Genomic DNA, 1153433 nt, shown 5'->3' on the forward strand with positions numbered 1-1153433 from the left:
GTGTATATTTCTCTTTCTATTCTCCTTTCTGTACATCTGATTTTCACAGTTTAATCTCATACTGTTTATCTACTTGTGGAACACATATTTTCCTTTAAAAAATAAAACATGACTTTTCTCCAGGAAATACAAGAGGAAACAGACTTGACTACAGACCTGGAAGGAACCTGTAACTGGAGAAGGATCTCTTAGTCTAAGACAATGGATTACTAAACATGGACCCCAGAGTACAGGAGAAAGGGAAATTAAGCAGAAGATATGACAGGACAAACAGTGTATAAAACTGAGAGAAGTCCCAGGAGAAAATCAAGCCCACAAACCTCAGGAAGGCCACACTGCAATATCAGAAGAAAAACTAGCAGCTTCAGATATAGCAGAGGGATATCAGGAAGTGGATGAACAACAAGACAAAAATAATGATGATGATAATATGGAGGAAGAGAAGGAAGAGGAGGAGGAGGAGGAAGAGGACAACAAAGATGGAGCAAGAAATCTTCTGCCAGCAAAACTTAAAAAGATAGTAATGGGAACAGGGACTGTCTCTGACATGAACTCTGTGGCTGGCTCTTTGCCCAACTCCCCCTGAGTGGGGAACAACCTTGCCAGGCCACAGATTAAGACAATTCAGCCAGTCCTGTTGAGACCTGACAAGCTAAGGTCAGATAGAAGGGGAGGAGGACCTCCCCTATCAATGGACTTAGAGAGGGGCTTGGGAGGAGAAGAGGGGGGAGGGGGAATTGGGCGAGAATGAAGGAGGAGGCCACAGCTGGGATTCAAAGCAAATAAACTGTAATTAATATAAAAATAAACATAAAAATAAAAAAGATACTCGTAATGCAAGTTTTAGTTTCCTTAAAAACTCAGTTATGTTATGTAAGCATGTTTTTGTTTATAGTCCCAAGTGTGAGATTTTGGTTTGTCCACTTGCCTCGTTCAGGGGCATGATATTTGCTAGTTGGGGTTAGTTGAATTCTGAGGAATTTGATGGGTATAAATATTATAGTACAGAGAAATAAGGAGCAGTGGCTTGGAGAAGGCAGAGGGAGCACTGCTTGTTGCATTTCCAGCATTTGCAGCATTTGCTGGTTTGTTGGTTACCTAGACATCTGGATATCTTGACTACTGAGATTGTTATTGCCCCCAAAAGAATCCTACCCAACTACAAGAAGTAAAAAGATCTAAGTCTCCTTAAACAAATAAAAATAAAAAACCATGTTTCAGTTCTGACAAAACTTTAATAAACATAACTACACTGGCTAAATATGAACAGACAGCATCACCATAACAACTTTTAGAAGATAAATCATTTAATTGGGGACTGATTTACAATTTCAGAAGGTTAGTCTATTATAATCATGGTGGGTAGCATGGTGGAATGCAGGCAGACATGGTGCTAGAGTAGTTAAAGCCTACAACCTGATCCATAGGCAGGGGGCATTGTACAGGGTTGGGGGATTCAGAGAAGACACTGTCCTGGCATGAGCTTTTGAAACCTCAAAGCCTAATCCTGGTAATATTCTTCTTCCAACAAAATCATACCTACTTCAACAAGACCACACCTTCTAATCCTTTTCAAAATGTGCCATCGCTGGTGACTAAGCATTTTAATATATGAGACTATGGGGATTATTCTTATTCAAACCATCACAACCCTGCTGTAAGACTTCACATACTGTTACATTTTCCAAATAGGCATTTTGATAGAGAACAACACAGGCACTAGGTTAGTCATATACATTGGAAATTCGATTTTGCTCCTAGAAAGATTTAAAAGATTTATTTGGTTTTATTTTGTATATGAGTGCTTTTCTGCACATTGTGAATGACTGACTATACTTGTGAAGGTCATAATAAGGAGTCAGATCATTTGGAACTGGACTTACAAATAGTTCTGGGCTACCATGTGTGTGCTGGGAATTAAACCTCAGTCCTTTACAAGAACAGCAAGTGCTCTTAACTTCTGAATTATCTTTCCAGCCACAGATTGCAAAGCCTTCAAACTTTATCATGTTTATTTTTCTTTTGGTTCCCACATTTTCAGTTGAAAAATACTCCAACTGATTCACAAACCTCAAGGATTTCTGAATTCTAAATTTCCATGATAATACATTTTACTGTTAAAAATTGCTTCATCAATGTCCAATATTATATGGGTCAACCAATATTGTTACTATTTATGTGCCGATAAGTCACCTTTGATATATGGTTTGTTTCTGTAGTTCAAAACACTGCATATATATCTAATAGGCATATATTTTATCACTTGAGAACTCTAAAAACAGCTATTAGAAAAGTTGTATATATCTATGTTCCTTTGTATAGAAAGATATTGTTTAAACACCACAATTAACATTTGTCCTTTTAATTATATAGTTTAGTGATTGATGTTCTGCTTCTTGTTCAAAGGAACAGAAGGCCCTTTACTAAAGAACTCAGAAGGACGTTACTTACTTCACAGTCTCCTTACAAAGCTTATGAGCACTATGAATTTCTTATTCCTATAAATGTTCCTGATGCTTGTTCAACCTTTAAAATGTTAACTACAAACAAAAATCTAGCAGAAAGTTTTTGTCATGTTTGTATTACTGAATTTCTGGAAACTATATTAGTGAGTATGCTACAAAGCTTCCAACTGGCTACTTGGAAGCCCATTAATATTGGTTAATGAGTTGAAATAACTGCTTATTTACATGTGCTTTTCATGGAAAGCCATTAAGTGATTAGAAGTGAAGCACCTGAAAATTGAAGGAATAGAGATGTACGTGTTTTATATTTTTTTCCTTCTCTCTTCAACTCAAAAGATTCCCTTCATTTGGTCATGATGAATTTGAGACAAATAAGTAAATTATGCAAGTTTTGCCTGCTTTATATATACAATATAGTTTACATCTTTCCTATTGGAACACTTATATTATCAAACTACAGCAAATTACTATGGACATAACATTCTCTCCTGGTGGAAATAGAAGGAGTGGAGTTGGAGATACAGGTCAGAGGTACAGTGCTTAGTGTGAGCAAAGCCTTGGCTTTGAGGTCCATCAAAAGCAGGAAAAAGTAAAGGGAAACAATACTGGAGAGGGGACTGGAGGGGATGCCATAAAAACTGAAAGAAGATCTCACATCTGTATAAAAGATACCATTTTGGAGAAAACACATTATTAATGAAGTTAATGGAAAAATCAAAGTGTGAACAGAACATTTCCCTCTTAAGAGATGTGGTTTTGTATTTGGTTTTATTGTTTTAAATGAAAACTCTGTTGGCACGTCATACTTATTTGAACCAATATGATTCATTTTAAGAATAGTGGCTTTAAATAAGTTGACTGTGTTTTTCTACATAGTGCTTACTACTTTCTTAAATGAGATGGACTGCATGCTTTTATATTTAGAGACTACATATTTTCAAGCAGTAATATGAGACAAAGATTTGCTTAGCCTGAGACCTCTTAGAGATTAATGGATATTTGCTGATAATAATTTATTAGAGATTATTATTTGATGTGATTTTTTTGAGACAAGGTTTCTTTGTGTAAAAGCCCTGACCATCCTGTACTCTGTCTGGACTCTGCCTGCCTCTGTCTCCCAAGTGCTGGGATTAAAAGCATGTGCCTGGCCGAGAGGGATTGCTAATCCTTGAATAAATCAACTTGTATCTCACAGACTCTTAAGTTAAATTTACATTTTTCTCAAAGAATAAAGATTTTCTAAAGAATCTTAGTAACAAATATTTGATGATATAAAGTGGTAGAAGGTACAATGATTTATTATCTCAGGACTGCATGATTTTTAAACTAAGAAGACTTGCTAATGTCTCTGGATCTAATATAACTTTCTGAATTGTCTTGATAAGTAATTTGGGTCTCCATTAGTGCATGCGCAATCAAGAAATTTCCTGATGGAGCTGGTCTTTTGATATATAAAACTAGATAGTGGCAGGAAAAATGAGTTATATTATAGGCATCATCTTGTTGATCAGTATGAGTTTAAGAAATTAAGACATCATAGCCTAGCAGGTAAAGTTATAAAAGGTGGCCACATAACATCAGGAAATGCTACTTCTATGAGAACCTAGTATGACAACATAAAGTACAGGTTTGTAAGGGATATGTGCCTCTTGTCGTCTACAGTTTCTCAGGTTATTGAAAAAACTTTGGGCTTGAGTCAAATTTTAGATACCTCACAACATATAAAGCAGTAGTCAGATTAGACATGGGTAGGCATTTGCAGGAACAATTACAGTAGACCTCAGTAACATTGTCAGTGAATACCAATGCAGTGGGTTCATTAAGATTGCTCCAGGTTCAGGTTTGAAGGAGCCTATATGAAATCTTTGAGGAAGGGACAGAAAGTCTGCTCAATCAAGTAAGGTTAGGTTGAATCTTTATTATTCTGATGTAGTTTATTTTTTGGGAAAGGTGAAGGGTTCAACTCTCCTGCAAGAGGACAGCCAGGTCTCTTCAGTACAGTTATGCCCAGGATGTCAATTGATGAGGTAAAAGTTCCCAAGGCTGAAGATCACTGTCATTCCTCCACACACAGAGCATCACAGATTTTTTCTTAACTTTGATGATCACTCCTATTTCCAGAATCAAACCATCCAAGAGTAATTCGGAGTGTCGACATTTTAATGAATTTGGCCTCCTCAAAAGAAAAAAAAAAAAAAACAAAAATCAAAAAAACCCAAACAAACAAAAAAAACCCTCACTTTATTTCTATTCTCTATTTAGGATACTGCTAAGGTTTTTACTGTTAGCACTTTGAATATGAGACAAAGAGAGATTTCTAATTATACACAGAACCAAGATGATTCAAACAGAAACAATGAATTGAAACTCTTTGGTATCTTAATGTGAAAACTAACAACCAGTATTCCTTCTTAAGGTAGATATCAAATGTACAGAAGCTTATAGTGCTTACTAAGTTAGTATAATTTGCATCTTGCCAGATACTGGAAGTCCTACTCTGGAAACTCTTGCAAACAAGCAAATATTCCTAGGAAACCCTCCAAATACAGTTAGTACACTGAACACTGCTGATCTCACCTGCGGAGAAGCCTCTGAAATGACAACTGTAACATTGATAAGAGCACACATTGATTTGGGGCTTTTGCTGTTTGTACAGCACTTTCCTTTACAGTTTTCCTCACTGCCAACTATGAAAATGACATGCCTCCAGAACCCCATCCTGTATCCATTAGTTAAAAAAAAAATCTGGTAGCCAAAGGATTGAGCAAGGCAGCCAGGGATTACTGATCAGAGCTCCAGGACAAAAAGAACTTACTCTAGAGGGCCAAGAATGGATAACTGATCTGGGTGACCAAGATGACTGACTCTTAATAATACCTACATAATCATTCGATCAGGAACTGAGAAAAATGTTCCTTTTTGTAACTTCAAATCTAGATGGCATAGAATGCCAGATTTGAATCACTCCCAGTCCTCTCCATTTCTCCATAAGGAAATAAATTTTCTAGTAAGTTAGGAGATAGATAGCTGTGGATTTGTATTTAAGTTATATTGTGATCTTATACAGAAGACAGTTCACCATGGATGTCTTACAGAGAACAAACCACCAAGTGCTCATTAGAAGCTTTAGAGCTCTAGATTTCTAAACTTCAGGAAAAAAATGTGCTTCCATCTCCATATACAGTGAAGCAAGAATTACTCCACCATATTCTGCTGACTATTGGATGTCATACCTACTTTCTTTAACCCAATTTAGTTAGGTCAGCCAACTGACTCCTGCAATTCAGCCACAGTTGAGATCGGGAAAATTGCATCATGAGAATAGTTTTTTGTTTTGTTTTGTTTTTAATCTAACAGCTGAATGATGACAAAACTATACTTCCAAACTCATAGACTTAGACTATAAAAGTGAGGAAAAAAAAAAAAAAGCAGTGGACATGGTTAGTAAAGAATCAAAGCTGAGTCTCAGCTACTCAGCTGTGCAACTATGTGACCTTCATGGAGGCACTTAACCTGGCTTTTCTTGGCTGTCAAATGGAAATAATGCCTTGCATACCTTCCATATTTACAGTGATAGAAATCCTCCATTAATACGGAATAGTGTTTTTGTGTAAGTAGGTATTAGTACAAGGATTTGGTAGCAAGTAAACCTGGGTATAAAACTTTTTTATAGAACTTGTGAACCCTGTGAATTTAAAGAAATACTTTGTCTCTGCAACAGAGACTTAATAGCAATACCATCATTAAAGAACCACATTTAAGAGTAAATGAAATAATATATGTTTAGAACAGTGTCTGGTTATGTAATAAATGCAATCAAATTTAAGTTTTACTGCCATGCTAAATGTCAAGAAATTACAGAAATTTGCATTATTAAATCAAAATAACCTGACCTCTCAACTATCATAAAGTGTTATTAAGAACATGATTGTATCTGATATTTAAGACCTAGGAGGAATACAGAGCCAGAAACTTTGGAAGAACTCTGAAATCAGGTCATTGTCTGTGATAACCAGAAAGCCCAAGGGTAAGAATTTTCAATTATAATACATGACTGAGATCCAAAGTACAAAGTAGAATGGTGTATATATATATATGTATATATATGTATATATATACATATATATATATGATATATGTGCATCATCACAGTTTTAGAGAATTGCCCTGAGCTAAGTTGAAATCAACTCATAAACCACTGTCAGATGGTTGGATGAACCACTAGATACCAAACACTGTGCTGGGTTTCTCTGTCCCTGTTCTCGAGGCCTGTGATTCCTGAACACAACAGATACTGAGCAAGTACATACAGAAGTGTGGAAGTTAAGGAAATGGAAGTGTTCTTTTAACATGGATTATTCTGGAGGTTGCTACTTATTTGAGGAAACTGCCACAATGGTGTCTCTTTTAAACTCAAGCTAGCACCAAGTGTCTTTGTAATAAAGGACCTTGATGATCCAGTAGAGTTCATGGAATTATATACAACAGGTTCACTGACATGAACTAACCCAGATCACACTTTCTTCCTAGAAAGTTAAGTCAGCCTTACTACACGCCTGGCCAGAAGCAAATGTAGAAATCTGAGTTACAACAGGATGACACATATATCACACTGTGTCAATTTGTTCCTTTCCTAAAACTGACATACATGGTTAAACTATTTTAAATTAATTTTAGTTTTAGACACTATCAGAATCTGTGTGACAATTCCTTTAGTAAAACTGTAGGAATGGAGGGTTTCAGGTTTTTGAAATGAAAATTAGTACTTGGAGACTATGAATTAAACTCCTTTAAAAGTAGTTCAATGAGGGGGAATCTTCCTTCTGATGGTATTAGAGTCAGCATTTCTCTAAAGCCACACCTCTTAAAACAATTTTTGCTTTATTTATATGGATCAAGATATGGAGTCTCACTTTTGATTTTGTGCTTCCTGCAAAGGTTGCTCAGTGGTCATCCTAGCAGCTGCTCCTTTGACTGAAGATTTGTTAAATGGGGAAGTACGGTGTACAAGGAAGTCAAAATGAAGACACCAACAGAGAGGAGGATCAGGCAGAACAGAGAGAGTGTGCAGCTTCCAAATACTGAATCGAACTGACAGCTGAGAAGCTGTGGCCCTGATAAGTCACAAAAGGAGGAGCAACTAAGGGAATTTGCCTGCCAAATCCAGGACAAGAGCTAGCCTAGAGGAGCCTTTTTACCTTGGGGAAGTTGGCCCAAAACGGAGAATGGGAGGAAAGTAACTTGTTAGCATGACAGTTTCAGGGAGCCCTGACTCCAGGGAGCATCTTTGAACATGTTTGTTTCTTGTTATCTCCTCTGAAACCTGTATTCTCCTTCCAAATTGCTAACTATTGGTAAGAAAGCATGATTTGGAGGTGTCTTGGAACCAGCCATGTCTCATCTTCTACTGCTTGCTGAGCCAGGATTGGGCAAGCCTAGCACTAAGGGAGAAAACTAGCCTTAAATCTAAGATAAGAGAGCTTCATCCAGTACTGTGTACTGGGCCTGGGCTGGCTTACATCAGGAAAAGCCTGGCCTCTTCTATGTAGCCTCTCTTAGCCTCCTCTCTATTGGGAGGTGGTGGGGAGGGGGAGCTAGTTCTGTGCAGCTCAGCCTTCTAACTTGGTTTTGATCTCAGGAAGGGAAAGCCCCTGCCCCTCTTTGAAGCAGCAGCCAACACTGCTTGTCTTCTCTCTCCTTCCCGCAGGCACTTCTGTTCAGAGTGCTGCCTCTTGCTGGCTCCTTCTGCTTCTGCTCTGTACCCCTGCTGATTGGAAAGAAAGTGCCACACTGGGGTGATGAGGCCTGAAACTCTTAAAGGAGCAGATTTATTTCTGTTGAGATTTCATTTAGAATATTATTTGTATGTCATTTTCCAATCAGTAGATCCTTCTTATGAAAATAAAAGAGGCAACACTTGACCACAATCCCTATTTAAATGTTAACTGTAGATGTTCTGGATTTGCATTAGCATTTTTAAGGAGACCAAGCACTAACCCATGCTGACAATCACTATTAGCAATCAAATGGAATTTGAGCATCACTTACTGAGGGCATAAACTCTGCATGGGGCATTTGTTGTCACCTGAAGGACTCACAATCTAGGACAGAAGATAAACAAGGCCCACAGATAATTTGCAACCCCACTCTCACTATTTTTAAATGCCCTAACTCCTGGAGCAGCAGACATAGCCTAGTGGAGCTAACACATTCTGTAGCCAATTAACAAGCTGATTTGAGACATGCTCTCCTTTTGTTTTTCTGTCAATCCAATAGTTTCTTTTGAAGACTTGGTTGCATTCAAACTAATGTCACACTGAATATAGAAATTGCAGCATTTTGGAGCTTCACTTCTATGTGATAAAGAGGTCCTTTCTTCCCCTTAAAAAAAAAGGTAAAATAAAATAAATTCTGGGGAAAATAAAAAATAAAAAATAAAAAAGCTCTTACCCTCTTGCCCTCTTATTCTCTCATGCTTCTCCTTTCTCTCTTTTGTCTGTCAGGGCACTCACTCTGTTCCCCATATCATGTCTTGCTCTCTCCTTTTCTCTCTCTCTTCATCTTCATCTAATAAACCTTTTTCATATACAAAATAAAAATAAACAAACCCGGGGCCCAAGCAATGGAAAGACAGAGCTGTGGCGCTTTCTACAGGGTTAGACAGTGCATAGCTTTTTAGGTTAAAGGTTGCAATCTGACTTTTGTTTCCTCCTTTGGGAGAAATATTAGATCTTGAGCAAATTATCCAGTAGGGATCTCAGTTTATCAAGATCAAAAAGCATGACTATTTAGATGACTTTGAGTGTGTGAGATGATTGAAAACAAAAATTCAAACAGGGAAGAAGAGAGCAGGATCACCAGATGGTCAATAAGGTAACTCTTTAGTTTTACAGATGGGAAGACTGAGGCTGAGAGGGTTTGTCAATATTATCTACAGGTCTTGCTCACTTCCAGCCCTAGGATTTCAACAGTGTGCCAATATTGCACCTTTCCCATAAGGACAGTAGGGAAGCAAATCAGATGGCTGGGGTTCCAAACTGAACAAGCTTCTGTAATTCCCTATATCCTTTTCTCCTGAGTAGGTGAGGAAACTTTTCCTTTGAGGAAATGCCTAAAGGAATTGATTCATCCTTTCCTGGATTAGACATACAGGCTGAAAAGAAGAGAAAAGTGTGGTTAAGCCCTCCACGTGCAGAAAGACCATTCTGAAACCAGAAAGGAGAGAAGCAGCTGGTGCGTGGGATAGTGGGCACACACCCAGCGGTTTCCCTGTTTCTTAAAAAAGGAAAATGCAGGAGGTTTTTGCCCAATGCACAAGATAGGTTTTGAAAGAAACTAACATTGTAACTACTTATCCCAAGGACCGCTCAAGGGACTAGCTGCCCTTTGTCCCTCCCACTGCAATTTACTAAATTCAGGGCCCTCAGCTTGCTGAGGGACCACTACCCCCTCAGCCTTGGAGGATACTGCAGCATGAACTGGGATATGCAGCACCGCAGAAATGGTGAAGGTGACTGCCTTGTCCTTCTTGAACACATATGCCCCGTGATGCAGCCCCGAGGGATGCTGGGGACACAAAAGTTTGATCTAGCGGTCTGAAAAGAATGTCTGGACAGGGACTGCAAGCAATGGCAGCAGGGCTTTAACTCTTTCTTGGAGCAGTTTGTGCACTCTTCCCTGGTGACGAACACTCAATCCCAGTAGTGTGTTGGGGTCGGGGCGTCCCAATCTGGTAGCCTACATTTTGGTCCCGTGAGACCCTCTTCTGTGTCCCTGTAACCTCCTCTCTGGGTCCAGGTCTGGGTCATCAGCTCTGCAACTGCCCCCATCAGCTGATTTTGACAGTCGGGATCCTGGAGCACAGGCGGGAGGGGCTAGCCCCTGCCAGATCCAAGGATGATAACGTGTCTGCTCCATGTCGCGGCTTCGAACTGGCCAGGCTCCGCCCCCTGTGAGTATGTAAGTGTGTGATGTTGTCTCGGCCGCCGCCTGTGCAGCCGCCGCCGCTGCCGCTGCCGCCACCGCCGCCGCTGCCCTGGCAGCTGCACCGCACTACTGCTACTGCCTTGCTGGCCCCAGCCTCGGCCGTCGCCACCCGCCCGCAGCCTGCCAGGCGGGCGGCCCAACCGGCCGAGCTCTAAGAGGCCGCCACTGCGACCTGGGTGCGCTGGGCACGCTGGCAGCCACAGGGAGAGTGGACCCAAGCGGGCGGTCAGGCTCTTGCCCGCCCAGTGCAATCGTTTCCTCCGCCGCCACCTTCACTGCTCTGGAGCTCAGGACCAGGTACCCTGGGAGCCCGCCACTGCCGCTGATGCGGCCCCAGCACTTTTAACCGGGCGGGAGGGCCAGAGAGCAGCGCCACCGACTACAGTGAGAGCTGCGCAGCTGAGAGCTGTGTCAACACACAGCGAGCAGGGACAGACAGCCGCCAGCCGCCGCCCGGCCGCTATGGATCTATTTGACTTTTTCAGGGATTGGGACTTGGAGCAGCAGTGGTAGGTGTTAAAAATTGCCTTCTCTTTTGATGAGCGGGATCCCGGTCTGGTCTGGGCTTTTCGCCTTTGTTAAGAGGAGCCAGAGCTGTTGTGGGGGCCGCCCCGGACACCCACCTACTTGCTCCCAGACACCTCTAGTTTTGGCTTCAGTGACTCCTTGGTCGGGTGTTGGGATGGGGGAGGTTCGGGGACAGGGAAAGATGCGGGCAAAAGAATCCCTTTGCACTCTAAGTCTAAAGAGTTGCAGATGGCCCATAGCAGATTTGGTGCCACCCACCCGCACTACAACCTCCGGGGGGCTTTTCTCGCCAGCAGCTCATTGGGTAGGATCCAGCCTGAAATGCTATAACTTTCCAGTTGCCAGCTCCTGCAGCCTGTGGCGGGAGAAAAAGCGACAGCCAGGTACCCGGAGGCCACCTTCAGCTTTCTTAGCGGCCACCGCCCACACTGTTGCCACCTCCATCTCCACCCAGAAAGGAATGGGTCCAAAACCTTCCCTAAGCCCATCAAATCTAAGTTCCTCTTATAAGAGCCCTGTCTTCAGGGGCCACTGCAGTAGGGACCTCGGCCCAGTTGCCTTTTAGCGCTTGGCTTTGGATGTTAGAAGGCAATGGATGTTTGAAGTTGGCCCCTAAAGTCTGCAGCTCCGAAGTCAATGCACATTTAATTAGCCTCTGAACCCCCTTTGGCCTCCCACCCAGTGGGAGGTGGTCTTAGGTTTGTGTAATGGGCACACAGTTAGAATTCCAAGGTTTTAACTGCTTTTTAAAAAATACCCAAAAGTTGTTGAGAGATCCTGAAAGATGGTGCAAAGGTGACTGGTGGGGCAGAAAGTTGTTCCTGTCTGTGTGATGTACAGGCACACATGTACACTGATCTTCAGATCTATTAACTTTAGAAAAACTTTACTACAAACCTTATAGTAATTTATATGTCACAATATTACAACATATCAGTTTTCTCCCCAAAGCCCAAGTATTTACATGAGGAAGGAGGCAGGCACAGCATGAAAGACTTCCAATGGCACTCATGGCACTCATGGCTCATACCATTTAAATGTTGTGAGAATAATTTGTAGTGCCCATCAACAGTTTGAAATCTTTTACAATGTTCAAACTACCAGTTTCTGGCTATGAATGCTGTGCATTTTTTCAGCAATTTCCATTGTCAGTGTCCTGTTTTAGACAATTTCCTTCTTTTAAAAAGGGTCAGGATGTTTGGCCAATAGCTTCATTATACTACTCATGACTGCTTCGGTTGCAAACCCACGATGCCTTATGTCTTATTTCCTAGAAAGTGCAAATAAATCATTGAATATAACAATATTTATAGACTTTTCAAAGCTGTGAGGAAATCATGTTATATTAAAAAATCTATTATTATTTTTTTAAATCCTTAAATTAGTGCTCAATTTAATGATACACTCCTGTATGCAACATTTGCTCGGCTATACTAACTTATTTTTCTGACAACTGATAACCACACCACAGCATTATAATTTGGATAAATTTTGTCTAATATGCGCCTTAAGTAATACTGTTAATTTAACAGACACTGTTTTAATTGATTTAGCTGAAAATAGACATTAGGTTTGAGAACACACACACTTTCATGTTTACTTATATTACTGTTTTAATTCCAGTTTAGTACTACACATGTATAGTTGGATATTTAAAGGGGATCTGAACCTTTCTGCTTAATATTTTTTTCAGGAACATGTGTCCCTGTTCCCTTTTAGAGATTCCTGTTAAGGAAAATACAAAACCTTTTTTTTTCTCCTTATCTGTAACTATGTCACATCTGTTTTAGAGCATAGTGACCGATTTGGTGGATGTTATGGAAAATAGTGATGAAATAATATAACATGTCTGCCTTTAAAACAACAAACAGACAAACAAGAACAAACATGCCTTCCCTTTCTGTATACATGATCCAGGACAATTTCTCCTTCTTACTGCTTGGTTGTGAAGGGCAAGTTTTCTTATGAATCTGTGCCTATAAATATTTGTAATGTGATTGTGCTTCTGTATTTTAAGCACCTCCATAAAGAAAAGAGACACAAATATGACCATGGTGCATAATCTGAAAATCTAGACATCGTTCTTAATGATAATCTATGTATCTTTCAAAACACCTTGGACATCATGAAAATACCAGTTACAAGTTTGTTATATGTTTACTTCCATTTCTTAAAAATAAATAGAGGTTGAAAGTGATGATATGCACTACTCCATGTGTATAGAAAGACAGATGAGGGGAAAAGGCATAAAAGTTAAGGAGCTCATTTGCATTAAACCTAATCACTTGTAGAACAGCAAGCTGGAAACAATTTCTATGGTAACTCTGCCTAGATATGTATCAATAAATGCATCAAGAGAGCTAAAATAACAGCAGCAACAACAACAAGGCCCAACTCATTTTTCTAAGCTTAAGGAATAATAGCTGTACATAAACAAGTATAAACATTATTTACAAACACTCATCTATAGCAAAGTTTAAAAATGAGTGCCTATTGATAAACATACACTTGTGTTCCGAAAAATGTGCCTCAAAGATGGGGTATGAGTGATGCTGTGTTGTGCAGTGTCTGGGAATGCTCACATGCCTTACAAAATGTATCACGGGATTTTACAAATTGCAATAGTGTCTTAATGGGTCATGCTCTGGACTTCATTAAAGGGAGAAAGCTCAAATTCCTTAGGATTGATAGATGTATAAGCAGTGTTCACCTGAGTTGGAATTTAATATGAACCATTCTGTGAAAGCAAAGTAAGACACAGATATTTGTGCCTGCCGAATACATCATTTTATCTTTTTTTAAAAAAAGGAAGAAAAATTTGGGAGGGGGAGCATAGTTCATGATTTAAATAATTCCATAGATTTGTTCTTGTTAATCAAGTAAATGAGATTTTTGAGGTTTCTAGATCATGTCGCTAGATTTAAATGTCTTTATCAGCAATGGCAAAGTCATTAATATAAATGTAAAAGCTTACAAATTGTACAGGTTTTCTATCCTGTAAGCACCTACCTACACAGCTTTAAACACTGCTTTGTGGCATGCCAAATTTCTTTCTGTGAGGCAGTTACATTTATATTAAAAATAAAGTATGTGTGTGTGGAGGGGAGAAAATATAGAGACAAATGTTAATAACAGAAAAATAAAAAGTCCCATGACAGCAAACCCAAAATATTAAAAATACCAAGGAATTATGTTATGTGATTATGACAGTGGCCTGATTCTCACTACAAAAGACTACATCAGTTGTTTGTAGATTTTATGTGGTGTCTCGCAATTAGCCTAATTAAATGCAAGCTTGCAAATGGGAAGAGACTTAAACTTAGTAAACTGTTATATAAATAGAAAGTTCAAAGGTCTATGTGAGGCTGTCAAGGCTGAGAAGGGGCGATGTGCCAGCCAGGCTTCTATTTAGCTGAAGGGAACCCCCAGGTCTGCTTCAGCAGCTAACACTTTCCCGAGTTTTCTGGACCTCGTGGGGCCTGGAAGAGGGTACCTGTTTTCCAGACAAAAGTGAACTGTTCCAGCTCCAGCCATCCATGGCTTGTACCAAAACAACCCATTTGCCTCCACCCACTCCCATGTTACACACAGCTGGCTTAGTTATAGTCTACCAGAAGAGTTGAACAGGACTGTTTGTGGATGGGAAACTGGAAAATAGAGGGAGTACAACCTTTATCATGCTGGGACAACTAAGACAACTCTCAGCAGAGGAGTCATCTCATATTCTTTAAGGTTCCCAGAATTTCTGTTCTCCGCTGTCATCCATTGATCTTTTCTGTCTTTATATTCTGTGGTACACTAAAAAGAAACTCTATACAGCTCATGATACCTAGTGTGATATGCATTCTCTAGTATGCTTGAGTGTTTACTCAGCAAACCCTTTTGAATAAGGTCTTTTAAGAAAATTTATGGGGAGGAGAGATTGAAAGTGGTAATACTTGATATTGTCAAGATCCTCTCTACAACATCCAGATATCTCTGCAAAGAATTAAAGCTGTTCCAGCTAATCTTAAAAGTTACATCTTTTGAACAAGGAAGAAAATTATCTCATGTCAGAAATCAGTTTAATGATACATGAATTGATTTGTTTATGGTATATTAGAGCATTTAACAACTTTAAAATACACAAATAAAGATAGAAAATGATTGCCTCAAAAATGAGTCAGTAGTTATAGACATTCATGACATTCTAAACTTCAATATTTTATAGATGGATAAAAAATTATATTGTATTCAAACATATTAATTAATTTTGGAAAGAAGTGACTTAAATATATTGAAGCTTTATTTTATCTCCATTTTATCGGTATTGTGCACAATATTTGCACATGTTTAACATAATTCCAAAATTCTAAAAGTCCAATGAAATGGTCTCTTGTAGAATAATCTAGAAGTTGTTTTCATAAGAACTTGTAACTCTAGGTCATACTTCAAAGGGGTCAATCGCCATATACTAGATTAACAAAACAGTTCAGTGATTACATTTTTCTTTTATAATATTGTCTTTTGTAGTTGCTATGAGGGGGAAGAAGAGTAAATTATAACAACATATTTACTGGTAAATGCAAAAATATGCTGCAGATTAATGAAATAAAAAATTGAACTTGAAGGAACTATCTTGAGGAAATGCACATATGCATTTGTGTGTGTGTTTCAGCTACTGTAGAGCTCACTCTCATCATCCTTATTGTAGTTTGAGTATTCACTCATTTTGACGGGGGCTCTAAATGCCATACATTCAATACTCAATCTCACCTAATCTTTCCAATGACTTTCTGCAACATAATGGACTAAGATGGTAGTTACTTTCAGAGATATCAGCTATTTAATAATGTAGTTCAGGTTTAATCCAATATTTAGCAAACCACAAGAACACTTAACAAGAGTATTACCAGTAAGTTCATTGCCATTCCATATGACACCTTTTTGTCATTGTGAGTTGGAAATTGTCAGAGTTATTCCCCCCATTTTGCTGATGAGTAGACTGGATTCTAGAAAGAATGTCCATTTTACCCAAGTCCACAGACATTGGTGGATATGATAGAAATTAATATCTCTCAATTGTATATCTCTTGCCCTTCCTCAAAGCTTTATTGACTGTTAATTTATTGTGTGTTGGGGATATTTAGCTCTCAGTGAACCAAATGGATTGAATTGTGTAAATTACTTTTCTATATGAAAAATAAATTTGTGAGTCACCATGTACTTGACCAGCTATGAAACACTGATTGTTTTTTTATTAAAAAGAAGAAATAATGGGTTTCATTATGACACTTTTATGCATGTGTATAATATTTTTACCATTATCAATCATTTTGTTTCTAGTTACTTTCATGAATGCCTTTTCATGGATATTTATGAATATTCACACATAATGTATATATCAACACATTTTCTAGAAATACAGAATACTTAAGTTATAATTGTGATGTGCATATGTTCTATATACACATATGGGGAGTGAAAACTGAAGTTTAGGAAAACTGAAGTATTTGAGAGTTCTAAATTGAGTATTGATCACAAAGATGATCAGAATACATTTCCCTGGTTTATTTGGAGCCCCTCAAAAGGCGGAGGTAAGAAGTTCATAACACTCCTTGCCAAAGCTTTGCAATCTACCATATATATTTTTTGTTTTGTTCCTAAAAGTAATTTTGAGGCTTTGTACGAATTAATGTAGTTAACTCCATTTTCAAGTGGAGAAAATTGAAGTTCAGAGATGTTAAGTGATTTGCTGAAGTTTGCTCAGTAAATGAATCGTTAAATGAAATGTGTTGATTGTATTTTTCACTGCTTCACGACTGTTACATTAAGGAATTTATTTTTAAAATCCCTATCACTTCCTAAGTGATGGTGTATCACCCCTTGCTTTATCTATTATTGTCCTTTCCCATCAGAGGTACTGATGGGAAGTACCATCAATAACCATCTGTTGATTCACATTAGAGTCATACTTGTCTCAAAAACTGATCCATGCAAATGCACATCTTTCAAAAATAGTTGGTTAATAAGTCTGTGAAATAATACTGGCCTCTGCATGCATGATAGTGTTTTAATTATTCTTATTCCTGTCAGGTCTACTAGCAATCTGATCATTTTTTTAACTTAATGAGAAAAAATAATAGTTACACAAAAATTTAATACGGAAGACAAAAATAGAAACCATGCTATGGGTGTGATTTAAAACATATAATTTCTATAAAATATATGTTTAGCATTGAAAAAATGTGAAGGAATCATTTTTAAACCATGAAGCCACAGGAGTCGGTGTTCTTGTATCTCAATGCATACAGAGAAAATTGAAGAATGTGTAACAAAAACTGAACAAGGGATGAGTGATCAGAAGGTTGGGATTCCTTCAGCTTTCCTTGAGTTTCACACTTTATGACTTCTATTTCATCATGAGAAATCTGTTTTGCTATTTAACTATTGCAGATCTACAGGGTAAATTATTATGACTGTTAATCAAAGGTCCAGAACTGGCTTCATGATTTGTTAAACTTTTATGTTTTACTTTAGTGAAATTTTATATGCTTGCTCAAAACAAGGCACACCACACTATAGAGAAAGTGATGCTCTAAGTTCTTGGTTTTTTTTTTTTTTTTTCAATGCAGTTTATTCAGGAACCTTGAACAATCATCTGACCCTGGGGAAAGCCAGCCCACAGCTTAAATAGCCTCTGGGTAGCCAACCCCAGCGTGCCACGTGGGCAATGCAGATAGGTCCACATACAAGGAAGCAAGCCAGATCCTCAGCCTTAGCCAAATGTGGAGTTGTTTGTGACAGAGAGCACTCACCATCGGGAAGGTGGAAGGCGGAAACCAGCTCCATCTTTAAGGCTCTGCATTAGGCAGCTCTCTACAGTTCCTCCTTTTTGTTTTAGACGCATCAGGCAAGAGTAGAGTTCTTGGTTTTTTAAGTAAATCTTTTCAATGACATTAGCTACTAACATCTACCAACTTACTGAGTCGAGAAAAATTATCCATGAGCTTAAAAAAAATGATGTGATTTAAGCAGAGTTGACAATAGTACTTACTGTAGACTAAATATTATTTTGATTGTGGATTGCTTAGGTTGTGGATTTTTAAAAATATACATTGTTTCATTTGAAAAGAATATGAACTAGTGGTTTAATGTAATCTTTGATTCTGTTCTTCAGTAGAAAATGATGGTATATAAGCCATACATTGGGGAATATGCTAAAGAAATAGGCTTTGTTTTCATTCCAGGCTCAAAAATCACTCATCTGTTTATTCTTCAGTGTTCCTTTCTGGACCAAAAAAAAATAAAAAATCACTTTCATGCAATGAAGAACGAAGAACGGTTTGTTTTGCTAGATTTCCAAAGAATAATTCTCAGAATCATTTATCCTCCTCTGTGAAAAGCTGATCTCAGGAAGAGATACTGTTTTTCTTGGTGACCTTTATTATACTCTATACTTGGAGTTAGAACATTTTTTTGGTAGGTAGCAGACCTCCTTAAAATAGAGTTAAAATGTGTGTTTTAAAAATGTAAGCAACAACAAAGCAGAACAAAACATTATTTTTCTCAAAGCAGTGTTGAAACTGTAGTTGCTTTAACAAACATTAGAAGACGTTTTCTGGGAGTCTGATGTCTTCTTCATCTTTGGATTTCTGGTTCAATCAAACCAGCCACTCAGAAGGAGCATGTTATGAGGTCAGTTTAACCCAAAGACTAAAGCAGCATGTACAGGATGGCCTAACTCTTTGTTGAATGACGTAAAAAACATAATCACATGGACTTTATTTCCTTCTCCAGGATGTCAGTCAACTAATTTTTTGAACAAATTAATTTTCCAAAGGGACTGATTGTTTTCATGCCAGGTCGGCACAGCAACAGTAACTAAATTAGATTCAACATGATGGATGTCTCTGATGAAGTGCCATGGAGAGGTCTCATCAATTAGCTATTATTTATTTGCTGGAAAAATGCTTGGCTCTGGTGCATAGACATTAATCAATTCCTAGAACCTACTGTTCAAAGGCTAAGGGTTTCTTTAGATTTCTCTGGTCATGTCTTGACATAGTAAAGACAAGGAGACTGAGGTCTAGCATGGTAAAGTGACTTTCTCAGTCACTCTGCTAGTGTCACATTCAGTAGCAGATTAAAAGAATGTAAATGGCTTCCATGGCCTTACAGAGCTAACATGGGAATACAGATTTATATGTGAAGAAAGAGTATGACCCAGGCTTGTAAGACAAAAAGGCTTTTACAAAGACCCACTGTAGGTGAAATAATCTTCATCCAGCCTATGAAATGCTTTAAGTGCTTTTTAAATTAATTAATTTATTTATTATTTATTATAATCCATTTACTATGTATCCCAGCTGTAGACCCACCCCTCATCTCCTCCCAGTCCCCCTTACCCTCCCTCTTCTCTTTCCATGACCCACCTCTAGTGTACTGGAGAGGACCTCCTCCCCTTCTATCTGACCCTAGCTCATCAGGTCTAGTTAAGGCTGGCTGCATCATCTTCCTTTGTGACCTGGCAAGGCTGCACTCACCAAGGGACAGTGTCCAGGAAGAAATGAAGTATCTAGCAAGGCCTGGTGGTGCATGCCTATAATCCTGAGGCAGGAGGATTGCAATGCTAACCTGGGCTACAGACTGTAACCTTTTTTAAAATTCACCAAACAATCAAACAAAAATAGAGTAGTAAAAAGCTGAATTATTTAGAAAGCCTAAAGCAACTAGTATGCAAGAGGAAATGATTGACTTTAGAAATGGAGTTATCTCCTTTGGCTCACATTTATCTCACAGCTGCCAGTGCTTTGTTTGGCTTTTAACTGATTACTCTCTTTAACACCAACTACCATTTGATAAGAGATGGCCACAAAGCTCACAGAAACTATTTTGACTGTCCAAGCGGTGGAAAAATAAATGCAATTATTCAAAAAATATCAAATAAAAATTTGTTTATTGAAACTATGGAAAGAAATGTTTGCAAATTGGCAACTAACTGGCCAAATAACTGTTTTCTATTTTTTTCTTAAATTAATTTTTTAATATTAGTTACGGTTTAATAACTTCGTATCCCAATTGTAGCCCACTCCCTCATTCCCTCCCAAGCCCACCCTCCCTCCTTCATCTCCTCCCTGCTCGTTTCCAAGTCCACTGATAGGGGAGGTCCTCCTCCTCTTCCATCTGACCCTAGTTTATCAGGTATCTTCAGGACTGGCTACAAAGTCCTCTTCTGTGACCTAGCAAAGCTGCTCATCCCTCGTGGGGTGGAGGAGGTCAAAGAGCCAGCCATTGAGTTCATGTCAGAAATAGTCCCTGTTGCCCTTACTAGGGCACCCACTTGGATACTGAGCTACCATTGGCTACATCTGAGCAGGGGTTCTAGGTTATATCCATATATCCTTGGTGGGAGAAACAGTCTCATAAAAAGCTCCTGTGCCCAGATATATTTGGTCCTTGTGGAGCTCTTGTCCTCTCCAGATAATAGTAACTCCCCCTTCTTTCATATGATTCTGTGCACTCTGCCCAAGGTTTGGTTATGAGTCTCAGCATCTGTTTTGATACACTGCTAGGTAGAGTCTTTCAGGGGCCCTCTGTGGTAGGATCCTGTCCTGTTACTTGTTTTCTCCTACATCCAATGTGCATCCCATTTGTCTTTCTAAGTGAGGATTGATCATCTTACCCCGGACCCCCTTTCTTGTTTACCTTCTTTAGGTGTACAGATTTTAGTATGTTTATCCTATCTTACAGGTCTAGTGCCTACTTATGAGTATATGCACATGCTGGAGAGGTTGTGGAGAAAGGGGAACCCTCCATTTCTGGTGGGAATGTAAACTTGTACAACCACTTTGGAAATCAATCTGTTGCTTTCTCAGACAATTAGGAATAGTGTTTCTTCAAGATCCAGCTATACCATTCCTAGGCATATATCCAAAAGATGCTCAACAAGGACATTTGCTCAACCATGTTTGTAGCAGCTTTATTCGTAGTATCCAGAAACTGGAAACAACCCAGATGTCCATCAACGGAGGAATGGCTACAGAAATTGTGGTACTTTTACACAATGGAATATTACTCAGCAATTTAAAAACAAAGAAATCATGAAATACGCAGGCAAATGGTGGGATCTAGAAAAGATCATCCTGAGTGAGGTATCCCAGAAAGACAAATACCTGTTTTCAAAAGCTGTATGTATCATTGCTTTTGAGATATACCCAGACACATAGCTTACCTTTAACCCTTTTCATATTTTATTTTTTTATAAAAATTATGTAATCTTTTATTTGGAAGGGCTGTAGCAAAATTTCAATCTCAACATTTCTTTATTTTTCTTAAAATGGAAGCTACCATACTGTCTGATTGGTATTCCCATATATGTTTATGATTAACTAACTGAACAACAATTCATTTTTGACCATTTCATCTTTCACATATCCACTCTCTCTCTGTCTATGGAACAGCCATATAGGAGCATCCCCTAGGCTACTCGCCCCTTACAACTGAAATATCCTTGCCTGGTATTTTCAAATTCCTCCTTTCTGTGTTCTCATGCTACACTGAATATAATTTTGTCTGGGCTGAAAGACCCTTTCTCACTTTCTTCATGTCTTTTTTCACTCGTGTGCTCTTGTGTGCGATGAGAACATGCCTTTTATTTATATAATTCTAATGCTTTACCTAGAGTAATAATTACTTCTCAGTTCAAAGTACAGCATCATACATTTATTAAATTTAGTTGGTCATTGAGCTAGTTCTTCAAAAGAGAGAGATAGTACTACTACTGCTATTAGTAATGAAAGCAAAAGTGAAAATACAAATTTTCTGTGTTATAGGCTCTGATTTCTATTTTACATAGTACAAATTAGAGTACACAGGATTAGTGACTTGCCCAATGTCAAATAGAAGCAATATGCTTATCTGGACTTCATGAAGAATCTAGTGAATCTTTAGCTAATCTGGTAACCTACAATAATTCTCTGGAATAAATGTATAATAAAACAATCCCTTATGATTTGTAGGACTTTACAATGGTCTTGAGATGAGGCTTTTGATGATGATTTTGAAGTTTTCATAAATTAGCTTGGGGTTTAAATTCATGATCAAATTCATGATCAAAGATGTCTACACAAAGAAGAGACTCATGATTCTGTTCCTTTTCATTGTATACAACAAATTTGGGGTTTGGGAGAGACTGATCTGTAAAGTTCATCATAATTCAACCTTCAGAACTGAACTCAATGAGGTTAGAGTTTTCAGTGTGGTGAATTGCTTTGCTCCAGCCCATGGCATAGGAACTGATCCACCGTAGGCGTTTAGCTATATAAATGGATTATTGCATAGCAACTTGGTTCATACTTTATTTGGTCAGATTTATGAAGGGTTAACTCAGAGGTTTAAAACAGATTTCTTAGAAGACAGCAGAAGTTTATAGTTCTCAAGCAGGTGTAGGATATAGAGAGATATGTTGTCTTGCTTTCCATAGGTATTTTTTTCGTAATTGTTATAAATAAAATATTCCTTATGTACATTTCTCTTGCAAAGACTCTTGATGAGAATTCATTGTAGGCAAGAAAAATCTATGTAAAAATATGTTCTGTCTATCAGATTTGAATTTTACATTTCTTCTCTTGTATTTTATTTTGATAGTGTGTAACATGTCCAGTAACTGTCATAATATTTTGTGGGTTAGTGTTTGGAATTTTAGATAAGGTGCCTTTAGCTAAGGCTCATAATTTTTAGCTAACATGCTTGGGGCCCTGAGTTTCATGGCAAAAAAAAAATGAAGAAGGGGACATGAAATTGAGAGAGAAACACAAGGGGAGTTGGAGGAAAGGGAGAGGCAGGGGTGATGCAATATAGCAAGCACTCTTGTATGTCATTCTTAAAGTAATTAAATTTAAAAATAAGAAGGGTTATACTTTAGCAACAATATACCATAGTCAAAAGTGTCTTAGCATGTCACCATCACTGAATTAAGGCTGTTGTAGTACAAAAGGAGCCAAATACGCCTTGAACTTCTGCTGAGTAATTTCTCCACACTGAACCAAATACTGTTTTTATATTTTTCCTGCTTGAGAGGCTAACCTAGGATTTGGGTTTTGCAAACATATATTTTTAGATGGAACACATCTTCTATTTATGCCTCTGGAGGATTCAGATGACAGTTTCATCTCAAGGTTCTGCAGAAAAGTTTCCATGTTTGAGTCTTAAGAGCTCTGATGTTTTCGTAGTCAGGGGAAAACATAAGAACATACAGTGCATTAGGTCATATCATTTGTAGGCACCACCTGACTAAGCAAACACACTAAAAGAGAGGTACTTGCACCTCCATTTCACTGCCTCAGAAGGTGAATATCAGACAGACACATGCCTAAAGTTTGCAAATTCATATAACTAGTAAACTGCAAAAGCCTAATTAAAATGTAGGTTTCTTGAAACTTATACCTGTGCTCCTACCAACTTCTGCCTTTGCAGATATGTACTTGATGACTTTCAAGTAATAACACTGTGCTTAGAATCCCCTAAATATTATTTTTACAGTCCAAAACCTTAAGGTGATAACATGCAGGTCTAAAAGACAGCAAGAAATAGGAATGGTGATGAGTATTTCCAGAAAATATTAGTGAGTGTAAAACACCCATCTGACTAAATTAACTAGATGTTGGGGGATATACTTAGAAGGCAGTTAGTAATTTTTTAATGCAATTTAAACTAGAGATCATGTACATGCATACATTAAAGATCCTGCAGAAATGTAGCTATGGAGTGCCAAAAAAAGTGCAAAATATTAACCATATCTCTTTTGCTGCAATTTAGACTCACTGGCTTTTTGGTTTGGTTGGTTTTATTTTAAGTTTTGCAGCAGTTTAAACTTCAGTATTATTTCAACTATATTCAGACTGTAAGTTATAAAACTTCCCATTAAGAATGACAAAGACCACTTTTATTGGTTTCCGCATAGGATCTTACCTAGGAATCACAAAGAAATGCCAATGCACACACTAATGCCATTGAAAAAATACACACATTACACCCCTTTACCACAAAACCTTTTGTAAAAGTTGCTTTAACACATATATTTTGAACAAAAAGAGAAATTTGATTAACTCAAATGGCTTGAAAGTTGAAGTTAACTCTAAATGTACATTAGTAGCAAATGATGACACCCAAGCCACCACTGAATCATTGATTAATCTGTAAGGATGTTGGTCAATGATTTTAACCAACAGCTATGAATAGAAGACTCCTAACTGGATATGTCTGTTAAAATTACATAAAGTTTGACATTTTATTTATTTTAGATTTTCACAAAGCTCAAGTTTAACTTCATACAAATAATCCATTAGTCACTCAGGATCAATGACACGTTGAACAGAATTATAATTTTTGTCTGTTTTTCATAACCTGGTTTTAAAAAGACTACATTTGTCTTTGTAACATATTCCTATCCTCATTGCTTATAGGTAGAGTAACATCTTTATGTCTCCTGGCTTCTATCTCACTGGATGACACCAATATGTTGAGTCCTTTCTCTTCCTCTAGGCTATCGGGTGTAAAAAGAAGATTCTAACTTTGAGTGTAATATTAAAAATTACCATATCTACAGATCTAAGACACTGCTGTTATTACTATATGTTCAATTTTGATATTTGGTGTATAGTATTATAAAACAAATATACTAAACACAAAAGTGGCTTTTACAGAGGCATGCATCCATTTGAGACTCTTCTTATCACTCTAAATATGATTGCAATTCCAGGACGTGGTAATTTTATTCTCTAATCACTTGCTATTTCCATCTTTCATTATATTCATTGCCTTAATGAAACAAGGAAAGGTAAGTGTGTACTTTCAAAAACCTTTGAAATCTGTCTAGCTTGTTCTCACATACTAAAAATGAAAGGCTATTACATTAATGGTTGGATGGAAATATGTGGGTTTATATTTTAAGATATAAAAAAACATCATTCTAAAAAAGTTCATAGAAGTTCACAGGGATCACATAACTATTTAAAAAAAGGTAAACGATGAAGCATGAGGTAAGTTTTCTTAAATTGAACATAATCATAAAAAATTAAGGAAATGCAATATATTCTGCAAAATTTATGAGAGATTTTTTGGGGATGAGGGCTCACCAAGCTTGACAGCCCTCAGTGCATCTGGCATGGCACATTCCTTTCTGTAATGAAAACCTTCTGGGGACACTGGACCTTGGTTTTCTTAGGGAGAGACTGCTTCCCAGGGGCATCATAAATGATACACAAGTCAGAAACTTCATGGCTCAAAGCATTTCTCAGAAGTACTTTAAATCAGAATATGGGAAAAAGCTTCCTGATAAATTTTCCCTGAGCTTTGAATAAGTCACACTATTATTGTGATTTTTATTTTGTTGTTGATTATAAGAATTGGATGGGCACTGACTTCAAGAAATAGTTCAAGGTCTTGGGGTCACTGTGATTCTTATATTTTTATCTGAAAACATTGCTTAACAGTCGGGATAGCCACATACCACAGAGGTGTAACCAGAAACAAAAAAAAGTTGAACAACTAGAGACTAAAATTGAAGAAAAAGTTCATTTCCAAAATGACCTTTATTTTTCCTTTTATGTCTCATCTGTCTTCTTTTCTGTACATGCTGAGAATCATAGGAATTGAATTTACTTGTGAATTTGAGTATTTAGCTATTAGATGGGTGGCATGGTAATGGGTGATAGATCATAAAATATATCTTTCTAAAGGCTTATTTTCATATATTTTTTAGCACTTATACATATTTTTGCTATAACTTTATTCTCAAAAATAATCTAGCAATAATGGTACATTTTGGTGCTAAGGGTAGGAAGTTGGGCAGTTGTATGTTGAATTAATAAATATATATATATATATATAATGAACTGACATATAATATATGTAATGAACTGATTTCAGTGGTATGTGGGTATAGTGTTATATGTTTTATATATATAATCTATATAATATATTATATAGAGTTACCCGTATACATTTTTAGCACCTGCACATATTTTTGCAACAATTTTATTCTCAAAAATAAAATCTTCCAGAAATGATGGTGCATTATGCTGCTAAGGGTGGGAAGTTGGAAAAGTTGTAAGTCAAATTGATATATAAAACATTATATTAATATTATATTAATATTTTGGAAATATAGCCTTTAGTAGACTTTTGTCTACTTTGTGAACAGAGTTCTCAGTGGATTTCAAATGACCTGTGGACAAGCCTTGCTGTTCTTCCTAAATCTTCAACCTCTCTTCTCTATTGCCTACTCACCTCTTTCATTGTCTCATGAATTTCTGACATTTATTTTCATAAATACCTTTATAGTCACTGACTCACTTCTGCCATTAGATATTTAAAAAAACATTGGAAGGAGACAGCCTTTAAAGTCAGCATCTTTGTTCTGATTCATCATTCTCCTTTTATTCATATTTCTTATTTCTCTGCCTTTTATTGGATGTTTGCATCACATATTTGAAAGAAAAATATCATCACTGCCTTGGAATCATTTAACAATCTTTTTCTAAATACCATTTGTATATTTTATTAAGAAAATGTTTAAAAGGTTGTAGTGCTTGGAGCAACCTATGATGGATAATTGAGGGAAATGGACAAAATGAAACATTATTTTTGAAGAAAATAAACAATTTTTTACCTTTCATATGCTGATTCTGAAAGGGTGATGAACAAATTGCTCTGTTTCCTCACTGGGGGAAAAAGAAGAGAAATAACATATGCAGGAGACAGAAGCTTTTAATATCTTGCAGATTGCTTCAACATATTCTAAGTTTCAAATAAAAAAAAGACATGATGATTTATGATCCATCAATTAAAAACAAAACAAAAAACAAAAATGCATCTTGAATTCAAACTGGTGAATTATTAAATTTGAATTTTTAACTAAATGTAAAGCACTGGATAGTCCAGCTGTATTGCTGTAGTAAATTGACACACTAGTTTATATTTCCAGTGTTAACAATGAGACTGCATTTTCATAGACAAAGTATCACCAAACTTTTTTAGCTACTGACATATATATTCCTCCATTATAATTTAATGAATGAATTAGGCCTCTGCTAGCCATTTTTTTATAATAATTTACCATTTAAAAACTGAATCATTAAAAGCATAAAAGTTATACAAGTAAAAAGAGATCTATGATCAATTGTCCTGAAACTGTGCAAACTGATTTCAGTGGTATGTGGATATAACAATAAATACAGCTGTGATTCAGTTCTTGTGAAGTGTAGATGGCAAAGAAAAGAGAAGCTTGTAATGGGTTTTGAAATCAATGGTTCTGGAGCTTTGTTCCACTAGCAGTAAGTATTGTAGAGCTTTCAAACTATGAAGGTCATTAAGGAAGTACAGGGGTGAGCTAGATCCTTTTCAGTCTCCTTACCAGCACGAGGGCATTCAGATTCTACTTCTCAAGGCAGCTGATTCCTTTCCATTTAGGCAGTTCTGAAAGAAATTCAGCTAGGGGAGCAAGGGAAAAAGTCTTCCAGCTTTAAGCTGTTTAATGCGTGCAGCTTTACTCTAGAGGCAGTACAGAATAATCGATGTCTTTTAGTTCAAGTTGGCTCCCCAAGCTTTCTAGGCAGGTTTCCCTCTTGCATTCACTTGAGCTCTAGTTGCTCAGGACAAACTTGTCCCAAGCCTGGAGAACTAGAGTGGGGGTAGGGACTACAGGCGTGTTACTGGAAGGTAGTTACATCTTTCCTTAAAGGCTTTTGCTTTTCTCTTACTCCACTAGATAGAGCATCCTCTGTTCAACTAAACTTGGGAGAAGAAACAGGTCTATACCACTTTCTCTTAGGGCAGCATATCCCATATTGTCTCCCCTTTAACTGTCACAGGAAAATATAAGAAGTCATCTAGTACAAAAATAAGAAGTTATCACACACACACACACACACACACACACACACACACACACACTGTACACTTGGGAGAAAATAATGGCTCTGAAAATTGAGGGATTGTTACATACCAGATCCTAATCTGTAAAGTTTCCACATTCAAATCCTGTTAAACCTTTCAGTGAGATAGTGTGCATATTGCTGTTTTAATATTGATGCCCAGAAAGACTGACTCATTTGCTCAAAATCACAAAGGTAGATAATAGACAATGTAGTGTCTAAGCACTAATGCAAAACACAGTGTTGTGATATGGCTTCCTAGAAATACATTCTGAGATGTTGCTCCTCTTTAGTTACATCTTAAAAAGCTACTATTTGGAAGTTATAAAAGCTGTGATTCCCCTGTGATGACTATCCATTCATCCTCCAAAGAATATATTGTGTTTCAAATCACACTATTCTGACACTAAAGCCTCAAGGAGCGATACTCTCCTCATTGTATATATGGTACATGATACTTTACTTAGGATGAGTGAAATTCCAAATTTAATACCTCCTGAGGATAGGAATGATCATCCCCTCATTGATTTATTCATTACCTGTATTGTGGATGTCTATCATGGGCCAGACAAAAGTTTATTAGAATAACTCTTGTGTGAATGCCCCTTGATAAGTTTGGCAGATGTCCTGTATTTCATAAATCATCCAAGGTCATGCATAAGGATATTTCTGGTTGCAGCATTTTTGGAACATTAAACAGAAATCTTGTGAGGCTGGAGAGATGCTTTGGGGGTTAATGGTGCATTCTGCTCTCACAGAGAACCAGAGTTTGGTTTCTATCAACCACATTGGGCAACTCAAAAATCACTCCAAAATTTTAACTCTAAAAGATTCAATGACCTCTTCTAGCTTTCATGAGCACTTGCACCCATGTGTGCATACACAGAATAAAACATTTACTTACACATAAATTAAAAAAAATCATAAAAAGAAAGAAATAGCTCATTCTACCAGGCTCCCTTAAGCACTACCACCTTAGAAAACTCATAGTTGAAATCTATGTGACTGATTAGTTTATAAGAGAGTATTGCTTGGAACCACAGAAAACTATTTCCAAAGATTCTATTCCAAAAGGCCTAGAGTCATCAATCATATGTTGAAACTCGTGGCACAGGGCATCTGGCTTTCTATTGTGGCTGCCAGGAGTCAAAGTTGATCCAGTGTTGTCTTGAATGGTTTTGTCAGTGTCTATTACTCACTTTTTTGTTATTTTACTTGTTGCATAAGGGAGATCTTAAGTCAAAATCTAGTCCCCATTACATTGTCAGTTACTGAAATCTTTCAGTCATTGCTCAACAAGGCATTTCTTTTGCTTTGTTATCAATGAGTTATTAGAAACCCATCCATTCAGCTTTACAATATTGATTTTTTTCAAAAGGGGCTGATTTTTTCAGAGATCTAGTTTTTTGATGAGTGTAAACGACAGATGATGATGGCCTTTGTGATGATAATTTTAATGTATTTAATTGAGCCACTGCCTGTTATATTTGTAATATATCCTTGACATGGTGGTTGTGTTCTGTGAGAGAAACAGTTCACAATCATGTGCCAATTATTAAATCAATATTCTTTTTGCTCTGCCTAATGCAGTGACACTGTGCTTGATCTTTACAGGAGAAAGGAAGGTCTGACTCTAGAATTTTGGTCATTTTCTGTTTGAGTGGATGTTACCTAGTGTTTAAGTAGAGGTACACATATGTCTTTGATTAAGACTGGATGACCCTATCAGGAACACTGTTGAGAGGATTCCAGCATTAGATAAAGTTTGAACTAGATCACTTTGCAGTTATTTCAGTCACTGAATTTTTATAATCCTTTCTAACAGTTCATAAGAGAAAAGCTTCAGTGCAGGCTAGTTGGTGGCTATAACTTGTGTTGGAACTTATCAGAAAACAATGCATAAAATACATTAAATTCACTTTAAACTGAAGAAGTAAATGACTTGCAATATTTTGCCCAATGGGGGAGTTTAAGGTGAGAAAATAAGAAGCAGATATTGTAGTATAAAATACAGCAAAAATGAAATTATTAGTACAATTCCAAATTAATTTATCTACAAAAAATTTTAAAAATTAAAGTGGTGGATCTATATATATAGTTTTTTTTTTTATATTTTTGTTTACTAAATGGACCCTACTAATTTCTACCACCTTCTAGTCACACTTTAATAGCACCTTATGTAAATGATGGTAGTGCAGCCATCATTTACATCAGGTTGCCATTTCTTCTGCAACCTGACCCATTGTCATTTCCCTGACATTGTGCATGGGACCTGCCTCCAAATGCATATTTGAATGCTTCTTAGCAGGAAATTATTCTTTAGATTAAGATGGTTATATTCATATAAGGGAAAGTAGATGTGTTTCTCCCTTGTATCTACCTACTTTTGATTATTTTTAGAATAAAACTCAAGCATCTTATTCTTCTTTGCTATACCACATTGGAGTAAATATTATGGTCTTTCTATGTATTCAGAAAATTACCCTGGCATCTTATTATTCTTCATTATAACACTTTGGAATAAATATTAAAATTCTTGAGAAAATTCTTAGTCAAGTCACTTCCAATGATTACTGATTCATTATCATTTATAATGTTTTCCAACCATGTAGACATAAGAGTTATACAAAGAAGAGGAAATTACATACAAAATAAAATGAGACAACCTAAAGGTTCAGAGAATTTAAACTTTTTTGAACCTATGTATGAGGATACATATATGCATGTAGTATCAATTAAAGACATTAAAATTGTCCTTTTGGAGACTTGATAAAGTAATTTATTAGTAATGGTGTTTACAAGTATGTGCATATATAAATATAATATTATTACATATATATATACACATATATGCATATACATATGTAAAATGCGTATATACATCTGCTAGTAAAAACCTCTTAAGATATGTGGTCCTCATAACCCCTTCCATCTCTCTTTACAATGTATACAAATACGTGTTCTTACTCTTACCATTTTACCTGTTTGAAGACTGTTTTGTCTAAAATATGATGTCATTATTTTATTTTAAACAATACTATTTATAATAAAATAATCAATGCCAGCTTCCCTAAGCACGTGTGCACCTACAGGGAGAAAAATAATATAACATCGGCTTACATTTCAGACACATTGAAGAATAGACCTTTAATTATCTAACATATGAAAAACCTATAAAATGTCTCACTGTCCTTGATGAATATATCCGACTGCACTGCAGGCCTGCCACACTTTAGACTTTTAAAATGCTTTTGGGTTTAGCAAAACCCCAAATGCACGATGCCTGAAGCCTTTCTTTCCCCTCTTTAATTTTGAGACCCCGTGCATGTGAAAGGAAATGTAAACCATATGTTTCTGATTCATTTACACTGAAATCATCAAAATGTTGTTTTGTAAAACTATTTGATGTTCTAGAATCTTGTGTGGATTTTTCAAATCAGTTTTAAAAATATTCCTCACTACTCTCTCTACTTCTCATCAGAAAGTCTGATTTTACAGAGGCTAAACAAACGAAAATATTCAACAGGATTGAGTTTTTTTTTTTTTTTTTTAAGTGCTTAAGCAGGGTATGCCAGAGGGTCCCGGGTGGCGTACAATAGGCTCCTACATTTCTGTGCTGGCCTGACTATGTTCACCAAGTCATATTCTCTTGTTTCTGCTTAGTACTGACCCAGCTGTCTCTGCTCTTGATGCAATCAAATTTACTTTCAAATAAGCCCAATAGAACAGGGAATTTCCTCCTGCTGACCAAAATTTCTATAAACTCTTCATTGAAGTCAGGACATTCTCCTAATTTGTCATCTGTAAAGAAAAAAAAAATCTTAGAGAATAGCATTATTCACCATGTCTTCTTTTTTAGATATTAAAAAATCTGTTAAAATGTTAATCACTTTATATACACTTGCTTTTCCCCCTATTTAATAAGGAATCTGATATACAGTAATCAAGAGCACTTTTGAACAAGCTCTTTTATTGTGGCTGGTGGCTTTTGCCTGTTCCCTAAAGTAATTTGTTTATGGTTACAATTACAAAGCCCTCTGACAACCCCAGAGACTGGCCCTGAGAATAGGTCTTTGTGTGGAAGTCAAACAGACTAGTGAAGCAAAAAAAAAAAAAAAAAAAAAAAAAAAGTCTAAGTTGAGGGTGGCTATTTCTCAGTTCATGGCCTACTATGCACCAAAAGTACACTTAGACTCAAATCTCTGAAAACCTGCTTCCTTCCCACAGGAGTTTGGCTTGAGGAATATAGTCTGGAATTCTAGTAACATGTGTCAGGGGACCACAAGATACCTTCTGAAAGGAATCTAAAGTGGAAGTTTGTCGCCATTTTCGCATCTTATGTTTAAGTGCAAACTCAATACAATTCAATTTCTAGTAGTTACTATAATTAAGGATATATTCAAGAATAACTCAAGATGATTTTACAACTTGAAAAAAATGCTATAGTTTTACATAAAGAGTATGTTTAAAAATTATATGTCTAACTTTTTTACATTGAAGGAAGTTTTATATAATATTGTTTGTGTTATTAAGATATAGACCTCATGGTCTCATGAGATTTAAAAATACATTAGAAGCAAAATACATTGCATAGATTATATGCTTATATGTGTCTCTGTGGATTTCTACGTTAGTACATCACCACATATTGGGTCTGTCCTGATGTAAATGCCAAGAGGTAAGTGACTGTATAACTTCTCTTATCTGCGGCCACATGGGCTTAAATTAATATTGCAGATCAGATTGGACTTCATCATAAACTCATTTTTAAAGCATGTGAGTATGTGAATTTAATGTAAGAAAGTAGACAAACAAGCTCTATCTCTGAGTCTTGACTGGTTTTAAAAGGAATGGTACTTGCAAAATTGACCTGGTTGTCTGCAAGTGTACTGCCATGCTTACCATTCACATCAGTGATTTGCAGAGTTCATGCCATTGCCAGGTTAGGACAACAAATGAATAAAGGGCTCCCAACAAACCCTCTGCCAGAGTGTCAGCATTTGTCATCATATTGCTGCAAAGCAAAAGCCTTTGCCCCCTCTCCGATGGTTGCATAAGGATATACAGTTGGCTGCACTGTGCCAGTGGGTCCCAGCTTGCCTTTGAGCACTTACAAGCTCCCTGTAGCTCTTTTTCAAAGTATGCCCTAAAACACTTTTGATGCCAAAGAGTCAAATCATGGCTGTTGTATGCTGGCCACTTGTACCAGATGACAAGAGGAAACATTGGTTGCCTCTACTTGACTTAAAATATTCACTGCTTTTCCAAGGATTTCAGGTGCATGGTTTCTATAGTTAACTATGTGGACTGTCACAGAAGCACTTGATAGCTCTGGTGAATGCATTTGTGTGAGGCATGATTTGAATTCCCTTTGCTCTATTTATTAAGAAGATTGTGGGGCATTTCTTGTTCACATAAACAGGCATAGATTGTTTCTGTAAAGCAGAGGTGAGAAATGGCAGTGGAGCAGAGGTTCTGAACCTTCCTAATTTTACAACCTTTTAATACCTTAACATAATGGTTGATTTCAATAATTGTGTCCTATGATACAGGGGCACACCTAAAAAAGGAGAAACTGAACTAAAGCACAGATAACATACAACACTTTTGAAGTAGTTGAAGTTCAATATCAGTGATGAAAACACTACACCCTTATAATCCTTTGAGGAATGTTTTGATGATGTACATTCATCTACACATCCATTAATATTAAAGTGTAACTGTTAATGCTAATATCCAACTTCAACATTGAAAACAATGTGAGAAAAACAAATGAGGCTTATATGCCTAGTTCTCTATAATGCATACATACATACACAGATTATACACACACTTATTTTTATTTTTAAAAGAAATGGTAAGTCAATTACAAGATGTTCTTTGGATTTGTAATAGTGAAAGTGTAAACCATGTACATCCACACATACTTCATTCATGTAATTAAACAAATTCATCAAACATTTTTGAAATATGTGGGATAAAGGATTAATTAATTCAGAAGCATGTAAACTCTAAAAAGTTTGTCAGTCTATTCTCCTTATATTTATGTTCTTCCATGTATGATTTGTGACAGCATAAAGACATATGGCTGTGTAATTTACAACTCTGACTTCAATTATATACTTTGTAGTTCAAGTGAAAATAGCTCTTTTACAGCACAGATAAAGATGTTATGAACCATTTATAAGAAGTGTTTTGAATTAGGATCAAAGATGAAGCTTACTTTGTTTGATTTCATGCAAATAAGTTGGCATGCCTGTTCATAAAATAATTTCCAAATATTATCTTCTTTGGCAGATTTTTAAACTGGGCAAGTTGCAAAGTGAATTATAACTGTTATTTCTCTTTCATGTTGTTCATAGCAGATGTTTAAGCCTAGTTACCTCTCTAGAAAGTCCTTCAACCCAGGCTTTGCAGATTGAAAAAGTAAAAGCATATTTCTTAGGGAAATGATTCAGGTGGCTATAAGGAGGTAGACAAGGGGAAAAAAAAGGCTGAGTACTGACTTGGAAATGAGGAAAGTGCCTCATCCCCCTCAGGATGATACTTTCAAAGGGGCTCTTTGTTATGAAACAGTATGATCATCATTTAGAGCATAAGACACCATGCAAGAAACAGAGCTTCTTTCCATTTAAATTTAATAAATAGCTCCCTCAGTATTGTGTACACTTCTCTTAAAGTCCACGTGAGATTGCATAAGTATAGGTGCATACAATGGTGATTACAGTACTCTGTCAATAACCTGTATCCCCACTGTTAACTCATGGACTATAAAGTAATTGTTAAATGTGAAGACGGAACATTAAAATAAAGAAAAGAAAATGCTGTATTATTCTATTCTAGTTTATACTGTTTATTTATTTCTTTATTTTCTAGGTGGGTGATGTGTTTTTTGCATTTTCATATTGAATTGTCCCATTCTAAATAGTGTTTCAGAAGGATTTTTATGATTTTTTTTTGTTTCCCAGAAAATATTATGTTTGGGGAAGATAAGAGTTTTGTTTATTTCTCATTTCTTTTCTGTCCCCTAGATAGATATATTCTCAGGAACCAGATATTAAAATCTGTTTTTCCAAATGTGCCATAAGTAAATCCCAAAAGAAATTATTTTCAAGTGTTACTCTCACTCATTGATTTGGCTACAGAGTTGAGATATTTTCCAAGTACCACCCTTTTCCTAATTTAAAATGCTTTCATAAATAAATATACATAGTTGATCTGTATACTTGACTTCCATTAACATACAGTCATAGAAATAAATTCCAGAATGTTCTCATTTCCAGAGAAAAATACAGAGACAAAGTCTGACAAATTTATGTTGAAAAACTAGGAATAAATAGTGTTTTTCTATTAACAAGGTTTCATACATAAACACAAAAACATTATATGTCTGGGTGACACATGCCTTACCTTTCAAAGAGTAGGCAGCAGGCAGTATGCATGTCCTGAAAAACTGAGATTTCCTTTCCTTTTCCTGAAGACTGTACTGCCACATCATGAACTGGAGTCATCACTGATAAAGAACTCATAGCATTTAGTTGAAAAAGTCTATGTGTTATTATCTCCTTTAAGTGTTCTTTTAACTGAGCAGGTTATGATAAATTGGTCAATTTAATTTTGTAGTATTCCTGGAAGGTAAATTGACTGTTAAAAATGCTTCAACTACATTAGTAATTGTAGCTTATAATGGAAAACAAGATGTTTGGATTCGATTAGGAAAAATAACTGGTAATATTTTTCTTTGTACATTGAACTCGGGTAACTGTATAAGAAAGTAAGTATGAATTGTTATCTGTGTGAATGCATGTGTGTGTGTGCACGCACATGTGTGCTTGCGAGAGACAGCGAAGGAGAGAAATCTTGCTGACAGTTTGTGGCATATATCACAACTTCTTGCTTTAATCTTTTCTATTGCCAAGCATAAGACACTGAAAGAGCTTTTACACAATGTTTAAAACCTGAACTCCAGCCAAAGTCAATATTGTATTGCTAATACTGACTTTAATCCACAAGGTGTGGCTGATATTAAAGCTTATAAGAACAAACAAAACTGCAACACTTATCACTAAATTACCACTATACAAGTATGTGATGATAACCTCAACCTAGTGAATGAGCTGACTCTAAAAAGATAATGGCACTGTCGGATTTTGCAACGTGCCTATATTATACATAAATAGTTTACATTTAAAAAAATAGGGTAGGAGATTTCATAAATATGTATCATAATTTTAGCTTTAAGCTTTATCCTTATTTGCTTATAGATAAAGCTATAAAGAAATAGATATTTAATGTAGTAAGATAATACTTAAAGAGATTTACAAGACTATTAAACGTCGATCACACCAAGCCATAACTACCAAGATTAGAAATGTTAGGAAAAGCAATTAAGCATAATACATGGAGAACTTTCTGATTAATTTATCTACTTTGAAGATGAATTAAGGAAACACCAAATGTTGTATATGTGTACACAAACACACACACACACACACATATACACACATGCACACACACTGTGTGGAAGTCTAATGTTAGTAGGTTAAAATGATACCCAACACACCTGGGAATCCTGCTACATGCAAACTGTACCAGACTCCACTGTAAAATTCAGGACTTCTAACACTTTGTACCATCAAAACATACTAAACACTGCTTAGTAATATTTTTCTACCTGGTGTAAGAATTATCTGTTTCCCAGCACAATAATACTAACAGTTTTGACTCAATAAAATGATGATCAATGGATGACAAACCATTGACAAAAGTAAAACAGGAAATATGAAATAAGTTTATATTTGATAAAAAAAACCCACAAAACAGCCAGCCATATGCCTATAATCCCAGCACTTGGGGAGGCAGAGGCAGGAAGATCTCTGTGAGTTCAAGGACAGCCTGGTTTACAAAACCATTCCAGGATATAAAAGGCTACACAGAGAAACCCTGTTTTGAAAAACCGAAAATGAAAACAAAACAAAACAAAAATAAACACAAAACGATCCATTTTAAAGCTTACTTCTCTAACGAGTATATTCTTGTTTTAAAAAGTGAGAACACATTACCATATTTTATCTATTTTAAAGTTTGATATAGTTGGGAAGAGGGACAGTCTCTGACATGAACTGATTGTCCTGCTCTTTGATCACCTCCCCCTGAGTGGGGAGCAGCCTTACCAGGCCACAGAGGAAGACAATGCAGCCACTCCTGATGAGACCTGATAGACTAGGATCAGAAGGAAGGAGAGGAGGACCTCCCCTATCAGTGGACTTGGGGAGGGGCATGCATGCAGAGGGGGGAGGAAGGGAGGGATTGGGAGAGGAAGAGGGAGGGGGATACAGAGGGGATACAAAGTGAATAAAGAGTAATTAATAAAAATTAAAAAAATAAAAAAGTGAGAACACATTACTATTATTTATCTATTTTAATGTTTGAGATAGTTGTAGATTCATGTAAGAAAGCAAATACAAATGCCACAAAATTATACATGAGGATTTGTGGGCCCTTTATCATTTTTTTAAACTAAACTATAATAAATATCTAATATAAGAATCTCATTGTTTTTGTCAACATTACTGTCCAAGGCTTAAGTACATCTTAATTTCTCTTTGATTCAGTCCTAGAATCAGTTTTCTTTGAATTCCTGATTTCTTTTATAGGAAAGTGGTAGTTAAAGAACAAGATGTGGGTATATGTGCACATTTCAGGGTCTGGGTATCATTTTTTTTTTTAATTTTTTAAAACTTATTACAATTTATTCACTTTGTATACCATCTGTAGCTCCCATCCCTCATCACCTCCCAGTCCAACCCCCCCTCCTTCTTCTCCTCCCGTGCCCCTCCCCCAGCCCACTGATAGGGGAGGTCCTCCTCCCCTTCCGTCTGACCCAAGCCTATCAGGACTGTCTACCTTGTCTTCCTCTGTGGCCTAGTAAGGTTACCCTCCTCCTCATGGGGAGGTAATCAAAGTGTCAGCCACTGACTTCATGTTAGAGACTGTCTCTGTTAGATGTAGCCCATGGCAGTTCAGTCTCCAAGTGGGTTTCCTAGTAATGAGTATCATTTCTTAAATACTATGTTAGAAGGAAGGGTTAGAAAATGTAAAAACAAATATGCCTACATGCATAAACATCTATGTTTTAAATCTGTAGCTGTAATCATATATGTATTAAAACACTATGGTAGCAAATTCCAAGTCTTCCCTTTTGTTCTCATTGGTTGTTTTACATATAACTAACAAAATTATATCTTGGTATCCACAGTATGCTTGCATATTTGATTCATCCAAATATTCTACTGTAAAAAAAATAGTTTCAGGCAAGTCTCAAGTGAAAAGTCATTTGAAATATAGCAAAACTTTAAAATAGCTTTGAAGTACATGCATGTCACTGAGATAGTCCTTGCAAGAAGAACTTACAGTGCCTTGAGAGTAGATATATCAGGAATATGTTTTAACCTAGTGATCAAAGTCACCATCATCATCAATGCAAGCCAATGACCTCACATGAACCTTGATACTGTGCACTGAAGGGACAGGACATCACGTCTGCATAGTTCCTTTGAAGAATAAACAGTCTCAGTCTAACCAGACAGAAATAGCAGACATCAAAGCAAAATTGAGACACATTGTGCAAAATAACTTTTCTGTCTTTAAAAATGCTAAGGTCATGGCAAGTAAAGAACTGGAAGACTAACCCATGTTAAAGGAGACAAAGGAGACATTAGAACCAATGGAAGGCACAATTCTAGATATTCTAGATTGGATCCTGGATTGTCAACATTTTATCCCTATCCTTTATTGTTCTTGTTGCTATAAGGGGTATTATTGAGACAGCTGGAGAATTTTAAATAAAGTAAGTATATTAGGTAGTAGTAGAAGATTAACATCATTGGCTTTATTTTATTGTGGTTATATGTAGGAATGCTCAAATCTTTTCAGGCAAAGCACACTGAAAGCTTAAGAGAGAGGGAAGTATCATGTCTACAGTTTGACAAGTAATGGAAGTGGTCTGTTTTCTGTAAAATATTTTGAAAATTTCATAGAATCCTGGTTTCTTTTAAAACAAGAATGTTTAATAAAAGAAATGAGAAGGATTTTTTTTTTTTTCTGTCCCTCCTCATCCTTCTTATTATATTCATTTACTTCTATCTTCTTCTGGAAGAGCAAATAGGTCCCTTTATGCCACCAGTGGCCATCATACCTGGCCTACTCAAACACTGATGTTGATTCATCTACATTCATGGCCTATTTTTTCTGGTGATTTTATTCTGTTCTTAACTTCAGAAAAACAATTGAGAGGGAATTGCATAAGTCTTTTCCTTTATTCTTTGTCAATGTCAACTGTCTTGTAAAAATTTGTTTCTATGTAGCTGATCAGAGACAGCAATATTGCTGCCTATCATAGGTAGTACCTTGTAATTGCAGATTTCCGTTTCTCCAAAAGATCTAAGCAGCCCAAGGCAAATGCAAGTATGTCCTGTGGAGGACAGCAAAAACAATAGGGATTCATGTTTCTTCTTCTTTTTTTAAAAATTTTTTCTTTATTAATTACACTTTATTCACTCTGTATCCCCCCTGTGGTTCTCTCCATCCTCCCGTCCCAATCCCTCCCTTCCTCCACCCTCTGCATGCATGCCTCTCCCCAGGTCCACTGATAGGGGAGGATTTCTTTTCCTTCCTTCTGATCCTGTTCAATTAGGTCTCATCAGGAGAGGCTGCATTGCCTTCTTCTGTGGCCTGGTAATGCTGCTCCCCCCTCAGGGGGAGGTAATTAAACAGCAGGCCAATCAGTTCATGTCAGAGATAGTCCCTGTTCCTATTACAATGGAACCCACTTGGATACTGAACTGCCGTGGGCTACATCTGTGCAAGGGTCTTAGGTTATCTCCATGCATAGTACTTGGTTGGAATATCAGTCTCAGGGAAGACCCCTGGTTTACCTCTGGCAAAGAAAGAATAAGGTTGCAAACATGAGGTTGAAAGATTTATGATTTTGTAGATACATTATTTTCTCTTAAATGTATACTTATATTTTGGAAATAGTGAAGTCAATCTTATGTTTGGTTTCATTTCAGTTGATTATTTTCTTTTCTAAGCACAATAATAGTGTAACATAATAAAATTTTCTTCATGTACTTATCTGTATATACAATAACTTTCAAGTGATTAAAATAAAATCACGATTAATGCTGATATAACCACATAAAGGATTTCTTTTAAGTATTAAGACCATTTTTCTTCTATGCTCTTAAGTTATGATTAATAACTTCAAATTATGCAAGTATAAATTTGGTCCAAGATTTCATATGTGAAATGTCACCAAACATCAGTCTTTACACAGAACCCATTAGAAAGCAGTGCACCTGTTTATGTTTCAGAAGAATGAACAGAAGTGTGGAATATTGTGTCATCTGGAATATTTTGTCTGTGTTACATCAGGGCTGGCTTTTGATGGGTGGACAAACAATGCCAGTCATGACTCTTCTATTCCACTGAAAGTCTGTTAATCAATAATGACAAAAGACAGTCTGTTGCCATTGCACGTGCATTGAGAGGTTCTTTAGGTAGCTTTACTCTGCCTATGAGTGGAGCTCTTTTATGTAAATATGTACATATATATCCTCAACAACTGGCTAATCATTAAGTGAGTAGATTGTGCTTGTGTTGACTTTCCTGATCTCAAGCTAGTCATTTGTTTGTTTTACTAGTGGTGGTTAGCTTATAAAAACTGAGCTCTAGAAAGTGATAAATTGGGTTTGGGCTTATTCTCTTGTATCCAGTGCAAAATTATTATTAACAACAACATTTTGGTGCACAGAGATTCTATAATAATATTGGAGGTAAAAATAAATTATGCCGCACGTAGTAGTGCCACTACCACATGGAAATTAAGCTTTGAAATTTCTAGTACCATCACACCCAGGCTTCTATATTAAAGTATGAAGGTACTTTAAAAATCCACCTAGATTCACTAAATATTTCCAGTTTGCTCTAAATATTGTTGAAAGAAAAATAAAACATTTTTATTTAACTCTGTTTTGGAGAATGAAACAACATAACTACTTTCTTGGAACTGCTGAAAGGATGAGGAAATAGCAAATGAGTTCTCAGCAGGTCGTGGAGTCTTACTCTATTTTTAAAAAAAATATTTGTTATTTAATATTTATACAGCATTCTGCCTGCATGTGTACCTGCACATCAGATCTTACTGCAGATGGTTATGAGCTACCATGTGGTTGCTAGTAATTGAACTCAGGACCTTACAGGAAGAACAGCCAGTGTTCCTAACCTCTGAGCCATCTCTCCAGCCCAGGAGCCATACTCTTACTCATTATTACATGTATCCCTTATTTGTGCCCTATAAGAAAGGATGTTTATGTTGTCTGGACACGTTGCTATGTGAAAGGGCCTAAAAAAGTGTCTGGCATGTGGCACTAACTATACCTATACCTTTCCAATGAAGCTATGAATGCTGAAAGATTTCTTATTAGCCAAGTACCCTAAGGTAAAAGTTGGTTCACATTGAAAAGCAAGGAAATATCAGCTACTGTACTAAGTATTGCAATCATGTCATGATTGGGCAGGTTTGCTACTTTTTATTTGAAGATTAGACAATCATTAACTAGTAACTGTTACTATTATAATATGTCTGAGATATACTGGAGTTAATAAATATGTGTGACATTACAACATTAACTTACAACATGAAAATGCCCAGCAATCTTTTAGTTGTTTCACTTTTTAACATTTTCCAAGTTAGAATCAATTTGATAAATGTTACCTTGGAGTGAATTTTTCAAATTGCTCATAACTCTAGAATATCAGTTCATCTTCAATGCTTTATTTTTTCCATATGAATAAATTCTACTCACCAAAATCCAGTAAAAGGCTTCCAAATTGACTCTTCCTCTATTTAGGCTGCATACAAAATCTTGTACACTTAAGCTGCAATTCTCTATGTCACCAGTGGGTGCAACAATTAGCACATGATTTGTTTTGGATTCAATTATTTAAAAGTGGAAGCTTGGAATTCAGAAGGAAAATCAGTGTCAGGCATAGTAAATGGTATATTGAACTTTTTGTGAGATAAATTGGCTTGCAACATTCAAGGCCTAGAGACAGGATAGCCTTAAAAGAGCATAGTACTACCTATGCTCCTTACGTAGCCTTACACTAAAAGCATAGTACTACCCATTTGTACTGATTCAATCTTTCATAGAAGGAAAATGCAAAGCAATAGTAAACTTGAATTATCTTTATCTTTTTTGGTACTTCACACAGAACAATCATCACGAAATTATTTCAATGGTAACTCATTCAGAAAGAACATAGTACAGCCAGGCATGGTGACACATAACTTTGATCCCAACACTCAGGGAGGCAGAGGCAGGTGGATCTCGGTGAGTTTGAGGCCAGCCTGGTCTACAAAGTGAGTCCAAGACAGTGAATGCCACACAGAGAAACTGTCTTGAAAAGACAAAAAAAAATGGAAGAATATAGTCCCTGTGTACAAAACTGGAAGTTTGTTATTAAAGATATGTTAAATTTCAGAGTCATTTTAATTTGCTTTTCTCTGATGACTAATGGCACTGAGCATTTTCTTTAAGTATTTCTCTACCATTCAGGATTCCGCTGTTGAAATTCTCTGTTTAGTTCTGTTTCCTATTTTAGTTGGATTATTTGGTTTGTTGGTGTTTAATTTTTTGAGTTCTTTATATATTTTGGATGTATATTTATATGTTTAGATATATGCCAGATGTAGAATTGGTGAAGATCTTTTTCCCAGTCTATACACTGTCAGTTTGTTTTATTGCTTTACAGAAGATTTTCATTTTCGGGAGGTCTCAATTATTAATTGTAGAATTTAGAGCCTGAGCTGTTGGTGTTCTGTTCAGGAAGTTGTCTCCTGTGCCAATGAGTCCATCTTACACCTGTAAGAATGGCTTAAATGAAAAACTCAAGTGACAACACATGCTGGAGAGGATGTGGAGAAATGAGAAAACTCCTCCATTGCTGGTGGGAATGCAAACTTGTACAAACACATTGGAAATCAATCTATCACTTTCTCAGGAAACTGGGAAAATAGCCATACCTTAAGACCCAGCTATACCACTCCTGGGCATATACCCGAAAGATGCTCCACAAAATAACAAGGACATTTGCTCAACCATGTTTGTAGCAGATTAACTTGTAATAGCCAGAAACTGGAAACAACCTAGAGGTCCCTCAACTGAAGAATGGATAAAGAAACTGTGGTACATTTACAAATTAGAATACTACTCAGTCACTAAAAACAAGGAAATCATGAAATTTGCAGGCAAGTGGATGGAACTAGAAAAGACTGTCCTGAGTGAGGTAAAAAATGACCCCAAAAGACACATACAGTGTATACTCACTTATAAGCCAATTTTAGTCATATAATACAGGACAGACATATGACTATGTACAGACCCCAAGAAGACAAGTCCAATGGACATCTTAGGCTTCATGTCAGCTTCTAGTTAGCGAACTAGGGGATGTCGACGACAGTTATTTTGTTTCCTGTTTTCTGATCACTTTCCCTTGATGAAATTTCCCATCAAGGCCACAGGGAAGGAAGTTGAACTCAGTCCTCATGTGAATAGATGAGCTGGGATGTCTGGGTAGGGGTTTCCCCTATTCTGAGCAATAGGAGAGGGTGGGACGGGAAAGTGAGGTGGGAGGGGCCTATGACAGAGATGTAGAAGGAATTAACTAATAAAAAGGTATATTAAAATATTAATGGAAAGAAATATTTGAGGAAAGTATGGGAATGACATTCAATGTTCCTTGGAAGACGTGGAGGCAAACAAGGGTGCTGAGTTACTCATTTATTCTGTATCTGAGATAGTTTTATGAATACACTATTTTCTTTTTTATTCTTTTCTTAATTTTAATTTTTAATATTAATTACAATTTATTCACCTTATATACTAGCTGTAGCCCCCTCTCTCATTCCCTCCCAATCCCACCATTCCTCCCTCTTGTCCTCCCATGTTCCTCTCCAAGTGCACTGATAGGAGAGGTCTTCCTCTCCTTTCATCTGACCCTAGCCTATCGGGTTTCATCAGGACTGGCTGCATTGTCTTCCTCTGGGGCATGGTAAGGCTGCTCCCCACTCAAGGAGAGGTGATCAAAGAGCCAGTCACTGAGTTCATGTCAGAGATAGTTCCTGTTCCCATTACTAGGGAAACCACTTGGACCCTGAGATGCCATGCGCTACATCTATGCAAGGGTTGTAGGTTATCTCCATGAGTAGTCCTTGAGTGGAGTTATCAGTCTCATTAAAGACCTCTGGGGCTAGATTTCTTGGTTCTATTTCTCTCCTTGTGGAGTTCCTGTCCCCTCCAAGTCTTTCTCTCTCCCCCTTCTTTCATAAGAATCACTGCACTCTGCCCAAAGTTTGGCTATTAGTCTCAGCATGTGCTTTGATACCCTGATGGGTAGAGTCTTTCAGAGACCTTCTGTGGTAGGCTTCTGTCCTGTTTCCTGTTTTCTCCGTCTTTCAATGTCTATCTCATTTGCCTTTCTGAGTGAGGATTGATAAACATACCCTGGGTCATCCTTTTTGCTTAGCTTCTTTAGGTGTACAGATTTTAGTATGTTTATCTTATATTATATGTCTTGTATCTACTAATATGAGGATTGGATATTCAGCTTCACAGAAGAAGAAAATTAATTTTAGTATTGATCAAAATTAAGTGAAATATCCTGTTCAGAACCCTGAATATTCAAGTAAAATACAGAGTAAATAATGGCTTGGAAATATGTTTCATTTGCCATTGCTAGAAGGAAAATGCAGTAAGAAAGTATTTGGAGTTCTAAAACATGAAGCTTCATCTTCAAGAAAAGTACATTGAGTACAAAAAGGCTTAGTCTCTTCATATGTGTAAGGAGTTGTTTTGACAACCTTAGGGGCAGTGTATATGAAAGCACTTGTAGATTATTAAGTGTTATAAAATTTTGAGGGGATAGTTAAGATTCCCATCTTTTAAATGATTGATAATATTACGGCTATATAACACTTATCTACAAGGTGAATTAAAAATGATTGTCTTCATCTTACCAGAAGGCTAGCTGATTTTAAATCTGTAATATTTAGCTGGACTTCTTCACATTTTTTATTTATCTCCATTACAATAGTTATATACACATGTGGAAAAAATAAGCGTTTACAAGAAATCATGAATTATCCTTTAAAAAGGATTGCATTGCATCTGCCCATTGTATTTATATAAGTGCTGTTAACACTCTTAAGTAGTGGCTTTTAATCATGTCATTATCATCACCTGAATGTACTTCATTGAAATCTAAATCTAACAACATGGCATAGGCAGAACATACAAACTGGCATCTGTATGTTTTCTTGATTCTAGTTTTGTGCAAAGCTAATTTAAGATGCCAGTGACTCACAAAACATATTGTTTAAACATGTTCAGATTGCTAACAGACCATATTGTTATGCCTTTTAGATTCCAATAAACCATATGAAAATGCTAATTATTGAGTCTACATTAATTTGTATAAATTATGCAAATTGAGTAGCAATTAAGCACTACTGTGGTTGAGGTGGATTCCATGTTATTTTTTAACTTAATGTTGGACTGATACAGACTCCGTTCACTAAATTAAATTGTTTCATTGTTGAGTGTTTACAAAGCAATTGCTGATGGTAATTGGTTGTAGATGACACTATTGTGCATTTCACTAAGATTTATTTAACCATATGCACACAACCAAAATCCATACAAACACTGGAAATACAATCAAGGGATGGCTTTATGGTAGTTCATTTAGAAAAAAAGATGGAGCTTCTATCCATGAAAGTGGACATTCTTTATGAAAGCTATAGAAACATACAAACCAACAAATGATAAGTTGAAATCACTCAGAGAGATATAGTTACAGATTAGTTGAAAGAAACAGAGCTTTATTAAGAGGCCAAAACATCTTATTCACTCTTTGGAGCAAAACGCCTGGAGGTAATTGCAATTCAGATAGTTCCTCCATGTGTGCCTGACAAATATAGACCTACTTTGGACACACCGCTTGTGTGTGCTTTTACAATGGCCCACAATTGATTATTTCCCAAATAACTCAGTTGTATATAATATTATTACTAAGGAGGGAAGGATTAGAGAAAGAGAGATAGGGAGGGAGGAGAAAAATGAAGAGGAAGAAGTGGAGAAAAAGAGAATATTAATATTCAATATAAAAAGAATATTGTCCTTATATGCTAAGAAATGTTAGGTAATTATGAAGTGATAACATCTGGTGATCAGCTCAGACAGTTTCTGATCCTGTTTTTACAGAAGGCTGAATCTACAAAAACTCATCCCAACAAACATCTCTAGATACCAGAAAACTGGAGTCATACTCTATGGTCAGTTACTAAAACTCAGATCCAATCAACTCTGTCAGAGGATGATGAGGTATTACAGATGAAAAGGTGAAATACACTGACAGAATTTATGAAAGAGAATAAATCTTTCCTCTAACTGAAAATTATAGTGCTAAACATTGTGTAAATTACCATTTGCTGGTGAAGTAACAGTTTTAATGTGGAAACATGGCAATAAAGTGATGAATAGATTGCACCAGCCTTTGGAAGTTTATTTCATTTTAGTTCCTCTAATAGGCAATGAATTTTGGAAAGAAAGATTCATAGCAAGTGATTTTCCTGAAATTTTAACTCAATAAAGAGACTCTGTTACTGTCTTAGTTTTGTTTGTTTGTTTGTTTTGTTTTGTTTTTCTCCTGTGGTAAGGCACCATGACCGAGACAACTTACAGAGGACTAATTCCAGAGAGTTAGAGTCCATGACCATCATGGCAGCAAGAGAATAAGTATGCACTTAGAGCAATAGATGAGAGTTCATATATTGATCTGTGATCAGAGAGGATCCCTGTGAATGGCTGGCTGAGCAGAGTAAAAGTCTTTTGAAACCCCAAAGCCTGCCCCCCGTGACACACCTCCAAGTTTCTGCCAAGCACTTCCATGAATGGAGGACCAAGCATTCAAACCAATCAACGATGGGGGCCATTCTCATTCAAACAACCACAGTTACAAAACTTCCCTATGGTCCCATCTATCCTATTTTTCTAGTAAGAACTTTAGTAAGACAAATCTAGAAGTTGATTAGTATTACTGGCTTCATAAATGTGTTTTCTACAATCTCCAAACTGATTTTCATTGGACATGGCTTAAAATATATAATTACTCAGAAAAAAATTGGAAGAACAAATCATTAAGATCAGTATTTATTATTTAATATCTCAATAAATTAATAAATAAATAATCCTCAAGACTTTCTAGTTCAAATTTAATGGTAAAATCACAGCTCACCAGATGGTTTAGGTTTTTTTTTTTTCTTTTTGGAAGTTATACTGAATTATATAAGCCAAATATTACATTTCTTGGCAAATCCACTGAGGAAAATGTGGTTTCAAAGTGAAGTCTCTGTTTTCAAACTATTACATTAGATGAGTACCTTGATGGCTTCTACTTGAATTCTTCCTTCAACAATAGCAGAATCACTGTGAGTTTGGTAAGTCACAGCCTGACCTCTCTCAGTTGGATACAAGGTTGAGACAGCACAAGGCCAAGAGGTTGACAATTTGCAGAGAACCACACTCATGACTTTAAGCACATTTAAGGAGATATGCTGAATGTTTTGTCAAGAGAATAATCAGTATTTTTATAAAAAAATATTAATTAACATGAAGCTCTTGTTTGTAATTTTACCTTGCTAGCTGAAGTTCTGCAGAAGTTATTTCAAGAGCACAGGGAATATCATTGAAGTAGCCCAAGCAGTAGTTGTGAATAGTAGGAAGTGCCTTTTTTATATATGACTATTGAATGTCCATCATGATATTGATGTTTTGTTTAAAAGAAATTAAATCAATAGATGTGTAATAATATTTACCCACCACCATGAAATCTAAATATATTTTATGCAATTGAAACTATCTCCACCTTTGTCAAAGTTTCTGAGTGGTGTTACTCAGTCTGCTGCAAGCACTTTATTGTTAATAAAAGTCCTAGAATATTGGCATTTGAATTAAGTAAATGTTTAATGACATTTCAACTTTGCTCAGAAAAGACAGGATTTGGCAGCTAGTACATTTGCATGTTAAGTATTTATTTGGAAAGAATATACTTCAGAAATTTTGTTTGCTATTATTTAAACAGCAGAATAGTATATTTGTCTTGCTTAATAAAATATTTAAAAACACCTCCTTGATGGCTTTAGAGTATTATCTAGAAGGCTACAGATTAATAAATTTATGTTCATTTGAGGGTCAGAACTGTTTTTTTTTTTTTTACCAACATATGTTAATTTTACATAATAATGGTTTTCGTCATGACATTTTTTGTTTCTTTTTTTAACTTTTATTAATTACACTTTATTCACTTTGTATCCCCCCATAAGCCCCTCCCTTCTCCCCTCCTGATCCCACCCTTCCTCCCCCTTCTTCACACATGCCCCTCTCCAAGTCCACTGATAGGGGAGGTCCTCCTCTCCTTCCTTTTCATCTTAGTCTATCAGATCTCATCAGGACTGGCTGCATTGTCATCTTCTGTGGCCTGGTAAGGCTGCTCCCCCCTCAGGGGGAGGTGATCAAAGAGCAGGCCAATCAGAATGTCAGAGGCAGTCCCTCTTCCCATTACTATGTAACCCACTTGGACACTGAACTGTCATGGGCTACTTCTGTGCAGGGGTTCTAGGTTATCTCCGTGCATGGTACTTGGCTGGAGTATGAGTCTCTGGGAAGACCCCTGTGTTCAAATTTTCTGGTTCTGTTGCTCTTCTTGTGGAGTTTCTGTCCTCTCCAGATCTTATTATTTCCTACTTCTTACATAAGATTCCATGCACTCTGCCTAACAGTTGGCCATAAGTCTCAGCATCTGCTTTGATAGTCTGCAGGGCAGAGCCTTTCAGAGGCCCTTTGTGGCAGGTACCTAGCTTGTTTCCTGTATTCTTCTTCTTCAGATGTCCATCCTCTTTGCCTTTTGGAATGAGATTGAGCATTTTAGTCAGGGTCCTCTCTCTTGATTAGTTTCTTTAAATGTACAGATTTAAGTATGTTTATCCTATATTATATGTCTATATGAGTGAGTATATACTGTGTGTATATTTTTGCTTCTGGGACAGCTCACTCAGGATGATCCTTTCCAGGTCCCATCATTTACCTGCAAATTTCATGATTTCCTTATTTTTCATTGCAGAGTAATACTCCATTGTGTAGATGTACCACAATTTCTACATTCAGTCTTCAGTTGAGGGGCACCTGGGCTCTTTCCAGCTTCTGGCTATTACAAATAAAGCTGCTACAAACATGGTTGAGCAAATGCCCTTATTGTATCCTTGACATTTTTATGCATGTATATGATATATTTTGTTAATATTCATCCTTAAGAAATAATTTTTTACAGTGTTGTTGATAATTTCTTGGTGAGATCTGGATGTATGGAAGTGACTCTTTATGTAGAATGAGAAATAATTAGGCTAGTCCTCTCATAGATCCTGTCATTTTAGATGCGTCTGACATTAAGCAGAGTGCCAACTAAGATTGTAGAGCTACGATCTCTATATTCTTCACATGTTCTTTCTATCCCTTTTTCAACCACACATGACCTTGTACACATTATCCAACTTTCAGCTCTACCATATCAAAATATTTAATTCACCTTAGTCCAAAAATACTCTGAAATTTGTCTAGTAAAGTTTTCTAACAGCCTTCCACAGAAGACTTCTGAAAGACTTTACCCACCAGGGTACCAAGGAGCTACTGAGACTCACTCATAGCCAAACTTTGGGCAGAGTGCCAGAAACCTTATGGAAGAAAAGAGAGATAGAAAGACCTGGAAGTGACAGGAACACCACCACAAGGAGAACAACAGAACTGAAATACATGGGCCCAGAGGAGCCAGCAGAGACCAATATGCAAACTAAGGAGCATGCACGGAGAGGAGAGAGGTCTAGGCCTCCTGTTCAAAGGAAGCCCACTGGTTGTTCATTTTCCATGTGGGTTCCCTAGTAAGGGATACAGTGGCTGTCTCTAACATGAACTCAGTTTCTGGCTCTTTGATCACTTCCCCCTGGGGGTTCAGCCAAGCTAGGACACAGAGAAAGATGATGCAGCCAGCAGACCTGGTAAGCTAGGGTAAGATAGAAGGGAAGGAGGTCCTCCTTTATCAGGGTACTAGATAACGGGCATAGGGGAAGAAGGGGGGGGTGAGACTGAGAAGAGATGAGGGAGGGGGCTACAGCCATTTAAAACTTTTAATACATTGTGATAAATATAAACATAAAATGAAATTTAAAAAACTATAAATAGAAAAAATATGGGTGTACAGATTTTAGTGTGTTTATCCTATCTCATAGGACTAGTACCCACTTGTAAGTGAGGAAATATCGTTTGTGTCTTTCTGCTTCTGGGATACCTCACTCAGGATGATCTTTTCTAGATCCCACAATTTGCCTGCAAATTTCATGATTTCCTTGTTTTTAATTGCTGAGTAGTATTCCATTGTGTAAAAGTGCCACAATTTCTGTATCCATTCCTCAACTGAGGGACATCTGGGTTGTTTCCAGGCTCTGGCTATTATGAATAAAACTGATACAAATATGGTTAAGCAAATGTCCTTGTTGTGTACTTGAGCATCTTTTAGAAATATGTCTAGGAGTGGTATAGCTGGACATTAAGGAAGCAGTATTCCTAGATGTCTGAGAAGGTGTCATATTGATTTCCAAAGTGCTTTTACAAGTTTACATTCCCACCAGCAATGGAGGAGGGTTCCTCTTTCTCCACAACATCTTCAGCATGTGTTATCACTTGAACTTTGATTCTGTCAGGTATAAGGTGAAATCTCAGGGTTGTTTTGATTTGCATCTCTCTGATGACTAAGGACATTGAGCATCTCTTTAAGTGTTTCTCTGCCATTCCATATTTCTCTACAGAGAATTCTCTGTTTAGGTCTGTACCCCATTTTTTTCATTGGATTACTTGATTTGTTGTTTTTTATCTTCTTAGTTCTTTATATATTCTGGATATCCGCCCAGTATAAAAGTACTAAAATATGTACAAGTAAAGAAGAGGACCCGGGTTAAGATGATCAATCTTCACTTAGAAAGACAAATGGGATGGACATTGGATGGAGGAAAATAACAAGTAACAGGACAGGAGCCTACTACAGAGGGCTTCTGAAAGACTCTATCTATCAGTGTATCAAAGCAGATGCTAAAACTCAAACCCAAACCTTGGGCAGAGTGCAGGGAATCATATGAAAGAAGGAGGAGTTAGAATGACCTGGAGAGAACAGGATCTCCACAAGGACACAGGGGTCTTTTATGAGACTGTATCTCCAACCAAGGACTGTGTATGGATATAACCTAGAACACCTGCTCAGATGTAGCCCTTGGTAGCTCAGTATCCAAGTGGATTTCCCCAGTAAGTGGAACAGGGACTATTTCTGACATGAATTCAATGGCTGGCTCTTTGCCCCTCCTCCCCCACCGCCAGGGGAAGAGCAGCTTTGCTAGGTCACAGAGGTGGACATTGCAGCCAGGCCTGAAGAAACCTAATAAGCTAGGTTCAGTTGGAAGGGGAGGAGACCTCCCCTATCTGTGGACTTGGAAAGGGTCAGGGAGGACATAAGGGAGGGAGGGTGGGGTTGGGAGGTTGTGAGGGAGTGTATTATGGCTAGGATACAAATTTAATAATCTGTAACTAATATTTAAAAATAAGATTAAAAAAAGAAAAATAATTGAAAGTTTTATTTATTTGTGTATTCATTCATTTATTTACTTAATCACTTTACAGCCTGATCCCTTCTCTCTCCCAGCTCCCCTCCCCATTGCCCCTATTCTTCTCAGAGAAGGTGAGGCACCAAAGAGCCTCAACTCTTCCCATGCCAGTACCTCAAGTCACAGCAGAACTAAGCACATTCTCTCCCACTGAGGCCTGACAGGCAGCCAAGCTAGGGGAAGGGATCTAGAAGCTTGCAATAGAATCAGAGGCAGCCACTACTCTCACGGTTAGGGGTCCCATATGATGACCATACTGCGCTTCTTATATATATGTGTAGAGGGTCTAGGTCTAGCCCATGCATATTCTTTTGTTGGTCATTCAGTTTCTGTGAGTCCTCAATGGGCCCAGGTTAGTTTTCTCTGTAGGTCTTACTCTGGTGATCTCGACCTCTCTGGCTTTGGCTTCCTTTATCCTTTCTCCCAAACTTGACCTATTGTTTGGCTATGGATCTCTGCTTGTGTTTCTATCAGCTGCTGGATGAAGTTTCTCAGAAGACAGTTATGCTAGGCTCCTGTCTGCAAGCATAGCAGAGTTTCATAAATAATGCTAAGGGTGGGCTCTCTCTCATGGGTTAGGTCTCAAGTTGGACCAGTCATTGGTTTGCCATTCTCTCAATATCCTGAAAACAAGCACAACCCAAATGGCAAGAGATACAAAAAGAAAACTATTGATAATACTGCTTATTGTGGTGGACTGAATGAGAATGGGTTACATAAGCTCAAATGTTTGAATACTTTGTTCTCAGTTGGTGAAACTATTTGGGAAGAATTAAGAAGTATGACCTTGTTGGAGGACATTATCCCTTGGGCCTGACTTTCAAGTTTCAAAATCCTTTTTTTTTTAATTAAATTTTTATTTTTTATATATTAATTACAGTTTATTCACTTTGTATCACAGCTGTTGACCCCTCCCTTCCTCTCAACCCCACTTACCCTCCTTCATCTCCTCCCATTCTCCTCTCCAAGTCTGCTGATAGGGGAAGTCCCCCTCCCCTTCCATCTGACCCTAGTTTATCAGGTCTCCTCAGTACTGTCTGCAATGTCCTCCTCTGTGGCCTGGCAAGACTGCTCTCCCCCTGGGGGTGTGATCAAAGAACCCACCACTCAGTTTATGTCAGAGACTGTCCCTGCCCCCTTACTAGGAAACCCACTTGGATACTGAGCTGCCATGGGGTACATCTGAGCAGGGGTTCTAGATTATCTCTATGAATAGTCCTTGGTTGGAGTATCAGTCTCAGAAAAGACCCCTGTACCCAGGTTTTTTGTTTTTTTTTTTTTTGTTGTTGTTGTTTTTGTTTTTTTTTGTTTTTTTTGTTTTTTTTTTTTTTTTGCTTTTCTTGTGGAGCTCCTGACCTCTCCCAGATCTCACCTTATTCCCCTGCTTTCATAGGATTCCCCGCACTCTGCCCAAAGTTTTGTTAAGAGTTTCAACATCTGCTTTGATACACTGCTGGGTTGAGTCTTTCAGAGGCCCTCTTTGGTGAAAATCTCACTCCATTCCTAATTTGTTCTCTTTACCTCTTGCTTCTGTTTCAAAGGTTGAGCTCTCAGTTTTGCTCAGGTGCCATGCCTGCCTAACTGCTGCTATGTTCCCTGCCAGATGGTCATAGATTCAATCTCTGAAGATGTGAGCTTCAAATAAACATTTTTTCTTGGTCATGGTGTCTTTTCATAGCATGTAGAAAAGTAATTAAGACGTATAGGCTCAAGGATGCATACTCATTCATAGAGCAAATGTTAGGTGCTAGATACTAGTCACATTAAATTCTAAGGTGTGTTGAGTTTTGCTGAGATTCTTTAAATAGTTAAGAAAAAGTTGTTGAGAAACCTTACCTTGCCATCAACGCCACTTTCAGAAGTAGAAAGGAAGGATGGATGCCTTCTATCTAAAATTTTCAGATTTTTTTCAAATACTTTCTTTTTTTCTAGCTAATGTTTATATGATTGTAGCTTCTCTTGGTCCTGTAGCCACACTCAAAGAAAGCAACACACAGCAGAATTTCCTGTTGACTTCCAGAGACTCTTTCTCAGGCCTATTTACTGTTGTCCCCTGGTTGTGTATGTTGCTTTTCTATCTGCCTGCTCAGCTCACTGCTCCTGTGAGAGCTTGGCTTCATTTGGGGAGGTAAAAATAATGAGGGTGTCCTTTTATTCTGTCTTCCAGAAATAACATACTGATAGTCCAGCATGAAAAGGCAGCAGCTTAGGGAATCAGTAGTATCAACATTAAACAATTTTCCCATCTTATGGTAGTAAATGATGCATTTTCTGAAATTCAAGCTTTAAAACTATGCCATTGTGTTGCCATTTAAGAGGTTTGGAGAGTTGCTAGTTTGTAATGATGCAAGTTAATAAAGTGGAGCAGATGTGAACCAATATTTCTCACTTCCAATTAAGGACCTAGTATCATTATATCCACATACCTCCTTGTATATAGGAACACCCCTTGATATTTGAGTAAACTCAAGAAAACTTACTGCTTCTAATCTATTAACTATCAGTGAATTAAATTGAGGCAATCAAATAAGGCATTGTAATAAACATTTTCTGTGTTCCTGTATTGTTCCTGATTCTGCCATAGTCAGCAACAATGGAACATCAGAGTTCCTATTTCCCTAACAAATTCACGGCTATAGTGCAAAGATACAGCTGAGACACCACTTTCTACGAAGCTTCTAGCCAGAGTCCAGTCTGCTGATATTAAACCACACTTGAAGGAGTGAGCTTAAAGGGTATCTTTGGAAGTTTGGCCTGTTTTTTAATTGCTGAGTAGTATTCCATTGTATAAAAGTACCACAATTTCTGTATCCATTCTTCATCTTAGGGACAACTGAGTTGTTTCCAGCTTCTGGCTATTACAAATAAAGCTGCTACAAGCATGGTTTAGCAAATGTCCTTGTTATGTACTGGAGCATAATTTAGATATATACCTAGGAGTTTTATAGCTGGATCTTGAGGAAGCGCTATTCCTAATTGAAAAAGCGCCAGATTGATTCCCAAAGTGGTTGTACAAGTTGACATTCCCACCAGAAATGGAGGATGGTTCCCCTTTATCCACAACCTTTCCAGCATGTGTTGTCACTTGAATTTTTGATCTTCGCAATTCTCATGGGTGTCAGGTGAAATCTTAGTGTCGTTTTAATTTGTATATCTCTGATGGCTAAGGACATTGAGCAGCTCTTTAAGTATTTCTCTGCCATTCTGTATTCCTCTACAGAAAATTCTCTGTTTAGCTCTGTACCCCATTCTTTAATTGGATTGCTTGATTTATTGCTTTATAACTTCTTTAGTATATATTCTGGATATCAGCCCTCAGTCAGATATAGAGTTGGTGAAGATGAACTTTGCAGGTAAATGGTGGGTCCTAGAAAAAGACCATCCTGAGTGAGGTATCCCACAGAAGCAGAAAGACACACATGATATATACTCTCTTATAAGTGGGTACTAGACCTATAAGATAGGATGTGCATACTAAAATCTGTACACCTAAAGAAGATAAACAAGAAAGAGGACCCATGGTAAGGTGATCAATCCTCACTTAGAAAGACAAATAGGATGGACATTGGAAACAGGAGAAAACAAGTAACAGGACAAGAGCCTACCACAGAGGGCCTCTGAAAGACTCTTCATAGCAGTGTATCAAAACAGATGCTGTGACTTATAACTAAACCTTGGGCAGAGTTCAGGGAATCATATGAAAGAAGGGGGAGTTAGTGTGATCTGGAGAGGACAGGAGCTCTACAAGGACCAAATATATCTGGGCTCAGGGGACTTTTCTGAGACTGTTTCTCCAACCAAGAACCATGAATGGATATAACCTAGAACCCCTACCCAGATATAGCCCATGGCAGCCTAGTATCCAAGTAGGTTCCCTAGTTAGGGGAACAGAGACTGTCTCAGCCATGAACTCAATGGCTGGGTCTTTGACATCCTGCTCCCCGCCCCTGAGGGAAGAGCAGCTTTGCTAGGCCACAGAGGAGAACTTTGCAGCCAGTCCTGAAGAGACCTGATAAGGTAGGGTCAGATGGAAGGGGAGGAGGTCCTTCCCAATCAGTGTACTTTGAGAGGTGCAGGAAGGAGTTGAGCGAGGGAGGGTGGGATTGGGAGGGAATTATGGAGGAGGCTACAGCTGGGATATAAAGTAACTAAATTGTAATTACTTTAAAAATAATAAATAAAAAATCAGTTTGGCATCAATTTTAGTACAGACACGAGTTATTATGTGATCTTGTGAAAATATATACTGTGATTCAAAGATCTAGTAAAGCATTGTCTGGATGTACCTGATAGTCTATTTAAATCTTATTGGTTTACTCACCTGACTTGATTTTTCAAGAATGGCATTAAAAAAGACAATAACCCTTTGGACCAAATAGCAATCATTTCTTGCATTCTTACTAGGTTCAGGGTTTTGTGCTGAGTCCACCTGTGTTATCTCATTTAGTTTTTATAACAACCCTAAGGGAAAACAAACCTTATTTTACCAAGACAACAATCAAGCACAGAGGAGATTACACAAGTCACATAGATAAATAAGTAACAGACTCCAAATCTAAGCCAGGTGTGCTGATGTTCAAAGCTCATTAGCTTCTCTTTTGTACTGAACTATATAGCCTTTATAGTGACTCAAACTATACACATTAAATTTATATTCAGACTGTCTCTATTCTGTTAAATCATGTTCCTTGTTGGTCCTTCTTTGACCTGTACTCTGATAACAAGTATGTTTTAAATTTTCCAATAAGCATGTAATAGACTATGGAGTTGTAGTTTTCTGTTCACCTTTGAGCGACCTTTAAACTTAGGATGTCTCAAGAGGTTACAAGCAGATGAAAGAATATAAACTTATTAGGCACTTATTTATGTTGTGCTTCCATATGTTTTTTTTTCTTTTAACTTTTAAATGTTATGAAGGTAAGAATCATTCTCCTTATTTTTATATATAATATTTTGTCAAGTTTACTGACCGGTTCAACATCATAAAGCTCAAGATAAACTTGAGGTGTGAAGGATTCTAAAACTGTCCTTCAAAGAGTCATCATCTGTCATAGAAGAAACACTACACATGAAAATCATAAATTTCTGTGTTAATTACAGATTTGGTACATGGTAAGCATTTGTTTTTGTTTGTTTGTTTGTTTTGAACATCATAGGAAATGGAAACAATATGAATACATAGAGTTCTATCTTTTATTTGTCTTTACAATGTAACTTGCTTTTCCCCACTAAAAATTCTCTAAAACTGAAATACACCCTATCTACATAGGCTAAAGTTTTGACACAGGCATTTTCATGTTAATACCTTTTCCTTTTGACCCCAGAATTTCACAGGCGATTGCTTTTCACTTTGCATTAATTAAGGGCAAATATGATAATGTAACTTTGAAAGTTATAGTTTTGGAGTATGTGTGTGTCCCTTGTTTAGAAAGACATGATTTATTTTGCTTGTTATAAAGCATTATTTTTTTCTGTTCTTCTAACCTTAAATATCAACTTGTTTTAATTAGAAATAACCATAAGACATCTGCAGAAAATATGTGTTCTTTCCTTAATATGATGTTACTCAGGAGAATGGCAAAGGGGTTTCTATATTACATTTGTTGATAAAGAGAAATGTTAAATATAAACAGTATTTCAAGATGAGGATGGGAATGAAATACCTAAACCCTTTCCAGGTCCAGCTGCTTTATATTTACTTTGCCAGAAGGAGGGATTAAGGAAGCACTGCAAGCACACAGCACCTTCTGCATTCTTAATACTAAATGGACAAATCGTTATCTGGAATGAGCTGCGTGCCAAGGGAGTAAAGATAACAATATCAGCAGGAACAAAGACTAGTTAAAGGTTGACCTTTTTTTTTTTTTTCTTCATTTTCTCTGAATCTTAATGTGGTGTCCATTAAAGTCCATTTTTATGTAGTAGTAAAATAAAGGTAAAGAACAGCAACACTGGTGGAGTGTCAGTGTTGAGTTTCCATTTCTCATATTAAAGAGTATTCCTTAGTATCTTCCCTATCAACCCAGCTACCCCATGAAGCACGTTTGTTTAGTAGCTGTTGTCCCAGTTGATTCCAGGCCTTTGGGGACCCTTTAAGTTAGCTATTGCTTTTGGGCAGGTACTGATTTTCTGGTGTCCCCCCCCCCAGCTCAAAGGAATGGATATAGCACCTAATATAGCCTAACTTCCAGGACCAGCTTTCATTCAAGGTGAACGCAAAATGCAGGCAATGAGATTGTTTAAGAAATTTCCTGAATTCTGTTACACCTAGGACAAACCTGTGACTCAACTACCCTTAGTATCTTTGATTAGTAAAAACCATTGGCATCTTTGACAAAAACTAAACTGCCCTCTGAAAGCTGGTTTCTCCTTTAGCCGCGATTGAAGAAAAGAACAAAACAAAACAAAACGAAACAAAAAACAAAACAAAAAACAAAACTGCATACAAATTTAAGATCTTTTAGCTACACCAGATGCTTCAGAAATGAAACAGCTCAGTGATTCAAACATCTTGATTTTATGAAGTGACATTTTAGATTATGATATGACATTGCAGATTTGACATGATTGTGTTAATTGTGAGAAAATATGTTACTTTGATCAAAGCGAAATGAAGGAAATAAAAAGACATTGTGGTTCAACTTGTAATAAAGAACAGCTCATCCCTTGCAGCTTTTTGAGTGTTGTCATAGTTATCTATTCAACACAGGATGTACAGTACAGTTAACACTTCATTGCCAGTAGCCTGTGTGTGCTTATTGTTAAGAAGAATTTAACATATATCCTTTCAGATGGGCTGTTCACTTAATTCTGCTTCCTCCTACTGACTGGCATGAGACAGTGCATTAGATTGTATTTAACTGGTTTTATTGTGACGTGACTATGATGGATGTGACAAGGACCTCTATTATTCGCTAGGGAGTGTGGCCGTTAATGAAGCTATTAGCTGAGCTAAGGCAAGTGAAGAAAATAGGGAAATTACCATTATTCTGAAGCCATTAAGTTGTAATCTACTACTTTCTCTCCTTACTCAAAAAGGCATCTTCTTTTTAAGGCCTCCCTGACTGTCCTTTAAAGATTTATTAATTCATTCATTTTCCAAGGAGATGGAGGTGGATAGCATAGTTGAAATTTCAGTCGTTCCAGCATATCATATTATTAACATTGAAAGTGTCTTTGTTCATTGATAGACAACATCAAGTCACTTTTAAACAAACCTCTCTACAGAGGGTGACAGGCTTTAGGCATAAAAGAAAGAATGCTAGAGAGTTCACAAAGCTCCTTATAGTTCTTCATAAACACTACACACTCCTATTTTACAGATAAGTGAAATGAGGCTTAGTGAGGTTATGTTACCTGGAGAATGAGGATCATCACCCAGCTAACAGAGGTGTGGAGACAGATTCCTTATTTAGGTGCACTCTGAAACTTTGCATCATAAAGAATTTTTGTTCCATGTATGTTCTTGTTGTAAAAGTCAAACTGCCTTCCAGTTAGCACAGTTCTTTTGAACATGTATAACTTGTATTTTAACAAAGTCTGTGCAAATGATGTTTAAATATTTGCTTAATCATAATCATAGCTACTTAGTGATTTTACATGTTTTGTTAAACAATGGGTGTGTGTTTTGTTGGGCATAGTGTGCCTTTTCTGCACTGATTCTGAGGAGAAACATGAAATGCTATCAGTGAGACTCCTGTTTCTTACATGAAGACTCAGAAAGTATGCTCTGTGGGTGGCTTAAATCCACCCCAAAAGTGTTTATTTCTATAAAGTTGAGTAAAGATTCTTCTTGGCCAAGCAAAGTTTTTAAACAGCTAGACTTTGGTCTTTTTTTTTAATATTTATTTATTTAATTATGTATTTATTTATTTATAATAATTTATTCACTTTGAATCCAGTATGTAGCCCCTTTCCTTGTCTTCTCCTAGTCCCCATCCATTCTCCCTCCCTCTTCTCCCCCTATGCCCTTTCCCTAGTCCCCTGATAGGGGAGGACCTCCTCCCCTTCCATCTGACCCTAACCTATCAGGTCTCAACAGGGCTGGCTGCATCATCTTCCTCTTTGGCCTGGCAAGGCTGCAGTCCCCAGGGGGAGGTGAAAAAGAGCCAGCTATGAGGTCATATCTATCACCCTGCAAAAAAGTAAATACCAAGTGGATCAATGATCTCAACATAAAACCAGACACACTAAATCTGTTAGAAGAAAAAGTAGGGAAGAGCCTTGTCCTCATTGGCGCAGGAGAGAAATTCCTGAACAGAATTCTCACCAACAGCACAGGCTCTCTCTAAAATCAACAATCAATTAATGGGATCTCATGAAACTTAAACCTTCTGTAAAACAGGGGCTTTGGTCTTTAAACATTTAGAAATCTAATGTTCCCACACTACCAGTTAAGTAAGTATCTCATTTAGAGGGGATGGGAAGGCCAATGCCATGTTTTACCTTTTATGTACTAAAAAAAGTTTGCACCTCTCAGAGCCAGTACCTCATATCACTAACCACAGCTTACTCAACACCTGTGTGTAGGTATTTTAATCATTTAAACGTCCAAATAGTTAGAGATTGGAAGTTTCCATCCTCTACACCAGGGTGTTGTTTTTAGCTGTTTTCAAATGGAACAAGCATATTGGGAGGAGAAAAAAAAAACAAAACAAAACTATTTCTCATCATATTTTCCTTTGTAATAGTTGGGTTAAATACCAGAGCACAGGAGAAACAAGAAGTGAATTTGTTCAAATTGTAGATGATAGGAAGAGATCACTTGCTAGGGTTCTTCTTTTTTAACAGTCTATGATACTTGTGGCCTTTTTGGCAGCATTACAAGATTCCAAGTGAATCCACACATGTAAAAGTTAGAACTTTGTTTCCCATATCACAGGTTGAATCACCAATGACAGAGCTGTAAGAAAATCTGTTATAGGAAAGAGATAGATTTGCCATTTTTTTCCATGAGTTTGATAAGGTCTTCCTGAGGACTTTTGGTACCCTAGAAGGCAAGTAAAGTCTGAGAATGGGATACCCCTGAATTGTAGTACTTGGTATTCAAAGTGGAATCCAAAGATCAGTAGCATAAACCTCACTTGTTATATTGTGTGAGAAATGCTCAGTCTGAAGTCCCAGCACAGACCTCCTGATTCTTAGTATACATCATTGGAATATTCCCAGTGAATGCATGTATTGCTGAGACTGAAGAATCCCTCCTATTGTTTACATACTTCTGTGAGAGCCTCCATATTTACTGCAATATAAATCTTATTTTTAATAAATAAAGATTATATCATTCTGCCTAACTTTTGCAAAAGAAAGGGGACCCGAAATTAGTTAAGCTTCAACCCAGTGCCAATCCCTGAATTTATATCTGTTTGCTCATCCTCCACAGTTGTTCTATGAATTATGTGTTGTCTTACTCATCTTACAGATAAAGAAATTAAGGTTGAAAGACACAAAGCAGGATGCTCAGTGTCACAGGGTAATTGTCAATGGTGAGGTCTAACTCTCTGATTATGAGATTTCAAACTCATCTCCTGATGGCATACTGTAGGAGAGAGCAGACAGCAGGTCTAGAGTAGAGAAAACTGCCTATATCTTCAAGGTATAGAAGGATTTCAAGAATGCTATTTAATAGGTATAATTATTATGGTGAGATTGTTTTACAATGTCTTTCAGTCTTCCTTGATAAACACGCTTAAGAGTAGATCTGGGAATTACAGAGTATTTATGGAGGAGAGGAGAAGATGGACTCACCTGGTTAGACCACACTTTAAGTTATTAAGAACATGTCTGGGTGGATAGGCTGTATGTGTCATTTAAGAGGTCTGGAGGTTGAGGGCACACAATAGGGACCTTTGCTGTGCCTGGAGGCTGAAATTGCCACAAGCAGAAGTGTCCAGACTAGATCAGGGCACTGGAGGTAGGGCCACCACTAGATGTAGGTATTGGAGAGGTTTTATGGAGGGAAAGATAAGGTACACTTAGACTTAGCACAAGATGTGCTAGTTGTGGAAATTTTAAATATTTTTTAGTAGAATATAATTTTTGGACATTCCCATGATGTCACACAAAAAGTTTATGTTTAAAAATCTTCAATGTTTTCAAAATTACATTTCTTTATTTGCTCTCTCTCTCACTCCTTTTCTCACCCTCGCTCTGTGTGTGTGCCCATGCACATGAATGGGCACACACATGTCTGCGAAGATCAGAGGAAAACTTGTGGAAGTTGAGTCTCTTCTCCCATGTGGTTCCTGGCTATCAAATTCATATATCAGGCTTGGCAATTACCACCTGTATCTGCTGGACCATCTCTCTTGTTATTCAATTATACTGTCTAATAAATTATTTTTATAGAAATCACTTAGTGACAGAAGAGTAAGAATGATAATAGCAATAACAGCACTGCTGATTAGAATCCTGTACACAAAAGTGACGTCAATATTATCATTCTCCAAGTGTGTTCCCTAGTAATGGGAACAGGGATGGTCTCTGACAAGAACTCAGTGGCTGCCTCTTTGATCAGCTCTCCCTGAGAGGGGAGCATCCTTGCTAGGCCACAGAGGAAGACAATGCAGCAAGTCCTGGTAAGACTAGACAGGCTAGGGTCAGAGGTAAAAGGAAGAAGACCTCCTCTATCAGTGGACTAGGGGAAGGACATGAGAGATGAGGGAGAGAGAATGGGGTTGAAAAAAGGGATGGAGCTGCAGCTGGGATACAAAGTGAATAAGCTGTAATTTATAAAAAAATAAATAAAATTTAAAATATGTTAACAAGAAGTATTAATCATCCTACATATTGTCAGATACAACAAATTGATATACAATTGAATATATTTTGCTAAGGTTTTTTTCCTTATATATTTTTAATTTTGCATTGGTTCCATTTTTAAATTTTTTTAAAAAAGAATTGCTAGGAGAGTCAGCATTTCCTATTTATAACAGCGGATTTGGAGACAGATTTATACCTGCCCTTTTCTAAAACCTAACTAGATATCTTTTTTATACAATGTACTAAAACATAAATGGATAACTTCCATAATATAAAGCATATATCTGGATACACATTACAATGGTGATGACAGCACACTTAGGAGAAATAAAAAATTAAGAACTTAAACTTTACAGTATTGATGGCTTAGTGATTAAGAGCATGGGCTATTCTTCAATAAGACCTATGTTGGATTTCCAGCCCCTACATGATGGCTAGCAGTAGATGGCCAGCACCAAAGGATCCAGTGCCTTCTACTGTCCTCTTTGAGTAGTGCACATATGTTGTTCATATATATGCAAGCAGGCAACACACTCATAAACAAAAATAAATGAATCTTTAATGAAAAAAAACCTAAACATAAAACCAGACACATTAAAACTGTTAGAATAATAGGTGAGGAAGAGCCTTGACCTCATTGGCACAGGAGACAACTTTCTGAACAGAACACTAACAGAACAGGCTCTAAGATCAACAGTTAATGAATGTGACCTCATGAAACTGAAAAGCTTTTCTAAAACAAAGAACACTGTCACCAGAACAAAATGACAGCCAACAGACTGGGAAAAAGTCTTTACCAACCCTACATCTGACCCTAATATCCAGAATGTATAAAGAACTTAAAAAGATTAACAGCAACAAACCAAGTAATCCAGTTAAAAAATGGGGTACAGAGCTAAAAATAGAATTCTTAATAGAGAAGTATCGAATGGCAGAGAACCACTTAAAGAAGTGCTCAACATCCTTAGTCATCGGGGAAATGCAAATGGAAACAACCTTGAGATTTCATCTCACACCCATCAAAATGACTAAGATCAAAAACTCAAGGGATGATACATGCTAGAGAGGGTGTGGAGAAAAGGGAAATTTCCTCCATTCCTGATGAGAATGTAACCTTGTACAACCACTTTGGAAATCAATCTGACACTTTCTCAGAAAATTAGAAATACTGCTACCTCAAGATCCAGCTATACCACTCCTAGGAATATACCCAAAATATGTCTCACCATTCAATAAGGACATTTGCTCAACTATGTTCGTAGCAGCTATATTTATAATAGCTAGAATCTGGAAACAACCTAGATGTCCCTTAACAGAGTAACAGACACAGAAAGTGCAGTTCATTTATACAATGGAATACTACTCAGCAATTAATAATAAGGAAATCATGAAATTTGCAGGATGGTAGGAACTAGACAAGATCTTCCTGAGTGAGGTAACTCAGAAACAGAAAGACAAACTTGATAGATACTCACTTATAAGTGGATATTAGCCATATAATATAAAATAAACATACTAACATCTAAAGCCCTAAAGAAGCTTAACAATAAGGAAGACCCTAGGGAAGAAGCTTAATCCTTATTCAGAAGGGCAAACAGGATAGACATCAGAAGTACGAGAAGAAAAAGAAAAGGACAGGAGCCTTCCACAGAGGACCTCTGAAAGACTCTACCCACCAAGGTATTGAAGGAGATACTGAGAGGCACAGCCAAATTTCGGGCAGAGTGCTGGAATCCTTATGGAAGAAGAGGGAGATAGAAATACCTGGAGGTGATAGAGACTCCACAAAGAGAAAAACAGAACCAAAGTACGTGGGTCCAGGGAGGCCTGCAGAGACCAATACTCCAACCAAGGACCATGCATTGAGAGGACCTAAAAACCTTGTTCAAAGGAAGCCCTTTGGCTGCTCAGTTTCCAAATGGGTGCCATAGTAAAGGGTACAGGGGCTGTCTCTGAGATGAACTCGGTTGCAGGTTCTTTGATTACCTTCCCCTGGGGGATGCAGCCTTTTCAGGCCACAGAGGAAGATGATGCAGCTAGCTCTGATGAGACCTGATAAGCCAGGGTATAATAGAAGGGGAGGAGGTCCTCCCTTCTCAGGGGATTAGTGAAACGGCATAGGTGGAGATGAGGGAGGGTGCATGGTAATAGGAGAAGGCAAAGGAGGGTACCGCAGCAGGGACACAAAGTGAATAATTTGTAAGAATTATTATAAAATTTAATTATTATAAAATTAAATTTTAAAAAGAAACCATTTTTTTTTCATAGAAAATATTGTTCAACAATGGCATTCCTAGCTTTGGGGTGACTGACCCGTACTTTTTGTATCATACTCCATTGTTGCTGAAGAATATACATAAGGAGCATATTCCTAGACATGTTACTGTAGGCTTGTACCTCTACTATTCAGGAGCATGAGCCAGAAGTACCTGAAAATTGAAATCATTGTTGTCTACCTAGAAAGACTATGTTAAGGAAACAAAAACAAATGAACAAACAAACAAACAAACAAAATACCCATAATATAAAAACTAAATTTGAGACCCATTGTATGTCACTGAATGTTTTTTTTTATGTTAGTACTTTTGTGATATATCATTAGAACTTACTTTTTCAATAATTTAAAAATTAATCATTTTCTCTTTCTAAAACAGAGAGAATCCCATGGTCCCATGGATTGTTGAATGTCTATGGTTCTAATCACAAAATAGTTCTAATAAACGTAGTCCCAAAAGCAATGATAAGCTAAAACTTAAGAACTTGTGCCTCATTTTGTCTTCACTGCAGGCCAAGTATATTGAGCATTTTAGTTGGAACTGGTTTTAGGTATTTGAAACTTCCATTTTTCTCTGTAGTCTATGTTATCATGTAAACAGTAATTTGTTCATATTTATTTGAATAATTTCAGACATTCTTTTATTGAGCAGATACTAAGATGTTGACCTTACTTTCCAAGAATCAAAGACTTGTCAGTGAAATGAAGAATGCTCACAAAAACAAACAACAAGTAACAACAACCATAGTAGGTTAAGTCTTGCGAGGCCTGGCAAGCTGGATTAGCTGGTAAAAATGCTTTCTACACAAGCACAGTGACTGGAGTTTGATTCCTAGAATGCATGGCAGATAGAAAGAACTGACTCTGCAATTTTGTCTTCTAACCATCTAAGCTCAGAATTTGCCTCTCTCCCACATCATATTTAAGTACACACAAATTCATAATAAATGTACTGTTTTTAAGTATTAGGAGAGCTGTGGAAAGAATATGATGTAAGGACAACTATTGTACTCCTCCCTTTTGGGAAGGCTATGGCAAGTGCCATTGTTGTTGGCTTTGTATATGAAAAGATGTGCAAGGACAATTTGAATGGAAGATACAAATTATAAAAAAGTCTAAGGAACAATTTGCAGATGATTTGGCTGGCTATGTGATAAGGACAAGGATGATACTACTGACTAGTTGAAAATAAAGGGGATTAAATTCCTTTAGGAAGGAAGAGTAGGAGGTAAGAGCATGAGACAACACTGTGGTCATACTGCTAAGAAATTTGGTTAGTCAACATGGGATGACAAGTGTGTTGAACACATAGTAGGAAGTCTTGAAAGTAAGCATTGAGTTGCATTTCTAGTTTTGGGTGTCTGTGTTTAGGAGAGTTGAGGCTAAGAAATACAGTCATGTGCCAAGCTGAAACAGTGCTTTGATTTCAGCAATGACCTTGTACCTGTATGTGCAGACATTAAGAATACCTTTGTGCTTTTAGACCAAGCAAATACTACTCAGCGGTATTTTTATTTTCATTTATCTTAGTATAATACAGTAGTAATGCAAACTACCATGAGTTTACAAACGCTCTTATATGTCACAAATATCTTCTAAATTAAGAAATATGCATTTTCTTATGAATCATGTTGGGAATCCATTCTAAACGGTTAGCTGCCAAATTCTAGTGAGCCTAAGGACTGCTATTGATAGTTTGAGATTCCATAAGGATGAGGGAAATGCTTGCATTTTCACCTTAAGGCAAGGCCTGTGAACACTTTTTCAGAACAGAGTCTCTTCAAAATGACTCTAATAAATAAGTGCAAACAATAAACAATGATATAAGTAGCTTATAGTCTTAATCTCTCCGTAAATCCTTTTACAGTTCAGAACATTGCAATGTATTGGAGTTTAATCAAATTTAAACAATAGAAAAGCTCTGCTTTGGAGACTTGTATTTTAGCTGAAAGTATTGTCTTTACCTTTGGTCCTACATGTCTTCTTACTGATATATTGAATCAAGGTTTATATTTCTTCTTTTTCTGTTACTGTCACTCTCCACTGTTCTAGGCAGCAAGCTCTTTTATCCCTGGACACTTCCTGTTGACTCAGTGGAGGCCATATGCTAAGCCAGAGCATTGCAGTATTATTTGGCCTGTTCAGCTCAGCTATCTCTCTACCACAAGCCAGTTGTGGTTTCCTAAAATACTTTCAGAAAGATTTATGCTGGATGCATGTCACACTTTTTGCCAGTTCATGAGCAAGAATGAGAAAAACTCCTGTTCTCACCATCTGTAGCCATTTAATCAGGAGATTTCCCTGTGGAAACCTGTGTTGGGGATATGGGAAAAATGCTGGACTCTCACTGAGAGCTTTCTAATACTTTGCTGCACAGAGCTATTTTTTCTCTGCCTATTGGAGTTTTCTGCAGCACTAATACCCATGCACTCCTAAGGACAAAGCTACATAAGCAGGTGTTTCTTATTTTCAGTCTAACATCTGTTCTAGTCTCCTAGTATAGGCATTTCCATCAGGTGGGGACAACTTTAATAGTTTGAATTAATTTTAACAAAGTGATTCATAGAATTAAGAGAAAATAATTTATTATTTTTATTTAGTTATGCCATAATATATACTAGTTAGATATCCCTTGTTATTTGCAAAGATGTCACATTACAATGCATTGGTATAAATGTTTGGGTCTTTAGGACTTTATTATTCTTTGAGTGAAAATATAAGGATCAAATAGCTGAAACAGACTTTTTTAATTCATCTGGTTTATTCTATTATAGTGATTAACCTAAAATGGAAATAAAGTTGTTTCCAATGGTATCTTGAAAAACATTTCACAATTATGATATTAGGGTTATTTCACTTATTTCTTTATCGTTTCCTTTACCTGAGATTATCAGAACCTTAACAAATACTTGCCAAATAAATTAATGAATCTGTATTTGAAATGCATTAATTGAACACCAACTAAGATCTAAACATATATTTATGGAGTAGATATATAGATGAGCAAATAGACATTCAAAACTCTAGAAAATTGTCTTGGAGTTCAGCTAATTTTTTCACATTCCAGAGGCAATCTAATCTGTTTTATCTTATTCAGGTTTTAGAGTTTCCTCAGCTATGAACTACCCCTTTTATATTTAAAAGAAATCATGAGTTCTTTCGTAAATCCAATCCAGAAGATTTATTTATAAATAAATTTATGAATAAGCACATCCTTTGTACATCTCTTCCTATGTTCATCTCTCTTAGTTCTAAGAATGTGCATTGCACTCTCATCCTGGAGTATACCATAAACTCCTCTTTGCTGTACAGTCCCGGCCTAGATATGTCAAAGTGGGTTTTAAAGAGCATTTTGCTTTGAAACCTGGATGATGGCAATCACAAACTTCATTAGTAGATAAAACTGTGAGACAATAGGAGATTGGATTTGGATTTGTGCTAAGGTGTTTTTTTGCTTTTTTTGTTTGTTTGTTTGTTTGTTTGTTTTAAATCTAGTTTGACCACTGCTTTATTCAAGTTGCTACTTCTAGAACTGGTCTGTAATTTGACGGCATCAAAAACGATGCTACCTTCCAGACCTGGATATTGAAAACAATATCCTTAATAGTTCATTATACATTTTCAGATAGCTTCCTCCAAGAACTGGAGAAATATTTCACCCTATGTATATACAATTCTGTTATTCAGAGATTGTCCTTTAACTACGAAATATTGATTTGCTATTGTTTAGGCATCGACGAAGTGTTTCTTATCTCTACGATTCCATTTTGGCTAGAATGAGAGTTGACAGAATTCAGATTTAGTTAATTGAAGTGTGCCAGGGTTGGTAAAATGTTAAAGAAAGAGAAATTTTCTGAAAAGTCATTTCTGGAATCAAGACCGTTATAGTGTTTGCAGGTGATATTGTTGAATGGAGGAAGGGAATTAGTTTTTACATATTTTATACAGGTTAAGCCTGAAATAGAAAACCATTCAAATATTAAATATTAATGGAAGAATTACATCAAGTTTGGTACTCTATGATTTTATTCTTTTTGTGACCTATTGTGATTTTTAATTTTGTTTTATAATATCATTTCTTATTTATATGTATACACATATAATAAAAACAACAATGAGTACTAAAAGTAAGCCTAGCTTAACTGATATCATTTGAACTAAGAATAATATATACATATATTGCATTATAAAAAAATAGGAAATGCACAAAAATGCACTGTTTATGATTGTTATTAATACATGATGATATTATGAACTGTTTTAGTTTTGTTCTTCTCTGTCTTTAAATATTGTATACCTATAAAATAGGATATTTCAGTTTTGGCAAAGCTGATATTTGGAGCGAGTAACTCTTGTGAGAGACAGTTCTGTACATCATGGCCTCTAGACCTTTGATGTAATTAACACTTGTTACTCCAGTGTTATGACAAGCAAAAATGTCTGTAAGCACCATCAAATATCAGTAGCATGGAGGTTTAGGACAAATTTAGCTACCAATGAAACACACACACACACACACACACACACACATATATATATATATATATATATATATATATATATATATATATGGATAAATACGGTTATGCAAGTGCATGTACACATGAGTGTATGAGTATGTGGAGACAAGAGGACAGCCTCAGGTGTTATTTCTCAGCATCTATTCACCTTGGTGTGTGTGAAACTAAATTTCTTACTGGTCTGGGAATTTCTCAATGGGCTAGGCTGTCTAGCTACTGAGTGGAGGAATCCTTCGGACTCCTCCCTAGCTCTGGTTGTACACATGTGACTTTTGAGGTCTGAACTTATCTCCTTTAATGGCGGGGTCTGGAATCTGTCAGGTAATAAATGACTCATAAGGTATGAACTCCTTCCATACTGGAAAAATTGAGAACATAAAAGATTTAATCTAGGTTCTGGCACACACTTATGTGAAGGTTTGATAAGGAAAAATTAGCATGTTGTGAATTAATTTTAGGCACAGAACCCTTCTTTTATACTGTAAACAAACATTTGGATTTTTAAAGCAAAGGAGATCAGACAAAAGTTGAGGTGTTCCCTTTGCCTGTAATCTTTGGAATTGTGACTCTGAATCCTGTTCTAGAAACTCACTATGCAGCAGAGGTATTGTCAACAAGGCCTTTTCCCTTCTGGAAGACCTCTGTGTAACAAAGGGTTAAGTCAGCAAGAAAGTGATAGTCCTCCTTCAACTCCAGGGAGGCAAACTCTAGGCCTGTGGAATATTTTGTCTGATAAGACTATCTTTGTATAACTGAGACCTTGGACCACTGCAGATAGTTTATGCTAACAATGCAGGGTATGGTAGAGGCCTTGAGTCACTATCTCTGACCACTAGAGCAGTTGGAGACTTAGTAACTAAGGTCAAGCATGTGTGTGCGTCATTCCTACTGGCTGACTCCAGATAAATTTTATGAACTGAACTCTAAGAGGGCTTTCCTGCTTGTCCTTCTTAAGTAACCAGTGACTTTAGAGGCCAAGGGGATGTTGGAGCCCAAGGACATGAGTAGAGACAAGTTTCCCTGCAGAAAAAGGAATCAGTCTGCCTCAGCAGACACCTGGCCAGAATATTCTACTCTTAGAGTCCCACCTGTGGCTGCATTTGACAGAGTGTCTTTTACCAGGTGAGCAGAACAGAGGTGTGACTTCTAGTGGCCTTTGCTTTTCAGTGTCTTCTGAGCAATATTCTTGGTCTCCTTCTATGCTTTTTGGCATGCTCACTTGGCTGTGTGTGTTTTTATTGTTGTTGTTTGTTTGTTTGTTTGTTTTTGTTGTTTTGTTTTTTGTAAAGTAAATAAATTTGGTATTACAAAGTGAATCTTAATTTCAAAGTACTTATACCTTTGTGTGAAAGAAAACCTCAAAATCTAGGAGAATGACTTCTGATTTATCTGTATCATGTTTTTTTTTTTTCAAAGAACCTTCTTGCATCTATGTGGATATTGGACCATAATTTACTTGCTGCTTCTATAATGACAACTGTACCTAAGTCAGTCAGGGTTTCAGCTGCATTTGGATTTCTTGTTGCTGTGCTGCTGTGCGGAAGAAAAACAAAGCCTCATGAAAATTGGAGATCTGACTCACAATAACTTCATCTTGGAGATGACCTGGAAATCACACCTCATACATATAGTGGGTGCAAATTTCAGCAATGCTCAGAGGCTTCTCCCATCTATGTCAGGACACATTCTCTGAGGATAAATGGACTAGATTTTTCTACGATGTGACCACGTGTGTGTGTGTGTGTGTGTGTGTGTGTGTATATACATGTGTGATTTTTTATTGAACTGTGATATGAAATAAAATGAAAAGAGCTTAGGTGCTTAGTTCAAGTAGTATGTATAATTGCATCCTCTCAGTTAACTATCTTTCAAAACAAATATTGAACAGTTTTATTCAATAGCAATATAATACAATTCACAATTGCAATTTAAAAGTTTTAGTAGCCATGCTAAAAAAGGTAACAATAAACACATGAAATCAACTTTAATCAATTTTAACCTAGTGCTCTTTTCGTTATCATTTCAACTTGCAACACAAAATTTTCATTTTCTTAGCTATGGTTCTGTGAAAAGCATTATATTTATAATTCATCTGGATGCAAATGCTAATGCTTGCCAACCTTTGGAAATATAGAACATAGAATGGTCTTTGGCTATCTCAGAAAAGGGTATAAAAAATACTGTGAACTCTGTGAATGTGCAGTCTGAGAAAGTATTCCCTTTGGGTTCTTTCTAGCTGCACTGAGTACTCAGTTATAGTAGTTGATGGCAGATTTCTGCTTGTTCTGAAGACTGGAACTTAAACTGAGCCTTATTCTTTCCTTCTAAGCTGTTGTTTGTCTGTCCTCATCCACTGTATAACAACATGCCTCTAATATGCCTGACTATGGCTGGAAAGATAGCTCAGTAGGTAAAATACTTGCTGTACAAACATGAGAACCTAAGTAAGATGGGCACTGTTGCTTATTATAACCTCAAAATTGGAGGTGGGAGACAAGTAGGTTTTACCTAACCACCCAACCTAGTCAATTTGGTAAGCTCTAGGTTAAGTAAGAGGTCCTGTATCATATCAAAATAAGATGAAGAGTAATATTGTAATATCTGCCTACATGGGCATACAAGCAAGCATACCTACCAGAACATGTATGTATATGCAGATATGCATGCCAATATACATCCATAAATGCACATTTACAAAATTACCTCTCTTTGGTAAGAATGGAAGGAACACTATGGGTGTCTCCACAAAAATAAAAAAAAATAAGAAACAAAACAACAAAAACAATGACATCTTCTTAGCTCTGTAACAGCTGAGAACACAGGAGAAGATATTTCTGTATGTCTGGACTATGACTTTGTACCTCAGCTCACAATCTAGTTTGCCCAAAGCTATTCCATAAGTCAACACATATAGACTAGTGGTTGTTCACTGTTCAATAGAAGGATCTCTGGCCTGTAATGATATCTGGATTCTAGCCCTCTGTCTACCGTCATTTATTTGTTTTTTATATTAGACAATCACTTATATCCTCTGGGCCTGTTGTTCATAAGGTATAAAACACAAAATTTAACTCCATGACCTGAGATCTTTTTACGCTTCTAGCTCTGATCCTCTGACTCCAAAGGTTCATTTTCTCTACTCCCTTGACCCTTGACACTCAAAATTGGTGCCAGTTTCTCAGTAGTTTACAGTTTGGGGAATGGAACCTTAACAATTAAAAACAGAGCAAAATGTCAGTTGTTGTGCTGGAGCTGTTCAATCCACTTGTTGGTACAAATGATATGAAAAGGCAGGGAAAGGATTAAGGTTTCCGTTGGAACCTGTGTTTAATCCATTATTCCTTTCTCTGTCTTTTATCATGTACTGTCTAAGCACTTGGTCATCACTGTGTGTGATCAAGAAAAATAATTAAGCCCATGCTGGCCTGTATTTAAAAAGATACATTTTTATGTTAACCTAAAATGTTTCTGAGTTCAGTCCTGATAAAGCAATTTCTTCCACCTTTTTGATACATACTATGTTAACGTGTTTTGAGCACTACACTTTGGTTTGTCAGGATTTGGTCTTCATCAGTATGGGATGTTTTAGGATAGTTACTGACTGAGCCCACAGCCCTAAGGCAAAGAGCAGTGAAAGAGAATTCAACAACAGGAAATTCAGAAGCCAATGACTATAGGTTTCCCTGTCCATTTTATTTATCCTTTGTGGTACTCAAATCACCATAAGAAATGTCTCTGCATATGTTAAGAGTCAGCATTTTCTTCCCTAGAATATTCACTCAGTTTTATTCATTAGTTTATGCACATAACAGTAACCTTGTAATTTATGAGTGCTTGCTATTAGGTTTTGTTTGAGTGCCTTCCAAAAGGAACTAGCTTTCTTTTCATGAATAAACCACATGAGATGAGTTTTCCTACAACTTCCAAATGGGAAGTTTTCAGGGTATAATTTAGATGTAGTTGCGGTGGTTAATGACCATAGCAAGTGTAGGTGTTTGGGTAGGAAGTTACACAGTTGTATACTTGTAAATCACTGGAAGCCAGAAGGCAGAAGGAGAGCCAGTGGCAAGGATTCTAGCTTTGGTTTTACATCTCTAGCTTAGGCATTGGATATTGCTAATTCTTCAAAGGCCAAAGATTTGTTTTACAGAAGAAACCCTGATTTGATTAAGATATTGCTTCCAGACCTAATATTCCTTTAGCAAATCATGCCTATATCTATGATTAGAAATAAACTGCATTCTATTTAAGCATTAAAAAGCCACATGATTTGGAACTATTCTACAAAAGTAACATTTAGTGTAATTACAGTACTTTTAGATTAATTATAGCTCAGATTCTGGGCCCCACTATACTTAAGGTTGTATCAACATTTTCCTTTTTTTTTTTAAACTGCAAGCTCTTATATTGTCAGCAAAATAAATCTTTCCTTCTTTTAGCTGAATTGTTTGTAACAGTGATAAAAAGATAACATACCTCATGTAAATAGCCCATCATACATCTTCAAACACCCATAATTGAAATTGTTTCTTTTTTTGCTTTTTAAAATTTATTATCATTTATAACAATTTATCAATTTGTATCCTGGCTGTGGCCCCCTCCCTCTTCTCCTCCCAATCCCACCCTCCCTCCCTCTTCTCATCCTATGTTCCTCCCCTAGCCCACTGATAAGGGAGGTCCTCCTCCCCTTCTTTTTTATTATTTTTATTTTTTATATTAATCACAGGTTATTTACTATTTATCTCAGCTGTAGCCCCCTTCCTCATTCCCTCCCAATCCTACCCTCCCTTCCCTCATCTTCTCCCTGCCCCTTTCCAAGCCCTCTGAATTAAAGTCTTTAGAGGTACCTTAAGTGTGAAAAGGCCAACTGGAATCTGAACTAAACCTATGTGAAACCTAAACCTTTTGTGAGAGAACAAAAATGGACCACTGACACCAGTGGTGTCACATAGGTTTATTTCAGATTTCAGTTGGCCTTTTCTTTTTTTTTTTTTTTTTAGAAATGGAAAAAAAATTAAGATTTATTTTAAAATGGTTTTTCCTCAATTACATAAACCAAGACATGTGAAGTCCTCCATTGTTGTGTGACCCTAGCCTGTCAGGTCCCATCAGGACTGCCTGGATTCTCTTCCTCTGTGGACTGGCTAAGTCACCCCACCAGAGAGAAGTGCTCAAGGAGTAGCCAACCAAGTTCATGTCACAGTCTGTCTTTTCTCCCCTTACTAGAGGACCCACATGGAGACAGAGCTGTCTAAGGGCTACATCAGGAGCTCTAGGTCCTTTCTGTGCAAGGTCTTTGGTTGATGCATCAGTCTCTGCAGTACCCCCTGGGCTCAGCTTTTTTGGCTTTGTTGATCTCCTTGTGGTCTCCTGCTCCCTACGGGTCCTTCTATACCCCCTTCTTCCATAAGATGCCCTGCACTCTTTCCAAAGTTTTGCTGTGAGTCTCTGAATTTGCTTTGATCCTCTGCTGGGGGGAGTGCTTTAGAGGACTTCAGTGGTAGGCCCCTGTCCTGCCCCTCTCTTCTATTCCTTCCAGTGTCTATACAATTTTCTCTTCTGAATGAGAATTAAGCATCTTCCCCAGGATCTTCCTTGTTGTTTAGCTTCTTTAGGTCTGTAGATTTTAGTATGTTAACCCTAAATTACATGGTTAATATCCACTTATACATAACTATATACTGTGCATGACTTTCTGCATTTGGGTAACCTCATTCATGATCGTTTCTAGTTCCATCAGTTGCCTGCACATTTCATGATTTCCTTGTTTTTAACAGCTGAGTAGTATTCCATTGTGGAAATGTACCACAATTTCTGTATCCATTCTTCGGTTGAGAGACATGTAGGTTGTTTTCAAGTTCTGGCTATTACAAACAGACCTGCAATGAACAATGTTGAGCACATGTCCTTGTTGTATGGTTGAGAATCTTTCAAATATATGCCCAGGAGTGGAAGAGTTAAATCTTGATGTAGCACTTTTCCCAGTTTTCTGAAAAAGCGCCAGATTGATTTCTAAAGTGGTTGTCGATGTTTCCACTCCCACCAGCATGGAGGAGGGTTCCCCTTTTCCAACAACCTCTCCAGCATGTGTTGTCACATGAGTGTTTATTTATTTATTTATTTATTTTTTATTTTTTTTATCAGTTACATTTTATTAACTCTGTATCCCAGCCGTGTCCTGATCCCTCATTCCCTCATTCCCTCCCAGTCCCTCCCTCCCTCCCTCATCTCCACCATGCCCCTTTCCAAGTCCACTGACAGGGGGGACCTCCTCCCCATTCCTCTGATCCTGTTTTATCAGGTTTCATCAGGACTGGCTGCAAAGCCCTCCTCTGTGGCCTAACAGGACTGCTCCTCCCTTGGGGGGTGGGGAGGCCAAAGAGCCAGTCATTGAGTTCCTGTTAGAAATAGTCCTTGTTCCCCTCACTTTGGGAAACCAATTGGTTACTGAGCTACCACAGGCTACATCTGAGTGGAGGTTCTAGGTTATATCCATACATGGTCCTTGGTTGAATGTCAGTCTCAGAAAAGACCCTGTGCCCAGATATATTTGGTCCTTGTGGAGCTCCTATCCTTTCCCCATCATACTGACTCCCCTTCTTTCTTATGATTCCCTGTACTCTGCCAAAGGTTTGGTCATGAGTCTTTGCTTTGAAAACACTGCTAGTTAGAGTCTTTCAGATGCGCTCAGTAGACTCCTGTCATACGTTCAATGCACATCCCATCTGTCTTTCTAAATGAGGATTGATCATCTTACCCCATGTCCGCTCAATTGATTATCTTTTTTAGGTGTATAGATTTCATTATGTTTATCATATCTTATAGGTCTATATAAGTGAGTATATCCCATGTTTGTCTTTCTCCTTCTGGGATATTTCATTCAGAATGATCTTTTCTAGATCCCACAATTTGCCTGCAAATTTCATGATTTCCTCCTTTTTGATTGCTGAGTAGTATTCCATTCTATAAAAATACCACAATTTCTGTACCCATTCCACCGTTGATGGACATCTGGGTTGTTTCCAGGTTCTGGCTATTACAAATAGAGCTGCTATAAACATGGTTGAGCAAGTGTCCTTTTTGTGTACTTGAACAAACTTTGGGTATATACCTAGCAGTGGTATAGCTGGGTCTTGAGGAAGCACAATTCCTATTTGTCTTAGAAAGCGCCAGATAGCTTTCCAGAGAGGTTGTACCAGTTTACATTCCCACCAGCAGTGGAGGAGGGTTGCCCTTTCTCCACAACCTCTCCAGCATGTGTTATCGCTTGAGTTTTTCATCTTGGCCATTCTGATGGGTGTAAGGTGATATCTCAGGGTCGTTTTGATTTGCATTTCCCTGATGGCTAATGAGGATGAGCATTTCTTTAAGTGTTTTTCTGCCATTTGATATTCCTCTGTCGAGAATTCTCTGTTTAGCTCTGTTCCCCATTTTTTTAATTGGATTACTTGGATTGCTGCTTTTCAGCTTCTTTAGTTCTTTGTATATACTGGATATTAGTCCTCTGTCAGATAAAGGGTTAGTGAAGATTCTTTCCCAATCTGTAGGCAGTCGTTTTGTTTTGATGATGCTATCCTTTGCTTTACAGAAACTTTTCAGTTTCATGTGGTCCCATTTATTGATTGTTGCTCTTAGAGCCTGTGCTGTTGGTGTTCTGTTCAGGAAGTTATCTCCTGTGCCAATGAGTTCTAGGCTGTTCCCCACTTTTTTCCCAATTGATTTAGGGTATCTGGTTTTATGTTGAGGTCCTTGATCCACTTTGACTTTAGTTTTGTGCAGGGTGATAAATATGGATCTATTTTCATTTTTCTGCATGTAGACATCCAGTTGGTCCAGCACCATTTGTTGAAGATGCTGTCTTTTTTCCATTGAATGGATTTGGCTTCTTTGTCAAATATCGAGTATTCATAGGTGTGTGGATTTATTTCTGGGTCTTCTATGCGGTTCCACTGATCCTCCTTTCTGTTTCTATGCCAATACCATGCAGTTTTTATTACTGTTGCCCTGTAGTACAGCTTGAGATCAGGAATGGAGATACCTCCAGATGATCTGTTGTTGTACAGGATCGTTTTGGAGATTCTGGGTTTTTTGTTTCTCCATATGAAGCTGAGAATCTTTTTTTCAAGGTCTGTAAAGAATTGAGTTGGTATTTTGATGGGAATTGCATTGAATCTGTAGATTGCTTTTGGCAGTATGGCCATTTTCACAATGTTAATCCTACCAATCCATGAGCACGGGAGATCTTTCCAACTTCTGATAACTTCTTCGATTTCTTTCTTCAGAGACTTGAAGTTTTTCTCAAACAGGTCTTTCACTTGCTTGGTTAGAGTCACACCAAGGTACTTTATGTTATTAGTGGCTATTGTGAAGGGTGTTGTTTCCCTAATTTTTTTCGCAGCCCTTTTGTATTTGGTATATAGGAGGGCTTCCGATTTTTTTGAGTTGATTTTGTATCCTGCCACTTTGCTGAAGGTGTTTATCAGCTGAAGGAGATCTCTGGTTGAATTTTTGGGGTCGCTCATGTATACTATCATATCATCTGCAAATAGTGATACTTTGACCTCTTCCTTTCCAATTTGTATCCCCTTGATCTCCTTTAGTTGTCTTATTGCTCTGGCTAGGACTTCAAGTACTATGTTGAAGAGATATGGGGACAATGGACAGCCTTGTCTTGTCCCTGATTTCAGTGGGTTTGATTTAAGTTTCTCTCCATTGAGTTTGATGTTAGCTATAGGCTTGCTATATATTGCCTTTACTATGTTTAGGTATGTGCCTTGTATCCCTTATATCTCCAAGACTTTAAACATGAATGGGTGTTGGACTTTGTCAAATGCTTTTTCGGCATCTAAGGAGATGATCATGTGGTTTTTCTCCTTCAGTTTGTTTATGTAGTGGATTACATTGATGGATTTCCGTATGTTGAACCACCCTTGCATGCCTGGGATGAAGCCTACTTGGTCATGGTGGATGATATCTTTGATGTGTTCTTGGATTCGGTTTGCAAGTATTTTATTGAGTATTTTTGCGTCAATGTTCATAAGAGAGATAGGCCTGAAGTTCTCTTTTATTGTTGGGTCTTTGTGTGGTTTAGGTATTAACGTGACTGTGGCTTCGTAGAATGAGTTTGGTAGTGTTCCTTCTGTTTCTATTTTGTGGAATAGCTTGAGGAGAATTGGAGTTAGCACTTCTTTGAAGGTCTTGTAGAATTCTGAGCTGAAGCGATCTGGTCCAGGGCTTTTTTTGGAGGGGAGACTGTTAATGACTGCTTCGATTTCTTTGGGAGATATAGGGTTATTCAGTCTTTCTACCTGATCTTGACTTAGTTTTGGTAGATGGAATCTGTCAAGAAAATTATCCATTTCATTTAGATTCTCAAATTTTGTGGCATATAGGCTTTTGTAGTATGACCTAATAATTGTTTGGATTTCCTCAATGTCTGTGGTTATGTCCCCATTTTCATTTCTGATTTTGCTGATCTGGATAGTTTCTCTCTGCTTTTTAGTTAGTTTGGCTAAGGGTTTGTCTATCTTGTTGATTTTCTCAAAGAACCAGCTTTTTGTTTCATTGATTCTTTGGATAGTTTTATTTGTTTCTAGTTGATTGATTTCAGCCCTTAGTTTGATTATCTCCAGCCGTCTGCTCCTCTTGGGTGTATCTGCTTCTTTTTTTTTCTAGGGTTTTCAGTTGGGCCATTAAGTTGTTTGTATGTGATGTTACAAATTTCTTCTTGCAGGCACTTAGTGCTATAAATTTTCCTCTGAGCACTGCTTTCAATGTGTCCCATAAATTTGGGTATGTTGTGCCTTCCTTTTCATTGAATTCTAGGAAGTCTTTAATTTCTTTCTTTATTTCTTCCTTAACCCAGCTGTCATTGAGTAGTAAGTTGTTCAGTTTCCATGTGCATGTCGGCTTTTTGTTGTTTCTGTTGTTGTTGATGTTTAGTCAATGGACTCAACTCACCAATAAAAAGACACAGGCTAACAGAATAGTTAAGGAAACAGGATCCAACATTCTGTTGCATCCAAGAAACACACCTATGCAACAAAGACAAACACTACCTCAGAGTAAAGGGCTGGAAAACTGTTTTTCAAGCAAATGGTTCCAGAAAACAAGCTGGAGTAGCCATCCTAATATCTAATAAAATAGACTTTCAACCCAAGTTAATCAAAAAAGATAAGGAGGGCCACTATATTCTCATCAAAGGAAAAATCCACCAAGAGGACATCACAATCTTGAATATCTATGCCCCAAATACAAGAGCACCAACATTCGTAAATAAACCATTATTAAAGCTTAAATCATACATTGATCCTAATACCTTAATAGTGGGAGACTTCAACACTCCACTCTCACCAAGGGACAGATCAACTAGACAGACACCAAATAGGGAAATAAAAGCACTCAGTTGGCCTTTTCACACTTAGGGTACTTATAAAGACTTTATTTCATAGGGAATGTTCCGTTGAAAATTTCACTTTATGTGTAGAATCTCAGCAATAGACAGAGATTAATTTAGACAAATGGAAATGGCCACAATGTTAGGTCAGGAAATGACTTCTTAGAAATAGCTTATGCCTCCCATTAAATCAATTTATATCATTATATAATTAAAAGTGACTGACACTTAACTTTCATGTCCAGAACTTTGTTCATCCAACTTGAGTTTGCTTCTCCTTACAGTAGGTCCCTATATATCCATCTTATTCCAGCAGTGCTGTCAGACCTAAACAGTGACAATATCTACTTCCATATTTAAGAGTGGCCTTGGGACTTCATAGCTGGTTCCTTTTAACATCTTCAGCTTTAGATTTTTCAACTCTTGACAGTGATGGTGATTTAATTAATTTATCTATGACTTTTGACAACTTCATACATTATTATTATTTTTTTTTTAGTGATGGAAGCTCTGTATACAGAGAGATTAAGTTAAGTAACTTGACCAAAATGCAGAGTTTATAAAAGACAGAGAAGGAATTTAAACTCAGAAGGACCTAACTAGGGACCTGTTTATTTGCTAGTCCATTACATATGATGTGAATAAAGGGACAACTTGGAGTATCCTGGGTGGCAACAAGTATAAAAGGGACTGTTTGAGCATTTTTTAAAAATCAACAACAAAAATCTTGTTAAATTAGTGGAAAAATCCAAGCAAAAATGACGGATATTTCAAGGCCTTTTTATTTTTATTTTTATTTTTTTTCTGGTCCCCTTCGATTTTGTCCATCTAGGTTATATTTTATTTTTGCTTGGTAGAATTGTGTAGGCAGGTGGCTTTGATGAGAAACAAATGATGCCATAAATTCAGACTAAAATCAATGAGATTAGATTCCTTAACAATGAGATGAAGATGGAGGGTGGAGCATGCTAAGTGTTTTCCCTGCTTAGCATGCTGTACCTTTGATGTCAGAGGCCAGCTTCTTGGATGTTTTTCCACAGAGATTTAGTACTCTCATCTATCATACACAATTGTTCTGTCATAAAGCTTGGTTCCCAGTGCCACCTTCTCCTTTACAGAAAGAGGAATATTGAAAAGCAATAGAGAACGTGTATGCTCTCTTGATCAGTTCTAAATGTGTTAGCAATTAAAAAAAAAAAAAAACTTTAAATAAAAATGCCTCTTCATAATTAGGTTGTAACGTGAAAGTTATAACCTGGATTTTTTGCGAATATTTTCCTTCTCTTAGAGAGACTGGCACTAGCTGATTAAATTTATCCAGCTAAAGCAAACTGATTTGCAAGTGCCAAATGCATTAATTTAGTGAAGGGGCAAAAAATAGTAATGGATACCCGTTCAGCTTTCTGATGACTGAGTATGACTATTTTCTGAAGTACTGATTTCATTGGGTAGAAACAATAACAGATATACAGTAGTTGAGAGACAGTGGTTGAGAGTCTCTTAGATGTTCTTCCATTCTCAGTTCTGGAAGATTTCATTATGCAAAATTTTGAAAGTGGAATAAACAGGAGTGAACACCAAAGCTTCCATTTCAAGGAGGCAAGTTCATCACCCTAAGAAGCAGTCATAGAATCTGTAACAGTGCAGTTCTGACCCATACCAGAGAGCCTGGGGCAAAACAACAAAACAACCTCCCCCCAAATATATCCATTAATTTTGATTTTTTAAAATGTTGCATTCAATTACATTTCTCTTGGTTGAGTTTGTACATGTACCTTTATATATGTATGTGCGAGAAAGAGAAAGAGACAGAGAGAACAGGGAAACTTGGGGAGAAACAGAGAGACACACACAAAGACAGACAGACAGATAGACAGACAGAAAGAGAGCACATGCTCCCTCAAAACCCAGTTCTGCTGCCTCTTTTGGAGTTTTTCTGATTTCTCTTAACACTGTCTCTCCCGGTTTCAGTTAGAAAGCATTTCCATCTGAATTTATGAAGCAGTTTGTAGATCTTCCAGCTGAAGCCACATGACTATAATTATTTGTTTAGAGCAGTCTCCTTTTTCAGAAGGGCATTACTCTTTTGGAATAAGGAACATGTCTTTTTCTTATTGTTCTTTGTATTTTCAAAGAACATACTCATGAAATGTTATTTGGGAACTCAAACATAATTTCTGGTTGTTCAAGACAACAATCAAATGAATAAAAAAGCTAAATGAGAAAATAAGAATAACCTGTGAGCTTTTCAATTCATTAATAGATTAACATTCTAAATATAACATTTGGTGTATCCATCTTGACCTTTTATTTGGGAACTGAAAGTCCTGTGAAGAAGACCTACCTGGTTCTAACCACCATTCAGTCATGGGATCTTAATGCTATGTCAATTCCCAGTTCCAGAACAACACAGCTTGTGCCCACTTGATATAGCAATTGACAATTGAGCAAATATGGTTAAAAAAGCAATCAGTCAGACTAGTCACTTGATAACAAATAAGGTTCCTGCCATCCACTGGTTCATTTTTCATTATAACCATAGTGTGGTGATGAAACCCACTGTACAGTTTACCAAAAAGCCAAGCAAGGATGAAGCCCACTTCTGAAAATTTCTTCCTAAACATTACTTTAACTCCTTTGCTCATAGAAAACTCAAGAAAAATTTCCTACAACCTTCCAATGTCTTAGAACAGCGATGATGTTTGGCTAAATGATAGCAGTTAGTGTGCTTTAAGTAGTTTCTTACAGTTTCTTTTCCAGTTAAGGCTCACCTCAGAATGCTATGTGCAGGGCAAGACCCATTTTAATCTGTCCATATTTCATCTTCCTTCTACTAAACCAGAATCTCTAATATGTGACTTCATTTTGCCTTGGTTCCAAATAGACATGTGAAATAATCCAGAACCTTTGCGAAGCAAAGTGCATCAGCTTACTGTAGTTAATCATTTTAAGGAAGTATTACGTACTGCTTTTGATAACCACATTCTTTTTATTAGTTCATTAAATAATTAATTCACTTTACATCCGTAAAATAGGCCTTTCCTCCTCTCCTTTTATTCTCATCCCTTCTTCCTCTTCCCTCTATCAAACACCCCCTACTCTTTAGAAAAAGGGAGCCCTCCCCTACCAAGACGAACACATCAAGTTGAATCAGGACTTTATGCTTCTCCTTCCCCTGTGCAGTACTGAGGTAGTCTCACCGTGGGAAAGTGATTGAAAAGCAAGCAACAGACTACATGTCAGAGACAGCCCTCACTCCCCCTTCTAGGGGACCCACATGTTGGCCAAACTACTCATCTATGTATGTGTGAGGGGCCTAGGTTGAGTCCATGCATGGTCATGGTTGGTAGTATATATAAGCCCCACTGGGCCCAGGTTAGTTGGCTTTGAGAGCCATATTCTGTTTCTATTTCTTATGATAATGACAGAGTGGTAAGTTGTTTTTAACTACAATGGTTCATTCTAGGATAAAACCTTTGTTCTTTTAACTAGAGAAAATAAAACCCAGTAGGACATGTTATATGACATCTATGATTACTTCAAATTTTAGAGACAAAGGTCAATAGTGCAACTGTTTCTCACACGTAAAGCATTTAGGATTAGTATTCATGGTCTTTGAATTTTAATCTTACATGGGGAAAGATGGTGCCAATTTAGGGGGGGAAATGCTAATGAAAATGGTGAGTTGCACACCTCTTACTATTGTCATACACTTTAAGAATTTAAGAAAATATTATTACCAGTGAATTGCAGGGATCTTCTTTGATGTCAAATGATTATTCCTGCTTCTCTAACCACATTTGACCAATTGCCAGGTTGCTGTATCAGGTTGGCACCTGCTGTGCTGTCCTGGAACTGGATAGTGACATAATATTAAGAACCCATGGCTGAATTTAAGAAGAGAATGCAAATCCTTAAAAAGAATAAAGAATCAAGATTATAGTCACTGAATCAACCTCTTGCTAAGTATCTCAAAAAAGCAGAACCTCTAATGCCTTTCTTTGTCTCTTTGTCCTAGGCATAGGCCCCAAACCATCCATAGATCCTTAAGACACAAGTTATCATCACATCTTAGTTCTATCTCCAGTATTAAGAAGTTGATAAAGTAATCTATATAACTATATTTCCTTCATTGTCCCAAGCTGATTGACAACCATGACCACAGACATAATGGACCACTAAAGACCAAGCAAACATGAAAATAACTACACTGAGTTAATGTAACAGTATCATTATCCCCCAAAATTATAGTGGTCATCTTTTCTCATCCTTCTCTCTTTCTCATTCCTCTTCCTCCAATAATAATATAATCACCCTGGATTGGAGTTCACTTACATAGCATAAGCTGTGTTAGAACTTACTGCAATATTGCTTCTTTAGCCTTGTAGGTACTAGGATTGAAATCATACACCACCACTCCACATAGTCCCTCCTTGCTATCCCTTGCAAAGGACCCACAGAAAACTCAGTATTGAGTTTCACTGACAGACAGACCTGTGGTGAAGTTGGTGCTGGTTTTCACGAGGCTTAGGTTCTTGTTGGGTGGGCAGCTATGAAAAAAAAAGTAGCAAAGACACAGTCTTTTTGCAATTGTCTTGTTGTTAAAGGTGATTTCTAGAAAAAAAAAAGATAGCAAGGAAGGATTATTGAAGTAGAAATAAAACGGTCTCCATTAGCCTTGGTGGTCTGAAGCAGGTCTGCTTTAGCTGAGATGAAAATAATGAAAAATCGTTGGCCAAGTATGTATCACAGGGAGACATTTCAAGGAGATAGTGGTATAATTACAGTAGGTTTCAAGGCATGGATGCATGTGACTTGTTGAAGGAACAAGATGCCTTTAAAGAGGGTAATAATATAAAAGACAAAGTTGTAGAAATAGACAAGGACCAGATTTGTGGGTACTTCAAAGGCCCAGCTAAAATATTTCAATTCCATTTTGCCTGAATAGGGTACTTTGGAAGAAGTTTAAGGAATGGGTGGAAGCATGAGCTGATAAACATTTTCTAGTGAATATATTGCTACTATGTGGAGAACAAACTATACAGAAGAAAGATAATTTAGGGGAGGCTGGTATTATGTGAAGCCAGTGTCCTGGATGGAGAAGAGGGAAATAAATGGAGCTGATGATAGGATAAAAGTGAGTCCTTAAGTATCACTAATAGATTTTCTATCTTTCTTTCTTTTTGTGTGATATATGGACTGAGTGAAAGGAGAGTTAAGTATGGATTCCCAAGTTTTGGTGTCATTTGTTATATTTTGTTTGTTAACTATAGAGTCTTTTGAAATGGCTTCTCTAAAACAAAGAACTTGCTAAGGAAGTTCTATATTGAATGAGACAACAGTAAAATAATATCAAATAAAAATAATTAACAACACTCCAGTGTTTCTTGTGTATTCTCAAGTCCACATACTTCATTGTACTATGTATAATATATTTAGACTCAATTTTAGTGTGTGCTTGAATCTGAAATATCCTTATGGTAGACAAAATACTGTTCTTTTTATTATTCTACTATCTGTGGGTCAGTCTTACAATGGGATGTGTTTTGTAAATGTTTGTTCAAAGGAGGGGAAGAAATAAAGATAAATGACTGTTTATAAAATTTTGCCTATCTTTTATTTTCTTACTAAAAAGTAGAAGGACATGTAAAAGTAAATAAGGGCCTTGTTATAGACTAGGAATGAGTCCTTGATATACATAAAATGTAAGAATATAATAAAAACAAAAAATGTAAATAATTTTTCCTCAGTATGCAAACATCTGACAAACCCATAGAGATATTTATCTGTATTGAAGTATCAAAATATTTTCAACTCTCCATGATTTTTGAATCCAGTCCTAGATAAATGTACACTCCTCTGTGTCTGAGACACTTAAGATAACAAAGGTACTATTATTTGGGTATACTTGTTAACTAAAAAAGAAACTATTAGCAAAAGAAAGTTCAAACTGCATGCAATTAGAGAGGCACTATTTCATTCCTGTGATGCAGCAAAGCCAGTGAACTGTCTGAAGGAAAAGCTGTTTTCTTTTCAAGTATTTGGCTGTGTCTTCTTTATTAGAGAATAATAAGCATGAACATTATCTGACATTCCATTTGGAGGCTTCTTGACATACCCTCATATACCCTCTCTTTCCCCATTTTTGATTGTTTATTTTTTTATGTATCTCTGTGCTTTTTTCCTTCTGTCCTTCTGATGGATAGGAGGAGAGCCTCCTTGATTTTCCAATGCCAGAGGCTTAATGATAGTCAATGCTTAGTTAAAAAGTAACCTCTTCTCTACAGTCATCTTGTGAATTTTCATGGTGCATTTATACTTCTCTTCATATTTTCTCTATTTTATATTATGTTCACTTTTATGGCTGTTTCTCATAACTGTGCATTAGCTATCTTTCATGGTCCTTAGTACATTCTGCACAGGAATGTTCACTAGAGATTTACAGAATGTTTAGGTAGAATAATGATCATATCATTATCCCTTTTAGCATTCTCTTGCTTTGCATCAGAAGAAGAGTATGTAGCAGTTATTGCTTATGAATGTGCTCTTTTTTGTGGTTTAAACTCAATGGAAACTTAAATGCAATACATAGAATTGAAATTAAGAGACAAGAACATAATGCTTGTTTTCACTGTTAATATGGGTATCCTGGGGGAAAATTATAATTTCAGGACCATTGATCTTAAATAAGAACCCAGTAGTAATTGACTTTGAGACTATAGAAAGAAACATATACGGGTCACCATATGTAGTAGACAAAATGAATATGCCTGTGCTTGGAAAACTACTATATAATTTATTTTTTTCAAAATATATTGATGATATATAAAATTCTGCTTCTTCTATATTCTGTCTTTTAATTTTTAACACTTTATTCTATATTTCTCCTTAGGTATTTAGTAACTAAATTTATGAATATATTTATTCATTTTATTTTTATTCCTAAAAAAAACAGAGCTAGAAAAAGTTTAAGGTCATTAGCTTATTATGGCTATTGTGCTTTAAATACATAGTCATATTAATATGTTGGTTTTTACATTCTGAGTTTTGAACTACATTTACATTTTCCTATTTTAAGTTAATAATGATAAAAATAAGCATCATATTAATAAGCTTTTCCATACTAAGATGTTACTCTTTTGGGGTGTGAACATAATGAAGTAACTTAAATACTTAGTCATGAGTTTATTGCTGTAAGAGTTCCATTTAATTACATTTATTTTTATTTCATCACATTTACACACAGTCAACACAAGAATTGGGTCCAGAGTGACTTAGAAAATACAAGTCAAAAGTCTTGTCACTGGAGTTAAAACACCATTGAAAATACCATGCTACCAAATAATCATCACAACTTTGTAATACCAATTTTGGGGAATGAAGTAGTGGCTCAGTACTTAAGTGCCCTTGTTGCTCTTATGACCCAGGTTGGGTTCTCAAAACCCGCATGGTGGCTTATAACCATCAGTAAATTCAGTCCCTATGATCCAATGTCATCTCCTGTCCCCAGAAGGCACTGGAACCACATACTATACAGATCTGCATGCAGGAAAAACACCTGTACGCATTTTTTAAAAAACCCTATAAAATTAATTTAAATATGAACTTCCCCCATCTGCCCTTGTTTTCAACAACGATTAATTGCACAGCAATTATGCATTTCACTCAAATCATAAGATGATTAGAGGTAAAAAATAATTTTAAAAAAGATACTTATACATACATGTATTAAGTATATATACATGTGCTGGTATTTGTATATATAACAATAAATTAGGTTGAAAGCATATGTAAGTATTTGCATGTGTGATATTCAAAGTGAGAAACAATTTATCAGTTACATGTGCATATTCTTTTAGTAATTTTCTTTATCAGACTTGTCAAGCACTATAGCAAATGGTTTATTTGCATTATTTTACATAATGCTGTTTTCAGTAAATTGCCAGTTCCCCCATGTTACAGATATGAAAATCAACCATCAGAAGCACCACCAGTTTTCCTAAGCTTACTGGATGCTTAGTGGTACAGTCAGGGCTCAACCCAAGTGCGATTAACTTCCAAACCACTATCTACTTGAAATGCCCTTAGTTCAATCATATGTTAGTTTCTTCGAAGAAGTACAGGTTTTCTATAGCATGGTTTAAAAATATCAGAAGCATGAAATGATTGCTACATATCAAAAGTGATTGGTTAAGAATATCAAAAATATATTTATTTTATGATATGCATGATTTTTTGATTCTGAGTGAGAGTAGCATCAACTCTCAGATATTGGCTGTCTCCTTTACATTGGCTGTCTGCTTGAGTCTGAGCAATGAAATGCAACACTGCAGAAAAGAAGACATGTTGGTAGCTAGAAAGAAAATTGTAGATTTAAAATGAATTTATACACCACATGAGCCTGCAATGTCCTGGTTCTTAAGAAATTTCTGAAGAAATTTATCAACAAATGCTCAAACATATGCTCAGGATGCGAGGCTAAGCACTGCACTCAGGGTCAGCCGCTTTGGACCCAGAGAAGAGCATGTCTGATTGCATGCGGGTTGATGCTCCAGGTCCCGCCTCTGAGAAAAAGGTATCTGACGGGTCTGATGCTCTTTGGGTGGATGACACCTAAATGAACATCAGTACAAAGTCCCAATTTATTTCTAATATCAGAGATCAGACCTCTACTCTTGCCTGATGCATCTAAAACAAAAAGGGGGAACTGTAGAGAGCTGCGTAATGCCGCGCCTTAAAGATGGAGCTGGTTTCCGCCTTCCACCTTCCCGATGGTGAGTGCTCTCTGTCACAAACAACTCCACATTTGGCTAAGGCTGAGGATCTGGCTTGCTTCCATGTATGTGGACCTATCTGCATTGTCCACGTGGCACGCTGGGGTTGGCTACCCAGAGGCTATTTAAGCTGTGGGCTGGCTTTCCCCAGGGTCAGATGATTGTTCAAGGTTCCTGAATAAACTGCATTAAAAAAATGCTCAAACATTCAATTTTTAAAATATCTAACAATGTTATGATTTTGGAAAATATGTTCATGCTTCAAGTTAATGGTGCCTTAGATAAAATCTTACTTTGTAGCTTTATTTTTTTTTTTTCAAAGAAGGTCCCAAAACATCACTACGATGTGCCTGATGTTTTCTAGGCTGTGCCAGACTCCCAATCAAGCACCAATGATATTCTTGGTTACATAACATTTCTTACTCTTTGGAGTTTATTAATTATTTGTGTCATTGTGTGTATTATACATGTCTCCCATGATACACTAGACTCCAGGTGGACAAACTCTATAATTTTATTGCTCAGCTTTTCACCTTACCTTCAGTGTTGAACCATGTAGCTGGAAAATACTAGACATTCAATCAATATTCACTAATATAGGAATGAATGAAAAAAAAAAAAACAACAGGGAACTAGGTACATGAGCTCTCTTGACTTATACTGTATAGACCCCTTTCTTAATTCTGCAGTGCAAGCCTAATTCTACCTTTTTCAAGCCCTAACAGATCTGGGAGTTTATGGGATAGAAGGCAAGTTTGTTTGCTTGGTGATTACAAGAGGACAGATACAATGTTTACTAGCCTTCACAACTCCTGAACAAATGTGGTCCCTAGAGAGAAGCACACAGTAATAAAGCAGGGAAACACAGCCATTATCTGGAAGCAAATTCACACAGGCATTGAAGCTGTGATTTGTGTTCCTGGTAAGGAGTTCTGTAGTTGTTAAGAATAATTTGTGGTGACAGTGATGAGCAAAGTTTATTTAAATACTGTAAATGTTGAAGTATTCCAATGTTAAAAAAAATCAGCTCCTAGCAGAGTAAATGCCTTGTTGACCCCTTTTAACTCTCTGTCATACAATTGTTTGAAATATTTACACTATTACACTAAAATATTGTAGTCTTAAATCTTAAGGTGTCTCAAGAAAGATAAACTACAATTGATATTTCCTGCACCATGCATATAAGATTTGTTGTTTTTGTTTTTTTTTTTTTTCAAATGATGCTTCTACTCATCTTTACAAAGTCCATTGTTCTTTGGTCAGTTAAATTATGTTCTAAATAGAGGACTGTGATACCAAAAAATACAAATATTTTGTATAGTACTAATAAAATCTTTACAGGAAATTTTTAGCAAAAGAACACATTCTTTTTGTTTGTTTCTATAGAAACAAGTAGCAATCAGGAGGAGACTGGTATTTTTTTCAAGTTCATATGTTAGTAAGGCCTGCTCAGTAGGCCTCAGCCTGCTAGAGAACCTGAGTACAAGGCCCACTTGCCGGGGAAGCTCTCTTGTCTGCATCCTTCTAATCTCATTGGCAGTAGGGAAGAGCTGGCTGGAAATCCCTGCTTCTTCACATGCTGAGCTGGGTCGCAGTCAATTCACTCAGCATCACAGAGCCAGAAAATCTCTGAACTGCAATCTCCTGTCAAAAGAAGAAAACAAAAATAAACAGGAGGAAAACTCAGTATTAGATATCAGCAGACCTTTTTCCTTGCCATTTAGAGATGCCCTCTCCTAAATCATTGATAAATTCTTCCAAGCAAGTATTTAAGCCCCAGGACTTCATACTGGTATTTTATCCTTATAATCTTCCCAGTTCCATAAAATAGTTTATTAATGAATTTAAAATTAAGTATCTGCATTTTCCTTCAATTTCCAGAGCTGGAACATTCTTAACAAGTGGATGTTGGCTAATACAATCAAATTTTAAGATGAATGTTTTTCTAAAGCCTGATTAATACTACAACTCTAAAGTGATTTCTCCTGTCTTTTAAGTAAAGTTGAGGTCTAATGTAATGACAGGCCTGTTTTGTTTCAATCTGACAAGTCCCAGAAAGTATAAGGAATTGCTAGTCATACACAAAAGAGTTTTCTCTTTCCATGACATTTATTTTGTATGTAAAAAACCCAACATATTTCCATTTCAATGCATTAATTGCTGGTCGTCCAAGACATGACACAAATTTAGATAGTATTTCTTTCTGTCCACAAATACACACACAGACACACAAACACACACACACATCCATCCGCACCCACACATACAGTTGATCAATCAGAGAGTATTTATTGCAGTCTTCCCTTGCATTTGGCAGAGAAGAATGAATCATTCTGAAATACAAACTTTCCCAGAGTTGAAACACAGGACACAAGGGGACTGTATTATAAAATAAAAGGAACACATTTCACACACTACAAGTAATAAACACTGTAGAGTGATATTAAAAGATGCTAGCTCAAATATGTATAAGAGAACTGCATTTTGTGACCAGGTGTTAAAAGCTGTTTGATTTCCTGGATACTGACTTTTAGAGGCAGAATTGTGCCAAGTGGTAGATTATGGAACCCCGTCCTTTGGCTGTGTGAGCTCTGATAAAGTGCTTTCCCTCTGTGCCTTCAGTTCCTTTATCTATATTAAAGAATTGTATGGTGATAGTGATGAGAGTGATGGGATGATGATAAGAAGGGTCAGGACTAAGATGATGGATCAGAAGGCTGCTATGAGGTTTAGATAAGAAAGCTCAAGGCATAAGAAGTATGCAATATGAGACTTGTTCTTTTCCCTTTTTTTTCTATGAGGAAACCATATTATCATTTAGTACTTACCTTTTACCAAGCTTTTAGCTCTCACCTCTCTTCCATTAAATGAGACCTAAAGTTTTCTTGAGGTGTATTTTGGCAGAAAGGAAATAATTTTCCTTAAATTAAAGGCACATATGTAATCAGTAAAATGTCACATTCTCTCAACACATTTTATTTCAATAATTTACACACTGGAAGCAAAATTAGTACACAGAATTCATTACATCCTTCTGAGTTTCTGAGGAGATTTATTCATTTGATCTCTGGAGTGAAGTCATTATATTATTATGTAGGTATTCAGAGACTTTATATGTATGGATTAGTATTGATTGTCTAACGCACAGTTTACACGAACTATGAGTTCAATAATTACATATTTAATGAATTAATTAAAATGTAATTATGTAACATTTTCAAACAATTCTCAATTATGATTTTTTATGATTGTCTTCTCTAAAGAACCTGTGCTGTTTCAGCCCACATAGGACATATAATAAAGAGTTAGCAATTAGTGACATTAAAAGACCCGTTGTCAGCATCTCATTTATTTGATTGAAAGGTACTTATATATATTACATTCCGAAGACAGGCTATCTTGATTACTTCTGTTAGCATTTGACTTGGATTTGGTTGTGAGGCAGACTATAATTTATATCAACTAAAATGGCCTGGTATATGTTTCTGTTAAACTATAACTCGCAAATTGTTATTGTTATCTTATGAAGCCTACAATGAACCCCACAAATTTTATACCATTATCATATCTACAAAGTTGTAGACCATAATCAATATAGTGGAATGATGAAATTTCAGATCAATGAAAAAATGTTTTCATTATTTGATTGAGTTTTGAATGAGAAGGCAGTTGTGATTGATTTATTGTTTTATTCAGCTCACAAATACATTACTTTGGCACAAATAATTCTAATTTTGCCTCTATTATTCCCAAAGTTTTATCAGGACTTAATATTCAATAAAATCAAAGTGAGCATATCTAGAGAAGAAATGTGGAATGTGTACTGTGAATCAATCCCTTTCAATTTTTCTGAACATGCCAATGTGACAGGAGAATAACAATTCTTCTTTCCATCAGAGACACAGTATATTCTCCCTTTTCATAGTGCTTGAAGCTCTATTACAGTTTGCTAGGGCTGTTAAAATAAAACCTCGTGAACCTGTGTGGCTTAGCACAACAAAATAGTTTATCGTCTCTCAGTTTTCAGACTGCAAGTCAAAAATTGAAGCATTATCTCTGCTGTCTTGAAAGGTGCCAGGAAAGATGCTTTCCATATCAGTATCCAGGCAAACTCAGGTGTCTTCTGTCTTAACATCGCTTTGTTCTTGTGTATTCACATTTTCTTTTCTGTAGGATTGCTCATCTCTGAATTCAGTATCCAGTTCTGCACTAATATTTTTCACTTAGGGATGTATTCAATTCCACCTTGATAACTCATGTTAGTCTGAGCACTTCCACAAGGTCCTCTTTCCAAATAAAGATTCTGAGGGTTAGGACTTTGATATATCTTTAATTTTTTCTTGCTGATATTAATTAAACTGCTTTAATGCTGCCCTACATGGACAAAGTGAATTCTACTTACTCTTACTTCCCATCCTTGTCAACTCACCTCCTATGATCCCTTTCCCATATTCATGTTATTTTTTTTTTCATTTTGTTTTCTGTTCAACTGAGTTAAAAGACGGACATCTGTCTGACCATGGCTTTTGAATTATCTACTGAAACTTTGTGGGCTTACCAGTAGGAAAATAACTTTAAGATCATGACTTCCTCTTTCCCAAAAGATAATACCCAGGAGCCCTTCCCCCAGCCACAACTGATTGTTGACAAGATCAAAGACAAGTTACTGTAAATCTGGGAATGTGGTTAAGGAAATCACAGGCCATAGTATGTGTGTGTGTCGGGAGAGACTTAACAACTCTTGTATGGTTAAATTGTTGTAGTGTCAAACTGCCTTCTGAACATCTATGTTTATATTTATAGACAAATGCTACTCCAAGCCTTAACCAAAGAAACTTCTCTTTCCAGAGTAACAGTGTAAATGTAAAGACTGACAGCTACTCAAGATGCTAAAAGTTAGTAACAGTTGAGTGCTCAGCATATCTTTTTTTAATTTTTATTTTTTATATTAATTATAGTTTATTCACTTTGTATCCCAGCTGTAGCCCCCTCCCTCATCCCCTCCCAATCTCACCCTCTCTCCCTCATCTCCTCCTATGCCCCGCTGAAAGTCCATGGATAGGGGAGGTCCTCCTCCCCTTCCATCTGATCTTAGCTTATCAGGTCTCATTAGAACTGGTTGGCATTGTTCTCCTCTATGGCCTGGCAAGTCTACTTTCCCATCAGGGGGAGGCAGTCAAAGAGCTAGCCACTCCATTTATGGATTTATCCTAGAACTCTTGCTCAGATGTAGCCCCTGGCACCCATCTTTCTATGAGGGAACAATGTCATACAATTTGAAACTGTATTTCTTATTTGTTTTTTTCTGACTATTAAGAATAATTATCAAATCAAAATGACCTTAAGATTTCACCTTACACCAATCAGAATGGCTAAGATCAAAAACTCAAGAGACAATACATGCTGGAGAAGTTGTGGGGAAAGGGGAACCCTCCTCCACTGCTGGTGGGAATGTAAACTTGTACAACCACTCTGGAAAGCAATCTGGTGCTTTGTCAGACAACTAGGAATAGCACTTCCTCAAGATCCAGCTATACCACTCCTAGGCATATATCCAAAAATTCTCAAGTACACAATAAGGACATTTGCTCAACCATGTTTGTAGCAGCCTTATTTGTAATAGCCAGAAGCTGGAAACAGCCCAGATGCCCCTCAGTGGAGGAATGGATGCACAAATTGTGGTCTATCTACACAATGGGATATTACTCAGCAATAAAAAAAAAAAAAAAAACAAACAAGGAAATCATGAAATTTGCAGGTAAATGGTGGGATCTGGAAAAGATCATCCTCAGTGAGCTATCCCAGAAACAGAAAGATGCACATGGTATATACTAACTCATATAGACATATAATACAGGATAAACCTACTAAAATATCTACACCTAAAGAAACTAATTAAGAGGGAGGACTCTTGCTAAAATGCTCAATTCCTATCCAGAAAGGCAAAGAGGCTGGACATCAGAAGAAGGAGAAAAGAGGGAACAAGTCAGGAGCTTGACACAGAGGACCTATGAAAAGCTCTGCCGTGCAGACTATCAATGTAGATGCTGAGACTTATGGATAACCTTTGGGCAGAGCGCAGGGAATCTTAGGAAAGAAGTGGGAAACAGTAAGATCTGGAGAGGACAGGAACTCCACAAGGAGAGCAAGAGAATCAAAAAATCTGAGCACAATCTCTTTCCTGAGACTGTTATTCCAACCAAGAACTACGCATGGAGATAACCTAAGACCCCTGCATAGATGTAGCCCATGGCAGTTCAGTATCCAAGTGGGTTCCATTGTAATAGGAACAGAGATTGTCTCTGACATGAACTGATTGGCCTGCTCTTTAATTACCTTCCCCTGAGGGGGAAGCAGCATTACCAGGCCACAGAAGAAGACAGCTCAGCCACCCCTGATGAGACCTAATTGACTAGGATCAGAAGGAAGGAAAAGAAGTCCTCCCCTATCAGTGGACTTGGGGAGGAGCATGCATGCAGAGGGTGGAGGAAGGGAGGGATTGGGACAGGAGGAGGGCGGGAACCACGGGGGGAGGATACAAAGTGAATAAAGTGTAATTATTAAAAAAGTAAAAAAATAATTATCAATCATGAATAAGCTAATTTAAAATGGAGAAAGCATATGGATAGATATTTATTCAAAGATTATATATACATATAAACAAGTATATGAAATCATATTCACCATTTTATGAGGAAAATGTAAATATGTGACCATAGTGACATATTACTTCATATTCATAAAGGAGACTATGTTTACTAATACACACATTAATAAGTGGGAAAGTAGAGACTTTGAAATGCTCAGCTTGTAGCAAGGTCAAAGGTGCATAGTGCAGCCATTGCAGAAAACAAGTTAGGGTTTTATCAAATATTTAAGTATGTAGTTACCATATGGTCCAATATCTCTACTTTTTAGTATATATCAAAGACATATGCCTATATAAAAACTGGTAGCAACCTATTCATAATAGCATTATTTGTAGTAATTAAAAATGGGAATAACCCCAAAATGTGTATCACCTAATGAATAAATAAATAAACAAATATGGCCTGTCTCAGCAATGGAGTTTATTGAATCACCAAATGGAATAAAATAACAATTAAAGCTTCAGTATATATAAACTTTGAAAATAGTACAATAAATAAAAAGAGATATAAAATGGTATGTATTGTATGGTTCCAATCATGTAAAATAAGCAGAATGAAAAAATCTACAGAGTGTTTTCAAGAGTCAAGAGATGAGAGAATAGAAAATAGAGGAATTGGTAATAGACACAGGATTTCTTTATTCACTTAATACAAGGATTAGTAAATTATATACTTTGAAATAACAAGCAGTATTGCACATGTATTATAGCTTGAGAATGCTCTCTCTCTCACACGCACACAAGACCCTTTCACTATTTTTATCACTCACAGATGATTCACTGAAGCATTAACTATATTATTGTTTACAACTAAGACCAACAAATTTCCATGCATGGAAGAATGTTTTCTCACTGGCATTTAGAATTGCTACTACATGATGATATTATATTGCAGACAGACTTTAAAAATTTCTTCTGAATGAGGATTGAGCATCTTCCCTAGGCTCTTCCTTGTTATTTAGGTTGTTTTGCTTCTTTAGGACAAAACAACAACAAACCCACAAAATTGTTTCATTCTTGGAAAGTCCCTGAAAATTGATACCTTGTCTGTACTATACTTATTACTGATAAAAATGTTTGGACAAGGACTGCCCATATCAGTGGACTGGGAGAGGGCCATGGGAGGAAAAAAGGGAGTAAGGGTGGGACTGGGAGGGCATGAGGGACAGGGCTACAGCTGGGATACAAAATGAAAACATTGTAATTAAAAATATATATTAATCAAAAACTGTTTAGTCCTCTATAAAAACTTATTTTCCTTCTTGACAACATACAGCCAATCTTTAGCAATGTATATGAAATGATTTAATATATTCATAGCTTTCAGCCTCTTTGCACCAGTGACAAAGGGAAGGGCTAAGACATTGTGATTAGATCTGATTGAATAGTTTTGTGTGGTGTTTACAAAAATCAAAGTTATTGGATTCTTCATTATGATTCATGCTCTCTTATAGGTAGCAGTCTTAACCACTGCTCTAGATTCAGTTTCTTTTATCCTACACAGTGAGCTGGAAATCACTTTTAAGAAAAATTCCAGATTCATCCTGTATTCTCAGAAATTTACTTATTGTTTGGGTCACATTGCTTTAGATAACTAAAGATGTTATATCTTGGGACAAGGATGATGGGCTGAATTTGAAATGCTATTCTACTACCATTATGCTAAAGAAGAATGGTAACTGGACAATTTAGTTCTAGGTAGCTTTGGCCTTAGCATTTACCCATCTGCTGGTATCTGATAATAGCCATTTATATTCACTAGGTACTGAACCATGCCATTCCCAACCTTGTAAATTAAGCCTCAGAGAAAAACAAAGGAGTACGTATAGTTTCCATTTTAAAGATTACGAAATAGAGGCTAAGATTGCTATACAAATAGCCTTATTATCTGCCTCTGTTAGGATAGGATGCATACTCATATACACACACAAACACAAAATTCTGATAGTGTGGTGTATGATGCCAGTGTGTATCTATGTGTCACTGACTATTGCGAACAATGTCTGGGACATGAAAATCCCTTAGTGAACAATATACATTTTTTTCCTGTCCTGTGCTTAATATTTTGCCTGTGCCTTGCAGAGTCAATACATAGTTGCTAAATTTAATTAAAATCTCATCAAATAAAATTTGCAAGTGGCTTTCCTTCTGTAATTAGCTTTCTGACAATTTGGGAGGTAAATGGCTGATGGAAAGAATAATTAATAATAAAAGTTGTTTACTCATAGTATGAGCATTTATCATTGTTTTTACTTCTTTCCATCAAATTTTAATTCACAAAAGGCTCACAATCAACTATGAAGAAATTACATTACTAAATATTAAATAATAATTACAATACACGATATGTTTCCTTTTATTTAGCAAATAGAGTGTTCATTAGGTTTTAGATAATTGGTACATATCATTTGATTTTTACTTCGTTATCATTTCTGACAGGTGATTATGTTTCTGCAGGGTATAATTTTTATCACATTGTTTTGAAATTTGATTGGAAGATTAAACAGAAATGAATTCCATGCATTCAAATTACTTTGAATTTTCTCAAATCCTTTATTTCTGAAAAATTTACCTTTTTTTTTCTCCTTCCTGTAAGCAAATGCTAAATAAGGTTTCAGATTTGGAGAAATTCAGTCGTGATATGATTTACTTTAAATGGCTTACTTAGATACTTTCCAATTTGAACTTTCAAACTTACACATGTGTCTCCTTGCAATAGCTTTATCTAATAAATGAAAGGTATAAAGAAAAAGTAATGTATATACCCAAGTTGAACAAAATAAACAGTATATTTTATCACATAATTATTATCTAACACTACAATCTTGCAAGTAATAAATGGAAATGTACCAAGTTTCTCTAACCCCTGAAGGAGCTCAATAGCATACAACCTTCAGCTTTCTTTCCTGTCTGTGTAACTGAACTGATAATTTTTTCTTGAATACTGTGCTATGAGGTTAAAACTGTGAGTTTCAATAAGATAGGAAATCAGTAACAATGTGCATGTTTGTTTGTTGTTGTTGTTGTTTTTATCACAGACAGACTTACTTGCTTCTGTTTTGATAATATTATTTGTAATGAATGAAAAATAATGGCCTGAATGTATTCTGGTTACTATTGTATTTAGGAATAGAGGATATGACATCCTGGTACAAGTTCACAATTTGTCTTAATAACTTGATTATCTGGTCTACAAATTCTATGATGGTTGCCTTTGGGGCAACAGTGTTTTAGAATGAGCAGGCTTATATGCAAGGAAGCCATTTTTATGAAATAAAATCCTCTAAAAACATATAGAGTGTGTAACTATACTTTCTTAACAAACTCATGAGGACATTAAGATGTAATCAAAACTTTCATTTTCTTATTTTATTTTGGTTCTTATGAGTTTAAATAATGCTGCTTAATGCCATCCATGATGGAGTTCAGTATTCGAAGAGAATAAGTTTCCTATTTAGATTTAGTCATGCAATCTGTTTAACAGCTATTCCTTTTATAATGGCATGTTGCCATTCCCATCATTCCTTAGGGTACACAGGGAGAATGGCATGGGCCTCTTGAATAATTAATACGGTTTTTAGAGCAGTAGTCATGGAAACACAAGCAGTGTCACACATTCGGATTATAAGAATTAGACACATTTTGAATATTACATTTAAGTGAAAGAGGTAGCTATTCCCCAAAGACAAAATCATTTTCCCAAGTTAACCTGGTTTAGTGAAATGAATTTGAATTTATAATTATATGAAACTAATCCATGCTCCATGATAAAATTATTTTCATATTTTTGTGTTTGAATTGCTTAATAGAGTCCCTTAGCTCTATTTGAGTTTTCTACTTAATTGAGAAGTTTCCACATGCAAGTGTCTATTTTCTTACTTTATCTAATGCGGTGGAATAAGAAGTTATTATTTTTTATTAAATAGAAAATGTATAACTTACCTTAAAATAAAATAGCACAGACCACTCACTGTCTTGAGTATCTCTAAGGTATTTTATCTTTTATAATATCAATGCAAACCTCTGTTCATTTTCACATGTAGGATTTGTTGAGTGCATTTACACAATTATTAGTGGTGAAAAAAGCAAAAGCGTTAATAAGAATAAGCCTGCTCTATTAGACCACTATTATGGCTCTTTTACTTGTCTGTGTGCCTCTTTAACATCAATATTGTAATTACCTTGGAAGAGAGATATTGTGTGTGTGTGTGTGTGTGTGTGTGTGTGAAGTCAACCAGAAAACAGCAAAAAGCTATCATCCAGTCTTCAGTAATATTGTACATGTAAAGAATAAAAATCACTGGAAATTATTTACAGGTGTAAACCCTCTGGTTTCATAAACCATGTTATGCTGTTACTTGCGCTCAAATTCATTCTACAAACCACTGCATGCTCCAGATTTTCAACTCCCTGTCATCCTAGGCTGATGAAGGGAGATTTTCAATACCATTAACAAATGAGGCAAGAAAAAAAGGAAAAAAAAAAAAGCAAGACCTGTGTTCATTATATCTGCCAGTTTGCTGTCTACTTAAAACTCAGTTGCTCACAACAAATTACCAGCTCATGGCTATTATCCCATGTTTGGACTGTTTTGTTGTATATTCCCTCTTGCCAAAGACACTGAATATTGGGCATCCTGCAAGCCCTGCCTTCTCTTTCTAATTCCATAGGTCTTTTCTGGTAAGCACACATAAAGGTGCTATTGTATCTTTCTTCAAAAGCCTTTCCATCTAAACTCCGTGTCCCACTTGCATCAGGTACTACCTACTTTTCTCCTCAGAAGCTATATGTGTGATTTCATTAGAAATCTGACTGCATTGCTGGCCCAGTGTCCTTCCATCTGTTGATAAGCTGCAGCCCCTTGGCTGTGCTTTTTGGAATTATCCAGCAAAAAAGACTGATGCTTCAGCAAAAGCCTCAAATTCTTTCTCTGGGCCCAGAGTTGGCACATTATCTTATTCATTTGAGTTTTTCATGTGTTACACTTAATTTAGCTCATAGCCTTTAATTTCTTGTGAACTGACTCAGTCAGAAAATTTCAAATGTCTGCAATTGGATGTAATATTTCATATATTATCTTTCTCAAGCTCTAGGTTTTGCAAAGCTGCAATCTTTGGACCCTATAGTTTACCTGTTTATGAAGGCATCTTATCATATGCCCCTACTTTATCACTTAGGCTGTCTTTTTTAATTTTTATTTTTAATTTTATTAATTACAGTTTATTCACTTTGTATCCCAGTTGTAGCCCCTTCCTCAGCCCCTCCCAATTCCACCCTCCCTCTTCTGCTATGCCCTTCCCAGAGTCCAATGATAGTGCAGGTCCTCCTATACTTCCATCTGACCCTAGTCTATCAGGTACTGTCAGGACTGGCTTCTTTGTTTTCCTCTGTAGACTAGAAAGGCTGCTCCCCCCTCAGGTGGAGGTGATCAGAGAGCCAGCCACTGAGTTGATGTCAGAGACAGTCCCTTTTCCTGTTATTGGGGAACCCTCTTGGAAACTGAGCTGCCATGGGCTACATTTGTGCAAGGGTTCTAAGTTATCCTCGTGCATGGTCCTTTTTTGGAGTATCAGTCTCTTAAAAGACCCTTGTGCCCAGAATTTTGGTTCTGTTGCTCCTTGTGGAGCTCCTCTTCCCTACAGATCTTTCTTTTTTATTGTTTATTATTATTAGTTACATTTTATTAACTCTATATCCCAGCTGTATCCCGCTCCCTTATTCCCTCCCAATCCTACCCTCCCTCCCTCACTTTCTCCCTGCCCCTTTCCAAGTCCATAATTGGGGAGGACCTCCTCCCTTTTCATCTGGCCCTGCTTTATCAGGTATCTTCAGAGCTGGCTGCAAAGTCCTCCTCTACTACAGGTCTTTCTATCTCACCCTACTTTCATAAGATTCCCTGCACTCTGCAAAACGTTTGACTATGAATCTGAGCATATGTTTTGCTACCCTGCTGGGTAGTGTCTTTCAGAGGCCCTGTGTGGTAGGCTCCTGTGCTGTTCCCTGTTTTTTCCCTCTTCTGATGTCTATCTCGTTTGCCTTTCTACATAAAGACTGAACATCTTACCAGGGTCCTCTTTATTGATTAGCTTCCTTAGGTATGATTATCCTATATTAATATGTCTAATATCCACTATGAGTGAATACATACACAGTTTGTTTTTCTGCTTCTGGGATCATTTCTAGATCCCACCATTTTCCCGCAAAGTTCATTTCTTTGTTTTTAATTGCTAAGTAGTATTCCATTGTGTAAATGTACCAGAATTTCTGTATGTATTCTTCAACTGAGGGACATCTGGGATGTTTCCAACTTCTGGCTATTACAAATAAGGCTGCTATGAACATGATTGAGCAAATGTCCTTTTTGTATACTTAAACATCTTTTGGATATATGCCTAAGAGTGATATAGCACAGGCTCTAAGTTCAACAATCAATAAATGAAGCTTTCATGAAACTAATCAGCTTTTGTAAAGCAAAGGAGACTGTCATCAGAACAAAATGACAGCCTACAGATTGAGAAAGGATCTTCAGCGACCCTGACAGCAAATCTGACAGAAGGCTAATATCCAGAATATATAAAAAACTTAAGAAGTTAAACAGCAACAAAATCAAATAACCCAATTAATAAATACAGAAATTTCTAAAAGAGGAATATTTAATGGCAGAGAAACACTTAAAGAAATGTTCAACATCCTTAGTCATCAGGGAAATGCCAGTAAAAATGACCCTGAGATTTCACCTTACACCCATCAGAATGGCTAAGATCAACAATTCAAGTGACACCTGACTAAAATGCTCAATCCCCGTCCTGAAAGGCAAAGAGATTGGATATCAGAAGAAGAAAACAGGAAACAACTTAGGAACCTGCCACAGAGGACCTCTGAAAGGCTCTGCCTTGCAGCCTATCAAAGCAGACAATGAGACTTATGGCCAACTGTTTGGCAACATGCATGGAATCTTATGTAAGAAGTGGGAAATAGTACGATCTGGAGAGGACATGAACCCCACAAGGAGAGCAACAGAACCAGAAAATTTGAACACAGGGGTCTTCCTAGAGACTGATACTCCAACCAAGTAACAGGCATGGAGATAACCTAGAACCTCTGCACAGATGTAGTCTGTGGTAGCTTAGTGTCCAAGTGGGTTCCATAATAATGGGAAGAGGGACTGCCTCTGACATAATCTGATTGGCCTGTTCTTTGATCACCTCCCCCTGAGGGTAGAGCAGCCTTACCAGGTCACAGAAGATGTCAATGCAGCCATTCCTGATGTGATCTGATAGACTAAGATCAGAAGGAAGGCGAGTAGGACCTCCCCTATCAGTGGACTTGGGGAAGGGCATGCGTGAAGAAGGGGGACAGAGGATGGAATCCAGAGGGGGAGGAGGGATGGCCTTATGGGGGGGATACAAAGTGAATAAACTGGAATTAATAAAAATAAATAAATTTAATTATTAAAAAACTCACGAACAACTCCACATTTGGCTAAGGCCGAGGATCTATCTGGCTTGCTTCCATGTATGTGGACCTATCTGCATTGCCCCCGTGGCACGCCTGGGTTGGCTACCCAGAGGCTATTTAAGCTGTGGGCTGGCTTTTCCCGGGGTCCGAGGATTGTTCAATGTTCCTGAATAAACTGCATTGAAAAAAAAAAAAAAAAACTCAAGTGACAACACATGCTGGAGACGATGTGGAGAAAGAGGAACCCTACTCCATTACTGGTGGGAATGTAAACTTGTACAACCACTTTGGAAATTAATCTGGTGCTTTCTCAGACAATTAGGAATAGTGCTACCTGAAGATCCATTTATATCACTCTTAGGCTGTCTTTTTAATATACCCCTTCACTGTTTCTTTTTATAGATTCACAGCATCTTTTTTTCCCCCTGTAATCTTTACTTTCCTGGCTTATTTGTTTGAGGAGTGTATTTTAGGGTCATAACTTAACATTTTCTTATACATATCCATCTTGAACAAAATGTCCTATGCTTTCATGTTTCTCTCCACTGCCTGGAAGCATGAAGATTCTTGAGGACAAGGAGCATATGCTATTTCATATGCTAAGTGCTTTGTGCAGTATCAGGTTCTAAGCATTTGTCCAATGAATTTTTCAATTGAAAACCAGATATATATTAACTTTTAAAAGATCTCTCATCTGTTTCAACTCCTTGTTGTGTATTATTACTATTACTATTACTATTATTATCATTATTAAATTTTAGCCTACAGATATGTTCTCTTTAGGAGAAATTGCAATAATACATTGAGAATCTGTAACCAACCTGAAAGAAATGAAACTCTAAGAGACACTTTTGCCCCTCCCTTTGTCTATCACACTTTCGAAACAATGGCCCCAAAATATTGCAATTCCACCAAGACTCTTCATCCTGAGAAAAGAAAAAGACTAAACCCAGGTCCAGGCAGAAGGGGGACCTTGTCTCTCCAGGCCTGAGAGCACATGCAAGCTATTCTGATGCCTTATAAACTTACAGAAAATGTGTGGAGAATTCAAACCACCTTGTAATGATTTAAGTACAGATAAAATCCAATAGTATTTTAAATAAAAAATATTTTTGTAGTGGTAAATGATTAAGCACTGTAACTAGTTTCTATTGTAGTTGAACTCAAAACCCACATAAGTCTATAATTAACAACTGAGATGGCTGAATAATGCCTCCATACTAGTTTCCAGTTGTCTTTAATATATCTTATCTGTTGATAATACTGTAGTATGTGCCTGCACCAATACGCAGCTAAATCTTACCTGAGATGCATATGCATAATTTTCTCCAAGTTTTATATAAAGCTGAACACTTACATTTAGTAAATAATAGGCTTTCCTCAGCAGTATGTATATTACTATTATACATGTTTTGAAAAATAAAGCGATTGTTGCTATTTGCTACAATAAAGACAGTGTACTCAATAACAATATATTTAAATGATGCTATTAATCATATATGGCCTAATGTAAATGCCATTTTAAGTTTGTTCTCTTAAATTCAATGTTATTGAAAGAAACTTCTGGTGTTCTAGTGAAAACTAGACTAAATAAAATGAAGGAGTAATCACTGCATGCAATTTATAAAACAAAACAAAACAAAAAAAAAAGCAAAAACATTTGTCTATCCACGCCCAGTGACCACTCTGCCATTTGATAAGGGTGTTTCTGTCTTTTATACTATGGTGGCCCCAATGCTGAATCCTTTAATCTACACCCTCAGGAATCCTGAGGTTAAAAATGCAATAAAGAAACTCTAGAGAAAAAAAGTGACATCTGATAATAATTAAACATGCCATTCATTAAATTTTACACACAGAAGCCATATATGAAATCTCAGACACCATTTTTTTTTTGCTAGAGATAAAAATATCAACTGTAATGCAGAGTTGGATATTACTTGAATACAGCTGTTTCAGTAGAAATTTGAAATCAGGCTGTTATCCATATTTATGTTTCTCTGTCTTATGTGTCTGTGCTCTTAGCTAATTTCTTCTGAATAAACAAATATTTGTAAAGTGATGGGATCTAAAAAGTATGTATTTAAAATATTGGTTTGATAGTGATAATTTTATGTGTATTTGATGTTGATAATTGTTGATTAAAATAATATTTAAAATAAAAAAAAGCAAAAACAAATAAAAATAGGTTGATATTTGTTACTAGGCCTGGAAAACTTGTCATAACACTTCCAGCTAGGCTTCATTGCATTCAGTCTGTTAAATGGCCAAAATCACAAGATAAAACAAGAAGAGTCCTTAAGAGCAAACAACTGTGACAGGGTACAGGTCAGAATTCTGCCTGGAGTGCGGAGAGTATAAGAGAAGGCAGGGCAACATCTATAATATTACTAAAGGGACTCTCTTTGGACCCAATGATATCACCCTTAGTTCAGAGATAACATACAGGTTTAAAGTTTTTCCAGTGAAAGACTAGGTTACCGCAAGCTTTGCCACTATTAGGTTGGTCATTTATTGCAAACAAAGAGCATGCTTCTCTGTTGATTGATAAACAAGGTGCTTTCCTAATAAAGTAACACTTTAATGCCTTAGTTATGTCTCAGAGAAGTGATACACCTGCCTGGATATACTTGTCCATTCATAACTAGAGGCTTTGATCTCTAGTTCTTCCCACTTGCCAGATGGTTCAATTGGTGATGAGCCAGAGCCAGTGAATCCTGCAAGCCTAGCTTTGGGATACTTGCAAGGGATTATGCTTGGAACCGGTCTATTCACCTTTGGTAAAAAAAAAAAAAAAAAAACTTCCATGTCAAAAAATTGAAATAAAAATATGATATGGAAAAATTAAAAATAAATCTATCATTCTTTATTGATAAAAGAATGGCTTATTTTAAATACAGTTGTAGAAATGACAAAAATTACAAAGAAAACCTACTTGTAATTAAACACTTCATTAAGGAAAGAAGAATGAATCTCGGATAAAAGGCTTGAAGTTTGATATAATGTAAATATGAAGAAAGATCAAGTATATCTTATTACTAAGGCTTATTTTTTCTATTTTGTTCCACAGACATTTAAGAATGATGTAATCTCCATGTACTCCCTCACTTGTATTCTTTGAATGTTAATATGTTACTACACTGCTTTCTAAATCTTTCTCCTAAATGCATGCATGTATGCATATGTACTTTTCGTGAATTGATAAAAAGTCATAGAAATATTATTTCTTTACTTCAAAATAGTTCAATGAATATTTCCTAGGAATGCATTTTTTTAAGTACAATATGTTCGTCAAATTAGAAAACTAACATTAATAGTAGAGGCCTTATTTGGCTATGTTTTAATGAAATTAATATTTTAATTAATTAGTAATTTTGCCAATTGTCCCAGTGATGTCCTTTATATTAAAAAGATGGGAAAACCCAGGATTTTTTTAAAATTCATTTGCTTATAAATGTCTAATTTAGTACATCTCCTCAATCTGCAATGATTTTGTGGCCTTGATTATTTTGAACATCACAATCCCTTTTATTTTGCAAAATGTCCTTCATCTTGAGCCTGTGTAATGTTTCTTGAGATTACCTTCACATTCTGTTTTCTTGGCAGGAAATCCACAGGAGTGAATTTGTGTTCTTTTCAGTGTACTATATCAGGAGATACATAATGTTGATTGTCCTGCTACTGGTGATATTGATTTTGATCACTTAATTAAAGTAGTATCTACCATCTTTATCTCATAGAAGAGTATTTTTCAGCCCACTGAGATGGCTCAGAAGGTAAAGGCACCTGCTGTTAATCCTGACAACCTGAATTCAGTCTCCAAGATCCACATGATGAAAGGGGAGACCCAGCTCCAACTTGTGACTTTCACTTGTGCATCATGTGGTTCATGCATACAATAATAATCCATGTAACTACTTACACATTAATCAATAAACAAATTTCTTTTTTAACTCACTACTTCCTTTTCTGCAATTATTAAGTATCTTGTGAATAGTTGAGGCTATTATCTTGTTCCTCACCAAATATTCAACCCACAAACCTACCGAAAAGTTGTGAAGATATACAAATGTCCAATAAGCATATTAAGGTATATCTAGACCACCCAGTCATGAAGGAAAACAATCCAAAACCACAGTGAAGTGCTTCTTCGTATTTACTAAGATAGCTATGCTCAAAAGATAAGTAAAAAAAAATTGCTGATGAACAAGTGGAGAATGCTTAATATGTAACTGATGAATGGAATGACGAATGGAGAACCACATGTGGAAATTAGCCAACTATTGCATTCTTAGGTATAAAGATAACAAAGAGACTTGAAAAATTTGCTCACACCAGAAATTGTACATAAAGATAATCAAGAGATCGGACATGGGGTAAGATGATCAATCCTCGTTTAAAAAGACAGATGGGATGTGCATTGAACGTGTGACAGGAGTCTACTGAAGGCATCTGAAAGACTCTAACTAGCAGTGTTTTCAAAGCAGATACAAAGACTAATAACCAAACCTTTGGCAGAGTACAGGGAATCATATGAAAGAAGGGGAGTTAGTCTGATGGGGAAAGGATAGGAGCTCTACAAGGACCAAATGTATCTGGGCACAGGGTCTTTTCTGAGTCTGACATTCAACCAAGGACCATGTATGGATATAACCTAGAACCTCTGCTCAGATTTAGCCTGTGGTAGCTCAGTAACCAATTGGTTTCCCATAGGGAGGGGAACAAGGACTATTTCTAACAAGAACTCAATGACTGGCTCTTTGACCTCCCCACCCCCCAAGGGAGGAGCAGTCCTGTTAGGCCACAGAGGAGGGCTTTGCAGCCAGTCCTGAAGATACCTGATAAAACAGGATCAGATGAATGGGGAGGAGCCCCCCATCAGTGGACTTGGAAAGGGACAGGGTGGAGATGAGGGAGGGAGAGAGGGTGGGATTGGGAGGGAATGAGGGAACAGGATACAGCTGGGATACAGAGTTAATAAAATGTAACTGATAAGAAAAAAATAAAATTAAAAAAAGGTTAATAGAAGAACTAATAATAAACTACCAAAGTGAAAACAATTGTGTATTAGCTTGTTCATGAACAGCCCATCTGTGAGTTAGCATCCAGTAAATATCATTCAGTTGCTGAAAAGAACAATGTAATAATGTGAATTACAACCTGGACCAACTTGAAAACCACAGGAAGTAAAAGACGCCAGCCACAAGACCCCACAAATTGTATAATTCTATTTTAAAAAATGCTCACATTAGGCAAAGTTATCATGACAGAAAAGAGATTGATTATTGCTATGGGGTAGAAAGAGGCAGATGAGGAAGAAATGCTGAATGAACACAAGTTTTCCTTTGTGGGTAGTAAAATTATCTAGAATTATTGACAGTTATTGCATAAACTTGTTGATACACTAAAAACCTCTAAATCATATATTTAAATGGGTCAATTAACTGCTATGTGAGTTGTATCTTAGGAATGCTGACACATATAAAGCTGCTATTAGTAGTTTTAGTATTCACTGATAATTCTATTGAGCCACTTATTGTGGTATATGCCATGTGCTAAACATCATTACAATTAGACCACATTGACTTTCACAGCACCATTGACAAAAAATATACATACTTTACATATATCTCTTCCTGTGTCTTCATACAACATTGTCACTATTAATATTACCCACTACAGGTGAGGAACCTATGTTAGCACACCACTAGCACCCAAAGTTCATAGTTTACACTAGGATTTATGATTGCTATTTTACATTTTGAGTCTTTAAACAAATCTATAACATATACTCACCATTATAGCAGTAAACAGAGAAAAATGTATTTTGTAAATACATTATTTACGTTATTTAATCTGTCACCATATCAACCTTAATTCATAACACACACTTTTAATCCCAGCCTTCTGGAGGTAGAGATGGAAGGATCACATGGCTATTCAAAATAGTGACATCCTCTCTCAAAAACACAAGGTTAAAATATGACCTCAAGGTTTGAGGATGTAGTTCAGTGATCGAATCCTCATAACTGAAAAAAAAAAAATCTCATAATCCCTTTGAAATTTTTAGATTTCCACAGTAAAGGCAAATTATCTTCTTTATCCCCATTTACTTCTTTCTGTCTCTTTTTCTTCACTTCCCGATTTTGCTTTTACTCTCCATCCCCTTTTATCCTCCCTTCTTCCTTTACTTTGTTTCTGGTTTCCCTTCTTCTTTCTCTCTCATTTCTTTCTTTCCCATTTCTCCTCTTCTCTGCTTCATTTTTTTTTCTCATTCTGGATATTCTTACTCAATGCATTTGTATGCCTTTACTGTTACTATATATTTCAATGCTCAAGTTCTTTATAGTTTGCTCAGTGAGAACTTCTATACCTTTTTGACATGCTACCATTATTTAATATCAGGTAAGTCTTCCTTTGATAAAATATGAAATTTATTCTCACTTCATCTTGTATTTTCCATATTATAGCATATAATCAGTTGTTTTCCAAGCATTCATTTTCAGTAGAAATACAGTTGATAAAAGATCTCAACACTGAATGTGCCACTGCTAAGCCCTTTTAATAAGGAACTACTAGAAAATACACATGCATATATATTTATACATAAGTATACATGTATATATACATATTTCAGTTTTTCTTTCATGTAAGGTTTAATAGTCATGTGCAAACATTAGAAAGCATGAAATTTTATTCACATCTTTAATCCTCATTTAATATCACAGGTTTCATTCTACCTTTCAATATTTATAGCTCACTTTCCTAGCACTGAGAACTCTGGACCTTACTATGCAGCATATATTAACTTACTTGCTCAATTCTAGAATACACAGAAAGTATTTTTGGCATTTTTAACCCATGATTTTATGGAAGAAGCTTACTAACTACTGCATACCATTTGCTAAATTCTTTATATATATATATATATACATATATATATATATAATATTAAGCTTTTATAATCCTTTTTTGTCTTTAGTCTAAAGACACTCAGTTTAGAAATGAAGAGTAAACAACACCCGGGTTCATATTTAGTTCTGTTTATCTCTCACACTCCAATGCAGTCATGGTAGTTTAGTACAATTTATTTGTTTGCATTTAATTAAAAATTAGTAATTCCTCTTTTGTGTTATTTTTTCTTTTTAAAAATGAAGTTGTAACATATTTTCAAACGTATTCCCTTTATAAAATAAAATACTACTTTATTTTTTCTTTGAAATTTATTTCTAAAGATGAGGATCAAGAACTTCAAAAAAATCGTGGCACAAACTCTAAAAGAAACACTAGCATCTTAGGAGAAAACAAGTAACAGGACAGGAGCCTACCATAGAGGACCTCAGAAACACTCCACTTAGCGGTGTATCAAAGCAGATACTGAGACTTACACCCAAACTTTCAGCAGAGTGCAGGGAATCATATGAAAGAAGGGGGAGTTAGTATGACCTAGAGAGGACAGGAGCTCCACAAGGACCAAATATATCTGGGCAGAGGGGTCTTTTCTGAGACTGATTCTCCAACCCAGGACCATGTATGGATATAACCTAGAACCCCTGCTCAGACATAGCCCATAGTAGCTCACCTAGTAAGAGGAACAGGAACTATTTCTGACATGAACTAAATGGCAGGCTCTTTGACCTCCCCCTTCCCCCTACCCCCGAGGGAGGAGCAGCCCTGCTAGGCCACAAAAGAGGACCTTGCAGCCAGTACTGAAGATACTTGATAAAGTAGGTCAGTTGAAAGGGGAGAAGGTCCTCCCCTATCAGTGGACTTGGAAAGGGGCAGGGAGGAGATGAGGAAGGAAGGGTGGGATTGGGAGGGAATGAGGGAACAGGATATAGATGGGATACAAAGTTAATAAAGTGTAACTAATATTAATATATATATATAACCTTAAAGAAAGAATTTACACAGCAAAAAAAAAAAAAAACAAAAGAGAAAAATAAGGAATGACTGATGTAATAAGTGAATAATCAAGGAAAAAATGAGAAAAAATAATTTTATTATGTCTGCTGACCAGTTGTTAATTGGGGAGCCAAGGTAAGCTTGAAATAGTTATTTGTCCCAACAGCTGAATCAATAATCACTTAAAAATTGAATACCTACTTTGTTCAGGTACTATGTAGGGCATAAAATAAAAACATGATATTTGGCCCCTGACCTTAAAGAACATCAGAAGATATAATGGGAGAAATAAACCAAATTAGTACAGGATAAATCCATAGTTTTAAGAATTAAAATAAAGTCTATGTTCCAGGCTATTAGAGGATTGCTTGTTTAATGGCTTTCCAGGAGATTATGCTTTGCTCTGATATATTGTTAGTGAAGAACTCTGAGAGCTGGGTAGAGGATTATGAAGGAGGTTTCTAAGGATAGGTTAGGATTTGAAAGTTCTGTGGAGCCAACATGAGTTCATGGAATGAGCCCTGTTGCTGCTGCAAAAGCCGAAAAGCCAGTTGGTAGAATCATAAGGAGGATTTTACAATAGGTTTTAGGGAGTAGCCAGAGCCATACATATACCTGGATTTCACTGTGATATCTCTGGATTTATAGCACTTACCCCTCTCAAGCATCAGTTAACTCACTCTGAAAACCACAATGACAATGGTACCTGCCACCTCGATATATTATTTAAAGAAGGTGATATTTAAAGAAGGTGACCATTTGTCACAATGCATGGCATGGGATATGTTTTCAGTAAATATTTTCAATGGACTGTAAAAAAGCTCAAATGTAAGAACTTTGAGATCAAAACTAAAGAGTGAATTAACCAATACTATTGGATTGGAATGTTTGAGATGGTAGCAATGAAAAGTAAAATTTTAAATATATGCTTTGTTTATCATAGAAGGAGGCAACACTTACTAAGACTTAGTAAATATTGGGCACTGTTTCATGTGCTTTACATATATCAGTCCATTTACTCCTTTTGCTAACCTTGTAATATAGCTGCTACTACTACTATTCCCAGTTTGCTACTGAGGGATAAATGGAGCACAGAAATATAAAGAAATGTTCCCATAGTCACACAGCTTCTAGGTGAATTCATGGTATCAAACCAAGGTTTGAAGCTCATTCTGTAGGTAATGGGGGACTATTAAGTTTTTGATTATATGTCAGTGTGATGAAGCTTATTTATATGCGTTTGCTTCAGTTTCAGTATCACTCATCCAGGCTATATTACTAAGATAAGAAGGCTGATGGAGAGACAGAATAAGTGAATTTCAGTTTCTCACCCATCTGGGTCACCTCTGTTTTCATGTATGATGAAAATTATGCATACATAAAGACCTTAGTTGATAAATGCATGTGGTTTTACAAAATTTTTTTAACTACAAGAAAATACATTTTGAAAGTTTTACTATTATTATCATTTTATTAATGTATGTATGTGTGCTGCTAAAGACTGAGCCATCTTGCTGGCCCTAAAAGATTTTTTTGTTTAAAGTTGTTTGATAAAAACTCAATTACTGTGTGCTTCAATGAGTAATTCCATGTGTATTATGTAAAATAAGTTCCAGTTTGGCAAATACACATTCACTAACTTTGAGTTATACAGTTATGGGTATTTGGTAAAACATTATTACTCTGCTTCTAGGAGCAAAATAGATATACTTCCTAACCTTTTAGAGCTTGAAGAAATTATTATTCTATGTGTGTTCACTTTAGGTGCCATTTGCTTTCTTTTCCTCATAAGTATCTATTACTGCGAGAAGATAATAGACAAATGTTGACCGAGAGTTTTGATAAGTGTTTTAGTAAAGCTATGGTAACACTTCTGAATTTGAGCTGCCAGTCTGAAAATTAAGCAAATATATACCAACTTAATCTTTCTTATACAGTTCAAATATTTAAAACAAAGATTTTTTTCATTTTTTAGAGAGTGGCACATAAGTTGGATTAATAAATAATAAAGCATGACATTATGAACACTGTACATATGTCATTACGAAGCACAGTTTTTTTTCTTTTTTGATTATAATTTTTATTTATTTTTTTTTTAATTTTTTTATTTATTACAATATATTTACTTTGTATCCCAGCTGTAGTGCCCTCCTTCTTCTCTTCCCATGGCCCTTCCCCAGTCTACTGATATAAGAGTTCCTCCTTCCATTCTTTATGACCCTAGCCTATCAGGTCTCATCAAGACTGTCTATATTGTCTTACTCTGTGGCCTGGTAAGGGTTCCCTCACCTCAGGGGGAGGTGATCAAAGAACCAGACACTGAGTTCATGTCAGAGACAACTCCTGTTCCCATTACTAGGGAACCAACTTGGAGACTGAGCTGCCATGGGCTACATCTATGCAGAGGTTCAAAGTCATCTTGATGCATGGTCTTTGGTTGGATTATCAGTCTCAGAAAAGACCCTTGGGCCCAGATTTGTTGGATCTGTTGTTCTCCTTGTGGTGCTCCAGTCACCCCCAGGTCTTTCTTTGTCACCCTTCTTTCAAAAGATTCCCTGCACTCTGCCCAAAGTTGGGCTAGGAGTATCAGCATCAGCTTTAATACCTTGCTGGGTAGAGTCATTCAGAGGCCCTCTGTGGGTAGGCTCGTACCTTGTTCCCTTTTTCACCCTCTTCAAATATCTATCCCATTTTTCATTCTGAATGAAGATTGAACATCTTACCCAGAGTCCTCTTTGATTATCGTCTTTAGGTGTAGAGATTTCAGTATGTTTATCCAATATCATATGTCCAATATCCACTTATAAGTGATTATACACCATGCTTGTCTTTCTGCTTCTGGGCTACCTCACTCAGGGTGATCTTTTCTAGTTCTCACTCTTTGTCTGCATATTTCATGATTTCCTTGTTTTTAATTGCTGAGTAGTATTCCATTGTGTAAATGTACCACAATTTCTGTGTACAATAATTTTCTCAGTTGGGGGCCATCTAGATTGTTTCCAGGTTCTGGCTATTACGAATAAAGCTGCTATGAACATGGTTGAACAAATGGCCTTGTTGCATTTTTGAGCATCTTTTGGATATATGCCTAGGAGTGGTATAGCTGAATCTTGAGGAAGAACTATTCCTAATTGTCTGAAAACATCAGATTGATTTCCAAAGTGGTTAAATTTACATTCCCACCAACATTGCAGGAGGGTTCCCTTTCTCCACATCCTCTCCAGCATGTGTTGTCAGTTTAGTTTTTGATCTTAGCCTTTCTGATGGGTGTAAGGTGAAATCTCAGGGTTGTTTTGATTTGCATTTTCTTGATGACTAAGGATGTTGAACATTTCTTTAAGTGTTTCTCTGCCATTGGATGTTCCTCTATCCAGAATTCTCTGTTTAGCTCTGTAACTCATTTTTTTTTAAATTAGATTACATGATTTGGTGCTGTTTAACCTCTTGAGTTCTTTTTATACTCTGGATATTAGCCCCCTGTCAGATATAGGGTTGCTGAGATCCTTTTCTAATCTGTAGGCCGACAGAGTCCTTTGCTTTACAGATTTTCAGTTTCATGAGGTCTCATTTATTGATTGTTGATCTTAGAGCCTGTGCTGTTTATGTCCTGTTCAGGAAGTTGTCTCCTGTGCCAATGAGTTCAAGGTTCTTCCCCACTTTTTCTTCTAACACTTTTAATTGGTCTCATTTTATGGTGTGGTCTTTGATCCACTTGGACTGTAGTTTTTTTAAACATTTTTTTTATTCTTTATTAATTACACTTTATTCACTTTATATCCCCCCTGTGTTTCCCTCCCTCCTCCTGTCCCAATCCCTCCCTTCCTCCCACTTCTGCATGCATGCCCCTTCCCAAGTCCACTGATAGAGGAGGTCTTCTTTTCCATCCTTCTGATCCTAGTCAATTAGGTCTCATCAAGAGTGGCTGCATTGTCTTCCTCTGTGGCCTGGTAAGGCTGCTCCCACCTCACGGGTAGGTAATTAAAGAGCAGGCAATCAGTTCATGTAAGAGACAGCCCCTGTTCCTATTACAATGAGTTCTGTGTGTTAATAAAATTTGTTGGATCATTTGATGATTGTTTTGGTAAAAATTTGCACATTTATTTTATGACGATTCTTGGTTTGTGGCTTTCTTTCCTTTTCCTTCTTTGCTTCCATCTCTTTTTGGTAGCAGAATAGAGCACACATCCTAAAATGAACTGAGAAACTCATTACTTATTTTTAAAATGTGTTCATGTATTTATTTCCATACTTTTTGGGGTGTCTTTTTTCTAAATATAGCTTTATTTTAGTAATGTATATTTTTGCAATTGAATTTTTTTAATTTTTTAATTTTTATTTCATTAATTACACTTTATTCACTTTGTATCCCCCCATAAACCCTTCCCTCCTCCCCTCCTAATCTCACCTTCCCTCCCCCTTTTTCATGAGTGCCCCTCCCCAAGTCCATTGATAGGGGAGGTCTTCTTTTCTTTCCTTCTGATCTTAGTCTATTAGATCTCATCAGGAGTGGCTGTATTGTCATCTTCTGTGGCCTGGTAAAGCTGCTCCCCCCTCAGGGAGAGGTGATCAAAGAGCAGACCAATCAGATTATGTCAAAGGCAATCCCTCTTCCCATTACTATGGAACCCATTTGGACACTGAACTGCCATGTGCTACATCTGTGCAGGGGTCTTAGTTTATCTCCATGCATGGTCCTTGGTTGGAGTATCAGTCTCTGGAAAGACCCCTGGACTTTATTTTTGTGAAGGGTGATAAGTATGGATCTATTTGCATTTTTCTACATGTAAATATCCAGTTAGAGCAACACCATTTGATGAAAATACTATCTTTTTTCCATTGTATGTTTTTGGCATCTTTGTCAAAATTAACGTATTCATAATTGTGTGGGTTTGTTGCTGGGTCTTTTTTTTTTTATTGTTGCTCAATATTACAGCTTGAGATCAGGGATGGAGACACCTCCAGAAAATCATTTATTGTAGAGTTTTCTTTTAGCTATTCTGGTTTTCTTGTTATTCCATACGAAATTGAGATTTTTTTTTCAATGTTTGTAAAGAACTGGAAGCATAGTTATTTTCTATATTATAGATCTTTTAAGTAATTAATTTTTGGAATTACAGAGCAGTGAACATATTCTAGAAATTACTGGTTCACTGTGAACAACTATTGGGATAAATAATTTTGAAAGATTAATCGTCTTGACCAATATCACATACTTCATACACTTTTTCTCTCTCTCTTTCTTTCTTTCTCTCTTTCTTTCTTTCTCTCTCTCTCTCTCTTTCTCTTTCTTTCTCTCTTTCTTTCTTTCTTTCTTTCTTTCTTTCTTTCTTTCTTTCTTTCTTTCTTTCTTTCTTTCTTTCTTGCCTTTCTTCTCTTCTCATTACCTGCTTCTTTCTTGTCTTTGACAAACATTTCTGTATTGGAATCTTCCAGATTTCAGGCTGTATTCTTACTACTGAAGACCCAGTAGTAGACAATGTTGGAGTGCTCCTTGCAGTTCTAACCATAGCTCAATGTGTTTAACAGTTGTCTCCAGCCTAACTCTCCTTACTACAAAATTAGTTTTTTAGTAGTTCATTGCATAAGACAATCTACTGGCAGAGATTATTTACACAGTTAAGAAATGCTTGTAACATTATACAGGAAAAAATTCATATTTTATGGGATATATACAAAGTGAACTATACTTTTACCATCATTTTAATAGTGTTCTTTTTATTAATGTATTATTATTTTTGGGGAGCCCTTTTTATATATTTTATTTTTATTTTTATTTATTACTGTTTATTCACTTTATAGCTCCCCTGTAGCTCCCTCCCTCTTCCCCTCCCAATCCTACTCTCCCCCATTCTCCACCCATGCCCCTCCCCCAATTTATTCACTTCATATCTCTGCTGTAGCACCCCCTCATCTCCTTCTTACCCACCCTCCTTCTTCTCCCCCTATTTCCCTCCCTTAGTCGCCTGATATGGGAAGAAATCCTACCCAGGGCTGGTTGCATCATCTTCCTTTGTGGCTTGGCAAGGCTGTGCTCCCCAGAGAGAGATGATCAAAGTAATGGCTACTGAGTTCATGTCATAGATAACTCCTGATCCCCTTACTAGGAACCCACTTGGAAACTGAGCAGCCTATGGGCTTCATTTGAACAGGGGTTTTAAGTCTTCTCCATACATGGTAAAATAATAATAATAATAATAATAATAATAATAATAATAATAATAAGTGTTCTCAAGATACCAGATACTCCAAAATTGAATGAGAAAGAAGAAATTAATTTTAAAGAAATTACTCATGTTGAAAAAGCAAATATTTTAGCATATGAATATTTTATTAAACAAAGTGTCTGAGACAACCTTCAGGATTTTTTAATATTCAAAATGGAATATGTTATAAATTTGATAACTGAAACTTAAAAGGTAATTTTAAAACCATTGTTTGAAGGGCTAATTGGTCCTAGAAAAGGCACACCAATGTATAATCCCTCGAACATGAGAGTAGTATGTCTAGTATATCTTTTTAAAATTAAATTTTAATTATTTTTAATATTATTACAGTTTATTAACTTTGTATCCCAGTTGTAGTCCTTTCCTTAATTCCCTCCTAATCCCACCCTTTCTCCCTCATCTTCTTCCTACCCCTTTCCAAGTCCAGTGATGGGGGGGACCTCCTTCTCTTTCATCTGACCCTAACTTATCAGGTATCTTCAGGCCTGGCTGCAAAGTCCTCCTCTCTCGCCTAGCAGGGCTGCTCCTCCCTAGAATGTGTGTGTGTGGGGGGGGAGGCCAAAGACTCAGCCATTGAGTTCATGTCAGAAATAGCCCCTGTTCCCCTTACTAGGGAACCCACTTGGATACTGAGCTACCATGGGCTACATCTGAGCAGGGGCTCTAGGTTATATCCATACATGGTCCTTGTTTGGAGAAACAGTCTCATAAAAGACCTCTGTGCCCAGATATATTTGCATGTAACTAGGTTTTATCTGTCTCATTTGCAAAGATATTTAGGACCAGGCTAAAGACCAAATATATCTAGTATATCTTGAAACATGCTTGTAGTGAAACTTTAACTGGAGCTCCTTAAAAGAAACCTCACACTAAAGTTACCTTTATGTCTTAACCAAGGGAATATGGCTATATAATAAAAATACAGATGAACTGTATTGCAAACCAGCCTGGTCCTAAATACTTTTGCAAATGAGACATATAGAACCCAGTTACATGCACATCTATTGAAATCAGATTTATTAACCTGGAAATGTATCTATTTTCATGGTTTCTTAGACAGCATGTTTGTTAGCTATTAGTCCATTCTTTGTGTCTTCACTTGCCATATTTTCCTGGACCCCATATACCCTTTTTATATTGAAGATGTCCCATGTGATGGTTGAGCTATTAACCAAGATGGTATTTTCCTCAAGAGGCAGATCCCAATCTCATTTTCAGGATAACATTCATGTACTATTAGCAATAGTGGTTTCATTAGTTTCAAGAATGGCCCTTGGATACTGGTGGTAGATTTTTAACAGAAAGAAAATAGCTGGCTCCATTACTTCCTCAAGCATATGCACAATATATATAGGCAATTTAATACAATTATATGATTCAATTGCATGCACTCCTTGAAAATGTCATATGGTTTTTGTGTTCTTTCTTTAAGAGTCTCACTAGATGCATTTCATAGTTTTCATCACAGCAGGTCCATCTATAATTTGTTAGCCCTTCTGATAAACCAGGAGGGTCTACTTTTGAAAGACAGAAAGGCTTTAGTATCTGGATCCTGAATTCATAAAGATCACAATGAGCAGGTGAACTCTTCAGTGAGCAGTTCTTTTATAGCAATAATTTTGTCTTCACTTATTTAACAAGTTAAAAGTCTGGATCTGATCATTATGCCCTCTTTCCACTGTGAAAAGTAGTGATTTTCACAGTAAAGCAAAACAATATAACTATCAAACCCTTATACAATTTACACTAACATGCTGGGACAATGGCATATTTGGCCATCTGCTTGTCACTGTCATCTTCTCCTTTTTTATCACAACCCCTTCACCCAGATTGTTAGAGAACAATTGTGTGAGGCTAGATAAAGTGATTAATCATACCTTCTGATCCTTTCATCCATAGAGGGAATTAGAGCTTGCAGGAATGCAACATTCTCAGCTTTCAGTTCCCCAAGCTCACAGTTCACATTAGGTGAGCCACAATATGTCATTGAGTAAAAGAAACTAAAATCCTGCTGTGGAAGTTTATGTAGTATGACCAGTTAAGAGTGAAGTAGGTTGGCATTCATAGCAGGGCGGTTAGAAAGGTGTCCCATTATACCTATCCAAGAAGGTCTCTTTTTGCAGTGACAAGACAGTAAATATCACAGCTTAATAATTTGTTTCTTTCAACATAAGGTAGCTGGGGCATGGAGGTAGGGTTCATTAAGAGATATTAAGAGGGTTAATTAAGATAAATTAAAAGTTGCTCCAAACAGACTGTATCCTTTGCACTCTGATAGAATAGGTGCTATGAGAAACTATCTCTTTATTAATATCCATTCCCAAAGGATTACATGCAGAGTTTGGAAAATGAGTCTTGAACTTCTAGGAATGATGCAAGAAACCAAGGGTAAAGATGGTTCCTCTTAGACAGCTTCAAAACACAAGAGCACTTGCCTTGAAAAATCACCTGGCTGCTGACATTTGGAAAGAAAAATTCATTTATTTACATAATGTCATGTTATGAATTTTGAAATATGTAGTCCTTATTGCATCAATGTTCTACATGTCACTGTGTACTAGTAGGTTTGAAGAACCCTATAATTGTTTACCACTTAATATGTCATTAAAATGGTCTAGGGTATTGCTTTCTCAGAAAAATTCTACCAGCTCTATAGGAAGTAATTGTTCTATCAGTCTAATATATTGTACCAAATAGCAATCTTGTTAACTAAACAGGTTGAAGGAAAGCAAACTCTGAAAAAATACAAATAAAACTAGTACAGCTCTATGAAAGATAACTGGGGTAGGGAACAATAATCTTCTTGTTCAGTAGCTCTTCATTTTTGTAACTGTAAACTGTAAAGGTCAAATTAGAACATACCTAGGCATGTATGCTCATGACATAGTCAAATGCCACAACAGTGTTACTTACCTTTTCAGCAGAACCAAAACCTTGTGGTTTTATTCAGTGGATTAAATGTTAAGGCAATTACAGAACAGCTTCCACATTAAGACCCATTTCTAGAGCATGAATACAGTCCTCTGTTTGTGTGGGTATCTGCTCATCATTGCTCCCAAACCTGCTGTTGGAATACACTGAATATACTACCTTCCACAGATAGCAGAGCTGGCACTGGGAAGAATGATCTACTCTCAGGCTTTTCTGGAATTTGAAGAGCAAATGCAGCTAGTAGCTATTAGTAAAAAAAATGAACAAACAAAAAAACATCAAAAATAATCCCTCACTATGTTATTTTTTTTTTGTCTAAAGATCACATTGTGCAAATGGCCCTACCAAAGAATACCATTTGTCTACTTCTCTATTTTATGTTGCATCTCACCTTTCCTGGTGAGTAAGCATTTACTTAGGTCTTGATTCTGGTGGACCCCTGAGAGATCTTTACCCATCCATGTCTATTTAGGGTTTTATCCTCTCATGCTCATTTTCTTCTTTACCTCTTTATTAATTTCTGGAGCGCCAATGACATCAGTGATTCTCTGTAACATGCATTTTTCACCTTCAGATTCTTTTGGGGAGAAGGAGAAATTTCCTCTTGCCTTCATCATGATCCTCGGGCATTTGACACTCTGGGAGTGCTCTTGGAACTATCTAGGATGCTAGTATTAACAATGAACTTATTTTTTCATTGAAATATTAACCATTATCATTTAAAAGCTTTTCCCTTGAGTGTATCTGTACTATTGTCACTGTTAGCACTATCAGAGGTCCCAAAACCTGTCCCCAGTGTAAAAGAGGAGGAAATAGAGGATAGGTACTTCCTCTTACATCATTATTAGTTTATGTCAAATTTGTCAGTGTTGAAATTTGGGGAAAAGAAAACATCACTTGGCTGTGTTTGGAAGCTTGTTTAAAAGTCAGTGTTCTCTGGTTAATAGTGCTAGAAGTCTAAAAGAGACCTGGTTCTCAGGCATAGTTCCATTATGATTATTTGTAAGGCTTTAAATGAATTATCTTTTAAAAGCACATGTCTCAATGTCTCTTTCACATTTTCTCCCTGTCTTTCCATTCCTCTTTCTCCCTCTCTCTTCTCTCTCTGTTTAATGAAACTAATAATTATTTTTCACTGATTTTGTCAATAAGGATCAAATAAAGTATTGTAAAAATGGTTTAAATACCATGCTACCCCAAGCAAGTTTGTGTTGGCTATTCTTGGAGCTTTTATATTATTATCCAAGTCCTTTATTTAATGGCTTCCAACCATGATCAGGTCTTTCATGGCATCGACTAGATTTATTGGACCATTAACAAAGAAATTTCCCTTTCTAGAAAAAAGATTACACTGTGTGTAATATTGCTTTCCATAAAAGTGAACCTTTTAAATACTAATTTTATGTACTCTTGAGCGTTTAGCAAATGATGTAGAACACTTAAGGAAACAACTGTTTCCTTTCAAACAGTTGTTTCAAACATGGATGTATCATTTCTCATCAGAGCCATATTATGTGCCGTTTTCAATGGGCTGCCTCCTTCTCTTAACTACTCTTCCTTTTAATTTTTTTTCTTCCTGAAAATGCAAATCACAGACTTGCTCTTACTGTAGGAAAATGCTAGCAATACTGCATTTCCTCATTAGCATTGCCTAGGACAGACACCTGTATCACAACTGATGGAGCCTTTATCAGCTTTTAGCCAAATGACTGATGTTTGCCTCATTATGTCAGATCTGAGAGCACTCCTGTCATCTCTCTTTATTCCCTGTTTAACAATATCAATCGAGCAGCTGCTATGAACCCATGATCAGACTGATTATGGATTATGTGCTCAGGAGCTGGACAATGCCAAGTATCTTTTATCTGAAGAGGCCGATAGGGACTGGCTATAGTTCTCACTTTTGCAGACAGATTTTTAGAGCAGATATCATGGTGACAAACACTTGGGCCAAGCCCATGGGGTAGATGTGATTAATGGAAACAGGCTTTGGTTTTCTATGCAAGAAGTTCCTAGCATAAAGATTCCCCCCCCACCCCCTTTTCAGTATTTTCCTCTCTTCTACATTTCATTTTGGTTGCAAGTTCTAAACAAGATATTTTTTTTTCCTGTACCACAGGAAGGAAGTATGTTAAATCCAGGTCCTGCCATTAGGAAACAGGATTTTTCTGAAGACACATTTTAATATGGACTTTCATTCATAAAGAATAAAATCTCAGTTTTACCTTTACAAACTCTGTGATCTTTGAAATTCTCTGAATCAGAGACTGCTGCACTTGGCCTGCTGGAATGGTCTTCAGTGATATGTCTTATGCCTCTTTGCATTACTAACATACTCCTGAAACTCCTGAGAAGGTGATGAATGGCATAAGGTGTTGTAATACCTGGCCTTGGAATAGAGCTCCCACATATGCCTCATGAGAAATCAGTTCTGTAACCTCTATAGTGCAGTTAGCTAGGATGGTTTCTTTCTGAAACCATTTTGGTTAAAGCAACTTTTTTTCTCTTTTGTGCATCCCATTTGCTAATGACTATCTATGCTTTGTTTTTGCTTATTCCTTTGCCTTTCTGTCCAGCCTCTTTTTGTATTATTTCTAGCTTAGAAACCATAAGCCTAAACAGTTTAGGTCTTCAGCTCACGTTGCCCCACAGTTTGTGGCAATAATTACTCTGTTAACCCTTCAGGGGAGTCCAGGCTGTTCACAAAAATGACCTTCCCATGAATTCTGGATAGCTTAGCAATTTGCTAGCTGAAATTTGACATCTTTATTTTTAGTTATTTCTGCCAACTTATTATTTATTTAAAGCAGAAAGATCTTGTAGCAGTCAATCAACTATTTGGAGGGAACAATTCTTATATTTTTAATATAATACTTATTATAACTAATATATTATTAGCATATTATGTGTTGCCAACAAAAAGTCTAAACCATGAGTAAAAGACAAAATAATAGTTCAGAATCAAAACATGTCCTCTGAGGATATTGTTTTTATGTTTTTTTTTATCAATTTCAAATATTTAACTCTTGCATTAAGGTTTTTATTTGATAAACCATAATGAATTGAGTTTCCTAGGAGTAAGAGATACAGATCTAGTTTCATTTTTCTACATATGGTAGTCTTGATTTCCCACCACTACATATTGAAGAGACTCCCTTTTCTTCAGCATAGGTTTTTAATACTTTGCGAAATGCAAATGACTGTAACATTGTGAATAATATTTATTGCTTTCTTTTACATGATTGTTTTGGTGCCAGTAAACAGCTGTTTTTTTTTCTTTTGTTTATTTATTTATTTACTTTTACAATGGCTTTATAGTATAATTTGAAATCAGTATAGAATCAGTATTCTGATACTCAGAGTGTTGTTTGTTTTGCTCAGAATTGCTTCAACTATTTTATTTTATTTATTTATTTTTGTGTGGTATAATATAAACTCGTCTGGCCACTATGGAAATCAGTGAGTGTTGTTCTGCCTTTCCACTGCTGGGCTGCTGAGCAGGAAATGAAAGTTAACATTTTTCCATTAGAAAAAGAGGAAGCACCAAATTAAAGGAGCTCAGAGATCCTTAACCTTAGTCAGGTGACAAGAGCCTTGCCTGATCTGGGCAGGTAGGTGGCTGCTTCATGAGCAGCTAGTAATTGAGGTTCACTTGGGGCTCTGAAATAAAGAGAGGCAGAGGCAGGAAGCCAGTACTTTACAAGCAGCCTAAATGGCTGCTTCAGGAAAAGTCATCTGTTCTTGCAGAATGGCAGTTTGAAGTGCAGAGTAGTTCTAGAAAAATGGAGACAGTGATCCACCCTGACATGCAAGTAAACAGTGGAAGTTTGAAGCAGCTGGGTGAGTAACTGCCTGATGGAAAGCTGAGCCAGAGGGATTTCAGAAGCTTGAGGCCAGCATTCCGGGAGGAGTGAAACCCTTCCTTCCCCAGAATAAATGACCAGTCTTAGACACTATGGTGAAGTAGATGATGCTGGTCCCCCTTTATTTCTTATGAAACAGACTTAAAACCTTGGAAGTGGGAGTGTTTTTGAGGGTGAATGTGTTTGATTTGCTTTGGCTAGATGTGCTAGAGATTCTTGAGTTACATACAAAAACACAGTCCTATCATAAGAGCAGAAAGCAGTACTTAATTATCCTGTGGGTTGGGGGAGAATTTCCAGGTACAGTTAAAGGTTGAAAGCCAAGGCACCAAGACATCTTACAAACATAGGGTGGGTATCTCCAGGTGTTATGCCCAAGTTTCTCAGACCCTACAGACCACCAAGGAGGCAATTCCAAGCAAGTGCAGTAGGGTCCATATTACAAGCTCAGGCTAGGATCCTTGAGTGTAGAGCCTCTAGCTCAGGGAAAGAGTGGTTTTTATTTAGGGTTACAGCTACATTCGGGAAATTCGAGCTTGGCAGTTCTATGATTGATTGTTTGCACAGAAGGCCTAACTGTAATTGTTTTACTCAACCTATTGTAAAGCCAACTGGGTTAACTCCAGGTATTCACTGATTAGCCATTGTGAGGGGTGATGGTTACCAGAGGTGAGTAGTCAAAGCAGATTTTTGTGATTTTTTTCCAGGTTATTCCTTGCGTAGGGAATTTTATTGTCTTGTTCCTGGAATTGGTGGCCTAAATATCTTATGTGCTAATTTAAAATTTTTAATTTTTATTTTTATATTAATTAGTTTATTCACATTGTATCCAAGCTGTAGACCCTCACTCATTCCCTCTCAATTCCACCTTCCCTCCCTCATTTCCTCCCATGCCCCTCTCCAAGTCCACTAATAATGGTGGTCCTCCTCCTTTTTCATATGATCCTATCCTATCAGATCGTATCAGGACTAGCTGCATATTCTTCCTCTAGGGCCTGGTAAGGCTGCTTCCCCAGGGGGAGGTGCTCAAAGAGCCAGCCACTGAGTTCATGTCACAGAGAGTCTTTTTCTCCTTATTAGGGAAGCCACAAGGAGACTGAGATGCCATGGGCTACATCTCTGTGGGCATTCTAGGTTATCTCCATTCATGGTCCTTGGTTGAAGTATCAGTCTCAGAAAAGACTCTTGGGCCCCATATTTCTTGGATCTGTTGGTTTCCTTGTGGAGCTCCTGTCAGCATCAGGTCTTTCTATCTTCCCCTTCTTTCTTCCTGATAATCCCTGCACTCTGCCCAAAGTTGGGCAATGAGCCTCAGCATGTGCTTTGATACCCTGCTAGGTAAACTCTTTCAGAGGCCCTCTGTGGTAGGCTCCTGTACTGTTCTCTGTTTTCTCCCTCTCCCTATATCCATCCCATTTGCCTTTCTGAATGAAGATTAAGCATCTTACACAGGGTGCTACTTCTTGCTTAGCTTCTTTAGGTGTGCAAATTTACATATGATTATCCTATATTATATGTCCAATATCCACTTATAAGTGAGTATATACCATGTATGTCTTTCTACTCTTAGATACTTCACTCAGGGTGATCTTTTGTTGTTGCCACCATTTAACTACACTTTTCATGATTTCCTTGTTTCTAATTGCTGAGAAGTATTCAGTTGGGCAAATGTACCACAATTTCTGTATCCATTCATCAACTGAGGGACATCTGGGTTGTTTTCAGCTTCTGGCTATTACAAATAAAACTGCTACGAACATAGTTGAGCAAATATCCTTGTGCACTTGAGCATATTTTGGATATATGCCCAGGAGTGGTAAAATAGGATCTTAGGAAGCACTATTCCTAATTGTCTGAGAAAGTCTCAGATTAATTTCCAAAGTGGTTTTACAAGTTTACATTCCCACCAGCAATGGAGGAGGGTTCCCCTTTCTCCACATCTTCTCCAACATGTATTGTCACTTGAGTTTTTTTTTTTTTTTTTTTTTTTTTTGTCTTAGCCATTCTGATGGGTGTAAGGTGAAATCTCCAGGTCAATTTGATTTGCATTTCCATGATGATTATGGATGTTGAGCATTTCTTTAGTGTTTCTCTGCCATTTGATATTCCTCTATGGATAATTTTCTGTTTCTTTCTGTACCACATTTTTAATTTTTTTTTATTAATTACAGTTTATTCATTTTTATCCCACCTGTAACCCACTCCTTCATTCTCTTCCAATCAACCATCCCTCATCTGTTCTCATGCTCCTCTCTCAGTCCACTGGTAGGGGAGTACCTCCTCCCCTTCCATCTGACCCTACCTTATCAGGTCTCATTAGGACTGGCTGTATTGTCCTACTCAGTGTCCTGGCAAGGCTGCTTCCCCTTCAGGAACACGGTATCAAAGAGCCAGCCACTGAGTTCATGTCAGTGATAGACTCTTACTAGGGAACACTCTTGGATACTGAGATTCCACAGACTGCATATGAGCAGGGGTTCTAGGTTATAGCTACCAATGGTCTTTGGTTGGAATATCAGTCTCAGAAAAGACCCCTGTGCCCAGATCTTTTGGTTCTTTTGCTCTCTTTGTGGAGCTCCTGTCCTCTCCAGGTCTTACTTCTCCCCTTCTTTCTTAAGATTCCCTGCACTCTGCCCAAAGTTTGGTTATCAGTCTCAGCATCTGTTTTGAAACACTGTTGCTGTATCCCATTTTTAATTGGATTATTTGATTTGTTGCTTTTTAACCTCTTGAGTTCTTTATCTATTCTGGATATTAGCCCTCTGTCAGATAAAGGGTTGATGATGATACTTTCCCAGTCTGTAGGCTGTTGTTTTGTTCTGACAAAAGTGTCCTTTGCTTTACAACTTTTCAGTTTCATGAGGTCCCATTTATTGTTTGTTGATCAAGGAGCCTGTTCTGTCGGTGTTCTGTTCAGGAGTTGTCTCCTGTGCCAATGAGTTCAAGGCTCCTCCCCACTTTTCCTTCTAACAGATTTATTGTGTGTGGTTTAATGTTGAGGTCTTTGATCTGCTTGAACTTTAGTTTTCTGCAGGGTGATAAGAATGGATCTGTCTGCATTTTCTACAGGTAGATATCCAATTAGACCAGCACTATTTCTTGAAGAAACTATCTTTTACCGTTGTAAGGTTTTGGCATCTTTGTCAAAATCAGGTGTCCATAAGTGTGTGGGTTTATTTCTGGGTCTTATATTCTATTCCATTAATACACCATTCGGTTTCTATACAAGTACAATGCAGTTTTTTTTTTTTATTACTGTTGCTCTATGGTACTGCATGAGATCAGGGATAGAGATACCTCCAGAAGATCTTTTATTGTACAGGATTGTTTTAACGATTCTGGGTTTCCTGTTATTCCATATGAAGTTGAGAATTTTTTTAATGTCTGCAAATAATTCTGTTGTTAATTTGATGGGAATTGCATTGATTCTGTAGATTGCTTTTGGTAAGATGGCCATTTTTACTATGTTAATAACGCCAAACCATGAGCATGGGAAATCTTTCCATCTTCGATAACTTCTTCTATTTCTTTCTTTCAGAGACTGGAAGTATTTTTTTTTCATACTAGTCTTTGACTTGCTTGGTTAGAGTTACTGCAAAGTACTTTATATCTTTTGTGGCTATTGTGAAGGATGTTGATTCCATGATTTCTTTCTCAGCCCATTTTTCTTTTATATTCAGGAGGGATATTGATTTTTTTAATTAATTTTGTATCCAGCATCTTGGCTGAAGGTGTTTATCAGCTGTAGGAGTTCCCTGGTAGAAATTTTTTGGGTCACTCAAGTATACTATCATATCATCTGAAAATAGTGATACTTTGACTTCTCCCTTTCCAATATTAATCCCCTTGATCTCCCTTAATTTTGTTATTGTAAAAACAAGGCCATCAAGAACTATGTTGAAGATACTTGGAGATAGTGGGCAGCATTGTCTTGTTCCTGATTTCAGTGGAATGATTTATGTTTCTCTCCATTTAGTTTGATTTTGGCTATAAGTTTGCTGTATATTTTCTATGGAATGTTTAGTAAGTTCCTTGTATCCCTGATCTTTCCAGGACTTTAAACATAAATGAATGTTGGATTTTATCAAATAATTTTAGTATCTGAAGATATTATCATGTAGTTTTTTTTTCTTTAAGTTCATTTATATAGTGGATTACATTGATGTATCTCTATATATTGAACTACTCCTGCATACCTGAAATGAATCCTACTTGGTCATAGTGGATGACATCTTTAATGTGTTCTTAGATTCAGTTTACAAGTATTTTGTTTAATATGTATGCATCAATGTTCAAAAAGGAGATTAACCTGAAATTCTCTTTCTTTGTTGAGTCTTTTTAAAGTTTGTGTATCAAGGTGACTATGGCTTCATAAAATGAGTTTGGTAGCATTCCTTCTGTTTCTATTTTGTTGAATAATTTGTAGAGTATTAGAGTTAGCTCTTCCTTGAAAATCTGGTAGAATTCTGTGCTGAATCCATCTGGCCCTGGATGTTTTTTGGATGGGAGACTTTTGATGACTGCTCCTATTTCCTTGGGGGATATAAGATTATTTAATTTATTTATGTGGTCTTGATTCAGCTTTGGTAATTGGTATAAAAAATGGTCTATTTCATTTAGATAGTCAAATATTGTGTCGTATAGTCTTTTTAAGTAAGACAATGATTGTTTGGATTTCTTCAGTGTATGTTGTTATATCCCCCCTCCCCTTTTATTCATTTTTGATGTTTTTGATTTTGGTAGTGCTTCTCTCCCTTTTAGTTAAGTATGGCTAAATGTTTGTTTATCTTGTTGATTTTTTTCAAAGAATCACTTCTTAGTTTCATTGATTCTTTGAATTGTGCATTGATTTCAGACCTGAGTTTGATTATTTACAACTTTCTGCTTCTCTTAGGTGTGTCTGTTTCATTTTTCTCTAGGCCTTTCAGGTATGCCATTAAGTTGTTTCTTTGAGATGTTTCTAATTTCCCTTTGAAGGCACATAGTGCTACAAACTTCCCTCTTAGCACTGCTTTCACCATAAGTTTTGTCTTTTGTGTCTGCATTTTCATTGAATTGTAGGAAACCTTTAATTTCTTCCCTTACCCAACTATCATTGAGTAGAGAGTTGTTCAGTTTCCATATGTATGTAGGGTTTTTTTTTTTTCTGATGTTGAGGTCCAGCTTTAGTCCTTGGTTGTCTGATAGGATACAAGGGATTATTTCTATCCTTTCATATTTTTTGAGGCTTGCTTTGTGAGCAACAATATTTTCTATTTTTGGAGAAGGTTCCATGATGTGCTGAGAAGAAGGTAAATTCTCTTGTGTTTGGGTGAAATGTCTGTTAGGTCCATTTGACTCATGATGACTGTTAGTGTCATTGTTTCTATATCAAGTTTCTGTTTTGTTGACCTGTCCTTTGATGATATGGGGTGTTGAAGTCTCCCACTATTAATGTTTGGGGATCTTTGTGTGGTTTAAGTTTTATTAATGTTTCTTTTACAAATGTAAGTGCCTTTGTCTTTGGGTCATTGTAGTTCAGAAATGAGATATCTTTTTGCTGTAATTTTCCTTGAATGAGTATGAAATGGCCTTCTCCATCTCTTTCGGTTAATTTTGGTTGAAAGCCTACTTTATTAAATAATAGAATGGCTAGTTCTGTTTGTTTCTTAGGTTTCTTTGCTTGGAAAACCATCTTCTAGCCCTTACTCTCAGGTAATGTCTATCTTTGTGACTTAGGTGTGTTTCTTGTATGCAACAGATTGTTGGGTCTTGTTTAGGCATCCATTCTGTTAGTCTGTGTCTTTTTAATGGTCCATTGATGTTGAGAGAGATTAATGACCAGTGGCTGTCAGACCCTTTTATTTTGATGTTGATTGAGGTAGTGTGTCTGTGTGCTTGGCTAATTTTAGTTTTGCTGTAGTGAGGTTATCTATTTCCTATTTTTTCCTGGATGTAATTAGCATTCTTGGGTTGTATTTTTCCTCGTATCTTCTATAAGGCTGGATTTGTGGAAGGTATCATTTAAATTTGTTTTTATCATTTAATTTCTTTTTTCTCCATCTATGATGATTGAGAGTTTCCCTGGGTATAGTAGCCTGGGCTGACATCTGTGTTTTCTCTTAGAGTCTGCATGATATCTGGCCATGCCCTTCTGGTTTTCATAGCCTCTGTTGAGAAGTCAGGTATGATCCTCATGGGTTTGCCATCATATGTTACTTGGTCTTTTTCCCTTGAAGCTTTTAGTATTTTTCTTTGTTCTCTATAATCCAGTTTGATGATTATGTGGTTTGAGTACGTTCTTTTCTGCTCTAATCTATTATGTATTCTGTAGGCCATAATCTCTTTGACTTTATTTTCCTCTATTTCATTAAGCATTTTATTTGTTTCCTTCATTATCCTCTTCCTAAGCATACATGTAAGGTCATCTTCTTGAATTTCACTTATGTTAGAGTGTCCACAGCTACTTGCCTCTGGATAACTGGATTCTGGAGATGCCATATTGTTTTGTCCTTTCTTTCTTTCTTTCTTTCTTTCTTTCTTTTTCTTTTTTTTTTTTTTTTTTTTTTTTTTTTTTTTTTTTTTGATGTGCTTTTACCTTGTGCTAAGACTTTGGCTACAAGTTTCTGGTGCTAATGGAATCCTGGGGTGGGGAGAATCCCCTTGACAGGAAGAAGGTTGTTCCTGAAGGAGGTTTCCTCAGTTTTTTGGTATGGTCACCAAATGACCTGTACTTCTCAGGGAATTCTACAACTCACCTCATGTATATGATCCTGTGGGTTAACTGGCCTTGTTGGTGGTCCAGAAGCTCTCCTCTCATCAGGAGAATTCCTAGAGACAACTTAACTGCCACTGGGTTTCTTGCTGTAAATTTAGTGAGATGTTGCTGCTCTCTCACTGTATTTGTTCTGCTCAGCCCTCTTGAAGATATAGGGATCCCTGTGGTTTGTTCAGTTTAGCTAAGGAGACAGGTTGAAGTTTGGAGCATAGGCTGGGGATGACCCTGTAGTTAACAGGCTTTTGTTGGTCTGGGTTTGGAGCTCTGTGCCCCAGTATCCAATAGGTGATCAGTAGCATGGGAGCACAGCACTTAGGTATGTGCAGGAGGCTAGAGCCCAGAGCCTCTGGGAACCCAGTAACTTTTCAGGAGAATATCTGGTTGTCCTGAAGACAGACCTTTTGTTTCACTCACTATGGGGTTTCCTCCTGGCAGGGAGACCCAGTCTCTGGTGTTTGGGGTCCACAGTTCCATCTGGGATGGTGAGTAGAGCATGCAGACAGGGTGAGCGTCTCTATGCTGGGGAAGGAGTGCTTGCAAGAACCTGGGAACTTTTCCAGGAATTTTTATGGGCATGGGGAGTTGGCTGAGTGATTTGAGGACCGACCTGATATTTCCTTCATTGAGGGAATACCTCCCCAAAAGAAAACCCAATCTCTGGTGTTTGGGGTCCCACAGTTCTATCTGGGATGGTGAATAGCATGTGCAGGCATGTGTCTCTTGGCTGGTGACTGAGTGCCTGCTGGAGCAGTCAAGGGGTTTTTTTGGGTGATCTGATATCAGTCACCCAGATTTTGCTTACTTCACTGTGGGGCTTTCTCTTGACTGGAAAACCCAATCTCTGATGTTGTTGGGCCCATAATTCAGTCTGGGTTGGTGATCAGAACACACAAGTGTTTAGCTCTGAGCTGGTGACAGAGTACCTGCCTGGACCCAGGAAATCCTCTAGAGTTTAGCTGGGTGACCTGGGAATGGACCAGGTTGCTTCTCACACTGTGGGGTTTCCTCTCACCTGGGGAAAGCTATCACTGGACCACTGGAGTTTTAGAGTTCACATTCGGTCTGTTGTTTGCTGCTGTCCTGTTAGTCTCTTTAAGGAATAACCCAAAAGTACTTGAAATATGTGAGGTTTGTTAAAAACTACTTTAGCAGCTATAAAAACACATATCCTAAGCCAGTGCTGGAAAAGCTAAGCACTGATTAGATTTGTAGAGTCTTCAAGAAGCTTGAGAATTCATGGTAATAGATATGTCTAGATGTGGGAATGAAAAGGCTCCAAAATATAGAAGATTGGTAGAAAACTAGCTGCTTTCTCTCCTTCATACACTATTTCCAGACTCCCATGATTCCCTCCTTGCTCCCCCCTCCTCATTTTGCTGGAGATGGTGAAATAAAGTGTTTGTCCTGAGATATTTTCCTGGAAACAAGGATAATAAGTAAACACATGCATATGCCACTGGCTAAGTATCATCAGCCTTCCATTCCCAAAATGGCAGCCAGAAATCTTGGTGACAGTTAAGAAAAACGAAAATGAAGAGGAAATTCTATAAGCTTTCATGAATGGAAAGAAGGAAGGAATGAGAAAACAGGCTGCATTCGAAAATAATGGCTTTGGAATTCACAGGAATCCTAAAAGCTAGAAAACCAGGGAAGTTATGAAGGGAAATAACTTCTCCCCTAACACTGCCTGAATTGTAAATTAAGTTGATTAAATGGAAAAATATTTTCAAACCCTCAAGATGTCACAGAATTTTTCTCTAAATAGCCCTTTACAATAAGCTATTGTACGATGTATCTCATCACCATGTAAAGGAATAAATCAAAGACATGATGAAGACAAGAAGATCAAACAAAGGAGAAAAGTCACAGGAAAGCTGCAGAATAATATTAGGAAGGTTGGAGGACTGAGGACAAATAGTTGAGACTGAAGCAGGTCACAGTCCTGAATGAACCTCTTAAAGATGATGGAGTTGAGAGCTATGTTCATGGTTGCTTTGATAGTTTTCATAAAACTGGTAAGAATTTGAATGCATATTGTTTATCCTGGAAAATAATCCCCAAATAATAAAATCCAAATATGATTATTAAATCAATGTATTTTTAAGAAGAATATATAGTTTGAGTATACGACTTAGACAAATATTTAAAAAAAAACATTAAATGAGATAAATTTTGACGTAAGTATTTTCTGGAAATAGAAGGATGGGAATATCTCAACATCTGGTAGCTAACGAAGAAAGCAAGAATGTCAAATGCCAGTCTTCTAAAAAGACAAGTTAAAACATAACACATGAACCATAAAAATCAAGGGATAGCATTTTAATCCTGTTGTTTAGATAAACAGTGTCAAATAATCAAAAAACTCAACTTAAAAATTCATGCACAAGACTTGGATTTCATTTCACATTTGTCTTAAAGAATCTTTTATAGCTAGTTGATTGTTAGAATAATCACATGTAAAGGTCAGTTGGAGTATACTCCAAGCATCTTCTCCTCCCTTTTGCAAATACAAAAATTAAAACTCCTCAGAGATAGAAAATGAAAATTAACAAAACAATAATAGCAGCTTCTACTGTACAGTTAATAGTTACAAAATGAAGGCTCCTAGCAGAAAAGCAGAGCCTTCGTCAGATTTTGGATTTTGCAAGAAAAGCAAAGGAATACCAAAGAAACAGCCACAGTTCACCTCCAGGTTCCATATCCCTGCCCTTGAACACTTCATTGTACACTGGAGAAAGTATCTAGCCTAGAAGCCTGCAAACCTGCACAAAGAGTCTTTCATCATGTCAGGTCTCTCCTCTTAATTTCTTGTAAATCCAATGGAGCTAACCCAAGTACAATAGACACTTGAGATCTTGCCTACAAAAAGCATATAGTTATAACTACTATATTCCAATCTCTTCCCATCTATAGGAATTAGAATATTCCCTGCATTTATGTGAAACTTTCACTCTTTCTTAGTTCATCTACTTTAGTTAGGCCAACTAGTGATGTGCTGGTACAAATCTTAAATGCCAGTTAGAATTTAGTGAAATCCTACTACATAGCGAAATTATCCCCTCAGGGGTACAGCCTTGACAGGGAAGGCTTCCACAGAAGAAGACAAGGCAGCCAGTCCTGAGGAGACTTGATATACTAGGGTAAGATAGAAGGGGAGGAGGACCTCTGCTATGAGTGGACTGGGGGAGGGGCATAGGAAGAGAAGAGGGAGGAAGGGTGGGATTAGGAGGAGACAAGCGAGGAGCATTCAGTGGGGATAAAAAGTGAATAAATTGTAATAAATAACAAATAAAAAAGATATTTACTGCCACTTACTTAATTGAGATGACTAAATAGTTTAGCTAGACTATTGAAACAGTTACTATTTCTCCTTTGTTTATATTGTTGCATGATCAAAATTTGTAGAGTCTACGGTATGCTCAACTAACTTCTTGGGAAAGGTGATATCTTGTGATAACACAAAATAAGCCCTAATAAAAGGTGTGCATTACTAATGCATTACATTTTAGAGCACTTTAAGTCATTTTATCCATGTGTCAGCAGCAGCTACCATGAGATTGCCAGAGCAGGACTCTCTGGAGAAGGGAACATAACATCAAATGGGGCAGGTGAGGGTGAATGAATTCTGCTATTTTCTGAGGTGACACCACAGTTAGTCAATTTGAAGTGGTCAGTGCTTCCTTGTAGTTTATCAGAAAGCTCTGCTTGCAAGGTGTTCAAACCAAAAGCAGAGCTTCGCAGCTGCTCATTGCTTCCTTGCAGTTACAGTCTCACACCCTGCTGTTTTTGTGTGTTGCCCTAGGAAAGACTTTACAAAAGGGCAAGGAAGCAGAAGTGCCCCCAAGAACTGAGTGAGATGATGTTAAAGAACTTAAAGGGTGAGCTGGACAGGAATTTCCTTTCTCTGAGCCAGGTAAAATTAGCTCAGGAACCCTTAATCGCATGTTGTTCCTTGATATTATTAAGTGAATACATTTTTCATGACACACCTGCTAGTGTAACTAATTAACAGCCATTCTCATTAATTAAATTGATCATGATCATAAAATAATTTCAAATTATTCAACATGATCAGCAGGAGTAAAACAGTTTCCATTTAATTCCTTAATGATTTTTTCATGATTAATAAAGTAAAATATATGTAGTCATTTGAACCACTTTAAAAAAAAATCTCAGAACTGCAATTTAGGGCAATTATAGTAGATGTAAAGTTGATTCAAACAGAACTACATTTCATGCAGTATCTAATTAAGCAATAAGGCACAATGGAGTAGGGTACATGATTATCATGAGATAACCACCCCCCTGAGGAGGCACAAAGTACAATGGTGTTTTCTTTTCCCACTGGGTGGTGATTACCTTTGGACAACCAGGAATATTGCCAGCCAGTGAATTACTTCTCATCAGAAACTTTTGCCATTTTACACAGAAAGGATTTGAGGAAAAATGACTCTAATCATAGGAAATGGCTCAAAATAGTATAAAGGTTTCATAGATTAATTTTGACAGCATTAATGTATGTTTTAGAGGGTTAAGTAATAATCAATCATGCCATTCTCACATGCTCCATGGGTGTTGTGAGGGATTAATGATTGTTTACAATTTGGAGAGCACATACATTTGCACTTGTGAAACATCTTCAAATGCACATGCTTGGAATGATTAAGTGTTTTGCAATAGGGAAGTTCTTTTACAGAAGGAGAATTTTTTAAACAAAATAAAAATAAAATTGTAGAGTACCTCACTTTCAAGGTCTTAAAAAAAATTTCTTGTGTTAAGTTTTCGCTATGATCTCAGTTTTCTGCCAACTCTGAAAATTCCTCTCTATGCCCAGCAAACTACAGATTGGAAATGGAAAAATCCAGCAATCCAGTCTACCCAAACAAAAACAAAGCTAAATAACCAATGTGTTTCCTGTGCCAGGAGTAGGTGCCAGGATGAGAAAGCCTTGATACTTGAGATATCACTATCCTGTAATTTATTTATTCTTGCCTGCATATTGCATACTGGGAGGACTATTGACACCATCATAACCATCTCAACAAGCCATTTTTTTTAAGTTAGGAACAAAGGTGGACTTACAGTAGAGGTGATGTAATAAAATGCAGTACCAAGCAAACTTATCTGTCTCACTGACAACTTTAAACAACAGAGATTGTACATAGAATATAATGGGTGACAAACCTCACCTCTGAGGCACAGTTCTTGTATTTACAATGACTTTTCCAAGGATTTATGTCCAGTGATTTCATTTTCATCAAATACAAGCAGGTACACTGTAAGCTAGAAAGACCAACCCACTAAACTCGTCTGTTGTGGTTATGCATATATATAATATATATAATATATATTATATATATTATATAATTTATGCACACATATGTATATAACAACAGTTAATGAAGAAAGAAAATATGAATTGGAAAAAGAGCAAAAAGGAATATAGGATAGTTTGGGGGAAAGAAAAAAATGGGGATGATGTAAATATATTATAATCTCAAAATAAACATATAATTAAAAATTAAAAATTGCCTTTTTTCTGAGTTATGCCTTAAACAATCAAATTTCTTTTACATTTCTTGCTGTTTAGCTAAAATATTCTGATCCTCTTGAATATGTTGCTTTGTTAAAGTTTTCTCTTTCCATTTCAACATTTGAATAATAGAAATAATAGTTGAATCGAATAGCAGAGAAACACTTAAAGAAATGCTCAACGTCCTTAGTCATCAAGGAACTGCAAATCAAAACAATCTTGAGATTTCACCTTACACCCATCAGAATGGCTAAGATAAAAAATTCAAGTGACAATACATGCTGGAGAGGATGTGGAGAAAGGAGAACCCTCCTCCACTGTTGGTGGGAATGTAAACTTGTACAACCACTTTAGAAATCAATCTAGCACTTTCTCAGACAATTAAGAATAGCGCCACTCCTGATGAGACCTAATTGAATAGGATCAGAAGGAAGGAAAAGAAGACCTTCCCTATCAGTGGACTTGGGGAGGGGCATGTATACAGAGGGTGGAGGAAGGGAGGGATTGGGACAGGAGGAAGGAGGGAACCACAGGGGGATACAAAGTGAATAAAGTGTAATTAATAAAGAATTAAAAAAAAGAATAGCACTACCTCAAGATCCTAGGCATATATTCAAAAGATGCTCAAGTATTAAACAACGATATTTGCTAAACCATGTTCATAGCTGTTTATTTGTAGTAGCCAGAAGCTGGAAACAACCCAGATGTCCCTTAGTTGAAGAATGGATACAGAAAATATGGTATGTCTACACAGTGGAATACTACTCAGCAATAAAAAACAAGGAAATCATGAAATTTTCAGGCAGGCAAATGGTAGGAACTGGAAAATATCATGCTGAATGAGGTATCCCAGAAGCAGAAAGACACACATGGTATATATTCACTTATAAGTGGATATTAGTCATGTAATATAGGATAAAGATACTAAAATCTGTACACCTAAAGAAGCTAATCAAGAAGGAGACTGGCTAAGATGCTCAATTCTCATTCAGAAAGGCAAACTACATAGACATCATAAGAGAGAGAAAACAGGGAACAGGACAGGAGCCTATCACAGAGGGCCTCTGAAAGACTCTGGCAAACTTTGGGCAGAGTGCAGGGAATCTTATGAAAGAACAGGCAGATAGTAAGACATGGAAGGAACAGGAACTGCACAAGAAGAGCAACAAAATGAAAAACTCTGGGCACAGGGGTCTTTCCTGAGACTAACCAAGGACCACTCATGGAGATAACCTAGAACCCCTGCACAGAGCAGTTCATTGTCCAAGTGGGTAACTTTGTAACAGGTACAGGGACTGCCTCTGACATGAACTGATTGGCCTGCTCTTTGATTACCCCTGAGGGTGAAGCAGCCTTACCAGGCCACAGAGGAAGACAATGCAGCCACTCTTGAGACCTGATAGACTACGATCAGAAGAAGGAGAGAAGGACCTTCCCTTTCAGTTGACTGGTGGAGGGGCATGAGTTTAGATGGAAGAAGGAGGGTGCGACTGGGAGGGGAGGAGAGGGGAGCTACAAAGGAGGGGGAATACAAAGTGAATAAAGTGTAATTAATAAAAATAATTAAATAAGAAATAATAGTTGAATAGGTGTTGATTCTTAGAGGTGTTTACTGCAGTGTTCTCAGTTTATTTCAAATTACTGCTTTTCTAGCATCTCTGGGCTTGCTGAAGAAAATGTGGTCGTATACTTATTGTGACCCTGAGAAATAAAGATAAATGGTGTCCTCTGCAGGATACATTACTGATTTTATGGTATACATAAATTGACAGTTGAGTACATCCTTCCCATAAAAGCACCCTTGGATTTCTCACAGAGTTACTAGTGGGATGCACTGAAACATGAGTAAGGACAAAAATTGTATGCCAGACCTTTGTGTTGTGGTTTATTTTTTTCATGTGTTGGTAAGCACTAGCTTTGAAAAGAGAGAGAGAGAGAGAGGCTTGTGGTTTTGCTTGGCAGGAGGTTTACTACTGCGTTGAAATCATTTGGGTCAAGGTTAAAAATGAAGAAGAATTAAAAAAAACTATCACAAAGTATAGGCAGTGTGTTATGATCTTGAAAACATAGCAGTGTACCAAGTTTAATGATCTTCAGGCTTTAGCGTGTTCACAGCAACACTCAAGCTTCTATTATGCATTTTGTAGAGAAAATGTCAGCTATTAACTTAAGTAGCATAGGTGTGAATTATAAAAAGGCTTTTAAAGTGGCAAATGCTGAAAAGGGATATTAAATATGGTTATTTATGAGAAAGCATTAGAAATATTTACATTCATTCTAGTGGGACTTGGCAAGTAGGATTTAAATCATAGTTTGTATTCAAACTCTCAAAATTATGTTAAATATTAATAAAGTTATCTTCCCGTATATGAATCTTGTGGCAGTTTGACCATACATCTGCCTCTGCAAGATCAATTAACCATTACAACTTTAGTTATTGCTAAAATGTGACACATTATCAGTGAGTTGAAATGATGGCAAGTGAAATTTAATTGACAAATGGAATGTGTTAGAAAAGCTCTATCTCTTGGGTTTAAATTTTTTTGTTTTAAATTTCATGACTCAACATTAGTAGCAATCCTCTAGAGGAATAGTTATGCATGTAAATATCATAAATAAAGCCCAAAAGCTGTAAGTGAGCATCACAATAGGTCTATAAATAGAAAGCCCTCATGGCCTCAATGAAAGACAATTTAGGAATTTCAGTTAGATTAACCCTAGTGTGTATGAGTGTTTTGCTTGGTTAGACAGATGGAAAGAGCTGTTAAAGAAGAGATCAGAAAGGACATTGGTCCTCCACCAGCCTAAAACCACTAATCTGTTGTTATTATTAGCAATAAGAAGTAATGGCTGGAAGAAAATTTCATTTTCTCCAAATGTCATTTAAATAGGCTCTGATATTTTCTGGTCAAGTCAACAATGTTTAGTCAAATAGTGAGGACTTTATTTGTCAATGTAAGAGGGAAAGAAAAGCCTCAGTTCAGCAGTTCTTCTGATATCAGGTTACCAGTATTGATTAATCGTTTAGCAGTAGCAACGGCTTCTTTATTAAATGTGCAGTTCTTCATACAAAAGATATCAAATGTAGGAAGTGTTTCTTGACAATTCATCTGCTCCTACAATGTGGCTGAGTGGACTTCAACTTGTTCTTCAACACTATTCCAGGGAATTCCACCCTCCCTTGTCCGGGTACCTTTAAATCTTAAACTCTCTGAAAAATCCCAAAAAGTCAGTGAGCCTCCACCCCATAAGTTGTTACTGTTCTTTAAAAAAAATATTTGGGAATATATTCCCCTTAACTGTTTTTCACAACTGTTTTTCTGTGTGGAATGTTCTTGCTACTTAAGTACTAATTATAATTATAGATGCAGTGTTTATATTGCTAATGAATCATATTCTTAGAATTGTAAAACTACTATTTACTTAGGGAATGAGGCATCTTAAGAGTATGAAAGAATTCTTTGACAATGCTACGTGTATTATATAGCAAGTTATCTGTTTCATATCTTAAATTATAACCCAGTGAGTCAAGAAGTCTTTCTGAAGTTTCCTGTTAAGACCTCACAGCCAGAGGGGAATATGCGCTTTAGAAGAGTCTGGCATATATGCAACTATTCAGTGGCTTCAATCCAGTTGTATCTTTAAGGAAGAAAACTGCAGTGAAGAAAGCTTTCTAATTCTTTTCCATCCTTCAAAATTAAATCTAACTTTACCTTTTAGTATTCTCATGCTGGTTAAATTCCCGTGCCTTTTACCTTCTGTGATCTTAGTTGTCACTCGACATAAATTACATATGCATATTTTTATAGAAATTCATTACTATCCTTCTAAATAGGGAGGAATTTAAGTTCTTCAAATTATCAATTTGTGGTTGGGATGAATTATAAGTTTTTCAATAATAGTTTATTTTAAAAGATTCATTTAAGACACATGAACCACAACATTCCTTACAAATTTCATTATTTCAGTATGCCAACAATAACTTCCAGATGTATTTTTCATCAAGCAGCATAAAAATATTTTATTTGCTCCTTATTAATGGGATTCAAAATATGGCTAGGTGTGTAAATTACGCATTCCTCATTCACCAAATTTTTATCTAGTTTATTCTCTGTGCTCTATGTCTTAGGTATGAAAAAATATAGCCAATAGCAAAGTAGAATCAAATGCCCTGCAGCCATGAATTGAATGTAATTGAAAACTGTAATATGGAAGGAGTGTTATAATGATGAAGTTGGGCCCTTAACTTTGATAGGACACTTAGGAAAAAGTCATTCAGAGATATTCAAATGAAGACCTGCAGGAAGAGGCAAGAGGAAATCATCCTGTGCTAAGAGTTCCTAAAATGCCATGACTATGAGGTTGAATGAGACTAGCAAATGTAAGAAAGAGAAATGAAGCCAGTATTAGCATGAAGAAAATAATGAACCTCAAGTGGAAGGAGAATTACAAAGACAGCAGTGAGCAAACATGGATATTATAAGGCTTGGCAGACCAAGGCCAGGAGTTAGACCATATTTTGAAAACAGTCAGAGGCCACTGCAAACTTTGTTAGACTCACAAGGTTTGATTTATGCTTTATTAATAATGGTTTGCTCCAGCTTCTGGATGGAGGAATAATTGGAGGGGCTAATAGTGGAAGAAGGAAGACACATTAATATATTACAGTAGTCATCCAGATATGAGTTGATTCTGGTTTGAACCACAGAAATATAGATGGTGAGAGAATATGTTTCACAGAAATTCAGGTGAAAATATGATTGTGTAATTGTTTTATTAGAGGAAACCAAGGATGAATTGAGACTGACTTATAGGCAGTTTAGAGTCACATATGAGAACTCCAACTTGGAATGGAGGTTAATTGACTCTGATGTTTGAGAGTGTTGCTTTATCTAAGCCACCATTTCCTCATTTGTAAAGGTTAATGATAAGCATTTAAAACTGAAATGTAATGTAGGTAAATTTATTTAGACAGTCATGAGAACACAAAACTGTTTGGGATTACTAATTTCGTACTTTTAATACAAAGCAAGTATTCCACTTAACCAAACAGTAAGAAAAAAAAAAGGAGGAATAGTAAACTCTTCATAAACCAAAACCTCTCCATTTATCAATCCTCCAATCCCAGTGCTCTCAACTTTGTGCCCTACCTCTGTTTAGACAGCAACATTACAGAAAGCAGAAGAGACCTAACCAAATTCAAATAAAGGTGTTAAATGCAGAATTCTCTGAGTTTTTGTCTGTTGAAAATATTTATTTCTTATTAGCTTTGATTTAAGTAATAGAGAACTTAAATGTTAATTCTAGTCATTTTATTGAAACTCTTATTTTTTATAATGATTCACAATTGATATCTTAGTTTTGAATTTTTAATGCAGATATAATTATTTTTCTTATATAAATTATTTTTTAAAGATCCTGAAAGTTTTATTAATATTTCCCTAGTAGTTATGCTAATTATTGTGGACCTTCCTAGATTTATAGTAAGCCACTACTATGGGTTGATTGAGGTACTAACCATTTCATATATCTTTTCTTTAAGTAGGATTTTAAATAATACATCCAATTTTGCTTTCCTTTCTTTTAAGGGACTGCTAATATAAATATTACTTCTTTTTTCCTTCATTGTCTATCTATTACTTTTTTTCTGATTCTTTTTTGCCTTTTGGAAGATTTCTCACTTTTCTTCAATAAGCGCAATTCAATTTTCATTTGAATTTGTTTTCATTGTATACTTTTAGCTTATTTTCTAATTTTCAGATAATTCTGTCCTTTGAGTTAATTTCACTGTTAATTTCTCAGTGAGTTTTGCTCTTAAAAGTTCTTTTATTGTTTCATGTGAGTTTAGTAACATATAGACTGGACAGGTTATATTTATGAATAGACTGTATGTACATGTAAATGTATGCATACAATAGGTGTTAAAGAAAAAAGAGTTAACTTTATAATCAGCCACTTTACTACGAGCTCCACAAGGAGAGCAACAGAATCAAAATATATCTGCACAGGGTTCTTTTCTGACATGGATACTCCTACCAAGGACCATGCATAAAAATAACCTAGAACCCCTGCTCAGATGTAGCACATGGCAGCTCCAAGTGGGTTCCCTAGTAATGGAATCAGAGATTGTCTCTGACATGAACTAAGTAGTAGGCTCTTTGGCCTCCCCCCCCTCCCCGAGAGGGGAGCAGCCTTGCCAGGCCATGGAGGAGGACAGTGCTGACACTCCTGATGAGACCTGATAGGCTAGAGTGATACGGAAGGGGAGAAGGAACTCCCCTATCAGTGGACTTGGAGAGGGGTATGGGAGGAAATGAGGGAGGGAGAGTGGGATTGGGAGGGAAATGAGAGAGGGAGCTACAGCTGAGATACAAAGTGAATAAACTGTAATTAATATAAAAAATAAAAATTTAATTAAAAAAAGAAAAAAGGGCATGATTTTTAAAGGAGAGCAGTGAGAGGTATATAGGAGTGTTTAGAGCTGATAAAGTAAGAGAAAACTGTGGTGATTATATTATGATCACAAATATTTTAAAAAGTATGTCTCTGAGAATTTTACCTGCCTCTATGTATGTATATGTACCATGTGCAAGCAATGATTATTCTAGGAATGAAAATATAAATATACATTAAAAGTACTGAGCAGTTTTAAGAAAATAATAGGCCCCTCTCTGAGTACAGCCTTTGTATCTACAGTACAATAGCACTAACAGACTAAAGAAAGAATGCATTGGTGTACTGCTTGACCTTTTAAAAAGCTGCTTCATAAACCATAGACAAGAACAAATACATTTCAGTAATTTTCAGAAGCAGAAAGTCATTTATTCCATTCTTTCCTTTTTTAATTCAATTTAAGCTAATTTAATTTAATTTAATTAATTACACTTTATTCACTTTGTATCCCCCCATAAGCCCCTCCCTCCTCACCTCACGGTCCCTCCCTCCTTCCCCCTTCTTCAAGCATGCCCCTCCGCAAGTCCAATGATAACGGAGGTCCTCCTCTCCTTCCTTCTGATCTTAGTCTATCAGATAACATCAGGAGTGGCTGCATTGTCATCTTATGTTGCCTGGTAAGGTTGCCCCCCCCCCCTCAGGGGGAGGTGATCAAAGAACAGGCCAATCAGATTATGTCAGTGGCAGTCCCTCTTCCCATTACTATGGAACCCACTTGGACACTAAACTGCCATGGGCTACATCTGTGCAGGGGTTCAAAGTTATCTCCCTGCATGGTATTTGGTTGGAGTATGAGTCTCTGGGAAGACCCCTGTGTTCAAATTTTCTGGTTCTGTTGCTCTCCTTGTGGGGTTACTGTCCTCTCCAGATCGTACTATTTCCCACTTCTTACATAAGATTCCATGCACTCTGCCCAACAGTTGGCCATAAGTCTCAGCGTCTGCTTTGATAGTCTGCAGGGCAGAGCCTTTCAGAGGTTGTTTCCTGATTTCTTGTTCTTCTGATGTCCATCCTCTTTGCTTTTTGCAATGGAAATTGAGCATTTTAGTGAGGGTCCTCACTCTTGATTAGTTTCTTTAGATGTACAGATTTTAGTAGGATTATCCTATGTTATATGTCTATAGGAGTAAGTATATATGGTCTGTATCTTTCTGCTTCTGGGACAGCTCACTAATGATGATCCTTCCCAGGTCCCAACATTTACCTGCAAATTTCATGATTTCCTTATTTTTCATTGCAGAGTAATACTCCATTGTGTAGATGTACCATAATTTCTGCATCCATTCTTCAGTTGAGGGGCATCTGGGCTGTTTCCAGCTTCTGGCTATTACAAATAAGGTTGCTACAAACATGATTGAGCAAATGTCCTTATTATGTACTTGAGCCTGTTTTGGATATATGCCTAGGAGTGGTATGGCTGGATCATGGGGAAGCACTATTCCTAGTTGTCTGAGAAAGCGCCAGATTGATTTCCAGAGTGGCTGTAAAAGTTTACCTTCCCACCATCAGTGGAGGAGGGTTCCCCTTTCTCCACAAACTCTCCAGCATGTGTTGTCACTTCAGTTTTTGATCTTGGCCATTCTCATGGGTGTAAGGTGAAATCTCAGGGTTGTTTTGATTTGCATTTCCCTAATGGCTAGTAAGGTTGAGCATTTCTTTAAGTGCTTCTCTGCCATTCGATATTCCTCTACAGAGAATTCTCTGTTTAGCTCTGTTCCCCATTTTTAATTGGATTACTTGGTTTACTGCTTTTCAGTTCCTTTAGTTCTTTAGATATACTGGATATTAGCCATCTGTCAGATAAAAGGTTGGTGAAGATTCTTTCCCAATCTATAGGCAGTCATTCTGTTTTGATGACAGTGTCCTTTGCTTTACAGAAGCTTTTCAGTTTCTTGAGGTCACATTTATTGATTGTTGCTCTTAGAGCCTGTGCTGTTGGTGTTCTGTTCAGGAAGTTGTCTCCTGTGCCAATGAGTTCTATGGTTCTCCCACTTTTTTTAAATTTTTTTTATTTATTGAAAAGAACTATTATATCTTACAAACATTGAATATCACTGTGCTTATTTTTTTTCAGTTTATCTTTTATATTTTTTTTTCAATGCAGTTTATACAGGAACCTTGGACAATCATCTGACCCTGGGGAAAGCCAGCCCACAGCTTAAATAGCCTCTGGGTAGCCAACCCCAACGTGCCACGTGGGCAATGCAGATAGGTCCACATACATGGAAGCAAGCCAGATCCTCAGCCTTAGCCAAATGTGGAATTGTTCGTGACAGAGAGCACTCACCATCGGGAAGGTCCAAAGCTGCTGACCCTGAGTGCAGTGCTTAGCCTCGCATCCTGAGCATAACATTTTAGCTCTTTATGGTAGCCAACCATGCTTGGGGAGACTGTACTGCTTCAATGGCTGTAAAGGCCTGAATGGTCATGGCTGCATTACGCTGTTGTGAGACTCTAATCTTGCATATATACCACAGGCAAACCAAGGAGACCAACACCAGAAGGCCTGCTAACGCTCCCATGCCCACCCATTCCTTTAGATGATTCATGGCTGCAGCAATCCATGATGATAATCCTGTGGCTAGTCCTGTGTCCACTCTGGTAGAATTTACTGTGACAATGGCCACTCTCAGCTGCTCCATCGTAGTATCGAATTCTCCAGTCCAATTACCTAAAATATAGCTCGACAATTATTTAGACAGATTTGCAGCACAGGAAAAATTCTCATGTTATATGCTAGTGACTCAAAGTCCAGCATATTTTCATTGACAGCCAAGTTGAGCTATTTGCCATAGGGTATCAATTTGCTCCTGCACGAGGTCAATCCTCTGAATGAATACCATCAAGCTTCCTTTTAGTTGAGCATTAATTCCTTTTTGTACAACTAAGGCATGAGCTACATTGGCTAAATGATTATTCAGGGTCTGAGCAGTCTGCCCAGTATGACTCATGGCTAATGCCCCGGTGGTAGCTCCAACAGCTGCCAATGAGATGGCAGTAACAATGGTGGCTGTAGTTCAAAGATCCCTTTTCTGTCTGAAGAGAGTCATAGCGTGAGGGGCATCAAGGGGCACAGGCACCCAGCGAGGCATGCGAGTAACCAGGGCATACCTAAATTTACTAGCATTCCAGCATTGGGCATAAAAGCAAGTATCATTACCACAATTACTTGCCTCTATCTGGCTAATAATGAATAAAAATGGGGGCTATAAACAAACAGGTGTGGGCTTATAGGAAATATTATGAGAAGCCTTAACCCCCTCGTTGGAACATCCTGCATCAGTTCTAGAACTAGCAGTGGTGGTGTCTGAGGTCTGAGTAGGTTCAGGAGACCATTGCCCCCAGGGGTGAGACGTGCTCCATGCCAATTGACTAACTCCATGTTTTCCTCCACCCTCCCTCCTCCCTCTGCTTGCATGCCACTCCCCAAGTCCACTGATAGGGGAGGTTCTCCTGTCCTTTCTGATCTTAGTCTATCAGTTCACATCAAAAGTGGCTGCATTGTCCTCTGCTATGGCCTGGTAAGGCTGCTCCCTCCCAGGGGGAGGTGATCAAAGAGCAGGCCAATCAGATTATGTCAGAGGCAGTCCCTCTTCACATTACTATGTAACCCAATTGGACTCTGAACTGCCCTGGGCTACATCTGTGCAGGGGTTCTGGGTTACCTCCATGAATAGTCCTTGGTTGGAGTATGAGCCTTTGGGAAGTTCCCTGTGTTCAAATTTTCTTGTTCTGTTGCTCTCCTTGTGGACACCCTGTCCTCTCCAGCTCTTACTATTTCCCAGTCTTACCTAAAATTCCATTCACTCTGCCCAACAGTTGCCCATCAGGCTCAGCATCTGATTTGATAGTCTGAAGGGCAGAGGCTTTCAAAGGCCCTCTCTGGTAGGTTCCTAGGTTGTTTCCTGTTTTCTTCTTCTTCTGATGTCCATCCTCTTTGCCTTTTCTTCTAACTGATTTAATGTGTCTGGTTTTATGTTGAGGTCTTCGATCCACTTGGACTTTAGTTTTGTGCAGGGTGATAAGTATGGATCCATTTGCATTTTTCTACATGTAGACATCCAGTTGGATCAGCACCATTTTTTGAAAATGCCATCTTTTTTTTTTTTTTCATTTTATGGTTTTGGCATCTTTGTCAAATATCAGGTATCCATAAGTGTGTGGGTTTTTTCTGGGTCTTCTGTTTGCTTCCATTGATCCACCAGTCTGTTTCTCTGCCAGTACCATGCAGTTTTTATAACTGTTTCTCTATAGTACAGCTTAAGACCAGTGATAGAGATACATCCAGAAGATGTTTTATTGTAGATGATTGTTTTAGTAATCCCTGGTTTCTTGTTATTCCATATGAAGTTGAGAATTTTTACTTCCAGGTTTGTAAAGAATTGTGTTGGTAATTTGATGGGAATTGTATTGAATCTGTAGATTGCTTTTGGTAAGATGGCCATTTTTACTTTGTTAATCCTGCCAAGCCAGGAGCATGGGAGATCTTTCCATTTTCTGATATCTTCTAATTCTTTCTTCAGAGACTTGAAATTTTTTTCATATAAGTCTTTGACTTGCTTGGTTAGGGTTACGCCAAGGTACTTAATTTCATTTGTGACTATTGTGAGGGGTGTTGTTTCCCTAATTTCTTTCTCAGCCCTTTTGTTTTTTGTATACAAGACGGCTACTGATATTTTTGAATTAATTTTGTATCTGGCCACTTTGCTGAAGGTGTTTATCAGCTGTAAAAGATCCCAGGTAGAGTTTTTGGGGTCACTCAAGTATACTATCATATCATCTGCAAATAGTGCTAATTTGACTTCTTCCTTTCCAATTTGTTTCCCCTTGATCTCCTTCAACTGTCTTATTGCTCTAGCAAGGACTTCCAGAACTATGTTGAAGAGATATGGAGAGAGTGGGCAGCCTTGTCTTGTTCCTGATTTCAGTGGGATTGCTTTAAGTTTCTCTCTGTTCAGTTTGATGTTGGCTATAGGTTTGCTGTATGTCGCCTTTACTATGTTTATATATGTGCCTTGTATCCCTGATCTCTCCAGTATGTTAAACATGAGTGGATATTGGATTTTGTCAAATGCTTTTTCAGTATCTAGGGAGATTATCATTTTTTTTTTCTTTCAGTTTGTTAATATGGTGGATCACATTGATGGATTTCCGTATATTGAACCACCCCTTCATGCCTGGGATGAAGGCTACTTGGTCATAGTGGATGATATCTTTAATGTGGTCTTGTAATCAGTTTGCAAGTATTTTTTTTTAGTATTTTTGCATCAATGTTTATAATGGAGATTGGCCTGAAATTCTCTTTCTTTGTTGGGTCTTTGTGAGTTTTAGGTACCAAGGTGACAGTGGTTTCATAGAATGAGTTTGGTAGTGTTCCTTCAGTTTCTATTTTGTGGAATAGTTTGAAGAGAACTGGAGGTAGCTCTTCTTTGGTGGTCTGATAGAATTCTTCACTGAAACCATCTGGTCCCGGGCTTTGTTTGGATGGGAGACTTTCGATGCCTGCTTCTTTTTCCTTGGGGGATATAGGTCTATTTAATTGATTTACTTGGTCTTGATTCAGCTTTGGCATGTGGAATTGATCAAGAAAATTGTCCATTTCATTTAGATTTTCAAATTTTGTGGCATATATGTTTTTAAAGTAAGACCTAATTATTGTTTGGATTTCTTCAGTGTCTGTGCTTATATCCCCCTTTTCATTTCTGATTTTGTTGATTTGGATAGTGTCTCTCTGCCTTTTAGTTAGTTTGGCTAAGGGTTTCTCTATTTTGTTGATTTTCTCAAAGAACCAGCTCTTGGTTTCATTGATTCTTTGAATAGTTCTATTTGTTTCTAATTTATTGATTTCAGCCCTGAGTTTTATTATTTCCAGTTGTCTACTCCTCTTTGGTGTGTCTGCTTCTTATTTTTTTTCTCGGGTTTTTAAGTGAGCCATTAAGTTGCTTGCATGAGATGTTTCAAATTTCTTCTTGAAGGTACTTACTGCTATGAATTTTCCTCTTAGCAATGCTAGTTAGGTATGTTGTTCCTTCATTTTCATTGAATTCTAGGAAGTCTTTAATTTCTTTCTTTATTTCTTCTCTGACCCAGTTGTCATGTTGTAGCAAGTTGTTCAGTTTACATGTGTGTGTAAGTCTTTTGCTATATTTGCATTGATGTCCAGCTTTAGTCCATGGTGATCAGATAGGGCAGAAGGGATTATTTCAATATTCTTGTATCTGTTGAGTCTTGCTTTGTGACCAATATATGGTCTATTTTGGAGAAGGTTCCAAGAGGTTCTGAGAAGAAGGTAAATCCTTTTGTGTTTGGGTGAAAAGTTCTGTAGATGTCCTCGAGGTCCATTTGATTCTTAACTTCTCACAGAGTTATTGTTTCTTTGCTTAATTTCTGTTTTGTTTACCAGTCCTTTATTGAGAGTGGGGTGTTGAAGTCTCCCACTATTAATGTGTGGGGGTCTATGTTTAGTTAAAATTTTATTAAAGTTTCTTTTACAACTGTGGGTGCCCTTGAATTTGGGGCATAGATGTTTAGGATTGTGATATCTTCCTGGTGGATTTTTCCCTTGATGGGTATGACGTGTCCCTCTCTATCTCTTTTGATTAATTTTGGTTGAAAATGTATTTTATTAGATATTAGAATGGCTACTCCTGCTTGCTTCTTGGGTCCATTTGCTCAGAAAACAGTCTTTCAGCCCTTTACTCTCAGATAATGTCTTTCTTTGTGATTTAGGTGTGTTTCTTGTATGCAACAGATTGTTGGGTCTTGCTTATGCATCCGTTCTATTAGTCTGTGTCTTTTTATTGGAGAATTGAGTTCATTCATGTTGAGAGAGATTAATGACCAGTGGCTGTTAGATCCTTTGATATTGATGTTGGCTATTGTAGTGTGTTTGGCTACTTTTTGTTTTGCTGTAGTGAGATTATTTATTTCCTGTGTTTTTTTTGAAATTAATTTTCTTGGGGTTCTATTTTTCCTTCTAGTGTCTTCTGTAATGCTGGATTTGTGTGTAGATATTGTTGAAAATTGTTTTTGTCATTGAATATCTTGTTTTCTTCGTCTATGAGAACTGAGAGTTTTGCTGGGTACAGTAGCCTAGGCTGACATCTGTGTTCTCTTAGGGTCTGCATGGTATCTGTCTAGGGTCTTCTGGGTTTCATAGTTTCTGTTGAGAAGTCAGATGTGATTATGATTGGTTTGCCATTATATGTTACTTGGCCTTTTTCCCTTGCAGCTTTTAGTATTTTTTCTTTGTACTGTGTACTTATTGTTTTGATTATTATGTGATACGAGGATTTTCTTTTCTGGTCCAATTTATTAGGTGTTCTGTAGGCCTCTTGTACTCTTATAGGCCTCTCCTTTCAGTTGAGGAAATTTTCCTCAATGATTTTTTTGAAAATATTTTCTGGGCCTTGCAGGATGGAATCTTCTTTTTCCTCTATTACTATTATTCTTAGGTTTTGTCTTTTTATGTTGTCTTGGATTTCTTGGATGGTTTGTGTCAGGAATTTTTTAGATTTATTATTTTCTTTGACGAATACATCAATTTCTTCCATTGTATCTTCCACACCTTTCTTTCTCCCATCTCTTGTAGTCTGTTGTTTATGCTTTCCTCTGTAGTTCCTGTTTTTTTTTCTAGGTTCTCCCTCCCCATGATTTCCTCCATTTGTGTTTTCTTTATTTTTTCCAATTCTGTCTTCAGATCTTGAATCGTTTTGTTGATTTCCTTCACCTGTCTGACTGTATTTTCCTGTTTATCCTTCAATTCCTTTGCCTGTTTCTTTGAACATCCCTCTGTTTCTTTTATTTCTTTCAATTATTTAATCATTTCCTCTCTGAAAGCCACAAACTGTTTGGCTGCATCTTCCTGTAATTCTTTGCGGATGGGCATAATCTGTTTTATTATATCTTCCCCTAATTTTGTACACATTTTATTTGCTTTGTCCATTAACTTCTTCATAAGCATAGATGTAATTCTTCTTGAATTTCACTTATGTTAGGGTGTCCAGGGATACTTGCCCCTGGATAACTGATTTCTGGAGATGCCATATTGCTTTGCCTTTTGTTGGTTGTGCTTTTTTTCTGGTCTCTACCCATCTCTCTGCCTCAGGTGTTGTCTGTTAATTTCTGGTGCCTACTGGGTCCTGGGGTGGGGAGAATCCACTTGGCAGGGTTCTGAAGTTCTGCTCTGCTTTTTTGGTATAGTCAGCTAAATGGTGGTGCTTCTCAGGAATTGTCACAGTTCACTTCAGGATTATGGACCTGTGTGGTAACTGTCGTGTTCAGGAAGGCCCTCCTCTCATCAGGAGAGGTCCTGGTGATGGCTGCCCTGTTGCTGGGTTTCTTGCTCTGAGTTTAGTGAGCAGCAGCTGTTGCTTTTAATGTGTAATTGTTTGGTGCAGCCCCCCTGAAGAACTAGGGATTCCCACAGTTTTGTCAGTTTATCTAGGGATAACTGGTTGAACCTTGAGGCAGTATCTGAGGGCTGCTGTAATGGCACTCTGGCTTTTGTAGGTCTGAGGATGCAGCTGTGTGCCACAGTGCCCTAGCGGTACTCAATAATGGCAGGTGAGCAAGGCTCTCATGCCTGCAGTAGAAGGCTAGAACCTAGAGTCTGTGTGAATCCAGAAAGTCTTCTGGAGCTGGGTATCCTGAATGTTGGACCTGATGATCCCCCCTCCCTCGCTGTGGGGTTTCTTCCTGAGAGGGACACCCAGTCTTTGCTTTGGGGACGGCAGTTCTGTCTGGTATGGCAAATAGAACCCGCAGGCACAGATTTGCGTGGCTCTGCCTTTCTGCCTTTCTGCCTTTCTGGCGATTGAGTGCCTAGGCATCTTCTGAAACTCGGTAATTTTTCTGAGATCTTTTCAGGGTGGTGTTATCGGCTGAGTGCTCTTAGATCAGACCAGCTGTTCCCCTCCCGGTGGGTATGCACCCGACAGAGAAACCGAGTCTCTAGTGCCCTGGGTCCTACAGTTCTATCTGGAGCAGTGAGTCTGGCATGCAGGCAGGACTCTGTGCTGGCACCTGGATCCCCAGTTCTGACTCTGGGCTGGCTTCTGTGTGCCCGCAGAACCCTGGGTCTTTTCCAGGAAATGTCTGGTTGACCTAAGGTTGGTCCCAATAGTTTCCTGCCCTGTGGTGTTATCTCTTGACTGGAAATCCCAGTCTCTGATATTGTGGGGCCCACAGTTCAGTATGGGACCTTGATCAGATCATGCTGGAATGTGGCTCTGGGCTGGCGACCAAGCACCTGGTGGAAGATGTATCTCTTCTGCCGTTTAGCTGGGTGAGTTGAAGCTGATTGCATCTGCACCTTGGGGTATCCTCTCACCTGGGAAACACAATCACTTGTGTTTTGGGACCGTGAGTTCTGACTGCTGGTCACTGTGCCAATCTGCTGTACTGCTGGTCAGAATGAGAGTCATCCTGGCGCTGCCATCTTGCTGAGTTCCAATAATCCACTTTTTAAACATTCATGTAAAATTGAAACCTAGATAAAAATGTTAACTTATAACAAAATATAGATGAGTAAAGAATGGTTTATGAAAGGAATAAAGCTATAATTGAAATACACACACATGAACACATCAGGCCTAAACGGTTAAAGAGTTCTAAATCTACTTTGTGTATATTAGGATTGTTCAAATACGGAACTTTTTGTTAGGGAAATAACATGTAAATATATATGTTTATAGATATATGTCAGTGGTTAGAGGTTTCTCAGTATTTACAAATGAGTATCAAATAATCAAAATGGAAGGGCTAGATTAAAGCATGTAGTAGTAGATTATAATTGTGATATCAGCATGAATTTACATTGTATAATTGATAGATGAGGATAGATAATGAATATTGGTGATATATTTATTACACATAAAATAAAATACACACTGTGTCAAAATATTGCCATGATATTAGTGAATGGATGAATGAAATTAAAAGTTATCATTAGGAAAACCATGGTATAATTATGGTAGGCAGAAAATGTTAATAATATCCTTTGCTTAACTGTTCTCTAAAATAAATTTATTTCAAAATGTTTTGCAGATAATTTTTATCCTGTAAATAGATTCACAAAACTTTCTAAAAGTTTGCTTTATAAAAGGTTGTGTATTCTCCATTCTCTTCCAAAGGTTTGAAGTCATCAGAACATATGAAGGCTATGTGTCTATAGTGTCAGTTATTATAAAATTTATAGCCTATCAGTTTCTAAATAATCACATAAAACTAAAATCAGATTAGGTGCAACTGAATCTTTGATGATTCCGCAGTACTTTTGGCTCAAGATTATGAACAACAAAGAAACTACATGGAAAAGTGTGAATCCAGGGAGGTGTCATTTTTATAAGGTACCATGTAAGTTAGTACTTGCTCCATTTAAGCCTGGGTTAGGAAGAGTAAGATAAATAACTTCTCCTATTTGGAAGTATTAATTCTGAGTTCCCTTGATTCTATTTATGCGCATCACACAATTCTCTTGTCTTACACCAATAAGAAAAAGTAGCCTGTATACCAAGCACCATGGTCAGCATCTAGACAACAAGAAGTTAAAAAAAAAAGTTATAAAGAACACTGATATCCTTTCTGCTTTTGGTTGAGTAATTCAAAATGTTGAAACTGAATGTTTTAGGCATGGAACAATCAGTGTGCATGTTTTTGCATGTTCACACAGTTAGGAAACAGCTAATAAATAGAAATTTCACTCAAATCTTCAACTGTTCTTCATAAAATCTTATTTTAAATAATTTATTTTTTATTAATTACAGTTTATATATTTTGTATCCCAGCTGTAGCCCCTCCCTCTCCTTTACCATTCCCATCCTTCCTCCCTCTTCTCCTCCCATACCCCTCCCTCAGTCCACTGATAGAGGTGGTTCTCCAGCCCTTCCATTTGATCCTAGCCTATCAAATCTCATCAGGACTGGCTACATTGTCTTCCTCTGTGGTCTGGTAATGCTGCTCCCCCAACTGGGGGAGGTGATCAAAGAGCCAGCCACTGAGTTCATGTCATAAAATCTTAACTTGTCGCTATGAGCTCAGAAACTTTGAGATTTTGGTGGGTATAGACAAAGGTAACTTCAATCCAGTACCTATCAACACTATAGAAATCCAAAAGGAGTCACGAGTGTGTGATCCACTAACCATTTCTCTCATCATTTGAAGCTTTGTACCAATTCATTCCTGAAATGGAAACTTCAGTTTGTATGTAAGGATAAGAGAACAAATATATTTTCTTTTTCTTTACTGTTATTATTATTTATTACAATTCACTTTGTATCCATGCTGTAACACCCTCCCTCATCTCCTCCCAGTCCCACCCTCCCTCCTTCTTCAACCACATTTGTCTCTCCCCTAGTCCACTGATAGGGGAGGTCTTTCTCCCTTACTAGCTGGCCCCAGCCTATCAGGTCTCATGAGTACTATCTGGATCTTCTTTCTCCGTGGCCTTGTATGGCCACCTCGCCATGGGGAGGTGATCAAAGAGCAGTGAGCTACATCTGAGCAGAAAGGATAGATCCTCTCCATGCATGGTACTTGGTTGATTCATCAGTCTCTGCAGGCTTCCCTTGGTTCCAGGCCCTAGGGAAGATGCTTAATCCTCATTCAGAAGGGCAAACAGGATAGACATCAGAAGTGGGAGAACAGGAGACTTCCACAGAAGGCCTCTGAAAGACTACCCAGTAGGGTATTAAAGCAGATGCTGAGACGCATAGCCAAACTTTTGTCAGAGTGCAGGGATTTTTATGGAAAAAGAGGGAGATAGAAAGACCTGGAGGGAACAGGAGCTCCACAAGAAGCCAATAGAAACAAGTACCTTTCAAAAGAGATCTAAAATTTTTCTTGCTTTCTTTCTTCTTGGACAGTCTAAATTCTGTGAATGTGCTTAGCAGGCATTTGCTAGTTCTTTAAACATAAAAGAAGTTTTTGAACTTCAAATATTTCCAAATTTTCATGTGCAGTTTGATCAATTAGAATGAGTTATGTGAGAAGGTGATAATGCCTTGTCCTCTTTCAAAATCCTGGATTAGGAGGCTAAAAGGGAGGGGAAGATACTGAATATGTTTAAAATACATAGTATACATTTATGAAATTCTCAAAGAATTAATAAAATGTATGCTAAAATTTTACTTAAAGTAAATATTTAATATAAAGAGACAATTGAATTATGTGCCTTCAAGCCATCACACCAAGAGAATAGAATGATTTGGCAGTCACCCTGACCTCCCTTTCTTTCTAGCATTTGATTAGAAAAGTTGACAACAAGGCATTGGTCTGTTACTGGAGTATTGAGTCTAAGAAAACATATTCCAGTATTCACAACCCTTGACATGTTTCAGTGTCACTGAATGTCAATAATTTTTCCCCCAGATGGTGCTATAAAGCTATTAAAAGTTTTCAAAGCAAAATTAATTTTTATTGACATTTACACAGAGAGAGCTATAAAGAACTTGGAAGGATAGGAAACTAAAAGAGCACAGGTAGGGAATTATACAGAGTCTGAGCAACATCATCATCTAGTGACTTTGGCATAATTTCTTGACTGTGAAGAATGCTAAGAATTATTTGGAAGTGTTTTGTTGTTGTTGTTTTTGTTTTTTTGCTTTTGTGGGGTGTTGATATTTTTTTTTCTTCAGTGTTTGGTAAAAGAGTTGCTGGAATATTTTTTAACTGTTCTACAGTCTTCTTCAAAGTCTTCATTTTATATTCACATCCTGAAATTCAGTTCTATTTCATAAAGGTGCTTTTAACAACAGGAGTGTTTAGTGCAGTGTGGAGAGTCTTTGAGCAAAAACCTGCCTTCAATGTGCACTTAAATTTCCATTAGAGGAAAGCTGCAACTGAGCTTTCTGAGCTGAGGGTAACATTTCAATTCTGCTGTAGGAAATCAACATATTAGGTGCTAGGATATTGAATTTCACTTTTCCTCATGCTGAAATTTGCTTTCCTCTGGAACATCTCCAGTTTGTGAGATCTAGTTTAGTTGCATGAGTTTTTAGTTTTTCTTTTTCCCCACTAACCAAAAACCCAGAGATACAAACCCAAGGCTTAGGGAATTCTCATACAGATTTGTCATATTCTTTGGGGTCTGTGGGACCTTAATTATGTTCATATTTTATTTATAAAGCAAATGTTCCATGACACTGAAACATTAAATGGATTATGCTTAGCCATGTGCAATGTATAATTTTCTAAAATCTCTAATTAATTTAATATGGGTGATTTTCATCCTTTGACGTGTAGCCTTGGTGCAACTTATAACAAATTATAAAATTTTGAAATCCAGTGGAAATGTGGTTTCAGGAATAGTGTTAGTACCTGCTTTCTGTGCTAGTTAGGTTACACTGAGCTTTGAATGTACACGGGTGTGTTTCTGGGGCTATTACTTTATTTGTGATCAATTTGAATATGTGGATGAAGTGACTAACTAGATTATAAGGGGTTTTCTCTATTTTCTTAGGTTTAGATTTGAAATACTATTTAATCATGGGAGTATAAGGGTAGCATGCTTTGTTTGGAACACTGCAATTCTTTTCGGCAGCAAAACAGTTGAAGAACTTTCCTTGCTAACCCCTCACCTTGGCTACACACCCTTTTTAAATCAGCATGTGCAGGATAGGTAGGAATAATGAACAGGATTCCTTTATAAGCCTGAATCTTGAGTCACAGACATCAGATATGGACCTGGTGACTGGCTCAGCTGACTGATCCTGAGACCTGCAAGGATAGGGATTGTCATGAAATATGAACCATCACTGCTTCTTTGGAAAACCAGTGACAAGGGAGCCTTTAACTGCACAGATAAAACATTTTCTCTGAGTTCATTTTGCCTGTTCTTTGTCTCTACTTCCGCCAGCATATCATGTAGAATTGAGAGAGGGGAGAGCAGAATATAAGAAAGCTTTTGTTTGTTTGTTTGTTTTTCAGTTTTTTTTTCTCTAACACCTCCCAAAACTTATGACTAAGTAACCTAAACCAAACTGAGCCAATATTGTACCTGAATGATTGTTGTAAGAGTTGGAGAACACACATAGAAACTAGTGATTGGAGCATGCACTGATGGTGTATTCTATGAGAAAATTAATGGTATTATTATTATTAAGCTTCTTCCTACTATTAATAATCCTCATTGTAAATGATTAAGAGACAGAGAGTAAAATACCTTAAAACATGGCAACTTAATACTGAATAATGCAAAGGTACCTATTCATGATATTTGTCTTCTCACTGTTTCTTTTTTTAATTAACTATTTTTTATTAATTATAATTTATTCATTTGTACCTCACCTGTAGCCCTCTCCCTTGTCCTCTCTCAGTCCCACTCTTCCTTCCTCTTCTTCTTCTATGCCTCTCCCCCAGTCCACTGATAGGGATGGTCCTCCTCCCATTACCTATGACCCTAGCCTATCAGGTCTCCTCAGGAATGACCACATTGTCTTCCTCTGTGGCCTGGTAAGGTTGCTCCCCCATCAGGAGGATGTGATCAAAGAGCCAGCCACAGAATTCATGTCAGAGAGAGCCCCTGTTCCCCTAACAAGAGAACCCACTTGTAGAGTGAGCTGCTATGTGCTACATCTGAGCAGGAGTTCTAGGTTATCTCCATGAGTAGTTCTCAGTTGGAGTGTAATCTCAGAAAAGACCCTTTAGGCCCAGATTTTATGGTTTTGATGTTCTTCTTATAGAGCTCCTGTCTTCTCCAGATATTTCATCTCCCCCTTATTTCATAAGATTTCCTGCACTCTGCCCAAAATTTGACTATGAGTATCAGCATCTGCTTTAATTCCCTGCTGGGTAGAGTCTTTCGGAGGCCCTCTGTGGTAGGCTCTTGTACTGTTTCCTATTTTCTCCCTCTTCTGATATCTGTCACATTTGCCTATCTGAGTGTTGATTGATCATCTTATCCAGGGTCCTCTTTCTTGCTTAGATTCTTTAGGTATACAGATTTTAGTATGATTATCCTATAATATATTTTAATATCCACATATAAGTGAGTATATATCATGTGTGTCTTTCTGCTTTTGGGATACCACACTCAGGATGATCCTTTCCAGATACCACCATTTACCAGCAAATTTCATAATTTCCTTGTTTTTCATTGCTGAGTAATATTCCATTGTGTAGATGTACCACAATTTCTGTATCTGTTCTTCAGTTGAGGGGCATTTGGGTTGTTTCCAGCTTCTGGTTATTACAAATAAAGCTGCTACAAACACGGTTGAGCAAATGTCCTTGTTGTGTACTTGAGCATCTTTTGGATATATGCCTAGGAGTGGTATAGCTGGATCTTGGGGAAGCGCTATTCCTAGTTGTCTGAGAAAGCGCCAGATTGATTTCCAGGTGGTTGTACAAGTTTACATTCCCACCAGCAGTGGAGGAGGGTTCCCCTTTCTCTACATCCTCTCCAGCATGTGTTATCACTTGAGTTTCTCAGGGTTGTTTTGATATGTGTTTCCCCAATGACTGAGGACATTGAGCATTTATTTAAGTGTTTCTCTGCCATTCAATATTCCTCTATTGAGAATTCTCTGTTTAGCTCTGTATTCCATTTTTAATTGGATTACTTGATTTTGTGCTGTTTAACTTCTTGAGTTCTTTATATATTCTGGATATTAGCCCTCTGTCAAATATAGGATTGTTGAAGATCCTTTCAGAGTCTATAAGCTGTTGTTTTGTTCTGATGACGGAGTCATTTGCTTTCCAGAATTTATTCCATTTCATGAGGTCCCATTTATTGATTGTTAATCTTAGAACCTATACTGTTGGTGTTCTGTTCAGGATGTTGACTCCTGTGCCAATGAGTACCAGGTGGTTCTCCACTTTTTCTTCTAAAAGATGTAGTGTGTCTGGTTTTATGTTAAGGTTTTTGATCCACTTGGACTTTAGTTTTGTGCAGGGTGATAAATTTGGATCTATTTGCATTTTCTGCTTTTTGTAGATATCCAGTCAGACCAGCACCATTTGCTGAATATGATGTCATTATTTCATTGTATGGTTTTGGGTTCCTTGTAAAAAATCAATTATCCATATGTGTTTGGGTTTATTTCTGTATATTTGATTCAATTCCACTGAGTCACCATTCTGTTTCCATGCCAGTTCCATACATTTTTTTTTTAATTACTATTGCTCTGTAGTAGAGCTTGAGATCTGGGATTGAGATACATCCAGAAGAGTTTTTGTCGTATGGGATTGTTTTAGCACTTCTGTTTTTTGTTTTGTTTTTCTATACGAAAATGAGAAATGTTCTTTCAAGTTCTGTGAAGAATTGTTTTAGTATTTTGATGGGAATTGCAATGCAGATTGCTTTTGGGATGATGGCCATTTTACTATGTTAATCCTACTTATACATGAGCATGGGAGAACTATTCATCTTCTGATATCTTCTATTTTTTATTCAGAGACTGGAAGTTTTATTTTCCTTAATTGTCTTTGACTTACTTGATTAGTGTTTCACCAAGGTACTTTATGTTGTTAGTGTCTATTGTGAAGGGTGTTTTTTCCCTAATTTCTTTCTCAACCCATTTGTCTTTTGTACACAGGAGGTCTTCTGATGTTTTTGAGTTAATTTTGTATCCAGCCATTTGCTGAAGGTATTTATCAGCTGAAGGAGTTCTCTGGTTAAATTTTTGGGGTCACTCATGTATACTATCACATCATCTGCAAATAATATTACTTTGACTTCTTGCTTCCTGATTTGTATCCCCTTGATCTCCTTTAGTTGTCTTACACTCTAGCTAGGACTTCAAGTATTACGTTGAAGTGATACAAAAATAGTGGGCAGCCTTGCCTTATCCTTGATTTCAGTGAGATCGATTTAACTTTCTCTCCATTGAGTTTCATGTTGGCTATAGGCTTTCTGTATGTTGCCTTTACTATTTTTAGGTATGTGCCTTGTATCTGTGATCTCTCTTTAAACATGAATGTGTGTTGGATTTTAACAAATACATTTCTGGCATCTAAGAAGACGATCATTTGCTTTTTTTCTCTCAGTTTCTTTATATGGCGGATTACATTGATGGATTTCCATATATTGAGCTACCCCTGCATGCCTGGGTCATGGTGGGTTATATCTTTTATATGTTCTTGCATTCAGTTTGCAAGAATTTTATTGAGTATTTTTGCATTAATGTTCATAAGAGAGATAGGTCTGAAGTTCTCTTTTTGTTGGATATTTGTGAGGTTTAAGTATCAAGTTGACTATGGCCTCATAGAATGAGTTTGGTAATGTTTCTTCTGTTTCTATCCTGTGGAATGTTTTGAAGAAACTTGGGGTCAGCTCTTTTTGAAGGTAAAGGTAGAATTTTGTGCTGAAGCCACCTGTCCCTGGGCTTTTTTTTTTTTTTTTTTTTTTTTTTGGTAGGGAGACTTTTGATGACTACTTCTATTTTCTTTAGGGATATAGGATTATTTAATCTATTTACCTGATCTTGATTTAATTTTGGTGAATGGAATTTGTCAAAAAATCGTCCAATATCATTTAGATTTTCATATTTTGTGGCATACAGTCTTTTGAAGTAAAACCTAATGCTTGTTTCAATTTCCTCTGTAACTGTCATTATGGCCCTTTTTGTTTCTGATTTTGCTGATTTGGAGAGTTTCTCTCTACCTTTTAGTTAGTTTGGCTAATGGTTTGTCTATCTTGTTTATTTTCTCTTTCTCAAAGAACAAGCTCTTGGCTTCATTGATTCTTTGATTTTTTTTCTTTTTTTCATTGATTTCAGCTTGGTGTTTGATTATTTCCAATCGCCTACTCCTCTTGGGTGTGTCTAATTCCTTTTTCTAATTCTTTTTTATTTGCCATTAAATTGCTTGTATGAGATGTCTCAAATTTCTTTCTGGAGGCACTTTATTGCTATGAACTTTGCTGTTAGCACTGATTTTCTTGTGTCCCATAAATTTGTGTAAGTTGTGCCTTCATTTTCATTGAATTTTAGGAAGTCTTTAGTTTCTTTTTACATTTCTTCCCAGACCAAGCTGTCATTGAGGAAATAATTTTTTATTTTTTATGTGTATGTAGGCTTTTTTTGTTATTTCTTTTGTTGTTGAGGTCTAATTTTAGGCCTTTGTGGTCTGATATTACACAAGGTATTATTTTGATCTTATTGTATCTGTTGAGGCTTGCTTTGTGCCTAACTATATGTTCAATTTTTGAGAAGGTTCCATGAGGTGCTGAGAAGAAAGTATACTCTTTTGATTTTGGGTGAAAGTTCTGTAGACATCTATTAGGTCCTTTTGATGTAGGACCTCTGTAAGTGTCATTATTCCCTATTTAGCTTCTATCTAGAAGAACTGTCCCTTGGTGAGAGCAATTTTGAAGTCTCCCTCTATTGAGGTGTTGGGATCCATGAGTGATTTAAGCGTTAATAGTGTTTCTTTTACAAATGCAGGTGCTCTTGTATTTGGGACAGAGAAGTTCAGGATTGTGATGTCTTATTGGTTGATTTTTCCTTTGATGAGAAAGAAGGGCCCTTCCTCATCATTTTGATTAATTTTGGCTGATAGCCTATTTTATTAAATATTAAGATAGCTACCCTAGCTTGTTTTCTGGTTTCATTTGTTTGGAAAACCTTTTTCATACCTTTACTCTGAGGTAATGCCTATTTTTGTTGCATAGGTGTGTTTCTTAAGTGAAGTAGAATATTGGATTATTTTTCCACAAAAATTCTGTTAGTCTGTGTCTTTTTACTGGAAAGTTGTATCCGTTCATACTGATAGATATTGATAGGTAGATGAATGTTTAGTCTTTTTATTGTGGAATTGATGGTGCTACTGTGCTTCTATGCTTTTTTCTTTTAATTTTTTGTTGTGAAGTTATCTACATCCTGTGTTTTGGGGGTGTAATTCATTTCATTAGAATTGAGTTTTCCTTAAAGTATCTTCTGTTCAGTTGCTTTGCTTTGTAGATATTGTTTAAGTTTAGTTTTGTTGTGGAATATTTTCTTTTCTCCATCTATGTTGATTGAAAGCTTTTCTGGGTATCGTAGTTTGGGTTGGCATCTCTGATCTCTTAGAGTCTTCATGACATATGCCCAGGCTGCTTGTTTTCTTAGTTTATGGTATGAAGTCTGGTGTGATTCTGATATGTTACTTTATTAACCTTCATATGTTACTTGATCTTTTTCCCTTGGTGATTTTAATATTTTTTCTTTGTTCTGCAGGTTTAGTGTTTTGACTCTTATGTGAGTTTTATTTTTTGGCCACTCTCTTTGGTATTCTGTATGCCTCTTGCTTGTTTATGGACATCTTCTTTAAGTTGGGAAAAATTCTTCTATGATTTTCTTGAAAATATTTTCTGGACTTTGGACCCTGGAAACTTTTTTTTAACTATTTTTGTTATTCTTAGATTTTGTCTTTTCCTGGTGTCCTGGATTTCTTGGAAGTTTTGTGTTTGGAACAGTTCTGATTTTGCTTTTTCTTTGAGAGATGTATCAATTTCTCCATTTGCATCTTCAGCATCTGAGATTCTCTCTTCCATCTCATGTATTCTGTTGGTGATGCTTTCCTTTGTGTTTTCTGATCTTTTCTTCAAGTTCCCCAGCTCCAGGGTTTTCTCTAGTTGTGTTTTCTTTATTGATTCTAATTCTGTTTTCATATCTTTCACCATTTCCTTCATTTGTTTGAATGTGGATTCCTGTTTTTTCAGGAGGGACTCTATTTTTGTTGTTGTTGTTGTTCATTTCCTCTCTATATGCCTCTACTTGTGCCTCTACATGTGCCTCTACTTGTTTGGCTGTATTTGCCTCTATTTCATTAAGAGCTTTGTTCTTTTTCTCTTTATGTGTCTCTAATAATTAGATAGACATAGATTTGAGATCATTTTCCCATGTTTCTGTTAAATTAAAATATCCATTGACTTTTGTGTTTGCTGGAGAAGCCATGATGTCCTGAATTATGTTGAATGTGTTCTTATACTGACCTCTAGCCATCTACTTATTTGTAACTTTCTTTGTACTTGGAGTCTGTACTTTAGACTTTATCTGGTGTGGTGTCTGGATTATTCTTCATGAAGATGAGAGAGGTCCACCAGTTCAAGACTGGATTTTGTTGTTTCAGCTGTAGCTAAGGGAAGAAGGTCACAGCCCATGTGCGGACGCATAGGAGTTTTGTGGGAATGTGTCTTGAAGGACAGGGTGCTAGAGAGTGTAGATTCCTGGAAAGATGGAGCATAATCACAGTTAGGGTTGCTGGTTCCCGTTCACAGGCACAATGCTCATGCGCAGGTGTTCTGAATGTCTCAGTGGCCCACAGGCCTGTAAGTACTGTCCTCCTGGTATTAAGTTCTGTCTGTGTTGCAACATCTTGGCTCCAGGAATTATTTTCCTGGACTCCACTGGGAGACCCACAGAACAACGTCTTCAATGTGGAGAACACTGTCCCAAGGATCCCTAAGTTGCCCAGAGTGGAGGTGGTGGTGGGAGGGATTTGATGTCTGGCAGCTAGTTTGGAGGGTCTCTGGATCTAGGGGCTGTGCATGCACTCACTTGAAGGCACACTCACTTGCTTGCAGGCATAATCAGAAAACACAGGTGTCCCCCTGTTCTCTATTCTCAGATTTGGGCCTGTAGAAGCAAATGAGAGTATAGGACATCTGTCAGCTCAGTGGTGTCCATTGTTTCACTCCTGGGCAAGAAGACCCATACTTGGGCCTCTGCTGTCTCAGTCACCAAGAAAGGAGGCTCATGCTTGGGGCAACCACTGCTGCCTCTGTTGAGCAGGAGTCTTGTGCTGGGGGCAAGAGGAAGTGCAGGGGGAGGGTCGAATATTTGTCACTCTCAGGTGCTGGAGACAGCCAAGAGTGACCTGGATTCAAACTGGCCCAGCTCACAGGTTGTTCCCTCTTGCCCAGGAAGCCTCAATGTCAATGTTCTGGCTTCAGCTGTCCCTCCACTCACCAATTTTGAATTTTTGAGTCCTGTGCCCTTCAGATAAGTACACACTGTTTGCTGCCATCTTAGACTCCCTCTTTTGCTGTTTCTTATTAAAGGATCTCTGTTTTTTTAGTTTATTCCTCAACAACCTAAACAGAACAAATATTGTTGAGAACAATTAACATTGAATGAGTGTGAAGGTATACGTACTTCCTTTTCTATTTTTCACTTTAATTGTGAGTGAGCAATAGTGCTAATACATAAAAGTTATATGTTTACTTTCTTTTTACTCTAAAATATGAGTGATTAATGATGTTATCTGGGGATTTATTCACACAGGTGAATTCCTGCTATTATAACTTAATTTTTAGTGAGTGTATATCTGGGATCAACCAGTCATATCTGGATTTTCAAAGAGTACCTTGTGTTGAGTATAAGATAGAATAAAATATATTTCTCACATATTTTATTTCTCCTCCACAGAAGCAATAATTTTTCCCTAAAAGGTATTTTAGGGAACATGTTATAAATAAAGCTAAGGAGTACCACTTCTGGAAATTATATTGACAAACATTGAAAGCAAGGATATCATTAAAATTATGGTTTCAAAGTCTTCTTTTTCAGTTCAATGTTTTACAAATACTAGTCCATCTTAATGTTCCAGGGAGAATAGAAGATAGGAGAAGTCATGAAGTATAAAATGTCACCATGGCCAGGGAGAAAACTGAATTAGATTTTCACTAGTAAATACTGGCACTCTAGAGCTTGGATTCATAGTCAAGTGTTTTGACAAATGAGGAAAGCACAAAATAGATAGCTGTTGCATTAGGCAGTGGATATTTTCTATGGTGGAGTCTTGTGATATAGATTTCTAATTTATTACAGATGACAGCTCCAAGTGAGTTGTGATTTTGGAAGGTAAAACTCCTCACTGGCACTTGGAATTCGGAAAGCATTCTGCTAGAAAAAGCTGGCATATTGCCTGCTGCTTCTGGATGACTCTCAATGTCTTTCTGTCTTGTCTGCAATTTGTCAAAATTAAAAATTAAATTCAGGCAGTATGGTCTGGCAGACAGAATAGTAAGTCTATGAAGATTAAAAATACATTTCTATAGACATGTGATATATTATCTTCCTAGTGCTATTATACACTAAACATTTAGTGACTCAATACAAAATAAATATATTTCCTTGTAGTTCTGGGGGTCAAAAATGTGTTAGCATTCTTGCTGGAAGTTCTAGGTGAGAACTCATTTCTTTATCATTCCAGCTCCTAGAGGCTATTCACGTTGCTTGACTATCATCTCCTTTTTCTGTGACCTGCTGATATTGTCTTGTGTCTGTTTCTTTTCCTGGCTCTGACCTCTTGCTACCCTTTGATAAGGATCACTTATTCATACTGGCACCACCTGGGATAATCCAGGATAATCTTCAAGATTCATTTCTTAATGGAGTTGTCAGTTATGTCTGTTAGGGTTTAGGAGATTAGGGTGTGAACATTTGTCTACATTACTCAGGTTGACAAACATGTGATTAACCTCTTTGTGACTCAGTTTCTTCACTTATAAAAGACAAAGTAAAATGTCATTTTGCCTTCCTAAAAACAACTGCACCCCTCAGAGACCAGTACATATTTTCACAAAGTACATTAAACTCCATTGGTCACAGTTTCTGTGTGAATAAAAAGTGATTAAAACCACCTTTTCTTATATTGAAATCTTAAATATAGGAGAACTTGGAAATGTTTTATGATACCTTATTTTATTGACTGCTCATTTATATAGGATCTCAAACAAGTAATTTTACTGACCATAGGGAACTGGAACATTTTTCTTTGTAATTAATTCTTCTTGAATCCACTTGACAGCATGTAACCAGTATGGAGCACTGTACTGTCTTGCAAACACCTCTTCTGCCCTTGGCCACTGGTAAAGTTGGAATTCCATGGTATGATTGGTCTTACACCATCACTTATGCTCTCCTTACACACAATTACTCTCTGAACTTAATTCATTTTCTTTTCCTGTCTTTAAACATGCTTAGTCAGCTGGGTCCACTTCTCTCCCTGAATCTTGATATTTCTGTTCTACATATTATAAAGCTCCATTTTCTGATTTTTAAATTTTTTTATTAGTTACACTTTATTCATTTTGTAACCTCTCTGGAGCTCCCTCCCTCCTCCCCTCCCAATCCCTCCTTTTCTCCCCCTTCTACACACATGCCCTTCCCCAAGTCCACTGATAGGGGAGGACTTCTTTTTCTTAATTCTGATCCTAGTCTATTAGGTCTCATCAGGAGTGGCTGCATTGTCCTCCTCTGTGGCCTAAGGCTACTCCCCCCTCGGGGGGGGGTGATCAAAGAGCAGGCCAATAGGGAACCCACTTGGAGACTGAACTGGTATGGACTACGTTGTGCAGGGGTTCTGGGTTATCTCCATGTATGCTACTTGGTTGGAGTATCAATCTCAGGGAAGACTCCTGTGCTCAGATTTTTTGGTTCTGTTTCTCTCCTTGTGGAGCTTCTGTCTTCTCCAGATCTTACTATTTCCAACTTTTTTTCATAAGATTCCTTGCATTCTACCCAAAGGTTGGCTATAAGTCTCAGCATCTGCTTTGATAGTCTGCAGAGCAGAGCCTTTCAGAGGCCCTCTGTAGCAGGCTACTAACTTGTTCCCTGTTTTCTTCTTCTTTTGATGTCCATCCTCTTTGTCTTTCTGGTTGGGGAGTGAGCATTTTACCCAGAGTCCTCCTTGATTAGTTTCTTTAGGTGTACAGATTTTAGTAGGTTTATCCTATATTATATGTATATATGAGTGAGTTACACTGTATGTGTCTTTCTGCTTCGGGGATGATCTTTTCCAGTTCTCACTGTTTACCTGCTAAATTCATGATTTCCTTGTTTTTTTTTTTTTTTGTTTTTTTTTTTTGTTTGTTTGTTTTTTTTTTTTTGTGTGCTGAGTAGTATTCCATTGTGTACATGTACCATAATTTCTGTATCCATTCCCCAGCTAAGGGGCATCTGGGTTGTTTCCAGCTACTGGGTATTACAAATAAAGCTGCTACAAACATGGTTGAGCAAATGTCCTTATTGTGTATTTGAGCCTCTTTTGGATATATACCTAGAAGTGGTATAGCTGGATCTTGAGGAAGCGATATTCCTAGTTGTCTGAGAATATTCCTAGTTGTCTGAGAAAGTGCCAGATTGATTTCCAGAGTGGTTGTACAAGTTTACATTCCCACCAGCAGTGGAGGAGGGTTCCCCTTTCTCCACAACCTCTCCAGCATGTGCTGTCACTTGAGATTTTGACCTTAGCCATTCTGATGGGTGTAAGGTGAATTCTCAGCGTTGCTTTGATTTGCATTTCCCTGATGACTAAGGATATTTAGCATTTCTTTAAATGTTTCTCTGTCACTCGATATTCCTCTATAAAGCTCCATTTTCAAATCTTTCATAAAGCTTTTCTTTCCTACATCAGCCTACAAAGACTTCTCTCTTTTGAGTTTCCTAGTCATTAAAACTGATATCACTTATTTAGCAGTTGTCACAGTGTCTAATTTAATTATCTTTAAGCATCAACAGTTCTTAGTTGTTCAAATAATAAGTCTTAAAATCAACAGCCATATCATTCATATAAGCAGGTTCATTATTCACTATTTAGTATCCAGTAAGCCCTAAATACATATTTTTAGAACAGTGCAAATAAATAGGGATTACTTTTGGAAGTCTTGTATTCTGTCATTTCATTTTTATGATAGTAATCAAAAACTTCATATGATTTAAATATATTGACATTTAATTTCTTAGCTTTGCACATAGAAATCTTTTTCATCTAACAGTTATTCAGCCCCAGAGACCTCAGATTTGCCATGCACTACAGCTCCATGTCTTTCTCTGACTATACTTTATGCTATAACTCATTGTTTAAATACACTGTCTCTTTCTGATTCTTCTTATCTGGAATAAAACAATTTCAAACCATAAAGAATTTCACATAAATTGTGTAAGCCAGACACCTTTTGTAGTTTTGAGGAGACTTTTCCTGAGCTTCAGTTCAGGAGTATAGCCTTATCTTTGTGAAAGGATCCTTATTTATAGACATAATTATCTTCCAATCTAATATGTCTTAAACTTCTAATACCAAAGCCCTGTCTCCTTGTCCATTGTATTTGTAAGGCATAGTTTTTGACATTTCTTCTAAGGATGCTCTTAATATGAAGGAGCCAAGTATAGTGTATACTGTCAAACTATTGAAAATGCACTGCTTCTTAGAAAGGGCAACTAATGCTATTGATAAACTGAAAAGTACATTCAGCCATCTTAACAAAAGATGATGCTTCAAAGCCAGTCACTGTATATATGGGATGACAACATAAAATGGAGACCTAGTTACCAAATAAATCTTAGGCTTGGAGTTTATTTCTAGTTTGGATTTGTGGAAGAGACATCAGTGGTCCTAGCTGTGACAGGACATTTTGTTCAAGGGAATTTTCTGATTAAGAAAGGGAAATAACTGAAGTGCAAATATTTATGAACCAATTGGTGAAAATCTTGAGACTCTGGAATATGTGCCCTTCATGAACTCATTCTTTGGTTCTTTTGTCTTTTTTAATTGGCTCTTGTAAAGCAGGGGAAAGGAAAGCAATCTTTTAGAGAAGTTACAAAATAACCATTCTGTTTGTGTCTAAGCTGCCTTTTGAGATTCTAATAATGATCACATCACAGTTTTCAAGACAGTCTTTCACACTGGCTTCTAAATTGGAGAGGCTGTTTCCAAGAGAGTCAATGGTGACCATACGGATTGTTTCTAGGCTTCATTATGACCTGCCTCAATTCTCATCACCTAACATATTAGGCCATAGAAACCAGAAGTGTGAATTCATCCTTTCATTTATCATTGCAGTCCTCCACTTAGAGTTAAATCCTTAATTTTCTAAGCTCAAGTGGTCTATTATGTTGACAATGAGCCAATTGCAGGTGCAAAATCTTGAAAGCATTCATAAGGAAGCCTTGGTCAGAATTGCCTTAAGAAATAAATCTCTTATTATACACTGGGGTGCAGAATCTGTGGAGCATTGCTGTAAAGAATATTAAATGGATACAGAATATAGAAAGGGGATGAAAATGGGTACAAAAATGTTCATCTAATTGTTGACATCTTTGGCTCGGCAAAAGAGACCTATTATTCTAAATCCATTTTAGTAATTTACTAGCAAAAGGCACAGTGGGAATGACAATTAGAGGTGTGTTTCAGCTTTGATATCTGCCTAAAATAATTTAGCACTGGTCAGTTTTCTGTGTTACCACATTCCATTCAAAATTAAGGCCGAGTGTTTAGTCTAGGAATCCCATCTCAAGCGCCATTTGATTTTCCCAGTGCACAAACTTATGAATCTACTGTTCTAATCTCCTGTTATTGTTCATGTGGTCTGTCTCTCCTTGCTTTTTGTGCTTTAACTGACATGTCAAGATGTACTCCGTGGCCTTGTTTCTGTTAAGAAACCTAACAGATTCTTCTAGTAAAAAGTCAAATCTTTGTTTATAATATTCTTTCAACATTTTGTACCTTCGTTCTTGCCCATAGACTTGAATTTGAGTGTTCTATATTTCATTAATTTATACATTCCTACAAAACCCAATTCAATATGATATTAGTTCATTTACTTAAGAACAGTGATATAGCTGGCTTATAGGAAAACTTGGCATTAAAAAAAAACTAAACATATACGTTTAAAAAAATATGTAGCATCTTAGGGGGAATATTGAAGGGCATTCAAAGATAGAGAAGGTGTCAAGACAATGTATCAGTTTATTATATACTAAGAATGGAAATAAGTCACATAAAACTAAGCTTAATGGGAAAACTTTGATGCTACTTTAATTTACATATGATTCTATAGGAATTGAAGGCTCATATACAGTGGAGTATGCCTACAACTTAGGTTTTTAAATAAACTTTGCCTTTCTGAAATCCATCATGTTGTCGAAGGAATATAGATAGTTGAATTGAATGTTCAAGTCAAAGACACTTCCTTTCAGATAAAAGAAATGAGATAGAAAAAATATTCCATTTTCCACCTGGAGGACAGGTGAACATGGATGAAGTACATGTTTGCTCCATGCTCACCAGCAGAATTTTGAAAGATCATTCTTCAGATTGAACAGAATATAAACTGTTGCAACAAGATTTGTCTTATATAGTATTCTTTTCCCTTTCCCTCTTCTCTCTGATCTTCTTTCTTCCCCTCTGTTCTCCTTTTCTTTCCTCTTTCTTCTACATTTATCTCAAGGTTTCACACAAAAGTTTATCTTCACTTTTCTTCCTAAACATTAAAGCCTAATCACTGTTCCAGGATGTTTGATCCGATGCATAAGGCAGAAGAAATGATTCTTATATTCCTTTTGTCATTGTTGTCCTTTTCAATTGTCTATCTGTATCATCTAATGTAAGTTTTCCTCAGATCTAAATGTTTTGTCATTAATTCTTGGACATCAATAGCCTTTGCCACACAGCAAAATTTATGACTTTGTCTGAGATTTCCATTTTGAATGAGTCCAAACTATTTTATTCTTAGCAAAATATAGTTAAGAGAGTAAATATAAAACACACAGAATCCCTAGGTTTAGAAAAGTATTAATAATCAAAGAGCCTTTTTGCTCAGTTAGAGTCTTCTTAACTAGGGTACTACTTGAAGCATCTTACCACTGGCTGTTGGGTATGTAGAAGATGTTTCAGAATTTGACGTGTTGTTATGAGAACAGTTTCTTCTGGGTTTGTTAAAGTTTAGAAAAACTTGACTCTGTATTAGAGCCCAGAAAAGAAAATTGCTATATGTGAAATTAATATTAATTATTTGGGGTTTCTAATTTATTTTCTGTTTGTACCTTTAGAGGGATTTTCATATTTAGAAGGCAAAATATTATGAGATAAGATATATTTATTCTACTCATGAGCAGGCCCAATACTTTTGGCTTAGCTGCTTGTGAATCATCATGCCTTTCCTTCTTTGAAAGATAAATATGACATTCATTCCAAACCATTTAGCCTATTATTATTTTGTATAGAAAATAGGGCCAATTAAGACATTCTTGTGTTAATTTTTGCATTCTTTGTGTGGTTAGAATGAGTATTGAAATATCCATCACAGCAACTGTGTCAAAATGTTCATGCATACTGAATATACCATACTTCTTCCCTCCTCAATCAAAGGTAATAATTCACTCAAACATAGAGATTTTAATTTTTTTTATTTCCCACTTACCTATATTAAAGCTGTATCTTTGTAGAATCCAATATTTACGTGAAAGCACAGACTTGTAATTATCTGTTTTTTTTTTTTAACTAAGTTTCCATTTTCCAAACTTCCATTCCAAACTGGTATCATGTAGAGAAGTAGTTTATGAGTCTACTTTCTGAATTAAAAAAAAGGAGGGGGGATGGCTCATTCTTTAAAGGCTAGGCTCACAACCAGCAATATAAGAATGACTATGAACCAAGTCTGAAAATCCACCACTTATTAGCTATGCGATCTTAGGAAATTCACTCAACTTCTCTTGGGAATCTAGTTTAACAAAGTGAAAGGATAGGGAACAGTTAGAGGCTAAAATGATGCAAACTTCACAGAACATGGAGTTCTGTGAATTCTTGACATCCTGAACACACACACATACAAACACACACACACACACACACACACACACATGCTGTTAATGAAGATTACTATATCTTTTTGTCAATAATTAAATGCTTAGAGATATTTTGACCACTACAATTATATTTGTTGAGCATGTAAAAACCAAAGTATAGTGTTCTTTTTGTTGTTGTTGTTATGAAATCAGTGGACAAGATTTTCAAAGGTCTTACATTTTGAATCATTTACTTATTATTTATTTTATTTTCAGTAACTTTTATTTTTTTTTTTTGATTTTTTTTTTCAATGCAGTTTATTCAGGAACATTGAACAATCCTCGGACCCCGGGGAAAGCCAGCCCACAGCTTAAATAGCCTCTGGGTAGCCAACCCAGGCATGCCATGGGGGCAATGCAGATAGGTCCACATACATGGAAGCAAGCCAGATCCTCGGCCTTAGCCAAATGTGGAATTGTTCATGACAGAGAGCACTCACCATCGGGAAGGTGGAAGGCAGAAACCAGCTCCATCTTTAAGGCATAGCATTCCGCAGCTCTCTACAGTTCCCCCTTTTTGTTTTAGACGCATCAGGCAAGAGTAGAGGTCTGATCTCTGATATTAGAAATAAATTGGGACTTTGTACAGATGTTCATTTAGGTGTCATCCACCCAAAGAGCATCAGACCCATCCGATACCTTTTTCTCAGAGGCGGGACCTGGGGCATCAACCCGCATGCAATCAGACATGCTCTTCTCTGGGTCCAAAGCGGCTGACCCTGAGTGCAGTGCTTAGCCTCGACAGATCTTCACATATAGCCCTTCTTTCTCTCACATTTATGCTTTTTTCATAAGTCTTGTTACATGTGTATTCATATATGTTTATCCATATATATTCCTGAACATAACTTGCTCAGTCAATGTATTGTTATTTGTACATGTGTTTTCAGGGCTGAACATTTGGTATTGGCTAACCAATTGGTATATTTTTTCCTTAGAAAGACTATTTCTCCAGATATCAGTATTTTTTTCAGTTGCCTTTAGTTCATTGTGTAGGGCTGAGGTCTTGTGGGCTTTCTCTGATCTATTTTACCACATCTATCGTTGTGTTGTTCAGCCCTTTTCTCCCCAAGTTGCTTTGTTTATGTCTATTTATCATAGCAATAGAAGCCCTAAGAAAGGAGTCATTTACTAATATCTTCTTCCAGTCATGTAAATCCATGCCAACCCATGCTAGATTTTCAAAACTAATATTTCTGTTGGTACCACATTTTTTCTATCCTGTACCCTATTCTCACCCACTTAGTCTTTGTATTCAGCATGTGATTTTACAATCATACTCCTAGTATTTCAGCTTCATTGTCATTCACCATTCACTCCAATTACATTTAAGGCATTTTGAGGACAGTGTGACTTGGTAGTGTGGCAAAGAGGTTAACGGCACAGGAGTTTGGTAGAAATGATTCAAATGTGCAATGTAATCATCAATTTTTCTCTGCAAGGTCAGTGAAAGATCTGTGATAGGTAGCATGTTTACATTCAGATAGAATTTTTTGTGAGAGCAATTTGACATATGCCACATATTTCATTAGAGAGGAAGACATTTTGAAAACCAATAGCTCAAGACAGTGCAATTTAGTGATCAATAACATAGGATCTTAAAAACGAAACTAGCCTCTATAATTTCTGATTTAGTATTGAAGTGTTGAGTAATGAATTTTTTAATACTGAAGCTTTTTAAATCATCAACTGTTTTACAGGCTACATTCCCTTTAAATTTCTCGTTAGCCAGTCTTTATATTGAACTGTTCTCTCTTACCATGTAACTTTGTCCTCTTCTATACATGAAACTATACTCATTTCATTGTGTTTTATCTCAAAATGACTTTTAGTGTTCCAAAAACAACTTTTGATTAGTAATTATTAATTTAAAATGTTGATGCATTTCCAAACACACTATGCAGCATACACTGCATCAAGTAAGAGAAGCTGTTATTTGTATCTTTTTTTATGTTGAGGCTTTCTCAACACATGAGGTTTTCTGTCATTTTGCACTGGTTAAACCATATTGTCTGGTTTTTTTGTTTGTTTGTTTATTTATTTGGTTTTTGACTTCGTATCTTAGTATCAGTATACCTCTTATATCGACTAGGCAGATCATGTTTAACATGTCAACTACAAGAAGGTGAATTTCAACTGCTTTTTATATTTTCCTTTTGCATTTATTGTAGACTAATAATGATCACAAGGAAAGTAAAAGCATATTATGCAAATAAATGGAATTATTTGCATTTCTCTTTATAAATCTTTTCTCTTAATCATGAATATTGTTTATAGTGGTGAAATATTTGATATAAGAAAAAATGAGTATTGCATAAAGACAGACAAGAACCGAAATTTTTGTCAAATATTCAGTTTTATTCCCACATAATGACAGTTCATTCTATATTTGGAGATTATCTGCATCTTAAAATTTTATTCAGAAACATCACTATATTTAAGAATACAGTTAAAATTGCACTAGGATGCCTAAGATTTTATTTGTAGTCAGCTGAAAAAAAAATGCAAGTGAGTATAAGAAAACCAGGCCCAATACTTAAAATCTCTAATTATGAGCTCAATTTTCTCCATTGTTCTCACCTTTGCATACTAATGAGATGCAATGTCTTCTATGGTGTAGCCATCTCACAGAGGCCTGTGATATTTCTTTGCATTTAGAAGGGACCCTTCAGTCTCTGTTTATGTTATCCTAATAATTTACTTTCCCTGTTTGTTTTGCTTGAACACAGGAGAGAGAGCTAAACTGAACAGAGTGCTAACCTGAAGCTGTACGCCATACTGCCAGACTTTAACATTAAATTGAATACTAGCTTCTAGACATCAGGTTACAAAACCTTCCAGAGATGCAAGGTTTATGTGTCTGTTGCTGGGTTATCTGGCCTGTCTTGAGAGAGACTAATATGACTTGTAGAGTTGTCTTGTCAGTGACAGATAACCTAAAGTGTGCAGATTTTGACATGTCTCTCTCAACAAAGGTCAGTGGAATAGAAGGAAGCACCAAGGTATGAGAGTGTGTTTACCTTTTCCCAATGAAAAAAAGAGGAAAACAAAACAAAACATGTATCTCAATCAGCCACATTATCACTCACATCTGACTTCCTACCAATTGGTACCTCAAAAGAGGAATGGTTACAGAAATTGTGGTACATTTACACAATAGAATACTACTCAGCAATTAAAAACAAGGAAATCATGAAATCTGCAGGCAAATGGTGGGAACTACAAATGATCATCCGGAGTGAGGTATCCCAAAAGCAGAAAGACATACATGGTATATTATGTACTCACTTATATAGACTTATAAGATGTGATAAACATACTGAAATCTATACACCTAAAGAAGATAAACAAGAAAGAGGACCTGGGGGTAAGATGATCAGTCCTCACTTAGAAAGACAAATGGGATGGGCATTGGATGTAGGAGAAAACAATTAACAGGACAGGAGCCTACCACAGAGGTCCTCTGAAAAACTCTACCTAGCAGTGTATCAAAACAGATACTAAGATTCATAACCAAACCTTCAGCAGAGTGCAGGGAATCATAAGGAAGAAGAGAGAGTTAATAAGACCTGGAGAGGACAGGAACTCCACAAGGTGCAAATATATCTGGGCACAGGGATCTTTTATGAGACTGTTTCTCCAACCAAGGACCATGTATGGATATAACCTAGAACCTCTACTTGGATGTAGTCCATGGTAGCCCTGTATCCAAGTGGGTACCCTAGTAAGCAGAACAGGGACTATTTCTGACATGAACTCAATGGCAGGCACTTTGACCTCTCCCTACCCCCAAGAAAGTAGCAGCCCTGATAGGCCACAGAGGAGGACTTTGCAACCAGTTCTGAAGATGCCTGATAAAACAGGGTCAGATGAAAGGGGAGGAGTTCCTCCCTTATCAGTGGACTTGGAAAGGGGCAAGGAGGAGATGAGGGAGGGAGGGTGGGATTGGGAGGGAATGAGGGAGTGGGATATAGCTGGGGTATAGACTTAATAAACTCTAACTAATATTAAAAAAATAAAAAAATCAATAAAAAAGGAACCCAAAACATCAAGATGCTTAGAACTTGGGAACTGAGGAAGGAAATGAGAGAATTACATTATTAATTAAAAGAATCACTAGATCATCAGTACCATTAAAAAAAATCAGGTGACAGTTGCTGTCCTTTCAATTCTCTAGTACTAGTGTTATATGAGTGAAACCAATCACATTATTCTTTCCTCCATGAGAAGAATGTCTTCACATTAAAGATATAGGATCTTTTAGCCATGGTGATTTACTTAAAAAGAAAAAGTAAAATGCATTATTTCAATTTAAACACCACAGACCATTATCACCAATAACCTGTTTAACCAGGGCATATCATGGCAATTAATGACAGACTCAGGGGAGGTGATGAGACATAGAAAAACCAAAGGGCTGTTAACCCCTATCAGTCATTTAATTCCTAAGGAAATGAATTCCTAGCTCATTATTACAGTTATAACTTGAAAAAAAAACAGAGATGTAGGAATTATGTTAATGAGCTCTGATCATTTATATTAATCTAAGAAAAAAATAAGTAGATTTGAAGATATGAGGTTCCCTTTTATAATGTCTATCTTTTTGGGGAAATTGGTATTGCTGAGATAGACACTCTAGTCCTTTCTCTATTGTGTCTTCATTGCTGATTCCTGACATCCTGAACTAAAGAGATATTTATGGTAGATTCAATTACTGTAGAGCATAATTTCTTTTAGTTTTTGTAAATTGTATGTGCAGAATAAGAATGAGGGATAGTAAGGGAGGGAAGCCTTTGCTTTCCAATCTTTTGTCTGCTGCTGTAATTCCAGATATTTTTCCTCACTTTATTCCCATCTATGTCAACAATGTTCATTAAGAATTCACTTCCTGTCAGAGGCTGTGCTCTGCCATCTATAGTTGGAATGGGTGCACAGTTCATATAAATAATTAGGAACTTTAATCTTAAGATTTTTGAGCTAGAAGCAGGTGGAGGTCCATTAGTTTTCTGGTGTTGCTTTAAAAAATTGTCACAAATTTGAACAAACATTGTTCACTCTTGTAGTTTGACATGAGAAGTCCAAAATCAAAGTGTCCAGGGCCATGCTTTTCCTGAAAGATATAAGGAAAAAATATCCCCTCATTGTAGTTTCTTAAATGTTCTTGTTCTGTGGCTGCATAAGTGAATTTTGCCTTCATACTCAGATGTCCTTCCTTGTTTCTCATTTTTCTCTTCCTTTCTATTATAAGGTTACCAATAACTGTATTTAGGATTATCTCAGATCCAGGATGATTTTATCTAAGGATTGAAAATTAATTATGTCTCTACTGAAAACCCCACATTTGAAAATCAGTTTGCATTCACAGGTTCTATGGTGACATGTCTGTTGAAAGATCATCATTCAACCTGCTGCAGGGAGTGAATTATAAGCAGCAACACCAGAGAATTCATAGTGGAAGTTATTTTTTCACATTTAGAATTATAGAAGAAAGCTTTTTACTTCTTGGAAGCTATATTCCAGGGACACAGAGAAGACAATGGAGATATTGGGGCAGGGGTGATATTTTAGGATTGAATGGAAACCTGCATCCCTTGACCATCATGTAAAGGAGTAAGCAACAAAACTTATCAAATAAACATTTTCTATATGGTGATAACTGTCTTAGGAAGCAGCATAAAATGAAAGAGGAGGCTATGAAAGCAATTATAAGAGAAAGGGAAAGATAGTAGAAATATGAAGTAAGACAGTAGCCATAGAGATTGATTAGAATGATAGGTTTAACAACAAATTGTCTAGGCACTTGTATGTGATATAGATATGTCATCTATATGCCACAGATGCAGTATGGGAAAAAGAAAGTGAAAGTAAGGATGCAAATATGAGGATCCAATATCAATACTTGATAGGAAAGAAGAGGGCTGAGAGAGGGAAGTAAAGTGATTAAATAAATAAATTTTAAAAACTTCTAAAAATGTAATATTCACACAAGAAATTAATAAAAACAAAGGCACACAGAAATAACCCTCCACCATTTGAAGCTCTTAAATTTGGGGGATATCATAGAGTAAAGATTTAATGTTCTACATAGTATACTCTTCAAATTCCTGGGATTGGGCAACATGGAAAAGGGAAAGTTTCTGGCACAAAAAATAAGATTGTATTAAGGACATCCTCCTTGAGGGTGGAAGGACCAAAGAGCATAAGGAGAATAGAGACAATGAAGGAGAGTCCAGAGGATCAGGTTAGAGCTGGTGTCCTTTGTTTTCCAGCAGTGACACTGGCCTGAAGTGGTGATATACCCAACACTGTGAATTTACTTAACAGATAAATTAACTACTTAAAGTAATTGAAGTGGCAGTTTCAGTTTCTGTTTCAACTGTATTCTATCAATATTTGAAATAATAATTTAACATATTAAAAGGTAGAGTCAATCAAAATCCAGTTGTATGCATGAGTTGATGAGTTTAATGGAGAAGAAGCAATTTATTTTTCAAATATTTGTTTTAAATAACCAATAACCCTGATTTATTTGGCCTTTTGGAAAACATTTTGATATAGTACCTTTCTTCCTATATTGCATACCTTAAGTTGGTATTATGAAAGTTTCATGGGGCTGATAAGATGACCAAACAACTAAAAGTGCTTCCCATGGATGTTTGATACCCTGAGTTACATCTACAGAAATCATAGTGGAAAGAAAGAACTGACTCTTGAAAATTGTTCTCTGACCTCCACACAAGAAATCGTATGCCACATTCACACTCATCATATTCACATATGTCTACTAAAAAAAACCTAATGGTAACATGAATGTGGCAACAGTGGTCATACATGGGGTAAGGAAATGTAGCTATCATATATGCCTTTCAGAATAGAGTCCCAATGCTAATAGCAATATGTGAATTCAGTAAAGATATAGTGGTGATGTCATGCTCAATTCCTATCCAGAAAGGCAAAGAGGATGGACATCAGAGGAAGGAGAAAAGAGGGAACAAAGTCAGGAGCCTGACACAGAGGACCTCTGAAAGGTTCTGTCCTGCAGACTATCAATGCAGATGCTGAGACATATGGGTAAACTTTGGGCAGAGAGCAGGGAATCTTAGGAAAAAGTGGGAAAAAGTAAGATCTGGAGAGGACAGGAACTCCACAAGGAGAGCAACAGAACCAAAAAAATCTGAGAACAGGAGTCTTTCCTGAGACTGATACTCCAACCAAGGTCTATGCATGGAGATAACGTAAGACCCCTGCAAAAATATAGCCCATGGTAGTTCAGTATCTAACTGGGTTCCATTGTAATAGGAACAGGGACTGTCTGTGACATGAACTGATTGGCCTGCTCTTTAATTACCTCCCCCTGAGGGGGAAGCAGCATTTTCAGGCCACAGAGGAAGACAATGCAGCCACTCCTGATGAGTCCTAATTGACGAAGATCAGAAGGAAGTCCTATCAGTGGACTTGGGGAGGGGCATGCATGCAGAGGGTTGAGGAAGGGAGGGATTGGGATGGGAGGAGGGAGGGAACCACAGGGGGGAAACAAAGTGAATAAAGTGTAATTAATAAAGAATTTTAAAAAAGATTCTGACGCCTTCTTTAGACTATTTAGTAAATGGCTGGGGTACATTAGCAAGCTGTATTCTTTCTTGAGAGATAAATTAGGGTCACCTGGAAGACACACCTTGTAATATACTAAGTTATCAGTTTAATTGTCCCTTTTCTTTGACCTGTTGGATGATATTGTCCACAGAATTGAGAGTTTCAACATATGTAAATGTAATTTTTGTTGACTGTCATGAGATTACTTAGTATGATTAAATATATACTTCTCCAAATATATACAGTTTCAAAATAATTATCAAAGGGTAATAGAAATAACACAAACAATGTTAATTGACCTTATTAAATTACAAATATAGCAAAGGCTTAGAAAAGCTTTGTGTGTGTATCTGTACATGGAATTCAAGGATGCCCACATCAGGATGATTTAGTTGAGATTATCTGAGTCAATGACAGGAGATAGAAAAGTCCTGTTTGCCTTTGATTTTGTCACTTATTCATGGATCATCTAGGGGAAATATTTCTTTTCTGAATTTTCTTCGAAGAATTCTGTCATTCATACAGGAAGCAAATGCTGAAGGTCACCTAAATTCCCACCTCCAGCAATATTTACCTATATGGGACAACTTGGCTGAATTCACTGCCCTCATAACTTCCCAGATCTGAAAGGATTAGACTATTTCCCTTGTGCACATCCCTTCACAGGAAAAATAGTCCTCACAAACAAAGGACCTCTCCTGCCACTATTCATGTTCCCAGTCACTCAGTGTACATTTCTACAAATTCCTCAATCATGTGTCTAGACAGAATGTCAAAGAAATTTGCAGATGTTATTCAGCGTAGTCATACTTATTTTTCTTTACTGGATCTTTTTTTCCATTGTTCAGCAAGCCTCTGGTTCAGCCTGGCTTCTTTACTGGAATGATGAAGCCCTCCACTTTATTGAACTGAGGGTCTCTTCAAACATAAATAGATAGGCTGAGGTGAGCTGAGATAAAACAAGGCACTGTTTCTCTAAGGAGATCAAAGTCATTTGCCATGAATTTCCTCATCTTTCTTCCTCTCCATCTTCTACACTGCCTTACACAATTTCCATGGAGTTGGACATCCTCAATGCTACTCCTCCTTCTTGACTCAAGGGAAGAAGTATCTTAGTTGCCTCATCAATCTCTGCTAAGAACCCTGGTTTGTTTTCTCTATTTTTCAATATGATTCAGGATTCCAGAAAATTTTGTCTTCCTACAGACTCACCAATACTGAAAATGAACCCCAAATATAATAAAGCTCTACTTAGTCTAAGACTCTAATAGATTATGACAATGATCCACTTCAGACTAAAACCAAGAAAGACGTGGAGGACAAGCCTCCTTTTCATATACCATTGCTTTAGAAATGTTTTCAGAAAGAGAAACAAAGAATAAAGGATTGTCTATCATGTGTATATAAAACAAGGGCAAGGCCAAAATGTAATTGAACTACTTGTGAAGGTTGTTGCAAAATGGTATTATTAAGACAGCTCAATACTTATAGAAAATAAAAAATAATGAGTCAATGAAGCTAGATTCTACAAACAATGACAAGTATCACGAAAACAAAAGTGAATATTTGAAGTTGCAAGAAGTTATGAGTTATCCAGTTACTAAGGAATTGTTTATCTATTTAATTTTTAAATTTCTTTTTAAAATTAATTTATATTTTAAATTAGTTACAGTGTATTCATTTTGTGTCCCAGCTGTAGCCCCCTCCCTCATCTCCTCCTTCTCTCACTCTCCTTCCCTATTCTCCTCCCATGCCCCTCCCCCAGTCTACTGATAGGGGAGGCCTTTTTTCCTTTTCCATTTGACCTTCAGGGGTAGGTGATCCAAGAGCCAGCCACTGAATTCTTCTCAGAGACAGTCTCTGTTTCCATTACTGTGGAACCCACTTGGACACTGATATGCCATGGGCTATATCTGTGCAGGGGTTCTAGGTTATCTCCATGAATGGACCTTGGTTGAAAAGGCCCCTGTGTCCAGATATTTTAGTTCTCTTCGTCTCCTTGTGGAGCTCTTATCCCCTTCAGGTCTTTCTAGCTTCCCCTTTTTTCATAAGATTCCCTGCACTCTGCCCAAAGTTTGGCCAGATGCCCCTTAGTTGAGGAATGGATACAGAAATTATAATACATTTACACAATGGATTACTACTCAGCAATTAAAAACAAGGAAATCATAAAATTTGCAGGCAAATGGTGGGATCTAGAAAAGATCATCCTGAGTGAGGCATCCCAGAAGCAGAAAGACACACATAATACATACTCACTTATAAGTGGATATTAGACATATAATATAGGATAATCTTAATAAAATCTGTACACCTAAAGAAACTAAACAAAAAGGAGCACACTGGGTAAGATGTTCAACCCTCATTCAGAAAGGCATTGAGGATGGACATCAGAAGAGGGAGAAAACAGGGAAGAGTACAGGTCCCACCGCAGAGGGCCCCTGAAAGACTCTTCCCTACAGGGTGTCAAAGCAGATGCTGAGACTCATAGTTTCTAGGTTTTTTTAAACATTTTATTTTATTTTTATTAATTACAGTTAACTAAGCAACTTTTCTACTTACAGCACCATTGCTTTAGGTATGAAAGAGACTTGAGGACATCCATGGGCCAGAACTTCAGGATAAATGGAGAAAGCATCTTGTGACAATTTTGCATACATGGTAGGCATTTAAGCAAGGGACAGCCATGGAGTCACTCCTCAATATCCTGGGATACTCCACTGCTTTAAGTGATCACAGCATAGGTCAGCCAAATAAAGGCTTCTACCTACGCAAATACCAGCAAGGTTGCCATGGCAACATGCCAGCACCATGCTCACATAATAAGAATTCATGAAAACACAAACAAATGCTGATATCTCCTAGTGTCTTCATGAGAAGAGGGATTTGTTGAAATGAAGCTACCATTTTGCGTTTCACTAGCCTTTGAGCACAGCAGTGAGAAACCCAGACCTAATTTTTACTGAACTTGAGTGCTGCTTAATAATCAAATAAATGCCTTCGTGTTTAATGCTTAAGCAGAATTTCATAAAAAAAATTTTTGACATCAAGCCAAATTTTCAATGATTTTGGACTGGCTTGCATTTCTCAAATTGGTCTTTGGAAATAATGAAAAAAGTGTTAGTGTCTTGGCAGAATTCCAATGACTCTAACTCAATTTGTTAAAGAAAAATTTTAATATTTATACATTATACAGTATAATATTTATATGAGGCAACAGATTGAGAGTGTAGATTTCAAAAGAGACTAGATTTTGACTTACACTTACAATATGATAGTCATTATACCCAGAGAATTGGGGGGTTGAGTAATGGATTTTGAAATATAAACACAGCTCAGTGTATTATTTTAGTTTGTAAACACTTGTGTTTTAGATTTCATGGTGGCACATTTTGTGTACTGATTTATCATTGATTACACCATCATTTACATACTTAAGGACAGCTGGTTTGTCCTCCATACCATCCATTCATTAAATTGCATAGTAGTGAAGTCAGTGGGGTTGACAGATATCATTCCTGAGATCCTGGAGCTAGATTGTCTTAGAGATAGAAGGTGGGAGAAGTTACAAAATCATGAAACTAATACAAAACTATACGAATAAAACTATACTATAAGAATTAATTATATATGGTACAATTGGCATGTTAAAATTTTATTACATGTATTTGTTGTATATGTGTGTGACCATGCACATGTGCATAAATGCATTTCTATGTATATGTGGAGGTCAGAGACAAATTGGCCAGAATCAGTTTTCTTCTTCTACCATGTGAGTCCTGGGGATGGAACTTAGGTCATCTAGTTTGGCAGCAAGTGCTTTTACAGAGTGAGCTACCTCTCTGACACCAACACCATCTTATGCATGTAAAGAAAATGGAGTTCAAACAGGTTAAATGAGTTATTCAAGGTCACTGAAGACCAGTGATGATTGCTATAAATCCACAAAAATAGAAAGTTGATGGAATCAGAAAACACCATATTAAGAAACATAAGACAGACACATAAAGACGAACTTAATCATAATGTTTTCTCTCATATATGAACTCTTTAAATAAAAATACATAAAAGTTAAAAAAAATAACTACTAGGGGATGGGAATTGAAGCAGATACCATGGGTGTTGTGAATTGGAGGGGGATTCGGAATGTGATCAATGTATCTGAGATGTAGAGAAGAAATATCACAATTTAAGTTAATATTTTATAGAAATAACGTAGAATTAAAATAGAAAAGACAACTTTTTAAAAAGAAGTGACATTTATTTTATAATACATCATTGCAATGCAAAGAACAGAGTAGCACAAGAGGAGTAGATGTGTTATAGTAACAAGCAAGGCAAAGACTTGTATGAAAAAAATTTCCAGTCTCTAAAGAAAGAATTAGAAGAAGATATCAGAAGATGGAAAGATCTCCCATGCTCATAGCTTGGCAGGATTAATATAGTAAAAATGGCCATCTTACCAAAAGCAATCTACAGATTCAATGCAATTACCATCAAATTACCAACACAATTCTTTACAGATCTGGAAAGAAAAATTCATATGGAACAACAAGAAAACCAGAATTGCTAAAACAATTCTCTACAGTAAAAGGTTTTCAGGAGGTATCTCCATCCCAGATAGCAACCTGTACTATAGAGCAAGAATACTAAAAACTGCATGGTACTGGCATAAAAATAGACTGGTGGATCAATGAAATCGAATAGAAGACCCTGACATAAATCCACACAATTATGGACACCTGATTTTTGACAAAGATGCCAAATCCATTCAATGCAAAAAAGACAGCATCTTCAAAAATTGGTGCTGGCCCTACTGGAAGTCTACCTGTAGAAAAATGCAAATAGATCCATACTTATCACCCTGCACAAAACTAAAGTCCAAGTGGATCAAAGACCTCAACATAAAACCAGACACACTAAACCGCTTAGAAGAAAAAGTGGGGAAGAGACTTGAACTCATTGGCACAGGAGACAACTTCCTGAACAGAACACCAACAGCACAGGCTCTAAGAGAAACAGTCAATAAATGGGACCTCATGAAACTGGAAAGCTTCTGTAAAGCAAAGGACACTGTCCTCAGAACAAAATGACAGGCTACAGATTGGGAAAAGATCTTTACCAACCCTATATCTGACAGAGGGCTAATATCCAGTATATATAAAGAACTAAAGAAGTTAAACAGCAAAAAACCAAGTAATCCAATTAAGAAATGGGGTATAGAGCTAAACAGAGAATTCTCTGCAGAGGAATATCGAATGGCAGAGAAACACTTAAAGAAATGCTCAACCTCATTAGCCACCAGGGAAATGCAAATCAAAACAACCTTAAGATTTCACCTTACACCCATCAGAATGGCTAAGATCAAAAACTCAAGTGACAACACATGCTGGAGAGGTTGTGGAGAAAGGGGAACCCTCCTCCACTGCTGGTGGGAATGTAAACTTTTACAACCACTTTGGAAATCAATCTTGCACTTTCTCAGACAACTAGGAATACTGCTTCCTCAGTATCCAGCTATACCACTCCTAGGCATATATCCAAAAGTTTCTCAAGAACACAAAAAGGACATTTGCTCAACCATGTTTGTAGCAGCCTTATTTGTAATAACCAGAAGCTGGAAACAGCCCAGATGCTCCTCAGTCGAGGAATGGATTCACAAATTGAGGTATATCTACACAATGGAATATTACTCAGCAAGAAAAAACAAGGAAATCATGAAATTTGCAGGTAAATGTTGGGATCTGGAAAAGATCATCCTGAATGAGCTATCCCAGAAGCAGAAAGATGCACACAGTATATACTCCCTCATATAGACATATAATATAGGATAAACCTACTAAAATCTGTACACCTAAAGAAACTAATCAAGAGGGAGGACTCTTGCTAAAATGCTCAATTCCTATCCAGAAAGGCAAAGAGGCTGGACATCAGAAGAAGGAGAAAAGAGGGAACAAGTCAGGAGCTTGACACAGAGGACCTCTGAAAAGCTCTGCCCTGCAGACTATCAATGTAGATGTTGAGACTTATGGGCAACCTTTGGGCAGAGTGCAGGGAATCTTAGGAAAGAAGTGGGAAACAGTAAGATCTGGAAAGGACAGGAACTCCACAAGGAGAGCAACAGAACCAAAAATCTCAGCACAGGTGTCTTTCCTGAGACTGGTATTTCAACCAAGGACTATGCATGCAGATAACCTAAGACCCCTGCACAGATGTAGCCCATGGCAGTTCAGTATCCAAGTGGGTTCCATTGTGATAGGAACAGGGACTGTCTGTGACATGAACTGATTGGCCTGCTCTTTAATTACCTCCCCCTGAGGGGGAAGCAGCATTACCAGGCTACAGAAGAAGACAATGCAGCCACTCCTGATGAGATGTAATTGACTAGGATCAGAAGGAAGGAAAAGAAGTCCTCCCTTATCAGTGGACTAGGAGAGGGGCTGGCATGCAGAGGGTGGAGGAAGGGAGGGATTGGGATGGGAGGAGGGAGGGAACCACAGGGGGATACAAAGTGAATAAATTGTCATAAATAAAGAAAAAGTGTGGATGAGACAGGGGGTCATTTATAAAGACAAAGTAAGGATTTTATTACATATCTTAAATCAATAGTTAGTGATCACAATAATAGGTAATAAAAGTTGTAACAATCTTATATGCAGACAGTAGCTAGACAGAAGTTCTTGTAAAAATCTTATTGTGTGAGGCTGCAGAAGCCTCTGTATGAGCTTGTTTGTCTAGTGGTGTCTCATGATAGCTACTATTAAGCATCTCATATTTTAAAGCTTTACTAATCTTTGCTAGCATTGACATAAGTAACACCACTGTGACACTGACCATCTTTGCATGTTATTAAGTACAAGGTTTTACCATCTGTAGGTAGAAACCCACAAGTGCTTACCTGAAATTGACTCTTTGTATACAAATACATAAATAATAGAGGATGTCCTGGATCTAACATTCTTAAATTTCTTGGTAACAATGGTATAGAGAGCATTCAAGAGCCAGCTGGAGGGAGTGGTACAAGTAGATTATATTTAGTTCCTTTCAAACCCCTAAAATCAGGATTCTATGAGTGCTGTGAAAAATAGCAGCAAGTATGCATATTTTAAAGCCTTAGGCATGTATGGGGAAAAAAAACCTAAACAAATGTCCTTTCTTGTCCAGTCACAGCTGCTCAAAACATCAATTTAGCCAACTTGTGAGGTAGTGAGCTCCCTAGAGCTGATCTTGCCACTCATCAGAAAGAATATTTCATGTGGATTGGAGGGCTGGGCTGTTTAACTCTGTGTCTCCTGTGGCCTATTCTATTATGTGATACTCTGCTATGAATTACAGATGCACATTTGCATAGATGCACATACAAATACCATTAACAATCACTATATGCCAATTTTCAGCCATAACATTGGTTTAATAGCCTCAGGTTGTGCCTACAAGATAACATGAAGACAAACAATTAAAAAAAAAAACATTCTGTCAATCACGTGGCCATTTAGTTTCTATATTTACTAACTCTCTAGGCCTTGTGCCAAATCAATGGCTTTCTTTGGAGGACTTCCAAGTTATTTCATTCCTAAACTAATCCCACACAGTCTGAAATACTGCAGCCTTTTCGCACAGAGTGGATTTCTTGCAGACACCAAGTCCTGTTTAGATTTAGTAATTCATGAGCAGTTTAAAGAGAACTTCCTAAACTCATTATATCTGTTCAAATTTCTGTTTTAAACCCACAGGACTGGGAGAATGCTCTTTTCACTTTCTCTTTCACTTTCTATTTCTCTTATGGGGCAGCAAGCCAAAAGCCTTGGCTAGGCTATAGGAAAACCAAAGAATGGCACAGGGAAAAAGAATACTAAATTAAGAGTCAGGAGACCTGTTTTCTGTTCCAAACCATGTCAATAACAAGCTGGATGACATAGGGCAGCCCCTTTCTCTTTATTTTACTTGATCTCCTCTATAGTAGAAAAATGAAACCTTTGATTTAAATCCATACTAAAGACTCTGATTGAAGTTAGATTTAGTATTCAGTTTTTCTTTTGTCTGTCCATTCCTAATTTGAACTATAATAAAGTGGCCTTTGCCGGCATGTAATAACTTTCTAGAAAATCTTACTTCAATTGGAAGATACATAGTCATCTACATTGTTGTAATGTCACTTACACATCTTATTAATCAATATAATTGATGGGCTGATGTGTAAGGTTATATAAATGAACAGCTACTGAAATCTGTCTTTTTTCCAACATGATATTTAAATTGATTATTTAAAAATATCACATTTTGTCCAACTAAAATGTATGAGGCTTAGTATTGCACCACGTATCTTGAGAAATTGGGAATTAGGTATTTGAGTTAATGTATATATCTTGTATCTGTCTCTTAAGCTTCTCGAATATTAATGGAATATCCTTAGAGACATTTTTGATGATTCTTTTTACTCAGTTTTACTAAGCAATACTACTTTGCATCTCTTATATAAACAAAGGCTTTCCCTCTTTTCACATCTTTTAAAGATTGATTTTCTCTTCAGGAAGTTGTCTCCTGTGCAAATGAGTTCCAGGCTCTTCCTCACTTTTTCTTCTAACAGGTTGAGTGTGTCTGGTTTTATGTTGAGGTCTTTGATCCACTTGGACTTTCTTCATGGATTGAATTTTTTTTTCATACAGGTCTTTCCCTTGCTTGGTTAGAGTAACACCCTCAATAATCAATAAATGAGACCTCGTGAAACCGAAAACCTTCTGTAAAGCAAAGGACACTGTCGTCATCAGAACAAAATGGCTTTCTAAAGACTGGGGAAGGATCTTCACCAACCCTATATCTGAGAGAGGACCAATATCCAGAATATATAAAGAATTTAAGAAGTTAAACACCAACAAATCAAGTATTGCAATAAAAAAATGGGGTACAGAACTAAACAGAGAAATCTCAATAGAGGAATATTGAATTGCAGAGAAACACTTAAAGTAGTGTTCATTGTCCTTAGTCATCAGGGAGATGCAAATCAAAAGGACCATGAGATTTCACCTTACACATTTCAGAATGGCTAAGATAAAAACAAACAAACAAACAAACAAACAAACAAAAAACTTCAAGTGACAACATATGCTAGAGAGGAAGTGGAGAAAGGGGAACACTCCTCCATTGTTGGTGGGAATGTAACATTTTACAATCACTGTGGAAATCAATCTGATGTTTTCTCAGAAAATTAGAAATAGTGCTATCACAAGATCCAGCTATAATAATGCTAGGCATATATCCAAAAGATGCTCAAGTGTATAACGAGGACATTTGATCAACCATGTTCATAGCAGCTCTATTTGTAATAGCTGGAATCTGGAAACAACCTAGACGCCCCTCAATGGAGAAATAGATACACAAACTGTGGTATGTTTACACAATGGAATACTACTCAGCAATTTAAAAATGGAAATCATGAAATTTGCAGGCAAATGGGGGAACTAGAAAAGATCATCTTGAGTGAGGTATCCCAGAAGCAGAAAGACACACATGGTATATACTCACTCATAAGTGGTTATTGGACATATAAATAGGACAAACACTAAAATCTATAGTGCTAAAGATGCTAAACCATAAGGAAGTCCCTAGGAAAGATGCTCAATCCTTATTCAGATATTGCAAGCAGGAGAAGACAGGGAACAGGACAGGAGCCTACTGCAGAGGGCCTCTGAAAGACTCTACTGATCAAGGTATCAAAGCAGAGGCTGAGAATCATAGTCAAACTTTGGACAGAATGCATGGAATTTTATGAAAGATAGGAAAGGATGTGCATTTTATATATATATATATATATATATATATATATATATATATATATAATAGTAGATCATCTCCTTTTTTTCCCCGGTCTGCCTGAAATCATACATCACTATGAATGGAAGCAATTATAGACACATTTAATGACAGCACCATCATTTACTGGAGTATAATCCTTCTTGCCAATCAGTGCTCTAAGTCACAGTAAATTATATAAGACTTCTAGTATTACTTGAAGATGTAGAGGGTTATGGATCAGTGTATATCTGATGTCTGAAAAGCTTCGGCATTCAGTTCTTGCTGAATCTGTAATCAACAAATGAAACTAACCTAATCATAGTAAATCGTTCATTGTTGTTGTTGAGCACACTGTGTTGAGGAACAAGCATGAAGTGCTGCAGAGTGGGGGTCTGTGAGCTTGAATGTTGAGATGGCCATCAGCAAATGAATACATCTATCAGCATTTGAATGAAAACTGTTTATACTTTTAGGCTGCTGATTCATTTGGCTTGAACAGTATGTGCTAATCAATGATTGTTTTATATTAAAAAAGCACAGTTTAATTTTGCTATAAGTTGGCTGGCAAATTTTCAAGAAAATATCAATAAATTGAAAGGTTTTAAAAGTAATATATGAAATGTATATGGAAAAGGTATAGGAAAAAAAGCTCAACTACCAGTAGCTTTTGTGAATGAGATTTATTACCAGTTTCTACATACGCTTTAGGTTTAAAAAGTAAAAAATAAACTAATAAACCACAGAGCAGAAATAAAACACTGCACAACTACATAAAGTTTCCATTTAGAGGTGATTGTCATAGATTGTTTTAGTTAAATACTCTTTCTCTTTAGTGCCTGAAAAATGCTTGAGGCAAATATAGTGCCTCGTCTGGATTAGTGTTTAAAGCATGGACTGTTTCATAGCATATTCACTACTGCTGACATGCCAACATACTCTACGTGATGTTCATGAAAATATTAGGGACAATGATGTTTAGCAACTACTTAGTCTATTTTATTTTACTAGCTTTCTCTGCATCAGTGATAATTGTGTCTTAGCATCAATATGGTAATAATAGACAATGTAGTCCCTCCATATGGTGCATTTGGTTACAAGCATATTAACATGTTACACAAACAGAGCGCAACACTGTACATATTATTAAGACCAACAATGCAATGTTTCAATTAGATAATACTGCAGTCATTAAAGTAAACACTGACATATGCATCCAAGGTCCAGGTGAAAATGGGATTGAGGAAACAGAAAGGAGAGAATAGCAGATAATAACAGAGGACCACACTGTTACATTGAATCCAGAGGCACAAAAAAAGTTCGGTTGTTTAGATATAGAACACTATAACAGTGTTATTTAAGCTTTATGTGGCTTGTTAAGTACACATGGAAAAATGTCTCCTTTTAAATCAGATTTGCTGAGAACTAAAACAATGAAAGCTAAGAGATACAAGCCACATATGTGAGTTTAAATTCTGCATTAGCAATATTTTAGAAAGTATAAGATAGGTAAATTTTGTATGTTTTTTAAAAAATGATATGTGAAAAATGTCATTGCAACATGCTGTCATGCACAAAATTATTAATGTTTTATCTATTTTTTGGCATGCTAAGTTCTTGACAACAAAGGACAATTTACACTTCATATCAATTTAGACTAGTAAATTTTGTTTTTTTTTTCACTTTTTATTTTTTTATAATTTATTCACTTTCTATCCCAGCTTGTAGCACCCTCTCTCATCTCCTCCAGGTCCTACCCTCTCTCTTCATTTCTCCCATTCCCATCTCATAGAATACAGAAAGAGGGAGCCCTCCTTCCCTACCATCTGACCCTAACCCATCAAGTGTCATCATGACTACTTGCATCCACTTCATCTGTTGCCTGGCAAGGCCTCTCCACAAGGGGAAAGTGATCAAAGATAGAGTAACTGTTTAGTTTTGAAGTTGGCTAGGCAATGTCATTTAATCTTATGCTTCATTTATTGTTGCACCTTCTCTTCATTTTTTTTTTCTCTTTACAGAACAGTTTGTTTTTAGTATTTTGAGGGAAGGAGTACATATTGAGCCTCACATTATTATTATTATGACACTCAGGGTCACATAATTTGTAACTCTCTGAGGTCTTTCTCTTGCACAATGTCCTCCTGTTCATCATTTACAATGAATGGGAAATTGTGACCTTCATTCTAGGCATTTAATACAGATGAGGAACAAAAGCCATTTGCACAAACTCTAAAATTGAAGTGACTTTGCCCTAACATTTAGGTAGAAAGTCTTCACCTCATCTTCTGAATGAACAAACTCTCAAATATTTTTATGACTGAAGTGTGATATAAAAAAGATTCACTAGGCTTTTGAAACTTTACCTTCAAGTTTTGCTTTTCACCTCATTGCCAGAGTTGCAGGGAACCATAAGCAGCTCACCTTTTTGAATCTCAGGCTTTATCAGTAAAATGACATAGCAGAGTTTTTACCTTCCTATTTTTCTGGATTGCCATACATCTCACAAAAATCATATCTCACTAATCAAGAATGGTGTAAAGGTCATAAATATAGGAGAGCTACTGTTTTTTGAAAGAAAAGCAAACTTTTAAATACTGGCATACACCTTACTCATACACTCACATATGTCCTAATAGAATTGCAACCTATTTTTTTAAAAACTAAACTATTACAGATAAAACATAGTCCTCTTTAATCAACTCTCAGTCATCTGTGGCTCTTTTCTCCCTTCAATACTTGCTGATATTGTGTCTAGAATAGACAAAATTCTTAAAAACTTGTGAACTGCAACCCATCTAGAAAGGAAGCAACATAGAGAATACTTGAATGCATAGTTAAGCTGATGGCCTCAGGAAAGTTTCCAGACAGAGCACCTTGGTACCATCACCATTGTTCCTGTGTTGCCACTTACAATTATCATTGCCAAGAGTGTAAGGATGAATGTATGTGAGATGCCAAACGTCAACAAAGTCTTATGCATTAGAGGGAAGAAGTTTATAAGATTCATGCTAGAGGCACAAGGTAAACCTGGTTCTGGTATTAAATCAGAAAGAAAGAAAGAGGTGGGGGGAGGAAGGGAGGGAGAGTAGGGAGGGAAGTGGGAAGAAAGAGAAGGGAAAAGGGAGGGAAATGGAGAAAGACCACATATGTTTCCATATTAACTGATATTAATAATGTTGAATTAAAGTACTGTAGCCATATTAGTCTGTAAACTTTTTTTCATTTTTCAATTATTACAGTAGAAGGGAAGAAAAATCTTCTACAAACATTATCACAAGTCCTAAAATAGGACTAACGAAAAACATTTTAATGTTAACAGAAATAACAAATGATAGTTCTTCAGTAATAGAAACAAGTATTTTGATTTAAAAAATGAAGTGTTAATATATTAATTATGAGACATTGTTCACATATATTCAGTGCTCTCTGGAAGACAAATGCAAAGTGACAAACACATTTTTAATAAAACCAAGAATGTTTTTTAAAATTTATTTTAAATTTATTTGTTTGTTTGTTCATTTATTACAGTTTATTCACTCTGTACCCTCACTGCAGCCCAATCTCTCCTCTCCTCTGAGTCCCACCCATGCTCCCTCTTCTCCCCCTGTGCCCTTTCCCTAGTAACATGATAGGGGAGGACCTCCTCCACTTCTATCTAACTGTAGCCTATCAGGTCTCATAAAGGCAGGCTGCATCATCTTCCTCTGTGGCTTGGCAAGGCTGTACCCCACCAGGGGGAGGTAAACAAAGAGCCGAACATGGAGTTCATATTAGAGACAGCCCCTGTACCCCTTACTAGGGCACCCACTTGGGAACTGAGCAACCTATGGGTTTCATCTGTTCAGGGGAGCTAGGTCCTCTCCATGCATGGTTTTGGTTAGAATATCTGTCTCTGAAGGCCACACTGGGCCCAGGATTTTTGGCTCTCTTGGTCTCCTTGTGGAATTCCTGTTTTGTCCAGGTCTTTCTATCTCTCTCTCTTCCTCCATAAGGTTTGCCTCACTCTGGCCAAAGTTTGGCTATGAGTCTCAGTATCTCCTTCAATACCCTGGTGGCTAGTCTTTCAGAGGTCTTCTGAGGAAGGTTCCTGTTCTGTGTCTTGTCATTTCCTACTTCCAATGCCTATCCTGTTTGCCCTTCTAAGAGAGAATTAAGCCTCTTCCCTAGGTCCTCCTTGTTGTTTACCATCTTTAGGACTATAGATTTTAGTATATTTGTCCTATATTATATGACTAATATCCACTTATACGTTATATATACCTTATGTGTCTTTCTGCTTCTGGGTTACCTCATACACGATGATCTTTTCTTTTTCCTACCATTTGCCTGCAAATTTCACCATTTCCTTGTTTTTAATTGCTGAGTAATATTCCATTGTGTAAATGAACCACATTTTCTGTATCATTTCCCCTCTTGAGGTACATCTAGATTGTTTTCAGATTTTGGCTATTACAAATAGAACTGCTATGAACATGGTTGAGCAAATGTACTTATTGAATGGTAGGGCCTATTTTACGTATATGCCTAGGAGTGGTATAGCTGGATCTTACGGTGGCACTATTCCTAATTTTCTGAAAAAGCACCACATTAATTTTCAAAGTTGTAAAAGGTTACATTCCCACCAGCAATGGAAGAGGGTTCCCCTTTTTCCACAACCTCTCCAGCATGCATTATCCCTTGAGGTTTTTCTTATGTTCGTAGCACCTTTATTCTTTTTTTAATTTAATTTAATTTATGTATTTATTACAATTTATTCACTTTGTGTTCCCACTGCAGCTTACTCCCTTGCTCCTCCCAGTCCCACTCACCCTCCTTCTTCTGCCCCTATGTCCTTTCCCTAGTCCACTGAGAGTGGAAGATCCTTCCTTTCCATCTGACCCTTGCCTCTCAGGACTCATCACGGTTGGCTGCATCATCTTCCTCTGTGGCCTGGCAATGTTGCACCTGCCCCCTGGTTGCTTGAACAAAGGGCTGGCTATGAGTTCATGTCAGAGACAACCCCTGTACCCTTTGCTAGGGAACCCACTTGGAAAATGACGAGCCATTGGGCTTCCTTTGAACATGGATCCTTGGCCCTTTCCATGCATAGTCCTTAGAAGGTGTATTGGTCACTGCAGGCCCCACTGGGCCCAGGTATTTGGGCTCTGTTTTTCTCCTTGTAGAGTTCCTGTCTCCTCCAGCTCTTTCTGTCTCTCTCTTCTTTCATAATGTTTCCTGCACTCTGCTCAAAGTTTTGCTGTGAATCTCATTATGTCCCTCAAGACACTGGTGGGTTGAGTCTGTCAAGGGTCCTCTGTGGAAGGCTTCTGTCCTGTGTCATGTCTTCTACTACTTCTAGTGTTTATCCTGTTTTCCCTTCTAAATGAGGATTGAGCCTCTTCCCTAAGTTCCTCCTTGTTGTTTAGCTTCCTTAGGAACATAGATTTTAGTAAGTTTATCCCATATTAAATAGCTAATAACCACTTATAAGTCAGAATATACCTTTTGTGTCTTTCTGCTTCTGGGTTACTTCACTGAGGATGATCGTTTTAGTTCCCACCATTTGCTTGCAAATTTCATGATTTCTTTGTTTTTAATTGTTGAGTAGTATTTCATTGTGTAAATGTACTACACTTTCTCTATCCATTCCTCTGTTGAGGGACATCTAGGTTGTTTCCAGATTCTGGCTATTACGAGTAGAGCTGCTACAAACATAGTTGATCAACTGTCCTTACTAAATGATGGGGCAGCTATTGGGTATATGCCTAGCAGTATTCCAGCTGAATCTTGGGGTAGCACTATTCCTAATTTTCTGAGGAAGGGCCAGACTGATTTTCAAAGTGGCTATACAAGTTTACACTCCCCCCAACAACTGAGGAGGGTTTCCTTTTCTCCACCTCCTCTCCAACATGTGTTATCCCTTCAGCTTTTGATTTTAGCCATTCTGGTAGGTGTAAGGTGAAATCTCAGGGTTGTTTTGTTTTGCATTTCCCAAATGACTAAGGGTGTTGAGCATTTCTTTAAGTGTTTCTCTGCCATTTGATATTCCTCTGATGAGAATTCTCTGTTTGGCTCTGTACTGCAATTTTTAAATTGTATTACTCGATTTGTTGGTGTTTAAATTAAGTTCTTTATATATTATGAATATTTGCCCTCAGTTGGATGTAGGGTTGATGAAGATCTTTTCCTAAATGTAGGCTATCATTTTGTTCTGATAACAATATCCTTCGCTTTACAGAGTCTTTTCAGTTTCGTTAATTGTTGATCTTAGATCCTATGCTGTTGCTGTTGTGTTCAGGAACTTGTCTCCTGTGCCAATGAGATTAAGACTCTTCCCCCTTTTCCTCCAAAAGTTTTAGTGTGTCTGGTTTTATGTTGAGGTCTTTGAACCACGTGGACATTAGTTTTGAACAGGGTGATAAGAATGGTTCTATTGGCATTTCCTACATGTAGACATCCAGTTAGACCAGTGCCATTTTTTTTTAAGATGCTGCCCTTTTTCGATCATATGGTTTTGGTTTCTTTGTCAGAAATTAAATTTCCATTTTGTGTTGATTTATTTCTGGGTCTTCAATTGCACTGATGCACCAGTCTGTTTCTATGACAGTACCATACCATTTTTATTACTGTTGCTCTATAGTATAGCTTGAGATCGAGGATGGTTATAACTCCAGAAGACCTTTTAATATAGACAATTATTATAGCTATTCTGGGTTTCTATGTTTCTTTTTCCATGTGAAATTGAGAATTGTTCTTTCAAGTTCTGTAAAGAATAGTGTTGGTATTTTGATGGGAATTGCATTGAATCTGTGGATTGCGTTTGGTACTATAACCATTTTCGTTCAGTAAATTCTTCAGATACATGAGCTTAGAATATCTTCCCATTTTCTGATGTCTTCAAGTTTTTCTTCAGAGACTTGAACCTTTTTTTTTTTTTCATACATGTAGTTCGCTTGCTTGGTTAGAGTTACAGCAAGGTACTTTATGTTATTTGTGGCTATTGTGAAGGGTGTAGTTTCTCTAATTTCTTTCTCAGAATGTTTGACTTTTGTATACAGGAATGCCTCCGTTTTATTTATTTTTTAATTCTATAACTTGTTGAAGGTGTTTATCAGCTGAAGTACTTCTCTGGTAGAATTTTTGGGGTCACTCATTTATAGTATACCATCTATAATAGTGAAACTTTGAATTCTTCCTTTCTGACTTGAACTCCTATAGTCATCTTACTGATCTAAACAGGACTTCAAGAACTAAGTAAGGCTAAGATTCAAAACTCTAGTGACAACACATGATGGAGAGGATGTGGAAAAAGGGGAAATTCCCTCCATTGTTGGTGGGAATGTAAACTTGTATAAAGACTTTGGAAATCAATCTGGCACTTCCTCAGACTATTAGGATTAGTGCTACCTCAGGATCCAGCTATACCACTCCTAGGCATATATCCAAAAGTTGCTCAAGTACACAACAAGGACATTTGCTCAACCATGTTCAGAGCAGCTTTATTTGTAGTAGCCAGAACCTATAAACAACTCTGATATCTCTCAGATATTGAGGAATAGATACAGAGATTGAGGAACATTTACACAACAGAATATTACTCAGCAATTAAACAGAAGGAAATCATGATATTTGCAGGCAAATGGTGGGAACTAGAAAAGATCAACTGGAGTCAGGTATCACAAAAGCAGAAGGAAACACTACATACTCACGTATAAGTCGATTTTAGAGATATAATATAGGATAATCATACAAACACCTGTACACCTAAAGAAGCAAATCAGGAAGGAGGACCCTGCATAAGATGCTCAGTTCCAGTTCAGAAAGACAATGAGGCTGGACATCAGAAAAGGGAGAAAACATGGAACAGGACAGGAGCCTACTACAGAGGGCCTGTGAAAGACTCTACCTTGCATGGTATCAAAGCAGAGGCTGAGACTTAGAGCCAACTTTTGGACAGAGTGCAGGGAATCTTATGAAATAGGGGGGCGACAGAAAGACCTGAAGGTGACAGAAACTCCACATGGAGAGCATGAGAATCAAAACATCTGGGCCCACGGATCTTTTCTGAGACTGATACTCCATCCAAGGACCATTCATGGAGATAACCGAGAACCCCTGCACAGATGACAGCTCAGTGTCCAAGTGGGTTCCCTAGTAATGGGAACAGGGATTATCTGTGATATGAACTCAGTGGCTGGTTCTTTGATCACCTTCCCCTGAGGGAGGTGCAGCCTTACCAGGTCACAGTTGAAGACATTGCAGCCACTACTGATGAGACCTGATAAATTAGAATCCGATGGAAGGGGAAGAAGGCTCTCCTATCAGTGTACTGGGAATGGGTATGGGTGGAGAAGAGGGAGGGAAGATAGGATTGGGAGATGAGGGAAGGAGCTACAGTTGGGTTACAAAGTGAGTAAGTTGAAATTAATAAAAAATAATAAAATTTAAAAGGACTATGTTGAAGAGATAAGCCAAGAGTGGGCAGCCTTGCCTTGTCCCTGATTTCAGTAGAAGTGAATTGTGTTTCCCTTCATTTAGTTTGATGTTGGCTATAGGCTTGCTCTGTATTTCTTTTACTATATTTACATATGTGCCTTTTATCCCTTGTCTTTCCACAACTTTAAACATGAATGGGTGTTAGAATTTGTTAAATGCTTTTTAGGCATCTAAGGCATGATCATGTGTTTTTTCTTCTTCAGTTTGTTTATTCGGTGGATCTCATTGATGGATTTCACCTCTGCATGCCTCGGATGATGCCTCCTTGTTCATGTTTGATAATGTCTTTTATGTGTTCTTGGATTCAGGTTTGCAAGAATATTATTAAGTATTTTTGCATCAATGTTCATAAGCAAGATTGGTTTGAAGTACTCTTTGTTGAGTCATTGTGAGGTTTAGGTTTAAAGGTGACTGTGGCTTCATAGAATGAGTTTGGTAATGTTCCTTCTGTTTCTATTTTGTGGAAAAGTTTAAAAAGAATTGGTGTTACCTCTTCTTTGGACTTCTGGTAGAATTCTGAGCTCAAACCATAACCCTGGGCTTTTTTTTATGATAGGAGATTTGGATGACAGTTTTTATTTCCTTAGGGAATATAAGGCTATCCAATGTATTTACTTGATCTTGATTCAGCTTTTATAAATAGAATCTATCAAATAATTTTTCCATTTCATTTACATTTTTAAATTTGGTAGAATGTAGTCCTTTGTAGTAGAATCTAATGATTGTTTGGGTTTCCTCATTGTCTGTCATTTTGCACCCCCTTTTTTGTTCCTGAGAAAGATATTTTATTTTTATTTTTTCTGTTATTTTATTTTTATTAATTACAGTTCATTCACTTTGTAACCCAACTGTAGCCCCCTTCCTCAACCCCTCCCAATCCCACCCTTTTTCCGTCTTCTTTTTCTATACCCCTCACTCAGTCCAATGATAGGGTTTTAAGTCCTCCTCCTCTTCCATCTGAGCCTAGTCTATCAGGTCTCATCAGGACTGGCTTTTTTTGTCTTCCTCTGTGGACTAAGAAGACTGCTCTCGACTCAGGTAGAGGTGATCAAAGAGCTGGTCTGTGAGTTCATGTCTGAGACAGTCCCTGTTCCTATTATTGAGGAATCCTCTTGAATACGGAGTTGCCATGGGCTAATTCTGTTATTTCCATGCATGGTCCTTGTTTGGAGTATCAGTCTCAGAAAAGACCCCTGTGCCCAGATTTTTTGTTTCTGTTGCTCTTCTTGTGGGACTCTTATTCCTTCCGGGTCTTTCTAACTCCCCCATCTTTAAAAGACTCCCCGCAATCTGCAAAAAGTTTGGCTATGAATCTTAGCATATGATTTGATACCCTGCTGGGTAGTCTTTTTTTTTTTTTTTTTCAATGCAGTTTATTCAGGAACCTTGAACAATCCTCGGACTGGGGAAAGCCCGCCCACAGCTTAAATAGCCTCTGGGTAGCCAACCCAGGAATGCCACGTGGGCAATGCAGATAGGTCCACATACATGGAAGCAAGCCAGATCCTCAGCCTTAGCCAAATGTGGAATTGTTTGTGACAGAGAGCACTCACCATCAGGAAGGTGGAAGGCGGAAACCAGCTCCATCTTTAAGGCATAGCATTCCGCAGCTCTCTACAGTTCCCCCTTTTTGTTTTAGACGCATCAGGCAAGAGTAGAGGTCTGATATCTGATATTAGAAATAAATTGGGACTTTGTACCGATGTTCATTTAGGTGTCATCTACCCAAAGAGCATCAGACCCGACCAATACCTTTTTCTCAGAGGCGGGACCTGGGGCATCAACCCGCATGCAATCAGACATGCTCTTCTCTGGGTAGTCTTGCAGAAGCCCTCTGTTTTAAGCTCCTAGCCTGGTCCCTGTTTTCTCTCTCTTATGATGTCTATCTAGTTTGTCTTTCTGAAAGAAGATTGAGCATCTTACCAGGGTCCTCCTTGATTATCTTCTTTGGTGTACAGATTTTAGTATGATTATCCTATATTATATGTGTAACATATACTTGTAAGTGAATATATATCATATGTGTCTTTCTGCTTCTGGGATACCTCACTCAGGATGATGATCTTTCCTAGATCCCTCCATTTGCCTGGAAATTTCATGATTTCCTTCTTTTTAATTGCTGAGTAGTATTCCATTGTGTAAATGTACCACAATTTCTGTATCCATTCCTCAACTGAAGGACATCTGGGCTGTTTCCATCTGGCTATTACAAATAAAGCTGCTGCTATTAACATGTTTGAGCAAATGTCCTGGTTGTATACTTGAGCATCTTTTGGATATATGCCTAGGAGTAGTATAGCTGGATCTTAAGGTAGCACTATTCCTAACAGTCTGAGAAAGTGCCAGATTGATTTACAAAGTGGTTGTAAAGTTCACATTCCATTTTTGTGGAAGAGCTTGAGGAGAATTGGAGTTAGCACTTCTTTGAAGGTCTTGTAGAATTCTGTGCTGAAGCCATTTGGTCCAGGGCTTTTTTTGGAGGGAGACTGTTAATAACTGCTTCGATTTCCTTGGGAGATATAGGGCTATTCAGTCTTTCTACCTGATCTTGACTTAGTTTTGGTAGATGGAATCTTTCAAGAAAATTATCCATTTCATTTAGATTCTCAAATTTTGTGGCATATAGGCTTTTGTAGTATGACCTAATAATTGTTTGGATTTCCTCAATGTCTGTGGTTATGTCCCCATTTTCATTTCTGATTTTGCTGATCTGGATAGTTTCTCTCTGCTTTTTAGTTAGTTTGGCTAAGGGTTTGTCTATCTTGTTGATTTTCTCAAAGAACCAGCTTTTTGTTTCATTGATTCTTTGGATAGTTTTATTTGTTTCTAGTTGATTGATTTCAGCCCTTAGTTTGATTATTTCCAGCTGTCTGCTCCTCTTGGGTGTATCTGCTTCTTTTTTTTCTAGGGTTTTCAGTTGGGCCATTAAGTTGTTTGTATGTGATGTTACGAATTTCTTCTTGCAGGCACTTAGTGCTATAAATTTTCCTCTGAGCACTGCTTTCAATGTGTCCCACAAATTTGGGTATGTTGTGCCTTCCTTTTCATTGAATTCTAGGAAGTCTTTAATTTCTTTCTTTATTTCTTCCTTAACCCAGCTGTCATTGAGTAGTAAGATGTCCATCAATGGTGGAATGGGTACAGAAATTGTGGTATTTTTATACAATGGAATACTACTCAGCAATCAAAAAGGAGGAAATCATGAAATTTGCAGGCAAATGGTGGGATCTAGAAAAGATCATTCTGAGTGAAATATCCCAGAAGGAGAAAGACAAACATGGGATATACTCACTTATATAGACCTATAAGATATGATAAACATAATGAAATCTATACACCTAAAAAAGATAATCAATTGAGCGGACATGGGGTAAGATGATCAATCCTCATTTAGAAAGACAGATGGGATGAGCATTGAATGTATGACAGGAGTCTACTGAGCGCATCTGAAAGACTCTAACTAGCAGTGTTTTCAAAGCAAAGACTCATGACCAAACCTTTGGCAGAGTACAGGGAATCATAAGAAAGAAGGGGAGTTAGTCTGATGGGGAAAGGATAGGAGCTCCACAAGGACCAAATATATCTGGGCACAGGGTCTTTTTTGAGACTGACATTCAACCAAGGTCCATGTATGGATATAACCTAGAACCTCCACTCAGATGTAGCCTGTGGTAGCTCAGTAACCAATTGATTTCCCAAAGTGAGGGGAACAGGGACTATTTCTAACAGGAACTCAATGACTGGCTCTTTGGTCTCCCCACCCCCGAAGGGAGGAGCAGTCCTGTTAGGCCACAGAGGAGGGCTTTGCAGCCAGTCCTGAAGATACCTGATAAAACAGGATCAGATGAATGGGGAGGAGGTCCCCCCTATCAGTGGACTTGGAAAGGGGCACGGTGGAGATGAGGGAGGGAGGGAGGGAGGGACTGGGAGGGAATGAGGGATCGGGACATGGCTGGGATACAAAGTTAATAAAATGTAACTGATAAAAAAAATAAAAAATAATTAAAAAAAAAGTTCACATTCCAACCAGCAATTTTGGAAGGTTCCCCTTTCGCCACATCCTCTGCAGAATGTATTGTCACTTGAGCTTTTGATCTTATCCATTCTGATGGGTGTAAGGTGAAATCTCAGAGTCGTTTTGATTTGCATTTCTCTGGTGACTAAGGATGTTGAGCATTTCTTTAAAAGTTTCTCTGCCTTTAGATATTCTTCTATTGAGAATTCTCTGTTTAGCTTTGTACCCCATTTTTTAATTGGATTAATTGATTTGTTGCTGTTTAACTTTATAAGTTCTTTACATCTTCTGGATATTAGCCCTCTGTCAGATATAGGGTTAGTGAAGATCCTTTCCCCATCTGTAGGCTGTCATTTAATTCTGATGACGGTGTCCTTTGCTTTACAGAGTCTTTTCAGTTTCATGAGGTCCCATTTATTGATTGTTGCTCTTAGAGCCTGTGCTGTTGGTGTTCTGTTCAGGAAGTTGTCTCCTGTCCCACTGAGTTCAAGGTTCTTCCCCAATTATTCTTCTAACAGGTTTAGTGTTTCTGTTTTAATATTGAGGTCTGATCCATTTAGACAACTATGGGTCTATTTGCATTTTTCTATGTGTAGACATCCAGTTAGACCAGCATCATTTGTTGAAGATGCTATTTTATACTATTTTATGTTTTTGGCATCTTTGTAAAAATCAAGTGTCCATAAGTATGTGGGTTTATTTCTGAGTCTTGAATTTGAATAAATTGATCTACCATTCTGTATCTATGTCAATACCATGCAGTTTTTATTACTGTTGCTCTATCATACAGCTTGAGATCAAGGATGGAGATACCTCCAGATGATCTCTTGTCCTACAGGATCATTTTCGAAATTCTGGGTTTTTTATTTTTCTATATAAAGTTGAGATTTTTTCTTTCAAGGTCTGTAGAGAATTGTGTTAGTATTTTGATGGGAATTGCACTGAATCCGAAGATAGCTTTTGACAGAATGCTCATTTTCATTATGTTAATCCTGCCAAGCCAGAGCATAGGGTATCTTTCCATCTTCAGATATCTTGTTCTTTTTGTTTCTTCAGAGACTGAAAGTTTTTTTCATACAAGTCTTTGACTTGCTTGGTTAGAGTTACACTAAGGTACTTTATGTCTTTGTGGCTATTGTGAAGGGTGTTGTTTCCCTAATTTCTTTCTTAGCTCTTTTGTCTTTTTGTATACAGGAGTGCTACTGATAATTTTTGAGTTGATGTTTCCAGCCACTGGGCTGATGTTGTTTATCAGCTGCAGGAGTTCTCTGGTAGAAGTTTTGGGGTCACTCATGTATACTCTCATGTGATCTACAAATAGTGGTACTTTGATTTCTCCTTTCTGTACTGAATCCCCTTAATCTCCTCTAGTTGCTTTATTGCTCTAGCAAGGATTTCAAGTACTATGTTAAAGAGGTATGGAGAGAGTGGCAGCCTTACCTTGTCCCTGATTTCAGTGGGAATTATTTAAATTTAAGTTTCTCTCCATTTAGTTTGATATTGTCTATAGGCTTGCTGTATATTGCCTGTATTATGTTTAGGTAAGTGCATTGTTTTCTTGATCTCTCCAGGACTTTAAACATAAATGAATTTTTGATCTTATCAGATGTTTTTTCAGGATCTGAGGAGATTATCATGTGGTCTTTTTCCCTCAGTTTGTTTATATGGTGGATTACATTGATGGATTTCTGTATATTTAACCACACCTCCATACCTGGCATGAAGCCTACATGGTCATGGTGGATGATATCTTTTTTATGTTCTAAGATTCGATTTGTCGGTATTTATTGAATATTTTTGCATCAATAGTCATAAGAGAGATAGGTCTGAAGTTTTCTGTGTTGGTTGGGTCTTGTGAGGTTTAGGTATAAAGGTGATTGTGTCTTCATAGAATGACTTTGGTAATGTTCCTTCTGTTTCTATATTGTGGAATAATTTAGAGAGTATTGGTGTTAGTTCATTTTTGAAAGTCTGGTAGAATTCTAAACTGAAACCATCTAACCCTAGGCTTTTTTGGATGGGAGTTTTTGATGACACCTTCTATTTCCCTAGAGAATATAGGATTATTTAATTAATTTATCTGTTCTTGATTCCACTTTGGCAAGTCCAATCTATTAGGAAAATTGTCCATTTTTTACAGTTTCAAATTCTATAGCTTGTAGGCTTTTGAAGTAAGATTTAATGATTGTTTGGATTTCCTCAGTGTCTGTTGTTATGTCCCCCTTCTCATTTCTGATTTTGTTGTTTTGGAGGGTGTCTCTCTGCCTATTAGTTAATTTCACTTAGGCTTTGTCTATCTTGTTGACTTTCTCAAAGAATCAGCTCTTGGTTTCATTGATTCTTTCATGTTTTATTTGTTTCTAATTTATTGATTTCAGCCCTGAGTATGATCATTTCCAGTCGTCTGTTCCTCTTTGGGTATGTCTGTTTCTTCCCCCAACCCCCTAAGGCTTTCATTTGAGCCTTTAAGTTGCTTGTATGAGATATTTCCAAAATTCTTCTTGAAGGCAATTAGTGCTATGAACATTCTTCTTAGCACTGCTTTCATTGTCTCCCATAAGTTTGGGTACGTTGTGCCTTCATTTTCATTAAATTCTAGGAAGTCTTTTATTTCTTTCTTTATTTCTTCCCTGACCTAGCTGTCATTGAGTAGCAACTTGTTCAGTTTCCATGTGTGTGTAGGCTTTTTGCTATTTCTGTTGTTGTCGAGGTCCAGATTTAGTCCATCATTGTCAGATATGATCCAAGGTATTATTTTAATCTTCTTTTATCTGTTGAGTCTTGATTTGTGACCAACTATATGGTCTACTTTGGAGAATGTTCCAATAGGTGCTGAGAAGAAGGTAAATTGTTTTGTGTTTGGGTGAAAGGATCTGTAGATGTCTGTTAGGTCCACTTGATTCATGACCTCTGTCAGAGTCATTGTTGCTTTGTTTAATTTCTGTTTTGTTGACTTGTCCCTTGTTGAGAGTGGAGTGTTGAAGTCTTCCTTTGTTAATGTGTGGGGATCTAGATGTGGTTTAGCTTTTATTAATGTTTCCTTTACAAATGTGTGTCTTCTTGTATTTGGAGCATAAATGTTCAGAATTGTGATGTCTTCTTATTGGAATTTTCCTTTGATTATTGTGAAATGTAGTTCTCATATCTTTGATTGATTTTGGTTGAAAATCGTTTTTATTAGATATCAGAATGGTTACTGCTGCTTGCTGTTTGGGTTTATTTGATTGGAAAACCTTCTTCCAGCCCTGTCCTCTAAGGTAATATCTATTTTTGTGACTTAGGTTTGTTTCTTGTGTGCAACAGATTGTTGGATCTTGTTTATGTATCCATCTTGTTAGTCTGTATCTTTTTATTGGAGAGTTGAGTCCATTGATGCTGAAGGAGATTAATGACCTGTGGCTGTCAGATGCTTTAATTTTGCTGTTGCTGAGGTAGTGTGTTTGTGTGCTTGGCTACTTTTAATTTTGCTGTAATGAGGTTATTTGTTTTCATGATTTTTTCCTTCTAGTACATTCTGTACTGCTGGATTTGTGGATGGTTATTGTTGACATTTGTTTTTGTCTTTGAATATCTTATTTTCTCCATCTATTATGACTGAGAGTTTTGCTGGATATAGTAGCCTGGGCTGACATCTGTGTTCTTTTAGGGTCTGCATGATATCTGTCCAGGCTCTTCTGGCTTTCGTAGTCTCTGTTGAGAAGTCAGGTGTGATTCTGATGGGTCTGCCATTATATGTTACTTCACCTTTTACCTTGCAGCTTTTAGTATTTTTTCTTTGATCTCTATACTTACTGTTTGGATTATTATGTATGTCAGGAGGAGTTTCTTTTATGGTCTAGTCTATTTGGTGTTCTGTATTCCTCTTGTAGGTTTATGGGCAACTCTCTCTCTTAAGGTTAAGGAAATTTTCTTCTATAATTTTCCTCAAAATTACTTTCTGGGCCCTGAAGCCTGGAATCTTCTTTTTCTTCTATTCCTATTATTCTTAGATTTTGTCTTTTTATGTTGTACTTGATTTCTTGGATGTTTTGTGTTTAGTGCTTTTCCAATTTTATTTTTCTTTGAGAGATTATCAATTTATGCAACTGTATCTTCAGTGCATGAGGTTCTCTCATTCATCACTTGTATTCTGTTGATGATGCTTACCTTTGTGGATCTTGTTCTCTTCTCTAAGTTTCCCAACTCCAGGGTTTTCTCTGTTTGGGTTTTCTTTCATAATTCTAATTCTGTTTTCATATCTTAGATGATTTTTAATAATTCTCTTCATTTGTTTGACTGTGGATTCCTGTCCTTCCATGATGGCCCTATCTTTTGTTGATTTCCTCTTTATGTGTCTCGAATAACTTCATAATTATAGATTTAAGATCATTTTCCTGTGTTTAAGCTGCAATTGAATATTCGCTGATTTTTGGAGATTCTGGTGAAGCCATGCTGTCCTGATTTTTGTTACCAGTATTGTTATGCTGGCCTTTAGTTCTCTGGTTGTCTATAGCCTTCACTGATTATATTATAGGGTCTACATGATATCTGTCCAGGCTCTTCTGGCTTTCGTAGTCTCTGTTGAGAAGTTGAGAAGGGTTCAGACTTGAACCCTATACTGCAAACTGGATCCACCTGTCTCTGAAGTCTTGAGTAGTCTCCCCTTGATTCACTGTCTCTTCTGGCTCACTATTTGTGAACCAAGGGTACAGGTCTGTGTCTAGACCTGCACCAGTGTTCCACAGGCTTTATTAAGATGGTGGAGAATGAGATTTGGTCCCAGGCCTGGCTCAGCTCCCCTGGGTTCACTGACTATTTTGGCCTCATTGTTTCTGAACCAAGTGACCTAGGCTGCTGGGGAGCATTCAGAAAGATATCCAAGCCTAGAGCTGCTCCAAGACCCAACAGTCCTTCTTGGGGAGGACGGCAATGGAACTTGTGTCAATTGCTTAGCTCATCTCCACTGGATTCTCTGTACTGGGTACACTGATTCTGGCCGATGTTAGCCATGTTGCTGGGACTCTGGCAGGTAGATCTATTTGCTTAGAGTTGCTCCAGTGTCCCACAGGCTTCCCTTAAAATGTGGAGAAAGGAGCCTGGATCCAAAGCCTAGCTCATGTCTGCTGTGTTCACTGTGTTGTGTAAGATGATTCTGACCTGAGTCAACAACACACATGAGAAGCAGGCAGAATGGAGCCTTTTCTCCCTTACACTACCAGAATGTATCCATTCTACTGGGTGGTGAGAATGAACACTTTTAGCCACTGAGACCAAAAAGCTGTCCATAGCATGTTAAGTTTAGCATCTCTAGTTTGGAAACAGGAGCCTCTTACCCAGAAGATGTCCACAGGACTGTGAGAGTGAGAGCCCAGTTTTGGATTTTCACCTTTGGTACAGGAAGGTATTCACTCTCCACAAAGTGGGAGTGAGCATCCAAGGTCAGAGCTGCAAGCCTCTGGTCTCAGGAATGTATCCACAGAATGTGAGTTTTGGCGGTGAGTAGCCTAAATCTGTGGGGTCAGAACCATGACTTCCCTGCTTCTGCATGTCCCAGAAGGTATCAACAGATGCTGGGTTGCTCGGGTGGCCTAAGGCTGCAGGGTAGGTGAACCCTGCATGCGCCCTGTTACAAGTTCCAGGAACATATCCACAGATGGTGGGTTTGGGCGAGTGGCCTAGGGCTGCAGGGTCACAACTGAGAGAGCTGCCACTGGTCCCAGAAAAGTATCCACAGATGGGGGTTTGTGTGGATGGCCTAGGGAGTTTTTCCTAGTATTTTCCGTGTGGCCTGAAGATGCAATTCAAGTATCCCTGTGGATTCTCCTCTCATCTGAGAAACACAGACGCTGGGGCTGGGAGTCCACAGTACAGCCTGCCAGGTCACCCTGTTCTTAATGCTGAGCTTCTGTTCAAAGCCCAAGAATCTTATTTAAGAAAAAAAAAAAAAAAAACATTTTTAACCAGATAACTGTTGCTGGTATCATTTATATGTTTAATCTTTCAAAAATGATTATGTTGTATTAATACCTAAACAGAGCCTCCACACATTTCAGCCAAACAGAAATAATTTATCATAACAAAGTGAACTATTGCAATACATTGGTTACAACTTACTTCCTTACATCTTCTGTTGAAAGGAAAATTGCACAAATTACCAGTGATTATCATTTTAAATAAATAAGCCTTATACATTCTCCTTTCTTTCCTACCTCCCTTTGGCTTCTAATGTGATTGTGTTCAACAAGCACATTTTCAGGGGTGGCCATTTCTATTATAGAGTAACTGAACTCTGATTTCCACATCAGTTACCCATCTTCACTGAGACTTTCATGCTCTCTTAGCTGATATGTTTGTGAAGCATAACACTTTATTTCATACCAGATTTGTAAAACTGAAACTGATAAATAATCATGTTGAGAGACTAGACAATGTGCTATAATACAGGAAACAGTAAATGCTTCCTTTTGAATATCACTTCTATGTTTTATGAGTCCATTATTTACATGCTTATCTTAGTGGTTCATTTCTTTTTAAAAAGATATTCTTCTCATTTCAAGTGTACTTAGTGTTATATCATTGAACACAAGCATTGGTTTGTGGTTCATCTTTAGCCTTCCTTGACTTGTAGAACCATCATCCCCATTTCTATCTTAATTTTCATGAAGCAAAAGGCATTATTATATTCAGGTGATAATTTCATTTAACACCCACGAGTTTCAGACAGAGCATGAATGGGAGACCAGAGTTGGAAGCCCGGAGAAAGGTTGTACTTAATCAGAGGGGAGAGGGTGAATACAGGCCTTTACAGTCATTGAAGCAGGACAGTCTCCCCAAGCATGGTTGGCTACCATAAAAAGCTAAAATGTTACAGTCAGGATGCGAGGCTAAGCACTGCACTCAGGGTCAGCCTCTTTCGACCCAGAGAAGAGCAAGTCTGATTGCATGTGGGTTGATGCCCCAGGTCCCGCCTCTGAGAATAAGGTATCAGACGGGTCTGATGCTCTTTGGGTGGATGATACCTAAATGAACATCAGTACAAAGTCCCAATTTATTTCTAATATCAGAGATCAGACCTCTACTCTTGCCTGATGCGTCTAAAACAAAAAGGGGGAACTGTAGAGAGCTGCGGAATGCTATGCCTTAAAGATGGAGCTGGTTTCCGCCTTCCACCTTCCCGATGGTGAGTGCTCTCTGTCACGAACAACTTGACATTTTGCTAAGGCCGAGGATCTGGCTTGCTTCCATGTATGTGGACCTATCTGCATTGCCCACGTGGCACGCTGGGGTTGGCTACCCAGAGGCTATTTAAGCTGTGGGCTGGCTTTCCCCAGGGTCAGATGATTGTTCAAGGTTCCTGAATAAACTGCATTGAAAAAAAAAAAAAAAAAACCAAAAAAAAAAAAAAAAAAACAAGCTATCTGAAGTACAAAAGACAGTTCTAAGGCTAGATCATCTACACCTTCCTGATGAATCCAAGAATTTCATTGTGAACTGAATTTAAAAAGTACTTGTATGTCTTGAAATATATTAATTTGCTAGGGTGATCATTAAAAAGCACCATAACTATTTGTATTGAAACAATAGACATTATTTTTTCTATCTCCTCTTTTGGAGGCTGGAATTCTAAGATCAAGCAAGACACTGGAATATTGATTCTGTTACCTTTGGTAGCTATAAATAGGATCTGTTATTTTCAAGTATATAGTAATTTGTGGTCTATCTTTAGTCTTTCTTGACTTGTAGAGACATCATCCCAGTTTTCATCTTCATTTTCACGTAGACTTATATGTCTCACAGGTAATATTTCTGCATTTCTTTCTATATTTTTATTTTGTTTGTTTTTTAGGCAGAGACTTGTATAGTCTTGCCTAAACAGCCAATGATGGCCTTCGTATCTCATCTTCCTGCTTGGATCTCTTCAGTGTTTGGATTATAGGCACTTGCCCATGTTTGATTTTTGGTTTACTGTTGTTAGGTTTTCTTCTTTGGGTTTTTTTATTGTTTTGTTTTGTTTTGTTTCATTTTTGCTTTTAATAAGCATGACAGTCATATAAGTTTATAAACCTTCACTGTTCCAGTATGACATCCCCTTAGCTAATTAACACTTAAAACCATCTTGTTTTCAAATAAGGTCATTTCAGAGATGTTGAGGGTAAAGACATGTGATTTTTTGGTTGTTGAAATTCAACTTACAACAGGAGACTATCCTGGTTTTACTCAGCCATCATCTTAGGGCACTGTGAAAACAAACCTGGACTTAAAAGTTGCAGAGAGCAGAGCAGACATGCTGTGCCTAGAGATTTTCTTGTTGTTCTAGTCTCATGCTAAGACAGAGTTCTATGAGGGTGCCTCAAGGAAAAATACAAAGGGCAAAGGTTAGGCCTGCAGGGGCTACAATTTGTTTGAGTAAATTTGGTGAGTGCCTGTGGATCAAAGGGTTTGGTGAGACAGGAAAACAGAGTCAGTTTAAAATTGTCAATTATAAACTGCTCCTTCAGGGCATTAGTTTCCTTAGGCTAAAAGTAATTAAGAATACTCTTTCTGAGAAAATATTCTTTTCAATTAAGTAGTTATTGCACTTGCCTTACTTATAGTTAACTGAAAATAAAACACCTTTTAAAAGTGACATTTATGAGATGCTTGAAGGTTATATTAAGATTTTAACTTGGAAAAGCATTCCCAATATTTAATGATCATAGGGAGAAAATAATTAATTTAACTTTTTAAACTCAAAAGAAAGTGGTTTGGTGTATGATAGGGCAGATGCCAATGGTATAGACTCAGTTTAGGTGATAAAGACAAAACATGCTGAGATAAGGACATAGGATCAGCCATGTTGGGAACACTGAAGAGTACTATGTGTAACTTTCTAGGGCAGTAAAGTTGAGAAAGGCCATTGAATGGGACCTAAACAAGGCGAGTCATGAAAATAAGAAATAATACAGAATCCTGAACCAAGTGCACCATAGAATATACAAACTGAACATTATCTGAAGCCCGAATTCAAACAAACCACAAATTACTTTATAGCTATTGCAAGTGTTCAGACTCTGTCACTTCCTCCTTTGTGATTCATCATCCCAGGATCTATGTAACCATTTCTGATTAGAAAGAACTGATATACACTGTTAAAGTAAATCAAGATTTAGATATAGCAACTCTTTAAAACACAGTATCACCGTCAACTCTTGATTCACTTAAAGAGAGATAAGTTAAGGTTGATTCTAAAACGTACATGTAGAATACATGGAAACATTAAGAAACAAGATAATAATTAATCGTTCCCTCTAATTAGTAATAGGAAACTAATTAGAAGACAACAAGAATAGATGTAATGATGCCTTATGTTATTATTCATATTTTATAGTTTAATTATAAATCACCATACAGTTAAAATGTTTAACCCTTTTCAAAATCTACAAGTACATAAATTAATATGTTTACTTTATTCTCTGATTACTTTGTTTGTTTGTTTGGCTTATGGTATATAGGTATATACTAAAGATTCCTGTTGTTCCTTGAGAAATATGCTGGTAAACTCCAGTGCCAAGTAACTGCATGTAGCTCTCGTAGTTTGATCATGCTGAGAGGAAGGTGCTTGAAAGTCTTTACTTTCCATTCTTGATGAATCAGTGTGCCACTAGTGTTATAGTGCAGTCGTACTTTATAGAGTAGGCTAGCTAGCTCTAGCATGAAAGGAAACTTAGAGATTCTTCAATATCTATTGTATAATTCAGGCCTCTTGCAGAGTGCTGTATGCATATGGAAGAGGAGAGGCAATATTTGACTAAGTTTTGAGGAACAGACTGAAAGTCAAAGACAGGTTAACTGATAAAGGATACATCCTGGTTTGTTTGCAAGAGAATAAAAGAAACTCATAGCAGATCAATCAAATAATGTTGGATATCAGGCCTTAGCTTTTAATCAATAGTTATAATGTGGACAGAGAAACTCAGTTTGTTTCATTGACAAGACTGAATTCAGGATACATCTTAACTGGGATCTAGAAAGTTGTTGATGTAGTAAATACTACTGTAAACAAGTGGGAACATTTAAATATTAGAGTCGTGGTCTTTCTATAGAAAAATGACATTTCTATTAAGTTGAATCCTTTAATAATCAAGTTTTATTGCACTCCTATGATGTTGTTGATTATCAATTTAATTTGAATGTCCACCTATGCTTGTTTTATAAAAAAGGATATATACCATCCATATTCTAAGATTTCTTTTATAAACTAAGGAATTCATGATTGAGACATACAACTGGAAGTGTGCATCAAGTGTGAGTAGAGCTTAAATGTTTGGCTGTGCCTCATCGAGTGTTCTTTTCTAAAGAGAAGATGAACATCTTTTGCCTCAGATGGTGGCTTCTGGACTCAGTTTTCGTTATTGTTGTTGTTATTCTGTGTGACAAGTCTATTCTTGGAATAACTGCTCTTACCTTGAAGGCATTTCTCAAAACAGCAATGTAGATTTTTGCATAATTCAAAACTTTAGTTTCAAAGGTGTCTGATTTTTTTATTTGCTTTCTTGTAATAAAGAAACAAATGGTTGTTTCAAATCTACTCCATCAAATTTAGGCATACATAAATGAGTCAAATAAAGACATTTATCAATGAATGATTATCTCCTGGGCAAGTACAAGAAGTTGTTGCATGAGAAATGCCTGAGACTCCCCCTGAAGAATGTAATATAATTGATGTAACATGTAACTTGAGCATGGCAACATAAAAATAATATTCCTGGGTTATTTCTAAGAAAGGTCAAACTGAAGAAAAAGTTATATAAAAATAACTAATATTTATATTATGTAGAAATTCAGGTTGATACTGATTTATGAATTTATTTCATTTATTTATCATTTGTTGCTATTTTAGAGATCATTTTTTAATATATAAGTACCAAAAGGAAAACAATGTTCTTACCCCAGGCTTTTATCTTTAAATAAACATTGTTATCCCTATCCTACCAATTTCCCAGTTGTCATTGCAAAGGAACTATGTAACAAAATGTTGTGTGGTAAAGATAAAACATGTTGTCATCCATAAACTGTACACAACCGTCAATAGTTCACAGAACACTTTCTCAGTCACTTTCTTGCTCAACATTTATACTAACTGAATGGAGAAAGCATAAATACTTTTCTTATTTTATTCACGAGGAAGCCCAGGTCAATGAATATTAAATGATCAAGCATCTAATGAATGAATGAAAGAGCTTGTTGTAAATTTTGAAGGCTTTATTTCCAGTAAAAATAAAAGGCATTATCTTAGTGAATATCAGGTTTATTTTACTTGCTTTCAGATATTTATTCTCTGTAAATGGTTTTAATTATTAACACAGACTTAGTATTTTGTATTTGTTATAGATTACAAGGTCATCTGTGAAGCTGTAATTCCTACATGTCTTATGTCTAAAACTTAAATTTTTTCTAAAAAATTTTGTCTAAAACTTAAACCACATGGTATGCTATTTTTAAGGTTTTTAAAATAGTTTGAAAATTTCAAAATACATATAACGGGTTTTGATCAAATCAGTCCCCCATTCCCTCCTATCTGATTCCCCCAATATTCCCCACATTACCACTTTTCCCTCCCAACTTCATGTGCGCTCATTAAAAAACAATACATGGAATCCAGTTAACTCCACTTTTGTATTCTTAGGTAGGATATACTACTAGAAAATGGGTAATATCTCACTGACTACATCCATGAATAAAACTGACTCTCCTTCACACATTGCTCACCAACAGCTAGTAGCTTCTCAAATATATTGGTAGTCAGGAGAACCTCCCTGTTTATGCTTGGATTTTGTCTGGCTTGATTTTGAGCAGGTCTTGTACACAGTGAGTTCATGTGTGTAACAGCTCTTTAGCAAATATTGTTTAGTTACAGACCCTCATTACTTTCAGCTCCTACATTTTTTTTCTGCCCCTCTTTCATGATGACATCTGATACTTAGGGAAGCAAGTATGATATAGATGTGCCATTTAGACCTGAGAAGTCCAAAATACCTTATTCTCTGAGTTCTGACTAGTTGTGCATCCTGAAAAAGATTGCAATCTATTACAAAAAGTTGCTTATTTATTGAACATTGAAAGATGCACTTATCGAGGGTCAGACCTCAAATTCAATGTTTTTCTATTTTTCTTCTAGTGAAAATATATTTTTCACACATTATAATGTGATTATGGTTCCTCCCCCAACTCTTCCAAGATTCTTTTTCCCCTCCCTTCTACTCCTTACTGTCTCTCATTAGACAATTAATAGGCACATGAATAATAATAAGATAGGATAAAGCAAAAACAAATGAGAATAAGACAAAATAGACAAAAAATTCAAAGAAAAAGCATAAGAAACACATAGATGCAAAACCTCACAGATTCAGACACATAGGAATCTCATAAAAACACAGAGGCAATAATATATACATAAAGGACCTGTGAGGTAAAAAAAAATACGTGAATATTAAAATAACTAAATTTTAAAATTAAAAATAAGCAAGCAAGCAAACAAATAACTGCCCTAATTAAGGAGACAAAGCACTTCCAAAGGCATAATTGAGCTTATTTTTTGCTGGCCATATATTGCTGGGCATGAGGTCTGCCTTTAAGAGTCATTTGGTTCTCCAATGAGACTCCCTTAAAAAAAAACTAATTTTTCGTTTGTGAATGGTTGTCAACTGGAAATAGCTTCTGGGCTATGGATGGAGGCACATTTCTACTTCTTTCAGCTTTAGGACCCCAACTAGCACTGAGCAATGCCTGTGTATTCTGCCAGTCTGTGAGTTCATATGTATATTGATCCTGCTGTACTTAAAGAGCCTTATTTTCTTCAACTCCTCCTTCCCCTCTGGCCCTCACAATCTTTCTGTCTCCTTTTCCTCTGGGTTATCTGGGCCCCGAGGGAATGGTTTTGATAGAGACATCCCATTTAGAACTGAGTGTTTCAAGGTCTTTCACTCTCTGAATATTGTCCAGTTGTGGGTCTCTGTAATGGTTTTCATCTGCTGTAGAAGTAAGCCTCTCTGATGATGGCTGAGCAATACACTGACCTATGAGTATAAGCAGAATGTCATCAGAAGTTTTTTTTTTAATTTCTGCATTCCTTTAGCATAAGAATAGTGTTTGAAAATTAGCTAGGTCCCTGGCCTATCTAGTCTCTGGTTCTTGGCCACACAAGCAGTGTTGGGGATGCACCATAAATCTAATCAAATATTGGTTGGTTACTATCACAAGCTGTGTGCCACTAATTCACCAATATATCTTGTCATAGGACACCATTGTAGATCATAGTATGGGGGTCTGGATTGCTGTTTAGCTCTTTCTTTTGGTCAGATTTCCTTCTAGTACCATAAACAGTAGTCCATAAGGATGTAGGCATCAGTTCAATTTCTCTGAGTACAATGAGTAGTGTAGGTGTTGTCTTCAATAGGTCCTTATTGTCATTTTGTGGAGAGCAGTCCAAAGCCTTGGCAATAGCCTGTATAGCCATCATTACCTACTTTGTGGGTTCTTCTTTCTTCCACACACTTCTCCACCCTTTTTCTTCTTCCCTTTCAAATCCCTAAAAATAGATATGAGAGAGAATAAAAAAGGATAGAATGGAAAAGAAAGAAATCCTTGAACAAAGTCAGAGGTCCAAAAGGGAGCGACTTTATTGATAGACTATGTCCTGCTGATTAGGGGCATCAAGCTCCTTGGGGCAAGTTTGATCTTTGCCATCAGGATATCTAATTTTTTTTTTCTTTTTGTTGTTTCTTCTTTGCACATAACTACTTAAACTGTGGCCAACAGCAACCAACAACCAACCAACAACTCCCCACAACTCTCAGGCTCTAGCATTTATATACCCTCTGAAAAGTCTCCAGAACTGTAAAAGTCACACAATCACAGAAACTATCTGCAGCTGGCAAAACCACACCACAGCTAGAGGACTAGGCAAATCATAGTCAGCTGCTGCAAAGCAGCAATATACCCCCACACCTGGGATTAAAATATAAACACATTCTTATAATATTTCTGTGTTTTTTAAAGAAACCAAAATTCCAAAATTGTCACTGAAGCCTTGAATGTTTGCCAGTTCTTAAGGGCTGCACAGGTTCTTTTCAAATAGAATAATCCACAATTTTCTTGTAACCTCTGCATTTGTCATAGCTTGCATATATACAGAATTTTCTTTGTGTTTGTTTCTGGGCTGAAGGACGGGACTCAAAATCTTCTGACCAACAAACCAAATAATCTTTTTTTTTAATGTGGTATAGAAAAAGGGAGAGATAGAATGATCTGGAGGGTATAGGAGATCCACAAGGAGAGAGAAAAAAAACCTGGTCACAGGGGTCCTTTTTGAGACTGATAAACTAGAACCCCTGCACTGATGTAGCCCATGGCAGCTCAGTGTCCAAGTGGGTACACTAGTAATGGGAACAGTGACTGTCTCCTTCGTGAACTCAGTGGCCTGCTCTTTGATCATCTCCCCCTGAGGGGGGTGCAGCCTTACCAGGCAACAGAAGAAGACAATGCAGCCAGTCCTGATGAGAACTGATAGACTAGATCAGATGGAAGAGGAGGAAGACCTGCCCTATCAGTGGACTTGGGAAGAGGCATGGGTGGACATGAGGGAGGGAGGGTGGGATTGGAAGGGGACTAGGGAGCAGGCTACAGCTCAGATACAAAGTGAATAAACTGTAACTAATAAAAAGTGAATAAATTTTTAAAAATGTGGTATTGAGCTAAACAAAGAATTCTCAACAGAGGAATATCAACTAGCAGAGAAACAGTTGTAGAAATGTTCAATGTCCTTAGTCATCAGGGAAATTCAAATCAAAGCAACTCTGAGATTCCATCTAATACTCATCATAATGGCTAAGATTGAAAAAAAAAACCTCAAGTCACAGCACATGTTGGCAAGAATGTGGAGAAATGGGAACCCTCCTCCATTGCTGTTAGGAGTAGAAACTTGTATATAACCAATTTGGAAATCAATCTGGCACTTTTGCAGAAAATTGGAAACATTGCTTTTTCAAGACCAGCTATACCACTTGTGGGTAGATCCCCAAAAGATGCTCCACCTTACAACAAGGACATTTGGTCATAATTTCTGGTAGTATTGGTACAAATATTGTCTTACAAAGTAAAGATTAGAGGAAACTAAAGGATGTTCCCTTGCCCATTCCTCTTAGAAATTGAAAGCTATTAGGATAGAGGTATTTAATGCTGTTGTACTAGAACTCATTCAGTCCCATATTATACAGCAGTATTTTAAGTTATGATAGTTCAAACACTTTAAAATATTAGTACTTTTTAATGTTTCCTCAGTAGTTTTCAGAATAGTCAAATTAAGGAAAAATGGTATTTAACTTCATGAAAATTTCAAGCTAACGATCATTCAGGCCTTTACAGCCATTGAAGCAGGACATTCTCCCCAAGCATGGTTGGATACCATAAAAAGCTAAAATGATACGCTCAGGATGCGAGGCTAAGCACTGCACTCAGGGTCAGCCGCTTTGGACCCAGAGAAGAGCATGTCTGGTTGCATGCGGGTTGATGCCCCAGGTCCCGCCTCTGAGAAAAAGGTATCGGACGGGTCTGATGCTCTTTGGGTGGATGACACCTAAATGAACATCTGTACAAAGTCCAAATTTATTTCTAATATCAGAGATCAGACCTCTCTCTTGCCTGATGCGTCTAAAACAAAAAGGGGGAACTGTAGAGAGCTGCGGAATGCTATGCCTTAAAGATGGAGCTGTTTTCCGCCTTCCACCCTCCCGATGGTGAGTGCTCTCTGTCACGAACAACTCCACATTTGGCTAAGGCCGAGGATCTGGCTTGCTTCCATGTATGTGGACCTATCTGCATTGCCCCCGTGGCACGCCTGGGTTGGCTACCCAGAGGCTATTTAAGCTGTGGGCTGGCTTTCCCGGGGTCCGAGGATTGTTCAATGTTCCTGAATAAACTGCATTGAAAAAAAAAAAAAAAAACAGAATTAAATAGGTTTTTCTTCCACTGTTCCTAGCCTTTTCCCACAGATGCAGGTCAATTTTTATAAACACTGTAGGTTCTGTACATTTTTAAATGAAATTAAAGATATCTTTATTTTTCTATATTCAAATCCAAATCAAATTCCTGAACATTTTCTCTATTGGCGGTTTCTAATGTAATGTGATCTTAGGGAAAGTTGACCAATGGGGAAAAAAAATGAGACTCATATTTGTTCTTGAGTATGATGGAAACAGGAGGGTCAAACTTTGAATAGTGGAGAGAGAGAGAGAGCTAGTTTGGAAATATGAAAACCTGGCTTCCAAACTCTGAATTTTGCACAGAACCTTCTGTGATGCTTAATATCTTTTTTATTTAGATTTCTTCATCTGTAAAATGAGGGCAACACAATTAGATGATCGCTAAATTGTCTCCTTGCTTTACTGCTTCTGTACTAAAAGATAAGTCTGCATTGTTGGCCAAGTGAGCTACCACTGTGATCTAATATATATGGCATAATTGAACTTTCTAGATCTCATTGATTCTACATGTGCTCTCAGGTTTATTTCCCCACAAATCGAAATGGGGATTCTAATGTACAAAATGAGTTACCTGCGTTTGAGATCAGATTTAAGGACAAGACTAGGAAAGTGTGTGAAAGAAAGAGAAGAAATATGAAGATAGAAGAAAGTCAAATTAAGGTCTTCCTCAACACTCACTTATGAAATCTTAGGACAACTCTTCTCATTTCAGTTTTCCACTGTTCACAGGAATGAATGGACTTTATCTGTTACTGGAGTCTTGAGAGGAACAAAGATGGGTAACATATAAAAGGTGGGAAAACTTCCATAAGAGAAAGTCTTCTCACCATCTTGCAATGTACCATTTTGTTTTACAGAATCTTTACTGAGAAACACTGCTTTCTGCATTTTCTAGCAGCTGATATAAATATAGCTGACACAAGGATCTCAAAACATAGGAGAGATGGCACAAGCCTTTGATTCATTAACTAAATCATATATTTAGGTTTTGGTGGTCAGGGTTTTTAATCATCCTCATAAGACTAATGGCTAAAGACTTACCTAGGAGACAAAAGTTAGGAAAACATCCTAATTTGAAACAAATTGTGAAGCATCTAGTTGAGATTTGGGGCTGAACTTTTCAACAAGAAGATGTTTTTTTGTTGTTGTTGTTTGGTTTTTTTTTTTGTGTGTGTGTGTTGATGAGACTTACTAAATCTGTCCTTGTCTCCTTGAATAAACTCAAATGGTACATTAATGCGATGATTAATTCATTTCTAGCTTGAGGTATCTATGTGGCCTTCACAGGTGCTCTCTCACAAAAAAGTCCAGGAATAAAGGTACATCAAATCCTCAGAGGATAGAAAAACTTTATCGCAGTCTCTGCAGGGTTCACAGGTTCAAAAGCAACCTGCCTGAATTGTAAGAAATTTAATTGAGTAGATAAAGAGGGCTTCATAATTATAAACTGCAGTAGGTATAACAAGAGGCTAAATACATAGCAGTGGTTTTAATTAGCTGGTGGTTCAAATTAGTAATGTTAGTTTCAATCAGAAATCAGTGACGTTATACACTGAAATCCTCATCACCATGTAGTTCATTCTTCATTAGACTTTACCATGTGAAGCTTTCAAAACAATACCATGCTGACTTTGAAAGGAAAAAGTTGGACCTATTTGGTTGCCATCCAAGAGCAGTGGCACTCTATGGAGAGTAAATTCTTTCTCACCAGAGATATGAGAATTAACTGTTCTTTGTTAGATGTGTTAAAAAAAAATGCAGCAGGCAGTTTTGTCTGCAACAAATAACACCCATGTGCATGCTCAATCTGCTATTCAAGTTTGCATCTGGAATTTGGTAGCTAATGAACTGATACAAAATGCAGCTAAGAGTCTTCTTAAAAAAAAAAAAAATCAAAGCTAGGGTTAAAGCCCCGAAAGTGCTCTTATTGTTGGCTGCTTTAAGGGCTGTCATGAAAGTTAAAGCACATTTCCTTTTCTTCTCTCTCTTCTTTTTTCCTTCAGGGTTTTAATTATGTTTTTCCCTCAGAGGAAAAAGAAGGTAGTTTGCAAAGCCAAGAGAGCAAAGCACTTCAGTTTTCTTCATGGAAGAATTAGATGTGATCTATGGGCTTGTCATTTTGAGCTGTCAGATGCAAAAAAATGAACAGATAGGTAGGAAACTGACATCTTGCTCATATTTACTCAGATACAGGAGAATTTGGTTCTTGCTTTTTTTGTTGAAAATCATCTGCTACGGAAAGAAATAAATGAATACTTTTTTTCTTGTTGCAAAAGCTCCTTCTACTTCTACAATGCAAAAATACTACCTGAAATTGACACTCCATTCCATCTTTGGCACCATTTTTCTTACATTTCTGACAAACTGATGAGCTTGCATACCTATGGTTATTCATGGTATTGAGATTAGAGTATCATGAGGATAGAGTATAGTAAAAGGACTGAAGTTGCCACTCTGCCTGCTTACTTTCAAATCAGGCTCCAACATAGACAGTGAACATAATGCTACCAAACAATGTAGTGTTTGGAGCTCAGCTTGTGAGTGGAAGGAAGGACAAGAACTATAGAGAACGTCTGAGCCTAGATGATATATCTAGGCTATTGATCTATATCTATTGATATAGATATAGATCAATCTATATGGATATAGATCAGTATATATTGATATTGATATAGATATATGTATGTATGTATAGATAGATAGATAGATAAGTATACATTTATATCTATGTATACATACATAGATATATATATATCAAAATAAGAACAGCCAAACAAAAGAAATGAGTATTTAATTATTTTATTTTTCTTTATTTTATTAATTACAGTTTATTCACTTTGTATACCAGCTGTAGCCACTTCCCTCATTCCCTCCCAATCTCACCCTCCCTCCCTCATCTCCTCCCATGCTTCTCTCCAAGTCTACTGATAGGGGCGGTCCTCCTCCCTTTCCATCTGACCCTAGCCTATCAGGCCTCACCAGGACTGGCTGCATTGTCTTCCTCTGTGACTTGGTAAGACTTTTCCCTCCTTAGGAGGGGGTGTTCAAAGAGCCAGCCATTGAGTTCATGTCAGAGACAGTTAAGTTCCCCTTACTAGGAAACACACTTGGAGATTGAGCTGCCATGGGGTACAACTGTACAGGGGTTCTGGCTTATCTCCATGCATGGTCCATGGTTGGAGTGTCAGTCTCAGAAAAGACCCCTGGGCCCAGATTTTTTTTTTTCTGCTGCTCTCCTTGTGGAGCTTCTTTCCCCTCCAGGTCTTTCTATCCCCCCATTCTTTCATAAGAATATCATCACTGTGCCAAAAGTTTGGTTATGAGCCTCAGCATCTGCTTTGTTACACTGTTGGGTAGAATCATTCAGAGGCCCTCTGTGGTAGGCTCCTGTCCTGTTTCCTATTTTTTTCCCTCTTCCAATTTCTGTCCTGTTTGCTTTTAGGAGTGAGGATTGTTTATATTACCCAGGGTCCTCTTTCTTGCTTATCTTCTTTAGGTGTACAGATTTTAGTATGATTGTCCTATATTATAGGTCTAATAGCCACTTATAAGTGAGCATATACCATGTGCTTTTTTCTGCTTCTGGGATTCCTCTCTCAGGATGATGCTTTCTAGATGCCACCATTTGCCTGCAATTTTCATGATTTCCTTGTTTTTAATTGCTGAGTAGTATACCATTGTGAAAATGGACCACAACATCTGTACAAATTCCTCAGTTGAGGAACATCCGGGTTGTTTCCAGATTCTTGCTATTATGAATAAAACTACTGAAAACATGGTTGAGCAAATGTCCTTGTTGTGTAGTTGAGCATGTTTTGGATAAAGGTCTAGGAGTGGTACAGCTGGATCTTGAAGTAGCACTATTCCTAATTTTCTGAGAATGTGCCAGATTGATTTCCAAAGTGGTCCAAAGTGGTTTTAAAGTTTACATTCCCACCAGCAATGGTAGAAGGTTTTCCTTTCTCCACATCCTTTCCAGCATGTATTGTCACTTCAATATTTTATCTTAGCCATTCTGGGTGTAAGGTGAAATATCAAGGTCATTTTGATTTGCATTTCTCTGATGACTAAGGATATTGAGCATTTTTTAAGTGTTTCTCTGTCATACAATATTCCTCTATTGATAATTCTCTGTTTAGCTCTCTAGTCCATTTTTAATTGGATTGCATGATTTGTTGCTTTTTAACTTCTTCACTTTTTTATGTATTCTGGATATTAGCCCTCTGTCAGATATGAGACTGGTGAAGATCCTTTCCTAATCTGTATGGTCTCGTTTGTTCTGTTGACAGTGTCTTTTGCTTTACAGAAGCTTTTCAGTTTTATGGTGTCCCATTTATTGATTGTTGTTCTTAGAGCCTGGGCTGTTGGTGTTCTGTTCAGAAAGTTTTCTCCTGCACCAATGAGTTCAAGGCTCTTCCCCACTTTAAATTCTAAGAGGTTTAGTGTGTCTGGCTTTATGTTGAGGTCTTTGATCTACTTGGATTTTAGTTTTGTGCAGGGTGATAAACATGAATCTTTTTGCATTTTTCTACATGTAGACATCCAGGTAGACAAGCAACATTTATTGATGAAGCTGTTTTGTTTTTGTTGTTGTTGTTTGTTTGTTTTTTCTATTGTATGGTTTTTGTGAAAAAATCAAGTATCTGTAGGTGTGTGGGTTTATTCCTGGGTCTTCTTTTTTATTCCATTGATCCACCATTCTTTTTCTATACCAGTACTATATTGCCTGTAGTACAGCTTGAGATCATTGCTGGAGATAGCTCCAGACAATCTCTTGTTGTTCAGGATTGTTTTGGCAATTTTTTTTGTTTGTTTTTAGATATGAAGTTGAGATTTGTTCTTTCAAGATCTGCAAAGAATTGTGTTGTTATTTGTGGTTATTGAGAAGGGTTTCATCATTTTCCTAGTTTCTTCCTCAGCTCTTTTTCTTTTGTATACAAGAGGGCTAAGGATTTTTTTTTTTTTAGTTATTTTTGTATCCAGCCATTTGCTGAAGATGTTTATCTGCTGAATGAGTTCTTTGTTTGAATTTTTATATGACTCATGTGTACTATCATATCATCTGAAAATAGTGATATTTTTACTTCTTCCTTTCTGATTTGTATCCCCTTGATTTCCTTTAATGGTCTTATTGCTCTAGGTAAGATTTCAAGTACTATGTTGAAGAGATACAGAGAGAGGGGAAGACTGCCTTGTCCAGATTTCAGTGGGACTGACCTAAGTTCCTCTCCATTTAGTTTGATGTATTCTGTAGACTTGCTCTATATTCTCTTTATTATGTTTAGGTATGTGTCTTGTATCACTGATCTCTTCAAGACCTTAAACATGAATGGGTGTTGGATTTTGTCAAATGCTTTTTCAGCATCTAAGGAGATGATCATGTAGTTTTTATCTTTCAGTTTGTTTATATGGTAGATTATATTGACAGATTTCCATAATTTGAACAACCCCTGTATGCCTGGGATAAAGCCTATTTGTTCATTGAGGATGATATCTTTTATGTGTTCTTGTGTTCTATTTGCCAGTATTTTATTGAGTATTTTTGCATCAGTGTTCATAAGAGTGATAGGTCTGAAATCTCTCTTTTTTTTGGATCTTTGTGTGGTTTAGATATCAAGGTGACTGTGGTTTCATAGAATGAATGAGTTTGGTAATGTTCCTTTTGTTTCTATTTTATAGAATAATTCGAAAAGAATTTTAGTTAGCTCTTCATTGAAGGTCTGGTAGAATTCTGCACTGAAACCATCTTTCTCTGGCCTATTTTTTTTTAAGGGAGACTTTTGATGACTGCTTCTCTTTCCTTAGGGGAAGTACTAGTGAGCCTCACTGGGAGTCCTGCCACAAGCCACAGACCTGGTAGGCCTGTACAGCTGTCTGCTGCTGGGGAACTGGGAAGCCTGCCTCTTCTGTCTTAGTTACCAAGCAGGGTAGTCTGTGCTTGGAGCATCCACTGTGGCCAGCCTCCACTGAGGAGGGAGATCCTTCAAGGGAAAGTTCAGGGGAGTAAATATTTGCAATTCTCAGTCCATGGAGATGTCAGCAGGTGACCTTGATCCAAATGGTCTCAGCCAAAGGGTTGTCACACTCACCTGGAAGCCTCAATGTTGATGTTCTGACTTCAGCTGCCCCTTCACTCACCAATTCCAGAGTTTTGGATCCTGTCCCCCTCAGACATGGTGCAAGTTGGTTACTGCCATCTTGTAATCAAATGCAAGCATTTAAATAATTTAATTAATATTGATATGTGTCCATCTCCACATAAGAATATTTAACATCCTAAAAATCACTCCTGATCATTAAAATAGGATATAGGTTTTGGGAAGACTTCCCATTTATTTGAATATTCATACTTTAATCATTTGTTTCCTTTGTATTATGTGACATATGTGGATTTATGACCCCAGGAGGCGGAGAACATGATATAAACTTAATTCCACCATCCTCTGTATAGTACTATTTTTTCAGAGTGTGAAATTGCATCTCGTAATCAAAAAAGGACAAGAGAAAAGAATTCTACATACTTGCATGGTTATGGGTACAATCTCTAATGAGCAAATTTCAGGTTTTTTTTTTTGTTTTGCTTTTCTTTTTTCTTCTTTTAAGCTCTACAGATAAAATGGGGTTCTTTGTTCTCTATGTAATCTTGAGTTGGACAGAAATGGCTTGCATCCTTTTTTTTGGTAGATATAACAAGGAATATCTACTTTTTTTATGCTTAATGAATGTTTTCTGTGTCTTTTCCTTTTCATGTCAGTCACTATGAACAAGACCGTAGCGCACTTAAGAAAAAGGAATGGGAAAGAAGGAGTCAAGAAGTTCAGCAAGAAGAGGATCTCTTTTCTTCAGGCTTTGATCTTTTTGGAGAACCCTACAAGGTAGCTGAATGTGTATGTAATTTATATTTTTGGATAATACTTTCTTGCTACAGTTTTCAATTTTCTTATTGACATTTTATTTTCTAGCACCCAAAGTTATTTTACAAGTGATATTGCTGAATTGGGGGCAATTAAATGTTCCAAAAGATGTCTGCCAGAACAAAATTCACTTTTTCTAGCTTGTGAGACTTTTCAGTCTTCACAGAGCCTTTCACAGCCCAACTCTTGTTCCAAGAAATATTTCTTGTATGCTCCTTATGTCTTTAGCCAGGCAGTCCTTGATGACCTCACTAGAATGTCAAAGGATAGGACCACTCATCTTCCAAGTCAGTGACATTTACTGCAAGACTGATGCATCTTTTTTTCAATTTTAGTTTAGTAATAGTGGTATAGTGTTTTAATAATATTTTGAAAATCCCTGTCTTCTTGGCAAAGGAAAAAAAGACAATCATGTTTTCTTGTGGCTAATAACCATGGGCGTTATATGTTGTTCAAGGAGAGGATAGGGTGAAACAATGCTGATTTTTTTTAGTGGCATTCTACCTCTTATGTAGTTCCATGAACAATCAAACATCTATGGGTACAAGTATTGATTTTAAACACACTATGCGGCCTTTCTTTCGATGGTGGAAATTAGAGGTAATCGGAAAGAGATCAGAAGGTTAGAGTTTTATTGAATTACATTCAGCTGGTTGTTTTTTCTTTTATTAAACCTTACTAGTAGTATAATTTTTAATGAAAATAAACCAATAAAAGATATAAATGAATGAAAATTCAAGAGGTGATTTAAGAAGGGAAACAGTTAAATGATCGTTGCTTCTGGAAAAGGAAAGTTCTAAATGAATACAGAATAGGTTTAGATTTAATTTGGTATAGAGTTGGCAGTTTGCATTGGTAGATACTAAGACAAGATTTTGGATGCTTTGTTAAGAATGAGTAAGGAGTTCTTGATTTAGATATTTACATACCTTTCAAATTTTGAATGTCTAAAATTAAACCACTAATTTTCAAATGCTTGGCAATTCACATACACATATACAACATTTTTAAAAATTTAATTTATTAATATTATGTACTAAGTAAATAATTCAAATATATGGTTATTTTATTTTACATATTTGAGGGTCCATTATGTGATTAGCATTGAGTTAGTATAATGATATATCAGATAGAGAGAGATATGAGAACATTTAGTCAGACTCAGGGTAGTTGAATAGTTAGTAACTTTCAGCTCTTGTCCTTGGTGAGCAGGCTTTCATTTTTTTTTTCTTGAGCCATAACTATTAAGGGAAATAATTATATTATGGATAAAAGGCTTATGGCATAGAAATTTTTTGGCTCATACTTTTGAATTATATTTTATCTCTCTTGTTTCATTTTTAAAATTTTATTCATATTTTTATAAATTACAGTCTATTCCCTTTGTAACTCTGCTGTAGCTCCCTACCTCATTCCCTCCAAATCCCACTCTTAGTCTAACCCTCATCTCCTCCCATTCCCCTCCCCAAGTCCACTGCTAGGAAAGGTCCTCCTCCCCTTCCCTCTGACCCTAACCTATCAAATCTCATCAGAACTGGCTGCATTGTCTTCCTCTGTGGCCTGGTAAGGCTGCTTCCCCCTCAGGGGGAGGTGATCAAAGAGCAAGCCAGTGAGTTCATGTCAGAGACAGCTCCTGGTCCCATTACTAGTGTACCCACTTGGAGACTGAGCTGCCATGACCTACATCTGTGCAGGGGTTCTAGGTTATCTCAATGCTTGGTCCTTGGTTGGAGTATCAGCCCCAGAAAAGACCATTATCCCCAAAATTTCTGATCTGTTACTCTCCTTGTGGAGCTTCTGTCCACTCAGGTCTTTCTATCTTCTTGTCTCCCCCTTCTTTCATAAGATTCCCTGCATTCTGCCCAAAGTTTGGGTATGAGTATCAGCATCTCCTTTGATACCTTGCTGGGTAAAGTCTTTCAATGGTCCTCTGTGATGGGCTTCTGTCCTTGTTCCCTGTTTTCTCCCTATTCTGATGTCCACTCCCTTTGCCTTGCTGCATGAGGTTTGTTTGTCTTACCCAGGTCTTGATCCTTGCTTAGCTACTTGAGGTGTACAGATATTAGTAAGTTTATCCTATATTATAAGTCTAATATCCATTTATAAGTGAGTAAATATCATGTGTGTCTTTCTGCTTCTGGGATAACTAACTCAGAAGTATTTTTTCTAGTTCCAACCATTTCCTGGCAAATTTCATGATTTCCTTGTTTTTAATTGCTGAGTAGTATTTTGTTGTGTTAATGAACCACAATGTCTGTATCCATTCCTCAGTTGAGGGACATCTGGGTTGTCTCCAGATTGTGGCTATTACAAATAAAGCTGCTACAAACATGGTAAATGTTTGTAGTAAATGTCCTTGTTATACATTTGAGCCTATTTGGGATATATGCCTAGTGGAGCTATAGCTGGATTTTAAAGTAGCACTATTCCTATTTGTGTGGGAAAGCACCAGACTGTTTGCCAAAGTGGTTGTAAAAGTTTACATTCCCACCAGCAATGGAGGAGGGTTCCTCTTTCTCCACATCTTCTCCAACATGTGTTGTCACTTGAGTTTTTGATTATAGCCATTCTGATGGGTGTAAGGTGAAATCTCAGGGTCATTTTGATTTGCATTTCCCTGATGAACAGGGATGTTGAGCATTTCTTTAAATGTTTCTGTCTTTCGATATTTCTCTATTGAGAATTCTCTGTTTAGCTCTGTACTTTTTAATTAGGTTACTAGATTTTTTTCCTATTTAACTCTTCAAGATATTTATATATTCTGTATATTAACCCTCTGTCAGATATGTGGTTGATGAAGATCCTATCCTAATCTGTAGGCTGTCTTTTGTTCTGAGAACAGTGTCCTTTGCTTTACACTTTTTTTTTTTCTGTTTCATGAAATCCCATTTATTCAGTGTTGATCTTAGAGTCTGGGCTGTTGGTGTTCTGTTCAGGAAGTTGTCTCTTGTGTCAATGAGTTCAAGACTCTTCCCCAATTTTCCTTCTAAGAGGTTTAGTGTGTATGGCATTATGTTGAGGTCTTTGATCCACTTGGACTTTAGGTTGTGCAGGGCGATAAATATGGATATTTGTGCATTTTTCTACACGTAGACATCCAGTTAGACAAGCAACGTTTGTTGAAGAAATTGTCTTATTTCCATTATATGCTTTTGTCTTCTTTGTCAAAAACCAAGTACCCATAGGTGTGGGGGTTTGTTTCTGGGTCTTCTATTTTATTCCATCCATACACCATTCTGTTCCATGCCAATACCATGCAGTTTTTATTACTATTGCTTTGTGGTACAGCTTGATATCATGGATGGAGATATGTCTAGATGGACTGTTGCTTCATTTTTTTTCCATATAAAATTGAGAAATGTACTTCCAAGATCTGTAAAGAATTGTGTTGGTATTTTGATGGGAATTGCATTGAAACTATAGTTTCCTTTTGGCAGGATGGCCATTTTCACTATGTTAATTCTACCGATCCATGAGTGTGAGAGGTCTTTCCATCTTCTGATATCGTCTTCAATTACTTCCTCAGAGACTTAAAGGTGTTTTTTTTTTTTTGTTTGTTTGTTTGTTCGTTCGTTTTTTACAGTTATTTCACATGCTTAGTTAGAGTAATACCAACGTACTTGTTATTTGTGGCTATTGTGAAGGATGTCGTTTCCCAAATTTCTCTCTCAGCTAATTTTTCTATATAGAAGGGCTACTGATTTTTTTTAATTACTTACATTTTATTCACTTTGTATCCCCCCAAAACCCCTCCATCCTCCCCTCCGGATTCCACCCTCCCACCCCTTCGTCAGGCATACACCTCCCCAAGTGCACTGATAGGGGAGGTCCTCCTCTCCTTCCTTCTGATATAGTCTATCAAGTCTCATCAGGAGTAGCTGTTGTCTTCTGTGGCTTGGTAAGGCTGCTCCCGACTCAGGGGGAGGTGATCAAAGAGAAGACCAATCAGATTATGTCAGAGGCAGTCCCTCTTCCCATTGCTATGTAACCCACTTGGACACTAAACTGCCATGGGCTACATCTGTGCAGGGGTTCTAGGTTCTCTCCAAGCCTGGTACTTTGTTGGAGTATGAGTCTCTGGGAAGACCCCTGTGTTCAAACTTCTGGTTCTGTTGCTCTCTTTGTGGAGTTCCTGTCCTCTCCAGATCTTACTATTTCCCACTTTTTACATAAGATTCCATGCACATTGCCCAAAAGTTGGCCGTAAGTCTCAGCATCTGCTTTGATAGTCTGCAGGGCAGAGCCTTTCAGAGACCCTCCATGACAGGTTTCTAGCTTGTTTCCTGTTTTCTTCTTCTTTCTGATGTCCTTCCTCTTTGCCTTTCAGGATGGGGATTGAGCATATTATTCAGGGTCCTCTCTGTTGATTAGTTTCTTTAGACATACAGATTTTAAGAGGATTATCATATATTACATGTCTATATGAGTGAGTATATACAGTGTGTCTTTCTGCTTCTGGGACAGCTCACTCAAGATGATCATTTCCAGGTCCCACCATTTCCCTGAAAATTTCATGATTTCCTTATTTCTCATTACTGAGTAATATTCCATTGTGTAGATGTATCACAATTTCTGCATCCATTCTTCAGTTGAGGGACATCGGGGCTGTTTCCAGCTTCTGGCTATTACAAATAAAGCTGCTATAAACATGGTTGAGCAAATGTCCTTATTGTGTACTTGAGCCTCTTTTGGATATATGCGTAGGAGTAGTATGGCTGGATCTTGAGGAACCGCTACTCCTAGTTGTCTGAGAAACAGCCAGATTGATTTCCAGAGTGGTTGTACAATTTACATTCCCACCAGCAGTGGAGAAGGGTTCCCCTTTCTCCACAACCTATCCAGCATGTGTTGTTACTTGAGTTTTTATCTTGGCCATTCTGATGGATATAAGGTGAAATCTCAGGGTCATTTTGATTTGCATTTCCCTAATGGCTAATGAAGTTGAACATTTCTTTAAGTGTTTCTCTGCCATTCGATATTCCTCTACAGAGAGTTCTCTGTTTAGCTCTGTTCCCCATTTTTTAATGGGATTACTTTGTTTGCTACTTTTCAGCTTCTTTAGTTCTTTAAATATACTGGATATTAGCCCTCTGTCAGAAAAAGTGTTGGTGAAGGTTCTTTCCCAATCTGTAGGCAGTCATTTTGTTTTGATGACCCTGTCCTTTGCTTTACAGAAGCTTTTCAGTTTCATGAGGTCCCGTTTATTCATTGTAGCTCTTAGAGCCTGTGTTGTTGGTGTTCTGTTTAGGTCAGGAAGTTGTCCCTCTCAGTGCTTGGACCTCACTTGGTTTGAACCTAGCAGGTATTGTGCATACTGCCCAAATCCTCTGTAAGCTTTTATATCAGTCCTTATGGGTCTGGAAGAAGCTGTTTCTTTGGAATCATACATCCCCGTTAGATCTTACAGTTTTCTGCCTATTCTGCATAGAGACCTGAGCTTTGAAAAAGAGAAGGGGACTGAATAAAACACTTTATTTAATCTCTCATTCTCTGTGTATTGTACAGTTATGGAACTATTTATTAATCGCTGTCTACTGTAAAAAGAAGCTTCTCTGATGAAGGTTGAATGAGGCAATTATCTGTGTATAATAGCAGCATGTCATCAAAAATAATTTTTTTTACTATGTTCTTCTAGCTGAATAATAGAATTAGGTTATTCCTTAGGTCCATGACTTATATAATCTGAAGTTCTTGACTGGCTGAACATTGTCTGACATGGGTTCTATTTCATGGAGTAGAAATTAACTCCAATCAGAAAGTGGTTGGTTTTACACATAACTTTTTTGCCATTTGCCATCCTTTTAAATATTATTATTATTATTATTACTATTATTGCTTCTATTTTAAAGATTTTCATCATTAAATAAAAATGAGGAAACTGGTGGATTGGAAGGTTTAAGAGGCTTAAACAGGAATATTTATCTTAAAGGAGGTAAAGACTGTTGGAAGCTTATTTGAATAACTATTGTGAGGATCAAATGAAACAGCTTGGAACACCTTGTCTTAAAATCTGTAAAGAACTGTGAAGTTCAAGTTCTTGTCGTTATTATAAGTAAAGAAAGGAATGGCAGCATATGGTACAGAGATATTAACTGAAAATACCAGAATTAGGAAAAAAGGAAATTACAACATCACATACTTCAGCTATACTACAATAAAATAGAAAAAAAAAATTATTTTGTGTATTTTATCGAAAGGAAATAGTATGATGCAATAGTTTCTTAGCACATTAGTCTGGTAATACCACTGATTTGTAGATAACATTAGAAGCAAACTGAGGGAACTTTGCATTTCCTGAAGTAATGAGAAGCGAAAAGCATAAATGAAACAGTGCTGTTAGTCATGAGTCACAAATCAGACCTGTAATTTATGCTTGAAGATACTTAGAAATGCATTTCCTTGATGATAAAGAAATTGTGATTACTTAAAAAAAAATAAGGACTATAGAAATTACCTTTAAGGATTCAACCAATTATGGAGAATAAGTAAACTACTGGTCATATTGAAAGACGTATATAATTGATTGAAACAGCTAAATTTTATCTTCTCAATGTTTAGAATCTTTGATCAAGTCTGCAAAAATACCTTTCTCCTTAGTTGGATTACTAAGACTATGGAGGGTGAAAAAGGAAACATTCAGCATTCATTCTAAATTACTGTAGTTTATAATGATATTATATTATGTAGGTGTGGATAAATGTGTTTCAGGCTCCTCGAAGTTTTCTACATCATATCTACTTTTTGAGAAATTAGAAGATTAGGTGACAGTCAGTTCTCCAATGGTGAGGAGGTCAAAAATTGATACTGCCATTGATACTTAATGGTCTGAACCATTAAGTAACTGGTGGTTACTAAATGGTGAACTTGTTGAGGTTATGTGTTTATGCCTATGTTCCTGTGCCTAACATTGACTTATGAGTATTATGAACTTATCAGTATTTGTCATAAGAATGTTGAGGTCTTTGATCCACTTGGACTTTAGGTTGTGCAGGGCGATAAATATGGATATTTGCGCATTTTTCTACACGTAGACATCCAGTTAGACAAGCAACGTTTGTTGAAGAAATTGTCTTATTTCCATTGTATGCTTCTGTGGTTGGCAGTCATCACAACACAAGAAACTGTAACAAAGGGTCTTAGCATTATTAGATATTGCACTGTACTAGACACTGTAGCAATTCTTGGTGATATAAAGATGATAAAGGTTATTTTTGTGTTTAATAGATGTAGGTTTAGACAGGAGATTAAAACACAGTTTTACTACATACACAACATAGCAAGATGTTAATTTCTGGGCTTATCCAGAGAAAATGTAATTTTCCATTAATTTCAGCATCATATTTATAGTCATTAACCAGTTTACAAATTCTCTTTTTTCAAAACATGTTTTGATTTCTCAGACAATTAGGAATAGCACTTCCTCAAGATCCAGCTATATCACTTCTAAGCATATATCTAAAATATGCTTAAATAGACAACAAAGTCATTTGCCTTGATCGTGTTCCTAATAGCTTTATTGATAATTGCCAGTATATGGAAACAACCCAGATGTCGACTGAGGGGTGGGTACAGAAAGTATGGTACATTTACACAATGAAATATACTACTCAGCAATTAAAAACAAGGAAATCATGACATTTGCAGGTAAATGGAGAGAACTAGAAAAGAATCATCCCGAGTGAGGTATCCCAGAAGCAGAAAGAAACATATGATATATACTCACTTATAAATGGATATTAGCCAAATAATATAGGATAAACATAGTGAGATATATAGTCCCAAAGAAACTAAGCAAGAAAGAGGATCCTGGGTAAGATGATCAATCCTCACTCAGAAAGGCAACCAAGATGGACATCAGAAGAGGGAGAAGACAGGGAACAGGGCAGGAGCCTACCACAGAGGGTCTCTGAAAGAATCTACCTAGCAGGGTATCAAAGCAGATGCTGAGGCTCATGGGCAAACTTTGGAGAGAAAGCAGGGAAACATATGAAAGAAGGGGACATAGAAAGACATGGAGGAGACAGGAACTCCACAAGGAGAGCAACAGAACCAAAAAATCTGGGCCCAGGGGCCTTTTCTGAGACTGATACTCCAAACAAGGACCATACAAGAAGATAAACTAGAACCCCTGCACGAATGTAGCCCATGGCAGCTCAGTCTCCAAGTGGGTTCCCTAGTAATGGGAACAGGGACTGTCTCTGACATTAACTCATTTTCTGGCCTTTGATCACCTCCCCCTGAAGGGAGAGCAGCCTTATCAGGCCACAAAGGAAGACAATGCAGCTAGTTCTGATGAGACTTGATAGGCTAGGGTTAGAGAGAAAGGGAGGAGGAACTCCCTTTTCAGTGGACTTGAGGAGGGGATTGGGAGGAGAAAAGGGAGGGAGGGTGGGATCAGAAGAGAAAGAAAGAGGAGGCTGCAGCTGAGATACAATGTGAATAAGCTGTAATAATAAAAATAGTTTTTATAATTTTTATTTTTTATATTAATGATAATTTATATAGTTTGTATCCCAGCCATAGAAAAATATTTTTAAAAAAGTAACACAAAAGAAAAAAATAAAAACTTGAGCCTTAAAAAAAATATCAGTATGCCTCAGAAATATAAGGCCCCTGTAGTAGGTAAACATTAATGAAGAGACTTTAAGAACTAGACATAATTCTTCCTACTGAGAAAAAAAGACGTGTCTTTTACATACTGTCAAAATAACCAGTGTTTTTACTAGCTTGCTTGTAAGCAAATGAGATATAAGGTATGTGGATTTTTAATGATATAGACCCAGGACAGCATGACTTCACAGGGTAAGACATTACTGTACTGATGTCTGTAGTGGAAAAAGATAAGGTTATGATTTTGTAGTAATCTGTTTTCAATTGTATGGTTTTGGCTTCTTTGTCAAAAATCAAGTATCTATAGGTGTGTGGGTTTATTTCTGAGTCTTTAATTCGATTCCGTTGATGAACAGGTCTGTTTCTATGCCATTACCATGCATATAAGTGTTTTATAATATTGCTTGAGATCAGGGATGGAGATACTTTTATTGTACTGAATTATTTTAACTATTCTGTTTTTTTTTTTTTTCCATATGTAATTGGGAATTGTTCTTTCAAGGTCTGTAAAAAAAATTGTGTTGGTAGTTTGATGGAAATTGCACTGAATCTGTAGATTCCTTTTGGTAGGATGGCCATTTTCATTGTGTTAATCCTACCAATCCATAAGCATGGGAGATCCTTCTATATTCTGATATCTTCTTCAATTTTTTCTTCAGAGACTTGAAGTTTTTTTCATACATGTCTCTCACTTGTTTGTTTAGAGTCACACCAAGGTGCTTTATGTTATTTGTGGCTATTGTGAAGGGTGTTGTTTCCCTAATTTCTTTCTCAGCCCGTTTGTCTTTTGTATACAGGAGGGTTACTGATTTTTTTTCAGTTAATTTTGTATCCAGCCACTTTGCTGAAGGTGTTCATCAGTTGAAGGTGTTTTCTGGTAGAATTTTTGGGGTCACTAATATATGCTATCATATCATCTGCAAATAGTGACACTTTGACCTCTTCCTTTCTGATTTGTAGCCCCTTGATCTCCTTTGGTTGTCTTATTACTCTAGCTAGGACTTCAAGAGATATGTTGAAGAGAAAAGGAAAGAGTGGGCAGCCTTGCCTTGTCTCTGATTTCAGTGGGATTGATTTAAGTTTCTCTCCATTTATTTTGATATTGGCTATAAGCTTGCTGAATATTGCTTTTAGTATGTTTAGGTATATGCCTTGTATCCCTGATTTCGTCAAACTTTAAACATGAATAGCTGTTGAATTTTGTCAAATGCTACTTTAGAATCTAAGGAGAACTCTGATTCCACAAAATCCATTAAGCACAGTGAGGACATTTCAAGTGGGGAATTAATTTTTTTTTTCTGTTAGTAGAGTCAGATCCTTGACCATAGACAAGTTATCTGTGTTTGTAGCCTATAGTCCTATGACTTGAGGGATAAATGTTTTTTGGGATGAAAAACAACCCTGAAAATGTTTCAAACTTACATTAAATTCTTCCTGGTATTTTAAGACAGTGGAATACCTTTGTTTTATATATAGGGAATGAATAGACTTACTAGCATTGGCTGCTGTCCAAATGGTTCATTGTGTGATCCAGTTGAAAGAAATTACTATATGCAAAGAGTTTATTCTTGCCTTTGCTAAAAAAGTAATTTCCACCATTAAAATGTTAAATCTAGGAAATTTTAGGGTATAAAAATGATTTCTCCCCATCTATATCTTTTAAATGCCTTTCAAATGTGCTTCTGAAAACAGAGCAATTATTCTACTGAGAATATATGGAATGTTAATTGTTTAATCACTACTTTAGTACCAAGGTCGCATATGATATAATGTAAGATGTTCTTGAAGATATGCAAATTAAAACTGACTTCTATTTATTCGATTTCTAAAGATCTCCATCCCCCACAGAAATCCCCAGCATATATTTAGCATATTTTTATGCAGTCTTTGAAATTCGTATTTCTCTAACTGCCCTAATTTTTTTACAAGTGTCTAAGACTGAATACATGCTATGAATTAAATATGTGGAGATCATTCTAATGAGTCCAAGATTTCTAGTTTTGGTCTCTGTCTCTGATCATTCCTTTTTTGTATCTCTTCTTTCTCCAATCTATTAACGGTGCCCATAATCCAGGTGTTTTGCTTGAGACTAGTCTTTTCATTTTACATTTATTCCCTTTGTTGATTTCATCCATGTCTAATACTTCATCCTATGTCCGTCCTCATATTTTTTCACCTTCACAAACAAAGACTAAAGAATCATATAACCTATATATAAACTATCACCTGAGACTTGATAAGTATATCACCTGTGTAGCCTAGGAGATCAGGAAGTGCTGAGGGCATGTGAAGTATTATGGATATTTAACATCTATCTTTTATGGACCATGTACCAAGGACAAGGCACATGCTTTCCATTTTTGTGCATGGAGAGTATGCTTTTGGCTTCTGTGACAGTAAAGGACACATAAAATGGGGCCTACCCTAATTAATGCCTGAATTGCTAGATTTCTCCAAGGATAATGGTAGTTTTGGTTCTTTGTAACATATGGAGCCAGAATAGTAATAGTAGTAGGAATAGAGAAGTCTTTTACTTTTCTGAATTCAGCAATTTGTTTTGATAACCTATTTAGATGTAAAGAAAATTGTTAAAGTTAATTTTGATAATTAGCAACTGAATTTCATCAGGTTTTTTCAAGTGTACAGCTATTCATCATATTTTAGTCATGAAAACTTTGATTCCTCATGCAAGAGCCTAATTATATTATTAAAGAACAATCTGGCATTTTTGTGAGATTAACATATCCTACAAAGCATGGTAGAGTTGAGCTATTGATTGTCCAATGACTGATTTGGTTCTCTCATTACCACTTACACATTAGGCTAACATTATTTTAAAAAAATAAATTTGTTTTGATTTACATAATCAACAATTTAAATTCTTGAATAAAATTTTCTAACTCACTGCAAAGTCACAGGAGAGCTTATGTAACTATTGCTTGAGTCACTGATGATGAATAATTGCAGCCCTTCAAATTAAATGAGTATGAATCATCAATGTGTAAACACAGTCACCCCCAGAATATGTAGCCATGCACCACTGATTTATACAGTTCTCTTATTAAAAGAAAAAAGATTCATGTTAGTCATAAGTTAGTTCAATTACACGTTGTTTAATCCATTGCCTTGTTTAAAGTTTGTGTAGAGAAGACAACACAATTTTAACTGAATTCTCTACAAAACAGGCATAGTATTTTATGGTATTATGTATTATAAAGATTGATGTTTCAAAAATGCATAAAAGTCATATATTTCTTGTAATACAACCACCAGTAAGAAGACCCTCAACTGAAGAATGGATAGAGACCAATATAGCTACCAAGGATTATGTATGGAGATAACCTAGAACCTCTGTTCAGATGTAGCCCAGAAAGCTCATCTACAATTGGGTTCTCTAGTAATGGGAACAGGGGCTGTCTCTGACATGAAGTCAGTACCCTGCTCTTTGATCACCTCCTCCTAGTGGGGGCAGCCTTATCAGGCCACAGAGGAAGTCAATAGAGTCAGGCCTGATGAGACCTGATAGGCTAGGATTAGATAGAAGGAGAGGAGGACCTCCCATATCAGTGAATTTGGAGAGGGGCATAGGAAGAGAAGAGGGGCCAAGGTGAGAGTGGGAGCAGAAGATGGAGGAGGCTACAGCTGGAATACAAAATGAATAAATTATATGTTAGTAAATAAAGTAAAAAATAATAATATATAATTAAACAAAAGGTAATATAACAGAATTGGACAAAAGAAAGAAGGAAAAGAGGCCAAGATTAGGTACAAGAAACAGAAACTCACTCATTTTACATACTCAGGAACCCCATTAAAACACTAAAACTACAAATCAAACTATGTACATAAACTAAAAGACCAATTAGACAAAAACGCCAAAACAAAGTAAAATGGTACCAAAAGTCCACAAAAAGAGCATAGAAGCCATTTTGTGTTGGCCAATTAACCACTCCTGGGCTTTGGGTTGTGTTTTTTATACCCAGTGAGACTCCTTAGAGGAAACTACTCATGTGCAAGTGGTTATCAAATTCAGATTGTTTCTGGACTAGGGATGGGGAAGTGTCAACTCCTCCTTTCAGCTCTAGGACCTCATGTGTTTTAGAACGCTGCAGACCCTATGCTTCCTCTGTCTCTGTTAGTTCATATGAGCTTTTATTATGTTGATTTAGAGAGGCTTGTACTCTTGGTGTCCTCCATTCCCTCTTGCTTTTATACTCTTTCCATCTCCACTTCAGAGAGGTTACGTGAACCCTAAGCAGATGAATTTGATGGAGATATCCCGAGGTTTCTTATTCTCTGTTTAAGGTATGGCTGTAAGTCTCTGTGTTTGTCTCTAACTACTGCAAATGAAAGTTTCACTGATGATGTCTGGACAGGACACTGGTACAGGAGTATGCAGAATGTCATTAGGAGTCACTTTATTGCTATTATTTTTTTGGGGGGGAGGGGAAAACGGTAGGTATTAGCTTTATCACAGGTCCATAGGCTATCCAGTCTCAGGTTCTTTGTTACTCTAACAGTGTCATGTATCACTTCGTCTCATGGAGCAGGTCTTTAGTCAAAACAGAAATTGATTGGTTACTCCAGCAAATTTTACTACAAACCATTGCATTAGCACATCTTGCAAGAAAGATACTATTGTATAACAAAGGTTTTGTGCCTGTATTGCTATATACATCTCTTCTTTGGTAGTGTGAAGCATACCTCCTTATACCAAAGGCGCTAGCTCTTAGAGGTAAAGGCTATATGTGGCACCAGCTCAACTTCTCCATGTTCAATGAGTTCTGTAGGTCTTTGTTTCAGCAATGGCAACTTGCCATCAATTTGTGAAGAGCAACTTTTAATCTTGGCAGCAGCCTTTATTTTTTGAGGTTTCCTATGGGACCCCTTTGGCTAACAACTCAATTACATATAACCCAATCCTGGAAGTTACATTTGGAAACAAGAGATATCCAATGGGTCTCTGTCTCCCCCATGAAAACTGATGATTTCATTTAGATTTAGTAGAAGCTTCTACTACATTAAGTTTCCATGCTACATCTCAAATGGCCCTTTCTTTTAGCAATCTCTTCCTATACTCCCTCCCTCATGCTCCTCATCCCTCCCCATCTCTCTACTTAATCCTTCTATTCCTGTCCTCATTCATCAATAACTTTTCCTGCTATTTCCCTTTCCTAGGAAGATATATCTGTCCCTCCTAGTCCCTTACTCTATACATAACCACTGTTATAGATTGCAATTTGGCTATCATTGAATTAATAACTAAGTAAATACATGCCATATGTGTCTAGGTTATCTCACTCAGAATGATTTTTTTTAATTCCATCCATGTCCTTGTTAATCTCATGGTTATAGGTTTTGTTTTGTTTTGTTTTGTTTTGTTTTTGTTTTGTTTTTACCAGCAGAGTAATAGAGTAATACTTCATTGTGTAAATATACCACCTTTTCTTTATCTATTCTTCTGTTGTGACATCTAGGGTGTTTCAAATTTTCTGGCTGTTATGAATAGAGAAGCAATTAATATATCAGAGCAAGTATATTTCTGGTAGAATAAAGCTTCCTTTGATTATATGACCAAAGAGTGGTATAGCTGGATCTTGAATTAGATCAATTCAAATCTTCCTGAACAACCACAAAACTGATTTCTGTAATGGCTGTACAAGTTTGCTCTCCTACCAGCAATGAATGAGTGTTCCCCATCACTTGTTTTTTTTTTTTTTTTTTTTTTTTTTTTTTTTTATCTTAGACATTTAGACATGTTTAAGAAGACATCTCAAGGAAGTTTTGTATTTGCATTTTCCAGATGGCTAAAAATTTTGAAATTTCTTTAAGTGTTTCTTAGCCATCTGAGTTTCCTCTTTTGGAATTTTGTTTAGATTTGCACCTCATTTTTAATTCGGTTGTTTTCTTGATAGTTTTTGTTGGTGGTGTTCTTTATATATTTTAGTTAGTAGCGCTCTATAAGATGTATAGTTAGTAAAAAAAAAAATGTCCTGTTCTATAAGCTACTGTTCTGAATGATGGTGTCCCTGATATATATATATTTTTTGTTTCACGAGGTTCCATTTATTGACTGTTGATATTAGTGACTTTGATAATGGTATTCTGCTTAGAAAGTCTTTTCCTGTGCTAATGATTTCAAGGTTAATACCTATTTTTTTTTCTGTCATGATCAGTGTATCTGGTTTTATGTTGGGATCTTTGATTCACTTAGAATTGAGTTTTTGGCCAGGTGACAAATGTAAATCTATTTGGATTCTTCTATATGTACTCATCCAGTTTGAGAAGCACAATTTATTAACAATGATTTTTTTCTGTGTGTATTTCTTTTTATAGAAATAATTATGTGTCCATAGTTGTGTGGATTTATGTCTTGGTCTTCATTTCAATTCAGTTGATCAAATTATTTGTTTTGTGGCAATACCATACTGTTTTATTATCAGTTTCAGTTGTGATACTGCATTCCACTCTAATACACAGCAAAAGAAAATTGTAATGTGAATGACCACGGGATAATCACAACACTAGTCTTGGACTAACAAACAAGACTTAAAATCAAGGATGGTGATAATTCCAGAAGTTCTTTTATTATTCAATATGGTTTTAGCTATCATGGACTTTGTGTGTTTGTGTGTGTGTGTGTGTGTGTGTGTGTGTGTGTGCACATCCTTACAAAACTGAAAATTGTTCATTGAAGATCTGTGAAGAATTGCATTGGAATCCCAAATTCCTGTCAACATATGGTTTATTTTTGCCTTACATAGGACTTAAAGTATGAACTTATATGACAGTATGACAGTTTTAAAGAACTCTGTCTACTAGTCTATATAAGTCATATATTTGAAGTGACAATGTTAAGAATCAGACACCTATTCATCTTCTCTCCTCCCACCCCCATCTTTTTGTTACTTTAGACTAACAAAGGGGATGCCCTTGCCAACAAAGTCCAGAACACTCTTGGAAGCTATGATGAAATGAAGGATCTTCTAACTAACCATTCTGGTCAGAATCATCTGGTGGGCATTCCAAAGAATTCTGTGCCCCAGACTCCCATCAACAAAAGTGAAGCAAGTTTTTATCCAGAACAAAAGAATCGAATGATCCCTTCTCACCAAGAGAATACCCACTCCTCAGCACCAATGCTTCCACCTTCAGTCGTGATATTGAATTCCACTCTAATACACAGTAACAGAAAATCGAAATCTGAGTGGCCAAGAGATAATAACAACACTAGCCCTGGACAAACAAGCCAGACCACTATTCAACCAAACAAGATACAGACATCCACACAAGACCTGCATCAAACACGACTAGAAGACTTTTTTGTCTATCCAGCAGAGCAACCACAAATTGGTACAGTTGAAAAATCTAACCCATCTGCAAAGGAAGATAATAACCCCAATTCTGGTGGAGAAGATTCTTTCAAAGAAATCTTTCAGTCCAGTTCACGAGAAGAATCTGAATTTACAGTGCAAGCTCCTGGGTCTCCCCTAGTTGCCTCATCTTTATTAGCTCCCAGCAGTGGCCTCTCAGTTCCAACCTTCCCACCAGGTCTTTACTGCAAAACAAGCATGGGACAACAAAAGCCAACTGCGTATGTAAGGCCCATGGATGGGCAGGACCAGGCATCTGATATCTCTCCAACACTTAAGCCTTCTATTGAATTTGAGAACAGCTTTGGAAACCTCTCCTTTGGATCACTGTTAGATGGGAAACCCAGTGCAGCCAGTTCAAAGGCCAAACTGCCAAAGTTCACAATCCTGCAAACAAGTGAAGTAAGTAATTTTTAAAGTTTTCCTTTATTTCAGTTGGGTTTTCTCTTCTCTGTTATCAACTATTCATAAGCAACTAATTTATCTTACTGAGCTGTGTACATGAATGTCTTTGGGGTGAGTTAGTTTCTTGATCTCTGGTAACTTGTGGACATAAATGAGTAACAAACTGCAGGTAGCATTAAGTCTCCATAATTTGTAATGATTAAGTAACTGGTTGAATAGAGGAATGAAAAATGGTAGTTATAAAATGATTTCAGAAAATTATTTTGTCTTGAATTTATATACAAAATCAAAGCATTTCCTAGAATGAATGCAGTAAAAGTTTTTCTTTGAAAAAGACCTCATATAGCCCAGGCTGGTATCTAATACACAAGATAAGAAAGAATAACCTCAAACTCCTCCTTCCACCTCTACTTCCCAAGTGTTCCAAGTACAAGAACACAACAGCATACTCAGTAACTAACATGACAAGGCATTTGAAACACTTTGTTAGTGCCTGAGTGTGTTTATTAGGATAGTATTTGGTAAGGGATTAATATTCTCTTCCATAGTCTCCAGTTTTCCTTTTGGTTCTGCTTTCTGCAGTAAATGAAGAACTGTTCATCCTTTCTGTATAAGTGAAAGACAGAAGGTCCAACTAAGTCCTGCTGTGTTTAAAATGACTAAACAGCTTGTCTAAATCAAGAACCATTATCTGTAAATGAGAAGTCCAGTGGGACTATAGCCTCTCATAAACAAATAGGTAATGATTATGTCAGGCCTTATGGATCCTGAATGGAGGACATATATGAGGCTGCCCTTAAGATAACCCTCATGTAAACAGCTGCTTGTAGCCAGTTAATCACATGGTTTCAATAAAGCCACTGCCTTTGGGTTAGATTTCTATAACTGGTAACTAGAAATTTGAAAAAAAAAAAGAGAGAAAGAAAACACATGAGCATTCTTAATCAACAGGAAATATAGGTCAACAGTCTGAAATGTTAGACATTGTGAGTCAGTGCTGTCTAAATTGCTGAAGTATCATCCCAATAAGACTTTTAGCTTTTCTTTTTTAGTTCATTCTTGGTGGACTTTGGTGAATGATACAAACACAAAGAAAAAGAGATGTAGGGCTGATGGTTGTATTTTGTGGACCTATGTCTTCATATTGTCTCATTTTGAGGTTAATTTGCTTTTGAATTATTAACACATGAAGCCTTGTCATGTTTGTTTGTTCCTAAATAGCTTATTGATCTGTCTCTACTTCTCTATGCCCTGCTACTAAATGCCTTTTTCTGTGGATGATGTTACCCTTTCAAACTGTATCCCTTCTTCCTCTCTCATTTCTCTTTAAAACTATTTTCTCTTTATACAGGTCAGGCTTTTCTTTTGATTCTTCAATACATTGTTATTATTTTCAGAAAAATGTACAATGTTCTTAGTTCCATATCTAAGTCTCTCTACACTTTTGATTACTATTTCTTTCTAGAACAAAGGGAAGTTTTTGGTAGAAAATTCATCCTCAGCTCTACTATATATACATGCTTATTTGTTACTCTGTTCTATTTTTATGTATTCATCAAGGAATCTTAGTCTTAATTTCTACTGCATGTCTTAACACCGGATTTTAATTAAAAAAAACCTAAATATCAATATACTTTGAAAGAAGAGGATAGTAATAGGAAATTGGAATATCCTTTGAACCTTCCCTTGTCGTAATACCTACTATAGTTCTCTCTTTAAATGCAGCAGCATCACTCAGGATTGACCTGCAAGTAGCACTCCTCCATAAATTAGTCTGTTAGGTTGTTCTATAACTCATTAACAGAGTGACAGGTTATCCATCCAGTGAGATCCATTCTACTGTAAACTTTGCTCTTATACATTTACAAAATAGCTGACCCAGATTCAGAAATTACTTCATGCTTTTTTCTCAGTGCTCCAACACACCGATGAGAGGTACATTTTCTGAGTGTGCTGTCATCATCTCTGGGTATGATTATCCAAGGAGCAGATTTTGGCATATAGCCTTAGTGATGGTTCAAATTGACTCTGATAGAACGTTGGGTAGAAAATAGGTCAGGTGTAATAAAGTCATGATAGAAGATCAGTGCAGAGAATGTTTATTTTAAAATAGAGGTCTCAAAGGATTTCAAATAGGAAGCTTAAGGCCCTACATCCAAGAGATAAGAAATATTTGAGGAGCAATGTGAAAACCAAAACTGGGAGGGAAGAAATTGAGACATTAGAGAGTCCAACAGAGAGCGTAGAAGGCTGTAGATTGGAATGTGGGCATCGATTTAGACAGGGTGGAGTATTATGGAACTTTGAACCTAATGAAATTTACGTGGCTAAAACTCTGACCAAGTCTGTAAATTCACTCTATTAAATCTTGATGGACTTTTAAAAAGCACTTAGTATTAGAATTCAACTCAATGGTGTTAAAACTGTCAGGTACTAAGTTCTGTTCCTAGTCAGTACAGTTATTTTTGATGGGTAGAAGTATTACTTTGAATTATTACCCTAAACGCTTATGCGCAGAGCAATTTCATTACTTCTCTAAGCATTTGAGATTCTTACCGTGGCTCTACTGACAGGAAGCTGACATTTGTTAGTGAAGTTTTGCTATCTTGGTTTGGACGGGCAAATTAAACTAAATAACCAGAACACAGATACCACTCAAGCTCAAACATATAAATAATCGGATATGATAGTCTTCACATATTCAGAAGTTAAAATTATTTGTAAAACATTGTGTGTGTTCACTTAAGTCTATACTTATTTGAGTAAATGTTTATTTTCATTATTGAAAACTTTCCTTCTCATATTTTCTATCCTACAGTAAAAAAAAGTCCAACCAGCTTTATGGCAAAATGTTAGCTATCTAATTGGGTCATACCATTTAAGCAAATAATAAAAATACTATGTTAAAATTTATTAACATTTCAAGAAGAGTAATGTACTATGTGGTTGAGCATAGAAGAATTTTCTAGAAACTGCATCTGAAAACAGTAAAAGCTTTATTTATATCTAGTGGAAACTGAAATTTGTTTGCAAATTGTGTTTCTTATAAATGAAATTGTTTTTTATCCCCAGTTGAGAAGTAGATGAAGTATTTTTTATATATTTTTTATTAGTTACATTTTATTAACTCTGTATCCCAGCTTTCAACATTAACATGTGCATAGATATGTAGAAAACATGGTTTGCATTCATGCATCTGTGGTTGCTTTTCTGTGTTTTGGGTGAATTATTCTAACTGGTACATTCTTACTGGAATTCACAGTCATTTCCTCAAACACGTCTTTTCATATTTCACCCAATTTTAGTGTTTGCTCTGAAGCTAAATGAAGTAGGTCCAACAGAATACCCAAAAAGGATAGTAAAGTATAGCCTGATGTGAGGAGTGCGGGAGTGTCATTTACTATTGCTATATTTCAGTTATGAAAGCTGTTTTGAGGTGAATGGGCTGACACCATTCCTAAAATAGTTGGACATGTGTATAAGACATTGGTAATAGGTATACCTAGGCAAAGTTTCACAGAGAATGATTGAGATAAATTTTGAACTTTGTCTTGAATGATAAATCTGGATAGCAGGTCATATATATGCATATTATTAATATATAGAAAGAATGGCAAATACAAAACTGGAAGATAATAAAAAAAATTTTAAGAATATTCTAAAGATAAACCTGTTTGTCTATAGCAAGATATTTGTAGGGGCCAAAGTGAGATATGGCTAAAAACAACAACAACATATGATAGTATTATTTATCTTGAATGTATAGGCAGTTTGGCAGTTAGTCAGAATATGATTTTACACTAGATACTTCGGTTTATCTGACTTGATGGGTAATTGAGCAACTCTAAAAAGTTTAAATGACCCCCTGTATTGGTTGTTCAACATAACGTGGTCATCCCCGAGACAGTTTATACACTACCAACAAAACTAAACACAGTAGCTTGTACTTATATATTTGTACATTTACATACAAACATAGAGAATTACATAGCCATAACAATCAGTGAGAAAGAGGTTACCAATTTGAGAATGAAGGGCGTGGGAGTGGTTGGAGGGGGAAACAGAAGGGGAAAGTAATGTAAATCTATTTTAATTTAAGATGTATTTTATAAACAGCCAATTTCCCTAACAATTCCAGGGGTGTGTTCTGGGTAACCCGGGTTTGGTCTCTACACCTTACAAGAAAGAACGTCACATTTATTCTTTTCTAAACTGCAACTATTCCTCTGTGAGATGTGTCACAGCTCTTGCCAAGATAAAGCCAGAATGCTTATTCTAATATGTTTGTCTGCCATTCATTTATTTCATTACTCCCTTTATTTTTCCATTAAAACTAATCAAACAGTGATACATAGAAACACTGGCATTAACACAATTTTGGTTTCCTGATTTTTCTCTTTCTTTTTTTTTCAAGTCCCCTTTTTTTTCTTCACATGTATTATTTTATTTTCTGTGGTTATAAATGAGTAATTGTAGCCATCAGCATCCTGAAAAAATTGTCAACCATATTAGCATTCCATTTCTCAAAGCTAAAAGAACATTTGCTTTCCATACATCACTCTTGGTTTTCAAATCTGTTGTCATTTCTAATATGTTTTGTGATTGGAAATAAGTCAAAAGAATTTTTTTATCCTCATTCTGTAATACAATTTCAAGTGCATTATACAAATGTGAGTAAAATGTGGCTTAAAACATCACAATTTATTCAGTTTTGTCATTCTTCATGAGACAATTGAAAGCAAATATTTTCATGACGGAGTATGTGGTATACTTGCAAAGCATGGTTTCAATGAGTTATCCTGGCATGTGGTATCTACTGATTCTCTTGTCACAAGAGATTAGGCTGGTTCCTTGGTGAAACTGCCTCATCTGTAGTTCACTAAAGATGTAATTTTCCTTGCCAGGTAAGCCTAACTCCATCTGGTTTGAAAAATAAGTTTAGCCAGTCTTTTCCCAGTTTCCAGGATTATCCACATGAGGACAAAAAGAGGGCATGTATCACTTCACAAATCCCTTTTACCAATCTAGGAGTTATTGATACTTGGTAAATGTGAGCATACTGTGTATATTTGCGGTATGATGTGAAACTAAGCCTAGAGTATTACTATATTTTAACTTTTTATAGCAGTTGCATGTTTCATCCAAAATCATTAATCTATGGAATCATCAAATAGCCTTCTAATCCTTTTGCTACCATTCAATAAAAAGATGTAGGACAGAGAACATCTATTTTCATATTATAAAAAAATATTTTGGCAGGTTCAGTATACAGTAAAGTGATAAGCCTTTGTTATGTGTGTTCCAAATCATCCTGTTATCACTGGATATATTGATTAGTTCAGTGCTTTTTAAGACAGCCATAAGAAAAGGATGGCCTTCATTCTATAATAAAGAATAAGAAAAATCAGCAGATAGATAACCATATTGATTCCACTCAAACAGTATATACAGAAGGCTCTAGAAATGAGTTATTAAATTTTTATGGGTCCTGCAAATGTGTTTAGAATTTGTAATTACTGTGAAAGCAAATAATCTTTAACCATTGTTTTAAAAATGGAATATGGTCTGATTGCAATTATAATATAAATTTCAATAACAAAACCTATTACTTATAATACAATGTCTCATCTTGACCTAGTCCTAACAGGTTCTTAAATTATCATTATTCACTTTTCACTTATGAAGAAACCAATTTTTAAAGCAACTAAGGGTCACTTGACTAAAATCACACAGATGTCTAGGTCAACACACTTGACCATTCAGCACATGGAATCTAGGTGCCAATTGCTATTCCTTTGATGGCATTTATTAGATCGTATACTCATGTATATACATTGGTTGCTTTTATAAAAATAACTTTTTGTTAGCACATATAGAGCATAGATATAATGAACTGAAATCAGCTTAACTTAAAATTCCCTTGCTGTGTTTCTGTTTCAACTCTGGAGTTAAACATACCTAAGGAACAGTTTTCCTGATGGTATTACAGTTTATAGTCATATTTTTTTCATTTACAAATGTGTTAAGAAACTGGGCTTTTGCCATATTCCTAAATGAGTAACACATAACACATGACATAACTTGTTAGAGGACTTTGTGTGTGTGTGTGTGTGCATAGGGTTTCTGAGTTTTACCACTTTGGTGAGATAACCAAACAGCAAAGTTAACAACCAAGACTTTTGTGACTGAAATTCAAACATTATTAAGATACACCTTAGGTGCAAATGAAAGACTAGTAAAATTTGGACATGGCAACAAGCAATTTGAGGGGATAATATTTCTCTAAAGTTGTGGAGCTCCTCAATTACATTAATTTCACAAACTGTTTGGCATATGTAGGTAATAAATGCACTTAGCAAGGAATAGGTAAAGTCCCTGACTTTTTTATAGTAAAAAACAGTTGAGTTTTATAGTAGTAAACAGTTGAGTCTCACTGTACAAAGGAATTCCGAAAAGTGTTGAACTATTTATTTCATCAAATACCTGTGTCAGTAAGAATACTTAGGCTTCTTAGGTGGTATAGAATGAAAAAGACATAGGAAAAAAGGATCTTCCTAGTTAAGGCTTTGAGGATGAAGGGCAGTTGAACTTAGGCATTGAGTAATGCATGTGTTGATGGAAAAAATTATCTTAGACATCTGAAATGGACTGCATAAAGACCTAGCTTCCTATGAAATAAAGATATCATGGGAACTCACTGCTTCAAATGGAGGTCATAATGGGATTTCAAAAGTGTTACCAATTCATTGAAAAGCTTTGTATTAGCTGCCAGGGTTAGTATTAGTATAGTTTCAGGGGATCACTGTTCTGATGGGATGCTATATGAATAATGATTTCTAGAGCTGTGTAAGGATTGATCTTCTTACCCTGAGTCCTCCTTCTTGTTTAGCTTCTTTAGGTGTACATACTTTAGTATGTTTATCCTATCTTATAGGTCTATTATCCACTTATAAGTGAGTATATACCATGTGTGTCTTTCTGCTTCTGGGATAGCTCACTCAGGATGATCTTTTCTAGGTCCCAACATTTGCCTGCAAAGTTCGTGATTTCCATGTTTTTAATTGCTGAGTAGTATTCCATTGTGTAAATGTATCTTTTTTTTTTCTGTACCCATTCCTCCATTGAGGGACTTCTGGGTTGTTTCCAGGTTCTGGCTATTACAAATAAAGCTGCTACAAACATGGTTGAAAAAATGTCCTTGTTGTGCACTTGAGCATCTTTTGGATATATGCCTAGGAGTGGTATAGCTGGATCTCGAGGAAGCACTTTTCCTAATTGTCTGAGATAGCACCAGATTGATTTCCAAAGTGGTTGAACACGTTTACATTCCCACCAGCAATGCAAGAGGGTTCCCCTTTCTCCACAACCTCTCCAGCATGTGTTGTTAATTGAGTTTTTGATCTTAGCCATTCTGATGGGTGTGAGGTGAAATCTCAGGATCATTTTGATTTGCTTCTCTTCTCCCTGATGACTAAGGACATTGAACATTTCTTTAAGTTTTCTTTCTTTTTTTTTTTTTTTGTCATTCTATAATCCTCTACAGAGGGTTCACACAAATAGGATGGACATTAGAAGTAGGAGCAAATGAGAAGCAGGATAGGAGCCTAGCATAGAGGGCCTCTGAAAGACTCTACATAGCATGGTATCAAAGCATATGCTGAGACTCATGGCCAAACTTTGGGCAGAGTACAGGAAATTATATGAAAGGAGAGAGAGTTAGTAAGACCTGGAGAGTACAGGAGCTCCACACGGACCAAATATATCTGGGCACAGGGCCTTGTCTGATACTGATTCTCCAACCAGAGACCGTGAATGGATATAACCTAGAACCCCTACTTGGATGTAGCCCATGGCAGCGCAGTATCCAAGTGGTCTCCTTAGTAAGGGGAACAGGGGCTGTCTCTGGCATGAACTCTATAGCTAGCTCTTTGACCTCCCCACTACCTCCGTGGGAGGAACAGCCTAGCTAGGCTACAGAGGAGGATATTGCAGCCAGTCCTGGTGAAACCTGATAAGCTAGGGTCAGATGGAAGGGGAAGTAGACCTTCCCTATATATGGACTTAGAGAGGGTCAGGGAGGAGATGAGGGAGGGAGGATGGGACTAGTAGGGAATGAGGGAGGGTGCTACCGCTGGGATACAAAGTAAATAAACTGTAATACGAAAACATAAAAATAATAATAAAAAAGAAGAAAAGGCATTGTCTTGAAAGTAAAACTGTTATTTGATCTTTCTGTATATCAGGATTTCCTATATTCATCTAGGACTTCATATAAGTTTACTAGAAGTTTATTTTTTTCTGAGAAGTCCCAATATTATTTCCATGAAAACAAGCCCGAGAAGTTAAACAAAATGTTTTACTGAATATTGCTCCATCCAGATGGTCTTTGTGTTCCTATACTTATTTATTGGGATAAATGTAGCCTCCCAACTCCTGGTAAGGTAGAAGAATCTAAGTTTCTTCTCAGTCAAGGTTGATAGGTAAAATGATCTAAAGGTAGGGACTTTTTAGGGTCCACACTATATCTTGAATATGTGTAGAATAAAATAGTCTTTTGAATATTATATGGCAAAATAAAGCATAGTGACATATTGCAAGTGTTTCATTAGACCCTTATACCATGAATCATGTGAAGTGGTAGAAAGATTCTTTAAATGACTGTATAAAACCCTATATTTCCTTTACCATTTTATTGTTTTTCCAACCATTAAAAAATAAACCTTTATTAAGCAATTATTGTATCTGGTACTATACTAAAATATAGAAACTTGACAACATCTCTCTGCTGATAGTTAAAGTAAAGAAATATAGAAACAAAATGGAAAAATCATAATAAAGTTGGAAAAGTGGGTATATAGATTTCTGTGGAAGCATAAATGTTGTCTAAGGGTATCTAAGGTATTAAAATAACTTTTATGGTAGGTCTTGAAATAGGATGCAACAATTTCTTGATTCAAGCTCAGAGCAAGTTAAAAGTAGTCCTGATGATGTTGGAAACTCATGATACAAAGCAATTTTTGAGGCGTTCTGAGGGAAAATAGCTGAAAAAAATCAAGAGTACTCTGTCAGTTCTTAGTAATAAAGGGGAAAAATTAATCCAATTATAGGTATCAGATTAAAGGTTCCTCAGGGATAGTTGTGAAAAGTCCTGTTAAGAAGGAATTGACAGGAAAATTGGAAGAAGGAGATCAGAAGCCTGAAAAGGCTGCTAAGACCATTTCTGTCAGACCATTTCTGAGATAGACTTTTAAGGCTGATTCAATTTGATTAAGTTGCTAATTAGACAGGCTTTTAAGAACAAGCTAGAAGAGGCACATAAAATTATGTTGCGGTTAGACAAGCAGTAGGCAGTAGTACTATTACCTAAGATTCCTTTTCTCTCAGATCTTCACAAAGTAGGTACGTTTTTCTTTTTATCTCTTTTATCATCATGCCATCAGGATGTCATAAGTTTTCTTGTTGTTACATTAATAGCTACATGGTGCTTCTTGTGTAAAACTATGTGCATAATGATTATTTTTATGCATCCATTTAGGATTTGTTTCCTTCAAATAAACTTTTTGATTTGCCACTGAGAAACTAATAACTCATCTCAGAAGAATTTTTGTAAAATTTAATTTTATTTATATATTTATTTATTACATTGTATTCACTTTGTATCCACACTGCAGTCCCCTCCCTCATCTCCTCCAAGTCCCACCCACCCTCCATCTTCTCCACCATTCCCTTTCTCTAGTCTCCTGACAGAGGAGGATCTCCTCACCTTCTATCTGAACCTAGCTTATCAGGTGTTATCAAGGCTGGTGCATCATCTTCCTCTGTGGCCTGGCAAAGCTGTACTCCCCAGGGGGAGGTTATCAAAGAGCCAGCCACTGAGCTCATGTCAGAGACAACCCCTGTACCACATACTAGGGAACCCACTTGGAAACTGAGCAGCCAGTGTGTTTCCTTTGAATAAGGTTCAGTATACTTCAGAAGTCTATATGCAACAAAATTTGAAAATGTAAATGAAATGAACAACTTAATGGATAGATTCCATTTACCAAAGCTAAATCAATATTAGGTAAATAAATTAAATAGTCCTATATCCCCTAAGGAAATAGAACCTGTCGTCAATAGTCTCCCATTACTCCCATACAAAAAAAAAAAAAAAAAAAAAAAAAGAAAAGAAAAAAGAAAACCCAGGGCCAAATGGTTTCAGTGCTAACACCCAATACTCTTCATACTAGTCCACAAAACTGAAACAGAAGGGAACATTACCAACCTCATTCTATGAGGCCACAGTCACATTGTTACATAAACCTCACAAAGACTCTACAAAGAAAGAGAAATTTAGACCAATCTCACTTATGAACATTGTTTCAAAAATACTCAATAAAATACTTTCAAACCAAGAATCTAAGAATACATTAAAGAAGAATTTTATAGTAGTTTCCAAACACCAGGAATTATGCTGGACATTTCTTAAAAAAGTCATTGAAATGAAGGCTTTCAGTTTTAGTGATAGTTGTGGTTTTGTTATTATTTTTCTTGTCTTTCTCTCCTTTAAACCAAATACGTCTGTAAGAGGTACAGGCTTAAAATGAATCATCTGAGTGACATTGTACTCTGCCTCAGCCTACCTGATGAAAAACTGAGAGAGAAATTATATTCTTAGAATTTGGTTGAGTTAGTCAGGATTGTTTCGCCTGACTGTACACATCGTTATCTCAAATATTGCTTAATATAGTTTGTATATATAGTCATTGAGTTTCAGCTAAGTTCAATGAATTTTTGGTAGTAGAATCTGGACAAAAGAATAGAATTAAGTGTAAAAATTCTTGGAGTCCATATTTTGTTGGTTATAATTGTGATTTTCTCATATAGGGAAATTAATATAATGTGCTTGCTTAAGTTTTCTAATCCATTTGAGTGTAGCTGTTAAAATTCTATTTTTAATACCTATATACTTTTGATCATTATAAGCCTGGAGACTTTGGAAGCTGAGACTGTCACTTTTTTAGAGTGGGGAACCAAGAGGCCAGGTAGAAGGTTTTACTAAAGCCTTTTTTTAAATATTTGATATTTTTAATAATTTAACTACTTAGATAATTATATGCACTATGAAAAACACAAATAACAAAGAAGAGATGATCAACCAAAATAAAGTTGTTAAATTGCTGGACATACGCATAATTAAAGGCATGTAAGTCTATAGTTCTCAGAAACATTTGTTACACATGCAAGAGTACATATACTCTCACAACTTTCTCCAAAGAAAATTAATACTGTTATCATCTTTAAATTGGTAGACTTTATAATGACTGAATATCTTTGCATAGATCCTTTCCTTCTATTATTATTTTTTTTTTTTAGTTTTTAAGACTTTTTTTTTAATTTTTCTAACTAAAATGTCCAATCCCCATCCGGAAAGGCAAAGAGGATGGACATCAGAAGAAGAAGAAAACAGGAAACAACCTAGGAACCTACCACAGAGGGCCTCTGAAAGCCTCTGCCCTTCAGACTATCAAAGCAGATGCTGAGCCTGATGGGCAACTGTTGGGCAGAGTGAATGGAATTTTAGGTAAGAACTGGGAAATAGTAAGAGCTGGAGAGGACAGGGTCTCCACAAGGAGAGCAACAGAACAAGAAAATTTGAACACAGGGAACTTCCCAGAGACTCATACTCCAACCAAGGACTATTAATGGAGATAACCCAGAACCCCTGCACAGATGTAGCCCAGGGCAGTTCAGAGTCCAATTGGGTTACATAGTAATGTGAAGAGGGACTGCCTCTGTCATAATCTGATTGGCCTGCTCTTTGATCACCTCCCTCAGGGGGGGAGCAGCCTTGCCAGGCCATAGTAGAGGACAATGCAGCCACTTTTGATGTGAACTGACAGACTAAGATCAGAAAGGAGAGGAGAACCTCCCCTATTAGTGGACTTGGGGAGTGGCATGCAAGTAGAGGGAGGAGGGAGGGTGGGATTGGGAGGGAAGGAGGGAGGGGCTTATGGGGGGATGCAGAATGAATAAAGTGTACTAAAGCCTTTTATGGCACCTAATTATGCAATCAAATCTATGGGTTCTGTACTTTCAAATCAAGGCAGTTAGTTAAAAGAAAAAAAAGTCTACACTTTAATAAATAGTTCATATTTCATTAATACACAGAGTTTGAAAATGTAGTATGTCTAGAAAATTGTGTCATCATTTTTTCTTTAGTAAGGCCTGAGTAGTGGTGACAAGACTGGTGATAATAATGATTCTATTCATGAAACGAGAGGATATTGATACAGAAAGGACTGTACAAATTTACTGGCTTATTAACAACACATGCTCATGCTTTTATTCTGTATGTTACTTATTCTGGAAAGGTTTTATAGGGCACAGGTAGAACCTTGGTCTCAAAACACTTGCTTCAAGAATAATGATAATGTTAGTTTTTTGTTTGGCATATTCTTGAGAGAAAATTAGCCTAGTGGTATTAAGAAAACATCACACATCTGTATTTTGAGTGACACTTTTCTGCCATTTGAGTATGTAAAGAAAATCATAGCTAGCTCCTATGTGTTTTTGAGCTTATGTTCAAATTTCCCTTTAAAGTGCAACATGATAAAGACTAAGGCAAATGCCTTACACACACACACATACACACATGCACACAAAGTGGGGGGGGGAGGCAGTAAGAGCTGAAACAGAAAGGTAAACAAGGTGAACATCAGAAGAGGGAAAAAACATGGAACAGGACAGAAGCCTACCATAGAGTACTTGTGAAAGACTCTACCCAGAAAGGTATCAAAGTTGATGCTGAGACATATAGGCAAACTTTGGGTAGAGTGCAGGGAATCTTATGAAAGAAAGGGGAGATAGAAAGACCTGGAGGGGACAGGAGACCCACAAGGAGAGCACCAGAACCAAAAAATCTGGGCTCAGGGGAATTTTCTGAGACTGATACTCAACCAAGAACCATGCATGGAGATAACATAGAACCCATGCACAGGTGTAGCCCATGGCAGGTCAGTCTACAAGTGGGTTCCCTAGTAATGGGAACAGGGACTGTCTCTGACATGAACTCAGTAGCTGGCTCTTTAATTACCTCCCCTAATGGAGGACCAACCTTAACAAGGCCACAGAGGAAGACAATGCAGCCAGTCATGATGAGACCTGATAGGCCAGGGTAGGTAGGAAGGGGATGTGGAGAGGAGCATGGGAGAAGATGAGGGAGAGATGGTGGGATTGGGAGAGGATGAGCAAGAAGGTTACAGCTGGGATACAAGGTGGATAAACTATATTTAAAAAAAAAATAAATTTTAAAAAGAGCTGAAACAGAGTTCATCAAAACCTATGATAATATTTTTATGCCTTACATAGTAATACTTTGAAACATTAAAAGAAATATTACACTGGGAATAAATTGCTGAAAATTATGGATCTTTTTAATGAGTTTTCATTTCAATAAGATTCATAATGTGATTTACATAGGTAGATAAATATAAACCATATAATCATATACACATAAAACATGTATATACACAACCAAAGACCATACTTGTTCACTATTAAGGAAAGATTGGTGTTATTTTTAATGACAGTCCAAAGTAAAGTCAAAATGGTGCAAGTTAATAAGGTTTAACTAATAGGTATCTAAAATTACATCTTTATGAAGAGGGCATGGTACTAGAGCTAGAAATAACTATACTGTTTTTACTGCTATTTTGCAGTTCAGGTTTTGCATCCCATTTAATTTATATACTATTAGTTATTCCAATAATTAGTGTTAACTTTCTCAGCAATGAACATTATAATTACCCTTATATTTTAAATGGATAAAGATGTCTTGAGAACATGCTTATAAAGGAGTCTTATTTCTTTTCAATGTGTGTCCTTTTAATTATTCATTTATGCAGCATTTAAACAAGATCTTGAAGAATTAAAAACCAATGAAATAATGACTTTTCAGATAAATAAACTGAGCTCCTAGCTGAGGATATGACTTCCTGCACTACTGAAACATTCTTGATGGCAAATGGGAGGCCTACTGCTCATGCATTTGACAGATCTATGTATAATTCTCTTAGAACATCCCTGAATGCTCTCGTAGTCTAATTCTTATAAAAGTAGAATTTCATCATTTTCCCTGTCACTTGCCAACCCAAATGTCCAAAGCCCACGTTTGAATTTCATTAAACTATAAGCTTTATCACTTCTATTCTGTAGAGGAGGCTTATCTCTAACCTCTGAGTATCATTTCTGTGACATCTGATTTGAGTTACAACTCAGCAGATGATTATTTCTTTACATATATGCACTAAATTGAAACTAGTTTATATACATAATAAGCACTGAAATTCTGAACAAGCATTCATATTTCCAAGAAAATCAGTATTCCTAAAGATTAAAGCAATATACCGCTAGACAGGTTTTGGCTACTATGAAGAACAAAAGAAAATTCCTGTAACAGTTAATCCAGTTATTAAAATTGAGCATATATATATATGCTTCATGTTTGTGAAGGCTCCAAAATCTTAGAAAACATAATCAATTTTTTTCAGTTCCAGTTACAATGAATGTTACATAGTAAATTCTCATTAAACAAATGCTGAATAACTGAATGAATCTTATGATTTTCACCATAATTAGACAATAATCCTAAGAAAATAGGTATGTGAAAATGTGATAACAAGGTAAAAATATAAGACTAACACATGCATAACATTGTATTTATTTTGTATTTATTTACTTACTTGACTACTTTACAGCCTGATCCCAATTCTCTCCCTCCTCTCCTCCCAGTCCCAGTCTCACATCTTCCTACCCCCCCATTTCTCCCTCCAGAGAAGGGAAAGTCTGCCATGTGTACCAACTCAAACTGTTACCTTAAGTCGCAGCAAGACTAAGTATATTTTTGCTTGCTGAGGCCTGACAAGGCAGCTCAACTAGGGGAGAAGGCAGACCAAGTAAGCACACAAGATTTTCTTAATCTGGGCTTTTGATTGTTTAGAGACTCCTTTGACTTTCACAGAGAAGAATTATGTCACCAAAAGTCATACCAAACATGGACACAGACAAATACACACACACACACACACACACACACACACACACACACACACACACACACACGCACGCGCGCATACACACATGATAACAAAACAAGGAAAATTATCAGGGTTTCAGTGACAGTGGAGCCCATATGAGCAAAAGATGCATGCAGGCTAGGAAGTAGATTTAGGATGAAAGTAGATCTAGTATGTTTCAAGGGAAGTATTGAGCATCATTAAACTCTACATAGCAGTTGAAGAAGATATGGTCCCTCATAAACTTACAGAGTCTTAGAACTGTTTAAGATGGTAATAAGTTGCCTAGATCCTCTCCCTAGAAAAATTGGAAATAGCTGACCAATGTTTTAGATATCCTGAAGAAAGCCTGTAGTTATGTCAAAGAATCTTTGCACTTATACAATTCTCATAAAGGAGGAATTCTGGCTTTGACAAGAGTCAGAGCCATATTAACTTCAATTTACTTCTTTTAGTATCTTGCTTTCGGCAAGCATCTCAAGTTCTTACAGTCTATTTCCTCCTATGCACAATGTGTTTAACAATAATCTTTTAGGGAGTTTGGCACTGACTGTGTCTATAGGAATCATTTGGTCACATTATCAAACCATACACATTTTACTGTTCTCAATACAAACCTTATTTCTATGTCTTTCCTTCAATGACAAAGGAATTGGTTACATTGCTAGACTATTATTGAGAGATGTCATTTTTCATGCTGTCCTAACCAACAGATCAATTTGGATTTAAAATGATACTCAAAATGTTAAAATTATGAATATTCAGAGAAACATTAACTGGGGAAATATAAGATTTCTAGAATAGTGAATCAGAAAACCAACCCAAGTGTTTAATCAGCATAGTTAACTGCACATGTTTAAATATATGCATGGTTGTGTACATGTGCAAGGACATTAGACTGTTATAAAATGGGGCATTGGTGTTGATTTTATTTTTGTCTCACCATTGGAAGGCTTTGGACTTTCATACTTCTCAGGTACATCTGAAGATGGATTTCCCATGGTTTATGCTGACTTACAAATGGGCAGCTGAAGATTAGTGGTGGTCCCCCAACAACTCCCACTGCTTGGATAGTGGAGGCAGCAACATCAAGAGTTTAAAGCCAGAATGGACAACATGAAACTGTTTCAAGGAAGGGCAATAATGTTTTAAAAAATTTGGTAGGAACACACATATGTACACATATATGTGTACATATGCATGCACAAAATCATATGTATAAATGGGTTTATAGCAGATGATACATACATAGTAGTTTATACAAACTAATGGTGTTGGTAACTTTATAAACATGACATGTGATGTGGAAATTAAAGGAGGGCAGTAGTAGGTGGTTAACTTTAAAATAAAATTATTCAGGTGGTCATTGTACAGGTGACTCAGATTGGCTTTGTGTACTGTGAATATGTTGATTATTAAGTTTAAAAATATATAATTCCAATTTTAAGAAAAGTGGTAGAATTAATACTCAATATATACACAAAGCCCTTCAATTGAGCTTTTCATTGCCTTTAGTTATTTTCTCCAAAATAAAATGCATAATTATTTGACTATACTTTTAGCACACACACCATATGATCTAAGCATGCTCTTAACATCTAAAGTTCTTTGAATGAAAGTCTGAATGCTCTTCTCCTACTGTGGGCTACCTTAAAGTGTCATGTGAACCTTAGTCTCCCAGGTTTCAAGAGAAATATAAGATTGTCAGACCAGCCTGCTCCCGAAAAAGATGCAAAGTGCAAGACCTGGGGAGCAGCATGGACTTCTTGCCAGAAATAAGGCAGCCAGTAGGTATTTGATTCATGGACAAAAGCATGGATAGGTAGATGTATGGGTGGATGGTAAAGCAAGCCTCAAGACTAGAAACTATATACTATTTTACCAAAGCATGCTTGTTTACATGAGAAAGGAATCTATTTTAAAAAGTACTTGTGGTTTGCTGTGTCAAAAGTTAACATTCAATATTGTATCATATACTTATAAGAAGCTTCCTAAACTGTTGTTGAAATGAACTGTTTTTGTCTTACTTTTGCGTGAAACATTCCGAAATGATGGTGATTTGAGTAAATAACAATTGGTAAGTATTGTGTATTCCTAGAGTGTATAAGAACAGTGAGTAATACATGAGAACTTTTGAATCACTTGATTCTCATTTTCATTATTAGTGAGACAAATTTGCAAGAGACTCAAGAATAAAGGAGGTTATATGATTTACTAAACTGTATTCCCACTGAGCTAGTGGGAAGAGTAACCGAGAGAAGCATTACCATCTAGCTAGAATAGCTATTTAGCTATTCTAGGCAGCGGTTCTTGAATCTTGTGTTAGTTACTCATACTGAGTGACTTACATCTATTCTCCAAGCTAAGTACATCTCAGCTCCGTCATCCCTGACTCACTTTTTTGTTTGTTTGTTTTTAAACTTTGAAAAAATCTACTAGGGTTCTAGATGTACAAGTTCTGTGAAAATTATAAACTGTCTTGTATGTGTATGGTGATTTCAAAAATCTTCAGTACAGAGCTCCAGACATTTTTATCTGTTCAATCAAAATTGCATATGTGTTCTTTTCAATGTTTATAGCTATAAATATGAATGAATCATTGTCCATGGCACTTAGTGCCTAAAATGTTTGACATTTGAGGTTAAGCCATGGTTTCAGATCTAGCTTTGGATACTCATGAACTTCCAGAGTTGGCCATAAGGACTTTGCTTCTTTGTGTTCTTGTGAGCTAGGTAGGTTGGAGTGATACTGTTGCTATTAGAGTACTGTCTGAGTAGAAATGTTGCAGTTATGGTAATGTTCCCCATGTTCATTTAGCATTCATATTAGGTGGGAGGCATGACTTTTAAAGATAGGGTATGTAACCAGGACCTATTTTTCATCTTTCTACTAAGGAAGGATTATGTACAGATTTAATAAAACTGTAAGATTTCCCTAAACAGGCTCTTTCATATAACACAATCTTTCTCCAAACAAGCCCCTCAACAAAATTCTTTGCCTATTGTTTTTTTTCTTTTTTAAATTAATTATACTTTATTAATTTTGTACCCCACCTGTAGATCCCTTTTTTCTTCCTCTCCAAAGCACACCCTCCCTTCTTCTTCTCCACCCATACCCTCCCCTAATACACTTATAGGGGAGATCTTCCTCCCCTTTATTCTGATCCCAGTATATCAGATCCCATCAGAAGTGGCTGTATTGTCTTCCTCTGTGGCCTAGTAAGGCTGCACTCCTCAATCAGTTCATGTCAGAGACATTTCCTGTTCCCATTAATATGGAACCCACTTGAACACTGAAATGTCATGGGCTACATACAACTGTGCAGGGGTTCTAAGATATCTCCAAGAATGGTCCTTGGTTGGGGTAGCAGTCTCAGAAAAGACTCCTGTGCCCAGAGTTTTTGGTTATGTTGCTCTCCTTGTGGAGCTCCTGTCTTTTCTAGGTCTTTTTATTTCCCAAATCTTTCATAAGATTCCCTGTACTCTACCCAAAGTTTGGCTATAAGGCTTAGCATCTGCTTTGATACCCTGCAGGGTAGAGACTTTTAGAGGGCCTGAATGGTAGACTTCTGTCCTGTTCCCTGTTTTCTCCCTCTTCTGTTGTCCTTTCCCTTTGCCTTTCTGAATGAGGACTGAGCATCTTACCCAGAGTCCTCCTTCTTAATTAGTTTCTTTATGTGTACAGATTTTAGTAACTTTATCCTACATTATATGTTCATTGTGTAAATGTACCACAATTTCTGTATCCATTCCTCAACTGAGGGACATCTGGGTTGTTTCCAGATTTTGGCTATTACAAATAAAGCTCCTATGAACATGGTTGAGAAAATTCATTTGTTGTATATTGAACATCTTTTGGATAAGTGCCTAGGAGTGGTATAGCTGGATCTTGAGGTAGCACAACTGAGAAAGTACCAGATTGATTTCCAAAGTAGTTGCACAAGTTTACATTCCAACCAGCAGTGGGGGAGGGTTTCCCAAAGGACACTGTTGTCAGAACAAAACAACTGCCTACAGATTGGGAAAGGATCTTCACCAACCTTATATCTGACAGAGGGCTAATATCCAGAATGTATAAAGAATCAAGAAATTAAACAGCAACAAACCAAGTAAACCAATTATAAAATGGGGTACAGAGCTAAACAGAGAATTCTCTGCAGAGGAATATCGAATGGCAGAGAAACACTTACAGACATGAACTCAGTGGTGGGCTCTTTGACCACCCCCCCAAGAGGGAGGAGCAGCCTTGCTAGGCCACAGAGGAAGACATTGCAGCCTGTCCTGATGAGACCTGATAAGCTAGGGTCAGATAGAATATGAGAAGAACCTCCTCTAACAGTGGACTTAGAGAGTGGCCAGGAGGAGATGAGGGAGAGGGTGGGATTGTGATGCAATGAGTGAGGGGCTACAGCTGGAATACAAAGTAAATAAACTGTAATTAATATAAAAAATAAAAATTTACAGAAGCTTTTCAGTTTTATGAGGTCCCATTTATTGATTGTTGCTCTTAGAGCCTGTGCTGTTGGTGTTCCGTTCAGGAAGTTGTCTCCTGTGCCAATGAGTTCTAGGGTCTTTCCCAGTATTGATTCAAACAGGTTTAGTGTGTCTGGTTTTATGTTGAGGTCTTTGATCCACTTTGACTTTAGTTTTGTGCAGGGTGATAAGTATGGATCTATTTGCATTCTTCTACATGTAGACATCCAGTTAGACCAGCACCATTTGTTGACGACAATGCTGTCTCTTTTCCATTGTATGGTTTTGGCATCTTTGTCAAAAATCAGGTGTCCATAAGTGTGTGGATGTACTTCTGGGTCTTCTATCAGATACCATTGATCTATCATTCTGTTTCTATACCAGTACCATGCAGTTTTCATTACTATTGCTCTATAGTACAGTTTGAGATCAGGGATGGAGATGCTTCCAGAATATCTTTTATTATAGAGGATTGTTTTAGCAATTCTGTATTTCTTGTTATTCCATATGAAGTTGAGAATTTTTCTTTCAATGTATGTAAAGAATTGTGGTGGTAATTTGATGGGAATTGCATTGAATCTGTACATTGCTTTTGGTAAAATGACCATTTTAGTATGTTAATCCTGCCAAGCCTTGAGCATGGGAGATCTTTGGGATAGCCTGGAAACCCTGCACGGAGGTAGCCTATGGCAGTTCAGTGTCCAAGTGGCCTCCATAATGATGGGGACAGAGAATGTCTCTGACATGAAGTGATTGGCCTTCTCTTTGATCACTTACTGCCAAGGGGGGAGCAGCCTTACCAGGCTACAGAAGAAGACAATGTAGTCACTCCTGATGAGACCTGATAGACTAGGATCAGAAGGAAGGAAAAGAGGACCTCCCCTATCAGTGGGCTTGGGAATGGACACAGGTGAGGAAGAGGGAGGGTGGGAATTGCAGGGGAGGCAGTAGGGAGGTACAGGGGTATGCAAAGTGAATAAACTGTAACTGATAAAAATAAAAATAATTAATAAAAAATAAAAATTTAATTAAAAAAAAACAAAAAAGGAAATGCTCAATGTTCTTAGTCATCAGGGAAATGCAACTCAAAACAACCCTGAGATATCATCTTACACTTTTCAGAATGGCTAAGATTAAAAACTCAAGTGACAACCCATGCCTATTCTTTAAAAAGGTAGAGAATACACTATTCTTTAGAACTAGGGAACTTTTGTTGGTATACTTTACAGAGTACTGAATTTTGAGACTTAAAAATCTGCTTAGAGTATATCTTTTTTTTTAATTTTTTTATTATTAGTTACATTTTATTAACTCTGTATCCCAGCTATATCCCGCTCCCTCATTCCCTCCAAAACCCTCCCTCCCTCATCTCCTCCCTGCCCCTTTCCAAGTCCACTGATTGGGGACGACCTCTGCACCTTTCATCTAACCCTGTTTTATCACCATGTATGGATATAACCTAGAACCTCTACTGGGATGTAGCCCGTGGTAGTTCAGTAACCAATTGGCTTCCCATAGCAAGGGGAACAGGGACTATTTCTGACATGAACTCAATGGCAGGCTCTTTGACCTCCCCACCCCTCAAGGGAGGAGCAGTCCTGCTAGGCCACAGAGGAGGGCTTTGCAGCCAGAGCATATCTTTTTATAAGACATAATACCCAACGGAACTTTGCTTTTTGTTTGACTTTTCACCATCCAACTGAATTTGTTTGTGGTGTACAATAATTCCAGGCTTATCTAATTTCTAAGAAGTTACTCTGGGAAGGTCTATGCTGACACATTAAATAAAATAAGTGTGTGAAAATTTAAATATGAAAGGCAATAAATGACTTAGGAAGATTATCATTGTGGAGAAAGCTTTGAAGGATATTTTATTAACGTAAGATCATTATGGTTATAAAATAATTAATCAGTATAATCATTCTTCACTAATCAGAATGATTCCCACCTAAGAAACAGGCTTTTGAATTCTGATTTCATTGTATTTAGCAATACTTAACAATTTTATGTCTGGACGAAGTTTTTGTTTGATCTTTGTGCCTTTAGTTTCAAATATAGTCATGTAACATTATGTGGATTCCCAAAGAGTTTGTGAAGAAAGATATACGTTTCTTTAAAATGACTCCATATAAATATACTTCAAATTGATAGGTAAAGGAATCATGCATAAATTAGTAAGCAGAGACCACATATATAGCCTGGGCCTTCAATTTAAAGCACAAATTCCTTTACCCAATCAAAAATGCTGTCAGCAACATCGATCAGAAGATAAAAGTGTTCACAGTCTGGTCTGATGACATTAATTTGATCCCTGAAACTCACATGGTTAAAGGAGAGAATTGATAGCTGCAAGTTGTCCTGTGACCTCCACTCACACATGTTGGCATGTTTTCTTGAACAAATGCCCATGGAAAAATACACAGACATATACAAAAGTAAACATAAAATATAGGCTCTTAGCAACTTTAAATAAACATGCATCTGGCCACCTCTATACCTACCTTCATCTCTTTGGAGCAGAGCACCAAAATTTAAAATTTAGCCTCAGAGTGCAAACATCAATATGCAAAACAAGCACTTGTTAGCAAAATAGAAATCTACTTGCAGTTAGTTGATGAAATAAAAATAAAGTCTTGTGAGTAACAATGTAGAATATTAGGTAGATTTTTGTTCCTTCACCTGGACCCACATGGTAGAAGGAAAGAAACACATGATCATTTTATTTCAGTATTGTTTAAAATTGAGCTCAAAATGGAAGCATCTTTTTTGATTAAAATTGTCATCTTTGAACCTTGGTTACAACCAATTCTTCCATAAGCTATATGTAATATGTAATGTGAACAAAGTATTTCTTAATTCCAACTACCAGTTAGAAATTAATGCATATTTTTTGAAGAGGCTTCATATATTGATGGAAAGATTGAAATAGTTTAAAACAGGTACCAAACTAAACAGATCAGAATATGGACATTTCTATAGGCATTTAAGTGAAAGTTTACCATGTTAAAACCCAAATTATGATAAAAACGAATATATACCAATTTACTCTTACAGTTCTAGGCACTGTGGCATATTCTGTTAGGCTGAAAGTAATTTTATAATCAGTATTGTATAGTTCCTATATTATTTAAACAAAATAGATCATGGCAAAAAAACATTGGAAAATGCTAAAGAAATTTACAGGACCATCTATGCCATTTTAATTGAGATTTCAAGGCCTTTTCTCTAAATTACAGAAATTACTATAAACTTAACTCTTTAAACATAAGACAAGGCTTCCAGTGATATAGGAGGCAAATAAAAAAGCTCAAACTGTACAGTAAGTAAGTTAGTCTTATTGGAGAAATAACATCTGCTCTTCATTAAAAAAACAAACAAACAAACAAACAAACAAAAAAACTCTTTGGGTTTTGTATTCTATTTCTCACAGCTGATAAAGTCTCCATCTAAAGTCTCCCTCTAAAAATCTATAATCACATATTCCTTTTATAAAATTACAAATCAATTCAACCCTTTTGTAAGCCTTCAGTACTTTTATATATACATGCTTGTCTATTCCTGTGGGCACACAAGCATGTGTTTTTTGTTGTTGTTGTTGTTGTTTTCTGACAAATCCAAACTAATTTTCTATCCTTTTGGTCTCGGGAGATTTGAAGCCAAAAGTCTTGTAAAAAGAACATTGCTGGTGAGCATGCTAACTTGTACAACCACTTTGGAAATTCATCTGCCACTTTCTTAGACAATTAGGAACAGTGCTACCTCAAGATGATGTGTTTACCTGTCAAGTTGACAAGGAACAGTTGTCAACTGGTTAGATTTCCGTCAACTTGACACAAACTGTAGTCACTAAAGAAGAGTGAGCTTTAGTTGAGAAAATGCCCCCATAAGATTGGGCTGTAGTCAAGCCTGTAAGGCATTTTATTTAAAGATTGATGGGAGAGGGCCCAGATCACTGTGAGTAGGACTCTGGACAGCTCTCCTGGATTCTACAAGCAAACAGCCTGAGCAAGACATGTGTAGCAAGCCAGTAAGCAGGTGTCCTCCATGGCCTCTATGTTAGTCCCTGACTCCAAGTTCCTGCCATTTGATTTCCTGTCCTGAAATCTTTCAGTTATGTAGAGTGATGTGAAAATACAAGCCAAATAAAACCTTTCTTACTCATGTTGCTTCTGTAATGGTGTTTCATCACAGCAATAAAAACTTTAACTAGGACATGGACTAAGATTATATTTTATCAGTTATGGTTAGAACTAGTGGGTTTTTCAGAAAAAAAAACTATATTCTACCCATTATGTAGTATTTTGTATACTTTTGATGGCAAATGTTTCATGGTACAATCCTGACACAGTTTGGTTTTTTTTAATTTTTAACTATTATATTAAGAAAAATCTTGGTGGTTTCCAGTATTGACTCTGTAAATTGAGTCAGCTATAAACATCCTACATGCTGATTTTTATGGAAACATGAGTGTTCATTCCTTTGTATAGATGTCATCCTGGATTTAATTTGCTTTGCCTGATGAAAGCTGCATCCATGATTTATTAAAATAAATAAATAAATTTTTTAAATGTTGTAAAATTTTACAACCATACTAACAACATAAATGACTCAATTTCTCTGGATCCTAATCAATATTTGTATACCCCCTATTTTTATAAGTAGCCACTTTGAACCCCCTAATTTGATTTGCTTCTTTCATAAAGTTTTTGTGATGCTTGAGATACCTGAATTCTAATGCTGAATATTTTCATGTTCTTTTCTTATCATTAAATTGTGCTGTTTGCTAAAAAGAAAAAATACAGCTATATCACTCCTAAGCATATACTAAAAATATATTCAAGTACGCAACAAGGACATTTGTTCAACCATGTTCACAGAATATTAACTGATAATAGCCAGAAGCTGAAAACAACCCAGATGTCTCTCAACTGAGGAATAGATTCAGAAATTGTGGTACATTTACACACTGGAATACTACTAAGCAATTAAAAACAAGGAAATCATGAAATTTCCAGACAAATGATGGGAACTACAAAAGATCATCTTGACTTGGGTATCCCATAAGTAAAAAGACACACACAGTATATACCCACTTATAAGTGGCTATTAGACATATAATATAGGATAATAATACTAAAATATGTACACCTAAAGAGGCTAAGCCAGAAGGAGGACACTGGGTAAGATGCTCAGTCCTCATTAAGAAAGGTAAACAGGATAGATATCAGAAGTAGAAGAAGACAAGGAACAAGACAGGTGCCTACCACAGAGGGACTTTGAAAGACTCTACCGCAAGGTATCAAAGCAGAGCATAGCCAAACTTTGGGCAGAGGTGCAAGGAATTTTTTTTTTCAAAGTCTGACTTAATTTTCTTTATTTGGTCATTACAGTGATTTCATACAGCAAATACAATGTTTATGACACATTTAATATAAATGTTTTTTTAAATTTTTTATAATTTGTGAAAATGACATAATGGTACTTTTTAGTTACAAGACAATTTCTAGGATATTTATATTGACAGACAAACATGTTTTACATTGATGATAAAACGGAGATGTGATTTTTTTAAATATAATTTTGTTACATTTTTATTTACTTTTTGAAAGTTGTAGGGAAAAAACCTTATGAAATAAAATATTGTATTTTTTTTCAAAGTTTGGAAAAGTTTAATGATACTATGCTCAGAATAGTATTGAAGGGTTCTCTAACAGGCCTGATTTTGACAAACATGACGCTGACAGGTTTTCCCCTTCAACTCCCTCCTCCTTTTTTCCCCTCTCTTGCTAAAACTCACTGGATTACACTCCTAAAGCTCTTCCACAAGGTCCATTCCTTTATTTGGCCACTGACTCATTCCTGAGCCAAAATACCAAGGTCCAACAATCAAAATGTTATGAAAGAAGGAGAAGATAGAAAGACATGGCAGAGACAAGAGCTGTAGAAGGAGAGCAACATAACAAAAAAATCTGGGCATAGGGGTATTTTCTGAGAATGATACCACAACCAAAGACCATTCATCGAGATAACCTAGAACCCCTGCACAGATGTAGCTAATGGCAGCTCAGTCTCCAAGTGGGTAACCTAGTAAGGGGAACAGGGGCTGTCTCTGACATGAACTCAATTTCTGGCTCTTTGATCACCTCCCTTTGAGAGTGTGGGCAGTCTTACCAGGCCACAGAGGTAGACAATGCAGCCAGTCCTGATGAAACCTGATACGATAGGGTCAGGTGGAAGGGGAGGAAGACCTCCCCGATCAATGAACTTGGGGACAGGCAAAGGAAGAGGAGAGGGAGAAAGTGTGGGTTTGGGAGGGGATATGGAGAAGGCTACAGCTGGGGGTCAATGTGAATAGATGGTAATAAATTAAAAAAAAGAAAAAAGTTCAATTTCAGAAATAGGTGAGATGGAATTCCATAGTATATTACTGGCTGAAATTATGAATTCTATGACTTTTAACAAAATTATAAGAAGATGTGGAAACAAATAATGTCCCAATAATTTATTGTATTTCTATAATGGCACCTTTTCTGGTGAGTTCTTGGCATACGTCTTTGAAATTATTGATATTATTTTGCATGTGTTGAATGAAAGCTAGATAAGAAAGAGATGTCAGGGTTCATGCTTAGAGCTCTTCTGGTTCTTATATAAATGTACACAGCAGCAGACTTTGACCTTTATTCAGTCAGAATTCATTGCTCCATTAGTAAACAATGATTGAGCATCTACTATCTACTGTGTGTTCAGCTGTCAGTTTCTTTTCAGTAGCTGTGGGTTAAACTGCTTCTAATCAACAACAATATAAAGACACAATAAGGATACATAAACAAGTAGGTAAAACAAAAGATCTGTGTCAAATAGAGAACTGGGAATTTGTGGAATTTAAATCAACATATTGATTTGGCTGCAGCAGAAAATTTAGTAGCACTTTTCATACTTGAAAAAAATGTTGAAAGGCATATTTCCAAATATCATTCAGCTGATGATATTTAGTGTTTTCTGCATTTTTAGTTTGCTCCTTAAGATGATATTGGTACTTATATAAGAGCTCATTATCCTTAATGTCCTGTTTTCCTTCTGTTTAATTCTTTGAAACCACCAGCTTGTGTCTCTTACACTTCCTGGTAGCATGCTAAACACTGTTTGTTTGTTTGTTTGTTTGTTTGTTTGTTTATTTTTGTCCCCCTTCAGGGTACAACTGAAGATGGTAGGGAGATATATTCTTCCTTTTTAATAGATACTGATGTTCAAGCATTTGAAGTAGATAAGGAAAACTCACTCATAAAAAAAATGGTTTAATTGATGAGTGATTTAGTGTATCTGTCTCATACAACAATTAAAATTTTATATCCGTGATCCATATTTTTCCATCTCACCAAATGATGAGAGCCTTGTCTCCTCCTTGAAAATTAAACTTTCCATTTGAAACTAAAAAAAAAAAATTGACTTCAGTATGGTCTTATTCTTTTCTCCCTGCTCTCTCTGCCTCTTTTCATTTTTAGTATTATTACATAACTATATGGGTTCTCTGTAGAGCAGGTTGCTTTCTAGATATTTCTTTTCTGAACAATCCTAAGTGTTACTTATTTTCTCCCCATCTTTCTGCACCTGTTTTTCTTACTCTATCCTCACTCTGTCCCTATATTTTTATGTTGCAGCCAGAGACTCTCCTTTTTTATTCCTACGCATATCTAGAGAAAGAAGCCATATGACTTGAAATCTTTTTTGACCTGGCCCTTATTGTACGTCCTAACTTCTCTCAATGTTCTCTCATCTTGTGCTTTCCAACTGTATGAAATGGGCCAACATTTTCTCTCACTTTCTGTCTCATTTTATGCTTCACATCTTCCAGCAAGACTGATCAAATGAGGACCCTTTTGTGTTTCTGTCATATGTGATCTGTGCTCTGCTTAAGCATGTCTCAGGTTCAATTTTAACTGCTTGTTAGTGATTCTTCTGCAATAACCTGGAAACTCTTTGAGGGAAGGAAGTGTTGATGAGTTCATTTCCTGTTATATCCCTCACACCTACCAGCATGGTCCTTATCATTTTGTAGAGGCCCAATAAATGATAACTGCGATATTTCTTGCTCTATTAGTGTCCTCGTAGACTAGTCGTAACAAGAACTGTAAGTTCATACCTCTCACCTAAATTACTCTGTAAAGATTTTATTTCCAAAGTCGGGCATATACTGAATATTTCTGGGTTTTATTTTTGAACATAGATCATTTGTGAGCATACAGTTTAGCTGCAATATTTGTCTTTTAGCTGCTTGCAGTGCAGTCGTCACAGTAGACATGAAGATAGTCACAGAGTCTAAAGGCTTTAAGTGTGAATGTGCCTCAAGATCATTTGGAGTACTTTTTTCTAATTAGAAAACTTCTTTTCAAATTCATGAATTCCAATGGCCTACGTGCTCAAGCAGCAATGTCAGTAGAGTATTCAGATGGCCATAGATGAATAGATATCTTCTGTTAATGTCAATTTTTCTGTCAGACACTAGTCATATTCTTTACTCTCAGAATTGAAACCTATTTTAAAGATGTAATGTGTGACTATTGCCAGAATACCAAATTTGTATGATAGAGTCTAAACATGCATTTTATTTTATGCATACATATTTGAGACGCTTTACCCTTAGGTCCTCTTAATCAATCCACTTGCAAAGCAAACACTCAAAACCTATTTAGCTGACTTTGGTATATTTGTCACATCATAGATGAATTTTTTCATCATCATCATTTGTTTATTCAGGAACATAAATTATCTATAGACAGGTCTATTTCTGGTGTTAGATTCATCAGCACTGGTTATCGTCTTTAAACTCTCTCTCTCTCTTCTCTCTTTCTTTCTTTCTCCCTCCCTCCCTCTCCCTCTCTCTCTCTCTCTCTCTCTCTCTCTCTCTCTCTCTCTCTCTCTCTCTCTCTGTCTCTGTGTGTGGGTATACAAAACCCTACACTAGTGTGCAGTATGACAGTAAAATGGTATCAAAAGAATTGTGCTTTCTTTTACAGCTAGGCTTCACTAATTACCTGGTGGAAAGTATGTTTGAATCAATGGATCTGAGATGTCATTGAACTTCTTGACTCATGGAAAATTAACTGGGCTCATAGCTATTCCAGAGGAGAAAGGCTGATTGCTCATAGTAAAATTTTCAAAGAGGAATTGTTACTGTGAGAAAACTTGATATATTCACAAATTGTGATAAAATATAATTGGAAACATTATACCACAACCTGTTAGAGTTTTGTTGTTGTTGTTGTTGTTTGGAAAGTAAGTGATCAGTCACCTGGCAAACAGCATTTTCTGTTTCAACTTACTAAGTAGTACAACCTGAAATCTGATGGTGTGGATCATAGAGTTGCAGGAAAGAATAAGATACCACAGACTCCTGGTTGAAGCCTCTTATTTAGAGAAGAGAAGGGACAGAGATTTACTTAGAAGCAAATTGATGAGCAGTGCTTTCACTAGGACCAGTGTTGGCCTTCTTATTCGCAGTTTCGTCTCCATTTACCACATCAGGATGAGCAGTAATCTGCTAGCTTCAACGTATTAAGACATACTGCTATAAATTGCATTTAAGAACCAGTGGAGCATAGAAGTTAATGGTATGCATGCAAGAATTAAATTGCCTCAATCTGAACCCCATACTCATCATGGTACCCAGCAAGACAGCTTGTGATTATATTCATTTATCTAGAGAAACCAAAACAAATCATCAGAGATTTAGTAGCTTAAAAAAAAAGTTTTACTTTCTTATAATTATGGATGTCAAAAGTCAAAGACCAAGTCTCTTTCTTGGTCTTCTTGTGAGCTTTTATCTGTGTGTGTCTATATTTTTTAGATATTTTATTTTGTGTGCATTATTCTTTTTTCTGCCTTCTAGCTTGGGTACCAGAAGAGGGCATCAGATCCTCTACAACTGGAGTTAAAGTCAGTTATAAGCTACCAGATGGATTCTATGAACCAAATCTGGTTCCTCTGGAATAGTAGCCAGTTCTCTTAACAGTGAAAGCATTCCTCTATTCCTATGATGTGTCTGTTTTAAACTGCTCTAAAATGGCCATCAGTCAGATTAAATTAGGACCTGCTCCAATGGCTTCATTTAATCTTAATTATCTCCTTAAAGATCTTGTCTTTGTGCACAGTCACATTCTGAGGTTCCAGAAATTGGAGCAGATTATTAGGAGGCACAATTCTGGACATAATCATGTCATTCGGTCTTGTTTATCTTATCATCAAAGTAAGGAAGATGATAGATGATCCTACCAAAAATTGAGAGTAAGCATTCGACATGTTTGATTGACACAGCATAATTAGATTTGTACTTTGTATACAATAAACTTTAACCAAGATTCTAGAAAGTTTAATATATAACAGGTTTGAAGAAGTTTGATTTTTAGTGTACAGGTAGTAAAAATATATTTCTTATTTTCAATGGTGTCATTGAAAAAATAGGACTTAAAATATTTAAATTAAAAAATTAAAAATATATTTAAATTAGATTATTAATCAACTAAATTTGTTTATATTTAGACAATTAGTTTAAATTTATTAAATGGGGCCATTTAAAATGGATGGATATACCCTGCTGGGTAGAGTCTTTCAGAGGCCCTCTGTGGTAGGCTCCTGTCTTGTTCCTTGTTTTCTCCCCTTTTCAATGTCTGTCTCATTTGCCTTTCTTTCTTTCTTTCTTTCTTTCTTTCTTTCTTTCTTTCTTTCTTTCTTTTCTTTTCTTTTCTTTTCTTTCACTTTATTCACTTTGTAACCACACTGCAGCGCCATCACTCATTTCCTCCCAGTCTGACCTACATCCCCTCTTTTCTCCTATGCCCTTTCCCTAGTCCCTTGATAGGTGAGGATCTCCTCCCCTTCTTCTAACCCTAAACTATAAGGTTGGAGCAAGGCTGGCTGCATCATCTTCTTCTCTGGCCTAGCAAAGCTGTACCCTGCAGGGGGAGCATCTGACCGAGATCTAATATCCAGAATATATAAAGAACTGAAAAAGTTAAACACGAACAAACCAAGTAATCCAATTTAAAAATATGGGGTACAGAGCTAAACAGAGAATTCTCAACAGAGGAATACCCAATGACAAAGAAAACACTTAAAAATGTTCAACGTCCTTAATTATTCAGAAATGCAAATTAAAACGACCCTGAGATTTTACCTCACATCCATCAGAATGCCTAAGATCAAAAACTCACTGGATGATATTTGCTGGAGAGATTGTAGAGAAAGGGGAAACCTCTTCCATTGCTGGTGGGAATGTAAATTAGTACAACCACTTTGGAAATCAATCTGGTGCTTTCTCAGAAAATTAGGAGTAGTGCTACCTTGAGTTCCAGCTATACCACTCCTAGGCATATACCCAAAAGATGCCCCACCATTCAGTAAGGAAATTTGCTCAACTGTGTTCCCAGCAGCTCCATTCATAATCACCAGAAGCTAGAAACATCCTAGATGTCCCTCAACAGAGGAATGGATACAGAAGTTCTGGTACATTTACACAATGGAATACTATTCAGCAATTAAAAACAAGGAAATTATGAAATTTTCAAGCAAATGGAAGGAACTAGAAAAAAAATAATCCTAAGTGAGGTAACCCAGAAACAGAATGACACATATGGTATATACTCACTTATAAGCGCCTATTAGCCATATAATATAGGATAAACATGCTAAAGTCTATAGTTCTAAAGAAGCTAAACTCCTAGGAAGACCATAGGCAAAGAGGTTTAATCCTCATTCAGAAGGGCAGAAAGGATAGAGATCGGAAGAAGAAGACAGGAAACAGGACAGGAACAGTCCACAGAGCACTTCTGAAAGACTATACACCAGGGTATCAAAGGAGATACTGAGACTCATAGACAAACTTTGCACAGAGCGCTAGAAACCTTATGGAAGAAAAGGGAGATAAAAAGACCTGGAGGAGACAGGAACTTCACAAGAAGAACAACAGAGCCCAAAAACCTGGGCTCGGGGGTTCCTGCAGAGACCGATACTCCAACCAAGGAACTTACATGGAGAGGACCTAGACCTCCTGTTCAGAGGACTCCCATAGGCTGCTCACTTTCCAACTGGTTTTCCTAGTAAGGGGTACAGGGGCTGTCTCTGGTAATGCCAGATATTAATGAACAAAATTAACAGAAAATATATCTTATTTACATGAGATTCATAATCGAAAACTATATTCTCTTTTTAATTTACAAATCATTCTCATTGCCTGATTTGTAGATGTGAAAATTCCTCAGGAGAATTTAATTTGACAGAACAACATGGTTTTACAAGAGTTATAAAACAATTTGAAAGGTTAGACTTCTCTGTTTTATGTTTATCTGACTTCATTGGGTTCTTGGCATTCAATGAAATATTCATATTATAACATCATATGATGATGGTCTTTGGAAACTTGGCCTAAAAGTTTTCAAAATGAATACATGGTTTGCCAATAATAAGTGCATTATTTTCCTAATAATCCCAAAGATAGTGTCCTGGACTTATCCTCTCTTGTAACAAGGTAATCAATAAGGACACACTGTATTGATGAGCACTCTAGATTTTTATCATAGGACCTATGAGTTATCCACATTGTTCTTTATAATTTGACTTGCCATTCTTTGTGTTGTTTTAATATCCCAATTCTACTCAGAGAGAAATGAAATACTGTTAAGAAGGTTGATTAAACTTAAGTTACCAAGAACTGTGTACTGTTAAATTCTGGGAAGTTTAAATAACATTTAAGTCAAAACATGCACATACTTGTAAGTAGATAGATAAAACAACATATAAATAATCTTTCTACTTGCTTGCTTTGGTGATGTTTAATATGTCTCAGAGACAGAAGAGGCTACCAGTGATGCCATCACTGTTCTTATGGGAATTTAGACTATGGGAATTTATCAATATGGGAAATTTTTCCAAGAGTGCATTTGGGAGTAAACCCTTGTGAAGAAAATAGAACAACTCTTTAAAGTTTCTCTGAGAAACTTTAAAAGCCTGAGATCAAATGTCAGGCTTTTAAAGAGCTGCATCAACCAGTAATTGATTGGGCCCTGAGGAAAGTTGTCACAACCTTGTGTTGGTGGCTCTTGATGGAAAAGTATAATTTCAGGAATGGAAGCTCAGTTCTGTGTAGCTAGTAACCACTTCTCCTAGCAACAGAGAAATGAGTGCTTCCAAGTAGGAGGACAAAAAATATCTGGGTCACATAGGACAATATAGGGGCATGTGCATTTACACAAGTATGAATACTCTGCATCTGCTGGCAGCAATAACGATGGGAGGCACATATGCCAGGTTTTTAACTGAAGAATTGACATGTTAGGTTCTTTTTGCCAACAGTTCCCTCCAGATGGGTCACACAGGTGAGTTGTTTCAATATACATTGTCGACTGATCTGATGTGATGCTTACTTCTGGCCTTCTGAATAAAGCCTCTTGAAGAAAGACCATCATTTTCTTTGTAAAGACACAATATTACATCTTTCACACATAAGACCCGAACTCCATTAGATCTTGCTTGCCAAGGGAAAGGTGGTTATTAGTAGGTTGCATACAATTAATTCATTGCTTCAATGGAATGAATGTTTCTATGAAGATCACAGTAGTTTAAAATAATAAAGTGCCCAGATATGTAAAGTTGCACATTGAGCTATGCCTAGCCTCTTCATGATGTGTTATGAAGAAAATAATATTAGACAAGGAGGACCTTAAAGTCAGATGTGTGTGTTCTGACACTATGTCTTTAAACTTGAAGGGAATATTAGATACATGAACTTACCAGGTATGAGATATAGAAAGAGGAAGTGAACTTCATACAGCTCCATAACTATTATGAATAAAACTTGTATTTTCAATCTACAAATAACACATTGACATCACTATACACAAATCAGCTGTATTTTGTTTGAATGGTTGTTGCTTTTGCTCCAGAAAGATAAGTATGTAAGTATGTGTTTTACAAATATATTATTATTTTCAATTATAATGAATATGCTTAGGAAAATTATAGTCAATGTTTGAGAATGCATTGATTTTTAATTTTGAAAATAGAACATCTGTTTTGAACCATGAAATTGAGGCATCATAAAGCACAATTTAGCTGTCATTTAACATGTCCACTTAATTTTCAATACACATGGTTTTACTTCTGACTTCATTTCAACTTTACACATATTCTACTGAATGCTTGCTAAATACAAACCTGTATACCACAATAGGCAGGACCCCAAGTATGACTGAGATAATGACAGTCCAGGAGAACTCACGTACATGGTATCTGAAGACAGGCTTGATGAATAGAAATACCATCTTACAGCAAATAAACAACCAATAAAATTTGGACCAGAACAGCTTGCTTGCTTTCCTCACTGCCATGGTTGATTGGTTATTCTCATCACCCTTTGTTTAAAATCATTTCAGAATTAATTGGGATTCATTAATGAAAGTCTTTGCGGTAGAATTTCAGAAACAGTAATTAATATAGTTAATAAACATAAAAAGGAAAAGGGTCTTAACTAAAATTTGGAATAAGAATACATAAATATAAATTAACATTTCTCAAACTGCTAAGAATGTGGAAATTTCACATGGTAGTCTATAATAATGCTTTGAATTAATTGTTCTTTTTTTTTAAACATGGTCTAGAGAAAGTGATTCTGATTAGAAAACATTATCTGTGTACTTGAACAAACTTTGGGTATATACCTAGCAGTGGTATAGCTGGGTCTGGAGGAAGCACTATTCCTATTTGTCTTAGAAAGCGCCAGATAGCTTTCCAGAGTGGTTGTACCAGTTTACATTCCCACCAGCAGTGGAGGAGGGTTCCCCTTTCTCCACAACCTCTCCAGCATGTGTTATCGCTTGAGTTTTTCATCTTGGCCATTCTGATGGGTGTAAGGTGATATCTCAGGGTTGTTTTGATTTGCATTTCCCTGATGGCTAAAACCATGTTTATAGCAGCTCTATTTGTAATAGCCAGAACCTGGAAACAACCCAGATGTCCATCAACGGTGGAATGGGTACAGAAACTGTGGTATTTTTATACAATGGAATACTACTCAGCAATCAAAAAGGAGGAAATCATGAAATTTGCAGGCAAATGGTGGGATCTAGAAAAGATCATTCTGAGTGAAATATCCCAGAAGGAGAAAGACAAACATGGGATATACTCACTTATATAGACCTATAAGATATGATAAACATAATGAAATCTATACACCTAAAAAAGATAATCAATTGAGCGGACATGGAGTAAGATGATCAATCCTCATTTAGAAAGACAGATGGGATGTGCATTGAACGTATGACAGGAGTCTACTGAGCGCATCTGAAAGACTCTAACTAGCAGTGTTTTCAAAGCAAAGACTCATGACCAAACCTTTGGCAGAGTACAGGGAATCATAAGAAAGAAGGGGAGTTAGTCTGATGGGGAAAGGATAGGAGCTCCACAAGGACCAAATATATCTGGGCACAGGGTCTTTTCTGAGACTGACATTCAACCAAGGACCATGTATGGATATAACCTAGAACCTCCACTCAGATGTAGCCTGTGGTAGCTCAGTAACCAATTGGTTTCCCAAAGTGAGGGGAACAGGGACTATTTCTAACAGGAACTCAATGACTGGCTCTTTGGTCTCCCCACCCCCGAAGGGAGGAGCAGTCCTGTTAGGCCACAGAGGAGGGCTTTGCAGCCAGTCCTGAAGATACCTGATAAAACAAGATCAGATGAATGGGGAGGAGGTCCCCCCTATCAGTGGACTTGGAAAGGGGCATGGTGGAGATGAGGGAGGGAAGGAGGGACTGGGAGGGAATGAGGGATCGAGACACGGCTGGGATACAGAGTTAATAAAATGTAACTGATAAAAAAAAATAAAAAAAAAAAGAAAACATTATCTGGTGTGTTCTATCTGAGAAGCCAGACAAAATCCAGAAATGAGCCAGTAGGTGATTTTCTTTGTTTGTTTGCTAAAATAGAGACTCTGGTGAAAGACCCAAGCTAAGGGTCACATCAAGAATCCTAAAATAAAGCTTTCACTAGTAATGCATGCCCATGCCCCCCTTACTATGGAACCCACTTGAATACTGAGTCTATGGGCTACATCTGAGCAGCAGCTGTTTGACTTCCTCTCCACGCATGTTCCTTGGTTGGGGTATCAGTTTCTACAGAGCCCTAGGGGCCCAGGTTTTGTTTGTTTTTGCTCTGTTGATCTCTTTTTGGAGCTCCTGTCCCCTCCAGGTCTTTCTGTCTTCCCCTTCTTTCACAAAATTCCATGTCTCTGGAATGAACTCAGGGGTAGACTCTCTGATCACCTCCCTCTGGGGAGATGCAGCCTTGCCAGGCCACAAAGATGATGCATCTAGTCCTGATGAGACCTGATAGGCTAGGGTCAGATAGAAGAGGAGGAGATCCTCTCCTATCAGTGGACTAGGGGAGGGGCATAGGAGGAGAAGAGGGAGATAGGGAAGGATTAGGAGGAGATGAGGGAGAGGGCCACAGCTAAGCTACAAAGTGAATAAATTGTAATAAGTAATTAATAAATAATTTAAAAAAGTAATATATGCCCATTCCAAAAACCAAAGGAACGAATCTCATTTCTTTCTCTCTAAAAATAAGTCAAACTTTCTTAATCAACTGCCTTAATTTTGACTTATTGATGTTACTAACTCTTTAAATACAACATATAAGAACAAACACCTGTGCATCTTATGAAAGAAAAGGGAGATAGAAATGCCTGGAGGGGACAGGAGCTCCACAAGGAAAGCAACAACCAAAAACTCTGGGAAGAGGGGTCTTTTTGAGACTGATATTCTAACCAAGGACCATGCATGGAGATAACCTAGATCCCCTGCACAAATGTACCTCATGGCAACTTAGTATCCCTAGTAATGGGAACAGAGACTGTCACTGACATGAATTCAGTCGCTGGCTCTTTCATCACCTCCCCCTGAGGGAGGAGCAGCCTTCCAGGCCACAGAGGAAGACAATGCTGCCAGTCCTAATGAGACCTGATAGAAGAGAATCAAATGGAAGGGGAAGGGGACCTCCCCTATCAGTGGACTGGGGGAGAGGCATGTATAAAGATGAAGGAGGGAGGGTGGTATTGGAAAGGAAAGAGGGAATGAGCTATAGGTGAAATACAAAGTGAATAAGCTGTAATTAATACAAATAAAAATAAAGTGTTTTAGGGAGTAACTATTAAAAAAAAAGAAAAAGAACAAGCTCCAGTAATATTTTCTAGTGACATTCTAATCTGTATCTCTCTTTACCTTTACATGCATATTTAAGGTATTACATTTGAGGACCGTTCTCCAGCTAGGCCTTCTGAAAAGCCATTCACAGATTTCAGTCCCTTTTGTGATGCTAGTCTTTCCTAGTGATTGTAAAGAATGTTTAAAAACTAAAATTAAAGACTCTACCCAGCATTGTATCAAAACAGATACTGAGACTCATAAACAAACTTTGGGAAGAGTGCAGGGAAACTTAGGAAAGAAGTGGGAGATAGTAAGACCTGGAGAGGACAGGAGCTCCACACGGATAGCAAAAGAACCAAAATATCTGGGCCCAGGGGTCTTTTCTGAGACTGATACTTGAACCACTGTCCATTCATGGATATAACTTAGAACCCCTGTTCAGCTCTACCACATGGCAGCTCAGTATGCAAGTGGATGTTCTAGTAATGGGAACAGGGACCGTCTCTGACATGAACTCAGTGGCTAACTATTTGAGCCCCTCCCCCTAATGGGGGAGCAGCCTTGCCACAGGCCACAGAGGACGACATTGCAGCCAGTTCTGATGAGACTGGATAAGCTAGGGTCAGATGGAAGGGGAGGAGGACCTCCCCTATCCATGGACTTGGAAAGGAGCATAGGAGGACATGAGGGAGAGAGGGTGGGATTGGAAGGGAAGGATATAGGGGGCTACAGCTGGGATACAAAGTGAATAAACTGTAATTAATATAAAAAATAAAAATTTAATTAAAAAAACTAAAATATAGTCTTAAAATCCACTTTACTATTCAAAGTGTATTTGTGTCATATATCAGTGTCGTGATTTTAAGAATAAGCAAATAGGATGTAGAATCTTTGCTCTAACAATTCTGGAGCTAGAGCCATCTTAATGCATCTTTATCCACATCTGAATTTGGTCAATTAAACCAACATACTTTAACTCTATGGGAAATCTATTGGTTACTTCACATGACAGTTGTTGGTGAGAGGCACCTTTCAGGTGCTTTTGCTGCTTCTGCTTTCCTCGGTCAAAACAGAAGTTGGGTAACAGGAGTTAGCAATCATTCCTCTCAACCTTATTAATGCCACTTTACACTTATATCTATAAGCATTTAGTATAATTATGAATTAAGTAATAACAAGCATTATAAAACATTCTATGAATATGTGGAATGTTTTTGACAATATAGTTGTATTACTTTTCTATAGAATCTACACAAATCATCTCAAATTTAGTGACCTAAAACATTGTTTTTCTCTCTTCATTCTCCCACTCTGTAATCCCCAGTAGTAAGTAAAAGTGTAGAAGCAATGATCTGGGGTATAGTGTTTCTTCTGGAGGCTCAAGGTCAAAATTGGTTTTCTTACCGTTTCCAGGTTCCAGAGAACAATTACATGCCTTGGTTTGTGATTTCTTCCTCATAAACAGAGCCAGCGCAGCATTTCAAAGATTTCTCTAACTTTTGCTTCTGTTGTCACATTTATTTCTGTTTATTCTGTTACATTGCATTTTCTGCTACCGACTCTTTTTACTCTGTATTACCTTTTAAAAGACCTGTGTCATTCATTACATGGAACTAGCTGGTACAATTCAAGATAATACAAGACAATATCTCAAAAAACCCTTATTTAATCATATTTTTCAATGTAAGATAACATGTTGAATGGATCAAAGGTTTAGGCTGTGAACATCTTTAAGGAAGTCATTATTTTATCTGTCATACTTCATCTTCTATCTGCTAAAAGACTTATGTTTATGAAAACTACGTTAGTATCATTCCATCATTCTTATTTGTCATAACATTTTACATTTTCAGTTGATTAACTAAGCCAATCACAATAGATCTTGTTAGCATAAATATTACAGAGTATGAAAAATTGTGAAAAACTTAGTATCTGTACTTCAGACACTTCCAATGGTCTGTAGGCTCATGGACTTCTTTAATATTCTGAAATGAGCAATCTTAGAGTGTTATTAAATAGATATTTTTTTTGTGAGACAAATGTCTTAGAAATCCACTTTTTCCTCTTATTGAACAATACTGTACTTGTGTTAAAACATATTGGAATGCATTTATATTTTTTATATTTTATATTTTTGCTTTTCATTGTTCCAACTATCATGTTATCACATTTAAATGAAATCATTTGATTTAATGGCCAAAATGAAATCCAACTGATAGAAACTATCTTTTTCCTACAAAGTATGGTCATCCCAGGTTGGGAGTCACAGTTGCAAATCTACAATCAATGTTCTACACAGCCGATTTTGCCTTTATGTTCTGCTTCTCCATCTTCTACAGCAGATACTCTGGGCCATTCATTGACATCAGAAGCTCCAGAGGAACACTTCTTTTCTAGGTTATTTTTCATACTGCTTTCTCTTACCATGTTCTCTTTTCCATATATTGAAAAACTATTTTCATTTCTTTTTCAGCAGGGCAGGAAATTATCCTATTTTTAATTCCTATCCTCAAAGAAAACTAATGTAAATTAAGTGTACAATTCTGACCTTTGACAGTGTGATGAATCATCTTCATATATGAGTATTTTAGGCCATTGGGTCATTAAGGAGTTGGAAGTAGTGTTGTATATGGAATACAGTCCATGGCCTTGAGTCTTTTGGATACTTAAAACAATTTCAATGTGTTTAGAAATAATGTAAGTATACTTCATTTGGACTGTAAGTCACTCAGTTATCCTGGAAAATGTTTTTGTTGATATATTTAAATACAAAATATCAGGATGGGCAATTTATAATGGGCTGCTGATACATTTTGATAAATGCCAGATCACTTCATAGAGGCAAATGCTGAGCATTTTTCAACAAAACACACTTTTATTATGATGACAAGCATACACATGAGTATCTAGAGTACATATGTCATTGCTGGTGTCATAATAGAATGGATTAAACTCTTAAGTACTTCAAAAGTCAGTCCTGGTGTTATAAAGAAAAAAAAATGTGTTAACCTTTGTAATTACAATATACTACCAGGAAGACTAAAAATTGTTAGTCTAACTTTTGTTTATTGACTAAAACATCTAAATGGCTTTAGGCATTACAAAACAATGAAAAGGTGGCTTCCTATTGGTCTTTGATCCATTTTAATTTATTTTTGATGCTGCATGCAGCTTCTGAATATCTTTTGTGGCTTGTAATAAAATAGCCGCAGTACAATTTTGCATGTAGGTCAAGTGAAGTGTGACCCGCTATGCAAATTTAATACCAAGGTGCCAAAGCTGAATTCATAATGTTTCCCAGCTACAGAGCTGTTTAAGGCAGTTTAGAAATCAATGAATATGTAATATGACTGTGATAAGACCTAAATAAACCCCTATTTATCTACTATGAAAAAGTATTTATACACAGAACACTTAGCACAAGCAGAAAATGGACAGAGTTTCCAATTATATGGTTTGCATAAACAAATGTTAAACTGTGTGCACTGAATAGATAATAATGTACCCAGTCCTTCTGCATTGTGCTTGAAACTTTAAAAACATTTACAGATGTATTGCTCCTTCTCAACATATAAATAAAATTAACTGTGTAGCTGAAGCTATGGATGTCCCAAGTTCGAGTATTTCCTCTACATTTTACCTTAGCCTATTGTTTAAAATAAGGTCGAAAGTCTTAATTCTAAGGTAAGCAGATATATACTGAAGTTTATCTTTTTATTAGGGTTTCTCATTTCTCAAATGATAGCAATAGAAGGAAGTAACAAAATCTTTTCTGTGGGTTATACATCAAGAATTAGGGGTCAACGCATTTTTTTTCCAGAGCTGAGGACTGAACCCAGGGCCTTGTGCCTGCAAGGCAAGATCTTTACCACTGAGCTAAATCACCCATTCTAAAAAACAAACAAACAAAAAAAAAAAAAACAAAAAAACGCTCTTACCTCATCTTATCTAATATACATTTCTTCCTGAAATAGAAAATTATTCTCATAATTTAGAATTTTATAGCAATGATAAATTACAAAAGTTTAAGGAAATCCATGTGATATTTAAGTGATTCAAGCAAATTCAAAGAGACCCCACATTTAAAAAAATCATTGTTTTCAACTATTAAACTATGAGTTTGTATTTTCACAAGTGACAATAAAAACTTGAAATTATTTGAGAAGTATATAGATAGCACTATTATGCAGTAACAAAAAATCCACATTCATAGAATTAGGTTGTAGTTTTCAGGCTATATTAATAGGAATACTCCCTGGTACACCCATACACTTATTTTAAACCCTGAAGTGTAATTTACTTAGCAGCTGAATTGATCATATTTGTGGCTGTGTATCTGTACATTATTCTGTAATTTACTGTGAAATTTTCCATCTTTTCCATGACCAACCCATGAAATTTATCATCTGTCTCTCTGATTTACAAAGAGCTCCATTTATACTAATCAAGCCTGATTCACAAACCAAAAGTGTTATGCTAAAATCTTTTGCATAGAAGCATTTTAACAATGTATTTGCTGTTCAATGGAAAGGTAAATTATGAGGGTGAACCTTACACAGATATGTGGACATTTATATCTTTAGATTTCATTTCAACTTAGGTATGCCTTCATTCTGAATTCATTTGCTATTACTTAGGATAATGGATTCATTTTGGTATCCATATGAGTATCATTTGTTCTCTTATACATGCTCCTCAATAATTATATCTCAATCATACTTTAAAATTTGTTAATGGAATTTCTCATAACTACAGGTCTTTTTCTTTTAACAATACAAACCTCATAACTATTTTTTTCTCTTACTTAAAACTGTTGATTCATATCGCTTAGAAATAGGAAATTTTATGTAGCCCCTTTGAGGATGGTGCCCACTAGTAACTTGCCCAAGGAAATTCAAGTAAACACAGAAATGGTACTAAAGTTACTTTGGGGAGAGAAGTAGGGTATTGTTTACACACTAGATGTCTCATAAGAATTTACAAGTGAAGTTGACCACCATCAAGCTATCCTAGTAAATCATTGTACTGAGTTGATATGAAGCAAGCATGACCTCAAGGGAAACAATATGCTTTTTTGGTGCTGTTTGTGAAATGGAGTGAGCCAAACAGCCAAAAGACTCATTGTCATCTATTCTAAACTACTGTATCTCTGCAAAAGGACAATGGGCTTTGAAGATAACTCTATAATTTAAAAGGTGTACTGAGGAACTTTCACTGAGTGTTTGATGTTGCATTTGAAAGGTACACCAAGCAGATGGGCCAGAGGGAATTTAAAGCGGGGTTCTAGGCTTAAGAACCCAAGTTAGAGAGATCTTAGGGACCAATTTAGTTTGATCATACTTTAAATGTAGTAAAGGAAGAATCAAGCTTGCTCTAACCAGTTCTATAGTATTTGATTCCTTATCCATTCATGAAAGCTTTAGGGATACCAATTATGAAGTCCCATCCTGAGGCCAGCAAGTAAAAATTTCCAATCACAGTGTCCAAATAAAGGCCAGAGAATTCTTGAGTGGGGAGCTCAGTAATAATTCTTCTTGCTATATTTATACAACTCTTTCTGTGTCCTCTCTGTATACATCTCTCTGTCTCTGTGTCTATGTCTGTATATATCTATCTATTTCTCTTTTAGTGCTAGACATTGAACTCAGAACATTACCAGCCTTATAAATGTTTGGCCCAGGACAACATTCTACTACTTAGCTATATCCTAGAAATACCTTTTATTAAGTTTTACCTTCTTATTGTAGAATAGAATCTGTGCATTATAAATTATTAACATAGTAATTCTGTATGTCACTTTCATATTTGGAAATTCTATATAATATAATCAGACATTTGATTTTCTCAAATGATATATCATTGCAGAAATGAAATTAATGTTGCTGCCCAGCAGTGATAGCTCACACTTTTAATTCCAGCTCTTGGAAAACAAAGGAAGGCAGATTTCTGTATTGCAGACCAGCCTGGTCTACAGAGTGAGTTTAGGACAGCCAAGGACACACAGAGAAACACTGCGTCTAAAACAAAAAGGGGGAACTGTAGAGAGCTGCGGAATGCTATGCCTTAAAGATGGAGCTGGTTTCTGCCTTCCACCTTCCCGATGGTGAGTGCTCTCTGTCACGAACAACTCCACATTTGGCTAAGGCCGAGGATCTGGCTTGCTTCCATGTATGTGGACCTATCTGCATTGCCCACGTGGCACGCCTGGGTTGGCTACCCAGAGGCTATTTAAGGTGTGGGCTGGCTTTCCCCAGGGTCAGAGGATTGTTCAAGGTTCCTGAATAAACTGCATTGAAAAAAAAAAAAGGAAAAAAGAAAAGAAAGAACTTAACTTTTATAATAACCCTCTTTTGTATTTAGTGACATTCTTAGCTACATGAGCTAGAAGCAACAACAGCCTTGCTGAGTACTTTTAAACTCAATAGAAAAATAAAAGACGAGAATAATTATTTTTTTTAAAGATTTTCTTTTCAGTGAGAATGTCATATGTGTTTTGATCATATTCACTCCCTACCTCCAACCCCTGAGTTTCTTCTGGGTACAGTAGGGCAGCCCTGCACATGAACTCACAGAAAGTTTGAAAGCATGCACAAGACATATATGCAAGCTCACTACAGACTAAATCTCCATATAGAGAGAAGAGTTGGATTCAAGAATGATTATTTGTAAAAGATGCCTTGTACAGGCCCTTGATGATTGGCACTAAAGAAATGCATATTTATGAAATCATGAACTTGTTTCTTTATTGTGAGCATCAACCAGGAGGACAAGCTTCAGTACATTATGTAGTACCTCTGGACAAGAATTGTGTCAGCTTCCTAGTATCATGATATAAAGATTAAAATTATATAATTCAATAACACTAAATCATTTAAATGCTGTCTAGCACATTTTCAGCCAGTAAATATTAAATAAAAGTATATATTCAAGAACTTTCTTTTTACATTGTCTTTGTTAGTGAAACTGTGAAAGCACATACATGAACTCATGTGCAAACACATACACAAACGTACACACACACAGTGTTGTGTGATATAATGAAAAATCTTTTCCCACCCATTGTATATTTTGCATATTCTCTGACTTCAGAAACTGTTGCTTTCTATCTATCTTCACTTGTCTTGATTGTAATATAGGAATTTTAGCAATTAAATTTCTTATATTTTCTTCTAGATTTTTTTATTACAATTTATTCAATTTGTATCCTGGCTGTGGCTCTCTCTCATATCTCCTCTCAATCCCACCCTCATTCCCTCTTCTCCCTCTATGAACCTCCCCTAGACCACTGATGGGGGCAGTCCTCCTCCCCTTCCATCTTACCATAGCCTTCAGGTCTCCTCAAGAATGGTTGCATTGTCTTCCTCTGTGTCCTGGGAAGGCTGCACCCTCCCACGGGGCAGTGATCAGAAAGGCTGCCACTGATTTCAGGCAAGAAACAGTTCCTGTTTCCCTTACTAGGGAACCCACTTGGAGACTAAGTCTATAGGCTACATCTATGCAGGGGTTTTAGGTCCTCTCTGCATGGTCCTTGGTTGGGGTATCATTCTCTTCAGGGCCCCCAAGGCTCAAGGTTATATTTTTGCTCTGTTGGTGTCCTTTTGGACCTCCTGTCCCTTCCAGGTCTTTCTAGCTTCCCCTTCTTTCATAAGATTACCTGCACTCTGCCCAAAGTCTCAACCTCTCTTTCAATACCTCCATTAGTAGGGTCTTTCAGAGGTTGTCTGTGGTAGGCTCCTGTCCTGTTCCCTGTCTTCTCCTTCTTCTGATTTCTATTGTGCTTGTCCTTCTGAATGAAGATTGAGCATCTTCCCTAGTGTTTTCCTTGTTGTTTAGCTTCTTTAGCAGTGTAGATTTTAGTATGTTTACCCTATATTATATGCCTAATATCCACTTATAAGTGAGTATATACCATGCATGTCTTTTGTCTTCTGGGTTGCCTCACTCAAGATGATCTTTTCTAGTTCCCATCATTTGCCTTCAAATTTCATGATTCAATTGTTCTTAAAAGCTGAGTAGTGTTCTATTGTGTAAATGGTAAATAAATTTCTTAAAGGCAAGGGGTTTTGTTGTTGTTGTTATTGTTGCTTTGTTTTCTTTTGTTTTTTAAAGAAAATAGTGCTGGAGAGTTGGCTCCATAGTTAACAACACTTGTTTCAGGGGACTAAAGTTTGATTCCTTGCAAAAACAGGTTAGCTGGCTCATAACTGTCAACATCTCCAATTCCATGAAATTCAATATACACTTATGACTCCTATGGAGACCAGAAACACACATGGTGCTCATAAGTACATGCAGGAAAACACCTAAGAGTGAAATTAAACCAGTCATTAAAAAGAAATGTGATTGGTCCTGGTCAATTTATTTAATTGGACTTCCATTGTCAAGTCTGTCAAATGAAATAGACTTTCAATTTCTGTCATCAATAACTATTCTAGGATCACTGATCATGACTATAAGTGGCAATCTAAATGTATATTTGTAGATGATACAACTAATCTTATATAAGTTTTATTAATTTTTCAGTCTTACAATTCATTCAAGCCTAATAAAAAGTACTTACAAAATGCAGTGTAGAAGAGTAGTTAAATACATTTTATTTTATGTGTATAGGTGCATTATGCCTGTGGATCTGTTCACCACATTCATGCCTGTTGCCTTTATGGTTGAGAATAGGGCATTGGATCCTCTGGAACTGGGGTTTCAGATAGTTTTGAGCTGCTGTATGGGTGCTGGGAATAGAAACTGGTTCCTTTGGAAAAGCAGTCAGTGCTATTAATCACTGAACCATTTGTCTTCAGCCCTCAATCACTCACAATTTTTCAAAGAAAGATTCCAATTATAAATTTGACTTTTTACTTTTGGATAATATGACCAAGTTATTCTCATTATATTATTTGTAATAAAATAATGGCACAACAGAACTGAAGACAAATAAGACTTTTAAACCTGTGCAGCAATAAAATGAATCTTTCAAAATGATTGTCTGTACTCTACCTCTCAGACTCACCTGAAAGTCATTTCCATCCATTATGTAGGCAATATAGATGTGAGAGCACCATCTATAACTTTGGGGTTTCTGTTCTTTCTCTTACCTTAGAGAAATGAAATTTATAAATGTTTTTTTTTTTCATTTTAATCAATACAATCTTAAAATTCCTAGGATTTTATAAATACCATTAATGTTTTGTTAACTCAAAAGTCCTCAACCAAGGTTAACATTTTAACTATGTTTAGTGTACAATTCAAGGGCATAAAATATATACAGTGTTGCTAGCCATCATCCTTATCTATTACAAAACTTTTCTATCACTTCAAACAGAACTTTGTAATCTCATGTTTTAGAAAACAAAATTTATCTTGATTTTCAGAAAAATTATATGGTGGTAGTATTTCATCTCCTCATGGATCATTTGCACAGTAGGTTTATTCTTTCCTGCATTATTTCCAACTATTTTATTTGTTCTAGGTCTATGTCATTTCCGTTGGAGGCAATTCTCACATATTTGCATATGCAAAATTATAACAGTTCCACATTATAGGATTGGGCCTTGGCTCCAGGTCAATTGACTGGATGGCCTATAATAATGATCTGTCTTGAAAATAATGATGATGCTCATTTTAAGACTCCATGTACCAACTATCATTTTTATATGATGTTCAATTGTTTAGAAATTTCTTGTTTCTATAATGAATTGCACCTGATAAAATTACCAGCATTATGATGTGTTCAAATGTTTCAACCACGGGTAAATATAATCATTGAAATGCTTTGTTTAACTCTGAGTATAGAAAGCATAGGCAAATGCAACCGAGTAAACAAGAGATAAAGATGTTTTTACTATGTATAAATTTTTTATTTTCTTGTGTGAGTATATCATAGATAATTTTAAGAACAAATTATTCAATCCAATTGAGCTATGGGAAAATCATTTTTTAGAATAGATAGATACAGTAGCATTTTTCTTACACTGTGATTTATCATGTATTTTGAAATTTTGATAAGAATTGTTACAACCCTTTTTGGTAGCATTATTTGAAAAGCTACAATATTACATATGACAGACCATGTAAAAATAATTGTATGTAGGACCAGTCTTGGTTAAGGAGAATAATATTTGAAGCTACTAATTTTCAAATTATTACACCCATAAAAATTCTTCTAGCAGCAAAAGTTTTATTGAACTGTATTTCAGTCTCTAATTTATTCATGGGATAACTGTTTCATATAATGAATTTTCAAGTGAATGTATTCTGAAATGGATGCATTTCTAGGGCTGCTATACAACTATAAAAATTTGGTGAAAATTGAGTCATTTTCTCCATTCTCTTTGGAAGGTATATTAAAAATCCTGGAAAATTTTACGTTAATATAGACAATATTGTTACACTTTCCTTTTTATCTGATATATCCTTTTTTATGGAGTTGAAGCCATTGTCCCAATTAATAATTTTAAATGGAAGCACTCCATCAAATTGTGCTGAGGTACTACTACTACTTAAAGTGTGGCATGTATTAGAGCCAATTTATGTTATTTAACACATGCCTCTTGTAGAAATATGTTCTATGTCACCCTCTGAGGAATTTTCAAGAATTTGTTCAAGGGCCTGCCACTGTTTGATCAAATATGTGTTTATATCTTTCTCCTTCAATACTTCATAATTTCAGATTGATGTGGTAGTGAGGGTGGTGATTACCCACCTATCTGTGAACAGAACTATATCCTCTTGGCTTTAGTTAGAACTATCTATTTCCTTGCTGATATTCAAATCCAATGTACAGATATGAAAAATAATGGTTTCAGAAATTCAATCATACTTGCCTCCATCCTCACTTTAAAAGTGACCTTAGCCTATTTTACCAGGGATTTATTCTGAGTTGTCAAAAGTACTCTAAGATGCATTACTATGACTTGGAAATGCAGAATTCATCCTGTTGATTTAGAGGTACAATTTCATATCAGATTAGAGACAGCAGATGCAAACAGTTATATTTAAACATTAGCGTATATTGGAAACTCTGATTTCAAAGTATGGCATCATGTCTAGTTCTTTAAAGTCCAGAATTTGCTTTTCTTATGATACTGAAGAAGACCACCTTTTTTACAAGGACAATAGAAGGATCTTAAAATGACATTTTTTTTTCCTGTCTCTCCATCTAGACAGTCTTTTTGGTTTAAAACTATTTTCTAAAAGATCAACAGTGATTAGAATGGAATAGTCAATCTTTCCCATCAATTAAAAACAACAAAAAAGACAGCCACAAGTTTTAATTGACTCTAATCATAATTCCCCATTTAAAGAGTTATATTTTCCTATTTGTACACAATAAGTATATATTGTCTTTCTTTGTAGCCATTAGGTTTACATTACTAAATAAAACATGACAAACACTTCTGTCTTTCATAATCATTGGTAGAATGTGTTGATATGTAAAAGAACCAAATGTATAAAAGATAAAATACGTATTGTTATGATTAATGCTGTGAAATACAGTGATTGTTTCAGGCACTGAATAGAGGCTCATTTTCTTTCTTTTTGTGAGTTGACAATGAGAAAATTCTGTACAAGAGCTCAATTTATTGGGAAGCCACACAGAGATAGCTTTTAAAGAGAAACTTCAAGGTAAAGAAGCAAGCCAGGAAACGTGAAGGATAGCCTCCCAGCTAAGGATGGTAGTAAGTATAAAGAATTTTTAAATTATCAGATAATCCAGGGAGAAAGTAACAGAAAGGAGGTGAATGGCAGGAAACGAAGCAGGAGAATGAATGCTAGTTTGGTTTGGAATCAATAGAGCAGGTCAGGAGCACCTTGAAGACCATTTGCAAGGGCACTGGATCTTATACTGAGTAACAACTGGAGAGTTTTCAGCAGCAGAGACAAGGTACACTTCTGTGGCATTACAGTGCATATAATATAAGATCATGGTTAGTCATTTCCTTTGATATAGCCTTAGGTTTTCATAAAATTTACATGTGGTAGAACTAGCACCTCGGATGGGGAAATACTTAGTCTAGCCTTGAACTATTTAGATAATTAACAATAAAATTCATAAGATATGTTTCCATTATATAATTTCCAGTGCTTCCTGTTTTACCTAACATGCAAAATTTCTGATAATATATCATATTTTAAAACCACTTGCAGCCAAGCAGATTATAAGCATTTTAGGCATCCCCTCTCCTCATTGACAAAGATATACTTGAAATAGCTGCCACAATATTGACCTAAGTCAAAAAATCAATTTGAGGCAGTCTTATTATAAATAGAGGAGGTTGAAAAGAAAGTAGAGAGAGGACTAACGAATTGGACTCCTCAGAAATTTAAGACGAGGGAATTTTATGTCTTTTTTTTCCTTTTTCAAATGTTATTTATTTATTTTTCCATTTATTCATTTATTTATTTATTTATTTATTTATTTATTTATTACAGTTTTTTTCACTTTGCATCCCAGCTATACCACCCTCCCTTGTCACCCCCTAGTCTCAACTTTCCTCCTTCATCTCCTCCAATGTTATTTTTAATTTTTTTTAATTTTTTATTAATTACAATTTACTCAGTTTGTATCCAACCTGTGGCTCTCTCCTTCCTCCCCACCCAATCCCACCCTCCCTCTCTCTTCCCAGTCCAGTGATAGGGGAGCTCTTGCCTCCATTCCTTCTGATCCTAGTCTATCAGGTCTCATCAGGACTGGCTGCATTGTCTTCCTCTGTGGCCTGGTAAGTTTGCATCCCCCAGAGGGGGAGGTGATCAAAGAGCAGGTCAATCAATTCATGCCAGAGACAGTCCCTGTTCCCATTACTAGGATACCCACTTGGACACTGAACTGCCATGGGATACAACTGAGCAGGGGTTCTAGGTTATCTCCACACATGGCCTTGGTTGGAGTATCAGTTTCAGATAAGACCCATGATCCCAGATATTTTGGTTTTGTTGCTCTCCTTGTGGAGCTCCTGTCCTCTCCTGGTCTTACTATCTCCTCCTTCTTTCATAAGATTCCCTACACTCTGCCCAAGTTTGGTCTTAAAGGCCATATTTCACAGTAGTATGCCTTGAACATATGGAGTTTAAAGATGATGATCTGTAAAAATTATTCTTTTCATAGTGTGAACATGCAAAGAAGTGAATCTCATGATGATCAGATACAGGGAAGCATGATTTGAATGAGTACAACATTAATTGATGACAATGTCATTACTTGTCACCCAGGACAGCTAAAACAATTTCAAGTAGGTCAAGATTTCCCTAAATTACTTGCTGCAATAATATAAACATACCAAAATTGTGTGACTTAAATCCAGTAAATCATGCTAGTCTTAGCATAAATTTATTTGAAAATATTTAATTTTATGGGATATTTAACTACACTTGTTCACATCCTAGCATTTCTGTTTTAACCACAGTAGTTGAGGTCTTCCTATCCTTCCATCTGAACTTATCCTATCAGGTCTCATGAGGACTGTCTGCATTGCCTTCCTTTGTGTCCTGGTAAGGCTCCCCCCCCCACCACAACCCCACTCCAGGGAGAGGTGATCAAAGAGCCAGCCACCAAGCTCATGTCAGAGACAATCCCTGTCCCTATTACCAGGGAACCCACTTGTTGACCAAGCTGCCATGGGCTACATCTGTGCAGGGGTTCTAGGTTATCTCCATGAATAGTCCTTGGTTGGAGTATCAATCTCAGAAAAGACCCCTGTGCCCAGATATTTTTGGTTCTATTGTTCTTCTTGTGGAGCTCCTGTCCCCTCAGGTCTTTTTATTTCCCTCTTCTTTCATAAGATTCCCTGCACTATGCTCAAAATTTGGTTATGTGTCCTAGCATCTGCTTTAATACCCTGATGGGTAGTGTGTCTTTCAGAGGCTCTTTGTGGGTAGGCTCCTGTGTTGTTCCTTGTTTTCAACCTCTTCCTATGTCTACCCCATTTGCCTTTCTGAATGAGGATTGAGCATCTTACCCAGAGTCCTTCTTCTTGATTATCTTCTTTAGGTATAGATATTTTAGTAGGATTATCCTATATTCTATGTCTATTATCCACTTATAAGTGAGTATATATCATGTGTTTCTTTCTCCTTCTGACATACCTCACTCAGGGTGATCTTTTCTAGTTCCCACCATTTGACTGCAAATTTCATGATTTCCTTGTTTTTAATTGCTGTGTAGTATTCCACTGTGTAAATATACCACAATTTCTGTATCCATTCTTCAGTTGATGGACATCTGTGTTGTTTCCAGATTCTGGCTATTATAAATAAAGCTGCTGGTTTATTTATAATAATGGTTGAGCAAATGTCCTTGTTGTATGGTTGAGCATCTTTCGGGTATATGCCTAGGAATGGTATAGCTGGATCTTGAGGTAGCACTATTCTTAATTGTCTGAGAAAGTGTCAGGTTGTTTTCCAAAGTGGTTGTACAAGTTTACATTCCCACCAGCAGTATAGTAGGATTCCCCTTTCTCCACATTCTGTCCAGCATAAGTTGTCACCTGAGATTTTGATCTTAGCCATTCTGATGTTTTTAAGTTGGTATCTCAAGCTCATTTTGATTTGCATTTCCCTGATGACTAAGGATGTTGATAATTTCTTTAAGTGCTTCTCTGCCATTCGATATTCCTCTATTGAGAATTCTGTTTAACTTTGTACACCATTTTTAATTGTATTACTTAGTTTGTTGCTGCTTAACTTCTTGAGTTGTTTATATTCTGGATGTTAGCCCACTGTCAGATATGGGGTTGATAAAGATCCATTCCTAAGTCCAAGTGGATCAAAGACCTCAGCATAAAACCAGACATACTAAACATGTTAGAAGAAAAAGTGGGGTCAAGCCTTGAACTCATTGGCACAGGAGACAACTTCCTGAACAAAACACCAACAGCTCTAAGATCAACAATCAATAAATGGGACCCCATAAAACTGAAAAGATTCTGTAAAACAAAGGACACTGTCAATAACAACAACAAAAAAAAGATAGCATGCAGATTGGGAAAGGATCTTCACCAACTATTCTTGTTTTATAAGCAAGGCTCCAAGAGTCTCAAGAGCTGCCACAAAATGAGATTTAAAAAATAATAATAATAAAAGCAAGACCTTACCGTGTTTCATTGTATCTCCTTGATTATTGTTTAATTCTGCTTACTATCAGAATAATTCAGGAAAATGCCCTTCTGACAGTTTCTTCAGTGGCAAAAGCTTCCCAGAAACACAATTCCTAAGAACAACAGCAAATGCCAGCATAAGATTATGAAAAAAAAAAAAATTAACAGAATTGAGCACAGAAAGCAACTGCTTTGCACTTTATTTAGAGACCAAACATTTGACTGTGATCATCTTTCTCAATTTCCGCAAAAGAAATGTTTATTTCATGACTTTGAAGCTGGTTTGATTACATAAGAATCATAGGAAGACACTATTCTTTTTTTTTTTTTTTTTCAATGCAGTTTATTCAGGAACCTTGAACAATCATCGGACCCTGGGGAAAGCCAGCCCACAGCTTAAATAGTCTCTGGGTAGCCAACCCCAGCATGCCACGTGGGCAATGCAGATAGGTCCACATACATGGAAGCAAGCCAGATCCTCAGCCTTAGCCAAATGTGGAGTTGTTTGTGACAGAGAGCACTCACCATCGGGAAGGTGGAAGGCGGAAACCAGCTCCATCTTTAAGGCGCAGCATTACGCAGCTCTCTACAGTTCCCCCTTTTTGTTTTAGATGCATCAGGCAAGAGTAGAGGTCTGATCTCTGATATTAAATTGGGACTTTGTACCGATGTTCATTTAGGTGTCATCCACCCAAAGAGCATCAGACCCGTCTGATACCTTTTTCTCAGAGGCGGGACCTGGGGCATCAACCCGCATGCAATCAGACATGCTCTTCTCTGGGTCCAAAGTGGCTGACCCTGAGTGCAATGCTTAGCCTCGCATCCTGAGCATAACTATTCTTAAACTCAGCCACTCTAGAAAAGCCTTAGGTTCCTTTCTTTTTTACATCTGCCTGAAGTTGTTGTCTTTTCAGCTTTTGTAGATAAGCACTGCTATGAATTTTGTCTTCCAGATACACATTTCTTTTTCCTCTCTCTCTTTCATCCACCTTCATGTACTTGTATATTTGTAAAGAAACTATGTTATGCTGTTTTGCTTGTGACCATACTTATGTACATAATAGTCCTACATCCATATTAAACTGGGGGAATTAACTTTTTCAGTTAACTATGTTACAGTATTCTTGCTATAAGGCTTCTGAACAATTAAACACAAATCCTTGCAATTATAATGTACCAAATTACCAAATCATTCCCACCCTGGTGGGTACTAACTTTTGCACCCAGGCATTGGCTCCTGGTTAGAGTATTGTCATGAATACATTTCAATGGCACTCCCATTGTCTCCAGAGAAGTCTCCAAAGCAGTATATCCATTTTGAAACATTTTTTTTCCTATGCAAAGCCATAGCTAGTGTGGGATGAACTCCTTCACTTATATTCTTATTTCTGGGTACAGAGCTGGCCTTTGAGGAGCAGAGGTGGCTCTAGTCCTGAATTTATTGTCCATACATGTATTTGCTCATGCCCAACAGGGTTGTGGAGACAGTGTGCCTGGAAATGAGTGAAAAAAGGTCCATGAGAATATATGGAAGTTTTTGCCTTCTTCATGTGTGATTTTGGTGGTTGCCTATTATAGTTTATCCAAATGATTGCAGATAGTGGTGAGGAAAAGAGGGAAAGGGGAATGTTTCATATACTCCCTGAGTCCAAGAACTGTATCATATAGGCTGTCCTTTCCTTCTTTGGTTACAAGTTTCCTTTAAACATTACACCCTCTCAGGCCTTTTAATAGTGGTGTGTGTGTGTGTGTGTGTGTGTGTGTGTGTGTGTTTATTTTTTTAGTGATACCTTCTGCTTTATGTAGAGTCAGTCTTCTGCAGCATCAATGAAATAGAGTAAATTTCCCACCTATTAAAGTGAAATAATCCTTTAATAAGTTTCTATGTTATAATAAATTTTAAGAAAAGTCTAGGAAAAGTATACTTTGAAAGAGATCATACCCCTCTTTTTTATTTACTTTTTCTAAAAGGTACATTTATTTGGCAACAATGATAGATTTTAGAAAAAATAATTCTGATTCTCTTCAAGAAAATAATTATGAGCAGATTTCTTAGGTAATTTTTAACTATGAAATGGACATAGGATCATTGTTCACCATACAGAAGTGAAACTGAAGTGTTGCAGTAGGCTGATAAGAAAAAAAAAGGATGCTAGAAACAGAAGTATGGATATGAGCTCAGGTTAGTTGATGCTGTGGTTTTCTTGTGCTGTCCTTAACCCTTTTGGTTCCTCTATTCCTTCTCTCCATCTTTCACAGGATTCCCCAAGTTCTGCCTAATGTTTGTGGGTCTCTGCACCTATTTTCATCAGCTGCTGTGCAAAGCCTTTCTGACAACAGGCTATAGCTGTCTGCAAATATAGCAAAATATCATTAATAATGTCAGGGGTGAGCTTCCTTTCATGGTATAGGTCTCAAGCAGGACCAGTCATTGTTGGGCTACTCTCCCAATTTCTGCTCTATATTTACCCCTGCACATCTGTAGCCAGAACAAATTGCAGGCTGAAGGTTTTGTGGTTGGGTTCGATTCCTGTCCCAATTCTTCCATTGGAATTATTGCCCTTTTACATGAGATGGCTAGTTTAGGCTCCATATCACCTATTGCTAGCAGTCTTAGCTAGGTTCACCCTCATAGATTCCTGGGATTTTTCCATTGTCCTATGTTTCTAGGTAATCCCAGAGATGCCACCCTTATGATTCCAGTTGTCTTTCCAAGTACTGTTTCTCTCTCTCCATCTTTCATCCACCTGGCCCCACCTGTTCTTATCCCTACTACCCTTCTCCAATCCAGTCCCCCCATATTCACCCATGATGTCTATTCTATTTTCCCTTTTCTATGAAACTTAAGAACCTTTTCTGTGATATTTAAGCATCTCCCTTTGAGGAGTTCTTATTATTTAACTTTTAGTGTATGTAAATTTTAATAAGATTATCCTGTATTACATGGCTAAAATCCACTAATATGTGAGTACATACCATGTGTGTCTTTCTGGGTCTGGGTTACATCACTCAGGATGATCTTTTCTAGTTCCTACCATTTGTCTGCAAATTTCATGATTTCCTGTTTATAATAGCTGAGTAGTATCCACTGTGTACATGTACCATAATTTCTGTATCCATTCTTCAACTAAGGGACACCTAGGTTGTTTCCAGATTCTTGCTATTATGAATAAAGCCTACTATGAACATAGCTGAATAAATGTCCTTGATGTATACTTGAGGGTATTTTGGATATATGCCTAGGAGTGGTATTGCTGGACTTGAGGTAGCACTATTCCTAATTGTCTGAGAAAATACCAGATTGATTTCCAAAGTGGTTGTACAAGTTTACATTCCCACCAGCAATGGAGGGGTGTTCCCTTTCTTCACATTGTCTCCGGCATATGTTGTCACTTGAGTTTTTAATCTTGGCCATTCTGATGGGGGTAAGATAGACTCTCACAGTGATTTTTTTATAATTTTTATTTTCTATATTAATCACATGTTATTTACTTTGTATCCCAGCCGTAGCCTCCTCCTCCTTTCCCTCCCAACCCCACCCTCACTCCCTCATCTCTTCCCTGACCCTTATTTGCATTTCCCTGAAAGCTAAGGATGTTAACCATTTCTTTAAGTGATTCTTGGCTATTAAAGATTCTTCCATCAAGAATTCTCTCTTTATTCTATACATTTTTGAGGTATTTGACTTGTTTATGTCTAGTTTCTTGCGTTCTTAAAGGATTTAATATATTAAGTATGCTATGTCTTTATTTTGCTGAGACAAATACCTTCAAAACATTGCAACTTGAAGAAAGAAAGATTTATTTTGAGTTGCTGTTCAAATATTTCATTCTGTGTCATTGGCTCTGATGCTTCTGGCCTCAGGTGAGTTAGAACATCATGGGGAAGGGCATGGTGAAACAAAGTTTCTTTTTTTTTTTGTTAATTAAAGAAGTAGAGGGAGTTGTAGTAAGGTTTTATGGGCACAAGTTCTCTTTCCAGTGCATGCTCCTAATGATCTAATTCTCACTGAGCGCACGCTATGTTCTAGAAACCCTGCTAAGCTCCTGCATATGCTGTGCTTAGTTACCATTGATATCAACAGGAATGTTTGTACAGCAGCAAATACAGGTAATAATACAGATGCTAAGTATCACATTGAAACCCAGCACAACACTGCTGGCTCAGTCCCCTCTTAAGCCCATGAATACTTACAGAGCAGATAACTGGGCATGTCTTGATGGTAGTGTTTTTAATTGTTTGTGTGTTTGAAAATTTTTAAATTTGATTTGATCCTGAAAACCACTCCGTAAGATAAGGCTTATTATCAATATTTATCTTACTGAGATATGAGAAATACAGATTAGACACAACTGGTAGTGCTTGCCTACAAGGATGCAGGAGGTTATAAATAAGGACACAAGACAATTTAAATACAATAACTCTCTTAGATGAAGTGGCTGCTGAATTCTTCTTTGAAAGAATTTTATTTTCAAGTTTTGGATGGAAGGAGACTGTTGATGGACAAATTATAAAAATATAACACCAGCACCAGTTTCCAGGGAATGTTTAAGCCATTATACTTCTGGAATCTCTCTCTCTAAAACACACACACTCACTCTTTCCCTTTAACACACACAAGTGCCTTCTCTCTCTCTCCCCTTTCCTTTCTCTTTTTCTTTTCTTTCTTCCTTCAATTTTTCTCCCTTTTTCTCTCATTATCTTTTATTTTTTCCACCCCCTTCCTCTATGCCTTAATCATCTACCCATCTTTATTCACGTACATGTATTTAATCTTCTTTAAATCTTGTCATGTATTTCTTGATTTTTGCCCTTTGGACTTATACATATTTATGATTATTATGTTATGAGTGCTTTCATGAGTATCATAGATAATAGTAGTAGAAAAAGCAGTCCATTTACTATTTCCCCATGATTTTTATCTCATGCATAAAATTAAATATTAATGTCATCAATTACTACCTGAAAGAATATGGAAATGTATTTGTTAATAATATATTGATAACTACATAAACAGATACTTGTCATGCTATTCTGAATCCCACATCTTCATTCACAGAAGAACATCTTATTTACATTGTCAAGTAAGAGGGTGAAATTTTATGTGAGACTTGTTATTTATCACTTGCTTTGCTTTCCAAGGTAAGTACTGGGGGTTTCATTTATTTTAACTGTGTTTAGTATCATTACTTTTTAATTTATGTTTTCACATAGGCTGTAAGAGAAAATATATCTATGCAATTACCTACCTACTTACCAATAAATTGTTCATTTCCCTTTGCATGAGGGGATTCTTTCCTTGCTTCCAGAAGCTAAAACTATTACAAACCAATAGAGAATATACATGACTGACCAACTACATTTTGATATTGTGTCTTAAAATATATGTATCTAAATTTTATCTGACCATTTAGAGGAAAACATGTTTCCAAGAGTATAGTTCTCAATGAGAAGAAGGGATTCTAAAAACTGAAGGAAAATATATAAAACAAGTAACGTAATTGAATGAAATCAGGCAAGCATCCAGAAAATCTCAGAGGGAATCCGAGATGGCAGTGCCAAGAGGATACCGTGTTTGAAGAACAGGAGAGCAGTGACTACACAAGGACCAAAAGACTGAACTCTGGGTCCTAAAACACAAGTGATTGTGTTTTCCAGTGGAGAAGAAACCCCATGGTGTGGGTTCACGTCACCAGCTAAACCCCAGACAAGTTTCCTAGTCCCAGCAGGTGCTCAGTTGCCAGCCCAAAGCCATAGTCCCGCATACTCTGTTTAACATTCCAGACTGAACTGTGAGCCCCACAACATCAGAGACTGGGATTTCCAGTCAAGAGAAAACCCCACAATGAAGGAAGCACTCGTGGCCAACATCAGGTCACCTAGACAATCCCTGGAAAAGGTCCAGGGTTCTAGTAGGCACTCATCCACCAGCCCAGAGTTCTCCTGTGCTTTCTACTAACTGTCTCAGACAGAACTGTAGGCCTCAGGGCACCAGAGACTGGGTTTCTATCTTGGGAGTAAACTCCAAGGTGAAGGAAACATCAGGTCCCACCTCAAAACACCCAGCTCCAGAAAAGTGTCTAGGTTCCTGCAGGCTCCACGCTCTAGCCTCTTGCCACACTCATGAGAGCTGCACTTACATGCCACTGATTACCATTTGGGTACTGGGGCACAGAGCTCCAATCTCAGACTTACAGAAGCCTGGAATCCACAGGATCAGCCCCCTGATACTGCTTCAAGGAGAAATCTGTCTCCCTAGCCAAACTGACTATACCTCTGGGCTCACTGGTTCTTAAAGACGTATGTGCCCAGTAAACACAGTGTAAGAGTGTAATTAGCAGCTCACTAATTTCAGAACAAGAAAGACAGAAACAGGGCAGCTGCCTTCAGGACTTCTTCTGGTGAGAGGAGAGCCCCCCTGACTAACAATGCCCATAGTTACCACAGAGGCCAATATGTCTGAGGAGAGCTGTGACAATTCTTCAGAAGCACTGGCCATTTAGTGACCATGCCCAAAAAGCTGAGGAGGCCTCCTTCAGGAAGAACCATCTTCCTACCAAGGGGATTCTTCCTACCACAGGATACCAACAGGCACCAGAAACAAACAGCCAACATCTGAGGCAACTATATGGGTAGAGGGCAGCAAAAATAAAATAAAATAACAAAAGCCAAAGCAATATGGTACCTCCAGAATCCAGTTATCCAGGGGCAGGTAGCACTGGACACTCTATCATGAGTGAAGTTGAAGCTGACCTTTCAGCTATGCTTATGAAGAAGATTATGGAGGAAACAAATAAAATGCATAAGGAAATAGAGGAAGATAAAGTCAAACAGATTATGGCTATCCAAAAAAAAAAAAAATACAGGAAAATGAAGCTAAAAAGTTTGTGACCTTTAGAGATGAAATAATTAAATCACTAAAAGAAATAAAAGAAACAGAAGCATGTTCAAACAAACAGGTGAAGGAGTTGAAGGAAAAACAGGAAAATACAGTCAGACTGATGACAGAAATGAACAAATCAGTTCAAGATCTGAAGATAGAATTGGAAAGATTGAAGTAAACACAAATGGAGGAAATCATGAAGAGGAAAAATTTATGGAAGAAAAGAGGAACTGCAGAAGTAAATATAACCAATAGACTGCAAGAGATGGAAGTAAGAAGCTCAGGTGTGGAAGATACAATGGAAGAAATCAATGTATCCATCAAAGAAAATCACAATTGTATAAAATTCCTGAAACAAGAAAAAGTCCATGAAATCCAAACAACATGAAAAGACAAAACCTTAAAATAATAGGAATAGTGGAAAAAGAAGATTCTGATCTCCAAGGCCCAGAAAATATTTTCAACAAAATCATAGAAATTTCCCCAATTTAAAGGAGTGGCCTATAAGCATAAAAGAGGCCTATAGACCACCTAATAAATTAGACTAGAAAGGAATATCCTCCTGCCACATAACAATCAAAACAGTAAGTATACAGAACAAAGAAAAAATACTAAAAGCTGCAAGGGAAAAGGGCCTAGTAACAAATAATGGCAAACCCACGAGAATCACACCTGACTTCTCAACAGAGACTATGAAAGCCAGAAGGGCCCGGACAGATATCATACAGACCCTAAGAGAACACAGATGTCAGCCCAGGCTACTATATCCAGCAAAACTCTCAGTCCTCATAGATGGAGAAAACAAGATATTCAATGACAAAAACCAATTTAAACAATACCTACAAACAAATCCAGCATTACAGAAGATACTAGAGGAAAAAATACAACCTAAGAAAACTAACTACATTCAGGAAAAGACAGGAAATAAATAACATGACTACAACAAAACAAAAGTAGCCAAGCACACAAACACCCTTCCACAACCAACAGCAAAATCAAAGCATCTAATAACCACTGGTCATTAATCTCCCTCAACATCAATGAGAAAGATTAATTCCCCAAAAGAAAGACATAGAATAACTGAATGGATGTATAAACAAGACTAAATAATCTCTTGCAAACAAGAAACTCACATAAGTCACAAAGATACATATTACCTGAGAGTAAAGGGCTGGAGGATAGTTTACCAAGCAAATGGACCCAAGAAGCAAGCAGGAGTAACATTCTAATATCTAGCAAAATAGACTTTCAACCAAAATTAATCCAAAGACATGAGGAAAGTCATTTCATACTCATCACAGAAAATTTCAACCAAGAAGACATCACAATTCTGAACATCTATGCCACAAATGCAAAAGCACCCACATTCGTAAAAGAAACATTAATAAAACTGAAACCACAAAGAGATCCCACACATTAATACTAGCAGACTTCAACACCTCACTCTCAACAAAAGACAGGTCAACAAAATACAAATTAAACAAAGAAAAAATTACTGTAACAGATGTCATGGATCAAATGGAATTAACAGACATCTACAGAAACGTTCAACCAAACACAAAAGAATTTACCTACTTCTCAGCACCTCAGGGGACCTTCTTCAAAATATACCATATAGTTGGTCACAAAGCAAGCCTTAACAGATACCAGGAGATTGAAATAACCCCATGTATCCCATCTATACGCTATGGACTAAAGCTAGATCTCAACAACAACAGAAATACACACATGAAAAATGAAAAACTCGCTAGTCAATGACACCTGGGTCATGGAGGAAATAAAGAAAGAAATAAAAGTCTTCCTAGAATTCAATGAAAATGAAGGCACAGCATACCCAAACTTAGGGGAAACAATAAAAGCACTGCTAAAAGAAAAGTTCATAGCATTAAGTGCCTTCAGGAAGAAATTTGAAATATCTCATTCAAGCACCTTAATAGCTCATCTGAAATCCCTGGGGGTGGGGGTGGGGCAGAAACAAACACTACAAAGGAGAGTAGACAGCTGGAAATAATCAAATTCTAGGCTGAAATCAATAAACTAGAAACTAATAAAACAATTCAAAGAATCAATGATGATCAATCAATTCAAAGAAACCAAGAGATGGTTCTTTGAGAAAATCAACATGATAAACACTTAGCTAAACTAACTGAAAGGCAGAGAGACACTATCCAAATAAACAAAATCAGAAATGAACAGGGGGATATAACAACAGATACTGAGAAATTCAAACAATCATTTGGTCTTGCTTCAAATGTCTATATGGCACAAAATTTGAAAATCAAAATGAAACGTACAATTTGCTTGATTGATTTCACTTATGCAAACTGAATCAACACCAGGTAAATCAATTAAATAACCCTATAATCCCTAAGAAAATAGAGGCTGTCATCAAAAGTCTCCCATCAAAAAGTAGCCCAGGGCCAACTGGTTTCAGGGTAGAATTCTACCAGACCTTCAAAGAATAGCTAACACCAATTCCCTTCAAACTATTCCACAAAATAGAAACAGAAGGAACATCACTAAACTCATTCTATTAAGCCACAGTAACCTTAATACCTAAACCTCACAAAGACCCAACAAAGAAAGTGGATTTCAGACCAATATCCTTTACGAACATTGATGTAATAATACTCAACAAAATTCTCACAAACAGAATGCAAGAATACATCAACGATATCATCCACTATGACCAAGTAGCCTACATCCCAGGTATGGAGGGGTGGTTCAGTATACAGAAACACATCACCATAATACACCATATAAACAAACTGAAAGAAAAATAGACACATGATAATCTCAAGATGATGAAAAAGCATTTGATAAAATCCAACATTAATTTATGTTTAAAGACTTGGAGATATCAGGGATACAAGACACTTACCTAAACATAGTAAACAAATATATAGCAAACTTAAAGCCAACATCAAACTAAACAGAGAGAAACTTAAATCAATTCCACTGAAATCAGGGACAAGGCAAGGCTGCCCACTTTCTCCATATCTCTTCAACATAGTTCTTGAAGTCCTTGCTAGAGCAATAAGACAACTAAAGGAGATCAAGTTGATTTGGTTTACAAAGGAAAAAGTCGGTGTCACTATTTGTAGATGATATGATAGTATACATGAGTGGCCCCCAAACTTCTACTAGAGATCTCCTATAGCTGATAAATATCTTCAGCCAAGTTGCTGGATACAAAATTAACTCAAAAAAATATCAGTAGCACTCCTGTATACAAAAGACAAATGGGCTGAGAAAGAAACTAGGGAAAAAAAAATCCTTCACAGTAGCCACAAAGGACATACAGTACCTTGGTGTAACTCTAACCAACCAAGTCAAAGATTTGTATGAAAAATACTTCAAGTCTCTGAAGAAAGAAATAGAAGAATATATCAGAAGATGGAAAGATTTCCCATGCTCATAACTGGCAGGATTAACATAGTAAAAATGGCCATCTTACCAAAAGCAATCTACACATTCAACGCAATTCCAATCAAAATACAAGTACAATTCTTCACAGAACATGAAAGAAAAATTCTCAGTTTCATTTGGAATAACAAGAAACCCAGAATCTCTAAAACAATTCTATACATCAAAAGATCTTCTGGAGGCATCTCCCTACCTGATCACTTCTCACTTTGTTTTACCTTCTTATTGACTGTTTTTATATATCTCCCTCCTCCAAGAAAGCTTTCCTGATGCACCTTCTGGTCTTAGACAACATTTCATCCTTCATTACTCCATGAGAGTAAAACATCAAATAAACATTTACTCTGTTGTATATCATGGAAAATCATGACCACGAATTAAATAAATTTTCCACTTCACCACACAGTGAACGCTTGAGAAAGATTGTGGTTGTTATCTCTCTTTGCCTGCTACACCAAGGGCTGAGTCTAGCCTAGGATGAAAACTAGCAAACAGTTCTGGGTTAAAAGAAAGAGACTATGTGGACCAACCTCATACTGTAGAATATTCTTATAGATGACAGCTGTTCTAATGTCTGTTGGCAATTATTATGAAGAACATACTGCCTCTGCCTCATACAAATCCTTTAGCAATGGAAGCAAGTAGTGTAGCTTAGAGATAAGATGAGGAAGTTTTTGATGCCATCATTCATGTGTTGGTATTTGACAGAGATCTACATAGTTCAAATGGACTACTTACATTAAGAGTTTTAATTCACCATAATAATTTAGAGTACATTAAGTATAATTGAGATAATGTTCAATACACAGTCCACTTTGTAAATAAATTGAATGTAAATGGCTATTAAACAGGCATTCTCAGAACCAACTGAAGCTAAAGCAAGTTTAGCCAAGCAAATCAATGTAAGTTCATCTTTCAGGGTCAGCTGGCTGAGTTTTGGACTAGTGATGAATGCCTTGACTAGAAAGATGAAATGCTGAAATGCCAGCCAGTCTTCTGACAGCTACAGATGGTGCCAATTACTGCCAGTTGAACCTGTCCTGCTGTGAGCCTAAGATATCTGATTTGTGGCCACAGAAAAATGAAAAAGAGGCCTTCCAGCTGGGCTTGTCACTTGTCCTTTATTGTTCTTTAACCAAAATTGTAATGAAGTGTGGATATTTTCCCCCTCCTCCTCCTCCTCCTCCTCCTCCTCCTCCTCTTCCTCCTCCTCTTCCTCCTCCTCGTCCTCCTCCTCCTCCTCCTCCTGCTCCTCCTCTTCCTCCTCCTCCTCTTCTTCCTCCTCCTCCTCTTCTTCCTCCTCCTCCTCCTCCTCCTCTTCTTCTTCTATTTCTTCATTTTGGTGTTGTTAGCTGGTGACACTGAACATGAGAAGGAAGCATTGTTACTCTTGTTAATTTCAGAATCATGCTAATTGCCAAGTATATTCCAGAGAAGTGGGAATAGGTCACTAGCAAGTGACCAGTTTTCTTTTTCACACCCCATTTCTAGTATGCAAGCTGGAATATAAATAAAAGCTAAAAAATAAAATATGTGATTTTCATTGAGCTATGTATACACAAACATGTATACTGTATCATTTGTGAGAATGATCATTGTACTTCTGTCCTGTGGAAGACTTTGGATATCGGGTCCTTCTGTTTTTAAGCTCTAGTAACAGCTATTTCTGGGCACATATTTGAAGTCTAATAGTCAATTGTACTACATTTCTCCCTTCCTCTGGGTGTCTATACTTTTGAAGCATCATCCCAAAATGAAACATGTGCGTCTGCATCTTCACTATAAGACTAATAAAGTAAAATTTAAATTGTTTTCATTATTCTAACTTGTGTGTTAATATTTATGCATGTGTACTGGTTCATGTGTGGAGATCAGGGGACAACTGTAAGGAGTCAGCTCTCTCTACCATGTAGGGATCAAATTCAGGTCATCAACCTTGGCATCAAATTCTATTATACACAGAGCCAACTTCTCAGCTCAGAATCCAAAATATAGTAGCATTATCAATATTAACTTTAGTCACAATATTTTCTTTATGTTTTATAATTATTGTATACTAATAATATAAATAATATTATAACTTTTAATATAGGCATGCAATGTACTTTGATCTTATTCATCCCTCCTGTCTCCCTTTCTATTTAATATTTATTTATTTACTTATCTATTTATTTATTACAATATATTCACTTTGTATCACAGCTGTAGCCACCTCTCTTGTCTCCTCCCAGTCCCACCCAGCCTCCCTCTTCTCTTATGTCCTTCCCCTAGTCCACTGATAGGGGAAGACCCCCTTCTTCTATCTGACCCTAACCTATCAGGTCTCATCAGGACTGGATGTATCATCTTCCTCTGTGGCCTAGCAAGGCTGCATGGCCCAGGGGGAGAACCAGCCACTGAGTTCATGTCAGAGAGCGACCCTACTACCCTTACTAGGTTATCCATTTGGAAACTGAACAGCCTATGGACTTCATCTGAGCAGGAGAGCTAGGTCCTCTCCATGCATGTTTTTTATTAGAGTATCAGTCTCTGCCGCCCACACTGTGCCCAGGATTTTTGGCTGTTGGTCTTCTTGTTGAGTTCCTGTCCACTCCAGGTCTTTCTATTTCCCCCTTCTTTCATAAACTTCCATGCATTCTGCCCCAAGTTTACCTATGAGTCTCAGCCTCTTCTTCAATACACTGACAGATAGAGTTTTTCAGAGGTCCCTGTGGAAGGTTCCTCTCCTGTTTCCTGTCTTTTCTAATTTCCAAAGTCTATCCTGTTTGCTTTTCTGAATGAAGATTAAACATCTTCCCTAGGGTTGTCCTCCTTCTTTAGCTGCTGTAAAGCAAAGGACACTGTCCTCAGAACAAAACGACAGCCTACAGATTGGGAAAGGTTCTTCACCAACCTTATATCTGACAGAGGGTTAATATCAAGTATATATACAGAACTAAAGAAGTTAAAGAGCAAAAAAAATCAAATAATCCAATTAAAAATGGGGTACAGAGCTAAACAGAGAATTCTCTGCAGAGGAATACAGAATGGCAGAGAAGAAATGCTCAACCTCATTAGCCATCAGGGAAATGCAAATCAAAATGACCCTAAGATTCCACCTTACACCCATCAGAATGGCTAAGATCAAAAACTCAAGAGACAACACATGCTGGAGAGGTTGTGAAGAAAGGAGAACCCTTCTCCACTGCTGGTGGGAATGTAAACTTGTACAACTACTTTGGAAAGCAATCTGGCGCTTTCTCAGACAATTAGGAATAGTGCTTCCTCAAGATCCAGCTATACCACTCCTAGGCATATATCCAAAAGAGGCTCAAGTACACAGTTAGGACATTAGCTCAGTCATGTTTATAGCAGCTTTATTTGTAATAGCCAGAAGCTGGAAACAGCCCAGATGCCCCTCACTGGAGGAATGGATGCACAAATTGTGGTATATCTACACAATGGAATATTACTCAGTAATAAAAAAACAAGGAAATCATGAAATTTTCAGGTAAATGGTGTGATCTGGAAAAGATCATACTGAGTGAGCTATCTCAGAAGCAGAAAGATGCACATGGTATATACTCACTCATATAGACATATAATATAGAATAAACCTATGAAAATCTGTACACCTAAAGAAACTAATCAAGAGGGAGGACTCTTGCTAAAATGCTCAATTCCTATCCAGAAAGGCAAAGAGGCTGGACATCAGAAGAAGGAGAAAAGAGGGAACAAGTCAGGAGCCTGACACAGAGGACCTCTGAAAGGCTCTGCCCAGCAGACTATCAATGTAGATGCTGACACTTATGGGCAACCTTTGTACAGAGTGCAAGGAATCTTAGGAAAAAGTGGGAAACAGTAATATCTGGAGAGGACAGTAACCCCAAAAGGAGAGCAACAGAACCAAGAAATCTGAGCACAGGGGTCTTTCCTGAGATTGATATTTCAACCAAGGACTATGCATGGAGATAATCTAAGACCCCTGCACAGATGTAGCCCTTGGCAGTTAAGTATCCAAGTGGGTTCCACTGTAATAGAAACAGGGACTGTCTGTGACATGAACTGGTTGGCCTGCTCTTTAATTACCTCCCCCCGAGGGGGAAGCAGCATTACCAGGCCACAGAAGAAGACAATGCAGCCACTCCTGATGAGACCTAATTGACTAAGATTAGAAAGAAGGAAAAGAAGTCCCCTATCAGTAGACTTGGGGAGGGGCATGCATGCAAAGGGTGGAGGAAGGGAGGAGGAAGAGAATCACAGGGGGGGTACAAAGTGAATAAAGTGTAATTAATAAAGAAAAGAATCAAAATATTAAAATAAAAAAAACCTTTAAGAATGATTGAAGCCAAGAATAAAAAAAAAAAAAAAATCCTGTCCTTATCATACAGTTTGAGAACAAAACTTATTCAACTAATGGTAGAAAAGTAAAAAAGCTATCACCATTGGTCTGGAAGGTAAAGTGGAATGGTAATAGGAGTAGAAAGACAACAGTTGTGACTCATTAAAATTTTAATATTATTTGTAGCTGAGTCTTATAGGTAATAACCACAGTAAACTGTAGTCATTCTGGCTCTCTACAATGGAAATTCACATGGAGTGTGGTGGCCAGATGTCAGAAACTTGACTAAGGAAAAAGCATCTTTGCTTCAACTGTTGAGCCTGTGGGTGACAATTCTCTTTCAAAGAACTTACAAGAAGCCAATATAACCATACTCACCAAAGAGTCCATTTGTATTTGGAAAATACCTCTAATGCAGGATAAGGAAAAGAGATGCCTGTCCAAACCACAGTCCAAGGAGTCTGGGAACAGCATCAACTCACATGGCATAATTATTTCTGTGCTCTGTTTATCCACATGTTCATCTCTATTTAGCATGGTTTTCCTGGATGAAAAGTGTGGACTGAGAGCCAACCTTATGGGCGAGCAAAAATGAAGTGCTTGCCCTAGAAATACTTAACTCACTAATGGTTGTTGTATAAGCACATTTTAAATTTTCTAACACAATATTCTTTGATGAATTTTCAGTATATTTATTTCTTTTAACATTTTCCTTCTACTTTTTTTCTTACTTCAAATAACTCACTTATTGCACTTCCATATTTATATCTGTCTTTTGTCATAAGTTTTTTCTTCTACATGGAATATAAGACAAAGGCAATCTGATGATAGAAGAGAGACTAATGGAAAAGAGGAAGAAAAATTTAATTATTCTTTATAAATTCATATAGCCTAGTAAAAACAATAAATATTTATCGTAGAAATGTTGTTGACTTCCTTAATTTTCTGAATGAGTCCTTAATTGCTAGTGTAGAACATTAATTTAGGGATAGCACAGATCTGGTCACATGTTAGCACATGACCTGAAATCCTTTTAGGTATGAGGCATCACGGTAGTGAGAGCTCACAAAAGAAGCAGCCTCTTCCAAAGATACCAATAGTCTTTTTGAAAGCCCAAAGTATTTCTTATAGTAAGGACATTTCAAGCAGTATTGGTTGAGTCTTCAGTACAACTTTCCATTGGAAAGAGTTATGGGTTGGCTCTCTCCTACGGAGTGGGTCTCAGGTTGGGCCAGGCATCGTTTGCACATTCCCTCAATCTCCACTCTAACTTAATCCCTACACATTCTGAAGGTAGGGTAAATTCTGGAATGAATTTGTTGTAGGTGGGTTGGTGTCACTCTACTGTGTTTGTAGACAGTAACCTTGCATGGCTGTACTCAGAGAGGCTTTGCCCATCAATGGAAGAAAACAGAAACTGAGACTCACAGCCAAACACTGTGCAGAGTATGTAGGTAGCCAAGTAGAAGAGTTGAGTAAAGGATAGAATGACCTGGATGTGAAAGGGGTCCTACAAGAAGACCAACAGACTCTACTAACCTGGGCTCAGAGAGGCTTGCAGAGACTGAAGCACCAACCAAAGACCAGACATGTACTAGACCTAGACTCTCTACACATAAATAACCAACGGGTAGCTTAGACTCCAAATGGGTCCCCCAGAAAACAATAGGGGTGTCTCTGACATTGTCTCTTTTGCACACATTTCAATTACTTCAGCCTTGTGTTGGTGCCTTTTCAGGACACTGTGAAAGAAGTGCATAGTCCTGGTGAGAGCATCTGTGCTGGGGTGGGCTTGTATGTGTGTGTATCTCCCCTTTTCTGAGATGCAGAGGATGGAGGAGGGATGATGGAGGATGAGGGAGGGACAGGGAAAAGGGACACAGAGGACAGTAAGGGGAGGGGTATCATGAGTTGTAAAAGAAATAACCCTCCCTCCCTCCATCTTCTCCTGCTTTGCCTCTTCTCTAGACCACTGATAGGGGAGATCTTCCTCCACTTCCATCTGACCCTAGCCTATCAGGTCTCATCAGGATTGGCTGCTTTGTATTCCTTTCTGGCCTGGCAAGGTTGCACCACACAAGGGGAGGTGATCAGAGAGCCTGCCACTGAGTTCATCATAGAGACAGCCCCTGTTCCACTTACTAGGAAACCCACTTGGAGACTGAGATTCCATGGGCTACATCTGAGCAGGGGTTCTAGGTCCTCTCCATGCATTGTCCTTGATTGGGGTATCAGTCTCTGCAGGGTCCCTTGAGCACAGTTTTTGGGCTCTGTTGGTCTGTCCCCTCTAGGTCTTTCTATCTCCATCTTCTTTCATAAAATTCTGTGCACTCTGCTCCAAGTTTAGCTATGAGCCTCAACCTTTGCTTCTATACCACAATCAGTAGAGTCTTTCAGAGGCCCTCTAGGGTAGTCTCCTGTTTTGTTCCCTGTCTTGTCCTGCTTCCAATATCTATCCAATTTGCCCTTCTGAATGAGTACTGAATATGTTCCCTAGGGTCTTCCTTCTTGTTTAGCTTCCTTATAGATATAGATTTTATTAAGTTTATCCTATATTATACTTCTAATAACCACTTATGAGTGAGTTTATATCATGTGTGTCTTTCTGTTTCAGGGATACCTCACTCAGGATAAACTTTTTTAATTCCCACCATTTGCCTGCAAGTTTCATGATATCCTTGTTTTAATTACTGAGTAGTATTCCATTGTGTAAATGTACCAGAACTTCTGTATCCATTCTTCAGTTGAGGGACATCTAGGTTGTTTCCTGGTTCTGGCTCTTATGAATAGAGCTGATATGAACATGGTTCAGCAAATATCTTTGTTGTATTGTTGAACATTTTTCGGGTATATATATGCCTAGGAGTTGTCTAGCTGGATCTTGAGGTAGCACTATTCTTAATTTTCTGAGAAAAAGTCAGATTGATTTCTGAAGTGGTTGTAGAAGTTTACATTCCCTCCAGCAATAGAGGGGGTTTCCCCTTTTCCACATTCTCTCCAGCATATGCTGCTGCTTGAGATTTTACTCTTAGCTATTTTGATGGGTGTAAAGTGGAATTGTTTTGATTTGCATCTCCCTGATGACTAAGGACTTTGAAGATTTCTTTGTTTCTCCTCCATTCACAGTTCTACTTTGAAAGAGAGCTATTGTATTGTCCAGGCCTCATCAAGCTTATTCTCAAAAAAAAAAAAAAAAGCTTACTCTCCTGTGCCTTTCTCTTAGATTATATAACAATTCTTTAGGTGTCAGTCTTCCCAAGGACAGAATGACTTACAAAAGGGTTCTCTGTTGTTTACTGACATTTCCTGGTGTAATTCATAGGACATGGGCACCAACCCTTCTGTAGTGCTGGGGTGGGGTAAAGGGCAGGGCTGCATTGAACCAGATTATGTAACATTAAAACCAGGTGGGCACTTTCCTACTTTCCTTTTGTATGCTGTTTAGGATTTGACACAAATTAGTGTGTTTGTCATTCATTTTACTTAACACTAGCTATCAGGGATACTATTGTCATTTTCAAATTTTTCTTGGCAGATCCTCAAAGGTCACCAGAGAACTTTTCCTGAGTAATAAAAAGAAAATTTTTTTTCAGATGAACATGCTAGCTGTTGAAAATTATCTAGTCATATTAAAGTGTATTTTAATAATATGCACACAAATACAGATCCACTAATAAACTCTTTTTTGACTGTAGCTTATCGGCATCATATTCTAGCATGCCTCTAAACCTCCCTACATTTAGATCTAGAAATGCAATACATTAAAGATCTGTACACTAGGTAAATAAATCACTTATTTGGGAATTACCTGGCATTGTAAAATTCACTATATAAATTTCAGGGGTCAGGGGAGGTGTTGTTAAGACCTAAGACAGAAAAATATGTCCATGTATGTTCACAAAACAATTTTGAGATTACAAGAGTGGCTTTAAAGTACTGGAATATTATGCCTGTGTTTACTCCTCTCTATGTGTCTACATATGTGGCAGTTATGTGTTTTTCTGTTGTCTAAGCATGATACTGGCATTGTGATATGCATGAAAAAATGAGGATTAACAAACATTGATTTTCCAAACAAGGATTATGCATGGATATAACCTAGAACCCCTTCTTAGATGTAGCCCATGGGAGCACAGCATCCAAGTTGGTTTCCTAGTAAGGGGAACAGGGACTGTCTCTGACATGAACTCAATTGCTGGCTCTTTGACCTCTCCTCTCTCTCAGACCCCAGCCCGAAGAGCAGCCTTGCTAGGCCACAGAGGAGGACATTGCAGCCAGTCCTGATGAGACCTGATAAACTAGGGTCAGATGGAAGGGGAGGAGGACCTACCCTATCAGTGGACTTGGAGAGGGGCATGGGAGGAAATAAAGGAGGGAGGGTGGGATTGGGAGGGAATGAGGGATGCAAAGTAAATAAACTGTAATTAATATAAAAATAAAAATAAAATATTTGAAAAATAAAACAAACATTGTCTTTCCTGCCAGAAATTTACAGCCTCCTAAGACAGATCCAAAAATGGGTATATACAGAAGTTTAAACAAAGTAGAATTACCTAAATGTAAACCAGGGCATTGAATGATATATTGGGTTAGTGAAAGCTTACTGTACATTCGAATTGACAGGCTAAAATGTATAATAAAAGAAGCACCATTAGTGCTGGACTTCAAAGTAGGATAAGAATGACAATAATTAGTGAAATCTGGACAAAGCACACATATTGTTGAATGAAAAATAGTAAAGTCACAAAAGAAAACATTGCACTGTCTACAAGGAGACTATCAAAACAGATAGTACTAAATGGAACAGGTGATAGAAAATATCACAGTGAATAGGTTATTTTCATGTCTGTTTAAGTTTGTGAAAAAGTGAGTGGATTCATTGCATATTGTACAGGTTTGGAAGGAAAACAAGAGTATATTCAAATCTTGTAATTTTGGTAGATAACAGAGCATGAACTAAAGAGGTAAAAAGCAGCCAAAATGTATAATTGTCAGTAGTGATTATAGATTCCATAGGATTTAGAATCACCCTAGTGACATGCTTTTGATCATGTCTGTAAGAGTATTTCCAGAGAGTTTTAACGTAGGAGGAAACATCCCCTCTGAATGTATACAGAATGACTACATGGGCTAGATTCCAAGACTATGTAAAGTGGAAGAACACATATTAAATGATATCAAGAAACCAAGTGAAACACCAGCATCTATTGTTATCTATGTTTTTATCTATAGCCTCAATGTGATCAGATATTTCATATTCAGGTCACCCACTACAACTAGAGCCATGCTCACTGCCATGCCATCCACAATATAGATTATTATACTATTTCTTTGTGAGTCAAAACCTCTCCTTAATTTTATCACAGCAAATCCCAAAATTATTAATAGAGAAAAATGGTACCAGAAACCAGGATTCCACTCTGGTAAGTCTGACTGTATAGTTCTTATTCTTTTGAAAATTGTGTGTAGGGTGAAAATGCAATAGTTCAGATCTATGGGTAGAAAAGCCCAAGGATCCTGGTGAGAGCTTATAAAATTAGAAAGTTAAGAAGAGTAAAAACTGTGGTGAAACTTTTGAGGCTTCAGAGGGATACAATGAGTCTATTAGAAACTGGAATAAACATCACTCACATTTTAACTTGTCAAAAGAAGCTCACTACATTCTACCCATGTCCTGAAACATCAAGTATAGGTGTCTTTAAAAGTAAGTAAGTTATATTTTGGGAAGAGGAAATATTTTTAAATTTATTATTAATTACAGTTAATTCACTTTGTATCCCTCTCTCAACCCCTCCCAATCCCACCCTCCCTTGTTCATCTCCTCCCATGGTCCTCCCCAAGTCCACTGATAGGGGAGTACCCCTCCCCATCCTTTTAACCTTAATCTATCAGGACAGGCTGCATTGCCTTACTCTGTGGCCTGGTAAAGCTGCTCCCCACCTCAGGGGGAGGTGATCAGCCAGCCAGCCACTGAGTTCACGTCAGAGACAGCCCCTGTTCTCCTTACTAGAGCATGTACTTGGATACTAGGCTGCCATGGGCTACATCTGTGCAGAGGTTCTAAGTTATCTCCATGCATGGTCCTTGGTTGGAGTATCAGTCTCAGAAAAGACCCATGGGCCCAGATATTTGGCTCTGTTGCTCTCCTCGTAGAGCTCCTGTCCCTGTCAGGTTGTTCTATGTCTCCCTTCCTTCATAAACTTCCATCACTCTGTCTAAAGTTTGGCTATGAATCTCAGCATTTGCTTTGATACTCTGCTGGGCAGTCTTTCAAAGGCCCTTTATGGTAGGCTCCTGTCCTATTCCCTGTTTTCTCCCTCTTCCGATGTCCATCCAGTTTGCCTTTCTGAATGAGGATTGATTATCTTACCAAGGGTCCTCCTTCTTGCTTATCTTCTTTAGGTGTACAGACTTTAGTATGATTATCCTATATTATATGTCTGATATCCACTTATAAGTGAGTATATACCATATGTGTCTTTCTGCTTCTCCGATATCTCACTTTGGATGATCTTTTCTAGTTTCCACCATTTGCCTGCAAATTTCATGATTTCCTTATTTTTAATTGCTGAGTAGTATTCCATTGTGTAAATGTACCACAATTTCTGCATCCATTCCTCAGTTAAGGGACATCTGGCTTGTTTCCAGATTCTGCTATTCCAAATAAAGCTTCTATGAACATGGTTGTGCAAATGTCCTTGTTGTGTACTTGATCATATTTTGGATATATGTGTAGGAGTGGTATAGTTTGATCTTGAGATAGCACTATTCTTGATTTTCTGAAAAGCACCAGATTCATTTCCAGAGTTGTCGTACAAGTTTACATTCCCACCAGCAATCGAGGAGGGTTTCCCTTTCTCCACATCCAGGAAAGTAAATCTTAAGACATTCAGGAAATCTTATAACATTCAGGCTGTGGGATAGTTGCTGTTCAGTGCTCTTAGCTATATAATAAAAAAAAATAGTAAGTTATAAAGAAGAGAGCATAGCTGAGTTTAAAGATTCAGAGAGGGCAGGTGTAAAACAGCCATAATTTTTAAAGAGACTGATACCAATTAAAGAGAAATCTTGTGATTAACACTTTGTCTATTACAAATTGCCTTGGGGCAAGACCCAACTCAGTAAAGGCTACAACTTATGAAAATATAAATTTGTGTGAACGTGAATGGAGAGAGCCTGAATAAAACTTCTCTAGGGGTCAGTCTCCTAGTGCTCTAGTCCTAAAGGAACTGCTTGGGGAAGTGTTTTCTCTGGTTTGCCAAGGTAAACAAAAGCCACTTATCGTTGCATTAGAAAGGGCCAGGAATACATATCAATCTGTCAATACAACTAGCAAGCATCACCTCCACGTTGCCAGCTTTGCAGGCATGCCAACTGCAATAATGAGGGTGTACTAAGGACTTGTATTTAAGTTCCAGAGATCCTCTCATGCGAATATACGACAGGGTCATTGTTTCTGAAAGAATTTTCAAGAGCTGTGAATGTGAAGCTTACTTGCAGTAAGGATGCCAGAATATTTCAGATACCACAATCATGGGATAAGTATCAAGAAAAGCTAGAAGCACAGAGTGTATCTGGACAAGAGGGAGGTCCTATGTGCTCTAAACTACAAAGCTAAAGGGGAGTGTATGTCTCAGGCTATTGAATTTCATTAAAGATCCAGGTAATGTACCCAGATCTCCAGGACTGAGTTTCTGTCCTGCTGCTTTTCAGTCTTCCTTTGGCCCAGCCTTTCCTTATTATTCCTCATTTTGCACCATTTTAAGTGTGGGCATTTATTCTGTGACACTGTAGTATGTATTTTTAAACATCATTTATTTATTTATTATAATTTATTAACTTTGTATCCCTTCTGCAGCCCCCTCCTTCTTTTCCTCCTAGTCCCATTCACCCTCCCTCTTCTCCCCCTATGCCATTTCCCTAGTCCCCTGATAGGGGAGGACCTCCTCCCCTTAAAAATTCAGTTAGGAGAATGCCGTAAGTCTCAGAAGAGACTGAACTTTTAAATAGTGTTTTAAATATTAAATACTATGGTGACTTTTAAAATTGTACTGAATTCATTTTGCACAAAGAGACGGCCACTACCCTTTGAGATCCAAGAGAGTAGAACTATGAGTTAAAAGTGATACATTTGGGTGTCAAGTTGACAAGGAATGGACTCATTATAGTCCTGGTTGTTAATTTAATGGCATTTAAAATAATCTTGCTCACGGAACTGTTAAGATGTCTATGAGGGTATTATCAGAAAAATTATCATTAATTTGGAATGACTCACTCTGAGTGTATGTAGTTCCATTCCTTGAGCTATGCTCAGTGATTGAATAAAAAGAAGGAAGGTGGCTAAAGACTAACATTCCTCTGTCTTCTTTTCTACTATAGATACAATGTTATCAGCTGCCTCTTGTTCCTTTCACTTTAGTCACAGCTGTTTACAAAGGCTTCACATACATTCTCCTTCAAGCTGAGCTAAATAAACCCATCTTCTTTGGTTTGATTTTGTCTGATGCTTCTCACAACCACCAAAAAGTAACTAACACAGATGGGTTAGGAGCTTTTCAGGTGAAGGGTGACCTGGGCCTGAAAGAAGCATCAAAATAATTATCCAGGGTATCTAATCAATGCTGAAAGTAATCTTGCTAATGCACATAAATAGGGAAGAGGTGCTTAACTCTGCTCTTATTTGCTTGTCCTGGCCAGATAATTGTTTCAGCTCTACCTTTGCTTTAGCTATGTCACAGTCATTGTATGGTTTGCATAAAATGCCTGATGTCTATGGGCTTCATTTTAACCAACTGAAAAGAAAGGTAATAATTCTTGTTACCAGTGGTAATTGCCTCATAAGAATGCTTTATGCATTTGTGCAATTACTAGGATATTCTTGGCATGAGATGATCATTAATGACATTTCTAATATTTGTCTTAATGTGCTTTAAGATCTTCTAGAAAGTCAACCTGTTGAATTGCTAAATATTTTAAATACAAATAGAATTTTAAATACAAATAATAAATTGGCAACAATTCCTAGTACCTTCCTTTTTTAAGGAATCTTCTCTGACCCATTTTCAGTTTAATTCATAAAATTTCATTTTATAGAACAACTACAATCTCCAAAGTAGTTTTAACAAACTTGATAGAAGTTTACAATGAATTAGGAGATGTCTCCATCAACTCGCCGCTTGTCCTTATAAGTAAGGGCTTTCTATCTATCTTTACCTGGTAGTTGAATGTAAGAAATAGGTGAATTTAGAATTATCCTTTATCCATGGCTCATGGACTTAATGAAAAAACCCTGCTTAGTATTTTCAGAGTGATGATAAAAACATAAAAGAATAAATGTCTTTGGCAAGTGAACACATGCTTTTGTAAAAGACAAAATAGAAGAGTTGAATTCACAAGAGGTTTAGATGGCATTTTGTTTAAGGAAAGCATTCTGCACTTTCCTTTATCTCACACCAAATAAGGCAAATGTGTACTTTCATAATGTTCACATGTATTGTTATGTGTTATTGTGGCAGGAAACAAGGCATAACAAACATTTGGTACTAGTTGGCAACTATTAGTATCGCCTAAAACAACAAAAATGCCCAAAGCCAGAAGTCATTCATGTTATGCAATAAGCAAGTGAATAATTGAAACTATTTCTAGGATATGAAACCACTATTTCACTTAGTTCCTTATAGAAAAAATAACTTTGTGATGGTTGTGTAGCCTCAGGAAGCCAAGTGACAACAGAGAGAAATTCCATTTAGGCTACTAACACCATTATCAGTATTGAAATACTTTTGGAAAAGTATTTCAGTGACAGGAAGCATCTCAACATACAGCCAGGTTCCAGAGGTCTTTATCTAAGTTCAGTGTTTCTCACTGATTATTTCAATAACACCACTGGGAGATACAGCAATTCCTCAAGTACCCTATTTTTTTCTGATGCTGATCCAATTCACAAGTGAACCCACAAAGTAGTTTGTCAGATGCCTTATACAGCATCAGCAGAGTAGAGCTTTGCTGTCAGGTAAAGCACTGTGCCAATGTATAGACTTCTTAGCTGACTCATCATAAACACCTGAACCAATATAGTGGTACTTGACTTCCCATAAATGAAGAGTTTTTAAAGGAATGTATTCTTTGTTTGAAATATATAAAGTGCTGATTATTTGAAACTATTTCTTTGGGAAGAAGACGGTAGTGTGGTCAGAGAATACACTGTTATTTAGGTTAATTACCTGTCGGTAGTGGCAGGAAGAATTCTATAACCCTGCAGCCCACTATTCTATTTAAGTAACACTCAGTGACATATTTCTGGCTTCCTTTTCCTCGTATATAAATAGTACTAGGTCAAAACTATTTGATATTTGGTCAACAAGTTATTACTGACTCTGATTTTGAGATGTAATTAGTCTCCCATCACTGACTGTGGTCATCCTAAATAATAATTATGATAATTAGTAAGTATTAGACCTGTGAGGTTTTGTGTGAAGGTAAGATTCATTGTTTCGTCCCATTAATGAACTGCACAGAATAAATTAATAAAAGTACCTAATTTTTACTACTCATGCAGCATATTGCTTGCCTGCTTCATATTATCTCTCAAAAGCATTTGGTTGTGGATGAGTGAATTTGTCATTTATTTTTCATTAAAATATTTGTGATACAATATTCATGTCCTCAACACTGTCATCTTAGGAACTAAATGTTTTAGGATTTTCTAACCTAAAACATTATGTCTATCCATCTATACTTGTTTTGTTTTGTACAATCACCCATCTCTTTGATAAATACTAGAATTGATCCCTTACACATCATAAACACTACAAGTACTCTGGATTTCTACTATCCTTGACATGTATTTTATAACTGTAATGAAAAATAAGGGGTAAAAAATACTGTTAACTAATAACATTTTACCATATGTAAGCAAAGCTGATGCTATGCTTCCTGTACCTTCATGATTTGTGTCTGTCTGTAGGACTTATTTGATTCCTTTAAAGTGTTGCCAGTTACTTACCATCTCATTGATGTACACTTTATCAAAATATATAATTAATACATGGAAATCTTAGTTTTCAGAAAGTCCCAATAAGCATAGTTAAATACCTAATCTGACAGTTGGCTTGACCAAATGTTAGTTTGCTTGAGGGAGATACAACTAGGCCATTTTATGTAGTACATGGCCTATATATGACTAACGTCTACCCAAGATATTGTCATGTCATGGTCTGTGTTCCAACAAAAGATCTCTTCTCAGATAGACTTTTGAATTACTTTTCAGAGCATATTGTGGGACCAAAATATAAGGGTAGAACATGTACTGTTGCCTCTGCTCAAACAGTGAGTACATCCTAGGACAGTTTTGATATAGAGAAGACAGTATGTGGTTTTCTCCATGCTTCCTTTGCTTTTAGTGCTGTCTACCATTTTCATTCTTGCAGCAGACACTCATATAGCTCTTGCCCTTGAGCTGTTATATGATTGCAGCCATGAAAATCAGTCCATAATTTGCGGACTAGAACCAAAGGACAGTAGTAGGAGACTAGTCATTGGACACACACGTGCGCGCACACACACACACACACACACACACACACACTTTTCAAAATTCTACCTCAATGTTGGCAAATGATAGGATACAATTCCCCACCATATCCATTAAAAAATAAGAAAAGCAAAAAAAAAATCTTCCATAGGCCTTCTGAATTTCTATAGTTATATGCTTTTAGTGAGTTTGAATATTTTCAGACAAATAGATGGAGAACTGGAAAACTCTGGAATATCATCTAGCATATTTGAAAAGGAATAAATTTAGGTCTGTGAAGGAGACTGTTACTGTTTACAAAGTCATATGGCAAGCAAGTGCAAAAGAACCTGACCATGAAGAAAACAAGGTCTTCTTGCAATTGAAATAAGTTTCCCACAGCTACTTAGACCACAGGTTAGGTAAGAATGAGCATTTGAGTTTTACAGAACCTAACCAATTATGTGGACATGTGTTGCATGGGATTACATACATCTTAGATATTAAAGCAAGCCATAACATGCTATCTTTGAGGTCAGGAAAACTGAAGACATAGAAAAGTTTCCCCCCCCCCAAGAATTACTACAGAAATGTTATCTCAGAGCTTTCTCTGCACAATTCTGTCTAAAGGTGTATATGTTTATGTTTATACACATACTGTTTTTCTCTACTTATATAATCCATCGAACATCGGCTTTTCAGAATTTAGATATCATGAGAATGATTACTTCTTTTTGATTAATTTTTATTAGGGCACATTGAGAATATGTTGATGATAAAGAACTTGGGCCAAACAGTTACTAAATTGTATAGTCTATAATTCTTGGACAGGTCAAAGAATTATAATATCTGAAAGTAATAGATTTTTTCCAGTGACTCCATATTTTTACATTTATATAACAAATTCAGTGTATATTTTTATTGTACAAATAAGTGAGAAATGCAAGTAAATGTTATCTATTAATATATATGAGATGAATTCAATAAGCTAACCACATATATTTTAAGCCATTAAATCAAGTGTTCTATTGTCAATCTTTTATGGATTACAATAGAAACTACCACTCAACAATGTTTACACAAAAACTTTTTTGTAACAAACCGGTTCATCCCCCTGGCAATGGGCAAGGAGACACCTTAATGGTGATGTTTTTCTTATATCAGCTGGGGCAGAGCAGATGGCAATCTTTTGGTGGCCAAAGCTGTCCTACATCTAGGACTCATAAAAATTCAATTCAATCAAATCCAGGCAGAACAGCACAAAAGGAGAAAGACAGACCTACATACTACCAAGCCACCCATGGACCTGACTTCTAGCAAATGGCACAGGTGGACCATAAACACTGCTTGCTGTTATGTCACTTAGCACAGAAGGAGGTGGTCTAGGGACCACCAGCTGCATTGGCAGCCTGCAGACCAAGCCACCAGAAATCTATATCATCTGTGAACAGTTGTGATACATGAAAGGGCCAGTCCTGCTGTCCCAAAGCTAGAGGATCCCCATGACACAGGGAAACGACAGGATAACCAGGAGAAGTCCCTGTGAGGATCCAATATTGATGGCATTACAAAAGCCAGAGATCTCAAAATAGATGAATGATGAATTGCAATGAACATGTGCAAGTCAAGATGTGTGGACAGAGGGAAATAACATCGGACACACTGTGACATAATATTGCTTCCATGAGGAGATCTTTTCTATGCTTTGTTGTTGTTTATTTGTGTGTTTGTTTTATTTGGGAGGGGTTGCAAAGGTATGATCGGATATAAGAGGACAGGGGGACTGGGAAATGACGGAAACGTACAAAGAGTCAATAAAAATTCAGGGAAAACTAGAAGAGAACAGAAATTGGTGGGGATCCATCTCTGAGACAGGGGAGGCTCCTAGGAGTCTAAAGTGGTGACATTAGCTGAAACCTCTAGAAGTGGATAATATGGAGAAGGAAATCACCTCTTCACCATTTCATGTAACCAGGGACAACATCTAATGGAGGGGGCAAGGCATCAACCTACCCATAAAACCTTTGACCCAACATTTGCCTTACCTTCCTGATAGGTACGAATACATAGGGATAAATGTAGAGTAGACATTAAAAGAATGGCAAATCAATTATTACTGGTCCAACCTGAAATCCACCCTATGGGAGAGAGCCAACCTTTGACATTTATTAATGATACTCTGATATATTTGCAGAGAGGAGCCTAGAATAACTGTCTTCTAAAAGGTTTCTTCCAGCAGCTGATGGAAGAGACAGAGATCCACAGCCAAAGAATAGGCTGAGCTTGGAGAGTTCTGTGGAAGAGTTGGAGGAAGTATAGTGGGAGCCAGAGGGTTCAAGGAGACCACAAGAAGACCTACAGAGTAAACTAACCTGGTTCCATTGGGACTCATAGATATTGAAACACCAACCAGAGAGCATGCATGAACTAGATACAAATCACCTGCATATGTAGCAAACGTGCAGCATGGTTAACGTGTGGGTCCCCTTACAAGGGGAGTAGGGGCTGTCTCAGACTCTGTTGCTGGCGACTATATCCCTTTCTCCTAGCTGGGCTACCTTGTCTGGCCTCAGTAAGAGAGGATGCACTTAATCTTGTTGTGACTTGAGGTACCAGGGTGGGCTGGTATCCTCGGAAGCCCCCATTTCTTTGGGAAGAAGGAGAAGTGGGGAGGGGTCTAAAATAATTCTTTAAAAGTAAAAGAAACCAGTTTCTTGTTTCTGGCTGAAAAGCAAACTTGTCAATGTTTTACCATACTCTTCCACTTAATTTGTTGAATGGGAAAGGACAAAGATAAAGCTTTTATATTTCAGTTATTTTGTATCCATTTGTAGGAATTATTAGACTTTATGCAATATCTAGGTTTGGAATGCTTCCTGGCAAAATATATATGATACAAGCATATCCCATTTATTTTCATAATGTTTCTTAACTTGCAATATCTAATTTCTATTGTTATCTGTAATATGTTGTATATATAAAAAGTTCTTTCAAAAAAAAGGAAATTATGAATGTAAACTTGTACAACCACTTTAAAAATCAATCTGGCACTTTCTCAGAACATTAGAAATATCCAACTATACCACTCCTAGGCATATATACAAAATATGCACAAGTATAAAACAAGGATATTTGTTCAACCACGTTCGTAGCAGCTTTATTTGCAATAGCCAGAATCTGGAAACAACCCAGATGTCCCTCAATGGAGGAATGGATACAGAAAGTGTGGTACATTTACGCAATGGAATACTACTCAGCAATTAAAAACAAGGAAATCATAAAGTTTGCAGGCAAATGGTGGGAACTAGAAAAAAATCATTCTGGGTGAGGGAACCCAGAAGCAGAAAGCATGGTATATACTCACAAGTGGTATTAGCCATATATCATGGGATAAACATACAAAAAAATGTATTCCTAAAGAAGGTAAACAAGAAGGAGGACCTAGGGAAGTTGATCAATCCCCACACAGAAAGCAAATGGGATAGACATTGGAAGAGGGAGAAAACAGGGAACAGGATAGAGGCCTGCCACAGAGGGCCTCTGAAAGGCTCTACTCACCAGGGTATCAAAGAAGATGCTGAGACTCATAGCCAACTTTGGGCAGAGTGCATGTAAGTTTATGAAAGAAAGGGGAGATAGAAAGACCTGGAAGAGACAGGAACTCCACTAGGAGACAAAAAGAACCAAAATATCTGGGTTCAGGATTCTTTTCTGAGACTGATACTCCAACCAAAGACCATGTAGCTCAGCCTCCAAGTGGATAAGGCGAGCAGGGGCTGTCTCCGATATGAACTCAGTGGCCTGCTCTCTGTTCACTTCCCCTTGGGGGAAGTGCAGCTACACCAGGCCACAGAGGAAGACAGTGCAGCCAGCCATGATAAGACCTGAAAAGCTAGGGTTCAGATGGAAGTGGAGGAGGACCTCCCCTATGAGTGGGCTTGGGGAGGGGCATGAAAGAGAAAAGGGAGGAAGCGTGGGATTGGGGGGGCACTAGGGAGCGGCTACAGCTGGGATACAAAGTGAATAAATTTTAAAAATCAAAAAATAAATCAAAAATATAAAAAAGAAATTATGTTTGGAGAGTAACAGAAAGCTCTAAAATTAAAGCAAGTATTCCCTTTTTAGTTTGCTGGAGGCCACTGCATGTGACAGTGGAGCAGTCACTACATTGCTGTCAGAGTTCACTGGGCATTTGGAGGGCATAGAAAATAAAAATGGGGCCTAATCATCTTTACACACTATGCTTTTAGTTTTAACATCACACCATTAGGTAACTTGCATATGACTTCTAGGTAGGAAGATCAATAACTATATTTATGGTAGAAAATAATAAAATTGAGGGTTATTTTTCCAAATGAATGGAATGACTGGTTACTAAAATCCCTGTAGATCATTTTCTTTGCTTAGAGAATCCTCATTTCCTGTATCTTTCCATTTTTCTTCAGTCCCTCAAAAGATATTCTTGACTGTTATTCAAACTGTTACTCTTACCTTTGGAAATTTATTTAAACTCTGTTCTAGGTTGTACTTTATTCACTTATGCCAAATGTAGTTGTCCTTCTAATCTTGATTTCTGTTCCATTCTTTTCTTGATTTCCTCCAATTATTGTTTCTTAGCATATATTACTCATGTCCATCTGTTTACATCTCTCTTTTTAGTCAGGTATTCTTGCCCTCCCCCAATTTAAATTCATGTGCCCTCTCTAGATCTCATGTTACAACTAATGATTAATATTTGCTTTTCAGCTTATACTTGTTTTCCCCTATAAACATTACTTAATCCTATGGACCTGAGATAAACTAAAGGAATTACATTATAATGTCCCAGTTCAATCAATTACTTTGTGAATGAGATTTCTATTTTAAATAGAAATGGTGTTTATTATGTAACAGCCATTCCTTTTTTTTTAATTTTTTATTTTTTTTATCAGTTACATTTTATTAACTCTGTATCCCAGCCGTGTCCCGATCCCTCATTCCCTCCCAGTCCCTCCCTCCCTCCCTCCCTCCCTCCCTCCCTCCCTCCCTCCCTCCCTCCCTCCCTCCCTCATCTCCACCATGCCCCTTTCCAAGTCCACTGATAGGGGGAACCTCCTCCCCATTCATCTGATCCTGTTTTATCAGGTATCTTCAGGACTGGCTGCAAAGCCCTCCTCTGTGGCCTAACAGGACTGCTCCTCCCTTCGGGGGTGGGGAGACCAAAGAGGCAGTCATTGAGTTCCTGTTACAAATAGTCCTTGTTCCCCTCACTTTGGGAAACCAATTGGTTACTGAGCTACCACAGGCTACATCTGAGTGGAGGTTCTAGGTTATATCCATACATGGTCCTTGGTTGAATGTCAGTCTCAGAAAAGACCCTGTGCCCAGATATATTTGGTCCTTGTGGAGCTCCTATCCTTTCCCCATCAGACTAACTCCCCTTCTTTCTTATGATTCCCTGTACTCTGCCAAAGGTTTGATCATGAGTCTTTGCTTTGAAAACACTGCTAGTTAGAGTCTTTCAGATGCGCTCAGTAGACTCCTGTCATACGTTCAATGCACATCCCATCTGTCTTTCTAAAGGAGGATTGATCATCTTACCCCATGTCCGCTCAATTGATTATCATTTTTAGGTGTATAGATTTCATTATGTTTATCATATCTTATAGGTCTATATAAGTGAGTATATCCCATGTTTATCTTTCTCCTTCTGGGATATTTCACTCAGAATGATCTTTTCTAGATCCCACCATTTGCCTGCAAATTTCATGATTTCCTCCTTTTTGATTGCTGAGTAGTATTCCATTGTATAAAAATACCACAATTTCTGTACCCATTCCACCGTTGATGGACATCTGGGTTGTTTCCAGGTTCTGGCTATTACAAATAGAGCTGATATAAACATGGTTGAGCAAGTGTCCTTTTTGTGTACTTGAACAAACTTTGGGTATATACCTAGCAGTGGTATAGCTGGGTCTGGAGGAAGCACTATTCCTATTTGTCTTAGAAAGCGCCAGATAGCTTTCCAGAGTGGTTGTACCAGTTTACATTCCCACCAGCAGTGGAAGAGGGTTCCCCTTTCTCCACAACCTCTCCAGCATGTGTTATCGCTTGAGTTTTTCATCTTGGCCATTCTGATGGGTGTAAGGTGATATCTCAGGGTCGTTTTGATTTGCATTTCCCTGATTGCTAATGAGGATGAGCATTTCTTTAAGTGTTTTTCTGCCATTCGATATTCCTCTGTCGAGAATTCTCTGTTTAGCTCTGTACCCCATTTTTTAATTGGATTACTTGGATTGCTGCTTTTCAGCTTCTTTAGTTCTTTGTATATACTGGATATTAGTCCTCTGTCAGATAAAGGGTTAGTGAAGATTCTTTCCCAATCTGTAGGCAGTCGTTTTGTTTTGATGACGGTATCCTTTGCTTTACAGAAACTTTTCAGTTTCATGAGGTCCCATTTATTGATTGTTGCTCTTAGAGCCTGTGCTGTTGGTGTTCTGTTCAGGAAGTTGTCTCCTGTGCCAATGAGTTCTAGGCTGTTCCCCACTTTTTTTTTCCAATTGATTTAGGGTATCTGGTTTTATGTTGAGGTCCTTGATCCACTTTGACTTTAGTTTTGTGCAGGGTGATAAATATGGATCTATTTTCATTTTTCTGCATGTAGACATCCAGTTGGTCCAGCACCATTTGTTGAAGATGCTGTCTTTTTTTCCATTGAATGGATTTGGCTTCTTTGTCAAATATCGAGTATTCATAGGTTTGTGGATTTATTTCTGGGTCTTCTATGCGGTTCCATTGATCCTCCTTTCTGTTTCTATGCCAATACCATGCAGTTTTTATTACTGTTGCCCTGTAGTACAGCTTGAGATCAGGAATAGAGATACCTCCAGATGATCTGTTGTTATACAGGATCATTTTGGAGATTCTGGGTTTTTTGTTTCTCCATATGAAGCTGAGAATCTTTTTTTCAAGGTCTGTAAAGAATTGAGTTGGTATTTTGATGGGAATTGCATTGAATCTGTAGATTGCTTTTGGCAGTATGGCCATTTTCACAATGTTAATCCTACCAACCCATGAGCACGGGAGATCTTTCCATCTTCTGATATCTTCTTCGATTTCTTTCTTCAGAGACTTGAAGTTTTTCTCAAACAGGTCTTTCACTTGTTTGGTTAGAGTCACACCAAGGTACTTTATGTTATTAGTGGCTATTATGAAGGGTGTTGTTTCCCTAATTTCTTTCTCAGCCTTTTTGTCTTTGGTATATAGGAGGGCTTCTGATTTTTTTGAGTTGATTTTGTATCCTGCCACTTTGCTGAAGGTGTTTATCAGCTGAAGGAGTTCTCTGGTTGAATTTTTGGGGTCGCTCATGTATACTATCATATCATCTGCAAATAGTGATACTTTGACCTCTTCCTTTCCAATTTGTATCCCCTTGATCTCCTTTAGTTGTCTTATTGCTCTGGCTAGGACTTCAAATACTATGTTGAAGAGATATGGGGACAATGGACAGCCTTGTCTTGTCCCTGATTTCAGTGGGATTGATTTAAGTTTTTCTCCATTGAGCTTGATGTTAGCTATAGGCTTGCTATATATTGCCTTTACTATGTTTAGGTATGTGCCTTGTATCCCTGATCTCTCCAAGACTTTAAACATGAATGGGTGTTGGACTTTGTCAAATGCTTTTTCAGCATCTAAGGAGATGATCATGTGGTTTTTCTCCTTCAGTTTGTTTATGTAGTGGATTACATTGATGGATTTCCCTATGTTGAACCACCCTTGCATGCCTGGGATGAAGCGTACTTGGTCATGGTGGATTATATCTTTGATGTGTTCTTGGATTCGGTTTGCAAGTATTTTATTGAGTATTTTTGCATCAATGTTCATAAGAGAGATAGGCCTGAAGTTCTCTTTTTTTGTTGGGTCTTTGTGTGGTTTAGGTATTAAGGTGACTGTGGCTTCATAGAATGAGTTTGGTAGTGTTCCTTCTGTTTCTATTTTGTGGAATAGCTTGAGGAGAATTGGAGTTAGCACTTCTTTGAAGGTCTTGTAGAATTCTGCACTGAAGCCATCTGGTCCAGGGCTTTTTTTGGAGGGGAGACTGTTAATGACTGCTTCGATTTCCTTGGGAGATATAGGGCTATTCAGTCTTTCTACCTGATCTTGACTTAGTTTTGGTAGATGGAATCTTTCAAAAAATTATGCATTTCATTTAGATTCTCAAATTTTGTGGCATATAGGCTTTTGTAGTATGACCTAATAATTGTATGGATTTCCTCAGTGCCTCTGGATATGTCCCCATTTTCATTTCTGATTTTGCTGATCTGGATAGTTTCTCTCTGCTTTTTAGTTAGTTTGGCTAAGGGTTTGTCTATCTTGTTGATTTTCTCAAAGAACCAGCTTTTTGTTTCATTGATTCTTTGGATAGTTTTATTTGTTTCTAGTTGATTGATTTCAGCCCTTAGCTTGATTATTTCCAGCTGTCTGCTCCTCTTGAGTGTATCTGCTTCTTTTTTTTTTAGGGTTTTCAGTTGGGCCATTAAGTTGTTTGTATGTGATGTTACGAATTTCTTCTTGCAGGCACTTAGTGCTATAAATTTTCCTCTGAGCACTGCTTTCAATGTGTCCCATAAATTTGGGTATGTTGTGCCTTCCTTTTCATTGAATTCTAGGAAGTCTTTAATTTCTTTCTTTATTTCTTCCTTAACCCAGCTGTCATTGAGTAGTAAGTTGTTCAGTTTCCATGTGCGTGTCGGCTTTTTGTTGTTTCTGTTGTTGTTGATGTCTAGCTTTAGTCCATGGTGGTCAGATAGTATACAAGGGATTATTTCAATCCTTTTGTATCTGTTGAGGCTTGCTTTGTGACCCACTATATGGTCTATTTTGGAGAAGGTTCCATGAGGTGCTGAAAAGAAGGTGTACTCTTTTGAGTTTGGGTGAAATGATCTGTAGACGTCTATTAGGTCCATTTGATTTAGGGATTCTGTGAGTGCTTTTATTTCGCTATTTGGTGTCTGTCTAGTTGATCTGTCCATTGGTGAGAGTGGAGTGTTGAAGTTTCCCACTATTAAGGTATTAGGATCAATGTATGATTTAAGCTTTAATAATGTTTTATTTACGAATGTCGGTGCTCTTGTATTTGGGGCATAGATATTCAAGATTGTGATGTCCTCTTGGTGGATTTTTCCTTTGATGAGAATATAGTGGCCCTCCTTATCTTTTTTGATTAACTTGGGTTGAAAGTCTATTTTATTAGATATTAGGATGGCTACTCCAACTTGTTTTCAGGAACCATTTGCTTGAAAAACAGTTTTCCAGCCCTTTACTCTGAGGTAGTGTTTATCTTTGTTGCATAGGTGTGTTTCTTGGATGCAACAGAATGTTGGATCCTGTTTCCTTAACCATTCTGTTAGCCTGTGTCTTTTTATTGGTGAGTTGAGTCCACTGATATTGATAGATAATAGTGACCAATGCATGTTAGTTCCTTTTGTAATGGAGTCGATGATCTAACCCTGTTTCATTACTTGTTTTCTTTTCATTTTTGTTGGGACATTATCTGTATGCCCTGTTTTCTTGGGTGAATTTGTTTTCATTGGATTGGAGTTTTCCTTCTAGTATCTTCTGTAGGGATGGTTTGCTGTGTAGATATTGTGTAAATTTAGTTTTGTCATGGAATATTTTGTTTTCTCCATCTATGTTGATTGAAAGCTTTGCAGGTTATAGTAGTCTGGGTTGACATTTGTGATCTCTTAGAGTCTCCATGATACTTGCCCAGGCCCTTCTGGCTTTCATAGTTTCTGATGAGAAGTCCGGTGTGATTCTGATAGGTCTACCTTCATATGTTACTTGGCCTTTTTCCCTTGCTGCTTTTAATATCTTTTCTTTGTTCTGTAGATTTAGTGTTTTGACTATGATGTGACATGATGTGTTTCTTTTCTGGTCTAGTCTATTTGGAGTTCTGTAGGCCTCTTGTATATTTATGGACATCTCTTTCTTTAAGTTGGGAAAATTTTCTTCTATGATTTTCTTGAAAATATTTTCTGGACCTTGGAGTCTGGAGTCTTCTTTTTCGTGAATTCCTATTATTCTTATATTTTGTCTTTTCATAGCATCCTTGATTTCTTGGATATTTTGTGATTGGAACTTTTCTGATTTTACTTTTTCTTTGAGAGAAGTATCCATTTCTGCAAGTGTGTCTTCAGCTCCAGAGATTCTCTCTTCCATCTCTTGTATTCTGTTGGTGATGCTTACTTTTGTGGTTCCTGATCTTTTCTCCAAGTTCTCCAGCTCAAGGGTTTTCTCATTTTGTGTTTTCTTTATTGATTCTAATTCTGTTTTCATGCCTTGCACCATTTCTTTCATGTGTTTGAATTTGGATTCCTGTCTCTCTACGATGGCCTCTATTTCTTTTTTCATTTCCTTCTTATATGCCACTAATTTTTCCTCTACTTGTGTATCTATTTGTTTGGCTATGTTTGCTTGTGTTTCTTTAAGGATATTGTCTATTTCTTCTTTCTTTGCCTCCAATTGACTGGCCATCTCTTTGAAAGACTTGTTCATTTCCTCCTTATGAGCCTCAAATAATTGGGCAAGCATGGCTTTAAAATCATTTTCCTGTGCTTCTGCTGAATTGGAGTATCCATCGATTTGGGGGTTTGCTGGTGAAGTCATGATGTCCTGATTTATGTTGGAAGTGTTCTTTCGCCTACCTCTGGCCATTGGCTTATCTGAAACCTTCCCTGTTTGTTTTTGGATTCTGCAGATCAGACTGGTGCTGTCTCTCTCTGGTGTCTGGAGAGTTCTTCAGGAAGCTGAGCACTCTCAGCGTGTGCTGAGGACTAGCTGTACCTGTGGGAGGAAAGTACGCAGGCGCAAACGGGGCAAATGCAAGCGTGTGTGCGCGTGTGTGTCTGTGTGTGTAAGTGTGCGTGGATGAGTTTCTCGAGGGACAGAGTGATGGCTAATGTTGAACCCTTGAGTGTGTGGGAGGGGCTCTGCACTGTATATGTTGCAGGCGCTAATGATGATCGCAGCGCAATTTCTGGAATTAACTGTCTTAACTCCTCAATCAGGCCCACAGGGCAGGAACTTCAATGTCCCTAGTGCCCCTCTGTTTCCCAAAGTGGGTATGTGGGTGGGAGGGGGGTTCGATGCCTGGCTTCTGATTTAGAAGGACCCAGGATCTGGGGAACTGCAGATTCTCAAGGGTGCACTCACTTACAGGCAGGTCTCTTGGCAGAGATCTTGGTATCCGGGGCTCTATGCTCTCTGGTTTGGCCCTGCTTCTTTGATGTGTTCCGCCAGTTCTGTGCTGCTGTCACTGCCAGGTTCTGAGGTCTTGCTGCACCTGGAGATTTCAGGGTGGTCACTTCAGCAGGGATGGAGTAACCCGGCTCTCTGTTCTCTGATTTGGCCCTGGTTAGTCTTAAACTGGAGGGCTGTGGTGCCCCGCCAGTTCAGTGCTGCTCTGCTGCCACGTCCCGCTGTAACTGGAGACTGGGTTGTTAGTCCCAATGCTTTCTGGGAATTCCTGGGATCTCTTCGTTGTGCTCTCCAAGCTTGGGAGGCCCAGTGCCTGCTGTGTCCAGGTTGTATCACGTTTCTGCCTGGTTTTGGTGAGTATATAGCGTATTCTCTGTCACTGTGGGATTGGGCGGGCCATACTGTCAGTGATGGCGATCCTGAGGAGCTAGTATGGTGTCTAGCAGATTTGCGCCCTGGGAGGATGGTGCAGCCGCTGCACGAATCTGGGACTCCGGGGCACGTACTGCTGGCTTTTGTCTGCTGCTAAAGTGCTTGGGGCTCCTTCTCAGCGGCTGTATACCCCAAGCAGTTAGGTCTGCGCTGAGAAAGATGAGTCCACTGTGCCGCTGTGCCGAGGAGGAAGGAGGTCTGGGGGAAGGGAGTGCCGCAAGAACAAAGGATCGTTTCTTTCCTTCCCCAAGCAAGTCTCCGGGTGACCGGAGGCCAAAGTTTTCACCTCCTGAGATGTTCCCTGTTGTTCAGAAAGCCTCGCTGTGGTTTTCCTGGGTTGGGGGTCCTTCCATTCTCCAATTCAGAAGATCAGGTATCCCACCGCTCAGAAACTGTGTGTGCTAGTCGCCATCTTGGCTCCGCCCTCGAGCCATTCCGTTTTCAATAACAGGCAGCAACTGATGCCCATCAACTGTGACACTCAATAAAAGTGAAAACTTTATATCTGAAAGTCTCAATGTACTGCTACTTAAATACATAGAATATCAGTGATTATAAGTTTTAAATACAGTAAATGAATTCATGTATAAAATGCCACCTTACATACAACTGCACAACCACCACTTTTTCTTAATGTGTACCATAGTTTTGTTTCCCATGTCTCATTAAACAATGAAATAAAACTTTAGTGAATCTTTGAATGTTACTGGGTAAACATACTAAGATCTGTACACCTACAGAAGTTTAGCAAGAAGGAGGAGCCTTGGTAAGATGATCATTCCTCATTCAGAAAGACAAAGTGGATGTACATGGGAAGAATGAGAAAACAGGGAACAGGACAGGAGCCTACCATAGAGGGCCTTTGAAACACTCTGCCCAGCAGAGTATCAAAGCAGATGTTGAGACTCAGACAAACTTTGGGCAGAGTGATGGAAATTTATGAAGGAAGGGGGAGATAGAACAACCTGGCAGAGACAGGAGCTCTACAAGGAGAGCAACAGAAACAAACAAACAAGCAAACTGGGCAAAGTGGTCTTTTCTGAGACTAATACTCGGACCATGCATGCAGATAACCTAGAACTCCAGCAAATTTGTAGCCCATGGCAGCCTAGTATCCAAGTGCGTGTCCTAGTAATGGGAACAGGGGCTATATCAGACATGAACTCAGTGGCTGGCTCTTTGTTCACCTCCTCCTGAGTGAGGAGCAGCCTTACCAGGCCACAGAGGAAGACAATGCAGCCAGTCCTGATGAGACCTGATATACTAGGGTCAGATGGAAGGGGAGAAGGACTTCCCCTACCAGTAGACTTAGAGAGGGCCATGGGAGGAGATGAGGAAGGGAGGGTAGGATTGGGAGGGGGTGAGGGAGGGGGCTATAGCTGGGACACAAAATGAATAAACTGTAATCAATAAAAATAAATTAATTAAAAAAGAAAGTTACTGGGTAATGGGAGGGTGTATTTGTGTGTATATATATTTTCTTTTTCCTAGTTATTTATTTTAATTTTTTAATATTAGTTACAGTTTATTAACTTTGTATCTCAGCTGTATCCCCCTCCTTCATTCCCTCCCAACCCCTCACTCACTCACTCATCTCTTCCTTGCCACTTTCCAAGTCCCCTGATAGGGGAGGACCTCCTCCCAAACAGCCTCTGAAAGATTCTACCTAGCAGTGTACAAAAGCAGATGCTGAGACTCATAACCAAACCTTCGGCAGGGTACAGTGAATCATATGAAAGAAGGGAGAGTTTGTATGACCTGGAGAGGATAGGAGCTCCACAAGGACCAAATATATCTGGGCACAGGGGCCTTTTATGAGACTGTTTCTCTAACCAAGGACCATGTACGGATATAACCTAAAACCCCTGCTCAGCTGTAGCCCATGGTAGCTCAGTATCCAAGTGGGTATCCTAGTAAGGGGAACAGGGACTGACATGAACTCAATGGCTGGCTCTTTGACTCTCCACCCAAGTGAGACCAACCCTGCTAGGCCACAGAGGAGGACTTTGCAGCCAGTCCTGAAGATACTTGTGAATATATCTTAATGGACTTGAATGAACATGAATTTCTTCCTTTTTTCTTCTTAAATTTTATGAGGAAAGTCTGAATTTTTCTCCCAACTCAACAAGTGCAAAAGAGAAAGCACATAAATGGAAAAAAGTGAGATCTTGAATAAAATCTATAAAAAAGATTCTTTGACGATCAGAATAAGATATGCTATATATTTTGTTTAAAATCAAATCATAAATGGTGTCCATCTCAAATAGATTTGCAACTCTTAGAGGTCAAAGTCACCCATTCATGAAATACAACTGCCAATTTTAGACTTAATTTTTTTGAAAGATTTTTTTAAAGGAGTAGAAGAAAATAAACCACAAATTTGCAAAATATATAGGGCACATACTTGCAAATGTTCCTAATGCCAGGTTTCTGTATAGAAACAAACTTTGAAATCATGTCCCCAAAGTTTTACATGTCAATAATAGTATTAAGAACCCAAGAAGGTTGTCTTCCTACATAAGCTCAATCATTTTATGCAATAGCCTAGTAAGATAGAAACCTTTTCAAAGATACAGACCATAGTTCTCAGCAAATTTAAATAGTAATATGTCTGCTTTTGTCATACAACCAGTGGTTGGTGGAACAAAGGATCAAACACTATCTCACAGTTAAGTACATGTTTACCTTGTAGTGCAATATTATTTTATATGACTGTTTACTTAAATAAATGTAAATAAAGAAGAAAGTAAAAGGAATATGTGATAATTCATGTATAGCTACTTCTAACCTTTCAGTTTACTTCTAGATGCATGTATGTGTAGGTAGAAGATAAAAATTGAGATCAGTCTTGTAATGTTTTCTTGCCTTTGGTTTCCCTCCTAAAACATGAGCATTTCCTCATATTTTAGGTATCCTCCAGAATGAAAAAAATTAAAATCCCAGTACCTTCCTCCAGATCATGCCATCCTTTTTCATAGAGTTCATTTATCACAGGTGACTCTCCAAAGTGAAAAAAAAAAATTATACATGCACACCCTCTAAGAACCATCTATAATGCAATTACACTGCCTTGTTGTGGTTCCAAACTATAGCTTTATTTTAATTTTTGTTTCTCTGTATTGTTTTGTTCCAGATCCAAAGAAGGAAACTATTTAAAACAAAGTTTCTTTATGGATAGGGATTTTAGTTGGCCCTGCTTCTGTTTCTAAATGTAGTCCTGTCCTGATCTTGTCTCATATGATTTCCTTCCATATATATGTGTGTGTGTGTGTGTGTGTGTGTGTGTGTGTGTGTGTGTATGAGTGTTCACCTGCACATACATCTCTCTATCACATGAGTGAACAGTACCCACAGAAACCAGAAGAGGGCAACATGTCTTTTAGGACTGGAGTTACAGACAGTTGTAAATCACATTGTAGGTTTTTGCAATCAAACCAAACTGATTTTCCATAGCAAGGTCCTCTGGAAAGTCGTCAGGGCTCCTAACCATCTTTTTAGCCCTTCTATAGTTTGATTTCTTTCTGTAGAATTGGAACAGTACTCACTGAAGAAGGAAGAATTTAAGGACAAGTTAAAATCACATAATACCAAGAGCTTTGACTGAAAATGCACAGAACATACTGGCATTTACCACAATGATTCTACAATTGTTTATGGGGTAAGGACTTTTGTACCTGGCTCAATGTTTTCCTTATGTAGAACCGTCAGTAGCTTACTGCTCTGATAATTATTCTCTTGTATAGATCCTTTGGTATATCAAGGGTGATCAAATACTTCAAGGTTTCCATCTTGCTTTGTTTCAATTGTTATGTAACTATGAACTAAATCATTTCCTCTCTTGCTACATATCTAAAATGAAGAGGTTGAATTTGCTGATCTCTTTTGCTTACTGTTCTACTACTTTGCAGTGACACAATGATCAAGCAACTCTTATAAAATGAAGCATTTAATTGAGAATGGCTCATAGTTTTCAGAGGGTTACTCCATTATCACGATGGCATGAAGCATGGCAAGATCCAAGAAAGCATGGTCCTGAAGAAGTAGCTGAGAGCTACATCCTAAATTAGAAAGCAGCAGGCAAGAGAGAGGGGAGGAAAAATAAGGGAGAGAGAGAGACTGGGCTTGGATTGGAATTCTGAAACCTTAAAGCCACCCCAGTGATACACCTCCAACAAGGATACAACTATTCCAAAAAGGACACACCTTCTTTTTTTTTAACTTTTATTAATTATACTTTATTCATTTTGTATCCCCTCAAAAGCCCCTCCCTCCTACCATTGGTCCCACCCTCCAGCCCTTTCTGCATGCATGCCCCTTCCCAAGTCCACTGATAGGGGAGGTTCTCCTCTCCTTTCTGATCTTAGTCTATCAATTCACATCAAAAATGGCTGCATTGTCTTCTACTGTGGCATGGTAAGGCTTCTCCCCACCAGGGGGAGGTGATCAAAGAGCAGGCCAGTCAGATTATGTCAGAGGCAGTCCCTCTTCCCATTACTATGTAACCCACTTGGACACTGAACTGCCATGGGCTACATCTGTGCAGGGGTTCTAGGTTATCTCCATAAATAGTCCTTGGTTGGAGTATGAGTCTCTGGGAAGTTGCCTGTGTTCAAATTTTCTTGTTCTGTTGCTCTCTTTGTGGAGACCCTGTCCTCTCCAACTCTTATTATTTCCCACTCCTTACATAAAATTCCAATGACTCTGCCCAACAGTTGCCATCAGGCTCAGCATCTGCTTTGATAGTCTGTGGGGCAGAGGCTTTCAGAGGCCCTCTCTGGTAGGTTCCTAGTTTGTTTCCTGTTTTCTTCTTCTGGCTTTCAGTAGTCCTCTACAGAAGGTTCCTAGGTTGTTTCCTGTTTTCTTCTTCTTCTGATGTCCATCCTCTTTGCCTTTCAGGATGGGGATTGAGCATTTTAGTTAGGGTCCTCTCTCTTGCTTAGTTTCTTTAGATGCACAGATTTTAGTGGGTTTGTCTTATGTTGTATGTCTATATGAGTGAGTATATACCGTGTGTGTCTTTTTCCTTCTGGGACAACTCACTCAGAATGATCCTTTCCAGGTCCCACCATTTACTTGCAAATTTCATGATTTCCTTATTTTTCATTGCTGAGTAATATTCCATTGTATAGATGTACTACAATTTCTGCATCCATACTTCAGTTGAGGGGCATCTGGGTTGTTTCCAGCTTCTGGCTATTACAAATAAAGCTGCTACAAACATGGTTGAGCAAATGTCCTTTTTGTGTACTTGAGCCTCTTTTGGATATATGCCCAGGAGTGGTATGGCTGGATCTTGGGGAAGCACTATTCCTAGTTGTCTGAGAAAGCACCGGATTGATTTCCAGAGTGGTTGTACAAGTTTACATTACTAACAGCAGTTGAGAAGGGTTCCCCTTTCTCCACAACCTCTCCAGCATGTGTTGTCACTGGAGTTTTTTATCTTGGCCATTCTCATGGGTGTAAGGTGAAATCTCAGGGTTGTTTTGATTTCCATTTCCCTAATGGCTAATGAGGTTGAGCATTTCTTTAAGTGCTTCTCTGCCATTCGATATTCCTCTACAGAGAATCCTCTGTTTAGCTCTGTTCCCCACTTTTTAAGTGGATTACTTGGTTTGCTGCTTTTCAGCTTCTTTAGTTCTTTATATATACTGGATATGAGTCCTCTGTCAGATAAAGGGTTGATGAAGATTCTTTCCTGATCTGTAGGCAGTCGCTTTGTTTTGATGACGGTGCCTTTGCTTTGCAGAAGCTTTTCAGTTTCGTGAGGCCCCATTTATTGATTGTTGCTCTTAGAGCCTGTGCGGTTGGTGTTCTGTTCAGGAAGTTGTCTCCTGTTCCAATGAGTTCTAGGGTATTCCCCACTTTTTTTTCTAGCCGATTTAATGTGTCTGGTTTCATGTTGAGGTCTTTGATCCACTTGGACTTCAGTTTTGTGCAGGGTGATAAGTATGGATCTATTTATATTTTTCTACATGTAGACATTCAGTTGGACCAGCACCATTTGTTGAAGATGCTGTCTTTTTTCCATTGTATGGTTTTGGTGTCTTTGTCTAAGATCAGGTGGACATAAGTGTGTGGGTTTATTTCTGGGTCCTCTGTTCGGTTCCATTGATCCACCATTCTGTTTCTATGCCAGTACCATGCAGTTTTTAAAACTGTTGCTCTATAGTATAACTTAAGATCGGGGATGGAGATACCTCCAGAAGATCTTTTATTGTAGAGGATTGTTTAGCAATTCTGGGTTTCTTGTTATTCCATATGAAGTTGAGAATTTTTCTTTCCAGGTCTGTAAAGAATTGTGTTGGTAATTTGATGGGCATTGCATTGAATCTGTAGATTGCTTTTGGTAAGATGGCCATTTTTACTATGTTAATCTTGCCAAGCCATGAGCATGGGAGATCTTTCCATCTTCTGATATCTTCTTCTAATTCTTTCTTTAGAGACTTGAAATTTTTTTCATACAAGTCTTTGACTTCCTTGGTTAGGGTTACTCTGAGGTACCTTATGTCATTTGTGGCTATTGTGAAGTGTCTTGTTTCCCTAATTTCTTTCTCAGCCCTTTTGTCTTTTGTATAAAGGAGGGCTACTGATTTTTTTGAGTTAATTTTGTATCCGGCCACTTTGCTGAAGGTGTTTATCAGCTGTAGGAGTTCCCTGGTAGAGTTTTGGGGGTCACTCACGTATACTATCATATCATCTGCAAATAGTGATAATTTGACTCCTTCCTTTCCATTTTGTATCCTCTTGATCTCCTTCAACTCTCTTATTGCTCGAGCAAGGACTTCCAGAACTATGTTGAAGAGATATGGAGAGAGTGGTCAGCCTTGTCTTGTCCCTGATTTCAGTGGGATTGCTTTAAGTTTCTCTCCGTTCAGTTTGATGTTGGCTATAGGTTTGCTGTATATTGCCTTTACTATGTTTAGATATGTGCCTTGTATCCCTGATCTCTCCAATACTTTAAACATGAATGGATGTTGGATTTTGTCAAATGCTTTTTCAGCATCTAAGGAGATTATCATGCGTTTTTTTTTTTCTTTCAGTTTGTTAATATGGTGGATCACATTGATGGATTTTCATATATTGAACCACCCCTGCATACCTGGGATGAAGCCTACTTGATCATGGTGGATGATATCTTTGATGTGTTCTTGTATTCGGTTTGCGAGTATTTTGTTGAGTATTTTTGCATCAATGTTCATAAGGGAGATTGGCCTGAAGTTCTCTCTCTCTTTTTTTTTTTTTTTGTTGGGTCTTTGTAAGGTTTAGGTACCAAGGTGACTGTGGCTTCATAGAATGAGTTTGGTAATGTTCCTTCTGTTTCGATTTTGTGGAATAGTTTGAAGAGAACTGGAGTTAGCTCTTTTTTGAATGTCTGGTGGAATTCTGCACTGAAACCATCAGGTCCTGGGCTTTTTTTGGATGAGAGACTTTTGATGACTACTTCTATTTCCTTGGGGGATATAGGACTATTTAATTGATTTGCCTGGTCCTGATTTAGCTTTGGTAAGTGGAATCGATCAAGAAAATTGTCCATTTCATTTAAATTTTCAAATTTTGTTGCGTATAGACTTTTGAAGTAAGTTTTGAAGTAAGTCCTAATGATTGTTTGGATTTCCTCAGTGTCTGTTTGTGGCTATTGTGAAGGGTCTTGTTTCCCTAATTTCTTATGTCCCCTTTTTCATTTCTGATTTTGTTGATTTGGATGGTGTCTCTCTGCCTTTTAGTTAGCTTGGCTAAGGGTTTGTCGATCTTGTTGATTTTCTCAAAGAACAGCTCTTGGTTTCATTGATTCTTTGAATTGTTTTATTTGTTTCTAATTGATTGATTTCAGCCCTGAGTTTGATTATTTCCAGCAGTCTACTCCTTTTTGGTTTGTCTGCTTCTTCTTTTTCTAGGGTTTTTAAGTGAGCCATTAAGTTGCTTGAATGCGCTGTCTCAAATTTCTTCTTGAAGGCACTTAGTGCTATGAACTTTCTTCTTAGCACTGCCTTCATTGTGTCCCACAAGTTTGGGTATGTTGTGTCTTCATTTTCATTGAGTTCTAGGAAGATTTTAATTTCTTTCTTTATTTCTTCCCTGACCCAGCTGTCTTTTAGTAGCAAGTTGTTCAGTTTCCATGTATGTGTAGGCTTTTTGCTCTTTCTGTTGTTACTGAGGTCCAGCTTTATTCCATGGTGATCAGACAGGATACAAGGGATTATTTCAATCTTCTTGTATCTGTTGAGGCTTGCTTTGTGACCAACTATGTGATCTATTTTGGATAAGGTTCGGTGAGGTGCTGAGAAGAAGGGAGATACTTTCTTGTTTGGGTGTAAGGTTCTGTAAATGTCTGTTAGGTCCATTTGATTCATGACCTCTGTTAGAGATATTGTTTCTTTGTTTAATTTTTGTTTAGTTGACCTGTCCTTTGTTGAGAGTGGGGTGTTGAAGTCTCCCACTATTAGTGTGTGGGGATCTATGTATGGTTTAACTTTTATCAATATTTCTTTCACAAATGTGGGTGCCCTTGTATTTGGGGCATAGATGTTCAGGATTGTGATGTCTTCTTGGTGGAATTTTCCCTTGATGAGTATGAAGTGTCCTTCCCCATCTCTTTTGATTAATTTTGGTTGAAAGTCTATTTTATCAGATATTAGAGTGGCTACTCCTGCTTGCTTCTTGCATCCATTTGCTTGGAAAGCCGTCTTCCATCCTTTTACCCTCAGGTAATGTCTATCTTTGTGACTAAGGTGTGTTTCTTGTATACAACAGATTTCTGGGTTTTGTTTAAGCATCCACGTTGTTAGTCTGAAGACGCACCCTCTAATCCGACCAAACAGTTCAACTGGAGGCTAAACATACAAACATATGAGCCTCTGGAGGCAGTTTTACTTAAACCACCACATGACCTTATTTGTATTAGATCTAAATTCATGATTCTTTTATAATTTTCTGTTTAGTAAATGATAAGACACAAGTCCTCCAGTAAAACTACAATTATAAGATTGGCAAACTAAAAGATATTCTTATTTCCATGAGTTCTTATTCCATTTTCCTAGTTAGCCTCAGAATTGTATGACATAGTCCAGAGTTACCTGAGTGAGTATCTTTTGTGAGGTTGCTTTAGTCAGATAGACCTTTAGGTATGTCTGTGTGGCTCTTTTCTTGTTTGTCAGTTGAGTAGGAGGGCCCAGATCACTGTGAGTGATATCGTCCAGAGGCAATGGGTCCAGAGCTATATAAGAAAATTATCTGAGCAGAAGCTAGGTAGCATAAAAAATAACTCGTGTTCCTACATGGTATCTGTTGTCTGCTTCAGTGCCTGATAGAGTTCCCTAACCTCCCTCAGTGACGGATTGTGACACAAATATATCAGCCCAATAAATATTTTCCTCACAAATATCTTTTTGTTCATGGTGTTTATCATAGCAATAGAAAGCAAACTAGAGCATCCTTCTACCTAAACTCAAGAGTTATCTTAGAAACCAGTCACTTCTTGATATCTTGAAAACATTATTATATTCATGAGGCAATTTTATTTGTTTGTTTGTTCATTAGGTTTACATCCCAGTGGTACCCTTTTCTCTCCTATCCTCTCAGTTCTACTGCTCCAAACTTCTTCATTCTTTCCCATACACTCTCCTCCCCTTAGAAAAGGTACTTTTCCCCACTCCCTGCTTATGCATCCCAGCACATCAAGTTGTATCAGGACTGAACACATCCTTTGAGGCAATTTTAAGGGAATCATCAGCATTATATGAAGTCTATTTTATTTGAAATGTCAATTATTTTAAAAAATGAAACAAAGGTTTTTACATATTTTTATAAGTCTCTTGATGCTTAATCCAGACTTCTTGTGCTTGTGCGTTTTATGTGACTGCAATGATTATTGCCCCCATATCTTTAAATCTGAGGATTGACAAGCATATTAATATTTCATTGTGCTAAATACTGATAATCATACTGCTTAATCAAGGTGGAAAAAAATCATAAGCAAGCCAATGTAGCATGTCAATTAAAAAAAAAAGCTAAAAGAAATCTATTAGTTGTGGCAATGCTATAGATAGACACTGAGATGTAGTTTCTTATTTTATGGATATTTCTTAATTAATATTGAACTGTGACAAGCTATTACATGAACGTTGTATATGAGCTCTTGTTTGTGAGATTCTACTTTTTCCCCTGACTATGGGTTAAAATTTTAACTTTCAAGCCTCTTTTAAAATGACCATTTCATAACATCATTTACCTTCATTTAGGCCCAGAGTATTTTGTATGAACACAGGTTGTAAAGCTAAGCAGACTTCTACCTATCAGTTCTATAGTACTAATCAGAGTGTTGAATTCTCTAAAGGGATCAGTTGTTGTTCATCCTTTGTAGCATCTTAAACCTCTGCCTAGAAGTTTAGCCAAGAATTTTGTCTTCCAGAAAGGAATTACCACAACCATACAAGTCAGAATAGTAAGAAGTTACAACTACAGTAAAGTATTTCATTCATCCATCCATTCATCCTTACCTGTTCTTTCCTATAGTTTGTAAAAGAGACAAGTTTATGAGCAAATGGCAATATTATTCTCTCTAATATAGGGTCACCAGGATTCTGTGGAAACCAAACCATGGAGAGTCATATTAGCTAGGCTACTCTGAATCTTTCCCATTCTTAAAGCCTGGAATCCCACTCATTGCTAGAGACTGATTGGAATTTTTATCTTATGAGAATTTACCATAGCATAGGAATGTACAAAGGACTTTCCCACCCTTAAAACAAATATTTCTAGCCTATAAAGTCTTTGACATAGTTCCTAAGAAGTAGAGGGGCAAGTAAGTTGATTTATAGACTGAAAAGATGCATAGGACATAGGGTGATCTTGCTGAAACAAAATGAAATCTTTTTCAACTATGTCTTTCATTGTGACCCTGTGAATCCTATATGAAGTTTTTCTGGTTCATACTCCAAGATATAGGTATCAATAAAAGTGGTTGTTAGCAGAATATGCAATATTCCTTAGAAACTCTTGATGTTAAATACCTAGCTTAAATGACAGTGTTGCAAGAAACTTGAAATGAGTTCCCAGAACTCTGTGTGCACCTTCACAGAACACTAAGCAAACCTTTTGGTATTACTTTTTACATGTCATGCATTAAACATTAGGCTTGCCTGTCTTTTTTACAATTGTATTTCAAAGCAACACATACTGTGTGTCCTCTATAGGTTTGAAGAAACATTTTTGAATGAACCAAAGTAGTACACATTCCACACTCTAAGTGTCATATAGGATGCAGGTACAATCTTAAATAAGTATCTAAAACAACAACAACAAAAAGAAATATTTTAGTTTAAGGAGTAGATGAGAGAAATGCACTTCAAACCTTTATAACAAGACATTTAACTGCCAAGTACCAAGTTGACAGCTTTGGGTTTCCATCTGCCTTTTAAAAGCCAAGGTCATTTCCCAGGTTTCTTGTTTACAAGCATTTTTTTCTTTTGTTTTGTTTTATTTTACTCTTTTTCTTTCTGTTATTTTCATTAATAGCAAAAACCTTCAGCTGGGAAACAAAGTGAATAAATTGAAATAAATAAAAATTATATTAAAAAATAAACAGACTGAAGAAGACATTAGGGAAACAATACTCTTCACAATAGCCACAAATAATAAAAAAATATTTTGATATAGCTCTGAAAAAAAATAACAAACACCTCAATATGATACTACAGTGAGATGTATTAGATCAGCTAGTATCTTTTAGACCTTCAAAGCATGGGCATTACATATTCAAAACAGAACCTAATGTTTCAGAGCTTCATATTCTAGTATAATTATATGGTTCAATGCAAGTGATTATATCTCTTCTTCAGTAACGGGCTGAAAAGTTTTGGTTTGCTGGTTCCCTCATAATTTACTGCCTAGGTATAATAGGCCAGTCTTGTGGAAAAAATATGATAAATGATGCTGGCTAGGATTCATAGATTTATTAAATTTCTATCAAACAGTGCAACAAAAAAATCTGCTTAAGGTAGAAATGGGCTGAAATTTTTTAATCAAAATTCATGAGTCCTGATGCTTGGTTCAGTAGGTCCAAGGAAGGCTTGAATTGAAGACTGATTAAAGAAAATAAAAGGCTTATTTGAAGTAATTTTTCAATGACGGCTTTTAATTGGATGTTAAATCAAATTCTTATCTGCCTTTCTGCAGATAGCACATTATATAAAATACCGTTAGCAGCACCACTACTGTAATGGATACACTGAATAACAAATGACTTCTCACTTTACACTAAAAGGGGAGAAGGCTTGTGGTTGTCAGCCTGTCAGAAATTAAGTATGTAAATTAATGCTTAAGTATATGAATATAAATATGGTTTACAAGAAACCTAGAATGTTGTTGGGGAAAAATAATGTTTTTTTTTTTCCCCTTCAATATTAACAAGTGCTCAGTGACCTTTAGCACTTAGGTGAATGGGTGAATGTGTGTGTGTGTGTATGTGTGTGTGTGTGTGTTTGCAAGTGATTTTCATGTCATTTTTGCCACTGAGGTTGGCTGGAAGCTTCTATACTCAGAAGAGCAAATATTGCAGTCATTCTCTGATGTCTCTTTCTGCCAACCATGAATGTCAGCTCATAAAAGCAATTTCATTAATATTTCTTCATTTTCCAATACAAGCAATACGTGTGGTACTAATAATCATAGGCACTTATCCATCCTTTGTGGAGCATGGATGCCATTCCTTGCTCCAGGAGGGACTTATTCCAATTTTGGAGGTCACAGAAAGCACTAGAGTGAGGAAATAGAAACATTGTTGGAAACAACAACGTGCAATCCTGGAAAAGTGCTTACTCTTGCAGGCTACAGAAAGAGAGGGTGCAACAAATTCATCTTTCACAGCTGACTGAGAAGAGCATGGTTTGCAAGAGTTAATGGAACTTTGGTTAAATGCTAGGTTAACTCCCAGGATAGTGTTTACTGACTGAGGGAATAGAGTTTGCATAGACTGGTTTTCTCATATACATTTTTAATGGGCGATCTGAAATAGGCAGCTCATTAACATCAAGATTCTTTATTACAAAAAAAAAAAAAGTCCTTAAGGCTTGGGAAAAGTTTCTCCCATTTTGGTTTTACCTGCCAGAGGAGCTATAAATTTGTTTACTTGACAGAGTTTTAAGTGGAGAGACACCATTACACAGCTCAGATCCCAGTCCATCATCATCTTTTTGTTTCCCTAAGTAGAAACACTGCAATTTTGGTTTTCAATTTCTGAGAGTACTTGGAACGTAGCAATTTCATTGACTGAGCTTTATTCAAACTAACAAAACCCATGTTGTTTTTCCAGTTTGCCTTCTAAAAATTATTTTTATTACTCAACAGATTCATAAATATATATATATAGTATTTTTGATCATATTCACTGACAAATCTTTTTCTGAGTGCCATTGAGTGCTTCCCAAAAAGTTGCTATTCTCCTTCAGGTTTTTACTACATATTTTGTGACCCTTTGTAGAGTATGTTTTAATCAACATTTAAACTGTATTAATCATAATATTCATATCTATCAGAAAGAGAATATTTCTTAAGGACAAGTCGGCTACTTAATACTATTGATAAGAACAGTGATTTTTGTTGGTGCTGGAGCAACTGAGCAATGTCTAGAAGTGGTCAAGTGGGTACTGCAGTCACCAATGAACAGAACATAGGTGCTCTGATAAAGCATGATAATTCTTCTTGAATCTACAAAGGATATGTACTGTATTTTAATGAGGGACATGAGTCTCAAGAATGCCAGCTAATAATTGCTTAGCAATGAAGGCACCTTGAACAATGCAGAACTTGAACAATGCCATCCTACTTTCACCACTGCTGCTTCTCTCTAAATTTTCAGCATTTTTCTCAACTATCATATTAAATACTTACTTCTTAATATTGGTCCATAGGCCGCCTATATGAAGATTCTTTGTCAGACTTCATCATTCTTAATTTATTTTGGAGGCGATAGCATGTGACACTGTTCATTTTGAAGAACTTTCCATGGCACTGAATTCTGTCAGCACAATACTCCTCTTTGATCTGTGTTGTTCTGTGTCTCTCTCTTCTGCCCACATCATAAGGGATCAATCTTTCAGTGTTTTAACATTTGTTATCAGTCATCAGATTTATTCATTCTCAAAGTTCTAATCACTTAAGCAGGCATTTCAACATATGTCATTTTTCTAGAATCCATTTTTTACATCTAGCTGTCCTCTGTGCCAGATTTGGATTCTAAACTGAATTCTAGAATCTGTTTGCTGGGTAAACTCAGTAAAGCAGATGAACATTTGCACAAACCCCTTTCCTCATCTGTAACCTGAATATAATTATAGTTCCTTTTAGGAGGTTTCTAAGAATTTAAAATGATACAGTAAATACTGAGCACAAAATTGAGTACATTAACACTAAACAATAGCACTTAGTCCTAAACTAGCACTTAATGTTAAGTTACATGTCACAAGATTTCTGGCATTGTCATTCTTAATGTCCATATCCTGTATTTGTCACAGTGCCATGAGGAGCTTGCAACTGTGTATATCTATCAAGCTGCCAGAATATATATATATATATATATATATATATATATATATATATATATATATATATCAGCTTCTCATTTGGTGGCAAATAAAGTTGTTTATTTTCATTCTATGAGCTCATAAGCATAACAATTTTTGCTTATTTCCAAATACTTCAGTTTATAGATACACATTGTAAACCACATCAGTGTTTGCAGTACAGAGTAATAATTCCTTGCCTACATTATATAACATTTCAAGGAATGAACCAGTTTCTTTAGGGAATTGTTAGCCTTATCAATACTGAAGTGAGCTTACTGGCTTAATTTAAACACTTTTCTAGCTGTTTCATGATGCTAGATGTAGGATGCTATGGGTATGGAAAATGGAATTAAAATATCATCCACCTAGTTCAATTTCTTCATCCTGGTGTGTGTGTGTGTGTGTGTGTGTGTGTGTGTGTGTGTATGTATGCTGGAATGTCTATATATGTGTGTTGTATGGTTCATTCTAGGCTATGTTGCTATTTTCTAACTGAGATATTAGCTTTGAGAATGAGTAGAATATGAAATTCCAGAGCACCATGGGATTACCAGAGTATATAAGTTAATTATGAACAATTTTATGGCATCCTGCTGACCATGGCAAGAACATGTGACTAGGATGGCATTAATATGGTCAAAGTGTATTATACATGAAATATACTGAACAGTTTCTAGTAGAGATTGTTTTTATTTACTTTTTAAGTAAATTACATTTTATTCAATTTGTATCCTAACTTTAGCCCCCTCCCTCATACTCTTCCAAATCCACCCTCCCTCCCTCATCTCCTCCCATGCCACTCTCCAACTCCACTGATAGGGGAGGTCCTCTTCCTTTTCAATCTGAAGCCTATCAGTTCTCATCAGGATTGGCTGCACTGTCTTCCTCTGTGGCCTGGTAAGGCTGCTCCCCTATCAGGGGAGGTGATCAAAGAACCAGCAACCAAGTTCATGTCAGAGACAGTCCCTGGTCCCTTTACCAGGGAACGCACTTGGATACTGAGTTGCATGGGCTACATCTGTACGGGCTTTTAGGTTATCTTCATGCATTGTCCTCGGACCTAGTATCGGTCTCAGAAAAGACCCCTTTGACCACAGTTTTTGTTTCTCTTGCTCTCCTTGTAGAGCTCCAGCCCCTGCCCTGCACTCTGCCCAAAGTTTGGCTATGAGTCTCGGCATCTGTTTTAATACTTTGCTAGGTAGAGTCTTTCAAAGGCCATCGATGGTAGGCTTCTCTCCTCTTCCCTGTTTTCTCCCTCTTCCGATGTCCATCCCCTTTGCATTTCTGAGTGAGGATTGATCATCTTACCCAGGTTCCTCCTTCTTGCTTAATTTCTTTAAGTGTACAGAATTTAGTATGACTATCATATATGATATGTCTAATGTCTGCTTATGAGTGATCATATACCATGTGTGTCTTTCTGCTTCTGGAATACTTCACTCAGGATGATCTTTTCTAGTTCCCACCATTTGCCTGCAAATTTTATGATTTCCTTGTTTTTAATAGTTGAGTTGGAGTCCATTGTTTAAATTTACTGAAAATTTCTGTATGCATTCCTCTCAGTTGAGAGACATCTGGGTTGTTTCCAAATTCTGGCTATTAAAAATAAAGCTGCTATGAACATGGTTGAACAAATATCTTTGTTGTTTACTTGATCATATTTTGGATATATGCCTAGGAGCGGTATAGCTGGATCTTGAGGAGGCACTATTTCTAATTGTCTAAGAAAGCATCAGCTTGATTTCCAAAGTGGTTGTATAAGTTTACATTCCCACCAGCAATGGAGGAGGGTTCCCCTTTTTCCCTATCCTCTCCAGCATGTGTTATCATTGGGTTTTTGATCTTAGCCATTCTGATGGGTGTAAAGTGAAATCTCAGGGTTGTTTTTTATTTGCATTTCTGTGATGACTAAGGATGTTGAACATTTCTTTACGTGTTTCTCTGCCATTCTATATTCCTCTATTGAGAATTATCTGTTTAGCTTGCAAAAAGATCCATTTTTATCACCCTTCACAAAACTGAATTCCAAGTGGATTAAAGATATCAACATAAACCCAGACACACTAACCATGTTAGAAGAAAAATTAGGGAAGAATCTTGAACTCACTAGCACAGGAGACAACCTCCTGAACAGAACACTAACAGCACAGGTTCTAAAAACAACAATTAATAAATGAGATCTCATGAAATTGAAAAGCTTCTGTAAAGCAAAGGACACTGTTGTCAGAACAAAACAACAGCCTACACACTGGGAAAGGATTTTCACCTACCCTATATCTTCAGCGGGCTAAAATCCAGAATATATAAAGAACGTAAGAAGTTAAACATCAACAAATCAAGTAATCCAACTAAAAATTGGAGAATTAAAAAAAAAAATACAGAACCCATCGTATCCTAGATGTCCAAATATCAGGTGCTTAAAATGGATGTACTTTGCTGGCAAAATTAGTCTAGGCACTTTCCATTAAACTTCACAAGCTGAGTTGATTTCAGAAACTTGCATGGTAAAAACAGTGAATGAGCCCTGCAAGTTGACCTTTAATCTACATATGCATTCTCTGTCTATCTCTGTCTGTCTGCCTGTCTCTCCCTCTCTCTTTCTGTATTTCTTCTTCCCTTCTTCCTCCCTCTCTTACACATACAGCATATAAACACTCATACGAATAAATGTAATGTAAAAATTTTAATGGGTTTACTGCAATATCTCACAGTCCTTCAGTAGGTCTTCCAGACTCTTCCTAAATAGTGTGGCTGCCTGCTTTTTCTGACACAAACTGTTTGTTCAGTCTCTGTTCAAGTTATTTTAGTATATTTAAGCTAGGATAGCAACATATAATAAAAGGGAGTTTATAGCTGTTCTAAAAGTTTAGGAGGCTGGAAATTCAAATTTTTTATTTTTTTTCTTTTTTAATCTATTAATTCAATTTATATCTTAGTCATAGGCTCCTTCCTCCTCTTCTCCTAGTCCCAACCTCCCTCCTGCATTCCCTACAGAGACAGCCCAGTTCATCCTTTCAGATGGAGTCTGAGTTCGTATTCCTCACCTGTGGTTTGGTAGGGAAGTCCCATCCAGTGGAAGTGATCAGAAAAACAGAAAACATAGTCTGGGTCAGAGATATTCCCAACTCCCCTTACTGGTGGGCCAATATGAAGCTTACTGAGACTTATCTTCTTGGGGTCTGTGCATTACAGTACTTTAGGACTAAAATCTGCTTATAAGTGAGTATATACATGTGCATCCTTCTGTGTCTGTTTTATCTCATTCAGGATGATCTTTTCTAGTTCCACCATTTTGACTACAAATGTCTTGATTTCCTTGTTTTTAATAGTGAGTATTATTCCATTGTGTAAATGTGCAACCGTTTCATTATCCATTCTTCAGGTGGGGGGGCATCTCAGTTGTTTACCATTTCTGGCTATTACGAATAAGGCTGATATGAACATGGTTGAGCAAATGTCTTTTTTGTATGGTGGAGTATCTTTTGGGTGTATGCCCTGGAGTGGCGTAGCTGGGTCTTAGGGTAGGTCTATTCCAAGTTTTCTGAGAAAGCACCAGATTGATTTCCAAAGTAGTTGTACAAGTTTGTACTCCATCAGTAATGGAGGAGTATTCCCCTTTTTGCACATCCTAGCCAACATGCACTGTCACTTGAGTTTTTGATCTTAGCCATTCTTAACGGTATAAGATGGTATCTCAGAGTTGTTTTGATTTACATTTCCCTGATGACTAAGGACATTGTCCTAACACCCAGAACAAAATTCAAATCCAAGTGAATCAAAAACTTCAACTTAAAACTAGATACAACAAATCTGCTAGAGGTGAAAGTGGCTAAGAGCCTTGAATGCATCAGCATAGTTAGTAACTTCCTGAACAAAACACCACCAGCCCAGGCTCTGAGATTTATCATTAATAAATGGGACCTCTTGAAATTTAAAAGTTTGTGTAATACAAAGGACACTATCAATAGAACAAAAAGACCATCTAATGAGTGGGAAAAGATGCTAACCAATCTTACATCCGTCAAAGGGCTAATATTCATAATATATAAAGAACTAAGGAAAGCAAACACCAACAAACCTAATAATCTAATTAAAAAATGGGATACAAAGCTAAACAGCACTTCTCAACAGAGGAATCTCGAATGGTGGAGAAGCAGTCAAGGAAAGTCCTATTTATAATGTGGGGACGCTTGATGTGTGGTAAGGGTTACCTTTCTTATTCAAAGTTAGAGCATTCTCACTGCCATCTTACATGTTAGAAGGGACAAGGCAGCTATCAATGTTATTTTTTGTTAACAGTAGCCCTATTTATGAGCTAATGAGCCCTTTCTCTCTGAACATGACCTCTGCCATGAGGATTGTAACTTATAAATTTGAGAACACAAACATTTCAACCACAGCACATGTACTATTCCCACTATCAGAAATATCTTACTCCTCATTCTCTCCTCTAATTGTTATATCTAACTCTTGACAGCTGAGCAAACCAACTAGTATGAGAACATTGGAAATTCTTGCCTCCATCCATAGTTAGAGTTTCTATCTACTCTCTCAAAGCTCATAGAGTGAAAAAAAAGAGAGGAAGTGATGATGGGAAGGAAAGGCACAATTTAGCCAAATCACTGCAAACAACATGTTAATGATCCAACAATGGACTTTGCACATCTATTTGTATTCTTGAATAGCACCCAAATTTTAAAAATGTCATGGTCATATTAGTATTGAATGAGCCACAAAACATTCCTGATTTAAATTTTATATGTGAAAATCTAACTAATGATGTAAGAACATATCACTTTTGGAGCATTGGCTCTTAATTTAACCTTTGTGGCAGATAATACAATCTTCTTAATATGGCAATGTTATCTATTCAAGATGCTAATGAACATTGGCAGAAATTCATGGTTTTTTGAACTGCATTGAAGAAAAATTATATATTACATATATAGATATGTTTCTAATTGTAGCCTTGGCATTTTAATGTTTTAATTGTCAACCTAAATACACTATTTGACATTCTTCCAAGAACTTCACAATGATTCTTTTATTGATTTGAAACAAATTTAGATATCAACTACAATTCCTAAAACTCCATCTTAACAATATTAAAGCCTTCCCACAGTCACCTTATAGCTTATCCTCCCCTCTTTCCTGGGACACACCTCGACACTGCACATGGATATTGAGGTCAAGATAGAAAAAACTTGAACAGCCATTTGCAAGGTTTACTGCTTTGTAAGGTCTACATAGGACCTTTGGATAATGTGATGACTTATCCATTATTTGTGGGAAACAAAATAGGATTAAATGAAATAAAACCATACCAAAATCACTCAACTACACATTTTTATAGTATTCATAATTTGCTGTGTTTTTTTTTTCTTGATATCCATGAAAAAAATGTTCTTTACTTCTTGTTTCAGAAAAAAAAAAAAAAAACAGCTGCCTCTAATTTTTGATAATATGGTTTTAAATTCTTCAAAAGAATCTTTGAGTTGTAACTTCTCTGATAGTTTTGAGGCTATTTTTAAGTTTGTGGTTTTGTTGAAAAAATTACATACTATGGAGCAAATTTTAAATGCAATTATATATCACTGGTGGAAACGTTTTTAAGCAATAACCTCTCTTTAATAGCCATCAATTACATGTTTGGTTATCAATAGTTAGGTCGTCTTGTAACAGTCGTATGGAAATCTAAGGCATTAGTTTACATTTCCACAAACCAATATTTTCTAGGATATATGAGCTGATAATTACCTTATTGTTACTTCTCTATAATAAAAACCATCAAGATTTGCCTTTGGATTTAGAAAATGCACAAATATATGTATTCATATGTAGAGCATTCCTGGATATCTCAACTCAGTGCTATAAGTTCAGAGACACTTATTCTTTCTTATCTGAGTTTTATGTCTCTCACACTAAAATAAGTCCTTTAAAATACAGAAACGGGAATATCAGTGAAGAAGACCAGAAATCTGCAAATGGCAAAGAATAGTGGTAGTGGAAGAATATATATATATATATATATATATATATATATATATATATATGTATGTATATATATATGAAGAAGATGCATTAATTAGACTTAAGGACCTAACTGTTTATGGATTCTACTATTTCACCTTTAAATCAATTAATGGAGAGAATATCTTTGCTTCTTCTTGTAGTAGTGGTTCCCCTTATCTCTCCCAATACCAGTAGGGCATACCTCTGTTATGTAGTGATTATATGTGCAGTAAATGAACAATTAGTCAATATTGATAAGGTTATATACAGTGCTGAAAATGGTATCTTCTTATGATCACAGCTCTACTCTTTCTTGTTGATTGGCTACACAATTCAAATGAACTGTTAGGAAGGTTAATCTAAATATACAAAAAATTACAGTGAGATAAATTTTAATGCTCTTATCCAAAGACCTTTGTGGTTTATGTACAAATTGGATAAATATATGAACATGTTTATTGAGATCCTGTTCTCACAAATGGCACATTTTATATTAGTTGCAAAAATGATAGCATTTTTAGTGATTTTTGGTGTTATTCAGAGGTCAATGAATACATTGCTATTAGAAACTTTATTTCTCTTTTTTCACCTTATTATCATAAGGGTTACTTACTTGCACTCATACCAGCAACACCCAAATCCAATCAGTTATTTCCATTTTATCAGTTTTGTTTTCAAATCTTTGTGGCATTTAGACAGCAGATAATTTTATGCCTAATTAATGTATTTAATAACAGGAAAGCATTTTTTTCATTTATTCCAGTGTTTTGTAAGGAGAGACTTAACTCTGACCACTTATTTCTTTTTTTTATAATTTTTTTTTCAATGCAGTTTATTCAAGAACCTTGAACAATCATCTGACCCTGGGGAAAGCCATCCCACAGCTTAAATAGCCTCTGGGTAGCCAACCCCAGCATGCCACGTGGGCGATGCAGATAGGTCCACATACATGGAAGCAAGCCAGATCCTCAGCCTTAGCCAAATTGTGGAGTTGTTTGTGACAGAGAGCACTCACCATCGGGAAGGTGGAAGGCGGAAACCAGCTCCATCTTTAAGGCGCGGCATTACGCAGCTCTCTACAGTCCCCCCCTTTTTGTTTTAGATGCATCAGGCAAGAGTAGATGTCTGATCTCTGATATTAGAAATAAATTGGGACTTTGTACTGATGTTCATTTAGGTGTCATCCACCCAAAGAGCATCAGACCCGTCTGATACCTTTTTCTCAGAGGCGGGACCTGGGGCATCAACCCGCATGCAATCAGACATGCTCTTCTCTGGGTCCAAAGCGGCTGACCCTGAGTGCAGTGCTTAGCCTCGCATCCTGAGCGTAACATTTTAGCTTTTTATGGTAGCCAACCATGCTTGGGGAGACTGTCCTGCTTCAATGGCTGTAAAGGCCTGAATGGTCATGGCTGCATTACACTGTTGTTCTTATTTCTGCATCATGTTGTTGTTGTTGTTGTTGTTTTTTCCTCTCAAGAAGAGTAGATTGGTCTGTTTTCAGTTTACACTAAATGAAAACCTCATAAGGGAGAGACATATACTTTACTAAGTTGGAATCATATATTCTCAGATATTTAACCTGTATGTAAAAATCACAACCCCTGCTACCCCCCCCCATACAAGATCATTGATTATGTCCATGTGCTCTTAGATTAATGGCATCATTACAGCACAGTGATTGTGCCTCTCTTCAGACAAGGGGCATATTCTAGTCTCATCTCTTCTGCTCTGATAAAGCATTCTGACAGAAAGCAACTTCGGGAAGAATGGGTTTATTAGGCTTACACTTCCAGGTCAGGATCCTCCACTGAAGGACTTCAAGGAATGAGAATACTACATGCTGAATTACTTATCTGCAGGCTTGTGCTTAGCTAACTTTTCTTTCTTTCTTTCTTTCTTTCTTTCTTTCTTTCTTTCTTTCTTTCTTTCCTCTTTCTTTTTTGCTTTTCTGGTTGCATTTTGTAATTATTGATTTCTTGGAAACATTGAAACATTTATCTTTGTCTATTTTAAATTTGGTTTATTGAATCCAATGATGTAATTTATCTTATCTTACTATCACTGACAAAGTTCTATAGACTTAATTAGATTTAAGTTCAATTTGGGACGGGTCAAGAATATTTCATACAACATCTTATTAGGGGTCATATGTTATGATACAAAGTCTCACATTTCCTGATGTTTCCAGGTGTTTAGTGGATAAAGACAGAGCCAAGTAATCTCTTATATAGCCTTAGCCCCACCACCTCCCACACACAAGATTTTTGTCATCCACAATAGGCAGAGTTTTTCTGCATCAATTAACAGTTAACAGTCTTTTACAGATATACCCATAGGAAGATGCTATGGCAAGGCGACAAAGATAATAGGATGGGACATATATTGGATTTTCTAATAATAAAACCCTAAATATCATTGAAGTTATCACACAGTAAATTATCCAGTATCTACATGTCTGTTTATCCATTCCTACTTCTGTCTACTCTTCTATCATACAGGATAGTTCTGCTTGCAACACTCATATACATTTCTGAAAGAAATATGCAGTTAAATACTTATGCCATTTGGTCACATAAGGGAAATTGGTGAGGTTAAATAGTTGACTCTAATGTTTATAATCACTGATTTCTTAAAAGCTTGATAGATAGGCTTGGCCTTGGTGAAGTAAAGGCCTCTCTTACTGAGGAGCAATACAAGATATATGACTGGAATAAATTGGCTTTAGCCTTAATTTATACCCCAAAGCTGTGTAATACTACTTGTGAAAAATATTTAACTATCCCGATTCTAAGTTTCATTACATGTAAAATGGGGACAACTTCTCCTTTGAAGCATTAGTTAGGATCATGTGAAGTTCTGTGCTTTTCACAAAAGGTTAGCTATGCTGTATGTGAGCTAACCATTAAATAGAGTTGATTTGGTTGAAGAAGCGAGCTGGCTAAAGTTTCATAAGAACAGCTAGCAAATTGAAGCAGTGAGCTGTGTTAATGATCTCATATGGAACAGCTAAATGTCCTATCCTTTTTGCTGGTAATGTGTGAAAAGATGAGTGCATTTAATTTAATAATGGTTGCTGGTATCCCCTTTAATCAGCAAGTAATTAACTTGTTTGAAACAGGAAAAAAGACAGTTTGTGACTTGGTTTATTTCCTTCTAATATTTCAATACCATGCCTGAATAATACAGAAACCTACCCAAGTATGTTAAGCAAAATGATGGTTTGGGATTTTGAAAATGAAATGAATATTCCTCACTCTGAGGATGACTAAGTTTATACAGCACAGAGTATTTTGAAGGCTTATACAGTGGCTTAAGTATGATTGTAGGATATATTTCAAATTGTGACCCAACTGGATAAGATACACATACACCTAGTGAATGAATGGTAAATGTATAACTCTGGAATGGCTATTTACTACATTTAAACTATAGATCTTTGGTCAGGGTGGTAATTAAGAAATGTCAGAGAACATCTAAACAATGTCAAAAAATGGAGTGTATCAAAGGGTTCAGATGAGTTGAATTCTTTTTTTTTTCAAACAATTTATTGACAGTATTTTTAGAATTCTGAGAGTTCCAAGAAAATGATAACCCAAACCAAAAGTGCCTCATAGAAGCAAAACATTTTAATTTCTGCAGAAAGTTTCCACAGCCATGTCAAATTAAACTTACAAGTAAACCTAGTCAAATTCCCAGCTCCCTTTTTTCTATCTTTTCTTTTTTAAAAAATTATTTATTCACTTTACATCCAAATCGTAGCAACCTCCCTCCTCTTGACCTGCATTCATTTTTTAAATTTTTTATTTTTTAATTAATTTTTATATTAATTAGTTTATTTACTTTGTATCCCAGATGTAGCCCCCTCCCTCTTTCCCTCCCAATACCACCCTCCCTCCCTCCCTCATCTCTTGCCACTTTCTAAGTCCACTGATAGGGGAGGTTCTCCTCCCCATTCATCTGACTCTAGCTTATCAGGTCTCACCAGAACTGACTGCAATGTTCTCCTCTGTGATCTAGCAAGGTTCTTCCTCCCATGGGGGGTGGGGTGGGAAAGGTCAAAGAGCTAGTCACTGAGTTCAAGTCAGAGAGAGTCCCTGTTCCCCTTACTAAGAAACCCACTTGGAGACTGAGCTGCCATGGGCTACATCTGAGCATAGGTTCTAGGTTATATCCATGCATGATCCTTGTTTGGAGAATCAGTCTCAGAAAAGACCCCTGTGTCCAGATATTTTTGGTCCTTGTGGAGCTCCTATCCTCTCCAGGTCATACTAACTCCCCCTTCTTTCATATGATTCCCTGCACTCTGTGCAAGGTTTGGTTAGGAGTCTCAGTGTCTACTTTGATACACTGATAGGTAGAGTCTTTCAGGGGCCCTCTATTGTAGGCTCCTGTCCTGTTACTTGTTTTCTCCTACTTCCAATCTGACCTGCATTCTTTTTTTTTTTTTTCAATGCAGTTTATTAGAACCTTGAACAATCATCTGACCCTGGGGAGAGCCAGCCCACAGCTTAAATAGCCTCTGGGTAGCCAACCCCAGCGTGCCACGTGGCAATGCAGATAGGTCCACATACATAGAAGCAAGCCAGATCCTCAGCCTTAGCCAAATGTGGAGTTGTTTGTGACAGAGAGCACTCACCATCGGGAAGGTGGAAGGCAGAAACCAGCTCCATCTTTAAGGCATAGCATTCCGCAGCTCTCTGTAGTTCCCCCTTTTTGTTTTAGACACATCAGGCAAGAGTAGAGGTCTGATCTCTGATATTAGAAATAAATTGGGACTTTGTACTGATGTTCATTTAGGTGTCATCCACCCAAAGAGCATCAGACCCGACTGATACCTTTTTCTCAGAGGCGGGACCTGGGGCATCAACCCGCATGCAATCAGACATGCTCTTCTCTGGGTCCAAAGCAGCTGACCCTGAGTGCAGTGCTTAGCCTCGCATCCTGAGCATAACATTTTAGCTTTTTATGGTAGCCAACCATGCTTGGGGAGACTGTGACCTGCATTCTTATACCACAATAGGTAAATTATATTTTCTGGTTGTATTTTAAAATCAAAATAAATTTAATTGCATTCTTGTATATTTGGAGAATATTTGGTTATATAACAGTGCTGCCTCATATCATAACATTCTGACTATGGGCAGTATTATCCTAAAAGTTTATTTTGTATACCCCATGGGTTCACGAAGCATATGTACTTGGTTTTTAATAAAGTTTTATCAGTATGTAAAAATTCTGGTTCATTTACATATGTTCTATGATTGTTTCATACTTCAAATATAGTTGGATAGTTAAAAGGCATACCTTAGGACCAATTTTGCATGACTCTCTCATCAGCATCTCAATTTAAAATCAATGAACAAAATTTTATAGGAAAGATTGTTGGATCAATGGATGTAAACATTTTAAGAACATGGACAAATGCTTTCCAATTATCCTCTAGGCAAGTGCTGTCATTGTGACGAAATTCTGGTAGGAAAATAGACTGCTAATATAAACAGCCGCCTATTTCTAGAAAGTAGTAAAGAAGATGACTTTCAAATTTTTTTTTCCTTTTTTGAAAGTTTAAATGTTACTTTTAAACTGTTTGTTGCAATATATTTCCTTTCTTTATCAGCTAGCATTGAGTATGGAATTGAAAAGATTCCTTGATTATGATAACCTACATTAACATGAACAAGTCATTCCATTAAAAAAAAAACTACTGAGTTTTAAGAAAGTTCTTGCACTGTGCTTAATTATTTGCATTATTTTATGGGTCCTGGAAAATATTTTTATTCTTTCAAACTACAAAAAAAATGATAATAATTATACACAAAAACAACTCAAAGGGTTCTGCTCTTTCAGAAAACTGTGACGAAAGTTCAAGAATTATTACTGAAATACGAAAATTTAGCATGGCCATGGATGCACAAACTATTTCAAAGAAGTAAGCCATTTCCTAATGGGATATTTGCTGACATAGTTCTCTCAGGTCAAACTAATGTGACCATAAAATGCACTGTAAGAGGGCAGTTTTGATCAGAACCCTAGCAAGAGAATTGTGGTGGAGACACCTTTCATCCTGTATTGAAGTTGGAAGGATCATTACGTTATCCTAGGGATTTTCTTTGTGATTACAAGAATGCCTGAACTGTGTCTGTGAAGTCTCAGTTACGTTCAACCTGGGATAGAAAATAATTGCATTGCCAAATGTATTAATTAATTTTATCAACTTAGGCATGCCAGAAAAGAAACTTTGAAGTAAATAACTAATGGTAGTTGTAATATCCCTGATATTTATTAAATATACCTTTATGTTCGTTTTGTCTTGAGCCACAGTTAGACAGTGTAGGGGAATTGAAAATTTACCTTTTGAGTCTATTCATTTTTCTAACAAATAGAATTGTTCCAATAGCAATTTTTACTGTTTTTTTTGGTAATAACACACAATATTTTAAATTAAAAAAAAAAAACACAAAAACAATAAGTCTAGGGGGGATCGAAGATGGCAGCTCCAAGAGAACACTGTGTCTGATGAGCAGGACAATATTGACTGCACAGTGACCAACACACTGAACTGTGGGACCTAAAACACCAGCGACTGTGTTTCCCAGGTGAGAGGAAACACCATGGAGTGGGAAGCAATTGTTTCCATTCTCAGGTCACGAAGCTAAACCCCAGAAGAGTTCCCTGGTCCCAGAACAAAATGTCTGTGTGTTCTGATCAACATCCCAGACAAAACTGTGGGCCTTACAACTTCAGAGAATGGGTTTTCCAGTTGAGAGAAAACAAGATGGTGAAAGAAGCAAACTGGACCAACCAAACTCAGGTCACCCAGACAGTCCCTGGAAAAGGTCCAAGGCTCTAGTGCGGTGCTCAGCTGCCAGCCCAGAGACTCACCTGCACAGCCAACTCACAGTCCGAGAGAGAACTGTCGACCCCAAAGCACCAGAGACTGGGTTTCCCAGTTGGAAGGAAACCCTAAAGTAAAGGAATCATAAGGTCTGACCCCAGGGCACCCAGCTAAATCCCCCCCACGCACACACACAAACACACCATGAAATGTTCTGGGCAAAAGTTCCCAGATTCCTGCAGGCACCCATCCCCCAGCATGGAGCAACTCATCTGCACCTGCATGCTCTAATCACCATCCCAGACTGAACTGTGGACACCAAAACACCACAGACCGGATCTTCATGTTGGCAAGAAATTCCACAGTGAGGAAAACATTAGTTCCTACCACAGGACACCCATCTAATCCCCAGAAAAGTTCCTGAGTGCTCATAAGCTCTTGGCTCTAGCCTCCTGCACTCAAGTGTCGCTGATTACCACTTGATTGCTGGGACACAGAGCTGCAACCTCAGACCTACAGAAGCCTGGGATCCTTGGAATCAGACCCCAGACACTGCTCCAAGGTGCAACTGGTCTTTATAGCTAAACTAACCAAACCAAAGGGTTCCAGGGTTCTTTAAGAGGGCGGCAAGTAGCAAACACTGTTTAAGAGCAGCAGCAACAACTCACTAAATTCAGAGTAAGAAACCCAGTAGCAGGGCAGCTATCTCCAGGAATTCTTCTGGTGAGAGTAGAGCCCTCTGACTACAAAGTACCCAGTTACCGCACAGATCCATACACCTGAGGTGAGTTGTGGCAAATCCCAGAGAAGCACCATACATTCAGTGACCATGCCCAAAAAGGTAAGGAGGCCTCCTTTAGGAACAACCATATTCCTGCAAAGGCGATTCCCCCCACCTCAGAATTCTAGCAAGCACCAGAAAATAACAGCTAACACCTGAGACAAGATGGGTAGAGGCAAGCACAAAACATCAATCAACCAAAGCCAAAGTAATATGGCATCTCCAGAACATAGTTATCCAGGGGAAAGTGGTCCTGGACACCCTAACATAAGTGAAATTCAAGAGGATGACCTTACATCTATGCTTATAAAGAGGATAATGGAGGAAACAATTAAAGTGCACTAAGGAATAGAGGAAGATGAAGTCAAAGAGACTATGGCCATCCATAAAGAAATACAGGAAGATGCAGCAAAATACTTTGTGGCCTTTAGAGAGAAATAATTAAGTTATTGAAAGAAAAAAAAAGAGGAATGTTCAAACAAACAGGTGAAGAACTGAAGGACAAATATGAAAATACAGCCAGACAGGTGAAGGAAATGAATAAAACAGTATAAGATCTAAAGCCAGAATTGGAAAAATTAAACAAAAACTGAGGAAAACATGGAGAGGAAGAACTCAGGAAAGAAAACAAGAACTACAGTGGGAAGCATAACCAAAAAAACTACAAGAGATGGAAGAAAGAATCTCAGGTGTGGAAGAAATTGATGTATCCATCAAAGAAAATATTAAATCTAAACAATTCGTGACACAAACCTTTCCAGACATCAAAGACAACATGAAAGGACAAAACCTAAAACTAGTAGGAATAGAGCAAAACCAAGATATCCATCTCCAACTCCCAGAAAATATTTTCAAAAAAAAATCGTAGAAGAAAATTTCCCCAATTTAAAGGAGATGGCTATAAGCTTACAAGCGGCCTACAGAATATCCGATTGATTAGATCAGAAAAGAAAATATTCCTGATACATAATAATCAAAAGAGGATGTATATAGAACAAAGAAAAAATACTAAAAGCTACAAGGGGAAAAGGCCAAGTAACATAAAATGGCAAATCCATCATAATCACACCTGATTTCTCAAAAAAGTCTACCCCCCTCAACATACAAACACAACATGAAATGTTTTATGGAAAAGTTCCCAGATTCTGAAAGCCAGAAGGGCTTGGATGGATATCATGAAGATCCTATGAGAATGCAAATGCAGCCCGGACTACTATACACACAAAACTCTTAAGCACCAGAGATAGTGGAAAAAATATATTATATTCAATGACAAAAATAAATTTAAACAATGCCTATCCACAAATACAGCTTTACAAAAGATACTAGAAGAAAAAATACAACCCAAGAAAGCTAACTACATTCAATTAAACACAGAAATAAAAGATCTCATTACAGCAGAACTAAAAGTAGACAAGCATACAAGCACACTACCACAACAAACATCAAAAGTAAAGGATCTGACAGCCACTGGTTCTTAATCTCTCTCAAAATTAATGGACTCAACTCTCCAATAAAAAGACACAGAATGCATGTGTAAAAAAGACCCAACACCCAACAAGAAACACACCTAAGTCACAAACATAGATATTACCTCACAGTAAAGGTCTGGAAGATGGTTTTCCATCAAATGGACTCAAGAAGCAAGCAGGAGTAACATTCTAATATTTAATAAAACAGACTTTCAACCAAAATGAATCAAAAGAGATGGGGAAGGTCACTTCATACTCGTTAAAGGTAAATTCCACCAAAAAGACATCACAGTTCTGAATATCTATGCTCCAAATAAAAGGGTACCTTCATTTGTAAAAGAAGCATCAATAAAACTTAAATAACTCACAGACCCCTACACATTAATAGTGGGAGAATTCAACACCCCACTCTCAACAAAGGAGAGGTCAATAAAAAAAAATTAACCAAAGAAACAATGGCTAACAAACGTCAAGGATCAAATGAACAAAACAGATATCTACTAAACTTTTCACTGAAACACAAACACAAAATAATTTACCATTTTCTCAAAACCTCATGGAGCCTTCTCCAAAATAGACCATATAGTTGGTCACAAAGCAAGCCTCAACAGATACCAGAAGATTGAAATAATTCATTGTATCCTATCAGACCACCGTGGACTAGAGCTGGACCACCACAACAACAGAAATAGCAAAAAGCCTACACACATAGGGAAACTGAACAACTTGCTAGGCACTGACAGCTGGGTCAGGGAAGAAATAAGGAAAGAAATTAAAGACTTCCTAGAATTCAATAATAATGAAGGCAAAACATACCCAAACTTATGGGACACAACAAAATCAGTGCTAAGTGCGGGTTGATGCCCCAGGTCCCGCCTCTGAGAAAAAGGTATCGGTCGGGTCTGATGCTCTTTGGGTGGATGACACCTAAATGAACATCAGTACAAAGTCCCAATTTATTTCTAATATCAGACCTCTACTCTTGCCTGATGCGTCTAAAAAAAAAGGGGGAACTGTAGAGAGCTGCAGAATGCTATGCCTTAAAGATGGAGCTGGTTTCTGCCTTCCACCTTCCTGATGGTGAGTGCTCTCTGTCACGAACAACTCCACATTTGGCTAAGGCTGAGGATCTGGCTTGCTTCCATGTATGTGGACCTATCTGCATTGCCACGTGGCACGCTGGGGTTGGCTACCCAGAGGCTATTTAAGCTGTGGGCTGGCTCTCCCCAGGGTCCGATGATTGTTCAAGGTTCCTGAATAAACTGCATTGAAAAAAAAAAATCAGTGCTAAGAAGAAAGTTCACAGCAATAAGTGCCTTCAAGAAAAAATTCGAAACATCTCAGAAAAGCAACTTAAGAACTCTTTGGAAAGCCCTAGAAAAACAAGAAGCAGACACACCCAAGAGGAGTAGACAGCTGGAAATAATCAAACTCAAGAATTAAATTGATAAACTAGAAACAAAGAGAACAATTCAAACAATCAATGAAAGCAAGAGGTGGTTCTTTGGGGAAATCAGCAAGATAGACAAACACTTAGCCAAACTAACTAAAGGGCAGAGAGACATGATCCAAATCAAGAAAATCAGAAAGGAAAGGGAAAGAACAACAAAAACTGAAGAAATACAAATAATCATTAAGTCTTACTTCAAGAGCCTATATGCTACAAAATTTAAAAAGCTAAAGATGACCAATTTCTTTGATTGATTCCACTTACCAAAGCTGAATCAAGACCAGGTAAATAAATTAGTCCCATAACCCCTAGAAATATAGAACCTGCCATCAAATGTCTCCCTCTAAAAAAAAAAAAAAAAAAAAACAGGGACACATGGTTTCAGTGCAGAATTCTACCAAACCTTTAGAGAAGAGCCAACTCCAATTCTCTTCACAATATTTCACAAAATAGAAACAAAAGGAACATTCCCACCTCATTCTGTGAAGCAACAGTCATCTTGATAACTAAACTTCAAAGACCCAACAAAGAAAGAGAATTTTGGGCCAATCTCCCTTATGAACAATGATGCAAAAATACACAGCAAAATACTGGCAAACAGAATCCAAGAACACCTAAAAGATATCATCCACTATGACCATGTAAGCTTCATCTCAGGTACACAGGAATGGTTCAATTTATGAAAATCCATCAGTGTAATCCACCATATAAAAAATTGAAATGAAAAAACACACCACATGCTAATCCCCTTAGATGCTGAAAAAGAATTTGATAAAATCCAATACCCATTCATGTTTAAAGTCTTGGAGAGATCAGGGATGCAAAGCACATACCTAAACATAGTAATGGCAATATACAGCAAACCTAGAGCCAACATCAAACTGAATGGAGAGAAACTTATATCAATCCCACTGAAAACAGGGACTAGGCAAGGGTGTCCACTCTCTCCATATCTCTTCAAAAATAGTTCTTGTCTCATTGATCTAGCAAGGTCATCAAGATGCTGAGGAGACCAGAGTTTGGGCAGAGCACAGAGAGTCTTATGGAGGAAGAGATTGGTGGCATTAAAAGGACAAGGAGGAGACAGGATCCCCACAAGGAGACCTCCAACCTAAAAGATCTGAGCCCAGAGGTTCCTGCAGAGACTGATGCACCATTAAGGACCATGCATGGAGAAGACCAAGACCCCCCCTGCTCAGATGTGGCCCATTGGCAGTTCAGTCTCCATGTGGATCTTTTAGTGAGGGGAGCTGGGGCTGCCTCTAATATGAACTCAGTTGTGTGCTCTCTGAGCACTTGCCCAGATGATACAGCTTTGCCAGGCCACAGAGGAGGAGCAGCCAAACAGTCTTTATGAGATTTAACAAGCTATGGGCAGATGGCAATCATGGAGAACTCACTTTTTCATTGGACAAGGGGAAAGGGATTACGGGAAGAGGAAGGGAGAGTGGGACTCGGAGAGTTGAGAGAGAGGACTTCAATCAGGATATATTATGAATATATTGTAAAGAAGAAAAAAATAAAAATTAAGAAATAAAGAAAATAATATTTCAAAACAGTCATTTTTTATTTCTTTGTTCCAATATCCCAGCCATAGTTGGAATTTTTATCAGCTTGGAATAAGAATTCACCCCCAAGTTAAGACCTATTATGCCAGGTTTGATAAGCTACAGTACAAACAAGAGTTAGGCTGTTAGGTAGAGTCTTTCAGAGGCCTTCTCTGGTAGGCTCCTGTCCTGTTACTTGTTTTCTCCTATGTCCAATGCACATTCCATTTGTCTTTCTAAGTGAGGATTGATTATTTTCCCCAGGTCTTCTTTCTTATTTATCTTCTTTAGGTGCATAGATTTCATATGTTTATCTTATCTTGTAGGTCTATATAAGTGAGTACATACCATGTGTGTATTTCTCCTTCTGGGATACCTCACTCAGAATGATCTTTTCTAGATCCCACCATTTGCCTGCAAATCTCATGATTTCCTCGTTTTTGATTGCTGAGTAGTATTCCATTGTGTAAAAACACCACAATTTCTGTATCCATTCCTCCATTGGACTTGGAAAGGGGCAGGGAGGAGATGAGGGAGGGAGGGTAGGATTGGGAGGGAATGAAGGAGCAGGATACAGCTGAGATACAGAGTTAATAAAACGTAACTAATAATAAAAAAATATATTATCATACCACAGCCACCTATCTTTGTGAACTTCAATTCCCTCTTTTGTGCTTTTTGTGGTCATACATCCTACACATATTATAAGCCCATATAAAATGATAATACTTTTGCTTTAAATTACTAATTATCTTTAAATAAATATTTCTAAAAGGCAAATAAAAATAGTTATGTTTCAACGGAAATGTTGGTACACCCCTTGAGTCCTGTGAAAACAGGACTGAATGAAGGTAACGTTCAGTTTTCCATGGGCCTCATTTTAAACTGCTATGATTATTGCCTGTATAAACTGATTATATAAAGTAGTGTAAGAAAAAGAATTCACAAAAATTTCAAACTTTCATCAGTGTCTAATTTAGTGACTTCTCATGAAAATATGTTGGTGTTCAGACATATCAAGTAGATTCAGGAAAACGGTCTTTTAAAAAATTGTGCTGTTGGGGCTTCCCATTTCTCTGGCAGCTGCAGCTTGCTGTTCAGACCTCACATTGGGCGACTGTGCCAGCCTCCCAAGTCAGCTGCAGAAGCAGGGTTGTGGCTAGCCCTAACAGAAGCCTCCATGCTCAGTGATTGAGACAGCAGATGTGGCTAGCCCAAGTAAGGGTCTCCATACCCAGTGGACAAACAATGGACACCAGTGAGCTGAGGGATCTCCTAAACTCTCATTGCCTCAGCAATGCTTTCAATCAATACAGATGGAGAAAACAAAATATTCTATGACAAAACTGAACTTAAACAATAGCTACACAGCAACCCAGCCCTACAGAAGATACTAGATTGAAAACTCCAACAAAAACAACTACACCCAATAAAACACAGGATAACTTCACAACAACAACAAAAAAAAGAAAAGAAAAGAAAAAAAAAAGAAAAGGAAAGAAAAGAAAAGAAAACAAGCATTGAAACACAGTAACAACACCAACCCCAAAATAAAAGGAACTAACATTCATTGGTCACTATTATCTATCAATAACAATTGGACTCAACTCTCCAATATAATGACACAGACTAACAGAATAGTTGTGGTAACAGGATCCACCATTCTGCTACATTAATAGTAATAATCAGCTTTCCTTTAGTATTACCATCAGAAAAAATAGAGCAAGCATTTTTTAAAGGTTTATTTTTAACTATGGTAGGAAAACTATGTAAACTATGTAAAGTAAAAAAAAATAATTGAATAATCTTATTGGAAGAGTAATGATTATCTAGTTTTCCTGTTTATCAGATCTCTGACAAGTCTAAGGGCCAGTATATCTGAGTTACTCTTTGTCTATCTTTATCATCTGTTCTAAACTGCAATCTATGAAACAGGATGCTATAGTCTTTAATTCTGGTAGCATAACTTTAAATCTGCTCTTTTTGAACTAAAATCAAAGCAAAACGTTTAATCAGACACAGTTCATAAAGGGGCTAAAATATCTTATTAATCCTATAATATTGCATTAAGACTTAACAGCAAAAAAGATTACAGGACAAAAGTTTTATTTAGCATTAAACAAAGAACTAAACGTAGCATGTAGCACTCAGTAAAAATGGACTATTCTGGCCATACCAAATCTATAGGCCAGAGAGAAACTGCATTAAATCATTTATTTAGGCACTGGCACCCAGGCATATATTTTATATAATGGTTAACAATGATCTGAATATAACCCTGCATAACCTTGGGCTAACATTGGAACTGCAGTCCTTTTCCCATTAAAGAGCCTAACAAACATTTTGCATTGAAAAAACTCCAGCCTTTTAAATGAAGAACAACATATTTTACATTTTTTTTTCAAATCATATATGCACTCTAGCTTTCAATACATACACTGACATTCGGTAATATTCTGTATACCTTTAGGTTCTTAGCTTCCTTCTTCTGGTTTAACCAGACATTTTTATTTTAGACAAGTTATTCTTTTCTTTAATACCCTTTCTTTTTATTATTTCATTCTTTTTGCCTTCTCTCCTGCTTTTCAGACAACATAAAAACTTCCAATAAAATCCTTCTTGTGGTTTCCTTCAGTAGTTTAGAAAATACTTAATTATTTTATAGGTCTTTACCATCCTGACATGATACATTTTAATAATTCAATTTTTTTTAATTGGCTCAAACAGCATGGCTTGGTTTCATTTGGCAAATTAATAAATTAATAAAATAAATACCAAAGTTTATTATTTCCTCCAAAGGGTTAAGGAGCTGTTCCAAGTTCTTTGTTAGACTACCCAAGGGTTATTATTATTTTAAACTACCTGATAAATTCCAAAACGTTTAATAGCCTTAAACATTTAAATATTTTATTAAAAACCTGTTTTTGCAATACCAAAACAAAGCATCATCTTTTAGGAGTAAAATTATAAAGTATATGTATAATAATATCCTTAGATGCTGAAAAAGCATTTGACAAAATCCAACATCCATTCATGTTTAAAATATTGGAGATCGGGGATATAAGGCACACACCTAAACATAGCAAAGGCAATATTCAGCAAGACAATAGCCAACATCAAACTAGATGGAGAGAAACTTAAATCAATCCCACTGAAGTCAGGGAGAAGACATGGATGGCCACTCTTTCCATAGCTCTTCAACATAGTTCTTGATGTCCTTGCTAGAGCAATAAGACAATTAAAGGAGATCAAGGTGATACAAATCAGAAAGGAAAAAGTCAAAGTATCACTATTTGCAGATGATATGACAGTATACTTCAGTGACCCCAAAAATTCTACCAGAGGTCTCCTACAGCTGATAAACATCTTCCGCAAAGTGACTGGATACAAAATTAACTAAAAAAAAAAAAAATCAGTAGCCCTCCTGTATACAAAAGACAAAAAGGCTGAGAAAGAAATTACTGAAACAACACCCTTCACAATAACCACAAAAGACATGAAGTACCTTGGTTTAACTCTAACCAAGCAGGTCAAAACTTAAAAAAAAAAAAAAAAATCAAGTCTCTGAAGAAAGAATTAGAAGAAGATATCAGAAGATGGAAAGATCTCCCTTGCTCATGGCTTGGCCATCTTACCAAAAACAATCTACAGAGTCACTGCAATTCCCATCAAATTACCAGCACAATTCTTTATAGACCTTGAAAGAAAAATTCTCAATTTCATATGGAATAACAAGAAACCCAGAATTGCTAAAACAAACCTCTACAATAAAAGATTTTCTTGAGTTATCTCCATCCATGATCTCAAGCTGTACTACAGAGCAACAATACTAAAAACTGCATGGTACTGGCATAGAAACAGAATGGTGGCTCAATGGAACCAAATATAAGACCCAAAATTAAACCCACACACTTATGGTCACCTGATTTTTGACAAAGATGCCAAAACCATACAATGAAAAAAATATAGCATCTTCAACAAATGGTGCTGGTCTAATAGGATGTATAAATGTAGAAAAATGCAAATAGATCCATACTTATCACCCTGCACAAAACTGAAGTCCAAGTGGAACAAAGACCTCAATATACAACCAGACACACTAAACCTGTTAGAAGAAAAAGTGGGGAAGAGTCTTGGACGCATTGGCACATGAGACAACTTCCTGAACAGAACACCAACAGCACAGGCTAGAAGAGCAACAATCAACTAATGGGACCGCATGAAACTGAAAAACTTCTGTAAGCAAAGGACACTTTTGTCAGAACAAAAAGACTGCCTACAGATAAGGAAAGGATCTTAACCAACCCTATTACTGACAGAGGACAAATATCTAGTATATATAAAGAACTAAAGAAGTTAAAAAGCAACAAATTAAGTAATCCAATTAAAAAATGGGAAACAGAATTAAACAGAGAATTCTCAAAGGAGAAAGATCGAATGGCAAAGAAACACTTAAAGAAATGCTCAACATCATTAGTCATCAGGGAAAGGCCAATCAAAAAGACCCTGAGATTTCACCTTACACCCATCAGAATTATCAAAAACTCAAGTGACTATAGGCTTATATATTTGAATACTTGGTCCTAGTTGGTGGGACTGTTTGGGAAGGTGTGGCCTTGTTGGAGTAGGTATATCACTGAAGGCGAGTAAGTGCACACCATTCCTAGTTAGCTCTCTGTTTCTTGTTTGTAGATCAGATGTAAGATCTCAGCCATTGAGCCAGCAACACACTATGTCTGCCTGTCACCATGTTCCACACCAAGATGGTTGTGAACTCTAGCCCTTTGGAATAGTGAGTCTCAAATTAAACCCTTTCTTTTCTATGTTGCCTTGGTCATGGTGCTTTTGTCATGTTAATTGAAAAGTAACTAAGACAATTGCTATTTCCAAAACTGAAATAAACTTCAAACTGGAAAAAAAAAAAAAAAACTCAAGTGACAGCACATGCTGGAGAGGCAGTGAATAAATGGGAACCCTCCTCCAAAGCTGGTGGGAATGTAAACTTGTACAATCTGGCGCTTTCTCAGACAATTAGGAATAGCGCTTCCTCAAGATCCAGCGATACCACTTCTAGGCATATATCCAAAATTGGCTCAGGTAAACAATAAGGATATTTGCTCAACCATGTTTGTAGCAGCTTTATTTGTAATAGCCAGAAGCTGGAAACAATGAAGATGCCTCTCAACTGAGGAATGCATACAGAGAGTATGGTACATCTACACAATGGAATAATACTCAGCAATAAAAAAGAAGGAAATCATGACATTTGCAGGTAAATGGTGGGATCTAGAAAATAAAATCATCCTGAGTGAAGTATCCCAGAAGCAGAAAGACACAGACGGTATATACTCACTCATATATACATATAATATAGGATAAACCTACTAATATCTGTACAAATAAAAAAATAATCAAGAGGGAGGACTCTGGTTAAAATGCTCAATCCCCATCCAAAAAGACAAAGAGGATGGACATCAGAAGAAGGAGATAACAGGGAACAATTAGGAGCCTGCCACAGATGGCCTCTGAAAGTCTCTGCCCTGCAGACTATCAACGCAGATGCTGAGACTTATGGTCAACTGTTGTGCAGATTGCAGGGAATTTTATGAAAGAAGTGGGAAATAGTAAGATCTGGAGAAGTTAGAAGCCCCACAAGGAGAGCAACAGAACCAAAAAATCTCAGCAAAGGGGTCTTCCCTGAGACTGATATTCCAACCAAGTAGCATGCATGGAGATAACCCAGAACCCTTGTACAGATATAGACCATGACAGTTCAGTCTCCTAGTGGGTTCCATAGTATTGGGAACAGGGACTGTCTCTGACATGAAATGATTGGCCTGCTCTTTGATCACCTCTACCTGAGGAGGGAGCAGCCTTACCAGGCCACAGAGGAAGACAATGCAGCCTCTCCTGATGAGAGCTAATAGACTAGGATCAGAAGGAAGGAAAGAACTTCCTTATCAGTGAATTTGGGGAGGGGCATGCGTGGAGAAGGAGGAAGGGAGAGATTGGGAGGGGAGGAGGGAGGGAACTAAAGGGGGGATACAAAGTAAATAAAGTGTAATTAATACAGAAATAAAAACAAATAAATAAATAAACGTGAAAAACAGACTACAAAATTTACCAGTGCAAACAATTTAATTTCCAAAACCAATACCAATTTAAAATGAGACTTGTCTTTTCAGTCTAAAAAGAAACAAAATTTATGTTAACTAAGAGGTTTTATATTTTTTCTTTCTTTAACCAAAATCATGTGGCAAAGATGACATAGTCATATCATATAGTTACCTTTTAAACATTTGTGTTTATACCTTACAAACACATATGCATACATACATACATATATATATATATATATATATATAATATATATAAATTTTTTTAAAATAGAGTTTGAATATAACTTTAAAACATATCTAATTACTTTTGATCTATCACCTGGACATATAAAACATTAACAATTAAAGATGAGTTAAAAATAAACATATAATCACCATATATTTAAAGAGACAAATAAAACTCTTTTTACTGGTTTCACCTGTAATTTTAAGCATGATAGTCAAGAGTGGTCCAATATCAACACAAAGTTTAATATAACCAGTTAACTTTGCTTTAGCTCGATAGGGTCTGATAGCTGTTTTATAGACTGGATTAGCATTTTCAAAAGCCAATTCCTGCACAAAAGGAAGTCCACTCTAAGCGAATACCCTTTTTGTGTTACATTAAAATTATCATTATTGTTATTATTATTATTATTACAATTATTATTAAAGGATTAAGGAGTTTATCCTAATTCTTTGTGTCTTAAGAACATATTTGAGGGATCTCATAAATCCCATCCTACTAGTTCCCGGCCTCTGATGGCCACCGGACTCTACCTTAGTCAGATGCTTCAAGAGTGCTCTTGTAGTCTTTATCAACTGGCCTCAGCGTGTCCCCAGTATCAGATTTCCTGGGTTTCAGCTCCATCTGTCACCAGCCTACAGGGAGACTTGTATAACACCTGAGTGGGGGCTTGGGGGAGAGAGACAGGGCGACACAAAGAAGGACACCAAGTCTAGGTTCTGATCAAGGTGTCCTTTACTGAATGTCAAGTTAACACTAAAATCGCAGAAATGTACAAGCAGTTTCTCAAGGAGGCAAAGTTTTACTTAGCTAAAACATATGAGGGCTCACTCAAGGTTACACAGAACCTGCTGTCTCCTTACCATGGTTGCACAGAGTTTCTCAGGGTCAGAGACCTCTGCTGTTGAATTGCCAGTGTCATTCTCTGAGACAGCAAACTTTAGAAGAGGCCAAATTCCACTGTTCAGGTGTGCACACCAATTTGCCATTAACACCAAATAGGCTGCCACAAACTTCAGACCTATCTCTCTTATGAACATGAATGCAAAAATGCTCAATAAAATACTTGCAAACTGATTCCAAGAACACATAAAAGATATCCACTATGATTAATAGGCTTCATCCCAGGCATGCAGGGATAGTTCAATATACAGAAATCCATCAATGTAAGCCACCATATAAACCAACTGAAGGAGCAAAACCACATGATAATTTCCTTATATGCCAAAAACATTAGACAAAATCCAACTTCCATTCATGTTTAAACTCTTGGAGAGATCAGGGATACAAGGCACATATCCAAACATAGTAAAGACAATATACAGCAAACCTATAGTCAACATCAAACTAAATGGAGAGAAATGTAAATCAATCCCATTGAAATGAGACACAAGGCAAGGCTACCAACTCTCTCTGGATGTCATCAACATTTGAAGTCCTAGGTAGAGATTAGGGGATAAAAATTAGAAAGGAAGAAGTCAAAGTGTCACTATTTGCAGATGATATGATAGTGTACATGAGTGACACCAAAAATTCTACCGAGGAAATTCTCCAGACTATAAACACCTTCAGCAAAGTGGCTGGATACAAAATTAACTCAAAAATTTCAGTGGCCATCTTGTATACAAACGACAAAAGGGCTGAAAAAGAAATTAAAGAAACTACACCCTTCACAATAGCCACAAATAATATACAGTACCTTGGTGTGACCCTAACCAAGCAAGAAAAAGACCTGTTTGAAAATAAAATTCAAGTCTCTGAAGAAAGAAATTGAAGATGGTATCAAAAGATGGTAAAATGTCCCATGCTCATGGATCGGTAGGATTAACCTACCAAAAGCAATCTACAGATTCACTGCAGTTCCCATCAAATTACCAACACAATTCTTTACAGACCATGGAAAAACCTTTCTCAACTTCATATGGAAAAACAAAAAACCCAGAACTGCCAAAACAATCCTGTACAACAATAGATCATCTATAGGTATCTCCATCCCTGACCTCAAGCTGTCCTACAGAGCAATAATAATAAAAAAAGCATGACATTGGCATAGAAACAGAATGATGGATCAATGGGATTGAATAGATGACCCAGAAATAAACCCAAACACCTAAGGACACTTGATTTTTGACAAAGAAGCCTAAACCATACAATGGAAAAGAGACAGCATCTTCAAGAAACGTTACAGGGCTAACTGAATATCTACATGTAGAAAAATACAAACAGATGCATATTTATCACCCTGCACAAAAATAAAGTCCAGGTGGATCAAACACTTCAACATAAAACCAGACATACTAAACATATAAAAGAAGAAAAACTACAGAAGAGCCTTGAACTCACTGGCACAGGAGACAACTTCCTGAACAACATAACATCACAGTCTCTAACATCAACCATCAATAAATGGAACCTCATGAAACTGAAAAGCTTCTGTAAAGCAAAGGATACTGTCATCAGAACAAAGTGACAGCCTGCAGACTGGGAAAGGATCTTCAGCAACCCTATTTCTGACAGAGGGCTAGTATCCAAAATATATAAGGAACGCAAAAAGTTAAAAAGCAACAAATCAAGTAATCTAATAAAAAATGGGGTTCACAGCTAAACAGAGAATTTCCTATAGAGGAATATTGAATGGTAGAGAAACACTAAAAGAAATGCTTAAGGTCCTTAGTCATCTGGGAAATGCAAATCAAAACAACCCTGAGATTTCGCCTTATACCCATCAAAATGGCTACTATCAAAAACTCAATGACAACACATGCTGTAGAGAATATCGAGAAAGGGGGAACCCTCCTCCACAGCTACTGGGAATGTAGACTTGTACAACCACTTTGGAAATCAATCTGGTGATTTCTCAGACAAGTAGGAATAGTGCTTCCTCAAGATCCAGCTATACCACTCCTAGGCATATATCCAAAATATGCTCAAGTACAAAACAAGGACATTTGTTCAACTATGTTCGTAGCAGCTTTATTCATAATAACTAGAATTTGGAAACAACCCAGATGTTCTTCAACAGAAGAATGGATACAGAAATTCTGGTACATTTACACAATGGTATACTACAGCAATTAAAAACATGGAAATCATGAAATTTGTAGGTAATGGTTGGAACTAGAAAAGATCATCCTGACTGAAGTAACCCAGCAGCAAAATGACATACATGGTATATACTCACTTATAAGTGGATAATTAGTCATACAATATAGGATAAACATACAAAAATCTGTACACCTAAAACCTAAACAAGAAGGAGTACCCTGGGTAAGATTATCAATTCTCACTCAGAAAGGCAAATGGGATGTACATTGGAAGAGTGAGAAAACAGGGAAGAGGACAGGAGCCTACCCCTTACCACCTCTGAAATTCTCAACCCAGCAATGTATCAAAGCAGATGTGGAGACTCATAGCCAAACTTTGGGCAGAAAATCTTATGAAAGAAGTTAGAGATAGAAAGACCTGGATGGGACAGGATCTCCACAAGGAGAGAAACAGAACGAAGAAACCTGGGCCTGAGGTGTCTTTTCTAAGACTGATACTCCAACCAAGGACCATTCATAGAGATTACCTAGAACTCCTGCTCAGATATAGTTCATGGCAGCTCAGTATCCAAATGGGTTCCTGAGAAAGGGGACAGGGACTATCTTTGACATGATCACCTTCCCCTGAGGGGGGAACAGCCTTACCAGACCACAGAGGAAGACAATACTGCCAGTCCTGATGAGTCCTGATAGGCTAGAGTCAGAGGCAAGGAGAAGAGGACCTTCCCATAACATAATTTTTAAATCTTTCTTTATATAATTGTATATAAATTAACTTACCTTCAAAATTAAAACAAAATCAAGTCCTATTTAAATATTCCCCAGTTCAAAACAATCACAAATCCAATCTGCTAAATTTCTATTCTACTTCTGAATTATGGTCAACTAATTATGAAAAACTAAATATTTACACTGAAATCTTAGTCAACAGTTTTCAGTAACATTGATAGAGCCAGGAACAACTCCAAATGTTAGGAAGAGAGAAGGATGGAGCACAAACTATCCCTGCAATCATAGGATATAAGCAATGTGGATACCCCTTCTGTTGGGGTTGCCTTATTGCCTAGCATCATATCTGTGGTGAGGTAGATCCTTGTAGGATTGAGATATATATGATGAATTTCAGAATGAATTATTAATGTATTGAGAAAATGAGTAATAATAGTTGTGTTAAAGTTTCTCTGGCAATAAAATGCTTCATAAGACTTCTACTATCATGATAGTGCTTAAACATTCATAAATTGCTATATCATGCAGGTCCAGAACACCATAGTCCCACAGATTTATATCTGAGGTAAAGTACTTTCTATACACTTGTCTCATGGTAAATTCATATAGTTTCTGAATGTCAGTAGTCCCTATCAGGAAACTGAGTGACCACTCTGTGATTTATGTGAAATATGTAGTTTTTTTATTTAAAAAAATAGCACTTGAGTTACTAATCTTAGCTTGATCCCACCATCTTTCATCTTCATCTCTTCCCTTTAATGTCATGTTATTAGTTTTCATATCTATTCTATGTAAGACTTGAATTGAGAATATAAACTATAAAAAGTGTACGTTGTACATGATAACTGACCTTCCCATATTGGGTCAAGGAAAGTTATCACTGTGACAAACCTCATGCCTGTTTTTGGTGAATTACTTTATATTTAAAGGTAAATGTTTCATAACCATTCTCAAAACAACAAATGCTGACTGAAAAAAAATCATTTTTATTATTGAAATTGTCAATGTGTTTTACAGGCAAAGATACCTAGACTTGATAGTAAATTTTAGGAAAAAAAAAAAAAAAAACTTTAGTATGCTGTCATTGTGTTGGACACTTAGGAAATCTTTGTGGAATGAAATTGTATTCCACATTTGCAGCCTGGTATTTTTTATTATGGCAAAAAGCCCAACTTCCAAATCTTAGTACTTAAATACATGTTGAGCATGGTAATTGAATATTTAGCCAAGTTTAACAGTTTAGCTTTCAAAATAAATTCCTGGAACCAGTTCTAAATTATGATGCCATATCCTACCAACTTTCAATTTTGAAATTACTTGTATTATTTTACTATTTTCTACTTTTCACCTGAGCATCTTTATGAAATTACAAGTTTGGAAATTAGGAAGAGAAATCGTGCATGATATTCTGATTCTCATATTCTCAGCTTGCAGAAAAAAGGTCAATTTCTAATTGATAACTCTTTATTTTTGCTACTTCCTGCAAAACAATACTAGTTTAAAATTTCATCAAAGTTCTCAACACCCCCCCCCCAAGAAATTTACTTAGGAAATAAACTAACAGTGATGACTTTTTTTTTTTCCTGGAAACAGAGATAATGATTAAAACAGTGACTTTTGGAGATTTCATTGGAGAAAAGATTGTGATTTAATATTCAAACAATAATTATATTAATCTGTGGACTAGTCAGATGAAAACCCATTGGCATAGGCTTAATGAAAGTTGTTATAATGGTGCCCAAAAGAAATTTTGTAGAAGTGTTTTAAATACCAAAAGAAAAATCTCTCTATTGTTGTGATAAAGTACAGATGTGGCTTAGAAAGAAACTTGCATAATTTGCAGAAATAGAATATATGATTAGAACAAAACAGTTTAAATCAAATTAATCTTCATCTGACAGGAACAGTTGCATTTACATTTCTCAGTATAAAGTCAAGCCAAAATTTAAATTAGAAATAGATAATTATGATGAGATGACACTTATGCTGACTTTTCTCATGTATAATTGGAAAGTATACAAAACCCAATGCTTGTTCTAATTAGAATTAGCATTAAAACATGTGACTTCTGATAAATTCTGGGTTTTGCCATAAAATGTGTTGTTAAGTAATTAAACTATGGACATGCAAATTGTTTGTTTGTTCAAGATCCCAGTAGTAAATGGGTTTAGAAATTCAGTACAACTTGAATAGTATTAATAGGATGATGGTTGTTAATTTCTTTTGTCAGCAACTAACTGTAATCTTGTTAGTTTTTGACTGTTTTATTTATTTATTTATTTTTACTGAATCTGATTTTACGTTTAAAATACACCATTCATCTCCTTCTGAATGCTCTCCTTTTTGCATTCATAGGAATGCAGGATCTACATCTTCACTCAGCATATACAAACAGTGCTGGTAACAATTTAATGCATGCAAATGTCAAAGCCTTTTGAGACACTCCTACTTTTCACCTTGGAAATCAAATTTAGTACTTCTGAATACTTTTATGAAAACAGAAATTTCTTTTCTTAATGACAGACCCCTTTGAAATATTCTTAACTTAAGGCTAGAACCAACCTCTTCAACTCTTTGACATCTCTAGTGATATTTTTCTTTAATTATTTTATTTAACTTTTATTAATTACACTTTATTCATTTTATATCCCCCCATAAGCCCCTCCCTCCTCCCCTCCTAATCCCACCTTCCTTTCCTCTTCTTCACACACCTCCTGGTTCCACCCTCCCCCCCTTTCTGCATGCATGCCCCTCCCCAAGTCCACTGATAGGGGAGGTCTTCCTCTCCTTCTTTCTGATCTTAGTCTATCAGTTCTCATCAGAAGTGGCTGCATTGTCAGGGTTCTAGGTTATCTCCATGAATAGTCCTTGGTTGGAGTATGAGTGATCTTGACAGTTGAGAAAAGTATAGTTGTTGGTCAACAAACTATTACTTTAATAAGGCTTGAAAAGTCATTAGTTTGCACCAGGTACTTCATCACTGTATTCTTTGTTTATCTTAATTTCTTCCCCTATTTCCCCTTCCCCTTATTTTCTTTGTTTTGTGTTCATTATTGCTACTCTTAAGGTGAAGCTTCTGGTCTCTTCAATATAAGCAATTGGCTAAGTTCTTTTCTTCCAGAGACTTATAGGCTAAATTCTTTCATTTTGAACAGTTGATAATGTCTCACTTTATTGTGATTATGAAATTCATAATTATTTCACAATTTCATTTTTGTTGGAAATACATGGATTTCTGGAAAGAGACATAGGCCTAAATTAATCAAGGAAATTCATTTCAAAACTTCTTCCTTGATTGTGACTAAAGAGTTTTCTCTGCAGTAACAAGATGTATCTTGATTGTATAGCATACAGAGTTTCTGTTTAAGATAAAATCGAATATCATTCAATGCTCATTAAAATGTTGCAAATGATGATTAAATGAAGTTGTGGATTGCTTTCCTACCCAAGTGAGATTCTGCTCTATCAATGATCATTTAGGATGCTGTTGCCTCAGGCATCTTTCATTGTATGGTCCTCATCATTGTGAGCTTCCTTATGGCTTATTGTTCTCTCAAAATTCCCCAGTGCTGAAAAATACCCAAAGACATACTGAAGGGTCAATTCACATTAACATGTGGGTAACAGCATGTAATAAGTTTTATTTGCCTCCTTCAATTGTTGTCTTGAAGGCTTACTACCTCTGTCTGCTAACCTAGGCCTAGTCTTGGAAGCTTCTAGCCTTTGCACCATCTAACATAGGCCTAGAATGTATTCAGCCTCTGAGACTTACTGCTTAATAAGATCAACATTTCTTGTTCTTACTGAGCTCTGAGTTGGCTGGTTCAACTCAGAGTTCAACTCAGAGTTCTGACTTAAACTCCTCTTCCAGCTGACTTATTCAAAATGGCTTCTCTCTTTGCCCCTGAATTGCTCTGCTTGGCCTCAAACTAATTTCTGTAATCTGCTCTAATTTCGTGGCATCTTCTCATTCTCTGGTTCATTTGGTCTTCACCTGAGTCTAGCTTGTTTTCTCTCTCTCAACCTCTTTCTGGTAAAACTGCCTTCTTATTCTCCTTTCTGCATTGACCCTTACGTAGCTTCCCTTTCTCTCTTCTCTTAAAAGTTGGGCATATTCTATTCTGTCAAATCTCTCTCTGATTTGTCACTTTCCTGCCACTCAATTAGATATCGATTTCAAACATGGGTGCTTTCCTCTACAAACAAACTTTACCTTAATTGCTTGAGATTAAAGGCAAGTACCACCACACCTGGACATAAACTTTTCTTTTTTTAATTTTTATTTTATGTTAATTTCTTACAGTTTATTCACTTTATATCCCAGCTGTAGCCCCCTCCTCCATCGTCTCCCAATCCTACCCTCCCCCATCTTCTCTTGTGCTCCTCCCCCAGTCCAATGATAGGGGAGGTCCTCCTCCCCTTTCATCTGACTCTAGTCTATCAGGTCTCATCAGAAATGGCTTTTTGTCTTCCTCTTTGGATTGGTACTTTCTGTATAAACCCAGAGATGTACTTGCTTCTGTCTCCTGGATTAAAGATATGTTTTTATTCTAGCCATATTACACAGACCTAGAAGGTCTTTTGATGTGATGATCTCTTGCCAGAGCAGCCATATTCTGAACTAAAATTCCTCTACAAAAGCATCTTCCTTTGTCCTTCATATTTTGTTTTATATAATGAGTTCAATTGGTTGGTCTTGGAGTAAAGACAAAGAACGGTGACAAGTGCCGGGGCCAGCCGGGCAGAGTTGAACGGTTCTTGAGTCGGGTGTGAGGATTAAAATTAATAAAATAAACACACAGCACACAGGAAACATTTTAAAGGTTCAGACTCGACAGCTTTTGCAAAAGGCAGACTGCTGCAGCAAGCAGCAAGTCTCAAGTGTTGCCTCATCCTCTGCCTCCAGCCTTCTGACCACTTTATTTTTTGAGGAGTTACTTTAGCCAGTAAAACATCTCAGAACAATAGGTTAATTTGCACAAGGAGCCTGAGGAAGAGGTGTAACCCTCACAAGCTATCCCACCTGTTGTCACAAACAAAAGGAGATGGACTTGCAAGTTCTCCTCTGCCATTAGTAAAGACCTGCTAAAAGCCATCTCTCCGCTGAGATTTAAATATCAAAGCAGGCCGCTGAGTCAAGGCTCCCGACAGACAAGAGAACTATTATTAGATTTTACGGATGTTAGGCCACAGAGGAGGGCTTTGCAGCCAGTCCTGAAGATACCTGATAAAACAGGATTGGATGAATGGGAGGAGGTCCCCCCTATCAATGAATTTGGAAAGGGGCACGGTGGAGATGAGGGAGGGAGAGTGGGATTGGGAGGGAATGAGGGAGTGGGATACAGCTGGGATACAGAGTTAATAAAATGTAACTGGTAAGAAAAAAATAAAATTAAAAGAATGCCATCTCAACTCTTTACACACAGTTGTATTAGATTGGTGATACAATGGTTACCAGCATGAATCAAAGAAATGACATTATTGTGTTTTTGTAGTGTTAAAGAAGAACATTTTGAAAGATAGGTGATGTTTTATGCTCCAAAAATAATTAAAATGAGATATATAATTCATCACAAGCCTTATTTGTATCATTAACTTGGTTAGTGGATATAGCTTAAATGGCTGCAGTCAAGACTGTTTAGAAGTTTACCAGTCCTTAAATCAGAAGATTAATGAAGAAATAACTAATCAAGAAGGATAATATGATTGTAATGTAATAAGTGGCATCAATATGGTCAGATGATTGTTCAAGGTTCCTGAATAAACTGCATTGAAAAAAAAAGGTAAAAAAAAAAAAAACATTTATCACTTTCTATATGCACATGTATTTCTTGGACTAGGCTGCTAAACTCCTTTTGCCCCTACATATTAGAATGCACCCAGGTTACCTGTGAGTGTCTCTTTTTCTCCAGAATAGAACCTAAGATAAAGAAACATTAATTAAATTCAGTTTGTACCTCCTTAACTACAATACCAGGTCTTCAGGGTTGCAAGAATCCTGTCTACCACTGCTGCTGCTTTTGACAATTTAAAAAAGGATCTTTAGAGACTTTCTTTCAAATAGGACTAAAATGTGCATGAGTACCCACATCCTCATGCATATATTTGTAAGTCAATAGGACCATTCACTGTCAAAGGAATAATAACTTATGCTGGAGTAAAAGCTTTCTAAGCCATTAAATCAAGACTATAAAACATACTTTTGGATTCACTGACCAAAATGCATTTGCTGTTGCAGAAAGTTACAGCAACATCTCTCTTTTTTTTCTATAATAATTGCTGTGAAAATGCTTAGGATTTCTTCCAGCCATCTGTCTCACCTGAGCCCTGGATATTAAGTCCATGATAGCTCAAGATGAAGATCAAAGTCAAGATCAAGAATCAGATTTTGTCACTGTGTTATTTTTTTATTCCAAAATTTCCCTTTTAATTCTTTCTCTAGAGTGCTTTGAAGTAGATGACATTCTATTCTATATAAAGATGAAAACACTGATGAGAGGCCAAGGATCTGAGCTTTTATACAACTAGTGTGTGTCCACCTATTGAAATGAACTCCAGGTTGTCTGGGTGGTTTCTCATCTCTCTCAACTGAATGGAGGCAAGCTTTCATGGAACAAAATTGACAGATGAAAAATCATATTACAATATAGATAAATTTGATTTTTGTATTAAAAAAAGACTTGCTACATAAGTCTTTACAATTGGCTTTGTTTTGTGGAAAGCATGGTGCAGCTTTCCTGTGAAGGAGCTATTTTGAATATATAAGAAAAGAGGCAGCTAAAGCAGCATGAACGCTGCCAGGAAGTGTGAAGTATGAGAGGTTTTCATGAACAGTAGGGACATGAACAGCTTGTGACAGAAGAAACTAAGGTCATAGGGTAATAGGCAAAACTGACATTGATGTCCTTTTTGTTCCTACTGACAAACTGTTGGAAAATTTTAAAAGGCATAATCGTTTATTCCCCAACTGAGCATGTCACTGGGTAGGTATCATGGAAATATTAAGCCACCTCTCAGTCTTAAATTCAGACTTAGCTCTGGCCCTCTACCCCAGACTTGGTTCCTTTTACCGTCTGGTTGACTTAACTTCAGAGAGTTACAAGCAGACACATAGAAGCATTTAAGAGCAAGCCAGAATTATTAGAGTAATATAGAAAATGTGTCTCTTTTGACTTAGGATTGTGTTAATCATATTATTGTTGTTGAACATCATGGTAGTAAGCATGTAGGAAAGAAATTAATCTTATTTCTTGGTAAGTAGGAAGAAAACAGGACTACAATAAGGAACAAGGTATACCCACTTCCCCACTCCCCCTCCCCAAAGAAAAACCAAACCAAACCAATACAAACAAACAAAAAACTAGAACCACTTAAGCCTACTTCTACTTAATAGGCCCCATCTCCAAAATCTCCCAGCACCTCCCAATAATGTCATCATACTATGTATCTAACTATGTATGAATTCATTCATGAAGACAGAGATATCAAGATCTGGTCATTTCACAAAAGCCATCAGCTGGCAATGATGCCCCCAGGTAATGAGCCTGAGATGGATATTACATATGCATAATAACACTCTAAATCAGTTGAATAGTTTTTAAATATATATCTTACCTCTTTGACTTGATACAAAATTATAGCTCATCTTCCAGGAAAGATCCCCAGATTTCCAACTGCCTATCATTATCATCCATCCATAACGTAATAGGCATTTTCCAAGTGCTTATCATAAACAAGTGCTGTGTGCAGCTTGACAGAACCAGGAGTCACCTAAAAGACAAACCTATGGCTATGTCTATGAAAGTTTCTGGGATGAGTCAATTGATGTGGAAAAACACCCATACTAAATGGAGACGGCACCATCTGAATGAAAACCAGAATGTGAGTTGAATATAAGTATTCATCTCTTTCTGCTGCCTGAGTGCATATGCAATGTTGACTTAAGTTTCTGTTACTATGCCTCCCCTGCCATTTCAGACTGAAATCTTAAACCCTGATAAAAATAAACTGTACCTTACTTATGTTTCTTTTTATAGTGTATGTTGTCACAGTAGCAAGAAAATGGCCTAATCTTAATAGGACATGCCACAGGAATCATAGACAGTACCAAGAGATCATGATTAGATATACTTGCATGTGACTTACAGATTAGGAGGAAAAGCCTACATGTGGCATGATAGCTGCAAAAATGGCCAGAGTTTAAGGTATGATTTTGACCTTTCAAGGTCAAATTAAGCTCACCCAGGGTTATAAGGAAAGCCTTCAAAAGCAAAAGAAATTGAAACCAAACTTTCAGTGACAATTACAATGTATCATAGTGTGTTTGGAGATGTGATTTCAAGAGCAGGAAACACTACATGAAGGTAATATAATAAACACATGAGGAAATGGGTAGAAACATATACACATTTAAATATGAGCATAAGTGATGTGGCAAGGTCAACAGGAATCTGTGGGAAAATGTCATGGTTGTTGCAGTCTGGCAAGGCTTCAGATGACAGAACATGTGAAGAACCTGAATGAAGAATGCTTCTCTCTTTTCCATGTGGAATGCAAAATGTTTAGACAGAGAGTCATCTTTGTATCCCATTATGATGACTTCTCTATTACACAATGAGTTTGTTTTTTATAAACTGTAGGTTTATTTGCATAGGGAAGATTTGACACAGCAACTTGAAGTTAGATGCAAAGAGCCTCCTTCCATGTTTGGTTCCTAGCTCACTTCTGGGATCTTGGCCTTGAAATAAAAGCTTTGAAGAAATAATATTTTTATTCGTTTTGAATTATTGGTTTTGAAGGTGGGCAGGCAGAATTCCAATTTCAAATAAAATAACTGATCGAAAGTTTACTTGCAAAAAACACCTGCAGAATTCATGCAAGAGTGGATGTAGACAGGAGACTGCTAGCCTTACAAATGTGTTTTTGACCCATAATAGGTTAGAGCCTGAATTAATAGGTCACATTTCACTGATTTTATGGGCACCCTTACATCTTCTTTTCAGGGCAATTATCTCAATACACATCTGATGTGGCAATGTAATTGACTCTTGCTTCTGTACAGTTATAGGTTAATGAACCAGACTAACTTCTTTATACGAAATCACTCATGTTTTGTTTTTGAAATGAAATAGAAATGTATTTAGAAATGATGTTTGATATATTAAAAATTTCAGATGGCTGGCAACTCTGATTTCTCATCCTTTATGCACCACATTGTGTGGCCATGAAGAAAGGGTAATAGAAGCACCTGAAAGCAGCTTTCTTATTTGAAATTTGGAATCCAAGAGAAAAGAATGACAGAATGATGTTTTTGATGAGTTTAACGCTGGCACTATAAAACACCATGTGATTATTCGAGATGTGGCTTGTATTTTCAATTACTTTTTTGCCCAAGTCCCATACAATTCTTGAGTGTAGTAGTTGATTTCTTTAAATTTTCAATGAAGAATCATTCTAAAAGTCTTTGTAATTCTTTCACTATCTGAGTGAAAACTGTGTATTGATTTCTTTATTACAAATTTCCAAACAGTTGAGGGCAGAAAGAAATGCACATATTTAGTCTAGAATAGGATAAAGAAAACAGGTGCCTTGTTTGATTTACATTGTCAGAGAGCTAGCTGTAGCCCAGTGGAAATAAAATCAAGAGTATACTGAGTACTATGAAAACTAAACATGCATCCATTGATCAAGAAGTAAGTAGTTATATGCAGCATTATTTACTGTGAAAAATATGAGTATGTAAAAACCCCTAGTTGACTACACACCAAGTTGTTAAAAATAGTGCTATACAGTCTTCATATATACTTCCTAAATTTTAAATAAATATAACTTTCATTATAAGGTGAAAAAAATTCTCTTTAAAAATAGCGATGTGTTCACAATCTTGAATATCTATGCCCCAAATACAAGAGCACTGACATTTGTAAATGAAACATTATTAAAGCTTAAATCATACATTGATCCTAATATCTTAATAGTGGGAGACTTCAACACTCCACTCTCACCAAGGCACAGATCAACTAGACAGACACCAAATAGGGAAATAAAAGCACTCACAGAATCCCTAAATCAAATGGACCTAATAGACGTCTACAGATCATTTCACCCAAACTCAAAAGAGTACACCTTCTTTTCAGCACCGCATGGAACCTTTTCCAAAATAGACTATATAGTGGGCCACAAAGCAAGCCTCAACAGATACAAAAGGATTGAAATAATCCCTTGTATACTATCTGACCACCATGGACTAAAGCTAGACATCAACAACAACAGAAACAACAAAAAGCCGACACGCACATGGAAACTGAACAACTTACTACTCAATGACAGCTGGGTTAAGGAAGAAATAAAGAAAGAAATTAAAGACTTCCTAGAATTCAATGAAAAGGAAGGCACAACATACCCAAATTTATGGGACACATTGAAAGCAGTGCTCAGAGGAAAATTTATAGCACTAAGTGCCTGCAAGAAGAAATTCGTAACATCACATACAAACAACTTAATGGCCCAACTGAAAACCCTAGAAAAAAAAGAAGCAGATACACCCAAGAGGAGCAGACGGCTGGAAATAATCAAACTAAGGGCTGAAATCAATCAACTAGAAACAAATAAAACTATTCAAAGAATCAATGAAACAAAAAGCTGGTTCTTTGAGAAAATCAACAAGATAGACAAACCCTTAGCCAAACTAACTACAACGCAGAGAGAAACTATCCAGATCAGCAAAATCAGAAATGAAAATGGGGACATAACCACAGACATTGAGGAAATCCAAACAATTATTAGGTCATACTACAAAAGCCTATATGCCACAAAATTTGAAAATCTAAATGAAATGGATAATTTTCTTGAAAGATTCCATCTACCAAAACTAAGTCAAGATCAGGTAGAAAGACTGAATAGCCCTATATCTCCCAAGGAAATCGAAGCAGTCATTAACAGTCTCCCCTCCAAAAAAAGCCCTGGACCAGATGGCTTCAGCGCAGAATTCTACAAGACCTTCAAAGAAGTGCTAACTCCAATTCTCCTCAAACTATTCCACAAAATAGAAACAGAAGGAACACTACCAAACTCATTCTATGAAGCCACAGTCACCTTAATACCTAAACCACACAAAGACCCAACAAAAAAAGAGAACTTCAGGCCTATCTCTCTTATGAACATTGACGCAAAAATACTCAATAAAATACTTGCAAACCGAATCCAAGAACACATCAAAGATATCATCCACCATGACCAAGTAGGCTTCATCCCAGGCATGCAAGGGTGGTTCAACATACGGAAATCCATCAATGTAATCCACTACATAAACAAACTGAAGGAGAAAAACCACATGATCATCTCCTTAGATGCAGAAAAAGCATTTGACAAAGTCCAACACCCATTCATGTTTAAAGTCTTGGAGAGATCAGGGATACAAGGCACATACCTAAACATAGTAAAGGCAATATATAGCAAGCCTATAGCTAACATCAAACTCAATGGAGAGAAACTTAAATCAATCCCACTGAAATCAGGGACAAGACAAGGCTGTCCATTGTCCCCATATCTCTTCAACATAGTACTTGAAGTCCTAGCCAGAGCAATAAGACAACTAAAGGAGACCAAGGGGATACAAATCAGAAAGGAAGAGGTCAAAGTGTCACTATTTGCAGATGATATGATAGTATACATGAGCGACCCCAAAAATTCAACCAGAGAACTCCTTCAGCTGATAAACACCTTCAGCAAAGTGGCAGGATACAAAATCAACTCAAAAAAATCAGAAGCCCCCCTATATACCAAAGACAAAAAGGCTGAGAAAGAAATTAGGGAAACAACACCCTTCACAATAGCCACTAATAACATAAAGTACCTTGGTGTGACTCTAACCAAGCAAGTGAAAGACCTGTTTGAGAAAAACTTCGTCTCTGAAGAAAGAAATCGAAGAAGATATCAGAAGATGGAAAGATCTCCCGAGCTCATGGATTGGTAGGATTAACATTGTGAAAATGGCCATACTGCCAAAAGCAATCTACAGATTCAATGCAATTCCCATCAAAATACCAACTCAATTCTTTACTGACCTTGAAAAAAAGATTCTCAGCTTCATATGGAGAAACAAAAAACCCAGAATCTCCAAAATGATCCTGTACAACAACAGATCATCTGGAGGTATCTCCATTCCTGATCTCAAGCTGTACTACAGGGCAACAGTAATAAAAACTGCATGGTATTGGCATAGAAACAGAAAGGAGGATCAATGGAACCGCATAGAAGACCCAGAAATAAATCCACACACCTATGAATACTCGATATTTGACAAAGAAGCCAAATCCATTCAATGATAAAAAAGACAGCATCTTCAACAAATGGTGCTGGACCAACTGGATGTCTACATGCAGAAAAATGAAAATAGATCCATATTTATCACCCTGCACACAACTAAAGTCAAAGTAGATCAAGGACCTCAACATAAAACCAGATACCCTAAATCAATTGGAAAAAAAAGTGGGGAACAGCCTAGAACTCATTGGCACAGGAGACAACTTCCTGAACAGAACACCAACAGCACAGGCTCTAAGAGCAACAATCAATAAATGGGACCTCATGAAACTGAAAAGTTCCTGTAAAGTAAAGGATACCATCATCAAAACAAAACGACTGCCTACAGATTGGGAAAGAATCTTCACTAACCCTTTATCTGACAGAGGACTAATATCCAGTATATACAAAGAACTAAAGAAACTGAAAAGCAGCAATCCAAGTAATCCAATTAAAAAATGGGGAACAGAGCTAAACAGAGAATTCTCGACAGAGGAATTTCGAATGGCAGAAAAACACTTAAAGAAATGCTCATCCTCATTAGCCATCAGGGAAATGCAAATCAAAACGACCCTGAGATATCACCTTACACCCATCAGAATGGCCAAGATGAAAAACTCAAGCGATAACACATGCTGGAGAGGTTGTGGAAAAAGGGGAACCCTCCTCCACTGCTGGTGGGAATGTAAACTGGTACAACCACTCTGGAAAGCTATCTGGCGCTTTCTAAGACAAATAGGAATAGTGCTTCCTCCAGACCCAGCTATACCACTGCTAGGTATATACCCAAAGTTTGTTCAAGTACACAAAAAGGACACTTGCTCAACCATGTTTATAGCAGCTCTATTTGTAATAGCCAGAACCTGGAAACAACCCAGATGTCCATCAACGGTGGAATGGGTACAGAAATTGTAGTATTTTTATACAATGGAATACTACTCACCAATCAAAAAGGAGGAAATCATGAAATTTGCAGGCAAATGGTGGGATCTAGAAAAGATCATTCTGAGTGAAATATCCCAGAAGGAGAAAGACAAACATGGGATATACTCACTTATATAGACCTATAAGATATGATAAAATAATGAAATCTATACACCTAAAAAAGATAATCAATTGAGTGGACATGGGGTAAGATGATCAATCCTCCTTTAGAAAGACAGATGGGATGTGCATTGAACGTATGACAGGAGTCTACTGAGCGCATCTGAAAGACTCTAACTAGCAGTGTTTTCAAAGCAAAGACTCATGACCAAAGCTTTGGCAGAGTACAGGGAATCATAAGAAAGAAGGGGAGTTAGTCTGATGGGGAAAGGATAGGAGCTCCACAAGGACCAAATATATCTGGGCTGGGCACAGGGTCTTTTCTGAGACTGACATTCAACCAAGGACTATGTATGGATATAACCTAGAACCTCCACTCAGATGTAGCCTGTGGAAGCTCAGTAACCATTTGGTTTCCCAAAGTGAGGGGAACAGGGACTATTTCTAACAGGAACTCAATGACTGGCTCTTTGGTCTCCCCTTCCCCGAAGGGCGGAGCAGTCCTGTTAGGCCACAGAGGAGGGCTTTGCAGCCAATCCTGAAGATACCTGATAAAACAGGATCAGATGAATGGGGAGGAGGTCCCCCCTATCAGTGGACTTGGAAAGGGGCACGGTGGAGATGAGGGAGGGAGGGAGGGTCTGGGAGGGAATGAGGGATCGGGACACGGCTGGGATACAGAGTTAATAAAATGTAACTGATAAAAAAAAAATAGCGATGTGTGTGCTAAGAAATTTACTATCACCATACAATTGTTTGTGATGATGTTTCCCAACATCTTTATTAGCAGAAAATAACCCTCCAAAGGACCATTTGCAGCTCTTATTAGCCAGCCTCTGTATACTAAATAGAGGGGAGGACAATACCACAAGCACCTGTAAACAGGGTACCCTCCCAAGTAGTAATTGAAGTTCATATTGAAAATATGCAAAATAGGGAAGAGAATTAATCAGAATGACAAAGAGAAGTAATGAGTATGCTGCGGAGATGTAAAGCTGCTGTTCAAAAATTAAAAAAAAAAAGGAAATGGAAAAAGACATCATAGATGGTTTGGTGAAATTCACTCTTATTTTAAGATTTCTTAGAGCAGCGAGATATGGTAATAGAGAAGATAGCTTGCCATTTTCTTTTTTAAATATATTTTTTAAATAATTTTATACATTCACTTGTATTCCTGCTGTAGCCCTCTCCCTTTTTCCCTCTCAAGACTCCCCTCTCTCCCTCATCTCCTCCCTGTCCCCTTCTGAGTCCACTGAGAGGGGGTGTCCTCCTCTCCTTCCATCTGGCCCTAGCTTATCAGGTATCTTCAGGATAGTTGCAATGTCCTTATCTGTGGCCTAGAAAGGCTGCTCCTCCCTTGTGGGGAGGGGAAGCTCATGAGTTTATGTCAGAAACAATTACTGTCCCCCTTACAAGGGAACCCACTTGGATACTGAGCTACCATGGGCTATGTCTGAGCAGGGGTTGTAGATTGTATCCATGCATGGTCCTTTGTTGGATAAACAGTCTAATAGAAGACCCCTGTGCTCAGATATATTTGGACCTCGTGGGGCTTCCTGTCCCCTCTAGGATATACTAATTCTTCCTTCCTTCAGATGATTCCCTACACTCTGCTGAAGTCTTGGTTATGGGTCTCAGCACCTGCTTTGATACACTGATAGGTAGCATCTTTCAGGTGCCTTCTGTGATAGGTTACTGTCCTCCCTGTTTTCTCCTATTTCCAATGTCCGTCCCCTTTGTCTTTCTAGATGAGGATTGATCATCTTACCCCTGGACCTCTTTCTTGTTTATCTTCTCTAGGTGTACATATTTTAGTATGTACATCCTATCTTATAGGTCTATATAAGTGAGTGTATACTATGTGTGTCTTTCTGCTTTTGGGGTACCTCAGAATTAGGAATAGTGCTACCTCAAGATCCAGCTACACCACTCCTAGGCATATATCCAAAAGATGTTCAAGTACACAACAAGGACATTTGCTCAACCATATTTGTAGCAGCTTTATTTGTAATAGCCAGAACCTGGAAACAACGGATACAGAAATTGTGGTACTTTTGCACAATGGAATACTAATCAGCAATTAAAAACAAGGAAATCATGAAATTTGCAGCCATTTTCTACTGGGTCTTTATCATGTACATTTTTCTCTCCATTCTAAAGGCATAGAGAATTGGGAAACTAAGTCTCTGTTTCTACAGGAAACTAGGATTGCCATATGCAATTAAAAATAGAAGTTATTCATTTCCTGAATGATTAGAACATGTGAGGCCTGTGACTCCCCAGCTCCAATAAATTATTTCATGTAGATCAGCTTGAGCTCTTGAGAGAACTCTACCATTTCTCACACTTTCCTTTGTGTGAAGAAATATTATTCATCCGTAGTTTTTACAAAGACATCGGTTAGTACTACTAGCCAGAAATGACACACATATTCATTCATATTTTATAGGGTTGCTTTTAATGTAAGAAAGCACCAGATTGATTTCCACAGTGTTTGTACAAGTTTGCACTCCCACCAGCAATGGAGGAATAATCCCCTTTCTCCACATCCTTGCCAACAAGTACTGTCACTTGAGTTGAGTTTTTGATCTTAGCCATTCTGACAGGTGTAAGATACAATCTCAGAGTGTAGCTGAAGAGTAGCTCAGGCTTCATGTGGGGCCAATGGTAAGGGGAGTAGGGAATCACTCTGATATGGACTATTTTGCCTACTTTTTGATCACTTTTCCCTGATGGGACTGCCCTATCAGGTCACAGGGGGAGAAGATGAACTCAGTCCTAGATTGTGTAGATGGGATGAGGGCTCCCCTATTTTCAGCAATAGGAAAGGGGAATGCAGGAGGGAGGGTATGAATGGGAGGGGAGGAGGAAGAAGCCAATGCAAAAGATGTAATGAATAAACAAATTAATTAATAAGAAATATGTAGTTATTTTGGAAGAATATGTATAAATATTCCAGAATCTCTTCCTCCATTTTATTTATATTTTAAACATACTGATGTGTGACTCATTTTATTTTGTTTGTATATCGGTGTTTTTGAGACAGGATCACACTATATAAACTGGTCTGACCTTGAACTCACAGAAATTTTTCTTCCTCTGCTTCCTGAATGCTGGATTTAAAAGTCTTTTCTACCATGTCCAGACTGATATAGAGGGACAACAGTTCAGAAGTAACTAAGCAGGCTACTGGTTTTTAAATATTGTTATTGCCAATGCTGTTGCTTGTTCTTCAGCCAAATGGCAGAGAAAATAAAAGCCAGTGACTATTTCATCACGGAATGAACTCTTAGAGCATTTAGAGTGGTCAGAAGAGTGAGGCAGACTTTTTTGGACTGAAACCTGCAGAGGAATTTTTATTGATTGTATAGTTCAGCTATTTTGTTTGATTTGTTGTAATTATGCACAATCAACACATCCTTATTTTGAACCATTATTGATGCAAATGGATATCTCTTGGTGAAAGCTGTATGGCAACATATACTACTCCTTGTAGAATCAACTGTATCTAATATCAAAGGAAATATTTCTTAGAGAAACTGACTAGCTAGCCAAGAAAGACAATCAATTACTCATGGTTCAAAATTTCTTGAAGATTGTATTTGTAAGTTTTATAGGGTATGCATGTGCTGGAATTCCTTGGTTTATGGATTCATCATTCCACTTTCTGATTTCATCTTCACATATAGAGTTGGCATCTACATTCCATCTTTTCTATGTGTGTCTCAAGGATCCCTCTGCCTCTGTCTTATGAGGACAATAGGAATTGTATCTTATCTCTACTTAAATATCCTAGAATTATGTATATTCAATATTTCGTTCTGATCACACTTTTTCCACACTAAGAAAATAATCATTCTTTTTCCTCCTACTTTATTATTTATATCCTAGGAATTTGACATGATAATTCTCTTTGGTGGTCATTTTTGTTCTCTCAAAAATGTTCATCCAACTAATAAGTGGAATAACTGAGAATGAGTGGAATCTAGGTAAAATGATATCAAAAGTATGTGCCATTTCTAACACTGCATTAAATGAATTTAATCTTTAAATTTTTATTAATTACAGTTTATTCACTATGTATCCAAGCTGTAGACTCCTCCTCAGACACCACTAATCCCAACCTCCCTCTGTCTTCTTCTCCTATGCCCCTCCCACAGTCCAATGATCACGGAGGTCCTCCTCCCCTTGCATCTGACCCTATTATATCAGGTCTCATCAGGACTGACTTCTTTATCTTCCTGTGTGGACTGGTAAGGCTGCTCACCCCCAGGTGGAGGTGATCAAAGAGCCAGAGACTAAGCTCATGTCAGAGATGTCACTGTTCCTATTATTGGGGAACCCTCTTGGACACTGAGCTGCAATGGGCTATTTCTGTGCAGGGGTTCTAAGTTATCTCTATGCATAGTCCTTGTTTGGAGTATCAGTCTCAGAAAAGACCCCTGTGCCAAGATTTTTTGAATCTGTTTCTCTCCTCATGGGTCTCCTGACCCCTCCAGATCTTTCTATCTCCCTTTCTTTCATAAGATTCCCCACACTTTGCCAAAAGTTTGAACATGAGTCTCAACCTTTGCTATGATACACTGCAGGGTAGAGTTTTTCAATCAGAGTTCCTCTGTGGTAGGCTCCTGTCCTGTTCCTTGTTTTCTCCTTCTTCACATATCTATCCCATTTGCCTTTCTGAACGAAGATTGAACATCTTACCCAGGGTCCTCCTTCTTGCTTAGCTTCCTTAGGTGTACAGATTTTAGTATGATTATCCTATATTATATGTTTAATATCCACTTATAAGTGAGTATGTACTATGTGTGTCTTTCTGCTTCTGGGATACCTCACTCAGGATGATCTTTTCTAGATCCCACCATTTGCCTGCACATTTCATGATTTCCTTGTTTTTAAATGCTGAGTAGTATTTCGTTGTGTAATTGTACCACAGTTTCTGTATCCATTCCTCAACTGAGGGACATCCATGTTGTTTCCAGCTTCTGGCTATTATGAATAAAGCTGCTGCAAATGTGAACTTTATCTTTTATGAAGAATAAATTGGGAAATCACTGAATGTGCTCTTTGCCTTTTAGAGATCAGGATACTAGTTTCCCTAGAGAAAAGCTGTTTTGAAATTCCCATTGAAAAATCATGCTAACAAGTGCGAAACAAATCAGAACCTACTCTTATAGTTGTGGTTTTCCATTTCTAAGAAAAGAGAAGTTTTACTTTATGCATTTCCTTTCAATAGCCTTTAGATTTTGCTTGGAATAAACTAAGCCGAAGAGAATGTTTTATTTCATTATATATTTTAGTCATCTTATCAGCAGTATGTTTAGCATAAAATTTATTAGTAACATGTCCTTTAATTTAGCCTGTCTAATTGGTGTTAATTTAGTTAGATTGCATTGAATTATACCATTTAATATAGCTATACATGGGTCAAGAAATCTATTTCAACACATTAGGTAATTTTTCATGCAGCTGAACTGTAAAATGTGGCAATAGGGTTACTGAAAATGTACTTTTCTAAAATCCCAGTTATATGGAGTCTTGATGTAATTTTGCACAGAGTTTACATTTACCACTGTTCATTTTCCTGTTGTGCAACAATTAGCCAAAATGCATAACATAAAGAAAAAAAACAAGGTGGGTGCTTGTAAGCATACTAGAATCTGGATAAACATTCTGATTCAGCCTTGCTTTCTGGTTTTTTATTTTAGAAGTAAGTCCATGGTTTAAAAAAAGGTTGGTTTTTATTTTAATTTTCATGTCTCCTATTTGGATTTTGTTTCTTAGATGATAGATGAAGTCACAATTTTTCTCTATCTGGTATAAATTAACATTAACTGCCATCCATGATGAGCAACAAAGAAATATTGCTCAACCTCTGTAAGTAGTACTTAGTGATTAAATGCTAGTCTGAGGAGTGGACTCAGTTTTTATATTGATAGACCTTACTTGTCATACTGCAGAGTCACATCTCTTTTCCTAAACTCTGTCACTCAATATACACATCATTATCCAAAGTGGAAGATGTAACATGACTGGAGTTCATTCTGCAAAGTAACAACCATCTAAGATGTACTATTTTTAAAGTTTTTCCCTTAATAAATAATTGTCTTGTTCTCTGGAAGAATCTCCAGTGATTCTACTTAAAGCCATTGGTAGCATTCCCCGCCCCCCCCGCCTCAGGTTTCTTTTAGAGAGCTTTAGTCTGAGAATGACTTGTGATATTGTAAACAGACTTGCCTTAGATGGTTTGTTTCCCTTCCAGAGATCTGTGAGATCAGAGATGAATCAAGCAATGCCTGCATGCTATGGGCCTTTCGAATTACGTGGGCATAACTCCATGCTAAAAGCAGCCTAGCCTCTCTCCTAGGGTTCAGCACAATAGAGCCTCTGAGTTTCTTATTGAACTTTCTATGACTGGGTGAGTGGTTGTTGATTCTTAATATTTATTATTGATTTATTTTTTAGTTAAACAGCAGTTATTCCTAAACCAGCTGTATATCAAAATCATTACACAGAGACTAGGATGTATTTCATTAACCTAGAGCACAATTCTGGGCAGTATTTATTCCATCCTGAACCTCCAAGCCTGCCCACACATCTTCCTCCCATTTAGATTTTCTACATTATCCTTGCTTTTAGTCATATCTTAAGACTGGTTCATCTCTTCTGGTAATTACAAGAACTCTCCTCCCCGATCTCTCTTCCAGACTCCTCCCACTCCTTTCTCCTCCCCTCTGGACTAGGATGCCCCACCCTATTCTTTCCATTGCTCAGCATTGGCTGGTTGTTTTATTGGCAATACAGAGAGCAAATGGTGCCATGTTTACACAAACTTGAGACAGGTGATGCTTAGAAAAAGCATCACAATGCAATGTCTGGATTGAAAACAGAGAGTGTGGTAGAAAAATCAGCATTTGAATGAACAAGGGTAAATTGTATACATTCCAAAGGAACATTATACCAGCAGTGAATAAATGTCCTAGAGTATAGTTTGTTTTGCCACTGTATACATCTGAAACTTCACTGAGCATCTCCTCTGTGTCAAAGGAGCCTGTAAGAGACAGGGGGTGAAAAGAATGCAGAATAGATTGATGAAAGTTCTCTAATTCCAAGGAAGGAGCCTTGCCAACCATAGCTGTCAATATCCAGCAGTGTTATAAATCCTAGCTTTGCTCTTTATTGTGAGCTTTCTTTCAGCAGGCATCTCAACAATTGCATGTGTTCAACAACTTATACTGAACTGATGCATTTCTGAACCCAAAAGTAAAACAGGGGAATTAGTTAGGAATATCAATAAAGAGTTACTTCAAATAATGATGGAGAGCATATTGGGAAGGACACACCAAATGCATTCATGAAAAGCAAAGGAGAGGTTATAGGTCTACAGACCAAGCACTTTCATGGCTGGGCTGCCTATATTAGAACAACCCTAGAGTTGAATACTATGATGAGATGAACCACTTTCTAGTTCCTAATGCTACAGTAAATTAGTATTACATAGTTCTTGCTGAGCACTGGTTCTTCTAATAATAAAACTAATTTGACCATTTGGAACAAGATTTAGTAATGGTCTTCAAGCCAAGCTTCTGAATAAGCACATTCCACTTTGGAACTGTAGATAATTGCTCAATTGCACCTGCAAATCATGTTGTTAGCTCACTAATTATTCAAATAGTGGGGGCAATTCCACAATTGTGTGTGTAATTGTGTCAATTATTAATGCAGTTAGGTACAGGTGCACCATGACTAATTACACAAGCAGAAGCAGCTCCTGATCAGCCTACCATCTCCACACAGGGGCTGCTCCTCTCAGAGAAAGATATAAGTGGGTGACACACAAAATCACAGGCTGTTAGTGCAGGTCCATCTGGCAGAGGTTTATCCTTGGGAACCACATATACATTTTGGGAATGATCAAGTATTTGAATGAAATGAGCTGTTTTTCTTTTTGCATGTCTTGTGCCCACTCATTCCTTCCAGACAGAATAAGGCATAGGGTACAGTTCCTGGGTCCTTACATTTATTCATATACAGAACCACACATGGGATCAGGCAAAAGTTAATTCTGGGGCTGACTCTATTTATCCTTTTGCTGAAGGTTCCCTTGCATAGAAATATTAGCTTTGGGGCACAGATTTTTAACCCTGTCTTTTCCTATCACCCATATAGTTTCAGAAATCTCATTTAACAACACTCAGTTCATGATAGCTATTCTGTGTCAGAGAATAGATGCAGATTATGTGCCTTCTAGAAGATTTTGATGGTTTATATTGCTTGAACTAAATAGGCAACTAGAGCCACATTCATGTTTTTCCCTCATCTTTCAATAATCTGTGCGTGTCAGCCTGTGTTTAGGTACAAAGTACAAAGTCAACAGTCGTAGCGAAGTCTTCTTTCTTTCTGTGGGTTTGCAACTAGTTTCATAGTTCATTCAGTAAAATATATAGTATAGATATGCCTTCAATTTTTTAAAAATTACTAAATTTAAAATATTATGCCTAACTGTCCCCATATACAATGAATTTCTAAGATCTGATGCACCCCAAGATGTTTGCCATTTTGATCAAAATGATGGAATCTCTTACCATAAAAAGTTCATGTGGATATACATACAAAATTGTAAATATGATTTCAGGTTCCTTGAAGACCATTCATGTATTCTATATCATATTATGAAGCCTTTTCACAAATGGCCAAAGTGTTGCCACCTAATACGATATTGCTTTTATGTTTGTTTGTGTAGCTTGTTTTGATAGAGGATCTCACTATGTATCAGTAGCTGTCCTAGAACTCACTGTGTAGACTAACCTGGGCTTAAACTCACAATATCCATCTGTCTCTGTCTTCAAGGGTTTTGCGACTATGTTTAAAGAGCTTGGTTTTGATGGCATTTTAAAGAGCCACCTCTCTGAAGTGACATGAGTATGCACTGCATTATTATATGTAGGGAATCCAATTTAAGGCATATCACTGAATGAAACCGATAAAAATCTCACTGAAAATATATTTAAGTCAGACTTGCACAAAAATTCTCTGAGCTGATTTAGAAAAACATGGTCAAAACACTATAAGTTTTTATTATTATCATGACTATCTCTCATAATGCAGTTGGTAACTTAAAATGAATATTTACAGCCAAGCATGTGCTTGCTGATTTGACAATAGGAACAGAAGATACGGTAGGGATGGTACAGGATCTACATCCATAGACTTTAACCACAGACCCTCTAATATATGAGGTTGCATGTGCACATTATACATTGATTCCTCCACATCAACAACACATATGTATTGTTTGGACTTTGTGCTTGGTAAACTTGGCTCTAAGGAACTATGACTAGCTTTCTCATAATAAACTTTATGAACCCTCACTGCTATAAGATATTTACATATCCTCCTTGTTATAAGCTATAAAAATTAAGTATCTATAACTATATAATTATATTTATATAAATTTAAACATATGTTTATATGTAAACATTTATATAATTTTATTATATAAATAACTCATATATGTGTAGATTTGTTTTATATATAATTTTTATACATATTTGTTATATATTTTATATATAAATATATTTTATATAACATATATGTATGCATACACACATATATCAAATTAGTCTGCAAACAATACCAGAAAAGATTTTCAAGAGCAAGCACTAGAGTCAGGGATGGGGTAAGAAAATTCACTCCAATTTGCTTTTGTCTTTTAGTAGCAATGTGTTCAGCATCATTGCTGCATGCCGAACAGCATTGTCCCACATTACACATAAGCATGAAGCCAAGCAAGGGGCCTAGTTGGAACATAGGGATAATGCTGCATCTCACTTCACAGGACTGCTGGGTGGATTCAATGAGGTGAACTTTGTAGGACATTTAACAAAATTTCCTGCTCATATTAGGTACTTAGTAAACATGAGTGTAATATGTACTGTCATTATTCCCAATTTGGCTTGCTGAGATAGGGTCTCTCTCTTTATGTAGCTTAGACTGTCTTTAAACTTTTGATCCTGCTTGCTGGGTTTATGGGCATGTGCCACCATACCCATTTTCATAATAAGTTTTGTTATGCTGTTATTATTTTTATTACTCTTATTTTATTTCTATAAATGGGAAAGATAAAAACCAGAGTGCTTTTCCCTTATCTTCCATAATATTTAATTCTGGGCAATTGACACAACAAAAAAATCAGTGATTAACAAGTTGGATTTTTCACGTTACTGATTTTCCCATCTACCTTCTATTATAGACTATCACTGTGTAATAACATGTTCGGAGAAAAAGGAAATGTTTGATATACAGAAAGTTTCCTGGCTATGTGTGGCTGGTAGCCACTTGGAATGGTTCGTGTGTAATTTTGATTTTTTTTCCAACACTAAGATAGACCAGCTTTATAATGAAAGGCTTTCTACCTAGCAACATGGACATTCTACTTAATTCCGTATTGAAGTACTTCTAAATACTGACTCTACGTACCTTTCTTTATAGTCTACATAATCTCATATTACTGCAGACAAAATATTCTCAACTAAACCCCCTTTTTTGGCTTTTACCTACCAGAGTCATATTTTAGGTAACCTTCAAAGACCTAATGTTACTCAAACTTAATCTGACACCCTTTATTTGAAATGATATACTGTGTTTCTTAAATGCTGGTTTCTCAGTAGGATGTCTCATATTTGCCAGTCCTTAAGAGCCAAGTCAAATGCTATCTTTCCCCATTCAGTAGCCAGCAGAGCCTGTTCTTATTATTGACTGTAACTGTAACATTACTATTTTTGAGACAAACCCTGCTCCCCTTATTAGGGTACCCACTTGGAAACTGAGCAGAATATGGGATTCCTCTTAGCAGAAGTTCTAGGGGCTCTCTATGCATGGTCCGTGGGTGGTTGGAGTATTTGTTGCTCTGCTTCAGCTGATAAGCATGTTCAACAACGTGGCTGGATAGAAAATTAACTAAAAACAAAAATCTGAAGAGCTCCTTCATAAAGAAGACAAACGAGCAGAGAAAGAAATTAGGTAAACAACACACTTCATAATAGCTAAAGAGGACATAAATTACCTTGGTGTGACTCTAACCAAGCAAGTGAAAGACCTGTATGAAAAAACTTCAAGTCTCTGAAGAAAGAAACTGAAAAACTGAAGAACATATCAGAAGATGATAAGATCTCCCATGCTCATTACTCCATAGGATACTAACCTAGTGAAAACGGACATCCTACCGAAAGCAATCTACAGATTCAATGCAATTTCCATTAAAATACCAACAAAATTTTTTACAGACCTTGAAAGAACAATTCTCAATTTCATATGGAAAAGCAAAAAATTCAGAGTAGCTAAAACAGTCCTGTACAATCTACATCCCCTATCTCAAGCTGTACTGTAGAGCAATAGTAAGAAAAATGGCATGGTACTGGCATAGAAACAGACTGGTGTATCAATGGAATCGAATCAAAGATCCAGAAATATATCCACACAATTAAGGAAACTTAATTTTTGAAAAAGAAGCCATCATTCATATTGTAAGTGCTAGAATACATACATGTGTACACACACACACACACACACATACAGACATACAAAATACTGTCACATAATAGATGTTAAGTAAAGCTGGTTATGAATAAAACAAGTTACTGAAAAATGGATAAAAAATGAGTTTACAGGTTATTGAGATCTAAATGTCTTACCTTTGTTGAACATATTTAGGTTAACTTTTTGATAATTTGGCCATACTTATAACATTATATCTGGTTATATGTAATGGTAAGAGATCAATATAGGGGTTGTGTTAGTGTGAAATGTTTTCCAACTTTCTGAATTACTTTTTAGCAATGATCAGAATTGTGACTCTGTGAACATGTAAATGTGTGTTTGAATAGTTCAAGTTGTTATCACATGGGTGATAATTGATTTGTGTATAGGCAAAGCCAATTTAACACTACAGGCTAAAAGATATGTGTTGAAAATTTAAAGATGTGTGCCATTTTTTAAGAGTGAAAGTCTCCCAATGACTAGATTATATCACAGCTCAGTTGTAATATTCACCAGTCAGAAAGCAGAAAAATAAACATTTGACCAGAGAGTAAGAAAACAAGGATAGCAACAGAACCAAAATCTCTGGGCACAGGGGTATTTTCTGAGACTGATACTCCAACCAAGGACCATTCATGGATATAACCTAGAATCCCTACTTAGATGTAGCCCATGACAGCACAATATCCAAGTAAATACCCTAGTAAAGGGAACAGGGATTGTCTCTGGTATGAATTCAGTGGGTGGTTCTTTGACCACCCCCCCTTGAGGAGGGGGGGTGCAGCCTTGCCAGGCCACAGAGGAGGACAATGTGGCCAGTCCTGATGAGACCTGATAAGCTAGGGTCAGATGAAAAGTGAGGAGGACCTCCCTTCTCAGGGGACTTGGAGAGAGGCATGGGAGGAGATGAGGGAGGCAGTGTGGGATTTGGAGGGAATGAGGGAGGGGGCTACAGCTGGAATACAAAGTAAATAAACTGTAATTAATACAAAAAAAAATCAAAATTTAATTAAAAATTTGAAAGTTTGCAATTCCCCTGTTCTTCATTATAGTTTCAGTTTACTGGTACAGGAATTGTAGAACCATGTTCAGATTCCTTTGGCTGTTTGTGTCATCACAGTAAAAAATGTCTTAATGTGCATCATTTATCTTTAGGTTGAAATAGATGTGAAAATCAGTAACATGAAAAATCCAACTTGATAATCACTGATTTTGTTTTGTTGTTGTTCTGTCAATTGCTGTAAATCACGGAGATATGGATACATCTAATTGTTGTGTTGATGGTTGTTAAACGATGTGGAATCTCTAATCAGTATGATGAAAAAGATTTTCATCAATAAAATGACTCAAGATCTAGAGAGTCATATTGGTCTGAGCTTAGGAAAGTGCAAGTTTTTTTTCAGTTATCATGTCCCTCCAAAACTGTAAAAGTTACAATAGCACATTTGCTGGAAGAAGAAGGTCTGTATTTCAGTTAAGGGTACTTGGTGAATTTTTCGATGCCTAAATGAACCTTCTCAGTGGAAGTTTAGATTGTCATAAATTATGTGTGTGTGTGTGTGTGTGTGTGTGTGTGTGTGTGTTCCTACTATTCACAGCTTCAGTGCATTTGGCAATGAAACTCATGAACAAATCACTTTGCAGGAAGTGTGGAATTAGAAACTTAGTTTGTCACAGTAATCTACAGGCAGGAATTAGCTTCGTACTTTAAAGTATTATAGTATATTGAATTAACATGCACATTAAAGAACTCAATACAATAAAAATGAAACAGGAACATTTTACTTCCATTAACTTTTTTTTACCACTGTTCCACAGAGCCACATATCAAGAATTGTATCTGTGTGTTAATAGAAAACTGATAAGACTGCAGGTTTGCAGACCATTGCATATATATGTGGGTCTATGTGCAAGATTGACCCACATTCTCACTCTCCTCCTCCTCCTGTTCTCACACCCTCTCCCTTTTTGCTTCAGTGGTCATATTTTGAAATTTCCCCTGGATCAGTTTGCCATGCAGTCATGTTGCTCATCACATCTGAAGGATGCTGTGCTTTGCATGGCAATGAGGCCTTCTTTGTTTCTGCTGCTGCCTTGCTCTCAGTAACTCCCATCAGATCTGCATTCTGCAGGGTAATGTCATTTTAGTACAGGGCTTTTTAGAAAAAAACAAAACAAAACAAAACAAAACAGCAGCCTTATCACTAGACTCAGTAAACAAACAAACAAACAAACAAAAAACCCAAAACATTTAGCTTAGATCCTGCCTGAAGTTAAGCTGGTATGTTTACTCTGGCTTTTAATTTTCATGCATAAAAACAACTTATGAACATTAGTTGTTGTGTCATATGGTTTTACATGCTTATATTATGTTCCCATTTATATAGCTAAGTTAAAAAAATAAAAGAAGAAGCTGAACTAAGTTAATTACACCCAATTAAAAATGTTCAGGAGAGAGGAATTATATTCCTGGAATTCATTAATTTTTATATGAACTTAGTACCTGCGGTGGTATATTTCCTACCAGATCTGCTGAAGAATATTATTTTTCTGTCTTCTCTTGAAATGATTGCTATTTGGTTTAAATTACTTTAAATTGTATCCTAAGAACATATTACCTCTACAGAGGCGTGTTCTGTCAAATGTATAAAATGCGTGCCCATGACTTATCTTAGTCGATTAAAATCCTGTCTTTTGCAGTCTTATGTAGACCTCAGCAAATTAGTAGGCCTTGATGTAGTAAAAGAATGGGTAGGTAGACTGTATATTTCTATTTACTTTCTGACTCGCTGATAATGCACACAATCCAGGGGAATTGCTATGCTCTAAATGGATAGAAATACTATTTATTATTAAAGATGATTATTTTACCAGAAATCTTGGGAACTTAAGAATAATAGTTATACATAAATATAACACTGAAACCATAATAAGTTGTAGAGAGAAGCGGGCCTTTTTCTTTCATAGTGAAAAAAACTATAGCCCAGAGAGTAGCGATGACTCATCAGGGACACACAGAGAGATAAACAAAATTTGATGAAATATAGACCCCGATTTTACACAATCTAAAGAAGGCTTGAAAACCAGTCAGGCTGGGGACACCTGTTAATCTTAGCACATGAGAGACTGCAGCAAGTAGATCTTAAGTTTGAGGACAGCTTGGGCCAGTTAGGAAATATCTGTTTAAAATATGCTTTGATAAAATAAAGAGCATGTGAAAATCAAATTTTTATGGAGTGTGCTAATAGAAAGGTAAAGATGAGATCCTCATATCCACAAATACTGGTCATAGAATTTCTCAAATCATATACAACCTCCATTGCCAGTGTAACCAATTCATGAAATTATCATTTATACTTTTATGTTTGGAGGAAGTCTCCAGTATCAAAAATATTTATCTTTGAACCTCTTCATTTCATAGATGAAGAACGCAAGGGACTAAAGTAAGAATTTTTTAAAGAGTCTTATTTATTTTTTGATTACAATTTATTCACTTTGTATCCGAGCTGTAGCCCCCTCCTTTGTTCCCAACCAATCTCACGCTCCCTCCTTTTCTCCTCCCATCTGACCTTAGCCTATTAGGTCTCATCAGGACTGGCTGCCTTGTCTTCCTGTGTGGCCTGGTAAAGCCACAGAGCATTGTGGCTCTTTGTGATCAAAAAGCCAGCCACAGAGTTCATGTCAGAGACAGTCCCTCTTTCCATTACAAGAGAACCCACTTGGACACTGAGCTGCCGTGGGCTACAGCTGTGCAGGGATTTTGGTTATCTGCATGCCTGGTCCCTGGTGGACTGTCAGTATCAGAAAAGACCCCTGTGCCCAGATTCTTATGGATCTGTTTCTCTCCTTATGGTGCTCCTGACACCTCCAGGTCTTTCTTTCTCCCCCTTCTTTCATAAGATTCCCCGCACTCTGTCCAAAGTTTGGCCATGAGTCTCAGCCTCTGCTATGATACCCTGCAGGGTAGAGTTTTTCAGTCAGAGTCCCCCTGTGTAGACTACTGTCCTGTCTCCTGTTTTCTCCCTCTTCCCATGTCCATCCCATTTGCCTTTCTGAATGAGGATAGATCATCTTAGCCAGAGTACTCCTTCTTGCTTAGCTTCTTTAGGTATACAGATTTTAGTATCTTCATTCTATATTATATGTCTAATATCCACTTATAAATGAGTATGTACTATGTCTGTCTTTCTGCTTCTGGGATACCTCACTCAGGATGTTCTCTTCTAGTTCCCTCCATTTGCCTGCAAATTTCATGATTTCCTTGTTTTTAATTGCTGAGCAGTATTCCATTGTGTAAATGTATCACAATTTCTGTATCCATTCCTCAGCTGAGGGACATATGGTTGTTTCCAGATTCTGGCTATTATTAATAAAGCTACTATGAACATGGTTGAGCAAATGTCCTTCTTGTATACTTGAGCATATTTTGGATATATAACTGGGGACCTGAGAAGAGTCTCGAGACAAGGGTATAAAAACAGGTGTTTCTGCCTCTGACATAATCTGATAGGCCTGTTCTTTGATCACCTCCCCCTGAGGGGAGAGCAGCCTTACCAGGCCACAGAATATGACAATGCAGCCATTCCTAATGTGATCTGATAGACTAAGCTCAAAAGGAAGGAGGGGAGGACCTCCCCTATCAGTGTACTTGGGGAGGGGCATGCACGAAGAAGGGGGAGGGAGGGTGGGACTGGGAGGGGAGGAAGGAGGGGCTTATGGGGTAATACAAAGTGAATAAACTGTAATTAATAATAAAAGAACAGGTGTTTCCAACTTCATTTTCTTCTAATTTAATGGATATGATTGTTTTGTCTGTATATATGTCTGTGTACATGCATTCCTGGTACTCCCAGAGGCAAGAAGAGAGTGTCAGATATACTGGAGTTACAGTCTGTTATCCACATTATGGATGCTATATAGAACCTGTGTCCTCAGGAAGAGCAGCCAGGGCTGTTAATCAATGAGCTGTCTCTCCAATCCTTTGACCTCATTTGTTTGTTTTATTATGGTATATTGTGATTTTGTTGTGAGGTCCATTATGGTAAATATTAATTTTCAATCTAGGCCTCTGGCATGTCAATTTACTGATGTGTTGAATGCACAATGGAACTGGTTGTCAAAACGATACCTTGGTTTCAGATTGAAGGAACATTTTTAACAAGATGTAATCACAAAATACATTTCAAAGCTAATGACAGGAAGAGCATATTTTTTTTCCCATTGAAACCAACAGAATCTCCCCCCAACCCCCGCTAAGGGAGGAACAGCCTTGCTAGGTCACAGAGGAGGACATGGAAGCCAGTCCTGAAGATACCTGATAAGCTAGGGTCAGATGGAAGGGGAGGAGGACCTCCCTTATCAGTGGACTTGGAAAGGGGCGGGGAGGAGATGAGGAGGGAGAATGGGATTGGGAGAGAATGAAGGAGGGGACTATGACTGGGATACAAGGTAAATAACCTGTGATTAATATAAAAAATAAAAATTAATAAAAGAAGAAACCATTGCAATCAACTAACCACCAGTGAACCCATTAGCTAGAATTTGTGAAAAATGCAACATTTAAAATTGGTAAGCAACAGTACTATGTAGCCTGCTACAAATCTCTTTAGTACAGGTTTAAGGGAAATTTGATCATGTTAATAAGTTCATCTCCCCTTTTTGCCTCCAAATTAGTGAATTTCAATACAGTTTATATCTTAAAAATAAATGAAATGGAAATTTTGAAAAGAACCCCTTTTATCACTAGGTTGACAATTTGTATTTATTCTCTATATTCACATGTACAGATTACATATGCTTATACAATCACTATAATTTCAAATATAGAAATCCATAACAGTTCAATTATACTTTTAAACATTCAGACCAGGAAGATGGCAAAGGTGGTAAAGGCACCAAGACTGAAAGGTCAAGTTCAAACCCAATTTTATAGTAGAGAACCAACTTTAAAAGCTGCCATCTAGTCCTCAGCCTTCAAATCCATCATAAACCACACACACACACCACACCACACATTCATTGCATGCATACACAAAATAAATAAACAAATAAATGTAGAAAATAAAAATAAACAAAATTTTAGTCATTGACTTTTGTGTTACTTTGTTATTATTCAATAGCCTCAACAAAAATTTTCCTCCTAATTTGATTTTATTTCTTACATGAGAGGAAAATGGCTGAAAATCATTTCATGACTGCTTTATTTTGATTTAAGTTAATATTTTATGAAATAGCTAATTGAGTTCAATATTGTTTTATGTATGTTGATCTAAATAGATTGTATTTGGCCATAGCAGTTAAAAAAAAAAAAAGAAAGAGAGATGTCCATGGCAGCTCAGTGTCCAAGTGAGTTCTCTAGTAATGGGAACAGGAGCTGTCTCTACGTGAACTCAGTGGCTGGCTCTTTGATCACCTCCCCTTAAGGCGGGGTCAGCCTTATCAGGCCACAAAGAAAGACATTGCCGCCAGTCCTTATGAGACCTGATAGGAAAGGGTCAGATGAAAGGGAAGGAGGACCTCTGCTATCAATGGACTTGGGGAGGGGCATAGGAGAAGAAGCTGGAGGGAGAGTAAGATTGGGCAGGGAAAAGGAAGGGTGCTACAGCTGGGATACAAAGTAAATAAAATGTAATTAATAAAAAATTAATTAAAAAAGAAAGAATTATCATGGTGTCTGTTTTATATCTAATGCTAACATTACTTCGTGTTCATCAGAACAATAGACAAATTAGGCTTATTGAAAAGTTTTCTATTGTCATGTTCACTAAGTTATCTTATATTGTTAAAAATGAATCTATAAAATAAAAATAATTATATAGCACAATTTTTATATTTATCAGTGCCTACCAGATTTTTAAGGGCTTAAAGTTGTAGAGATATAGTTTAATAATTTAAAATTATCACACTGAGTTTACATGACCTTGAAAATATTATCTAACCTCTGTGAACCTTATTTCATCTATAAAATGTAGGTAATGATAGTCATATCATCAGATTATCATAGTAAATAAGATGAAGAGCAGACTTGTCATGTCATCCATGCTCAAGAAATATTTCTCTTTTTTTTTCTTTCACAATTTATTCAATATATATCCTGATTGAAGGCCCTACCTCCACTCCCCCAGCCCTACCCTCCCTTTCTCTTCATCTTTATCCCCTTCTCCTAGTCCACTGAAAGTGGGAGTTCTCCACCACTGCCATCTGCCCATAGCTTGTTAAGTCTCATCAGGAATGGATGCTACTCCATTCAGTAAGGACATTTGCTCAACTTTATTTGTAATAGCCAGAAACTGTAAACAACCTAGATATCCCTCAATGGAGGAATGGATGCAGAAACTGTGGTACATCTAAACAATGGAATACTATTCAGCAATTAAAAACAAGAAATGAATGAAATTTGCAGACAAATGGAGGGAACTAGAAAAGATCATCCTGTGTGAGGTAACCCAGAAACATAAAGACAGGTATGATATACACTCACTTATAAGTGGATATTAACCATATAATATAGTATAGCCATGTACAGATCTAAAGAAGCTAAACACTAAGGAGGATGTTAGGGAGTATGCTTAAATCTCATTCAGAATTGCAAACATGATAGACACCAGATGCAGTGGAAGAGAGGAAACAGGATAGAGGCTACTCTGAAATGATCCACCCAACATGGGATCAGAGCAAACACTGAGACTCATGGCCAAACTTTGGGCAGAGCTCAGGAAGTCTTATGGAAGAAGAGAGGGGTGGGTATATAAAGATATGAAGAGGACAGGTGTTTCTCAAGAAATATTTCTATCCAATAGATATTTGTTAGTGTTTTAATAGAAAATCAGAAAGGAATGGGGGCCTTTTTTTTACATAAGCATGTTTCATAAGCATGTTTCATTTTTTACATAAGCATGTTTCATTAGCTTCAACTCAGACTGCAGTTATTTTGTTTAGATGTGAATTCCAATTTTGAGAAGGTTTCACATATAGAGTTATATGTGACTTCATGAAGGCTCCATCTAAATACCCGCTAGCCTAAATGGACAATATCTAGTTACCAAAATAGGTTATGATTTGGCTTTCAGAATATACAACACTGTACAAGAAGGGAGTCTCACTGAAAGGGAGGGATGATTTTGCTATAGTGCATCTGTTGTGCTTTGAATATGAAATCCCCCTATAGAATCATATATGTAAACACTTTGTTAGCAGATGGTAGTGTTGTTTTAGAAGGTTGTGGAACCTTAAGAAGGTAATCATTGCAGGAGAAAATAGGTCACTGAGGTGGGTCTTGTAGTTTTATAGCCTGGCCTCAAGTCTTATTCATGTTCTGCTTCTTAATTTTGGGTATCTTCTTTAGCTCCTGCCTCCATGCCTTCACTGGCATGATGACATGTGTCCCATCAAACTGTAAGCTAAAGTAAAGCCTTCCCTCCTTAAATTGCTTCATGTCTGTATTTTCTCGTACCACCAAAAAGTAAATAATATAATGGCTGACCTGTTCACAGGATGTGCTAGGGTTACATTGGTAAACTAAGTAACTAAGAAAAGGTAAGAAGATAAGAAAAACAACTCAGACATCCTTTGAAATCAGACACAGAAGGATCCTCTATAGGAATGAGAATTTTGTAGCTATTAATATGCAAATCTCAGAAATTACAAGTATTATTGTTGTTGTGCTTGTTTCACAAGTTATAAAGTATGATTAGTTCATCTAATTTCTTCATACATCTAATTCAATAACATATGACTTCATCATAATGCTTTGCTTAGGTTAGTTGTTTAGACACCACATAATGCTATGGAAGCCAAGACAAAGACTATATAACATCCCAGTTTATCAGTTTAACTCACGGTAATACACAGCCAAGGACTTTATGTGTAACCTCTAGTTCTGAAAAAGATTCTAACTTACTAGTGGTCCAGGTTTTGTCAAAATGGTTGAGGGAGGAAAGAACATAAATTGCTGAGTATCAAGAAAGCAAGCAAAACAAAAAAGTCTTTATATACACACACATATAATTTATTTAAATGTTTTTGTTCTATTTTTAAATATGTGAATGTAGATGATTGGGTATGCATACTAGAGTGTGTGTGCCTACAGAAGAAGGCCAGAAAAAAATGTATTACGTGTGCTAGCTTCTCCTACCGAGGATGTCATTTGGTTCCTAGCACTCACATCAGGCTGTTCACAATCACTTGTAAGTCCAGATCCATAGTTCCAGCCCATCTTTCATGTAATGTCTTTTCATGATTCCATATTGTTTTTAAAGACACTTTTTAAAATTAAATTTATATTTTTATATTAATTACAGTTTATTCACTTTTTATCCCAGCTCTAGCCCCCTCCATCATCCCCTCCCAATCCCACCTTCTCTCCTCCATCTCCTCCCATGCTCCTCTCCAAGTTCCTTGATAGGGAGATCTTCTCCTTTCATCTGACCCTAGCTTACCAGGTCTCTTCAGGACTGGCTTCATTGTCCTCCTCTCTGGCCTTCCAAGGCTGCTACCCCTTCAGGGGGGTGTGGTCAAAGAGCCCAACACTGAGTTCATGTCAAGGCACTTTTTTTATCATAATATTACAATCAATAACTCACTACAAATGTTTAAAAATTTAGAAACTTTTTTTTCATATATGGAACAACTCGTCTGCTAGTTTCCAATATAAAACAGAAGGGGCTGAGCTGAAAGATCAAATCTTCTAGTCAAAGGCAGCTCAAATGGAGCTTCATGATGTAATGAATTCAATTAAAATGAATTGAACTTGAATTAAAAGATCATGAAGCAATGAATCTATCACAAGGGTCATATAAACAGATCTTGTATATATAAAAATAAAATTTGGGGTGTTTTAATAAGATGGATTAAAAATAGTATTTTGGTCTTCAATTAACATGCTTTTGTGACTTTGAACAAATAATTTCACCTCTCTGCCCAGCTAATGTTCTTATCTTTAAAATAGTTCAGAGAGCAAAATGCTGGAAAACAAAACTCTCAGGGACCTTTTTCTTAAAAGATCTATGAGCTGAATATTCATTTAACTAGAAAAGCAATTCAAAAATAGTATATACAAATAAATCAGAAATGTTCACTTTGCATGAAAAAGATGGTACTTTAACTGTTAGAGTTAGTTCATTGATAACCTAGACCTTGTTTCCCTGTTCAATCAGATTTAGTAGTTGTCAGTCAGAACTTTAATGATTTAGGTAAATGAAAATGGCAATCTTTGGGTGGGAGTTATATGCCTTATTATAAATGACTAGAATTTTAAGGTCAAAACTGCCCTTGCCATTTGACTGTGTGTCATTTCTTTAAAGAACCCATGACAAGTATATTGTGTGCTAGGTTATGTGAGTAAGTACCTCTGTGTTCCTTTCTTGGCATCAATGAGCCCATTTCACCACAGATTTATAATTCTTCTTAGTGTGGATATTTGGAGAAAGACCATCTTTGAGGGGGAACATTTGCATTGTCAATGTACCTATAAAAATTTCCTATGGTTATAAAATAAAAGCTAAAGCTAAAGAAAGAGTTAAAGAGTTAATGACTACAGTACCAAGATAAGGAAATCAGTACTGTATCTGAGTCCTCAGAGCTTAGATTTGTTAGCCAAGATCTTCAAGGTGTATTCTGAGTCATTACATAAGCAGTGGTCCTTCTAAATGTTCTTCAAAACTTCTCAGTTCTCCAAAGTACCAGTTTGTAAATCTCATTTTAGAGCATCAATATTTTACATTTTGTTTTGATAATTTGTTAAAATATCATAAACAGTAGGATAATTTTACCCTAGAGCAGTGAAACATCTTGTCTTAGATTGGATGACTTTCTTGTTCTTCAGCATTGATTTTGAATTTCATTAAAAAATGCGTATTTAAACTTAACACCATCACATTGAAACATGTATGGGTAGCTTAAAACTCAAAGGCTAGTATTCATCATTGACAGGCAAATCATGTAACCATTTGAAGTTCTGGTATTTTTTCCATTTGAAAACTAAAACTCATTCTACAGTCTTTTTCTCTTCAGAAATTATTATAGCAAGTACACTGAAACTGATAGGAAAGGAAAGACAAAGAAGCATATATTCACTTTAATGTGCCAAAGAAATTTTAGTTGCTAGTAACAGAAATAGACATATTTAATAGCATACTTATATCAATGTTCTTATTTCCTCTGATATGCCCTGGGGTGCTGTTCTTATGATTTTTGTATTGAAGGATTAATGTCTTCATATTAAAAATTTAAAACACTTCCCTTGGGATTTGACCATTATTATAGAGAAGAGAATCAGAGAATCTTAATTGTGTTAATTGAAAACTGAACCATTAGATAATAGATCATGCTTTAAAACTGTAACATATTGAGAGGAGATCATACTACTTTTATGAGCACAGATCTTAAAAGATCAGAAAGGAGAGGAGAACCTCCCCTATCAGTGGACTTGGGGAGTGGCATGCAAGCAGAGGGAGGAGGGAGGGTGGGATTGGGAGGGGAGGAGGGAGGGGCTTATGGGAGGATGCAGAATGAATAAAGTGTAATTGATGAAAAATTTAAAAAAAAGTCAAATCATTCTGAAGTTAATTAAACACATTTGATATTTTTATGTCAGGATACATAATTTCTATTCAGTGTGATCATCATTACTTTTTAACCTATGCCATCAGCATAAAGTTCTGACTAAATGAAATCTAAGTATTACTAGTTATGTCATTTTATTATAGATTTCAAAACTCTACAACTTTATTGTAATCTACTTAAATGAAGAAAAACTTTAAAAATGATTTTAAAGATCTTCAAATAACATTTTTATTATATTATAGCATCTCTAGGTGGTGGGTTCATTAATCCTGAGTTGGAAAATATAAACTATTTCAGGTATATATCTTCACCACACATCTTTTTTTTTTTCCTTTTGGCAACAATGGGAATAAATGGAAACTGTGAAGGGAATTTCTCAGTGTTCTATTATATTAATGACACTTCATGTCTGTATCTAATGGGGTCCAATAGCAGGTCAGCATCCTCAGATAAAGAAAGTCTTATAATGACTAAATAACATTCACTAAAAGGAAATTAATTAAATGCAGTATCAGCTGATTGCCATGACAAGGAGGGATTTTTCACTGCCCACATTTTGGACACAAAGCAGATGATTGTCACTGTAAATCAGGTTTCTACTTTCTGTCCCAGGCTGCCAAACATCTTGCAGCCAAATATGTAAAACAAAGTTGAAGTTTGAATTATAATTTCAGCTTTTGTCTGGTGAAATGAATACATGCTTTTTCACTGAAATTTTGAGATTTTGGGTTGATTCACATAAGATAAATTCTCTTTACCATGACAGGTGAAAAGAATGAAAAGACATGCTTCCTAGTGATCTTCATATATTATCAATCTTTGATTACATTGGAAGATTTAGAAATCATAATGCATTTTCTTCAGGGTAATCATTTCAAACAGCCATTTTTATATGGTTTGGCTTCACATTTATTGATGCAGCAAATTATGTACTATATTTTATTGCTTTGGGCAACAATGTTTATGTAACTGAGTGAGCAGCTCTCACATGATTCCGGCACTTTCGCTGTGGGATTCACATATCATTTCTTTCAATGACACCTAAATTGTCACTATTATCTTTCAGATATTAAAAAATTGAACTGTGCAGGCAACCATAGCTACTGTAAATTTATGAATGCAATGATCCTGACATGTCCAGAAGATAGTATTTCATGCTTGTTCTTCCCTTCTCTTACAATCATTCTGCCCCCTGTTCCATGATGTTCTCTGAGTCATTGAAAAAGTAAGGTAATATAGTATTCTCATTTGTGGCTGAGCGCTCCACAAATACTTCTTATCTGCACTTTGATCAGCTGTGAATCTCAATATTAGCTACCATTCAGTGCAAAAAGTAACTTCTTTGATGAGATCTGAAAGCTATGCTAATCTATGGTTCCAGAGACAGTAATTTAGAGGGCTATTTGATACTATGTCAGTAGAAATCTTGAAATCCAAAAAAACATAAGATGGTATATTTCAAGTGATGAATATTGATAGCTTCTAATCAATAATAAACATGATGGCAGAAAGGTTATTTTTGAAACTCAAAGAGAAATAAATATATCCCAAGAGAAGCAAAAGCAAAAGCAAATCAAAAGAAGCAAGACAATATTGTTAAAGCTACTTCAGGTACTTCCACAAACAAATGAGTTAAAATGAATTTTTATTAATAGCAGCATAGGAAAGGAAAAATTTAATGAGAATATTTGTCTTATGTATCATGTTTTATACTGTTTGACTGTAGTATCTTGGAGGCCCACTTATTTCTAAAGATAATATATGAGAAGTGGATCTGGGGGAGAAGGGAGGTGGGAGGATCTAGGATGGAGGAAAAATGTGGTCATGATGTATTGTATAAGAGATGAATCTATTTCAAAGAAGAACAAGAACAACAACAACAAGAAGAAGAACAAGAAGTTAATAAGACATGAATAAAAAAAACTCAAAAATACCCAACTCAGTAAAGTGTCAAATCCCTAATATAAAGAGGGTAGGGAAGAAATAAATGACAACTATGTCAACAAAATTATAGAAATCAAGTGCTTTTCAATAGTAACATTAAATAAAAATATTCTCAACTGTTCAGGTAAAGGCACTAAGTGACTTACTGGATTACTAAAACAAGATTCAATTATTTGTTACCTACACTAAACATATCTTTCCGTCAAATTCTTAAAAGAATAGACATTGGTATAATAAGCAATGCAAGCAAGCAATAATAGATATGCTATTTTCTGACAAAGACATCAAGCCAAATTTGCCAAATGAGATAAATAAGTGAGATAACTGAATAAATTTTAAAAAGCTATGTTACAAAAGCAAAAATTTGCTTAATATATTTAATTTATGTACTATATTTATTGAGTAGGAGCATCAAGTTTAATTAAAAGTAACAATAATTGATAATAATAATAACTTTACTATCTCACTCTCATAAATAGATATATTTGCATCAGGGAAATGCAAATCAAATTATTTACACCTGTCAGAATGGTGTAATTCAAGTGATAGCACCAGCTGGTGAGGATTTAGAACAAGAGAAATACTCTTCCATTGCTGGTGGGAGTGCAATCTTGTACGACCACTGTGGAAATCAATCTGCTACTTTCTCAGAAAATTGGGAATAGTTCTGCCTCACGATCAGCTATATCACCCCTTGGAATACACCCAAAAGATGTTCCACCATACAACAAGAACATGCTCAATATGTTCATAGCAGCTTTACTTGTAATAGGCTGATACTGGAAACCACCTAGATATCCTACAACCAAATAATGGATAGAGAAAGTTTGGTACAGTTACACAGTGTAATACTACTCAGCTAATAAAAACAAAGACATCATGCAAGTTTCAGTCAAATGGATGGAACTGAAAATATAATCTTGAGGGAGGTAAAATGACCCAGAAAGACATGCATGATATGTATTCATTTATAAGTGGACATTAACAATAATGTTCAGGATAACCATGTTACAATCCACAGACCCAATGAAGCCAAGAAGTACCCAAGGGAATATGCTTGAATGTCACACAGAAGAGGAAGTAAACTATTCATCTGAAGTAGATGGATGGAAGGAGCTGTGTCAGAGAGCAGGTGGTAGAGGAACAAGGGCAGAAATCAGGTGTGGAGAGATTCAGAGTGGGGGGTGGGAGGTGTGTGGGGTGGGAAGGAGTGTACCTGGAAAGACAATAGAAATTTGTTGGGAAGAATCTCTGGGACAGAGGAGGTGCCTGGGAGTCTATGAGGGTGACCCTAGCTGAGAGCTATAATAGCAGAGGACATGGAGGCTGAAGTTGCCACCTCCTGTAGCCAGGTGGGACTTCCAGCGGAGGAAGGGGGAAATCAACCCACCCATAAAGTCTTCAACACAAAATTTATAGTGCCTAAGTATAGGTATAAAGATGCAGCAGAGATTGAGGAAATGACCAACCAATGCCTGGTCCAACATGAGACCCACTCCTTGGGAGTCAGCCAATACCTGACACTATTAATGATACTCTGCTATGCTTGTAGACAGGAGCCTATCATAACTGTCATCTGAGAGGCTTCATCCTGCAGCTTATGGAAACATGCTGAGACCCACAGCTGAACAATAAATGGAACACAGGAACTCTTGTGGAAGAGTGGGAGGAAGGATTGAGGGAGCCAGAGGCATCAAGGACACCACAAGAAGATTTACAGAGTAAATCCATAAAAAAGCTTTAAATTTAAAATTTTCACCATTAAAGATGGACTTAGCTGATATCCATGCAATAATCAATTCAAAAACTGCAAAAAAAATATACATTTTTTCTAAGTAGTCCTCGGGAATTTCTCTAAAACAAAACACATATTAGGTTAATGTAATGAATAAAAATAATTTCTTGTGTTTCTTATCAAATCATACTGGAATAAAACTAGGCATTACTATAATTAAAAATTACAGAAATTCTACTAACACATATAAACAGTAAGTTCTTGAATTTCAGAAATAGGGCCAGTAATTTCAAAAATTATTAGAATCAACTGAAAACGAACAAAAAAAATAACAGTACCTTTAGGATATAGCAAATGAGAGGCAAGGATAGATAAAATTAATGTCATTTGAATGATCATATGGAATTCTAACATAGTAGATTTCTATATTGTATACATATATGAGTGATCTAAATGACATTCCAAAATATTCCAATATTGTAAAATGACAGAAGAGCCAGAGCCCTGACTGGATATCTTTCATCACCAAAATGAAGCTTCTTTTACTAGGAATGGATTACATCTACTCAAGTTGTTGGCCAAACGGGTCTCATGGGAACCCCCAAATAGTCCATCTTCTTGCCAAGAATATAAGTTTCTCTCCACAAACTGACTGGCAAGACTCCATTTTTAAAGACAAAAACTATACAGCCCATTGCAAGTGGAAAAGTAGAACCAGTGCCTATAGACAATCAGATAAAGAAAAGGAAGTATATATGGACAGTGAAGTTTAGTTCATCTATAAAGGATGAAATCATGTCCACTCCTATGTATGTTTGAGAAGTTTTTATTGTAGATATCAGGTAGAGAACAGCCAGAGACTTCTGAAAGGGTCCAGACTAAACATGGACAGCAGAATAGATTGGACCACAGTGTTGCGAGTTGGGAGAGAGGGGTAGATGGATCAAGGGAGACCCAAGAGTGAAGTCAAGAATACAAGTACCAAGAAAACCAAGAGAGAAACCAAGAGGGTGTGTATCCAAAATGGCTAAGTTACATAGGAAGTTGGGGGAAGAGAAATGACACTCAGATACTGGAGTGTTTAAGGTAGAGGAATAGCAAAAATAGCTTAGAAGATAAACATACTAAAATCTGTACACCTAAAGAAGCTAAGCAAGAAGGAGGACCCTGGCTAAGATGATCAATCCTCACAAAGAAAGGTAAAGGGGATGGATATCTGAAGAGGGAGAAAACAGGGCTATAAATGCTGAAATTCTGATAGGTAAAATTTACTAATTCCAGCAGGAAAAGATAGGGAACAGGACAGGAGCCTACCACAGAAGACCTCTGAAAGACTCTACCCAGCAGGTTATCAAAGCAGAAGCTGAGGCTCATAGGCAAACTTTGGGCAGAGAGCAGGGAATCCTATGAAAGAAGGGAGAGATAGAAAGAACTGAAATGGACAGGATCTTCACAAGGAGAGAAACAGAACCAAGAAATCTAGGCCCAGAGGTCTTTTCTGAGACTGATACTCCACCCAAGGACCATTCATGGAAATAACCTAGAAACCCTGCACAGATATAGCCCATGGTACCTCAATCTCAAAGTTTGTTCCCTAGTAAGGAGAACAGGGACTGTCTCTGACATGAACTCAGTGGCTAGCTCTTTGATCACCTTCTCCTAAGGAGGGAGCAGCCTTGCCAGGCTACAGAGGAAGACAATACATCCAATCCTGATGAGACCTGTTAGGGTAGGGTCAAATGGAAGGGGAGAAGGACCTCTCCTATCAGTGGACTTAGAGAAAGGCATGGGAGGAGATGTGGAAGGGAGGGATTGGGAGGGAATGAGGGAGGGGACTACAGCTGGGATACAAAGTGAACAAACTGTAATTAATATAAACCATAAAAATCAATATAAAAAGATTTAAAAAATAAAAAGAGCTTAGATATCAGGACTCTGTTATAGGTACTTTTGATGTTGATGCTGAAAGTGCTTCCCTTTGATATGTTAATAGGCACTTCAGTCATTTCCCAGGGTTTCTTTGAGGCTTAAGAACTGGCACACAAATGGACTTCATGTTTATCTTATATATGTTACCTTGATTATAGAAAGTAAAATAGGGCCTATGTTGTTGGAAGGAAGGGGCCTAAGGGAAAGAGAATGGGAGACATGGAACAATAATGAAGGAAAAATAAATGCATAGTTTTCTCTCATTTCAAGTGTGTGTGTGTGTGTGTGTGTGTGTGTGTGCAAGTGGTGTGTGCATGTGTGTGTATGTGTGATGTGAAAGCAGAAAGAATGATATTTGTGGGAAAGAAGGGAACCAGTGGATGAAGAGAGGGAGATAAAGGTGATGGGGAGATTATGAAAAAAGAACAATGACATACATGTTTAAAAGACATAATAAGCCCATTCTTTTATATGGTACTGAAAATAATAATGAAAATTAAAATATAAATGAGCTCTAAATTTATAAAGTTTTCTTGGATCATAATTTATATGGATATATTTAAAGAGAGGTTGCATGTAAGAAGAAGTCCAACAATGCTCCAGGTGACTTATCAAAGTAAGAAGGTTCAGGGTTAGGTTGAAAATCATTGTTTATAATTAACAGAGTAGAAATTTTTACTATTTTCCATTCTAAAACATTAGACCATCTTCATGGTGACCAAACTATTAGCCTGAAGTGGTTTGCTTATTAGGAGATCATCTGATCATCTGTGGTTGATGACCTGAAAATGAAGGTTGGTTTTCAATTTATTTGAAATGCAAACAGATTTGACAACCTACAGCTACTGTGTCATATATTTTTTAAAACAAAACCAAGCACCTACATTGACCTATTTACATTTCTTTGAAAAAAAAAAAAAAAACTCACATAGAATCCATCAAGAAACACATTTCACAGCAAGCAAATTAATTGGTTTTACAGTATTTGAATGGAGGTTTTGTCAAATAAAACAGACCGTGATAGTTAATAGTGTCATTTAGAGCCAGAAAATTATTGGATTATTTGTTATTGGATGAAAGGAAGGCAAACATTTTGTATTAGGAAGTTTTAATGTGTTTAAAATCCTCATTAGGGATTAATGGACATGCTTGCTTAGCATAGTGCCTCATTAATTTTGAGGCTAAACAGTTACTTCTGCATTTCAATTTCAGTGTTGTTCCTTAACATTTATTTTTACTTCTCTTTAATTAGATCTTACATTTGAGTTTGGTTTTTACACCATTGGAGATGAAGAATTAATTAATGAGATTTATAAATCTAATGGAAGTAAGTTATTCTTAGCTATTGGTTCATTTTAGTGAGCAGTTAGAGCACATGCAAGTAGGTGCAGATCTAAGAGATTTCAGAAGAACAGAAAAATGTGAACTTCCCTGTATATATTTAGCAGTGCCACTTGGCATTAATAGATAAAAGTGTTTTAATTAGAGTTATGAATAATAGAGAAGCTTGAGAGGTTTCAGGTTCCCATGCACATGGCTTGTTCTTTAGGATCATCACTGTCAAAAAAGAGCAATTGTAACTGTTTTGCAGGATTGTGATGTCATCCACTGGCAATTAAGACAACCGTAAGTTCAGGGTTTTGAGAGTCAATAATGCACCATGTTCTCTAAATGTTACTTTGAAAGTGGAGCCAATTTCTATCAAGTGCATTCTATTATCACTATTGAATGTATGTGTGAGGACAATTTCTAAAATCAGTTCTACTTACATTTTTTTTTTCAGGGAAACAATACTAAAAGAATCAAACTGAAACTTGGCTTCTTTATTCTAAAATTGGCATTTAAATAATTATGTATTTAGTGGAAGAGCGTAGTGATATTTTTTAGGGTGAGCGACCATGAGAGTTAAGGAAAGATATTTCTTTTCTAAATGATTTTCAAAGGATGGAGCTAAAGACACAAAATTTTAAATTTCTCTTGTAATTATGGTTAAGGCTTATTATTATTGTATTTCCTTAAAAGTTTAGAATGTCAAAATGCTCTTTTTAAAGAAAATAACAGTAATCATATTTTTATTTCTAACATTTTTAACAAAATAAAAGCTGATTATTTTATATTTTTCCTATTACCTTTTATAATTATGTGAGATGCAAAATACTAGACACATTTTTCTGTGTTTATTGTATAAGTTGAAAAGTGACAAACTGAATTGTCCCTAATCTCATAGTTCACTAGAGGTAGAACTTGGACATAAAACGGCTATATCTTGACTGTTAGCATGTTGTTTTTTTAATAAGATGTCGTGCCAAAATTGAGATCATTGCTTTGTGATTCAATGACAGAATGTTGTAATTATTGGAGAACTGAAGAATGCATGGCAATTCTAAACATTGTAACATTTACACTTTAATTGACAGAACTAAAATTTGAATGTTCTTCCTGATACATCTTTTCCATATATTTGGATCATGTATTAGTTCTACAATTTCCCAACTTAACTCTAATTTGTATAACTATATTTTTACATTCTTCTCTTTGGCTAGAAAAATTACAGACCTTCACATGAGAGAGCTATTAAATTTAGTGTAAGTGCAATAAGGCTAGATTTTGTAAAATCCATTTTAAGCTTAAAACAGTCATTGTTGTATGACTATGAATTCCACAGGCTGGGAGTACATGTCCCATAGTCATGGAGGACTTATATTCACATTTAGAAATTTCAATAGAAAAAGGTTTATCTACAATGCCTGAAAATTTTAATGCAGAACTTATAAAAATGATTTCTGTTAATATTTGAGATTATAATTTCATCACTCCCTCCTTCCCTTTCCTCCCTCCAAACCCTCCCACATGCTCATCCTTATAGGATATAACATTAAAGTAGATAGTAGGTGAGGAGAGCACAGCAAAGAAAGAATAAGCAAGTTGGGTCAGAATATAAGAAGCTGGCAGACAAGGAGTATTTGGCTCAAAATTGAGCCTATAGTAAAAGAATGAAGAAGAAATTTTAGAGAATATTGTAGTGTGATGTTGGTCTTGGATACTTGTTCAGAGGAGAAACAGCACATTTTGAGTATTTGCAATGGAAGTAGCCACAACCAGAATGAACCCACAGGGCAGCTCAAGTGAGCAGACTTATCCTTCCAAGAAAGTAGATCAGGCAACAAGGACCTTCACAACGATTTTCAGTTTGTTACAGTAATATTCCAGATGTATATTCTGTTTGGTAAAAATCTATCACACACACACACACATGCACACACATACACAAACATCATACCAAAACACCATCCTAATTACAGCTCCCTCTTCTATAGAAAGTAGTTATTAGAACACATAAATGGACAGTGAGCTAATGGCTATTCAGAACCCACGGAATTAAGTACTCTTCATTTTAAATTCTGTCTGCCATTAGGTACTCTGAGATGATGATGGCTCTTTCTGTGTATGCATTTTTCTGTTGATATCTAATATAATCAGCAAAGAGCTGTCCTCATAATGAAGCACATTGATCACCCCTCCCCATCCTGCCCACCACTTACTTCCCTTATTCTATGTTGTCATATCACATCAAGTCCCATCTTTAGTCCCCTTTGTCACCTTCACTGAGAGCCAGCAGATGAAACAACCTGAAAATCATCATGAACTAGATCCCTGAAGAATATTTAACAATTAATTAACAGCATTAAGAGGATGTCACAGTGTCAAGCCTGTAACACCAGCTCCTCAGTACTCTCTAGACTGACGATATTGATGCCTTCCTAAGAGCCACTGAAGAGATTTAGAATATGAACATGAGCATGCACCTACTTCTGGGCTAAGGTATTCTGATATAGCTTACTTTCAACCTCACTGAATTTGCAAAAGTATATTTATAAAAAAAATATTTTCAGGTAGATAGGTAAACAGAGGCAGAGACATAAAAGCAATTTGCTCAAGGTCACAAAGCAAGTTTCCAAAGCTGAAATTTGAATCAAAATCCGTTGAGCTTCAAAAATGTCTTAGAGATGCCAGAAAACAGAGTAAATAATATCACATATTTTCTAAATGAACAAAAGCTTATTGCCACCTCTTCCGTTTTAGTTGTAGTCCCTTGTGTTATTTCAGACAATGAGTCATTTTCTGTATTTGTCTTTAAATGACATGTGTTGAATTTCTTTAATCTTCCTTTAGTTTTAGTCTTTTTGTCTCTTCGAGGGAATAGTATGCTATTTATTAACCCATTTTAATGAGGTATTTTGATCATGTGGTTTTCTGAAAAAAATTCCAAGAGCAGTGTTTTTATAATTTCTTATTATGAAATTATACTATAATTATATCATATTCCTCCTAACCTGTCGCCCCTCAAATTGTTCCTCTATAACCCCCTCCCACTGCTCTCCCAAGTTCATGGCATCCTTCCAAAAAACATATTATAAAGTAATCATCAATTCTGTATATACACAGGACTTTTTCTCTATTAAAATAAAACTGGAAAATGAGCTGATTTGGCAGTCATGTAACTTTTTTGAAATCTTTGTTGTTCTTTTTGTTGTTTTGTTTTTGTTGTGAGTAAGGTCATATTACCCAAGGTCTTTTACCTCCTAGTTATGTAATATTAACTGCTTCCATTTAATCATAGACTCCTGAATACAAACAAGACTAGGGGCAGGTTAAGATGAGACAAGGAAAAATGAACAGGAACAGATCATAATGTTCAGTTTGCAGTTTTCCAAATTCATTTTGGAACCTGGAACACCCTACACGTGGAATCAAAAAATCTGCAAATGCAAATAAGAAACAAGAAGCTGCTACTCCTGTATTTCCAAATGACCAATGATGGAGATTAACAATTTGAAATGAACAAGTCTCATTTCTTAGAATTTTTTAACATAAGTTTTCATTTTATTATTATTACTATGTTAGGGAACTCTATATCACATAATTCAATCATGATGATGAATGCTGCAATCTCTTAATGAAAATACAAATGAAATTTGTTTGAGAGAATTCTCAACACAAGAATATCGAATGGTGTAGAAACAATTAAAAAATGCTTAACATCTGTAGACATCAGGGTAATGCAAATTAAAACAACTCTGAGATTCCATCTTACACCCAACAGAATGCCTATGATCACAAACTCGAGTAATAACACATGCTGTAGAGGATATGGAAAAAGGGGAACATGCCTTCATTGCTGGTGGGAATACAAACTTACACAACCACTATGGAAATCAATCTGGCGCTTTCTCAAAAAACCTGGAATAGTACTACCTCAAGATATACCACTCCTAGGCCCACCATTCAGTAAGGACATTTGCTCAACTATGTTCATAGCAGCTTTATTTGTAGTAGCCTAAATATGGAAACAACCTAGATATCCCTCAACAGAGAAATGTATACCGAAATTGTGGCACATTTACACAATGGAATACTACTCAGCTATTAAAAACAAGGAAATCACGAAATTTGCAGGCAAATGGATGGAACTAGAAAACATCATCCTGAGTGAGGTAACTCACAAACAGAATGACATGTGCCGTTTCTACTCACTTAAATGCCAAAATTAGTCATATAATATGGGACAAACATACTAAAATTTACATATCTAAAGAAGCTAAACCACAAGGAGGACTCTAGGAAAGATGCTTAATTCTCATTCAGAATGGCAGACAGGGTAGATACAGGAAGCGGTAGAAGGGAAGGAACAGGACAGGAGCCTTCCTCAGATGACCTCTGAAAGATTCAACCCAAGAGGGAATAGAAGCAGATGCTGAGATTCACATCCAAACTTTGGGCAGAGTGCAGGGAGTCTTATGGAAGAAGAGGGGGTGGTGATAGAAAGACATGGTGGAGACAGGAGCTCCACAAAGAGAGCAACAAAGCTAAAAAGTCTGCGCTCAGGGGGTCTGGCAGAGACTGATGCACCAACCAAGGACCATGCATGGAGAGGACCTAGACACCCTGCTCAGATGTAGCCAATTGGTAGCTCAGTTTTCATGTGTGTTTTCAACTAAGGGGAGCAGGGACTGCCTCTGTCATGAAATGATTACCTACTCTTTGATTATTGACCCTGCTGCTGATGCCTTACCAGGCCATAGAGGAAAAGGATCCAGGCAGTCTTAATAAGACTTGATAACCTAGGGTCAGATGGCAAGGGAGAAGAACTCCCCCTTTCAGTGGACTAAGAGAAAGGGATAAGGGATAAGAAGGAGGCAGTGTGGGACTGGGAGGACTGAGGGAGGAGGCTTCAATTAGGATATATAGTAAATAAATTGTAAAAAAATCAAATTAAAAAAAATTAGATGAACAAAGAAAGTTGCTACCAGTGTGAATATTGTAGGTATTATTTAACTGAGCCAATTATTTAATTTACAATTTAACTTACAATTTATATATTTTATTTTGAGAAATCTTTGCAAAGATATAATATTCCCAGAATATTGGCTTTGATTGCCATGTATTATGTTGCATACAATCTTAGGATAAATTATGGCAAAAAAAGACCTTTCTTTCCTCACAATTCCTTAGCAACAATGCACATAGAGACATGCATTGAACTCCTGTGGGTTAACTATGTGATGATCATTAGTTTTTAATGATTTACATTAATCTCCATGCTTTCTTTTAGTTTTAGTTGCTGCTTGTGTCCCTCGATGCCACAATCAGGGTATTTTTGGTATCTTGTATTACCCTATTCGCCAAGAACGTCCCAAACTGATTAATTCCAGAATGATTAAAACATCCTACGCAATTTATTTATTGTTGCTGCAGTTAATTGACTATGATGATTTAATGATGATTTGCTGATTATTTCATAAGATATGTATTTATCGCCAGGTAGACGATCTGTGTGTAGACTTTCTGTGGTTACATTGGGGTGTCTGCCTACATTGTTTGATTCAGAGAGGGTGGGCTTTCTTGAGCATTCCCAGTCTACTCATCACCTGCTTCATAGTGTGTGCCTCCCTTTCCTGACCCTGGGACAGCCACATCCCTGCTCAGCACAAGAAGTTTGTCTAGGGCTAGGAGTGAGAGCATAGCCTCTCCTGCTTGTCATCCTTATGCAGCTTGCTTTATGCTCTAGGAAAAGTGGGTGGAGATTGGGGAATTTGAAAGGATGTTGCTGCTATGAGTGTCTAACTTCTGATTTGTGGACTATCTGAATACTCAAGAACGGATTCTGAAAGAGGAAAAGGTAGCTCCAGAACTAAGCAACAATGTAACAGTTCTAATCCCAGTACCACCAATACTACTACTCTCTCATTTTCTTTCAGACCAGAATTACTAGGAGGGGTGTGGGTGGTTTGCCTTGGCCTTACTTAGTACAGCTTTCTTTCGATATGTTCTGTGAACCAGAGTGGTGCTGCATTGCAGGGTACTCAGAGACTAAAGAAGCCTCAGGTGGCCTCACCACTTCTTAGCCATGTCAAATCCCTTATGGTATGAGGACTACAGTGAAGACCTCAATGGCTGATTCTGTTAGCTGTGTCTCTGTCAGTCTACCGGGTAGGTACTTTTTCCTTGGCAATTAGATGAGACCTCCAGATCCTTATTGTCTATTTTACTATAAATAAAAAATTTCTGTTTCCCTTTATTTACTTGGAATCTTAAAGGCAAGAATGATTTTTTTCTTTCATCTTTAAGTAACAGCCCCTGCCCTTGCACACCATCCTGAGCACAGTGTGAGCTCAATCAGGATTTGTTGTCTAAATAAATAAATGGGAGATCTAATGAATAAGCAGACTGTGAATGAATGAGATCCCATGGTAAGACTGCCTCACCATGTATGTCCCAGTGGATTTGTAATTGTTTGGTTTTTTTTTTTTTTGTCCTATCCACCAGACATTTATCTTTGAAAGACAGACCAGGTCTCATAGCATTTGTCTTTGTAAGCTTCCCTAGCCAATACTGTTCCAGACAATTGGGAAGTGTTTATTGGTTAAGAAGCATTTGCAGCTCCATTTGAGTTGTATGTAGTGAAACCAGCTGTGGGCTGAGCTACATAAATTTGCAGAAGTTCTGATTTCAAAGAATATCAAATTCCAGTACTTTCATTTAAAAACAGTGGTAGTGAATACATACAGATTTGTGTGTCCAGTTCTTCAATCCTGAGTGACACTGTCTCTGACTCTGATTGTCACTATCTTCCTTGCTACAAAGCTTGAATGTCCACATCTCCTTTTCTTGACAAAACTTCCATCTATAAAGAAATGGGCATCTGTAATTCCAGGTGGAGGAATATTTCCAGTTGGTGTGAGGCAGCTCTTAGCACTTTTAATAATAGAAGTAAGAGAAATCACAGGAATAGGACAATAACACACTGGGCCTCTCTTATCTCATTTACTAAACACAGAGGCATCACAATATTAAGAAGGCTCAGTTACTGTTATTTTTACTTTACATTAAATAATATTTTATGGTTATAAATGCTGAACCACTGATAGGTAAAACGTACTAATTCCAGCAGGAAAAGATAGGGAACAGGACAGGAGTCTAACACAGAGGGCCCCTGAAAGACTCTATTGACCCAGATATCGAAGCAGAGGCTGAGATTCATAGCCAAACATTGGGCAGAATGTATGGAATTTTATGAAATAAGGGGGAGATAGAAAGACCTGGAGGGGACAGGATCTCTAAAAGGAGACCAATGGGGCAAAATAAATAAATAAATAAATAAATAAATAAATAAAAACTGCAGGGCCCTGGAGGCCCTGCAGAGACTGATACCCAAACCAAGGACCATGCATGGAGAGGACCTAAAACCCCTGCTCAGATGTAGTCCATAGACACAGTCTCCAAGTGGCCTCCTTAGTAAGTGGAGCACGGGCTGTCTCTGACATGAACTCAGTGGCAGCTCTCTGATCACTTCAACTGGGGGGTTGAAGGTTTTGCCAGGCCACAGAGGAGGACAATGTAATCAGTCCCTATGAAACCTGATATGCTAGGGTCAGATAGAAAGGGAGGAGTACCTCACCTATCAGTGGACTAAGAGAAGGGCATAGGCAGAGAAGAGAGAGGGAGGGTGAAATTTGGAGGAGAAGATGGAGCCGGCCACAGCTGGGATACAAAATAACTAAAAGGTAATTAATAATAATAATAATAATAATAATAATGTCATTTTAGAAAAAAATTAGTAAATGTTCCTAATAACTAAGTTTTTACACCAAAGTTCTAACTCATAAGAGAGTACTCTTTCTGCATGTGAATATTGCTGTTTTAGTCCTCTTTAGTTTCAGAATTAATATATTTTTTATATTTGTGTAAAAAAGGTGAGCAATTGCATTGGGTGGAGCTAGGCCCATGTATATTTACTCTATAAAGCCCATCTGTAATGTGCAACAATGACCATAACAATTTGGGTCTTCAATACAATAGTTTGAATATTGGGATATGGAAAAGGAATTTATTGGAAGATTATAAATCATCTTGACATTGGGTTGGTGAAGATCCTTTCTCAATCTGTAGGCTGTCATTTTGTTCTGACAACAGCGTCCTTTGTTTTACAGAAGCTTTTCCGTTTCATGAGGTCCCGTTTATTGGTAGTTGAACTTAGAACCTGTGCTCTATCCAGGAAGTTGTCCAGCGTGCCAATGAGTTCAAGGCTCTTCCCCAAATTTTCTTCTAACACGTTTAGTGTGACTGGTTTTATGTTGAGATCTTTGATCCAGATAGACTTTAGTTTTATGCAGGGTGAAAAATATGGAACTATTTCCATTTTTATACATGTAGTCATCTACTTAGACCAGCACCACTTGTTGAAAATGCTATTTTTTTCAGTTGTATGGTTTTGACATCTTTGTCAAAAAATCAGGGGTCCACAAGTGTATGGGTTTATTTCTGGGTCTTCTATAATATTCTGTTGACCCACCAGTCTGTTTTGGTGCCAATAACATGCAGTTTTTATTACTGTTGCTCTGTAGTATAGCTTAAGATCAGGGATGGAGATACCTCCAGAAGATCTTTTATTGTAGAGGATATTTTAGGGTTTCTTGTTATTCCATCTGAAGTTGAGAATTTTTTTTCAAGGTCTGGAAAAAATGTGTTGGTAATTTGATCGAAATAGAATTGAATTTGTATTTTGCTTTCAGTAAGATGGCCATTTATATTATGTTAATCCTGCAAATCCATGAGCATGGGAGATAATTCCATCTTCTGATATCTTCTTCTATTTCTTTCTTCAGAGACTGGAAATTTGTTTCATACAAGTCTTTACTTGCTTGGTTAGAGTTACACCAAGGTGTATGTCTTTTGTGGCTATAGTGAAGGGCGTTTTTTCTCTAATTTCTTTCTCAGCCCATTTGGCTTTTATTTACAGGAGGGCTACAATTTATTTTGAGTTAATTTTGGATCCAGCCACCTTACTGAAGGTGTTTATCACCTGTAGGAGTTTCCTGATAGAATTTTTGGGGTTACTCATTTATACTATCATATAATCTGCAAATAGTGATACTTTGACTTTTTCCATTCTGAATTTAGTCCACTTGATTTCCTGTAATTATCTTATTCGTCTAGCAAGGACTTTGAATAGAATGTTTAAGAAATATGAAGAGAGTGGTCAGTCTTGACCCTGATTTCAGTGGGATTGATATTTATGTTTCTATCTGTTTAGTTTGATGTTGGCTATAGGCTTGTTGTATATTCCCTCTAATGCGTTTAAGAAAGTGCCTGGTATCCTTGAACTCTCCAGGACTTTAAAGAAGAACTAGTGTTGGATTTTATCAAATGTTGTTGTAGCATCTAAGGGGATTATCATGTGTTTTCATTTTTCTTTCAGTTTGCTTATATGGTTGATTGCATTGATGGATTTTCATATATTGAACCAAACCTGCATGCTTGGGATAAAGCCTACTTGGTCATAGTGGATGATGTCTTTTATGTGTTCGTAGATTTGGTTTGGGACTATTTTGTTGAGTATTTCTGTATCAAAGTTCGTAAGAAAGATTGGCCTGAAATTCTCTTTCTTTGTTGGGTCTTTCTGAGGTTTAGTTTTCATGGTAACTGTGGCTTCGTGGAATGAGTTTGGTAATGTTCCTTCTATTTTCGGTTTTGTGGAATAATTTGAACATTACTGGTGTTAGCTCTTCTTTGAACATCTAATAGAATTCTGCATTGAAACTTTGGAAACTTTTGGGCCCCGGGCTTTTTTTTTTTTGGATGGCAGACTTTTGATGACAGTTTATATTTCTTTAGGGGATACAGGACTTTTAATTTATTTGCCTGGTCTTGATTGAGTTTTGATAAGTCGAATTGATCAAGAAAATTGTTCACTTTATTTAGATTTTCAAATTTCATGTCATATAGGCTTTTGAAATAAGACTTAATGACTGTTTGGATTTCCTCAGTGTCTGTTTTTATGTCCTACATTTCATTTCTAGTTTTGGTCATTTGGACAGTGTCTCTCTGCCTTTTAGTTAGTTTGGCTAAGGGTTTGTCTATCTTATTGATTTTCTCAAGGAACCACCTCTTGCTGTCTTTGATTCTTTCAATTATTTTATTTGTTTCTAATTTATTGATTTCAGTCCTGAGTTTGATTATTTCCAATCATCTACTCCTCTTTCGTGTGTCTGCTTCTGTTTTTTCCAGCGTTTTCAGGAGAACTGTTAAGTTGCTGGTATGAGATGTTTCAAATTTCTTCTTGAAGGCACTTAGTGCTATGAATTTTTCTCTTAGCACTGCTTTCATTGTGTCCCATACATTTGTGTATGCTGTGCCTTCATTTTCATTGAATTCTAAGAGGTCTTTTATATCTTTTTTTTTTTTCTTCCCAGATCCAGCTGTCATTGAGTAGCAAGTTGTTCAGTTTCCATGTGTGTGTAGGCTTTTTGCTATTTCTGTGTTGCTGAGGTCCAGCTTAAGTCCATGGTGGTCAGGTAGGATACAAGGAATTATTTCAATATTCTTGTATCTGTTGAGGTCTGTGTTTTGATCAACTATATGCTTTATTTTGGTGAAGGTTCCATGAGATGATGAGAAGAAGGTAAATTCTTTTGTGTTTGGGTGATAAGTTCTGTACATGTATGTTAGTTTCTTTTTGTTTCATGAAATCTGTTAGAGTCATTTTTTCTTTGTTTATTTTCTGTTTTGTTGACCTGAGATTTGTTGAAAGTTGAAGTCTTCCACTACTAATGCGTCGGGATCTATGTGTGGTTTAATGTTTCTTTTACAAATTTAGGTGACCTTGTATTTGAGGAATAGATGTTTAAAATTGTGATGTCTCCTTGGTGGAATTTTCTTTTGATGAGTATCAAATGAACTTCCTCATAGCTTTAACTTTTGTATAAACTCTATTTTATTAGGTATTAGAATGGCTACTTTTGCTTGCATCATGAGTACATTTGCTTGAAAAACCATCTTTTAGTCCTTTACTCTCTGGTAATGTCTATCTTTGTGACTTAGGTGTGTTTCTAATATGCAATAGATTGTTGGGTCTTGTTTACACATCCATTCTGTTAGTCTGTGTCTTTTTATTGGAGAGATGAGTCCATTAATATTGAGAGAGATTAATGACCAGTGGCTGCTAGATCCTTTGATGTTGATGCTGGTTGTGGTAGTGTGTTTGTGTACTTGTCTACTTTTAGTTTTTTCTGTAGTGATATTATTTAATTTATGTGTTTTCCTGAATGTAGATAGCTTTCTTGGGTTGTATTTTGTTCCTGTAGTATCTTTTGTAGTGTTGGATTTGTGGGTAATTATTGTTTAATTTTTTTGTCATTGAATATCTTGTTTTCTCTATCTATGTTTATTGAGAGTTTTGTTAAGTATTGTAGCCTGGGCTGATATCTGTGTTCTATTAGGGCCTGCATTATGTTCATCTAGGCCCTTCTGACCCTCATAGTCTCTGTTGAAAAGTCAAATGTGATTCTGATGTGTTTGCCATTATATGGTTTTCGGCCTTTTTCTCTTGCAGCTTTTAGTATTTTTTTCTTTGTTCTGTATACTTACTGTTTGATTATTATGTGGCAGGTAGATTTTCTTTTCTAGTCTAATTTATTAGGTGGTTTATAGGCCTCTTGTATGCTTATAGGCCACTCCTTTAAATTGGGGAAATTTTCTTCTAAGATGTTGTTGAAAATACTTTATGGTTTTTGGAGACAGGAATCTTCTTCTTCCTCTATTCCTATTATTCTCAAGGTTTGGTCTTTTCATGGTGTCATGGATTTCTTGGATGGTTTTTGTCAGGAATTTTTTAGATTGGACATTTTCTTTGATGGATACATCAATTTCTTCCATTGTATCTTCCACACTTGAGATTCTTTTTTTCCATCTCTTGTAGGTTTGCGGTTATACTTACCTGTGTTGCTCTTGTTTTCTTCCCAATATTCGTTCTCTCCTTGATTTCCTACGTTCATGTTTTCTTTAATTTTTCTGATTCTATCTTCAGAACAGTTTTCTCGTTTTCCTTCACCTGTCTGATTGTATTTAACTGCTTTTCCTTCAAGTCCTTCAACTGTTTGTTTGAACATTCCTTTCAATGATTTAATTATTTCCACTCTGAATGCCACAAACTGTTTTGCTGCATCTTCTTGTATTTCTTCACAGAGAGCCACAATCTGTTTGACTTCAGCTACTCGTATAACTTTTGGCATTTTATTTGTTTCCTCCATTTTTCCCTTCAAAAGCATAGGCTTAAGGTTATCTTGAATTTCACTTATGTTACGGTGTCCAGGGATACTTGTCTTTGGAAAACTAGATGCTGGAAATGTCATATTTCTTTGGCTTTTGTTGATTGTACTTTTATGCTGTCCTCTACCCATCTGGCTGTCTCAGGTGTTATCTGTTAGTTTCTGGTGCCTGCTGGAATCGTGTTGTTGCAAGAATCCCCTTGGGAAGAAGGTGACTGTTCCTGAAGGAGGCTTCTTCAGCTTTTGAGTATGGTCAGTGCTTCTCAGTAAATTCTCACAGCTCACCTCAGGCACATGAACCTGTGGGGTAACTATGGTTTCTGGTCTTAAGGGGGGCTCTTCTCTCATCATGAGAAGTCCTGGAGACAGCTGCCCTGCCACTGGTTTTCTTGCTCCTAATTTAATGAGCTGCTGCTTCTGCTCTTATACTGTGTTTGCTGAGTGATGCCCTCTTGAAGAACCTCAGCTCTGAGGTTTGGTCATTTTAGCTAGGGAGAGAGGTTACATTTTGCAGTAACATCTGGGGGCTGATAATGTGGATGCCAGGCATCTGGAGATCTCAAGTTGGAATTCTGTGCCCCAAGACCCAAGCAATAATCAATGGCAGGTGAGGGCAGCACTCAGATTTATGGCAAGATGCTAGAGCCTGGAGACTGGAACTTTTCTGGGTTCAGATGGGTGTCCTGAGTTTGGACCTGATGTTTCCCTCACTGTGTGGTTTCCTCCCTACAGGGAGACCCAGTCTTTCTTGTTTGGGTGTCCATAATTCAGTCCGGGGTGGTCATTAGAGCATGCTGGTGCCTGCATGAACCCGGGAACTTTTCTCTGTAACTTTTTGGCAGGGGGTCGGAAGGGTGTTGGCTGGATGCTCTGGGGTTGGACCTGATGTTTCCTTCACCATGGGATTTCCTCCCTACAGGGAAATCAAAAGTTTGGTGTTTTGGGGCCCACAGTTCTGTCTGGGATGATGAGTTGGGTATGCAGGTGGCTCTCTGAGCTGGTGGCTGAGTGCCTGCTGGAGACTGGGACTTTTTCCAGGTGTCTGGGTGACCTGAGGTTTGTTGGCCCTGAATGCTTCTTTCACCGTCTGGTTTTCTCTTGACTGGAAAACCCAGTTTCTGGTGTTGTGGTCCCACAGTTCAGTTTGGGTGATCAGAGAAGGCAGGCAATGTTTCTGGGCTGGTGACCAAGCACCTGCTGGGACCCAGGAACTCTTCAGGATTTTAGCTGGGTGACCTGAGAATGGACGTTATTATTTCTCACACACTGGTGTTTCCACTCACAGTCGCTAGTGTTTTAGAGCCCAGAATTCGGTCTATTGGTCGCTGTGCAGTCACTGCTGTCCTGCTCCTCAGACACAGTATCATCTCGGTGTTGCCACCTTAGATCCCCTCTGACTCCACAAGTATTCTTTAACTTCATCTGTAATCTAAGTATAATAATGAACCAGCCTTGCAAACAGTCTGGGGTTCACAGGTACTATAGCAGTTGTTTTCACTGAAGGACTTCGCTATCATCCCTCAATGCACTTAATGAGAGAAAAGCACTGTTTGCCTCCACATAACACAAGTGATGGGACTTTTATCCTGTAGAGGGTGAAGGTTTGAAGGGGAGAAGTGGGGATGTTTAGGAGATGCTCAGATCCTGCAAAAGTGACCTAGTGATTGGTGAAGAGTTCACCAGGAGGTAGTTCTGCTTCCAAGTCCCTCATCATACACCACAATGGAACTAATACCTGATTTTGATTTTTGACTCATCACATTCATTAATTGCCAATCCCTGAGAATAAAATGCCATTTGCTTCTCCTCAGTATGTTTATGTTAAGGTTAGATTTAGATTGATTTAGAAAGTGTCAGACATAGAGATGGAAAAAATGGCTAATGGTATTCACTTACTCTATACCTGGGATTTCCTTTAAATGCCAAGGCAAATCTGCAATGCTGTCAGGAATTCAGTTCACTTTTGCATTTAAAAAATATCTAGGCACTGGGAGAGGTGCCTAGTCTTACTGCAACTTGATATGCCATGTTTGGTTGGCATCTATGGGAGGCCAGCCGTTTTGTGAAGAGAAATGGAGGAGAAGTGAGGACGGGGGGCAGAAGAGAAGTTGGGGTAGGAGAGGAGGAAGGGAAAACTGCAGTCAGGATGTAATAATAATAACAATAAATGATTAAAAAAAATCAAAGAAATAAGTACTTGATTTGACTGCCCAAAATGAAGAAGAATCAATTTACTTAGATAAGGCTATTACATAACCCTCTTTTTTAAATGTAATAATATATAAACTATGTTCCAAGTTTGAAAGGCTGAAAGATCACTAGATCAAGTTCCCTTTTGTGACAATCCTGAAGGGGGGGAAACAGCTTAGTATCTCATAGCCTATCAGTGAAAAAGCAAGGAGTCACTTTCTTTTCACATCTTGCACTTTGATTTTACTGGTTAGAGTAATACAAAATTAACCATTTTCAGACCTTGCTGCTTTGTATTTATTTAACAGAGAAAACAATATTGTTAGATTTTTTTTCTGTCTTGATGACTTATCTGTTATATGGTAAGGTTTTCTGGGTATGACTTGGTTATATTTATTAACTTTTGTTTATTTTAGGTAAGCCTTCCCAGTGATCCAAGCTGTGTTGAGGAAATCCTGCGGGTGAGTTAGAGCTTTTATTTCTGTGCCTTTTAACAACAAAGCAATCTATTTGTTTAAATTGTTGAAACTGCTCTTCTGTTTCAAGAAGTATTATAACAAGGAATCGTTGCACTCAACAGCCTTGCTGTTCTGGTTATATCACATGCCTCATTGCTTACCTCCTATCTCTGTGCACTCTACTGTAATTAAAATTCTGCCAGTGTCTTCACTGCTCTGGCACAATTTTGAGTTCTGGATAGAGATGCTTCTCCCATTCTGTTGAAATTTTTCCTATTCAAGCACCAGACTTTAAACCTTATCTGTCTGCTTTCTGATTTTCAATGGTGTGAAGGAGAGGAAGGGTAGGCTGATAAATCATGTATTTTATGGCCAATCGTATTTAAGAGAGTAGGAAGAGCTCAGGGGGAGAACAAAATTGAAATAGGTGGTAGTTAACATACCAGAAAAACATCAAAAAAGGAAATATATATATATATATATATATATATATATATATATAATCTTTGTCAGTTGGCATCATATGGTAATATAATATTAAAAGAAGATGAATACTAAGAGAGAGTTCCTGCTCTGGCTTTACCATTTGTCACTTTTGTGAATTTGTGACTTTGAACTTCATCTCTCTGAATCCTTTTCCTTGTATGCCAAAAATTATAATATAATTTTTTGAATACTGCCAAATAGTATACAAATGTTCATTGTTATGATAATTGATGACCAGTATAGGCATTTGGAAACCAAGCATGCCTTCTGCTTGGAAAAGAATGCAAAGTGTGTCAGTAAAAACTTAGCGACCTTTCTCTCAATTAGTATCAGAATGACTATCCTTAGCACTTGTTCTTAGGTAAGAGATTTCTCTGCAGCCTGGTGTTTAAAGTCATCCCTGCCAATATTCTTTAAAGGAATAATAAAGAACACTAAGTTTCCTGTATTCAAGTTGGCCTGCTCAACACTTTTTCCTACCATGGCGGTCTCTGAACGTGCTTCATCCCAAAGACATTCCTTTTGAACATTAAATATACTAGTCTTATCTGTTTGATTGGAGATGATACTGTATAAACTAAACATATGGTGGCCAATTTGTAAGATAACATCCTAGCAATTTATTATCTGTCCTTGGGGCTCTGGGTATTGACAGAAGGTATGGCAGTCAGAGTGAAATCGACAAGTATGGTACACCCTAAGAACATGGCTATTTGTTCTGTCCTGTTGAGTAGATACAGAAAATTATATACAATCCTTCCTTGTTGTCAACCAACTTCCTTAAAGAAAGGCAATAGTGAAAGAAATGGCTTACTCAGTGGACATGTTAACCTCCATTTTCTGGCTTTCTCAGTGGACATGCAAACCTCCGTCTTCTCTGGCTCCTCTGAGGGGCAAGCATAAAGTCGATTAGTCAGATCTTTTTCTTTATACCCAGAATATCAAATCCATCTAAGAGTCACCACCTAACTTGTCCCAACTGAATTCTCTCCTTCAGGCCAGAAAAGCCTGGTGCTTAAGTGCTTCACACAGTGACAGTGCGGGTATTAACTAAAACATCTGTGAGAATCCGACCGGTTAGTGAAACAGCAAATGTAAACTTAAGTATGGAAATAAAGGCAAATTGTCTTAATAAGTTCATAAATGGTAGCAGCAATTGAAGAAGTAACAAAAATTCTTGTGCTGTTCTTAGAAGAAAATTTAGGGCAAGTTGGTGTTTTGTTTTCTGTTTTGGTTGGTTGATTTGCTTTGTTTTGGAAGGAGCATTGATTGTAAAGAATTATTTTTGGTTCATTTTCTTTAGCAGTGTTATAAATGAATAGATTTTCTCTTCTGGAAGAGTGGATTATTTCATTACTCATACATGAAACAGAAATTAACTTCCCAAAGTTTATTCCCTAAATTATGTGACTAATTTTAAATTTTTTTGTAGACCATATTGCATGTCAAAACAGAACATGCTGTGGGAATTTGTTTTGTTTTAATTACATGTACATGCTGCTGGTTTCAGGAACTTTGTTGTCTGTAGGTTGTTCAATACTAAGCCTATTTGTCACCTTATTCATCTGCCTACCTCTTCGGGGAAAATGTTTTCTTTTTCTCAATTCCTCTTCTGTCCTTGTCAAGCTAAATTGATTCAAAAGCAGGCACTTTTCCCTTTTTCAGTTTTTCTTTGGCTCCTTCTGTGCTTCCTAAACTAATTTATTTAAAAGCAGATTCATCTCTCCTATGGAAAATGACCATGTAGGTAGAAGATTTGGGTCTAGGCCCCTGAAGGGGAAGAATTCACACCAAATTGCTCTTGGTATTTCTTTCTTTCAGAGCTGTATCAGTCCATTTATCTAAACCACATAGGATGATTACCCCCTTTCTACTTCACTGCCTAACTTCAGCAAAGAACATTTTAAATTAAATTTGTTCTTTGACAATTTGATATATAATCAATATATGCATTCTGTTTACTCTTATCTCCCCTCTACCTCTGTGAACCACTCCCTCTATCAATTCCCTTTCTACATGTATGTCAAGTTGTTTTGTGACAGTAGTCATTGTACAGGCTATTTTCATATGTATGTTGTAGATTATTCATTCTCCTAACTTTCCCTCCTCTCTGATCTTCTTTTTACCACTACATATGCAAACACTCGGACAGATTTTTGTATTAGCCAGGTGTGACACCAATAGTCTACATCATTGTCAGCCCTTCAGTCTCTTAAGCAATGGAAATACTTTGCCTTATGAATTTAGTTTTGGCCCAGTTTCTCAAAACACTGTTTAAATTCATACCAACTCACTTTCATTGAAAGCCCCTTTTCATCATTTCTCTAAAAATAAGCTCAGCTTCCTTCAGAACTGCATTTCAACTCCCCAAACTTTGTACTTTCAGGTTGTATAGGGTACTAAAACCTACCTGTCTAATCTTTTAGTACTTTCCTTCTTGACCTTATACCCTTGCAGGCACAATCACAATACCACAGGCAAGTGGACATTATACATAACTTTACTTTCCAGTGGCAGGTGATTACAGTTCAAAACACTACAACCCTATTAATTTGATTGAGAAAATAAGGTAGTTCTTTATAATTTCAGTAAAACAAGGTGCCCAAGATTAAATGACCTGCAACTAAAGGTAAAGCTTGCATTAGGGAGAAGTGGAATAAAGTATAGTCTTTTTTGTTGTTTAAATCTAGTGATCGTGACACTATACTTAGCTGTCAACTGCCCTGCCACCAGCCTTCATTGAGAATATCTTAAAAATTATCAAATATTTTGCTTCAAGAAATAGCTAACCTTTCTCACAGTTTTAAGAACATTAACAGCATAGTTAACAAGTCTTAACAAGAATTTTTCTTTCTTGTCATTCTTGAATATTTTCATACCTCAGTTCAATTAATAATAAAGAAAGTAATAGTAAATACAACTAGTGATAAAAGAAGTAATAATAGAGGAGGGGCAAGATGGCGGCGCCGGGAGGACTCTCATTCTGAGCAGCAGCACAGCAGGATCAGCACAGTGACCAGCAATCAGAACTCTCGGCCATAAAACACAGTCATTGTGTTTCCCAGGTGAGAGGATACCCCACGGTGGGGGATTCAATTAGCTTTTAACTCACCCGGCTAAACCGCGGAAGAGATCCCAGTTCCGCCAGACGCTGGGCTGCCGGCCGCCAGCCCCAGCCCCAGCCCAGAGTCACAAGCCAGTGTCTCTGGTCATGGTCCCAGACTGAACCGTGTGCACCACACTATCAGAGACTGGAATTTTCAGTCGAGAGATAACCCCAGGGTACAGGAAACGATTGGGACCAGCCTTAGGTCACCCAGACATCCCCTGGAAAAGACTCGGGCAGGTTCCTCGGGCACCCCAGGAGCCAGCCCGGAGCCAGAGCCGGGGACCCAGGTTCCTGCACAGAGCCCTGCCTGCCTGCGCACCTGATTCGCCACCGGAGATAGAAACGGCGGGTTTGATCTCAGAGCACTCAGCTCACCCCCAACCTGAAAAGGTCCCCGGAAAATTACCCAGCTTAGGGAGGCGCTCAGGCTCCCAAAAGCCGCAAAGGCAGACACAGGCAGTTTCTGCGCACCAGACAGCTGGCAGAGACTGAGCCGCCATCACACAGCTGTGCCCCAGGCACAGGCAGTTTCTGCGGCCAGCCAGCTGGCGGACACTGAACAGTGTGTGCCAGGGCAAAAAAAGACACTGGGAGTCCGTGTCTCCAGAGAATCCACGGGGAAGGAAGGAAACTGTACTGACCTAAATCACCCAATCCTTCCCTAGAAAAAGTCTTGCAGTCTAGTGGGGCCGAGGCGCCAGCACTCAGCTGTGCTCCAGACACAGGCGCAAACAGTTGAAGCACGCCTGATGTCCAACTGGGTCACAGCAGCTGATCATTAAATTTACAACAAGGAACCCAGAAACAGGGCAGCTGCCCTCAGGACTTCCCTGGGTGAGAGGAGAACCCTCTCAACTAACAAAGACCACAGTTACCACTCAGGTCTATATCCCTGAGGTGAGCAACTCCTGAAAAAACACCAGCCATACAGGGACTATACCCAAAAAGCTGAGAAGACATCCTTCAGGAAAAACCAGCTTTCTGCAAAGGGGATTCTCTCCACCACAGGATCCCCAGGAACCACCAGAAAATAGCCCCAAACACCTAAGATAACACAATGGGTAGAGGCCAGCGTAAAAGCTCAAGCAACAAAAGACAGAGCAATATGGCATCTCCAGAACCCAGTTACCCAGGGGCAAGTGGCCCTGGATACCCCACCATAATTGAAATCCAAGAAGATGACCTAACAAGTATGCTCATGAAGATGATAACAGAGGAAACAAATAAGATTTGTAAAGACATAGAGGAAGATAAACTCAAACAGAATATTGCCATCCATAAAGAAATAAAGGAAGCTGCAACCAAACAGTTTATGGCCTTTAGAAAGGAAATGCTTAAAACACTGAATGAAATGATAGAAACAGAGTTGAAGGAACTAAAAGAAAAACAGGAAAGTACAATCAGACAGGTGAAGGAAGTAAACAAAACAACTCAAGACCTGAAGATAGAATTGGAAAAATTAAAGAAAACACAAATGGAAGAAATAATGGAAAGGAAGACTCTAGGGAAGAAAATGGGAACTACAGAGATAAGCATAACCAACAGACTACAAGAGATGGAAGAAAGAATCTCAGGTGTAGAAGATACAATGGAAGAAATCGATGTATCTGTCAAAGAAAATGTTAAATCCGAAAAATTCCTGACACAGACCGTCCAAGAAATACAAGACAATATGAAAAGACAAAACCTAAGAATAATAGGTATAGAGGAAAAAGAAGACTCCCTTCTCCAAGGCCCAGAAAATATTTTCAACAAAATCATTGAAGAAAATTTCCCTAAGCTAAAGGAGAGGCCAATTAGAATACATGAGGCCTACAGAACAGCCAACAAATTTGACCAGAAAAGAAAATCCTCCCACCACATAATAATCAAAACAGTAAGTATACAGAACGAAGAAAAAATACTAAAAGCTGCAAGGGAAAAAGGCCAAGTAACATATAATGGCAAACCCATTAGAATCACACCTGACTTTTCAACAGAGACTATGAAAGCCAGAAGGGCCTGGACGGATATCATGCAGACCCTAAGAGAACATAGATGTCAGCCAAGGCTACTATACCCCGCAAAACTCTCAGTCCTCATAGATGGAGAAAACAAGATATTCAATGACAAAAACCAATTTAAACAATACCTACAAACAAATCCAGCATTACAGAAGACACTGGAAGGGAAAATACAACCCAAGAAAGCTACCTACATTCAAGAAAACACAGGAAATAAATAACCTCACTTCAGTAAAACAAAAAGCAACCAAGCACACAAACGTATGACCACAGCCAACATCAAAATCAAGAGATCTAACAGCCACTGGTCATTAATCTCTCTCAACATCAATGGATTCAACTCTCCAATAAAAGGACACAGATTAACAGAATGGATATGTAAACAAAACCCAGCAATCTGTTGCATACAAGAAACACAACTAAGACACAAAGATAGACATTACCTGAGGGTAAAGGGTTGGAAGACGACTTTCCAAGCAAACGGACCCAAGAAGCAAGCAGGAGTAGCCATTCTAATATCTGATAAAATTGACTTTCAACCAAAATTAATCAAAAGAGATGGGGAAGGACACTTCATACTCATCAAGGGAAAATTCCACCAGGAAGACATCACAATCCTGAACATCTATGCCCCAAATACAAGGGCACCCACATTTGTGAAAGAAACATTGATAAAATTGAAAGCACATATAGATCCACACACATTAATAGTGGGAGACTTCAACACCCCACTCTCAACAAAGGACAGGTCAACCAAACAGAAATTAAACAAAGAAACAATGTCTCTGACAGAGGTCATGAATCAAATGGACCTAACAGACATTTACAGAACTTTACACCCAAACACAAAAGAATTTACCTTCTTCTCAGCACCTCATGGAACCTTCTCCAAAATAGACCATATAGTGGGTCACAAAGCAAGTCTCAACAGATACAAAAAGATTGAAATAATCCCATGTATCTTGTCTGATCACCATGGAATAAAGCTGGACCTCAACAATGACAGAAATAACAAAAACCCTACACACACATGGAAACTGAACAACTTGTTACTAAATGACAGCTGGGTCAGGGAAGAAATAAAGAAAGAAATTAAAGTCTTTCTAGAAATCAATGAAAATGAAGACACAACATACCCGAACTTGTGGGACACAATGAAAGCAGTGCTAAGAGGAAAGTTCATAGCACTAAGTGCCTTCAAGAAGAAATTCGAGACAGCTCATTCAAGCACCCTAATGGCTCACTTAAAAACCCTAGAAAAAGAAGAAGCAGACACACCAAGAAGGAGTAGACGGCTGGAAATAATCAAACTCAGGGCTGAAATCAATCAATTGGAAACAAATAAAACAATTCAAAGAATCAATGAAACCAAGAGCTGGTTCTTTGAGAAAATCAACAAGATCGACAAACACTTAGCCAGGCTAACTAAAAGGCAGAGAGACACCACCCAAATCAACAAAATCAGAAATGAAAAGGGGGATATAACTACAGACACTGAGGAAATCCAAACAATCATTAGGACTTACTTCAAAAGTCTATATGCCACAAAATTTGAAAATCTAAATGAAATGGACAATTTTCTTGAACGATTTGACTTACCAAAGCTGAATCAGGACCAGGTAAATCAACTAAATAGTCCTATATCCCCCAAAGAAATAGAAGCGGTCTTCAAAAGTCTCCCATCCAAAAAAAACCCAGGACCAGATGTCTTCAGCGCAGAATTCTACCAGACCTTCAAACAAGAACTAACACCAATTCTCTTCAAACTATTCCACAAAATAGAAACAGAAGGAATATTACCAAACTCATTCTATGAAGCCACAGTCACCTTGGTACCTAAACCTCACAAAGACTCAACAAAGAAAGAGAATTCCCGGCCACTCTCCCTTATGAACATTGATGCAAAAATACTTAATAAAATACTTGCAAACCGAATCCAAGAACACATCAAAGATATTATTCACTATGACCAAGTAGGCTTCATCCCAGGTATGCAGGGGTGGTTCAATATATGGAAATCTATCAATGTGATCCACCATATTAACAAACTGAAAGAAAAAAACCACATGATTATCTCCCTAGATGCTGAAAAAGCCTTTGACAAAATCCAACATCCATTCATGTTCAAAGTATTGGAGAGATCAGGGATACAAGGCACATATCTAAACATACTAAAGGCGATATACAGCAAGCCTATAGCCAACATCAAACTGAACGGCGAGAAACTTAAAGCAATCCCACTGAAATCAGGGACAAGACAAGGCTGCCCACTTTCTCCATATCTCTTCAACATAGTGCTGGAAGTCCTTGCTAGATCAATAAGACGGTTGAAGGAGATCAAGGGGATACAAATTGGAAAGGACAAAATCAAATTATCACTATTTGCAGATGATATGATAGTATATGTGAGTGACCCCAAAAACTCTACCAGGGAACTCCTACAGCTGATAAACACCTTCAGCAAAGTGGCCGGATACAAAATTAACTAAAAAAAATCAGTAGCCCTCTTGTGTACAAAAGACAAAAGGGCTGAGAAATAAATTAGGGAAACAACACCCTTCACAATAGCCACAAATGACATAAGGTACCTCGGAGTAACCCTAATCAAGGAAGTCAAAGACTTGTACGAAAAAAAATTTCAAATCTCTGAAGAAAGAATTAGAAGAAGATATGAGAAGATGGAAAGATCTCCCATCCTCATAGCTTGGCAAGATTAACATAGTAAAAATGGCCATCTTACCAAAAGCAATCTACAGATTCAATGCAATGCCCATCAAATTACCAACACAATTCTTTACAGACCTGAAAAGAAAAATTCTCAACTTCATCTGGAATAACAAGAAACCCAGAATTGGTAAAACAATCCTCTACAATAAAAGGTCTTCTGGACGTATCTCCATCCCTGATCTTAAGTTGTACTATCGAGCAAAAGTTTTAAAAACTGCATGGTACTGGCATAGAAACAGAATGGTGGATCAATGGAACCCAACAGAGGACCCAGAAATAAACCCACACACTTATGGACACCTGATCTTTGACAAAGACGCCAAAACCATACAATGGAAAAAAGATAGCATCTTCAACAAATGTTGCTGGTCTAACTAGGTGTCTACATGTAGAAAAATGAAAATAGATCCATACTTGTCACACTGCACAAAACTGAAGTCCAAGTGGATCAAAGACCTCAACATAAAACCAGACACATTAAATCAGCTTGAAAAAAAAAGTGGGAAATACCCTAGAACTCATTGGTACTGGGGAAAACTTACTGAACAGAACAGAACACCAACAGCACAGGCTCTAAGAGCAACAGTCAATAAGTGGGAACTCATGAAACTGAAAAGCTTCTGTAAAGCAAAGGACACCGTCATCAAAACAAAGCGACCACCTACAGATTGGGAAAGAATCGTCACCAACCCTTTATCTGACAGAGGACTCATATCCAGTATATATAAAGAACTAAAGAAGCTGAAAAGCAGCAAACCAAGTAATCCACTTAAAAAATGGAGAACAGAGCTAAACAGAGAATTTTATGTAGAGGAATACCGAATGGCAGAGAAGCACTTAAAGAAATGCTCAACCTCACTAGCCATTAGGGAAATGCAAATCAAAACAACCCTGAGTTTTCACCTTACACCCATGGGAACGGCCAAGATCAAAAACTCAAGTGACAACACATGCTGGAGAGGTTGTGGAGAAAGGGGAACCCTTCTCCACTGCTGGTGGGAATGTAAACTTGTACAACCACTCTGGAAATCAATCTGGCGCTTTCTCAGACAACTAGGAATAGCGCTTCCTCAAGATCCAGCCATACCACTACTGGGCATATATCCAAAAGAGGCTCAAGTACACAAAAAGGACATTTGCTCGACCATGTTTGTAGCAACCTTATTTGTAATAGCCAGTAGCTGGAAACAACCCAGATGCCCCTCAACTGAAGAATGGATGCCCAATGGAATATTACTCAGCAATGAAAAATAAGGAAATCATGAAATTTGCAGGTAAATGGTGGGATCTGGAAAGGATCATCTTGAGTGAGTTGTCCCAGAAGCAAAAAGACACACATGGTATATACTCACTCATATAGACATACAACATAGGACAAACCCACTAAAACCTGTGCATCTAAAGAAACTAAGCAAGAGAGAGGACCCTAACTAAAATGTTCAATCCCCATCCGGAAAGGCAAAGAGGATGGACATCAGAAGAAGAAGAAAACAGGAAACAACCTAGGAACCTACCACAGAGGGCCTCTGAAAGCCTCTGCCCTTCAGACTATCAACGCAGATGCTGAGCCTGATGGGCAACTGTTGGGCAGAGTGAATGGAATTTTAGGTAAGAACTGGGAAATAGTAAGAGCTGGAGAGGACAGGGTCTCCACAAGGAGAGCAACAGAACAAGAAAATTTGAACACAGGGAACTTCCCAGAGACTCATACTCCAACCAAGGACTATTCATGGAGATAACCCAGAACCTCTGCACAGATGTACCCCAGGGCAGTTCAGAGTCCAATTGGGTTACATAGTAATGTGAAGAGGGACTGCCTCTGACATAATCTGATTGGCCTGATCTTTGATCACCTCCCCCTGGGGGGGAGCAGCCTTACCAGGCCATAGTAGAGGACAATGCAGCCACTTTTGATGTGAACTGACAGACTAAGATCAGAAAGGAGAGGAGAACCTCCCCTATTAGTGGACTTGGGGAGTGGCATGCAAGCAGAGGGAGGAGGGAGGGTGGGATTGGGAGGGGAGGAGGGAGGGGCTTATAGGGGGATGCAGAATGAATAAAGTGTAATTGATGAAAAATTAAAAAAAAAGAAGTAATAATAGCACTTAAATACATTCATTTGAATCCTTAGGGAAACCTTCAAAGTCATAATTTATAGAAAATACTTTCAAATGAAATTAATTTTTATAATTTTTTTTATATTAAACACAGGTTACTTACTTTGTATCCCATCTGTAGCCCCCTCCCTCATTCCCTCCCAATTCCACCCTCCCTCCCTCATCTCCTTCCTGCCTTTTTCAAGTCCACAGATAGAGGAGATCCTCCTTCCCCTCCATCTGAACCTAACTTATCAGTATCTTCAGGACTAGCTACCATGTCCTCCTCTGTGGCCTAGCAAGGCTGTTCCTCCCTCGGGGGAAGGGTAAGTAAAGGAGCCAGTCACTGAGTTTATGTCAGAAATAGTTCTTGTTCCCCTTACTAGGGAAACCCACTTGGATACTGAGCTACTATGAGCTACATCCAAGCAGGGGTTCTAGGTTATATCCATACATGGTCCTTGGTTGGAGAAACAGTCATTCCAAAAATTTCAAACATACTGTAATGCACCCACCTACAAAAGTTTTTCATAAAAGTGACTGTGCACCACAAAGCAAGCTACATAGACTCAGGGTATTTGGTGCTTCAGAAGAATATTATTGCTTATTGTAAATTTTACAAATCAGAAACTTAAAGGCAGCTATTTGTATAGTGCATCCTAGTTTATATACTGGTTTCTATCAGTTTGACATTTGTTCTTTAGTGTCAAGCTACTCTCTAGTGCAAACAGAAATGAAAATAATGATAGCTCTACCACAACAATGGCATTTTGTTGTTACAATTCATTCATCATGTAGGTAGGATTCATAGACTGCTCATAAGAAATATGGGCAACACCAGAAATGTCTTTTCTGATCTGTATGGAGTTTTCTGCATCATAGAATCATGATTTCTGGTAGCATTAAGCAAATGAGAGTAGTATTTTGTAAATGCTACTAGCTAAGGAAGGATGTTCAGTGAATATTTGTTCTGCAACAATGTGATTTATTTATTTCTTGCAAGAATTTACATAAAATGTCAACAAACTACCAATTAAATCCTTTCTGGAGTAAAAAATGCAGATAGAATGCTTCTTTTAAATTTGATGCTGATCAGATTGTGTTTCCTAGCAAAGTACTTTATTGTAGATGATAATTATATAGGCAAACATCTGTAATTCACTGTTTATGAGAAATGCTGAATTTGCTATCTAGGATTTAGGAACTGTATTTGATAAACTATTCCTTCTTACAATTTTCCCTGCCATATGGATCATGTTACTAAACACCTACATGGGCATCCCTTTTTTATTTCAGCTGATTTGTGTCTCTATAGCATACTAAATTATGCCTATTCTACTCATTAGTTTCATGTTTTTGTTTACAATTGTATCATGGAACAAACTTAACATATAATTAAAGAACAGCCATATACAATACTTGTTATTTTTAACCTTTAACAAGGTTAATGAAAAAGTCCATATTATGAGTGAGATAAAATGGATCAGGGAAGAAAATGGGTCAGACAATTATGCCTGAAAGAAAATTTGATGATATTATCATAACTATACAGAATAATCAAGCACCTCTAAGAAAAAATAATTTACAAATCTAACCAATAATTAGGCAATTGATTTTATATCCTATCAAATGAATGTGTAAACAGTGCTCAAATTAAACTCATATAGGAGATAAATTAAACTCATATAGGAGATTTTCTATATAACAGTCTTAAATATTAATCATTCTGGAATGTCTCTAAAAACATCTTTTCAATTCTGGTATGGGCTTTTAAAAGGATAGTTTCTTGAAATACTGATAGAATGGCCCATCCAATGAAGACAATTGCTAAGTATAATTTATAGTGTAATTAGTTTTAACACTGACAGAGTAAAACGAATGAACTAACTAATCATTGTACCTTCACCCAATCTCATGACTAACTCTTACCTAATGACACTATAAAATATGTAAATTTGATAGTAGGTAAAAATGCCCTTGACTGGGTAAATTATATGGAGTACTATCTTTTCTAAAGCTAATTCAAACCTCTAATGGACTTAATAAGAACCATGCATATGTGAGGTGAGCTATTCATAGAACCAAAATAGTCTATAAGAGCTATTACCCATTATTTGCTTCCCAGTCATCATTTCCCTTTTTAAGCACAAACTAACTGAGAAGAAAGATGCTAAATTTAATTATGAAAATTATTACGTGAACAATGAAGGCAAGCCATCTAATGTGCTTCCAAATGCACTCAGAACCTGCCAAGCAGTTTAAATATTTTCACGTAAAATCTGGGTTTAGAGCTAGCATATGAGGTGAATTTTAAATTATGTTACAGACGTCATTGGAAAAGTGAGTAATGTGAATAACAAACCTGTCATACATGGGGAGATGTCAGAAAAGAGATGATGTCAAATACCAGTAACTTAGCAACCAAGCATTTACCTATCCAGAGAGGGAACAAGAGTCGTCCCTTTAAAATAGCTGAGTAGATATATGAGTCCCTATATACTTTAGGTGAGCTATAAAAATAAGTCTGTTTTCTGTCAACCTGTTTCTTTTTGTGAATATGGTAATTCATTATTTTCAACTGAATTGAACAAAAGCAGGTGAGAATTTTAGCCATGTGCAAAATTTATGCCTGCTTTTTGTATCTTGGGTATATAGAAAAATGTAATGAAACAATGCATTGCCTTGACAAAGAGAGGTCTAGATTTATCTGAAAGAAGAAATAGCTTCTGACTTTTATTTGAGAAATGACATTTTGGTACTGGCTTTGCCAGGAGATTGGGTTGGAAGAGAAAATGGTAATACAAGAAAGCTTGGTATTTTACAACTGTATGACCAGTATCTTTAAAATAATGCATCAAAGTAGCAACCTTTTTGTAATCAGTATGGTAGGCATCTTGTAATTTTGAAAAAGAAACATGGAAGAATAAAGGAAAGATCAGTCCAACTGTATTTCTCTATGTGCTGAGTTTGAAATGTGCAGTTGCTTCAGCATTAGGGTCTTACCTTTAAGTTCTAGAAGGCAGCAAATGTTTATAGCCATAGCCTATACTATTTTAAAAATATTTTGGATCCTTTTCCTGAAAAAAATATTTGAAGGAAAGTTTTTCCATGACTGGAACTGGGGTCAGCCATAAACACATATACTTACAAGCAATGTATGGACTCAGTATGGTGTGTGTGTGTGTGTGTGTGTGTGTGTGTATGTGTGTGTGTGTGTCCCTGGGTGTGTGTACATGCAAACTTTTTTATTTTTTATATTAATTACAGTTTATTCACTTTGTATCTCAGCTGTAGTCCCCTCCCTCCTCCCCTCCCAATCCTACCATCCCTTTTTCATTTCCTCCTATGCCTCGCTCCAAGTCCACGAATTGGGGAGGTCCTCCTCCCCTAACATCTGATCCTAGCTTATCTGGCCTCATCAGAACTGGCAGCATTGTCCTCCTCTGTGGCCTGGCAAGGCTGATCCCCCAACCAGTGGAGGTGGTCAAAGACCTAGCCCCTGAGTTCATGTCAGAGACAGTTCCTATTCTCATTACTAGGGAACCCACTTGGATACTGAGCTGTCAGCAGGATACATCTGAGCAGGAGTTCTAGGTTATATCCATGAGTGGTCCTTGGTTGGAATATCAGTCTCAGAAAATACCCCTGTGCCCAGATATTTTGATTCTGTTGCTTTTCTTATGGGGCTTCTGTCCTACAAAAATCTGTACACCTAAAGAATGTGAACTAGAAGGAGGACCCTGGGTAAGATGATCAATCTTCACTCAGAAAGGTAAAAGGGATAGACGTTGGAAGAAGGAGACAAAAGGAAATAAGACAGGAGCCTACCATGTAGGGCCTCTGAAATACTCTAGCATTGTATCAAAGCAGATACTGAGACTCATAAACAAACTTTGAGTACATATGCATATTTTATGTGTGTCCTAGTCAGGATTCTCTGAGGGAACAGAACTTACAGAATGAAATACATCACTGTGGTCTGAACAATACAACAATAGCTTCTGACAGAAAGGCTAAGAATAGGCCAAGAATAGAGAATGGATGGATGTCTCATCAGTCCCATTCTGGCGGGGAGTCCCTGAGAATTCTTAGAAAGCTGATAGTCTTCAGTATGTATTGGAATCATGAAGAGAGAGTGCCAAGGAATTTCTAAGTAACAGTAAATGAGCTTGCCAGTGAAACAGAGGACAAGCAACCATCAAGCAAAACCATTCATATTCTTTAATGTGGGTGGCCCAGATTTAGGGTCCCACCTCAAATGATGCAATTAAGAAAATACTGTCCCTTCTTTCATATGATTCCCTGCACTCTGCCGAAGGTTTGGTTATGAGTCTTAATATCTTCTTTGATACACTGCTAGGTAGAGTCTTTCAGAGGCTCTCTGTGGTAGGATCCCATCCCTTTACTTGTTTTCTCCTACATCCAATGTCCATCCCATTTGTTTTTCTAAGTGAGGATTGGTCATCTTACTCTGAGTACTCTTTCTTGTTTATCTTCTTTAGGTGTATGGATTTCAGTATATTTAACCTATCTTATAGGTCTATATAAGTGAGTATATACCATGTGTGTCTTTCTGGTTTGGGGATTAGTAAGACCTGGAGATTACAGGAGCTCCACAAAGACCAAATATATCAGGGCACAGGGGTCTTTCATGAGACTGTTTCTCCAACCAAGGACCATGTATGGATAAAACCTAGAACCCCTGCTCAGATGTAGTCCATAATAGCTCAGTATCCAAATGGGTTCTTTAACAAGGGGAACAGGGACTATTTCTGACATGAACTCAATGGTGAGCTCTTCGAACCCCTCCCCCTCCCTGAGGGAGGAGCAGCCTTGCTAAGCCACAGAAGAGGACATTGCAGCCAGTCCTGAGAAGACTTGATAAGCTAGGGTCAGATGGAAGGGGAGGAGGTCCTTCCCTATTAATGGACTTGGAAAGGGACAGGAAGATGAGGGAGGGAAGGTGGGATTGGGAGGGATTGAGAGAGGGGGCTATGGTTGGGATACAAAGTAAATAACCTGTGATTAATTTAAAAAATAGATAAATTTTTAAAAAAGAAAATTCTGCCCAAGTATGTCCAGTTGCTTGGGTTCTAGCCATAACAGAGTATGTGTATGAGTGTGTGTGAGTGTGTGTGAGTGTGTGTGTGTGTGTGTGTGTGTGTGTGTGTGTATGTGTGTGTGAGAGAGAGAATAATAAATTTTTAATTTAATTTTTTCTATATACTTTTTAGATTTTTATTTTTATTATTATTATTTATTACAATTTATTTATTTTGCATCCTGGCTGTGGCCCTCTTCCTCATCCTCTCCCAATCCCACCCTCTCTCCCTCTTCTGCCCCTCGCCTAGTACCTGTACTGTTTTAAAAGCTTCATTGTACAGAGTTGTTTTTTTGTTTTGTTTTTGGAGACCAGATTGGCCTTGAACTCACAGAGATCTTCCTGACTCTGCCTCCCTGAGTGTCAGGATTACAGGAGTACACCAAAGTACCCAGCTTGGTCAGCAAGTATTTTTTTTACTATTTTTTATTATTAATTACAGTTTATTCACTTTATATCCCAGCTGAAGTCCCCTCCTTTGTTCCCTCCCAATCCTACTCTCCCTCCCTCTTTTCCTCTCTTGCCCAACCCCCAGTCGACTGATAGGGGCATTCTTCCTCCTCTTCCATCTGATTGTAGTCTATCAGTTCTTATCAGAACTGGCTGCATTGTCTTCCTCTGTGGCCTGATAAGACTGTACACCATCGGGAGAAACAGGACAGGAGCCTACTGCAAAGGGATTCTGAAAGACACTACCTTGCAGGCTGAGACTCAGACAAACTTTGTGCAGAGTGCAGGGAATCTTATGAAAGAAGATAGAAAGACCTGGAGGGGACAGGAGCTCCACAAGGAGAGAAAAAAAAAAAGAAAGAAAGAAAGAAAGGAAGGAAGGAAGGAAGGAAGGAAGGAAGGAAGGAAGGAAGGAAGAAAGAAAGGAAAGAAAGAAAGAAAGAAAGAAAGAAAGAAAGAAAGAAAGAAAGAAAGAAAGAAAGAAAGAAAGAAAGAACAGTAAATCTGGACATCTGGACACAGGGGCTTTTACTGAGTCTGATACTCTAACCAAGGACCGTGCATACAGATAGCCTAGAGCCCCTGCACAGACAGCTCATGGCAGCTCAGTGTCCAAGTGGGTTCCCTAGTAATGGAAACAAGACTGTCTCTGACATGAACTCAGTGGCCTGCTCTTTATGTATTTTTATATTTATTTATTACAATTTATCCACTTTGTATCCCAGCTGCAGCCCACTCCCTTGTCTCCTGCCAATCCCACCCCCTTCCCTCTTCTCCCCCTATGCTTAGTCTCCTGATAAGGGAGGACTCTCACCCCTTCTGTCTAACCTTAGCTTATCATGTCTCATTAATGCTGGCTGCATCATCTTCCTTTGTGGCCTGGAAAAGCTGCACCTGACAGGGGGAGGTGATCAAGAGCCAGCTCACCACTGAGTTAATGGCAGAGACAGCTCTTGTACCCCTTACTAGAGAACCCACTTGGAAACTGAGTACCTAATGGGCTTCCTTTTACCTTGGTTGGAGTATCAGTCTCTGAGGGTCCCCCTGGGCCCAGGTATTTTTGACCTGTTGTACTCCTTGTGGCATTCCTTTCACCTCCAGGTGTTTCTATATCCCTCTTCTTCTATAAGGATTCTGGCACTCTGCCAAAAGTTTGGCTATGAGTCTCAGAATGCATGGTCCATTTACACGAAGGAATACTACTTGGCAATTAAAAACAAGGAAATCATGAAATTTGTAGGCAAATGGTGGGAACTAGAAAATATCATCCTGAGTGAGGTAACTCAGTAGCAGAAAGGCGCATGACATATACTCACTTATAAGTAGGTATTAGCCATGTAATATAGGATAAATACTAAAATCTATAGCTCTAAAGAAACTAAACAACAAGGACCCTAGGGAAGATGCTTGATCCTCATTCAGAAGGGCAACCAGAATGGATATCAGAAGTAGGAGAAGACAAGGAACAGGACAGGAGCCTACCATAGAGGACCTCTGAAAAACTCTACCCACCAGGGTATTGAAGGAGATACCTAGAAACAATAATAATTAAAGAAGAATAAGCCATGACTTTGAGAGGGTTAAGGGCATAGAGCAGTTAAAAGAGGGAGGTGGTTACATGTACATGTATATTCAATACTGACCATTTGGTATTGAGTAATTATTTGGTGAGTTCTTCCCTCAGTAAGACTGTTTTACTCACTCCCAGTTGCCCATACTTCTTTGTATAAGGTGAAGCCTCGTGAGTCTTCTCTTGCTACTTTGGCATGTCTATTGTTCTCCCTTTTCAGCTCATGTTAGGCAGTTATGTTGGTGAGATTTTATGGATGTAGGTTCTAACATCCCTAGGAGACAAAGTATCAAAGAAAATTCCCTGTTGCTCTGACTCTTAAAATCTTTCTGCTCTCTTTTCTGCAATGCTCCCTGAGCCTTAGGTATGGGATCTGTTTTGTAGATTTATCCATTGTGACTGATTTTCACAACTCTGCTTTCTGATTGGTTGTAATTTTCTGTAAGCAGTCTCCTTGATGATGGGTGATATCTAAACTTATCTGTGGGTATAAGGACAAATATTTAGAATGAAGTTAAGACTTATGCTAGTTTAGTAAAGTTACAATTTTAGGTTCCCAAAGATTCATGACTTCACTAGTCCCACGTAGCTGGTCAGGTTTCCAATGGCGATGGGCATGGCTTCCCTCTTGTTGATGGGGGCCTTATGTCCAATTAGAGGACTTAACCCCTGAAATAGTGGACAACATAAAAACTAAGAAAGACAGCTAATAATCCCTTGGGACAAAATCAGGAAAACAGCTTGCCAGATAGACCATACCTTACAAAATGCAGTTTCATAGTATTGTTACTTACATGATGATGCATCAGATTATTCTGATATTTAACTAGACAAGAAAGGGTAATCAGTGACATACTATATATATATATATATATATATATATATATATATATATATATCAAAACCACATCAGTCTATTATATATTATTATATATTTTAAAATATTATATTTTATTCCATGATTTCCTGCACAATTTTGCATTGTATATATACAAAAACTATTTATCCATTTATCCTCTAAAGGACATTTGTATTACTGTTAGCTTTTCATAGTTATGAATAGTACTAGATTATAAAGCTCTTAACATGAATGTCCATGAATATCCATTCCATGAATGTACATACATTCATATATATGGTCATATGGTTAGTGTTCATTCAACTATATTTTTAAAATATCCTATATTGGCATATCTCAGTTAGTAATATGTTTGCCTTTAAAGTTCAAGGACCTGAGTTAAATCTCCACATAAAAATTCCTAGAATTGTGACACAAAATTGTACTTCCTGTGCTGGGGAGACAGAGACAGATGAGGACACTCCACCATACTCAGAAAGGTGCAGCTTAGTATGAGGCTCTATACTCTCGAAATAACACAGTGAACACCAACTAAGAAATGGCATTCTCCAGATAGTGTGTCTCAGCACTTGGGAGGCAGAGACAGGAGGATTTCTCTGAGCTGAGGCCAGGCTGGTCTACAGAGTGAGTTCCAAGGTAGCCAGGACTGCACAGAGTAACCCTGTATCAAATAAATAAACAGATAGATAGATAGATAGATAGAGAAAGTTGCATCCAAGATACTCCTCTGATTTTGAACTGAAGGTATACCAGTAGACATGTGCTCTCACTAAAAACATGAACACATCCATAAACAAATATAACACACAAAGACACACACACACACACACACACACACACAATATGTGAGAATGAGAGATAGTTGTTTCCCAAAATGTCTGTACATGAATCAACCACCCAGTTCCTTACCCCCACTATAAACAATTGAACTTCTTTGTATTTTTGCTTAATTTTCCTAATATGTGTGCAGTGATTTATTATTGCAGCCATAATTTTTATTTCTTAAATGACAAATGATGTTGAACATATTTGTGAGCTTTTTCCCATATGTTTTCTGTTGATGTGTCTACTCAAATCATTGGCCCATTAAAAATAATTTGTTTTTTATTTTTTATTAGCTCTTGAGTTTTTGTTATAATTTTGGATGTAAGATATTTTTGTTTGATATGTAATTTGATAATATTTATCCATGACTATGAGTATATTTTTTATCATGTGTGTATGATATATGTGTATATAAATATTTCTGTATATATATATATATATATATATATATACATGTATATGCTAGTATATATATGCATGCATGTCTATTCTTACGCATGTGGACACCAGATTGTGGCATGGAATGTCTTTTTCCATTGTTCTCCATTTTACTGGCACAGTGTTTCTCACTAAAGCTAGATATCACTGATTCAGCTAAACTGTCTGGCCAGAAAGCCTCAGGGATTCTTCTATCTGCATCCTCAGCACTAGAATTACAGACTTAATTGGGGTGGGACATTACCATGCATTACTTTTTATGTTGGTATTGAGGAGCCAAACTCATGTCCACAGGATCATGTAGCAAGCAGTTTAGGGACTTGGCTGCCTCTGCAGTAGTCCCACATAGCTGTAATAAAATGCAGGTGTCTTTTTTTTTGTTGTGGAATTTTAACTTTAGACCACACCAAAGTTCATGAGGCATGATGCAGCTTATCAGCTGGTCACCTTTGTTGATTTAGCCCAGAGCCTAACCTTGTTGATTTTTGTCAGCCGCTTAATATTCTCTGTGAATCGCTTGCAAATTCACAGAGAAATGCTTGTTTGTTTTAAGGATTTTTTTTAAGTGACTTTCCTTCAGGAAAGTAGAAGACAAGACTGGATAAGCAAGAGCCACTGACAAGGGTGCTGTGGTGTGGATAGGGTTGATGTGTGGTATTATTGGCAGCAAAGATGTACATAAAGGCCAGTATTAAACCATTTGCTGAAAACTGGGTTTCTTTTTTAAAAAAATGTTTTTGTTAATTACAATTTATTAATTTTGTATCCCAGCTGTAGCCCCCTCCCTCGTCCCCTCCCATTCTTATCTTGCCTCCCTCTTCTCCTTCCATGCCCCTCCCTCAGTCCACTTATAGGCATGGTCAGATGGAAGGGGAGGAAGACAATTGGCTTTTCAATGAGAGTTACAAGTGATTACAATCAACAATCCAAATCGTAAGCCTAAGAAAGCTTTACACAACAAGGACATTTGCTCAACCATGTTTGTAGCAGCTGTATTTGTAACAGCCAGAAACTGGAAACAACCCAGATATCCCTCAATGGAGGAATGGATGAAGAAATTGTGGTATTTTTACACAATGGAATACTACTCAGCAATAAAAAACGAGGAAATCATGAAATTTTCAGGCAAATGGTGGGATCTAGAAAAGATAATTCTGAGTGAGGTATCCCAGAAGCAGAAAGACACACATGGTATATACTCACTTATAGACCTATAAGATATGATAAACATAATGAAATCTATACACCTAAAGAAGATAAACAAGAAAGAGGACCTGGGACAAGATGATCAATCCTCAACTTAGAAAGACAAATGGGATGGGCACTGGACGTAGGAGAAAACAAGTAACAGGACAGGAGCCTACCACAGAGGGCCTCTGAAAGACTCTACCTAGCAGTGTATCTAAGCAGATATTAAGACTCATAACCAAACCATCAGCAGAGGCAGAGAATCATATAAAAGAAGGGGGAATGCGTATGACATGAAAAGGATAAGAGCTCCACAAGGACCAAATATATGTGGGCATAGGGGACTTTTCTGAGACTGACACTCCACCAAGAACCATGTATGGATATAACCTAGAACCTCTGCTCGGATGTAGCCCGTGGTAGCTAAGTAACCAATTGGTTTCCCATAGTAAGGGGAGCAGGGACTATATCTGACAGGAACTCAAGGGCAGGCTTTTTTACCTCCCCACCCCCCCCCCCCAAGGAAGGAACAGCCTTGCTAGGCCACAGAGGAAGACTTTGCAGCCAGTCCTAAAGATAGATGATAAAACAGGGTCAGATGAAAGGGGAGGAGGTCCTCCCCAATCAGTGGACTTGGAAAAGGGCAGGAAGGAGATGAGGGAGGGAGGGTGGGGTTGGGAGGGAATGAGGGAGCGGGATACAGAGTTAATAAAATATAGTTAATAATTAGTTAATAAAATGTAACTAATAATAAAAATTAAAAAAAGAAAGGTTTGAACCATCACGAACCATTTATTTACCTCTATCCCAGTGTTGTATTTGACTGCTAGAACCCTCCCAGCAAGCGGTTTTGATTGTGTTCTGTTTGACTCTTTTATTTGGTGTTTTACTAATTTTATGGTTGGGAATAAAAGTATTGATCTGGTTACTCCAGAGCTGACATAAGCTGAAAACAGAGATTTACAGAGAATTTGAGATATTCATTGATAGTGAATTCTCATAAGGTTATTAAGAAGCTCTGGTGGCAATAGAGTCAGGCAGAATGCACTCAGTTCCTTGCTAGATGTGGATACTCTGGATGATGTCAACAGGAGATTATTAATAAAATATACATTTTATAAGGCCTACATGCAGTTGTCACCTTTTTCATAAATAGATATAGATAGATAGATAGATAGATAGATAGATAGATAGATAGATAGATAGATAGACAGAGAGAGAGAAAGAGAGAGAGAGAGAGAGATAAGACTCACCAGTTTAGGATTATTCATCAGTGATATAATAGTATTATTTCCCTAGAATATGTGAGTCTGTGAGTCCCTTGTCTTTAGCCCTAAAAATAAAGGACAAAAAAAAAATGAGAAAAAAAATAGTCCTTGTTCCCCTCACTTTGGGAAACCAATTGGTTACTGAGCTACCACAGGCTACATCTGAGTGGAGGTTCTAGGTTATATCCATATATGGTCCTTGGTTGAATGTCAGTCTCAGAAAAGACCCTGTGCCCAGCCCAGATATATTTGGTCCTTGTGGAGCTCCTATCCTTTCCCCATCAGACTAACTCCCCTTCTTTCTTATGATTCCCTGTACTCTGCCAAAGGTTTGGTCATGAGTCTTTGCTTTGAAAACACTGCTAGTTAGAGTCTTTCAGATGCACTCAGTAGACTCCTGTCATACATTCAATGCACATCCCATCTGTCTTTCTAAACGAGGATTGATCATCTTACCCCATGTCCGGGAGGAGCAGTCCTGTTAGGCCACAGAGGAGGGCTTTGCAGCCAGCCCTGAAGATACCTGATAAAACAGGATCAGATGAATGGGGAGGAGGTCCCCCCTATCAGTGGACTTGGAAAGGGGAAAGGTGGAGATGAGGGAGGGAGGGAGGGACTGGGAGGGAATGAGGGATCGGGACACGGCTGGGATACAGAGTTAATAAAATGTAACTGATAAAAAATAAAAAAATAATAAAAACACACTAAAATTTAAAAAAAAAGAATTATATGAGTGAGATAACACGCATTAAAAAATGAGAAAAAAAGGGAGGAAGGAATGAATGAAGGAAAGAAGGAAAGAAAGAAATTCCTCATAAAAACAAGAACAATGAAACAAATTGGTTTTAAGTTTAGCCAACATTTGATATATTGTGTCTCCACAGCAACCCTTTCCAGAAGCAGCACAGCATGTAGCTACTCCTTGCTAAGACAGTATCACAAAAGTCTGCTTTTATCATGGAAGAAATGAATTTGCTTTTCTGGTTTTGAAACAGGATTGAAGCTTTATAATGCACCTGTGAGCCCAAGTTTTCTGTCCTTTCTGCTGATCCCTGAGGTGTTCAGAATTTTCTCTTTCTCTCTTGATCAAATATCCTTTCACAAGAAGACGGGATTCTCACTGTATTGCTTCTTTACCACTCTTAATGCTGGTTATTCCCTATGAATTCCCACCCCTGGTAAGAGAATCTAAAAAAGACGAGGATTTGCCTAGGAATTCAGGACTACTCAGCCTAGTAGGGACTTGTAGTAATCAGAGGGAACTTCTTGAATAAGTTTCACTTGTCGCTTAGCAGAGCTTTGACATTATTTCAGGCCACTGTGAGAAGTCTGATGCCTATTGGCTATTTTTACTGGGGTGTCTGTAGTTTGGCGAAGGGCTGGGTGTTCATTAGATTGACATCTTCTAATAGTATTGGTAACCTATTTCATGTGAACAAAGCAAACCAGTTCTCTTTGTACCCTTGGTTCTGTCATTTTAAGACTGAAACAACTGTTTCTGAGAAAAGACAGTTCCATGTAAACCATGCTGGATAGTTTCCACTGTATTCTTAACCAGTGCTTTCTTTTTACTGAGCTCAGAAATAGTATGAAAGAAATGTTACAGCCAAATTATTTACTGGATGCTTCTTTCCATGAAAATAGATATTATTTCTATCCCCCTCCCAGCAAGTGAGGCTTTATTCTTTCTAAAAACAGTTGTCATGAAATCCTCTTTACCATTTTTTTTCTTAATGTAATAAGTGTAAATTATGAGACAGCTACCATGTTTGAAACGCTGCAGGAGCCCTTAGAATGAAATGCTGGGAAAGCCTTGGATTGTAGATTGCAAGAAATGTATCCTTCTCCTTCCCTTGGGCCGGAGTTACCATTGACTAGTGCCTTCCATTCATAGTCCAAGCTGGCTTTCTAAAGGACAGATCTGTTGCTGCCTCTGTACTGTGCAGCTCTCTAGAAACTATGGGAGAGCAACATATCCCTTTGGTAATTTATAGAACATAATAATAAATTTCATGTTACTGTCTCAGAAAGAACAAACCTGGTAAGTTTGTTTATATTATACTTTGAAGGATTAACTACTGATTTCATTATCTTACACACATTCTGATTACCCAGATTCTACCTACTGCTAACACAGCTATACCCTGAGCCTAAGCCTGCTTCATCTTGTTAGCTCTTAGATGCCTCGTAGAAACCATCCATTCAATAAGTAGTATTTGAATGAATGAGATGGAATATAAATCATTAAATTCACTGCTTAGGGAAAGGCCAATAAATGTTCTTGTTTCTTGTGTTTGTTTGCCTGAACTGCACACAAAGTGGCAACTGGGGACAACTGTATAGAAGCCACTCATTCTATGAGGATATACCACAGCATCCCACCTCAAAAATGACTTCAATGAAGAAGCATGGTGGTAACATTATGAAACACTCAGGAAGTGGCTTGAGTCCTTGTATTTTAAGAGATAATTTTTTAGTGTAGTTTATAACAAAATAATATGAATGAGAAATGCTAGATACATGATAGTTCTGTAAAACATATGAGTGGTAGCACTCTGATGTCAAGGTTAATTAAGAATGAAGAAAGAGAGTTCAAGGATTATCAGTGTAAGTACTAATCACCAAGAATCTCAGAATCTTCAGATATTTTAACTGAGCATTGAGCAGAGACTGCCTAACTAGTTTTTTTTTTTTTTTATTTTATCATGATATTTATAAAACTAGTTTTCACAATGACCAATTCTAACACTTCTAAACCCTAAACTTGTGTAATTTTACTTTTATCACAGACACCAAACAATTCACCACTGTACAGTCTAACAGCATATTATATTGATATGGGTAGTATTCTGCCCTGACTAGCTCAACTTAGTTTATACTGGTATTCTGGTAAGGATTGAAGCTTATAAGGCAAGCAAGCATCTGTTAGGAGTATCAAACATGTTTATTACGAAGACTAAGGCCTCCTCAGGTTACAGCACTGAATGAAAATGTTTAAATGCTGCCCATTTTGTCACTGTGTATTTGTCTACCCTTTTACCATTGTTTATAGACAGGTTTCTATGAAGTGCATAAGGATAGTATGTGTGAGAAATAGTGCCCCAAAAGAAGTCCCAGGTGTGGCAATGTACACCTTTAATTCGAGCACTCAGGAGGCAAAGGCAACCAAATCTCTGAGTTTCAGACCAGCCTAGTCTACAGAGTGAGTTCCACGATAGCCAGGGTGACAGGTGAGAGAAAGAAAATTTGTCTCAAGAACCGAAAGCAAAACAGGAAGTTTCACAGACTGTATTCTACTCCTTGTCATAAATATTCTCATTATATTCAGTGTGGAACTGATTATATCAAGCAAAAGCATGGCCTGGTTGAACACACAGTTCAGTACTGGGGCATGCTTCCCACTTGTTATTAGGATTAAGCTATTTTCCTATAGGATCTTGGTTTGGGAGCTGTCAGGATGAAAGTAGCCTGTATGAGCTACACATTATCTATGTGCAGTTCTGTAGCCAAGAGGATATTTTTCCAGATTTCCTGAAACACTTTCTAGAAGTTTAGTAACAAGTCGGTGAAAGCATAAATTTGTTTTGACTTTAAAAAGAATTGGTTTTCTTTTGTATAGTGCACTGCATTCGGTATTGGGTTGTTACATCATGGTTTGGAAGTTGTATTTAATGTAACATTTGATTTTCTACTTCCTTGTTGCCAGAACACAGGAATTAGGGCTCCAATCTTTGGAGACTATTTTAAGAGCATTGCAAACAGGAATGTTCATTCTGTCAACTGTGGGACAGTGTTCTGACCACAGAGAAGCTTGGCAATAGTTAGCGATCAAACCCAGGCAAGTCTGTGCTTCCAATATTGTTGGAATTTCCAAGATTTGAGCAGTCAGCCAAATTAAGATGCAAGCTTCCTCCCTGTGAGACAGCAGGCTCTCCTCCTACAGCCTCCCCCACCCTGATTCTGGAGAATGATGAATTCTCTTGGCTAATTTGTTCATCTGTGTTTATACTACACACACACACACACACACACACACACACACACACACACACAGGGGTGTAGGAGACAGAGACAGAGCCATATTCTGTAATCTGTCATCTTTTACATTGACTACAGAAATAGAAAATTACAGGGGCTGGAGAGATGGATCAGAGGTTAAGAGCACTGGCTGCTCTTCCAGAGGTCCCGAGTTCAATTCCTAGCAACCATAGCTCAGAGTCATCTAGAATGAGATCTGATTCACTCTTTTGGCATGTAGGTGTACAAGCAGGTAGAACATTGTATACATAATAGATAAATAAAGTTTTTTAAAGAAAATTACAGCTTTCTCCTTTGCACCTTTTTAGAAATTCCTTTTCCATTATTCTAGGTAGTAAACGTTTCACCATAAATGACAGAGTGAGTATTCATTTGCTGCTTTCTAAAATATACAATTGAGTGGTTAGAGGGCTTACATGATTGGAATTTCTCTTTTGGATTGAACTAAAATTCTTTCACTAATAACTTTTACTCACAGTGAAACAGAGGGACAGACAGTCATTGAGTGTGACAGCAACATTCCTTCTCGGGTATGTGTATAGCTTGGAGAGCTAAAGTGCCTGACAAAAATTAATGACCATTCCAAGTCAGTGGCTTCTGAGATCTCTGTCTCTTAAAAAAAAGAAATTTAAAAGACAACATGAAAGGAGTTTTACTATATGATTAAAACTGTGGATTCAGGAAAAAAAATAAGTCAGAGGCCAGTGTACCAGAACCATTGAACTGCTAGTCTGGGTTTTTTATATGGGATTTAATTACTAACTGATGTGAGGTAGGAGGATATGAACTCATTGCAGTCAGTCCACCTACTAGGAGTCCAGGTAACTCTGTTATCATTATTATCACTACTACTATTGTTATTATTAACATTATTATTCTTACAATTTATTTACTTTTTATCCTGTTTGACCTTCTGAATGAGAATTAATCATCCACCCTAGGGCCCTACAACTCTAGTCTCCAGCTGTACTACAGAGCAACAGTAATGCTGCAGATTACTGGCATAGAAACAGAATGGTGGAACAATGGAATCAAACTGAAGACTGAGAAATAGACCCACATTCCTAAAACTATCTGATTTTGACAAAGAAGCCAGCAGCATACAATGGGTAAAAAAAGATAATATCTTCCCTAGGGTCTTCCTTGTTGTTTAGCTTCTTTAGGCCTGTAGATTTTAGTATATTAATCTGATATTATACGGCTAATATCCTCTTATAAGTGAGTATATTACCATGTGTGTCTTTCTGGTTCTTGGTTATCTCCAGGATGCTGTTTTCTATCCATTTGCCTACAAATTTCATGATTTTATTGTTTTTAATAGCTGAGTAGTATTCCATTGTGTAAATGTACCATACTTTATCTATTCTTTGGATGAATGACTTCTAGGTTGTCTCCACATTCTAGCTATTATGAATAAAGCTAGGCATATAGCCTACAGATGCATAACCATACAAGGACATTTGTTCAACTATGTTCATAGCAGCTTTATTTATAACTTTCAATTTCAATCTATTCCTCCTGTATAGTTTTCAGGTAAGGTAATTCATCTAGGTTGTGTAACAGGAGAAGAAAGATATTAAGAGACTAGATTAAAACTAAGTGTTGCTTTCTGATATTCTTGACCTCTGGCCAAGAAAGAAGCAAGGGCATTTCTGGTTTGGGCCCAAGGTAAGACTTAGGTCCTGGCCTAAATCCGCTTGACCAGTTTCTGTCTCCTGTTCTCATCCATAAGGTTAATTCTATCCTCCTGGTCCACAAACCAGATCCCAAACCTCTTCTGACAACATTGCACTTGTCTGCCAACATTCCTCTGACAGCTTTTTACTCTCTCTATTCTGTGGTATTCCTGTACTCCAGTTGAAATGGCACATCTGATATAGTGCTTTAATTTTGAGTGGCTGTGTTTTCATGCAAAATTACTACCTTATACATTGTAGGGGTTTGTAATAAATGTCACCTAAGATGGCATGGGTTCTTTCAGCTGCTAAAAATATTCCAATTAAAACTGGGTATCAATTAAAATCTTCTTGGGATTATGCCAAAGTTAGGTATAGTCTTTTACACTTGTTTCATTCACAACTAATAAAAGTCATCCTGTGGGTTTCATTTCAATGTTTCAAGATCATTCTAGATCTGATTACTTTGTTCTCATATGTTGACGTTCTCCATGCTCTTTTAAATTACTATTTTAATAATATAAGACTTTTTCATTTTTTTCTTTTAGTTTTAATTTATTTTTTTATTTATTATAATTTATTCACATTGCATCTCAGCTGTAGCCCCGTTCTTCATCTCCTCCCAATCCTAGCCTCCCTCCTTTTTCCCCTCCCATGCCCCTCCTCCAGCTCACTGATAGGGGAAGTCCTGGCTCTTCCATCAGGTCCTCCTGACAGCAGTGGGGAGCAGCCTTACCAGGCCACAGAGGAAGACAGTATAAGACATTTAAAAGAACGTCTTTAAAACATGGTGCTATAATTTCACTATTGTTATTAGAAAACTGGTGAACTGGGTATTATGTGACTTTCCCTGAGGAGTCAAAGAAACAACTGAAAAGAAGCACCAACAGAACAAAGAAAAGATTTCACTCTAATTGAGACTAGTGAGACTAGAATTATGTACAAGAGCACTGGAAACTCAAAGGTAGCTACATCATCAAACAATCCCACTTCCATCTTGGTCAACTCATGGTCACCTGTACCACTGGAGATATATATTCTAGCATACCCCCCTAACACACACACAAGATCACATGCAGCTCTGACAGGAAGAAGTGGTAAATGGTATCTCAGCTGAGAATCCAGTGACTCTTCACCATAGGCCTAGCTGTAGTATTCTGCTTATTTCTTTTTAATAACCATGAGCAAGAGCCAGGACCCTCTGTAGTTCACCCTCTGTAATTCTGCTTGAGGATGACAATGTCATGTCACCCTGGGAAAAATTGGTATACCACAAAGAGAAGGACCACTAATAAAAGAGCTATATGTCATACCCATGAAAGACTTTCTTTCTAGGTTGAACTTGCTTATTTAAATTTGTGTTATCTCCTTTTAGGATGGTGTATATTAATGCAGTTTTCATATTTCTAGCCTATTCTGCAGGACATATGTGTGAAAATTGCTTTCCTGAAGCTAAGACATATACTGTGTCAATAGCACTTTCCTACTTTTTCTGAGAGCATCCTATTTCCTGAGTGATATGAGTACACTAATTTGTATTATGATGGGGTTAGGGAGGCCCTTGGACTCATTCCTAATGGCATATGTTGCATTAACATCTTTAACATAAAGTTCATTTGTTCTAGAAAATGCAATATCTAGCTTGAAAATGGCCAGAGAAGAAAGAGTTTACAACCTCTTTTCATGTGCCCTGCTTTCCTCTGTAAGGACTCTCAGACAGAACAGCCAAATTCATGGACAGTGAGTAAGGTATTCCTTCCTATAGCCTTTGACTTCCAGAAAAGAACCACTGGGAAACATTTATTCATGGTTCTACAGTGGCTGCACAGCAGTGTGGCTACCATCTGGGGATACCACATTTGTAGTGGAAGTCTAGACAGACCACAACCATTTCATGAATCTTCACTTCAGTGATAACCTGGTTTTTGCCCTCTGTGGGTCCCTCAGAAGCCTATGCTACACTTTTGTATCCCTTTCCTAAAAATAGTTCTAAAGAGCTAGAGATAATGTGCTAAGTTTTTGCCTCTCTCTCTTCTATCAGGGAATGTCAGCTTCCCACAGACTAATTTGCAACTGGTAACAGATTGAGGGCTGAGCAATTGTTTGGCTGTTGTCCATCTAAGGCTGAGTCCCTGGGCTACAACTCTTGATTATTGCAATCCTAAAGCCCTTGACCATTTCCCTTAGATGCTTAGCAACCTAACCGTCCCTGGAGAACTGTCAGAGCCCGTGGATACAGAGCCTATGTCATTTATTTTTATGGTAATATAGGACCTTCTGCCCATCATCATGCACTGCTTTCTCTCCTACTAGCTACAAAGGGAACTATGCTTATCTAATGTAAAAATCTCCTTCACATAAACAGGACATGTGGATTCAGTGTTTTCAGGCTCTCAGACCCTAATATCCCTGCTCCTTGATTTGTTTGTGTTCTCAGTGTAGAAATGTATCATGTCACTTTTGGGGAGTAAACTCCCTGGAGAGTAAAACAGGTAGATAAAGCCAAAGATGTCAGAAGAGGCTGTGAGAGTCATTTAATTCTAAGTCCTTATGAAAAAGAAACCCTTAACTCAATTTTGTGGATTTATTCTTCTATTTTAAGATATCCAGCTATTCACACTTACTACCCTCAATCACAGGAATTTGTAAATACTTTCAGAACTACATTGCTTAAACTTTATGATATCTCAGAAAAAAAGAAAAAATGAGAATGAGTACCCATTTATCTTTTCAGCTCTGAGCAAAGCTTACATGGTCTCTTGTGAAGTACAGGTGTAACAGCTAATATTAGAAATACTGTAGCCATGATTGTGGGGGCTAACGTGAAATAAAATATGCCTCTGATTATCCCAGTTGATAAAAAGAGCTGATACTTCTTTCCCTGGGAAAGTCTTACTACCCCTTAGTCAACTTTAACAAAATACAACCTACTATTTGTTTATCTTCAGTTGGCAAATGAAAACAATATACACACATGTGCATACTTGTGTCTGTTTAATTTAGCACAATGAAGTGCATTACATTTGCATTGTGGAAGTATTAAGACAAGGGACTAAATAGCCATAACAACATTTAGCTTTATTCTATGCTATTAATAACGTGTTACTATTTCACACAATGTATTCCATAACTTCTTTCTTCTAACAAAAACATGGTACACTTTGACAACACCTCTCCATTCCTGCTATCTTCTTGCATAATTTAAATGATTATATTTTAGAGAAGAGACATAATCAGGAAAATCACATACATTTTAAACAGATCAGTGACTTTTGTAAAAACACCAAGTAATTAGAATTGTTCTTGAAACTCTCATCACCTAGAGTTACTTTGGGGCAAGTTTTGGTGAATACATAAGCAGCATTTGTCATTTGTCATGGATGTTATCAACTGGATACAAATGCCCAAGTCAAAACCACTTGGAAACAGCCTATCTTTTAAGTAGGTTAAGCAACCCTTCTAAATCTTGTGTGCAATTTTAATGTACTTATCGCCCTCATTTTAAACATTACTGGGGAAAATTCTACCTGTATCAGCACTTGTCAGAATAATACTTACAAATTCTGCTTCAGGAGAGCTACTGTGAATGAAGTTGTGAAGTATCTCCTGCATTACAGCTCTTCATACACCAAATGATCTTTTTGACTAGGTAATTATAGGAGGAAAATGTTTTAATGCTACCTGAGTTCTTACTACTATTACCTTTGAAATGACTAATTACATTACCTGTAAAGAATGAAAAGAAGACTTATGTAACTTACTTATTTAAAAAAAAGATACTCACTAAGTTTAATCCTTGTATACCCCTCTCCATCACCATTCTTTATTTCTACTATTATATTGATTTTTATATTTAGTATTTATATATGAGAATATTAGGTTCAACCTGTACATTCTGACTCCCTCCTGCTTCAAAAAACTTATCTCTCTGTTGCTGGGATTGTGAGCATGTGGTTTAATTATCTCTGCTCTTAGGTTAAAGCATGTTGTCTATGAACCCTAACACTTGAACAAGATTTGAACAGCATTTCTTTTTCAAAGAATGTTTGAAAACGCTGAGAAGGTGTGCCTGCTGATAACAGAGGGTTGAGAGACTGAGTAGATTTTTTCTGTTTGGAACTCTGAACTTACACATACACTGTGTGATTGGCATAGATGAAGTAAGGCAGCAATTTTAGTAACTGTCACTGTGAAGAAGGAATACTGTGTAGCAGCCTCATTTCTGGAAAAAAAAAATAAAGGTGGTACACATCATCTTGTAACCAGTTGTTAGGCTCCATCATTAGAAAATAAGTATCAGAACATCCAGATTTAAGCTGGTGAGGGGTTACCCTTCCTGGAACTATTTTATCATACTTGCAACAGGATACTAAAAGGTGGAAAAGCCCAAGGCAGTCAGGAGTCCTGCCTTGGGAGCATTTAAGATAGTGACAGAATTCAAGGATGGAACTATGAAAGAAAAGCTGAAAGTTCCCAATAAGTAAATGAGTAGGATGAGATTATCTCAACCTGGAGAAGGGTCACACCACAGTAGAATAAATAGAGTTGCTGTCTTCCAGAGGTGAAAGTCTCTTAGGTTGAAAGAGGAAGATATATGCTCCTGGTACCTCCAAATTATTAGAACCAAGTAGCAGTTTTTGTGAGACAGGTGCTTAGCTTCACAAGCAAAAGGGAAGATTGCGATCCAGTTGTCTCTGCATGAGCTAGGTGGGCTGCCTCTCTTTCTTTCCCTCTCATTATCTGTTTCAAACTGTTGCTGGGTGAAGCCTCTAAGAGGACAACTCTGGTAGGCTCCTATCTGCACGCATATCAAAGTATCATTAATAGTGACAGCAGTTTCTTCCAGGGGGTGGGTCTTAGGGTTAGACTCAGAATTGTTTGGACACACCCTCAATCTGTTCTTTATGTTCTATCTTTGTCTCCAAGGTTCTTGTAGACAGGGAAAGTTTTGGAACAAGGTTTTTGTGGGTAGGTTGGTGTTCTTCTCCATCCACTAGGAGTCTTGTGTAGTTAAAGGGTGTCCTCTTCAGTCTCCAGGGCCCTTTAAACTAGGAGTCTTACACCTTATCTACAAGCAGCAAACAATTTTCTAAGTGGTCTGCTTTTTCTTATCAGAGCATGACCCATTTGGAGCCTGTTTCTCTCATTGACATATACATTCCTGGAATCTCCAAGCAAATCACATTTTCTGTCTCAGAACTGGTTAGTTTTATTCCTCTATTCTTTACTTTAAATATACCTAAATTCTAGATGGATTTACTATTATAAAGTAACTCTGTCTTCTGGTGCTTTTGTGATAATAATCTGAAGAATAATAATCTTTAAAAAATAATCTGAATTTTCTGTTGTTTTCATGATAGTATGACAAATTTAATTTTATTTTTAAAAAGAATCTTTAAAAGAATACATATTTCATTAACTGGGCCCTACACCTGTCCAAATGATTATTGCCAAGAGCTATGGAATTTGTGGAAAGATCCTCTAAAGAAAAGCAGACAAATAATCCAACATTCTACCTATAGATTTGAATTTAAGAAAATCGATACTCTTCATTTTGTTCACCTGTTTTTTATTTTCTATGTCATTTTTCCTCACTTTCTTACTAGCAGGCTGATCCTTACATACCAAGATACCACATAAGCAGAACTTTTTCTTCTATATTTCTATTTTCAAGACTTGAAATAACTTGTTCTTCACCAGATTCCAGTAACAATTTATTACCAATAGTTTGGGTTCTGTTCTGTTTTTATCACATCTGCCTTAAAAGATGGTGTTATTCTCAGATAATGTACATAAAGAGACATTGGAACACTTATCTCTAAATGAGATGTCCTAATCAAATCACTCCCCTTAGAGTTCAGGGATCCCTGCATAAGAAGACGCAGAAAGAGTGTAAGAGCCAAAATGAATGGAAGACATGAGAACAAGACCCTCAAAATCAACTAGGGAAAGCTCATATGAACTGAGAGACTGAGGCAGCATGCACATGCAGAAGGCCGACATGGGTCTGCTCCAGGTTTTCTTTGTATATATTAATGCTTCCTATTTACCATTTATTCTTTTTATTATTATCATTTATTACAATTTATTCAGTTTGTATCCCAGCTATGGCCCCCTTCCTCAGCTCCTCCGAATCCCACCCTCCTTTCCTCTTCTTCCCCTATACCCCTTCCCTAGTCCACTGATATGGGATGTCCTCCTATCCTTCTATTAGAACCTAGCTTATCAGGTCTTATCAAGGACTGGTTGCATTGTCTTTCTCTGTCCCCTAACTAGGCTGAACCTCCCCAGGGGGAGATGATCAGAGAGCCTGACACTGAGTTCATGCCAGAAAAAGCCCCTGCTCCACTTACTAGGGACCTACATGGAGATTGAGTCGATGGGCTACATCTGACCTGGTGTTTTAAGCGATTAAATTGCTGGATTTTCATATGATGAACCATCCCTGCATCCCTGGGATGAAGCCTACTTGATCATGGTGGATAAAGTAATTAATGTGTTCTTGCATTCAGGTTGAGATTATTTCATTGAGCATTTTTGCACCAACGTTCATGAGTGAATTTGGTTTGAAATTCTCTTTCTTTGTTGTGTGTTTTTATGGGTTAGGAATAAGGGAGACTGTGGCTTCATAGAATGAGTTTGTCATCATTCCTTCTGTTTCTATTTCATGGAATAGTTTTAGAAGTATTAGTATTAGCTCTTCTTTAAATAACTGATAGAATTCTATGCTAAAACCATTAGGCCCTGGGCTTTTTGGGGAGATGGGAGAAATTTGATGACTGCTTTTATTTCTTTAGAGGTTTAGGACTGTTTAAATTATTTACCTGATTGTGATTTAAATTTGGTAGGTCATATCTATCAAAATTTTGTCCAAATACATCAGATTTTCTAATTTTGCGGAATACAGGATTTTGAAGCTAGGCTTTTTGATATTTCTATTGTTGAGGTCCAGGTTTAGTCCATAGTGGTTTGATAGGATACAAGGGATAATTCAATCTTCTTGTATTTGTTGAGGCTTTTTTTGTGACCAGCAATATGGTCTATTTTGGAGAGTGTTCCATAAGTTGCTGAGATGAAAGTAAATTCTTTTGTGTTAGGGTGATATATTCTGTAGACATCTGTTAGGTTCATTTGATTCATGCCATCTGTTACAGTCATTGCTTCTTTGTTTCTGTTTTGTTGACCTGTCCTTTATTGAGATGTTGAAGTCTCCCACCATTAATGTGTGGGGATCTATGTGTGGTTTAAGTTTTATTGATGGTTCTGTTATAAATGTGTGTGCCCTTTTATTTGGGGCATAGATGTTCAGAATTGTGATGTCTCCTTGGTAGAATTTTCCTTTGATGAGTATGAATTTACCTTCTCCATCTCTTTTGATTAATTTTGGTTGAAAGTATATTTTATTAGATATTAGAATGGCTACTCCTGCTTGCTTCACAGGTCCATTTGCTTAGAAAATGTTTTCCAGCTCTTTACTATCCAGAAATATCTATCTTTGTGACTTAGGTGTGTTTCTATTATGCAACTGATTGCTGGGTCTTGTTTAGGAATCCTTTCTGTTAGTCTGTGTCTTTTTATTGGGGAGTTGGTTCCATTGTTGTTGAGGAGATTAATGAGCAGTGGCTGTTAGATCCTTTGATTTTGATATTGGTTGTGGTAGTGTTTGTGTGCTTGGCTACTTTTAGTTTTGCTGTAGTGAGGTTATATATTTCCTGTGTTTTTCTGAATGTACTTAGCTTTCTTTGATTGTATTTTCTTTCTCGTATCTTCTGTAAGGCTGGATTTGTGGGTAGGTATTGTTTAAATTGTTTTTTTTTTTTTCTTTGAATATCTTCTGTTCTCCATCTATGATGACTGAGAGTTTTGCTGTGTATAGTAGCCTGGATGACATCTGTGTTCTCTTAGGGTCTGCATGATATCCATCAAGCCTTTCTGGCTTTCATAGTCTCTATTGAGAAATCAGGTGATTATGATGGGTTTACCATATGTTACTTGGCCTTGCAGGTTTTAATATTTTTTCTTTGTTTTATATACTTACTGTTTTGATTATTATGTGGTGGGAGGATTTTCTTTTCTGTCCTAATTTATTAGGTGTTTTGTAGGCCTCTTGTATGCTTATAGGCCTCTCCTTTAAATCAGGGAATTTTCTTCTATGATTTTGTTGAAAATATTTTCTGGGAGTTGGAGACAGGAATCTTGTTTTTCCTCTATTTCTATCAGTCTTAAGTTTTGTCTTTTCATATTTTCTCAGGTTTCTTGGATGTTCTGTTTATTATTTAACATTTTCTTTAAAGGATACATCAATTTCTTCCATTGTATCTTCCACACCTGAGATTCTTTCTTCCATCTCTTGTAGTCTATTGGTTATGTTTACCTCTGTAGTTCCTGATTTCTTCCCTAATTCTTTCTTTCCATTATTTAATCCATTTGTGTTTTCTTTAATTTTTCCAATTCTGTCTTCAGGTCTTGAGCCATTTTGTTGATTTCCTTCACCTGTCTGACTGTATTTTTATGTTTTTCCTTCAATTCCTTCAACTTGTTTGTTTGAACATTCATCTGTTTCTTTTACTTTTATTCATTCCTGTGATTTTATTATATCCTCTCTGAAGACCATAAACTGTTTGGCTGCATCTTCCCATATTTCTTTACAGATAGCCGTAATCTGTTTGTCTTTATCTTCTTCTGTTTCTTTATGTATTTTATTTGTTTTCTCCATTATCTTCTTCACAAGCATAGATGTAAAATCATCTTCTTGAATTTCACTTACGATAAGGTGTCCAGGTCTACTTGCCCCTGGGTAACTGTGTTCTGGAGATGCCATATTGCTTTGGCTTTGGTTGGTTGTGCTTTTCTGCTGGCCTCTCCCCATCTGGCTGTCTCAGGTGTTGGCTGTTAGTCCTGGTGCCTCCTGGAATCTTAGTGTGGGGATAATCCCCTTGGCAGAAAGATTGTTGTTCCTGAAAGGGGACTCCCCAGCTTTTTGGGTATGGTCACTGAATGGCCAGTGCTTCTCAGTTATTGCCACAGCTTACCTCAGGCTTGTGGAACTGTGTTTATTGGTATTCGGGGGGGGGGGGGTCTCTCCTTTCCCCAGAAAAAGTCCTGGAGATAGCTGCCCTTCTGTTTGTTTTCTTGCTCTGAACTTAATGAGCTGCTGCTGCTCTTATACTGTGTTTGCTGGGTGAAAACCTTGAGGCTGGAGCCTGCTAGAGCCTGGAGCCTGTGGGAACCAAGAAATTTTTCTAGAGCTGAGTTTCCAGAGGTCACACCTAATGTTTCCCCCAACGTGGTGTTTACTCCTTACCGGGAGACCCAACCTGTGGTCTTTTGAGGTCCACAGTTCAGTCTGAGATGATGAATAGAGCATTCAGACAAAGGCGTTTGCCTCTGCACTGGTGACTGTGCACCTGCAGGAACCCTGAACTTTTCTGGGAAATTTTTGGGGAAGGAAGTTTATCAGTTGAGTGTTGTGAAGTCTCACCTGATGTTTCCCTCACCTTGGGGTTTCCTCCCAACAGGGATACCCAGTCTCTGATACGCTGGGGCCCACAGTTCTGTATGGGATGTTGAGTCAAGTGCACAATCAGCTCTCTGAGCCAGTTCTGAGTACATGCCAGAGCCCAGGACCTATTCCAGAAGTTGTTTGGGTGGCTTGAGGTTGATCCCAATTACTTCCTTCACCGTGGGGTTTTCACTCGACTCGAAAACCCAGTCTTTGGTGTTGTGGGGCCCACAGTTCAGTCTGGGATGATAATTTCTGGGCTGGGCTGTGTGTTAGTATTCAGGCTGGTGAATGAGCACCTGCCTGGACTCAGGAATTCTTCTGGGGTTTTTCTGGGTGATCTGAGACTGGATGGACCTAATTGCTTCCCACACTATGGGGGTTCCTCTCAACTGGGAAACACAATTGCTGATGTTATAGGGTCCAGAGTTTGGTCTGTTGGTCACTGTGCAGTCACTGCTCTCTTGCTCCACAGAGCCAGTGTATTCCTCTTCTGGCCATCTTGGAATGCCCCCTCATTTCTGATTTTATTAATTTGGTTTCTCTACCCCACCCCTCTCTCTTTTCCTTTCGGGTAATTTGGTTATGGGTTTGTCTCCCTTGTTGATATTCTCAAAGTACTGTCTCTTGTTTTTTTTTGATTCTTTGTATTTTTTCTCTTTGTTTCCATTTTATTGATTTCAACCCTGAGGGTTTTTTTTTTTTTTTTTTTTTTTTTTTTTTTGTCATCGACTCCTTCTTGGTGTCTTTTATTCTTTCTCTTCTAGAGCTTTCATGTGTGCTGCTAATTTACTAACATTGGATCTTTCCAATTTCTTTATGAAGGCATTTAATGCTATGAACTTTTCTCTCAAAACTGTTTTCATTGTGTCACATAACTTTAGGTATGTTGTGTCTTCATTTTCATTGAATACTAGAAGCCTTTAATTTATTTTTTTTCTTTCATCCTTCACTATGGAGTTTTTTTTTATTTTTAAATTTTTTATTTAACTTTTATTAATTACACGTTATTCCTTTTGTATCCCCCCATAAGCCCCTCCCTCCTCCCCTCCCGGTCCCACCCTTCCCCCCTTTCTGCATGCATGCCTCTCCCCAAGTCCACTGATAGGGGAGGTCCTCCTCTCCTTCTTTCTGATTTTTTTTTTTGTTCTTCTCAATGCAGTTTATTCAGGAACATTGAACAATCTTCTGACCCTGGGGAAAGCCAGCCCACAGCTTAAAATAGCCTCTGGGTAGCCAACCCCAGCATGCCTTGTGGGCAATGCAGATAGGTCCCCATACATGGAAGCAAGCCAGATCCTCAGCCTTAGCCAAATATGGAGTTGTTTGTGACAGAGAGCACTCACCATCTGGAAGGTGGGAGGCGGAAACCAGCTCCATCTTTAAGGCGCGGCATTACGCAGCTCTCTACAGTCCCCCCTTTTTGTTTTAGACGCATCAGGCAAGGGTAGAGGTCTGAGCTCTGATATTAGAAATAAATTGGGACTTTGTACTGATGTTCATTTAGGTGTCATCCACTCAAAGAGCATCAGACCCGTCTGATACCTTTTTCTAAGAGGCGGGACCTGGGGCATCAACCTGCATGCAATCAGACATGCTCTTCTGTGGGTCGAAAGCAGCTGACCCTGAGTGCAGTGCTTAGCCTTGCATCCTGAGTGTAGCATTTTAGCTTTTTATGGTAGCCAATCATGCTTGGGGAGACTGTCCTGCTTCAATGGCTGTAAGGCCTGAATGGTCATGGCTGCATTACGCTATTGTGAGACTCTAATCTTGCATATATACCACAGGCAAACCAAGGAGACCAACACCAGAAGGCCTGCTAATGCTCCCATGCCTGCCCATTCCTTCAGATGATTCATGGCTGCAGCAATCCATGATGGTAATCCTGTGGCTAGTCCTGTGTCCACTCTGGTAGAATTTACCGTGACAATGGCCACTCTCAGGTGCTCCATCGTAGTATCGAATTCTCCAGTCCAATTACCTAAAATATAGCTAGACAATTGTTTAGACAGATTTGCAGCACAGGAAAAATTCTCATGTTGTATGCTAGTGACTCAAAGTCCAGCATACTTTCATTGACAGCCAAGTTGAGCTATTTGCCATAGGGTATCAATTTGCTCCTGCACGAGGTCAATCCTCTGATTGAACACCATCAAGCCTCCTTTTAGTTGAGCATTAATTTCTTTTTGTACATCTAAGGCATGAGCTACATTGGCTCAAAGATTATTCAGGGTCTGAGCAGTCTGCACAGTATGACTCATGGCTAATGCTGCGGTGGTAGCTCCAACAGCCGCCAATGAGATGGTAATAACAATGGCGGCTGTAATTCCAAGATCCCTTTTCTGTCTGAAGAGAGTCATAGCGTGAGGGGCATCAAAACGGGCACAGGCACCCAGCGAGGCATGCGAGTAACCAGGGCTTACCTAAATTTACTAGCATTTCAGCATTGGGTAAAAAAGCAAGTATCATTACCACAATTACTTGGCTTTATCTGGCTAATAATGAATAAAAATGGGGGATATAAACAAACAGGTGTGGGCTTATAGGAAATATTATGGAAAGCCTTAACCCCCTCGTTGGAACATCCTGCATCAGTTCTAGAACTAGCAGTGGTGGTGTCCGAGGTCTGAGTAGGTTCAGGAGACCATTGCCCCCAGGGGTGAGACATGCTCCATGTAAATTGACTAACTCCATGTTTTCCTCCACTTTTGAAAGTCATTTAAGGTTCTTAAATTATTTTTTCCCTTTTTTTTTAAATTTTTCATCAATTACACTTTATTCATTCTGCATCCCCCCATCAGCCCCTCCCTCCTCCCCTCCCAATCCCACCCTCCCTCCTCCCTCTGCATGCATGCCACTCCCCAAGCCCACTGATAGGGGAGGTTTTCCTCTCCTTTCTGATCTTAGTCCATCAGTTCACATCAAAAGTGGCTGCATTGTCCTCTACTATGGCCTGGTAAGGCTGCTCCCCCCCAGGGTAGGTGATCAAAGAGCAGGCCAATCAGATTATGTCAGAGGCAGTCCCTCTTCACATTACTATGTAACCCAATTGGACTCTGAACTGCCCTGGGCTACATCTGTGCAGGTTTTCTGAGTTATCTCTATGAATAGTCCTTGGTTGGAGTATGAGTCTCTGGGAAGTTCCCTGTGTTCAAATTTTCTTGTTCTGTTGCTCTCTTTGTGGAGACTCTGTCCTCTCCAGCTCTTACTATTTCCCAGTTCTTACCTAAAATTCCATTCACTCTGCCCCACAGTTGCCCATCAGGCTCAGCATCTGCTTTGATAGTCTGCAGGGCAGAGGCTTTCAGAGGCCCTCTGTGGTAGGCCCCCAGGTTGTTTCCTGTTTTCTTCTTCTTCTGATGTCCATTGTCTTCACCTTTCAGGATGGGGATTGGCCATTTTAGGTAGGTTCCTCTCCCTTGCTTAGTTTCTTTAGATGCACAGGTTTTAGTGTGTTTGTCCTATGTTGTATGTCTATATGAGTGAGTATATACCATGTGTGTCTTTTTGCTTCTGGGACAACTCACTCAGGATGATGACTATGGAGTTTTTAAGTTTCCATGAGTTTGTAGGTTTTCTGTTGATTCTGTTGTTGTTGATATCCACCTTTAATCCCACAAATAACATAAAGTACCTTGGTGTCACTCTAACCAAACAAATGAAAGACTTGTATGAAACAAACTTCAAGTCATTGAAGGAAGAAAAAGAAGATTTCAGAAGATGGAAAGATCTTCAATGCTCATTGAACGATAGGATCAACATAGTAAAAATGGCTACTATCATTTAGAGGTTCAATGCAATTCACATCAAAATACCAACACAAGTCTTTACAGAACTTAAAAGAATGATTCTTAATTTCATATAGAAAAACAAACAAACAAATAAACAACAACAAAACAGAAATGCTAAAACAATCCTGTACAATAAAAGATCTTCTGGAGGTATCTCCATACCAGATCTCAAGTTGTACTACAGAGCAACAATAATAAAAAACTACATGGTACTGGCATAGAAACATATTTGTGGACGAATGGAATTGAATCAAAGACCCAGAAATAAACCCTCATAATTATAGAAAGTTAATTTTTGACAAAGAAGACAAAAACCATACAATGGAAAACAGAATCTTCAACATATGGTGCTGGTCTAAATGGATGTCTATATGTAGAATTTCAAATAGACCCATATTTATCACCCTGGACAAAATTATATTCCAAGTGGATCAAAACCTCCACATAAAACCAGACACACTAAATCTGTTAGAAGAAGAATTAGGGAAGAACTTTGACCTCATTGGCACAGGAGACAATATGATAAACAGAACACCAACAGCACAGGCTTTAAGATCGACAATCAATAAATGGGATCTCATGAAACTGAAAAGTTTCTGTAAAGCAAAGGACACTGTCATCAGATGAAAATGACAGCCTACAGACCAGGAAAACCCTACATCTGACAGAGGGCTAATATCCAGTATACATAAAAAAACTGAAGAAGTTATACACCAACAAACCAAATAATCCAATTAAAAATTGGTGTACAGAGCTAAACAGAGAATTCTCAACAAAGGAATATCAAATGGCAGAGAAACACTTAAAGAAATGCTCAGATAGGATCGAAGATGGCAGTGACAGGGCAGTACTGTGTCTGAGGAGCAGGACAGCAGTGTTGGCACAGCAACCAAGAGACTGAATTCTGGGCCCTAAAACAGCAGCGATTATGATTCCCAGGTGAGTGGAAATCCCACAGTGTGGAAATCAATTGGGTCCATTCTCAGGCCACTAGGCTAAAACCCTGAACAGTTCCCGGGCCCCAGCAGGCACTAGGTCACCAGCCCAGAGCCACAAGCCTGCGTGCCCTGATCACCTTCCCAGGCTGAACTGTGAGTCCCACAACATCAGAGAGTGGGATCTCCAGGCAGGAGAACACTCAACAGGGGAAAAAGCAATCAGGACAGAGCTCAGTTCACCTAGTCAATCCCTGGAAAAAGTCCCAGGGACTGGCAGGTGCACAGCTACCAGCCCAGAGTGGGGCTAAACTGATCAAACAGCAGGGCTCCCAGGTTCTTCAAGAGGGCTGTGCCTTGACAACAGTGTTAGATCAATAGCACCAGCTCACTAAATTTACAGCAAGAAATGCAGCAGCAGGGCAGCTATCTCCAGGACTTCTCTGGGTGAGAGGAGAGCCCCTCTGACTAACAAAGACCATAGTTACCACTCAGGTCTATATGACTGAGGTAAGCTGTGGCAATTCCTGGGGAACACCGGCCATTCATTGACCATGCCCAAAAAGCTGAGGAGGCCTCCTTCAGGCAAAAATATCTTCCTGCCAAGGGGATTCTTCCCACCCCAAGATTCTAGGAAACACTAGAAACTAGCAGCCAACACCTAAGATAGCCCACTGAGAAGAGGCCAGCCTAAAAGCTCAACCAATAAAAGGCAGAGCAATATGGCATCCTCAGCAGACCTGGACACCATAGCATAATTCAAATTCAAACAGATGACCTAATGTATATGCTTATGAAGAGGATAATAGAGCAAAATTAAAATGTGTAAAGAATTAGAGGAAATTAGACCAAAAGAGAAAATTCTCCCACCACATATTACTAAAACAGTAGGTATACAGAACAACAACACAATAAGTGGCATATAGAGAGGAATTGAACAAAAAGGTTGGGGCAGTTCTTTTCTATAATTTTGTAGAAAACATTTTCTTGGCCTTGGAGCTTGGAGTCTTCTCCTTCTTCTATTCCTATTATTCTTAGGTTTGGTCTTCTCATAGTGTTCCAGATTTCTTGGATGTTTTGTGTCAGAGGTTTTTAGATTTAACATTTTTCTTGATGTATTTATTTCTTCAGTCGTATATTCTATGCCTGAGATTACCAATTCCATCTCTAGTAATCTGTTGGTGATGCTTGTGTTTGTAATTCCTATCCTCTTCTCTAGGTTTTCCATCTCCAGGATTGCCTCAGATTATGTTTTCTTTATTGCTACTAGTTCTGTATTTATGTCATGGACAGTATTATTCATTTTCTTTTCCTATTTGATTGTATTTTCCTGTATTTCTTTGAGTGATTTGTTTTACTCCTTTAAGGCCTCTATCACTTTCATAACCTCAGATTTAAAATCTTTTTTTTTTTTTTGAGCGCTTCAGGTGTGATAATATCTCCAGGACTTGCTCTGATAGGACTGCTGGTTTAAGGTGGTGTCCTATGACCCTGAATTCTGTTGCTTATGTTCTCATGCTAACTTCTAGCCTTTTGGTTGTCTCTGTTGTCAACTGGCCTGGTGGGCCCACTTCTGGGTTCACTGTCTGTCTCAGGTGGCCCAGGAAGATCAGGGACAAGTGGAGAGAGCTCAAAGTGGAACAGTGCTCCAAAGCTCTACCAAATTTGAGGGTTCAAAGGGACAATTAGAGATGTAAACTCTGGGGAAATGAGTTTATTACTGGATAATGACCTGGAAACTGTGCAAGTAGTTTGGTAATATTTATAAAATTTTTAAAACTTGTGTTTTTCAGATTTTATGCTTATGTTTTTGACAATATCTGACATTTAAACTCTGTTTCACTAGCCCTCTTTCCTTTGAATGGAATCAAAGGCAAACAGTAACCCTCACAGCCCCACCCTGGGAATATGACATTCCTTCTTTCCCTCATACTCATTCAGAACCCAAAGATTATCCTGGTCTTGCCATTTTTTCTGTAATCTAAACTTATTTTAAATACTTCATGTAGAATAAAAAATTCAATCATCACCATAATTCAGATATATTGGTAATTTGATCATGTGTAATTATAGAGAAAAAAATTTAAGTCATTAAGTAAGGTACTTCATGTACTTGCTTAAGTAATGGTAGTTCCCATTGTGGGCATACTTTAGTGGGGATGTAGAAAAATAGTGAAAAGAAGAAAAAAGAAAAAAAATAAAAATTATCTGGGTCTGGTGGCACATGCTTCTAATCCCAGCACTAGGGAGGTAGAGTCATGCAGATGTCTGTAAGTTCTATGTCATCCTGGTCTGCAGACAGATTCAAGGACAGCCAAAGCTATACAGAGAAACTAGAGAAACCCAGTCTTAAAGAAACAAAACTAAACAGACAAAAATTTAGCAAAACTGAAGAATAAAAGGAAAGAGAAAAAAAAAACCCTTCAGAAGCTAATTTAGAAAGCTAAATGTTTTGAGACTAGAGATCAAACTATCTCTGAGTGTTTTCCCACCCACATACAAATGCCCTAGTTCAGTATATATTAAACTGCAGATGTCTTCAATAAGCCTAAGATAATGATTGCATTTTTTTTTTCTGTGCTTGAACCAGAATTTGAACCCAAACTGGATGATATTACACTATGAGAACCTGTCTTTTTTTTTTTTTTTTTTTTTAAAGCTATAACAGAGCTCATCCAAAGGAGAGAACTAAATCATGGATTTGTTGATGCCTGTAATCTAACTCTTCCATTTGTATGCTGCTCAATCTTTTTTAAGCTCTCTAAGGTTCATTTTCCTCATCTGTAGCAGTCTCTCTCTCTTTCTCTCTCTCCCTCCCTCTCTCTCTCTCTCTCTCTCTTCTCTCTCTCTCTCTCTGTGTGTGTGTGTGATTTTTCAAGTCAAGTAACTTATCAATCAGTAAACTTACATAGACACAGTTCAAAATCCTTAGTTAAAATGTGCTTACCAATTGCAAACTTAAAATACACCATTTCTTATAGACAACGTAAATCCTCACAAACAGGGAATAAACATAGGCTAAGTAGAGCCAAGGGATCAACAATATCTTTGGAAGAATGTTGGTACAGGCAAATGACCTATAAAACATATAGCTTTGGATCCCTTGTATCTTTACATCTTAAAATGCTCAATGAAATCAAAAGAAAAAATAATAAAATATTATTTTGAGTAATATGAATCAAGTATTTTTGGAACACAAACACGGTCAGGTCATTTACATTTTAATGGTAGTGTTGAGCCATGACAACAAAGACCATATGTTTCCAAAACCCTAAAATATTTCCTATCTACCTAGTTATGGAAGAAGTTAGCTAACACTCCAAATCTGGATCTTATAAGGAGCTTCTGATCACATGATTGTCCATATATGTGGTTATTTAAAAAATGCCTTACATGAGTTTGTGAATGTAGTTTAGCCATGTTATATGTTGGTATATATCATATTTCTATGAAAGCAATACTGAGTTCCATGTCTGATGACTTTTAAATGCTACATTCAATAACAGTTATTATATGAACATAGTAGATTTTTATCCAGGACCATGATATATACAATTAGTGATATATATTTAAGTACAGTAACTTTGGCAGCATTTGAAAATGTTTTCTTTACTTGTATACCTTGTTTAAAAATGACTTATCCAGGTTAATATTAAAATTGATGTCAAGAATATATAACATCAATTACACAAAATTGTGGAGTGACTTCATCCTCTTATTTACTTCATGCACTGCTACATAAATACTCTGAAACAACTGATTGAGTATAAAGGCCATTTTAAAAATAAGTTTACAGGACAAATAAAAAGTCTGTGTTTTACTTTCCTGTTAGATGTTTGTTTTGATTGACTTTAGAACCAGTACTTAATTTCCTGAAAGTATACAAATCTAAAGATGCTCTGCATCTTTGTAATAAAAATCCTTTTGAGCAGATAGAAATACTTGTTTAAAGTTAAGTTGATACAAATGCTTAACAACTCATTTTTATGTACATAAGAAAGATGTTCTGGATAAGTAAAAGTTTTAGGTAATTTCAGAGCATCCACATGATGGAATTTAGTTGAAGTGTAATTAATATTTCGTGCCATCTTTAGAGGGTTAGGTTGAACATGCTTTAGTATTTCTTCAATTGGCTTTTGACAGACAGGTCTTTTGCAGGCCCATTGCAGGCAACCATACTTGCTATGAGTGCATGTATGTAATAACAGTGTTGTGTCTTGAAAAGAACATTTCACAGCCCTTCTCCCTCTCTTCTGGCTCTTACAATATTTCATTCTCTTCTGCGGTGTTTCTTGTATGTTTGAGAGGGTGGCATAAATGTCTTGTTTAAGGCCGAACATTCATCTGACATCATTCTTAGCATTCTGGGCAGCCATGAGACTGCATTCACCTACATACATTACAAATAGGAGCTTCTCTAATTAAAGAAGGATAGGAGTGTCATTTGTCTATGGGTATAAACAGTTACTTAGAGTCAAATTTGGTGCTATATCAATTTATCTAAACAAAAGTGAGTCCTCTCCTAGGACCTTCCAAGCTCATAGAGTTTTTTGTTTGCTTGTTTGTTTGTTTGTCTGTTTGCTTGTTTGACAAAGATTACAGTACAAACAAAAATATTTAAAAGGCATATATCTAACAGTTTTAGAAGCATTTGAGAAGTAAACTTTGTGCATGGATTAGTGACAATCTTATCTGAGAAGGCTTTTCTACTTCTTGTTGAGTTCATTGTACTTTTCTAGAGTGGTAATCACAGAAGCCAAACTTCTTGTGCAACAGGTAAAATAAACAGACTGAAAACTTGATTGTCGAATAAAGCACAACAAGGAATGTGGTTCTTAGCCTTTTTAAAACAGACAAATTATGCTGTGATCTTTTTTCTTCTGTGTAGTATAATATTCACCCTAATGAAAACATTACTCAAAGCAGTGACTCTGATAAAGCCAATTTTTTAAAATTCTATTTTATTTTATTAATTACACTTTATTCACTTTGTATCCCCCCATAAGCCCCTCCCTCCTTCCCTCCCAGTCCCACCCTCCCTCCTCCTTCTTCACCATGTCCCTCCACAAGTCCACTGATAAGGGAGGTCCTCCTCTCCTTCCTTTTGATCTTAGTCTATCAGATCTCATCAGGAGTGGCTGCATTGTCATCTTCTGTGGCCTGGTAAGGCTGCTTTCCCCTCAGGGGGAGGTAATCAAAGAGCAGGCCAAACAGATTTTGTCAAAGACAGTCCCTCTTCCCATTACTATGTAACCCACTTGGACACTAAACTGCCATGGGCTACATCTGTGCAGGGGTTCTAGGTTATCTTCATGCATGGTACTTGGTTGGAGATAAAGTCAATTTTTTATATTTATTTTCTTTGCAGTGATAGCAATGGTACTCAGAACTTTGCTTGAGATAGCTGCCTCTGATTTTCCTCTACAGTACTTGACAGCCCTCAATTGAGTCCACCCAGTACTATGAATGACCCTATATAGTAGTTACTTTCTTAATGCTATGATGTTGACCAAGGCAACTTAGAGAACGAAGCATCTATTTGGATCTTATAGTTCCTAGGGGATAAAACTCTCTCTCACCATCATGATAAGAAAACATGCCAGGAATGAATGAAGAGTGAGCTCCTATGTTCAGTCATAAAGAGTGAAATGGTTAAGACATGACCTTGAAGTTGAAGCCTCAAAACCCAGCACCAGTGACATACTTCCTATAGCAAAGCCACAACTCCTGAACCTACCCAAGAAACATCATCAATGGGGCGGGGGAGTATTTAAGTACTAGAGACCATAGGAGTCATTCTCATTCAAACCACTCATGAGTATTGTATTGTAAAGCTTCTGCATACCAAGGCACATACCTAAACATAGTAAAAACAAAATATACAGCAAACCTATAGCCAGCATCAAAATAGAATGGAGAGAAACTTAAATCAGTCCCACTGAAATTAGGGACAAGGAAAGGCTGCCCACTCTCTCCATATCTCTTCAACATAGTACTTGAAGTCTTACAAGAGATCAAGGGGATATAACTTGGAAAGGAAGAAGTCAAAGTATCACTATTCACAGATAATATGATAGCATAAATGAGCAACCACAAAAATTCAACCAGAGAACTTCTTCAGCTGACAAATACATTCAGCAAAGTAGCTGGATACAAAATTAACTCAGAAAAAAAAAAAATCAGAAGCACTCCTGTACACCAAAGCAAAAAAGGCCGAAAAAGAAATTAGAGAAAAAAACACCCTTCTTAAAAGTCACTAATATCGTAAAGTACCTTGGTATGACTTTAATCAAGCAAGTGAAAGACATAGTAAAAAAAAAACAAAACAAAAAAACAAACAAAAAACAAACAAACAAAACAAAACAAAAACAAAAAACCCTTCCAGTTTCAAAAGAAAGAAATTGAAGAAGATATCAGAAGATGAAAACATCTTCCTTGCACATGGATCAGTAGGATTAACTTAGTGAAAATGGTCATCTTGCCAAAAGCAATCTACAGATTCAATGCAATTCCCATCAAAATACCAAAACAATTCTTTACAGAACTTGAAACAACAATTCTCAACTTCATATTGAAAAACAAAAAACCCAGAATTTCCAAAATTATCCTGTACAACAACAGATCATCTGGAGGTATCTCCATCCCTGACCTCAAGCCATACTACAGAGTAAAACTAGTCAAAACTGCATGGTTTTGGCATAGAAACAGAATGGTGGATCAATGCAACCAAATAGAAGACACAGAAATAAATCAACACACATACAGATACTTGATTTTAACAAAGAAGCCAAAACCATACAATGGGAAAAAAGATAGCATCTTCACCACATGGTGCTGGTATGTCTACAGGCAGAAAAATTCAAATAAATCCATATTTATCACCCTGCACAAAACTAAAGTCCAAGTGGATCAAAGACCTCAAAATAAAACCCGACACATTAAATCGGTTAGAAGGAAAAGTGGGGAAGAGCCTACAACTCATTGGCACAGGAGACAACTTCCTGAACAGAACACCAACAGCACAGGCTTTAAGATCAACAATCAATAAATGGGACCTCATAAAACTGAAATGCTTCTGTAAAACAAAGGACACTGTCATCAGAACAAAATGACAGCCTATTGATTAGGAAAGGATCTTCACCAACCCATATCTGATAGAGGTCTAAAATACAGAATATATGAAGAACTCATGAAGTTAGAAAGCAACAAATCAAGTAATCCAATTATAAAACAAGGTACAGAGCTAATGGCGTAGAGTAATGTAGAATGGCAGAGATATACTTAAAGAAATGCTTAATGTCCTTAGTCATCAGGGAGATGCAAATCAAAACAACCCTGAGATTTCACCTTACACCCATCAGAATGGCTAAGATCAAAAACTCAAGTGACAATACATGCTGGAGAGAATGTGGAGATTAGGGAAAACTCTTCTATTGCTGGTGGAAATGTCAGGTTATATAACCACTTTGGAAATCAGTCTGGTGCTTTCTCAGACAATCAGAAATAGTGCTTCCTCAAGATCCAGTTATACCACTCCTAGGAATATTTCCAAAATATGTTCAAGTATACAACAAGGACACTTGTTTAACCATGTTCTTTGCAGCATTATTTGTAATAGCCAGAACCTGGAAACAACCCAGATTGTCCACAAAGGAGGAATTGATAAAGAGATTGTGGTACATTTACACATTGGAATATTACTCAGGATTTAAAAAAAGGAAATCCTGAAATTTGCAGGCAAATGGTGGGAACTAGAAAAGATCATCCTGAGTCAGGTATCCCAAAATCAGAAAGACACACAATATATACTCACTTGTAAGTGGATACTAAACCTTTAGTATAGGATAAACATACTAAAGTCTGTACAGCTAAAGAAGCTAAGCAAGAAGGAGTTCCATGGGTAGGATGATAAATCCTCACTCAGAAGGACAAATAGGATGGATATTGGAAGGAGAAAACTGGAAATAGGACAAGAGCTTACCACAGAGGGCCTCTAAAAGATTCCACCCAGCAGTGTATCAAAGCAGATGCTGAGATTCTTAACCAAACTTTGGGCAGAGTGCAGGGAATCATATGAAAATAGAAGAAGATAGTGGGACCTGGCAAGGATAGGAGATCCACAAGGAGAGCAATAGAAACAAAATATCAGGGCACAGGGGTCTTTTCTGAGACTGATACTCCATCCAAGGACCATTCATGCATATAACTTAGAACCCCTGCTCGGTTGTAGCCCATGGCCACTCAGTATCCAAGTGGGTTTTCTAGTAAGGGGAACAGGGACTGTCTCTGACATGAACTCAGTGGCTGGTTCTTTGAGCACCATCCCCTAAGCGGGGAGCTGCCTAAGCTCCAGACCACAGAGGAGGTCAATGCAGCCAGTCCTGATGAGACCTGATAAGCTAGGTTCAGATGGAAAGGGAGGACCTTTCCTCACCTATATGTGGACTTCAAAAGGATTTGGGGGGAGATAAGGGAAGGAGGGGGATACAGCTGAGATACAAAATGAATAAACTATAATTAATATAAAAGTTTAATTTAAAAAGATCTGTAGAGGTGTGCCACACTCCCAGAAAGACTAATAAATACAAGTCAGTTTTCTCAAAACTGTGGATGGATTTTGTGAGGAGTGACTTACAAATAAAATTTAAATCTTTTAAATAATTTAGTCTACTAACATAATTTATATTACTTCCTATACCTCAACAGGCTTCTAATAAAATTTAATAAAAACCTCTGTTGAACTAAGTCAAAACTTAAACAGTTAAAAAATATTTTTTAACCAAGGGAGAAACTTGATATATTTATTAATTACAATCATGTTCATACTTTTACAAAAAACATGATCATGTGTTCAGTTGAACCTAGTTCTCTTGACTTTCTCAGAGGCATCATTGCCTATCTAAGTGATAAGTTATACAGTTGTGTTTTACATGTGTGGGTTCTTTGTCCTCTTGTGACATACATTTCCAAACAGACATTATTCTTACTTTTACTTATAATAAGTTGGCATTTTTAAAATGTTGTTGTAGCAGCTTCAGCTTGTAGTACAAATACAGCCACACTCAGAAGTTTAACTAATATAATTGTTAATAATGACTTCTTACTTGCAAACATTAATCATGTTATATACTCAGCAGTAACAAATAAATCCCGTCACTCCCATATTCTTTTACTGATGTGTATATTGTATGTTCTTTCTTACAGGAATCTCAGCATCTGACTCCAGGATTCACCTTACAAAGTAAGTGAGTTTTGTGTTTTCAATTTTTTTTTTATACCACTCATTTCTATTCCCACTTCCCTCACTTTTTTCCTCTTTTCTGCTTAATGTCATTAAAACAAGAAAGAATAATGATAACAAAAGGTTACACTGTGACTGACTGTTCTAATTCCTAAGTTTCATCTATTATTATGACAGAAGGCTATGAGACTATCTGGGAGGTCTGCATGTTTGTAAAGTATTTTCCTTTTGAATACTCATTTGACTGTAGAAGCTTGAAGAGTAATTGTTTGTCCTTTCTTTTCAGAATGGAGTGACCCGGGCAGCAGAGCTTCTACAAAGTCAGTACCACTCAAGTCGTGAGTACAGTGATGGGCTACTGCTCCCTTGTTTTCCCTTTAAGACTATGAACCTTTACTTCTATTTTCAAGTTAGTAAGACAGTAATCAAATTCTTATTACTTTAATAAGAATATTACTTTCAACTGCTATAACATATATACATTAAGTGGAGAAGTTTATCAACAGGAGGCATGCATTTCTAATAGTTCTAGATTCTAAAAGTCAGAGGTAAAGTTACTAGTAGAAATGATATTTGCTGAGATAGTCTTATTTTCACTCTAAATTCATATGGTAGAAATGGCAAGAAATCTCTCTAAAATGGCTCTTATAAAGACACAAATTCCATTCATGAAGGCTCACCTTCATGACATAATTCAACTCCTAGTAAGGTCATCTCCTGGGGAGGGATGAGAAATAAGCATTATTAGTAGACACAATTGTTTATACTAAAGTACTTCTGGTCAGCAAGTAAGAGTAAAAATGAATGTGATGAGTAATTGGCTATCTAATGATGTAGACACAATCTGACTCAATACCTAAAAACAGTTGTGACTTCAGTGAAAAAAAAAATCTAGATATTTATTTTCCACTTTTTGATGAGGTATTGAGGTTCATGTAACTTCAGCTACAGACATCATCCTAAACAAAGCCAGCCACAAACTACGAGGAAGGGCAATAATAAAGGTGAAAGGCAATGTGGTTTGCCAAGACCCCACTTGTTTGCAGATCATCTGTCATCTGTATATTATAGCTAAACAAGGAGAGCCAGGAAGACTGAGAAAAAACAAACAAACAAGCAAGCAAACAAACAAAACCCACAAAAACCAGCATAGTACCAGATTGAAGTTTAGAAGTCGGAGATTTGCAATTCACTCAGCACTGTCTTCATTTTTTTATTACTATCAACCTGAGGAGGGGTTTCCTACTCCTCACATTATCTATTCTAGAATTTTTTATAATATCAATTTGCCCGCTAGTATATCAATGGGGTGGTTCTGTCATAACTTCTTTCCTTCCTGATAATTGAAATGGAAGTTGACATTTCTGTGTAATAGTACGCAGTTGAATTTTTTTTTTAATGAAATAATTTATGACACACAAGAGGCCTAATGACACACTTGAAGTGAATTGCTCACCTTTTGGAAGATCATGAATAATTGCATAAAACAACTGGGAATGACTCCAACTAGACTGAGACTCTGACATAGCCAGTGGTACTTCCACTCCATATTCTTGTTGCAGTGTACTAATTAAATCTCAAAGCCCTGACAAAATCATCAGTACTTTTTTTGTTGTGATGGTTTGTTTTATGGAGCTGACTTGTACCTTAAAATTACAAGCTCAACTTCAACAACCAAACCAAAAAGATGAATAATAAAACCATATTTTAGGTGTAATGGCCATATTAATGAAAATGCAGGAATCAAAATCATCTCTTATATTGTGCCTTTTATGTTTTTCCATTAATCACATAAACTATACTTTTTGTTGTTCTGAATGAGCCATATAGGTTTTAGTTCCTTATTCTACTCCTAAATTGCCATCTTCCCAAGAAAAATAGTAAGATACTTAAACACACATTCAGTAAGTCAATGCAATTTTGCTAACAAGGAAAAAAATGTAAAATTGTTCTTTAATGGCAAAATAACCTTAGTTCTAAAGGGTGTATGTGAGAATTCCATTGTGAAATATGCTGTTTACCAAATACGCTACACTGAAAGACTTTAGGAGTCTATATGTAACAGAAGCTTGTCAAGGGACGGTTAGAGTTGGAGGCTACATTTCAGAGAACAGCATTTTACTGCATAGTATACAGTACAGGCAGTAATACTAAAATTTACTGTAATAAGTATCAGTAAGACTTGAGGGTACTAAGTCTTTTTATGAATGAGCCTCCTCCAAGAACTATCCAACATACTGTTGGACTTGGAATATGTACTTTCTTATGGTAAGATATTGATTTAACACAAGGAAGAACAGAACTGTAATAAAGTAATTTTTAATTTTTAATAAAATTATTTTAATTTTAGCTTTCAAATTCTTATCAGCTCAGTCATTATTACTATTTTCTCATATTTTACATTGTTATACTTTTAAGGCAACTTCTAGGATTTTCCATTTGGTGGGTAATCCTGAAGGTGATTCAGAACATTCTGAGTGTAGACCAACTGCCAGTTTTTGGAATTTGGTAATAAGTAACTCTCAAATCAAGCAGGCTATGAGATACACCCAGCAAATTTCTAAGGCATATAACCTACAGCCTAGGACAGTAGAAAGAGATTAGAGCCTTGGAAAACAAAATCTCTTAATTGCTGAGATAGTCTACTCACTTTCCTTAGCTTGATATGCTTTTCTTGCTTGACAAGATGCAGATCTTGCATTCAAGTGCGGATTTTTTTCTGGTTCATATTAATATTGTTTATTTACTTGGACTTACTTATTAGTTCACAGCATTCCACCCTTTTACATGTTTAGACACAAAAAATTATAAATACAAAGCTGTTACCATATATTTCCCAGGGAACCTAAATTATAATTAATAAATCAAACTATGAATTTTGAATTTATAAATTATAAAACAACTTATAAAACCAAATTTTGGGCAGAGTGCAAGGAGTCTTGTGGAGGAAGAGAGGTATGAGATTAGAGGGACATGGAGGGGACAGGAACCCCAAAAGGATACCAAAAAAACTGAAAGTGTGAATATTTTATAAGAACTGTATGCAAGTGCTGCTGAAGTTCTGTTCAGGAAGTTGTCTCCTCTGCCAGAATTCAAGGCTTTTCCCCACTTTGTCTTCTAAGAGGTTTAGTGTGTCTGGTTTTAGGTTGAGGTCTTTGAGCCACTAGGATTTTAGTTTTATGCAATGCTTTAAAGATGGATCTATTTGCATTTTCTTACATGTAGACATCCAGTTAGAAGAGCACCATTGGTTGAAGATGCTGTACTTTTTCCATTGCCTGGTTTTGGCTTTATTGTCAAAATCCCATAGGTGTGTGGGTTTATTTATGGGTCTTCTATTCGATTATATCAATCCATCAACAGCACAGGCTCTAAGGTCAACATTCAATAAATGGGACCTCACAAAACTGAAATGCTTCTGTAAAGCAAAGGACACTATCATCAGAACAAAATGACAGCCCACAAACTGGGAAAGGATCTTCACCAACACTATATCTGACAGAGGGTTAGTATACAGAATACATAAAGAACTCAAGAAGTTAAACAGCAACAAATCAAGTAATCCAATTTAAAAAATGGGGTACAACAACCACTCTGGAAATCAATCTGGCGCTTTCTCAGACAACTAGGAATAGCGCTTCCTCAAGATCCAGCCATACCACTCCTAGGAATATATCCAAAAGAGGCTCAAGTACACAATAAAGACATTTGTTCCACCATGTTTGTTGTAGATTTATTTGTAATAGCCAGAAGCTGGAAACAACCCAAATGTCCCTCAACGGAGGAATGGATACAGAAACTGTGGTACATCTACACAATGAAATATTACTCAGCAATAAAAATCAAGGAAATCATGAAATTTGCAGGTAAATGGTGGGATCTGGAAAGGATCATCTTGAGTGAGTTGTCCCAGAAGCAAAAAGACACACATGGTATATACTCACTTATATAGACATACAACATAAGACAAACCCACTAAAACCTGTGCATCTAAAGAAACTAAGCAAGAGAGAGGACCCTAACTAAAATGTCCAATCCCCATCCGGAAAGGCAAAGAGGATGGACATCAGAAGAAGAAGAAAACAGGAAACAACCTAGGAACCTACCACAGAGGGTCTCTGAAAGCCTCTGCCCTACAGACTATCAAAGCAGATGCTGAGCCTGATGGGCAACTGTTGGGCAGAGTGAATGAAATTTTATGTAAGAACTGGGAAATAGTAAGAGCTGGAGAGGACAGGGTCTCCACGAGGAGAGCAACAGAACAAGAAAATTTGAACACAGGGAACTTCCCAGAGACTCATACTCCAACCAAGGACTATTCATGGAGATAACCCAGAACCCCTGCACAGATGTAGCCCAGGGCAGTTCAGAGTCCAATTGGGTTACATAGTAATGTGAAGAGGGACTGCCTCTGACATAATCTGATTGGCCTGCTCTTTGATCACCTCCCCCTGGGGGGGAGCAGCCTTACCAGGCCATAGTAGAGGACAATGCAGGCACTTTTGATGTGAACTGATAGACTAAGATCAGAAATGAGAGGAGAACCTCCTCTATCAGTGGACTTGGGGAGTGGCATGCATGCAGAGGGAGGAGAGATGGTGGGATTGGGAAGGGAGGAGAGAGGGGCATATGGGGGGATGCAGAATGAATAAAGTGTAATTGATGAAAAAAATGGGGTACAAAGCTAAAGAGAGAATTCTTTTTGAGGAATATAAAATGGCAGAGAAACACTTAAAGAAATGCTCAACATCCTTAGTAATCAGGGAAATACAAATGAAAATGGCCTTTACATTTTACCTTCCACCCATCAGAATGGCTAAGATCAAAAACTCAAGTGACAATACATGCTGGATTGGATGTGGAGAACGTTGAACCCTCCTCTATTGCTGGTGGGAATGTAAATGTGTATAGCCATTCTGGAAATCAATCTTGTGCTTTTTCAGACAATTAGGAATAGTGTTTCCTCAAGATCCAGCTATCCTACGCCTAGACATATATCCAAAATATGCTCAAGTATACAAGAAGGACATTTGTTCAACCATGGTCATAGCAGCGTTATTCCTAATAGCCAGAAGCTGGAAAAAAACCCACATGTCCCTCAGTTGAGGAATGGATACAGAAATTGTGGTACATTTACAGAATGAAATACTACTCAAAAAGCAAAAGCAGAGAAATCATGAAATTTGCAGGCAAATGGTGGGAACTAGAAAAGTTCATCTTGAGTGAGTTATCCCAGAAGCAGAAAGACACACATGGCATATGCTTACTTATACGTGGATATTAGATACTATATAGTATAAACATATTAAAATCTGTACATCTAAAGAAGCTAAGCAAGAAGGAGGACCCTGGGTAAGATGATTAATCATCACTCAGAAAGGCAAACAGGACAGACATCAGAAGAGTGGGGGAGGGACCAGAAACAGGACAAGAGCCTACCACAGAGGGCCTCTGAAAGACTCCATCCAGTACTGTTTCAAAGGAGATGCTGAGGCTCATAGCCAAAATGTGGGCAGAGTTCAGGGAATCTAATGAAAGAAAGGGGATATAGAAAGACCTGGAAGGGACATGAGCTCCACTAGGAGTGCAAAAGAAGCAAGAAATCTGGGCCCAGGGATCTTTTCCGAGACTGATTGTCCAACCAAGGACCTTGCACAGAGATAACCTAGAACCCATGCACTGATGTAGCCCATGGCAGCTCAGTATCCAAGCGGGTTCCCTAGTAAGGGGAACAAGAACTGTCTCTGATATGAACTCAGTGGCTGGCTCTTTGATCACCTCTCCCTGAGGGGGAGCAGCAGCCTTACTAAGCCACAGAGGAAGACAGTGCCACCAGTCCTCATGAGACCTAATAGTGTAGGGTCAGATGGAAGGGCAGGAGGACCTCCACTCTCAGTGGACTTGGAGATTGTCATAGGAGGAGTTGAGGGAGGGAGGATGGGATTGGGAGGGAATGAGGGAGGGGGCTACAGCTGGAATACAAAGTGAATAAACTGTAATTAATGCAAAAACAAACCGAACTGTACACATGGGCACCAATTTTGTTATCACTCTCCTCAGTGGTCCGAGTGCAGGCTTGCAATTGCTCAGGCTCCTTATTTGTTCTTTACATTTGCTACTCTATCCCTAAGCAAACCAAAACAGTTAACTGGTCTTCTGGAGAAATAAGTATTTTTCCCACTCTATTGCTGTAATTTGTTGACATATAGTACACCTGTTCCAGTAAACTTTGTAAATTTTCATGAGACAAGAGACTGACTGGGTGAATTTAGGAGTTTCTCTTCTACTGTAGTTATGGTATTGGTGGGAAAACACTGGATGAAAGATATACTAGTTTAAACCACAGGGTAAATTATTTTTATTTGAAAGTACACAGAGTCCCTTAAATGAAATAAACAATCTAATTAGCAAATAGGTATATACATGTGCATTCTCCCACAAAAGCTTGATAGACTCAATATATGAGCAAATTCCTTAAATTAAACCTAATTACATAAAAGGGTGTTTGACTTTCATCCTTAATAGCTTCTAAAGGCTGTAATGAGCAGTCCACACTGCCAGTATTTAGCCTCTGTGAGTCTGAGTTTCACTCTTTAAAATGACCTTCCTCAAATCTTCTAAATCCAATATTTTCTAATTTCCTCCATGAATGGTTTGTGTTCCCAAAAAAGAGAAAAAATGTGTCAGAAAGCCAAATTACTTTTCCCAAGAATATAAGAATTGTATATTTGAACACAAATACCATATACATCCTGTATATAGCAGTTACTAGATTTAGGCTCTCAGTGGACACACCAGATATCATGTTACTTTGTACATTCTGAAAGAACAGATTAAGGCCCAATAGAGGGGAAAACAAAATATGAGTTTTCTCTAAATGGCTTCATCAAATCCATCATAATATATAGTCAAGTATTTACCACTGCAGCAGTCTTGTTTGCCTCTTTTTGTCTCTTTATATTTGAATTTGGTGAGGCATTAAAAAAAAATAAACACAACAGATGAGATATATTTAGTTGTCTAGAGAAGCAAATTATATATATTCCATGGATCCATAAGTGTTCATTTAGTTAGCCTTTAAATCCAGTTGTTTTGTGAGTACTGTTGAGAAGACAAAAACACTAAATATCAAATTCTTTGTTAAACTTAGTTATTAGCATTTGGACTCTGCACAATTGGAAAGCATCCAGAACCCCTCTTATCCAATCAACTCTGTATTTTAAGACATGCTATTGACATTGTCTGGATAGTTTTTATACAAGCCCCAATATAAGTTCAGATATAAGCAAGGGAATTTTTCCCTGCCATAAAACCAGTACCCTTCCTTATACTATTGGCTGCATGTTTGAAAACACCAACCATGAATGCCAAGAATCAATGATGGGCCCTGTGAAGTCAGATCTACTACAAGAGGCCACAGTTTAAATATGTGTAGTTCATATTTATTGTATCAATACATGCATGAATGTAGTTCTAGGTAGTAGGCAAGGAAGGTATGCTATTTCATGAAGGGCAGAAACCTCAAACAATGCCTTAAATAATGACCACTGTGTTTGAGAACACCTGTCAGGATAAGCTTACCAGTCATCCTGAAGCTTTAATACAGTCTGTCTTTACAGCTTATGCATTCTACTAGGAAGATAAATTAACCTTGCACCTTTATCTCAAAGGGACATTTGGGCTACAGAGAGCTATTCAAGTAACACTTTTTTTTTCAGTTAAACTTTAATCTGAATATAGGCTAACAGCATGTATGTTAAAATCTTCCTCACTTCATACAAGGCTGGGCTGTTCTTTTACAAGTTATCTGATTGGTTCAGGAATTTGATACAACAAATCTGACCTTTTATTCAGGCTTATTGGAACACGCCTCTAATCTCAGAACTTGGGGAATAAAAGCAAGAGGATCAAATATTTGAGGTTTGAGGCCAGCCTAAACCAAATAAGATTCTATCAAAAGGAAAAATCATCCTGAGTGAAGTATCCCAAAAGCAGAAAGATACACATGGTATATACTCACTTATTAGAACTATAAGATATGATAAACATACTGAAATCTATACACCTAAAGAAGATAAACAAGAAAGAAGACCCTGGGTAAGATGATCAGTCCTCACTTAGAAAGACAAATGGGATAGGCATTGGATGCAGGAGAAAACAAGTAACAGGAGAGGAGACTACCACAGAGGGCCTCTGAAAGACTCTACCTAGCAGTGTATCAAAGCAGATATTAAGACTCATAACCAAACCTCCAGCAGAATGCAAGGAATGAAAAAAAGGGGGAGGGGTGGAGTTAATACGACCTGGAGAGGACAGGAGTTACACAAGGACCAAATATATCTGGGCACAGGGGTCTTTTATGAGACTGTTTCTCCAAACAAGGACCATGTATGGATGCAACCTAGAGCCCCTGCTCAGATGTAGCCCTTGGTAGCTCAGTATCCAAGTGGGTACCCTAATGAGGGGAACAGGGACTGTTTCTGAAATGAACTCGATGGCGGGCTCTTTGACCTTCCCCCTCCCCAGGGAGGAGCTGCCTTGCTAAGTCACAGAGGAGAACTTTGCAGCCAATCCTGAAGATACCTGATAAACCAGTATTAGATGTAAGGAGAGGAGGTTCTCCCTTATGAGTGGACTTGGAAAGGGGCAGGGAGGAGATGAGGGTGGGTGGGTGGGATTGGGAGGAAAAGAGGGAATGAAATATAGCAAGGATACAAAGTTAACAAGCTGTAACAAATATTAAAAAATTAAAAATTAGAAAAAAAAGAAATGTACAAAAAAGAAAAAAAAGGAAAAATTTAAAATTTAGGAAAGAAAGAGGTGTATCTGGGAGGTGCATATTGGCCTTTTTATCCTGATACAAACCTTTAAGGAAACTTGTGGAACTGGTTGATAGGAATGAGCCCCCATGAAATTATACCCCTCTGTTTTGTAAGATAAAATTGCTTTATTTAACTCAACTATAGTCATCTCCAAATTTTCTCTAAATGTTTTGAAAATTTGATGGAGAATAGCAAAAAGAATGTGTTTTTTCAGAATGTTATTACTGATGAAAATAAAATATTAATTTTAGATGAATTTTCACCAATTAAATAACAACAAAAATCCTAACATTCATTATAGCTATGACTCCTCCTGCCAAAACATTCATCATCATAAATGCTTCCTTTGAGAATTTGAGTTGAGATTTATGGACTGTGCTGCCTTATTGCACATAAATAACACACAAATTCTCTAACTATTTCAGATCTTCCTTCCTAAGTAGATATTTGATCTCCTACTTGGATGCAGTTTGGTAGCAAAATAGTTGTGTTGTAGCAGGGAAATGGTATTTTCTTTATCAGTTTAATCCTTAATTAGAATATATGACTTGGAAATTGAGATTTAGCAATGCTAATAATCACTTTGAGTGAACCCAACAACTTACCTCCCTGAAAAATCTGGTAATCACAGTTACTTTTATTGTTGCAGCCATTCATTTTTTGAACCAAAAATAAAAACCTGCCAACACTCTTTTGTAACATGTCTTGTATTCCCCATATATCACATCTTGCCAACTTTTCTAAAAGAGTTAATATATTTTTGGAAGTTCTCCATTACATCAGGGACAGCCACCTAGGAGAAGAGAAAACAAAATTTGGCAGTATGTTTAAACTGTGAATTAAAGGTAATTCACAGTTTGAAATGAAGTAACTTGAGGTCCTTTAGAAGAGTAATCAGACATCAAGAGGATTTTACATTAAGAGTTGTATATTGGCTAATGTTTCAACAAGCAATACTAGCATTTGGAGGGTTCACATCAAGGCATGCAGAAGCTGCTGTGGTTTGATGGGTGCAAAGTCCCTGGAACTTCTTTAAAAGGAGCTAGACTTCCACTTCCACCATCAGACATTCTTTTACTCACCCAATATATTTTAAAGATCCATTCATTTCTGTGGTGTTGTTCATAGGTCTAAAACTATCTTAACATTCAAATATTTAGAAGGATTTTTGAGATGCCTATATATAATTAAAAATGCTTCCTCATTTCTCTCTCTGAGAAAAGTTGGGTACCTCTTCTACTTGATTTGTACTCATTTGCTCATTCATCCATCCATTCTTCCCTTAAGGCTTTCATTTCTTTCAACTATGTGTTCAAATATGTGTTCAGCACCTAATATGTATGAATTTCTGGGCCATATACTGTAACTCAGGGTGAATGCTGTCATCTTTTTCTCAAGGAGCTCACACTCTCAGTAAAATTAGATACCAGTAACTCAACTAATTCATACTTATGGAGTGTCTAATGTGTGCCAGGCTTTTCCATTCACCTTTTCTATGTACAACAAGCCTGTGGAGTTGCTCATCATTACAAAAGCAGAAACCAAAGCTCAGAGTTACCGGAAGCCACTCTTGCAAAGGGCAAAGCTGGGACTGGCTGCAAGCATGAGGTCTTTTTTACATTAAGGCCTAGCTTTGAGCAATTTGAAAGTAGCCATTTGAAGTCAGGTATAATTTTTTTTTCACTTTTATGAAGGGTTTATTTCTCTTCCAATGTCTGTAATGTTGACATTGAATTAGATTCCTGTATGGTACAAGACAGTTGCATCAGTGGTTATAATGGAGCTCTTTTACTACAAAATACAACAATTCTTTGTGAGATTAAGGAGTCTATAGAGGATTGAAATCGTCTAAGAAACACCTTTGCCTTACATTTCAGGCATAATTCGGCATAATCTCAATTAACACCTACATGATAGCCACCAATTAAATTGAAATCAGGAATCTACATAGTACTGCTGAGCTCAATCTCCCATCTACTGCTTATGCTAATGTAGAAACTCTGGAGGCAGATTCTTCTTCATCTCAGAAACTGCAATTCATTGTATCACTAAGACTGTAACATATCCCCTATAGTGAGGCTGACAATCTATGCCTACAAGGGACTTATACCATTTGAAAAATCAACATAAGATGAATTGTTATGGTATGTAATGCAAACAACATTTCTCTGTGGAAATCTCCATTTTTCATATTAAAGCAAAATAAATATAGAACTAGTATGTGTGACTTCTTTCATGAGATGTGTAATCATCGTTTTTTATGCCCAGCAACCTGTTTGATGATTGGGAAGTTACTTTATATCCTAACGGTAGACTTAAAAAAATTCCCATGTGTTATCAAACACAGTATCATAATTCAGAGTTTCTATCAGTGTTTTGAACTGTAACTAGGATTGAAGTAAATAATACTATGGGCTGTCTCTGACATTAACTCAGTTCTGGCTCTTTGATTACCTCCTCCTGGGAGCTTCAGCCTTGCCAGGCCACAGAGGAAAATGAGGCAGCCTGCTGTGATGTGAGCTGATAAGCTAGGGTCAGATAGAAGGAAGGAGGTCATGTCCTATCAGGGAACTAGGGAAAGGGCATAGAGGAAGAAGACAGAGGGTGGGTGAGATTGGGAGGAGACAAAGGAAGGGCCTACAGAGGGGATACAAAGTGAATAAATTGTAATAAATAAATAAATAAACAAATAAATAAACATAATTTTAAGAAAAGAAAACACAGAATTAATGAGACAATTTAAAATAATTTTAGTACCACAATTGTGTGCTGAGATAACACACACATGTGTGCACACATGCACACCTATTCTGTGTTCCAGAATACGAATGCCTTCTAATTCTGCTTGATCTAGTGAGATGAATGTAGACACATGCATACCCTTTTTCACTTACAACATTGTAAAATGCTGCCATCAGTGATTCTTTTCATGTGCTCTGTGAGTGATGATTTTAAAGCACTTCCTTCTACTCTATTAGCCTTCTGTGAGCAATTAGAACAGTTGTGTTAAAGATCCAGGTAGGAAGAGACCAGACATAGAGAGGTCTAGATGCATATTAACATTCTCCCACCTAAGGAGTAGCCAATACTAGAAGTGAAGACAAAGTTTGCCCATTAGAATATACTGTCCTGTTGCCAGATTTCCCAGAGGACTACAAGTCCAGAACTCATCAATCCGAATTCTAATAAGTCTTCCAGCTCCAGGTGAAAAAACTTGGCTTCAGAGTAGACATACCATGTGGATCATTCCTAGAAATTAAAGAGGAGGGGAAGGAGGAAGAGGAAGAGGAGGAAGAGGAGGAGAAAAAGGAAGAGAACAATAGGGGAGGAGGAAGAGGAGGAGGACAAAACTCAAGTGAGATTAGATAAATGACAAGAAATATCACCCCTGCTTCTAGACTATTTTGTTTTCCATCCTATCAAGCATCTCAGAGCCAGCCAGAATTTTTGCCACAGTGACATTATTGGGAAGGTCATGTTCAAAGGCTGTGCTCATGACACATTTGTCGAGCTGATAAAAGCCTTTGAATTTTACTGAGAAATGGAAAGTAGTGTTGGTAAAGTACCACTGATGCACAATTACAACTAGAAATCAGTAGAAAAATTGGACAAATGGGTTCATTCATTTCTATTTACAATAAACACAAAAAGAACAACTTTTTTTAATTTAATTTTTATTAATTACAGTTTATTCACTTAGTATCCCCCCCATAGCTCCCTCCCTTCTCCCCTCCCAATCTTACCCTTCCTCCTCCTTCTCCACCCACGCCCATCTCCAAGTTTGTTGATAGAGAGGAGGTCTTCCTCTCCTTCCTTCTGTTTCTAGTCTATCATGTCTCATCAGGAGTGGCTGCATTGTCTTCAAAGGGAGGTGATCAAAGAACAGGACAATCAGTTCATGTCAGAGACAGTCCCTCTTTCCATTACTAGAGAACCCACTTGGACACTGAACTGTCAGGTTTTCAGAGACCCTCTATGGTAAGCTCCTGTCCTGTTCCCTGTATTCTCCCTCTTCTGATGTCCATCTTTTTTTCCTTTCTGAATGGGGATTGAACATCTTAGCCAAAGTCCTCCTTCTTGATTAGTTTCTTTAGGTGTACAGATTTTAGTAGGTTTATCCTATATTACATATCTAATATCAACTAATGAGTGAGTATATACCCTGTGTGTCTTTCTGTTTCTGGGATACCTCACTCAGGATGATCTTTTCCAGTTCCCACCATTTGCCTGCAAACTTCATGTTTTCCTTGTTGTTTTTTTTTTTGTTTGTTGTTTGTTTTTATTGCTGAGTAATATTCTGTTGTGTAGATGTACCACAATTTCTGTATCCATTCCTCAACTGAAGGTCATCTGGGTTGTTTCCAGCTTCTGGCTATTACAAAAAAGAACAACTCTTAAAGCTATCTCAATGACATCCCCAAAGATGTTGCCAAGAGTGTTAGGATTTATATAAAAATGTCATGCATACATCAAATCTCAAATCCAGTGAGGTATACTGGGGTTGGGCCTGCTTTTATCTTCATCCTTTTTCAATGTGCTTTTTATTTCTGAGATTGGAGAGGACCTAAAAAGTGACCTGACTTGCCCTTTACTAGTAGATTAAAATTCCAGGTTGTTACTATGGCAACTGTACCTTGAAAATTAAATCCTGACAGTCACTAAGAAATTTAAAAGTGCACTTCTACTGTGAACTTTGAAAGTGAAAAAGGTGGCATTCAGTTGTTAAGGACAGCCTCTTAATTAAAACAATCCATATGTCAATTGATTATAATGCTGTTTATATGTATTGAAAGGAGAATACAGAGATTATATATGGATAAATGATTTTAAGTGTTAAAAAAAAGGCTGGTTTCATTTTGAAGCAAAGTTGTTTTCTCCATGAAATTGAAATCAACTTCAGCTCAATTTATTCTATTTAGAAAGCACCATGGTGTTCAGTATTCAAGGTGGCAGGAAACCCAGATGCATAGTAAGGACGTAAAGTAAAGAAAATCAGAGAAGATACTGCTGGAGGTATATCCCATGTAAACCTCACTAACCCTAGGATTAAATAGCAGCTATAATCAAGGCACAGATTGCTGTGTCTAGCAACTGAGTAGTTGCACAATGCAGAGAAGCAGCTTGGCAGATGTTTAGTTCAAGAAGACAAGCAGTCACTGATGTCCCTGGTGGCATAAAGACATGAATCCTATGACTGTTCTTCAAATTAGAGATATGAAACAAGAAATATGAAATATCTTACCTCTCAAGAAGATGAAGAACTAAGACAATGGTAATTTTAGGGGTTTCACGGTACTTTTCTGTCCCAAGGCAAGCATGGCATGGTGGCCTTTTTCAATGACTTATTGAGTATATCTGTGATTCCCTGCTTCCGTGGAAACATGTTTTTATTTCTTTACACCAGGGATTCTCAATCATCCTAATACTGCAACCCTTTGATACAGGTCCTCATGTTGTGGTGGATCCCCAACCATAAAATTATTTTCATAGCTACATCATAACTATAATTTTTCTACTGTTGTGAATCACAATGTAAATACCTGTGTTTTCTAAAGGTCTTTGGCAACCCCTGTGAAAGGGTCATTAGACTCCCAAAGAGGCCATGACACACAGGTTGAGAACATTTGCTTTGAATCCTCTTCTCTCTCCCTTCTTCATATTTTCATACTCTTCTTTGCTTCCCATATCCTTACTTCTTTTCTTTTCTTTTCTTTTCTTTTCTTTTCTTTTCTCTTTTTTTCTTTTCTTTTCTGACATATCAATAATAAGAATTTATTGTGTTTCAAACTCTCAGAAAGGAAAAATTTCAGAGTAGAAACTTTAAGAATGTTAACATACTTCTACATACAACAGATACCAAATAAATTAAGTTTCTTGGAGACTATCAAGTAGTTGTGGCTGAGGCACAGAGCCTTGGAAATTCTCATGCACTGGTGGTAGGAGAGTACTTTGAAAGAAGTAGCTTCATCTAAGAGTTGGTTTATAATAATGCAAATGAGAATTACCTTAAATGCATACATACATTTTTGGTGCTTAACACCTTCTTATTCTTAGATGTCATCAGAACACATTTTCACAATAACATTTTGCTTTTATTTCTTGGTTGTGTTAAAAAAATAAAAGTTAAAACATATTAAGTGCTAGACTCAATTTGCATATTTCATATCCATTATCAAAATAACAAGTTGCAACTCAATGGTATGCATTCATTCCTATCATCCACACTTTACTGTTGAATAACAAATATTCTTGAATTTAATCTCAAGTTCTTACAGTAAATAATAATGAATCTATGTTTTTTTTTTCTGTGTTTGGCTTATTTCAAATTAGCCCCTTTAACTTGTTGTTCCTACCTGCTCATATAATTTTCAAACCCAGAATCAACTTGAACTCAGTTGGCCTGGATCATGGTAATACCTCTTCAGAGATTACACAGGGAAACAAGAGATAACATTGGAGGGAAACAATAATATGACCAAATGCATTTTGTGCTTTAAACCCACTGATATAATCATTTTTTAAGCCATAATTTATTGCTTGGCTCATATATTTGTGAATGATTACATTTGAAATATCATAATATTGTTGCCAGATTTGTAATGAGGTAAACAATCATTTTGTGAATTTCTAGCTCTTTAAATGCATAGGGAAATGATCTGAATAAAAAGTGCAAATAAAGTTTCATTCTGTGAATAAACAGTCTATCCATTTGCCTGGGCATATTATTTATTCCTGATTGAACATATCTGCTCTTGTTTTTTTTTTTTTTTTGTCTAAAAAGAAATTTCTGATTCTGACTTTAATTATTATCAGGCTTGACTATGACTCCACTGATAAATAAGCTCCCTTTTTGCAGGGAGAAAAGATAAAGTAATATTTAAATAGGTTTTAAAAATAAAAATGGAATCTCATAATATACACATTTTAGAACACTGTATATCAAAATATATAAATATGTAACTATAACTGACATAAAAAAATGCATTGCTGAGTAGACTATGAAAAATAATCCATTAAGGTGCTACTTCAAGTACTCAGTAAAGAGGTTGTTGTTATAAAGTAGATGTACACCATTTACAAATAATTGTGTGTGTTTTAGCATGTATTTTTTTAGGCCCAATCAGGTTTTTTTTTTTCTCTTGCTAGAAAGAGTACACAGTAAGGACTTTAGCTAAGTGCACATTAAGTAAAGGTCTAAAATGGTTTTAGAAGATAATGATTTTGAGCATATTTGCTCAAATACATTTAGTGATTTGATTCTGATTGAGACATAAGTTAACTTTGTAGAGTAGAATCAAAAGAGGTTCAATTAAATCTTTCCAACCTACCATATAACTTGGCATTTCATACCCAAAGCATTCAACTACTGACCTCTTTATTATGAGCCTGAAGCCATAAGAAGAATAAGTATACTGTTGTAAATAAACAAATTTTCAGGATTTTTTATGTTAAAGTCCTAAAAGTGCCATTAAAATATGAACTAAAGTCCAAGTGGTTCAAAGACCTCAATATAAAACCAGACACACTAATCCTGTTAGAATAAAAAATCTGGAAGAGCCTTGAACTCATGGGCATAGGAGAACACTTGCTGAACAGAACACCAACAACACAGGCTCGAGATCAAAAATCAATAACTGGGGCCTCATGGAACTGAAAAGCTGCTGTAAAGCAAAGGAAACTGAAGTCAGAACAAATCAACAGCATACAGATTTGGAAAGGATTTTAACCAACTCTATATATGACAAAAGGCTAATTTCCAGAATATATAAAGAACTCAAAAAGTTAAACAGCAACAAATCAAGTAATCCAAACAAAAATGGGGTAAAGAGCTAAACAGAGAACTCTCAACAGAGGAATATCCAATGCCAGAGAAACACCTAAAGAAATGATCAACATGCTTAGTCATCAGGGGAAAGAACGTAAAAATGACTCTGAGATTTCACCTTACCCCCATCAGAATGGCTAAGATAAAAAACTCAAGTGACAACACATGCTGGACAGTATGTGGAAAAGGGGAACCCTCCTCCATTGCTGGTGGGAAAGCAAACTTGTACAACCACTTTGGAAATGAATCTGGTGCTTTCTCAGACAATTAGGAATAGTGCTACCTCAAGAACCAGCTATACCACTCATAGGCATATATCCAAAATATGGTCAAGTAAGAAGGACATTTGATCAACCATGTTCATAGCAGTTTTATTCCTAATAGCCAGAAGCTGGAAACAACCCACATGTCCCTCAGTTCAAGAACTGATACCGAAATTGTGGTACGTTTACACAATGGAATACTATTTAGCAATTAAAAACAAAGAAACCACGAAATTTGCAGGCAAATGGTAGTAAGCAGAAAAGATCATCCTGAGTGAGTTATCAAAATGCAGATAAGAAGCAGAAAGACACACATGGTATATACTCACTTATAAGTAGATAATAGACATATAATACATTATAATCATACCAAAATCTGTACACCTAAAGTAGCTAATCATGAAATAGGATCCTGGGTAAGATGCTCAAACTTCATTCATTAAGGCAAAAATAATGGACATCTGAAGAGGGAGAAAACAGGGAACAGGACAGGAACCTACCAGAGAGGGTAGGTTCTACATACTCACCAGGGTATCACAGTAGATGCTGAGACACATAGCCAAACTTTGGGCATAGTGCAGGGCATCTTATGAAAGAAGAGGGAGATAAAAAGACCTAGGGGGTACAAGAGCTCTACTAGGAAAGCAACAGATCCAAAAATTCTGGGCCCAGGGATCTCTTCCTGAGACTGATAGTCCCACCAAGGAACATGCATGGAGATTAACCTGGAACCCATGCATAGAAGTAGCCCATGGCAGCTCAGTGTCCAAGTGGGTTCCCTAATAATGGGAATAGGGACTGTCTCTGACATGAACTCAGTAGCTGGCTCTTTGATCACCTTCCCCTGAGGGGGGAGCAGCCTTACCAGACCACAGAGGAAGACAATGCAAGCAGTCCAGATGAGACCTGTTAGACTAGGGTCAGATGGAAGAGGAGGAGGACCTCCTTTATCAGTGGACTCCAGGAAGAGCATGGGAAGAGAAGAGAGAGGAGGGTGGGATTGGGCAGGAATAAGGGAGGGGGCTACAGCTGGGATACAAAATGAATATATGGTAATTAATAAAGAGATTTTAAAAATAGAAAAAATATAATAGGGGATAATAGCTGTTCTACTGCTCCCACAAAATAGTATAAGTCTGAACAAAAGAAACATGGCATTTCAAATCATATCTAAATTAAAGTTTATTTTCTTTTAATAAATGTAGAAAAAAGTGATAAGCTCTTTTCAACAAGAGAGTGATCATAGATGAGATGCCTTATTACACACATTGCAAACATTTAAGAACACCTTTCCTTTAAAGCCATTGAATATCTTTTCCATTTTTAAAACAGCACAAGTTTAATTCCAGGGAGGCAAATGGTCCATAGATAGATTTTGAAGCATATCTTCCTATAAATAGAATTTCACTTTCTTTCTTTCTTTCTTTCTTTCTTTCTTTCTTTCTTTCTTTCTTTCTTTCTTTCTTTCTTTCTTTCTTTCTTTCTGTCTGTCTGTCTGTCTTTGTTTTAATAGAAAGCAAGCAATAAGGTAGATGAACAGCAGGAAATGTCTGTTTGGAAAAAGTTGAGAAAGTACACATGCATGTGCCCACCCTATTATGTTGTAGATTGGGTGCATGATGTTTATCATTGAGTCATTATGATGCAGAATTTACATGGGAGAGAAAAGAGTAAAGCTGTATATAAATGTTTTCCCATTTTATGCAAAGATTCTAGCATATATTTCCAAATATATGAAAAAGTTATTTTTCATACTTAAAAGGAATTCTTCACTTTGAATACAATTTGCCACAGATTTCCTCTAACTTCTAAGTTTATCTCATGTATTTACAATATGGCTTAATTTTCAAAACATCAATTTACATGCAGTTTCCAGAAACAAATCTATTGTGCAAATTGATGCATTCTTGCATAAGATAAAAAAGCAAACAAATTTTTTACAAAAAATGTAAGGTCCATGGTTTATAGTTTCTTCATCATTAATATTAATTATTGTTAGTCAACCAGCTTTTGTTAACACAAGTAGAGATGGAGAGGCCACAGGCTGCCTCAGAGGTAGTTCCATAATGCTCATTTATAATTAGCAAAATGCCCTATTTTAGCAGCAGCCTTATTTTTGTTCTCATGGGAAACTAATACTTCAATCCCTTCAGTTTGCCTGGTTCATGGACACATAGCATGAGCTGAAAAACAAAAAAATAAATTACTGAGAAAATTAGAGCTGTTTTCAGGACAACCATTTGAGATGGGTTGCAATTTTGAGTGTGCGTAATATGGCAGCCACTGTAAAATACACCGATCATTTATGGGAAGAGTGATATTCATCATTGAAAAACAAAACCGCTCTAAAGGACCCTTGGAGCCAAAGCACAAAGGTTACCTGGAATCATCATTTTGAGCTGAACAAACTGTCACTGGAAGCGCTCAGCAAGGATAGGTTATGCAACATCACTTTCTGTCTCTCTGCCTGGGAACTGTAAGTGCCTCTTGAAGACAGCAGGCATGCCTTATACTTCCACAATAATATCTTACATTGAGTGACGGCTAGTATCGTTTTTAAAGCAAGCGTGTTTAATCTTTGTTGGAGAGAAGGTCAAATCAGGCAGGAATACTCTTGTGCTACTCAAATTGGCTGCTTTTATTCTCTGCGCTTCTGAGATTTCTTAGAGAAACTCATGTCTCTTCCCCTAAAATAAATGCAAGCATTTAAAGCCCTCAAGCCTAGAGCTAGGCTTAACAGAATTTTTACATTTCCATGTGGAATCCAGATTTAAAATTTTGTCAGCAATGTTTGTTTCTGAATTGGTTATACAAGGTTGATCTGGGAAGGAGTATTTATAAAGAGCTATTTTCAGACTCTATAAATAGAATTGTCTCAGATAATCTCCACACCCAAACTATCTTCTTTAAATTCATGTGTGACTAAAATAAGAAAGTTTTATGTTTGTGTTGTTTGGATGCTATTTACAAAAATGAGAACACTGACCCATGTCTATTAATTAATAACAAAGTATTTTTTCCTAGTGCTCTTGGAATTATCCCTTATTACTATCAAATATCTTTCTTTGGAAGCTCTAGATATGTGGTCTCATTTATGCCAAACCAATGATGTGAATATTTGAGGCAAGTAAAATCAGAGGAAAGAAATAACCTCATTTCACAGTTAGTTATGACAATGCGTAAGACAAAATTATTTCAGAGATGAAACACTTGCATTAATACTCACTAAAAATTCAACCAGAAAATGGTTACTTTGAAATATTATTTATTCTTTGCTTTTCTCCTTCACTCATAAGAAGAATTTTATTTTGATACAATATACTTGGGAAGCAGTGAGTTAAACAGAAACCCAACATACCTTTTCATTGTAGGAATTCTTTGCATCTTTAATAGGCTAATGTTCACTATGTTTCTATAAGAGGGTCTGGTGTATAATATGAAATATTTCTCAAACTAATTGGGCCATTCGGTTTTTCCTTAGAATACTTACCCTAATACTTTGGATTAGTTTGGTCCATACTAATATTAATAACTGCATCTTTTATACTCCTCTCTGCTTGTGTAATCCTTGCTTCATTATCCACCTAGAGTGTAGTATTCACTGATATGTAACTCACAACCTTCACTCCACCTTTCTGCTAGTTGTCCCACAGATCAGAAAGTCTGTTTTAAAAGCTTTCATTAAACATTAAAACAGATAAGTGAAATTTGCATTCAAAACTCAAGGAGCTTCATTTTTGTACTGTTAATATGAAAGGTGTTTTGAAATCCCACCAAGTGTTCCCCAAAAGATTACTTTTATAAAGAGCCTATTGTCTGTTTTCTTTTTCTGTCTTTGTTGCTCCCTCCCTGCCAGAAACCTGTGACTGTACATTGTCTCCTGGGTGGTTGGCTCTGGATCATCGCCCTCACTAGGGAGAAAAGCAAGCTGAATAGAGAAAGAATGCAGTATTCTCACTCTACTTTCTCCAGAGATATTTTGTTGCCATTTTTTTCTAAAACCAGGGACTAGTTTTACTAAGGACTAGATGTGCTTAACAGATTTTTTTTTTTTTTTTTTTTTTTAGATAGTGCCGAGAAAGATAATAGTGCTATTATCCTGGTGACTTTCGAGAATATTTTGAATGTTGGTAGTATTGAAAATTTAGTTAATGAAGTCATCTCTCAAATCTTAACACATGGTCGACCACTTCAAATTCTGTCTTCTCCACTTGCCATGCTGCAGCCACCCACATAGACTCAGAACTACCTTCCTCTACCTTCTGTGAAAATGGGTTATTTCATTGCATACTCTCATAACATGAAGCCAAGAAAAACACCTCAAGTAGGAAGATAATTTGAAATGTTTTGAGACAATGCTAAATTGCATAAAATGAGAGCCTACCAATTTCCCGACTGTGATTTTCAATGTGTGCCTGGTTCTGTAAGCACAAAGAATCCAGAGCCAAGGTAGATTTCTTTATGCACCCAAATCTTCATTTTCACTAGACCAAGAATGCATTCTTAATTTCAGCACTTTCTTAACAGTTTTCTATTTTAAGGAACATTTTTGCAATAGCCAGTCTAACAGGATGGGAGATAGCTGATACTTCAATATACATATTGAAACGAAAGAGGGCTTTGTGTACATGGTACTCCATTTAATTATCATTTTAATAATTTTATTCAACTAAACATTAATATTGAAAAAATCTGCAAGAATGAATACAATATACAAGCAACCCATAATTTTCATTGTTTTATCTCATTTATATCTGAGGCTTGATAGTAGATAATTAGTTGATTGAAATAGAAAACACTTAAAATATTTATGGGTAGAAGATTAGTCGACTGTTTAATTCTTTGCCAATTAAATATTTTCCTTAGTACTTATTCCTGATGTAAATTCAAAATAGCAATACATATCTTGGGAATAGGTAGAGAGAAATGTCTTAGTGGCTATAGTTAGAGTAGACTATAATAGCTACTGTTTCTTGTGGGAGAAAACACATATTGAAAATTTATATCTGGGATTAACTTTTTATTTTATATGTATTTGTTGTTTATAACCATCTCCTCTTCATACATTTTATAAATGTTATAAGATATAATTTTACTCTCAAAACAGGCATATTTAATTATGAAACTTGGTAGTAGAAGCATGATCCATATAATAAAGAAAATAAAAATACAAAATGCAATTAGGCTGGGATGAAATGGTCATTTATAAGACTGTATGCTCTCTCCTCAAGGTTGGAAATGATGAACAAAGTATCCAATAATCACATACCAAATCTATCTGAACTCACCATTCACACAGCAAATCTATCTTTACGTTAAAGATATTTGAGTTAAGAAATGGTTATCTAGCTCTACTTCGCAGTTGTAAAACATGGCAGGTGATTTATCTACTCATGGATGTTTGGAGAACTCAAATTGAAATAAGATATAAGCAGTAGCAAAAGCTACACATTTAAAAACACAGAAACAGCAGTAAAATTTCACTGTGTATGCCAAATCTATGTTCATGCTCAATATGTGAGGACAGACCAAAGAGCAAATGTAAGTTTACTTTATATATTTGAGGTCATCATAAAGTAAGGATACACTCAATGAGAGCATTCGTGATTTATCTTTATTCCACAAAAAGAGGGAACAATGAGAGCAATGAAGCTAGACATATAAGGCTTAATGAGAAAAAAATGCTTTCATCTACAAAGAAAAGTAGCAATCATATTCTTTTTTATAAATATTTTTTACTACTTAATCAAATTTTTTTTATTTTTTTTACTACATTGTGGTAGAATTCTCTATAATGAGAAATCAACCTTCTGCTAAAGCAACACACATTGATTACAATGGATCTTGTCATACAAATAACACAACTCTTTTTTTTCTAATTAAATCTCACAATCCTCCCCTTCCTCCCTCAACTCCTCCCTGCCCCCTTCTGTGTCCACTGATAGGGGAGGTCCTCCTCTCCTTCCATCTGACTGTAGCTTATCAGGTATCTTCAGGAAGGCTGCAATGTCCTTATCTGTGGCCTAGTAAGGCTGCTCCTCCTTCGGGGGGAGGGGAAGCTCAATGAGACAGTCATTGAGCTCATGTTAGTAATAATTCTTGTCCCCCTTACTAGGGAACCCACTTGGATACTGAGCTACCATGGGCTATGTCTGAGCAGGGGTTATAGGTTTATAGTTAGAACTTCTTGCTTAAAGTTAAGGTTCCATGACAAATCAGTCTCAGATGGTCATGACCTTGAGGTAGAAATACCTAATTTTGTATTCTTTTTCCTATAACTGGAATTTTATGAAAACCAAGAGAGAAAAAAAATAAATTGGTCATTGTCAATAGCAAACAAAGTCTCAAACATATATATTCACTATACTGAGTGCTTTGTGAGGCCCCAGTAGACTGGGAACAAATGGCTGTTACTTTATTATTTTTTTTTCTTGTTAGCAAGGAATAGTTTATTCAGAGATTCAAGTACAGGAATCAGTGTATTTCATGCTTCTAGTTGGCCAATTTCAAAGTTGAGTACATTTTTTTTTAAGTGGGCAACTGTCTTTTTACAATAGCCAGCGCTAATTTGTTGGAGAAACAAGTAAATGACCCTGGGTCTGCTGAAAATGAAAAGACTTATTTGCATTTTCAAATTCTGTTTAATGTTTAAAACTGAGTGTTAAAAGGGTGTGGTTAATGTAGGTGACATTATTTCCTCTGGAAACATAGGTCTTATTTGAAGTTAAATCCTCCAAATTCTGCAAGTATTACAACAGAAGTAAATTTATTTTTCATCAGTATACAATCCTGTGTCCTGAAACACAGGTATAGACTTATGCATATTAATTTGCATAAGCTTGGCAATAATTTGCACAATTTGGCATAGTTTGGTAAATTGTTTCTTTGAGATATATTTAGAATTACTTCCTAGCTCAGACTAAGAGAGAATCAAGTAAAACACAAAAGATAAGTTTACAAATTAGAACAGATAAGTTTTATAAATCAGATCAAACTATGTTTCCTAACATTGCAGCTGAACACATTTTTGCAAGCAACATGATGGTTGTTTCATGTAATACTTTCATTTTTTTAATCAAAAGTAAGACAAAATAAAAGCAAGTCCATTGCATTTCGCCATCATTAGCTACCATTAACTGTAATTTTTCCTGACAAGCTCTCTCGGATGATGGGTGAAGCATTGGAAAATGCCAAGGGACACACTACATGAATGCTGCTGAAATATGGCCTTGTATTTTAAGTTTGCCCAGTTAAGATGTTTAAAATAAAACATTTATAACCTGCTAGCAGCCAGGACTCCATAATATTTTAAATAATTTTTTTCTACTACTAATGAGATTCTTAACTTATTCTGAAAAGAATCATGACATTTCACTGCACAAGGCAGGTCACAAATTGAATAATGTGAAATAACTTTATTGGAGAACTGAAGAAAATGATAAGGCAATAATGTATTTTACAGTAAAATTTGATAGCTCTCTAAAGATCAATGCTTGTATTTGTTTACTTCGAAGTGAAAAGACAAGGGTTTTATAATAGAATCCATAGAAAAATCCAAACTAAAGGAATAGGAATACTTTATCAGATAAAATGGTCTGTGTATGATGAGTTTTGCAAATCTCTCAAAGTACTAGTTAGTAAGACAGATTAGTGTAGGTACTCTCTGTGATAACTTGTCATGGCCCTTGATTGCAGAATTAATCTCATAAAAGACCTCTGTGTTCAGATATATTTGGTCTTTGTGGAGCTCCTGTCCTCTCCAGATCATATTAACTCCCCTTCTTTCTTATGATTCCCTGTACTCTGTTGAAGGTTTGGTTATGAGTCTTAGTATCTGTTTTGATACACTGCTAGGTAGAACCTTACAGAGGCCCTCTGTGGTAGGCTCATGTCCTGTTACTTGTTTTCTCCTACATCCACTGTCCATCGCATTTGTCTTTCTAAGTGAGGATTGGTCATCTTACCCTGGGTCCTCTTTCTTATTTATCTTCTTTAAGTGTATAGATTTCAGTATGTTTATCATATCTTGTAAGTCTATATAAGTGAGTATATAGCATGTTTGTCTTTCTGCTTCTGGGATACCTCACTCAGGATGATAGTTTCGAGGTCCCACCATTTGCCTGCAAATTTCATGATTTCCTCATTTTTAATTGCTGATTAGTTTTCCATTGTGTAAAAGTACCACACTTTCTGTATCCATTCCTCAACTGTGGGACATCTGGGTTGTTTCCAGTTTCTGGCTATTATGAATAAAGCTGCTACAAACATGGTTGAGCAAATGTCCTTGTTGTGTACTTGATCATCTTTTGGATATATGCTTAGGAGTGATATAGCTGGATCTTGAGAAAGTATTATTCCTAATTGTCTGAGAAAGCACCAGATTGATTTCCAGAGTGGTTGTACAAGTTTGCATTCCCACCAGCAATGGGGGAGGATTCCCCTTTTTCCACAACCTCTCCAGCATGTGTTGTCACTTGAGTTTTTGATCTTAGCCATTCTGATGGGAGTCAGGTGATAGAAGACCAAGAAATAAACCCACACACCTATGGATGCTTGATTTTTGACAAAGATGCCAAAACCATTCAATGGAAAAAAGACAGTGTCTTCAACAAATGGTACTGGTCCAACTGGAGGTCTACATGCAGAAAAATAAAAATAGATCCATATTTATCAGCCTGCATAAAACTCAAGTCCAAGTGGATCAAAGACCTCAACATAAAATGAGACAAACTAAATCAGTTAGAAGAAAAAGTAGGGAAGAGCCTAGAACTCATTGGCACAGAACACCAACAGCACAGCCTCTAAGGTCAACAGTCAATAAATGGGACCTCATGAAACTGAAAAGCTTCTGTAAAGCAAAAGACACTGTCATTAGAACAAAACAACAGCCTACAGATTGGGAAAGGATCTTCACCAACCCAACATCTGACAGAGGGCTGATATCCAGTATATACAAAGGAGTAAAGAAGTTATAAAACAACAAATCAAGCAATATGATAAAAAAATGGAATACAGGCTAAACAGAGAATAGTAGAGGAATACAAAATGGCAGAGAAACACTTAAAGAAATGTTCAATGTCCTTAGCCAAAAGAGAGATGCAAATCAAAACGACCCTGAGATTTCACCTGACATCCCACCAGGATTTTTAAAGATAAAACACAGACCATTTATTTGATCAACAATACATTACTTTTGAAAAAAAATGGGGCATCTTGCAGAATATTGGATAAGTAAGAAGCCTGTGTTTCTTTGATTTATCTTTGCCACCTCTATCCTTAGTCAGTTTGCTACAGATATCATGAAAGTATCACTTTGTCACAATGAGATAACAATATAACTATGAATGTAGATTAGAGTAGGCAGGAATATTAGAGCTGCCTAGGAAGAGAAGTGTTCAGAACTTATTACAAATTTATGAGCTCTATTAGCAGAGACTAAAATGTACTGCTATCTGATTGTTTAGACCCTTGAAAACATGAGCTGGAAATTTGAGTTCAATGTGTATGGACGGATGAGCAAGAAGACAGAAGAGAGAGAAGAAGAGGAAGGAGAGATAAAGAGAGAAGAAAAAAGAGAGAAGGGAAAGGAGAGAAGAGAGAAGAGGAAAGAGTCTTTAACTGGCACTGATTCCTTCTTTTGTGGGCAGGGAAGGATTGACAATAGTATTCTATGGTTGCTGACTCCCAGAGTTATTATTTCCAAGACACGAGAAGAGCAGTGTAGAGAAACTTGTGTTTTTAAAGCTTGAAGGATCATTTGTTCCACCCCTACAAAAAAGGTCTTCCCATGTCTAAGCTGCCAGCTTAGTAAGATTATTTGCCTAAGGTATCCATTGGATTTTGCTTGCAATGATACAATATACAAATAGTACTAAGTGGTAAGTGGGATAGAATGATAGGTACCTTTATGATAGTCAGTTACTGATTTAAAAAGCTGACACAAAAAAAGAAGAAATGAAGCCATGTTTATGGATGAGAAAAACAATCTCATCAAATTCTAGTTGTTGACATGAGCCAGGGATATGGAAGATGTTTAGCACTGGCACCAGTCTAGCAAAATGGAAAAATACCATTAACTTCATGAGAAGTCAACACTCTAGGGAATATGGAAATCTTGTGAAAATGATATTTTATTATAACTTAACTTTAATGTGAGTAGCGCTGAATTTTATAACTGATGGAGAAGCAACCTGTAGCTACATTCTAATAAATATTAAACAAACGTACATGGAAATGTGTTTTAAGTTTCTGTGTATTCTCATTTTTCTATAATTCCAAGCTTGGGTATTATGCCAAAATGGTTATCCTACATTTATTCAATTTACTCCTAATAAGGAACTCATATGGGACAAAGCCATTGTTATTAACATGCCAGATTTCCTTCTACAGTGGCATGTTGATTCTAGGAAGGGTTTTATGTTGAGATCAGCCTCCCCAAACATTTTGTTTTGTTTTGTTTTTAGCAGGGAAGACCAAGAGATTATATCTATAAAATTAAATATCCCCCAAATCCACAGTTATGAGAAATCACGAGTCTTTATTTTGGTATCTTTAAACCCTGTAACAATTAGCAACAACACTTATACAGATAGGCTGAACAATATTTTTCTTAAAGTGAACAGTGGCCTTTCAGGTAGGAAAAGACATAAAGATTTTAAGGGTCTTATGCATTCACATAATATAAAAATACAGAAAATACAAGTTCTGCATTCCATTTTTTATTATTCACACCTGTATATACTTTTATATACTCCAGGAGTCATGCCAGCTCTCTGTGTCTCTCTGTCTTTGCCTCTATCTGTCTTTCTGTCTATCTCTCTCTCTCTCTCACTCTTTTTTTCTCTTTCTCCAGTATTCTGGACACCTTGTCTTCCATATTTCTTAGGACTCCATATAAAGATTTCAAACTGAAGAAATCCTGGCATGCATACCTCAAGAAGAAGAAGTAATCCAGATGAAATATAAATACACCAAGAATCAAAAATTAGATTATCCTAACATTGACAAAGATCATATCTCCCAGCCCTTCTGAGTCCAAGTCCATATTAAAGAATCTTCTCCCAACCCTCACATACCCTCTGCCTTTCAAGGCATATTCTTTTCTATCAAGTGCACCATACGAGTGGAAATATAAGTGCACCCAAAGCCCCATAAGTGTCTCATCACATTCCATAACCGTCTCATAACCCTTATCATCAGCACACTCTGATGCTAGCACTATAATAACTCTTCCAAGTTTATGACTCTTCTCTGGCATAGCAAAATATCATATAGCATTGAACTGCCCCACTTTGAGAAATTTCTAGCAACTTCCTCCACATGGCCCAGAAACTACTTCCTTCTGGGCCACACTAATCTGAACATGCACACACACCAAAATTGATTTTTAGGAGCTACAGTTCTGGTGGCCATATCTAAAACTAAGGCAGACAGATAACTTTCCTGTGCCAAGACTGAAGCAAGCCTGTTTTACTTGTGCTCTGGGAATCCCTTCGTGCAACCACCAAATCCATATCCTCACACCACTATGCTGCTAAAATGAGGGTTTCCATTTCTCAGCCTTGTAGTACAATTAATGCAGTTCATCTGCATTTTCACTCAGTATTAAATACATGCTTGCCTTTGTTAGGGCTTCATAGGCAGAGGAAATTGGTACTGCCTAGATGGGGCCATTAATCAGATGAATTTCTTTCATCATTAGCCTCAGGTCTGAAAAAAGTAGAGGAGTCTCTACCAGTGCTGAGATCTTGGCTTGGTCCTTATGCCATCCAAATAGCTACATGTTTAAAGTAGCTATTGACTCAGAAAGGACAAAGCTTTTTTTTTTTTTTTTTGTTCCCATCAGTGAGATTTGTAGCTGCATCACTGGGAGTTTCAAAGTACAAAAATGAAGAGTGAAAGGGATTATGTGGGCAAATTAGCTTCTTTTTCTACTTTCTCTGTAGATGTCAGAGTGCATCTGAGATTATCTGACAATGTCTGTCACCCAGGGATGTGGTAGCTGGAATGTTTGAGTTAGCACCCTAGCACTCCTCTGTTCTGGCCAGCTGAGAGTCAGAATTTTGCAAGCAGCCTTTTTGAGATACAATACCATACAATTTACCATTTGAAAGTGTATAATCTGTGCTGTTTAGCATATTCACACAGTAGGAACCAACAACAATTTCCAGCTTTGTTTTTACCAGCCCAAATGATACCCATGACATCAGTGACCACTCCTTAGTTTTCCTCCATTCATCTTCTGACTACCAGACTCCTTCTGACTTTCTGTCTGTTCCCTTAATTTCAATATAGTCAATTAATGTGTGGTCTTTTTTACACACACACATACACACACAAACAAACACAAACACACAATATGTAGTTTTTCTTTCCCTTAGCATGATTTTGGAGGAATCTCATTAATGTGTTACATATTTCAGAATTACATTCATTTCGTAACTAAATCACATTTCATTGTATGGATAAAGTGATGTTTATGCATCCAACATTTGTGTTGATTTACAGTTTTTATCTGTTTTCAGGACGTGAAGAATGATTTTGACAATGTCTGTGTCTGTTTATTAGTTATGTATCAATCTGTCTTAGTTCAGGCCAAAGAATGACCATAGACTGTATAAAAGTATCTTTTCTTCTCCAGATATAATTGTCTCAGAGACTTACTGCTTTATAAGATCTTTCTAGTTCTTTCTGAACTCTGGTTGGCTGGTTTAACTCAGCTATTCTGGCTCATAACTCCTCTCCAAGCTGACTGATTCAAACCGACTTCTCCTAAATTGCTCAGCTTCTGAACTGCATCAAACTGCAGGAACTCAAGTGAACTCAAATATACTCAACTAAACTACACTGAATACCCTGTACTGTTCTGAACTCTACTGTACTGTTTTCTCTACTGAACTCTCTTCTGAATGCTACTTTATTCTTTCAGTTCTACAGCACTTCACTTAAGTACATTTTCTTTCCTGTTTTATTATGAGAGTTGTGTGTATCTTATCTTTGACTCATTCTCTCAAATTTTTATCTGATTCATCACTTTATTTGTCATTTTATTATTATTAATTTTTTTATATTAATCACAGGTTATTTATTTTGTATCCCAGGCATAGCCACCTCCATCATTCACTCTCAATCCCACCCACCTCCCTGCCCCTTTCCACGTCCACTAATAAGGGAGGTCCTCCTCCCCTTCCATCTGATCCTAGTTTATCAGGTATCTTCAGGACTGACTGCCATGTCCTCCTCTGTGGCCTAGCAAGGCTGTTCCTCCCTCATGTTTGTGTGTGTGTGGGGGGGGGGAATTAAAGGAGCCAGTCATTGAGTTCATGTCAGAAATATTTCCTGTTCCCTTTACTAGGGAAAGCCTCTTAAATATTGAGCTACCAAGGGCTACATCTGAGCAGGGGTTCTAGGTTATATGCATATATGGTCTTGGTTGGAGAAACAGTTTCATAGAGGACCCCCTTGCCCTGATATATTTTGCCCTTGTGGAGCTCCTGTCCTCTCCCAGTAAGTCACTCTTTGGGATTAAAGGCTGATACTAAAGGATCAGCCAGATGGACTAATGGTCTGTACTAAAGGAATGTCTGCATTCCCACCAAATCACACAAACCAAGAAGATCTTTGGATGTTATCAGAGCAACAGTGTTGCTGGATTAAACTTCTTCTACAGGCTGTATGGCTTCAAAAATAAACACTTATTTCTTACAGTTCTGAAGGTTAGGTCATAAAAATTCAAAGTAACATTCTGGTTGGATCCTCATATGGGGACATAATGAAGAGAGCCAGAGGGAGTAGGCTGTCTTTTCTGTCGTCTTAAAAAGTCGCAGGGCTCTGAAAGCCTCTACCTAGCAGTGTATCAAAGCAGATACTGAGACTCATAACCAAACATTCAGCAGAGTGGAGAAAATCATATGAAAGAAAGGGGAGTAAATATGACCTAGAGAGAACAGGAGCTCCAAAGGACCAAATGTATCTGGGCACAGGGGTCGTTTCTGAAACTGATACTCCACCAAGGACCATGTATGGATATAACCTAGAACCTCTGCTCAGATGTAGCCCATGATAGCTCAGTAACCAATTGGTTCCCCATAGTAAGGGGAACACAGACTATTTCTGACATGAACTCAATGGCAGGCTCTTTGACCTCCCCTCCCCTCCCCCAAAGAAAGAACAGTCCAAAGAGGAGGACTTTGCAGCCAGTCCTAACTATACCTGATTAAACAGGGTCAAATGAAAGGGGAGAAGATCCTCCCCAAGCAGTGGACTCAGAAAGGGGCAGGAAGGAGATAATGGAGGGAGAGTTTGGGAAGGAATGAGGGAGCAGGACACAGAGTTAATAAAATGTAACTAATAATAAAAATTAAAAAAAATATTTTTTAAACAAAGTGTTGCTAAGTACATACCATGTAATTGTATTTGGTTATTAAAAAAATCTTTTGAGATAAAATGGAGAAATCCTACAGATATTATGTAAAATAAAACAAATCAGTCCTCACAAAATTATATTATTTCACTAATATGCAGAATATAAAAATAACAAAAAAATGAAAAAAGGAAAAAAACAAGTCGTTAACCTTAATAGTCTGAGAAACTGCCAAACTGATTTCCAGAGTGGTTGTAAATTTTACATTCCCACCAGCAGTAGAGGAGGGTTCCCCTTTCTCCACAACCTCTCCCGCATATGTTGTTACCTGAGTGTTTTATCTTGGCCATTCTGATGAGTGTAAGGTGAAACCTCAGGGTCATTTTGATTTGCATTTCCCTGATGGCTAATGAGGTTGAGCATTTCTTTAAGTGTTTCTCTGCCATTCGATATTCCTCTATCAAGAATTCTTTGTATAGCACTGTTGCCCATTTTTAATTGGATTACTTGGTTTGATGCTTTTTAGCTTCCTTAGTTCTTTTTATATACTGGATATTAGCCCTCTGTCAGATAAAGGGTTGGTGAAGATTCTTTCCGAATCTGTAGGCATTCTTTTTGTTTTGATGACAGTGACCTTTGCTTTACAGAAGCTTTTCAATTTCATGAGGTCCCATTTATTGATTGTTGCCCTTAGAGCCTATGCTGTTGGTGTTCTGTTCAGGAAGTTGTCTCCTGTGCCAATGAGTTCTAGGGTCTTCCTCACTTTTTCTTCTAACGGATTTAATGTGTCTGGTTTTACGTTGAGGTCTTTGATCCAGTTGGACTTTAGTTTTGTGCAGGGTGATAAGTATGGATCTATTTGCATTTTTCTACATGTAGATATCCAGTTAGACCAGCACCATTTGTTGAAGATGCTATCTTTTTTCCATTGTATGGTTTTGGCATCTTTGTCAAGGATCAGGTGTCCATAATTGTGTGGGTTTATTTCTGGGTCTTTTGTTTGGTTCCATTGATCCACCATGCTAGTTCTATGCCAGTAACATGCAGTTTTTATTATTGTTTCTTTATAGTACAGCTTAAGTTCAGGAATGGAGATACCTCCAGAAAATATTTTATTGTAGAGGATTGTTTTAACAATTCTGTGTTTCTTTTTATTCCATATGAAGTTGAGAATTTTTCTATCAAGGTCTGTAAAGAATTGTGTTGGTAAACACTCCTAGGCATATATCCAAAAGAGGCTCAAGTACTCAATAAGGACATTTGCTCAACCATGTTTGTAGCAGCTTTATTTGTAATAGACAGAAGCTGGAAACAACCCAGATGCCCCTCAATTGAAGAATAGATACAGAAATTGTGGTACATCTACACAATGGAATATTAATCAGCAATGAAAAATAAGGAAATCATGAAATTTGCAGGTAAATCGTGGAAACTGGAAAAGATCATCCTGAGTGAGCTTTCCCAGAAGCAGAAAGACACAGATGGTATATACTCACTTGTAAAGAAATATAATATAGGATAAACCTACTAAAATCTATACACCTAAAGAAACTAATGAAGATTGAAGACTGTGAATAAAATGCTCAATCCCCATCCCGAAAGGCAAAGAGGATGGACATCAGAAGAAGAAGAAAACAGGAAACAAGTTAGGAACCTGCCATAGAGGGCCTGTAAAAGGCTCTGCCCTGCAGAATATCAAAGCAGAAGCTGAGTCTTATGGCCAACTGTTGGGCAGACTGCATGGAATCTTATGAAAGAAGTGGGAAACAGTAAGATCTGGAGAGGACAGGAACTCCACAAGAAGAGCAACAGAACCAGAAAATTTGAACACAGGGGTCTTTCCAGAGACTCATACTCCAACCAAGTACCATGCATGGAGATAACTAAGAATGCTTCACAGATGTAGCCTATGGCATTTCAGTGTCCAAGTGGGTTCCATTGTAATGGGAACAGGGACTGCCTCTGACATAAATTGATTGGCCTGTACTTTGATCACCTCCCCCTGAGGGGGAAGCAGCCATATCAGGCCACAGAAGATGACAGTGCAGCCACTCCTGATGAGATCTGGTAGACTAGGATCAGAAGAAAGGGTAGGGGGATGGACTTGGGGAAGGGCATGCCTGAAGAAGGGGGAGGGAAGATGTAATTAGGAGGGGGGAAGGAGTTTATGGGGTGATACAAAGTGAATAAAGTGTAATTAATAAAAGTTAAAAAAATAAAAATCAAAAAAAGTCGCTAACCTGACAATGTAAAACACAGCTCTTACTTCGAAGTTATTATGAGGTGGTTCTTTCTGTTACCAAATGTGAATATCCAGAGCCTGGCAACATGGGTTCTCATTGATCACTTTCTGATAGCATGTTCTAACATGAAAGTATTTTGATGAGGGAAGATTTTATTGATGCAGATTAAAAGAAAGATGAAAATTATGTCATTTTACAGATATATTGGTGGAAGTATATCAGGTTACAGAAAAGTGAAGAAATCTCTGCATTCAGTTTTAGATGTTATCTGCTGACAGTTTTAGCTTTTGTGATTGGTGGAAACTAATGGTGTCTTAAGTTAGTACCTTAAAAAATTCTTCTTCCTTATAGTCACAGTTTATAAGGCCGTATAGATAGGTAGGCAACACATAACTCCTAAGACACCTAAAATAGCCCAATATATTTTATCTCTGGATCTATAATGTTCTAACTCTCCACAATCACAAACTTCTAATCAAACTATTAGCTACATAGAACTTTAACCTGAAAGTTACTGAAAGTTTTTATTTCAGTACCTTGTTTTTAGAATCATTAGAACCATTGGGGAAAATATATTTTCATTTTTGAATAGGTTATACAATTGTGTATACTAGACAATAGTTATTGCTAAGTATTCCTTTGCAATTCTATGTTTTTAGTTCTCTGTACTTTTTTAAAAAATCTAGACCAATGGTTTTCAGCCTGTGGGTCATGAACTCTTTAGGGATCAAATGACCTTTTCACAGAGATTGCATACCAGATATCCTGCATATCATATTTTTACATTACAATTCAAAACACTGGCAAAATTACAGTTATGAAGTAACAACAAAATTAATTTTATAGCAGGCTGTCACCACAGCATAAGGAACTGTATTAAAGGGCTGTACCATTAGGAAGGTTGAAAACCACTGATCTACAGTTACCCGTTTATGTAAAATAAAAGACAATGAGTAAGTAGATAGTCTAGTTCTGGGACCATGTTCAAAGCTGACACCTTACCTGAAGCTATGTCACAAAAGAATAGAAACCCAATTTCATAAGATTTTTACATACTGTCTTTGATACCCTCCCTGATAGTTCCCTGTTGTTAGTTACTTAAGCTACTTTCTTTGACCAGAAACCTGGCAGGTTCTTCAGCAGCACCAAATGTGTCCTACTCCCAGTAACTGCGGGAGGGCTTGCAGTCTTTAAACGCCCACAATAGATATTCATTCTGCATATTCATTGATATTCATATTCTGCATATTCATTGATATTCATTCTGCATATCATCTCAGTCAGTCCCTTCACCAACCCTGAAAAGTAGAGTTATCAGCAAGCTCATTTTAGAAACAAAAATAGAAGCTCAGAGAATTCAGTCATTCTGCTTAGATTTGCTGAGTGAACAAAGACAAAAGCATGAACGAGAACCCTAATCCACCTAACTCACAGATCTTGCCCTCTCCTTTCTGTGTTGCCACTTTGTGGTAAATTCATTACTGAGACCTGTGTCAGATTTAGAAAGATGGACTATTAATCCATTACCACCACAGTTTCTACCAATGTCACTTTTCTGTAGCAAATCACCCCCTATTTTGAGAATGTTCTCTCAGACCACCTGGTCAGTCCTGTAGGGCTCAATAAAAGTATTAACATGCTGGCCTTATATGTGCCACGAAAAGGCCACTAGGTTAATAGAAACTTAGGTTGATTTGTTGAGTCAGAGAGAATTCATGTTCACTGTGGTGAAATTTGTCAAGACATGGCCAGAATAACACAATATCACTGCTTATTGCTTCAATATCATTATGCCATGTACTACAACTTATAGTGTAAACAAGTCACCTGAAAATATATCATGGAATTCATTTAACATGCATAGAAGGAGCCATTAAATTATTTCAGTCTCATTACTCAAAGTTTTCAGAAAATTCTTTTGTATCAGAGCCCATGCAAAATTTGCTTTGCAGCCAAGTGCTTCAACATAAATGTTGAATTCTCTGGGGAAATGCATGCCTTAGCCTGTTATTTAGGGAAATATATGGACAGACATGGTAGAGCCTCTTATAAAACAATTCTTACTTTGTTTAAACAGTGTGATCCAATTTTCAGTTACATTACCTGACATCTCTGTTTGTATGAATCTTGTAGATGATCATGAATATCAATAAAATGGGGATATGTTTTAATGCTTGATTGTTTTTGAAAATTGAAAAGGAAACAATGGCTTTTAGTGCCATTAAGACTTTTTGGTACAATTTATATGCAATACCTCCAAATGCTTAATGTGGATTAACATTTTAGCATAGGATTAATTACCTTTTCTTTTTGCAAAAACAGTATGCTATGACCCAAACTTATCTAGCAAGTACACCAGGGTAAGGAAGTTCACTTGGCATTTATTCTGATGCAGGTGGAAAACTGTCTTTTCACCATTGGCTGGGATCTGACCTCACAGTGTTCCATGATTGGCTATTGGCTAGTTTTTTTTTTAAAAAAAAAATAGGTTCAAAGGAAATGAAAGGAAGGGAGAAGATGCCAGATGTTCCAGATAGTGAGAGTGCTTGAAAAACTTTACCACGTTGGAGAAATTAAAATATTTGCAATTTTTTTTTCTTGCAAAATGGAGAAAATTAAAGGTGGGGGAGTTATGGAACATTGGCCCTTGGCAGGCAAGCTACCTTTGATTGGAAAAAGTTATGAGACTTCTTCTCTTTACAATGTTTTTTTTTTTTTTTTTTTCCTTCAAACTCACCTATCATGTGTGATAGTGAAGTCTCCAGTATCAGTAAATTATTGGTATGATTAGTGACTAAGAGTAGTTTTCTCTTGATGAACCTCTGAGTCCCTAATTCAATAATTAAACCTTTCATCTATATCATCAGCATGGCTTCAAGGGAGCTTGCTTACCTAGAAGTGGTCCCTTGGCCAAGTTTTGTATCTGGCCTAAGTAAAGTCTCATCTGAATTTGCAGCATTCCAGGGAGAATTCTTGGGAAAACACAGATCACACCTTGAAACCAGAGGATAGATTGGCAGGTGCTAGACAATCTGCAGTGTGAAGAAGAAACAGCTAGAAACAAAGAGACATTTGCTTACTTGGGAATGTAAGAAACAAACTGTAGTGTCCATTTTCAGTTTGAGGTATGCTTACAGTTTTTCAGAGTCGCAGATGAACAGGGCAAGCTACTACATTCCCCTTTCCCTAGCTATGGCCTCACATCTGCTGTTCTCAGAATTCTAACGGTTGTGTCTGGTTTAATGTTCAGGTATTTCATCCACTTGGACTTTAGTTTTGTGTAGGGTGATAAATATGGATATATTTGTATTTTTCTACATATAGACATCCAGTTAGACCAGCACCATTTGTTGAAAATGCTGTCTATTTTCCATTGTATGGTTTTGGCTTCTTTGTCAAAAATCCAGTATCTGTAGGTGTGTGGTTTTATTTTGAGGTCTTATATTTGATTCCATTAATGCACCATTCTGTTTATAGGCCAGTACCATGCAGTTTTTATTACTATTGCTCTATAGTACAGCTTGAGGTCAGGGATGGAGATACCTCCAGAAAATATATTGTACAGGATCGTTTGGGAGATTCTGCGTTATTTGTTTTTCCACATGAAGCTGAGAATGGTTCTTTAAAGATCTGTAAAGAATTGTGTTGGTATTTTGATGGGCATTGCATTGAATCTGTAGATTGCTTTTGTCGGGATAGCCATTTTCACTGTGTTAATCCTACCTATCTATGAGCATGGGAAATATTTCCATCATCTGATATCTTCTTCAATTTTTCTTCAGAGACTTAAAGTTTTTTTTTTTTAAACAGGTTTTTAACTTTCTTTGTTAGAGTCATACCAAGCTACTTTATGACATTAGTGGTTATTGTGAATGGTGTATTTTCTCTAATTTCTTTCTCAGCACTATTGTCTTTCATATACATGAGGGCTACTTATTTTTTGAATTAATTTTCTACCCAACCACTATGTTGAAGGTGTTTATCAACTGAAGGATTCCTTTGGTTGAATTTTTGAGATCACTCATGTATAATATAATCTACAAATATTGATACTTTTACTTCTTCCTCTCTAATTTGTATGCCCTTGATCTCCTCTAATTTTCTTATTGATCTAGGTAGGATTCCAGTATTATGTTGAAGAGATACAGAAAGAGTAGGCAGTCATGCCTTCCCCCTAAATTCAGTGAGATTAATTTAAAATTCTCTCCATTTAGTTTGATGTTGGCTATAGGTTTGCTGTATTTTGTCTTTATTATGTTTAGGTATGTGCCTTGTATCCCTGATTTCTCCAAAATTTAAACATGAATGGGTGGTTAGATTTTATCAAAACCAAACAAACTAAATCTCTAAGAAGAAAAATTTGGGAAGAGCCTTGATCTCATTGGCACAGGGGGTAACTTCCTGAAAAGAACACCAACAGCACAGGCTTAAAATCAATAATCCATAAATGGGACCTCATGAAACTGAAAATCTTCTGTAAAGCAAAGGACACTATTGTCAGAACAAAATGACAGCCTACAGATTGGGAAAGGATCTTCACCAACCCTATATCTGACAGAGGGCTAATATCCAGAATATATTAAGAAATCAAGAAGTTAAACAGCAACAAATCAAGTAATCCAATTAAAAAATGGGGTAGAGAGCTAAACAGAGAATTCTCTCTAGAGGAATGTCAAAAGGCAGAGAAACACTTAAAGAAATGTTCAATGTCTTTAGTCATCAGGGAAATGCAAATCAAAACAACCCTGAGATTTCATTTACACCCATCGGAATGGCTAAGATCAAAAACTAAAGTGACAATACATGTTGGAGATGATGTGGAGAAAGGAAAACACTCCTGCAAGGCTGGTGGGATGGTAAATTTTGAACAGACACTTTAGAAATCAATCTGGCACTTTCTCAAACAATTTGGAATAGCGCTTCCTCAAGATCCAGCTATACCACTCCTAAGCATATATCCAAAATATGCTCAAACAACAAGAACATTTGTTCAACCATATTTGTATTGGCTTTATTTGTAATGCCAACAACTTGGAAACAACCCAAAAGCCCCTCAACTGAGGAATGGAAACAAAAATTGTGGTACATTTACAAAATGGAATATTGCTCAGCAATTGAAGGCTAGGAAATCATGAAATTTGCAGACAAATGGTGGGATCTAGAAAAGATCATCCTGAATGAGTCATCCTGGAAGCAGAAAGACATACATGGTATCTACTCACTTATAAGTGGATATTAGACATATAATATAGAATAAATATACTAAAATATGTACCTAAAGAAACTAAGCAAAAAGGAGGTCCCTGGATAATATGAACAATCCTCACTAAGAAAAGCAAATGGGACAGACATTGGAAGAAGGAGAAAACAGGAAACATGCCACGGGCCTACAACAGAGGGCCTCTGAAAGACTCTACCCAGCAGTGTATCAAAGCAGATACTGAGGTTCATAACCAAATTTGGGCAGAGTGCAGGGAATCCTATGAAATAAGGGGGAGATAGTAAGACCTGGAGAGGACAGGAGCTCCACAAGGAGTGCAGCAAAACCAAAAATCTTGGCACAGATGTCTTTTCTGAGACTGATACTCCAACCAAGGACCATGCACAGATTATAACCTAGAACCCTGCAAAGAGGTAGCACATGGCAGCTCAGTATCCCGTTGGGTTCCCTAATAAAGGGAACAGGGAATGCAACTGACATGAACTCAGTTGCTGGCTCTCTGATCACTCCCTTTTAGAGTGGAACAGTCTCACCAGGCCAAAGAAGAAGATAATGCAGCCATTCCTGATGAGACCTGATAAGCTAGGGTCAGATTGAAGGGGAGGAGCACCTCTGATATCAGTGGACTAAGAGTGAGGCATGGGAAGAGATGATGGTGGGAGGGTTGGATTGAGAGGGAATGACGGAAGGAGATAAAATTGGGTTGCAAATTGAATCAACTGTAATTAATATAAAAAAGAAATAGAAAAAAATTTAAACAGAATAGTAGTAGTTGGAATGTTGCAGGTAGCATGCTATGTGCCAAAATCCATGATCAAAAGAAGTAGCAATCTCATGATCAAATTATTTATTAAATAAAGACATTAATCCTAAACTAATAGTATTGAGAATTTGGGACTTGGATAAGGCCCAAATGGGACCTCATCCCATCTGGGAAAAGGGATAAGAGGTCAGGAATTTCTCATGAACAGGGGAGTTTTAAAAACCACTGTTTTGCAGGAAATCAGCACAGGAGGCATTTTGTTTTGTTTTCTCTATGCTGATGTCTTTTTCTGTAAAGTGTATAGCAACAACTGATTTATTCTCACCAGTCTGTTTAATTTGTTATTATAGAGGGAGAATATTGTTTTTCACAGGCAGAAGACATGGACTATGCTCAATTGTCATGCTTGCTCTTTCTGCCCAGCATTTCCTAGCCTGTTTTTCTCTAAATGAAATAGAAAAAAAAATTCTTTCTCTTCTTCTGACTCTTTTGCTCCATGTTTGCTTACTGTGGTTGTTTCTGACCCATCAAGCTGTTCAAACTCTTAATTTTGTTTTTGCTTTAAAGCTGCATGATATAGACAGCCTAAGGGGGGGAAAAGATACTTTTCATGATTCTTTTAGCTGCTATTCTTTTCTGTGTTCCATATTTTCTAAATTACATGATGATCATGATGAAAATTAATATACTATTGACAGTCAAGGGAGAGGATACAGAGGACTTTATGCTTAAAACAAGTCTCACAATAGTAACTCAGGCGTTGATTTTTTTAATTTTTATTTTTTGTATTAATTGCAGTTAATTTACTTTGTAAACCAGATGTAGGCCCCTGCTTCATTCCCTTTCAAACCTACCCTCCCTCCCTCATCTCCTCCCTGCCCTTCTCTGTCTGCCCCTCTCTAAGTCCACTGATATGGGAGGTCCTCCTCCCCTTCCATCTGACCCTAGCTTATCAGATTTCATCAGGACTGGCTGCAATGTCCTCCTCTATGGCCTAGCAAGGCTGCTCCTCCCTCATGGGGGTGGGGAGGTCAAAGAGCCAGCCACTGAGTTCATATCAGAGACAGTCCCTGTTTCCCTTACTAGGGAATTCCATTTGGATACTGAGCTGCCATGGGCTACTTCTGATTAGGGGTTCTAGGTTACATCCAAACGTGGACCTTGGTTGGAGAATCAGTGTTAGAAAAGACCCCGGTGCCCAGATATATTTGGTCCTTGTGGAACTCCTGTCATTTCCAGGTCTTACTAATTCCCCCTTCTTTCATATGAGTCTGTGCACTCTGCCCAAGGTTTGGTTATGAGTCTCAGTATCTTCTTTGATGCAATGTTAGATAGAGCCTTTCAGAGGCTGTCTATGGTAGGCTTCTGTCCTGTTTCTTACTTTCTCTTGCTTCCTATGTCCATCCGGTTTGTTTTTCTTATTGAGGATTGATCATCTTACCCAGGGTCTTCTTTCTTGTTTATCTTCTTTAGGTGTACAGATTTGAGTATGTTTATCCTATCTTTCAGGTGTAGTATCTACTTATAAGTGAGTATATACCATGTGTGTCTTTCTGCTTCTAGGATACCTCAGTCAGGATGATGTTTTCTAGATCCCTCCATTTGATGGTTTTAACGGGGCTTTTTAGGTTGAGTTCTGCTGAATGCTGTAAACATTAATTTGACAATGTTTTACTGTATGTATTGTTATTTTTATGATAAGCTGCTTCCACTCATTTGAAACCAAAATCACAGCTATGGTAGACCATTCTCTGTATAAAGCATAAAAACATAACACAGTATAATTATTAGAAGAATTCTCCATTTTTTCTCTGTAGCCAATAAATCAGAACACTTGAATTCCAATTGTGTTTTAACATGCATATCTAAGCATTAACATAAGTATGTTTATATTTATGAAAACTTATGTTTATATGCATATTCCTTGTTGGAATGTAATTTTCCTTCTTGACATCATTTTTTTTTTTTTTTTTGGAAAGTAAGGATCAGGAAGGATTCCGGAGCTTTATCAAATTGACCATGCGATTTTAATCATTTAGCTTGTTGATAGCATGGTACATCATAAGAATAAACATTAAGAGCCTGTATGGATCAGAACTAGGAACCCTGCACATGCACATGTGTTATGCATATGTAGCTTGGTGTTCTGTGGGAATCCTAACAGGAGGAGTAGGGGCTATCTCTGACTCTTTTGCCTACTTCTGGGAACCCTTTCCTCCTATTTGGTTGCCTTGTCCAGCCTTAATAGGAAGGTTTATGGCTAGTCTTATTGCAACTGGATATACCATATTTAGTTGCTATCCATGGGAGGGCTGCCCTTTCTGAAGGGAAATGGAGAAATTGTGGGTCTGAGGAAGAAAGGAACTGAGGAGAAAGGGGAAACTGTGTTTGGGATGTAATAAATGAGACAAGAATAAATAAATAAATAAATAAATACAACAGCAACAAACCATTATCAAACTGAATTTCTGAAATCTGGTAAGTTAATATATTTGTGGTATAAAATTAATTTACATTTTGTGTAGACTTTTTTAAATTGAAAGAATTGAGAAAATAATATTATAAACTTTCTTTCTATATGAATAATGATTTATATAGGTTTCTGATATACAACTGTAAAAAAGTAGAGTTCTCCATTCAGGTTTTATTTTAAAATGAAACCTATCTTTCTGCATACAATTGTATTTGATGTCTTCACTACAATTTACACTGAAATAATGTGAGCCAATAACCACAATGATTGATAATGATTGGCCTATTTCTTTTGTGGTACGGGTTTGACATTGACTATCTCACTTGATAACTGAGACAATCCTTTGTGGTGTGATATATTGCCCCGATCCGCAGGACCTAGTAATTCGTGGGGTTCGAGAAGAACCAAGCCTGAAAGAAAAAACGGGCAAGAGACAAGGAATAAGACCAGGCAATGAGTTGTCAATGTCTGTTTATTGCTCGCTGGAGCTACCCTTTTATATTTTTGAAATAAGGAAGCGACTACCCTCCCAAGCGGGAAAAGGGGGCAAATTATCGCACATTCCATGGCTCTTCCTGGGATCGATAAAATCAGTCAGGAGGCGGTGGTTTAGCAACTTCTCGGGAAGTCCCCTCCAGGTGGTTGAAGTTGATTATATACCCAGGCGTCAGTAATTTTCCAGTTACCAGAACTAGATGCCTGGGGCTCTTGGTCCCTGGCAATATATCATGGTTCCCAGTTCAATGAGACACTAAAGAGTTCAAGGGGATTGAATACAATGAATTGGCTAATGAAGATTTGAACTGGGGATCTATCTGACTGCAGATAATGGTCATTTCATAAGTCTAGCAGTTCACAGTTTTCAGAAGCCATAGACCCAGTGAAGTAATTTTGCACACAGAAATGTTGCTAATCTTTAAGGTTATTGAACATTGGCTGATTATTGCCAATAAGCATCTTTGGACTTAAAAGGGTTAGTTTGTAGATATCATACCTAACAGAGAAACAAATCTAATAATTCTTATTTTGTTTCCTTTATACTGATAATATTTCCAGTCTTTGTTAGAGGATAAATGTGGTCTTCCGATTTGCCCTGAGAAAATTACAAATAATATGTGCAACATGACAAAAGAATCTACAAAGGAAGTCCAGGAAGATTTAGTTACCAGCTGCTAACGATCTTTGGTGATGTAGGAATCATGTCTACTATACTGCCATGAAGACTGCACGGGTACAGACAGGCCACAGAGCCAGCACCTTGAGCTGCAACTAATCTGAATCAGAGTGGAAAACCTAGTTATCCTCCCTTTCCAGAGAATGGGGAAAAGGATGATATGCACTTCAGTGCCATCTCCCATTTGCCTTCTTATCTCCTGTGGGAGGCTATCATAGGAAAGCTTTCTATTGCTTCTCAGATTCTCTGGAGGTACAAAGCCAGCCCTACCCTCATACAATAGCACAAGTTCCACATAAAAATCAGAAGAGCCCAGCTATAAACTATCTTATAACTCACTTTGAAGTTTTCTCAGAGCTGCTTGTATTTTGGTGTACCATGTTGGGTGTATAGAACCGAGAACACAAAGGGAGCAGGGAACCTATGCTGTTCTTCCTATCTTTCGTCATGTAAATTGTAAACAGTATAACTGTGAATTATTCTTTGAGACTTTACAAGGTTTAACAATCAAGTTTTGTTCTTATATTGTACTGTCCTATATGTATGTGCATTAAACAATTCACTGTTGAAATATATAGTGTCATAGGCAACATATGACAGCTCTAACACTGTATAAAATTGAAATCCTGTCAACGTGGGTTATGAGGCAATTTGCCTCCTCCTACTTTAGAGTGTAAATAGTCACCTTTATTGGTAGCAGAAAGAGCTAAGGATACAAATCTGCTGGAAATTTTATAAACAACTGACCAACACTGCTGTCTATTTGAATCTCAATCGTCAAGTCTGAATATTTTGCTTAAACAATCAGAAATAAAATGTGAATTCTTCATGCAATCACATGAAAGAAATCTTATCTGCTACATCAATGCAAGTAAACAGCCCTTGTCTGCAGCCTTTCTGCATGGTAAATTCCAAGGTAAAATGCTCACTTATCAGTGGCTTTTTATTTGCAGATACAACTAAAGCATTGGTCCTAGCCATACATGAATTTAATTTCAGACCAAGTGGTTTTCAGCAGACATGAGTTGTAGTGCCCTTAACAGCAATTAAATACTTCAGTTGTTTTGAGGAATATCCAGGTAGAGATTAATGAGCTAGCTCCACAAAGGTGCTCTTTACTTAATCCTTTAATAATTAGAAGCTGATCTGGAGAGATGAATAATGAAGTACCTTCTGACCATGAGGTACTTTGGAGGTATGCACAAAGGTTTCTTCCCTCTAATCAACTTTAGGAGTTCTTAAAAACTTAGGAAAGCCTGAGAATGACAGTGAAGCTGGAAAATGATGACTTCTTGGCACGAAATTTTTCTTACCAATGAGAATAAAACAATTCAGGTCTATTTCCACACAGAAAAATAAGTACTACCAACATTACTGTGCTTGGAATCAAAGCTCCTAGAAGAAGTTATCTGAGCACAAGAACAGTGATGCTTCATAGGCTGATTTAAAGCCTAAACACAAGCACTTGGTAGCAGAGGCAGGAGTATTGACAAAAAGGTTAAAAAAAAAGAGACATTAGATGTTCAAATTATAGTAGAAAACTGGTGTGAGTTAATGCTTTAACATCTGAAAGATTTTTTTAACTTTTCAAACTAGATTTTAGTCTTAGTAACAAGAGAAGAACATAAAATGCAGATAAAGCAATGAATGGTCTGTATAAAAGCAGTTATGAAGTGACTGTTCTAATAAAATATAACAGGGTGCAATATTTCCACCAAGTTTCAAAAATTACTGTGACACCTACTAAGGCAGTATCTCTAGGGATATCACTACAATTTTTCTTAGCAAACTCTTCTCTCTGTAATATTCTGAGCTACAAGAATATGTTCTTAATTTTAATCTTGAGATGTATAAAATGTACAGGAATAATGTTGAAATCTAGAGGTAACTAAAAGTCATATTTTTCTTAGCCATAGATATACATACATATATACATATAGCAAGAAATATATATGTGTGGATATATATGCATAGGTTTCTTTTATGTGTTTATTTATATAACTTTGTTATCAAGAAATGGCAGCTATGAGGAATGAATTACTAGTAAGAAACAGGATACCTTTAACCTGTGCTATAGCATCTCTGTATCTTTCCTTAGCGTTGGAGAGTCTTTATGAAAAGAACAATTCATTCTATTGATGCAATAGATACAAAATACTTCTACTTTTTTGAAAGTTTTTAATTTCATTATCAGTTGCAAATTCCCAAAAGAAGACATATGTCCCTTGGATAAGTTTTGTAATTTTTTATCTATATGATGTTTTCAATACCAAACCAAACCAAACCAAAAATCCAGTTATGTATAGGCTTTATTATGCAAAACTATGCTGTGTGTGTAAAAGATTTCTTAATATGTAGTCATTCCCCCTAGACTGGCTGAGAGTGACTAGGTTGTTTTTGGAGATGAGGATTATTACTCGCAAAATTAGACTTATTCCATTTGTAACATAGTTAAAGAAACTCTTCTACACTCTCTTTAGTCTTCACAGTGCCTTGCTACAAGCTATTACCCTATGTCACATGGCCTGCTACCACACTGCTCAAACAGAATTTCTTACTGAACTTTTCTTTTTGTCAACCTATAATCTTTGCTTTAAAGAAACTCTTACAAAAATTCCCGTTAAAGATATGAATGAGTTAGGGCTCTTCTCAAATTATTTTTTCCAACAGATTTAGTGGGTCTGGTTTTATGTTGAGGTCTTTGGTCCATTTGGACTTTAATTTTGTGCAGAGTGATAAATATGGATCTATTTGAATTTTTTATTTTCATGTGGACATTTAGTTAGAGCAGCATTGAAGATGCTATTTTTTCCATTGTATGTTTTTGACATCTTTGTCAAAAATCAGGTGTTTGTAGGTGTGCAGGTTTATTTCTAGGTCTTCAGTTCAGTTCCATTGATCCAGCAGTGTATTTCTATGCCAGTTACATACAATTTTTATTACTATTGCTCTATAGCACAAGTTGAGATCTGGGATGGAGATACCTCCAAAATATCTGTTATTATACAGGATTCTTTCAGCTATTCTGGGTTTTTTTGTTATTCCAAATGAAGATTAGAATTTTTCTTTCAACATCTGTAAAAAATTATGTTGATAATTTGATCAAAATTGCATTGAATCTGTAAATTGCTTTTTGTAATTTGGCCATTTTCACTAGGTTAATCCTACTAAGGAATGAGCATGGGAGATCTTTCCATCTTCTGATATCTTCTTCAATTTCTTTCTTGAGAGACTTGATAATTTTTATTTTGTTTTGTTTTGGTTTTATACAAATCTTTCACTTGCTTGGTTGGAATTACACCAATATGCTTTATGTTTTTTGTGGCTATTATGAAAGAATTGCTTAAATCTCTTTCAGAATAAAAAACAAGATAGACACCAAAAGAGTTGGAAGTGAGGAAACAGGATGGTGATCCTATTATAAAGGCTCCTCTGAAAGGCTCCACCCAGCAGGGGATAGAAGTAGATGATGAGACTCATTGCCAAACTGGGTAGAACTCAGGGAGTCTTATGGAAGAAGCCAGCAGGGTGGGAATGGGGATTAGGAAGGTGATTAGGATTATGGAGGGTACAGGAGCCCTACAAGGAGACCAACAAAGCTAAAGAGAGAGAGAGAGAGAGAGAGAGAGAGAGAGAGAGAGAGAGAGAGAGAGAGAGAAAGAAAACTGAGCCCACGGTCTTCTGTAGAGACTGATGCACAAACCAATGTGCAAGAAGAGGAACTAGACTCTCTGCTCAGACGTAGCCAACTGACAGTTTAGTTTCAATGTGTGTATCTGAGTAAGGGGAGTAGGGGCTGCCTCTGTCATGAACTCAGTTGCCTGCTCTTTGATCACTTGCCCAAGGCTAGGTAGCCTTATCTAACCACAGAGGAAGAGGATCCAAGCAGTCCTTATGACACTTGATAAACTATGGGAGTATACCAAAGGAGGAGAACTCCCACTTTCAGTGGACTAGGAGAAAGCAGATAGGAAAGAAGAAGAAGGGGCAGTGGGACTGAGAGTTGAGGGAACGGCTTCAATCAGGACATAATGAATAAATTGTGAAAATAATTAAAATTAAAAAAAGAATGAGTGAAGATTATGTTACTTGAAGGAACGTTTACCTTGCTTAGTATGATGTTCAGAAAGAAAAAAAAAATATATATATATATATATATATACTTCTAGAAGACTTACTTATTCCACTGAAGAAAGGAAGGTCAGATATGAATATTGTTTCTTAGGTTGTACTATATACCCCTAAGTAAGTTTAGCTCTCATCCCTTATCAAAGAATATGGAGAGTATCATAGAAAAGAGCAATTAGTCACAATACAGAGAAAAAAACTACCGTGGAGGGCCCAGCCCCAGTTTATTTGGTAATTTAATTTTATTGATATATTTATTTATTACAAATTATTCACTTTGTGTCCCCACTGCAACCCCCATCCCTTGTCTCCTCCCAGTCCCAGACACCCTCCCTCTTCTCCTCCTATGTCCTTTCTTATCAGAATTTCTATTTTGAAGTCTCATGGAATGTTGAAGAAGAAGGGGTGGAAAGAGTTTAAGAGTCAGAAAAAAAAAGACATTGCTGCAAAATAGTGTCCTGTATATAACATGAAGCTGCTCATATGAAATCTTTACAATATGGCCAACTGAGTAAGACCTGCATGATAACACCAGGTGACATAACAACATGGATGAGAAAATTTATAGAGCCCATCACTGGATGAAGACCAGCAGGCAATTAATGACTTCTGAGAGGAGAATCAGTCTCCCTCAGAGATCATCTCCTTATTCGGTTATCCAATACCAAGTTGTCAGCTCCAAACACATATACATATAAACAAAACTAAAAGGACCCAGTGGGTCGTATTTATGTATTTATAATGTGTGTGCATTTGTATGTGCATGCATGAGTATCTAAAACAGTAATTCAAGAAAAGGAGGTCATGAATTTTAGAGGTAGTGGAGGACATGTAAGGATTTGTGAGGGAAGGTGATAGAATGCAGTAGTTATGTAGTAAATAAGTCCCTAAAACACATGTTTTTATTCCCATTAAACAAAACAGTAAACTGAGGTTCAGAGAAGCAAAGTAACATGGTTAGGTGTTCTTAATAAATCCTATACAGTACCTATAAAGCCATAATTATCTCCATCATATGAAACTTTACTAAATTTCACCTCGTTCCAATTTATCTCTGAGGCTATCTGAGGAAATCGTCACTTTATCTTTCTTATTTGGGATTCTTTGGAAGATTTCACTTGGTATAGGAAGAATTTGTTCCCTTAAAATTTTGGAAAACATTGACTTAGCATGGAAGATCAGAGAATATTTTTTTGCAACAAAGGCAAATATTACATGCTTTCATCTATGTTGCAACTAGTCAACCTGACCATTATGACACATAAGCAGCCAGAACCAACACACAATGAATGAGGATAGCTGTGTGCCAATGAAAATTTACTTTGGGAAACTGAAATCTGATTCCCATATAATTTTTTCATGTTATGAAATGTTATTTTTTTCACTCACCCATTAAAACAAACAAACAAACAAACAAACAAAAAACAGTTTTTTGGCTTGAAAGTAGTAGAGAAACATAGAAAGTTCTCGACTACATAGCCCCTAAGAGAAAACTCTTTGTTCTTATACTAAAGCAACGAAATAACATTTAGAGATGCTTATTTTCTGCAATTTGTGGCAATCCATCAGATATGGGGTCTTTCCCAGGTCTACATGTAGGTGGTAGGTGCAGGATCTGAGGAAAGCACAGGTTTTGGGCATAGTATGTGGCACTTGGCCCTAGGGCCCCACTTCATAGATCTTGAAGATTCCTATAAAATAGTATGCACATTTTTCAAACCAATTGTCACTTGCCATGGTCCTCAAGCTGATATTTCTCAAGATTCCCAGTGAGATAATCATTGACTCAGAAATTTAAAATTTAAAATCTCAGAAATTAGATAAAGCTCCTCATGTCCTCTCCATAATATATGGGTAAAAGCTTAAGAACCTTTATGCTGGGAAAGCGAACTTGATTATCTGAAAAACATAACCAGTTCTTAATTAGTATCCCACCTTTCTACTGAGCAATGGTTTAACTCTGCATAGAATACAGCCCACTAGGTAGGATATATTTATCCTACACAGTTCCCTGAGTAATATGAAACTGCCCATATTTCATTCCCTCCAAATTGCTTTGATCAGAGGGAAAGTCCTTTAAGGAACAGAGCTGCAAAAAGCTAAATTAGTATTCTAGAAGATTGAACTCTGTAAAACTCTGATGAGAAGGCATAAGTAGTTCTCACAGCATCCTCTGAATCTTTGGGCTATTCGATTTCTCCCAAGCCCAGCTGTAGAATGCAACTAAAGTGATCAGGATCTTACTCTGATTGCTATCAGCTCTTATACTCAGAATGCTAATGAAAACCTAAGTAATCGGAAGACCCCAGAATAGTTAGATGGACCAGAGGCTGTGGCTCTTTAGCTTAAAGTCTAAACCTCAGTAAAACAACCCCTTACCTCACATACATAAGGAAAGCACATAGAAGGTACTGGAAAGCACAGGATAACTTCAAGGTGGCAGAATTTTATTTAAAGTCCTAAAAACAGAATGGTGCCACCAGCTGCCTATTCAGAATTATCAATTAGAAATATTTTGTTTCTTTACCAAATTTTGGGTGTATACCAAAAGCTGTGGTATAGCTGGGTCTTTAGGAAGCACTATTCCTAATTGTCTGAGAAAGCACCAGATTGACTTACAAAGTGGTTGTACCAGTTTACATTCCCACCAGCAATGGAGTAGGGTTCCCTTTTCTCCACAACCTCTCCAGCATGTGTTTTTTTTTTTATTATTATTTGTTATTATTAGTCACATTTTATTAACTCTGTACCCAGCTGTATCTGCTCCCTTATTCCCTCCCAATCCCACCCTCCTTCCCTCAGCTTCTCCCTGCCCCTTTCCAAGTCCACGGATTGCGGAGGACGTCGGCATGTGCTGTTACTTGAGTTTTTCATCTTGGCCATTCTGATGGGTGTAAGGTGAAATCTTAGGGTCGTTTTGATTTGCATTTCTCTAATGGCTAATGAGGTTGAACATTTCTTTAAGTATTTCTCTGCCATTCGATATTCCTGTATTGAGAATTCTCTGTTTAGCTCTGTTCCCCATTTTTTTTAATTGGATTACTTGGTTTGTTGCTTTTCTGCTTCTTTAGTTCTTTATATATACTGGATATTAGCCCTCTGTCAGATAAAGCGTTGGTGAAGATTTTTTCCCAATCTGTAAGCAGTCGTTTTGTTTTGATGACTGTGTCCTTTGCTTTACAGAAGCTTAACAGTTTCCTGAGGTCCCATTTATTGATTGTTGCTCTTAGAGTCTGCGCTGTTGGAGTTCTGTTCAGGAAGTTGTCTCCTGTGCCAATGAGTTCTAGGCTGTTCCCCACTTTTTCTTCTAACTGATTTAGGGTATCTGGATTTATGTTGAGGTCTTGAATCCACTTAGACTTTAGTTTTGTGCAGTGTGATAAATATGGATCTACTTTTATTTTTCTGCATGTTGACATCCAGTTAGACCAGCACCATTTGTTGAAGATGCTATCTTTTTTTTTCCATTGAGTGGTTTTGTCTGCTTTGTCAAAAATCGAGTATTCATAGGTGTGTGGGTTTATTTTTGGGTCTTCTATTCTGTTCCATTAATCCTCCTTTCTGTTTCTATGCTAATACGATGCAGTTTTTATTACTATTGCTCTGTAGTGCAGCTTGCTCAAGTACAGATCAAGGACATTTGCTCAACTGTGTTTGTAGCAGCTTTATTTGTAATATCCAGAACCTGGAAATAAACCAGATGTCCATCAATGAAAGAATAGATTCAGAAATTGTGGTATTTTTACATAATGGAATACTACTCAGCAATTGAAAAAGAGGAAATCATGAAATTTGCAGGCAAATGGTGGGATCTAGAAAAGATCATTCTGAGTAAAGTATCCCAGAAGGAGAGAGACAAACATGGAATTTACTTGCTTATATAGACCTACAAGATATGATAAACATAATGAAATATATTTTCCTAAAGAGGATAATCAAAAAAGTGACACGGGGTAAGATGATCAATCCTCATTTAGAAAGACAAATGTGATATGCATTGAACATATGACAGGAGTCTACCACAGAAGGCATCTGAAAGACTCTACCTAGCAGTGTTTCAAGTAGATACTAAGACTCATAACCAAACCTTCGGCAGAGTACAGGGAATCATATCAAAAAAGGGGAGTTTGATGTGGAAAGGATAGGAACTCCACAAGGACCAAACATATTTGGGCACAGGGTCTTTTCTAAGATGGACACTCAACCAAAGACCATGAATGGATATAACCTAGAAACTCGGTTAGGTCGCTCGCATGCGACCTGTGATAGCTCAGTAACCAATTGTTTTCCTATAGTAAGAGGAACCAAGGACTATTTTTTACAGGAACTCAATGGCAGGATCTTTGACTTACCCACCTCCCAAGGGAGGAGCAGTACTGTTAGGCCAAATAGGAGGACTTTGCAGCCAGTCCTGCAGATACCTGACAAAAAGAGTCATATGAAAGGGGAGGAGGTCCTCCCCTATCAGTGGACTTGGAAAGGGGCAGGGAAGAGATGAGGGAGGGTGGGTGGGATTGGAGAGAGAATGAGGGGGCAGGATACAGCTGGGAGAGAGAATTAACAAAATGCAACTAATAAGAAAAATAAGATTAAAATAAAAGAAATATTTAGTTTCCATGGTAGAATCACAGACAGTTTTCTAGGAAGTAAAATACTCAGGTTTGGTCCTCTGTCCTGCGGGTGGGGGTGGGGTTCTGAGTCTATGTGCAGGAAAGTAACATAAAGACCATGAGCCCATTTCTAGATCCAACATTTAGATGCTAGCAGACATTTCCTGAATTACCATTGTTTATCCATAGATTGCTGACATCTTTCTAAATGAATATGTACCTGGATCTATTCTATGATTTTTGAAGCATTCTACTATTAGCTCTACTTGAGGGTCACATTGCTCAGAGCCAAAAATACCAGGCCACTGAAAAACAAGGAATGCACATGTGGCTCAGAGATCATAATGAATCAGCTAAAATGCTGGAGCCAGTGATTAGCTTGAGGTTATTTGATGTTAATGTGGTCTGTGAGTTCATCTTGTTCTTGCTTCTGATAGGATTGCATGTACCATACTTTATAATTTATGTACTCTAGGAAAACATCTACTCTTACATTGTGGCTACAGATGGTTTGAGTCCCACGTTTGCCTCCATGACTTCTACTGGTGTAGTCATAAGCACAGTTTGTAACATCTTTAAAGTTAATTTAGGAAGTGTCATGAGCAACAGATTTCCATCACAGTCTTCTGGTAGGCGATAAATTCTATGTCACAGTTCAAGTACTTAGCACTTTACCTGACACAGAAAATTGACCACTACACATGGCTGCATCTGTGCTAAACACTTCAAAATATATTAACACATACATAAACATAAACAGAGCAAAACATTTTACAATTAGGAGCACAGATACTTTAACCATAGTTGATTCCGTCCTGAAAAAGCAATACAGTCTTCATTTCCTGGGATGCTTGTTTAGAAACACAAATGCCCATAAGTCTGCAGGTCTGTTTTGTTGCTCTTATGTTCAGAAAGTTGTTTCCTGTGCCAATGAGTTCAACGCTATTCCCCAATTTTTTCTTCTAAGCGGTGTAGTGTATCTGGTTTTATATTGAGGTCTTTGGGCAACCTTTGGGCAGAGTGCAGGGAATCTTATGAAAGAAGTGTGAAACAGTAAAATCTGGAGAGGACAGGAACTCCACAAGGAAAGCAACAAAACCCAAAAATCTGAGCACAAGGGTATACCTGAGACTTATACTCTGACCAAGGACTATGCATGGAGATAACATAAGACTGCTGCAAAGATGTAGCCCAAGGCAGTTCAGTATCCAAGTGGGTTCCATTGTAATAGGAACAGGGACTATCTCTGACATGAACTGATAGGCCTGCTCTTTAATTACCTCCCCCTCAGGGGGAAGCCACATTACCAGGCCACAGAAGAAGACAATGCAACCCCTCCTCATGAGACCTAATTGACTAGGATCAGAAGGAAGGAAAAAAAGACCTCCCTTATCAGTGGACTTGGTGAGGGGAATGCAAGCAGAGGGTTGAGGAAGGGAGGGATTGGGACCTGAGGAGGGAGGGAACCACAGGGGGGATGCAAAATGAATAAAGTATAATTAATAAAGAATTAAAAAAAGAACCGCAAATGCAAAACATCCAAAGAAAAATCAAGACATGTTTTTCTCTTCTAAGATCTTCGAAACAGCTGTTTGTTGTTTGCCAAACAGTCACAAATTCTACAAAATTAGTTTATCTAAAACATATTCAGAAAATTGTCCTTCTCACCAACCATCCTTTATATTGGTTGTTGTTGTTTAGACCTCAATGTCCACACAGGGAACAGGGGAAGTATCTTTTCTTTGGAGAATTTTTACCTAACCACTGTGACATGAAGCCCTTTCCAATAATGGAACAAGACCTCTATAATAACATTCCATGCTAAATCAAATTAGAAACCTCATTTCTGCTTCTATCTTCCTTCTTATAGCTACATAACACAGATGGGAATTCAGAAATGGGAATTTTACTACTGATTTTATTCTATCTATCGGTGAGACCTTGAGTAAAATAGCTCACCTATCTGAAGCTTTCCTTCCTCATCTACAAAATAAAGTTGGTGGACGCTGTCCTTTCTGGAAAAATGCTATAAAGAAGATGGAAGTGAATTAAGTGTGTTCTGTAACCCACATGTGCTTTAAGGACTGGTGGGGTGTGGAAAGCACTGTGGAAAAATTTAGCCACAGTTAAGGAACTGGCCTAGGGAGGAGAGAGAGAGACTTTTTTTTAAATATTATTCTTTCTAGAACACATTTGTATAGGAATTAAAGTTTGACTGAGCCATGGGAGGGCATAGTATGTGATTTTCAGAGTTAAGGAAATAGAACTTTGTCTTTAGAGTTGAGTTTGATGCTGAGCCAAGAAAAAGAAGAAAAGAAGGGGGCATGGGCATGGGAAGCAGACCATGCATCGGAATTGGGAACTGGTCCAGAATGGCTGATATTTCCTCTACTTGCATCATGATGACAAAGTCTAAAGTCATATTTAATAAGTTATAAGATGAACAGAAATTGGTCTTTGAGGGATGTGCACCTGGAACTTTAAGATAATAAGCTGTTCTTGCTGCTCTAGCTCCATCCTGAAGCTCACAGAAATAAATCACACTCAAATTTATTCCTGACAAAGCTAAAGTCTTTGTGTGACCACTTAACAGTTTTAAAAGTGCTAGGTCATTACTAATATCTAGACCTCTCATATTTTTCAGGTACCTTGATTTAGGAAAGAAAGATTTCCTATACACAACATGGGATTACATCTCTTGGACCCAATTTTACAATTTTTATTTACAAATTTTTGACAAAATTTACAAAAAGTTCACATATCAAAGATTGATGAATAGCCATTTCTTACTCAGCTCTTTTGTGATCACTGAGCTACCCCAAACAGAGAGGCAGTGAAAGTTCACTGGACCTCTTTCATCCAGATAGCCCCACCAGTTTTTTCCAGCACCCCTCAGAGCGGTTTAACCCTTTTATCATGCCTGCCTTCCTTCCTGGAAGCGAAATACATGGATCCTATAAAGATGCAATCTCCCATCACCCTGTAGTTCATTTATTTTACTTATATATAGATTCCTGATATTTCTGGAGATAATGAAATCATCTCTTCATCCCTTGATTTAGGGTAGGATCGACATAGAACATATGTGCAGTGTATGACATAAGTATAAGAACTCAAACATCTAACTAGATGAAAGAATCTTGATTTCCTCTGTACTTTTGACAGAATTGCAGCTGTCAGATTATAGTAACAATAGTTTTATTCTCATTGCAAGATGGATTTGAGGATAATTTTGACAAGATGTGTTGTAACACAAATGCCATTCTTTTTCCTTTCAGGGTGCTTGAGGATGACCTGAAGCTGAGCAGTGATGAAGATGACCTTGAGCCTGTGAAGACTTTGACCACTCAGTGTACAGCCAATGAGCTCTACCAGGTAGGACGAGGTTAGAGGTTTGCATTGGGCCTGATGCTGTATGTGTTTGGAGGGTGTAGGAAGAGTCACAAGGAAATAGAGTGCCTTTCATAAACGCAACCTCTTCTTTTTTGCAGTGAGAGAAAGAAAAAAAGATGAGCAGTATTTGGAAACAGGTGAAACTAACTGCCATTATAATTAAAGCTGCAACACAGAGATTCTGAACTATTTAAAGCCAAGTTCACATCATTTCATCTCTTTCTATTTTCTGTTCACAAATACTGCTCATCAGGAAGCAGTAGAAGGTATCATCTTTCTGTCTTTTGAATTACTTCCTATGTTTGAGTGGCGTGTCGTATCTATTGGATGACTCCAGTGTGAAGCTTAGCATTAACAGACATTAATTTTGGTATAAATGTGACTGTTCCATTTTGTTCTCCCAAATATACCATTTCATAGTGGAACTGAGAATGAGTTAAATAGAGTGACTGAGAGTGAATGCCTCTCCTGTGTTGTAGCAACATGCATTCAGCAGAAGCATTCAGTTATTTTTTATTTCATCTGTTCTGAACTATAAGTATTTCCAGTACTTTCTCTACCACCGATAAGATGAATGTAATATGGATTTATTTTTGTTTTTCATTTCTGATGAGACTGGACTTTACAGTTTTAAAAAGTGAAATAGTATTATAAGTACCTACATCATCAATTATGTATGATATCAATAATCTTTTTACAGTTTCCCAAATATAGGAATCTTCGGGTTGTTATGCCACCAAATATTCAGTACATAAAGCAATTTTCAAGATATATAAATCTTGCATATTTCAAGTTTGGAGTTCTATCAAGAAGAAGCACAAGGGGAATCCTACCTGCATTCTCATAATCTCACAGCTGTATCTGAGGTGCTTGTTGTGCATTTACCAAGAACAGGCTTTCCCTGTCTTACATGAGTTGTGGATTTCCTAACAAATATGAAATACACTTCATTTGCAATATCTGTCATTTTAACTTCCTGCATTTAATATGGCAATAACAAGACCATTTATATTTACAATAACATTTTTAAATGAAACAAAAACAAAGCAAAACTTCTACATTATAGATTTTGACAGCTGCAACCTTAAATCTTACTGGAAATGTTTAGAGCTGAATGCAGGTATAACAGAGAGTAAATTTTACTCATTGATTTTTCTCTCTGTATGAATAAATAAATGCATTCTCCTTTGAAATTCATAGGATTATTTTTGTATTATACAATTGGCCTGGATCATGGGAGATTTTTAAATAACTTTGCTGAAATCATATAAAGTGCTGGTATATTTGGATGCTTAGGAATGATGAGCCTGCTGCCTTCTGACTAGACATGCCTTCTTTCATGAAGTTATAGTTCTCTCATTCAATAGAAGAGCTGAAGAGGTAGAACTACATTACAGTGAAACATATAGTTGAATTTAAGAATCTAGAAGAGCTTCCAAGGTTGCAAGTGTGCACAGATGAGCTGCTTTTGAGAGTTTTAAGAACAAGTTAGGAGACTGGGAACCCTAAAGCCATTGGATAGTAGTAAGATTTGCTGAACTGTGGATTTATAAAATGTAGCATTCTTTTCCAAAAATTTGTGACTGAAAACTCTTTTCCTTTTGATTATTGTAAGTATATAATATACAACTAACTATTTATAATCTCATAGTTTAGTGACATTAAGTATGTGGACACACTTGTACATACATCAGCAATTCCAAAATTTTCATTATCTCAAATGGAAACTCTATACCATGAAGTATACTCCATCCTTCTTTCTCTTAGTCCCTGAAGATCAACCACTAATCTAATTTTTTAACTTCATGGGCTTGTCTACTTCCTATGACGGGATGTTAAATGTTATATCATTTTAATGTCTGCCTTCACTTACTATAACTATTTGTACCATATAGTAACACTTCATTCAGTTTTTTGGCAAAATAATATTCTATTGTTTGGAGGAAACACATTTTGTTTATCTGTTCATTTGTCAATATTTCAGTCAGTTCTACCTTTTGGCTACTTTTAGTATCATTTGAAGCACTTAAGATCAAATATTTTCATGGACATTCATATTGACTCTCTTTAGCATGGAAAAAAATTGAACCACTGCATCTTAAGTTTTACGTTTGTGTTATAAAGGAAACACAGGCATTGTTTTCATCTGGACAACACAGGTCCATGTAGATAAAATGTCACTATTCATTTATCTCATTATTGAGAACATTCTACCTCCAGCAACACCATGAATATGCATACAACATACACAGAAAGAAATGTGTTTTCTGCTCTATTTATTGCATTTTGCTTCTTAATCAGGACTTTCAGGAATGGTGATATGGATTCACTGTGCTCTAAGATGTTATACCCATGCTAAGACACTTAGCAAAGTATAAATATGGGGGCACTCATATAGTCAAACAGATGCATGTTTTAATATAAGTCTTAACACTTTCAAACTGAATGGATACCAGCAAAAGGTCTAGTTTCTATAAAATGAAAATAACAGTAGTATCTACTCATTGAGTCATAGTAGATTTAAGGAAGAGATGGACCAATATATATCAGTGTACTTGACAATAAAGCATAGGGCTTAGCAGGTACTCATCACTTTACATGATATTCATCATAGTTATGGTTATGTCCGATGATTTAAACAGTCTAGTGTTCTTTGAAATTTTAGGTCTATCCAATTTCCCTTTTCTTGAAAGAATGGGAAGATAAAGAGAACTGCTGAATTAGTTACAAGAAAAATAGCATGTTGCAAATTTGAATGAAAAAATAAAAGTATGGTAGTAACGTTTATTAGCTGTGTATGTCTGACCTTGAGAATTTCAAAGTATTTTCATTAAGAGTATAGTTTCTGGAATGAAGAAACCTGATAAGTCCTACTTCATACATATGAATTATACCACATTTGGCAAAATTGCCAGACATTCTGAAATCTCAGATTTCCTTTCGGTATGTTAGGAGAAAACAGTCTTGTCTAATGCATAGGAGTGTTGTTTGGATCAGACAAAAATTAGCTATGAGAAAATGTGTGGAAAACTGTAAGCATGACAAATATGTGCTTATCCTTCCTTGTAGCCCTTTCAGTATTAACTGAAATTCTGTTTTAGATACACAAGGTAATAGACATTACTCTTCATATTGGCTTAGGTGTTCATAGAATTCACTAAGGACTACATTGAATGTCCTAACTGGCCTTCAAAGGTTATCTGTCAGGTGTAGATGAACTTAACTCCCCTGAGCCCTGACAACTTTTAAGACACCATGTCTGGGAATAAAGGCTAGGTCATCAAAGACATTGTACCAAGTCCTCCAGAAAATTACAGGTCTCTGGAATTTTTTCTTCAAAGGACTGATGTAGATGGATAGTTGAATCATATACTTTGAATTTAGTATGTCTCTTCTTTTTTTTCTGAAATAGCTTCTATTCTGACCCAGAAAGAGACTTAAAGGCTCAACTGCAATGACGTATCTCCACTGTTTCCCTCATGGAAATGACCCTAAATAAAACATAAATACCACTGTGAGTTCATACTGAACATTACAAAAGTTCCAGAACAGTGTTGCTATGAGAAACAATGCTTTGTATCACTTTCTATCTATTGTCTGGGTGAACATTTATGTTGGGGAGGTGGGGGGAGTGGTTGTCAATGGAATGGTATTGATGCCCATCATGCAGCTGATAGAATTTTTACTTGTCATCTGGGAGCATTGGCATTAAAGACTTATTTCCATCGCTGGCCTTCCCCTTGCAAAACTTATTGAATTTCCATTTTCAAGTCAATCATCCAGGGCAGACAGTGGTTCTATGAGCTTACTGGTGTTCAGTGAGGGGAGTGGCTTGATACAAGAAGATGAGCGCCTTAAGAGTAGAGGTATATCATGTTTTCTTCATGTCCCTGCCTCACCTGTCTAAAGCTTCTGTTTCCCTTTTTGTCAAATATTTTCTTCTTAAGTTTCTTGGTATTACAGGAACTCCTGAAAATGAAGAGTTAAACCTGGAATCAATTTTCATTTACAGTTGAAAAGCAGCTATTGATGCTGTGCTTGCAGTTCAATGAAAGATCTAAAGATATAGACCTTGTGCTTCTCTATCACAATAAGTGGGCTAATCAGACTCAACAATTATTTTTTGACAATGGAATTGTATTGACAGGATTATTAAAATTGCTGTCTTTTAAGTTTTAAGCACTCTAGAATTTGTCTGGTTACAATGATTTTTCAAATGAATGGTAGCGGATTCCAAAACTTCTCTAGCATTTGCCCATAGAATCTGGTACTCAGCTGCATTTTATTTCACTAAATGATAGCATAGTATTATTGTTATTAAATTATATCTGAATGGAAATGATCAGTTAATGACTGAGTTCAGCCAAAGAACTGAAGCTAAAACTTCAGGTTGTGTGCTAGTATGTTTAAAAGCACATAGTCTATAATAAAGTAGATGGTATATACTTTGAAAATATTCTCAAAAGGGACCAAATTGGTCTACATTCTGATAAAAAAAAGTTTGCATTACTGTGTTTTAATTTCTAAAAAATTAACAACAGCCACACAATTAAAAATTTCTCTGAAACGAAGACATTCTAATACTGTGTCTGAATATATCATCTAAGTAGTTCCAATGTAACCAAATTGGTTTAGCTGCGTAAGAACTATCCTGATATTCTTTAATACATGCACCTAATTCAAACATGTTAATGGAGATTGTGTGCACTTTTCAACTAGAAGCTGATGGCAGATCTGTATCTCAAACATATCAGATTTATAGAAAAATGCTTCCTTAGATCTTATCCTCTACTTCATTGTTTTATTTCATGTTTTTTACCCTGTAGGTTTAGAGCTACCGCACACATATATACATTTGTTTTCAATTCTGATTCTTGATTTTATTTTTATACATGAATCCTTTGTTTGTTTGTTGCTGGGCTATCTGTCTAGGTTACTATTTTTTTTTTTAATAATTTAAATTGGCACGAAATCGATAAGAATGAAAACCCTGGGAATTCTGGAAATTTCTGGATGAGTGGCTTACACATGTACTGATCTCCTCAATTATATTAGGCAAGTTAAATTGAAAGCCAGTTGTTATGTGAAAAATTTGCTGGTGAAAGTGATGCAATGAATTTTATTCATACTATCCATTAGTTCTTTCGACGTTGGTATGCTGCATTTAATACATTAGCTGTGACAACATATACTCTCCAGTGCTGTAATCATTCCTGTTTTGTGTTCACATTTCTCCCACATCATGCTGAACAAGTTGTTACCTCCCCAAAATTTCACCACATTTCCATTTCCTTTGTTATCAGCAGAAAACCTAGGAAAGGCCTCTTTAGTAATGACATCAATACAGCACACACAGCAAGAGAGTTCAGCCTGTCAGAGCTACAAAAACAGCAGATGGATTAGGTTGAAACTGGCTGAGAGATAACTTTAATAGAGCCTTTTAATGTAAAGAGTTTATTTGTCATCGACATTCATTTAAATGCGCCACAAAATCATAGTTTTGGGATTATTGATGTCACAGAATGTAACTGAATAAAATCCATACATTGTCATACTAAAACACCAGAGCAATTAGAGAAAGAGAGGGCATTTTTATTTATTCATTAAAGACAGGAAAGTAAATAGGATAACATGTAAAGTTAATAGAATAACATTGGCCTTCATAGTCTCAAGATTGTATTTATTTGATTTTATTAGCATAGAGAGTAGATTATTAGAAAACAGTTTAAGGCTTGTATGCTGTGAGTTTTATAACACTCCTGGCAAGTCTGTGACTATTTAGAAACTCATATACTGAATTTTTCATTATAATTACGTATTTCTACTTTTAACACTAAGTATTTTGACTTGTAATCTCTATATAATAGATATCCTTGAAATACAATGATTTTGCATGTTATGTTTGTCACATGATCAGTAGTGACCAAGAACTTGTTAGTGTCCATGATATTTTATAATTTATTCATCTGTAGGCATTTTTTATTGCAAGTCCATTTTTCTTTTGCTTAGCCTGACACTTTTCAGATTGTGAATTGAAATCAGACACTTATAAAGTGCTTGCCCTAGATCCAAAAAGAAAAAAAAAAATAAGTATTTTTTTAAATGTCTGAATAGATAAAATTCTTGTAAAGAAGATGATTATGGACTTTCCATCCACAAAGAGCACAGAGAACACATTTCCCTTTGTAAAGACTATGGCAGTAGAAGTAGTAGCCACCTGTGAGAAGCTCCAGATCACTATATGCACATCTGAATTGAAGTGTCAGAAGGAAGGGGCATGACCATATTACTCTTGTCACTGACCCTGATCTAAAAGTGGCCAAAAAGCAGTGTTCCTGTCTCTGTTCTCCACTTACTCCCTGTTTGGTTCAATTGTGTCCTTTTTCTTAAATCCATTTATCTACCTGACTTGTCTTAATGCATGGTGAAGCCTGCAAGTTGTCATTAGTAATCAACACAGGGGATTGTACCATGTGCCTTAGTTTATGGGAAGTTTCCAAGGTTTGATTTTAATGCAAATTCTAGCCGATATTACAGAAAAATGGTCATCTTTCATAAATGCAAGTAATAAAATATTTCCAAATTAAAGATGTAAGATGATTAAATTGATACACTGGCTTTGAAATGCAAGTAACTGAGGCTTTGGTGTCAAACATGTTCTTACCATACATCCTCACCAAGAATTGACTATCTGCTTGAAAAGCCACTTGACAAGGTGTAAACATGCTGTATCATGTTCTGAACGGAACAGAGAGTTTATTTTTTTGTAGGATTCATGTTTAAGTTTCCTTTAATAGCAAGAACAAAAACTGTAAGTGTTGTAGATTTACAAAATAGCTGTCTAATTTCCAGGTAGCTACAAATCTCACATTAGCCATTCAGAATACAAGGGGTTCAGTAGATTAAAAAAAAAGTAGAAGAACTTACCAAATTTATAAAACTACACTGTCAGTACCTCAAAAATATAATTACAATTAGTCTTTAGACCATTTCAGTAAAAATTTATTCATTTTCTCAAGCTTCTTATTTTGCTAGTGGAGACATACTGATTTCATATCAAGCCATGAGTCATTCGTATGTATATTAAAACATAGGTTGTTAGAGGTGAGAATGACAAAGAGTTTTTTCTCTTCACTTGCCTCATTTTGCCAACATGGAAACTGAGTATAATTGACTCAGTAAATGTATATATTTGAAATTGATGTAGTTTGTTCACCATGAGCATCATATTCTCTGGGAAATAGAAAAGCAGATCAACATAGTGTGCTAAAAATAAAGTTATGTCAGCAGCAGCACGCGCACTGATGTATGCTTTGGAAAATATAAAAAACAAAAACACCGAGTCTCTGGTGTCTACTATATACACATTGCTCATTCTTTCTTTTTACATGTGGTAGAAAGAGGGCCTCTTTTATTATATTGACTGTCTTCCATAGAAAGGACATATGCCATTGCATGTGTTTTACTTTAGTATGAGTGAACAAAGAGCTCAAATTAGTTGAGAAAAAGAAAACTTTAGTTTTTAAATCCAAGAATGCCAGAAGAGTAATGAAGTGCCACTTGCATTGGCCTTTTTGATTTTAAAAATGAACATATCTAGCTCATACTGACATGGTCTTTCTTAGTTTCTATACTTCCTTAGAAGTAGACTAGCGGCAAACGGTAACTTTAATGGATGAGACATGTTTCTTCACTAGTAGCAATACATTGTCCACTACAATAAGCCAAATGTAAACACTAGGAGAAATCAAAACTCTGCTGAATAGCTTTAACAGGCCAACGAGGAGGACATTGCAGCCAGTCCTAAAGATATCTGATAAAACAGGGTCAGATGAAATGGGAGGAGGTCTTCCCCAATCATTGGACTTGGAAAGGGGATGGAAGGAGATGAGGGATTTAAGGAAGTTTTGGGAGGGAATTACAGAGCAGGATACAGCTAGGATACAGATTTAATACAATGTAACTAATAAAAAAGTAATAAAAAAATCTGTGCAGGGGTTCTAGTTTTTCTCTATGCATGGAACCATAGGAGAGTCTTACGTCTCAGGATAGATGAAGTTGATAAGTGATTTAATGAGCAATCTACGAAAAGTATGGTGCTTTGGTTTGTTGGTTGGTTGGTTGGATTTTCAGCTATGACTTGAACTCAGATTTTCTGAAGTTTATTATTAAGCTACAGTCCCACCCAATATTCTGAAGAGTGGTGTGATCAAATTGGAACCTAAAGGATTACTCTAACAAAAGTACATAAAATGGGGTTAGAATAACAAAATCAAGGAGAGTAAGAAACAGGGTCCCCAGGATAATGACAGGTAATAAACATTAAGTTTGGCAGTAAATGCCAGAAGAGAAAACATTTTCTGATACCATGTGGGGTAGAAGTACTGATGAGAGCCTTTCCTCTTTGCAATGTTAATAAGAGTCTTGTGTTTAAATGTAGGATGGAAGCACACAAATCTAGAACATATCTCTCCTACCAGGGTCCTCTGTTTCCATCTCTAAGGAGCCTTTATTTCTTTGAGGTTCTTTCTGACCCTAATGTATTAGGTCTCACCCGGACTGGTTGCATTGACCTCCTCTGTGGCCTGGCAAGGCTGTTCCCCCCTCAGGGGAAGGTGGTCAAAGAGCAAGCCATTGAGTTCATGTCTGAGACAATCCCTGTTCTCATTACTAGGGAAACTGCTTGGATACTGAGCTGCCATGGGCTACATATGACCAGGGATTCTAGGTTATATCCATGATATCATTCTCAGAAAGTACCCTGTATCAGTCTCAGAAAAGCCCAACTTCTTAATCTCTAGATTTAAAATGAGAAGTATAGCCAGGAATTCAGGTTCTATACAAGTTGAATGGAATTTTTTTCTTAATTTTTTCCCCTATGTATACTCTGCGCTAGTTGAAATCCCAGTCTCCAGGATGTAGTGACTCTTCATATTTTACTCATCCAAGTGAAATACACTGTAACTAAAGAATTCATTTTTATATTTGGGCAAATGCTCCCAGGATGCATATTTTTAGGTGATTTAGGAAATTCAGTAGGTATAGATTGGAAGCCACCTGAATGCCTTGCCAATGAGTTCATTTGTAAATAGAGGAGTTCTTTCCTGAAATAATTAATTGATGAAATTTATCAATGTACGTCATTAGGTTGGGGCATAAATGTGTCATGGAGCACATGTATATGAAAAGTTAAAGAAAGAGAAATAAATGTGTACAAAAATGAAACACAAAACCAATACAACTATTGACCTTCTTTCTTATTGCTGCATTGCCTAATGCACACTTAATTGACATTATCTGAATGATTGAATTTTTCCATTTTCCCGAGAAGCATAAAAATTCAACTTAGGCATGCATGCTTGTAGAATGATAGAGAAAAACTTATAAGTGGGAAAGGATAATTATGCATGGAAATACTAATAAACTAATATTTTAGCTTTGGCCGACAGTATTGTTGTTTACTATAGAAAAAAAAAGCAGTACCTGAATACATATCCTTGGTAAATGAGTCTACTGATACAATATCTCCAAGCCATCTGAGTGCTCACTTTGACAGATTCAACGTAAAGGAAACATATAGCATTATGTTTGTTTTCTATAAGTCATCGAAGATGGGTTATGTATAAATCTATATGTAACTATTCAGCACTCCTTCTGAAAGCTCCCCACTAATTCTCTACATTTTCTAAAGCCAATTGAATAACAGTAATTCATCATAACTTCAGGGTCAAAATTACCCTAAAGAATTTTAAAAAAGTTATAGTATTACAGGGAGGATGACTTATATGCAGCTTATATGTGGCAATTTCTTCCTCAAATGTTATGTATTCTCTGGTAGATGGTGAACACTAGGTAGCCAGTTACTGCCCTTCATTTCTTCCTTTCTATGGTTAGAACTCTACATCATGGGCTTCTTGATATGCAGTATAAAATGGGTCATTTTAGCTTCTGTGCAATTTATGGATTCTCTATATAAAACAAAAACAATGTTGTTAGTTTTAAGAAGCAGATTTAATGAGCAAGCAGCTATGAGCCTTCCCACATCATCCATCCTGATGAAATAAAGTTGTTGCTAGCAGGATACATTAGATAGTACAATGCTGGTAATGAGATATGAATCAGCTCATAAATACTCCTTAGAAAAAGAGAAATGCATTTTCCCTGGCATATAGCTTTCTTTCAGTATGGTTGACACAAAATTTTAGTGAGTAAATGAAGAACATCCATGATGGTGTGAGCTGTAGAAGGAGGGATTTCTGAAGGATCCTCAACCTGAAATTGAGGATTCAGTGATCTAGGTGTAGTGGCACACACTTGTGATCACAGCCATCTGGATGGCAGAAGCAGGGAGATTGTTTGTTTGATGCCAGATGGGGCTGTGCAGTAAGAGCCTATCTAAAAAAAAAAAAAAAAAAAGAAAAGAAAACAAAAAACAAAAAAAACAATGCATCATTAGTCACTCATCTGAGGCTTCAAGCTGAGGGACAGGACAAAGAAAGGAAGGAAAAGGCAAGAATAGAGAGATCTGAGTGCTATGGACACATGTTTTTAACCCATAAGACCTGTTTCCCAATTGTTTTACCATCAAACTCCAAGAATCATGAAAGACTCCTATCTATGCAATGGTAGCAGGAGGTCAATCTGTTTCACTATGGATATATGTCCTCAATACCTCCAAATCTTCTGTTAATACTGCTTCGTAGACAGGTGTCATTTTCATCTCAGAACTATTTCTGATGTGGAGAAAGCAGGGAGTAGTATTTCTTAATCTTATTGCATTAACTGCATGTATTTGATACTGGGACCTGACTGCTATGTGGTAAATGCACAAATAATCTTTCCATCAACTGAATTCACTAATTCCTTTGTAGAGAGCTGTGCAGGCACTTGTTTAGCCTACTGAAATTTCTGAGCACAACCAACCATGTTGAATGCTACCAATGGGCACTGACATAGAAAGGGTAAGAATGATTGTCTTCATTGTTAAAATGAGCAAACTGAGCTTCAGAGGTTTTACTAGCTATCCCAGAACCACAACCCAGTAACCTACTCTTCCTAATAGATAGGTCTAGCCTGTAGCCTAGGGCTGCATGCACTTCAAGGTAGCTATGAATCAAGCCTAACACATTTACACATGACAATGTCAAAATATTGGGCATGATTGTACAGTATGCTTAAACCTCATCCTGTTATACTAGAGCATAATCCTTAACATTTCTTTCATTATTATTCCTTACATGAGAATGTTCTCATTGGTGAGATACTATCATCCTACAGAAATATGATACAATCTAAGGAGATATAGGTTTTTAACAGTATGTTCCCATTTTTAATTAAAGCAACATAACTGTTAACTATGGCCTATTCACTTTCCTAGTTTAAATTAGCTTAATTCATGTTTTAAAACTTAAATTTGGCTGTAACTTTTTAATTCTTGGTGAATTACACTGTGTCGTTTCCTTTTAATTTACCTCTTTTTGCATTATGTCTCACATCCTGTCACATGTATCTGGAATATGAGATTGTCTTCTTATATTTGTTCATTTCAAATGAGGAAATTTTATCCTTGTAAATTTTGTAGAGTAATTATTTTATGCCTTAAAGGCATGCATAATTTGCATACAAAAATCTGCTTAGATTTTTTTTCCACATCTTACTATTACAGTCCCCCTATAACATGCTTATAATAAACCAATTTACTGCAAATGTTGAAAATACAAATTGTGAGCTATGTCTTATCTGACATAGGTTCCCTGTCACCATTTTGTTAAAAAATTCCCTGCGATGTGCACAAAGGATGACATGAATATATTTGCCTGTAAATGTGAGACATTTGTATCATTGTAAGTTCCTTTCAAAAGAAAATAGATCCTCTAAGCCTAGACATTTCCAACTCATAGCCAAGTAATACAGAGAAAATAATTTGAATGAAATTGTATTCTTACAGTGGCTGTATTCAATGGCATATATTTTAAACTACCTGACCTATAATAGGATAAGGTTTCTTTTTATTTAAATTTAATTTATGTATTATTTATTACAGTTTATTTACTTTGTATCCCCACTGCAGCAACCCCCTCATCTCCTACCCATGTCATCCATCTCCTACCTCTTCCCCTAGTCCCCCTCTCCCTAGTCCTCTAATAAGAAGGACCTCCTCCCTTCTATCTGACCCTAGCTTATCAAGTCACATCAAGGATGACTGCATCATCTTCCCCTGTGTCTTGGCAAAGATGAACACCCCACAGGGAGGTGACTAAAAACAGGCTACTGAACTGATATCAGAAGCAATCCCTGTACTCCTTACTAGGAAACCCATTTGGGAACTGAGCAGCCTATGGGCTTCAAGTGAACTGGAGGTCTAGGTCCTCCCCATGCATGGTCTTTTATTGTACTATTGGTTTCTGCAGGCCCCTCTGGACCCACCTATTTTGACTCTGTTGTTCATCTTGTGGAGGTCCTATCCCCTCCATGTCTTTCTCTCTCCCTCTTCTTCCATAAGGTTTTTAGCACTCTGCCCAAAGTTTGTAAATGAGTCTCATTATTTCCTTCTATACCCTGGGTAGAGTCTTTCAGAAGTCCTCTATGGAAGACCCTCTCTTGGTCCTTGTCTTCTCCTACTTCTAATGTCTATCCTGTTTGCCCTTCTGAATGAAGATTAAGCATATTCCCTATGGTTCTCCCTTGTTGTTTAACTTCTTTAGGGCTATAGATTTTAGTATGTTTGTACTATATTATATGGCTAATATTCACTTAAAACTGAGTAAGGCAGAGGGACACTGTTCAAGTCAACAAAATCAGAAATGAAAAAGGAAACATAATGACAGACACTGTGGAAAGAGAAGGAATCATTAGGTCCAACTTCAAAAGCTTATATGCAACAAAATTTGAAAACGTAAATGAAAGGACAATTTTATTGATAGATTCCATTTACCGAAGCTGAAACAAGATAAGGTAAAGAAATAAATTAATCCTGTATCATCTAAAAGAACAGAAGTTGTTGTCCAAAGTCTAGCATCGAAAAAAAAAAAAAAAGAACAGGGCCAGAGTGTTTCAATGTAGAATTATACCAGGCCTTCAAAGAAAAGCTAACACCAATAGGCTTCAAACAATTCCACAAAATAGCAGCAGAAGGAGCATTACCAAACTCATTCTCTGAGGCTAGAGTAACCTTAATACCTACACTGCACAAAAACCCTACAAAGAAAGAGAACTTCAGACCTATCTGTTTATGAATATTGATGCATAAATACTCAATAACATACACTCAAAATGAATCCAAGAACATTAAAAAATCATCCACCACAAATAAGTAAGTTTCATCCCAGGAATGCAGATGTGGTTCAACATATGAAAATTCATCAATCTATTCTACAATATAAACAAACAATAAAAAAACCTACAATCATTTCCTTAAATGCTTAAATGCACAAGAAACATTTGACGCAATTTAACATCCATTCTTGTTTAAAGTTTTGGAAAGATCAGAGATACAAGACAAATATGTAAACATAGTAAAAGCAATAAAACACAACATCAAACAAAATGGAGAGAATCTTAAATCAGTCCCACTGAAATCAGGGACAAGGCAAGGCTGCCCATTCTCTCTTTATCTCTTCAACATAGTTCTTGAAGTATTAGTTAGAGCCATAAGTCAACAAAAAGTGATCATTGGGATACAAATCATAAAGGAAGAAGACAAAGAATCACTAATTGCAAATAATATGATAGTATATACGTCAACAACCCCAAATATTCTACCATAGAACTCCTTCAGCTGATAAATACCTTCAGCAAAATGGCTGGATACAAAATTAACTAAAACAAAATCTGAAGACTTCCTGAACACAGAAGACAAATTGACTGAGAAAGAAATCAGGGAAACAACACCCTTCACAATAGTCACAAGTGGAATAAGGTTTCTGATAAGAGAAAAATAACTGGTTATAATTGATAGTTGTGAAATGAGAAGGAGAAGACATTTAAAAAATATGTCTCTGAATCAAAGCTGGGGTTGTTAATGTCAGTTTGATTTCTCCCCTCCATATCTTTGGCAGGTGCCATGCTCACTTGATCACATCAAGCAAGAGAAAGTGCTAGAAAAATATCTCTTATAACTTGTAGATTCTAGGACAGACATGTTTGCATTTTAATTGTAAAACAAGAATTATTATGATTTCAAGAGTGAAACATCTTCAGCTGCCTACCATAAATTTTTCCTAACCAGACAGACTTGAAGTACAGTGTGCTAGAGAAGGCAGGAAGAGGGAGGAAAGGAAGAAGGTATTAAAGAGAGTGAGAGGAAAGGAAGCAGAAAAAGTAAGAGCAGGAGAGAGAGGGGAGGGAGAGAGAGAAAGCACAAAAGAAAGGGACAAGAATTGGACAAGGAAGGGAAAAGAAGGGCAAGGTGCCACAGGGAAGGAAAGAGAAGAGAAAAGGAGAAGAGAGAAGAGGTTGGGAGGGGAAGGGAAGGAAAGAAAAGGGAAAGAAAATCAGAGGATCAGGGAGTGTGTATGCCTATATAGACCAATTATTGCATTTCTTAGGAGCTTCTGTCTCTTCCTTTCTCTGTCTGACCTGACAGAATCAATGATGAACAGAGTTAACACCTTTATCTACATGGATTACATAGGAATTATCTTGCATATCCTAGATATGGATTAGAAGTGATTTGGAGAAGCCAGACACATAGTTCTTATTTTCTCATTTTCACTTGTTGCCTCATTTCCTAACTGTCTTCTTATTCCAGCACTTGTCAAAATTCACTCAGGCACAGGTAGTGAGAAAATTACTTTGCCTATCAAGGCCAAGTAAGTACCCAACATTAAGAGATATTTATTCAGTGACAGAGATGGAGACAATAAGACAATGAGAAGGGCTGAGATTTCCAACACTAGTGCCTGACGTTTGGGAAATGTATGTTACTATTAAGTGTATTGGCTTGGCATAGAGGAGTTCAGCATATTAGATCTCACTGATGATCAGCTACAATGTCAAGTCCAGGGTGAGAGTGGCAGTGTTAAAAATTATTTCCTCGGTATTCTAAATAGAGCACTGTTGTCACCCTTAATCTCTATCTATTTCAAGATTCAAAAACACAACATGGTCCCCTAATGGATATTGTTTAAAAGTGGCTGAACAAGCCCGAAGGTGATCAAACTGCTGCTTCATTGCTCCCCGTATTAAATATTATTCTGATACCCTGAGAAATTCTAGTAGAATACAAGTTTGGTTCTGATTCCATAATTATGCTACAGCTATGTGAGGAAAAATCATCACTCAAGCCCTCCAGGTGCTTAAACAGATTGATAGACTGTAGCCATTCTGCCATAAGCACCCCCAGCTGTGTTTCTTAGCAACATTTTAATTCCAGAACAATCGAAGTTGATGAAATCCCCAGGGAGAGGGAAACAGAAATAAGAGGGCTGTTGACAGATGATCAGAGTTGTTTCTTCTAATATACTGTGAAGATCACTAGCTCTTTTCATGAATGATAAATGGACTGCACACAGATCAATGGGCTCAGCAATAAACTGGAACCAGTCTCCAAGTTTAAGGTGACTGAGGCCATGAGGCCCAGAATTTTCCTCATTTTGAGACCTTGTGTTTATTTTCCTAAAGGTTCCAGGGGAGGAAATTGATCTCAATATTTGGGCATGCCTTGCCCTTTTGTAATGTCTACTACTAAAAGTAGTTTTGGAAATGAAGACTTTCTATCCTTTCATGGTGCAGGTGTGGATGGGTGTCAAGAAGAAAGCTAACTTTAATGGTCACCTGCTGTACAGCAACTATTTCTTTGCAGCCCCCTCTCAATGCTATCATTACTGTTCAATCATGCTCACCTGGGGCAATTTGAGTAAACAGTGAAGAAGGGAAGATCTTCCTGTGTACCCAAAGCACACTTACACAGCACCTGCTTAACTTTACTAGGAGCTCTGACAATGCCTGCCTATGTTTGAGCAACTGGACAGGTATCTACTTCAGTTGGGCAATAAAATTGTTTTCTGTGTCACTGCTTTTCCATGGGAGCCTGTTTCAGTTCACTACTAATGTTTCTAATGGCCATTTTCTAATTTTACACTGCTTATTGTTTTTGATACTAGTTGCAAAGACTATGCCTGCTAATATTATCTAATTGCATTTTTCTCTTTGTTTACAGGCTGTTGAAAAGGCAAAACCTAAGAATAATCCTGTGAAGTAAGTTATTATTTTTGCTAGTTGAAAATGTTAATTTTAATGAACTCTGTACATAGGGGGCAGAATAAGGTCATAAAAGTCTAGTATTTTGCACTAATCTCTATTCATGACAATTTAAAGACAAAACACACACACACAAACACATGGAAAAAACAACCACCAATGAGCAAAGACCAGTGTATATTTTTCCATGTGTCTCTGATGAGGAAATGCCCCAAGTTTACATAGTTTACAGAAATCAATGAATACCTGCCAAATACTATTATAGTCATATTCAATGCATACTACTTCAAATTTTTGGTTTTTCTCATGCTAAAAAGATTATATTTTCAATTGCAAACCTTCGACTTATGACAGAGACCTAAATGCCTGAACATGTGCTAAGTGATCTCCATCCATGTGCCATGAGCTTTGGCACCTTGGAATCAAGGATTCAGTATTCTGTTAATGAAAAGCACATAAAAACACGTTTAACTGGATGGTGTGAAGGGAGTTGCTAACAAAGAGCAGATACTAAGCCATTTTGTAGGACATGCAAATTATAAATAAGCTACACAGTGTTATTTTAAATATTGTACATATTAGGCATCCTGTGTTTTCTAGAAGGGAGATTTTTAAATTAAAGGGATTGGCTCCCTTGTCATTTGTATTTGTGGCATCTTATTACAATGTTATGATGTATACTGTTCTTGTCAGCATTGTGGCCATGAACGGACTTGCTCTATTTACTAGTTCATTATAGGTCAGGAAATATCACCTCTTTAGAATGTTATGTGTTAATTTATGCTGGCAATCTTCCATTATAGCTAGTACAAAATACAGAAATGGGAAGTTCATTGATTTTCTTTTATAGTTCTTAGATAATGGATCAGCTATGTTAAAAACAAGAGAGTTGTTTCTTTAGTGTGAGAGAAGTAGCTTTTCAGAAACATACAGGCAGTGTTTAGCATACCATTAAATCTAAACCCTGATACTTTTCCAGAGGTAATCTATCCTGGGCTCTTATGTTTCATTTTGCCTAGCTGACAGAATCATCTCTTGCAGGGCCCTCTACAGTTGGGAAGTGTATTATGCTGTACTGATCCTCTGGAAGCCAGTTTAGTAGATAAGTTTTAATCTTGTCTCGTTGAGGTTAGACTCTTCTATGAATCTTGTTTTCTTTTCATTCTGTATACTCAGCTCTTTCACTGTAAGGCTATGTCTGGACATTTCCACAGATTAGAAGATGGTGCTAATGACAGCAGGGCCATGGCTTAATATCTGGGTAGGGAATTTTTGCCATTGTTAGACTACATCCCTCCCTCCAGTAAGGTTGCATACAAATGTGTGCTTCAGGTCACAAGAGATAAGGTAAATGCTGACAGAGTATAAGTCGTGACTTCAGTTGCTCCAGATTTAAGCTCTTCCAAAAGAAATGAGTCCATGCTTCATTACTTGAAAGACAGGGCAGCCCAGTGTCTCTTTGTGGGGCTACATTATATTGTATATAATCAATCATCAATACTGCCTGGATCCTCTTCTTTTGTGGCTTGGCAAGGATGCATCACCAGGGAAGGAGTTCAAAAAACAGGTAACCATGTTCATGACAGAGGTAGCACCTGCTCTGCTTTCTCAAGGACCCACATGAAGACTGACCTGCCAATGGGCTACATCTTAGATGGGTACCTAGGACCTTTCCATGCATGCACCTTCGTTGGTACTTCAGTGTCTACCAGACCACTTGGTCCCTGAATTTTTGGTCCTGTTGGTCTCCTTGTGCAGCTCGTGACCCCTCCTGGTCCTTCTAACTCCCCTTTTCCATAAGACTATCTGTACTTTGTCCAAATAAGTCTCTGAATCTGCTTCAACCACTGTTGGGCATAGCCTTTCAGCGGACCTCGATGGTAACATTCTGTCATGTTCCCTCTCTTCCACCACTTTGTGTGTCTATCCTGTTTATCATTCTAATTGAGAATTAAGCATCCTCCGCAGGGTACTCCTTGTTGTATAGCTTATTTAAGTAAGTAGACTTTAGTATGGTTATCTTATATTATTTTACTAATACCTGCTTAAAAGTGAATATATACTATGCTCGTCTTTTTCATTCTGTGTTACCTGACTAAGAATGATCTGTTTTAGTTCCATCCATTTGCATGCAATGTTCATTTTTTCCTTGTGTTTAATAACTGAGTAATATTCCATTGTGTAAATATGCCAAAATTTCTGTGTAAAAGTATTCTTTATTTGCCAAATGTAATTTTTGTGTCAGATACTTATTGCTGTTTTAGCTCACTCTTTCGAGCTCTTTCTGAACTCTGGCCGGGTGGTTTAACACAGCTGTTCTAGCTCAAAACTCCTCTCCAAGCTCACTGATTCAAATTGGCATCTCCTGAATTACTCTGTTTCTGAAATGCATGAGCTGAACTGCACCAAACTGCAGGAACTCAACTGAACTCAACTATATTCAACAGAAATTCACTGAACAGCCTGTAGTGTTCTGAACTATACTGTACTGTCTTCTCTATTGAACTGTCTACATTACTCTATCAATTCTACAGCACTGCACTTAAGTGCATTTTCTTTCCCGTCTGTTTTCATGAGAGTTGTGTCTATCCTATCTCTGACCCATTCTCTCAAATCATTGTCTGATTCATCACTTTATTTGCCCTTTTATTAGAAGTTACTGCTTTGGATTAAAGATGTATATAAATGATTATAGCCAGAGGGACTAATGATCTGTGCTAAAAGAATGCCTGCATTCCCAACACATCATACAAACCTAGAAGGTCTTTGGATGTGATCAGAGCAACAGTGTTGCTGGATATAAATTCCTCTACAGGCTGTATGGTTTAAATAATAAACCCTTATTTCTTACAGTTTGGAAGGTTAGGTCATAAAAATTCAAGGTAACATTCTGGTTGGGTCCTCATATGTGGGGACATAATGGAGAAAGCCAGAGGGAGTAGGCTGTCTTTTCTGTCATCTTAAAAAGATGCTAACCTGCCAATGTAAAACACAGCTCTTACTTCAAGGTGATTAAGAGATGATTCTGAGCCTGGCAACATGAGTTCTCATTGATCACTTTCTGATAGCATGTTCTAACATGGAAGTATTTTGATGAAGGAAGATTTTATAGATGCAGAATAAAAAACGATGAAAATTATAGCATTTTACAGATATATTGGTGGAAGTATATCAGGTTACAGAAAAGTGAAGAAATCTCTGCTTTCAGTTTTAAATGTTATCTAACTGACAGTTTTAGCTTTTATGATTAATGGAAACTAATGGTGTCTTAAATTACTACATTAAAAAATTCTTCTTCCTCATAGTCACAGGATATGAGGCCCTACAGAGAGGTAGGGAACACTTAACTTCTAAGACACCTAAAAGAGCCTAATATATTTTATCACTGGATCTGTAATGTTCTAACTCTCCACAATCACAAACTTCTAATCAATCTATGGGCCTCATAGAACTTTAACCTGAAAGTTACTGAAAGCTTTGATTTCAGTACCTTGTTTATAGAATCAGTAGAACCATTGGGGAAAATATATTTTCAGTTTTGAATAGGGTATACAATTGTATGTACTAGACAATATTATTGCCAAGTATTCCTTTGAAATTCTGTTTTTAGTTCCCTGTGCTTTTTATTAACTTTTATTTTGTTAATTACACTTTATTCATTTTGTATCCCCCCATAAGCTCCTCCCTCCTCCCCTCCCGATCCCACCCACCCTCCCCTTTCTGCATGCATGCCCCTCCCCAGGTCCACTAATAGGGGAGGTTCTTCTCTCCTTTTTGATCTTAGTCTATCAGTTCTCATCAAAATTGGCTGCATTGTCCTCTTCTGTGGCCTGGTAAGGCTGCTCCCCCCTCAGGGAGAGGTGATCAAAGAGCAGGCCAATCAGATTATGTCAGAGGCAGTCCCTCTTCACATTACTATGTAACCCACTTGGACACTGAACTGCCATGGGCTACATATGTGAAGGGGTTCTAGGTTATCTCCATGAATAGTCCTTGGTTGGAGTATGAGTCTCTGGGAAGTTCCCTGTGTTCAAATTTTCTTGTTCTGTTGCTCTCCTTGTGGAGACCCTGTCCTCTCCAGCTCTTACTATTAAAAATCTAGACCAGTGGTTCTCAACCTGTGGGTCATGACTTCTTTAGGGATCAAATGACCTTTTCACCAAGTTTGCATATCAGATATGCTGCATATCATATTTTTACATATCATATTTTTACATTAGAATTCAAAACACTGGCAAAATTACAGTTATGAAGTAACAACAAAATTAATTTTATAGCAGGCTGTCACCACAGCATAAGGAACTGTATTAAAGGGCTGTACCATTAGGAAGGTTGAAAACCACTGATCTACAGTTACCGGTTTATGTAAAATAAAAGACAATGAGTAAGTAGATAGTCTAACTCTGGCATTATGTTCAAAGCTGACACCTTACCTGAAGCTAAGTCACAAAAGAATAGAAACCCAATTTCATAAGATTTTTAAATACTGTCTTTGATACCCTCCCTGACAGTTCCCTGTTGTTAGTTACTTAAGCTACTTTCTTTGACCAGAAACCTGGCAGGTTCCTCAGCAGCACCAAATGTGTCCTACTCCCAGTAACTGTGGAAGGGCTTGCATTCCTTAAATACCCACAATAGAGTCTTCATTCTGCATATCATCTCAGTCAGTCCCTTCACCAACCCTGAAAAGTACAGCTAGCAGCAGGCACATTTTAGAAACAAAAATAGAAGCTCAGAGAATTCAGTCATTCTGCTTAGATTTGCTGAGTGAACAAAGACAAAAGCATGAACGAGAATCCTAATCCACCTAACTCACAGATCTTTTATTTATTTATTTATTTATTTATTTATTTTTATCAGTTACATTTTATTAACTCTGTATCCCAGCCGTGTCCTGATCCCTCATTCCCTCCCAGTCCCTCCCTCCCTCCCTCATCTCCACCGTGCCCCTTTCCAAGTCCACTGATAGGGGGGACCTCCTCCCCATTCATCTGATACTGTTTTATTCAGGTATCTTCAGGACTGGCTGCAAAGCTCTCCTCTGTGGCCTAACAGGACTGCTCCTCCCTTCGGGGAAGGGGAGACCAAAGAGCCAGTCATTGAGTTCCTGTTAGAAATAGTCCCTGTTCCCCTCACTTTGGGAAACCAATTGGTTACTGAGCTACCACAGGCTACATCTGAGCGGAGGTTCTAGGTTATATCCATACATGGTCCTTGGTTGAATGTCAGTCTCAGAAAAGACCCTGTGCCCAGATATATTTGGTCCTTGTGGAGCTCCTATCCTTTCCCCATCAGACTAACTCCCCTTCTTTCTTATGATTCCCTGTACTCTGCCAAAGGTTTGGTCATGAGTCTTTGCTTTGAAAACACTGCTAGTTAGAGTCTTTCAGATGCGCTCAGTAGACTCCTGTCATACGTTCAATGCACATCCCATCTGTCTTTCTAAATGAGGATTGATCATCTTACCCCATGTCCACTCAATTGATTATCTTTTTTAGGTGTATAGATTTCATTATGTTTATCATATCTTATAGGTCTATATAAGTGAGTATATCCCATGTTTGTCTTTCTCCTTCTGGGATATTTCACTCAGAATGATCTTTTCTAGATCCCACCATTTGCCTGCAAATTTCATGATTTCCTCCTTTTTGATTGCTGAGTAGTATTCCATTGTATAAAAATACCACAATTTCTGTACCCATTCCACCATTGATGGACATCTGGGTTGTTTCCAGGTTCTGGCTATTACAAATAGAGCTGCTATAAACATGGTTGAGCAAGTGTCCTTTTTGTGTACTTGAACAAACTTTGGGTATATACCTAGCAGTGGTATAGCTGGGTCTGGAGGAAGCACTATTCCTATTTGTCTTAGAAAGCACCAGATAGCTTTCCAGAGTGGTTGTACCAGTTTACATTCCCACCAGCAGTGGAGGAGGGTTCCCCTTTCTCCACAACCTCTCCAGCATGTGTTATCGCTTGAGTTTTTCATCTTGGCCATTCTGATGGGTGTAAGGTGATATCCCAGGGTCGTTTTGATTTGCATTTCCCTGATGGCTAATGAGGATGAGCATTTCTTTAAGTGTTTTTCTGCCATTCGATATTCCTCTGTCGAGAATTCTCTGTTTAGCTCTGTTCCCCATTTTTTAATTGGATTACTTGGATTGCTGCTTTTCAGCTTCTTTAGTTCTTTGTATATACTGGATATTAGTCCTCTGTCAGATAAAGTGTTAGTGAAGATTCTTTCCCAATCTGTAGGCAGTCGTTTTGTTTTGATGACGGTATCCTTTGCTTTACAGAAACTTTTCAGTTTCATGAGGTCCCATTTATTGATTGTTGCTCTTAGAGCCTGTGCTGTTGGTGTTCTGTTCAGGAAGTTGTCTCCTGTGCCAATGAGTTCTAGGCTGTTCCCCACTTTTTTTTCCAATTGGTTTAGGGTATCTGGTTTTATGTTGAGGTCCTTGATCCACTTTGACTTTAGTTTTGTGCAGGGTGATAAATATGGATCTATTTTCATTTTTCTGCATGTAGACATCCAGTTGGTCCAGCACCATTTGTTGAAGATGCTGTCTTTTTTCCATTGAATGGAATTGGCTTCTTTGTCGAATATCGTAACTCACAGATCTTGCCCTCTCCTTTCTGTGTTGCCACTTTGTGGTAAATTCATTACTGAGACCTGTGTCAGATTTAGAAAGATGGACTATTAATCCATTACCACCACAGTTTCTACCAATGTCACTTTTCTGTAGCAAATCACCCCCTATTTTGAGAATGTTCTCTCAGACCACCTGGTCAGTCCTGTAGGACTCAATAAAAGTATTAACATGCTGGCCTTATATGTGCCACGAAAAGGCCACTAGGTTAATAGAAACTTAGGTTGATTTGTTGAGTCAGAGAGAATTCATGTTCACTGTGGTGAAATTTGTCAAGACATGGCCAGAATAACACAATATCACTGCTTATTGCTTCAATATCATTATGCCATGTACTACAACTTATAGTGTAAACAAGTCACCTGAAAATATATCATGGAATTCATTTAACATGCATAGAAGGAGCCATTAAATTATTTCAGTCTCATTACTCAAAGTTTTCAGAAAATTCTTTTGTATCAGAGCCCATGCAAAATTTGCTTTGCAGCCAAGTGCTTCAACATAAATGTTAAATTCTCTGGGGAAATGCATGCCTTAGCCTGTTATTTAGGAAAATATATGGACAGACATGGTAGAGCCTCTTATAAAACAATTCTTACTTTGTTTAAACAGTGTGATCAAATTTTCAGTTACATTACCTGACATCTCTGTATGAATCTTGTAGATGATCATGAATATCAATAAAATGGGGATATGTTTTAATGCTTGATTGTTTTTGAAAATTGAAAAGGAAACAATGGCTTTTAGTGCCATTAAGACTTTTTGGTACAATTTATATGCAATACCTCCAAATGTTTAATGTGGATTAACATTTAGCATAGCATTACCTTTTCTTTTTGCAAAAACAGTATGCTATGACCCAAACTTAGCTAGCAAGTACACCAGGGTAAGGGAGTTCACTTGGCATTTATTCTTTTTTTTATTTTTGTTATTATTAGTTACATTTTATTAAGTCTGTATCCCAACTGTATCTGTTCCCTCATTCCCTCCCAAGCCCTCCCTTCCTCCCTCATTTCCTCCCTGCCCCTTTCCAAGTCCACTGATTGGGAAGGGCCTCCTCCCCTTTATCTGATCCTGTTTTATCAGGTATTTTCAGAGAACTGGCTACAAAGTCCTTCTCTGTGGCATAGCAGGACTGCTCCTCCCTTCTGGGGTGGGGAGGTCAAAGAGCATGCCATTGAGTTCCTGTTAAAAATAGTCCTTGTTCCCCTTCCTATGGGAAACCAGTTGGTTACTGAGCTACCATGGGCCTCATCTGAGCAGAGGTTCTAGGTTATATCCATACATGATCCTTGGTGGAGTGTCAGTCTCAGAAAAGACCTCTCTGCCCAGATATATTTGGTCCTTGTGGAGCTCCTATCCTTTCCACTTCATACAAACTCCCCCTTCTTTCATATGCTTCCCTGCACTCTGCCGAAGTTTTGGTTATGAGTCTTAGTATCTGCTTTGATACACCGCTAGGTAGAGTCTCTCATGGGCCCTCTGTGGTAGGCTCCTGTCCTGTTACTTGTTTTCTCCTATGTCCAATGCACCTCCCATTTGTCTTTCTAAGTGAGGATTGATCATCTTATTCTGGATCCTCTTTCTTGTTTATCTTCTTTACGTGTATAGACTTCATTATGTTTATCATACTTATAGGACTATATGAGTGAGTATATACCATGTGTGTCTTTCTCCTTCTGGGATAGCTCACTCAGAATGATCCTTTCTAGATCCCACCATTTTCCTTCAAATTTCATGATTCCCTCATTTTTGACTGCTGAATAGTTTTCCATTGTGTAAAATTACCACAATTTCTGTATCCATTCCTTCATTGAGGGACATCTTGGTTGTTTCCAGGTTCTGGCTATTATTGGTGGCATTTATTCTGATGCAGGTGGAAAACTGTCTTTTCACCATTGGCTGGGATCTGACCTCACAGTCTTCCATGATTGGCTATTGGCTAGTTCTGTAAAAAATATGTTCAAAAGAAATGAAAGGACAGGAGAAGATGCCAGATGCTCTAGATAGTGAGAATGCTTGAAAAGCTTTAGCAGGTTGCGGAAATTAAAATATTTGCAAAAAAAATTCTTGTAAGATGGAGAAAATTAAAGATGGGTGAGTTATAGAACTTTGGCTCTTGACAAGCAAGCTACCTTTGATTGGAAAAAATTATGAGACTTCTTCACTTTACAATGTTTTCTGTTTTTTCCTTCAAACTCACCCATCATATGTGGACTTTCTGAAGTCTCCAGTATCAGTAAATTATTGGTATGATTAGTGACTAAGAGTAGTTTTCTCTTGATGAACTTCTGAGACCCTAAGTCAATAATTAAACCTTTAAACTATATCATCAGCATGGTTTCAAGGGAGCCTGCTTACCTAGAAGTGGTCCTTTGGCCAAGTTTTGTATCTGGCCTAAGTAAAGTCTCATCTGAATTTGCAGCATTCCAGGTAGAATTCTTGGGAAAACACAGATCACACCTTGAAACCAGAGGATAGATTGGCAGGTGCTAGACAATCTGCAGTGTGAAGAAGAAACAGCTAGAAACAAAGAGACATTTGCTTACTTGGGCATGTAAGAAACAAACTGTAGCGTCCATTTTCAGTCTGAGGTATGCTTACAGTTTTTCATAGTTACAGATGAGCAGGACAAGCTAGGACATTTCCCTTACCCTAGCTGTGGTCTGGACTCTGCTGGTCTCAGAATTCTAACAGTTGGAATATTGCAGGCAGCATGCTTTGTACCAGAGTCCATGATCAGAAAAAGTAGAAATCTCAAGTCCAAATTATTCATTAGATAAACAGTTTTATCGTCATTCAATAGGATAGAAAATTTGGGACTGGGACATGGCCCAGGAGGTCGAAAAGAAGTCTAGAATTTCCCTTGAACAGAGGAGTTTTAAAACCACTGTTTTGCACAGAATCAGCGCAGGAGGTATTTTTTTGTTGTTGTTGTTTCTCTATACTGTTGTCCCTTTCTGTAAAATGTATAGCAACAAGTGATTTATTTTCACCAGTCCATTGAATTTGTTATTATAGATGAAGAATCTTGTTTTTCTCAGGCAGAGAACATGGGCTATGCTCGATCATCATGCCCACTTTGTCTGCCCAGCATTTCCTAGCCCATTTTTCTCTAAATAAGATAGAAAAAAATATTCTTTCTCTTCTTCAGACTCCTTTGTTCCATGCTTGTTGTCTGCTGTTGTTTCTGACCCACCAAGCTGTTCTTACTCTTTATTTTTTTAATAATTTTTTTTATTTTTTACAGTAATTACATTTTATTTTCTTTGTATCCCAGCTCTAGCCCCCTCTCTCATTACCTACTAATCCCAACCTCCCTCCCTCTTCTCCTTCCAAGCCCCACTCCAAGTCCAATGAAAGTCCCTCCCCCTTTCGTCTAAACCTTGCTTATCAGGTCTCATCATTAATGGCTGCAATGTCCTCCTCTGTAGCCTGGCAAGGCTGCTCCTTCTTTGGGGGTGGGGGGTCAAGGAGCAAGCAACTGAGTTCATGTCAGAGACAGTCCGTGTAACCCTTACTAGGGAACCCACTTGTATACTGAGCTGCCATGGGCTACATCTGAGCAGGGGTTATATCCATTAATGGACCTTGGTTGGAGTATCAGTCTCAGAAAATACCCCTGAGCCCAGATATTTTGGTTCTGTTGCTCTCCTTGTGTAGCTCCAGTACGCTCCAGGTCTTACTAACTACCTCTTCTTTCATATGATTCCCTCAGCAATCAAAAACAAGGAAATCATGAAATTTGCAGGCAAATGGTAGGATCTAGAAAAGATCATCCTGAGTCCTCATCCTAGAAGTAGAAAGACACACATGGTATATATTAACTTGTAAGTGGATACTAGACCTAAAAGATTAGATAAACATATTAAAATCTGTATACTTAAAGAATATAAACAAGAAGGAGTACCCAGGGTAATTCCATTAAGTGAGGATCAATTCTCACTTAGAAAGACAAAGGGGATGGACATTGGAAGAATGAGAAAACAAGAAACAGTAGAGGAGCCTACCACAGAGGGTCTCTGAAAATCTCTATCAGATGATGAGACTCATGACCAAACTATGGGCAGAGTGCAGGGAATCATATGAAAGAAGATGTAGTTAGTAATATCCATACTCTTTATTTTGTTTTTGCTTTCCAGCTGCAATGATACATAGACAGACTAAGAAAAACAAACAAATATAATACCTTTTATGATTCTTTTAGTTTCTATTCTTTTCTGTGTTCCATATTCCCTAGATTATACCTACTAAATGATGATAAGCATGATGATGATGAAAAGTAATATACTATTGACAGTCAGTCCATGCAGTGGATACAGAAGACATTATACTTAAAACAAGTGTCACAATAGTAATTCAGGTGATAGTTATAACAGGGCTTTCTTTGTTGAGTTCTGCTGGATGTTGTAAACAGAATTTGACAATGTTTTATTGTATGTATTGTTATTTTCATGATGAGGTGCTTCCACTCATTTGAAACCAAAATCACAGATGTGGTAGATCATTCTCTGCATATAGCATAAAAACATAAAACGGTATAATTATTGGAAGAATATTACCAAGGGATTATATTATTCTCCATTTTTCTCAGTATCCAATGAATCAGAACACTTGAATTCCAATTATGTTTTAAAAATGCATATCCAAGCATTAACATAAGTATGTCTATACTTATGAAAACCTTTGTTTAGATGCATATCCCTTGTTGGAAGGAAACTTTCCTTCTTGACATCATTTTTGTAGAGATCAGGAAGGATTCCGGAGCTTTATCAAATTGACCATGTGATTTTAAACATTTAGCTCGTTGATAGCATGGCACATCCATATAAACATTAAGAGCGTGTATGGATCTGAACTAGGAACCCAGCATATGTGTTATGTGTATGTAGCTTGGTGTTCCTATGAGAATCCTAACAGGAGGAGTGGGGGCTATCTCTGACTCTTTTGCCTACTTCTGGGACCCATTTCCTCCTACTTGGTTGCCTTGTCCAGCCTTAATATGAAGATTTATGGCTAGTTTTATTGCAACTTGATTTTCCATGTTTAGTTGCTCTCCATGGGAGGCCTGCCCTTTCTGAAGGGAAATGGAGAAATTGTGGATCTGGGGGAGAAACTAACTGGGGAGAAAGGGGAAACTGTGTTTGTGATGTAATATATGGGTCAAGAATAAATAAATAAAAAAACAACAGTACCAAATCATTATCAAACTGTGAATTTCTGAAATCTGATAGGTTAATATATTTGTGGTATAAAATTAATTTGCATTTTGTGTAAACATTTTTAAATTGAAAGAGTTGAGAAAATAATATTATGAACTTTCTTGCCATATGAATAATGATTTACATAAGTTTCTGATATACAACTGTGAAAAAGTAGAGTTCTCCATTCAAGTTTTATTTTAACATGAAACCTATTTTTCTGCATAGAATTGTATTTGTTGTGTTCACTACAATTTGTACTGAAATAATGTGAGCCAATAATCACAAGGATTGATAAAGATTGGCCTATTCTTTTGTGCTAAGGGTTTGATAACTGAGAGAATCATTTAAGGTGATATATCATGGTTCCCAGTTAACTGAGACACTCAAGAGTTCAAGGGGATTGAATACAATGAATTGGCTAATGAGGATTTGAACTGGGAATCTATCTGACTGCAGATAATGGTCATTTCATAAGTCTAGCAGTTCACAGTTTTCAGAAGCCATAGACCCAGTGAAGTAATTTTGCACACAGAAATGTTGCTAATCTTTAAGGTTATTGAACATTGGCTGATTATTGCCAATAAGCATCTTTGGACTTAAAAGGGTTAGTTTGTAGATATCATACCTAACAGAGAAACAAATCTAATAATTCTTATTTTGTTTCCTTTATACTGATAATATTTCCAGTCTTTGTTAGAGGATAAATGTGGTCTTCCGATTTGCCCTGAGAAAATTACAAATAATATGTGCAACATGACAAAAGAATCTACAAAGGAAGTCCAGGAAGATTTAGTTACCAGCTGCTAACGATCTTTGGTGATGTAGGAATCATGTCTACTATACTGCCATGAAGACTGCACGGGTACAGACAGGCCACAGAGCCAGCACCTTGAGCTGCAACTAATCTGAATCAGAGTGGAAAACCTAGTTATCCTCCCTTTCCAGAGAATGGGGAAAAGGATGATATGCACTTCAGTGCCATCTCCCATTTGCCTTCTTATCTCCTGTGGGAGGCTATCATAGGAAAGCTTTCTATTGCTTCTCAGATTCTCTGGAGGTACAAAGCCAGCCCTACCCTCATACAATAGCACAAGTTCCACATAAAAATCAGAAGAGCACAGCTATAAACTATCTTATAACTCACTTTGAAGTTTTCTCAGAGCTGCTTGTATTTTGGTGTACCATGTTGGATGTATAGAACCGAGAACACAAAGGGAGCAGGGAACCTCTGCTGTTCTTTCTATCTTTCATCATGTAAATTGTAAACAGTATAACTGTGAAAATATTCTTTGAGACTTTACCAGGTTTAACAACCAAGTTTTTTTCTCAACATAGTAATGTCTTATATGTATGTGCATTAAACAATTCACTGTTGAAATATATAGTGTCATAGGCAACATATGATAGCTCTAACACTGTATAGAGTTGAAATCCTGTCAATGTGGGTTATGAGGCAATTTGCCTCCTTCTACTTTAGAGTGTAAATAGTCACCTTTATTGGCAGCAGAAAGAGCTGAGCATACAAATCTGCTGGAAATTTTATAAACAACTGACCAACACTGCTGTCTATTTGAATCTCAATCGTCAAGTCTGAATATTTTCCTTAAACAATCAGGAAGAAATGTGAAATCTTTTTAAAATTTTTCTTTATTCTTTCATTAATTACAATTTATCCACTTTGTATCCCAGCTGTGGCCTCTCACTAGACTGTCCTAATCCCAATCTCCTTCATTCTTTTTCTTCTATGCTCCTCTCCAATCGACTGATAAGAGAGGTCCTCCTCCTTTTACATCTGAAGCTAGTCTATCAGGTCTCATCAGGAATGGATAAACTGTCTTTCTTTCTGGACTGGTAAGGCTGTTCCTACCTCAGGTGAAGGTGATCAAAGAGTCTGCCACTGAATTCATGTCAAAGGCAGTCTCTGTTCCCATTATTAGGAACCCTCTAGGACACTGAGCTACCATGAGCTACATCTGTGCAGAAGTTATAGGTTATCTCCAGGCATGGTCCTTGTTTGGAGTATCAGCCTGAGAAAACACCCTTTTGGCCAGATTTTTTGGTTTTCTTTCTCTCCTTGTGAAGCTCCTGCCCCCTCCACGTGTTTCTATCACCCACATCTTTCATAATTCCCTGCACTGTGCCCAAAGTTTGGCTATGATTCTCAGCATCTGGTTTGAATTTCTGGGGGATAGAGTCTTTCAGAGGCCCTCTGTGGTATGCTCCTGTCTTGATCCCTGTTTTCTCCCTCTTCTGATGTCCATTCTGTTTGCTTTTCTGAATGAAGATTGAGCATCTTACTCTGGGTGCTCCTTCTTAATTAGCTTCATTAGGTGTACAGATTTTAGTATGATTATCTTATATTATATGTCTAATATGCACTAATAAGTGAGTATAAACCATGTGTGTCTTTCTGCTACTTGGATACCTCACTCAGGATGATCTTCTCTAGTTCCCACCGTTTTCCTGCAAATTTCATGGTTTCCTTGACTTTAATTGCTGAGTAGAATTCCACTGTGTAAAAGTAAGAAAATTTCTGTATCCATTCCTCAACTGAGGGATATCTTGATTGTTTCCTGCTTTTGGCTATTAAAAATAAACTTGTTAAAAACATGTTTGAGCAAATATCCTTGTTGAATAATTCAACATCATATATAACGCATATGTCGATAAGGTTTATACCTGGACGTAGAGGAAGCGCTATTCCTAATAGTCTGAGAAAGCTTCAGATTGATTTCCAAAGTGGTTGTACAAGTTTGCATTCCCACAAGCAATGAAGGCGTGTTCCCCTTTCTCCACAACCTTTCCAGCATGTTTTCTCTCTTGAGTTTTTGATCTTAGCCATTCTAATGGGTGTAGGGTGAAATCTCAAGGTCGTTTTGCTTTGCATTTCCATGAAAGCTAAGGATGTTGAGTATTTTTTAAGTGTTGCTCTTCCATTCGATAGTCCTCTATTGAGAATTCTCTGTTTAAATCTGTGTACGTTTTTGATTGGATTCCTTGGTATGTTGCTGTTTAACTTCTTAGGGTCTTTATGTATTCTGAATATTAGTACTCTGTCATAGATAGGTTTGGTGAAGACCTTTTTGCAATATGTAGACTGTCGTTTTTTTTTTCTGTTTTTTTTTTTTTTTTTTTTTTCTGATGACAGTGTCCTTTGCTTTAAAGAAGATTTTCAGTTTCATGAGGTCAAATTAATTGATTGTTGATCTTAGAGCCTGTGCTGTTGGTCTTCTCTTCAAGACATTGTCTCCTGTGCTAATGAGTTCAAGGCTTTTCCCCACTTTTTCTTCTAACAGATTTAGTGTGTCTGGTTTTATATTGAGGTCTTTGATCCACTTGGGCTTAAATTTTGAGCAGTGATTAGTATGGATCTATTTTCATTTTTATACATGTAGATATCCATTTAGACCAGCAACATTCTTTTTTTGAAGAAGCTCTTTTTTTTTTTTTCATTGTATGATTTTGGCATCTTTGTCAAAAATCAGTTCTCCATACATGTGTGGGTTTATTTCTGTGTCTTTTATTCTATTCCATGGATCCACCACCTGCTTTCTATGCCAGTACCATGCAGATTTTATTACTGTTGCTCTATAGTACAACTTGAGATCCGGGATGGAGATATTTCTAGAAGATCTTTCATTGTAGAGAATAGTTTTGGCGATTCTGGGTTTCTCATTATTCACATGGATTTTAGAATTTTTTTCAAGGTCTTTAAAGAATTCTGTTGGTAATTTGATGGGAATTACATTGAATCTATAGATTGCTTTTGGTAAGATGGCCATTTTCGATGTTAATCCTGACAAGCAATGAGCATGGCAGATCTTTCTATCTCCTAACATCTTCTTATATTTCTTTCTTCAGAAACTGGATATTTTTTTTTCATCCGTCTTGGACTTGCTTGTTTAGAGTTACATCAAGGCACTTTATGTCTTTTGTTGTGACTATTGTGAAAGGTGTTGATTCCTTAGTTCCTTTCTCAGCCCATTTGTTTTTGTATATCATGGAGCTACTCGTTTTTTTGTTTTGTTTTGTTTTGTTTTGTTTTGGTTTGGTTTTTTGGTTTTTTTGTTTTGTTTTTTTTTTCTTTAGTTAATTTTATATCAAGCCACATTGCTGAAGGTGTTTATCAGCTACAGAATTTTCCTGGTAGAAATTTTAGGGTCACTCAATTATTATATTATCCTCTTGGGAGTGTCTGCTTCTTTTTTTCCCCCTGGGGATTTCAGGTGGGCCTTCAGATTGCTTTTATGAGATGTTTCAAATTTCTTCTTGAAGGCACTTAGTGCTATGAACTTTCCTACTAGCACTGCTTTCATTGTGTCCCATAAGTTTGGGTATGTTGTGCCTTCATTTTCATTGAATTCTAGGAATTCTTTAGTCTTTCTTTATTTCTTCCCTGACCCAGGTGTCATTGAGTAGCAATTTGTTCAGTTTCCAAGTATGTGTTGGGTTTTCACTATTTCTGATATTGTTGAGGTCCATTTTTAGTCCATGGTGATCAGATAGAATACAAGGGATTACTTCAATCTTTTTGTATCTGTTGAAGCTTTTTTGTGACCAAATATGTGGTCTATTTTGGAGAAGGTTCCTTGAGGTCCTGAGAAAAAAGTAAATTTTTTTGTGTTTGTGTGAAAGGTTCTTTAGATATGTTAGGTCCATTTGAATCATGACCTTTGTCAGCATCATTGTTTCTTTATTGAATTTCTGTTTTGTTGACCTGTCCTTTGGTGAGAGTAGGGTGTTGATGTCTCCCACTGTTAATATGTGGGAATCTATGTGTTGTTTCAGTTTTATTAATTTTTTTTTTTTTTTTTTTTTTTACAAATGTCTGTTCTCTTGTATTGGGGGCATAGATGTTAAGAATTGTGATGTCTTCTTGGTCAATTTTTTTTTTCATGAGTATGAAATGACAGTCCCCATCCCTTTTGATTAATATTTGTTGAAAATCTATTTTATTAGATATTAGAATGGTTACTACTGCTTGCTTCTTGGGTCCATTTGCTTGGAAAACCATCTTCCAGCCCTTTACTCTCAGGTAATATTTTTGTTTAAGAAATCGTTGTGTTTCTTGTATGCAACAGATTGTTGAGTCTTATTTATGCATTCATTCTGTTAGTCTGTATCTTTTTTTTTTTTTGACTTTCTTTTTTTTTTATTTTATTTTTATCAGTTACATTTTATTAACTCTGTATCCCAGCCATGTCCCGATCCCTCATTCCCTCCCAGTCCCTCCCTCCCTCCCTCCCTCATCTCCACCGTGCCCCTTTCCAAGTCCACTGATAGGGGGGACCTCCTCCCCATTCATCTGATCCTGTTTTATCAGGTATCTTCAGGACTGGCTGCAAAGCCCTCCTCTGTGGCCTAACAGGACTGCTCCTCCCTTCGGGGGTGGGGAGACCAAAGAGCCAGTCATTGAGTTCCTGTTAGAAATAGTCCCTGTTCCCCTCACTTTGGGAAACCAATTGGTTACTGAGCTACCGCAGGCTACATCTGAGTGGAAGTTCTAGGTTATATCCATACATGGTCCTTGGTTGAATGTCAGTCTCAGAAAAGACCCTGTGCCCAGATATATTTGGTCCTTGTGGAGCTCCTATCCTTTCCCCATCAGACTAACTCCCCTTCTTTCTTATGATTCCCTGTACTCTGCCAAAGGTTTGGTCATGAGTCTTTGCTTTGAAAACACTGCTAGTTAGAGTCTTTCAGATGCGCTCAGTAGACTCCTGTCATACGTTCAATGCACATCCCATCCGTCTTTCTAAATGAGGATTGATCATCTTACCCCATGCCCACTCAATTGATTATCTTTTTAGGTGTATAAATTTCATTATGTTTATCATATCTTATAGGTCTATATAAGTGAGTATATCCCATGTTTGTCTTTCTCCTTCTGGGATATTTCACTCAGAATGATCTTTTCTAGATCCCACCATTTGCCTGCAAATTTCATGATTTCCTCCTTTTTGATTGCTGAGTAGTATTCCATTGTATAAAAATACCACAATTTCTGTACCCATTCCACCGTTGATGGACATCTGGGTTGTTTCCAGGTTCTGGCTATTACAAATAGAGCTGCTATGGCCAAGATGAAAAACTCAAGCGATAACACATGCTGGAGAGTCTGTATCTTTTTATTGGAGAGTTAAGTCCATTAATGTTGAGAAAGAATAAAGACCAGTGGCTAGTAGATGTTTTGATTTTGTTATTGATTGTGGTAGTTTGCTTGTATGCTTGGCTACTTTTAGTTTTGTGGTGGTGATGTTACTCATTTCCTGAATGTAGTTATCTTCCTTGTGTTGTATTTTTCGTTCTAATATCTTCCATAATGCTCGATTTGTAGGTAGGTATTCTTTAAATTTCTTTTTAGCTTTGAATATTTTGTTTTCTCCATTTAGGATGATGGAGAGTTTTCCTGGTTTAGAAGCCTGGACTGACATCTGTGTTCTCTTAGGGTCTGCATGATATCCATACAGGTCTTTCTGACTTGTATTGTCTCTGTAGAAAAGTCAGGTTGTGATTCTGATGAGTTTGCTAGTATATGTTACTTGGCCATTTTCCCTTGCAGCTTTTGGCGATTTATTCCTTGTTCTGGTATGCTTACTCTGTTGATTATTTGTTAATATTTATTATTATTATTATTATTTACACTTTATTCACTTTGTATCCCCCCATAAGCCCCACCCTCCTCCCCTCCCGGTCCCACCCTCCCTACCCCTTCTTCATGCATGCCCTTCCCCAAGTGCACTGATAGGGGAGGTCCTCCTTTCCTTCCTTCTGATCTTATTCTATCAGATCACATCAGGAGTGGCTGCATTTTCATCTTCTGTGGCCTGGTAAGACTGCTCTCCCCTCAGGGGGAGGTGATCAAAGAGCAGGCCAATAAGATTATGTCAGAGGCAGTCCCTCTTCCCATTACTATGTAAACCACTTGGAAACTAAATTGCCATGGATTACATCTGCACAGGGATTCTAGGTTATCTCCATGCCTGGTACTTGGTTGGAGTATGGGTCTCTGGGAAGACCCCTGTGTTTAAATCTTCTAGTTCTGTTGCTCTCATTGTGGGGTTCCTGTCCTCTCCATAACCTATTATTTCCCACTTCTTACATAAGATTTCATGCACTCTGCCCAACAGTTGGTCATAAAGTCTCATACTCTTTGATAGTCTGCAGGACAGAGGCTTTGAGAGGCCCTCTGTGGCGGGTTCCTAGATTGTTTCCTGCTTTCTTCTTCTTCTGATGTCCATCCTCTTTGCCTTTCGGAATGGGGACTGAGCATTTTAGTCAGAGTCCTCTCTCTTGATTAGTTTCTTTAAATGGATAGATTTAAGGTTTATCCTATACGTCTATATGAGTGAGTGAATACCATGTGTGTCTTTCTGCTTCTGGGACAGCTCACTCAGGATGATCCTTTGCAGGTCCCACCATTTACCTGCAAATTTCATGATTTCCTTATTTTTCATTGCAGAGTAATACTCCATTGTATAGATGTACCAAAATTTCTGCATCCACTCTTCAGTTGAGGGGCATCTGGGCTATTTCCAGCTTCTGGCTATTACAAATAAGGCTGATACAAACATTGTTGAACAAATGTCCTTATTGTGTACTTGAGCCTCTTTGGATATATGCCTAGGAGTGGTATGGCTGGATCTTGAGGAAGTGCTCTTCCTAGTTGTCTGAGAAAGCGCCAAGTTGATTTCTAGAGTGGTTGTAAAAGTTTACATTCCCAACAGCAGTGTAGGAGGGTTCCCCATTCTCCACAACCTCTCCAACATGTATTGTCACTTGAGTTTTTCATCTTGGCCATTCTGATCGATGTAAGGTGAAATCTCAGGGTTGTTTTGATTTGCATTTCCCTAATGGCTAATGAGGTTGAGCATTTCTTCAAGTGTTTCTCTGCCATTTAATATTCCTCTACAGAGAATTCTCTGTTTAACTCTGTTCCAATTTTTTGATTGGATTACTTGGTTTGCTGCTTTTCAGCTTCTTTAGTTCTTTATATATGCTGGATATTAGCCCTTTGTCAGATAAAGGGTTAGTGAAGAATCTTTCCCAATGTGTAGGCATTCGTTTTGTTTTGATGATGGTGTCCTTTGATTTACAGAAGCTTTTCAGTTTCATGAGGTCCCATTTAATGATTGTTGATCTTGGAGTCTGTGCTGTTGGTGTTCTGTTCAGGAAGTTGTCCCCTGTGCCAATGTGTTCTAGGGTATTCCCCCCATTTTTTTCTAACCAATTTAATGTGTCTGGTATTATGTTGAGGTCTTTGAGGAACTTGGATTTCAGTTTTGTGCAGTGTGATAAGTATGGATCTATTTTCATTTTTCTACATGTAGACATCCAGTTGGACCAGCACCATTTGTTGAAGATGCTATCTTTTTTCCACTGTATGGTTTTGGCATCTTTGTCAAAAATCAGGTGTCCATAAGGGTGTGGGTTTATTTCTGGGTCTTCTGTTCAGTTACATTGATCCACCATTCTGTTTCTATGCCAGTACCATGCAGTTTTTATAACTGTTGCTCTATAGTACAGCTTAAGATCAGGGATGGAGATACCTCCAGATGATCTTTTATTGTAGAGGATTGTTTCAGCAATTCTGGGTTTCTTGTTATTCCATATGAAGTTAAGAATTTTTCTTTCCAGGTCTGCAAAAAATTGTGTTGGCAATTTGATGGGAATAACATTAAATCTTTAGATTGCTTTTGGTAAGATGGCCATTTTTACTATGATGATGCTGCCAAGCCATGAGCATGGGAGATCTCTCCATCTTCTCATATCTTATTCTAATTCTTTCTTCAGAGACTTGAAATTTTTTTCATACAAGTCTTTGACTTGCTTGGTTAGGGTTACACCAAGGTACTTTATGTCATTTTTGGCTATTGTGAAGGTTGTTGTTTCCCTAATTTCTTTCTCAGCCCTTTTGTCTTTTGTATACAGGAGGGCTACTGATTTTTTTGAGTTAATTTTATATCCAGCCACTTTGCTGAAGGTATTTCTCAGCTGTAGGAGTTCCCTGGTAGAGTTTTTGGGGACGCTCATATATACTATCATATCATCTGCAAATAGTGATAATTTGACTTCTTCCTTTCCAATTTGTATCCCCTTGATCTCCTTCAACTGTCTTATTGCTCTAGCAAGGACTTCCAGCACTATGTTGAAGAGATATGGAGATAGTGGTTATCCTTGTCTTGTCCCTGATTTCAGTGGGATTGCTTTAAGTTTCTCTCCGTTCTGTTTGATGTTGGCTACAGGCTTGCTGTATGTTGCCTTTACTATGTTTAGATATGTGCCTTGTATCCCTGGTCGCTCCAGTACTTTAAAAATGAACGGATGTTGGATTTTGTCAAATGCTTTTTCAGCATCTAGGGAGAATATCATGTGGTTTTTTTCTTTCAGTTTTGTTAATATGGTGGATCACATTGATGGATTTCCGTATATTGACCCACGCCTGCATACCTGGGATGAAGCCTACTTGGTCATAGTGGATAATATCTTTGATGTGTTTTTGTATTTGGTTTGCAAGTATTTTATTGAGTACTTTTGCATCAATGTTCATAAGGGAGATTGGCCTGAAATTATCTTTTTTGTTTTGACTTTGTGTAGTTTAGGTATCAAGGTTACTGTTGCTTTATAGAATGAGTTTGGTAGTGTTCCTTCTGTTTCTATTTTGTGGAATAGTTTGAAGAGAATTGGAGTTAGCTCTTCTTTGAAAGTCTGATAGAATTCAGCGCTCAAACCATCTGGTCCTGGGCTTTTTTTGGATGGGAGACTTTTGATGACCACTTCTATTTCCTTGGGCAATATAGGACTATTCAATTGATTTACCTAGTCCTAATTCAGCTTTGGTAAGTCAAATCGTTCAAGAAAATTGTCCATTTCATTTAGATTTTCGAATTTTGTGGCATATAGACTTTTGAAGTAAGTCCTAATGATTATTTGGATTTCCTCAGTGTCTGAAGTTATGTCCCCCTTTTCATTTCTGATTTTGTTGTTTTGGGTGCTGTCTCTCTGTCTTTTAGTTAGCTTGCTTAAGGGTTTGTCGATCTTGTTGATTTTCTCAAAGAACCAGCTCTTGGTTTCATTGATTCTTTGAATTGTTTTATTTGTTTCTAATTGATTGACTTCAGCCCTGAGTTTATTTTCAGCTGTCTACTCCTTTTTGGTGTGTCTGCTTCTTCTTTTTCTAGGGTTATTAAGTGGGCCATTAAGTTGCTTGAATGAGCTGTCTCGAATTTCTTCGTGAAGGCACTTAGTGCTATGAACTTTCCTCTTAGCACTGCTTTCATTGTGTCCCACAAGTTTGGGTATGTTGTGTCTTCATTTTCATTGAGTTCTAGAAAGACTTTAATTTCTTTCTTTCTTTATTCCCTGACCCAACTGTCATTTAGTAGCAAGTTGTTCAGTTTCCATGTGTGTGTAGGATTTTGCTATTACTGTTTTTGTTGAGGTTCAGCTTTATTCCATGGTGATCACATATGATACAAGGGATCTTTTCAATCTTCTTGTATCTGTTGAGGCTTGCTTTGTGACTAACGGCATGGTCTATTTGAGAAGGTTCCATGAGGTGCTGAGAAGAAGATAAATTCTTTTGTGTTTGGGTGTAAGGTTCTGTAAATGTCTGTTAGGTCCATTTGATTCATGACCTCTGTTAGAGACATTGTTTCTTTGTTTAATTTCTGTTTTGTTGACCTGTCCTTTGGTGAGAGTGGGGTGTTGAAGTCTCCCACTATTAATGTGTGGGGATCTATATTTGCTTTAAGTTTCATCAATGTATCTTTTACAAATGTGGGTGCTCTTGCATTTGGGGCATAGATCTTCAGGATTGTGATGTCTTACTGGTGAAATTTTCCCTTGATGAGTATGAAGTGTCCTTCCCCATCTTTTTTGATTAATTTTGGTTGAAAGTCTATTTTATCAGATATTAGAATGGCTACTCCTGCATGCTTCTTGGGTCCATTTGCTGGGAATGTTGTCTTCTAACCCTTTACCCTCAGGTAATGTCTCTGTTTGTGCCTTAGGTGTGTTTCTTGTATGCAACAGATTGCTGGGTTTTGTTTACATATCCATTCTGTTAGTCTGTGTCTTTTTATTGGAGAGTTGAGTCCATTGATGTTGAGAGAGATTAATGACCAGTGGCTGTTAGATCCTTTGATTTTGATGTTGGCTGTGGTCATAAGGTTGTGTGCTTGGTTGCTTTTTGTTTTACTGTAGTAAGGTTATTTATTTCCTGTGTTTTCTTGAAAGTAGCTAATTTTCTTGGGTTGTATTTTCCCTTCCAGTGTCTTCTGTAATGCTGGATTTGTGTGTAGGTATTGTTGAAATTTGTTTTTGTCATTGAATATCTTGTTTTCTCAGTCTATGAGGTCTGAGAGTTTTGCTGGGTATAGTAGCCTGGGCTGACATCTGTGTTCTCTTAGGATCTGCATGATATCTGTCCAGGCCCTTCTGGCTTTCATAGTCTCTGTTGAAAAGTCAGGTATGATTCTAATAGGTTTGCCATTATATGTTACTTGGCCTTTTTCCCTTGCAGCTTTTAGCATTTTTTTCTTTGTTCTGTATACTTACTGTTTTGATTATTATGTGGTAGGAGGATTTTCTTTTGTGGTCAAATTTGTTGGGTGTTCTCTAGGCCTCTTATATTCTTATTGGCCTCTCCTTTAAGTTGGGGAAATGCTTATCAATGATTTTGTTGAAAATATTTTCTGGGCCTTGGAGAAGGGAATCTTCTTTTTCCTCTATTCCTATTATTTTTAGGTTTTTTTCTTTTAATATTTTCTTGGATTTCTTGGATGGTGTGTGTCAGGAATTTTTTGGAGTTAACATTTTCTTTGACAGATTTCTTCCATTGTATCTTCCACACGTGAGATTATTTCTTCCATCTCTGGTAGTCTGTTGGTTATGCTTACCTCTGTACTTTCTGTTTTCTTCCCTAAATTCTTCCTCTCCATTATTTCCTCCATTTGTGCTTTCTTTAATATTTCCAGTTCTATCTTCAGATCTTGAGTTGTTTTGTTTACTTCCTTCACCTGTCTGATTATATTTTCCTGTTTTTCTTTTAGTTTCTTCAGCTCTGTTTCTTTTATTTCTTTCAGTGATTTAATTATTTCTTCTCTGTATGCTGCAATCTGTTTGGCTGCATCTTCCCGTATTTCTTCATGGATGGCCATAATCTGCTTGTCTTTAACTTCCTCCATTTCTTTATGGATAGCCATGATCTGTTTGGTTTTATTTTCCTCTAATTCTTTACATATTTTATTTGTTTCCTCTATTATCCTCTTCATCAGCATAGATGTAAGGTCATCTTCTTGGTTTTCTATTACACTGGGTTGTCCAGGACTGCTCGCCCCTGGATGGCTGGGTTCTGGAGATGCCTATTGCTGTCTTTTGGTGGTTGGGCTTTTATGCTGACCTCTACCCATTGGCCTGTTTTAGGTGTTGGCTGTTAGTTTCTGTGCTTCCTGGAGTCCTGAGGTAGGGAGAATCCCCTTGCCTGGAAGATTATTTTTCCTTAAGGAGGCCTCCTCTGCTTTTTGGGTATGGTCACTGTATGGCCATTGTTTCTCAGGAATTGTCACTGCTCACCTCAGGTGTATAGACCTGAGTAGTAGCTGTGGTCTTTGTTAGTTAGGGGGGCTCTCCTCTCACCCATAGAAGTTCTCAAGACAGTTGCCCCGCTGCTGGTTTTCTCATTCTGAATTTAGTGAGCTGTTGTTGTTGTTACACTGTTTTCCAGGTACAGCCCTCTTGAAGATCCAGCTGATTCCCTAGCTGTGGGGTTTTCTCCCAACAGGGAAACTCAGTCTGATATCCTGGGGCACACAGTTCTGTTCGGGAAGGTGAGAGGAGCACCGAGCAAGTCTCTGGGCTAGGGGCTGAGTGCTCTGCTCTGGGCCTGGAAAATGTGTGCCTAGGCTGAGTTGGTGCCTGGGGGTGCCACTCTGGTCTGGATGCTGTGCAGTACTCTCTAGGCTGGAAACTGAGGCCTCCTCTCTGGACTGGAGGTGGGGCACCTCACTCTGGGCCGGGAGCTGTGTGTCCCTGTGTGGGATGGCAGCTGAGGGCGCCACTTTGGTCTAGAGCCTCTACGCTCTGATCTGGGCTGGCAGTGTGTGTCCCCTTCTGGGCCAGATTGGGAACCGCTGTTCTGTCTGGGATGGCGAGTAGAACCCACAGGCACAGAGTTTGGCTCTGCCTTTCTGGCCTTTGGGAGTCTGGGCGTCTGCCTAAACTGGGAATTTTTCCCAAGACCTTTTCGGTGTGGGGGTGTCAGCTGAGTGCTCTGAGATTAGACCAGCCGATTCTCTCCCTGTGAGTTTGCACCCAACAGTGAAACTCAATCTCTAGTGCCCTGGGGCCCACAGTTCTATCTGAGGCAATGAATCAGGCATGCAGGCAGGGCTCTGTTCTGGAGCCTGATTCCCTGGCTCTGGCTCTGGGCTGCCTCCTGGAGTGCCTGCGGAACCTGAGTCTTTTCCAGGGGATGTCTGGGTGACCTAATGTTGGTCCCAATCCTTTCCTGCACAGTGGGGTTATCTCTTGACTAGAGATTCCAGTCTCTGATGTTGTGGTGAGCATAGTTCAGTCTGGGACCTTGACCAGAGCACACTGGCATGTGGCTCTGGGTTGGGGCTGGCAACCAAGCTTTTGGCAGAACCAGGATCTCTTCTGCGGTTTAGTCTGGTCAGTTAAAAGCTGATTGAATCCCCCACCGTGGGGTATCCTCTCACCTGGGAAACACAATTACTTGTGTTTTATGGCCCAGAGTTCTGATTGCTGGTCACTGTGATCCTGCTGTGCTGCTGCTCATAATGAGAGTCCTCCGGTGGGGCCATTTTGCCCCTCCTATCACTCTTTTGATTTTTATGTGGCATGATGCTATTCTGTTCTGGTCTAATTTATTAGGTGTTCTGTAGGCCTCTTGTATGCTTATATTCCTTGCCTTTAAATTGGGGAAATTTTCTTCTAAGATTTGTTGAAAATATTCTCTGGCCCTTCGAGATGATAATCTTTTTTCTCTTACATTCCTATTTTTCATGGGTTTTGTCTTTTCATCTTGTCTTGGATTTCTTGGATGGTCTGTGTCAGGAATTTTTTAGATTTAACATTTTCTTTAATGGATACATCATTTTCTTCCATTGTGTCTTCCACATGTGAGATTCTTTCTTCCATATCTTGTAGACTGTTGGTTATGCTTACCTCTGTAGTTCCTGTTTTATTCCCTAAGGTCTTCCTCTCCATGATTTCCTCTGTTTGTGTTTTAATTTTTCTGATTCTATCCTCAGATCTTGAATAATTTTCTTGTTTTCCTTCACCTGTCTGATTGTATTTAACTGCTTTTCCTTAAATTTCTGCAACTGTTTGTTTGAACATTCCTATGTTTCTTTTATTTCTTTCAGTGATTTAAGTATTTCCTCTCTGATGGCCACAAACTGTTTGGCTGTGCCTTCCTGTATTTCTTTACAGATGCCCATAATTTGTTTGTCTTTATTTTCTTCTATTTCTTTATGGATGGTCATAACCTCTTTGAATTAATCGTCCTCTAATTCTTTACCTATTTTATTTGTTTTCTCCATCATCCCTTTCACAAGCATAGATGTAAGGTCATATTCTTGAATTTCACTTATAATAAGATGTCCAGGGCTGATTACCCTTGTATAACAGGGTTCTGGAAATGCCACATTGCTTTGGCTTTTGTTGGTTGAGATTTTATGCTTGCCTCTGCTCATTAGCTTGTCTTAGGTGTTGGCTCTTAGTTTCTGGTTCCTCCTGGAATCCTGGGCTGAGTAGAATCCACTTTGCAGGAAGATGATTTTTCCTGAAAGAAGCCTCCTCAGCTTTTATGGTATGGTCACCAAATGGCTGGTGCCTTTCAGGAACTGCCATGTCTCACCTCAGGCATAAGGACCTGAGTTGAACCTGTGGTCTTTGGTTGTTAAGGGTGCTCTCCTCTCCCCAAATGAAGGCCTGGAGACAGCTGCCCTGCTTCTTGGTTTCTTGCTCTGAATTTAGTGAGCTGCTCTTTCATTGTGTTTTCTGGGCAGAGCCCTCTTCAAGATCCTGGGAACCCAGCTGTTTGTTCTGTTTAGCTAGGGATAACTGGTTGCAATTTGGAGTGGTATCTGGGAGACAATCCCATAGACTCGGGCTTCTGTAGGTACGAGGTTGAGCTCTGTGCCCCAGTATTGAAGTAGTAATCAGTGGCAGGTGTGTGCATCACTCATGTGTGCAGCAGGAGCCTAGAACCTGGATCCCTGGGGAAACAGAAACTTTTCCAAAGCTGGATGTCCTGCAGTCAGACCTGAGGTTCCCCCAACCATGGGGTTTCCTCTAGAAAGGGAGACTGGATCTGTGGTGGTTTGGGTTCCTCAGCTCAGTCTGAGATAGTGAGTTGAGCAGGCAGGTATAGATGAGTAGTTCTGTGCTGGCAGTTGGGCATCAGTAGGAACCCAAGAACTCCTCTAGAAAAATTTGGGGAGGTCTGTCCTGAGGTCAGACCTAATGTTTTCCTCACTGTTGGGTTTCCTCCAAACAGGGAAACTCAGTCTCCAATACTCTTGGGCCCACAGTTCTGTCTTGGGTAGTGAGTAGGGCATGCAAGCAGGTCTCTGTGCTAGTGACTGAGCACCCACAGGACCCTGGCACTTTTTCCAGGTATTGTATGGGTGACCTGAAGTCGGTCCCAATTGCTTCCTTCACTGTGGGGTTTACTCTCGACTGGAAAACCCAGTCTCAAGTGTTGTGGGGCCCACAGTTGCATCTGGGATGCTGTTCAGAACACACAAGTGTGTGATTCTGGGCTGGCGACCAAGTGCTTGCCTGGACCTGGGAACTCTTCCAGGTTTTAGCTGGATGACCTGAATCTGATTGCTTCCCACAACATAGGGTTTCCTCTCACCTGGAAAAAACAATCACTGGTGTTTTAGGGCACAGAGTTTGGTCTGTTGGTAGCTGTGCAGTCACTGCTGTCCTTATCAGACACAGTGTCCTCCCAGTGCTGTCATCTTCTATCCTCTGAAATGTGAATTCTTTATGCATCCACATGAAAAAATCTTATATGCTATATCAATGCAGATAAACACCCCTTGTCTGCAGCCTTTCTGCAGAAACATTCCAAGTTAAAATGCTCAGTTTTCAGTGGCTTTTAATTTGCAGATACAACTAAACCATTGCTCCTAGCCACACATGAGTTTAATTTCAGACAAAGTGGTTTTCAGCAGACATGAGTTGTAGTGCCCTTAACAGCAATTAAATACTTCAGTTGTTTTGAAGAGTATCCAGGTGGAGATTAATGGGCTAGCACCACAAAGGAGCTCTTTACTTAATCCTTTAATAATTACAAGCTGATCTGGAGAGATGAGTAATGAAGTACCTTCTGACCATGAGGTACTTTGGAGGTATGCACAAAGGTTTCTTCCCTCTAATCAGCTTTGGGAACTCTTAGAAACTTAAAAAAAAGGGGACAAGATGGCGGTGCCAGGAGAACACTGCATCTGAGGAACACAACAACATTTTCTATACAGCAACCAAGAGACTGAATTCTGGGCCCTAAAACAACAGCAATCAAGTTTCAAAAGTGAGAGGAAACCTCCACAGCATGGGAATCAGTCGGGTCCACTCTCAGGTCACCCAGCCAGAACCTGGAAGAGATCCGGGTTGCACAGGCACTAGGTGGCCAGACCAGAGCAACATGCCTGGGTGTCATGATCACCTTCCCAGGATAAAGAGTGGGCACAAAAACACCAGACACTGGGAGTCCCAGTCATGAGAAAAACCCAAAGGGAAGGAAGGAAATGGGACTGACCTAGGGTCACCCAGTCTTTCCCTGGAAATGATCCTGCAGAATTGCGGGTGCACACCTCCAGCACTGAACTGGGCTCCAGCTACAAGCACAGAGACTTGCTGCGTTCCCAACTCTCCATCACAGACAGAACTGTGCATCCCAGGGCATCAGAGACTCGAAGTCCCTGTCAGGAGAAAACCCCACAGGGAAGGAAGCAAACAGGGATGGAATTAGGAGACCCAGTATATCCCTGGAAAAGGTCCCACAGACTAGCGCCCCTGCCAACCCAGGGACCTGCTGTGCACCAACTAGCCTGCTGCTCCCATGAGATCAGTACTCACCTGCCACTGATTACTACTTGGGTACTGGGGCATAGAGCCCCAACCTCAGACCTACAGAAGCCTGGGATCCCTGAGATAACCCCCAAGATACTGTTCCAAGGGGCAACCAGTTATCCCTAATTACACTGACCAAACCAAAGGGCACACATTTTCCAGTAGCAGCACACTAAATTTACAGCAAGAAACCCAGAAGCAGGGCAGCTGTCTCCAGGAATTCTCTGGATGAGAGGTGGGCCCTCTTGACAGTTACCACTCAGATCTCTATGACTGAGGTGAGCTGTGGCAATTCCTGAAAAACACCAGCCATACAGTGACCATAGCCAAAAGGTTGAGGAGGCTTCCTTCAGGACAAACCATCTTCCTGCCAAGGGGATTTGGTCCACCACAGGATTCCAGGAACCACCAGAAACTAACACCCAACCCCTAAGATAGTCCATTGGGTAGAGGCCAATGTAAAAGCTCAACCAACAAAAGACAGAACAATATGGCATCTCCAGAACAGAGTTATCCAGGGACAAGCAGCCCTAGAAACCACAGCATAATTTAAATTCAAGAAGATGACCTAACATCCATGCTTATGAAGAGGATACTAGAGGAAACAAATAAAATGAGTAAAGAACTAGAAGAAGATAAAGTCAAACATATTATGGCCATCCATAAAGAAATATAGGAAGATAAAGACAAAAAGATTATAGTGCTCCGTAAAAAAAATACAGGAAGTTGCAGCCAAACAGTTTGTGGCCTTTAGAGAGGAAGTACTTAAATCACTGAAAGAAATAAGAGAAACATAGGATTGTTCAAACAAACAGCTGAAAGAATTGATGGAAAAAACAGGAAAATACACTTAGACAGGTGAAGGAAATCAACAAAATGGCTCAAAATGTGAACAAAGAATTGAAAAAATTAAACACAAATGGAGGAAATTGTGGAGAAAAAGAACTTAGGAAAGGAAATAGGAACTACGGAGGTAAACAAAACCAATATACTACAAGAGATGGAAGAAAGAATCTCATGTGTGGAACATACAATGGAAGAAATCGATGTATCTGTCAAAGAAAATGATTAAACTAAATAAATCCTGACACAGACCTTCGAAGAAATTCAAGACAACTTAAAAAGACAAAACTTAAGAATAATAGGAATAGAGGAAAAAGAAGATTCCCTCCTCTGAGGCCCAGAAAATATTTTCAACAAAATCATTGAAGAAAATTTCCCCAACTTAAAGGAGAGGCCAATAAGAATACAAGAGGCCTACAGAACACCCAATAAATTAAAAAAAGAAAATTCTCCTGCCACATAATAATCAAAACAGTAAGTATATGGAACAAAGAAAAAAAAACTAAAAGCTGCAAGGAAAAAGGCCAAGTAATACATAATGGCAAACCCATCAGAATCATACCTAACTTCTCAACAAAGACTATGAAAGCCAGAAGGGTCTGGACAAATATCATACAGGACCTAAGAGAACACAGATGTCAGCCCAGACTACCAAAATTCTCATTCCTCATAGACGGAGAAAACAAGATATTCAATGACAAAAACAAATTTCAACAATACCTACACACAAATGCATCATTACAGAAGACACTAGAAGGAAAAATACAACCCAAGAAAAATAGCTACTTTGAAGAAAATACAGGAAATATTTAACCCCACTACAGTAAAACAAAAAGCAACCAAGCCCACAAACTTATTACTACAGCCAACATCAAAATCAAGGGATCTAACAGCCACTGGTCATTAATCTCTCTCAACATCAATGGACTCAATTCTCAAATAAAAAGACAGACTAAAAGAATGGATGCATAAACAAGACCAAGCAATATGGTACATACAAGAAACACACCTAAGTCACAAAGATAGCCATTACCTGAGGATAAAGGCCTGGAAGAAAGCTTTCCAAGCAAATGGACCCAAGAAGCAAGCAGGAGTAGTCATTATAATATCTGATAAAATAGACTTTCAACCAAAATTAATCGAAAGAAATGGGGAAAGATACTTCATACTCTTGAAGAAAAAATTCCACCAGAAAGATATCACAATCCTGAACATCTATGCACCAAATACAAGAGCACCAACATTTGTAAAACAAACATTGATAAAACTTAAACCACACATAGATCACCACACATTAATAGTGGGAGATTTCAACACTCCACTCTCAACAAAGGACTGAAATCAACCAATTAGAAACAAATAAAACAATTCAAAGAATCAGTGAAACCAAGAGCTGGTTCTTGGAGAAAATCAACAAGATCGACGCGAAGCTAACTAAAAGACAGAGAGACACCATCCAGATCAACAAAATCAGAAATGAAAGGGGGGACATGACTACAGATATTGAGGAAATAAAAACAATCATTAGGACTTACTTCAAAAGTCTATATGCCACAAAATTTGAAAATCTAAATGAAATGGACAATTTTCTTGATCGATTTGACTTACCAAAGCTGAATCAGGTAAATCAATTAAATAGTCCTATATTGCCCAAGGAAATAGAAGTGGTCATCAAAAGTCTCCCATCAAAAAAAAAAACAAAAACAAAAACAAAAACAAAAAAACAAACAAAAAAGAAAAACAGGACCAGCTGGTTTCAGGTTTCACCACAGAATTCTACCAGAACTTCAAAGAGGAACTAACTCAACTTCTCTTCAAACTATTCCACAAAATAGAAACAGAAAGAACACTACCAAACTCATTCTATGAAGCCACAGTCACCTTGGTACATAAAGCTCACAAAAGACCCAAAAAAGAAAGAATGTCAGGCTAATCTCCCTTATGAACACTGATGCGAAAATACTTGCAAACGGAATACAAGAACACATCAAAGATATCATTCACTATGACCAAGTAGGCTTCATCGCAGGTATGGAGGGGTAGTTCAACATACAGAAATCCATTAATGTGATTTACCATATTAACAAACTGAAAGAAAAAAAAAACACATGATAATCTCCTTAAATGTTGAAAAAGCAGTTGACAAAATCCAACATCCATTCTTGTTTAAAGTATTAGATAGATCAGGGATACAAGGCATATATCTAAACATAGTAAAGAAAACATATAGTAAGCCTACAGCCAACATCAAGCTAGTCAAAGGAAACTTATAACAATCCCACTGAAATGAGGGACAAGGCAAGGCTGCCCACTCTCTCAGTATCTCAACATATTTCTGGAAGTCCTTGCTAGAGCAATATGACAATTGAAGGAGATCAAGGGGACACAAATTGGAAAGGAAGAAGTCAAATTATCACTATTTGCAGACGATATGATAGGATACATGAGTGACCTCAAAAACTCTACCAGGGAACTCCTACAGCTGATAAATACCTTCAGCAAACAGGCTGGATACAAATTTAACTCAAAAAAAAGAAAAATCAGTAACCCTCCTGTATACAAAAGACAAAGGGGCTGAGAAAGAAATTAGGGAAACAACACCCTTCACAATAGCCACTAAAGACATAAAGTACCTTAGTGTGAACCTAACCAAGCAAGTCAAAGACTTGTATGAAAAAAAATTCAAGTCTTTGAAAAATAATTAGAAGAAGATATCAGAAGATGGAAAGTTCTCCCATGCTCATGGCTTGGCAGCATCATCACAGTAAAAATGGCCATCTTACCAAAAACAATGTACAGATTCAATGCGATTCCCATCAAATTATCAACACAGTTCTTTACAGAACTTGAAAGAAATATTTTCAAATTCGTATGGAATAACAAGAAACTGAGAATTGCTAAAACAATCCTCTACAATAAAAGATCTTCTGGAGGTATCTTCATCCCTGATCTAAAGCTGTACTTTAGAACAACAGTAATAAAAACTGCATGGTGCTGGCATAGAAACAGAATGGTGGAGGAATGGAACCAAACAGAAGACCCAGAAATAAACCCACACACTTATGGATACCTGATTTTTGACAAAGATGTCAAAACCATACAATGGAAAAAAGATAGCATCTTCAACAAATGGTGCTGGTCTAACTGGATGTTTACATAAAGAAAAATGCAAATAGATCCATACCTATCACCCTGCACAAAACTAAAGTCCAAGTGGATCAAAGTCCTCAACATAAAACCAGATACTATAAGTCGGTTAGAAGAAAATGTTGGGAAGACCCTAGAACTCATTGGCACAGGAGACAACTTCCTGAACAGAACACCAACAGCACAGGTTCTAAGAGCAACAGTCAATGAATGGGACATCATGAAACGGAAAAAATTCTGTAAAGCAAAGTACACTGTCATCAAAACAAAATGAATGCCTACTGATTGGGAAAGGATCTTCACCAACCATATATCTGACAGAAGGCTAATATCCAGTATATCTAAAGAACTAAAGAAGCTGAAAAATCAACAAACCAAATAATCCAATTAAAAAATGTGGAACAGAGCGAAACAGAGAATTCTTGATAGAGGAATATGGAATGACAGAGAAACACTTAAAGAAATGCTCAACCTCATTAGCCATTAGGGAAATGCAAATGAAAAAGACCCTGAGATTTCCCCTTACAAACATCAGAATGGCCAAGCTCACACTCAAGTGACAACACATACTGGAGAGATTGTAGAGAAAGCAGAACCCTCCTCCACTGCTGGTGGAAATGTAAACTTGCACAACCACTCTGGAAATCAATCTGGCACTTTTTCAGATAAGTAGGGATAGCCCTTTCTCAAGGTCAAGCCATACCACTCCTAGGCATATATCCAAAAAATGTTCAAGTACATGGTAAGTACATTTGCTCAACCATGTTTGTAGCAGTTTTATTTGTAATAGCCAGAAGCTGGAACCAACCTAGATGCCCCTCAACTGAAGAATGAATACAAAAATTGTAGTACATCTACACAATAGAATATTACTCAGCAATAAAAAACAATGAAATTTGCAGGTAAATGGTGGAAACTGGAAAAGATCATCCTGAGTGAGGTATCCCAGTAGCAGAAAGACACACAGGGTATATACGGTATATACTCACTCATATAGACATATAATATAGGATAAACCTACTAAAATCTGTACATATAAAGAAACTAATCAAGAGGAAGGACTATGGCTAAAATGTTCATTCTCCATCCCAAAAGGCAAAGAGGATGGAAATCAGAAGAAGAAGAGAACAGGAAACAAGATAGGAACCTGCCACAGAGGGCCTCTGAAACGATCTGCCTTGCAGACTATCAAAGCAGACACTGAGAATTATGGCCAACTGTTGGGCAGAGTGCATGGAATCTTATGAAAGAAGTGGGAATTAGTAAGATCTGGAGAGGACAGGAACTCCACAACTAGAGCAAAAGAACCAAAAAATTTGAAGACAGGGATATTTTCAGATACTCATACTCAAACCAAGTACCAGGCATGGAGATAACCTAGAACCTCTGCACAGATGTAGCCCATGGCAGTTCAGTATCCAAGTGGGTTCCATAGTAATGGGAACAGGGACTGCTTCTGACATGAACTTGTTGGTCTGCTCTTTGATCACCTCCCCCTGAGGGGGGAGCAGCCTTACCAGGCCAATGGTCAGTTGACAATACAGCCATTCCTGATGAGATCTCATAGATTAGGATCAGAAGGAATGAGAGGAAGACCTCCCCTACCAGTGGACTTGGGGAGGGGCATGCATGGAGAAAGTGGAGGGAGGTGTTTATGGAGGTATACAAAGTGAATAAAGTGTAACTAATAAAAATTAAAATAAAAAATACAAAAAAGAATCTTAAGAAAGCCTGAGAAGGACAACAACAAAGTGAATGCTTTTTGGCATGAAATTTGTCTTACCAATGAGAATAAAACGACTCAGGTCTATTTCCAAATAAACAAATAAGTACTACCAAAGTACAGTGCTTGGACTCAAAGCTCCTAGAAGAAGTTTTCTGAGCACAAGAACAGTGAGGCTTCATGTGCTGAATTAATGCCTAAACAAAAGAACTTGGTAGGCAGAGGCAGGAGTATTGACAAAAAGGTTTAAAAAAAATAGGAGATATTAGATGTTCAAATTAGAGTAGAAAACTGGTGTGAGTTAATTATTTAGCATCTGAAAGATTTTTTTAACTTTTCAAACTAGATTTTAATAAGTCTTAGTAACAAGAGAAGAACATAAAATACAGATAAGCCAATGAATGCTCTGTATAAATGCAATTATGAAGTGATTGTTCTAATAAAATATAACAGGGTGCAACATTTCTAACATGTTTCAAAAATTACTGTGACACCTACATAAGGCAGTATCTCTAGAGAAATCACTACAATTTTTCTTAACAAATTCTTGTCTCTGCAATTTTCTGAGCTATCAGCATATGTTCTTAATTTTAATCTTGAGATGTATAACATAAATGTACAGGAATAATGCTGAAATCTAGAGGTAACTAAAAGTTGTTTTTCTTAGCCATATATATGCATATATATGTGTGTGTATGTATATATATATGTGTGTGTGTATAGCTAGAAATATATATGTGTGGATACCCATGTATACATTTCTTTTATGTGCTTATTTATATATCTTTATTATGCAGAAAGGGAAGCTATGGGGAATAAATTACTAGAAAGAAACAGGATACCTCTAACCTGTGCCGCAAGGTCTTTATGTTTTACCTTAGAGTTGGAGAGTCTTTTTTGTGAAAAGAACAATTCATCCTATTGATGCAATAGATACAAAAAATATTTCTACTTTTTTGAAAGGTTTTAATTTTATTATCAGTTGCAAATTCCCAACAGAAGACATCTGTCCTTTGGATAAGTTTTGTAATGTTTGACCAATATGGTATTTTTAATACCAAACCAAACCAAAAGTCTATCTATGTATAGGCTTTATTATGCAAAACTATCTTGTGTGTATAATGTTTTTATATGTAGTCATTCCCCTTAGACTGGCTGAGAGTGGCTTGATTGTTTTTTGGAGGTCAGGATTATTAGTGGCAAAATCCCATTGATTCCATTTGTGACACAGTTAAAAGAAACTGTTTGTTTTACCTTTTTTTATTTTTCTTTTTTTTTTTTAAGTCTTCACAGTGTCTTGCTATAGGCTATTACCCTATGTTACATGGCCTGCTACCACACTGCTCAAACAAACTTTTCTTCTTGTCACCCTATAATCTTTGCTTTGAAGCGAACCCATACAAAATTTTAATGTTTGTGGCTCTTCCCCATTTTTTTCCCAACAGATTTAGTGGGTCTTGTTTTATGTTAAGGTCTTTGAACCACTTGGACTTTAGACTTAAATTTTGTGCAGGGTGATAAATATGGGTCTGCTTGCATTATTTTTACATGTGGAAATTTAGTTAGAGAAGCCTCATGTGTTGAAAATGCTATTGTTTTCTATTGTATGCTTTTGATATCTTTGTCAAAAATCAGGTGTCTATATGTGTGTAGGTATATTTCTGGGTCTTCATTTCAATTCCATTGATTCAGCAGTCTATTTCTATGCCAGTAACATGCAGTTTTTATTACTGTTGCTCTTTAGTACAACTTGAGATCTGGGATGGAGATACCTCTCCAAAATTTATTATTTTATAGGATTTTTTTTAATCTATTCTGGGTTTTTTGTTATTCCAAATGAAGAAGAGTATTTTTCTTTCAATGTCTGTAAAGAATTTTGTTGATAATTTGATCAGAATTGCATTGAATCTGTAGATTGCTTTTGGTAGGATGGCCATTTTCACTATGTTAATCCTAACTATCCATGAGTATGTGAGACCTTTCCATCTTCTGATACCTTCTTCAATTAATTTCTTCAGAGAATTGAAATTTTTTACAAGTCTTTCACTTGCTGGGTTAGAGTTAAATCAAGATTCTTTATGTTTTTTTTGTGGCTATTGTGATGGGTGTGCTAAAATCTTCTTCAGAATGGCAAACAGGATTGATACCAGAAGAGTTGGAAGACTGGAAATAAGATGGGAGCCTAGTACAGAGGCTCCACTGAATGGCTCCACCCAACAGGGGATAGAGGCAGATGCTGAGACTCACAGCCAAACTTTCAGCAGATCTCAAGGTTTGGTTTCTTATGGAAGAAACCAGTGTGGTGGGGGTGGGGGAGGATGCCATGGATGGAACAGGATCACTTCAAGGATACCAACAATGATAAAAATATAAAACTGAGCCCAAGGGTTTCTGTAGAGACTGATGCACCATCAAAAGACCATGTTTGGAGAGTATCTCGATCCCTGCAGGGGTAGCACACTGACAGCATAGTCTCCATGTGGGTTTCTGAGTAAGGGGAACAGGGGCTGACTCTGCTTGAACTTATTTGCCTGCTCTTTGATCCCTTGCCCATGGCAATGAGGCCTTATCTATTCACAGAGTACTAGGATACAGACCTGATGAGACTTGATAAGCTTTGGGAATACAACAAAGGAGGAGAACTCCCCCTTTCAGTGGACTAGGAAAACGTGGATAAGGAAGAAGGAGGGCCAGCAGGACTGGGAGTTGAGGAAGGGGGCTTCAATCAGGATATATAATGACTAAATTGAGAAAAAAATAAAATTAAAAAAGTATGAATGAAAGTCATTTAACTTGGAGGAATGTACACATTGCTTAGTATGATGTTCAAAAAGAAAAAAAAAATTCTAGATCCCTTACCTCTTCCACTGAAAAATGGAAGGTCAGATATCAATATTCTTCTTTAGGTTGTATTATACGACTAAGTAAGTTTAGCTCTCATGCCTCATCAAAGAAGATGGAGGCCATTATAGAAGTCCACAACTGGACACAATACAGAGAAGAACTATCGTGGATTGCACAGCCCCATTTTATTTTTTTAATTTAATTTAATATATATATATATATTACAAATTATTCACTTTCTATCCCTGCTGTAGCCTCTATCCCTTGTTTCCTCCCAGTTCCACCCAGCCTCCCTCTTCTCCACCTATGCCCTCTCTTTATCACAACCCCTATTTTTAAGTCTCACAGAGCATTGAAGAAAAAGGGGTGGAGAGATTAAAGAGTCAGAAGAGAAAGACATTTGCTGCAAGATATTATCCTGTATATAACATGAAGCTGCTCATATGAAATCTTTACAATATGGCCACCTGAGTAAGACCTGCCCTGCATGATAACACCAGGTGACACCACAACATGGATGAGGAAATCTCACAAAGCCCATCACTGGATGAAGACCAGCAGGCAATTAATGACTTCCAAGAGGAGAATCAGTCTCACTCAGAGATCATCTCCCTATTTAGTTATTCAATACCAAGTTGTCAGCTCCGAACACATATACATATAAACAAAACTAAAAGGACCCAGTGGGTCGTATTTATGTATTTATAATGTGTGTTCATTTGTATGTGCATGCATGTGTATCTAAAACAGTAATTAAAAAAAGGAGGTCATGAATTTTAGAGGTAGTGGAAGACATGTAAGGATTTGTGAGGGAAGGTGATAGAATGCAGTAGTTATGTAGTAAATAAGTCCCTAAAACACATGTTTTTATTCCCATTAAACAAAACAGTAAACTGAGGTTCAGAGAAGCAAAGTAACATGGTTAGGTGTTCTTAATAAATCCTATACAGTACCTATGAAGCCATAATTATCTCCATCATATGAAACTTTACTAAATTTCACCTCGTTCCAATTTATCTCTGAGGCTATCTGAGGAAATCGTCACTTTATTTTTATTTGGGATTCTTTGGAAGATTTCACTTGGTATAGGAAACACATGCTGGAGAGGTTGTGGAGAAAGGGGAACACTCCTCCAGTGCTGGTGGGAATGTAAACTGGTACAACCACTCTGGAAAGCTATCTGGCGCTTTCTAAGACAATTAGGAATAGTGTTTCCTCAAGATTCAGCTATACCACTGCTAGGTATATACCCAAAGTTCGTTCAAGTACACAAAAGGGATACTTGCTCAACCATGTTTATAGCAGCTTTATTTGTAATAGCCAGAACCTGGAAACAACCCAGATGTCCATCAACGGTGGAATGGGTACAGAAATTTTGGTATTTTTACACAATGGAATACTACTCAGCAGTCAAAAAGGAGGAAATCATGAAATTTGCAGGCAAATGGAGGGATCTAGAAAAGATCATTCTGAGTGAAATATCCCAGAAGGAGAAAGACAAACATGGGATATACTCACTTATATAGACCTATAAGATATGATAAACATAATGAAATCTATACACCTAAAAAACATAATCAATTGAGCGGACATGGGGTAAGATGATCAATCCTCGTTTAGAAAGACAGATGGGATTTGCATTGAACGTATGACAGGAGTCTACTGAGCGCATCTGAAAGACTCTAACTAGCAGTGTTTTCAAAGCAAAGACTCATGACCAAACCTTTGGCAGAGTACAGGGAATCATAAGGAAGAAGGGGAGTTAGTCTGATGGGGAAAGGATAGGAGCTCCACAAGGACCAAATATATCTGGGCACAGGGTCTTTTCTGAGACTGACATTCAACCAAAGTCCATGAGAGGCTAAAACCTAGAACCTCTGCTCGGATGTGACCTGTGATAGCTCAGTAATCAATTGGTTTCCCATAGTAAGGGGAACAAGGACTATTACTAACAGGAACTCAATGACTGGCTCTTTGACCTCCCCACCTCCCAAGGGAGGAGCAGTACTGTTAGGCCACAGAGGAGGACTTTGCAGCCAGTCTTGAAAATACCTGACAAAAGGGAGTCATATGAAAGGGGAGGAGGTCCTCCCCTACTAGTGGACTTGGAAAGGGGCAGGGAGGAGATGAGGGAGGGAGGGTGGAATTGTGGAGGGAATGAGGGATACAGCTGGGATACAGAATTAACAAAATGTAACTAATGAGAAAAATAAAATTATGGAAAAGAAAAAAAATTGGAAACATTGACTTAGCATGGAAGATCAGAGAATATTTTTTTGCAACAAAGGCAAATATTACATGCTTTCATCTATGTTGCAACTAGTCAACCTGACCATTATGACACATAAGCAGCCAGAACCAACACACAATGAATGAGGATAGCTGTGTGCCAATGAAAATTTACTTTGGGAAACTGAAATCTGATTCCCATATAATTTTTTCATGTTATGAAATGATTTTTTTTCACTCACCCATTAAAACAAACAAACAAACAAACAAAAAACAGTTTTTTGGCTTGAAAGTAGTACAGAAACATAGAAAGTTCTCGACTACATAGCCCCTAAGAGAAAACCCTTTGTTCTTATACTAAAGCAACGAAGTAACATTTAGAGATGCTTATGTTCTGTAATTTGTGGCAATCCATGAGATATGGGGTCTTTCCCAGGTCTACATGTAGGTAGTAGGTGCAGGATCTGAGGAAAGCACAGGTTTCGGGCATAGTATGTGGCACTTGGCCCTAGGGCCCCACTTCATAGATCTTGAAGATTCCTATAAAATAGTATACACATTTTTCAAACCAATTGTCACTTGCCATGGTCCTCAAGCTGATATTTCTCAAGATTCCCAGTGAGATAATCATTGACTCAGAAATTTAAATTTTAAAATCTCAGAAATTAGATAAAGCTCCTCCTATCCTCTCCAAAAGATATGGGTGAAAGCTTAAGAACCGTTATCCTGGGAAAGCGAACTTGATTATCTGAAAAACATCACCAGTTCTTAATTAGTATCCTGCCTTTCTACTGAGCAATGGTTTAACTCTACATAGAATACAGCCCACTAGGAAGGATAAATACACAGTTCCCTGAGTAATATGAAACTGTTCATATTTCATTCCCTCCAAATTGCTTTGATCAGAGGGAAAGTCCTTTAAGGAACAGAGCTGCAAAAAGCCAAATTAGTATTCTAGAAGATTGAACACTGTAAAAATCTGATGAGAAGGCATAAGTAGTTCTCACAGCATCCTCTGAATCTTTGGGCTATTCGATTTCTCCCAAGCCCAGCTGTGGAATGCAACTAAAGTGATCAGGATCTTACTCTGATTGCTATCAGCTCTTGTACTCAGGATGGTAATGAAAACCTAAGTAATCGGAAGACCCCAGAATAGTTAGATGGACCAGAGGCTGTGGCTCTTTAGCTTAAAGTCTAAACCTCAGTAAAACAACCCCTTACCTCACATACATAAGGAAAGCACATAGAAGGTACTGAAAAGCACAGGATAACTTCAAGGTGGCAGAATTTTCTTTTAAATTCCTAAAAACAGAATGGTGCCACCAGCTGCCTATTCAGAATTATCAATTAGAAATATTTCGTTTTCATGGTAGAATCACAGACAGTTTTCTAGGAAGTAAAATACTCAGTTTTGGTCCTCTGTCCTGGGGTGGGGGGTGCTGAGTCCATGTGCAGGCAAGTAACATAAAGAACATGAGTCCATTTCTAGATCCAATTTTTAGATGCTAGTAGACATTTCCTGAATTACCATTGTTTATCCATAGATTACTGACATCTTTCCAAATGAATATGTACCTGCATCTATTCTATTTTTTTGAAGCATTTCACTATTAGCTCTACTTGAGGGTCACATTGCTCAGAGCCAAAAATACCAGGCCACTGAAAAACAAGGGATGCACATGTGGCTCAGTAATCATAATGACTCAGCCATGAGCTGGAGCCAGTGATTAGCTTGAAGCTATTTGAAGTTAATTTCGTCTGTGAGTTCATCTTGTTCTTGTTTCTGATAGGATTTCATGTACCATACTTTATAATTTGTGTACTCTAGGAAAACATATACTCTTACATTGTGGCTACAGATGGTTTGAGTCCCAAGTTTGCCTCCATGACTTCTACTGGTGTAGTCATAAGCACAGTTTGTAACATCTTTAAATTCTTGTAGGCAATAAATTCTGTGTCACAGTTCAAGTACTTAACACTTTACCTGACACAGAAAATTGACAACTACACATGGATGCATCTGTGCTGAACACTTCAAAATATATTAACACATACATAAATATAAACAGAGCAAAACATTTTACAATTAGGAGCACAAATAATTTAACCATTGTTGATTCCATCCTGAAAAAGCACTACAGTCTTCATTTCCTGGGATGCTTGTTTAGAACCACAAATGTTCATAAGTCTGCAGGGCTCTTATGTTGCTCTCATGTTCACGAAGTTTTCTCCTGTGCAAATGAATTCAAGGCTCTTCCGCACTTTTTTCTTCTAAGATGGTTAGTGTGTCTGGTTTTATATTGAGGTCTTTGGGCAACCTTTGTGCAGAGTGCAGGGAATCTTAAGAAAGAAGTGTGAAACAGTAAGATCTGGAGAGGAAAGGAACTCCACAAGGAAAGCAACAAAACCCAAAAATCTGAGCACAGGGGTCAACCTGAGACTGATACTCCAACCAAGGACTATGCATGGAGATAACCTAAGACCCCTGCACAGATGTAGTCCAAGGCAGTTCAGCATTCACGTGGGTTCCATTGTAATAGGAAGGAGGACTGTCTCTGACATGAACTGATTGGTCTGCTTTTTAATTATCTCCCCTGAGGGGGAAGCAGCATTATCAGGCCACAGAAGAAGACAATGCAACCACTCCTCATGAGACCTAATTGACTAGGATCAGAAGGAAGGAAAAGAAGACCTCCCTTATCAGTGGACTTGGAGAAGGGAATGCAAGCAGAGGGTGGAGGAAGGGAGGAGATTGGGACCTGAGGAAGGAGCAAAGGACAACGGAGTATACAGAGTGAATGAAGTGTAATTAATAAAGAATTAAAAATAAAGCACCACAAATGCAAAACATCCAAAGAAATATCAAGACATGTTTTTCTCTTCTAATATCTTCTAAACAGCTGTTTGTTGTTTGCCAAACAGTCATAAGTTCTGCAACCTTAGTTTATCTAAAACATATTCAGATAATTGTCCTTCTCACCAACCATTTTTTATATTGGTTGTTGTTGTTTAGACCTCAATGTCCACACAGGGAACAGGGGAAGTATCCTTTCTTTGGAGAATTATTACCTAACCACTGTGACATGAAGCCCTTTCCAATAATGGAACAAGACCTCTATAATAACATTCCATGCTAAATCAAATTAGAAACCTCATTTCTGCTTTTGTCTTCCTTCTTATAGCTACATAACACAGATGGAAATTCAGAAATGGGAATTTTACTACTGATTTTATTCTATCTATCGGTGAGACCTTGCGTAAAATAGCTCACCTATCTGAAGCTTTCCTTCCTCATCTACAAAATAAAGATGGTGGACTCTGTCCTTTCTGGAAAAATGCTATAAAGAAGATGGAAATGAATCAATTGTGCTCTGTAACCCACATGTGCTTTAAGGACTGGTGGGGTGTGGAAAGCACTGTGGAAAAATTTAGCCACAGTTAGGGAGCTCACAGTGAGAAGAGAGATTCTTTTTTTTTTTTTTTTAATATTATTCTTTCTAGAACACATTTGTATAGGAATTAAAGCTTGACTGAGCCATGGGAGGGCACAGTATGTGATTTCCAGAGTTGAGGAAATAGAATTTTGTCTTTAGAGTTGAGCTTGATGCTGAGCCAAGAAAAAGAAGAAAAGAAAGGGGTGTGGGCGTGGGAAGTAGACCATGCATCAGAATTGGGAACTGGTCCAGAGTGGCTGAGGTTTCCTCCACTTGCATCATGGTGACGAGGTCTAAAGTCATATTTAATAAGTTAGAAGATGAACACAAATTGGAATTTGAAGGATGTGCACCTGGAACTTTAAGATAATTAGCTGTTCTTGCTGCTCTAGCTCCAACCTGAAGCTCACAGCAATAAATCACAGTCAAATTTATTCATGACAAAGCTAAAGTCTTTGTGTGACCACTTAACAGTTTTGAAAGTGCTAGGTCATCACTAATATCTAGACCTCTCATATTTTTCAGGTACCTTGATTTAGGAAAGAAAGATTTCCTATACACAACATGGGATTACATCTCTTGGACCCAATTTTACAATTTTTATTTACAAATTTTTGACAAAATTTACAAAAAGTTCACATATCAAAGGTTGATGAATAGCCATTTCTGTTTTGTTTTGTTTTGTTTTATTTTTTTATTTTTTTATCAGTTACATTTTATTAACTCTGTATCCCAGCCGTGTCCCGATCCCTCATTCCCTCCCAGTCCCTCCCTCCCTCCCTCATCTCCACCGTGCCCCTTTCCAAGTCCACTGATGGGGGGACCTCCTCCCCATTCATCTGATCCTGTTTTATCAGGTATCTTCAGGACTGGCTGCAAAGAGCTCCTCTGTGGCCTAACAGGACTGCTCCTCCCTTCGGGGGTGGGGAGACCAAAGAGCCAGTCATTGAGTTCCTGTTAGAAATAGTCCTTGTTCGCCTCACTTTGGGAAAACAATTGGTTACTGAGCTTCCACAGGCTACATCTGAGTGGAGGTTCTAGGTTACATCCATACATGGTCCTTGGTTGAATGTTAATCTCAGAAAAGACCCTGTGCCCAGATATATTTGGTCCTTGTGGAGCTCCTATCCTTTCCCCATCAGACTAACTCCCCTTCTTTCTTATGATTCCCTGTACTCTGCCAAAGGTTTGGTCATGAGTCTTTGCTTTGAAAACACTGCTAGTTAGAGTCTTTCAGATGCGCTCAGTAGACTCCTGTCATACGTTCAATGCATATCCCATCTGTCTTTCTAAAGGAGGATTGATCATCTTACCCTATGTCCAGCAATCCAAGTAATCCAATTAAAAAATGGGGGAACAGAGCTAAACAGAGAATTCTCGACAGAGGAATATCGAATGGCAGAAAAACACTTAAAGAAATGCTCATCCTCATTAGCCATCAGGGAAATGCAAATCAAAACGACCCTGAGATATCACCTTACACCCATCAGAATGGCCAAGATGAAAAACTCAAGTGATAACACATGTTGGAGAGGTTGTGGAGAAAGGGGAACACTCCTCCACTGCTGGTGGGAATGTAAACTGGTACAACCACTCTGGAAAGCTATCTGGCGCTTTCTAAGACAAATAGGAATAGTGCTTCCTCCAGACCCAGCTATACCACTGCTAGGTATATACCCAAAATTTGTTCAAGTACACAAAAAGGACACTTGCTCAACCATGTTTGTAGCAGCTCTATTTATAATAGCCAGAACCTGGAAACAACCCAGATGTCCATCAACTGTGGAATGGGTACAGAAATTGTGGTATTTTTATACAATGGAATACTACTCAGCAATCAAAAAGGAGGAAATCATGAAATTTGCAGGCAAATGGTGGGATCTAGAAAAGATCATTCTGAGTGAAATATCCCAGAAGGAGAAAGACAAACATGGGATATAATCACTTATATAGACCTATAAGATATGATAAACATAATGAAATCAATTGAGTGAATAGCCATTTCTTACTCAGCTCTTTTGTGATCACTGAGCTACCCCAAACAGAGAGGCAGTGAAAGTTCACTGGATGTCTTTCATCCAGATAGCCCCACCAGTTTTTTTTCCAGCACCTCTCAGAGCAGTTTAACCCTTTTATCATGCCTGCCTTCCTTCCTGGAAGCCAAATATGTGGATCCTATAGAGATGCAATCTCCCATTACCCTGTAGTTCATTTATTTTACTTTTATATAGATTCCTGATATTTCTGGAGATAATGAAATCATCTCTTCATCCCTTGATTTAGGGTAGGATCGACATAGAACATATGTGCAGTGTATGACATAAGTATAAGAACTCAAACATCTAACTAGATGAAAGAATCTTGATTTCCTCTATACCTTTGACAGAATTGCAGCTGTCAGATTATAGTAACAATAGTTTTATTCTCATTGCAAGATGGATCCTAGGATAATTAGAGAAGATATGTTGTAACACAAATGCCATTCTTATTTCTTTCAGGGTGCTTGAGGATGACCTGAAGCTGAGCAGTGATGAAGATGACCTTGAGCCTGTGAAGACTTTGACTACTCAGTGTACAGTCAATGAGCTCTACCAGGTAGGATGAGGTTAGAGGTTTGCATTGGGCCTGCTGCTGTATGTGTTTGGAGGGGGTAGGATGAGGCATAAGGAAATAGATTGCATTTCATAAAAACAACCTCTTCTTTTTGCAGTGAGAGAAAGAAATAAAGATGAGCAGTATTTGGAAACAGGTGAAACTAACTTCCATTATCATTAAAGCTACAACAAGGAGATTCTGAGCTATTTAAAGCCAAGTTCACATCATTTCATCTCTTTCTATTTTCTGTTCACAAATACTGCTCATCGGGAAGCAGTAGAATGTATCATCTTTCTGTCTTTTGAAGTACTTGCTGTATTTGAGTGGCTTGTCATCTCTATTGGTTGACTCCACTGTGAAGCTTAGCATTAACAGCCATTAAAGTTGGTATAAATGTGACTGTTCCGTTTTGTTCTCCCAAATATACCATTCCATAGTGGAACTGAGAATGAATATCCTGTGTTGTAGCAACATGCATTCAGCAGAAGCTTTCAGTTATTTTTTATTTCATCTTTTCTGAACTATAAGTATTTCCAGTACTTTCTCCACAGATGACTGTAATATAGATTTTTTTTCCATTTTTGATGAGACTCAACTTTACAGTTTTAAAAAGTGAAATAGTATTATAAGTATCCAGATCAGCAATTATGTATGATATCAATGATCCTTTTATAGTTTCCCAAACGTAGGAATCTTCAGGTTGTTATGCCACCAAATATGCAGTACATAAGGCGATTTTCAAGATATATAAATCTTGCATATTTCAAATGTGGAGTTTTGTGTTTGGTGTTTGCTGTGTTTAAAGCACAAGGGGAATCCTACGTGTACTCTCATAATCTCACAGCTGTATCTGAGGTGCTTGTGCATTTACCAAGAACAGGCTTTCCCTGTCTTACTTGAGTTGTGGACTTCCTAACACATGTGAAACACACTTCAATTGCAATATCTGTCATTTTTACTTTCTGCATTTAATATGCCAATAAAAAGACCATTTATATTTACAATAACATTTGTAAATGAAACAAAAACAAAGCAAAACTTCTACATTATAGATTTTGACAGCTGCAACCTTAAATCTTACTGGAAATGTTTAGAGCTGAATGCAGGTAAAACAGAGAGTAAATTTTACTCATTGATTTTTCTCTCTGTATGAATAAATAAATGCATTCTCCTTTGAAATTCATAGGATTATTTTTGTATTATACCCGCATCGGAGCCATTGGCCTGGATCATGGGAGATTTTTAAATAACTTTGCTGAAATCATATAAAGTACTGGTATATTTGGATGCTCAGGAATGATGAGCCTGCTGCCTTCTGACCAGACATGCCTTCTTTCATGAAGTTATAGTTCTCTCATTCAATAGAAGAGCTGAAGAGGTAGAACTACATTACAGTGAAACATATAGTTGAATTTAAGAATCTGGAAGAGCTTCCAAGGTTGCAAGTGTTCACAGATGAGCTACTTTTAAGAGTTTTAAGAACAAGTTAGGAGACTGGGAACCCTAAAGCCATTGGATAGTAGTAAGATTTGCTGAACTGTGGATTTATAAAATGTAGCATTCTTTTCCAAAAATTTGTGGCTGAAAACTCTTTTCCTTTTGATTATTGTAAACATAATATAAAACTAACTATTTATAAACTTATAGTTTAGTGACATTAAGTATGTGGACACCTTTGTACATACATCAGCAATTCCAAAATATTTTTATTATCCCAAATGGAAACTCTATACCCATGAAGTATACTCCATCCTTCTTTCTCTTAGTCCCTGAAGATCAACCACTAATTCTTTAACTTCATGGGCTTGTCTACTTCCTATGACGGGATGTTAAATGTTAGATCATTTTAATGTCTGTCTTCTTTACTTACTATAACTATTTGTACCATATAGTAACACTTCACTCAGTTTTTTGGCAAAATAATATTCTATTTTTTGGAGGAAACACATTTTGTTTATCTGTTCATTTGTCAATATTTCAGTCAGTTCTGCCTTTTGGCTACTTTTAGTATCGTTTGAAGCACTTAAGAGCAAATATTTTCATGGACATTCATATTGACTCTCTTTAACATGGAAAAAAATTGAACCACTGCATCCTAAGTTTTATGTTTGTGTTATAAAGGAACCACAGACATTGGATAACACAGGTACATGCAGATAATATGCCACTATTCATTTATCTCATTATTGGGAACATTCTACCTCCAGCAACACCATGAACATGCATACAACATACACAGAAAGAAATGTGTTTTCTGCTCATATTTATTGCATTTTGCTTCTTAATCTGGACTTTCAGGAATGGTGATAGGGATTCACTGTGCTCTAAGATGTTATACCCATGCTAAGAAAAGTATAAATATGGGGGCACTCATATAGTCAAACAGATGCATGTTTTAATATGTCTTAACACTTTCAAACTGAATGGATACCAAAAAAAAAACGATCTAGTTTCTATAAAATGAAAATAACAGTAGTATCTACTCATTGAGTCATAGTAGATTTAAGGAAGAGATGGACCAATATATATCAGTGTACTTGACAATAAAGCATAGGGCTTAGCAGGTACTCATCACTTTACATGATATTCATCATAGTTATGGTTATGTCCGATGATCTAAACAGTCTAGTGTTCTTTGAAATATTAGGTGTATCCACTTTCCCTTTTCTTGTAAAGAATGGGAAGATAAAGAGAACTATTGAATTAGGTATAAGAAAAATAGCATGTTGTAAACTTGAATGAAAAAATATGTATGGTATTAATGTTTATTAGCTGTGTATGTCTGACCTTGAGAATTTGAAAATATTTTCATTAAGAGTATAGTTTGCTCAACCATGTTTGTAGCAGCCTTATTTGTAACAGCCAGAAGCTGGAAACAGCCCAGATCCCCCTCAGTGGAGGAATGGATGCACAAACTGTGGTATATCTACACAATGGAATATTACTCAGCAATAAAAAGAACATGGAAATCATGAAATTTGCAGGTAAATAGTGGGATCTGGAAAAGATCATCCTGAGTGAGCTATCCCAGAAGCAGAAAGATGCACATGGTGTATACTTACTCATATAGATATTTAATATAGGATAAACCTACTAAAATCTGTACACCTAAAGAAACTAATCAAGTGGGAGGACTCTTGCTAAAATGCTCAATTCCTATCCAGAAAGTCAAAGAAGGTGGAAATCAGAAGAAGGAGAAAAGAGAGAACACGTCAGGAGCCTGACACAGAGGAACTGTGAAAAGCTCTGCCCTGCAGACTATCAATGTAGACACTGTGACTTATGGGCAACCTTTGGGCAGAGTGCAGGGAATCTTAGGAAAGAAGTGGGAAATAGTAAGATCTGGAGAGGACAGGAACTCCATAAGGAGAACAACAGAACCAAAAATATCTGAGCACTGGGGTCTTTCCTGAGACTGCTATTCCAACCAAGGACTATGCATGGAGATAACCTAAGACCTCTGCACAGATGTAGCCCATGTCAGTTCAGTATCCAAGTGGGTTCTATTGTAATAGGAACAGGGACTGTCTCTGAAATGAACTGATTGGCCTGCTCTTTAATTTCCTCCCCCTGAGGGGGAAGCAGCATTACCAGGCCACACAAGAAGACAATGCAGCCACTCCTGATGAGACCTAATTGACTAGGATCAGAAGGAAGGAAAAGAAGTCCTCCCCTATCAGTGGACTTGGGGAGGGGCATGCAGGCAGAGGGTGGAGGAAAGGAGGGATTGGGATGGGAGGAGGGAGGCAACGGGGGGGGGGATACAAAGTGAGTAAAGTGTAATTAATAAAGAAAAACAAACAAACACTCCTGGGTGTTTGCTTTGTATGAACCAATCTATTTCAGTCTGTTAAAATTAAAAGAATTATAAAGAAAACAAAACAGTATAGTTTCTGCAATGAAGAAACCTTATAAGTTCTACTGCATACATACTAATTATATCACATTTGGGGAAAGTGCCAGGCATTCTGAAATCTCAGATTTCTTACCAGTAGGTCAGGAGATGACACTCCTGCCTAATTCATAGGAGTGCTGTGAGGATCAGACAAAGATTAGCTATGAGAAAATATGTGGAAAACTGTAAGCGTGACAAATATGTGCTTGTCCTTCCTTGTAGTCCTTTTAGTGTTAACTGAAATTCTGTATTAGATACACAAGGTAATAGACATTACTCTTCATTTTGGCTTAGGTGTTCATAGAATTCACTAAGGACTACATTGAATGTCCTAACTGGCCTTCAAAGGTTATCTGTCAGGTGTAGATGAACTTAACCCCCTGAGCCCTGACAACTTTTAAGCTACCATGTCTGGGAATAAAGGCTAGGTCAACAAAGACACTGTATCAAGTCCTCTAGAAAATTGCATATCTCTGGAAGTTGTTCTTCAAAGGACCGATGTAGATGGATAGTTGAATCATATACTTTGAATTTAGTATGTCTTCTTTTTTCTGAAATAGCTTCTATTCTGACCCAGAAAGAGACTTAAAGGCTCATCTGCAATGACGTATCTCCACTGTTTCCCTCATGGAAAATGACCCTAAATAAAACATAAATATCACTGTGAGTTCATACTGAGCATTCCAAAAGTGCCAGAACAGTGTTGCTATGAGAAACAATGCTTTGTATCACTTTCTATTTATTGTCTGGGTGAACATTTATGTTGGGAAGGGGGGAGAGTGGATGTCAATGGAATGGTATTGATGCCCATCATGCAGCTGATAGAATTTTTACTTGTCATCTGGGAGCATTGGCATTAAAGACTTATTTCCATCGCTGGCCTTCCCCTTGCAAAACTTATTGAATTTCCATTTTCAAGTCAGTCATCCAGGGCAGACAGTGGTTCTATGAGCTTACTGGTGTTCAGTGAGGGGAGTGGCTTGATACAAGGAGATGAGTGCCTTAACAGTGGAGGGTATATCATGTTTTCTTCATGTCCCTGCCTCACCTGTCTAAAGCTTCTGTTTCCTATTTGTCAAATATTTTCTTCTTAAGTTTCTTGCTATTACAGGAACTCCTGAAAATGAAGAGTTAAGCCTGGAATCAATTTTCATTTACAGTTGAGAAGCAGTTATTGATGCTGTGCATGCAGTTCAATGAAAGATCTAAAGATATAGACCTTGTGCTTCTCTATCACAATAAGTGGGCTAATCAGACTCAACAATTATTTTTTGACAATGGAATTGTATTGACAGGATTATTAAAATTGCTGTCTTTACAGTTTTAAGCACTCTAGAATTTGTCTGGTTACAATGATTTTTTCAAATGAATGGTAGCAGATTCCAAAACTTCTCTAGCATTTGCCCATAGAATCTGGTAATCAGCTGCATATTATTTCACTAAATGGTAGCATAGTATTATTGTTATTAAATTATATCTGAATGGAAATGATCAGTTAATGACTGAGTTCAGCCAAAGAACTGAAGCTAAAACTTCAGGTTGTGTGCTAGTATGTTTAAAAGCATATAGTCTATAATAAAGTAGATGGTATATACTTTGAAAATATTCTCAAAAGGGACCAAATTGGTCTACATTCTGAAAAAAAAAAAGTTTGCATTACTGTGTTTTAATTTCTAAAAAATTAACAACAGCCACACAATTAAAAATTTCTCTGAAACGAAGATATTCTAATACTGTGTCTGAATATATCATCTAAGTAGTTCCAATGTAACCAAATTGGTTTAGCTGCGTAAGAACTATCCTGATATTCTTTAATACATGCACCTAATTCAAACATGTTAATGGAGATTGTGTGCACTTTTCAACTAGAAGCTGATGGCAGATCTGTATCTCAAACATATCAGATTTATAGAAAAATGCTTCCTTAGATCTTACCCTCTACTTCATTGTTTTATTTCATGTTTTTTACCCTGTAGATTTAGAGCTACCACACACATATATACATTTGCTTTCAATTCTGATTCCTGATTTTACTTTTATACATGAATCCTTTGTTTGTTTGTTGCTGGGCTATCTGTCTAGGTTACTATTTTTTTTTAAATAATTTAAAGTGGCACAAATTCGATAAGAATGAAAACCCTGGGAATTCTGGAAATTTCTGGATGAGTGGCTTACACATGTACTGATCTCCTCAATTATATTAGGCAAGTTAAATTGAAAGCCAGTTGTTATGTGAAAAATTTGCTGGTGAAAGTGATGCAATGAATTTTATTCATACTACCCATTAGTTCTTTCGACATTGGTATGCTGCATTTAATACATTAGCTGTGACAACATATACTCTCCAGTGCTGTAATCATTCCTGTTTTGTGTTCACATTTCTCCCACATCATGCTGAACAAGTTGTTACCTCCCCAAAATTTCACCACATTTCCATTTCCTTTGTTATCAGCAGAAAGGCTAGGAAAGGCCTCTTTAGTAATGACATCAATATAGCACACACAGCAAGAGAGTTCAGCCTGTCAGAGCTAGAAAAACAGCAGATGGATTAGGTTGAAACTGGCTGAGAGATAACTTTAATAGAGCCTTTTAATGCAAAGAGTTTATTTGTCATTGCCATTTATTTAAATGTGCCACAAAAATCATAGATTTGAGATTATTGATGTCACAGAATGTAACCGAATAAAATCCATACATTGTCATACTAAAACACCAGAGCAATTAGAGAAAGAAAGGGCATTTTTATTTATTCATTAAAGACAGGAAAGTAAATAGGATAACATGTAAAGTTAATAGAATAACATTGGCCTTCATATTCCCAAGATTATTTTTCCCATTTGGTTTTATTAGCATAGAGAGAACATTAATAGAAAACAGCTTAAGGCTTGTATGGTGTGAGTTTTTAATATACTCCTGGCAAGTCTGTGACTATTTAGAAAGTCATATACTAATTTTTCAGTATAATTACGTTTTTTTCCACTTTTAGCACCAAGTATTTTGGCTTGTAATATAATAAATTACCTTGAGCATGAAAAGATGTATAGAAATACAATGATTTTGCATGTTATGTTTGTCACATGATCAATAGTGACCAAGAAATTGTTAGTGTCCATGATATGTTATAACTTATTCATCTGTGGGAATTTTTTATTGCAAGTCCATTTTTCTTTTGTTTAGCTTGACATTTTTTTTGATTGTGAATTGAAATCAGACACTTATAAATTGCTTGCCCTAGATACAAAAAAAGTAACTATTTTTTTAAATGTCTGAATAGATAAAATTATGGTAAACAAAATGACCATGGACTTTCCACCCACAAAGACCACAGAGCACACATTTGCCTTTGCAAAGACTATGGCAGTATAAGTAGCAGCCACGTCTGAGAAGCTACAGATCACTACGCACATCTGAACTGGTGTCAGAAGAAAGTGGCATGACCATATTGCTCTTGTCACTGACACTGATCTAAAGAAAGTGACCAAAAAGCAGTGTTCCTGTCTCTGTTCTCCACTTACTCTCTGTTTGATTCAATTATGTCCTTTTTCTTAAATCCATTTATCAACCTGATTTGTCTTAATGCGTGGTGAAGCCTGCAAGTTGTCGTAGTAGTCAACACAGGGGATTGTACCATGTACCTTAGTTTATGGGAAGTTTCCAAGGTTCAATTTTAATCTGAATTCTAGCTGATATAACAGAAATACAGTCATATCTCATAAATGCAAATAATAAAATATTTCCAAATTAAAGATGTAAGATGATTAAATTGATACACTGGCTTTGAAATGCAAGTAACTAAGGCTTTGGTCTAGGTGTCAAACATGTTCTTACCCTACATCCTCACCAAGAATTGACTATCTGCTTGAAAAGCCACTTAACAAGCTGTAAACATGCTGTATCATGTTTTGAATGGAACAGAGAGTTTATTTTTTTTGTAGGATTCATGTCTAAGTTTCCTTTAATAGCAAGAGCAAAAACTGTAAGTTTTATAGATTTACAAAATAGCTGTCCAAATTCCGGATAGCTACAAATCTCACATTAGCCATTCAGAATACAAGGGGGTCAGTAGATTGAAAAAAAAATAAAAGAACTTACCAAATTTATAAAACTACACTGTCAGTACCTCAAAAATATAATTACAATTAGTCTTTAGACCATTTCAGTAAAAATTTATCAGTTTACCCAAGCTTATTATTTTGCTAGTGGAGACATACTGATTCCATATCAAGACATTAGTCATTCGTATGTATATTAAAACACAGATTGTTAGAGGTGAAAATGGCAAAGAGATATTTCTCTTCACTTGTCTCATTTTGCCAACATGGAAACTGAGTATAATTGACTCAGTAAATGTATATATTTGAAATTGATGTAGTTTGTTCACCATGAGCATCATATTCTCTGGGAAATAGAAAAGCAGATCAACATAGTATGCTAAAAATAAAGTTATGTCAGCAGCAGCACGCGCACTGATGTATGCTTTGGAAAATATAAAAAACAAAAACACCGAGTCTCTGCTGTCTAGTATATACACATTGCTCATTCTTTCTTCTTACACATGGTAGAAAGAGGGCCTCTGTTATTATATTGACTGTCTTCCATAGAAACGACATATACCATTGCATGAGTTTTACTTTAGCATGAGTGAACAAAGAGCTCAAATTAGTTGAGAAAAAAAAAAAAAACAAACTTTAGTTTTTAAATCCCAGAATCCCAGAAGAGTAATGAAGTGCCACTTCCATTGGCCCTTTTGATTTCAAAAATGAACATATCTAGCCCTTACTGACATGATCTTTCTAGTGTCTCTATACTTCCTTAGAAGCACTAGTGGAAATGATAACTTTAATGAATGAGACATGTTTCTTCACCAGTAACAGTACATTGTCCACTACATTATACATTGTAAATTTCATTGGCTTATTGTAACAACAATAAACCAAAACATAAAATCTAGAAGAAATCATCATTCTGCTCAAAGTGTGCTATGAGTCTCACCATCTGTTTTGAAACCCTACTGGGTAGAGACGTTCAGAGGCCCTTTGTGGTACTCTCCTGTCCTCTTCCTTGTTTTCTCCCTGTTCTGATGTCCATTCCATTTGCTTTTCTGAATGAATATTTATCATCTTACCCAGGGACCTCCTTCTAGATTAGCTTCTTTAGGTATGCATATTTTAGTAAGATTATCCTTATTATATCTCTAATATCCACTTACAAGTGAGTATATAACCTGTGTGTCTTTCTGCTTCTTGGCTACCTCACTCAGGATGATCTTCTCTAGTCCCACCATTTGCCTGAAAATTTCAGGATTTCATTGTTTTCAATTGCTGCCTAGTATTTCATTGTATAAATGTACCACAATTTTGTATCCATTTTTCAACTGAGGGACCTATGGGTTGTTTCCAGCTTTTGGCTATTATAAGTAAACCTGCTACTAACATGATTGAACAAATGTCTATGTTGTATACTTGAGCATAATTTGGATATATGCCCAGGAGTGGTATAGCTGGATCTTGAGGTAGCAGTATTCCTAATTGTTTGAGAAAGTGCCAGATTGATATCCAAAGTGGTTGTACATGTTTACATTCCCACTAGCAATGGAGGAGTGTTCCCATTCCTCCACATCCTCTTCAGCATGTGTTCTCACTTGAGACAAGGTTGAGATATAAAGACCTCGGAGGTGGGACAGAAGCTCCATAAAGAGAGCAAGAGAATGAAAAATCTAGGCTCAGGGGTCTTTTCTGAGAATGATACTACAAACAAGGACCATGCATGGAGTTAACCTAGAACTGTTGCACAGGTGTAACCCATGGCAGCTCAGTGTCCTAGAGGTTTCCCTAGTAATGGGAACAGAGACTGTCTCTTATATGAACTAAGGGGCTGGCTCTTTTGTCACCTCCCCCTGAGGGATGAACAGCCTTACCAGGCCAAAGAGGAAGATAATGCTGCCAGTCCTGATGAGACCTGATAGCCTAGGTCAGTTGGAAGAGGAGGAAGACCTCCCTTATCAGTTAACTGGGGTAGGGGCATAGGAGAAGAAGAATTAGGGGGGGTGAGATTGGGAGGGGAAGAGGGAGGATGATACAGCATTGATAAAATGTGAATAACCTGTAATTAATAAAAATAAATAAATTAAAAAAAGAAGTCTTCAGCTGAAAAATGACAATTCATACCAGACAGCTTAAGGGAATAAAGTTTTATAAAAGCATATAATTCTGAATCCTATTGTCACACCTTCTCAGGATAGGCACTAGAAAAACTGGTTGTCATAATAATGAAATGTACATAGAAATAAGTTGAATCTCCCACAGGAAAGCTATTCAATCAACATGAGTGTAGCAGAGTCTTTTTAATTTTATTTAATGTTTTTTATAACTTACAATTTTTTCACTTTGTATCCCAGATGTAACCCCTCCCTTATCCCCTTCCAATTCCCCTCCCACCTCGTCTCCTCCCATGCCCCTTCCCAAGTCCCTGCTCCCCATGCCTATGAACCTAGCCTATCAGGCCTCCATAGGACTGGCTGCATTGTGTTCCTCTGTGGCCTTGTAAGGCTGCTAACCCCATCAGGGGGGTGAAAAAGAGACAGCCCCTGAGTTCATATCAGAGACAGACAATGTTCCTATTACTAGGGAACCCACTTGGAGAGTGAGCTTCAATGGGCTAAATATGTGCAGGGGTTCTATTTTTTTCTCCATGCATGGAACCATAGGAGAGACTTATGTCTCAGGATAGATGAAGTTGATATGAGCAATCTAGAAAAAATATGGTGCTTAGGTTTGTTGGTTGGTGGTTGGATTTTCAGTGGTGACTTGAACTCATAGATTTTCTGAAACTTGCTGTTAAGCTACAATCCCACCCAAGATTCTGAAGTATGGTGTGATCAAATTGCAATCTAAAGGATTCCTCTAACAAAAGAGCATAAAATAGGGTAAGAATAACAAAATCAAGGAACAGTAAGAAACAGGGTCCCCAGGATAATGACAGGTAATAAGCATTAAGTTTGGCAGTAAATGCCAGAAGAGAAAACATTTTCTGATACCATGTGGGGTAGTAATACCACTGAGAGCCTCTCCTCTTTGCAATGTTAATAAGAGTCTTGTGTTTAAATGTAGGATGGAAGCACACAAATCTAGAACATATCTCTCCTACCAGGGTCCTCTGTTTCCATCTCTAAGGAGCCTTTATTTCTTTGAGGTTCTTTGTCATACCCCAAATTCAATATTCAAGCTTCTCAAACTGCCAAGATACTTCAATCATTTCTACGGTAAATGTTTATTGATTATTGGATGCAATACATGGTTCTTTAAACCTAAAACAAACTTACCCTAATCTCTTCTACCAAAATTCTATTCGTACCCCCTGTATGTATGCTTCCAGGTATCACTGAGTATACAGTGGTAAGTGGCAACTTCGTTTTTTGTTCTGTTTTTTTTTTGTTTGCTTGTTTTATATATTTTAATGTTCTTTTATTAGACAAATAGTTTACTGTGACTTCTTTTTTTATTCTTTTATATTAATTACAGTTTGTTGATTTTGTATCCAAGCTTTATCCCCCTCCCTTATTACCTCCCAATCCTATGCTCCCTCCCTCATCTCCTCCTAAGCCCCTGTCCATGTCCACTGACAGTGGAGTTCCTCTTCCCCTTCCATCTGATCCTAGTGTATTAGGTCTCATATACTAGTGTATGAGGTTGCATTGACCTCCTCTGTGGCCTGATAAGGCTGCTCCACATTCAGGGGAAGGTGGTTGAAAAACCAGCTATTGAATTCATGTCAGAGAGAGTCTCTGTTCCCCTAACTAGGAGAACTGCTTGGATACTGAGCTGCTATAGGGTACATATGACAAGGGGTTCTAGGTTATATTCATGAATGGTTTTAAGTTGAAGTATCAGTCTCAGAAAAGCCTCCTGTATCAGTCTCAGAAAAGCCCAATTTCTTAATCTCTAGAAGTAAAATAAGAAGTATAACCAGGAATCCAGGTTCTATACAAGTTGAATGTTTTTTTTCTTCTTAATTTTCCCCCTAACTATGTATGCTCTGCGCTAGTTAAAATCCCAGTCTCCAGGTTGTAGTGACCCTTCATATTTTACTCATCCAAGTGAAATACACTGTAACTAAGGAATTCATTTTTATATTTGGGCAAATGCTCCCAGGATGTATATATTTAGTTGATTTAGGAAAATCAGTAGGTATAGATTGGAAGCCACCTGAATGCCTTGCCAATGAGTTCATTTGTAAATAGAGGAGTTCTTTCCTGAAATAATTAATTGATGAAATTTATCAATGTACGTCATTAGGTTGGGGCATAAATGTGTCATGGAGCACATGTATATGAAAAGTTAAAGAAAGAGAAATAAATGTGTACAAAAATGAAACACAAAACCAATACAACTATTGACCTTCTTTCTTATTGCTGCATTGCCTAATGAACACTTAACTGACATTATCTGAATGATTGAATTTTTCCATTTTCCCGAGAAGCATAAAAATTCAACTTAGGCATGCATGCTTGTAGAATGATAGAGAAAAACTTATAAGTGGGAAAGGATAATTATGCATGGAAATACTAATAAACTAATATTTTAGCTTTGGCCGACAGTATTGTTGTTTACTATAGAAAAAAAGAAAAAAAAAAGCAGTACCTGAATACATATCCTTGGTAAATGAGTCTACTGATACAATATCTCCAAGCCATCTGAGTGCTCACTTTGACAGATTCAACGTAAAGGAAACATATAGCATTATGTTTGTTTTCTATAAATCATTGAAGATGAGTTACATATAAGTCTGTATGTAACTATTCAGCACCCTTCTGAAAGCTCCCCACTAATTCTCTACATTTTCTAAAGCCAATTGAACAAGAACAGTAATTCATCATAACTTCAGGGTCAAAACGTTCAGGATGCGAGGCTAAGCACTGCACTCAGGGTCAGCCGCTTTGGACCCAGAGAAAAGCATGTCTGATTGGATGCGGGTTGATGCCCCAGGTCCCGCCTCTGAGAAAAGGTATCGGACGGGTCTGATGCTCTTTGGGTGGATGACACCTAAATGAACATCGGTACAAGGTCCCAATTTATTTCTAATATCAGAGATCAGACCTCTACTCTTGCCTGATGCGTCTAAAACAAAAAGGGGGAACTGTAGAGAGCTGCGGAATGCTATGCCTTAAAGATGGAGCTGGTTTCTGCCTTCCACCTTCCCGATGGTGAGTGCTCTCTGTCACGAACAGTTCCACATTTGGCTAAGGCTGAGGATCTGGCTTGCTTCCATGTATGTGGACCTATCTGCATTGCCCACGTGGCACGCCTGGGTTGGCTACCCAGAGGCTATTTAAGCTGTGGGCTGGCTTTCCCCAGAGTCCGAGGATTGTTCAAGGTTCCTGAATAAACTGCATTGAAAAAAAAATAATTAATTAAAAAAGAAAAATAAATCAAAAATCCAAAGTTAAAAAAAAAAAAAAAAAAAAGACCCTGGGTAAGATGATCAATCCTCCCTCAAAAAGGCAAATGGGATAGATATCAAAAGAGGGAGAAAACAGGGAATAGTACAGGAGCCTACCACAAAGGGCCTACAAAAGACTATCCAGCAGGGTATCAAAGCAGATGCTGAAACTCATAGCCAAACTATGGTCAGAGTGCAAGGAATTTTATGAAAGAAGGGAGAAATAGAAAGAACTGGAGAGGACTAGAGCTACACAAGGAGAGCAACAGAACCAAAAAAATCTAGGCACAGGGGTCTTTTCTGAGACTGATACTCCAACTCCAACCAAGGACCATTCATGGAGATAACCTGGAACCTCCACACAGATGTAGCCCATGGCAGCTCAGTCTCCAAGTGGGTTCCATATTAAAGAGAACAGGGACTGTCTCTGAGATGAACTCAGTGGCTAACTCTTTGGTCATCTCCCCCCTGAGTGGGGAGTAGCCTTGCCAGGCCACAGAGGAAGACAATGCAGCCAGTCCTGATGAGACCTGATAGGCTAAGAGAGGAGGACCTCCTTTATCAGTGGACTTGGGGAGGGGCATGGGAGGAGAAGAAGGAGCGATTGGGCTGCAGCTGGGATAAAAAGTGAATAAACTGTAATTAATAAAATAAAATAAAATAAAAATTTTAAAAAGAAAAAAAAAGAATTTAAAAAAGGTGTAGTATTGCAGGGAGGATGACTTATCTGCAGCTTATATATGGCAATTTCTTCCTCAAATGTTATGTATTCTCTGGTAGATGGTGAACACTAGGTAGCCAGTTACTGTCCTTCATTTCTTCCTTTCTGTGGTTAGAACTCTACGTCATGGGCTTCTTGATATGCAGTATAAAATGAGTCATTTTAGCTTCTGTGCAATTCATGGATTCTCTATATAAAACAAAAACAATGTTAGTTTTAAGAAGCAGATTTAATGAGCAAGTAGCTATGAGCCTGCCCACATCATCCGTCCTGATGAAATAAAGTTGTTGCTAGCAGGATACATTAGATAGTACAATGCTGGTAATGAGATATGACTCAGCTCATAAACACTCCTTAGAAAAAGAGAAATGCATTTTCCCTGGCATATAGCTTTCTTTCAGTATGATTGACACAAAATTTTAGTGAGTAAGTGAAGAACATCCATGATGGTGTGAGTTGTAGAAGGAGGGATTTCTGAAGGATCCTCAACCTGAAATTGAGGATTCAGTAATCTAGGTATAGTGGCACACACTTGTGATCACAGCCATCTGGATGGCAGAAGCAGGGAGATTGTTTGTTTGATGCCAGATGGGGCTGTGCAGTAAGAGCCTATCTAAAAAAAAAAAAAAAAAAAAAAAAAAGAAAAGAAAACAAAAAAACAAAAAAAACAATGCATCATTAGTCACTCATCTGAGGCTTCAAGCTGAGGGACAGGACAAAGAAAGGAAGGAAAAGGCAAGAATAGAGAGATCTTAGTGCTATGGACACATGTTTTTAACCCATAAGACCTGTTTCCCAATTGTTTTACCATCAAGCTCCAAGAATCATGAAAGACTCCTATCTATGCAATGGTAGCAGGAGGTCAATCTGTTTCACTATGGATATATGTCCTCAGTACCTCCAAATCTTCTGTTAATACTGCTTCGTAGACAGGTGTCATTTTCATCTCAGAACTATTTCTGATGTGGAGAAAGCAGGGAGTAGTATTTCTTAATCTCATTGCATTAACTGCATGTATTTGATACTGGGACCTGACTGCTATGTGGTAAATGCACAAATAATCTTTCCATCAACTGAATTCACTAATTCCTTTGTAGAGATCTGTGCAGGCACTTGTTTAGCCTACTGAAATTTCTGAGCACAACCAACCATGTTGAATGCTACCAATGGGCACTGACATAGAAAGGGTAAGAATGATTGTCTTCATTGTTAAAATGAGCAAACTGAGCTTCAGAGGTTTTACTAGCTATCCCAGAACCACAACCCAGTAACCTACTCTTCCTAACAGATAGGTCTAGCCTGTGGCCTAGGGCTGCATGCACTTCAAGGTAGCTATGAATCAAGCCTAACACATTAACACATGACAATGTCAAAATATTGGGCATGATTGTACAGTATGCTTAAACCTCATTCTGTTATACTAGAACATAATCCTTAACATTTCTTTCATTATTATTCCTTACATGAGAATGTTCTCATTGGTGAGATACTATCATCCTACAGAAATATGATACAATCTAAGGAGATACAGGTTTTTAACAGCATGTCCATATTTTTAATTAAAGCATCATAACTTTTGACTACGGACTATTCACTTTCCCAATTAGTTTAAATTAACTTAATGCATGCTTAAAACTTAAATTAGGTGTAATATTTTTTCCTTTCTTTTTTTATTTTATTAATTACACTTTATCCACTTTGTATCCCCCCATAAGACCCTCCTCTTTCCCTTCCAGTCCAACATTCTCTCCCCATTTTTCATGCATGCCTTTACCCAAGTCCACTTATAGGGGAGGTCCTCCAATCTTTCCTTCTGTTCTTAGTTTAACAGATCACATCAGGAGTGGCTGCTTTATCATCTTCTGTGGCCTGGTAAGGCTGCTCCCCCCTCAAGGGGTGGTAGTCAAAGAGCAGGCCAATAAGATTATGTCAGAGGCAGTCCCTTTTCCCATTACTATGTAACCCACTTGGACACTAAACTGCCATGAGCTACATCTGTGCAGGGGTTCTAGGTTATCTCCATGCGTGGTACTTGGTTGGAGTATGAGTCTCTGGAAAGAATCTTGTGTTCAAATTTTCTGGTTCTGTTGCTCTCCTTGTGGGGTTCCTGTCCTCTGCAGATCTTACTATTTCCCACTTCTCACATAAGATTCCATGCACTCTGCCCAACAGTTGGCCATGAGTGTCAGCATCTGCTTTGATAGTCTGCAGGGCAGAGCCTTTCAGAGACCCTCAGTGGCAGGTTCCTAAGTTGTTTCCTGTTTTCTTCTTCTTCTGATGTCCATCCTCTTTGCCTTTCAGGATGGGTATTGAGCATTTTACTCAGGGTCCTGTCTCTTGATTAGTTTCTTTATATGTACAGATTTTAGTAGGTTAATACTATGTTTTATGTCTATATGAGTGAGTATATACCATGTGTGTCTTTTAGCTTCTGGGACAGCTCACTCAGGATGATCTTTTCCAGGTCCCACCACTTACCTGAAAATTTCATGATTTCTTTATTTTTCATTGGTGAATAATACTCCATTGTTTAGATGTAGCAAAATTTTTGCATCCATTCTTCAGTTGAGGAGCATCTGGGCTGTTTCCAGGTTCTAGCTATTACAAATAAAGTTGCTACAAACATGGTTGAGCAAATGTATATACCATGTACTTGAGCCTCTTCTGGATATATGCCTAGGAGTGGTATGGCTGGATCTTGAAGAAGAACTATTAATATTTGTCTGAGAAAGAGCCAGATTGATTTCCAGAGTGGTTGTACAAGTTTACATTCCCACCAGCAGTAGAGGAGTGTTCCCGTTTCTCCACAACCTCTCCAGCATATGTTGTCTCTTGAGTTTTTGATCTTAGCCATTCTGATGAGTGTAAGGTGAAATCTTAGCATCGTTTTGCATTTCCCTGATGGCTAATGAGGTTGAGCATTTCTTTAAATGTTTCTCTGTCAATCGATATTCCTCTATTGAGAATTCTCTGATTAGCTCTGTACCCCATTTTTTAAATTGGATTACTTGATTTTTTGCTGTTTAACTTCTTTAGTTCTTTATATACACTGGATATTAGCCCTCTGTCAGATATAGGGTTGGTGAAGATCTTTTCCCAATCTGTAGGCTGTCGTTTTGTTCTGAGGACAGTATCCTTTGCTTTACAGAAGCTTTTCAGTTTCATGAGGTCCCATTTATTGATTGTTGCTTTTAGAACCTGTGCTGTTGGTGTTCTGTTCAGGAAGTTGTCTCCTGTGCCAATGAGTTCTAGGGTATTCCCCACTTTTTCTTCAAAATGGTTTAGTATGTCTAGTTTTATGTTGAGGTCTTTGATCCACTTGGGACTTTAGTTTTGTACAGGGTGATAAGTATGGCTCTATTTGCATTTTTCTACATGTAGACTTCCAGTTAGACCAGCGAGCAGGGAATCTTAGGAAAGAAGTGGGAAATAGTAAGATCTGGAGAGGACAGGAACTCCATAAGGAGAGCAACAGAACCAAAAAATCTGAGCACACGGGTCTTTCCTGAGACTGCTATTCCAACCAAGGACTATGCATGGAGATAACCTAAGACCCCTGCACAGATGTAGGCCATGTCAGTTCAGTATCCAAGTGGGTGCCATTGTAATAGGAACAGTCACTGTCTCTGACATAAACTGATTGGCCTGCTCTTTAATTACCTCCCCCTAAGGGGGAAGCAGCATTACCAGGCCACAGAAGAAGACAATGCACCCACTCCTGATGAGACCTAATTGACTAGGATCAGAAGGAAGGAAAAGAAGTCTTCCCTATCAGTGGACTTGGGGAGCGGCATGTAGGCAGAGGGTGGAGGAAAGGAGGGATTGGAATGGGAGGAGGGAGGGAACCATGGGGGGAATACAAAGTGAGTAAAGTGTAATTAATAAAAAAAAAATAAAATTAAATAAATGTGAGACATTCAATCATTATAAGTTCTTTTCAATGGAACAGAACCTCTAAACATGGACATTTTCTTTTCTTTTAATTTTATTAATTACACTTTGTATCCACCCATAAGCCCCTTCCTCCTCCCCTCCTAATCCCACCTTCCCTACTCCTTCTTCAGGCATGCCTCTCCCCAAGTCCACTGATAAGGGAGGTCCTCTTCTCCTTCCTTCTGATATTAGTCTATCAGATCACATCATGAGTGGCTGCATTGTCATCTTCTGTGGCCTGGTAAGGCTGCTCCCCACTCAGGGGGAGGTGATCAAAGAGCAGGCCAATCAGATAATGTCAGAGGCAGTCCCTCTTCCCATTACTATGTAACCCACTTGGACACTAAACTGCCATGGGCTACATCTGTGCAGGGGTTCTAGGTTATCTCCATGCATGGTACTTGGTTGGAGTATGAGTCTCTGGGAAGAACCCTGTGTTCAAATTTTCTGGTTCTGTGGCTCTCCTTGTGGGGTTCCCATTCTCTCCAGATCTTACTATTTCCCACTTCTTACGTAAGGTTCCATGCACTCTGCCCAACAGTTGACCATAAGTGTCAGCATCTGCTTTGATAGTCTGCAGGGCAGAGCCTTTCAGAGACCCTCAGTGGCAGGTTCCTAAGTTGTTTCCTGTTTTCTTCTTCTTCAGATGTCCATCCTCTTTGTCTTTTGGGATGGGTATTGAGCGTTTTGGTCAGGGTCCTCTCTCTTGATTAGTTTCTTTAGATGTACAGATTTTAGTAGGCTTATCTTAAAACATAGTCATTTTCAAATCATAGCTAAACAATCCAGAAAAAATAAACTGAATGAAGTTGTTTTCTTACAATGACTGTATTCAATAATGTATGTTTCACACAATTTGACCTCTAACAGGATAAGCTTTCTTTTCATTTAAATTAATTTATCTGTTTACTCATTACAATTATTCATTTTGTATCCCCACTGCAGCCCTTCCCCCATCTCCTCCCACTCTCACCCACCCTCCCTCTTTTTTTTTTTATATCCTTGCCTTAGTCCCCTAATAGGGGAGGACCTCCTCCCATTCTATCTGATTCTGGCTTATTATGTCTCATCAAGGATGGCTGCATCATCTTCTTCTGTGGCCTGGCAAGGCTACAACTCCCTGGGGGTGGTGATCAAAGAGCAGGCCACTGAGTTATTGTCAGAGACTGCCTCTGTACCCCTTACTAGGGAACTCACATGGGAACTGAGCAGCCTATAGGCTTCCTGTGAACAGGGGTTATAGGTCCTTTTCATGCATGGTCCTTAGTTGGAGTATCGGATTCTGGAGGCCTTCCTGTGCCCAAGATTTTTCACACCATTGTTCTCCCCGTGCAGTTCCTATCCCCTCCAAGTCTTTCTCTCTCCCTCTACTTCCATAGGTTTCCAGCACTCTGCCTAAAGTATGGTGATGAGTCTCAGTATCTCCTTCCATACCCTGGTGTGTAGAATCATTCAGAGGTCCTCTATGGAAGGCTCCTACCCTTTTCCTTATCTTCTCCTACTTTCAATGTCTATTCGGTTTGCCTTTCTGAATGAGGATTAAGCATATTCCCTAGGGTCTTCCTTGTTATTTACCTTCTTTAAGAATATAGATTTTAGTATGTTTGTACTATATTATATAGCTAATATCTGGTTATAAGTGAGTAAGGCAGAGGGACACTGTCCACGAAAACAAACTCAGAAATGAAAATGGAGACACAATGACATACACTGTGGAAATCCTAGAAATCATTAGGTCCTACTTCAAAAGCGAATGTGCAACAAAATTTGAAAATTTAAACGAAATGAAAAATTTTATTGATATATTTTATTTACCAAAGCTGAATCAAGAACAGACAAATAAATTAATTAATCCTATAACACGTAAGGAAATAGAGGATTTCATCCAATGTCTCCCATCCAAAAAAGAACAATGCAAGATAGTTTCAAGGCAGAATTCTACCGGATCTTCAAAGAAGAGCTAGCACCAATAATCTTCAAACTATTCCACAAAATAGAAACAGAAGGAACATTACCAAACTCATTAACTTAGGCAGGAGTCATCTTAATACCTAAACTGCACAAAGGCCCTACAAAGAAAGGGAAATTCAGATCAGTCTCGCTTATGAACTTTGATGCAAAAATACTCGCAAACCAAATCCAAGAACACATTAAAGATCTCATTTTTAATTACCAAGTAAGCTTCATCTCAGACATGCAGGGGAGGTTCACCATATAAAAATCCATCAATGAAACCCACAATATAAATAAGCTGAATAATAATAATAATAATAATAATAATAATAAAACATATGATCATCTCCTTAGATTTCAAAAAGGCACACGACAAAATTTAACACTAGTTCATGTTTAAAGTTTTGGAGAGATCATGGATACAAGACAAATATGTAAACATAGTAAAAGAAATATAACACAAGCCTATACCCAACATCAAACAAAATGGAGAGAAACTTAAATCAGTCCCACTGAAATCAGGGACAAGTCAAGGCTGCCCACTCTCTCCTTATCTCTTCAACATAGATATTGAAGTACTAGCTAGAGCCATAAGACAACAAAAAGTGATCATTGGGATACAAATCGTAAAGGAAGAAGTCAAAAATCACTAATTGCAAATAATATGATAGTATATACATCAACAACCCCAACAATTCTACCATAGAACTCCTTCAGCTGATAAATACCTTCAGCAAAATGGCTGGATACAAAATTAACTAAAAAAAAAAAAATCTGAAGACCTCCTGTATACAGAACACAAATAGACTGAGAAAGAAATTAGAAAAACAACACCCTTCACAATAGTCACAAGTGGAATAAGGTTTCTGATAAGAGAAAAATAACTGGTTATAATTGACAGTTGTGAAATGAGAAGGAGAAGACATTTAAAAAAAATGTGTCTCTGAATCAAAGCTGGGTTGGGCAATGTCAGTTTGATTTCTGCCCTCCATATCTTCTGGAGGTGCCATACTCACGTGATGACATAAAGCAAGAGAAACTACTGGAACAACTCCTCTTATAACTTATAGATTCTAGGACAGATTTGTTTGCATTTTAATTGTAAAACAAGAATTATTATGATTTCAAGAGTGACACATCTTCAGCTGCCTACAATAAATTTTTCCTAACCAGACAGACTTGAAGTACAGTGTGCTAGAAAAGGCAGGAAGAGAGAGGGAAAGACGAAGGTATTAGAGAGAATGAGAGGAAAGGAAGCAGAAAAACTAAGAGCAAGAGACGGAGGGGAGGGAGACAGAGAGAGAGCACAAAAGAAAGGGACAAGAATTGGAGGAGCAAGGGAAGGGCAAGGCGCCACAGGGAAGGAAAGAGAAGAGAAAAGAAGAGAAGAGAGGTTGGGAGGGGAAGGGAAGGAAAGAAAAGGGAAAGGAAATCAGAGGATCAGGGAGTGTGTATGCCTATGAAGACCAAGTATTGCATTTCTTAGGAGCTTCTGTCTCTTCCTTTCTCTGTCTGACCTGACAGAATCAATGGTGAACAGAGTTAACACCTTTATCTACATGGATTACATAGGAATTGTCTTGCATATCCTAGATATGGATTAGAAGTGATTTGGAGAAGCCAGACACATAGTCTTTTTTTTTTTTTTTTCAATGCAGTTTATTCAGGAACATTGAACAATCCTCGGACCCCGGGGAAAGCCAGCCCACAGCTTAAATAGCCTCTGGGTAGCCAACCCAGGCGTGCCACGGGGGCAATGCAGATAGGTCCACATACATGGAAGCAAGCCAGATCCTCGGCCTTAGCCGAATGTGGAGTTGTTCGTGACAGAGAGCACTCACCATCGGGAAGGTGGAAGGCGGAAACCAGCTCCATCTTTAAGGCGCGGCATTACGCAGCTCTCTACAGTTCCCCCTTTTTGTTTTAGATGCATCAGGCAAGAGTATAGGTCAGACACATAGTCTTATTTTCTCATTTTCACTTGTTGCCTCACTTCCTAACTGTCTTCTTATTCCAGCACTTGCCAAAATTCACTCAGTCACAGGTAGTGAGAAAATTACTTTGCCTATAAAGGCCAAGTAAGTACCTAACATCAAGAGATATTTATTCAGTGACAGAGATTGAGACAGTAAGACAATAAGAAGGGCTTAGATTTCCAACACTACTGGGAAATGTATGTTACTATTAAATGTATTGGCTTGGCATAGAGGAGTTCAGCATATTAGATCTCACTGATGATCAGCTACAATGTCAAGTCCAGGGTGAGAGTGGCAGTGTTAAAAATTATTTCCTCAGTATTCTAAATAGAGCACTGTTGTCACCCTTAATCTCTATCTATTTCAAGATTCAAAAACACAACATGGTCCCCTAATGGATATTGTTTAAAAGTGGCTGAACAAGCCTGAAGGTGATCAAACTGCTGCTTCATTGCTCCCCATATTAAATATTATTCTGATACCCTGAGAAATTCTGGTAGAGTACAAGTTTGGTTCTGATTACATAATTATGCTACAGATATATGGGAAAAAAATCATCACTCAAGCCCTCCAGGTGCTTAAACAGATTGATAGACTGTAGCCATTCTGCCATCAGCACCCCCAGCTGTGTTTCTTAGCAACATTTTAATTCCAGAACAATCGAAGTTGATGAAATCCCCAGGGAGAGGGAAACAGAAATAAGAGGGCTGTTGACAGATGATCAGAGTTGTTTCTTCTAATATACTGTGAAGATCACTAGTTCTTTTCATGAATGATAAATGGACTGCACACAGATCAATGGGCTCAGCAATAAACTGGAACCAGTCACCAAGTTTAAAGTGACTGAGGCCATGAGGCCCAGAATTTTCCTCATTTTGAGACCTTGTGTTTATTTTCCTAAAGGTTCCAGGGGAGGAAATTGATCTCAATATTTGGGCATACCTTGCCCTTTTGTAATGTCTACTACTAAAGGTAATTTTGGAAATGAAGACTTTCTGTCCTTTCATGGTGCAGGTGTGGATGGGTGTCAAGAAGAAAGCTAACTTTAATGGTCTCCTGCAGTACATCAACTGTTTCTTTGCAGCCCCCTCTCAATGTGGTCATTACTGCTCAATCATGCTCACCTGGGGCAATTTGAGTAAACTGGAAGAAGAGAGGATCTGCCTGTGTACCCAAAAGCACCCTTGCACAGCTCCCACTTAACTTTACTAGGAGCTCTGACAATGCCCGCCTATGTTTGAGCAACTGGATAGGTATCTACTTCAGTTGGGCAATAAAATTGTTTTCTGTGTCACTGCTTTTTCAGTTCACTACTAATGTTTCTAATGGCCATTTTCTAATTTTACACTGCTTATTGTTTTTGATACTAGTTGCAAAGACTATGCCTGCTAATATTATCTAATTGCATTTTTCTCTCTGTTTACAGGCTGTTGAAAAGGCAAAACCTAAGAATGTTCCTGTGAAGTAAGTTATTATTTTTGCTAGTTGAAAATGTTAATTTTAATGAACTCTATGCATAAGGGGCAGAATAAGGTCATAAAAGTCTAGTATTTTGCACTAATCTCTATTCATGACAATTTAAAGACAACACACACACACACACACACACACACACAAACACATGGAAAAAAACAACCACCAATGAGCAAAGACCAGTGTATATTTTTTCCATGTGTCCCTCATGAGGAAATGCCCCAAGTTTACACAGTTTACGAAAATCAATAGGTACCATCATGAATATCTGCCAAATACTATTATAATCATATTCAATGTATACTACTTCAAGTCTTTGTGTTTTTCTCATGCTAAAAAGATTATATTTTCAATTGCAAACCTTAGACTTATGACAGAGACCTAAATGCCTGAACAAGTGCAAAGTGATCTCCATCCATGTGCCATGAGCTTTGGCACCTTGGAACCAAGGATTCAGTATTCTGTTAATGAAAAGCACATAAAAACACGTTTAACTGGATGGTGTGAAGGGGGTTGCTAACAAAGACCAGATACTAAGCCATTTTGTAGGACATGCAAATTATAAATAAGCTACACAGTGTTATTTTAAATATTGTACATATTAGGCATCCTGTGTTTTCTAGAAGGGAGATTTTTAAATTAAAGGAATTGGCTCCCTTGTTATTTTTATTTGTGACATCTTATTACAATGTTATGATGTATACCATTCTTATCAGCATTGTGGCCATGAACGTACTTGCTCTATTTACTAGTTCATTATAGGTCAGGAAACATCACCTCTTTATAAAGTTATGTGTTAATTTATGCTGGCAATCTTCCATTATAGCTAGTACAAAATACAGAAATGGGAAGTGCATTGATTTTCTTTTTTAGTTCTTAGATAATGGATCAGCTATGTTAAAAACAAGAGAGTTGTTTCTGTAGTGTGAGAGAAGTAGCTTTTCAGAAACATACAGGCAGTGTTTAGCATACCATTAAATCTAAACCCTGATACTTTTCCAGAGGTAATCTATCCTGGGCTCTTATGTTTCATTTTGCCTAGCCGACAGAATCATCTCTGTCTGTAGCCCTTGCAGGGCCCTCTGCAGTTGGGAAGTGTATTATGCTGTACTGATCTTCTGGAAGCCAGTTAGTAGATAGGTTTTAATCTTGTCTCATTGAGGTTAGACTCTTCTATGAATTCTGGCTTCTTTTCATTCTGTATACTCTGATAGCTCTTTCACTGTAAGCCTATGTCAGGACATTTCCACAGATTAGAAGATGGTGCTAATGACAGCAGGGCCATGGCTTAATATCTGGGTAGGGAATTTTTTGCCACTGTCAGACTCCACCCCTCCCTCCAATAAGGTTGCATACAAATGTGTGCTTCAGGTCACAAGAGATAAGGTAAATGCAGACAGAGTATAAGTTGTGACCTCAGTTGCTCCATATTTAAGCTCTTCCAAAGGAAATGAGTCCATTTTTCATTACTTCATGGACAGGGCAGCCCATTGTCTCTTTGTGGGGCTACATTATATTGTAGTCTAATAGCCTGGAAGTTGGACATGTTTTCTGCTTGATTACTGTAAACTTTTGACCCTAGATGTAATTATACATTTTGTGAGTTCTTATAAATTCACAGTGCAGATTCTTGCTACTATCTATCCATTTAGAGTGTGTTTATTTTTCAACTTATTATTTAAAATTTATTCATTTTATATTTCGATTGTAGCCCCCTCCCTCATCTCCACCTGGTTCCACACTTCATTCTTCTTCCCTCCATTCGGTTCCCCTTCTCCACTAAAAGGGGGAGTCCTCCTCCCTTTCCATCTTACCCCACCCTATCAATTCTCATCAGTACTGCCTGGATCCTCTTCTTTTGTGGCCTGGCAAGGCTGCATCACCAGGGAAGGAGTTTAAAGAGCAGGTAACCATGTTCATGACAGAGATAGCACCTGCTCCCCTTTCTCAAGGACCCACTTGGAGACTGAGCTGCTAATGGGCTACATTGGAAAAGTGTGTCTAGGACCTCTCCATGCATGGACCTTAGTTGGTACATCAGTTTCTATAGGATCCACTGGTCCCAGATTTTTTAGTTTTGTTATTCTACTTGTAGAGCTCCTGTCCTCTCTAGGTTCTTCTGTCTTCCTTCTATATAAGACTATCTCTGTGTATGTTAGGAATAGTGCTTCCTCTAGATCTAACTATAGAAGTCCTAGGCATATATCCAAAAGAAGCCCAAGTGCACAACAAGGACATTTGTTCAACCATGTTTGTAGCAGCTTTATTCGTAATAGACAAAAACTGGAAACCACCCATATGTCCATCAACCCATCAACGGAGAGAAGGGTACAGAAATTGTGGTACTTTTAAACAATGAAATACTACTCAACAATTAAAAATGAGGAAATCATGAAATTTGCAGGCAAATGGTAGGACCTAGAACAGATCATTCTGAGTGAGGTATCCCAAAAGGAGAAAGACACACATGGTATATACTCACTTATATACTATAAGATAAGTGAAATGTACTAAAATATGTGCACTTAAGGAAGATAAACAAGAAAGAGGATATGGGGTAAGATGACGAATCCTCACTTAGAAAAGCAAATGGGATGGACATTGGAAGTAGGAGAAAAGTAACTGGACAGGGGCCTACCACAGAAGGCCTCTGAAAGTCTCTACCTAGCAGTGTATCAAAGCAGTTGTGGAGACTCATAACCAAACCTTTGGCAGAGTACAGGCAATCATATGATACAAGGAGAAGGTAATATGACCAGGAGAGGACAGGAGCTCCACAAGGAAAAATCATTTCAGGGCTCAGGGTTCCTCTATGAGACTCTTTCTCCATCCAAGGACCATGTATGCATATAACCTAGAACCTCTGCTTGGATGTAGTTCATGGTAGCTCAGTATCCAATTGGGTTCCCTAGTAAGGGGAACAGGAACTATTTCTGACATGAACTCAATGACTGGCTCCTTTAACCATCACCCCCAAACCTAGGGAGGAACAGTCTTGCTAGGTCACAGAGGAGGACATGGCAGCCAGTCCTGAAGATACCTGATAAGCTAGGGTCAGATGGAAGGAGAGGAGAACCTCCCCTAACGGTGGACTTGGAAAGGGGCATGGAGGAAATGAGGGAGGGAAGGTAGGGTTGGTGAGGGAATGACGGAAAGGACTACTGCTGGAGTACAAATAAATAACCTTTAATTAATATACAAAATAAAAATTAATATAAAAAGATTATCTGTACTCTGTCCACATAATTCTCTGCATCTGCTTCAATCTCTGTTGGGTCTAGCCTTTCAGCAGACTTCTATGGTAGGCTTCTGTCATGTCTCTTCCACCACTTTGGGTTTCTACCCTATTTATCATTCTGAATGAGAATTTAGTATCCTCCCTAGGATTGTCCTTGTTGTTTAACTTCTTTAGGTATATAGATTTTAAACATGGTTTTTCTATATTATATGACAAATGTTAGCTTATAAGTGAGTATATATCATGCCTATCTTTCTGCTTTTGTGTACCTCACTGAGGATGATCTCTTGTAGTTCCATCCATTTGCCTCCATATTTCATGATTTTCTTGTTTTTAATAGCTATCTGAGTAGTATTCCATTGTGTAAATGTGCCACAATTTTTGTATCCCTTCTTCTGGTGAGGAACATCTAGGCTGTTTTCAAATTCTGGTTCTTACCAGTAATACTGCTGCAAACATAGCTGAGTAAAATGTCCTTGTTATATGGTTGAACATCTTTCAGGTAGATGACCAGGAGTTGTATTGCTGGATAATGAGTTATGGCTATTCCGAATTTTCTGAGAAAGTGACAGATTGATTTCCAAAGTGATTATAAAAGGTTACAATCCATCCATTTATGAAGGAGTGTTCCCCTTTCTCCAAAACTGCTCCAGCATGCATCATCCCTTGAGTTTTTGAGCTTAGTTATTCTGATGTGTGTGAGGTGAAATCTCAGGGTCATTTTGATTTGCTTTTGTTTGATGTATAAGGAAGCTGAGCATTTCTTTAAGTGTTTATCAGCCATTTGATATTCCTCTCTTGAGAATTCTCTTTAGCTTTGTACACCTTATTTTAAATTAGATTACTTGTTTTTGTTTTTTGTTTGTTTGTTTTTTTTTGTGTGTTTAACTTGAGTTCTTTATATCTTTATATCTTCTGGATATTAGCCCTCTGTCTGGTGTAAGGTTTATGAAGATCCCAGTCTGTAGGCTGTTGTTTTGTTCTGTGTTCTGATGACCCTGTCCTTGGCTCTTCAGAAACTTTTAAGTTTCTTGAGGTCCCAGTTATTGATTGTTTATCTTGGGCCCTGTGCTGTTGATGTTTTGTTCAGGAAGTTGTCTCCTGAGGTCAAGGAGGTCAAGGCTCTCCCCCAATTTTTCTTATAACAGATTAGTGTGTCTGATTTTACGTTAAGTTTTTGATCCACTTGAACTTTAATTTGATAGATATGGTTATATTTGCATTTTTCTACATGTGAACATCCAGTTAGACTAGCACCATTTGTTAAAGATGCTATCTTTCTTCCATTGTATGGTTTTGACATCTTTTTCAAAAATCAGGTGTCTAGGTGTGTGTGTTTATTTCTGGGTCTTTAATTCAATTCCATTGATCCACCAGTCTGTTTCTATGTCTGTAACTTTCAGGGTTTTTTTTTATTATTTTTATTATTACTGCTGCTCTATAGTACATCTTGAGATCAGGGATGGAGATACCTCCAGAATTTCATTTATTGTACAGGATTGTTTTAGCAGTTCTGTTTTTTTTTTTTTTTATTCCATATGAATTTGAGAATTGTTTTCTCAAGTTCTGTAAAGAATTGTGTTAGAATTTTGATGGAAATTGTATTGAATCTGTAGATTGCTTTTGGTAGGGTCTAAATTTTTACTATGTTAACCTTGTTGAGCCATTAGTATGGGAGTTCATTCCATCTTCTTATATCTTCTTCAATTTCTTTCTTCAGAGGCTTGATTTTTTTTTTCATACAAGTCTTTCACTTGTTTTGTTAGCGTTTCACCAAGACACTTTATATTGTTTGTGATTATTGTGAAAAGTGTTGTTTCTCTAATTTCTTTTTCAGCCCATTTGTCTTTTCTATACAGGAGGGTTATTTATTTTCTTTTTGAGTTAATTTTGTGTCCAGCCATTTTGCTGAAGGTGTTTACAGAGTGCTTTTTAAAGAAGATAGTATATTTGGAGTGATCAAAATATTGTAGATATTTCTACTCTTAACTATATTTAAAAATTCTACTCAGTAACAAAGCTATGTTAAAGTGCTAAGTTCTTGGAAATGTCTAATAAATAAATAATTCAGTACTAGGATAAGGTATCTTCTTGTACTTGGATTCCTAATATCAAATGCTGTTGACAGCTACTTCAAGAAGAAAATCATCTTCCTAAACTCAATTACAGGGCAGACACTCTACAGCATTAATTATTTACACTGTCTGGCAGAAGAACAAAAAAAAAGTATTGTTTAAATTTGATATATAGTAATCTTCTTGTCATTCCTAATGACTGTCAATTAATTTTGGTTACATACAGTACACTGGGAACCCCTAAAATAGTAAAACTTTGAGCCACATTTTCTGTGTAAATGAGTAGATTGGACATAATTCAGAAAATGGTCTTTCTGGGAAGCTTACCTGGATACTTAACAAAGCTGTTAGCTTTAGTCTACTAGGTTGTCACCATTATATCATACATAGGAGCTTGTAAATGGTGTCCTCATCCACTCTCAGTTACACTTATTTATGTCATATATAAAAATGTCTTCACATTGCTTTTCTTCCTTCTAGCTGCTTTTTCTCTTAGTAAGTTTCATTGTCTAACCAATGCTAGAATGAACATTGGTTGCCTTTTTGGAATATGAATTAGAAAGTTTGTATGCATACACAGTGGATAGTTAAGGTCTGGTGGTATCATATACAACTGAAGTATAAACACAGACTTGTGAAGGTGACCATTTGATGAGATTTTTATTCAATAATTTGTGTATAGTTGGACAAATATTTTGAAAAATACAAAATACATTAAGGATATTTTATGACATGTGAAAATTAACATGACTTTCCAATGTCAGTATCTATACATGAAATTATAATTGGAATATAGATGCAGTCCTCCATTTGCAAATTATTTGTAGTAGTTTTTCATGCTGCATAGGTAGAGTTGACTAGCCACAACAAAGACTATAGTCCTTAGAGCCACACATTGTACCTGTAACTCTACGTAGTAAAAGTTTACTATCTTCTGGTGTAGTTGGACAGGTAGGAAAAGACAGAACCACCGTTAATGACACTACAGGTTAAACTATCAACCCTTTTAGTTTGGGGGATATCAAAACAGTGAGTAGATATTTACTGAGCCATTACTGGGTGTTCAGGATTTTCTGGGACTGACATATCATCTAGTTATCATTACAAACAAAGCCATTCACTCTTCCTTCAATGTGTTTAGTTTCCAATGAGTAGGTGATCCATGACAGGACAATGATATCTATAAAAAAAAATGTACATTTACCTGGAACATACTACTAGTCTTCCACATTCCAAAGATTACATGGGTTTTCTGAAATTAAATTACTTCCAGACCTAGCTAGGTCTACATAAATGAGACATTCACTTGTAAAGCACTGCAGTAATCATCCCTGAGATTTTTGATAATAACAAGGCCTGAGAGATGTACAGATTTATCCTACTATATGTGTCTTATCACACACAGTTTTGAAAAAAAAATACTTTTTATTTTTAAGACACATGTGATACTATACTTCTGAAAATATAAATTTCTTTTGGCTAAAATCCATGCACTAATAAATTTTAGTTGAATCAAACTGATGTTGACATCTGCTGAGGGACAAAAAGGGAGGAAAGCACAAAATTATCTCCTGAATTCATTCTTTAACAATATTTCAGAATCAGAGTCAGAATCAACTGGGGTGATGGAATTACATTTTTATTTGGAAATTGATCTATCTTATAGCTATGGTGGTTTTACTATTGAAAATGACAAATGTCCAAAAAAGATTTTCCTAACCATTGTTTACATATTATTCATTAGTCCATGCAATGGGATTTTGTTTAAGACCTACAGAATTCCAGGAACTGTGATGGATGCTGAGAGATCTAAAAGTAAATCTGACACAAATCTGATTTTTGAGATGTAGAGCATTCAGTAGCTGTGATAAAAAAAAAATCTTCTCTAATCAGAAGAAAGTGGTGGATGGGTCTAGTGATAAAGCAAAGGAGAAGCTCTCAGGAGAGAGCTTAGTCCTGTTAGAGCCAAGGTTAGAAAGGGTGAAGTAGAAACATTTGCATCAAGAATGTAAATACTAGTGGTTTAAGATACTGGGTATATTTTGTAGCTATGGATATAAGTACTTCTCAATGCCTAATGGTGTATACGTAGTGAAGGGAAAAGCTAAAATCTCAAGTGAAAGAAATTAGGTTGGTAGTGTCAAATATCACTGAAGAGCACTTATCTTCTAATGAAGATGAAACATCAATTAGTACTTTAGTCATTTAGATGTTAAGAAAATATTAATATACCAGGGTTCAAGTTGACATTAGCTTATCATATGAAATTGAACTTATTCCTTCCTTGCTTCAAATCTCAGCAAGTTTATTTATATGGTCCTTCAGATATTCATAAAACCAAAAACTTATAAACTTATTTCATAAATATACTCATTCTAGATCATCTTTAAACTAGTTTGAAGTAGCATAGAAGTATGCAACAACCATTATATATAATATATATATATTACACACATATCCTCATCCACCATTTCTAAATTTTACATTTGAGAATTGGAAAATAAAAACCCATATAATTACAGTTTTAAGGAGGTCTGCTAGGTTCGTGTGCATGCACATGATTATGTCTCCAACCATCATTTATACATTCTACATTTGAGAATTAAAGAACCAAAATCTTATATATTTAAAGAGATCTGTTAAGTTGAAAATAATTGTGGTTCACAGTGTGCTGGTCTGCTTCTCTGAAATGATTCCTTATGTAGGTTTTCAGAGATGTACTTTGAGTGCTGAGACATGCATACATATCACAGATATACAGAATGGGAGTAGATTTATTACCCTCATTTATAGTGATAAGAAAATGGGTTCTCAAATGGGTTCTGCCAAATACAGTCTTATGGGTCTGTCTTTAGAACAAGATTATAACACTATGAAGGTTTAGCACATTGCTGGGACATTACTGTGCTTATTCACATAATATATGATCGGGGAACTCCTGTAGACCTATCCTTTGAGATTTGCTTTACCAAGACTTTTCCAAATGTGTTTGGCCAGAGAACATGTTTACTTTGTAAAGTATATCATGAAATGATGAATGGGAAGATTAAGTTTCAGTGAGTAAAGTGGTCAAACAGAGGCCTCTAATCATGAAGCTATAAAATATATCCTATATTACTTCTAAATCACAGAAGGAACTTGAGGGAGATGCCTGGGTAGTGGTACATACAAGGCACTCAATATTTTACTCTGTGTCAGGGCAACAGAGGAAGGCAAGAACATTCAACTTCTATATCAGGATTTTGCAAGCCACAACCTATGCAATACCCCATTCAAATGAATTCAAAGGTATTTATCAACTCAAAAAAATCTCCTATATTTGTTTTTCTGTCACATTCTTAATCATACTTAAGGATTTCAAACATCATCTGGTGAATCCCTCAATAATAATAAGGAACAAGTAGGTGTGATTTCCTCTTGGTGTCATAGGCAAAGTCCCATAGTCTCCAGTGTGCTACAGCAGAGATGCAGACTGTATACCCAGTCCATTCATATCTTAAGAGTGAAGCACTCACATCAGTGGACTTCATAAGTCTCTACTTGTTTCTAATCATCTCTTTAAAGTCAATTGATAAAAACATAGCAAAATTATTTCTATAAACAGCTATATAAAATAAATGGTCTTCATTTTTCATTTATTTTATTAATTAATTCAATTTAAATCTCAGTCATAGGCCATTCTCTCCTTTCCTCCCAGTCCCACCATTCCTCCTGTATCTATCTCCCTTCCCTATTTGTAAGAATAAAAAAGCCCTTCCCCACCCAGACACCCAGCTCATATATTCATATGATGACTGAGTTCGTCTTTCTCCCCTGTAGCCTGGTAGGGCAGGCCCTATCAGGAGGAAGGGATTAAAAAGCAGACAACAGAGTCCATGTTAGAGATATCTCCTATTCCCCTTACTAGTGGGTTCACCTGAAGCCTAAGATACCCATCAGCTACTTTTTAAATTGTTAAATTAACATATTATTTTATCAATTACAGTTTATTCACTTATTCACAGTTTAGCCCCTTCCCTCATCCCCTCCCAATCCCACTCTCTCTCCTTCTCCACCCATGGCCTTCCCCAGTACACTGATAGGGAAGGTTCTCCTCTCCTTCCATCTGATCCTAGTCTATCAGGTCTCATCAGGAGTGGCTGCACTGTCTTTCTCTGTGTCCTGTTAAGGTTGCACCCCCCTCAGGGGGCAGGTGTTCAAAGAGCAGGCCATTGAGTTCAAGTCAGAGACAGTCCCTGCTCCCATTAGTTAGAAACCCATTTGGACACTGAGCTTCCATAGGCTACATCTTTGCAGGGGTTCTAGGGTATCTCCATGAATGGTCTTTGGTTGGAGTATCAGTCTCCGAAAAGATCCCTGTGTCCAATTTTTTTTTCTCTCCTTGTGGAGCTCCTGTTCCCTCCAGGTCTTTCTATCTCCCACTTTTTTCATAATATTCCCCGCACTCTGCCCAATGTTTGGCAATATGTCTCAGCGTCTGCTTTGATACCCTGCAGGGTAGAGTCTTTCAGAGTCCCTCTGTGGTAAGATCCTCTCCTTTTCCCTCTTTTTTTCTCCCTTGTGTCCAATGTCCATCCCATTTGCCTTATGAATGAGAATTGATCATCTTACCCAGTGTCCTCCTTCTTGATTAGCTTCTTTAGGTATATAAATATTAATATGATTATCCTATATTATATGTCTAATATCCACTTATAAGTGAGTATATACCATGTGTGTCTTTCTGCTTCTGGGACGCCTAACTCAGGATGATCTTTTCTGGTTCCCACCATTTGCCTGCAAATGTTATGATTTCTTTGTTTTGAAATTGCTGAGTAGTATTGCATTGTGTAAATGTACTACCATTTCTGTATCCATTCCTCAACTGAAGGACATCTGGGTCAGCTACTTATTAAGTAGAGGACCTAGGTCCAGACCATGCATTGTTCTCGGTTGGTGCTTCAGAATTCATAGATCCCTCTTGGCATTGGTTGATTGGCTCTGATGGTTTTCTTGTAGAGCTTTTGTCACCTCTAGGTCCATTTGTCCTTTGCCCCTCTTTTCATGTAGACTCTGTATACTTCACCCAGTATTTGGCTGTGAGTCTCAGTATCTGTTTAAAACCATTGCTGTGTGGAGCCTCTAAAAGGACAGCTCTGGTAGACTCCTGTCTGCAAGCATATCAGAGTATTGTTAATAGTGATAGGAATTGGCTCTCTTCCGTGGGTGGGTCTTAGGGTTGGGACCAGTATTGGCTTGACATTTCCTCAATCTCTGCTCCATGTGTTCTATATTTGTTCCTGCAGGTCTTGTAGATAGAGTAAGTTTTGTATTTAGGATTTGTGTTGCATGGGTTAATCTCCTCCATCCACTAAGCGTATTGTCTAGATAAAATATATCCTCTTCAGTCTCAATGGCCCTTGCTACTAAGAGTCTTTGTTAGAGTCCCCCTCATATCTACCCAGAGGCATATTCTGATTTAGGTCTGTCTGCAGCTTGATACACAGATGATCCATCCCACTATTTCTCTTTTCTCTGTAGGCATTCAGCCCTCCCACCCCTACTCTCCCCAGGTACGATTTCTGCTGTTACTTCTCTATGTGCTCCCTCTTCTCCCTGTTCTCACCCTTCAACCACTGCCTCTGTATATTCTATTTCACCTTCCCAGTGAGATATGTTTGTCTTCCATTGGGTCCTTCTTGTTATTTATCTTCTTGAGGTCTGTGCATTGTATTATCTATCCTCTACTATGTAACTAAAATCTGCTTATAAGTGAGTACACACCATATATGTCTTTCTGGGTCTGTGTTACCTCACTCATGGATGATATTTCTAAATCCATCCATTTGCCTGCAAATTTCATGATTTCCTTGTTTTTAATAGTTGAGTAGTATTCCATTGTGTAAATGGACCACAGTTAATCTAGCCATTCTTCAATTGAGGGACATGTAGGTTGTTCAGTTCCTGGCTATTACAATTAAAGCTACTATGAAAACGTTTGAGTAAATGTCCTTGTATGGTGGAACATCTTTCAGGTGTATGACCAGGAGTGGTATAGTTAAGTTTTGAGGTATGGATATTCTCAGGTTTCTGAGAAAGAGCCAGATTGATTTCCAAAGTGGTTGTACAATAGTCCCACCAGCAATGGAAGAGGGTTCCCATTTCTCCACATCATCTCCAGCATGTATTGTCCTTTGAGGTTTTTTTTTTTTTCTAACTTCCCTCTTACCCCCCCAATCACACCCTCGTACCCACTCATGCCCCCCAGTCCACTGATAAAGGAGGCCTTTGTCCCCTTCCCTCAGATCCTAGTCTATCAGATCTCATCAGTACTGGCTGCATTGTCTTCCTGTGTGGCCTTGTAAGGTTGTTCCCCCCTCAGGAGGAGGTGATCAAAGAGCAGGCCAATCAGTTCCTGTCCCAGACAGTCCCTGTCTCCATTACTATGGAACCCACATGGACACTAAACTGCCATGGGCTACTTCTGTGCAGGGGATCCAGGCCATCTCCATGAGTAGTCTTTGCTGGATTATCAGTCTCAGAAAAGACCCCTGTGCCCAGACTTTTTGGATCGGTTGCTCTCCTTGTGGAACTTCTGTCCTCTCCAGGTCTTACTGTCTCCCACATCTTTCATAAGATTCCCTGCACTATGCCCAAAGTTTGGCAATGAGTTTCAGCATCTTTCTCGATACCCTGCAAGGTAGAGCCTTTCAGAGGCCCTCTGTGGTAGGCTCCTATCATGTTCCCTGTTTTCTCCCTCTTCCGATGTCCATTCTCTTTGTCTTTCTGAATAGGGATTGAGCATCTTAGCCAGAACCTCCTTCTTGATTAGCTTCCTTAGGTGTAGAGATTTTAAAAGCTTCGGTAAAGCAAAGGACACTTTGCTTTAAATAAACGAATACCTATAGATTGGGAAAGGATCTTCACCAACCCTGTATCTGACAGAAGGATAATATCCAGTATATATAAAGAGCTTAAGAAGTTAAACAGCAACAAATCAAGTAATCCAATTAAAAATGGGGTACAGAGCTAAACAGAGAATTCTCAAAAGAGGAATATTGAATGGCAGAGAAACAGTTAAAGAAATGATCAACATCCTTAATCATCAGGGAAATGCAAATCAAAACCACCCTGAGATTTTACCTTACACCCATCAGAATGGCTAAGATGAATAACTCAAGTGAGAACACATGCTGGAATGGATGGGGAGAAATTAGAACACTCCTCCACTGTGGTGGGGATGTAAACTTGTACAACTACTTTGGAAATCAATCTGGCACTTTCTCAGACAATTAAGAATAGCACTTCCTCAAGATCCAGCTATAGCACTCCTAAGCATATATCCAAAAGACGCTTAAGTATACAAGAAGGACATCTGTTCAACCATTTTTGTAGCTTTTTATTTGTAAAAACCAGAAGCTGGAAACAACCCAGAAGCCCCTCAACTGAGGAATGGATACAGAAATTGTACATCTACACAATGGAATATTACTCAGCAATAAAAAGCGAGGAAATCATGAAATTTGCAGGTAAATGGTGAGAATTGGAAAAAATCATCCTGAGTGAGGTATCCCAGAAGCAGAAAGACATGCAAGGTATATACTCACTCATAAGTGGATATTAGACATATAATATGTGTGACTTGAGTTTTTAATCTTAGCCATTCTGATGGGTGCAAGGTGAAATCTCAGAATCATATTTATCTGCATTTCCTTGTTGACCAAGAATGTTGAACATTTCTTTAACTATTTCTCCGCCATTTGAGATTCCTCTGTTGGGAGTTCTCTGTTTAGTTCTGAATTCCATTTTTCAATTGGATTCTTTGGTTGGTTGGTGTTTAATTTCTTGAGTTCATTATGAATTCTAGATATTAGCCTTTTGTCAGTTGTAGGATTGATGAAGATCTTTTCCTAATCTGTAGACTGTCACTTCATTCTATTGATAGTGCCCTTTCCTTTACAGACAGTTTTCAGTTTCTAGCGGTCCCATTTATTAATTGTAGATCTTAGAGCCTAAGACATTGGTATTCTGTTCAGGAAGTTGTCTCTTGTGCCACCATATAAATAAACTGAAAAAAATAGCAGGATCATCTCATTAGACACAGAAAAAGCCTTTGACAAAATCCATCACCCTTCATTGTAAATGTCTTGGAAGGATCAGGGATACAAGGCCCATGGCTAAACATAATGAAGGCTATATATATATATATATATATAGCAAGCCTATAGCCAATATCAAACTAAATGGAGAGAAACTCAAAGTAATCCCACTAAAATCAGGAACAAGAAAAGGTTTCTCATTCTCTCCATATCTCTTCAACATAATACCAGAAATCCTAGGTAGAGCAATAAGAAAATTAAAGGAGAGTAAAGGGGTATAAATGCAAAAGAAAGAAGTTTAAGTATCACTATTGGCAGATAATATGATCTTTTACATAAGCGACCCCCCCCCCAAAATCTACTAGAGAATTTCTGCAGCTGATAAACTCCTTAAGTAAAATGGCTGAGTACAAGATTAATTTAAAAAAAAATCAGCATCCCTCCTATATACAATTGACAAACGGTCTGAGAAAAGAATTAGGGAAATCACACCCTTCACAATAGCCTCAAATAATATAAAATATCTAGGGGTAACCCTAACTGAGCAAATGAAAGATCTGTATAACAAGAACATGAAGTCTCTGAAGAAAGAATTTGAAGAGGATACCAGAAAATGGAAAGACCTTCAATGTTCTTAGATTGGTAGGATTAACATAAAAAAATGCCATCCTACCAAAAGCAATATACAAATTTAATGCAATCCCCACCAAAATACCAACACAGTTTTTCACAGATCTTGAAAGAACAATTCTAACCTCCATATTGGAAAAACAAAACAAAACCCAGAATAGCTAAAACAATCCTATACAATAATAGAACAACTGGAAGTGTCTCTATACCTGACCTCAAGCAACACTACAGAGCAATAGTAATAAAAACTGCATTGTACTGCCATAGAAATAGAGAAGTTTGTCTACGGAATCAAATTGAAAACCCATAAATAAACCCATGCATATATGGACCTTAATTTTAACAAAGAAACCAAAACTATACAATGTAAAAAAGATAGCATCTTCAACAAACTGTGCTGGTCTAACTGGGTGTATACATGTAGAAAAATGAAAATAGATCCCTATTTATTGCCCTGCACAAAACTCATGTCCAAGTTCATCAAAGGCCTTAAGTAAAACAAGATACACTAAATCTACTAAAGTAGAAAGTATGTAAGAGGCTTGCAATAGTCTTCTTTATTTTATATAGCTAACTACAATTAGATGCAAAAGGTTTCAGAACTTGTCCTCATAGCTAGTAAAAGCTTCACATATTTCCAGGCACATCTTTCTCCAGAATTTGAGTGAAATTGTCTGGAAAATCCCAGAGGGAACAGTTGAGAACCAGAGAGGTGACTTCTCAGAACCCGTGTTTCTAGACAAATCCCATACTGTAGCCACTGCCGTACAGGAAAACAGATAGGTTTTAAATGCTTATAAATATTTGGAAGATTTAGAAAGTCATTTTCTTCAAGCATAGTACCAAATGTGTCAACAGCTAATGATTGATGAAATTTAAAAGCTCTTTATCATTTAGACCAAATTCAATTATTTATTCAATTATTTATTTTATCTGTTCAGATGTCCTATTACCATCATTCACCTTTCCAAAAGCTTTATGACAAACATATTTATTTAGGTGGCTAATTAATGTCCTGGTCAGCATGAGGATGAAATAAAAACAGAAGGCATCCTTTTGGTTGAGGGACTTCAAAATGAGCCTAAAGTTGTAAAATAGAGCCCTTTTAGAAGAAATTAAGCTACTTTTTGGTAGCAACAACAATCCCAAGGTCCTCTTCATAAACCAGGATCCAATATGTGGCACATAAAATGGATGCAGTGAATACAGAATAAGTTTCTGAAGAAGGAGAAAAGATTTCATCAGAATGACAGCAAAAGAAGAGGATGATAGACTGGCAGTCACCATTGTCATTCAGCAAAGATTTGACCACCTTTTGTCCTTAGGCAAAGGGGAAAGACAGAAAGGACTTAGGCGAAGAACTCTGTGATGACTATAGACATCTTTGTATGTCACTCATAATCTGGAGTAAAATGTGATGTGAAATGATAGTTATTCATATTACACTGTTTATCTTTAAAAACCTCTTAGTTACAATTATCTTGACGTCTTTAGCCTTGAAAGGAAAGAAGTAATCGTGAAAATTTTGAATATAAATACATTCAGGTGTAGAGTTGAGCAAAGAGTATCTGATTCAAAAATGTTAAGATAACAAAGGAGACATGGATATGATATTGTATGTGATATGATATGGTATGAAATGACATGACGTGATATGATATGATATGATATGATATGATATGATATGATATGACAGAGAAGTTCAGCTTTTCAGCCTATTTTAGTCATTCTTGGGCATGTGAAGCACCAAATGAAGAGTCAGTACTTTCAGGAAGAGTGGCCTTCAAGTCTTTGAAAAGTAATCTAGGAAACTGTTATCACTATAACCGATACAGTAATTCTAGTGTGACACTAATTATATATTACTCTGGATGATCTCGATATTTAATGAAGTTTAAAGTCAACCAAAGGCAAGTGAAGCTAAAGAATTTGTTGAACTTTTTTTGGTAATAATAGGGCCTGATCTACATAATAGTTTCTTGTGCTTGTTATTGTTTTCTTCATAGACAGGAATGGGTAATTCCATGTACTGTTATTCACATGAGTCAGCTGTAGTTTTGGTATACATCAGTTACATCAGGAATTATACTTGACATTGCCATTCAGTTATCTTCTCTTTTAAAAATGCATTTTAGTTATTTGTGTATGTATGACATAAGTGTGCCTGCATGATCATATGTGCATAAATGTATACCTATGCATGCAGACAAGAAAAGGGCATTAGATCCCATTGTGCTCTAGTTACAGACATTTGTGGGATGTTTGGTTTATTAGGAGTGCTGTTATCTGAGATCCATTTCTCACAACTGTGCATCAAACACTCATAGCCACAGAACCATCTCTCCAGACCCAATTCAGTGATATTTGAGAAAACTGTCAAAAATCCACAGTTGCTGGCATGTCATGTATGAGGGTCTGGAAGCAGAAGAAATTCTGGTCTGGAGAACTGAGTTCCATAATATGGACTCTTCTACATCAGGATAATACAGGAATAAGACAGGGCTGGACCGGAAATTGAGGGCCATATTCCCTGCTTCTTTAAGATGTCTCTGTGCACAAAAATCAGAAGAATGCTGTGTTCTTACACCTGTAAGTGAATAATAGACTATTAAAGACAGAGAAGCATTAGCCATTGTGAGACACTTTTCACAGTACAAAGGAAACCCTAATTTCTTCTGTGTGGTCATGAAGAACACAGATCTGCTCAAACATGCATGCCAAATTCTTCCAGCAGCCTCAAAACATTAAAGTGAACATGGTCACAACTTTATATCTATCACTCAGATTTCTGATGGTTCAAGAATCTATGTACCTAATGTGATCGAAACGTTGAGTGCATGTAACTTTTTAATGGGTGATGCTAAATTATCTGTTTATAAGAGGACTAAAGTCTTTCAGTTGTGACCTTAATAAAACATAACTGAATTAAAATTAAAAAAATTCAGAGTTGCATAGCTGATCTGTTAGAAACTTGGGCAAGCCACATGGTTCTTTAATTATATACCTATCAAATGCCTAACTCAATTTCTAGGTAGATGAGTCAGACAAAATCATGGCCCAAGCAATCCTCACAGTCTGGTAGGGAAATTCACAAATCATTCCACTGAAATGTTAACAGGTTGGGTCTGTGATTGAAGTTCATGTAGCATCCTGTGGGGGTACATATGAAGGGCAGAGCAACATTTTTAGAAGCAGTTCTCCCTGTCACAGCAGGAGTCCCCTGATTAACTATGGGAGTACAAGCCATTCAAGAGAACACTAAAACCACAAAAAAAATGAAAGTAGGTGATGTGCTGTAAGCAATGTGGGATACTCAGAGGCTGTTTGTGAGAAAGGCCATTTTTTAAACATTTTAATTAATTAATTAACTAATTAATCAATTAATTACAATTTACTTACTTTGTATCCCAGTTGTAGACCCCTCCCTCATCTCCTCCCCGTCCCACCCATCCTCCCTCTTCTCCCCATATGCCCCTTCCTTAGTCCACTAAAAGGGAGGACCTCCTCCCCTTCTATCTGACCATAGCCTATCAAGTCTCATCAGGGCTGGAAATATCATCTTCTTCTGTGGCCTGACATGGCTATACCACCCAGGAGGAAGTGATCAAAGAGCCAGGCCCTGAGCTCATGTCAAAGATATCCCCTCCACCCCCCTAACTAGGTAACCCACTTGGAAACTGAACAGCATATGGGCTTCCTTGGAGCAGAGGGTTTATGTCCTCTCCATGCATAGTTCTTGGTTGGAGTATTGGTCTCTCCAGGCCCTCCCTCCTGGGCCCAAATTTTTTTAATAACCTATTGAGTACTTAACTATTTTTAATGTCTGAGAACTATAGAAATGACTTATTTTAGCCAGAACCTAAAACAAAAAACAGACAGTTTTTTGCTTTCTTAAAATTCTAGCCTAGAAAGCGCCAGATAGCTTTCCAGAGTAGTTGTACCAGTTTACATTCCCACCAGCAGTGGAGGAGGGTTCCCCTTTCTCCACAACCTCTCCAGCATGTGTTATTGCTTGAGTTTTTCATCTTGGCCATTCTGATGGGTGTAAGGTGATATTTCAGGGTCGTTTTGATTTGCATTTCCCTGATGGCTAATGAGGATGAGCATTTCTTTAAGTGTTTTTCTGCCATTCGATATTCCTCTGTCGAGAATTCTCTGTTTAGCTCTGTTCCCCATTTTTTAATTGGATTACTTGGTTTGCTGCTTTTCAGCTTCTTTAGTTCTTTGTATATACTGAATAACCTAGAACCTCTGCTCAGATGTAGCCTGTGGTAGCTCAGTAACCAATTGGTTTCCCAAAGTGAGGGGAACAAGGACTATTTCTAACAGGAACTCAATGACTGGCTCTTTGGTCTCCCCACCCCCGAAGGGAGGAGCAGTCCTGTTAGGCCACAGAGGAGGGCTTTGCAGCTAGTCCTGAAGATAACTGATAAAACAGGATCAGATGAATGGGGAGGAGGTCCCCCTTATCAGTGGACTTGGAAAGGGGCACGGTGGAGATGAGGGAGGGAGGGAGGGACTGGGAGGGAATGAGGGATCGGGACACGGCTAGGATACGGAGTTAACAAAATGTAACTGATAAAAAAAATAATAATAAAATAAAAAACAAAACAAAACAAAACAAAACAAAATTCTAGCCTAAACTAATAACAGAGAAATAATTACAAAGAAAGCCAAGATTTGGAGGAAAAAGGAAAATCATTCTTCCACAGGAAAGCATTTCCATTTCTAGAATTTACAACAATGGCAGACTTCATGCGATTACAATCCAATGTTTACATGTAATATATGTTTATATGGATGGTGATGTAAAACTAAGAGAATATTGTTGGGAATGAGGAAGGAAAAGGCAGCTGTGAATAAAAAAATTCTTAAGTTTTGTGTGTGTGTTTGGAGGAGGTAGGGTGTGTGTATGTGTGTGTGTGTGCATGTGTGTTAAGCAAACTTACATGTATGTAAAATTCACATGTATATGGGTAAGAATATGTGTGCAGGTCATGTGTGCATGTGGTATGTAGAGGCCAGAAGTTGACATTACATATTTTCCTCAATCACTATCTTATATATTGAGGACACATTTATCACTTGAACTCAAAACTTGCTGATCTAATTTTTCTAGCTAACCAACATTGCATGGGATACTACAAATCTTCCCATGCACTGGAATTATAGGAAAGCTGCTATGACTACCCGGTTGACACATGGGTGTTAGGGATCCTAACTCCAGTACTCAGACTGATACAGAAAGTGAATCATCTTTCCAACACCCTGAAATCTTTTTCTCAGTTCTTACTCTTACTAAAGTTTTAAGCACATTTTGCCTCTTCTCTATATTATGATTTTGCAAGTTGATTGTACATACTTTGAAGAATATTCCAGAAAATTTTGGTGGGTTTCTTTGTTTATCATTGAGAAGGTTCACAATGCATGTGGCAATATATGTAATTCTATGAAGTACACTTATGGCAGCCTTGGAATTCATTTATACTGTCTAAATTTTTGTATTGTTACACATTACAGCATGAGTTCCAAGGAATCTGTGAATAACTTGATTTTTTTTTTTTACTTTTTCTTTCTAATTAATTTATCTTTTATTAGTTACAATTCATTCACTTTGTGTCCCAGCTGTAGCCCCCTCCCATCCCCACCCTTTCTTCCTCTTCTCCTTTCATAACCCTCCCACACTCCACTGATAGGGGGTCCTCATCCCCTTCCATCTGACCCCAGGCTTTCATGTCTCATCAGTAATGGCTGTATTGTTTTCCTCTGTGGCCTGGTAAGGCTGCTCCCCACTGAGAGGGAGGTGATCAAAGAGCCAGCCATTAAGTTCATGTTAGAGACAACCCCTGTTCCCATTACTAAGGAACCTGCTTGGACACTTAAATGCTATGGGCTACATCTGTGCATGGGTTTGGGTTATCTCCATGCATGGGCATTGGCTGGAGTATCAGTCTCAAAAAGACCCCTGTGCCCAGATTTTTTGGTTCTGTTGCTCTTCTGGTAGAGTTCCTGTCCACAACAGCTCTTTCTGTCTCTCCTTTCTTCGATAAGATTCCCTGTATTCTGCCCCAAGTTTGGCTATGAGTCTCTTTGATATCAAAGCATCTGCATTGATACCCTGCTGGGTAGAGTCTTTCAGAGTCCCTCTTTTGTAGGCTCCTGTCCTGTTCCCTGTCTTCTCCCTCTTCTGATGTTCATCCCATTTGCCTTTCTGAAAGAGGATTGTGCGTCTTACCCAGGGTCCTCCTTCTTAATTAGCTTCTTTAGGTGTACAAATTTTAGTATATTTGCCATATATTTCTAATATCTACTTATGGGTGAGTATATACCATGCCTGTCTTTCTTCTTCTGTGTACCTCACTCAGGATGATCTTCTCTAGTTCCCACCATTTGCCTGAAATTTTCATGATATCCTTGTTTTTAAATTGCTTAGTAACATTCCATTGTGTAAATATACCACAATTTCTGCATTGAGGGATGCAGAAATATGCTGTATACATCTCTTTTCTGCTACCTTGGGAGCAGAATGTGTATTTCTTCCAGCATGAATTAGGTTAAAATTCAATCACTTGAAGAGTTCTAAACATATAGTTGATTAGCATGTGGTATATAAAAAATGATGCAAGTGTACTTAAGAAACAAATTAGACCTGTTAATGGACTGGACTAGCTTTAGGCATATAGACATGTATATATACTTCACACACACGATACAGTTATATGTAGTTTAAAAACCTGCCGATTTTCAAGAAGGGATTTAATATGATTAGAACAACTCTATGAAGAAAAACATTTTTTTTTCCAATGCAGTTTATTCAGGAACCTTGAACAATCATCTGACCCTGGGAAAAGCCAGCCCACTTTAAATAGCCTCTGGGTAGCCAACCCCAGAGTGCCATGTGGGCAATGCAGATAGGTCCACATACATGGAAGCAAGCCAGATCCTCGGCCTTAGCCAAATGTGGAGTTGTTCGTGACAGAGAGCACTCACCATCGGGAAGGTGGAAGGCAGAAACCAGCTCCATCTTTCAGGCATGGCATTATGCAGCTCTCTACAGTTCCCCCTTTTTGTTTTAGACACATCAGGCAAGAGTAAAGGTCTGATCTCTGATATTAGAAATAAATTGGGACTTTGTACTGATGTTCATTTAGGTGTCATCCACCCAAAGAGCATCAGACCCGTCTGATACCTTTTTCTCAGAGGCAGGACCTGGGGCATCAACCCGCATGCAATCAGACATGCTCTTCTCTGGGTCCAAAGCGGCTGACCCTGAGTGCATTGCTTAGCCTCGCATCCTGAGCGTAACATTTTGGCTTTTTATGGTAGCCAACCATGCTTGGGGAGACTGTCCTGCTTCAATGGCTGTAAAGGCCTGAATGGTCATGGCTGCATTACGCTGTTGTGAGACTCTATTCTTGCATATACACCACAGGCAAACCAAGGTGACCAACACCAGAAGGCCTGCTAACGCTCCCATGCCCGCCCATTCCTTCAGATGATTCATGGCTGCAGCAATCCATGATGATAATCCTGTGGCTAGTCCTGCATCCACTCTGGTAGAATTTAGCATGACAATGGCCACTCTCAGCTGCTCCATCGTAGTATCGAATTCTCCAGTCCATTTACCTAAAATATAGCTAGACAATTTTTAGATAGATTTGCAGCACAGGGAAAATTCTCATGTTGTATGCTAGTGACTCAAAGTCCAGCATACTTCCATTGACAGCCAAGTTGAGCGATTTGCCATAGGGTATCAATTTGCTCCTGCACGAGGTCAATCCTCTGATTGAACACCATCAAACCTCCTTTTAGTTGAGCATTAATTCCTTTTTGTACATCTAAGGCATGAGCTACATTGGCTAAAAGGTTATTCAGGGTCTGAGCAGTGTGCCCAGTATGACTCATGGCTAATGCCCCGGTGGTAGCTCCAACAGCCGCCAATGCGATGGCAGTAACAATGGCAGCTGTAATTCCAAGATCCCTTTTCTGTCTGAAGAGAGTCATAGCGTGAGGGGCATCAACGGGCACAGGAACCCAGCGAGGCATGCGAGTAACCAGCTAGTAAATTTACTAGCATTGCAGCATTGGGCAAAAAAGCTAGTATCATTACCAAAATTACTTGGCTCTATCTGGCTAATAATGAATAAAAATGGGGGATATAAACAGACAGGTGTGGGCTTATAGGAAATATGAGAAGCTTTAACCCCCTCGTTGGAACATCCTGCATCAGTTCTAGAACTAGCAGTGGTGGTGTCCGAGGTCTGAGTAGGTTCAGGAGACCATTACCCCCAGGGGCGAGACGTGCTCCATGTAAATTGACTAACTCCATCTTTTCCTCCACTTTTGAAAGTTATTTAAGGTTCTTAAATTATTTTTTTTCCTTTTTTTTAAATTTTTCATCAATTACACTTTATTCATTCTGCATCCCCCCATATTCCCCTCCCTCCTCTCCTCCCAATCCCACCCTCAGTCCTTCCTCTGCATGCATGACACTCCCCAAGTCCACTGATAGGGGAGGTTCTCCTCTCCTTTCTGATCTTAGTCCATCAGTTCACATCAAAAGTGGCTGCATTGTCCTCTACTATGGCCTGGTAAGGCTGCTCCCCCTCAGGAGGAGGTGACTAAAGAGCAGGCCAGTCCGTTCATGTCAGAGGCAGTCCCTCTTCACATTACTATGTAACCCAATTGGACTCTGAGAAGAAAAACATTTTAAAAAGTAAGAAAATTATCACTTGAACACTGTTAAAAGATCTGTTTACATAGTGATTCATATATGTATTTGTATATGTATATCATGATATGTTTTCAATTAACACTCAAATGAGAGATGTTCTGCAAAGACAGAACAGAGAGCAATTGAACCCTCCAGATCCTGCTGAGGGAGCTCCATGGAAAGTATAGTCAAATCATGTCTGATATTTTTCTGCTCGTCTTTGATAATAGATGGCAGATCTTAGAATGTGCATTGAACATCTATAAATTAATGCAAGATGGTGAATCAGAACAATAGATGTTGAAATTTGTGATCAAAGTGAGTAATATGGTTGTGAGTTATATAAGAGCTTCTCACCGGTTATTAGAGAGAATATCTAAAAGGGAATTTCATAAAGGTACTGAACCTGAGCAACATTTCCAAGTAGATGGTCCTAGATAACTAGCTATTTTGAAAATATCACAAACCACAAGAAACCTTAAGAATTTATTTTGTGTTAAGGCTACAGAGGAAGACATGTCCATAATGGTAAGAAAGACATAGCAACAGGACCAGGAAACTAAGAGATCACATATCAACTCCATAAGAAAAGCAGAGCAAGCAAATAAAAGCGGGGCAAGGTATAAATTCCTAAAGCCTGCCAACAGTAACATACTTCCTCCAACAAGACACCTGTCTTAAAAGTTCTAAAAACTCCCCAAATGAGACAACCAACTAGAGACATGGTTGTATGTATCTATGGGAGCCATTTCTCTTTAAAAATCCATTATGCTGTCCTTCAACAAGAATTAAAGTAAGTACTTTTAATTACTGCCTTAATGATTTTAGATGATTCTTTTGCTAGGTCCCCACTTTGGATGGGGGCCACACAGAGGCAGTTTCAATTCTGATTGTTATCATTATCTATTTCCAAGAATGTGAAAGCAAATTCTTATCACATAGGATAAGGAAACAAAAAAGAAACCATGAAGAGTCAGATGATACATAATATTTCCTATTTTGTGAAAGACCATCTTTATGCTCAAAAATGAATAGGATTAGACATGAAACAGCAAGGCCAACATAAATACACTCAGACCTTCTTTCTGGAAGTTTGGGAGTCTGAGAGATATTTGCATTTTTGTACTTCCTTCCTATCATAGTTTAGTATAACATTGAGAAGAGACATTTGGTAACTCCTTTCTTTGGCTGATAGTCACAGAAGTTGTGAAACTCCAAAGTAATCAGTGCAAATGGAATTGTTTTTAATCTAGGTGACACACTAGGACGTAGATGTTACTATTTACATGGGTTTAAGAAAGAGCTCTGTAGAATTATTCAACCAAACAAGATTCCTTTAATTTTTCATGAATATGTAAGCAATGTAAACATCTTGTCATATTTCAATGGTGGAATAAAAATGTCTTTACTTAATACTAATGTATATAGAAGATAATAAAAACAATGAGAGTGTTCCAGAAAATAAAACTTCTACAAAGTAAATTTTGCTTCATATGGCAATTTTTAGAGGTGGATTGCCTGATTTCTTCCCTCCAGGGTTGTCTTTATGCTTGCAATAATGAAAGTTGATTTTATTGGAAAATCACCTCTGGGTGAGGAACATAACTCCAGAGGAAACTTTGCAGAAAAATGAACTCATTTCTGGTGTTAGTGGCATACTATCCAGGCCAGCACTCTTTGAGTTCCCAATCTCTCTGTTCATTCAGGCAGCTCATTCATTAGCATTCCTTCAAGCAGAGTATAAAAACTAGTCACATTAGAGAAATTTACTTTGAATTGTTTGGAGGACGTATGGTCTAGTAGGTCAACAATCAAAATGTATTTCTAAACATGCACATTAAATACTTATTTATAATAATAGGGTTTACTGTGAATTTTACTTCAAATGCTGAACATAAAACTGCTTTTACATAATGACCTATGAATGGCCATATCTAGTAACAAAGCCCTTACTCTAAAATAGACATGGCTCATCAACAATCCTTGTCTGCCCATTATTTGCTTTTTGCTGTTTTTTTTTTTTTTTTTTTTTTTTTTTTTTTTTTGAGACAATCCTTTCTATATAGCACAGGCTGGACTCAATATTGTGATTTTCCAGACTCAGTTTCCTCAATGCTGGTGCCACCAAGCTAGTACTGGTGCTACCAAGCCCAGGTTATATTGGAGTTTTTATTATAAAAGGAACCCAGAGTTATCATGATTGTGCTGTGTAACACATCTCATTAAGTAACCCATGGCAGCTCAGTATCCAAGTGGTTACCTAGTAAGGGGAACAGGAATTGCCTCTGACACAAACTGATTGTCCTGCTCTTTGATCACCTCCCCCTGAGGGGGGAGCAGCCTTACCAGGCCACAGAAGATGACAATGCAGCCACTCCTGATGAGACCTGATAGACTAGTGTCAGATGGAAAAGGAGGAGGACTTCCCTTATCAGTGGACTTGGGGAGGGGCATGGGAGGAGATGAGGGATGGAGGGTGGAATGAGAGAGGGGGTTACAGATGGGATACAAAGTGAATAAACTGTAATTAATATAAAAAATAAAAATTAAAAGAACAGAAAAACAAAATAAAAAAATCTACACAATTTCTGTTTGTGAAATAATGAGTAGTGTAATGTTTGCTGAGCTTGCATCAATCAATTAAAATGTCATCAATTAAAAACAACAAAAAAAGATAACCAAATTAAGAAGTTTACTCTTCCTCTGAAAATCCAGGCATAAACATAGAGTATCTAAAAGAAATATATTGAGCTTTTTAGAGTAGAGGCAAGAAAGAAAGAAGGAACATAATAAAGATGCTTCACATCAGGTGGATTCTGATAATATGGTTTACATTAGCTTTAGCAGCCAAAGAACAGGTAGTCAAAAGATGATTCATTTTAGAAGCTTGGGAAAATCTGCTAAAGGAGCCAGAGGCATAGTTTTGTGGACAATAGAGAAAAGCACTGCAAAACTTATAGTAACATACATTGATTGACTCTAGTACTTGAACTTCTCACAAAAAGAGGAGAAAAAAATCTTCTCTATTAAATTCCTGTTAAAAAAGATTTTGGATTTAGGACATTCAGAGCATAGGGAAATGCACTCAGAGACAATGTGATTGATGCCAACATCTAGGTTTGTAGTACCTCAGGTGTTGTTGTAAAAGCCAAAATGCCAGTCTACAGCAACTGCTATGTACTCTTGCATTATGAATTCAATGTATAGATTGTTAAATTATTTAATTTAACCAAGAGATAGAGTAGAAAACAATTCCCGAGATCTAGAAGGCACACAAAGGCTTTTACCTACTGATAAAAGTGACATATGGCTTAATAATTGAGTTGCAAGCAATCAAGAATCTACCTCATGAAATATCACTACAGCTCACTGCCCACTGGGCATAACAGAGATTATTAGATATATTGAGTTCTTTGTGTCATTTGAAGAAAGAAAATTCTCATACACATTGGAGTTAGCGTCCTCTCACTTCATTTCAATTTTCAATAACCAGTATCACTACATATAACAGTTTCTTCATAATGAAACTTCATGTCAAATTAAATTTGTCTTCCAAGTGAAAGCATAATGCAAAACACTCAGAAATCTGATCCTTGAAATACATTTTCTTTTAGAATAATCACACATACATATAGTTCTTTCAAATGAAAATAAAATAGTCAAAGAAAAATGAAGACAAAATCCTGTATATGAGAATTTGTGGTTTTGTCTTTAATGGTAGACAAGTCCATAGAAAGAAATTCCCTGGTTAATCAATGTAATTTGATTAATAGCAATACCACATGCAGAGAGAATGCTTTTCGAGGAACTGAAAGCTACCAAACACTGTTAGGATGAAGCAATGTAATCCCTTTGGTAATAAAGTAGACCATAAAAAATAAAAATTTAATTAGAAAAAAAAGATTATCAAGGTGATGAAGAGTTCTCAACATGCTCTTTGCATAAAATATTAAGCCCTCAAATGTTCTAAGGACTTAGACACAGTCATCCTAGGCCTAATGCTTACAAGTATCCAGTTGTGTTCCTTGATTTCGTAGGTAAGTATTAAATCACCGCTTTGGTAGTTTACCCACAAGAAAATAATTGAATCAGGTGGATATTTTCTTTTCAACATACTGTTGATCTCAGAATTTCTCTAAGACTTCTTACTAGCATACATTATAAATATTCAAATTTGTTGATGCTGAAATCTCTTGGGATTATGGGCTCTAGGATGCCTAAAGCCTCTTGAATAAAAATCATCTTGTTTTTGTGTTCTGGCATAATACTCCAGCCTTCCCTTATGAATAGAGAGTTCAGAAATAGAATTATATATTTGAGAAATATGCATCTATGTTTATTTTGCTAAGATTAATTTTTCTTAAGGAAGCAAAATGACTCAGTCAGTATTCATCATGTTCATATTTTCATTCAGTGAATTTTATTAATTTAGCCAATATGTCCATGAGTAATGTTTTAAATGTATTATCAGTTAACAAATATCTTTCAAAAGAAAAAACAAATACATGTGCACACATGTATGTAAGCCAGTGTGTGTGAGTGTGTGTGTGTGTGTGTGTGTGTGTGTGTCATGCTAGATTGTGGCCAGATAAGTATGGAAAATTCTACATCTAAAAGTTTTTTTTCGTAGGTTTATTTTTGAACCCTAATGTGCTAATAATGTACATTTTACATCTCTAAGAAGGAAAACACAGTTGATCATGGTACCTTGTAAATCATCTGACCACAAAAACTTTATGCCTTTGAAATAGCAGAATCTATTTTGAGACATACAGGAATAAACATAGGTGGGCTGTGTGAGTGATTTAAACTCACCAATATGTTACATTTTTAAAATGCTAATGTGATTTTACCTGCACTCACCAGTAACAAATATTTCTTTATTGAGTTTGTTTTTGACATAGGGAGGCTCTAAGACATATAACAGAATGCTCACCAACTTACCAAATGAGCTACTACATAGATAGTGGTTGTGAAAAGAAAGTCATTAAAACATGGGCTCATTATATGCAGGTAAAATGTTCTTTAAAAGTTGAAGCATTATGCTTTAGTTAATATGAATACATTAGTATTGGAGAATCAGTAATGTCAATTCTTTTTTTAATTATTAATTAATTTATTTTTTATTATTAGTTACATTCTATTAACTCTGTATCCCAGCTATACCCACTCCCTCATTCCCTCCCAATCCCACCTTCCCTCCCTCATCTCCTCCCTGCCCCTTTCCAAGTCCACTGATTGGGGAGGACCTCCTCCCCTTTCATCTGACCCTGTTTTATCAGGTATCTTCAGGATTGGCTTCAAAGTCCTCCTCTGTGGCCTAGCAGGACTGCTCCTCCCTTGGGGTGATGGGGAGGTCAAAAAGCCTGCCATTGAGTTCCTGTTAGAAATAGTTCTTGTTCCCCCTACTATTGGTTACTCAGTAACCAATTGGTTACTGAGCTACCACAGGCCACATCTGAGCAGAGGTTCTAGGTTATATCAATTCATGGTCTTTGGTTGAGTGTCAGTCTCAGAAAAGACCCCTGTGCCCAGATATATTTGATCCTTGTGGAGTTCCAATCCTCTCCATGTCATACTAACTTCCCATTCTTTCATATGATTCCCTGCACTCTGCCAAAGGTTTGGTTATGAGTCTTAGTATCTGCTTTGATCCATTGCTAGGTAGAGTCTTTCAGAGGCCCTCTGTGGTAGGCTCCTGTCCTGTTACTTGTTTTCTCCTATGTCCAATGTACATCCCATTTATCTTTCTAAGTGAGGATTGATTATCTAACCCGGGGTCCTCTTTCCTGTTTATCTTCTTTAGGTGTATAGATTTCATTATGTTTATCACATCTTATAGGTTTATATAAGTGAGTATGTACCATGTGTGTCTTTCTCCTTCTGGGATACCTCACTCAGAATGATGTTTTCTAGATCCCACCATTTGCCTACAAATTTCATGATTTCCTCGCTTTTGATTGCTGAATAGGATTCCATTGTGTAAAAATACTACAATTTCTGTATCCATTTTTCCATTGAGGGACATCTGGGTTCTTTCCAGGTTCTGGCTATTACAAATAAAGCTGCTACAAACATGGTTGAGCAAATGTCCTTGTTGTGTACTTGAGCAAATTTTGGGTATATGCCTAGGAGTGGTATAGCTGGATCTTGAGGAAGCACTACTCCTAATTGTCTGAGAAAGCACCAGGTTGACTTCCAAAGTGGTTGTACCAGTTTACATTCCAACCAGCAATGGAGGAGGGTTTCCCTATCTCCACAACTTCTCCAGCATGTGTTGTCATTTGGGTTTTTGATTTTAGTCATTTTGATGGGTGTAAGGTGAAATCTCAGGGTTGTTTTGATTTGCATCTCTCTGACGGCTAAGGATGTTGAGCATCTCTTTAAGTGTTTGTCTGTCATTCTATATTCCTCTACAGTGAATTCTCTGTTTAGCTCCATACCCCACTTTTTAATTGGATTACTTGATTTATTGTTTTTTAACTTCTTTAGTTCTTCATATATCCTGGATATCAGCCCTCTGTCAGATATAAGGTTGATGAAGATCTTTTCCCAGTCTGTAGGCTATCATTTTTTTCTGACAACAGTGTCTTTCACTTTACAGAAGCTTTTCAGTTTCATGAGGACCCGTTTATTGATTGTTGCTCTTAGAGCCTGTGCTGTTGGTGTTCTGTTCAGGAAGTTGTCTCCTGTGCCAATGAGTTCTAGGGTCTTCCCCAGTTTTTCTTCTAACCGATTTAGAGTAATTTGTTTTATGCTGAGGTCTTTGATCCACTTGGACTTTAGTTTTGTACTGGGTGATAAATATGGATCTATTTGCATTTTTCTGCATGTAGACATCCAGTTATATCAGCACCATTTGTTAAAGATGCTATCTTATTTCCATTGAATGGTTTTGGCTTCTTTGTCAAAAATCAAGTATTCATAGGTGTGTTGGTTTATTTATGGGTCTCCTATTTGGTTCCGTTGATCCACCATTATATTTCTATGACAATACCGTGCAGTTTTTATTACTATTGCTCTGTAGTATAGTATAGCTTGAGATAGGGGATGGAGATACCTCCAGAGGATCTGTTGTTGTACAGGATCGTTTTGGAGATTCTGGGTTTTTTGTTTCTCCATATGAAGTTGAGAATCTTTCTTTCAAGGTCTGTAAAGAATTGAGTTGGTATTTTGAAGGGAATTGCATTGAATCTGTAGATTGCTTTTGGCAGTATGGCCATTTTCACAATATTGATCCTACCAATCCATGAGCATGGAAGATCTTTCCATCTTCTGATATCTTCTTCAATTTCTTTCTTCAGAGACAAAGTTTTTTTTTTTTTTTTTTTCAAAAAGGTCTTTCACTTGCTTGGTTACAGTCACCCCAAGGTACTTTATATTAATAGTTGCTATTGTGAAGGATGTTGTTTCCCTGATTTCTTTTTTTGGCCCTTTTGTTTTTGGTATATAGTAGGGCTTCTGATTTTTTTGAATTGATTTTGTATCCTGCCACTTTGGTGAAGGTGTTTATCAGCTGTAGGAGTTCCCTGGTAGAATTTTTGGGGTCACTCATGTATACTATCATATCATCTGTGAATAGTGACACTTTGACCTCTTCCTTTCTGATTTGTATCCTTTTGATCTCCTTTAGTTCTCTTATTGCTTTAGCTAGGACTTCAAGCACTTTGTTGAATCGTAATGGAGAGAGTGGGCAGCCTTGCTTGTCCCTGATTTCAGTGGGATTAATTTGAGTTTCTCTCCATTGAGTTTAATGTTGGCTATTGGCTTGCTTTATATTGCCTTTACTATGTTTAGAAATATGCCTTGTATCCCTGATCTCTCCAAGATTTTAAACATGAATGGGTGTTGGACTTCGTCAAATGCTTTTTCCGCATCTAAGAAGATCTTGTGGTTTTTCTCCTTCAGTTTGTTTATGTGGATTTCCATATGTTGAACCATCCTTGCATGCCTGGAATGAAGCCTGCTTGGTAATGGTGGATGATATTTTTGATGTGTTTTTGGATTTGGTTTGCAAGTATTTTATTGATTATTTTTTATCAATGTTCATGAGAGTAATAATTCTGAAGTTCTCTTTTTTTGTCAGGTCTTTGTGTAGTTTAGGTTTCAAGGTGACTGTGGCTTCATAGAATGAGTTTGGAATGTTCCTTCTGTTTCTATTTTGTGGAATCGTTTGGAGAGAATTGGAGTTAGCACTTCTTTTTTATTTTATTTTTTATTGTTAGTTACATTGTATTAACTCCGTATCCCAACTGTATCCCACTCCCTCATTCCTTCCCAAACCCTCCCTACCTACCTCATCTCCTCCCTGTCCCTTTCCAAGTCCACTGACTGAGGAGGACCACCTCCCCATTCATCTGACCCTTAGCACTTCTTCAAAGGTATGGTAGAATTCTGCACTGAATCCATGTGGCCCAGGGTTTATTTTTTTTTTTTTTTAAGGGAAACTGTTGATGACTGTTTCTATTTTTCCTTGGGGGATATAGGACTATTCAATCTTTCTACCTGATCTTGACTTAATTTTGGTAAATGGACTCTATCATTTAGATTTTCAAACTTTGTAGGATATAGGCTTTTGTATTAAGGCCTAATGATTGGATTTCCTCGGTGTCTGTAGTTATGTCCCCGTTTTCATTTATGATTTTGCTGATTTGGATAGTTTCTCTCTGCCTTTTAGTTTGGCTAAGGGTTTGTCTATCTTGATGATTTTCTTAAAGAACCAGCTCTTGGTTTCATTGATTCTTTGAATTGTTTTATTTATTTCTAATTGATTGATTTCTGCTCGGAGTTTGATTATTTCCAGCCATTTGCTCCTTTTGAGTGTATTTGCTTCTGTTTTTTCCCCCTAGGGCTATCAGTTGGGCCATTTACTTGCTTGTATGAGATGTCACAATTTTCTTCTTGGAGGTACTTAGTGCTATGAATTTTCCTCTGAGCACTGCTTTCACTGTGTCCCATAAATTAGGCTATGTTGTACCTTCATTTTCATTGAATTCTAGGAAGTCTTTATTTTCTTTCTTTATTTCTTCCTTAACCCAGCTGTCATCGAGCAGCAAGTTGTTCAGTTTCCATGTGTGTGTAGGCTTTTTGCTGTTTCTGTTGTTGAGGTCCAGCTTTAGTCCACGGTGTTCAGATAGAATACAGGGGATTTCAATGTTCTTGTATCCGTTGAGGCTTGCTTTGTGACCAACTATATAGTGTATTTTGGAGAAGGTTCCTTGAGGTGCCGAAAAGAAGGTATACTCTTTTGAGTTTGGGTAAAAAGTTCTGTAGACATCTATTAGGTCCATTTGATTTAGGACCTCTGTAAGTGCCTTTATTTCCTTATTAGGCTTCTGTCTAGATGATATATCCCTTGGTGAAAGTGGGGTGTTTAAGTTGTTGGGATTGATGTGTGGTAATGTCAGTTTTTGTAGATACTCTGTAATGTCTATCCCTCTCTCAAAGTTTTATTCATTGCAAACATACAGAGTTTTAAAACTGTTTAATTCAGATAAAATTTGCATGCCATACAATTCCCAGATTTGAAATAGTCAATTCAATAGTACAGAGTAGTTTCAGAAATTGTGACAACAATCACAATTATTTTTAAAACATCTCCATCACCCCTAAAGTGACAATTTAGTCATTAAACAGTCTAATAGTCCTTTCTAGCATACTCTGACATATTAATATTCTTGGTATATATACACTTGCCCTTTCTGGATGTTTCACAGAATGGGAATCATGTTATATGTAGTGTGTGTCTCCTTTCTGTTAGCAAATTCTTGTCCATGTGTTAGCATGAGTGTTAAATACTAGTTAATTCTAACAAGGGAATATCACAGGGCAGAAGGCAGCTTTTTTGCCTTATTATAACTCAGCTGGATAGCTAGGAAGAATTTGATATCATTTTAAGCATATTGAAAATATTGAAATAAAAGTAAGTGGCAACTTTATATATTTTGATGCTGAAAATAACTATATTCTGTCTCATTGTCAAAAGGATCCAATGTATTTTTTCACATCTTAGTAATGTGGTGTAAAGTGTGAATCATGTTTTCATTTTATTGAATATTCATACTACTTGCAAAATATGGGGGAAGGTATAAGCTATCATGCCACATACCTAAGGCTTCAAATTCCATATTATTTTGTCTTGGCAGCTTCCTATAAATTTTCAAAATATTTTAATATGGCAAAGCCTCTTCAATTACATAGTCATTATGAGTTTTGCCAAGGTTGAATATGGATAGTTTTGTGTTCATTAGAGCACAAAATTAGAATTTTCATTGCAGTAACTGTAAACACTGTTGGCTCAAATTATTCAGGCAATTTCTCATAAAATCTTTCATAAGTGATAATGGATATTTTCCCTGTTTTCTTGCATATTATAGTTTTTGGAAGCTACTTTCTGTTTCCTCTTCATTGGTTTATTTCTTTTGGCCCAAAAGATGAAGGAGTGATTTTTTTTTTTTTCAAATTGATGGCATTGTACACAGTGCATGAACTAGTGGGCACAGATAGCACCTTCTCCAGAGCCAGGAGCAAAAAATAAAGTATCGCTTCATTTTCTCAGTTTTATCAAGCCTAAAGTTTGCAGTTAGACCTGAATATGTCTATAAAAACCATCTGGCACACCTACATCTGTTCTTACATTTGCCAATCAGGATTTATCAAAAATCAATGGCTCAAAAATAGGAGGCTCTTAAGAGCTGCTAATTTGTGGCTAAAAATAATTCAAATTCAGGACCATTTGGTCCTCATGGCACATGAGTCAGCTTTTGAAAATGAACTGAATTTGTTTCATCTTGATTTTCTTGATTTTCCTTGAACAAAAGAGTTTATCTTCTCTGATAAAGGGAAAGAATAAACATGGAAATGATCTCATGTCTAAGAAAACTTCTTTTCTGACCTTCTGACATTCTTTTCTGACAGAAAAGAAACTCCTTTTCTGACATTCTCAGACATTAGAATGATTTTGCCAAAAGGTTTTAGATACCCAAGTGCTGTTTACTAACAGGAACTCACAGATCCCTGATCTCTTCCGAGTTTTCAAAATATCTTCAGAAAAAAATGCATTTAATTCTATTTCTCACCTATTATCCCTTTTATCCAACCTTCTGTCTGACACTCAAAGTCCATCACCAATAAAAATACTCTTCAATCCCTAGCTCTCCTTGCCAGCAAAGAAGAGATGACATTCATTGTTCATTTCAATGCTTTCTTTTTGCCAAAGTATGTTCTCTTGCTTCCAATGCAGAGAAGCTCATTGGTTGCAGTGGTTCAACCACCATGGGTGGAGGAACATGTTTATTTCAGTGACATGTTTCTGATATTATGGAAAGCAATTGGTTGGCATTGTTTAGGCGTTAATGTCCTTTGACCAGTGCTGTGTTCATTGTTACACAGGTACCACCTAATGTACATAGACATTTCTAAGATAATAAAGCACATTTATCCTTCACACACTAAAACCTATGGGGAACTAGGGCCTCAAATCCAAATTTAGTATAATGAATTGAACCCTTACTATCATAATCTGTACTAGAGAGATGGAATTATTATATATTGATAGCATTAGACTATTTCTATCAAACAGTATATTGTTACCAAATTTTAAATTTGCATCTAAAGGTTTAGTTTCATAAGTCTAATACAAGTTTAATTCTTAAAATTAGTAAAAGATGGTTTCTGCCAATAAAATTATTCCATGGTGTTGTCTCTAGAGTCAGCTCTATGATGTGAGGAATGAGTGTATGGATATTAAAGTGAAGTACTATTTTCAGAAACACAATACCATAGTGTAGCAGATAGCAGTTAGCTTTGCTAGTAAATAAAATCTGAACATATCGTAGACAAAAAAGAGTATGTTTGAAAATCAAAATGTATATTAGCATAGTTAAATGGGGTCTCAGGTAAAGCACAGAGGATAGAAAAAAATACTTTGTCTACTAAAAATACAAATATTGTTTGCCATGCAATATGGATTTTATCTTTGCTTTGGCAACATTCTTTTCTTTGTGATGGAATCCACAGTGTACCAAATACTCCCATCAACAGAACCTCAAATAACTCTAAACCTGAATAAAAACTTATCTGATTACGTATGTTCATTGACCTGGTGGTTATCTGGACCCCAGTAGAAGGAACACACTATAACTGGGACAGTCTCTTCCAATAAGTGCACAACTTCTGTGAGAAAAGAATTTGTCAAAATGGAGTTAAAACATGGACTTTGGCAACTGGTAGCAGATGTATAAGACCAAACTATCTTTTGGACTTATTGGTAATGACTACGAGATGAAGTCTTGCTCTGAATACTTGCATGTTGGAAAAATTTCTCCAGTTGGTGGATCTAGTGATTAGGTGATTTGACTAAGAAGCCTCTTTCATAATCAGAGGGTTAATCCATGGAGGTATTCACAACTTTATAGTGTGATTTAAAGGTATAGAGCATTATTGGAGGATGTAGGTCACCAGAGGCTCATCAGGAGCATGCCTTTGAAGAATATGTTGTTCCTGGCCCTTTTCTCCCTGTCTTTACCCTTGGTATAACATGAGCAGCCTTCTTCAAGTGTGAACTTCCAGCATGCTATTTCAGCATTGCCAAAGACCCACAACAATGGAGCAACTGACAAACTATTGAATAGATCTACCGTCCTTGAAATTGTTCTTCTCTGGTGTTGGTCATGGTTATGGGAAATTAACAACTATAGCTACCAAATTATGTTTAAAAGTATAAGAGAATTCAATATTGATATTGGATGGCCTTCAACTCTTCTTAGAATTGCCCATGGAAGAACAAGTATGAGAATGCAAACTACAAAAATCACTCATAACATGTGCTTTGTTTTGTGTCAGGGACTTAATTGTTAAAATATAGTAGTTAAATCTTCTAGATAACAAGAAGAAAATACTTTAATAGTAGAATTTGTAGAAAATCTACTGACCTTTCCTTCTTTTTCTCCATCCTCCCCACATTTAGCAGACACCAATTTTCTGAAATTAGAACTTAATGTGTCCTGGAAAGATTAATCATTTTATATCTCTCCACTAGAATAGAGAATCTGAACAATTAGTATTACCACCAGGAAAAAAATATTCTGCATGACTGGATATAATAAATGGAAATGAGTGTAGTTTCTACTTACCTAAATGCTATAAGAAATGATAAAATAAAGAAGCCAGTGACCAAGTATGGGGGTATTAGAGTTGACAAGGTATAAAAAGGAAGTATTAAGATAAACATATGCTTCTATTTCCAGATAAATTCCAAAACAAGTATGATCATTTTTAAATGCCCAAATCAAGCCAGCACTATGAACAAATCCTGATCCAGCAATACTGTGTAATGTTTGTTGTCATTGTTTCAACTAAGTTCTAACATGAATGTTCTTCCTCTTTCTCCAAATTTGTTGGGAGATTCTTGGTGGGCTGAATATATCTAAACACAATTTTGAGTTCTATGCAATAAATCTATTCTTATAACAAGAAAAATTTACACACATACACATCTACCACCCCATTGGGTGATAAAAGCCAGACCTTCATGATTATACATTAAAATACTTCCAGATTTGTTTGAAGAGCTGCTGTGCCATTTGCCCCTCCTGAGTCAAAATAAGGGGGATATTGCATGAGCTCTTCAGATCCATTCATGCCTGATCTATGAATCTTCAACCATTAATATATGGCCTTCTGTCAGAAGGATAAATTAGAGAACATTAATTATTTTATTGCAAATCTTTTTTGGATTTTTAAAATGTATTAAGTTATTTATTACAATTTATTCACTTTGTATACCCGCTGTAGCCCTCTGTATCCTCTCTTCCTAGTCCAACCCTCCCTCCCTTTTCTTCCCCTATACCCTTTCCCTAGTTCCCTGATAGGGGAGGACCTCCTCCCCTTTTATCTGACCCTAAACTATCAGTTCTCATCAGGGCTGGCTGCATCATCTTACTCTGTGGTCTGGCAAGGCTGCACTCTTCATGGGTAGGTGATCAAAAGCTGGCCACTGAGTTCATGTTAGAGACAGATCCTGCACCCCTTACTAAGAAACCCACTTGGAGACTGAGCAGCCCATGGGCTTCATCTGATCAGGGGATCTAGGTCCTCTCCATGCATAGTCCTTGGTTAGAGTATTGGTCTCTGCAGGGCCACCCCTAAGCCCAGGTATTTTCGCTCTGTTGTTCTCCTTGTGAAGTTCCTGTCCTACCCCTTCCCCCAGGTCTTTCTATCTCCCTGTTCTTCCATAAGGTCTCCTGCACTCTTCCTGAAGTTTGGCTATGAGTCACAATATTTCTTTAGATACACTGGAGGGTCAAGTATTTCAGAGGTCCCCTGTGGAAGACTCCTGTCCTATTCCTTGTCTTCTCCTACTTCAGATATCTATCCTTTTATATCACAAATTTTAAACTGTGTATTTGGAAAATATTTTTAAATTCAGGATACATAATTTGAAATTTTAAAGTAGCTTATCAAGATTCAGTGACTAGTACACAGGGATTAATATTTCTTTTAATGAATGACAATAAGTAATATTTTGAAAAACACCCTCATCTTCCAGGACAGTAACTGCACAGCATATTGTCTGCACAACAGTAGATGAGGTCACTTACTCAATTATCTACATGGCATAATACTGTGACAGGACCTGCTATAGATAATCTGGGTCACAAAGGAAAAAATGAGGGTTGACAAATTACAGATTAAGAGAAAGAGACAGAAAACTTTGGATAGATTCGAGAGGACTATCTGTCATTACTGAAAAGCCCCGAACTTATTTTCCAATTCCTTTTTAAAGACAAAGCTAACACAGTTCACATCAGTCCAAAAACAGGGTTCGTGAAACATTTAAGCTTGTTTCCAAAGACCGCATTCCTGTATGGCAGACATGGTCCAAGATCTCACAGACAAGTTAAAAAACACTTGGCAAAACCTCCTACTTATTTTTGTGTCAAGGTAAAGGCTAAAGCATATTTTTCACCAATTAATCTATAACAAAACAAGTTTGCCAGGCAATCAGCTAACCACAGCTTGAGAAAGAACTTTGGCTTCCCACATTTCACACTCTTATATTTTTTTTAAAAAGACCATAGCTTAAAAGCAGAAGATTGTGCCTGTCTTAGGCTACCTCTCTTTTTTATTTATTAACTTATTTATTTTTATTAATTACAGTTTATTCACTTTGTATCCCCCCATAAGGCCCTCCTCCTCCCCTCCCTGTCCCATCCTCCCTCCCCCTCCTTCACGCATGCCCCTCCCCAAGTCCACTGATAAGGGAGGTCCTCCTCTCCTTCCTTCTGATCTTAGTCTATCAGATCACATCAGGAGTGGCTGCATTGTCATCTTCTGTGACTTGGTAAGGCTACTCCCCCCCTCAGGGGCAGGTGATCAAAGAGCAGGCCAATCAGATAATGTTAGAGGCAGTCTGTCTTCCCATTACCATGTAACCCACTTGGACACTAAGCTGCCATGGACTACATCTGTGCAGGGGTTCTAGGTTGCTGAGACTTATGGCCAACTGTTGAGCAATGTGCAGAAAATCTTATGTAAGAAGTTGGAAATAGTAAGATCTGGAGAGGACAGGAACCCCACAAGGAGAGCAACAGAACCAGAAAATTTGAACACAGGGGTCTTCCCAGAGACTCATACTCCAACCAAGTACCAGGTATCGAGATAACCTAGGTTTCCTCTCTTTAAAGATATTTTCTTATCTGTCATCAGTACATGAATTCCATCATTCATAACCTGTCTTAGGTTGAATATTCCTCAAAGAGAGCTTACTAGTCTTTGGCTATCCAATCCTGTTTAAAGGAGACTGAACAGTGTTGAAGCCATAAGTTATGGACTTCTGCCTTCACAGACCAAATGCTGCATATGAAAAAACTTCAAAGCACAGGGGAAAAGTAAAAGTATAACTCCAAAGCAAACATTCTTCCTGTCATAGAAATAAAAGGATGCCAAGTTGGAAATACAGAAAGAAATTGTTCCAGAAAAGAATTAGCTGCTTTAGCAACATCAAAATTCAAAGGTTTAGTCTCTTGCATGAATACAACTTCTTGATGTAACGAGGCCAAGTCTAGAGACAGTTGGTGTGATGCCATACACCCAACAAATGTTTCTTAATCCTTTCCCAAGTGAAAACGCAATCTTTATATTTTAAAGGTGTAATATAAATTTATAATTAGCATGACAATTTAAACATGACTTAGCATGACAATTTAAACATGATTTAATTTTTAATCCTTGCAATTCGTCTCCTAAAATTTGCAGTTTCATATAGAGCATCTATTCTCTGTTCTAGTTTTTCATTTATATCATTTTGCAGTTCTAAAATTATAGTAACATTATGAGATAAATCATTAATATAACTTGCTGTTTGTACTTCTTGTGTCAAAGCAATAGCAGCTATTGTACCTATAGCTTTCAAAGCAATCAAAGCAAAAATTTCTGCTATAATCAAGCCTGCCATACGTTTAGTTCTACTCAGAGCTCTGTCCAATTCTTCTAATATCTGCAAACCTTTATCTGAATACCAAGTGGCTGATATATTTGCAGGAACAATAATGAAGGGTGGTTGATGTAAAATCAAATCAGAACTGAAATTCTTTTAGCAACAAGTGATAAGAAATAGGAAAGATGAAAATTTAAGCAAGAAACATTAAAGTGTACAGGCATATTTTCAACTTGAGCGTAACCTGTTAAAAATGCATAAGGGTAGATCAAGCAAAAAGACATTATTCTTGAAACCATGTCCAAAACTAGTGTTATTAATCATTGTGTCAGTAGATAGCATACGAGGATACATTAATATCGCCACTTTCCACAAAAGTGTCTGAATATAATTTTAAGGAGTAATCCAAAAATAAGCAAGCTCTTTATTTCATAAATCTGATTAATTCCCTGACCATCTAATTATTTTGGTGACATTACTAATAGAGAATTGAACAGGTGTGTTATGATAACAACACTTCTATGATCGAATAAACCACCAGAATCTAATGAACATAGTCTGACATTTTGTGGATATAAAACTTGAGAAATATTAATCACTTCAAACTGGGCATACCCATCATGACATTTTGTTATTTTTCCTGATATTGGCAGTCCATATTTGTGATGTAATGGTGACATACCCCTCTTGAGTAGCATTCTTTACAAATCATATAGGAACAGCCCTACTAATGCCAGAATAATTAACCTGCTATAAAGTCACTTGTTGCTCAGTCCAAGGAAACCCTAGTAAGTATCATTAGTGAGTACAAGTACCTCCAGATTGTCCTGAGGAGCAGGATGCAGCAGAGGAGAATCAGGAACATATGCCCAGTATGGTTCCCCTGTTGTACTCATCACCAGAATAGATAGGATCAGCAACAGTGGCAGCCTAAAAAAACGCAACAGTTTTTCAGGTAACCAAGGAGCATATTCAGCATATTGTGGAAAAACACAAACATGGCCTCCTCCCCATATCAAAAGAAGTTCGGGCCCATTCCATTTTCCAGTTAAAGGATCTCACCATCTCACCAAGGCAAATTTATCTTTAGTTTTTGGATGCCAAAAAAGTTCTGCAACGGACAAACCTGTTTGTCTAATTTTTAAAAAATTAAAACAAACAAAACATGATTTAAAGAATTCTTAGCAGGCTACAGAGGAAGACAATGCAGCCAGTCCTGATGAGACCTGTTAGACTAGAATCAGATGGAAGGGGAGGAGGACAGTCCCTATCAGTGGACTGGGGGAGGTACATGGGAGTAGAAGAGGGAGGGCGGCTGGATTAAGAGGGAGAGGGAGGTATCTACAACTGGGAAACAAAATGAAAAAATTGTAATACATTTTAAAAAATAAATTAAAAAAAGTCTTTGGAGTCTCGGGATATAACACCTCCTTTTTATTTTTATTTTTTGTAATTGTTGCTTTAATGCACCATGTGCACTTTCAACGATACACTATACTTGTGAATTATAAGGAATTCCAGTTTTGTGGGTGATTTTTAATTGCATACAAAAAGTTTGAAGACCTTATTAATATTTCCAGACCCATTGTCTGTTTTAATGACTTTCTGTATGCACATAATGGTAAAGATTAATAAACAATGAGCAATAATGTGTTAACAGCTTCTCCAGTTTGTGCAGAAGCAAACATACAGCCAGAAAAGTGTCCACTACTGCATGAACATATTTCTGTTGTCCAAACTCTATATATGAATAACATCAATTTGCCAAAGTTTATTAGAAATAAGTGACTGTGGATTAACACTCACGTATAGTTGTCAGCTGTAGACACTGTATTACAATTTGATGATATGATACTGTTTTCTTAGGCTATTGTTATTTTGATGATGTAAAGCATGAGCTTGTCGTGCTAATTCAATTTGAGATAAGGCAATAAACTTGGACTGGGTCAGTTCATTGACCATAACATTACCTTCTGATAAATGGACCAGGCAGAGCAGTGTGAGCTCTTATATAAACAACATAATAAGCATGCTTCCTGGTTCTCATGCAAAGCTGTATCTGCTAAAATAACTGTAATACTTGTTTATTGCTAGTTTCCAAATAAGTAACATTTACTAAAAGAATTAAGGCTGTAGCAATATATTGACTCTCTGTAAAAAGGTAAATTGGTAACAGTTTCAAAACAACAATAACAGCTTTTTAGTTCAATAACTTGAGCAGAAGCAGGTTTAAAATTACGTATTGTCTTTTTTTTCCTTGAATAATAAATGATGCATTACCATTAAAAGAACCATCAGTGAACACTAGCACAGCTTGAGTTATAGCTGACATTCTTAAATTAATAGGAAATATAAAATCATGTATACTAGCAAGTTGTAACAACTTATGTTTTTATAATGATTATCAATGTTTCCCATAAAATTCACAAAAGCAATAGGCCATAAATCAGTATATTAGAATAACCAATCAATTTGTGTTTTAGTATAAGGTACTATAATAGTATCAGGATCTTTACCAAAGTATTTACAGGATTCCATTCTAGAGTTCAGAACTAACATTGCCACTGCTTCATAATAAGGAATAATTACACAGGCAGGTGATACAGATTAAGTGTATCCAAATTAAAAGACCATTTTGCCAAAGTACAGCAGTAGGTATGTGAGATGTAGGTGGAATGTATGCTTCTAAAAACAGGTCATAATCAACATATGATATTGTTTGATTAATAATGCCTGTTTCCACATTTTCTAGTGCTATTTTGCCTTCTTCAGTGATTGTCCTGAGAGACAAAGGATTAAAATATTTTTTTTAACTTTTTATTTGTTTATTTATTTTCTTTCCAATTCTTTTATTCTTTTTTGTTTTAATTATACTTTATTTACTTTGTATCCCTCCTCTAGTTCCCTCCCTCCTCCCTTCCCAACCCTCCCTTAGAATCTCCCTTTAAAAGAGCAAACAAAGTTTTCATCCTCCAGTGGATAACTTTAAACGGGGCCTTAGCAAATTAATATCTCCCAATAATTTTTGGAAGTCATTTAAGGTCTTCAAACTATCTTTTCTTTTTTTTATTTTTATTTTTTTAATTTTTTATTTAACTTTTATTAATTACACTTTATTCCTTTTGTATTCCCCCATAAGCCCTTCCCTCCTCCCCTCCAGGTCCTACCCTCCCCCCCTTTCTGCCTCTCTCCAAGTCCACTGATAGGGGAGGTCCTCCTCTCCTTATTTCTGATCTTTTTTTTTTTTTTTCTTCTCAATGCAGTTTATTCAGGAACCTTGAACAATCTTCTGACCCTAGGGAAAGCCAGCCCACAGCTTAAAATAGCCTCTGGGTAGCCAACCCCAGTGTGTCTTCTAGGCAATGCAGATAGGTCCCCATACACGGAAGAAAGCCAGATCCTCAGTCTTAGCCAAATATGGAGTTGTTTGTGACAGAGAGCACTCACCATCAGGAAGGTGGAAGGCTGAAACCAGCTCCATCTTTAAGGCATGGTATTACGCAGCTCTCTACAGTTTCCCCTTTTTGTTTTAGACGCATCAGGCAAGAGTAGAGGTCTGAGCTCTGATATTAGAAATAAATTAGGACTTTGTACCGATGTTCATTTAGGTGTCATCCACCCAAAGAGCATCAGAGCTGTCCAATACCTTTTTCTCAGAGGCGGGACCTGGGGCATCAACCCGCATGAAATCAGACATGCTCTTCTCTCGGTCGAAAGCGGCTGACCCTGAGTGCAGTGCTTAGCCTCGCATCCTGAGCATAACATTGTAGCATGGTTGGCTACCATAAAAAGCTAATGTCTTGTTTCAATGGCTGTAAAGGCCTGAATGATCATGGCTGCATTACGCTATTGTGAGACTCTAATCTTGCATATACACCACAGGCCAACCAAGGAGACCAACATCAGAAGGCCTGCTAATGCTCCCATGCCTGCCCATTCCTTCAGATGATTCATGGCTGCAGCAATCCATGATGATAATCCTGTAGCTAGTCCTGCGACCACTCTGGTAGAATTTGCCGAAACAATGGCCACTTTCAGCTGCTCCAACATAGTATCGAATTCTTCAGTCCAATTACCTAAAATATAGCTAGACAATTGTTTAGACAGATTTGCAGCACAGGAAAAATTCTCATGTTGTATGCTAGTGACACAAAGTCCAGCACACTTTCATTGACAGCCAAGTTGAGCGATTTGCCATAGGGTATCAATTTGCTTCTGCACGAGGTCAATCCTCTGATTGAACACAATCGAGTCTCCTTTTAGTTGAGCATTAATTCCTTTTTGTGCATCTAAAGCATGAGCTACATTGGCTCAAAGATTATTTAGGGTCTGAGCAGTCTGTACAGTATGACTCATGGTTAATGCTGCGATGGTAGCTCCAAGAGCCGCCAATGAGATGGTAGTAACAATGGCAGCTGTAATTCCAAGATCCCTTTTCTGTCTGAAGAGAGTCATAGCGTGAGAGGCATCAACGGGCACAGGCACCCAGCGAGGCATGCCAGTAACCAGGGCATACCTAAATTCACTAGCATTCTGGCATTGGGCAAAAAAGCAAGTATCATTACCACAATTACTTGGCTCTATCTGGCTAAAAATGAATAAAAATGGGGGCTATAAACAAACAGGTGTGGACTTATAGGAAATGTTATGAGAAGCCTTAACCCTTTCGTTGGAAAATCCTGCATCAGTTCTAGAACTAGCAGTGGTGGTGTCCGAGGTCTGAGTAGGTTCAGGAGACCATTGCCCCCAGGGGCGAGACTTGCTCCATGTAAATTGACTAACTCCATGTTTTCCTCCACTTTTGAAAGTCATTTAAGTTTCTTAAATTACCTTTTCTTTTTTTTTCTTTTTTTAATTTTTCATCAATTACACTTTATTCATTAGGCATCCTCACATAAGCCCCTCCCTCCTCCCCTCTCTATCCCACCCTCCCTCTCCTTTCTGCATGCATGCCACTCCCCAAGTGCACTGATAGGGGAGGTTTTCCTCTCCTTTCTGATCTTAGTCCATCAGTTCACATCAAAAGTGTCTGCATTGTCCTCTACTATGGCCTGGTAAGGCTGCTCCCCGTCATGGGGAGGTGATCAAAGAGCAGGCCAGTGAGATTATGTCAGAGGCAGTCCCTCTTCACATTACTACGTAACCCAATTGGAGACTGAGCTGCCATGGGCTACATCTGTGCAGGGGTTCTAGGTTACTCCATGGATAGTCCTTGGTTGGAGTATGAGTCTCTGGGAAGTTCCCTGTGTTCAAATTTTCTTGTTCTGTTGCTCTCTTTGTGGAGGCCCTGTCCTCTCCAGCTCTTACTATTTCCCAGTTCTTACATAAAATTCCATTCACTCTGCCCAACAGTTGCCCATCAGGCTCAGCATCTGCTTTGATAGTCTGTAGGGCAGAGGCTGTCAGAGGCCCTATGTGGTAGGTTCCTAGGTTGTTTCCTGTTTTCTTCTTCTTCTGATGTCCATCCTCTTTGCCTTTCAAGATGGGGATTGACCGTTTTAGATAGGGTCCTCTCTCTTGCTTTGTTTCTTTAGATGCACAGATTTTAGTGGGTTTGTCCTGTGTTGTATGCAAATATGAGTGAGTATATACCGTGTGTGTCTTTTTGCTTCTGGGACAACTCACTCAGGATGATCCTTTCCAGGTCCCACCATTTACCTGCAAATTTCATGATTTCCTTATTTTTCATTGTTGAGTAATATTCCATTACTCAATATACCATTCCATTGTGGTATAGATGTACCACAATTTCTGCATCCATTCTTCAGTTAAGGGTCATCTGGGTTGTTTCCAGCTTCTGGCTATTACAAATAAAGCTGCTACAAACATGGTTGAGCAAATGTCCATTTTGTGTACTTGAGCCTCTTTTGGATATATGCCCAGGAGTGGTATGGCTGGATCTTGAGGAAGCGCTACTCCTAGTTGTCTGAGAAAGCGCCAGATTGATTTCCAGCGTGGTTGTACAAGTTTACATTCCCACCAGCAGTGGGGAAGGGTTCCCCTTTCTCCACAACCACTCCAGCATATGTTGTCACTTGACTTTTTGATCTTGGCCATTCTGATGGGTGTAAGATGAAATCTCAGGGTTGTTTTGATTTGCATTTCTCTAATGGCTAATGATAAACACCTTCAGGAAAGTGGCCGGATACAAAATTAACTCAAAAAAATCAGTAGCCCTCCTGTATACAAAAGACAAAAGGGCTGAGAAAGAAATTAGGGAAACAACACCCTTCACAATAGCCACAAATGACATAACGTAAATCGGAGTAACCCTAACCAAGGAAGTCAAAGACTTGTATGAAAAAAAATTTCAAGTCTCTGAAGAAAGAATTAGAAGAAGATATGAGAAGATGGAAAGATCTCCCATGCTCATGGCTTGGCAGGATTAACATAGTAAAAATGGCCATTTTACCAAAAGCAACCTACAGATTCAATGCAATTCCCATGAAATTACCAACACAATTCTTTACAGACCTGGAAAGAAAAATTCTCAACTTCATATGGAATAACAAGAATCCCAGAATCCCGGAATTTCTAAAACAATCCTCTACAATAAAAGATCTTCTGGAGGTATCTCCATCCCTGATCTTAAGTTGTACTATAGAGCAACAGTTTTAAAAACTGCATGGTACTGGCATAGAAACAGAATGGTGGATCAATGGAACCCAACAGAGGACCCAGAAATAAACCCACACACTTATGGATACCTGATCTTTGACAAAGACGCCAAAACCATACAATGGAAAAAGATAGCATCTTTAACAAATGGTGCTGCTCCAACTGGAGGTCTACATGTAGAAAAATGAAAATAAATCCATACTTATCACCCTGCACAAAACTGAAGTCCACGTGGATCAAAGACCTCAACATAAAACTAGACACATTAAATCGGCTTGAAAAAAAAGTGGGGAATACCCTAGAACTCATTGGTACAGGAGAAAACTTCCTGAAGAGAACAGCAAAAGCACAGGCTCTAAGAGCAACAATCAATAAATGGGACCTCATGAAACTGAAAAGCTTCTGCAAAGCAAAGGACAACGTCATCAAAACAAAGCGACTGCCTACAGATTGGGAAAGAATCTTCACCAACCCTTTATCTGACAGAGGACTCATATCCACTAAAGAAGGTGAAAAGCAACAAACCAAGTAATCCACTTAAAAAATGGGGAACAGAGCTAAACAGAGAATTCTCTGTAGAGGAATACTGAATGGCAGAGAAGCACTTAAAGAAATGTTCAACCTCACTAGCCATTAGGGAAATGCAAATTAAAAACAACCCTGAGATTTCACCTTACACCCATGAGAATAGTCAAGATGAAAAACTCAAGTGACAACACATGCTGGAGAGGTTGTGAAGAAAGGAGAACCCTCCATTCCCACTGCTGGTGGGAATGTAAACTTGTACAACCACGCTGGAAATCAATCTGGCGCTTTCTCAGACAACTAGGAAGAGTGCTTCCCCATGATCCAGCCATACCACTCCTAGGCACATATCCAAAAGAGGCTCAAGTACACAAAAAGGACATTTGCTCAACCATGTTTGTAGCAGCTTTATTTGTAATAGCCAGAAGCTGGAAACAACCCAGATACCCCTCAACTGAAGAATGGATGCAGAAATTGTGGTACATCTACACAATGGAATATTACTCAGCAATGAAAAATAAGGAAATCATGAAATTTGCAGGTAAATGGTGGGATCTGGAAAGGCTCATCCTGAGTGAGTTGTCCCAGAAGCAAAAAGACACACATGGTATATACTCACTCATATAGACATACAACATAGGACAAACCCACTATAACTTGTGCATCTGAAGAAACTAAGCAAGAGAGAGGACCCTAACTAAAATGTCCAATCCCCATCTGGAAAGGCAAAGAGGATGGACATCAGAAGAAGAAGTAAACAGGAAATAACCTAGGAACCTACCACAGAGGGCCTCTGAAAGTCTCTGCCCTACAGACTATCAAAGCAGATGCTGAGCCTGATGGGCAACTGTTGGGCAGAGTGAATGGAATTTTATGTAAGAACTGGGAAATAGTAAGAGCTGGAGAGGACAGGGTCTCCACAAGGAGAGCAACAGAACAAGTAAATTTGAACACAGGTAACCTCCCAGAGACTCATACTCCAACCAAGGTCTATTCTTGGAGATAACCCAGAACCCCTGCACAGATGTAGCCCAAGGCAGTTCAGAGTCCAATTGGGTTACATAGTAATGTGAAGAGGGACTGCCTCTGACATAATCTGATTGGCCTGCTCTTTGATCACCTCCCCCTGGGGGGGAGCAGCCTTACCAGACCATAGTAGAGGACAATGCAGCCACTTTTGATGTGAACTGATGGACTAAGATCAGAAAGGAGAGGAGAACCTCCCCTATCAGTGGACTTGGGGAGTGTCATGCATGCAGAGGGAGGAGGAAGGGTGGGATTGGGAGAGGAGGAGGGAGGGGCTTATAGGGGAATGCAGAATGAATAAAGTGTAATTGAGGAAAAATTAAAAAAAGGGAAAAACAATAATTAAGAACCTTAAATGACTTTCAAAAGTGGAGGAAAACATGGAGTTAGTCAATTTACATGGAGCACATCCCGCCCCTGGGGGCAATGGTCTCCTGAACCTACTCAGACCTCGGACACCACCACTGCTAGTTCTAGAACTGATGCAAGATGTTCCAACAAGTGGGTTAAGGCTTCTCATAATATTTCCTATAAGCCCACACCTGTTTGTTTATATCCCCCATTTTTATTCATTATTAGCCAGATAGAGCCAAGTAATTGTGGTGATGATACTTGCTTTTCTGCCCAATGCTGGAATGCTAGTACATTTAGGTATGCCCTGGTTACTCGCATGCCTCGCTGGGTGCCTGTGCCCGTTGATGCCCCTCACGCTATGACTCTCTTCAGACAGAAAAGGGATCTTGGAACTACAGCCGCCACTGTTACTGCCATCTCATTGGCGGCTGTTGGAGCTACCATTGTGGCATTAGCCATAAGTCATACTGTGCAGACTGCTCAGACCCTGAATAATCTTTGAGCCAATGTAGCTCATGCCTTAGATGTACAAAAAGGAATTAATGCTCAACTAAAAGGAGGCTTGATGGTGTTCAATCAGAGGATTGACCTCGTGCAGGAGCAAATTGATATCCTATGGCAAATCGCTCAACCTGGCTGTCAATGAAAGTGTGCTGGACTTTGTGTCACTAGCATACAACATGAGAATTTTTCCTGTGCTGCAAATCTGTCTAAACAATTGTCTAGCCATATTTTAGGTAATTGGACTGAAGAATTCGATACTCTGTTGGAACAGCTGAGAGTGGCCATTGTTTCGGCAAATTCTACCAGAGTGGACACAGGACTAGCCACAGGATTATCATCATGGATTGCTGCAGCCATGAATCATCTGAAGGAATGGGCAGGCATGGGAGCGTTAGCAGGCCTTCTGATGTTGGTCTCCTTGGTTGGCCTGTGGTGTATATGCAAGATTAGAGTCTCACAATAGCGTAATGCAGCCATGATCATTCAGGCCTTTACAGCCATTGAAGCACGAGTCTCCCCAAGCATGGTTGGCTACCATAAAAAGCTAAAATGTTATGCTCAGGATGCGAGGCTAAGCACTGCACTCAGGGTCAGCCGCTTTCGACCCAGAGAAGAGCAAGTCTGATTGCATGCGAGTTGATGTCCCAGGTCCCGCCTCTGAGAAAAAGGTATTGGACGGCTCTGATGCTCTTTGGGTGGATGACACCTAATTGAACATCGGTACAAAGTCCCAATTTATTTCTAATATCAGAGCTCAGACCTCTACTCTTGCCTGATGCGTCTAAAACAAAAAGGGGGAACTGTAGAGAGCTGCGTAATACCATGCCTTAAAGATGGAGCTGGTTTCAGCCTTCCACCTTCCTGATGGTGAGTGCTCTCTTCTCACAAACAACTCCATATTTGGCTAAGGCTGAGGATCGAGCTTGCTTCTATGTATGTGGACCTATCTGCATTGTCCATGTGGCACGCTGGGGTTGGCTACCCAGAGGCTATATAAGCTGTGGGCTGGCTTCCCTCAGGGTCCGATGATTGTTCAAGGTTCCTGAATAAACTGCATTGAAAAAAAAAAAAAAAGAAATGCTCAAACTATCTTTTCTAATCTGTATCTTTTGTGGCAAAATACTCCTGGGATATAATTGATTTCCTAGGTATTCATATGGAGGCTCTTTGTTGCACATTTTAGGAGCAATTATCAACCCATGCCTTTTCAATGGTTCTCGCAAAGCTGCATCAGCCTGAAATAATTTATTTTCTTCTTTATCAGCTAACATCATCCACACAATGCACAATATATCATCCACACAATGCACAATATACATTTGAGAATACCTTATTGTTACTGAATTTACAGCATGAGCTACAAATTTTTGACATAATGTAGAACTGTTAGCCATAACATAGGACAAGACTTTCTAATGGCAATGTTGCATAGGTTCTCTAAAGTTTATAGAAGGAACACTAAAAGCAAATTTGTTATAATCTTTAGGATGCAAAGGTATAGCATAAAAACAATCTTTTAAATGAAAAATAAACTTAAGTGTATATGCAGGTATGGCTAAAGGGGAAGGAAATCCTAGTTGTAATGATGCTCCCATTAATTTCATAGTCTCATTCACTTTCCTGAGGTCTTGTAACAATCTTTATTTCCCTGACTTGTTTTTAGTTATAAAAATTGAAGAGTTCCATGGGGAGTTAGAAGGCTCAATGTGATTGCTACAAGCTGCTCCTTCCCAGAATCAATCTCAATGTACCATTTGGAATCGGTCCAGAAATATTTGTAGGAAAAGTTTACATGCCCATCTCAGGGTTAATACTGTGTAGGTGCAGAGACCAAGGTCCAATCCTGTACTTCCTGAGGTGAGTCTACAGAGGCCCTGAATGAGCTCTGATATACCCTATATAACAAGGCTGTACACGGCTTTGGATACTTGTTTGTATTTATCTAAAAGATCTTGTATTTCTTTATTAGCTATATCAATATATGTTACAGTTTCTAGGACTTACACAGACTTCACAATATAATGGCCATCACTATCGAAATGAAAAGAAGTAGAAGCCATATTCTTAAAAACTGCAGCAATATCTCATATTTTACAACTTGACCTGAGGCTGGTAACGTGCAAAACAAAAGTTTGTCCCTGCATATATATATATATGTATATGTGTGTGCGTATGTGTGTGTGTGTATGTATATACAGCTTAAATACATAATAAACTTTAAAAATATTTCCTAGCCTTATATATTTAAATATTTCTTAAAAACCTGTTTGTGCAATAAAAAATAAAGTACCCTTTTAAGAGTGAAGTCATAACCATAGTTTTTAGAAGTCAAATCAAATTTTATATTACCTCTGGAGACTTGTTTCTTTTGTTGGCTCATGCCATTTGTTGTTTAGAATCACTCCAACCTTAGGTTTTAAGTTTAAGTTAACTTTATATTACAGATTTTAAACACACTCAATAACCAATAATCTATACTTAAGATATATAGAACATTGCCAACGTATTAAAAAAAAAACTTCTTTAGCTGTAATTTCAAAAGAGGATAATCTTGCTACCTGTTGAATCCAGATTTCATGAGCACAGAGGCTTTGTAGCAGAATTAACCATTATCTTTCTTACCAGAGAAACTGAAAAACTGCTGGCGCCCTTTTAAGAGCACACTGCACAGGCCACCCTTGGCCAGTTTTCAGGTCAACCCAGGTAGGAGACTATCAGCTGCCAAAGTACAGGGCTTCAAGGACAGAGCCAGCTTATCAGTTTTTTGCTGTATGAAATGAGCTGCTTTTCTTTAACTGGAGAAGCTGGGAAGCTGCTTTTATCTGAAAAATTTTGAAATAAGCTAAACCAAGTTAAGGCCAGCAGATGAAGTTTGGTTCATGATTATTAACAATTCATAAAAGTACACAATAAGACAATGACAAACGTAACACAAATGACATATACAAGAAGACACTCTCCAGAGGCAGACAATAACAAAACATCAAATAGCATCTCCTGACTTTGCTCTCCATGCAGGAGAGGCAAAGAGATCCCATGCTGATTCAAAAAATAAATGACAGACAGAGACTGGCAGGATGCACAGAGTCTGCCTAGTTTCAACCCAGAAAGAGTCCCAGCACTGAAAGGAGGAAGCAGACACGAATCTCCATCCCTAACCAAGAAGCTATCTCCAACTGACATCCACTTGCAAAAGGAAAATCATTTTTTCCAATGAAATCTCAGTGGAGATACTAACCACATTTAAGGGTAGGGCCCGTTCCCAGCAGTAGATGGCCAACACAAAATCAGTTCAATGGTATTTCTTCTGTCTTACTGGTTTTTTTGCTTGTAGATTGTGGTTTCCACTTACTTATAGGTTTTGTTTTGTGTGTGCTGGTATGTGTGTGTATGAGTTTTTTGTGCTTTGTTCTCATTTTTTATTCTGTTTTGCCTACCTGTTTGTTTTTGAGAGAGAGAAAGAAAGAGAGAGGAAAAAGAAGGTGTAGAGTTGGATGGCTGGGGAGGTTGAGGGGATCTGAGAGGAGCTGGAAAAGGGAAAATGTGATCAGAATATACTATATAAAATTTATTTTCAATCTAAAAATCAATATTCAAGTTAGGTTGTTTTATAGCAAATGTTTATATAGAGCAAAGATTAGATTTGGGACAATTTTTTTTGCCCTCACACACAATTTGGAATTACTTAAAATATGCCCTGTTCATGCCAGTAGAACTGGTGGTTAAGAAAATGCTTACCTACAAGTTTCTAAACTGTTGAGCCAAATGTTTTTGGCACATAGTTGAATGTATAGAAATTCTCAACTTAAATAAATGAGTAAAGTTAAAAAAAAAAAAAAAACCCAACATGTCTGTAGCAACACTCTGCCCAAAGGTTGCCCATAAGTCTCAGTATCTTAATTGATAGTCTACAGGGCAGAGCCTTTCAGAGATCCCTTGTGTCAGGCTCTTGACTTATTCCCTCTTTTCCCCTTCTTCTGATGTCCAGCTTCTTTGCCTTTCTGGATAGGAATTGAGCATTTTACCAAGAGTCCTCCCTCTTGATTAGTTTATTTAGGTGTACAGATTTTAGTAGGTTTATCCTATATTATATGTCTATGTGAGTGAGTATATACCATATACATCTTTCTGCTTCTGGGAGAGCTCACTCAGGATGATCTTTTCGAGTTCCCACCATTTACCTGCAAATTTCATGATTTCCTTATTTTTCATTGCTGAGTAATATTCCATTGTGTAGATGTACCACAATTTCTGCATCCATTCTTCAGTTGAGGGGCATCTGGGCTGTTTCCAGCTTCTGGCTATTACAAATAAAGCTGCTACAAATATAGTTGCGCAAATGTCCTTGTTGTATACTTGAGCATGTTTTGGATATATGTCTAGGAGTGCTATAGTTGAATCTTTAGGAAGTGCTATTCCTAATTGTCGGAGAAAATGACAGGAGGATTTCCAAAGTAGTTGTGCAAGTTTACATTCCAACTAACAATGGAGGAGGGCTCTCATTTCTCCACATCCTCTCCAGCATGTATTGTCATTTGAGTTTTTGATCACTGCCATTCCAATGGATATAAGGTGAAATCTCAGGGTCATTTTGATTTCCGTTTCCCTTATGAGTAAGGATGTTGAAAATTTCTTTAAGTGTTACTCTGCCATTTGATATTCCTCTGCTGTAAATTCTCATTTTAGCTCTGTACCCCATTGTTAACTGGATTACTTGATTTGTTGCTTTTAACCCCTTGAGTTCTTTATATATTCTGGATATTAGCACTCTGTCAGAAATAGGGTTGGTGAACATCCTTCCCAAGTCTGTAGGCTGTAATGTTCTTCTGATGACAGTGTACTGTGCTTCACAGAATCTTTTCAGTATCATGAAGTCATATTGATTGATTGCTGCTCTTAGAGCCTGTTCTGTGGATATTCTGTTCAGGAAGTTGTCTCCCGTGTTCAACATCTTGAGTTCTTTATATACTTTGGCTATTAGCCTTCTCACAGATACAGGGTTGGTGATAATCCTTTCACAATTTGTAGGCAGTTGTTTTGTTCTGATGACAGTTTCATTTGCTTCATAAAAACTTTTAGGTTTCATGATGTCCCATTTCTTGATTGTTGCTCTTAGAGCCTATGCTCTTAGTGTTCTGTTTAGGAAGTTGTCTCCTGTGCCAGTGATTTCAAGGCTTTTCCCCACTTTTTCTTCTAAAAGGTTTAGTGGGTCTGGTTTTATATTAAGGTCTTTTTGATCCACTTGGGCTTTAGTTTTGTGCAGAATGATAAGTATAGGTATATTTTCATTTTTTTCTACATGTAGACATCCATTTAGACCAGCACCATTTGCTATATTTTTTCCATTGTAAGATTTCGGTATCTTTGTCAAAAATCAGGTGTTCATAAGTGTGTTGATTTATTTCAGGGTCTTCTATTTGATTACATTGATCCAACAGTCAGTTTCTATGCCAGTTCCATGCAGTTTTTATTACTGTTGCTCTATATAGTACAGCTTGAGGTCAGGGATGGAGATAACTCCAGAAGATCTTTTATTACAGAGGACTGTTTTAGTAATTATGGGTTTCTTGTTATTCCATATGAAGTTGAGAATTTTTATTTCAAGATCTGTACAGAATTGTGTTGATAATTTGATGGGAATTGCATTGAATCTGTAGATTGCTTTTGGTAAGATGGCCATTTTTACTATGTTAATCCTGCCAAGCCATAAGCATGGGAAACATTTATATCTTCTGATATCTTCTTTTAATTCTTTCTTCAAACTCTGGAAATTTTTTTCAAACAAGTCTTTGACTTGCTTGGTTAGAGTCACACCAAGGTAAGTTACATCCTTTGTGGCTATTGTGAAGGGTCTTATTTCTCTAATTTCTTTCTCAGGCCTTTTGTTTTTTGTATACAGAAGGGTTACTGAATTTTTTGAGTTAATTTTGTGTCCAGCCATCTTTCTGAAGGTGCTTATCAGCTGTATGAGTCCTCACTCAGTAATGCTATCATATCATCTGTAAATAGTGATACTTTGACTTCTTCCTTTCCCATTTGGATCCATTTGATCTCCTTTTATTTTCTTATTGCTCTAGCAACGACTTCAAGAACTATGTTGAAGAGATATGGAGAGAGTGTGTAGCCTTGCCTTGTCCTGCATATTAGTGTGATTGATTCAATTTCTCTCTGATTGGTTTGATGTTGGCTATAGGTTTGCTGGATATTGCCATTAGTATGTTTAGGTATGTGCTTTGTATCCCTGATCTCTCTAAGACTTTATACATTAATGGATGTGGGATTTTGTCAAATGCTTTTTCAGCATCTAGGGAGATTATCATGTGTATTTTTTTTCTTTCAGTTTTTTTTATATGGTTGATCACATTGATGGATTTCCATATATTTAACCACCCCTGTTTGCCTGGAATGAAGCCTACTTGGTCATAGTGGATGATACCTTTGATGTGTTCTTGTATTCGGTTTGCAAGTATTTTGTTGAGAATTTTTGCAACAATATTTGTAAGGGAGATTGGCCTGAAATTCATTTTCATTGTTGGGTCTTTTTGAGTTTTAGGTACTAAGGTGACGGTGGCTTCTCTTAATGAGTTTGGTAGCGTTCCTTCTCTTTCTATTTTGTGGAATAGGTTGAAAAGTATTGGTGTTAGCTTTCTTTGAATATCTGGTAAAATTCTGCATTGAAACCATCTGTCTGCTTTTTTTCTGTTGTTTTTGTTGTTGTCTTTTTTTTTTTTTTTTTTTGATGGGCGACTTTTGATGATAGCTTCTATTTCATTATGGGATATAGGACTATTTAATTGATTTACCTGGTCTTGATTTAGCTTTGGTAAGTGGAATCAATCAAGAAAATTGTCCATTTCATTTAAATTTTCAAATTTTGTGGCATATAGGCTTTTGAATTAAGACCTAATGTTTGTTTGGATTTCCTCAGTGTCTTTCATTACGTTTCCCTTATCATTTCTGATTTTGTTGATTTGGATAGTGTCTGTCTGGCATTTAGTTAGTTCAGCTAAAGGTTTGTCTATCTTGCTGATTTTCTCAAGGGACCAGCTCTTGGTTTCATTGATTCTTTGAGTTGTTTTATTTGTTTCTAATTTATTGATTTTAGCCTTGAGTTTGATTATTTCTAGTGGTCTATTGCTCTTTGGTGTGTCTGCTTCTTTTTTTTTCCCTAAGGCTTTTAGGTGAGCCATTAAGTTTCTTGAATGAGATGTTTTGAATTTTTCTTGAAGGCAATTAGTGCTTTGAGCTTTCTTCTTAGCACTGTTTTCATTGTGTCTCATAAGTTTGCGTATGTTGTGCCTTCATTTTCATTCAATTCTAGGTAGACTTTAATGACTTTCTTTATTTCTTCCCTGACACAGCTGGCATTGAGTGGAAAGTTGTTCACTTTCCAAGTGTGTGTCAGCTTTTTGCAATTTCTGTTGTTGTTGAGGTCCAGATTTATAAAGTCCATGGTGGTCAGATAGGATACAAGAGATGTTTTTCAGTCTTCTTGTATCTGTTGAGGCTTGCTTTGTGACCAACTATGTGGTCTATTTTGGAGAAGGTTCCATGAGGTGCTGAGAAGAAGGTAAATTCTTTTGTGTTTAAGTGTAAGGTTCTCTAAATGTCTGTTAGGTCCATTTGATACATGACCTCTGTTACAGTCATTGTTTCTTTCTTTAATTTCTCTTTTGTTGACCTGTCCTTTGTTGAGAGTGGGGTGTTGACGTCTCCCACTATTAATGTGTGAGGATCTATGTGTGGTTTAAGTCTTATTAATGTTTCTTTTACAAATATGTGTGCCCTTGTATTTGGGGCATAGATGTTCAGGATTGTGATGTTTTCCTGGTGGAATTTTCCCTTGATGAGTATGAACTGTCCTTCCCCATTTCTTTTTAATTATTTTTTGAAAGTCTATTTTATTAGATATTAGAATGCCATTCCTGCTTGCTTCTTGAGTCCATTTGCTTGGATAACTATCTTCTAGCCCTTTTCTCCTAGGAAATATGACTTAGGTGTATTTCTATGCAACTGATTGCTTTGTCTTATTTAGACATTCATTCTGTTAGTCTGTGTCATTTTTTTGGAGAATTGAATCCATTGATGCTGAGAGAGATTAATGAGCAGTGGCTGTTAGATCGTTTGATTTTGATGTTGGCTGTAGTAGTGTGTTTGTATGCTTGGCTACTTTTAATTTGCTGTTGTGTGGTTATTTATTTCCTGTGTTTACCTGAAAGTAGTTCATTTTCTTGGGTTGAATTTTTCCTTCTATTATCTTCTCTAACACTGAATTTGTGTATAGGTATTGTTGAAATTTGTTTTTATCACTGAATATCTTGTTTTCTCCATCTATGATTACTGAGAGTTTTGCGGGGTATAGTAGCCTGTGCTGCCACCTGTGTTCTCTTAGTGTCTACATGATACCTGTCCAGGCCCTTCAGGCTTTCATAGTCTCTGTTGAGTAGTCAGGTGTGATTTTGATGGGTTTGCCATTATTGGTTATTTAGCCTTTTTCCCTTGCAGCTTTTACTATTTTTCTTTGTTCTGTATACTCACTGTTTTGATTTTTGTGGCGGGTAGGATTTTCTTTTCTGGTCTAATTTATTAGGGGTTCTGTAGGCCTCTTGTCTGCCTATAGTCCTCTCCTTTAAGTTGGGGAAATTTTCTTCTATAATTTTGTGGAAAATATTTTTTGGGCTTTGTTGGAGGGAATCTTCTTTTTCCTCTATTTCTGTTATTCTTAGGTTTTGTCTTTTCATGTTGTCTTGGATTTCTTGGATGTTTTGTGTCAGGAAATTTTTAGATTTATTATTTTCTTTGATGGATACATCAGTTTCTTCCATTGTATCTTCACACCTGAGATTCCTTCTTCCATCTCATGTAGTCTGTTGCTTATGCTTATTTGTGTAGTTCCTATTTTCTTTCTTAAGTTCTTTCTCTTTGATTTCCTCCATTTGTGTTTTCTTTAATTTTTCCAATTCTATCTTCAGATCTTGAACCATTTTATTGATTTCCTTCACCTATCTGACTGTATTTTCTTGTTTTTCCTTCAATTCCTCTACCTGTTTGTTTGAAGGTTTCTCTGTTTATTTTATTTCTTTCAGTGATTTAGTCATTTCCTCTCTGAAAGCCACAGACTATTTGATTGCATCTTCCTCTATTTCTTTATGGATGGCCATAATCTGTTTGACTTCATCTTCCTCTAATTCTTTATGCATTTTCTTTGTTTCTTTCATTAACCTCTTCAGAAGCATAGATGTAACATCTTCTTGAATTTCACTTATTTTAGGGTGTCCAGAGCTACTTGCCTCAGGATAACTGGGTTCTGGGATGTCATATTGCTTTGTGTTTTGATGGTTGTGCTTTTATGCTGCCCTCTACCCAACTGGCTGTCTCAAAGTGTTGGCCTGTTTCTGGTGCCTATTGGAATCCTGGGGTTTGGAGGATCCTGATCCCAGAGTTCTAAAGGAGGCCTCCTCATTCTTTTGGTTATGGTCAACTGATTGGCTGTGCTTCTCAAGAATTGTCACAGTTCACCTCAGTCATAAGGACCTGTGTGAAAACTGTGGTGTTCAGGAACACTCTCCACTCATCAGGAGAAGTCCTGGAGACAACTGCCATGCAGCTGAGTTTCTTGCTCTGAATTTAGTGAGATGCTGCTGCTGCTCTTAAGCTGTATTTGCTGAGCAGAGCCCTCTTGAAGAACCAGGGATTCCCACGATTTTATCATTTTAGCTATGGATAACTGGTCACATCTTGGAGCAGTATCTGAGGGCTGCTCCAATGGCTGTCACGCTTCTGTAGGTCTTAGGTTAGAGCTGTGTGCCCCAGTACCCTAGTGGTAATCAGTGGTAGGTGAGCAAGGCACTCATGAGTGCAGTAGGAGGCCAGAGCCTATAGCCAAGTGAGAATCCAGAAGCTTTTCTGGAGCTGGGTGACCTGAGGGTTGGTCCTGATGTTTCTCCCACTGGGGGGTTTCCTCCCAACAGGATCATCCAGTCTGTGGTGTTTGGGGATCCACATTTCTGTCTGGAATTTGAGTAGAACACACAGGCACAGGCATGTAGCTCTGCCTTGCTGATGACTGGGTGCCTTGGCGCCTGCAGGAACACGGGCTATTTTCTCGAGAACTTTTCTCAGGGGTTGGGAGGTGTCGGCTGAGTGTTCTGAGGTCAAATTTGCTGTTCCTCTCACTGTGGGGTTTCCACTTGACAGAGAAACTGAGTCACTGGTGCCCTCGGATCCTTGGGACCTGGGAACTCTTCCAAGGATTAACTGGGTAACCTGAAGCTGATTGAATACTACACAATGGGGTTTCCTCTCACCTGGGAAAAGCAATCGCTGGTGTTTTAGGGCCTATAGTTCTTTCTGCTGGTCACTGTGAAGACCTTGCTGTGCTGCTGGTTAGAAAGAGTGTTCTCCCAGTGCCATTATCTTGGATCCTCCACCATAGTGTGTCCAGTTTTATGTTGAGTTCTTTGATCCATTTGGGCTTTAGTTTTGTACAGGGAAACGAATATGGATCTATTTGAATTTTCTACATGTAGACATCAAATTAGACCGGCACCATTAGTTGAAAATGCTGTCTTTTTTTCCATTGAATGATTTTGGCTTCTTTGTCAAAAATCAAGTATGAAGAAGTTATGGGTTTATTTCTGGGTCTTCTATTCGATTCCATTGATCCACAATTCTGTTCCTATGCCAGTACCATGCAGTGTTTACTACTATTGCTTTGTAGTACAGCTTGAGATTAAGGATGGAGATGCCACCAGATGATATTTTGTTTTATACAATGATTTCTAGAAATTTTGGGTTTTTTGTTTTTCCATATGCAATTGAGAATTGTTCTTTCAAGGTCTGCAAAAAATTGTGCTGGTATTTTGATGGGAATTGCATTGCATCTATAGACTGTTTTTGGCAGGATGGCTATTTTCACTATGTTAATTCACGAATTCATGAGTCTGGGAGATACTGTCTTCTGATATCTCCTTCAATTTCTTTCTTCAGAGACCTGAACTTTTTTTTTTCAAACAGGTCTTTCACATGTTTGGTTAGAGTGACACCAAGATAGTCTAACCAAGGTATTAGTGGCTATTGTGAAGGGTGTCCCCCCCCCCAATTTCTCTCTGAGCCATTTTGTTTGTATATAGGAGGGCTATTGGTTTTTCATGAGTTAATTTTGTATCCATTCACTTTCCTGAAGGTGTTTTTCAGCTGAAGGAGTTCTCTGGTTGAAGTTTTGGGGTCACTCATGCATACTATCATATCATCTGCAAACAGTGATATTTTGACTTTTTCCTTTCTGATTTGTATCCCCTTGATATCCTCTAGTTGTCTTATTTCTCCAGACAGGATTTAAAGTGCTATATTGAAGAAATATGGAGAGAGTGTGTAGCCTTGCTTTGTCCCTCATTCTAGTGGGATTGATTCAATTTTCTCTCCATTTAGTTTGATGTTGGCTATAGGCTTACTGTATATTGTTTTTACTATGTTTAGATATGTGCCTTGTATTACTGATCTCTCTAAGACTTTAAACATGAATGGGTGTTGGATTTTGTCAAATGTTTTTCTGGCATCTGAGTAGATGATCATGTGTTTTTTTCTTTTTCAGTTTTATTATATGGTGGACTACATTGATTGATTTCCATATATTGAACCATCCCTGTATGCCTGGGATGAAGCCTACTTAGTCATGGTAGATGATATCTTTTATGTGTTCTTGGATTCATTTTGCAAGTATTTTATTGAGTATTTTTGCATCAATGTTCATAAGAAAGATAGGTCTGAAATTATCTTTTTTGTTATGACTTTGTGTAGTTTAGGTATCAAGGTTACTGTTGCTTTATAGAATGAGTTTGGTAATGTTCCTTCTGTTTCTATTTTGTGGAATAGTTTGAAGAGAATTGGAGTTAGCTCTTCTTTGAAGGTCTAGTGTAGAATTCTGCACTAAATGATGACTGCTTCTATTCCTTGGGGGATATAGTACTATTTAATCTATTTACCTGGTCTTGATTTAATTTTGTTAGATAGAATCTATCAAGAAAATTGTTCATTTCATTTAGATTTTCAAGTTTTGTGGCATATAGGCTTTTGTAGTAAGACCTAATGATTGGTTGGATATCCTCAGTGTCTGTCGTTATGTCCCCCTTTTCATTTCTGATTTGGCTGATGTGGATAGTTCTCTCTGTCTGCTGGTTAGTTCGGCTAAGGTTTTGTCTATCTTGTTGATTTTCTCAAAGAACTAGCTCTTGGTCTCATTGATTCTTTGAGTTATTTTCTTTGTTTCTAATTCATTGATATCAGCTCTGAGTTTGATTATTTCCAGTCGTCTACTCCTCTTTGGTGTGTCTGCTTTTTTTTTTTTTTTTTTTCAAGGCCTTTTAGTTGTGTCATTAAATTACTTGTATGAGATGTCTCCAATTTCTTTCTGGAGGCACTTAGTGCTCTGAACTTACCTCTTAGCACTGCTTTCATTTTTTCCCATAGGTTTGGGTAAGTTGTGGCTTAATTTTCATTGAATTTTAGGAAGATTCTAATTTCGTTTTCTTTTTTTTTTTTTTTTTTTTTTTTTTTTCCTTTTCTGCCCTGACCAATCTATCATTGAGTAGTTTCTGTGTATGTTTTTAGGCTTTTTGTTATTTCTGTTGTTGAGATTGTGTTTCAGGTTATGGTGATCTGATAGGATATAAGAGATTATTTCCACCTTCTTGTATCTGTTTAGGCTTGTTTTTTGTTCTTCAGTCTTTCATAGTTTCTGTTGAAAATTCTGTTGTGATTCTGATATGTCTACTTTTATATGTTACTTTGCCTTTTTCCCTTGTTGCTTTTCATATTTTTTCTTTGTTCTGTAGATTCGGTGTTTTTAAGATTATGTTATATGTGGAATTTATTTTCTGCTCTAGTCTATTTGGTGTTCTGTAGCCCTCTTCTATATTTATGGACATCTGTTTCTTTACATTTTCTTCTATGATTTTCTTGAAAATATTTTCTTGACTTTGGAGCCTGGAATCTTCCTTTTTGTCTACTCTTATTATTCTTTGATTTTTTTTTTTCATGGCTTCCTTAGTTTCTTGGATGTTTTGTGTTTGGATCTTTTACAACTTTACTTTTTCTTTGATAGGTTTATCGATTTTTGCAATTGTATCTTCAGTACCTGAGATTCTTTCATCCATCTCTTATATTCTGTTGGTGATGTTTACCTTTGTGGTTTCTGATCTTTTCTCTAAGTTCTGCTCCAGAGTTTTCTCTGTTTGTGTTTTCTTTGTTGATTCTAATTCTATTTTCATATCTTGCACCATTTACTTCATCTGTTTGAATGTGGAAACCTGCCTTTCTATGATGGCCTCTATTTTTGTATTTGTTTCCTCTCTATATGTCACTAATTGTGCCTCTACTTGAGCCTCTACCTATGCCTCTATTGGTTTGGCTGTATTTTCCTATGCTTCTTTGAGAGCATTGCTTGTTTCCTCTTTATAGCTTTAAAATCATTTAAAATCATTTAAAATTCACCGATGAATTAGTGTATTTGTTGATTTTGCAGGTTGCTGGTAAAGCCATAATGTCCTGATTTTTTTGGATGTGTTTTTATGCTGACCTCTAGCCATCTGCTTTTCTGGAACCTTCACTGTTTGTTTCTGGAGTCTGTACTTCAGACTGGGTCCTTCTGTCTCTGGTGTCTGGGGTATTCTTCAGGAAGATGAAAGAGGTCCACTGATTTGAGAGTAGATTTTGGTGTTTCAGTTGTAGCTAAGGGAGGAAGGTTGTGGGCACATATGTGCAAACTCAGGTGTGTGCACAGCAGTGTGCCTTAAGGGAGAGAGTGCTAGAGCTGGTAGATGCCTGAAGGATGGTGATTAAATAAATGTTGTGGGGGTATGGTGGGGGGAGGTGTGCATGCTGGGGCTGTTGGCAGGCACAATGTGCATACACAGTTTCCCTGAATACCCCAGTGGCCTATAGGCCTGCTGTACTGTTCTGGTATTCACATCTGGCTGGGCTCCAGAAATTGTTTGACTGGACTCTCCTAGGAGACCCACAGAGCAGGGGCTTCAATGCTGAGAATGCTGTCCCAAATATCCCTATGTTGCCCACAATGGAGGTGTGGGTGGGAGAGATCAGCTCTCTGGCTGATAGCATAAAGCGACTGGTTCTGAGACTCTGCAAGGATGCACTTAAAGGCACACTGACTAGCTTGCAAGCCTAATCAGAAAGCACATGTTATCTTCCTATTCTTTGCTCTTGGATTTTTGCCCTCAGAGACAAATGAGAATGCAGGAGATCCATCAGCTCAGTGATGTCCACTGTTTGGATGCTGGGCAGCTATGCCTCTATATTCTGTAGCCTCAGTCACAGAGCATGCTGAGGATCCTGCTAGCATTAGCTGCTGCTCCACCAGCAGCAGCTCTGGGAGGCCTCCTGTGCTGTTTTAGTCACTGAACAAGCAGAGGTTTATACTTAGACTAGCCGCTGCTCTGGCCATAACTGTGGTCTCCTGGGAGGCCCGCCTATGCCTTTTCAGTCTCTGAAATTGGAGGTTTTTGCTTGGGGCAATCACTGAAATCTCACCCAAGCAGTCTCAATGCTTGGGGCAGAGGCCTCTGCCTGCTGCCTTGCCTACCAGGGATACCTGTGCTTGGGGAAAGGGGAAGAGCAACGGGTTCGATATTCTCCACTCTCAGTCCCCGGAGATGTCCACAGGTGACCTGGATCCAAATTCTCCCAGCTCACGGGTTGTCCCTTCTCCCCCAGGAAGCCTCAATGTGGATGTTCTGGCTTCAGCTGCCCCTCCACTCACCAATTTCAGAGTTTCAGACCTTGTGTCCTTCAGATATGGTGCACACTGGTCTCCACCATTTTGGAACATCACCCACTTATATTTTAAGTCTTGAATAATACTTTTTTTCATCTTTAGTGTTCTTATTTAAAAAGAGAAATAATTACTGAAGTCCAGTTTCAACATCAACAAGGTTCTGAGGCAAGGCATAGGTCTAGTTGCTAGCTCGTCACCCAACAGACTTTTTCTAAGGGTAACTTTCCAGGCTTCAGAAATGATAAATACTGACCATGGCTTCCACTGATAGTGGCAAACTGAGGGGCCAGAACTTAATTGTTCTTGGCAACAGGCCAGCATTGGTACCTTCCTGTCATGGGCTTACATTTATTAAGCTAAGCCCTGGCGGGGGTAAGGGTAGGGTTGTTGGCACTAGTGGGGGCTTTCCACTGGTAGTGGTGAAGCATCTAAAAAAAGAAAGGAAAAGAGAGAAAAAAAATACATGAAAAATGAAAGCACACATACACACTTGAAAAATAAGACAGACTCCAGCAGGTAGGTTCCAACAAACTTCTTCTTTCAAACTTTTCCTACTTTACCCATACCCATACATACATACAACATACATTTTCACAAATTAGATGGATGTAAATAGATTCCAACCCAACCTTACACACCTACATATACACATACACACATCTTGGTGGATAGAACAAATTCCAAAGAGGGAAAGAGGGAGTTCCAACAACTTTATTATTTCTCTTGCAGTTTATATACTCCAGCAAATTCCTTCAAGCATTAAAAAAATCACAATATGGCTACATTATATTTTTCTTTTAGTAAATTATTACAGAGAGTATATGTAAGAAAAAGATGTTCGCCAAAAACCTTGACATGATCAAATGTTTTACATATTATGGGTGAGAAACAAATATGAAAAAAAAAATTATTCTCACGAACCCACATACATTTGTAACTAAGCAACTTGCTACATATTACCACAGTATGTGCAAACAAGGTAATTTTTTTAGCCAACTTTTCTTTCCCTGCAGACTTACCTTATAGTAAAAGGCAATCTTTGTAAAAATCTTAAAAGAATCGGAAACCTAAACTTTTACATAAAAAAATAAGAGGAAAACTTTGCAGCCAGGCTTGAAGATACCTGATAAACTGGAGTCAGATGAAAGAGGAGGAGGTCCTCCTCTATCAGTGGACTTGGAAAAGGATATGGAGAAGATGAGGAAGGGAGGGTGGGATTGGGAGGAAATGAGGGAGCATGATAAAGCTAGGATACAAAGTTAATAAACTGTAACTAATATTAAAAAAATAAAAAAAATTGATTAAAAATAATTAACCATTTCTACTTTAAATCCTACAGGTGTGTATCTTCTCATTAATATTTTTTATTAAGTCATAACAGAACACTGTGGGCAAAATGGGTACAAGAAATTTATCACCTTAAAGGCCAGCTTCAGTGAGTGAGTAACATCAGCTAGTGTTAATTGGGATATTTTTCTGTGTACTTTCCTCAATTTCAAACTGTTCCTGACAATTTTTCTGCATCAGAGCCAGTAGCACAAACATCTTTACCTAACTTTGCTAAACAATCTATTTTTCCCTATCCTTTATAAGGGTAGTCATCATTGCTAACAATCTACATCTGCAGTTCTTTTCAAGATTAATAACTGAATCAGTAATCTACTAGAGTAGCAATGCCTTAATGAGATCAAGCATTGTTATTGTGAGTGCCAGTGATACTACCCAGTGAAGGCCTGGAAGCCCCCTTAGAGTTTTCATACAACTAGTATATTATGAGGGATGTGGTGACTACAAGGGCAACAAACAGAGCTATGCTCAATAACAGCATGAAATCCTCAGGACAGGTAGTTCTCAGGGCTCTGCCTCCTTAGGCAAACCCATCCTGACTGTGCTAACCAATGGTACCACATTCTATGAGTTCTAGAGGTGTTTTGCTGTCCCTCTTGTATGGCCCATGACAGACAATGATTTTTTTGTGGCTTATCAATAAATATTAATATCACTTTTTATGTGTATAAACATCTTTGTAAACATGTAAGTCCTGGACAAATATCTATTGAGTCTGCTGGATGAAAGTCTTTAATGTGAAAGCCACAAAATCTAGCTGTCTTTCAGTGGATATGAAATTCCTGGCATTTTTTTTCTGATCTTGTATCTCTGCTGCTACCCATGCATTGTTCATTATATTGAGAGTAATTCTGAAAGAGGGTGAGGAGACATCAAGGCTAAAGTAGACCCCAATTTAGCTCTAAGATTGCTGTATTATTAAAAAAAAAAAGTGTGCTGGTGCCTTTGCCAAAAACCACCTTATCATATTAAAGCTGCACAGTTCTATAGTTTTGTTTTGTTTTGTTTTTTTTTATTTCTCTTCTGAGATAAAAGAATGAATAGAAATTGTTGTACTCTACATAACACTAGTTTCAATGAGCTCACCATCAATGACAGTAGTTACCTGGTGCTATAATTTAAAAGGGAGACTGTCCTACCCCAATCAGGTTATTTTCCCCCTTCAAAGCAGAAAGGGAAGATATTACTGTTATTGAGGATCTAGAGGAAATGAATTTATAATTCATAATTATACAGCATGCTCATTTAAGTTCATCTTGCTTGGCGTTCACAGTAATCCACTCATTCCCATGTCGTAGTACTGCCAATTGCAGTGATCTCTTCATTTTCCAAATGACTGAACCTTGCATACCATCTTTATCTATACTTATTGATTTTTTCTTACTTAAATGGAAGCATATGTATAGATTTAATATGGTGACCTATTAGAATAAAGGTGTCAATGTCACAGTCAAATGGAAAACAAAGTTTATATATTCTTCCCTAATGATGATCTAATTGAAAAGCACACAAAGTATTTAGCTAGTGTCTTAAGCACAGCTGTTTTTTTCCCCAGCTATTTTAAGATTCTTTAACCCGGAGAACTTAAGACCTCTTTTTCTCTAGTGATTGTGTTTCAGTATTTATAAATTTGAATAATTTTTTTAAATTTCTGAATGATGTTAGCATTTTATATGCATGAGAATATTTCATTAGATATAGGGAACTAATACAGATTCTAAACAGAAATTCTAAACATGAACATTAAAAATAATTATTTAATGTCGTGAGTAGGAAATTCCTCAAAACAAGGAAATATGGTAGAAGCAAGTTTCAAGATAGGTGGCAATTCTTGGCAGAAATCATACAGCAGCAAAAATGGATAAATGGTCAAAAATGGTCATGATTTACCTATCTAAACAAAGAAGCCATCTGTAATAGCCCATTCCTCCCATTATATCTTTTCATTTCTTCGCATTTTCTCAATTTTTCTGTTACATAAGCTTGCCCCTCTAATCCTTATTTCTTCATAGTTCTCTCTTCTCTTTCCTTTACTTTTTCTATCTTACATCATCATCATGTACATATCAAAGCTCAAACAGCCTAGTTCTCATTCTGTAGTCTGAAAAATGGAAGTACAGTTAACTACAGTCTGAACCGGGGAGATGAAGGGGCTGCCAAATACTCTGTTCCACCTGGTTTTCACATTAAACACTAAACATCAGTTCAGTCACAAGAAAATTTGTATCTGGAATTTCAAATCCCAGGATGTTGCCCTCTCTCATGAAGTGTCATAAAAAGTGTTTGTAGCAAAAATACTTCCTAAATCCCTACTTTTAGAAATGGAGCAAGTGGAAATATTAAACATCATTAGAATATTATAATAGAACATTATATATTAAGTTGTATGATATTTATAATAGCTTACACATTCACTATTAAACTCTACTTAATTTGAGTTGAACAGTGTTAGGGCAGCAGAGCAAACTGTCATTTTTCTGTAGTATTTTAATATCCTGAATTTCTGAAATGAATGTAAAGATGATGAGCAATTCTTATTGAAGTCTTAAATATAGAAAAGTTACTTTGGCTCTGATTTTCATCAGCTTCTTACTTTGCTCATATGCAATACTGCATCTTAAATATAAACCTATCATCAGGTTTAGCAAATCAATAACATAAGTGTGAAGTGGTCCCCAGGACTCTCCACAAGGGCATTTCACAGTAAAAGCAATTGAAAAAGAGCCTTCAGTAGAATATCATATGATATAGCCATTTAGATCACAAAAGGGTCATAAAAGTCACAAGCAGTTTGTGTGAAGCAAGGTTTATAATATAACCTTGACTTGCTAGGAAACAAAAAAAGGAGGAAAATTGGAAACCAATTTGTGGTTATAGCTTTTTCTGTCAGTTCTATTGAGATTTAAAACTTGTAAAAGGTAGAAACTTCTGCCAGATCGTATCATATAGAGAGACTGTGATAAGTTTAATCATACCAGTCAAATAAACACCAATTATTTGAAGCCAACAAGCTCTTTATGAATGGCAAGCAATGCTTGTTGGGTTAACGTAGCTGCATGCTTCCACCAAAGACCACTTGCCAGTAACATTTTTGGACTCCAGAATGCATCATTTCTACCTTTCAAGGTAATTTTGTGAATGACTGATAGATAGTTATTAAATTGAATGAATTATTCAGATTCCAATACATATAGACTCTAAAATGGCACACAGAAACTTACCTTATTTGGTATCCCATGCTGTCAGACAGGATGTGCATCCATTATTTCATGATCTACAGACCTATCCAACTTTCAGAGAGTAACAGTAGTAATAAAGTCTATCTATATTAATGGTCTGATGTGCACCAAAAAATCAGGTTCATCATCACTAATTGGTTTAGCAACTGTGTAAGACTTTACTGTCTTCTTACAGAAGAGAAAACTGAGCTTAGAAAGGTTATTTATTAGTAGTTGAGAATCAAACTCACAGTAGCTATGTTATTTTACTTAGCTGCATTCCAGGATCTTCTTCCATTATAGTGAATTGTATAGTGACAGAAACACACATAATGCACATTTTACCCCATGGACACTTGACATTGCAAAGTTGGGAATTAGTCTATATATTCTCCCATAACGAAAACTAAAGCTGGTGGATCTTCCGGCTATATGTGATTATGCATTACTTGATGTTGCTCTAAATTAATCTCACCAAACTGTAAGAATGCTAATTAGATTCCAATTCCTTTAGACTGAATCTTTACGATTTGCTCTTGATTACAAGCAAATCAGAACCACAGCTATCAAGATTTTTATTTCCATCTGAGTTAGAAAAATAGTTTCTGGTTTCCCTTAAGTTAGCATGTTTCTTTAAGGAACATCAGTATATTAATGAAGATTTGAAATACTGTTCCATTGATGCTGTAGTCAATTTGATTTCTTCAGAAAATTTTGAAGTAGAGCTGCCTCTTTTTTTTGGGGGGGGGAGAATTTTTTATTTATTTAATTTTATTTTTCTTTATCAATTACACTTTACTCACTTTGTATCCCCCTCGTGGTTCCCTCCCTCCTCCCATCCCAACCCCTCCATTCCTCCACCCTCTGCATGCATGCCCCTCCCCAAGTCCACTGATAAGGGAGGACTTTTTTTCCTTCCTACTGATCCTAGTCAATTAGGTCTCATCAGGAGTGGGTGCCTTGTCCTCTTCTGTGGCCTGGTAATGCTGCTTCCCCCTCAGGGGGAGGTAATTAAAGAGCAGGGCAATCAGTTCATGTCAGAGACAGTCCCTGTTCTTATCACAATGGAACCCACTTAGATACTGAACTGCCATGGGCTACATCTGTGCAGGGGTCTTAGGTTATCTCCATGCATAGTCCTTGGTTGGAATATCAGTCTCAGGAAAGACCCCTGTGCTCAGATTATTTGGTTCTGTTGCTCTCCTTTTGGAGTTCTTGTCTTCTCCAGATCTTACTGTTTCCCACTTCTTTCCTAAGATTCCCTGCACTCTGCCTCTTTTATTATTTAAAAAAAAAAAAACCTGATGTTAAGTGTCTTTATGTTGTAATGAAGCTGATGCAAAGGTCAGGGTGTTTCTGCTGTGGTTGGGATTCAGTGAAGTGCTTTCAAGTGGAAAAACAAATTGCAGCAGGTGCTTTTGTCCTCAGCTTAGTATCCTCTCTGAGACCAGAAAAAAAAATGTCTATTTCTATGTTTTGCAGAATCACAATGGCCCCCTGAATTGCCTAAAAGCTGCTAATTAGGTACTCATGTTAGTGGAGCTGGAGGCCAGCCTAAATCCTGAGGCCCAGTGAATGTTGTACCCTTTCCTGGCCTATACAACCAAAAATGGAAAAAAAAAAAATCAGAATGAGCTAAAAGACCTTTGGATGTTCTCTAGAACCTATCTCCAGCTTCTAGGAGGCAGTTTAAAATGTGTTGAACTCCAGATTATAGAAGCTGGAGCCAGGAACTGTTTCAGTGGATCAACATTCCCTTTGTATCTCAGGCAGAATCACAGCTTCCAGCAGAGCTTTAGTGTGAAAAACCAGGTGTCAGAAAAAAACAAACAAACAAAACCCAGCCATTTTGACACTGCTGAATCTGACAGTGACTACCCTGTGGCCTTGAACTAGTTAAGTTTTTTAAGAGCCATCCGTTTCTTCCCTGGAAAATTGGGTAAATGAGAGTGATAACATTTCTTGGTTTTCTCATAAAGTAACAGTACAGAAAATAACTTTTCCCAGTTATGTGTAGATTATTTGAAGCCATGGGTTAAAATTAAATTATGCTCACCATACATTAATCAAAAGTGTAGATTGCATCAGATAACAATATGCCTGGCCCTCTAGTACAGATAAGAGTATCCTATGAGTCTGGGAAATCTCATATTCCAAGGTAAAAGCACTGGGTCCAGGGTACTTGCCATCTCTATGCTGAAATAGAATTTCCCAAAGTCTAAAAGCAGGCCGTTGTGTCTTCAGAATAACTGGCATTATTGTGAACTATGTCACAGCCACTGCCCTAGCATTTCCTCTGCATGTAGAAAACCAATGTGCATGTGAAGTAGCCAGGGACTCTTTACAACAGTGCCCTGCCCACAAGCCACCATGTTTCCAATTGCTTTGTCCCCCTTTTCTGTTCACTACTCACACACTGACCTTTGAATCTCAATTACATTGGTTCAAAACCACCTATAGACAAGGCAAATTGAGCAACAGTTCTTTGAGGCTTCTGGTTACTGGAATGGAGACTTGTCTTATCACCTTGCTGATCACAGACCTCTAACTGATGGAGGCTTAGATAACAAAATTTTTCTGGTACTCTGACCACTAAGGTTGTGTTATTTCAGCCACTGTTGCTGCCTGACTTCATAACTAGGGTCTAGAGATGATTTTGTTTTGCAAGCTGTAAGTGCATCTTGCATAATGCACTTGATTCATTTTATCAAAGATCACAAGCCTTTTATTAAGATAGGCATATGCAATTCTAATGCAAGTCATGATTGCATTAGATTGCATTAGATAAATGATTTGCATTTTTGATACAGTATCTACTCACTGCAGTACATTGTTGCTTAAAGAAATATCTTTGCCTTTTAGAGTAAAAAAGTAAAGATTATAGTAATAATTATAAACCATTTATCAGAGTAATACAGTCATAAATATTATCTCTTCAATTAATTAGTTGCCTTAATAAACACAAATCATAACAAATAGAATATTCCAATTTCCATGCCTTGCATTATTCTTATCATCTGTAATGATTCAATTGTTGAAGTAAATGAACCTTCACAGCTGACAACGGAAAATATCTTGTTTTGCTTCGTGATCATTAAGGTAAAGAATGGCTAAGATACACGTTTTTATCTTGCTCTAGGTACTGTATCACAGTAGGAGTGAATGGGGTTCCTTTTCTGAAACTGCATTAGAAAAGCCTTTCTTCTAACTGACTGAGCACTAAAGGAGAAGGCCATAATGGAAAATATTCAATCCAGTAAGAAAGGAGTGGCAATCACAGTCAGCTCAGCCTGAAAGACAACAATATGTGCTGCTCATTTGCTAATTCCCTTTATTTGGAGCTTTATTTCTGTGTTCTTTGCTTTTGTTGATGCTGTTGCTACAGTGATGAAGCATGTCTTAGGCCAATGGCAAGTATGTGGCAGACTTCACTGGGATTCAAAAGTGGATACTTTCCTGGCAAATCTTTCTGTAACTTGGTATTCACTATTGTCAAGCCTGGGCCTCAGGGTAGTCTTCTGAAAATTAGGGTAATGAATAGGAGACACATTCTCTTAAGTACAGCCCTAAAAGGTCCATGTACAATTTTATATATTTGGATTTGCCTCCAAAGATGAATTGTATGAGATTAAAGTAACATTTACCTTCAGTATGGGCATGTTCTGAACAAATAAACTCACCAGCATTTTTCTTCTTAGTTATCAGAGAAGGAGCCCCCTTGATTTCTTGGGATTTTACAATAAACTACAGTCACAGTGACATGATACTCTTCCACTCTAGGTCTGAGAGGAAAAGACAAGGCCTTAGGGCACCTGACAAACTGTTGTTCCTATTGGCATAAGAAAAATATTGGGAGTCAGGAAAATCTGACTTTAGCTACCAGCACTTCTAACTAATAAGCTGTATGGTCTTAGGAAAACTTACTTATCCTATCTGAGCCTTGGTGTGTGAGAACTTACTCTAAGCACATACTGAAACATTTCTTACCTGATCCAGAATACTATGCTCACATACATTTTTCTCTAGTTGTAGTCAACTGGAGCTAACATAATTTCTATCTCTCTGTACAATTAATGCAAAATGTGGGTAATTTATATCAAGTGATTAGCCATTAGCCTGTAGTAGCTTCTCAATTCATGCATACTCTTACAGTCTATTTTCAGTGGTTTGCTTTGTCAGTAATTTTGAATCTGGCACCTTTGTCATTCAACACATCCTTTGTCATTTGATAGATAGTAAATATCTATCAAATTCCTGCTATGTATCTTCTTAGGTGCTAGAAATATAGACACCTCTTCCCTAGCAGTGTTTATATTCTCTTGTGTTGAAACAGATGATGAACAACACAGGTATGCAATAATAAATGAGATTGGAAAATGATAAATGTTATTAGAGGGAAATAAATAACAGTCAAGTACTAGAGAGGGATAGGGGTGTCAGGTAAAACTTTTCTAGAAACTGGCATCTGAGGAAAGCCTTGAAAAACCAAGGAGGTAAGCTTTGGAGGTGACTTGGGAAAAGATCATTCCAGGAAAAGGAATATAATGAATAAATTGTGAAGAAAAAAATAAAAATATAAAAAATATTGTAGAAGAGCTGATGAGTTATTGAAAAGATTTTGGCTTTGAATGTGTTAGAAGGTATTAGAGAACTTTGAGCAAAGGAAAGATATGATCCAATTTATGTCATAATAGGATCATACTAAATGTTCTAAGCCTCCAAGACTTATTGCTGAATAAGCTCACCCTTTCTAGTTCTGAACTCTGGTTGGCTGGTTCAAGTCAGCTATTCTGGTTCAAAACTCCTCTCCAAGTTGACTTATTCAAACTGGCTTCTCTCAGATTCTCGTGGAAATATTCTGCTTGGAAACCTGCCTCTGAATTACACAAACTGAACTGTACCAAAACAGTCCATACTGAACTCATCCTAATTGCGCCAACTTGTACTTTACTGACTGCATGGTCTCTACTGTATTACTGTACTGAACTTTCCTTCTGTACTATACTCAATGAACTCTACTCTCTCCCTGCACTTCCCTTCAGTAACTTCTCTTACCTGTCTGTTTTCCTAAGAATTGGGTATATCCTATCTCTGACTCATTCTATCAAATCTTTCTCTGAAACATTCTTTTGTCTGCCCATGCATTAGACGTCGTTTAGAATTAAGGGTGTGTATAAATTTCAAATAGATTAAATGTGTGTATTCCAACCATAAACTTTAAAGGTGTGTAGTGAGTAAATGTCTGTATTCCAGTAGGAACACACAGACATATCTTTGGATGTTCCCATGCCAGAGCAGCCATGTTGCTGGATTAAAATTCCTCTACAAACAGTGTATGGGCTATTGCAATAGTTTTGGCATATATATAGTGATCACCATGGCCTAAAACTAGACTTCAATAACAACAGAAATAACAAAAAGCATACATGTACATGGAAACTAAACAACTCTCTACTCAGTGACAGCTTGCTCAGGGAAGAAATGAAAAAATAAATTACAAACTTCCTAAAATTAAATGAAAATGAAGTCATAAATTACCCACTTTTGGAACACAATAAAAGCAGTGCTAAGAGGAAAGTTCATAGCACTAAGTGCCTCCAGAAAGAAGTTTGAGACATCCCATACAAGGAACTTAATGGCACACCTAAAAGCCACCAGAAAAAAAAAAAAAAGAAACAGACATACAAAAGAAGAGTAGACAATTGGAAATAATCAAAGTCAGGGCTGAAATCAATGAATTAGAAATAAAGAAAGCAATTGAAAGAATCAATAAGACCAAGATCTGGTTCTTTGAGAAAATAAATGAGATAGACAAATCCTTGGCCAAATAACTAAAAGGCAGAGAGAAAAACTATAATTCAAATCAAGTAAATAAATTAAATAGTATCCCCTAAGAAAATAGAAGCAGTTATCAAAAGTCTCCTTCCAAAAAAAAAGACCTAATTCCAATTCTCTTCAAACTATTCCACAAAATAGAAACAGAAAGAACATTACCAAACTCAATCTATGAAGCCATAGTCACCTTGATACACAAACCACACAAAGACCCAACCAAAAAAGAAAACTTCAGACCTATCTCTCTTCTGAACATTGATGCAAAAATACTCAGTAAAATACTGCAAGCCGAATCCAAGAACATATAAAAGATATTAATCCACCATGACCAAGCAGACCCCATCCCAGGCATGTAGGGGTAGTTCAATATACAGAAATCCATCAATGTGATCCACCATATAAACAAACTGAAGGAGAAAAACCACATAATCATTTCCTTAGATGCAAACAAAAACAAAAACAAAACAAAACAAAACAAAACAAAAAAAACATTTGACAAAATCCAACACCCATTCATGTTTAAAGTCTTGGAGAAATTAGAAATAAAAGGCACATACCTAAACATAGGAAAGGCAATATAAAACAAGCCTAGAACCAACATCAAACTTAATAGAGAGAATCTTAAATCAATCCCACTGGAATCAGAGACAAGGCAAGGGTGCCCCATCTCTCCCTGTCTTTCAATATAGTACTTAAAGTCATATCTAGAGCAATAATACAACCAAAGGATGTCAAGGGAATATAAATCAGAAAGGAAGAAATCAAAGTATAACTGTTTGCAGATGATATGATGGTATACATGAGTGACCCCAAAACTTCAACCAGAGAACTCTTTCAGCTGATAAACACCTTCAGCAAAGTAGCTGGATACAAACGTAACTCAATATATATATATATATATATATATATATATATATATATATATATATATGTAGATAGATAGATAGATATAGATATAGATAGATAGATAGATAGATAGATAGATAGATAGATAGGTAGATAGATATAGATATATATCAGTAGCTCGCCTACATACAAAAGACAAATGGCTCAGAAGGAAATTAGGGAAACAACACCCTTCACAATAACCACAAATAACAAAAAGTACCTTGGTGTTACTCTAACCAAGCATGTGAAAGACCTGTTTGGGAAAAAACAGAAAACAAACAAACAAAAAAACCTTCAAGGCCTCAGTGGTTAAGAGCACTGTCTGCTCCTCCAGAGGTCCTGAGTTCAATTCCCAGCAACTACGTGGTGGCTTACAACCATCTATAATGTGATCTGGTGCCCTCTTCTGTCATGCAGGTGTACATGCAGATTAGAGCACTCACATATAAAAAATAAGTAAATAATTCTTTTAAAAATATGAAAAAAAAAACTTCAAATCTCTGAAGAAAATGAAGAAGATGTCAGAAGATGGAAAGATGTCCCATGCTCATGGATCCCTAGGATTAACATAGTGAAAATGGCCAACCTGCTGAAAGCAATCTACAATTTGCAAATCCGATGCAATTCTCATCAAAATAACAACAAAATTATTAACCTTGAAAGAACAATTCTCAATTTCATATGGAAAAACAAAACAAAACAAAAACCCCAGAATTGCTAAAACAAACGTGTACAACATCAGATTGTCTGAAGGTATCTCCATCCCTGATATCAAGCTGTACTACAGAGCAATAGTAATAAAAACTGCATGATATTGCATAGAAACAGCATGGTGGATAAATGGAAGTGAATAGAAGGCCCAGAAATAACCCATACACCTACAGGTACTTGAATGTTGACAAAGAAAACAAAACTATACAATGGAAAAAAAAATACAGCACCTTCAAAAAATGGTGCTGGTCTAACTGGATGTCTACACATAGAAAAATGCAAATAGATCCAGGTGCTGGTCTAACTGGATGTCTACACATAGAAAAATGCAAATAGATCCATACTTATCACCTTGCAAAAAGCTAAAGCCCAGGTGGCTCAATGACCGCAACGTATAACCAAACACACTAAAACTATTGGAAGAATAATTGGGGATTCCTTGAACTCATTGGCACAGGAGACAACTTCCTGAACAGAACACCAACAGCACAAGCTCTAAGATCAACAATCAATAAATGGGAACTCTTGAAACTGAAATTCTTCTGTAAAGCAAAGGACACTGTCATCAGAAGAAACGATAGCCTACAGATAGGGAAAGGAACTTCACCAACCCTGTATCTGACAGAGAGCTAATATCCAGAATATATAAAGAACCCAAGAAGTTAAACAAAAACAAATCAAGTAATCCAATTAAAAATGGGGTACAGTGCTAATCAGTGAATTCTCAATAGAAGAATATTGAGTGACAGAGAAACAATTAAAGAAATGCTCAACATCCTTACTTATTAGGGAAATGCAAATCAAAATGACCTGGATGAGAAATGAGATCCACAAGGAGAACAACAGAAATAAAGAATCTGAGCACAGGTGTCTTTTCTGAGACTGGTACTCTAACCAAGGACCATCCATGGATATAATCTAGAACCCTTGCAAAATGTAGCCCATGGCAGCTCAGTCTCATGTGGGTCCCTATTAAGGGGGACAGACTGTCTCTGACATGAAATCAGTGGCTAGTTCTTTGATCACCTCCCCCTGAAGGGGGGGAGCAGCCTTGCCAGGCCACAGAGAAAGACAATGTAGCCAGTGTTGATGAGACCTGATAGGCAATGTCAGAGGGAAGGTGAGGATGACCTCCCCTATCAGTAGATATGGGAAGTGGCATGAAAGGAGATGAGAGAAAGAGGGTAGGATTGGGAGGGACTGAGGGAGTGGGCTACAACTGCAATATAAAGTGAATAAACTATAATTTATAAAAAATAAATAAATTAGAAAAAGTAAAAAAGAAAAATTAAAATTAACAAAAGGGAGAGGGTGGTTGAGAATAGATGGAGTTGCAATGTTTCCAAGAAGTGTTCAAACTCACTGATGAATTAATTGGATGTAATGTAAAAATTATCTAATGAAGTCATGTTAGTCCAGGATTAGCCCAAGCACCTGCAAGGATGTATTGGCTGTTGACTAGATTATTTTAAATGCTATTAACTGCATAATAAAAATGAGACCATGTAGAAATATTTAAATAGTTTTTCCAATGAATGGATTCAAAACATTAATTTTTTCCAATCTTATTTTACCATTAGGAGTGGGAAATGTGTAAAGTTTAAAAGAACATTTTCCTCACACTAACCAGTGCTCTCCCTTTCCCTTTCCTTTCTGTTTATTTCGTTGATGTATCCATAAGTCCAGACTGTGCTATCATGCCCTGACCCAAGAGCTGTCAAATGTGGACACACATAATAAAAGTAAAGTGGTATTACTCAAAAAAATATAAGCGTAAAATTCACTGTAGTAGACTTATGGAATCTGGTCTTTTGCTTCAAGCATACATATTCCTATAAAACCACAGATAACAAGTTGTCGTTGTTATGTTTTTAAACTATTAATCAATCAAATACCTGTCTTGGGGTCATTACCCAAGTTTGAAAATAAAAGAGATGATTATCTTAGACAGAATTTCTCTGCCAAGTTGTTTGTGTGCGTCCACTCCTGTCTACTAACAAAGCAAAATGGTCACAAATAATTTTATTGAGATCAGTTTCTGAGCTTGATTAATTTAGTTTTGACCTTTCATTCTAAACAGACTTTGGTTCTGAGTATACTGATTAACCTCAGTTCTCCTTCTTACAGTACTGAGATAGGCTACTAACTTTCAAGGCCCTCAATATTCACAATTCTTTGATTCTGCTATGCTCTTATGAAATCCTTATATGACCAGCACTTACTTCTTAGAATTGGACATTTACAAAGACAGAAACTTAAATAATAATGATGAATGTTTTCTTTTAAGTTGTATAATAAAATCCTGAGGCAATGAAGTCCAACACAGTAGTATACATCCATGGCCTTTGTTATCAAAATGACACTCACAGTCTTAAAGCAAGCTGCTTTACCTCTCTATACTGCCAAATTCTATAATGAGAAATGAGAGCAAAGACAGTCTGTGCAACTATTGTAACAGTGAAGTGAGATATCATAAAAAGTGATTATAGTGCATAGCACATAGTATGAAGTTAGCAAGCAGCAGCTATTGCCATCATCATCATCACCACCACAACCACGTCCACCACTAACTGAAGAATAACTAGCAAATAGGAATCTTCAGTTGTCCATCCAATGCACTGAGAATTCTGCAAATTATCTTATGAAAACATATGTTTAAAAATTTTAGTTCTTGTTTTCACATAGATCAGCCTGAAAACACACATATGGATGGGAAGCTGGCTGAAATGAAGCAGATTTCTTCAAAGTGACAGGCAAAACAAACAAAAATTTCCAAAACATATTTTTTTTTAGTCTCCTACTGGTTCTGAGACTGTGAACAAAGTCAAAATAAATAGTATGAAGTGGGTGGTATAAAGTGTTATTAGTGTTAGTATTGGACATAAGTCAAATAATGAAGATGGTAAAGAGCTATGTTTGAAAGAAGATTTCTATGTGTAATATCCCATTGACTTATTAGGTCTCAAAATGTGGACCTCAAACTCAAAGGGAATTCAAATATAATGTATTTTACTATTATATTTATATGGTATTTTCTTTATAAGTTGAAATATTTTTGAAATATTTTTTCTGTTTTCTTTTCTCTCATTTTTTATTTATTTTTTCTTTATTAATTACACTTTATTCACTTTGTATTCCCCCTGTGGTTCTCTCCCTCTCCCATCCCAATCCCTCCATTCCTCCACCCTCTGCATGCATGCCCCTCCCCAAGTCCACTGGTAGAGGAGGTCTTCTTTTCCTTCCTTCTGATCCTAGTCAATTAGGTCTCATCAGGAGTGGCTGCATTGTCTTCTTCTGTGGCCTGGTAATGCTGCTTCCACCCTCAGGGGGAGGTAATTAAAGAGCAGGCCAATCAGTTCATGTCAGAGACAGTCACTGTTTCTATTACAATGGAACCCACGTGGTTACTGAACTGCCATGGGCTACATCTGTGCAGGGGTCTTAGGTGATCTCCATGCATAGTCCTTGGTTGGAATATCAGTCTCAGGAAAGACCCCTGTGCTTAGATTTTTTTGGTTTTGTTGCTCTCCTTGTGGAGTTCCTGTACTCTCCAGATCTTACTGTTTCCGACTTCTTTCCTAAGATTCCCTGCACTCTGCCTAAAGGTTGCCCCTAAGTCTCAGCATCTACATTGATGCTGCAGGGCAGAGCTTTTCAGAGGTCCTCTGTGTAGGATCTTGACTTGTTTGTTCTTTTCTCCTTCTTCTGATGTCCAGCCTCTTTGCCTTTCTGGATAGGAACTGACCATTTTAGCAAAAGTCCTCCCTCTTGATTAGTTTCTTTAGGTGTACAGATTTTAGTAAGTTTATCCTATATTATATGTCTATATGAGTGAGTATATACCATATGCATCTTTCTGCTTCTGGGATAGCTCACTCAGGATGATCTTTTCCAGATCCCACCATTTACCTGCAAATTTCATGATTTCCTTGTTTTTTATTGCTGGGTAATATTCCACTGTGTAGATATGCCACAATTTTTGCATCCATTTCTCCACTGAGGGGCATCTGGGCTGTTCCTAGCTTCTGGTTATTGCAAATAAGGCTGCTACAAACATGGTTGAACAAATGTCCTTATTGTGTACTTGGGAATATTTTGGATATATGCCTAGGAGTGGTATAGCTGGATCTTGAGGAAGCGCTATTCCTATTTTTCTGAGAAAGCACCAGATTGCTTTTCAGAGTGGTTGTACAAGTTTACATTACCACCAGCAGTGGAGGAGGGTTCCCCTTTCTCCACAACCTCTCCAGCATGTGTTGTCTCTTGAGTGTTTGATCTTAGCAATTCTGATGAGTGTAAGATGAAATCTTAGGGTCATTTTGATTTGCATGTCCCTGATGGCTAATGACATTGAGCATTTCGTTAAGTATTTCTCTGCCATTCGATATTCCTCTACAGAGAATTCTCTGTTTAGCTCTGTACCCCATTTGTTAATTGGATTACTTGATTTTTGCTGTTTAACTTCGTTAGTTCTTTATATATACTGGATATTAGCCCTCTGTCAGATATAGGGTTGGTGAAGATCCTTTCCCAATCTGTCAGCTGTCATTTTGTTCTGAAGATAGTGTTTTTTGCTTTACAGAATCTTTTCAGTTTCATGAGGTCCCATTTATTGGTTGTTGTTCTTAGAGCCTGTGCTGTTGGTGTTCTGTTCAAGAAGTTGTCTCCTTTGCCAATGAATTTAAGAGTATTCCCTACTATTCCTTCTAAGCGGTTTAGTGTGTCTTGTTTTATGTTGAGGTCTTTGATCCACTTGGACTTTAGTTTTGTGCAGGGTGATAAATATGGCTCTATTTGCATTTTTCTACATGTAGACTTCCAGTTAGACCAGCACCATTTGTTGAAGAGGCTGTCTTTTTTTCCATTGAATGGATTTGGCATCTTTTTTGAAAATCAGGTGTCCATAAGTGTGTGGATTTATGTCAGGGTCTTCTATTCAATTCCATTGATGCACCAGTCTGTTTCTATGCCAGTACCATGCAGTTTTTAGTATTGTTGATCTATAGTACAGCTTGAGATCAGGGATGGAGTTCCCTCCTGAAGATCTTTTACTGTAGGTAATTGTTTTAGCAATTCTGGGTTTCTTGTTGTTCCATATGAAGGTGAGAATTTTTCTTTCAAGGTCTGTCAAGAATTGTGTTGGTAATTTGATGGGAATTGTGTTGCATCTGTAGATTTCTTTTGGTAAGATGTCCATTTTTACTATATTAATCCTGCCAAGCCATGAGCATGGGAGATCTTTCCATCTTCTTATGTCTTCTTCTAATTCTTTCTTCAGAGACTTGAAATTTTTTTCATACAAGTCTTTGACTTGCTTGGTTAGGGTTACACCAAAGTACTTTATGTCATTTGTGGCTATTGTGAAGGCTGTTGTTTCTCTAATTTCTTTCTGGGCCCTTTTGTCTTTTGTATACAGGAAGGCTATTGATTTTTTTTTTGAGTTAATTTTGTATCCAGCCCCTTTGCTGAAAGTGTTATTCAGCTGTAGGATTTCCCTGGTAGAATTTTTGGGGTCATGCAGGTATACTATCATATAATCTGCAAACAGTGATACTTTGACTTCTTCCTTTCCAATTTTTATCCCCTTGATCTCCGTTAATTGTCTTATTGCTCTAGCTAGGACTTCAATAACAATGTTAAAGAGATATAGAGAGAGTGGACAGCCTTGCTTTGTCCCTTATTTCAGTGGGGATGATTTAAGTTTCTCTCCATCGAGTTTGATGTTGGCTATAGGCTTGCTGTATATCACCTTTACTATGTTCAGGTATGTGCCTTGTATCCCTGATCTCTCCAATACTTAAATCAAAAAGTTAGATATTAACTGAGAGTAAAGGCATGGAAGATGGTTTATCAAACAAATGGACATAAGAAGCAAGCAGGAGTAGCCATTCTAATATCTAATAAATTAGATTTTCGAACAAAATTAATCAAAAAAGATAGAGAAGGACACTTCATGCTCATCAAGGGAAAAATCCACCAGGACGAAATCACAATCCTGAACATCTACGCCCCAAATTCAAGGGCACCCACATTTATAAAAGAAACTTTAATAAAACTTAAACCACACATAGACCCACACACATTAATAGTAGGAGACTTCAACACCCCACTCTCAACAAAGGACAGGTCAACAAAACAGAAATTAAACAAAGAAACAATAACTCTGACAGAGGTCATGAATGAAATGGACCTCACAGACATCTATAGAACATTTCACCCAAACTCCAAAGAATTTACCTTCTTCTCAGCACCTCATGGAACCTTCTCGAAAAATAGACCATAGAGTTGGTCACAAAGCAAGCCTCAACAGATACAAGAAGATTTAAATAATCCCTTGTATCCTATCTGATCACTATGGACTAAAACTGGACCTCAGTGACAAAAATAGCAAAAGGTCTACACACACATTGAAACTGAACAACTTGCTTATAAATGACAGCTGGGTCAGAGAAGAAATAAAGAAAGAAATTAAAGACTTCCTAGAATTCAATGAAAATGAAGGCACAACATACCCAAACTTGTGGGACACAATGAAAGCAGTGCTAAGAAGTAAAGTTCATAGCACTAAGTGCCTTCAAAAAGAAATTCAAAACATCTCATGCAAGCAACTTAATGGCTCACTTAAAAGCCCTAGAAAAAGAAGAAGCAGACACACCAAAGAGAAGTAGATGGCTGGAAATAATAAAAATCAGGGCTGAAATCAATAAATTAGTAACAAATAAAACAATTCAAAGAATCAATGAAACCAATGAAAGAAGGGGGAGATTAAAGACCTGGAGGGGACAGTCGCTCTACAAGGAGAGCATCAGAAGCAAAAAATCTGGGCACAGGCGTCATTTTTGAGACTGATACATCAGCTGAGTTCCACACATGGAGATAGCATAGATTCCCCTGCACAGATGTAACCCATGGCAGCTCAGTGTCCAAGTGAGTTCCCTAGTAAGAAAAACAGGGACTGTCTCTGACATAAACTCAGTGGCAGGTTCTTTGATCTCCTCCCCTTGAGTGGGGAACAGCCTTACCAGGCCACAGAGGAAAATGCAACCAGTCTGGATGAGTCCTGATAGGATAGGGTCAGATAGAATGGAAGGAGGACCACCCATATCAGTGGACTGGTTTTAGGGAAAGGAAGGAGTTGAGAGAGGGAGGGTGGGGTTGGGAGGAGTTGCAGGAAGGGCTACAGCTGGGTTCTAAACTGAATAAATTGTAATTATTTAAAAATTAATAAAAAATTAGCAGTGTACTGGGTAATAGCCCATTACATTTTTGCAGTACGTGTAGTTTGTCTACTCTTCTTCAGTGTAAGACTTCTCAGGAATCTTGAAGTGCAAGCTTATCTGAATCAGGAGAATTAATGTTAACTATGGGATCGCCTGGTAGTGCCTTCTACACCACATTCCTGGAAAGTGTCTGTAGTGTCTAGTGCTTTTATCACTCCTTACACCTCCAACTTTAAACTTACTTCCTAAATTCTCTCATGGAAACTCCCTTAAACCATAAGGTTTTACAATTATAAGATTTTAAAGTCTGGATTTTTATGTTTAGTCACTGTAGAAAGGCAGCTGCGTTGAGGAGACCAGACTTGCAGTTGGCAGTAGGAGTTAACGAAATGTCTATTTTACTCTACAACAGAACATCACCACATGTTTCGGGTTCATTGATTGTTCAATAGCTAAAACCTTGAGTAGAATCAGAGAAAATTCAAAATCACTGGGGAATTAAAGTTAACAAAGACACTAGGGAGCTATTTTAAGGTTTGCATATCCAGGATAATATGACTTTACTCAGAAGTTCAGAACAGCAATATAAGCTCCAGTTTCCTCCAACAAGCCTGTGTATTTTATTTTTAAATAAATTTTTACTTTTTATATTAATTATATTTTATTTGCTTTGTATCCCAGCTGTAGACCCCTCCCTCCTTCTCTCCCAATCCCACCCTCCTACCCTCATCTCCTCCCTGCCCCTTTTCAAATCCACTGATAGGGGAGGCCCTCCTCTCCTTCCATCTGACCCTATCTTATCAAGGCTCATCAGAGCTGGCTACAATGACCTCCTCTGTGGCCTGGCAAGGTTTCTCCTCCCTCAGGGGGGGTGGTCAAAAGCAAGCCACTGAGTTCATGTCAGAGACAGTCCCTATTCCCTTTACTAGAGAACCCACTGGATACCGAGCTGCCATGAGCTACATCTGAGCAGGGGTTCTAAGTTATATCCATGAATGGACCTTGGTTGGAGTATCAGGCTCAGAAAATACCCCTGAGCCCAGATACTTTGGTTCTGTTGCTCTCTTTGTGGAGTTCCTGTCCTCTCCAGGTCTTAATCTCTCCCCATTCTTTCATACGATTCCCTGCACTCTGCCCAAAGTTTGGTTATGAGTCTCAGCATCTGCTTTTATGGCTGCTGGCTCGGCACTAGCCTTTTGGGATGGGAGTAGGGCTTAACAAATTACTAGGATGGGAGATAATTTTTTGTTTTTTGCATTAAAAAAATGAAACAAGTCTTTATGATTATGAGGTACTCTGTTTCCAAATGACCCATCTAAAGATGAAGATTAGACATTGCAAAGGCAAACATGAGAACCCTGGAGAAGAAAAAGCAGAAAGGAAATAATTTCTACTCTTATCATGTGTGCAAACGAACTCACATATCCTAAGCCCACAACAGAACATCACTTTGTCTGTCAAAAGCAGAGTTACACAAGAAGCATTGGTTTGTAATTCCTCCTGGCTGTATCTTACAACTTTGAATCTTCTCTTGTCATTGAATAATTAAAGGAGCTTTATTCAACTAATTTCCCTATCACTGAAGACAAGAGTATGTTGGAAGTAGAGAAAACACAAAATATGTTGCTTTTGCAAAATTGTCATCAAATGGATGGCCAGAACATAAATGATACTGTTTTGGCTTCAAATGGGTAAGCAGGTGTCTTCAATGTCCCAAATGAGCTGTGTACAAGCTTGTACAAACAAGTGCAGAATCAGGCCTGTTTGTTATTCATACAGAGTTTAAAGCATCTGAAATCCACAGTTCCCCAGAATTCAGATGGTGCACAATAGTCCATAATGAGCAGCACCTGTGCTTACCTCAATTAGCAGACAGCTCTGAACAATGGCAGAAAGGGCTTACTAGAATTTTTTTCAATAATAGATTTAGCTATGTCTTTCCGATTATGGATTCAAAAGCCCAAGATTTCATTTTGCAACATGTTCATAAAATTTGTATGAAAATGTCTGGAATTTATTCAAAAGAAAGAGTCTATGAAGAAAAAAAATTGGCAAAAACAGCCAACCATTGGTAACTAAGCAGTCAAATTATAGTCCAGGCACTTGGCAAATACATTGTCTTTTTATTATTTCAGTAATTGAATTTCTGTTAAATTGTAGGAGCATAATTAAACATGAGGAATTTATTTATAATACAATAGTGTTTCAGTAATAAATGCATTATTATTGTCACTTTTAATGAAGTCTTATATATTCCCTCTGAGATTGTGAGAGAGACTTAGAGACAGCCACAGCACCAGTGTTATTTGTAGACAATTGAATTAATTGGAGACAGGGTCATTAACTCGACCTGAATACTTCTGATTGCTTCTGTAAATAAGGTTAGAGAGCAAATGGCAAATCTTCATTGTCATTATAGATTCCCCTTACATTTTCAAACTGCTGTGTATATTGAAATCATTTTGCTTAAACAGCTTTTCAGACTCTCCTTATATTTACAGCATTCTCTTGCATGGCACATAACCATAATTGTATCACACTTATATTACATTCCCCATATCTTTATAAAACATTATACTAGAAGAGATTCTATGTTGAATCACAACTCATAAAAACCATCCGACCAATAAATGAATAAACCACAGTGTATAAAACATCATATTAAAGGAAAGTAAAATCACAGAACAAAAGTTGCTTTGGTTTCTTCTTGCAGATCCATGTACATTTTGAATACACAATTAACCCATAATGAGTTCTCAAAGATGCACTCTCTAATGAAAGAGCATAGGCAGAGAAGTATTGGTTAAAACCTCCTTGTGTTTCAGTTGGAACTGCTGAAGTCAGGTCCTTTCTTGCTGTTCTGTAACAACACTGATAACCACTCCTAGGCATATATCCAGACTTCTTCTTAATGACAAAAAATGGTTTGAGCACATGATCACATGAGCTCTCTAACCCCCAGGGAAAGTGTGGTATATCTTCTTTCTGTTGTACTTGACTTCATACAATTTAGCATTGATAAGAAGGGTGACTGTGTTAGCTGGAAGGTAAGATTTTTAGATACTTGGTATTGTGTGACTAAGGATCTATTCTTTTTTTTTAACTTATTTATTTATTACAATTTATTCACCCTGCATCACAGCTGCAGCCCCCTCTCACATCCCCTCTTAATTATACCATGCCCCCACAAGTCCACTGAAAGGTGAGGTTCCCCTCCCCCTCCATCCGACCCCAGCCCATCAGGTCTCATCAGGACTGGCTGCAATGCCCTCTTCCTTGGCCTGGTAAGGCTATTCCCCCTTCAGGGATTGGTCATCAAAGAGTCAGCCACTGAGCTCAAGTTAGAGACAGTCTCTGGTCCCATTACTAGGGAATCCACTTGGAGACTCTGCTGCCATGGGCTATATCTGTGCAGGGGTTCTAGTTTACCTCCATGCATGGTTCTGGGTTGGAGTATCAGACCCAGAAAAGACCCTTGTGCCCAGATTTTTTTTTCTGTTGCTCTCCTTGCGTATCTCCTGTTTCATCCAGGTCCTCCATCTCCTCTTTCTTGCAAAAGAGTCCCCTCACTATGCCCAAAGTCTGGCCATAAGTCTCAGCATCCACCTTGACACCCCACTGTGCAGAGCCCCTCAGAGGACCTCTATGGTAATCTCCTGTCCTGTTCCCTGCCCTCTTCCTCTTCTGCTGTCTATACTGCTAGCCTCTCCAAATGAGGACTGATCATCTCACCCAGGTGCATAGCTTCTTTAGGTGTACAAATTCTAGTATGATTATCCTATATTATATGTCAACATCCTCTCATGAGTGAGTATATACCATGTGTGTCTTTCTGCCTCTGGGCTATCTCACTCAGGATGATCCTCTCTATTTCCTACCATACTCTTTCTTTTGTTGTCACTCAAAGTAACAAATATAGGGAATTCCTTTCAAAATAGCCAGGGTTTATTTTGTTTATTTGTTTTTAACTAAGAGGGCTTTTGTGAACAAGTTATAAGACATCAGTGTTATAAATGTTATAGATGGGCTTATGCAAAAGTTACGAGTAAATTCTTCAGAAACTGTTAGTATTCTCTCCATGTTTGTCCAGTAGCATACTTTGTGAGTTAATGTAAATGCTAAAAATAATTGATTATGGGAAGGAAATTTTATTAACATAAAAGTGTCATAACTATCAAAATGCATGTGAGGTAAAGGATATAGTCCTGTCTTTTGTGAAAGTCTTTCAACTCAACTTCATATTTAATCCCAACTTGATTGAATATTTTTTGTTCCATTAGCAAATTAGTTATTCCAACTGGAAAAATAATCAACAAGAAAACCAGTTAATATCAGGCTAAGCACAATCCAGTCTGGTTAATGTATCAAAATGTGATAGTAGGCCACATCTCACACAAAGTAAAATAATGGAATTTGTGTTTTAATTAAAGCCAGAATAGTCTGTTTACATGTAGGACTCATTTTCAGAAAGATAAATTACATTTATTTCTTATGCTCATGAGCGTATATACATTCAGTGACCTATTAAAAGCTGTTGCGATAAATACCAATTATATGAAAAATATTTCTAAATAAGTTGTATTTTTTTGATAGAACTCAAGCAGAACTACTTGAGCACTGTGATGAACTAAACTTCATACAACAAATTGAAAGATTACAAATCTATCATTAGGCAAATCTAATCACTTTTATCAAATTAATTAATGCTTCAGATTTTTTGATATTTGGTAAGCTGGTTAAATTATTGTTCTCTGTTGCCAATCAACAATGCTTAGATATTTCATAGTTAAATATTATTCTTTACCAGGCAACTGGATCTGTTCTGAATTTCCATCCATTAGGAGGCCATTTGAAGCATTATATAACATTAAATATGCATCGTTATGCCAGTCATCCTTGAATTGAATATACAAAGTCCCTGCCATAAAGGAATGTACAGGCTAGTCCATTGAAATAAAATAAATTGAGCCCAAGCAATCAGCTATGATGAAGTTAGTGAAAAGGTCTCAGATGTAGGATGTACCTGCAATTATTAAAGCCAGTGGTGAAGACCTAATACTATTTTGGATCAGAGTTTATAAAGAAGGATTTAGTCAAGAAGGGATAAAAAAAATAAATGTCACTGTAGACAAAGCCAGTAGGAGAAACAGAAGAAGAAGGGCAGTTTAAAAGGAGGTAGAAGTATTCCATTGTGTAAACTTACCACAATTTCTCTATCCATTCCTCAACTGAGGGACATCTGGGTTGTTTCCAGGTTCTAGCTATTATGAATAAAGCTGCTACAAACATGGTTGAGAAAATGTCCTTGTTGTGTACTTGAGCCTCTTTTGGATATATGCCTAGGAGTGGTATAGCTGGATCTTGAGGAAGCACTATTCCTACTTGTCTGAGAAAGCGCCAGATTGATTTCCAAAGTCATTGTACAAGTTTGCATTCCCACCAACAATGGAGGAGAGTTCCCCTTTCTCCACACCCTCTCCAGCATGTGCTGTCACTTGAGTTTTTGATCTTAGCCATTCTGGTGGGTGTAAGGTGAAATCTCAGGGTCATTTTGATTTGCATCTCTCTGATGGCTAAGGACACTGAGCATTTCTTTAAGTGTTTCTCTGCCATTCTGTATTCCTCTACTGAGACTCATAACCAAACCTCTGGCAGAATGCATGGATGCATGGAATAAAAAAAAAAAAAAAAAAAAAAAAGGAGGGGGGAGTTAATATGACTTGGAGAGGACAGGAGTTCCACAAGGACCAAATATATCTGGGCACAGGGGTCTTTTACGAGACTGTTTCTCCAAACAAGGACCATATATGGATGCAAACTAGAGCCCCTGCTCAGATGTAGTGCTTGGTAGCTCAGTATCCAAGTTGGTACCCTAATAAGGGGAACAGGGACTGTTTCTGACATGAACTCGATGGCTCTTTGACCTCCCCACACACACACCCAGGGAGGAACAGCCTTGCTAGGCCACAGAGGAGAACTTTGCAGCCAATCCTGAAGACACCTGATAAACCAGTATCAGATAAGGGGAGGAGGTTCTCCCTTATCAGTGGACTTGGAAAGGGGCAGGGAAGAGATGAGGGTGGGAGAGTGGGATTGGGAGGGAAGGAGGGAGTGGGATATAGTAGGGATACAAAGTTAACAAACTGTAACTAATATTAAAAAAATAAAAAAATAATATGAGAGAAAAAAATAAAAAATAAAAAGAGGGAGAAGACAAACATGGGAGGTATGTTGGGAACAGAGGAGCATTGGACTGCCACTAAAGTGATGGAGCTGTGGACAAGATTGTACATATCTACACAAAAGTCATCATCAAGTCTAAAATCAAGGCTCTTGGTTCAGCATGTTGTCAAACTGTCAAGAAAGTAAACTAACACACCTTTTAGTTTATCAGGGAGTGTAGAATGAAAATATGTAAGGAATATCATTTGTGAAATGAGAAATGTTCAAGTTAAATTTTCATGCCATTAAGCAGCAATTTTAGAACAAATAGTTTCACATAGTTTTAAGACATGTTAGTGAGCCCAAAGAAGTTTCTAGTGAGGAAGTCAAACTGCTAAGTGTTCACAAAATCTTTATGATTTTTTTTTTATCAAGTGGAGTCCATTCCTTTCTTGAGAACGAGTGGCCTACTCTAGGTTCTCAGCCGCTTACATTTCTTTTGCATTATCCACTTCTTACAGCAATATATTGCTTTACTGCTCTGTTGTGGAAGCTAAAAACAGTGATTTCCAGATTGCAGTTTGACCATTAACTTAAACCTTCAATGCTCACTATTACAATATATTTCAGACATGATTTGGAAGTAAGATACATTCAGTAAAGACACTACATGCCTTTAATTTTAGAAATGGTGTATGTGTTTTTAAACCAAGTGCAGTAAAATACTCCTCATCAGAAAGAAGTGTAGCCCTTCAGTATTTTCAACACAAACTTCTTGCAATTTATTTCATTAGGTTGCCAAAGCAAACAAACAAACAAAACAAAGCAAAAACAACATTTGTTATTAACTCCAAGTCCCTGTCATCCTTTAAAAAGTTTTATTATCATTAGCTCTTTTAGATGGGGATCTCACTAGGTGTCTCTCTGGCCTGGAATTCACTTTGGAGCACAGGCTTTTCTTGCCTTTGCCTCCCTGGTGCTGGGATTGCAGGCATGTGTCACCACCCTCAGACTTATTACCATTAGGATATGTTTAAAAGGATGCATTATATAGTAGGTTTCTTATTGTTTCTATCTTCTCAATGTAGCATTGATATTTTTTTTTTGGCCCAGTAGCAAAGTGAAAGCAACCTCTTTGTCCCTCCCCATCACATTCCTCAGGTACCAGCCACATGACTAAGAAGCTCTGAACGCCATTGATGAAATAGGTAGAAATCTGCTTCTTCTATTTCCAAGTTCTTGCAGCCATAAAATCCCATATCATAAGTGTCAGGTTCATTAGAATAAAATTGCTAGAAAAGTATCAAGTGTCTCTTAATTAATCAAAATGATTCAGGTCTTGTCAATCTGATGATAACATCAAGCATAGTACAATAGGGTGTTTAAGTGCCTACTCACAGGCAGATGATGCTTCTGGGGACAGTTGTGGAGATCTGTGAGAAGACATATTTATTGTTTTACTCTGGGGAATCTTAACACACTAGTAATTTTACAGAGTGTGTAGTTTATGAAACCCCTTGCCTTAGAAGCTTGCCTTCTAACCTCAGTGTCTGTGATATGTCATGTAACAAATCAGACAGGGCATAGAACAAGCAACATTGACAAGGAGATCAGCACTGAGAAATATCTGAGAAGAAAAACAGTGAGTGGAAGAGGAATGCCTACTTTCCAGTGCACCAGCAAGTCTAAGACTAGTAGGAAAACAAGAGAGGATATATCTGTCTGTGTTGAGAAAACAAGAGAGGATATATGCTGTCTGTGTTGAGACATTCTAAACCTGTCTCCAGAGTACCTGAGCTGTCTCTACCTTCTTTGTATTTTCTCATGGAAATTAACATGGGAATCCTATGGACTCTCGTGGCAAGCAGTTTGGCTCTGTATCCAAATCATTTCTAGAAACACCGTGTTTGAGAGTCCCACAGAAAGACTGTCCAGTAGAAGTACACAACTTATTCCATCTAAGATTTGGAATGGATATAATTCATTGGTATATCTATATCTATTGTATCTATCTCTATTTCTATCTTTATCTATATCCATATCATCTATATGTATATGTATATCTATATCATCTATATCTTTGTCTATAGCTATATCTAGCTCTATCTACATCTACAACTACATTTACATCTTCATCTACATCTATCTGTCTATCTATCTATCTATCTATCTATCTATCTATCTATCTATCTATAAAGCCATGGTAGGCTTTGATCATTATATATAGACTCTTGGAAACCTTAGGTTCCTTATAAGTACCACCTGCTAATCAATCAATCATCTCTATTCTGAATATCATTAATAATTCTTAGGGCACATCAAACAGGTAATAATCGTGCACTTGGATAATTATTGGTGTAGATAAAGGCCTCAAGAAAGTTTCAAAATGAAGTCTCTGGGTCTTAGGGTTCAGAGATCATATCTACTTGTTTCCTTTGTTCTCATTTTTAAGAACGATCTTTAAAGGCAAAAGGTACCCAAGCATGTTTCTCTTCACTTATTAGTTTTCTGATTGTATCAGTTCTGTGTGGAAGCAGAAAATTCAATGTGGATTCTAAATTGTAGAGACAAATTAAAATGCCATACATATATTGATACTTTTAAGATGTAATATCCCATTAGCAAACACTAGCATGCCTTCCCAGCATTTTTAACAGTGCAATCTCACTCAGTACCATGGTGAACAATAATTCACTACCTTTATATTTTCCTTTTCTTTGCAATGAAATGTTAAGCTTCTAAAATATTTAGTGTTATTCATCTTGCTATTGTTGGGTGCTGAACATCAGTATTCACAGCTATAAAATGGAAGATGTGTGTTAAGTAATTATTGGCATGTATTAAAAGAGATACAGGAAATTTTTCACTAACCCAATTCCTGATTCATAATACACATGCAGTAGGTTGTACCCATAACTAGCACCACCATAATGGTTCCTAGAAATAGTCACTAATATAGTCTGGAATCTCCAAACTTTTTGGTTTAGACAATAGCATCTTGATTCTTAATATCATTAGTAATCCTTAGAGTACATCAAACAGGAAATAATCATGCATTTTAATGATTATTGGTACAGATAAAGGCCTCAAGAAAGTTTCAAACTGAAGTTCCTGCTTATCAAAAGTTACTTAATAAAAACACTTCTGGAATGATTGCTTAAAGAAAACTTTAAGGGGCTTGGGTGCAGGACCAAAAGAAGCTAAAAAGATGGCTCAGTAATTAAAGTGTTTTAAAGACATGCTTAAGAAGCTGAGTTAGATCTCTAGCACCGGCATAAAAAGCAAGTGATAGTGGTACAGAAGGGGTATCTCCAACCACTGTGCTTGGACAACTGGGCAAAGATACACAGATACATCCCTTGAGCCCACTGACCAAACTAGCCATTCTTTTTTTTTTTTTTAATTTTATTTTTTTTCTTATCAGTTACATTTTATAAACTCTGTATCCCAGCCATGTCCCGATCCCTGATTCCCTCCCAGTCCATCCCTCCCTCCCTCATCTCCACCGTGACCCTTTCCAAGTCCACTGATAGGGGGGAACCTCCTCCCCATTCATCTGATCCTGTTTTATCAGTTATCTTCAGGACTGGCTGCAAAGCCCTCCTCTGTGTCCTAACAGGACTGCTCCTCCCTTGGGGGGTGGGGAGGCCAAAGAGCCAGTCATTAAGTTCCTGTTAGAAATAGTCCTTGTTCCCCTCACTTTGGGAAACAAATTAGTTACTGAGCTACCACAGGCTACATCTGAGCAGAGGTTCTAGGTTATATCCATACATGGTCCTTGGTTGAATGTCAGTCTCAGAAAAGACCCTGTGCCCAGATATATTTGGTCCTTGTGGAGCTCCTATCCTTTCCCCATCAGACTAACTCCCCTTCTTTCTTATGATTCCCTGTACTCTGCCAAAGGTTTGGTCATGAGTCTTTGCTTTGAAAACACTGCTAGTTAGAGTCTTTCAGATGCGCTCAGTAGACTCCTGTCATACGTTCAATCCACATCCCATCTGTCTTTCTAAAGGAGGATTGATCATCTTACCCCATGTCCGCATAACTCCCCTTCTTTCTTATGATTCCCTGTACTCTGCCAAAGGTTTGGTCATGAGTCTTTGCTTTGAAAACACTGCTAGTTAGAGTCTTTCAGATGCGCTCAGTAGACTCCTGTCATACGTTCAATCCACATCCCACCTTTCTTTCTAAAGGAGGATTGATCATCTTACCCCATGTCCGCTCAATTGATTATCTTTTTTAGGTGTATAGATTTCATTATGTTTATCATATCTTATAGGTCTATATAAGTGAGTATATCCCATGTTTGTCTTTCTCCTTCTGGGATATTTCACTCAGAATGATCTTTTCTAGATCCCACCATTTGCCTGCAAATTTCATGATTTCCTCCTTTTTGATTGCTGAGTAGTATTCCATTGTGTAAAAATACCACAATTTCTGTACCCATTCTTCCGTTGATGGACATCTTGGTTGTTTCCAGGTTCTGGCTATTACAAATAAAGCTGCTATAAACATGGTTGAGCAAGTATCCCTTTTGTGTACTTGAGCAAATTTTGGGTATATACCTAGCAGTGGTATAGCTGGGTCTTGAGGAAGCACTATTCCTAATTTTCTTAGAAAGCACCAGATAGATTTCCAGAGTGGTTGTACCAGTTTACATTCCCACCAGCAGTGGAGGAGGGTTCCCCTTTCTCCACAACCTCTCCAGCATGTGTTGTCGCTTGAGTTTTTCATCTTGGCCATTCTGATGGGTGTAAGGTGATATCTCAGGGTCGTTTTGATTTGCATTTCCCTAATGGCTAATGAGGTTGAGCATTTCTTTAAATGCTTCTCTGCCATTCGATATTCCTCTACAGAGAGTTCTCTGTTTAGCTCTGTTCCCCATTTTTTAAGTGGATTACTTGGTTTGCTGCGTTTCAGCTTCTTTAGTTCTTTATATAGAGTGGATATGAGTCCTCTGTCAGATAAAGCGTTGGTGAAGATTCTTTCCCAATCTGTAGGCAGTCGCTTGGTTATGATGACAGTATCCTTTGCTTTACAGAAGCTTTTCAGTTTCAGGAGGTCCCATTTATTGATTGTTGCTCTCAGAGCCTGTGCTGTTGGTGTTCTGTTCAGGAAGTTGTCTCCTGTGCCAATAAGTTCTAGGCTGTTCCCCACTTTTTTTTCCAATTGATTTAGAGTATCTGGTTTTATGTTGAGGTCCTTGATCCACTTTAACTTTAGTTTTGTGCAGAGTGATAAATATGGATCTATTTTCATTTTTCTGCATGTAGACATCCAGTTGGTCCAGCACCATTTTTTAAAGATGCTGTCTTTTTTCCATTGAATGGATTTGGCTTCTTTGTCAAATACTGAGTATTCATAGGTGTGTGGGTTTATTTCTGGGTCTTCTATGAGATTCCTTTGATCCTCCTTTCTGTTTCTATGCCAATACCATGCAGTTTTTATTACTGTTGCCCTGTAGTACAGCTTGAGATCAGGGATGGAGATACCTCCAGATGATCTGTTGTACAGGATTGTTTTGGAGATTCTGGGTTTTTTGTTTCTCCATATGAAGCTGAGAATCTTTTTTTCAAGGTCTGTAAAGAATTGAGTTGGTATTTTGATGGGAATTGCATTGAATCTGTAGATTGCTTTTGGCAGTATGGCCATTTTCACAATGTTAATCCTAATAATCCATGAGCAATGGGAGATTTTTCCATCTTCTGATATCTTCTTCGATTTCTTTCTTCAGAGACTTGAAGTTTTTCTCAAACAGGTCTTTCACTTGCTTGGTTAGAGTCACACCAAGGTACTTTATGTTATTAGTGGCTATTGTGAAGGGTGTTGTTTCCCTAATTTCTTTCTCAGCCTTTTTGTCTTTGGTATACAGGAGGGCTTCTGATTTTTTTTTTTGAGTTGATTTTGTATCCTGCCACTTTGCAGAAGGTGTTTATCAGCTGAAGGAGTTTTCTGGTTGAATTTTTGGGGTCGCTCATGTATACTATCATATCATCTGCAAATAGTGACACTTTGACTTCTTCCTTTCCGATTTGTATCCCCTTGATCTCCTTTAGTTGTCTTATTGCTCTGGCTAGGACTTCAAGTATTATGTTGAAGAGATATGGAGACAATGGGCAGCCTTGTCTTGTCCCTGATTTCAGTGGGATTGATTTAAGTTTCTCTCCATTGAGTTTGATGTTAGCTATAGGCTTGATGTATATTGCCTTTACTATAGGTATGTGCCTTGTATCCCTGATCTTTCCAAGGCTTTAAAAATGAATGGGTGTTGGACTTTGTCAAATGCTTTTTCAGCATCGAAGGAGATGATCATGTGTTTTTTCTCCTTCAGTTTGTTTATGTGGTAGATTACATTGATGGATTTCCGTATATTGAACCACCCTTGCATGCCTGGGATGAAGCCTACTTGGTCATGGTGGATGATATCTTTGATATGTTCTTGGATTCGGTTTGCAAGTATTTTATTGAGTATTTTTGTATCAATGTTCATAAAAGAGATAGGCCTGAAGCTCTCTTTTTTTGTAGGATCTTTGTGTGGTTTAGTATCAAGGTGACTGTGGCTTCATAGAATGAGTTTGGTAGTGTTTCTTCTGTTTCTATTTTGTAGAATAGCTTGAGGAGAATTGGAGTTAGCACTTCTTTGAAGGTCTTGTAGAATTCTGCGCTGAAGCCATCTGGTCCAGGGCTTTTTTTGGAGGGGAGACTGTTAACGACTGCTTCAATTTCCTTGGGAGATATAGGGCTAGTCAGTCTTTCTTCCTGATCTTGACTCAGTTTTGATAGATGGAATCTTTCTAGAAAATTGTTCATTTCATTTAGATTTTCAAATTTTGTGGCATATAGGCTTATGTAGTATGACCTAATAATTGTTTGGATTTCCTCAGTGTCTGGTTATGTCCCCATTTTCATTTCTGATTTTGCTGATCTGGATAGTTTCTCTCTGCTTTTTAGTTAGTTTGGCTAAGGGTTTGTCTGTCTTGTTGATTTTCTCAAAGAACCAGCTTTTTGTTTCATTGATTCTTTGGATAGTTTTATTTGTTTCTAATTGATTGATTTCAGCCCTTAGTTTGATTATTTCCAGCCATCTGCTCCTCTTGTGTGTAAATGCTTCTTTTTTTCTAGGTTTTTCATTTGGGCCATTAAATTGTTTGTATGTGATGTTACAAATTTCTTCTTGCAGGCACTTAGTGCTATAAATTTTCCTCTGAGCACTGCTTTCAATGTGTCCCATGAATTTGGGTATGTTGTGCCTTCATTTTCATTGAACTCTAGGAAGTCTTTAATTTCTTTCTTTATTTCTTCCTTAACCCAGCTGTCATTGAATAGTAAGTTGTTCAGTTTCCTTGTGCGTGTCAGCTTTTTGTTGTTTCTGTTGTTGTTGATGTCTAGCTTTAGTCCATGGTGGTCAGATAGTATAAAAGGGATTATTTCAATCCTTTTGTATCTGTTGAGGCTTGCTTTGTGACCCACTATATGTTCTATTTTGGAGAAGGTTCCATGAGGTGCTGAAAAGAAGGTGTACTCTTTTGAGTTTGGGTGAAACGATCTGTAGATGTCATTTAGGTCCATTTGATTTAGGGATTCTGTGAATGCTTTTATTTCCCTATTTGGTGTCTGTCTAGTTGATCTGTCCCTTGGTGAGAGTGGAGTGTTGAAGTCTCCCAGTATTAAGGTATAAGGATCAATGTATGATTTAAGCTTTAATAATGTTTCATTTACAAATGTAGGTGCTCTTGTATTTGGGGCATAGATATTCAAGATTGTGATGTCAAGAAAATCATAGAAGAAAACTTTCCCAACTTAAAGAAAGAGATGTCCATAAATATACAAGAGGCCTACAGAACTCCAAATAGACTAGACCAGAAAAGAAACACATCACATCACATCATAGTCAAAACACTAAATCTACAGAACAAAGAAAAGATATTAAAAGCAGCAAGGGAAAAAGGCCAAGTAACATATGAAGGTAGACCTATCAGAATCACACCGGACTTCTCATCAGAAACTATGAAAGCCAGAAGGGCCTGGGCAAGTATCATGGAGACTCTAAGAGATCACAAATGTCAACCCAGACTACTATACCCTGAAAAGCTTTCAATCAACATAGATGGAGAAAACAAAATATTCCATTACAAAACTAAATTTGCCCAATATCTACACAGCCAACCAACCCTACAGAAGATACTAGAAGGGAAACTCCAATCCAACAAAAACAAATTCACCCGAGAAAACAGGGCATACAGATAATATCCCAACAAAAATGAAAAGAAAACAAGCAATGAAACAGGGTTAGATCCCCGACTCCATTACAAAAGGAACTAACATGCATCCGTCACTATTATCTATCAATATCAGTGGACTCAACTCACCAATAAAAAGACACAGGCTAACAGAATAGTTATGGAAACAGGATCCAACATTCTGTTGCATCCAAGAAACACATCTATGCAACAAAGATAAACACTACCTCAGAGTAAAGGGCTGGAAAACTGTTTTTCAAGCAAATGGTTCCTGAAAACAAGCTGGAGTAGCCATCCTAATATCTAATAAAATAGACTTTCAACCCAAGTTAATCAAAAAAGATAAGGAGGGCCACTATATTCTCATCAAAGGAAAAATCCACCAAGAGGACAAACTAGCCATTCTAGTCAAATAAATGAACTTTGGGTTCAATGAGAAACCCACAACATCAAAAATGAGGTAAAGATCAATAGAGAAGGACACCCAGTGTTGATCTCTGGCCTCTACATGTGCAGACATGAGTTTCACACATCCACATGCTTATAGTCACACACATTCCCTTACATAAAAAATTAAACTTTAACATATGTAATAAAAATAACAAAACAGCCAATTTTTTATTGAAAGTGGAGAAAATTGTGGAAAATCCATCTATTATATCAAATTTTTTTAGCCTTTAATTTCAAATTTGTAGCTCATTAACTTATTTTTCTTCCAATAGCTTATTTCATGATTAGCCTTGTGTAGATTTTAGCCTTGCTACTCACAGTGGAGTCCACCAGCAGTATAGCTATCATTGAGATTGCATTAGAAATGCAAAAATCAGATCCTCCCTCAGGCTTCCTTAAATAGAGTCTGGCACACTAACAAGATCTCCCGGTGATTCTCGTGCCCAATAAAGTTTGAGAAACAATGGTTAAAAGAATTACACCACCAGAATGGCCATATTGTCTTTTTAAAAAAATCTATGTAGTGTATTATCCAAAATTTACAGATAGGAAAAGTGACACTTAATTGTTGAGTGTCTGGCCTAAGTTAACACAATGATAAAATTCTCAAGCTGCTGCTCAAAACCTTATCAGATACTCTGGTATTCAACCTCAGTCTTCCAGGTTAAAACAATATACTCTTTCTAAAGCTATCAAGGGGAGTGTAGTTATATAAGTGGATTGAGAATGGGCCCAGGTAAGAAAATTCCAAGAATCTTAGTCTGGTTAGTTCACTATAATCACAGCTCAGATCTAATTGATTGTTAAGTAAATGAAACTATGAAAACCCAATACAAAAATTTTTCATAAATATTTTTTAAGAAAGGACACAGTTTCAGGTAAATGAGGAGAAATAGACACTGCTAGTGGGGATCAAAAGTATGAGAAGTCAGGCATTTTCACTTCTGAAAGCTTCAAAAGATTGGTTTGCAGTTACCCTGACTGATTTGCCCCTTTGCTATATGACAATAATCTACAAGTATCTTCCTGAATCTGAGCTTTGCTTCCCAGCTCATGAATTGGCTCCCATGTTTCTCAACGTGACCTTGCTTATAGACATTGAAGGAAATGAAATTTCATGAAGAGAGAAAAATATATTAAGGTATAATTTGCTCTGGTCAATATTTTATTTATTTGAATTAGGCTCTATATTAGTTTTCTCTTAAGCTTAAATTAGTAGTTTTTATCATAGGAAATCATTTCAAAAAATATAAATTTGTTATCAGAGTTCTGGAGGTCAAAACTTGGTCACAAGCATCCCTAGGCAAAAATCAAAGTGTGAGTTTCATTCCTTCATGAAGGCTACAAGGGAGATAGTTTCCTACTCATTTGTGTTATTGGCACAATTCACTATCTCCAGTTTTCTTAAGGCTGCCACATTCCTTGAACTTCCTCCATCTTCAAAACCAGCATACCAAATACTTCTCAGATTACAACATCCTTGCCTATTTTTCTGAAGTCTTCTTTCTCTTGTAAGGATGGGTGTGATCATACCAGACACATCTAGATAATCCAGGATAATATTTTATCTTAAGATCTATATTTATTGATACATGTAAAATCACCTTGACTAGTTAAGGTAACATATTCACTGGGTCCAGAGATAATGGTGTAAGTTATTATTCTGCGAACCACAGAACTCTTTAGTCATTCACGGCTTTAAAACATATAGCGTGCAGTAAGTAGTTCATGAAAACGAATGAGTAAGTACACAGGTATAGACCAGACTTCATTTCAAACAATAGGATCAGCTAGCAAGTTAAATATAGTGTACATACATCTTAGAAAAAGAATGGTATCATTGGAACTGCAACAAAGCAACACAGATATCAGAGCATTTTCAAAGCATATTCTCAATTATTGTTGTTTGTGATAATATTTTTTTCACTTTTTTATTTAACTTTTTTCAATGTTATTCTTTTTTAATTTATTTTATTAATTACACTTTTTTCATTTTGTATCCCCCCATAATCCCCTCCATCCTCCCCTCCCTATCCCACCTTCCCTCCCCTTTCTGCATGCATGCCACTCCCCAAGTCCACTGATAGGGGAGGTTCTCCTCTCCTTTCTGATCTTAGTCTATCAGTTCACATCAAAAGTGGCTGTATTGTCCTCTACTGTGGCCTGGTAAGGCTGCTCCCCCCTCAGGGGGAGGTGATCAAAGAGCAGGCCAATCAGATTATGTCAGAGGCAGTCCCTCTTCCCATTATGATGTAACCCACTTGTATACTGAACTGCCATGGGCTACATCTGTGAGGGGTTCTACGTTATCTCCATGAATAGTCCTTGGTTGGAGTATGGGTCTCTGGGAAGTTCCCTTTGTCCAAGGAAGTCAAAGACTTGTATGAAAAAAAATATTTAACTTTTATTAATTACACTTTATTCATTTTGTATCCCCCCATAAGCCCTTCCCTCCTCCCCTCCCAGTCCCACACTCCCCCCCCTTTCTGCATGCATGCCCCTCCCCAAGTCCACTGATAGGGGAGGTCCTCCTCTCCTTCTTTCTGATCTTAGTCTATCAGTTCTCATCAGAAGTGGCTGCATTGTCAGGATTCTGGGTTATCTCCATGAATAGTCCTTGGTTGGAGTATGAGTCTCTGGGAAGTTCCTTGTGTTCAAATTTTCTTGTTCTGATGCTCTCCTTGTGGAATTCTGGTCCTTTCAAGCTCTTGCTATTTCCCACTTCTTACCTAAAATTCAATTCATTCTGCCCGTCAGTTGGCCATCAGGCTCACCATTTGCTTTGATAGTCTGAAGGGCAGAGGCTTTCAGAGGCCCTCTGTGGCAGGTTCCGAGGTTGTTTCCTGTTTTCTTCTTCTTCTGATGTCCATCCTTTTTGCCTTTCAGGATGGGGATTGAACATTTTGGTTAGGGTCCTCTCTTTTGCTTAGTTTGTTTAGATGTACAGATTTTAGTGGGTTTATTCTATGGTGTATGTTTATATGAGTGAGTATATACAGTGTGTGTCTTTTTGCTTCTGGGACAACTCATTCAGGATGATCCTTTCCAGGTCCCAACATTTACCTGCAAATTTAATTATTTCCCTATTTTGCATTGCTGAGAAATACTCAATTGTATAGATGTACCACAGTTTCAGCATCCATTCTTCAGTTGAGGGGCATCTGGGCTGTTTCCAACTTCTGGCTATTACAAATAAAGCTGCTACAAACATGATTGAGCAGATGTCCTTTTTGTGTACTTGAGCCTCTTTTGGGTATATGCCTAGGAGTGGTATGGCTGGATCTTGAGGAAGCACTATTCCTAGTTGTCTGAGAAAGCGCCTGATTGATTTCCAGAGTGGTTGTACAAGTTTACATTCCCACCAGCAGTGGAGAAGGGTTCCCCTTTCTTCACAACCTCTCCAGCATGTGTTGTCACTTGAGTTTTTCATAGTGGCCATTCTGATGGGTGTAAGGTGAAATCTCAGGGTTGTTTTGATTTGCATTTCCCTAATGGCTAATGAGGTTGAGCATTTCTTTAAATGCTTCTCTGCCATTCCCTATTCCTCTACAGAGAGTTCTCTGTTTAGATCTGTTCCCCATTTTTTAAGTGGATTACTTGGTTTGCTGCTTTTCAGCTTCTTTAGTTCTTTATATATACTGGATATGAGTCCTCTATCAGATAAAGGGTTGGTGATGATTTTTTCCCAATTTGTAGGCAGTCGCTTTGTTTTGATGACTGTGTCCTTTGTTTTACAGAAGCTTTTCAATTTCATGAGGTCCCTTTAATTGATTGTTGCTCTTAGAGCCTGTGCTGTTGGTGTTCTGTTCAGGAAGTTTTCTCCTGTACCAATGAGTTCTAGAGTATTCCCCACTTTTTTTTCTAGCCAATTTAATGTGTCTGGTTTTATGTTGAGGTCTTTGATCCAATTGGCCTTCAGTTTTGTGCAGGGTGATAAATATGGATCTATTTTTATTTTTCTACTTGTAGACATCCTGTTGGACGAGCACCATTTGTTGAAGATGCTATCTTTTTTCCATTGTATGGTTTTGGCATCTTTGTCAAAAATCAGGTGTCCATAAGTGTGTGCGTTTATTTCTCGGTCTTCTGTTCAGTTCCATTGATCCACCATTCTCTTTCTATGCCAGTATCATGCAGTTTTTATAACTGTTGCTCTATAGTACAGCTTAAGATCAGGGATGGAGATACCTCCAGAAGATCTTTTATTGTAGAGGATTGTTTTAGCAATTCTCGGTTTCTTGTTATTTCATACAAAGTTGAGAATTTTTCTTTCCAGGTCTGTAAAGAATTGTGTTGGCAATTTGATGGGAATTGCATTAAATCTGTAGATTGCTTTTGTTAAGAGGGCCATTTTTACTATGTTAATCCTGCCAAGCCATGAGCATGGGAGATCTTTCCATCTTCTGATATCTTCTTCTAATTCTTTCTTCAGATGTATGAAATTTTTTTTCATACAAGTCTTTGACTTGCTTGGTTAGGGTTACACCAAGGTACTTTATGTCATTTGTGGCTATTGTGAAGGGTGTTGTTTCTCTAATTACTTTCTCAGCCCTTTTGTCTTCTGTATACAGGAGGGCTACTGATTTTTTTTTTTTTTTTTTTTTTTTAGTTAATTTTGTATCCGGCCACTTTGCTGAAGGTGTTTATCAGCTGTAGGAATTCCCTGGTAGAGTTTTTGGGGTCAATCATGTATACTAACATATCATCTGCAAATAGTGATAATTTGACTCCTTTCTTTCCCATCTGTATCCCTTGATCTCCTTCAACTGTCTTATTTCTCTAGCAAGAACTTCCAGCACTATGTTGAAGAGATATGGGGAGAGTGGGCAGCCTTGCCTTGTCCCTGATTTCAGTGGGATTGATTTAAATTTCTCTCCATTCAGTTTGATGTTGGCTATAGGCTTGCTGTATATTGCCTTTTCTATGTTTAGATATGTGCCTTCTATCCCTGATCTCTCCAATACTTTAAACATGAATGGATGTTGGATTTTGTCAAATGCTTTTACAGCATCTAGGGAGATTATCATGTGGTTTTTTTCTTTCAGTTTTGTTAATATGGTGGATCACATTGATGGATTTCCGTATATTGAACCACCCCTGCATACCTGGGATGAAGCCTACTTGGTCATAGTGGATAATATCTTTGATGTGTTCTTGGATTCAGTTTGCAAGTATTTTGTTAAGTATTTTTGCATCAATGTTCATAAGGGAGATTGGCCTGAATTTCTCTTTCTTTGTTGAGTCTTTGTGAGGTTTAGGTACCAAGGTGACTGTGGCTTCATAGAATGAGTTTGGTAATGTTCCTTCTGTTTCTATTATGTGGAATTGTTTGAAGAGAATTGGAGTTAGCTCTTCTTTGAAGGTCTGGTAGAATTCTACGCTGAAGCCATCTGGTCCTGGGCTTTTTTTGGATGGGAGACTTTTAATGAACGCTTCTATTTCATTGGGAGATACAGGACTATTTAATTGATTTACCTGGTCCTGATTCAGCTTTGGTAAGTCAAATCGATCAAGAAAATTGTCAATTTCATTTAGATTTCCAAATTTTGTGTCATATAGACTTTTGAAGTAAGTCCTAATGATTTTTTGAATTTCCTCAGTGTCTGTAATTATGTCCCCCTTTTCATTTCTGATTTTGTTGATTTGGGTGGTGTCTCTCTGCCTTTTAGTTAGCTTGGCTAAGGGTTTGTTGATCTTGTTGATTTTCTCAAAGAACTAGATCTTGGTTTGAATGATTCTTTGAATTGTTTTATTTGTTTCTAATTGATTGATTTCAGCCCTGAGTTTGATTATTTCTAGCTGTCTGCTCCTTTTTGGTGTGTCTGCTTCTTTTTCTAGGGTTTTTAAGTGGGCCATTAAGTTGCTTGAATGAGCTGTCTCAAATTTCTTCTTGAAGGCACTTTGTGCTGTGAACTTTCCTCTTAGCACTGCTTTCATTGTGTCCCACAAGTTTGGGTATGTTGTGTCTTCATTTTCATTGAGTTCTAGGAAGACTTTAATTTCTTTCTTTATTACTTCCCTGACCCAGCTGTCATTTAGTAACAAGTTGTTCAGTTTCTATGTGCCTGTAGGGTTTTTGCTATTTCTGTCGTTGTTGAAGTCCAACTTTATTCCATGGTGATCAGACATGATAAAAGGGATTATTTCAATCTTTTTGTATCTGTTGAGGCTCACATTGTGACCAACTATATGGTCTATTTTGGAGAAGGTTTCATGAGGTGCTGAGAAGAAGGTAAATTCTTTTGTGTTTGGGTGTAAGGTTCTGTAAATGTCTGTTAGGTCCAGTTGATTCATGACCTCTTTCAGAGATATTGTTTCTTTGTTTAATTTCTATTTTGTTGACCTGTCCTTTGTTGGACATGTGTCCTTTGTCCAACACATGCTGGAGAGGTTATGAAGAAAGGGGAACCCTTCTCCACTGCTGGTGGGAATGTAAACTTGTACAACCACTCTGGAAATCAATCAGGCGCTTTCTCAGACAACTAAGAATAGTGCTTCCTCAAGATCCAGCCATACCACTCCTAGGCATATACCCAAAAGAGGCTCAAGTACACAAAAAGGACATCTGCTCAATCATGTTTTTAGCAGCTTTATTTGTAATAGCCAGAAGTTGGAAACAGCCCAGATGCCCCTCAACTGAAGAATGGATGCAGAAACTGTGGTACATCTATACAATTGAGTATTTCTCAGCAATGCAAAATAAGGAAATAATTAAATTTGCAGGTAAATGTTGGGACCTGGAAAGGATCATCCTGAATGAGAGTGACCTGTCCTTTGTTGACCCACCCTAAGAGTGGGGTGTCTCCCACTATTAATGTGTGGGGATCTATAAGTTGTTTAAATTTTATCAATGTTTCTTTTACAAATATGGGTGCTCTTGTATTTGGAGCACAGATGTTCAGAATTGTGATGTCTTCCTGGTGGAATTTTCCCTTGATGAGTGTGAAGTGTCCTTCCTCATCTCTTTTTATTAATTTTGGTTGAAAGTCTATTTTATGAAATATTAGAATGGCTACTCCTGCTTGTTTCTTGGGTCCATTTGCTTGGAAAGTCGTCTTCCAACCTTTTATCCTCAGGTAATGTCTATCTTTGTGCCTTAGGTGTGTTTCTTGTATGCAACAGATTGCTGGGTTTTATTTACATATCCATTCTGTTAATCTGTGTCTTTTTACTGGAGAGTTGAGTCCAATGATGTTGAGAAAGATTAATGACCAGTCGCTGTTAGATCCTTTGATTTTGATATTGGCTGTGGTCATAAGGTTGTGTGCTTGGTTGCTTTTTGTTTTACTCTAGTAAGGTTAATTATTTCCTGTGTTTTCTTGTCAGAAGCTAATTTTCTTGGGTTGTATTTTCCCTTCCAGTGTCTTCTGTAATGCTGGATTTGTATGTAGGTACTGTTGAAATTTGTTTTTGTCATTGAATATCTTGTTTTCTCCATCTATGAGGACTGAGAGTTTTGCAGGGTATGGTAGCCTGGGCTGACATCTGTGTTCTCTTAGTGTCTGCATGATACCCCTCCAGGCCCTTCTAGCTTTCATAGTCTCTGTTGAAAAGTCAGGTGTGATTCTAATTGGTTTGCCATTATATGTTACTTGGCCTTTTTCCTTTGCAGCTTTTAGTATTTTTTCTTTGTTCTGTATGCTTACTGTTTTGATTATTATGTGGAGGGAGGATTTTCTTTTCTGGTCTAATTTACTGGATGTTCTGTAGGCCTCTTGTATTCTTTTTGGCTTCTTCTTTAACTTGGGGAAATTTTCTTCAATGATTTTGTTGAAAATATTTTCTGGGCCTTGGAGAAGGGAGTCTTATTTTTCCTCTATACCTATTATTCTTAGGTTTGGTCTTTTCATATTGTCTTGGATTTCTTGGACAGTCTGTGCCAGGAATTTTTTGGATTTAACATTTTCTTTGACAGATACATTGATTTCTTCCATTGTATCTTCTACACCTGAGATTCTTTCTTCCATGTCTTTTAGTCTATTGGTTATGCTTACCTTTGTAGTTCCTGTTTTCTTCCCTAAATTCTTCCTCTCCATTATTTCCTCCATTTGTGTTTTCTTTAATTTTTCCAGTTCTATCTTCAGGTCTTATTTTGTTTTGTTTACTTCCTTCACCTGTCTGATTGTATTGTCCTCTTTTTCTTTTAGTTCCTTCCACTCTGTTTCTTTTATTTCTTTCAATGATTTAATTATTTCTTCTCTGAATGCCTCAAACTGTTTGGCTGCATCTTCCCGTATTTCTTCACGGATGGCCATAATCTGCTCATCTTTAACTTCCTCCATATCTTTACGGATAGCCATGATCTGTTTGGTTTTATCTTCCTCTAATTCTTTACGTATTTTATTTGTTTCCTCTATTATCCTCTTCATCAGCATAGATGTAAGGTCATCTTCTTGATTTTCTATTATGCTGCATTGTCCAGGGCTGTTAGCCCCTGGATGGCTGGGTTCTGGAGATGCCATATTGCTCTGTCTTTTGTTGGTTGTGGTTTTACGCTGACCTCTACCCATTGGGCTGTTTTAGGTGTTGGCTGTTAGTTTCTGTGCTTCCTGGAGCCCTGAGTTAGGGAGAATCCCCTTGGCTAGAAGATAATTTTTCCTGAAGGAGTCCTCCTCTGTTTTTTTGGTTATGGTCACTGTAACCAGTGTTTCTCAGGAATTGCCACTGCTCACCTCAGGTGTATAGCCCTGAGTAGTAGCTGTGGTCTTTGTTAGGCAGGGAGGGCTCTCCTCTTACCCATAGAAGTTCTCAAGACAGCTGCCCCACTGCTGGGTTCTTGTTATAAATTTAGTGATCTGCTGCTGTTGTTACAGATTTCCAGGTACAGTCCTCTTGAAGAACCTGCTGATTCCCTAGCTCTGGGGTTTTCTCCCAACAGGGAAACTCAGTCTGTTATCCTGGGGCACACAGTTCTGTCCAGGAAAGTGAGAGAAGCGCCCATCAAGTCTCTGGGACAGAGGCTGAGTGCTCTGCTCTGGGCCTGGAGAATATGCACCTAGGTTGAGTTGGCTCCTAGGGGCGCCGCTCTGGTCTAGAGGCTGGTAACTGAGGGCTCCACTCTGGCCTGAAGGCTGGGTGCTTCAGTCTGGACCAGAAGCTCTGTGTCCCTGTCTGGGTTGTTGGCTACAGGCCCTGCTCTGGTCCAGACTCTGTGGGTGCTGCCCTCTTGAAGGACCAGGGATTCCCACAGTTTTGTCAGTCTAGCTAGGGATCACTGGTTGATCCTTGGCACAGTATCTGAGGGCTGCTGTAATGGCTCTCTGGCTTTTGTAGGTCTGAGGATGCAGCTGTGTGTCCCAGTGCCCTAGGGGTACTCAATAATGGCGGCTGAGCTCAGCACTCCTGCCTGCATTAGAAAGCTAGTGCCTAGAGTCTGCGTGGATCCGGAAAGTCTTTTGGTGCTGGGTGTCCTGAGCGTTAGACCTGATGATCCCCCCCCCCACTGGGGGTTTCCTCCTGTCAGGAACACCCAGTCTTTACTTTGGGGACCGCCATTCTGTCTGGGGTGGCAGCGAGTAGAACCAGTGGGCACAGACGCCCACCAGTGGCTCTGCCTTTCTGGCCATTGGGAGCCTGGGCCTCTGCCTAACCTGGGTAATTTTCCAGAGACCTTTTCGGGGTGGTGGTATCAGCTGAGTGCTCTGAGATCAGATCAGCCATTTCCCTCCCTGTGGGTTTGCACCTGACAGTGAAACTCAGCCTCTGGTGCCCTGGTGTCCTGGGGCCCACAGTTCTATCTGAGGCGGTGAATCAGACGTGCACGCAGGGCTCTGTGCAGGTGCCTGGGTTGCTGGCTCTGGCTCTGGCTCTGGGCTGGCTCCTGGGGCGCCCGTGGAACCCAAGTCTTTTCCAGGGGATGTCTGGGTGATCTAAGGTCGGTCCCAATCGTTTCCTGCTCCATGGGGTTATCTCTAGACTGGAAAATCCAGTCTGTGATGTTGTGGGCCCACAGTTCAGTCTGGGACAGTGACCAGATCATGCTGGCGTGTAGCTCTGGGCTGGCGACCAAGCGCCTGGCGGAACCGGGATCTCTTCCACGGTTTAGCTGGGTGAGTTAAAGCTGATTGAATCCCCCACCGTGGGGTATCCTCTCACCTGGGAAACACAATCTCTTGTGTTTTATGGCCGAGAGTTCTGATTGTTGGTCACTGTGCCAATCCTGCTTTGCTGCTGTTCAGAATGAGAGTCCTCCCGGAGCCGCCATCTTGCCCCGCCCCTGATAATATTTTTACATAAGGTATTTTGCCTTTAAGGGTCATCCTATTTTTCTTGTCATTTCATCCATTCCTACCAGAGCAAAGCTGCTTTTAACCTATGCCATGCATTATTCTTCTGATTACCATTTATACTGTTTTTAGCTTTTGATAAACTTTCCACTGAACAAACAGATTATGGTAGGGAGCCTAGAAGGCATACAAGAAGATTCAAACTTTTTAATATGGACAGACAGTGGTTTGTTCTCAGTCCTATGGCCGGAAAAGGTCCAGGTTTCTCAGTGACTTAGCATAGTGAAGAAAACATGCTCCTGGAGTTCTCAAATCCAGGGTGTTAAAAACTAAAATTTATGTTTAAAATTTATAAAGTAAAATTTGAGGGGAAGAGAGGTAAGATCAAGTAGAAATCTCTTAAATGTGAACTCAAACATAAAATTACTCTAAACTATCTGGTAGACAGACAAGTGATCCTTATAAAACCAGGAAAGCATCATGTTAAAATTGTACAAGTCTCAACTAAAATAAAGAATCTAATGCGAGTCTATCCTAAAAATCATTTAATGCTGCATGTCTTTGGCGAGTGCTGGATCATTGGGCAGTTACTGCCCATATCAGTATCTCTAGGTCTTTCTTGTCAGAATTTCCTATTTATGTTTCCCACTTTAAAGTTATTCCCTATTATAGAATCCAGAATTTTCTTCTTGATTTCCACATACCTTGATTAAGAAAATTGGTCAATTCATAATTTTTCTTTACTCCTATGAAAGGAATGTGCAGTTAAATTAGGAGCTTGTCCAAAGAGCATTAATGCAAACACTTGGCTTTCTGAAAACTGTTAAGATGAATTAATCAAAAGCCTACATCATAAAATAGCTCAAGTATACATTTTTCAGTAGTCCAAAGTTTAAGAAGAATGATACGACTGATGAAGGGCTATTGAGAGCAGATGGTCTTAGATCTGTGCACTTTAATTCCAAAAGGATTAGGACCTTTGAAGAAGAAAATACCTTAACCAGCATCAACTGAACTCCATACCCACTCTTGCAATCTTACTATCACAGTTTTCATGACCATTTTTCTACCTGTTTACTGACTTGCATTGAAATATTCCTGACTACATGCCTATCTCAGAGGATAGACCTTCAGGTTATTCAAATACTGTCATTGATTCTATGATCTACCCAACTTTCTGCTTTCAAAATGCCTTTAATCAAATAGTCACAGTTTCTTCAATACTGTTTCTAGTCTCTTTGTTTTTGTTTTTGTTTTTGTTTTTTTGTTTTTTTTGTTTTTGCATCTACTCATTAATTATGGTGTCACAAATCAATCCCAATTGTTTCTGGAAAGAGTCAATATAACTGCAAATGTATTCATGTCTAGAATAAAGTATGTAGTAAATGGGCCATCTTTTAAATTCTATAATTTCTCCCAGCCCTCTCAACATCCAGACCAGAGACAACCCTGTCTAAAGAAATCATTTTAAGGCCCCCAAAATTCCTTTCCAGTAACCTACTCTGATCTCTTTCCTGAGACCTGAATTCCCCCACTAGTCTGGGCTGTAGTCATGAAGACTGAAATGATTGAGATTGGAATTAAAATGAGGCTTTGGTTTATTCAGTAAGACTGACTCACTGATGAATACAGTAGCAAAGCTGATACAACAAAGGAATGAACACTTGACTTTGAAATTGTTACAAATGTGTGTCCTATGAGAAGTTATATTCCATTAGGGTTTAAGTAACTGAGTACAGGGTATGGAGCAGTTGCTTTCATATACTAAATGTTAGTGATCTTAAACATCACACATTGGAACCTTTAGCATTCTTTAGAAATGTAGCTTGTTTAAATGTGAAAGTGAATGGTGTATGGGAAATAAATTTAATATAGCCATGGTGAACAAGTTATATAAATTATACATTAATCTTTCATCATGTATGTATGCAGAATCAAGTATTACATTGGTTAGATTCCTTCACAGTCACTTTAATATACATTTTAAAAATAAACTAATGACATATGAAAACAAAAGTAGTAGAAGTGGGAATTTAGCTGACAAGCTAACAGTTTTCAGCAAATAACTAAAGGTAAAATATGGTGATACTTTGCCAACATGAAAGTTCTACAGCGAATTCTACAAGAATAAGAGCCTGAACCAATTATTCTAATGTTGATATTTGTTCTGCTTTTGAAGACAGTATTTCAGTCTTGGCTTCACTTTTGTTCCTAGGAAAAGTCCCATAGGAAGTGAAGCCTAGAATCACTTATACTGTTTCCATTACTTAGCAGACTGGGTGCAGTGGTTTCTATCCAAGTCCATGATTTTGTAAGTATGATTACAAAATTCAGAAACTTTCAGAAGTTTCTTCATAAGTTTAAGAAAAATTCATTTGATGACAACCTTGACCTAAACACACCATGATTGTTACTACAGAAATGTTGTTTCATTAAGGAGTCTAACTGGGTATTTTATATATAATTATATATGAATTATATTCAATGTAATACTTTTGAGGTTTTAAAAATCTGCATACCAAACTTCATTTCTCTTCGGAATGGCTTTGGATAAAGAACACTTTCTTTAAACACACGCATTTACACCATCTCCTACTAAATCTGTGAAGCTTTCATTCTGAGTTAGTTTAGGAATAAATTGATTCTGGAAAGTAAAATATCTGTGATTTATGTGTATTATGTTAAAGGACTATCTTAAGGGCATAAATTCAATGGTTGTTCTGTAATTTTTTATTTTTTTATTAGTTACACTTTATTCACTTTATATCCCCCCATAAGCCCCTTGATCCTCACCTCCTGATACCACCCTCACTCCCCCTTTTTCACGCATGCCCCTCCCCAAATCCACTGATAGAGGAGGTCCTCCTCGCCTTCCTTTTGATCTTAGTCTATCAGATATCATCGGGAGTGGCTGCATTGTCATCTTTTGTGGCATGGTAAGGCTGCTTCCTACTCAGGGGGAGGTGATCAAAGAGCAGGCCAATCAGATTATGTCAGAAGAAGTCCATCTTGCCATTACTATGGAACCCACTTGGACACGAAAATGCCATGGGCTACATCTGTGCAGGGGTTCTAGGTTATCTCCATGCATGGTACTTGGTTGGAGTATGAGTCTCTGGGAAGACCCGTGTTCAAATTTCTGGTTCTGTTGCTCTCCTTGTGGAGTTCCTGTCCTCTCCAGATCTTACTATTTCCCACTTCTTACATAAGATTCCTTGCACACTGCCCAACAGTTGGCCATAAGTCTCAGCATCTGCTTTGATAGTCTGCAGGGCAGAGCCTTTCAGAGGCCCTCTGTGGCAGGTTCCCACCCTGTTTCCTATTTGCTTCCTCCTCTGATGTCCTTCCTCTTTGCCTTTCAGTATGGGAATTGAGCATTTTAGTCAGGATCCTCTCTCTTGATTAGTTTCTTTAGATGTACAGATTTCAGTAGGTTCATCCTATATTACATGTCTATATGAGTGAATATATACCATGTGTGTCTTTCTGCTTCTGGGACAGCTCACTCAGGATGATCCTTTGCAAGTCCCACATTTACCTGCAAATTTCATGATTTCCTTATTTTTTATTGCTGAGTAATATTCCACCATGTAGATGTACCACAATTTCTGCATCTATTCTTTGCTTGAGGGGCATCTGGGCTGTTTTAAGCTTCTGGATATTACAAATAAAGGTGCTACAAACATGGCTAAACAAATGTCCTAATTGTGTACTTGACCCTCTTTTGGATATATCCCTAAGAGTGGTATGGCTGGATCTTGTGGAAGCACTATTCTTAGTTGTCTGAGAAAGCACCAGATTGATTTCCAGAGTGGTTGTAAAAGTTTACTTTCCCACCAGCACTGGAAGAGGTTTCCCCTTTCTCCACAGCCTCTCCAGCATGTGTTGTCACTTGAATTTTTGGCCATTCTGATGTGTGCAACATAAAATCTCAGGGTTGTTTTGATTTGCATTTCCCTGAAGGCTAATGATGTTGAGCATTTCTTTAAGTGTTTCTCTGCCATTCAGTATTCCTCCACAGAGAATTCTCTGTTTAGCTCTGTTCCCTAATTTTTAATTGTATTATTTGGTTTGCTGCTTTTCAGATTCTTTTGTTCTTCATATATACTGGATATTAGCCCTCTGTCAGATAAAGGGTTGGTGAAGATTCTTTCCCTATCTGTAGGCAGTAGTTTTGTTTTGATGACAGTGTCCTTTGCTTGCCAGAAGCTTTTCAGTTTCGTGAGGTCTAATTTCTTGATTGTTGCTCTTAGAGACTGTGCACTTGGTGTTCTGTTTAGGAAGTTGTCTCCTGTACCAATGAGTTCTAGGGTCTTCCCCACTTTTTCTTCTAACTGATTTAATGTGTCAGATTTAATGATGAGGTGTTTGATCCACTTGGACTTTAGTTTTGTGCAGGGTGATAAGTATGGATCTATTCACATTTTTCTACATGTAGACATCCAGTTAGACCACCACAATTTGTTGAAGATGCTATCTTTTTCCATTGTATGGTTTTGGCATCTTTGTCAAAGATCAGGTGTCCATAAGTTTGTGGGTTTATTTCTGAGTCTTCGGTTCAGTTCCATTGATCCACCATTCTGTTTCTATGCCAGTACCATGGAGATTTTATTACTATTGTTCTATAGTACACCATAAGATCAGAGATGGAGATACCTCCAGAAGATCTTTTATTGTAGAGGATTTCTTTAGCAATTCTGGATTTCTTGTTATTCCATATGAAGTTGTGGGCTACTGATTTTTTTTTTTTATTTCTTTTGTATCCGGCCACTTTGCTGAAGGTGTTTATCAGCTGTAGGAGTTCCCTAGTAGAATTTTTGGGGTCACTCAGGTATACAATCGTATCATCAAATAGTGATAATTTGACTTCTTCCTTTCCAATTTGTATCTCCTTGATCTCCTTCAACTGTCTTATTGCTCTAGCAAGGACTTCCAGATCTATGTTGAAGAGGTATGGAGAGAGTGGGCAGCCTTGTCTTGTCCCTGATTTCAGTGGGATTGCTTTAAGTTTCTCTCTGTTTAGTTTGATGTTGGCTATAGGCTTGCTGTATATCGCTTTTACTATGTTTAGATATGTGCCTTGTATCCCTGATCTCTCCAATACTTTGAACATGAATGGATGTTGGATTTTGTCAAATGCTTTTTCAGCATCTAGGGAGATTATCATGTGGTTTCTTTCTTTCAGTTTGTTAATATGGTGGATCACATTGATGGATTTCTGTATACTGAACCACCCCTGCATACCTGGGATGAAGCCTACTTGGTCATAGTGGATAATATCTTTGATGTGTTCTTGGATTCAGTTTGCGAGTATATTGTTAAGTATTTTTGCATCAATGTTCATAAGGGAGATTGGCCTGAAATTCTCTTTCTTTGTTGAGTCTTTGTGAGGTTTAGGTACCAAAGTGACTGTGGCTTCATAGAATTAGTTTGGTAGTGTTCCTTCTGTTTCCATTTTGTGTAATAATTTGACGAGAACAGGAGTTAGCTCTTGTTTGAAGGTCTGGTAGAATTCTGCGCTGAAACCATCTGGTCCTGGGCTTTTTTTAGATGGGAGAAATTCGATGACCGCTTCTATTTCCTTGGGGGATAAAGGAATATTTTATTGATTTACCTGGTCTTGATTCAGTTTGCGTAAGTGGAATCAATCAAGAAAATTGTCCATTTCATTTAGATTTTCAAATTTTGTGGTATATACACTTAAGTCCTAATGATTGTTTTGATTTCCTCAGTGTCCATTGTTATGTCCCCCTTTTCATTCCTGATTTTGTTGATTTGGATGGTGTCTCTCTGTCTTTTAGTTAGCTTGGCTAAGGGTTTGTCTATCTTGTTGATTTTCTCAAAGAACCAGCTCTTGGTTTCATTGATTCTTTAAATTGTTTTATTTGTTTCTAATTGATTGGTTTCAGCCCTGCATTTGATTATTTCTAGCTGTCTACTCCTTTTTGGTGTGTCTGCTTCTTTTTCTAGGGTTTTTAGGTGAGCCATTAAGTTACTTGAATGAGCTGCCACGAATTTCTTCCTGAAGGCACTTAGTGCTATGAACTTTCCTCTTAGCACTGTTTTCATTGTGTCCCACAAGTTTTGGTATGTTGTGCCTTCATTTTCCTTAAATTCTAAGAAGACTTTAATTTCTTTCTTTATTTCTTCTCTGACCCAGCTGTCACTTAGAGGCAAGTTGTTCAGTTTCCATGTGTTTGTAGTCTTTTGTCCATTTCTGTTATTGTTGAGGTCCATCTTTATTCCATGGTGATCAGACAGGATACAAGGAACTATTTCAATCTTCTTGTATCTGTTGAGGCTCAAATTGTGACCAACTATATGGTCTATTTTGGAGAAGGTTCCATGTGATGCTGAGAAGAAGGTAAATTCTTTTGTGTTTGTGTGTGAGTTTCTGTAAATGTCTGTTAGGTCCATTTGATTCATGACCTCTGTGAGAGATATTGTTTCTTTGTTTAATTTCTGTTTTGTTTACTTGTCCTTTGTTGAGAGTGGAGTGTTGAAGTCTCAAACTATTAATGTGTGGGGATCTATGTGTGGTTTAAGTTTTATCAATGTTTCTTTTTTTATCAATGTTTCTTTTACAAATGTGGGTGCCTTTGTATTTGAGGCATAGATGTTCAGGACTGTGATATTTTCCTGGTGGAATTTTCTCGTAATGAGTGTGAAGTGTCCTTCCCCATATCTTTTGAGTAATTTTGGTTGAAAGTCTATTTTATCACATATTAATGTGGCTTCTCTTGCTTGCTTCTTGGGTCCATTTGCTTGGAAAGCTGTCTTCCAACCCTTTATCCTCAGGCAGTGTCCATCTTTGTGACTTAGGTGTGTTTCTTGTATGCAACTGATTGCTGGGTCTTGTTTATGCATCCATTCTGTTAGTCCGTGTCATTTTATTGGAGAATTGACTCCATTGATGTTGAAAGAAATTAATGACCAGTGGTTGTTAGATCCTTTGATTCTGATGTTGGATGTGGTCATAAGTTTGTGTGCTTGGTTGCTTTTTGTTTTACTCTACTGAGGTTAACTATTTCCTATGTTTTCTTGAAAGTAGCTAATTTTCTTGGGCTGTATTTTCCTTCTAGTGTCTTCTGTAATGCTAGATTTGTGTGTAGGTATTGTTGAAATTAGTCTTTGTCATTGAATATCTTGTTTTCTCCATCTATAAGGACTGAGAGTTGCAGGTTATAGTAGTCTGCGCTGACCTCTGTGTTCTCTTAGGGTCTGCATGATATCTGTCCACACCCTCCTGGCTTTCATTGTCTCTGTTGAAAATTCAGGTATGATCCTGATGAGTTTGCCATTATCTGCTACTTGGCCTTTTTCCCTTGCAGCTTTTAGTATTTTTTCTTTGTTTTGTATACTTACTGTTTTGATTATTATGTGGCAGGAAGATTTTCTTTTCGGGTCTAATTTATTGGGTGTTCTGTAGGCCTCTTGTATTCTTTTTGGCCTCTCCTTTAAGTTGGGGAAATTTTCTTCAATGATTTTGTTGAAAATATTTTCTGGGCCTTGGAGGAGAGAATCTTCTTTTTCCTCTATTTCTATTATTCTTAGGTTTGGTCTTTTCATGTTGTCTTGAATTTCTTGGACAGTCTGTGTCAGGAATTTTTTTAGATATAACATTTTCTTTGACAGATACATCTATTTCTTCCATTGTATCTTCCACACCTGAGATACTTTCTTCCATCTCTTGTAGTCTATTGGTTATGCTTACCTCTGTAGTTCCTGTTTTCTTCCCTAAGTTCTTTCTATCCACAATTTCCTCCATTTGTGTTTTCTTTAATTTTTCAAATTCTATCTTTAGGTCTTGAGCCATTTTGATGATTTCCTTCACCTGTCTGACTGTATTTTTCTGTTTTTCCTTCAATTCCTTCAGCTGTTTGTTTGCACAATCCTGTTTGTTTTATTTCTTTCAGTGTTTCCTCTCTAAGGGCCATAAACTGTTTGGCTGCAACTTCCTGTATTTCTTCACAGATGGCCATAATCTGTTCATCTTTATCTTCTTCTATTTCTTTACGGATGGCCATAATCTGTTTGACGTTATCTTCCTCTAGGTCTTCATACATTTAATTTTTTCCTTTGTTACCCTCCTCATGAGCATAGATGTTAGGTCTTCTTCTTGATTTTCAATTATGCTGGGGTGTCCAGGGCCAATTACCCCTGGATAACTAGGTTCTGGAGACACCATATGGCTCTGTCTTTTGTTCGTTGAGCGTTTATGCTGGCCTCTACTCATTGGGCGATCTTAGGTGTTTAGAGTTAGTTTCTGGTGGTTCCTGGGATCCTGTAGTGGAGAAAATCCCCTTGGCAGGAAGACGGTTTTTCCTGAAGGAAGTCTCCTCAGCATTTTGGTTATAGTCACTGTATGGCTGGTGTTTTTCAGGAGTTGCCACAGCTCAACTCAGGTATAAAGATCTGAGTAGTAACTGTGGTCCTTGTTAGTCGGGAGGGCTCTCCTCTCACCCGGAGAAGTCCTGGAGACAGCTGCCCTGCTTCTGGATTTCTTGCTGTAAGTTTACTGAGCTGCTGCTGTAACCTGTGTGTCCCTTGGTTTGGTCAATTTTGTTAGGGATAACTGGTTGCCCTTTGGAGCAGTATCTGAGTGTTGATCTCAGGGATCCTGGGCTTTTGTAAGTCTGAGGTTGAGGCTCTGTGCCCCAGTACCCAAGCAGTAATCTGTGATGGTTGATTACTACTCTCCTGATAGCAGCAGGCTATCTGGTGCACAGCAGGGCCCTGGGTTGGGCCAGTCTGGGGACCTTTTTCAGGGATATACTGGGTGGCCTAATTCTGTCCCTTTTGCTTCATTCCCGAGAGTGACTCCAAGTCTCTGGTGTCCTGGGCATACAGTTCTGTCTGTGCTGGAGAGCTGGATGTGCAACATCTGTCTGTGCTTGTGGCTTGAGCCCAGTTCAGTGATGGTGGCTTGTACCTGAAGGTCTGCTAGACCTTCCCAAGGCAAAACTTGGGTGGCCCAAGTCAGCACCGTTTTCATCCTTCCCTGTGGGGCCCTCTCCCGACAAGGACTCCCAGTCTCTGTTTCCCTGGGGTGCACTGCTCTGTCTGTGCTGGAGAACTAGGCACACAACAACTGTCTGCGCTCACAGCTTGAGCCTAGTTCAGTGATGATGGCTCATACTAGCTGGGCTGCGAGACCTTTTCCAGGTAAAGACTGGGTGACCCGTGGCCAGTCCTGCTGCTTTCCTTCTCCGTGGGTTTTTCTCGTGACTGGGACTCCCAGTCTCCGGTGTTAATTGTGCCCAATGTTCAGCTTGGGAAGGTGATGATCAGGACACGCAGGCATGTGACCCTGGTCCAGTGACCTAGTGCTTGTGCGACCCGGGATCTTTTCCGGGTTCTGCTGGGTGACCTGAGAGTGGACCCGAATGATTCCCACACCGTGGGGGTTTCTTCTCACCAGGGATTGCTGTTGTTTTAGGGCCCAGGGTTCAGTCTCTTGGTCGCTGTATGGAAAATGTTGTACTGCTCCTCAGACGCAATGTTCTCCTGGCACCACCATCTTGTCCCCCTGTTTTGTATTTTTTATAGAAATTGATTTTAAAATTTCAGTATATGAGAACAGTATCCAGAAATATCTCAAACTAAATCCAGAACCTGTTTTCAGTTGACAATATCAAGCTGAGCATTTTCTCTCAAGAATCCACAATGATCGTATGTATGTATGAGTATTAGGAACCAGCATTTTTACTGGAAAATAATAATTCTGAATCCAAATTACAGTTGTATCCCTCAAGCCACCACCTATTATTCTCAGCATTACAGATATGTTAAGTTATAATAAAACTTTACTTGATGGAAACTGAGGCCAAATTTGCTTAATTTCTGAATTAGTCTCACTTAGCTATATTCTCTTAATCTTTATTTAGTTACTAAAGATAAAAAAAAAAAACAATTCAATTTAAACAGTACGTTGCACAAGTATGGAGTCACTACTGGCACTTGAAGGGAATTCTCTAAAGAAACGCAGAGAAATAAGACCACTGAGTTTCAGATTTCTTCCTTTTTCCTGTAAGAGAAATTCACACATCTTCACAAGAGATATAGACCCCAATTTCTTGTGCTTTCCTCTAATATGTTTGTGTTTGCGGAGAATGTACTTGCATGTAGCATTTGCTTGGCGATTTAAGATGAGTCTTTGCTCTATGAAAGAAAATGTCTACCTAGGAGATTAAAGAAGCAGACTTTAGGGACTGAAGTTACAAGTAGTGCGAAAAGCTTCTCTGTGCTGAATTGTGACTGATAAGAAACCTTCACTACCTTGAAAAGATCTTATTTCTTTTCCCTAGCAGCAAGGAAGGGAATTTTCAGCCCAGTAATGAGAGCTATAGTGTTAGAGAAGAGGCTCGGTTTAGTGTATGGGATGGGGCATGAACTGGTACAGCATTAGGTAAGGAATAAAGGTCTGTGCTGCTAGAGTTCTATACAAGGGTGTTTTGACAAGCCTCTATCTTAGGTTTAAAAATGGGACCAGAGAATTAGTTGGCCCCCAAAGCCAGGGTATGATCTTTTGTTTGAACTTTTGCCTCAGATTTGAAGAGTGTTGGGTGGAAAAATCAAGAAAATTACTGAGGTGTTTGAGAAACATAAGGTGAGGGTGGAGCAAACAGAAGGATGAACCAGACTTAGTATTCAAGAGAAAATGCATTAAACCCAAGCCTATCCCTTAACTTTGATTTCAATTGAGCTCTAAAGGAGGAGAGGTTTGAAGAGATTCATTGAGATTAGAGCCCTCCTCAAAGGTTTTGGTTGTTTGGTGGGTTATTTGGTTGGTTCGTTTTTTGTTTGTTTGTTTATTTGTTTTGTTTTATTTTTTTTACACAGTTCCTAAGAGAAAGGAGAGTAAAAGTCAATCACAAGAAACAATGGTCAAAAGGACAGAAAAAAAAAAAATGTTGTGCCCCAGAATGCTATGGACAGCTGAATTTGATTTGGTGCAATCCACAAATAGTAAATGATGGGTAAAGAGGAGTTGATTTCCAGTAACAGCATAGTAACAAATGATGTAACTTTTCAAATACTTTGATCAACTTTTCAAATTTAAAATTCAATCACTGGAGATAGATATTCCCTCAGGATCTTACCTCTTTGATAAGCATTTCAAAGCATTTACAAAAACAATAGAGAAGAATGCAAAGAACTACATTTTCTCATCTCCTTACTCCTGGCCCCCACGGAGAAAAATTTTGGACCACACCTTGAATCATTGGAATAACATGTACTGAGTACAGCTCTTATCCTTGAAGGAGATAGGGCATCCTGTTGTCAGGTGACAAGTCAAGAGAAGTCTCTCTTTGACTCTAGGCCTCAGTTTTCTCCATTAAAAGGAAAACTGAAGTTACCAGTTCTTATAAATATGAATTTATTGGACTGTACTCTAAGAATTTAGGGTAGAAGTCTACAAAATAGCAACAGAAAATGAAATAATTAACTGAAATAAATGAACGGAACAATGAAATACCTAAGTCTCAATTTCTATTCTGTATTCATGAAGTATGAAAACCCTGCTGAAAGTTTTTATGTGGAATATGAAGATGAAGAGGATTTTCTGGAATAAAAGGAACTGTGCTAGTCCAGGGTGCTTGATTCTAACCAGACTTTTGTCACTGGTCTCAACACTGGGCTGTTGTAGTCTTATATTCTGTTGGTAATGTACAGGCAGTGTACAGGATCCCTGTCTGACAGACACAAAATACCTACACTACTCTCTGCAGTTCACCAATCAGAACTTTTTATATTTAAATGGGCTATTTCTTTCTAGTCTGAGACTAGATGAGGTAATAAATGATGTCATGTTTCTTTCAGCCCACTCTCAGCCACATTACAACCTCCACCTGCCCTGCAAGCCAATGGGGGATCTGGCAGCTCCAGTGAGTCAGAGAGTAGCTCAGAATCGGACTCAGACACTGAAAGCAGCACCACTGACAGTGAATCCAATGAGACTCATAGAGTGGCTACTCCAGAGGTGAGTAAAGTGGTCAAGACTTCAACATCCATCAGTGTGCTGGTGCTTAAGCCAGCATGTTAGATGTACCACCATTCTAAGTACTTTAGTAGAGTAACTACTTCAGAAAAATAGCCAGAGACTTGATAAGATTGTTTCTCTAAAACATATTTGTATACATACTAACATATATAGATTCCTTCTGTATGACTCTAATTTTTACAGATTGCTTGTGCATGACTGATTTTCTGTCAAAGTCACCGCTTCTCTGAACCTCAAGCCTCATTCCACATAAAATTCATATATTAGTGATAAAGCTTGCAACTTATTTTTTAAGTGACCCAACAAAGCAAATCAAGACCCACTTCTAGAGCTGAAGATGTCAATCCCTTAATTGTACTTAAATTTATTAAAGTGACAAATGCATACCAAGCAAAAAAGAGTTGGGAAATATGCTTTTCCATAAGATGAAACAGCACTCAGGAAGTCACATGTTCCTTATTTCAATTTTCATCGTTAGCCAGATAATTGCTAAGTTATAAAATGTTTAATCTATCACCACAAAATACCAAAAGAATAACTCTGAAATATAAGGATAAGTTTTTCCCTTTCCATTCTCTATACATTGAGGCTGTTCCTTAAGCTTGCACATGGTGCAACAAGAGAATCTGTATCTTTATACATTTATACATTTCTTTTTCAATAACCAGAAAGGAAGAATAGAAATAATAGCCATTTTATTGCTGTTAAAAATAGGAATGGCTTGTTTTTAATTGCTGAGTAATATTTCATTGTGGAAATGTACCACAATTTCTGTATCCTTTCATCAATTGAGGAATATCTGGGTTGTTTCCAGATTCTGGCTATTATGAATAAGGCTGCTATGAACATGGTTGAACAAATGACCTTGTTGTATACTTGAGCCTCTTTTGGATATATCCCTAGGAGTGGTATAGCTGGATTTTGAGGTAGCACTATTCCTAATTGTCTGAGAAAGTGCCAGACTGATTTCCAAAGTGGTTGTACAAGTTTGCATTCCCAACAGCAATAGAGGAGGGTTCCCCTTTCTCCACATCCTTTCCAGCATGTGTTGTCTCTTGAGATTTTTGATCTTAGCTATTCTGATGTGTGTAATGTGAAATCTCAGGGTCGTTTTGATTTGCATTTCCTTCATGGCTAAGGATGTTGGGCATTTCTTTAAATCATGAATTTTGCAGGGAAATGGTGGGAACTAGAAAATATCATCCTGAGTGAGGTATTTCAGAAGCAGAAAGACACACATGGAATATACTCACTTATAAGTGAATATTAGACATAAAATATAAGATAATCATACTAAAATCTGTATACCCAAAGAAGCTAAGCAAGAAGAAGGACCCTGAATAAGTTACTCAGTCTTCATTCAGAAATTGGCAAATGGGATAGACATCAGAAGAAGGTGAAAATAAGGAACAAGACAGGAGCCTACCACAGTGAGCCTCTGAAAGACTTCCCAGCAGAGTATTAAAACAGATGCTGAGACTCATAGCCAATCTTTGGGCACAGTGCAGGGAACCTTATGAAAGAAGGGAAAGATAGAAGTACCTGGAAGGGTCAGGATCTCTACAAGAAGAAAAACAGAACCAAAAAATCTTTGCCTAGGGGTCTTGTCTGAGACTGATACTCCAACCAAGGAACATTCATGGAGATAACCTAGAACCCCTGAACAGAAGTAACCTGTGGCAATTCAGTCTCCTAATGGGCTGCCTATTCAGGTGAAGAGGGGCTGTCTCTGACATGAACTCAATGGCTGGTTCTTTGATCACCTCCCCCTAATGGGAGAGCAGCCTTGCCAGTCCACAGAGGAAGATTATGAAAAAAAGTGCTGATGAGACCTGATAGGCTAGGATCAGATGGAAGTGGAGGAGAACCTCCCCTATCAGTGGACTAGGAAACCTGCATGGGAGGAGATGAGAGAAGGAGAGAGGAAGGGCAGACTTTGTTTGGGATGAATGTGGGGCTACAGCTGGGATACAAAGTGAAAAAATTTTAATAAATAAAAAAATTGTATTAAAAAATAAAAAAGCAAAACAAACAAACAAAAAAAAGGAAATGCTGTCCTGGACACTTGACTTACATTTTCATATTTCCTCTTACTAATAACCCAATACTTTACTATCATATGCTATAGTAAATTTTACAGGTGACAGTGTATACTTATAAGAATTTAAACCAAAACTACCTCAAGACCTCGCAGATAGACAACAGTAAAGCCAAGACTGAAATGGAGGTCAGTATGCTGCCAGAACTAGCTGTTAACCCTGGGACTACACTGCTAAGAGTGGCAGCTTATATAGTTTCCTTAATACTTACCTGCAATTGTTGTCTAAAAGCAGGAATCACAGCTATATATTTCTTCTTAAATAATTCTACTATCCTCTATATACTGGTGCCACATACTTGGCAGCTTTCAGAAGACGAACTCTTCTAACAAAAATTATGGCTTTCTATTTCAATTGGTAGAAATCAAAGTTCAATATCAAGAATGTGAATTGATTATACTATTTTTAATTGTGAATAATGAATGCCAAAATCTATATACACATCCCCATGAACTGATTATTGCTCAAATATTTAGGAAAGTGTAATGATTTGAGGGAATCAATTTTGTTCATCCTTCAATAAAAACACAAAGATAGTGTTTTTGATGAATGATAGCTTCATGTAGTAAACTCTAGTATTTCTGAATATGGAAAGCTTTTCCTTCTGAACACACATGAGATGCGCTTAGAACCATTTTCAGGATTTGACACCATTATCTCTGTCTCCCGGTGATAGGCTGATCAATGATTCTTAGCAAAAGACTCTGGGAACAGAGTTCTCTTTCAGGAGCCTCTCATTACAGGTGGAAGCATCCCCTTGTGAAGAATCCTTTACTTGCTAGCTAGAGTAGAAAATATTTTAATAGGAACAGTAGAAACTGGCATTAAGAAACATACTGGTTTATTTGTAGCTATACGGTTTTTATCTAACCAGATACAGGGGGAAAAAAACCTCACTCTTTAGTAGTCACTGAAAGTATATTTCTTGATGAGTGTATGTGGGGGGATATGTATTGGCACTTAACATCCAATGTAGTCTGTTTTTACTTGTTTGTTTGTTTGTTTGTTTGTTTGTTAACAAGGTCTATGTAGACCAAAATATCCTCAAACTCAATCTTCATATGAAACTAAAAATATCCTTGAACATTTGATCCTGGTTTATGTGGTTCTGAGAATGGAACCCAGAGCTTTATGTGTGCTGAAGAAGTATTCTACTGATTAATTCCCAACCCACATCAACTTAAATTTTATTAGCAAATTGTCACTATAGAGAAAGTCCCTCTAGAGTGTCCACACATGTGAAATTCATCCTTGTTACTGTTTCTCAATCTACAGCCTGAGCCACCCTCCACCAACAAATGGCAGCTAGACAAATGGCTGAACAAAGTTACATCCCAGAACAAGTCATTTATTTGTGGACAAAATGAGACACCCATGGAGACCAATTCTCTGCCTCCTCCAATAATACAACCAGTAGAAGTCCAGGTGAAAGTGAAACCAAACCCAAGCCAGGCTGTGGCTGAACCCAAAGACAGGCCTCTCCTAAGCCTCATTAGGGAGAAAGCTCGATCAAGGCCCACTCAGAAAATCCCAGAAACAAAGGCTTTGAAGCATAAATTGTCAACATCAGTTGACACAGTTTCTCAAAGGACAATTGGGAAGAAACAGCTTAAAAAAGTTGAGAAAAACACCAGCTTTGAGGAGTTTACCTGGCCCAAACCAAATATTACTAGCACCACTCCCAAAGAGAAAGAAAGTGTGGAGGTTCCTGACCCACCACGAAGCCGCAACAAAGCAACTACCCACAAATCAGTTCCTAGGAAAGAACCAAGGCCTCATGCCCTTTCTACCACTGAGAAAAAGAAGTACAGAGGGCCTGGGAAGATTGTGCCAAAGTCCCGGGAATTCATTGAAACAGATTCATCTACATCTGATTCTAACACAGACCAGGAAGAGACCCTGCAGATCAAAGTTCCGCCTCCTTGCATTTCTTCTGGAGGTAATACTTCTAAACCCAAGGATACATCTAATGCCAGCCTGACCCTTAGAACCTTGACCAGCAGCAACAGCAACAGCAACAACTTATCCACCAGCAATGTTGAGACAGCTTTTTCATCACCTTCTGCCATGCAAACTGAACTTTTGTCCCCTCTACAAGATCAAGAGAATCCCAAAAACCTCTGGGTGAAAATTGACTTTGACTTACTTTTTAGAATACCTGGCCAAAACTCAGTCCCAGCAGCACCTGCCAAGACAGACCACAAAGAAACTGCCTCTAAACCCAAGCGTCAAACTGCTCCCACAGCTCTGGAAAAACCAGCTCCTAAGGGCAAGCGTAAGCACAAGGTGAGTGGTCCAGTGGAGTCTGGCAGGTGGTTGTGAGCAGAGCTTAACTTCATCCGTAGTCTTTGCTAGGAAGAACAATGACAGGGGATTTCAAGCTTTGGTAAAGGAAAAGGTATTTTCTAAGAGAAGTGAAATATTTGGCATATGACCAAAATACTAGGAATTATAAGGTGTAGCATTAGTCACTGGCAAGGATAGCTCTTATGGAGTAAGAGAACTTGTGATATATAGGAAATAATAATGCAAGCAAGACCTCTCCCTGGAGCCAGCTTCTTAAATTGCTCCTACTGTCAGTGGCCTCTGTATCATTGCTCACACTTACCACTTCAGCATTAGCAGGTGCCTAACTTCCCACAATAGTCAAGTGCATCTTTTACATTTGTTCATTTCTCTGGATTAATATTAATGTACTCACAAGTCAGCTATCCTGGGGTACCCTGACATCTACCACAAAATAGCTTTATGTAGCCTTCTAGGAATACTGAACTATTTGGTAGGATTAAACTGTGAAAATCTCACCTGAAGATACTTTTAGTATCAATTCTAGGTTTACATGGGGTCCCCAGAAGGGGAACCGTAGAATGACTTTTACCAATTAAAATATGTATAGAGTTTATAGCTAATAAACTTTTGATTTATCTCCTTATCTTGGGATAGTCTCCAACTACTCCCTGGCCTCCCAGTACTTACCTGTCTCTTAGTGATGCCAGTGTCCCAAAGATTACCAGTTTTTCAATTTCTTCAGCTCACAGCTATTTCCTATCCTAATGCATTCACTTATTTCATAGCATTTCGCTGAAATCTTGTCCTCTCACAGTGCTGTTTTGCTAATAATATTCCTCAAACACCATAATAGCTAGAGATACAACTCTTAATACCTATTTCTTTCCAGGAGGGGGATGTCTTGAATATGGTCATTGCTCATGTTAGTTAGTGAACAACAGTACACCTATAGACAATAGTGACTTATTAAATGAGATGTTCTAAAAAGTCTTCATTCCTCTGTAATTAAGGGATTAAGAATGGAAGAGACTGGAAGTGAATAAAAAATAATGAAATATCAGAAGACAAGGGTGTGATATGAGAAAGAGAAGCATAAGGATCCAGGAGAAAGCCAGGAAAAAAAAAAAAAAAAGCATCTGTGGAATCACGGGTACTCTGAAACAGGGAGTCTTAGAAGATTGAGTGACCATCCAGGGAAATGCTATAAAATAAGTGAATGCAGGAGAAAAGGAATAGCTGGGAGCTTAGGAATCGAAAAACTTGGAATCTTTGGGACACTGGGGAGCACTAAGAGACAGGCAAGTACTAAGAGGCCAGGGAGTAGTTGGAGACTGTAAAGCTCTGGAAGACAAATGAGCATTATGAGGCTGGGAAGTTTGAGAAAACTAGAGCACTAGAAGACTATAGAACACTAGGACATAGGCAATACTAGAAAACTGGGGAAGCCTTTGTAAATTAGGTAGTGCTATAAGACTGAGAGGTACCAGGAAATACTATCAAGAGTATGGCATGTGGTAGAACATTGACAAGTTCCAGTTCCATATCACCAAGAAATATTACACTGGAATGTTGGGACACTGAGAATAGCACCAGATAGATAAATATAAGGAGAGAGAGGTGTGCAGGAGAATCAGGAGCTGTAGAACATTAAGGAGTGCTAAGAGACAGTGTAGTACTCACACAGAAGAGTGCTAGGAGACACAGAAGTTCTCAGGGATTGCAAGGAGATGGGAAGTGCTTGGAGACAGGAGGACACTCAGAGACAGGGAAAATCTGGGAGATAGAGGCATGGCTGATGACTGTCTAGTGCTAAAACATTATGAAACACTAAGGTCCTAAGGAACCCTAGTGGTTGGGAATAATAGAGACAGGCAATATACTAAAAGTGAATTGGGAAGTGCTAGGGAAACAGAACAATAAGTCACGGGAATGCTACATAATTGGGAAGCTGGGGGGACTGACTAAAGGGGACTGCTAAGAGGCAAATCAATTTTAGAGCAAAAGTGAGTCCTGAAGAGAATTCCCAGTGTTCTTTGGTGAGTCGTGCACTAATCTACCTAATGAAAGGATTCCAGAACAGTGTATAGGAAGTGTAGGAGCCTTGATCTGCCCTGATTTTTCTCTCTTATTGATGACAACAGTACAGAGTAAAAATGTGCCTCTGCAATGAGTACATTTAAGAAAGAAAGGCATGCTTTACACATACACATGTTTTTTTTTTCTCTTGCATGTTGTTGATTTTATAGACAGCCTGTATAGGTTACCCACAAGCCTCGTGCTATTTAAACAGAATTTGTGCCATTCTGATGTTACATTGTTCATTCCCTAACTAGCACTTTGTAAATGCACTGGTGTTGAGAGAAGTGTGCTAAAAATTATAGATTCTCTTCACTTTCATTATGAGGTTCCTGTGCCACACAATCCTTAATCAAAGATTTATGTTAATGTTTAAACCTCTCATATGACAACTTCTTGGTAAGACTAGACTAGGAAACGTTGATTGCTTTTTGTCTGTCAAAGCTACACGTTTAACTCCCCAACCTAATCTAGAAGTTAAAATACAAGCAAACTAACTTGTTCAGGATTGTTGTTGTTGTTCTTGTTTGCTTTGTTGTTGTTGTTTGGTTTTAGTCTGTGAAACATGCTTCTCTGGATATGTGGTGTATTTGAAGGTTTGTATATTTTTTTTCCTGTAAAAGCCAGCAGAAGCTGCAGAGAAAATCCCTGAGAAGAAGCAACGCCTGGAGAACAACACTACTGTCTGCCTGCTTCCTCCTTGCATTTCACCAGCCCCACCCAACAAGCCTCCTAACACTAGAGAGTAAGTTATCCTTGTTTCAGTGTTCTGGCCTTTGTATGAGTGTTTTGTTTAAACAAATGTGTTTGAAAATAATGGGGGCCTCCTATCCTATTAGAATTTCAGGCTAAAATCAAAAGTGGCTTAATCTAGGCCTGACAGCAATCTCTGACTAGTGGTCTAACACAAATATGAATAAAAAACGAAATGTGGACTAGGACGTTTGGTGTTATTATGAGCTTTGAAGAACCATTTATTTATTACAACTCAGAATAGTCATAAAATTAACCACAAAGAACACTTTGTACCAAGCAAAGAAAGTGAATTAAAAAGAGGAGATATCAAAAAAGACATACCACCTTAATCAGATCAAGCTGTTTTTGGCCAAAGTTCAGTTCTGATGTTAACTAGACAATTTCCCTTGACCTTGGCTATTTTAAATGCTATTTCCTAGTGTTAATACAAAGCTGGAAGACCATTATTTGCATCCTTACTCTACAGAGGACAGGAGAATGACTGCCCCCATGAGGGCAGTTCTGTGCCGAGAAAAGTGTATCAGAGATGCGTATGCTGATTCTAACCAGCTGGCCCCTCCTCTCCCTTCTTTTTCTGAGGCACATTTCCAAGATCAAGAAGGAGTCATTCTTGTTTTTCCCCAGTCAAAGAACATCATCTTTCTCTAGAAAAGTCTAGCCCTTTGTTTCTAGCAAATAATATGACTGATTTTTTTCCTGTTTTATAAATATTACTTAACGAACAATCATGTCAGCTACTCGAGACATTCTGTCTCTGTAATTGTTGCAATAAATTCATTCAACATTGGAGATTACTGCCATAAAAGCCCAGTTTTGGAGTCTATTAACAGCACAAAGCAGAGAGGCAATCTGGACAATCATAGCTAACAATTGATTTCACAAATTACTGTTTAACATCAGTGACACATCATCAATCTGCCACAGATCAGATGTTGGAAAGAAGTTATCATCTTGAATAGGTCTGACTTCTTGTTTTGAAACAAAAGGTAGAGACAGACTCCTTATCATTAGACCCAATCTACATAATAACATTTGATCCCTAAGATACCTGCCCCTCACTCTGAAAATCAGTTACTATTTGGGACATGTGTATGTATTTTCTGGTAAAGTCTGTTTCTACAATGTCCATTAAAATAGTTTTCAGAAAAAATAAACCCAGTGAAGCAACCTGAACCCCTTTTGCTCAGGATAAACCAAGTAAATGAAGAAGTGTGGACCTTGATGCTCAAACATAGTGGTGTAGTGGTAATGCAAGACCTCTTCCATTCCCAGGCTGGACACAGTTCAGATAAGCTACAGATAAATGTTAGAAGCCAGAAGAATAGTGGAAAATTGTCACACCGTCAATGCCTTACTAAGCAATCTTACTAGGAAACCCAAGGAGTTGTTACTGTACTTTTGATAGTGACTCTTCCATAAAATAAAGTAACTCTCAATTAAGAAAATGATATGTTTACTGCACAGGCTTTGTATGCACTCTGTTCTTACAGTAAATGGGAAATTACTATTTCCCGGGGAGTATTTATCATTTAAATAGGGAATTCAACATACCCTTATGCTTGTCAACAACATGAGATTCCTGGAATAGAGGAAAAATGAAGTAGATTGGTGTCATAAGGCTCTTCTTTTAGAAATCCCCTTGCAATCATTATCTCTTCTCTTGTTCTTTGACCCTTTGCTCTAAATCCTTAGAAACTCTTAAGAGAAAATGTTCTCTTTTCTAAATAAATATGCTAAACCCAGAAAATATTCTATATCTGATTGTGACAACTGGAGTTACCCCGTCAACCAAAAGAAAGCTCTTTTGAGTTCCTCACCACATTCAGAACTTAACAAAGCCATAATAATGTCCTTTTCTATCCGTTTAAAGGACACAAATATGAAAAGAAAATCTTGTAGTTAAAAACAATCACAGTGATCTTCCTTAGAAAAAGTCGCCTGGATGTTTTTTGTCAATGAAATTATTAAACATCCAAAATCCCTAGCTTGCTGCTAGGAAGATGAAAAGGGACTAATACCCTGGTGCCTATTGCACAGAAGGTCTATTTTTCCATTTTCCAGTTCAGTAGACAATGGGAGAGTACTGACATACAATTTAAGATCAAGTATCTCTCATAAATAGTTCTTCACAGTGCACACCCAGTACCTTCTCAGCCAGTAAAGTGGAGGGAGGGATGGTTACAAATAATTAATTACCTCCTGTAGAGGAACCAATAATGGTGTACTTGTGTATGTATACATATCCTCAAAGGTCAGGTACCATTGTAATTATTATACTTTATGTGTTCTGTTGTTGTTGGAACTTCTTCATGGGTAAGAATCTAGACCCGTGGCTAAAGAGGGTACCAAGTGGTCAAAATCACTGTTGCTCTTAGAGAGGTTCTGAGTTTGGTTCCCAATACCCACATAGTGACACACAAGTTCCTGTATTAATTCTAGTTACAGGGAATAAAGCACCCTCTTCTGACTTCCTCAGGTAACATCAAACACATGCATGTGAAAAAAAAAAAAAGACTGGTACATATAAAAGAAATTTTTAAAAATCTTGATCCATATGTTCACTATTATTTTATCTGGCATCACAACTATAGTAAAACAGCTAATATTTCAAAAAGATTTTTAAAATAATTAAGAAATATTAGTCATGGAGGACTTTGCAGCCAGTCCTGAAGATACCTCATAAAACAGGGTCAGATGAAAGGGGAGAAGGTCCTTCCCCATCAGTGGACTTGAAAAGGGGCAGGGAGGAGATGAGGGAGGGAGGATAGGCTTGGGAGGGAATAAGGGAGCAGGTACAGCTGGGATAAAGAGTTAATAAAATGTAACTAATAATAAAAATAAATAAATTCATTAAAAAAAGACAATGACAGAAACAATTTCACTTTTTAAAAGGGTCACTACATGGAAATAAAATAGAGTCGCATTTATAGGACAAAAGATGAGGCAGAGAGAATGTATTGTTATAATTGTCAATTATATAGAACACAGTAAAGGGGAACAAGGAGATTGCACTGATTTCTCTTTCAGTGCAATCTCCTTTCAAGCACAGACCACATGAATGCTTGTTCATCTTTGATTTGTTGCTCTGAGAAATAGCATATGTATATATCTAGACACTGACTGAAACTGACCAACAGGAAAATAAAAATTCTTGTTGACTTAATTTGCTATTGAAAATTGCAGTCAATAATCATGAAAAGTAAATGCCTGAATAGTGCGATATTAGTTGTCTAAGAAAAGATTGAAATTCAAGTAATCCTCATTGATTCATTCACGAATGTAACTAAAATGAAAATCCATGACCCAATTACCATGGAAAGCAGTTAGCATATGATCTTAGTTGTTCTGTTTTATTTTAAGTCTCAGTCTGTTTGATGGTGCCCATTTAATGGGCACATAAATTACTTTAAAAGCACAGGGGTACTTTTAGTATTGGAGATGTCTCTTGTCAATATCACCAAAGATAGTTTAAGTAAGGTTTTGTGAAGTGTATTACACCAGCACTTCAATGTAGCAATTTAAAGTGAGTGGATGTTTATAACTTTTCATTAGCACACAGCATTTTTACAGACAAATCACAATGTTTTACACTTGTCTTTAGTGTGTAACTTATTTCTTAGTGTATAGGCATACTATTTCATTTAAAATATGAAATGTATTATACCACTTATTGCTAGATTGTTTGGTTAAGTCTTAGTAGAGTATCCTGAAAATTGAAGGGGTTGAAATCTAAATTGTATTTTCTAATGGATAATTATCTTGATAGATTTCAGATATTACACTGCAGCACTCTTTTTAGATATATACATTGGTCACTCTTTTTAGAAATACACATTGGTTTGCTTCTAAGACAAAATGAGTCTTATATATGTATATATATATATATATATATATATATATATATATATACATATATATGTATATATCTTCATATGTATGTACAGATTATTTCTAGTTATATATATATATATATATATATATATATATATATATATATTATTCATACAAGGTAAAGAATCAGGTTACACATCACTTTAGCTGAAGACAGCAGGAGAGTGATGAGAATGAAACAAGATGAGACATTATGACACCTTACACTTTTTGTTTCCATAGAAATTCATCCAGGAGAACAAACAAGAGAAAAGAAGAAAAGCTGTTCCCCCCTACACTTTCCCCACTGGCAGAGGACCCGCCACGTCGCAGAAATGTCAGTGGCAACAATGGGCTCTTCAGTCCTGACAAAAACATCTCCATAGCTGGACAAATCACTTCTATCAAACCTAAGAGAAGTGAAGGCAAATTCTGTGCTACTTTCAAAGGAATATCCATAAGCGTAAGTGTCTTAGAAGAAATAATCTGTCAAGTAAAAATAAGTTAATGCAGCTCAACTAGCATGACTTTACCAAGAATATGTTACAAGAAGAGATAGGCACAGAAAAGCTTAACATGTCTTTTTATGCAAACATTCAAACTCTCTGTTATTCCAAAGGCCCTAGGTGTCCTTTGGTTCAATCTCTTCATACCTTGAGGGTCGGAAGGATACTACCATATTACTGAACACAAACTTACATGTGTTAGGCACTGATCTTCTAAAACAATGTTTCTCGAGCTTCCTAATACTGCAACTCTGTAATACAGTTTATCATATTGTAGTGATCCAACCATAAAATTGTATTTGTTGCTATTTTATGTGATTTTGCTATTCTTATGAATCATAATGTAAATATCTGGCATATAGGTGATCTTAAGTGACCCCTATAATAGGTCATTTGACCTCAAATGGGTCATGACTCATAGACTGAGAACCATTGTTCTATTGGATGAAAGAAATACATGATATTAAGGTTGCCCAAGGTCACTAAAGAGGAATAGGAATGCCAAGCTGTTGCTTTCTAATATTCAGATTTGCAAATGTGAATTGTTGGAAAAATAGTGGCTAAACAGGATTGACTTTCAATGGTGAATCTATTTCTACAAGGCACAATAAAGTTTCTAAGCTAAATTCTACAGTCCTTTAAATTTTCTGCACTACAACTTGATTATACAACTTGATTATATAGATTAGGAATGGTACAATATCAATATCCATACACAAAGGCACTTCATTTTTCAGGCATAAAAATATGAACTATTGCAACCATAAGCCACAAACTCACTAAAGAATGTTAATGACACATACACACACACACACACACACACACACACACACACACACATATCCACCTTCAAATAAAGATAGATACATGCATATGTACATATAAACATACATTACATAATACAGAAATTGATAAATGAAGATATATCACCTACATATATCCACTTCTCTTTAAGTATTAAAAAAAAGTGGAAGTGAGTAACTTCTTAGATGTCTCATACAACTTTTGCAGACCAGAACTTTGATGTCCACATAGCAACTCTTGAAAGGTAAATGAGAGCTCTTAGCTTAACAACCTTGATTTATAGGTATCCATTAGCTAAAATATCTAAAATAAGTGGGTGACATTCTTATCTAAGTAAATACTACAAATGTAAACATTTATATTAGTTGACATTTTCCATATTTGCAAACTGATGTATTTCTCTCTCTGTATGTATATATGTGAATACACATAAATATGTGTATATATGTATGTATATTCACATACAGTAAAGTATGCAGTTACACATCACTGCAACTGAAAAGAATCTATAGTGCTGATAATTAAACTATCTATTCTAAACATCAATTACACTCCCCATTGTATGTCTTATGTGGAATATAATTAATACCATAAACTGTTATACTCTCTTCTACTGCAAAATCTTGGAGGCCATGTGATATATCAAGGAAATTAACTTGTGTTCTGCCCAGTATATTGTCATTAGAAATTAGGTCTTCTGAAAACAATGCCTTGTATTATGTTACAAATAAGTGAATGTTATGAATTCTATTATGACAAAGATAATGCTTCAAGAAGCTATAGTCGGACAAAAAAAAGATAAAAATTACTGGGTAAATGTTATATCAGTATATTTTCTCCTGGAAATGCATTCTTCTTTCATGTATAACATGGAATTCTGAAAATGAACAGATTTGTAGGCAGATTTCATGTTTGTTTACTTTTCACAATCATGAGTGTATCTAATACTTTCTAGTTAGATGTTTCTATACTAAGATCAATGCCATATGTATGGTATATGTGGTACTTCAAGGTTCATGTCACATATCTTGGTCACCACAACAGTAACCCTGTCCTAATCTAACTTTACTGTTTGATCTGGGTCATTCTGAATCTAACAGTATAGACATGGAGATGGTACAAAATTCTTTTACAAATGTACATCTATGGTGATCTTGGGCATGGGAGGAGATGAAGGAGGGAGGGTGGGATTAGGAGGGAATGATAGAGGTGGCTACAGCTGGGATACAAAGTGAATAAACTGTAATTAATATAAAAATTAAAAATTTAATTAAAATAAGAAAAATATTTTGCTGTATACATCACAATAATTCACATTATCTACATTATATATGTATATATAAATAATACATACAAATATACAATATATATGTATATACACACACACATATATATATACATATATATATATATTATACATTCATATATATTATACAATTATCTCAATGTGGCCTAGATAGTAAGAATGACCTAATAGCCATGAAGGGATCAAGTGGAAAAGAATGATTTTCATGGATTTAAGGGATATAATACTTAGCTTTTATCTCTTTTATTGATTAAGTTATTCATTTACTTTATATTTCTATCGCAGATTCTCCTTCCTCCCACTCCCTCCCTCTTACCTCCCCCATATAACCTTCCTTCACTTCTCCTGAGAAAAAGGGAGGTCTCCCATGTATATCAGCCAGCCTTGGCATATCAAGTTGCAATAAGACTACTTGCATCTTCTACTGAGGCTAGAGTAGGCAGCACAGCTAGGATAAAGGGATCCAAAGTCAGGCAATGTAGTCAGAGACAGCCCATGCTCCCACTTTAGGAGTACCACATGAAGACCCAGATACACAACTGTTACTTATGTAAACAGAGCCTAGGTCAGTCCCATGCATGTTCTCTCATCGGCTGTTCTGTGAGCCTCTGTGGGCCCAAAGAGTTGATTCTGTAGGTAATTTTCCGATATTCTTGGTACGTCTGCCTCATTCAATCCTTCCTCCCCCTCTTACACAGGATTTCTGAAACTCCATTTAATATTTAGCTGTGGATCTCTGCATGAGTTTCTATCAGTTGCTTGCTGAAACCTTTCTAATGACAGTTATGTTAGGCTCCTGTCTGCAAGGAAAGCAGAATGTCATTAATACTGTCAGGGGTGGGCTCCCTATCATGGTGAGTCTCAAGATGGGCAAATCATTATTTGGCCCTTCCCTGAAATACTGTTCCATTTGTTTTGTTTTGTTTGTTCTATTTTATTTTTGAGAGAGTGTTTCTCTATGTAGGCTTGACTGTCCTGGAGTCACTTGGTAGACCAGGCTGGCCTCAAAGTCACAGAAATTCACTTGCCTCTATCTTCCAAGTGCCACCCATGCACATCAAATTGGCTTTCTGCTCTATCATTTACCCCTGTCTATCTTGTTGGCAGGACACATTTTGGGTCTAAGGTTTTCTGTCCACGTTGGTATCCATCCATTAGAAGTCTTCATGGTTATAGGACATGGCCAACTTAAGCTCAACATATACCTTTGCTAAGAGTCTTAGCTAGATTTTTTTGGTTCTGTTGGTCTCCTTGTGGAGCTCCTGTCCCCTATAGGTCTTTCTTTTTTTTCTGTAAAAATGTTTAAAGACTGTTTATTAAAACTTTAAAACACAGCCAATACTGCAGGTAACTCTGTTATTTGCACAGATATGCTAGACACTTGAAAAGATGCATCAACAGGTTGGACTTTGTCATAATAAGCTTACATATGTTAAAATGCCATATTTATTAGATCTCTGACAAGCTTAAGGGCCAGCATATCTGAGTTACTGTTTTTATCATCTGTTCTAAACTATGTCCTATAAAAGAGAATGCTACCTAGAACTATATTTTAAATAGATTTATAAAGGCAACTATAGGTCTTTCTATACCCACTTCTTTCATAAGATTCCCTGCACTCTGCCCAAAGTTTGGCTATGATTCTCAGCATCTGCTTTAATACCTTTCTGGGTAGAGTCCCAGAAGCCCTCTGTGGTAAGCTCCTGTCCTGTTCCCTGTCTTCTCCTACTTCCAATGTCTATCCTGTATGCCCTTCTGAATAAGGATTGATCATCTTACCCAGGGTCCTCCTTCTTACTTAGCTTCTTTAGGTGTACATATTTTAGCATGATTATCTTATATTGTATGTCTAATATCCACTTATAAGTGAGTATATACCGTGTGTGTCTTTCTGCTTCTGGGTTACTTCATTCAGCATGAACAATTCTAGATCATGGTATATCTGGATATTGAAGTACACTCTTCCTAATTTTCTGAGAAAGCGCCAGACTGATTTCCAAAGTAGTTGTACAGGAGTGGTATAACTATTGAAGTTTCACTGTTCCTAATTTTCTGAGAAAATGCCAGATAGATTTCCAAAGTGGTTGCACAAGTTTACATTCCCACCAGCAATGGAGGAGGGTTCCAGGCCCATAGGTCTTTGCAGAGACCAATACTCCAAACAAGGACCTTGCATGGAGATAATCTAGAAACCCTGTATATATGTAGCCCATGGTAGCTCAGTCTCCAAATGGATTCCCTAGTAATGGGAACAGGGACTGTCTCTGACATGAACTCAGTAGCTGAGTCTTTGATCACCTCCCCCTGAGTGGGAAGCAGCCTTACCAGGTCACAGAGGAAGACAATGAAGCCAGTCCTCATGAGACCTGATAGGCTAGGATAAGATAGAAGGGGAGGAGGACTCCCTCCCCCATCAATGGACTGGGGGAGGGGCACGGAAGAATAGGGAGGGAAGGTGAGACTGGGAGGAGAAAAGGGAAGGGGCTACAAATGATATACAAAGTAAATTGTAATAAATTTAAAAAAGAGTCCTAGCTAGAGACACTCTCATACTGGGAATTTCCATTTTCCTGGGATTCTAGCTTGTCCTGGAGATGCCCCTCAAATCCAATTGTCTCTCCCAGTATTCTATTCTTCTGTCCAATCAGGCCCACCACATCATCCATCTTGTTCCTGTCCCCACACCCTCCTCCACACAGTTTTTCCCTTCATCTGGCCCCATTGTCTGATCTATTTCCCTTTCTCTGTAAAAGTCAAGTATCCTGCCTTGGACCCTCCTTGTTACTTAGCCTCTTTGGGTTTGTGGTTTGTAACATGGTTATCCTGTATGATTAATATTCACTTATAAGTAAGTACATACCCTGCTTCTCTTTCTATATCCTCACTTAGGATGATATTTTCTAGTTCCATTCATTTGCCTGCAAGTTTCATGATGTCATTGTTTTTAATGACTGAGTAATACACCATTGTGTAAATGTAGTAGTTTCTTTATCCATTCTCCAGTTAAGGGACATCTAGTTTGTTTCCAGTTTTTGCCTACTACAAATAAAGCTGCTACGAACTTAGTTGAGCAAGTATCCTTGTTGTATGAGGGAGCTAGACAAGGAAGGTATAGCTGTATCTTGAGGTATATCAATTCACAATCTTCTGAGGAAATACCAAATTGATTTCCAAAGTAGTTGTAGAAGATTACATTCCCACCAGGAATGAAGGAATCATACCCTTTCTCCACATCCTCTCCAGCATGTGTTGTCACTTGAGTATTTGGTCTTAGCCATTCTGATGGGTATATGATGAAATCTCAGAGTTGTTTTGATATTTATTTTCCTGATGACTAAGGATGCTGAGCATGTCTTTAAGTGTTTCTTGGCTATTTGAGATTTCTCTGCTGAGAATTCTCTGTTTATATCTGTACCCCATTTTTAATTGGATTATTTGGTTTGCTGATGTCTGGATTCTTGAGTTCTTTACATATATATTGGATATCAACCCTCTGTCAGGCGTGTAGTTGAGGAAAATCTTTTGCATTTTGTGAGCTGTTGTTTTGTCCTTTTGATGCCATCCTTTGCCTTACAGAAGATTTTTTTCAGTTTCATAAGTTCCCAATTATTAATTTTTGATCTGAGTGCCTGACTATTGGTGTTTTGTTCAGTGAGTTGTCTCCTGTACTAATGCATTCAAGGCTATTCCCCAATTTCTCTTCTATTAGATGTGGTGTATCTGGTTTTATGCTGAAGTTTTAGATCCACTTGGATTGGAGTTTTGTTCATAGTGATAAATATGGATCTCTTTGCATTCTTCTACATGCAGACAACCAATTAGACCAGCACCATTTGTTGAAGATGCTTTCTTTTTTAAATTTTTTATTGTTTTTCTTCACAATTTATTCATTATATATCCCAATTGAAGACCATTCCCTAAACTCCCCTAGTCCGTGCTCTGTATTCTCCTCATCCTCTTCCCCTAATTCAATATTTCTTCAATATTGAGATCTGCCCATAGTTGTTAAGTCTCATCAGGACTGCCTGGATCCTCTTCCTCCGTGGTCTGTCAGGGCTGCATTAAAAGGGACTAGTGACCAGAGAACAGTCAACTGAGTTCATGATAGAGGCAGCCCCTGATCGCCTCACTCACAGGTCCACGTGTAAACTAAGCTGTCAATTGGCCACATCTGAGCAAGGTGTCAAGATCCTCTCCAAGCATGGTCCTCTGTTGGTGCATCAGTCTCTGCAGGACCCCCTGGGCTCAGATCTTTTAGTTTTGCTGGTCTCCTTGTGGGGCTCCCGTCCCTCCATATACCTTTAATCCCACCCCTCTCTTACTCCATAAAAGTCCCTCTGCTCTGACCAAAGTTTGCCCCTGAGTCTCAGCATCTTCTTTTATACACTGTTGGGTGAATCCTTTCAGAGAACCCTCCATAGTAGACTCTCATCATGTTTCCTCTCTTCCACCGCTTCTGGTGTCTATCTTTTTTGACATTCTGAATAAAGACTTAACCATCTTCCCTAGGGTCCTCCTTATTGTCTAGCTTCTTTAGGTCTGCAGATGGCTGTCCTATATTATACAGCTTATATTTGCTTATTAATGAGTGTGTACCATGACTGTCTTTTTGTTTCTGCACTCAGGAATATCTCTTCTAGTCCCATCCATTTGCTCATAATTTCATGATTTTCTAGTTTTTCATGGCTGAGTAGTATTCCATCATGTAAATGTGCCACACTTTCTGTATCCATTCCTCCGTTGTGGGACATTTAGGGTGTTTCCATATTCTGGCTGTAACAATTAAAGCTGCTATGAACATATTTGAGCAAATGTCCTCATGGAATGGTGGGGCATCTTTTGGGCATATGCCCAGGAGTGGTATAGCTGGATCTTGAGGTAGCAAGAAAATTGTCCATTTCATTTTGAATTTCCAATTTTGTGGAGTACAGGTTTTTGAAATAAGACTTAATGAATCTTTGGATTCCTCCCTAATCTTTTGTTATGTTCCTCTTTTCATTTCTGATTTTGTTAATTTGGATTTTCTCTTTCTGCCTTTTAGTTAGTTTAGCTAATGGTTTGTCTATCTTGTTGATTTTTTCAAGTAACCAATTCTTGGTTTTGTTGACTCTCTGTATTATTCTATTTATTTCTAATTTTTTTATTTCAGCCCTCAGTTTGATAATTTCCTTCCATCTACTCCTCTTGAATATGTTTGCTTCTTATTGTTCTAGAGCTTTCACATGTGCTGCTAAGTAGCGAGCATGAGATCTCTTCAGTTTATTAATGAGGGCACTAGTGCTATGAACTTCCCTTTTAGTGCTGTTTTCATTGTGTCCCACACAATGAACACAAACATTGTGTTCCATTGTTTGGAAATGTTGTGACCTCATTTTCATTGATTTTTACAAAGTCTTTGATTTCTTTATTTTTTTTTCTCTGACCCAGTGATCAGTGAGTAGAGAGTTGTTCATTTCCCATGAGTTCATAGGCTTTCAGTTGTTTCTGTTGTTGTAGTTCAGATTTAATCCATGGTGGTCTGATAAGGTTCAAGGGGTTTTTCAATTTTCTTGTATCTGCTGAGGATTGCTTTATTGACAAATATATGGTCAGTTTTCAAGAAGGTCCCATAAGGTGCTGAGAAGAAGGCATATTCTTTTGTATTTGGGTGAAATTTTCTGTAGATAGCTGTTAGGTCCATTTGTTTCATAATATCATTTAGTTTCATTATTTCTCCATTTAGGTTCTGTCTTGATGACCTGTCCATTGGTGACAAGGGAGTGTTGAAGTCTTCCACTATTAATTGTGGGTTTCAATATGTGATTTAAGCTGTAGTAATGTTTCTTTTATGAATGTGGTGCCCTTGAATTTGGGGCATAGGTGTCCAGGATTGAGATATCATCTTGGTGGGTTTTTCCTTTGATGAGTATGGAGTATCCTTCCCCATCACTTTTGATTAATTTTGGTTGAATATCTATTTTATTAGACATTAGAATGGCCTCTCCCACTCGCTTCTTAGGTCTTTTTCCTTGAAAAACTTTCCAGCCCTTTACTCTGAGATAATGACTATTTTTTGCTGAGGTTCTTTCTTGTATGTAGCGGAATGATGATCTTGTTTTTGCATCCATCTGTGAGTCTGTGTCTTTTTTTTTTTTTTTACTACTAATTATACTTTATTCATTTTGTATTCCCCCACAAGCCCCTCCCTCCTCCCCTCCCGTTCCACCCTCCCTCCCCCTTCCTCATGCATGCCCCTCCCCAAGTCCACTGATAGGGGAGGTCCTCTTCTCCTTCCTTCTGATCTTAGTCTATCAGATCACATAAGGAGTGGCTGCATTGTCATCTTCTGTGGCCTGGTAAGGCTGCTCCCCCTTATCAGGGGGAGGTGATCAAAGAGCACTAACACATTTAGTGATTTAATTAATATGCCATGGAGTTTTTTATTTTTCTTTATTGGTCTAATCTATTAGGTGTTCTATAAGCTTCTTGTATCTTTATAGGCATCCCTTTTTTAGGTTAAAGAAATTTTCTTGCATGATTTTGTCGAAAATAATTTCTGGGCTTTTGAACTGGAAATCTTCTTCTTTTATTCCTGTTATTCACGGGTTTGATCTTTTCATAGTACCCAAATTTTCTAGATGTTTTGTGTCAAATTTTTTAGATATAATGTTTTCTTTGACTGATGTATCAGTTTCTTCTATTGTATCTTCTTTGCCTGAAGTTCTTTCTTCCATCTCCTGAATTCTGCTGTTGATGCTTTTGCTTCTAGTTTTTGTTCCCTTACCTAGGTTTTCCATCTCCAGGTTCTGTCAGTTTGTGTTTTTCTATTTCCATTTTCAGGTCTTGAACAGTTTTATACATTTACTTTACCTGTTTGATTACATTTCTTTAAGGGGTTTATTCATTTCCCCTTGGAAGGCCTCTATCATTTTTATAAGCTTGTATTTAATGTCATCTTCTTGTTTTGGCTGTGTTGGGATATCCACATCTTCATGTAGTAGTATACCTGGGTTCTGGTGGTGCCATATTTCCCTGGCTCTTGTTGATTGTGTTCTTATGCTAGCCTTTACTCAGATAGTAGTCCTTGATGCCAGCAGGCCTCTGGGAATGCAGTCAGAGTTGTGGGCTAGAAAATGGAGCACAGGTGACCAAGTGAAGTATACAACTGTTCGGTGCACCTTCAGTGGACTTACCAAGCAAATGCTTAGGTGGCAGTGTTACCTGGTTGTCCCTAGTGCCAGCAGGCTTCTGGGAATGCAGGGAAAGCAATGGGTCAGAAAATGAAACTCAGGAGGCAGGGTTAGCATTTTATTTTAATTTTTATTGATTATACTTTATTGACTTTGTATCCCCCCTGTAGCTCCCTTCCTCCCCCCTTTCAATCCTTCCCTCCCTTCTCCTTCTCCACGCATGCCCCTCCTTAAGTCCACTGATAGGGGAGTTCTTCCTTTCCTTCCTTCTGATCCTAGTCTATTAGGTCTCATCAGGAGTGGCTGCATTGTCTTCTCTGTGGCCTGGTAAGGCTGATCCCCCCTCAGGGGAAGGTGATCAAAGAGCAGGCCACTGAGTTCATGTCAGAGGCACTCCCTGTTCCCATTACTATGAACCCATTTGGACACTGAACTGCCATGGGCTACATTTGTGCAGGGGTTATAGGTTATCTCCATGAATGGTCCTTGGTTGGATTATCAGTCTCAGAAAAGACCCCTGTGCCCAGATTTTTTGGTTCTGTTGCTCTCCTTGTGGAGTTCCTGTCCTCTCCAGATCTTACTGTTTCCCATTTCTTTCATAAGATTCCCTGCACTCTGCCCAAAGGTTGGCCATAAGTCTCAGCATCTGCTTTGATACCCTGTAGGGTAGAGCCTTTCAGAGGCCCTCTTGAACTCTGTCAATAAGACAAGCATGCATTCCTATGTGCCTGGACACACTCAACAAATTCAAAGAGCATAGAGTAAAGGAGCAGGGCCATAAACCAGAAAGAATCTGAGGTGACCAATGAGACTTACTTGTACTCAAAGGAGAATATAAAATGTCTTGTGATTGATACCTTATGAGGAAGAGGACCAGGACTGTGAATGCTACAAGAGACATGAAAGTACATCTGGATACAGGCACAAGGAAGTTTTGCTTATAGAGGAGGCACTTGTCCCTACCCTGGCTGTTTAGATAACACCCCCATAACCTGGAGACAATTCCATGAATTGGCAAACTGAATTGCAAGCTCCTAAATGATGAATGGGAACACCATCCTGTTATTAAATAGAACCAGCTTTCCTACTATTTTTTTCTAAGAACAATTTGGATCATCTTAGTGTATCAGAGCTTCAAAGAGTAAAACTGATATTTCCATTCTGGAATCATTGTTCATTGCTGAATCTGTGTCCACATATGCAAGTTTGACAAATATTATCAAGAAAGAAGTTGACTGAGGGACAACCCTTAAAGCACAGCAATCTTAAGGAGACACCATCTCATAAGGGTGTAAGGAGTAAGTGGCCATAAAAATGAAGATTGTCCACAGTTGCCAGAGGAAGAAAGCAATCTATTACTTTGGCAGGTAGTCTTGTGACATGGTGGGAATACACAGTTACAAGTTTCAGCAATTACTTTCTTCTGTATTCCATCTTTTCTACACCAATGCTAGTTCAGAGCAAAGTCCCCAAAAGTCTCTTATTCAGTTGGTATGTTACATGGTGCAAATGAGGTTTTGCTCTCTGAAGCAATAGAAATACCATGCCATTCACTTTTGACAGCAGTCAAGGGCCTCATGATGTCAGCCTCAATTCAGCAAGGACACTGATTGTTGAAGAAAAGTGTTAGATCTTCTGATATTTCCCTTCCCGCATTCATGTCTCCCTCTTTCTCTATCTTTTTCTTTTTCATTTATATTATTCTTTCCCTTCTCCTTTCACATTTTCTTCTAGATTTAAATATTTACCATGCCAGTCTAAATATGATCAATGGCTATGGAATCACAACACATGGATAGCTTACTGTTTAGTATCAATAGAGAACAAAACCTACAAAATTCATAAATATACTAGGATCCCCTATCCATCCTCAAACTGTATATATTATTTTTTTTCATGCTGTTATTCCTACTGTTATTGATATTTAAAGCGTTTGTGAAGAAATGGTTTAAGAAAGCCAGACCTAATGGAAGCTATTTGTCTTTCCTTTTTCTAGGAGGGAGATGCTCCAAAAAAGGCTGTCTCTGCCACCATTACTGTCACTAATACGGCTATAGCCACTGCCACTGTCACTGCCATTACCACTGCCACTGTCACAGCTAGTGCCACTACCACTGCCACGGCCACCACCACAACCACCACCACTACTATTTCTACCACCAACTCTACAATCACTACTGGCCTTATGAATAGCAGTCACCTGGAGATGACATCATGGGCAGCCCTTCCCCTCCTGTCCAGCAGAAGCACCAATGTCCGGAGACCCAAGCTCACATTTGATGACTCGTATGTTGTTCCCAGATTATTACAGTCTCAGTTTGGGAGTGGTGATTGGGGATGAGGGTAGTATGGATCTTCTAGTTTCATGTATATGAGATATATATATATATATATATGTTAAAGGAAACGCATCCCACACTTTAGCCAACCTTAACCCTGGATCTTTGTTATTATTTCCCAGGGGCTATTCTCTCCTCTAGACTATTTTTATTCATTATTATTTATGACCAGTTATATAAAGAGATTTATAACTAGGTTTTATATAACCCATTTGGGAAATTGTAATGACTGGGGTTGGAAGATATAGGTTGCTATCTTAATAGGCCATCCTGTACTTCCAAGTCCAGTTATAGTGTCATTTCAAGGTTTGAATCATATATATATATATACACATATATATATGATTACATATATATGTGTGTGTGTGTGTGTTTGTGTGTCAATAATAGTTTGCCTTCTTTAAGACACCATACAGGAATGAGTTAATAGAAAAAATTATTTTTACTGTTGAGTTTCTAAATGAAAAGACAAACCACTGATTTGTAAAAGAGCTTATTTTGTTTGTTTAGTGTTCACAATGCTGATTTTTACATGCAAGAGGCTAAGAAGCTGAAACATAAAGCTGATGCACTGGTATGTTCCATCTTGTTGTTTCGCTGTAATAAAGTATGCTGTTTTGAATGAAAACAAGGAAGACATTTCACAAATAGGTAAAATGGGAAGTAGTGGTCCCCAGACCTTTTTAAAACATTGCTCCTTTTGCATAGAGATATGAAAGTTTGTAAATTCTGTAATACCATAATTTCCAAAGTTCTTTGACCTGGGTTCTCATGTTATTATTTTCTTTGTCATTTTTTTTTCTTTTGGGCCAACTTCAGAAGCTCACTGACATTGTCATAGTCTTTTATATGAATTTAAATTACTTTCAATATTCTCTGGGTATGATATGAGCATCTGTTGGTTCCAGTAAACCAAATCTGAAGTGTGAAATTGGAAGGCATTGAGTGACACTGAATGGGTCTCAAATTTTTGAGGGAAACATAAGTCTACATAGAAAGCTCAGATTCTTGTTGTATTTGATTCCATGAAATTACAGTAAGGCCCATATTCAGGCTTTCTTATACAGATCAGAAGAAGACAACCTTGATTTCTAATGAAATATTTCCCAGCTAGTTCTCAGAGACTTGGTTGATCTAAACCAGTGATGAGGTAACTATGTTGAATTGTTTGTCCTAATTGATCCTCCTAATAAAGGGTCTCAACACGTTGCTCAGGCTATATCCTAAACCAAAGATATAAAAATTTATAGGACTGAGATCCTGCCATAATAACTGAAGATCTCCAACTGACTTTCAAATAAGCATTTGAGAACCATGGTCCTACAGACAGTCTGACGGTTAGGCTCCTCATCACTTACTCTATCTCAGAACAATTGGAAGTATCATTTCAGTGTCATTATGAAAAGAAAATATACCACCCTTAAATACTACATTGTGTCCTTTCAGCGGTTAGCTGTATTTGACACTGGGAAAACTGTGATGGATATCATATCAGGCTGTATCTAGTAACTAGTGGATAGCCAATATCAACTTCCTCTGCCCATTGCACCTGCCATTTCCCTGGTTTTGTCATTTTTTTTTCTGCTATTCAAATTGCTTATTTATTGTCTGAAGCTAACCATTATGTACTATGAGTTTTCCTCTGGAAACAATTTTTTCCACACCACTTCAGACAAAAATAACAAGGTAAGCTGGAGGATGCCACTGAAGATACCCAGGTAGATTCAGTGTGTGTTCACTGGATGATGGCCATCTGTTTTAAAAACTACAGTGCAGATGACCAGAGGTTTATTCCAAATGTTGTCAATGTGATACTTAAGACACGCTCTAGAGCTTTCCCTTCTTTAAAATTAGAGTGAGGAAATACATGACTATCCCTGTGACAAGGTGGTACAAGGGATGATAGAGACTAGAATAATATGTGAGAATGTGTAGGTGAAACATTTGAAAGGCTGAGAAAAACCAAACCTATAGTGATTCCCAAATATATGATTAAGAAATAACATCACTGACAAATGTGAAGATACTGCTTCCATGAGGGCAAAAATTGATTCTTAGGGTAAAGTAGAAAACCCTAGCTACTGCATGGAGCTGTGGCTTTTCAAAGCAATCACATAAAGAGACACTCAGTATAATTTGTTGTTAAAGCTTCATTGGTAGTATATAAAAATATCTGTAGAAATTTTTGGAGGAGTGTTATCAAGCAAAAATATGTTGAAACATAATCAGAAAGTTAATATTTTCCTTGAGCTTATATAAATCCTCCTGTTAGAAATATGTTTTTAGTTTTAACCTCTCAGTTTGTGGATGGAAACTAAATGACACCATGGCTATGTAATTTTCTTTCTGGATTTCAATATATTTTCCTTTTGAAAAAAGATAGATGAAGCTCTGGTAATGTTTAATAATCTTTCCAGATATTTATTGTGAATGAAAATTCACCTTCAAAACCCAAGATGTACAAATTAATTCTCAAAGGGTAAAGCTAGTTGAAGTTTGAAGACATAAGCACATTATTTAATAAAATAAAATAGAAAGTAACTAATTAAATGAAAGCCTGAAAATGTAAGAAAATTATCTACTAAGACAAAATAGAAACAAACTAGTTTACAAGTATATACTTAGGTTTCCATACTAGCAAGTTGAATTATTTGAAAATGGCATTTCTCCACAATGGCTTATATAACTCATAGAATTTTTTTCAGAACATAAAAGTGGAAGGACATTATTGTAAAGTCATTTTCAATAAGAGATTCTTCAAAACCTACAACTAGTCATTGTATAGTTACATTTAGTCCTTTTCCATAGCTACTCTGCCATTTTGAAAGTTGAAATCTTTTACAATTGAATAGTCAATAATTGGATAAAAGTTATGCAAAGTTTAATATATTCAAATCTGCATTATACTTATTCTCTTATATGAAGTTCTGAATTAGTAGAATTTTTATATCCAACTGTCAAAAATTGAAAATGTAAATTTCAGTTATAAAATGTTCAATATCAAAGTGTCATATATAGTATTCATTGCACATGAAAAAGAAGTTAGGATGGCCTAGCCAGTTCAGTCATGGCTATTATCAGGGCTAGAACCTTTTGCAATAAATTTGACTAAAGTATAACATTTAACAGTACTATATTTTTGGCTTTTAGACACTGTTTCATCCCAGCATTTCCAATGAAAATGATCTGACTATTGCTGACTGTCATACTAGAGCTTCTCACTCTTCAATCTATTACTCTTTAGATTCTAATGGGGTCAATATTCTCATGACTTTCTAAAGCATGAAATAGACTATGAAAATAACAAAAACAGAAAATAGCTGTAAGTTCTGACTAAAAGACACTTCAAAATCTAGCCTGTTCACTACATTTCATGATTATAAACTAGACAGGGCATTCATTTAGATTGTAGCTGGCCGAAAGTGATGGTAACATTAACAATGGTGCCATAATCCATTTTGATGCCTTGGCTGCATTTTCCTTTCCTCAATTAGCCACAGTATCAGAGCAATAGAACCTTAAGCCACTTCCTTCATATTTGTTACCAATTTGCACACTGCCCCCTCTCCATATCAAGGCTGACATATCTCTGTATCTCAGGATGGGCATCTAGAATATCTAAGTTCTCCATTGCAAAGGCTTCCCCATGTATGTTTGAATGCCTAGCATCACCTAGTATCTGTCTACTAGATGCTTCCTATCCCCCATGGTAACTACCCATAGTGCCTCTACCTCATGATGAGTGTTCCCTGGGGCATAGAGACAAAATTTACTCACAGTTATTAATTATTCTTATGTATGAAGGAGGAAAAAAAACCGAGTATAATGCTGACAGTCATTTTCCTATTTTAGTTTGAGAAATTTGGCAAAGCTGTGAACTATGCTGATGCAGCCCTCTCCTTCACTGAATGTGGCAATGCCATGGAACGTGATCCTCTGGAAGCAAAGTCTCCATATACTATGTATTCTGAGACTGTGGAACTCCTCAGGTAAATAGCTTTCCAAAAATCATATTACAAAATTAATACAGTTAGAAGCTATTAATATTTTTTGCTTAAATATAATTTCCACAATTAAGTGTTCAAAGTTGCTGGAATTAGGTCCTACCATTTTATTAATGCCATAGAATATTTAATATAATAGATAGACACTGTGTTATAAATCACACTTTTCAGAGGATGTTATGTTAGTATCATAATTTGTAATATTCAAAAATTAAAATCAATATGTCACAGGTAAAAGTAAAATATAAACCTTTTATCATTTGCCATTGGCTTGCCTTCTCAAAAAAAAAAAAAAAAAAAAAAAACTAGTGCTCTTCAGATTTCTATTAAGTGCCATAATTCCTAAGGCCTTCTGTGTTATTATAAAAGGAAGGAGGCTCTGTTGGGTAAAGCTGACAGCAAAAGACTGACAACTTGAATATAATCTCAAGGATCCCTACATACAGAAGGGAAATAACTGATTGATGTATGCTGTCTTCTGACCCCCCAAAAAGGATTGTTGCATACACATAATACTAAATAAATAAATTCATGAAGAAAACATTTTTTTAATTCAAATAAGGCATTGTTCTAATACAAAGTCAATATTTAAGGACATTGGTGTGTAGAAAAAATTTCATAAATCTGGAATAAATAAATAAGATACAGTGTTGGCATGGCTGAAGGTCAAAAGGAGAATAGAGAAAGATATATTAACTACATATATTAGTGTATTGATTTGCATTTCCAATAAAAATTTATGATGTCTTGTTGAGTGAAATTTGTTGGAAATCAAATATATTCCTAGAAAACAAAAAAAGAGATAAGAGAAGAAATACCACTCTAGTCATTTTATTTATTATCATTTATTACAATTTATTCAATTTGCATCCCGGTTGTGGCCTCTCCAGTGTCTCCTCTCAATTCCACCCTCCATTCCTCTTCTCCTCCTATGCCCCTTGCCTAGTCCACTGATAGGGGAGGTCCTTCTCCCCTTTTATCTGACCCTATCATATCAGGTCTCATCAGGACTGGTTGCATTGTCTTCCTCTGCAGCCTGGCAAGGCTGCATGCTCCAAGGGGAGGTGATCAGAGAGCCTGACACTGACTTCTTGCCAGAGAAAGCCCCTGCTCCCCTTACTAGGGAACCCACTTGGGGACTGAATCTATGGGCAACATCTGAGCCAGAGTTTTAGGTCCTCTCCATGGAGTGTCCATGTTTGGGGTATCATTATCTTCTGGGCAGTGAAGACTCGGTGTTTTATGGCTCAGTTGTTCTCATTTTGAAGCTCCTGTTCCCTCCATGTCTTTCTATCTCCCTTTCTTTGATAAAATTTCATGCATTCTGCCCAAAATTTGTCTATGAGTCTCAGCATCACCTTTGATACCTCGATCAACAGTCTTTCAGAACTCTCTGTAGTAGGCTCCTATCCTGTTCCCTGTCTTCTCCTGCTTCCAATGTATCACATGTGTCCTTCAAAATGAGATTGAACATCTTTCCAAGGATCTTCCTTGTTTTTTAGCTTCTTTAGAAGTATAGATTTTACTATGTTTATCCTATATTATGTGTCTAATAACCACTTAGTAATGAATATATACCATTTGTGTCTTTCTGTTTCCGGATTACCTTACTCAAGGTGATCTTTCCTAGCCCCACCATTTGCCTGCAAATTTCATGATTTCTTTGTTTTTAGTTGCTGATTAGTATTCCATTTGGTAAATGTACCACAATTTCTGTATCCATTTCTCCTTTGAAGGACATCAAGGTTGTTTTTGGATTCTGGCTATTACGAATAGAGTTGCTAAGAACATTGTTGAGCAAATTTCCAAGTTGAATACTTGAGCATATTTTGGTTATATGTCTAGGAATGGTATAGCTGATGCTTGAGGTAGCACTATTCCTAATTGTCTAAGAAAGTGTCAGATTGATTTCCAAAGTGGTTGTTCATGTTTACACTTCAACCAGCAATGGAGAAGGGTTCCCCTTTCTCCACATCCTCTCAGATATGTGCTGTCATCTGAGATTTTGTTCTTAGCCATTCTGATGGTTGTAAGGTTGAAATCTCAGGGTTGTTTTGATTTGCATCTCCCTTATGATTAAGTACGTTGATCATTTCTTTAAGTGTTTCTCTGCCATTTGATATTCCTCTATTGAGAATTTTTGGTTTAGCTCTGTACCCCATTTTTTTAACTGCATTATTGTTTTTTTTTGTTTTTTTTTTTTTTTTGGTTTTTAAATTCTAAAGTTCTGTTTATTTGGGATATTAACCCTCTGTCAGATGTAGGGTTGGTGAAGACCGTTGCCCAATCTGCAGGCTGTCTTTTTTTCTGGCAAAAGTTTCCTTTGCTTTACAGAAGGTTTTCAGTTTCATGACATCCCATTTATTGATTGTTGATCTTAGAGCCTGTGCTGTTGGAGATCTGTTCAGGAAGTTTTCTCCTGTGCCAATGAGGTCAAGGCTCTTCCCCACTTTTTCTTCTTACAGGTTTAGTATGTCTTGTTTTATGTTGAGGTATTTGATCCTCATAGAGTTTTTTCTTGTGTAGGGTGATAAATATGGATCTATTTTCAATTTTCTTACATGTAGACATCCAATCAGAGCAGTATCATTTGTTGAAGATGCTGTCTTTTTTCCATTGTATGGTTTTGGCATCTTTGTCAAAAAATCAGGTGTCCATAACTGTGAGGGTTTATTTCTGGGTCTTCTATTGGATTACATTGATCCTCCAGCCTGTTTCTTGTACTATACATGTTTTGCTACTTTTGCTTTATAATACAGGGATGAGATCAGGGATGGAAATGCCTCCAGAAGATCTGTTATTGTACATAATTTTTTAGCAATCCTGAGGTTATTTGTTCTTGTTGATTTTCTACATGCAATTGAGAAATGGGTTTTTTGTTGTTGTTGTTGTGTTGTTTTTCTACATGCTATTGAGAATTGTTCTTTTAAGTTCTGTAAAGAATTGTGTTGGTATTTTTATGGGAATTGCATTGAATCTGTAGATTGCATTTGGTAGGGTGGCCATGTTCATTATGTTAATCCTACTGATCCATGAGCATAGGAGATCTTTCCATCTTCTGATATCTTCTTCATTTTGGTTTTTCAGAGACTTGCATTGTTTTTACATACAGGTCTTTCACTTGATTAGTAAGAGACACACCAAAGTTCTTCATTTTATTTGTGGCTATTTTAAAGGGTGTTGTTTCCCTAATTTCTTTCTCAGCCCTTTTGTCTTTTGTATACAGGAGGGCTACTGATTTTTTTTCAGTTCATTTCATATTCAGCCACTTGCTGAAGGCTTTTATCAGTTGAAGGTGTTCTCTGCTAGAAATTTTGGGGTCACTCAAGTATATTATCATATCATCTGCAAATAGTGTTACTTTGACTTCTTCCTTTCCAATATGTTTTCCCTTCATCTCCTTTAGTTGTCTAATTGGTCTAGATAGGACTTCCAGTACTATGGTGAAGAGATAAGGAGAGAGTTAGCAACCTAGCCTTGTCTATGATTTCAGTGGTATTGATTTACGTTTCTCTCCATTTAGTTTAATGTTGACTATAAGCTTACTGTATATTGCTTTTAGTATATTTATGTACATGCCTTGTACCCCTGATCTCTCCAAGACTTTAAACATGAATAGGTGTTGGATTTAGTCAAATGCTTTTTCAGCATCTAAAGAGATGATCATGTGTTGTTTTTTTTTTCCTACTGTTTATTTATGTGATGAATTACATTGAAGGATTTCCATATATTTAACCACCCCTGCATGCCTGGGATGAAGCCTATTTGGTCATCATGTGATGGGGGCTACAGGTAGAGTCAAACAATTCCTGAGTGGGGAGTGAGGACTAAATTAATTAAAGCAAGTCACAATACACACAGCATCTGCCTGAAAAGGCTGTCAGTATGATTGCAACATAGGTTTATTCCACAATTCATTTTTTATAGGCAAAGCAAAAGCAATTCACATCAATACTAAAAGCAGATCTTGGACCTGCCAAACTTTTCTAAAATTACTTCCCTATAGCAGATATGGTCCAAGGTCACACAACTATCTTTAAGGAACTTGACGAAACTTCCTCTTTTCTCTGTCTCAAGGTGAAAGCTAGGGTGAAAACATATTTTTTCAATAAATAACATAGCAGCTTGAGAAACAAGCAGCTCTTTACAATTGTGGATGATATCTTGGATGTGTTCTTGGATTAAGTTTGTGAGAAAAATTTTTGAGTATTTTTCATCAATGTTCAAAAGAGAATGATAGGTATGACGTTCTCTCTTTTTGTTAGGTCTTTGTGTGGTTTAGGTATCAAGGTGACTGTGGCTTCACAGAATGAGTTTGGTAAGGCTCTTTCTGTTTCTATTTTGTGGAATAGTTTGAAGAACACTGGAGTTAGCTCTTCTTTGAAGGTCTGGTAGAATTCTGAGCTAAAACCATCAGGCGCTGGGCTTTTTTGTATGGGAGACTTTTGATGACTGCTTCTATTTTCTTGGGACATATAGGACAATTTAATCTATTCACCTTATCTTAATTTAACTTTGGTAAATGGAATCAATCAGGGAAAATGTCTATTTCATTTAGATTTTCAAATTTTGTGGCATATTTGTTACTTCAAATAATAAGTAAGACCTAATTATTCTTTGAATTCTCTCAGTGTCTGTCCTTATGTTTTCCCTTTTGTTTCTGATTTTGCTGATTTGGATAGTTTCTTTCTACCTTTTAGTTAGTTTAGCTAAGGGTTTGTCTATCTTGTTGATTTTCTCAAAGGACCAACTTTTGGTTTCCTTGATTATTTGAATGGTTTTCTTTGTTTCTAATTCATTGATTTCAGCTCTGAGTTTGATTATTTCCAATCATCTACTCCTCTTGGGTGTGTGCTCACTTTTTTCCTAGGGATTTTATGTGTGCCTTTATGTTGCTTGTATGAGATATCTCAAACTTCTTTCTGAAGACACCTAGTGCTATGAATTTTCCTCTTAGCACTGCTTTCATTGTGTCCCTTAAGACTGGGTAAGTTTTGCTTTCATTTTCATTGAATTTTAGGAAGTCTCTACTTTCCTTTTTATTTCTTCCCTGATCAAGCTGTCTCTGATTAGAGAACTGTTTAGTTTCTATGTGTATGTAGGCTTTTTGCTATTTTTGTTGTTGTTGAGGTCCAGCTTTATTCCATGGTGATCAGACAAGATACAAGGAATTATTTCAATCTTCTTGTGTCTGTTGAGGCTTGCATTGTGTCAGTTTTGGAGAAGGTTCCATGAGGAGCTGAAAAGAAGTTATAATCTTTTGTGTTTGGGTGAAAAGTTCTGTAGACATCTATTAGGTCCATTTGACTTAGGACCTCTGTAAGTGTCATTATTTCTATATTTAATTTCTTTCTAGATGATCTGTCCCTTGGTGAGAGTGGAGTGTTGAAGTCTCCCTCTGTTAAGGTGTTGGTATTGATGTGTGATTTGAGCTATAATAATGTTTCATTTACGAATTCAAGTGCTCTTGTATTTGGGGCATAGGTGTTCAGCATTGTGATGTTTTCCTGGTGGATTTTTCCTTTGATATGAATAGAGTGCCTCTCCTCATCTTTTTTGATTAATTCTGGTAGAAAGTCTATTTTATTAGATATTAAGATAACTACTGTTTGCTTGAAAAACCTTTTTCTAGCACTTTACTCTGAGGTAGTGTTTATCTTTGTGGCAGAGGTGTGTTTCTTGGATGCAGGATGATGTTGGAATCTGTTTCTGCAACCATTCTGTTAGTCTGTGTCTTTTATATTGGAGAGTTGAGTGCATTGATGTTGATAGATAATGTGACCAATGAATGTTAATTCCTTTTATTATGGAGTTGGTGGTGATAGTGTTTGTGTGCTTGTTTTATTGTGATATTTTTGTGAGTATATCTGTGTCCTGTGTCTTCTTCTGTGTAGTTGATTTTGATAGGCTGGAGTTTTCCTTCTAGGGGCTTCTTTAGGGTTGGTTTGATGTGAAGATATTGCTTAAGTTTAGTTTTGTCATGGAATACTTTATTTTCTCCTTCTATGTTGATTGAAAGTTTTGCTGGGTATAGTAGTCTGGTTTGACATCTGTGTTCTCCTAGAGCCTGCATACCATCTATCTAGGCCCTTCTGGCTTTCCAATCTTCTGTTGAGAAGTCTAATGTGATTCTGATAGGTCTACCTTTATATATTACTTGTCCTTTCATCCTTGCTCCTTTCTATGTTCAATAGATTTGACTAGTCAGTGTTTTGACTATTATGTGTCCTGAGGAGTTCCTTTTCTGGTCTAATCTATTTGATGTTCTGTAAGCTTCTTGTATGTTTAAGGACATCTCTTCTTTAGAGTTGGAAAAAAATCTTCTATGATTTTCTTGAAAATATGTTCTGGATACTGAACTGCCATGGGCTACATCAGTATCCAAGTGGGTTCCATTGTAAGAGGAACAGGGACTGTCTCTGACATGAACTGATTGGCCTGCTCTTTAATTACCTCACCCTGAAGGGGAAGCAACATTACCAGGCTGCAGAAGAAGAAAATGCAGCCATTACTGATGATACCTAATTGACTAGGATCAGAAGGAAGGAAAAGAAGACCTCCCCTATCAGTGGACTTAGGGACGGGCATGCATGCAGAGGGTGGAGGAAGGGAGGCATTGAGATGGGAGGAGAGAGGGAACTACAGGGGGGATACAAAGTGAATAAAATGTAATTAATAAAGAATTTTTTAAAAAGTTAAAAAAATATGTTCTGGACCTTGGATCCTATAATTTTCTTTTTTGTCTATTCCTATTATTCTTTGGTTTTGTCTTTTAATGGCATCCTTGCCTTCTTGGATGCTTTGTGTTTGGGACTTTTCTGATTTTATTTTTTTCTTTGAGAGATGTATCAATTTTTTTAATTGTATCTTCAGCTCCAGAGATTCTCTCTTCCCTCTCTTGTATTCTGTTGGTATTGCTTACCATTGTGGCTCCTGATCTTTTTTGTAAATTCTCCAGTTCCAAGATTTTCTCTGTTTGTGTTTTCTTTATTGATTCTAATTCAGTTTTCATGTCTTGCACTGTTTCCTTCTTCTGTTTGAATGTATATTCATCTTCCCATGATGACATCTATGTTTTATTGTGTGACTGTATTTGCCTGTATTTCTTTGAGATCTTTGTTTATTTTCTCTTTATTTTCTTTATTTCTCCTTTATTTCTCATTTCTCTTTATTTTCTCTTTATATGCCTCTATTTGTGTGGCTATATTTACCTGCTTTTTCTTTGAAAGTTTTGTTTGTTTCCTCTTTATGTGCCTTTAATAACTCCTTGTGCATTGCTTTAAAATAATTTTCTTGTGTTTCTGATGAATTCGATTATCCACTGGTTTTGGGGGTTGCTGATGAAGCCTATTATGTCCTGATTTTTTTTTTTTTGACGTTTTCGTATTCCTGCCTCTAGCCATCTGATTTTCAGTATCTCTTGCTGTTTGTTGCTGGAGCCTGTACTGTAGATTGGGTCTGTCTGTCTCTGAAGTCTGGATTTTTTTTTTCAGCAAGATGAGAGAGGTCCCCTGGTGAGAGGGTGGGTGTTAGTTTTTCAGATGCAGGTAAGGGAGGATAGTCTCAGGCACAAGTGAGCAAGTGCACAAGTGCAAGAATGTACATGGAGGTATGCCTGCCTGGAAGAAGGAAGTGAAAGGGAGAAGCACAAGTTCAGCTGTGGTGCAGGTGCAGTTTGCAGGTGTAGTAGGTGTGTGCAGGTGTCCGAGGGCTCAGTTGCCATCAGGCCTATCTCGGTATTGTGCTCCAAAGCTCAGATTTGTCTGGGCTGCACCATCCTGGCTCCAGGAATAGTTTCCAGGAATTGTTTGGCTGGACTCCACTGGTGGACCAACAGATTGAGGATTCTGTCCCAGAGATACCTATGTTGCCCATAGTGGGAGGGATCCAAAGTCTGGCTTTCAGTGTAGTGGGAGCCGGGATCTGCGGGAACTGTATGCACTCACTCGCAGAAGCACTTACTTGTAGGCATGTGTGGAGAGCACAGAATGCCTGTGTGCACTCACTGTCACGAGTGTGTGGAAAGTACAAAATGCCCACAAACTCACTGGCAGGCATATGTGATAAGCTTACAGAGCACAAAGTTTTCTACTCTCAGATTCAGGTCCCTTGTTTGGCCTTTAGAGTAAGAAGGCCTTGTACCTGGGGTTATGCACTCCCAGCTGCATTTGCAGGTGCTGCTGCAGAAGCCAGGGAAGGTGCAGCCAAAAGTGCAGGGGGTTAATAGCTTGTCACTCTCAGACCCTGGAGAAGTCCACAATGGGCTTGGGTCTAATCTGTCCCAGCTCACAGGTTGTCCCCTCTAGCCCTGGAAGCCTCAAAGTCGATGTTCTGGCTTCAGCTGCCCATTCACTCACCATTTTGGGGGTTTCAGTTCTTCTGGCCTTCAGAAATGGTTCACACTCTTGGCAGCCATCTTGGAGTTCACTACTCTAGTCTTTTCCAATGATTTGAAAAGCTTAGAAAATAAATGTAACTTATACGTAAGTAGTAGACATGTATCATAGATCATTGCATAGAGAAAATAATCATTTTTATACCTAGACCTTTGTTCTTGCTGATTAATTACTCAGCCACTGAGCAACATCCACTAAGCACCGAATTACTTTCAACTGAGTAGTTCCTAATCTGAGAGATTCTTATATTCTTTTCCTGCCAGTTCCACTTCTTAGTAATGCAAGGCTTTCTTTACTATCATTCTTGTTTCTAGATAAACTGTTATATATGCAGATATTCATACATAAGCCTTCAAACAAACATTGGACAGATTTACCTTGAGTATTTCCAAATGAAAGTATTCCAAAGAGCAAAATTAGAGAACTATTATGAAAAAAATCAAGGTTTTTTAAATTAAGATTTTTAAGTTTACAGAATACAGACTTTTATTATATTTTCATATAGAAATCTCATGATACTTTGCTCATATTTCCCCTATCACCTTCCCTTTTCCCTTCCTCTACTAGCCTGTTCCTTTCCTCTTCTCAAATATTTTTTCTCTTTGCTTTCATGTTATATAACTAAAATATCATATAAACAAAACAAATATTTATAATGAATCTAGTTTCTGTACATCATGTCTTCCCCCTTCTCTTGTTTCCATTTTTCCCCCTTTAGACAACTTTCTTTTCATATATAATTTTCATAAAATTTAGAGTAATAAACAAAGGGTAATTCCAAGGAAAGATACTGCCTTGCCCATTCGGCCAATCAACCATGTTTTTCTGGAGCTATTCCAAAACATAGGCACCAGAGAATGGAAAAAAATATATTTATCTTAAGCTGATTTTACACACTGTGTAAACCATCACTACCACAGCCTTTTGGGAGCATTCAAGGGAAAATTGTCTTCTTAGTGTCTAGCAGAACACCTGTATGTTTTGAAGTTATATAAGATAAGCATTCTGGGAAAAGTATATTACAAATTTTATGGGGAAAGTGAATGAATATTGAACAATTTTGTTACTTGAATCACTTAACTTTGCAAATATAGATAAATTATGTTTAACTATCAAGAAAATATTACAGTGTTAATATGTATCATTAAAAAGATAAAATCATATTGTATCCTACTGTACTGATGATGAGAGTAGAAATTCATCATTGAAACTTGTGAGCAATTTGGCATTATATAAAAATTTACATAAACAAGTATTTATATTTCCTGACACTAGAGTTCAACTTTTGAAAATTTTAATTTCTTGAATATTTTTCACAATGCAGAATTATTGTACTTTTCCTTTTTTGAACAAAACAAACAAACAAACAACCTTTTCCAAAATACTACATACTTTAAAATGAGGCAAGGAGGCAACTCAAGAAAAGTTAAAAGAACTATTGAGATTTTGTTCATTTAATATTGATATTGAAGTTGTGATTGCAAAAGAAAGGAAAAGATAAAAACATGATTATATGAGAACAACATATATATGCTATATTATAAATATATATTACAACATTCAATAAGAAGTAATACAAATAATAATAGATAAGGAATTTATTATATCGTAAAACACTCAAAAGTAGTTTGTAGCCATTATCACATAAAAAATATTGAAGTCTAAACTGTCACATGAAAAATGTAAAATTATATTAATGTAAAATCAAGGACTGGGGCATACTAAGTGGTAGATACATGCCTCTTATGTGGGAGGCCCTGGATTTGATTTCTAGTACTTCAGAAACATAAACCATGCTGCAGAATTATGTACAAATTATAACATAAACACTTGTATGTGTATCTAAATCAATATGGAAACAAAGAAGATTACAGTTGTAATTGTGGAAATATGACATTACAAGTGTTTGCCTTCTCTACAAATTTTGTTTCTTATTACTTTTTAAGGAAAGCACATGCTCTTCTAAAAGTACACAAGCAGGGGCTATAGAGATGGTTCAACAGTTAAGGGTACTTGCTGTTCTTCAAAGGAGCCACATTCTATTTCCAGCACACACACACACACGAGAGAGAGAGAGAGAGAGAGAGAGAGAGAGAGAGAGAGAGAGAGAATCACAGTTGCTTACAGCTACATTTTCTAGGGATGTCCATGCTTTCTTCTAGCCTCTGTGTGTTCCATGTGTGAAACATATGGCACACATATACTCTTATGTAAGAATAAAGGATCCTAAAATTTACAAACTAAACAGCAATTTTCATTTTGTGGTAAAAGCATGAAGTGAATCACTAAATAAAATATTTTCATTCAAAAATTTTCCTTAATTATTTATAAAATAATTTGTCTTCACTACCTATACTTTTTCATTTGATGATATATTAGCACTAACTGAAATATATTTTAGTGGAAATTTGGTGAAAGTCAATGAATATTTTTTTTAAATTCTCTCTAAATTCAATATTCTAAACTTGATTTTGTTGTAATTATAGATTCAGGTACAGTTGCAGAAGCTAACAAAATTCCTTTGTACCCTTCACCAAATTTCCTCATAGCTGAAGTTTAATATAACAACCAGGGCACTGGCATTGGCATAACTAAGCATGTTTTATTTTAGTTTTTCCTGTTTTGCAAGAACTCATTTCTGCATTCTTTATATTTTTTTTAATGAGAAGAATTTCTATTGGGAATAAAATGAAACAAACTAGGTATGCATAGCCATTTTAGCAATTGAAAATCCTCTACTGAGTCACTTTTGAATGTGGTTGCAATTAGGGGATGACTGCAATATGAATATAGTTTTTAATAGTACATTATTATGTATAAAAGATTTTTATTACTCTCTTCCCAACAATATGTTGGTTATAGAGGGAGAGTCCAGTTTTTTTCTTTCAAATAATTATAGTTGTTCAGAGCCCTGGGAATCTGCAATAAAAATGGATTTGTGAAAATAAGAATGCACCACAATGACTTGACACTTCAGTCACACAACTGTCAAAAAAGTTATATATATTAAATTATAAAAATTCCACTTCTAGATATTGTAAAAACAGAAAGCAACCCACATCAAGTATGTAACTCCCATTGCTAAAAACATTCACTCAACAAATTGAGATGTTACCCTAAAAGCAGGGCAGATAGCATGCTGAAAAAAATACAAAATCTTGAGTGGGAATGAGACAGGCTCCTTGGTCCTCTGGAGAGGCTGTTTAACTAGCAAGAGGACACTATATGCTCACCACTACCTTCCATAAATGAGGGATAACCAAGACAGCCTGCACATGCTCTTCAATTTTTTTTTCTGCCACAGTAAATTTGATTACTTATTCAACTATAAGTACCTATGAAATTGCATTAAATCTCAGACAATGATTATATGTAATGAATTTATTTCTCAAGACTCTGAATGCTCAGAATGAGAAACACTCAACTAGAAGGGGGAAAAAAAGAAAGAGGACTACTTGATCTTTTATTACTGCAGCATGGAACAGTAATGTTTGAAGACAATGGGAAGGGAAAATATGCAAGCCCCATAAAGGAAAGTTGCTTAGACTTAAAAATGCTGTGATTTCAGCCCTCTGTTAACATAGGCAACTGCACATGCTGACACACTCATGTGAAACATGCATGCATGCTCGTTTCTCTATGAAGAAATTCAAAACTTGAGCCTTTTGAAAAGTCTTTTCAACCCTGAGATTACATCTTACACCCTTCAGAATGGCTAAAATCAAAAACTCAAGTGACAACACATGCTGGAAAGGATGTAAAAAAAAGGGGAACCCTCCTCCACTGCTTGTGGGAATGTAAAGTTGTACAACAACTTTGGAAATCAATCTGGCACTTTCTTAGAAAATAATAAATAGTGTTACTTCAAGATCCATCTATACTACTCCTGCACATATATCCAAACAATGCTCAACCATACAACAAGGATATTTGATCAACTATGTTCCTAGCAGCTTTATTTACAATAGCCAGAATCTGGAAACAACCTAGATGTCCTTCTGAGGAATGGGTACAGAAATTGTGTTACATTTATACAATGGATTACTACTCAGCAATTAAAAACAAAGAAATCATGAAATTTGCAGGCAAATCAATGGAACTAGAAAAGATCATCCAGAGTGAAGTAACCCAGAAGCAAAAAGACACACATGGTATATACTCACTTATAAGTGCATATTAGCCATATAATATAGGATAAATATACTAAGATCTATAGTCCCAAAAAAGCTAAACAAAAGGAGGACTGTAGGGAAGATTACTAATATTCAGAAGGGCAAACAAGATAGACTTCAGAAGTGGGAGAAGACAAGGCACAGGACAGGAGTTTACCATAGAGGAACTCTGAAAAAAAAATCTACCCAGCAGAGTATTGAAGCAGATTCTGAGACTCATAGCCACACTTTGGGCAGAGTGCAGAGAAGCATATGGAAAAGGAGGGGGGGATAGAAATAACTGGAGTGGACAGGAGCTTGACAAGGAGACCAACAGAGCTAAAAATCGGGACTCAGGGAGTACTGCAGAGACTGATGTTCCATCCAAGGCCCATGCAGGGAGAGAACCTAGACTTCCTGCTCAGATGTAGCCTATAGGGAACTCTGTCTCCATGGGAGTTCTCTACTGAGAGGATCAGGGGCTGTCTCTGTCATGATCTCCCTTATCAGGTCTTTGATTTCTGACCCCACCCCCACCCCGTGAGGTGGCCTTACTAGGCCGCAGAGAAAGAAGAGGGAGGGAGTGTGGGACTGGGAGGGGGAGGCTACAGCCAGGATACAAAGTAAATAAATTGTAATAAATAATAATAAAAACTAAAATAATTAAAAATGAGAGTTTTTACCTGATTGAGATCTCCCTAGCCAATGTCAGACCTAGTTCTTTATTATTACCTCATTTGTCACAAAGTGAACTCAGACTGACCTATTTATCCACCTTGCATATAAAATCAATAATATTGCTTACCTAGCAAGCTCAGGTAAAACAATATTTGGCAAAACAATATTTTGCCAACCAGCATTTATACATAGACAGAAACTCATTGAAATTCCACAGCGTTATTCTAAAACATGAATCTACAATTAAACTGGCTTTTGCACAGTTCCGTTCTTGATGTCCCATTATGCTGTGTGGACCATCTTTTTGTGTATGATTTCAAGAAAGGACCATTCTGGCCTATACCTTTTAAAAAAGAATGGGAGGCTAAGTCATTTGGCAAGTCAGAACTTTGAAAGTTAATCCAGATTCCACACAAGTATTTCTTTTTTTCTTTTTTTTTTTTCTTCAAAGGTATGCAATGAGGCTGAAGAACTTTGCAAGTCCCATGGCTTCTGATGGGGACAAAAAGCTAGCAGTATTATGGTGAGTTACAAGGAGGCCACGAGGAAACTGCTGAAATACTGCAGTGGGATGTGAACACTCCATATTAACTTAAGCAGCTTAACCTAGATCATTATTCTGGCTTTCTAGTGAACTGTTAAAAGATAACAAATGGATTTCTTTTCTCACAGACTAAAAATCTACTACCCCCTGCAATTTATACTGTTATCAAAATGGGATTTTAATAATTCTGCCTTTATTTGTTAAAAGTGTCTTTATTTACACATGTTCCTCAATCTGCAATTAGATGAGTGACTACAAAATAAGAATTTGTGTATTTAACAGTGTATGGTCTTCATGAGGCACTACTGCTAACTTAATCCTTTTATTCTCACCCAGCTACCGATGCTTGTCACTTCTCTATTTGAGGATGTTTAAACTGAAGAAGGACCATGCTATGAAATACTCCAGATCACTGATGGAGTATTTTAAGGTAATCCTTATTTTATATGATTTATACATAGAGGATGATCAAAACCCTAATTAAACATGCCGGACATGTTAGTAGATGTCAGATTACAAAGAGAAGATAGATACTGCCACAGGCATAACCTCTTTTACTTCAGCTGGACCCAGCCTCTGACTCCCAAGTGAGAAGTTACAGTAGTGTAAATGGCCTGTGACAGCCTCTTTATTGCAATCAGGGAAGTATACTCTGCCTGCCAACAAGATGATAGTAAGTTTTGTCTTTGGGTATGGCCAGTCTCTCATTTGAAAAGGCCAGCCAAAAAATACTTCAGCTGTAATAGAAGTCATCATTGCCACATTGACAGTAGGTAGACATCTCTTTCTGTTCCTCAAAGTCTTTTGCTCGTGGGAAATCTTGGTGTGTGTGTGGTTTCAGTTTAAGGCATTTGATTGCACTGATTACCAAAGGAAACAAATGGACAAAGTCATCCTCTAGAGAGCTGAGGTTGTTGTTTCTATTTGTTTTTGTTTTGTTGTGTTTTAATTTGCAAATGAACAAGTGAGGTAACCACAAAATAAGATGACAATATTTGAGAATGAATCAACATAAAAATTCAAGCAGCAGTCTAGTGTTAGGCTTGGCTACTCTATGCTCTAATATGGCTTCTGTCTAGTAACACTGGCCTTAACTTAAACTGAGGTGCTTCACTGTTCCTTTCTTTTGGCCTGACCTTAGTGGAAAATGACTTTTTGTCAAGTACGTGAGACTACTTAACCATGTTGCATGTAGCAGTTGTCTAGAAGAAAATCGAATCATGATCCCGTGACCCTTAACAAGTATTCTGTGAGTACTAGTGTATGCCTGCATGATGACACTGTGACACATCTGGGAACATGAGCAAGATCCCCATTTACTATGTAATATAGAAAAGATGTCATAAAGCTAGTGCTCACGTGAGTAAAAAGGGATCACATACAGCAGTTCCTCAGTCCTTACCTTCTTACAGTGGACTGTAGAAAGGTAGATGTTGAATTTCACTGAACTTCTAAAATCCCTAGAGGGCCTAAAAAGCCGGAGTGTTGAGTCCCATTCCTCCAACAAGTATCCTTAGTTAGGGCCTGAGAATGTGCATTTCTAACAAGTTTTCAACTAATTCTCATGCTGCTGGCTTTGTCAACTCTCTGATAGCCACTGTTGTAATATCTGTTTTCTAAATGTGTCTTGCCAGGGAATTGAAAAACGTCAAACAGATGCTGTGTAACCCATCTGCCTGCAAGTGTGTTGTACTCATTTAGGGTGAAACTAAATCAAGTCTTCCAGAATGCACATTATGTCATTGACACAGCATTGAATTCTTCCTAACTCTAGAAAACACTGACTGTCCTTTTGCAAATGGGGCTGGACTGAAGGCCAGAGGGTAGAGAAGACTACCTAACCTGACTCAGACTGGGGTCACACTGAGCTTGTCCTGTCCTGTCATGGTATGCTGAATATCAGCTTTTCCTTTCATGCACAAGGCTGTGGCCTGAAAAAAAAGCAAACAAGCAAACAAACAAACAAAAAACAGGAAGTCAATACTTTAAAGAGTTCCAACTTCTTTTGCAATGCAGCCCTGAACTAGTTGCATTGCTAAACAGAGAAAAAAGCCAGCCATGAAAATTTGCATGTAAAGACCAAAAATCACAATGATTTCTGAGAACAAACAAGCAAACAAAAATGTTTTGCATGGATTCTTCATCTTCCTTGGATATCAGACTTTATAGCTAAACCTGTATCCCATGGGGAAAGTTTGCAACTAAAGTTAAAGGTGAAAAACTTACTTGTTCTCTGAAGGGCTTGTTTTGCAGAATAAATTTCAGATGAGCATAATCAAACCACTTCTTGGAGAACTGTGTCTGATTTCACTGGGCCCTTTAGTATATAAGATCTTTCATCAAGTGACTTTCATGGTCCTGATTGGAGCCCACTAATTATCCTAACCAGCTATTTTCATCGAGTGTGCGTCGTGGTGTGCTGATGTGCACATACATTCAAGTTCTGCATCCCAAAATGCTGCAATCAATATTAATGAACTCTAAATCACACTTACATCTGTCTCTGAATTAATAAACACAGAACACATGTCCTTATTTCCCTCTTTCTTGCTCTCTTTCAGCAAAATGCTTCAAAAGTTGCTCAGATACCATCTCCTTGGGTAGGCAATGCAAAGTAAGTATTATGCCAAAAAAACTGCTTTTTCATTAAAATGAATGATTGGATACATCCCCCATATATTTTTCACTGATTTATCAAGACTAAAAGACAATTTCAATACTGTAGTCATATTCTTACACATAGAATTCTAGCCAGGTTTCAGCTGATGGAGAGACAAAAAAGTTTCAAATGTTGTTCCACAAAGATCTATAAGCTAAGTGATGGCCATAAAAATCTGCTAATGAGATGGCAAGCAACATATCATTCCTGGAAGGTGGGATAAAGTTAAATCCACTGTAATTATTTGTCAGTTATTCACTTGGTAATGAAAAATCAATAAAATATTCAATGATATATGGTAAGTTATGTTTAATAAAACTAAAGGCATAATAGAGCTGAATATGTGAAGATACTTAGCCAATTATCTGGATCTTCATGGAGTTTTTTATATAAATATTAAAACACCTTGACCTAAATATAAAAGCATGTACTCTGATGCTGATGTAAAGCATCATGGAAGTACCCAGACTTATATAGCCTTATTTAGAGCCCTAACTGGTTAGGTTCCCTCTCCCTTGACTTCCCAACATTACAATGAGATTCTGAAGGAGACTTGCTGTAGACATCAGGCTGCACATATCTCACTAATTAAGCTAGCTGTACTGCTCTCCTTTCAGATTTGCCCTTGTTTCTTTCAAATGAAAGGGGTAGTCTTATGCCAACTGGAGGCCACAGAGGAGATGATCCTTACAAAGGGCAGTTATGAATCCCCCTGACTCCATCGTGTGCCTTTGCTAAATTTCCTAAACAGTCATGTCACCTCTGGTTTCAAAAGTATTCCATCCCTTCCTAGCCCATTTTTTCCCTATATTAAAAAAATAAAAGCAGATGTCAGTGAATACATTCAAAATAAACATGTTATAACTGCTTTATCCAGTTTTTATCTTATCAAAAATGTTGCATCTCTGATCAAAATATCTTCCTCATGAGTAAAATAGCCTCTATTATCATCTTACAAAGTGTACTCCAAAAGCAGTGGGCCAGTGAACTCTACTTTGAGATCATAAAGCCATTCAGAACAAGGAAACAGATCCATTAATAACTACAAATTAACTCAACTACTGAGCTGAAAGGAAGCACCACTTCAGCCTACACTGAGGAACAAAAAGTTAAGACTTTCTCTTTCTCTCTCTGGAACTTCAGAAAATAAAAAATAACCATCAAGAGACCCAGAGAAAGCTATTTTTTTTTTCTGAGCACAGAATAAAGTAAGGGCAAGATCAGGTAAACAACTAGCATTGAATCACTATATATAATTATTTATTTATATAATTTTGAAATAGAAAAACTCAAAATTCATTCTAAGCTTGTGAGATCACATGAAAAGACATCTCAAGCAGCTTCATTCTAACAAAAATGCACTTCCTTTGGTTGACAGTCATGCTTTTTAATGAGGAAACCCCAACTAATTACACAGGGAGGGATGGCATGGAGCAATGACTTCAGATCCATTTGCTCTACAAGAGCCCTGTATGACAATGGAATCATTGAGATGAATTCCACATGTTCTCTGTACCACAGAAGGAGGGAAGTGGAAGGAAGTGACAAGTATAAAGAAAAGTTTGGTGGAAGACCAATAATTTAGGTGTTTGGGCTTGGCCAGACAAGGATTCTTATCTTAAGCCTATATTAGATTATCTAACATCCCAGTTAGTAAGCACAGTGTGCTTCCTCCATGAGACAGTAATTCTGACTTATGAGCCTCCTCACCTGGCCAGTGATTGAGAAGTAAACTGCCCAGAGGTGGTGCTGGCCACATTATTCTTGGATGAGACTATCACAGGAAAGTACGTGGAAAGGTGAGTAGACAGTGAGAATAGATTTGTGGGAACTAGGTTCCATCAATATTGTGAAAAATGCCCAGAAAATTAGTTAAAGAAAAGATAAGAAAAATATTTGGTATAGGGAAAAGACAAGCAACTATATTTTCTATGAAGGGCTCGATAGTACCTATTTGGGGCTTTGCAGACTCAGAAAAATGAACACATTAATTATGTGGAAGAAATGAGGACAGGAAACAAAATTCCACAATGAATTACCTGATAAAACTTTAACCTGGAACCTCCACTCAGATGTAGCCTGTGGTAGCTCAGTAACCAATTGGTTTCCCAAAGTGAGGGGAACAGGGACTATTTCTAACAGGAACTCAATGACTGGCTCTTTGGTCTCCCCACCCCCGAAGGGAGGAGCAGTCCTGTTAGGCCACAGAGGAGGGCTTTGCAGCCAGTCCTGAAGATACCTGATAAAACAGGATCAGATGAATGGGGAGGAGGTCCCCCCTATCAGTGGACTTGGAAAGGGGCACGGTGGAGATGAGGGAGGGAGGGAGGGACTGGGAGGGAATGAGGGATCGGGACACGGCTGGGATACAGAGTTAATAAAATGTAACTGATAAAAAAAAATAAAAATAAAGAAGTAAAAAAAAAACTTTAAAAATAACATAAGACTTGTATAAGTTTTGAACTACAACTCTATCAATATGATTTTAGCATATTCATATATATTAATTAATTGTTGTTCAAAATTAGTGGTTCCTTTCATTAAATCATTTACAACTGCTGTCTTTTCCAACTACCACAAATTCACAGGCCACACAGAAATAGTTGGGCCAGATTTACAAATCCATGACAGAGATTTGGAACTCATTATGTAGAGTGGTTAAAAGAGCTGGACAACCAGCTCAAATGATACAGAGTGATAACAACAAGACTGAAGGCAAGGATAACACCTGGAATTTGAAATAAGGAACTTGTTTGAAGGCTCCTTAAGTGTTGCTTCGGTAGACATGTAAATGGTGGGTACTATATTGAAGGAGTTAAAAGTTTTCTACTTGCTTGAGACATTGGCCAGTTCAAATAACACAAGGACTCTGGAGGTCACTGGAATGACCATCAAATAAATGCCCTCATCCCACAAGCTTGTGAAAGGTAATAGTGGTCTGACCAAACATATAGTACATTGAATCTCAGGAGAACACTAGAAATAACCTAATATGAATACAAAGATGATAATAGAAGTGGGCAGATGTCAGGTGAAATCTTTAGGCAAGTACAGATAGGGCTTTGGAGGAAAGCAGGTCTGTCCTTAACTCCTGATGTTTTGGATAATTTGCAACAGGGCCCTCAAATAAAAGCTGGCTTCTATGAAGTCTTGATTCCAATCTACCAAAGTTGGCAGGAGGCTAGTGATAATAATGATGAATCCCTAAGATCAGTGCTCAGTGAACAGTAGCTGGTCAAAAAACAAAACAAAACAAAAAAATCCAGAGGTTATTGCTGCTGTCAAAGTTATCATTCACATAGTTACCTCTTAAAGTTGGAAAGCATTAACTAGTCTTGCTCCACATAATCTTTTTTTCTTTTTTAATTTAATTTAAATATTTATTACAATTTATTCACCTTGTAGCCCCTCTGCAGCTCCCTCCCTCATCACCTCCCAGTCCTATCCACCCTCCCTCTTCTCGCCCTATGCCCTTTCCCTTCTCCCCTTCTATACAACTTCAGCTTATCAAGGCTGGCTGCATCATCTTCCTCTGTGGCCTGGTAAGGCTGCACCCCGCAGAGATAGATAATCAAAGACCCAGCTACTTAGTGCATGTCAGAGACAGCCCCTGTAACCTTTGCTAGGGAACCCACTTGGAAACTGAACAGCCAATGGGCTTCCTTTGAACATGGGGTCTAGGTCCTCTCCATGCATGGTCCTTAGTTGGAGTATCAGTCTCTGCAGGCCCCCTGGGCCCAGGTATTTTTGTTCTATTGTTCTCCTTGTGGAGCTACTGTCCCCTACAGGACTTTCGACCTCCCTCTTCTTCCATAAGGATTCCAGCACTCTGCCTAAAGATTGGCTATGAGTCTCTTTTTATTTTATTTTATTTTATTTTGTTTTTTTTATCAGTTACATTTTATTAACTCTGTATCCCAACCGTGTCCCGATCCCTCATTCCCTCCCAGTCCCTCCCTCCCTCCCTCCCTCATCTCCACCGTGCCCCTTTCCAAGTCCACTGATAGGGGGGACCTCCTCCCCATTCAACTGATCCTGTTTTATCAGGTATCTTCAGGACTGGCTGCAAAGCCCTCCTCTGTGGCCTAACAGGACTGCTCCTCCCTTCGGGGGTGGGGAGACCAAAGAGCCAGTCATTGAGTTCCTGTTAGAAATAGTCCTTGTTCCCCTCACTTTGGGAAACCAATTGGTTACTGAGCTACCACAGGCTCATTATCTCCTTCGATACCCTGGTAGGTAGAGTCTTTCAGAGGTCCTCTATGGAAGGCTCTTTTCCTGTTCCTTGTCTTCTCCCACTTCTGATATCTATCCTGTTTGCACTTCTGAATGAGGATTAAGCGTCTTCCCTGGGGTCTTCCTTGTTGTTTAGCTTCTTTAGGACTATAGATTTTAGTATGTTTATCCTATATTTTACAGCTAACATCCACTTATAAGTGAGTATATATCATATGTGTCTTTCTGCTTCTGGCTCCCCATAATCTTACAGCTCTTATTCTGGATTTCCCTTTCACACTTGATTTTTCTCACTGAGTAAACAGTGTTTATGCATGTAGTGCATGTGTATTTACATGTGTTTATATATGTACACACATGTGCGGAGGCCAGAGATCAGTATCAGTTATCTTCCTGTAATCACTTGAAACTTTATTTTTGAAAGACAGAATCTCTCCCTGAATCTAGAGCTCACTGATTGGGTACACTGGCTAGCAAATGAGTCTCTGAAATCTACTTATTATCACTTTCTAGCACTGAAATTACAGGTGCTAGCCATTATGCCTGGTTTTTATGTGTTGGGAACTGAACTAAGCTCCTTATGCTAATAGAGCAAACATTTTATCCACTGAGCATCTCCCTAGCTCCATTATGTGTTCTTTTAAATGAGCATCCATTCATTGTTTCATTTACCTCAACACATGCCTATAATACTTCAAACACTCTGCCAGTGCCTTTACCAGCAAATACCAATTATCATATTGCAGATTTTTATCATTCTGTATTGCAGAGCATTTTATAGTGTATACTAAATAAAGAAATTAAATTGGTATTCTTTGAACACATTATATTCCAGGTAATGTTTTGATATAGCACAAGACAAAGTTCATGATGTAAGAGAAAGATAATTAAAAATTTATAATTCAGTTTCTACATGTAGCTTTCCAGTTTGATCATCAACATTTATAATTTGTTTGTATATTTGATTTTATATTTTTATTTTTTTAAATGCAGTTTTTTATTATTACAGTTTATTCACTTTGTATCCCAGTTGTAGCCTCATCCTAGTCCCCTCCCAATCCCGCCCTCCTTCACCCCTCATCTCCTCCCATTCCCCTTCCCCAGTTCACTGATAGTGGAGGTACTCCTTCCCTTCCATCTGAATCTAGCTTATCAGGTCTCATCAGGACTGTCTTTCATAGTCTTCCTCCTCTGTGGCCTGGTCAGGCTGCTCCCCTGTCAGGGAAAGGTGATCAAAGAGTCAGCCATGGAGTTCATGTCAATGATAGCCCCTGTTACCCTGAATAAGCAACCCATTTGGAGACTGAGCTGCCATGGGATACCTCTGTGCAGGGTTTCTATGTTATCTCCATGAATGGTCCTTGGTTGAAGTATCAGTCTCACTAAGCCCAGACTTTTTGGTTTTGTTGTTCCCCTTGTGGAGATCCTGACCCTTCCAGGGCTTTCTACCTCTCCCTTCTTTCATAAGATTCCCTGAACTCTGCCCAAGTTTGTCTATGATTCACAGCATCTGCTTTAATACCCTATTGGGTAGAGCATTGCAGAGGCCCTCTGTTGTAGGCCCTTGTCTTGTTCCTTATTTTCACCTTCTTTAGATGTCTATCCCATTTGCATTTCTGAATGAAGATTGATCATCTTACCCAGGGTCCTCCTACTTGCTTAGCTTTTTTAGCTGTACAGATTTTAGTGTGCTTATATTATATGTTTAATATCCACACATAGTGAGTATATACCATGTGTGTCTTGCTGCTTCTAAGATAGGTCACTCAGGATGATCTTTTCTAGTTCCCACCATTTGCCTGCAAATTTCATGATTTCCTTCTTTTTAATTGCTGAGTAGTATTCTGTTATGTAAATGTATCACAATTTCTGTATCCATTTCTCAACTGAGGGATAAGGGCATCTGGGTTGTTTCCAGATTCTGGCTATTACAAATAAAGCTGCTAAGAACATGGTTGAGCAAATGTCCTTACTGTGTACTGGAGAAACTTTTAGATATATGCCTAGGAGTGGCATAGCTGGATCTTGAGGTAGCACTATTCCCAATTGTCTGAGAAAGGGCCAAATTGATCGTTAAAGTGGTTGTACAAGTTTACATTCCCACCATCAATGGAGGAAGGTTACCCTTTCTTCACATCCTCTCTTGCATGTGTTCTCACTTGAGTTTTTTATCTTAGCCATTCTGATGGGTGTAAGGTGAAATCTCAAGTTCGTTTTTATTTGCATTTCCCTGATGACTAAGGATGTTGGGCATTTCTTTAAGTGTTTCTCTGCCATTCGATATTCCTCTATTGAGAATTCTGTTTATCTCAGTATCCCATTTTTAACTGGATTACTTGATTTTTTGCTGTTTAACTTCTTGAGTTCTTTATATATTCTGGATATCAGCCCTCTTTCAGACATAGGGTTGGTGAAGATCCTTTCCCAATCCTTAGGCTGTCATTTTGAATATTCCTGTCTCAAGGCCCAGAAAATATTTTCATCACCATTTGTTAAAGATGCTCTTTTCTTCTGTGTGTATGTTTGGATTCTTTATCAAAACTCAAAGTATGTATATAGATTATATCTGGGTCTACAATTCTGACACTGAACAACATGTTTGTTGTTATGCCAATACCATGTTGTTTTTATCACTATATCTCTGTAGTATAACCTGAGCGGTGATACCTCCATCAGTTCCTTTATTGTTGAGGATTGTTTGGGTTATCCTGGTATAGTGGTGGTGGTGGTGGTGGTGGTAGTGGTGTGTTTCTATATAAAATTTGAGGTTATTTTTCAATTTCTATCAACAGTTGAGGTGGAATTTTCATGGAGTTTACACCCTTCTGTTAATTGCTTCTGGGAACATGGCCATTTTCACAATCCTACCTGTCCATAAGCATAGGAGATCTTTCTATCTTCTAGTTTCTTCTTCAATTTCTTCCCTCAGTGTCTTGAAGTTTTTTATTTCATAAGTCTAGATTGTGTATAATCAACGGACGAAACTAGAACAAGAAAAAAATGTTAAAAATTGACTGGAGCAAGAGGAGAAGCAGTGGTGCAATCATCAATAAGCCATGGAATATCTGAAAATGAGAATTCCAAGCTAGGAGAAATGAAAAGAAATATGTGCCACATGAGGTCAAGGGAGAACAAAGGAACAATATGATATATGTATACAAATATATTTATCATGCCAGGTGTGTGGCATATGCCTTTAATCCCAGCACTTGGGAGACAGAGGCAGGTGGATTTCAATGAGGTTGAGGCCAACCTGTCTACAGAGTGAGTTGCAGGACAACCAAGGCTACACACAGATAAACCCTGTCTTGAAAAACACACACAGAGAAAGTCAGAAACACACACACATAAGGTTAATCAGAATTTTATGTTTTTAAATATGTACTTCTTATGTTTGCTGGCAACCTTAGAATTCTTCTCCTTAAAAAAAAAAGTAGTTAGTTCTAATAAAAATCATACTTGTCTTACTGTGTGTAGAACACTACAACTTATTCCTCCTGTGTAAATAACTTGATTTTTACCAGTTTTCCAATTATCCTGTCTTCTCCATCCTAGCATGTGTTAACCATGATTTTAGCTTCTATGAAATTAATTTATTTTAGCTTCCATGTGTTAAGGAAAACAGACTTTTCAAGAAATATGAAGCACACCAACATGTTTCCTTTTTTTTCATTTTGACTTGCAGATATTATAGAAAACATTAAATTCAATCTCTTATTTCAGTGTAGGAAAGTAAGGTTCATCAAGAAGGGACATGCTTGGTGGTTCATAGCAATTTTGTGGTAAGATAAAGTTAGAATCCTAGCATCTTACCATTCTAGCATGTACAGTTCTTTTTTCAATATGTGTTTCTTGACATTTTATCCAGAGATTACAAATGAGAATGTATGTATTTCTGATATAAACTAACATTTAAGAGTTAATTACAATTACTGAAGAGAACGATTATAAAAGAGCACAGGTGACCTTTAATGACAAAAGAATTTACTTTTTATTACTATCTCTCTTTGCTACTTGTAACTTAGACTTGAGAATCCCCATATCCCATCCCTGCCTTGAGAATAAATACTGATATGCAGGAAAACACTTCTGAAATAAAAAATGCAGTAGGAAAACACATATTCTTACACTACACAAATACCTACCAGATTTAAAGAGCTACCTTCCTACCAGCTGGGCAAGATACTACACACATGTAATCTCAGCACTTGGGAGACAGACAGGTAGATCTGCGTGAGATCAAGACAAGCCTGGTCTACAAAGTGAGCCCAAGGCAGCCAAGGCTACACAGAGAACCCTTGTTTTGAAAAACCAAAGACCAAAAGCCCCCCCCCAAAACAATCTACCTTCCTACTAAAACCAGAACACACCATAAGATAGACTCCATTGACAAAAACCCTGAGTTTAACTGGGCATGGTGGTGCATGCCTTTAATCCCGGTACTCAGGGAGGCAGAGACAAGCAGATTTCCATGAGTTACAGACCAGCATGTTCCACAAAGTGAGTCCAGGACATCCAAAGCTACACAGAGAAGTCCTGTCTTGTAAAACAAAACAAAAAACAGAAAGAAAGAAAGAAAGAAAGAGAGAGAGAGAGAAAGAAAGAAAGAAAGAAAGAAAAAAAAAGGACAGAAATATCTGAGTTTTCTCATGACTGTAGGCACAGTCTACATATATTTGAAGAAGGGAATTACATCCTCAGTATTCACAGAGCTTGGCAATAGCACTTCAGCATTTTGGCATTTGTGATCTATTTCTCAAATCAAATGTAAGCAGGTTAAGACTCTAAGTAATGCAATCACCTTGAAGATCCAAAGTGTTAATAATAGAAGTTGATAAGGGTTTGAAGCATGATATAGAGCCCTTAGTTGATGCTCTGCAGTGGAGAAGAGTTTCCTTCAAACATAAAGACTCTTAAACATAGTTCTATCTCACATAAAATGTTGTTTACGTGTTTGCTTTGATGCCTACACTACTTTCAAATGCCTATCCTCAACAACCTTCACCTCTCAGCCTCTCAAGTATGTGCAGCTATACAAATGTGTCCACACATAGGGAAGGCTATTTCACTTACTCCCTTAGTCCTATACAAAGTGAATACATTTGTTCAGGAAGTTGCCCAAAGTGTGGCTGAGGATAGGCTTCCCATGAGGACAGCATAGATCTTACTGCCATGCACAGGATACTTATCATACATGCAGGCCTATCTCTGTGCAAATCTTCATCAGACTATCCTAAGCTCAGGCCCTGAAAAAAATTACCTCCATGCTAGTAGTAGCCAACTGGTAAATCATTGTTACAGATTTTAAAGAACTCAATGAAAATTTATCCAACCACTAGAACTGTCAAATGTAAGAACTTTGAAGACTAGTCCTTATAATCCACCAGGAAGATAAACAGTCACCAATTAACAGCCCATCTCTGCTACATATCTTACAAAATCCTGAAGAGACATTCAAAGTCATATTTTTCTTTCTGGCTCCTCCAATGCTGTACCTTAAAGGGCTTTTACAAACTGCACTTGGCTTATTGTGGCAACTGTATTAGTAATGAACTGTCACTGTGGTTTCCACAAAACACTTTGAAGACAGAGCAATATTGCACATCATGTTTTAACTGCCAGTTACCATTCTGAAACAGCAGAGAAAACATCACATCTCTGAGCCTTTATTTCTCTGATACATTATAACATGTCATATATATTCAAAGTAAGAGTTACATTTCTAAGTTGCATTCATGCCAAAGAAAGATTCACCCAAAGCTCTCTTTTTCTTTACCTATCTCCTCTCCCTCTCCCTATTTTTGCTTTTTAAAATAAAAACAGCAATGTACACAAGGGCTCTCCAGTTGTTAGAGGCATTGAGAACTTCAGTGATTCATGTTAGAAAATGACCAAAGATGAATTATCCTAAGAGCAGCAGTATAGCCCTGGATAGGTTAGTCAGATGATAGAGGCATTCAGTGGCAATGTATTTCCCCTACACTAGAGCTTCTGAATAAAGCTATGATGTTGACAAAAGCTAATGATTTAGAAGGGCCAGCGAGATGTGGGCACTCAATTGAAGCTTCATGTGTCTTTATCACACCAAATTTGCTCTGGCTAGTGGTATTCTGAAGAAATTCCATTGTAACAAGGGACCCCCCTCCCCATACAGTATGCATCCAAACTGCTGTTACTCTTCCTTACCTACTTAACTTGGACTGTCTCTTTCTGTTCTCCAGGAATACTCCATCTCCAGTGTCTCTGAACAATGTCTCTCCCATCAATGCAATGGGGAATTGTAACAACGGCCCTGTCACCATTCCCCAGCGCATCCACCACATGGCTGCTAGCCATGTCAATATTACCAGTAATGTGCTTCGGGGCTATGAACACTGGGATATGGCTGACAAACTGACAAGAGACAATAAAGGTATCTGTTCTACTCTTTAAAGATGAAGATTCAGTTGGTCACTTGTATTTTGAAGGGCTAGGTCCTTTGTGTCTGTTGGCTTTATACTATTCAGTTCTTCTGATTTCTATGTCTTAGGTGAGAGGAAGTTATTTAGGACTGACCCAGTAACCTACTTTTACTATTGAAGTGATTCATGGCCTAATATTTATTCTCCTTTAATGCTTAAACTACTCTAATCCGTAATGTATCAATACATATTTTCAGAATTCCACTCAACCACGAGGATCATATAGAGAAATAGTTGTGAAGGCAAAAAGTGATTTAAAAATTAATTAACATCCTGTTGGCTACTGTTCATTTTCTGAGATGTGAGGTAGAATTAAGGTCATGTATTTTCATTAAACTCATCAGCTACGGATGAATACATGACAACACAGTTTGCATTCACAAGCAAGAGCTAAATCTCACCTAGGATTTCTTCACATCCTGACAGTAAGATCAAGGTTCTATTTATGGGAAGACATACGATTTCTTTCTTTCTTTCTTTCTTTCTTTCTTTTTTTTTTTTTTTTTTTTTTTTTTTTTTTTTTTTTTTTTTACAGAACAAATGCAAAGAAGACCCTGCTTTACCAGGGTCAATGATCATTGATGACTTGTGCTGCTATCTGTGACCTCAGCCATCATTTAGACATTAACTTGCTGTGGCTCTTTCAGCCCACTAATTATAGAATGGCCAGTTGCAAACAAGGTAGGGAGTTAAGGGGGTCTACTAGAATCAAACCTGAAAGAGGTAACAAGCAGGCTAGGGTAATAGAAATGTAACCAGTGATGGGAGCAAACTGTCTTCTCCACAATCTAAATTGCTTGGGGAAAACATAGGTTTTGCTAGGTCCTGAGCAGTAACATGAATTTCCAAAGATTAGGAAAAAGATTCAGGACACACACACACACACACACACACACACACACACACACACACACACACACAAGCAGAATAAAAGTTTTAAAACTTAAGAGGAAAGTGATTTATAGCAGAAGATAACTAACATATCAAACTCTGCCTTCCACATACACACAAACTCATGTGCACTTTTTAACTGTGCAAACATACATGCATGTGTAAACAACAGATACACACAATTCTGTGGCTACCAAAGTTTATTTTTAAAATTTGAAACATTGACTCAACTATATACCCAGCTATCAAATTCTACAGACTCCTGTGAATGTATACACATAGTTAAAACTGTTTGTACACTGATTCCTTTATCCCAAGTAGTATGCTATTTGGTGTTTGTTGTCTCATTTGTCCTTATTTTATAGATGAAGACACTGAAGGTATCTGAGGCTAAATTTTTTCTATTGCATATATCTGGTTTACTAGGTTCTAATATCTCTTATTTTGTATTGGTAACTGGAAGAAAGTTCAGCATATATGGATTTCTTGTATAATTGTATTCACTTTCAAAATCTGTTCAAGTAATTTCTTATAAATTAACTATAGAACTTTCCAGAAGCAGCATGGTGACTGTGATGATGCTAGTGCAAAACAATATTAATCTTGTCATTAGTACAAAATAGTGGCTAAATTCTTTGTCTAATACTGAATCAAAACAAGATTGTCACTTACCAACGGAGAGAATACATACTGGTAATGCTGCCACTGGGCTTTTCATTGGCCTAGAAAGAGACTATAATTTGAAATTTTGAGCTCATCAGCCCACATGCCATTTAAGATTTGCTAGGATTTGTTGAGTTTTCTCATATCTACCACATGTAGATAGAAATAAATGATATAATTTATGAGCTTCCCTTTGTATAGAAATCTTAAATACCACTCACATAACTATGTACTTAGACTTTCTCAGGGAAAATTGTGCCATGCAGATGGACACTGGTGGCTCTTTTGATAAAAAGCCTCCATCTCTGACACTGTGTTCCCAGTCTTGCAGCTGCAGATAGTTTATTACAGAATGTTCTAGTGCTGAAAGAGACCAATGGGCTAATGCTACCCCTTGCCGTTTGATCAGAAGGTCCTATTGTCTACCTGTCTGAGCTTCATATATTAACCTGCTGAAGTAGTCATTAAAATGCCAGTGACCTGGCAGTTTGATTTAAAATGTCAAAGATAGTTTTTCACAGAATGTTCAGGGATGTCTTAGTTCACATAAGGCTCACATTCATTCAACAATGACCAGTTCTTTAACATTTTTCTTAGTATTATATTATCAAAGAAAATATTTTAGATACCAGAAGTAATTTACTCCTTTGTCCACAAAAATTCCTTTTATTACATTGCCAGGTTAAAAAATATCACATAATCAAATGAAGTTGATACCTGGAGAAGAAGCCCATATGTTATATAACAAAGAATAAATGCATTATGCGGTGAAATACCATCTGCTGAGCAATCAAGTACATGTAAATCCACACATATAAATTGTTTTCCAAGGAGGCAGAAGTACATCTTAACCACTTTAGGAGAGTCTCCAGTCCTACCCCTGCCCTGGACTTGGATTCCAGCACAGGCATGATTTCTTGTAGAAGGCTGAGGCTGCCTTCCCTGTGGGGAGCTAACAAGAAAAAAAAATTGAGAGTGAGCCCTTTTGGGACAAGGTGTCAAACATGTCAAGTGAGACAAAGGGATGCCTAGGGAGTTTTCAGACATTATGTAGTCTTTCTCACATATACTCCTCCCTCAAGACAAACATTCTAATACTCTAGTCACACAGATGATTAGTTAATAATGTAACCCCAGGGCTATCTTATTTCCTAACATAGCCAGAAGTAATCATGTCCAAGAGAGTGGTAGAAGTAGTCACGTGGTGGATGCTTGCGGGTCATTTTCTACCTTCATGAAATCAGTACCAAGACTTCTACCACAGCTACTTCAAGATATTTATTTAATTCTAAATGACAATGGCCATAATTGTTGCTAAGATTCAGTGGAGTTTTCTATATTCTGCCAGTAAAAGTCAAAAAAAAATGTTCATTTGTACCAAAATAAAATATATTTTCAATTTAATAGCATATAAAATTAAAAACATTGTAACATCAGAGAAATCATGATGCTTGTAAAAATAAAGTTATGTAAGATATTTTATTACACTTATATATATATTTTATGTGCATTGCAACAACATAAATATTATAGTTTCATAAATTTTCAGAAATATGTAGCCATATGTGTGTGTGTGTGTGTGTGTGTATGTGATAATGTAACAAACTTCTATAGGACAGTAATGTACATTAAGAATATGCTGTTTGAGAAAGGAAATAGTGATCTAAAACAATACTTATCATGATTTAACATACTTAAATGAGCGTCATTTCACTAAGCACAATAACACAAACATTGTGCTGTTAAACTTCTGGAGTTCAGCAAACTTAAACTAATATATATATATATATTTGCACGTATGTATATATGTATATATATATAATTTGCACATATGCAATATAAGTACATGTAAATTTCATAGATAGATAAATAGATAATATTGGTTCCCTAACCAGCCATTTAAATTTTGGTTGAATAAAGGAGTAGATAGCCAGGACAGATAGATGAACAAATGATTAAATCTTTCAATGTCCACATGATTGTGGTTGCTATTGACTAAAGCTTTTTAATCTGGTATATAGCTCCATGATGTTAAATAAAATTTGACCAAATACTGCTCTTATTTTCAGAATTCTTTGGTGATCTGGATACATTGATGGGGCCTCTGACCCAGCACAGCAGCATGACCAATCTTGTCCGTTATGTTCGCCAGGGACTCTGTTGGCTGCGCATAGATGCCCATTTGTTGTAGTGAGTGATCTCCCATTTCTAGTATCACTGCCCATCCCTCTACATTTACCAGTGCCTTGATAGTCACTGGTGGAACTCCACTCATTTTTGAAAGTTCTCTTTCATTATGTTTGTTTTTATGCATTTTTTTGATATCTGTGAAAAACTGAAGTTATTGTAAGTGGACACTACAACTTGAGAGAAGTGTGTGTTTTATTTTTTAATATTTGATATGCATTTCTCATATCTCATTATGTTTGTGCTTTATGGAATGAAAATCCCTACAACATTGATTTAAGTCCACATGATTCAAAACAAAGAATGAGAAGCACATGTGATGATGACACGTCTCTGAGAATTCAAAGAAGCTGTCTAACATACATCTGAACAAGGGACCTGCAAAGACTTCAGCAGTAGCCATTCCCCAAACTATACTCGTGGGTCCAGAAAAGAACATATTTTAGAATCCATTGTAAGCAATTTCTGTGATTCCTACAGACTAAATCTTCAGGTGAGAATCTCCATTGTTCAAACCCACAGATTTGATGTTTTATCCACATTATAAAGTCAAGAGTAGGAAGAAAAATATAAGCATAAGAATTATACTTGTGAAATAATACACCACAAGACTCTTTTGTTAACATCCTCTTCTTGGTTACCTATTTTTCCCATATGTTTTGAGAAAGAGGAGTAACATTTATTTTGATAATTTTATGGCACCCTCACCTGGGATTGTCTTTGTGCAAAGCTCTCCTTTACAAGGAGAAGTTTGCTAGATGCACATCTTAGTCAGCAAAATGTCACACTCATCTTAGACATGAGAAATCAGACCAGACTGAAAGCCCTCCTATAAAAATCCATGCCTCTGCCTCATTTGCAGCCAGTAGGCAAATCCATCATGTTAAGTATTTTGATTGATTTGCATATCAAATCTGTGGAATCAAAAGTGAAGTTATCACATCCTAGAATTAATAATGTATAATTCATTTCCTGGTGTCATCACTATCTTATCTGGACTTTTCAAATATTATGCATATTTTCTGTTTTCTAGGATTTTTTTCTTTCAGCTTTCTTTTGTTATTTCTCTCAGGGGATCTTGGCTAAAATACAATCATTGATTTTTGTTAAAGTTTATATTAGTATAAGTCATTTACATGAAAATTCCAAAGATAAAACTAAACTCTGTAAGTAATATTAACCTTTCTTTTCATAAAATGAAAGCACTGGGTAGTGCTTTACCCTAGGATTCTTGGAAAAATTCCTGAAGTCTGGTACCAGTTCACCTAATTTGAAGCATTTCCTTATGAGTTATGACTATCTCTCCTTACAATCCTCTACATTAGCCTTATGTCCCTAAACATCACACTGTAAATATCATCTTCAGTGTTCCAGGTCACCAGCAAAATTCTCCAGCTATAGTACACACTATGCGTTCATTAGTTATTTGTAATTGCCTGCTGGCAAATGATTCTATGTAACCTTTAATCTACTAAGTTATTGAATTCTGTTCACTGAGTTATAACCAGATAAATAACATATATGTACATGAAAGATGCAAACTTGTATGTTTTCTACAGCAAGTCATGCATGTCTGCAACAAGAACGGCAGGCAATCACTCAGTACTCTTATTGTAAGTTAGGTACTTCCCAGTTGCAAAAAAAGCCAGATTTGAGTTCTGCTCTGATCATATTTGAGTTTAAGGCCCCTTGTTGTATAATAAAATTATGGAAGTGACATTCCAATGGCTAAAGCTGTTTCTATGGCTGATGGGTGTACCCCAGCAGCTGAAGCTTACACTTTTTAGGCTCCCAATATGGTTGAGCTTTAAGCCTACAGTTTCAACAACAGCACTTGCATATGCACACACTCAAATGAAATCTAAATATTTTCCCATTCCTCTTAAATGAGGAAAATGAAAACACGAAAGGCAGAACACCCCAATTGGGCATGATGTGAAAAAAAAAATGAGTTCATGACTTTGAAGTAACTCAAGTTCTCTGTTTTCCATGGTCTGCCAAGAAGCTTTCCTGGGTATGGTTAATAATAATGATGCCTACAGGCTTGACTTGTAAATTAAACCTAGGCCATCATAGATTTACACATAGATTATTTTTGAAATTAAGAATCCAGAAACTAGACATTAGAGTGGTAGGAGCAGTTTCCCATAGAAACAAGCATATTTCCACATAGTTCTAGTTTCAGAAACTCATTTTTTTCTTACGTACAACAGGGAGGCAAGAGTATGCTCTGTCATCTCTGGTGACTGACTATAAAGTGCCATGTCAGCAGTATTATGATAACACTTGACAGTTCAGCTCTTGATCATCACCTGATTATTAAGTAAATCCACCTGTAACATAACTTAGAAACCAATTAAACATGGAGGGTAAATTACCTTCCTATCCCTAGAGATGAGGTGTCTTTGGCTTCCTTATTAAGAATTGGTACTGTTTTCTAGGCACTCTAGTCAACATACTACAAATAGTGATGTGCATCATGTGTGTTCATCTATTTGCTGGACTGAAAGATTGAGGATTTTGACAAGGGAATCTCTTCAGTGTACCAGTTAAGTGAGGGATATGAGATATATGGATGGCAGTGACAGATTGTGCCTCTGGATATTGGTAGAAGCTTGGTGAGCCACATCTAAAAAAGCCTTGAAAGTGTAGTGATGGACAGAGTAATAGGCAGCCCAACCCCTCTTCATCCCTACTCCCAGCAAATACAAGAAACAATCATAGCCCTAAAACATGACCAAGGCAGGGCCAGCCAGCACTATGCCTTCATTTATCACACAAGCTCCAACCACAGAGAGTCTGACAAGTTTGTGTTATGATGTGGGCTTGGCTTTGTATCTTTAATTAGCTTTGGATTTTTTAGTGGTTTTGTCATATTACTGTCTGAGTTTTGTAGGTAGGATTAATTTGAAAAAAGTTGAATAGTGTGATCCTTGTGATCATTGGGGTGGAATGTACCTGTAAGCATGCTGTTAGCCAGCCTATAAACTGTTAATTACTTAATAATATCATTGGGGAAAACTAGTAGTTTTATATTCAGATTACATAATTGGAAAAAGCAGACTAGCTTCTGTGGCTATTTAAAGACAAGGTTGGGATGTCTTTTTTTATTATTATTTCTTTCATGTAATGAAATGGAAAAATACAAATCTTCAGTCAAAAGTAGCAAAATTAGATGTCATTGCCTAAAATGTGTTTTGTTGAGTTTCCAAGTGGGTGGATACCTAAAGGCATTGGATATGGTTTGCATTGGAAAGATGCTAGTTTATTTCTACTGTACCTGAAGCTATCTAAATTGAATTTTGTTCTATTAAAAGTTGGATCCCAGAGGTTGAAGTTGAGTTTAAAGTTGAAAATCATTTTTGAAGGCAGACTCAATTAAGATGTGAGGGTGAAGCCTTTACTTCCTTCTTAACAGACATAACAAATGTCACCTGCATGAGGTAGCAGGTGGGAGAACCAAACTGGATCACTGGGTAGGACTACTCAGTAAAGCAACAAAGTGCTTGCTTAAAGAAGCATCACTATTCCCATTGAGAAAAATGTGTGGCAAGTTGAAATAGCTACACATTATCAAACAAATGGGTGATTCAGTGCCCCCAAATTCAGTTCTGTTGGGAAAAATTATTGAGCTAGTTGTCAGTATTGTGTTACAACGGCAGACTCAATTCTTTGTCATCGTTGTTATTGTTGTTGCTATTGTTGTTTCGCGTTTCCAACTCGCACAGCCTTATTCTCATAACTAAACTCTGATTCATGTTCACTTTGGTGTTAGCAAACTCCAATGACAGAAATGATATCTGTGTATTGATAATCATCATTTACTCTCGCAAGGGACTAATCAGATAGGCTAGTCTTAGGCATTAATCCTACCATTTGATATTTCCAGCAAAAGAGAAAGTATTAGTTCCCTTTCCATTCCCCTCCACACGAATCTAGAAGCCCTCTGTACAAGAGCATCACATTTTCTCTGTAATCTTTTAACAAAAAGAAAATTGCATTGTGGGGAGGGCAGAGGGGGGTGTGGGTGGAGGGTGGAGGGTGGGGATGCCCTTGGAGGCCAGACTGCAGTTCATGCCCCTTCCTGCTTCGGACATAAAATGTTAAAGTATCATTCATCATGCTTACACTGGGTTAGGGGACACTGAACTGCTTTTCAGATCCATGGTCAATCATTCTTCTGAGATTGGAGCTTTGCTGTTTCATTAACTGTGCAGTGTAGACTAATGGTGTTTAATAAAAATCATTCAAAATTACAAACTTTTTGTCAGTGATCTCTATTTTCTTGGCTGTTTGAATTTATGAGATGGAGGAGGGAAGGCAAAAGCAAAGAGAATCTGCTAATGGGTTGGTGTTGGGATGTGCAACAGCAAATCCAGGCCTGCTTACCTGCCAGCAGTTGCTATGATCAGTAGTGTGCAGAAACTCCTGAAGAATTGCCTGGTGGATGCTTTCATCTGGGGAATGCCATGTACATATGTAGAAATCATGGTTCATCATCAGACTCCACAACAGGAAGACACCCACTACATCCAAAGGTGATTCCAATGTTTTACAGTTTGTTTTATCCTGTATCACTTAAGTGGCCACAAAACATGTCTCAGAGCAGGGCATGATGTGTGACAATAATCAAATGCATCCCAGATGTGCAGGTCCTTTTGAGCCTCTTCAGGACTTCCACTGCAGAAAACAAAATTGGCAAAACCTCAAGAGCATGGGTTGATGCATGAACATTTATGGTACCAACTTTACCAATTAGCTAAAACAAAGCACCTCATTTATAGCAGTTTTCAATTTGCATAGTGTAAATTGTAACAACATGGATGATACCGTGTTAACAATTGTGGCCTTACTTAAAACAAATTGAGAGAGATAAATACTATCATTTCCTGTCAACCAAGGCAATATAGTTCCAACACATTACTTGACACAACCAAAGAAGAGTTCATGTTTAATACATGTTTATGTGGGTATTCATGTCCACAGCTACTTTAATAACTAAAACTATTATATAAATTTAAATATGAATCAATCTACTGATGTAGTTAACTGCTGATGAGGCCCTGAGGGGATGGATATTTTGGCAGTCTTCCTTTTAATCTGGAGCTAGCTAGACAGAAGGAAATCTTCAACAGCTGAACACAAATATATCAATGCATCATGTGTCCATCTCACAGGTAAGATGTAAGTGAGACTAACACTTAAAAGCTGCCATAACTCATTTAAGAACTTAAAGGAAAAAATTTATCTTATTATTAGCAGCTTTAATTCTCCAAGAAGTGTTTCTAATTTTTAAATGTAACTTAGATAACGTAATTACAGTGTCTTTGTGGAGAAGAACAATTCAAAGTTGTTTTTAATTGCAATATGGAAACACAGGTATCCTATGCACATTGTTTATCTTATAATCTTTATTTCAGTAAAATCTTTAACATTTGTTCATAGTTAAAGGTCTTTACTCACTGCTCTAGCTCTGAATCCAGAGAGTATCTGCTGAAGCAATAACATAACCACGATTATGAAATAACAGTTCTTTTTTTTCAGCAGTTCACAAGAAAACACCAGTCGGTAACAAGAAGACATAATCTACAGTTTCTAAGAAAAAAAAGCTTCTATTAAACATACATATGACTTGATTAGATCTCTACCACAAATCATCTGGATATGTGAATGAAAATTGAACCGTTTTTATATTGAATAGAAACTAAAAAAAAAAAAAAAAAAAAGTTCTTGGAATGCACATGTTCTGCAGTTATTAAGAACTTTGCATGAAGAAAGGTTAAAAATCTTTGATGTAATATCCTTCTATTTTTAAAACATTACCATGTTTTGTCTGAGCCAGTATCCACAACAGTGCAAAACTTGAAAGAGGTGCATTTCTTTTCTCACACTTCCTGACACTTTTGATTATTTCTGCAGCTAGGGAAGGGCAGGGTTTGGGTGCTGTATCCCTTCATGATATTCCTGTAACTGTTGTTCCTGCCAGAGAATGGTAACATCTGGGTCTACTTAAATCAGCAGTTTACTTATACAGGGACTTTGTAAGCCACAAATGGACTGGTTTTCATGGTGAAAGGAACTAAAAATGTGTTTAACATCAGCTGGTGCATCTGCTACTGCAGATCCACACTTGCTAATCAATTAATTATACTCACAAATAAGGCTGATTCTGTCCCAAGTAGATTTGTCAAATAATTTTCATCTTGGATGATTCCAGGATATGTTAGAAAGGGGAATCTCTGATAAAATTCCTAGGTATTTATTTAAAGCAACAGATTAATTTTTTGTTTCTAATTTTAATCAAAATAATACTTCTGAAAATTTTTTGATGTAGTGATTTCATATATAAAATTAACATGTGAAATATAAGTCTTACAGAAATAAAATACACAGAAATGAACCCTTGAAAATTCTCTTACTTGGAACCTCTCATTACATGATTGATAGATATTTAGGATCTTCCAAGAATGAGATTAGCTAGTATCTGTTCTATTCTTGTAGTGGTGGCTATGGCTGAAGCCGTGCTTATCATGATATATCTCACACACTCTTTCTCCTGCAGTCCTTTCCTCTATCTCTTTTTTAAAAGATTTTTTAAATTTTTATTAATTGCACTTTATTCACTTGTATCCCCCCTTATAGCTCCCTCTCTCCTCCCTTCCTAATCCCTCCATTTTTCCCCATTCTCCACCTATGCCCCTCCCCAAGTCCAGTGATAGGGGAGGTCTTCTTTTCCTTCCTTCTGATTCTAGTTTATTAGGTCTCATCAGGAGTGGCTGCACTGTCTTCCTCTGTGACCTAGTAAGGTTGCTGCCCCCTCAGAGAGAGGTGATCAAAGAGCAGGCCTATCTCTTCATGGCAGAAACAGTCCCTTTTCCCATTACTATGGAACCCACGAGGACACTGAACTGCCATGGGCTACATATGTGCAGGGGTTCTACACTTTAGTCATCAGGGAAATGCAAATCAAAATGACCCTAAGATTTCACCTTACACCCATCAGAATGGCCAAGATCAAAAAGCCAAGTGAAATCACATGCTGGAGAGGATGTGGACAAAGGGGAACCCTCCTCCACTGCTGGTGGGAATGTAAACTTGTACAACCACTCTGGAAATCAATCTGGCTCTTTCTCAGACAACTAGGAATAGTGTTTCCTCAAGATCCAGCTATTCCACTCCTAGGCTTATATCCAAAAGAGGCTCAAGTACACAATAAGGACATTTGCTCAACCATGTTTGTAGCAGCTTTATTTGTAATAGCCAGAAGCTGGAAGCAACCCAGTTGCCCCACAACTGAGGAATGGATACAGAAATTGTGGTACATTTACACAATGGAATAATGGAATATTACTCAACAATAAAAAAAAGGAAATCATGAATTTTTCAGGTAAATGGTGGGAACTGAAAAAGATCATCCAGAGTGAGCTATCCCAGAAGGAGAAAGACACACATGGTATATGCTCACTCATATAGACATACAACATAGGACAAACCTACTTAAATCTGTACACCTAAAGAAACTAATCAAGAGGGAGGATTCTGGCTAAAATACTCAATCCCCATCCAGAAAGGCAAAGAAGATGGATATCAGAAGAAGGAGAAAACAGGGAACAAGTCAGAAGCCTGCCATAGAGGGCCTCTGAAATGCTCTGTCCTGCAGACTATCAAAGCAGATACTGAGACTTATGGCCAAATTTTGGGCAGAGTGCAGGGAATCTTATGAAGGAAGTGGGAAATATTAAGATCTCAAGAGGACAGGAGCTCCACAAGGAGAGAAACAGAAACAAAAATTCTGAGCACAGGAGTCTTTTCTGAGACTGATACTCCAACCAAGGACCATGCATGGAGATAATCCCTCTCTCTCTTGATCCCTATCTTTTTCTGCCTTCCTTTCCCCCTTGCTCTCCTCCAAGCACTTCCTAATGGTGTTCATGCTGATGCTGCTTCTTTCTACAAAGAGTTGAATTAATTATGAATTTCTGAATTGAACTTGTTCATGCTTTTAAGACACAAAGAATTAATCAAAATAGATATGTTCTGATTTAAGATGTGCCACCTGGAAAGAATGTTGTCTTATGAAACTATTATAGAATAATACTACATTTTACATGGTGATACACACACACACACACACACACACATACACACACACACACACACATATATATACTATACAATATATATATGGTATATATATACATATAGTATATATATATACATATATACTAAATATATATGTATATATATATTATGCTGAGCTGATTTAATTTGTCTATATTTGGGTCATTTTACAATTGTTACACAGTGTTGGAATAAGTAATATCATTGCTGACACACAAAAAACTGCTTATATCATATATATAGCTGATTTAATTTGTCAGCATTTGGGTCATCGATACACAGTTTTGGAACAAGTAGAATCAGTGTTGACAAATTAAAAAAAAAAAAACTGCTTGTATCAGGATCCTTTGATGAACTTTAATTGGTAGCCTGGCAGCAGCAAACATTTTCAGATATTGCTGTAGCCGTCGTAAATACAATAATAAATCTTTCTTCAATTAATTTCCCAGAGCACTTCAGTTAAGAGATTTTATGTTCATTTGGTTTTCCTCTTTTATTTTTGAAAGGTGGGTTGTTCTTATTCACCAAATAATTATTTTGATTGCAAATACCCTTTAAAATATTGCAATTAAACTCATTAATAAGCTTAAATTATGCCAGAAAAATCTATCACCCAGAAAGGTAATCTTGACAAATATTGATGGGTTACCAAAAGAGAATACTCCCTCTTTGTTGGGTTCTTTTTCCTCCCACAGGAACAAATGCAAGTTTTGAAAAGGAGTGTTTTTATAATATCCCCCAAGATTTAATGTAATTTAGTAAAGGACACCACCTATCTTACAGTAAGTTACTTGAATCATATAAGCACCCATGATAGTTTACAGGAGTATCTTCTTTATGTTCTGTAGTGCATGTGTTGATACTTAGGAAGCACATTCCTATCTTTTGTGAACATTTATATTTCTAGAAAGAAAGCTTGAACATGTTACAAATGTGAATGTGACTCTGTAACCTTTTTCTCATTCTTCTGTGAGAGGCAGAAGTGACATTTTCGTGCATATTTATAAAACAAATATTGTATATGTAAGCATAAAGAAATATTTTCTTAATTAACCGAAGCACAAATGAGAATGTGTCAGTGTCGTGAGCCATGACTCCATCGGCCTGCTTTGATATTTAAATCTCGGTGGAGAAATGGCTTTTAGGAGGCCTTTACTAATGGCAGAGAAGAACTTGCAAGTCCATCTCCTTTTGTTTGTGACAGCAGGTAGGATAGCTTGTGAGGGCCACACCTCTTCCTCAGGCTTCTTGTGCAAATTAACCTATTGTTCTGAGATGTTTTACTGGCTAAAACTAACTCCTGACAATTAAAAAGGTCAGAAGGCTGGAGGCAGAGACTTGAGGCTTGCTGCTGGCACTGTTTGCTGCAGCATCCTACCTTTTGCTGTGGCTGCAAGTCTGGACCTTTAAAAAGTTTCCTGTGTGCTGTGTGTTTATTTTATTAATATTAATCCTCACTCCCGACTCAAGAACTGTTCGACTTTGCTGGCTGGCTCCGGCATGTCAGCATATGCTTTTTCTGTGTGTTGTGGACATTTACAACTGTGTTCCTGGACCATTGTGAAGCCATCATTACACAAATTGCATATGATGGGTCCGTGTGTGTGTGTGTGTGTGTATGTGTGTGTATGTGTGTGTGTGTGTGTGTATTGTATCTGTCTGAATGTCCATGGGATTTTTATCTTTTCCTTCCTGAAAACCAGTATTTCAAGGTCACATGAGACAATGGCTACATTGGTATATGAAGGGAGCATTTCAAAATAAAAATCTGCGTATTGAAAGCTTATGTAATATCATGGCCCAATCAAATGGATTCCATTGACCTTTGTTAGGGAATGGACTCAATTCAAATCTGATAGAGTTTCTGAAGGAAATTTATAGGTAAAGAAACATTGGAGGAAAACACAAAGGCAATCTCAGTTCCAACAACCCAAACAAAGTTTAGCACTAATGGTAGGAACAATTTTTCTTCAAGCTGCTACTCTGATCCATGGTGTCAATGTTTATCCTGGGCTTTTTCGAAGTGAATAAAGAGACATATCATTAGGAATAGCATTTCTTTGCTCTAAAAGAGAAGTTCCTGAGTTCCTGTCTCTAAGAGATACATTTTCCATATTGATGGCCTTCCAGGTCATTAAAATGCAATAATAATTCTGGAAGAGCCCTTTCAGCTTTAGCAATTGTCCTGCTGAACCACTCCTTCATAGGTGCAGAATGAAATTACTCACATTTATTTTAAGCACACAAACTGTCAGTGTCCTTAATAAGCATGCTTGTCTCATGAGAATTTCATTGAGTTCTGATACTCTGTATAGGCTCAACTAATTGTTTAAACATTAGTCAGTTAATAAAATGTCTGTTATCTGGTTTTTTGAAATCTAGCTTCATGTGCTTTTATATGCATAAACTGTAACTATGTACATGATATTGCATTTCAAATGTGTGGCAAACACATGTTTTCTGGTTTTGCACAGTAACTATTTATAATAATTTTAATGTGCTTTATTATCTTCCAACAAGATGACTGTGTAAAAGTGATAGTGACTGAACAGTACATTGGTTTTTCTCATAAAGGCACTAAATATACTGCTAAGGCATTGAATTATCTAAATATACACAATAATTTTTTATGAAAACCTCATTTTCAACATGGACATTACTCTGCTTACAGACTTTTTCAACAATAAGTATCTTGTTACTATCTCTTTAACACCATAATACAGAAACAATGTTCCTATTTACCTCAATAGTAAAATAAAGAGCCATTAAAAATAAATAACTATCACAGATTCAACTCATTTTACAAGATAGGCCCTAGGAGATTAATGCAAATCTCATATAAGAGAAAAAGTATTTTTAATGTTTTGTTTTCTGGATTCTTAGTATTAAGAGCAAAGAAAATCTTCAAAAGCATAAAGACATAACTCATTATCACAGAAAAAAGAGACAGCAGAAATGATAAAGCAAGTCTAAAAACTGCAAAGTTCAAGTAGTAGTGTCTATTTACAACAAGGGCATGTAGCCACAGAGTAGAAAGACAACATAGACAGTGATTTTACATCACAATATTAATTTCAAATTTTCAGGAAGAGTTTCATTTATTTTAAGCATAGTCTTTGTATTAAATCAGAAGCACATGCCATATATTTTAGAATGTTTTCTGCCAAAATGTTCTACTTCCTTTAGACATATAAAAAACATGTTTCAGATACCACAAAGTTCCACTATATAGAATATAGTATCTAACCAATGTTAAATGAGGAATTAAAATACCAAGGTCATATAACTCATAACATATGTCAATAAATATGACATTAAAATTATTTTAGCTGAATTCCTTGTGAGGGGAAATAAACTACATTTGGCTTGGCCAGATATTTTGACACTGTAAAAATAACAATCATAATCTAGGTATGAACACTCATATACCTAAGTGTGATTAAAACTGATAGAGAAATACGACTAAGAGGTTCTAGGTTATATCCATACATGGTCCTTGGTTGAATATCAGTCTCAGAAAAGACCCTGTGCCCAGATATATTTGGTCCTTGTGGAGCTCTTATCCTCTCCACTCAGATGTAGCCTGTAGTAGCTCAGTAACCAATTGGTTTCCCAAAGTGAGGGGAACAAGGACTATTTCTAACAGGAACTCAATGACTGGCTCTTTGGTCTCCCCACCCCCCAAGGGAGGAGCAGTCCTGTTACGCCACAGAGGAGGGCTTTGAAGCTATTCCTGAAGATACCTGATAAAACAGGATCAGATTAATGGGGAGGAGGTCCCCCCTATCAGTGGACTTGGAAAGGGGCACGGTGGAGATGAGGGAGGGAGGGAGGGACTGGGAGGGAATGAGGGATCGGGACACGGCTGGGATACAGAGTTAATAAAATGTAACTGATAAAAAAAAAAAAAAAAAAAAAAAAAAGATTATTCTATGTCAACTCTCCAGAAGGGAGACACTGAAACATCGAATGTGGCAACATTATGTACTGCAAGCATCTCATTAAATTGCCTTTTGTGCTTAAGGAAGAGTGACAAACTGTGGAGCATGTGCAGATGCTAGCTGTTGAAATCATCAGAAAAATATCGGATTCCAAAGAAGACGGGATTGTGTTCTTTTAAATTTTGCCCAATTAAATAAAAATGGCTATGGATAATTAAAAAAAAAATACGACTAAGAATTCAAATTGCTTTTCAAGCCTACATCATTCACAAATATGAATGTTTGTTATGATAAAACAAAGAAAATTTTGATATCAGTAAATAAAGCTAAATAGAGTACATAATTTTTCTCAAGCAACCACATTTTTTCTTCTTTCACAAATATGTGGCATAAATTATTGTGCTGTGAATAAAAATATACATGCATTTGGAGAACTAGAAAAACATGAAGAATGGCACTTCAAAAAGTGGAGTGCTGAAGTAAAGTAATTAATCTGTTATACAGGGCTTTTTATCACTAATAGGGATATTAGTAGCTCCCACACTCTTCTCAGAATTTTATGCACAAATGAGTATAAAAGTAAAAAGTATATATACAAAACTCAAGAAGTTAAACAGCAACAAATCAAGTAATCCAATTAAAAAATGGGGAACAGAGCTAAATAGGAAATTATCTCTAGAGGAATATCGAATTGCACAGAAACACTTAAAGAAATGTTCACTGTCCTTAGTCATCAGGGAAATGCAAATGGAAATGATCCTGAGATTTCATCTTACACCCATCAAAATGCCTAAAATGAATAACTCAAGTGACAACACATGTTGGAGAGTATGTGGAGAAAGGGATATTCTCCTCCATTGCTGTGGGAATGTAAATTTATACAACCAGTTTAGAAATGAATCTGGTGCTTTCTCAGACAATTAGTAATAGTGCTTCCTCAAGATCCATCTATACCACTCCTAGGCATATATCCAAAAGACACTCAAGTTTACAACAAGGATATCTGCTCAACCACGTTTGTTGCAGCTTTATTTGTAATAGTCAGAAGGTGGAAACAGCCTAGATGCCCCTCAGTTGAGGAATTGATACAAAAATTGTGGTACATCTACAAAATGGAATATTTCTCAGCCATAGAAAACAAGGAAATCTGTAGATATAAATTTTACCATTTGTGCTGTTTAAAATATCATTTATTATTTATTCACAATAATGACTCCACCTCCCCACATTTTATTTTTCCAATATATTTATAATTAAGAGAATCATGAAGATGTTGGCAATGTTAGAATATTTTCTTCTCATTTTGTATGTCATGTTTTACACTGACACATAAAATGAAAAGTAGCTTAAACATAATCATTTGTCCCTAACAAGGTCAATTGATGAATGTGAAATACAGTTAGATCATTCAGACTTCTGAGTGTATAATGTTTTATCAAAATCAGAATTTCATTTTTATTTAAAAAGTATTTTCTGTTCATATTAATAGCACATATGGTAAAATTTGTATCTACAGGCTTAAAAATCTGTGTAATGAAAGAAGTTAAGGGGTACACCTGAAAATGTCAACAAATTAATCTACTGTATAAACCACAGGCATAGAATTTTTTTAAACCTACCTTATTTAGGCTTCTTAAATGTGTCTACTTTCTTTTCAATCTCCTGACACTAGTTAGGAGAAATATCAGGTTATTAAAGTAAGGGTCACAGCACTCTGTAGCTTCTTCCTGCTGGTTAGGAGTGTTGGGTTTTGGGGGGCAATACCAGTCTCAGTCATCTGTATTCCAGAAGTCAAGCTAAACAGAAAACCAGCAATCCAGCAAATACAACATCAACCTCAAACGGTTATATGGAATGTTTCTGTCTATGAGCCTCTTGAAGGGATGTGAAACAAAGAAGCCAAGAAATGCAACGTGATGTAAAGTAATCTCTCTTTGTTTGAGGCTGTTTTATTACCTCTCAAAGTTTGTACAGGATGTTTTAGAGCTGAGAATAACCTTACAAGACAACTTCTAGCTGAAAAACATCACAGGCTTTTTCAAGGGAGAGTGGAGGCGGGGCTGTTTCCTGCAGGAGATATATCAGAAAACATTAAACAATTCAAACAAACAAACAAACAAGGAAATCATGAAATTTGCAAGTAAATGGTGGGAACTGGAAAAGATCATCCTGAGAGAGGTATCCCAGAAGAAAGACACACAGGGTATATACTCACTCATAAGTGGATATTAGACATATAGGATAAACATACAGATGTACAGATTTTAGGTGTACAGATTAGGTGTACAGATGTTACACTTAAGGAAGCTATTCAGGAAGGAGGACTCTGGTTAATATGCTCAATCCCCATTCAGAATGGCAAAAAGGATGGGCATCTGAGGAGGGAGAAAACAGGGAACGGGACAGGAGCCTACCACAGAGAGCCTCTGAAAGGCTCTACCCTGCAGAGTATCAAGGCAGATGCTGAGACTCATAGCCAAAAATGGGGCAGAGTGTAGGGAATCTTATGATAGAAGCAAGAGACAGTATGACTTGGAGAAGACAGGAGTTCCAAAAGGAGAACAACAGATCCAAAAAGTCTGGGCACAGGGGTCTTTTCTGAGCCTGATACTCCAGCCAAGGGCCGCTCATGGAGATGGCCTGGAACCCCTGCACAGAGGTAGCCTATGGCAGTTCAGTATCCAAGTGGGTTCCATAGTAATGGGGACAGGGACTGTCTCTGACATGAACTGACTGGCCTGCTCTTTGATCACCTCCCTCCGAGCGGGGAGTAGCCTTACTAGGCCACAGAGGAAGACAATGCAACCACTCCTGATGATAGACTTGGATCAGAGGGAAGGGGAGGAGGCCCTCCTGTATCAGTGGACTGGGAGAGGGGCACAGGTGGGGAAGAGGGAGGGTTGTATTGGGAGGAGAGTAGGGTGAATACAAAGTGAATAAATTGTAATTAATAAAAAATAAAAATAATTAAAAAAACAAAAAATATCAACACACACACAAAAGTAAAAAAGTATTATATGTCTCTTGGATGGATGACAATGTAGATAGACAACATGGTTAAGCTGTTTGTCAAGAGTTGCAAGGCCAAAATTTGTACATTGTGTGGTACCAAAGGACTTTATTTTTGATCCTGGGGCATATTTCATTTTCATTATAAGAATAAAAGGGAAAAGGATCTCTCAGTGCTCAGGGAGTGATATTCTTTTGATAAAGAGAAAGGGCACTGGAACAACCTTTCAGAAATACATTCTTGAAAGTCATTTAAGGTTCTTAAATTATTTTTTCCCTTTTTTTTTAAATTTTTCATCAATTACACTTTATTCATTCTGCATCCCCCCCATAAGCCCCTCCTTCCTCCCCTCCCAGTCCCACCCTCCCTCCTCCCTCTGCTTGCATGCCACTCCCCAAGATCAGACCTCTACTCTTGCCTGATGCATCTAAAACAAAAAGGGGGAACTGTAGAGAGCTGCGGAATGCTGTGCCTTAAAGATGGAGCTGGTTTCCGCCTTCCACCTTCCCGATGGTGAGTGCTCTCTGTCACGAACAATTCCACATTTGGCTAAGGCTGAGGATCTGGCTTGCTTCCATGTATGTGGACCTATCTGCATTGCCCACATGGCACGCCTGGGTTGGCTACCCAGAGGCTTTTTAAGCTGTGGGCTGGCTTTCCCCAGGGTCAGATGATTGTTCAAGGTTCCTGAATAAACTGCATTGAAAAAAAAAGGCAAATTAGAAAGGAAATTAAATGATTTCCATTGAATGGACATTGAATAGTATTAAATAGTTTATTCTTTATTTTATAATAAAGTTCTAATTAAGCCTCAAAAAAAAAAAAAGGAAAGGAATACATTCTTGAATGAATATTGAGACCAAGGCACAAGAGAATCATGCAACTCAGGTATAGCTCATTGGCATGAGCTCTCTATAGTTAGAAAGAAAAAAAAAGGAGATTGTTCTACCTTCCAGACCAGTCACTCTGATAGGGAATAGACTGATGGAGCTTTAATATCACTGTACTCTGAAGACTGACCCAGATTGTACTTCACTCCTGCACAATTTGAGGCTTTGGGGCAGGATTTTAGAGCAGGTTATTGCTACCTGACACTTAACTTCTTTGCCTCCCATTTTTTTTTTCTATAAAATGAATTTGATATCAGCCTTTTCTCTGACATTCAGACTAGCATTTCTCATCCTTCATCTCCTCTCGGCAGCTTGGAGGATTTTATTCTCCAAAATCTTTACTTTGACACACTGTCATTATCAAAACCAACAGTGGTAATCCCCTACAGGTATAAGAGTAGTGAAGGCAACCTCAAAATTGAAGCTAAAGAAGCACATAGGTCACAAGTGTATAGGTCATGGTACAGTGTAGAGCAAAAAAGGCAGAAAGTGCACCAAGCCCTAGGCATTGCAGAGAACACTTATCTTTCAGAATCTTTCCATGAAGCACAGTTGGGGCCAAGGCAGAATATTGTGTCACCCTCTTTAGATAGATAGATAGATAGATAGATAGATAGATAGATAGATAGATAGATAGATAGATAGATATAGATCTTTATAATATATATATATATTACAAATTTATATTTATGTTTATTAGTTCATTGAAAGTTTCTTAAACATGTTTGGGTCATATTAACCCTTCTACCATAACTTTCTCCAAATCTATCCTTCTTCCTTTGTTAGCCACCCAATTTTTTATTTAAAAAAATCGTTAAAGACCAACTTGTGCTGTCCAAATAGTCTTTGGTAGATGGTCTTCCACTGGAGAGTTAGACCATGCCTCTCTTCTCAGCCTCTAACAACTGACAATAACTCCATGGCCAGTGTATGGTTATGTGCCTAACTCTTTCTGCATTCTGAGATTTGGTCTCGCTTGGGTTTACACAGGTCTTGACTGGGCTTTCTCAACTACTATAAGTTTATATGTGCAGTATCCAAGTATCTTGGCTATCTGCTGTGTCTATTAGATCTTTCGGAATTTCATACAATGTATTTTGATTATATTTATCTTCCTCCTCCATCTACTACTATATGCACTGCCTAGTCTCAACAGCCCAACTTTGTGTTCTCTTTTTTCTTAACTCCCCAAGTCCAATTTGTGTAGCTCATTTACTCCTCAATGAGTAGCCTTCTTTCCACTGTGTGGATTGATATACCAGGAGCCAAACCTTTTATTCAATCTGACCCTCTCCCTGACACACACACAAGATATCAACTGTCAATATCTGCATACCCATATGTGGGACTTGGTATACATCTTCCATCACTATTCTGGGATTTTGTCTGGGTTGCAGAATGCTCAGCTCTGAATGGGTTATCTGCATCATGCCTCCTTCTCCCAACACTCAGGAATCATTGCAGAAAAGAAGGTGAAACATTTTACAAGCAAGAGGAGGTAGATGGCTACAAGGAAATAGTGGTTTACAGAAATAGCAGGGCAATTCACATATGAACACAAAACAGTAGTGACAGCATTTGCAAGACCTTATACTGTTCTTTACAACACATGACTTTACTTAAAAGCCCACTGGCCACAAACTGAAAGCTAAAATTCTTATAAATTTGACCCTGATAAGCATGGTTTCAGCTAGTTAGAGCCTGCCTGCTTTTCATAGCTACGAAACTATGGGCAATATCTGCTAGGCATAGATGAATTCTGCTAATATCAAACTCTTGTTTGATTTTTTTTAGACAGGGGTCTTTCTATTATGTAGCTCAGGATATATTAAGACTAATATGTAGATCTGGCTAGCCTCAACCTCACAGAGATCTGTCAACCTCTGCTTTGCAAGTGCTGAGATTGAGGTATAAACTACCATGTCTGGCTACCATCAAATACCTAACCCCCCTTAATAATTATTGTGAATAACACTCTACATGGTCCTAATCTCTAATCAATATTATGAATCAGTTTTCTAGTCAAAGCTCCTCCAGCTGGGTCTGTACTTCTTACCCTCACTAATGCCAGTGTATGGCTTTCTTTAATGGACATAATCTTTGTGAATGGCTGAATTTCTGCACTGTTGGCTTCTTTTTTTGAAAGTGATTAAAGATCACTCAAGTCAATAGATAGAAATAGAGAGGTGGTTCAGTGAGTAATAGCAATAGCTGCTCCTTCAGAAGAATAGAATTCACTTCACAGCACTTATATTAGCCAGCTCACATTAGCCTATAATTCTAGTTTCAAAGGATCTGACATTTTCTAGCCTCTGTTGATACCAACACATGTGTGCACATACACAAGAGGAGATTCAAAAATAAAAATAAAATATATTTTTATTTATTTATTTTACTTTTTAAAATTTATTTTATTAATTACAGTTTATCCACTTTATATCCCAGCTGTAGTCCCCCTCCTTCATCCCCTCCCAATCCCGCCATCCCTTTCTTTCCTTCTCCTATGCCCCTTCCCCAGTCCAATGATAGGGGAGGTCTTTTTCCCCTTCCATCTGACCATCGTCTATCAGGTCTCATCAGGACTGGCTTCTTTTTATTTCTCTGTGGACTGGTAAGGCTGCTCCCACCTCAGGTAGAGGTGATCAAAGAGCCAGCCACTGAGCTCATGTCAGAGATGCTCCCTGGTCCTATTATTGGGGAACCCTATCAGCTACTGAGCTGCCTTGGGCTACTTCTGTGCAGGGGTTCTAAGTTAGATCCATGTATGGTCCTTATTTGGAGTATCAGTCTCAGAAAAGGCCCCTGTGCCCAGATTTTTTGATTCTGTTTTTTTTTTTTTTTCCCTTGTGGAGCTCCTGTCCTCTCCAGGTCTTTCTATCTCCCTCTTCTTTCAAAAGATTCCCTGCACTCTGCCCTAAGTTTAGCTATGCATCTCAGCATATGTTTTGATATTCTGCTGGGTGGAGTCTTTCAGAGGCCATCTGAGATAGGTTCCTGTCCTATTCCCTGTCTTCTCACTCTTTTAAATATGTCATTAGATGTTTTATCCTGGGAAACTATATCCAAATGCTGGGGCTTACTTCATGAATCCTTGAACATCATTTGAAATACCTGTCATAAAACTCCCTGTACTCTGCCCAAAGTCTGGCTGTGGATCTCTGCACCTGCTTCAATCCCCTGCTGGATGGTGTCTTTCAGAGGAATATTATGGTAGGCTTCAACCCTGTTCCCTCTCTTCCAGTGTCTGTCTATCTTATTTGCCTTCTGAAAGAGAATTAGGCATCCTCTCTAGGATCCTCCTTGGTTTTTTTTGTTGTTGTTGTTGTTTTGTTTTGTTTTGTTTGCTTGTTTGGTTTTCTTAGCTTCTTTATATCTGTAGAATTTAGTTTGTTTATCCTATATTTTATAGCCAATATCTACTTGTTTTTTTTTTGCAAGTTCAGTAACAAATTTATTTTTATAATTCATGGAATATGTCCAGCACCATAAGATATAAACAAGGGGATCATATCCAAAGTAGCCATTTCTTTTTTTTTTAATTATTATTATTATTTTTTTTATCAGTTACACTTTATTAACTCTGTATCCCAGCCGTGTCCCGATCCCTCATTCCCTCCCAGTCCCTCCTTCCCTCCCTCATCTCCACCGTGCCCCTTTCCAAGTCCACTGATAGGGGGGACCTCCTCCCCATTCATCTGATCCTGTTTTATCAGGTATCTTCAGGACTGGCTGCAAAGCCCTCCTCTGTGGCCTAACAGGACTGCTCCTCCCTTCGGGGGTGGGGAGAAAAGATCATTCTGAGTGAAATATCCCAGAAGGAGAAAGACAAACATGGGATATACTCACTTATATAGACCTATAAGATATGATAAACATAATGAAATCTATACACCTAAAAAAGATAATCAATTGAGCGGACATGGGGTAAGATGATCAATCCTCATTTAGAAAGACAGATGGGATGTGCATTGAACATATGACAGGAGTCTACTGAGCGCATCTGAAAGACGCTAACTAGCAGTGTTTTCAAAGCAAAGACTCATGACCAAACCTTTGGCAGAGTACAGGGAATCATAAGAAAGAAGGGGAGTTAGTCTGATGGGGAAAGGATAGGAGCTCCACAAGGACTAAATATATCTGGGCACAGGGTCTTTTCTGAGACTGACATTCAACCAAGGACCATGTATGGATATAACCTAGAACCTCCGCTCAGATGTAGCCTGTGGTAGCTCAGTAACCAATTGGTTTCCCAAAGCGAGGGGAACAAGGACTATTTCTAACAGGAACTCAATATCTACTTGTAAGTGAGTATATACCATGTGTATCTTTCTGGGTCTGGGTTACCTCATTCAGGATCTTTCTAGTCCCAATCATTTGCCTGTAAATTTCATGATTTCCTTGTTTTTAATAGCTGAGTAGTATTCCATAGTGTAAATGTACCACAATTTCTATATCCATTATTTGGTTGCCAGACATCTCAGTTCTTTTCAGATTCTGACTATTAATGAATAAAGCTACTAACAACATAGTTGAGCAAATGTTGTTTGGTGGAGCATCTTTTGGGTATATACCTAGGAGTGATATAGCTAGGTCTTGAGGTAGTACTATTCTCAGTTTTCTGAGAAAGTTCCAGATTGACTTGCAAAGTGAGATAGAAGGACATGGAGGGGACAGGAACTCCACATGGAGACCAAGAAAGCCAAAAATTTTGGTCCTAGGGGCCCAGAAAAGACTGATACATCAATCAAGGACCATGCATGGAGAAGACCTAGATCTCCTGCTCATTAGCTCATAGGCAACTCAGTCTCCATGTGGGTTCCCTAGTAAGGAGAACATGGGTTGGTTGCCTGCTTTTTGATCACTTTCCCGTAGTAGGGTGACCTTGCCAGCCCATAGAGGAAAAGGATCCATGCAGTCCTGATGAGACTTGATAAGCTAGGGTCAAATAGTAAGGAGGAGAACTCCCCCTCTCAGTAGTCTAATAGAAGGAGATGGGAGGGAAGAAGATGTGAGTGAGCTGAATTAGCGATATTAAGTGAATAAAGTATAAAAATATAATTAAAATAATATATAAAGAGAAGAAAATGGTGAGATAAGTATGATAAAATATTACTGTGTGTAACTATAAAAATCATAATAAAACCTATTATTTTTATTTTGTGTAAAAATCAACAACAACAAAAAAATAAAACCACTGTCAAATCTGTTACCAAAAGCAATTGTTATTCAGTAAACAACGATAATCTTTACCGACTGTCAGGACAAATTGCTCTTCCATTTGAGTTAAGATAAGCCAGCTCCTTTTTAGATTATAACCTTTAGTTGGAGACAGCTCAGAATATAAAGCACAAAATCTGTGAGGCATGTGTGTAATGCCTCATATTCATTCTCTCTTTCTGAGTAATGAAGTGTCCTTTCACTAAGCAACTTAAAGCATTACATGCATTTCTTTCTTCACCAATTGTAAGAGTCAAGAGTCTCAGCAACAGTTAGCTGCAAAAATAACTCAGGGTCTTCCCAAAGCTACAGTCAATCTGTTGGCTGGAACTATGATCTCAATAGGTCTGACTCTGCTTCTAAGGTAACTCAGATTACTGGAAGAGTTCAGTTCCTTGCAGCTGTGTATCTCCTATCACCTGGTTTTATCAATGCCAATAAGAAATGGAATCTGACTTCTAGATATCCCTTTGAAAAACTCACCTAATTATGGCTAACCCATGCAGCCAAAATAATCTCCATTTTGGTGAACTCAAATCAAACTGATTGGCAGCCCTGATTTTTTCTGCAAAATCCCTTCAACTTTTTCATGCGATACCACATAATATCCCTTTCCCACACCACACACATGATATTTATTCTATTCCTGGGGCCTGACCACACCGGAGAGGTATTAGTCAGGTACATATATTGGGGGATAAGAATCTTGAAGGACATACCACACTTCTGCTTAGATCTTACAGCTTTGGCAAGGCTAAAGAAGACTTCACTCTTACATAGACTTTTCCCCCTCCCCATGCTCACTGGAGCAGTGGACCTAAAGCCTCAGAAACAGTAACCTGTTAACATAAGCTTTTTCTCCCTGCTTTATTTCTGCAGGCATGAAATTATTCAAGCAACCTTTTCTTCTCTGTTGTCTATGGGACCACAGTAAATTAATGAATTAATTTTGTTAAGCTCATTAGTCAGACAAAAGGTGCTATAGAAATGCAAATTATTATTATTTTGAAATCTTGTGGCTGTCATTGCAAAGTCTGCACTTAGTTATTAGATACTGCGCCTTTGCCATCTATCGGCCTCTAGTTCAATAACAATGCTTGTATTTTGCTTCAAACCATTAATTTGAAAATAACTACCTTAGCGCTCATGATGTGATAGGGAATTATTTGCCCTAGGAACTTGCCAGCAAGAATTATGAAAAAACAAAATGTGCATTAGCTGAAGGAAGCAGGAGGAACATCTTCTCAACAGTCTACCTCCCCCACCCTCCAGGGATTACAGAATGGCTGTGCTGATAGGTTTCCAGCATCTCTTGGATCATACAAAGGCCCCATGTTCTCTTGAGTAAGTTTCAAATCAGCATCTCTGTCCTTACTGCTACAGTTATAATTTCCCGCAATATGATTCAGGGTTTTCTGCCAAGGATAACTTTCTTTTCTTCCCTAGTTTCTGCTTCTTAAGCCCTTATAGAAGATGTAAGACCTGTCTCTCTCCAAGGGGCTACACATCATTGCTTTGGGCTTTCCTTCCAACTTCTGCCAATTTCCACCCATTGAGCTACTGATGGTCTCTTAAGTTGCTTCCTTGAATTCCACCCTTCTTTTGATCGTGGAAAAATATATATTCTACAGATGTCATTCACACTTCTGAAGAACTTTTCCCTCCCTGGCGCTACCTAGTCCACTGAAATATATTATCCCAGGGAGTACACTCAAAATCTCAGTCACTATCTTCCTGACCCAGAGGGAACTCATAAATAACCATCTCTACAGTAAGAGAAAGGTTTAAGCTAGTGAACAATTGAAAAGAAAATAAGCCTTGACATGGAGATGCCTAAACCCAAGGCTTACTGTACAGTCTCAACCCTGGCTTCAATAGCGCCTCTCTCACTTACTCTGATGGCTTTGTGTTCCCAGATATTCCACATATTTGGGTTACTCTAGCCTTCTTTGTTCATGATGATAGAGCCATGCAGATCATCCGGGGTCCTCTCAATGACAGGTTGATTATATTTTAGTGTACAGAGCTGTAGAAGCAAGTTGGGAATGGGTCTGCCACACTCTACCTCTGCACACACACACAAATTAATTTGAAAGGCTTTCCAGAAAAAGAAATCTGAGGAATCTTTATTTTAAGGTCATTTGTTCCTATGTATAGATTGATATTTGCCCCTAGAACTTTGTAAGGTGGAGTTCAAACTCCTCTTAATATTTCATAACACAACAACTGTGGTCAAAATGTCTTTATCAATGTAATCAAGTTAAAAAATGTTATCATTAAGGTGAGTCCTAACCTTATATGGATGATATCTTTAAGTATAGAGGGGGGAATTTGTAGACAGATTTATATACAGGGATAATGTCATGTGGATATGATAATGACTAAGGAAAAAAACCTAGAACAGAAACTTCACTCATATCCTTCAGAGAGACTAGGCCCTGCTGCCACTGACCTTAGACCTCTAGTCTCCAACCAGTGAAACAAAATATTTATTTTTTATAGTAGTTTTTCTAATTTTAATTTTTATTAATTACAATTTATTCACTCAGTATTCCTCCTGGAGCTCCCCCCTCCTCCCCTCCCAATCTCACCCTTCTTCCCCCTTCACCACGTATGCCCTTCCCACAGTCCACTGACAGGGGTGGTCTTCCTCCCCTTCCTTCTGATCCTAGTCTATCACATTTCATTAGGAGTGGCTGCATTGTCCTCCTCTGTGGACTGGTAAGGCTGCTCTCCTCTCAGGGGGAGGTGATCAAAGAGCAGGCCACTGAGTTCATGTCAGAGGCAGTCCCTGTTCCCATTACTTTGGAACCCATTTGGACATTGAACTGCCATGGTCTACATCTGTGCAAGGGTTCTAGGGTATCTCCATGAATGGTCCTTGGTTGAAGTATCAGTCTCATAAAAGACCCCTGTGCCCAGATATTTTGGTTCTGTTGCTCTCCTTGTGGAGCTTCTTTCCATTCCAGATCTTACTATTTCCAACTTCTTTCATAAGATTCCCTGTACTCTGCCCAAAGTTTAGCCAAAAGTCTCAGCATCTGCTTTGATACCCTGCAGGGTAGAGCCTTTCAGAGGCCCTCTGTGGAAGTCTCCTGTCCTGTTCCCTGTTTTCTCCTTCTTCTGATGTCCATCCTCTTTCCCTTTCTGAATGGAGATTGATCATTTTCTCAAACATGTTTCTAGCAGTTTTATTTGTAATAGCCAGAAGCCAGAAACAACCCAGATGCCCCTCAACTGAGGAATAGATACAGAAATTGTGGTACATGTACACAATGAAATATTACTCAGCAATAAAAAACAAGGAAATCATGAAAATTTCAGGTAAATGGTGGGAACTGGAAAAGATCATCCTGAGTGAGTTTTCCCAGAAGCAGAAAGACACACAGGGTATATATCTGTTCATAAGTGGATATTAGGCATATAATATAGGATAAACCTACTAAAATCTGTACACCTAAAGAAACTAATCAAGAAGGAGGACACTGGCTAAAATATCTCTTTTAAGGTATCTAATCTGCTTCCATATGACTGCCCTAGCAAGTTAAAATAACTCTTCTAATGAATTGTTTGGTAATTGGTCACTGTGTGCACAGGATGAAGGTTCCTTGTACTCCTGGAGCTTGTGGTCCAGTAGGATAAGAAGTCATTCTGGAAAAAAGTCAAAAAATTAAGGAAAACTGCAAATAAAAAGACAACTATGAAGAAACAGTCTTGCTCTAGAAGCTTTTGTCTTTGTAGAGTACAGCTAGATGAGAAAGACTCCACTGCAGGGGTAGTAATGGGCTGAAATTAGGAATCTTGGAAAGCCTACAGCAGATAACAGAAGGAATCAGCATAATACTCAGAAGAAGGCCAAAGCCTCTGCTCAGACTCTCATGTAGTTCTCAAACAGGCCTGTGACCCTTACCTCATAGGCAATGTGTCAATGTCATTTAGCCATTGTTGGCTTTGAAAGAACATTTTTAGAAGATCTTCACTAAAGGTTGGTAAGCTAAGAATGGGAGGGAGAACTAAAAAGAGAAAGGCATTGCGGATCACAGCAAGAACAAATGAGTCCAAATACTGCACTAAATTCTTTGCTCCCTGAGTTCAAAAGCTGCATACTAAAGCAATACAGGTACTATGTTACAAGGCTCTGATGTGGGCGGTCTTGGCTTGACTTGGCTAGCATCTTAACACTTAATCAACTCTTCTGTGTCTCCTTTATTCTCATTTGCAAAATGAGTGTAATAACTCACTCCTATGACTGAACATATCTGAAGAATACAGCACTGAAGAAATGCTCTGGACGTCCAATAATAATGGAATATAAATCAAGCCAGTGGGATTCCCTGAGCAGAGGGTGAGTCCTATCAGTACTAATGCTAGATGTAAGAATAAGCAAGAGCCAACAATCAGTAACTGGTTCCCTCTCAAAGGGACCAGGGTGCTATTCCATAACTTGTTCCCGACTCAAACTGCTCTAAGCCTACCACTCTGGCCATGTGGCTTTATTTCCTTCCTGCTTTTTAAGGAGTATAATTTATGGCTTGGCAAACTGATGACTTCTTTGTAGTGGATCCATTGTGTTTGTTATCATAATCATTTCTCAGAAAGTATATCAGTAAAGACCAAGGAGTGAAACACAACCCCCCATACACATAATTGCAACTGCTAAATAATTTCTGGAATGAGTTGTCAGGAACCATTTATTTACTGATTTCTCGCATTTCATTTATTTCTGGCACAGGGCCAACCTTCCTGACAGTTAAGATTTATTGATTTAATTGCCTAGGGTAACCATGCAATAAAATCATCTCAAAGATAAATTTTCATGGCACTGTGCAGTGTGGAGGTAATTTTTCAAATGCTATGGCTATATTTCTGCAGGTTACAGGTGCAAAATTTGCTTAAAGCAGGGATGTCTCATTATTGCAGCTCGGGAGCATTGGGGGCCTGCTCTTTGGTGGAAAACAGGGAGGCAGAACAGAGCAGAGTTGGAGTGGAGACAGGAGAGAGGGAGGATGGAGAGAACAAGAGAAAGGAGACATGGCCGTTCCAGGAAATAAATGATATTTCCTTAATTGGTTCATATATTCAATGCCCATGAAAAAATGGGGCTTCCCTTTAATTAGGAGTTGGCTTGGAAGTTATTTACAGTGTTCTGTGGAACAATTTGTTTCCAGCTGTACGATGCTTTGTAATGCATGAGCCTCACAAGGTAGTTGATTGCCACTTGTGAGATTCAAGTTTATTGCTTCTTTAGATCTTTTTATTTACCCTGTTAAAGTGCTCATTATGGCTCTGAACAACAGGTAAATGAAAAATGCTGATTAACTCCCAGGTTAATGATAACATTTGGGGAAGTCAGAAGTGGCATAAACTTTTAACAATGTGAAATCTTTTCTTATCTCTCTTGATTTATTTTACAGTGTTTTTGCTTTGATTGCAGGATTCAGATGGTGCCATTTAATAGCTTATTAAACTTGCAGCCTAGCAGGTTTTCTGTTTGGATACAATTTTATTTTTGCTCAGGTGTAAACTTTTTGAGTAGGCAGGGATTTTTTTTTCACCTGATTGAATTCCAGTTTCTAGAATCAGGGTGATTTTCTCAGATGTACTTTGTGCAATGAAGGACTGAGGGACCGAGTGACCAGGAACTGGTCTGAAACTTTTGTGCTTGAAGTGTTATCATTGCCCATAGGGGAGAAGGAACTTTATGCTTTTTAGATGAACCTAAGTGAGGAGCTTAATACCATTTTTCAGGCAATTGAGCCTTGAGGGATTTCAGAGTAGAGTCACTAAATGCAAGTCTGCAAATGCAGGGGCCAGATTTTCTTACTTTATTTCCACCTATCCTATCCTATCAGCGTTATTCACTGCCTTACAGCCTACATATACATTGGCATGAGCAACTTATTGCCCTACATTATACTTCAGTAAAAGAATAGGTGTTCTTTAAATGCTGCTTCTTCAGCACTGACATGTGTAAATCTAGCCAGTCTCATTCCTACTTTTTAGCCAGTAATAAAAGGGAACTATCTTCCTGTTGCACCTTTTGATACAACTCCTAAATTTAAATATTCACAAACCCCAATGGCCCAGATATACCTTGTCCAGTGTTTTCTCGCTACTTCTCAACATGTAGTCTCATCCAGTGGAGTTTTTTCTGGTTTCTCTTTGGTTTGTTGTTTGTTTGTTTTATAGTTCACAGGTTGTGATTTATAAGACTACAGCAAAATTAAACTAGACTTGGACTGATGAGATTACAATGGAGAATAACCAAGATGGAGCAGTAGTTTCACTAAACCCTGCAGACCTGCTGTCTTGAGGAGGTATCCATGGAAATGTGATTAAGGCTCAATGCCAAGAGTGGTACTGTAGACACGGTCTGTTTTCTCTATATTCTCACATTCCACACAGATATATGAAGAATCTATTATGATCAGGGTGTTATGTGGGAAACAATGAGAAGAATGAGGGATGGCATGACAGAACTAAATGTGGCTTAGGTGGTCTGACAGGCACTTGACTGGCAAGCTGTAAGAAAGAACATTCAGACCTGCAATTGCTCCTGGATTTCTCTGTTTGTATTCTTGCCCAAATCAATACATTTTGTCTACACACCAGCTGTCTTTTAAAGATGTAACTCTTGTTATGCCATTTGTCATTTAAAATCATTCAAGTGCTTGCAATAACTCTAGCAATCCAGCAGGACCCCATTCCTGCCCTGTTGTTCAGATGTCTGTTGTTTCTTCATGTAATTACCAACCTCCAGAAAGCTTCAGTGAATGGGCCAGCAATAAATCAACATGAGTTCTCAAAATGAACATACATGCACATACACACACACACACAACCGTTTTCTTTGCTTTTCTTATATCCATAATCATTTATATACAATCAATTAGAAGTCTGGCCAATTTCACCTTTAAAAAAATCAATAGACCATCTCATTCTTCCACTGTCCCCTATATTCATGATGAACTAAGAAAACTGCTTCTCTCACCAGCATATTACTATTAAAGGTATTAAAGTCTCTTAAAAATACCTGGAGGAAAGCTGTGAAATTGTTAGTATTCAGGTGCCTACAGATATTTGACTATGACTGTTGTTGAAAAACAATTATCATTAATCCATCAACCATTTCTGAGCTCTTTATGTTATGAGAAGTTTAGGTGTTGAGAATACATAATGGCAACAAAAAGGCAAAATGTCTTCACTCTTTCAGAGCTCATAGCAGTGAAGAAGATAAGCAATATACAATATAAACTCATATATCTAGACCATCAGGTAGTAAGTACTGTTAAAGTAGGTCAAGAGGATGACTGGGGAAAGGATCAAATGAAAAAGAAAAGGAAGGTTGGCCAGACATAGAAGTACAAACTGTTTACCCACTGTGATAGAAGAGAAGGCTATGAACATTGGCACACACATCTTAGGATAAAATGTTCCAGTGTTCCAGAAAACATTTTTCACAAAACTCTAACTAAAATATTTAACCCAAGAAACTCCACACTCCACCCATCTCTCACTATACTGTAGCTTTTGCCAGCCCCATCTTCCCACTTCTCTAACAGGCCAGCATGTACTTCTCTATTCTAGACATCTCTGACTTCCTTCTGTCTTATCTAGTATACATCTGTACTGTTTCTTTCCTTGAAATGCCTATTATTTATCCCTCATTTGTCCCCTTAACTAGATGTTTTGTTGTTCTTCATCTCCTTTTAAATTATCACAGGGCTTTGCACAAGATTATGTTCTAAAAGAGACCAGTATACCTTTCTCACTGTCCAACTACCCTATCCTGTCCCAAAGCTGTGTTGTTACCCTTACCTTTCAAAAAAAAAAAAAAAAAAAAAAAAAAAGAAAAGAAAAGAAAACTACACCTCTCCAGAAGGGTTTCCAGATTATCAGGACATTAGGCCACATTTAAAGACAAAAAAAAAAAAATTAATATCTTAAGACCTTTGGCCATGTGCAATCCTAAATTTCATTTGGAGGCATGTTTTGTTCTCTTTTGTGTTGTAAATTCTAAATGTGATAACTCAGCCTAAACTAGTACATAAAGCTCTAATCCCTTACTCGTTCCTGGGCCCTACAAATGGGCAAATGAGAACAGCCAATATGCTTCTATGTAAATAAGATAATGACCAAGGACTGTTCAAATCACAAGAGAACTCCCAAGAACAGAATGACAACTCTGAAAGACAGTCCCCCATGAAGATTTCTGGAAATTTGTTCAGACCCAGTTAGTCCATAGTGAAAGATGGAAAGATCAAGGTCTCCCTCATATGGAAAGCATTAAGATTATGAAGCAGGAAGTTCATGCTGAGGGTATTAAATTCACACACTTGTGCTAATTTGGAAACAGTCAGTTGGCAGAATGTGCAAGAGTTGGGCTAATCTGGCCATGATCGCTACTCTAGAATGCTGGGGGCATATTTCTGAATTGATCAAATTCCTATGGGCATCAGATAGTTTTCTATTGCTCCCCCATCAAACAGTAACTCAAATTCCAAGTGTGCCAAAGTTTTTATGACTCCGCATTAACATTTTTAAGTCTACTAGAACATTCATGACTTTAATTACAACTTTGCCATTGCTAGGGTTCCAGGCTTTCACATAACAGAAGCTGGCATCTCTAAGTCCCACTATAGTCACTTATGTGCACCTGCACAGAAGGAACTACAAGCTTCATCGCTTATCTATGCAGGAGATTTACTTGTATACTCTGCCTGATATGTAGTGTTGTGACAACCCCAGCACATGTAAATTGAAGCCAGAAAGAAGTAAATGAGAATTTGTGAATCCAACATACCTATCCTGTAGTGAGGAGGGCACACTCATTTTTCTATACAGATTCAACTAGTTTGCTATCACCTTCAATGAGCCTGATTAGCATGAATGTCAGCAGCTCAGTAAGGCACATTTCCTACACATTTCAGTGTTCTGCTTTCTGGAGCAGTCCCCCTTCAAGGTAGACATGTATTGATTAAACTAGTCAATTGCATTAGTTTGGGAGAGGCAGAAGCATAAGCCCTCACACTTAACCCAACCATCTATGTCACATAGTTCAAAAAACATGACCTGGTCTTCACATCTTGAGGTTTATCTCTGCCAATCTAGATTTATATTAGATCAGACTATTTCAAATTGATTCAGAGCACATTTTAATATACTTTCCTTATGGTTGCAAATATTCTCATTTGATGAAAATAAAAAACCTCAAAAGAGTGTTTTTAAATGATGGTAAATATAAATATCTGAAATGAATTTGTGTACTCAGATAAATATCAATTTGTTTGTCTTACACTTTGAACATTTTTAAAATAGTCATTATTTTATAGCATTGTACACCTAAGCATTTAGAACACAACAGCACCTTCTGTTGTATCAATCTTTGAGTCAAAAGTACTTTTTAGTACAAAATAATGTACAGATATTATTTTTAAATATCACTACAGATCTGACAGGTTGATCAGGAATGTCTTTTCAAGAGTCAGGAAACTGTCAAGCTTCCTCAGTGGGGAGTTTACCAAGTTTTTAAAAATTCACACTTTTCCTTGAAAGTTCAGATTTTATCATTGAAAACAAATTTTCCCTATTGTTTTCTTTGAGGTGGCAGACTTAGTTTGTTCTTTTGAAAGAAAATGTCAGTAAATACTCAAGTTGAAACCATCACAGTATTTCCTCTTTCTTTCAAGTGAAAATGGGATTCTAGAAAAGGAAAGCAGCCAGTTCATGTGACAATCATTTACACTTGTGCTGTTCCTCTAGTTAACCATCATACTACTGCATAAGTGGTTTACATAGTTCCTGATTTTATGAGACAGATTTTGGAAGCCATTGTACCCAAAGTTAGATGTTTAATTGAATCAATATGTATTCTCTCTACATTGTAAAGGGCATTCTTAACATCAATTTATTTGTTATTCTTTTAACTGCCCATGTTTGACAAAGAAAAGGCAACAACTAGTACAGCTTAGTGTCACTTGTGTAAACTATACTCACATTCCAGTAGTTTGACCCACTGTGTCTGTGCAGAGGTTCAAGGTTTTCTGATTGCATGGGCCTTGGTGGATTCATCAGTCCCAGAAAAGACCAGTGGGACTAGATTTTTTTTTTTTTTTGGTTCTGTTGTTCTTGTGGATTTCCTGTCCCCGCTAGGTCTTTCTGTCTCCCCCTTCTTTCATAAGATTCCTTGCACTCTGACCAAAGTTTGGCTATGAGTCTCAGCATCTACTTTGATACCCTGTGGGTAGAGTCTTTCAGAGGCCCTCTGTGGTAGGCTCCTGTCCTGTTCCCTGTTTTCTCCTTCCAATGTCTATCCAGTTTGCGTTTCTGAATAAGGACTGAGCATCTTACCCAGGGTCCTCCTATTTGCTTAGCTTCTTTTGTTTTACAGACTATGTTTACCCTATATTGTATGTCTAATATATACTTACAAGTGAGTATTTACCATGTGTGTATTTCTGATTCTCAGCTACCTCACTGAGGATAATCTTTCCTAGTTCCATCCTTTTGCCTACAAATTTCATGATTTCCTTGTTTTTAATTGCTGAGTAATATTATATTGTGTAAATGTACCACAATTTCTGAATCAATTCCTCAGTTGAGGGACATCTAGATTGCTTCCAGATTCTGACTATTATGAATAAACTTGTTATGAACATGGTTGTGCAAATGTCCTCGTTGTTTACTTGACTTTATTTTGTATATGTGCCTAGCTGGATCTTGAGGTATCACTAACTGCTAATTTTCTGAGAAAGTGCTAGATTGATTTCCAAATTGTCTGTACATGTTTACATTTCCACCAGCAATAAAGAAGGGTTCCACTTTCTCCACATCCTCTCCAGCATGTGTTGCCACTTAAATTATTATTCTTAGCCATTCTGATGGGTGTAAAGAGAAATCTCAGGGCTGTTTTGATTTGCATTTCCCAATGACTAAGGATGTTGAACATTTTGCAAGTGTTTCTCTGCCATTCGATATTCCTCAATTAAGCATTCTCTGTATAGCTCTGTACCCCATTTCTAATTGGATTACTTGGCTTGTTGCTGTTTGACTTCTTCAGATTTTTATATATTTTGAATATTTGTTCCTGGTCAGATACAGGGTTGGTGAAAATCGTATCCCAGTCTGTAGGTTGTCATTTTGTTCTTATGACAATGTGCTTTGCTTTACAGAAGATTTTCAGTTTCATGAGGTCTCATTTATTGACTGTTGATCTTAGAGCCTGTGCTGTTGATATTTTGTTCAGGAAGTTGTCTCCTATGCCAATGAGTTCTAGGTTCTTCCCACTTTTTCTTCTAACAGGTTTTGTGTGTCCGGTTTTATGCTGAGGTCTTTGATCCACTTGGACTTTACTTTTATTCAGGGTGATAAGTATGGATCTCTTTTCATTTTTCTACATGTAGGTATCCAGTTAGACCAGCACCATTTGTTGAAGATGCTGTCTTTTTTCCATTGTATGGTTATGGATTCTTTGTCAAAAATCAAGTATCTGTATGTGTGTAAGTTTATTTTTGGGTCTTTTCTTCGATTCCATTGATACATCAATCTGTTTCTATGCACTCAAACCATCTCAGCCTGGGCATTTTTTGGAAGGGAGATTTTGATGACTACTTATATTTTCTTGCGGGATATAAGACCATTTACTCTATTGCCCTGATTTTGGTTTAGCTTTGGTACAGAAAATTGTCCATTTTAATTATATTTTCAAATATAGTATTTCTTTGAGAACTTTGTTAATTTCCTCTTTATGTGCCTCTAATAACTGAATAAGCATAGATTTGAACTCATTTTCCTGTGTTTCCAATGAATTAAACTATTCATTGATTTTAGAGTTGCTGGTGAATCCAGGATGTCCTGATTTTCGTTTGATGTGTTCTTATGCTGGCCTCTAGCCATCTGCTTATCCATAAGCTTCACTGTTTGTTCCTAGAGCCTGTACTGCAGCCTGGGTCTGTCTGTCTCTGGTGTCTGGAGTATTCATCAAGAATATGCATCAGGAAGATAAGAGAAGTCTTCTGGTTTGAGAGTGGATGTTGGTGTTTCAGCTGTAGCTAAGGGAGGCAGTTCACAGGCACATGTGTGCAAGCACAGGTAAGTGAGTGGAAGTGTGTCTTTAAGGACCAGGTGTTAGAGGTTGTAGATACCTAGAAAGGAGGACTGTAAGAGTAGGTGGGGGTGCTGGCGCAGTTCATGGGCATAGTGTGCATGCTCACGTGCCCTGAATAACTTGGTGTCCCAAGTTTCTGTAATAATGTCCTCCAGGATTCAACTCTGTCTGGGTTGCACCATCTTGTTTCTAGGAATTGTTTGGCTGGACTCCACTGGGATACCCACAGCACAGGGGTTTAAATGTTGAGAAATGTTCCCGGATTCCTATTTTGCCCACAGTGGGCATGTGGGTGGAAGGGATCTGATGTCTGGCTGTTAGTGTAGAGGGACCCTGAATCTGGGGCTCTCCAGGCACTCACTTGAAGTTGCACTTACTTGTTTGTAGACCTATGTAGAAAGCGCCCCCTCACATTTTCTACTCTCAGATTTGGGCCCTGAGGGCAAATGAAAGGGTACGAGATCAGTCAATAGTGTCTGCTGTTTGGCCACCACACATGTAGGCCTTTATCACCTCCGCATCTGCTGCCTCAGTCACTGAGCATGGAGGAACAAGCTTGGGCAGCAGCTGGTGCAGCTATTGTACAGGGAGGCCTGTACTTGGGGCTATCTTTGCTGTCTCAGTCAGTCACTTATCAGGAAGGCCCAGGAAGGGAAGGGAAGTGTAGGGGGTTGAATGTTTGACACTCCCAGACACCAGAAATACCCATGGGTGACTTGGATCCAAACTGTCCCAGATTAAGGTTGTTCCCTCTTTTCCAGGAAGCCTCAATGTGGATGTTCTGGATTCAGCTGCCCCTCCAATCACCAGTTTCATATTTTTGGATCCTCTGCCCCCCCCACCCCAGATAAGGTACATGCTGGCTGCCACCATCTTGGAGCACCTCCCTTCACCACTGCCCCCATCCCTGATATAAAGCCTGCCCCCATCCCTGATATACATGGGATTGCATCTGTCCTTCCAGCCTGAAAACTGGCAGAAGGAAATTCTGTCCTTTGCTCCACTCCTACCTCCTGGTATTCTTTGATATATGGCAGTCCTTCATTTAGTATTTGCTGAACAGATGAAAGGTTTGAGAGGAGAGCTGAATATGGGGCACTGTACAAGGTTCACTAAGTGGTGGCCACTCAGATCTGCAGCCCATTTGTCCACTATCCTGGTTCTTGTATGTGTAGGAATGGGTTATATATCTTTTGAAACTGTGTTACTTTCAGAAATAAGTAAAGGCCTCATATACAGAACCGCCTCTGCAGGGAGTATTGGCAGAGGTCTTCAAATTGCCCACTAAATGGGAGCTCAGTTGGAAACATGAAAATCCCACTCTTTTCTTTGCAAAGGCCATTTCAGTTTTCATTTTAAGATACTTACTATGCTGGCTTAATGAGGTCTATTGACAGAGAAAATGGCACCGGGAGGCCCCTCAGAGAGAGAAAGCTGTTCCTGAAGGGCAGGTTGTAGTGAAAGGGATGAGCAAAGCAATTTGTTCTTCTGAGGCACTTCTATAGAAAGCTTGTGCATTAAAGTCACAACTAAAAACAAATCCTGCATTTGTAAGGAAGCTCACAGAGGTCGTAGAAGAAATAGGAGTTTTGTAGAAGAGAGATAGTAACCAACAAGAAGTTGTTCTCTTGTTCTTAGTACAACATAGCATGCAAATGGGTGCAGTGATCACAAGAAAGACTATTGTATAACATTCACTGTGACATAGCACAGTATATGGCTAGTACTTCAATTAAGTGAATTAATGAATAAACCAGTGAATTCCAAGAGCTAAATAACTTAGATAACACATTTACTGTATCAAGCCAACTGCTCTTTCTGTACATCCTCTTTACATCCTTGAGGTTTGGTTTTCTGATGTACTACCCTTCTTTGTGAACCTTGTTGTCACCCTACTCATTTGGTCTTCCCATGCCAGGACAGACTCTTCATCTTTGTCATGCCCAGGCCATGACTCCAATTATCATAAAGATGTGAGCTTAGATATATCCTCTCCATCTTACAGCATTAAATAACAATTAATGATAGGGGCTGCCATGATGGTTTAACGATTATGGGTTTTGATCATTAAGCCTGAAAACCTAAGTTCAGTTCTCAGAACCCACATAGTGGAAGTCAAGAACCAATCTATGAAACTTGTCATCAGTTCTCTATATCCTCATGTCACAGATACACAAAGAAAGGGAGAGAGGAGATAGAAAATAAATAAATAGATAAATAAATAACTGTTTTATTACAAAGAGAACAACATTGATAGGAAGGGGCTGTTTATACAAGCTGAACTGTCCCTAGACCATTTGGAACCTCAAGTAAAGACTTTTGTTGGCTCCTGTTTAAATGATGACAAAATTCACAGGCATGCCTGAGATCTCAGTCAGCCTGAAAGGGCAAGAGGGGACACCAAAATATCTTCTTGTTGTTCTAAAAATGAATGTAAAGTTTGATGAAGGATTTGGGCCCCACATCTTGCTGCTCAAAGCATAACTGCTAATTTATGATTGTTCATTATGGGAGACTGACATGGGGGAAGAAATGTTACTGTTGTTGTTCATATTGCCAAGTATCTTCAGTACCAACTCATCCCAAAACAATCTGCATCTTTTTACTTCTGCATGTCTTTGTGTGTGGTTGGTTACTATCAAGGTATGCATTTCTCTATTGCAGCATTAGTACTATATTGTTTTTTGTTGTGGTTCATAGGCATCAGAGCTTGGTGTGATTATTGGTTGCCTACTTCTTTGAAAGTTTACATGTTGTTTTTACCATCAATAATTAAAGTAAAAAGGTTATGAATGGGACATGGGAGGGTTTTCATGGAAAAAAAATGGAATGTGAAAAGAAGTAATGCAATTATAATTTCAAATAAATTTTAATTATTTAAAAGTGAATTAAATATTTTTTTAAGTAGTCAAACGCTCCAAATATATCATCTATCACTTTGTTTACCAGCAAGCTCATTAAAGCTGAAAAAGTGTGACTCTGGCAAGTGAAGATATTGCAATGCCTCAAGGCCATGGGCTAAAAATAAACCAGCAAATCTGATGGGTTTGTCTGTGTAACACTGTATACTTTTGTCTATGCTTCACAAATTTATTCTCCACTTCTTAGTACTGACAGCTGAATATGACTTCTCCACAAAGTCCCCAGAAAGCCTAAGGGCCACCATTGTAAAATTAGAGGTTCTAACACTATAGGTGTTAACTCTGTGGACAAGGAAAGAGGAAGAAGGGAAATGAGGTGAGAGAAACAAAGAGAGAGAGAGAGAGAGAGAGAGAGAGAGAGAGAGAGAGAGATTAAGGTTGTGTTCCTTCATTATGGTAGGCCAAACTTTGATTGACTACATGATATACTGCTTTTTCATAATTGTTACTGTTCAATGAAATATGCCATATAGATCACTAATAATGGTAGATGCCCATTTAATGAGGGATTTCCATTAGGAACAGATGCTTTTTGAGCTGCAGCATTATTTATAAAAGAAACATTGATATTTTTCATGGTAGACAGCATACATGCTGAGCAGTTCCCAGATTTGTAGGATACAGGCTTGTAATAGGAAAAAGACAATGAAGAGCATTACAAATACTAAATTGATCTGGAATCTTCAAGAACTCTGAAGTTTCAATCAGAAAGTAGCTATTAAGATACCCCAGCTATTAATGCTGGGATTTCCAACATGAGCTATCAGTATCTAGAAAACAATACAAAGTAAATTTCAGTATTAATAGTTTTAATAGAGAAACTCATCTTAATAGGAAATATTTTGAATTTATTCCCACACTGGGAGTTTTTAGCAAATGTGATCTCTTCTTTTGTGGTTACCGAGCTATCAAGGTCCAAGAAACACTGAGTGATGTAATTACAACAGCAAGACAGAGACACAATCAACTGGATTGAAGAATGAAATATCATCAACTACTCGTTTTCTACATCCTTCCACACAGTTACAGATACAGTAGGGTTCAATGATGTATACTTTGTAGAAATCAAAGATCACTTATCCACTAACTTATTCATTTATTAACCATTTCCTGAAGTTGACTCAGTGATACCCTGGGAGTATAGGAGGAAGTATCTTGTTACATATTCAACACACATAGTAGAAAGACTTACACATGAGGATGACCATAACCACGTTTGGAGAGTACAAACAGAAGTGAGCAATTATAGAATAATATGAAATGGCATGTCAAAATTGAAAACATAGTAAATTATAGAAACCTATAGCACCACTTCAGTGTTAAACATAATGATCCAAGCACATTTCTCCAAGAAAAAAAAATGGAGATTTCTAATCAAGGAGGAATTTGTGGTTTTCATATTTTCTTTTCTCACTCCCTATATATTATGGTTTAAGTATTAAATGATTTCCCAAAATAAATATGTATTTATGTCTTAGTTGTCCACTTTTTGTAAGGATGTTGGGTTATGAGGACATGTAATTCATTCCTGGACTTTTTGCTGGTGATGACTGATTAGCAGGAGTAACTCACCAGAAGTTTATCAATGGAGAGTACATTTTTTTGTGGATATTTCTTGTTGTTCTTTCCTGCTTGGTGGACATAAGGTTAAAAGCTTGCCTTCACAGAGGCTCAGAAACACACAACCAAATGAGTATGGACAGAACTTCCTGAACTAGTGTGCCAATATAATTCGTCCCAGGGTGAGGATCTTCTGCTGTGAAAATGAGTTGAAACAAATGGCTATTGACTGCATCTGGGATACAACTTATATAAATCATAACTAAGATCATGGTGGAAAAACAATTATACTATCCAAATAGCATTTTTTTCAATCTACTAATGCCCATATGTTTGTACTGTATTGTTTATAGTATCAAAGACAGGAAGGAAAACCCATCCTAGACTTGTGAGCCAAAAACACATAAATGTTAATGCAAAATCACTAGGCTGAAACTTTCCAATAAGTAAATTTATGATCCTTAAAATGACAAAGAAATGCATAATTCAGGAAATGAACTAATAATTATTAAAGAGATATTAAAAACAAAAGTTGGAATTGGAAATTACCCATCCATATGTATGTACATGAGATATAAAAGTAAAACTCAATGTTGAAAATTTATAAGTTAGAAATAGGCAAAGATAACATTATTAAATTGGTGGAAAATACTGACAAATTCATCTGAAAATAAGTAAATAAAGACAGATGTTAAGGTACATGAAAATAACAACAACAACAAAAAAAACCACAGAGCAGCTTCAAGACCTAAAGAGCCGAGATGTGCTAAGAAAATATTTTGAAATGTTATTGGTGGATAATTCCAGAATTAAAAATAATATACATATAATAGATTGAGGTAGTTACATGGGGCGATAATGTTTAAAACATTTTTCCCAATAATTGAGGGACAGTAATAAACCTGGTAGGAAATAATAGAAAGCATAACAGAAGTATCTTCACAAATTTGGGATATACAAAAGGTCTTAGGGAAGAAACCAATCTTAAAAGGAAGGACTGCCTATAGATTGATGATCCTTTCCAGATCCCACAATTTACCTGCAAATTTCACGATTTCCTTGTTTTTAATTGCTGAATACTATTCCATTGTGTAAAGTATCACATATTCTGTATCCATTCCTCCTTTGAGGGACATCTGGGTTGTTTCCAATTTCTGGCTATTACAAATAAAGCTGCTACAAACATGGTTGAGAAAATGTCCTTATTGTGTACTTGAGCATCTTTTGGATATATGCCTAGGAGTAGTATAGCTGGACCTTAAGGAAATGCTCGCTATTCCTTATTGTCTGAGAAAGTGCCCAATTGATTTCCAGAGTGGTTGTACCAGTTTACATTCCCACCAGCAGTGGAGAAGGGTTCCCCTTTCTCCACAACATCTCCAGCATGTGTTGTCACTTAAGGTTTTGATCTTGGCCATTCTGATGGGTATAAGGTGAAATCTCAGGCTCATTTTGATTTGCATTTCCCTGATGGCTAATGATGTTGAGCATTTCTTTAAGTGTTTCTCTGCCATTTGATATTCCTCTATTGAGAATTCTCTGTTTAGCTCTGTTCCCCATTTTTTAATTGGATTACTTGATTTATTGCTTTTCAACTTCTTTAGTTCTTTATATATACTGGATATTAGCCCTTTGTCAGATAGAGGGTTGGTGAAGATTCTTTCCCAATCTGTAGGCAGTCCTTTTGTTTTGAGGGTGGTGCCTTTGCTTTACAGAAGCTTTTCAGTTTCATGAGGTCCCATTTAAAGACACACAGTATATACCCACTCATATAGACATATAATATAGGATAAACCTACTAAAATCTGTACACCTAAAGAAACTAATCAAGAGGGAGGATTCTTGCTAAAATGCTCAATCGCCACTCTGAAAGGCAAAGAGAATGGACACCAGAAGAAGAAGAAAACAGGAAACAAGTTAGGAGCCTCCCACAGAGGGCCTCCAAAAGGCTCTGCCCTGCAGATTATCAAAGCAGATGTTGACACTTATGCCAAAACTTTGGGCAGAATGCAGGGAATCTTATGAAAGAAGTGGAACATAATAGTAAGAGCTGGAGAAGACAGGAGGTCCACAAGGAGAGCAACAGAACCAAAAAATTTGAGCACAGGGGTCTTTCCTGAGACTCATACTCCAAACAAGTACCATGCATGGAGATAACCTAGAATCCCTGCACAGATGTAGCCCATGACAGTTCAGTGTCCAAGTGGGTTCCATAGTGATGGGAACAGGGACTGCTTCTGACATGAACTGATTGGCCTGCTCTTTGATCACCTCCCCCTGATGGGGGAGCAGCCTTACCAGGCCACAGAGGAAGACAGTGCAGCCACTCCTGATGAGACCTAATAGACTAGGATCAGAAGGAAGAAAAAGAAACCCTCCCCTACCAGTATAGTTGGGGAGGGGAGTGTGTAGAGAAGTGGAAGGAAGGGAGCGATTGGGAGGAGAGGAGGCTGGAAATAGAGGGAGGATACATATTAAATAAAGTATAATTAAAAATAAAAAAAGGAAAGAATTGGAAGGAGAACAACAACAACAAAAAAAATGGACTACAGGCGAGCTGTGGTGGAAAAGGCCTTTTATCCTAGCATTAGGGAAGCAGAAGCAGGTGAACCTTTGACTTTAAGGCCAGCGTGGTTTACAAAGTAAGTTCCAGAACAGCCAGGGCTATATATATAGAGAAACACTGTCTTGAAAAACCAAAGAAGAAGAGGAAGAGGAGGAGGAGGAGAAGGAGCAGGAGGAGGAGGAGGAGAAGCAAGAGGAGGAGAAGGGAGAGGTGAAAAAGTAGGTGGAGGTGAAAGAGGAAGAGGGAAGAGCTTAAGGAGGGGAAGAAGAAGAAAAAAGAGGAAGCAATACTACAATCTAGACAATGATAAAATTCCCATCATTTATAAAGAAATAAGCCAATAGCAAAGCAATAAAAAAGCAGCCCATACATTTGCCAAAAATTTAAATGAGAAAAAAAAACTTTTGTCTTTTATGACAATTTGAAATCTCCTGTCACTCAATGTTTAAAAACTGAATGGAGAGAAACTTCAAGCAATCCCACTGAAATCAGGGACAAGACAAGGCTGCCCACTCTCTCCATATCTCTTCAACATAGTTCTGTAAATCCTTGCTAGAGCAATAAAACAGTTGAAGGAGATCAAGGAGATACAAATTGGAAAGGAAGAAGTCAAATTATCACTATTTGCAGATGATATGATAGTATACATGAGTGACCCCAAAAATTCTACCAGGGAACTCCTACAGCTGATAAACACCTTCAGCAAAGTGGCCAGATGCAAAATTAACTCAAAAAAATCAGTAGCACTCCTGTATACAAAAGACAAAAGAACTGAGAAAGAAATTAGGGAAACAATACCCTTCACAATAGCTACAAATGACATAAGGTACCTCGGAGTAACCCTAACAAAGGAAGTTAAAGACGTGTATGAAAAAAATTTCAAGTCTCTGAAGAAAGAATTAGAAGAAAATATCAGAAGATGGGAAGATCTCCCATGATCATGGCTTGGCAGGATTAACATAGTAAAAATGGCCATCTTACCAAAAGCAATCTACAGATTTAATGCAATTCCGACCAAATTACCAACACAATTCTTTACAGACATGAAAAGAAAAATTCTCAACTTCATATGGAATAACAATAAACCCAGAATTACTAAAACAATCCTCTACAATAAAAGATCTTCTGGAGGTATCTCCATCCCTGATCTTAATTTGTACTATAGAGCAACAATTTTAAAAACTGCATGGTACTGGCATAGAAACAGAATGGTGGATCAATGGAACCGAACAGAGGACCCAGAAATTAACCCACACACTTATGGACACCTGATCTTTGACAAAGATGCCAAAACCATGCAATGGAAAAAAGATAGCACCTTCAACAAATGGTGCTGGTCCAACTGGATGTCTACATGTAGAAAAATGAAAATAGATCCATACTTATCACCCTGCGCAAAACTGAAGTCCAAGTGGATCAAAGACCTCAACATAAAACCAGACACATTAAATCGGCTACAAAAATAAGTGGGGAATACCCTAGAACTCATTGGTACAGGAGAAAACTTCCTGAACAGAACACCAACAGCACAAGCTCTAAGAGCAACAATCAATAAATGGGACCTCATGAAACTGAAAAGCTTCTGTAAAGCAAAGGACACCATCATCAAAACAAAGCGACTGCCTACAAATTGGGAAAGAATCTTCACCAACCCTTTATCTGACAGAGGACTCATATCCAGTATATACAAAGAACTAAAGAAGCTGAAAAGCAGCAAACCAAGTAATCCACTTAAAAAAATGGGGAACAGATCTAAACAGAGAATTCTCTGTAGAGGAATATCGAATGGCAGAGAAGCACTTAAAGAAATGCTCAACCTCATTAGCCATTAGGGAAATGCAAATCAAAACAACCCTGAGATTTCACCTTACAGCCAATATCAAAACTCAAGTGACAACACATGGTGGAGAGGTTGTGGAGAAAGGGGAACCCTTCTCCACTGCTGGTGGGAATGTAAACTTGTATAACCACTCTGGAAATCAATTTGGCGCTTTCTCAGACAACTAGGAATAGTGCTTCCTCAAGATCCAGCCATACCACTCCTAGTCATATATCCAGAAGAGGCTCAAGTACGTGGTATGTACATTTGCTCAACCATGTTTGTAGCAGCTTTATTTGTAATAGCCAGAAGCTGGAAACAACCCAGATGCCCCTCAACTGAAGAATGGATGCAGAAATTGTGGTACATCTATACAATGGAATATTACTCAGCAATGAAAAATAAGGAAATCATTACATTTGCAGGTAAATGGTGGGACCTGGAAAGGATCATCCTGAGTGAGTTGTCCCAAAAGCAGAAAGACACACACAGTATATACTCACTCATATAGACATACTACATAGGACAAACCCACTAAAATTTGTGCATCTAAAGAAACTAAGCAAGAGAGAGGACCCTAACTAAAATGTTCAATCCCCATCCTGAAAGGCAAAGAGGATGGACATCAGAAGAAGAAGAAAACAGGAAACAACCTAGGAACCTGCTACAGAGGGCTTCTGAAAGCTAGAAGAAGACAACAGAAAACAAACTAGGAACCTACCACAGAGGGCCTCTGAAAGCCTCTGCCCTGCAGACTATCAAAGCAGATGCTGAGCCTGATAGTCAAGTGTCAGGCAGAGTGAATGGAATTTTATGTAAGAAGTGGGAAATATTAAGAGCTGGTGAGGACAGGAACTCCACAAGGAGAGCAACAGAACAACAAAATTTGAACACAGGGAACTTCCCAGAGACTCATACTCCAATGAAGGACTATTCATGGAGATAACCTAGAACCCCTGCACAGATGTAGCCCATGGCAGTTCAGTGTCCATGTGGGTTACCTAGTAATGGGAAGAGGGACTGCCTCTGACATAATCTGATTGGCCTGCTCTTTGATCACCTCCCCCTGAGGAGGGAGCAGCCTTACCAGGCCAGAGAAGAGGACAATGCAGCCACTTTTGATGAGAACTGATAGACTAAGATCAGAAGGGAGAGGAGAAACTCCCCTATCAGTGGACTTGGGGAGGGGCATGCATTCAGAAAGGGGGAGCGTGGGATTGGGAGGGGAGGAGGGAGGGGCTTGTGGGGGGATACAAAATGAATAAAGTGTAATTAATAAAAAAAGTAAGAAAAAGCTATTCTTAAAAGAATAAAAAAAGAACTTAAGGATTTTAGTACATATGTCACTTCTTATTCCCCTTTATTTACTATGATAAGGAAAACAAGTAGTAATGCAAACAAAAAAAACCTCTAAACTTAGAAAAAATATAAGTGCAAAACAAAAGAAATAAGATTGTATGGCTATACTTCTATATGCATGTCATGATCATTTCTGGGAATTGTGATTAGTAGTGATTTTCTTGTTCTCTTTCTAATAATTTTATATTATAATAATGGATGTTTTCATAACAGTAAAATATGTCTGCTCAAAAAAGAATGATGGTAAATTAAGAAAACTCCCTTTCCTTCATGAATTCTGAAGGATTGTCAATGTTCTAGGTATAGAGTTGAATCTTACACAGAAAGGTATTATAAATGGACAGCTCCACTTCCTCCTCTTCCAACATTAGATTGTAATTGTACAAGATTGGAAGTTTCTTGCTGAGGCTAATATTAGTGCTGTTAAAAGATTTTTTTTCCTGTGTACCTTGTAGGTCATTGGTAAGACTGTATGTCCCCACTGTTCTTTAAAATTCAAGTTGACCCTGGGACTAGATATAGCACCTTTAATATTTGGTGCAATTTGCTACATAATCTTCCATTTGGTAAGGTAAATATGAGGTCACATACACTGAGGCTAAGCTTCCATCAGCTTTACTTTCTAAATATCTGCAATTAGCACAGTCCATCTGTTGGCTCATGTTGGAAATGTAGCATAACATAAAAATAAATATCTGATACCTTGCACTGAGATAGAGGGTTTGTTTGTTTGTTGTTGTTGTTGTTGTTGTTGCTGCTGCTGCAACAAGCTCTGGCTAGCCATCATTGAAATACTTTTTTTAGTGGATGATATCTTTACTGTGTTCTTTGAATCAGTTTGCAAGTATTTTGTTGAATATTGTTGCATCAACATTCATAGGGGAGATTGGCGTAAAATTTGATTTTTTTTGATGGGTCTTTGTGAGGTTTTGGTATCATGGTGTCTGTGCCTTCATAGAATGAGTTTGGTAATGTTCCTTCTGTTTCAATTTTGTGGAATAGTTTGAAGAGCATTGGTGTTAGCACTTCTTTAAAGGTCTGATAGAATTCTGCCATGAGAGACCAAGTAGGTTTCATCCCTGGTATGCCGGGGTGGTTCAATATACAGAAATCCATCAATGTAATCCACCATATACACAAACTGAATTAAAAAAAAAAAAAGAGTGATCATCTCCTTAGACACTGAAAAAGCATTTGAAAAAATCCAACATTCATTTATGATTAAAATTCTGGAGAGATCGGGGATACAGGGCACTTACCTAAACATAGTAAAGGTAATATACAGCAAACCTATAGCCAACATCAAACTAAACAGAAAGAAAGTTAAATCAATCCCACTGAAATCAGGGACAAGGCAAGACTGTTCACTTGCCATATCTCTTCAAAATAGTTTTTGAATTACTTGCTAGAGCTGTAAGACAGGTAAAAGAGATCAAGGGGAATCCATTTGGAAAGGAAGAAGTCAAAGTATCACTATTTGCAGATGATATGATAGTATACATGAGGGACCCCAAAAATTCTACCAGGAAACTCTTTTGGCTGAGAGACACCTTCAGCAAAGTGGCTGGATATGAAATTAACTAAAAAAAAAAAAAAAAAAAAAATTCAGTATCCCTCCTATATACATAGGACAAATGGGCTGAGAAAGAATTTAGGGAAAAAGAATTCACAGTAGCCACAAAGGACATAAAGTACTTTGCTGTGACTCTAAACAAGCAAGTCAAAGACTTGTATGAAAAAACAAAAAAACAAAAAACCTTCCAGTCTCTGAAGAAAGAAATAGAAGAAGATGTCAGATGATGCAAAGATCTCCTATGCTCATGGCTTGGCAGAATTAACATAGTAAAAATGGCCATCTTTCCATGACTGGCTCTTTGGTCTCCCCACCTCCGAAGGGAGGAGCAGTCCTGTTAGGCCACAGAGGAGCTCTTTGCAGCCAGTCCTGAAGATACCTGATAAAACAGGATCAGATGAATGGGGAGGAGGTCCCCCCTATCAGTGGACTTGGAAAGGGGCACGGTGGAGATGAGGGAGGGAGGGAGGGATTGGGAGGGAATGAGGGATAGGGACACGGCTGGGATACAGAGTTAATAAAATGTAACTGGTAAAAAATAATAATAATAATAAAAGAAAAAAAAAACAAAAAAAATGGCCATCTTACCGAAAGCAATCTATAGATTCAATGCTATTCACATCAAATTAGAAAAACACAATTCTTTCGGGCTTTCAAAGAAAAATTCTCAATTTCATATGGACAAAAATAGAAACCCAGAATTGCTAAAACAAACTTTTACAATAAAAGATCTTCGGGATGTATCTCCATTCCTGATCTCAATCTGTACTGTTGAGCAACTCTAATAACAACTGCATGGTAATGGCATAGAAACAGGCTGGTGGATCAGTGTTATCAAATAGAAAACCCAAAAATAAGCCTAGGTATGGACAACTGTTTTTTGAAAAAGATGCCAAAACCATACAATGGAAAAAAGATAGCATCTTCAACAAAAGGTGCCAGTCTAAATGGATATCTACATGTGGAAAAATGCAAATAGATCAATACTTATTACTCTACACAAAAAAAGTCCATGTGGATCAAAGACTTCAACATAAAATCAGACACACTAAACCTATTAGAAGAAAAACTGGGGAAGACCATTGAACTCATTGGCACAGAGGTGAACTTCCTGAACAGAACACCAACAGGACAGCCTCTAAGATCAACAATTAATAAATGGGACCTCATGAAACTGAGAAGCTTCTCTATAGCAAAGGACACTGTTATCAAAACAAAATGACAGCCTACAGATTGGAAAAGGACTTACAGCGGTTAACCCTATATATGAAAGAGGGCTAATATCCAGAATATATAAAGAACTCAAGATGTTAAACAGTAACAAATCAAGTAATACAATTAAAAAATGGGGTACAGAGCTAAACAGAAATTTTTCAATAGAGGAATATTTAATAGCAGAGAAACACTTAAAGAAATGCTTACCTTCCTTAGTCATCAGGGAAATGCAAATCAAAATGACCCTGAGATTTCACCTTACACTCATCAAAAAGGCTAAGATCAAAAACTCAAGTAAGAACACAAACTGGACAAGATGAGGAGAAAGGAGAACCCTTCTCCTTTGCTAGTGGGAATGTAAACTTTAACAACCACTTTTGAAATCAATATGGTGTTTCTCAGACAATTAGGAATAGTGCTACCACAATATCCAGCTATACCACTACTAGGCATATATCCAAAGATTCTCAAGTCTACAACAAGGACATTTGCTCACCCCTGTTAGTAGTAGCTTTATTCATAATAACCAGAATCTGGAAACAACTTAGATGTCCCACAATTGAAAAATGGATACAAAAATTGTGGTACACTTACCCAATGGAATATTACTCAGTAATTAAAAACAAGGATATCATGAAATTTGCAAGAGAATGGTGGGAACTAAATAGATCATCCTGACTGATGTATTCCAGAAGCAGAAAAATGCACATGGTATAAACTCAGTTATAAGTGGACATTAGACATATAACATAAGATCATACCAAAATTTGTACACCTAAAAAAGCTAAGCAAGGAGGAGGACCCTGGGTAAGATGCCCAATCATCTTTCAGAAAGGCAAATGGTATTGATATTGGAGCTTACACACAGATGGCTTCTGAAAGACTCAACCCAGAAGCATATGAAAGCAAAAGGTGAGATTCATAGACAACCTTTGGGCAGAGTGCAAGGTATCTTATGAAAGAAAGGGGGGTGGATATAAAGACCTGGAGAGCACAGGAGCTCCACAAGGACAACAACAGAACCAAGAATTCTGGGCCCAGGGTTCTTTTCTCAGACTGATACTCCTACCAAGGCACATGCATGGATATAACCTAGATCCCCTGCCCAGATATATCCCATGGCAGCTCAGTCTCCAAATGGGCTTCCTAGTAATGAAAACAGGGGCTGTCTCTGACATTAACTCATTGCCTGGCTGTTTGATCACCTTCCCCTGAGGAGAGGGCAGCCTTATCCAGTCACAGAAGACAATGCAACCAGTCCTGATGAGACCAAATAAGCTAAGGTCAGATGAAGGGGAGGAGAACCTCCTCTATCAGTGGACTGGATAAGGGGAATGGGAGGGGAAGAGGGAGGGAGGGCAGGAATGGGAGGGGATGAGGAAGAATGCTACAACTTGGATACAAAGTGAATAACTTGCAATTAATTAAAACGTTTTTAAAGCTACAGATTGATTTCCAGAGTGGTTGTACAAGTTTACATTCCCACCAGCAGTGGAGGAGCATTTCCCTTTCTCCACAACCTCTCAAGCATGTGTTCTCACTTGAGTTTTTGATCTTGGCCATTCTCATGGGTGTAAGGTGAAATCTCAGGGTTGTTTTGATTTGCATTTCCCTAATGGCTAATGAGGTTGAGCATTTCTTTAAATGCTTCTTTGCCATTTGATATTCCTCTACAGAGAGTTCTCTGTTTAGATCTGTTCCCCATTTTTTAAGTGGATTACTTGGTTTGCTGCTTTTCAGCTTCTTTAGTTCTTTATATATAGTGGATATGAGTCCCCTGTCAGATAAAGGGTTGGTGAAGATTCTTTCCCAATCTGTAGGCAGTCACTTTGTTTTGATGACAGTATCCTTTGCTTTACAGAAGCTTTTCAGTTTCTTGAGGTCCCATTTATTGATTGTTGCTCTCAGAGCCTGTGCTGTTGGTGTTCTGTTCAGGAAGTTCTCTCCTGTACCAATGATTTGAACACAGAGAACTTCCCAAAGACTCCTACTCCAACCAAGGACTATTCATGGAGATAACCTAGAACCCCTGCACAGATGTAGCCCATGGCAGTTTAGTGTCCAAGTGGCTTACATAGTGATGGGAAGAGGGACTGCCTCTGATATAAACTGATTGGCCTGCTCTTTGATCACCTCCCCCTGAGGGGGGAGCAGCCTTACCAGGCCACAGAAGAAGACAATGCAGCCATTCCTGATGTGATCTGATAGACTAAGAGCAGAAGGAAGGAGAGGAGGACCTCCCCTATCAGTGGACTTGGGGAGGAGCATGCATGCAGAAGGGGGAGGTAGGGTGGGATCGGGAGGGGAGGAGGGAGGGGCTTATGGGGGGACACAAAATGAATAAAGTGTAATTAATCATAAAAAAATCTGTAACACAAAAAAAAAAAACAAAGTGAATAAACTGCTATTAATTAAAAAAACGTTTTTAAAAATAAACAAAAATAAACAAAAAACAAAAAAGAAAGACTTTTCTTTTGAGTTTCTAAAATAATCAAATGAAAAGCATGCTGTTTTCCTAGCACAACCCTGTCACTGTGCAGTTTCTGAGGGATTAGCCTTGCTCTGCTTTGACCAGTCAATAGGGAGAACTCACTACCTAGCAAGAGCAAAAGAAAGTTAACAAGATCAAAAAGATCAATGCTGTATTAAGCCCAAGCCTTAGCCATTCTTGCACATTTGTGATAGGAAAGCCTTCTTGAAATTAATGAAGGATAAAAATTATCAACCTTTCCTATCAAATTTTGTGGCTCAGTGTTTATCTTTCTACCATGGCCTAAATGTCATTTATAATCCTATCCTGTCTAGGTGTTAGGGTTTAGGTGGCATTTAGCCATATCTCCTAGGGCTCATGTACAGGAGTTTAATTCCAATTATGAGGTATCAAGAGGATGAAAACCCAATCTAACTATAGTACTTAGGAAAGAGTTCTTTGGGAGGCAATTAGTGTTATTTGCTTATCAGGGTGGAATATACAAATGCATGTGCACCCTCTGTCCGTATGTCTCATAAAGCACTAAGATGCTAACAAGAACAATGTCAGATATGCACATTTTAACTGCTTTACTTCAGAGCATAATCCAGCCTTAGGGTGATGCACTTGGGAATTAATCACTTGTAAACTACTATGGATAATATCCATTTTTTATTAAATTTTCTTATTGCTGTTGCCAAATTTATCAATAGCAACTTAAGGAGAGAAGTGTTTTGATTTTTTTGTTTCTTTGTTTAGCCAACAGTTTGAGGATGTACATACCACCATGACAGCGAAGGCATCCCAGCAGCAGTATGAGCCAGGTGGTCATATGGCATGGCCATGGTCACACAGTCAGGAAGCAAAGAGAGAAGAAAAAGATCTCTGATTCTCAGCTTACTTCCTCTTTATTCATTCCATCTTCTGTTCCCAGGTTCATAGGTTGTGTCAAGTTCACAATTGAAGCTAACCACTGAAATAATTTCTATGTAAATAAATGAAAGTCATGTCATATGGCAATGAGAAACTATATTATTGGAAGATTCAGATAGAGATGAGGAAATATAAATCAAGTGGCTATCTCTTCATGGAGGCATGGGGCTAGTGACAGAAAAAATTGAAATGAATCTAAGTAATGATGAAAAGAAAGACTTCCTAAAATGACAGAGCCTTGGCTCAGGGACCAGAAGACTCAGTTTATTGTTCTAAATTGTAGGAGGTAAATATATTCTTGTGCTTACAGTAATCTTGTACACTAGTTAATCTGGAATGCTATGTTTTAATTTATTTTTAATTAAGTATTTATTTATTTCAATTTATTCAGTTTGTATTACCCAAACCATTCAGTTTTCAGCCCCCACCATTGTCTCCTCCCAGTCAGACCCAAACTCCTTCTTCTCCCCTATGCCCTTTCCCTAGTCCCCTCACAGTGGTGGACCTCCTCCCCATCTATCTTACCATAGCTTATCAGGTCTCATCAAGACTGGCTGCATCATTTTCTTCTGTGGCCTGGCAAGGCTACACACCTCAAGAGATGTCCATTGAGTTCATGTACTACCCCTTACTAGGATATCCACTTGGAAACTGAGTAGCCAATGAGCTTCCTTTGAACAGGGATTCTAGGTCATCTCCATGTATGGTCCTTTGTTGGAGTATGGGTTTCAGCAGGAGCCTACTAGGCCCAAGTGTTTTGGCTCTGTTGTTCTCCTTGTTGAGTTCCTGTCCCCTCCAGGTCTTTCTATCTCCCTCTTCTTCCATGATAATTCCTGCATTCTGCACAAAGTTTGGCCATAAGTCTCAGTATCTGCTTCTATATGCTGGTGGGTAGAATCTCTCAGAGGTGCTTTGTGGAAGGTTCCTTTCCTGTTCCTTGTCTTCCCCTACTTCCAATGTCTATCCTGTTTGGCCTTCTGAATTAGGATTGAGCATCGTCCCTAGGGTCCTCCTTGTTGTTTAGCTTCTTTTGGGCTTTAGATTTTAATGTTTATCCTATATCACATGGATAATGTCCACTAATAAGTGAGTATATATCATTTGTGTATTCCTGCTTTTAATTTATCTTACTCAAGATGATCTTTTCTGGTTCCCATCATTTACCTGCAAATTTCAGGATTTCCTTGTTTTTAATTGCTGGCGAGTATTCCATTGTGTTAATGTAACAGAATTTCTGTATCAATTCCTCCATTGAGGGACATCTAGGTAGTTTCTAGACTATTCTGAATAGAGCTGCTACGAACATGGTGGAGCAAATTTCCTTGTTGTATACTTGAGCATATTTTGGATATATGCCTAGGAGTGGTATAACTGAATCTTCAGATAGCAATATACCTAATTTTCTGAGGAAGCACCAGATTGATTTACAAAGTGGTTGTACAAAGTTACACTCCCACCATCAATGGAGGAGGGTTCTCCTTTCTCTAAAACTTGTCCAACATGCATCATCCCTTGAGTTTTTGATCTTAGCCATTCTGGTGAGTATAAGGTGAAATCACAGGGTTGTTTTGATTTGCATGTTCCAAATGAGTAAGGATGTTGAACATGTCTTTAAGTGTTTCTCTGATAGTTGATATTCCTCTATTGAGAATTTTCTCTTTATCTCTGTATCCATTTTTAATTGGATCACTTGGTTTGTTGGTGTTTAAATTCTTCAGTACTTTATATACTGTGAATATTAGCCCTCTCTCAGATGTAGGGATGGTGAAGATATTTTCCCAATCTGAAGGCTATCATTTGGTTCTAATGACAGGTCCATTGCTTTACAGAAGATTTTCAATTTCATGAGGTCCCACTTATTTTTTTTTTCTTTTTTTATTATGATTTTTTTATTTGTTTTTTTTTAATTTTTCATCAATTACACTTTATTCATTCTGCATCCCCCTATAAGCCCCTCCCTCCTCCCCTCCCAGTCCCACCCTCCCTCCTCCCTCTGCATGCATGCCACTCCCCAAGTCCACTGATAGGGGAGGTTCACCTCTCCTTTCTGATCTTAGTCTATCAGTTCACATCAAAAGTGGCTGCATTGTCCTCTACTATGGCTTGGTAAAGTTGCTCCCCCCCAGGGGGAGGTGATCAAAGAGCAGGCCAATCAGATTATGTCAGAGGCAGTCCCTCTTCACATTACTATATAACCCAGTTGGCCTCTGAACTGCCCTGGGCTACATCTGTGCAGGGGTTCTGGGTTATCTCTATGAATAGTCCTTGGTTTGAGTATGAGTCCCTGGGAAGTTCCCTATGTTCAAATTTTCTGGTTCTGTTGCTCTCCTTGTGGAGACCCTGTCCTCTCCAGCTCTTACTATTTCCCAGTTCTTACATAAATTTCCCTTCACTCTGCCCAACAGATGCCCATCAGGCTCAGCATCTGCATTGATAGTCTGTAGGGCAGAGGCTTTCAGAGGCCCTCTGTGGTAGGTTCCTAGGTTGTTTCCTGTTTTCTTCTTCTTCTGATATCTATCCTCTTTGTCTTTCTGGATGGGGATTGGAAATTTTAGTTAGGGTCCTCTCTCTTGCTTAGTTTCTTTAGATGCAAAGGTTTTAGTGGGATTGTCCTATGTTGTATGTCTATATGAGTGAGTATATACCATGTGTGTCTTTTTGCTTCTGGGACAACTCACTCAGGATGATCCTTTCCAGATCCCACCATTTACCTGCAAATTTCATGATTTCCTTATTTTTCATTGTTGAGTAATATTCCATTACTCAATATACCATTCCATTGAGGTATAGATGTACCACAATTTCTGCATCCATTTTTCAGTTGAGGGGCATCTGGGTTGTTTCCAGCATCTGGCTATTACAAATAAAGCTGCTACAAACATGGTTGAGCAAATGTCCTTTATGTGTACTTGAGCCTCTTTTGGATATATGCCCAGGAGTGGTATGGGTGTATCTTGAGGAAGCGCTATTCCTAGTTTTCTGAGAAAGCGCCAGATTGATTTCCAGAGTGGTTGTACAAGTTTACATTCCCACCAGCAGTGGAGAAGGGTTCCCCTTTCTCCACAACCTCTCCAGCATGTGTTGTAACTTGAGTTTTTGATCTTGGCCATTCTCATGGGTGTAAGGTGAAATCTCAGGGTTGTTTTGATTTGCATTTCCCTAATGGCTAGTGAGGTTGAGCATTTCTTTAAGTGCTTCTCTGCCATTCGATATTCCTCTACAGAGAATTCTCTGTTTAGATCTGTTCCCCATTTTTTAAGTGGATTACTTGGTTTACTGCTTTTCAGCTTCTTTAGTTCTTTGTATATACTGGATATGAGTCCTCTGTCAGATAAAGGGTTGGTGAAGATTCTTTCCCAATCTGTAGGCGGTCGCTTTATTTTGATGATGGTGTCCTTTGCTTTGCAGAAGCTCTTCAGTTTCATGAGGTCCCATTTATTGATTGTTGCTCTTAGAGCCTGTGCTGTTGGTGCTCTGTTCAGGAAGTTTTCTCCTGTACCAATGAGTTCTAGGGTATTTCCCAATTTTTTTTCAAGCCGATTTAATGTGTCTGGTTTTATGTTGAGGTCTTTTATTGACTTGGACTTCAGTTTTGTGCAGGGTTATAAGTATGGATCTATTTTCATTTTTCTACATGTAGACATCCAGTTGGACCAGCACCATTTGTTGAAGATGCTATCTTTTTTCCATTGAATGGTTTTGGCGTCTTTGTCAAAGATCAGGTGTCCATAAGTGTGTGGGTTTATTTCTGGGTCCTCTGTTCGGTTCCATTTATCCACCATTCAGTTTCTATGCCAGTACCATGCAGCTTTTAAAACTGTTGCTCTATAGTACAGCTTAAGATCAGGGATGGAGATACCTCCAGAAGATCTTTTATTGTAGAGGATTGTTTTAGCAATTCTGGGTTTATTGTTATTCCATATGAAGTTGAGAATTTTTCTTTCCATGTCTGTAAAGAATTGTGTTGGTAATTTGATGGGCATTGCAATGAATCTGTAGATTGCTTTTGGTAAGATGGCCATTTTTACTATGTTAATCTTGCCAAACCATGAGCATGGGAGATCATTCCATCTTCTCATATCTTCTTCTAATTCTTTCTTCAGAGATTTGAAATTTTTTTCATACAAGTCTTTGACTTCCTTTGTTAGGGTTACTACAAGGTACCTTATGTCATTTGTGGCTATTGTGAAGGGTGTTGTTTCCCTAATTTCTTTCTCAGCCCTTTTGTCTTTTGTATACAGGAGGGCTACTGATTTTTTTTTTTAATTAATTTCATATCCGGCCACTTTGCTGAAGGTGTTTATCAGCTGTAGGATTTCCCTGGTAGAGATTTTTGGGTCACTCATGTATACTATCATATCATCTGCAAATAGTGATAATTTGACTTTTTCCTTTCCAATTTGTATCCACTTGATCTCCTTCAACTGTCTTATTGCTCTAGCAAGGACTTCCAGCACTATGTTGAAGAGATATGGAGAGAGTGGGCAGCCTTGTTTTGTCCCTGATTTTAGTGGGATTGCTTTAAGTTTCTCTCTGTTCAGTTTGATGTTGGCTATAGGCTTGCTGTATATCACTTTTACTATGTTTAGATATGTGCCTTGTATCCCTGATCTCTCCAATACTTTAAACATGAATGGATGTTGGATTTTGTCAAATGCTTTTTCCGCATCTAGGGAGATTATCATGTGGTTTCTTTCTTTCAGTTTGTTAATATGGTGGATCACATTGATGGATTTCTGTATATTGAACCATCCCTGCATACCTGGGATGAAGCCTACTTGGTCATAGTGGATAATATCTTTGATGTGTTCTTGGATTCGGTTTGCAAGTATTTTATTAAGTATTTTTGCATCAATGTTCATAAGGGAGATTGGCCTGAAATTCTCTTTCTTTGTTGAGTCTTTGTGAGATTTAGGTACCAAGGTGACTGTGGCTTCATAGAATGAGTTTGGTAATGTTTCTTCTGTTTCTATTTTGTGGAATAGTTTGAAGAGAATTGGTGTTAGCTCTTCTTTGAAGGTCTGGTAGAATTCTGCGCTGAAGCCATCTGGTCCTGGGCTTTTTTTGGATGGGAGACTTTTGATGACTGCTTCTATTTCTTTGGGGGATAGGTCTATTTAGTTGATTTACCTGGTCCTGATTCAGCTTTGGTAAGTCAAATCGATCAAGAAAATTGTCAATTTCATTTAGATTTTCAAATTTTGTGGCATATAGACTTTTGAAGTAAGTCCTAATGATTGTTTGGATTTCCTCAGTGTCTGTAGTTACGTCCCCCTTTTCATTTCTGATTTTGTTGAATTGGGTGGTGTCTCTCTGCCTTTTAGTTAGCTTGGCTAAGGGTTTGTCGATCTTGTTGATTTTCTCAAAGAACCAGCTCTTGGTTTCATTGATTCTTTGAATTGTTTTATTCGTTTCCAATTGATTGATTTCAGCCCTGAGTTTGATTATTTCCAGCTGTCTACTCCTTCTTGGTGTGTCTGCTTCTTGTTTTTCTAGGGTTTTTAAGTGAGCCATTAAGGTGCTTGAATGAGCTGTCTCAAATTTCTTCTTGAAGGCACTTACTGCTATGAACTTTCCTCTTAGCACTGCTTTCATTGTGTCCCACAAATTTGGGTATGTTGTGTCTTCATTTTCATTGATTTCTAGAAAGACTTTAATTTCTTTCTTTATTTCTTCCCTGACCCAGCTGTCATTTAGTAACAAGTTGTTCAGTTTCCATGTGTGTGTAGGCTTTTTGCTATTTCTGTTATTGTTGAGGTCCAGCTTTATTCCATGGTGATCAGACAAGATACAAGGGATTATTTCAATCTTCTTGTATCTGTTGAGGATTGCTTTGTGACCCACTATATGGTCTATTTTGGAGAAGGTTCCATGAGGTGCTGAGAAGAAGGTAAATTCTTTTTTGTTTGGGTGTAAATGTTCTGTAAATGTATGTTAGGTCCATTTGATTCATGACCTTTGTTAGAGACATTGTTTCTTTGTTTAATTTCTGTTTTGTTGACCTGTCCTTTGTTGAGAGTCTGGTGTTGAAGTCTCCCACTATTAATGTGTGGGGATCTATATGTGCTTTAAATTTTATCAATGTTTCTTTCACAAATGTGGGTGCCCTTGTGTTTGGGGCATAGATGTTCAGGATTGTGATGTCTTCCCTGTGGAATTTTCCCTTGAGTATGAAGTGTCCTTCCCCATCTCTTTTTATTAATTTTGGTTGAAAGTCTATTTTATCAGATATTAGAATGGCTACTCCTGCTTGCTTCTTTGGTCCGTTTGCTTGGAAAGTCGTCTTCCAACCCTTTACCCTCAGGTAATGTCTATCTTTGTCTCTTAGGTGTGTTTCTTGTATGCAACAGATTGCTGGGTTTAGCTTACGTATCCATTCTGTTAATCTGTGTCTTTTTATTGGAGAGTTGAGTCCATTGATGTTGAGAGAGATTAATGACCAGTGGCTGCTAAATCCCTTGATTTTGATATTGGCTGTGGTCATCAGGTTGTGTGCTTGGTTGCTTTTTGTTTTACTGAAGTAAGGTTATTTATTTCCTGTGTTTTCTTGAATGTAGCTAGTTTTCGTGGGTTGTATTTTCCCTTCTAGTGTCTTCTGTAATGCTGGATTTGTTTGTAGGTATTGTTTAAATTGGTTTTTGTCATTGAATATCTTGTTTTCTCCATTTATGAGGACTGAGAGTTTTGCTGGGTATAGTAGCCTGGGCTGATATCTGTGTTCTCTTAGGGTCTGCATAATATCTGTCCAGGCCCTTCTGGCTTTCATAGTCTCTATTGAAAAGTCAGGTGTGATTCTAATTGGTTTGCCATTATATGTTACTTGGCCTTTTTCCCTTGCAGCTTTTAGTATTTTTTCTTTGTTCTGTATACTTACTGTTTTGATTATTATGTGGCGGGAGGATTTTCTTTTCTGGTCAAATTTGTTGGGTGTTCTGTAGGCCTCATGTATTCTAATTGGCCTCTCCTTTAGCTTGGGGAAATTTTCTTCAATGATTTTGTTGAAAATATTTTCTGGGCCTTGGAGAAGGGAGTCTTCTTTTTCCTCTATACCTATTATTCTTAGGTTTTGTCTTTTCATATTGTCTTGGAGTTCTTAGACGTTCTGTGTCAGGAATTTTTCGGATTTAACATTTTCTTTGACAGATACATCGATTTCTTCCATTGTATCTTCTACACCTGAGATTCTTTCTTCCATCATTTGTAGTCTGTTGGTTATGCTTACCTTTGTAGTTCCTGTTTTCTTCCCTAGATTCTTCCTTTCCATTATTTCTTCCATTTGTGTTTTCTTTAATTTTTCCAATTCTATCTTCAGGTCTTGAGTTGTTTTGTTTACTTCCTTCACCTGTCTGATTGTACTTTCCTGTTTTTCTTTTAGTTCCTTCAACTCTGTTTCTTTTATTTCATTCAGTGCTTTAAGCATTTCCTTTCTAAAGGCCATAAACTGTTTGGCTGCAGCTTCCTCTATTTCTTTACGGATGGCAATATTCTGTTTGAGTTTATCTTCCTCTATGTCTTTACGTATCTTATTTGTTTCCTCTGTTATCATCTTCATGAGCATAGTTGTTAGGTCATCTTCTTGGATTTCACTTATGCTGAGGTGTCCAGGGCTACTTGCCCCTGGGTAACTGGGTTCTGGAGATGCCATATTGCTCTGTCTTTTGTTGCTTGAGCTTTTACGCTGGCCTTTACCCATTGTGCTATCTTAGGTGTTTGGGGTTATTTTCTGGTGGTTCCTGGGGATCCTGTGGTGGAGAGAATCCCCTTTGCAGAAGGCTGGGTTTTCCTGAAGGATGTCTTCTCAGATTTTTGGGTATAGTCCCTGGATGGCTGGTGTTTTTTCAGGAGTTGCTCACCTCAGGGATATAGACCTGAGTGGTAACTGTGGTCTTTGTTAGTCGGGAGTGTTCTCCTCTCACCCAGGGAAGTCCTGAGGGCAGCTGCCCTGTTTCTGGGTTTCTTGTTGTAAATTTAATGATCAGCTGCTGTGACCCAGTTGGACATCAGGCGCGCAGCAACTGTTTGTGCCTGTGTCTGGAGCACAGCTGAGTGATGGTCGCTTGCCCCCACTGGTCTGCTAGACTTTTTGTAGGGAAGGATTGGCTGTTTTAAGTCTGTATAGTTTCCTTTCTTCCCTGTGAATTCTCTGGAGACACAGACTCCCAGTGTCTTTTTTTGCCCTGGTGCACACTGCTCAGTGTCTGCCAGCTGGCTGGCCGCAGAAACTGCCTATAGCTGGAGCACAGCTGAGTGATGGCGGCTCAGTCTCTGCCAGCTGTCTGGTGAGCAGAAACTGCCTGTGTCTGCCTTTGTGGCCTTTGGGAGCCTGGGTGCCTCCCTAAGCTGGGTAATTTTCCGAGGACCTTTTCAGGCTGGGGGTGTCGGCTGAATGCTCTGAGATCAGACCAGCCATTTCCCTCCCTGTGTGTTTGCACCAGACAGTGAAACTCATTCGCTGGTGCCCTGGTGCCCACTGTTCTATCTCAGGAGGCGAGTCAGGCGCAGGCAGGCAGAGCTCTGTGGTGCCGGAGCCTGGGTCCCTGGCTCTGGCTCCGGGCTGGCTCCTAGGGTGCCCTTGGAGCCTGAGACTTTTTCAGGGGATGTCTGGGTGACCTAAGGCGAGTGCCAATCGTTTCCTGTACCCTGGGGTTATCTCTCGACTGAAAATTCCAGTCTCTGATAGTGTGGTGCGCACAGTTCAGTCTGGGACCGTGACCAGAGACACTGGCTTGTGGCTCTGGGCTGGGGCTGGGGCTGGAGGCTGGCAGCCAAGCGTCTTGCAGAACCGGGGTCTCTTCCGCGGTTTAGTCGGGTGAGTTAAAAGCTGATTGAATCCCCCACCGTGGGGTATCCTCTCACCTGGGAAACACAATGACTGTGTTTTATGGCTGCGAGTTCTGATTACTGGTCACTGTGCTGATCCTGCTGCTGCTGCTCAGAATGAGAGTCCTCCAGGCGCCGCCATCTTGCCCCTCCCCCGAGGTCCCACTTATTGATTGTTGATTTTAGAGGCTGTGCTGTTGGTGGTCTATTAAGGAAGTTGTCTCCTCTGCCAATGAGTTCAAGACTCTTCCTCACATTTTCTTTTAACCGATTTAGTGTGTCTGGTTTTATGTGGAGGTCTTTGACCTACTTGGACTTTAATTTTCTGCAGGGTGATAATTAGGGGTCTATTTGCATTTTTGTATATGTATACATCCCGTTATACTAGCACCATTTGTTGAAGATGCTGTCTTATATCCATTATATGGTTTTGATTTCTTTGTCAAAAATATAATTTCCATAGGTGTATGGGTTTATTTCTGGGTCATTGATTCAACTCCATTGGTCCACCAGTCTGTTTCTATTCCAGTACCATACAATTTTTATTACTTTTGCTCTACAGTACAGATTGAGATCAGGGATGCAGATACCTCCAGAAGATCTTTTATTGTACAAGATTGCTTTAGCTATTCTGGGTTTTCTGTTTTTCTGTTTGAAATTGGGAATTGTTCTTTCAATGTCCATAAAAAAATTGTGTTGGTATTTTGATGAGAATTGCATTGAATCTGTAGATTGCTTTTGGTATGATAGCCATTTCTACTATGTTAATCCTACCAATCAATGAGCATTGGCTATCTTTCTACCTTCTGATATCTTCTTCAATTTCTTCAAAGACTTGAATTTTTTTTTTCATACAAGTCTTTGACTTCGTTGTTTAGAGTTATACCATGGTACTTTATGTACTTTGTAGCAATTGGGAAGGGTTTTATTTCCCTAATCACTTTCACAGATTGTTTGTCTTTTATATATAGAAAGGCTACTATTTTTTTTGAGTTATTTGTGAATCCAGCTATTTTGTTGAAGGTGTTTATCAGCTAAAGGAGTTTTGGGGTCATTCATGTATACTATCATATCATCTGCAAATAGTGATACTTTGACTTCTTCTTTTCTAATTTGTATTGATTTGATCTGTTTAGTTGTCTTATGGCTCTAGCAAGGAGTTCAAGAACAATGTTGAAGAGTTATGGTGAGAGTGGGTAGCCTTTTGTTATCCCTTACATCAATGGGATTGATTTAATTTTCTCTCCATTTGGTTTGATGTTGGCTATAGGCTTGCTGTATATTGCTTTAACAATGTTTAGTTATGTGCCTTGTATCTCTGATCTCTCCAAATGTTTTAACATGGACAGGTGTTGAATTTTTTCAAATGCTTTTCTGGCATTTAAGGAGAAGATCATGTGGTTTTTGTCCTTCAGTGTGTTTATATTGTGGATCATATTGATGGATTTTCATATGTTGAACCTCTTCTGCAAGCCTTGGATGAAGCATAATTGGTAGAGATGAATGATATCTTTAATGTGTTCTTGGATTCATTTTGCGAGTATTTTATTAAGGATTTTTACATCAATGTTCATAAGCAAGAATGGTCTGAAATTCTTTCTTTGTAACATCATTGTGCACTTTAGGTATCAACATGAACGTGGCCTGATAAAATGAGTTTGGTAATGTTCTTTCTGTTTCGATTTTGTGGAATAGTTTGAAGAGTATTGGTGTTATCTCTTCCTTAAAGTTCTAATAGATTTTTTTTTTTTTTGCTGAAATCTTCTGGCCCTGGGCTTTTTTTGGATAAGAGAATTTTGATGACAGCTTCTATTTCTTTAGTAGATATAGAACTATTTAATTTATTTACCTGACCTTGATTCATTTATGGTAAATGGAATCTTTCAAGAAAATTGTCCATTTCCAATTGCATTTTCAAATATTGTTGCATATAGGCTTTTGAAGCAGGAGCAAATGATTCCTTGGATATCCTCAGTGTCTGTTGCTATGTCCCCCTTTTCATTTCTGATTTAGTTGGAGAGTGTCATTCTTCCTTTTAATTAGTTTGGCTAAGGGTTTGCCTATCTTGTTGATTTTCTCAAACAACCAGCTCTTGGTTTCATTGATTCTTTGAGTTGGTCTCTTTGTTTCTACTTTATTGATTTCAGCCCCATGTTTCATTTTTTCCAGCTGTCTGTTCCTCTTGGGTTTGTCTGCTTCTTCTTATTCTAATGATGTCATTTGTGCCATTAAGTTGCTTGTATGAGATGACTTCAATTTCTTTATGAAGGTGTTTAGTGCTATGAAGTTTCCTCTTAGCACTGCTTTCATTGTGTCCCATAAATTAGGGTAAGTTGTACCTTCATTTGCATTAAATTCTAGAAAGTCTTTAATTTCTTTCTTTATTTCCTCCCTGACCCAGGTGTCATTGAGTAGAGTGTGATTAAGTTTCCATGTGTATGTAGGCTTTTTGTTATTTCTGTTGTTGTTGAAGTCCAGTTTTAGACCATGGTGGTCTGAAATGATACAAGAGATTATTTCAAACTTTTTGTATTTGTTGAGGCTTGCTTTGTGCCAGATTATATGTTCAATTTTGGAGAAGGTTCCATGAGGTGCTGAAAAGAAGTTATACAATTTTGTGTTTGGGTGAAAGATCCAGTAGACATCTATTAGGTCCAGTTGATTTTAGATGTTGGTAAGTGTCATTATTTCTCTATTTAGCTTCTGTTTCAATGAACTATCCCTTTGAGAGAGTATGGTGTTGAAATCTTCCACTATTAAGGTTTTGGGACCAATGTATGATTTAATCTTTAATAATGTTGTTTTTTTGTTTGTTTGTTTTACAAATTCAGAAGCCCTTGTGTTTGGTGTATAGCTATTCAGGATTGTGATGTCCTCCTGGTGAATTTTTCCTTTTTATGAGAATGAAGTGTTCCTTACCATCCCTTTTGATTAGCTTTCATTGAAAGTCTATTTTATTACATATCAGGATCTCTACTCCAGCTTGCTTTTTTCAGTCCATTGGAAAACCCTTATTCTGAGATGGTGTCGATCTTCCTTTCAGAGGTGTATTTCTTGAATGACGCAAAATGTTGGATCCTGTTTTCCACAACAAATCTATTAGTTTCTGTCTTTTATTCGAGAGTTGAAACCTTTGATGTTAATAGATATTAGTGATCAATGATTGTCAGTTCCTTTTAATGTGGAGTTGGTGGTGATTGTGTGTTTGTGTTTTCCTTTTTCTTTGCTTTTTTGGGGGGGATGGTGTCTTTATCTTGTGTTAATTTTTTAGGGGGGTGTAGTTGATTTCATTGGGTTGAAATTTTCCTTCTAGTGTCTTCTTTAAGGCTGTATTGCTGCATATATATATATTTTTTTTAAAGATTTATTATTACTTATACAATATTCTGCCTGCACACCAGATCTTATTATAGATGGTTATGAGCCACCATGTGGTTGGCTGGGAATTGAACTCAGGATCTTTGGAAGAACAGCGAGTGTTCTTAACCCCTGAGCCATCTCTCCAGCCTCGCATATATATATTTTTAAACTTAGTTATGTAATGGAATATTGTGTTTTCTCCATCTATGTTGATTGAAAGTTTTACTGGCTATAGTGTATTTATGATCTCTAAGCTTCTACATGATATCTGTCCAAGCCCATCTGTCTTTCATAGTCTCTGTTGAGAAGTCTGATGTGATTCTGATAGTTCTACCTTTATTTATTACTTGACCTATTTTTCCTTTTAATATTTTATCCTTTTAATATTTTTTCTTTGTTCTGAAATTTTGTGTTTTGATTATTATGTGACAGTAGGAGTTTATTTTCTGATCTAGTCTATTTGGTTTTCTGTGGGCCTCTTGTACGTTTATGAGCATCTCTTTCTTAAGGTTGGGGAAATTTTCTTCTATGATCTTGAAAATATTTTTTGGGCCTTGGAGCCTGGAATATTCTTTTCTGTCTATTCTTGTTATACTTAGGTTTCATCTTTTCATGGTGTCTTTCATTTATTGGATTTTTTGTATTTGTAACTATTCCATTTTTGATTTTTCTTTGAGAGATGTGTCAATTTCTGCAATTGTGTGTTCAGCACCTGAGATTTTCTCTTCCCTCTCCTGTATTCTGTTAAAGATGCTTACCTTTGTGGTTTCTGATTTTTTCTCTAAGTTCTTCTACTCCAGCGTTTTCAATGCTTGTGTTTTCTTTATTGATTTTAATTCTGTTTTCATATCTTGTACCACTTCCTTCATCTGTTTAAATGTGGATTCCTGTCTTTGATTGCCCTTATTTTTGTTCATTTCCTCTTTATGTGCCTCAAGTAACTGTATAATTATAGATTGCAAATAATTTTTCTGTGTTTTAACTGCAATAGAATATCTGTTGATTTTTTTTTCTTTTTTTTTTTTTTTTTTTTTTTTGGAGATTCTGGTGATGCCATGATATCCTGGATTTTGTTGCCTACATTCTTGCGCCGGCCTTTAGACATCTGGTTGTCTGTAGCCTTTGCTGTTTATTCTTAGAGCCTGCACTGCAGATTAGAACCACCTGTCTCTGGAGTAGTGGGTAGTCTCCACTGAATTCACTGTCTCTGTTAACTCACTGTTTGTGACCCAGGTAGTTGTTTCACAGGTGGAAAGATCTCTGGGTCTAGAGATGCTCCAGTGTCTCACAGGCTTCCTTCTTTAAGATGCTTGAGGTTAAGATCTGGGTCCCACACCTGGTTCAGCTCTGCTGGGTTCACTGGTTGTGCTGGCCTCCCAGTTTCTGACCCAGGTGGGCTAGGGTGCTGGAGAGGAGGCATAAATATCTCCCAGCCTATATCTGCCCCTGTGCCCTACAGACCTCCATGGGGAGGAGAACAATGGAACATAAGTCAGGTGCCCAGCTCAACTTTGCTGGGTTCTCTGTCGGTGCTGGTTTCACTGTTTCTGGCCTATGCAAGCCAGGCTGCTGGGGCACTGAGGGTTAGATCTCTTTGCTTATAGTGTCTCCAATGTCCCACAGGCTTCCCTTAGATGGTGGGGAATAGAACCTTAGACCCTAGCTTAATTCCACTCTGCTGTGTTCACTGTCTATGTTGTGCTTACTGCTTTTGACCTGGGTGAGCTTCACAGATGGGGAGTAGACAGAATGGAGCCAAGTCTCCCTCATGGCACCAGAATGTATCCCCCTCCACTGGGCTGTGATAGTGAGAACCACTAGCATCTGTGAGCTTCTAATGTCCACAGGATGTTGAGTGTGGTCTTCTGGATTTGGAAACAGGAGCCTCTATACCCATCCACAGGACTGTGAGAGTGGGCACCCAGGTTTGGAGTCTCATTCTCAGTACAAGAAGGTCTTCACTCCACAGGTAGTGAGAGTGAGTGCCCAAGGTCAGAGCTGCCCTGCACTGGTTCCAGGAAGCTATCCACAGAATGTGGGCATGGCCTGTGTGTGGTCTAAGGCTTCAGGGTCAGAACCATGGGAGCCCCAAAGCTGCCTGTCCTGGATGGTGTGTTTGGGCCGGTGAGTGGCCTAAGGCTGTAAGGTAGAAGCCTACTTGCAGGCTGCAGTCCTGTTTCTTTTCCAAGAAAGTATACCCTGATTACGGGTTCAGATGGGAGGCCTAGGGCTGATGGGTCAGAGCCTAACTAGTTCCTGCTCCCTGTCCTGGTGGGATTGGACAGGGGATCTAAGGCTGCAGAGTAGGAGCCATGCCCTCTATTAGTGCCTCTGGTGCTGGTCCCAGGAATATTTCCACAGATGGTGAGTTTAGGTAAGTGGATTAAGGCTGCAGAATCATAGCCCTGAGAGCTGCTGCTGGTCTCAGGAAGGTATCAGCAGATGGTGTGATTGGGCTGGTAGCCTAGGGCTGTGTCAGTGCTGGGCAGGAGCCTGGGAATTTTTCCTGGTATTAGCTGGGAGGTTGGCCTGAAGTTGGACCTTCAAGTATCCCGTGGATTTTCCTTTCACCTGAGAAACACAGATGTTGGGGTTTTAGGGTCCACAGTACGGCCTCCTGGAAACCCTATTCTCATTGCTGAGCTGCTGTTCAGATACCCTGCGTGCTCAGTGCCACCATCTTTCATCTCCGGTAAGCTGGAATGTTAAATACACAGGTTTGTTCCTTCAAAGAAAGTAATGTATAACATGCTATCCTCCCAGGAGACTGCAAGTCCTGGTCATGGTTAATGGCCTGGTAACCAAGCACCACACAGGAACCTCCCCCAGACCCTTACTGTAAACTTATTTTTCTCAGTCAATTTATAGAACTTATCTTTATGGAAGTTGTCACATATACTTTACAAAGAGTTTCGATGTAGTCACATCCAATTTTTATTTATATCACTTTGTACTTCATTGTAAACATGGGATTGAGTTATCACTAAGAAAGTTATTACTAAGTTGTGTTGTGCTTAAATATACCTAAAATAAACTACTCAAGGTTAGACTCCCAAAGTTTGAGCCAACAATGTCTATTTAGTCATGTTGAAACAAACTGATTTCTTGGCTCTTACATATCATTATTCTGCTGACCATAGTGGTCACAGAAACCCCATGCACCAAATCAAACACTTATTCATAGTACTAAAATAAATCAATAAATAAATCAATAAATAAATCAATAAAGCCAAAACCTCAGCCAAGTTCATTGGCTTATCTCCTCCCCATTTCCAAGGTGAGAGGGTGGACCTTCAGATATTAACTTTTTTATCTTTTTGGACCTAGAAGGTCATACACATACATAATATGCTGAACTTGACTGAGTAGTGAGTAATAAAAAACTAGGTTATGGAAGACAGAATAAAGACATGTGGAAGTTATATTTGACAAAGATATATCTAATTAATACTGATCCTTTGATAACCTGGAAATGTCTGTCTAGTTAATATATTATTATTGCTAGCATTTTTTGTTTTTCTTCCTGACAAAGTTGAGAACTCAATAAACCCAACATAGATATGTCTTCATATCTTCCAAATGATAGCTTTAAAGTCACCTGATGACATTAATGTTAACTTTTTGCACTTCATAGGAGAATTGCTATAGTACCCAAGGCTTCAGAAGCATCTGTTGCTATTATTCACTCATAAAATGTCTCTGATGCTAATATAAAAAATTCTCAGGATTGCTGCTTATTAAGGTCTCCTTTTCTTCCACCCAAATGACTAATTGCATAAAAATCCCAGAGACAGTGTGAGACAGAAGGGAAAGGGTGTATAAAAGAAAATTTCTTTAAATACGTTAAATATACCTATGGAAAAAAAATAAATTTTTCTACAAGGTAAGTGCATCATTTAATTCTTTAACTAGAGAGACCTTACTTATGCTCTTGGCATTAGCCTGGAAAACATATTACAGAGCTCTATTTGCTCCTCTAATTAATATAAATGAGTGGTTACCATAGCAATTATTACATTACATGATTCACATAAAATTTTGGCTATGCTTAGAGCCAGGGTCAACATTTTAAGTCACTCTTGACTCATCATGAATCAAATGTCCATTTCTGGATATTTTGATGTGTGAAGGTTGAGGTTTTATTAGCAATAATGGAATACAGAATTAACACAGCACATTTTATCTTCTAAGTACTTTAACTATATTAACCAGCTAAACTCCAAAGCATGCCTTTTGAGAGTATATCTCTCCAGCCTTTTGTATGGGAAGCGAGAAAAGAGGCTTTTAAAGAGTATCCCTGAGGGAAAAGTGGTACTCATTTCTCATTTAGAATTCTGGTTACATATTATATTAGGAAGATAATATATCCTTGCTGTCGTCCACCACCTTGAACTATTAAAACCTTTCCATCTCTTCTTCCACAAAGATCTCTGGGCCTTTTAAGAGGGTTGAATCATATATGTTCTATTTAGGGATGAGTATACTGTAGTCTGCCATTCTCAAAAGTTTGACTTTCTCTAAGTAAAAACATAACAGTTCTTATATTTATTTTTCTATGCCCTGAGCACCCAAAGAATGAAGAAATTGGTGTAATTCCCATTATATTAATGAGAATTAAAAGAGAAGAGTTTTATATATTCTTGTTTCAGAGACTGTAATAACAACAGAAACCTGTAACAGAAGTTTTGGTTTCTTTAAAAACTCAGTTATGTTATATAAATATGTTTTAGTTTAAATCCCAAGTGTGGGATTTTAGTTTGGGCTTCACATTGTGCAGCAGTTTGGAGGAGACTGTTTTCTGCACTTGCTGTTGACAGAGATATGTATATCCCCAAAAGAATCCATCAACCCTAAACAGCCAGGAGAAATAAAGAGATCTGCGCACTCTCTCCCCACTAACTTTCTCTCCCTTAAAGAGGGTTGAAGGGTTGGTGGAAGGGAGGTACAGGCTTAAATACTCCAAATAAAATAGAGTTCAAAAATGACCACAACATTTACATTTTCAAATTTTGTTGCATATAGGCTTTTTGAAGGAGGACCTAATGATTCTTTGAATTTCCTCAGTGTCTGTTTTTATGTCCCACTTTTCATTTCTGATTTTGTTGATTTGGACAGTGCCCATCTGCCTTTTAGTTAATTTGGCTCAGTGTTTGTCTATTTGTTGAATTTCTCAAAGAAATTTCGTTGGTTCTTTGAGTTGTTCTCTTTGTTTCTAGTTTATTGATTTCAGCCCTGTGTTTGATTATTTCCACCTTACTGCTTCTCTTGGGTTTGTCTGCTTCTTCTTATTCTAATGGTGTCAGTTGTGCCATTAAGTTGCTTATATGAGATGACTTCAAATTCTTTATGACTGTGTTTAGTGCTATGAACTTTCCTCTTAGCACTGCCTTCATTGTGTCCCATACCCTTTTGCATTAAATTCTAGGAAGTCTTTAAGAAACATTATTAAAACTCAAATCACACATCGATCCCAACACCTTAAGAGTGGGAGACTTCAACACCCCACTTTTACCAAGGGACAGATCATCTAAACAGATGCCTAATAAGGAAATAAAGGCATTTACAGAGGTCCTAAATAAAATGGACCTAATAGATGTCTACAGAACTTTCCACCCAAACTCAAAAGAGTATACCTTCTTTTCAGTACCTCATGGAACCTTCAACAAAATAGACCATATAGTTGGTCACAAATCAAGCCTCAACAGATACAAAAAGTTTGAAATAATCCCCTGTATTCTATCTGATCACCATGTACTAAAGCTGGAACTAAAAAACAATGGAATTAGAAAAAAGCTAACAAGCACATGAAAACTGAACAATTTGCTGCTCAATGACAGCTGGGTTAAGGAAGAAATAAAGGAAGAAATTAAAGACTTCCTAGAATTAAATGAAAATGAAGCTTCAGCATACCCTAATTCATGGGACACAATGAAAGCGGTGCTCAGAGGAAAATTCATAGCACTCAGTGCCTTCAAGAAGAAATTTGAAGAAAGACATCTCCTACAGGCAACTTAATGACCCAACTGAAAGAGCTAGAAAAAAAGAAGCAAGTACACCCAAGAGGAGCAGATGGCTGGAAATAATCAAACTCAGGGCAGAAATCAATCAATTAGAAATAAATAAAACTATTCAAAGAATCAATGACACCAAGAGCTGGTTCTTTGAGAAAATCAACAAGATAGACAAACCTTTAGCCAAACAAACTAAAAGGCATAGAAATTCTATCTAAATCAGCAAAATCAAAAATGAAAAGGGGGACATAACTACAGACACTGAGGAAATCCAAACAATCATTAGGACTTACTACAAAAGTCTATATGCTACAAAATTCGAAAATCTGAAAGAAATGGACAATTTTCTTGATAGAGTACATTCTACCAAAATTAAGTCAAGATCAGGTAGAAAAATTTAATAGTCCTATATCCCCCAAGGAAATAGAAGCAGTCATCAACAGTCTCCCTTCAAAAAAGGCCTGGGCCAGATAGATTCATTGCAGAATTCTACCAGAACTTCAAAGATGTGCTAACTCTAATTCTCTCCAAACTATTCCACAAAATAGAAACAGAAGGAACATTACCAAACTCATTCTATGAAGCCACAGTAACCTTGATAACTAAAACAGACAAACACCCAACAAAAAAAGAGAACTACAGATTTATGTCTCTTATGAACATTGACGTAAACATACTCAATAAAATGCTTGCAAACCGAATCCAAGCACACATCAAATATATCATCCACCATGACCAAGCTGGCTTCATCCCAGGCATGCAAGGGTGGTTCAACATAAAGAAATCTATCAATGTAATCCACCACATAAACAAACTGAAGGAGAAAAACCACATGATCCTCTCCTTAGATGCTGAAAAAGCATTTGACAAAGTCCAACACCCATTCATGTTTAAAGTCTTGGAGAGATCAGGGATACAAGGTACACACCTAAACATTGCAAAGGCAATTTGCAGCAAGCCTATAACCAACATCAAACTCAATGGAGAGAAACTTAAATCAATCCCATCTAAATCAGGGACAAGACAAGGCTGGTCATTCTCTCCATATCTCTTCAACATAGTACTTGAAGTCCTAGCTAAAGCAATAAGACAACTAAAGGAGATGGAGGGGATACAAACCAGAAAGGAAGAAGTCAAAGCGTCACTATTAGCAGATGATATGATAGTATCCTTAAGCACCCCCAAAAATTTAACCAGAGAACTCCTTCAGCTGATAAACACCTTCAGCAAATTGGCAGGATACAAAATCAACTCAAAAAAATCAGAAGTCCTCCTGTATACCAAATATAAAAGAGCCGAGAATGAAATCAGGGAAATAACACCCTTCAAAAGAGCCACTAATAACATAAAGTACCCTGGGGTGACTCTAACCAAGCAAATGAAAGTCCTGTTTGTAAAAAACTTTGAGTCTCTGCAGAAGGAAATAGAAGATCTCAGAATATCGAAAGATCTCCTATGCTCATGGATGGGTAGGATTACCATAGAGAAAATGGCCATCCTGCTAAAAGCCATCTACAGATTCAATGCAATTCCCATCAAAATACCAACTCAGTTCTTTACAAACCTTGAAAGAAAGATTCTCCTCTTCATATGGAGAAACAAAAAACCCAGAATCTCCAAAATGATCCTGTACAACAACAGATCATCTGGAGGTATCCCCATCCCTGACCTCAAGCTGTACTACAGAGCAATAGTATTAAAAACTGCATGGTACTGGCAAACAAACAGAAAGGAAGATCAATGGAACCAAATAGAAGACGCAGAAATAAACCACCACACCTATGAATACTTGATTTTTGACAAAGAAGCCAAAACAGCATCTTCAACAAATGGTGCTGCTGGTCCAACTGGATGTCTACATGCAGAAAAATTAAAATAGATCCATATCTATCACTCTGCACAAAACTAACGCCCAAGTGGATCAAAGACCTCAACATAAAACCAGATACTCTAAATCGGTTAGAAGAAAAAGTGGGAAAGACCCTAGAACTCATCAACACAGGAGACATCTTCCTGAACAAAACACCAACAGCACAGGCTCTAAGAGCAACAATCAATAAATGGGACCTCATGAAACTGAAAAGCTTCTGTAAAGCAAAAGACACTGTCATCACAGCAAAATGACAGACTACGGACTGGGAAAAGATCTTCGCCAACCCTATATCTGACAGAGGGCTGATATCCAGAATATATAAAGAATTAAAGAAGTTAAAAAGCAACAAATCAAGTAATCCAATTAAAAATGGGGTACCGAGCTAAACAGAATTCTCTGTAGAGAAATATAGAATGGAAGAGAAACACTTAAAGAGATGTTCAACATCCTTAGCCATCAGATAGATACAAATCAAAACGACCCTGAGATTTCACCTTACACCCATCAGAATGGCTAAGATGAATAGCTCAAGTGACAACATATGCTGGAGAGGTTATGGAGAAAGGGGAACCCTCCTCCATTGCTGGTGGGAATGTAAATTGGTATAACCACATTGAAAATCAATCTTGTGCTTTCTCAGACAATTAAGAATAGTGCTTCCTCAAGACCCAGCAATACCACTCTTATGCATGTACCCAAAATTTGCTCAAGTACACAACAAGGACATTTTCTCAACCATGTTTGTAGCAGCTGTATTTGTAATAGCCAGAACCTGGAAACAACCCAGATGTCCATTAACGAAAGAATGTATACAGAAATTGTGGTATTTTTACACAATGGAATACCACTCAGCAATCAAAAACGAGGAAATCATGAAATTTGCAGGCAAATGGTGGGATCTAGAAAAGATCATTCTTTGTGAGGTATCCCAGAAGGATAAAGACACACATGGTATATACTCACTTATATAGACCAACAAGATATGATAAACATAATAAAATCTATACACCTAAAGAAGATAAACAAGAAAGAAGATCTGGGGGTCAGATGATCAATCCTCACTCAGAAAGACAAATGGGATGTGCATTGGACATTGGAGAAAACAAGTAACAGGACAGGAGCCTACTGCAGAGGACCTCTGAAGGACTCTACCTAGCAGTGTGTCAAAGCAGATACTAAGACTCATAGCCAAACCTTTGGCAGAGTGCAGGGAATCATATTAAAGAAGGGGGAGTTAGTATGAAGTGGAAAGTATAGGAGCTCCACAAGGACCAAATATATCTGGTCACGGGGGTCTTTTCTGAGACTGATACTCCACCAAGGACCATGTATGGATATAACCTAGAACCTCTGCTCAGATGTAGCCCATGGTAGCTCAGTAACCAATTGGTTTCCCATAGTAAGGGGAACAAACACTGTTTCTAACAGGAACTCAATGGCAGGCTCTTTGACCTCCCCCCACCAAGGGAGGAGTAGTCCTTCTAGGCCTCAGAGGAGGAATTTGCAGCCAGTCCTGAAGATGCCTGATAAAACAGAGTCAGATGAAAGGGGAGGAGGTCCTCCCCAATCAGTGCACTTGGAAATGGCCAGGGAGGAGATGAGGGAGGGAGGGTGGGATTGGGAAGGAATGAGGGAGGGGGCTACAGCTGGGATACAGAGTTAATAAAATGTAACTAATATTAAAAATTTTAAAAATTAAAAAAAATTAAAAAATAAAAAACATATATGCTTATGCTTATACATATATATTCTAAACAATACTTTGAATATAAATTTAAAATATATTTAATTACTTTTGATCTATTACCTATATATACAAACTAACCACTTAAGATCAGTCAAAAATAAACATAAAATTACCATATATTTAAACAGACAAATAAAACTCTTTTTACTGGATTCAGCTGTAATTTTTAGCGTAATAGTCAAGAGCGTTCCAATATCAGCACAAAGTTTAATATAACTAGTTAAGTTTGCTTTAGCTCGTTAAGATCTGATAGCTGTTTTACAGGCTGGATTAGCATTCTCAAAAGCCATTTGCTGCACAAAAGGAAGTCCACATTGAGTGACTATCCTTATTGTGTTACATTAAAATTAGCATTATCATCATTACTATTACCATTATTATTATTGTTATTATTATTATTGTTATTATCATTATTATTATTTAACTTTTTCAATTTTTTAAATAACTGAACCTGTTCTCTTTCTAATTGGATTTTCTTCCAGAGAACAGTAATATCTTCCTGCAGTGATCCCATGCCACCCACACATGCATCAGGGAAAACCACGGGGGCAGAGAGTTCAGGAAGCCAGTCTGAATTATGAGACTTCACAGCTTTTTTCTCTGATTCTGTTTCATCCTCACTATTTAGCTTCTAAATTATGTTTTGGCTCTGAAATTACACAAATTTGTTTGAGCTGCTTTATGAACATTTGAAATAATCTTAGAAGTATTTTTTTCTGCCTGTTTTGCTGCTCTAATTTTTTTCTGAATAACTCTTCAGTTTTACAAAGTAAAGGGATAAGGGAGTTTATCCCAATTCTCTGTGTCTTAAAAATCCTATTTAAGGGATCTGATAGATCCCATCTTACTAGTTCCCTGTCCCTGAGAGCCACCCGACATTAAGTTGGTCATTTGCTTTGCATGCGCTCCTGTGGTCTGTATAACTTGCCTCAGGTGGTCCTCCAACTCAGGTTCCTGGGGTTTTGGCTCCATTTGTGGCTGGTCTGCAGCAACACCTGAATACCACCTGAGAGAGGGCTGGGGAGAGAGAGAGACAGGGTGACACAGAGAAGAACACCAAGTCTACATGCTGATCATAGGTGTCAGTTTAATGGACATCACGTTAACAGTTAAGTAGGCAGAAAGTATAAGCAGTTTCTCATGCAGGCAATTTTACTTCACCAAAACATAAAAGGGCTTTCTCATGTTTACACAGAACCTGTTGTCTGGTTACCATAGTAACAAGGAATTTACTATCTAATTCTCAGGGTTGCAGCCTCCTGCTGAAGGATTGTCATGGTCAGTCTATGAGAGATTGGACTTTGGATTAAAGCCAGATTCAAGAGGCAGAAATCCACTGCTCAGATGGCATTCCAAATCTGTCATTAACTTCAAAAAGGCCACCACAATGTATATAACCTAGAACCCCTGCTCAGATGTAACCCATGGCTGCTTAGCATCCAAGTGGGTTTCCCCAGTAAGGGGAAGAGGGACTGTCTATGACATAAACTCAATGGCTGGCTTTTTGACCTGCCCACCTCCAGAGGGAGGAACATCCTTGCTAGGCCACAGAGTAGGACAGTGCAGCCAGTCTTGAGGAGACCTGATAAGTTAAGGTAAGATGGAAGGGAAGGAGGACTTCCCTTATCAATGGACTTAGAGAGGGGCAGGAAAGAGATTAGGGAGAAAGGGTGGGATTGGGAGGGAATGAGGGAGGGGGCTACAGCTGGGATACAAAGTGAATAAACTGTAATTAATAAAAATAAAATAAAAATTTTAAAGATCCAGCTATACTACTCCAAGGCATATATCCAAAATGTGCTCAACTATACAACAAGGACATTTACTCAACCATGTTTGTAGCAACTCTATGTGTAATAGCCAGAAGCTGGAAACAGCCGAGATGCCCTTCAACGAAGGTACGCAATACAGAAATTGTGGTGCATTCACACAATGGAATACTACTCAGCTATTACAAACATGGAACCCATGAAATTTGTAGGCAGATGTTTGGAATTAGAAAAGATCATCTTGAGTGAGGTAAACTCAGAAACAGAAAGACACACATAGTATAAACTCACTCAAAAGTGCATATTAATTATTTCCTGTGTTTTCTTGAAAGTAGCTAGTTTTCTTGGGTTGTATTTTCCCTTCCAGTATCTTCTGTAACACTGGATTTGTGTGTAGGTATTGTTGAAATTTGTTTTTGTCATTGAATATCTTGTTTTCTCCATCTATGAGGACTGAGAGTTTTGCGGGGTATAATAGCCTGGGCTGACATCTGTGTTCTCTTAGGGTCTGCATGATATCCGTCCAGGCCCTCCTGGCTTTCATAGTCTCTGTTGAAAAGTCAGGTGTGATCCTAATGGGTTTGCCATTATATGTTACTTGGCCTTTTTCCCTTGCAGTTCTTAGTATTTTTCCTTTGTTCTGTATACTTACTGTTTTGATTATTATGTGGAAGGAGGATTTTCTTTCTGGTCTAATTTATTGGGTGTTCTGTATGCCTCTTGTATTCTTATTGGCCTCTCCTTTAAGTTGGGGAAATTTTCTTCTAATCAAGGGAGCAGACCCTGACTAAAACACTCAATCCCCATCCCAAAAGGCAAAGAGGATAGACATCAGAAGAAGAAGAAAACAGGACACAACCTAGGAACTTGCCACAGAGGGCCTCTGAAAGGATCTGCCCTACAGACTATCAAAGCAGACACTGAGACTTAAGGCCAAATTATGGGCAAACTGCATGGAATCTTAAGTAAGAAGTGGGAAATAGTACGATCTGGAGAGGACAGGAACCCCACAAGGAAAGCAACAGAACCAGAAAATTTGAACACAGGGGTCTCCCCAGGGACTCATATTCCAACCAAGGAACATGCATGGAGATAACTTAGAACCCCTGCACAGATGTAGTCCATGACAGCGTAGTATCCAAGTGGGTTCCATAGCAATGGGAAGAGGGACTGCCTCTGAGATAATCTGATAGGCCTGTTCTTTGATCACCTCCCCTGAGGGGAAAGCAGCCCTACCAGGCCACAGAAGATGACAATGCAGCCATTCCTGATGGGATCTGATAGACTAAGATCAGAAGGAAGGAGAGGAGGACCGTGGATTTGGGAGGGGCAATCAAGAAGAAGGGGGAGGGAGGCTGGGGCAGGGAGGGGAGGAGGGAGGGGCTTATGGGGGGATACAAAGTGAATAAACTGTAATTAATAAAAAAGAAAAAAAGAAAAAAGTGCATATTAACAACATAATATAGGATAAACATACTAAAATCTATACCTCTAGAGAAGTTAAACAACAGGAAGATCCTAGGGAAGATGCTCAATTCTCATTCAGAAGGAAAAATGTGATAAACATTGGAATCAGAAGATGATAGGGAAAAGGACAGGATTCTACCACAGTTGGCTTCTGAAAGACTCTACTGATTGAAGCATGTAAGCAGAGGTATTGAAGCAGAGGCTGAGACTCATAGCCAAATTTTGGGCAGAGTTCAAGTAATCTTATGAAAGTAAGGGGAGACAGAAAAACCTGGAGGGAACAGGATCTCCATGAGGAGACCAACAGAGCCATAAAAAGTGAGCTTTGTGGGCCCTGAAGACAACGATGGCCCAACCTACAACAATGCATGGAGAGGACTTAACCCCAGGTTCAGATGTACCCCGTAAACTCAGTTTCCAAGTGGGGCACTAATAAAGGAAGCAGGGACATTCTTTGGCATAAACTCAGTGGCAGGCTCTCTGATCATTTCCCCCTGGGAGAGTGCAGCCTTGCCAGTCCACAGAGGAAGACAATGAAACCAATCCTGATGAGACCTGATAGGCTAGGGTGAAATAGAAGGGGAGGAAGTCCTCCTCTATCAGTCGACTAGGGGTGGGACATAGGAGGAGAGCAGGAGGGAGGGTGGGATTGGGAGGTATGAAGGAATGGGCCACAGCTGGGATAAAAATTAAATAAACTGTAATAAATGATAATAAAAAATGTGCTTCCAACCCTGATTTCAGCAAAGACTTACTATGAACTACAGTTTTTATATATTAAACCATTGTTCTATTTAGATATTGTGCTAAGTTTATACCAGTTGTCTCAGCCAATACCTATGATAGCTTTATGTAATGGCTACTACTTCTTCCTCTTTATAGTAAGAGTTTTGCATTTATGTCTAAGCAGATTATTTTTATGTGCCCCAGTTTTCTCTTATGTAATAGTAGATTGTCTAAGTTTGGGTGCCTCAGTAAACATCCTACCATTCCCTGCCATATTAGTTTGAACTGCACAAAATAATTAAATATTTATAATTTTGTAGGGTTATGTTTATGTCTGCCTTTCTTTTAAAAGTGTGGGGACAATTTAATTACATACTGCAAGAGAAATGTAGTTAGTGCATAATATGCATTTGATTAATACCAAGTCTACATGATTTTATTAATAGTGATAACCTTCAAAGTATTACTGAAAGAATTTCATTTTATTGGACTAAACCTAGAGGTTCCTAGAAAAACTGGATTAGATAGCTAGAAAGGTGAGGTTTGAGATGGGATCTGAGGCCTATTCAGCCTGACTGGAAAAAAACAACAAACTCTTCTCATATTGATTCAGTCTTGATACAGAAAAGCATGGTTTAATCTGCAGTCCTCACAGGTCTCTGCCTGACTCACAGCTTGGAAACCTCCTGAATGCTGGCATCAGACTGAGGACAGCACTGCTTTTTCCCTCTCTCTAAAAGGAGAAAGAAAACCTTTACACACCTGAAAATATGGCACATTTGCATGCACTGCAAATAGGAAGGCAGCTTGCGAGAGAGGGATAGTCTAAAGAGAATGACTATTTAATAAGGAAATAAGAATTTCCTTATTTAGATCTAATTTTCCAAGGTCAGACACATCTCAAGATCTGTCCTCTCTGATAGCTTCTTTCTTGAAGAACTCATCAGGATTATAAATGCATTTGATTTCTTTTTATTAGATGTGGATGAACTACAAAAGGGTAAAGGTTCATTATGAATAAATCCTCAAAAATTCAAAAAGCTCCCAAGACTCCTGATGAACTTTCTTAATCTGTCTGCCGTTTTGAGTTCTATGTAATTATCCATATTTGTGAAGGGTAAACTGTTCTTGCCTTCTTCATTTCTGTCACTTCTGATTGTTGGTGAGTCCCAGAAGCACCACTGCTCTTCTGTGAGAGGCCTGCTATTTTTCCCCTGAGCCCACACAAGGTCAGCTTCACCTGAGAAGACACAGAGGTAGCTTTTCCTCAAGGATCCCACACCTAACAAAGTGCATTCCATTTAAATCATAGATCCAGTAGTCAGGGACCAAGGAAGAAGAATCCTGAAATTAAAAACATCTTAAAAATAAAAAGCCCAGAGGGCCTCTGAAAAGCTCTATCCAGCAAGGTATCAAAGCAGAGGCTGAGACTCAGCCCAACTTTGGTTGGGCAGAATGCAGAGAAACTTAGGAAAGAAGCAGGATATAGAAAGATCTGGAAGGGACAGGAGCTCTACAAAGAGACAACAGAACCAAAAAATCTGGGCCCAGGTGTCTTTTCTGAGACTCATAGTCTAACCAAGGACCATTCATGAAGATAACCTAGAAGCCCTCACAGATGTAGCCCATGGGAATTCAGAGTCCAAGTGGGTTCCCTAGTAATGGGATCAGGGACTGTCTCTGACATGAACTCAGTGGCTGATTTTTTGATCACCTCCAAACTGAGCAGGCCACAGAGGAAGACAATGCAGCCAATCCTGATGAGACCTGAGATGCTAGGGCCAGAGGGAAAGGGAGGAGGACTTCCCCTACTAGTTGATCTGGGGAGGACCATGGGAGTAGATGATGGAGGGATAATAGGATTGGGAGTGGATGAGGGAAGGGGCTATAGCTGGGATGCAAAGTGAATACACTTCAATCAATAAAAAAAAATAATTTTAAAAAATGAAAGACCCTTTGAAAATGAATATGTTACTAAATCTTTTTTTCAATTTTTTTATTAATTACCCTTTGTTTACTTTGTATCCCCCCTGTAGTTCCCTCCCTCCTCTCCTCCTTCTCCACACATGCCCCTCCCCAAGTCCACTGGTAGGGGAGTTCTTCTTTTCCTTCCTTCTGATCCTAGTCTATTAGGTCTCATCAGGGTGGCTGCAGTATCGTTCTCTGTGGCCTGGTAAGGCTGCTCACCCCTCAGGGGGAGGTAATCAAAGAGCAGGCCAATCAGTTCAGGTCAGAGACAGTCCCTGTTCAATGGTAATTACTAGGAATTATTATTAGGGCCAAATAAAAATAGTTGCTTAGTGAGTTTCAGTTTTCCAAGACAGGAAAGTTCTGGAGATTGGTTATGTAAATAGACTTAACATCAGTGCACTATAAACTTGGAATAGTTGAGAAGCCAAATTTACGATACACACATTTCTACCACAATTTTTGAAAGCGTAAATATATCCCTTGGCACTGTTTTATAATCCTAATCAAACACAGAATCATAATGGTTGCAGTGATCCCACCAGTATCAATGAATCCTGATGAATTTTTCTTTGTTCATACTGATGCTAATTTGATTTCTAAACAAAGCATGAAGTGAAAATAGGATGAACCTGGAAGTCACATATAAATCTCACTTTGATCTTTTTCTACTTCTAGAAGCCTTTCTCTCCAATTAACATATTATTTGAGGCATGCTATACCAGCAACTTAGTTGGAAAGGCAACAGGCCCAGCACAATGATCAATGTGTTCTATATACACATAATATTCATACTATGAGAGATAGAGGCCATCAAATTTTTGTAGCAGGAACTTCAAATGGAAGCTCTTATATCCCCATTTAAGTTAAAAAGAAGAACCTACTTCAATGGCTGTAAAGGCCTGAATGATCATGGCTGCATCACACTGTTGTGAGACTCTAATCTTGCATATATACCACAGGCAAACCAAGGAGACCAACACCAGAAGGCCTGCTAACACTCCCATGCCCGCCCATTCCTTCAGATGATTCATGGCTGCAGCAATCCATGTTGATAATCCTGTGGCTAGTCCTGCGTCCACTCTGGTAGAATTTACTGTGACAATGGCCACTCTCAGCTGCTTCATCGTAGTATCGAATTCTCCAGTCCAATTACCTAAAATATAGCTCGACAATTGTTTAGACAGATTTGCAGCACAGGAAAAATTCTCATGTTGTATGCTAGTGACATTCTCCCCAAGCATGGTTGGATACCATAAAAAGCTAAAATGATACGCTCAGGATGCGAGGCTAAGCACTGCACTCAGGGTCAGCCGCTTTGGACCCAGAGAAGAGCATGTCTGATTGCATGCGGGTTGATGCCCCAGGTCCCGCCTCTGAGAAAAAGGTATCGGAAGGGTCTGATGCTCTTTGGGTGGATGACACCTAAATGAACATCTGTACAAAGTCCCAATATATTTCTAATATCAGAGATCAGACCTCTACTCTTGCCTGATGCATCTAAAACAAAAAGGGGAACTGTAGAGAGCTGCAGAATGCTATGCCTTAAAGATGGAGCTGGTTTCTGCCTTCCACCTTCCCGATGGTGAGTGCTCTCTGTCACGAACAACTCCACATTTGGCTAAGGCCGAGGATCTGGCTTGCTTCCATGTATGTGGACCTATCTGCATTTCCCCCGTGGCACGCCTGGGTTGGCTACCCAGAGGCTATTTAAGCTGTGGGCTGGCTTTCCCCGGGGTCCGAGGATTGTTCAATGTTCCTGAATAAACTGCATTGAAAAAAAAAAAAAAAAAAAAAAAAAAAAAAAAAAAAAAAAAAAAAAGAAGAACCTATATTATGCATGTTTAATAATGCATTATTTTTCAAAAATGTTTCTTTACCTTAGGTTTCTTAGCAAAAGGTGACAAATCTTTTCACCTTTTGCTAAGAAATCTAAGGAACATTTGAACATAGTTCAATCAAAAAAAAGAATATTCTGGGAACAAAAGAAGCTTAACACTGTATTGCATAGGAATACTGCTTAAACTCCACTACAGTTTTTCCACTATCAATACTGCTGGCCATGTAGAAGCTCTCAATAAATGTGGGTGGCAGCAGATGGTAGAAAAAGTACTTCCACAATCCAGATTTCTTCTGCATTATCTGAATGAGCTCTCAACCACTACAGCTCCCTGCTTTCATAACTGGTAGACTAGGATCATATGGAAGGGGAGGGGCCTGGGAGGGAATGAAGGGAGGGAGGGTAAGATTGGGAGGGGCTGAGGGAGGAGGCTACAGCTTGGACAAAAAGTGAATAAACAGTAATAAATTTAAAATATTTTAAAAATAAATAAATAAATAGAAAACAAAAATGAAAAAAAATACATGGCAAACAACAGCTAACCATGGGAGTCACATACTTCTCATGTTAATACAACAAACCAATTTACTAGATATTCAATGATGTCTGGACATTTTCTGTATGCCACAGCTGAAAATGAGGCACCTGTAGTTCTTTAGCCTTTATGAGTCTTATGCTGCTCTAACACACTACCTGATAGACACTAGTTTGTCTTTTTATAAGAAATTACCACAATAGCAGAATTAATCTATTTGTTGATATCGAAAACAGTCACAGCCTAATCATTTCTCAAAGATCTCATGTATCAATGTTACAATAGTAATTAAATTCAAGATCAGTTTTGGAAAAACATTCAAACCATAGCTGTCATTCCAAACACCCAAATAATCCTGATATAGGGAAGCCATACTAATTCTCTAAAAATAAACAGGATGGGCTGAGCGAAGCCAAGGTTAAATTCCTGGGAAGAAACAGAATAATGAAAATGATCTGAAGTTTATAATAATGTCAGAATCTCTGAAGTAGTTGAATGAATGAGGAATGAACAAAACATGGTAATTGTTTAACAAGTATTCATGTCAAATGATAGAACATGTTACTAACGAAGAAGTTTTTCACTTCCAACTTACAGGATGCAGAGCACAGAACTCAAAGAAAATGCACCGAGTTTCTAAGCCTGCACTGTGCCATGGGATGATAGTAGGAAAAGAATTAAGAACTAAAAGAAACAAAACAAAACAATGCTTGCAGAAATTGAGTAGTGTGCAAACAGGATGCTGAAAGTGGAAGATGGTTCTTGTCCATGAAAGTAAAAGAGGCATTTGTCCATTCTTTCCTCTCTTTGATCTACTATGGAGCCATAAAGCTAAGAAATGGCTGCAGCCTGCCCATAGCCATGAACCTGGCAGAAGTGCATCAAAAAATTCTTGCCTCCATAGGCAACTCAGCTTAGCCCTGGATGTTTATCTTCAGATGATCTGGGCAGTGCAGATTTGTCATTATTAATCTAATGGTTTAGTCTGATCCCCAGTAAAAAGCTTTGAATACTGGTTTCAGTAAACATCTTTTCTCTAATCTGTAAGTTATTTATCAAATATTAATGCATTTTTTAAATGAGTAACTCATTTCCTTGGTGTTTTTGTTCCCAAAATAATTGGATTGTCAATACAAAGAAATACACATAGAGTTGAATCATCATAAAATAAATATAAAATTGAAACTGCCTTCCGAGGCTTGCTCTCTTGTGCATCTTCTTCTCCAAAGGAGGCTTGGGTACTTCCATAGGCATATCAGTGTTCCATTATTTATTAGCTTTTAGACTCATGTTACACATTAGATGGTAATATCTCAGTAACTAAAGAATGAATAGTACAACCACAAATATAAACATTTTATAAAAGAGTTCCTAAGATCAATTATTTCGGGAAAAGAGAAAACTTCATTTGAGCAAAATTTGAGAAAATGACAGAGTCCATTAATGCCATATTTTAGGTGGCTTCTATGTTGATTTTCTTTTTAGAATGAAACCAAAGACCATATTTTTTAAATTGAGCACATGGAAAACCTCTACCCTGTATGTGTGTATTGTATTGTGCGTGCGTGTGTGTGCGTGCTTGTGTGTGTGTGTGTATGTATGTATGTATGTGTGTGTGTATGTATGTGTGTGTGTGTGTGTGTGTGTGTGTGTAGACATGTACACATGTCTATTCATTAGCCATTTGGGATAGCAGCTTAAAATTAATACGTTAGAAGAATTTATATAGGAAGATCAATGGTGTATGAGACTGTTCTTTGTGGTTAAGTCATTAAAATTCTTAATTTGTTTCTAAAGGGGATTTCAAGCTTAGATATTCTGAATGTGGCCAAAAACACCTGGCAGAACATTCTTTTTTCTGCTTTTTAAATTAATTTTTATGTTAATTACAATTTATTTACTTTGTATCTCAACTGTAGCCCCCTCCCTGATACCCTCCATATCCCACCCTCCCTCTCTCATCTCCTTCCTGCCCCTCTCTAAGTCCACTGATAGGGGAGGTCCTCTTCCCCTTCCATTTGACCTTAGCTTATCAGGTCTTATCAGAACTGGCTGCAATGTCCTCCTCTGTGGCCTAGCAAGGCTGCTCCTCCCTCAGGGTCGGGAAGTCAAAGAACCAGCAATTGAGTTCATGTCAGAGATAGTCCCCTTTCCCCTTACTATGGAAACACACTTGGATACTGAGCTGCCATGTGTTACATCTAAGCAGGGGTTCTAGGTTATATCCATACATGGTCCTTTGTTGGAGAATCAGTCTCAGAAAAGTCCCTTGTGCCCAGATATATTTGGTTCTTGTGGAGCTCCTGTCCTCTCCATATCTTACTAACTCCCCCTTCTTTCATATGATTCCCTGCACTCTGCCCAAGGTTTGGTTATGAGTCTCGGCATATCTGCTTTGATACACTGCCAGTTAGAGTCTTTCAGAGGCCCTCTGAAGGTGTTTTTTGTTTTGTTTTGTTTCTTTTTGTTTGTTTGTTTGTTTGTTTATTTTTGTATTTTGAGACAGGGTTTCTCTGTGTAGCCTTTTCTGACCTGGACTTGCCTCGAATACACAGATCCTCCTGCTTCTGCCTCCCTGAGTACTGGGATTACAGGAGTGTGCTACCATGCCCGGCTCTAGCAGAACATTCTGAATCCTACATTTCTCTCCTCTCTTACTCTCTGAATTTTCTTTCTTGTAGATGTCAATGCCTGTATCTGCTCCAAAAACTGCAAGGGTAATAGTCAGTACACTTGGAAAGTTGTACTGATTCTGATTGATGATCCAATGTAAAAATAACCAACTGGATGTGGGTTAGTTTATCCAATGCACTGTCATTACCTCAACCACAGAATGTCATTTGAAAAACTGTACTGCATTTAACACATTTTAGAATATATGATGACTGGTTAGATAGGCATGGATTCTGTACTTCCTTTAGGCTTTGTACTCTAATAGAGAAAATAGCTTTCCTGACAAGTACCTATTAATCAGTATCCCAGATTGGATTGATTTTCTATTGCTACTATAAAAAAATACCAGAAATTTAGTTGCTACAAACATCATGAATTTATTTTCTTATAGTTGTTGTGGGAATAAGTAGTCAGATATAGGCATCACAAGATTTAATATCAAGGTATTTATAAGGATGCATTGCTTTCTAGAAGCTCTCTCTAGGAAAGAAACTACTTTCCCGATCTTTTCAAACTGGGATACTGTCTACATTCATAGGCTCCTGACCCATTCCTTCAGATTCAGTGTCAACAGAATCAAATTTCTTTTATCCTTCCTCTGTCATGACATCTTTCTCTGACTAAAGTAAGGGACTTCCTCTACTTTGAAAGACTGACACTCCCAACCAAAGACCATTCATGGATATAACCTAGAACCCCTGCTCAGATGTAGCCCATGGAAGCTCAATATCCAAATGGGTTCTGTAGTAAGGGGAACAGGGTCTGTCTCTGACATGAACTCAGTGGCAAGCTCTTTGACCACCCACTCCTTGAGCATCCTTGCCAGGCAACAGAGGAGGACAATGCAGCTAGTCCTGATGAGACTTAATAAGGTAGGGTCAGATGGAAGGGGAGGAGGACCTCCCCTATTAGTGAACTTGGAAAAGGGAATGGGAGGAGATGAGAGAGGGAGGTTGGGACTGGGACAGAATGAGAGAGGGGTCTACAGCTGGGATACAAAGTTAATTAACTGTAATTAATATAAAAAATAAAAATTTTATTAAAAAAAGAAAAATACTGTTGAAATAGCCTGAATGTATCCTCATATTTTCAGGCACTAAAACACTGAGCCCTCACACTTAGATTTTTACTATTTAAAGGTAGGGCCTTTTGGAGGTGATTTAGTCCTCTGCCATTCATGTATCACTGGTCTACCCTGGTAGCAACTTTATTGTTAAAGTTCAGCTCTCTTAGGCATTCTTGCTCTGTGTTCCTATGTGATTACCTCTCTGTCATATTGTAGTACAGCAAAAAGAAGATCCTCCCACCAAAGAAGGTGCTGGTACCTTGTTCTTGGACATTCCAGACTTAAGAATCTTGAATTATCTCTGAGCTTCTATTGCTCAGTTTATATAAAGTTTTCTGTTACAGCTATTGAAAATAAGCTAGAATATATGCAATTATAAGGAAGGATAATCCAGGGTAATTGTCCCATATGAAAGTCCTTTATTTTAAACCTTTCAAGGTTCATTGAGCTGTTGTATGTGTCGATTAATATTTACTATTGATATATCTGTTAGTAAATGCTGCTGTTAGTCCTAAACAGCTATATAACCAAATCACCACACAGAGACTAAGATTTATTTAATTAAACTAGAACACAATGCTGGGCAATAGTTACTCCATCCTAAACCTTCAAGTCCTCAGTTTTCTAACATTTAGATTTCCCACATTATACTTGCTTTTACTAATATATTAGGTCCAGGCCATCTCTCCACATTGTTCTAAGATCTCTCTCTCTCTGCTCTGCTCTCCCAGCTCTCTCCTGCCCTTTTTTCTCCCAATCATTTCCTGCCCTCTGGCTCCTCCCCTCTTTTCTGTCCTCTGGTTCCTCCCATTGCTCAACATTGTGGGTAGTTGCTTTATTTTGGCCTGTTTACACAAAGTTGAGACAGGATGCTTAAAATAAGTCTCATCATGGAATATCTGGATTGAAACTAGACAGTGTCTGTGAGGGAGGAGAAATCAGCACTTAAATGAACAAGGGTAAGGTGTATACATTTCAAAAGAACATTATACCAACATTGAGCTAAGGTCCAAAACATACTGTCATATTATTCACAGGTAACATTCACAGGTTCTAGAGATGAAGGCCATTATTTTTTCTTTCACAGAACTCCATCTTTTATTTCTGTTTTGGGATTTTTGTGTGTTATAGTGGTAACAAATATAGAAATTTCCCTTTTTCATTGGATAGAATAAGAGTGTGGTTCACTCAACTCAAGAAACTTGAGAAAGAAAATTTGCATATGACCATTAGGGTAACCAATGAGATCTTCATAGTCTAAGGCCTATCAGCAAGGGTAGACATTTATCCAGTCATCTAGGGTCAACTGACTCATTCAGGCTTTTGTTGTTAGGGTCCATGACAACCTGAACACCTTAGTAGCTTTTTCTTCCCTAAAATTAAAAATGATTTCTACAACAGTGGGTATTTACAATGGACATTTTAAACTTCCATAAAAAATGAATTTTTATAATTGTGTGTTGCTCCTAGATATATATGAAGTATGTATGCATTTAACATTATAAAAACACATTTTTATTTTGCCAAATTAGCATATAACACGAATTTGCCTTTACTTGACAAATACCCTTTTCCATTTGAATGCCTAACAAATAGTGGTATAACTGTACAGAGGAAAGACAATACCAAATTCAGCTGAGATACATAATCATCTTTTACTAGGCTTTCCATTGAATCATGATTTCATGGCAGCAAAAACAAATGGAGGTGGCTAAGTTTGCACAATTCAATTGCATTTTTAGCAAAGGAAGGTAACATATTTGTGTGTTCCCTAAAAAAGGTATTTAAGTAATCAACTATTTCCAAATACAAACTGGCTTATGAAGTGGGTGCAGTAATTCCCAGTTCCATTTGGGTTGGTAGTTGATATAGAAGCTGCAAATCCCATAGACAAATCCATATTGTCAAGTTCACAGTCCTGGAAATGGCTTAGAATTGGGGGCAGTTTGGACTGGATAAAATTCAGCCTGAAAAAAAAAATAAACAATCCTTTTTCCCTTCCATTTCCCGTATAATTAAGGAAAACTGACTTAGTTGTGTCCTGGATAACTACAGGCTTGTAGACTTTAGGATGTCTATGTAAGTGCTAATAAAATTAGCTGACAAGTAAAAATATAAAACAATGATAATCAATCAACTGTTGGCTTTTTTTTCCAATAACTGACTAAAATAATTTTCTCTCCTTTCTACTGACCATTTTTAATTAGGGAGAACATATGAATATACTGAATGTGTCTATTGCATATACTCACAAACTACAGAAGATTTTGACTAGAATGCACTTGAATGTCTGTTGTTTTGAACAGTTCTCCTAAGCACCTAATTAACTCCCAGCCTTTAACTGAGATTACAACACATATTATCTCCTAAGTTCCTAGCACACAAAAACTTGAGACCAGGAAGCATGAATTCACATTGTTTTCTTTCCTCTTGCCACCTGCTATATGTCATCTAGTCCCATCTTTAATTTGACTATTCACTTCTGAGTGTTAGTTTTCTCACCTACAAATGAGGGGCAATTACAAGGTGCCTACAGTAAGCCTGTAGGAAATAGGAACAAGGATGGCACTAGGACGGTGATAAGTGATGACTCTACTAAGGTTCCTAAGAGAAGATGTAAGAAAAAGATGGTGACACTGGGGAGACATTTGTCTTAGAGAAGCTTGGCTTACCCATTTTTTTACCCTCCATTCTGTGGGTAGTAGTGAAGAAGCAATTACTCTGTACCTCAGACAATGGTGATGGTGAAGGTGGTGTTGGTGAAAATCCACAGGTTCTATAAAGCCACAGGTGGTGGTGAAAGGCTATAAGGGGTGGTGAAAGGCCACAGGTAGTGGTAAAAGGCCACAGGTTCTGAAAAGCCACAGGTGGTTTTCTTCCTTTCTTCCTGGTGAAAGAGTCTATATGGAGAAGTAAATAGAATAAGAGACTATCTTATATAGCCTAACATGCAAACAATGGCTTCTTCTAGCTTAATGCTTCTCTGCTTCTTTTAACTCAGAAATAAGAAAATTGAGGCCTTTGGAATTGAAAAGATATAGTTGCAGTTCTTGCTTCCTTCTGTACAAATTTCAACAGTATTGGGCTACTCATTTTACATCTCCAAAAGCTTGGTTGCTCACCTTATTTCAGCTACTTTCAAATGTACGAAACAGATTTGCAATGGTTATATCTGTGGATTGCTTTTTGAAATTTTGGATATATTTTATGTTGAGTTTATTAAAATAAGCCTTTTGTTTGATTGCATGTTTTCTATTTCTGAAAAAAAAAAAAAGATCATGCTATATAGACCATGATGACTTCAAACTCAAGATGCAGGACAGACTGGAGTACATATTCATGTGGATGCTCCTACCTTCTAAGTGCTAACTCCCTTCTACATGTGTGAGACATCAGGTCTATCTTCTTAGGTTTTTGTTTATTCATTTTCTTCTGGGATCTCTTTCTCTTCTTTCTAAATACAAATTCCTTTGTTTTTAAAAAGTAAACATTAAAATATATGTTCCCGTGAATACATAAATGAGACAGAGGTAGTTGCCTCATGTACGGGTTAATGCAAAAAGGAACTCTGTACATGAGATGCCACATCTGAGGTGTTTTATTTATCTGGATATGTCCAATGATCACATAATTTACTTCTAAACCATTCAGTTCAACATTGCTCTTGTGTCTTCAAACAAGTGCAGCAAAAATTCAATATGCTTTTTACATTTTTGACTTTTTTTCTATTCCATTGTTTCATGTACAATGACTATCATTATATCTCCAGCACACTTCACATTGCTTCTTTTAGATGACAGGTGGCCTTTCAGAATAACATAACATTAATGGACTAGACAGTTTCAGGGGTGTTGGCGTGAACATGAAGATCTGAACTTCTCAATTTGCATGACCTTGTGAGATATTCTGGGTCACAAGAATAGCCTTTTATAGGTTACCTCAGGACAGTTGGAGTAAAAACCATTTTTGCATTGTATAATGAAATTTTTATTTAAGAAGGAGTTTAGACTTTTAGAAAAAATACATACTAAAAATAGTGCTCATGAACTCTATAGAATTGTTTCCTATGGTTAATAAGCAATATTAGTGTGACATATTTGTCATAATGAATGAGTTAATATCAATATATTATTATCACTAAATTGGGAACTCTTTCTGTTCTCATTAGGTTTCCTCTTATTAACAGGGCCCCATTCAGGGTTACATTTAGTCCTAATGTCTGCTTAGGTTATTCTTGGCGCTAAGAGAAGTTCCTTGTAACAACCTTGGCACTTTTGAGAAGTAATGATAGGTATTTTTTTTAAACAACCTTCAAATAGGATTTTATTTTATTTTATTTTTTATGATCAGACTGGATTCACAGTTTTTGTAAAGAATAAGAAAAGTTCCTAATTGTCTGAGAAACAACCAGACTGATTTCCAAAGTGTTTGTACAAGTTTATGTTCCCACCAGCAATGGAAGAGGGTTCCCTCTTTCTCCACATCCTCTCTAGCATGTATTTTTTCACTTGAGTTTTTTTATTTTATTTTATTTTTCTTATTAGTTACATTTTGTTAACTTTGTAGTCCAGCTGCATCCCGCTCCCTCTTTCCCTCCCCAATCCCACCCTCCCTCCCTCATCTCCTCCCTGCCCCTTTCCAAGTCCACTGATAGGGGAGGACCTCCTCCCCTTTCATCTGACCCTGTTTTATCAGGTATCTTCAGGAGTGTTCACTGCCTGTTTCTGGATTCTGCAAATCAGACTGGTCTTTCTCTGGTATCTGGAGAATTCTTCAGGAAAATGGGGAAGGTCTAGTGGTTTCAGTGTGTGTGTTGGTGATATGGCTATACCTGTAGAAGGAAAGTTTGCAGGCGCAGAAGGGCAAATGCTGGGTAGCATGTGTTTGAGCTTGTGCTTGTGGGTGTGTCCTAAGGGACAAGGTGTTGGAGAATGAAGAGGCCTTCAGTGTGCGAGAGGGTTGCTTTGTAGGCACTGAAGGTGTTGCAGGTGCTTAAGGGATCACAAGCGCTGTTGAAGATTGTGGGCATGTATTGTTTTTGTAGGTCTGCGGGACTTTGGTGTCTATTCAGCTGGTTTTCTGCCACTGAGGGGTTGGATGGCCCATACAATCACTGGCTGGGAAGCCCTGTGTAGTCAGTGCTGCCACTTGCAGACTTGGGATCTGGGAAAGATTGTACTGTGGATCTGAGTCTCTGTGGCTAGCACTCTTTGGGGGTGTACTCTGCCGGGGTGGAGTTTCCGGTGGTTCGTGCACTCCAGTGGGACCAGGTGGTGGTGGTAGTTGGGGGGCGGTGTTCCGAGGGTCCAGAGCTCGACAAGAAGGCACTAGGCGGGGCGTGGGTTCCTCAGACGTGTGCTCTGAGGGGTGGCGTTCAGTGGGTGTTTACAGCTCTCCACTGAAGCTGCGGGATCTGGAGCCCCCTGCCGCCAACATCTTGGGTCCCAGGCACTGAGCTTTGCGGCTTTGGGATCCTTTGGGAAGCATTGTATTGCAGGACTGAGTCTCTGTGGTTGGCACTCTGTGGATGGGCCTGCGCTCTGTCGCTGGCCATGGGTGCACTCCTCCGGTATGGCAGTTTCTGTAGGTGTGTTCGCTCTGCCTGTTTGGGATGTGAGCTCCCCTGTGCTTCCTTTGGCGGGATCATGTTAGAGGGATGGGGGGCAGGGGACGCTCCACCCGTCCAGAGCTCAGCAAGAGGGCCCTGGGCGGGGCCTGGGGTGGGACGTGTGTCCAAGGGGTGGTGTTCAGTGGGCGGTTACAGCTGTCCTCTACAGTTAGGGGCCTGGAGCACTGTCTCTGCTGTCTTAATCCCCAGGCTGTGAGCATTGCGCTCAGCTGCCTGGTGCTGTGTGCAGGTTTCCCTGCACACAGGAGGTCAGGACAAGAGAAGTGCCTTATTTCCTTCCCAGAGAAGTCTGAGCTTGATCTAACTCTACAAGCACTTCATGCTTCTGTGGTGTCCCCTCTCCTTTAGAAATCCCCAAAGTCCAAATTCTAGTTTCAATTGTCGCTCCACACACCAATTCCAGAGATTCATGTCCTCTGCCTCTCCAAAACAGTGTGCTCTGCTCGCCCCCATCTTGGAACAGATCTTCACTTGAGTTTTTAATCTTAGCCATTTTGATGGGTGTGAGGTAAAATCTTAGGGTCATTTATATTTGTATTTCCCTGATGACTAAAGACATTGAACATTTCTTTAAGTGTTTCTCTGCCATTCTATATTCTTCTGCTGAGAATTCAGTTTAGCTATGTACCCTATTTTAAATTGGATTACTTGATTTGTTGTTTTTTAACTTCTTGAGTTATTTATACTTCCTGGATATTAGCCCTCTGTCAGATATAGGGTTGGTGAAGATCCTTTCTTAGTCTGTAGGTTTTCCTTTTGTTCTGACAACAGTGTTCTTTGTTTTACAGAAGCTTTTCAGTTTCATGAGGTCCCATTTATTGATTGTTGATTTTAAAGCCTGTGCTGTTGGTGTTCTGTTCAGGAAGTTATCTCCTGTGCCAATCAGTTCAAGGCTCTTTCTCACTTTTTCTTCTAACAGATTTAGTGTGCATGGTTTTATGATGAAGTCTTTGATATTCTTGGACAGTGTGATAAATATGGATCTATTTGCATTTTTCTGCATGTAGACATCCAGTTGGACCAGCACCATTTGTTGAAGATGCTGTTAGTCTCTAAGTGGGTTTCCTAGTAGTAGGAACAGGGACTATCTCTGACATGAACTCAGTGGCTGGCACTTTGATCATCTCACTGATGGGGGAGCAGACTTACCAGGCCACAGAGCAAGACAATACAGATAGTCCAGATGAGACCTGATAGGCTAGGGTCAGAGGGAAGGGGAGGAGAACCTTTGCTAACAGTGGATTTGGGGAGGGGCATGGGAGGAGATGAGGGAGGGAGGGTGGGATTGGCAATCAATGAGAGAGGAGGCTACAGCTGGGATACAAAGTGAATAAACTGCAATTAATAAAAATATAAATAAATTTTAAATAATGAATGAAGACCACAGAGGTAAAGTTTTATTTTCATTATGCCCTATCAATAGAACTTGCTGAAAGTGACTTATCACTGTTCATGTTCACTTCAGTCACCTGGCTGAGGTAGTGTTTGTCAGATTTCTCCACTACAAACTAAGTTACTCTTCCATTATTCCACCATCACCACATATATTCTTAGAAAGAAAGATAGCAAACAAATCCCAGAATTAATGAGTAGTAAGTCAATGCTTGACTTACTTAAAAGAATAATATTTGAATAAACTATTCTAATTTTGTATATAAGATTTGTCTGTTTTTTATTTATTCTTTCAACTCTTCATTATTATTATGTTTATTTTATGCTTTGATTTATTTTTTATTAATTATTTTTATTTTTATTATTTAGTTTTTTTCACTTGTATCCCCCCTGTACCTCTTTCGCTCCTCTCCTTCCAATTGTACCCTCCCTCTTCTTAACCTCTGTCCCTCTCCCAGTCCTCCTCCCCTTCACTCTTACTTTAGTCTATCAGGTCTCATCAGGACTGGCTGCACTGACTTCTTCTGTGGCCTGCTAAATCTGCTCCCCCCTTAGGGGGAGGTGATCAAAGAGCAGGCCAATCAATTCATGTTAGAGACAGTCTTTTTCCCCATTGCTAGGTAGACCACATGGATACTGAACTGCCATAGGCTACCTCTGTGCAGGGGTTCCAGGCCATCTCCATGAGTGGTTCTTGGCTGTAGTATTAGTTTCAGAAAAGACCCCTGTGCCCAGATTTTTAGGATCTGTTGCTATCCTTGTGGAGTTCCTGTCTTCTACAGGTCTTACTATTTCCCACTTCTTTCATAAGATTCCCTGTACTCTGCCCAAAGTTTGGCTGTGAGTCTCAACATCTGTCTCAATACCCTGCAGGGTAGAGCCTTTCAGAGGCCCTTTTCCAGGGATAGATTGTTTGACCTGAAGTCAGTCCCCATTTGCTTCCTTCTCTGTGAGGTTTTCTTCTTACAGGGAAACCCAGTCTCTGATGCCCTGGGGCGCACAGTTCTCTCTGTAAAGGAAAGTCAGGCATGCAGCAGTACTCTGTGCTGGCAGCTGGTGCCTTGCTCAGGGCTGGCCATGTGTGCCCGTTGGTCTGTGGGACCTTTTCCAAGGATAGACTGGGTGACCTGAGGTCAGTCCCATTTCCTTCCTACCCTGTGGGTTTTTCTCACAACTGGGACTCTCAGTCTCTGGTGTTTTTGTGCCCACCGATCAGCCTAGGGGTGTGGCTCTGGCTGGCGACCTAGTGCCTGAGTGACCCGGCATCCCTTCCGGGCTTGCTGACCTGAGAGTGGACCTGACTGATTTCCACACCACAGAGTTTCCTCTCACCTGGAAAACATGATTGCTGTTGTTTTAGGGCCCAGAGTTCAGTCTCTTGGTCGCTGTACTGACATTGTTGTCCTGCTCCTCAGAAGCAGTGTCCTCCTGGCCCCACCATTTTGGATCCCCCCTCACTGTCTACTTTGATTTCTTATACATTTTGTTTTTCATTATTTTTCAGTCTTGCCACTGTTCAGGTTATATTAATAAGTTTTCTTTATTTTGTTTTTTTAATCACTTTCTTGCGTTTTTTTTCTTAGAAGATGATCTGTGTTCATCCACTATATTTCCTTCTTAAGTGCAAAAATCCACTATATTGCTAATGATTTCAAGGTTCTTTCATTGCACAACAGGAGAAACCAAGTTCTGAGTGCTCAGTGCTAACTGCTATTGTGTCTGGTCCTTCTCAGTAAAGGGAGATAACATACCTATGTCTTGCAACATGCATATAATTAGCTCAGTAACTTTTTCTATATCTTTCCAGGTATAAGGTGTAACATACGCATATATGTGCACATTGAGCTACATGTATTATTGCTGTTGTCATTGAGTCAAATATAGACAATAGAGGTCATTCTGGCTTGTTTTCAATATTCTGTATCTTTCCACATCAACAGTGAGAAATGTAACTACCTCTATTCTCCATGTATTCAGTTATTTTTATGATGGATATATTACATGTCTTGCTTCTGATCCCATACAATGGGAAACAACCAATTAGTATACAATGTTTATGCACGATTCATTTATTATTAGATTTTCTACTCATTTCCAAGCTTAATGAAGTCAACAATCCCTCCCAAATAGTCAATGAAAGGGTGTAAACACAGTAAGAATTTGTATCATAGTCTTCTAATTAGAATTAGAATTCTAATTAGAATGTGTTTCTACTAATTTCCAAGGTTACTGAAATCAACTACCCCAACAATTAGTCAACAAAAAGGGGTAAGCACAATAAGAATTTGTATCATCATCTTCTATTCAGAATGCAGAATTCCATAAGTGATTGTTTTATATTAGTTTAAGATTTATACCTTATTCTGTAAATGTTTGTGGATTTTGATCAAGTAGATAGTGTTAGCAATGTAATGCTGGAGTATCATACAGAAGAATCGCACCACTCTCAGGTATTCCTTGTGCCTCATTCAAGCTTTAACCCCATTCTGTGTATATGGTAACTACTAGTAAAGTTTCTGGATGTTTCATATGCTGGCTAGTTTTTATGTCAACTTAACAAAAGCTAGAGTCATTTTGGAAGATGGATCCTCAATTCAGAAAATACCTCCACCAAAATGGCCTCTGGTTAAGACTTCTGGTACATTTTCTTGATTATTGCTTGATGTGAAAGGGCTCACCTCATTGCAGGCAGTGCCACACCTGTCCTGATGGTCTCATGTGCTATAAAAAAGCAGGCTGAGTATGGCATTAGGTCAGGCCAGTAAGCATCAGCACACCATGTCCTCTGCTTCAGTTCTTGCCTCCAGGTTTCTACTTGCAATTCCTGCCCTAACTTACATGGACAAAGGAGTATAAGCTACAAAATGAAATAAACCCTTTGTCCCCAAGTTGCTTTTGGCCGTGTCTTTTGCAAAATGTTCTACAAATAGAATCAGGTAGTTCCTTCCCTTTCCAAACCAGTTACTTTTACCCAGGAATATATATTTAAGATTCATCCATGAGGTTTTCTGTGACTTTATAACTCATTTTTAATCATTGAAAGTTAATCTATTATATGGTTTGTAAATTCACTTACTGACTGAAGGATCTCTAGTAGTTTCTAGCAACTTAAAAATACCATTATATCTTAAGTAAACATTCATTTGTAGATTTTGCATAGATATAAATTTTCAAATCAGTTGAATAAATACTTAGAAATGCAATGATTTAATTGCAACCTACATACCTTTCCTGTCAATTGTATCTTCATGGGCTTTCTTGATAATTTTCTATCAGGTTTCCCATTAAAAACAAATAAGATATCTCATATATTAGTGATGTCAATGGTCTATAATCCACAGTTCTGTAGTTTTGAATTCAGATAATTTTTATTCTTACTCTTAACATTTTTAGTGTTATATATAGTGCATTGTGTTGAGAAAGCTACCAGTGACCCAAAGTAAGTGACTACGCACAGAAAACCCACAAGGGGCAAGTTTGTGGGACCAGGTGAAGAGCTCAGGAAGGCTGGACTTGATAGCTATTCAATGATATAGTGATCATTTTCTGCTGTGAGAAAAAGATGAATGGAAGGCCCTTTATACTGCAGAGTACATGAGTAAGATGTGATTGCTCTGTTCCTAAACAGTAATAAATGAATCTTGTTAGAGCTACTCACACCAATAAACCCACTAGTGTCTCAATGTGAGAAAGGAAGGTAGGTATGACAACAGGAAGAACAATAAAATGTAGCATGAAAAGTATGTGGTTCTTACTGGCACATATGGAAAGTTCTGTTACCTCTGATGCTCATGCACCTCTGGTTAAGGCAGCCTCTTCCCCATGAATACACATTAGTCTTCGGTAATGATTTCCAGCATGACCAACTTCTGGCATGTGAATATTCACTAGCATCACCCTTCCAAACACAGTATAAAACCCAAATATAGAAGGGAACTTAACAGAGTTGAAAATGATCTTCAGACTTGAAATAAGACTAAGATTCCCACTGCAGAGAGTCTGCCCATAGTAACTTGTTAAAGGCAATGATTTCTCAGTGGAAAACAAAAACCAAGGAAAGATGATTGGACTCTAAGAAAAAGCAGTGGTTAATCAAAAAATGGTGCACAAGAGAAAATATCAAGGAACACATGGAAGTCTATCTCCATAGACAATTAAATACAGCTACTTTCCCATGTTAACAGAAAGAGAGAAAGAGAGAGAGAGAATAAGAAAGAGTGGGAGAACACTGAATTATACAACTGAATCTCATGTGTAAAGAAAGTGTAGAAGGGAACACTCTCTTAATGCCATGTCACCATCATAGACCAATGTAGGAAAGTGAGAATGGGTGAGGATGCCATTATGAAAGACCCAAGAATGCAAAAGAAATGTTTCTTTTCTCAAACCAGACCACCTAGCCAGCCTTTTTACTACAGGGGAACTAGGATGGTGCTCTGTGTCTTTTAAGCCCTTCCCCCCCCAAGGCTAGACTGGTGGTTAGGTGGCTCCCTGACAAAACAACACAGGGTGTGTCTATTCCTTATTCAGCAAGAGGTGTAATCAGTGGGAGGTCTGGAGGCCCTGGCTAAATTCCTGGGAATCACCAATATGGGAGTGGTAGTTACAAAGTTACAGGAACCTCACATGGCTGAAATAAAAAGTACCACTACCCAATTTGTAAAGAACGATGAGAAATCAAAATATGAAATCAAGATGAGCTGAGCCACCTCTGGTCCTCGTTTAGTTTTGCTACACTGTCCTCTCCTCATAGACACATACACCCCCAAACCCAGACTTTACCTCTTCCCATGAGTTCCTATTTCCTACCCATCTCCATCTTCTTTCCCCAAACCAATGTCTTCCTGTGATCCCATTCCAGGTGACTAAGAAACCAGTGGCAATGAAGAGATTCTATCAAAGAGATATGAAAAACCCATTCCGCTCAAGAGCTCAGACTCCCTTGGTTAAGATGAAGACAGGAAGAAAACCACTAATATTTGGCCATTACCACTGGCTAAATGAGAAGTTTAACCAAGATGTTCAAGAAGAATGGGTAAAAAAGCAAAGACAGTACCACTAGTACCTCAAATGATAACCTATCTAGTGATTTGGAATAGAACCCAGAGACCTCAGAACCATCTGTCACATCTCCAGAGCTCTACACTTTGACCAGAGGGCAACTATAAAGATGTAGCAGGCATTAGTGATGATGAAAACGAAGATGAAAATAAAATCAAACTCTAAGGAGTAAATGTCCAAGACTGTGTATTCTCTCAGAAGATCCAGTGTAGTGGAGAATATAGGGAGGGTGAGGTCTAGGGAAGGTGAGGTCTAGGGAGGATGAGAGACTAGGAAGAGAAGGGCAGGCAGAATGTGGGAGGAAAAGTGGGGAGGAAATATGGGAAATAGGGAGGGTAGGGAAAGTGGATGGTTGTGAAATGTGGGGTATTTGCAGAGGTGGAGCAAGGTGCAAATGGGTAGGAAGAGAAGGTGGGTCCCCTAAGATTGGGCATCTATAGAAAACCACATATAGCAGATAAGGATTTAGCCACAACATGGCAGTGCACACAAACTTTCCCTTACAGGCTTGACAAATAGGAGGTAGAGAAACCCAGATGGTGACAGGTGTGATATGTGGAATGACAATGACAGTTTTTGCACAAAAGTTACATAGTGACCTAAGGGGCCAGCCAGCCCCACCCTGTGATGGAAGAAATAACTGCCCTTGTAATCAGCAAACCCCTCATTCTATTGAAACCTATAACAAAGACAAATGATGGTGTTTCATGAGGCCACAACCCACTTTGTCATTAAGGGGCTTTGGATGCAGAATGACTTATTGAGGGTGAGAAGACTGAAAATGGGCTGTACTTAACAGTTGACAGATGGTATCTGTAGAATTTTATGATATGAACAAAGCAGAAAAAAGGTCCAGATTTTATATCATTGTCCTCTAATGGTTTAATAACAAAGTGTGCTGGTGATTAAATACCAGCCCCAGTCTTTCCCAGTCTAAATTCTGAATGAGTGCTATGATTTGTGTTATTTCACACATGAATAAGTATACTTTTGCTTTAGCACATTTTCAGTGATTTTCCTTTTAAAAATTTGTGGGATTCAGGAAGGGAGATCATGTGCAGAATGTCCCATTGTGCAGTGATCCAGCCCTCTCTGAGTTCCCACTGCCTTCTTCCCTCATTGTTGCTCTCGCTGGGAATCAATGGTGGTGGCTACTGCATATGCACCCATGTACCACAGGCTTTGTGCTGATGGAGGTCACACAGAAATCCCACATGGAAACCAGTTTCTAAACAATGAGAGGGCTAAGACAGCCCAGAGAAAGACAGCTCTAGATGGATGCTTTTGTCTGTATTGATGTCTCAGTTTGTGCTGGTGTGACCTCAGACATGCAAAGTTTTGAGAAGCCCAAGATTTTCCTGAATTTAAACATATTTTACACATCTTCAACATAGCCTTTAAAAGTTAAGTTTACTCTCTTTCTTTGAGACAAAAGACAAAACAAATCAAGAAAAAGCATTTCATTTACATTTGTGAGTGCATGCTTGAACCTGTGGTGTGTGTGTGTGTGTGTGTGTGTGTGTGTGTGTGTGTGTGTGTGTGATATTTTTAAAATTTACCTTTGTCAGAGGTATCCATTTTCTTAAAATGTCTTATATTTTGGAGAAAAGTGATTTTTCCTTTCCTACCAGATATCAATCGCAAATAGCTTCTTGGTTAGGGGTGGCAATTTGTTTCCATTTCCCCATCTCAGTGCTGAGATTTTCTCTGGTTTGAACCTGTGCAAGTCTGTGCATGACGTTATGGTTTCTGTAAATGCATGTTTGCATCAATTTTGTTCTATCAAGAAGACACTATTTCCTTGGAGTCACCCCACCATCTCTGCCTCTCCTTCAGAATAGATCCCTAGGTCTTAAGGGGAGGGTATGATAGAGATATCCCATTAAGGATTGAATGATCTAAAGTATCTTACTTTCTTCCCACATTGTCAAGTTGTGGGTCTTTGTGTCCATTTGCATCTTTTGCAAGGTTTCTCTAATCAAGGCTTAGTGATACAATGATCTATGGTTATAACAATGTGTCAGTAAGAATTATTTTATTGCTATATTACTTTAGCAGAGTAATAGTATTAGGTTTTTCCCCTGAGCCTGTGACCTAACTAGTCTCATGTTCTTGACCAAGTTAGCCCTGCCAGTTGTGGGTTGCATATCATGTAGCTGGACTTTATTCTAAATAAATAAATATTTGGTTACTCCCAAAACATTTGTGCCACTATTGCACTAGTAGATCTTGCAGGCAGGTCACTGTTGTAGATCACAGGGTTTATAGCTAGGGGATATTAATGATTATTACTTTTCTAACCTTGTAGAGTGTAGAATACCTTTCAGCATCATGACAATGCAAGTCAGTAGAGTGAAGCTTCTAGTTGGGCTCCAGTTCAATTTCTCCATGTTCTCCAATGGAGCATTATTGCATATATCAACCATAGATGACCAGCACAAAACAGATTCTGTATTTTTGTAGACATTTTTTTGTTTTGTTTTGGGGTTTTTTACCTTATTGTTTATTTGGTTTAATTTTAATTTTGTTTTTTGTTGTTATTACTGTTTGAGGGTTTTTTTTTTTTTTTGGAGTGAGAGAAAGAACATGAAGTCATGTAGGTGGAGCGGTGAGGAATATATGGGAAAACAGAAAACATGATCTAAACATAACATAATGAAAAATTTAAATAAAAGAAAAATATCAGGAATAAAAGCAAAGAATGTCATATTTTATATTGGTAATTACTTGTAAAAGTCACATTTATTTTATTTTGTTTGGCTAAAGAAGTCTTAGCATGAAGAATCTCTGCAAGAAATCCCTGCTTAATTCTATCAAAACCTCATTCTGCATCTATTGTTTTGTTTTGTATTTATTGTTGTTGTTTTGTAGTTTGATAATAATGTGAACTGCAGTGATTGATTTTAAAACATTTAACCAACCTAGCATTCCTGTGATAAGCCTCACCTGATCCTAGGTCAGCCACTGCCATGAATATCGATAGACAAAACTTATTGTAATGGAAGTTTTGGTTTCTTTGTAAACTCTGTTATGTAAATATGTTTTTGTTTTAATCTGAAGTATAAGATTTTAGTTGGACTATAGTTTGTTCATACCTGTTAATTGTCTTCTGTAGGACATGTTTTTTGCCAGTTGGTAAAGGCCTCCAAGTTCTCTATGGAGAGGTGTTTATGACTCTGAGGATATCAATTTGAAAGCCTAGAAAGAGTGGTGTAGTGTACAGTGTTGGTATGTGGTGAGCAGCAATCTGGAGAGACCAGAGATAGAGGGTGTGGTGGTTTTGAGCACACAGACAGAGAGAAATGGTTCCAGGAGCAGAAGTATGAAGAAGCCTGCTGGCTGTGTCTGCTGTTGACAAAGATTGGTGTAGAACAGTAAAAGACTCATATACCTTAAGCAGCTAGGAGAAGTAAAGGGGCCTTTTCTCATGCAGTAAACTTCTTTCTCCTACATAGGGTTGGGAGGTTGGAAGAGAGGTTGAGTCCTTTTATCTGAAATACAGTTTAAAAAAAAAACAAACAAGTGCTGAGATAGGCCATAGAGGCAGTCCATAAGGAAACCTGTTTCTAAGCAATGGCAGGACAAAAACAGCCCAAAGAAAGACAGTCCTGGCTGGATCCATTTTTCTATATTGATGTCTCAATCTGTGATGGTCTGACCTCTTTTCTCAATGAAGAACCCTTCAGTAAGGTCCTATTGCTGAAGACAACACTTACACAACTCAGTGAACATGAAAAAGTAGATCTGGTACCTACATAGAACCTTTACCCCTACATTCTAGCATCTTTGGTATAGGAAGATACTCTGCATCCTACCAAAAGATAAATATAAACACCAAACCCAGCCAAGCCACAAACTCTTTGATCTTCAATGCACTGAAGCAACTGAACATTTTATAATTTGACTTAAGATCCACTCAACGAGATGGAACCCATATCTGACACTTCTTGAGTGACCAAGAACATGAGAATAGATAGTCCAGAGACCTAGGGTAAAACCAAATACTACTCTTCTAAAAAACAGCAATAAAGTGACTTCTAGTGACATGCTGCTATACTCATAAATTAGTGCCTTGCTCAGCTGTCATCAGAAAAGCTTCCTTTTGCAGCAGATGGAAATAAATACAGAGACATTTTACAGAGAATAAGAGACCTTGGATAACATAGACCTAAAGATCAAATACCTTCCCTCAGAGCTGAGAAGACCCACAGAGAAAAGGACAAAATGAATGTTGAGAGCCATAAGGGATGGAGGACACCAAGGAAAGAAGGACCTCTAAATCAGCATGATCAAAGTTTATATGAACTCACAAAGACTGAAGCAATAAGCACAGGACCTGCATGGGTCTGCACCAGGTCTTCTGTATATCTATTGTGGCTTCACATTTAGTGTTTTTATTGGATTACTGCACACATCGAGTGGGTCTCTGATTCATGTGCCTTCTCTTCCCCTCTTTTCTTTCTGTTTGTTTTCATCTAATTCCAAAGTGTTACTCCTTGTTTTATATTTTTATATTTTATTGTTGTCCCTAAGAAGCCTGATTGTTTTCTAATCATAGACAGAAACACAGTAGATTGGATGGGAGAGGAGTTGAGGAGGAACTGAGAGGAGTAGACAGAAAAAAAAATGTTATCAGAATATATTTGTGAGGAAAAAAAAACATTTTCAATACAAAGGGAAAAGAATATAGAACAAAGCAAGAAAAAATTTTCCATTTTTTGTGGGTTTTTAAATTGTAACGGGCTCTGTTCTCATTTTCTTAGATCTTATATTAGTAATTACTTGTAAGACCATTGATCCAACGAGTTTTGGACTATGTTTGTTTTCTAAGAATTTATAATATCTATGACTATTACAAAAATAGGTTTTATTAAGGAGGAAATATGAAGAAATACTTCTTTGTTTTTGGAATTTTGTGTTTTCAATTGGTGAAAAAATATGGGCGAAGATCTCTCGATAAGCTTTAATTTTCCACTGTCATGCTTCCTTTTAAAATAATTTAGAATTTAAAATGCAAATTTAAATACCTATCTCTACTACATAAAATGGACAGACTTTGGAATTAGGTAAGAACAGTAAAAGACTGTAAGTTCTTAGCCTTCTAATCTACATATAACAAAGTTATAAACTGGATGGCTGGTATACATCAAAATTTTTGTGTGTGAGGGGTGGTGGCTCACACCCTACCACTGGAGAGACAGAGACAGGTGGGTCTCTGTAAGTTTGAGGTCAGGCTGGTCTACAGAGTGAGTCCAGGACAACCAAGGCTACAAAGAGAATTCCTGTCTTGAAAAGAAAAAAAGAATTATGTCTCACAGCTTGAGTGGACGTCAAATCTGAGACCAAGTCACTAGCAGATTTGATGTCTTATGGTTTAATAATATTACCTTTCACTCTGTTCTCACATGCCAGAAAGGGAAGGAGATCATTATGTGCCATATTTCATAAGGGTGCTAATTCCACCAATGAGAGATTTAACATCTCCACTCAGACTCTTCACAATAGCTTCACAATCTAATATAATCTTAATTATCAGAATTTCAGTTTATAAATTTAGGGAAATACATCTGTACATTCAGTCTGTTGTACTTAGTTTATTGATATTAAACAAGTTCATTTTTATTTATTTTTTATTTATTTTGTGTCCATGAACGTGTATATGGGGACACATACAGCATGAATAGAGATCAGAGAGCAATTTGTAGGAGCCATTTCTCTTCCTCCATCATGGGGGTCTCAGGGAAAATAATCTGACTGTCAGTCCTAGAGGTAGGCACCTTTACCCACTGAGCCATCTCACTGGTTCCAAACAGCATTCGTATATGTAAATGTGGCCAGTGAGATAGCTCACTGAGTAAAAGTACTTACTATTTAGTCTGATGGTCTAAGTTTGATACTTAAAATCCACATGGTTGATGGAGACAAGTAAGCCTTGCCAATTGTCCTCTTCTACATACAAACCATGGCGCTTTGCCCACACATAAACCCACACAAAATTAATAAATGTTTGACATGCATAAGGGGCAGTTCTATATCTGCATTTTGAGTTATTTCCTCAGATCATTTTTCAAGTTTTTTAATTAGGTTTTGGAGTACTCTGTCCAAAAATTTGTAACATCTTTAAATATATATATATATTAATAGCTTTCTAAGCCATAAATACCCCACAATTCTCTGAACTAAAACTATTTTCTCCAGTGTTCAAATATTTTTTTTTCAAATTTCCTGTTTTGGTTTGCTTTCTAAAAGTTTGAGTAATGCAATGTATCTTGGGTGAGAAAACAAAACACACGAAGACATGAATGCTCCATTGGACATACTGGGAAACCTCATGAAACCAAATTCTTGTTTTCTCGGGTGAGGACAGTCAATATTACTGGCTTTCTGTTAGGAGCAGAAGACCTGGGAGAGCCCTGTCATGCCTTTCTTCCAAGTCTATAATCCCATTCTATCTAGTATGTTATATGGACAAGATATGATCACATTGTATGTCCTGTATCTTAAATGAAAACTGAAATGTAGCCAGAAACTTAAATGGAGCTAGAGATGATTCTATGAGCATACAGTTTGCATACAATCACATTGAGTAAAACCTCACTCGTCTTCTCCTACAAAGATCTACTGAAACAAATAGGCTTTTTCTCTTTTAGAAACCCTTCTTTCCTATTTGTACTCCAACAGACTTGAAGACTTGAAGATCTGATAAAGCTGATTTCAAACACAGAGGACCTATAATCTGAAAAAACAAACAAACAAACAAACAACAAAAAAAAACTGTACATTGAGAGCACTACTGCTCTTTTGATCAAAACCTGCTCTTTTGATCATTCCTTTCATAGTTTTTTTAAGGAAAAAAAAATCAGATTTCTTGCCTGCCAAGAAGAACGGGAACCGTACCATCAATTCCTGAGTAGAAAGTGACGTAACTAAAGAAAAGGACATTTTTTTGCCTGCTAGGAATTTACATAGGGTTTCTTTTGCATCACCTCTGCTAAGCTTTTTCCAAAGATGAGAATGAGAGGGAAAGTTCTACTTCCTAAGTGGCTTGCAGCCTAGCCATTCCAAACCATACCAACATGTTCACATCTTCTCATATTTTGGCATGTTTTTTGGAATGGATTGAAAAATAACTCAGTAAATTTGGCGTAAAATATATTTTGCCAATTCTTAATGTTTAGAACTGAAGCATAGTGACAAATGGGCTTTGCAGTCATGATATAAATACTGTGACAGGCACTCCAATCCTGACATGTGACATTGCTCTTAAGAGCACTAGCTAAATCACATTCTGATGTTTATCTATGGCACTGAGTGTGAGAGCCTTGTTCTCTGAGGACATAGATTAAAGCAGCTAATGTTGTACCATCCCATCTGCCATGTAAAACTCGACAGTGATCATATTTGGAGGTGCTTTAATCCTTTTGATGTAATTTGTCCACTGGCTAATTTGTGAACCTTTAATTTCACCATTTACACTTAATAAGAGCACATCTTCTAAATTGAAGACTGATAAATTTCAGTGATAAATGATCTCTGATGTAGGCTGAATTATCAGCTATTTCCAGTCTTCATTTAAGGTATTGACTCACAGAAGTCATGAATTTTCTGTAGTGCAACAGATTCTAATCAGGAATAAGTACACATACTTCCTGTTAAACAAATATGCTTCAACCTGAAAACACAGAAAGGCAAATACAATTTCTTTCAAACACAAATAAACCCTTTTATTATTGTGATGCTAGTGCTAGTATTCTTTTTAAAGTTCTTGTCTGTACAGATTTTGGCCCACTCCTGTACCAAAAAGGCAACATATAAAATTGCAACATTAAAAATGTGATTAAAAGACAACCTATCCCACACCTATTATAAAGACTACATAAAAGCACACACACACAAAACTAAAACAAAACAAAACAGATGATAACCATTGATGAGGATATGGATAAAATGCAATCCCTGTACCCTATTGTTGAGAATGTAAATTGGTGAAGCCGTTATGCAAAATCTTACGAAGTTTTCCTTTAAACTATTAAACAGTGAATTATAATATGATCCCATAATCATACTTCTGTGTATTAATACATAGAATATAAAGTTGTTATGTGGAATAGATGCTTATATGCCTATGTTTAATATAGCATCATTCAAGTATATACAATCTAAAATGTTTAATACCAGATGAATGAGTGGAGGGATAAAGAAAAATCTGTCCTATGTATGTTATGTTTTGTATTTTATGTGTAACCTAAAGACAAGGGCTTAAAGTGAATCATACCTTTCCATCTTGTGATGATGCTATTTAAAAAAGTGTGGAACCTTTAGAGAGTTGTGACTGACAGGCAAAAGTACAACATCAGGGTCAGGTCTTTAAGAATTATGTACTATGAGTTTCAGCTGCTCTCTTTGCTTTCTGATTTGCTGTGGTGTGAATAGTCTGAATCATGCACCCCCCATCTCACAGATATAAACACTCTGCCATACTTTCCTGTAAAGGTGGACTGAAAGCCTCTATAATCTTGATCAAGATTAAACCTCTCCTCTTTTAAATTGTTTCTGTGACATATTTTCCTCATAGCAACAGAGAAATAAGTAATACAATATGTACAATAGAACACCATTTAGCCTTTAAAAGAAGTGAACTCTGTCATGTTACAACATGACTAAACCTCATGGAAAATATGGTAAATGAATCTAGTTAATTACAAAATGGAAAATATGCACATATAACATCTAAAGTAGTCAAACTAATAGAAACAAAAAGAATGTGGATGTCAGGAGGTGGTGTAATGAAATACTTCAAAAATCTGTTATGCAATAATAATTACCTAATTTTATACTGTACACTTAAAATTTAATTATGTAGTAAATTTCATAGTATGTAAGTTTTACCATAACAAAACGATCATTATTTATTTGAAGAGACATCATCAGTTGTTGCATGAGTCTGGCTGTAATGGATTTGTGTTATGCTAGTGACACTGCATAAATAAGGAAAAGAAGACCCAGGCTAGAACTGGCATAATTTCTAGCATCTTTTTAATTTTAGCATTTTCAACATGTTTTAGGCTATCCTACTCCTCCTTTTTAATGAGAAAACGAAGACTTCGTTTTGGAACATACTGAAAAGCCACTTGAATTTTTGTGCCTTTCAAAACAAGTCAAGTATGTAAAGTCCTAGAAAACTCACAGGCAGATAGACTAGTAATGAAGTGGAAAGTCAGTGTGCCCTTGTTCATTTGAACTTCCATAATAAAATTCCTTAGAATGTGTAGCTTATAAACAGTGTAAATTACTTCTATGTGCTCTGAAGTCCGGAAAACTAAAATCAGGCTGCCAACATGGTAAGATTCTATTTAAGCCACTTGGTGTCACAGAGTAATGTGTTGGTATCCTATTGGAAAACAAACAAACAAACAAACAAACAAAACAAAACAAAACCATGAAAACAAAAAAAAAATGTGAGATTGTTTTCTTGAGTGACCTTCATTTATAAGTCATGAATCCCAAGTTTGATCTACTCAATCCATAGATACCATGCCTTCTGTGACTGTCTACTATCACACAGAGGTGGATAATATTTACATATGAACTGGAGAAAAGCAAACATTCAGTGCACTGTACAGGTCTTAAATTCCACCACTGGACTGGCCAGGCCATTTGTTCTATAGTGTGTAGAACCAACAATTTTCAGGACAAATAATAACAGGATTAATAATGTCTGATGAAGGCAGCCCCAGCATTTCAGGAGAACATATTTGACTGATCTCATTCATCAAATGTCATTTGCTCATCTTCTGATATTGTGGCAAAGTGGCAGAGAAATGTGGCCAGTGAGGCTAAAAAACAAGAAATACATTGACCTGAGCTCTAGATCAATATTCCTCATGCTACAAAACTATAAATCTTTGAGCATTATAGAAGAATTTTAATCCAGCAATATGACAAGGAATCACATCCTAAGACTTATGTCTGTTTGATCCAACTGTAATAGAGACACACCCTTAGTACACACTTTTAATCACTCTGGCTCGAATACAGACATGCCTTTAATATACACCTTTAATCCCGAACAGTGTTGTCTAATTGAGGGAGAGACAAAGTGATGAATGAAAGATAGATTTAACAGAATGACTCAGAGATATTATATGTCCAGCTCTTATGAGAATAGACATGAAAAGGGCTACAAGGAAAAAGAGAGAAAGTTCAGTTTGGTGAGTGCAACTGACATCAGTTAAGTTCACATAGTTCCTTTCAGTTTTTTTTCAGTCAGTTCAGTCAGTGAAGTTCCGCTCCACTTTTTTTCCAACCAGGGCAATTCAGTGAGAAACCAGTTTGAATTAGTCTCATTGGAGCAGAGTTTTGAACCAGAACAACTGAGTTGAACCAGCCAGTCATAGTTCAGAAAGGACAAGAAAGAGCAAGCTTATGTAGCACTAAGTCTCAGAGGCAATAAACATTCTAGGTTTAAGTTAGCAGAAGGAGCTGGAAGCCGAAGCCTTCAAGTTCTGGGTTTGCAGTATACAGAAGCTAGAAACTTCCAGGCCTAGACCTAGAGATAATTAGAATGAAGACAGAAACACTCTGGACTCAGCCCAAACCATGTATTCATACATCTTAGATATGGCTCTCATCTCATCCTTTCTTCTAAGGACATAAAAACAATATTTACAGAGCATCTATGGATTTTATGCCGAATATTTAACATGGACTGAATAAATGAGACACAGTGGTCATTATTAGGGGTCCTAGAGTCTACGTGAAAAGGTTGAAACTCCAGTTCTCACTGGTTTTCTCAGTCTGTCATGGTGTGGCCCTGTATCCTCATCGATCTAATTGGGATAAACAATAACACTCCAAAATTAACACTTGCATGACATAAAAATATTTGGTAAACATCACATAAATGCTACATTTTTCAAATATGTATAGATGTTATTTCTATCATAATACTGAAATAAAAACAAAATTTAAAATGTAATTTAATCTGAATTTCAGTCATTTCATTTGTACAATTAAATTATGGCAACAAAACAAATAGCTTCTATAAAGATGACTTGTCTCTCTATATAAAACAAAACTCTCCTTTATGCTACTGGTATATGATCTTGGTGCTTCTCCAGATATTTTCTTTCATGGAGTCTGGTATTAGACACTGGTTGGCCACAGCCCTACATGTTATCTGCTCTTATTTGTAAAGTATTTAAAGATATTTGTTAAGTCTACAATTATTCATGACCCAAAGGTACTACACTTTCTTAGCTGTGAAATCTGCAACAGATTATTTTCCCTCCCTAAATTTTATTTTGTCATCTGTAGATGGCATTTAACTCATAGATGCCTAGATTATTTTGTAAATTAGAGGAATGATATATAGCATCACCTGACACAATGTCTGTCACACAGGAAGTGCTCAGGAAATCTTCACGTTTCTTCTGTCTCATGAGGTAACTTGAGAAATGGCTATATCACTTGTCCTAAACCTATAAACATGAGAAGTCACACATAGTTCCATGGTAGTCACAGGAGGTAAAACATTACTACTATCCTCTATAAACAAAGGGAATAAAAATTCGATATCACAAAGCATACCTAAGCCAGGGACTCCTGCCCTGTATGAGAATGGACTCAGCACATAGACACTGGTTAGAGAAGAAAGTGTAGCCTAGAATAACGGAGTGATTCATAATTTAATAAGGCTGGGTGTCAACATTTAGTTATGGATATGGTTCTGAAAAGGTACATTCTATATCAATATCCTTTAGATAAACATACAAGCCCCCAAGGACAAAGGGAAAAGAAGCAGGTTCTGAGTGCTGGGATGAAAGATGTGAGCACAAACAGAGGGAGAACAAGAACATCAAGTAACCCCAAGCATGTCACACTAAGTTGTAATCTCATCCCTGTGGTTTACATGGCACTGGTGTACAAACATAAAGAGCACTGCAGTGATGATGATAAATCATACCATGGCAGGAATCAGGAATGCCATAAGCTTCCCAGATAATGGGTACACATCAAATTCTGACACAGAGGGGAGAGAACAAGACAGGGGAAAAAATGTACCACTCCTAAAGTTTCCAGTCCAATGGGTGATAGGTAGCAGAAGAACATTCACTATCAGGCAGTGATGATAATACAAAATAAATGTACCAGGATAAGAGGTCTAGTGATCAAAGAGTTAAGGACAGGGGTAAAACTACTCTCAATGGAAATGATGCTGAGAAGGTGGTTTTCCAGACAGGAATGCATGTGACAGGGTAACAAGCCTTGCAAAGATGTGGTACAAAGATTTCAGAGAAATGACAGAGCAAGTGCAAAGACATCAAAGCATGAACAAACTTGGAAAATTCAGGAATTACACTAAAAGAAGCATGTGGGTTATAATGAAAAGGGAAGAGGATAGAAATGTGGTCAATGACTGATTATATATACTACTGCTAGTAAACTGCTTGCTTGTGGCTGCCACAATCTCTTGCCTAGAATCCTATTATAACCTCCTTAATTGGTCTTTCAGCTTTTGCTGTTTGTCTCTGATTTATTGCACTGTTCCCCAAATATTACTGTGCATTAGAATCATCTAGTAAACTTTTACTCAGTATTTTTATTAATTTATGTATGTAATTTTTGTCTATAGATAGCAATATTACAAACAGAAGTACAATGCATTGAGTAGTTTAGCATAGAATATTAGTTGTCAGAGTCCAAAGATAGTAAAGTCAGTAGGGTATGTTTGAGACTGATCAGTCGGGACTAAATTACATACCAAAATAAACAAGCTGTGATATGTTTTTGGCAAGCATAAATAGTAGAATCACTATAAAAATGTAAGTAGAAAAGAAGGAACAAGTCAGGAGCCTGACACAGAGGACCTCTGAAGGGCTCTGCCCTGCAGACTATCAATGCAGATGTTGAGACTTATGGGCAACCTTTGAGCAGAGTGCAGGGAATCTTAAAAAAGAAGTGGGAAACAGTAAGATCTGGAGAGGACAGGAACTCCACAAGGAGAGCAACAGAACCAAAAAATCTGAGCACGGGGCTCTTTCCTGAGACTGATACTCCAACCAAAGATCCTTCATGGAGATAACCTAATACCCCCGCACAGATGTAGCCCATGGCAGTTCAGTATCCAAGTGGGTTCCACTGTAATAGGAACAGGGACTGTCTGTGACATGAACTGATTGGCCTGTTCTTTAATTACCTCCCCCTGAGGGGGAAGCAGCATTACTAGTCCACAGAAGAAGACAACGCAGCCACTCCTGATGAGACCTAATTGACTAGGATCATAAGGAAGGAAAAGAAGTCCACCCTATCAGTGGACTTGGGGAGGGACATGCATGCAGAGGGTGGAGGAAGGGAGGGATTAAGACAGCAGGAGAGAGGAAACCACAGGGGAGATACAAAGTGAGTAAAGTGCAATTAATAAAGAATTTTAAAAAATGAGTAGGGTTCAAAAGCAGGAGTATACCACATATCTTGGATAATTATTCAGTCTCTTAAAATATAAAACAGTCACGGTAAATTCTACCAGAGTGGACGCAGGACTAGCCACAGGATTATCATCATGGATTGCTGCAGCCATGAATCATCTGAAGGAATGGGCGGGCATGGGAGCGTTAGCAGGCCTTCTGGTGTTGGTCTCCTTGGTTTGCCTGTGGTATATATGCAAGATTAGAGTCTTACAACAGCGTGATGCAGCCATGACCATTCAGGCCTTTACAGCCATTGAAGCAGGACAGTCTCCCCAAGCATGGTTGGCTACCATAAAAAGCTAAAATGTTAAGCTCAGGATGTGAGGCTAAGCACTGAACTCATTGTCAGCCGCTTTTGGCCCAGAGAAGAGCATGTCTGATTGCATGCGGGTTGATGCCCCAGGTCCCGCCTCTGAGAAAAAGGTATCGGCCGGGTCTGATGCTCTTTGGGTGGATGACACCTAAATGAACATCAGTACAAAGTCCCAATTAATTTCTAATATCAGAGATCAGACCTCTACTCTTGCCTGATGCGTCTAAAACAAAAAGGGGGAACTGTAGAGAACTGCGTAATGCCGCGCCCTAAAGATGAAGCTGGTTTCCGCCTTCCACCTTCCCGATGGTGAGTGCTCTCTGTCACGAACAACTCCACATTTGGCTAAGGCTGAGGATCTGGCTTACTTCCATGTATGTGGACCTATCTGCATTGCCCACGTGGCATGCTGGGGCTGGCTACCCAGAGGCTATTTAAGCTGTGGGCTGGCTTTCCCCAGAGTCAGATGATTGTTCAAGGTTCCTGAATAAACTGCATTGAAAAAAAAATAAAAAAATATATAAAACAGTAACTTTAGCTTTTGATAAAGAATAGGAGTTTGATAGTAGTAATTAAAGGATTAAAAGATAAGGCTACATCCTTTTCGACCAAGAAACTAGGCAGGTTAGATACTCCAACACAGCACATTGCAAAAAAGGGTAATATAAAAGGAAAAGCACAGGACAGTGTCACATATGTATTGGATAATATGTACATGTAAGTTAAAAATTAAACATGGCTGCACATTAACCCATTCAAAGGTGACTTTAAAAGGCAGCAGTGAAAGTAAGTGCATATTTCCAGTGATGCATCTGGTCATCTGAGAAAAAAAAAATCTGAGGGTTAAAATAATATAACAACAGAAATCCACAATCAAACAGGTGAAGCAAATGAATAAAATAGTCCAAAACATGAAAAGAGAATTAGAATCAATAAAGGAAAACATAAGCCGAGGAAACACTGGAGATGAAGATCATAGAGAAGAAATCAGAAACTACAGAGGTAAGCATCACAAACAGAAAAGAAGATATGGAGAAGAGAATCTAAGGCACTTAAGATACAATTGCAGAAATTGATACATCTCTCAAAGAAAAAGTAAAATCAGAAAATTTCCAGACATAAAACATCCAAGAAATCAAGAGCACCATGAAAAGAAGAAAACTAAGAATAATAGAAATAGAGGAAAAAGAAGATTTCAGACTCCAAGGTACAGAAAATATTTTCAAAAAATCATAGAAGAAAATTTTCGGGGACAGAGCCAAGATGGCGACTAGCACGCACAGTTTCTGAGCTGTGGAAGAGCTGAACGCCTGAGTGGGTGAGTGGAAGGACTTCTGAAGCCAGGGAAATGACAGAGAGGCTTTCTAAACCACAGGGAACATCACATGAGGTGAGAACATTGGTCTCGGGTCACCCGTGGACTTGTTTGGAGAAGACCTCCTTCCTCCTCAGCACAGCCAGGTTACCAAGATTCTCAGCTCAGAGCTCACAGCCAGGGGTCTGCAGTGGCTAAGACAGAGCCCCTATCCCCTTAGAGGCAACTGCCAGCTGTACCAGTCTTGGAGTCCTAGACCCACGGCACCATCCTCCCAGAGTCCCAGGTCTGCTAGCTGCCACACTGGCTCTGCAGGGTTTCTCAGCCACTGACTGAATGGCTAGCCCAAATCCCAGCTTCCAGCTGCAGCTGGACTTCCTTACCTGGTGGCTGCAGCAGCACTGAGCTGGCAGAGTACATCAGTCCTCCTGCAGACCAAACAGGAATAAACAAGAGAGCAGAGAGCCTGAATACCCTGATCCCTGTCAATGTGACCTACTTGAGAGTGAGTGGGCCCTTGAGTATCTACAGAACTTCAGATCCAGGGTCCTTCTAAAATAGAAGCCTGGCATCGGACAGCTCACACTCACATACCCAATGTGGGAAACAGAGGATCACTTGGGACATTGAAGCCCCTGCTCTGCGGGTCCTGAAAAATGGCACCATTCTTCCAGCGTCCCTGGTCTTCTAGCCACCGTATTTGCTCTGCAGAGTTGACCAGCCACTGACTAAATGGCCCACCCAAACCCTCAGTGACAGATAATACACTATATACTCACCAAAGCCCAGCAAACCTACCATACAAGCTAGGCACACCAGGCTCTGGGCCTCTGAAGACTGAAGAGCACAGTGGAGGGCACCCAGAACTTCCTAGAAGGCATCTGGACCAGCATCCCATTTTCCAGTTGCAGATGGATTTCCTAACCTGACAGCTGGAGCAGCACTGAGCTGGCAGAGCATATCAGCCCTCCAGCATAAGACCAAGCAGGGACAAAATAGAGAGCAGAGAGCCCAGATACCCCAATCCTTGTTGATGTGACCTGCTTGAGAGTGAGTATGCCCTTGCGTGTCTGCAGAGCCCCAGATCCAGAGTCCTTATAAAACAGAAGCCAAGCATAAGACCCCTCTCACCCACATACCCACTGTGGGAAACAGAGGGTCACTTGGGACATTGAAGCACATGTTCTTCCAGGTCCAACTGAGGAGTAAGGCAGTTAATACCAGAAATTGCACAACAACCATCACCAGTGTTTGCTAAATATACACTGCATGCACAAATAACCACCTTGAAGACTGCAAGGCAGAGCCCCTCAAACACACTCAAGGTTTCAACATTCTCTATAATTCTGTCCCTCGAGAAACACTTCCACGCACACTTACACACACACACACAAGCGTGCACACGTGAGCCTGCATTTGCCTTCTGTGCCCATGTACTTTCCTTCCACAGGTATATATAGTGAACCAATGCACACGCTGAGGCCATGAGACCATTCTCAGCTTCCAGAAGAATTCTTCAGACGCCAGAGAAAGGCAGTACCAGTCTGAATTGCAGAATCCAGAAACAAACAGGGAAGTTTTCAGATAAGCCAATAGCCAGGCATAGAAAAATGAACACATCCAACATAAATCACGACATCATGACTTCACCAGTAACCCCCAAAACTCATGGATACTCCAATTCATCAGAAGCACAGGAAAATGACTTTAAAGCTATGCTTACCCAATTATTTGAGGCTCATAAAGAGGAAACAAACAATTCTCTCAGAGCAATAGCCATGCAAATTCAGACAGTTAAAGAGGAAATGCACAAATCTATCAAAGATTTGGCCAGTAAATTAGAGGCAAAGAAAGAAGAAATGGGCAAAATTCTTAAAGAAACACAGGCAAATATGGCCAAACAAATAGAGGCACAAATAGAGATACAATTAGTGGCATAGAGAGAGAAAATGAACAAAAAAACAGAGACCATTGTAGAGAGACAGGTATCCACATTCAAACAGATGAAGGAAATGGTGCAAGGCATGAAAACAGAATTAGAATCAATAAAAACAAAACAAAACAAAAACTGAGAAAACCCTGAAGCTGGAGAACTTGGAGAAAAGATCAGGAATCACAAAGGTAAGCATCACCAACAGAATACAAGAGATGGAAGAGAGAATGTCTGGAGCTAAAGATACACTCACAGAAATTGATACTTCTCTCAAAGAAAAAGTAAAATCAGAAAAGTCCCAAACACAAAATAACCAAGAAATCAAGGATGCCAAGAAAAGAAGAAATCTAAGAATAATAGGAACAGAGGAAAAAGAAGACTCCAGGCTCCAAGGTCCAGAAAATATTTTCAAGAAAATCATAGAAGAAAATTTTCCCAACTTAAAGAAAGAGATGTCCATAAATATACAAGAGGCCTACAAAACACCAAATAGACTAGATCAGAAAAGAAACGCATCATGTCACATCATAGTCAAAACACTAAATCTACAGAACAAAGAAAAGATATTAAAAGCATCAAGGGAAAAAGGCCAAGTAACTAGGTCTACCCATAAGAGGGTAGACCTATCAGAATCACACCAGACTTCTCATCAGAAAAAATGAAAACCAGAAGGAACTGGGCAGGTGTCATGAAGACTCTAAGAGACACCAGATGCCAATCAACTGGCATATAGCCTGTTTTGCTATACCCTGCAAAGCTTTCAATCAACATAGATTGAGAAAACAAAACATTTCATGACAAAACTAAATTTATGCAATATCTACACACTAAACCGTCCCTACATAAGATACTAGAAAGAAAACTCCAATCTAATGAAAACAACTTCACCCAAGAAAACTCAATTCACATATAGATACAGATAATATCCAACAAAAATTAAAAGAAAACAAGCAGTGAAACACAATAAGACTACCTACTCCAATATAAAAGGAACTAATGTTCATTGGTCGCTATTATCTATCAACATCAATGGACTCAACTCTCCAATAAAAAGACACAGACTAACAGAAAGGGTGCAGAAACAGGATCCAACATTCTGCTGCATCCAAGAAATGCACCTCTGTAACAAAGACAAACACTACCTCAGAGTAAATAGCTGGAAAATGTCTTTCAAGCAAACTTACTCAGAAAACAAGCTGGGGTAGCTATCCTAATATCTAATTAAGTAGACTTTCAACCAAAATTAATCAAAAAAGATGTGGAGGGGCACTATATTCTCATGAAAGGAAAAATCCACCAAGAGGACATCACAATTATGAACATATATGCCCAAATACAAGAGCATCTACATTCATAAAGGAAACATTATTAAAACTCAAATCACACATTGATCCTAATACTTTAATAGTGGGAGACATCAACACCCCACTTTCTCCAAGGGACAGATCATCTAGACAGAAGCCTAATTAAGAAATAAAGGCACTTACAGGGGTCCTAAATCAAATGGACCTAATAGATGTCTACAGAACTTTCCACCCAAACTCAAAAGAGTATACCTTCTTTTCAGCGCCTCATGGAACCTTCTCCAAAATAGACCATATAGTTGGTCATAAAGCAAGCCTCTACAGATACAAGAGGATTGAAATAATCCCCTGTATTCTGTCTGACCACCATGGACTACAGTTGTACCTCCACAACAATGGAAATAGAACAAAAGCCTAGAAGCACATGGAAACTGAAAAATTTGTTGCTCAATGACAGCTGGGTTAAGGAGGAAATAAAGAAAGAAATTAAAGACTTCCTAGAATTCAATGAAAATGAAGGTACAACATACCCTAATTTATGGGACACATGAAAGCAGTGCTCAGAGCAAAATTCATAGCACTCAGTGCCTTCAGGAAGAAATTTGTGACATCTCATACAAGCAACATAATGGCCCAAATGAAAGAGCTAGAAAAAAAAACAAAAAAGAAGCAAATACACCTAAGAGGAGCAGACAGCCGGAAATAATCAAACTCAGGGCAGAAATCTATCCATTAGAAACAAATAAAACTATTCAAAGAATCAATGAAACCAAGACCTGGTTCTTTGAGAAAATCAACAACTTAGACAAACCTTTAGCCAAACTAACTAAAAGGCAGAGAGAAACTATCCAAATTACTAAAATCAGAAATGAAAAGGGGGACATAACTACAGATACTGAGGAAATCCAAACAATCACTATGTCGTACTACAAAAGCCTATATGCCACAAAATTCAAAAATCTAAAAGAAATGGACAATGCCATCTACCAAGATTAAGTCAAGATCAGGTAGAAAGACTGAATAGCCTTATATTCCCCAAGGAAATTGAAGCTGTTATTAACAGTCTCCCCTTAAAAAAATGATGGGCCAGATGGATTCAGTGCAGAATTCTACTAGATCTTCAAAGAAGGGCTAACTCCAATTCTCTCCAAATTATTCCACAAAATAGAAACATAAGGAACATTACCAAACTCATTCTATGAAGTGACAGTCACCTTGATACCTAAACCACACAAAGACCCAACAAAAAAGAGCACATCAGACCTGTCTCTCTTATGATCATTGATGCAAAAATGCACAATAAAATCCTTGCAAACCGAAGGCAAGAACACATAAAAGATATCATCCACCATGACCAAGCAGGCTTCATCCCAGGCATGCAAGGGTGTTTCAACATACGGAAATCCATCAATGTAATCCACTGCATAAACTAACTGAAGGAGAAAAAAAAAACACATGATCATCTCCTTAGATGCCAAAAAAGCATTTGACAAAGTCCAACACCCATTCATGTTTAAAGTCTTGGAGAGGTCAGGGATACAAGGCACGTACCTAAACATAGTAAAGGCAATATACAGCAATCCTATAGCTAACATCAAACTCAATGGAGAGAAACTTAAATCAATCCCGCTGAAATCAGGAACAAGACAAGGCTGCTCAGTCTTTTCATATCCCTTCAACATAGTACATGAATTCCTAGCTAAAGCCATAGGACAACTAAAGGAGATCAACTGGACACCAATCAGAAAGCAAAAAGTCAGGTGTCACTATTCACAGATGATATGATAGTATACTTGAGTGATCCCAAAAATTCAACCAGAGAACTCTTCAGCTGATAAACACCTTCAGCAAAGTGGCAGGATACAAAATCAATGCAAGAAAAAAAAAAAAAAAAAAAAAAAAAAAAAGAAACCCTCCTGTATACCAAAGAAAAAAAAAGGCTGAGAAAGAAATCAGGGAAAAAACATCCATCACAATAGCCACTAATAACATAAAATACCTTGGGGTGACTCTAACCATGCAGGTGAAAGACCTGTATAAAAAAAAAAAAAACTTTAAGTCTCTGAAGAAAGAAATTGAAGAAGATATCAGAAGATAGAAAGACCTCCCATGCTCCTGGATTGGTAGGATTAACATTGTGAAAATGGCCATCCTACCAAAAGCAATCTACATTTTCAATGCAATTCTTATCAAAATACCAGCTCAGTTCTTTACAGACCTTGAAAGAAACATTCTCAGCTTCATACGGAGAAACAAAAAAACCGAGAATCTCCAAAATGATCCTGTACAACAACAGATCATCTGGAGATATCTCCATTCCTGATCTCAAGCTGTAATACAGAGCAATAGTAATAAAAACTGCATGGTATTGGCATAGAAACAGAAAGGAGGATCAATGGAACTGAATACAAGTCCCAGAAATAAACCCACACACCTTTATACTTGATTTTTGACAAAGAAGCCAAACAATTCAATGGAAAAAAGACAGCATCTTCAACAAATGGTGCTGGTCCAACTGGATGTCTATGTGCAGAAAAATGAAAATAGATCCATATTTATCTCCCGGCACAAAACTAAAGTCCAAGTGGACCAAAGACCTGAACATAAAACCAGATACTCTAAATCGGTTAGAAGAAAAAGTGGCTAACAGCCTAGAACTCATCAGCACAGGAGACAACTTCCTGAACAGAACACAAACAGCACAGACTCTAAGGGCAACAATCAATAAATGGGACCCCATGAAACTGAAAATCTTCTGTAAAGCAAAAGTCACTATCATCACAACCAAATGACAGCCTACACACTGGGAAAGGGTCTTCACCAACCCTATATCTGACAGAGGGCTGATATCCAGCATATATAAAGAACTAAAGAAGTTAAAAAATAATAAGTCAAGTAATCCAATTAAAAATGGGGTACCGAGCTAAACAGAATTCTCTCTAGAGGAATATAGAATGGCAGAGAAACACTTAAAGAGATGCTCTACATCCCTAGCTATCAGGGAGATTCGAATCAAAATGACCCTGAGATTTCATCTTACACCCATCAAAATGGCTAAGATGAATAGGTCAAGTGACAACACATTCTGGAAAAGTTGTGGAGAAAAGGGAACACTCCTCCATTGCTAGTGGGAATGTAAACTGATACAACAACTTTGAAAGAAATCTGGCACTTTCTCAGACAATTAGGAATAGTGCTTCCTCAAGATCTAGCTATCCCACTCCTAGGCATATACCCAAAATTTACACAAGTACACAACAAGGATATTTGCTCAACCATGTTTGTACCTGCTTTATTTGTAATAGGTAGAACCTGAAAAAACTCAGATGTCCATCAACGGAAGAATGTATACAGAAATTGTGGTATTTTTACACAATGGAATACTACTCAGCAATCAAAAAGGAGGAAATCATGAAATTTGCAGGCAAATGGTGGGATCTAGTAAATATCATTCTTTGTGAGGTATCCCAGAAGGAGAAAGACACACATGGTATATACTCACTCATATAGTTCTATAAGATATGATAAACATAATGAAATCTATACACCTAAAGAAGATAAACAAGAAAGAGGATCCAGGTTAAGATGATCAATCCTCACATAGAAAGTCAAATGTGAGGTGTATTGGACATAGGAGAAAACAAATAACAGGACAGGAGCCTACCACAGAGGGCCCCTGAATGAGTCTACCAAGCAGTATATCAAGGTAGATACTAAGACTCATAACCAAACCTATGGCAGAGTTCAGGGAATTTCATGAAAGAAGGTGGAGTTAGTATGACATGGAAAAGATAGGAGCTCCACAAGGACCAAATATACCTTATCACATGGTTCTTTTCTGAGACTGACACTCCACCAAGGACCAGATATGGATAAAACCTAGAACCTCTGCTCGGATGAAGCCCACGGTAGCTCAGTAACCAATTGTTTTCTCATAGTAAAGGGAACAGGGACTGTTTCTGACAGGAAATCAATGGCAGGCTCTTTGACCTCTCTACCCTCCAAGGGAGGAGCAGGCCTGCTAGGCCACAGAGGAGGACTTTGCAGCCAGTCCTGAAGATACCTGATAAAACAGGGTCAGATGAAAGGGGAGGAGGTCCTCTCCAATCAGTGGACATGGAAAGGGGCAGGGAGGAGTTGAGAGAGAATGAGGGTTTGGGATGGAATGAGGGAGCAGGATACAGCTGGGATACTGAATTAATAAAATGGAGCTAATTAAAATAATAAATAATAAAAAAGTAAATATTTTTTAAAAAAGAAAAATTTTCCAACTTTAAAAACATTATGTCCTTAAACATACAAAAGGATTACACAGCACCAAATAATCTAGATTAGAAAAGAAGTTCTTCCTACCACATAATAATCAAAATACTAAATCTACACGACTAAGAAAAATAAAACATTAAAATCAGCAAGGGAAAAAGGCAAAGTAACATATAAAAACAGACTTACCAGAATCGTACCAGACTGCTCAACAGAAAGTATGAAAGCCAGAAAGGCCTGCACAGATACCATGCAGACACTAAAGGACCACAGATGCCAATCCAGACTATTATGTCCAACAAAACTTTCAATCAGCATAGATAGAGAAAACAAAATATTCCATGACATAATTAAATTTAAACAATATACATCCAGAAACCCAGCCCTACAGAAGATTCTAGAAAAACAACTACAACCCAACAAGATCAACTATACCCCAGAAAACACCAAATAAAGGTACCTTCACAAGAAAAAAAGCAAAAGAAACAAGCATAAAAACACACAGTCACCATCAACTCCACAATAATAGAAAAAATATCATTGGTCATTAATACCTATCAAATCAACGGACTCAACTCTCCAATGTAAAGACAGAATGATTGTAGAAACAAGATTCAAAATTCTACCACATTTAAGAAACACACCTCTGCAACAAAGATAGATACTACCTCAGAGTAAAGGGCTGTAAAAATGTTTCCCAAACAAACAAACCCATTAAGCAAGCTAGATTTCCCATCCTAGTACCTAATAAAACAGACTTTCCACCAAAATTAATCAACAGAGATGGATAGGGACACTTCATTCCCATCAAAGGAAAAATTCAACAAAGTATATCACAATCCTGAACATCTATGCCCCAAATACAAGGGCCACTGGATTTGTAAAACAACATTATTAAAGCTTAAATCACACATCAACCCCAACACATTATTAGTGGGAAAATTCAACACCCCACTCTCACCAAGAGACAGATCATTGAGACAGAAGCTAAATAATTAATGACACATATAGAGGTATTAAATCATATGTACCTAACAGAACTTTTCAAAAAACACAAAAGTGTGTACCTTCTTCTCACCACCTCATGAAACCCTCACCAAAATTGACCATACAGTCAGGCACAAGGCAAACCTCAAAAGATACAAGAAGATTGAAATAATCCTGTGTATCATATCAGACCTCCATGCTCTAAAACTAAACCCCAACAATAAGAGAAACAGCAAAAGGCCTACACACATGAAAATTAAATAACTCTCTGGGTCAATGACAACTAGGTCAGGGAGGAAATTAAGGAAAAAAATTAAAAACTTCCTAAAATTGAATATAAGTAGAGGCACAACATACCCTAACTTATGGAGCACAATGAAAACACTGCTAAGAGGAAATCTCACACCACCAACTGCCTTCATACAGAAAGTGAAGACATCTCATACAAGAAACTAATGGCACACCTGAAAGCCCTAGGAAGAAAGAATCAGACATACCCAAGAGGAGTAGATGGTTGGAAATAATCAAATTCAAAGCTGATATAAATAAATTAGAAACAAAGAAAACAATTCAAAAAATCAAGGAAACTAAAAGCTGGTACTTTGAAAAAATCAATAAGATAGACAAAACATTACCCAAACCAATTAAAGGCAGAGAGACACAACCAAATCAACAAAATCAGAAGTGAAAATGGGGCATAACAACAGACACTGAGGAAATCCAAAGAATTATTAGGTTTTATTTTAAAAGCCTATCTATATGCCACAAAATTTGAAAATCTAAACGAAATGTAGAATTTTACCAAAGATTAAATACAGTTCCCATCAAAATACCAACACAATTCTGTACAGATCTTGAAATGTAATGCTGAAAAACAAAACGCAGAAAACCTAAAACAATTAAAGTCTTGAAGAGATCAGGGATAAAAGACACATACCTGAACATAGTAAAGGCAATATACACCAAGCACATAGCCAACATCAAACTGAAGGGAAAGAAACTTAAATCCCACTGAAATCAGAGACAAGGCAAGACTGCCCATCCTCTCCATCTCTTCAACATTGTTCTTGAAGTCCTTGCTAGAGAAATAAGACAAAGGAGATCAAGGGGATACAAATTGGAAAGGAAGAAGTCAAACTATAATTATTTGCAGATGATATGGTAGTATAACTGAGTGACCCAAAAATTCTACTAGGAAACTCTTACAGCTGATTAACATTTTCAGCAAAGGGGCTAGATATAAAATTGAATAAAAACAATCCAAAGCCATACTGTATATCAAAGACTAAAGGGTCAAGAAAGAAATTAGGGAAACAACACATTTCACGATAGCCACAAAGGACATAAAGTACCTTGGTGTGAACCTAACCCAGCATGTCAAAGACTTGTATGAAAAAAAAAATTCCAGTCTCTGAAGAAAGAAATAGAAAAAGATATCAGAAGATGGAAAGATCTCCCATGCTCATGGCTTGGAAGGAATAACATAGTAAAAATGGCCATCTTAGCAAAAGCAATCTACAGATTCAATGCAATTCCCATCAATTCTTACAGACCTTGAAAGAAAAATTCTCACCTTCATATGAAACAACAAGAAACCCAGAAATGCTAAAACAATTCTGTACAGTAGAAGATCTTCAGGAGGTATCTCTGTCCCTGATCTCAAGCTGTACTATAGAGCAAGAATACTGAAACATGCATGTTACTGGCATAGAAACAGACTGGTGGATCAATGGAATTGAATAGAAGACCCTGAAATAACTCCACCCACTTATGGACACCTGAATTTTGACAAAGATGCCAAAACCATTCAATGGAAAAAAGACAGCATCTTCAACAAATGGTGCTGGTCCAAGGGGATGTCTACATGTAGAAAAATGCAAATAGATCCATACTTATCACCCTGCATAAAACTAAAGTCCATGTGGATCAAAGAACTCAAAATAAAACTAGACACACTAAACCGCTTAGAAGAAAAGGTGGGGAAGAGCCTTGAACTCATTGGCACAGGAGACAACTTCCTGAAAAGAACACCAACAGCACAGACTCAAAGAGCAACAATCAATAAATGGGACCTCATGAAACTGAAAAGCTTCTGTAAAGCAAAGGACACTGTCATCAGAACAAAACAACTGCCTACAGATTGGGAAAGGATCTTCACCAACCTTATATCTGACAAAGGACTGATATCGAGCATATATAAAGAACTCAAGAAGGTAAACAGCAACAAATCAAGTAATCCAATTTAAAAAATCGGGTACAGATCTAAACAGAGAAGAATATTGAATTGCAGAGTAAAACTTAAAGAAATGTTCACTGTCCTTAGTCATAAGGGAAATGCAAATCAAAACAACCCTAAGATTTCACCTTACATGCATCAGAATGGCTAAGATCAAAAACTCAAGTGACAACACATGCTGGAGAGGTTGTGGAGAAAGGGGAACCCTCCTCCACTGCTGGTGGGAATGTAAACTGGTACAACCACTCTGGAAATCAATGTGGCACTTCCTCAAGCAACTAGGAATTGCGCTTCCTCAAGATCCAGCTCTACTACTCCTAGGCATACACCCAAAAAATGTTCAAGTATACAACAAGGACATTTGTTCAACCATGTTTATAGCAGCTTTATTTATAATAGCCATAAGCTGGAAACAACCCAGATGCCCCTCAGTGGAGGAATGGATACAGAAATTGTGGTACATCTACACAATGGATTACTACTCAGTAATAAAAAGCAAGGAAATCATGAAATTTGCAGGTGAATGGAGGGATCTGGAAAAGCTCATACTGAGTGAGCTATACAGAAGCAGAAAGATGCACACAGTATACACTCACTTATATAAACATATATAATATAGGATAAACCTACTAAAATCTGTACACCTAAAGAAACTAATTAAAAGGGAGGTCTCTTTCTAAAATTCTCAATCCCTATCCAGAAAGGCAAAGAGGATGGACATCAGAAGAAGGAGAAAAGAGGGAGAAAGTCAGAAGCCTGACACAGAGGACCTCTGAAAGGCTCTGCTCTGCAGACTATCAACGCAGATGCTGAGACTTATGGGCAACTTTTGGGCAGAGTGCAGGGAATCTTAGGAAAGTGGGAAACAGTAAAATCTGGAGAGGACAGGAATTCCACAAGGAGAGCAACAGAACCAAAAAATCTGAGCACAGGGGTCTTTCCTGAGACTGATACTCCAACCAAGGACTATGCATGGAGATAAGCTAAGAGCCCTGCACAGATGTAGCCCATGGCAGTTCAGTATCCAAGTGGGATCCATTGTAATAGGAACAGGGACTGTCTGTGACATGAACTGATTGCTTTGCTCTTTAATTACCTCTCCCTGAGGAGGAAGCAGTATTACCAGGCCTCAGAAGATGACAAAACAGCCACTCCTAATGAAACCTTATTGACTAGGATCAGAAGGAAGGAAAAGACCTCCCCTATCAATGGACTTGAGAAGGGGCATGTTTGCAGAGGGTGGAGAAACCGGGGTTTGGGATGGAAAAATGAAGGGAAACACAGGGAGATACAAAGTAAACAAAGTGAATAAAGTGTAATTATTATAGAATTAAAAAAAGAAACATGTTGTATGCTAGTGACACAAAGTCCAGCATACTTTCATTGACAGCCAAGTTGAGCAATTTGCCAGAGGGTATCAATTTGCTCCTGCACAAGGTCAATCCTCTGATTGAACACCATCAAGCCTCCTTTTAGTTGAGCATTAATTTCTTTTTGTACATCTAAGGCATGAGCTACATTGGCTAAAAGATTATTCAGGGTCTGAGCAGTCTGCACAGTATGACTCATGGCTAATGCCGCAGTGGTAGCTCCAACAGCTGCCAATGAGATGGCACTAACAATGGCGGCTGTAGTTCCAAGATCCCTTTTCTGTCTGAAGAGAGTCATAGTGTGAGGGGCATCAACGGGCACAGGCACCCAGTGAGGCATGCGAGTAACCAGGGCATACCTAAATTCACTAGCATTCCAGCATTGGGCAAAAAAGCAAGTATCATTACCACAATTAATTGGCTGTATCTGGCTAATAATGAATAAAAATAGGGAATAAAAACAAACAGGTGTGGGCTTATAGGAAATATTATGAGAAGACTTAACCCCCTCGTTGGAACATCCTGCATCAGTTCTAGAACTAGCAATGGTGGTGTCCGAGGTCTGAGTAGGTTCAGGAGACCATTGCCCCCAGGGGCGAGAAGTGCTCCATGTAAATTGACTAACTCCATGTTTTCCTCCACTTTTGAAAGTCATTTAAGGTTATTAAATTATTCCCCCCCTTTTTTTTAATTTTTCATCAATTACACTTTATTCATTCTGCATCCCCCCATAAGCTCTTCCCTCCTCCCCTCCCAATCCCACCCTCCCTCCTTCCTCTGCATGCATGCCACTCCCCAAGTCCACTGATAGGGGAAGTTCTCCTCTCCTTTCTGATCTTAGTCCATCAGTTCACATCAAAAGTGGCTGCATTGTCCTCTACTATGGCCTGGTAAGGCTGCTCCCCCCCAGGGGGAGGTGATCAAAGAGCAGGCCAATCAGATTGTGTCAGAGGCAGTCCCTCTTCACATTACTATGTAACCCAATTGGACTCTGAACTGCCCTGGGCTACATCTGTGCAGGGGTTCTGGGTTATCTCCATGAATAATCCTTGGTTGGAGTATGAGTCTCTGGGAGGTTCCCTGTGTTCAAATTTTCTTGTTCTGTTGCTCTCCTTGTGGAGACCCTGTCCTCTCCAGCTCTTACTATTTCCCAGTTCTTACATAAAATTCCATTCACTCTGCCCAACAGTTGCGCATCAGGATCAGCATCTGCTTTGATAGTCTGTAGGGCAGAGGCTTTCAGAGGCCCTCTGTGATAGGTTCCTAGGTTGTTTCCTGTTTTCTTCTTCTTCTGATGTCCATCCTCTTTGCTTTTCCGGATGGGGATTGGACATTTTAGTTAGGGTCCTCTCTCTTGCTTAGTTTATTTAGATGCACAGATTTTAGTGGGTTTGTCCTATGTTGTATGTCTATATGAGTGAGTATATACCATGTGTGTCTTTTTGCTTCTGGGACAACTCACTCAGGATGATCCTTTCCAGGTCCCACCATTTACCTGCCAATTTCATGATTTCCTTATTTTTCATTGCTGAGTAATATGCCATTGTGTAGATGTACCACAATTTCTGCATCCATTCTTCAGTTGAGGGACATCTGGGTTGTTTCCAGCTTCTGGCTATTACAAATAAAGCTGCTACAAACATGGTTGAGCAAATGTCCTTTTTGTGTACTTGAGCCTCTTTTGGATATATGCCTAGGAGTGGTATGGCTGGATCTTGGGGAAGCACTATTCCTAGTTGTTTGAGAAAGTGCCAGATTGATTTCCAGAGTGGTTGTACAAGTTTACACTCCCACCAGCAGTGGAGAACTGTTCCCCTTTCTCCACAACCTCTACAGCATGTTTTGTCACTTGAGTTTTTGATCTTGGCCATTCTCACGGGTGTAAGGTGAAATCTCAGGGCTGTTTTGAGTTGCATTTCCCTAATGGCTAGTGAGGTTGAACATTTCTTTAAGTACTTCTTTGCCATTCGGTATTCCTCTACAGAGAATTCTAGAATTTTTTCTGTGCTGCACATCTGTCTAAACAATTGTCTAGCTATATTTTAGGTAATTGGACTGGAGAAATCGATACTATGATGGAGCAGCTGAGAGTGGCCATTGTCATGGTAAATTCTACCAGAGTGGACGCAGGACTAGCCACAGGATTATCATCATGGATTGCTGCAGCCATGAATCATATGAAGGAATGGGCAGCCATGGGAGTGTTAGCAGGCCTTCTGGTGTTGGTCTCCTTGTTTTGCCTGTGGTATATATGCAAGATTAGAGTCTCACAACAGTGTAATGCAGCCATGACCATTCAGGCCTTACAGCCATTGAAGCAGTACAGTCTCCCCAAGCATGGGAGCTAAAATGTTAAGCTCAGGATGCGAGACTAAGCACTGCACTCAGAGTCATCCGTTTTCGACCCAGAGAAGAGCAAGTCTGATTGCATGCGGGTTGATGCCCCAGGTCCCGCCTCTGAGAAAAAGGTATCGGCCGGGTCTGATGCTCTTTGGGTGAATGACACCTAAATGAACATCGGTACAAAATCCCAATTTATTTCTAATATCAGAGATCAGACCTCTACTCTTGCCTGATGCGTCTAAAACAAAAAGGGGGAACTGTATAGAGCTGTGTAATGCCATGCCTTAAAGATGGAGCTGGTTTCTGCCTTCCACCTTCCCGATGGTGAGTGCTCTCTGTCACAAACAACTCCACCTTTGGCTAAGGCTGAGGATCTGGCTTGCTTCCATGTATGTGGACCTATCTGCATTGGCCACGTGGCATGCTGGGGTTGGCTACCAAGAGGCTATTTAAGCTGTGGGCTGGCTTTCCCCAGGGTCAGATGATTGTTCAAGGTTCCTGAATAAACTGCATTAAAATAAAAAAAAGAAACATACATGCATATATATATATATATATATATATATATATATATATATATATATGAACTTCTGGAGACATATCCATCCCTGATCTCAAGCTGTACTATAGAGCAACAATAATGAAAATGGCATAATGGCATAGTAATGGTGTAGAAACAGGCTTTTGGAACAATGAAATTGAATGGAAGTCACAGAAATTAACCCATACACCTACAGAGACTTGATTTTAAAAAAAAAAAGTAGGCAAAAATCATACAATGAAAAAAAGTTAGCACCTTCAAAATGGTGCTGGTCTAACTATATGACTAACTCCATATGGAGGAAGGGAGGGATTGGGACCGGAGGGTGGAGGGACCCACAGGGGTGATAGAAAGTGAATAAAATGTAATTAATAAAGAATAAAAAATGTAAATAGATACATATTTATCACCCTGCACAAAACTCAAGTCCAAATGGATCAAAGACCTCAACATAAAACCAAATAAAATAAATGTGTTAGAAGAAAAATTGGAAAAGAGCTTTGAACTCATTGGCACAGGAGAACACTTAATGAACAGAACACCAAGATCTCAGGCCCTAAGATTGACAATCAATAAATGGGGCCCCATGAGACTGAAAAGCTTCTGTAAAGCAAAGGATACGTTCAACAAAACAACAGCCTACAGACTGGAAAAGGATCTTCACCAACCCTACATCTGACAGAGGGCTTATATCCTGACTTTATAAAGTACTCAAGGAATTAAACACCAACAAACCAAAAAAAAAAAAAAAAAAAAAAAAACCCAAAAAACAAAAAAAAAAACATTTTTTTTTTTAAAATTGGGGTACATAATTATACAGAGAATACTCAACAAAGGAATATCAAATGGTAGAGGAACAAAGAGTCCTCGATGTGCTTAGTCATCAGGGAAATGCAAATCTAAAGGACTCTGAGATTCCATTTCATACCCTGCCATTCAATAAGGACACACAGCCAAACTTTGGACAAAGCTCAGGGAGTCTTTTGGAGGAAGGGGATATAGAAGAACCCAGAGGAGACACGACTCCAGAAGGAGACCAACAAAGCCAAAAAGGCTAGGCCCCAGGTGAGACTTCCCAGACTGATGCATCAACCAAAGACCTTGCATAGAGAGAACCTAGAATCCCTCAGATGTAGCCCACAGACAGCTCAGTCTCCATGTGGGTCCTCTAGTAAGATGAGAAGAGACATTATCTGACATGATCTCTGTTGTTTGTTCCTTGCTCACTTCTCTCTGATAATGTGACATATCCAGCTCATAGAGGAAGAGGATCCAGGCAGTTCTGATGGGACCTGATAGCCTAGAGTCAGACTGTAGGGTAGAAGGATTTCCCCTATTAGTGGACTAGGGGATAGGGAAAAAGGAGGAAGAGGAAGGGTGGATGAGTTTCAAGGAGATGACAGAGGAACTACAACCTCGATACAAAGAGAATAAATTATAAATAATCAGAAGAAGAGGAGGAGGAGGAAGAAGAATTGGAAGATAACTAAAACACAATTGACTGGTTAGAGAAGCCTGTTAATAGAAAATTTACAAAACTGAAAACAAAACAACCTAAGGTAATGAGTAAATAAGATTGTGAAGATATTTAAATATTTCACATTAAAGTTCTTTGGAGAATATATGCTATAGAAAAGACTAGCAAAAATGAAGTAAACAAAATAGCCCAAGTGAAGTCAGTAGTGACATAACAGACATATAGAAAAAGAAACCATATGGCAGAAATGTAAACTATGTATAAGCACACTGAGAAGGGCTCCTTTTCACCAAATCTGAGCTGCTGCTAAAGCAGAATGTATAACTTTCTAGCAAGTCACCAGCAATCTCCAATATGATACCTTGAACAAATAGCCAGTCACTTGGTAGCAAGACGGCAACCTTGTAATTTTTCCCCTCAGAAAAAGTTATTCATTAAACAAATGATAAATTTTTATAAGAACATGTATTATTCCAGAAATGATCACAGATAGCACAAAAAATATTTTTGATTCACTGTACATAATATTTTATCAAACAAATATCACTTTGTAGTAGATCAAGTTTTGAAGGTGATACATGGCTATAGTGGCCATTTGTCATAACAAATCCATCCTAGCTGAAAGGTTCCCACCTGACAAACTATGATTCCTTTGTCACTCATCCAGTAAGTAGTATGCTTTATAAATTAAGAGATTTATGTAGCATTACATGTCTACATAAGATACAATACAGTGGCTCTAGATTAAAAAAGGATAAAGGTAGGAGTGCTCATTCTTGAAGAACCTATTTCCTATTTTTAAAAAATAGTAATGTATGTAATATTTTACATTTCTGTTATCTGTGAGTATAGATGTCAGGGTTCTCAAAGGGGAAACACAGCCAGGCATGTTGTCACATATCTAGACTCTCAGTATATAGGAAGCTTCGGTAGGAGGACTATGAAACTACAGTCAGCCTGGGTGACATATTGATACCTTACTTTATTGGAGGAAATACAAGATCAAAAGAAAACCACTCTTACTAAAGGCACAAAAAGATTTTTTTTTGAAATATGAACTCAAAATGCATCCTAGACACTTCCTGCTTCTTGTTCAATGGAATAAGTAGTCAGTGATCAGTCAAGAAGAATTAATATGTACTAGCAGGGGGAATTAAGTCTGAACATAAGGAAACAGGAAGGACAACATCACACAGCAAAAAATAAGGAAGAGTATGTGTTAAATTTAGATGGCCCAGTGGGTTGTCTAATCATTATTTTCAATAAACAAGAGTTAGTCTGATCTGTAAAGTGAATGGTAACCAGGATTTTCGACACTTAAGAGATCAGGATCACAGGCTTGCCATATGCTTGTGAAGTCATCAAGAGCAGTAGAGACATTAACTGAGGGCAAGAAGACTTTAGAAAAGAGGCTGCATTGAAAGAGATGGACCATATCAGTTGAGACCTCAAGAGTAGCTACAGCAAGTTTGAGGCCATGCTTGTCTACAAAGTGACTCCAGGACCAAGCCTACACATAGAAACCCTGTTTCAAAAAAAAGGAAGAAAGAAACAAGGAAGGAAAGAAAGAAAGAAGGAAGGAAGGAAGGAGGGAGGGAGGGAGGGAGGGAGGGAGGGAGGGAGGAAGGAAGGAAGGAAGGAAGGAAGGAAGGAAGGAAGGAAGGAAGGAAGGAAGGAAGGAAGGAAGGAAGGAAGCTACAGCAAGAGCTGCTCTAAGTTGTCCTATTAACTTCCCTTTTTAACAAAATCCTGAAAATTTGTATCTACAAGTGTTCTGAAACTGTTCTTTGTATTATATGAACAAGTGAGTCTGTGGTTAGTTTGCAATAATCAATATTTTCATGGCTGAAGGATTTTCTCCCCCCAGTTTCTGCAGGAGTTACTGGGTTCATAGCTTTCAGTGATTAACTTACTGAAAATTGCCTTTTCCTGGAAATAAGTGCACCTACAATTATACCACTTTCCCATAAAAACTTTCATTCAACAATAGGCTAATATCGGTGTAGAAATATCCATCTCCCGGCCACAACACAACATACCTCTGAAAGACTGTCTTCCCTTGAACTCATTTGATTCTATTATCAGAGCTTAATTTATCCCTTTGCTCATCTCCCTTCCTCCTCTATCATCTCATATTTACCAATACTGAGATCAATTCGTAGTGAATTGTGTATATGTTCAACCTATTTCATGAAGCACATAAAAACTCCTGCTCTCACTTTTCATTCTTATCTTTTATCTCATTCTTGGTGATCTTCTGTTGTATTACCCTATGTAATTGCTTTACTAGGCTTATAAATAACTGAAATAATCTCTCATGTGTTAGTTGAATATGATTAATCTCTTTTTTTAAAGGACAGTGCCACAAGTAGGGCTTGTTCACCAATAATCATGTCTCCCTAATGCTTTTTACTACACAATAGGCAGTCAATATATATTTGATACAATATTAGTAGAAAGTTTCTTTTTTTAATTTTATTTTTCTCATTAGTTACATTTTGTTAATTCTGTATCCCAGCTGTATCCCTCATACCCTCCCCAATCCCACCTTCCCTCCCTCATCTCCTCCCTGCCCCTTTCCAAGTCCACTGATAGGGGAGGACCTCCTCCCCTTTCATATGACTCCCTTTTGTCAGGTATTTTCAGGACTGGCTGCAAAGTCCTCCTCTGTGACCTAACAGTACTGCTCCTCCCTTGGGAGGTGGGGAGGTCAAAGAGACAGTCATTGAAATAGTCTTTGTTCCCCTTACTATGGGAAACCAATTGGTTACTGAGCTATCACGGGTCACATCTGAGCAGAGGTTCTAGGTTTTATCCTCTCATGGTCTTTGGTTGAGTGTCCATCTCAGAAAAGAACCTGTGCCCAGATATGCTTGGTCCTTGTGGAGCTCCTATCCTTTCCACATCAAACTCCCCTTCTTTCATATGATTCCCTGCACTCTGCCGAAGGTTTGGTTATGAGTCTTAGTATCTACTTTGGAGCACTGCTAGGTAGAGTCTTTCAGTTGATTTCTGGGGTAGACTCCTCATACATTCAATGCATATCCCATTTGTCTTTCTAAATGAGAATAGATCATCATACCCCGTGTCTGCTTTCTTGATTATCTTCTTTAGGTGTATAGATTTCATTACGTTTATCCTATCTTTTAGGTCTATATAAGTGAGTACATTCCATGTTTGTCTTCCTCCTTCTGGGATACTTCACTCATCTTAACCTGGATCCTCTTTCTTGTTTATCTTCTTTAGGTGTATAGATTTCATTATGTTTATCATATCTTATAGAACTATATAAGTGAGTATATACCATGTGTGTCTTTCTCCTTCTGGGATACCTCACAAAGAATGATATTTACTAGATCCCACCATTTGCCTGCAGATTTCATGATTTCCTCCTTTTGGATTGCTGAGTAGTATTCCATTGTGTAAAAATACCACAATTTCTATATCCATTCCTCCGTTGATGGAAATCTAGGTTGTTTCAGGTTCTGGCTATTACAAATAAAGCTGCTACAAACATGGTTGAGCAACTATCTTTATTGTGTACTTGAGCAAATTTTGGGTATATGCCTAGCAGTGGTATAGCTGGGTCTTGAGGAAGCGCTATTCCTAATTGTCTGAGAAAGTGCCAGATTGACTTCCAAAGTGGTTGTACCAGTTTACATTCCCACCAGAAATAGAGGAGGGTTCCCCTTTCTCCACAACCTCTCCAACATGTGTTGTCATTTGAGTTTTTCATCTTGGACATTCTGATGGGTGTAAGGTGAAATCTCAGGGTCGTTTTCATTTACATTTCCCTAATGGCTAATGATGTTGAGCATTTCTTTAAGTGTTTCTCTGCCATTCTATATTCCTCTACAGAGAATTCTCTGTTTAGCTCCGTTTCCCATTTTTTAATTGGATTACTTGGTTTGCTGCTTTTCAGCTTCTTTAGTTCTTTATATATGCTGGATATTAGCCCTCTGTCAGATAAAGGGTTGGTGAATATTCTTTCCCAATCTGTAGGCAGTCGTTTTGTTTTGATGATGGTGTCCTTTGATTTACAGAAGCTTTTCAGTTTCATGAGGTCCAAATTATTGATTGTTGCTCTTAAAGCCTGTGCTGTTGGAGTTCTGTTCAGGAAGTTGTCTCCTGTGCCAATGAGTTCTAGGCTGTTCCCCACTTTTTTTTCTAACAGATTTATCGTATCTGGTTTTATGTTGAGGTCTTTGATCCACTTAGACTTTAGTTTTGTACAGGGTGATAAATGTGGATCTATTTTCATTTTTCTGCATGTAGACATCCAATTAGACCAGCACCATCTGTTGAAGATGCTATCTTTTTTCCATTGAATGGTTTTGGCTGCTTTATCAAAAAATGAGCATTCATAGTTACATGGGTTTATGTCTGGGTCTTCTATTCAGTTCCATTGATCCTCCTTTCTGTTTCTATGCCAATACCATGCAATTTTTATTACTATTGCTCTGTAGTACAGCTTGGAATCGGGAATGGAGATACCTCCAGATGATCTCCTATTGTACAGGGTTGTTTTGGAGATTCTAGGTTTTTTGTTTCTCCATATGAAGCTGAGAATCTTTTTTTCAAGGTCTGAAAATAATTGAGTTGACATTTTGATGGGAATTGCGTTGAATCTGTAGATTGCTTTTGGCAGGATGGCCATTTTCACAATGTTAATCCTACTAATCCATGAGCACGGGAGATCTTTCCATCTTCTGGTATCTTTTTCAATTTCTTTCTTCAGAGACTTGAAGTTTTTCTCAAACAGGTCTTTCACTTGCTTGGTTAGTGTCACCCCAAGGTACTTTATGTTATTAGTGGCTATTGTGAAGGGTGTTGTTTCCTTAATTTCTTTCTCGGCCTGTTTGTCTTTGGTACACAGGAGGGCTTCTGATTTTTTTGAGTTGATTTTGTATCCTGCCACTTTGCTGAAGGTCTTTATCAGCTGAAGGAGTTCTCTGGTTCAATTTTTGGGGTCACTCATGTATACTATCATATCATCTGTGAATAGTGACACTTTGACCTCTTCCTTTCCAATTTGTATCCCCTTGATCTCCTTTAGTTGTCTTATTGCTCTGGCTAAGACTTCAAGTACTATGTTGAAGAGATATGGAGAGAGTGGGCAGCCTTGTATTGTCCCTGATTTCAGTGGGATTGATTTAAGTTTCTCTCCATTGAGTTTGATGTTGGCTGTAGGCTTGCTGTATATTGCCTTTACTATGTTTAAGTATGTGCCTTGTATCCCTGATCTCTCCAATACTTCAAAATTGAATGGGTGTTAGACTTTGTCAAATGCTTTTTAGGCATCCAAGGAGATGATCATGTGGTTTTTCTCCTTCAGTTTGTTTATGTGGTTGATTACGTTGATGGATTTCCATATGCTGAACCACCCTTGCATGCCTGGGATGAAGCCTACTTGGTCATGGTGGATGATATCTTTGATGTGTTCTTGTATTCGGTTTGCAAGTATTTTATTGAGTATTTTTGCATCAATATTCATAAGAGAGATAGGTCTGAAGTTCTTTTTTTGTTGGGTCTTTGTGTGGTTTGGGTATCAAGGTGACTGTCACTTCAAAGAATGAGTTTGGTAATGTTCCTTCTGTTTCTATTTTGTGGAATAGTTTGAGGAGAATTGGTATTAGCACTTCTTTGAAGGTCTCGTAGAATTCTGCGCTCAAACCATAGGGCCCAGGGCTTTTTTTGAAGGGGAGACTGTTAATGACTGCTTCAATTTCCTTGGGGGATATAGGGCTATTCAGTCTTTCTATCTGATCTTGACTTAATGTTGGTAGATTGAATCTTTCAAGAAAGTTGACCATTTCGTTTAAATTTTCAAATTTTGTGGCATATAGGCTTTTGTAGTATGACCTAACGATTGTTTGCATTTCTTCAGTGTCTGTAGTTATGTCCCCCTTTTCATTTCTGATTTTGCTGATTTGGATAGATTCTCTCTGCTTTTTAGTTTTCTTGGCTAAGGGTTTATCTATCTTGTTGATTTTCTCAAAGAACCAGCTTTTTGTTTGATTCTTTGAATAGTTTTATTTGTTTCCAATTGATTGATTTCAGCCCTGAGTTTGATTATTTCCAGTCTTCTGCTCCTCTTGTGTGTATCTGCTTCTTTTTTTTTTTTCTAGGGTTTTCAGTTGGGCCATTAAGTTACTTGTATGGGATGTTATAAATTTCTTCTTGAAGGCACTTGGTGCTATAAATTTTCCTCTGAGCACTTCTTTCAATGTTTCCCATAAATTAGGGTATGTTGTACCTTCATTTTCATTGAATTCTAGGAAGTCTTTAATTTCTTCTTTATTTCTTCTTTAACCCAGATGTCATTGAGTAGTAAGTTGTTCAGTTTCCATGTGCGTGTAGGCTTTTCGTTGTTTCCGTTGTTGTTGATGTCCAGTTTTAGTCTATGGTGGTATGATAGAATACAAGGGATTATCTCTACCTTTTTATATCTGCTGAGGCTTGCTTTGTGATCAACTATATGGTCTATTTTGGAGAAGGTTCCATGAGGTGCTGAAAAGATGGTTTACTCTTTTGAGTTTGGGTGGAAAGATCTGTAGACGTCTATTAGGTCCATTTGATTTAGGGACTCTCTAAGTGCTTTTATTTCCCTATTTGGTTTCTGTCTAGTTGATCTGTCCCTTGGTGAGAGTGGGGTGTTGAAGTCACCAGCTATTAGGGTATTGCAATCAATGTGTGGTTTAAGCTTTAATGTTTCATTTATGAATGTGGGTGCTCTTGTATTTGGGGCATAGATGTTTAGAATTGTAATGTCTTCTTGGTGAATTTTTTCTTTGTTGAAAATGTAGTGCCCCTCTATGTCTTTTTTGATTAATTTTGGTAGAAAGTCTATTTTATTAGATATTAGGATAGCCACTCCTGCTTGTTTTTTGGGTCCATTTGCTTGAAAAACTGTTTTCCAGCCTTTTACTCTGAGGTAATGTTTATCTTTGTTGCGTAGGTGTGCTTCTTGGATTCAGCAAAATGTTGGTTCCTGTTTCCACACCCATTCTGTTAGTCTGTGTCTTTTTATTGGAGAGTTGAGTCCATTGATTTTGATAGATAATAATGACCATTGAATGTTATTTCCTATTATTGTGGAGTTGGCGATGTTACTGTGAATCATTGTTTGTTTGCTTTTGATTTTTGTTGGAGATTATCTTTAACCTATGTTTTCTTGGGTGTATTTGTTTTCATTGGTTTGGAATTTTCCTTACAATATCTTCTGTAGGGCTGGTTTGCTGTTCAAATATTGCTTAAATTTAGTTTTGTCGTGGAATATTTTATTTTCTCCATCTATGTTGATTGAAAGCTTTGCTGGGTAAAGTATTCTAGGTTGCCATCTGTGGTCCCTTAGGGCCTGCATGATATCTCCCTAGGCCCTTCTTGCTTTCATAGTTTCTGATGAGAAGTCTGGTGTGATTCTGATAGATTTGCCTTTATATGTTACTTGGCCTTTTTCCCTTGCTGCTTTTAGTATCTTTTCTTTGTTCTGTAGATTAAGTGTTTTGACTATGATGTGGTGTCAGGAGTTTCTTCTCTGGTCTAGTCTATTTGGTGTTCTGTTGGCCTCTTGTATGTTTGTGGACATCTCTTTCTTTAGGTTGGGAAAATTTTCTTCTGTGATTTTCTTGAAAATATTTTCTGGACCTTGTAACCTGGACTCCTCTTCTTCTTCAATTCTTATTATTCTTATATTTTGCCTTTTCATGTTGTCCTTGATTCTTGGATGGTTTGTGCTTGGGATTTTTCTGATTTTATTTTTGCTTTGAGAGAAGTATCAATTTCTGTGAGTGTATCTTCAGCACCCGAGATTCTCTCTTCCATCTCTTGCATTCTATTAGTGATGCTTACCTTTGTGATTCCTTCTCTTTTCTCTAAGTTCTTCAGTTCCAGGGTTTTCTCAGTTTGTGTTTTTTTTTAATTGATTCTAATTCTGTTTTCATGTCTTGCAACATTTCCTTCATCTGTTTGAGTGTGGATTCCTGTGTCTCCAAGATGGTCTCTTTTTTTTGTTTATTTGTTTCCTCTCTTAGTGCCTCTGCTTCTGCCTCCAATTGTTTGGCTATATTTGCATGTGTTTCTTTAAGAGCTTCTTCGTTCACTTCGTTTTTCTTTCTTTCTATTTGAGAGGCCAAATTTTTAAGGGATTTTTTTTTATCCTCTTTAACTGTTTGAATCTCTATGAGTATTTCTCTGAGAGATTTGTTGGTTTCCTCTTTATGTGCCTCAAATAACTGGATAATCATAGCTTTAAAATCATTTTCTTTTTCTGTTTCTGCTGAGTTGGAGTGTCCAATAATTTTGGAGGTTGCCGGTGAAGCCATGATATCTTGATTTGCGTTGGTTGTGTTCTTTCACCGATCTTTGGCCATTTGGCTATCTGTCGTGTTCACTGACTGTTCCTGGATTCTGCAGGTCAGACTGGTTTTTCTCTAGTATCTGGAGAATTCTTCAGGAAAATAAAGGTCTAGTGAGGTCTAGTGGTTTCAGTGTGTGCATTGGTTATTCAGCTATACCTGTATAAGGAAAGTTCGCAGGTGCAGAAGGGCAAATGTGGGGTAGCGTGTGTTTGAGCGTGTGCTTGTGGGTGTGTCCTAAGGGACAAGGTGTTAGTGAATGAAGAGGTCTTCAGTGTGTGAGAGGGGTGCTTTGCAGGCACTGAAGTTGTTGCAGGCGCTGAGGGATCGCAAGTGCTGTTGAAGAATGCACGTGCACGTATTGATTTTACAGGTCTGCTGGTCTTTGGTGTCTATTCAGCTGGTTTTCTGCCACTGAGGGGTTGGATGGCCCATATAATCACTGGCTGGGCAGCCCTGTGTAGTCCCTGCTGCCACTTGCAGACTTGGGATCTGGGAACGGTTGTATTGTGGGTCTGAGTCTCTGTGGCTAGCACTGTATTGGGCATGCGCTCTGGCGGGGTGGAGTTTCGGGGGTGCGTGCACTCCTGCAGAGCCAGGTGGTGGTGGTAGTGGGGAGTGTGTTCCACGGGTCAAGAGCTGGGCAAGAGGGCCCTAGGTCAGGTGTGTTCTCCTCTGAGTGGTGGCGTTCAGCAGGTCGTTACTGGTTTCTGCTGCGGCAGTGGGTTCTGGAGCCTTGTGTCCCTGCCTCCACCCGTCTTGGGTCCCAAACACTGAGCTTTGCTGCTTTGGTATCCAGGAAGAATTGTATTGTGGATCTGAGTCTCTGTGGTTAGCACTCAGTGGTTGGAGCTCTGTGATTGGGCCTGTACTCCTCCTGTGAGGAGGTTTCTGGGGTTATTGTGCTCAGTAAGTGCAGCGTGAGCTCCACTGCACTTCCTGCTGAGGTCTAGCCGCGGGATCCCATCAGCGGGATGGGGGAGGGGAGGCTCCGCAGGACCAGAGGGCCCTGAGTGGGATTTGTGTCCAAGGAGGGGATGGGTGTTCAACGGGTGGTTACAGCAGACCGCTGCTGTAAGGGGCCCGGAGCACTGTCTCTGCTGCCTTGATCTCTTGGATATGAGCTTTGTGCTCAGCTGCCTGGTGCTGTGTGCGGGTTTCCCTATGGGAGGCCCGGACAAGGAAAGTGCCCTATTTCCTTCCCAGAAAAGTCCGCACCCGATCTAAATCTACAAGCACTCCATGCTTTTGTGGTGGCCCCTCTCCTTTACAAAGCCCAAAATTCCAAATTCTAGCTTTGATTGACTCTCCACTCACCAATTACGGAGATTCATGTCTTCTGCCTCTCCAAAACGGTGTGCTCTGCTCGCCGCCATCTTGGAGTCCTAGTAGAATGTTTCTTCTTTCTATTGCTCCCTCCAGCATTTATAGGGCAGAGATATTATGAACATTTGACGGTAAAGAAATACACAATTTGGGCTTAATAAAAGACTGGTAGTTTCCTCTACTTTTGCATGAATCACAAGCAGAACCTAGACAGCATTTATGACTTAGGGATTGGCACTGTGAGCCTGGAAAATCATCCAATCACTTTGAAGAGTAGAGATTCTGGAACATCTTTTGCTTGCTACTATCCATTAGCCACCTCCATTTAGTCATTTCATAAGAATACTGAGACTTACTTATCATTTCTGGCCAACATCCTTTTATTATACCTGTGGAATTGGTGACCAGTTAGAAAAATCCACAAAATAACTACTGAGTGATCTATCTGGGTACCCACTTAACCCCTTTGAAATATGACCTATGGTTTCCTCCAGGCTATGGACTCTGTCTGACTTCTGAGTAAGCCTAGCAGCTCCAGGAACATCCAGGCCTACTGTCCCCAGGAACACCCAGGGCTCTGCTTAAATTCCCCAAGAGAAACATCTTGGTTAGTTACCCCTCACCCAATACCATGCCTGCCAGGAACCCATGGGGCACAGACAGCAGAGATGAGCCACTCTTTGTCTCATGAGCTCCTTCCTCCAGGCCATGGACCTTACTTGCCTTCCATCTCCAGGAGCATCCAGGGATCTGCCTACTGAAGGAGGCCATAGGGCCCAGGGAGCCAGGGTTCTGCTTGTTTTCCAAAGAAGACCTGCTATCCCCAGGAACATCCAAGGCTTTTCCTGCCTTTCAGGGAAGGGTGAAAGCCTTTAGCACCAAAATCATCCAGGTTAGTCCCCTTCCCTCACAGCCCCCTGCTAGGACCTTCTTTGGCATAGCCAACAGCAGTGAGCTGCACTGTATCTTCTGAATTCCATCCTCTGGGCCAGGGCGCTGCCTGCCTTCTGAGGAGGACTGCAGACCCTAAAGACAACCAGGTTAGACATTTCCCTGCCAATCCTCTGCCTGCCAAGTTCTGCTCTAAACCACACTCAATAGCTCTAAATGGTACCTGTTCCCCTCTGTTCTATTTTCTGACCCACAACTCTGTTCCATTCCTGGTGGCCAGTTGGCACTATGGACAACCAAGTGGCAAAAGACTAATATAAGAACATAATCAACAAGAGCCAAGGCGATATTGCACCAACAGAGCCCATTTATCCTACAACATCAAGCCTGTTCCTGGATATACTAACACAAAGGCAAAGCACAAGAAAGTGACCCTAAGTTCAAATTTAGGAAGATGATAGAGGCCTTTAATGAGGAAATTAATAAATTCATTAAAGATATATAAGAAAATACAATAAAAAGGTAAAGGAAATCAGTAAAACTATACAAAATTTGAAAATGGAAATAGAAGCAATAAAGAAAACACAAAGTGAGGGAATTGTAGAGGTGGAAAAACCGTGGAAGAGAACAGGAAATACAGATATAAATAACACCAACAGAATACAAGAGATGGAAGAGAGAATATCAGGCATAGATGATATTATAGAAGAAATCAATACATAAATGAAAGAAAATGTTAAATATGAAAAGTTCCTGACACAAAACTTCCCTAACCTAAAGAGAAATGCTTATAAACATACAAGAAGCATACAGAACACCCAATAGATTGGACCAGAAAAGAAAATCCTCCTGCCACATAATAATTAAAACACTAAATGTACAGAACAAAGACAGAATATTAAAAAGTAGCAAGGAAAATGACTAAGAATAAAGGCAGACTCTGTTCCCCTTACTACAGAAGTCTTCTCTGGTTTGAACTCAGTGACAGGCTCTCTGATGACCTCTGCTTGGGGGCAGGTGTGTGTGTGTGTGTGTGTGTGACCTTGCCAGGCCACAGAGGAAGACAATGCAACAAGTCAGGATGAGACTTGATAGGCTAGGGTCATATGGAAGGGAAGAAGGACCTCCCCTAACAGTGGACTTGGGGAGAGGTATGGGAAGAGAAGAGGGAGAGAGGGTAGGATTGGGGGGAAATGAAAGAGGGGGTCACAGCAGAGATAAAAGTTGAATAAATTGAAATAAATGATAATAATGAAAACCTCTTGAGAGAGAGAGAGAGAGAGAGAGAGAGAATAATGGCGGACCTATAAGCATTATGATCAACTTCTCAACAGAGACTCTAAGAGCCAGAAGGGCCAGGTAAATATAATGCAGACTCTTAAGATATCAAAGATGTCAGCCTAGATTACTATGTCCAGCAAAACTTTAATCAGCGTAGATAGAGAAAACAAGACATCCTATGACAAAACCCATTTAAAAAATATCTAGCCATAAATCCAGGCTTATAGAAGATATAAGAAGGAAAAATTCCAACCAAAGGAGATTACCTACAACTAAGCAAACACAGAAAATAAATTATCCCACACCAGCAACACCAAAAGAAAGGATACATGCATACACACAACCACCACCACCATCAAAATAATAGGTATTAACAATCATTGGTAATTAATATCCCGCAGTATCAGTGTACTCCATTCCATAATAAAAAGACACAAGTTAACAGCATAGATGCAAAAAGAGAACACATCATTTTGTTGCACACCCACCACCGAAGCCCACTTTCTGTGAATACCTTCCTGGGACCAGTTCTTGGCAGCTCTGACATTGGATGCTCACTATCACTGCCTATGGAGTGAATACCTTCTTGTACCAAGGTTGAGATTCCAGACCTGGGAACCCACACCTTTTAGGTATCAGAGGCTCCTATTCCCAAAACATGGAGACTACATTCATCATCCTGTGGACACTTTCCTGGCCACAGTGGCCAGTGGAACTCACCCTCACAGCCCAGTGGAGGTGATACATTCTGGTACTGTGGAGAGGCATGGCTCCATTCTGCCTACTCCCTATATGTGTGGCTCACTCACGTCAGTAAGCACAGCAGCAACTGTGGACACCTTAGAGCTGAGCTAGTCTTGGGTCCCAGGTTTGAGTCCCCACCAACTAACGGAAACTTGTGAGACAGTGGAACAGGTCAAGACAAAGAGATCTATCCACCAGGGCCCCAAAAGAAGGTTCATATAGGACAGAATCACCGAGCCCATCAAAGACACAGAACCCAGTGGAGCTGAAATAGGAACCTGAACCACGTGACACTGTCCTACTCCCCAAGGAAGCCAGTGGGGCTTTGGGGCAGCTCTAGGTTCTGAGATCTCTCTTCCTCCTCCCCAGTAGTCTGCCCCCCTTAAGTCAGAAACAAACAGGCCAGCACAGCCAATGAATCCAGTGGAGCTGATACAGGTCTGAGACCTAAATCCCAACCTCCACTATCTTAAGGAAGCCTGGGGGACTCTGGAGCATTTCTAGATTCGGAAATGCTGCCTGTGCCCCAGCAACCCGGGTCACAAACAGTGAGACAGCAGAGGCAGTGAATCCCGAAGAGACTCCTCGAGACTCCTGAGACAGGTTGATCCTATCTCAGGTGGAGCCTGCAGTACAGGCTCCAAATATAATCAATGATGGCTATAGACAACCAGATGGCTAGAGGCAGGCATAAGAATACAGGCAACAGAAAAACAGGACGTCATGGCTTCACTAGAATCTCCAAAAACCAACGGATAGTCTATTGCAGCTGAAACAGAGGAAATTGATCTTAAATCTATAATTATGCAGTTATTTGAGTCACATAAAGAGGAAATGAACATAAAGAGGCCATCATGGAAAGACAGGAATCCGCATTAAACAGATGAAGAAAATGGTGCAAGATATGAAAACTTAATTAGAGTCAATATAAAGAAAACACAAGCAGAGAAAACACTGGAGTTAGAGAGCATCACCAACAGAATAAAATAGATGGAAAGGAGAATCTCAAGTGCCGAAGATACAATTACAGAAATTGCTATCTCTCTCAAAGAAAAAAATTAAATTGAAAAATTTACAAATACAAAACATCCAAGAAATCAAAAACTTCATGAAAAGACAAAACTTAAGAATAATAGGAATAGACAAAAAAATAAAAAAATAAAAGAACATTCTGGGCTCCACATCCCAGAAAATATTTTCAAGGTCATAGAAGAAAATTTCCCCAATACCCATAAACATACAAGAGGACTACAGAACAGAAAAGAAACTCCTGCCACCGCATAATAATCAAAACACTAAACCTACAGAACAAAGAAAAAATGTTAAAAGCGGCAAGGGAAAAAGGCCAAGTAACATATAAAGGTAGACCTATGAGAATCACACCAGACTTCTCAAAAGAGCTTATGAAAGCAGGGAAGGTCTGGGCCAATATCATGCAGAACCTTAGAGATCACAGAGGCCAAGTCATATTACTCTGTGCAACAAAATATTTAATCAATATAGATGCGGGAAAAAAAATATTCCATGACATAACTAAATTTAAACAGTATATATATATATATATATATATATATATATATATATATATATCCAGCCCAACAGAAGATAACATAAGGAAAACTCCAACACAAGATCAACTTCACCCAGGAAAATTCAGAATAAAGAAACCATTACAACAAAAAAGCAAAAGAAAAAAAGCTCACAAACATGTAACCACCACCAACTCCACAATAAAAGGAATTAACATTCATTGGTCACTAATACCTATTAATATGAAAGGTCACAATTCTCCAATAAACGGACACTAACAGATTGGTTGTAGAAAAAGGATCCAAAATTCTGCTGCATTCAAGAAGTACAGCTCTGCAACAAAGACAAACACTACCTCAGAGTAAGGCACTGGAAAAAAGTTTTCCAAGCAAATGGACACAAGAAGCAAGCTGTAGTAGCTATTCTAATACGTAAAAAATAAGACTTTCAACCAAAATAAATCAAAAGACACGAGGAGGGACACTTCATTCTCATCAAAGGAAAAATACACCAGAAGGATATCACAATCCTGAATGTCATTGCACCAATCACAATTTCTCCTGCATTTGTCAAAGAAACATTATTAAAGCTTAAATCACACATCAATCCCAACAGATTAATAGTGGGACACTTCAACACCCCACTCTCGCCAAGGGACAGATCACTGAGACAGAAGCTAAGTAGAAAAATAATTACACTTAAAGAGGTCTTAAATCAAAAGGACCAAATAGATATCTACAGAACCTTCCACCCGAACACAAAGGAGTATACCTTCTTCTCAGCACCTCAGGGAACCATCTCCAAAATTTACCATATATTCAGGAACAAAGCAAGCCTCAACAAATACAAGAAGTTTGAAATAATCCCTTGTATCATATAAGACCACCATGGTGTAAAACTAGACCTCAACAATAAGAGAAATAACGAAAAGCCTACACACACATGGAAACTGAACAATTCTCTATTCAATGACAACTGGGTCAGGGAGGAAATAAAAAAAATAAATTAAAGACTTCCTAGAATTCAATGAAATTGAAGGTTAAATTTACCCTAACTTATAGGAAACAATGAAAGCTGTATTATAGAACAACTGTAATAAAAAATGGCATGGTATTGGCATAGAAACAGACGATGAATCAGTGGGATTGAATAGGAGACCTAGAAATAAACCCACACAACCATGGAAACAATTTTTGTCAGAGAAGCCAAAACCATACAATGAAAAAAGACAGGATCTTCAACAAATTGTGCTGTTTTAACTGGATGTCTACATGTAGAAAATTTCAAATAGACCCATATTTATCATGCTACACAAAGTTAAAATATTCGTAGATCAAAGACTTCATCATAAAACCAGAAACACTGAATCTGTTAGAAGAAAAAGTGGGGAAGAGCCTTGACTTCGTTGGCACTATACACATCTTCCTGAACAGAGCACCAACAGTACAGGCTCTAAGATCAAATGAGAGCTCATGAAACTGAAAAGATGTTTTTAAGCAAAGGACACTGTCATTAGAACAAAATGGCAGCCTACAGACTGGGAAAAGATCTTTACCAACCTTACATCTGACAGGGATGAATATCCAGAATATATAAAGAACTGATGAAGTTAAACAAGATCAAACCAGGCAAACCAATTTTAAAAAATGGGGTAGAGATCTAAAAAGAGAATTCTCAACAGAGGAATATCGAATGGCAGAGAAACACTGAAAGAAATGCTTAGTATCCTTAGTCATTCAGGATACGCAAATCAAAAGGTCTTGAGCCTCCACCTCACATAAATCAGAATGCTAAAATCAAAATTTCAAGGGATGACGCATGCTGGAGAGGTTGTAGAAAAAGGGGAACACTCCTACATTACTGGTGAGAATGTAACCTTGTACAACCACTTCAGAAAACATTCTGGCTCTTTCTCAGAAAATTAGGAACAGTGCTATCTCAAGATCCAGCTCGCCACTCCTAGGCATATATCCAAAATATGCTCAAGTATACAATAAGGACATTTGCTCAACCATCTTCATAGCAGCTTTATTTATAATACCCAGAATCTAGAGACATCCCAGATATCCCTCAACGGAGGAATGGATATCGAAAATGTGGTACAATTACACAATGGAATAGTACTCAGCAATTAAAACAGAGAAATCATGAAATTTGCCAGCAAATAGTGGAAACTAAAAAATATCGTCCTGAGTAAGGTCACCCAGAAGCAGAAAGACACATATGGTATATAGTGGCTATTAGCTGCTACATCATATAGGTTAAACATCCTAAAATCTATAGCTCTAAAGAAGCTAAACAAGAGGACCCTAGGGAAAATGCTTAATGCTTATTCAGAAGTGCAAACTGTATAGACATAGGAAGTAGAAGACTCAGGAGCCTTCCATAGTGGACTTCTGAAAGGCTCTACCCACAAGGGTATCAAAGGAGATACTGAGACTCAGCCAAACATTGGGCAGAGGGCTGGAAGCCTTATGGAAGAAGAGGGAGATAGAAAGAACTGGAGGGAACAGGACCTCTATAAGGTAAACAACACAGGCAAAATACCTGGACCCATGTGTCCTTCAGAGACTGATAGTCCAATCAAGGTCCTTTCATGCAGATAACCTAGGAAACACATATCCTGCTCAATTTCCAAGTGGGTTCCTTAGTAAAGGGTACAGGGACTGTCTCTGACATGAATTCGGTGGCTGGCTCTTTGATCACCTCCCCCAGTTTGGTGCAGCCTTGCCAGGCCACAGAGGAAGATGATGCAGCCAGTCTTGATGAGACCTGATAAACTAGGGTCAGATAAAAGGGAAGGAGGTCCTCCCCTATAAGGGTACTAGGGAAAGGGTATAGGGGAAAAAGAGGGAAGGTGAGTGGGACTTGTAGGAGATGATGAAGGGGGCTGCAGTGGGGATACAAAATGAATAATTTGAATTAAGTAAATATACAAATAAATAAAACTTTACAAAAATAGAGAACAATACAGAATCAACAAAAGCAAAGCTGATTATTTGATAAAAATGAACAAAATAGACAAACACTGAACCAAACTAAACAAAGCCAGAGGGACAATATCTAAATTAACAAAATCAGAAATGAAAATGGGGACATAACAGACACTGATGAAATACAAAGAATAACAGGGCCTTACTTCAAAAACAATACTCAAGGGTGGTGGGGGGCGGAGCCAAGTTGGCGGCTAGCATGCAGAGTCTCTGAGCTGTGGAGGAGCTGAAGGCCTGAGTGGGTGAGTAGAAGGCCTTATGAAGCCATGGAAATGATGGAGAGGCTTTATAAAGGACAGGGAACATCAGATGAGGTGAGAACTTTGGTCTCAGGTCACCTGTGGACTTGTTTGGGGAAGAGAGAAACGATCCTTTGATCTCCCAGCACTCCCTTGTCTCAGACAACCCTCCTCCTTGGCACAGCCAGCTCACTGAGATTCTCAGCTCAGAGCTAACTCACTGGGGTCTGCAGGAGCTAAGACGGAGCCCCTAGCCCCTTAGCAGCAACTGCTGGCTGTACCAGTCTTGGAGTCACAGACTCAAGACACTTTCCTCCCAGGGTTCCAGGTTGGCCAGCCACCATAGTGGCTGTGCAGGGTCACTCAGACACTGACTGTATGGCCGGCCCAAACCCTCAGTGACAGATAATATGCTGTATACCCACCCACCAAAGTATCTCCATCCCTGACCTCAAGCTGTACTACAGAGCAATAGTAATAAAAACTACATGGTATTGAAAAAGAAACAGAAAGGAGGATGAATGGAACCAAATAGAAGACCCAGAAATAAACCCACATACTATGAATACTTGATTTTTGAAAAAGCAGTCAAATCCAATCAATGGAAAAAAGACAGCATCTTCAACAAATGTTATTGGACCAACTGGATGTCTACATGCAGAAAAATGAAAATAGATCCATACTTACCACCCTACCCAAAACTAAAATCCAAGTGGATCAAAAACCTCAACATGAAAGCAGATACTCTAAATCAGTTAGAAGAAAATTGGGGAACAGCCTAGAACTCATTAGCACAGGAGACAACTTCCTGAACAGAACACCAACAGCACAGGCTCTAAGAGCAACAATCAAAAAATGTAACCTCGTGAAACTGAAAAGCTTCTGTAAAGCAAAAGACACTGTCGTCACAGCAAAATGACAGACTACACACTGGGAAAGGGTCTTCACCAACCCTATATCTGACTGAGGGCTGATATCCAGAATATATAAAGAACTAAAAAAGTTAAAAAGCAATAAATCAAGTAATGCAATTTAAAAATGGGGTACAGAGGCAAACAGAGAATTCTCTCTAGAGGAATATAGAATGGCAGAGAAACACTTCAAGAGATGCTCAAGGAGGGGCAAGATGGTGTTGCCGGGAGAACACTGCATATAAGAAGCAGGACAACATTTTCCGTACAGCAAGCAAGACATTGAACTCTGGGCCCTAAAACAACAGAGATTGTATTTTCCAGGTGAGAGGAAACACCCATGGTGTGGGAGTCAGTCAGGTCCACTCTCAGCTCACCCAGCCAGAACCCGGAAGAGATCCCAGGTCCTGCAGACACTAGGTCACCAGACCAGAGCCTCATGCCTGTGTGTCCTGATCACCTTCCCAGGCTGAACGGTGGGCACAAAAAGAGCAGAGTCTGAGAGTCTCAGTTGGGAGAAGAACCCACAGGGAAGGAAGGAAATGGGTTTGGACTTGGATCACCCAGTCTTTCCCTGGAAAAGGTCTTGCAGAATGGTTGGTGTGAGCCACCATTAATGAACTGTGCTCCAGCAAGGAACACAGAGACTGCTGCCCACCCAGCTTTAAGTCAAGACAGAGCTGTGCGCCCCAGGGCAGCAGAGACTTGGAGTCATTGTCAGGAGAAATCCCCCACAGGGAAGGAAGCAAACAGGGGCAGACTTAGGCCACCCAGTATATCCCGGGAAAAGGTCCCACAGACCAGCCAAACCCAGTGTCCTGCTGTGCACCAGCTAACTGGCTGCTACTGAGAGCAGTACTTACATACCACAGATTAACACATGGGTAGTGGAGCACAGAGCCCCAACTTCAGACCTACAGAATCCTGGGATCCGCGAGATCAACCCCCAGATACTGCATCAAGTGGCAACCAGTTATCCCTAACAAAACTGACCAAACCATGGGACACCCAGGTTACAGCAGCAGCTGACTAAATTTACAGCAAGAAACCCAGAAGCAGGGTAGCTGTCTCCAGGACATCTCCTGGTGAGAGGAGAGCCCTCTCGACTAATAAGGACCACAATGTCTGTATGCCTGAGGTGAGCTGTGACAACTCCTGAAAAACACCTGTCATACAGTGACCATACCCAAAAAGGTAAGAAGGCTTCCTTCAGGAAAAACCATCTTCCTGCCAAGGGGATTCTCTCCACCACAGGATTCCAGGAACAACCGAACACCGAAGATAGCTCAATGGGTAGAGGCCAGCATAAAAGATCAACCAACAAATGACAGAGCAATATGGCATCTCCAGAACCCAGTTATCCACAGGAAAGTAACCCTGGACACCTCAGCATAATTGAAATTCAAGAAGATAACTAACATCTATGCTCATGAACAGAATAACAGAGGAAACAAATAAAATGTGCAAAGACCTAGAGGAGGATAAAGTCAAACAGATTATGGCCATCCATAAAGAAATACAGGAAGTTGCATCCTAACAGTTTGTGGCCTTTAGGAGGAAATACTTAAATCACTGAAAGAAATAAAAGAAACAAAGGATTGTTCAAAAAAACAGCTGAAGGAATTGAAGGAAAAACAGAAAAAAAAAATGTCAGACAGGTGAAGGAAATCAACAAAACGGCTCAAGATCTAAAGATAGAATTTGAAAAATTAAAGAAAACACAAATGGAGGAAATTGTGGAGAGAAAGAACTTAGGGAAGAAAACAGGAACTACAGAGATAAGCATAACCAATAGACTACAAGAGTTGGAAGAAAGAATCTCAGGTGTGGAAGATACAATGGAAGAAATCTATGTATCTGTCAAAGAAATGTTAAATCTAAAAAAATTCCTGACACAGACCCTTCAAAAAATTCAAGACAACATAAAAAGAAAAAACCTAAGAACAATAGGAATGAAGGAAAAAGAAAATTCCCTCGTCCAAGGCCCAGAAAATATTTTCAACAAAATCATTGAAGAAAATTTCCCCAACTTAGAGGAAGGCCAATAAATAAGAATACAAGAGGCCTACAGAACACCCAATAAATTGGACCAGAAAAGAAAATCCTCCTGCCACATAATAATCAAAACAGAAAGTATTCAGAACAACAAAAAAATACTAAAAGCTGCAAGGGAAAAAGGCCAAGTAACATAATGGCAAACCCATTAGAATCACACCAGACTTCTCAACAGAGACTATGAAAGCCAGAAGGGCCTGGACGAATATCATACAGGCCCTAAGAAAACACAGATGTCAGCCCAGGCTACTATACCCTACAAAACTCTCAGTCCTCATGGATGGAGAAAACAAGATATTCAATGATAAAAACAAATTTCAACAATACCTACAAACAAATCCAGCATTACAGAAGACAGTAGAAGGGGAAACACAACCCAAGAAAACTAGCTACTTTCAAGAAAACACAGGCAATAATTAACCTCACTACAGTAAAAAAAAAAAAAAAAAAAAAAAAAAAAAAAGCAACTGAGCACACAAACCTATGACCACAGCCAACATCAAAAATCAAAGGATCTAACAGCCACTGGTCATTAATCTCTCTCAACATCAATGGACTCAACTCTCCAATAAAAGACACAGACTAACAGAATAGATGCGTCAACAAGACCCAGCAGTCTGTTGCATACAAGAAACACACCTAAGTCACAAAGATAGATGTTACATGAGAGTAAAGGGCTGGAAGACGGCTTTCCAAGCAAATGGACCCAAGAAGCAAGCAGGAGTAGCCATTCTAATATCTGATAAAATAGAATTACAAACAAAATTAATCAAAAGAGATGGGGAAGGACACTTCATACTCATCAAGGGAAAATTTCACCAGGAAGACATCACAATCCTGAACATCTATGCCCCAAATACAAGGGCACCACATTTGCAAAAGAAACAATGGTAAAACTTAAACCACACATAGATCCCCGCACATTAATAGTGGGAGACTTCAACACCCCACTCTCAACAAACAGGTCAACAAAACAGAAATTAAATGAAGAAACAATGTCTCTAACAGAGGTCATGAATCAAGAGACCTCACAGATATTTACAGAACCTTACACCCAAACAAAAAAGAATTTACCTTCTTCTCAGCACCTCATGGAATCTTCTCAAAATAGACCATGTAATTTTTCACAAAGCAAGCCTCAACAGATACAAGAAGATTGTACAACCACTCTGGAAATCAACCTGGTGTTTTCTCAGACAACTAGGAATAGTGCTTCCTCAACATCCAGCCATACTACTCCTAGGCATATATTCAAAAGAAGCTCAAGTACACAATAAGGACATTTGCTCTACTATGTTTGTAGCAGCTTTATTTGTAATAGCCAGAAGTCAGAAACAGCCCAGATGCCCCTCAACTGAAGAATGGTTGCAGAAATTTTGGTACATCTACACAATGGAATATTATTCAGCAATGAAAAATGAGGAAATCATGAAATTTGCAGGTAAAAGGTGGGACCTGAAAAGGATCATCCTGAGTGAGGTATCCCAGAAGCAGAAAGATGCACATGATATATACTCACTCATATAGACATGTAATATAGAATAAACTTACTAAAATCTGTACATCTAAAGAAACTAATCAAAGGAGAGGACCCTGACAAAAATGCTCAGTCCTCATCCTGAAAGGCAAAGAGCAAGGACATCAGAAGAGGAAGCAAACAGGAAACAAGCTGGGAACCTGCTACAGAGGGCTTCTTCAATTCTGCCCTGCAGACTATCAAAGCAGACCCTGAGACTAATGGCCAACTGTTGGGCAGTATGCATGTAATCTTATGTAAGAATATAAGATTCTTAAATAAGATAAGTGGGAAATAGTAAGATCTGGAGAGGACAGGAAGTCCACAAGGAGAGCAACAGAACCAGAAAATTTGAACACAGGTGTCTTTCCAGGGACTCATACTCCAACCAAATACCATACCTGGAGATAACCTAGAACTCCTGTACAGATGTAGCCCATGGCAATTTAATGTCCAAGTGGGTTCCATAGTAATGGGAAGATGGACTGCCTCTGACATAATCTGATTAGCCTGCTCTTTGATCACCTCCCCCTGAGGGGGGAGCAGCCTTACCAGTCCACAGAAGATGACAAGGCCGACACGCCTTATGAGATCTGATAGACTAAGATCATAAGGAAAGATAGGAGGACCTCTTCTATCAGTGGAATTGGGGAGGGTCATGTTTGAAGAAGGGAGAGGGAGGGTGGGATCGGGAGAGGAGGAGGGGGGACTTATGGGAGGATGCAAAGTGAATAAAGTGAAAATAATATAAAAATAATTAAAGAAATAATCCCTTGTATCCTATCTGATCACTATGGAATAAATCTGGACCTCAATAACAATAGAAATAGCAAAAAGCCTACACATACATGGAAACTGAACAAATTATTACTAAATGACAGCTGGGTCAAGGACAAAATAAAGAAAGAAATTAAAGTCTTCATAGAATTCAAACAAAATGAAGGCACAACATACCCAAACTTGTGGGACACAATGAAAGCAGTGCTAAGAGGAAAGTTCATAGCACTAAGTACCTTCAGGAAGAAATTCGTGACAGCTCATTCAAGCATCTTAATGGCTCACCTAAAAACCGTAGAAAAAGAAGCAGCAGACACACCAAAAAGGAGTAGATGACTGAAAATAGTCAATCTAGGGCTGAAATCTATCAATTAAAAACAAACGAACAAACAAACAAACAAAAAAACAATTAAAAGAATCAATGAAACCAAGAGCTGGTTCTTTGAGAAAATCAACAAGATAGAAAAACCCTTAGCAAAGCTAATTAAAGGGCAGAAAGACACCATACAAATTAACAAAATCAGAAATGAATAAGGTGACATAACTACAGACACTGAGGAATTCAAAAAATCATTAGGACTTACTTCAAAAGACTATATGCCACAAAATTTGAAAATCTAAATGAAATGGACAGTGTTCTTGATCGATTCCACTTATGGAATCTGAATCAAGATCAGGTAAATCAATTAAATAGTCCTATATCCCTTAAGGAAATAGAAGCAGTCATCGAAAATCTCCCATCCAAAAAAAGCATAAGACCAGATGGTTTCAGCAAACTATTCTACAGGGCCTTCAAAGAAGAGCTAACTTCAGTTCTCCTCAAACTATTCCACAAAATAGAAACAGAAGGAACACTACCAAACTCATTCTATGAAGCCATTCCCTTTCGTACCTAAACATCTCAAAAACCCAACAAAGAAAGAGAATTTCAGGCCAATTTCCCTTATCAACATTGATACAAAAATACTCAACAAAATACTTGCAAAGCAAATACAAGAACACATCAAAGATATCATCCACTATGACCAAGTAGGATTCATCCCAGGTATGCACAGATGGCTCAGTATATGCAAATCAAACAATGTGATCCACCATATTAACAATCTGAAAGAAAAAGCACACATGATAAACTCCTTAGATGCTGAAAGAGCATCTGACAAAATCCAACACCCATTCATGTTTAAAGTATTGGAGAGATCAGGGATACAAGGCACATATATAAACATAGTAAAGGCAATATACAGCAAGCCTATAGCCAACATCAAACTAAACGGAGAGAAACTTATAGCAATCCCATTGAAATCAGGGACAAGGCAAGGCTGCCCACTCTCTCCATATCTCTTCAACATAGTTCTGGAAGTCCTTGCTAGAGCAATAACGCAGTTGAAGGAGATCAAGGAGATACATATTGGAAAGAAAGAAGTCAAATTATCACTATTTGCAGATGATATTACAATATACCTGAGTGACCCCCAAAATTCTACCATGGAACTCCTACAGCTGATAAATACCTTCAGCAAAGTGGCCAGGTACAAAATTACGTCAATAAAACTAGTAGCCCTCATGTACACAAAGGACAAAAGGGCTGAGAAAGAAATTAGGGAAACAACACCCTTCACAATAGCCACAAATGACATAAAGTGCTTTGGTGTAACGCTAACCAAGCAAGTCAAAGACTTGAATGAAAAAAATTTCAAGTCTTTGAAGAAAGAATTAGAAGAAGATATCAGAAGATGGAAAGATCTCCCATGCTCATGGCTTGGCAGGATTAACATAGTAAAAATGGCCATCTTACCAAAAGCAATCTACAGGTTCAATGCAATTCTCATCAAATTGCCAACACAATTCTTTACAGACCTGGAAAGAAATATTCTCAACTTCATATGGAAAAACAAGAAACCCATAATTGCTAAAACAATTCTCTGCAATAAAAGATTTTCTGGAGGTATCTCTATCCCTCATCTGAAGCTGTACTATAGAGCAACAGTAATAAAAACTGCTTGGTACTGGCAAAAAAAAAACAGAATGGTGGGTCAATGGAACCAAAGAAAAACCCAGAAATAAACTCACACACTTATGGACACCTGATCTTTGACAAAGATGCCAAAACCATACAAAAGAAAAAAGATAGCATCTTCAATAAATGGTGCTAACTGGATGTCTACATGTAGAAAAATACAAATAGATCCATACTTATCGCCCTCAATAAAACTATACTCCAAGTGGATCAAAGACCTCAACATAAAACCAGACACATTAAATCGGTTAGAAAAAAAAGTGAGGAAGACCCTAGTAATCATTGGTAAAGGAGACAACTTCCTGAACAGAATGCTAAGAGCACAGGCTCTAAGAGCAACAATCAATAAATGGGATGTCATGAAACTGAAAAGCTTCTGTAAAGCAAAGGACACCATCATCAATACAAAATGAATGCCTACAGATTGGGAAAGAACCTCCACCAACTCTTTATTTGACAGAGGGCTAATATCCAGTATATATAAAGAACTAAAAAAGCTGAAAAGCAACAAACCATGTAATCCAATTAAAAAATTGGGAACAGAGCTAAAGAGAGTTTTCTCTGTAGAGGAATATCGAATGGCAGAGAAACACTTAAAGAAATGGTCAACCTCATTAGCCATCAGGGAATTGTAAATCAAAACGACCCTGAGATTTAACCTTACACCCATCAGAATGGCTAAGATAAAAAACTCAAGTGACAACACATGCTGAAGAGGTTGTGGAGAAAGGGGAACCCTCCTCCATTGCTGGTGGGAATGTAAATTTGTACAACAACTCTGGAAATCAATCTGGCGCATTCTCAGACAACTAGGAATAGCGCTTCCTCAAGATCCAGCTATACCACTCCTAGGCATATATCCAAAAGAAGCTCAAATACACAATAAGGTCATTTGCTCAACTATGTTTGTAGCAGCTTTATTTGTAATAGGCAGAAGCTGGAAACAACCCAGATGCCCCTCAACTGAAGAATGGATGCAGAAATTGTAGTACATCTATACAATGGAATACTACTCAGCAATGAAAAATAAGGAAATCATGAAATTTGCAGGTAAATGGTGGGAACTGGAAAATATCATCCTGAGTGAACTGTCCCAGAAACAGAATGACACACACAGTATCTACTCACTCATATAGACACATAAAATCGGATAAATCTACTAAAATCTGTACATGTAAAGAAACTGATCAAGAGGCAGGACTCTGACTAAAATGCTCAATCCCCATCTCAAAAGGCAATGTGAATGGACATCAGAAGAAGAAGGAAACAGGAAACAAATTAGGAACCTGCCACACAGGGCCTCTGAAAGGCTCTGCCCTGCAGACTATCAAAGCAGATGCTGAGACTTATGGCCAACTGTTGTGCAGAGTGCATGGAATCTTTTAAAAGAAGAGGAAAATAGCAAGATCTGGAGAGGTCAGGAACTCCACAAGGAGAGCAACACAACCAGAAAATTTGAACACTGGGGTCTTTCCAGGGACTCATACTCTAACCAAGTATCATACATGGAGATAACCCAGAACCCCTGCAATAGATGTAGCCCATGACACTTCAGTGTCCAAGTGGGTTCCATAGTAATGGGAAGAGGGACTGCCTCTGACATAAACTGATTGGCCTGCTCTTTGATCACCATCCCCAGAGTGGGGAGCAGCCTTACCAGGCCACAATAGATAACAATTCAGCCACTCCTAATGAGATTTGATACACTAAGGAAGGAGAGGAGGACCTCCCCTATCAGTGAACTTGGGGAGGGGCATGCGTGAAGAAGGGGGAGGGAGGGTGGGATTAGTAGGCAAGGGTGCAGGGGCTTATGTGGGGACACAAAGTGAATAAAGTGTAAATAATAAAATTAAAAAAAAAGAGATGCTCAACATCCTTAGCCAGCAGGGAGATGGAAATCAAAACAACCCTGAGATTTTACCTTACACCCACAAAATGGCTAAAATAAAAAACTCAAGTGACAACACATGCTAAAGAGGTTGTGGAGAAAGGGGGACCCTCCTCCATTGCTGGTGGGAATGTAAACTGGTACAACAACTGTGGAAGTCAATATGGCACTTTCTTAGACAATTAGGAACAGTGCTTCCTCAAGATCCAGCAACACCAGTCCTATGCTTGTACCCAAAATTTGCTCAAGTACACAAGGACATTTGTTCAACCATGTTTGTAGCAGCTTTGTTTGTAATAGCCAGAACCTGGAGCAACCCAAATGTCTATCAGTGGAGGAATGGATACAGAAATTGTGGTGTTTTTACACAGTGGAATAATACTCAACAATCAAAAAAGAGGAAATCATGAAATTTGCAGGCAAATGGTGGGATATAGAAAAGATCATTCTGAGTGAGGTATCCCAGAAGGAAAAAGACACACATGGTATATATTCACTCATATAGACCTATAAGATATCGTAAAAATAGTGAAATCTATACACCTAAAGAAGATAAACAAGAAAGAGGACCTGAGTTTAAGATGATCAATCCTCACTTAGAAAGACAAATGTGATGTACTTTGGACATAGGAGAAAACAAGTAACAGGAAAGGAGCCTACCACAGAGGGCCTCTGAAAGACTCTACCTAGCAGTGTATCAAAGCAGATACTAAGACTCATAACCAAACCTTCAGCAGAGTACAGGGAATGATATGAAAGAAGTGGGAGTTAGTATAATGTGGAAAGAATAGGAGCTCCACAAGGAACAAATATATCTGGTCACAGGGGTCTTTTCTGAGACTGACACTCCACCAAGGACCAGGTATGGATATAACCTAGAACCTCTGCTCAGATATAGTCCGTGGTAGCTCAGTAACCAATTAGTTTCTCATAGTAAGGGGAACAGGGACGATTTCTGACAGGAACTCACTGTCAGGCTCTTTGACCTCCCCACCCCCCAAGGGAGGAGCAGTCCTGCTAGGCCACAGAGGAGGACTTTGCAGCCAGTCCTGAAGATACCTGATAAAAAAGGGTCAGATGAAAGGAGAGAAGGTCCTCTCCCGTCAGTTGACTTGGAAAGAGGCAAGGATGAGATGAGGGAAGGAGGGAGGGTTTGGGAGGGAAAGAGGGAGTGGGATACAGCTGGGATACAGAGTTAATAACATGTAACTAATTATAAATAATGATAAAATAATAAAAAACCAAATACTCCACAAAATTTAAATTGTAAATTAAATAGTTTACTGTCTTGATAGATACCATTTTACCAATGCTAAATCAAGATCAGTTAAACAATTTAATAGATGTATATCCCCTAGCATGGAATTCTACCAGACTTTCAAAGAAGAGCTAATAACAATACTCTTCAAACTATAGAAACAGAAGGAATATTGCCAGTTTCATTTTAAGAGACTATGCTCACCTGATACCTAAACCATGAAAAGATTCATCAAATAATGTGAATTTTAGACCAATCTCCTTTTTGAATATTGATGCCAAAATATTCAATATAATACTAAGAAAGAGGATAAAAGAACTCATCAAAAATATCATCCACCATGATCAATTAAGTTTCATACCAGGAATGGTTCAACAAACAAAAACCTATCAACGTAATTCAGTATCTAAACAAATTCAAAGGAAAAAAAATCACATGATCATCTCATTAGATGCTGAAAATAATTTTGACAAAAATCCAACATACCTTCATTTTAAAAGTCTTAGAGAGACCCCTGTGCTCAGACTCCAACCAACGACCATGCATGGAGATAACCTAGGACCCCTGCACAGATGTAGCCCATGGCAGTTCAGTATCAAGATGGGTTCCATTGTAATAGGAACAGGGACTCTCTCTGACAGGAACTGATTGCCTGCTTTAATTACCTCCCCCTGAGGGGGAAGCAGCATTACCAGGCCACAGAAGAAGACAATGCAGCCACTCCTGATGAGACCTAATTGACTAGGATCAGAAGGAAGGAAAAGAAGACCTCCCCTATCTGTAGACTTGGGGAGGGGCATGCGTGCAGAGGCTAGAGGAAGGGAGGGATTGTGATCAGAGGAGGGAGGGAACCACGGGGAGTATACAAAGTGAATAAAGTGTAAAACAAAGTCTTGGAACAGAGATAATTGGCCCATGCTTAAACATAATAACGGCTGTATACAGCACACATATAACCAGCATCAATTTAAATGGAGAGAAATTAAAACAATTCCACTGTAATCAGGTACAAGACAAGATTGTCCACTTCCACCATAGCTCTTCAATATAGTACTTGAAATAATAGCTAAAGCAATAAGAAAACTAAAGGAGATCAAGGGAGTACAAATTGAAAAGGAAGAATTCAACATATCACAATTGTCAGATGATTTGATAGTATACATAAGTGACCCCCAAAATTCTCCTAGCAAACTCCTACAGCTGATAAAAGTCTTATTTTAATTATTTAATTATTTTTATTTTCATTAATTACAGTTTATTCACTTTGTACCCCCCGTACCTCCCTCCCTCCTCCCCCCATTCCCACCCTCCCTGCTCCCCTTCCAGTCCCACCCTTCCTCTTCCCCACCTGTGTCCCTCTCCCAGTCCACTGATAACGGAGGTCCTCCTCCCCTTCCCTCTGATCCTAGTCTATCAGGAGTGGCTACATTGTCTTATTCCGTGGCCTGGTAAGGCTTATCCCCCCTCAGGGGGAGGAAATCAAAGAGCAGGCCAATCAATTCCTGTCAGAGACAGTCCCTGGCCCCATTACTATGGAACCCACTTGGCTACTGAACTGCTATAGGCTACCTCTGAGCAGGTGTTCCAGGCCATCTCCATGAGTGCCCCTCAATTGAAGAATGGTTTCAGAAATTGTGGTATATCTACACATTGGAATATTACTCAGCAATAAAAATCAAGGAAATAATGAAATTTGCAGGTAGGTGGAAACTGGAAAAGATCATTCAGAGTGAGGCATCCCAGAAGCAGAAAGACACACAGGGTATATACTCACTCATAAGTGGATATTAGACATATAATATAAGATAAACATATTAAATCTGTACACCTAAGGAAACTAATCAGGAAGGAGGACTCTGGCTAAGATGCTCAATCCCCATTCAGAAAGGCAAAGAGGATGGGCATAGGAGGAGGGAGAAAACAGGGAACAGGACAGGAGTCTACCACAAAGGGCCTCTGAAAGGCTCTACCCTGCAGGGTATCGAAGCAGAGGCTGAGACTCATAACCAAACTTTGGGCAGAGTGCAAGGAATCTTACAAAACAAGAGGGAGATAGTAAGACTTGGAGGGGACAGGAGCTCCACAAAGAGAGCAACAGATCCAAAAAGTCTGGGCACAGGGGTCTTTTCTGAGACTGATACTCCAGCTGATAAATGTCTGAATCAAAGGGTCTGGATACAAAATTAACTCAAAAAATTCAGTAGCCCTCCTCCTTTATACAAGTGATAAGCATGCTGAGAAAAAGGAATTGGGACTGTGTGCATAATTTACATTGAGGCCAGCCATGTCAGTGCAGATGGGAGCCTAGCCTAGGTGTCCTGTGATAGTTTCCACCCAGCAGCAGATTGAAACAGATGCTGAGACTTTGATGTGCTAGGGTGGGTTGGTAAGAGGGTACTCCCCTTTTATGAGGAGTTGGAGTGGGGGGATAGGGAGAACAGGGACAGAGGATGGGACCAGGAGAAAAGAAGGAAAGTGGCTACAACTGGGATGTGGTGTAAATATAGATAGATAGATAGATAGATAGATAGATAGATAGATAGATAGATAGATAGATAGATACATACATACATAGATACATACATACATACATACATACATACATACACACATACACACATAAGGATTAAAAAGCATTTAGGGAAGCAACATCCTTCACAATAGTCATAAAATATCTTGGTATAACTCTAATCAAGCAAGCAAGCGCAAGAGTTGTATGACAAGAATTTCAAGTCTTTGAAGAAAGAAATTGAAGAAATCATTAAAAGATGGAAAGGACTCCCATGCTCTTGAATTTGTATATTAACATAATAAAAATGACCTACCAAAAGCAATCCACAGATTCAATGCAATTCCAATCAAAATTCCAAGATAATTCTTCATAAACATTGAAAGAGCAATCCTCAAATTTATATGGAAAATAAAAACCCCAGTAAACATAAAACAATTCTGTACAATAAAAGAACTTCTGGAAGTATTACCATTCTTGATTTCTTGATTTCAAGCTATACCACAGAGGAATAGTAATAAAAATTTCATGGTATTGGCATAAGAACATACAGGTGGATCAATGAAATCGAATTGAACAGCCAGAAATAGAGACCCACACACCTACAGAGACTTGATTTTTGACAAGGAAGCCAAAACCGTAAAATTGAAAAAAAAAAAAAAAAAGAGAGAGAGAGAAAAAGAAAGAAAGCCTCCTCAACACATGGTGCTGGTCTAACTGAATGTCTGTGTGTAGAAGAATGCAAATAGATCCATCTTATTTTTTAATTTTTAATTTATGTTTATTAATTATAGTTTATTCACTTTGTATCCCACCTGTAGCCACCTCTCCCATCCCCTCCCATTCCTATCATTCCTCCCTCTTCTTCTCCTATGTCCCTACCTCAATCCAATGATAAGGGAGGTCTTCCTCCCCTTCCATATGTCCCTAGTCTATCAGTTCTCATAAGAACTGGCTTCATTGTCTTCCTCTGTGGACTGGTAAGGCTGCTCTCCCCTCAGGTGGAGGTGATCAAAGAGCCAGCCTATGGGTTCATGTCAGAGATGGTCCCTGTTCCTATTACTGGGGTACCCTCTTGGACACTGAGCTGCAATGTGTTACTTCCTTGCAGGGGTTCTAGGTTATCTAGAACCCCTGCATTGTCCTTGTTTGGAGTATCTTTATCATCCACACTGCACTAAACTCAAGTCCAGGTGGACTGAAGACCTCAACACAGTCCTGGATTCACTGAATCTAATAGAAGATAAAGTGCGGAAGAACGTTGAACACATTGGCATAGAAGACAACTTTCTGAACAGAACACCCACAGCACAGGCAGTAAAAATCAACAATTAGTAAATGAGACCTCAGGAAATCGAAAAGTTTCTGTAAGGCAAAGGACACCATCAACAAAACAAAATGAGAGCTTACAGAATGGGAAAAGATCTTCACCAATCCTATATCAGGCAGAGGGATAATATTAAAAATATATAAAGAACTCAATAAATTAGACACCAACAAAACAAATAACCCAGTTAAAATATGGGATACTGAGAATTCGTAAAAATGAATAGCCAAAAAGCGCTTAAGAAATATTCAATGTCCTTATTCATCAGGAAAATATAAATCAAAACAACTCTGAGATTCCGTTTTAGATCTGTCAGAATGGCAATCAAAAGCTTAAGTAACAGCACAGGCTGGCAAGGACTTGGAGCAAGGGAAACCCTCCTACATTGCTAGTGAGAGTGCAAACTTGTAAAACAACTTTAGAAATAAATCTGGAGATTTTCCAGAAAACTGGGAATAGATCTACCTCAAGATCCAGCTATACCACTCTTGGGCACATATCTAAAAGTTGCTCTACTATTCAACAAGGACATTTGCTCAACTATGTACATAGCAGCTTTATTCATAACACCCAGAATCTGGAAACCTAGATGTCCCTCAACTGAAGAATGGATAAAGAAACTGTGGTTCATTTACACAATGGAATATTATTCAGCTATTAAAAACAAGGACATCATGAAATTTTTAGGAAAATAGGTGGAACTAGAAAATATCATCCTGATTGTGGTAATCTGGCCCCAGAAAGACACATAAGGTATTTACTCATAGTGCATACCTGCCATAAAGTACAGGATAAATATACTATAATCCACAGACTCAAAGAAGGAAGAAGTATCAAGAAGGGTCCAAAAGAGGATGCTTGAATCTCATTCAGAAATAGATGAGTGATGTCTGGGTTGTTTCCATATTTTGACTATTATGAATAAAGCTACTTTAAACATGGTTGAGTAAATGTCCTTGTTGTATACTTGAGCATCTTTTGGATGTATGGTAGGAGTGGTATAGTTGGATCTTGAGGTAGCAGTATTCCTAATTTTCTGAGAAAGCAACAGATTAATTTCCAAAGTGATTGTACAAGTTCACATTCCCTCCAGCAATGGAGGACCATGCCCCTTTCTCCACATTCTCTTCAGCATGTGTTGTCCCTTGAGTATTTGATCATAGCTATTCAGAGGGGTGTAAGGAGAAATCTCAGAGTCATTTTGATTTTCATTTAACTGATGAATAAGTGGTGGGTATTAATATTTACTATGCTTAATCTTTCAGTTAACCAGTAGTTATTCCTTAACAAGCTGTATACTCAAATCACCACAAAGATACTAGGATTTATTTATTTAACCTAGAGCCCAATGATGGGCAATAGTCACCCCATCCTAAACCTCCAAGCCCACATAGTTTCACACCATTTAGATATTATTCATTATATTTGCTTTTAGTCTTATCTTAGGTCCAGTTCATCCCTCCATGTGGTTCCAAGTTCTCTACTGCAGATTCTCTTTCCTCTTTCTCGCTTCCTTCTCTGCCCCTCTGAAGCAGGAAGTCCTACCCTCTCCTCTCCATTGCTCAGCATTGTGGCTCTATGTTTAAATTAAAAATATATAGAAAAATGGTGGAATGTTTATACAAATATAAGACAGGTGATGCTTAGAATAAGCATCACAATGCAATGTCCTGATTGAAACCAGATAGTGGGGTTAGGGAAATCAGCATTTGAATGAACAAGGGTAAATTGTATATATTCCAAAAGAACATTATAACAAAAGACACTGAACAATTCTTTTTCTTTACCATTTAAAATTACTCTATTGAGAATTCTTTGTTTAGCACTGTACCTCTTTTTTTTAATTGGAATATTTGATTTGTTGGTGTTTAAATTTTTGAGTTCTTTATATATTCCAGATATTAGCCCTCTGTCAGTTATAGGGTTGATAAAGATACTTTCACAGTTTGTAGTCTGTCATTTTGTTCTGATGACAGTGTCCTTTGCTTTGCAGAAGCTTTTCAGTATCATTAGATCCCAATCATTGATTGTTAATCTTTTATTTTTATTTTTCTAACTTTTATTATTTACACTTTATTCACTTTGTATCCCCACATAAACCCCGCCCTCACCCCTCCTAATCCTGCCTTCCCTCCCCCTTCTTCACGCATGCCCCTCCCCAAGTCCACTGATAGGGGAGGTCCCCCTCTCATTCCTTCTGATATTAGTATATCAAATCTCATCAAGAGTGGCTGCATTGTCATCTTCTGTGGCCTGGTTAAGGTTGCTCACCCCTCAGGGGGAGGTGATCAAAGAGCAGACCAATCAACTTATGTCAGAGGCAGTCCCTCTTCCCATTACTATGGAACCCATTTTGACACTGAACTGCCATGGGCTACATCTCTATAGGGGTTCTAGGTTATCTCCATGCATGGTACTTTGTTAGAGTATGAATCTCTGGAAAGACCCCTGTGTTCAAATTTTCTGCTTCTGTTGCTCTCCTTGTGGAGTTCCTGTCCTCTCCAGATCTTACTATTTCCCTCTTCTTTCAAAAGTTCCATGCACTCTGCACAACACTTGGCCATAAGTCTCAGCATCTGCTTTGATAATCTGCAGGGCAGAGCCTTTCAGAAGCCCTGTGTGGCAGGTTCTTAACTTGTTTCCTGTTTTCTTCTTCTTCTGATGTCCAACCTCTTTGCCTTTCGGGATGGAGATTGAGCATTTTAGTCAGAGTCCTCCCTCTTGAACATTTCTTTAGATGTACAGATTATAGTAGGTTTATCCTATATTATATGTCTATATGAGTGAGTATATACTGTGTGTGTCTTTCTGTTTCTGGGACAACTCACTCAGGATAATCTTTTCCAGTTCCCACCATTTACCTGCAGATTTCATGATTTCCTTATTTTTCATTGCTGAATAATATTCCATTGTGTAAATGTACCACAATTTCTGTGTGCATTCTTTAATTGAGGGGCATTTGGGTTGTTTCCAGCTTCTAGCTATTACAAATAAAGCTGCTAGAAACATGGTTGAGCTAATGTCCTCATTGTGTACTTGAGCCTCTTTTGGATATATGCCTAGCAGTGGTATGGCTGGATCTTGAGGAAGGACAATTCCTAGTTGTCTGAGAATGTGCCAGATTGATTTCCAGAGTGGTTGTACAAGTGTGTATTCCCACCAGCAGTAGAGGAAAGTTTTCTTTTCTCCACAACCTCTCCAGCATGTGTTGTCACTTGAGTTTTTGATCTTGGCCATTCTGATGGGTATAAGGTTAAATCTCAGGGTCATTTTGATATACAATTTCCTGATGGCTAATGAGGTTGAGCATTTCTTTACGTGTTTTTCTGCCATTTGATATACCTCTACAGAGAATTCTCTGTTTAGCTCTGTTCCCCATTTTTTAATTGGATTACTTGGTTTGCTGCTTTTCAGCTTATTTAGTTTTTATATATACTGTATATTAGCCCACTGTCAGATAAAGGTTTGGTGAAGATTCTATCCCAATCTATAGGCATTCCTTTGTTTTGATGATGGTGTCCTTTGTTTTATAGATGCTTTTCAGTTTCATAAGGTTTCAGTAACAATTTATTTATTGTTACTCTTGGAGCTTGTGCTCTTGGTGTTCTGTTCAGGAAGTTGTCTCCTGTACCAATGAGTTCTAGGGTTTTCCCCACTTTTTCTTCTAACCGATTTATTGTGTCTGGTTTTATGTTGAGGTCTTTGATCCACTTGGACTTTAGTTTTGTACAGGATGATATGTATGGATCTATTTGCACTTTTCTACACGTATATATCCAGTTAGTCCAGTACCATTTGTTAAAGATGCTATCTTTATTCCACTGTATGGTTTTGCCATATTTGTCAAAGATCAGGTTTCCATAAGTATGTGGTTTTATTTCTGGGTCTTCTATTCGATTCTAGGCATGCTGGGATGGCTCAATATATGGAAACCCATCAGTGTGATCCACCATATTAACAATCTTAAAGAAAAAACACACATGATAATCTCCTTAGATGCTGAAAGAGCATTTGACAAAATCCAACATACATTCATGTTTAAAGTATTAGAGAGATCAGGGATACAAGGTATATATCTAAACATAGTAAAGGCACTATACAGCAAGGTTATAGCCAACATCAAACTAAATGGAGTGAATCTTAAATCAGGGACTGAAATCAGGGACAAGCAAGGCTGCCCACTCTGTCCATATCTATTCAAAATAGTTCTGGAAATCCTTGCTAGAGCATTGAGACAGTTGAAGGAGATCAAGGGATGTAAATTGGAAAGAAGGAAGTCAAATTATCACTACTTGCAGATGATATGATTGTATACCTGAGCGACCCCAAAAATTCTACCAGAGAACTCCTACAGCTGATAAACACCTTCAGCCAAGTGGCCATACACAAAATTAACTCAAAAAAATCAGTAGCCCTCCTATATACAAAAGACAAAAGGGCTGAGAAAGAAATTAGGGAAACAACACCCTTCACAATAGCCACAAATGACATAAAATACCTTGGTGTAACTCTAACCAAACAAGTCAAAGACTTGTATGAAAAAAATTTCAAGTCTCTGAAGAAAGAATTAGAAGAAAATATCAGAAGATGGAAAGATCTCCCATGCTCATGGTTTGGCAGGATTAACATAGTAAAAATGGCCATCTTACCAAAAGCAACCTACAGATTTTTCTATTTTTTTAATTTTTATGTTATTATATTAAGTACAGTTTATTTACCTTGTACCCCAGCTATAGCCCCCTCACTCAATCCCTCCCCATCACACTGTCCCTCCATCATCTCCTCCCTGACCATCTCTAAGTCCACTGATTGGGGAGGTCCTCCTTCCCTTCCATTGGACCTTAACATATCAGGTCTCATCAGGACTGGTGCAAAGTCCTCCTCTGTGGCCCAGCAAGGCTGTTCCTCCCTCCAGGGGCAGGGAGGTCAAAGAGCCAGCCACTGAGTTCATGTCACAGACAGTCCCTGTTGCCCATACTAAAAACCCACTTGGATACTGAGTTGCCATGGGCTACATCTGAGCAGAGGTTCTAGGCTATATCCAAACCCAGTCCTTGGCTGGATAATCAGTCTCAGAATCTTAGAACCAGTGCTTTTAGTGTTCTGTTCAGTAATTCGTCTCCTGTGACAATGAATTCAAGGCTCTTCCCCAGTTTTTCTTTTTAAAGTGTGTTTTGTTTTATGTTGAGGTTTTTGATCCACTGGGACTTTCGTTTTGTACTTTTTTTACTTTAATGGGTCTATTTGTGTTTTTCCACGTGTAAACATCCAGTTAGAGCAGCACCATTTGTTAAAGATGCTGTCTTTTTTTCCATTGTATAGCTTTGCCTTCGTTGTCAAAAATCAAGTATCTGTAGGTGTTTAGGTTGTTTAGGTTTACTTTTGGGTCTTCTGTTCAGTTCCAGTGATCCACTAGTATGTTTCTATGCCAGTACCATGCAGTTTTTATTACAGTTGCTTTGTAGTACAGCTTGAGATCTGGGATGAACAAACCAGTAGAAGATCTTTTTTTGCATACAATTATTTTAGCTCTTCTGGGTTTTTTGTATTTCCATACAAACTGAGAATTTTTCTTTCAAGGTCTGCAAAGAATTGTGTTGGTATTTTGATGGGAATTGCATTCAATCTGAAGACTGTTTTTAGAAGGGTAGCCATTTTAACTATGTTAATCCTACCAATCCATGAGCATGAGAGATATTTCCATCTTCTGCTATCTTCTTCAATTTACTTCTTCAGAGACCTGCAATTTTCTTTCAATCAGGTCTTTGACTTTTTTGGTTGGAGTCACACCAAGGTATTTTATGTTATTTGTGGCTATGGTGAAGGGTGTAGTTTCAGTAATTTCTATCTCAGCCCATTTGTCATTTGAATTTAAGAGGTCTACTAATTTTTTTCAGTTAATTTTGTATCCACCCACATTCACGAAAAGGTTTTTCAGCTGCAGGAGTTCTATGGTAGAAATTTGGGGTCACTAATGTATATTATCATGTAATCTACAAATGGTGATACTTTGACTTCTTTCTTTCCAAATTATATCCCCTTGATCTCCTTTAGTTGCTTTATTGCTCTAGCTAGGACTTCAAGAACTATGTTGAAGAGATAAGGAAAGAGTGAGTAGCCTTGCCATGTCCCTCATTTCAGTGAGACTAATTTAAGTTTCTCGCCATTTATTTTGATGTTTGCTCTATATTGTCTTTACTATGTTTAGGTATGTGCCTTGTATCCCTGGTCTCTCCAAGACTTTAAACATGAATGGGTACTAGATTTTGTCAAATATTTTTTCAGCATCTAAGGAGATGATCATGTTTTTTTTTTCTTTAAGTTTGTTTACTTGGGGGGTAACATTGATGAATTTCCATATATTGAACCACCCCGGATCACTGGGATAAAGCTTATTTGGTCATTACAATGATATCTTTTATGTATTTTTTAATAATTATTTGTATATTTATTAATTATAGTTTATTCACTTTGTATCCCCCCTGTACCTCCCTCCTTCCTCCCCTCTTAATCCCATCCTTCCTCTACCCCACCCCTGTCCCTCGCCCAGTCCACTGATAAGGGGAGACCTCCTCCCCTTCCCTCTGATTCTAGTCTATCAGGTCTCATCAGGACTGGCTTCATTTTCTTATTCTGTGGCCTGGTAAGGCTGCTCCCCCCTCAGGGGAAGGTGATCAAAGACCATGCCAATCAGTTCATGTCAGAGATGGTCCCTTTCCCTATTACTATGGAGTCCACTTGGATACTGAACTGCCATAGGCTAACTCCATGCAGGGGTTCCAGGCCATCTCCATGAGTGGTCCTTGGATGGAGTATCATTTTCAGAAAATATCCCTGTGCCCAGACTTTTTGTTGCTGTCTTTGTGGAGCTCCTGTCCTCTCCAGGTCTTACTATTTCCCATTTCTTTCAGAAGATTTCCTGCACTCTGCCCAAAGTTCGGCTATAAGTCTCAGCAGGGTAGATCTGAAAACTTCCTGAACAAAACACCAACATCACAGGTTCTAAGAGCAAAAATCAACAAATGAGATCTCACGAAACTGAAAAGCTTCTTAAAGCAAAGGACACTGTCATCAAAACAAAACGACTGCCTACAGATTGGGAAAGGATTTTCACCAACCCTATGTCTGACAGAGGGCTAATATCCAGTTTATATAAAGAACTTAAGAAGTTAAACAGAAACAAATAAGTAATCCAATTTAAAAATGGAACCCACTTGGACACTGAAGTGTCATGGGCTACATCTATTGCAGGGGTTCTAGGTTATCTCCATGTATGATACTTGGTTAGAGTATGAGTCTCTGGAAAGACCCCAGTGTTCAAATTTTCTGGTTCTGTTGCTCTCCTTGTAGAGTTCCTGTCCTCTCCAGATCTTACTGTTTCCCACTTCTTTCTTAAGATTCCATGCACTCTGCCCAACAGTTGGTCATGAGTCTCAGCATCTGCTTTGATAGTCTGCAGGGCAGAGCCTTTCAGAAGCCCTCTGTGGCAGATTCGTAACTTGTTTCGTTTTCTTCTTCTTCTGATGTCCATCCTCTTTGCTTTTCAGGATGGGGATTGAGCATAAAATGATTGCCCTGCTCTTTGATCACCTCTCCCTGAGAGGGGAGCAGCCTTACCAGGCCACGGAAGATGACAATGCAGCCACTCCTCATGAGATCTCATAGACTAAGATCAGAAGGAAGGAGAAGTTACCTCTCCTATCAGTGGACTTGGGAAGGACATGTGTGAAGAAGGGGGAGGGAAGGTGGTATTAGAAGGGGTTTATGGTGGATATAAAGTGAATAAAGTGTATTTAATAAAAGTTAAAAACATGGAAAAATGATGTACAGAGCTAAACAGAGAATTCTCAATAGAGGAATATGGAATGGCAGAGAAACTCTTTATTTATTTTATGTTTGATTTTTCCCTTTTTATTTTATTTATTTTATTAATTACACTTTATTCACTTTGTATCCCCCTATAAGCCCCTCAGTCCTCCCCTCCTTATCCCACCCACCCTCCCCCTTTTTCATGCATGCCCTTCCCCAAGTCCACTGATAGGGTAGGTCCCCTTCTCCGTCCTTCTGATTTTAGTCTATCAGATCATCTCAGGAGTGACTGTATTGTCATCTTCTATGGACTGGTAAGGCTGCTTCCTGCTCAGGGGGAGGTGATGAAAGAGCAGGCCACTGAGTTCATGTCAGAGGCAGAGAAACTCTTAAAGAAATGTTCAACATCCTTGGTCATCAGGGAAACACAAATCAAAACAACCCTGAGATTTCACCTTACACCCATCAGAATGGTTAAGTTGAATAACTCAAGTGACAACACATGCTGGAGATTATGTGTAGAAAGGGGAACCCTCCTCCACTGGTGGTGGGAATGTTTGTGTGTATTTAATAGAGTATTTTTGCATCAATGTTCATAAGAGAGATAGGTATAACATTCTCATTTTTTTAGGTCTTTTTCTGGTTTAGGTATCAAGGTGACTGCGGTTTCATAGAATGAGTTCGGTAATGTTCTTTCGGTTTACAGTTTGTGGAATACTTTGAAGAGTATTGGAGTTATCTCTTCTTCAAAGTTTTGTAGAATTCTATGCTTAACCAATCTGCCCATGGCATTTTTTGGAGGGGAGACTTTTGATGACTACTGCTATTTCTTTGGGGGATATGGGACTTTTTAATCTATTTACTTGATCTTGATTTATTGTTGGTAAATGGAGTCTATCAAGAAAATTGTCCATTTTATTTAGATTTTCAAATTTTGTGGCATATAGGCTTTTGTAATAAGATGTAGTGATTGTTCGGATTTCCTCAATGCCTGGTATTATGTCCCTCTTTTCATTTCTAACTTTGTGATTCGGATTGTTTCTTTCTTTTAGTTATTTTGGCTAAGTGTTTGGCTATCTTGTTGATGTTCTCAAAGAAAAACCACTTGGTTTCATTGATTCTTTGAATTCTTTTGTTTGATTCTAATTTACTGAGTTCAGCTCTGAGTTTGATTATTTCCCATTGTCTACTCCTCTTGGGTGTGTCAGCCTCTTTTTTTTTTTTTTGAGGGCTTTTCATTGTGCTGTTAAGTTGCTTGTATGAAATGTCTCAAACTTCTTTCTGTAGGCCCTTACTGCTATGAACTTTCCTCTTAGAACACCTTCCAGTGTGTCTCATAAGTTTCGGTAAGTTATGCCTTCATTTTCATTGAATTTTACGAAGTTTCTAATTTTTTTTTATTTCTTCCCTGATCCAGCTGTCATTGAGTAGAGAATAGTTTTGTTTCCATGACTATGTAGGCTTTTTGATGTTTCTTTTGTTATTGAGTTCTAGTTTTAGGCGATGGAGGTTTGATATGACATGAGGGATTATTGTGATCTTGTATGTGTTGAGGCTTGCTTTGTGTCCAACTATATGATTAACTTTTGAGAAGGATCTGTGAGATGCTGAAAATAAGACATAGTCTTTTGTGTTTGGGTGAAAAGTTCTGTAGGCATCTATTAGGTCCATTTGATTTAGGACCTCTGTAAGTGTCATTATTTCCCTTTAGCCTCTTTCTAGATGATCTGTCTCTTGGTAAAAGTGGAGTGTTAAAGTCTCTCACTATTAAGGTGTTGGGATCAATGGGTGACTTAAGCTTTAATAATGTTTCATTTACAAATGCAGGTGCTCTTATATTTGGGGCATAGATGTTCAGGATTGTGATGTCCTCTTGATTTATTTTTCTTTTGATGGGAATGAAGTGTCCTTACTCATCTTTTTTGATTAATTTTGTTTGAAAAACTTTTTTATTAGATATTAGAATAGCTACTCCAGCTTGTTTTCTTGGTCTGTTTACCTGAAAAACATTTTTCCTGCCCTTTACTCTGAGGTAGAGATTATCTTTGTTACAGAGATGTGTTTCTTGGATTCTTCAGAGTGTTGTATCCAGTTTCCATTACCATTCTGTTTTTATTGGAGAGTTGAGTCTGTTGATGTTGATCTATAATAATGACCAATTAATGATATCTCCTTTTATTGTGAAGTTGGTGGTGTTACTGTGATTCTACGCTTGTTTGCTTTTAATTTTTGTGTGTGTGTGTGTGTGTGTGATTATCTACATCCTATGTTTTCTTGGGTGTTGTTGATTTTGTTAGTTTGGAGTTTTACTTCTAATATCCTCTGTAGGTCTGGGTTGCTATGTTGCTATTGTATAAGTTTAGTTTTGTCATTGAATATTTTGTTTTCTCTTTCTATATTGATTGAAATATTTGCTGGGTTTTGCAGTCTGGGTTGGCATCTGTGGTCTCTTAGAGTCTGCATGACATCTGTCTAGGCCCAGCTGGCTTTCATAGTTTCTGTTGAGAAGTCTGATGTGATTCTGATAGGTCTACCTTTATATGTGACTTGGCCTTTTTCCTTTGCTGCTTTTAATATTTTTTTTAAAATGTTTTCTTTATTCTGTAAATTTAGTGTTTTTGCTATTATGTGACATGAGGAGGTTTTTTTGTTTGTTTAGTTTTTTGGGTTTTTGGTTTTCGTTTTGTTTTGTTTTGTTTTGGTCTAATCTGTTTTGTGCTCGTAGGCCTCTTATGTTTAAAGACATGTCTTCCTTTAAGTTGGGAAAAATTCTTCTATGATTTTCTTGAAAATATTTTTTGGACCTTGGAATCTAGAATCTTCTTTTTTTATCTATTCTTAGATTTCATCTTATCATGGACTCCTTGAATTCTTGGAATTTGTGTTTGGAACTTTTCTGATATTATTTTTCTTTGAGTTGTCATTTTCTGGAATTGTATCTTCAGCACATGAGATTTTCTCTTCCATCTCTTGTATTCTTTTGGGGATGGTTACCATTGTGTTTCCTGTTCTCTTTAAGTTCTCCAGCTCCGGGCTTTTCTTTGTTTGTGTTTTCTTTATTGATTCTAATTCTGTTTTCATGTCTTGCACCATTTCCTTCATCTGTTTGAATGTGGATTCCTTTCTTTCCATGATGGCCTCTGTTTGTTTGTTTCCTCTCTATATTCCTCTACTTGTGCTTCTACGTGTTTTAATGTATTTGCCTGTATTTCTTTGAGATCTTTTTCTGTTTCCTCTTTATGTGCCTCTAATAACTGGATAAGCATAGATTTGATATTCTTTTCCTCTGTTTCTGATGAATTAAAATATCCATTGAATTGAATTTTGGTGTTGCTTGTGAAGCCATGATGTCCTGATTTTTGTTTATGTGTTCTTAAGTGATGTGTTACAGGTCTGTAACCTTCGCTGTTTTTCTCTTGGAGTCTGTACTTCAGACTGTGTCCATTTGTCTCTGGGGTCTGGAGTATTCTTCAGGAAGAATACTGGTTAGAGATTGGTTGTTGGTGTTTCAGCTGTAGCTAAGCGAGGAAGGCCATAGGCCCATGTGTGCAAGCATGGGACTGTGTTTGGAAATGTGCCTTGGAGGACTGGGTGCTAGGGCATGTAGAAGCCTGGAAGGGTTAGAATAAGCACAGTTTGGGGTACTGGCATGTTTCATGGGTGCAGTAAGCATGTGCAAGTGCACTGAATGCCTCAGTGGCCCACAGTCCCATTGTACTGTCCTCCAGGCACTCAGGTCTGTCTGGGTTGCACCATCTTGGCTTCAGGAATTGTTTGGCTGGACTCTACTGGGAGACCTACAGAACAGGGGCTTCAATGTTGAGAACACTGTCCCACAGATCTCTCTGTTGCCCACAGTGGGGCTATGGGTGAGAGGGATAAGATTTCTGGCTGCTAGCTTAGAGGGACTCTGGATTTGGGTTGGGGCACTGCACACATTCACTTGAAGGCACACTCACTAGCTGGCAGGCCTATACAGAAAGCACAGGGGTTCCCCCAGTTCTCTACTCTCAGATTTATGCCTGCAAGTGGAAATGAAAGTGTAGGAGATCTGTCAATGGTGTATGCTGTTTGGTCACCATGCAAGGATTCCTGTAGTTGGGGCTGTCTCTGCTGTCTTAGTCAGGGAGCATGGAGGCTCCTGCTTGGGGCAGCAGCCCAGCCACCATCTGTAGCAGCTGAGCAGGGACTATAGCACTAGGAGCCACCTCTGCTCTCTCAGTCACAGAGCAGGGAGGCTTGTGCTTGGGTCATAGGCAACTGCTGCAGCAGCAGACCAGCAGAGAGGCCTGAACCTGGATCCAAAATATCCCAGCTCATGGGTTGTTCCCACCAGCCCAGAAAACCTCAGTGTGGATGTTCTGCCTTCAGCAGCCCCTCCACTCACCAGTTTCAGAGTTTCAGATCTTCTTCCCCTCAGATAAGGTGCATGCTTGTCGCAGCCATCCAGTTATGTTCTTTTCTAATAAGAAACAGAAAGGAAGTGCGTCTGGATGGGATTTGAGGCCTGGGAAGGGGAGGTAGACCAGGTAGACAATAGCCTAAGTTCTGTAATGATCATTTTTTTACTATTATAGACCTGTAACTTCTACACCTAAAACTTCTAAACTAGTGGTAGTTCTAGAGTGTGGCACAAATGAGTGTGTGAGAATGGAGTGTTTGTATCTCAGAAGGTCTAATGACTCTTCCTCCAACTCTTTCCATGAGGGAATATGAAAAAACCCAATTTTGTGGAGGACTGCTTTAAACAGTCCTTGCCATAATTTGTGTATATGAGTTAATTTTCCTATTACTGTGACAAAATGCTAGAAAATTGTTTAAGGGAGAAGGGCTTATTTTGACTCACAGCTTGAGAGTGCAGTCAGTTGTGGCAAGGAAAGCATAATAGAATTCATGGTGGAGGTAAACCTGTGGCTGGGACTCATGTTTCTTTGGACCAAGAAGCAGAGGGAAAGGAGCTGGGTTAGAAGTAGGGCCCTGTGATGGTCAGGATTATCAGTTTCATAGACTCTAAAACAGATTAGACTCCTGTGCATGCCTATGAGGGATAATATTGATTGTTTTAATTGAGATAGGAGTACCTGTCCACTATGAGTGGCATCATTCGCTGGCTGGAATCTTGAGCTATATGAGCAGTACATGTAGCCAATCAAACACAGACTTTGTCTCTGGGTCTATCAGTCAAGTCTGTTTACTCATTATAAATGAAGGAACATGAGCAGTAGCAAGCATCCATCCATTTCCTGCTTCCTGACTGTGAACACAATGTGGGCAGCTACTTCAAGTTCCTGTTACCTTGACTTATCCATTATGATAGACCATACCCTTGAACTATGAGCCATAATTATTCCTTTTGCTTATGTTGGTTTTGTCACAGTATTTTATTACAGCAGAAATGGAAATTAAGAGAAGCCTGTATGTAACACTTTGACTTCCTGTTCTCAGTGACACACTTCTAACCTTGTCATACTGTATGAAGGTTCCACAAACTCCCCAATAGTGAAACTAATCCGGATCTAGTGTTGACATGTCTGAGCCTATAAGGGGATATTTCACATTCAATTCATGGCACTGGGGCCTAGCTAAGACTGAAATTTTAAATAAAGAAATATTTTCAAATGTTATATCCTAAATTTCTGTTGAACATATTTTACAGCATTCATTCTTTCTCAGAAAATCCAGTTTAGCTAGCTATCCACTATTGCCATTTGTTAATCTGGTCACCTTATCCTTTTCAGAAATCTTTTGCCAACCCCCCACCATCCATACTTTGGCTCTATGATTCCCACAGGACATTTCATCTTCCCTTACTATTCTGAAAGAAAGAGGCATACATGGTGTCCAGACGCCACCTTCCAGAGGCTAGAAAAGGCTGGGAAATTGCGATTGGCATCCACAATTAGCTTCAGTGCACCTTTTCCCATAGAAACAGTAATCTTAATGGTGCCTGGCTCCCAAGTGCTATAGGCTTCATAGTCCAGCCATCTTTTCAGTTAAATAGGCTTTTGTGGACTGGTCTGGGAAAAAAAAAAAAAAAAAAGCTCCTCAGTTTCTAAACACCTGAATTACAAGCAAACTTTTGGAACAAAATGCAAGGACAAATTAAGGGAGGCTGCAGACTCTTCTAGAGTCATTCAAAGGCAGATCACTTCACTCTAAGATATTAGCAAGGTTTGGGCCTGCTTAGCATACCAAAGGGAAGCCACTAGACTCACTAAAGGAACTTTAATAAGTAAACAGACATGACTGACAGGTCCATAATGGGTAGACTGACTCTGGCTTTGATTGGCTACAAGAGCCAGCATTTCCATTCATGTTTTCCTTTAAACCAAACCTTATCTGGACAGGCAGCACACTTGTCTCACAAAGTGGGTGGTTCATATAGAGAAGGCAGGTACTCTGTGTCTAATATCTCATTTAGCACCCTTTCACAGACAGCAGCCACTAACGAAAAGACAAGTTCAGTTTTCCCTCCATTTTCTAATACATTTCAGTATTTCATTGGTTCCTTCACCTCGATGAAAACAGAACAATTATGCTGCTTCATCTGCTTTTTTCAAAGACATATAGAAAATTTTACTTTTGGGAGTAAAATGTTAATTCTCTAAAAGTTCTTCAAGGTTTTCTGAGACGCAGTCTCCCATATTGCTGAAATTGTACGGACTGCTCTGCCATTTGCATAACAAATATGACAGGATTGTTACTTAAGAAACTAAAACAAAAGATATAAAATGCATAGAGATATCCTATTTCCCATTAATTATTGGGTCTGAAACAGAATGTTACTAGCTATGGGGCACCAGAAATAGAAAGAAATGTATCATTGTGTATTTAATCCCTTACAAACTGTAATAATAATTAAGAAATTACTACACTGCTGATGTTTCAGAAGCACTGTGGCCATTTGTTCACTCCTTTATTAATAACCAATTTTCTCCTTTAACACTGTATAGGCAAGATTATTAAAGGGAAGAATACAAAATTGAAGTGCCAGGAAATAATTTATGTCATGTAGAAAAAGTATGTTAAAATGCACCACTTTAATTAAGACTTTCACAAAAGAAATATTTTAGGCTTATTTTATAGCAACATGTAATTGGAATTTAAAGAATAGCAATGCATATTAGTCAATATTATTATTGTTACTATTAATTTGCTTTGGAATCAGGTCTTCCGATGATTAAGCAGTCATACACAGCCAACTGTGTTCATCTGCTATTAAGCAAGATGCCTTATGTCAGGGCTGTGAACAAGCAGGGAGGCTGTGAGTCTGTGTTTTTAGAGGAGGTTACTATGAAGGACTGGTGCCTGAGAAAACTATGTACATACCTGTTTAAAGATTTTGGGAAGTAAAGTGGCAATTTAAGTCACATATCAGTTCATGTTCTGAGAAGCATATCATCTGGATTCGGTGACACCGAGTGTTATATAACCTCTTCCAGTCAGATTCCTCTAGATTTTCTTTTGTCAAAACTTTTTTCCTACTTTATTGAAAATGTCTCAGAGGTCTTGATGACCATTATTTTTAAAGTATATATTTTCAAATCACCAACAAAATAAAGTATAATTAACAAGATAATTGTTGCTGGTAGTAACTGTCATATAAACAATTATCATTATAATTATTATTACTATTATTATTTTGTCAATTGAGTTTCAAGTACTCTGTATGTGCTTACTTACACACTTGATGCTTTACTTTGTTTTTAAAATAATATAAGAAATTTAATGCAGAAATCTGTGTAACCAGTACTATAATCAGGATAGTGAACGATATATGACCTCATTAAAAATCGCTCTATCACCTTTTAATGAAATTTACCCCCTTATCCCTAATTTACCCAGTCACTGGCAATCACTTTTTGGTCGACATTGTTACAGCAGTCTCACTTTGGGAATGAAATCATACAGTACATAATATCGTGATATTTGCTTCTTTCATTCAACATGCCTTTGAAATATACCCAAAATTGCCATTTATCAATTAAACACCCCCTTTATGACTGTGTAGTAGAATATTGTACAATGATACCATAATTTGCTTAATCAATAGCTCAGTGAATAATATTTGGGTTGTTTCTGGCCTTTTCTGATTATAAATTCATACAAACACTATGTGAAGGCTTCTGTATAAAATGTTGTTTTTCTTTCTCCAAGAAACAGAGGTTACTAAGTAATATATAGTAGTGTCACACATCAACTAATTGAGGGTTCTGTAACTACCTCACTAAAAGTTGTGGGTAAGCAAGAAGCTCAAGTGCTCTCCTCTGGCAGATATTACTTCTGTCAGTGCTTAGAAGCAGTAAATGGCAGCAGTGGGCATCCAGAAGTGGCAGTCAGTAGTACTCTATAGTAGTACTCATAAGCCCCAGTGGGACACCTCTATATTAGTTTTCCTTTCCTTTCACTGAGGTGAAATACTTAAACAAAAGCAACTTAAGGAAAGAGGGATATATTTTAGCTCACAGTCTAGTCTGTTATAACTGGGAAGTCAAGGCAATAGAAAATTGGAGTTGCTGGTAATAGAGCACCTGTAGGCAGGGAGAGATCAGTTACCCAGTTAGCATTCCCTTTCTATACATTCAAGGAATCAATAGCAGGAGATGGTGCTGCCCACTTTTAGTGTGATTCTTAGCATTTATTTTTAATTTTAATTTCTATTTTTTCACAATTCATTCATTATATATCTCAACTGAAGCCTCCTCCCTCAAGTCCTCCCAGTCCTCCCCTCCTTTCCTCTGGTCTCTGCCCTCAAAAGAAATGACTGCTTTGTGACATTGTGTTAATTGAAGCTTGTGATAACAAAAAGTCTGTTACAAACTATTTGAAGCAATCCTGGATGAAACTATCCATTCAGGAGGAAGGACAATCAACTGTGATGCTCTGCAGTTGTGTTAGGGTTCCTGGAGTGTTAAAGGATGTTGTTACTTAAAGGGGGCTCACTTGGCAGTTAGACTAATAGTCATTTTGCTCTAAGCAGCAGGTGCAGGAAGAGAAAGTTCAAGAGCTGCTAACTAGTTTGACTGCCCCATCTCCAACATCTGTGCTTATTTATATTAAAATGAAGAAAACAAGTGCCTATAATATAAACATGAAGAACTTGCTTTGAACACTTACTAGTGAATTGAAAAGAGTTTAACAGTGTTTCAAAATCGCCTGTTTACCCAGGGAAGATCTATTCCCTACTCCTCAGTGTCATTAAAGATGTAAGTTCATAAAGCATTCCAAAACTGTATCTCAGAATTAATGTATCAGTTTTGTTTTCACACCAACAACATGTAAAAGGCTTTGTGAAGTTTTTCATAGTTTAGATGTATAGATTATTATTTTCTTCAATAAATGATGCTAAATGACTTTGGATAATGCACCGTGAAGATTAGTATGTAATGGTTGACCATTCTCTGAGACCTGTCTGGCATGCAAGTATGGAACTCATGAAGTCTGGAACCATCCCCCCATCTGATTTCCTGCCATTCATGTTAAGTCTCTTTCAATTGATTCCTCACTCTACAGAAGGAAGAGTGTTCCTAATCAAGGCGCGATGTCACTCATCTTCCTTTCACAAACTGTTTTTCTTTCAGTGTTTCTTCAGTGTTTTTCTATTGATTTTAACATAGATCTACTATGACCTGGACTCATCTTTTGTTTTATCCCTATGTTTCAGCATCCTTCTTTATTTTCTTAACATTTTCTCTGTAACTTGTAACAAATATGTCCTCTCTGGAAATGCTCTGGTCTTTACTGAGTTGAGCACAAGTTTTCACTTTCAGTGATATGTGACTTCCTCAAGGAAGCTTTGCCTTGACTCCCACTCTTATTCCTAGACTATTAGAAAATTCAGTTGAAATTATGAACTTATTCACATGATTCTGTGATTAGTTTGTTTTCCTCGGTGAACCATAATATTTTTGTCACTTTTGAGTCACCATGAACCTAGTTTATTATGTCTTTCATAAAGTGAGTACTCGATAAAATTAGTTAAGCATATTGTTTTAAGTATAAGATTAAAAAAAATCAGTAAGCCTCAAAAAGTGTTGTTAGCCTATTTATATGAAATGTCTAAAAAAAGAAAAATCTAAAGGAAAGAAAATTGATTGCTTAAGGTAGAAAATGAGATTAGATAATTTATTAAAGTACTAAATTTTTTCTTAAGTTCACAAATAAGTAAAGTTACTAAAAATTATACAAAATTGGTGAATTTCATTCATAGAAATTATGCTTTAATTAAAGTACTTTTAAAAATCAATTGGCCATAATTGTATGAAACTTCTTTATTTTGTGTTCTGTCCCACTGAGCCAATCTATTCCTTGTACACTGTTTATTATATTATTGCCTTTCAATCAGATAGGGTGAATACACTGAGTTAAGGCTTTCTTAACTTGACGAAGAATGATCAAGGATCATGACAGAGGAATTTATTTCTAATATCAGAGATCAGACCTCTACTCTTGCCTGATGTGTCTAAAACAAAAAGGGGGAACTGTAGAGAGCTGCGGAATGCTGTGCCTTAAAGATGGAGCTGGTTTCCGCCTTCCACCTTCCCGATGGTGAGTGCTCTCTGTCACGAACAATTCCATATTTGGCTAAGGCTGAGGATCTGGCTTGCTTCCATGTATGTGGACCTATCTGCATTGCCCACGTGGCACGCCTGGGTTGGCTACCCAGAGGCTATTTAAGCTGTGGGCTGGCTTTCCCCAGGGTCAGAGGATTGTTCAAGGTTCCTGAATAAACTGCATTGAAAAAAAAAAAAAGAAAAGAAACAGTCACACCTCAGGCCTGTTACCCAGAAAGAGGAAGAGACTGAAGCTTCATGATTTTCCTTAAGAAAAATCCCCTCCAGACCTTATAAAGTTTCCACCACTTCCCAATAATGCTACCCTGTTGGTCAAGAGTCTCCTATTACCCAATTAATTTGCAGAATTTGGGGGAACATCTAATATTAAAGCTATATATCTTTTCTTTTGGTGTGTTGTCTGTGTACAAGTGTAAATGTGTGTATTGGTGTGTGTGAGATACTGCAAGACAGGGCAGAGGTTTCATCTTGTATTCATGCTGAAACCATTCCATGTCTAACTAGAATTTGAACTCCTTGATGGAGAACCACCCCATGGAAAATTACTCAACTCTATTCTAGAAACACAAGGTGAAGAAGCCTTAGCTAACTTGTCTTAGTTTCTGTTAAACTGCCTGCTTGGGCAGAACCTCCTCCAGCTATTTGCTTGTCTTAGCTTCTATTAAACTGCTTGCTTCTGTGAAACTTCCTTACAGCTGCAAATGGCAGTTTGGTTTATTGTCTTCAAAACTTTGTGATCTAGACACTCAGGGTTACACCTAGGTCCTCAAATACTTGACTATGATCCCAGCTGGCTGGAATACAGACTTTCAATTGGCTATATATTATCTCTGAGTAACTACCCATAACAAATACCTGAAGATAATGGGTGTCTTCTCAATTGTTTTCCACCTTAGATACTGGAGCAAGCTTACTCACTTGAACCCAGAACTTACTGTTTCAGATAGTGTTACTAGACAGCTTATTCCAGAATCTCCTATCACCACTTTGCACATACTGGTATTACATAAAGGCTACTACATCCACCTATCGTCCATGTGGGTACTAGAGATCCAACTTCTAGTCTTTATGCTTTCATATCAAGTGTTTTACCTGCAGAACCACTGTCCCAGCCCCTATTTTTTTCTGAAAATTCAGTCTTAAATTATTGATTCCCCTTGGTGAAAACTAAGATGACTACTTTTGTTTGTTGATCTTACTAAATTCACTTATTATCTCTTAGAGGCTTTCATTTATATCCTTTGAGATTGTCTCCAAAATGATCATGACATTTGGCAAAAGAAGTTTTAGATTTTCCTTTCCAAAATCAATAATCTTGCTCGAGGTTTAGAGATTTGATTGAGATTTTTATTTCAGGGCTATTTTGCAAGATTTGAGAAGTGACTACTTAATTTTGTTTTTATTTGTAGTTTTAGAGATCTAACCTGGGGTTTGTGCTTATTTACTTACCATAGAGCTATAGTACTTTAGCTATATTTCTGTTCAAATTATATTTTTCAGTACTTCACCCTTGATTCATTAATAATTTAGTAATATACAGTTCAATTTCCATGCATTTGGAATTTTTTAGTCATTTAACTCTCATTGTTTTGTATCACAGTTTCCTAGAGAACAAATTCTGTATGATTGCATTCCTCTAAATTTGTTTAAATTTTTTAGAACCCAGAATTTTATCTATTGTAGTCAATATTCTGTGTGCACCTGAAAAGAATAATCATTTTGCCTTTTAGACTGGATAGTTAGTACTTTTGGGTTGGTTCCATTATTCAGTTTTTGACAACCTTGATTCTTTCAAACAATTACTTGATTTTGTCTTCTAATTCTTCTGGGAAAGGACAGAGTTAAAATGCCCATTTACACATAAAGTTTAGTTAACTTTTCAGTTCTTTCTGGTTTTCATTCATATATTACAAACCTCTACTACCAGTGTATATATGTATATATATATATATATATATATGTATATTATATATATATATATATATATATAATCTGTATTTCCTCCTGTCAGAATAACCTTTCTACCACTTTGTAATATTCCTCTTTATCCTTGATAATTTTCTTTGTTTGAGATTCAAATATGTATGATATTCATTTATCATCATGAGCTTTCACTTGGTTAATGATGAATGATACATTTTTCATGGTTTTATTTTTCATGTAGTTATGTTATTATATTTAAAGTGAGTTTGTTATGTTCAGTCTGTAATTGGTTTGTGTTAATATTTTAAGTTTATTCTGATAAATTTTACATTTTAATTGTTATTCAAATTATTTGGATTTAATGTAACTGTGGACAGGTCTGGTTTCTAGTCTATCATTTATTTTGTTTTATCTTGTGCTTTTGTTGTTAATTTTTCCATACTTTTTCATTTGTTTCTACTCTTATTTCTCCTTTAAGGTTATTTAAACATTAGCAATGCATGTTAATTTATAAATTATGGTTTTATTATATACTTTAGATAAGCTTTCTTTCTTTAGTGATTAGCATACATCTTTAATTTTTTAAGTTTTTTTATTGTTTATTATTATTAGTTACATTTTATTAACTGTGTATCCCAGCTGTATCCCGCTCCCTTATTCCCTCCCACCCTCCTTCCCTCAGCTTCTCCCTGGCCCTTTCCAAGTCCACGGACCTCCTCCCCCTTCGTCTGGCCCTGTTTTATCAGGTATCTTCAGGGCTGGCTGCAAAGTCCTCCTCTGTGGCCTAGCAGAACTGCTCCTCTCTTGGGGGGTGGGGAGGTCAAAGAGCCTGCCATTGAGTTCCTGTCAGAGATAGTCTCTGTTCCCCTTACTATGGGAAACCAATTGGTTATTGAGCTACCACGAGTTTCGTCCAAGTAAAGGTTCTAGGTTATATCCATACATGGTCCTTGGTGGAGTGTCAGTATCAGCAAAGACCCCTGTAACCAGATATATTTGGTCCTTGTGGGGCTCCTATCCCCTTCATATTAACTCTCCTTCTGCCGAAGGTTTGGTTATGAGTCTTAGTATCTGTTTTGAAATACTGCTTGGTAGGGTCTTTCAGATGCCTTCTGTGGTAGACTCCTGTCATACGTCCTATGCACATCTCATTTGTCTTTCTAAGTGAGAATTGATCATAATACCTCGTGACTGATTTCTTGTTTATCTTCTCTAGGTGTATAGACTTCATTATGTTTATCATATCTTGTAGGTCTATATCAGCGAGTATATACCATGTTTGTCTTTCTCCTTCTGGAATACCTCACTCAGAATGATCTTTTCTAGATCCCACCATTTGCCTGCAAATTTCATGGTTTCCTCATTTTTGATTGCTGAGTAGTATTCCATTGTGTAAAAATACCACAATATCTGTATCCATTCCTCTTTTGATGGACATCTGGGTTGTTTCCAGGTTCAGGCTATTATGAATAAAGTTGCTACAAACATGGTTGAGCATATGTCCTTGTTGTGTACTTGAGCAGTGGTATAGCTGGGTCTTGAGGAAGGGTTATTCCTAATTGTCTGGGTATGCACCAGATAGACTTCCAATGTGGTTGTACCAGTTTACATTCCCACCAGGAGTGGAGGAGGGTTCCCCTTTCTCCACAACCTCTCCAGCATGTGTTGTCACTTGAGTTTTTCATCTTGGCCTTTCTGATGGGGTAAGGTTAAATCTCAGGTTCATTTTGATTTGCATTTCCCTAATGGCTAATGACGTTGAGCATTTCTTTAAGTATTTCTCTGTAATTCGATATTCCTCTACAGAGAATTCTCTGTTTAGCTCTGTTCCCCATTTTTTAATTGGATTACTTGGTTTGTTGCTTTTCAGCTTCTTTTGTTCTTTATATATACTGGACTTTAGCCCTCTGTCAGATAAAGGGTTGGTGAAGATTCTTTCCCAATGTGTAGGCAGTCGTTTTTCTTTGATGATGGTATCCTTTGCTTTACAGAAGCTTTTCAGCTTCATGAGGTCCCATTTATTGATTGTTGCTTTTAGAGCTTGTGCTGTTGGTGTTCTGTTCAGGAAGTTCTCTCTTGTGCCAATGAGTTCTAGGCTGTTTCCCACTTTTTTTTTTCTAGCCGATTTAGAGTATCTGGTTTTATTTTGAGGTCTTTGATCCACTTGGAGTTTGGTTTTGTGCAGGGTGATAAATATGGATCTATTTTCATTTTTCTGCATGTAGACATCCAGTTGGACCAGCACCATTTGTTGAAGATGCTGTCTTTTTTCTGTTGAATGGATTTGGCTGCTTTGTCAAAATCAAGTATTCATAGGCATGTGGGTTTATTTCTGGGTCTTCTATTCGGTTCCATTGATCCTCTTTTCTGTTTCTATGCCAATACCATTCAGTTTTTATTACTATTGCTCTGTAGTACAGCTTGAGATTGGGGATGGAGATACCTCCAGATGATCCGCTGTTGTACAGGATCGTTTTGGAGATTCTGGGGTTTTGTTTCTCCATATGAAGCTGAGAATATTTTTTTCAATGTCTGCAAAGAACTGAGTTGGTATTTTGGTGGGATATGCCTTGAATCTGTAGATTGCTTTTGGCATGATGGCCATTTTCACAATGTTAATCCTACCAATCCATGAGCATGGGGGATCTTTCCATCTTCTGATATCTTCTTCAGTTTCTTTCTTCAGAGACTTAAAGTTTTTCTCAAACAGGTCTTTCACTTGCTTGGTTAGTGTAACCCCAAGGTACTTTATGTGGTTAGTGGCTATTGTGAAGGGTGTTGTTTCCCTTATTTCTTTCTTGTCTCGGCCCTTTTGTCTTTGGTATACAGGAGGGCTTCTGATTTTTTTTTTTTATTTTTACAGTATCTTGAAAACTAATAGATTTTCACTTCGAATGAATATAAAAACAATACTAGGCTCTTTGTCTCTTTCTCTTAAACCATTTAAAACCAAATAAGACAGTGCTATAAATTTTAGTTTCAAATCTTGTATATATTTAAGAACTAGTATTTTCTCAAATTTTACCTGTATCATGTTTTCCTCAGTTTCTTATACTCCTATGACTATAGAGCCCTTTTAGAGTAAGTAAGGGTTCCCTTTCTGGAATTGCAGATACTGGTTTGCTACTATAACTGTCATTGTCATCATCACTACCACTGTGAGATTCTTTTCTTTTTTTATACTTTTATTTTTTATTTATTACAATTTATTCACTTTGTCTCCCAGCTATAGTCACCTCCCATGTCCCCTCCCAATACCACCCTTCTTCTCTCATATCCTCCTATGCCCCTCCCCAAGCCACTGATATGGGAGGGCCTCTTCCCCTTCCAAATGACCCTAACTTATCAGATCTCACCAGGACTGTTTGCATTGTCTTCCTCTATAGCTTGGTATATAATAAAGGATAATCATACTAGAATCTGTACACCTAAAGAAGCTAAGCAAGGAGAACCCTGGGTAAGATGCTCAATCCTCATTCAGAAAGACAAATAGGATAGACATTAGAAGAGGAATAAAACAGGGAACAGGAAAAAAGCCTACCACAGAGGGTCTCTTCCCAGCGGGGTATTAAAGCAGATGCTGAGACTCATGACCAAACTTTGGGCAGAGTGCAGGGAATCTTATAAAAGAAAGGGGAGATGAAAGACCTGGAGGGGACAGGAGCTTCACAAGGAGAGCAACAGAACCAAAATCACTGGGCACAGGGGTCTTTTCTGAGACGATACTCCAACCAAGGACCATTCATGGAGATAACCTAGAACCCCAGCACAGATGCAGCCCATGGCAGGTCAGTGCCTAAGTGGGATTCCCTAGTAAGAGGAACAGGGAACCAGTAAGAGGAACAGGGGCTGTCTCTGACATGAACTCAGTGGCTGGCTCTTTGATCACCTCCCCATGAGAGATTATTTTCTTCTTCTTTTTTTTTTAGGATTTATTTATTATTTATACAACTTTCTGCCTGCATACCAGATCTTACTATAGATGGTTATGAGCCACCATGTGGTTGATGGGAATTGAACTCAGGACCATTTGTAAGAACAACCAGTGCTCTTAACCACTGAGCCATTTCTCCAGTCCCGAGATTATTTTCTTTAAGTGATAAGAAGAAAAAGAAAAAAGAATGAGAAACAAACAACTAAAATGGTAAATTCCTCCACTTTCCCTCCAAGTATTTTCTCTCCTTTCTTTCCCCATGTTTCTTTCTTTCTTTCCCCTTCTTTCTTTGTTTCTTTGTCTTTCTTTGTTTTTTGTTTGTTTGTTTGTTTGTTTGTTTGTTTCTTTCTTTCTTTCTTTCTCAAGACTGAGTTTCTCTGTATATCCTTGGCTTTCCTGGACTTGCTTGTATGCCAGGCTGGCCTTGAATTCAGAGATCTGCCTGCCTCTGTCTCCCCAGGTACTGCGATCACACGCATGTACCACAGCACCCAGCTAAGTTTTTCTTTTTTTTTTTTTTTCTATGTCATTCACTTTAATGTTTTCTGAATAAGAACTAGGTTTCTGGAGTCTGGTTTGAGTTCTGGATCATATTGTACTGAAGAATGGAGACATTAGAGGAAAAGAATGGCAGAATTACCACCAATTTGGTAGTATTTTGATTTCTAGATTCCCTTTCCAATTTGCTACTATTTACCTTTCAATTTCCTAAATATATTATAAATGCTACGTCTGTATTCAGTAAGAGAGATGGAGTAGAGTGTCATCATGCCATCTTATTTTATGCTAGAGTTCTCTACCATCAATATTGCAATCACAGAATTAAAACTAACAACGGTAACATTGTTTAATTGTATTAAGAATATTATTTCACTATTACAGGAAATTCTTATCCAGAAAGAGAAAATTGTAAATAATTTAGATACTTCTAGAGGCATCCTATAAATCCATACATTTTAATAAAAGAACTCTTGAGTACCCCTCACTAGAGTAAATTGACCCATGGAAATGGCTCGAAGTGGGCTTTTCATGTGATTGTTACTACTCAAGCCTTGCTACCAAAATACATCCCTCATTTCCCACCAATTTCTAAATATTAATATATGCTATTCCAATCTTAAATCATGCCCTGTAATTGAATTATAAACTATAAATCAGGTTCCCAAAAGTTAGACATCTTACTCTCAATTCACTCTTTTTCAAATATCTCTAATATTCAAATATTCACAACTTTTACTAAGTGGGCAATACTTCATTAATGTACAGATTTTTATGAAATGTATATTAGAGTTCTCCAGACTATATGCAAAAATGAAGGAATGAATTTATTATGAGGCATTGGCTTGTAAAATTATAGAGATCAATAAATGCTATAACATGCCATCAAACTAGAGGTTTAAGACAATTTATGAAGTAGGTGTAAAAGAAACATGAAAATCCAGGTCTGAGTCACAATATCTGAGATCCTAGACTTCTTTTATCTGAGGGTAAGAGAGGATGGATGTCCCAGTTCAAGTAAAGAACAAATCCATTCTTCTGCATTCTATGTTCAACAGTGCTCACTCACAGAAAAAGTCTGCTTTCATTATTTAGTTTACTGATCCAAACATTTATCTCTTCCAGAAACAACATACAAATACACAAGGAATAGTATTTTTCCAGCTCTCTAGGAATCCTCGATTCAATGAAGCTTACGTATAAAATTAGCCATTAAAATTGTCTATGAATATGCTGTAGTCAGCCAGGAGCTGATAGACTTTTTCTCCAAGATAGTTTTGTGAGACAATGGTAAATGCTGAAAATGTTCAGCAATTTCTTCTACTTTTACTAAAGCAAAGTATTTAAGACATATCCTTAAATAAAATAAAATCTCAGCATATGCATATATATATATATATGTAGCTCCCTGGATCTTACCCTCCAAGCAGGCCAAGGAAAAATTTCTATACTTTGTTCATTTAGTTTGCTTTGTTACACATAATTTTAAAAAGAATAAGAAATTTATTTTTCTGTTTGCATTATTTGTAGGTTCAGAAACTTCCCTAGGGCTAGTAGGAAAGCTCAGTAGAAAAAGAAGCCAGCTGCCAAGCCTTATAACTGAGTTCAATCCTGCAAAGTCATATGATGGAAAAAGAAAAACAACTCCTTCAAGTTGTCGTCTGATATTCCAAGAATGTGTTGTGGCATATATGCAAACATAAGTTCACATACAAAAAAAAAATCAAACAAATGCAAAAGAAGTTCTTCCTATCTAAAATCGTGTGAATTGTTTTAACCTTCTGAGTGTTTCCAAAAATTTCACTCACCCCAAAGCATATATTAAATTTTGTCCCCTACATCTTCAAATCAATATTCCTGTTCTTGTTATTTACAAACACATCAATTGTTTTGTAAAGAATCAAATCATTGGCCTACAAGAAGAGACAGCAGATAAGGACATTTGTCACCAAATCTGACAATCAAAGTTCAAACTTTGGGGGAAATTTAGAAGGAGACAAATGACTCCTACTAGTTGTCTTTTGATCTCCATATGTGTACTATGGCACATGTGCTCCATTCCCCAAAATAACAAATATAAATTAAAAAATTTCAAAGATCCAAATTACTTGTCACTTGAAAAATAAAGGCCACAAGCACTGAAATAAGTTGAGGTGTGTAATTACATGTGTCTGAATAAAATGGGGAAAATGAATGGGGAAAATGACTCATTCATCTGTATTCCAAAGTATTTTCAGGCAATCTTACTAGACCTTTCCTCTGACTTGTCAGATTCTACAAAGACTTTGCCTCTTTGTTGCTTTTATTTTAAACAGAACTGACTGACTTTTTAATTGTATTAGGCTCAAATAAGCAAGCTGTTAAAGCAATGGGAATATAAAATATGGACTATCAATTTAAAAACTATGTTACCATCTTTGTTACCATATATTCTCCAGGTTTTTTTCAATAATCTAGCAACCACTGCTTTTTTTATTTTTTATTTTTCGCTCAGAAATTTTTTCTATTTTTAAATTTATATTTTTTATAAATTACGGTTTATTCATTCATTTTGTATTCCCACTGTAGCACCCTCCCTCATCTCCTTCATGCCCCTCCCCAAGTCCACTGATAGGGGAGATCCTCCTCCCCTTCCATCACAACCTAGCTTATTAGGTCTCATCAGGACTGGCTGCATTGTTTTCCTTTGTGGTCTGGTAAGGCTGCTCTCCCCTCAGGGGAGGTGATCAAAGAACCAGTCACTGTGTTCATGTCAGAGAAAGTGTGTGTTCTCATTTCTAGGGAACCTACTTGGACACTGAACTGCCATGGGCTATTTCTGTGAAGGAGTTCTAAGGGATCTAGGTTATCTCCTTGCATGGTCTCTGGTTGAAGTATCAGTCTCAGAAAGGACCCCTGTGCCCAGAACTTTTTGATCTGTTGCTCTTCTTGTGGAGTTCCTGTACACTCCAGGACTTACTATTTCCCCTTTCTTTCATAAGATTTCCTGCACTCTGCCCAAAGTTTGGCTATGAGTCTCAGCATCTACTTTAATACCCTGTTTGGTAAAATCTTTCAGTGACCCATTGTGTTTCAACAGGCTCCTGTCCTGTTATCTGTTTTCTCCTTCTTCTGTTGTCCAACCCCTTTGCCTTTCTACATGAAGATTAATCATCTTACCCAGGATACTCCTCCTTGCTTAGCTTCTTTAGGTATACTGATTTTATGATATTTATCCTATATTATATATCTAATATTGACGTATGAGTGAGTATATATCCTGTATGTCTTTCTACTTCTGGTATACCTCACTCAGGATGATCTTTTCTAGTTCTCACCATTTGCCTGCAAATTTCATGATTTCATTGTTTTTAATTGCTGAGTAGTATTCCATTATGCAAATGTACCTAAATTTCTATATCCTTTCCTCGGTTCAGGGACATCTGGGTTGTTTCCAGATTCTGGTTATAAAAAATAAAACTGCTATGAACATGGGTGAGCAAATGTCCTTGTTGTACACTTGAGCAGGTTTTGGATATATGTCTAGGAGTGGTATAGCTGGATCTTGAGGTAACACTATTCCTACTTTTCTGAGAAAGCAGGAGATTGATTACCAAAGTTGTTGTAAAAGTTTACCTACCTACCAGCAATGGAGGAGGGTTCTCCTTTCTCCACAACTCCAGCATGTGTTCTCAACAGAGTTTTGGATCCTACCAATTCTGATGGTTGTAAGGCTACATCTCAAGGTTGTTTTGTTTTGCTATTCCCTGATGATATAGATGTTGAGCATTTCTTTAAGTGTTTCTCTGCCATTTGATATTCCTCTATTGAGAATTTGCTGTTTAGCTCTGCACCCCATTTTTAGTTGGATTACTTGGTTTGTTGGTCTTTAACTTCTTAACTTATTTATATATTTTGGATATTAGACCTCTGTCAAACATAGGGTTGGTTAAGATCCTTTCCCAGTCTGTAGGCTATCATTCTGTTCTGATGACAGTGTCCTATGCTTTAGAGAAGCTTTTCAGTAATATGAGATCCCATTTATTGATTGTTGATCTGAGAACCTTTGGTGTTCTGTTCAGGAAGCTGTCTCCTGTGCCAATGAGTTCAAGGCTCTTCCCCACTTTTTCTTCTAACAGGTTAACTGTATCTGGTTGTATGTTGAAGTCTTTGATTCACTTAGACTTTAGTTTTGTGTAAGGTGATGAATATGGTTCTATTTGCATTTTTCTACATGTAGACGTCCAGTTAGACCAGCACCGTTTGTTGAAGATGCTATCTTTTTTCCATTGTATGGTTTTGGCATCTTTGTTGGAGATGCTAGTTTATTTTTAGTTTTTTTCTTTTTTTTTTCTTCCATTGTATGGTTTTGGTGTCTTTGCAAAAAATCAAGTATGCATAGGTATGTGGGTTTATATCTGGGTCTTCTATTTGATTCCATTAATCCACGTGCAGTTTTTATTACTATCGCTTTGTAGCACAGCTTGATATCAGCGATGGAGATACTAGCAGATGTTGTTGTACAGGATGATTTTAGCAGTTCTGGTTCTTTGTTTGTTTGTTTGTTTGTTTGTTTTTCCATAAGATATTGAGAATTGTTTTTTCAAGTTTTGCAAGGAATTGTGTTGGCATTTTGATGGGAATTGCACTGAATGTGTAGATTGCTTTAGGCAGGATGACCATTTTCACTATAGTGATCCTACTGATCATTGAGCATGGAAGATCTTTCCATTTTCTGATATCTTCTTCAATTTCTTTCTTCAGAGCCTAAAGTTTTTTCAAACATGTCTTTCACATATTTGGTTAGGCTCACCCCAAGGTACTTTATGTTACTCGTGGCTATGGTGAAGGGTGTTGTTTCTCAAATTCTTTTTCAGGTCTTTTGTCTTTCATTTACTAGAGGGTTACTGATTCTTTTGAGTTAATTTTGTATCCAGCCACTTTGCTGAAGATGTTTATCAGCTGAAGGAGTTCTCTGGTTGAATTTTTGGGGTCATTAATGCATACTATCACATCATACAAAAGTAGTGATACTTTGACTTCTTCCTTTCTGATTTCTATCCCCTTGATCTCCTTTAGTTGTCTTATTGCTCTAGCTAGGACTTCAAATACTATATTGAAGACATAAGTGGGCAACCTTGCTTTGTCCCTGAGTTCAGTGGGCTTGATTTAAGTTTCTCTCCATTTTATTTTGATGTTGGCAATAGGCTTGCTGTATATTGTCTTTACTATGTTTAGGTATATGTGTTGTATCTCTCATCTCTCCAAGACTTTAAACATGAATGGATATTTTCAAAAACATTTTTGGAATCTAAGGAGATGAACATGTGATTTTTCTCCTTCAGTTTGTCTATATGGTGGATTACTTTGATGGATTTCCATATATTGAAGCACTCCTGCCTACTTAGTCATGATGGATGATATCTATTATGTGTTCTTGGATTTGGTTCATAAGTATTTTACTGAGTATCTTTGCATCAATTTTCATAAGAGAGATAGGTCTGAATTTCTCTTTTTTTGTTTGGTCTTTGTTTGGTTTAAGTATCAAGAATGAGTTTGGTAATGTTCCTTCTGTTTCCATTTTGTGGAATTGTTTGAAGAGAATTGGAGTTAGCTCTTTTTGAAGGTCTGGTAGAATTTTGCACTGAAACCATCTGACCCTGGGCTTTATTTGGAAGAGAGATTTTGATGACAGCTTCTGTCCCCTTGGGAGATATAGGACTATTTTATCTATTTTCCTGATCTTGATTTAATTTTGGTAGATGTAATATATCAAAAAACTGGTTCATTTCATTTAGATTTTCAAATTTTGTCTCATATTGACTTTTGCAGTAAGACCTAATGATTGGATTTCCTCAGTGTCTGTGGTTATGTCCCACTTTTCATTTCTGATTTTGCTGATTTAGGTAGTTTCTCTCTGCCTTTTAGTTAATTGGGCTAAGGTTAGTTTGTTGTTTTTTTTTTTTTTTATCTTGTTGATAGTGTCAAAGAACCAGATCTTGGCCTCATTGATTGCTTGAATTATTTTCTTTGTTTCTAATCCATTGATTTCAGCTCTGAGTTTGATTATTTCCAGTCATCTACTCCTTTTGGATGTCTGTTTCTTTTTTCCTAGGACTTTCAGGTGAGTCCTTAAATTGCTTATATGAGATGTCTTGAACTTCTTTCTGGAGGGAAATAGTGCTATGAACATTCATCTTAACACTGCTTTCATTGTGTTCCATAGGTTTGGGTACATTGTGCTTTCATTTTCATTGAATTTAAGAAGTCTCTAATTTCTTTTTTCATTTCTTCCCTGACCAACTAGTATTGAGTAGAGAGTAGTTTAGTTTCCATGTGTATGTAGGCTTTTTGTCATTTCTGTTTTTGTTGAGATCAAATTAAGCCCAAGTGATTTAATAGGATACAAGGGATTATTTCGATTATTTTGTATCTGTTGAGGCTCGCTTTGTGCCTGAATATATGTTTAATTTTTGAGAAGCTTCCATGAGGACCTGAAAAGAAGTTATACTCTTTTGAATTTGGATGAAAAGTTCCAGACATCTGTTTGGTCCATTTGACTTAGGACATCTGCAAGTGTTATTATTTCCCTATTCAGCTTCTGTATTGATAATCTGTCCCTTGGTGAGAGTGAAGTATTGAAGTTTCCCAGTATTATAGTTTTGGGATAGATGTGTGATTTAAGCTTGAATAACATTTTATTCCTAAATTCAGGTGCTCTTGTATTTGGGGCATAGATATTCATGATTTTGATGTCCTCCTGGTGGATTTTTTTCCTTTGATGAGAATGAAATGCCCTTCTTCATCTTTTTGATGAATTTTGGTTGAAAGTCTATATTATTTGATATTAAGTTAGCTACCCCAACTTTTTGGAGGGTCTGCTTACTTGAAAAACATTTTTCCATCCTTTTACTCTGAGGTAGTGTTGATTTTTATTGCAGAAGTGTGGTTTTTTAATGCAACAGAATATTGGATCCTGTTTCCACAACCATTTTGCTAGTCTGAGTCTTTATTGGAGAGTTGAGTACTTTGATGTTGTTAGATAATAGTGACCAATGAATGTTAGTTCCTTTTATTGTGGATTTTTTGGTGTTACTGTGATTCAATGCTTGTTTTCTTTTAATTCTTTGTTGTGATGTTTTCTATATATTGTGTTTTCTTCTGTGTAGTTGATTTCTTTTGACTGGAGTTTTCCTTCCAGTAGCTTCTATAGGGCTGAGTTTCTGTGTAGATATTGTTTAAGTTTAGTTTTGTCATGGACTATTTTGTTTTCTCCATCTTTGTTGATTGAAACCTTTGCTGGATATAGTAGTCTGGGTTGGCCACTGTGGTGTCTTAGAGTCTGCACAACATCTGCCCTGGTCCTGCTGGCTTTCATAGTTTATCTTGAGAAGTCTGATGTGATTCAGATAGATCTTCCTTTATATGTTACTTGGCCATTTTCCCTTGATGCTTTTAATATTTTTCTTTGTTTTGTAGATTTAGTGTTTTGACTATTATGTGACATGAGTAGTTTCTTTTCTTGTCTAGTTTATTTGGTTTTCTGCTTGACTCTTGTATATTTATGGACATCTCTTTCTTTAACTTGGGAAATTTTTTTTCTACTGTTTTCTTGAAAATATTTTCTGGATCTTGAAGTTTGAAATCTTCTTTTTCTTCTATTCCTATCATTCTTAGATTTCATCTTTTCATGGAGTCCTTGATTTCTTGGATGTTTTTTGTTCGGGATTTTTCTGATTTTATTTTTTGTTCGAGAGGTGTATCGATTTCTGCAACTGTATCTTCAGTGCCTGAGATTCTCTTCCATCTCTTGTATCCTGTTGGTGATGATTACATTTGTGTTTTCTGATCTTTTCTCTAAGTTCATGAGCTCCAGAGTTTTCTCTGTTTGTGTGTTCTTTATTGATTTTAACTCTGTTTTCATGTCTTGTACCATTTCTGTTATTTGTTTGAATGTGGATTCCTGTCTTTCCATGATGGTCTCTGTTTTTGTTCGTTTCCTATCTATATACAACTAATTATGCCTTTACTTGTGCCTCTACCTGTTCTTCTATTTGTTTGGCTGTATTTGTTTTTGTTTCTTTGAGAGTTTTGTTTGTTCCTTCTCTATGTGCCTCTAATAACTGGATAAGTATATCTATATATCATTTTCCTGTGTTTCCGATAGATTAAAATAACCATTTATTTTTGGGGTTGCTGATGAAGCCATGATGTCCTTTTTTTTTTTTTTTTTTTTTTGTAGTATGTGTTTTTTTGCTCACCACTAGCCATCTGCTTATCTATAACCTTTGCTGTTTGTTTCTGGAGTCTGTACTTCAGACTGTGTCTGTCTGTCTCTGGTATCAGGAGTATTCTTCAGGAAGATGAGAGTGGTCCACTGGTTTGCAAATGGATGTTTGTGTTTCAGCTCTAGCTAAGAGAGGAAGTTTTCAGTTTCAAATACTCAAACGGGATAGTGTAGGTGGTAGTGTGCCTTGTGAGAGAGGGTGCTAGAGCTTGTAGATGCCTGAAAGGTGGCACTTAAGAGCAGAATGGGGAGTTCTGGGTGCTGGCACTGTATGAGGGGAAAATGTGCATGTTCTGGTGCCCTGAATACCTCAGTTACCTACAGGCCTGTTGTACTGTCCTCCTGGTATTCACATCAGTCTGGGCTCCAGGAATTGTTTGCTGGTATTCCACTGTAAGACCCACAGAACAAGGGATTCAACGTTGTGAATGCTGTCCTAAGGATCCCTATGTTGCCCACACTGGGGGAGTGGGTGGGAGGGATCAAATGTCTGGCTGCCATTTTAGAGAGACCCTGGTTCTGAGGCTCTGTAAGCACTTGTGTAAAGGTGCACTCACTTGCTAGCAGGTCTAATTGAAAAGCACAGGGTATCCTCCTGGTCTTTACTTTCAGGTTTGGCCCCCCAGGGACAAATGAGAGTGCAGAATATCCATCAGCTCAGTGGTGTCCACTGTTTGGCTGCTGGGCAGGTATGTCTCTGTAGCCCCAGTCACAGAGTGTGCTGAAGCTCCTGCTTGTACTAGCTGCTGACCTCCCCCAGTGGTAGCTATGGGAGGCCTGCCAGTGCTTTTCAGTCATTTAGCTCATGGAGGTTCAAGCTTGGACTAGCTGCCGCCAGCTGCAGCTGCAGCCCTCAGGAAGCCTGCCTGTGACTTTTCAGTCACCGAGTGTGGAGGCTTGAGCTTGGGGCAATTATTGCAGTCTCAGACAAGCACACTCAGGGCTTGGGGCAGAGCCCAGTGTTGGCAGCCTTGCTGAGCAGGGATACCCGTGATTGGGGAAAGGGGAAGGAGAGGGGGTTGAATAATCTTCATTTCCAGTTCCAGGAGATGTCCACAGGTGACCTGGATCCAAACTGTCCCAGCTCAAGGGTTGTCCCCTCTCGCCCTGGAAGCCTCAATGTCAATGTTCTGGCTTTAGGGCCCCTCCACTTACCAATTTCGAAGTTTTGGATCCTGTGCTCCTTAGATATTGTGTGCGAAGGTTGCCACTATCTTGGAACCCCCTACTTCTGCTTTGATTCTCATTTAACTCTTCTTCCCTTCCTCTACCTTCTTTATTTATCTCTATCAGTACTGACTCATGTATATTCACATTGGTATTTATTTCTGGCAAAGTATACAGAGATAAAGCTAGGTGCATTAGAGTTTTGCTTGAGGGAAACTCACAATGGGAAAATGATTTATATACCATTTCTTTTTTGGGAATTTTATATCTGTTCTCTTGGATTCTTATCACACCATCTCACAGGGCTTCCCTGTATATTTGCATTTCCCTGTTTACAATGGTGTTGATATGCATCTGAACTTCATGAGAACTTCTAAAAACAAGGATCATTATTTTTGTTGTATAGCTTAGGAATCTGAGGTTCGTTCAAGTAATAGGCAATATGTACTAAACAAGGAAGATTTTCAATGTTTTTTTTTGCTTTTGTTTTTTCAAAATTTGCTGGTTTTAAAAATTACATTTATTTACTTAATTATTATGCTTGTGAATGTGTGTGTGTTTACATGTGTGTGCACCTGCACTCCATAATACATGTGTAAAAGTTAGAGAACAACTTGGTAAAGTGTTATCTTTCCTTTTACCATGTGAGATTCCAAAATCACACCTAATTCCAGGTTTAGCAGTAAGGGTCTTTACCTGCTGAGACATCTTATTCATCCACATTGATTTTTTTCCTAATTTACTCATTTACTTATTCAACAAATAATGTCTGTACTAGCAGACTTTTTTTTAAGATACATGATAGACCCAGCTCCTCTGTCATTCCTAAATATTCAATGTAGATATGAGATACAGTAATTTTGCCTTTGGCTTACAAAATTCTTGTATTAACTAACATTTAATTTTCAGAGCAAGCCCATACATATTTCAGCCTACTCCTAGTTGAAGTAAGTGGAAGTGAGGCATGTTAGCACAAATATAGCATGTTAGCACATAGGAGATGAAGCAGAATGACCAAGAATTCAAGGTCTTCCTTGGTTCCAGAGTGAGTTTGAGATACTTGAGATTGTGTAGATAAAGAGATAGGGATGACATGAGAGTAAAATGAGTAACTTGTAGAAAATAAAATGTTGGACTGTAAATTACTTATTATTTGCCCTATGACTATCATGGTGATATTATCTAACCTCCTATCAATCAAATAAAACACAGACACCTGTTAGATTTTAATATAGCATTATTACCATGGGCAGGGCAGATATTTCTACTTACATTGTCTCAATAACCACACCATCTATCTCCCAGTCCTCACCCAATGTCATCCATATTAATCATTCCTATCTGGGCTACCTTCCATTCATAATCTCAACATACTTGCTTGTATTCTTTGTCTGGGCCTTTTCACGCCATTATTGGAGACTTTTATCTCAGCCCATATGGTTTCTTTTCTACAATAACCCATTATGGCATCTTCCCTCCTCCTCTCTTCCTGTATCCATCCTTTTCCTGTGATTCTCTTGAATCCAAAGCCCAGAAACCTTAGCCATGCCTACCCTATTCTGATCTACCCAGGTATAGGCCATTTAATCCACCAATAAGGTAGGTTTACACAACAAGGACAGGTTGTATCTAGGCAATAACCAGATAACCAGATCTTGAGAATACACGCATCAGAGCAACCCCCAACAAGTAATCAATATCACTACCTTAGAGATCAAGATCAAAAGTTATAAATTATGACTCATTCTTTAAGTTACACCAATATATAATAATTTTCCTCTTGCTGAAATACATTTTCTCCACCTTTAGTTATCTGCATCTGACTAAAGGTACAGGCAGAGCTAAGAACAATATTGAGAGTAGAAATATCTTTTAATGTCCTGTATCTAAGTACCGAATGTATTATTGACACTAATTAATTGCACAGTATATGAAAGGTTCTAGAACAAAGAAAACTACAGATGTCTGAGTTGGTTTTGCCAAGCAACCTGAAATAGTTGTTGCTTATTGCATACTTGCAATATTTCACTCTGTCTCATTAATAGGTACAGTTATCCAGACTGATCCAATCTGAAATACAGACTCTAGGAACACACAGCAAAAGTTACTAATAAGCAGATTGCTGGATGTTGCATAAGAACATGACCATCAAAAATCATGACCATGGCTTCACCAGTAACCCCCCAAATCAATGGATATTTTAATTCATCAGAAACACAGGAAAAGGATTTTAAAGCTCTGCTTATCGAGTATTAAAAACATGTTAAGCGGAAACAAACACCATCAAGCCTCCTTTTAGTTGAACATTAATTCCTTTTTGTACATCTAAGGCATGAGCTACATTGGCTAAAAGATTATTCAGGGTCTGAGCAGTCTGCACAGTATGACTCATGGCTAATGCCGCGGTGGTAGCTCCAACAGCCGCCAATGAGATGGCAGTAACAATGGCGGCTGTAGTTCCAAGATCCCTTTTCTGTCTGAAGAGAGTCATAGCGTGAGGGGCATCAACGGGCACAGGCACCCAGCGAGGCATGCGAGTAACCAGAACATACCTAAATTCACTAGCATTCCATCATTGGGCAAAAAAGCAAGTATCATTACCACAATTACTTGGCCTCATGGAGGAGCAAATTGATACCCTATGGCAAATCGCTTAACTTGGCTGTCAGTGAAAGTATGCTGGACTTTGAGTCACTAGCATACAACATGAAAATTTTTCCTGTGCTGCAAATCTGTCTAAACAATTGTCTAGCTATATTTTAGGTAATTGGACTGGAGAATTCGATACTACGATGGAGCAGCTGAGGGTGGCCATTGTCACAGTAAATTCTACCAGAGTGAACACAGGACTAGCCACAGGATTATCATCATGGATTGCTGCAGCCATGAATCATCTGAAGGAATGGGCGGGCATGGGAGCGTTAGCAGGCCTTCTGGTGTTGGTCTCCTTGGTTTGCCTGTGGTATATATGCAAGATTAGAGTCTCACAACAGCGTAATGCAGCCATGACCATTCAGGCCTTTACAGCCATTGAAGCAGGACAGTCTCCCCAAGCATGGTTGGCTACCATCAAAAGCTAAAATGTTAAGCTCAGGATGTGAGGCTAAGCACTGAACTCATTGTCAGCCTCTTTTGGCCCAGAGAAGAGCATGTCTGATTGCATGCGGGTTGATGCCCCAGGTCCCGCCTCTGAGAAAAAGGTATCAGATGGGTCTGATGCTCTTTGGGTGGATGACACCTAAATGAACATCGGTACAAAGTCCCAATTTATTTCTAATATCAGAGATCAGACCTCTACTCTTGCCTGATGCGTCTAAAACAAAAAGGGGGAACTGTAGAGAGCTGCGTAATGCCGCGCCTTAAAGATGGAGCTGGTTTCCGCCTCCCACCTTCCCGATGGTGAGTGCTCTCTGTCACAAACAACTCCACATTTGGCTAAGGCTGAGGATCTGGCTTGCTTTCATGTATGTGGACCTATCTGCATTGCCCACGTGGCACGCTGGGGTTGGCTACCCAGAGGCTATTTAAGCTGTGGGCTGGCTTTACCCAGGGTCAGATGATTGTTCAAGGTTCCTGAATAAACTGCATTGAAAAAAAAAAAAAGAGGAAACAAACAAAGCTCTCAAAGAAACACAGGCAAATAGAGCCAAACAAAGGCACATGTAGAGAAACAAATGGAGGCATATAGAGAGGAAATGAAAAACAAAACAATATAGGCCATCATGGAAAGACAAGAATCCACATTCAAACACATGAAGGAAATGGTGCAAGACATGAAAACAAAATTAGAGTCAATAAAGAAAACACACAAAGAAAACCCTGGAGCTGATGAACTTAGAGAAAAGACCAGGAAACACAAAGGTAAGTATCACCAACAGAATACAAGAGAGGAAAGAGAGAATCTCAGGAGCTTAAGATACAATTGCAGAAATAGATACATTTATGAAAGAAAAAAGAAAATCAGAAAAGTTCCAAACACAAAACATCTATGAAATTAAGGAATCTATGAAAACACAAAACCTAAGAATAATATAAATAGATGAATAAGAAGATTCCAGGCTCCAATGTCCAGAAAAATATCTTCAAGAAAATCATAGAAGATATCTGTCCAACTTAAAGAAAGTGATGTCCATCAACATGCAAGAGGCCTACAGAACACCAAATAGATTAGACAAGAAAAGAGACTCTTCACAGCACCTAATAGTCAAAACACCAATTCTACAAAACAAAGAAAAAAATATTAAAAGCAGCAAGGGAAAACATCCAAGTAACATATAAAGTTAGACCTAACCGAAACACACAAGACGTCTCAACAGAAACTATGAAAGCCAGAAAGGCCTGGGCAGATGTCATGCAGATGCTAAGAGACCACAGATGCCCACCCAGACTACTAAACTCAAAAAAGCTTTCAAATTACATAGATGGAGAAAACAAAATATTCCATGACAAAACTAAACTTAAACAATATCTACACAGAAACCCAACCCAAGAGAAGATACTAGAAAGAAAATGGTAATCCAATGAAATCAACTACACCCAAGAAAAAACATGATGTAGAAAACCTTACAATAAAAAATAAAACAAGCATAGATACACAGTATCACCACCAACTCCAGAATAAAAGGCACTAACATTCATTTGTCACTATTATGTATCAACATCAAGGGACTCAACTCTCTAATAAAAAGGTAGAAACTAACATAATGGTTTCAGAAACAGTATCCACCATTCTGCTGCATTCAGGAAAAACACCATTGTAGCAATGACAGATACTACTTCAGAGTAAAGGGCTAGAAAAAGGGTTCTAAAGCAAATGGACCCAGAAAACAAGATGGAGTAGCTATCCTAATACCTAATAAAATAGATTTTAAAACAAAATTAATCAAAAAAGATGAGGAGGGACACTTCATTCTCATCATAGGAAAAATCCAACAGAAGGATATCACAGTCCTCAACATCTATGCCCCGCAGGATGCACCTACATTTGTAAATAAACATTAAAGCTTAAATCATACATCTATCCCAACACCTTAATAGTGGGAGACTTCAACACTCCATTCTCACCAAGGGACAGATCATGTAGACAGAAACTAACTAGGGGAATAATGGCATATACAAAGGTCCTAATCAAATGGACCTAATAGATATCTACAGAACTTTTCACCCAAACTCAAAAGATTATATCTTCTTTTCAGCACCTCATTTAACCTTTTCAAAAAAATTGACCATATAGTCAGACACAAAGCAAACCTCAAAAGATAAAGAAGATTGAAATAATCCTTTGTATCCTATCAGACCATCATGGCCTAAAACTAGACTTCAACAACAACAGAAAGAACAAAAAGCCAAAATACATGTGGAAACTAAACAACTTTCTACTCGATGACAGGTTGGTCAGGGAAGAAATGAAAAGAGAAATTAGAGACTTCATAAAATTCAATGAAAATCAAGGAACAACTTATCCAAACTTATGGAACACAAGGAAAGTAGTGTTAAGAGTAAAATTCATAGCACTAAGTACCTTCAGGAGGAAGTTTGAGACATCTCAAAGAAGATACATAATGGCGCAACTGAGAGCTCTAGAAAAAAAAAAAAAGGAGACATACACAAGAGGAGTAAACTATTGGAAATAATCAAACTCAGAGCTGAAATGAATAAATTAGAAACAGAAAACAATTCCAAGAATCAATGAAACCAAGAGCTGGTTCTTTGAGAAAATCAACTTGATAGACAAACCCTTAGCCAAACTATCTAAAAAGAAGAAAGAAACTATCCAAATCACTAAAATCAGAAATGAATAGGGGGACACAACAACAGACACTGAGGAAATCCAAACAATCATTAGGACTTACTACAAGAGCATATGTGCCACACAATTTAAAAATGCAAGGACACAGAGGAAGACAATGCAGCCAGTACTGATGAGACCTGATAGGCTAGGGTAAGACAGAAGGGGGAGGACCTCCCCTATCAGTGGACTGGGGAGGGACATGGGAGGAGAAGAGGGAAGGAGTTTGGGACTCCTTTATATTTATATTGTAAATATATTAATTATTTGTAAATATATTAATATACTAATTTATATTGTAATAAATTAAAAAAATAAATTTAAAAAAGAGTCCTAGCTAGGGACACTGTCAAACTGGGAAGTTCTATTCTCCTGGGATTCTGACTTGTCCCAGAGATGCCCCTCAAATCAAATTGCCTCTCCCACTACTCTATTCTTCTCTCCAGGCAGGCCCACTACATCATCCATCTTGTTCCCATCCCCCACACGTTCCTTCACCCAGTCATTTCCCTTCATCTGCCCCCATTGTCTGATCTATTTCCCTTTCTCTGTAAGAGTCAAGCGTCCTGCCTTGGACCCTCCTTGTTACTTAACCTTTTTGGGTTTGTTGTCTGTGGCATGGTTATCCTGTACTCTATGACTAATATTCACTTATAAGTAAGTACATACCATGTTTTTCTTTCTAGGTCTGGTTACCTCACTCAGGATGATATTTTCTAGTTCCATTCATTTGCCTGCAAATAACATGATGTCATTGTTTTTAATGGCTGAGTAATACACCATTGTGTAGATGTAGCAAAATTTCTTTATTGATTCTGAAGTTGAGTGGCACCTAGTTTGTTTCCACTTTCTGCCTATTACAAATAAAGCTGCCATGAATATAGTTGAGCAAGTGTCCTTGTTGTATGAGTGAGCTTCTTTTGGAAGCTATACTAGGAGTGGTAAAGCTGTGTTGTGAAGCAGATCAGTTCACAATTTTCTGAGAAACTACCAAATTGATTTCCAAAGTGGTTGTAGAATATTACATTCCCACCAGGTATGGAGGAGTCATCCTCTTTCTCCAATCCTCTCCAGCATGTGTTGTCACATGAGTTTTGGCTTGCCATTCTGATGGGTATAAGAAGGAATCTCTTATACCCAGAGTTGTTTTGATTTTCATTTTCCTGATGACTAAGGATGCTGAGCATTTCTTTAAGTGTTTCTTGGCCATTTGAGAGTTTTCTGTTTATATCTGTAGCCCATATTTAATTGGGTTATTTGGTTTGGTGATGTCTAGTTTCTTGAATTCTTTACATATATATTGGATATCAGCCCTCTGTCAGGTGTGGAGTTGATGAAAATCTTTTGCATTTTATGAGCTGCTGTTTTGTCCTTTTGATGGTGTTCTTTGCCTTACAGGAGATTTTCTTCAGTTTCATAAGGTTCCATTTATTAATTGTTGATCTTAGTGCCTGAGATATTGGTGTTCTGTTCAATAAGTTGTCTCTTGTACCAATGCATTCAAGGCTATTCCCAACTTTCTCTTCTGTTAGGTGTAGTGTATCTGGTTTTATGCTGAGGTCTTTGATCCACTTGGATTGGAGTTTTGTACATAGTGATAGATATGGATCTATTTTAATTCCTCTACATGTAGACAACCAGTTAGACCAGCACCATTTGTTGAAGATGCTTTCTTTTTAAAAATTTTTATTGTTTTTCTTTACAATTTATTCATTATATACCCCAATCGAAGAGCATTCCCTAAACTCCCCCAGTCCCTCCTCTGTATTACCCTCATTCCCTTCACCTCATTCATTGAAGGGGGGATGTTCTTCAATACTGCCATCTGCCTATAGCTTGTTAAGTCTCATCAGGACTGCCTGGATCCTCTTCCTCCATGGTCTGTCAGGGCTTCATGATCAGGGGCGAGTGATCAAAGAACAGACAACTGAGTTAATGATATAGGCAGCTCTTGATCCCTTCACTCAGAGATCCTCATGGAACTGTGCTGCTAATTGGCCACATCTGAGCAGGGGGTCTAGGTCCTCTCCAAGCACAGTCCTCTGTTGGTGCATTAGTCTCTGCAGGGTCCCCTGGGCTCAGTTCTTTTAGTTTTGCTGGTCTCCTTGTTGGCACTCCTGTCCCTCCATGTACCTCTAATCCCACCCCTCTCTTCCTCCCTCTGCTCTGTCCAAAGTTTGGCCCTGAGTCTCAGCATCTGCTCTGATCCCCTGTTGGGTGAATCTTTTCAGAGGACCCTCCATAGTAGACTCCCATCCTGTTTCCTCTCTTCCACCACTTCTGGTGTCTATCCTTTTGGCTATTCTAAATGATTTAAGCATCCTCCCTAGGGTCCTCTTTATTGTTTAGCTTCTTTAGGTCTGTAGATGGCTGTCCTATATGATAAATTTTATATCTGTTTATTAGTGAGTGTATGCCATGCTTGTCTTTCTCTTTCTGGGTTACTGCACTCAGGACGATCTCTTCTAGTTCTATCAATTTGCTTACAAATTTCATGATTTTCTAGTTTTTCATTGCTGGGTAATATTTCATCATGTGAATGTGCCACACTTTCTGTATCCATTCCTCCGTTGTGGGACATCTAGGTTGTTTCCATATTCTGGCTGTTATAAATAATGCTACTATGAACATTGTTAAACAAATGTCCTCATTGAATGGTGGGGCATCTTTCAGGCATATGCCCAACAGTGGTATAGCTGGATCTTGAGGTGGTGCTAGTCCCAATTTTCTGAGAATATGCTTTCTATTTTCCATTGTATAGTTTTGGCTGTGTTGTCAAAAATCAAATGTCTGCAGGTGTGTGGATTTACTTCTGGTTTTTCAATTTGATTCGGCTGATCAACCTGCTAGTTTTTATGCCACTGCCATGTCATTTTCTTACTATTGCTCTGTAGTACAGCTTGGAATCATGGATCATATATCCAGACGCTATTTTTTTTCTTTTTATTGTACAAAATTGGTTTAGGTAATCTTGTTTTTCAGTTTTCCATATGAGAATTGCTCTTTCAAGGGCTGTAAAGAGTTGTGTTGGAATTTTGACAGAAACTGCACTGATTTGCACATTGCTTTTGGTAAGATAGCCAGTTATACTATATTAATCTTATGGATCCATGAGCATGGGAATCTTTCCATCTTCTTATATCTTCTTCACTTTCTTTTTTATTTTTTATTGTTTTTTACACTTTATTCACTTTGTATCCCCCCAAAAGCCCCTCACTCCTCCCCTCCGATCCCACCCTCCCTCCAAATCCACTGATGGGGAGGTCCTCTTCTCCTTCCTTCTGATCTTAGTCTATCAGATCACATCAGGAGTGGCTATATTGTCATCTTCTGTGGCCTGGTAAGACTGCTCTCCCCTCAGGGGGAGGTGATCAAAGAGCAGGCAATCAGATTGTGTTGGAGGCAGTCCCTCTTCCCATTGCTATGTAACCCACTTAGACACTAAACTGCCATGGATTACATCTGCGCAGGGGTTCTAGGTTATCTCCATGCCTGGTACTGGGTTGGAGTATGGGTCTCCGGGAAGACCCCTGTGTTCAAATCTTCTGGTTCTGGTGCTCTCCTTTTGGGGTTCCTGTCCTCTCCATAACCTACTCTTTCCCACTTCTTACATACGATTCCATGCACTCTGCCCAACAGTTGGCCATAAAGTCTCAGCATCTGCTTTGATAGTCTGAAGGGCTAAAACTAAAATCAATCCCACTGAACTAAAGGACAAGGTAAGGCTGCCTACTCTCTTATCTCTTCAACATAGTACTTAATGTCCTTGCTAGAGCAATAATGCAACTAAAGGAAATCAAGGGGATAAAATTAGAAAGGAAGAATTAAAAATATCACTATTCACTGATGATGTGTTAGTTTATCTGAATAACGTCAAAAGTACAATCATAGAACTCCTTCAGCTGACAAACACCTTCAGCAAAGTGGCTGGCTGCAAAATTAACTCAAAACAAACAAACAAAAAAAAAAAAAACAAAAAAACAAATCAATAGCTCTCCTGTTTGCCAAAGACAAAAGGGCTGAGAAAGGAAGTAGGAAAACTACACTTTCACAATAGTTTCAAATAACATAAAGTACCTTGGTGTGACTTTAACCAAGCAATTGAAAGACCTGTTTGAAAAAAAAACCTTCAAATCTCTGAAGAAATAATTGAAGCATATATCAGAAGATCGAAAGATCTCCCTTGCTCATGCATGGATCAATAGGATTAACATAGTGAAAAATGGCCATTCTGCCTAATGTATTCTACAGATTTAATGCAATTTCTACCAAAATACCAAAACAATTCTTTACAGAACTTGAAAGAACAATTCTCATTTTCATATGCAAAAACAGAAAACCCAGAATAGCTAAAACAATCTTGTAACAACAGACCATCTGGAGGTATTGCCATCCTTGATCTCAAGTTGTACTACAGAGCAATAGTAATAAAAACTGCATGATTCTGACATAGAAACCAAATGGTGGATCAATGGAATTGAACAGATGAACCAGAAATAAATATAAATACCTATGGATACTTGTTTTTCTGACAAAGAATGCAAAACCATATAATGGAACAGAGACAGCATCTTCAACAAATGGTGCTGGTCTAATTGGATGAATACATGTAAAAATGCGAATAGATCCATATTTATCTGCACAAAACTGAAGTCCAAGTGGATCAAAGACCTCAATATAAAAACAGACACACTAAATCTGTTAAAAAAAATGTGTAAAAGAACTTTGAACTCATTGGCACAAGAGACAATTTCCTGAACAGAACACCAACTGCACAGGCTCTAAGATCAGCAATCAATAAATGGGACCTCATGAAACTGAAAAATTTCTGTAAAGCAAAGGACACTGTCATCACAACAAAATGACAGCCTACATACTGGGAAAGGAACTTCACCAACCCTATATCTGATAGAGGGCTAATATCAAGAATATATAAATAAATGAAGAAGTTAAACACCAAAAAAATACCAGGTAATTCAATTAAAAAATTTTAAATGAGGTACATAGCTAAAAAGAAAATTCTAAAAAGAGGAATATTGAATGACAGAGAAACACTAAAAGACATGCTCAATGTCCCTAGACATCAGGGAAATGCAAATCAGAAAGACACTGAGATTTGACCTTATACTCACAAAAATGGTTAAGACAAAAATCCCAAGTGACAATACATGCTGGAGAAGATGTGGATGATATTCCCATTGCTAGTGGGAATCTAAACTTGTATAACCTCTTTAGAAATCAATCTGGTGCTTTCTCAGAAAATTAAGAATAGTGTTACAACAAGATCCAGCTATACCACTCCTAAGCATATATCCAAATATGTTCAAAAATACAACAAGGACATTTGCTCAACTATGTTTGTGGCAGCTTTATTTGTAATAGCCAGAATCTGGATACATCCCAGATGTCTCTCAACCGAGGAACTGATACAGAAATTGTTGTAATTTACACAATGGAATACTACTCATCAATTAAAAACAAAGAAATCATGAAATTTTCCAGCAAAAGTTGGAAACTAGAAAAGATCATCCTGAGTGAGGTATACCAGAAGCAGAAAGACACAGATGGTATATACTCACTTATAAGTGGATATTAGACATAAAATTGAAGATAAAAGTACTAAAATCTCTACACCTAAAGAAGCTAAGCAAGAATGAGGAACATGGGTAAGATGATCAATTGTCATTTAAAAGGTAAATGGGATAGACATTTGAAGAGGGAGAAAACAGGGAACAGGACAGGAGCCACCACAAAGGGTTTCAGGAAGACTACCCAGCAGTGTATCAAAGCAAATGCTGAGACTCATAGCCAAACTTCCCTCATCGTGCAGGGAATCTCATGAAAGAATGGAGAGATGAAAGACCTAGAGGGAATAGGAGATCCACAGGAGAGCAACAGTAGCAAAATCATTGGTCACAGTGGTCTTTTGTGAGACTGATACTCCAACTAAGGGCTGTACACAGAGATAACCTAGAACCCCTGCACAGATGTAGGTCATAGCAGCTCAGTCTCCAAGTGTGTTCCCTTGTAAGGGGATCAGGCACTGTCTCTCACATCAACTGGCTGGCTCTTTGATCACTTCCTCCTGAGTGGGAAAGCAGGCCACCAAGGAAGACAAATCAACGAGTCCTGATGAGACCTGCTTGGCTAAGGTCAGATGTAAGTGGAGGTGGACCTCTCCTATCAGTGCACTGGGGGAGGGGCATGGTAAGAGAAGTGGGAAGGAGGGTAATGTTGGGAGGGGATGAGGTAGGATGCTATATTTGGGACACAAAGTGAATGAATTGAAATAAATAACATTAAAAATGATCCATTTATTCCATCAGATAAAATACTATTTTGAGAAATAATATGCCTTTTTTACGTTCTGCACTAGTTATTATTGGGTGTCAGCTATATCTAAAACCCAAGTGGGTGGTTCACCTGTGGAAGATATTCTTTTCTTTCTCTTTCTTTCTTTCTTTCTTTCTTTCTTTCTTTCTTTCTTTCTTTCTTTCTTTCTCTTCCTTCCTTCCTTCCTTCCTTCCTTCCTTCCTTTCCCTTCCTTCCTTCCTTCCTTCCTTTCCCTTCCTTCCTTCCTTCCTTCCTTCCTTCCTTCCTTCCTTCCTTCCTTCCTTCTTTCTTTCTTTCTTTCTTTCTTTCTTTCTTTCTTCCTTTCTCTTTCTAAGACCAGTGTTTTGTTTATCTGACACAATCCTTCCTTTTTTCCTTCCTTCCTTCCTTCCTTCCTTCCTTCCTTCCTTCCTTCCTTCCTTCCTTTCTTTTTTTGATTTTTTTGAAACAGGATTTCTCTGTATAGTCTTGTCTGTCTTAGACTCACTTTGTTGACCAGGCTGGGTACAGAGTAACAGGTATCCACCTGATTCTGCCTCCCATAGTGCTAGGATTACAAGCATGCCCCACCACACCCAGTTGTGGTAGATTTTTTTATTGAATAATTTGAAGTAGAAAGATCACTCTCAATATTAATCTGTTGAGGTAGGAAGGACCACCTTTATTTTTGGGCCATGTCTCCTGCTAGTAGCCTGGATAATAACATGGAAAAAAGAAGCATTTTCTCTTTGCTTATTTGCACTTTTTCTTGTTTCAATAGCATTAAGAGTACTTACTTCTTTGGGTTTCTGGATTACACTTAAGACCAGTTGTGACATTCAGCCTCCTGGGATGAACAACACTGGAATCTCGACTTTCTGTTGTAAGAGAGTCATTGTTGGGCTAGCTGGACCACATCCTGTATCAAAGAAAATAATTTTATGGTTGGGAGTCACAATAACATGAGGAAGGGGTTACAGAATTAGGAAGGTTGAAAATCACTGATATAGAGAACCCTGATTAACACACTGTGATTGTGTCTACTAGGAATGTTGTAGGCTCTATCAGTAAAGTCTCACCAACATGACTATCTAAACATGAACTGAACAAGGAAAATAAAACAACAGACATGTAAAAGTGGATGGGGGGGCAAGTCTAAGGGTCCTCAAACCTAGACAAAGAATTTCAGGCATACTAAGAACTATTGAGACCAGGATAACAGTCCCTAGGGAAGAGCACAGCAATTGGTTATCCAACACCAAATTGTCAGCTCTGAAAACAGAGATACAAATAACCTTATACAGACTAAGCAGGATATATTTAGTAATATATATGCATATATGTGAATTAACAACAATTAAAATATATACATACACATATAAATTTATTCTATCAGTCCTATTCGTTTAGAGAACCCTGATTAATACAGGTGCACACAGTGGGGTAGATGAAGCTGTTTTGAACAGCTACTAGTGAATGGCTCCTTACTCACCATGTCTCATTTCCCTGTCTTCTCTATAAACAACTTAATTTTCTTTCAATGTACATACTGCATCTTTTTTGTTGTTTTGAATCCTGTTGATGCCAATAAGTGTGTACTTGTGACTAATTCACTCTTTAGTTTATGTTTCATTTCTCTACAAACTGATGCTCCATTCTACTTTTCCTTTCTATTATTTATTTATTTACTTGTTTATTTATTTATCATTTATTACAATTTATTCACTTCGTATCCCAGCTGTAGTGCCCCTCACTTCCTCCCAGTCCCATCCACCCTCCCTCTTCTCCCCCATGCCATTCCATAGTCCACTGATAGGGGAGGACCTCCTTCCTTTATATCTGAGGCTAGCTTATCAGGTTTCAGTAGATCTGGCTGCATCAGAGGCTGATACTTCATTCTGAAGGGCAAATAGTATATGTACCCACCTGCGGGACTAGTAATTCGTGGGGTCTTCGAAGAGGACCAAGCCTGAAAGAAAAATGGGCGAGAGAGAAGAACGGACTCAAGCAAATGTGCACTTGTCAAGAGTCAAATTTTATTGAACCAAAGCAGGCTTTTAAGGCCAATAGGGGTGGGGCAAGGGAGGAGCACAGTGTAGAATCCTTTTTACTCAGGGAGGGGTAGGTTGGAAAAGCGCATTGTAGAGCCTTCTTACTCAGGGAGGGGCAGGGTGGAAATTACAAAATCTTCTTGGCCCGGGGCCTGGAACATTTAGCTTTTATTTTGAGAAGTCATGGTACAGTTAGCACATTTCTGCAACTGTCAAGCAGGATGTTGGTCAACCAGGTGCAGCACGGTGGGGGGAATGAGAAAAGGTCAGAAGTTTCTTAGGGCTTGTCTCCAACAAGTATAGACATCAGAAGTAAGAATAGAGAGAGAACAGGAGAGAAGTCTTCTACAGGGGGCCTCTGAAAGACTCTACCCAGCAGGATATCAAAGAAGATGCTGAGACTCATAGGCAAACCTTGGGCATAGTGAAGGGAATCTTATAGAAGAAGGGGGAGAGAGAAAGTCTTGGAAGGGACAGAAGCTCCAAAAGGAGACCAACAGAGCCAAAAAACATGGGCCCAGGAGACCTATAGCAACCAATACTCCAGCCAAGGACCATGCATGGAGAGGACCTAGACTCCCTGATCAGATGAAGCCCATGGGTTGCTCAGTTTCCATGTGGGTTCCCTAGTAAGGGGAGCAGGGGCTGTCTCTGAAATGAACTCAGTGGCAGCTCTCTGATCACTGGTCAGGGAGCTGCCTCACCAGGCTACAGAGGAAGATAATGCAGCCATTCTTGATGAGTCCTGATAGGGTAGGGTCAGATGGAAGGGGAGGAAGACCACCCATATCTGTAAACTAGGTCAAGAGAAAGGAAGGAGTTGAGGGAGTAGGGAGTTGAGGGGGTGCTGCATTGCCAGTCCACAGAGGAAGATGAACCAGCCATCCAACTTTTCATCTCCACTTTGTCAATTATCACTTTGGTTTGCACACTCTTATCCAGCTTTGTCTGCAGCTTTGCTCTATCTAACATTTATCCATCCATATCTTTCTGTCATATTTTCTTAGATTGCTAGACTTGAAGCATTGATTTATACTCACCCTTTTTGCCTGGGAATAGTTACTAGCTAAATGATTGTGCTTTTCAGGCCTTCTCCACTCAAAGCTCACAAATTATCATTGATCAAGTGCTTTCATTAAGTATATCATTAAGCAAACACTATTCCTGAACACACCCAGACTCTGTCTGTCCCTGAAGTGAGCCGAGGAGATGAGGGTAATTCTGTGGCAAGTTCACAGAGAAGTATTGCATGAAGGGCAGCCCTTCATCTCTGTGGGGCCTGCTCTCGTCTCCACATGAGCATATAACTGGCAGTGACATAAATCAATTTTTACGGATTAACACACACTTCTGTGCAGAAGACAGGCAGAGCTTCCTAGTGACTTGCATCTGAAGAATGATCCCGATTTCTTTTCTTGCCCCTTTCATATAAAATAAATACAGAAGCTTGCAGTTAAAAGTCTCCTGAATGATGGTAAAACTGTGTTGAATGAATCAACTTGTCAGGCATGGCTCAACTCTCCTTATTCCCAGAAATGCCAGCAGAACTGCCCTCCAAACCTCTGTTCTGTGGGGACCTCTTTGAGAATCCAGTGTTTCTATTTCAACTGATAAATATGCCCACTGAATCATTTAGCCTTTGGAGCTTGGCAAAAGGGGGGGGGGATTTGAGGGAAAGCACTTGGAAAAGCAGCTCAGTGGCAAAGATCAAAATGACTGTACCCGGCATGTGTTAGAAAAAAAAGGCAGTAAAGCCCAGTGGGAGCCAATAGCACATATTTCTTATTCCTGAAACCCCAGGAGGCTCCACTGTATCCAGACCAACTTTTGAAATGTGAAGCAGAAAAAAGAAAGAAGGGGTGATTAACAAAGCAAAAAAAAAAGCATGCTTAGATGATGGTTTCATTTGTCAGCTAGGCCTTTCCTGCCTCATTAATATACTCTGCAGTGGATGAAAGTCCTCAGCATCCAAAGCAGGTAAGTAATGGCCCATCAAGAGAAACCATGTCAGCTTCGTAATGCCTTATCAAAGGATTATTGAAGAATACAGTCATCTTGCAACTTTCACAGGTTTTTAAGAGCCACATGAAGACAAATGAAATACCTCTAACCTCCACACATTTTCCCCAACCATTTCTGACAATATCTTTCACTTATAAATCATACTGCTCTGACAGCACTTTGTTGGGCCTATTATATTAACAATGGAACCAAGACAAGGCCGGAGATCTGAGAAAGTGATTTATGTTCATTTAAAGGTACAGAATTGTGTTCACATTATATATTAAAGCTTAGAGAGCTCTGGGCTTATGTGTCTGTCTGTTACCTAGAATATTAGCAGTACTAGAACAAATAGAGTTTTAGAAAAAGAAAAAGATAGGCCACATTAGTGGCTTTATTCAACCCAAGTATTAATGGACATCTGCCTGTTGGCTCCCTTAAGGTAGTAGAAGCTGACTTATCCAGGCATAAGTCTCTTGTGTATTACATTTTTGCCTTGTTCCACTCCATCACACCACTCTACCCTTTCTGCTTACCCCTGGCCTTGAATCATAACTAGCTCTTTCCTCACCTTTGTTCTCAACTTCTTCATAATTATCATGGTGTCTTTTTTAGATAATTTTTATTTTTTGTATTAATCACAGATTATTTACTTTGTATCCCAGCTGAACCCCCCTCCCTCATTCCCTCCCAACCCCATTCCCTCATCTCTTCCCTGCCCCTCTCTAAGTCTACTCTTAGGGGAAGTCTTCTTCCCCTTCCATCTGACCCTAGGCTATCAGGTCTCATCAGGACTGGCTGTAATGTCCTACTGTGGCCTAGCAAGGCTGTTTCTCCTTCGGTGGGAGGGGAGGTCAAAGAGCCCACCACTGAGTTCACGTCAGAGACAGTCCCTGTTCCCCTTACTAGGGAAAGCCACTTGGATGCTGAGATGCCATGGGCTATGTCTGAGCAGGGGTTCTAGGTTATATCCATGCATGGTCCTTGGTTGGAGAATCAGTTTCAGAGAAGACTCCTGTGCCCAGATATATTTGGTCCTTGTAGCACTCCCATCCTCTCCAGATCTTGCTGACTCCCCCTTCTTTCATATGATTCCCTGCACTCTGCCCAAGGTTTAGTTATGAGTATCAACATCTGCTTTGATACATTACTAGGTAGAGTCTTTCATAGGCCCTGTATGGTCGGCTCCTGTTCTGTTTCTTGTCACCATGGTGTCTTATTGCTTCTCTGTCTTTGTCATGGACTGCTGCAATTGAGACAGTCTTGATTTATATTTCACATTGGTCTAGAGCTATGTAATCCTTGCTGGCCTTGAACATGAACTGATTCTTGAGACCCAGTCTCACAGAATGTTGAAGTTACAGGTATAAACCACAACACTTCTGGATTGTGTTTGTCTTATGTAAATTTTAATCTGTTCACTTGTTTCTGAGCTATTTTCACTTAACATCTTATTAACTTTTGTTGAGGTAGTGCACTGTAGCAAAGCTCCTAGCCTGAAATTCTGCTCTTATTATATGCCTTTCTACTTCTGATTTCTATTACAGAAGCTTGACAGAATACACATTGCTTGCTCAAGAGTTCCAACACATTGTTCTAGCATTTGATGCCACCCCTCTAAGGGTCCACAAGTTCTATCATATAATATTTCCATACCAGTTTGCTGCTGTTCAGACTTTCCTCAAGTTTAGCTATTTGCTGCTCCCCATGTACCTAACAAATGGCTATGCCACAGCTATTTATTTTAGCTCTCTCCATCATCTATTTCACCGTGTTTCTACCCTAGCTGATGTATCCCAATCATCCCTAATCCTCCCAGAAACAGTTCAAAAGTCAATTCTTCTGTGAAATCTTTTCTGTTTTTCATAGCTAGGGGTGACTGTTACAACTTCTAACTCACCCCAAATTAATTTTTGTCTGCATATTTTATGTTTGTTATTATCTATCCTGCACTACATTAATCCTTCCCCATAAAATACACTAGAAATTTTTTGTCCGGACATCATCTTGTTTCCCAAGTGCTATTATTTCAATGTTTACAGTTCCTCAGAATTTTTGTTGAAATCTTAACCTCCTATGTCAGGTAGTAAAAGGTGGGGACTGTAGAAGGCAAATAGGTCATCAAGGCAGGGAGATCATGGAGATCAGTCTCCCAGCAAAAGAAGTCAAGTGACCTTATTAACTTCATTCTTCTCATGAGGACAGAGTAAGAAGACGTTATCTTTAAACAAGAAAATGGATCTTCACCAGAAATGAAATGAAATCTGCCAGAACTAAGAGATACAAAGTTCTCCTTACAAATCATCACTTTTTTGGTATTCTGTTATTGTTCCTTGAACAGACTAATTCATTTTGTCTGTATGTTATTTTTAACAACTACCATATATAAGTGTGGTTTTCAAATGAAGAAACTGAATGGTGCCCGTTATCTAACAATTCATTTTTTTTTTTGAGAGATGGTAAGTTGAATCTAGTTTGTTCCCTCAAAAATGCCAGTTAGAGAGGACAAGAAACCTAGGGAACTCAACCAAAACAATGACTAAGACAATAGATGGTTTTTCCTTGGTAAGTTAATCACTTTCTCTAGTCACAACATGGCAAAAATACAAATAAAGTATCTTGCTTTGAGTAGACAGAGATATTTAAAGCTTCTTAAATTATTAAACTAAAAGTAGTGACTTAACATTTGAACTTAATATAATGTGAATATGATTACAAAAAAATTTCTTCTTTTGGGCTTTTCATATTTCTTCACTGTAAAAGGAAAAATACTTGACTCAAAATGCCATTTTTATCATTAAATGAAATAATGTGTTTAACTATATAAACTTCATAGGTGCTCAATAAGCAAGCATTGCAATTAAAAACAAATGCCCATTGCTCATCTACTACAAATATGTGATGTGGACAACCTGTTTCTTTATTTTCATTTGGATCATGTGAAATCATCTGACTGCTTAATAATAAACATGTTTCAGTTCAGAAGTTGATGCTGACAACTGAATTGTTTTAACAAACAATTATCCTTATTAAGTCAGCAAGAAAAAGTTTAATTCTAAGTTATCATTTTATCAGTATGATTTCACAGTGACACCTGATAAAACAACATAGTGACCTTTTTATACCCATGGGCATTTCTTGAATCTTGGAGTTTACCTCTCTCTATATCAGCAGGCCTCTGTCCCAACCTCAGAAAATACACGTGGCTAGGGCTGAAAGTGCTTTTAATTGCTGTCCAACCTTTCATCTTGCTCAGTAGCAGCTGTAGCAAGAAAGAAAGCTTTGTGGCCACTTTAACCAACAGATACAAGGCCTATTTTTACAGACTTCCTTTGAGACCAGGCCACAGATGCCCAACACTTAATTCTGCCTACTTCATCAAATAGCTAATGTGTTTCTGAGCAATCAAGACCCAATCTGAGCTCTGCCACTTGCAATTAGTTAGAATTGCAACCAAACACTGAGCAGAGAATTTCATCAGTTCCCCTGTGGAGGGCTGTGGGAACAGGGCTGGGGAAACAGAACATAGTCTGAGGTATGTGGTGAGTAAACTGAAAAAGACAAAGCGCCATATCCACAGAATCCTCTTCACAGCTTATTTATGACTTACTCTGCGGTTTCTCTATTCATCTCTCTGTAGCCATGTGCATGTTGACGAGCTGACAAAGAGTTGTTTTTTCTGGTCTCCTAAAGTATACTCAGCATTAAGTACAGGGTGGTGTTTCACTCAATATAGTATAAAATTGATATCAGTAATTATGTTTTCTATAATTCTGTGTATGTAGCCCACCTAAAAACACTTGATAATACATGAGAGGTTGGATCTTGATTCCAGATAAAGGTAAAGCCAAGTTTTTTGTTTTTTACAAAGAACTTCAACCTCACCCAATTCTGTCTTACCTTTTGTCTCATCAAACCTCAAAGATCCCATGTGTATCATCTTTTATCTCTAACTATACAGGTCTTGACTCAGCAGGGCTGAACATTCATTTAGGGCCTTCTTGCTATGGTAGCTTGACTCTCTCTTCATAAATACTTTAAGTCTTATCTAAGCACTATTCTCATAGGGAAAAGATCCAGATCATATTTTCCTCATTTTGAGAGTTTTCATCCCACTCAAATATATGTCATTCTTCTCTGTCTTTTGCCATACTTCTATTAACCCGAAACACATACATACACACACACACACACACACACACACACACACACACACACACGCACGCACACTTCCAAGTAGGAATGAATGGTTCAATTCCTGCCCATATATTCAGAGATCTCCTTGAGGTCTATGGGTGTGGTTTTTACTATTCTCTACAACTTCAGCTTTTTTTTTTTTTTTAATCCCAAGACCTGGCAAATAAAGGCATGCTACATGAAATGAAGGCATATTGAATGGATATTTGTTGACTATACAACTGTGGGAAAAAAAATTTTAGTCAGCAGTTCATTTTGTCTCTATTTTTTTTCTTACAGAACAAATATAAACTGTAAATAATTTAAATCTTTGCCAAAGTAAAAATATACAGCATAAAGTAGAAACTTGCTTTAGGGTACATCTATTCCCTTTAATAATATCTAGTAAATAAAAAAAAAAAAAAAAACACATGCTACTCTACCAGGCTACCTTATTTCTTGCCAATCTTCACACTTTTTAATTTTAGATGACTATATTTGACCTTAATTTTATGGGGAAGAATTATTGGAAAATTTACAACTGATTTTTACTTTAGCTGGAACTTCAAGGTTGTTTTACAACTAGCCATCAAATTATCTTTGCAGTCTTATATTACATAATCCCTTTGATGTCTAGACTGCACTAGCCTACTGCTCCATTTGTTTCATTCTCCACTTGTTCCATATACTGTCAGCTTCCATGACTTCATACCTTTATTCGAGGTAGATAATTCTCTTAACTCTCTTTTCCTTCATTTTGGCTTCTTGACAGTTGAATTCACACCAAATTCTGAAAACTTTACTATAGAGTTAGTTGCCTCTGACTCTCTCTTTGTGTGTCTGACTGAGTATGTGTGTGTGACTGAGTGTGTGTGTAACTGAGTGTGTGTGTGTGATCACATTTATCCTTTAAATGGCATTTTTAGTGACCATACTTGTTTTATGCACTACTCTGAATAAATATTCTGTCTTTTTCATGTTGGTATCATTAGAACCTATTCCAAATAAGTATCAAACAGGTCCATGATCTACCCTCCAAATATTATTAACATAGATTTCAAAATCTTGAAATGTGTTTAGATAAATATAACACCGATTATAACTTGAAAATGGAAATGCCTTACTAACTTTTTCTTTCTGAAAGAAGTTTATGATGTGAAATAAGCTCATACTAAGTTAGCTAAGAATCCTTTCTTAGGATTTGTCAAATTAGTAAAGATTTCATTAGTTAGATCATACCAACTTTATTATTGGCTCTTATTTGATTGAGTCAGCTCTCATTAAATAGTAATTAACATATTTTCTTGGTGATCCTTTATTTTAACATGCATTTTAATATATATTGATGGCACTGTGATGACTTAAAAAAGCAGAACTATTACAGATTAAAATTTACTTTTTCTCTATTACAGATTATTGAGTGTCAATTGACATTTTCATCTTGAGATGTAATTTTCAGGTACCACAGGCTCAGTTGCAAGCTGAAAGTGAAATCCTGGTCTCTGAAAGGCAAGTCACAGAAACCATGCCAACTTTTGAGATTAAAAAATTTTCTATTGCCTTTTTTGGGTCAGCCATGAAAAGAAATAATCATGTATGGAATTGCTTTACTTTGGGGAAAATGCTTTTGTTATTTTAGTAGCAAACCAGATTTATTTTCAGAAATGAAATGTTTCTCCCAATAATTTCTGAGGTCTGAACTCTGAATGCTGCTTGCACATTTGGTCGTGACTTTGCCCCATCATATTTTGCTGTCACTCACTCACAACCTTTCTAAAAACCAAGAATTCAAAAGCTGCCTATAGTGAAAATAGAAGGAAAATGTACCAATGACACCCTGGTACACACACAGAGACACATATACACAGAGACTTAAGCTTACCGTTTTAGGTCCCTGTGCTGGTTTCTATCCATTTAGGTCACTTAGCACCTTATCAAGGCAAGTCATTTAGTGAGCATGAAAATTAATGTCCATAAACATTAAATGAAAGTGAACATATCAAGGAGATTTAATCACTCTGTTTAATCAACCTCAAGGACCTAAAAGCTACAGAGGCTGTCTATAGAAGTAATTACACTCAAAAAGGTCAAAGGGTGCTGACTATCTAACAACAGATCACAGGCTTCAAATAAGGACCATTCAAAAGTGACAGATTCCAGGCATGGTGATGTATGGAGACCTTGGATGACCTGCCATGGTAACCCACAATGTAATGACTCATCAGTGAGGAAGAACAGAGGAGATGAATGAGGAAAATTGTAATCTGCTTATGAAACATAATATATGCCTAGAAATGAGTGTCAGTTTCACCCAGCCTTTTTAACCTTACACAAATGAATAGAGTTATGAAAGTTCAAAAGGTTTTCTCTTAGGAAAAAAGGGGGGGATGCTTTTTTATAATCAAGTAAGTGCTCAGGAAGCATACAACACTATTACTTCCAAATGTCTCTCATTACCACTCAGAATATTTATGGCAGTTTGAGTTTTTTTTCCTCAAATTTTCCTTTATTTCAAGAAACTGTTTTAATTTGAAACTTGGAAAAAAAATAATTTCTCACTGACATCCACAAGCAACCTCTAGTTCATGTTGCAAATTCAATGTTAAAAGAATACTCACCCTTTGCTCATTTTTCAGCCTGAATCTTTTTGTTCTCCACAGACGTGTGCATTTCTATTTCTGTTGCCTTTTGTGCTCCTCCTGTTAAGACATCTAGCTTCTGTGAAAGAAATTCAAGCTTTTGAGGGCATATTAATACAAATCAGGAGTAACAGATTTCTCAAGAACACACATAGCTACCCAAAGTTCACTAAGAGCAGTGGGTGTGAAAGAGAAAAGGCTAACATGGCAGACAATTGCATTTATTGCAACAATATCATAGTCACTTAAATTAACAATTTAAGTCACTTAGCAATTCACTTATTACTCCCAAACCCAAATGCATGTTTCAAATTGCAAAATTTTCATGTGCCTTCCAGATGCTGAAAACATGAGGTAATTACCATGATGTCTGTTGAGAGAGTATCTCTCAGGAAATTTCTTACCAAAGTAGTTTTGCAATGGCAGCTGAATGACTGAATAAATGAAGATATTTATGTTGCTAGGGAAGGCTGTAAAATGAAGAATTTGCATAGTAAACATGTAAGAGAGAGTAGCCCTTGACTATATAATCAGCTTCTGCTAAAATGAAAATAACTGACAAGTTATTTGGTTGTGAATTTTAACTCTTTTGTAAGTTATTTACTGTATATTACCATGTCCCTCTTCTGTACACAGTCTGTACTAACACACATTACACATACACACACACACACACACACAAACACACACATATACACACAAAGACGCACAGACACACATACACACAAAGAAAAACATACATACACTGAAAGTAGGTCTGCCCATTCCCCATCCAGTTGAATAGAATTCTCTCATTATTTCAGAGTACAAACGATTTTTAAATTTTTTTAAAAAATTTATGTATATTACAATTTATTTACGTTGTATCCAAGCTGTAGCCCCCTCCCTCATCTCCTCCCTACCATGGGCTACCTCTGTACAAGGGTTCTAGGTTATCTCCATGCATGGTCCTCTGTTGGAATATCAGTCTCACAATAGACACCTGGGCCCAGATACTTTGATTCTGTTGCTCTCCTTGTGGAGTTCCTGTTCCCTTCAGGTCTTTCTATCTCACCCTTCTTTCATAGGATTCCCTCCATGTACTCTGCGCCAAGTTTGGCAATGAGTCTCAGCATTTCTTTTGATACCCTGGTGGGTAGTCTTTCAGAGTGACTCTGTGGTAAGCTCCTGTCCTGTTCCCTGTTTTCTCCCTCTTCTGATGTCCATCCTCTGTGCCTTTCTGAGTAAGGATTGATCATCTTACACAGTGTCTTCCTTGCTTAGCTTCTTTAGGTGTACAGATTTTAGTATGTTCATCCTATATTATATGTCAGATATCCACTTATACGTGAGTATATATACCATATGTGTCTTTCTGCTTCTGAGATACCTCACTCAGGATGATTTTCTCTAGTTCCCACCATTTGCCTGTAAATTTCATGATTTCCTTATTTTTAATTGCTGAGCAGTATTCCATTGTGTAAATTAAAACAATTTCTGTATCGATTCCTCAGTTGAGAGACATCTGGGATGTGTCCAGATTCTGGCTATTACAAATAAAGCTGCTATAAACATGGTTGAGCAAATGTCCTTATTGTATATTTGAGCATACATTTTGGATATATGCCTAGGAATGATATAGCTGGATCTTAAGGTATCATTATTCCTAATTTTCTGACAAAGTGGCTGATTAATTTCCAGAGTGGTTGTACAAATTTACATTCCCACCAGCAATGGAAGAGGGTTCCCCTTTCTCTTTGTCCTCTCCAGCATGTATTGTCACTTGAGTTTTTGATGTTAGCCATTTTAATGGATGAAAGACGAAATCTCAGAGTCCTTTTGATTTGCATTTCCCAGATGATTAAGGACAATGAGCCTTTCTTTAACTGTTTCTCTTCCATTTGATATTCTTCTTTTGAGAATTCTCTGTTTAGCTCTGTACCCCATTTTTGATTGGATTCCTTTATTTTGTTGGTGTTTAACTTCATTTATTTATATATGCTGGTTATTAGCGCTATGTCAGGTACACGGTTGGTGAAGATCCTTTCTCAATTTGTAGGCAGTCGTTTTGTTATGATGACATTGTCCTTTGCTTTAGAGAATCTTTTCAGTTTCATGAGGTTCCATTTATTGATTGTTGATCTTAGAGCTTGTGCTGTTAGCATACAGTTCAGGAAGTTGTCTCTTGTGCCAATGAGTTCAAGGCTCATCCCCACTTTTTCTTCTAACTGCTTTACTGTGTCTGGTTTTATGTTGAGATCTTTGATCCATTTGGACTTTAGTTTTGTGCGGGGTGATAAGTATGGATCTATTTATATTTTTCTACATGTAGACATTCAGTTAGATCAGCACCATTTGTTGAATATGCTATCTTTTCTATTGTGTTGTTTTCGCTTATTTGTCAAAAATCAAGTATCTGTAGGTGTGTGGGTTTATTTCTCAGTCTTCTATTCAATTCTATTGATCCACCAGTCAAAATGTTTCTTTGTCAGTACCATGCAGTTTTTTATTACTATTGCTCTGCAGTACAGCTTAAGATCAGGGGTGGAGATACCTCTAGAGGTATCTCTTGTTGTGTAGGATTGCTTTAGCAATTCTGTTTTTGTTTTGTTCTCTTTTTCCATATGAAATGGAAAATTGCTCTTTCAAGGTCTGTAAGCAATAGTGTTGGTAACTTGATGGGAATTGCATTGAATCTGTAGATAGCTTTTGGCCAGATGGCCATTTTCCCTATATTAATCTTACTAAACCATGAGCATAGGGAATGTTTCCATCTTCTATATCTTCTTCAATTTCTTTCTACAAAGACTTGAATTTTTTTTTTCAAACATTTCTTTCACTTGCTTGGTTAGAGTCACACAAAGGTACTTTATGTTATTGGTGGCTATTGTGAAGCATATAGTTTCCCTAATTTCTTTTTTGGTTCTTTTTTCTTTCATAGAGAGAATGGCTACTGATTTTTTTGAGTTAGTTTTGTATCCAGCCACTTTGCTGAAGGTGTTTATCAGCTGAAGAAGTTCTCCGGTTGAATTTTTGGGGTCACTCATTTATACTGTCATTGCATCAACAAATAGTGATAGTTTGACTTCTTCCTTTCTGATTTGCATCCCCTTGATCTTCTTTCATTGTCTTATTGCTCTAGCTAGGACTTCAAGAACTATGTTGAAGAGATAAGGAGAGAGTGGGCAGCCTTGCCTTGTCCCAGGTTTGAGTGGGGTTGATTTAAGTTTCTCTACGTTTAGTTTGATTTCACTATGTTTAGGTATGTGCCTAGTATCCCTGATCTTTCCAAGACTTAAAACATGAATGGATGTTGGATTTCTGTCAACTGCTTTTTCAGCAGTATGAATGCTTTTTATTCAGAAGAATGCAGATAAACAAAACAAAACAAAACAAAAAAACCGGTACCCAGTGAGCTCGAACAAAATTTTCTTTAGGGTTGAAAGTGACACAATACTCCATCTACTTATAATATTGCAAATTCAAGTTTAAAACATTTTTTTTTCAATGCAGTTTATTCAGGAACCTTGAACAATCATCTGACCCTGGGTAAAGCCAGCCCACTTTAAATAGCCTCTGGGTAGCCAACCTCAGCATGCCACGTGGGCAATGCAGATAGGTCCACATACATGGAAGCAAGCCAGATCCTCGGTCTTAGCCAAATGTGGAGTTGTTCGTGACAGAGAGCACTCACCATCGGGAAGGTGGAAGGTGGAAACCAGCTCCATCTTTCAGGTGTGGCATTATGCAGCTCTCTACAGTTCCCCCTTTTTGTTTTAGATGCATCAGGCAAAACATTTTTAACTGGCTCTATTTTTTAAAAATTATTGAGAGCACTCAGTTTATCTGGCTGGAAGAAGGCTATGATTGTTTAGTTGTACTTGAGATTTGGAACTTTGACATTATTGGGTTCAGTTCCATTTGGGGGTGGGAGGTTGAATGGGGATAAGAGATCAGTTCAGGCTGGTTTCCAATTCAAACTTGTTTGCAAGTAGGGAAACTTGGTATCACCCACACAAGGATCAATATGAGGGACCTTTGCTATCTGAGCTAAAGTTCTCCAATTTCTTTTTTCTTTTTCTTTCTTTCTTTCTTTCTTCCTTTCTTTTTTCTTTCTTTCTTTCTTTCTTTCTTCTTTCTTTCTTCCTTCCTTTCTTTTTTTTTTCTTTCTTTCTTTCTTTCTTCCTTCCTTCCTTTCTTTGTTCTTTCTTCATTCCTTCCTCCCTTCTTCTCTCTCTCTTTCTTTCTTCCTTTCTTTTTTCTAAGGGGAAATCTGATTCAGTCTATCTAAGTGAAAGTCAGGTTTGTTTTTTTTTCAGTTTATTTAAGTTTCAAAGGGGGACAAAAAACCTCCCTTAGATATATACTTTTATTTAATATCTATTTCAACCTTTTCCAGGTTGGGGACCTTTTTTTCCCCAGTTTCTTCTTTATAAATATGACTAATGCATAGTGACAGCTGTTTCTAGATCATTACATCATAAAGATTGTTGTTTTCCATCCAATATTGACCAGAATCATGCTTTTATTTACAAGCATGATTTATTTATTTTCTTATTCAACACACACACACACACACACAATATTTTTCTTTCAAGGGGACCAAATGATTTATCTGTATTATAATTTGTTGCTCCCTAGAATGTATATTGTTATAATTCTTAAATGTGAGAAATGTGAAAATAAAAGTCATACAGATAATAAAGCGAAATTAATTGATGAAAAGTTATGTAAAGAGTAAAGGAAAATCAAGTTCTATTCTAGAGATACATGCATACCTGGCTTAAATGTAGCAGAATGGAGCCAAAAGAGCATGTTTCCATTCTAAGAACTGCATCAATACATATAGGTCACTTCTTACAAACACAACTAAAAACTTGAGTGCAACCTGAAACCCATGACCATAGTTAAAAGTGAATGCATAAGAAACAGGCTGCTAAGTTTGAAGCACTGTGTTTGTTAAGCAGGAAAGTAACAGTCCCTCTGGGAAGGGAGAAAACTGCTATATCATTTGTATATTGGCTCTGCTCACTTTATGAGGTATGTGACAAAGTTAAAAATTAGTTTATACATGAATGTATGGCCCATAAATCAATATACAAAGTTAGTCATATTTTCTAAATGACAGTACAGCATTTGTTAAATGACTATTTCATTACTAATGATATTAAATTCAGAAATTGTTTGTAACCATTACAGATTTTTAAGAGAATTTATAACTGAATCCATACAATATTTCTTGAAAGACATCTTTATTGCAGTAAAAATTGCACTGAACCAGGCTACATTGGTCAACATCTGACTAATGTTTTTACTTCATAGGACAGGCTGATAAAAGATCAGAGTGATGGGAGGAGAAGAGGGATGGAAGGAAGGATATGGAGGGGATGATGAAGGGGCATACAGCTGGGATACAAAGTACATAAATTGTAATATATTTAAAAATATAAAAGAAGAAAGACAAAAAAATGAGAGTGAGAATTTATATGCCATGCTTCCAAAGAACCTAGAATCAACCTAAAGTACTCCAGACAAAGGCTTCAGGGCATATGAAAAGGTGATGTAGAGCAAGGCCACAAAAGGAGGTAGTGTGCCATCATGACTTATAGCTGAATCTAACTGCCTAGATTCAAGATTTCTAGATCTGCTGTCACTAGCTATGGGAATACAACTTAACAACCCTGAGCTTCAGTTTCCTCATCTACAAAGATTATTATTGTAGGTTATAGTATAAATGAAAGACTACAAAAAAAAAACACTTAGAAGAATGACCAAGTAAGCACTAAGTAGGTGTCATATGTTTTTCTTATAGATAAGAAAGTATTTTGAACTATTACTGAAGAAAAATTTCATATATGTGTCTGTCTTTCAGATTGCATCCACATGGTGTCTCTGGTTAAAATTTTATTCTAGTATACATATAAAATTTGAAAAAGGTAAGGATGAGAGATAATTAGTACATTTTCCTTGAAAAGGTTATTTTATCCATTCTTCATTAACCAACATAGTATAGCTAGGACATACAGAAGAGAGCAATAATATAAAAGAATATATTACCTGGAGGATTATAGCCTATAGTATACATCTTCTGTCAGTTTCTGAATCTGAAAGATCTAGGATGAGATTCCACTACTATCCAGGCTACACATTTCTACCTCTGGAGCTATTTCAATGTAGAATACAAGTCTCCAAATTGTATGAATAACAACAAATTCCCAATCTGTTTTCAGAATTTCAAGGTTGTATAGGTTCTTATATGCAAACATGTGGTTAGCAGTTGAAGAACTTCTATGAACTTTATGTGTATGCAGTTCTTATTTTAATATGCCTAAAAATCTCCCAGTGATCACAACACAGTATACAATGTATACTCTAGTCCAAAACCTAAGAATATGTGGAGTGTAGCTCAAGATAGGAGGCACTTAATAATGAGAATTATTAATGATGAGAATTATTATTATTATTATTAATGATAATTATTACGTCAAAACAAAAAAATAAAGAGAACAAACAAAGGGAAATTGTAGGAAAGAAATGATGAGTAAATTTTCTAAGAAAATTCTCAGAAAAAGTTTTTAATATAATTTTTAATTTTTATTGATTATTTATTGTAATTTATTCACTTTATATCATGGCTGTAGCCTCCTCCCTCTTTTCCTCCTATTCCCACCCTTCCACCCTCTTCTCCCTCTATGCCACTTCCATAGTCCACAGATTAGGGAGGTATTCCTTCCCTTCTATTTCACCCTAGCCTATCAAGCCTCATTATGACAGGCTGTATCATCTTCCTCTTTGGCTTGGTAAGGCTGCAGCCTCAAGGAAGGTTTATCAAAGAGAAGGACACTGAGTTCATATCAAAGAAGGTACCTGATTGCCTTACTAGGGAACCCACATGGAGACTGAGCTGCATATTGGATATATCTGGGCAGGGGGTCTAGGACCTCTCTATGCATGGTTCTTGGTTGGAGTATTGGTCTCTACAAACATCTCTCGGTCCAGATTTTTTGGCTCTGTTGATCTCCTTGTGTAGCTCCTGTCTCTTCTGGGTATTTCTACTTCTCCCTTCTTCCATAAGACTCCTTGCACTCTGTCCAAAGTTCGGCTGAGTCTCAGCATCTGCTTCAATACCCTGATAGAGCCTATAAGAGGACGCTATAGAAGGTTCCTATCCTGTTCCCTGTCTTCTCCTACTTTCAATGTTTATCCTGTGTGCCCTTCTGAGTGAGATTTCAGACTCTTCCCTAAGGTCCTCCTTGTTGTTTAGGTTGTTTAGGACTATAGATTTTAGTATCTTTATCCTAGAATACATGGTTAAAATCTGTGTATAAGTGAGTATATACCTTATGTGTCTTTATGCTTCTGGGATACCTCACTTGGGATATCTCCATCCCCGATCTCAACGTGTACTATAGAGCAACAGTAATAAAAACTGCATGATAATGGCATAGAATCAGGTTGGAGGATTAATGGAATCAAATAGAAGACCCAGAGATAAAAACCACACACCAACAGATATTTGATTTTTTTTTAAAAGCCAAAACAATACAATGAGAAAAGATAGCTTCTTCAACAAATGGTGCTGGTCTAACTGGATGTCTTCATGTATAAAAATGGAAATAGATCCATATTCATCACCCTACACAAAACTAAAGTCCAAGTGGATCAAAGACCTCAACATATAACAAGATATAGTAAGCCTGTTAGAAGAAAAAGTGGGGAAGAGCCTTGAACTCATTGGCACAAGAGGCAACTTCCTGAACAGAACACCAACAGCAAATGCTCTCAGATCAACAATCAATAAATGGGACCTCATGAAACTGCAAAGCTTCTGAGAAGCAAAGGACACTGTTATCAGAACAAAACGACTGAGAAAGGGTCTTCACCAACCTTATATCTGACAGAGGGTTATTATCCAGAATATATAAAGAAGTTAAGAAGTTAAACACCAACAAACCAAGTAATCCAATTAAAAATGGGGTATAGAGCTAAACAGCAAATTCACAATAAGAGAATTATCAAATGGCAGAGAAACACTTAAAGAAATACTCAATGTCTTTAGTCATCAAGGAAATGCAAATCAAAACAACCTTGAGATTTCACCTTACACCCATCAGAATGACTAAGATAAAAAAAAAAAAAACTGAAGTAACAACACATGCTGGAGAGGTCGTGTAGAAAGGAGAACCCTCCTCCATTTTTGGTGGGAATGTAAACTTTTACAAACACCTTGGAAATCAATATTTCAGTTTCCCTGAAACTAGGAATAGTGCTCTGTCAAGATGCAACTATATGAATCCTAGGCATATATACAAAATAAACTCACGTATACAACAAGGACATTTGATCAATCATGTTCTTAGTAGCCCTATCTTAATACCTAGAACATTGAAACAACCTAGATGTCTCTCAACTGAGGAATGGATACAGAAATTGTAGTGCATTTATACAATGGAATACTACTCAGCAATTAAAAAGAAGGAACTCATGAGATTTTCAGGCAAATGGCAGGAACTACTAGAAAAGATCATCTTGAGTAAAGTAACCCAGAAGCTGAAAGATACACATATACTCACTCAGAAGTGGTTATTAGGCATATAACATAGGATAACAATATTAAAATTTCTACTCCTAAAGAAGTTAAACAACAAGGAAGACCCTAGGGAAGATACTCAATCCTCATTCAAAAGGGCTAATGCAAAAAAAACATCTGAAACAGGAGAAGACAGGGAACAGGACAGGAGCCTACCACAGAAGGCCTCTGAAAGACTCCACTAATTGAGGTATCAAAGTAGATGCTAAGATTCATAGCCAAACCTTGGGCAGAATGCAGGGAAATTTATGAATGAAGGGGAGGAGAGAAAGAGCTGGAGGGAAAAAGAGCTCCAAAAGGAGACCACTAAAACAACAACAACAACAAACCTGGGTGATGGGGACCCTGCTTAGATTAATACCACAACCAAGGACCATGAATGAGAGGACCTAAAACCCCTGCTCAGACGTAGCCTTTAGACTCAGTCTCTAAACAGGTTCTCCAGCAAGGGGAGCAGGGGTTATCTCTGGCATGAACTCAGTGGCAGGCTCTCTGATCAAGTCCCCCTGTGGGGTGCAGCCTTCTCAGGCCACAGAGGAAGACAATGCAAACAGTCCTGATGAGAACTGATAGGCTAGGGTCAGAGAGAGGGGTAGGAGGTCCTCCCCTATTAGTGGACTAGAGGAGGGACATAGGAAGAGAATAAGGAGGATGGATAGAACTTAGAGGAGATGAGGGAGGGGGCCACAGCTGGGATACAAAGTGAATAAATTGTAATAAATAAAAAATTAAAATTAAAAATAAAAATCCCAACAATAAAAGAAAATACTTTAATAATATTTTAAAATAGTAAGGAGGCCTGCTCTTTTTGTTTTAAGTGAAGCAGAAAAGGAGTGGATTTGAGGGAGAAAGGAGGTGGGAGGCGGCTGGAAGCAACTTACTGGCTCACCTAAAAGCCCCAGAAAAAATAAAATAAAGCAGACACACCAAAGAGGAGTAGGCACATGGAAATAATAAAACTCAGGGCAGAAATCACTAAATTAGAAATAAATAAAACTATTGAAAGAATCAATGAAACCAAGAGCTCGTTCTTTGAGAAAATGAACAAGATAGGCTAACCCTTAGCCAAACTAACTGAAAGACAGAGAGACACTATCTAAAGCAACAAACTCAGAAACAAAAAGGTGGATATATGGACAGACACTGAGGAAATCCAAACGACCATTAGGTCTTACTTCAAAAGCTTGTATACTACAAAATTTGAAAATCAAAATGAAATAGACAATTTTCTTGATCAACTCCACTTACCAAAGCTGAATCAAGAGCAGGTAAATCAATTAAATAGTCCTATACCTCTAAGGAAATAGAACTTTCATGAAAAGCCTCCCATCCAAAAAAGAATTCTACCAGACCTTCACAGAAGTGGTAACTGCAATACTTGTCAAACTATTCCACACAATAGTAACAGAAGGAACACTACAAAAATCTCCATATGAAGCCACAGTCACCTCAGTATCTAAACCTCACAAAGACCCAACAAAGAAAGATAATTTCAGGCCAATCTTCCTCATGAACATTGATGTAGAAATACTCAACAAAATACTTCCAAACCGAATACAAGGACACATCAAAGATATCATCCACTATGACCAAGTAGGCTTCATTCCAGGCATGCAGAGATGGCTCAATATATGGAAACCCATCAGTGTGATCCACCATATAAACAAACTGAAAGAAGAAAACCACATGATAATCTTCTTAGATGCTGAAAAAGCATTTGACAAAATCCAACATCCATTCATGTTTAAAGACATGGAGAGATCAGGGATACAAGGCACATATCTAAAAATAGTAAAGGCAATATACAGCAAGCCTATAGCCAACATCGAACTAAACAGAGAGAAACTTAAATCAATCCCACTGAAATCAGGGACAAGGAAAAACCCCCCTCTCTCTCCATATCTCTTCAACATAGTTTTTGAAGTCCTAGCTAGAGCAATGAGAAAATTAAAGGAGATCAAATGGATACAAATTGAAAAGGAAGAATTCAAAGTATCCCTACTTGCAGATGATATGATAGTATGCACAAGTGACCCCAAAAATTGAACCAGAGAACACCTACAGCTGATATACACCCTCAGCAAAGTGGCTGGATACAAAATGAACTCAAAAAAGTCAGTAGCCCTCCTGTATACAAAAGACAAAAGGGCTGAGAAAGAAATTAGGGAGACCACATCCTTCACAATAGCCACAAAGGACACAAAGTACCTCGGAGTGACCCTGGCCAAGAAAGTAAAAGACTTGTATGAAAAAAATTTCCAGTCCCTGAAGAAGAATTAGAAGATATCAGAAAATGGAAAAATCTCCCATGCTCATGGCTTGGTAGGGTTAAGATAGTAAAAATGGATATCATGCCAAAACAATCTACAGATTCAATGCAATTCCCATCAAAATACCAACATAATTTTTTACAGACCTTGAAAGAAAAATTCTCAACTTCATATAGAAAACAAGAAACCTATAATTGCTAAAACAATACACAAAAGGTCTTCTGAAGGTATCTCCATCCCTGATCTCAAGCAGTACTATAGAGCAACAATACTAAAAACTGCATGGTATTGGCATAGAAACCAACTGGTGGATTAATGGAATCAGATAGAAGATCCAGAAATAAATCCACACACTTATGGATACCTGATCCTTGACAAAGATGCCAAAACCATACAATAGAAAAAAGATAGCATCTTCAACAAATGGTGTTGGTCTCACTGGATATCTACATGTAGAAAAATGCAAATAGATCCACACATATGACCTTGCACAGAACTAAAGTCCAAGTGGATCAAAGACCTCAGTATAAAACTAGACACACTAAACTGCTTAGAAGAAAAAGGGGGGAAGAGCCTTGAACTCATTGGCACAGGAGACAACTTCCTGAACAGAATACCAACAGCACAGGCTCTAAGAGCAACAATCAATAAATGGGAACTCATATGACTGAAAACATTCTGTAAAGCAAAGGACACTGTCATCTGAACAAAATGATAGCATACAGATTGGGAAAGGGTCTTCACCAACCCTATGTCTGACAGAGGGCCAATATACAGAATATATAAAGAACTCAAGAATTTAAACAGTAACAAACCAAGTAAGCCAATTAAAAAATGGGGTACAGAGCTAACAGGGAATTCTCACTGGAGGAATATCGAATGGCTGAAAAAAACACTTAAAGAAATGCTTAATGTCCTTAGTCATCAGGGAAATGCAAATCAAAAAGACCCCGAGATTTCACCTTACACACATCAGAAAGACTAAGATCAAAAACTTAAGTGAAAACACATGGTGGAGAGGATGTGGAGAAGGAGAAACAGTCTTGTACTACTGGTGAGAATATAAACTTGTACAACAATTTTGGAAATCAATCTTGTGCTTTCTCAGACATTTAAGAATAAGGCTTCCTCAAGATCCAGATATACCACTCCTAGGAATATATCCACAAGTTGCTCAAATACTCAACAAGGACCTGTTCTTGACCATGTTTGTTGCAGCTTTATTTGTAATAGCCAGAATCTGGAAACAACCCAGATGCCCCTCAGCTGAAGAATGGATACAGAAATTGTGGTACATCTACACAATGGAATATTACTCAGCAACAAAAAAACAAGGAAATCATGAAGTTTGCAGGTAAATAGTGGGAACTGGAAAAGATCATCCTGAGTGAGGTATTCCACAAGCAAGACACACAGGGTGTATACTCACTCATAAATGGATATTAGACATATAATATAGGATAAACCTACTAAAATCTGTACACCTAAAGGACCTAATAAAGAAAGAGGACTATGGCTAAAATGCTAAATCCCCATTCAGAAAGGCAAAGTCATCAGAAGGAGAAAATTGAGAAAAGGACAGGAATCTGTCACAGAGGGCCTCTGAAAGACTCTACCCAGCAGGGTATCAAAGCACATGCTGAGACTTATGGCCAACCTTTGGGCACAGTGCAGGGAATCTTATGAAAGAAGTTGAAAATAGTAAGACTTGTAGAGGACAGGAGCTTCACAAGTAGAGCAACAGAACCAAAAAAATCTGTGCACAGTGGTCTTTTCTGAAACTGATACTCCAACCAAGGACCATTCATTGATATAACCTAGAACCCCTGCACAGATGTAGCCCATGGCATTTCAGTGTCCAAGTGGGTTCCATAGTAATGGGAGCAGGGACTGTCTCTGACATAAACTGATTGGCCTGCTCTTTGATCACCTCCCCCTAAGCGGGAGGAGTCTTACCAGGCCACAGAGGAAGGCAATGGAGACAGTCCTGATGAGACCTGATAGACTAGTATCAAAAGGAACGGGAGGAAGTCCTCCCCTATCATTGGACTTGGGTGGAACATGGGTGGAGAAGGGGGAGGGATCGTGGGGTTGGAATGGGGGGAGGGAAGGAGCTACGGGGGGATACAAAGTGAATAACTTGTAATTAATAAAAATTATAAAGAAAAAAAATAGAAAAACTGGAAAATAGAGGTAATTGTCCATTCCATTTAGATTTTCAAATTTTGTTGCATATAGCCTTTTGAAGTAGGACCTAATGATTCTTTGGATTTCCTCAATGTCTGTCATTATGTCTTCCTTTTTGTTTCTGATTTTGTTGAGTTATATAGTGTCTCTCTGCATTTTGGCTAGTTTGGCCAAGGGTTTGTATATCTTGTTGAAATTCTCCAAGTACCAGATCTTGGGTTCATTGATTCTTTGAATTGTTTTATTTTTTCTAATTTATTGATTTCAGCCCTGAGTTTGATTATTTCCAGACGTCTATGCCTCTTGAGTGTGTCTGCCTTTTTTTTTTTTAACACTGCTTTCAGGTGTTCCATTAAATTGTTTGTATGAGATGTCTTGAATTTCAGCTCATTCTCCGTTTGGGTGCCCTAGTATGGGGGCCAGGGGTATAGCACCTCTCCCTGGTGAGGTGGCCATATTGGTCACAGAGAAAGAGGATCCAGACAGTCCTGATAAGGCCTGATAGGTTAGGGTCAAATAGCAGTGTAGGAGGACCTCCCCTATCAGTGGACTAGGGGAGGTACATACTGTGGAGGAAGAGGGAGGAAGGTGGGGAGGAGATGAGGGAGGGAGCTAGAGCTGGGATACAAAGTGAATACATTATAATAAATAATAATAATAAAGAACAATAGTAAAACATTGAGAAGAGAATTGGTTTAAACAGTTTTTTTTTTTTTTACTTTTTTACTATTGGGGAGTTCACAAAGTTTGGGTGACAGACATGGAAGGAGTGGGAAGTGAGTGTGGGAAGTGAGTGACTGTGATCAGGGTGCATGATGTGAAATTTCCAGAGAATGGATAAAAAATGTCATGTTGAAGGAAAGAAAAAAGAAAAGAAATAAAGAAACCTCCACAAGGAGAGCAACAGAAACAAAATATCTGGGCAAAGGGGTCTTTTGTGAGACTGATGGTCCAAACAAGGACCATGCATGGAGATAACTTAGAATCTCTGCACAGATGTAGCCCATGGCAGCTCAGTATCCAAGTGGAAACCTTAGTAATGGGAGCAGGGACTGTCTTTTACATGAACTGATTAGCCTGCTCTTTGATCACCTCCCACTGAGGGGGCAGAAGCCTTTCCAGGCCACAGAGGAAGAAAATGAAGCCAGTCCTGATGAGACCTGATAGATTTGGGTCAAATGGAAGTGGAGGAGTACCTCCCCTATTATTGGACTGGGGGAGGGGCATAGGAGAAGAAGAGGGAGGGACGGTGGGATTGGGAGGGGACTATAGCTGGTATACAAAGTGAATAAACTGAAAGTAATAAAAATTTAAAAATTAAAAAAAGAGATTTAAAAAAAAAAAGAAAAGAAACCTGAATAAAATAAAGGCAGACACAATCCAGCATGGAGTGGAGGAGGTTGGCAGAAGATTCCCCCCACTTCTATCTGTGGTACTATTGATAATTAATAGTTGCTGGGAAAGGATGAGCCAGTTTTCTTTTTTTTTTCCATAATTTTATTTTTCTCATTAGTTACATTTTGTAATTCTGTATCCCAGCTGTATCCCTCATTCCCTCCCCAATCCCACCCTCCCTCCCTCATCTCCTCCCTGCCCCTTTCCAAGTCCACTAGTAGGGGAGGACCTCCTCCCCTTTCATATGACTCCCTTTTGTCAGGTATTTTCAAGACTGGCTGCAAAGTCCTCCTCTGTGGCCTAACAGTACTCTTCCTCCCTTGGGAGGTGGGGAGGTCAAAGAGCCAGTCATTGAGTTCCTGTTAGTAATAGTCCTTGTTCCCCTTACTATGGGAAACCAATTGATTACTGAGCTATCACGGGTAACATCTGAGCAGAGGTTCTAGGTTTTATCCTCTCATGGGCTTTGGTTGAGTGTCCATCTCAGAAAAGACCCTGTGCCCAGATACGTTTGGTCCTTGTGGAGCTCCTATCCTTTCCACATCAAACTCCCCTTCTTTCATATGATTCCCTGCACTCTGCCGAAGGTTTGGTTGTGAGTCTTAGTATCTATTTTGGAGCACTGCTAGGTAGAGTCTTTCAGATGCTTTCTGTGGTAGACTCCTGTCATATGTTCAATGCATATCCCATTTGTCTTTCTAAATGAGGATAGATCATCATACCCCGTGTCCGCTTTTTTGATTATCTTCTTTAGGTATATAGATTTCATTATGTTTATCCTATCTTTTAGGTCTATCAACGGAGGAATGGATACAGAAACTGTGGTATTTTTACACAATGGAATACTACTCAGCAATCAAAAAGGAGGAAATCATGAAATTTGCAGGCAAATGGTGGGATCTAGAAAAGATCATTCTGAGTGAAGTATCCCAGAAGGAGAAAGACAAACATGGAATATACTTGCTTATATAGAGCCAGTTTTCTTTAAAGGAATGGCCTCTGATAGGGCCTAAACCCAAGAGTATTTGAATAACATGGGTAGATTCGAATTCAATGTATGTAATAAAATATATAACTGGAAGTCAGATAGATACGGAGGTAGGAGAAGATCTTAGAGGAGTTAGGGTTTAAATGTTGTCAAACTACATTGTAACAAATTCTTAAAAATATTTAAAAAAATGGAAGATGATAGATTCAAAGAAATGTTTAAAAATAAAGAATATTGAAACAAATGACATAAATAAAAGAATCATGAAACTATAATATGATCCAAATGCACTACTAAATGATACATGTTAAAGGAAATGAAATCAGTATGTCAAATAAATTTCTTCACTCAAATATTTGTTGTAGTATTAGTTCCTATAGCCAATAAATGGAATCTGTGTGGGTATTCTGTGATAGATAGATAGATTAAAGAAAGTATAGATAGTTCCAATGTTTTTCTATCATTATTCTCAGAGTTATTTCAAACACTATAAATTCAGTGTGAATCATAATATTTTGAAAATTTCCATGAAGCCAAAATATATTTCCTCAAGAAAAGATATACAAATATTGTATATAATTTAGAACAACATTAAGGAAATTCAGAGATCTCTTCCTATTTTGAAACCACAACACAGATTAGACTTGAAGCCTGCAAATGAAGACTGTCCCTTTCTTCCCCTTTATCCAGCAGATTAACTTCTAAAGAACATTTAGTGTGTGGTCATGGCAGTTTTCTTAAATTTCCTTTCCTTAGGTCTCATCTATTTTTTTCTATGGTCTTTTTAAAAAATAGACCAATTTTAACAAAGTTTTAGGTTAAAAGAATAAAGTAGACTATGTAGAGTTCTCTATATCCCTCCTTTCTCTCACATAAAATCTATCCCAGTATTTATGACCTCAGTGATATACTTGTGACTACAGTGTTATACTAGGCTCATCAGCAACAGTCCACAGCTCACTCTGGAATTCATTCTTGGAATATGTTCTTTGAATTTGCATAAAAGTGTAATGACATGTATCCATCACTATAGCATTATACATAAGAATTGATTACCCTAAATTTCACAAGTAACATTATTATTCAGAGCTTGCTATTCCCTAATCTCTGGCTATCATTTTGAAAATCTCCCCATAGTTTTGTCTTCTTAATGATGTTATATAAACTATAAAGTTTATAACTTATCAAATGAAGTCCTTTCACTTAATATTTTACACTTAAGTATCTTTCTATTTCTTTTTGTGGCAAGATAGCCCACTTTTCTTTTATTAGCATATATTAATTATGCAAAGTAAAGCATCTCATTGAGACATTTTCATACATGCATATAATGGACTTTGATCATATTCACCCATTTTATTATACCCATCCATCTTCTTTTCCTCTCCCCTTCTACAAACCTAAGATTCTCTTTTACTTTGATGTCTATGAGAGTGTCTCATTTCACTTAAAATGATACTCCCAGTTCCAAACATTTTTTTCTGCAAATGACAAAATTTCATTCTTTATGGATGAGTAAAGCTTCTCTATGTAAATATACCATATTTTCTTTGTCCATTCTTCTATTGGTTTTCAACAAAGCTGATTCTCTTTTTTGGGTCATTTATTTTTAGTACTGAATAACCACCCATTATCTGGATATACAATCCATTCACCTACTGAAAGATATATTGATTGTTTTCAAAATCACATCTCTCAACAAAAGTGAAAAAAAAAGTGTGTGTGTGTGTGTGTGTGTGTGTATGGGTGTGTTTTTTTCCTATGGACATTCATTTTACTTCAGTTGGGTAAGTGTACAAACGTTAATATATGTATTTAATTTGAATTTGTTCACTGGATACCACAGTAATAGTGAGAGTTAACTTAAAGAACAATCTTCCCAAGTGTTCTAACATAGTTATATCATTTTGTATGCACATCATCAGAGAATGAGTTGTGGATTTTACATTTAGGAGTATTTTATACATTTTGAACTAACTTGTGAGAGGTATAAGGTCAGTATGTAGATTTGTTTCTTTGAATGAAGATATCAAACTTTTCAAATAGTTTTTGCTAAGATTATTTTTACCTTATTATAGTGCCCTTGTACTCATAAAAACAAATGAATGTATGTGAGTGTACATATATGTGTGTGTGTAATTATGGGTTCTTTGTTATGTTCTATTTGTCTCATTTTTCATCAATATCACATTACCTTGATTACTGTAACTTCATTTTAAGCCCTGAAATTGGATATTGTTACTTTTCTGAGGTTTTTTTCTTCAATCTTATATATAATACATTTTATCACATTATTCTGGAGTTTTAGAATTTCCATAAAAACTTTAAATTCACTCTTTTTTTTTTTTCAATGGAATTTATTCAGGAACCTTGAACAATCCTCGGACCATGGGGAAAGCCAGCCCACAGCTTAAATAGCCTCTGGGTAGCCAACCCAGGCGTGCCACGTGGGCAATGCAGATAGGTTCACATACATGGAAGCAAGCCAGATCCTCAGCCTTAGCCAAATGTGGAATTGTTCATGACAGAGAGCACTCACCATCGGGAAGGTGGAAGGCGAAAACCAGCTCCATCTTTAAGGCATAGCATTCCGCAGCTCTCTACAGTTCCCCCTTTTTGTTTTAGACGCATCAGGCAAGAGTAGAGGTCTGGTCTCTGATATTAGAAATAAATTGGGACTTTGTACCGATGTTCATTTAGGTGTCATCCACCCAAAGAGCATCAGACCCGGCCGATACCTTTTTCTCAGAGGCGGGACCTGGGGCATCATAAAAGCATGCATTATAATTTTGCTTGAAGCCATTTTGAACATATAATATTAGGAAGGATTAACATGTTGGCAATATTAAGTCTTTCTATGCATGAACATGGAATACAACCATGTAGTGAGTGTTTCACTGGGTTCTTCTATATCTCATATTGACCTTGTTCGTATTATGTTAGATATGTGTATAATGTGAGCTGCTATGAAAATCAGTGTGTTTTAGTTTCAAGTTCTACTTTTAAAATTATTGATATGTAGAAAAAGTTAACTTTTTAACCAACACTCTGTTCTACAATCATGTTATACTTGCCCCTTAGTATTTAGAATTTTGTCAGTTCTTTCAGATTGTCTACATTGGCTTATATATTCTGCAATGGAAGATGTTTCCTTCCATCTATTATATATTTATCTTCTTATCTTGTTTTATTGTATTTCCTAGGACTTTCAACACAACATTCAAAGGAGTAGGAAAAAAATCACATGATCATGGAAAAATCTTTTTCTTGAAAACCTTAAGTTAAAGACATTCCTTCCTCTTTATGCTTAGTTTGTTGAGGTTATGCCTAAATGGTTGTTGAATGTGTCATTTTTCTTTATCTATTCATATGACTGTGAAATTTTTCTTTAGTCATTGATAGGAAATAACTTTTTTGCTATAAAAGCATTAATAAGGAGAAAAAGCATCTACCCAGTAATGCTATTCTCAAGCATTTATTCAACAATACACGTAAAAGATAAGACTTCTTGCCTGGGATTTACTATGAGTACATTAACTAATAGGCTTTCCATTTCTAGAATGATGGAAAGCACTTATCATCAATCAACTCTCAGCAAAGATCTTGAACTACTCCCAGGGAAGCATTCTGGCATGTGGGAAGAAGTAACCATCATGATGAAACCTTAGTTTTCTGATCTTTCTTACCTCTTCAAAGAGACAGACACATAGTTTAGTTTCTGTACATTATCTTCAAAACAACACTAATTGCAAACACTAAATGTCTCTGAAAGTTCTATTTACAAAAATATAAAGGTCATTTATTTAGCATTAATTACTCCCTGACCACATTATTACTCAGTTTTCTTATGCTTAGCTGTGCAGGATCCTGCCAAGATCATCAGACATCAGCTGATAAATGGATTTGACCCCACAAGCTGTGAAATATCACTACTGGCATGGAAAAGCAAAAAGTTCATGGCCTAGAGAACGTCAATGTTTAATTCATCCCAGAGAATGTCTGGAGGGATTCTGATTCAGGGCAGTGACTCAGAGAAGCTTTCAAGCACACAGGCCAAGGAAATGACAGATTATAATAGAAGTATTATTAACAATAAATCACATCCATACTTTGAGAACTGGGATGATGAGAAATAAATATTTTTCTAAGCTGGATGGCATGATGATCTGAGACAGGTTCACTTAAATGTTAGGGCTCATCTGTTCTGTTTTTGCTACCTTGATATTTATGTATAAAATTGTACAGAGTGTGTTCACGCCTCAGTCTACAACTCCAGCAGTCTAAGGCTGAGTTCCAGCTTCTGTGAATATTTAAGGAATAAATAGACCAGCCCTCTGAGAACCCTTGTCAGAAGGCCTTGATGCCTATGGGTGTAGGTTTATGACTGAAACATCATTACTGTTCATTGTCACTGCTTTCCAAGAAACTGTTTGAGATTTCCTGTTTTACTTTTAGAAATGAATGAATATGTACTCAGAAATTTATATGGCAAGAGAAGATGGAGGTTTGCTGTAAAATACTCCAAAGAATATATAGTACATTATATAGTGACAAAATAAATTTACAGTGTATGTAACTAACATCCGTTGGTGGCCTTCTTGATCTCAGGACAGATTATTGAGACAGGGTCAATCACTGACCTTGGAGCTGACCAATCTAGCTAGAGAGGCTGACCAGCAATCACCAGTGATCTTCCTGTCTTTTTCTCTCCTATATCAAAATTTTAGGTACATGTCATCATATCACATTAGCTTTTTAAATGTGTAATAAGTTTCTGAACTTAGGTCCTTGTCTTAGTTAGTGTTGCTATTGCTGTGATGAAACACTGTTAGTAGAGCAACTTGGGGAAGGAAAGGATTTATTTGGCTTATGGTTCCACATCATAGTCCATCTTCGAAGAAAGGCAAGACAGGAACTCAAACCACAGAAACCTGGAGGCAGAAGCTGATGAAGAAGCCATAGAGGGTATTGCTTACTGGCTTGCTTCCTATGGCTTGTTCATCTTGCTTTATTATAGAACTCAGGACCACCTTTCCAGAGTGGCATCTCCCACCATGAACTGAGCTCTCCCTCATCAATCATCAATCAAGAAAATTCACCAAATTCTTGCTCACAGGCCAATCTGTTGGGAATATTTTCTCACTTAGAATTCCCTGCTTTCAAGTGACTCTGGCTTGTATCAAGTTGACATAAAACTATCTAGCACAACTGACCTTTGTCAACCTGACACACAAGAACATCACTGGTAAGCCACAAAGACTGTTTCCTCATTTACCCACAATATTTCATATTAAAATCATAAATAACTTTAAAAGGAGCACAGTTTTTACAAATTCAAACACATCAAAAGTTCAACCCCATTAAAATACCCAGTCTCTTTGAAAATACACAATCTCTTTTTAATATTTCCCAATTGTACACCCCTATAAAAATTAAAATTATCTTAAATATTTTCTTAATCCAAGGGAGTACAAGATGGAGGCTACCAGCACACTCCATATCTGAGGGACACAGCATCCAAAACTCCAAAATAGGTGAGTGGAGGGGCAGCTGAAGCCAGAACATCAACATTGAGGCTTCCTGGTTGAGAGGGGACAACCAGTAAGCTAGGAGAGTTTGGATAGAGGTCATCTGAGGACTTATCCCAGGACTGAGAGTGGCAAATATTCATCTCCCCTGCACTTCCCCTTGCCCTAAGCACAGGCCTCTCTCCTCAGAGGAGGTAGCAGTGGTTGCTCTAAGCACAAGCCTTTTTGCTTGGTGACCCAGATTACAGAGGAGGTGGCAATACAGGCAGCCAAAGACTACAGCTACTGTGGGTAGCAGCTAGCCCAAGCAGCAACCTCTTTGCTCATTGGCTGAGAAGGCAGTGGGCATCGCCCAAGTACAGGTCTCTCTGTCAGGCAGCCAAACAGTGTACACCACTGAACTGAGAGTTCTCCTACACTTTCATTTGCCCCTGAAGGCCCAAATATGAAAGAAGAGAGCAGGGTGGAATACCTGTGCTTTCCACACAGTGAGTGTGCCTTCAAGTGAGTGCTTGCAGAGCCCCAGACCCCCTGGGGCTGATCTCCCCTATCCCTACACTGCCATTGTGGGCAAAATAGAGATCCTTGAGACAATGTTCTCAACATTAAAGCCCCTGTTCTGTGGGTCTCCCAGTGGAGACCAGGCAAACAATTCCCAGAACCCAGAAATATCTGAATACCAGGAGGAGAATAGCACAGGCCTGTAGGCAACTGAGGCATTCAAGGCACCTGTGCATGCCCCTTGTACCAGAGAACAGTGCCAGGACACCCTCCTGCACTTACACTGTATGTTTCCAGGAATCTATATGTTCTAGCAACTTGTACTTCAGGGGTGTCTTCCAAGAACACACCCGTGTTTGCCCACATGTACCTGTGATCTTCTTCCCTGAGCTATAACTGAAACACCAACACCCATTTTCAAACCAGTGAACCTCTCTTACTTCCTGAAGAATACTCCAGACACAAGAGACAGAGAAACCCAGTCTAAAATACAGACTCCAGGAACAAACAGCGAAGGTTACAGATACGCAGATGGCTAGAGGTCAGCATAAGAACATATAAAAAATTCAGGACATCATGGAGTCACCAACAATCCCAAAAGCAATGGATATTATATTTTGTCAGAAACACAGAAAAATGATCTCAAATCTATGCTTATCAGTTAGCAGAAGCACATAAAGAGGAAACGAAGAAGGCTATTAAAGAAATACAGCAAATATAGTAAAAATAAATAGAGCCACAAGTAGAGGCATATTGAAAGGAAATGAGCAAATATATATATATATATATATATATATATATATATATATATATATGCCATCATGGAAAGACAGGAATCCACACTCAAACAGATGAAGTATATGTGGCAAGACGTGTAAACAAAATTATAATCAATGAAGAAAACAAACAGAGAAAACTCTGGAGATGCAGAACTTAGAGAAAAGATCAGAAACCACAAAGGTAAGCATCTCCAAGAGAATAAAACAGATGAAAGACAGAATCTCAGATGCCGAAGGTACAATTGCAGAAATTGATACCTCTTTTAAAGAAAAATAACTATCAGAAAATGTTCCAAACACAAAACATTAAAGAAATCAAGGACTCCATGAAAATATGAAATCTAATAATAATAGGAATAGAGGAAAAAGAAGATTCCAGGCTCCAAGGTCCAGAAAATACTTTAATGAAAATCACAGAAGAAAATTTTCCCAAATTGAAGAGAAGTCAATCAACATACAAGAAGCCTACAGAATACCAAATAGATTAAACAAGAAAAGAAACTGCTCACATCACATAATAGTCAAAACAATAAATCTACAGAACAAAGAAAAAATATTAAAGCAACAAGGGAAAAGGGCCAAGTAAAATATAAAGGGAGACCTATCAAAATTACACCAGACTTCTCAACAGAAACTATGAAAGCCAGAAGAGCCTGGGCAGATGTCATGCAGATTCAAAGAGACCACAGATGTCAACCCAGACTATTATATCCAGCAATGCTTTCAATAAATATAGACGGAGAAAACAAAATATTCCATGACCTAACTAAACCAAAACAAGATCTACACATAACACCAGCCCTACAGAAGATGCTAAAAGGACAACTCCAATCTAAAGAAATCAACTACACCCAAAAAACACAGGATGTGGATAAATTCAAATGAAAAAATTAAAAGAAAAATCAATGAATAGGACCTAATAAAACTAAAAAGCTTTTGTAAAGCAAAGGACACTGTTATCAAGACAAAACTATAGCCTACAGACTGGGTTCATCCCAGGCTTGCAAGTGGTTTAATATGCAGAAATCCATCAATGTAATCTACCATATAAACAAACTGAAGGAGAAAAACCACATGACCATCTACTTAGATGCCCAAAAAGCCAATGACAAAATCCAACACCATTAATACTTAAAGTTTTGGAGAAATCAGGGATACAAGGCACATACCTTAACATAGTAAAAACAATATACACCAAGCCTATACTTAATATGAAACAAAATAGAGAAAAATTTAAATCAATCCCACTTAACTCAGAGACAGTGCAAGGCTGCCCACTCTCTCCTTATCGCTTCAAAATAGTACTTGAAGTCCTAGCTAGAGCAATAATACAACTAAAGGATATCAAGGGGATACAAAACAGGAAGGAAGAAGTCAAAGTATCACTCTTTGCAGATGATATGATATCATACTTGAGTGACTGCAAAATATTCTACCAGAGAATTCCTGCAGCTGATAAATACCATCAGCAAAGTGACTGGATACAAAATTAACTCAAAAAATATCAGTAGTCCTCTTTATAAGAAAGACAAAATGGCTGAGAAAGAAAGTAAGGAAACTACATACTTCACAGTAGCCACCAATAACATAAAGTACCTTTTTGTGACTCCAACCATGCAAGTGAAAGACCTGTTCGGAAAAAAAAAAAAATCTTCAAACTTCTGAAGAGAAAAATTAAAGAGTATATCAGAAAATAGAAAGATCTCCCATGCTCATGCATCGGTAAGATTAACTTAGTGAAAATGGCCGTCATGATAAAAGCAATCTAAAGATTCAACGCAATCCCCATGCAAATACCAATACAATTCTTTATGGAACTTGAAAGAACAATTCTCATTTTCATGCAGAAAAACGAAAAAAAACCCTCAATTGCTAAAACAGTCCTGTGCAATGACAGATCTTGAAATCCCCATCCTTGATCTCAATTTGTACTACAGAGCAATAGTAATAAAATACAGCACTGTACTGGCATAGAAACAGAATGGAGGAATGGAGGATCAATGGAATCAAATAGAACACTCAGAAATTAACCCACACCCCTATGGATACTTGAATTTTGACAAAGAAGCCACCACCATACAATGGAAAGATGACAGCATCTTCAACAAACGGTACTGATCGAACTGGATGTTTACATGTAGAAAAATGCAAATAGATCCATAATCATCACCCTGCACAAAACTAAATTCCATGTGAATTAAAGACCTCAACATAAAAGTAGATTCACTAAACCTATTGGTAGAAAAATTGGAGAAGAGTCTTGAACTCATTGGCACAGGAGACAACTTCCTGAAAGGAACACCAACAACACAGGCTCTAAGAGCAACAATCAATAAATGGGAACTCATATGACTGAAAAATCTCTGTAAAGCAAAGGACACTGTCATCAGAACAGGACAGCAGCCTACAGACTGGGAAAGGATCTTCACCAACCCTATACCTGACAGAGAGCTAATATCCAGAATATATAAAGAACTCAATAAGTTAAAAAACAACAAATCAAGGAATCCAATTTTAAAAAATGGGGGACAGAGCTAAACAGAGAATTCTCAGTAGAGGAATATAGAATGGCAGAGAAACACTTAAAGAAATGTTCAACATCCTTAGCCATCAGGGAAGCATTTCAATATGACCCTGAGATTTCACCTCACATCAATCAGAATGGCTAAGATCAAAAACTCAATTGACAATACATTTTGGAGAGGATGTGGAAAAATGGAAATCCTTTTCTATTGATGGTGGGAATGTGCATTTGTGAACTTTGTAAATCAATCTGGTACTTTCTCAGAAATTTAGGAATTTCTCAGAAAATCAGGAATAGTTCTACCTCAAGATCCACCTATACCACTCCTAGGCAAATATGTAACATATGCTCAAGTATACAGCAAGAACATTTGTTCAACCATGTTAGTAGCAGCTTTATTTGTAATAGCTAGAATTTGGAAACAACCCAGATATCCCTCAACTGGAAAATGGATACAAAAATTGTGGTATATTTACACAATGGAATATTACTCAACAATTAATTAGTCATTTAATATAGGATAAACATACTAAAATCTATACACCTAAAGAAGCTAAGCAACAAGGAGGACCCTGGATAAGATGATCAATCTTCATTCAAAAAGGTAAAGGAGATGGACATCAGAAGAGAGAGATAACAGAAAACAGGACAGGAACCCACCACAGAGGGCCTCTGAGTGACTCTACCCAGCAGGGTCTCAGAGCTGATGCAGAGACTCAAAGCCAAACTTTGGGCAGGGTTCAGGAAATCTTATGGAAGAAGGAGGTGATAGTAAGACCTGGAGAGGACAGGAGCTCCCCAAGGAGAGCAACAGAACCAAAAATCCGGGCCCAGGGGTCTTTTCTGAGACTGACACTCTAACCAATGACCAGGCATGGAGGAAACCTAGAACCCCTGCTCAAATTAGCCCATGGCAGCCCAGTTCCAAGTGTTTTCCTTAGTAATGGGAACAGGGACTGTCTCTGACATGAACTCAGTGGCTGGCTCTTTCATCACCTCCCCCCCCCCCTGCGGGGGAAGCAGGCTTTCCAGGCCACAGAGTAGCCAGTCCCGATGAGACCTGAAAGGCCAAGGTGAGATGGAAGGGGAAGAGGATGGTCCTTATCAGTGGACTTTGGGGAGGGAAACAGGAGGAGAAGAGGGAAGGAGGGTGTTATTGGGAGGAAATGAGGGAGGGTGCTACAGCTGTAATACAATGTGAATAAATTATAATTAATAAAAATATAAATTAAAAAATACTTTCTTACTTCAAGAGGGAAGAACCAGGGCATAGTCACAATCATATTGAAACCAAAACCAAACACCTAACAGTGTAAGCAACACAATATACATTGTCTAGAATCCACTCACAATCTTGGGGACTACTTTAAGAGCTTGGGTCGCTCTCCAGCTCCACCCTCTGTAGTACACACTGCTTATCTTCTAAGCTCTGCCTGGCTCTACTCCACCACTGTTGCTGTTCTTGGTAGTTGTCTCTTGGTGCTGGCATCTCCAAAATTCTGGAGTCTAAGCTGCAACAGAGCTCTACTGTCACCAATAGCCTCTCCTTGTCTTTCTTCATGGTCTCTTGCCTCAAATTCTCTGCATGATTCCTTCAGTTCTGGGCTTTCAACTGCTACTGAGGCTGCACCATCACCAATGGTCTCTCCTGCCCTCTCAAAACATCAAGTCTCTGTTACTCTCCATGACCCTTTCATGCATTTAAAACCAGTACCACCTGGGTGACACTTTCACTGCCACGTTCAGCTGTCAGAATGTGGTACAACCTTAGACAATTCTGGAACACAGCTTCTGTGTGCTGACTTTCAGGAAACACTTCCAAAAGATTTCACTTCATTGATGCTGGTCTCAATCACTGCAAAATTCTCAGCTCCAGGTATCCAGCATCAATTATCCTAGTATAAAAAGTTTTTACTTTAGAGGTTCTGGTAGTTCGTTAAACACAGCCAGTTCTTCAGTTCCAGGTTACCAGACACCACAAGTGCTTCATACACATATCCTGGCAGAAGTCTTTGCTTCCCTCTAAATCTTCACAAAGCCAGGCCTCCATCATCTTCACTGTTCTCAATATTCCTTTCAAGCTTCTACAGAACATCTCACTGAGCTCTCAATATCCAGTGGATTTTCAAGCCCAAAGTTCCAAAGTTTTTCCATAATTCTCTCCAAAATAATATGCAATAACCAACTTATGTCTTAGAGTTACTATTGCCATTATGAAACATAATGACTAAGAGAAACTTGGGGAAGAAAAGGTTTATTTGGCTTATACTTCCACATCATAGTCTATCAATGAAGGAATTCAGGGCAAGAACTCAAACAGGTCAGGAAACTGAAGGTGCGAGCTTAAGCAGAAGCCATAGTTAGGTGCTGCTTATTAGATGGCTTCTCATGGCCTGCTTACCCTGCTTTGTTATGGAACCCAGGACCACCTTCCCAGAGGTGACACTTACCACAAAGTGTTGGGTGTTTCCCCATCAATCACTAATTGTGAAAACGCTCTACAGACATGCCTACAGACTGATTGTGTAAAGGCATTTTCTCAGCTGAGGTTTGCTCCTTTCAGATGACTTTCAGTTGTGTCAAGTTGATGTATAAAACTAGTCAGCACTGTCCTCATGCTTGTGTGGGAGATATTTTACTGATAAAGCCTTTAGAAAGAATTGCCAAAAATTAGTTACTTCTTTTTGAGTTATTGGCCATTGAAGTACCATGGACTCTCACAAACAGTACAGGATATAGACAGTGCTCTTGGTTATTCTCAAGAGTCAATAATCTATCACTGAAGACATAAAATACTTGGATCATACAACATGTGTTAATCAAGTTGATACTGAACTGGAAACTTCATCCTTACCTGCTAGCTTTCATAGTCATGGTAGATGCTATGCACACTACTTGAGGGACAAAGTAATCAATAATCATACCCAGCTACGAACCCTGGGAACTACAGTAGTGGCTGATATGGAAAGACATGTCCACTGATGCAATAATGGGGAAGTGGTTGGATCTAGGAAGAGCAAGAAGGAATGGATGTGATCAAAACACATTGTACAAAAGTTTAAAAACAAACAAACAAACAAAAAACCGTCAAAAATATTTTCATGTCTTAGTGATTTTGGTCTGCTACAACAAAAACCACATACTAAGTAGCTTATCAACAATAAATTTGCTTCTTTCTGGGAAAATTATGTTTGTAAGAGGAAACTCCAATACTTGATTATCTATATAGTAGAATTCATACAAGGGATATTTTCCTGGTTGCATACTGCCATCTTCATATTATGTTATCACATAGTGAAAAGAGATTAAAGTTTTTCTGAGATTCCTTTTTATAAAGACACAGTTGGCTACACCATTGTGACCAAAATGCTTTCCTAAAAGCCATTCTCCTAATATCATTACACTATGAGGCATAAATTTAGTGTATAAATTGAGGAGTGGGGCAAAATATAAACCACGCAACTTTTTGTGAAACAAATCTTAATACACTTAGAATATAATAGGGCTTCATTACCTTAATAAAAATGTTTCCATAAAAACCCTGAAGATGATATCATACATAATGATGAGAAGCAATGTTTGTCTTCTACAATCAGGAATAAGAGAAAACTATGTTTACTCTCCCTACTTCTATCATACATTGAATGTTAATTGCATCCAGAAAGGAGTAGAAAAAATAAAACTACCCATCTTAAAATGTGAATGGAATTTACATACAGAAAACTGAAAGAAACCCACACAAAAACTATTAGAGATAATAAAGGCCTTAACAATTATGTAGAGTACAATATCGACATAAAAAAATCAATTGTGTTTCTCTACAAGAGCAATGAACAGTGTGAAAATGAAATTAAGAAATTCCATTTTTTTTAAGTTTTATTTTTTTTTCTTCACAGTTTATTCATTATATATCCCAATTGAATCCCCTTCCTTCAACTTCACCAGTCCCACCCTCCCTCCCTCTTCTTCCCATCCTCTTCCCCTAGTCCACTGAAAGGGGCTGTTATCCACTATTGCCATCTGCCCATAGCATGTTAAGTCTCATCAGGAATGCCTGGATCCTCTTCCTGCATGGCCTGGCAAGGCTGCATCATCAGGGGCAAGTGATCAGAGAACAGTCAACTGAGTTCATGATAGCGGCTCCCCTCACTCAGAGATCCACATGGAGACTGAGCTACCAATGGGCCACATCTGAGCAGGGGGTCTAGGTCCTCTCCATTCATGGTCCTGGATTTGTGCCACAGTCTTTGCAGGACTCTCTGTACTCAGATCTTTTAGTTGTTGGTCTTCTTGTGGGGCTCCTGTCCCCTCCATTTCCATTTAATCTCATCCGTCTCTTCCTTCATAAGACTCCCTAGTCAATTTTTTGAGGTATGCTGCAATTTATATTCCATAGTATATACTGAACAAATGTAGTTGTGCAAGAACAAAATAATAGAGTGATAATAAAACTCAATTCAAGGACGTAAATAAAATAAATTAAATTTCTAAATAGTATAAAAAGGAATAAAATACTCAGGAATAAATCTGACAAAAGGATATCAAAACAGGCACTGTGAAAACTAGAGTGTATTATGAAAAGAAATTAAAGGACTAAAGAAATAGAATGATTATTCCTATTCAGCAAATAGAAGACTTAATATTATTATGATGACAATATGTCCAAATTGAATTTTCATGCTTTGCACAATGTAGTCAGATATACTTTTAATGCTATCATAAACAATACTTTTTAACTTCAATTTGGTTAATCTTTACTACTGGCTTAGAGTTGTCACGCATCCTTGGATATGTATTTTGCATCTGTTAAATTAATATATTAGTTTTAATACCATTTGTATAGATTCCATTCCTACAAAATCATGTGCAAATAAAGATTTCAATTTCCATTTCATATTATATACCTTTTATTTCTTTCACTTTCCTTATTTTACTAGTGAGAACCTCCACTTACTATTCATATATTTAGCAAACCAAAAATTTTGTCAGCTACATCTTATGTATCTACTAAGATAATAACATTTCTTTGATATCTCATTAGCAAGATAGATCCCACTGACTGTTTTTCAGATGTTAGACTAATTCTACAATTTGTCTCAAGCTATTACTATCTTATATAATCTTTGACCAACTTTTCTGTGAGTATAACTAAAATTTTTGCATTTATACTTGTTCAAGATACACAGCGTTTAAAATTAATTTGTAATACCTGTAAGGCTTTGATTTAGGATAAATTTAATATTGTAGGAGTATATTGGGAAGTATTCAGCTCCTCTTCAATTTTTGTAAAAAGTTCATGCAGATTGCTATAATGTATTTTTCACAAGTTTAGTAGGCTGGGTCTACTTGTAATCTCAGCACTTAAAAAAATGAGGCAGGAAGATCATAGATTCATGGCCTGGACTGTACCACATGAACCTATTTGAGAAAGGGAGGAAAAGGGAAAAGATGGAAAAAAAGAAGAAGCAAAGAGGAAGTGAGGGAGGAATAGAGAAGTAAGGAAGGGAGAGAATAGCACAGTAATCCAAACCCTTCCAACACCTCCCATATCTAAACAGTTGCACCACCTTCTAAAGGAAAATTGATGACGAAGCCCTAGCACATGGCCTTTCAGGGAACATTTTATATCTATTTTTTATTTTATTTAATTTAATTCTTTTAATTTTGTTTTTATGGCGTAGTGCGTAAGATGAAAATCACAGCCTAGGGTCATGTTAGCTAAGTACTGTGCTACTGAATTACATCTACAGCTCAAACATTTTTAATTAATTAATTATTTTTAAATTAAATTTTTATTTTCTATATTAATCACAGTTTATTAATTTTGTATCCCAGCTCTAGCCCCTCCCCTCATCCCTTCCCAATCCTTCACCTCCTTCATCTTTTCCCATGCTCCTCTCCAAGTCCACTGATAGGGGAGGTCCTCCTCCCCTTCCATCTAACCCTAGCCTATCAGGTCGCAGCAGGACTGGCTGCATTGTCCACCTCTGGGAGTGGTGATCAAAGAGCCAGCCACTGAGTTCATGTCAGAGACAGTGCTTGTTACCCTTACTAGAGAACCCACTTGAATACTGAGCTGCCATGGGCTACATCTGAGCAAGGGCTCTAGGCTTTCTAGGTTATATCCATAAATGGTCTGAATTGATTTTCTATCTACTGGCTCTGTCAATTATTGACAGAGAATTGCTTAATTATATAACTGTAAATTTTGTTTACTTTCTCTTTGAAATCTGTTTTTCTTGCTTGCGCTTTGAAACTGTTACTAGGCTTATAGCATTCATATGTCCTCTTAACAAATATACCACCTTTTATCATCATGAAATTGTTTTTATATGATATAACTTGTTCTGAAATCTACTTTGACAAATGCTAATACGCCACTATAGCTAACACTTAATATATTATACCATTGTGATTAAATTTAGCTTTACCTGGTATTTGTGCTATATTTTTCCTATCAGTTCTTAATTCTCTTTTCCTAACTTATGACATAATTGAGCATATTAATGATTTTTACTTTATATCTTTGGTTTGATTACTTATTACAACATGTTATTGTAGTATTTTCAGGGGGGATTGTTTCATGGCATATATATTTAAATTTAAATATATTAAATTTAATATATTTAAATTTTTAGCATATGTTATACAGATGTCACCAATTTTAATATAGCAAAGAAATTCATTCTAATTAGAGTTTATAATTCTAAGGTATTCCTTTGGGGGGTAAGAAAGTGATTCTCCGTGTAGCCCTGGCTGTCATAAAACTCACTTGGTAGACAAACTCAGAGAAATGCACCTCCTTATGCCTCATAAGTACCAGGATTAAAGATATTCACCACTGTATGAGTATACTTTTAACTTTCTCTCCATTGTATTTTGATGGCACACTTCCTATTTGTACATATGTAAAAAGCCTTGGAGTAATTTTCAGTCTGTTAGAAGAAATCCTTGGGATTGAGTATTTAGCTCAGTGGTAGAGTGCTTACCTAGCAAATACAAAATCCTGGGTTCAGCCCTTAGCTCACAACAAGATGGAGTGAGAGAAGAAATTCTTTTAGGGCTGCCACTGGCACTTGCTAAGCAGAGCTCCCAGAAGTCTGAAAGGTTCATGGAAGCCCAAAATGGTGACATGGCAGGGAAAAGTGAGTTTGCAGAGCTCGCAATAGCTGTAGCTAAGGTTAAGAAAAAGGCCCAAGTCTTTTGGAAAGATGATTTTAAAAGGTGAACTCACAAAATTAGGGGGAAAAGATGGTAGCACAGAGCGCCCAGTGTTGGAGACTGGTGAATCTATACCTTTTGCTGATGCATCGTAGCCAGCACGCTGCAAGCACAAAGATTATGATGATGAGCCACAAGGCTGCTCGCACCGATGACATAGATGTGTAGCGGCCTGGTCCAAGTCAACAGTGCTGTCTGCAAGCTATGGAAGCCCTGCATTGGTGCAACATGACCCTAACGCTGGGCAACAGCAGGCTATCTGAGTTTCAGCAATTGTCAACACTTACGGTACTTTAGAAACCATAACTCTTGAGACTGAGCTGCCTATGAGTTACATCTGAACAGAAGGTCTAGGTACTCTCCATGCATTGTTCTTGGTTGGAGCATCAGTCTCTGCACAACCCCTCTACCCCCCCCCCCCAGCCCAGATTTTTGGCCTCTGTTGCTCATCTTGTGGAGCTTCTGTTCTCTCCAGGTTTTTCTATCCCCTCCTTCCATAAGATTCCTTGTACTCTGTCCAAAAGTTATCTATGAGTTTAATCATCTGCTTCGATACCTTGATGGATGACTCTTTCAGAGGCCCTCTGTGGTAGGTTCCTGCCCTCTTCCCTGTTTTCTCCCGATTCCAATGTCTGTCCCGTTTACCTTTCTGAATGAGGATTAAGTACCTCCCCTAGGGTCCTCCTTGTTCTTTAGCTTCTTTATAACTATAGATTTTAGTATGTTTATCCTACATTATATGGCTAATATCCACTTATAAGTGAGTATATACCCTGTGAGGGAGCATGGGCTGTCTCTGACATGGACTCAGAGGTCAGCTCTTTGGTCACTGGAGAGTAGCCTTGCCAGGCCACAGAGGAAGACAATTTAGCCAGTCTTAATGAGACCTGAGAGGCTAGAGTCAGATAGTAAGGGGAGGAGGAACTCCCCTGTTAGTGGACTAGGGGAAGGCCATAGAGGGAGAAGGGTGGAGGGTGGGACTGGGAGGATATGAGGGAGGGGGCTACAGACAGGATATAGAGTGAATAAATTTTAATAATAATAAAAAAGAAACCATAAACCTTAAACCAAAGCAAAGACTGTTACAGTGAATATTTGCATATAAAGCTGTTTGGGCAAAAATCATGCTAAGTAATACACTACAGTTTCCATTGCTACTACTATGAAAGAATATGTGATGGAGAGGTGGGAATGATGGAGGAATGGAGTAGTGGAGTGATTACAGGGTGGAAAGATGTGAAACTAGAGATTTGAAAACAGCTGTGAGAAAAGGCTACAGTAGATGTGGATGGGGAAATATTTCCTTGGTGAGGAGGGCTGAGAGGGTGATGTGCTACAGCCTGGAGTTTGCACATACTCAGCCCCACAACAGCCACACTATCACTTTGGTTCTGAGCAGTAACAGGATATCCCAGATGAAGAACTCTTTATTTTCTGGGTTGGACCTCCTTGAAAGGCTTCTATGGTCTATGCTTCCACTAGAGGCCACATTGGTATTCATGGTCTGCTGCCTCAGGCCTTGTTAAAGCCCAAGGTTCACATGGATGCCTGTGGTTTTACAGCAGCCAGGGCTGTGCTGATATCTGTGGCCTGTGTTACCACTAAAGTCCAAGCTAATGTATGTGATCTGTGCTGCCATCTGAAATTTTGTTGATCTCTGTGGACCATGCTGTTCCCAAGGGCTATATTAGTGTCTGCTCAGTGCTAAAGAAGGCCTGTGTTGATGTCTATGGTCTGTATTGTTACCAGAGACCATGGTAGCGCTGACACCAGAGACCATGTGGATATCCATGGTCCATTTTGTTGCCAGAAACCATGTATAAATCCATAATCTGTGCTCCTGCTGACAGCAAAGGGCAAAGAAATTACTTTTGTGGTGTTATAGATGACTGCAGACTAAAAGTTGAGAATAAGGAAAACAAAAGACTTCTGTAACAATCCCTACCCCCATCCCCTAAAAAGTAGATAGACTTCATTGAAGAGAGGTCATAAAAATTGTGATAATGATGCTAAATGATAGCTGTCCACAACTTATGGCTTTTGGCGGGAGTGTAGGAAGGGAAGGACTCAGTTTTCTTTAAGGGGCTCCCATTGAGATTTTGACCAAGTCCAGTATATGGACAAGACAAATTGAAATTCTTTCTCTTTTTCTTTCTTTCTTTTTTTTTTTTTTTACTCTTTTTTCGAAGGAGGGGTCACAAGGGTAAGGTTTGACCTGGGCGAACTGTAAAATGACATAAAGGTTCATGATGTGGAATTACGAAGTAATCAATAAAATATTATATAAAAAACAAAAAAAGAAAACTGTTAAAATATAGTGAAATTTTGTTGACATGGAATTCTTTCAGGGTTTGCTTGTTAAAAAAGTTTTTGTTTTGTATTTGCATACTTAGAAATATATATTTATACATATGTGTATATACCACTGATTAATGAAAAATAATCATGAATTTTAAAGATAGAAATGAGGGATACATGGGAAGATTTGGAAGCAGGAAAGGGAAGGTAGGAAATGATGCAATGTAATCTCAAAATATAAAGGAGATACTTTTAAAGTTTTTGTTTTCCTGTCATTGTTACAACACATTTTAGCTAAATGTAATGGGTAGTTTTATATATTATCTTGCATAGTCTATTAAACTCAGTGTTTCAACTGAACACAAATCTAGTATTGTTGAGAAGATACTGGTTATATGGTATTAATATGTATATTCAGTTGACCTTAGGTAAAAAAAAATATTATCTTCAATAGTTAGATACCTTTCTGGAATAACAATCCTTCATTACTTAATATCAAATATCTTGGATAACTATTATAAAACTTTTTAAAAATATTCAGGTATCTGGACCAAATCAGTCTCTGTAATTCAATATTATACTAGAATCAGAAGTTTTCAATATTTTCTTGGTAGAAAATTGAGTATATTTAAGACAAAGATAAATATTATCATTGAGAAGGCATGGTTTAATATTATAAAAATACACACAATCAGTAGTGTTGATTTTTAAAATTTATTTTTAATTATAACTTATTCACTTGAATCCCAGCTGTAGCCACTTTCCATGTCCTCTCCCAATAGTACCCAATTCCCTCTTCTCTTTCTGTGTCCCTTCCCAAGTCTACTCATAAGGGAGGGTTTCCTCATATTTCATTTGACCCCAGCCTATCAGGTCTCATCAAGACTGGGTGCATTTTTCTTCCTCTGTGGCCTGTTAAGGCTCCTCCCCATTCAGGGGAAGGTAATCAAAGAACCAGCCACTGAGCTCATGTCAGAGACAGTCCCTGTTCCCATTACTAGGGAACCCATGTGTAGACTGAGCTGTGTAGGGTTTCTAGGTTATCTACATGCATGGCCTTTGGTTGGAGTATCAGTCTCAGAAAAGACCCCTGTGCCCAGATTCTTTAATATGCTCAAGTATACAACAAGGACATTTGCTCATTCATGTTCATACCAGCTTTATTTTTAATAGCCAGAATCTGGAAACAAGCCAGCTGTCCCTCAATGGAAGACTGGATACAGAAATTGTGGTACATTTACACAAAGGAATACTATTCAGCAATTAAAAGGAAGGAAATCATGAAATTTGCAGGCAAATGGTGGGAACTAAAAAAGATCATCCTAAATGCGGTATCCTAGAAGCAAAAAGACACACAGGGTATACACTCACTAATAAGTGGACATGCGACATAGAATATAGGACAAACTAAAATCTGTGCACCTAAGGAAGCTTGGAAAGAAGGAGGACCCTGTGTAAGATGATCAATCCTCACTCAGATAGGCAAATGAGACAGACACCAGAAGAAAGAAAAAACAGGGAACAGAACAGGAGCTTACCTCAGAGGGCCTCTGAAAGACTCTACCCAGAAGGGTATCAAAGCAGATATTGAGAGTCATAGCCAAACTTTGTATAGAGTGCAGGGACTCTTATGAAATAAGGAGGAGATAGAAAGACCCAAAGGGGACAGGAGCTCCTCAAGCAGAGCAACAGAACCAAAATATCTGGGCACAAGGGGTATTTTCTGATACTGATACTCTAACCCAGAACAATGCATGAAGATAACCTAGAGCCCCTGCACAGATATAGCCCATGGCAGCTCAGTTTCCAAGTGAGTTCCCTAGTAAAAGGAACAGGGACTCTCTGACATGAGCTCAGTGGCTGGGTCTTTCATCACCTCCCTTTGAGAGGGCAACAGCCTTACCAGGTCACAGAGGATGACAATACAACCAGTACTGACGAGACCTGATATTCAATGTCAGAGAGAAGGGAAGGAGGACCTCCTGTATCAGTGGGTATGGGGAGAGGCATGAAAGGAGATGAGGAAGGGAGGGTGAGATTGGAGGGAATTAGAGAGTGGGCTATATAGCTGGGATACAAAGTGAATATCTGTAACTAATAAAAAAATAAAAATTTAAGAAGGAAAATAGAAAGCATATTGGAATGGGGTCTAGAGTACAGGACGAAGAGCAGTCCTCTACTATGACAGGAAAGCTCAAGATGAGACTGGGTACAAATGTAGCAAGAATTACCATTTTATAGATAAATTGTGACGATTTTAGCTTATTGTGTTCTCTTCACCATTTGTACTTTCTCTTTTGAAAAATGATTAATAACAGCATTTGCCAATTTTTTTTTCAATGCAGTTTATTCAGGAACCTTGAACAATCCTCGGACCCTGGGGAAAGCCAGCCCACAGCTTAAATAGCCTCTGGGTAGCCAACCTAGGCGTGCCACGTGGGCAATGAAGATAGGTCCACATACATGGAAGCAAGCCAGATCCTCAGCCTTAGCCAAATGTGGAATTGTTCGTGACAGAGAGCACTCACCATCGGGAAGGTGGAAGGCAGAAACCAGCTCCATCTTTAAGGCATAGCATTCTGCAGCTCTCTACAGTTCCCCCTTTTTGTTTTAGACGCATCAGGCAAGAGTAGAGGTCTGATCTCTGATATTAGAAATAAATTGGGACTTTGTACCGATGTTCATTTAGGTGTCATCCACCCAAAGAGCATCAGACCCGTCCGATACCTTTTTCTCAGAGGCGGGACCTGGGGCATCAACCCGCATGCATTTGCCAATTTTTACTGCGTTGATTTGTTTTTGTTTTGTTGGGGTTTGTTAGTTCTTAATATGTTCTGGATATTAGCCCTCAGTAAGATGAATATCTGGCAAAGATTTCTTCCCATATTGAAGAGTGACTCTTAATCCTGTTGACTGTTTCCTATTTTGTGTGGAAGTTTTTGAATTCACATAATTCATTTTTCAATATTTAATTTTTCTCCTGAGCTATAAAAGTCTTAGTCTGGAAATCATTGTCTGTCACTCTCTCACAGCATTTTCTTCCAGTAGTTTTAAGATTTCTGGTATTTGATTCATTTTAGCTGGCTTTTATACAGAAGAAAAGAGACTCCTAGTTTGAATCATCAACATATGGATATACAATTTTCTTAGCATCATTTTTGAAGAAGTTATCCTTTCCATATTACATATTCCTTACTTTTAAGGGTTTCATACATGGACAAATGCCTTTTGATCATATCTACCCCCTCTCTCTACAACTCTTCTTATGACCATTCATATCTACCTCTCTAAGTCATGACTTCTCATAGTTATATATAATTTACACACACACACACACGACGGATATATATTTATAATATATTAATATATATATCTTTGTATTTATAACTTGACTCAAATATATGCTTTTATACAGATATATATTAATGTATATCAAATATATATTAACATATATCATATACATTAAATATATCTATATAAAGTCATGTATCTGAGTCAAATTAGTGTTGTTTATATGAACATGCATACAGCACAAACAACTATGGGGCATAGCCAACCTACCATGAGGCTTGTACCAAATGAATTATGTGTCCCTTAGTAACTGCCAACTTCCAGTAGCTCTAAAACTAAAGAGTGAGGATTTGTGATGGGGTTTTGTGAGTCTTTCTCATCCATGCTGGTATATTGACTGCTATGGTCTTGTACACATTACATAAACAACCATAGCTGCACTGGCCCTGTTGTGTACAAAACAGTCTATTTTGCAGCAGCCCTCCCAGGCTTCTGGCTCTTACAATAGCTCTATCCCATCTTAACATATGTGCTGTAAATCAGTAGGCTCTGGGTATGTAGATTTATTTCTAATATTTCTCTCTATTTTATTGGTCTGAGCTGTTTTAGTTACTATGGGTTTGCAGCATGTTGTTAAATCAGTAAGAACAATGTTTCTAACATTGCTCTTTATATGGCAGATTGCTTTGGCTATTTGGAGGTCTTCTCTGCTTCTGTGTGAACTTTAGAATTGTTTTTCTATTTTTCTGAAAAATGACATTGTTTCTTTTAATTATATTTATATATTTGTGTCTACAAACAGGCACACACATATGTCTTACAGTACATATGTATCATAGTATACATGTGAAGGTAAGAGGATAACTTGTAGGTAATAAGAGACTTACCGAGTTAATATCAAGGCACAATTTAAGTGATATGACATAAAACTGACATTGGAGTTTTGTCTCTACCTTCATGATGAGAAACACTGGTGCTTTTCAGTGCCTGAACTTAGAAATAAAAACTACAGTAGATGTCCATCCTCTTTGCCTTTCCGGATGGGGATTGGACATTTTAGTTAGGGTCCTCTCTCTTGCTTAGTTTCTTTAGATGCACAGGTTATAGTGGGTTTGTCCTGTGTTGTATGTCTATAAGAGTGAGTATATACCATGTGTGTCTCTTTGCTTCTGGGACAACTCACTCAGGATGATCCTTTCCAGATCCCAACATTTACGTGCAAATTTCATGATTTCCTTATTTTTCATTGCTGAGTAATATTCTATTGTGTAGATGTACCACAATTTCTGCATCCATTCTTCAGTTGAGGGGCATCTGGGTTGTTTCCAGCTTCTGGCTATTACAAATAAAGCTGCTACAAACATGGATGAGCAAATGTCCTTTTTGTGTACTTGAGCCTCTTTTGGATATATGCCTAGGAGTGGTATGGCTGGATCATGGGGAAGCACTATTCTTAGTTGTCTGAGAAAGCGCCAGATTGATTTCCAGAGTGGTTGTACAAGTTTACATTCCCACCAGCAGTGGAGAAGGGTTCCCCTTTCTCCACAACCTCTCCAGCATGTGTTGTTACTTGAGTTTTTGATCTTGGCCATTCTCATGGGTGTAAGGTGAAATCTCAGGGTTGTTTTGATTTGCATTTCCCTAATGGCTAGTGAGGTTGAGCATTTCTTTAAGTGTGTCTCTGCCATTTGGTATTCCTCTACGGAACATAAATATAATATCTAAAAATGCTGGGACACAATCAAGAGAAAGAACCTATGAATCCAAAGGACCTAAAAGGCAACCGAGAGAAACACTAAAGGCATAGGAATGCATTCAGTAAAATGTCAGTAGAAATTTTCTAGTTAAATAATCTAAAGTAAGAAATGAATACCCACATATAAGCCATTTAAATCTCCATATACATAATGAGAGAATAAACTCTCCATTGCATATTATAAGCAAATGCCAAAAAAATAAAGCAAATAAAACATATTTAAAATTATAATGGAAATGGCAAACTTATTGTGATTGTTAGTTTTAATTACCAGTTTATCAGAATCTGGAATCACCTGGGAGATGGACCTCTTGGCATGCCTGTAGGAATTACCTTAATTGCATTAATTGAAATGGGACGACCTGTACACTATGGATGGGGCTAGCCCATGGATGAGAATCTGGACTATAGAAATGAAGAAGAGAATACTGAGTGTCAGGAGGCATGCACTGCTCTGTGCTTCTTGACTGTGGATTCACTGTGACAAGCTCCTGTTGCTATGATTTCTCAATGTTGATGGACTTTGGCCTTGGACTGTCAGCAAATAAACCATTTCTACTTTAAGTTGGTTTTCTTTTTTAATTAGAGCATGTATCAAAGCAACTAAAGAGAAACTAAGACACTTCTCTACAAACTGATTCTAGAAATTACATGAGAGCTCTCATTGGCAATCCTAAAAGCCATAAAGACATGGGACAGTATATTTAATGCTCTAAAGTAACTCCCAGCCAAAATTACTTTTCCAGTTAAACTATCATTCAAATTTGATGAAAAATAAGGAGACAGCCAGACAAGCACAGACTAAGGCAGATGATGAATATAATGTTAACAGTATAAAAGATAAATAAAAGAATAGCATCTATGGAGAAAGATAGTCTCAATCATTAGAGCCCATTCAATAATAGACTTCATGAAAAAAACACACTAACAAAGAACATCTAGGAGTGAAACTATAAGGTTTCAAATTGTAAACCAGAATACCTTAGAGGGCATAAAAGTTGTGACAAATACAGATACAATAATAGGGGGCGACTTCACTTTTAGATAGGTTATCCAAATTAAAAATCAATAAACCAGGGTTAAATCATGTTAAAACTCAAATGGTCTTACATACGTACACACTATGCCATTCAGAAGAGATGGAATACAAACTCTTGGTAGACCGTGAAACTTCTTTAAAATAGACCATATTGTATCTAAGCCACAAAGAATGTTTTTGTTGGGTTTGGTTTGGTTTTGGTTTTTCAAGACAAGGTTTCTCTGTGTAGCCTTGGTGGTCCTGGACTCACTTTGTAGACCAGGATGGCCTCAAAATCACAGAGATCCAACTATCTCTGCCTCCCCAAGTGCTGGGGTTATAGACATACACCACCATGCCCAGCTAACTTCTTGTGCCTTATCAGTCTAATGCAATAAAACAAGAAACAAATAAGCATACAATGAAGAATATACTTTTGAATAACGACCAAATCAGTGAAAAAATCAGAGATAGTATGAAATTTCTAGTATAACCTGAAAGTTAAAGCAGGACATTTGGTATGCAGCAGAAGCAGTTCTGATAGGAACTTATAGATAACATTTTAGAAATATGAGTCATATAAGTATAACATTTAAAAAAAAAAAACAGGAGGGAACAAGATGGCGGCGCCAGGAGAACACTGTATCTGCGAAGCAGGATAACATTTTCTGTACAGCGACCAAGAGACTGAACTCTGGGCCCTAAAACAATAGCAATCATGTTTTCCAGGTGAGAGGAAATCTCCATGGCGTGGGAATCAGTCGGGTCCACTCTCAGGTCACCCAGCCAGAACCCAGAAGAGATCCTGGGTTGCACAGGCACTAGGTTGCCAGACCAGAGCCACATGCCTGCGTGTCCTGATCACCTTCCCAGGCTGAACGGTGGGCACAAAAACCCCAAAGACTGGGAGTCCCAGTCACGAGAAAAACCCACAGGGAAGGAAGGCAACAGGACTGGCCAAAGGTCACCCATTCTTTACCTAGAAAAGGTTTCACAGACCTGCTGGTATGAGCTGGCATCACTGAACTGGGCTCAAGCCATGAGCACAGAGAGTTGTTGGACACCCAGCTCTCCAGCACAGACAGAGCTGTGCACCCCAGGGCAACAGAGACTGGCAATCCCTGTCAGGAGAAAACCCCACAGGGAAGGAAGGAAATTGTACTGACTTGGGTCACCCAGTCTTTAGCTGCAAAAGGTCTTGCAGACCTGCAGGTACAAGCCGCCATCACTGAACTGGGCCCAAGCTACGAGCACAGAGAGTTGTTGCACGACCAGCTCTTCTGCACAGACAAAGCTGTGTGACCCAGGGAAACAGAGACTGGGAGTCCCTGTCGGGAGTAAACCCCACAGGGAAGAAGGACAGAAAGACGGGGACCAGAATTAGGTCATCCAGTATAACCCTGGAAGGTCCCACAGACCAGCAGGTGGTCTCATGGGCCACCAGCCCAGAGACCTGCTCTGCACCAACTATTCCTCTCAGAGAGAACAGTGTGCCCCCGGGCACCAGAGACTTGGAGTCACTGTCAGGAGAAATCCTCACAGGGAACAAAGCAAAGTGGACGGACTTAGGCCACCCAGTATATCCCTGGTAAAGGTCCCACAGACTGGCCCAACCCAGGGACCTGCTGTGCAACAGATAGCCTGCTCTTACCAGGAGAGCAGTACTCACCCGCCACAGACTACAGCTTGGGTACTGGGGGACAGAGCACCAAACTCAGACCTACAAAAGCCTGGGAGCCCCCAGTTCAACCCCCAGATACTGCTCCAAGGGGAATCCAGTTATCCTTAACAAAACTGACCAAACCACAGAACACCCAGGTTACAGCAGCAGCTCACTAAATTTACAGCAAGAAACCCAAAGGTAGGGCAGCTGTCTCCAGGACTTCTCCTGATGAGAAGAGAGAGCCCTCTCGACTTCCAAGGACGACAGTTACCACTCAGGTCTGTACGCCTGAGGTGAGCTGTGGCAACTCCTGAAAAACACCTGCCATACAGTGACCATACACAAAAAAGTGAGGAAGCTTCCTTCAGGAAAAACCATCTTCCTGCCAAAGGGATTCTCTCCACCACAGGATTCTAGGAACCACCAGAAACGAACTCCAAAAACCTAAGATAGTCCAATGGGTAGAGGCCAGCATAAAAGCTCAACCAACAAAAGACAGAGCAATATGGCATCTCCAGAGCCCACTTATCCAGAGGCAAGTAGCCCTGGACACCCCAGAGTAATTGAATTCAAGAAGATGACCTAACATCTATGCTCATGAGGAGGATAACAGAGAAAACAAATAAAATGCATAAAGACCTAGAGGAAGATAAACTTGAACAGATTATGGCCATCCATATAGAAATAGAGGAAGATAAAAACAGATTATTGGCATCAGTAAAGAAATATAAGAAGTTGCAGCCGAACAGTTTGTGGACTTTAGAGAGGAAGGACATAAATCACTGAAAGAAATAAAAGAAACAGAGGATTGTTCAAACAAAGAACTGAAGGAATTGAAGGAAAAACAGGAAAATACAGTCAGACAGGTGAAGGAAATAAAAAAAAAAACAAAAACAGCTCAAGATCTGAAGATAGAATTATAGAATTGGAAAAATTAAAGAAAACACAAATGGATGAAATGTGGAGAGAAAGAACTTAGGGAAGAAAACAGGAACAACAGAGGATAGCATAACCAACAGACTAAAAGAGATGGAAGAAAGAATCTCGGGTATGGAAGATACAATGAAAGAAATCAATGTATCTGTCAAAGAAAATGTTAAATCTAAAGAATTCCTGACACAGACCGTCCAAGAAATTCAAGACAACATAAAAAGACAAAACCTAAGAATAATAGGAATAGAGGAAAGAGAAGATTCCCTCCTTCAAGGCCCAGAAAATATTTTCATCAAAATCATTGAAGAAAATTTTCCCAACTTAAAGGAGAGGGCAATAAGAATAAAATAGGCCTATAGAACACCAAATAAATTAGACCAGGAAAGAAAAGAAAATCCTCCCGCCACATAATAATCAAAACAGTAAGTATACAGAACAACGAAAAAATACTAAAAGCTGCAAGGGTAAAAGAACAAGCAGCATCTAATGGCAAACCCATCAGAATCACACCCGACTTCTCAACAGAGACTATGAAAGCCAAAAGGGCATCGATGGATATCATGCAGGCCCTAAGAGAACAGAGATGTCAGCCCAGGCTACTATATCCAGCAAAACTCTCAGTCTTTATAAACGGAGAAAACAAGATATTCAATGACAAAGAAAAATTTCAACAATACCGACACACAAATCCAGCATTGCAGAAGACACAACCCAAGAAAGGAAAGAAGGGAAAATACAACCCAAGAAAACTAGCTACTTAGAAGAAAACACAGGAAACAGTTAACCTCACTAAAATAAAACAAAAAACAACCAAGCACACAAACTTATGACCACAGCCAACATCAAAATCAAAGGATCTAACAGCCACTGGTCATTAATCTGTCTCAACATCAATGGACTCAATTCTCCAATAAAAAGACACAGACCAACAGAATGGAAGCATAAACAAGACCCTGCAATCTGTTGTATACAAGAAACACACCTAAGTCACAAGGATAGACAATATCTGAGAGTAAAGGGCTGGAAGAAGGCTTTCTAAGCAAATGGACCTAAGAAGCAAGTAGGAGTAGCCATTCTAATATCCGATCAAAGAGACTTTCATCCAAAATTAATAAAAAGAGATGGGGAAGGACACTTCATACTCATCAAGGGAAAATTCCACCAGGAAGACATCACAATCCTGAACATCTATGCCCCAAATACAAGGGCACCCACATTTGTGAAAGAAACATTGATAAAATTTAAAGCACATATAGATCCCCACACATTAATAGTGGGAGACTTCAACACCCCACTCTCAACAAAGGACAGGGAAACAAAACAGAAATTAAACAAAGAATTAATGTCTCTAACAGAGGTCATGAATCAAATGGAACTAACAGACATTTACAAAACTTTGCACCCAAAAACAAAAGAAGTTACCTTCTTCTCAGCACCTCATGGAACGGTCTCCAAAATAGACCATGTAGTTGGTCACAAAGCAAGCCTCAACACATACAAGAAGATTGAAATAATCTCTTGTATCCTATCTGATTACCATGGAATAAAGCTGGACCTCAACAACAAGAGAAATAGCAAAAAGCATACACACACATGGAAACTGAACAACTTGCTACTAAATGACAGCTGGGTCAGGGAAGAAGTAAAGAAAGAAATTAAAGTCTTCCTAAAACTCAATGAAGATGAAGGCTCAACATAGCCAAACTTGTGGGACACAATGAAGGCAGTGCTAAGAGGAAAGTTCATGGCACTAAGTGCCTTCAAGAAAAAAAATTCGAGACAGATCATTCAAGCAACTTAATGGCATACCTAAAAACCCTAGAAGAAGAAGAAGCAGACACACCAAAAAGCAGTAGAGAGCTGGAAATAATCAAACTCGGGGCTGAAATCAATCAATTAGAAACAAATAGAACAATTCAAAGAACCAAGGAAACCAAGAGCTGGTTCTTTGAGAAAATCATCAAGATAAAAAAAAAAAAAAACCTTAGCCAGGCTAACGAAAAGGCAGAGAGACACCATCCAAATCAACAAAATCAGAAATGATAAGGAGGACATAACTACAGACACCGAGGAAATCAAAATAATTGTTAGGACTTACTTCAAAAGTCTATATGCCACAAAATTTGAAAATCTAAATGAAATGGACAATTTTCCTGATTGATTCCACTTACCAAAGCTGAATTAAGTCCAGGTAAATCAATTAATTAGTCCTATATCCCCTAAGGAAATAAAAGCTGTCATCAAAAGTCTCCCACCCAAAAAAAGCCCAGTACCAGATGGTTTCAGCACAGAATTCTACAAGACTTTCAAAGAAGAGATAACTCCACTTCTATTGAAACTATTCCACAAAATAGAAACAAAAGGAACATTACCAAACTCATTCTATGAAGCTCCAGTCACCTTTGTACCTAAACCTCACAAAGACCCAAAAAAGAAAGACAATTTCAGGCCAATCTTCCTTATGAACATTGATGCAAAAATACTTAAAAAAAATACTTGCAAACCAAATACAGGAACACATCAAAGATATCATCCACTATGACCAAGTAGGCTTCATTCTAGGTATGCAGGTATGGTTCAGTATATGGAAATACATAAATGTGATCCACCATAATAAAAAACTGACAGGAAAAAAACACATGAAAATCTCATTAGATGCTGAAAAATCATTTGAAAAAATCCAACACCCATTCATGTTTAAAGTGTTGGAGAGATCAAGGATACAAGGCACATATTTAAATATAGTAAAGGCAATATACAGCAAGCCTACAGCAAACATCAAACTAAATGGAAAGAAAGCTATCCCACTGAACTCACAGACAAGGCAAGGCTGCACACTCTCTCCATATCTCTTCAACATAGTTCTGGAAGTCCTTGTTAGAGCAATAAGAATGTTGAACGAGATCAAGGAGATACAAATTGGAAAGGAAGAAGTCAAATCATCACTATTTGCAGATGATATGATAGTATACCTGAGTGACCTCAAAAATTCTTCCAGGGAACTCCTATAGCTGATAAACACCTTCAGCCAAGTGGCAGGTTACAAATTAACTCAAAAAAAAAAAAAATCAGCAGCCCTCCTGTATACAAAAGACAAAAGGGATGAGAAAGAAATTAGGGAAACAGCACCCTTCACAATAGCCACAAAAGACATAGAGTACCTTGATTGTAACCTGAACCAAGCAAGTCAAAGACTTGTATGAAAAAAATTTCAAGTCTCTGAAGAAAGAATTAGAAGAAGATATCAGAAGATGGAAAGATCTCCCATGCTCATGGCTTGGCAGGATTAACATACTAAAAATGCCCATCTAACCAAAAGCAATCTATAACCAGCAAAACTCTCAATCATCAGAAATGGAGAAAATATGATATGCAACAGTAAAATAATTTACACAATATTTACCCCAAATCCAGCATTACAGAACATACCAGAAGGAAAAATGCAACCCAAGAAAGCTCACTACATTCAGGAAAACACAGGAAATAAATTACCTCACTATAGCAAAACTAAAACTAACTCAGACACAAAGACACTACCACAACCAACATCAAAATCAAAGGATCTAAGAGCCACTGGTCATTAATCCTCCCCCCAAGGGAGGAGGAGCCTTGCTAGGCCACAGAAGAGGACATTACAGCCAGTCCTGATGAGACCTGATAAGCTAGGGTCAGATGGAAGGAGAGGAGGACCTCCCCTATCAGTGGATTTGGAAAGGGGCAGGGAGGAGATGAGGGAGGTTGGGATTGGGAGGGAATGAGGGAGGAAGCTATAGCTGAGATACAAAGTAAATAACCTGTGATTAATATAAAAAATAAAAATTAATAAATAAATTGAAAAAAAGAGGAAAAAAGATGTACTATACAGCAACAGTAATGAAAACAGCATGATACTGGCAAAGAAACAGGCTGGTGGATGAACGGAATTGAAAAAAAAGAACCAGAGAAAACCTGAAACTCTTATGGACACCTGATTTTTTGACAAAGATGCCAAAACCATACATTGGAAAAAAAGATAGCATCTTCAATAAATGGTGCTGGTTTAATTGCATGTCCACATGTAAAATAATGCAAGTAACCCATACTATCACCCTCCACAAAATTATAGTCGAAGGGTATCAAATATCTCAACATAAAACCAAGAACATAAAATCTGTTGGAAGGGAAAGGGGGGGAAGAGCCTTGAATTAATAGGCACAGGAAACAAATTCCTGCACAAAACACCAACAGCTCAGGGCCTAAGATCTGCAGTTAATAAATGGCACTACATGAAACTGAAAAGCTTCTGTAAGGAAAGGACACTGTCAACAGAACAAAAGGACAGCCTATAGACTTGGAAAACTCATCAATAACTCTACATCTGATAGAGGGCTAATATCCAGAATATATAAAGAACTCAATAAACTGAAACTAACAAACCAAATAAGCCAATTAAAACATTGGGTACAGAGCTAAACAGAATTCTCAATAGAAGAATATCAAATGGCAGAGAAACACTTAAAGAAATGCTCAACGTCCTTAGTCTTCAGGGAAATTCAAATCAAAACAACCCTCAGATTTCAACTTACCATCCATCAGAATGGCTAAGATAAAAAACTCAAGTGACAGCACATGCTCAAAAGGATGTGGAGAAAGGGGAACCCTCCTCCAATGGTGGTGGGAATCTAAACTTGTACAACCACTTTGGAAATCAATCTGGTGCTTTCTCAGAAAATTAGGAATAGTACTTCCTCAAGATCCAGCTATACCACTCCTAGGCCTATATCCAAAATATGTTCAACTATACAGTAAGGACATTTGTTCAACCATGTTCCCAGCAGCCCTATCTTAACAACCAGAATCTGGAAACAAACTAGATGTCTCTCAACTGAGGAATGGATAAAGAAATTGTGGTACATTTACACAATTTAATGCTACTCACCTATTAAAAAAATCATGAAATTTGAAGGCAAATGTTTAGAATTAGAAAAGATCACCCTGAGTGAGGTAACAGAAATACACAAAGGGTATATACTCACTCCTAAGTAGTTATTAGATATATAATATAGGATAAATATAGTAAAATCTATACTCTCAAAGAAGCTAAAGAACAAGGAAGACCCTAGGGAAGATGCTAAATCCTTATTCAGAAGGACAAGAGGGATAGACATTGGAAACATGAGAAAAGAGTGAACAGGACAGGAGCCTACCACAAAAGGCCTCTGAAAGACTCTACTGATTGAAGTATTGAAGCAGAGGCTGAGACTCATAGCCATACTCTGTGCAGAATGCATGGAATTTTATGAAAGAGCAGGGAGACAGAAACAATTGGAGGTGACAGGAGCTCCGACAGGAGACCAACAGAGCCAAAAACAAAACAAAACAAAACAACAACAACAACAAAACAAAACAAAAACAACTGAGCATGGCGACCCTGAAGGGAAGGATATCCCAACTAATGACAATGCATGAAGAGGACATAAAACCAAGGCTCAGATGTAGCCCATAGACACAGTCTCCAGGAGGTTCTTAGTAAGGGGAACATGAGCTTTGTCTGGCATGAACTCAGTGGCAGGCTCTCTGATCACCTCCCACTATGGGTCGCAGCCTTGACAGGTCACAGGAGAAGACAATGAAACCAGTCCTGATGAGACTAGATAGGCTACGGTCAGAGAGAGGGAATGGAGGACCTCCCTTATCAGTGGAATAGGGGAGGGGCATAGTGGGGAAATAGGGGAGGGTGGGTGGGTTTGGGAGGAGATGAAGGAGGGGTCCACATCTAGGCTAGAAATTGAATAAATTTTAATAAATGATAATAATAATAATAAAAGAAAAATTGGGTATGAGGCTAAGCAGAGAATTCTCAACAGAACAATATAGAAACGGCAGAGAAACACTTGAATACTCAACACCTTAGTCATAGGGAAATGGAAACCAAAACAACTCTAAGATCCCATCTTACACCTATCAGAATGGCTAAGATAAAACACTCAAGTGACAACACATGCTAGAGAGGATGTGGAGAAAGGGGAATCCTCCTCCACTGCTGGAGGGAATGTAAAATTGTACAACCACTTTGGAAATCAATCTGGTGCTTTCTCAGAATATTGGGAATAGCAGTACCTCAAAATCCAGCTATACACCTCCTGGATATATACCCAAAACATTCCCCACCATTCAATAAGGACATTTTTTTTCAACTGTGTTCATAGCAGCTTTATTTGTAATTGCCAGAATATGGAAATAACCTAGATGTCTCTCACTGGAGGAATAGATAGAGAATTTGTCGTACACAATGGAATCTACACAACTGAATACTGCTCAGCTATTAAAAACAAGGAAATCATGAAGTTGCAGCCCAAAGGATGGGAGTAGAAGACTCCTGATTGAGGTAACCCAGAATCAGAAAGATAGGCAGAGTATACATTCACTAATAAGCAGATATTAGCTGTATAATGAGGACAGCCATCTACAGACTTAAAGAAGCTAAACACTGAGGAGGACCCTAAAATTATTTAAGGATACTTAAATCTCATTCAAAATGGCAAAGACCATAGAAACAAGAAATGGTGGAAGAGGGGAACCAAGATGAGAGCACATTACAAAGAGTCCTCTGAAAGTATTCACCCAACACGGGATCAAAGCAGATGCCGAGACTCAGGGTCAAATTTGGGGAATAGCTCATGGAGTATTATGGAGAAAAAGAGTGGTGGGATTATAGGGACATAGAGGAGTTGAAGTAGAGGGCTTCAACTGTGATATATAATGAATAAATTTAAAAAAAACGACCCTGAGATTTCACCTTACACCCATGAATAACTCAAGTGACAACACATTCTGGAGAGGTTGTGGAGAAAGGGAACCCTCCTCCATTGCTGGTGGGAATGTAACCTGGTACAACCACTTTGGAAGTCAATCTGACACTTTCTCAGACAATTAGGGATAGTGCTTCCTCAAGATCCAGCTGTACCACTCCGAGGCATATACCCAAAATTTGCTGAAGTACACAACAAGGACATTTGCTTAAGCATGTTTGTAGCAGCTTTATTTGTAAATAGCCAGAATCTGGAAATAACCCAGATGTCTCTCAACAGAGGAATGGATACAGAAACTGTGGTATTTTTACACAGCAATCAAAAATGAGGAAATCATGAAATTTGCAGGCAAATGGTGGGATATAGAAAAGATCATTCTGAGTGAGGTATCCCAGAAGGAAAAAGACACACATGGTATATAGTCACTCTTATAGTCCTATAAGATATGGTAAACAGTGAAATCTATATACCTAAGGAAGATAAACAAGAAAGAGGACCAGTGGTAAGATAATTAATCCTCACTTAGAAAGACAAATGGTATGTGCATTGGACATAGGAAAAAACAAGTAACAGGACAGGAGCCTACTGTAGAGGGCCCCTGAAAGACTCTACCTAGCAGTGTATCAAAGCAGATACTAAGACTCATAACAAAACCTTCCGCAGAGTGCAGGGTATCATATGAAAGAAGGGGGAGTTAGTATGACGTGGAAAAAATAGGAGCTCCACAAGGACCAAATATATTTGGTCAAAGGGGTCTTTTCAGAGACTGACACTCCACCAAGGACCAGGTATGGATATACCCTAGAACCTCTGCTCAGATGTAGCCCGTGATAGCTGAGTAGCAAATTGGTTTCCCATAGTAAGGGGAACAGGGATGATTTCTGACAGGAACTCAATGGCAGGCTCTTTGACCTCCCCACCCCCCAAGTGAGGAGCAGTCCTGCTAGGCCACAGAGGAGGACTTTGCAGCCAGTCCTGAAGATACCTGATAAAACAGGATCAGATGAAAGGAGAGGAGGTCCTCTCCAATCAGTGGACTTGGAAAGGGGCAGGGAGGAGATGAGGGAAGGAGGGAGAGATTGGGAGGGAATGAAGGAGTGGGATACAGTTGGGATACAGAGTTAAGAAAATGTAACTAATAATAAAAAATTAGTCCTATATCCCCCAAGGAAATAGAAGCAGTCATCGAAAGTCTCTCATCCAAAAAAAAAAAAAAGCCCAAGACCTGATGGTTTCAGCGCAGAATTCTACCAAACATTTAAAAAAGAGGTAACTCCAGTTCTCTTCAAACTATTCCACAAATTCGAAACAGAAGCAACATTACCAAACGCATTCTATGAAGCCACAGTCACCTTGGTACCTAAACCTCACAAAGACCCAACAAAAAAGAGAACTTCAGGCCAATCTTCCTTATGAACATTGATGCAAAAATACTCAACAAAATACTCGCAAACCGAATACAAGAACACATCAAAGATATCATCCACCATGACCAAGTAGGCTTCATCCCAGGTATGCAGGGGTGGTTCAATATACGGAAATCCATCAACGTGATCCACCATATTAACAAACTAAAAGAAAAAAAACCACATGATAATCTCCCTAGATGCTGAAAAAGCCTTTGACAAAATCCAACATCCATTCATGTTTAAAGACATGGAGAGATCAGGGATACAAGGCACATATCTAAACATAGTAAAGGCGATATACAGCAAGCCTATAGCCAACATCAAACTGAATGGAGAGAAACTTAAAGCAATCCCACTAAAATCATGGACAAGAAAAGGCTGCCCACTCTCTCCATATCTCTTCAACATAGTGCTGGAAGTCCTTGCTAGAGCAATAAGACAGGTGAAGGAGATCAAGGGGATACAAATTGGAAAGGAAGAAGTCAAATTATCACTATTTGCAGATGATATGATAGTATACGTGAGTGACCCCAAAAACTCTACCAGGGAACTCTTTCAGCTGATAAACACCTTCAGCAAAGTGGCCGGATACAAAATTAACTCAAAAAAATCAGTAGCACTCCTATATACAAAAGACAAAAGGGCTGAGTAAGAAATTAGGGAAACAACACCCTTCACAATAGCCACAAATGACATAAGGTACATCGGAGTAACCCTAACCAAGGAAGTCAAAGACTTGTATGAAAAAAAATTTTGAATCTCTGAAGAAAGAATTAGAAGAAGATATGAGAAGATGGAAAGATCTCCCATGCTCATGGCTTGGCAGGATTAACATAGTAAAAATGGCCATTTTACCAAAAGCAATCTACAGATTCAATGCAATTCCCATCAAATCACCAACACAATTCTTTACAGAACTTGAAAGAAATGTATGGATATAACCTAGAACCCCCGCTCAGATGTAGCCTGTGGTAGCTCAGTAACCAATTGGTTTCCCAAAGTGAGGGGAACAAGGACTATTTCTAACAGGAACTCAATGACTGGCTCTTTGGTCTCCCCATCCCTGAAGGGAGGAGCAGTCCTGTTAGGCCACAGAGGAGGGCATTGCAGCCAGTCCTGAAGATACCTGATAAAACAGGATCAGATGAATGGGGAGGAGGTCCCCCCTATCAGTGGACTTGGAAAGGGGCATGTGGAGGTGAGGGAGGGAGGGAGGGACTGGGAGGGAATGAGGGATTGGGCCACGGCTGGGATACAGAGTTAATAAAATGTAACGGATAAAAATAAAAAAATAAAATAAAAATAATAATAATTAAATAAAAAAAGAAAGAAAATTTCTCAATTTCATATGGAATAACAAGAAACCCAGAATTGCTAAAACAATCCTCTACAATAAAAGATCTTCTGAGGATGTCTCCATCCCTGATCTTAAGCTTTACTATAGAGCAACAGTTTTAAAAGCTGCATGGTACTGGCATAGAAACAGAATAGTGGATCAATGGAACCGAACAGAGGACCCAGAAATAAACCCACACACTTATGGACACCTGATCTTTGACAAAGACGCCAAAACCATACAATGGAAAAAAGATAGCATCTTCAACAAATGGTGCTGGTCCATCTGGATGTCTACATGTGCAAAAATAAAAATAGATCCATACTTATCACCCTGCACAAAACTAAAGTCCAAGTGGATCGAAGACCTCAACATAAAACCTGACACATTAAATTGGCTAGAAAAAAATGTGGGGAATACCCTAGAACTCATTGGTACAGGAGAAAACTTCCTGAACAGAAACCAACAGCACAGGCTCTAAGAGCAACAATCAATAAATGGGACCTCATGAAACTGAAAAGCTTCTGCAAAGCAAAGGAGACCATCACCAATACAAAGTGACTGCCTACAGATTGGGAAAGAATCTTCACCAACCCTTAATCTGACAGAGGACTCATATCCAGTATATATAAAGAAGTAAAGAAGCTGAAAAGCAGCAAACCAAGTAATACACTTAAAAAATGGGGAACAGAACTAAACAGAATTCTCAGTAGAGGAATATCGAATGGCAGAGAAGCACTTAAAGAAATGCTCAACCTCACTAGCCATTAGGGAAATGCCAATCAAAACAACCCTGAGATTTCACCTTACACCCATGAGAATGGCCAAGATCAAAAACTCAAGTGACAACACATGCTGGAGAGGTTGTGGAGAAAGGGGAACCCTTCTCCACTGCTGGTGGGAATGTAAACTTGTACAACCACTCTGGAAATCAATCTGGTGCTTTCTCAGACAACTAGGAATAGTGCTTCCCCAAGATCCAGCCATACCACTCCTAGGCATATATCCAAAAGAGGCTCAAGTACACAAAAAGGACATTTGCTCAACCATGTTTGTAGCAGCTTTATTTATAATAGCCAGAAGCTGGAAACAACCCAGATGCCCCTCAACTGAAGAATGGATGCAGAAATTGTGTACATCTACACAATGAAATATTACTCAGCAATGAAAAATAAGGAAATCATGAAATTTGCAGGTAAATGGTGGGATCTGGAAAGGATCATTCTGAGTGAGTTGTCCTAGAAGCAAAAAGACACACATGGTATATACTCACTCATATAGACATACAACATAGGAAAAACCCACTAAAACCTGTGCATCTAAAGAAACTAAGCAATAGAGAGGACCCTAACTAAAATGTCCAATCCCCATCTGGAAAGGCAAAGAGGATGGACATCAGAAGAAGAAAACAGGAAACAACCTGAAACCTACCACAGAGGGCCTCTGAAAGCCTCTGCCCTACAGACAATGAAAGCAGATGCTGAGCCTGATGGGCAACTGTTGGGCAGAGTGAATGGAATTTTATGTAAGAACTGGGAAATAGTAAGAGCTGGAGAGGACAGGGTCTCCACAAGGAGAGCAACAGAACAAGAAAATTTGAACACAGGGAACTTCCCAGAGACTCATACTCCAACCAAGGACTATTCATGGAGATAACCCAGAACCCCTGCACAGATGTAGCCCAGGGCAGTTCAGAGTCCAATTGGGTTACATAGTAATCTGAACAGGGACTGCCTCTGACATAATCTGATTGGCTTGCTCTTTGATCACCTACCCCTGGGGGGGAGCAGCCTTACCAGGCCATAGTAGAGGACAATGCATCCACTTTTGATGTGAACTGATGGACTAAGATCAGAAAGGAGAGGAGAACCTCCCCTATCAGTGGACTTGGGGAGTGGCATGCATGCAGAGGGAGGAGGGAGGGGCTTATGGGGGGATGCAGAATGAATAAAGTGTAATTGATGAAAAAATTTTAAAAAGGGTGAAAAAATAATTAAAGAACCTTAAATGACTTTCAAAAGTGGAGGAAAACATGGAGTTAGTCAGTATACATGGAGCACGTCTTGCCCTGGGGGCAATGGTCTCCTGAACCTACTCAGACCTCGGACACCACCACTGCTAGTTCTAGAACTGATGCAGGATGTTCCAACGAGGGTGTTAACGCTTCTCATACTATTTCCTATAAGCCCATACCTGTTTGTTTTTATTCCCCATTTTTATTCATTATTAGCCAGATAGAGCCAAGTAATTGTGGTAATGATACTTGCTTTTTTTCCCAATGCTGGAATGCTAATGAATTTAGGTATGCCCTGGTTACTCGAATGCCTCGCTGGGTGCCTGTGCCCGTTGATGCCCCTCACGCTATGACTCTCCTCAGACAGAAAAGGGATCTTGGAACTACAGCCGCCATTGTTACTGCCATCTCATTGGCGGCTGTTGGAGCTACCACCACGGCATTAGCCATGAATCATACTGTGCAGACTGCTCAGACCCTGAATAACCTTTTAGCCAATGTAGCTCATGCCTTAGATGTACAAAAAGGAATTAATGCTCAACTAAAAGGAGGCTTGATGGTGTTCAATCAGAGGATTGACCTCGTGCAGGAGCAAATTGATACCCTATGGCAAATAGCTCAACTTGGCTGTCAATGAAAGTATGCTGGACTTTGAGTCACTAGCATACAACATGAGAATTTTTCCTGTGCTGCAAATCTGTCTAAGCAATTGTCTAGCTATATTTTAGGTAAATGGACTGGAGAATTCGATACTACGATGGAGCAGCTGAGAGTGGTCATTGTCACGGTAAATTCTACCAGAGTGGACACAGGACTAGCCACAGGATTATCATCATGGATTGCTGCAGCCATGAATCATCTGAAGGAATAGGCGAGCATGGGAGCGTTAGCAGGCCTTCTGGTGTCGGTCTCCTTGGTTTGCCTGTGGTATATATGCAAGATTAGAGTCTCACAACAGCGTAATGCAGCCATGACCATTCAGGCCTTTACAGCCGTTGAAGCAGGACAGTCTCACCAAGCATGGTTGGCTACCATAAAAAGCCAAAATGTTACGCTCAGGATGCAAGGCTAAGCACTGCACTCAGGGTCAGCCGCTTTCGACCCAGAGAAGAGCAAGTCTGATTGCATGCGGGTTGATGCCCCTGGTCCTGCCTCTGAGAAAAAGGTATCAGACGGGTCTGATGCTCTTTGGGTGGATGACACCTAAATGAACATCAGTACAAAGTCCCACTTTATTTCTAATATCAGAGATCAGACCTCTACTCTTGCCTGATGTGTCTAAAACAAAATGGGGGAACTGTAGAGAGCTGCGTAATGCTGTGCCCTAAAGATGGAGCTGGTTTCCACCTTCCACCTTCCTGATGGTGAGTGCTCTCTCTCACAAACAACTCCACATTTGGCTAAGGCTGAGGATCTGGCTTGCTTCCATGTATGTGGACCTATCTGCACTGCCCACGTGGCACGCTGGGGTTGGCTACCCAGAGGCTATTTAAGCTGTGGGCTGGCTTTCCCCAGGGTCAGATGATTGTTCAAGGTTCCTGAATAAAATGCATTGAAAAAAAATCAATATGGGATATGTAATATGTAACAACACAAAGTCATCTCACTGAGTTTTATTAAATAAAGTTTTAGAATTAAAAAAATTAAAAAAATGTTAAAAATCAAAAAAATTCCAAAGTCTCGCTTAAAATCTAAAGTCTCTTTAAAAATTCAATCCCTCAACTGTGGAATCTTGGAAAAATCAAAAGCAAGTTCAATACTTTCTGTTTTAAAAGGAACATACCAGGGCACAGTCAAAATCTGATGAAACAAAAACCAAATTCCAACTGGGTAAAAATCTCAATGTCCAGTGTCTGGGAATTACTCACAAATTTCTTGGCTCCCCCAAAGAGATTGGTTCATTTCTCAGGCTCTGTCCTCTACACTACACACAGCTTGTCTTCTCATCTCCCACTGGCTCCATACCACCACTGCTGCTGTTCTTGGTGATCATTCCATAATAATAGTATCCCCAAAATGCTGGGGTCCAAACTGGGTGTCACTTTCACTAATAGCTTCACCTGGCCTATCACAGTGCTAAGCCTCAGTTGCTGTCCAGGACCCCTTCATGTTTTCACCTTGGTTACTGTTACACTAACCAATTCACCTGCCAATTCAATGTACAACCTTGAACATCCCTGAAACACAGTGTCTATGTGCTGACTTTCATGAAACACTTCTCATATTACACCTCAGCGGTGCTGTTCTCGTCTTATTCACTGCTAAATAGCACCAAGTGTCCTAGTAAAGCAAAGGTTTCACTTAAAGAGTACTTGTCTTTTGGTAATTTCAGCTGATGCTTCAGTCAGAGCTGAACAGAACTATAGAACCTCAACTCAAAATAGCAAATATACAATGTCCCCGATAGTCTTTAAATAACTCTCAAAATTCCCTCTGGAACTCCATTACCCAGGCTTCCACTGCCTGCATTTGTGTCAACGGTCTTTTCTCCTGAGCTCCCACAGAATAGCTTACCATGATTTGAATGTTCGATAGCTTTTCCTGCAAAAATTCCAAAGTCCTTCCACAATCCTCCCCCAAAATACATAGACCAGTCAGAGGAATACCCCAGAATCTTGGTAGCAATTTCTGTTTTAATCAGGGTGACTAATGCTGTGATGAAACATCCTGACCAAAGCAACTTGGAAATAAAAAAAAAATATATTTGCTTACAGTTCCACATCACAGTTTACCATCAAATGAAGTCAAGACAAGAACTCACACAGGGCAGGAACACGAGGCAGGAGCTAATGCAGAAGCCATAGAGGGGTGCCACTTGTTGATTTGCTCCCCATGGCTTGCTCAGCTTGCTTTCTTATAGAACTCAAGTATATTAGCCCAGGAGGGGTACCACTCACATTGGGCTGGGCCCTCCTACATCAACCACTAATTAAGAAAATGCCTTACAGTTTGCAAACTGTCGATCATATGGAGGTATTTTCTCAATTGAGGGTCCCTCCTCTCATAAGATTTCAGCTTGTGTCAAGTTGACATAATACTATCCAGAACACCCTTAACTGATTATTCTATACAAAGTCATCAGTCAGGTTCTGTTTATATATTTGTACATCTCTTGCTCTTTCTATCTGTCTCTCTCTGTGTGTATGTGTGTATAACAACAGTAATTTAAAAACCTATGAAGTGGGAGACATGACAAGGTTTGGAGGGAGGAGACATGTGAGATATTATAGGAAGGAAAGGAAAAGAGGGAAGTGATATAATTATATTTTTTAAAAAAAATATTATTTACAATTCCCAATGAAAATGAAATGGTATCTCATGAAACTTAAAGCCTTCTGTACAGAAAAGAGCACTATTATTCAAGTAAAGAGGCAGCCTAAAGAATAAGAAAATATATTTGCCAGCTACATTTCAGACAGAGGGTTTATATCTAGAATATAAAAAGAATTAAAAAATCTAAAACTCAAGTAAACAAAAAAAATACTTTTAAGAATGGAACATAGACTAGAACAGAGAGTTCTCAAAAGCTGAAAACACAAATGATGGAGAAATGGTTTTTCAAATGTTCAACATCCTTAGCCATCTGGGAAATAAAAAAAAAAAAACTAACTTGAGATTTTGTATTACCCAAGTCCAACTGTCTAAGTTTAAAACAAAACAAAGCAAAAGACAAAAAACAAACAAACAAACAAACAAACAAAACATGATGATAGATGATGCTATAGATGTGCTGAAATGGTAACACTTATACTCTTCTTGTGGGAGTGAAAACTGTTGCAACAACTATAAAAATCAATGTGGGGAGTCTTCATAAACCTAAAAGTAGATCTGCCACATGATTCATCTATAACACTCTTGACCATATACCCCAAAGACTCAATATCCTACAACAGAGATACCTGCTCATGTATAGTTGTTCACTGTTGCTCTATTCACAATACTCAGGAAATGGAAATAACCCAGATGTTCATTGATTGATAAACCAACAATGAAAGTGTGATATATATGCCTAATGAAATATTATTCATTTGTTAAGCAAAACAAAATTATGAAATTTGTAGGAAAACAAAAGAAGAAAATCTTCCTCAGTGAGGTAATCCAGACCAAGAAAGACAACATTACATGCTTTCTTTCATGTGTAAATATTAGCTTTGAAGCTTCAGATGTTACGTTTCATTTGAAATATCCACAGAGGTGAGGAAATTATTATGGGGCATAGAAAGAGTAGATAGAACACAGTGGTATAAAAGCTTAAAGGGGAATGATGGAAAAGGAAGGGTTAAATTAAGGTACTAGTGGGAGAGCAGGTTAGTGAATGGAATACAGGGAGGAATAAATAACAATAAAGACCTTTCAAAAATCATATAGAAACCTATTATTATAAAAATATTCATATGTATAAACATATATAAACATACATTATAGATAGATAGATAGATAGATAGATAGATAGATAGATAGATAGATAGATAGAATTAAATGGAGTTGCCCTATGTGGTAGTTTGAATAAGAATGGTCCCTATAGGATCATGTATTTGAATGTTTATTCACAGAGGAAAGGCACTCTTTGAAAGGAATAGGATTAGGAGGTGTGCCCTTGTTAGTGTGGCCTTGTTAGAGGAAATATGTCACTGTGGTTGGGCTTTAACTCTATAGCTAGACATATCAGGTCTACACATTCTCTCTCTCTCTCTCTCTGATTGTAGATAAGAATGTAGCTCTCAGCTACTATTTTTTTTACCACTATGACTGCTTCCTATCACTAGGCTTCTTACCATTATAATAAATTAAGACTCTGAAAATGTAAGGAGAAAGCCCCCAATTAAATGCTTTCTCTTATAGGAGTTGTTTCGGTCATGGTGCCTCTTCACAGCAATAGAACAGTGACTAAGAAACCCTATAATAGACAACAAATGCTCCTACTAGATGCCATAGGTTAACAAGAAAAAAGGCCAGAGTCAGGAATTAGTTATCTTTTTCAGAGCTGTTGGCCAATGAGGACTCATAGATCCCCAAATATTACAGACTATTTTCAATGCTATAGGGTATTCTCTATAACTTGATAGTAAGATTCTATTGTTAAAGATATCACATACTCAACTCATAAACATGGAGAAATCAAGGTAATAATGAACTGGAAGCTTTATCTCTACTGGATAACTATCTCAAAGTGTGAGAAGGTGCAATGCACAGTATTGGAAGAAAACAATCACCAATCTTGCCAAGGTATGAAGCTTGGAAACTTACAGTAACAATGGGCATGGAATGATGAATCCACTGTTGCTATGGTGGCATGAATATGAAGGTACTAAGTAACCACTTTCTGGTTGGATTTAAGGTTCCCTCCACAAGGTAAAACTCATACCTGCCACCATCATTTGTCCAAGAACCTATGACTAGTCAGGTCATGGCTAGTGGAAAACCTACTACTATTGTTTTGCTAATTGAACATAGCATTAAACAGACTCCTAATGATTTTTTTTCATATCCACAGATGAATGCATCTATCAATTCTCATCAGAGTAGCTTCTTTTGTAAGTATGTAATGGTTAACAAAGAGACCCACAACTGGACATGGCGAAGAAAATAAGAGACTGCAAAATGCTCATCTGTGTATGACACCCCTCCTCTATAAGACACCCCTCCTCCCAAGACTCAAAGATCACTTTAAACGATGGGACAGGAAGAGATTAAGAGCTGAGGTGAGGTGTTGGATAAGTACAAGGAACTTTTTTTTTTCAGTGATATTAGGACAGTGACACATATGAACCCATGGTGTTTATAATGGTGTGAACAAGAATTGTACAAGATAAAACCAGACCAAACCCCAGCATCGATAGGGAAATCTGGCAAAAAGTCCTACAACTGAGGAGTTATTGACAATTGTTAGCTCTTGTGAAAGGAAGAATCAGATTTCTTTACAAGTGCATTCCATTCTCCAATTGAAAGCCACATTACCCATAAACATGTATGCAGAATAGATTGAACTTGATGGGTTATAAAACAGAAAAGATACAAATGTGTGAATATAGCTGAGGGGATAAATTTGGGAGGAGCTGGGGAAATGATTGAATGTCACCAAAATATGTTTACAAACTTTTCAAAGAATTTAAATTTTTTCAAAACAAAGAATTCAGTGTGTCAGCTGTTAAAGTATTTTTCATTTCTTTTTAATTTTTTTTATTTTTGAAAGTATAATATAATTACATCATTTCCCACTTCCTTTTCCTCTCTCTAAATGCTTCCAGATATATTCACCTGTGTATGTGTGCATGTGTCTCACACACACACACACACACACACACACACACACACACACACACATATTCCTAAATACAACATTCTCAGTCTATAAATTATTACTTGTATGTATGTTTTTAGTTCTAACCATTTGTTATTAGATAACAAGTTGATGTGTTCTTCCTTGGCGAAGAGTATTTCAGAAAACCTGAGCATCCTTTAGTTGCCTGTAGTTCTTTGTGTAGAATTGGAGACTTTATGGTGTTTATCTCACCAAAATGTAGAGCTCTTGAGCCCATTCCCAATGAATGCATCTATAAAACAACTCCTTAAGGCTTGAGAACATTGCTGGAGAGGGGCTGGAAAACTGCAAGAGCCAGAGGATCAGGTAGTTTTCTGAGGCTGTGCTTCCTAGAAATGTTGGATGCTACACCCAAAAAGTCCCACCAACATGACCACCTAAACATAAGCTGAACAGTGACAACAATAGGCATGTCTTATAGTATCTTTAGGGATGTAGTAATGCTAAGTGCACAAGGGATGGTATAGTCCTCACTGCTACAAGAGTAAAACAATACCTATCAAACTGGGACAAAGAAGAAGGAACAGAATACCTAGGACAAGCTTAACAAGGAGAAGGATCCTGTGTAAGATGATCAATCCTCATGCAGAAAGGCAAAGAGGATGGACATCAGAAGAGGGAGAAAACAGGCAACTAGACAGGAACCCTCTACAGATAGCCATTGAAAGATTTTACTCAGCAAGGTATTGACAAAGATGCTGAGACTCATAGCCAAACTTTGGGCAGAGTGCAAGGAATCTTATGAAAGAAGTGGGAGATAGGAAAACCTACATGGGGCAGGAGCTCCACAAGGAGAGCAACAGATCAAAAAATTCTGGGCCCAGAGGTCTTTTCTGAGACTGATATTCCAACCAAGGATCATTCATGGAGATAACCTAGAACCCCCTAGCACTTCTGCACAGATGTAGCCATTGCAGTTCAGTCTCCAAGTGGGGTCCCCAGTAATGGGAACAGAAACTGTCTCTGACATGAACTCAGTGGCTGGTTCTTTGATCACCTCCCCCTGTTGGAATACAGCCTTACTAGGCCGCAGAGGAAGACATTGCAGCCAGTCGTCCTGATGAGATGTGATAGGCTAGGGTCAGAGGGAAGGGGAAGAAGTCCTACCATATCAGTGGACTTGGGGAGGGGCATGTGAGGAGATGAGGGAGGAAAGGTGAGATTGGGAGGGATTGCGGGAGGGGGCTACAGTGGGGGTACAAAACAAATAAACTGTAATTCATAAAAACATAAATAAATTTTAAAAATAACAATTAAAAATAAAAATAAAAAAGAAATGAGTAAAAAATTAGAAGTTTACAAAAGTTTCTCACATGCACAACTGCTAAAGTTTCTGCTTGCTTTTCAAATCATTTAATGTTTTTATAATGAGTGGTATTACACCATGATAAAAAAAAAGTAAAATAATACACTAGTCCTTCTATTAGCAGACTGAGTAAAATAAGATTATCAGTTTCGAGACACTCACTCAGTTTTTGGTTCTTGATTCTCTTTTTCCCTAGAATTGTGGTATGTAGCTTCTTAGCTTCACTGAGCTTCAGTGGTACTCATCTGCAGTACAAGTGTTATGATATTGCTGACCTCTCAGCATTGTTTTAAGTAGTAAATGAAATAATGTGCATAGAATACCTCATAACTTTAATGCACTGGGCTTTTGGCTTATAATTATTTTCATTTTATATTTCCTTTCTGATCTACTCCATAAACCCACTGACTTTCCTCATCTATGATTATTGCATACATAATTTCATAGCTTGCCTAATGCTCTTACCATGGATTGATCTGCAAATTGTTATATCATCAATATAATTTTGAAGACTGTGTAGTATCTTAAGTGTATTTGACAAAACACATTAAACTACTCTTTCCACGTTTCTGAAGCTTTTCTATATATGTGACAACACTGTGTATCTTTTAATGGTTTGTATTTTTTACATTACCAGGAAATTTTAAACCTAAGTTATACAAGAGCCTCTTCTGATACTGTTAATAGCAAAATTCACGTTTGTTGCCTATAAGGATTTCATGAACCAAAGCAATCCCACCACAAATACTGTGTTTCTGGACCCATAAATTGTGCTATGTACCCCCACAAAGACCAAAATAAAATACAGAGTGGGGTCTGCACAGTGAATTTTTAAATTTCAAAATTGCTATGAATATTGCCTGGAGCACTATTCAGAGACCAGAAAAATGTAAACACAATTTCCAAGCACCACAAAGCAAAGCTATTGCCCAAGGAGATTACAAATCAAAACTGTCCAGTTTAATATGGGAACAACAACAAAAAATATCCATTCAGACAGTCATAAGTCAGGAAATACAGTCAGTAGATTGGATTGTTCTCACTAAGAGGCAGGTCTTAGGCTAATCAGAATTAGAGAGGAAAAAAGGGTAAATTAAGCTGGAGCTACACACTACTCTGGAGAAAAAACAGACTAAGAAGGCAGAGGCAGTGATATTACATGAAGAAACAGAATCTCCCTCTGTGGCCTGATAAGGCTGCACCTGCCCCCATGGGGAGGTGATCAAAGAGCCAGCAACTGAGTTCATGTCACAGACAGGCCCTGCTCCCCTTACTAGAGAGCCCACTTGGAAACAGAGCAGTCAATGAATTTCCTTCCTCTGAACAGGGGGTCTATGTCTTCTCTATGCATGGTCCTTAGTTGAGTATCGGTCCTGCAGGTCCCCATAAGAACAGGTAATTAGGCTATGTTCTCCTTATGTAGTTCCTGTCCCCTGAGGCCTTTCTATCTCCCTCTTCTTCCAAAAGTATTCCGATACTTTGCCTAAAGGTTGGCTATGAGTCTCAGTATCACCTTCAACACCCTAATTAGTAGAGTCTTAGAGAGATCCTCTGTGGAAGGCCCCTGTCCTGTTCCTTGACTTCTCCTACTTTGGATGTCTATCCTGTTTGCCCTTATGAATAAGGATTAAGTATCTTCTCTAGGATCCTCCTTGTTTTTTTTATCTACTTTAAGGTTATAGATTTTAGTATTTTATCCTATATTATATGGCTAATATCCACTTATAAGTGAGTATATATCATATGTGTCTTTCTGCTTCTGGGTTACCTCACTCAGGATGATCTTTTCTAGTTCCCACCATTTGCCAGCAAATATCATGATTTCCTTGTTTTTAATTGTTGAGAAGTATTTCATTGTGTAAATGTACCACACATTCTGTATCTATTCTTCTGTTGAGGGGCTTCTAGGTTGTTTCTTGATTTTGGCTATTAGGAATAGAGCTAATACACACATGGTTAAGCAAATGTCTTTATTGACTCTTGCAACATGTTTTGGGTATATGTCTAGGAGTGGTATAGCTGGATCTTGAGGTACCACTATTTCTAATTTTCTGAGAAAGCGACAGATTGATTTCCAAAATGGTTGTACAAGTTTACATTCCCACCATCAATGGAAGAGGCTTCCCATTTCTCCACATCCGCTGGAGCATGCATCATCCATTGAGGTTTTGAACTTAACCTTTCTGATGGGTGTGATGTGAAATATCAGGTTTTTTGATTTGCATTTTCCTAATGACCAAGGATGTTGAGCATTTCTTTAAGTGGTTCTCTATCATTCAATATTCCACTAGCCAGCCTTAATGAAACCTGATAAACTAAGGTCAGATAGAAAGGGAGGAGGTTCTCCCTTATCAGGGAACTAGGGAAAGGGCATAGGGGGAGAGGAAGGAAGGTGGGTGGGAATGAAAGGAGATGAGGGAGGGGCTGCAGCAGGGATCCAATGTGAGTAAATTGTAATAAAGAAATATATATTGGATATATACCTAGGAGTGGTATACCTGGAACTTGAGGTAGCACTATTCCTAATTGTCTGAGGAAGCGCCAGATTAATTTTCAAAGTGGTTATGCAAGGTTACATTCCCACCAGCAATGGAGGAGGGTTCTCCTTTCTCCAAATCTACTCCAGCATGCATCATCCCTTGAGTTTTTGTCTTTAATTTTCTTTTTAAGGTTATTTTTTTAATTTATTTAATTTTTAATAATTATAGTTTATTTACTTTGTATCCCAGGAGTAGTCCCCTCCCTCTTTTCCTAGCAATTATACCTTCCATCCCTCTTCCTCTCCTATGCCCCTCCCCCAGCCCACTGATAAGGGAAGTCTTCCTCCCCTTCCATATAACCCTAGCCTATCAGGTCTCATCAGGACTGGCTGCATTGTCTTACTCTGTGGCCTGGTAAGGCTGCTGCCCACTCAGGGGGAGGTGATCAAAGAGCCAGCCCCTGAGTTCCTTTCAGAGACAGTCACTGTTCCCATGGCTAGGGAACTCTCTTGGACACTGAGCGACATCTGTGCATGGGTTTTAGGTTATCTCCATGCATGGTCCTTGTTTGGGATATCAGCCTCAGAAAAGACCCCTGTACCTGGATTTTTTGGTTCTCCTGCTCTTCTTGTGGAGCTCCTGTCCCTTCGAGGTTTTCCTATCTCCATCTTTTTTCATAAGCTGCCCTGCACTCTGCCCAAAGTTTGGCTATGAGACTCAGCATCTGTTTTGATACCCTTTGGGGTAGAGTCTTTCAGAGGCCCTCTGTAGTCAGTTCCTGTTCTGTTCCCTGTTATTTCCCTCTACTGATCTCAATTCCATTTGCCTTTCCAAATGAAGATTGAGCATCTTACCCAGGGTCCACCTTAAGAAGTTAATCAAGATGGAGTACCCTTGAGGGTTTTTTGTCTGTCTGTTTGTTTGTTTGTTTTTTAATCTTAGCCCTTCTGATGGGTATGAGGTGAAATCTCAGGGTCATTTTGATTTGCATTTCCCAAATGAATAAGGATGTTGAGCATTTCTTTAAGTGTTTTTCTGTCATTCATTCGATAATTTCTCTGTTGAGAATTCTCTGTTTATCACTGTACCCCATTTTTTAATTGGACTACTTGTTTTGTTGGTGTTTAACTTCTACAGTTCTTTATTTATTTTGGATATAAGCTTCTCTTAGATGTAGGGTTGGTGAAAATCTTTTCTCATCATTTTGTTCTGATGGCAGTGTCCTTTGTTTTACAGAAACTTTTCAAGTTTTGAGGTCAATTTATTGATTATTGATATTAGAGCCTGTGTTGTTGATGTTCTGTTCAGGGAGTTGTCTCCTGTGCCAATGAGGTCAGGGCTCTTCCCCCCCTTTTCCTCTTAACAGATTTAGTGTGTTAATATCCAGCTATAACACTCCTAGGCATATATCCAAAAAGATGCTCAAGTATACAAGAAGGACATTTTGCACAACCATGTTCGTTGTAGCTTTATTTGTAATAGCCAGAATCTGGAAACAACCCAGATGTCCCTCAACTGAGGAATGCATACAGAAATTGTGGTACATTTTCACAATGGAATACTACTCAGCAATTAAAAACAAGGAAATCATGAAATTTTCAAGCAAATGGTAAGAACTAGAAAAGATCATTTTGAGTGAGGCATCCCAGAAGCAGAAAGACACACATGGTATATACTCACTTATAAGTGGATATTATTCATGTAATATAGGATAAATATACTAAAATCTGTACACCTAAAGAAGGTTAGCAAAGAGGAGATCCCTGGGTAAGATGATCAATCCTCACTCAGAAAGGCAAATGGAAGGGACATCAGAAGAGGGAGAATACAGGGAACCAGACAGGAGCCTATCACAGAGGGCCTCTGAATGATTCTACCCTGCAGGGTATCAAAGCAAATGCTGAGATTCATAGCCAAACTTTGGGCAAAGTGTAGGGAATCTTATGAAAGAAAGGAGTAGACAGAAGGAGTTGGAGGAGACAGGAGCTCCACAAGTATAGCTACAGAACCCAGAAATCTGGGCCCCAGTGCTCTTTTCTGAGACTGATACTCCAACCAAGTTTCATGAATGGAGATAACTTAGAACCCCTGCACAGATGTAGCCCATGGCAGCTCAGTCTCCAAATGGAAATCCCTAATAAGGGGAACAGGGGCTGTCTCTGACATGAACTCAGTGGCTGGCTCTTTGATCTCATCCCCCTGTTGTGGGAGCAGCCTTACCTGGCCACAGAGGAAGACAATGCAGCCAGTCCTGATGAGATCTGATAAGCTAATGTCATATGGAAGGTGAGGAGGACTTCCCATTCAGTGGACTGGGGAGGGGCATAGGAGAAGAAGAGGGAGGGAGGGTGGGATTGGAAGGCAATTAGGGAGGGGGCTACAGCTGGGATACAAAATGAATAAACTGTATTTAATAGAAAAATAGAAAAAGGGAGAAGAACTATGGTACAGAATTATGGGAGTGTCCAACAAATGACTGGTCCATTTTGAGATCCATGTCACAAAAAGGAGCCCACCCCTGACACCATCTAGTGGGACAGGGTAGAGGCTGGATAACCTAGAGATCCAGAACAATACCAAACAAGACCAATAATATATATATGATATGCTTCTTTATGATAATCTGCTATTCTCATAGACAGGAGGCTTGATCCAGAAGATGTTTGAAACAGAGGCAGAGACCTATAATAACACTTTAGGTAGCGCTCAGGGAATCCTGCAAAGAGGGGAGTAAGGAACATAGAAGCCACCGGGGTCAAGAATATCAAAGGAAACCAACCCACAAAACCAACTAACCTAGCCTTATAGAGGCTCAGATGACTTAACTAACAATAAGGAGCCTTCAGGGGTCTGAGGTAGGCCCTCTGCACAGATGTTATGGTTGTGTACATTGGTCCACTTTTGTGAATCCTAACAGTGAGAACAAGGGCTGTTTCTGACTCTTTTGACTGCTTTTAAGACCGTTTTCCTCTTAATGGGCTGCCCTGTTCAGCCTTAACAGGAGAAGTGGTGCCTAGTCTTACTGCAACTTGATATCCCATGTTTACTTGACATCCCTGGGAGGACTGCCCTTTTCTGAAGAGAAAGAGAGGTAAATGGATGAGGGTGGTGTGTGGAAAGAAGGAGGGAAGGGAAATTCCAGCTCTAAGTTCAGGCTCTAATATACAAGAGAGGAAAACATTAAAAGATAAAAGAAATTTCTGGCAACCACAGGTTTCCATATTATTCACGTCAGAAAACAAGGTTTAGGAAGGGCATCAGACTTCAGTTAGTTATCTTCCTGTTTTAGGATCAACAAACACTAACAAAGCTTTAAAGTAAGTGAAGTTTATGCAAAGCTTGTGGCCAGTAAGATGTATAAGGACTGCCAGACAATGGGGTTACCATAGCATTCTTTCAGCCATTCATTCTCCACAGGCTAGCCAAAATATTACAAAGATGACTCCATCCAGGGAGTAGAGTTTATTTTGACATGAGGAATATATAAACTGGTTAACTAGGCATGGTAGAACAGGAATGTCATTATGAAATGGTTCTTTTTAGATGATAACTACTTGAGAATAACCTCCCAAGCAATACTTTTCTAAAGTCACTTTTCTAAGGGGGTCTGTATTGTGGAAACTACTTCATATAATTCTCACATCCAGACACAGACAGCAACCATAGATTTGTTATGCACTCTACCAAATATTTTAAATGGCTGAAGTTTGTTCCACCATGAATGAAACCTTCATAGAACATCACAAGTACATTTTGTCTGGGACCGATTTATTTATTAATAACTAAAAGATGGAATTAGTCAGTACCTAAGGTCAGTTTTGTCCTCTGCTTGGTGCTTTAATAAATCATCTCAATCAAGGTAAGCAGGCACTGGGGGAAGGAACCACATTTGCTTTTCATATTCTCACATTCTGTATGAACAATTGTTTTTCATTTGGGGCCTGTGATGATCCCCTTGGGACTGTCTGTGAGAGCCTATGATTTCTTGTTTCTAGGGGACGGGCCATGTGTTTGCCTTGGCAGACTATAACAGGAAACTTTCCTTCCCCCTTTTACTTACTTTCAAAATTTAAAGTTCTGGAAATGTTTTAAGAAATAGACCCCTGACAAAGACAATGTTTCCACTGTAACAGAACATAACAAGGACGGTTCTTGTAAGCATAATCCTTCCCCTTCCCAGTCATATTATTTGGGCATATTTGATCTGATTGCTCCTTTTTCCATCAATCCCTCTGCTCCTCTGAGAAATCTGAATATGTATTAAACATGTTTTTCTGCTGCTCAGAACCTAAAGGACTCTGAAGATGCTATTTATTTTCCTGCAAAGCAAAAACCCATATGGTGTTGAGAGAAACAAGGTTTTGGATAGCATGGATCTGGCCTTGTAGGTTACAGGAAACCTTAAGGTCTAGAAGTGGTTCAATGAAAATGACTATCATGCTAAGGTCGGATCAGTCTTTATCCTGTGATAAGGAAGAGGCTGACCTAGATGGTATGGACCTTAGTAATCTACCTGGAAAGTCAGACAATGTGTATGTAATCTAGTCTGAGGTCCCCAAATCCAGCAATTCAGGATGGGAGTCTTGCAATATTACTCTGGGTGTCCTCAAACTTGCAATATGCCCCTCTAAGCTGTCCAAGCAAGCAAATAAGACTATGAATATGCCCCAATAACACCCAGCCTCTGAAGACCTCTAAAAACCAAAATACATGAAAATAAAAGATACTCATCCCTCTTAGTTTTCCTTGAACCCTATGTGCTAACAGAGTCCAGAATTTCTTAAAGATAATGTTTGTTTTTCATGCTTTATAAAAACAAACAAATGTGTATCATTGGCATCTAGATCTAAAAGCAATGATCATGATTTTAGAAAATGTTCTTCATTTCAAAAACAGCACATTTGTGGTGTCTATAAAACAATTTCATTAATCACATCACAACTTGCTTTGTTTGATATTAATTTCCATTTTCTGTTCAACAAATGAAACCAGAGAAAAACCTCAAATTTACTGTTTGTTTCCAGGGTTATGGAAAATTAACACATGAGGATGTTAGTCTTTGTGGTTTTTCTTACAAAACACTAATTTTGCATGTTGTCTCTAATAGAAAGAATTAAGAGAATAAGATTAACTCTGGTACTTTGTCATTATGTTAAGGTACTGAAGAAAAATGTCTCAGTGTCACTCATAGGTAAAAACAAGCAGAAAAATAGCTGTCTTCAATCATAAAGTAAGAGTACTACCACAGGTTAGTGATGTCAGACAGTGTCTTCTCCAGTACATGACACTTGCCTTGAGAGAACTACTTGAGACAACAACAACAACAACAAAAGCATTATTAACAACTGCTCCAGTGAGTTTCTGCGAGCCTAATATAGGTCATATCCTAAGCTGGGTCCATAGGACCAATTACCCTTAAATTCTTAATAGAACCAGTTGGGAAATTAAAAACTAACACAAACATTCTCTTTACATTAAATCTATGAGGCTGGTATTATATTCCTCCTCATACTGTGCATAAGCAAACTAAGGTTATGGAATACTAATCAACTTACCCATGAACATACAGCTGCTAGAAAATTTATATTTCTAACTATGGACTGTAAAATGTCAGATGATCTGATTTTTCAAGATTAATATGTTGAAAAATATTCAACAGTGTCACAGAATCATGCATGTCACAATTGGAAGAGATCTCAAGAGATTATTTTCATAAACGGGAAAACTGAAGTTTTAAATGAGAAAATAATTCAACTTGGTTCACACAGGAAATTAGTGGAAGAGTTACAACAGTGCAGGAAGGAACCTTCACAAGGAAAGTGCTCCTTGTCATTATACTAGGCAGAAGAAGGGGGGAAGAAGGAAGAAGAGGAAACTGGAACACTTTTAGCTCCTGCAACCTGGTCCAGGACTAATCTCCTTCTCATAGGGAATCTTCACTTCATGTGTGACCTTCCAGTACGGATTAGAAAAAGTGATTTTTTAATATTGTTTATTCTTAGCAGATTTAGGATTTCCTACCAATTAATGAGCATAAGTAATAAATCACAATAGTGTCGTTAGTACTTATAACAGGGTATAAAACTTAGGATATTTGCAAATCACATTAGAGTTGCTGAACATGTCAAAATGTCACATATTACCCACTGCTCTAAAATGAAAGCTCTAGTTTATAACGTATATGTAAATATATATTTGTTAGTATGCCAACAGTTTGTAAAACATTGTGCAAATATTTTTCAAACTGATTTTTCTTTTAATGACATATATTATATTACATATTTAAATAATGTTTTATAGTTTGGCCTATGGATTTCACCACATCTCTCAGGCAGTAGAGCACAATTCAGGGTAAGATCACTTGCCCAGCAGTAAGCAGTATTCTCATTCTACACAAGATTTACTTCCAGGAGTGAACAGTTCCATAGAAAGTCATTAACAATAGCAGTGTAATCCAGAGATTTTCTAGATGTTTTGTGTGCACACACATATATATATATATATATATATATATATATATATATATGTACATATATATGGATATATATTTATATATATATAGATATATATCCACATATATACATATATGGATGTGTAGGTATATGCCACAGTGTGTGTCTAGTGGTCAGAGGATAGCTTTTGAGAATGCATTCTCTCCTACTGTATGGTTCTAAAAGACTTAACTCAGGACATCACGCTTTATATCAGACACCTTGACCTGCTGAACCACCTCTCAGGCACCATCATCTAACTATACAGTATGCTAATAATGAGTTTATTTCAAGGAGAGAGCAGCAGTCCTTAGCCAACACTAAGCCTCTGTGAATAATCCAGCACCCCCTCAATTTGTTCACTGCCTCACACCCTTGGTCAGATGTGGAAGTCTGAGTCTTGTCCTTCAATGTACAAGGTAAAGGCAAGGAACAAAGATCTGGTCTTATTCAAAGAACTTGACAGCAAAATGACTTGTAAAGAGCATATTCGCCCACATCCTATAAAACTTTTCCAGCAGTGTTGCTCATTTGGGAGTACATGGAAAAAATGCTCTGAAGTCGGTATCTTCACAGAACTATTCTTACCAACATTGCATTTACTACTTCCATTCCCTTTTTTTTTTCTGATTGTATGGACATTACTTTCAGTCACATGGAGTGAGGACAGATACATTACCATGGAATTAATTCAAACCTGTGAAAAATTTTCATCCTATCTGATTTCTAGATGTCTTCAATTATTCATCTTTAATTATTTTCTTTAATTTAATATATGACTTTTTGTTCATGCCTTATTTCAACACATGAATTTCTATGTATACAGTCACGGGAGTATCTGTCTTTATATGCATTATTTCCTCATCTGGACAGAAACGGTATAATTTTCACATGGAAGGCGTATTTACAGGATTAATATGAAATAACAGTCCCTGTAAAAGAGAAATGGGTGGCTATATGTAAAGAATGATACAATAGTTCACAGTTTAGATGGAACATCACAAAAATCATCTCAATCTCTGCCACTCAGTCTGGAAGACAGTTTTATCTCCACTTCTGATAATAAGAAGAGGATGTATCATATGCCTTGTCCAAGGTCACAAGGCAGTCAGAAAACAAACTAGCATTTAGATTTTGATCTCCTCTCTGTGGAGTTTTACATTGCCCAACAACTTCTAATGGACAACACTGTCTCCTAAACCAAATGCCTGATGAGTAGCAAACCCAAATATAGACTTCAAAACTCAGTGTATCCCACAGTTGGACTCCAGCTTTTCCCTGCTTCCCAAGTAAACACAGATGGAGGAACCTAATGAGTCCATAAAGGCAAAGAGACAAAGGGAGATCTTGTCCCAGCCACAAATCCTTTTGATATACAGAGAATTGGCTTTTACTGCTTGGATCACAACTCCATGAACCAGCATCAGAATGCAGGTTCCCATTCCTGGACTTTTGGGACACATAATTTCTGGGACTACAGTGTAACAAAATGTTCTTTAAAAGAATTATAAGAATTTCCCATATGAAAGCACAAAAAATAAGCAGCACAATAATTGAAAGGCATTTCATTAAAGCATACCTGCCAAATGTTCGATCTGAATATAACTGTGGTTCCTAAGGCAGTTTCTTGCTGATGATATACAGAATACACCTGTAAATACTTAAAGGGTGGTGCAATTATAGAACTTACTGACCACCTGTCACTTAATGTGAAAAAAGGTGCCTAATTACATCTTTAACTGAGGATTTGCAGATGTGTTCAATACATACCAAAGGAATACCACTAAGAGCCATGGCCATAAGCCTCATCGTGACATCGTTGACAGCAACTGAGAAGAGAGCTGTGAAGATTCGCCTCTACATCACTCATTTTTGTAAGGCTTGGAAGAGTAAAATTAGAGAGAAAGTAAGAAAAGCACGTTCTCCTCCTCCAAAGGCCTAAACTAGGTCTCTAAGACTATATATCCTTACTGTCAGTAAGAAGTAGCCCCACAGCACCAGCTGAGGAAAGAGAAGAGGTAGGTGGCTGGCAAATGGCCCCAAGGCAGTAGCTTAGAAAAGAGATGGAGAAGTTAAGTGGCTGGGCCTAGTTGTTTTCAGACTTTCCACAAAACAACAGTGGTCCAATAAATGTAACATTAAGTAAGATATTCTGCAATATCCCCACTGTAGCTATCAATCCTGAATGATATTGACTGAAATGTGACCAATATTCTCAGTTAATAATTCTACCCGGAACTGCCAAGCAATATGTGTTTGTTTGTTTTTATGTTTTTTTTCCAGTGGTAAGAAAAATAGTAAATTTATGATTCAGCAATTTCTTCTCCTGTCTTATGGTCACCAAAGGAATTGGGAAAGGGCTTTACTTCCAATGGTCTCTCAATACAGTAAGAAAACTCTCTTGTTGTTCAGACAGATGTTATCTGTTTAAAATGACAAATCAATAAATCAAAACTAGCCAAAACTGGGGCAATAGATGAAAGTAAAGAAGCTGCTGGTTCGAGGTCACACAGCACATTTGGAGGTTTTGAGGCAGTGGCCAGGACACTATTATCTGCTCACCAATTAGATACATAAGATAAAATTTATACAGATGATCTTTTAAAGTAAATAGTATATGCAATAGTTCCTTTACAAAGTAGAGACATGGCACTGGAAGGCCCCAGTCCCATCCTAACCTGTCCGGAGGATGATGGACCATCACATTAATTTTAATTCTGATTAATATCTGGAAGATGGAACTACATTAACCTCTGTCTCAAAAATGTCTTAATTTTAGTGGCACTGGAAATAATAACTAAAGGTGGCTGGCATCCAAAGCTATAAAAATCAAAACTAACCTTCCTTAGGTATAAAAATAAAAATCTGCTGGAAATATATCAGTAGGAACAAAGCTGCCATAGTATTGTGTAAAAATCTAAATTATGTTATTTGGAGCTATGAAAGCATGGATAATAACACATAAAATAAATTAGCACTTTATAAGGAAGATTCCTTCTCTATTTCAAGCATTTTCCCACTCTGTAATTCATTACTTAATATGGACACTTTTAGCCACAAAATTTCTCAAGTTTATTCAATATCTTTTATGTGCTTTACAAGGTCATTGGAGAATTTATTTGCTCTTTCCCTTACAGATTGGAAGTTGGGCAGTGATATATGAGGTTTCACATTTTATTTATTCACCAAACTGTTCCAGATGTGATCCCATCATTTATCCACTGACACATCAAACCTGCTGGGTGCCCTGCACACTGACCTCCTCCCCACGTTTGCTTTCATGCTCTTAAAGTTATAGCAGGGCTTACTTGGATGGAAAGACAAGAGAATTGCTATTTGGAGAAAGGTGGTGGTGGGAGGGAGATGATCAAACTTCAGTAATAAAAAAATTTAATTACTTGGCTGGTATTTGGAAATGACATCCAGGTGGAAAACTGACCCAGTACCATTCCTTTCAAACCACAACTTCCCACTTGCCCTCTAAAGAGGGCAGCTTGTCTCAGATTTGGAATGTGCAGGAACTGAATAAATGGAATTGAACAGGTACTAAATCATTCCCCCCTTCTCCTAGTGATTTGTCACCATAATAAGCATTCTGGGGGTGATAGACCTTTTATTATTACACACTGTTAAGCAGAAAGGAGGCTGCAATGTATTTCTGACACTCTTTGAGGAAAATAATTAGCCCATGTAGACATTTTTTAAATATATCGATTTAAAAGAAAGAGTTATATTTAAACTTAAGTGCTTAAGTACAAATTATGAAACATTGTTATGGCTGTATTGGAGAAGATAATGACAATGCATTATATGATACCACAGCCCTCAAGATGCAATCTACTCATTCCTAAATACTTCCAAAAAAAATGGAAAGAGCAAAGGAAAGAAAAGGAACATTCCTCTATGATACCGGCTGTATATGCACTATATTGTGCATTAACTTATAATATATATATAAACTCTGATACTGCAATCTACTATTTAAAAGTGTTGTTATCATTTTTATAAGCAATGTTATTCACATTGTACCATTTCATCCCCATAACAACCTTTGATATTGTTTGTCCCATTTTCAGAAGAGGAGTCAAAGAGTCTCAGAGAAACTAACATGCAGATATAACTGTATATATACAATTGGCACTACTTCTACATTTGCCAAAATTAACAAAAATAATTTAGGATAATATGTACATGGAATATATATATATATATATATATATATATATATATACACACTAAATTATTCATTATGCGTTTGAAATTTAAATTTAACTGAGCATCCTCTATTCTTCTGGCTACTCTAAGTGTAGCAAGATTCCAAAATGAGAAGACTCATTCACTTCTTGCCATTCCACAAAATAAAGAGGTGATTATGAAAATATGAGTGACCTGCCCATAGTCTCACGGTGGCTTTAGGTAACGTCTATGGCTTCTTAGTTAAAAGGTATTTAATCTATCTCTTGCATTCCCACTTGCCACTTGGGATCAGAAAGAGAAAAACTGCTGTGACAGAAAGGCAGCATGTTTAGTCTCCCTTAATTAGGTAATACCCTTCTTAGGCCTTTATGGTACCCATATTCAGAAGAATAAAGTGATACAAAGATCACATTTGCATATATTCCAACTTATTCATAAAATTTCTTATCTGAACCCACAATTGCAGTACATAAAAAGACAGCTCTCACAGCTCTCATAAATGTGTTCAGTTTCATCTGTAGATATAGATACACACAGAGAAGAAATATAATGCAATTTAATATTTATCAGATAAGCAAAACATAAAGCTTTATTATAACTGATGCTGTTAAAGGGACAAAGGTAATATCTCTTGTATTAGTGACAATATAAATAAGCAACTTCTTTCTAAAAGTTAATTTGACACTATGGTAATTTAAATTTACATATTTGACTCAAAATGCCTTAGCTATAATGCCATAAGCAAATGCAACTGTGGAGCTTAATTGTATGGGTCAGCTTGACTGTGCTAAGGGATACCCAGATGGCTGTTCCAAAATTATCTCAAGATCTCCACTGTGCCTTTGAGGATATTTTAGAATAAATTAATATTCATAGAGCAATAGACTTAGTCAAGAAGATTATCCTTACCAGTATAGGGAGGAATTATTCAATCCAGGAGGACCTAGATAAAACAAAGGGTAAAAGAGCCAGGGGCTTACTCTCTCTGCTACAGCTGTAATATCCATTTTGATCCACCCCCACCCAAATATCTGTAGTCTTGATTTGTTGGCCTTTAGAATGGAATGACCTTAAACCACTGTTTTCTGATTCTCAGTTGTATGTGATGAGTCAGATATACTGGTGCATACCTGTAATCTCTCTCAGTCCCAAGGAAATAAGTGAGAGAGGACAGAGAATATAAGAGTAATTTGGGATACATAGTTTGAAATTGCCTTATAAATGATGATGGTGATGTAGGTAGATGATGATAATGATGATGATGATAATGATGACAGGGCTAGAGAGATGGCTGATCTGGTAAAACACTTACCATACAAGCATAAAGAATTGAGTTGAGATCCCCAGAACCTATGAAAAACAAGATGTAGTAGAACACATTTGTAACACCAGTGCTCTTCTGGCAAAGCAGGAGACAGAGGCTTCAGATTTCTTTTTTTTTTTTTTTCAATGCAATTTATTCAGGAACCTTGAACAATCATCTGACCCTGGGTAAAGCCAGTCCACTTTAAATAGCCTCTGGGTAGCCAACCTCAGCATGCCACGTGGGCAATGCAGATAGGTCCACATACATGGAAGCAAGCCAGATCCTCAGCCTTAGCCAAATGTGGAGTTGTTTGTGACAGAGAGCACTCACCATCAGGAAGGTGGAAGGCAGAAACCAGCTCCATCTTTCAGGCACGGCATTACGCAGCTCTCTACAGTTCCCCATTTTTGTTTTGGATGCATCAGGCAAGAGTAGAGGTCTGATCTCTGATATTAGAAATAAATTGGGACTTTGTACTGATGTTCATTTAGGTGTCATCAACCCAAAGAGCATCAGACCCGTCTGATACCTTTTTCTCAGAGGCGGGACCTGGGGCATCAACCCGCATGCAATCAGACATGCTCTTCTCTGGGTCCAAAGCGGCTGACCCTGAGTGCAGTGCTTAGCCTCGCATCCTGAGCGTAACATTTTGGCTTTTTATGGTAGCCAACCATGCTTGGGGAGACTGTCCTGCTTCAATGGCTGTAAAGGCCTGAATGGTCATGGCTGCATTACACTGTTGTGAGACTCTAATCTTGCATATATACCACAGGCAAACCAAGGTGACCAACACCAGAAGGCCTGCAAACGCTCCCATGCCCGCCCATTCCTTCAGATGATTCATGGCTGCAGCAATCCATGATGATAATCCTGTGGCTAGTCCTGCGTCCACTCTGGTAGAATTTACCATGACAATGGCCACCCTCAGCTGCTCCATCGTAGTATCGAATTCTCCAGTCCAATTACCTAAAATATAGCTAGACAATTGTTTAGACAGATTTGCAGTACAGGGAAAATTCTCATGTTGTATGCTAGTGACTCAAAGTCCAGCATACTTTCATTGACAGCCACGTTGAGCGATTTGCCATAGGGTATCAATTTGCTCCTGCACGAGGTCAATCCTCTGATTGAACACCATCAAACCTCCTTTTAGTTGAGCATTAATTCCTTTTTGTACATCTAAGGCATGAGCTACATTGGCTAAAAGGTTATAAGATCCAGCCATACCACTCCTAGGCATATATCCAAAAGAGGTTCAGATTTCTTAAATGGCTGCATACCAGCTAACTGGGCACCTACAGAAACTAGAAACAAAGAGATTCTGTTTCAAAAAGGTAGAAGGTTAGGAAGATTAGAACTAAAACTAATATTGTCCTATGTCCTCCACAAAATAGCCATGGCATGTATGTGCCACATCACATAGGAACAAATACTATACATAAACACACACACACACATACACACACACGGACACACACAAAATTGTACAAAGGTATTTTTTTAAATAGCAGTTTTTTTTAAATTTTATTATATTTTGTTAATTGCAGTTTATTCACTTTGTGTCCCCCAATAAACCTCTCCCTACTCCCCTCTCGGTTCCACTCTTCCCTCCCCTTTCTTCAAGCATGCCCCTCCCCAAGTCCACTGACTCCTCTCCTTCCTTCTGATATTAGTTTATCAGATCACATCAGGAGTGGCTGCATTGTCATCTTCTGTGGCCTGGTATGGCTGCTCTCCCTTCAGGGGGAGGTGATCAAAGAGCAGGCCAATCAGATTATGTCAGAGGCAGTCCCTCTTCCCATTACTATGTAACCCTCTTAGACACTAAACTGCCATGAGGTACAACTGTGCAGGGGTTCCAGGTTATTTCAATGCCTGGTATTTGATTGGAGTGTGAGTCTCAGGGAAGAATTCAGTGTTCAAATTTTCTGGTTCTGTTGCTCTCCTTGTGGGGTTCCTGTCCTCTGCAGATCTTACTATTTCCCACTTCTTACATAAGATTCCATGCACTCTCCCCAATAGTTGGCCATAAGTCTCAGCGTCTGCTTTGATATTCTGCAGGACAGAGCCTTTGAGAGGCCCTCTGTGGTAGGTTTCTAGGTTGTTTCCTGTTTTCTTCTACTTTTGATGTCTATCCTCTTTGCCTTTCAGGATGGGGATTGAGCATTTTATTCAGGGTCCTCTCTCTTGATTATTTTCTTTAGATGTAGAGATTTTAGTAGGTTTATACTATGTTATATGTCTATATGAGTGAGTATATACCATGTGTGTCTTTCTGCTTCTGGGACAGCTCACTCAAGATGATCCTTTCCAGGTCCCACCACTTACCTACAAACTTCATGATTTCCTTATTTTTCATTGCAGAGTAAAATTCCATTGTGTAGATGTACCACAATTTTTGCATCCATTTTTCAGTTGAGGGGCATCTGGGCTGTTTCCAGCTTCTGACTATTACAAATAAAGCTGCTACAAACATGGTTGAGCAAATATCCTTATTGTGTACTTGAGCCTCTTTTGGATATATGCCTAGAAGTGGTATGGCTGGATCTTGAGGAAGCGCTTTTCCTGGTTGTCTGAGAAAGCGCCAGACTGATTTCCAGAGTGGTTGTACAAGTTTACATTCCCACCAGCAGTGGAAGAGGGTTCTCCTTTCTCCACAACCTCTCCAGTTGAGTTTTTCATCTTGGCCTTTCTGATGGGTTTAAGGTGAAATCTCAGGGTTGTTTTGATTTGCATTTCCCTAATGGCTAATGAGGTTGAGCATTTCTTTAAGTGTTTCTCTGCCATTCAATATTCCTGTACAGAGAGTTCTCTGTTTAGCTCTGTTCCCCAATTTTTAATTGGATAGTAATAATGGCCCTCTTACCAAAAGCAGTCTACAGATTCAATGAAATTCTCAACACAATTCTTTACATACCTGGAAAGAAATATTCTCAACTTCATATGAAATAACAAGAAACACAGAATTGCTAAAACTATCCTCTACAATAAAAGATCTTCTGGAGGTATCTCCATCCCTGATCTTAAGCTGTACTATACAGCAACAGTTATAAAAACTGCATGGTACTGGCATAGAAACAGAATGGTAGATCAATGGAACCGAACAGAAGACCCAGAAATAAACCCACACACTAATGGACACCTGATCTTTGACAAAGATGGCAAAACCATACAATGGAAAAAAAGATAGCATCTTCCACCAATGGTGCTGGTCTAACTGGATGTCTACATGTAGAAAAATGTAAATAGATCCATACTTATCCCCCTGCACAAAACTAAAGTCCAAGTGGATCAAAGACCTCAACATAAAACCAGACACATTAAATAGGTTAGAAGAGAAAGTGGGGGAAACCCTAGAACTCATAGGTTCAGGAGACAACTTCCTGAACAGAACACCAACAGTAGAGGCCCTAAGAGCATCAATCAATAAATGGGACCTCATGAAACCGAAAAGCTTCTGTAAAGCAAAGGACACTATCTTCAAAACAAAATGACTGCCTACAGATTGGGAAAGAATCTTCACCAACTCTTTATCTGACAGAGGGCTAATATCCAGTATATATAAAGAACCAAAGAAGCTGAAAAGCAACAAACCAAGTAATCCAATTAAAATAGCAGTCTTTTGATTTTTATTTTTGTGATTAATCACTTCATCAAAAGCAAATGATCACTGAATGATAACAGGAAATTTGGAAGAATCAACTTGAGAATACAACAAATGTTTGAAAAAAATGACACAACTTTGAATTTATCAGAGAAATTATTTTTAAATCTTTTTTTAAAAAGATATAATTATTTTCAAAAAAGATATAACCTCTTGAAATAGTTTACTAGTTTATGAAGTAAAAGATAAATGACAAACAAACACTTAAAGAGTTTAACTCTCTAGAGGAATAAAAAAGAAAAGAATGGAAAAATGTTTTTGGTCCTACGACACTGTGGAATGAAGTCATCTATTATATGTATTGAACCAAACCATACTTCTTCATCCCATGTAAGTAAGACTCAGATGTCCCAAGCTTCACAATAAAGCAAAGAGTAAAAGAGCCTTCAGAGTCAGATTCATACCATAGTAGAAACTGACTAGTCAAATTATAGAAAAATACATTAATTCTTTCAGTCCTCAGTTTCCTAATCTATAGCATAGGAATTATGCCTTTTTTTCTGTTTGTAATCAATTTTTAAGGTGCATTTTTTTTATTTTTTATTAATTACAGTTTATTCACTTTGTATCTCCCCATAAGCCCCTTTTTATACATCATGGAATCATTATTATGCTAAGACTATAATTATATTAACATAAAATATCTTGACAAAAGTAAAAGTGTGTATGCTTTATGATGTCCTAATGAGGTTCATATTAGAGAAGGCATTAAATTCAAGTTTTTATATTTGTCCTTCTGAATGAGGATTGAGCATCTTCCCTAGGATCTTCCTTGTTGCATAACTACTTTAGAATAGATTTTAGTATATTCATCTTCTGTTATATCACTAATATCCACTTATGAGTGAGTATATACCATGAGTGTCTTCATGCTTCTGGGTTACCTCACTCAATGTGATCTTTTCTAGTTTCCACCATTTACCTGCAAATTAAATGATTTCCTTATTTTTATGAGCTGAGTAGTATTCCGTTGTGTAAATGTAACACAATTTCTGCATCCATTCCTCCGTTGAGGGACATCTAGGTTGTTTCCAGCTTCTGGCTATTATGAATAGAGCTTCTATGAACATGGTTGAGCAAATGTCCTTGTTGTGTACCTAAGCATATTTTGGATATATGCTGAGGAATGATATAGCTGGATCTTGAGGTAGCACAATTCCTAATTTTCTGAGAAAAAGCCAGCTTGATTTCCAAAGTGGTTGTACAAGTTTACATTCCTATCAGCAATAGAGGAGGGTTCCCCTTTCTCCACATCCTTTTCAGCATGTGTTGTCACTGGGGTTTGATCTTAGCCATTCTGATGGGGGGTACCATGAAATCTCAGGGTTTTTTTGATTTCTCTAATGATTAAGGACATTGAACATTTCTTTAAGTGTTTCTCTGCCATTTGATATTCCTCTTTTGAGAATTCTCTTTTTAAGTCTGTACCCCCCTTTTTAATTGGATTATTTAGTTTGTTATAGTTTTACTTCTTGACTTCTTTATATATTCTGGATATTAGCCCTCTGTCAAATACAGGGTTGGTGAAGATCTTTTCCTAGTCTGTAGGCTGTCATTTTGTTCTGTTGACAATGTCCTTTGCTTTACAGAAGCTTTTCAGATTCATAACATCCCATTTATTGATTGTTGATCTTAGAGCATGTGCTGTTGGTGTTCTGTTCAGGAAGTTGTCTCCTGTGCCAATGAGTTCAAGGCTCTTTACAACTTTTTCTTCTAACAGGTTTAGCGTGTCTGGTTTTATGTTGAGGTATTTGATCCACTTAGACTTTAGTTTTGTGCAGGGTGATAAATGTGGGTCTATTTTCATTTTTTCATGTAGACATCCAGTTAAACCAATACCATTTGTTGAATATGCTGTTTTCCATTGTGCGGTTTTGGCTTCTTTGTCAAAAAATAAAGTATCCATAAGTGTGGGAGTTTATTTCTGGCTGTTCTATTTGATTCCATTGATCCACCATTCTCTTTCTATGTCAGTACTATGCAGTTTTTATTACTGTTGTTCTACAGTATAGCTTGAGAGGGATGGGGATACTTCCAGAGGATCTATTATTGTACAGGATTGTTTTAGCAATTCTGGGTTTGTTTGTTTGTTTGTTTGTTTGTTTGTTTTTCCATATGGAATTGAGAACTGTTCCTTCAATTTCTACAAAGAACTGTGTTGGTATTTTGTGGAAATTGCCTTAAATATGTGGATTGCTTTTGGGAGGACAGCCATTTTCATTGTGTTAATCCTACCAACCCATGAGCATGGGAGATCTTTCCATGTTATGATATCGTCTTCAATTTCTTTCTTCAGAGACTTGAAGTTTGTTTTTTCTTTTTTTCATACAGGTCTTTCACATGCTTGGTTAGAGTCACACTAAGGTACGTTATGTTATTTGTGGCTATTGTAAAGTGTTTTTTTCCTAATTTCTTTCTTTCTCAGCCTTTTTGCTTTTTGTATACAGGAATGCTACTGATTTTTTTAAGTTAGTTTTGTATCCAGTCACTTTGCTGAAGTCCTTTATCAGCTGAAGGTGTTCTCTGGTAGAAATTTTGGAGTCACTCAAGTGAACTGTCATATCATCTGCATATAATGATACTTTGACTTCTTCCTTTCTAATGTGTATTCCTTGATCTCCATTAGTTGAAAAGACTAAAAAGGAGTAGATAGTTCAGGTGTGAAGGACTCTTAAGATATCTTGAGATGTTTCAATGGTCCAAACGTGAAATGCTTTGACATCTTCAATATCAAGATTTTGCTTTGACGGCCTGTATCACCTACTCTACATCTTTGTCCCCATCTTACCAAAGTGCCATCAGAAAGGGCTTCTTTTGATGACCATCTGATGGTCTTTTTAAAAAAAATTGTTATCAATTATTACAATTTATTCTATTTGTATCCAGGCTTTGGCCCCCTCCCTCATCTCCCCCCAATCTCACCCTTCCTCCTCCTTCTCCCCCTATGCACCTCCCCTAGTCCACTGATAAGGGAGGTCCTCCTTTCCTTACTTCTGGTCCTACTCTATCAGGTCTCATCAGGACTGGCTTCACTGTCTTCCTCTGTGGCCTGGCAAGGTTGCATCCTCCAAGAGGAGGTGATCAGAGAGCCTGCTACTGAGTTCATGCCAGAGACAGCACCTGCTCTCCTTACTAGGATCCCCAGTTGGAGAATGAACTGATGGATTACATATGAGCCTTGGTTTAGGTCCTCTCTATGCATTGTCCTTGGTTGGAGTATCATTCTCTTCACAGTGAACAGTTTTTATGGCTCTCTTGGTCTCCTTTTGGAGCTCCTGTGCCCTCTAGGTCTCTCTATCTACCCCTTCTTTCATAATATTACCTGCACTCTGCCCAAAGTTTGGCTATGAGTCTCAACCTCTGCTTTGATACATTGATTAGTAGAGTTTTTCAGAGGCTGACTATGGTAGAATCCTGTCTGTTTCCCTGTCATCTCCTGCTTCTAATGTCAATCACATTTCTCTTTCTGAATAAGGATTGAGCATCTTCCCTAGAGTCATCCTTGTTGTTTAACTTCTTTAGAAGTATAGATTTTAGTATGTTTATACTATATTATATGGCTAATATCTACTTATGAGTGAATATATACCGTGTGTATATTTCTGATTCCGGTTACCTCACTCGTCAGAACAAAATTTCAAGCCTACAGATTGGGAAAGGATCTTCACCAATCCTATGTCAGACAGAGGGCTAATATCCATAATATGTAAAGAACTTAAGAAGTTAAACAGCAAAAAATCAAGTAATCCAATTAAAAAATGGGGTACAGAGCTAAACAGAGAATTCTCTGCAGAGGAATATCGAATGGCAGAGAAACACTTAAAGAAATGTTCAAGGTCCTTAATCATCAAGGAGATGCAAATCAAAACAACCCTGAGATTTCACCTTATACCCATAAGAATAAATGAGGTCAAAAACTCAAGTGACAACACATGCTGGAGAGGAAGTGGAGAAAGGGGAACCCTCTATTACTGGAGGAAATGTAACTTTGTACAACTACTTTGGAAAACAATCTGGCACTTTCTCAGAAAGTTAGGAATAGTTCTACCTCAAGATGCAGTTATAACACTCATAGGCATATACCCAAAACATGCTCAAGTACACAACAAGGACATTTGCTCAACTGTGTTTATAGTAAGTGTATTCATCATAACCAGAAGTTGGAAACAACCTAGGTTTCCCTCAACAGATGAATGGATACAGAATTTGTGGTACATTAACACAGTGAAATACTATGTGGCTTTTTAAAAATTATAGTAGTGTTATAATTTATATGTGATAAACTGCCTTCTTCTAAAGAAACTCTTAGTTCGAATAAGTAAAAATTATTTCCATGTTGTAGTGCTTTGGCTTTGTATTTTCATCCCATTAAGTCCTCTTGTATTTACACTGGTTTATATTTGGTCAACTTGTGAACACTTAGTCTTCACAGATGTCTACTTTGTGTGTAGCATTTAATTTCACTAAGGTTTAGACAAGGTAGAAATATTTATACAACAATTTTTTTTAGCTGCTTACAGATTTATTTTGTCATCTTGGTTCCTATACATTTGTATATATTTGTTGTTCTTCAATATCTACATAGGTAAGGCTTCCATTGAAAGATACAAGTGTTGTTTAACTACACATAGAACTTCTTGACTATCACCAGTGTATTTTATATTACATTAGATAAAAGAAAAAGAATGAACCACCTGTTACACACTGACTACTATAGGAACTCAGCTGTTTAATTTTAATTTCTTCTATGAAGAGTGTAATGTTTCTAAGTACACTCCTAATTTTCCAAGCCAGGCTGCTCTCTGGGCTTATGCTCACTTTGGAATCACTATGAGAATTACAAGTATTAATGTGTGGTCTTATGTTCTGATTACAAGTGAAGAAATAGGCTTTGTTATTATTGTTGTTTTGTTTTTGTTTGTTTGATTTTAATCCATACACTTTATCCTATTAAAAAGAAAATTCAGACTTTCCACTTTAAGCCAATTATGGTAATATCAAAGGAAAAATCATTCCATTTTTATATGTACAGGTATAAACATTCTCCTCATGTGACACATGCTGGACTTTAAAAGAGCTAGAGGATTCTGCTGTATTTAATGAATCACAAACACATATATCCGATATGGCCTGTCATCGCTTTCAGTCTAGACCCATCTCACTTGAATCAAGTCAGTGGTGACAAAATAGCCACAGATCAAAGTGAATCAAATACTTTTATCCAGTAATAAAACACATATTTGACAACTGAAACTCTAGGGTATAGAATAAATGATTGTCTAGAAGAACATTATAGAAATTGCGGAAAACAGGACATACATGACTAGTTCAATATAATCCAAGGCCACAAAAACCTTTGTAATGCCAGCTACTGTCTAATGTTTAAGAACAGGCCATTGCTATCTTTTCTTCCAAGTAAATAGTATTACAACACTAAGGTTCAAGGTAATGTTGGTCCCAGCTTGGCAAGAACTTTAGGGAACAATAGGAAAAAAGACATATGAAACTTCTTATAAGAAATTGCTCTTCTTTGAAGGTCTGGTAGAATTCTGCACTGAAACCATCTGGTTCTGGGCTTTTTTGTGGATGGGAGACTTTCGATGACAGTTTCTATTTCCTTAGGGGATATAGGATTATTTAATTGATTTACCTGGTCTTGATTCAGCTTTGGTAAGTGAAATCAATCAAGAATATTGTCCATTTCATTTAGATTTTCAAATTTGGTGGCATATAGACTTTTGAAGTAAGTCCTACTGATTGTTTGGATTTCCTCAGTTTCTGTAGTTATGTCCTCCTTTTCATTTCTGATTTTATTGATTTGGATGGTGTCTCTCTGCCTTTTGCTTAGCTTGGCTAAGGGTTTGTCTATCTTGTTGATTTTCTCAAAGAACCAACGCTTGGTTCCATTGATTCTTTGAATTGTTTTATTTGTTTCTAATTTATTGATTTCAGCCTTGAGTTTGATTATTTCCAGTTGTCTACTCCTTTTTGGTGTGTCTGCTTCTTTTTTCTCTAGGGATTTTAGGTGAGCCATTAAGTTGCTTGAATGAGCTGTCTCGAATTTCTTCTTGAAGGCACTTAGTGCTATGAACTTTCCTCTTAGCACTGCTTTCATTGTGTCCCACACGTTTGGGTATGTTGGGGAACCCTCCTCCACTGCTGGTGGGAATGTAAACTTGTACAACCACTCTGGAAATCACTCTGGCGCTTTTTCAGACAACTAGGAATAGTGCTTCCTCAAGATCCTGCCTTACCACTCCTAGGCATATATCCAAAAGAGGCTCAAGTACACAAATAAAACATTTGTTCAACCATGTTTGTAGTAGCTTTATTTGTAATAGCTAGAAGCTGGAAACAATCCAGATGTCTCTCAACTGAAGAATTGATACAGAAATTGTGGTACATCTACACAACGGAATATTATTCAGCAATGAAAAATAAGGAAATCATGAAATTTACAGGTAAATGGTGGGAACTGGAAAGGATCATCCTGAGTGAGCTGTCCCAGAAGCAAAAAGACACACGCAGTATATACTCACTCATATACACATGTAATATAGGACAAAACTACTAAAATCTGTACACCTAAAGAAAGTAATCAAGAGGGAGGACTCTGACTAAAATGTTCAATCTCCATCTTAAAAGGCAAAGAGGATGGACATCAAAAGAAGAAGAAAACAGGAAACAAGTTAGGAACCTGCCACAGAGGGCCTCTGAAAGACTCTGCCCTACACACTACCAAAGCAGATGCTGAGACTAATGGCCAACTGTTGGGCAGTATGCATGGAATCTTAGGTAAGAAGTGGGAAATAGTAAGATCTGGAGAGGACAGGAGCTCCACAAGGAGAGCAACCAAACAAAAAAAAAATTGGGCATAGAGGTCTTTCCAGAGACTCATACTCCAACCAAGTACCATGCATGGAGATAACCTAGAACCCCTGTACCTGATGTTGCCATAGCAGTTCAGGGTCCAAGTAGGTTCCATAGTAATGGGACCAGGAACTGCCTTTGACATAAACTGATTGGCCTGCTCTTTGATCACTTCCCCTGAGGGGGGAACAGCCTTACCAGGCCACAGAAGCTGACAATGCAACCACTCCTGATGAGATCTGATAAACTAGGATCAGAAGGAAGGATAGAAGGACCTCCCCTATCAGTTGACTTGGGAAGGGCATGTGTGAAGAAGGGGGAGGGAAGGTGGGATTAGGAGGAGAGGAGGGAGGGGTTCATGGTGGATCCAAAGTGAATAAAGTGTAATTAATAAAAGTTCAAAAAAAAACAAGAAATGGCATCATAGTTACTGAGCCTACTACCTGTGATGTAAAAAGTGAAGTAGCTCTGAGAATAGAGTATTTTTCTTTACTTAATTTTTGACACAAATTTAATATTAAGTTCCAAATGAGTCACCTATATAATATTCATTTCTTCTACATAATTTCAATGTTCCTATGTATCACTACAGAAGCATCATTTTTTAAATTAGGAATGCTGACACATGCATATGTACACATATACATATACATATATATATATATATATATATATATATACATATACAAATATATTTTTTCTAAATTTGAAAAGTTTGAAATTTGAACCACTTCTGGCCTCAAGACTTTAGGTAAGAAATAGTGGAAGTGTATGCCACAGTAGTTATAAAAAAAGGACTCAGACTGATATCAAGACTAGTTATTGCCTCACGTCTATCATGAAAGTGTTTATAGACCTCTAGTAAGTATTCACCTCTCTAAATTCTGTCCTAATTAAAATAATGCTTTGTGGATTATGAAATCATAGCTGAATGGCTTGTGAAAGAATGTGTTTGATGTTGTGAATGACCAGAAGGTATCTAACATCAACCTAAAACCATATAGAAGTCTGTACCTCTAGCCTAATCACAAATTCAATGATATGGGTTCTGAGTATCTGGATACGGAAAGACAGTTTACTGAGCAAATAAAACACTCAGTGCTACCCCTTAGGTTCCAATGGTCCAAACCTGATATGTTCTTCAGAATCAGCTCTTGGCTCTGAAAGCAACTAATATTTTGACCTTGAGTGAATGCTATTTGTCTTCTCTGAAACTTTGGGATATGAAGCAGTAAATTAAATGATTTCTAAAGGCTTCCCTTTTTGAAAAACACTGATTTCAATAAAAACATACTGCAAAAGAACTATGCTGTATAGGGATTTGAAAATCTCTCACTTGCTAATTCCTGGGGGATAGAGGGCCAAGGCAATATTATCCTTGTTTTTCTAACCTAGAGCTGTGTCTAGGGCCAGGCCAGAGCACCAGATGGACAGACCCAACTCCTAGATGTTTATAATTGATCAGGACACACTATAATGAAGTAATTTTCTTGTCTTCATTCCCAATGTCAGCAGGAGCCTGGCTGCCACGCAGGAGGGGTGACAAGTAATCTGAGCTGCAGCTGAAAACCTGCTTTTTCTCCACAGTTATTTAGCCTGCCATGAGCTGTGGCAGGGGGCGGGAAAGAGTCCAGACCAGCAGGGAGATTTGGCTGCTCTCAAAATATCATATAGGAACTTTAAAACTTGAACTGATTTATACTCTGTAATGTTTTCCATAATGTGTAAACTAAGTTAGAACTTGAATCTGAATTTAAGGAGAAATTTTATGTTACCAGCCATGAAGGCACCATAGGGGCAGAAAAACTGATTGTATGATAACATTCCCTCTGCTGTACCAAGAAGTGTATTTTGCATAAATAATGGATTCTGAAGTAGGATATGTAATATGGTTTACTTTCTTTTTTATTTTTTAATATTATTTACAGTTTGTTAACTTTGTATTCCTGCTCTATCCGGCTCCGTCTTTCCCTCCCAATCCCACCCTCCCTCCCTCATCTCCTCCCTGCCCTTTATAGCACCAAAGAAGCTCAAAATTACCTGAAGGTCTGAGAATTCCGCTGGGACTTCTGAATCTCTATTCAAGAGAAAGCCTACCACTGTATACCTGCCTCTGAGACCTGCAAATGCAAGGCACTGTCATGGGAAAGTGGCACAAAATTTAACCTTCTGATTTGAGGCATGGGCATTATGGAACCATAATCTTCATCTAACTAGATTCTGGATTAGGGGGCAAAACACAGCGGGGAGCTATAAGGAAGTTGATGCATCCAAACTATGTGCACTGCTGAACGTCATGTTGTGTGATTCAAAGTAACTGAGGCTGTGGTATTCCTTCTATGTGCTCATCTCTTAGCCAGAATCACATTTTCCTTTAAACTTCCATTGTTTTGTACTTATTAACCTCAGAGAATTTCACAGTGGTTAGATGTGCAATGAACAGAAGAAAACAGCACTAACAGAAAACCAGTCACAGACAGTATTAAAACAAAGAAAACATAAAATGTAACTTAGAGCTGTCCGATTGATGCAGACCATTTGTAGGCATAAACCAGCATTTGTGACTATATGGACAACTTTATGAAGACGAGAGACCTTGAGTGGGTCAGTAAAATTAACTCATTTTGTATGAGTCTGATTTGAAGAGAAAATAGCAAACACCTTTGGAGATGTTATGCTTGTCTTGTTGGTCCTATGAAAACCTTCTGGTAGTATTTTCCCAGCTTATGAACAGGCAAGACAATTTTGTATTTCATTACTAAAAGCCTTTGCTAGAAGTTAACATTCTAGCTAATTCTAAACACAGTACTATTACAAACACAGTAAGTGAACTTGAAAAATCCATAAGTTATTATATGTTATTAATATGATACACAGAAATTCTGAAATACTACCGGCAAATATGATGAAATCAAATTACAGTGACAGACACAGCACTGACAAGCACTTCATGCTGATGGAGTTGACAGAGAAACAGCATATTTGAAATGGGAAGAAGATGTCTTGATCTTGAACTCTGTACACATTTGGAGTAGCTCCAACTTATCTGGGCCAATTAGAAGGTTAATAACTTTAGGTCATTACATTATATTAGCTCAAGTCATTACATCAAACATACTAGTTGTACAGGTCTGGAAAAGAGAATACTGAAGGGGAAGATCTTGTCAAAGGAGTTCATCAAAGACTAAACCCTTGGAAACATTCTGAAGCAGATCAAGACTTTCTGAGTCCAAGGGTGGACCTCAGGGTTGCTGGTTCATTTTATGCCAAGAAGTATAGTCATGTTTACAACCATTCTATCTGATATAGGAATTAGTGTTAGTCAAATTAAGCTAGCCTCAAAAAGACAAATGTAACGTTTTCTCTAAAATATGAAAAGAAAACAGAAACAATGGGGGAGAAATGGACCTAAAGAAAAGATAGCAAAGGTTGATGTGATTGAGAAATGAAATATACAAAAAGTTCTCTGTCATATACAGAGCCTTGATATACAGTGTACATATCTTAAAAGGAGGAGAACGTACAATGATATGGGTAAATGAATACAACATAAAACTCATGCTTTTCTATATTTAGTGAAATAACTTAACAACAATGATGAAGAGCAATAGTAGATGTGCAAGCCTGATATAAATACAGAATTTGTAGTTTTCAAATAATTTCTTTATCACTTAATTTCTTTTTGATTCCACAGAAAATCTGAGGTAGTCAAGATAGGTGTTATTATTACCCTGACAGAAAAAGATACTTCTTGCCCTAGGTAACCCTGACAGTCAAGGATAGAAGAATCTGGCTTAGTCTCTACTCTTGGGTTTTCCAACCAATCTTGTACCATGTTAGGAGGCACTTATAGTAAAATAGCTGAATTTCCACTGATGAATAGCACATCTCCACAGGTCTTCCATTGTGGGCTCTTTATTACAATGGCTGCTCCATTTTCCAGTAAGTCTGCAATTTTAAAACTGCATTATGATAAGAATTATCTGGAGTCTGATAAAAGCTAATTACAGTTAAGGAATATGAAAATGGGGAGTTCAGAAGAAGATTGGCTTCAACTACTGTCTAGGCAGAATAATCAAGAAATTAGCAGAAAGTGATGGCAACTATAAAGAGGCACTAGAGGATAATTGAAATATTAAAATTAAAAACGTTGGCAAGTGGTGTGTCTCTGGAGAATTCAGGACATTGTCTTTGATATCAGGATATAGTACAGCTGAAGAGCTTTTCAACAAGGCAGTGAAGGCTCAATAGAATGGATGTCTCCTAAGTAGGGCTAAACAACTATGGGTAGTGGATATTCATAGAGCATGGATACCCCTGACTGGGCACTAAACTTTTAGGATTGCTTTGACGAAATAAAGTAAATATAGAGATGGATAATCAGAGAAAATGGTCTCAACTCACAATATGATAAACCTTCAGGTTACCAGGCTTTTAGCAGGTGAGGTAATGGCTTTTGACAGACACAGTTTTTCAGTTATTTTATAAAACATCACAAAGAGAAGGAATGTAGTCTTTAGAATCCCAAAGGGATAATAAAGTCTACATTTAAAACATTTAAGCCTAGGATTTTTGAGCTCCTTTTATGTGTTATAAAACAGAGTATAGTGTTCATACATAATCTCAGTTCATCCTAGAGGCCATCCATGAAGCAGGATCAGATATGAAAAAAAAAAAAAAAAAAAACAAGCTCATCACTTTTTTCCTCACAACTGGCAGAATGGAAACTCAGAAATACAACATGATTTCTCCAAGATCATGTGAGGGGAAACTGAATCTTCACTTCAGATCTATTTTATGCTATGTCCAACCATTTTAATAATGCAGGTTTAATTGGATAGAAGAAACAATCAACATTTAGAGATGTAAAACATTGAAATCTATTATTATTGAGGTGTGGTATCTCTATTATTTAAGGTATCCAGCTAGGATGTAAGCAGATAATTCTAGATAGTTAGATCATATGTCATAAAAATGATCTAACAACACAGAACTGTTTGGACTTGAACACTTCAAAGTCATTTATGAAGTAGGTGGGGTACATATTATAAATATATCCAGCACTTATTCCTGTAACTAGAAAGAAACGAGATCTATGACTCACAAATTTAATTCCTTCCACACACAAAGCAGTGACATACCAATAAGCCAACTCCGGGAAGTTTAAATGCAATATTTTAACACAAATATAAGAAACATCAAAATTGTTTAAACAAGAGAGAAAATACAAGGAGCAGTATTATTATGGAGTTAAGAAGAGGAGAGATAATTTTATGAGAAGACCTGAGCCAAATATTTCACATTAACATGCTACAGAAGTCAGGCAGGTAACACAAATGTAAGAATCAAGCCAAGGATAAGGATGGTAGAAAAAGTAAAGCTCATGGAACTAAGAAGAATTTATATGCCCCCAATCCACATGAGAGTTTGTAACACTCCACCTGTTGAACACAACTCATCCATAGGTGATGTTTGGGCTTCAGTTTATAACTCTTGGCCAACATAAAAAGAAACCTACAAATAAACATGATTTTACTCTGTAGTTCCTGAAAGACAAAGCAAGGACAGATAGGTAATGGCCTAGAGGAACTTCATCATATTGCAAATGCAAGTAGACGGTTCTATCAAAAGAAGTAACCTGTTTCTCATTTCAGAACTCTAAATAAAATTTCTACTTAGATTTTTGCTTAAGGGAACTAACACAAAATAATGGATGGATAGTATACTTAACAGGAATGTTAAGAAATGCACTGATATCCCACATATGGTGTATATTACATAGACACTCAAAAATAAAAATGTAAAATATTAAACTATAGTTCTGGGAAAGCAGTTCCACTGCGGACAGAATGATAAAGAGCAGGTCTGTAGCTCCCTGGTGCTAGGACTTAAAATAAAGAAAAAGCTTTGAAAATGTAGAATTCCCTGAAATTGGTATTCTTTAATAGCAATGGTTTCCTGTGGACTTTTAACAGGAACTGTGATGGAGATAAGTCAGACCACAAGTCCCAAAAGTAGACTAGAAATAAGGGGGAGGTGATTTCAATGTTGACACTAGAGGATCTATAATCAATTCAGCATGGAGGTAGCTCGAGTATCACCTGCAGCCTAGCCTAAAGTTTGTCTCAAGAGGCAACTTCACTCATACATTTAGGACATATTCTTTCTCCAGTCAGACTTTATCTACAGTACATATGAGCATACCAAAGATACATCAGAGGCTGTTATAACATTCACCCCCATTGATTTCAAAACCTACTCTATGCTCATGGCTTCCAAACTGATATTCTTGTCTAGACCTTGCCACTAAACTATAGACTTGAATAAACTGCTCTCTTTACATCCCTTTGGATGTCTTTCAAGTATCTTAAATCTTTCAAAACTAGACAAAACTAGGCTCCAGAGTTTTAAGTGCTCTATATATGTTCCTTTCCCATTTGATCCAACACAGTAATGTGCCAAAAATTCAATAGTAGGTTATCATCATTGTTTCTTCTTTCTTGACATCACACTAGAGACCATAGAGATAAGAACCTGGGCCAAGATGTTTACTACCTAGACTTAGATCAGACATCTCCTTTTAACTATGTTTGAGAACTCATAGAAGTCAGTTGAAATCACTAAGAGTCTGTGTATTAATCTCTAAAAAAGAGGAAGAGTGACAATGATTTTATAGAGAAACTAAAGAATGAAATAAAGCAGAAAATAGTAAACTCCTAGAATATTGAACTGAAATACATATTTAACAAATCTATATGTTATTGTCTCTCTTCTCATTTTGTATTATTCCTATTGGTAACTGTATTATTCCATATAATATAGATAACGGAATTTGCATTGTAAGGATATTTGGCTGATGAAATGATATAAAGTAAGTACATATAGTGCATGTAATGTCAGGTCTTTCATAAATAAAAACTTTAGTGGTAATTATTAGTTTGTCAAAGCATCAAAGAAAATTATTAATTTGTTTTTATTAAAAATATTTTGGTATTCCCAGCCTTCAACTCAGTCTGCATCCCTGGTGCCATCTGGGACAAATAGCCATACCTGCATTCCCAGAGGCCTGCTGCCATTAGGGACAACCAGGGGCCTGCTGCTATCAAGGACCACAGTTGCTCCATTTCCTATCCCACACTCTGCCTGCATTACTGGAGGCCCACAAACACCAGAGAAAACCAGATGGGTAAAGATCAGCCTAAGAACACAATAAGAGCCTGGGTAAATGCCACCATCAGCACCCAGCTATCTTACTACAACAAGCCCAGGATATCTTAAGACAGTTGAAACACAAGAAAACAGTAGAGATTTGCTGGAATAAGCTGAAGTCTGACATCTCTGGACAGCCATTTGTTTGCACTTGGTCTATGATAGTGGATTCCCTTTCCTTCATCCCCAAAATGTGTGACCCCGGATTTTGTGGGAACATCACATAGCCCTCAGGGCAGTTTACAGGCTGGATCATTTCCTGATAAAAAAAAAAAAAAAGGTCCAGCATGCAACTGGGAATTCCTAGAAATGCCCCACCCTGCAAGGGAGATCTTAATTTTAAGCAGTTATATTCAGTTGTACTTGGAGATTTTCCCATCCAGAGGATAATTAAGTATTGTCTTTTCTTTCTTGTGATAGGAGCATGCTACTGCATGGAAAATGAGGCACTGTACCATTACAGGTAAATCAAGTATCCCTGACCTTCTGACCCTAGTGAATCAAACATCCTTCAACATCCCTCCCATTGCTCAAATTTTAAAATCCCAGATTTCAAATAAATGTGCTGGCTGGTTGTGTGATTTCTTCAGCCTTCCACCATGCCCACCTGAGATTCCTCACTTACACTACCCAACCTAGCCCCCTCTGAGCTGCATCTCACCAGGTCTGCCCTCTGGCTTACTAGGCCTGGGCCTCACCAGGGCTGTGTCTCTCCTGAAAGCCCAAGAGGCATGGAATTTTGCCTTCACCTTTGTCATGCTTAGCACAGCAACTTAACCAAGAGCTGTTAAACTTTGGTATTGAGAAAGACTTTGGTATGCCCGAGCTTCCACTGTCAGAAGCAATCTCATTCTAAAAGACCTAAACTGTAACATTCTGTGGAAAACTTTTTCCACATCACAGGCTAGCACACTCCAGCATCGCCTTAAAGTGCACTACTTGCTCCTGAGAGAAACTGAACTCCTATTCTACATCCAGAAGCCAAGTTTCAGGTACCACTGAAATCCAGGCCCCTACCATCGGATCAAAAGCAATCTACACATTCAATGCAATTCCCATCAAAATTCTAACACAATTCTTTACAGACCTTGAAAGAACAATTCTCAACTTCATATGGAAAAAAAAAACAAAAACAAAAAACAGGATAGCTAAAACAATCTTGTACAATAAAAGAACTTCTATAGGTATCTCTATTACTGATTTCAGGATGTAATATAGAGCAACAGTGACATAAGAACTGCATGGTATTGGCATAGAAACAGACAGGTTGAATGTTGAATGGAATCTAATTAAAGACACAGAAATAAACCTATATATCTACGGACATCTGATTTTTGACAAAGAAGTCAAGACCATACATTGGATAAAAGACAGCATTTTCAACAAATGGTACTGGTATAACTGGATATCTACATGTAGAAAAAAATGCATATATATCCATCACCCTGCACAAAAGTCAAGTCCAAGTGGATTAAAGATCTCAACACAAAACAAGACACACTAAATATAATAGAAGATAAAGTCGGCACCAATCTTGAAGTCATTGGTACAGGAGATAACTTCCTAAACAGAACACCAACAACTCAGGTTCTAAGATCAGCAATTAATAATATGGGCTAATATCCAAAATATATAAATAACTCAAGAAATTAAACACCAATAAACCAAATAATCCAATTTTTAAAAGGGAGTACAGAGCTAAACAGAGAATTCTCAACAGAGGAACCTCTAACGGCCAAGAAACACTTAAAGAAATGTTCAACATCCTTAATTATTAGGGAAATACAAATCAAAATGATTCTGAGATTCCATCTTACACCCATCAGAATAGCTAACATAAAAAACCCAAGTGACAGTACATGCTGGCAAGAATGAAGAGCAAAGGGAAAGCTCTTCCATTGCTGTAGGGAGTGAAATCTTGTACAACCACTCTGGAAATCAATCTGGCAGTTTCTCAGAAAATTGGGAATAGTTCTACATCAAGACCTAGCTATACCGGTAATTCCTGGGAATATAGCCAAAAGATTCTCCACCATACCTCAAAGGCATTTGCTCAACTATGTTTATAGGAGCTTTATTCATAATAGCCAGAAACTGTAAACAACCCAGATGTCCTTCGACTAAAGAATGAAATACTACTCAGCTATGAAAAACATGGAGCCAGCCCTGAAGATACCTGATAAAACAGGGTCAAATGAAAGGGGAGGAGGTCCTCCCCTATCAGTGGACTTGGAAAGGGGCATGGAGGAGACCAGGGAGGGAGTGTGGGGTTGGGGAGGGAATAAGGGAGCAGGATACAGCTGGGACACAGAGTTGACAAAATGTAACTAATAAGAAAAATAAAATTAAAAAAAAGAAAAACATGGAAAGTATGAAATTTGCATGTAGATAGATAGAACTAGAAAAGATCATCCTGAGTGATGTAACCCAAAACCAGAAAGGCAAAGATGTTATATATTCATTTATAATAGGTTATTATCCATATAGAACATGATAACCATACTACAATTCATACACCCAAAGAAACTAAGTAACAAAGAAGGTGCCAGGGAGGATCCTTGGATTTCTCTCAGAAAGGTAAATAGAAAGACATTGGAGGTGAATGAAGTGAGGGAACACATGTGGACAAATTGAGGGCAGGAGGCAAGAGGTCTGGGAGAGAGAAGGGAAACCAAGGAGGACATCTATGGGACAAGCTGGAGACATGCAACAAGATAAGTCAATGGGAGGATATGGAGTAACTCCAGTTGATTTTGATTCTCCAAGTAGTAGGAGTAGTAGTAGGAGTAGTGAACATGAAGAATGAAGTGACCACCTCATACCAGGCAGGACTTCCAGTGGAGAGAGGCAGCTACCCACCAAACCATCCACTCAAAATGTATTCCACCTATAAGAAATGCAAGGATAAAGATGGAGCAGAGATTCAGGAAAAGACCAACCAATTACTGCCCCCATGTGAGACCACTCCTAGAAGAGAGCCAATCTCTGGCACTATTAATGATATTCTGCTATCCTTGCCAACAGTAGCCTACCATAACTGTTCTCTGAGAGGCCTCACCAAGCATGGGATTGAAACAGATGCTGAAACTCACAGCCAAACATTAGGCTGAGCTTGGGAAGCCTTGTGGAAGAGTGGGGGTGAGGGGAGAAAAGAACTCTACAAGAAGACCTACAGAGACAATTTGCCAGAGCCAGCCAGCAGAGTCGAACGGTTCTTGAGTCGGGAGTGAGGATTTATTTATATTAATAAAATACACACAGCACACAGGAAACTTTTTAAAGGTTCAGACTTGACAGCCACAGCAAAAGGCAGGCTGCTGCAGCAAGCAGCAGGTCTCAAGTCTCTGCCTCCTTCTCTGCCTCCAGCCTTTTGACCACTTTAATTGTCAGGAGTTACTTTTAGCCAGTAAAACATCTCAGAACAATAGGTTAATTTGCACAAGAAGCCTGATGAAGAGGTGTGACCCTCACATGCTATCCCACCTTCTGTCACAAACAAAAGGAGATGGACTTGCAAGTTCTCCTCTGCCATTAGTAAAGGCCTCCTAAAAGCCATCTCTCCAACGAGATTTAAATATCAAAGCAGGCCGCTGGAATCACGGCTCCTGACAACAACTAACCTGGAACCATGGAGGCTCACAGAGATTAAACCACCAACCAAAGAGCATGCATGGGCTGAATCTAGGCCACCAACATATACATAACAGATACACAGCTTGGTCTTCATAGTGGTACCCTAGCAAGTCATATGGGGGTTATCTCTGACATGGACTTGGCTACTTTTAGGTCACTTTCCTCTACCAGAGTTGCCTTGCCTGTCCTCAGTGGAAGAGGATGGGAAGAGGATGGGAAAAGAGGAAGGTTTCCCTTTTCTTGAGGACAAGGGAAGGGCAGAAATGGTAAAGTGGATGGGACTGTGAGGGACCAGGTGGAGAGAAGGGAGGGGGCTTCAATCAGATGCAAAATGAATAAATCAATAAATTTAATAAAACATTTTACTACTAAAAAGAAATAAATAATATTAACAATATGAAGGAAGACACTTGTTATCCTATAAATAGAAAAAGTACATACCCATGATATACATGTCTTCAAATACTAAAGGGCATATATAAAATCTGTGGCAAGGATTATTATATTCAGTGGCTAGAGACTGAATACTTTGAGCCTCAAGACTTCAAATCCTAATGGCTGATTTTGTTACTCCTAGTCAACATCATAGTGAAAGCTCTAGTTTAGGGCAGCGGAAAAAAGGAGGCACTCTGACTGGAATGAGAAAAGTGATCCTATTTGCTATAATTTTTTATGTAAAAACTTCCAAGGAATCTCCATTAAATCCTTGGAAATAAAAAAGTCATCACAGTTACCAGGCACATGTCAAGATATAAAATTCCACTATATTATTACATACTAGTTATTGAATATTTGGAAAAGAATTATTTAAAACCATTGCAATATCTTTTAAAATGAAATATTGAAGTATAAATCTGGCAAAACATCCTGGATGTGGTTGCTGAAAATTACAGAACATTTAAAAACAAAATAGAAGTACCAACTGCATTTATATATTGAGATACTACATAGTAACCATGGCAATTCCCACAAAATTGTTCCACAAATTTCATGAAATGTCACTCAAATTTTCAGATAACCTTTTTAAATATAGACAAGGTGATTCTAAAATTACAAGTAAAAAAATCTAGAAAAAGCAAAACAATTTTTAACATAATAAAGTTAGAAGACTTAAGCTAGCTAATTTTAAAAACTATTATATACACTAATATAGAGTGTGGCATTCATGTAGTGATAAGCATATAGATTATTGAGGGAGGGGGCAAATTTACTCTAAAATTTCAAGGCTGGCTCATTAGTCTATTACAAGTGGATATAATCTACCACATTAACAGCAAAAAAAAAAAAAAAAATCACATTCATACAGATAGGAGTAAAAGAAGTGCTTGAGAAATTCCAGAATACATTTGTGATTAGTGATTTATTACTAGTCAATTAACTTTTGGCAGAAAAAAATGAGTCTTTTCAAGAAATGATGCTAAAATTTTAGGGTATGTAATATCAAAGCAAAAAATATAAATCTTCTTAATCTTGTATTTTATAAAAACATATATCAGGATATAAAGCATATTACTTTGAATCTTTTGAAGTAAATATTGAAGAAAATTTCCCATAAGCTCAAGTTAGGCAAAGAGTTCTTCAACATGATCAATGGGCTGATTCATAAAAAGTGATAAATTGGATTTCATCAAAAACAATCCTTTGGTATTCAGAATGCTCATAAAAATATAAAAAGAAAATCTAAAGAGTGGTGAATATATGCTTCAGTAATATATTTGACAATGAAATCTTATTCAGAATGTACAAAAGAAATCCATTTAAGACCTGAGTGAAAGGGCAAGAATGGTAACATACATTTGTAATACCAGCACTGTGGAAGCTTACATTACTGGATCCTGGGTTCAAGTTCAGCCTGGGCTAAGATAGGGATAGATACTGTCTCAAAACACACGCACACACACACACACACATACACATACATACAAAAATAAACACCAACAAAAAAAAAGTGAGGAGGGATCAGAGGAGAAAAAGAGCCAGGAGAGGACAAGGACACTAACTACAAGATGACCTACAGAGTAAACGAATATGGGCCTATGGAGGCTCACAGAGACTGAACCACCAACCAAAGAGCATGCATGGGCTGGACTTAGATCCCCAACATAGTCGTAGCAGATGTGCAGCTTAGTTATAATATGGGTCTCCTAAGAATGGGAGTAGAGGCTGTCTCTGACTCTGGTGCCTGCCTTTGGATACATTTACCCGAGCTGGATTGCCTTGTCACCCCCTGGTGTAAAGAGTATGAGCTTAGTCCTGCTGTGACTTGAGGTGCCATGATAGATTGATGCCCCTTGGGGGCCTTCACTTCTCTGGGAAGAGGGAGAGGAGGGAGTGAGAGGAGAGAGATGTAGGCGTGGGCCTTGGAGAAGAGGAGGGAAGAGGCTGGGATTGGGCTGTAAAGTGATTAAAGGAAAAGGTTGAAAGAAAAAAAAAAAAAACAAATTTCAGGTAGTCTATATCCAGATCACAAACTTTCCCTAAAAGTTGAGACCCCCAAGGGGAACAAATTTACCCTGGCACACACAGAACTAAGGGAGTGAAAAGGCAGTCCAACTAGGAGAAAAGGATCCAAAGAGTCAGAGAGCCTATACTCCCATTTTCAGGGGACTCATCTGATGACCATACTTCACATCTACCACATATGTGTTGGGGATCTAGGTCCAACCCATGCATGCTCTTTAGTTGATGGTTCAGTCTTTATAAGCATCCATGGGTCCAGATTAGTTTACTCCGTAGGTCTTCTTGTTGATTCCTTGACCCAACCTGGCTCCCTCTAAGCTTCCTCCCACTCTTCCATAGCACTCCCTAAGCTCTGCTCATTTCTTAGCCTAGAGTCTCTGCATCTGGCTCCATCAGCTGCTGGATGAAGCCTCTGAGAAAACAGTTATGCTTACACGGAATATGAATGTATGGGAATTTGATGGGTAGTATTTCCAGTAAAGAACATGAGCCTAGTAGCTTCTTCCACAGACACAATAGTTTACAAGATTGGCCATCTGAAATAAAGGATGCTAAGGGTTAATTTGCAAAAGGATTTGTTTTGGCTGAATTCATTTATTTTGTATGATTTGACTTTACAGTGTTTGAATGTGTTGATGACAGGCAATACTAGAATCAATATCTGCTTTTAACTTATGAGATTTATAATTGATTTGCATGGTCAAGTGAGTTTTATTGGTTGAAATGGGATAACATGGTTGCATCTGAATACTACAGTCTTCACAATTGCTGAAAATGTGTGTGTCCTTGGACACAGATATTGTATATACACATTACGTATATATACAATCAGCTTCTAGTCTCATGAAAATTATCCAGTGGGCAACTGCTGCATTCTGGCCTCAAAGTTACAATTTATAAAGCATAGAAACTTTCTCAGCTGAGACTAAAATAACACATGACCTGCCAAGATCTACAGATTTGACAGCATGACTGCTACAAAATTATTGTAAGCATTTTGCCTGAAACCATCAGAATCTGAAATAATGGAAGATCCATTTAAAAACTGCTCCTGGAAACTATTTAAAGGTCTATGATCTGGTTTGGAGCACCTTGCCTATCTACCACAATTTTTCAGTCAACGAAGTCCTGTGATGAACCCATGAAAACACCTTGACAGCAAGATTTGGAATTTCTCATAGACAGCCACTCTGAGATTGCATTGTCCTTTAGTTTGGCTGATGGATACAGCAATTAGGATGTGTGGGAGCTGAAAGAATGCTTAATCATCTCAGAGAAGATGTACGGGAAAAACTGTCATTTCTGGCAACTGAAGAAGTATACAAATGTGAAAGGACATGACCTGCATCCTATTTCTGATTTTGTTCATGTGTGTTTCTGTGTTTGAATTTAGCAGTCTATGGCAAGTTCTTCTGCATCCTGCTTTCTCTGCACAATTAGAGAACTTCAAAGACAAATATGATATGATTTGGTTTAGAAGTTTATAATTCAACATTCAGGTTAAATACATATGCCAACATATGTGCACCTATGAAAAGTTTCAGTGAATAAAGCCTTTTGCTGCCAGTCTAAAGAAAATTTACTTCTATAAATTATCCTTAGACCTTGGCATACATGTACACACACATACACACACATTCACATGGGTAGGGGGAAGAAAAAGAGAGAAATAGAGAGAGACTGTATAAATATCTGTAATTTTAAAAATTAAAGTAAGTGATGGAAAATGGTTTATTTTAGTTTACAATTTGGGGTTCTAGCCCATCGTTGTGGAAAAGTCACAGTGACAACGGCTTGAAGTAGCAAATGACATACATAATCGAGAAAAAAAAATGTATACATGCTTAGCTGCTGGCCTTCCTGTAGTCAGCTCCATTCATTGTGCATGTAAATGTCGTGTTTTCTTATCCCAATAATCTGATGATGAAAATTTAGTTTGATCCCATATTCTGATTATTGTGAATAGCACTGAATATAACCTAAGACTTCAAGTGTTTTTTTCAACATGTGGATTTTACTTTCTTTTTTACAAATTATATAATTTCATATAAAAAAATAAAAAAAATTAATTTGAAAAAAATCTGGTAATGTCTATATAGCTTTTTGAGGAAGTATAGAACAATAAAGCTGCACTATTTATCCATCCTCACTTGCAATGTATATGCTCTTTTTCTTTCATTGGAAATAGGTTTGAAACACAATATGTTCTGGTTATAGTTTTACTCCCTTTAATTCTCATAGTTTCTCTCTATCTTTCTTCCCCTCCAGATCCACTCCCTTACTTTAACTCATTAGAAAATAATAGGCTTCTAATAGATAGCCACCAAACTTTATTTAAAAATATAGTAAAATGAAGCATAACTTTCATATCTAATTTGAACACTTAGAAGGAAAGTCCCAAGAGCAGACAAATGAGTCAGAAATCCACATGTTCTCCTACTGAGGAGTCCCAAAAATTAATAAGTTACATTCTGCTAATATCAGAAACAAGACAAGATTGTTCACTCCCTCCATATTTATTCAATATAGTATTTGAAATTCTAGCTATAACAGTAAGACAACTAAAATAAGTCAAAGTATCACTATTTACAGATGATATAGTAGTATACATAAGTGACCTCAAAAATTCTACTGGAGAACTCCTAGAGCTGATAAATACCTTTAGCAAAATACCTGGGTACAAAGTTAACTTAAAAATCAGTAGTTCTCCTATATACAAATGATAAATCATGGAAACAACAGCCACAAACAATAAAATATCTTTTGATAACTCCAACAGAGCAAGTAAAAGTTCTGTATAAAAAGACCTTTAAGTCTTTGAAGAAAGAAAATTTAAGAGGAAATTAGAAGATTGAAAGATTTCCTAAGCTTTTGAATCAGTAGGATTAACATAGTAAAAATGATCATATTAACAAAAGCAATCTACAAATTCAACACAAGCCCCATCAGAATTCCAAGACAATTCATTATAGATCTTAAAAGAATAATACTCAAACTCATATAGGAAAAAAAAAAGATACAGGATTTTTCTGAGACTGTTTCTCCAACCAAGGGCCATGCATGGATATAACCTAGGACCCCTGCTCGGATGTAGCCCATGGCAGCTCAGTATTCAAGTGGGTTCCTAGTAAGGGGAATAGGGAATGCTTTTAACATGAACTCAATGGCTCTTTATTTGATCGCCCCTCCCCCGAGGGAGGAGCAGCCTTGTTAGGCCACAAGGAGGACATTGCAACCAGTCCTGAAGAGACCTTATAAGCTAGGGTCACATGGAATGGGGGGAGGACCTCACCATCTGTGGACTTAGAGAGGGGCAGGGAGAAGATGAGGGAGAAAGGGTGGGATTGGGAGGGAATGAGGGAGGAGGCTACAGTTAGGATACAAAGTATATAAACTGTAACTAATATTAAAAAATAAAAATTTAATTTAAAAAATCCCAGATAGCTAAAACAATCAGGCACAATAAAAGAACTCCTGGAGCTATCATCATCCATGATTTCATTCGCTACTATGGCAAAATGAACAAACAAGCAAAAACATGGTTTTACATTAAAAACAGACAGGTTGATCAATCGAACTGAAGACCCAAATATATAAATCTACACACCTATGAGCACCTGATTTTGATAAGAAACCAAAATTATACAATGGAAAAAAGAAAACATTTTCAACAAATGATGCAGGTCTAACTGAATGTCAGCAAGGTAGAAGAATGCAAATACATCCTTATCACCCTGCTCAAAACTCGAACCAAGTGGATCAAAGATCTCAAGATAACACTAGACACACTGAATCTAATAGAAGAGAAAATAGGGAACAGCCTTGAACACACTTGCATAGGAGCCTGAAAAAAACACCAAGAGCTCAATCTTTAAGATCAACAATTAATAAATGGGATCTCATGAAACTGAAATGCTTCTGTAAGACAACAGACATTGTCAATGGGACAAAGTGACAGCTTACAGAATGGGAAAAAGGATTTTCATCAACTCCACATGTGACAGAGAACAGACATTCAATATATATAAAGAATTCATGAAACTAGACATCAACAAACTAAATAAGGCAATTTTAAAAGGGGGGTACAAAGAATATTCAACAGAGAATTCTCAAATGGCTGAGAAGCACTTCAAATATTCAACATACTTAGCTATAAGAGAAATGAAAATCAAAACTAGTCTGAGATTCTATCTTACAATTAGCACAATAGCTAAGATCAAAATCACAAATGACAACTCATGCTGATGAGGCTGTGGAGCAAGAGCAACAGTCCTACATAGCTGGTGGGAGTGCAAACTTATACAGCCACTTTGGAAATCAATCTGGTAGTTTCTCAGAAAGTTGGGAATTGATCTACCTCAAGACCGAGCTATACCACACCTGGAAATATGCTCAAAGGATGTTACATTCTAAAACAAAAACACTTGCTCAACTTTGCTCATAGCAGCTTTATTCATAATAGCTAGAAACTGGAAACAAACTACATGTCCCTCAACTGGAGAATGGATTAAAAAAAAAAAACATGGTACAATTACACATTGAAGTATTAATCAGCTATTAAAAGCAAGGAAATCTTGAAATTCACTTATATGTGAATACCTACCATATTTGTCTTTCTGGGTCTGGGTTACTTCACTCAGGTGACTTTTATTAAAAATTGACATGCCCATATATGTGAGGATTTCTGTTTGGGACTTCAGTTTGATTTCATTGACAAATCTCTCTTCTTTTATGCCAGTACCACGAGTTTTCATTACTGTTGCTCTATAGAACAGCTTAAAATCAAGGGTGGTGTTACCTCGGAAGTTCTTTTATTTTGTAGGGTTGTTTTAGCTTTCCTCATTCCTCATTCTTTGATGTTTCCATATCAAGTTGAGTATTGTTCTTTCAAAGTCTGTAAAGAATTGTGTTGGGGAGTCCAAGATGGCAGCAACCAGCTCTGAGAGGCACAGGATCTGAAACTCCAAAATTGTTGAGTGGAAGGGCAGCTGAAGCCAGAATATCTACACTGAGGCTTCCTGGGTGAGCGGAGATCACCGTGACCTGGGAAAGTTTGGATCCATATCACCCATGGACATCTCGTGGGACTGAGAGTGGCAAATATTCATTCCCCCACACACACTTCCTCTTGCCCCAAACACGGACATCCACTCAGCAGAGGCAGCAGTGATTGCCCGAATCACAAGCCTCCCTGCTTGGTGACTGAGAAAGCAGAAGAGGCAGCAGTATGGGCCACCCAGGTACGCAGCTGCAGGATGCAGTGGCTAGCCCAAGCAGGAGACTCCTTGCTTGGAGACTGACACAGCAGAGGCTACTGCCTAAAGCAGGATCCTTTTGCTCAGTGACTGAAACAGCAGAGGCAGGTGCCACAAACAAGAGTCTCCTTGCTTTGTGACTGAGACAGCAGAAGTGGCCGTCCCAAGTAGATATCCCCCTGCTGTACGGCCAAAGAGTGGACACCACTGAGCTGACTGATCTCAAACTCTCACATTTGATTCTATGGGCTCGAATCTGAGAGTAGAGAACAGGGGGGAACCCCTGTCTTTTCCAATTAGGCAGGCAAGCAAGTGAGTGTGACTTCAAGTGAGTGCATACAAAGCCCCAGATCCAGAGTACCTCTACACTAGCACCAGAATATTGTATCCCTCCCACCTACACCTCTCCTGTGGGCAACATAGGGATCATTGAGACAGTGTTCTCAACAGTGAAGCCCCTGTTCCGTGGATCGACCAGTGGAGTCCAGGAAAATAATCCCTGGACCCCAGACAGATCTGAATACCAGGAGGACAGTATGACAGACCAGTAAGCCACTGAGGTATTAAAGACACCTGCACATGTGCATGCACATTGTACCTGTGAACAATGTCAGCACCCACTCCTGTGATTAAGCTCCATCCTTCTAGGCTTCTACATGCTCTAGCACCCTGTCCTTCAAGGCACACTTCCACGCACATGCCTGTGCTTGCACAAATGTGTCTGTGACCTTCCTCCCTTAGCTACAGCTGAAAGACGAACATCCACTCTTGAACCAGTGGACCTCTCTCACCTTCCTGAAGAATACTCCTGACACCAGAGAAAGATGGACCCAGAATGAAGTACAGAATGCAAAAACAAACAAGGAATGTTACATATAAGCAGATTTCTAGAGGTCAGCAAGAGCACAATCAACAAAAATGAGGATATCATGGCTTCACAAGCAACCCCCCAAAATCAATGGATATTCTAATTCATTGGAAACACAGGAAAATTATCTCAAATCTATGCTTATCCAGTTATTAGAGGCACATTAAGAGGAAACAAAGAAAACTCTCAAATACAGGCAAATACAGCAAAACAAATAGAGGCATGGTAAAGGTACAAGTAGTGGCATACAGAGAGGATATGATCAAAGCTCTCAAAGAAATGCACACAACTACAGCCAAACAAATAGAGGCACAATTGGAGGCACAATTAGTGACAAACAGAGGAAATGAATAAAAAATTAGACTCCATCCTGGAAAGACAGCAATACATATTCAAACAGATGAAGAGAACGGTGCAAGAAAAGCAGAATTAGAATTTATAAAGAAAACAAAAACAGAGAAAAGCCTGGAGCTGGAGAACTAGGAGAAAAGATCAGGAACCACAAAGGTAACCATCACCAACAGAATACAAAAGATTGAAGAGAGAATCTCAGGTGTTGAAGATACAATTGCAGAAACTGTACATCTCTCAAAGAAAAAGTAAAATCAGAAGAGTTCCAAACACAAACACAAAACATGCAAGAAATCAGGGAGGAAATGAAAAGAGGATATCTAAAAATAATAGGAATAGACAAAAAATGAGATTTCAGGCTCCAAGGTCCAGAAAATGTTTTCAAGAAAATACTAAAAGAAAATTTTCCTAACATAAAGAAAGAGATTCCATAAACATACAAAAGGCCTTCAGACCACCACATAGACTAGACAAGAAATGAAACACCACACATCACATAATAATCAAAACACTAAATCTACAGAACAAAGAAAAAATATTAAAAGCAGCAAGGGAAAAAGGTAGACCTATCAGAATCATACCATATGTCTCAACAGAAACTATGAAAGCCAGAAGGGCCTGGGACTTTTTAGTCTTCACGTGGCACATTAAAAGGAACTAACATTCATTGGTCACTATTATCAATCAACACCAACAGACTCAACTCTCCAATAAAAAGACACAGACTAACAGAATGGTTGTAGAAACAGGATCCAACATTATGCTGCATCGGAGAAATACACTTCTGTAACTAACATAAACATTTCCTCAGAATAAAGGGCTGAAAAATAGTTTTCAAGTAAATGGACACAAAACACAAGATGGGGTAGTTATCCTAATATCTAATAAAATAGACATTCAACCAAAATTAATCAAAGAAGATGAGAAAGGGCATTTCATTCTCATCAAAGAAAATACCTACCAAGAGGACATCAAAATCCTGAACAACTATACCCCAAACACAAGAGCACTTTCATTTGTTAATGAAACATTATTAAAGCTTAAATCACACATCAATCTCAACACTCCACTCTCACCAAAGGACAGATCATTTAGACAGTAGCTAAATGGGGCAATAATGGCACTTACAGAAATCCTAAATCAAATGGACTTAACAGATGTCTAGAGAACTTTTCATTCAAACTCAAAAGAGTATAACGTCTTTTCAGGACCTCAAGGAACCTTCTCAAAAATTGACCATATAGTTGTACACAAAAGGAGCCTGAACAGATACAATAAGACTGAAATAATCCCTTATATGCTATAAGACCACCTTGGCCTAGAACTAGACCAAAACGACGACTAAATTAAAAAAGCCTATATACATATAGAAACTAAACAATTATCTATTCATTGTCAGTTTGATCAGGGAAGAAATGAAAAAATAAATTAGAGACTTCCTAAAATTCAAAGAAAATGAAGGCACAAGTTACCCAAACTTATAGGACACAATGAAAACGGTTTTCTTAGGAAAGTTCATAGCACTAAGTGCATTTAGAAAGCAGTTTGAGACAACTCATACAAGCAACTTCACAGCACACCTAAAATCCCTAGAAAAAAAAGAAACAGACATGATCAAGAGGAATAGACCACTGAAAATAATCAAACTCAGAGCTGAATCAATGAATTAGAAACAAAGAAAAATATTCAAAAATCAAAGAAAACAAGAGCTCGTTCTTTGAAAAAAAAATCAACAAAATAGACAAAGCCTTAGCCAAACTAACTAAAAGGCAAAGAGAAACTATCCAAATCAACAAAACCAGACATGAAAAGTGTGACATAACAACAGACACTGAGAAAATCCAAATAATCATTAGGTCTTACTACAAAAGCCTGTATGCCACAAAATTTGAAAATCTAAATGAAATGGACAATTTTCTTAACAGATTCCATTTACCAAAATCAAATCAAGATCAGAAAAATAGATTAACTAGTCCTATATTCCCCAGGGATATAGAAGCAGTCATCAAACGTCTCCCTTCCAAAAAACAAAAACAAAAACAAACAAACAACAACAAAAACCAAAACCAGATGGTTACAATGCAGAATTCTACCAGACCTTCAAAGAAATGATAACTCCAATTATCTTTTCCACAAAATAAAAACGGAAGGAACATTACCAACTCATTTTATGAAGCCACAGTCACCTTGATACCTAAACCACACAAAGACCCAAGAAAAAGGGAGAATAGCAAAACTTTCTCTCCTATGAACATTGATGAAAAAATATTCTATAAAAATCCAAAAAATACTTGCAAACTGATTCCAAGAAGACATCAAAGATATCATACACCATTACCAAGTAAGTTTCTTCTCAGGCATGTAGGGGGTGGTACAATACATGGAAATCAATCAATTTATTTACCCATATTAAAAAAAATGAAGGAGAGAAAACACCTGATGATCTCCTTAGATGTCAAAAATATTTGACAAAATCCAACACCCATTCATGTTTAGAGACTTGGAGATATCAGGGATACAAGGCACATACCTAAACATAGTAAAGAAAATATACAGCAATCGTATGGACATCAAACTAAATGGAGAGAAGCTTAAGTCAATCCCACTGAAATCACTCCATATCTCTTCAACATAGTGCTTGAAGTCCTAGAATTTTCAATACAAAAGTAAAGGAGATCAAGTGGATACAGATCAGAAGGGAGAAGTCAAAGTATCAAAATTTACAGATGATATGATAGTATATTTGAGTGACCCTAAAATTTCAGCCAGAGAAATCCTTCAGCTGAGAAATACCCTCAGCAAAGTGACTAATATAAAATTAACTCAAAATAATGAGTAGCCCTACTGTAAATGAAAGAAAAAATGTTTGAGAAAAAAATTAGGGAAACTACACCCTTTATAATATCCATTAATACCATAAAGTACTTTGGTGTGATTCTAACCAAGCAAGTGAAAGACCTGTTTGAAAAAAAAAAAAAAAGTTCAAATCTGTGAAGAAAGAAATTGAAGAAGATATCAGAAGATGGAAAGTTCTCCCATGCTCATGGATCTGTAAGATTAGCATAATTAAGATGTCCTTCCCCCCAAAAGCAATCTACCATTTCAAAGCAATTACAATGAAAATACCAATATAATTATTTATAGAAATTGAAAGAACAAGTCTCAATGTTTTATGGAAAAGCAAATGAAAAAAAAAAGGAATTGTAAAACAATCCTGTTCAAAAACAAATCATCTGGCGGCATCTCCATCACTGATCTCAAGGTGTAGTACAGAGCTATAATAATAAAAACTGCATGGTATGGACATAGAAACAGAATGGTGGGTCAATGAATCAAATAGAAAACCTAGAAGTAAACCCACACACCTACAGATACTTGATTTTTTACAAAGAAGCCAATGGAATAAGATAGCATCGTCAACAAATGGTGCTGGTCTAACTGGAGGTACACATGTAGAAAAATGCAAATAGATCAATATATATTACCCTGCACAAAACTAAAGTCCAAGTGGATCAAAGACTTCAATATAAAACCAGACACATTAAATCTCTTAGAAGAAAATCTGGTGAAGAGCCTTGAACTCATTGGCACAGGAGACAACTTCCTGAACAGAACCCCAACAGCACAGGCTCTCAGATCAACAATCAATAAGTGGGACCTCATGAAACTGAAAAGCTTCTGTAAAGCAAAGGACACTGTCATCAGAACAAAATGACAGCCTACAGACTGGGAAAGGATCTTCACCAACCCTACATCTGACAGAGAGCTAATATCCAGAATATATATATAGAACTCAAAAAGTTAAAAAGCAACAAATCAAATATTCCAATGAAAAAATGGGGTACAGAGCTAAACAGAGAACTCTCAATAGAGGCATATTGAATGGCAAAGAAACACTGAAAGAAATGTTCAATGTCCTTACTCATTAGCGAAATGCTAATTAAAAAGATCCTCAGGGGATTTAGAAAAGATCATCGTGAGTGAGGTATCCCAGAAGCAAAAAGACACACATGATAATATACTCAGTTATAAGTGGACATCACACATATAATATAGGAAAAACATACTAAAATATATACACCTGAAGAAGCTAAGCAAACAGGAGGACTCTGGGTAAGATGATCAATCTTCACTCATAAAGGCAAATGAGTTGGACATCAAAAGAGGGAGAAAACAAGAAACAAGACAGGAGCCTACTACAGAGGGCCTTTGAAAGACTCTACCCAATATGGTATCACAGGAGATGCTGAGACTCACAGCCAAACCTTGGGCAGCATCCAAGGAATCTTATGAAATTTGGGGAGATAGAAAGATCTGAGGGCCATAAGTCTCAGCATCTGCCTTGATAGTCTGCAGGGCAGAGCCTTTCTGAGGCCTTCTGTGGGAGGCTCCTAACTTGTTTCCTGTATTCTTCTTCTTCTGATGTCCAGCCCCTTTGCCTTTCGGGCTGGGGAATGGACATTTTAGCCAGAGTCCTCCCTCTTATTTACTGTCTTTAGGTGTATAGATTTTAGTAGGTTTATCTTATATTATATGTCTATATGAGTGAGTATATACTGTGTGTGTCTTTCTCCTTCTGGGATAGCTCACTCAGGATGATCCTTTCCAGATCTCACCATTTAACTGCAAATTTCATGATTTCCATATTTTTCATTGCTGAGTAATATTCCATTGTATAGATGTACCGCAGTTGGGCAGAGTGCATGGAATCTTATGAAAAAAAAAAAGAGGGAAATAGTAAGATCTGGAGGACTGGAGCTCCTCAAGGAGAGCAACAGAACTAAAAATATTGAACACAGGGGTCTTTCCTCAGACTCAGACTCTAACCAAGTACCATGCATGGAGATAACCTAGAACCCCTGCAAAGTTGTAGCCCGTGGCAGTTGAATGTCCAAATGGGTTTCCTTGGTAATGGGAACAGGGACTGTCTCTGACATGAACTGATTGGCCTGCTCTTTAATCACCTCCTATGGGGGGAACTGCCTTACCAGGCCACAGAAGATGACAATGCAGCCGCTCCTGATGAGATCTGATAGACTAGGATCAGAAAGAAGGAGAGGAAGACCTCCCCTATCAGCAGACTTGATGAGGGGCATGTGTGGAGAAGGGGGAGGGAGGTGGATTGGGAGGGGAGGAGGGAGGGATTTATGGGGAGATACAAAGTGAATAAAGTGTAATTAATAAAAATTATAAAAAGAAAGATCTGGAGGAGACTGAAGCTCCACATGGAGAGCAACAAAACCAAAGAAATCTGGGTACAGGAGTCTTTTCTGATACTTATACTCCAAACAAGGACCATGCGTGGGGATAACCTAGAAGCTCTGAACAGATGTAGCCATTGCAGCTAAGTACCCAAGTGGATTCTGTATTGAAGGAAACAGCGGCTGTCTCTGACATGATCTCAGTGGCTGGCTCTTTGATCATCAACCCCTGAGGTGGGAGCATCCTTACCAAGCCACAGATGAAGACAACGCATCCAGTCCTGATGAGACCTGATAGTCTAGGGTCAGATGGAAGGAAGGAGGCTCCCCCTATTAGTGGACTGGTGGAGGGGCAAGGGAGGAGAAGACTGAAGGAAGGTGGAATTTGGAGGGGATGAGGGAGGTGACGATAGCTGTGATACAAAGTGAATAAACTTTAATTAATAAAAAAAATGAATTTTTAAAAAAAGAGAAGAAAGAATTGTTTTGGGATTTTGATGAGGATGGCTTTGAATCTGTAGATTGCTTCTGGTAGTATGGTCATTTTAACTATATTGTTCCTACTGATCAATGAGCATGAGATTGATTTTGTCTTTCTATCTTCTGATATCTTCTTCAATTTCTTTCTTCAATGACCTGAAGTTTTTATCATTCAAGTGAAAAGAATTGTTTGTGTAGTTACCTCAATAGTTTACATTATCTATTTTTAAAAGCTATTGTCTCCTTAATTTCTTTCTCAGTCCATTTATCATTTGTGGATAGGAGGTCTAGTGTATTTTTGAAGTTACTATTTTATCCAGCATCTTTGCTGAAAGTGTATATCAGATATAGGAGTTCCATTGTGGGTTTTTAGGTTACTTATGTATACTCTCATAACATTTGCAAGCAATGATACTTTAATTTTTCTAATTTGTGTCCCCTTGATATCCTTCAGTTGTCTTATTACTCTAGCTAAAATGTCAAGCACTATACCGAATAGATACACAGTAGGTAGACAACATTGTCTTGTTCCTGATTTTAGTTTAACTGCTTTGAGTTTCTCTCCATTTAATTCGATGTTGCCTTTTGGCTTGCTGTATATAGCCTTTATTATGTTTGTGTGTTTCTCGTATCCCTAATCTCTCCAGGACTTTAATTATGAAGGTGTGATAGATTTTGTCCAAGGCCTTTCCTATATTCTGTGAGATATTCATGTGGCTTTTTCTTTCAGTTTTCTTACCTACTGTATTACATTTACTGATTTTCATATGTTGAACCACCGCTATATTTCTGGGATTATCTCTGGGATGAACCTTACATAGTCATGTGGATGATCTTTTTGATGTGTTCTTAGATTTAGTTTACACATATTTTATGGAGTATTTTTGCATTTATTTTTATAAAAGAAATCGGTCTGTAATTCTCATTTTTGTTGAGTGTTTATGTGGATTGGGTATCAGGGTAACCATGATCTCATAAAATGAATTGGGCAATGTTCCTTCTTTTTCTATTTTGTGGAATAATTTGGAGAGTATTGGTGTTAACTCTTCTTTGTAATTCTGCAATTCTGCACTAAAACACATCTTGGGTTGAGTGTTCTTTGGGTTAGAAGATTTTTAATAACTGCTTCTATTTCACTAGGAGTTATGGGTGTGTTTAAATTGTTTACCTGATTTTGATTTAACTTTGCTAAGTGCTACCTATGACGAAAATTATCCATTTCTTTTAGAATTTCCAATTTGTGTAATATATGTTTTTAAATTATGTCCTTATGATTCTCTGGATTTCCTCGAAGTTTGTTGCTATGTTCCCTTTCTCATTTCTGAATTGTTAATTTCAATATCCTCTCTCCATGTTTTAGTTTAGATAAGGGTTTGTCTATTTTGTTGATTTTCTCAGAGAATAAAAAAATTGTTTTATAGATTCTTTGCATTGTTTTCTTTGTTTCTATTTTATTTATTTCAGCCCTAGGCTTACTTACTTCTTGCCATTTACTCTTCTTTACTATTCTTACTTCTATGATTTTTTTGGAGTCATTTTCTGGGCCTTTGAGCTGGGTTTCTTCTCCTTCCTCTATACCTATTATTCTTAGGTTAAGTGTTTTCATAGTGTCCCAGATTTCTTTTAGATTTGTGTGTATGTGTGTGTGTGTGTGTGTGTGTGTGTGTGTGTGCCAGGAGATTTTGGATTTAACATTTTCTTTGACTGATGTATCCAATTCCTCTATCAAATCTCTAATACCTTATATTTGCTTTTCCATCTCCTGTATTTGCTTGGTGAATCTTTCCTCTTTAGTTCCTGTTCAAATTACTAATTTTTTCATTTCCAGAATTCCCTTAGTTTTGGTTTTTATTTTTGATTCTACTTCCATATTCAAGTCTTGAACAATTGTATTTGTGTCCTTCAAATTTTGTTTCTGTTTTCTTAGATTTGTTTAAAAAAGTTATTCATTTCTTACAATTTTTGTTTGTGATTTCCTAAATTTCTTTAAGGACTTTATTAATTTAAGGACCCCTACCATCTTCATACAGTCTTCATAATGTCTTTTTATGTTTCAATTATGTTGGAACATTGAGGGCCTGCTCTTGTAGGATAGCTGGATTCTAGAGAAAATATTTTTCTGGCTGTTATTGTGTTTCATGCTGGATTCTAAGCATCTGGGTTTGTGATGATAATAATAGATCACTTCTGGATTTTTATTTGCTGGGTTGGTGTTTTGTTCCTTGGTTTCTGTTTTATCTCTGGAATTTTGGAGAGTGTGATTACTATGTGTTGCCTGTTTCCCAGGCATGCCCATCTGCTGGGAATGCTTTCTGGTGTTTGAGAAGGGGACGATGGGATGTATTAGGGAATGAAGTTTGGGGGATAAAATCTTTGTGATCAGTTGAGGACAGTGTCAGTGAGGAAATGGAGACCACAGCAGGTTTCCTACTATGGAGCTTGGAATGATGATGTAGGGAATGGATCTCAGGGGCACTAAGAGATAGCTGAGTCTGCCTTCAGCCTACTTGTTCCTCTGTAAGTAGCAGCCCTTGGTTTAGGAGGATATATCTTCTGGAGTTGGAGTCTGGGTCAAAGCAACAAGTGGGATTAGGGACGTTAGAAGGGAAAGATCTTTAAGATCCATAGGAAATGGGAGCAGGGGTTCAGGGAAGTCTGCTATAGCTGGTGCATTGCTAGGGAGGAGTCTGAGGGATTGGTTCTGAAGAGAAGGTCTGTGGGCAGTCTACCTGGTTTTCTGGAAGGTGTGGTTTGTAGTTTATCAGGGAGTACCTCATAAATTTGGGGCCTGGGATATAGCATTGAGTAAGAAGACAGAGGTTAAAAAGGATGTTCTATGAGATCCATAGGCTATGAGAGCAGTGGGGGAAGAAAGGCTGAGGTGGATGATTTGTTGAAGTTCTAGGAATGAGACTAAGGGATTGGGTCTGGGAGAACAGAGAGAGGATAAAGTCTTTAGGCAGCCTACCTGTTTTTATGTCATCTGTAGAATTATCTTTGGAGCCAGGTCTAACACCTCCAGCTCCACAGAGGAGGATCACTGTTTGTCTAGAATTAATAAAGAGAATAGTTCCTTGGAAAGCCATTGCTAAACCACAATCTAGGACAACTTTGTTCATTATTGGAAGGCTATAAGCCTTTCATTTTGGAGTCTTGTCATTGTAACTTTGCAATAGCTTTTAAGACACAAATCTTCCCCTACAATACCATAAAATTATTTTATATAAATGAATTTATTGTTGAATACAGAGTATAGAATACATAGAAAAGACTTCATCTCACTTTGATATGGAGGAGCAAGATATCAAGTCAATTTATCTCAGAAAAAAAAATATGAACTTGACCTGAAAGTAAGTTGAGAGTTAGACTTTAGAGTTTAATTTAACAGTTTAAAATGTTTCAGGGTTGAGACTGGTATCCATGCATATGTAAACATATTTGAACTGTCATTATTTTAATCAAAAACTTAAGTAAACATATCTGTGTCTAGACCAGGGTATATGGATTCAGCTTAGAGCAGAGTGTTCAAGAAAAACATGGAGTAGTCCCTTACATTGAGCAATAAAGACACTAATTCTCTACAACAGAAATGGAAGTAGAAGAAACGTGGACAGTCTACACAGGCATGACATATAGTCAAGATCTTCGAAGGAGGTAAGGACAGGACATGATTAATCTGTTTTGAAAACCATGTTTAGTCTGATGGATGGTCAATAGGAAAGAACTGAGGCTACAGAAACAGACAGCAAATTAACAGCAAAGCATTTGAATTATCATCAAAGCATTGAAAAGTTATTCAAAGGCTTCATTCAATCAGCACAGTAAATGGCTAGACTTCCATTCTAGAAATAACTGTCTGGCTATAGAAAGGATGGTGGATTTAGGGATCAGAGATGATGCACATATGACAACGGTAGAAAGAGTTCAGGCAAAATTATACTAGTATGCTGAACATAGGAATAGAGGAGACTAGATAGATTCCAGAGGTACTTTGGAAGCTATATGATACAGCATATGCAGCAAACACAATAGTCTTGTGTGTCTCCATTCACCTAGGTTAAATGAGACACTGGAAGTTGTTTCTAGAAAAGGAAATAATCTCAGATATGAGTCAGGAATGTTGTTAGCAAGAGTCCCAAGGAGGCAAAAGCTAGCAGCAGGATCTGGTAACACAGAAGCTAAGACTGAATAATTACTGAAGCTCAGTATCACATCAAAAGGAATATGAAGGGTTCAAGAGTTACTTAAAGAAAAATTACTTCCTGTGTATAAGGGACAGGACCTAACCTAAATGTCAGGTGATGCTTCTAGTTGTCTAGTCCAGTCAATAGAGGACTTACACAAGCCTTAGGGATAGAAACAAATACAAACTTGAAATTTATGGAAGGCAATACATTACATTGCATGGGACACGAGGAGGACAATTGTGTCTTTATATATGAATCAAAAATCATGGCAAGGCTTAGTTGAGAAACTTTTTCACAATGGATGAAAAGAAACAAAATCAAACCATAGCTATATGTTTTTCTAACTGGGTTTCCTATAGACCATGATCTGCATATTATTATGCCAGAACCATAGACAAACTGAGATTGTTAAACCTCCTGGTTCCAAATGGTCAAATCCAAGAAATGGTGGATATGCTCTTTAAAATATTATTCTCCAAATGCTTCCTTGAAAAGCCCAATTCAATTGAAAAAGAAAAAGCTGGCAACTCTGATATATTGGGAAGACAATTCAAGCAGCTGCTGTTTATATTTTATTTTTAAATATATTTATTTTTCTTTCAGACTGATAACAATTCTATAATATTATTTCTTCTTCTAGGTCAAACAAGAGCTGTTTTACAAAACAGAAAATGAATGAATTCAGATTGTCAAGTTTAAAACTTTCAATTTTACTGTGCTGCAGCAGCTCTGCAGTTATTTAACTTCCTGTCAGAAGATTTGGTTACTGTCAATGGTGTCAATATACAATGGACTTACAGTTATTAAAGCAGACTATAGCACACTGTTGGGGATTTTAGTGTCATTAATCATTGGTCAGGCACTAATATGATAAATAGCAACAGCTCCAAATGAAGAGTTTCTATTTATTGTTAATATGGTACCCTGACAATTTCAAGTGATAACTTCAGAAAGTTCCATATCACCACATTTGTGTTTCTCCCTGAATTAGAATCTCTATAATTCAAAATGTGTGTAAAGTCAATTTTGAAACGTGTTCATAATAAGGAACAAGAGACATCATTTCAAAAAGAGAGTAAGAAAGTTTTTACCTAATGAGGTGGTTACTATCACTTAAAAGTTTCCCACAGAACTGGAAAAGATACTGAGTGAGGTATCCCAGAAGCAGAAAGACACAGAGGGTATATACTCACTCATAAGTGGATATTAGCCATATAATACAGAATAAACATACTAAAAACCTGTACACCTGAGGAAGCTAATCAAGAAGGAGGGCCCTGGGTAAGATGCTCAATCCTCATTCAGAAAGGCAAAGAGGATGGACATCAGAAGAGAGAGAACTGGAAAAGAGCCTACCACAGAGGAACTCTAAAGGACTCTACCCTGTAGGGTACAGTAGCAGATGCTGGGACTTATAGCCAAACTTTGGGAAGAGTGCAACGAGTCTTAGGAAAAGTATGGGGAGATAGTAAGACCTGGAGAGGACAGAAGCTTCACAAGGACAGCAACAGAACCAAAAATATCTGGGCACAGGGGTCTTTTCTGAGACTGATAATCCAACCAAGGATCATTCATGGAGATAACATAGAACCCCTTCACAGATATAGCCTGTGGCAGTTCAGTGTCCAAGCAGGTTCCCTAGTAATGGGAACAGGGAGTGTCTCCAACATGAACTGATTGGTCTGCTCTTTGATCACCTCCCCTTCAGGGGGCTGCAGCCTTACCAGGCCACAGAAGAAGACAATGCAGCCACTCGATGAGACCTGATAGACCAGGATCAGAAGGAAGGGGAGGAGGACCTCCCCTACCAGTGGACTGGGGGAGGGGCTTGGGTGGAGAAGAGGGAGGAGGATGGGATTGGGAAGGGAGGAGGAAGGGAGCTACAGGTGGGACCCAAAGTGAATACACTGTAATTAATAAAAATTTTTAAAATTCCCCACATTCACCCCAGCTTCTTTCAGTTCAGTTTGATATACATGCTCTTCTTCCTTTCTGGAAGGATTTTCTCCCTACACTTCCATATTTATTTACCAATGCCTACTTGATGTATAAACTCAATTTCCACTGTCATTCCTTTAAGCTTTTCATCATTCTAATCAAGCACTTGAAGCAAATTTCTTACAAAGTCAAGGTAGTTTATTTAGTTCATAATTTTGGAGCTCCAGTTTAAATATCGTTGTACAGGCTCTGTACTGAGGGCCACACCTTTCGTGTATGAGTACATAAGTATGGTGGGAATACATGCATGTGTAAAGGCAAGCAAGATATACCTTAACAAAAAGAATCACAGGGTAAATCCAGGATTGCTCTTTATATAGGAATACTCACTAAAATTACAGACTGAGAGGTTATACTTAAGAATATATTTATATATACACATATGCATAAAGTAACAACTAGTGAAAAGAGATAATGAATTTGAAGGAGAGTAAGTGGTATATGGAGGTATTTGAAGGGAGAGAGAAGGGAGAAATGTCATTTTAATATCAAAAATAAATTTGAAAAAAATTCAATGAGTTGCCCAAAATCTACCAAAATTTCTTATAAAAGTTAGCTCATACACACCTCCTGGTAAGCTATACTTCTTAAAGGCTTTACTACTTTCCAAAACCTCTCTGTGTACTAAGCCTCTGACACATGAGCTTTGGGGGAGGCACAAACCATAGCGCCATCCATATAATCTCTTCATCTACAGAATAGGTCACATCCTTATCATATCATAGGCTTTTCTGTCTTAGTGTTTCCCAAAACTGAAAATTTTCTTTAGATTTGTACAATAATTTACTTACTGTTTATGCCTCATCATCATACTGCCATTCATATACATGAGTATAGGAACCATGCCTGATTTACTCATTCCCACATCTTTGGCACCAAACGACAATGATTGGAGAACAGTAAATATCCAGAAATTATCATCATATGCTACAGTCTTCCAGATGTAGTCTGCATGGTCTCTAGAGAATAAACAGTTTGGAGAGTAAAGAAAAAAGTTCTTATCCAGGCTTCAGCATGGCATATTGTCACTTCTGCTCATATTTAACTAGCTGGAAATTAGCCTTATGAAAACAATGGGGGACAGAAATGTAGTCTTACTGTGAGCACAGGTAGAGAAAAATAATATATGAATAGCCAGTCTACCCTTTCTCTACTCTCTTCTACAAATTACCATTTTCGGCATATTGGAGAAATGTGGCAAAAACAAATTATCTCCTCTACTGTGGTTTAAAAATAGAAGGCTCTATCTATTTAGATGAAAATTCATGATTTCATTTTTCTGTACATTTGAGTAATATTCAATTCTGTATATATGCCACATTTTCATTATCCACTCATCAGCTGAAAGACATTTACGTTGTTTTCATTTCAGTTTTTTAATTTTTTTTCACAATTTATACATTGTATATCCCACTGAAGCCCTTTCACTCAATTCCTCCCAGTCTCACCCTTCCTCCCTCTTCCCCCATCCCCTTCCCCTAGTCCACTGAAAGGGAGATTTCTCCTCCTCTGCCATTTGCCCACAGATTATCAAGTATCATCAGGACTGCCTGCATCCTCTTCCTCTCTGACCAAGCAAGAATGCCTCGCCAGAGGCAAGTGATCAAAGAGCAAGCAATCAAATTCACGACAGAGGCAGTCTCTGCTCCCCTTACTTGGGGATGCACATGGAGACTGAACCGCTTATGGGCTGCATCTGAGCAGGGGGTCTAGGTCCTCTCCATGCATGGTCCTTGGTTGGTGCATCAGTCTCTGCAGGACAAACTGAGCTCAGATTTTTTTTTAGCTTTGTTAGTCTGCTTTTAGGGTTCCTGTCCTCCACGTACTTCTATCCTCCTCTTTGCCTGTAAGATGCCCTGTGCTCTGCCTAAAGTTTGGCTTTGAGTCTAAGCATCTGCTTTGATACCCTGTTGGGTGGAACATTTCACAGGACCCTCTATAGCATGCTCCTATCCTGTTTCCTCTGTACCACCACCTCTGGTGTCTATCCTGTTAGCCATTCTGAATGAGATTTAAACATCCTCCCTAGGGCCATCCTTAGTATTTAGCTTCTTTAGGTCTGTAGATTTTAGTATGTCTATCCTATATTATATGGCTAATATCTGCTTATAAGTGAGTTTATACCATGCCTGTCTTTCTGTTTCTGGGTTACCTCACACAGAATAACCTTTTCTAGTTCCCTCAATTTGACTGCAAATTTCATGCTTTCCTTGTTTTTAATAGCTAAATAGTATTCTATTGTGTCAATGTGCCATAGTTTCTGGCATCCCTTCTTCTATTGAGGGACATTTAGGTTGTGTCCACATTCTAGCTAATACAAATAAAGCTGCTATGAACATAGTTGAGCAAATGTCCATGTTGAATAGTGGGGCATCTTTTGGGTATATGCCCAGCAGTGGTAAAAAAGGATCTTGAGTCAGTGCTATTCCCAATTTTTTGAGAAAAGACTAAATCGATCTCCAAAGTAGTTGTACAAGTATGCAGTCCCAAAAGCAATAGAGGAGGGTTCCCCTTTCTACATGTCCTCTCCAGCATGTGTTGTCACTTGAGTTTTTGACCTTAATCATCCTGATAAGTCTAAGATGTAATCTCAGAGTCCTTTTGATTTGCATTTCCCTGATGACCAAGGATGTTGAGTGTTTCTTTAACTTTTTCTTTGCCATTTGATATTCCTGTTAAAGAATTCTCTCTTTAGCTCTGTACTCCATTTTTAAATTGAAGTATTTGGTTTGTTGTTGTGTTTATTATTTAAATTCTAGACATTAGGTATCTGTCAAATGCAGGTTTGATGAAGATTTTTCCTATTCTGTAGGCTGTCATTTGTTCTATCAACAGTGTCATTTGCTTACAGAAGCTTTCCATATTATCAATAATTCATTAATTATTGATCATAGTGCCTGAGCTGGTGGTGTTCTGTTCAGGAAGTTGTCTCTGGTTCCAATGAGTTCCGGGCTCTTCAATTTCTCTTCTGTTAGATTTAGTGTATCTGGTTTTATGTTGAGTCTTTTGATCCACTTGTACTTTAATTTTGTGTAGGGTGATATATATGGTTCTATTTGTATTTTTCTACAAGTGGACATCCAATTAGACCAGCACCATTTGTGGCTAATACAAACAAAGCTTCTACGAACATAGTTGAACAAATGTCCCTGTTGAATGGTGGGACATTTCAGGGGGATATGCCCAGGAGTGGTAAAGCTGGATCTTGAGGTAGTGCTATTTCCAATTTTTTGAGAAAGCAATAAATTGATTTCCAAAGTGGTTGTACAAGTTTGCACTCCCAACTGCAATCTTATTGTTGTTCCACAGTATGACTTTGGCAACTTTGTCAAAAATCAGGTTTCCACAGCAGTGTCTTTATTTCTGGGTCTCACTCCCATTTCATTGATGTACCAGTCTATTTTTTTTAAATAAAATAAATTTATTTTTGGTATTATAGATATTTATCCAGAAGCATTAGCATGGTTCCATGACATAATGTGGGTGTTTAAGTGTTTGAATTTACTTGCCTAGATTTCTAAAGATGTTAACATCTGCACAGAAAAATGTTATCAGTGTTTACATTTGAATGGCATGAAGCATTTTCTTTTCTGAGTTGTCTAATTTTTTTGAACAATTATTATGCTTTACTTCTATAAGCAGAAGAAACAATGCAATTATTTCTATTTTAGGAGAGGAAAATCTCTCGTACATATTTAGTACCTTGTGATTTGGATTTTGGTGTTATAGGAAAAGCCCAGGGATTAGGCCAAACTGACAAAGCTGCTTAAAATGAAACAAAAGCTGAATAAGGATCTCCTAGCCGAGTGCTAGTAGATCGTGGCTCATATGCAGTTTTTATTACTGTGACTTTCTAATACAGTTTGAGATCAGGGATGGAGATACCTCCAGAAGATCTTTTATTGTAGAGTGTTGTTTTAGCAATTCTGAGTTTCTTGCTATTCCATATGAATTTGAGAATTTTTCGTTCAGGGTCTTAAAGAATCGTGATGGCAATTCGATGGGAATAACATTGAATCTGTAGATTACTTTTGGTAAGATGGCCATTTTTAGTATGTTAATCCTACCAAGCCATGAGCAATGGAGATCTTTCCATCTTCTGATATTTTCTCCAATTTCTTTCTTCAGATGCTTGAATTTTTTTTTTTCATACAAGTCTCTCACATGCTTGGTTAGAATTACACCAAGATACTTTATTTTTGTTGTTGTTTTATTTTGGCTATAGTAAAGGGTGTGGTTTCCATAATTTCTTCCTCCAGTAGTTTGACTTTTGTATACAGGAGGGCTACTGATTTTTTTGGACCAATTTTGTATACAGCCACTTTACTGAAGGTTTTCATCAGCGGAGTTCCCTGGTAGAAAATTTGTGGTCACTCATCTTTACTATCATATCATCTGCAAATAGTGATACTTTGACTTCATTCCTGATTTGAATCCCTTTGATCTCCTTTAATTGTCTTACCGCTGTAGCAAGAACTTTTAGTACTATGTTAAAGAGATATGAACAGAGTGGGCAGACTTGCTTGTCCTTGACTTCAGTGGAATTGATTTAAGTTTCTCTCCATTTAGTTTGATGGTGGCTGTAGGCTTGTTGTATATTGCTTTTAATATATTTAGGTATGTGGGTTGTATCCCTGTTCTCTCCAAAGCTTTAAACCTGAACAGGTGTTGTATTTTGTCAAATGCTTTTTCAGTATATAAGGAAATGACCTGTGTTTTCTTTTTCTTTCAGTTTGTTAATATGGTGGATTACATTGATGGATTTTCATATATTGAACTCCCCCTGCATATCTTGCATGAAGCCTACTTGGTCATAGTAGATGTTATTTTTGATGTGTTCTCTATTCAGTTTGAAATTATTTTGAGTATTTTTGCATTTACGTTCATAAGGGAAATTGGACTGAAATTCTCTTTCTTTGTTGAGTCTTTGTGAGCTTTAGGTATCAAGGTGACTGTGGCTTTATGAAATGAATTTAGTAATGTTCCTTTGGTTCCTGTTTTGTGGAAATGTTTGAAGACTATTGCTGTTAGCAATTGTTTGAAGGTCTGGCAGAATTCTGAGCTGAAACCATCTCGCCGTGGGTTTTGTTTGAATGGGGAAATTTTGATGACAGCTTCTATTTACTTAGGGTATTTAGGACCATTTAATTTATTTACCTGGTCATGATTCAGCTTTGACAAGTGGAATTAATCAAGAAAATTGTTTATTTAAATCAGATGTTCAAATTTTGTGGCATATAGAATTTGTAGTAAGACCAAATGATTGTTTGGACTTCCTCAGTATCTGTTGTTATGTCCCCCTTTTGATTTCTGATTTTGTTGATTTGAATGGTGTCCCTCTGCCTTTTAGTTAGTTTGACTAAGGATTTGTCGATCTTGTTGATTTTCTCAAAGAACCAGCACTTGGTTTCATTGATTCTTTGAATTGTTCTCTTTGTTTCTAGTTTATCAAATTCAGCCCTAAGTTTGATTATTTTCAGCACCATGGCTGTGAGTGCTTCTTATTTTTCTAGGGCTTTCAGGTGAACCTTTAAGTTACTTGTGTGAGGTGTTTCGAATTTTTTCTTGAAGGCACTTAATGCTATGAACTTTCCCCTTAGCCCTGCTTTCATTGCGTCCCAAAAGTTAGAGTAAGTTTTACCTTCATTTTTGTTGAAGTCTAGGAAGACTTTAATTTCTTTCTTTCCTGACCAGCTCTCATTGAGTAGTGAGTTGTTTAGTTTCCATGTGTATGTAGGCTTTTGCTATTTCTGTTGTTGTTTATGTACAGCTTAAGCCTATGGTGGTCTGATAGGATACAAGGGATTAGTTCTATCTTCTTGTATATGTTGAGGCTTGCTTTGTGACGGACTATATAGTCTATTTTGAAGAAGGTTCCATGAGGTGCTGAGAAGAAGGTAAATTGTATTTGGGTGAAAGCTTCTGTAGAAGTCTCTTGGGTCCATTTGTTTCATTACATCTGTTAGAGTTATTGTTTCCTTGTTTAATTTCAGTTTTCTTGACCTGTCCTTTTTTTTTTTTTTTTTTTCTGGTTGACACAATACAGATAATTTTTGTTTTGTTTTGTTTTTTTGTTTTTTATTTTTCTGGTTGACACAATACAGATTCTTTTTTTTTTTTTTCCAATGCAGTTTATTCAGGAACATTGAACAATCCTCGGACCCCGGGGAAAGCCAGCCCACAGCTTAAATAGCCTCTGAGTAGCCAACCCAGGCGTGCCACGGGGGCAATGCAGATAGGTCCACATACATGGAAGCAAGCCAGATCCTCGGCCTTAGCCAGATGTGGAGTTGTTCGTGACAGAGAGCACTCACCATCGGGAAGGTGGAAGGCAGAAACCAGCTCCATCTTTAAGGCATAGCATTCCGCAGCTCTCTACAGTTCCCCCTTTTTGTTTTAGACGCATCAGGCAAGAGTAGAGGTCTGATCTCTGATATTAGAAATAAATTGGGACTTTGTACCGATGTTCATTTAGGTGTCATCCACCCAAAGAGCATCAGACCCGTCCGATACCTTTTTCTCAGAGGCGGGACCTGGGGCATCAACCCGCATGCAATCAGACATGCTCTTCTCTGGGTCCAAAGCGGCTGACCCTGAGTGCAGTGCTTAGCCTGGCATCCTGAGCGTATCATTTTAGCTTTTTATGGTATCCAACCCTGCTTGGGGAGAATGTCCTGCTTCAATGGCTGTAAAGGCCTGAATGATCATGGCTGCATCACACTGTTGTGAGACTCTAATCTTGCATATATACCACAGGCAAACCAAGGAGACCAACACCAGAAGGCCTGCTAATACTCCCATGCCCGCCCATTCCTTCAGATGATTCATGGCTGCAGCAATCCATGTTGATAATCCTGTGGCTAGTCCTGCGTCCACTCCGGTAGAATTTACTGTGACAATGGCCACTCTCAGCTGCTCCATCGTAGTATTGAATTCTCCAGTCCAATTACCTAAAATATAGCTCGACAATTGTTTAGACACCAAGTAATTGTGGTAATGATACTTGCTTTTTTGCCCAATGCTGGAATGCTAGTAAATTTAGGTATGCCCTGGTTACTCGCATGCCTCACTGGGTGCCTGTGCCCATTGATGCCCCTCACACTATGACTCTCTTCAGACAGAAAAGGGATCTTGGAACTACAGCCACCATTGTTACTACCATCTCATTGACGGCTGTTGGAGCTACCACCAGGGCATTAGCCATGAGTCATACTGGGCAGACTGCTCAGACCCTGAATAATCATTTAGTGAATGTAGCTCATGCCTTAGTTGTACATAAAGGAATTAATGCTCAACTAAAAGGAAGCTTGATGGTGTTCAATCAGAGGATTGACCTCTTGCAGGAGCAAATTGATACCCTATGGCAAATCGCTCAACCTGGCTGTCAATGAAAGTATGCTGGACTTTGTGTCACTAGCATACAACATGAGAATTTTTCCTGTGGTGCAAATCTGTCTTGACCTGTCCTTTGTTGAGAGTATGGTATTGAAGTCTCTCATTATTAATATGTGGAGATCTATGTGGTTTAAGTTTCATTAATGTTACCTTTACAAATGGGGGTGCCCTTGTATTTGGGGCATAAATGTTCAGAATTGTGATGTCTTCTTTGTGGAATTTTTCTTTTATGAGTATGATGTGATTTCCCGTTCTGTTTTTATTAATTTCTGTTGAAAGCCTGTTTTATTAGATATTAAAATGGCTACTCCTGCTTGCTTTTTGGACCCATTTGCTTGGAAAACTGTCTTCCAGCCCTTTACTCTCAGGCAATGTCTATCTTTGTGACTTAGGTGTGTTTCTTGTATGTAACAGCTTGCTGGGTTTTATTTACTCATCCATTCTGTTAGTCTATGTCTTTTTATTGGAGAGTTGTGACCATTGATGGTGAGAGAGATTAATGACTAGTGGCTGTTAGTTCCTTTTATTTTGATGTTGGTTGTGATAGTGTGTTTGTGTCTTGACTAGTTCTAGTTTTGCTGTAATGATGTCATTTACCTCCTGTGTTTTCCTGAATGTAATGAGCTCTCTTGGGTTGTATTTTTCCTTTTAGTTTCCTCTGTAAGTCTGGATATGTGGGGAGGTATTGCTTAAATTTATTTTTATCATTGAATATCTTTTTTCTCCATCTATGATGATTGAAAGTTTTATTGGCTATAGTAGTCTGGGACGACATCAGTATTCTCTGAGGGTCTGCATGATATCAATCCAGGCCCTTCTGGCTTTCATAGATTCGGTTGAGAAGTCAGATGTGATTTTTATTTTGCAGTTATATGTTAGTTGGTCTTTTTCCCTTGCAACTTTTAGTATTTCTTTCTTTGGGTACTGCATATTTACTGTTTTGATTATTTTGTAATGGAAATATGTTCTTTTCTGGTCTAACCTATTAGGTGCTCTCCAGGCCTCTTGTATGCTTATAGGCCTCTCCTTTAAATTGGGGGAATTTTCATCTGTGATTTAGTTAAAACATGTTCTGTCCCTTGGAAACTGGAATCTTCTCTTCCCTCTATTCCTATTATTCTTAGATTTTGTTTTCATCTTGTTCTTGATTTCTTGGACCTCCTCCCCTTTCATCTGGCCCTGTTTCATCAGGTATCTTCAGGACTGGCTGCAAAGTCCTCCTCTGTGGCCTAGCAGGACTACTCCTCCCATGGGGGTGGGGAGGTCAAAGAGCCTGCCATTGAGTCCCTGTCCTAGAGCATTTGCTGGGACAAAGCTCCTGGTAGCTCAATAACCAATTGGTTTTTACCTTTTTTTAACATCTTTTTTTAAATTATACTTTATTTACTTTGTATCCCCCCTCTAGTTCCCTCCCTCTTCCCCTCCCAATCACTCCCTTCTTCTCCCTTCTCCACACAATCCCATCCCCAAGTGCACTAGTAGGGGAGGGTTTCTTTTTCTTCCTTCTGATTCTAGTCTGTTAGGTCTCATCAGGAGTGGCTGCATTGTCTTCCTCTGTGGCCTGGTAAGGCTGCTCCCCTCACAGGGGGAGGTGATCAAAGAGCAGGCCAATTAATTCATGTCAGAAGCAGTACCTGTTCCCATCACTATGGAACCCACTTGGACAATGAACTTCCATGGGCTACATCTATGCAAGTGGTTCTAGGCTATCTCCATGCATGGTACTTGGTTGAAGTATGAGTCTCAGGAAAGACCCCTGTGCTCAAATTTTTTGGTTCTGTTGCTCTCCCTGTAGACCTCTTGTCCTCTCCAGATCTATTATTTCCTACTACTTTCATAAGATTCCCTGCATTCTGCCCAAAGTTTGGCCATAGGTCTTAACATCTGCTTTGATAGTCTGCAGGGCAGAGCCTTTCAGAAGCCCTCTGTGGGAGGCTCCTAACTTGTTTCCTGTTTTCTTCTTCTTCTGGTGTCCATCCTCATTGCCTTTGGGAGTGGGGATTGAGCATTTTAGCCAGAGTCCTTCCTCTTGATTAGTTTCTTTAGGTGTACAGAATTTAGTAGCTTTATCCTATATTATATGTCTATATGAGTGAGAATATACCATGTGTGTCTTTTTGCTTCTGGGACAACTCACTCAGGATGATCCTTTCCAGATCCCACCATTTACCTGTATATTTCATGATTTCCTTGTTTTTCATTGCTGAGTAATATTCCATTGTGTAGATGTACCACAATTTCTGTATCCATTCTTCAGTTGACATGTTAGAAAAAATAAGTGGGGAAGACCCTAGAACTCATTGGTACAGAAGACAACTTCCTGAACAGAACACCAACAGCACAGGCTCTAAGAGCAACAATCAATAAATGGGACCTCATGAAACTTTGCTTCTGTAAAGCAAAGGACACCTTCCTCAAAACAAAATGACTGCCTACAGATTGGGAAAGAATCTTCACCAACCCTCTATCTTACAGAGGGCTAATATCCAGTATATATAAAGAACTAAAGAAGTTGAAAAGCACCAAATCAAGTACTCCAATTAAAAAATGGGGGTCAGAGCTAAACAGAGAATTCTCGATAGAGGAATATCAAATGGCAGAAAAACACTTAAAGAAATGCTCAACTTCATTAGCCATCAGGGAAATGCAAATCAAAATGATCCTGAGATTTCACCTTACACCCATCAGAATGGCCAAGATCAAAACCTCAAGTGACAACACATGCTGGAGAGGTTGTGGAGAAAGGGGAACCCTCCTCCACTGCTGGTGGGAATGTAAACTTGTACACCCACTCTGGAAATCAATCTGGTGCTTTCTCAGACAACTAGGAATAGCACTTCCTCAAGGTCCAGCTATACCACTCCTGGGCATATATCCAAACGAGGCTCAAGTACACAATAAGGACATTTTCTCAACCATGTTTGTAGCAGCTTTATTTGTAATAGCCAGAAGCTGGATACATCCATTTCTTTCATTGTACCTTCATTACTTGACGGCCTTCTTCCATCTCTTGTAGTGTGTTGGATTCGCTTATCTCTGTAGTTATTTTCTTCCCTATGTTCTTCCTTTCCATGATTTCCTCAGTTTTTGTTTTCTTTAATTTTTCCATTTCTATCTTCTGACCTTGAACTCTTTTGTTGATTTCCTTCACCTGTGTGTTTGTATTTTCCTGCTTTTCCTTCAATTCCTTCATCTCTTTGTTTCAACTTTCCTTTTTATTTTATTTCTTTCAATTATGTAATTATTTTCTCTCTAAAGGCTATAGACTGTTTATCTGTATCTTTCTGTATTTCTTTACAGATGGCAATAATCTCCTTGACTTTATCTTCCTGTATTTCTTTATGGATTTTATTAGTTTTATCCATTACCATCTTTGTAAGCATAAATTTAAGATCATATTCTTGATTTCACTTATGTTAAGGTATCCAGGGCTACTTGCCCCTGAATAAGTGTGTTCTGAAGGTTCCATACTGCTTTGGATTTTGTTGATTGTGCTTTTTCAGTGGCCTCTACCCATCTGGCTTTCTCAAGTGTTGGTTGTTAGTTTCTGGGGCCTGCTGGAATCCTGGGGTGTGGGAAATCCCCTTGGCAGAAGATGGTTGTACCTGATGGAGCCCTCCTCAGCTTTTTGGGTATGGTCATTGAATGACCGGTGCTTCTCAGGGAATTGCCACAGCTGTCTTCAACTGTATGGCCCTGTGGGGTAACTGGGCTCTTTGGGAGCCTGGTAGCTCTGCTTTCACCAGGAAAAGTCCTGGACGGCTGTCCTGTCACTGGATTTCTTGTTCTGAATTTATTGAGCTGCTACTTTTCATACACTGTGTTTACAGGGTGTACCCCTTTTGAAGAACCAGTGAGCCCTGAGGTTTTGTCAGTTTTTTTGGAGCAGAATTCTGGGTGCTGATCCTATGGGTCCCAAGCATCTCTAGGTCTGAGGTTGGAATTCTGTGTCCCAGTATATAAGAAGTAATCAGTGGCGGGTGACCACAGAACATAGGCATGTGGCTAGAGCCTAGAGCCTAGAGCCCCCAAGCCTATGGGAACCCAGGAACTTTTAAAGGGGTAGTTGGGTACTCTGAGGCCAGACCTGGTATTTCCTTCATCATGGGGTTTCCTCCCAACAGGGAGACACAGTCTGTGATGTTTTGGGGTCCACAATACTGTCTGGGATGGTGAGTAGAACAAGCAGGAGCAGGCGTGTGACTCAGTGCTGGCAACTGGGCACCTGCAGAAACCTGGGAACTTTTCCTGAGGGTTGGCTGGGTGACCTGAGGTTAGTCAGACCAAGTTGCTTCCTTCACTATGGGGTTTTCTCATGACTGGAAAACCAGTCTCTGAGGTTGTGGGCCCACAGTTCACTTTGGATGGTGATCAGAGCACGTAGCCATGTGGTTCTGAGCTCATTAGCAGGGACCCAGGAACTCTTCTGGGGTTTAGCAGAGTGACCTGAGAATCATTACAATTTCTTCCCACACCTTGGGGTTTCCTCTCATCTGGGAAACACAAAAGCTGGTATTTTAGGGCTCACAGTTAGGTCTGTTGGTCCCTGTGTAGTCACTGCTGTCCTGCTTATCAGACATGGTGGACTCTGGCGCTACCATCTTGGATGCCCTGTTTGCATTTCCTAGCTACTGTGAATCGAACATGACTGAGTAGGACGTACTTGCAGAACAGGAAGTACATGACAAGGAATGTTATAGCTGGGTCATATGGTAGATTTACTTCAAGTTATTTGAGAATTCTCCACATTGATTTGAGAGTGGTTGCACCATTTTGCAATCCAAGAGTGAATGAGGTTTCCCTTTTTCCTGCCTCCTCACCAGCATTTATAGTCAGTTGTTGGTGTGGCTTTGAGTTATTGATATTTATTATTATTATTATGTTTATTATGTCTATTATAATAAATTATATATGAATAATAAACTGTGTGTGTGTGTGTGTGTGTGTGTGTGTGTCTGTGTATGGTAGTTTCTTGAACTTCTCTGACCAAAACTTGAAATTACATCGCTTAAGATGAGAGGTGATAATGCTCCCTCGAAGACAAATCTCCAGCACCAGGCATGGAAAACAAGCACAGAAAAACTTCCAACAAGGAGTTCCAGAGATGGTAGCCATAAGGACTACCAGTAGGGGTAGGGTCTCTTCCATGACCTCCACATGCCAACTCTGGGGTCCCAGTCCTGCCTGCCCTCCCAAAGACAACAACATTTGCAGACTACCAACAGAGGAAAGATCTGCCCAAAGTTCTCCAAGTGCTAGCTCCCAGGCCAACACCTAGCTTGTGGTGGCTGGGCCCCCAAACCCTGGATGTTAAGCACCGAATCCAGAGTAAATGATGAGTTTCAAGTGGTCATGGTGGAAATATGATGGTATCATGCAGCATGTTTATTTCATGTGGAATCAGGGATTTATAAACTTTCAAGGGTGAACATATTTGATTTGATGGGAGAAGAGAAAGAAGTCCACTCTCTCTATAGCTATTCAGCATAATACTTGAAATCCTAGCTAGAGCAATAAGACAACTAAAAGACATCAAGGAGATACAAATTGGAAAGAAAAGAAGTCAAAGTAATACCATCCCTGATATCAAGTTGTACTGCAGATCAACAGTAATAAAAACTGCATGGCATTGTCAATCAATGAAATCAAACCAAAGCCCCAGAAATAAACCTACACACCTACGGTCACTTGATTTTTGACAAAGAAGCCAAAATCATACAATGGAAAGAAAAGATAGCATCTTCAACAAATGGTGCTGGTATAACTGGATGTACACATGTAGAAGAATGCAAATAGATCCATATTTATCACCTTGCACAAAACTAAAGTCCAAGTGGATCAAAGACCTCAACATAAAACCAGATACATTAAATCTAATAGAACAGAAATTGAAGAGCCTTGAACTCATTGGAACACAAGACAACTTCATTAACAGAACACCAACAGCTCAGAAACTATGATCAATGATTAATAAATGGGTCCTCATAAACTGAAAAGCTTCTGTAAGGCAAAGGACACTGTCAATAGAACAAATGACAGCCTACAGGATGGGGGAAATCTTCACCAAACTTATATTTGACAGGGGCTTATATCCAAAATACATAAAGAACTCAAGAAATTAAACAACAAACCAAATAATCCAATTAAAAATGGGGTACAGAACTTAACAGAATTCTCAACAGAGGAATCTTGAATGGCAGAGAAACGCTTAAAGAAATGTTCAACATCCTTAGTCATCAGGGAATTGCAATTCAAAACAACTATGTGATTCCATGTTATATCCATCAGAATTACCAGGATCAAAAACTCAAATGACTGTTCCATTCATTTGCCTGCAAATCTCATTATTTCTTTGTTCTTAATAGCTCAGTAGTGCTCCATTTTTTTAAATATGTCACTGTTTCTTTATCCATTGTTCAGTTGAGGGACATCTAGGTTGTTTCCAGATTCTCAATTGTTATCTCCTTGCTTAGCTGCACTGCTGAAATCCAGGTGTTAGAGAATCTCTCTTGGAATTTTAATGTCATCTAAACACCTGTTGGGAGTAAGTGTGTGTGTGGTCTGAAACTTGCCACAGGTATATGCTATGCAGTGCAGCCTCCCATCAATAAATTCTCACAACCTCAGATCTAACTTCCCTATGGATGACTTAAAGGCAGTGTATTTAGCTTTTAGGAATAAAAACTGTTTATACAACCATTTATTTCATCAGTACATTCACTTCCCAGTTCAGAACATTTTCTCCTAATTAAATACATTTATTTTAACTGCAGAAGCATTTATTTCCCAAGTAAGAACATGTTCATTATCTATAAAGTGAAATTAACCCCAGGGTGCTAATTTTTACATTCATCTGCCTCAATCTATATTACCTATGGATGCCTGATTGTGCTACCAATTACTCCACAGCACCTCTCAATGCATTCTTGTCACGTGAAGCTACATCCTTCTTTTTATGATCTTCCTGAAAACTGTGTGACCCATGTAGAAAGTGGAATCTAACTATCACCAGATTCATTTTAAACTTAAGAAGACTAGAGAGTCACAATTCACTAGCATGCACCAATGTAATTAAAAGACATTTTCTTTTCTGAGTGAAGAGTTAGCTGTCTCCAGTTACCCTGATGAATGTTTGCTCATGTTTTATGAGAACTGACACCTTAATTCTCTTGTCACTGATGATTTCTAGACATGGATATGTATCTGCAATTCTCATAATAAGTCATTAGTATTAAGTCAACATCAATAGCACAATTTAGCTAGTCAGTCAACATCTTCTGAGAACTCACAGAAGGGGTATCCACAACTCAGTACACTGGAAAGCTAAGACAGAAAGAGAAAATAAGACAAAGAAAATAGAGTTTCCAGAAATATGGTATCCTTGCCATCACTGACATTTGGGGGTCAGTTGCAGAAAGCATAAGCAGTAGTCTTTTTGCATAATATCTGTTACACTCATCTGCACAATGGAGGAGTGATAACACTCAGCTGTTTGGCATCAAAGAAGAAAAACCTCATAGAAAGTGGTCTTTTGTGCCCTCAAGAAAAGACAAATGGAATATGCTTGGTTACAGCAGGAATTTGACAACTCTCTGGTCCAAATTCTAACCTTTGATTAAGTCTAGTAATTAGAAGTGAAAAGGTAAGATAATCTTATACATTAACAAAATTCCTTTTTTCCTTCCCCCCCCTTTAAACATTTCTCCCCTTTATACTATGTTGGTATAATGTTCTTTTGGAAGGTATACAATTTACCCTTGTTCATTAAAAAGCTGATTTCTCTACCCCACTATGGGGTGTCAATCCGGACACTGTATTGTGATGCATCACCTGTCTCAAGTTTGTGTAAACATGCCACCATTTGTTCTCTAAATTTTCAATTTAAACAGCCAGCCACAATTTTGAGCAATAGAGAGGATAGTGTGGGACATCCTGGTCCTGAGTGGGAGAAAGAGGAATGAAGCAGGGCAGAGGGAGGAGTAGAATCTGGAGGAGAGGTCTTGGAACGAGGTGGAGAAATGAACCAGACCTAAGTTATCACTAAAAGCAAGTATAATGAGTGAATCTGAATGATAGGAAGCTATGTGGGTTTGGAGGTTTAGTATGGAGTAACTATTGCCTAGCATTGTGCTCTAGGTTAATTAAATAAATCCTAGTCTCTATGTGGTGGTTTAATTATACATCTGTTTAGGAATAACCACTACTTAACTAAAAGATATATCAATAGTAAATACTAATCACCACAACAATCCTACCTCTCTCTCCCTCCTCTCTATAATTTCTCCACCCCTCCCTTCTTCCATTAGCATATTTACTTTGAATATTTATGGAACATTTACTATGTACCAAAGTTGGTAAATACTTGGGGGGAAAATAAAGAACAATGGCTAGAAGTAATAAGAAGGAACACTATTTTAACAAAAATTGTTTGTTTGTAACACAGAGATATACTGGTCCAATGAAATGGTTCCCTACACAGACACATGTACAAGTCCAAGGAAGAGGTTCTATATACCATACAGATACCAAGTCCTGTAGACTCATAAAATTTTCCCTATATTTATTCTTAATCTTCCCTAGGATAATCAAAATTGTCAAATGTAATGGCTCACCTTTATAATCTCAGGACTCAGAAAACTTGGGCAGGAAGATCATTCGTTCAAGGCCAGCCTATGCTACTTGCATATAGTATATATAGCCTTTCTCCAAACAAGGAAGAAGATTTGGCTCACTAGCAAACATGTGCCTAGCATGTATGAGGCCCTGAGTATGATCCCCAGCACTGAAAAGAATCCCCATTGCAGTGATTATATAGATTGGGTTCCCGTGGTTTAACTGAAATGAGGAGTTTTCTCATATAATTGATGTGTGCTCTTTAAATTTGATGTTCTCTAGAAGTCAATAGGACAGAAGGTATTTCTGCCCTTGGATAGCAGACTCAGGAAACATGCACCCAGTGCTCGCAATACTTTAGAATGAATTCTAACATTATTGAATTGCTTTCTGAGTGCTATCAGTATCACAGATTTTTAACAACAAGACTTTCTTAGTCAAGTACCATATGTCAATAATGCCTACCCAAATACTGAAGACATTATCACTATTTCTTCCTTTCCCTGGGTAGTGTCCACTTGAATCTCCAAGAGAAAGTTCAGTAACTTTATTGTATTTCCATGTATACTAAGTCATAAAGAAAAAGGAAAAACATGTGCAAATGAAAAGTATGGTTTGAATGTGATTTCTCCTCTCCAAAACCCATGTTGAAGTTTGGTCTCCAGTTTAACAGTATTGAGAGGTAGTGGGACTTTAAGAAGACAAATGATAAGGTAGTAATAGAGATTAATACAGTTATCAGCAGGCTGGCTTAGTTACTCTAAGAGTGGCTTATAACCAGAAGTAGTACCTTATGCTCTGTTTGCACATATCCCTTTGCCCCTCTGTTTTCTAACATGATGTAGAACCACAAAAGACACTCACCAGAAACCAGGCAGGTGCTGGTTCTCAAATAAAATTATTTCTTTGTACATTACCCACTCTTGGGTATTCTGTTAAAGCAACAAAAACGATCTAAGGCAGAAATGATATTTCTACTTCAATAAATGAAATACGGGTTGTTTTCAAAGTGACTATTGGAGGGTAGACTTGATGGATCTTGAACTTTTTCTATAATAATTTTTATTTTTTATATTAATCACAGGTTATTTACTTTGTATCCCAGCCATAGCCCCATCCTCCATTCCCTCCCAATCCCACCATCCCTCCCTCATCTCCTCCCTGCCCCTTTCCAAGTCCAATGATAGGGAAGGAGTTCCTCCCCTTCCATCAGACCCTAGTTTATCAGGTCTCTTCAGGACTGGCTGCAATGCCCTCTTCTGTGGCCTATTAAGACTGCTCCTCCCTCAGGAAATGGGGGTCAAAGAACCAGCCATTAAGTTCACGTCAGAAATAGTTCCTCTTCCCCTTATTAAGGATCTTGATCTTTTATGTGGTACTGGGAATAGAATCCAGGCACCTTCTTATGCTATATAATCGCTGCACCAACAAACCACAACTCTAATTTGGATTTTCATTGCTTTGAGAGTAGTCTAGAAAATGTCATTGCCTAACATTGAGGGTATTTCTAACAATGAGGATACACTAAAAAAGTGTCAAATTAAAATTTTAAATACAAAAATCATATGTCACTTCATGCATGTTTGATTATTTTTTATGGAAGAATATGGATGTGAAATGACCATTTTACACAGTTTTTAAACACAATAAAGTAGACTATGCCTTAAGTTTAGTGTCTTCAAGCTATGTTTTCTTTGGCAGCCGAAATTATTTAGACTACACCCAAGGGATGAGTACCATCCACTACCTCTGATAAATGAAGACAGGAGAAACATTGTCTTCATACTATTTTGGCTATTCCATATTACTGGGTCTTCTCATTGGCTATTGAAATTGTTAAAAAAAATAATTGTCTAGAAGACTTTCCCTATCTCTATGACTATTGCATACCAACTTCTCTATTATAAAGCCCAACTTCTTGAATAATAACAGATACTTTGTGATTGTTTTTATGTGATGCGCATCAACCCCATTTGAATAGGTTTTGACCCAAGATGCATATCCAATACACATTTGTTTAAGAGTGGATAAATGTTCACACCAGCTCTCTAGGAAATATAAACTTAGAGCCCCTTAAGAAACCACGGAAGGAGATTCAACAAGATGACAACACCAGGAGAACACTGCATTTGAGGAGCAGGACAACATTTTCTGTACAGCGATCAAGAGACTGAACTCTGGGCCCTAAAACAACAGCGATCATGTTTCCCAGGTGAGAGGAAATCCCCATGGCATGGGGATCAGTCAGGTCCACTCTCAGGTCACCCAGCCAGAACCCAGAAGAGATCACTGGTCGCACAGGCACTAGCTCCCTAGACCAGAGCCACATGCCTGCCTGTCCTTGTCTTGAACACCTTCCCAGACTGAACGGTGGGCACAAAAACACCAGAGACTGGGAGTCCCAGTCAGGAGAAAAAAAACCCACAGGAGAGGAAGGAAAGAGGACTGGCCTTGGGCCACCCAGTCTTTCACTGGAAAAGGTCTCTCAGAATGGTGGGTGCAAGCCACCAGTATTGAACTGGGCTCCAGCTGCGAGCACAGAGAATTGCTGCATGCCTAGCTCTCTGTCACAGACAGAGCTGTGCACCCCAGGGCAACAGAGTCTGGGAGTCCCTGTTGGAAGTAAACCCCACAGGGAAGGAAGGAAACGGAGAAGAAATTAGGACATCCAGTATATCCATGGAAAAGATCCCCCTGACCAACGCACCTGCCAGCCCAAAGACCTGCTGTGCACTAACTATTCGTCACAGACAGAACT

General features: G+C 37.7%; 1 protein-coding gene across 2 annotated transcripts; it reads left to right on the top strand.

Annotated features, from left to right (window-relative positions):
• The first annotated feature begins 10265 nt into the window (after positions 1-10265).
• On the top strand, positions 10266-804232 carry Aff2 (ALF transcription elongation factor 2). 2 transcript variants are annotated; one of them, XM_060375629.1, is made up of 22 exons: positions 10266-10960; positions 223393-223513; positions 239077-239937; positions 430612-430656; positions 481920-481956; positions 482243-482294; positions 537119-537215; positions 553393-553430; positions 599115-599211; positions 622554-622591; positions 741711-741870; positions 745266-746276; positions 748979-749100; positions 753225-753444; positions 764763-765052; positions 765616-765679; positions 768958-769094; positions 782786-782857; positions 783215-783308; positions 785440-785492; positions 795992-796182; positions 799855-804232. In XM_060375629.1, the coding sequence occupies exons 1-22, from the start codon at positions 10914-10916 to the stop codon at positions 799974-799976; spliced, it is 3969 nt and encodes a 1322-aa protein (XP_060231612.1). In that variant the 5' UTR covers positions 10266-10913; the 3' UTR covers positions 799977-804232. The 2 variants fall into 2 exon arrangements, with proteins under 2 accessions (XP_060231612.1, XP_060231613.1); XM_060375630.1 differs by having other exon boundaries at positions 10268-10960; positions 482243-482276.
• Positions 804233-1153433: the final 349201 nt, after the last annotated feature.

This window comes from Meriones unguiculatus, chromosome X (genome assembly GCF_030254825.1).
Source record: "Meriones unguiculatus strain TT.TT164.6M chromosome X, Bangor_MerUng_6.1, whole genome shotgun sequence".
Taxonomy (NCBI): domain Eukaryota; kingdom Metazoa; phylum Chordata; class Mammalia; order Rodentia; family Muridae; genus Meriones; species Meriones unguiculatus.

What these genes read in the sequence shown, in the direction of transcription:
- Aff2 (XM_060375629.1), top strand. Translation starts at nt 10,914, where the DNA reads ATGGATCTATTTGACTTTTTCAGGGATTGGGACTTGGAGCAGCAGTG. An exon ending in TTTTTGGAGAACCCTACAAG is followed by an intron (nt 223,514 to 239,076) that starts GTAGCTGAATGT and finishes TTGTTACTTTAG; the next exon opens with ACTAACAAAGGGGATGCCCT. An exon ending in AACATAAAGCTGATGCACTG is followed by an intron (nt 765,680 to 768,957) that starts GTATGTTCCATC and finishes TTCCTATTTTAG; the next exon opens with TTTGAGAAATTTGGCAAAGC.